The 1,092,215-nt window shown below is 48.2% G+C and overlaps 3 protein-coding genes across 13 annotated transcripts; all 3 read right to left on the bottom strand.

The window, feature by feature from the left end:
- Positions 1-129,616: 129,616 nt before the first annotated feature.
- KCNN1 (potassium calcium-activated channel subfamily N member 1) lies at positions 129,617-689,672 on the bottom strand. 4 transcript variants are annotated; one of them, XR_014971961.1, is made up of 10 exons: positions 689,266-689,672; positions 356,130-356,576; positions 282,024-282,119; positions 244,918-245,336; positions 187,166-187,307; positions 185,646-185,756; positions 174,614-174,741; positions 135,865-135,934; positions 130,125-132,236; positions 129,617-130,083 (listed from the first exon to the last, which is right to left on the bottom strand). XR_014971961.1 is itself a non-coding variant. In XM_085637391.1 (10 exons), exons 2-10 carry the CDS (start codon positions 464,697-464,699, stop codon positions 131,952-131,954), a joined length of 2,895 nt encoding a protein of 964 aa, XP_085493517.1. In that variant the 5' UTR covers positions 464,700-464,759; positions 689,266-689,658; the 3' UTR covers positions 130,092-131,951. The 4 variants fall into 4 exon arrangements, 3 of the variants coding, with proteins under 3 accessions (XP_085493517.1, XP_085493518.1, XP_085493519.1); XM_085637391.1 differs by lacking the exon at positions 129,617-130,083 and adding an exon at positions 463,503-464,759 and having other exon boundaries at positions 130,092-132,236; positions 689,266-689,658; XM_085637392.1 differs by lacking the exon at positions 129,617-130,083 and having other exon boundaries at positions 130,092-132,236; positions 689,266-689,646.
- Positions 689,673-906,251: 216,579 nt separating this feature from the next.
- CCDC124 (coiled-coil domain containing 124) lies at positions 906,252-986,326 on the bottom strand. Of its 8 annotated transcripts, none has more exons than XM_085638375.1 (7): positions 986,214-986,324; positions 957,753-957,853; positions 956,006-956,092; positions 955,577-955,754; positions 911,678-911,861; positions 908,663-908,777; positions 906,252-907,552 (listed from the first exon to the last, which is right to left on the bottom strand). In XM_085638375.1, the coding sequence occupies exons 4-7, from the start codon at positions 955,733-955,735 to the stop codon at positions 907,348-907,350; spliced, it is 663 nt and encodes a 220-aa protein (XP_085494501.1). In that variant the 5' UTR covers positions 955,736-955,754; positions 956,006-956,092; positions 957,753-957,853; positions 986,214-986,324; the 3' UTR covers positions 906,252-907,347. The 8 variants fall into 8 exon arrangements, with proteins under 8 accessions (XP_085494501.1, XP_085494500.1, XP_085494499.1 ...); XM_085638374.1 differs by lacking the exon at positions 986,214-986,324 and adding an exon at positions 959,860-959,909; XM_085638373.1 differs by lacking the exon at positions 986,214-986,324 and adding an exon at positions 959,501-959,651.
- A 34,512-nt stretch (positions 986,327-1,020,838) lies between these two features.
- Positions 1,020,839-1,087,780, bottom strand: SLC5A5 (solute carrier family 5 member 5). The gene is made up of 15 exons (XM_085639642.1): positions 1,087,359-1,087,780; positions 1,080,473-1,080,538; positions 1,080,311-1,080,362; positions 1,066,380-1,066,447; positions 1,064,720-1,064,874; positions 1,063,415-1,063,555; positions 1,060,900-1,061,029; positions 1,059,217-1,059,305; positions 1,057,824-1,057,936; positions 1,048,744-1,048,814; positions 1,048,025-1,048,111; positions 1,039,183-1,039,379; positions 1,023,396-1,023,499; positions 1,021,360-1,021,475; positions 1,020,839-1,021,027 (listed from the first exon to the last, which is right to left on the bottom strand). The coding sequence occupies exons 1-15, from the start codon at positions 1,087,719-1,087,721 to the stop codon at positions 1,020,839-1,020,841; spliced, it is 1,941 nt and encodes a 646-aa protein (XP_085495768.1). The 5' UTR covers positions 1,087,722-1,087,780.
- Positions 1,087,781-1,092,215: the final 4,435 nt, after the last annotated feature.

Genomic DNA, 1,092,215 nt, shown 5'->3' with positions numbered 1-1,092,215 from the left:
CTTCTCCGCATCAACGGACAGCAACATCCGCTCCCCCGGGATCCGCGAGGCCTTCTCCAGAACATGCGTCACCCGCTTGGTATTGTCAACCGTCTGTCTGCCGGGTACAAAGCCAGCCTGGTCCGCCTCCACCAATCCGGGGAGGCGTGGACCCAGCCTGGACGCTAGAATCCCCGTATACAACTTGAGGTCGACATTTAAAAGCGAGATGGGTCGATACGAACCGCAGAAGGCCCGGTCCTTCCCAGGTTTCGGGATTACCGAGACCGTCGCCCTCAGGAGATCCGGTGGGATGGCTCCCGGTTCGGAGAAGGAATTAAATAGCCGAGTAAGGACAGGGGCCACAACCGTGCAAAAAGTCTTGTAAAACAGAGACGTGTACCCGTCCGGGCCCGGGGCCTTACCATGTTTCAGCCGCGCGATAGCGGAAATCACTTCCTCAACATGGATATCCCGCTCCAGGTGGTCCGCCTGAGCAGGATCCAGCACCGGAAGGGTCACTGACTCCAAATAGCCTTCGGCATCCCGCGGCGAGGAGGGCTCCTCAGCATACAGCGCCTCGTAGAAGCCGCGGAAAGATTCCGCTACCTCTGCGTCCCCGGAGACGACCACCCCGTCCGTACCCACCAGTTCCCTCACGACGCTACGCTGCTGTGTGACCCGGAGCCGGTGTGCTAGGAGCTTACCACATTTGTCCCCCCCAGTGTAGAAGGCATGCTTCAAGCGCAAGGCGGCATACTCCGCCCTATCAAGATCCAGTGCCGACAGGAGCTTCCTCGCAGCCTTCAACTGCCGCCACACCCTTGGCGCCCCCGTGCGGCGGTGGACCTGCTCAAGCTCCCGGACCTGAACGGTCAGCTCGTCCCTTTTCTGTTGCCGCTCCCTATTTTCGGCTGAGGAGATGGAAATAAATTCCCCCCGGAGGACTGCCTTCAATGCCGCCCACTGTGTCGCTTGTGAAGTGTCGGTGTTGCTATTGTGAGTTAGGTAATCCTGTATGACCTCCCCAATGCGCTTCACTACAGACTTTTTGTGTAAAAGGGTATCCCGAAGGCGCCACACCCCCCTAGAGGGGGAGGCCGCCGGCCACTTGAAAACGCCGGTGACTGGTGAATGGTCAGACAGGGTCAGGACCCCAATGTCCGCCGCCGTGGCGGCAGCGCGCATCGGTCCACTCACCAGAAGATAGTCCAGCCGTGAGTAGGTTCGGTGTGCGTGTGAAAAGTAAGAGTAGTCCCTATCAGTGGGGTGCATGGAGCGCCAAAGGTCGTGTAAGTCCATTTCCGCAATCCGGGCCTTCACAGCCTGGGACAGTTCCCCCGTCTGCGGGGAGCGCTGCGCCGATCTGTCCGTCACAGAATCGAAGACAATATTAAGGTCTCCCCCCAAAATGACGTGGCGGTCGGGAGAAGCAGTGACATCCACTAACACGGAGTCCAGGAAACGCTCTTGGTGGTCATTTGGGCTATAATCGGAACCGACTGTAAACGCTATGCCTCCTAAGCGCATGCGATACGCAAGAAGCCACCCCTTCTGTTCAGCACACTTATACAAAACCTCCCCCCTAAAGGAGCTCGCTAGAAGAATGGCTACCCCCGCCGTCTTGTTCGCTGCAGAGGAGAAGAACTGGGTAGGGAACTTAGCAGAGCGCAGCCTATGGCAATCCCGGGACAATAAGTGGGTCTCCTGCAAGAGGCAAATGTCCGCCTGCGTCCCCTCCAGCAAAGATAAGATCGCTCTGCGCTTCACAGGGTTATTCAGACCCTGAACATTAAGGGTCACTACCTTTAGGGCCGACATTCCTCCCGGGGATCAGGAACGCCGTGCAATGGGCAGGGGATCAGCGGGTGGGGCGCGCGGGGCAATCGCGCGGGACAAGCCAAAACAGACCAAGCGTGGGCACGGACGACATCGGACGGAACCTCCCTAACCCCAGAACAACCCCTACACCCACCCAAAACACAACCCTGGCAACTAGCCAAATGAGGAATATACTTTTAAGGGGAGAATACCTAATCGCAGAAGGAAAATGCAGCGCCTTACTCTATGCTCTAATTGAAACTGTAAATAATGCTCAAGAGTTTTATATACTATATTTTCCATATTTTTTCAAAATAATTCTTTAATCGGATACAGCACTCCTTATCTAATTCAAAACTTATTCTTGGCGTCATATGTTTTAAAAAGAGCTTCAGATGCGCTGGAGACCAAGCCTGCAAAAGTGCTACAGTACATTGGGATGCCTCGAATGCTACTTTAACGTTCCTATTAAAAGTATGCTGTGCCGATTCTACTCTAAAAGTCTCCAATTTTAATATATATCTCAGGGAGCCAGGAACTGCGTGTAAAAGGTTAAAGGCCCACCTTATTATATTGGAAATGCTCGTTAAAGAAAGCTCGAGACATAAGGCTTGTACGGGGTCTGATTGGGTGACTGTTAGCAGTTTCCGTTGAATAATCCCTTCTTTCGCTCTTATTGGTTGCCAGGTTTTAATCTGTATATATTCCAGGGCATACGAATAAGCAGGAGGTAGGATCCTCTCCTGCAGAGAAAGTTTGTGCATCCGCTGAAAAAGAGTGCTGTATTTATTTCCCCCCTTCACCTTGTGGGGAAGCGTCAATATAGCTGGACTAAGTTATGGTGACAAGCTAGTGATAAAGGTTATAGGCATCATCTGTTTACAAAGGTAGGAGACTGACGCAGCGGCGTAACAATAGCCCCTGCGGTGTGGGGGGTAAACCCCAGCCTGAGAGCTCCTGACTGGGTCCGGACAGCGGTGGCTGGCTCAGGTAAGCGCGGTGAGGCAGGGTAGTGTGCGGCGGGGCTCCATGTACTTTGGAGGGGTGTCTCCTCAAGTTTAGTTTACCACTGGGCTGACGTATTTCTTGTGAAAAGAATGATATTGCCAATAGGCCTTTAAAGATGGATTATCATTACACTGCTTTAAAGCCTCTAGGAAGGTATTTGTCGCAGGCACTATCACAGAATGCCAAGGTAGACTATAACTTTCCTGTTGGTCACCCCCTCTGAAAAAACTGAAGGAGTTGGCCTAACGGCTAGGGCGCTCGACCTTGGACCTGGGGGAACTGGGTTCGAGTCTCGGTAACGACACTAAACATCCTGTGATTCTGGGCAAATCACTTAATCTCCCTGTGCCTAACAAAAAAATATGAATGTGTGTTCTCATGTAACGTAACAGTATCTGGTGCTATGTAAAGCGCTCTGATACCTGATTGGATGCGGGTCAAGTTCGCACTATATAAAATTCTGCAAAAAAATATATATATTCTACTGTAATATCCTTCTTTGGCCCTTTTCAGATGGGTTGTATATTGTTTTGGAAACTGGAATACTATATATATATTTGTGATTTAATGACAATGGCTCCCAGTATATGCTCAATACTGGAGACATCTGTTGGTTATAGCAACAAACCATTGTTGACGGCTTTAGACTGGTATCTTGTTATGTGGAATCACACAGATTACTGTGGTATGCAAGCATTTGGTATTGATTACTTTTTGGACAGACCCAAGGGGTTGAAGTTTGCACTGAAATAATCTTTAGTGGACCCTTTCGGAGGCCGTGCAGTTGTAGGTGCATGCCAGGCCCTTGTAATAAAATTCAAAAACCTCTACATCCATACACATACTTACATAGAGGGCCTTCAGGCCAGCCCTTTTCTGTCTGTTCAAGTGTCATTCACATTCTGTTTCTCCCCTTGACAGTATTGTGAAAAGGGCAGTGGTTATCCCATCTCTGCCTTCTGGCTTGATTGCCCTGCGAGTAATGGCACTGTATTCATTTAATTTTGCTTAAACATTCTATTGTGTTTGGGTAGCTGCTGTATTGTGGATGGGTATGTGGGTGAATGCAAGAATGACAGTGTATGGATGAGTGCAAGAATGAGGGACAGAGTGCGTCTGGGATGATTTATTGAGTGCCTAACCTCATCAGTGACTGAGGATACATTTTCAGTTCTAAGCCTGTTCTAAAAGCATCACCACTGCTTGTTTTTAACTGCCTTTTATAGTCCACCTGTAATTCTTTAAAAAATATATAACTGAATATTGTGTGAATATTTCAAAGTATATCTGAATTATGAACCTACTACTACCGTAGCAAAGGTCACCTGTTAAAAAAGGAGGCCATGCCATTGACAATGCACTAGGAGTAGAGAATTGCAGAGTGGAGTAGAGTGCCGTAGAGTGGAGTGGCATAGACTGGAGTGGAGTGTTGCCGAGTGGAGTAGAATGGCGTAGAGTGGAGTGACATAGGAGTGGATTAAAGCAGCTTAGAGTGGAGTAAAGTGACAGAGTTGAGTGGCGTAGAGTGTCATGGAGAGGTGTAAAGTGGAATGGCGTAGAGTGTCATCGAGTGGAGGGGTGTAGAGTTTGAATAGAGAATCGTAGAGTGGAGTGGTGTAGTGTGAAGTTTGCATGGTGTGGTAGTGCTCTGTGATACCAGTCAAAACATTTTCAGTTGAATTGACAAATGCATTTGCATAGTCATACAGTTTTACTGACAAAACTATACAGTGCACAAATGATAATGTGTGGAAATTGTATCATCTAGTGTATATATGTATATGTATGTGTCTTGTAAAGCGCACTGCTGCCCTGAGGCGTCCTGGCGCTGTAGACCGCTGGGGAACCCGTCCTGGCTATCCCTGTGAGATGGTCCCTCCTGGGTATCTCCAAGGTGAAACCAGGCATCCCCGGCGAATGTGGGGGGCCGTTGTGGAGATGAGGCAAGCTAATGCCCAGAGTCGCCGAGTGTGATCCCTTGTTAGAGTAGGCAACGAAGCGAGAATTATCGAGTCTGCTGGCCCTGGTCCACGACCCTGCCGCGTCGGGGATTGAACCCTGGTCCCGGGCCGTCCTCTGCTTCTGGGTCTGCTTCCTCTAACCAGTGAGCCACACCTCTCCACTTGCTTTGTTTTAAAATATTTGTTTCCAGCACACCTCAGAAATACAGAAAAATGTGTTTCATTTGTGCTTACCTAATTCTGAGATATTCTGAAATATTTGCTTAGTTCATTTAGAGACATTTAAGTTGTGCTGTGTGCTCGCAAAAAAAGGCTTTCCTTTCACACTCCCATATTGTCAGCTAAATCCCCTCACTTTGAAGTAAGAGCAGCGGCGGCCAGCTCAGGTAGGTGCGGTGTGCAGGTTAGGGCATGGCGGGGGGGGGGGGGGGGTGGGGGGGGACGGAATAGGTATTATTTCTTTATTTAATTATATCTATTCTGTCTGTCAAATCCACCCCCCCCCCCCCCACCTTCCCCGTCCCCACCTCTGAGTCAGAGAAAGTAAAGTAAATACCAAGTTCCGTCGGAAGACAGAGACTGGCATTTTGGCTTCTGTCTTTAAATTTGTAGCAAATGTGTCAAGATAATAACATTTAAAAGCCTGTTTACAGAAAGTGAACCCTTCTGGTAGTATACAGTAGACAGGGTATGCTCCACGAGAGGGACAAAGACACACTGGACAGCCGAAAACAAATAAGGAAAAGAAAGGGAAACCTCAAAGCCAATGGAAAAGCAATCAGGCGCGCAACGCCCATTGGGCACAAAGGGCTTCAGCCTCCCCCCTCCTGTGTGGGAACCCGGCAGAGGCAGCTTCCCGGGTACACGCAGCCGCACCCGAGTACTTCACAGGTCTTTAAAAGACCATTTACTTGCTAACGAGGCTTTGTTGTGTTTTCACCTCTTCTTCTTAGTGCCCCTGCACCTCCTCTCTGCATATTGCTGGAAGAATCAGACCCCCACCCCCAACGAAATTTTTAGTAGCCCCCCCCCCCCCCCCCCCCCGAAATTTGGCTCTAGTTGCGCCTCTGCAAGCAATTCATTCTTTAGATCAACTTTCAGAATATCCCCGAGAAGTCCTTGGTAACCAGACAGCTGCACAGTCTGGTAGGCTTACACACCTAAACAGGACCAGAACTCTTTGAAAAACACTTGTCACGCACAACACCTAAAATTCCACCAGAGGGCAGCATTTCTCTGAAGTGAGCTCTGCCATCTGATTCTTTTACCCCTTTCTATAATGTGTGCCCATTCGGTTCCTCATCATCTAGTTTCCAAATAACCTTGAAGTCGATTTGCAGTATTTAAGAGTTGCAAAATGAATGATTAGAAACGTGCGGTTGGAACTTTGTGCCTGCAGGCTGTGATTGCCAGTCGACACCAGTGTTGCAGTGGAGGGCCGGACAACCTCTTGCTGGAACAGTTCGAGGGTGGCCCATGCTTGGCACTCTGGTATGCACTGGCTCCCAGGATGCACTGGTAGAGTGACAGCAGCTTGCAGATGCCCTCAGTGACCTGTCTCTGGCCCTACAGCACCCTACGGGACACTCTGACGTGTGCAAACGTTAAAGGGCAGAACTTGTTTTGAGTACTTCCTCGTACGTTAGGGGAGGAGACGTCATCGTGCACTTGATGAGAATGTATGGGTGGGTCCTGCTCTTCCTCGTGTGCTGTCTCCCTATTTCCTCCCCCACGCTCCGAATACTCGCTCCTTTCAGCGATCATGTTGCGCCCTCTCCCCCGCACAACTCATCTGTGGCTTCCCTCAATCCTCCCTTGCTTTTTATCCTTTTATTTGTTTATATCTTCCCACCTCGAGCTCCTTTGTTGCTTGCTCCCAGTCCCATCCCTTATGATAGTCCGGGTGGTCTGTTGGATTTTAGGGTCTGAGTGGGATTGGAGCTTTTTGGATACGAATTATTCAGTCCAGGGAAAACTGGCAAAATACACACATAATTAAAGCACAATGTTTGAACCACGTGGCGATGTGAGCTTGGTTCATTTTGTGACTATCCCCTAACGCGCATCTATCTTGAAAAGTTGCATGTGCTCGAAGCAGCTTGTATTGTCTGCAGGGTGCCCTTCATCCGCCAGGGGGCAGCCGTTCTCCACAGCTCACTGCCCCTGTGCTCTTGGGTCTTCCCATCACTCCACTCCGCCGAGGAGGCCCCTGGACCAGGGCCTGGCGGCCGGAACCCTCATGGGGGAGCCAGGCTGCGGGCACCGAGGCGTGACGGAAGAACATTTATTTTAAACCATACCCTTCATAGTGTTTTGTAGGAGCAGAAACTCAAGCGCGAAGGGCACAGGGTTAGTGAGGCAGAGGATAGTTCGAGCGGCTCTACCAGACATAGGCATAGCGCCTGGAGGCAGCTCACTCAGTATCTGTGTCCAGTGGTGAGAAAGGTGTGGGCTTCGGAGCTGCAGACATAGGAAGTGATTAGGAATAGGCGCGGCGAACAATGCTGCAGGCTTCCCTCGCAAATACCACGGGCTGGATAGGAGGTAGCAGGTGTAGCAAATGGGGCAGCAGAACAAGCTTCCCACACACGGAAAAGGTATGGCATTGGAGGTAGCAGTGCAAGATGTCCTTGTAAAATATTATATGCAGTCCTTGACAGAGAACAGTGACAGCAGACTCAGGGGCATTTGGTCCAGCACCATCCCTGAGGTAAGCAGTTGGTAGAGTTAGTATAGTAATTTTGCCCCCCAGACACTGTCCAGCACCATCCCTGAGGTAAGTACCTGATGGTGTTAGAATAGTCATTTTCACCCAGTCAGCGTTCAGCCCCTTCCTCGAGTTAAGTGCCCAGCAGAGCTAGAATAGTAAATTTGCTCCCCATACACTGTCAAGCACCTTTCAAGTGGTAAGTGCCCAGTGGAGTTAGAATAGTAAATTTGCCCCACAGTCATTTGTCCATCTCCTTCCTTGAGATAAGTACCCGGTGGAGTTAGATTAGTAATTTTGCCCCCAGTCATTGTCCAGCAACTTCTTTGCGGTAAGTACCTGGTGTAGTTAGAGTAGAAGTTTTGCCCCCCAGACACTGTCCAGCACCTTCCCTGAGGTAAGTACCCAACACAGTTAGAATAGTAATTTTATCCCCCCAGTTATTGTCTAGCACCTTCCCTGAGGTAATTGCCCGGCAGGCTTTGAATAGTAATTTTGCTCCCCAGTCACTGTCTAGCAACTCCCTTGAGACAAGTACCCAGTGGAGTTAGAATAGTAATTTTGCCCCCAGTCACTGTCCAGTACCGTCCCTGAGGTAAGTACCCGGCTGAGTTAGAATAGTAAGTTTGCCACTCAGTGACTGTCCAGCACCTTTCTGGTGGTAAGTACCTGGCGGGGTTAGAATAGTCATTTTGCACCTGAGTCACTGTCCTGCACCTTCCATGAGGTAAGTACCCAGCCGACTTAGAATAATAATTTTGCCAGTCACTGTCCATCGCCTTCCCTGAGGTAAGTACTCAGATGAGGTAGAATAGTAATTCTGCCCCAGTCACTGTCCAGCACCTTCCGTGAGGGAAGTACCTGGTGGAGTTAGACTAGTAATTACTCCAGTATTGGAACTTTCATAGATTGACATGCTTGAATCATTCCCCGTCGTCGAGATGGGAGTCCACGATACATCAAAATAGCAATGCTAAACAAATAGAAAGCAGAAACCAGGCCTAGCCCATCTCAGTTTTGCAACCTATGTCTCTCGTTTTGTAAAAGAGACCAAAGGTAATTCTTGAACCAATCAGGACCCTTCACCCTCTAGAACACTCCTGAGAGAACCGTAGACCCTCAGATTTTTTACCACACATTGTGGTAGGAAGTCTCCTCTGAGCTCTGTTCAGTTTTTCTTCTTCTTAGTGAATTTAGATAGAGTTCTTGGCTTCATTTAAGCATTCTACAACTACAGGATCCATCTTCAGTGCTGGTTTGTCAACATTCTGGCATATTTATGTCAGATAAGGAGAAAAGGGGTCTTGTTAGAGCCTGCTCTACCGGCTTGAAGAAAAGGCTTCATACAGATGACCCTCATGAAGACTGTATTTATTGCCTATATCCCAACCATAAGGCAAAGGAGTGCAAGGTATGTCGTACCTTTTCTAATAAAACCTTAAGGGATCGTGAGGGGGGCCTTCGTATATGGCCTCAAAAACTCAAAGCCAGAAAAGAGGTGATTTCGATTGAGGACAGTGATGAGGCATCTTCTTCTTCATCCAGGAGATCCCATAAGAGGGGAAGATCACCTCAGGCCCATACATCTGGTGAGCGTCTAGGACAGGCCCTTAAAAAGACCTCTCATGGGTCGCATGGGGGCAGTCCCTCAAAATCTCCTCACAAACACGAAAAGGAGAGGAAGAGACATTCTTCAGGGGGACAAGCAACCAAAAAAGGCGAGTTCTGAGCCGCCTAATACACCCCCTCAAGTCAGGCACTCCTTCAAAAAGCCTACTTCAGTGCCTCCTGAAGAAAAGCCGCTGAGGAAAGCTCCATCGTCGATGGTACCGTAGATGAAGAAACCATCTCTGTCGTCGTTGACGAGGGTGGAGGTTCGCCTGTTGTCAAAGAAGCATCAGCGTCGACAGCTGTGTTGGTGACTCTGTCATCAAAGACTCTGTCACCGTCGAGTAAGATGTCGACCCCGATATCGTCAACGACTGAGTCGACGACGATGAAGACAACAGTGACAATGACAGCGCCGATGGCAATGTCGACGATGGTAACGACGACACCTATGGCGGTTATACCATCACCGATGGTTTCCAAGTCACTGCCAACAGCTGCTCCTCCGACGATGGTGTCGTCATCGATCTCGAAAAAAACAGAGAAAGCTAGAACAAGGAAAATTACACCGGAAATTACCTCACCCAGCAAGGTTACACCTCTCTTGTCTTCTCACCTGTTGGAAGAGCAGGATTCCGAGGAAGTAGATGATGGGTCCTTTGGCTATGCGAGTAGCACGTCCCAGCGGCATGTTACGTGTCAAGAGGATGATTTTGAGGAGAAATATGGGGAGGATCGAGACTATATTTCTCAGGAACAATACCATCTGGATTATCAGGAGGAAGTAGTTTGCATGCCTCCATCTTTGTTAACGGACCTACAATTCATGTTGGCTGACTACAGGGAGAGATTCCCCCCCAACACCTGTACCTCAGGAAATACCGTCATTAGTTCCTCGTCCACATTCTATCCCTTCTACTTCAAAGAGGGTTAAAACTATACTGGCGGAACCTCTGCAGAAATCACCTCCATCAGTCTCTCAACAGGATCGGGGTACTACGGATGATGACCAGGAAGAGGGAGAGCTTAGAGATCCGCATAGAGAATGGGACCACAACCTCATTCCCACGCCTCCTTCTCCTCCTGTGCCCGTTGACTCGCCACCAGAGGATATTGGTGGTTTTCACAACTTGTTAGAGAGAGCAGCCAAGACATTTGATCTGCGAATGCCGGCTACCCAAACTGACTGTTTTTTATATGATTTTAAAGAACCCTTTAGGAAATCAGTGAGGGCTATCCCCATTATAGGTCATGTATGGGAGAAAGGACTCAAGGTCATGAGGATACCAGCGACAGTGACACCAGTGCTAGCCAGGTTGGAAAAGAAATATAAGGCCCCAGAGGATGCTTCAGCCTGTTTGGTGGGCCATCCCAAACCAGATCCAGTAAACTCTCAGGCAGCGCAGTGCAAATCCAAAATCTCATGTGCACCGAATACCATGCCTCCTGATAGGGAAGGCAGGTACCCGGATAACGCCGGTAAACGTTTTTCATCAATGTCAGCTCTGATGGTCAGTGAAGCTAATGCCCTTGCCATACTGGGTATATATGACCGACAAATGTGGTGTGACCTGGCTCCGTATATGGATCAGCTTCCTGAAGAGAGCAAACCAGAAGTTAACAAAATTCTCCAGGAGGGCGAGAAAGCATCTGCAGAGGTTATAGATTGTGCGATGGATATCACAACTACGGCTTTCAGATCGCTTGGGGGGCAGCGGTGTTACGGAAGTTCAAAATAAGATTCTAGACCGTCCATTCAATGGAGAAGCTTTATTTGGGAAGCACATCGACAATGCACTACAAGATATTAAAAAAGATACTGACACAGCGAAGGCTTTAGGGACACTTCAGTATCGGAAAGTGCCCTTTAGAGGAGCTAGAGGAAGGAGCCTTCCTTCCTACAGGGGAGGATATCTGCAGTATAGGTACCCCTCATACGCTACATCTACCCAGCCTTATCGACAACAGTATGTTCAACAACAGCCACAGTCAGGGGCGTATTCTAAATCTGCCCCCAGAGGAAGAGAAGGACGTCAGGGAAAATATACCTCACGACGTCAATGACGAACTTCAGGCTCCGCCTATTTCTATTATCACCTTTCCACAAGTTCCTCCAGGGTGGCAAATTTCTTTACACCTACACAAGTGGCAAAAAATAACCACGGAACGATGGGTCCTCAATCTAATACGATTCGGCCGTATGTTTTAGTTTCTGCATATCCCACCTTGTACTCCTCCAGGACGGCAAGAGATAAAACACCTACATCTCATGCATTTGGAAATTATTGCAATTTTCTGAAAAGGAGCAATAGAACTATTGCAAAACTCCCAGAGATGGAAGGAATTCTATTCCTGTTTCTTTCTGGTACGCAAGAACATACAACAATGGCGTCCGATCCTGGATTTAAGAACTCTAAACACTTATCTCAAAAAGCAGTCCTTTCGCATGGTCTCTCTTCAGGACATTTTATTTGCTTCTAAACTCAGGGGATCATATGACCACCTAAGATTTACGAGATGCATATTTTCACATCCCCATCCATCCCTCCTACAGACAGTACCTTCGATTTGCCATAGCCAGAAGCCATTACCAGTTCAAGGTACTGCCATTTGGCCTTAAGTCGGCTCCAAGAATTTTCACCAAATGTCTGGCTCCAGTAGCAGTCTTTCTGAGGAAGCAAAGGCATCAGGTGTTTCCTTACCTGGATGATTGGCTAATCAAAGCGCCTTTACACGCAGCTGTCTAGTCGTCCTCAGTGCCAAGTACAAGTCTGTTTGCCGAGTTGGGTCTGACTCTGAACGAAGAAAAGTCATCTCTGCACCCTTCCAAAAACATCACCTTCTTGGGAGCAATTCTGGACACCGCAATGAACAAGGTGTTTCCCTCTCCCTCTCTCTCTCTCCCTCTCTCTCTCGGTCTCTCTCTCTCTGTCTCTCTCTCTCCAAACAAAACTAATTTCGGGGGCCCGATCATTCGCAAAAAGAAAGTCACTTTCAGTTCGCCGTTACAAGTCATCCTGGGAACTTTGTCATCTGGCATCCATCTCATTCCCTTCTGCCGGTTAAGAGTGCGTCCACTGTTGGAAGAGCTGGATTGGCAATGGCGTCAAGCAGTAGATTCCTTTGAGGATATCATTACAGTCACGCGCTGGGTATGATCCACGCCGTTTCTTGGTGGACCCGACGTCAAAATATTTCTGTCGGTCTTTACTTTCTCACCATGCCGCCTCCACATGTGATCACCAACGATGCTTCCCTGGAAGGATGGGGAGCCTTGCTGCAAGACCTCCAGGTCAGTGGGCGTTGGCAGTGTCAAGACCAGCAGCTTCACATCAATTTGCTAGAGCTCAGAGCAGTGAGATTAGCATGGCAGGCGTTTCTGCCAAAGATAAAGAACTCAACTGTGATGATCAGGACAGATAACTCAACGGCAATGCATTATATCAACAAGCAAGGTGGCACAAGATCCTTTCCCCTATCTCAAGAGGCCCAGTGCATCTGGAAATGGGCTTTGCAGAAGGAATTTCTCTGAAAGCAGAACACCTTCCCGGGGATCAAAATGTCACGGCAGACACATTAAGCAGGCTCCAGTCTACCTGCTACAAATGGGAAATCCATCAGAAAACCTTAGACAGCATTTTTCTAAAATGGGGTAGGCCAACAGTGGACCTCTTTGCGAAAGCAAAGTACAAGAAATGCCAGTACTTAGCAAGTTGGCGTCACCAACCAAGATCCTGGGGGAATGCATTTTTGATGGCATGGTCAGGTATCTTTGCCTACGCTTTTTCGCCAATTCCCCTCCTACCACGACAGCTCATGAAGATCAACACAGAGCCCTGCATGATGATCATAATAGCCCCATTGTGGCCTGACAACATTGGTTCACAGAACTTCTCCTTCTTTCAGAGACACAGCCTATTCTCCCACATCCCATTCCATCTCTTCTGACGATGTCGCAGGGACAAGTGCTACATCCAGATACCAAATCGCTTCGATTAGCGGCATGGCTTCTGAACACTATGAATTTCATCATCTAGAAATCCCATCTGAGTGTAGGGATGTTCTTTCAAATGCCCGGGCACAGAGTAAGACATACAGGATGAAATGGAAAAGATTCTGTATATGGTGCTGGGATTCAAATGTTCATCCTCTAAGATCCTCATCTCATGAGATCCTTCCTTACATTCTGCTATTGGCAAAATCTGGATTAGCACATGCATCAATTAAAGTCCATCTAGCTGCTATATCTCGCTTTAGAAGGACATCTTCAGGGCCATCGTTATGGTCGGAAAGAATCATTAAGCTGTTCATGAGAGGCCTATTCCGTACTTTTCCTCCGGTTAAGCCTCCGCCACATCTCTGGCATTTTAATATAGTATTGTCGTAACTCATGAAGCATCCTTTTGAACCCATTCATAAGGTGGACCTTAATTTCCTTTCTTGGAAGGTGGCTCTTCTTCTGGCGCTGACATCCGCCAGGAGAGTTGGAGAAATTCAGGCCCTGACCATACATGAACCGTTTCTACAGTTTAGGGATGATCGAGTAGTCCTTCGTACTATACCTGAGATCTGAAAGAAACACGTTAGTTAGATTCCTCACTTTAGAATATCCCCAGGCGTCAGGCTGGATCCGGAAAGATTTTGTAGCAATACCCTTTGCGCGTCGGTAGGCGTCGTCTGCAGCTCCGCATCCGTCGTCGGCGTCGTGCGCCGGAATGATGTCGTCGGAGTACTTAGACGCCGCCCTCGCGCGCTGACGTCAGTTCTTCTTTTTTCCGCGCCAGTAAGCGCCGATCTGGGAAGAGCATACCCCTAGTCTTTTTTTGACTAACTTTTTTGACTCTTTTGGTCTATCGACTCGACTCTGGTGCCGGTAGGATGCCTGGTTTCAAGGCTCTCGGTCCCGGTCCAGGAGGAGGTCCAAGGACCGATCGCAGAGCCGCAGCCATCGTCATCGCTCATCGGGGTCTTCGGGTAAGTCGAAGCACTCCAAGAAGTCCAAGAGACGACATCGCTCTTCGGACTCTCCTCGCCAGTTGCGCAACTCGGCCGAGGGTCAGGGTGGTCCCACCTCCGCGGCTCCGTCGGAGCCGCAGGAGCCACGTCCGTCCCCATACCCGCCGGTCCCTGGGACTGACGCGACTCCGGCGGAGGTCAGTGTCTTCCTCTCGGCCATGAGGGGCCTGGCTCCGCCGTCGACGCCTGTAGGCGCGCCTTCGGGCCCTGCAGGTTCGACTGGGCGACCTCACGTGCCGGCGGCTCCGGCCCCGACGCTGACGACGGTCGACCTCACGAAGCCTCCTCTGCCGGCGCCGACTCCAGTTCCACCTCCGGCGCCGTCTCCGGACGATGCCATTCCCCGGTTCAGCCCCGGTCCGGACCCGACGCCGGTGTGGCGCCGTCCGGCACCGCACCCGACGTCGGTGGATGACCATTTCATCTACCGTCCGGCTCCGATCGTTCCTCCTGTTTATCAGGAATCGGATGACGGGGGCGACTGGGAGGGGTCTGAGGACCCTATGGCCCTCCACGGTCAACTTGCACAGGACTGGGCAGACGAACTGGGGGATGCCAGTGCTCTGGACACTTTGCCGGACGCTGGCTTCATCTCTCCTCCGACTGTGGCCTCGGAGGAGGGTGCAGCTTTTTCAGTGGTGCTGCGCAAGGCGGCCGAAGCCCTAGGGCTGGAGTTGTCTGCTGTGGCCGTGAGGACTAACGTCCTCACAGAGGTCCTTCAACCGACAGCAAGCTCCACTGAGCCTCTGCTGCAGTTTAATGAGGCCCTCATAGACGTTCTGCAGGGCACTTGGTCCAAGCCCTCCACAGTTCCTCCTGTGGACCGGAATGTTGCCCGGCGCCACCGCCCTGCTCCGGGTGACCCCAGTTTCCTCTCCCAACACCCCACCCCTGAGAGTTTGGTTATCCAGGCCTCAACCTCCCAATCCTCCTTCCCGTCCGCTCCTCCGGATCGGGAATCCAAGAGGTTGGAACAGTTTGGCAAGAAACTGTTTTCGTCCCTGAGTTTGGGGCTGCGGTCTTTGAATACCGCTTGCCTTTTGGACTGTTATTCCCACTCTCTGTGGGATACGGTGGAGGACGTGCTGCCCTTGTGTCCGGTGGAAGCCTGGGCACGACTCACTCAAGCACTTGCTGACGGTCGAGATGCAGCACGGCACGCCATACGGTGTGGACTTGACACCACGCACTCGCTGGGTCGGGCGATTTCCACAACGGTGGCGCTTCGGCGTCACGCCTGGCTGAGGTCCACGTCATTTTCAGGGGATGTCCAGAGTTCCCTCATGGACATGCCCTTTGATGGCACTCGCCTTTTTGGTGAGAAGGCGGACAGTGTGCTGGCTCGGTTCAAGGACTCCCGGGCCACGGCCAAGTCCTTGGGTCTTTCGGCCCCGCGGCCGCAAACTTCCACCTTTCGTCCCTTTCGTGGCCAAGGAAGGAGCGCCTCCTCACGTCCGCCCAGCCACCGGCCGCAGAACCAACCTGCATGCGGCCGCGGACGTGGATTCCGCCAAGGCGGTACTGGAGGTCCACGTGCCGGTCAGTCCACATCCACCCCGGCAGCATCCGCCTCAAAGCCTTCCTAGTCCGAGCTTTCAGGCCCATTCAACGCCAGTGGGCGGCAGAGTTCGCCATCACCTGCTCCACTGGCGTTCCATCACGTCGGACAGGTGGGTGCTGCAAATCGTCCGAAGGGGCTACTCCCTCCCCTTCGAGATGACCCCTCCAGCCATGCCACCGCTAAACCACCGTATGTCGGGGGATCATTTGCATCTTCTACGAGAGGAAGTTTCGGCCCTCTTGGCCAAAGAGGCCGTCGAGCGCGTTCCTGGTCCAGAAGTGGGTCGTGGTTGTTATTCCCACTACTTTCTGGTTCCCAAGAAGGGCAAAGGGGACCTACACCCGATCTTGGACCTCAGGAGCGTGAACTCCTTCCTCCAGAAGGACCGTTTCAAGATGCTCACTTTAGCTCATGCTCTGGCTGCCCTAGACCCTGGAGACTAGATGGTAGTGTTGGACTTGCAGGATGCTTATTTCCACATCCCCGTCCTGCCGGCCCACCGGTGTTACCTGCGGTTCATGGTGGGTCAGGAGCACTTTCAGTTCACCGTGCTCCCCTTCGGCCTCACCAGTGCCCCTCGGGTGTTCACGAAAGTGATGGCGGTGGTCGCAGCTCATCTGCGCCGATCAGGGGTTCCAGTCTTCCCCTATCTCGACGACTGGCTGTTAAAGGCGGGCTCGCCCCAGCAAGTCTTCTCCCACCTCCAGACTACGGCCAACCTCCTGCACCTGCTGGGGTTCTCCATCAATGTGCCGAAGTCGCACCTGAGTCCCTCCCAAAAGCTCCTTTTCATTGGGGCGGTTCTCGATTCGGCGCAGTTCCGGGTCTATCCGCCGGAACAGCGGGTCCGGGATATTCAGGCCCTGATTTCCATCTTCCGGCCTCTGTCTTGGGTTTCGGTCAGGTTGGTGCTGCGGCTTCTGGGGCTGATGGCCTCCTGCATCCTGGTGGTACCTCATGCCAGGTGGCGGATGAGGGCTCTGCAGTGGGACCTGAAGTTTCAGTGGGCCCAGCATCGAGGCAACCTGTCCGACCATGTCTTGATCTCGGAGGGCACTGCGAACCAGCTGCAGTGGTGGCTCACGAATCGCGATTGGGTCAGCGGCAGATCCCTCTCCCTACCCCAACCGGAGCATGTCGTAGTGACGGATGCGTCCCTCCTGGGATGGGGGGGCCATATGGGAGAGGTGGAGATCAGAGGACTCTGGTCTCCGGCGGAGACTCGGCTCCATATCAACCTCTTGGAGCTGAGGGCGATCCGACTTGCACTAAAAGCCTTCCTTCCCTCTGTCCGGGGAAGTGTCGGGCAGGTGTTCACGGACAACACCACCGCCATGTGGTATTGCAACAAACAGGGCGGGGTGGGGTCATGGACCCTTTGCCAGGAGGCTCTGCGCCTCTGGACATGGCTGGAACATCAGGGCATCACCCTGGTGGTTCAACATCTGGCGGCCTCTCTGAACACCAGAGCAGACGAACTCAGCCGCCGGTGCATGATGGATCACGAATGCCGTCTGAACTCGGACGTGGCGCAAGGTCTCTTTCTGCAGTGGGGAGAGCCTTGGTTAGATCTATTCGCCACTGAAGAGAACGCGCAATGTCAGCAGTTCTGCGCGTTGGAATTTCCAAGGCAGCACTCGCTCGGAGACGCTTTTCGTCGCGAGTGGAGTTGCGGTCTGTTGTACGGCTTTCCGCCTATACCACTTCTGCCCAGAGTGCTGAAGAAGATCAGGCGCGACCGGGCCCAAGTCATCTTGGTTCCGGATTGGGCACGAAGGTACTGGTATCCAGAGCTACTCAGTATGTCCATCGATCCCCCGATACGGCTGCCTCTTCAGGAGGACCTTCTGTCGCAGCAGCAGGGGACGGTCCTCCACCCGAACCTGTCCAGCCTCCACCTCCATGCGTGGAGATTGAGCGGCGACAGTTGATGCCATTTGACTTGCCTCCTGAAGTCGTGATGTCATTCTGGCAGCCAGGCGTCCCTCCACAAAGACGGTATACGCCTGCCGGTGGAACAAATTTGTGGCATGGTGGATCCCCTTTCTGCCCCTCTTTCTGAGGTTCTCCTCTTTCTTCTTTCTTTGGCCCAGCAGGGCTCTGCTCTGGGCACCTTGAAGGGTTATCTTGCTGCAATCTCTGCTTTCTTAAGGCTTCCTGATCAGCCTTCTCTTTTCAAGTCCCCTGTTGTCTCCCGTTTTCTTAAGGGCATTACTCATATGTTCCCTCCTGTTCCATTCGTAATGCCTCAGTGGGACTTGAACCTTGTGCTTACTTTTCTGATGTGCGCTCCCTTTGAGCCCCTTCACAACTGTTCAATTCGTCTACTGACTCTGAAAACTGCCTTCCTGGTGGCTATCACCTCCGCTAGGCGGGTTAGTGAGCTCTAGGCTCTGTCAGCTAAGCCTCCCTTCCTTTCGGTTCATCCGGATAAGGTTGTCCTCCGGACACGTCCTTCTTTCCTTCCTAAAGTCGTGACTCCCTTTCACATCGGGCAATCTGTCACGCTGCCCACCTTCTTTCCGCCTCCTTCAAAAGATGAAGAGAGGCTCCACCGTCTGGACCCAAAACGTGCGCTGTCCTTTTATTTGGACCGCACAAAACAGTTCCGGGTGGACGACCAACTTTTTGTTGGATATGTAGGTGCTAAGAAGGGTAAAGCTGTACACAAGCGGACCATCTCGCGATGGGTCGTGTTGTGTATTAAACTCTGCTATTCCTTGGCAAAAAAGGTCCCTCCTGTTGGGCTGAGAGCCCATTCCACCCGGGCCACAGCGGCGACAACTGCCCTGGGACGGGGAGTCCCCTTGCAGGACATCTGTCAGGCGGCGACGTGGGCTTCACTGCACACGTTTGCCAAGCACTATTGCCTGGACAGCCAAGTCCGGAGAGATGGCCACTTTGGCCGTTCTGTTCTCCAGGACTTTCTGGTGTGATCTTGGTTCGCAGGCCCACCTCCGGGGTTGGTATTTCTGGGGTATCTATTCTAAGGTGAGGAATCTAACTAACGTGTTTCTTTCAGATGAACAAGTTACTTACCTTCGGTAACGATGTATCTGTAAGAAACATTAGTTAGTTAGATTCCTCACCGACCCACCCAGCCTCCCCGTTCTGCGAACCGACATCTAGGGTTAACTCCCTTTCAGGGCCCTAGATTTTTTGGCACCAGTGTCGGTCTCTTGCATGGCTGAGTGTCCCTGGCGCGGAAAGCTATGTATAAGAACTGACGTCAGCGCGCGAGGGCGGCGTCTAAGTACTCCGACGTCATTCCGGCGCACGACGCCGACGACGGACGCGGAGCCGCAGACGACGCCTACCGACGCGCAAGGAGTATTGCTACAAAACTCTTTCCGGATCCAGCCTGACGCCTGGGGATATTCTAAGGTGAGGAATCTAACTAACTAATGTTTCTTACAGATACATCGTTACCGAAGGTAAGTAACTTGTTCTTTATCCCCAAAGTGCCATCGGACCTTCATTTGAATGAACCTCTTATCCTTAAAACATTCTTTCCTCTACCAACAACTGCAGCTGAAAGAGCTCTTCATTCGCTGGATATTCAGCGTTGTCTAAAATGTTATCTACAAAGAACAAAGGCTTTTCGCAAATCGTCCTAGCTTTTTGTATCCTTCAGCATGCCCAGAAAGGGCTATCCTCTTTCCAAGAGGTGGATTGGTCATTGGGTCTCGAATGCAATCCAGTATTGCCATCAAGCAGCAGAAAACCTCTACGAGCACAGGTGCATGCTCACTCTATGAGAGCAATCTCTACACATCGACGGCTTTGTTTGCTGGAATACCTATCCAGGATATAGGCAGGGCTGCCACCTGGAAGAGTACTCACACCGTCAACAGACGTTACTGTTTGGATGCAGACGCTAACAATGATGTGGCAGTAGGACAGGCGGTGCGAGGAACCTTTTCCAGTGACGGTGAGCTCTCTCCTTCATCCTCCTTCCTTTCTACTGTAAGGCTACTCACATTTTATTTCATATGGACTTCTGTTTGTGTAGATGTTTATAATATGATGTTTACCATGATAAGAGCTTCTTATTGTGCTAAATATGTAGATGTTAAGTATGGAGTTTTTATCAATTTGCAGCGGCCTCCTTGGAACTGAAAAGGTGCGAGGTGGGCTCCCGCTCCAAGGTACATGTCCTACCTTTCACCTACAATGCACCCTGCCCATAGGGCTAGCTAGGGCTTACCTTAGGGGTGACTGACATGCAGTAAAAGGGGGGATACAGACGTGGCACAGTATTTTAGGTGCCACGTCACAGCGGCAGTAACACTGCGTGCACAGGCTCTGCAATGGCAGAGGCTTGAGACAGGTTTGAAAGACTACTTTGGTGATAGTTGGCGTAATCAGCGCTGCAAGACCACCAGTAGCATTTAATTTACTGGCCCCGGGTATATGGGATACCACTTTACTGGGGACTGGTAGGTAAATTTAATACGACCAACAGCTGTAGACCAATCTTACCATGTTTACCACAGAGAGCACACGCACTTCACCCTGGACAGCAGTGCTAAAGTGCTCAGTGTCCTACAACCACCAACACCATGTCAGAAAAAAGACTAGGAGGAAGGCCAAAAGTTCAAGGATGACCCTGCAAAAAGGGCCATTTCCAACACAACCCCCTTCCAGCCAAAAGCCAGGGTAGACCAATCATTACCTTGATGGGCTTCCGTGCTTGTGGAATAGAGCACGGATGCAGGCCCGCAACTGCAGGGGCACACTCCAGGTCTACGCCGAACTGAACCCAGGTGGTTCCCTCTGTCAAAGCTCCTAGGACAAACTAAGCTTCCCCACTGGTACTTCCTAGCTGTCCGCGGACAGGACCAGGCCCTAGGCCATCCGGATGTCTCTGGTCACCGCCTCCCTCAGCCAGAACCCCCTCGCCGGCTCAACGGACCCCAACGAAGCCGCCAACTACCTCACACAGTGGATCACCAACTGCGCTGACGTCCTCGCACCACTGAAGAACCCTCCCAGCAGACACGGCAGCAAGAAAGCATCTTGGTTCACCGACGAACTCATCACCTCCAAGAAGAACTGCCGCTCCCTGGAGGCTACCTGGCGCACCAACCAGACCACAGACAACATGATTGCCCTCAAGCACGCCACCCGCAAACACCACCAACTGATCCGCACCACGAAGAAGACAGCCTTCAAGGAACGTCTGGACAACAACACCCACAACAGCAAGGAACTCTTCAACATCGTCAAAGAGCTCTCCAACCCCGACGCCGGAAACAACGACATCACTTCCTCGCAAGACCTCTGCAACTCACTCGCCGCCTTCTTCCACGACAAGATCACCGACATACACAGCAGCTTCAGCCCTCCAACCACGAACCCCACCACCGAACCAACGCCCCCCACCTCCACCCTCTGCACCTGGACCCCGGTCAGCACCGAAGACACAACCCGGACGATGAACACTATCCACTCCGGATTCCCCACGGACCCCTGCCCACACCACATTTTCAACAAGGCCAACGGCATCATCGCACCCCACCTTCGCGACATCATCAACGCCTCCTTCGACACCACCACCTACCCGGAGTGCTGGAAACACGCCGAGATCAGCGCCCTGCTGAAGAAACCTTCAGCAGACCTCACCGACCTCAAGAACTTCCGCCCCATCTCGCTCCTCCCGTTCCCTGCCAAAGTCATCGAGAAGACCGTCAACAAACAGCTAGCTGACTTCCTCGAGACGAACGGATCCCTCGACCACTCGCAGTCCAGCTTCCGAGCCAACCACAGCACGGAGACCGCCCTCATCGCGGCCACAGCCGACATCAGAGCCCTACTGGACAACGAGGAAACAGCGGCCCTCATCCTCTTGGACCTCTCCGCCTCATTCAACACTGTCTGCCACCGCACCCTAATGCAACGCCTGAACAACACTGGAATCCAGGAGAAGGCCCTAATGTGGATCATCTCATTCCTCGTCGGAAGAACCCAAAGAGTCCGCCTCCCCCCGTTCCAGTCAGCGGCCACCGAGGTCATCTGCGGCGTTCCACAGGGATCATCGCTCAGCCCCACCTTCTTCAACGTTTACATGCGCCCCCTCGCAACCATCGCACGCCAACACAACCTCAAGATCATCACCTACGCCGACGACACCCAGCTGATCCTCTCCCTCACCAACGACCCGGCCACCGCCAGAGCCAGCCTACACGAAGGGATGAAAGACGTCGCCGAATGGATGAAGAACAGCTGCCTGAAACTGAACTCTGACAAGACGGAGGTCCTCATCCTGGGATCATCACCCTCAGCCTGGGATGACTCCTGGTGGCCCCCTGCCCTGGGCACCACCCCCAAGCCAACAGACCACGCACGCAACCTGGGCTTCATCCTGGACTCCTCCCTTCAACGACATCACTCCCTCGCAAGACCTCTGCAACTCACTCGCCGCCTTCTTCCACGACAAGATCACCGACATACACAGCAGCTTCGGCCCTCCAACCACGAACCCCACCACCGAACCAACGCCCCCCACCTCCACCCTCCGCACCTGGACCCCGGTCAGCACCGAAGACACAACCCGGACGATGAACACTATCCACTCCGGATTCCCCACGGACCCTGCCCACACCACATTTTCAACAAGGCCAACGGCATCATCGCACCCCACCTTCGCGACATCATCAACGCCTCCTTCGACACCACCACCTACCCGGAGTGCTGGAAACACGCTGAGATCAGCGCCCTGCTGAAGAAACCTTCAGCAGACCCCACCGACCTCAAGAACTTCCGCCCCATCTCGCTCCTCCCGTTCCCTGCCAAAGTCATCGAGAAGACCGTCAACAAACAGCTAGCCGACTTCCTCGAGACGAACGGATCCCTCGACCACTCGCAGTCCGGCTTCCGAGCCAACCACAGCACGGAGACCGCCCTCATCGCGGCCACAGACGACATCAGAGCCCTACTGGACAACGGGGAAACAGCGGCCCTCATCCTCTTGGACCTCTCCGCAGCATTCAACACTGTCTGCCACCGCACCCTAGTGCAACGCCTGAACAACACTGGAATCCAGGAGAAGGCCCTGAAGTGGATCATCTCATTCCTCGTTGGAAGAACCCAAAGAGTCCTCCTCCCCCCGTTCCAGTCAGCGGCCACCGAGGTCATCTGCGGCATTCCACAGGGATCATCGCTCAGCCCCACCCTCTTCAACGTTTACATGCGCCCCCTCGCAACCATCGCACGCCAACACAACCTCAAGATCATCACCTACGCCGACGACACCCAGCTGATCCTCTCCCTCACCAACGACCCGGCCACCGCCAGAGCCAGCCTACGCGAAGGGATGAAAGACGTCGCCGAATGGATGAAGAACAGCTGCCTGAAACTGAACTCTGACAAGACTGAGGTCCTCATCCTGGGATCATCACCCTCAGCCTGGGACGACTCCTGGTGGCCCCCTGCCCTGGGCACCACCCCCAAGCCAACGGACCACGCACGCAACCTGGGCTTCATCCTGGACTCCTCCCTGTCGATGACCAGACAAGTCAACGCCGTCTCATCTTCATGCTTCAACACCTTGCGCATGCTTCGAAAGATCTTCCGGTGGATCCTCACCGAGACTAGGAAGACGATCACCCAGGCACTCGTCACCAGCCGGCTGGACTACGGAAACACCCTCTACGCTGGCACCACCGCCAAACTCCAGAGAAAACTCCAACGAATCCAGAACGCCTCAGCACGACTCGTCCTGGACATCCCCCTGCACAGCCACATCTCCGGACACCTGAGAGACCTGCACTGGCTCCCTGTCAGCAAGAGGATCACGTTCAGACTCCTCACACACGCACACAAGGCCCTCCACGACCTGGGCCCCAAGCTCATCAACACCCGCCTGACCTTCCACACGCCCACCCGCCAGCTCCACTCCGCCAGCCTCGCCCTCGCCGCCGTTCTACGCATCCGCAGAACCACCGCCGGAGGAAGATCCTTCTCCTACCTGGCTGCCAAGACATGAACTCCCTCCCCATCCACCTCCGGACAACCCCCCCCCCCCCCCAGCGCCTTGAGACCCTATGGGTGAGTGGTGCGCTATACAAATTCCATGATTGATTGATTGATTGGTCCTTGCCATTCCACAGAGTGGGGGGCAGTAACCCCTGATACATAGTAACCATTCTCCACTCTTCCTCTCATCAGTGCAGTTCTAAACTGCCACTGATCCTCCAACCTAGGGTCCGCACCCTCAGGCTGACCAGAAGTCACGTGCGAGGCTCTCCTCCCCCTACCTCTCCTTCTTGGATTCCGCACTCTCCTCCTAGGAGAGACACCCTCAGAGCACAACTCTCGCACCAGTTCAGGATCTCTCTCCTGTAACTGGTTTCTCAACCTAGGATCTAAACCCTCAGGTTGCACCGGGGTCAGAGGAGAGGACTCCCTCCCTCTGCACCCCCTTCCAGAGTTCTGCACCCTCCCATCTGGAGTGGTACCCCTAGAAGACAAACTCGGAGGGACACTGATTACAGATGTCCTTCCCTCCAGGTCAGGCAGAACCGGAACCTGGCCTCCCAACCCAGGGACTAAACCCTGCGGTTGAACCGGGGTCAGAGGTGGGGACTCCCTCCCTCTGCACCCCCTTCCAGAGTTCTGCACCCTCCCACCTGGAGTGGTACCCCTAGAACACAAACCCGGTCAGGACACTGCTTACAAATGTCCTTCCCTCCAGGTCAGGCAGAACCTGCCCTTCCAACCCACGGACTAAACCCTGCGGTTGAACACTTGTCTGGCACACCAGGACTTCCGGGGGCGCACACAGCTTCCCCCTGAGGGTAACACATACCTCATGTGTTGCGTGACAGTCTGCCTGGCGCCAATCTCCCGACCCCTGTCCATCTGACAGTGCATGAAGTCCCCCCACAACAGACGTAGTGCCACCATGGTCACTGCTGGGAGACTCAGCCCTTCTGGCTGGCCACTGACCCACTGGTTCTTCCACTGGGGACTCTCTCCCCCTCTCACCCCTCCTTCTGGACTTCTGCGCCCTCCACTTAGGAGCGACACCGCCAGACACCTAAACCACTGGAGCTCTGTTTACAGACGCTCCTGGTTCTCCTGACACTAGGAGATCCCCCTCAAATGGCCTACTAGTACAGCCTAGGCTCCCCACCTGGTGTTTCTTTAGGAAAGCCTCCTGGCCCTGAGACTGGGTTTCGGGCACCTTGGGACACAGCCCACTCTCACTCCTTCTCCGCGGAGACAGGACGTGAGTCCCTACACCCCTCCCACTACACTGGGACTTACCTGGGCTACTCTGTACCTCTCCCACCACTCTGGGCTGGAAGATACCTGAGCCACTCCTTTTAGGGTCACTCCCCAATGCCTCTTCAGACCCTCTGGCACTCAGCCAGAAGTCTGCCTCTCATGCAAGCTACCTGGGATCAGAGAACACACACTCCATCAGGTGTTGGCGTAACCCCGAAAACAATTACTGAACATGTGCTCTCTGACAACCAGATTGAACAGCTCTTCAAAATCATTTGCTGTGCTACCCATCACCCAACCTTCCAGTGCATCACAACACTCATCCACAAACTCCCCCCAAGACTGGTGAGACAGTTTCCTACTGCCCCTGAACTTCAACCTGTATCCTTCAGGTGTGACACCCTCTTCCTGGGAACTAGGTACCACGCTCTGGGATCAGGGAGTGGGACTTCCTACACTGGACTCACTTCTGCTGTCACCACTGGACCCCACCTTCACTGGTGAATCCAGGCCACTAAAACTACACTCAGGGGACAACCTTTCCTCAAGAGCTAGTTTTTCCCTGGTGAAGGCCCTCTCTGCCTCCACCATCCTCTCCTGTGCTAAGACCCTCTCAGTCTCTCGCTTTTTCTCTTCAAGGACCAACTCCTTGAGACTCAACTCCTAGGCCAACAAGGCCTTTTTCTCCTCCACACCCAGCTGCGCTATCTCCTTGGCATGCTCTAACTTGAGCTTCTCCAAAGCCAGCTGATACTCCCTTTCTTTCCTCCTATCCACCAACTCCTCTGGGGAAAGGGTTGGGGCACTGCGCCCGGCACTAGACCTAGAAAGGGTCTGCCTATCTATGGGGTCCTCACTACCTACTGGCGTCCCTGCCCTGTCATTTTCTCTCTCCTGTGGCGGCTCTTTGGGACCTCCCACAAAACCACCACTTAGGTATGCGGAGGGGTAGTCTGAAAGGTCCCCCCAGGGCTCTAAGGGTTCTCCCCTGCAGAGGGCTCCATAGAGGAACAGTTTTCTGAAGATGTTACCTACTATGGGTATTCCCCTTTCTCTGCAGAAATCCTCTAGCTCCTTCCTAGTGTACCCCATTTGGTCATCCTCATTATAGATTAACCAATTCTTGGCAAGATACACAAACCACAGTGCAACAGGAGAACACAATAACAAAAATGTCACTTTTAGGAGACCTAAAAACTCAGGAAAAATAATCCCCAAACCTGTGATTATCTAAATGCAGAGCTTGTAGTGCAACCAGTTGTCTCTGTGGTACTGCGCAAATGCAAGTCCTATCCTCACCGCTGCCACGAATGTTAGTTTTTAAGATGCCACGTATTCGGTCGTGGTAGGTATGTGCCAGGATCTTCAGCGTGTCTAATACTTTGCTTTTCTGTTGTTAGAAATGGGATTTCTGGTTGGCTAGGGCTTGCGCTTAAGCCAGGCAGAAACCACCACTCTAGTCAGGGCAAGGGAGTTACACTCTGAAGATAACCCCTGCTCACCCCCTCGGTAGCTTAGCATGAGCAGTCAGGCTTATCCCAGAGGCAATGTGTAAAGCGTTTGCGCAACACACACACACATACACACAGCAGCAACACACTAGGCACACTACAAAAGAAACCACACAAGGTTATATAAAAAATAGCCTTTGTATTATCATAAACACATTAGAATTATAAACACACAATAAACACTGTGCCAACCGGCACCAGGTAGAAACTCACAGGGGATTATAAACAGGACAGAGCCAATCGGGCCACTGTCAGAACCATCACAAAGCACAAGTAGCAAATGTAAGACAACCAGCAACTACTGGTAAAAATATTGTACTTAGCATCATATCACATTAGCATTAGGCATCATCCTAAGCATAAACATCATAGCATGACATTAGGCATCATCATCAGCATAAACACATTATGCAACATCATATTAGGCATACTTTCTAATATTCAGCAATGCACCCCAGTATCACTAGGAAGGTGCACACATCTCCTGGGGGCCTTACGCCACATCAGATGACCCCAGGCCAACTTTCCTTCTCTAGGGCCTCAAATGCTCTGTTCCACAAGTCAGGGCTCTCAATTATAGGGCCTCCCAAGTAGCCCTCTGGCTGCAAATGCAGCAGAAGAGATGTGCATCATGCACTGGGGGCAGGTGGGTGCATCTCACCCCTTCCTTATCGTAAAAAGAACTGCCCCCCACTTTGTAGCTGCCCGCGCTCTCGCGGTGCAGCTAGAAAATAAAAAGAAAGCACTGGCACCAACCGTGCCTGATGAGCCCCCTTCATTGGGACTCTTCCCGTGCCGCTCACAGCACTACAATGCTCCCCAAAAAGAAATATACACTGGCACCCACAGTGCCTGAGGAGCCCAGTTCACCGGGCTCCTCCTGGGACAATTGCTCGGCCCCCTCTGGGGCTTGTCTCCTCTGCCTGCCGTCTGGCCCACTCGCGGCCGGTCGGAGCTCCCAGCTCCCTCTGGCAGCCTCCGGTCTGGCACCCGAAGTGCCAGGCACCGGCCCCACTCACCGGGGTCTTCTCCGCTGCTCTCTGCCTTCACCGGTCTCCTTCTTGGGGAGGCTCCTCACTGTGGGGTAGGCTCCTGCCCACCGTCTGACTTCGCTCCGGCTTCCTCGAACACGGACAGCTCGGTGGCGTCTCTCGGTCACGAAGGCGGGGTAGGCTCCCATCCTCCTTCAGGCACGACTCTTCCGGCCTCGCCCACATCAAGGCTGCACCACGCCCTCAACCAGGCGCAGCTGCCTGACTTCCGGGGCGCCTCTCGAAATGCGGCGGCCTCTTGGGAACTGCAAAGGTGCGGGGTGGGTTCCTGCTCTGCTCCCTAGGAAACACCAAAGTGCGGGGTAGGCTTCCGCTTCACCTGACAGCACACAAATGCGGGATGGGCTTCCGCTCTTCTTCCTGTGCAAAACGTGGGGCTCTCCCTGGCATACAGGGGCCCCGCCCGGCCAATCACTTGTCACGGAGCGATGACTCCACTTGGAGGTGCACAGAAAAGCGGGTTAGGCTGCCACCTTATTCTTAGGCCGTACAGGGGAATCCCCACGCTGGGATTCACTCAGGACGCTCTGGCAGCTCAGCGCTGCAGAGCACACACGCTTCTCTCATCCGGGAGTTTTTTAGATGGGCAACGAAAACAGCAGGCAGGCCAGCACTCTGGGGCTCCAAGGCCAGCAGACCCCTCAGCTGCCTAGTAGGGCAGCAGGTCCATCCCCAGCGGTGGTTCCTCCTGGCAGGCCAGCAGCCTGCCGGCCGCAAGTACGCACCAAACAGTACCCACCAAAGCACACCAAACATGGGGTCACAGCCCCAATATTTTCAGTGTTTCCTTTGTTCTGCCCTGGCACAGGGCTTGGAGAACCAGCCTCAACTGGTTCTGGGGGTGCTGTAGCACTCTGTTTACCAGGCTTCCACCCTCCTTTGTCAGATGGGGGCTCGGTCCTCAGACACACCACAGGGGGGCGGAACCAGCATTCACCCAGGCAAGCACAGACCTATTCAGTGTCAGGGACTACTCCTCCCACTACTCCAAATGCAGATCTCCTATTCAGTTTAGCGCTGACTCACCCTGCCCTCCCTGGAGCCACATACCTCACCTACCCCTGTCACTCCAGAGCCAGGCATGCAATACACATCAGGCAGGCAGACACATAGCACACAGAAATGCCAACTTCTAAAAGTTGCATTTCTAAAATAGTGATAATAAATCTGCGCACACCATTACTCAGAATTTATTATTACTATTCCAAACATACCAAACTTGACCAAGTACGCACCAAACAGTACCCACCAAAGCACACCAAACATGGGGTCACAGCCCCAATATTTTCAGTGTTTCCTTTGTTCTGCCCTGGCACAGGGCTTGGAGAACCAGCCTCAACTGGTTCTGGGGGTGCTGTAGCACTCTGTTTACCAGGCTTCCACCCTCCTTTGTCAGATGGGGGCTCGGTCCTCAGACACACCACAGGGGGGCGGAGCCAGCATTCACCCAGGCAAGCACAGACCTATTCAGTGTCAGGGACTACTCCTCCCACTACTCCAAATGCAGATCTCCTATTCAGTTTAGCGCTGACTCACCCTGCCCTCCCTGGAGCCACATACCTCACCTACCCCTGTCACTCCAGAGCCAGGCATGCAATACACATCAGGCAGGCAGACACATAGCACACAGAAATGCCAACTTCTAAAAGTTGCATTTCTAAAATAGTGATAATAAATCTGCGCACACCATTACTCAGAATTTATTATTACTATTCCAAACATACCAAACTTGACCACGCTGCTCCTCTCATATCAGGAATTACCACTGAAACACTAATCAGGGAATCCTCAATGCATTCCTATGGGAGGGCAGCCTCACAGCAGTGAGAAACCAAAATGGCTGTTTGTCACTACCAGGACATGTCAGCCACTTAAGGTACATGTCCTACCTTTCACCTACAATGCACCCTGTCCATAGGGTTAGCTAGGGCCTACCTTAGAGGTGACTGACATGCAGTAAAAGGGGGGTCACAGATGTGGCACACGCTTTAGGTGCCACGTCACAGTGGCAGTAACACTGCGTGCACAGGCCCTGCAATGCCAGAGGCCTGAGACAGGTTTGAAAGGCTACTTTGGTGGGTGGCGCAATCAGCGCTGCAAGCCCACCAGTAGCATTTAATTTACTGGCCCCGGGTATATGGGATACCACTTTACTGGGGACTGATAGGTAAATTAAATATGCCAAACAGATGTAGACCAATCTTACTGTGTTTACCACAGAGAGCACACAACACCCTTTACACTGGACAGCAGTGCTAAAGTGCTCAGAGTCCTAAAACCACCAACACCATGTCAGAAAAAAGACTAGGAGGCAGGCCAAAAGTTCAGGGATGACCCTGCAAAAAGGGCCATTTCCAACAGTTCCAATACTGGAGTAAGAAAATAAGTTACTTACCTGTAACTGTAGTTCTCCAGAATTGGAAACTGTTATAGATTCACATGCGACACACCCTCCTCCCCTGAGAGACTCACCTTTGGATTTTTTATCTGGTTATCTTTGCACAGGTGCTCTGAAAATCTGAGGGTCTAAGGTTCTCTCAGGAGTGTTCTAGAGGGTGAAGGGTCCTGATTGGTTCAAGAATTACTTTTGGTCTCTTTTGCAAAACGAGAGACATAGGTTACAAAGCTGAAATGGGCCTAGGGCTGGTTGTTGCTTTGTATTTGTTTATCTAAAAGAGACACGTTAGTGATAGATTCCTTACCGTAGAATATTCCCCAGACGTCAGTCTGGATCGGGAAAGTTTTCTGCTTAGCAGTACCCCTGCGCACCAGTAGGTGGCGCCGTGCGGCTCCCGCCCGTCACTGGCGTTGTGCGCACCGGGATGACGTCACGGAGGCTACTTAGGTGCCACCCATGCGCACTGACGTCAGTTCTTTCTTTTTCCGCGCCAAAAGCGCAGATCCGGACTGAGCACGTACCTCGGTCAATTTTTGACCACTTTTTTTAGACTTTTTGTCTGCTTCTCTTGTCTCCTGGTGCACGTAGGGATGCCCGGCTTTAAGTCTTGTAGGTCGTGCCACCATAATTTGTCGGTGGCGGACCCCCATGATGTCTGCCTCTACTGCCTGGACAACGACCACGACTCCCGGGATTGTCAGGACTGCCGTGCCATGGCCCCGAAGGCCTTACGGGAGCGGTGCCGGAAGTTACTGGAGGCCCAGCACTCCTCTCACCACCGCTCTGGGTCTAGGGGCCATTCGCGGGACCGCTCGTGGGACCGGAGCCGTTGCTCCTCGGACTCTAGGTCTTCACCTTCAGATTCCAGTAAGCGATGCCATAAGAAGAAGTCGAAGAAGCGTGTTCGCTCTCCGACGTCCCCCCGTCACTCCCCGGAGGCGGATAAGGGGGACAGGGGCTTGGCCCCTGCGGTTCCTCTGGAGCCTGGGAGTCCCGCGGCCTACCCGCTATACCCGGGTCCGTCGGCGACTCCAAAACAGAGCCAAGAGTTTCTTGCTACCTTGGACCGCCTGTTTAGGCCTCGGGCTCCCACCTGTGCACCTGCAGGCCCCTCGGACCTGTGTCCAGATCCTGTTGACCCGGCGGCACCGCCTCCGGTGCCAGCCCCGGAGCCACTGGATCCAGCGCCCGCGGCTCCGGCGCCACAAGGTGCAACGCCGCTGAGTCCGGCCTCGGCGCTGCCCTTGGTTCCGGCCCCAGCGCCGCGCTGGCTCCGTCACAGGCGCCACACTGGGTGCCATTTATCCTGCCCCTGCCCCGGTTCTCGGACCATTTCGTTCCGACCTGGGGCCCTCATTGGGATGTGGTTCCGGGTCGGCCCCGGCCAGCGCTGCTCCCGGCGCCGCTCCCGGTGCCGCTGGCCCCCTTTCCGGCTCCGGTCATGTTGCTGCGCCGGCTCCTTCTACCCCGGAGCCGGATGAGGACTGGGACAGCTCCGAGGACCCCCCTGTGTGTCAGTGTGACTCCGAGCAGGATTGGATGGATGACCTTCAAGATGCAGGTAAACTTGATGTGTCTTCTGACCCGGGGTTTGCCTTGCTTCCGCCTACTATGGAGGAGGGCGCTTCCTACACTATGGTGATGCGTCGAGCCGCGGAGACTCTCCATCTCAACCTCCCTACGGTGGCCCTTAAGACCAACCTCCTTACGGAGGTGCTCCAGACGGCGTCTACGTCGGCGGAGCCACTGCTCCCTTTCAATGAGGCCCTTACTGAAGTCCTCTTGGGTACTTGGTTGAGGCCGGCCTCGGGGGTGCTGGTGGATAAGAACGTCGCTAGGCGTCATGCGCCTGGTGATCCCGCCTTCTTGACCACTCACCCCACGCCTGAGAGCCTGGTCATTCAGGCCTCGACCTCGCAGAATGCCTTTCCCTCGGCTCCGCCGGATAAGGACTCTAAGAGGCTGGACCAATATGGCAAGAGGTTGTTCTCAGCCAGTTTGGGGTTGAGGTCGGTTAATACAGCCTGCTTATTGGGCCGTTACTCCCGCGCAGTGTCGGATTCGGTGGCGAAGGTTCTGCCTCAGTGCTCTGAGGAGGTCCAGACTGTCCTTTCCCAAGCGATTGCGGAGGGCAAGGATGCGGCGAAGTTTGCCATCAGGTGTGGTTTGGACACCACTGATTCGTTGGGCAGGGCGATTCCCAAGACGGTGGCGTTGCGGTTGGTTGCGTTCCACTGGGTTCTTACCCGATGTCCAGAGCACGCTCATGGACATGCCCTTCGATGGCTCCCGCCTCTTTGGTGATAAAGCTGACAATGCCCTGGAGCGCTTTAAAGACTCTTGTCCACGCCCAAGTCTTTGGGTCTTTCCTCGAAAAACCCGGCCCTGACGGGGTTTCATTCCTTTCGTGGCCAGGGCATGGGTACCCAGGCGCGCTCTTCCAGCAAACCTGTGCAGAACCAGCCCCCGCGAGGCCGCAGACGTGGGTTCCGCAAGGGCGGGTCTGGTAACCTGCATGGGGGTCAGTCCACTTCCACCCCCGCTGCTTCCGCCTCGAAACCTTCCTAATCCAGGCTTCAGGGGGCACCCCACGCCAGTGGGTGGCAGGGTTCACCTCCACCTCCACCACTGGCGCGAGATCACGTCAGACAAGTGGGTGCTGCAGATAATCGGCCAAGGTTACTCGCTCCACTTTCTGTCCTCCACTCCAGCCATGCCACCTCGGTACCACTGCATGTCGGGGATCATTTGGCTCTTCTCCGTCAGGAAGTCTCGGTCCTCCTGGCCAAGGGGGCCATTGAGCGCGTTCCTGGGCCAGAAGTAGGACGTGGTTGTTATTCCCACTACTTTCTGGTCCCCATCTTGGCCCTCCGGGGCATCAATCGCTTCCTCCGGAAGAAGTTCAAGATGCTCACTCTGGCTCAGGTACTGATTGTCCTGGACCCTGGAGACTGGATGGTAGCGTTGGACTTGCAGGACGCTTATTTTCATATCCCTGTCCTGCTGGGCCACCGGTGTTACCTGAGGTTCATGGTGGGCCAGGAGCATTTTCAGTTTGCCGTGCTCCCCTTCGGCCTTACCAGCGCCCCTCGGGTGCTCACAAAGTGATGGCAGTGGTCGCAGCTCATCTGCCCAGGTCTGGGTGTCAGTCTTCCCCTACCTCGACGACTGGCTGTTGAAGGCGGGTTCGCCCCAGGCAGTTGTCTTCCACCTCCAGACTACGACCGACCTTCTGCATCTGCTGGGGTTCTCCATCAATGTGCTTAAGTCACACCTCAGTCCCTCTCAGAAGCTCCCTTTCATCAGAGCGGTTCTGGATTCGACGCTGTTTCGGGTTTATCCTCCCGAACAGCGAGTCCGGGATATTCAGGCTATGGTTCCGCTCTTTCAGCCTCTTTCCTGGGTTTCAGTCAGGATGACCCTCCGGCTGCTGGGCCTGATGGCCTCCTGCATCCTGCCGGTGCCGCATGCCAGATGGCATATGCGGGCTCTCCAGTGGGACCTGAAGTTCCAGTGGGCGCAGCATCAGGGCAACCTGCCCGATCACGTCCAGATCTCGGAGGGCACTGCACGGCAATTGCAGTGGTGGCTCACGGATCGCGATTGGGTCCGTGGCAGATCCCTCTCCAAATCCCAACCAAAGCACATAGTAGTGACCGATGCGTCCCTCCTGGGGTGGGGAGGCCACATGGGAGAGGCAGAGATCAGAGGCCTCTGGTCTCCGGCGGAGTCCCGGCTCCATATCAACCTTGTGGAGCTGCGGGCGATCCGGCTTGCACTGAAGGCATTCCTTCCCTCTGTCCGGGGAAGTTTAGTGAAGGTGTTCACGGACAACACCACCGCCATGTGGTATTGCAACAAACAGGGCTGGGTGGGGTCCTGGACCCTATGTCAGGAGACTCTGCGCCTCTGGACGTGGCTGGGACATCAAGGCATTACCTTGGTGGTTCAACACCTGGCAGGTTCTCTGAACGCCAGGGCGGACAAACTCAGCTGCCAGTGCATGGTGGATCACGAGTGGCGTCTGAATTTAGACGTGGTGCAAGGTCTCTTTCTGCGATGAAGAGAGCCTTGGTTAGATCTATTCGCCACCGAAGAGAACGCGCAATGTCATCAGTTCTGCGCATTGGAATTTCCAAGGCGGCACTCGCTCAGACGCTTTTCGTCTTGAGTGGAGCTTCGGTACGTTGTATGCCTTTCCGCCTATACCACTTCTGCCCAGAGTGCTGAAGAAGATCAGGCACGATTGGGCTCAAGTTATTCTTGTGGCTCCGGACTGGGCTCGAAGAGTATGGTATCCCGAGCTACTCAGTATGAGCATCGATCCCCCGATTCGTCTGCCTCTTCAGGAGGATCTTCTGTCGCAGCAGTAGGGGACAGTCCTCCACCCGAACCTGTCCAGCCTCCACCTCCATGCTTGGAGATTGAGCGGCGACAGTTGACGCCTTTCGATCTTCCTCCCGCTGTCTGTGATGTCATCCTGGCAGCCAAGCGTCCCTCCACTAAAACGGTGTACGCCTGTAGGTGGAACAGATTTGTGGCATGGTGCACAGCTAAGACGGTGGATCCCCTTTCTGCCCCTCTTTCTGAGGTTCTTCCGTTCCTTCTCTCTTTGGCCCAGCAGGGCTCTGCTCTGGGCACTGTTAAAGGTTATCTTTCGGCCATCTCTGCCTTTCTACGGCTTCCAGATCAGCCTTCTCTTTTTAAGTCCCCGGTTGTAAACCGTTTTCTTACAGGCATTACGCATACATTCCCACCTGTGCCCTTCATAATGCCTCAGTGGGACTTGAATCTTGTCTGACTTTTCTGATGTGTGCTCCCTTTGAGCCCCTTCATAACTGTCCCTTACGTCTTCTTACTCTCAAGACGGCTTTCCTGGTAGCTATCACCTCTGCCCGGTGAGTGAGTGAGTGAGCTCCAGGCTCTTTCTTCCAAACCTCCTTTCCTTTCTGTTCATCTGGACAAGGTGGTTCTGAGGACACGTCCTTCTTTCTTGCCAAAGGTTGTCATGCCCTTCCACATCGGGCAGACCATCACTTTGCCCACCTTTTTTCCGCCTCAGCATCCTTCAAGGGAAGAAAAGCGGCTCCACCGTCTGGACCCGAAACGTGCACTCGCATTCTATCTGCAGCGTACACAGCAGTCGCGGGTGGATGATCAGCTCTTTGTTGGCTACGTGGGTGCCAAAAGAAGTCGGGCGGTGCACAAACGGACCATCTCCCGGTGGGTCGTTCTGTGCATCAAAGCCTGTTACTCCTTGGCCAAGAAGGAGCCTCCTGTGGGGCTGCGTGCCCATTCGACCAGGGCAACTGCAGCCACTACTGGCTTGGGACGCGGTGTCCCCTTGCAAGATATTTTGTCAGGCAGCTACGTGGGCCTCGCTGCACACGTTTACCAAGCACTACTGCCTTGACAGTCAGGTCCGGAGAGACGGCTTTTTTGGCCGTTCTGTGCTCCGTGACTTTCTGGTGTAATCTTGTTCGCAGACCCACCACCGGGGTTGGTATTGCTGGGGTATCTATTCTAAGGTAAGGAATCTATCACTAACGTGTCTCTTTCAGATGCACAAGTTACTACTTGTGTAACGATATATCTGTAAGAGACATTAGTTAGTGATAGATTCCTTACCGCCCCTCCCATCCTCCCCGTTCTGCGATTTGATTACTAGGGTTAAGGTCGTCCCCTTTTAGGGCCCTAGTTTTATGCACCAAAGGTCAGTTTCTCGCATGACTCTGCGTTTCGGCGCGGAAAGTTGTGTACAGAACTGACATCAGCGCGCATGGGTGGCGCCTAAGTAGCCTCCGTGACGTCATCCCGGCGCGCTCGAGGCCAGTGATGGGTGCGGAGCCGCACAGCACCACATACTGGCGCGCAAGGGTACTGCTAAGCAGAAAACTTTCCGGATCCAGACTGACGCCTGGGGAATATTCTAAGGTAAGGGACCTATCACTAACTAATGTCTCTTACAGATATATTGTTACACAAGTATTAACTTGTGCAACGTTGCTATTTTGATGTACCGGGGACTCCTTCCTTGAGGTGAGTACCCTGCGTAGTTAGAATAGTAATTTTGCCCCCCAGTCACTGTCCAGCACATTCCCACATTACAGAAGTTAATGGATACGGTTATTCTTACCTGTCCATCTAGATGGCAGTGTTTGGAACTGGCTGTAGTTCTCTCTCCTGGTCTCAGTGTTACGTGTGGGGACGACAGAAGGCACTGTAGCACTGGCAACAAAATTGTGGTTGGCCGGTTTTATATGTTTTAAGAGGGTTAACGATAATTTGGATTAAAATATGTGTTGAAAATCGAATTTGTCGTTAATTAAACAGTGACTAAATTTATAATGTAATTTTTGAAAAAAAAATTATTTCTTTTTTACCTTCTTCACAATATACATCAGCCATCTTGATTGGGGGCAAGGGAGATTGCATTAATTGAAACAAATGTGTATATTTTGAACGTGGTAATCTGTTACATACAGTGTTTGTAGTATGTTGAGATGTGTTTTTAATGTTTTATTTTTTTAAAGTAGAAAAAAAGGAGAATAATTTTGTAGTGTTGCCTTGGTTTGTGTTGTGTTGCGTCGCTATGTAAAAATATTTTTGTGATTTGCACAGTGTCACATTGCTATGGGATGAGTTGCGTGGCACAAACATGTTGAACATATTTTTGCGTGGCACATCTATCTATTGCATCATTTTTCGGCACATTGTGTGATGTACTGTTTTGGTTAATGCATTTGCACTACTCATTTTACTGTTTATATTAGTCTTCAATCATTACTTTTTAATTTGAATATATGAAACAACATTTAGCTGTAGAGAACAAAAATGCATGGTAATTGTTGGTGTGGTAGTGGTATGCGTGATCAGTGTATGCATGGTAATGGCACTTATAAAATACCTCTATGTATGTTCGTGGTAATGACTTGTGGTAAAGATGTGCATGGTAGTGGTTGACATCTTTTGGCGTGTCTCCCCTGAGTTTTCGCTTTCTGAGCTCCCGGTTTTGACTCTGTTTTTGCTGGTTTAATATCCCTGCACACTTTCTCGCTGCTCATCCGTGTTAAAGTGCAAGTGCTCCTGTTGTAAACTATGTTATGGATTGGTGTTTCCATGATTAGCATATTTGATTTACTTGTCAGTCCCTAGTAGGGTGCACTGAGTGTGCCAGGGCCTGTAAATCAAATGATGTTAGTGGGCTGCAGCACTGGATTGTGCCACCCACGCAAACAGCCTATAAATGTAACTCTGGCCTGCCATTGCAGAGCCTGTGTGCAGTCTGGGACTGCCATGTCGACTTGGCAAGTGCACTCACTTGCCAGGCCCTAACCTTCCTTTTCTTACATGTCAGTCCCCCCTAAGGTAGGCCTAAGGTAGGCCCAAGGTACCCCTGTGGGCAGGGTGCAGTGTATGTGAAAGGTAGGACATGCCCTGGTGTGTGTGGCAAGTCCTGATGAACAAGTTACTTACCTTTGGTAACGATGTATCTGTAAGAAACATTAGTTAGTTAGATTCCTCACCTTAGAATATCCCCAGGCGTCAGGCTGGATCCGGAAAGATTTTTGTAGCAATACCCCTTGCGCGTCGCTAGGCGTCGTCTGCGGCTCCGCGTCCGTCGTTGGCGTCGTGTGCCGGAATGACGTCGTCGGAGTACTTAGACGTCGCCCTCGCGCGCTGACGTCAGTTCTTGTACATAGCTTTCCGCACCAGGAACGCAGAGCTATGCAAGAGACCGACACTGGTGCCAAAAAATCTAGGGCCCTGAAAAGGATAACCTTAACCCTAGATGTCAGTTCGCAGAACGGGGAGGATGGGTGGGTCGGTGAGGAATCTAACTAATGTTTCTTACAGATACATCGTTACCGAAGGTAAGTAACTTGTTCATCTGAAAGAAACACGTTAGTTAGATTCCTCACCTTAGAATAGATACCCCAGCAATACCCACCCCGGTGGTGGGTCTGCGAACCAAGATCACACCAGAAAGTCCTGGAGAACAGAACGGCCAAAGTAGCCATCTCTCCGGACTTGGCTGTCCAGGCAATAGTGCTTGGCAAACGTGTGCAGTGAAGCCCACGTCGCCGCCTGACAGATGTCCTGCAAGGGAACTCCCCGGCCCAGGGCAGTAGTAGCCGCTGTGGCCCGGGTGGAATGGGCCCTCAACCCAACAGGAGGGTCCTTTTTTGCCAAGGAGTAACAAAGTTTAATACAGAACACGACCCACCGTGAGATGGTCCGTTTGTGTACCGCTTTTCCCTTCTTAGCTCCTACGTATCCAACAAAAAGTTGGTCGTCCACCCGGAACTGTTTGGTGCGGTCCAAATAAAAGGACAGCGCCCGTTTTGGGTCCAGACGGTGGAGCCTCTCTTCCTCTTTTGAAGGATGCGGAGGCGGAAAGAAGGTGGGCAACGTGACAGATTGCCCGATGTGAAAGGGGGTCACTACTTTCGGTAGAAAAGAAGGATGAGGCCGGAGGACAACCTTGTCCGGATGAGCAGAAAGAAAGGGAGGCTTAGATGACTGTAGGAAGGTGGATATCTGACTATGGTTACCCCCAACTTTTTGCCTAGTGTCTAGCTGGTTTTTCGACTTAGTTGGCCTGAGATCCTGCCATTCAGGGTCTCAGGCTGTCTGCTCTCTCTTTAAAATGGACTCCATGTACCCTAGGTACATAACCAATTGGTAAGGATCACCTTATTGGACCCTGTACAGTGTACCCTAGGTACCCAGGGCATAGGTGTACCCTAGGCCTCCCAGGGGCTGCAGCATGTATTATGCCACCCCTGGTCTGGCCTTCCAATCAGACACAACTGGCTGATCACTCAGCTGGGGCAAGGTCGTGTAATCACCCCTTGCTTAGATATAGTATGCCTATATCTACCCTTATATATAGACACATGTGTACCTATCAGTCACTCCTATGGCAGGCCTTAACAATCCTGGAGGCAGAGTGCTTGGTAACATGTGAGATGGTGCTCTAGCATGAGCTGAGCCTGTCTGCAGCTTTCGGAACCAAGTCCTTATAGCTGTTCTATGATATAGCCTACCATATACTCTTAAAGTGCCTTATAATCTTAAACGGTTATGGTAACTATGGTTTGGCTTTATCAAAACATGTCGTGTAAGGTGTCTAACACTTTGGAATAATACCCCCATACCATTTCTGGTGATGAGGATATTATTCCTCCCTTCTAGAGGGAGAGACATGTTAAAATCCTACTTTGCTGTTTGACTCTAACCAAAGCCTCAGCATGACAAAATGGATGCTGCTGCCACAGACACAAGTCTGACCTCCTGCTGCTGGGAGTGATCCCAGCCAGGGAGGCCTGGACAATAGGTTTCCTGCTTGGGGAGGTGCTAGCACCTCCCCAGACAGCCTTTAGTGTATTGGGGCAGGGTGGGCTGAAAGGAATGAGACATGCCTGGGGCACACAAGGTGTTCCTTGCATAGTCCAGTTCAAACCGGCGCTGGGGCACTCCAGCCCCAGCTCTGGCGCGAAACTGGACAAAGGGAAGTGGGTGTAACCACCCCCTCCCAGGTCCCACCCATAAGGCGTGACCTAGCAGGTATCCCAGCCCCCCAGATTAGTATAAGAGTGGGAGTTGGGCCTCAAGACTTTAGATTATCCTGAACCTGCAAAACTGAACAGAAACTCTGGACCTTCGACATTCGACGAAAGAAGAAGACTGAAGAATCTCCCTTGTAGCCAAGGAGTGGCTACCCTGTGCAAACAGGCACCATCAAGAGACTACCCTTTGCTTTGCCCACATTCTACGAGGAACCGACTGCAGAGCCTGACCAGAGCCTTGACTTCCAGACTTCTCCGACCCTGATCCACATCTACAGCCGAGCTGAGATCCGTGGAGGCGACGAGCGACGTGGGACCGGCTACCTGGAAAAAGTGGCTAGTAACTTAAAGCGCAGCTTCTGAGGTACCCTCGAAGTTGTGCACCGGGGATTGAGAAGCCCCAACCCCAAGCACCATCTGCACCGAAGATCAGTCCCCCACACTCCACGAGTCCTGCGTGGGGCCCTTCAGCATTTTCCTGCTTGCCGCGTCTGTCCGGTTGCTTGCCCGCTGGCTAGTGGCCTTTGTGATGACGCACCCTGAAATCTTCTGCGCTGGTTTGGCTCCTCCAGACTGGCTCCCGCTTCTCTGCAAAGAAGAAGCACCCCAGACCTTCCTGGTCTGCACCAGAAGCAAGTCCTCCGTTCTTCGTGGGTTCCGCTTGCCAAGGCTTGGTGAGTCCTAGTCCAACTTCGACGCCGCCGACAGCAAGAGCCTTCGTGGGACAGCTCGCCTCCTGGTCCGGGTCGTCCTCGACGCTTCCTGGTCCTCCTGGCTGCAGCGACAAGCTTCACCTTCACCTGCAATCTTCACGACATCGCCTGGTTCCTTCCTGGTTCCACGTGGTCACTGGCTAGTGACCTTGACTCTGTCCCTTCTGCTTGCAGGTTTCCGTTCTTCTTGATCCCAGCCTTGGGATCCACCGGACACTCTTCACTGACTGCCTGTCAGCATCTTTCTTCAGGCATCCATAGGAGTCGACGACGAAAACGACGCATCTTCACCCCTATGCACCCGCAGCCTGTGGGCTAGGTAACTTGGGTACTCCGGTGCTCATCAGGATAGTGACTATCCTAGTGTCTAGTTTTCAAGTCTCAACTTCCTAGCTACTCCGGAAGTGTCCTAAATCTACCGTTTTCTAAACTGTACTATTGCTATTGACTTTTACGCATTACGCGTGAGTGTTTCCACTCTGCACACGAATCCCGTGGGCCTCCCACTTCCTAACTAATGCTAGTGTAGTGTAGCCCCAGCGATTCCCTAGGCCTAGGCCGATTCTATTTCCGTGACAGTGGTTCTTATACCACTTACTTAGTATATGGTTTGCGTGGCCCCTAGGGCCTAACTGTATTACTTACCTGTGTGCCTTAATGCATGCTTAAATAAGACTGTGTTGTACTTACCTCTAATCTCATAAAGAGTGCTGAGGGTTTGCTTAGAATAAATACACTTTATTTTATATATATATCTGTTGTGGTGTCCTTTCATTTGGTATTCAAGGGATTATATATGGTATCACAGCTGGCTTCACATGCCATTCAGAGTTTAGCCTAAGACTGCTCTTGTCCATGCTACCACTAGGATAGCTGGTCTATAAGGTTAACTTTACAACCAATCACCATAAGGGTATTTGGACTGATATAAAGTGTACACTATAACTAGTGACATCATACATCAGGCCAACTTCTCACAATGACAGAGCCTGGAGCTCACTCACCCGTCTAGCCGAGGTGATGGCTACCAAGAAAGCAGTTTTCAGGGTCAGAAGCCGAATGGGACAATTGTGAAGAGGCTCAAAAGGAGCGTACATCAGAAAAGTCAGAACAAGATTCAAGTCCCACTGAGGCATTACGAAGGGGACAGGAGGGAACGTGTGAGTAATGCCTTTGAGAAAACGGGAAACAACAGGGGACTTGAAAAGAGAAGGCTGATCAGGAAGCCGTAAGAAGGCAGAGATTGCAGCAAGATAACCTTTCAAGGTGCCCAGAGCAGAGCCCTGCTGGGCCAAAGAAAGAAGGAGGAGAACATCAGAAAGAGGGGCAGAAAGGGGATCTACAGCCTTTGCTGTGCACCATGCCACAAATTTGTTCCACCGGCAGGCGTATACCGTCTTTGTGGAGGGACGCCTGGCTGCCAGAATGACATCACAGACTTCAGGAGGCAATTCAAATGGCATCAACTGCCGCCGCTCAATCTCCACGCATGGAGGTGGAGGCTGGACAGGTTCGGGTGGAGGACCGTCCCCTGCTGCTGCGACAGAAGGTCCTCCTGAAGAGGCAGTCGTATCGGAGGATCGATGGACATACTGAGTAGCTCGGGATACCAGAACCTTCGTGCCCAATCCGGAGCCACTAAGATAACTTGGGCCTGGTCGCGCCTGATCTTATTCAGCACTCTGGGCAGAAGTGGTATAGGCGGAAAGGCGTACAACAGACCGCAACTCCACTCGCGACGAAAAGCGTCTCCGAGCGAGTGCTGCCTTGGAAATTCCAACGCGCAGAACTACAGACATTGTGCATTCTCTACGGTGGCGAATAGATCTAACCAAGGCTCTCCCCACTGCAGAAAGAGACTTTGCGCCACGTCCGAGTTCAGACACCATTCGTGATCCATCATGCACCGGCGGATGAGTTCGTCTGCTCTGGCGTTCAGAGAGCCCGCCAGATGTTGAACCACCAGGGTGATGCCCTGGTGTTCCAGCCATGTCCAGAGGCGCAGAGCCTCCTGACAAAGGGTCCACAACCCCACCCCGCCCTGTTTGTTGCAATACCACATGGCGGTGGTGTTGTCCGTGAACACCTGCACAACACTTACTCGGACAGAGGGAAGGAAGGCTTTCAGTGCAAGCCGGATCACTGTCAGCTCCAAAAGGTTGATATGGAGTTGAGCCAGAGTCCTCTGATCTCCGCATCTCCCATGTGGCCCCCCCATCCCAGGAGGGACGCGTCCGTCACTGCTATGTGCTCCGGTTGGGGTAGGGAGAGGCATCTGCCACTGACCCAATCGCGGTCCGTGAGCCACCACTGCAACTGTTTCGCAGTGCCCTTCGAGATCAAGACATGGTCGGACAGGTTGCCTCGATGCTGGGCCCACTGAAACTTCAGGTCCCACTGCAGAGCCCGCATTCGCCACCTGGCGTAATGCACCAACAGGATGCAGGAGGCCGTCAGCCCCAGAAGCCGCAGCACCAACCTGACCGAAACCCAGGATAGAGGCCGAAAGATGGGAATCAGAGCCTGAATATCCCGGACCCGCTGTTCCGGAGGATAAGCCCGGAACTGCGCCGAATCGAGAACCGCTCCGATGAAGAGGAGCTTCTGGGAGGGACTCAGGTGTGACTTCGGCACGTTGATGGAGAACCCCAGCAAATACAGGAGGTCGGCCGTAGTCTGGAGGTGGGAGACGACTTGCTGGGGCGAGCCCGCCTTCAACAGCCAGTCGTCGAGATAGGGGAAGACTGGAACCCCCGATGTGAGTAGATGAGGTGCGACCACCGCCATCACTTTCGTGAACACCCGAGGGGCACTGGTGAGGCCGAAGGGGAGCACGGTGAACTGAAAGTGCTCCTGACCCACCGTGAACCGCAGGTAACGCCGGTGGGTCGGCAGGACGGGGATGTGAAAATAGGCGTCCTGCAAGTCCAACGCTACCATCCAGTCTCCAGGCCACGTCCGCGTGCAGGTTGGTTCTGCAGCTGGTGGCTAGGTGGACGTTGTGAGAAGTTGGCCTGATGTATGATGTCACTAGTTCTAGTGTACACCTTATATCAGTCCAAACAACCCTTATGGTGATTGGTTGTAAAGTCAACCTTATAGACCAGCTATCCTAGTGGTAGCATGGACAAGAGCAGTCGTAGGCTAAACTCTGTATGGCATGTGAAGCCAGCTGTTATACCATTTGCAACCCCTTGAATACCAAATGAAAGGACACCACAACAGATATATTATAAAAATAGAATGTATTTATTCTAGTCACAATACCCTCAGCACTCTTTATGAGATTCGAGGTAAGTACAACAGTCTTATTTAAGCATACATAAGTCACACAGGTAAGTAATACAGTTAGGCCCTAGGGGCCACGCAAACCATATACTAAGTAAGTGGTATAAGAACCACTGTCACGAACACAGGTTAGGCCTAGGCCTAGGGAATCGCTGGGGCTACACTATCCTATCAGTTGCTAGGCAGTGGGAGGCCCACGGGATTCAGGTGCAGAGTGGAAACACTCACGCGTAATGCGTTAAAGTCGATAGAAATAGTAGTATTTAGAAATTAAGAGTTTTAGGACACTTCGGAAGGAACTAGGAGTTAGAGACTTGGAAACTAGACACTAGGATAGTCAATACCCTTGTGAGCACCGGAGTACTCAAGTTACCTAGCCCACGGGCTGCGGGTGGATAGGTATGAACTTGCGTCGGGTTTCGTCGTCGACTCCTATGGATGCCTGAAGAAAAGATGCTGACAGGCAGTCAGTGAAGAGTGTCCGGTGGATTCCAAGGATGGAATCAAGAAGGAGGAAACCTGCAAGCAGAGGGGACAGAGTCTAGGTCACCAGCCAGGAGCCGGGAAGGAACCAGGAAGGAACCAGGCGATGTCATGTTGATGCAGGTGAAGAGGTGAAGCTTGTCGCAGCAGCCACGGGTACCAGGAGGCATCGAGGACGACCAGAACCAGGAGGCGAGCTGTCCCACGAGGGCTCTTGCTGTCGGCGATGTCGATGTCGAGTTGGGACACAGCAAGCCTTGGCAAGCGCAACCCACGCAGAATGAAGGATTCGCTTCTGTTGCAGACCAGGAAGGCCTGAGGTGCTTCTCTTTCACAGGGAAGCAAGGGCCAGTCTGGAGGAGCCAAACCTGCGGTGGAAAGTCAAAGGTTCGTTGTCACAAAGACTACTAGCCAACGGGCAAGCAACCGGACAGACGCGTCGAGCAGGAAAATGCAGAAGGGCCCCACGCAGAACTCGTGGAGTGTGGAGGGCTGATCTTCGGTACAGATGGTGCTCAGGATTGGAGCTTCTCAATCCCCAGAGTGTGAGAAGTTGGCCTGATGTATGATGTCACTAGTTCTAGTGTACACCTTATATCAGTCCAAACAACCCTTATGGTGATTGGTTGTAAAGTCAACCTTATAGACCAGCTATCCTAGTGGTAGCATGGACAAGAGCAGTTTTAGGCTAAACTCTGAATGGCATGTGAAGCCAGCTGTTATACCATATATAATCCCTTGAATACCAAATGAAAGGACACCACAACAGATATATATATAAAATAAAGTGTATTTATTCTAGTCAAACCCTCAGCACTCTTTATGAGATCCGAGGTAAGTACAACACAGTCTTTTTTAAGCATACATTAAGTCACACAGGTAAGTAATACAGTTAGGCCCTAGGGGCCACGCAAACCATATACTAAAGAAGTGGTATGAGGACCACTGTCACGGAAATAGAATAGGCCTAGGCCTAGGGAATCGCTGGGGCTACACTATACTACCAACAGTTAGGAAGTGGGAGGTCCACGAGATTCAGGTGCAGAGTGGAAACACTCACGCGTAATGCGTAAAAGTCGATAGAATCACTAGCAGTTTTAAATAAGCAGTTTTAGGACACTTCTGGTATAGCTAGAAAGTCGAGGCTTGGAAACTAGACCCTAGGATAGTCAATACCCTTGTGAACACCGGAGTACCCAAGTTACCTAGCCCACAGGCTGCGGGTGCATAGGTGTGAACTTGCGTCGGGTTTCGTCGTGGACTTCTATGGATGCCTGAAGGAAAGTTGCTGACAGGTAGTCAGTGAAGAGTGTCCGGTGGATCCCAAGGCCGGGATCAAGAAGGAAGGATACCTGCAAGCAGAAGGGACAGAGTCTGGGTCACTAGCCAGTGACCACGTGGAACCAGGAAGGAACCAGGCGATGTCGTGAAGATGCAGGTGAAGAGGTGAAGCTTGTCGCAGCAGCCACGGGTACCAGGAGACGTCGAGGACGACCAGGACCAGGAGGCGAGCTGTCCCACGAAGGCTCTTGCTGTCGGCGGCGTCGAAGTCGAACTAGGACTCACCAAACCTTGGCAAGCGGAACCCACGAAGAATAGAGGACTTGCTTCTGGTGCAGACCAGGAAGGTCTGGGGTGCTTCTCTTTTGCAGAGGAGCAGGAGCCAGTCTGGAGGAGCCAAACCAGCAGTGGAAATTCAAAGGTGTGTCGTCGCAAAGGCCGCTAGCCAACGGGCAAGCAACCGGACAGACGTGGCAAGCAGGAAAATGCAGAAGGGCCCCACGCAGGACTCGTGGAGTTTGGGGGGCTGATCTTCGGTGCAGATGGTGCTTGGGGTTGGAGCATCTCAATCCCCGGTGCACAACTTCGAGGGTACCTCAGAAGCTGCGCTGGAAGATACTCGCCACTTTTCCCAGGTAGCCGGTCCCACGTCTCTCGTCGCCTCCACGGATCTCAGCTCGGCTGTGGATGTGGATCAGGGTCGGAGAAGTCTGGAAGTCAAGGCTCTGGTCAGGCTCTGCAGTCGGTCCCTCGTAGAACTTCAGCAAAGCAAAGGGTAAGTCTCTTGATGGTGCCTGTTTACACAGGGTAGCCACTCCTTGGCCACAAGGGAGATTCTTCAGTCTTCTTCTTTCGTCGAATGTCGAAGGTCCAGAGTTTCTCTTCAAGTTGCAGGTTCAGGATAATCTAATCTCCTGGGGCCCAGCTACCACACTTATACTAATCTGGGGGGCTGGGTTGCCTGCTAGGTCACGCCTTATCGGTTACACCCCCTTCCCTTTGTCCAGTTTAGCGCCAGGACTGGGGCTGGAGTGCCCCAGCACCGGTTTGAACTGGACTATGCATGGGACACCTTGTGTGCCCCAGGCAGTGTCTCGTTTCTTTCATCCCTCCCTGCCCCAATACACTAAGGCCTGTCTGGGGTGGTGCTCGCACCTCCCAAGGCAGGAAACCTATTGTCCAAGCCTCCCGTGCCGGGATAACTCCCAGCAGCAGGAGGTCAGACTTGTGTCATGGCAGCAGCATCCATTTTGTGATGCTGGGGCTCTGGTTAACTTTAACCGGGTAAGTAGGTTTCAACATGTCTTCTCCCTCTAGAAGGGAGGGATAGTATCCTCATCACCAGAAATGGGATGGGGGTATTATTCCAAAGTGTTAGACACCTTACACAACATAGTTACCATAACCGTTTAAGATTATAAGGTACTTTAAGAGTATATGGTAGGCTATATCATAGAACAGCTATAAGGACATGGTTCCGAAAGCTGCAGACAGGCTCAGCTCATGCTAGAGCACTATCTCACATGTTACCAAGCACTCTGCCTCCAGGATTGTTAAGGCCTGCCATAGGAGTGGCTGATGGGTACACATGTGTCTATATATAAGGTAGGTATAGGAATACTACACCTAAGCAAGGGGTGGTTACACAACCTTGCCCCAGCTGAGTGATCAGCCAGTTGTGCCATAATGGAAGGCCATGCCAGGGGTGGCATAATACATGCTGCAACCCCTGGTAGGCCTAGGGTACACCTATGCCCTGGGTACCTAGGGTACACTGTACAGGGGCCAATAAGGTGATCCTATCCAAATGGGTAATGCACCTAAAGTACATAGTATTAATTTAGAGAGAGAACAGCAGGGCTGTGGGTCTGGTTAGCAGGCCCACAGCCACATCTAAGTCGAAAACCAGTAAAGCAAAAGCAAAAAGTGGGGGTGAACATAGAAAGCAGACCCTACTCTCCTACACAACCCCCCCCCCCCCCCCAAACTTAGGGACATTAAACTAACCTTGACCAGTTGAGTCTTCATGTTCTAAGTGGAAATATCGGGAGAGTCCATCTGCCTTGGCATGGTCAGTCCCAGGTCTATGTTCCACTGTGAAGTCCATCCCCTGTAGGTAAATGGACCACCTAAGAAGTTTGGGATTTTCACCCTTCATCTGATTTAGCCACAAGAGGGGCTTATGGCCTGTCTGAGTCTTGAAGTGAGTGCCAAACAAGTATGGCCTCAGCTTCTTCAGGGCCCAAACCACAGCAAAGGCCTCCCTCTCAATAGCTGACCAACGTTTCTCTCTAGGGGTCAGCCTTCTACTCATAAAAGCAATGGGCTGGTCTTGACCATCTATATTAAGTTGTGAAAGAACAGCTCCCACACCCAACTCAGAAGCATCTGTCTGGACAATAAACTCTTTGGAGTAGTCTGGACTTTTCAGAATAGGTGCACTGCACATGGCCTGCTTCAGGTCATCAAATGCTTTTTGACAGCTTACTGTCCACTGAACTTTCTTTGGCATTTTCTTGGAGGTCAAGTCATTAAGTGGTGTCACAATGGGCCCATAGTTCAAACTTTCTGTAGTACCCAGTCAGGCCCAAGAAAGCTCTGACCTGAGTCTGGGTAGTTGGAGGAGTCCAGTCCTTTATGGTCTGGATCTTGCTCTCCAGTGGTTGAACCTGACCCCCACCAACTAGGTGGCCCAGGTATACAACCTTGCTCTGCCCTATCTGGCACTTAGTGGCCTTGATAGTGAGGCCTGCCTTTTGCAGGGCCTCTAAAACATTCCTCAGGTGGACCAGGTGATCCTCCCAGGTGGGGCTAAAGACAGCAATATCATCAAGATAAGCTGCACAGTAGTCATCCAACCCAGTAAGGACTTGATTCACCAACCTTTGGAAAGTGGCAGGTGCATTCTTCAAACCAAAGGGCATTACCACAAATTGATAATGTCCTCCTGGGGTCGAGAAAGCAGTTTTGGCCTTTGCATTCTGAGCTAGTCTGATTTGCCAGTAGCCTGCTGTCAGGTCAAATGTGCTCAAAAACTTAGCAGCTGCCAGTCTGTCAATGAGCTCATCTGCCCTAGGTATTGGGTGGGCATCTGTCCTAGTGACAGCATTGAGACCTCTGTAGTCCACGCAAAACCTCATCTCTCTCTTACCATCTTGGGTGTGAGGTTTTGGCACAAGAACTACAGGACTAGCCCAAGGGCTCTCTAAAGGTTCAATGACTCCCAGCTCCAACATCTTTTGTACCTCAACTTTTATGCAGTCCCTGACATGGTCAGGTTGCCTGTAGATTTTACTCTTCACAGGCAGACTGTCACCAGTGTCCACCTCATGGGTGCACCAGTTTGTCTGGGGTCAGAGAGAACATATGTCTGTAGGATTGCAGAACCTGTCTGCGGTCCTGTTGCTGATGGACAGTGAGGCTGTCAGAAAAGACCACACCATCAACTGAGCCATCATCAGGGTTCTGAGTCAACAGGTCTGGGAGAGGGTCACTCTCTTCCTCCTGCCCCTCATCTGTAGCCATGAGTAAGCCCATGTCTGCCCTGTCAACATATGCCTTCAATCTGTTGACATGAAGCACCCTGTGGGGGCTTCTGGGAGTCCCAAGGTCCACCAAGTAGGTGACTTCTCCCTTTTTCTCAACAATAGTATGAGGTCCAGACCATTTGTCTTGGAGTGCTGCTGGGGCCACTGGCTCCAACACCCACACTCTGCCCTGGCTGGTAAACAGTCAGCACTGCCTTTTGGTCATGCCAAGCTTTTTGGAGTTCTTGGCTTGCCTCAAGGTTTTTAGAAGCCTTCTTCATATACTCTGCCATCCTGGAGCGGAGAACAAGTACATAATCCACTATATCAAGTTAGGGTTGTCTGAGAGGTCTCTCCCATCCTTCCCTTACTAAACATAGGGGTCCTCTTATAGGATGCCCAAACAAAAGCTCAAAAGGGCTGTAGCAAACCCCCTTTTGTGGGACCTCTCTGTAAGCAAACAGAAGGCAAGGTAAAAGGATGTCCCATCTTCGCCTAAGCTTGTCTGGTAACCCCTTTATCATTCCCTTTAGGGTCTTGTTGAATCTCTCAACAAGCCCATTGCACTGTGGGTGATAGGGTGTGGTGAACTTGTAGTTCACACCACACTCCTTCCACATTGCAGTCAAATATCCTGACATGAAGTTGGCTCCTCTGTCAGAAATGACCTCCTTTGGAAAGCCCACTCTGGAGAATACTCCAAGTAGGGCCCTTGCCACAACAGGAGCTGTTGTGGTCCTCAGGGGAATAGCTTCTGGATACCTGGTGGCATGGTCCACTATCACCATTATGAATCTGTGCCCAGATGCTGTTTGTGGGTCCATTGGTCCTACAATATCTATGCCCACTCTTTCAAAGGGAACCCCCACCACAGGTAGTGGTATGAGGGGGGCCTTTGTGGTGCCACCTGATTTGCCACTGGCTTGGCAGGTGACACAGGAGCGACAAAACTCCTTGGTATCTTCTGACATATGAGGCCAGTGAAAGTGAGGGACAAGCATGTCCCAAGTCTTGTTCTGGCCTAAGTGTCCTGCAAGGGGAATATCATGGGCCAAGGTAAGAAGGAAGCCTCTGAACTTCAGTGGTATGACCAACCTCCTGGATGCACCAGGCTTGGGGTCTCTAGCCTCTGACTACAGCAGCTCTTCATCCCAATACACTCTGTGGGTACCTTGAGCATTCCCTGCAGCTTCAGCAGCAGCCTGCTGTCTGAGGGGTTCAAGAGAGGGGCAGTCTAATTGTGCCTGCCTCAGATCTGCCCTTGAAGGTCCCCCTGTCCCAAGAAACTCAACCTGATCAGGTTCAAGTTCTTCTAGGACAGTTCCTCCAGGGCTCTCATAATCATCCTCCTGTGAGGGCTGATCCAGTGCCTGAGGCAGGGGGGAAGGCACAGCCTTTACCCTACTGCTCTTTCTCTTGGTTTGTGACTGGTCCATAGTTCCAGGATCCAGCACTTGTTCAGTGGTGCACTTTTTGGCCTGTGACCTGGTCACAGCAAGGACATGTGCATCTATCCCCAGCATTTCTGCATGGGTCCTATACTCCACTTCAGACCAAACCGAAGTTTCAAGATCATTGCCCAGTAAACACTCCACAGGAAGGTCTGAACTAACAACAACTTTCTTGAGGCCAGTTACCCCTCCCCGGGAGAAGTTAACAATTGCCACACTATGGGAGGTAGTGGCATTGCTAGCGTTGGTCACTAGGTAGCTCTCACCTAGCATGATCTGTCCAGGGTCCACAAAGGCAGGTGTCACCATTGTGACACTAGCCCCAGTGTCCCTGTAGGCCTGAGCCATCCTTTCATTGATAAAAGGAGTCTGTCTGTACTTGCCCAGGTTACTGGGGCCGACAGTAGAGGACAAAGCTATGTCCCCATCACAGATCAGAACAGCCTGAGTAGGTATCCTGACTAGGCCAGAATCCTCCTCAGTTCCCAGGGTTAACCCTACTACACCCTTTTGCTGGGAACCACCACTTACAGCTGAACTAGGGGGTACAGTTGCCTTAGGGGCAATGGTGGCTGGGGGCTTATCCTTCTTGGTGCACTCACTAAACCAATGTGAGTTGGACTTACAATAGTTGCACCATGGTTTCTTTTGGCCATCTTTCTTTTTATCCTTTTTGGGACCACCCTCCCCCTGAGCCTTTTGGGGGCCTGGTGAAGACTTCTCGTCTTTTTGTTTCTGATCATTACCCTTCTGGTCTGCCTTTTTCTGATCACCGCCCTGGTTCTGGTTTTTCTGTTTAACTCTAGTCCTGACCCATCTATCTGCCTTCTTTCCCAATTCTTGGGGGGAAGTCAGATCAGAATCAATCAGGTGTTGATGCAGTAGCTGGTTTTGACAGTTCTTAAGGATTTGTTCTCTCATGATCAAATTATACAATCCTGTATAGTCCTTAACCTTACTTCCCACTAGCCAGCCTTCCAGAGCCTTAGTGGCACAATCTACAAAGTCAGTCCAGTCCTGAGTCTGTGTCTTCTGGGTATCCCTGAACAACAACCTGTATTGTTCAGTGGTTAGGCCAAACCCATCAATTAGAGCACTCTTCAGGACAGTGTCATTGTCAGCATCCCCATCACTAACTGTGAGGAGCTTGTCTCTTCCTTTCTCAGAGAAGGAGAGCCACAAGATAGCTGCCCACTGACTTTGGGGTACCTGCTGTACTTTGCAAGCTCTCTCCAAAGCAGTTATCCATTTGTGGATGTCATCCCCACACTTGTAGGGAGGGACAATCCTGCTCAGGTTTCTATTATCATAGGTCCTGTCTCTATCCTTAGGGATATTGCTGCCACCAGTGGGTTCTAACCCACTTAACTTTTGCTCTCTAGCCAGAGCAAGCTTCTCCTTGGCAAGGGCAAGTTCTTCCCTCTCAATCCTTAGATTAGCTTCCCTCATTCTGGCTCCATGCTCTTTTCTGTGGGGGGGAAGTCATTCCCCTGTGAGAAGAGGCATTAGAGATGCTTGAGACATGGGAGTGGATGGATTCCCTTGAAGGGGATCTGTCTCTCCTGCTTCTCTGGTTAAGTCCACTTGGGGGTCTAAATGGGGGAAGCCCATGCAGACTCCCATGTAAGCTTAAGTTAGCCTGGCTAAGTCTTCCTACTTTGCCCTGGCTGTCTACCTCCTCATCTGAAGTCCCATCGGACTCATCTGTAGTGGGTAGACCCTCCCCTGTACCTAGGGTACCAGCCTGGGAGGCCCTAAGAGCATCATATTCCTCTAGGATCTCTACTAGCTGAAGGAGGGTAGGGTTTGCACCCTGTTTTAACTTTCTGGAGGTACACAATTGTCTCATCTCCTGAAAAGTTAGGGTATCATATCTAGAGGGGATCTTTCTCAGACCTACCCCTCCTGAGAGAGAATCTACTTGATCTCCTCCCAGAGACATGATCTAGTGAGGGTGTGGTGTGTGCACCTACCTACACTAGTTGTATCTACTAAACCCCTCTAGTAGTTGTAGTCAGGGTGTGTTAGGCCCTTCAACCTACAACCACTAAGTCCAGTAGGACTTCAGTATTATAATCTATGTTATATGTACCTAAACAATATCTGTGTGATCTTTCAATTTAGTATCTCAAGATTACAATGGTATTACAACAGCAAGCTCAGATCCCAACCGCTGCTCACCAATGTGAGAAGTTGGCCTGATGTATGATGTCACTAGTTCTAGTGTACACCTTATATCAGTCCAAACAACCCTTATGGTGATTGGTTGTAAAGTCAACCTTATAGACCAGCTATCCTAGAGGTAGCATGGACAAGAGCAGTCTTAGGCTGAACTCTGAATGGCATGTGAAGCCAGCTGTTATACCATATATAATCCCTTGAATACCAAATGAAAGGACACCACAACAGATATATATATAAAATAAAGTGTATTTATTCTAGTCAAACCCTCAGCACTCTTTATGAGATTCGAGGTAAGTACAACACACTCTTATTTAAGCATACATTAAGTCACACAGGTAAGTAATACAGTTAGGCCCTAGGGGCCACGCAAACCTTATACTAAAGAAGTGGTATGAGGACCACTGTCACGGAAATAGAATAGGCCTAGGCCTAGGGAATCGCTGGGGCTACACTACACTACCAACAGTTAGGAAGTGGGAGGCCCACGGGATTCAGGTGCAGAGTGGAAACACTCACGCGTAATGCGTAAAAGTCGATAGAATCACTAGCAGTTTTAAATAAGCAGTTTTAGGACACTTCTGGTATAGCTAGAAAGTCGAGGCTCGGAAACTAGACCCTAGGATAGTCAATACCCTTGTGAGCACCGGAGTACCCAAGTTACCTAGCCCACGGGCTGCGGGTGCATAGGTGTGAACTTGCGTTGGGTTTCGTCGTAGACTTCTATGGATGCCTGAAGGAAAGTTGCTGACAGGCAGTCAGTGAAGAGTGTCCGGTGGATCCCAAGGCCAGGATCAAGAAGGAAGGATACCTGCAAGCAGAAGGGACAGAGTCTGGGTCACTAGCCAGTGACCACGTGGAACCAGGAAGGAACCAGGCAATGTCGTGAAGATGCAGGTGAAGAGGTGAAGCTTGTCGCAGCAGCCACCGGTACCAGGAGACTTCGAGGACGACCAGGACCAGGAGGCGAGCTGTCCCACGAAGGCTCTTGCTGTCGGCGGCGTCTAAGTCGAACTAGGACTCACCAAGCCTTGGCAAGCGGAACCCACGAAGAATAGAGGAGCAGGAGCCAGTCTGGAGGAGCCAAACCAGCACTGGAAATTCAAAGGTGTGTCGTCGCAAAGGCCGCTAGCCAACAGGCAAGCAACCGGACAGACGCGGCAAGCAGGAAAATGCAGAAGGGCTCCACGCAGGACTTGTGGAGTGTGGGGGGCTGATCTTCGGTGCAGATGGTGCTTGGGGTTGGGGCTTCTCAATCCCCAGTGCACAACTTCGAGGGTACCTCAGAAGCTGCGCTGGAAGATACTCGCCACTTTTCCCAGGTAGCCGGTCCCACGTCTCTCGTCGCCTCCACGGATCTCAGCTCGGCTGTGGATGTGGATCAGGGTCGGAGAAGTCTGGAAGTCAAGGCTCTGGTCAGGCTCTGCAGTCGGTCCCTCGTAGAACTTCAGCAAAGCAAAGGGTAAGTCTCTTGATGGTGCCTGTTTGCACAGGGTAGCCACTCCTTGGCCACAAGGGAGATTCTTCAGTCTTCTTCTTTCGTCGAATGTCAAAGGTCCAGAGTTTCTGTTCAAGTTGCAGGTTCAGGATAATCTAATCTCCTGGGGCCCTGTTACCACACTTATACTAATCTGGGGGGCTGGGTTGCCTGCTAGGTCACGCCTTATGGGTGGGACCTGGGAGGGGGGTGGTTACACCCCCTTCCCTTTGTCCAGTTTCGCACCAGGACTGGGGCTGGAGTGCCCCAGCACCGGTTTGAACTGGACTATGCATGGGACACCTTGTGTGCCCCAGGCAGTGTCTCGTTTCTTTCATCCCTCCCTGCCCCAATATACTAAGGCCTGTCTGGGGTGGTGCTCGCACCTCCCAAGGCAGGAAACCTATTGTCCAAGCCTCCCGTGCCGGGATCACTCCCAGCAGCAGGAGGTCAGACTTGTGTCGTGGCAGCAGCATCCATTTTGTGATGCTGGGGCTCTGGTTAACTTTAACCGGGTAAGTAGGTTTCAACATGTCTTCTCCCTCTAGAAGGGAGGGATAATATCCTCATCACCAGAAATGGGATGGGGGTATTATTCCAAAGTGTTAGACACCTTACACGACATGTTTTGATAAAGCCAAACCATAGTTACCATAACCGTTTAAGATTATAAGGCACTTTAAGAGTATATGGTAGGCTATATCATAGAACAGCTATAAGGACATGGTTCCAAAAGCTGCAGACAGGCTCATCTCATGCTAGAGCACTATCTCACATGTTACCAAGCACTCTGCCTCCAGGATTGTTAAGGCCTGCCATAGGAGTGGCTGATAGGTACACATGTGTCTATATATAAGGTAGGTATAGGAATACTACACCTAAGCAAGGGGTGGTTACACCACCTTGCCCCAGCTGAGTGATCAGCCAGTTGTGTCATAATGGAAGGCCAGGCCAGGGGTGGCATAATACATTCTGCAGGCCCTGGTAGGCCTAGGGTACACCTATGCCCTGGGTACCTAGGGTACACTGTACAGGGGCCAATAAGGTGATCCTATCCAAATGGGTTATGCACCTAAAGTACATAGTATTAATTTAGAGAGAGAACAGCAGGGCTGTGGGTCTGATTAGCAGGCCCACAGCCACATCTAAGTCGAAAACCAGTAAAGCAAAAAGTGGGGGTGAACATAGAAAGCAGACCCTACTCTCCTACACGGAGCACAAGTTCGAGGATGCCTCAGAAGCTGCGCTGGAAGCAAGTAGCCAATTTTCCCAGGTAGCCGGTCCCACGTCCCACGTCTCTCGTCGCCTCCACGGATCTCAGCTTTGCTGTGGATGTGGATCAGGGTCAGAGAAGTCTGGAAGTCAAGGCGCTAGTCGGGCTCTGCAGTCGGTTCCTCGTAGAACGTTGAGCAAAGCAAACGGCAGGTCGCTTGATGGTGCCTGTTTGCACAGGGTGGCCACTCCTTGGCCACAAGGGAGATCCTTCAGTCTTCTTCCGTAGTCGAATGTCGAAGGTCCAGAGTTTCTGTTCAAGTTTCAGTTATCAGGATAATCCAAAATCCTAGGGACTCAGCTCCCACTCTTATACTAATCTGGGGGGCTAGGTTACCTGCTAGGTCCCTCCTATGGGTGGGACCAGGGAGGGGGGTGGTTACACCCCCTTCCCTTTGTCCAGTTTCGCGCCAGGACTGGGGCTGGAGTGCCCCAGCACCGGTTTGAACTGGACTATGCATGGGACACCTTGTATGCCCCAGGCAGTGTCTCGTTTTATTCATCCCTCCCTGCCCCAATACACTAAGGCCTGTCTAGGGTGGTGCTAGCACCTCCCAAGGCAGGAAACCTATTGTCCAAGCCTCCCTCGCTGGAAGGACTCCCAGTTGCAGGAGGTCAGACTTGTGTCTGTGGCAGCAGCATCCATTGTGTGATGCTGTGGCTCTGGTTAACTTTAAACGGGTAGTAGGTCTTCAACATGTCTTCTCCCACTAGAAGGGAGGAATACTATCCTCATCGCCAGAAATGGTGTGGGGGTAGTATTCCAAAGTGTTAGACACCTTACACAACATGTTTTGATAAAGCCAAACCATAGTTACCATAACCGCGAGGATTATAAGGCAGTTTAAGAGTATATGGTAGGCAATATCATAGAACAGCTATAAGGACATGGTTCCGAAAGCTGCAGACAGGCTCAGCTCATGCTAGAGCACCATCTCACATGTTACCAAGCACTCTGCCTTCAGGATTGTTAAGGCCTGCCATAGGAGTGACTGATGGGTTACCCATGTGTCTATATATAAGGTAGGTATAGGAATACTACACCTAAGCAAGGGGTGATTACACGACCTTGCCCCAGCTGAGTGATCAGCCAGTTGTGTCATAATGGAAGGCCAGCTAGGGGTGGCATAATACATGCTGCAGCCCCTGGTAGGCCTAGGGTACACCTATGCCCTGGGTACCTAAGCTACACTGTACAGGGCCCTAGAAGGTGATCCTTACAAATTGGGTTATGTACCTAAAGTACATAGTATGCATTTAGAGAGAGAACAGCTGGGCTGTGGGTCTGATTAGCAGGCCCACAGCCACATCTAAGTCGAAAACCAGTGAAGCAAAAGCAAAAAGTGGGGGTGAACTTAGAAAGCAGACCCTACTCTCCTACACACGTGAGGAGGTGCCCCTTCCTTGGCCACGAAAGGGGCGAAAGGCGGAACTGCGTGGCCATGGGGCCGAGAGACCCAAGGACGTGGCCGTAGCCCGGGAGTCCTTAAAACGAGCCAGCACACTATCTGCCTTCTCACCAAAAAGGCGAGCGCCATCAAAGGGCATATCCATGAGGGTACCCTGGACATCCCCCGAAAAAGACGTGGACCTCAGCCAGGCGTGGCGCCGGATCGCCACCGTGGTGGAAATCGGCCTACCCAGCGAGTCCATGGTGTCAAGTCCACACCGTATGGCATGTCGCGCTGCATCTCGCCCGTCAGCAAGTGCCTGGGAGAGACGTGTCCGGGCCTCCTCCGGACACAGTGGCAGCACGTCCTCCACCGCATCCCACAGAGAGTGGGAGAAACGGTCCAAGAGGCAAGCGGTGTTCAAAGACCGCAGGCCCAAACTCAGGGAAGAGAACAGTTTCTTTCCGAACTGTTCCAGCCTCTTGGATTCCTGATCCGGAGGAGCGAACGGGAAGGAAGATTGGGAAGTGGAGGCCTGGATAACCAGGCTCTTGGGGGTGGGGTGTTGGGACAGGAAACTGAGGTCGCCCGGAGCAGGGCGGTGGCGCCGGGCCACGTTCCGATCCACAGGAGGAACTGTGGAGGGCTTGGACCAAGTGCCCTGCAGAACGTCGATGGGGGCCTCATTGAACTGCAGCAGAGGCTCTGTGGAGTATGCTGACGGTTGAAGCACCTCAGTGAGGATATTAGTCCTCACGGCCACAGCAGGCAACTCGAGCCCCAGGGCTTCGGCCGCCTTGCGGAGCACCACTGAAAAAGCTGCACCTTCCTCCGAAGCCACAGTCGGAGGAGAGATGAAGCTAGCGTCCGGCGAAGTGTCCAGACCACTGGCATCCCCCAGTTCGTCTGCCCAGTCCTGTGAAAGTTGACCCTGGAGGGCCATAGGGTCCTCAGACCCCTCCCAGTCGCCCCCGTCATCCGATTCCTGATAAACAGGAGGAACGTTCGGAGCCGGATGGTTGATTAAACGTTCATCCATCGGCGTCGGGTGTGGCGCCGGGCGGCGCCGTGCCGGTGTCAGTTCCGGCCAGGGGCTAAACCGGGGAACGGCGTCGTCCGGAGACGGCGCCGGAGGTGAAACCGGTGTCGGTGCCGGTGGAGGAGGCGTCGTGAGGTCGACCGGCGCCGACTGAGATCCAGGCCTGGATCCCTAGGGGACCTGCGGCATCAGGACCAAAGTCGTCGACGGCGCCGGGGCCAGAGCCGCCGGCACGCGAGGTCGCCCAGTCGAGCCCGTGGGACCCGAAGGCGCACCGGCAGGCGTCGACGGCGGAGCCAGGCCCCTCATGGCCGAGAGGAAGGCACTGACCTCCGCCGGAGTCGCGTCAGTCCCAGGGACCGGCGGGTATGAAGAGGGACGCGGCTCCTGCGGCTCCGGCTGAGCCGCGGGGGTGGGACCACCCTGACCCTCGGCTGAGTTGCGCGACCGGCGAGGGGAGTCTGAAGAGCGGTGTCGCCTCTTGGACTTCTTTGATCGCTTCGACTTACCCGAAGACTTCGAGCCCGACGAGCGATGATGGTGACTGCGGCTCCGCGACCGGTCGTTGGACCTCCTCCTGGACCGGGACCGTGAGCGGCACGGAGCCGAGTGCCGAAGCTCGAGAAGCTTACGGGACCGCTCCCGCCTAGCCTTCGATGTCAAGGCCTGACAATCGGGGCACGACTCCGCGTCGTGGTCGGCCCCCAGGCAGTAAAGGCACCAGCGATGGTGGTCCGTCACCGACATCAGGCAATGACAGGCGTCACAGGCCTTAAATCCTGGCATCCTACCGGCACCAGAGTCGAGTCGACAGAAGACCAAAAAGAGTCAAAAAGTTTAGTCAAAAATTGACTAAGGGGAAAGCTCTTCCCGGATCGGTGCTGTCTGGCATGGAAAAAAGAAGAACTGACGTCAGAGCGCGAGGGCGGCGTCTAAGTACTCAGACGACGTCATTCCGGCGCACGACGCCAACGACGGACGCGGAGCCGCAGACGACGCCTAGCGACGCGCAAGGGGTATTGCTACAAAAATCTTTCCGGATCCAGCCTGACGCCTGGGGATATTCTAAGGTGAGGAATCTAACTAACGTGTTTCTTTCAGATACTGAATTACTGACAATCTCGTTTTTCACTATTGCAAGGCTACCTGTTCCCATAGGACAGAATGGGGAGTGTGTTTATAACATCTTATAAACATAACAGGTCCTAGGAACTATGTAGAAAAATACGTTTAGTATGCCTGAACTCAGAATCTAAAGATGCCTTTTTTAGTGAAGGTGATTTTTATATTTTGTGTTTGAAAATACCACTTTTCGAAAGTAGGTATTTTCTTGCTCAGCCATCCAGTAGGTCTCTGCTGAGGTTGTGGTTGACTGTCTGGGTTTTGGATGACAGGGGCTGGGGAGGAGCAGTGTCTCCAGATAGTCTAGGTGGGTCAGGAAAGGGCTGAATAGACCTGGGCTGCATTTTGAGTAGGGGGGTGGAGATTTCCTTTCACCTGAATGGGCCTGGTTTTCCTCTGACAATGCCGTCTCCACATCCTGATAGGAAGCCACACCAGAGAGGGCAGAACTGGTTCTGGCTGGGCACAGACACTCTCTGCCTTAAAGGACAAAGGGTTTTGGGCTATAAAAAGTGGGGCCCAAACCTCTTAACTTTAGAACTCTTTTGAACCAAGAAGACTGCCAAGAAGAGCTGGAGAAGCTGTGAGGGGGAAATACCACTTCGCCGAGTGCTTTGCTGTGTTCGCCTTCAGTGGCTGCTTGTCTTGGGCAGTAAAAGGACTGGACTGAACTCTCTGCAACTTCTTTCTTCGAGTATCTCCAAGGGCTTGAGGTAGAGCTTGCCCCCTGTTCAAGAAGTCTCAGGAACAGCAAAGACTTCAAGTTCTTCTGCCCTCAGCACTGGGGACTGCGTGTTTTGTGCTGCCACGGAAGAAAAAGCAACCCTACTCCGTCTACGATGCCGCTGCTGACTCCGTGTCCTGAAGGCACCGCAGAGGGCACCACCGCAACGCCGCACCACGAGCCTGGTCTCACCGATGATGCCATCTGACGCTGCCACAGAGTCACTGCTCGCACCGAGACCTGTGGGCTCTGCACCGCCTCATTCACGATGCCGTCTTGGTATCCCCGACGCCGTTGCTTCATGCCGACATCGACGCCGCAGGTTGCACCGTGGTTCGAGGGCACCACTCGTAAGTGTTACACGATACACCACCCCCATCCTGCACCGCAGCCTTGGCCTACTGACGCTGGCGCCATCGGCTCCAGTTCGTGAGCCGACGACAGCGCCTCAGCAACGACAACGCCGCAGCTTGCACAGTGACCTGCCAGCACTGCGACGAGCACCGCATCACATCGCACCGCGAGCCTGATCTCACCGACGCCGCCATCTGACCCCGCCACCGAGCCACTACTCGCACCGCGACCTGAGGGCATCGTATGTCGCACCGCTGCACTTCATACCGCAGCACCCGACGCCTGCTGACGCCAGCGCTCCTGACTTCAACCGCGAGGAGTTCTATCTGCAATACATGTGACTTCGAGGGCCCAATGTCTCCTGCACCGACCTCCGGAACCGGCGCCGTGCTTTCGGAAGCGCAACGAGAAGTCGCCGACGCCCTGCATTTCTAAAAGTACTGTTTTGCTTGTCTCCCCAACACTATAGCCGGCCCGTGACGCTGTGGTCAGCCAGAACTGTTTGGACTTGTTTGTTCACAACGCCATGATAGCCCCGGACGAAGCTATCAACTTCAAGGAACTGTATACATGGTTATTTTAATAACTGAAGATTTCTAAGTACTGTGTTGTGGATTTTTATCGTTTTTGGTCTTGTTTTGAGTATATAAAAATATTAGATATTTTTCTAAACTGGTGTGGTATCCTTTTGTAGTGCTTACACTGTATTACTTTTGGTTATGTGCAAATGTTTTACACACAGCCTTTAAGATAAGCCTGACTACTCATGCCAAGCTACCAAGGGGGTGAGCAGGGGTTATTTTAGGAGTGTAACTCCCTTATCCTGACTAGAAGGAAGGGTCCCTACTTGGACAAAGGTACCTACCTCTGCCAACTAGAGACCCCCATTTCTAACAGTGATGTGAAGTAAAGAATGTGTTGTAAATTCATGCATGGTAAAGGCATGCGTAGTTCCGTCATACATCCTTCCTGATTCTAGACGAGTGGAGTTAATGCAACAAGGCCCCGCCTGTCCGGGTCCACCGCTTCTCTGCCACCGATTCCACTGGTACATTCAAGTGCAAACTCTCTCGTCGTCCACCATCCAGTTATTCCTGCTCTTAGGTGCTTCTGGGTAGACAGCTGTTCTTTTTGCAGTAACTTGTACCAAGACTGACAGGATTCTAATCTCCCCCTTAGTATCTGGTCTACCATTGATAGTTTAACATTCATGACACTGTTAGAAACATGTTTAGCCGTTGGTCAATTCTTTAGTGTTCATGACATCCCCCGACACACAGATGAGGTACAGTAAGGGCAGCTGAAGCTCACATCCTGCCAGGAGGAGGGTGCGAACGCTACAGACCTCACACCCATCTCTTCAGAAGTGCACCCCCCGCCAGCAGCGGAGGCCTGCTCTATGGAGTCTAGCTGACATACTGTATTGACAGCTCGCTGACACTGCATCAGACCACTGAGCCGTGATCTGTCAGCCCTGACGAGATGGAGAGACACGTCAGACACAACACAGGCGCCCCACCAACCCTCCAGCCCACCTATCCACCCATTCGTCTCCTCATCACCTTTCCGCACTAATCATGAATGCGATCCCGTCCTCACGGGTAGGCAGCAGGGTGGAAGGGACCCCAGGGCCCTCATGGGAAGACATAGCCATTCGATAACTCACTGTCCAGCAGTGCGCATATACAAGAGGACTGTGGTACTGGACGAAAGTGGTCCCATGGATGGGGCAGGGATTGACGGAGAAATATCCATTCCCCTGAAGCCTGCACTTTACTCATATGCATGCACTCACAGGCGCACATAGATGGGCACACACACATTTGCACAGACACCTGCACATTTGCATACAGTATGTTATGTTATCAGTGTTTTTATAGCGCTCTAATCACCTGTGCGGGTATCCAGGTGCTAGTAGCCGATGTGTGAGGCCATTCCTGAGGGCTTACTCGAAAAGTCAGGTTTTCAGCTTCTTGTGAAAGTTAAGAAGAGAGAATGAGGCTCTGATGTGTTATGAGAGGCCGTTCCAGTATTTAGGGGCCAGGTACGAGAAGATGTGTCCCCCTGCTCTGGTTTTGTGTATGCATGGGTTGTGTGCTAGTGAGAGATAGGCAGTGTATATCAGGCTGCACACGCCCACACATACACAGGTATGTACACATGGAAATATACATACACATACGCTCATGTAAACAAACACACATCCAAATGGAAACAGGCAAACACTGACACAGACACACATGCAAACAGGACCTAAACACAAAGATGCATCCACACAGATTGCCCCACACACAGACCTACTAAAATCCTTTACTAAGCACCAGTCTGCCTAGAGGAATCCGCCTTGCCCTTTCACTTTCATCGGTGGAGTGACTGAGCAGCATCAGCAGTGAATGATGTGGTATCAGGTTTGGCTCATTTGTATGACGTCTGGAGATATGTGGAGGGGGTGTGAAGCAGTCTCCAATGCGCTCTAATTTGGTTTGCACTACATCATACTTAGTACATACCACTTACATTTACACATATACCTACTACACACACATTTAGCTCATACACACTACATAGACGATGTACAAACTGCTGCAAAACCTAATATTCGCCACAATAATTGTCATGTGGAAAATCGAAAATACATTATGAATAATCAGGTATTATATGAGATAAATTGCTCCCAGAATATTGAGCACACCAACGGTGTTGGGAGGAATGCTTAAAAATAGTCTAAACCACTGGCAAACACTCAGAATTGTGTTCCAACCCATTGCTTGTTTGCCCACTGTGCCACTCAGGACAAAGGCCCACCTTTGAATGTTGCAAGTCACTAAGGGGTCCTTCGGGAGTATACAAAAATGAGGCTGATGGCAAATTTGCATCATAGGGGCAAGACAATTGCAAGTGGACAGAGCTTCCTCTGAGGTGTTGATGAGTTCCGTTGTAACGGGCGTCCGTGACCATCTCGGCCCCAGGGATTTCCAAGATGCACAGACAGCCAGCCGTGCACTGAGTACAGTGGTTGGAACATGTTGGCCAGCAGCGTGAGGAGCACTTCTTCCATCTTTGATATCCCAGAGTCTTCAGTAACTTCTTGACTCTGCTGTCAGCTCGGATGTAACAATTCCTTCCATTCTAGGGTGCTTCTACTCACAAACACCCCTACTCTTCTGTTTTGAACTTTGCCCAAAAACTGCACAAGCAGAGGTTCATAAATATGTCCTTATAGACTCATTATTAGGAAGTATGGGGAACAGGAAGGACGGTGAAAGAAATCTGAAAAGAGGAATCTCTTTAAAAATATGTTTAAAGAGAGTTCTAGTGTGATCAGGAAAGCACATTTAACACTGTGATGCCTTTAGCAAACGACACTGTGACGTAAGAACACAACCATTAACAATTTATTACTATAAATCAATCAATCAATCATTGGCATTTATAAAGCGCGCTACTCACCCGTAAGGGTCTCAAGGCGCTGGGGGGGAGGGGGTTATTGCTCGTACAGCCAGGTCTTGAGCTGCCTTCTGAAGGAGAGGTGGTCCTGTGTTAAGCGGAGATGGCTGGGGAGAGAGTTCCAGGTCTTCGCTGCGAGGTAGGAAAAAGATTTGCCTCCGGCGGTGGCTTTGCGGATGCGGGGGACGGCTGCCAGGGCTTGTCCGGTCGATCGCAGGGTGCGGGTGGGTATGTAGAAGGAGACGCGGTGGTTGATGAGTTTGGGTCCTTGGTTGTGAAGGGCTTTGTGTGCGTGGATGAGGAGTCTGAACGTGATCCTCTTGCTGACTGGGAGCCAGTGAAGCTTTTCCAGGTGTCCGGAGATGTGGTGGTGGCTCGCGACGTCCAGGATGAGGCGTGCGGCGGCGTTCTGGATTCGTTGGAGTTTCTTCTGTAGTTTGATCGTGGTGCCGGCATAGAGTGTGTTGCCGTAGTCCAGGCGGCTGGTGACGAGGGCGTGTGTGACGGTCTTCCTTGTGTTGGTGGGGATCCAGTGGAAGATCTTGCGGTGCATGCGAAGGGTGTTGAAGCATGCCGATGGGACTGCGTTGACTTGTCTGGTCATGGAGAGGGAGGAGTCCAGGATGAAGCCCAGGTTGCGGGCGTGGTCGGTGGGTTGGGGAGTGCTGCCTAGGGTGGGGGGCCACCAGGAGTCGTCCCATGCGGTGGGAGTAGGGCCAAGGATGAGGACTTCCGTCTTGTCGGTGTTGAGTTTAAGCCGGCTGTCCGTCATCCAGTCCGCTACTTCTTTCATTCCTTCGTGTAGTCTGGTTCTAGCAGAGGAAGGGTCGTTGGTGAGGGAGAGTATGAGTTGGGTGTCGTCTGCGTAGGAGATGAGGTTGAGTCCGTGTTTGCGTGCGATGTTTGCCAGGGGCGTCATGTAGATGTTGAAGAGGGTAGGGCTGAGGGAGGATCCTTGTGGGACGCCGCAGATGACCTTGGTCGCTGTTGATCTGAAGGGGGGGAGGCGGACTCTCTGAGTTCTTCCGGCGAGGAACGAGATGATCCAGTCCAAGGCCTTGCCTCGGATGCCGGCGTTGTTGAGGCGCTGTATCAGGGTGCGGTGGCATACCATGTCGAAGGCTGCGGAGAGGTCAAGGAGTATGAGGGCCACGGTGTCTCCCTTGTTGGTCAGGGATCTGATGTCGTCCGTGGCTGCAATGAGGGCTGTCTCGGTGCTGTGGTTGGCCCTGAAACCGAACTGCGAGGGGTCGAGTGATTGGTTGGTTTCGAGGAAGGTAGTCAGTTGAGTGTTGACGGTTTTCTCAATAACCTTTGCTGGGAACGGGAGGAGAGAGATGGGTCGGAAGTTCTTGAGGTCTGTGGGGTCTGCTGTCGGCTTCTTGAGGAGGGCGTTGAGTTCGGCGTGTTTCCAGCTCTCGGGGAAGGTGGCGGTGGTGAAGGATGTGTTGATGACGTCTCGGAGATGGGGGGCGATGATGTTGTCGTCTTTGTTGAAGATGTGGTGGGGGCATGGGTCGGCGGGTGATCCTGAGTGGATGGAGTTCATCGTGCGGGTGGTTTCCTCGGTGGTGATCGGGTTCCAGGCGTGGATGGTGGTGCTGTGGGGGGTGGGTTCTGGTGGTGGGTTCGCGTTTGTTGTGGTGAAGCTGTTGTAGATGTCGGTGATTTTGTGGTGGAAGAAGGCTGCGAGGGAGTCGCAGAGGTCTTGTGAGGGGGTGATGGCGTTGTTTTCGGCGTCGGGGTTGGAGAGTTCTCTGACGATGCCGAAAGGTTCTTTGCTGTTGTGGGAGTTGTTGTCAAGTCTGTCTTTGAAGGAAGATTTTCTTGCGGCGCGGAGGAGTTGGTGGTGTTTCCGGGTGGCGTTTTTGAGGGCTGACATGTTCTTGTCGGTCTGGTCGAGGCGCCAGGTTTTCTCGAAGGTGCGGCATCGTTTTTTGGAGTCCTTGAGGGTGGAGTTAAACCAGGAGCTTCTTTTATGGTTGGCTCCGTTCGCTCGGGTCTTCAGGGGAGCCAGGATGTTAGCGCAGTCGGAGATCCAGCTCGTGAGGTTGTTGGCTGCTTCATTGGGGTCTGAGGTGCTAGTGGGCGGGTTCTGGGAGAGAGCTGATGTGAGTTGGTCGGCGGTGATTCAGTTCCATTGTCTTCTCGGTGGTTGTTGAGCGTGGTGGTGGGTTGTGGTTTTCCTGTAGCTGAAGTGGACGCAGCTGTGGTCCGTCAAGGAGAGTTTGGTGGTGTGGTTGAAGGAGATGTGTTTGCTGGAGGAGAAGAGGGGGTCGAGCGTGTGTCCGGCGTAGTGGGTGGGGGTGTTGACCAGTTGCTTGAGTCCGAGGTTGGAGAGGTTGTCCAGTAGGGTGGTGGTGTTGTTGTCGTTGTAGTTCTCCAGGTGGAAGTTGAGGTCTCCCAGGAGGATGTAGTCGGCGGAGGGGAGGGCGTGTGGGCTGACGAAGTCTGCGATGTCTTCGCTGAAATTGGTGCGTGGTCCGGGGGGTCTGTAGATGAGGGTTCCTCTGAGGGTGGTTTTGGGGTCGCTGTGGATTTGGAAGTGGAGGTGTTCAGCGTCGGAGAGTGTGTGGTCGGTGTTGGTTGTGATGCGGATGGAGCTCTTGTGGACGATGGCGATGCCGCCTCCGGTGCGGTTGGTGTGGTCTTTCCTGATGATTTTGTATCCGCCAGGGATGGCTATGGCGATGTCGGGTGCCGAGGAGGGGTTCATCCAGGTCTCAGTGAGGAAGGCGATGTCCGGGGCTGTTGAGTCGATGAGGTTCCACAGTTCGATGGCGTGTCTGTGGAAGGATCGCGTGTTGATCAGGATGCACTCGAGGTGTTGTTCTTGTGGGGTGCGTTGGGGGTCCGTAGGCAGGTGAATCGGCAGTTGCGGCAGGTAAAAAGACCGTGGGTGCGTCTCGGGGTGGTGCGGCAGCAGCCCGGCGCTCTGCCGGGGTTGAGTTTGGTCAGGGCGGCGGTGTCGTAGGTCAGGCGTGGGAGGTGTGGGTCACGTGGACCAGGGGTCATGGCGCTGGGCACGGTCCAGGCGCGGACGGGCGCAGACGGGCTTGCCTTAGGCGTGCCTTTGGCGCTCCTAAGGCACGCCCGCTGCGCACGTCTGCTGCGCGGTCTCGCAGCGGCTGCCATATATGGGATAGCCGGGGAGGAGGGGTCAGCTGGGAGGCTGAGCAGCGGGAGGGTAGGCGGGGGAAAAAACGGCGGGAAAAGCGGCGAGGGCAAAAAAGCGAAAAAAGACGAGAAGCGAGAGAAACAAAGCAAAAGGGGAACCGGGCACTAAAAGGGGGGCACAACAACAACCGGGCACTCTGGGGGGCACGCACTCGGGAAGCAAGGAAAAAAAGGGGGCAGCACTCACAACAACAGCCGGGCACGCACTCGGGGAACAAGGAAAAAAGGGAGCAGCAGTCAGAATCACACAGAATCGCACAAAAGGAGGCAGGCAAGCACTGGTGGCACTGCGGGGGCAGGGGAGCGACCTACCCTAAGGTCAAACGTAATATAATGTAGCCAGGTGCTGGGTTCTGTACAAAACAAAACGCCCAGACACTTATTATTATATTTTTTTACAAATGTTCACGTTATTAATGCCCCAAAATTGCACCCTGGGCTCCTTCATTTTTGAAATGACCTAATTGTAAAAAGATGTATCATATTTTTTCCTGGAAGATAATTCTGCAAAGACTTTGCAGAAAATTCAAATACGTTTCAAATAATGCTAAATTGAAAAGATTATGTATGCGCCTATCAAGGGTGCTAACACGGTACTATAGGTAAATTCTGTGCCATGCTCTGCATGCTGCAGGATTCCAAAAATGCTGCGAAAGCAACGCGATTGGTGCAGATCACTGCGGTAGCGCATTACTTGTACCGCAATTGCATACGGATGTGCGAGTGGCCAACAATTGCCTCGCTGGGGTCAACTGACTGAGTGGACACCCAACAAAAAGTGGCTGAAATGCAGTGGGTGGGTACTATGAGGGAAGGGTGGACAGAGGTCAGGTTTCCGCAGGGCCACTGAAATTATGCGAGTTTGCAGCGTTTTCTGCATAATTATGGATTTGCCTCTGTTGCCACATAATCCATTTTCTGATGCACAATCTGCAGATTTTAACAAAAAACGGTTTCTATCTCAAACGGATCAAAAGTTACAAAAAACACTGGAAAGGTTGGCAAAGGTTGAGTGCTCACCTTTCTGTTCCTGATCCCTACGCTTGAGTCTCTGCTGGTCCTAAGTAGCTGAAACCTTTGCTTGCACGTGTAAAAATGACAAAGTAATGAATGCTTTCACAAAATATGCTGCATTATGCTGCATAATTTATTAATCCCTGTTGTATATTTGGCCCTCACCTGTCGCATAATTCTTGTGGCCCTGGGTATACCTACAGAATGAACATAAAAAGTGTTATAAATGCAATTATTGGCCCAATTCATGTAGAAAATAGTAAAGGTGTGAGTGGGGTTCTTCAACTCACCCTGAATCTACTTTTGAAATTTATATTTGCAATTTGCCAATCAGGTGTGAGTGAACACTTGGAAAGCCACTCCAGGTGCAGGTGACCAGGGATGTTACTGGACTTGGCGTGTGCTGTGAGTGAATGCTTAGAAAGCCACTCGAGGTGCAGGTTTCCAGGGATGTTACTGGACTTGGAGTGTGCTGTGAGTGAATGCTTGGTAAGCCACTCGAGGTGCAGGTTGTAGGAGAGTAGGGTCTGCAATCCTATGATCACCCAGATTTTTTGCTTTTGCTTCATTGGTTTACGACTTTCCCCGGCTGCGGGCCTGCCAATCAGACCCACAGCCTAGCTGTTCTCTCTCGAAATTAACACACATGTACATTAGGTGCATCCACTAATTGGAACTGGGCCGCCTTATCAGTCCCTGTATCAGCATACCACAGGTATCCAGGGCATCGGTGTACCCAGGGCCTACCAGGGGCTGCAGCATGTATTGTGCCACCCCTGGATGGCCGTCCAAATCTGACACAACTGGCTGCACGACAGCTGGGGCAAGGTGGTGTAATCACCCGTTGCTGTAGGTGTAGTATTCCTATACCTAACCCGAAAATGGACGCATGGATTCCTGTCAGTCACTCCTATGGCAGGCCTTATCAATCCTGAAGGCAGAGTGCTGGGAATCATGTGAGATGGTGCTCTGGCGCGAGCTGAGCCCGTCGACGGCTTGCGGAACCAAATCCTAATACCCGTTCCATGGTGACGCGGGCCAACTCCTTTTAAATGCATTATAACCCTTGCGGTTATTTGCTAACTTTGGCATCGCATCACCCAAACATGTCGAGTAAGGTGTCATACGAATTGGGATACGAACCCCTCGCCAGTTCTGGCGACGGGGTTAGCATTCCACCCTTCTAGAGGGACACGACATGGAAGTAACCTTGAACCCCGGTTAAAGTTGACTCAAGCCTCAGCATCACAAAATGGATGCTGCCACCAGACACAAGTCTGACCTCCTGCTGCTGGGAGACCTTCCAGCGAGGGGAGCTTGGACAAAGGGTTTCCTGTCAAGGGCGGTGTTAGCACCATCCCAGACAGGGTTTGTGTATCCCAGGTAGGCAGGGCTGAAAGGAAGGTGATTGCAAGTGGCACCCCGGTGCTCACTGTGCATAGCCCGGCTCAAACCAGTTTCGGGGGCAACCCTGCCCCTGAGCTGGGGCGAAGCCAGACAAAGGATAGGGGTGTAACCACCCCCCTCCTGGCCCCACCCATATGTAGGACCTAGTCACGGGACAGCCCCTTCTCTTAGAATAAAGGTAGGAGCGAGTCCCCTTCCCAAATTGGATAATTCTGAATCTTGAACTACTTTCCACGAAAGGAACTCTTGACTATTTCTGAAGACTCTCCCTTGTGGCTAAGGAGTAGCCACCCTGCATCAGCAGGCACCACCTAAGCGCTTGCGGGTTGCTGTACGTCTCCCACGAATCAAGACTGCCCAGCTCGATGAGACCCGGGTTCCCTGCCATCTCTGACCTCTACCTACATCATCAGCCCAGCTGAGATTCGTAGGTGTGACGAGACCTGCGGGACCGGCCATCTTCAGAACCTGCACGACGCTTATCTAGCACGCCCACCGAGGGACCCTCGAGTGAGTGAACCTAGGGTTTGAGAAGCCCTAACCCTGAGCGGCTCCAGCACCGAAGTCTGCCTCCCCAGCATCCACGAGATCTGCGTGGGGGCCCTTCTGCTCCTTGTTGCTCACAGCGTTGTCCGGCCACTCGCCGACCGGCTTGTGGCCCTCCTCACGACGCACCACGACAGACTTTCATCACTGGTCTGGTTGCTCCAGACTGGCTCTTGCTCCCCTTCAACAGAGGAGTACCTCGGACCCTCCTGGTCCACTCCCGACGCCATCTTGACTCCACCGCGTGGGTTTGCCACTGCCAAGACCTGCTGCCCCATTCCTGGGCCCAGCATCGACAGCAGACACCTTCGTGGGACCAGCTCGCCCTCCATCCTGGTCGCCGCCGCGCCTCCTGGTCCGAGGAACAACCGAGTCCGACGTCATCCACTCACCTGGTCGAGGTGACTTCAGCCGATACCTTCCTGGTACCCACACGATCGCTGGCTAGCGGTTGAGAACTGAGTCCCCTCTGCTTTCAGGTTTCCTTCATCACCGATCCAGGCTTGGATCTCTCTGAACATCAACACTGGTCGCCTGCCAGCAACTTCTTCTTTCAGGCTCCTGAGACTACAACGAGGACTCCCGACATCTTGCTGAACCCCACGCAGCCGCAGCCTCTGGGCTAGGTAACTCGAGCATCTTGGTGCTCCACCATAGGTTCACTCTACAAGTGTCCAGTTACTTTTTCGTGTAGTGCCACTGATCGGATTCCTCCGGAATCAGTAACTTTAAACTATCTAACCTTTCCCATTCCACTTGCAGTGTAAATGGTTTTGTGCCCTTGTGTAAATTGTGCAACTAGGAGTATTTTCCCAAGAGTTTTGTATTGTGCTTAGCTCCCTGACTCATAAAGAGCCAGGGTAGTCTTGTTATAAATAAATATCCTTTATTTTCATAACAACTTGTGTGGTGTCCTTTCACTTGGTGTTCAAGGGGTATATGTGATGGTAAACAGCTGGCTTAACACGCCCTCTAGAGTTTAGCCTGAAGACTGCTCTTGTCCACGCTACTAGGATAGCTGGTCTAAAAGGTTGACTTACAACCAATCATCAATAAGGGTCGTTTGGAATGATACACAGTGATCACCAGAATAGTGAGCACTGCATATCAGGCCAACTTCTCACACAGGTTTCCAGGGATGTTACTGGACTTGGCGTGTGACTTCTCAGGCTGCTTATTGCCACCTGTGCGGAACTGTGTATAGTGTAGAAGGTCTTGAACATTTCACTCTCTGAGTGCAGAATGTTCTAAATCAAAAGTGGAGAAAGAGAAGGCAAGCATTGGAATGTTGGTGCAGAGGCCTCTAGTAGCCATTATTGGTCCCGAGCCGCCCATGGTGGCTGAGGGCAGGCTGCGCGTTCCAATACTCCATTTCAGCTCACTGGGAAGGGCCGCTGCATGTACAAACTCATCTGTTTCTCGTGTTTCTCTGCTGCATAATCATTTTTCCCTATGGAGAAATACTTTCGCCTGCACCTTCACCAAACTTGAGGCGATCTGTTCCTCTTCCCTTCCTGACTGGGGAACAATATTTGGCGGGTTTTGGTCCGTCCAGAAATGTACAAGTAAAGCCCAGCCTTATAACGCCTTCTTGTCCTGGGATTTAATACTTCAAACCTCACTGCACGTGTAACGGACACATCCTGCATAGTAAATTCATTTACACCTGCCTCTCACGAACTACGGACACGCTTAAATAGATATATTTGCGGCCATAAACGTACGCGTGTGGCCGAAGCGCCCTCTATTAGTTTACCTAATGGTAGTTGCAGGCTGCTTTGCTTTAGGGGCAGCGCCCCCTTCTGGCTTTAGCCTGGAGGGGGCTGGCTGTCATGGATGCCAGTCTCCCTCGCTGTGCAGGGTTTCCCCTGATGGGCGGGTGGACTGGCTCCGCTGTGTGTTTGTGTTTCAGGCTTGAGACTGTCGCAGTCGCACGCAGCCTGGTCCCGCCGCTCAGCAGAGATGGGCCCGGGCCCAGTCTGCGCAGCGAGGCGTTACCCAGGAAGCACGACTCTTTGATGGATGAGGCGCCGGCCTCCCTGAGATGGAGGGGCCACCAGCCCGGGGCCATCTCCTGCCTCTCTGCTCCATAAGTCTTTCCACCCCCTCCGGGGGCAGCCGAGCACATGTGCTTAATGGGCTGTGCGAGGGATGAACGCCTGCACTTTGCTGCTCCTGTTTTTGTGTGTGAAACCTTACGCCGTTGCTGTCAAGGAAGGTGTGGGTGTATTTGCGTGTGTTTGTGTGTGTGCATGTGTATTTGTGTGTTTGTATATGTGTGTATTTGTCCGTGTGTTTGATTGTGTGTCTGCCTGTCTATGTGTGTGTATAAATTACTGTTTGTCTCTATCTTTGCTAGCATGTCTATTTATCTTTTCATTGGCTGCATTTTTCTTCTTTTTTGTATGTCAGCGTTCCTATCTATAGTTGGGTGTTTGTTTTGTTGTGCTTATTTGTGTCTACCTATGTCACTGCACATTGTATGCATTTCCATGTGAATGCAGACCTGCCTGCTCACATGGTGCCACGGTGTAACGTCTCCTTTCACAGGTCACCTGGTGAGAAGCAGATATCACAGGGTGACAGGGAAGGGGACCTGGAAACCTCTGCAGAATGCAGGTTCCCGGTTCATTGTGTGGAGCCTGAGCACAGTTGATGTCCTCTGGGATATTACAACTTCCATTGGATGTAGGCAGCAGCCTTGGAAGCTTCTGTTTTTATGTGTCTTCAAGACATGCTGTATTGAGGTATGGACTTAAAGCTCCGCCCATGTTCCGCCCATCTTTTCAATTGGCTCCTGTTACTGTCCTTTCTTAATGGTTGCTTTTGATTTGTGAATAGGCTTAGTAGTCCCTCCTTGGTATTAAGGGTGGGTGGAGTACGTGGAGTGGCACGCCGTGGAGTTCGATGCAGTTACAAAAAAAATTCCGCTTCGCTTCACCCTCCCAAGTCCCACTCCCAATTTTAAAACAAGCATTGGCATAGCCAATAGGTCTCGCCTTTGGTACCTTATAAGTGTTTAGCCATGCAACAGTTGCATAACTAAATTCTTATAAGGTCCCAAAAGCGAGACCATGCGGCCGCGAAAGTAATCTCGATCAAACATCAAAGCGCCATTCGGCCGCGAAAGTGAAAGTAATTGCGGTAAAAGCGGCGCGCGTGCCCGCGCACATGCACTGTAGCTCTAGGCTGGCCTGGTAGCACTTTTTGGAGCACTCTCAATAAGTCTCGCCAGACCAGCGCATGTGCTGGGTCAGGCGAGACCTAAAAAGGAAAAGAAACCAACTTACTCCAGTATTGGAACTTTCATAGATTCCCATTGCTTGTATCTTTCCCCGTCGTCAAGAGGGGAGTCCCCGGTAATAAAAAATACCATAGCGAAAGGTACAAAAGAAGAAAAAAGGCCTCGGCCTCATCTAATTTTGTAGCATATCCACCTCTTTTTGTAAAAGAGACCAAATTAAATGAACAACCAATCAGAACAGCCTCACCCCATAGAACCTTCCTGAGAGAGCCTCAGAGCCTCAGATTTTCTACCGCACGTTGTGCAAGGGAGTCTCCACTGAGCTCTGCTCAGTTTTCTTCAACTTTTTGGCATTTCAACTCTTCAAATCTTCATTATCTCGAAGAAAGAAAAGAAAGCTCTGTTCAAGGCTTGTGCTACCTGCTCCAGGAAGAGGCTTTATGTGGAGGACAGGCATAAAGACTGTATTTATTGTTTGTATCCTGACCGCAAGCCTACTGAGTGCAAGATCTGCAGGATCTTCTCTACAAAGACCTTGCGGGACTGTGAGGGACGTCTGCTCACCTGGTTACAGAAATTGAAGTCACAGAAGGATCCTGTGTCAAGTGACAGTGATGATTGCTCCTCTGCGACATCCTCGGAGATCACAAAAAAGGGGTAGGTCCACATCTTCAACTTCTTCTGACCCCCCTGCCAAAGCCTTGCAAAAGACCTCTGATAGGTCGGACAGGCATAGTCCCATCAAATCTCCTCACCGAGCTGTAAAGGAGATGGAAAAAGACTGGTTTCTGAGGTGGTTTTTGGTAAGAAGACGAGCCATGGGTCTTCTGTTACTTCCCCACCCTCTGAGAAACAGAAGATGTTCAAGAAACCAGCTTCTGTTCCACCTGAAGGAAAAGCTGAGAAGAAAATGTGTTCGTCGACGACGACAACATCAGCTCCGTCGACGACAGCTTCAAAGATTCAACCGGCATCGACTTCAGCTCCGTCGATGGGCTCGTCGACGGGAGTTCCGTCATCACAACTGTCTACGACGACTTCGACGGCGACGCCACAGTCAAAGGTACCCTTGATTATGTCGTTGACGCCTATGATGCCTACTTCCACGTCGACGATGATGGTGTAGACGGCGACCACGTCGATGACGACCACAACGTCGACAGCTTCCAGCTTCATTTTGACAACAGTCTCGGCGACGGTCCCGTCGACGGTGGAACTTTTGTCGTCGACGATCCAATCTTCGTCGCCGGTTGCTCCATCGACGACCTCGTCGGCGATACAAAATGTATCTCTTTCTATAAGGAGGCCCCACATTACCCCGGAAATGACTTCCCCGAGGAAAGTAACACCCCTGCCTCCTGCACTCCTTTTGGAAGAGGAGCTTTCTGAGGATGATAACGGTCCTTATGGGGATGCAGATAGTCCATCGCAACTGCATGTTAAATACCAGGACTCAGACTCTGAGGACTAATATATGGAGCAACATCAACAACAACACCAATATGTGCCGCAATCTAGATCCCACGATCAGTATCAGCCGGACATGGTCTGTGTTCCATCTTCACTCATTACAGACCTCCAATTCATGCTGTCGGATTATAGGAGACGATTTCCGTCTCAGTCCTCGGGCCAAGAGACAGAACAGATGCGTCCAACTCAGCCTCCAGCTCATCTGGCTTCTCCAGTTCCACCTCAGCTCCCTCAACCTCAGGTACAGGAGCTATCTGAACCGCGAATGTGGTCACTGTTCAAGACGACTCTTCGGATGATGACCAGGGCACTATGTCAATCCCAGTTCCAGACAGGGAATGGGATGATTACATTATTCCGGAACCCGCCTCTCCAACTCCTGATCCAGCGGATTCTCCTCCAGCTGATATCGGAGGCTTCCACAATCTAATGGAGAGGGCGTCTAAATGTTTCGATTTACCAATTCCATCGGTACAATAGGAATGTTTTCTCTACGACTTCAAAGAACCTTTTAAGAAGTCTGTTCGCTCTATCCCTCTAGTGGGCCATGTCTGGGATGAGGGAATAAAGGTCATGAAGTCGCCGCCAACGGTTATGCCTGTTCTTCCGCGTCTAGAGAAGAAATACAAAGCTCCAGAAGACAGCCCCGCTTGTCTGGTCAGCCAGCCGAAGCCGGACTCTGTAATCTCGCAAGCAGCCCAAAGAAAATCTAAAAATCCGGCGGCACCTCTTACCACGCCACCTGATAAGGAGGGAAGACGACTAGATAATATCGGCAAGAGGTTTTCTTCCATGTCCAGCCTCCTGGTCAGGGCGGCCAATGCTTTGGCTATTCTGGGACGATATGATCACCAGATGTGGTGCAATCTATCCCCGTATTTAGACCAGCTACCCGAGGAAGCAAAGACTGAGGCAAAAAAGATCTTGCAGGAGGGAGAACGTTCATCTTCTGAGATAATAGATTGCGCAATGGACATTGCTACTACGGCTTTCCGCTCTCTCTCAGGAGCGGCAGTTCTTCGACGGCAAGGCTGGCTTCGGGCCACTTGGTTTCGTCTGGAGGTCCAAAACAAAATCCTGGATCTTCCGTTCGATGGCGAGATGCTATTTGGAAAGCACATTGACGATGCGCTGCAGGACATAAAGAAGGACACAGAGACTGCTAAGTCCCTTGGGACTTTGCAATACCACAAGGTTCCTTTCCGTGGAGCGAGAGGAATGGGTTTCTCTTCATACAGAGGCGGATACCAACATCAGCGCTATTCCTCCTACTCGCAGCCTTCGCAGTCTTACAGGCCACAATTTTCGCAGCATCAGAGCCAATCGTCGTCTTTCTCTTGACCATCAACTAGAGGACGACAAGGATGCCAGGGAAGGGATTCCTCTAAGCGCCAATAGCGGCTGCCAGGCTCTTCCTACTGTTCCTTTGTCCCCTGTTACACCAGTGGGGGGGGGGGGGGGGGGCAGGATAACACAACACTTCCACAACTGGCAACTTATAAAATCAGACCGGTGGGTTCTAAATATCGTCTTGTCAGGACATATACTGGAGTTTCAACACCATCCACCATCCAGAGCACCTCGCAGGGCAAGGGATTCTATTCCCGGTTCTTCCTTGTTCAATAGACCGTAGACAAATGGCGCCCAATTTTAGATCTAAGGGAGCTCAGCACCCATCTCATAAAGCTCTCCTTTCGGATGGTATCCCTACAGGACATTTTGCGTCTCCTCAATCCAGGAGATTACATGGCCACCCTGGATCTCGAGGACGCATACTTCCATGTTCCCATTCACCCGGCCCACAGGAAGTTTTTATGATTTACAGTAGCCAAGAGCCACTTTCAGTTCAAGGTACTGCCTTTCGGACTCAGATCCGCACCGCGGCTATTCACAAAGGTCTTAGCCCCAGTCGCAGCGTTTCTCAGGAGACCGACTCTACAAGTCTTCCCTTACCTGGACGACTGGTTGATAAAGGCACCGTCTTCCCGAGCAGCTTCACAGGCAGTCAAAACTTGCACTCACCTCTTCAGTCGTCTGGGACTTCAGCTCAACAGGGAAAAGTCAGTCATGTGCCCCTCCACATCAGCCAAGTTCCTAGGTGGTATTCCGGACACAACTTGTTGCAAAGCGTTTCCATCGGAGGCACGGCGGGCAAATCTGATGGCCTCTGCCCGTCGGTTCCAAACACGACGGTCACTTTCAGTTCGCCTATACAAATCCCTTCTAGGATTGATCTCCTCCTGCATTCCCTTGATTCCGCATTGCAGGCTGCGAATGCGCCCTCTTCAAGAACAACTGGAGTTTCAATGGCGCCAAGCAGAAGGCTCTTTCGACGACAAAATATTGGTAACTCAGCCTATGAAGAAGGCTGCCAACTGGTGGACGATCAGACACAATATCTCTCAGGGCCTCACCTTCACGGTCACCCCGGCTCCTCTAATTCCTACAACAGACGCCTCTCTAGAAGGCTGGGGAGCGGTATTACAAGACCTTCAGGTGTGCGGTCGCTGGCAGCCCGAGAACGCATTCTCCACATCAATCTGTTGGAGCTCAGGGCGATTCGTCTGGCTTTACAAGCTTTCCTTCCGCTGATCAGAGGGTCCACTGTCGTAGTGCACACGGCAACACGACCGCTATGCACTATTTAAACAAACCGGGAGGAACAAGGTCTTGTCCGCCAAGGAAGCTCAGGAGCTTTGGAAGTGTAGTATCCAACATCAGATCTCTCTTTCGGCGGAGCATCTTCCAGGTGCCCTCAACAAGACGGCGGATACTCTAAGTCATCTCAAATCGATGAGCCACGAATAGGAACTGGACAATCGCACTCTGGACAGGGTTTTCTCTCTCTGGGGTACTCCATCCATAGATCTGTTTGCCACCCCAGAGAACAGGAAATGCAGATTCTACGCAAGCAGGGAACACCATCAGGGATAATTGAGGAATGCCCTTTCGATGGCCTATTCAGGCGCCTTTGTTTATGCCTTTCCTCCGATCCCACTAATTCCAAGGCTTCTCAAGAAACTCAAAGCGGAGCCCTGCAGGATGATACTGGTGGCCAGTTTTGGTTTACGGAGCTTCTCCTGCTCTCCCTGGATCATCCAATTCATCTGCACCCGATTCCCACTCTGTTGACGATGTCCCAGGGCCAAGTGGTCCATCCGGATCCGAGATCGCTTCAGTTGACAGCATGGCTCCTGAGCACAAAGAATTTCAAAGCCTAAATATCTCACAAGAATGTAGAGCGGTGCTAGCTCAGGCCCGTGCACCAAGTATAAATAAAACCTATCGCTTGAAATGGAAGCGTTTCTGCTTGTGGTGCCAACAGGAGAACATTCATCCTTATTCCTCTGCTCCTCATCAAATTTTACCATACATTTTGACTTTGGCGAAGTCAGGTCTTGCTCATTCTTCTATCAAGGTGCACCTGGCGGCTATCTCTAGATTCAAATGGACTTCTTCTGGACCTTCCCTCTGGTCGGCGAGAATCGTGAAGCAATTTTTAAAAGGACTTTTTAGGGTTTTTCCACCTGTTAGACCTCCACCACCTCTGTGGCAGCTCAACCTAGTCCTTACTCATCTCATGAGGCCACCCGTTGAGCCAATTCATAGGGCGGACATTAAATTCCTCTCATGGAAAGTGGCCCTCCTCCTCGCTCTAACATCAGTTAGGAGGGTGGGTGAACTACACGCTCTCACGATCAAGGATCCGTTCTTGCAGTTTAAAAAGGGCACTCTGATTCTGTGGACTAATCCCAAATTTATCCCAAAGGTTCCTTCTGACTTTCATCTGAATGAACCGGTCATCATTAAATCCTTTTTTACTCGACCTACTACTCCAGCGGAACGGGTTCTTCACTCTTTGGATATTCAAAAGTGTCTAAATTTCTATCTCCAGCGCACCAAGGACTTCAGAATATCTACACAACTCTTTGTTGCTTTCAGTGCCCCTCACAAGGGTTTTACTCTGTCAAAGCAAGGTGTTGCACGATGGATTGCCAGCGCGATCCAATACTGTCACCAAGCAGCCGGCAAGCCCCTAGAAGGGCGTGTCTGGGCGCACACTACGAGATCCATTTCCTCTTCGACAGCTCTCTTCGCAGGAGTGCCTATTAAAGACATCTGCAGGGCAGCAACATGGAGCAGTACCCATTCTTTCACGAAGCATTACTGCTTATACTCTTCCACGCGGAGTGACGCTGTAGTGGGACAAGCAGTCCTGAGGAACCTCTTCCAATAAGTGGTGAGCTTTCCCTTCTAACCCTCCTTCCTTTTATTTGTTATTAGCACATTTTGTAATTCATGTTATTTACTGGCTACTTTTTTGATATGTTGTGGCTTTAATGACTGTATGCATTTTGCAAGGTTTCAACAATGTATTATTACACAAAATGTGCGTGTTCTTACTGCTAGCTACTCTGATACAAGCAATGGGAATCTATGAAAGTTCCAATACTGGAGTAAGAAAACAAGTTACTTACCTGTAACTTTGGTTCTCCAGTATTGGTAACTTTCATAGATTCCCATGCGCCCGCCCTCCTCCCCTGGGAAAGCTCAGCCTTCAGCATATTCTGTGATACTGTTACACGACGGCTACGAAAATCTGAGGCTCTGAGGCTCTCTCAGGAAGGTTCTATGGGGTGAGGCTGTTCTGATTGGTTGTTCATTTCATTTGGACTCTTTTACAAAAAGAGGTGGATATGCTACAAAATGAGATGAGGCGGTCATTTTTTTAGGTCTCGCGCCTAGCGTTGCACTGCGCAGCACGAGACATTTAGTAGATGAAAAACGTGGATTTGGAGCTGACCTAGGAATGGCACACGCACAAGCGTGTGCCTTTCCTTCTGTTGCACATTATTGGCCTTTGCATGCGTGCTTTTTTGAAAGCCAGCACGCAATAGGCCAAAGGCGGGCACATTACTCCACCCATGACCTATTGGTGTCTATTACGCGCTTGGTGCGCGTAATAGACACCAATAAGCCATGTGGATTCAACTATCGTGCCCAGACACGGGCGCGATAATTGAAAGCACATGGGTCGCAGTGGCGCGCGCGCACCACTCGTGCGTGCGAGAGCAGCTAGTTTCTGATTTTGTTCTGCTAGTCATTTCTCCTCTTCTTCCTAAATAATTGTAAGTGGACAAATCAGTCTGCTGTTAGAACCAGCCGCACATTTCAGGAATAAATGTACAATCCGACTGTAAACGTTTGTCAGAGCACTCCATCAGTATTATCACTCGGCACCCGCACATTCATCACTGAATGGCAGCCTCTTTAAATGTCATTGACTGGCCTGCAGGAGACACCGTAGCACATTGTGTATTCACTAATGGATTGCAAACAGGCGACGGGAGCCCGCTTTCCATCAGCTTGCACGTCTAAAATCAGCCTGTCACTTCAGTATGAAACATTTTGATGCACTCTGCAACAGCTAGACGTGACCCCGACACACCACAGACATATCAAAAATGTAAACAAGCATAAATATTTAAAGCTGTACACATTATAAAAGCATCTTTTCTGCTCTGACCTGGCCTCTGCCCAGGGTTTCCTCTGGACTGAATTACCACAGAACATCTGGCACATTTCCCCATAAATCTGCTGGAGTCTACAGGCAGAAAGTGAACAACTGCTTTCTCGTTCTCTTGTTCGCCCTCGTTCACAGGTGGTTTGGGAGCCTGTGGTAAACTATGCCAGGTAGAAATGGAGTTTGGAAACTGTGGCTGTAATATGCCGCCCTAGGAACCAACCTGCTGGCGCATGGCCCTCTGTGTGCCTGGCCCTTCCGTGCCTGCTCCCTCACTCATGTGAGCAGCAGTGATGTCAGTCAGTGACAGACCACGACAACAGGATAGCAGCGAGTACTAGTGAGGACTGGGCACAGGGAGAGCAAGATGAAGGCAAATCGAATACCAATGAAGGCAACAGGTGCCTTGCTACATCATCATGTTCCCATCTCACTGGGTTTCAACTGGGAGTGTTTCCGGGAGGAACACAAAGCAAGGACGGTAGAGCACTGGTACTAAATCAAAATAAATGGGGCGTCGTTTACACCCCAAGCCAGTCGCACAGCTGTATGCACAAATCATCAGTGCTTTAAGTTAATCCATTCTTTACCAAGTAATCGTTCATTTCTCTATTTTAAACTCAACTCCGCTTGATCCACACTTGAAGTGCCATGCAATTTTCCAAGTTTCTTATATTTCTGATGTGACCATCCGGACTTCTATCAAAAACACGATCAATGCATGATTCATCCAAGGAATGTTCTTTATTAAAACCCAATGCATTTCGGACTACACGAGTCCTTCTTCAGGGGTAACTACAAGTAAAACATTTCATAATTAATATTGGCTTATGCATATATCATAATACATTTAGATATTTTAAACGAAATGTTACAAACAGCGGTAATATACTGTGATGTAAATTTTGTTGTGCTTTATAGTGAACAAAAATTGATTTAAGAAATCATCCCCCTCTATCTGTCACACCCCAATAACCTCCCCCTTGTGCCCTGTGTAGTTTCTTGACTAATTCCTAATCAGTTAACCAACATCTTATTCTGTATACTGCTAGTAATCATAACCTTCTTCGTGACCAACCGATCGTGTTAAACCGATATAAACAGCCCCCTATCTTTAGCGAACATTTTATAGACCATTGGTTGTTTACTCTCCCGTTAATTTCTCCAATCCCAAACAAAACATTCTGCCCGTAGGGTCCCAGCTGGACTTTGCCTTTCTACCTCTTTCCCACATTACAGACAAACTTCCCTTACAGCATTCAACATGTTATGCTCATCACCACACGTACCTGCCAAGGAGTTTTAACGAGTTTTAACAACTCATCGTCCACATCTCAAAAGAAAAGGGTATTAACTCCCCCATTTTAGCGCTCGGTTTTTAAACCTAGTGCGTGAATCAAAGTCCCTCCCTAATGCAATCGTGTTCTAATTGGTCACCTGATCTAACCGTTACCGCTTCACAGCTTACAACAACTACGACTCCCAAAGTGCTTTGCTTTACACTCGCCCGATTCCTGTTCAGACATGAATGTACTTGGAAGAATATTTAAAAATCAAAACATCCTCAATTGATAAACGTGACTGAATTAGTGCTATTTACAATTACTACATTTACATTTTGATGAAAAATCTGCATTCCGCTTATCCCCAAAATAAAAAGAAACAGATGTATTTGCCATTAGTGTGGATCAAAATTCTACGCCATTTAGTCATTTTCGCCAACTTCCAGTGCTGGGTGCAAACCATGAGTAGGGCAGTAATTCATGATTAATGATATGCAGGGGTAATGGGATGCACACCTTCTTATTCAATCCTTGTCCCGATATTGTCCTGAAATCCTCAGAGAATGCGTGCTTACTGGCATAGTGCCTTGCCCTGGAGGCACGGGTAATGCATCAAAATAAATGGGGCGTCGTTTACACCCCAAGCCAGTCGCACAGCTGTATGCACAAATTATCAGTGCTTTAAGTTAATCCATTCTTTACCAAGTAATGGTTCATTTCTCTATTTTAAACTCAACTCCGCTTGATCCACACGTGAAGTGCCATGCAATTTTCCAAGTTTCTTATATTTCTGATGTGACCATCCGGACTTCTATCAAAAACACGATCAACGCATGATTCATCCAAGGCATGTTCTTTATTAAAACCCAATGCATTTCGGACTACACGAGTCCTTCTTCAGGGGTAACTACAAGTAAAACATTTCATAATTAATATTGGCTGGTACTACCAGGACTGAATCAAAAATCATGGCTTGCAGAAAGAAGCCTTTTGGCTGTAAGGAGGGTCCAGGTAGATGTGCATGTGAAAGTATGCCTAAAAACAATGCATGTCTGTGGGTCGAACACCTGTCCCTTGGGGTCAACCTCAGAGAAGGCATTTTATCCTAGCAACTTACTTCTGGTGCACGCCTAGTGATCGCTTCCCTGCCCTCCTGAGGTAAATATGCTGATCTTCTTACGTTACTAGATGGGTCCAGGGCAGGTTTCTCCTCTGTCGCTCCTCGGCGCGCTGTTTAGACCTTGTCAATCAGGCACGCTTAATGCGAAATGCATGGGCTCTGTCCTTGCTCCGCCCACACTTGCTCCTATTACAAGAATTGGTGCAGCAAACTAATTCACGACCAAACAGCACCTCACAGACCAGTCACACATCACATCAGAACGATTACCACATATGGTGTGGTCAAATGCAACGCTCTCCCAAGCAAGCACTCCACCATGGTGTGGCTTGCTACTCATCCGCTAATGCACTTCGAACGCTTCCTCAGCATGAAGAATCACTATACAATATGCAGGCCCAGCAAAAAAGGGAACAAGCATTGGCATAGCCAATAGATAGATCCCAAATTATCAAAATAGCAAACAATCTTTCATCTCCTTTGGCGGTAGGTCAAGGTGTTCCTCAAGGCTCTATACTTGCACCCACATTGTTCAATCTCTATTTAAAACCATTGGGAAATCTCCTAAGTAAATCCAGGATCCACTATCATCTCTATGCGGACGACACCCAAATCTACCTTAAGGTGGCCTCCACTCACGAGCTCTCCATCCTAAGCTCTACCCTTGACTCCATTCAAGCTGAATGTTAACTCATCAACTGATTCTGAATCCCTCCAAAACTGAATTCCTCCTCCTCTCCTCCTCACTTTCTCCTCCCCTGGTTCAATCATGGATGGATCAGATGAATCTACTAAACAATAAACCCATCATTGTCGCCAGCGCAAAATCCCTTGGTGTCATACTCGACAAAAAACTCAATCTACTCTCCCACATCAATACCATTGCAAAGTGTGCTCGATACCAACTGCGCCTTCTTTGGGGGATTCGTCGTAGACCATCACGTAATGCGGAAAATGTATTGCTTGAACCTCCCACTTTCAAGAAGGAAAGATCGATGGTCCAATCCTTTTCAGGCAACGCAGTGAGAATCTGGAACTCACTTCCGCCTCAGCTCTGGACCACCACCTCTTCCCAGGCCTTCAAAACTGACCTCAAAGTTCTCCTCCTTCAAAGACACTTCCAAATGTAATTCACGCCCCCTCTATTATCTGAAGGAAGTCCTTCCATTATAGGAAATTCTGTTCTCCATGACTATAGAAGTGCCTTCCCAGTGTGTTCTTGTGATTTGAGTGTCTGCCATGTATTGCAGTATTATACTTCTACTAGTATTTTGTACTCTTCTGCAACATGCACACGTCACTTTTCCTCTTGTAACGTATCGTTTGCTACCTCTTGTATTTTGTTTGCTTTTGATGCATGCACAATTGTCACTATTGCCTCATGTAACGTAACGTTTGCTTTTGTAACATGCTCACTTGTAATTTTCTCCTCATGTATCATTACTGTTCCTATTGTGAAGCGCTCTGACACCTTCGGGTAAAGTCTGCACTATATAAAAACGCATAAAATAAATAAAATAAATGTTTTTAAAACTATCCCATCCCTCCCTTACCCTCACACATTTCAACTCCCCTTGACAAGTTATCCACCCCTCTAACCTCCTACCGCCCATGCGTTTCTTGCTTTCTTCACTCCGCCGCTTTCAGCACTTCTCAGGTAATCCGTTGCCCACGCACCCTTCTCACCTGTCCTTCCCCTCGACCTCCGCCTCCCCTCTTACGTCTTCCTGCCTTTCTCCCTGTCACGCTGTCCAGTCTCCTATCATTTTCCATTTCCGATCGCTCCCCCCACCATGGCCCTGTGTGCGCGTCTCTCTCTCTGCTACAAGCACCCTCGCGGTCCGTCTCTTCCCTTCTCTCTTCCTTTACCCACCTCCCCCTGACGCTGCCCTGGCTCTCGGGCTGGTTCCGCATTCCCGGCCCCTCCCAGGGGCCGCTATAAACCGGGGCTGATGCAACCCGGGGCCGCGCGAGCTGAGGGTGGTCGGGCCGTGCCCGCGGGAGCAGAGAAAGTCCGGGTGGGGGGGGCTGGAGCAGCGACAGCACGGGGCAGGAGTGGTACTGGAAGCCCGCAGTGAGTGGTTGCAAGGGGATGGGGCAGGGGGAGGAGGAAGGGAGCTTACATAACACAACAGGGCATCGCGCAGGGGTCCCGCCGTCCTCCCCTGCCTGGCGAGTAGTCTAAGTGTCACTGCCCCTCCGCACAGACCGACCCACTCATGACTGAATACTCTTAGTTGTCAGTACCAGTATCCTCCTTCCCCAGAGGCGTAGACTGGTGGGGGCATGCACCGGCTCATGGGTGAATACAGTGTAGCAGTCAGTACTCCCATGGTTCAATTTTGCGGGTATCAGTACCCCTCACTCTTCAAGGGTGCAAAGTAAGACTTCAGGAATCCGTTACTTCCCACCACGCATTCTGCTGTGGGTGTGAGCCTCCCCGTGCCCCCCCCCCCATTGGTGACCATTTGGGGGGCGGGGGGGAGGGGTTGCCCCATGGATTTCAGTTGCAGGTATCGGCATCTCTTGTCAGCAGTGGCGTCATCCAGGCCCCTGCAGCCCCTATGGGGGTGGATAGGAGTACTGGGGCAGTGTTGGCTATTCAGTGGACTTCCGTCCAGCTCAAGGCCAATGTATATTCGTGAGGTATGGGAGACTCCAGGGCCTCTCATCATGTTCTGCGGTTGGTCATCATTTTGAGTGATGTCACTACTCTTGCCCCTTCATTTCAAACCAAGGTCGGTTAACATTCGCGCTCAACCTGCAATGTTACTTCAAGTTCCGAGTTAGTCAAAAACATAGTTACTTACCCAACATTATTTTTTAAACATTTATTACGTTTTCAGGATTTCTATTATTTCTTTTTGATCAAACTAAAATATAAATTACATTATATTATAAAACACAATTTATTATATATTATATATTGCTTATACAATCAAAAGACACAGTATAAACCATTGCCTAGTCATTACAAATCCAATTCAACGCCTCCACTTCACATACACATCATTCATTCATACTCAAACAGACTCCTGGCCATCATCCACACTGTCCCCAAGATGTCCCTAACCCCCCCCCCCACACGGAGAGAATTACCAGTCATTGCGTGCTAATTATAGACAGCTCTGTGCTAGCACTGCCACCATGTGCCAGCTGTGAGCACATTCAGAAACATTGTCTTCTTGTGCCATCCGCAGACAAACCCTAGCCTACAGTGTCACATGTGCCAACATATGCGTGCCAGCACAGCTACCATGCCACATAGACTGACTTACTAAGGTGGGCAGTGCTACCATGTGCCAGCTGGAGACATCGTGACTGTAATGTGACCTGGAAACATACCCTAGCCGGGACTGTGTACACATATATGTGTGACTTTATAACCACTTAATGCAGTATTGTTCAACTATGACTCTTATGAATCCCTTCATGTACCTCTTGTAAACATCACATGACATATAAAGCGTCCTGATACTTTCAGGCCTAGCTAGCGCTGTATAAAACTCAAAATATTAATATATCAAAACAACTGTGGCCACCGTGTGCTGTATGCAAATATGTGGAGGGCACCACGGCATGAATCATTTGCAGTCCTTTTCAGGGCGCAGCACAGAAGACAACTCTTTTGGTTGAAATTATGGCCTTTAGGGAGATTATAAATAAGGCTCCCAGTTTTCAATTTTTACAGATAAATACATACAGAAAACGACCTGTTTCCTGGCTGTATTTATTTTTAAAAGTGGAAAAATACAGAAAATTGTGCTTCTTGTGAGTAACATTTCATGCTGCCCTTCATGATTTGCAGGCCAACAGCTGAGCAGACAGACAGCACGAGGAGCTAAAAGACAGATGAGATTTCCTTAAATAAAGACATATTTTCACATATATTTGTATACAATGATAATATTTACCCTTGGGTGTAGTGTTTTGCTATATTGGCTGCTTAATTTGCTAAAAAACTACAGGCATGAAAATATTAGTGCATGTTTATCAGTTAAATAAATGTAGAAGTATACCATTTTATCACACCAATTGGTAATTAAGCGCAAACTAAATATGGACAAATATCGCTAAGATAGCCAAAAACATAAATACAAATAAATCAGACGGAAATGTTTAAAAACTAAATACCATAAAACCGGAAGCCCTAATTATAAATCATGTTGACCTTTTAGAGAAATATGGGCTAAGAGAGACGAGGCAAGCAAGAGGCTGGCAATCTCACAACCCCCTCTGACAGTGTTTGAACTCCCAGACCGTTCATGCTTCCACTTTCTTAATACTTCATTTACCTATGAGCCCTCAAGCTCAAGAGGGAGGTACACACCACTTTATTTACCTCAGTGCCCAATCTTCTGGGAGGAGAGAGGTGTAGGGATTTGACCATGCACTATTTCCAGACATGTATGGTGCAGCGTTGCCACCAAGCACCAAAGGCATATATATCAGGGTCAGTTTTGCCACTGTATGCCACATACAAAGATACTGAAGGACTGGGTTATTCCTAAGACCCAGCGGTGCCAGGGAACAACACCTGAAACCTTCGTGGGTTACCTGTTCTGGCGTACCAAACACAGAGACACGGGACACTTCCAGCGACGTCAGAGATCAGCGTTTATTTACTGCAGGGATACAGAGGTCACAAGAAGTACACAACGTGTAGGTTCTCGGAGACTGCTTCAAATTCGTAGAAGTGGATCGCTCCTTTTATACAGGTTTCGGCCATAGCACAGTATGGTGAACAAAGGTTACAACTCAGTTCCCACAATAAACTGCAAAAGGGTCGCATTCATGTTTCAAGAGGCCGGAACATAATTACAACAGTCTTGCCGGTTCCCAACTGTAAAAACATATCCCCTCCGCGATAAACACATTCCATCCTAACCATAAACGCATTAAGAGGAAGGACGGAAAACAGATGTAAGGAAAGGACAAGGATGCACAACAGGTTAGAAAAGAGGGTTGGGGCAATAAAGGAAACTCGATAGAGGGGTCAAAGACCTCGTGTCTAATGTATGCGTGGCTAAAACAATAGACCGGAGCGGCAAGATGAGCCTCGAGCGGGGCCATCTGCCTTAGTCGCGCTATTCCCCTCATCATAAAAGTCACCTCAAAGGAACACGTGTCCTTCGTGTAAGCTTGAGAGTTCCAGGGTCACGAAGCGGACAAGAAGCCCGTTCGCTGGCTACCTGAGGGCAAGAAACAAAATGGACGCTGTATCTAAAATGGAACCCGAGGGCTCGGATGAACGAACCCAAAAATGAGGCGAACCATACGTGGCTGCATAGCGAAACTTCGTACACCCACTATACTCGTCATTTGCGGTTCATAGATACCAAACTCATCCATATTCGTCACCACTCAAAACTGCGGTCCCGTGTCATACGGAACCTCAGACGCTCCTTTTGCCCTCATGTAGGCAAGCACTAGTCGAGATCGGAATCTATATCAATATTCATCAGATCGTTCAGCTGCTGCTGGAACATCATTCTATCCATCAATGTCTCCTTGGTAACAGATGACCGCCTTATACACGTCGTAGCACATAGGCCACATAAGGCAGGACCACACTGCACACAAAGGCAACACGTGAACAGAAATGCTACAACAGCCCCTACGATCATTAGAATCTTCCAACCCCAGGTTGACATCAAGCCCCAAAACCATCCTAGGAGCGTCCAATTACCTTCGTCCACGTGTATGGACTCGGAAATCTTGTGCAACTTCGAGATGGCTTGATAAACAGTTGGAGCATTGTCAGGAATAAAAATGCAACAACTCGAATGGATAATTTTGCACACGCCCCCTCTATCTGCAAGAACAACGTCTAGAACCATACGGTTCTGCAGCGTCATGAGTCTATCCGCCTGTAGTTCAGCTGTTAGATTACCAAGGGCATTTGCAGTAATATTAGCAGTCGACTCTACCACACGGGTCAACTGTCTTAGGTTCCTACTATTAACCATAGGTCCCCAAAACGGCAAGAAACCCTTAAAGAAGTCTCCTGCTTCTTGACCAGCAGTATCCTCTTTGCTAATAACGCCTCTCATGACTCTAGTTTTGTGGTAGTCCGAAGCAACTGTGAAGGTTGGAGGCAAAAGATTCGCAATATAACAGGTACCCGAAAAATCGCGGGGTAACCATGTATATGCGCGTTCATAACACACAAAATAGGTGCCCTTAGCAGTCAGAAAAACAGGGGAGGAGAGCATCGGTAGGACGTACGTTTCAGTGCAAGCACTGTTCCCAAGTTGTGCTCTCGGATTTCGACCCAAACCCTGCAAACAGAAATTTCCAAGGTGCGGTACAATCCATATTGGGGACGAGCTCTTAAGTTGTCTATCACCCACTGACGTACTATACTCAGTCTCGCTCAGATCCTTATAGGCCTGCACTTCTTCATCTGGAATGAGTGATGTATCAAAAACATCTCTATCCAGATCGGCTATGGCTATCGCCAAAGGCTTGTGGTACGGCCCAGGACCAAAGTTGATAGACCGTGGCTCTCGACTGGGGTAGGAATCTAGTGCACTGCGAAACATAGTTTGGAATGCTCGAGCTGAACCCTGGGAGCTGTATGGAAGGACCAAATACGGAATACCCCTATCCATAGTGTGTGGCATTAACCCACACACCCAACAATTGGTAGTATTCACCACCAACTGATGCTGATGTAGGAGTTGAATAAAGGAATTATTCATAAATTCCGCACGTCTAACCTGCTCATGTTGAGGCAAAGGATGAAAGGAATGTGGGGAAACAGTGGTGAGGGAACTTAGGTTAAGAGCAGATGTAGGTGAAGCAGAAGGCAAGAACAACGATACTCCGAAATACACTCCACCCACCAATAACATAGATACAGTTAGAAACAATAGAAACACCTGGAACAGAAAACATTTTGTTTGTACAACCCTCCATAACTCTGATCTCTGCGCTGACACCCTTTCTTCGTCCACTAGCTTAGAGAATGCCATCCTCTACAAACCGTCCGTGACGTACTTGACGCACTTCGTTCTGAGTAGCGATTATCAATCCCCAGGAGTTCCCAGGAATCGACAAAAGTAACCGACCTAGCGTCAGAAACCTGCTAAACAGAAAGGAGTACCCACACGGCCCTACGGTAACCCGGATGGCGAGGTTTCCTCGATTTATTACAAGTCTCTTAGCAGTGGAAAGCACAAAAAACTCAGAAAGAAAGGATGTAATGGTTCATAATATTCGTAACGTTAAAGACCACTATACTGTCAATTTTTATTAGTCCTTGAACGAAGAAAGTATCGACTTCTTCCAGGTCGAGTTTGCTCTACGAACAATTGTTCAGATGGCGCAACAGTGTTCAATGAAACAGATGACGAGTCGGACCTTGGGTTCTCTGCTACTAATGACTCCACCTGTGGATCTGACAATGACGAATCCTCCTCCACAGGGTGAGCGTCGCTAAATGGCACAAAGCGCAAAGGAGTCTCAGTTTCTGCGGCCGAAATCCCAGTTCTCACCCAACAGTCGGTTGGTAAGGGGATCGGTACCTTCTTTGTGTGGCTGGCATGAACCCAATTTTTCCGGCCCGCCAGTCGAACCGCTGTCCTCGTCGTCAACAAGACTTGGTGGGGTCCGACGAATCTTGGCTCCAAATTACGCTTTCGACCAAAGTTTCGGGTAACCACCCAATCTCCTGGCCGAAGCTGGTGTCCAGGACCCTCTGTCTGCGCTGGTAGAGCTTCAAAGACCTGTTGGTGAATTAACCGTAGTTTAGTGGTCAAATCATGCAAGTAATCGATCAACATTGGATATTCAAGACTATCAAAAGCTCTAGGTCTCGGGACTCCCCAAATGTTCGCAGGGCGACCGAACACAATCTCATATGGGCTAAGCCCTACTCGAGAGTGCACAGTCGCTCTGGTCGATAGGAGAGCCAGAGGCAGGGCATCAGGCCATGACAGACCAGTCGTAGCTTGAATCTTGGCAAGTTTCAGCTTCAGGGTACCATTGTACCCTTCAACCAAACCCGCTGCCTGAGGATGATTAGCACTGTGGAATTTCTGATGAATTCCAAGGCCCTTACACACACTCTGCATTACACTTCCCACAAACTCACTCCCATTATCCGACCATACAATCCGGGGCATTCCGTACCGAGGAAAGTATTCCTTCAGCGGGATTTTTGCTGTGGACAGGGCAGTATTATCCTTAAGAGGATAGGCCTCAATCCATCTGGAGAACGCGCAAACCACAACCAAAACATACTTCAAATTATTGCATCTCTCCATATGGATGAAGTCCAGCTGGATAACCTCAAAGGGACAAACAGGAGGAGCGAAATGACCAGGTGGAGTGGGGGTGCCTTTCCCGGGATTATGCATCAAACACACCATACAATTCTTAACCACTCTTTCGGCACACTTAGCAATACCATCATTCCTCCATACAGGAGACAAGAACTTACATATTCCTTTCGCACTAATATGTGACAACCCATGAGCCATCGTCACAACAGCTAATACATATGCGTCTGGTAACATCCACCTCTGGCATTCCGTCAGGTCAACCCAATATCCATGCATATCCAATTTCCCTGTACTTTCTTTCCACTTGGTCCTTTCAGCTTCCGTAGCTTCGTTCTGAATTGCTTTCACACTTTCAACAGTATTTTCACACATACCAGTCTCCGCCGGCCACCTCACTAAACTCGTGACATACATTCGAGTCGCAAGATTCTTAGCCGTTTCTTTAGCAATCTCATCCGCAAATGCATTACCACGACCAACATCATCCGTCACTTTCCGATGTGCACTACATTTGACGATCGCCACTTGTTTAGGCAATGTGAGTGCATCCAAAAGATCATTCACGAGATGCCCGTGCTGGATCTTTGTACCATGCGATGTCATAAATCCTCTTTCTCTCCACAATCTTCCAAAATTGTGCGCAACACCAAACGCATACTGACTGTCGGTAAACACATTCACTCGCTTTCCCTTTGACAAAACACACGCTCTTGTCAATGCAATTAACTCTGCCGCTTGCGCGGAATTCTGGTTCAATCTTGCAGTTTCCACAACCGTACTCAACGTCACTACAGCATAAGCAGTCGTCACATCACCATTCGGCAACTTGAAGCAAGAGCCATCCACATACAAAGTACCATCGGGATCTGACAAAGGAGTGTTTTTCAGGTCCACACGACCTTTTGTTTCTTCCTCAGTCCGTAAATAACAATCATGCGGTAGCACATCATCTGATTCCATATTAATCGGCAACAATGTCGCCGGATTCAGTACATTACAACGCTTGATCTGTACGTGACTTGCCAAAAGGGTCAGCTCGTACCCAGACAACCTTGCACTCGTCAGATGTTGAGTCTTTGTCCGATTCAAGAGAGTGTCAACTGCATGCGGAACCATTACTATGAGCATATTGTCCATGACCAGACCTGCGGACTGCCGAATAGACGCCGCAGCTGCCGCTGTTGCCCTCAAGCAACTTGGCAATGCTCTAGCCACCGGGTCTAAGGTCGAGGAAAAATATGCACACGGACGCTGCTTATCACCAAATTGTTGCGTTAGAACACTCAACGCACAACCGTCCCTCTCATGGACGTATAATGTGAAAGGCTTGCTGTAATCAGGAGTACCTAACACAGGAGCCGAACACAATGAATCACGTAGTTCAGAAAAACTTTTCTGACATTCTTCCGTCCAAGGCAAAGGGGTTGAAACGTCCTTGCACGTGAGAGCTACCAATGGCTTCGCTAACAGTGAAAAATTCGGGATCCACTGTCTGCAGTATGACGTGATACCTAAAAAGGCACGCACATCTCTCTGAGTTGCTGGCACAGGCATTCGAGCAATTGCTGCAATTCGTTCAGGGGTCAACCTTCTTCCCGCCTTTGACAATAAGTGACCGAGATAGGTAACTTCTTGACAACAATATTGTAGTTTGGAAGGTGACACTTTATGATGTAAAGCACAGAGATGCTGTAACAAAGACACTGTAGCGGCTCTACAGAGCTGTTCAGTGTCAGCAGCAACTAACAGATCATCAACGTACTGAATCAAGGCTGCACCAGCCGGTAACACAAACGCATCAAGCTGACTCTTAAGAGCTTGACTGTAGATTGATGGACTCTCACAGTAGCCCTGTGGAGCGCGTTTGAATCTGAAGCTACGACCACCTAATGAGAAACCAAACAAATCTCTGCTTTCCTCAGCAATTGGAATGCTAAAGAACGCATTCTTCAGATCGATGACCGAGAACCATGATGCAGTGGCTGGAATCAGAGTCAGTAAAGCTGTAATATCTGGCACCACAGGAAATTGCGGAACAACTACTTTATTCACCTCCCGTAAGTCGATAACTAGACGATACACGGGAGGCTTGGAGGGATCCGTTCGTTTCAGAATAGGCAACACGGGACTATTGCACACATTACCTCGTGTCTCCTCAATAACATCCTTGCCGATCAGATCATAAATGATCGCTAATAGTGCCCTTTCACCATCAAGGGAAATACGATACTGAGGTATACGTGGCAAACGCGCACCAACTTTTAGGTGGACAACATAAGGTGGTATATCCAACAGGCCCACGTCATTGGGACCTGTCGCCCACAAGGAGTCTGGAAGAGATCTCAATTCTGATGGGAGCTTGTCGATCGATAAATACATAGGGGAAATCACGCTCTTACCCAACGTGAGCTCAACACCCGTAGGAGAACAGTACAAAGTCGCATGTAACCTTTTCAACAAATCTAAACCCAAAAGATTCTCACCACAACCAGTAGTCAAAATCAAAGGAGCTTCCAGCTCATGAGACCCGATTGTAAGGGGCAAAGGGCTAGAAACTGGACTACTAACGGGGGCGCCAGAAAATCCAACGGAAACATTCGTTAAGCCAGACAAAGGCGCGCCAGGGAGTTTTGAATGCATGATGGAACTTTTTGCCGCACCAGTGTCCAACAGAAAAGGCTCAACAACGCCCATAGTGGCTACTGCAACATATGGCCCTCTCTGATCAACCGGAACTGATACTTCTCCCTTCCTTTGTCTATGGCTGTCCTAGTAGATACCGTCCGCATCAACATCACACTCAACATAACAGTCATCCACATGATACTGTGTAGACCGGCCGGACGGCAGGTCGCGGCGATCGAAACAATTTTGCGAATCCGAAGACGTCGCAAAGCGTTCGGCCTGAGTCTGGGTAACTCCGCGACCTCTACCACGAGAGACCTGTTGAGGGCCACCACGTCCTCCTCGAGCCGACACACCATTGTTCCTATCACGGAGAACCGGACAGTCAAATTTCAAATGGCCCTCCCCACGGCAATATGCACATTGATTATAGCCCAGCACAAGGCGAGGCGCAGGCGAAACATTTCGCGGCTGTGATCTAGAGAACTGTGATTGCGATCTGTTTGGCTGCTGTGTATCACTGAAATTCGAACGCGGTGGGTAGGCTTGCTGCAACAAGACCTTAGTTTTGAGATCCTTCGTTTTCTTTTCTGCACGCTCACTTTCCTCTTTTTCTCTATTCTCGTAATATTGGGCCGTAGCCAATATTTGGGCAGTGGTAGAAACAGCCCACGCACTCTCAGAATTCTTCAACTTGGTGCTAAGGTCGGGCAACAAATTCGATACAAACTTATCAACGAACAGCCGCTGACCACCCTCGGAACCCATGTCCTGACCGCTATGGTCAATGAACGCTTCCTCAAATCTCGTAAAGAAATCGGAAACACTTTCATCTCTCTTTTGCCTGCACGCCGATAATTTGTCCCAATTTACGCGCATCGCAGGCATAAGCGTTTTCATGAGGGTAATTATCCTCTGGGGCAAAGCCACAATAATCTGTTCGGGTTTAGCCCCACCGACCTGCCGGGCATCTGCCGCTGTAAGGGCAGCCCAGTCACCGCCTAACTCGGCTACGTGATTCTCGTGACGAATTTTCGCCCAAATCGGCTGAGGCACCACATTGCCAAACAACATATCAACATCGGCTAGGTTCATAACAGTAGCATCCACCAATTGGGACAGTTCTTTATAGTACCCTGCAGGATTCTTACGGGGATCAGGTAGGGATTGCTTCACTTGCAAAACTTCCGATCGCTTCCAAGGGAGGTGTATCCACACTCTCTGGAAATGGCCTGGGACAGGAGGGTTAGCAGCAGCGTCACCTGGCATCCATACCGGGGGAACTTCCCGCATAGGATATTGGCCAGGTTGTGCCATCCATTCCGCGGTCGCGTCCTTAAACAGCGCGCGCGGTTGCACTGTACATCGAAAGGATAACAAGCGTTCCAGAGCCTCTCGAACTTTGTCACCTATAATGACACCCGTGGCAAACCGAAGCTGTAGCTCGGAAACCTCAGGTGGTATATCATCAGCTATATCATCGTCCCACTCCTCTTTCAATGACTTACACAATTCTTCGAACACAAACCGTTGCGTGGGCACATTAAACTGAGAAAACGTTTCGAACACTACACGTGGGGTGTATTTAACAGGGTTGCGAATCCATCTACGTGCAGTTTTCACTAACGATTCACGTTCCCTACCATCAGGAAGCTGACTGCGTCTTTGAGCAATATCTGAAAGAGTCGAGCCAAGTATCGGCCCAAAAAGCGGAGAATAAAGAGAAGCAACAGCAGTCAAAAGACGACTACGAACAGAAGGAGAAGCAGACGAAGATGCAGGCGTAGCAGCCATAGGGGTGGAAACGGTAGAAGTAGACGCAGCAGCAGGAGTAGCGGGAACGACAGGCTGAGGAGGAACTTGGAAAGGCGCAGTAGGGAGAGAAGCCGGGACAAGAGGATGTACGATCTGTGGCCCAAGGGGATTCGGGAGTACGGGAGGAACGGCGGGCTGACCAGCAGCCGCCAAACCAGCGGGTTGAGGAAGAGGTGGACGAACGGGACCCATAACATCGGGAGCATAGGGAGGTGGCGATTTCATCAGATAAGACAAAAGCGAATCTTCCACCGATTCTTCTCCTGCCTTATCGGTCGTAGAAGGTAGCGCCGGATAACATTTGTCCACTGCCATGTGGTGAAGCCGAGCACTAACTTCCTGCTCTTTCTCATCTTTATCTAACTGATATTGTTCTGCATTGCGCATCACCGTAATAACACCTTCTCGTTTATTTTTCTTATTCTGTTTGATTTCTTTCTGTTTGGCCTCTTTCCGCCATAACCGGAAGGAATCAAACATGGCCGGCCTAGCTTTCTTTTTAAATAATTTAGCTTCCAAGTTATCTAAAATGGCAGTCTCGAAACTACCATGAGGTGGCCAACTAAGGACACCATCCTTTTTAGTGTAACGAACCCAATATGCATTATATACGATAGGACCCACGCCATGGCGACTATAGAGCTCGTAAAGCGGAGTTCCAGCCGGAGGTATCGGACATGAATCCTCCAGCCGGGAATCCATGCTGCAACATTTAAGGAACCCAAACAAAGTACTACGGCCAGGCATCGTGCACACTAACCGAGTATACAAACTTCAAGGGCTATCGGATTACGATGTCCTCGCAAAAATGCAAGACCCTCGGTTTTTGGCAATTGCAATCGTCAAATAAAACCCAACAACTAAGAACCACGAATGCTATGGAACCATGCAAACAACAAAGCAACACTGGGAGCGACCCACAAATACTTAACTGAAAGAACAATGGCGTCACCAGGAAGGCCCGTCAATCGTCTCGCCGTACAAAGGACTACGCCAGGCGCCAAAACAGGTCGACAGTCAGGGCATCGGTCCGTCGCAGCCGTCAGGAGGCGGGAATCTTCGCGGGAAAAGACGTCGGGCCACTTATTTCGACAACTGGATCGATGAAGCGGGGTGCACCTTCCCTCGGAGATTTCACACGAAGTTCCTCACGATCGTCGGGCTTTGGACCGGTACCGTTGATGTTGCCCCACGTTGGGCGCCAACTGAAGGACTGGGTTATTCCTAAGACCCAGCGGTGCCAGGGAACAACACCTGAAACCTTCGTGGGTTACCTGTTCTGGCGTACCAAACACAGAGACACGGGACACTTCCAGCGACGTCAGAGATCAGCGTTTATTTACTGCAGGGATACAGAGGTCACAAGAAGTACACAACGTGTAGGTTCTCGGAGACTGCTTCAAATTCGTAGAAGTGGATCGCTCCTTTTATACAGGTTTCGGCCATAGCACAGTATGGTGAACAAAGGTTACAACTCAGTTCCCACAATAAACTGCAAAAGGGTCGCATTCATGTTTCAAGAGGCCGGAACATAATTACAACAGTCTTGCCGGTTCCCAACTGTAAAAACATATCCCCTCCGCGATAAACACATTCCATCCTAACCATAAACGCATTAAGAGGAAGGACGGAAAACAGATGTAAGGAAAGGACAAGGATGCACAACAGGTTAGAAAAGAGGGTTGGGGCAATAAAGGAAACTCGATAGAGGGGTCAAAGACCTCGTGTCTAATGTATGCGTGGCTAAAACAATAGACCGGAGCGGCAAGATGAGCCTCGAGCGGGGCCATCTGCCTTAGTCGCGCTATTCCCCTCATCATAAAAGTCACCTCAAAGGAACACGTGTCCTTCGTGTAAGCTTGAGAGTTCCAGGGTCACGAAGCGGACAAGAAGCCCGTTCGCTGGCTACCTGAGGGCAAGAAACAAAATGGACGCTGTATCTAAAATGGAACCCGAGGGCTCGGATGAACGAACCCAAAAATGAGGCGAACCATACGTGGCTGCATAGCGAAACTTCGTACACCCACTATACTCGTCATTTGCGGTTCATAGATACCAAACTCATCCATATTCGTCACCACTCAAAACTGCGGTCCCGTGTCATACGGAACCTCAATACGTGGGTCAATACAGCCAGCATGTGCCATCTACAGACATTTGAAACTCAGCAATGTTGTTGCGCTCCATGTGCAGAGGTACCCGGTTTGTCTTGCTACCAAGTGCGACCATACAGTTATAATAATACCATTGTTTAATCTTAGCAGAAATATTAAGGCTAGCGAGCATTGAGTGCCAAACACAGGCCAATCGAGGCAAATACTGGCATCATGTGCCATTTACAGACATATGAAGGCCAGAACTATCATACTCTGCCAACGTATCCAGCCCTGCCACCGTCTGAAATCTGCAGACCTCACCAAGTCATAACTACCACCATTTGCCATCTGCAGAAATTGCCAGGCAGTCGCCACCGCCATGATGCATTTGTAAACATAGCCAAACCAGCAGTATCGCCAGTCTCTTCTGCACAGTATACCTACCCAAGCAAGCACTGTCAGTCTGTGGCAACTGGAGACGTGAGTAGTCAAGCACGGCTCAGAAACAGGGTTTAGCGCTGGTGGTGCCCAGTGCGACAATCACTTTTGGCACCCCCACATCTCATGACCGCCTCCTTGGATTCTATCCCTACCACCTGCAAAAGTGCCCCTCATCTCTCCTTTCGTAAGATATTGATAAACACAGCGCCCCCTGAGGTCCCAGCGCCCCCCACAGAGGTCAGCGCCCAGTGCGATGGCACCAGTCGCACTGCCCTACAGCCGGCCCTGCTCAGAAACACAGTAACCAGGGCCGGACTGGCTTATAGGCCTGATGGGTTGGTCTGACCGATTAGTGCATGGGCTGGTATTTTAACTCGATGTGGGAAGGTTTTATGGCCAGGTGGGTCGGTTTTTACTGTTGGTTTCCACGATATTGCCACAAACAGTGCCTGCAGCAAATACATGCAGTCTCCCATACCTTGCAAAATACTCATACAGCGTATCGTTACTAGTTCAAAACTGCCCTAACATGGGTCACATTGTTTGCTGTCTAGTTTGCTAATGGGGGCCACTTTTATTTTGGGTCCCGGACCTGTTTTTTGTCCCAGACCGACCGTGACAGAACAAAACCATGTTACAAAAAGAAGGTTGAGACCTGACCTTCTTGTGTAGTCAGCGCCTTATAAAGGCCTGCATTTGACATCTCAGCATGCACTTAGTTATAGATGGTGCCAGAGGGAGAGGCAAGGCTGAGCTGTAACGTACGGCCTTGCACCTCTTTGACAAGAACTTAAAGAGTGAAAGGTAGAAGGGAACGTGAAAATGAAAGGGGCTGAGGGAGCTGTGAGAGAGCAGTGTTAGAGGAAGCACTTACCAGGGATGGGGTGGCCAGAGGACGGCACTATAAACACGGCTAAGGGTGGGTCACTAGGTCTCTGTCATAAAGGCTAAGGATGGAAGGTGACCAGTGCTGACTGGTGATTTTGAAAGTGTTCAGGTGTAATACTTGCCACAAACTGCAGTCCATGAAAGAGACAGCGTCATTGTCCCATGGGGCAGTTTGAAAAATTCTCCCCTGAGAAAATGTTGAAAAAATTGGGTCAAATAATACATTTTATAGCACATTGGTTACATTAATTTGTGAAAGAGTCATAGGCTCTCAAAGGGCACAAATGAAATATCTACGTACTGCCATGATGTGCCAACTATGTCTGATCATCTTGAGAAAGATTACAGGTTTACCCACGCCATGCCACCCCCAAATAATTTTGAGAAAATTGTGGAAATGGCCGATGTTTCACCAAATTTCCTCTTGAAAAAATGTCTAAAAAGCCATGGCCTATCATTTAATATAGCATATATGTATAATGCCATGAGGTGGGAACCAAAATATCAAGGTTGCCCTAAAATACCAGGAATTGCCATTGATACATCAGCCCCAGCATTTTGCCCAGGGCTGGGTACAAAAAAATGCCATGGATGCCTCTTATATGCAGAAAAAGTACCAACAAAATTCCTCCTAAAGCCAATATAATTATCAGTGTTTCACTGTTCAGTGTTCAGAGCTAAAGCGCGGTGTGCCTCCATTGCTATAAAAGTCATAAATAGAAAAAAAGGTTCGGCGTACGCTGCATTTCTTTTCCATTTATTTACTTTTGTAGCAATTGCGGCACCCTGCGCTTTACTTTTAAACATCTTAAGCTAAAAGGTGGCGTGCTGTGATTACTACAAAAGTAAATAAATAGAAAAAAAACAGCAGACGCACAACTTCCCAAAAAAATATTGACTTTTGTAGCAATACTGTAAAGATATTTTTAACAAAAAAGTAAAACAAAAAAAATTCTCATTTGCAAAAATAATAGCTCTAAATTTAAATAATGTGACACCGGTTGCATTGCAAATGCTTATTTTGTGTCTCCCTGCCTGTGTGTCTCTGCCATCTCTATCTCCTCCTAAGCCCATGTCTCAATCGCCTTGTGAGCATGTCATTGTCAACCTGTCCCAGTATGCAAGTCAGTTTTTCTGTGTCTTTGTTTGATTTGTCAGGCTGTTGCTCTCTCAGTGTGTGTGAGACATTATTTCTCTGTCCCAGTGGGCATATCAGTCAGTATCTCTCTTTTGCATGAGGCTGTATTTCATGGTCTAAGTCATTAAGCTCGAGCTTTCAAATATGCGAGACCTATTGCATTGCAAATGCTTGTCTTCTTTTGTACCTATTTCTATGGTATTTTTTATTACCGGGGACTCCCATCTCGGCGACGGGAAAAGATACAAGCAATGGGAATCTATGAAAGTTACCAATACTGGAGAACCAAAGTTACAGGTAAGTAACTTGTTTTCTTACCTGCCCTCTGGCGTATCTGGGCTGCCCTCTTCCTCGCTGTGGTCTCTCCTCCTCGCCGCCATCCTCGTTGCTGGTCGCAAACCTCTACGTTTTATGTCTTGCGTGGACTGCGCATGCACAGTCCACACAAGACGTACAACATAGGGGTTCGCAGTGAGGACGAGGACGGCTGCGAGGAGCAGGGCAGCCCGGAGATGGCAGAGAGCAGGTAAGTGTTTTTTTTTTCAGTTTGGGCCGTGGTGCAGAGGCTAACTCTGCCATTGAGTCGAAGTTTTGCCTGAACTCCGTGTTCCCAAAGGAGCGTGGAGCAATGGAGTGTAGAGTTTGCAAAACTCCGCTGGCGGAGCAGAGTTCGCCGCCGGGGTTGCTTGGTACCTCCTTTTCTCCTTTTGTAACCTCCCATTAGGACTGGACCTTTTACGTGTGTCCTTACTCTACAGCTTTCATTAGCTGCTGGAGATAACTCTTTGCTTGATTAATGTAAAAAGCACTCGCGGGACGCTTTCTTTAACAATGGCGGCTACTTTTTGTTTGTATAAGCTTTCACTTTCACAATGGGGCCACACGCACCACTCGCGGGACGGGCCGCTGCTTATAATATTTGTTTACTGTGGGTTGTACTTGCTGCGTATTAAAGTGAACTTAATGATTTTTTTTTTTTTTTTTTTTTTTTTTTTTTTTTTTTTTTGAAACCGTTTATTACATTTTTAAAAAAAGGTTACAAGTATGGGCCTACAACCATCTGGCCGGCCGCTAGAGTGGCAGGAGCATATAACATACCTACAGTAAGAGACTCTTGGCGGTGCAGATTGGTAAATCAGGAGATATCAAGAGCGCAGGCCACATAACTCTAAGCACACAATACGGTTTCCTTTTTGCAGAACAACACAAAAAAACCACACCCGCAATGCAACCCGCCATCCAAAATGACAGCACGTGCTCCTTAAGTGGGGAATCCCAACCAGCAGCCAAACTCTGAAGAGGGGAATGGGAATAGATCAGGGACTGGGGAACCACATGCCCACGGCTGAGGGAGGGGGTCGGCTAGGGGGACGGAGCTGGTGAGGCAGCCGGTAGCAGTGGCGGCTCACAAATACCCCCGCGATAGGCGTTCCAGGGGCCCCAGATTTTCACCCACGCCCCAGGCTTACCCCTCGCCACATACACTACCTTTTCACGAAACATACACCAATCCATATGTTCTTTCCAGGCCAACACCGCCGGGGGCCTCTGGGATCCCCACAATTGAGCAATGTCGCGCTTAGCTATCATGTATCCCAGAGTCACCCACTGCGTCTGCGGGACCGAATAGTCATTTGGTTCCCACACATTCAGCAAGCATCTCCTCGCTTCAGGCAGCAGCGCGACACGCGTCACCACACGCAGGACCTCATGCACACCACGCCAGAATCGCTCCACCTTTGGGCACTCCCACAGAATATGCATGAAAGTTGCCAAGGCACCACAGCCACGCTTACACAATCCGTCACCAGCAAAGCCCATACGTAGAAGCCTTGGCCCCGTCACGTAAACCCGGTGGAGGATCTTAAGCTGGACGAAGCGAAGGCGAGCCGGGATGGCCACCTCCTTCGGAGAGGCCACCGCGGAAATCCAGTCCTCGTCGTCCAGTTCCAGCCCGTCGGCAACCCAGGCCTCGCGGAGACTAGTCAGCAGGCACGATCTGTCGTTGATCAGTTTTTTATATATAAGGGAGATCGTGCTGTCTGGGACATGGCCATCCAGCACTCTGTCCTCCAGGGGGGAAGACTCCGGAATGGACGCGACATCCGGGAAGACGGAGCCCAGCGCGTGGCGGACTTGTAAGTACCGAAAGTACTCACTGCCTTGCAGCTGAAACTCCGTCTGCAGTGTCTCAAAAGTTTTGAATCCCCCCCTCGTCCAGAGATCTCCCACTGTGCTGATTCCGATCGTGTCCCACTTCTCGAAGCCCTTCGATGTCCACAGGGAGCCCAACCTCTCAGATGCATATAGCGGTGTCGCCCGGGTCAAATGGTCCTTCCACCCCATAGCTGCATTAGCCGCGTGCCAGACACGCACCATGACACGCGTCGGTCCCGTCAAACGGGAGTCGGGCGCGCCAGAGTAGAGCGCTCGATTGTAATCGCCACCGGGCAGGAGCATCTTGTCCATTTCAAATGCCGGGTTCAAGGCGGGCCCGTAAAGGCCATGATTAATTGCAGCTAGCTGGGAGGCCCAGTAATACCGTTTAATGTCCGGGAGGGCAACCCCCCCATCGTACCACGGAAGCGTCAATTTAGCCAGGGCAATACGCGGCCTCCCGTCCCAGAACAGGCGCCGCTGCAGGCTCTCCACCTCACGGAAGTAGCGCGCCGGAACCAAGTCCATAGTATTCTGGAGCGCGTACAGAAAGCGCGGCAAGGACATCATCTTAAACAAGGCCGCTCGGCCAAGCGGCGAAAGCGGAAGACGCCGCCAACGCGCAACGTCCTCCTTCAAGCGCTGGAGGGGGGGTAGCAAGTTCCGCTCGTAGCGGGCCTCCGGGTCTAGAGTAATATATATACCCAGGTACCAGAACCCCTGGGAGGCAATCTGGATCGGGCAGTCCCGTGGTAGGGCCGGAGCCTCCCCGGAAAGCACATATACGCAGGATTTCGCCCAGTTGATGACAAGGCCTGAGTTACGACCGAAGGAGCGCAAAACATCAACCAGGACAATCAGCGAGTTACGCGGGGAGGCGAGATACAATAGGATATCATCGGCGTAGAGGGACACGCGGTCCTCATGCTCGGGGGTCCAGCGGAGACCACGGATAGAGGGGTGCCACCGCAGCCACTCCGCCAAGGGCTCCAAGGCCAGTGCAAACAGGAGCGGCGACAATGGGCAACCCTGACGCGTGCCCCGCCCCAGCGCGAATGGGGCCGAGACCCGCCCATTCACCACCACCTGCGCCAGTGGGCCCGAATACAACAATTTGACCCAGCTAATGAATCCCGGTCCAAATCCAAATTTCGCCAGCATCGCCCAGATGTATGGCCATTCAAGCGTATCAAACGCCATGGTGGCGTCTAAGGACGCCAAGATGGCCGGCTCCCGCACAAACGGGACACGCGCGAGCACCCCGTGCAAGCGTCGCAGATTAAGAGCCGTGTTGCGATGGGGTATAAAGCCAGATTGGTCCTGGTGGACCAAATCGCCCACCACGCCGACCAGCCGGTTGGCCAGCACCTTGGCGAGGATTTTGGGCTCCGCGTTCAAGAGCGAGATAGGCCTATAGGATGTAACCCGCTCACGGGGTCTCCCCTCCTTGTGGATCACCACGATTGTGGCCAAACGCTGGTCCGGCGGGAGGGAACCCTGCGAGTGGGCCGCCAGGAACATCGCGCGCAGGTGGGGCGCCAGTACATCCGGTCGCAGCTTGTAGAGCTCGATGGGGATACCATTGGGGCCCATGGCCTTGCCGGATGCGACCGAGCGAATAGCCAAGGCAATTTCGTCCGAGGTGGGAGGAGCGTCCAGCAAGTCCCTGTCCTCCACCGTAAGGGAGGGCAGCGCGATGTCCCGAAGCAGTGCATGGGAATCTTCCTCCGAGCAGGGAGAAACCTGGGAGTATACCTCGCGGAAGTAATCCGCGAAGCAGGAGACAATGGCTTCCGGCTCGGTGACACGCACACCATCCATCCCCTCAATCAAAGGAACCACGCGACTCGCTCTCTCCCTCTTGTCCAACCACGCAATCAATTTACCAGCCTTATCACCAACATCATACAATCGCCCCTGTTGCTCTCTACTGAGGCCCCTGGCCGCCTCCGTGCCGAGGGCCCTATAGGCCGCCTGCTTGAGGTGCAGAACATGCAACTTGGCATCCGTTACCCCGCTCCCCAGGTCACCCTCTAGTTCCGCAATTTCGGCCTCCACCCGGGTGACTTCCTCCCGCTCGCGCCTCCGGGCATGGGAGATAAAGGAGAGGGCCTCCCCTCTGAGAACTACCTTAAAAGCCTCCCACAGGGAGATGGCCGAAGGGACAGACCCCACATTCTCATCAAAATATCGCTGTAAGGATTTGATCAAGTCGGCACGAATAGTGGGGTCGCGCAAGTACCAAGCATTGATTGGAGCCACCCTGCCCTCCCCCCTCGGGAAGACATCGAAATGTAACAGTAATGGGGAGTGATCTGAAATACCCCGCGCCAGATGGCACACCTCTCCCACTCTCCCAGCATAGGCCGCCGGGACAAGGATGTAATCAAGCCGCGAGAGGCTACCATGGGCACCCGAGTGGAAGGTGTATTGCCGCTGCGCGGGATGCTTTAGTCGCCAGCAATCCACCAGGCCCAATGTATCTAAAAGGCCGGACAGCCACGCCTGTGCCCGGGGGAGGTCCCTAGGGGGATGACGATCCATAGACCCAGAAGCTACCGCATTGAAGTCCCCCCCAACCACCAGCAGGCCACCCGGAAGGTCCAGGAGGAGGCGCCCCAAGTCCGCAAATGTAGTAGATTGTAGCCCAGGCGGGACGTACACTGATATAAAAACAAACACTCTACCCTCCATTCTACCCACCAGAACAGTGTAGCGTCCCCTCTCATCATGGCGCACCTCATCAATCTCCAACGGGAGCGAGTTCTTGATCATAATACCCACCCCCCGCGAGCCCGAGGTGAAGCCCGAGTGGGCCACCAAACGATAGCCCCGCCGATTCATGGCATGAAAGGAGTTACCTATAAGGTGTGTCTCCTGCAGGAAGATAACATCTGGTGAAATACGTTTCAGGTACTGCAGGACCACACCACGCTTAATCTTGTCCCCCAGGCCGTTAACATTCCATGACAACACAGTCAAATCCCTACCCCCGTCATACGTAGAAGCAATCAGCCGTCCCCCACAGAGCATCTCGAGAGCAACAATACAGTAAAGGGCTTGCCTTGCGGTGCAAACAAACAACACACCCCCCCCCACCCCCCCAACCCAACAGAACTCCCCCCTCCCTGCACCCCTGCATGAGCCCAGACAGCCCCCCCAAAGTGCAGTGTGCCTGTCGCCCCATAGATGAAAAACTAACTAGTCCCCCAGAGGAGGAGGGAAGCCCCCAACAGACCCCGTACGACCTCCATAGGAGGGGAACATACACGATCAGTAAATGGTAAAGGAATGTTGTCCAGAGCAAGGCCTATTATTCACCCCTCAGTTCTGATCCGGCGGGCCCTCCCCGCCAACCGCACCCCCCCCACCCCCTCGGTCCCGATCTCCAGGCAGAGTGTCCAACCAGTCCCCAGCCGCCTCGGGTCGGTCAAAAAAGTGCGTGCAACCATCCACCTCCACCCTTAGCTTAGCTGGAAAAAGCATTGAGTACTTAAGGTTCATGTCCCGTAGGCGACGTTTAACTCCGAGAAAACTCAGTCTCTGCTTTTGGACCGCCGGAGTAAAGTCTGGGTAGAAATGCACATTCATGTTATCAAGCTTGACCGGTCCCTGTTGCCTGGAGGTCTGCAGGATAGCGTCTCTGTCCCGAAAGTTAAAAATCCGGGCAATGAGAGGCCGCGGCGGGGCACCGGCCTTAGGTCTGCCCCCAGGGACCCGGTGAGCACGTTCCACCGCAAAAAGCTTACTCAGCCCCCGGGGCTGGAGATGGGTAAGGATCAATTCTTCCACAAAAAGATCTGCCGCTGCCGCCTCCGCCTCTCGTCCCTCCGGCACCCCCACAATGCGAACGTTATTCCTCCGGGCCCGACCCTCGGAATCCTCCAGACGCCGGTCCATCAGGGCGCTCGCCTGGCCAAGCCGGCGCACCTCCTTTTGGAGGGCCACCACGTCCGTCGTGAGGCTCGTTGTAGTGTGGGCCAGGGAATCGACCCGGTCGTTGGTTTTGGACAAGTCAGCCCTCACAAGGCTCACATCCACAAGGACCGAGTCTATCTTTTGCGCTAGGGTGTCGAAGCGCTGGTCCACCGAGGCCTTCATCTCTGCGATGGCGCCCATGACGTCCCGGAGGGTCAAATCCACCGGCTGAGCAGACGCCTCCGTCGGGCCTGCCGGGGATGTGCGCGATGTCTCCGGAGATCCCTTCTGGAGAGTGTAGCGGTCCATACTGTTGGATTGATGCGCCGGGCCACGGCGGGTCGTCTTCACCTTCGCCCGGTCGCCATCTTGTTTGGTGGACATGCCTGCTCTCCCACCGTCGTGCCAATCTCCTCAAAAGGGCCGATAAACCAGTTCACGGGTTCCGGGGGGGGAGGGCGACCACTGGACCGCAGGACGACTCACAGCCGGTGGGTCAGCCGGGCACCTGGACAAGGCCACACCACTGCACCCCGCTCCGCGACCCTACCTCGCTTGAGGGCAAGGAGGGCGCAAAAGCGAAAGTGAAAGCGCGGGGTACGCGAGTCGCCCAGCCCTTCCCGCCGCTGTTGTTCGCTTTGTCCCCGGATCGCCCCACTACTCCAATCCGGGGGGCCGGCGCGGAGAAGGCCGCAACCTTTGATCGGTGCTCCCACCGGTGTCCGGGGTCCAATTCGAAAACGAAAAACGGGTGGCGCCTCAGCTCGGGTTCACCGACACAGTCCCCTCAACAAGGACAGGATAGAGCCAGGATTAATTCAGGAGGTCGCGGAGGTCCTCGGGAGCCTCGCACCTACGCGGCCATCTTGGTTGCGCGCTAGGCTCCTCCCTCAACTTAATGATTTTCAGTTGGCATGGAGTCTCTCAGTAAATCTTCTGTGCGCCCTGTCGTACACCGTCTCGTTGCGAGCAATAAATCCAAAACCAGTTTCTTAGCTTATTAGGTTATTAGTCATCCCCTAACTTCGAGGCGAAGTGGCATGTATTTTTGGGTGGTGAAAACCTAAACATGTGAGCTGTTAAGTTACTGAAACTAATAGCTCCACTTGGAGTGAGTTAAAAGGCTATTTTTATTCCTTAATGCATTCTCCCTGCTACAATGAGGAATTATGGAATTGTCATTCACATATTGAAAAGCTTGAAGTGTAAGTTATCACCCTGAATGCTCCGTTAGTGATATTAACTACCCCCCCCGCACCCTGTTGCCAATTGTCCCTAGTGCTTCACAAACTTATTTTGCTCTTTATAATCTTACCACAGCCGTAACAAGCATTTGACATTGAATAAGTCTCTAATTTTCCAGAGTTTGAGCTATTAGCATTTTAAATAACAATGCCTTTTATTTGTGTTTTGAAAACATGCTTGCGATGCGTAAACAGTTACTGCCAGCTTTACTTCTTGTAAACAAGGACTATATGTACAAATTGCGTGTTTACGCACCGCTTGCAGGTTTTCAAAACGCATAAATAAAAGGCATTGTCATTTACAATGCCAATAGCTCAAAGTCTTGCAAATGTAAGACCTATTGCATATATATATATTTTTAATTTTTATATAGTGCGAACTTTGCCCTGAAGATATCAGGTGTCAGAGCGCTTTACATGAGCACCTATTTCATTACAGATGGACACATTCATTTTTGTTAGGCACAGGGAGATTAAATGATTTGCCCAGACTCAGAGGATGTTGAGCGTCGTTGCCGAGAGCCGAACCCAGTTTCCCAGCTTCGAAATCGACCGCTCTAGCCATAAGGCTACGCTTGTTTTTTAGGTCGAGGACTACCGGTCTGCCGGAGGCAGAACCGGAAGTCGGAAGATTTAATGTTTTCTAGAGTGGCTATTTAGCCCGCCTCTCTTTTTGCTTCTCCTCCATTGGCTGGCTTCCTAAACGGAGGCCAGCCATTGGAGGAGGGAGCCGTCCCTCCAAATAGGCTCCGTCTTTTTCAGATTCGGGGGCGTGTTTCTTGCTGTTCTTTCCACTTTTTAGCCACGCCCTTTTTCGAACAGCAGGAACACGCCCCCGAATCCGAAAAAGTTTGGAAGCTCCCATCCGCCATTTTTTATCTATCGTCTGGCCGTGAGGATCTTCTTGCTGTTGCTCTCGCGTGCTGCCCGCCTGCGTCCTCCTCGCTGCCCTGCACACCGGGTTTTCAGGCTGTGCTTGTTTTTCCTCCTTTGTGCGTTTTCCCGATTGTGCGAGCCATCCGATGGACCCTGACGGCTCGAATTACGAACTTCGTAAGGATCACGCACTTTCCCGGTTCGCAGCGCCTTAAAGGCTGCTCTCTTTGCTTGTTTTTTATTGACTGGGCTCTTTAGCACCACGGTGCAGAGCAATGTATTGTGCACGGAGCTGCAGGGACTTCGCGTGACACCAGTAGATCCATGGATAACTAAAGCATTCGCCTATTATACAACGAGGCTGCATTTTGCGAACATTTCATTTTGGAAAAAAAAGTATGTTCTGTTCAGTAATTAACTGCGCAAACACATAAGAGTTTATAACTTGGCCAAATACTCCTTCGGATACGCAAGTGAGTAGTGCTTCACACAACCAGCGATCAAAGTGCATGAAAAAAAGTACGGGAATTGTGATCCTGGGTTAATTGTGGGGAGGGAGGGGGGGGGGGAGAAGGGGAGAGGGTGTGGGAACAAAGTGAAAGGCCTGGCTGAAGAGAACTAAATAATCTTAATTATGTTGGTGTATCACCTTTAGGTAACGGCATACAACATAACGCACACCTTAAATGAAAAATAAACGCAAGGGAAACTAGTGAGGGGGACATATGCTATTTGACGTTATGACGACGACTCTATTGATTAATGCGATCACTGCGGAGATCTGTCGGTGTAACGAGATCTGAATCCGGGTTGGTGTGGTGGGGAACAATGACTTGTGTATTTTTAGTACTACGAGGTCTACCCTGTGGCAGAAAGCCCTGTGATTACATTATTTTAAACTAGCATTGCACAGTATGTGATTGGCTGCCACAAGTGTGCAGAAGATTTAGTTTCACGATTAAAAAAGCTCTTCTAAAATATACATTTTATTAATACACAAACTGCACCTAGTCCAAACATTTTTTTAACTGTCCATTAAAAGCACACGTTGGTAACAACCTCAGCATACCTCTGAAAAAGAATTAAGCTTTGTAACCAACAAGCTTCAAAGGGCTCCACCACCAGCCCCCGAGCAGCCTTTACATTCGCAGATCAATCAGTCGCACATATTTACATTTCTTTCAGCAGGCACCCTAGCAAAAAGTCTTGTTTCTTGTTCAGGGTCGTACCTCTCTCGCGCCTTCATAACACCGGAGACTCCCCCCCCCCCCCCCCCCCCCCCCCCACCACCCCTTTTCACTTCCAGCTGTTTAAGCTAACTGCCCCCGGGATCGTTGTCCTTTACAAAAAGAAGGGGAGCTGTTTTTGTTAAAGGAAAAAATAAATATGGGCAAGTCCTGCCCCACAGATCCTGTCCACTTTGACCTCTGCACACAGTAGAGTGACCACATGGCACCAAAAGCCATATTTATTGCTGGTCCTGGACTCTCTTTTCACAGTGTGTATGTATACTTTGCAAGCCTTCACTTCAGGTCCTACTGAATGAGTTGCAATAACACGCCCAGAGTCGCCTTACAGTGTCGCGGAAGCGTTTGAACCAGAACCCCCAACCCCCGGCCATTTTCGTATGGCAGATTGGGATGTAGCCAGCGATGATGCACATTTTGGGCAGCACAATTTCAAAGGGTTCTTTCCTCATTTGCGGAGGTCATATCCTCATGCGAGTGAGGAAACACCCCTACAGGTGGGGAGATTCCTTTGCTCCTATGCAGTTTTACTAACACACGTGCATGTTTAAACCAACATTGTGGGAGTGCAAGCATTGTTTGGCAGCTAGTGCGCTGTATGCACACCTCTGGCGTTGCCCTTCACCCAGGAGGTGCATTTTAGAGGGCGGCGGAAGTGTGGGCGTGTGTGGGGGTCTCTGTGGTCCCTGAAATGAATTCCTGGCCTGCCGCTGCTGTCACACACTTCACTTTGGATCTGCCGCTATAGTATGAAGTCACCCCTCCTCATGGTATTGCGTCACTGCCCTCAAGGCAGACGACTTGAGTGTGCTTCTGGAACACGCATATTTCCCCAAACAATCTCACGCACCGTCACGGTCTTTGCCAGGTACACACGCAAAACAGACCAGCAGTGTCAGGTCCCTAATTTGGCCCCTGGTAACAATGGCCGTTAAATGTACAATACTAGGGTTCGATTACAAAAACACTTTGCACTGGTGCAAACACTTATGCAGCGTTTCTGGTGCTTGAGTAATATGAAACGAAGAAAACAGTATATGGGCAATCATGGTACAAACTTAATATTTCTGCTGTGCTAACATAGTAAGATTTTTTTTCTCCTATTCCAGAAGTTTCACGCAGGCCCCAGACAGCAAGGCTAAATGTCACACATCGCCTTTAAGCGAATTCTGACTTTAGAGCCAGCAGTACTGCTAAGACTTGTAATGCTTGTTTTTTTTATTGTAAGCACGGATATGCTTTCAAAGTCCTGTTGATTAAAAAACATGGCCGGTTATATGTGTCCCTGCATGGGAGCAATCCGGCAGCTATGGCCAGAGAAAGGCACCCTTCGCTTTTTTCACCATGTATTTGTTCCAGTTGGCACGTTTTGCGCAGAAACGAAAAAGTAGTATTGCAAGTTTCTCCAATAAAATGTTGGCGTCCATCTTATATGTTCTGCCACATATGACCATACAGGATTTATGGACTCTTGCGTCAATCATAGATAGTAGTCAAAATACCCATGGCAGGTGTGATGCCTTTAGCTTTACTCTGATTTTGTTGTTTGTTGTTACCTCACAACATCCCTCTCCCTCACTACCTCACTCTTTCACTACCTCACTCTCTATCTACCTCGCTCACTACCTCACTCTCTAACTCACTACCTCACTTTCTCTCTGCTAATGCAATAGGTATCACATATGCAAAAAAAAAGCTAATGCCAATAGAAATGACAATGCCATTTATTTAGGGATACAAAAATGATAAAAAAATAATGAGCAATACCAATAGCTCTACCTATAATATTGCCGAGACCATTGCATTGTAAATGCTTGTTTTAGGGGAGGTTAGAGTCACACTCGGGCAGTGACCTGCACAAAGCCTCACCCCCACTCAATGGCTCTGTCTACTCAGAAGCAGTCTAACAGCTGGAGTGGCGATAGACCCGCCTCCTCCTAATACACTGACATCCAAGTTCATTAGTGTCACATGTCAATTGTTTTGGGGAATTTGACAAGTCTGTGAATCCCGCATTTGGCTTCAAATTTCGGGTCATCTTTGAAAATCTGTCAGTCAGCATGTGGTACTGTGTGTGTAAAGGCCTGCCTGTGTCTGTGCTACACATGTGTGTCGCAACCTCAGTCTGGGCATTTTGGTGCATTTGAAAGTGGCAAGACAGAAATATTTCCCCTGCGTGGCTTGTGAGCCTGCTCCACTGCCAATGAGATCATACAGCTTTACTCACTGCAGCTCTGCTATTGCACTACACGCAATGCGGGATCCGTGTTACTACTCTGCAAAATATCACCTAACACAGAGGTTTTCAAACTCTCTAATGCCACGCCCCACAGTATTAAAATGAAAATCATTGTGCCCCGCTCTGCAGAATCTTACACAATTATTCTATTCAATTTGCAATGTTTAAGTCTGTTTAGACTTCTTTAAACATTGGGGTTATGTTAAACCTTTTAAAAATGGGTAATAACAAAGTTGCTGACTGCTGATCATTTGTTTTCAGCTTAAAAAAAGCACTGCTATCAGCATGATGCTTCTTTTGACCAGAGCCTGGTGCCCCCCCCCCGGGATCAGTTAAGACCCCCTAGCCCCTCCCCCCCCAGTTTGAAGAGCATAACATATGAGCAGGCTGCGATGCAATACGCCTCACTGAGCACTTGTGCAACACCAACACGACCAAGGGCGGAGTGCCAATGAACAACATGCATGGCAAGGCAGCCAACAGAGGACACTCACCTCAGGGGGTGGTCAACAGAATTGTAGGATATAGGAAACTTTTTGCCTGATATTTGATGCAATATTGACAGGAAGTTCACTGGGTTCCTGCTAACCAGGTCCCCAGTATCAGTGTTCTTTCCCTAAAAACTGTACAATTGTTCCCCCATTTGGCAAAACCTTTAGCACCCTCTGGATGTCCCTAGTAAATGGTACCCCTGGTACCTAGGGCCTGAGGTACTAAAGAGAGTCCCTAAGGAGTGCAGCATGAATTGTGCCACCCTTAGGAACCCCTCACCTAGCACATCCACGACTGCCATTGCAAGCTGCGTGTCTTGGTGCAAACAAAAGTGAAAACACGACATGCCACACACCCCTGTGTGCCATGTTTCTAACACTGCATGTAATATTTGTAAGTCACCCCTACAGCAGGCCTAACAGCCCTAAGGCAGGGTGCTGAATATTACATGTTAGGGCATAGCTGCATGAGCAGCTATGTCCATGTGCTGGTCAGTCCTATTACTGCCAGTACAATTGACCAGGAAAGCCATCTTGAGACATGTGCTGGACACTGGTGAAAATGAGTTCCCCAGCTACATGATGGCTTCACTGAAGATAGGGATGTTTGGTATCAAACATCTTGTTTTGTTAAACCCACACTGACCTAGTAGTGGATTTACCAATACATTCACCCAGAGGGCACCTTAGAGGTGCCCCCTAAAAACCTACTAGCCTCTAATGTACTTGCTGACTGTTTTCTGCTAGCCTGCCACCCGAGACGCTGGTCTGACCTACTAGGATGAGAACCTTTTGCTCTCAGGAGACCCAAAAGAAAAGCCTGTCCGGGAAGAGGGTGTAACTCCCCCTCCCTAAGGATGACCTGCTGATTAGTCTCCTTGGGCCAGCGAGCTTCAAAGAAGCTGCCGCCCTTGGAATCTGAGTGTAGCTCCCCTCACAAGTGAGGAAGCCCCCCCCCCCCCCAGGCCAAAGCCCCCTTGGCACCTGGACAGGGTGGGAAAATTAGCTATTCAGGTAGGCGTGCCACTTCCAGGCTAGTACCACCCCGAAAGTGGACTACAGTGAGGTGGACATGGTTTTTCAGATGTAGCCATCTTTGTGACGGCATATGTAGAAATTCTGGGACTGGGTTATGCCCATTTCCCATAGGATGTGATCATATAGCGGGTGTAGTGACCCCAAGAGTCATTAACCCATTGGCTACTACCCTACACTCCCCTAGCACCCCTAAATTCAGTATTTAAGGGAGCCCCTGGCACCCGAGAAGGAGATCCTGAGTATCTAAGAAAAGAGAGGACATCAAAAAGCCACAAAAGCAGAGCAGAGAGAAGCAGCAGCTGACCTGGTACCAACCCTGCTGGCCTGTCTGTATTCCTGTTTGAAAACCATGCCAAAGTCATCTCTTACTGCAGCTGTTGACTCCAGAAACCTGGGAGGACTGCCTGCCTTTGAAAAAGACTCAAGATGTCCTGTGAACAGCGGACCTGTTCTGAAGAAACTCAAAAAGAGGAGACTGAGGCCTCCGGAAGTGCCAAAACCTGGCACCTGAAGCCACCACTGCACCAGTTGCCTCCGGCCCAAGTTGAAGTGGGCCAACCGTGTCAACAATCAATCAATCGATCAATCAATTAATCAGTGGTTTATAGAGCGCACTACTCACCCGTGAGGGTCTCAAGGCGCTGAGGGGGGATGACAGCTCCGGGTATGTCGAAAAGCCAGGTCTTAAGGTCCTTCTTGAACCTGTGGAGGGTTGGGGAGCGTCTGATGGTGTCACAATTGGGTCAGAGTGTCAGTAGTATCATATACCCAAACCACTAACCTGAGCCGGCCAGCAGGAACGGTGAGCGAGTTGCTTATCCCTTTCCTTCCCTCTTCCGCTAACGCTCACTGCGACCAGAAGGCCTGCGCAATGTACGGGAGCAGGCGGGGGAAAAACAGGGGGGAAGAGGAAACATAAAGTGGAGGAGGTATAGGAAGACGTCTGGGGGACGGCAGGTCAAGACTGGCTCAAGAAGGTTTCCTAGGTATGGCCCTACGGACGAGAAAACAGAATTCTATCAAAGAGGGGCCCTATGCTGGCAATCATTATGCCCTAACCCCATAGCCCTGTACTCACGGTGGCTCAAGCATTTAATATAGCAGCAAGGAGGCTTCTGGATCACCCATCGGATAGTAGTCAGGCTCTGATGTACTGGCGGGGCCTGTGCGCACCTCTACCTCCGCCCACCGTTCACGAGCCGGAAAATAATAAGGAAGGTTGCTGCCTTGTGTTTTTGAAAAGGTTGGAGAGGAGAGAGGACAAGGGAGGGCTATATCTGGCCCCCTACAATCCTGCGTCTTGTCTCTTTCCTCGATGTTAGCGTCACCGCTGGTTCTGCTAGTGAGGATTCCCCCCCGAGCACTCCGCCGCTGTTCTGTCACAGCGAGAGCGTGCTCTGTGCCGGGGAGGACTAGCGCTGTTTCAATAGCGCCCGCCCGCTCTCTCACTGGGGGTTCAAATACGCCCGCCATCTCACGGCGGGGGCGCCCAAATATCGAGAAGCCTTAAAGCTTCCCCGTAGCGCTCGACCGCTGTTACGTCACAGCGGGAGCGTTTGCAACTGAAGAGTCTCCACCCTTCTCTTCCGCGTCTCAGCGCGGGTTACCTGGAGATATCTCGACAAACGTAGGAGTCTGGCTGACGTCCAGTCGGCTCCTTCGTGGTCTCAGACTCGGGGAAAAGACAGGATACCAAAAAGGGAGGTCCGGTGTTAAAGTCCGCTGAGTATTGTCGCACTTTCGGCGTTCTCAGGAATCGATCTCTCTTCTACTCGTAACTGTGCTTACACAACCAATTGTCAAGCGCCTCCTAGTGGGGGAGGCGGCCTTTTATACGTACTGGATTGACGCGAGTCCTTCCTGCTCGCCCCAGGGCCTTCTGGGTAATGTAGTTTTTGGGCCAGTTTCGGGTGACCGCGACAGATGGTGACTGGGAGCTCGTTCCAGGTTTTGGCTGCGATGTAGGAGAAAGCTCTCCCGCCGGCTCTGCTTCTGCGGATGCGGGGGACCTCTGCCAGGGCGAGGTCGGTGGAGCAGAGGTTTCTCTTGGGTACGTGGAAACATATTTGGTCCTTGAGGTAACTGGGTCCGATGTAGTTGAGGGATTTGTAGGCTTGGGTGAGGAGTTTGAAGGTGACCCTCTTCCCGATGGGGAGCCAGTGGAGGCTTCGTAGGTGTTGGGTCATATGTTCGTGGCGCAGTGTCCCTAGGACGAGCCTGGCAGAGGCGTTCTGGATGGTTTGGAGCTTGCGTAGAAGAGATTTGTTGATTCTGGTATAGAGGGTGTTGCCGTAGTCCAGCCTGCTGGTAATGAGTGTGTGGGTGATGGTCTTTCTGCAGTCGGGGGGGATCCATTTGAAGGTCTTACGGAGGATGCGGAGGCAGTTGTAACTGGTGGAGGTGACGGCGTTGATCTGGCGGTTCATGGAGAGGGAGGAGTCGATGATTATGCCGAGGTTCCGAGCGTGGTCAGTCGGTGTGGGTGGGCTCCCGATGGCGGTGGGCCACCAGGTATTGTCCCAGGCGGAGGTGCAAGGCCCGAGGATGATGACCTCGGTCTTCTCGGAGTTGAGTTTTAGGCAGCTGTCCTTCATCGAGGCTGCTTTGTTTCTCATTCCTTCCTGGAAGCTGAGTCTGGTGATTTCAGGGTTCTTGGTGAGGAAGTGGATGAGTTTGGTGTCATCGGCGTAGGATACAATGCTAAGCCCATGCTGTCTGACAATGGCAGCGATGGGGGCCATGTAGATGCTGAAGAGCGTCGGGCTTAGTGAAGATCCTTGCTGTACTCCGCAGATGATGTCAGTGGGGTCAGAGAGGAAGGGGGGGGGAGTCTGATCCTCTGGGTTCTGCCGGAGAGGAAGGATTGGATCCAATCGAGGGTGGATCCCTGCATTCCTGCGTTGCGGAGTCTGGTAGCTAGTATGCGATGTGAGATGGTGTCGAAGGCTGCGGAGTGGTCTAGGAGGATGAGGACCGCGGTGTGCCCCTGGTCTAGCAGCATGCGGAGGTCGTCGGTGGCTGCGTGGAGGGCGGTATCAGTGCTGTGGTTACTGCGGAAGCTAGACTAGGAAGCGTCTAGGATGCAGTTTTCTTCGATGAAGGTGGTCAGCTGGGCGTTCACAAGTCTTTCTGTCACTTTGGGTGCGAAGGGGAGGAGAGAGATGGACTGGTAGTTCTTCAGGTCAGTTGGGTCGGCCGGCCGTTGGTTTCTTGAGGAGGGGTTTCACCTCTGCGCGCTTCCAGTTGTCTGGGTAGATGCCAGATATGAGGGAGGAGTTGATTGTTCGTCCTAGTTCAGGTGCGATGACCGCGGCGGCCCTGTGGAAGATTTGAGGGGGCAGGGGTCCGTTGGGGCTCCTGAGTGCGTCTTCTTCATGGTTGAGAAGATGAGCTCGACGGATGCGGGGGCCCAGTCGGTGATGGTCGGCTTCTTGGCGGTGGTGGGTGGCGTGGTGCTGTTTTCTGCTGGCCCGCTGAAGTTGTTGTAGAAGGTCCTCCAGCCCTTCAGAGCTCGAGTCCATTGTGGTTTCACCCCTCCTGGACTCCCCAACTGCACCTGCATCCTCTGCACACAGGCCCCCTCAACTACAACTGCTCCGGTAAGGAAAAACCTGACGCCCAAGGACACCTCTGCACCAGTTGCCCCTGGGACTTGGAGAAGAGGACCAAAGGTGTCCTGCCATCCCCGAACATCACAAGGCCTGAGTCCACTTGCTGGTTCAGCCCGACTGACCTCCTGGCCAGAGCCTGCAGCCTCTTTCGGCAGTGACCAATCTCCTTGGAAATGCATTGGTTTCCCGAATCTGTTTTACAACCCCCACACCATTGGAGTTGCCTCTCTTGGTGTGGGAGCCGTTTAAAATATTTTCACTGTCCCTTACTGTCAGGTTTTTCATGGGGGTAATGGGGAGTGAAAACTGCCCATTCGATCGCTTAATCTAAATTGGGTGTGCGGTCGAATGGCCAAAACTCTGATGGCCCTTATTTCATAGGGCCGTTGGAGGTATATGTCAGTGCCAGAACCTACTCCTTCTAATTAAGGAACCACTGGATTGGTTGAGATGGTCTTCCATCACAGTTGTGATGGAATACCCTCTCACCAAACTCTAAATTAAGACCCTGGTCTCCTTGACAGTAAAAACTGTTGAATAGAATTACACAAAACTTGGCATTAAGATTGAAGTTGACTCAGAATAAATCTTTTACAGTTTAACTAAATTCTGTTCAGTAGTTTTACAGTATTTGCATTACCGAGCAGGCTTCGAAGTGATACACCACCATTACAGGTGCTCTGGGAAACCTAACTTGGAGTTTTCTTAATGGAAAATACAGATACTGCGGATATCAGTTTTTTGCCGGGGTAGTATTCCCATGGAATTATCCAGTTTTCATTTTAGAATCGAGAATAATAGTGTATTTTATTTTCACATCAATTTCAGAATCTTTTCCTATGATTCTGGGGCGTTCTCACCATTATGCTTTGCCAGAGTCCTTCTGATTCGAAGGGGGAAGTACTATATATGCAGGTTTTCCCACTGAACTTTTAATCCTGATTCTGTCTATGTCTCCGAAATGGACAAAGCGGGATTATTGTTAACCTCTAAAACGGAATTAGGGACCAATTTTGGAGTTTAGCAGATGGTTACACCGCCACAATATGGTGGGTATCCTGCCTGCCGTATTACAAGTGCATCAGGATAGGATGCACTTGTAAAATGGGAGGCAAGGTATCCATCACCTTTGCGACGGTGTACCCATCCCCCAAACTCTGAATCAGGGCCAAAATCATTTGTATATTTGGACTAGAAGAAAGGATCCACTCACGCTGAAAAATTACCGCCCCATCTCCCTGTTACCCTTCTTTGCAAAGGTCCAGGAGGCACATGTGGCGCAAAGCCTTTGTTCTTTTTGGGAGGAATCCAAATGGCTAGATCACTGTCAGCCAGGTTTCCACCTGCTTTATTCCACAAAATCAGTAATTCTCTCAGTGATTGATGACCTGCATGGAGAATGTGAAAGGAGCAACATCCAGGCGCTGACATGGTCGACCAAAATCTCCTGGAGGACTGTCTCAAGGTCACGGGGTTGCAGGGCACAGTGCTTGACTGGATCACCTCCTTTTTAAAGGGCCAAACTAAATCAGACTGTTTGACCCTGTTTATATCACCCAAAGTCCCAAATCACCCAAAATCCAATTGGACTGTGGAGTACTGCAAGGTTCCTCCTTTTCACCACAACTCTTCAATTTATACATACATCCCGAAAGTCCATGCCCTCAAAAAAATGAGCGGTACAATCTCCAACTATGCAGATGACACGCAATTACTCTTTAATATTGACAACTCACCTGAGTCAAAGGAAAAGTTTCAAAATACAATGCTTTTCATCCATGACTGGATGAGCAGCAACCATCTTACACTAAACTCAGGCAAAACGGAGATTGTTGTCACTAAGAGTAGGTTTGACTATTAGAATGTTTCATTCTGGCCTCCCAAGATGGGAGCTCTGCTACGAAATCTGTCAAAAGTCTTGGGGTCCTTATTGATGATAAACTATCAATGAAGCGCCAACCTGAGCAGTGATCTCTTCCTGCTTCTTAGTAATCTGCAGTATTAGGAAAATTGCAAAGTTTCTTACTGCAGAGACCCGCATTCAAATCGTAATCACTCTGGTTTTTTTTTTTTATAGAGTAGACTACTCCAACTGCATCTATGTGGCTTCCCTAAGTGCCTCCTTCGTCGGCATCAAATTGTTCAGAACCAGGCAGCCCGATTAATATTTCCGCAACCTACACACTGTCATATTACCCTTCTGATGAAAGATCTTCACTGGCTGCCTGTGGATCAAAGAACTATCTTTAAAACAGGATGCATTATTTTTAAAACTCTTGATGGAAAAAGTCCTGCTTTCATTACATCTTGGATCCAGAAATACATTCCTAAACAAACATTGAGTTCCTCTCTCATGAACTGTCGGTATGAAAGTTAAAAAAGAAAAGAATGGGGGGCTCCAGATTCTCAGTCATTGTCCCCTGCATCTGGAACTCCTTTCCTCTTGAGATGAGAACAACCCCAAGCTACATGACATTTAGACAATCCTTTAAAACTTGGTTCTCTTCCAGGGGATCCTCATCAAAGTCATAAGCACTAGAATATTCCCGCCTCTGCGCGGGACCCCGGAAACACAATCATATATGTGATAAACATATATGCATCTATATATATATATATATATATATATATATATATATATATATATATATATATATATATATAAAAAACCAAATGCAGCCTTTCATAAGTAGAGCTGAATAATGTTGTAAGGACTCCCCTGTATATAATCAATAATATAACCAATATAAATATTATATCATAAAAAGGGAAGAAACAAAAGCAAATCATCTTTGAACACTGCTTTAATGCTTTGCATTAGCACAAACATCTCAGATAGGACTAAAAGCATTGTGAGCGCACAGGCTGCATTGCAGAAAACCACAGCCAAGAAAGGCTAGAAAGCTACATAGAAAAACTGGCACCGTGCCTTTAAGGCAGCCATGACCCCTAGCTTCCCATCATGCCTCAGGGGTGACAGTTAGGTCAGTTGTTCTTTCCGGCTCCTTCAGTCAGGACCCTGGTTATACAGCTACACTTTTTTCTGGTTTTATTCAGAAATTATCTACCTTTTTCAGAAACATTTTATCTTACTTCGACGTCTTTCATCCAGTCAAGTAAGGTGTTTGCTTTTTCTGATTATTTTGGGCATTTTTTACCACTCAAAATGTCATCCCTTTTTTATCCCTGCCCTTCTTGTGGAAAAAAGAAGGCCAGGTCAGACTCTCACTCGGTCTGCATTCTTTGCCTGCCTAAAGATCATGTCTCCAAGACTTGCCCTCATTGCCAGTCTCTCTCTAAGAGAGGATACGTCTTTATGGATTGGCAGAAAAGGTAGGTCTCCGGTAAGAAAAGGCTCCAAGAGGCCCAGATCCTCTTCTAGACCTGCAGCGTCGGGCTCGGCGCTGAGAAAGCAGCCACCGGAGGGGCATACATTGAAGAAAAGACCGTCGACGGCGGGCTCGCCGTCGAGAGAACGCAGGCATGAAGGTACGTCATCAACGTTGAGAGTCCGTCAGCCTCTGCCGTCGTCAACCCGGCGACGATCGGTGTCGAGGAGTTCCAGTCCACCGCCTGCGTCAAGGCGTAGATTGGCTTTGAAGAGCCAAAGCCCTCCGCCGTCGTCAACCTGGCGACGATCGGCGTCGAGAGCCAGAAGACCTCCGTTGACGTCGGTTAGACGTTCTATGTCGAGAGCTGATAGCCCTCCGTCACCGTCACATAGACGACGTTCGACGTCGAGGGTAGGGAGTTCTCCGCCGTCGCAGACCAGGCGGCGATCGGCGTCGAGAATGAGGAGTCCTCCGCCGTCATCCCGACAACGTTTGACGTCAAAGACCAAAAGACCTCCGCCGACGACGTCATTTCAACGTCACTCGGCGTCAAGAGCTAGCAGTCCTCCGCCGTCGTCATCCCATCGACGATCGGCGTCGAGGAGAGGAAGTCCTTCGTCGCCGTCGAGGCCACATCGCTCGACATCGAGACAAGGAAGTATTCTACCGCCGTCAAGGCGCCATTCGCCGTCGACACATTCAACGCCAAAGAAGCTACAGTCAATGCCGAGACCGCTCCCAGAACCTGGTCGAGCCTCGACGACTAGAAGAAGATCTCGATCGACGTCGAGGAGGGCTCCGTCGCAGTGGGATATACGCTCGACGACGAGACCACCATCACACAGATCTGACGAAGGTTCAGTAGTCTTGGTGACGGAATCAGCATCGAGACATTCTTCTTCTCACTCCTCGAGACGTCCTCATTCTCCATCTGCGTCTCCAGAACATCAGAGGAGATCGCGACATTGGTCCCTGTCACATCACAGGCCCTCTCCTTCTATACATCTGTCTCCAAGATGGCTTTTACCAGTACATCACTGGAGTAAGACTCCGGGGGGAGCAGCAAGAAGGGAGGAAGAGTACACAAGTCCTGTCCACAGGTCCCCTCTGCAAAGATTAGTACAGGAGGTGGATAGATCGCCTTCGCCGGTACACCACCACCGTGCAGGAAGATCTAAGGAACGCAGGCCTCCTACGTCACATCACCACAGAAGGAGGTCTCCCTCATGGTCATCTTCCTCCACCCACTCTTCTAAGAGGGACTATTCGCCTACTCTATCGGACAGCCCTCAGTCAAGAGTGTCTCCGATAGATGACATTAACGCCCATCATGATGTGCTGCAGAGAGGGGCTCAGAAGCGGAACATTGCAATGTCCTCTCCCCAGGTCGCAACGACAGTGATCTTCGAGACGCTGCACCAAAGATCTGCTTCGCGTCCGTTGCTGCCTCTGGCTCCTGGCCTTCTGGAACCAGTAATGGACATTTTTCTGACCCCTTCAACGATTAAAGCTACACCGGCCAAAATTCAGAAGAAGTACAAGCCTGCTGATACAGACCCGGTGTTCTTGAAAACGGATCCACCTGCGGATTCCGTGATAGTTGCAGCGGCACGTAAGACGCACGCAGTCTCTGCTCATGCGTTGGTCCCTCCGGACAAGGAGAGTAAGTCCCAAGATTCTTGGGCGCGAAAAGTTTGTGGCTCGGCAGTTTCTTCACTCAAAGTCTCTAGTGCAGCAGCCTTATTAGGTCGATACGACCGATCCTTATGGGACTCTTTGGATCGGTTCAAAGAGAAGTTGCCAAAGGAGGATCAGAAGGCCTTTGAAGATATCATTACGGAGGGTTCCTTGGTAGCTAATCAAGTGATTAGCACTGCAGCGGATGGTGCCACACTATCGGCGCATTCGTATGCGCATGGAATTTGCTCAAGAAGGTCTGCCTGGCTAAGGCTTACAGCTCTTAAACCGGATGCTCAGCAGAGGATCCTTAACCTACCTTTTTCGGGTTCTTCATTGATTGGCTCCCACACAGATGAAGAGATGGCTCGGATGAAAGCCGAGTTGGACACTTTGAAGGCGGTGGGGCTAGAAAAGAAAAAGGAGTTCCGACGAAGGTACAGGCCCAGCCAGCACAAGGGATACCAACAGAGTGTTCAAACCCCTCAGTGGTCCCAAAACAAGAACCAAGGGCGATCGCAATTTCAGGGTTGAAAGTCTACCAGAGGTAGAGGGGGTAACCAACAACAATCCTCATCCACCACTCGACCAATAGGAAAACAATGAGCCAGATCTTCCTCTGACGCTGTTGCCCAGTCCAGTGGGAGGAAGTGTTTCGCAACATCTGAGAGAGTGGTGCACATAACAAAGGATCGTTGGGTGCTCAGTATACTGCGCAATGGATACGCACTACGTTTCCGTGTGTCTCCAAAGGACATTCCTCCGAAAAGATCTCGTCCTCACCAGCTAAAATTGCTACGTCTGGAAGTGGTAGCGCTTCTACAAAAAAAGGCCTAGAGAAGGTTCCCATCTCGCAGCAAGGAAAGGGAGTGTACTCCAGGTACTTCCTTGTGCTGAAAAGAGATCAGGAGCACAAGTTCAGACCAATCCTGGACCTGCGGTCTCTGAACAAGCTCATCTTTAAAGAAAACTTTTGCATGCTGGCGCTTCATCAAATATGTCCACGTCTGCAAGCAGAGGACTGGATGTGTTCAGTGGATCTCCAGGATGCGTACTTCCACATTCCTGTAACTCCCCGTCATCGCAAATTCCTGCGATTCATGGTCTGCAACAGTCACTACCAATTCAGAGTGTTGCCCTTCGGACTAAAATCTGCCCCACGTGTCTTTACCAAGTGCATGGCGGTGGTAGCGGCAGCTCTACACAGATGAGAACTGTTCGTATATCCATACTTGGACGATTGGCTCTTGAAAGGGCCATCTCCTCAGCAGGTAATGAGCAACTTCCAAGTGTGCCTGACTCTGCTCCGCAGGCTAGGCCTGCACTTGAATATGGAAAAGTCAGTTTGCCAGCCTACACAGGTGATCCATTAACTGGGACCGTCCTAGATCCAAACGTAGGAAAAGTGTTTCCTTCGGAGCAGAGACTTTTATCAATTCGGCAGAAGTGCGAAGTTCTTCTCCAGACCAATCGTCCGACGATCCGGCAAGTAGCGCCCCTATTGGGATCAATGGCATCTTGCATATTCCTCATTCCCAACGCCAGGCTGAGAATGAGACCTCTACAGCAGGATCTGGAGGACAAGTGGGACCAGACTACCGGTTTCTGGGAAGACCGGATTGTGCTTTCACAAGCAGCAAAAACGTCTGTTCTGTGGTGGACTCGTCCACGGAACCTCCTACTGGGAGTCCCCTTCCATCAACCTGTTCCCACCCAGTCCTTGGTAACGGATGCATCGCTTCAAGGATGGGGGGCGCACATGGATTGCCTACAAATGCAGGGGCGGTGGTCCGTCAAGGAGCAATCCTACCACATAAACATGTTAGAGCTGTGGGCAGTCCATCTAGCCCTGAAAGCTTTTCGGCCTTCGATCATGTCCAACTCAGTCCTCATCCAAACAGACAACACAACCACCATGTATTACCTCAACAAACAGGGTGGTATGCGCTCTCGCCCTCTCTCCCTGGAAGCTCAAAAGATATGGCATTGGCTTCTAGCCCAAGGCCTCTCCGTCACAGCGGTGCACCTTCCAGGAGAGCGAAATGTGCGAGCGGACGCACTCAGTCGGCACTTCGAATATCAGCCAGACTGGGTGCTAAACGACGAAGTAGTGTCAGAAATTTTCCATCAGTGGGGGCAGCCTTCCATAGATCTGTTTGCAGACGATTGAAACAAAAAATACCACGCCTTCGCCTCCAGGTTCCACCGTCCAGGGACGAAGGGGAATGCTCTTTTGATGGACTGGTCCGGAATATTTGCATACGCCTTTCCTCCCCTGCCTCTGAAGGTGGTGTCCAAGCTCATCCGGTCCAACATGTCAATGATCCGAATAGCACCGGACTGGCCTCGGCAATGGTAGTACCCGGACCTATTACAGCTGTTGGTGCACCCCCACAAGAGGCTGCCTTGCAGGTCAGATCTGCTGACCAAGATGGACGGGAAGATCCTACATCCCAACCTTCCCTCACTGAACTTAGCAGCATGGCACCTGAGGTCCTGCAATATGGACATTTGAACTTGCCGCGGGACTGTATGCACATACTAAAGGAAGCGAAGAGACCCTCCACTAGGGCTTCGTATTCCTTTAAGTGGAAGCGGTTCTACCTGTGGTGCACTCGTAATAACTTTAATCCAACCACAGGTCAGGAGGAGGTTATTCTTCCTTACCTCTTGTACTTGGCTAAATCAGGTTTGAAGTATTCATCGATCAGAGTACATTTAGCGGCTATTACGGCCTATAGAAGGTCTCCAAGCCAGCATTCCTTCTTTCAACTGCAGGTGGTCAAGGATTTCCTACAGGGGTTGATGAAAGTGTATCCCCCTGTTCGGCCTGCTTCTCCTCCTTGGGAGTTGAATCTGGTCCTCCCCCTGTTCGGCCTCCTTCTCCTCCTTGGGAGTTGAATCTGGTCCTCTCTAAGTTGATGGGTCCTCCTTTTGAGCCCATCCATAAAGCCACGCTGCAGCATTTGACATGGAAGACCGCTTTCTTAGTCGCGATTACACCAGCGCGAAGAGTAAGAGAGATCCAAGCGCTTTCTTCCAAAGAGCCATATACTATCTTTCACCACAACAGAGTAGTATTAAGGACTCACCCTGCTTTACTGCCAAAAGTTGTATCTGATTTTCATATTAATCAGGCAATTTCTTTACCGTCCTTTTTTACCAATGCCGCAACTCCTGCGGAAAGGTCACTCCATTCCTTAGACCTTAAGAGAGTGCTTAAAGGGAACTAAGGTTAACAGAAAATCAGACCAATTGTTTTTAAATTAGGGTTCCATGAGGTCCGGTTTTCCAGCTACCAATAGATCCATTTCCAGATGGATAGTGTCTTGTATAAAATTGGCCTACCAGCTGGCAAATAAGCCCCTATTGTTGTCACCTAAAGCACACTCCACTAGGGGAAAAGCAGCTACAGTAGCTTTCTTGCATGATGTTCCAATGGTAGAAATTTGCAAGGCAGCAACCTGGAGATCTGTGCATACTTTCACAAGGCATTATTGTCTTGAATCCGACTCCAGGGCAGATACTCATGTAGGCCAGGCCTCCTTGAGAAATCTGTTCAGATATCAGAAATGTCTGAGTTATCAAGTTTAGTTGTCTGAGCTTGATTGTTAATGATTATTATTTTTCCTTTGCCCGCAGCGGATGAGGTGAGGCTTGCTATTCTATTCTAGTGCTTATGACTATTGATGAGGATCCCCTGGAAGAGAAGGATTAGTTACTTACCTGTGATCCTAGTTCTCTTCCACGGGTATCCTCATCAAAGTCATAAGCAACCCTCCCGCCACCCCGAGCAAAGGATCCTTATTTTTAAGGGAATTGTCAACTCTTTGTGTTATGGCTTTGTGTCACCGTAAAGAACAACTGACCTAACTGTCACCCCTGAGGCATGATGGGAAGCTAGGGGTCATGGCTGCCTTAAAGGCACGGTGCCAGTTTTTCTGTTGCTAAGATTTAGCTTTCTAGCCTTTCTAGGCTGTGGTTTTCTGCAATGCAGCCTGTGAGCTGACAATGCTTTCAGTCCTATCTGAGGTGTTTGTGCTAATGCAAAGCATTAAAGCAGTGTTCAAACATAATTTGCTTTTGTTTCTTCCCGGTTTTGTATGATATATTATTTATATTGGTTATATTTTTGATTATATACAGGGGAGTCCTTACAACATTATTCAGCTCTACTTATGAAAGGCTGCATTTGTTTTTTTTATTATATATATCATATATATATATATATATATATATATATATATATATATATATATATATAGAGATGCATATATGTTTATCACATATATCATTGTGTTTCCGGGGTCCCGCACAGAGGCGGGAATATTCTAGTGCTTATGACTTTGATGAGGATACCCCTGGAAGAGAACTAGGATCACAGGTAAGTAACTAATCCTTATTCAGACAGGTATACCATTAGTGCGTTACTCAGCAGCATTGTGATCACCCCACACCACCCTCGCTCTAGGACCATGAAACTGCTTGGTGTGCCTGCGCTTAATAAATTCTGATAACACGACATAAGATATGTAAATTGTTCACTGACTGAAAAGGTTACAGACAGCAATTTAACTGTTAAAATAATCAGCCTAACTGGAAGCCACATTGAAATTCTCCAGGTATTTTACTTTAACACTAATTTTTCGCCTACTGAAAAGAGCCGAATTATGTGTGTGAAAGTCCTAGGAATAATTAGGAATTACAGGGGTATTCAGACTCAGACATACGGATGCTCGAGTAAATCCTCACTTTTTAGAGGACCATTTGGTCAAATAATAATGGGCCAGGTTTTCCCCACACCCCGAGTTAGCAGTACCCCCGGTATCTGTAACTTTGTCGGTGGGGGAAATCTAGCCTGTTTTCTAGGCTGAGTGGCCTTAAAAATGAGCTATGTTCTCCCCATCTTAAAACCTCCCCTGTGCTTTCCTTAGGCCCTCTTTATGAGATTAAAGAAGACCTAAGCAGATGTAAGGATTCTAAAGGTGTTCATGGACTCTCTCCATCTCATTGGCTAGAGCAACTTGAACATTTTTAATTGCTGCTAGGATATTATGGATAGGACAGCACATGTCCAAAGCTAAAGAAGAAAAATAAACTGAAGTAAAACGTATTTTCAACAAAGCATATAGTGTGTGTTTCTCACATCTGTTGTTTCTCGCCTGTGCTTCTTAATCTGGACATAGAAGAGCTCAGTAGAGTTTCTTATCTGTTTCTCAAGGCTTGCGATAGTAAGAGATCTATATCTGTTATTCAAGTGTTTCCCGTTGCCTGCAGACAGGAGTTGGCCTCAATGGTTTCTCATCTGTTTTTTTATTGATTAACTTACTAGTTTTCTCAGATATTCCTCATGCCCTGGACAGTAGATACCCTAGAGAATGTTTTTCATGATATATGTCAGGGATACCCGTAGAAGTTTCTCGCGTTCCCCATGGCCGGGGACTGGATGTAGTACTGTCAGTTTCTCCTTTGCTTCTCATGGTTTGGATCAGGAGACAACGGTTAGCGCTTCTTGCCTGCTGTTTATTGTCTGGAGGTATGATACTATTACTAGGTTCTTATCTGATTCTCCCCTTGGATAGGGGAAACCCTTTGCTGTTTCTCACCTGTTTCTCATGGTCTGGGACTGGAGATGCCCTTAGTAGTTTTGTCCCCAATTTTCAAAATCGGTTTTGCAACTGTTTTGCATGGTCCAAGATAGGAGATAACATTTGACATTTCTTGTTAGTTTCTAAGTGGGAAACGTTTGTTGTTTCTCACCTGTTTTTTGTGATCTGGACAGAAGATGACCATGATTCACATCCGATTTTCAATATCTGGGTCCAGAGAAACCCTTAGCAGTTTTTCACCTGTTTCTCATGAACTGTAGTAGGAGATGCCATTAGTTGTTTCTCGTTTGTTTCTCATTGTCTGGGACTAGAAAAATGATTAGTAGTTTCTCACCTTTATCTCATGTTTTGGACAGGATATATCTTTAGTAGTTTCCTACCCGGTTTTCATTGTCTGGGACTGGTGACACCATTAGTAATTTGTTGTTTGGTTGTTGTTTGTGGCAGGAAAACCCCTTATTTTGTTTTTTTGCCTGTTTCTCATAGTTTGGGCCAGGATATACCCTTGGTAGTTTCTTGTCTGCTTTTTATGATCTTCAGTAGTTTTTATCTGGTTTTCATTTTCTAGTACAGGAGACCACAACAGTTTGTTGCCGGTTTCTATGACATGTGGCAGGAGATGTCATTAGTACTTTCTCACCTGTTTCTCATGTGCTGGGACTGGAGATCATATTATTGGCTTTTCACATTTTTCCACGTGATCTTGAGATACCCATAGTAGTTATTTGCCTACGTCTCAGGGTGTGGAACTAAAACCTAATTGGGAGTTTCTCACCTGTTTCTAGTGAAATTGGATAGGAGAAACCATTAGTGTTTCCTCTCTTGCTTCTCATCATCTGGAAGTACCAGAACAGTTCCTCACCTGTTTCTCAACTGTTTCTCAATGTGTTATATGTGAGATACCATTAATGTTTTCCTGCTTTCTTCTCATTCTTTGACGATACCAGTCACAGTTTCTCACCTGTTTCTTATTTGTTTTTCATTGTCTGGTACTGAAGATACCATTACTGTTTCTTGCCTGTTTCTCATTGTTTGGTACTGGCGATGCCATTAATGTTTTCACTCTTGCTTCTCATCGTCTGTAGATATCAGTGACAGTTTCTTGCCTGTTTCTCATTGTTTGGTACTGTCGATGCCATTAATGTTTTCTATCTTGCTTCTCGTGGTCTGAAACTGAAGACACCATTAGTCTGCTCCTCCTGCTCCTTCTTGTCTGGTACTGGAGATACAATTATTGTTTTCTCTCTTGCTTTTTATGGTCTGGAGATACTTTTAGTCGTTTCTCACCTGTTTCTCATGGTCTGGGACTCGAGATAGAGGTTTCTTGCCTAAGTTTTGTGGTCTATAGTTGGAATTACCCTTGATAGGTCTTCTGGTGTTTATCATGTGGACTGCAGATACACTCGTTTCTTATCTTGTTTTCACTGTCTTGAACTGAAGGTATCTTTAACCGGTGATCACTCATTTCTCATACTCTGCTGACATATAATGTGTTTGTAGTTGATCCCCCCTTTTTTGGAGGTTTGCTGGCCTCAAATACCTTTAGTCATTTCGTGGATGCTTCTTTTAGTGTAACACAGGAAATACTTTTACTGGCTTCTCTCCTGATTCTCATGGTCTTACGCAAGAGTTAACCTAAATAATTTATCTTCTGTTTTTTTATGGTTGGAGAAATGAAATAGTAGCTTCTTACCTCTTAGTCATGTTCTGGGACGCCATAGATCCTAAATAGTTTCTCTCCTCTTTCTGATAGTCTCGGCAACTGATGCCTATAGGAGTCTCTTGATTGTTTCACCTGGTAATGGACAGGAGAAAGCTTTCAGAATTTCTCCTTGGGTTTGCATGGCCAGGAAATCAGCCAGTAGATTTTCATCAGTTTGCCTAGTTCTGGGAGAGGGAGATTGAAAGTAGAGTCTCGTCTGTTGCTGACTGTTAGGTGCCAGAAGCTCACACTGATGTTTAATTATCTCTTTCTAATGACTTGGAAATAGAAATCATCTTTGAATGGTGTCACTTGCTTCACATGCCAATTGTTTCCCTCAGTCTTAAAGCAGAAGATAATTTTAGGACTGGCACCCATATCGATCGCCCTGGTTAATTATCACTCAAGACAGAAGAGCAGCAGTTCAAGAGGCCGTCTTTTCATGTCTTATCCTTTCGACTATGGGTGACAATTACCCGGTGGAGTGGGTCGTCATCGATAGTGCTGGGTGCCTACAAGGGCTCAGTCTCACCTGGCATTTTACGGATGATAAATGTATCATTAGAAAGAATCATCGAAAGGCACATGAGCGGGGACGGGGGGGTTAAATTCAAGAACTGCTTCCTAAAAAGAATCTCTGTGATCTTAATGTTGTGGCTGACCAATGACTCATTCATAAATCACTATCAGTCATGCAGCTGTACGACTTTTTAATTATTCATTAGTCTGTATCGATGCTCTCCTAGGAGCCCTGATTCAATGAATGTGCTTCTTTAGTAGCCAAATCTGTTAATTATGTGATCAAACAAAAATAGGAACTACAATATTTAGATGATTTGGACTCCAGTGCAAATTCTTTTTCTCCTAGTCCTTTCCTGAGTCTGTAACACTATAAAGCAATGACATAATCAGAAGGTGACCTCAGCCTCAAACCTGTTGTCCCAGGTGCATGACATGAGTAGCTTGGAAGCCAGAACAAATATAAAAGGCGTCAGAGGCCCTTGGGATGTTGCCGAGACTATCGGACTTTAAATCCCAGATGTCTTTGCCATAAGATCTAGAAGTTAATTTTATTTGGTTGAGCACCCTTCCCGTCAATATTTCTTTAAAAAAAATATTTTAGGGAGACCGTTCGGATCAAAGTCAAACCATTTTCCATTTTAACAATCAGCATCATTTTGATTCACATTTGAAAACAATCAATTTCTAGTCACAAAAAGCAACTTGTATGCATTTGGTTTAATTATGTCCAGAAATGTTATGATTTATTGCATACTCAAGGATGAGAAAATCTTGGGTCACCCATAAAGTAGACCCTGCCATCAAGTTGGATTCACTATTAGTCACAAATATGTGGAACTTTTTAACTTGCCAATTCAATCTGCCCATGGTTGCCAAACAAAGTAAGTAGGTGACACTTCTTCAAAGAACATTCCACCCACCACAGACAACAGGACATTTGAGGGATCTCTTTTGAAATAAAATAAGGGAGGGCATGAGCTGTTTATGGCATAGCATAGAGGTAATTGGAGTTGATGTCATGACAATCTATACATCTTGGCTACGTAATAGTTACAATGTAACTAAAATGTCCCATGCTCCATTCCTGGTGTGGCTACCAATTTTACAATGCATGCACCCAATAACACAGACACCATGGTCTGTGAGTCTGTCTGCAGAAACCAACTCGACTACCATGGTCTGTGAGTCTGTCTGCAGAAACCAACTCGACTGGCCTAAGAGGTCAAGGTTTTTAGCCAGGAATCGTGGGTTTCTGGAAAAAAGCATTTGGAATTTAATTTGGAGTTACTTCGACTTCCGACCTCACCCCTTCCCATTGCCTCCAAATGCGCAGTTCCATATCATAAGGCCATCAGTACACAGCTCAGATAGTTTCAGTGAACTGGTCTAGTTTGCATTACAGTTTTCACAGTGTCTGGGAGTTTTGATTCTAAGCACAGGCAACCGCCTGCCTCCTCCCTGCTCCTCACAGGGACAGCTTATGTGTAGCATAACCGATTCACAAGTCGGGCTGAGTAGATGTTTAGGTAGTTCCATGTTTTACATCATGAATTCCCACTAATTAATGTAGTCACTCTATCACCAATTGTTTCTGGTGGGAGGACACCATATCCTTTGGAGCTTGATACATTGGCTGCTTTGTTGGTTAGCCGCCCAGATTACTTCCAGAGTAGCTATAAGGCTATAAAGGTTTGCCTCCTAACCACCTCTAAAATGCGACCACATACTCTAAACACCTGGGCCATTCTTTGGCACATGCCATGCAAACAGGACTCCCACCAGAAGTGCGGATTTCTTAGACCTTTTCATATTTCATAGTTTTCCCGGTATCACTCCCTTCCCTGCTTCCCATCACTCATCTTTTCCGGTAAGGGACACGTTGTCCTTCTGAGGGTCACGTGTACAAAGGAAACAGTTATGTTGCCTTTGTCAGAATACACAATTCTCTGTTGCTTTCTTCCCCCGACATTTACGTCATTAAGACTCATTGACAGGTATATTTTTTTAACTGACCACCTCCTCACTTGTCCTAAAACTTAACTTCGATGTCCCTCCTGGAACTTTACATTACATTTGCATAGCCTTTGGTTTCTTATAGTATTTCCCTTAAAGGTGACCCACCCTTCCTCATAAGGCCACTAAGATGTCTGACCTTGATGGTTTCTCCTACGAAGGTAACCAAATCTCTCTTCAGTTCAGGGGTGATGCTACCCAACTGTATCTATTTGGTGGCTTCCTATACAAACCTCATCCAGGCCTGACAATGGCTTCTAGTAATAGATAACATACTCCTAAAAATATCACTCTCCATTCTGATAGAAACCTTTGTAGCCTTCTTCCTCTTCTGATGGGATGACGCATAAAGACCGCCACCACTGGTCGTTCATGATATCTCATACAAAGACCAGCATCCCTTGTCAACAAGAGTACGTCTTAGGAAGACATCTTTTTCTTTGGGGGAGGGAGGAAAACGTCCTCCCCCATGAAAGGACCATAACTAAATTTGTTAACAAAATAGATTAGGGGGCGACACTGAAATTGAGGAAAAAGTTGAACTCAAAGATGGAGAACACTTCCTCGAACCCTCCAGCATAGGGGGCATCATGGAGCCTCACGGTCTGCACTCTGGGCGCCATGCACGTTGCGCTGCTGCTGGCTTGGCGCCCCGCGGCACTGGCCTTCCCACAGAAGGAGCCGCAGGGTTCCGCCACCGACCAGCTGCACCATGTTTCATATGCCGTCAGACATATACTTTTTCCCGGGCTCCCACCCCACCCCCCCAAAAAAGGGGGTTGCCCAGAGCTAATATACTGGCAGCTGCCGTACTCCAGCCATAAAATAAAAAAATACATATATCTCTATGTATAACTTCACTCCAGAATCTTGAACCCAGTGAGTTAACTATACAGGGCTTTACAAAAAAAAGCTAACAATTTCAGCCACACAATGGCTAAAAGCAAGTTGTTTGTTTCTGTTTTGTTCTTCTTCAGAATGTTGTCCGTGCCCAGGTCCCCACGATCCTTCTCTGCTCCCAGGCTCATCCACTGTCTGAGGAGGTGTGTGGCGCCGTGGAGGGCGATTTCCGCCTCCGCGTCGGAGTCCATGACCGCTCTGAACTATTGGACACAGGGTAGAACCTCTGTGCTTGGTTCCTGGCAAACTCCCTCTGCTGCTGGCTTATGGCGTGCGTGATCAGCCCCGGCAGTGCCTGCAGACTCGCGCTCAAAGAGTCTATCTTGGTCTCCAGTGTGCCGATGCGTTTCTCCAGGTCCTCGTTTCTCTCTTGCAGCTCGGAGACCATGTCGTACATCACGTTCTGGGTCTGAAAGAACACAAGAGGTAGATTTTGAATAAAAAAGCTCTAACATACTACCTCTTCCCCCTCCTTCTTAGTGTCTGCAAGGTCAATCCTTCTGCACACATAGCATGACCGATGATCTTTGGTTCAAGTTCTTTCTTCCTAATTTCTGATGTTACTCTCAAGTGCCATCACTGCCAGAGTTGTTTCAAACAACCTTTTAGAGGCTCATGTAGCAACTCTCTGCAAGTTCCAGGTCTGGGTCTACTTGGAAATGTTTCTTTCTAGGGCCAAGTCCATCTTAAGCGATCAGCACCATCTAGCTTATTGTAATTTACATTGCCCTAATATCTGGTCAAATTTACAGATCTGTCACTGTCTTCTTCCAATCCAAAGAGGACAAACTCCTTTCCTGGAACAGACACTTCCATGAATTCAGCAAAATTCCTGTTTTTACCTATTCCTGCTTTGCCTGGTGACCCAGCAGCTATGGTGTATCAGTTTGTTACAGAGTTTTCAGGGTTAGAGGTTTCAAGTTCTCATCTGCTTGCTTGCTTTATATGTTCCTTAGAAAAAACAGCTTCCCTAGGAATTGTTTTAAGCATACAAAACTATATGTCCATGAATTATATCAACATTTATCCCACGACAACCTAAAAACTTCCTTGTGGCATGTGCGCACACACACACATACACACACACACACACACATACATATATATATATATATATATATATTCTTCAATAAATGAAATAACAGAGAGCTAGGTCTAAGGAAAACAATAGTTTTGTATCTACAGAGTGATGCCATCCTTAACAGATATAAATATGTGACCTTTCTTCTTCAAAGATACTCTGCTTGTTTTGTCTAGTTTGTTATTCACATCACTGCGCCTCCTACACTAAGCACGATTCCTGTTGGTGTCCTCCTGTGCACGCCTCTATGTTTATAATTAAATCACCTACTTTTGGTCACATGTAGCTCTTTGTCATTTCACTTGCTGAATATTCCACACGGTAAGTGTGTGAGTAGCACGAGAGTTGTGACCGTGTTAAGTCGTCGTTAGGTATTAGACGTTGGCAATAACCCATGCTAATGAAAACATTTATACTTCAAATAATTCTTAGGTATCTCTTGTTCCATTTCTACTTATAATCACCCGGGTTGCCACTTGAGGAATACATGGTGGCTTTATCATTTCTAAGACATTTCTTAGTAAATGTTGTCTTCCTGAGCAATCCTAGGGCGACATTGGTAGAAGTATAGGGAGGAATAGGGGCCTTTTGATTAATACTCGTATAACATTTCTTATGCTGCTACCGTTAGAGTGGATGAAAAGAGAAATATTGCTAGTTGTTTTAAAGTGAAGCAATGAGTCCACAGGTAGGCAGGTTGGTTTTTCACATCACCATCTGTTGTGAGCTGACACAGGCTCGGCTTATGCAGCGACTACTTCACAAGGTGGAATCAAAGGGGCATGCCAACTGGAGTCGTTTGGTCACTGAAGCAAACTACAGGGGCAAGAGTGCCCTGCCTGTGGCTCAGAGGCAAGCAGCCTTTCTAAAACATGAGCCTGTGAAATAATAAAAGTTGAAGGGTGGTGTATTTTTTTAACTCCTGCTCCAGTGTGCTTCCGACAGGTGTTGTCAATGCCTACCAGTGACGGGTTACTAGGTGACCCTGCTGCACAGGTGTGTGTGCCACATCTCTTTCGGTATCTCTGTGGCACCAATGTGTGTCTCTTATGACATGGAGAAAGAAACAAAGAGGGGAGTAGAGAGGTACCACTCAACGAGTGGTGGAGGTGGATACTTCCTCCCAGTAAAGCGTAAATAAACACAAGGATCCACCCACAGGTATAGTAAATCAAGAGTCTCCCGTTTATACAATATGTATCCCACAGTCGTGGAGAGTACACATCAGTTGTTAAAATACCCCTCACACACCAAAAGGGCCCTTGTTGTCATGCTTCATCATAGGGGTCTTCCCGCCCCTCTACGGGATGGGGCGTGCTACAACCTACGTTTGCGTGGGAGCACTGTTCTTGTCAAGACTGCTATGTGTGGTGCAGGGGTGTGCGAGGAAGGGTCAGGAGTGGATGGAGAGTGAATTAAAAAATACCTGGCTCTCTGGTCTAGGAAAGTTTATTCTACCGTCTGAGCTGGTATTAGTAAAAGGTGAGGGGGAGGAGGGTGTATGCCTCAATGAGCTAGACCTCCTACTGGTGTCGACATGTTTCGAAGCTTCCCCATGCTTCTTCGTCAGGACCTTAAGGATCCCTTCCTACAACGCACTGTGAAGTGTGAAAAAATAACCAAGTAGTGAATGAAGAAATGAAATAAAGGAAGTAAATAACCTCCAAAGGTTGGTAATGCCCCAATGGGTCTTAAATACTCCTGTTAACTTGCTGAAAAGAGAAAAATATCCTCATGAGCTCAAAACCGAGTGGTCGGAGTGCCAAATAGGCTGCGCCTCCAAGGATCAATGTCCAGCCCAAAGAACCACCCCGGTCGGCTCCGTCGATGACATGGAACAGGGCAGTGACCGATTGCAAGAGATTAAGGGGTGTTTCTGCTGCCTTCTTCATTATCAGGTGCAAACATGACTAATTTGCATATGGTAGGCCCTTGCCTGAAGTTTGCACAATCAAGCTACATTGATCTAGAGGGATGAAACCAGATACATTACAAGTGCTTCAAACTAATTACAGCATTTTCATTCATCACTATTATGCTTGCTAAGTGAGTCCCTCCTTGTGACACGGGTGGACCCAGGGTCCAGAGCACTGGGACTACTACTCAAGCTGAGTCTCGCTGATGGAGCCCCATAAGCTCACAACACCTCGGAGGTTGTTGTGCGCCTGTGAAGAGGGAGTGTGGTCTTGCCGTTTGGCCTGGGTTTTCTTTTAATGATGGAGCCAGCGCTCATTTTGCATATGGCTGGCCCATTTCTATAGTTGTGCGGTTTTGTGAGAAACAACTAAATTGACGGTGCAAAGAGTAATTACTGGTGATTCAGAATGTTTCAAGCATTTCTGTTCGTTGCTTTTCTACTTCCTAAAGGTCACCCTAATTATCACATCTAGGCCTGCTGTGGATCCAAAGTTCACTGTGATGTAGGCACCCTTGTTGCCCAGACCAATGGGGCAAAAACCTTGTAAAGCTGTGGGTGCTCCCTCTTGGCATTGCCATGGCCTGCCAGCTTGGGCTGATCTGTTCCTGATCTGCACATGCTTGGTACCTGTCTGCAATGCCAATGAAGAACTACAAAAATGATGGTGTTAAAATCATCAAGAGGGGAATTCTAGAATTTCCACTATGCTGTTGTCGCTTCTGGATTAGAGGTTTTACAGTCCATCCATGAAGATAACCTATGTTGACAGGACACGTGAAGTGTTTGCCCGCCCCCATCCAAGACTCCACCCAATGCGGTACGGTAACTGACCACTAGATGTTGCTGCAGACCTAGTCTCTGCCGGTTACCTTCTGGCACACAGGCAATGGTAGGTCACTATCGGGTGTTACTCAGGTCAAATTCTATTCCCTTCTGTGTGGGACTGAGGACGTTAGTGCAGACACTTCAGAGAGCAGAGGCTTCACTTTGAAGGAAAGCATGACACATGCTGCGCATGCGCTGTTGTGCTACTCTCACCTTTGCCAAGTCCACCATGGTGTTGGCCTGGTCGTTGAGCTTCCTCTGCTCCATTTTCACGCTGCGCAGTCTGGAGGTGAGAGAAGCACATGGGCGGTTAGATGCCATCCAAGCAGAGCCAGTGTCAGGCACAACAGAGCACACATGCAAAACAGTCCGGAAAACAAAACTGAAACCAATCAAGACAAACAGAAAGAAAAGAAAGGCACGCTCAACTCATCCAGATGTCATAATCTTGCAGAAAAGGAAAACCAAACCAAAAAACCCATGCAGTTTTATCCAAGGCAAACCCCTTACATTGCACCTATACACCCCTTTCCAGATGTGCTTTTCCAAGTAACCGGTGTCTAGCTCCTCGACACCTCGCAAAAGCATGCTCCTGCTCATTCTCCGTTTTCTCCCGCGTGGTGCCACTGCCCTAAAAGTGCCCCAACCTCTGCTTAAGACACATTCCTTGTAGGCAGGTGTAGTCTGACTGTGTTTTAGAGCATAAACTCTTCATTTTGTTTCTTTAAAGATGTGATCTTTTTAGTTCAATTGCATTTTGTTTTATTTATTTCTGTTATAAATCATTGTAACTTGCACGAAGATATTATTGATCCATCTGAAGGTTTCAGTCCTGTGTTCAGGGAGTGATGTCAAGGTCCTCTCTCGCTCTCTACATTGAGCATTAAAGCTGTGACATCACTCGATGAACCCGACCCTAGCTATGCTAACACAAGACGTGTTCAGGATTTACGCCTATCCTTGCTGCAAATAGAGGCATCAAATAGGGTCATAGGGAAAGTCCTTCTGTTTCAGTTCCAGGAAAGAGTAAGTATTTGATGAGGACAACAGTGTAGCCTAGTGCCTATGGATGGCTGATAGCCGGGAGGACTAATGGCACTATGCACAACCCAAGCAGCTTTCTCTTTGTTGTCCAGAGCTGCAGAAAATTAAAACCCTGAGGTTTGGGAAAATAACACGATTGAGAATTAGATGCACATAATTCACACATCAGATTCCCTTTGAGAAAAGTCTAACCATTTTCGAATAATCTGTAGGTCGATGTGCTTTGGATCTTTTCACCAGCCAACGAGGAAGTTTTTTCCCAAGCTCACCAAGATTTGAACATAAAATAAGAAAAGTCAATCACAGGGCACGTGGTGTCTAATGGCCTGCCCCCTTTGAGAGCATCTACACGTGGTACAATGTAAGGGTTTGTGTGGTCTGCATATTAAGCATTTCACAACATAGGGCTCTTGACTGGGAACTGTGAGGCTAGACTAAAAGCCCCAGAATGTGCGGTGTAGAAGAAAAGACATGGATTTTGGGGAGCCCCTCTTGGACGCCAGATTCTCCTAGGGCCACAATACAAACCCCAATAATTTGAGAAAGCATATTTCCCACAATTCAGCATCTTTCTTAGCTGAAACATGGCTCTCTGGTTGTGTGGTGTCCGAGCTGCTTCCTGGATTTTCCATAGTCACTCATTGCTGACCTTGGGTGACCATGAGATGTCTGAGGGAGAAAAAGGGCTAAAGAGACTCAGTGTTACTTCCCACTACTTGTTGACTGTGTAGGTGCGGTGCCTTACTGATGGTGAGCGACTCCCAATGGAAGGATCAACTTGCTGAATTCAGCAGTTGTTCTCTTTTATGATTAGAAAAAGCTGATCCTTTGAGCTGCATATTCACATCAAACCCCAGAAAAATACCAAAAATCGGTATCAACAAATCAATATGAAAAATTCCTAAAGTTATACAGATGTGAACTATTTATTCCCCGACTAAACACTTTCTCGTGATAGTGCTAATCTCTGAAAGAATACTTTTTTGCATCATTCTTTTTGCAAAAACTCACCAAACCAATGACCTCAGTCTGTGCCAAGAGATCAAATGGCATTGTGTATGGACCATGCCAACCTATTGGTGGCACAATGCCACCTGTTCCAGTGGAGTGGGAAAGTGAGACTGCCTTGGAACTTGAAAGGAAGAGGACTGGTAATGAGCTCAATGTGGAGAAGCTGATAGCCTTCAGGTATCAACAGTTTCGATGCTAACCATGCAAGCTTCCCTCTACGTCCCCAGCACACCCCTTTCCTCTTCCATTTTTAAATGAGCCTCTGTGGTCTAAGGGACTGGCTCTAGCTGGTGTTTATAAGACATGATAGGACATGGGAAGGCCGTGTTTGAAAAGTCTAGTTTTAAAAACCATACACTAGCGTTGCTCCCCTGTCTCCTCCACCACCGCATTGCTGTCCTGCTCTCACTCTGAGGTGTTGTCACGATCCAACCCCACATTCAAGGCCGTCTGTGCTTGAATTTTAATTTGGAGATGAGCACCAGTCACATTTCCCCTCCCTCCTTGCCAATTTATTCCACTTTTTTTATGCTTAGATCATCTCCCTTGTCTCCTCCCTCTAGTCTAATCTACACTCTTTGTTCGTGCAGCACAATTTCATGCAATGGTCGGAGCAGAAAGCAGCCAGGTGCATGTGTCACAATGGATCATACATGATGAATGTCATTGCATTGCCTTTACTCTCTTCCCCACACAGGTGGATGGTTGATGTCGTTCGTAGGGTTACACTACACCAGATCCCAACAGATATATCCAGTTTCACGACCGTCTTAAATGTCAAGTTTGTTGTGAAACTCATGGTTTGAGCATTCACACAGCCGAGTCAGCATTTTTTGGAGGTCCAGGCCCTCCTCGACCTCTTCAAGGCTGGACTTTGACAGCCTGCTATGAGCAGGCTGGCCTTGGTGTCTCTTTGATGATATGCATCCAGTTTATGATGTTGTTGTTGTTGTTTCTGAGCTAGTGATGTTTGAGCTTCTGGTCACTCATGATACTACATTTAAATAAATACTTCTCTAGCTCCCTGCTCCGGATTGGCTACATTATTCAGTCATTAGCAGGAGGAGAACAGTCAGTCTCGTCCTGTAAGGGGTGCGGAGATGCCTCCGGGAACAATCGTCACATCAGATGAAAATTAAAGGGCATAAAATATCTGGTTAGGACAGAAGAAGTGAATCTCGGGGAAGTCATAAGGCAGTCTTTAAACCTTTGCATAAATGTGTAAATGGCTGCATTGCATAACTCTCCCTCGCTCCTTCCTTAACAATTACCGCTTGCCAATCTTCGTAGTTTCAAAGTAGTAACCCGGGAACGGCTTAGGTTAAAGCTGACTTGATAGCCAAGACTTTCTCAGTTTCAGGGACAGACTTCCTTCTTTACCTTTAGAAAGCCCCATGTCTGAAGAGGATGGATGCTTTCTTCCCTGTATGACAAATAATAGACTCCTATGTCCATAATGTTAAATGTGTTTCACCCATGGACTAAGTCAATATGTGAATGTATGTGACTGTGTGAATCGATGATTATGCGGATCTGGGGAAGCATACATGTGCTCTTAACGTGTGCTTTTTCTGGTCATGCACAAGAAGATTCAGGTGGTACAAACATTTCTCCATTGGGTTCTCAGATCAAGTCTAAATCCCTTCTCCACATAGTCCTCTTTCTACTGAGATAAAGTTCTGAACGATTGCAGAAACATTTACTTAAACTTTACATTTTCAGCGAGAGCTCATCTACGTTTTCCTATATCCTTTACTGATTCTTTAAAATTACCTATGATAAATTTCTGTACTGAGTTTGTAAACTATGAGGAGCTTTGGCATTTTGAATGTGTCTCTGCCTTCATATAGTGTATTTATCAATCCCTTTCAATGCTTAGTAATTTGCAATGTTACTCAAGTGAGTGTAACTCTGGCGAGGAGAACAAGGCCACAAACTGGTGGAACCTGGACTGTGCTTTCTAGGGTGGTGGAGATCAGTGGTTGGACTCAGTGAATGAGTTGCTGGTCCTTAATGATATCAAGTGTCTGACTCCACCTTTTGGACACCTTGAACTCATTCTGTATGCATTTATGCTGCAGCCTGAAATGGAATTTTTCGACCAACAGAGCTTGCTGCTAAAAGAGCAGTCCTAGTCATTCCAAGCTTCTATGTTTGGTAAAAAAAATTCAGTAACACCTGAACATGCAAGAAAGTGAACATTTGGAATGTGGTCCAACTTTGTTTCTTGGAGATATTAGATTGCAATGCATCAGCTTTCTTAATTTGTTAATTAGAATTCATGATAAGAGATCATTCTGATTGAGGATCAATTATTTAAAATCACCAGTCAGAACAAAAGCACGAATGTGCCTGTAGGCACTTCCAAGTTTTCATATTTGGACATTGTGGCCCTTAATTATTGTCTCACCTCTGAGATCCATGGACTTCAGCAACATAACAAAATTCTACAAAAATAGGTTTGATGAATGCTGACTTGATTTGTCAAGCCAACTGCAGCGGTGAGACAACATGAGAACTCCATTATTGCCTGTGCAGTGATGCCATTTGCATAGATAATGAGATGTGATTGCATGCATTTATAATGACTTTCAAGACACAGGTGAAAGTAAAATATAATAAACAAAAGAAAAAAATTAAACTTAATTTCTTTACAGGATCGAATCCTTAGCCTGCGAGCCTTGCTTTTCTGGGTCTTTTTGTGAATGTGGTCATATCTTCAAAACTGTCAGGTTTTGTTTCTTAGTTGTATTTAAAGAACTGGCTCCAGAGACATTACTTTCTCTGTAGGGGCCGGATGGTAGTGGTAGGGCAAAGATCATCATGTTTTCCATATATCTTTTCTGATGTCAATCGCTCAAGATCCTATTTTCACTGAAGAAAGAATTGGTCTTCTCTCAATATTATAAAATCAACAAATATCTCTTAAACGATTATGCCTTTAAAACATTTCTTTTGACTAGACACAGAATGGAGCCCAGAAAGGCACTTGTACACATTCTGGTTTCTGAGTAGCAGAGTTTTGCTTTTTGAAGGCAAATAAAAAGTATTCTAACTTTTTTTTAGTTCTAGCATCTCTGATGTAAAACCTCATAACAAAAAGTCTAGGGGCAGCAGCATTCTGAAGAGATAGGGGACTTGTGCACATATCGTTCATTAGTTAAGAATGTAGGAGTAATTGATAATTGTGATGCCGTGATAAACAATTGATCTAATCCAGGGTTTCTCTAAACCATATGTGGTGTCGGCAAAGACTTTCATAGTTTCACACCTGGGGCTAAATCTACAAAATAAGTTATAACCAACTTAGTTACATTGGAGATGGGAGAAGGGATCTCTTGACACTGCTGGGAGTTGGCTTACGTGAGGAAAATGCTGAAATGGCATCATTAATTAACTTTAATTTTCTCTTTAACAAAGTTAACCTATTATATCTCGAGTAATTCCACAAACAGAGGCTCCTTGTCGGTCTGATTTTGTGTTATCCTTTAAATCCCACTTCTGACACTAGGTTTCCAGTTCTGTTTTTTGTAGAAAAATGTACTAAGGTATAAGCCCAATACATTGAATTGAAATGAATCAAGGCTATAAGGGTCCCCTGATCATGGAGTTAGTCTGGCAACCGTAGGTTTCCATCATCTCTAGAATCCTTATGCACATTTTGATGCTGATCCATTCACTTATACAGTTTCAGTCTAGCCATCGACTCGATCTTTACCAGATCCACGTGTGATCTAATTTCCGTGGCGATTCATGCTAAGTCTCACTTTGGTGCTCTACACCTTCCTAGCTCAGAGAGTGGTTTTGGTCACCAACCCATCAATCTAATAAATAAATGAATACATGAGGATGCTTCATAAAGAATACTGAGCATTTGACACGGAGCAGTGCTAGCAGCAACAGTCTAACTATTCGCATCTTCTCGATACAACACTAAACAAAGTCGATTTCTGTCTGGTGATGTCCCTTTGGGAATCTTGGCCTATAAATGGTTACTTAGTGCATTAATGCCACCCCCCCCCCCCAGTGGGAATACAAAACCTTGCTCAAAATCCTCAACAGTTGTTTATTCCTAGGGGACACTCTACTGATATGATTGTCCTAGTGAGTGTGCTGTCTAGCTGCTTTCTATGCACCGGTGAGCTAGTCATTAGAACCTCGCCAGCCTAGGTTGTCTGAACCCCTCCTTAGTGTCCTCCCTATACAGCTAACCCCCTTGAATATTAATAAACAAGCTCTAGGACAGCCTCAGTCCCACCCCTTTACCAGAGAACATAAACTCATCGACTGTCTCATGGAAGTTGCTGCCTTACTTTACAACCATACAACTGTTACTGCTCATCTCTAATGCCACTTCAGCTGAACAATACCTACGGTCACTATGACTTTAGTGCCATCTGTGTGGCTCAACATACATCGCTAGACACCTTCATGGCACAGCATACTTGGCTGCCCATTCCCTTGAAACCCCTCCCTGCCTTCCTTCTCTAGATAACAGAGTAGTTATGCAGTCCATGGGATCAGTAGCCCGCTGCCAAACCCCAGAATTAGACTAACTGTTGGCCACATCCAGGTAAGACTTAGCAGATGTCCATTCCTAGGAAACAATGATCAAATGCACACACTTGGACAACGCCCTACTTTGCAAGCAAACATTACACATTACTGTAACTATACACCTATGGAATTTGACCTAGACCGCAACACTGGAGGCTGTATTAAAGATAGTGCCCTGAGAGCTCACTGTGCATGTGTGTCCACTTTTTTTGTTCCCTGAGGTACTATTGTAGAGCATTCATCATAATAAGGCGCACTGTCCCTGTTCCCATCAGGCGCACCTCTTTGAAGGTGTTGCGTGGCGTAAACAAGGACAGTGAAGCCCATCAGTAATACATTTTACCTTGACAGATCTAGCTAACAAAGAGTCTACCTGCGTACCCCAATTGAACGCTTGCTCTTAACTCCAAACATCAGTGTCTGATTCTGGTTTTAACTGGTAGAAGTACAATTCAAAGCACCTTCTCTGTCTTTTCCGAGAACATCATTATAAGAAAAGAGTAAGGCAGCTAACAAGCGAATGACATTTTCCCTACGAGTATAGTGGAGGCTTCTTCGTTTAGAAGACTGAGTCCCAGAAAGAAGTTTCCGGTATATGGACCTCTGTCGCGAAATGTTCAAGTGCCTTTGTACTTCAGTGACCCCAGAGGACCGTCGAAGTCTGGCCATAACGAAAGTCCTAGAGAGGGGAGGGCGCAGACAGACTTTGCTATCACATGTGCACCTAAAGCTTTTTCTTACTATGGCACTGACTGAACTCTCAGAGAGGGGTGTCAAACAGGCTCTGGTTTACTACTGGCACCTTGTGCCCAGTAGGAATATTTGATTAACTCAAAGATAATGAGTTTTTTGTGAGATGCCCCTCTTTACTAAAGGGGCAGCACATCACTGTGGTGCCCTTAATCTCATGTGAGGAAGTTGTCATATACTGGCAGAGCACTGCTACCCAATGGTTGTTCAGTGTATGGCATTGACCGAATGTCTACAAGGTTTTGAAATCAAGAACTAATCCAGTGGGGGTGGAAATGGAGCCAGTGTAGTTATCTCTCTCCAGTATTTAACTAAGTGAGGCTTTTCACCTGCACATACAACAAACCAACTCCTGTCGAGGTGCAGGAAGAGAGAAGAGACTGCGTAGTAGTGATTGCCCGTCACAATGACAGATCCTTAGCGCATCAAGTGCCACAAGGTAACAATGCTTTCCAAACCACAGGGTTTCAGGCATTCAGGCCTAGTCTGGACAAGGAAACATTATCAAGCGAACAAATACATTGGTAATGGAAGAACAATCAAGAGGAAAGCAAGACACATGTAGAGGAAACGCGCCAGAAAGCGGCACATTTTTTGCAAATGACTCGGTGAGAGAGAGGCCAAAGTGCAGCCCGCGGCTCATATCGACAAAATAAAATATATATTAAAAAAATAAAATAAAAAATAAACCAAAACAAAGCCGCCTCCAGTGTGGGAGGGGACAACACACAATGAAACAGCAAACATGGATCAAAGTCTGAAGCCTTGCAAAAGTTGGCGCTTGCGCGATAGCGCATCAGCTACAAATTCAAACAAGGTTCCGTTCACCATGCAAGTCGGTCACTCACAAACCGGCAGGCAGTCCGACACACGAGGACTTACTTCTGAGCTCTGGGGAGGGGGTGGTTAGGCAAAAGCAGAGACAAAACACAACGCAGATTTTTAATAACACGACAGACAGCATGAACCGAACAAAAAATAGAACTGCCCGCCCCGCTCCCGCCAACCCAACCCCAACCACAAGGTGTTTTGGTCACTGGTTGTACTTCAAACAGACGATTAAACCTGCAGATCGAAACCCACCTGAACCCAAAGCAACCTACTCAAAGTAACGGTGGCCCAAAATCCTGGTGTAATGATGGGGCTTTTTGAGAATGGGAGGTGCATTCTGGGAAGAGATGTGTTAATAAATGTTTAATAGTAATTTTCTTTGCACTCCCTGAGGTCAAGGTAGGCCGAAGGGATGATTACAGGAAAAGCTCAGAGGTCTTCCCGCCTTAGTCGCTCTTCGTATAGGAGTTGCCCTTGCCCTACAATCTCTGATTGGGTGATTGAAAAGTTTTATTAGCTTCCAGTGTGTAGGGGAGTGTGACGTCCGGTGGTGTAACAAGCCAAGTCAGCCATTTTCTCTCTTTTTGTTTTCTTTTCTGCCAATGAAAATGCCCCTTTCCCTTAACTACTGTGATTTCTAATGCCGATTGGTTACTCTATCAGTCAGGGGATTTAAAGGGCACGTACCTAGTTTCTGCAAAGATGTCCTAAGGGGTCCTTGGATTCTCTGTAGGAATGCATTGGGATTTCATTGGATTTTCTTTCAAAGCACTGTGCCATTGACTCTCAAGCGTACAGGTTGTTCAAGTGAGTTTACACTACTGATCTCCAACAGTTCCCTATTCACTACAAAGCCTGCAACTCCGAGCACCACATTAGCATTCCTGTTAGAAGTCTAGTCTCTTGAACCAAGCTAAGAATAGAATCAAAATTAACTCCCCTAGTGAGCAGGCTCTAGAAAAAGGAGGGTAGTGGGTAGTGAGATAATCTGGCACCGGTGGACTGTGTGAGAAACTGACGTTGGCAGACAGTGAAATAATGTGGCACTGGTGGGCAGTATGAGGATCTGACACTGGTGAGCAGTGAGAGAATCAGGCACCTGTGGACAGTGTGAGAAGCTAACACTGGCAAGAAGTGAGAAAGTCTGCCAGCTGTGGACAGTGTTAGACACGGACACTGGTGGGCAGTGAGTTGACCCGGCACTGGTTGATAGTGTGAGAAGCTGACACTGGCAGGCAGTGATGGGTAGCTACCAATCTGGCACTGGAGCACAGTGTGAGAAGCCAACACTGGTGGGCAGCGTCATGATCTTGCACATCTACGTAGTGTGAGAAGTTGATTCTGGAGTACTGCACAAGAAGTTTGCAATGGTGGCCATTGTGAGCAGCTGGTACTGATGGATTATGTGAGAAACTGGCACTGATGAGCAGTGCAAAAACCCCCAGTGGTATCCAGGGGACAGCTTGCACTGGTGAGCACAGTAAGAAGTTGGCAATAATATCTTTGTAGTTAGCACTTGCTTGCAGTGAGTGAACCTTGTGGTGGCAGGCAGTGTGAATAGTTCTCCCTAGTGGGCAGTGTTAGATTCTTGCCCAGGTGTGAAACTTGAGATGTTGGCACGGGTGGGCAGTGTGAGAAGCCTCCTGTGGTGCAATTTGTAAGACGTCCACGTGTGTGGGCACTGTGAGAAGCTAGCAGTGAGAGCAGCTGGCAGCAGTGGTCGGTGTGAGGAGCTGATAGCAGTGGGCAGTGTGAGAATCTCACAGTGGTGGGCAGTCTTAAGAAGATCACCATGGTGGGCGGTGTGAGGAACTCACAGTGGTGGGCAGTGAGAGAAGATAATATTCCCTCTCCTCTAGCTAGAGCATCAGTTAGAATTCACAACTTGGAGGGTGTGATTTGCGTAATTTGCTTGTATGTAATTTGGTGAAATGTAATCAAAATTACATGAAATTAGACGTCATGATATGAATTGCAAATCCATCATTTATCAGTATATTTCAGTGCAAAACGTTTTGCGTTCATTTTTGACATGAGGATGCATTTCACTCTAATAAATAGTTTGGGGGGAAGCATTGTGAACAACAGCCTTTTACGTTCTGTTGCTGTTTACAGCCGCTTTAGAGTTTACAGTAAATGGTGCATTCACTGTAAGTTTTTTCTGCAAATGGCAACAACTAAAGGATGTGGGATAATTGGGAACATTTCACATAACATGCATAATGCAGATTATGCTAGAGTAATTAAAGCTTTGCCCAGGCCTACTCACAAGGGAGCCCTGGCTATGGGACACCTTGATTCCTATAACATCACTTACATCAGCCTCCTAAACAAGCCCATCAACAGGCTGCAAAGACCACAAACGCTGCCATTCGATGCATTATTCTCCAAAAACAGCTAACACCTGAAAGCAAGGGTCAAGTTCCAACTCCTCCGCTTTGTACTTCAAGCCTCCAGGGGATTGGAGGATTGATTCACCGACACATAAAAGAAAGAGAACGAACACCACACACCCTTTGACCCCGATGATAACACAGGGAGGGACATCGCTACACCAGTGATCCACACCACATCACATGAGATCACGACATCATTGTCCTTGATAGCTGCTGGGAACATGAAATTAACGAAGTCATAAAATGACAATAAGCATAACCGTTACTAAAGCAGATATTGTCTTCCGTAGATAAAGGAGGGACGGCCTTGCGATGGCAGGATCACATAGCCAGGCACATTATTAAACGACTGAAATGCCAACTCATGTGTCCAATTTCAACCTCAAAAGACAAGATACAATATTGTATTTCTTGGCACAACTCTCTTGTGTGCAATGGCTCTCTACTACAACCAAATGAGAGTGCTCGAGTTAATCTTGACTTGAGTCTACACCCATGTGCAGAAGGTCTGAGGTGTCCGTGAGAGAGCCACGCCATAGGTAGCTTCACGGTCATGTAGCTGGTGCGACAAGGAATAACGTAGCATCTCTCCCCCTCGCTGCTGCTTTTTGCTTGTCTCCCGCCATGTGGTGTGTTGTATTTGAGTAGATGAAAACTGCCCCCGTCCTCTTTCAGCAGCAAGAAGGTAGTTGCGGATGACTGCGGAAGAGCAAGTCACAGGAACAACTTAAGGTCCTCAAAGCTTTTAAGGACCATATTGAGCTGTAGGTTTCCTGTATTAAAGAGCTAAAAGGTAGAACTCTGATCATCCTGCCCATCCCCCCTTTTACTCTTTAACGTTCATATGTAATTCATGTTGTCGCGAGGCAGTGGTCCCTATTTAATTCTTGGAATCACCTTCCCTGGAGTGTACAAAGTCAATCAATCAACTCTTTATGTGTATCAGTTAATTAAAACCGTTACAAAAGAGATAAACATGTTTTAAAAAACTAAAAGTTAACTCATCCAAATGTATAGATACAGTTTGTCCCAAAGTATGATTTCCGTTTCAAACCACTTTAACAAATGCGTGTTCTATTTAGTTTGTCTTAAAAAAATAATAATTTAAAGTGCTTTGAAAAATGGCTACATTTTTTAGATCTTAAGATTGATGATGGTTACTGTGCTTAAAAAAATTAAATCAAGTTCCCCGGGGGGGGGGGGGGGGGGGGGCGGGGGGGCGTTGGGGGGGGGGACGTTGGGGAAGGGGGCTGCCATTGGATTAACAGGCAAGATTGTGCATGGACATGACCGATGCTATTGACAGTCTTGAACCTTTCCCTGAAGTAACGGGCACAATAAACCAGTTGCTTAGTTCCCATTTTCTTTGTGTAGTAGTCTGCTATGAGTATCTGGACTTTGTACCGACGTTGCCGAGGTTCAAGACAGGGATGAATGGTGTCTCCAAGTCTTTTTACAAACCTCCCACAATGTGCCAGTATGGTAACGTCAGATTGTGAAACATACTGCCGATGCCTCTATGCAGACACGGACCCCTTCTCAGAAATATTGGTCTGAGTAGGGCTCTTCTTTCTTTGATCAGAACAGGGTAGCAGCACAGAAAGAGCAACCATGATTCTTGTTTATAGTTGCAATAACCATCGAAACCTCCCAAATTCAATAAGAAAAGAACTTACAATCGTGCTTTCTCTGGTCTTGCTCCAAGAATATGGAACGCTCTTCCCTCCGAGATCAGAACCAACCCATCTACTGCCTCTTTCAAAAAACATGTCAAATTGCTACTCCTGAATGACCTTCGACAGCATTAACCCGGATATTATCTCAATCTACTTCTTTCTCCGCCCTGGATACTGCTTTTTAACATGCTGTTTCAAATGGGTTTATGTTTCTTCTCACTTGTCCTTTTGATCCACTTTGATCTGCTGAAACCTTACAGGTCCAACTAGATTGGGTGACTTCCTATGCCCCCCTTTGACCTTGTATGTCTGCCCCTTTGACCTTTTGGTTGTTAAGTTAACTCTTACGATCCATTTTGGTGTTGTACTCATACTTACGCAATTTTGTACACCACTCTGATACCCGTATGGGTCATGTTCACACTTTATAAAACCTTTCAAATAAAATAAAAATAAAAAAAAACTACAAGCCCCTCCATTAGCCCAGTTTGCCCATGTCGTATTGAAATCTGTTACTAGCAGGTTAAGCAGATGCATGTACATGATCTCTCTCTGTGTTCTGCGATCGATGGCAACTGATAAGTAAGGTTGGGCTCTTGCAGCCAAGTAAGAAGAGTTTAAAAAGCGCAAAGTCTCCAAGGATTTTAGAGAAGCTTGATCTTGTTGAAATGGGGCCAGTCGTACTAAGTCTCTTTGCATAATGGTCAATGCATCCGAAAAACCCATGGTTCTTAGGCAGTGAGGTCACTGGCTATGGGTTTTCGACTGTTTAGCCAGCTACGGCAGTGCTGTTGGAAAAAAACGGGTAGTTTCTGGTCTCTTCATAAGGGAGGGGCAACTGCGAGTGCGGTGGATTGGGATGCCCCCAGGTTTGCAAAGGATTGTGTACATTTGCAGCACTGTGATGGAGGAACCTTGTATTCACTCACAAAATGGAAAATTTCACTCCAAAAAAGGAAAAAATAAACCAGGACACTTTGCAGCCATTGCTAAGGGCAGTTCTTACTTTGTGCTATTGGTTGCCGGTGGGTACCGCAAGCACATATTTCAGTGGACAAGGACTCTCCGCAACCCATCACTTTCTCGGTCCTGGTCTGCAACCCCCTCAATTTATTGCAGCAGCAAACAACAGATGTGTCCCTCTTTCATTTACACAAAAGACATGGAAATAGAAGAAGGATGTCTTGTGCTATAGTCAAGGATCACCATTTAGGCCCTTAATACAAGCTCGGCGGCTAATTCCATCCTGTGCATAACCCCTGTTTACGCATGGGATGGAATAACAAGTTTGGTTTTATTTAATGCATCTGATAATCATCGGATGCTTTAAATAACCCAACATTCGTTACATTTCGGCAGGTCAAAAACACTGAAATTTAACAGGGGAAATGTTTACAATATTTACCATACCATGCCGGAATTTGCTGTGTTAAACACCAAAATCTGTTTGTTATTCCCCAATAACTCGCAATAGGTGCTATTTATTGCACCCGATACATAACGAACCCCAGGGTATTGTTTTGTTTACCAGGTGTGAAAATTAGAACCTTTACTTGTAATCAGACCCTTAGTGATTGGCAGCCCTTCTTCTGTTTCAACGAGCCACAATGGAAATAATAGTAGGACTGCTGTAGACACTCAAAGGTGGTGCGCATGCTGTTCTCTAGCCTAACTCATGACGGCGTCAACAAGTCATGCATTTCAGAGGTGAACAAGGCCTCTGGCGGTAGTGATGGTGCAGTGAATTAGGGTAGGCTTAGCACCCTCTCATACTCACCCTCCTTATGCAGCCTCCCAGTGAAAGATTTTTGGGACAGCACAAATAAAGCTCTTTTTAAGGAAAAAACCCTAAAACTTTTCTAAACATTTCTGGCACAAAAAAAAACCTTTGCAAACCTCTGGATACAACATCACAGCGAGGCCTCTTTGTCTATATCTCTTTTGAAGATTTCTTCTTGAATCATTTAGAGAATTTACATTCCTATCATAAGTCAGTTTTGCTTTCAATATTTCACAGTGTGGCACATTAGCAATGGGAGTGTCTTTGATGGGCAAATTTATCATTGAAAATAGCATTGGTAAGTCTTTGCTGCCAATTGCATTTTCCATAGCGAAAATTGACTGTTAAATAATTCTATGGGATTATTAGTGTAATACAGGAAAAAATAACACTGTATTAATTGTTATTTAATGTGATGGTTATTCAATGGTACTTCAGGATCATTCAAAATGATGGAGAAAAACTAACAGAAGGTCTTAAGTCCAAACCTACAGACAGAAAAGTCCCTAGATGCCGTGAACAAAGCGAGAGTCTCTACAAATGGTTGGTATATCACCAGGCCAGAAATAAAGAGTCCATCAGCCCACCCTTATTGGCGGAGCTTCGTCATTTGAGACTCTAAGGGATCGAGGTCTGGGCCCATAGCAGCGAGCCAGCCGGCCCTCTTGGCTGCCCGACCAAATAATCCCAAGCTAGAACAGTCTCCTGGCTCAGTGTATATAACAACTCTTGAGGACTCAAAAAAGATGTGCAGTGCTCTACCGTGAAAAGTGCATTAAAAATGACTACGTGGGCAAAAAAATATGTTTATTCAAGATTGCCCAGGTGTCATATCTAAAACCAAAATAGTCTTAAACAAGGACGACTATTTCCTGACTTGGTCTCATGAGGTCGACATGTTTCAGCCGTAACGGTTGACTCACCCGGCTTTCTTCAGGACCTAGATTTAATTGAAAACAAAGCTACTGCAGGAAAAATCTATTCAGTGGAAGTGATGTGAAAAAACAAAATATAATGCTATTATAAAAATAGAGTGTGGCAAAAGCCACCCTACCCGACTAACAATCTTTATGCCAGGGTACAAGAGCTTAGTCTTCTTTCCCAGCTTTATGTGGGAGGAAAGCCTCACCTCACCCGGCTGACTGCTCAGTGAAGGAAGCCCCGCTCTGTCTGTCTGTATGTTTGGACTTAAGACCTTCGGTTAGTTTTTCTGTATTTGCTGGGGATTGAAGGTGTTATGGTCCTTAAAACTTCCCCTTTGGACCCTCATATACATCCTGTATTTAGTCATTCAAAATGATGACTTTGTCTTCCATGTACCATTCCGAAAGTATTCACATTGCTGATGTTTACACCAGTCATGCCCAGCTCAGACCTGTGCCCCATTTTTGATAGCCCAAATCCTCTGACAAAGGTCCTGGCTGGAGATAAAGATGCCCGGAGTCTCTGTGCAAGCACACTTGATGTACTCCAAGCAGCTGAAGACCTCAGAGTGCTGTTGCGAGCCACTAAACACAAGTCTCGTCCTAGTATGACTGCACCACCCCAGCGTCAACCACTCCAACTTAAATGGAGCTCATGACTGCTGCAGAGGTCCAGTGAAGAAGGGGGCGATACATTCAAGGATGAGCTTCATAAGCCGCTTACGCATCGGTTGAGCCCAATTCTAATAGAACAGGAGTCAACAGTATGACCCATCAGTTCCAAACGGAACCCGCTATAGACACATAAGAGACCAAAACCAACAGATGTAATGTTCAATCTCTCATGATAGGAGCAATAGTACTCAAGAGATAGCTGTAAATATAAATCCATCATTACTAGTGTGATCTCCTCTCCCCATTGCATCATCTTCACAGACGCCAAGGTCAAAACAAGGTGAGGGAGGGACATACTTTGTGAGCACTGACGCTCCAACCAGCTTTGGCATCTAGCTCTTACAGGAGACTGAGCTTCAAAAAAGGAAGTGCCAGTAGTAAGAATCCGGAAGTAGTAGCACAGGTGTATAATTAGGGAAACAATGATAAGGGTCCCCAAAATAACAGGCCATGAACCACGTGATTCATAGAAAGAAAGCGTTTTTTTGGCCAACAAACCAGGTTGGGCCAAGAGTGAGTCATATCTGTGAACTGGAAAAACAGGAGAGGTTCCTGGTGGAGGAGTCAAACTTGCCAGATGACTGTTCATTATAGGTGGCAGAGAGATCAAGGTCACAAAAAGTCCAAGGTCAGTGCGCAAAGAACTCTATGTAGTCCATTAATTTTAGCCCTACAGGATTCAGTCATAAAACGAAAGGGGTTCAGATTTAGAGTGACTCAAACTTGATGGCATCACTATCTCTTCTTCCCATCTTTACAGAGCCTTAACCACCAACACCTGGTCTCTCCAAATATTGTCTAATGTTGCAAGAACTTTACATCTGACGTTCAAATGCTCTTCTTCCAACTGCTTTTTGTCTTAATACACCAAAACACCAAATGGAAGGGTGTCCACAAACCAATATAACTTGATATTTTGTCATAGAGATGTTTTTAGAGGATTTGTAATTTGTTTCTTTCCAAATCGATGGAAGAAGGGGACATAGAAAGAATGAAGTTCATAGGTGGGTGTGTCTGTTAGGGATTTTATAGAGTGAGGATATTCCTTTTTACTTCACTTCTCAAAGTAAAGGGATGTAAGCAGCACTGGGCTCCTAGAGTGAGGCGGTAACACCAAACAGAGCTGGATAGGCAGTGAAATAGTTAGAGTGAGTACCTAGGACACAAATAGTAACACTACAGGCCTGTGCAGACAACAAGTTCTTCTCTTGTCGATGTTGCTTACCCTAGACACCAATGGTGATAAATACAGGTGGGTAAATAGATTTACTGACAGACACTCAATGGTAATAAATACGGGTGGGTAGATGGATATACTGACAGACACTCGATGGTGATAAATACAGGTGGTCAGATAGATTAACCGACAGACACTCGATGGTGATAAATATGAGTGGGTAGATAGATGTACTGACAGACACCAATGTTGGGAAATACCAGTGGGTAGATAGATTTACTGACAGACATTTGATTGTGATAAATACGGGTGGGCAGATAGATTTACTGACAGACACTCGATGGTGATAAATATGAGTGGGTAGATAGATGTACTGACAGACACCAATGTTGGGAAATACCAGTGGGTAGATAGATTTACTGACAGACATTTGATTGTGATAAATACGGGTGGGCAGATAGATTTACTGACAGACACTCGATGGTGATAAATATGAGTGGGTAGATAGATGTACTGACAGACACCAATGTTGGTAGATACCAGTGGGTAGATAGATTTACTGATAGACACTCGATGGTGATAAATACGGGTGGGCAGATAGATTTACTGACAGACACTTGAAGGTGATAAATATGGGTGGGTAGATAGATTTACTGACACTCAATTGTGATAAATACGGGTGGGTATATTGATTTTCTCACAGACACTCAATGGTGATATATACGGGTGGGTAGATTGATTTTCAGGCAAACACTCAATGGTGATAAATACAGGTGGTCAGATAGATTTACTGACAGACACTCGATGGTGATAAATACTGGTGGGTAGATTGATTTACTGACAGACACTTGATGGTGATAAATACGGGTGGGTAGATTGATTTACTGACAGATGCTGGATGGTGATAAATACGGGTGGGTAGATTGATTTACTGACAGATGCTGGATGGTGATAAATACGGGTGGGTAGATTGATTTACTGACAGATGCTGGATGGTGATAAATACGTGTGGGTAGATAGATTTAATGACAGACACTCATTGATTGTTGCCCCTTTGAGGTGGCCACCATTTTACCTTTTCCAATATAGTCTCTTTGAGTATATTGTGCCCCGCTGTGTTTTCCTAAACTTCCTGATACTGGTTGATCGATTGCTGGAGGATACAGATGAGGCATACACTTAATAAGATGTCTTGGGGTTCTATGATATTCTGGGGAGTCTGTAGGGGTCAGTGATTTATATATGGCTTACCACCACGCATTTTCTCTTTCAATCGCACCCATTAAACAAATCAAAACAACAATGTGAATTTTAACCCCGGGGTCTGCCCTTTTTGTCTCAGTATTTCACCACAAGACGTAAACGTGTTCTGTGTTGCAACAAATCCAGCCATGCCCAGTGCCAGTGGTGAGGCTGCTGGAACAGCTCAAAGCCCCCTATTTGCACCCCCAGACCCTCTCCTTTACACAAACCTGTTTCCTCCTCTCCCACACTTCACTGCCCCCCCCCCGCCGCTCCTCTGCCCCCCACCCCCCCCCCCCCCCCCCGCCCCTTACCTCGGTACCCTCCTCCATAATCCTGATCCCCTGCCCTCTTTTCTAACGTGCCTCTTGCTGGTGCTCTTCCGTCTCACAACTCAGCCTCGTTTTCTTCACACTTGCCCCCTGCCCCTTCTTCCTCAACACAACCCTCCTCTCTCCTCTGCTCACCGCAGCGCCCTCTCTCCTTGGACCCCTGCCCCAGCCCGCCCCACACCTCTGCCCCTCTCCGCAGCCCTCCCCGCTACTGCCCCAGTCCCCGGCTCTGCACTCTGCTGCATGGATGATGCAGTTTAACTTCACTGCTGCTGCGTGATGTCACTGCCATGGCAACCACCGCCAACTGGAAGTAAACACCTAATAAAATCAGGCTGCATCTCTGAACCACGATCAGGACGTGGCCCCTCGTCACTGGGGAGGGGGCATGCGGCACAGAGGAGGGAGGACAGGAGGCCTGGGGGTCGGGCCATGTCCACCGCACTGGGGTGGAACTGAAGACAGGGGTAGTGCCCACCGCACGGGGGTGGAAGACAGGGGCAGTGTCCACAGCACGGGGAGTGGTAGACAGGGGCAGTGCCCCCACAGCACTGGCACACTGCAGTATGTCTGTGAGTACACTGTAGCGTATACACTGCAGTATGTCTGTGAGTACACTGTAGCGTATACACTGCAGTATGTCTGTGAGGACACTGTAGCGTATCATGTGGCACTGACACACTGCAGTATGTCTGTGAGTACAGTATAACGTATAGTGTGACAGTGGGCACACTGCAGTATGTCTGTGAGTACACTGTAGCATATAGTGTGACAATGGGCACACTGCAGTATGTCTGTGAGTACAGTATAGCGTATAGTGTGACAATGGGCACACTGCAGTATGTCTGTGAGTACACTGTAGCATATAGTGTGACAATGGGCACACTGCAGTGTGTCTGTGAGTACACTGTAGCGTATAGTGTGACCATGGGCACACTGCAATATGTCTGTGAGGACACTGTAGCGTATCATGTGGCACTGACACACTGCAGTATGTCTGTGAGTACTCTGTAGTGTATCATGTGGCACTGGCACACTGCAGTATGTCTGTTAGTACACTGTAGCGTATAGTGTGACAATGGACACACTGAAGTATGTCTGTGAGTACAGTATAACGTATAGTTGACAGTGGGCACACTGCAGTATGTCTGAGTACAGTATAACGTATAGTGTGACAGTGGGCACACTGCAGTATGTCTGTGAGTACACTGTAGCGTATAGTGTAACAATGGGCACACTGCAGAAAGTCTGTTAGTACACTGTAGCGTATAGTGTGACAATGGGCGCACTGCAGAATGTCTATTACACTGTAGCGTATAGTGTGACACACTGCAGTATTGTCTGTGAGCCAGAGGCGCAACTAGAGCCAAATTTCGGGGGGGGCTGAGCAAAAATTTCGGGGGGGGCTGAACTTTAAGCAATAGGCAGAGTGGAGCTGCAGGGGCTCTTAGAAGGGGTGAAACAACAGCGAGGCCTCATTAACATGCAAATGGTCTTTTAAAGACCTGTAAAGTGCTCGGGTGCGGCTGCTTTTTTGCCCGGGAAGGTGTCTCATCCCGGGCTGCCACACACGACGGGGGGGGGGGCTGAAGCCCTGTGAGTCCAATGGGTGTTGCGCGCCTGCTGTGAGCACAGTGTAACCTATAGTGTGACAATGGGCACACTGCAGTATGTCTGTGAGTACACTGTAGCATATCATGTGGCACTGGCACACTGCAGTATGTCTGTGAGTACACTGTAGCGTATAGTTTGACAATGGGCACACTGCAGTATGTCTGAGTACACTGTAGCGTATTATGTGGCACCGTCACACTGCAGTATGTCTGTTAGTACACTGTAGCATATAGTGTGACAATGGGCACACTGAAGTATGTCTGTGAGTACAGTATAACGTATAGTTGACAGTGGGCACACTGCAGTATGTCTGTGAGTACACTGTAGCATATAGTGTGACAATGGGCACACTGCAGTATGTCTGTGAGTACACTGTAGCGTATAGTGTGACCATGGGCACACTGCAGTATGTCTGTGAGTACACTGTAGCGTATCATGTGGCAATGGCACACTGAAGTATGTCTGTTAGTACACTGTAGCGTATAGTGTGACAATGGGCACACTGAAGTATGTCTGTTAGTACACTGTAGCGTATAGTGTGACAATGGGCACACTGAAGTATGTCTGTGTACAGTATAACGTATAGTTGACAGTGGGCACACTGCAGTATGTCTGAGTACAGTATAACGTATAGTGTGACAGTGGGCACACTGCAGTATGTCTGAGTACAGTATAACGTATAGTGTGACCATGGGCACACTGCAGTATGTCTGTGAGTACTCTGTAGTGTATCATGTGGCACTGGCACACTGCAGTATGTCTGTTAGTACACTGTAGCGTATAGTGTGACAATGGGCACACTGAAGTATGTCTGTGAGTACAGTATAACGTATAGTTGACAGTGGGCACACTGCAGTATGTCTGAGTACAGTATAACGTATAGTGTGACAGTGGGCACACTGCAGTATGTCTGTGAGTACACTGTAGCGTATAGTGTAACAATGGGCACACTGCAGAAAGTCTGTTAGTACACTGTAGCGTATAGTGTGACAATGGGCGCACTGCAGAATGTCTATTACACTGTAGCGTATAGTGTGACACACTGCAGTATTGTCTGTGAGCCAGAGGCGCAACTAGAGCCAAATTTCGGGGGGGGCTGAGCAAAAATTTCGGGGGGGGCTGAACTTTAAGCAATAGGCAGAGTGGAGCTGCAGGGGCTCTTAGAAGGGGTGAAACAACAGCGAGGCCTCATTAACATGCAAATGGTCTTTTAAAGACCTGTAAAGTGCTCGGGTGCGGCTGCTTTTTTGCCCGGGAAAGTGTCTCATCCCAGGCTGCCACACACGACGGGGGGGGGGGGCTGAAGCCCTGTGAGTCCAATGGGTGTTGCGCGCCTGCTGTGAGCACAGTGTAACCTATAGTGTGACAATGGGCACACTGCAGTATGTCTGTGAGTACACTGTAGCATATCATGTGGCACTGGCACACTGCAGTATGTCTGTGAGTACACTGTAGCGTATAGTTTGACAATGGGCACACTGCAGTATGTCTGAGTACACTGTAGCGTATTATGTGGCACCGTCACACTGCAGTATGTCTGTTAGTACACTGTAGCACATAGTGTGACAATGGGCACACTGAAGTATGTCTGTGAGTACAGTATAACGTATAGTTGACAGTGGGCACACTGCAGTATGTCTGTGAGTACAGTATAACGTATAGTGTGACAGTGGGCACACTGCAGTATGTCTGTGAGTACACTGTAGCATATAGTGTGACAATGGGCACACTGCAGTATGTCTGTGAGTACACTGTAGCGTATAGTGTGACCATGGGCACACTGCAGTATGTCTGTGAGGACACTGTAGCGTATCATGTGGCACTGACACACTGCAGTATGTCTGTGAGTACTCTGTAGCGTATCATGTGGCACTGGCACACTGCAGTATGTCTGTTAGTACACTGTAGCGTATAGTGTGACAATGGGCACACTGAAGTATGTCTGTGAGTACAGTATAACGTATAGTTGACAGTGGGCACACTGCAGTATGTCTGAGTACAGTATAACGTATAGTGTGACAGTGGGCACACTGCAGTATGTCTGTGAGTACACTGTAGCATATAGTGTGACAATGGGCACACTGCAGTATGTCTGTGAGTACACTGTAGCGTATAGTGTGACAATGGGCACACTGCAGTATGTCTGAGTACACTGTTGCGTATCATGTGGCACTGACACACTGCAGTATGTCTGTGAGTACTCTGTAGCATATCATGTGGCACTGGCACACTGCAGTATGTCTGTTAGTACACTGTAGCGTATAGTGTGACAATGGGCACACTGCAGTATGTCTGAGTACACTGTAGCATATAGTGTGACAATGGGCACACTGCAGTATGTCTGTGAGTACACTGTAGTGTATACTGTGACAATTGGCACACTGCAGAATGTCTGTTAGTACACTGTAGCTTATCATGTGGCAATGGCACACTTCAGGATGTCTGTAAGTACACTAGCGTATAGTGTGACAATGGGCACACTGCAGTATGTCTGTGAGTACACTGTAGCGTATAGTGTGGCACACTGCAGTATGTCTGTGAGTAAAGTATAAAGTATAGCATGACAGTGGGCACACTGCAGTATGTCTGTGAGTACACTGTAGCGTATAGTGTGACAATGGGCACACTGCAGTATGTCTGTGAGTACACTGTAGCGTATAGTGTGACAATGGGCACACTGCAGAATGTCTGTTAGTACACTGTAGCGTATCATGAGGCACTGGCACACTGCAGTATGTCTGTGAGTACACTGTAGCGTATAGTGTCACAATGGGCACACTGCAGAATGTCTGTTAGTACACTGTAGTGTATCATGTGGCACTAGCATACTGCAGTATGTCTCTGAGTACACTGTAGCTTATAGTGTGACCATGGGCACAGTGCAGTATGTCTGTGAGTACACTGTAGCGTATAGTGTGGCACACTGCAGTATGTCTGTGAGTACAGTTTAACGTATAGTGTGACAGTGGGCACACTGCAGTATGTCTGTGAGTACACTGTAGCGTATAGTTTGACAATGGGCACACTGCAGTATGTCTGTGAGTACACTGTAGCGTATAGTGTGACCATGGGCACACTGCAGTATGTCTGTGAGTACACTGTAGCGTACAGTGTGACAAAGGGCACACTGCAGTATTTCTGAGTACACTGTTGCGTATCATGTGGCACTGGCACACTGCAGTATGTCTGTGAGTACTCTGTAGCGTATCATGTGGCACTGGCACACTGCAGTATGTCTGTTAGTACACTGTAGCGTATAGTGTGACAATGGGCACACTGCAGTATGTCTGTGAGTACACTGTAGCGTATAGTATGACAATGGGCACACTGCAGTATGTCTGTGAGTACACTGTAGCGTATAGTGTGACAATGGGCACACTGCATAATGTCTGTTAGTACACTGTAGGGTATCATGTGGCAATGGCACACTGCAGTATGTCTGTGAGTACACTGTAGCGTATAGTGTGACAATGTTATGTTATGTTATGTTATGTTATATGATTTTTGTATAGCACACGGATGCCGCAGCAAAGTGGCGTCCCGGCGCTTTGGAGAATAATAACACAACACAACAGAAAAGGTGGGCACACTGCAGTATGTCTGTTAGTACACTGTAGTGTATCATGTGGCACTGGCACACTGCAGTATGTCTGTGAGTACACTGTAGCGTATAGTGTGACAGTGGGCACACTGCAGTATGTCTGTGAGTACACTGTAGCGTATAGTGTGTCAATGGGCACACTGCAGAATGTCTGTTAGTACACTGTAGCGTATCATGTGGCACTGGCACACTGCAGTATGTCTGTGAGTACTCTGTAGCGTATAGTGTGACAATGGGCACACTGCAGAATGTCTGTTAGTACACTGTAGTGTATCATGTGGCACTGGCATACTGAAGTATATCTCTGAGTACACTGTAGCTTATAGTGTGACCATGGGCACAGTGCAGTATGTCTGTGAGTACTCTGTAGCGTATAGTGTGGCACACTGCAGTATGTCTGTGAGTACAGTATAACATATAGTGTGACAGTGGGCACACTGCAGTGTGTCTGTGAGTACACTGTAGCGTATAGTGTGACCATGGGCACACTGCAGTATGTCTGTGAGTACACTGTAGCGTACAGTGTGACAAAGGGCACACTGCAGTATTTCTGAGTACACTGTTGCGTATCATGTGGCACTGGCACACTGCAGTATGTCTGTTAGTACACTGTAGCATATAGTGTGACAATGGGCACACTGCAGTATGTCTGTGAGTACACTGTAGTGTATAGTATGACAATGGGCACACTGCAGTATGTCTGTGAGTACACTGTAGCGTATAGTGTGACAATGGGCACACTGCAGAATGTCTGTTAGTACACTGTAGGGTATCATGTGGCAATGGCACACTGCAGTAGGTCTGTGAGTACACTGTAGCGTATAGTGTGACAATGGGTACACTGCAGTTTGTCTGTGAGTACACTGTAGCATATCGTGTGGCACTGGCACACTGCAGTACGTCACTGGCTACACAGTAACACTTAGTCGACTTCGTTTGACAATCGGAAGATCACAGTGTGTGAGCAGCTGCGCTGTAACACAGCACGGGACAACAGGGACAGAACAGCCTTCCGGTGGACAATGGATACAATGCAACTCACTGCAGGGCCAACGCCGATGGCAAAATAGTTACACTGAACGCATCGGAGACAATGGGGAGAATGCAGTTCATCCAGAGGACAATGTTTACACAGTAACTCAGCACGCAACATTGACGCACTGTGTGGCTTAGCTTTTTATCTTTCAGATCCCAGGATTTGCGTCTCTGTTCCCGCAGAGGTTGTTCATGCACATTACTCGTTCATAACGCAGGTATAAGGCTTTCATTTCCATTTTGTATCCATAGTTTTGCATGTCGATCTTGAGGCCGTTTTAATCAGTTGTGAAGGTCCAGTGCTGCTTTCTTAGTTAGCGGTCTGTTCGGCCTTACTCAGGGGAGGACGCGGGCGCAGCCTGTTGAGAAGGCAGAGCCGCCATCACTCGTGACGCGTCTTCTGAGAGGTCCCATGGAGCCAGAGAGTCACAAGCAGCCATAAGCCATGGCTTTGTCAAGGGTGATAAGGGCCAGTTTGTGTTGGGGCCACACCACGGACTAGAAAAAATTGGAATTAGACGATAATTATTTGGCGATTATTTTAATTTGCCCGCACGCGCCAAGCTCACAACTTGGAGTATTCTGTGGGTGTAAGTTAAATAAGTCATATTTAATCTGAAATAACTGGTCTCAGCAGCGCCTGCTCATGATCTTTTGAGGGGTACAGGGCACAAGCGGGTGATTTGGACTAACATTTGAGAGGTGAAATTTACAAAGGACACCGTATGGCAATGTGGATGGCTACAAAAGGAGGCAGGAGGCAGGTGGCAAGTGCTTTGACTACACCGCCACCTGCTTCTTACCGGGGCCTGAGTGGAGCCCTCTCCTCAGCCCGTCCTTCTATTTCACAGAGGAAGAAAGAGGCTGTGACGGCCCAGCGGAGGATACACAACAAGAGTGCCCCGGGGGCACTCCGACGGCTCGACTGGTGCTGACGCTGACGACAGGAGGGGGGCGGAGCCGAGAAGCGGACGTAAACCCGGAAGCAGACGCCGTAGAGGAGAGACGCGAAGGAGGCGAGGAGTTGGAGAGACGCGAAGGAGACGAAGGAAGCAGAAGCAAGGCGACGGAGACGAGCACGGAGGAGTCCCGCTGGGCGGCAGCTGGTGGAAGGAACGAAGAGGCGGAAGCAAGGACCCAGGCGAACCCCGAGGAGGACGCTCTGGACGAGGCGACCGGGTCCCTGTCAGCGGGCTCCGGTTTCAGGCGAGTGGTGGGGAATACAGGGCGGTCCTTGTTCGGGTGGTGGCAGAGGGAGGCGGCTTTCTCAGGTCTTTAACGGGGTGGGCTACGGCAGCCAGGACGGGTAAAAGAGGGACCAGAGTCCTCACACCCACAGCCAATACCAGTCCAGACCAGAGAGAAAAGCCGCAGAGCAAAAGAGGGGGGATATACCACTTAAACCCCATTGGGAGTTCCCTGAAGAAAGGGCCCAGGGAGGTGAATAACGGGAGTGGACCCCTGGGGATCACACGAACGCCGCGCAACCTAGGGAGAGGAATCCCTGTGTAAAGCCAGGCAGTGTAGGGCCAGAATAGCCCATTAACGCGGGTTAACTAACCGCCTGTCCTTTTCTATTTCCGAGGGGACGTCCGGCGAAGCCAGCCCCACAAGGAGACCCGAGCAGATGCTAGAAGTCCCAAGGACCCAGAGGAGAAACCGACGGCAAGAAGGAGCGACCCTGACCCAGAGGAGGACAATCATCCTGGTGTTACTTCCTTGTATAGGGCCAATAAAAGCCTACCTACCTCATACCCTAGTCTTTCGCTCTGTGGACCGTGACAGAGGCTTTGGTGGGACTCAGTTTCCCTTGGCCATATTTTAACAAGCATCTGCAATGCAACAGGTCTCGCATATACGAGAGTTTGAGCTATTGACATTGTAAATGACAATGCCTTTTATTTATGTTTTGGTTTTTAAAACATAAATAAAAGGCATTCTCATTTACAATGCCAATAATTTAAACTCTTGCAGATGCAAGACCTATTGCATTGCAAATGCTTGAAGGCATCGCTGAGTTGCCCTCTTCTGTCTCCCATGGCCCCTGAAGTGTTCCCCTTTTGCTACGAGTTAAATAAACAAGCCGGTGGTCACAAATGTCACAAATGCGCATGAGAGACCCTACTGCTGTCCTGCAGTAAGAGAAACTCATTAAAGAAAATAGTGCTTACATACTAAAGAAGACGTACTGTGTATCAACCGAAGTAAAAGGACCAGTCCTCATGGGAGGTTACAAATGCAGACAAAGTGGTACTAAGGGGACTAACAAACCTAATAACGAATCAGAAGTCAGAATTTACGAAGGATAATGACAAGACAATGACAAATATGGGTGGAGATTGTGCCGGTCTTCAAGTACATACTCCAATGCAGCATGGCTCGCAGAGCAGCGCATGCGCGGCCCAGGCTCGACCTGAAAATGTAAAGCCCGAGGCAGCATTCTCGCGATGTGCTTTCTATGTACTTTGTGGTCAAGAAATGTTTAATCACAAAGATAACGTTAAAATGAGCAATTGTCAGTGAAGGAAAACATCAACTGCTGCTTCCAACTTATGAAAACAATACTGCAGATTTGAACATCCGCTCCATTCCCTGCATAAATGTATTGTTCTTAATATTTTCCTGCCACCCTTTCTGATTGAAATCATGAAATCTTAGCAGCAGGTTCTTGAACTTTCTAGCAAATGTAAAGTCTTATTCTTCAAGCCTACTCAATATGGCGTCCATACTCCTTCAATGTGGCGTCCACACCCTTTAATGTGGCGTCCACACCCTTTAATGTGGCGTCCACACCCTTTAATGTGGCGTCCACACCCTTTAATGTGGCGTCCACACCCTTTAATGTGGCGTCCACACCCTTCAATATGGCGTCCACACCCTTCAATATGGCGCCTACACCATTCAATATGGGGTCCATACCCTTCAGTATAGCGTCCACACCTCTCAACATGGCTTTCACACCCTTCTCATGGGAGGGACAGCAATACATTCTCCTGCGCCATATAATCCATCGGTTACCTCTGTCAACCAAGGTAGGTGCCAAGATTAATGGGTGGGGCTAGTCCTGAATGATAGGTCTACAAACTATTTCAAAGGGAGAAGTCCTAGGATGAAAGTTTTAAGACATGCTTCAGTTTGGAGATCCCTAAAGCAGCAGCATCAGAATCTGTGACGACTCGGCTACGCAGCCAACATACACACAGTGCCATCAATCAAAGTCTTCTGGAAAGGTAACCTTGGACACGCCCCCTTGCTGGTTGTCAGTCACCATGTACATCTAGAAAAGACTAGCGTATTACTCTTTCTTGTTACCACACAAGCAATGCAGCAACGCAGCGCTATACGACAGTAGCTGAAGCTCATGCTCACCATCGCGCAACATCAAGTCCAACTGTTAGTATTTGTTTAGTAAAGTTAGATCATGGGAAGGGTAGGAGGCAGAAAAGCGGGTGGTGAGTTCTGATTGGCTGAGGAGGATTTTAAATCTTTCTAGCCCTTTGCTTACATTGTTTGTTTGTCTAATTTAATTGATGTAACATAGTACTTTAGCACTTTGTGTCGTGAACCCCTGCTACAGCGAACTGTAGTGTGACCTGTAAAGACTACAGTGGACTCCGCAGTATAACTGTCTCTCTTTCAATTTTGGTTCATACCTGCCAGGTAGATGCAGAGATTGATGCTGTAAGCATGCCAGGGTAAAGCCTGGCATTTGTGTTTTAAAGAAAGGAAGGCAAAGCATGGTTTCTTAAAAAGAAAAAGAGCAACAATCAGGAAGGGCGTTACATGAGTCAATGAGCAGCAAAGCAACAGTCTGGGTGAGTGCTCTGCTGTAACATGAGCTATAATGGAGTCGGAGTGTGCAGGTGAGTGCTCTGCTATAACGGAGCAGTAGTGTGCGGACGAGTGCTCTGCTATAACCTGATCTATAATGGAGTCGGAGTGTGCAGGTGAGTGCTCTGCTATAACATGATCTATAATGAAGTCGTAGTGTGCGGGCGAGGGCTCTGCTATAACATGAGCTATAAATGAGTCGGAGTGTGCAGGCAAGTCCTCTGCTATAACGAGCTATAATGGAGTAGTAATGTGCGGACCCGTGCTCTGCTAGAACATGATCTATAAAGCAGTCGGAGTGTGCAGGCGAGTGCTCTGCTATAACATGAGCTATACAGGATTCGTAGTGTGCGGACGAGTGCTCTGCTATAACATGAGCTATAAAGGATTCGGAGTGTGCAGGCGAGTGCTCTGGTATAACATGAGCCATAAAGGAGTAGGCGTCTATGGGCGAATCCTCTCCTATAAAATGAGCTATAAAGTGCTAACGTCACCAAGGTTTTCGCACTGCACCGAGAAAGGAGGGGGTGCCCACATTTAGTAGCATGGATCCAGAGTTTGCAAAGCTCGAGCTCCAAGGCCTTTGAAATCTAGTTGAAAAACCTCAAACTGTATAAGGTGGTCTCCACCACTGTCAGTGGGGTACTACTCACTCGACCCCAGTGACAGCAATTCAAAGAGCACGACCAGAGCACGAGGCTTCCCTTTTACTGAATCACAGACTTCTGTACGCTTCATAGCTGCCATGTTGTCTGATTGGATAAAAGATGGTGCGTCACTAGCAGCAGCCAATAGGAAACTAAGGAATGCTGTGGCACCAAATTCCCATTAAGATCACATTTGCAACGTAAGGACCCTTTAAGAAGACAACACATTAAATCAGGAAAGGTATAAACAGTGTCACAAAATTAATTAATAGGGATTTAGACTGATATCACTCTTCGAAGGTCACCAGTCAAATGTATCTTCCCTCAAAGTGAGTAACTTAGAGGAGAGGAAGACTTAACAACATAAGTCTGATGGTAAAAGTATCTGATCCAGGGTGGCCAAACGCAAATCCCACCTTCAACGTTTTATAAAAATTCACTTTGAGAAGGTTGCAAAGTTTTGGAAAGTGAAAATTTGCAAACCTGTAGATTAGGTTTTTGTAGAAAAAAAGGTATTTTGCAAAATAATTTAGTTGCAAATTGTTTTTTCTGTTTGTCTCGATTGCAAGATTTACTCACAATTTAAACTTTTCAATCTTTGCAAAGTTGGCAGAGCTGGTGAAGAGTTAGAAAAGACCTGTGACTTTTTGAAGGAAAACATTTGCAGCTTTTCAAACCTCCTAATCGCACTAGAAGATGACTGGGGCCCGTACAGCTACAGGTTTACAGAGAAAATGTGTGGGCACGCATCAAGGACGAGAGGCTAAAGGAGTAATCAATGCCATTGGAAAGCAATCTTTCTAGAATCAATGTCATAGGAAAGGAATCTTTTCCAAGCAATCAAAGTTACATGACAAGATAGCATCCTTGCACATGGGTTAGGGAGACCATATTTTTCAATGTCACTGGGGCGTCACACTCCAGTCTTGGACCTTCCCTCTACAAATCAGTGTTTTTTTAAGCTTTTGTTGAATTGTCTCACTTGAAAGAATTTTTTTTTAAACTGCAATTTCCAGATAGCAGCAGCTTGTTTAATGAAAACCAGGGACATAAAAGTAATGTATATCTATCAGGGAGCCACATTGTTATCCTAGAGTTGGCACTTGTGCAGATATAACACAATCGGGGTCTTCAACAATTTGCCAAGGTGCCTCTAATGACGTTCAGCGATCTCACAGAATTCCAGATTTTCTATCTCAATGCTTGCTCTGGTCTTGATTAGTACGAACCCTATTATATTTCATTTTGAGATCATACTTAAACTTGTCTGTAATATTGTAGGGAATGAGAGATCTAGAGCATATTGTGAGTATACTGTTGCTAACTGAATTTATAAATGGGCCGGGTAATACATTTTAGCCAACATTATTTCAATAATCTGTACCGACAATTACAGAGATTAGAAACCATGGCTTGGTTGAAGACCTTCACAAACATTAGAGACCTCTGGCATTAGACATTATGGGCCTCGGTCATCATCATCATTAGTTTAAATCTAACCTTTGATATGTAATCTTAAAATTAACCTAAGGTGAATTCTAACCTATTCTAAGTATATTTTCCACGTCTATAATACATGATAAATACAAATATTTCTGTATCTTAGTCTTCTATTTTTCTTCAGTAGAATATAATTGTTAGATTTATATTTTATGGTGGCCAATGTCTCTCTATTCCTTCAATGAATATTCTCTTCTTACTCCAGTATTGGAACTTTCATAGATTCCCATAGCTTGTATCATTCCCCGTTGTCGGAATGGGAGTCTCGGTAAACAAAATAACATAGCAGTAGGTACAAAAGAGAAAGAAAAAAGGCCTAGACCTCATTCCCTTTTGTAGCATATCCACCTCTTTTTGTAAAAGAGACCAAAATAAAGCAACAGCCAATCAGATTAGCCTCACCCCACAGAACCCTCCTGAGAGAACCTCAGAGTGTCAGATTTTCTACCGCACGTTGTGCTAAGGGAGTCTCCTTTGAGCTCTGCTCACTTCAACTCTAGTTGACTACTTTTTTCAACATTTTTTTTCTTCAGAACGGTTTGGTATTTCATTCAGAAATGTCTGACAAGGAGAAGAAAGCCCTTTTCAAGGCTTGTTCCACCTGTGGCAAGAAGAGGCTGTTTGTGGAGGACAGGCATAAGGACTGCATTTATTGCCTGTAACCGGATTATAAGGCAGCGGACTGCAAGATCTGCCGCACCTTCTCTACGAAGACCCTCCGGGACCGTGAGGGTCGCATCCTCACTTGGCTCCAGAAGCTAAAGTCGAGGAAGGAAACTCTGTCAATTGAGAGTGAGGACTCATCATCTGGCACCTCATCTCGAAGGACAGTGAAAAGGGGTAGGGCTTCCCCTTCACCATCCTCCGAACGTCCTGTTAAGGCCTCAAAAAAGAGTCTGAGAGCAGGAGTCCTAGTAAATCTCCTCACCATGGTGCAAAGGAGCAGGAAGGACTATCTGCAGCTGCAGCAGTGGTAGAGTCTGCTAAAACTTTTAAAAAGCCCTCTTCTCTAACATCTGAGAAGTCAGAGAAAGATTCCAGATCATCGACGACGCTGCAGAAGAATCAGTCGATGAAGACTTCAAAATCCCAGGTGAAAAAAGTTACACTGTTGACGGGCTCGTCGACGGTACCTTCTAGCCACATATTGACGTCAGTGTCGACGGGAGCGTCGACGACTGTTACGGCGACGACGAGGGTGTCGACGACTGTAGCAGCGACGACTATGTCGTCAACGAGAGAAATTACGATGACGACGACGGCAGGAGTGTCGACGGTCTCAGCGATGGCAGTGTCGACGACACCCATCTCTTCGTCGACGATTCAACCGTCAATGTTGGATCTTCCGTTGACTACCTCGTCGACGATGGTTTCTCTTACAACCCCATCGCAGACGGTACCGTCGACGACATCTTCATCGACAGAGAGGATTACTATTTCCTTAAAGAGAATAACGCCTGAGATGACGTCTCCAAGGAGGGTTACCCCCTTGCCTCCCGCAATGTTGTTGGAGGAAGAAGAGGACTCTGACGGGTATGATCAGGATTCTTGTGGCTATGCCCATAGCCCCTCACAATTGTTGGTAAAATGTCAGGACACTGATTCTGAGGGCGAATACACTCATGAGTGCTCATACCAGCAATCCTATTGTCGTCAGGAAAGCGCAGGCCAGGAGATGGTTTCAGTCCCTTCTTCCCTCCTGGCAGATCTCCAGGGCATGTTGCAGGATTATAGGAAGAGGTTTTCTCAAGCTACTCCTCCATCTTCGACTTTCTCAGCAGTACATGCTGTGCCTACACCATCAGCTTCTGCAGTGTTTTCTCCGGGAGACCCATCCCAGATGGTTTCACAGCCGCAGGTATCCAGCCCAGGTATACCTCCAGTGGTCCAAGATGTTCAGGATGATTCCTCGGAGGATGATCAGGACGATGGCAACCGGTCTAACCAGTGTGTAGAGTGGGAGGATTATGTGATCCCGGATCCAGCTTCACCTACTCCGGATCCAGTGGATTCTCCCCCGGCAGGCATTGGGGGGATTTCACAAACTGATGGAAAGAGCCTCCAGTAGATTCAAACTTCCTATGCCTTCAGTTCAAATGGAATGCTTCCTTTATGATTTTAAAGAGCCCTACAGGAAAGTGGTCCGTTCCATTCCCATTGTCAGCCATGTCTGGGACGAGGGTTTGAAGCCAATGAAAAACCCGGCTACTGTTATTCCAGTTATGCCACGCCTGGAGAAGAAGTATAAGGTGCCTGAGGATAGTCCAGCGTCCTTGATAGGTCAACCCGAAGCCGGATTCGGTAATATCGCAGGCGGCGCAAAGAAAGTCACGCAATCCTTCTGCACCCCTGAAAACTCCTCCCGATAAAGAAGGCAGGCGCCTTGATAATGCAGGGAAAAGGTTTTCCTCTATGGCAAGTCTTTTGGTACGGGCAGCAAATGCGTTGGCGATCCTTGGTAGGTACGATCGCCAAATGTGGTGCGACCTCTCACCATATTTGTACCAGCTCCCACAGGAGTCCAAGGAGGAGGCCAAGGAGATTCGACAGGAGGGAGAGGCGACATCTGTGGAAGTGACTGACTGCGCCATGGATATTGCCACAACAGCTTTCCGTTCACTGGCAGGTGCAGCTGTTCTTCGTCGCCAGGGCTGGCTCCAGGCGACATGGTTCCGGCCGGAGGTCCAGAACAAAATACTGGACCTCCCGTTTGATGGTGAGGCATTATTTGGCAAACATATCGACGATGCCCTCCAGGACATTAAAAAAGATATGGAGACGGCAAGATCTCTAGGAAATCTTCAGTATGGGAAGGTTCCATTCCGTGGGGCCAGGGGGAAGAGTACCACATCCTACAGAGGTTCGTACCAACAACAACGGTACTCTTCTTATGGTTCAACGTCTCAGTCGTATCGACCAACATACCAACAAAGACAAGGCCAGACCTCTTCTTTCTCTAGGTCCAACACTAGAGGAAAACAAAATCGTCAGGGACGTGACACATCCAAGAGACAATAGCGGCGTTCTGGCTCTGCCTACTGTACCCACCTCCCCGTTAACATCTGTGGGAGGCAGGGTGTCTCAATACCTCCACAACTGGAAACGGATAACATCAGACCGTTGGGTGCTCAACATCCTTTGAGATGGCCATACGCTGGAGTTTCTTCATATGCCACCTTCCAAGCCCCCTGTCGCTATGCCTTCAAAACATCTGCGTCTCTTACAGCTCGAAGTTCATCAGATGCTCCTCAAGGGAGCAGTGGAGCCGGTTCCCCTGTCTCAGAGAGGGGACGGTTTCTACTCCAGGTTTTTCCTGGTCAAGAAGACGCTGGAGAAATGGTGCCCCATTTTAGATCTTAGGGAGCTAAACACCTATCTCATCAGTCAATCCTTTCTGATGGTCTCTCTCCAGGATATCTTACGTCTCCTCAACCCGGGAGATTTCATGGCCACTCTCGATCTCGAGGATGCGTATTTTCACATACCCATTCATCCAGCCCACAGGAGGTTTCTACGATTCACAGTAGCCAAGAGCCACTTCCAATTCAAAGTTTTACCCTTTGGACTTCGCTCTGCCCCGAGGATCTTTACCAAGGTGCTGGCACCGGTGGCAGCTTTCCTCAGGAAACAGCATTTTCAAATCTTCGCCTACCTGGATGACTGGTTGCTGAAGTTTCCGTCCAGGCGGACAGCGGAGGAGACAGTAGAGGCATGTACGACTCTGTTCAGCAATCTGGGTCTGACTCTCAACAGGGAAAAGTCGTCTCTCTGTCCGTCCAAGAAAGCACGATTCCTAGGGGCTATCTTGAACACGTTTCTCAACAAGGCTTCTCCATCCTTCGAAAGGCAAAAGAAACTGAGGTCCTTGGCTCATCTGTTGAGAAAAAGAAAGTGTCTTTCAGTACGCCATTACAAATCCCTTCTAGGAGTGATCTCTTCATGCATCCCTCTGATACCCCACTGCAGATTGCGGATGCGATCTCTTCAGGAGCAACTAGACATGCAATGGCAACAAGTACACAGCTCCTTCGACGACAAGGTGGTAATTACTGCGGCAATGAAAGAAGCAGCCTTGTGGTGGACAAATTAAGAGAATTTATCCCAAGGTCTATCCTTCGTAATCAATCCAGCTCCTCAAGTTGTAACAACAGATGCTTCACTCGAAGGCTGGGGTGCGGTGCTTCAAGACTTACATGTAAGCTGGCATTGGTTGCCCCGGCACCGCCTTCTTCACATCAACCTCCTGGAGCTCAGAGCGATTCGTCTGGCACTGCAAGCATTTCTTCCACGTTTGCAGGGTTCGGCGGTTCTCGTCCGCACGGACATCACCACGGCCATGCACTACATAAACAAGGAAGGGGGTACCAGATCTCTTCCGTTGTCGGAGGAGGCCAAAAAAATTTGGGAGTGGGCGATCCTACATGGAATATCGCTCAAGGCAGAACACCTACCAGGAGTGCTAAATGAAAAGGCGGACAGGATCAGCAGGCTTTCGGCAGTCAGCCACGAATGGGAACTAAACCAGATGGTCTTGGAGGACATTTTCCAACGGTGGGGCAAACCCTCAATAGATCTCTTTGCTATCCCGGTGAACAGAAAATGCCAATTTTACGCAAGCAAACTACACCATCGTGGATCGATGGGGAATGCGCTTTCGATAGCTTGGTCAAGAGCATTGGTGTACGCCTTTCCCCCCATTCCATTAATACCGATAATACTCCGGAAGATCAAAACGGAGCCATGCAAGATGATCTTAATAGCCCCAGCTTGGCCGAGGCAGTTTTGGTGCACAGAGCTTCACCACCTTTCTCTGGCTCCTCCACGTCCTCTACAGGCGATCCCGGATCTTCTCACCATGTCCCAGGGCCAGATCTGGCATTCGGATTCTCGTTCCTTACACCTCTCAGCAGGGCCCCTAGATCTTCATCTCTCGGAAGAGATAAGAGATGTTCTCTCTCAGGCTAGAGCTCCTTCCACTAACAAGACTTACCGTTTAAATTGGAAACGATTTTGCATCTGGTGCCAACAGCAAGGTGTGGACCCTTTCTTGTCTCAACCTCATCAGGTTCTTCCTTATTTCCTGCCCTTGGCTAAGGCAGGTCTGGCTCATTTGTCCATAAAGGTTCACTTGGCTGCAGTTTCTCGCTACAGACGCACTGCATCTGGGCCTTCTCTCTGGTCATCCAGAATTGTCAAACAATTTCTCAAAGGCCTATTTCAAGTCTTTCCTCCAGTGAGGCCTCCGCCTCCCACATGGCATTTGAACTTGGTTCTCACCCAGCTGATGAAGCACCCCTTTGAACCGGTTCATCGAGCAGATTTGAAATTCCTCTCATGGAAATTGGCACTCCTTCTTGCTCTCACTTCTGCAAGACGTATTGGAGAATTACAAGCTCTCACAATCCAGAAACCTTTTCTCCAATTCAAAAGAAAAACAGTGATTCTAAGGACTAATCCAAAGTTCATACCAAAGGTGCCTTCGGATTTTCATTTAAATGAGCCGGTGATTCTCAAGGCTATCTTTGCTAAGCAATCTACGCCAGCAGTAAGGGCACTTCATTCGCTGGACGTGCAGCGGTGCTTGAAATTTTATCTTGACCGTACTAAAGAATTTCGGAAATCTTCTCACTTGTTCATTACATTCAATGCTTCCCGCAAAGGCTTACCCCTGTCCAAGCAGGATATTGCTCGATGGATCTCCAGTGCTATACAGTTCTGTCATTCTGCAGCGGACAATCCTCCAGAGGGCAGAATTAGAGCACACTCGACAAGGTCCATGGCTTCCTCTATGGCTCTCTTTGCAGGGGTCCAGATTAGAGACATCTGCAGGGCTGCAACTTGGAGCAGCACGCACACCTTCACAAGACATTATTGCCTGCAGACCTTGGCAAAAGAAGACACGGCTGTAGGCCAGGCAGTCGTGAGGATCCTCTTCCATTGAGTGGTGAGCTTTCCTTTCTTCCCTCCTTCCTTTCTTATTATTTGAACATTTTGCTATGTGTTCTTTATGTGATTGCATTGTTGTGTGATGTTTTACTTAAAAAAAAAAAAAAGGCAAGGAGAATAGAGGAAGAGATGCCACTAAGGGAGCAAAATGTGCTTCTGACTGCTAGCTACTCTGATACAAGCTATGGGAATCTATTAAAGTTCTAATACTGGAGTAAGAAAACAAGTTACTTACCTGTAACTTTGGTTCTCCAGTATTGGTAACTTTCATAGATTCTCATGCGCCTGGGAAAGCTCAGCCCTCTGCAGCTTTTGGTTGTACTGTTACACAACAGCTACGAAAATCTGAGGCTCTGAGGTTCTCTCAGGAGGGTTCTGTGGGATGAGGCTAATCTGATTGGCTGTTGCTTTATTTTGGTCTCTTTTACAAAAAGAGGTGGATATGCTACAAAAGGGAATGAGGCCTAGGCCTTTTTTCTTTCTCTTTTGTACCTACTGCTATGTTATTTTGTTTACCGAGACTCCCATTCCGACGACGGGGAATGATACAAGCTATGGGAATCTATGAAAGTTAACAATACTGGAGAACCAAAGTTACAGGTAAGTAACTTGTTTTCTTCGCCATTATCAGGAGTCCTGGCTTTCCTGCATATCTATGAAACAAAGTTTCATTTTAACTATAATTTGATACATATTTGAAGAAGGAATAGTACATCAAGGGATTAACATGAGAAGGAAAAGGAAACTTGAGAGATGTTCCCCGTTTGTTCAAAAGATTTAATAGCGTATAGAAGGGTACCTTTCAGAACACAACACTGAAACACATATCTCCTTGCATTGTTTAAGTGTTGTGTTCCTGCATTATAAGTAATTAATTTGGTGCATTCTTCAGGGAAAACAAAATAATGTGTCATGCCTAATAGGAAGAGTTGGATATTTTTACCAACATCTGTTTTATAGCCACATTTCTTTTCAAATGGTACAGGGTATACAACGGAAGCTCACACTCCTAGGATTTTTGGAATTCTGATTAATAATTTGCAAGTGACAATTTAGAATCCTGTTTTTCTCCCAACTTTAAAAAAAAAAAATTTATGCTGTGGCTAATATCTCACGATATTGAGGCTTTCAAGATGCTTCATACTGTTGGCCGTCAATGAGGATTTCAAATCGGTGTCACAAAACACCACAAAATAACGCCAGAGGAGCCTCTATTCTCCAAAACTAATTTCTTCTTTTTTTGTGCAAATTATAAATCAGAATGTTCCAGTCCTGGCTGTAGGATCCGGGTAATACTGAAGCAAAATCTAATGAGGAGAAAGAGTGGCCATTCTATACTCCAACTTCTAGAAGTTTGCAGAAGAAAATCTTCGCAACTTTACTCACCACAGAGGTAATTTTTAAATGGAGAAGGTGAACATCCTAGTGCTGACGATCAGCGTACAAACACATATTTCACTGATATTTAAAATGGTGAATTCTGATCAGATGTTCGCTGGCAACATCGTGTTGAAGCAAAATATGAGTGGATTCCATAAAATGCCAAGAGGGTCAATGACAGAGCAAGCGCCAAGCTTTACTCATGGTCTCCATTGTGGGAGGTTCAGAAACACCCCAGAATATTACATAGGTTTTGGATGACTAGATATAGCTCAGGTCTTGTTCCTTCACCATGGACAAGGAATGCTCCTACATACTCATGGGGAGAGATATTAATGGGGTAAGGTGGGGGGACAAAAGGGGTAGCATGCAGGTAGGGTGGAAACAAGGGGAATTCAGGAGGTGTGATCCCTGCTTCGATACTTTTAAAGCCTTTGGAAACAATGGCAACTGTGATGTAACCGGAGATATTCGGTGCTACCCAGAATTCAAGAACAAATAGCGCTTCTGGGAAGTTGCAACTTTGGGGTGTTGGGGGTTACTAGTGCTGTAGCAGAGTCTGGTCTTTACTAGTGCAGGCTGCGCCCACCAACACCATCAACAGCACACAACCCCTATTGCTGCCTTGTGTTAAATCCAAGATTGCCCCAGTTAGACCCCTTCCCCTTTTCAAGCTACAGTGACATTAGGACCATTTCAAGATGTCGTCCAAGGCCTGAAGCCCCAAACTTGCCCTGAACTGAAGTGAAACTAAAGGATGAAAAAAAACATTAACAGGACAAGGTGAGCTACTCACACCTGACAATGGACGCTCTAGGACTCTGCAGGGGCAGGCAAATTGTGCCCACATTCAGGAGACTTTCCTTTTAGGAGGATAGTGGATGTCTGCCCCACTCACGAGTCATTTCTCAGGTGAGGGGCTGGGGAACAATGCAGCTTGCAGGAGTGGGGTTGGCAGGAATGAGGGGTTGAAGCAGACAGTAGGCACTGTCTATACTGAGAGGTAGCACTTACTGATGGATGGCTTGTAGGAACTTGCGCTGGTGTTTGCGCACTTTCGAATGGTCGGTCTTCTTGACCAGCTTGGTGTGTTTGTAGATGAGCCATGTTTCCCTGAGTACATTGGCGGCAGCGTTTTTTACCTGCAGCAAAAGAACAAAAAGACAGAGAAGTTGCTTTTCACCCTAACTTTGCCATACAGTATGGTCATTCCTTTAATGGACTATAAACACAAAACAGAGCATTGATTATTTTGCTTAAAATATGATTAAAGTATCATCCGTTTACCTCGTGTGTGCTGGCTAGTGCCTGAATTCACCAATAGCAAGTCCAGCCACTTCAAGAAGAACACTTTTTCCAATTCTAAGCAAGCTATGCCGCAGGGGGTACAGCAGCTCCTTGAATTCTTAAGTCTGATTAATGGCTACTTGATGGTGGCTGGACTGGCATCCCCTTGATGGACCCTGCACCCTGGGCCTGACCAACCAAAGGAAGTAACAAATCTACACCCACATTGTGCCAACGAATGGGAGATGATTTACTACTACATTGTGCCCGTGGAATGCTGCCTCAGGTGCCCGGCTCACTACTAGAAATGGGATGTGACAACAGGTGTAAGGCAGAAAAAAACAGGACACATCCTATTAGTCAGCAGGAAACCTCAGTGACCTCTGTGAATGTTAGCAGCCAAAGATGTGAACCCAAGACAGGAGAGAGTGGCACTGAAAGCTCCTGATAGGCGGAAGATATCTGGGCAGTGGCGATAAGGCAGGGTGAAGAGAGGGAGTCATGCCTGGAGGTGGAAGAGGAGGCACTTGTTTTGTGTTCTTTCATCTGGTTTTCACTGGAGTTACAGACATGGCCTTGAACTGGAAGAGACCGGTGCTGCGAGCATTGTAAGCAGAGGCGTTTTCTTTCAGCATGAGAGCAGTGCCTGGTTAGAAATCAAGTCCTTTCAGTGGGGGTGGAACAGGCCTGGCCCCTCTCAGGGGCATGCTGGCTTCATATTTCAATGTGGACATGAACCCTAAACACTGCCCGACATACTAAGGGCCAGAAAGACCTCGTGCCTGCTTGGGCGGCGCTGCATTAGCATTCTGAACAAGCATTTGCAATGCAATAGGTCTTGCATTTGCGAGAGTTTAAGCTATTGGCATTTTAAATGACAATGCCTTTTATTTATCTGTTTTGATAATTAACACACAAATAAAAGGCAAAAACCTAATCCTAGGGTTAACCTAATTTATGAATTCCCTTTTTTGATGGATAATGTAGGGATTGTGTATTCTAGCACACAACACTCAGGTGATCCTCATTATGTTATTTAGACAGAGCTCTAAACACGGGTCAGGTGAATACCAGGTTGAAAATATGTTATGCAATAGTTTATGGTCAATGTGATGTTGTATACTCGCTTTTTAATGTGAAAACGTTTTATTTTACATGTACTCCTCTGGATATATTTCCCTAATTTAATCAAGTTAAGTAGCAATGATAACAACGAAATGAATGAGTTAGGAATTTATAAATCTGCCTTTATAGATGTTTGTATGCTTGTTTTGAATGAAACCCTTCTTTGCATTTTCTTTATTTGCTGTATACTCAGACCCTAGCACGCACGGGGTATTGGGTTGCCCTCTATTTTTCTTACCATAGTGGAGACAGAAGCAAATAAAACAAACTGCCCAGGATAACACAATGTGATTAAACAGGAAAGCCAGAATTGAAATTATGTTACCAGGGTTTCATGATTAACAACTTACCCACCAGACCACATCCTGTCTGCACTGGCCATCCCTTTCCCACTTTCATTACGTAAAGCAAACTGATGCAAGGAAAGGACTGGCCAAAGACAATAAACCACTTTGACAGCAGAAGGTCTATTTAGGGGAATAATAGTCTACTCGAATACTAGTGCAAAAGTAGTGGATATTACGTTAAGTATTTAACGCAGCGGTCTGTGCCTCCAACATGTAAAGTAAGAGCAAAGGCTGATAGTCAATACCATACCTACTGGCTTTGCAAATGCGTCACGTTTGTAAATACTTTATATGTCGGAAACCCGCACAGCTGTGCTGCATAATTTACCAAACATTAAGCTATACTTTGGTCTTCTGCGTCAACCACGGTTGGCTAAAAGCAAAAATATTTTGGGGTATTATAAAGTACACATCGCCATGGTAGGCCCTGGCACTTAAGGGAACCAACTGTGCGCAGATGTGTTTCTGTCGAAAGATCACATCATGTTTTCACTCGCAGTTAAGTTAGCCAATCGCTGAAGTGAGCTCATCCTTTGCCCCTAGCTGTAAAAGGGGCTGAAGAAAAAATGTGAATAAGAGAACAAACCAATGAGTGGAGAGTGTCCAATTGTCATGGCAAAAGTCAGATTTAAAAAAATAGAATCCCGACACAGGTAGGCACACAATCGTCTGGAGTCGATAGTAGGCAATGATGTTCAAGTTATCAAAGCTCTGGTTGGCTTGCAGCACGAGTTCTGCGGGTTGCACGCAACTTCCTGGAGTTGTGTGTACACTTAACGTTAGTAGATGCTGAATGGCTCACATGACGCCGATTCGTAGACGAGTGCTCCTCCGGCGTCTGAACAAAGCAAATGGCCGCTGCTCTTTTAAAGCCATGTGCAGGGCATGAATGCAGCTGCTGGAACATAAAAAACCAAATGGCTGTTGACATTTGGTAAACCCTAAAAAGGTTTACTGGGCAAGGCCCTCCCCGGGAGCCCATGAATGCCAGAGAACAATCCGCATTCTTCGGGGCTAAGTGTGTGTTTGTTTAAGACCCACCCTCATTCAGAAGCTAATTGTTTGAATGGAGATGAAGAGGTCGGTGTGCTGTTTGAGGGGGGGGGTTTAAGCTGTGTTTTTTTTAGTTTCGTTTGAAGCCTCCATCTAGTGACGCGGCGGGGGCAGGTGGGGAGACGAGACTGACAGTCAGCTCAATTACCAGCTCCCAGTGTGAGAGGAAAAAAGCGTTGTAGTTACAAAGAAATGCGGTAAGGCATTTATGGTGCTTCAAGTGCCTTATAATACACCAATAGTCTGAAAGGGTACGATAAAATAACGTTACCATATAATCGCGAGTTAAAGCGAACGCGCAGTGCGTCGAGGCAACAACTTTCCATAAAATAATTGGCTGCACACCTCGGGTTAATGAAGCCTTGGCTCGTATTATCACTAACGAAGCTGTCATTATGGCCCACTTGGCACAATAATTAAATATATAAACAATCGAGGTCGAAGCGGACCAGATAAATAAGCACGGACAAAGCGGACCGCGCTGTAAATAAAAACAAAAGAGTACTTACAGACAGGGTGTAACGCCGCAAGTTAACGATCCAGTCCGGATGGGCCGTACCAAAAGGAGATAGGGCGGTAACAAATAAGCCTCATTTTTAATCGGAGGCCAATGTTTAGCATATATGATGACGCCAGCCAATGGGAATGATGGGCTGGGCTTCAAGTCCCCTTCTGAAATCTCACAATAAGCCTCACAGAGCGAGAAGCGCCTGCGCGCTCCAGCGCTAGGTCTGCGAGACCTAAAAAGGACACCACGGGGTAGAAGCATTTTGGAATAAGTAACGTAAGACTGCTGTGTACTCTGTTACAAACTCCTACATGCCTTCGTGAATTGGAATACGTGAAGTAAGGCTGCTGTGCTACTCTGTAACAAACTCCTACATGCCTTTGTGAATTGGAATGCGTAAAGTAAGGCTGCAGTGGTACTCCATTACAAACTCCTACATGCCTTTGTGAATTGGAATACGTAAAGTAATGTTGCTGTGTACTCTGTTACAAACTTCTACATGCCTTCGTGAATTGGACTTCTGTGGTATGAGTCCCTTGCATTAACAAAGGTGTGCAAAGCACTTAGCAAACTTTGTGGTGGGCCACATCCCTCCTACTTCATTTGTTTATTTCTTATTTATGGAGTTTTACATAGTGCGGGTATTGCTTGAAAGCTTGAGTGTGCTATACAAAGAAAGTCCGAGGAAACAGAAATAAAATAATTCACATAAGCTGTGCAAAGGCAGCAGTAAGTGACAAGAGAATAAATGAAGTAGAAGAAACCAAGGACGATATAGCAAACAACAAAGAACATGAAAGAGTGAACAGACCACAGCAATGACCAGAAAGAGCAACAGGCAAAACCCTAGAGGAAGATAATAAAGGCAAAAGGTGTAGGATGTAGTGTAAATAGAAAGAAAGGCACAGTCCATTAGGCAGCAAGAAAACCTGGTTGTCTCTGGAAAAGTTAGCAGCAAAGGATGTAAACCCAAGACAGGAGACTGTTGGGCAACAGCGATAATCCAGGTTGGGGTAAGGGAGGTGTATGTCAGGAGGCAGCAATTGTAGGGCGTGTGAGGAGCTAGAAGTCGGGGAGAGACATGTCTAGACAGCTCTGGTTTCAATAGGGAGCCAATGGAGAGTTAGAAGTGTGGGTGAAATGTGGTAATGTCTTTGGGGACCAGAGAAGAGGCCTCATTCAGGGTGTGGCACTGGCTTCAAAGGAGTGAGATGTGCTCTGGAAATCTGTCAGGAGAGAGTTGCCATGGACAGATCTTGACAGCACCAGCAATTGGACAAGAGCCTTCAGATCTGGCTGAGGAACAAATCGCTGAATCCGCCCAAGAAGTCACAACTGAAAGGATGCATTTTAGGGCTTTTTGTTGATTTGTGTTCTAAGATTGGCTTTTGCCAAGAATGACGCCCAAGGATTTGGTGTACTCCATAATGGTCAATGTACAGTCAGCCCCTCCATAGTCTAGGGCAAGAACTAGAAGTGCTGACTGGGAAGATGAGAAGCAAGGCAACTCGTGGGTTTTTTGATGGAATTAAGTTGTCAATGGCGGGCTTTCGTCTACTCTTGAACACATAACAGATTTTGCCCGAGATGCGATACATCTTTGAGAGAAGTGTTCTTTAGATACTCCTGTGTGTCATACACTTTGGTGGACCAGGATTCCAGAGTTTGTTTGGAAAACTCCAAGTTGTTCAACATGCAAGTTTAAGGGAGCAGGGCCCGGAACAGAGACCAGGGTTGTCCTGAGTTAAGTTATGAGATAATTCGAGAGACAGGAGTCAACTTGCATTTGTTACGGACAATAGGTCAAATAATCAGTGAACTACTGTAAACTGCTACGTCGCTGCTTATGCTGCTCAAGGGTTTCAGGTGGAACAAACTGTTATCTGATCTACGGTGAGTACAGAGCCACCGTCTGTGGGATGCTGGCGGACACTAAGCCAGTGTGTCATGGGCTCCCGTGCAAGGAAGAAACCAGGCCCCTTGAATGAAACGATAAAATTCAGCAATAATCAGGATTCAGTGGGCCCGTCAGGCCTCTGGGTCGCAGTGACTCTATACCTGCTGCCCCAGTGGAAACCACACCCATGGTTGCTGATTAAAGCTGCCAACTATTCCACTGTCTCAGGGTGGAAAAGGAAGGTGGGTCTGAACTTTACTCACAAGACCAATCAGAAAGCAAGGGAGGCGGTGGGGGAGGCGGTGGGGGAGGGGCAGGGGACGGTGCAGGCTGTGCCTTACACTTCTGGAGCGTTCACACAAATGCCCAGTCAATTCAAGCCTTCATTTCATGAGAAATAATAATACTGTGGGACGATTGGTGGAGCATTAACAATTGTCTGAGCAGGCTTTCTAGTCTATAAGAATTAATGAGCTCGCAAACTTCCCGCAAAAGACTTCCCGACAGCAAGTGTTCCTGCTTCTGACACTTCAGGTTAGCAGACAAGACACTTGAAATCCTCTCTTCTGGTGAATGTGTTCTTGGTATCTGTTGAAGGGGAATCCAGCTCACACTTTGCCCCGCCCTCCCAGGAATGAAAGATGCAAAGCCTCTTAGAGGAATACATTTTATAACAAGACTAGAACCGCAAGCCGGCAAAGCTCGCATACTTTTGTAGTTAGATTCACACACCTTTTAGGTCTCGACTAAACCTATTGTGGATATACCAAAAACTTACAGTGGACTTTGACCCAACCTGTTGCTTGTCCTTGGTTGCCTCAGTTCTCAATCTTATTTGCTTGCTATTCATTCGCTGGCTTTACTTGCCTGTCTTATTTTTGCCCCTCCCTTTCTTCTGTTTCTCCCTCCCTTGGCAAATAGCCTCCTTACCATCCTTTTGATTGGATGACTTGTATCCCTCCATTGCTCAACTTGAGTGCTCTACTTTTTTCTTTTTCATCAAGCTGTCTATACGAGTGCAGGTGTTTTCTAGCTTTGTCGTGAGTGCTTCTTCCCTCCACCAAATACTCTCCCCCCTGCAGTCTCCCTTTTGCACCCCATCTTCCCCAGAAGCTCCTCCATTGCTTTAACTGAGTTTATTCCTTTTTTTTTGTCCCTCATCTGCCAAGTCTCATGCACCAGTGCTTAATTTGAGCCGGTGGTTTCGGATGCTCAGCACCGGCACTTAATTGTCAACACCAGCGCTTGTGACAGTCTGCCACAAGATGGCACTCTCTGGCTAATTTAGAGATGACCACAACAACAGTTAATTATTAATGCAATATACATTAAAAATGACTATTACCTGCAGCCCAACTCATTCTTATAGCTTTGGGGGCCTGAAATAGTCCGAACTGTCTCACTTGTAGGAGTGTGGTGGTTATTAGTTGGGTTGTTACTGGCAATGGCAGCGCTGGCAGGGGCAATGTGTGGTGCAAGCTGCAGCTGCCTCCTAACGACAGCCCCAGCACTTTTTTTTTTTACAAATTAGGCACTGCAAGCGCCTCTGTTGCTCCTTTGCCCCCAAACACTCATCTGTCCCACCCACATTCTCACACACCCACTCCTCTGATGCCTCGCTCAACACTCCATAGTTCTATTTTTTTCATTTTCGTTTGACAGCTTGCCAGCAAATTGCTGCGAGGCTCTCTGCCTACCAAGGAGCCCCTCTGGCCCAGTCAAACTTCATTTTATCATGTATTCATCTCGGATCACTAAATGGAAGAAAATGGTGCCCATGCCATTTTGTAGTCATGTGCTTTTGTAGTGATGCAGGCGCCTGCTTGCTTAGTGATGCAATGCGTATGCATACAGTATCACACATGCGCATGCCTACAAAATGACATGCCCAACAGCACAGGTCGCAGAATCACACCTTTTAAAAATCTTTTCCAGTGCTGCACAGTATGAGCAAAGAAATTGTTTCTGCTGATTCGCACATCATTTACAAACACCATTGAAAAGTCAATAACTCCAAATGGTGAGACCCATTGCTTTGTACATGTTTTGTTACTATTTTTTGTATATATTAATAGACTAAAAGCTGCATGGGTTTCAAAATCTTAAAAAATGACTTATTCTCGCACTCCATGTGGAATTTTAACCTCTTGTCGCCTTTCAGAGCTTGACTGATTTCCTCCTGGTACCAGTCCCCACTATGCGTGTGTAGTTTTACTGATTAACAGTAACAATTGTATATTTAGGAAAATCAAAGTGATTGAAAATATTTTGGGATTCTTTAACTAGAGGACTGTGGTGAGCTCAAGGTAAAATGGAAAAATAAAGGAGAAAGAAAGGTAGATGAAGGAGACTACTGTGGCATGAAAACATTAAGTACGTAAGGACTGGAGAGGGAAAGAGAAGGAAAGAGGGGCTAGAGCAACAGAGAGGTAGACAGAGATAGGTGAAAGAGGGAACACGTGGAGATGGGCGAGGTAAGAGGTGAAAAGGGGAAGGGGGAAGGGGAGAAAGCATAAGTTATAGAGAAGGTAGAGATAGAGAGAGTCAAAATCGCAAAGGAGAGAGAGGAAGAGAAGTGAGGACAGAGGGAGACAGAGTGGAATAGAAGGAGAGAGTAGAGACAGGGATGTATGGGGTCACAGACGAACTAGGAGAAAGGAGTGAAAAAGGCAGAGAATGCGGGAGATGAATAGAAAGAAGGCGAGTAGATGTAAAAAGAGAACAAGAATGACATGAAAAGACAAGGGTAGACAAAGGAGAGAAAGCAGGAATAAGAGAGCGAGAGAGACAGTGAAACAGAGAAAGAAGGGGACAGAGAGGACCCTAAATAGAACAATCCATTATGAGAGTGTGGGTTGAAAAGAAAGAATACAGAATAAGTCAAACAAAGAAAGAAATATAGAGCTGGATGGCCAGAGATTACACAGGAGAGAGGCAGATAGAACTGGCTTCAGGGACATTGGACCTCAAACATAGGTTTGGTATTTAGTGGAGGCGAAAAGTGAGAAGCTAACTCATTATTCATTTACAAGTCCCAAAAACCCTACAGGTCTATTTTCAGCCACTTTACATCTTGGAGTGACCCAGCTGACAACCCAGGTAGTATTTGGGCAGCGGCCTCTTTCTGGCCTCCCTCTTTCACTGCCCTTGAATTGGCAGAGCCCAGGATGTAGGCTGGCTTGCTATGACTCTTCTTCAGGAGTTACCTGAAGCTCAGGTAGGCGGTTTCTAATGAGCTTCGAGTCTAGAGAGTTTCAGAGTCTTGGACCCTGAAGTAGGCCTGGGTGGAGTTCGTGGAGTTCTGCCACGCAGAACTCTGTGAAGTGCCAAAAAAACTCAGTGGCGTTCCGCAAGCTGCAGAGTGCGGCGCAAACTGCTGTTCGCACTGATCTTCCCGCTGCTCAGGTAAAAATTCTACCCGAGCGACAGCTTGCGCTCACCAACTTATGGTTGGCAAGCATGAGGAGGGAAAAAACTCCGCTGCACTACATGGAGCAGAGTTTTCTGCACTTTGCAAGCTCCGCAGAGGGCAGGAAACTCTGCAAACTCCGGAGCGGAGCGAAGTTCACCGCCCAAGTCTACCCTGAACTGCCAGGATCCTGAATGACCTGATGATAAGAGTCAGACCGTGGGGTGATAGAGTTCCTGGTTTGTTTCTAAGCGCCCTCTGGATGAGCAGAGTCCACCGAGAGCACGGGAAGCTCTTTCAAGGCTGGTTTCACTTGAGCGCTGTATGTTTCTTTCTGGTTCTGTTCTTTGTAACTTATCTGTGAGTAGATCTTGTGGGAAGACGGGGTAGAACAGGGTGCCACTGTCTTCATGGGCCTGGAAACGAGGGACGGCAAGTAGATTTGGCAAGCATAGACAAGGGCAAGTGTGGATAGCAAGTGCTACTCCTGTCTACTCCTGATTGATCTCCATACTTTTTTTTAAGTGCTTGCTGGTAGCAGACGTGCGATATGTAGCACTAGAAAAAGACAAATTATTATTATTAATACTGGAACATTCAATACTGTGTCAGTCACAGCGGATCATCAAAAACGGTGGCCTTTCATGTGTTATGTCCATATTATGTGATGCTTGAAATGGCAGAGCCTCCTGTGCTCTCAGGTTCCACTCTCCACATCTTCGCCCTGTGGGTATACAGAGCCTACACAGCCTTGTGCAACGTTTCATTACTGTGATTTGCCACGTGCCTGAATGCCAGAGGAGTCACTTTGTCCCTGTTTGAGCTCACCCTTACCTAGGTGTCCCTGGCACAGATGGGACAGACCGGGACCGTGTGCCTGATTACAGAATATGTGGTACTCAGGGTGCAGGCGCAAACCCGCTGGCATAACCCCGCCCCCTTATAAACCGAGCCCGGTCCTCTTCTAGGAAGAGCTGGAGCTGCTGCTCGGTCTTTAACTAATGTGCTCTCCTCAGATCAGACTCAAACCATCAGACAGCACATCCTTTACTGTAATTGGTTGCACCATCCCTGTCAGCGCTGGACGCACTAAGAAAAGGGCGTGCTAGTTCCACAAACCAAAACACTGCCCATGATAAAGAATTTGTTCCCAGCTGCTTCAATCTGCCAGTCTGACTTTCATAGCAGGTGACTGAGCTTCTCTTCCTTTCAAGTGGGGTGGAAACCCCCCACAGGCGACAGGAGTGTCGGACTGTTCTCGCATGGACAGTTCCTGAGAGAGCGCACTCATGCTCTCAACAGTTTCCTTGCCTCTTTACCTGTCCTCATCTGTAATACACCATGGCTACAAAAGCAAACTTTCCCCTCATTTGCAAGAGGCTATGCCTCCACCAAAATGAGGAAATGTGATTTTGTTATCACTAGGGGTGGGCGTAACTCGCGGAATTCAGTGTAGTGTAATCAAGCGGAACTACCTAAGAATTCCACGAGATCATGCACAATTATGTAAGAAGAGTAATTCTGCGTGTAGCATTATTTCTTAGCGCAAGAATGACCCCTCGTGTCCAAAATGGGTGCGAGAATGCATTTTGCTCTAAGAAATAACGCTAAATGCAACAGAACATGAATAGCGAGCGCGAGCAGCCACTCATGCTTGCTAAATTTGCTCTTGGGATAGAATGTTACCCCTACTTATTCCTGAAATTTAGCTCTATTTTCTTAGGGCAAAATGCACCTATGCGCTTGCTAAATGTGCTCTTGCTGTAGGATTCCCCCCAAATTACTCTTAATTATTCAAGCAGGGATAATCGGGTTACTAATGGTAATTCTGCATCAAAAAAGTAACCTGGAATTACCAAAATTATTCTGATTGCTCGGGCATAATTGAAATTCCGTCCAGGTCTAGTTATCGCCACAGCGCTCATTTTACGCCTGCACAATCTGTGATACAAAAGAGATAGAAAAAGCTTCTGTCAGACTCCCTGTAATGCCTAAGTGCCCAGTGGGTGTAAAAAGTGAGTACAAACCCCTTTTGTGCCTCCAAGACACTTTGTGTAAACCGGCTTCTATGTAGCACTGTTACAGCACTACCAATCCATTTCACTCCTAAAGCAGAGACACTAGAGCGGCCCTTGTGGAAAAGAAGAAAACTGCTGGGCGTATCCAACCATTAGATAATACTGCACTTAAAGTAGCCACTGGGAGTTGCTTTTGCACCATTACCTACAAGCTGCGTGTGTGGCAGTCGCAGACACTACAGTGACATCCTGTGGCTTAGAGTAGAAGGGAGACGCCTTCCAGACCTTAGGCTGTCAGATAATCGGACCCATAGTGTATTTTTGACACACCAGTAGGTCTCCTTCTACCCATCCTCTGGGAACCCAACCCATCTCTTCTTCCCACCTACCCAATATCCTTACCCGCTTGGTTAGCTGTGTGTCCATCATGAAATTGTGAACATGTTTTTCGGCTTTGGTCAGCTCCAACTTCCTGGCAACGACAGCCACCACAAGAGCCGTGCACCCGGCACCCTGTGGCAAAGCAAAAACAAAATGCATATGACAGTAATGTTTGAGAAAGTATATGCAGAGCAAACCAATCAGAACCATTCACCTGTTCTCAGACACTACATTAGGGTGGGTCAGGAAGGGCCAGAGAACATCAAGGTGTGGCAACCACAGGAATGGGACACAGGTAGTTTTCTATGATTCGTTCCTTCCTTTTCCTGTTAAGAGGAAGGGGCATACTGAAGTAGGCCTAAAAAGGGAAATTGGAACCTACCTGGACTCCCAAAACAAAAAAGAACCGAAAATAGACTAAATCAGGGATTTTGGAAATATGGGCTGGAACTCAAATCAAGAAATTTGGACCTGTCGGAGAGGATCAAATTGCTCAAAGGAAAGCAAATGGATAAGGGTAAAACCAGGAAAATGGGAAATATGAATTGAGCTTGAATAGTTAAATCTAATGTGAAGTTATGAATGACATGAGGAAATGGACGCAATCCAGTGTACCGGGAGTCTCTACAAAAGGCTCAACCAGGGGAATGGTTTAACTTCACTATGTTGCACGAATTATATAAAAAAAAGAACAAAAATATTTATCTAATACATTGTCATAACCACTGCATTAAAGGTGGAGTTAAGAATAGTGTAGACGTATTAGACGATGTAGTGAATGTGATGTAATTGGAGGTCGATATTAAAAACCTTGATATAGTTTTGTTCAATCATGAAAACTATGGCTCAATGAAAACCAGACAATTATGAACTAAGGAAAGGTGTCAAATAAAATACCAGCAATTGAGAGAGATCAAACAAGGACATTGGAAAAAAGTGATCGATGAAACCAGGGAAATGAAACGTACAAATAAAGGTAAATCCTGGAAGTGACGGAGGTGAAATAGGGAAACTGAGAACCTATGGAGAGCTCAAATCAGTGCAAAAACATTTCCACCTAGGAACATCTAAGTCAGAATGGAGGTGCAGCTAAAAAAGCTGAATGTCAGCTGGATATCAATGAGGAAAGTTGAAATGTAAGCAGAAATCCGGTCAGGAAATAGCCACTCAGCTGGAGTTCCATCAGGAACATAAGAAGCATGGGTGGAAAACAAAAGAAAGACGTCTCATAGGGCCCACAATGCTCTTACAGGACTTTGTCTCTTGCTCTCTTGTTTTGTGCGTCAAAGCTTTTCTGCTTGGAGGTGTTAGCAGTGTACACAACCTTTTTTTTCAATAAAGGTGACTGAGGGCACAAGCTTATAAGGTTGCCGGACGGTGCTTGATAGGGTTAACTGGGTAATGTAACATTCTGCTGAGGACAGTGGGGATGGGTAGAGGTTTCCAGGGAGGAGAGGGGAAGAACCTTAAATTATTTCATTGGTAAAAATTGAAGCACATGACCTACAACACTGTGCCATGCACCCTACAACCCAGCTTACCATGATTCCTGTCAGCAGGCAGACGCCCTTGCCACAGTAGGTGTGCGGCACCATGTCTCCGTAACCAATGGAGAGAAATGTGATTGAAATCAACCACATGGCCCCCAGGAAATTGCTGGTGACTTCCTGCTTATCATGATACCTGGCGGGGTCAAAGAGGAACACAGCACAGGTCAAAGTCGTGAGTCACCATACAAGACATACCTCCAGGCATTCACCCCTGCGCATCCCAGCATGACGGTTGTGTAGATTTCAAGAGAGAAAAGGGTCAGTGTCCTCTTGTTAAGCATGTTCAGCAGGCAGTGCGACTCAAGCTCTGAACAAATCTCCCTGCATGTGGCCAGGCATGTTACATGCACCATGCATCTGCTCGCTGGCACGGGGTTGCGAATACTGAAGCAGCCTTTAACAATGCGCATTATTGCGAAGTCAACTTGCAATTTATTGCATTCTACGGCAGCCAGCAATTCCCATTCAAATATTTCATTACAGGACCTACGGTGTACATCCACATGACTAGTTCACAAACACGTTTCCTTACAGATATTCTCCACTCCAGCAATTCGTAATTGTTTTCAAGAGTCTAAGACCTGGTATTCAAAATATATTATGATATTGCTCAATGTTCAGCATTAGAATTAACTCCAATGGATTTTTTTTTTTACTGTGTATTACGGGAAGATTGAGAAACAGGCAAACGAGTCTTCTGGGTCCTGGTAAAGTCCCGGTAAAGACTGCAAGATTTTTCTAATTATGCATTAGAGTCAGTAGATAAGGGCTCTAGTGCTCGATATACCCACTAGGCTAATCGGTTTGCAAATTAATACTATGAAAAAACTAGCTTTTCGTAAACTATGTGACTCTATTTCAAAACTTTCCAACAATGGTTATGTCCTTAAAAATCTCTCACAATGTAAGGTATATATAAAGCTGCTAACAAAAAAAAAATAGTTTTTATGGAAGAAATCTTTCACATAAAACGTACACCAAAATTTTGCAGGAAATCTCCGATGCATGTAAAGATTTGCAAACGTAGAGAACATTTAAATATTTGTAAATTGTGAAGCGTGTCAGCTTTGCAAAAGAGGAAGGCGGGGCCAGCATCGGCCCCGCCGCCATTATGGTGGTCGGCCGTGCCCCTACCGGAACTGTGCCCCCCAATCCTGGTCTCTCCCTGGTGGTTGTGCCCCCGGAAGTGATTGAATCACTTCCGGGTCACGTGAGGCTCCCCCGTGCCCCGGAAGTGATCTGATCCCTTCCGGGGGCGTGGGCGACCCTCGGGTCCTTAAAAACCGGGGGAAGCTCAGGACTCGTTCTCTTCTCTCCTGGTAGCACATCGGGTGCATGTGCTTCACCTCCCTCGGGAGGCTCTCTAACCGCTTTCCATTGGCTGGTTAGCCACCCCGCACGCGGGCGTAAGTAAGCTGCGCTGTCTGCATGGCCCCTTTATGGAGTAAGTCCTGAACGTTTGGGGGTTGCCTGGGGGTAAGTACTTCCGGGTCAGCTGGGCCTCCGGCGCATGCGCATCCCGGTTGGGGTGCGCGGGACAGTTTCGGTGTAAGGGGGAGGGGCCAGCTTTTTGACCTTGCCGTAGGCTCAGACGAATACGCAGAAATGTGAACTGCAATGTGTTTAGACTAGGATAGGAACATTTATGTATTAGAGTTTTTGTTAAAGCTAGGATATAAGCAAATGTACCGAATCCTGTCTTGTCATTTCTGCGTTATGATATGTTATGAATATAATTTGTTTGTATGTTAATAAATACGATCGGGGGTCAACGACCCCCTATTCCAAAAACAAGAACGACTTCTTGGTTTTTGTCACCGTCAGGGGAGGTGGGGGCGTTAGGCCGTACCAGACCATATGGATCCCAGTGAATTTGGTACTTCTACTTCTAACACCCCTACTCTAGACCCCAAAATGCATACTTTCAGGAAATGCAACCACAGCCAGACATATCATCAGGTGTCAGGCCACTTTGGTCGGATCTTTGGTAATCAAGTAAATCCGTTTCCACACATGGCCCTTTCGCTGTAGATTGTACTCTGGGATATCGAGTGCAAGAATACCGCGGCACAGCAACTCCTGCCACAACACTTTGAAGGGTAAGTGTATGTAGGCAAGTATAGATTTACTATTCTTAACTCCACATCTGTGTACCTTGAAGATATACACATACTGTCGAAGTACATTTATCTGGAGTTAGGTATAGAAAATCGCTCGACAGCCTTCCTGTGTATGACACCAGTGCCCCACAGTATTCCAAGGCTATAGTCCCGCTCCCTTTGCAGTTGCAAGGATTAGTTCAAAGCTAGTGAGGTTTTCTACCCGGTGCGCCACCACCATATTTGAAGATATGCAAATAAGCCTCCTCCAAGGACACTCCTGAGAATATATTGCTGTGATGCAGAGCTAGTAGCTAGATGTACAAAGACGGGTCGCAAGTAATGTTTTCAAATTGTCGCTAACTATTCACAATCTATCCCTTGGTCTGCAATGTGATTCAAGTACAAAGGTTCCATCTTAATACTCCATCTACAGGGGATCACTCAATGACGTTTCTAATGAATAATACTGGGCAGGCTGCTGTTTCCAATCCCCTGAGGTTGTCTACAAATACAGGGATGGTGCCCAGAGAAGAACAGAACACCACCATCCCTGTCTTTGCATTCCCAAAGTTTTTTTTTAACCCCTTCGATGCGTGTGACGGAGTGGTTCCGTCATGCGCGTCAGTCGCGCTGTGCGCATGACGGAACCGCTCCGTCACGGCCCCGCCCGCGCAACGAACCTTCAGCACGGCGCGGTAATCCGCGCCGCGCTGAAGGGGTTAAAGAAAAAGCAGTCAATGTCCTTTAAAGAAACAGATACTGCTTTATTAAAGAAAACAAATGCTTCCCATTTGGGAACGTTTTTCCGAAACACGCATGGGGTTTAGTAGATATTAAAATGTTATTTTACAGCCCCAAACTGTATTATTTTGTGAATTGTGAGGTTTCTGGCTAAACAATGCTCTAGTACTTCCGCCCGCGCCCCCACCCTTTGTATTCACCCTAGGTTTCAGCCTTTACTCTGGTCTCACCCCTTTCTTAGTGGCTGGCGTTTATGGGGTGCCCCTTGTTTGCTGCCGACATCTATATTGTAACTTTTTTTTATCTTCTAACCGTATCTAAACGACCATGTTAGTTGATAGCTGTTTAGGAAAACAGGAATTTTTTTTTCACATCTTAACAAAATTTCATGCTATATAGACACCCTTTGCCAACATTGTGCATTGCCTACCCATCTAACGCTCCTCCCGAGTAATCATTCCAAATGCTGAATCATATTGACATGTTTCAGCACTTAATCCTTTGTTGTGTCCTTCAGGATGTCTACTTCATAATTCTCAAGATAAACCTCTCTCTATTATTAATATTTTGCACACAATTTATGAATTTCATATGCTATTTCTTAATTTCCATGGATTTCTATTTCTCACAAACCACTTTACAGAGCAAGGGAAGGTTTCTGTTCACAGTGTGACCCATATATTATCCGTTATCTTCTTGCCCAATATTAAAGTGGTAACTCTATACATTCTATGGGTTTGTATTTGCTCTCACTCAGTGCTAAAATTCACAAGCAATGAATGGTGAGACAGGAACCACAATAGATACCATTTATCATACATAGGAGTAAGGTTTTCATATGGTCAGTGAGATGCTACACATGGGTTATTGGGTCAGTGAAGTGAGTGAGCGAATGAGCATATGCATATAAAGCACTAACTATCTGTTGGCCACACAGTGAACAACACATATTCGTCCCCCTGTAAATAAGGCGACTATACACCCATAACAAGGTGAACTCCAAAAATATAACCTTTTTGAATGCCAAACTAATGAGTATTGTACTCTAAATGTAGGATGAAATCTACAGAAGTAAATTTGTGGTTGTTTTCAGGGTATTTTCAGAGAATCGGGCACATGTTTGTGCTCATTGTTGGTGAAGTCCATGAGAAATGTGTGCATGGAGGCTTGGACCCACGTGTCAGCTGAGACATATGCATACAACTGCACATCAACACTACCCTCAGCTCAGAAACAAATACTGCAAGATTATAAAAACCCCAAGACAGCAACTCATGCTCTGCAAAGTGAAAACGTTCTACCTAAATAAAGCTTCACAACCGTCCCAGACCTCGTCCTGTGAACCCTTGAGGGTCGTGCCTCACCTGGCTGCCTGACAGAATGAGGGACCCGGGAAATTTAGAAGAAAGTCTTCCACCCTGAAAGGAATCGATTTTCCGACGGTACCAGCTTGTATCACCTCCAGAGTCTGCTTCATCACTGACAAACCTGCAAAATCATTTACTTGACCATCCCTCACAAGCAAGATCTGGATCTCTGGTTGGACAACGAAGACCCGCAGTGGCAAGGTAATCAGAATAGAGACAAAAGGTGCATGAAGGAGAACCAGAGATTCTCTGGTGAGATGCACCAAGGATCTAGCACTCCCTTCCCATAGACGAACGGTGGGCTCCTATGCGCCAGAAGAGAACTGTAGCTGTCCCTCATCACTGGTTTACCTTTAGACAGTAAATTGTGAGGTAGAAACCCCTCTTGCCTTCCTCCAGTGACACCCTCTTCTCTCCTATTCCCTCATCTCTACACTCCTTCCCTTCAATCCCCCTTTGTACAGCGGTCCGTGTGCTTGTAGGTAAGGATGTACTTCCAGGCCGTGTCCTTTGAAACACTTGACTTTATTTCAGACCAACCACACACCTAAAGCTCATACACTGCTATTGGGGTTTACCCTATTGTAAACTCTCGTGTCCGGCAAAAGCTATGGTCAACATGTCAGTAAAACTGAGTTCAATACACCGGTCATGTGGAATTGTGCCAGCCATAGTATCTTGCAACCTCTCGTCCCCTGGCTGTTTAGTGTAGATTGTAAAGAATTTAGTACCAGCTACAGGTAGAGAGGCATTGGACTCTAGGCTTTTCATTGACCAGTGGAAGAGTAAATGGAGGTGAGGATCTGCTTGTGGCATCGCCTAACATTTACGCGTCAGAGACTCAGGAGTCGAGGTCCATGTCCTTCATCATGTGTGTCTGCTAGTGCCCGTACTCAGAAATGCTAAGCGCAATAAAATTAAATGTTCTTCATTTAACCCATGTATTCTCCTCCTTCTTCACTCCCGCTCAGGAACCAGCGTATTACGGGATTTGTTTGCCTCTAAGACAAACGTTTCCCTAAGAGTATACAGTTGGTATAGGATAAGCCTTTCGTTAGGGCTGGGCCAGTTTAAAGAAACTAATTGGTCTTGACTTTGTGCAGTTGTCAGTAAACGGTTCTCCAGATTTGCTTAGAGGGAATCTTTTTTAAAAATGTAACAAAATGTGCACTTCACAAGACCTAGAGGTTCAGGAAACATAGGAAGATAGTGTCAGGTCCAAAGCATGTCCCTGAACAAGATTCCTGGTCCCGTTGGAGAGGCATAAGGTAAAAGGGACAGGGCAAAGTTTGACTATGGGGTGTCGGACAAACTTAGGGTACTTTACACTTCTACACAGAATTGACCACGCGTGCCGATTTACTATTTACACTGGGGTGATTAGGAACTCACACATCCCTACAAGTATTCTGATTCTGTACATATTGCTTTTGAAAACACAATAAATCCCTTCACAGAACCACACCTGTGTTCGCCAACCGGTATTGGATTAACAAACCTTTTGCAGAATTTGATATATATTGTAGGAGTACTAGGTAGAATTCCTCATGCATTTAGCGACTTTTGGAGAAAATTTGAGATGCCTCTTAAGATACATCTCGAATGCCACTTTTCTCTGCATTTGCAGATTTATTTCACAGACTTTATTCACTATTTTAATGCCCTAAGAGTCAAATCAAGGATCATGTGCAGAATTGGACTCGGTACTTCTGTGTCCAGCATGACGCATACGATTATGGATGAGTAAATTGTGATGCCCGAGAGGGGAAAGGTTTGAGGGAGAGGAACTACAGCCGTAATCACGGATTCCAACTCTGGCATCTCCCCGTCTCGTTACTGGGGATCTCGCAAAAAATGTCCTTTAGTGCGCTATTTTACATCTTCAAACTTTCAGCAAAGTAGAGATCTTGACCCTGCTTAACAGCAGAGCCCGAAATGGAAGTGCTTTAAAATGGTCGTTTTTTTGGGTGTGTCCTGGAGAGTGCAGGGGGAGTCACCGTGTATATTTCACGTAGATACATTTAAGGTTATTGGAAGGGAGCTAAGATGTTTTACATACTTGAGAATTTAGAGTTATCGTATTCACGTCATTGGGATTTTTTGATGCTTTTCAGAGTATTTTTTATGTTTTAATCCTTTTTAGTGTGGTGCTAAAGTAGTGATGTCACCTAGGTAAAAGGGGGCACGAAGTCACTTAATGTAATGCCAATGAATATGCTGGGGAAGAAGCGCAGTTCTTTTCTCTTAGTTGCAGTCAAATCAAAGATTGGTGCCATAGAGAACTTGCGCACACCGGCGAACGCACACCTCTCTGACGAGCCACACGCCCACTAGTGATTGAACTGCTGCTGCTTTGTGTAACAATAGGGACACTTGGCGTGCATGGCATTTAGTAGTGAGAAAGGATGCAGAGGGATTATGTCAGGAGGTTAACTGCAAAATGTCCAGAGAAGGGCCCATGACCCTTCCTAATCATCTGAGGACCGTTAGCTTCGATAGGGAAGAGAATGGCAATGGCGGAGGACGGTGTGGTGGATATCCAAAAGCTAGATCACTACTCACCGAAGGGGTGTAGCTTCCTGGTCATAAGACACATGCAGGTAGTTATCACAAAGTGGTATAACATTTCTCTGCTTTAGGATCCGCTTGTCTGGCAACCATATGTCATTGCATTGGCATCCCATTTTACCCGTTTTTTTATGTTTCTCCTGTTCGGTTCCCGTGTGGTCCCTTCTCGGTCTTCTTGTTTGCTGAAGTCTGTCTTATTTGTTTGGTTAGAGTTGACCGGAAGCTATGAGGTTTCTGATGCCTGGGTGCCCTGTGGAGCGTCGCTGACATCTACGTCGACGCTGGCTCTCACCCCCACAACATACACTCAGCATTCAGGTAAGTGTTTGCTTGGAAGCAAAGTGTATGCATTCCACCACTGCTACTAGGTCTCAATCACCATACCTCTGTGCTCTTGCACGAACAAAGATCCTCCTCCATTTGCTGCCAGTGTGAGGGTTGAATCTGGTCAGCAGTATTCCATGCATGTGGCAGAGGCTTGCCATATCAGGATGTTGACCCCAAATCCAGGCCAGGTGTTACCATCGCGGACCTACGACCAGCAAGAGCTCAGGTCTCTCTCTCTCTCACTTTACCCCACACTCCCCTCCTTCTTAGCAAAAGGTTACTGTGCAGTGGAGGATCTCGGGGACTCTCATCGAAACCATGTCTTCTACATAAGCTTGGCAGATAGAGACATTTAGGAGACGTTTAGATTATGGTGGCCCATCGCACTTACCATAAAGCTATGGATGTGGTGTGCGAAACTCATGGTTCTCCTACACCATACAGGTATGGAAGCTACTGGGTCTCCACAATCAGAGTCTTCACTGGCTCAGCTAGAATCAGTTTATCCGACAGTCCAGCCACCATGGACCTCAATGTTTGGGGCTGCAATGGGTTACGAGGTTCGCAGCCGGCATAACCACTCCTCCAGCCGCACCCAGGCCTACGCGTAGTTCCGACATGATGTGACATGGAGCCGCCTGATTGGCGGTTCCAAGGTTGTACGAGACACAGGAGTCTCAGCGGCCATTGTAAGGCCGTGAACAGAGCCGCTCTTGCTTGACAAACAGATTTGGCTCCCTTACTTGCAGCATCTTTATTATTTCTCGACCGCTCTTTCTCCAGTTTGCTCCATTTACCGCTTTGAGGCTAGGGACGCTGCTAGGCGTTCGGCTGGATTCAGCTATTCTTGGACATTGAGCTAAGTAGCTTGTATACTACGTGTGCATTGAGGGATTTACCATTTGCATTCTGCTTGGACTGTCATTCACAACACTTTCCACGAGAATTTCTGCTTATTATTGGAGTGCTGGTGTAACCCATCGTTTTCCCCTCAGATTTTTACGTGGTTATAACCTTGAGCCTTATTCCCAAGAGCTTCATTGGTTGTTTTACAGCCCTTAGAATTCCTAGCTATTCAATACTGGGCTAGTTATCGGTGTGCCTAGTTGCTTATATTTCGGTTTTCTTTTGTTGGTGTGTAGGTAGTTATCTGTATGGAATGGGCTATGGTGTGAGTGAGTGAGTCAATTATTGTTTTCCCCCACATTTCAAGAAATAGTATTTGCTGTATAGTGGGATCTGACTTATTAGTCCCAGGCTCCTTCATAAGCTCTGATTTTAAAAGCTCCTACTGCATCCTAAGCCCTACTACAAATCATCAACCACTGAGTTTGTTTGTATTTGTTGCTAATCACATGGCAAGACGTCATGAACCTGCACAATCAATCAGGGTTGGTAAAGCACAGCTACTCACCCGTGAGAGTCTCAAGGGGCTAGGGGGCAAAGGGGGGTCGCTCCTTTGAGTGGTGGGGTCATTCGAAGAGCCAGGTCTTGAGGTCCTTCCTGAACTGGAGCAGTGCAGGGACTTGGTGGAGGGGGAGGTCGTTCCAGGCCTTGGCTGTGAGGTAGGAGAAGGACTTTCCTCCCGTAACACACAATTTTGTGTTCCTGAAACTCTACCTAAGTTACACAAGTTCCGGGTATTGCCTTAAACGTTATAGGTCATTATATAGTACAGTATCTAAAGTATAGTTTATGTCCATACGTCTCTCTTTTCCAGAATTACTTGGAATCCAGGAGTGTCAATCCTTCCATGTGGTATGTGACGTCGCAGTCTGCACCCAGTCCAAGAGCAGAAACAGGGCGGACATGCGAGCAGTTTTCTCTTTCACCACTTTCCTTGTTTTCTTCCTCTGTTTCCCCTTGGTGCTTCCACCTGGTGGAGTCTTTTTACTCATCAGGGTTAGTGCGGGGGGGGGGCAGCAGAGGACTACACTTCGAAATATCTCTCCTGCTGGGTACGACATATACAGGTCAGTGCTGCTTGGTTTGCTACTTAACTGCTGAGCTGTCTGACACTCAAGGTCAGACCGGTGGTTGTGTCTCCCTGTTTTCAGTGGGGTGATCATCACTCATTTACCTATCCAGGACCATCATGAAAGACATTGCAGTCCCCAATCACGAGAAGAAAACTTTAAACATTGGGCCACGGTTAATGCGTTCTGCATGAGTTAACTCCCAATTTGGGAGGATGAAAGGCTGAGTGTACCCGCTGGGGTTGAACCTGTGGCTAGGAAATCAAACACTGAGTCCCTGAGTAGATGCATTAGTCCACTAAGCCACCAGAGCTGGAGCTTTATCCATTGAGCACATAAAGCATGGCTCCTTCTCAATGAAGAATCATTGCACTGAATAGAGCTCCTTTTGTGACAGCTCAACTCAAGGCACTGACATCCCACCCTGCAGCTGGGGATCGCTACATTTTGGGGGGTGGTCCTTGCCAGGAGAGTGGAGGACAGCACTTCACTGACCTGGTGGGCTGGTGCGCTGCTAGTCAAACTTTAAATGCGGCCCACAGACTGCATTAGGAGCAGCTGGGGTAGAGGTTTCTAGCTCTGGCTTGCTGTTTGGTAGCTCGTGAGTAGCCTTTGCTGCCTCAGGGATCAGCGGTGATGCAGGCAGCGGCAGAAAAAGAAAGTAAGCACAGCTCTCAGACAGCAGTTTACTTTTCTCAGTGTTTATCTCTTATCCTTCTCTTAGCCCTCTCACCTGCAAATAGTAGGCAACTGGAGAGACGGGGAAGCTTAAGTGGTCGACTTTGTGATGTCACGGGCCAAAGGATCTGTTCTGTCATTTCTGCTAACCCAAGTATTTTTGTCAGTTGCTATCCAGAGACATAGAAATCAGACATTACCTAAAGAGTCCTATTTTCGTACGGCAAGGTGACAAAAACGTTATACTCTGTGGTTGTACGTCAGACGACTGAGCACAAAATATTGTGCTTCAAAAATATCAAAGCCATGATATTGACTAACGAAATATTGGGAAGGTAAGTGTATGTAGAGGAAAACAACCAACAAGATTTGAGTGCGATTGAAGTTAACCAATGACAATAATATACAACACACAGGATATAAATTCATCAACCAATGGTCTCTTCGACATCCAGTGTCATCATTCGTGATACGACAATGATTGGGTCAGTGAAAGCAAACATAACCCACGTGCCACTTTTTCTTACTGCAGTACCCAGCAGCATAAAAAATACCTCAAACCCCTTTCATGAGCATCCAGTGTTCATTCAGATGGAGTGTGTCCAACAAGTAATACTTTTGAGCACTCGTTTTTAGCTGTATTTACTCTGCAGGGTAATAATATCCAACCAAATGTTATGAAATAAAGATAAACAGTCAATTCCATGGCCCAACGTCAACAACTTGGCCCGGATTCAAGGATTGGAGTGGGCACAATAAGGATTCCAGTCGTATAATTATGCATTTAAACAATGGGCATGAACAAAAGAAGATTTAACAAATTTACTTTTAAACATTGGTTTCCAAATTAAATGCAGTCAACATGTTGATGCAGCTGGAGTTTATTAAAGGTCGAACATTTTCAATAGAAACAAACATAGGTTGAATATGTTTGAGGTGGAAAATATTACATATATTCCTTTCCTGTCTGAGACATATCAGGGTTTATTCCAGTATGATATAGGATTTGATCTTTGCTGAATATGGCAGTGCTTCACAGTGATAGTCTCTTGGAGCTCCAGACTAAAGGTCCCAAGATACAGACGATCACTCCTCAAGAGACAGCGAAAAGAAAGTAACACAATGGAAAGATGCAGCAGCGTTGCAGCCCTGGTTACTATTGCATCGCGTTCATTGGCAACATTGTTTGCAAAGTGCATGCAACAAAAAAAAAACATCCATTAAACCATTCCTTCAACAGAAATTCAAATTCGATTCAAGCATTGTGAGGCTTGGAATTTAAGAAGGCTGCCTCCCCCGCCCCGCAAAAAAGTTCGTTCTGAAAGCATCCGGGAGCTCTGCTTTGCTATTGCCTGACACCCCAAAAGACCGCTGGTGCCGGGGAGGGCTGCGGGAACCTTCAGTTACTGGGCGTGGAACCTCTGTGGTGTTGTGATTGGACAAGGGAGAGGGAGGAGCTATGTGCTCACTATGACAGACTCGCTGTCACATCGCCCCCTGGCAGCCAGAAGATGATAATGTAGTTATGACGTTGACCGTAGTCTTCGGCTTCTGTCCACAGGCTCACCGACCCACACGTTAATTTCTTGAAGACCCTTTAGGCAGTTATTGTTCAATTATATTCTACCTATCACATGCCCCCCCCCCCTTTCCTTTCCTCAACACCGTTCACGGGTGGTGCAGTTACTTCTCAGCATTTACCTATTAAAATGATATTCTCCTACTGAACCATCAAAACAAGTTCGGCCCTTTTCACCTCTTTTGGCTATAGAAGAACCCCCAGGCTTTTGTTTAAATACATTCAATCCATGATGTCAACCCTGCCTTCTAGGGCAATGGTCTTCAAACGTTTGAATGCTCCCTGCGACGAGGACATTTTATCACAATTATACCATAACATGTTAAATGCAGGAAACAGGCTCAGGCGATTGTATGGGCTTCGCGGCACCCTCTAACAAACACAGACACATCTGAAGTGGAGCAGTGAGTTCCTCATTGCTGAGGTCCCGCCATGAGTGCGGGCCCCGCAGCCACGACTGCGGGGCCGCGAGTGTGGAGGCCCTCTGTGGATCGGGCCCACAATGTTTGCAGAGGGAACCACAGCAAGCGCGTCATACAAGTCATACCATTTAAGTGGCAATGGTGGGGGTCGAGGGACATACTAAAATCATTTTCCAAAAGCAATTTTCTGTCTTACAGTTTTATTACAATGAATCCCATATGCGCAATTGGAAACGTACTGTGAGCAACATAGACGAAATGTATGAGGGCTTTAGAGGGCAGGAACAAGCAAAATTAATAAATTTGAGGTTTGCCTCATTACCAGAACTAGCATGCAGCTGGACCCATTTCATGTGTCACATCACCAACCACTTCTGACATTTTGACCAAAAATACCTTGCAGGCTGGAATATTTTTAAGTCCAGCTTTATAATGTTAAGTATAAAACTACAATGCAGCTCAGGTTAAAATACCAGGGCTGGCTGCAGGTTCTGCCCCAAAATGGGACCACTTGGCCTTTCTGAACAATTCAAACATTGGGGTTATGTTCAGTTTCCCTTTAAAAATCCAGTCAAATGCATGATGCAAACATGATGCAAACATGATATTGGCAGTGCCGGCACTCTCCAAGTGTCCACAATATTATCCTATATGGAAGTTCTGGAGTGACATTTTAAGTTTTTTGGAGCCTTTTGAACCCCTGTTGACACTTATTCCCAGCCAGGAAATGTGCCGCCCTCCTCCAACATCATTTCCTCCCCTCCAGGCAGGTTTGCGCAACAGTTTGAAGACCTCTGTTTTGAGGAGCTGGACTTCCAAAAACTGCCCTGCTTAAATCCCCATACTCTACCCTATCCCCATCTTTAAAATAAGTTACTTTTTTCATTACCGGCAGAGCCAAACAGTCTAGAACACAAAACTTTTTCAGAAGAGTGGTCTCCGTCGAATTATTAAGAAATGTTTCTAGTACTTCTACAGTTACTAATAGGGGCAAAATGGTGATAATTAATACATGTGGGGGAGATGTCAGGGTGCAGCTGGCTGGCACTTGGAGGTATTCACCCCCTAATTAAAGCTTCAATTAACCCACACAAAGGGCAATACATCAACACTGCCTGACCGCAAAACAGGAATAATTAATTTCAAATTGAAAAAAAATTAATTTGTTTGAAACAAGTCCAACTAAAATGAAAAAAATTGGGGGGAAAAAATAAATTTTTACATTGAAAAGTGTATGATAAAAAATTAAATTCATACTCGGCTGCTTCAGTGCATTACAACTTTGGAAGCTTGAACACATTACATCACAGCGTCAATGGGAGGAGGAGGAGGAACCAGAAACAGGGGAAGCTTTAAAAGCAGGAGAGGGAGGAGCCATTGAGGGAGGGGAAGTAAAGGGAGAGTGACACAGCAGCTCGAGTGTGTAACGAATGTAAGCCTCCATTTATAATGTACATGACCTGGATAAACACCTAGAAAAGGAACTAATAGTCATACTTCTTTGTGGGAGCACCCCTTCTCCAAAGGGCAGGTGAAAGGCACACTAGTGTGAGAATTCCTTGATAATTTGGGGAACACCCATAAATGTACTTCTTTGTACCTATTCTCAAATGTCCATGCCCCGCCCTCACTCTGGGAAAACTCTGACATTTACTCCTGTTAAGGCTAAGGTTAAATTATTCTGTAGGCAGGAAATGGGAAGGAAACGGTGCCATTGGAGTAACCGAGTCACGTGATCAGTGATGTCACTGCTTGTCTCATTGATGATGTCATAACACTAGTTAATGATTACATTACCCACTGCACCATTTTTAATGTCTTCTTAGTTACCGATATCGGAGAATCTGGGAGAATTAGGGGTTTACGGCTCCTTCCCTGCAACGCTCTCAGCATTTCGCTGCCTAGCTGACAATTCTAAAATCACTTTGGCAATCGGCTTGTTAAAAAAAAATCCTTATTTTCAAATGTTCTACTCTAGCTTCCCTGCTGCGCTGTCAACATTAACTTTCAACTTTTAATTATGGCCAGTAACTGTTTATGTAAAGTGAATAACAATGGCTACTTATTAATTGTATAATGTGACAACTAAGGGTGGATTGGAATGTGGCCCAGAGTTTTTAACCAGAGTCTGAGATTAATCCCAGCATTCCATTCCATTCCATTTTATTTTTCTCTGTCAGAACTGTAAGTGTGACGGGTGTGCTCAAAGATGGGCCCAGCAGCTGCCAGCCTCATGGGCCTCGAGCTGCACTTCTCGAGTGAAGCCTGTGGAGCTGGATCATATATATGACTGGCCCCTGCCTGCAGCGGCGCCGCGAGCAACAAAACGACGGAATAGAATGCGCCCCGGAGAAACTGCCCGCAGCTGAGATTAATTCAGACGTTGCAGGCACCGTTTGCAGCTCTTCTCTGTAATGAAATACTATAACAACTCCCTGGCCTCTTGCCTCCCTTACCTCATCATGCGGATGATGACGACATTCACGCTGGTAATGACTCAGGAGTCACTTTTAGTGCAGAATAAATTTCAGTAAAAGATGTCTCTTCGTTTGACCGCACATTAAGTGCAACAGATCCGTTTGTAGGACGTTGCACAGGTTTCCGCTGCAAACTACTTTCTTTTTTTCACAAGTCCACAGATTTTTGAAGGTTACAAATAGTTCAAAGATTTTACAAAACATATGGAAAACAGTTCTACACGAGCAGGATTTTTGGAGCAAAAGTCCCTGCAGATCTCCTTATATGTGGGGGAATTTCTGGCAAAAAAGTTGATGGAGGTAAATATTTATAAAAACACTTAATGCGTGAATTTTGCTCATCCATAATTAAAAGTGCAGCGCACGAGAGAGTTTGTAGGTATGTTTAGATAGGCACTGAGACCAATATTGTCCAGCAAGACAAACCCTTTATGCTAACCCTGCTCTACCTGTCGAGGAAGGGTGGGGGCGTTGCCTCGTGGCTAGACCAGGTACTGGGGAACATCACTGCCTGAGCTTCATTGAAAGGAAAATATAAGGATGTCAGGAGATGGACATCAGGGGAAATGGAACCCCACACATGCAAACATTTTATACCTGTAAAGTGGGAGGTTTTGACACCAGGATCGGGTAAATGTATTCTCCCCTATTTACTTCTATTGAACCCAAGTACATTTTAGGCCTTAGACAGCTAAAATAGATAAATTTTTGGCTTTGTAGCCTCGGGAGTCTCCCTCCTAAATCGGGGCTGTTGGCATGTATGGAACCGTACTTCTAAAAATGAACATTAATCAGAAAGTTACTGTTGAAAGGACATATGAAAGCTAGAGAAAGATGTAAGGGCCGAATCTGCTACAGCTCTGCTGGGCCTCGCAGATGGATAGTCCTCGCCCATGGTAAGATCTGTGCTGTTTAGTTTGGCAGCTCTCACTGTCTGTGTTTATGTCACACAACTGAGCTGTGTCCCGCCCATAGAGGAATTAATAAACAATAATTGACCTGTTCACGCGGTGAAAATACTGTTTGGATACCTATTCTAGTTGTCAAAATGTATTAGACATTTTTTGAAGCAAGTGGTTGCGCCATCTATGCTATATGTAGGTATTATTCACCAATAAAAACATTTTCAACAAAAGGATTGTCTCCATAACCCAAATTTTGTTTCTCTATCACCCCTAAGTGATGGAAAAAAGTGTGGGAAATGGAGTGATGGTGCCTCACGGTAGCACCACCATGGAGGATAAAGCAGGAAGGTACTCGCCTGCTACCTCAGATATCATCATCAGCTACCACCACTCCAGAAAATGAAAAGGTGTTGGAGAAAAGGAATGGGTAACAACCCATAAGACAAAGTGCTAGGGTGTGTGAAAGAAAAAGCTGTGCTGTGACAACTATATACAACTGTGAGCTAGTACACACTGGCTTGTTATTTTATTCTTGTGCTGTGTGTCTGCTCAAATAAAAATGCCGACATGTTTCATTGCCTTAGGGAAAACTCACGGCAATTTCTTCAGGGCATGGGGTATTGTCAATCCACCCTGCACCGTCACTTGTCTTATTAAAAACTCTGTTAGAGACACAAAAAAGAAGACAAACAACACACAGCAAAATTAGTTGGTCACTGATTAAAAAGAGAACCAAAGTGGTATATACTGTATCTTAGACCACTTCTCCTTCAAAGCATTTACCGGGAAAATGCCCGACGCGGGCATACCTTCACCCTGGAGCGTGTGTATGTGTCACTCTGATCACTCCTTCAAGGCTCCTTCTGACAACTCCTATAGTGAGTCTGTAATACATAACGGGGATCATGAGGGATGTAATTATCACAATATTATCATTATCTACTCCGAGAGGAGTTGTTCTGAAATGATTCTATTGTCCCACTCTAAATGTGAGTCCGAGCTTCCCAGATGTGCTCTTTTGTAAATGGTAGCACCCAGCATATGGTCAGGAGAATCCTTACGATATAAACTAACCATTACTCCCCCTCATGATAACCCAGCTTGTGAGCCCTCTGTCCCAGTCACTCGCTCTGGCTCTAGTAGAGTACTAGGCACTGAGTGCCCTTTCCTGTTGCTATAGTCTATCTTCAGGTTCGTTCACAGGGCGCAGCTCACCGTAAATGTGTCCGTGTCCGGTGTCAACTCGGCTCCATTTTGCCAGTGGGGTCTGTTTCGTCTCTATGAGCAAACGCCTCGTCCCACGTGATCGGGCTAGAGCATACCCGCCCACCTAGGGGAATCTAGTTGTTTGACCCTGTTACCATCGCCGCCATCTTAGACTGACAAAGTGTTCAGTATATTCTTCAATTTATATCCAGAGTTGTCGTTCCCAGAAAGATTAAAACAGTATTGACACCAAGTGTTACATCCAGCTATACGGATGTTGTTAAACTTTAACGCTTCTTACGCCACTGGAGTTTTATGAAGCGTAATCTTTGAAAGATTTTTGGGAAATTTATTGCGGATTTCAAACGTCGGACTTCAGACTCACTCGCTAAGGAACTTCTACATTGTGATTGATTGCATATTCGGATGTCTGGGCCTTCAGAGAAAGTTAGAAATGGTACACTAACTGTTACTCTATAATCACACTACTACGGCAGCGGGGGAAATTTATTGCATCTTTTATGCATACACATCCCACTGTATGGAGACTGCTGGTGGAGCCTCTACAGCGGTGAGGGAACATCTCTTATCCCATTATGCAGACGCTCAAGCTGCCTGTATGATGGGTATACATAGGCTTGATGGAAACCCCTAGGTTGCAGACCCGTTTACTACAGTCAGAGTCCCCTAACTTTATTAACACATCCTGTATAAACAACCAGAGCCCATAACACTAATGGGTTGAAACTATCACTTGTCCTCGTTACCAGTGGGTGCAAATCATGTGCGCCATCCTAAAGGGAAGGATAAAGCGGCGAAATGGACTATAGGGTTACTTTATTCCATTCAATAAGATCGTTCAGTCCAGTTTGATCTGTACCCTCCTGATAAATCCAGCGTGCTTCCCTTGTGCTCAATCTGGATTCTATGTTGTATTGGTCTCCCATTACCCTCTCTAGAACCACCCAACGCACATCCCGTGGGGTGTGTTTATGAAACTGGAAGTGTTGTACCAATCTAGTGCTTAGTTTGCCTGCACGTAGTGTACTGAGATGTTCTTGTATCCTAATTTTAACCTTCCTGGTGGTGAGGCCAATGTAATGGAAATCACAGGGGCACGTCAATCTGTAGATCACATTTGATGTATTACAATTGCTGAATTTATTTAGGAACAAAGTTTTGTTTTGTACAAGGATGACACTTTTTGTAACGGATGTGAACTCACACACTGAGCAATTTCCGCACGGGTAATGTCCCTGCGGAATATTGGTCTCCCGTAGATCTGGTTTGGGTCTGGTGTGTACCAAGCGGTCACGGATGTTAGCTGATCTCCTGAATGCAAACCGCGGTGGGGGCATTTTCATGTTTGTAGTGTTCAACAGGTGCCAATGTTTGCAGATGACTTGTCTGATTTTGGTGGAGAGGGGGCCGAAAGTGGTGATCACCGGGATGCAGTCGCCCTTTTTCCTGGGAGTTTTTTCCAAAAGGGCAGCTCGGGGCGTGTTATATGCTCTTTTCCTTGCCGGCTTTATCACCTTATTGGGATATGCTCGATTCTCTAACTTACTGGCCAGGACACTGGACTGTTCAGAGTATTGTTGTAAAGTGGAACAGTTCCGACGATATCTTAAAAACTGTCCCACGGGTAGATTATCCCGGAGGGCTCTGGGATGGTATGACCTATAATGAAGCAGGGAGTTTTTATCCGTTGGCTTCTGGTGCACTTTTGTCACTAGGCCATCAAGTTCCGCCTGGATATCAAGGTCTAAGTAGACAGCTGATGTTCTGCTCACCGACCACGTGAATTTTAAACAATCATCCAAACCATTAATCCAATTTAGAAACTCATAAAGTTTCTCTTCTGTTCCCTCCCATATACATAGTACATCGTCTATGTACCTCTTCCAGAGAACAATGTTGCTCTGGAAGAGGTTGGTGTCAGGCTAGATGTGATAAGCCTCGAACTGGCCCACACAGATGCAGGCCAGACTTGGGGCAAAGGTAGCCCCCATCGAGGTACCGGACACCTGGAGGTATATCTGGTCCTTGCATGAGAAAAAATTTTGAGTTAATGCGATCTCTATGCATTGTAGGACAAAAGTTTGGGGAGTGTCATAGAACCATTCACAGTCCCTCAGGGCACGAGCTGCTGCCACCAGCGTGGCTTCCTGAGGGATACTGGTGTACAATGATTCTATGTCTATGGTCACAAGGAATTGATTGGCGGAGTCATATGCTACATTCTCTAGCATTCTCAGGACATCGGTGGTGTCTTGGAGGTACGAGGGTTGGGTGATAACGCATTCTCTCAAGAAGAAATCGGCAAACTGTGAGAGTGGTTCGAGTAAGGACTGGATGCCAGATACTATAGGGCGTCCCGGAGGGGGGCGTTGTTTCTTATGAATTTTAGGTACAATGTAGAATGCCGGAATTCTCGGTTTGGTATTAATCAAAAATTCGGCTTCTCTATATGTAACCCATTTCTTTTCCTTAGCCTCCGTTACCAGTTTAATGATGGTCGCCTGTAGGTCTTTTGTGGGGTCCCGTGCCAGGGGTCTGTAATTACAACGGTTGCCCAAAAGTCTGGCCACTTCAGTGTCATATTCTTGTGTGTCCATCACTACCACTGCGCCGCCCTTGTCGGCTGGCTTGATAGTGATGGCTTGGTTACTCTGAAGACTTTTCAGTGCTTGCCAATCTGTGTGGCGCATGTTCCTATGAACCACAGCTTGAGTCTTTTGTTCCAGTTGAAGAATGTCTTGTAGAAACTTTTGTTCAAACACCGTTACCTCAGGGCCCACTGTGTTATGAGGAGGACAAAATTGGGAAGGGCAACGTAGGTTAGTTGAAAAAAGCGAAACATTCTCCTTCTCCTTTCCCTCAAAAAACTTTTTAAGTTTGATCTTCCCCAAGAGACCATGGAGTTCAGCCCGAAGTTGGAACCCATCGTGTTGTGGGGTGGGTACAAATCCTAACCCTTTGTTTAGGACTTCAAGTTCAGTGTCCGTTAGTTGATATTTTGAAAGATTGACCACAATGTTGTTAATCGCAGTTATAGGGGTGTTCTGCCTCTGCTGCGTGTGATCCTGGGGGAAGAAGACTGCCAGGTTGGATTCAGATTCTGACGGGCCCGGCCCCTTCCCCTGCCCCGACCTCTCTGATTGAACCCTCTTTGGTCCCCCGGGTTGTGAGTTTGTTGCCCTAAAAACAACCCTGAACATGGCTCCCAAGTCCTCATTAGTTCTGTCCTGGGGGTTAAATGTGACCCTCTGATTGGTGGTAGCCAGTGGAACATTAGGGTCCTCATCCTCACTACTTGTGTTCTCGAATGTCCAATTGTTGGGAGTTCTTCTACCCTGACGGCGTCCCCCTCTGCCACCAGTTGGGAACGGCGGCTGTGGTTGGGTCTGTTGATAGTAGTGATCCTCAACATAGGGGAAGGCCCATTCATGGCTAAATCTATCTAGATTACGCCTAAGTCCCTTAATCTTTTGGTTGACCATATATGTTTGATAATCGTTTAGGTCATCTTGAATTCTGGCTAATTGTTCTTTTGTGTCAGCAATAGTGGTATCCGCCTTTAAAGACTCCTCTAGTTCTAAAATTTCTTTGAGGAGTTCGTCGCTGAGCCTCTTAGCCGTATTAATTATTAAGACGAGCCAATCCCGGGTGCACTTGTTCGCTATATAGCTCCAGTCCACCCGGAATTTCTTGTCTTCCAAAAAGATTTTGGGTTCTATACGAACTAGGAGACTGGCAGGAGCTGCGCCTGCCCTGAGGTACTCGGTCATCAATGCTCCATGGAGCGCGATCCTAACTTGTCGCTTCCTAGTATTGGATAGTTTGTCCCATTTGTCTCGGGCTGAAGGACCCCCATTAAGAGGAGCATTAGGCAGTAAGGAGGGGCCAGATAATATGGATGCTATGTGTTCATCGGTGAACGCTAGGCAGAATTTTTCCATGATCCTACCTTCCAATCACTGAGCCAACCACCCGTGTCAATACAGTTTAAGATGGAAAGATGTGTGTATAATGGTGAAGTGTGAAAAAATGAAAAAGGGAAGGGGAAAAGATTCTCGATTATAAATCAGTACCAACTAGACTGGAAATATTCACTGTGTGTGGTGCCTCAAATTGAAAGAAACAGTCGTTAAAAAGCTCTCACGGCTAAGCTGCCGTTCTCAAGACAAAATCACAAAAAGGAGCTGTAGGGGCAGAGAACAGGTCTTCCCCCACTCAAGGAATTAATAAACAATAATTGACCTGTTCACGCGGTGAAAATACTGTTTGGATACCTATTCTAGTTGTCAAAATGTATTAGACATTTTTTGAAGCAAGTGGTTGCGCCATCTATGCTATATGTAGGTATTATTCACCAATAAAAACATTTTCAACAAAAGGATTGTCTCCATAACCCAAATTTTGTGTCTCTATCACCCCTAAGTCATGGAAAAATGTGTGGGAAATGGAGTGATGGTGCCTCACGGTAGCACCACCATGGAGGATAAAGCAGGAAGGTACTCGCCTGCTACCTCAGATATCATCATCAGCTACCACCACTCCAGAAAATAAAAAGGTGTTGGAGAAAAGGAATGGGTAACAACCCCTAAGACAAAGTGCTAGGGTGTGTGAAAGAAAAAGCTGTGCTGTGACAACTATATACAACTGTGAGCTAGTACACACTGGCTTGCTATTTTATTCTTGTGCTGTGTGTCTGCTCAAATAAAAATGCCGACATGTTTCATTGCCTTAGGGAAAACTCACGGCAATTTCTTCAGGGCATGGGGTATTGTCAATCCACCCTGCACCGTCACTTGTCTTATTAAAAACTCTGTTAGAGACACAAAAAAGAAGACAAACAACACACAGCAAAATTAGTTGGTCACTGATTAAAAAGAGAACCAAAGTGGTATATACTGTATCTTAGACCACTTCTCCTTCAAAGCATTTACCGGGAAAATGCCCGACGCGGGCATACCTTCACCCTGGAGCGTGTGTATGTGTCACTCTGATCACTCCTTCAAGGCTCCTTCTGACAACTCCTATAGTGAGTCTGTAATACATAACGGGGATCATGAGGGATGTAATTATCACAATATTATCATTATCTACTCCGAGAGGAGTTGTTCTGAAATGATTCTACTGTCCCACTCTAAATGTGAGTCCGAGCTTCCCAGATGTGCTCTTTTGTAAATGGTAGCACCCAGCATATGGTCAGGAGAATCCTTACGATATAAACTAACCATTACTCCCCCTCATGATAACCCAGCTTGTGAGCCCTCTGTCCCAGTCACTCGCTCTGGCTCTAGTAGAGTACTAGGCACTGAGTGCCCTTTCCTGTTGCTATAGTCTATCCTCCCAATTTTGTCCTCCTCATAACACAGTGGGCCCTGAGGTAACGGTGTTTGAACAAAAGGTTCTACAAGACATTCTTCAACTGGAACAAAAGACTCAAGCTGTGGTTCATAGGAACATGCGCCACACAGATTGGCAAGCACTGAAAAGTCTTCAGAGTAACCAAGCCATCACTATCAAGCCAGCCGACAAGGGCGGCGCAGTGGTAGTGATGGACACACAAGAATATGACACTGAAGTGGCCAGACTTTTGGGCAACCGTTGTAATTACAGACCCCTGGCACGGGACCCCACAAAAGACCTACAGGCGACCATCATTAAACTGGTAACGGAGGCTAAGGAAAAGAAATGGGTTACATATAGAGAAGCCGAATTTTTGATTAATACCAAACCGAGAATTCCGGCATTCTACATTGTACCTAAAATTCATAAGAAACAACGCCCCTCTCCGGGACGCCCTATAGTATCTGGCATCCAGTCCTTACTCGAACCACTCTCACAGTTTGCCGATTTCTTCTTGAGAGAATGCGTTATCACCCAACCCTCGTACCTCCAAGACACCACCGATGTCCTGAGAATGCTAGAGAATGTAGCATATGACTCCTCCAATCAATTCCTTGTGACCATAGACATAGAATCGTTGTACACCAGTATCCCTCAGGAAGCCACGCTGGTGGCAGCAGCTCGCGCCCTGAGGGACTGTGAATGGTTCTATGACACTCCCCAAACTTTTGTCCTACAATGCATAGAGATCGCATTAACTCAAAAAATTTTCTCATGCAAGGACCAGATATACCTCCAGGTGTCCGGTACCTCGATGGGGGCTACCTTTTCCCCAAGTCTGGCCTGCATCTATGTGGGCCAGTTCGAGGCTTATCACATCTACCCTGACACCAACCTCTTCCAGAGCAACATTGTTCTCTGGAAGAGGTACATAGACGATGTACTATGTATATGGGAGGGAACAGAAGAGAGATTTTATGAGTTTCTAAATTGGATTAATGGTTTGGATGATTGTTTAAAATTCACGTGGTCGGTGAGCAGAACATCAGCTGTCTACTTAGACCTTGATATCCAGGCGGAACTTGATGGCCTAGTGACAAAAGTGCACCAGAAGCCAACGGATAAAAACTCCCTGCTTCATTATAGGTCATACCATCCCAGAGCCCTCCGGGATAATCTACCCGTGGGACAGTTTTTAAGATATCGTCGGAACTGTTCCACTTTACAACAATACTCTGAACAGTCCAGTGTCCTGGCCAGTAAGTTAGAGAATCGAGCATATCCCAAAAAGGTGATAAAGCAGGCAAGGAAAAGAGCATATAACACGCCCCGAGCTGCCCTTTTGGAAAAAACTCCCAGGAAAAAGGGCGACTGCATCCCGGTGATCACCACTTTCGGCTCCCTCTCCACCAAAATCAGACAAGTCATCCGCAAACATTGGCACCTGTTGAACACTACAAACATGAAAATGCCCCCACCGCGGTTTGCATTCAGGAGATCAGCTAACATCCGTGACCGCTTGGTACACACCAGACCCAAACCAGATCTACGGGAGACCAATTTTCCGCAGGGACATTACCCGTGCGGAAATTGCTCAGTGTGTGAGTTCACATCCGTTACAAAAAGTGTCATCCTTGTACAAAACAAAACTTGGTTCCTAAATATATTCAGCAATTGTAATACATCAAATGTGATCTACAGATTGACGTGCCCCTGTGATTTCCATTACATTGGCCTCACCACCAGGAAGGTTAAAATTAGGATACAAGAACATCTCAGTACACTACGTGCAGGCAAACTAAGCACTAGATTGGTACAACACTTCCAGTCTCATAAACACACCCCACGGGATGTGCGTTGGGTGGTTCTAGAGAGGGTAATGGGAGACCAATACAACATAGAATCCAGATTGAGCACAAGGGAAGCACGCTGGATTTATCAGGAGGGTACAGATCAAACTGGACTGAACGATCTTATTGAATGGAATAAAGTAACCCTATAGTCCATTTCGCCGCTTTATCCTTCCCTTTAGGATGGCGCACATGATTTGCACCCACTGGTAACGAGGACAAGTGATAGTTTCAACCCATTAGTGTTATGGGCTCTGGTTGTTTATACAGGATGTGTTAATAAAGTTAGGGGACTCTGACTGTAGTAAACGGGTCTGCAACCTAGGGGTTTCCATCAAGCCTATGTATACCCATCATACAGGCAGCTTGAGCGTCTGCATAATGGGATAAGAGATGTTCCCTCACCGCTGTAGAGGCTCCACCAGCAGTCTCCATACAGTGGGATGTGTATGCATAAAAGATGCAATAAATTTCCCCCGCTGCCGTAGTAGTGTGATTATAGAGTAACAGTTAGTGTACCATTTCTAACTTTCTCTGAAGGCCCAGACATCCGAATATGCAATCAATCACAATGTAGAAGTTCCTTAGCGAGTGAGTCTGAAGTCCGACGTTTGAAATCCGCAATAAATTTCCCAAAAATCTTTCAAAGATTACGCTTCATAAAACTCCAGTGGCGTAAGAAGCGTTAAAGTTTAACAACATCCGTATAGCTGGATGTAACACTTGGTGTCAATACTGTTTTAATCTTTCTGGGAACGACAACTCTGGATATAAATTGAAGAATATACTGAACACTTTGTCAGTCTAAGATGGCGGCGATGGTAACAGGGTCAAACAACTAGATTCCCCTAGGTGGGCGGGTATGCTCTAGCCCGATCACGTGGGACGAGGCGTTTGCTCATAGAGACGAAACAGACCCCACTGGCAAAATGGAGCCGAGTTGACACCGGACACGGACACATTTACGGTGAGCTGCGCCCTGTGAACGAACCTGAAGATAGACTATAGCAACAGTAAAGGGCACTCAGTGCCTAGTACTCTACTAGAGCCAGAGCGAGTGACTGGGACAGAGGGCTCACAAGCTGGGTTATCATGAGGGGGAGTAATGGTTAGTTTATATCGTAAGGATTCTCCTGACCATATGCTGGGTGCTACCATTTACAAAAGAGCACATCTGGGAAGCTCGGACTCACATTTAGAGTGGGACAATAGAATCATTTCAGAACAACTCCTCTCGGAGAAGATAATGATAATATTGTGATAATTACATCCCTCATGATCCCCGTTATGTATTACAGACTCACTATAGGAGTTGTCAGAAGGAGCCTTGAAGGAGTGATCAGAGTGACACATACACACGCTCCAGGGTGAAGGTATGCCCGCGTCGGGCATTTTCCCGGTAAATGCTTTGAAGGAGAAGTGGTCTAAGATACAGTATATACCACTTTGGTTCTCTTTTTAATCAGTGACCAACTAATTTTGCTGTGTGTTGTTTGTCTTCTTTTTTGTGTCTCTAACAGAGTTTTTAATAAGACAAGTGACGGTGCAGGGTGGATTGACAATACCCCATGCCCTGAAGAAATTGCCGTGAGTTTTCCCTAAGGCAATGAAACATGTCGGCATTTTTATTTGAGCAGACACACAGCACAAGAATAAAATAGCAAGCCAGTGTGTACTAGCTCACAGTTGTATATAGTTGTCACAGCACAGCTTTTTCTTTCACACACCCTAGCACTTTGTCTTAGGGGTTGTTACCCATTCCTTTTCTCCAACACCTTTTTATTTTCTGGAGTGGTGGTAGCTGATGATGAAATCTGAGGTAGCAGGCGAGTACCTTCCTGCTTTATCCTCCATGGTGGTGCTACCGTGAGGCACCATCACTCCATTTCCCACACTTTTTTCCATCACTTAGGGGTGATAGAGACACAAAATTTGGGTTATGGAGACAATCCTTTTGTTGAAAATGTTTTTATTGGTGAATAATACCTACATATAGCATAGATGGCGCAACCACTTGCTTCAAAAAATGTCTAATACATTTTGACAACTAGAATAGGTATCCAAACAGTATTTTCACCGCGTGAACAGGTCAATTATTGTTTATTAATTCCTTGAGTGGGGGAAGACCTGTTCTCTGCCCCTACAGCTCCTTTTTGTGATTCCGCCCATAGAGGGCAGGACTCTGGCTCGGATTGGGAAGGCGGGCAATCGGGCATTGGCCCCTGGGCAGGTGCCTCAGCGTCACCTGTGGGCTGTTATTTGGGTCCTGTGTAAATCAGCCCAAGAGACTGACTTTCTTTCCCACTTTAATGTGGCGCCAGTATCTAGCTCACTCCCCTGACGTGCCGTATATTGAGGCTGGGGACCAGGTGTTGCTTTAGCCTTTGGGGCATTCTCCCCTTGGCACCCTGCCTCGCGTGCCCTGCCAGAAGAAGTGTTAGTTCCCCACCGGGCCATCACTTTTAGGCCTTGGCAGGTGCAGGGAGGGTAGGTTGTATGCAGGGGCTTCGCAGGAGGGCAATTTTTATTGGGCCATTCTCACCTACCCCTCTTTCGCGAAAACCCCCCTTGAACAGCAGCAGTGTGCCTTTTGGCGCCTCCCTTACCAGGTAAATGCTCTGGAGTGATAATTAAAGGGATGATCAGGGAATGTGGGCCGCTTTTTTTTTTTAGAGCACTCGGGCCTAATTGTGATCCCAATCTCACCTTGGCAGGACTTCTTGTGGCTGGGAAACAGCTGGAAAAAGAAGCAGAGCATGGTGGCAGATGAGACAGGTGTGACATCGGGTGTGTAGGAGGGGAAGGATGAGACATTAGGTCTCCTGCTGGAGTGCAGAAAAGGGACGGAGAGTGAATGGTGCTCAAATGTCACAGGACAGTGACAGGATGGGGCGGGGCGGGGATTTCTTTCATTGGAGATTCCTGCAAAGTGGCAGCTGTCAGTATCCACTCATTTTTCCTTGCGGCAGTGGGCAAAATTAATCAATGCTGAGAAGAAATGTTGATGATGGACCCTTTACGAAGATGCAAGTTGCACAAAAGTGCTCAACTACTTACATGACAACATTTTAGAGCAGGCAAGGGGGAGATTATAAAAAAAAATAGCCAGGAGAATGTATTTTCCCCACTGACTTATACTGAAGCAGAGGTAATCTACCTGAATCAGGTCTGTTGATTTGTATGGTGACAGACTATCAGCATTCCGTTTTTGGCAGTTTATTAGCATAGCACAAACAAAAACAGGTTCTAAATTCTAGCAAACAAAAGCAGAGTTATCCAGTATTGGATCTTTCATAGATTCACATGGTTGAATTCTTACCTGTCGTTGAAATGGGAGTCCCATGATACTATAGTAAAGTAGTATGTATAACTAACGTAAGCTATAATGACACTAGGCCATACATTTAACAGCCTATATATGTCCTTTTAAAAAAAGGATCAAACTTTAACTATGACCAGTTCAGGTAGTAGCACCTTCCAGAACACTCTCAAGAGAGGCTGATTTCCTCAGATTTTTACCGCGTGTCATGTGGGAAAGGAGTCTCCCTGAGCTCTATTCAGCTTTTTTTTCTAAAAGCTATTTTCAACCTTATTACTCTACTTTATCTGACGGAAAATGCCTTTTTTGTTGCCTGCAAGACCTGTGGGAAGAAGAGAGTTCATGTAGATGACCCACATAAGGACTGCCTTTATTGCCTTCATCCCAAGCATTAGATAAAAGAGTGCAAGATTTGTCACTCTTTCTCCTCAAAAACCCCACGGGACAGGGAAGAGACGCTACTTCTGTGGCTTGAAAAAGCAAATACTCAGAAAACATCTTTTAAGGAGGATAGTGACACCTCTGCTGGGTCTCACAAATGGGCTGGATCTCATGAAGGAGCGTCAGAGGAGTCCAGAAAATCCTTAAACACTTCTTATCAGCCGCATCACTCTAAGAAAATGGAGAACAAAAAGATTTCTCCTCACAATCATCCCAATCTAGCCCATTGACACCATCTAAAAAGGACAGAGATCGCCCTCATGACTCCCCTACTGACCCGTCCATGAGGCATAAGTCCTCTACTTAGACCTTCTCAACAGCACCTTCGCCATCGACCCAAAAACTGTTGATGACCACGAGTAGCACTATCTCTTCGTCGGGACCATCAATGGTGGAAACAATGACGACAGCTGCCATTGATGCTCCGATCTTTTTGACAAAGATTTAGGTGTCTACAAAGTTCCCGTCATGGCCCCCGTGGACGCCGATCCCATCAACAACACTACCGTTGATGGTGGTTCCTGCGACGCTCCCAGCGACGACGGCTTTGTCGAAATCGATCTCGTCAACGATTGCTCAGTCGGCAGCGGTCCTGTCAACGATTGCTCTGCCAATGGCGGTCCAGTCGACGACGTCGAGCACGACACCAAGGAAGGATGCTGGCATGCCTCAGTCAATGACACCATCGACGATTATGGTCTCAAGACTCACCAGAACATTTCTATGTCCTGAAGTCACCCCGCCCAGCAAGGTCTTGCCTCTACCCCCAAGCTACTTGCTAGATTTTGAGGTATCTGATGAGGATGATTGCCCTTTTGGTCTTGCTCACAGACCTTCAGAACTGCATGTTAAATGCCAGCAGTAAGGTGAGGATTCCGAAGATGAAGGGCAATATTACCATCATTATTATCCTTTTCCCTCAAGACATTATGAGTCCAACGGATTTTACCCTGACCCTCCACTGAAGGGGGATAGCGCACAACTACCTGCTTCCTAGATACATGATCTCCAGCCTATGCTCACAGACTGTAGGATGTGTTTTCCACAACCCGCTGAAGAGCAGTATGGTGCGCCTCCACAACCTGTCACCCCTCCTGCTCTAACACCTTTCCCTCCGCCAGCCCCTCCTAGAATGACTCCTGCTCCCCATGGTGCAGTGCCGCCGAGGGATGAGCCATCATTATCTGATGATGATGAAAGAGGGGAGAGTGAGATTCCTGAGCCTTATCCACCTTTAGATGAAAGGGATGACTACGTTCTACCAACACCGCCCCCACCTCTGCCACAAATTGCTGATTCACCTCCTGAAGACATCAGAGATTTCCATAACATCATGGAGAGGGAGTCAACCAGACTCCATCGCCCTATGCTTGTGAAACAGTCCAACTGTTTCCTGTACGATTGTAAAGAGCAGGCAAGGAAATTGGTACATTCTATACCAATCATTGACTACATCTGACAAACTGATGAAAATCCCTGCCACAATAGCAGCTGTCCCTCCTTGCATTTATAAGAAGTATATGGCCCCTGAGGAGTCCCCTTCATGCTTGACAGGACACCCCAAGCCTGACTCCGTAATCTCTCATGGGGTACAACGTAGATCGAAAAACCCGTCTACTTCTATTTCTGCACCACCTGACAAGGAGGGACGCCATTCGGACAATATTGGCAAAAGGTTTTCCACCATGTTGGCATGTCTGCAATTACAGTGCATGTAGCAAACTCCCTAGCGATTCTAGGCCGTTTTGACAGATGTAGTCTGATATCGGCTCCATCATTGACCTCATCCTGAAAGATAGACTGTTTAAAGCCAAGAAGATCTTGCTGAAATCATAGATTGCACCATGGACATCGCCTTCACAGGCTTCCGTCGCCGTGTTAAGGCGCCAAGGATGGCTCAGGGCGACCTGGTTTAGACCTGAGGTCCAATCTAAAATATTGGACATTGCATATGATGGAGATACACTATTTGATAAACATTGACAACACTCTCCTTGCTGTTAAAACAGATACTGATGCCGCCAAATCCTTTGGCACTCTCCAATACCGTAAATTGCCCTTTTGGGGAGCATCAGTCCTACCAGCCCCAATACAGACCGGGGTATCAGAAACAGTTGTATTGTCAATCCTCCACAGCGGGTTTCTCCATGCAAGGCCCCCGGAGAAGACCACCACCTCAGAGCTGCGACACAGGTCACAAGCACTGAACTTCTTCAGGTACCATCAATGCAACCTTCTTTTTCAGTAGGTGCGAAGATATCCATTTACCACCATCATTGGGAAACCATCACTCAGGCGGCTGGGTATTAGACCCAGTCACCTATGGGCATACTCCAGGGTTTATGGAAAAAACACCAACCACTCCGCCAAGGGGAGCATCCCCATCTTCACTTACTGCAGTAGGAAGCTTTCTTAATCCTTGCCAAGAGAGCAATAGAAAAAGTACCAGTTGCTCAAAAAGGAAAAGGATTCTACTCTCGTTTTTTCCTTATACGCAAGAAATCAGGAGAGTGGAGACAGATTCTAGATCTCAGAAAGCTCAACACATTTTTCTGCAAGTAATCCTACTGGATGATCACCCTCTCTGACATTCTTCACTGTCTCAACAGCAGAGACTTCATGACATCTCTAGACCCGGAAGATGCTTACTTCCAAATCCCCATCCATCCCAAACACTGCAAATATATTCGATTCACAGGAGCTGGTACCCATTACCAATTCAAAGTCCTTCCCTTTGGCCTCAAGTCCACCCCTCGTATATTTACCAAGTGCAAGGCCCCGGTAAAAGCAGCACTCAGGAAGCAAGGTCATCAGGTATTCCCTTACCTAGACGACTGGCTGCTCAAAGCTTCAACCCGAGGACAAGCTGCCTGAGCGACTAAGGCCTGTCTCTTGCTTTTTCTCAACCTGGGCCTCACTGTAAATTGATGAAAGTCCTCCACCAATCTCAGTCAGACTGACATGTCTTGAAGCCGATCTAGACACATTTTCAGAACAAGGCCTTCCTCTCCCGGGACAGGCAAGAGAGGTTAGAGCACTTGGTTCAAAGAATTTCAAGAAAACAGTACGTTTCTGTGAGATGCCCTTTGAGTGCATGGTATAATAAATCCTGCACTGGCATCAGTGTGGGTTTATTATGCTGAGGAGATTGCTAACAAACTTCCCAGAATTCAGTAAAGCCATTATGGTGCTGTGGAGTTCGTAATGGCAAACTCCTAGACCATATACTTTTTATGGCTTTACTGCACTTACAAAGTCTAAAAATGGACTTAGACACTGTAGGGGTACAGGGTTCATACACCTGTACCCTCACCAGTGGCATAGTGCACCCAGCTAGAGGGGTGGTTGACCTATGCCATAGGCAGTGGGTTGTAGGCATGGCACACAGAGATGTGTGCCATATCGACTCATCACTTTTCTCTGCACCAAAACACGCAGCCTTCAATGGCAGTGTGTGTGTGTTAAGGTACAAGACCTCTAAGGGTGGCACAATATGTGCTGCAGCCCTTAGAGGCCTTCCCTGGTCACAGTGCCCTTGGTACCCATGGTACCTTTTACAATGGACTTACATGTGGCCAGGGAGGTGCCAATTGGGGGTACAAAGGTACAGTTTTGGGAAAGAACACAGGCCCTGGGAACCTGATTGGTAGGGACCCAGGGGACATCAAGTCAAAGTGCATCAGAAATCAGGCAAAAAGTGGGAGGGTTACAGCAACAGAAACCCACTGTCCTACATTGCTGTAGGTTCGTGCTTTGGAGGATGCAAAATGCAGGGATACTGCTAATAAAATTAGCTGGCTAAGAGGCGTCAAGAATTTGCTTATGGCTATTAGGTTGGGGAATATCTGGGAAGTCAATGACTGCTTTTTGCTCCCCCGAAAATGTGAAGTAAAGGAATCCTATTGGGAGTGGGTAATTCAGGGGGAACTTAGCAGCAGGGAATGGGGGATGCTTACCGTAGACTTTATGGCCCATAAACTGGATTGTTCCCTGTAAGGTGATTTAGATCTCATAGAACTTCCAAGGGACAGGAAACTTTATATCCAGATTAGGTTTGGCACCCTGCCCTTGCATGACTTCACTGGAAAATGGAACAGCGGTACTGAGCCCATACGTAGTTGCCCTGGTTGCAAAAAAGATCAAGAAACTTTAGCCCATGTAATATTTGCTGGTCCTTTGTATGCTTCATCAAGGAAAAACTGGCTGACTCCGATCTGCAAGCGGTTGGGAACCGACAACGATAGGACTGCTCTGAGAATCCTGAAGTCCGATGCCAGGCCACTGTATGTGTGTGCGGTGTCAAATTTCCTGGGCCAAATGTGGGGTATTAGAAGTAGGGCCCAGAGGGTGAATGACAATTGATTTCATATAATGATTTTAACAGGTCACAAGACCCTTAGTATCCAAGGAATGGTGGTTTACTCAGCTAAATCTAATGCATTATTTAGTAGCATTTTTACCGTTCTGTTGTACACAGCATTTATGGCCACCAACATGTAACACTGCTGGGCGATTCCTCCACCAATCCCAGTCAGACTATGACATTTCTCGAAGCCGATCTAGACACAATTCAGAACAAGGCCTTCCTTTCCCGGGATAGGCAAGAAAGGTTAGCGCACTTGGTTCAAACAATTTCAAGAAAACAGTACGTTTCAGTGACACTGTTCAAATCGCTCCTGGTCATGATGTCTTAAGCAATAAACGTAGTCCCATTGGTGCATCTCAAGATGAGACCGTTACAAGAGGAGCTGTAGCGGAAGGGAACTTTGAGGACTTGAGTTCCATTACTCCTCGAATGCTGCCCACACTCACATGGTGGTCTCACAAACCACATCTCTCTCAAGTCCTCACATTCCTACCATTAGTAACAGATTTCCTTATCACAACGGATGCTTCCATGGAGGGCTCTGGGGGCCATTTACAGGACTTTCAGATCCCTGGAAGGTGGTCGGAAAATGAATGGACTCTGCACATCAGCAGCCTGGAGCTCAAGGCCATCTTTCTCATCATGCAGGCTTTCCTCCCAAAGATCACAATATTCTTCATGGTGGTCCATAACGACAATACAAACAGAATGTATATCAACAAGCAGGGAGGAACCCGTTCTCTAACACTATCTCAAGAAGCCCAAGAGCCATGGGGTTGGCTCACAAAATATCCTTAAAACCTGAGCACGTGTCTGGAGTACACAACACGCTAGTGGATGCTCTGAGCAGGGTCAAAGACAGTTGTCACGAATGGGAACTGGACCAACAACAGTTGAACAACATATTTTGATTGTGGAGGAAACCAGCACTGGACCTCATTGCGATGGACAACAATACCAAATGGCAATTCGACGCCAGTCGATTCTCTCTCTAAAGGTCCTGGGGGAATGCCTTTTTCAATGCGATGGTCTGGGATTGATGTGTACACTATTTCCCCCCTTCCCACTAATTCCCAAAGTTCTCGCCAAGATGAAGGCGGAACACTGTTGTCTCCAACTGATAGCTCCCAAATAGCCCAGACAGCACTGGTTTTGTGAGCTCATCCTCCTGTCGGAGACCATGCCCATTCGCCTTCCACCAAAGCTATCTCTCCTGACATTGAATCTGGGTCAGATATGCCACCCAGAGCCAGCCTCTCTCCACTTGCATGTATGGCTCCTGAAATCTATGGGTTTTCAACTTAAACATCACTCAAGAACGCAGAGATATTCTTTCTAAATCAAGAGCGGAAGCCACAACCAAAACTTACAGTGGAAAAGATTCTGTAACTGGTATCAACAAAATACACCTGTTTCACACCACTTCAAACAGATTTTACCTTATCTCCTCTCTCAGGTCTGGTTTACGCATCAGTCAAAGTTCACCTTGCAGCAATTGCAAGGTACAGACGCTGTGCACGAGCTCTGTCTCTCTATTCCACAAGGCTCATAAAGGAATTCATGAAAGGATTCATCAGAGTTTTCCCACCGGGGTAAGCTCCGCGTCTGGAATGGCATCTCAACATAGTCCTCTCGCAATTTATGAAACAGCCTTTCAAGCCCATTCATAAGGCTGACTTAACGTTACTCACGTGGAAAGTTGATCTCTTGCTCACTCTAACTTCTATCAGAAGGGCCTTTACCACTCAAGAGCCTTTTCTTCATTTCACAGATGAGTTTGTACTTCTCAGAACAAATCCGATGTTCATCCCAAAGGTTTTTACTCAATTCCATCTCAATGAGCCTGTCATACTTCTGACTTTTTTCCCTAATCCAGCCACACCGGCTGAGTAGGGTCTTCATACTTTGGATGGTGGAGGTGTCTCAAGTGTTATCTTCACAGAACTAAGCACATTCCCAAGACTGACCACTTACTTGTAACCAAAGTCGTCAAGGCACTGCAGTGACAAACCTACTGCAAGATGGAGTTCGGCTACTATTCAGTTTTGCCATCCCAAGGGGAGCAAACCCGTAACCAGAAAAACTAAAGCTCATTCTACAAGAGCAGTGTCCACTTCCGTTGCTCTGTTTGCAGAGATACCACTAGAGAAGATATGCTGAGCTGCGATGGGGAAGAGCACCCACACGTTCACGCAGCACTACTGCCTAGAAGCAACATAGAGAAGCATCACAGCCGTAGGCCTGGCGGTGTTGCGCCATTTTTTTACAATAAGGTGAGCCTCTTTAAATAGAGGAGTTTATTTATGTACAAGTCAAATGTTCCAGACTATGGTATATTGCTATTTGATTGTTCTATTTACGATATTTATCTCTATCTCTATCTCTAGCTCTCTCTCTCTCTCTCTCTATATATATATATATATATATATATATATACATATATATATATATATCCAATTGCAATTTGCTCACACAATGAAGCGCCCATTCAACGTTTAGTTTTCACCTTTGTTTAATCAGCAGGCAGCAGCGAATCGCCAACGCACAATGCAAGCAAAGTTTCTTTCAGCCTTTTGCCTACGCGTTTCTGGAAATATTCATCCCTTCTTCAATGGCGGGCTGAGGAGGTAAGTAACAGCTGTCTTGCATTTCTTGTTCGTTTTTATGTTCGTAATCCCGCCCCCTTGGGCGTGCACATTGCAAGGCATCGTGGTTAATGAAGTTTTTGATGAGTAAAAACCTTCGTGGTTGCAGCTATCACTCCACCTTCCAACAATAAAATCCTTCAGGTTGCATATGCTATGTTGCGCCGCTTTTCGCTGCTCATCTCATGCCAACTGAGTGGGTAACGTCGTTCCTCACTGGTGTTTTCAGCTTCAAACACCGGACCTGCACTGTCAGCAGGAGGGCTACTTCGTGACCGGAGCGGGCCACTACACATCCAATTGCAATTTGCTCACACAATGAAGCGCCCATTCAACGTTTAGTTTTCACCTTTGTTTAATCAGCAGGCAGCAGCGAATCGCCAACGCACAATGCAAGCAAAGTTTCTTTCAGCCTTTTGCCTACGCGTTTCTGGAAATATTCATCCCTTCTTCAATGGCGGGCTGAGGAGGTAAGTAACAGCTGTCTTGCATTTCTTGTTCGTTTTTATGTTCGTAATCCCGCCCCCTTGGGCGTGCACATTGCAAGGCATCGTGGTTAATGAAGTTTTTGATGAGTAAAAACCTTCGTGGTTGCAGCTATCACTCCACCTTCCAACAATAAAATCCTTCAGGTTGCATATGCTATGTTGCGCCGCTTTTCGCTGCTCATCTCATGCCAACTGAGTGGGTAACGTCGTTCCTCACTGGTGTTTTCAGCTTCAAACACCGGACCTGCACTGTCAGCAGGAGGGCTACTTCGTGACCGGAGCGGGCCACTACACATCCAATTGCAATTTGCTCACACAATGAAGCGCCCATTCAACGTTTAGTTTTCACCTTTGTTTAATCAGCAGGCAGCAGCGAATCGCCAACGCACAATGCAAGCAAAGTTTCTTTCAGCCTTTTGCCTACGCGTTTCTGGAAATATTCATCCCTTCTTCAATGGCGGGCTGAGGAGGTAAGTAACAGCTGTCTTGCATTTCTTGTTCGTTTTTATGTTCGTAATCCCGCCCCCTTGGGCGTGCACATTGCAAGGCATCGTGGTTAATGAAGTTTTTGATGAGTAAAAACCTTCGTGGTTGCAGCTATCACTCCACCTTCCAACAATAAAATCCTTCAGGTTGCATATGCTATGTTGCGCCGCTTTTCGCTGCTCATCTCATGCCAACTGAGTGGGTAACGTCGTTCCTCACTGGTGTTTTCAGCTTCAAACACCGGACCTGCACTGTCAGCAGGAGGGCTACTTCGTGACCGGAGCGGGCCACTACACATCCAATTGCAATTTGCTCACACAATGAAGCGCGCATTGTGCGTTGGCGATTCGCTGCTGCCTGCTGATTAAACAAAGGTGAAAACTAAACGTTGAATGGGCGCTTCATTGTGTGAGCAAATTGCAATTGGATGTGTAGTGGCCCGCTCCGGTCACGAAGTAGCCCTCCTGCTGACAGTGCAGGTCCGGTGTTTGAAGCTGAAAACACCAGTGAGGAACGACGTTACCCACTCAGTTGGCATGAGATGAGCAGCGAAAAGCGGCGCAACATAGCATATGCAACCTGAAGGATTTTATTGTTGGAAGGTGGAGTGATAGCTGCAACCACGAAGGTTTTTACTCATCAAAAACTTCATTAACCACGATGCCTTGCAATGTGCACGCCCAAGGGGGCGGGATTACGAACATAAAAACGAACAAGAAATGCAAGACAGCTGTTACTTACCTCCTCAGCCCGCCATTGAAGAAGGGATGAATATTTCCAGAAACGCGTAGGCAAAAGGCTGAAAGAAACTTTGCTTGCATTGTGCGTTGGCGATTCGCTGCTGCCTGCTGATTAAACAAAGGTGAAAACTAAACGTTGAATGGGCGCTTCATTGTGTGAGCAAATTGCAATTGGATATATATATATATATCATATTCACCTCCTCAAAAGTGTATTGTTTTACCCACCATCCTCTAAGGTTACTTCAATTACCTACAATACTGCATGCTATTCTGATTCAAGCATGTGAAAGATCCAATATTGGATTTGAAAAGAAGTTACTTTCCTGTAACTTAAGTTATCCGGTATTGATATGTTTCATAGATTCACATGCGACCCACCCTCCTTCACTGAGAGGCTCCCCTTACGACTAGGTATATTATTCCCACTTGCGCTTGAAAATCTGGGGGAATCAGCCTCTCTCGGGGGTGTTCCAGAGGGCGCTGTCACCTGACTGCTCATAGTTAAAGTTTGGTCCTTTTTTAAAAAGGACATAGATAGGCTGTTAAATGTATGGCCTAGTGCCATTATAGCCTATGTTAGTTATAAATACTGCTTTACAATAGTAATGTGGGACTCCCACTTCGACAACAGGGAATGATTCAATACTGGATAACTTTAGTTACAGGTAAGTAACTTATTTTCTTCTAAGCTCTGTTTTTGTGTGCATTATGTAAAAATGGCAAAATAAAATGTCAAGGCCTGTCACATACTCTAATCCCCTCCTCCAAGAATTAAGGACAAAGTGTTAATCTTTGATGTCAGAGGTAATTTTCGGAGGGGGAGATTGGAGTGTGCATGACAGGTATCAACATTTTAATTATGGCAGTTTTACAAAACTCAGAATCACATTTCTGCATGCGGAAAACGGGATGCGGGAGGCTGGTCTTCCAACTGGTAGTCTCCTGTCTGAATCAGGAGGGTTGACATGTACGTAACTAGCATTAAAGAAGGAAGAATAGGGTAAAAGAACTGCTGGGAAAAGAAGGAGGGATGAGAGAAAACATTGCTTATAACTACCGCTCCCTTCCTACAATGTTAAGAGTATGTGCCCGGCTTGTCCAGTGATTCGTTCCCTGGAGCACGTGCAAGCCCAGAGTAACGTCTGGGAGGAAGAGGTGCATAAACCCACTGAGCTCTCTGAGTCGCGGCAGCCCAATTCTACTAAAGTTGGCAGATGTGATGAAGACCCCAGGGACACTGCTGAGAAAATGAGAGGGAAGGCCTCAGGCTGTCCCTGGCAGTAGCCCTGGTTGGTTCCGGGGCGTCCTGGGAGAGACAGATGATGTCACTCCCTACCTGTCTTGAGTGAAGAAACCAGACAGAATCAGAGGATGGAGACAAAGGGAGAAAGAGAAAATTGGAGTGACATAGCAAGATATATATATATATATAGATATAGATATAGATAGATAGAGAGAGAGACACACACACACACAGAGCAAAGGGTAGAGAGATAACATTAGGAGAGTGAGAGAGATTGAGAGAAGCAGAGACACTAGAGAGATGGAGAGAGAGACAGACAGACTGACACCTGGGACAGAGCGAGGATGAGAGAGACAAAGCGAGGAATGAGAGAGATTAAGAGGGGGGGTTGAGAGAATGGGAGTGACTATAAGAAAAAGAGATAGAAAGTGTTAGGGAAAGATACAGAAGATAGAGTGTGTGTGTGTGTGTGCGTGTGTGAGAGAAAAAGGAGAGAGTGAGTGTCCTAGAGAGAGAGAGAAGAGTAGCCAGAGAGAGGTGGGAGAAGGTGAATCAGAGTGGTTGTGTGAGAGAGAAGAGAGTGTGAGATAAAGTGTAAGAGCATGACACAAAAAGAGAAAAGATAGTGTAAGAGAAAGCTAGGAAGAGTGGAGAGAGGAGTGAGAGCACGAGAAAGAATGAAAGAAATTGAGATAGGGATAAAGAGGGGGCAGTGAGTGTGTGAGAGAGAGAGAAAGAGTCAGAAAGAGAGAGACTATGGACGAATAGTGTGCCAGCAGAGCACCACTAAAGGAGAGGGAAAGTGAGAGTTAGAACAACCATTGGCAAAGCAGATAGATCTCATATTTGGGACCAATGGGGTTTGTCAATGATTTTTAGCCCTGATGCTGTGCATGATCCCTGGACGGGTGGGGAGGAAAGCAATAGGCGAGAGAGCAATGTCGAGCGGGCAGGGGAGAAGCACACAGGCAAAAAAGCGATAGGTGGGAAGTATTTGAAGGTGACTGAAACATGAAGTGGTCGCAGAGAGGCACATGGACGACAGAGAGAAACATGGAGTGCATGAGGAGAAAAGTACACAAGGGAGACAACTGGAAAAAAGCATGCACTCTTACGAGTGCTTGATCAAAACAAAAAAAGTAGTGCTTGAAAAGCAGGGAGTGGAAGCACATAAGCCAGCCAATCAAAAGTGATGGTAAAGGGGCAAAGCTTCATGGGAGGGTTAAAAACAGACTGACAAGCTGGGACACAAATAAGAAGCAGGGGAATGAGAGTGAGGAAAGCCAACCAATGGTAGAGGATTGGGGAGCTCCAAGCCCCTGTATGTTCTTGGTAAGCCCACAATATGCCTCGCAACCGACAGCGCACATGCTTTCTAGTGGGCCTATCCTTAAGTGAAGTCAGCTGTGGACAGTGGACAGGGGGTGGTGAGTTTAGTAGCTGGGCAGAGAAGCAAGCCCTCGGGTCAGAGAGAAGGGTACATCTCTGTTTACATGATCTAGAGCTTGCACATAGATCTCGGCAAAAGGTGCTCACGGTGCTTTGAGATACTTCACAAGCTCTGTAGTACTGTGCACCTACTTCTTAGGGAGCTCCTTTACTTGCAGCAATCCTGAGACTCGGATCAGCGCTTCTAGCAAGACCCCCACGAGCAATGTGGTATGTTTCTGTAAACATATGTTTGACTCTGGACTTAGATTCATAGACTCTTGATTGTTTCTCCACACCCAGCAGTGGTGTGAAAGCTACTCTCATCACTTTCTCCATTTCTGACTAGCTGTCCTCAAGTCTTGCGGATAGCGTTCCTCTCTATTTCTGAAGAAATACAAATGGCCCCTAACCCATACACATGCACATGCACACACAGATCAGAACTTCACTGCCGCTCAAGGGCCCCTGAAGATGGTTGCTATTTGCTCTCAAAGCTTTTTGTGCCAGGCTGATGCAATAGCATTACTCCTCCAAGGGCAGCGGCTTTGCATCATCTGCAAACATTCTTCTGGGAGTCTCTCAGCTGGAGCAACCTCTGGAAGCTCACAGTGAAGGGCCGGGATACAGATGGGTAAAGTAGCTTCGTTGTTTTCCATGTGCAACATGTGCAGTTTCTGGCACACTTATGGCTTTTAGGAAAAATGTTATGTCAAGGAATGCTTGTGTGTGTTAATCGGGAGCGTCGCAAATACTTCTTTTGTCACGTGATTCTGATTTGCACCATTTGCTCCTGATTAAAAATCATGTGACTTAGACTTCCCCAGGGGTTGTGTTCTGTTGTGTCCGTCGCTCCCCAGTGAGGTGTGCACTTCCGTCTAAAAGGCTTATGAGATGTTCATGTGCAACTGGTCTTTGTAAGTCAAGCAGTGAACCTGGTGCAGTGCACCCCGCCATGGCACACAGTGCCCAGAAGACATTTCTGCTTCAACCAGGTCTCGAGCGAGACAAAGTTACGCGGTTGGAGTACACGTAACCCCTCTCAAGAAACTATACATAACACAGACAACACAATAATTAGGGTTTATGCAAACTTATGCTAGCGTGATAAAAATAATGCACAACCCTGGGTAAGACAAAAACATCCTGACCTAGCGCTTCAAAGTCAATCCGAAGCACGAACGTGCTTACAAGAGAAGATGCAGACAGTGCTTTGCAAACCGATCACAAGAGCCGCCCCTCTGTCCTGTCTGTGCTCAGAATCAATACATGTGGTTGATGTTGATATTGGCAACTGGAAAAGCCACTGGGAGGAATCCAACAATGCCCCAACACCCCTGCTGCCCACCCCCTCGCCCTCCAGGTATTTCCAAGAGCCCACTATTGCAGATGTTAAACAACTAGTAACAATGTGTCTTGCATAGGCAAAGTCAAGGATTGCCCAACCAGCCTGGGCACTGGAATGCGCTTCTTTTACGATGGATGTAGACATGTGATCAGAATATTCAGATATTCAAGATGACAGACAGCCAGTGGCTGAAGTGGGCTGACCCATTGCCCCATTCTGAATACAGTGATTGGAGGAAGCAAAATGGGAATGCTTCTTGAACAGGCCATTGAATGAACAGGGCTCTCACAATAGGCCCTGTATATTGTATGTGCATATTTTTTTATTTATGAAGTTTTTTTTAATACATTAGGCTGGAGAGTTAGCTAATGCGGTGTCTAGGACAGACCTAAAAAGAGGATCATACAGAGGCAGAAGCTGTGGTTTGGATTGGGGGACCAGGGTCTTGAAGACATTTGCTTTTTGCATCCTCTGGAACACATCTCCTCTTCTTCTCACTGATTTGGGACCAGAGACTGCCTTTTTCTGGACACCTGAGCAAGGGTGATTCACCGGAGGTGATTTCCTTCAGGCATGAAACGTTTGAGTGTTCTGGTGCACACAGGACAGGTTGGCAGCTTGCACTCTCTGCACTGACCATGCTCAGAGTCCTGAGGCCTGATATGGTGCCAGACCCACAGAAAGAGCAGACACTGGAGTTTGCAGACTGGAGAGCCCTTTGCTTCCTCACCCAAGCTTCAGACAAGTGGGACCATCTGTGGTGAACAGTAAAAGTGAGATCTGTACATGGAGCCCATCAGCGGACCAATGAGAATGAAGACAGGGGACCTTCCTCCTTCACGTCTTGGAGACATACACAAGGTACTGAGGGCTGCCAGAGAAACACAAGTTTGGCCAGAGTTTGAGTTAGCCCGGAAGAAATTTAAAGTACACATGTGTAATTCATGTAATTTCCGAATTGCACGTTACACTTATTATGCAAAACTCACAATATGGAGCCATTACACTACATTGCATAATAACACCAACCACAATGTGAGCGGCTGTTGTTTGCGACATTAATTCATTCAGATGCTGTTGCAAGCTATATGGCTAAATGACAGATTTGAAACAGACACGTTATTGATAGATTCCTTACCTTAGAATATTCCCCAGGCGCCAGTCTGGATCCGGAAAGTTTTCTGCTTAGCAGTACCCCTGCGTGCCCGCGGGACTCCCAGGCTCCAGAGGAGCTGCAGGGACAGAGCCCCTGTCCCCCTCGTCCACCTCCGGGGAGCGACGGGGGGACGTTGGAGAGCGAACACGCTTCTTCGACTTCTTCTTATGGCGTCGCTTACCGTAATCTGAAGGTGAAGACCTAGAGTCTGAGGAGCGACGGCTCTGGTCCCACGAGCAGTCCCGCGTACGGCCCCTAGACCCAGAGCGGTGGTGAGAGGAGTGCTGGACCTCCAGCAACTTCCAGCGCCGCTCCCGTAACACCTTGGGGGCCATGGCACGGCAGTCCTGACAATCCCGGGAGTCGTGGTCGTTCTCCAAGCAGTAGAGGCAGACATCATGGGGGTTCGCCACCGACATATTACGGTGGCACGAACCACAAGACTTAAAGCCGGGCATCCCTACGTGCACCAGAAGACAAGAGAAGGAAACAAAAAGTCTCAAAAAAGTGGACAAAAATTCGGCGCAGAAAAAGAACTTACGTCAGCACGCATGGGTTGCACCTAAGTAACCTCTGTGACGTCATCCCAGTGCACACGACGCCAGTGACGGGCGCGGAGCCGCACGGCGCCACCTACTGGCACGCAGGGGTACTGCTAAGCAGAAAACTTTCCGGATCAAGAATGACGCCTGGGGAATATTCGAAGGTAAGGAATCTATCACTAACTAATGTCTGTTACAGATATATCGTTACACAAGTAGTAACTTGTGCATTTGCATTTTGCATAATTTTACACATTTTCACATATTGTTCCTGAAATGAAGTATAATTCCGTGCATTCCTGCCTTTGAGCTACTGGCCCAGAGGTGAACATTATTGAGACGGCGCTGGACCTCCAAAACTCAGATTATCGGAATTCAAGACTTTGGAGTTTGAAGGAAGAGGGGAGGAGGACTTGGTGGATGAGGGAAATGAGAGGTACAGGGGTAGACGAGGAGTTCCAGAGGAAAGAATAAAGGGTAACAAATGCTTCAGCCCAATGATGTTCATATCCTAAAGGGAAACCAAGATGGCCCCCTGGAAGGTTCTGTTGTGTTAGAAGACCTTGCCTGCATGTAAAGGTGCCTTGTAATGTACAGGAAATGCTCTCAAATCTGGAACTCCCTTCCAGTACATATCAGATCGAATCCCTCCTTCGTGAGCATCAAGAGACAACTAAAAGAATTCCTCCTCAACCAACGCCTCAACCATCCAGGAAATAACACCCGACTCACCCTGGAATTACTACCTCACTCCACGCATGTGTCTCCCAAGGACTTGACATTGCCTCAACACTCAACACTTTAATCAGAACTGTATTTAGTGACTGGCAATGCCTGTGACAATGTTATAAAGTATCACTATAGATTGATTTTGCCTAACAATTGTTGTAAAGCGCTCTGATACCCTCGGGTCTAGCTAGTGCTGTAGAAAATGTTTAACATAAAAAAAAGAAAAACTAAATGAAAAACTCTGAGCAACATGCTACCACCCGTGGAGCGGCTGCTCCTAGTAACCACACAAAGGACTGCCAGCCGGCCCGGTGCCAGCCTGCACCTCTGGTGATGCGTTGTCAGGCCGGGGACTCCATCACCTGCTACCAGCTTTGCCAGCAAAGGGCTTGCTCTCAGGGATGCTGGTCTCCGAGGGATGCTGTTCCTGGAGCACTGCTCTCTTCAATGGAACATCTTGCATCAGACAATGTGACCGCACCGAGCCAGATTCGCAGAAGTCTGTGTGCACCAGTGTGTAACTTAGCAACATGGTCCCAGGCAGGTCAGGTTTAAACTCTAACCAAGTGGTTTGTTCATCTTCGAAAACTGATCGTTTCACATTCAAAACCCAAAGCAAATCCTGTTCCCGTTGCAAGTTTTCATTTGCATCTTGCTTTAAAGCAAACTTTAACAATGCCAGTCCTTTGGTTTTTATAAAGTGTAAAGGTTTTTAGCAAGCTTCACTATCACACAACGCAAGCACTCCAAGGCAAGAGCACTGCAAGCTTCCCTAACGCAAGAATATGCACACGAGAGGCAGCAGAAGGGGGGGGGGGAGGGGGTCATTGCATGGTTCTTAAACGCACACAACGGGTATAATATGTAATAATTCACAAGCTTCCCTTCCTCGCAGAAGAGGTGCAGCTTGTACATAAACAGGGCAAACATATCTCCCGCGTTGCCCATATGCTGCTAGAGCAGCGCCAGGGACAGCATCATCTTTTTCTCAATAGACACATTTAGGGCAGCGATGAGCAAGCTTCTCTCTTTCACAAGACAGATGCAGATCTGACAACAGGAGCTCAAGCCTTGCTTCCACGCAGCAGCGTTTAGCTCTCCCAAACGGCACCCACAGTGCAAGCAGAACGTTTTATCTACAGGACCACACAAACACACACACCTAACATGGGCAGTGTACATTGAGAATATAGTTGGGGACACACAGACAGCATAAACACATGTAATGTACCTGATCCATAGGGCTGAAAGTCAGACATAACTTTAGATTGGATTTTCTAAAGCACTCTTACACACGCAGGCCTCTTGGAGCTCAAATTAAGGTGATGCAGAAAACAGTAAATAGCAACCCATGGAAAGAATCAATCAAACAGCCATGTTTTAATGGCCTTCTGGACATTTGGAGATTTGTCAAAGATTGAATCTTTTAAGGAAGAAGATTCCATAAATGAGGAGTGAGAAAATAAAAGGCAGAACCCCCAAAGCTGTTAAGACTCATGCATCATGCGCTGTGTCTTCCCCTAAAGTGTACTCCAAGAGTGGAGAAATGACCCCTAGACTCTGGCCCGCCTCTCCGGATCCCTTGGTTACATGTGTGTGTATGACTGTTTCCTGGATTCAGCGCTCACTTTAGGAGTGTTCTGGGGGCCATATATATAGCTATATTAGACACAGACTTACTGTTATGGCATACGTTCAGGTTCAGTCAGGAAATAACATCTGAATAAGAGTTCTCGCGAGGACTTGCGCTTTCATTCATTGTCAGTCATGATGTAAGAGGAGGCATGGTCTATTTAAAGGGCGTCCTCCGTCTCCATGGCGCTTGATCAACTTTCTCCAATCCAGGAAGAGTTTACTGGCTTGCCGCTCTTCGGACTTCCTGGTTGCCTTTTTTGTAGGGGTGGGCTGAACTTGCAGAGTTGTACTCCGTGGAATTCCGCAGAGTTGCATAAAAACTCTGTGACATTCTGCGGAGTTCTGCCCATCACTAAGTCCTCTGACCCCTCCTCTGATTGTGCGGGCTATTTGCAATCTCCTGGTTATTTTTACTTGAGGCCGCAGTAAATGCCAGGCCAGCACTCTGTTCGGCTACAAAAAACAATAAATCACAGCTTGAAAAAGGAGGCCTGGGACTGCTTTGCATACACACCGGATTAGGATGGACTTGGTCACACATTGTGGCATTGAAAGAAGTTGCGTAGTGCAGCATCTAGTGCTCTGGTTGTGGATCCGTTGCTTGTTGAACTTCACCCAAAAAGCGCCCAACGGAGGATGTGCGCACCTTAAAAATACCACAAAATAAATAAAAACGATATCCTACCAGGATGATCATCGGGGCCACTGCTGAAGCGTCCTGTAGGACGTTACCTTGTCTTCAAAGTGTCTCTGGGTAGCACGAGCCATCATGGCCTCGGATGTGCCGTCGCCATTCTCCCTCGAGAGGCCACCGAATGGAGCGCCACGAAAGAAGTCCACTGTAGCAATGACTCTGGGCCTCGGCATGAGTTCACCAGGTGTGCATTTACGGGCCTTCTGGGAAATATTTCCCCAGCCCTAAGGTCAGAAGGGCTGGGACATTTAGTTGGCTTCAACCATGCCTATGTTCTACATTCTCGGGATAGCCAAGCTGACTGCCGCCGGACGCACCTCCTCCAGGTGGCGGATAGGAGAGCGGCTGTCACTGTTAGCTGTGATATAAGCAAGCTTCAACTTGTGAATAAGCAGTCACAGATTATCAGCTGCGGTGCTCTAGGATGCCGTGTGTTTTGTGTCCGGGAAATGTTCACCCTATAAAAAACGCAGAGGCTCGTCACTTAATAGAGCTGCCATTGCTCTCTGCCTCACCCCTTCGATGGGCTCTTTGTCTTCCTCCCCGGGCCATGTCTGAGGCCCTCAATGCAGGTGCAGCAGCTGACAATCTTCGGTATGTTCTCGCCGGGCATAACGATTGACGAGTCAGTGACACTCCATTTAATGAGCCTATGGGGGACTGGTGCTGATTGCCATGGCCATTAGTAACTAGCCTACCACAGGCAGCTATAAAGGATAGACTGCAACCCAGCAGGAGCCATACTAGGGGTAGAAAACCCATTGATGTACTATAATAAAAGAAATGGTGGGTGGTAAACTCTGCCATGCGGTGGTAACAGAGCTTTTTGCTGAACTCCACGCTCCGCTTGGAACGCAGAGTGGCAAAACTCCGTGAACTCTGCAGGCGGAGCAGAGTTTGCCACCCACCACTACTGTTTGGATTAATGCTCGACTTCGATAGAGTTCCCTGCATCACGCTGGACACATTGAAAACCCGCACCGCCTTACATATGATTTGTCAGCCTTTTTGTGCTTACTTTTCCTTCCCTTGCCTCACCTGCTAATATACTAGGTCAGTGCACTGTGCCATAGATCGCTTATAGGTAGTGTAGCAGACTCATGCTGGGAGTCCTTATTTCTGGCATTATCCCTCCCGTTTCGAACTAGGGTGTGTTGCCTTTTGCTATTTTTTATTCTATCCAAGGATTTATTGTTACAAGACTTTATGTTCCACAACTCACCCACAAAAGAAGTAGTTCTCTTCCCTACTCCTGGGTGGGGCACCGTGGTCTACACCTTATGATTGGAATAGGAATCCTTGGATTATTCCCTATGAAGAAATAGGGAATTGTTTACCTTCCACTGCACTCTCATTTCTAACACTGGTGAGTTAGATTATTGTACTAGGAGGAGACTGACCTTTAGGCAACAGTATAAGTGCTTTCTGTTTTGGTCTACGTTTGTAACCAATGTGGCATATTTCAACCCAGAAGAATGTGGGGGAGACACCAAAATACCAAATGCTGTATGTCTCTGTAGGGGTAATATGCACGTTATATACCTAACACGGTGTATGTGCTTTTCGCTTGTCCGTTAGTTAGCAAAACCTACACATGTCCTCTATGTAGTAATTAGTGGTGGGAGGAAGTCAATTTGTTTGTAGTGCAAACTATTCCCCAAAAGTACTTTTGGGAGACCGGCCCGCAATGTGTCCACTATTCCCAGCATGATGACTCAGTGAAGGGAAGATGTGGAGGTTGGGAGCATTGAAATGACATCCATGTACTATAAAGCACATCCTATAGATGTATTTAAAGCTTGTTTTAAAAAAGAATTAGAACTACACGCAGTCTTGCCCTCGTTATTGTCAAATCTTGGATTTTTTCATCTATATTTACTGTTACGGTTGGTTAGGCTCTAGGACTCAAACAACAAACCTTCTCTACAGCAATTCATTCTACATATTTAACTCATAGATATTCATAGTTACAGTTAAACTACTGAGTAAGAACCAATTTCCTGGACTACTAGGGAGCAGGTCACATGGAGTACTTTACATCTATCCCGTGCCGCCACTATCAATGTCTTAACAATACAACGCCACAAAGGTTTATGCGCCAACCAGCCGGTTCTACATCCATAACGCTCTTCCGACTTTTTACTCTATATTTTAATCCCAGTATCTTTGCTCAGTTTAATCAAACTGCCGGATGGGTGTATTTACACTGCATCACTTTAGAATGTTGGCAAACTCCGAGCACAGGCAGGGTGAAGAAGAGTTTGTAGACCTGTGGGAGTGGAGGAAGAGGAGAAGGCAACAAGAAAGCTGTCACTCATCACAGAAGGATGAGGGTGATGGACCAGAAGAGATCATTGTTCTATCTAGATTCCCTAACGGCGCGAGCCCTCTGTGAGCACGCGCTGATCCGGTGTCGGCGGATAAGTGCAGCATCACTCGCAGTCCTGGAGCCTTGAATGCGTTTCTGCTAACAGCAGATGTTTGCCACCGGTACCCATCAGCCTCCTCCCGCTCTCCTGGGTGCCACAGAGAACATGCCCCAGGGGAGATCTGATGGTGGAGAAGACACCAGACAGATGGGGACGGAAGGCAGCGGTGCTGGGGGAAGGAAGCAGAGTCGCAATGTGGGGCAAGCACAGCCACCACCCTAGAGAGACACAACAAAGAGACACCCTAGTGTTGCTACAGTCGATCAACGAGTGTATCCCGTCTGGCTATAAATTCAATAAAGATCAGTAGCAGGTCGCGCCATTCGTTTCATCTTTCGTTCAACACAAACCCACACCCGCTCACTCTCAAGACCCTCCCATCCGCAACCACAGATCAGCTAAAATCTCGGAAGCACCTCCTATTCAACTAGTTTCCTCCCAAGCACGCTCTTTTTTGTCTGCAAACCGGTGTCTCTGCCTTTTTTTCCCCGAACACTGTCTTCATTAGGATCCATTGGTGTCCCTTGTAAAGTCACTCACAAACCTCACCCTTCTGAAACACGTACGAGAGTCCCGTCAGACATCAGAGCTCGGTGCTCAGTCCTAAATTCTCCCACGGACAATATCATACATTGCCCGCTTTTTCTCTTTCCGTCCATCCTCCAGTCTATTTTCAGCAGGTACTACTCGTTGGCCTTACTCCACAACTCTCCATCTTCCACCACCCCTTTCATCTCCTTCCTCACTCGTCTCTGTCTCAAACACTGCACTCCCTCCCACCAACTACCCATCCACACTCAGCCCCTGCACCTTGTCCTCCGCCTCTACCTCCCAGAGGATGGCCCCGACACATACCGACGTTACATTCTCATCACTACTGCTAAAGCAGCTTCCTTTCCTTCCACCTACCAACATCTCACCTCACATCCCCAACCTTCTCAATCAACCTTGGCTGACCAATCACCAAACACGACTTAACGAGAATTAAAACACAGCCCCTCACTTTATCCCAGATAGAATATGATTTTTAGTAATTTGCCACCACTTTGTGAGCTCCTAGGTAATGACTGTGGCCTAATGCACCCATTTTTTTTAAACAAAATGTGAATGTGTAGTAATGTATAAAATGGTGAGCTCACAAACTGTACTTTATGGAGGGTGTTGAGTCACCATGGCAAAGCCGTTCAGAAATTGAGACTGCCTCCTGGCTCACCCGGCTTAGCGCACCAGAGCCCCCCCACCAGAGCCCTGAGTGGCAGTAGTGATGTCTTCACTGACTGGACAGTGACTGTGTTAAACACTACAGTTTTACTTCCAGAGGAGAGATTTGCAAGGAAATTAACTGAAGATAAGCCACGGATAGACTAAATGAACTTTGCAAAAAATGCTTTAGAAGAAAATATAACAATGTTGAAAAAAGGCCAAAACAATCCTACAAGCCAAAATGTAAATGTATTCATATTAAAAGAAAAAAAAATTCAAATCAAATATCGATTCAAATGAATTATTAATGGGCAACTCTCCGTTTTTCTTAGACTTACTCCATCCTCGTTATTTAAAAAAAAATCACTTCAGCACACCCTGGTAAATATTAATTATAAACAGGGCCACTGGAATTATGCGATAGTGCGGCTGCTAGGATTTTCGCATAGTTCTAAATTTGCAGCATTTGCCACGTAATCCATTATCTGATGAATAATATGCAGATTTTAACAGTTTTTATTTTGTTTCTGGCCCAAACAATTCAAAAGATACTAAAAATGCAGACACATGTTGCCTCACAGTGGAAGGCCCTGTGCAAAGTTGAACGGGTTAACTTTCTGTTGTTTATTGCTATATTTGGGTATTAAACTGGTACTAAAGAGGTGCAACTAATGCCCAGACAGTGTTAACAAGTTTAGAATCTACAAATAATAAATACCAGCACAAAATGTGCTGCATAATTTGCCGTTTCTTAACTCATAATTTACTCAACCCTGCCGCATAATTTGGCCCTCCACTACTGTCATTCCAGTGTCCCTGATTATAAGAAAAGATTTTCTGATATCCTAGCAAATGACTCCTCTGGGGGAAATACTCTAATTTTGGGTATCATTCCCTGGTAGGGCTGCCCTGTGTAAGTCATCCTTTGCAAGTAAGGAGCACATAGACTGATGATGTCAGTGGTATCTAATGGGACCCCTGGATCGTGGTCAAGGCGTCCTGTCCGTGGGTAGAGCCCACCCCTTGTAGCTTCCTTTGAACCCAGAGTACATGGAGAGAGGGTATTCAGTTGGGTACCACCCCTAACGCGTCCAACTCCCCACCCCTTTTCTGAACCAGTGGTCTTTCCCACCTCCTCACCCATACCAGTGGCATGTTCCATCTCCAAACCTATTTTTTAGAGCAAGAGTATTTCACAATTTTCCACCCGTTCTAAAGAACATCAATGTCACACAAGCCCACCCGTTTTCCAGAACAATATTTCCCATCAGCTCACCTATTTTTACAATGGCGTGTCTCACATCTGCCGACCCAGTATCCAGATGCTTCTTATCTGGCTACAAGTTTTCATGAAAACTGTTCCTTCTCTTCTGCTCAGCAAAAAACATAATGATCTCCTTACACTCACACACGCTCACACACACACGCACGCACGCACACACACACACCCACACGCCCTCCCAATTGTTCTCTGGAACAATGTATTTTCCATCTGCCCATCCATTCTGTGGCACGTGGCATCTCTTTAGTCCACCCACCCGTAGAGCAGTGATGCTTCACATCTGACCACAGACTATCCAGAACAGTCCAGGTGATCCACTCTCTAGAACAGGCCTGCTTCCCAGCGGTCCTTTCCTTCTCTGGAACAGTGACACTTTCCATCTCTTGGGACATTCCACTCCTTTTCCCTCTTCCAGTTTGATTCATTTGCATATGTAAATGAAAAGCAAACAATCAGGTGCACTGAGCCCAAGTCCAGATCATCTGCCCTGGAACTACCAGCGGTGTCCTCCCAGCAGGGCGGAGCATCTGCACTCACTGTCCAACTACCGCCAAGCTGCTCCCAGCGCCAGAGATGCTGAGTGGGTCTGATTTACTCCCAGAGGTGTCCTGACTTACTCCTGAAATGGAGGGAGGAGCCAGAGGTGCTTCAAGGGCAGGTCACAGTGCACTTGTTGCAAACAGGGCCCAAAGTCTCAACACTGCCACTACTAGTGTTTTTGATAACACTGCTACTACTAAGCTTCTGCTACTGCTGCCTCTGCTAGGACTGACACCACTACTCCTCCTATTGCCGCTGCTGCTGCTGCTCCTAGTCCTGCTACTACTACTGCTTTTTACCACTACGTCTACTCTTAAAACTGCTACTCAAACTAAAGCTGCTGTTACTACTGCTAGCAATAATAATAACTCTACATACACAATAACAGCAAAAGCAATCAGAATATAAACGTATTGTTGTTGCACACAATATTAGTTGTATTAACATGATTCTTTTAGTAACTAAAATTGTTATCATAATTTTTATAGACGATTATACTACTGCCACTGATTAAATTGATGGCATTATTATCATTGTTTCACAAAATTGCATGATAATAATAATAATGGGAATACACTCACGATATCATCGGCAGTATTGTCATGAATACAGCAATTATTATCAATATTGTTATTACCATTTTTATTACAGCACCACCAACACTGTTATTATTATATTTAAAATACTACCAGTACTGTTACTACTAATACTTCTACTAATAACAAAAGCAACAATAGCACTTCTATTTGTAATATCGTTTTTAGTATGCCGATGTTCATTTTAATATTGACATTAGCAACACTTTCCTAAACAAAATTAATTAAATCATTATTTTGTTGTTGCTTTTATTATTATTATAACTATTGTTAATATTATCATGTTATTATTGTTCTTGTTATTATCACTACTACTAGTATTATTATTTATTTTGTTATTAATGATACTATTAGTACTACTAATAATGATGACATCTCATATTTTGATGTAGCCCTGACTCCTACATATGCCCTGTCTTCCAACTACCCGTCTCGATGACGCGCTCGAGCGAGCACCATTTCTAGCGTTCAGAGCTACGAACCACTGCAGAGCGACCACAAGTAAGGTCCTTGCTGGCACGGTGGTAGCCATCAAGTGCAAGTGCCCTCGAGGTGGATTCCTGCTTACAAATCCCACTTCCTTACTTTATTGATTATGCATCGATAATACTGTGAATCTCGAACCAATCAATGGCTGCAGTTGTAGCGCACCATCCAGCCCTTTGTTCTCAAGAGGGTTGCGTGGGCAGTCTGAACCTCCCGCCTGACGTGGTGTTGAATCCTTACCATGGATTCTACTCCACTGTTAAGTTGGGGTTTACTACGTCACCCACAGATGTGCTTTCCGATCAAGGCCACAATTAGAAGGACACCTGACGTCCCATGGACTTAGAATAAACTTAAGGAGATGTGTTACAATGTTTTTCTTAGAAAAGAGCATTTTGTTTGAAGCAATGCATGTTTTTAGGATCGGGGAACAGAAGCCGAGATCATAATTCATCCATCACTGGATGACTTGTGCTAGTTAGGTCGGCTAATTATGGGTTCCTCCTCCATCACTGGTTGTCCCTGGTGTCATGCACGAGTGAAAGATTCAAGCACATATTTGTCGTGAAATAACTGAAAAGTGCATAACATGAATCGCCTATATAAGACCCCAATTTTATATCCCTAAGTCTCTTGGGAAACATTTATCTCAACCTGAACACTCTTGATTTTGAAATCCCTCGGATCCTTAATTATTCGAAAAATTCCTTTGATTCTACGAAAACGTTTTGATCCCTTGGAACAAAGACCCTGTCTTGCGCAATTCCTCAGATATCATTCGGATTCTTAAATCTTTCTTTTTGAAAGGTTGTGGCCCATACAACACCCTGTATTCTGTATCCTCTTTTAATGTTGAAAGTATGGGTGATCAGTTCTGAAATTCACCAGACCCGCAAGCTACAAAACATCCAGAACGTCACCGCAAGACTGGTCCTCAACCTGCCAAGACACTGCCACATCTCCCAGCACCTGCGCACACTACACTGGCTCCCCATCGACACCAGAATCACCTTCAAGATTCTCACCCATGCACACAAAGCCCTCCACAACACCGGACCAGCATACCTGAACAGCCGGCTCGAATTCCACACACCCCAAAGGACCCCACGATCAGCCCAGCTCTCCTACACCGTGGTACCCCACACCAGGAAGTCCAGATCGGGAGGCCGCTCCTTCTCCTTCCTCGCGGCCAGAGCCTGGAACGCCCTACCGCTCGACCTCATACGACATCACTCCCCATCTTCACGAGAAACCTCAAAACATGGCTCTTTGATAGACCTCCTCCTTGATGGACTGGAACCTGCACCTCCCCAGCGCCTTGAGACCCTTACGGGTGAGTAGTCACACTCAACAAACCCATTATTGATTGAGACCCTGTCAAAACCTTTAATTTCCCTATAGCGAATGTTCAATTCTGAAATCTATCATAGAATTCTGAAGTCACTTCTCAAGTCTCTGGTACCTCTCAAGGGTTTAATTAGCCATTTACAGGCCTTTCATTAAGAGACTCATACAAACATGAAACACTGAGGATTTACCGTAAACATTTTTTCAGAAGTTACGTACTCTTCTAAGGAGGGGTGTTTGCTTCTGAAAAACATCCCTTAAGAAACTATGGGAATTGCCTGAAATACTTGGGTCTTCCTCACTCATTTGTCATGAAATAATACCTGTTGTCTTGTCTCATTGGTAATATCCCTTAAGACAATTTATTGTTTAATCTCAGAAATTTTTCAAAGAAGCAGAGCGCGGCTGAATTCAATATATCGTGAAGGGATAGTGTTTTCTATGAGACTACAAGTGTTCCCAGACAACCTGGACACCTATTTCACCTGATCACGTGTCTGCATGGCACACAAAACATTATCCGCGTGTGGCTGACTATTTCTAAGTCATACATGCTCCATAGTACTTTAACTCTGTCAGTGGCCTGCATTAGTAAGTAACAGTCAATCACTCTTTTAAAATGCATTATTGGTAGGTTTCTTGGATACATTATTTAGTCAAATGTATATTCAATTAATCAATAACCCATATTAATAATGAAATCTGATAAAACTGAGGCCCTTGGAGACTATCTAAGAAATACGAAACAGGGACTTGGTGGACTAAACCAAGCTTGGGGCTTTACAGGGGAGCTAAAGCCAGTTATGGAAACACTGCACCATGGTCCAATTCGTTTTGTGTGAAGGGGTGGGGGTTGCACTCTCCCCAAGCTGATAAACAGGAGACCCTTGAAAAACACAGAGGTTCCATTGCACACTTGTCAGCAGTGCCCATTACTACAAGGTTCACGCAAGCACCCCCCTCGCCCACTGCCACCCCTGGAGGCAGCTAATCTTAAATTCTCAGCAGGCACAAGCCTCAGCCCAGAGGAGGCAGCTAGCGTGCAACAAGGAGGAGGCAGTTCTTGGAACCGGCGGCACTCACAGGTACTCCCTGGGAGCAGCAGGGCAGTCAGAGAAGGGAAAACAAGAGCAGGTTAATGAGCACACAGAGGCGAAGGCAGCATTGGCACAAGGCGCGCAGGCGGGCATGGAGGAGGGTGGATGCTGGCTCTCTTGCTATCTGGGCCTAGGTCGGCCATCTTGGGTGAACTGCCCTTTGCTGAGCTTCAGGGTTGGGCAGCTTTGACTATGTTGTACCCTGCACCCAGAAATGGCCTTGAGAACATGGGGGCACATGGAGGAGGAAGGATGCTGGCTCTCTTGTCATCTGGGCCTAGGTCGGCCATCTTGGGTGAACTGCACTCTGCTGAGCTCCAGAGGTGGGCAGCTTAGCTGTGTTGTGTGATGACCCGGAGCGGGCTTGGGAGGTGTAGGAGTAAGGAAGGCCAACATGAATAGAGTGAGGGCCGGTGCTGTGGGTGTTCCTGTACACCGTGGAAGCTAAGAAGCTGTGATGTCATTGGGAAGAGGCTTCAGGGGGGTATGAAATTACAGGAGAAAGGTCACGGGGGGGATGAAGAGGATGGCTCTGAAAAGATTGATGGAGGATCAGAGGGATGAGAAACAGCACAACAGTACAGACATACTGAAGGGGGGCCCACTAACCGCACCCACAGTCCACCAGCCGTAGGCTGCTTATCTACAGAAGGTGGACATGGAAGGACAGCTGTATCCACACATGGAGCTGTGAGGCCCAGGGTTACATACCGAGGCGCTGCACTGGTCATTGGCAACCAAATGTGAAGTAATTGGATTTTAGGAATATTCATCCTCACACCTCTGCCAATGGCATTAGATGTGTTTAAGGCTCGACAAAAAGAAGCAATTGCCCATGTCTCCACCTTCCAAGGGCCCCGCTGGGAAAGTGAATTTTCTCTCTCGCTCATTTCTGTATATTTTTGTATCTTAAAATTTAGCTTATAATTCAATCTCTGTGACAGCCTTCCATTTCTCATATGCGAGGAACTGGTTTGATCTAAAAGGAACTTTTTTTTTATGGATGTTGAATGAAACAAACAACATTTCTGTGCAAAATGTTTGTAATACTCTCAAACATCACTCACATTAAAAATAAATTAAAGGGAAACAGTATTTAAAACAATCTGCTTAAGAATTATTTAAGGCCATCATGGCAAGACTCTGCAGAACAGAGCAGGCTCTATCAGGGGGCCTGCTGAAAGGCTGGGGCCCAGAGCCAGAGCCCACCTTGCCAATGCCTTAAAAAGGCTCTATGATGGCTGCTAACTTTCAGTTGGCATCTGTGGCAGAGGTAGGGTGGACCTGGTGATGCCAACTTACCCATGTATCTTACATGCCCCCTAGGGTCCCTAGGCTGCTTTGCTGCCCTTGACCGCCTCAGAAGCTCCCAGGCTGGGTGGATGGGCAACAGGGGTGTAAGTTTGTGTCAGCCCCGTCTGTAGCACCCATGGCTCTGCGTGTGACACGGGACACCTTTGTACACACATTTCAACCTGGTCCAGGGTAAACAAAGCTCTGATGCTGGTTGTGAACCCCCAAACCTTCAAAACACGTATACCATGGAGGCTATCCACAGACTATGGGGCTTCAAAAGTGAGCTGGCATCCAGCCAGAGACTGTTACATACAAAGGAGCCACCCGAGTGAAAAAAAACACCAAGAAACTCAAACGGCATACGATACAGTATGCTCGTGTTACGTTGGTAAGGTCATTCTGGTGTACCACATTGGTTTTTAATTTATTTTCATGGATCCAAAGTTATATAGAAGTGCCTCCCCGACTCCAGGGTGTATGCCGGCTCGTCATCAGATGGGGTTGTTGAAGAGTGAGGGCTGTCCTATGATGAAGCATGACACCTGGTGGTGTGTGAGGACATCCCATCACATTTTTGTGCATGTGCAATACTAGGCTGACACAACATGAGCATGGTGCACAAAGTGATGACTGAATATCTTTATCGTTTTTGTCACTAGGGTGGCTCTTTTGAAACCCCAAACCAGTCAAATCCTGCTATGCCTGCCTAGTAACATTGTGACCAGAGGTAAATTTGCTCAGGGCATGAGTCAGTCTGACTTTGAGGCACTTGAAAGTTTTGCGCATCCCACAGACCTCCATCTAATAAACCGTTAGGGCGGGGCTTTGAAGGTTATATATAACACGATATTTTTTTTTATAAATACGAAATGCTGGGCCCCATCATTCTATAAGTCCAAGGCCTCCCGTTCAAATCCCTTTTCCCTTGATTTTCAGGAGCTGCAAGGACGTCCTACACACGCTGAGCTATTCTGGGAGGAAATCACCGGGAAGCCATCCATTTTGTACCAGGACTCACTAGAGTTAATACCACTTAATCCACTGCTCTATGTGTGATCTTGGGAAGAGACTTTAGTTTTGTGTCTCTAAAGCTGCCCCACTGGAAGTGCTTAAAAACTGGATATCTGAGTAGAGGGGGTGAGAAGTTAAAAGGGGCGGTATGAAAAAGGATGCGTTGTGGGTATCTTGTTGGCTGCCCCGGGCTCTTAACCGAAGCTCTCTTTACAAACACACACCCACAGCTACTCAACAGCGAGAGTGGAGTGGTTGTCTGCACACGACAATGTGCGTCTGTGATCTGCCTGCCTGCAGTGGTTGCCTCCTCCCCTCATTGACAGAGTAAATGTGTCTTGGTCTGCCGTCCCCATTGCTCTCACTGTGTGTGTACTATCGCCCTCTTGGGGGCGCTGCACAGCACAGGAGACCAACACTCTGCAGATAAACACCAACGCTCAAACCGAGGAGCCAAGATGGATGCAAACTTTTACCCTCTGTAAATGTACAAAATATTGTCCAGTTTTATTAAAAGAAAAATGATAACATTCCACCCCCTGCAGATTTTCCAAAATGTTGTATGGGAGTAATTGTTTGAATGATTCAAAATAAGAGACACTCTATTGCTTTAAAACTATGTGGTGGGTAATTTGGGGAAAAATGAACAGAGATCTTTTAGAGTCTCTAAAACGTTATTAGAAAAACTGACCAATTATTTCAGAACTGAACAGAACTCCTTTACAATGTTATAGAATTCTAAAAAAAAAAGGCCATAATATTTTGGAAGTGCAGATAACCCTGAAAAAGATGTGCAGAATTATTTTGGAAGTGCATACATATATGCTTAAAAAGCAAACAAGACTCTGTAAAATGTGACTCATTCTTTTAAAATTACATACAGCTCTTTAAAACTGCCAAAAATTATCTAAAACAACAGAGAGCTATTTCTTTTTTTTTAATGCCAAATATGTGAAATATATACTGAAAGTGTCACGGCATTTTTTGCTCACTGCATATGAAACACTTTACAGGAGTGTGTAAATAGCTTTAAAATGGAGCACACTTTTCTTACATTCCTTCTGGACCAGAGTCATTAGAACGGGTATACTACCCATTTTAAACAATGTGTATTTTTTTTTCTAAAGCTAAAGAGGCTATTGTTTTTGGAATTGATTATCTGGTGGACAGCTTGTCCATCAGTGAACCTTAAGCATCGTTTGAGAATCAAGACAGCATGCCCAAACATGCCATGATGACCCTTGTAAAAAACAAAACATCTGTGAATTTCCTATGTGGGGGGGTGAAGACCCTGTTTGTGCAAATTCCAATTTCTCTTTGGATATCTATATTCTAAAACTGTGTATTTTTAATCTTGTGAAGGTTCATGTTTTTGGTTTGGAGGCAAGTGCTGCACAAGGCCTTGACAGGGTGGAGTTGGGGGTGTTGGGTAACTTCTTTCTCTCTCGAAAGGTCATGCACAAAGATCATTCTTCAGATTCCATACTTGGGTGCTGCTGAGAAACCATGGAGGCATCAGAGCCAGTTTCCTATGCCCAAATACAACATGGAGCGCCCTCCCAAATTCTGAGCCTTGAGATGCCACTGCGCACATGGAGCATGCATTTGGTTGGCTGGACAAGCTCATGCACACCTACCTCTCACACACCCGCACCGTCCAGGCCGCAATGATCCAGGAAGAGATGCTGAAGACCAGCAGCACAGTGCCGGGGCAGATGGTCATGAGGGTCTTCATGACGAAGCGGGTGTTGAAGTTTATCTTGTTGAGCGCCCCAATACTTCGTGAAGAGGCGTCCGTGAAGAGCTTACTGTGCAGGAGCATCACGCGGCCAATGAGGTAGAGCCGCAGGAACATGGGGATGGACAGGATGATGTCCACATCAGCGTCCGCCACCGAGGTGGTGTAGGTGAAGGCTAGCCGTGCCGTCCACGTGAACAGATACTGCCCGGGGATGGGGTGGATTGCGCAAACGATCAACTCCAAGGCGATGAAGAAGATCCGCTCGTAGGTCATGGCTATTCTCCAGTCATCAGCGCCATTGTCCACCATGAACAACTGCAGCAGGAAAGCCATGGGTGTGGGATAGAGGGAGGAAGGGAGAGAGAGACAGAGAGAGAAAAATTGGGAGAAAGAAGGAGGTGAGGGAGAGTGAGAGAGATAAGGGAGGTAGGGAGAGAAGAGAGAAAGTAATAGAGGGAGAGAGAGTGGAATAAAGGGTGGAGGGACCGAAGAGAGAGATCAAGGATTGAAGAGAGAATGGAGAGAGAGAGAGAGAGAGAGAGAGAGAGAGAGAGAGAGAAAGAGAGAGAGAGAGAGGGGATGTGAGGGAGAGAGGAGAGAAGAGAGAAATTAGAGAAAGACAGACCAGAAAGAGAGAAAGTGGAGAATGTGGAAAGAAAGAGGAGCAAGGGAGGGATGAGAGAGAGGGGAGAGAAGGTGAAAGAGAAAGAGTGACGGAAATTGACAGAAAGTAAGAGAGATATAGAGTGATAGAAAAAAAGATGGGGGAAAGGAAGGGTGAGAGGAGAGACCGAGAGTGATGCAGGAGTCAGCAAAGAGAGGAAGAGGCAAAGGCGAGGGAAGGAAAGCGAGGAGAGAAGGACCAAAAATACATCAGCGACAGAAAAAAAGTGCAAATAAGTGTACAATTATTATCCACCCGTTTTCTGCAATCCTGCATCCATCATTCATCCCTTTATGTCGTCCACGAGGCATCCTGTTATCTGTCCTTCAGCCATCCATGAATCCACCCAACGTCTGCACACAAATAAGACATGTATTTGTAAAGAACACATTCATCTTTTTGGGTCTTCTTAGCACTATATAACAGACATTTGTTGTTACCCATTCGATTGTACTCCTTTTAGGGTTGTAGCTGTTTTTATTTTTCCATTAATAACAAGGTGCGGAGGTTGCAATTGCCAGATGCACTTTGAACATCGTATCAAAATGGTTAGAGGTGTGGAAAGGGAGGAGGGGGAGGGAGACGACGGTGGAGGGAAAACCGGGGAAGGGGAGAAGAGAAACAATTACATTTCAACAATTTGCACATATAAATCTAATCATTTCTCCAAGTTTGACATGCGAAATCTCCAATATAACTTGAACTCCTCCCTCTAGGCCTTTGCTTGTGAGTCGGGTGTTGTGGTGGCTGTGAGCTGCAGTATCTGCAAGTATTTCGGGCAAGTGAGTTCCTTAAAAAGATCCGACAGAAATTTCAAACCGGGTCCCCACTTTTTTCAAATTTTGGCAATCTGTGGTCCATTACCGCTGTCTCCATAGCCAGCAAGTCTCATAGCTGATGTACCGAGTCTGTTCGTGTGGGTATGGAGTCAATGCCCCAGTGCAAGAGCAACACCTGTTCGGCGGCGCACAGGGGCATTGTAATGGCCTTTCCCTAAGCTAAGCGCAAAGGGTAAGTCAGCGCATTAGGTAGTCCTAGTAGGACATAACTGGGAAATTGAGGCATCTCCGTATCAAACATTGTATCTGTATATGTGAGTATGTCGACCAGTACCTATGTAATTTAGGGCAGTGCCATAGTAAGTGTGATGGCGTGCCCGAGTGGTTGCAGTGTCTCCAGCATCTATCATCCCTTCCCCGTTTCCACTTAGCTGTTCGGGAGGGTGTATAGTGCCAGTAGTGAACAATTTTTAACAGAGATACCCTACCTGAGGCGCTGCCTGGCAAAATATGCGCCCTCTGTAAAACATCGGTCCAATTCTTTGTCTGAGAATTGGCGCTCGCATTCTTGTTCCCACCTTGACCTAGCTGGGGAATGTAGTTCTCCCAAAGTTGTGTTTAGAAATGTGTAACTATCTGATAGTACCCGCCAATCGTCTCACCATGATAGCAGCCACCGTTCGAATTGGGTAAGCTGCCTGCTTGCGTGCCGGCGTGTCGTGGGGGTGTTACCCTGTGTGGTTACATTAAGTAATGCCAGTGTTCCAAATCTGGCAACCCAAAGTCTTTTTGAACCTATGGGAAGTCCAAGAGGCCCCGCACATCAAACAGGTCCCCTATACGTTTGCAGTTTGATTCTTACCAGGGGTGGAAAGCTTTACCATCTTCCGCCAGTGGGAAATCTGGGTTCCCTATGATTGGAGTAAGGATAGAAATGGGAGTAGAAAGTTGTTTAGAAACGCAGAGTCTGTCCCATACACCCGTGGTAGCCCAAGCTACCGGGGAGATGTATACCCCCGGGTGGTTGGTGCCTTTGTGGAAGCCAAGGGAATTTACAGATATGAATCCCAGCAACCGCCTGATCGAAGGAGCCCCCGTGTTTTTCTGTGTATGGTCACTGCCATTCCGCCAGGAAGCGCAATTGGGTGGCTTGATAGTAGCGCAAGAGGTTGGGTATGCCAAGCCCACCCTTTACTACCGGGAGTTGGCCAGTTCTTGCGCCATTCTTGCATGTTTGCCACTCTAGATGAAAGTTTCTGGGACTGTTGAATTTTGCACAGTATGGACTGAGGGGGTTGTAGTGGCATTGCCTGCATATAGAATAGGATCTTGGGAAGTAGGGGCATTTTAACAGCCACAATTCTCCCCGACCAAGAATGTGGTCTTCCATGCCATTATTGTATCAGGGAGCGCTTCGTACGCAATAGAGTAGCATAATTGAATGATACTGCCTTTCCGGTGGTTTGGAATAGTTGGATCCCCAGATGGGGAATTCCCTGTGAGGCCCAGGTGAACGGGAATGCCTAGCTAAAAGTACTTGGTTGTCTTGTGAGATAGTGAGGTTGAGAGCCTGGAATTTAGTCGTGTTCACTTTGAATGCTGATGCCCCCCCTCCCAAATCGCTCGAGTTCCTCCAGCAGCGGAGGCAAAGACTGGTGTGGGTTGGTGATGGCCAGGAGCACGTCATCCGCATATAGTATTATCTTGTAGGACTGACCAGCCATTCCAACACCCTCTATGAGGGAGCGACACCGTATGCGCTCCGCCTGCGGCTTCATACAGAGCGCGAACAAGAGCGGCGAAAGAGGGCACCCTTGCCGTGTTCCCCTCGAGACGTGAAAGGGGGGGGGAGATGTCGTGCCATTAACCCGGACCACCGCCACTGGGTTGGATTAACTAGCCCACACCCATTTCTGAAGCGGAGGACCCAGACCTGTGGCCACTAGAACCAGCTGTAAGAAGGGCCAATGTATGCTATTGAACGCCTTTTCAACATCGTTGGATAGCAGCATCGTGGGGACCTTGGACCTCCCTGTTTTACCTATTAAGTGAAATATATGCTTGGCATAAGGTAATAGATATGGCTGTAGGAGAAACAACTGATAGTGACCACAATCCTCTCTGCCTAACAATGTCATCATAGTGGGGTGAAGCATCTGTGCTGCGAAGACACAGTGGCTGCCAACTAAAGAGGTTCGGCCAACAAATGACATCCGCAGCCTTAAGTGGCACAAACTAGCCGCAGATCAAGATAAGCTTAAGAGTATGCAGAGCGAGTGGTTAGCCTACACAGCAGACGTTGCAGCATTAGAAGCAACCGAAAAAGGAAAGCTGGAAGCAACAAATGCCAATTGCTGATTCTTCGAGCGCCTAGGCTCTTACTTTACGGTGGCAACACATACGATGAACTTAATGCCCACCAAAAAGAGCGCACAAACATGGTACAACAAGGCTTGTAGGTACTCCAGATCCAAAAGCAGTCAAATCAAGGGACTTAGAGGGGGCAAGAAATGCCAGGAAAGCTTACAGACTAGAACTTTGGAAAACAAAGAGGGACTGAGACAACTCTAGATGGCAGTCCCTTAAAGACGCATGCCAAGCTAGGGATAGTAAAAAGTTCTGGTCTCTGGTGGTGTGGGGTAACAAGTCAAGACCTTTAGAACCAGAAAATCATATTTCTCCTTCCGATTGGTATACCTACTTTTCTACCCTGTATACCGACCAAGATGCCCTAAACGTTTTGGCTGTACAACCTAGAAAGTACTCCCAACAAATGTTTTATTTTTCACTTCTTTGGACATATCAACCCCAATTAGTACAATAGTCCAGTCAAAAGCTCTGGGACCCGATGGGATACCTGCCGATCTTTTTCCTTGGAATACCCTAGGTTGGACACAATACATGCATGTGCTATTTAATGCCATAGCTGATGGCGCCCCTATCCCAGGATCATGGAGAGGAGCAGAAGTTGTGCCAAAGTTTAAGAAAGGTGATAAGTCCTTCCCTTGGAATCATAGGCCAATCAGTCTAATTGACTCAATTCAGAAAGTTTTTAGCAGGGCACTCTTGCACAAAATACAGGCATGGGTTAATGAAAAGGAAATCCTATCCCCAAAACCAAGCAGGTTTTAGAAAGATAACAGGAACCATTGATCAGCTGTTCCTCTTCCTTTTACTTTGTTAGAAAACAGCAACAATTGGGAAGGCTAGTTTGTATGTTGCTTTTATAGATCTCAAGAAGGCATTTGTCCTTGTGCCTAGGCAGAAACTGTGGCAAACCTTTAGGGACATTGGTATGCCAGAGGAAATTGCAATCATGTTGATACGCCTGCATAAAGGAAATTTTGCTAGGGTACGTTGGGATTCTCAAGGTCAGCTCACCGACCCAATCCCAAGCTTAGGAATGTTACCGCAGAGTACTCCCCTGCATCCCCTCATGTTAGACATGGGTAGACATTCCTTCGTCTCCAACGCAAAATTGCGTCCCCTGCTGTTCTGGCTAAGGATTATCTCGACCCCTGAATTATTGCCTTTAGCAAGCTGGATCTGTATATACTATACCAAAGTAAGGTATAGTGTGCACAGAGTCCAGTAGACCCCAAAGGAAGGAAGAGCGAAAAGTAGATAATACCTTACTCTCTATTTGTGGTAGTGTGGGCGAGCAGTAAGGCTTTATCAGAGGGTAGTGCTAAGCATGTATTGCACACACTCAGAAAAGAAATGATGTCACACACTCAAAGACTAAACTCAGACCAATTTGTTTGTATAAAAATAATATTTAGTTATATTTATTTCCTACAACCAAACGAGCCTGGCGCAGGTAAATGTAAATGGTACTTTTCAAGGCAGGTTGACCAATACAAGCTAGCTGAATAAAAATGACTGTTACGGGTTTGTAAATGCTTTGAATACAGTTGAAATTACTGTTAGATTACTTTTGCCTACTTTACAGATTACTTTACAGGTTACTTTTTCTACTCAGTGCGATATGCCTGGATATCACACTGGGACATTACCTAGAGAAAAGGTAAGTAAATCAGGTTTTGTACATTTGCAGTTTCTTAAGAGTTTCATACAAACCAACTCCACACATAGAACAATTTTCACAAGAAAGCAGTCAATGCAATCCGATGAGAGGAAATGAAGTTATTGAATTCAAGATAAGTACTTAGGTTTAGGAGTTGATTTTCTGGCGTTAGAACCAGGGGTCCCCCAGGGCCAAGGTTGCACTCTCAAAGCACCCTCAGCGGCACTAGGGCGGTCGGGTGAAGAGTGCTGAGGCCCAATGTTATCCAATGGGAGATAGAGGGCCTCCGGTTGGTGGCTACTCACAAACAGGCCACAAGGTTGTGGGAGCAAAGCTCCTAGGATTTAGCTCAGGGCAAATGGGGATCCGAGTTAGCACACAAGCGGCTCAGGGGCGGCCTGGTGCAGGGTGCTGATTCGGTGCCGGGTGCCCTGTTGTTTTTCAGTTTTGGATTTTGGCTGTAGGCTCGGTCCAGGAAGTCTTCTGGGATGAACCAACAGCTGGGCAGGTAAGTTGGAGGTCTCGAGGATGTAGGTGCACCTTGAATTTACTTCTCCAGGACGCAGGGCAGCTGGATGCAGGGATGTCTTTTGAGGTTGGATTTCACCTTACTGGGCTACTCGCGGTTGAGAGGTCTCCGTGCAGAGGCTGCAGGTGATGTCTGGGAGTCCTATAGGGGTCAACCCATGGTGGACTCGGACTCTGGAGCACTGGGGGACCTCGCTGGGACCGGGAGGTCACTCGGACTCGGGCCGTAGGCGTTGGGTGCAGTGGTGGTTCCAGATTTCAGGTTTCTTTGTCCTCAGCAGGCTCGGAGTCTTTCTTGGCTGTTTCTGTTGAACAGAGCTGCTGTTCACAAGAGATCCGGTCTTTGTTGAAGACACTCAGTTCTCCCAGGAGTTCTCGAGGTGGCTGGCTGCAGGACATGGCGGCTTTTGTCACAGGATCTCTGGAAACTGCAGACGGGCCAGTAGGGCTGGGGCCAAGTCAGTTCTTCTCTGCAGTTTCTTCTGCTGGGCGACTTGTTTCGTCCTTCTTCATAGAGTGAGGAATCGGTCTTCTTGGTTCAGGGCTGCCCCATAAATGCTGTATTTAGGGTGCATTTTAGGGGTATCGAGGTCAGTGGCCAATGGTTACTGACCTTGGGGTGACTACACCCAGGGTGTACTCACCCCATGTGGGGGAGTGGGCACAATCCCTGATCCTGATTGGAGAGTGCCTGCCATCTGCAAGATTGCGGGCACTGAAGAGAGGGCTTCACCTCCCCTCCTCCTCCTGAGGGGTGGGGTTGGCAGAGGTGGGCACACCTTCTGGGCTGTTCTAATTGTTCTCCCCTGTCTTCCCGTTGAAAAGGAGGGAAGACAGGAAGGGAGCCTGCTCCTGATAGCAGGAGAGGCTGGGGGCCGTGTAACAAAGGCAGAAAGGCCTTTGAAGCTCCCCTGCCACAGATGGCTCTTCCTGACTCGTGAGATGTGAACACCTCCGCCCAGGGAAGGCTTTGTTTCTGGGCTCAGGGAGTGAAGGCTCCCACCCCAGGGGTCCAGAAACATGTCTCGAGGTGGCAGACTGGTATTTACCAGTCAGGGAACCCACCAGCGGCTGGTCATTTTTAAGGGGGCATCTCTAAGATGCCCTCTGAGTGCATTGTATAATAAATCCCACACTGGCATCAGTGTGGGTTTATTATGCTGAGGAGTTTGCTACCAAACTTCCCAGAATTCAGTAAAGCCATTATGGTGCTGTGGAGTTCGTAATGACGAACTCCCAGACCATATACCGCTTATGGCTTTACTGCACTTACAATGTGTAAGAATGGACTTAGGCACTGTAGGGGTACAGGTCTCATGCACCTGTAGTGCACACAGCTAGAGGGGTGACTGACCTATGCCATAGGCAGTGGGTTGTAGGCATGACACACAGGGATGTGTGTCATGTTGACGCTTCACTTTTATTTTGCACCAAAACATGCAGCCTGCAGTGGCAGTGTGTGTGTGTTAAGGTACAGGACCTCTAAGGGTGGCACAATATGTGCTGCAGCCCTTAGAGGCCTTCCCTGGTCACAGTGCCCTTGGTACCCATGGTACCTTTTACAAGGGACTTACATGTGGCCAGGGAGCTGCCAATTGGGGGTAGGAAGGTACAGTTTTGGGAAAGAACACAGGCCCTGGGAACCTGATTGGTAGGGACCCAGGGGACATCAAGTCAAAGTGCATCAGAAATCTGGCAAAAAGTGTGTGGGGGATAATGCAATAGAAACCCACTTTCCTACATTGCTGTATGCCCGTGCTTTGGAAGATGTAAAATACAGATACTGCTAATAAAATTAGCTGGCTAAGAGGCGTCAAGAATTTTCTTATGACTATTGGGTTGGCAGATATCTAGGAAGTCAATGACCCCTCTTTGCTCCCCCGTAAATGTGAAGTAAAGGAATCCTATTGGGAGTGGGAAATTCAGGGGGAATTTAGCAGCAGGGCATGGGGGAAGCTTCCCTTAGACTTTATGGCCCATAACGGGATTGTTCCCTGGAATGTTATTTAGATCTTGCATGACTTCACTGGAAAATGGAACAGCGGTACTGAGCCCATAGGTAGTTGCCCTGGTTGCAAAAACTATCAAGAAACCTTAGCCCATGTAATATTTGCTTGTCCGCTGTATGCTTCGTAGAGGAAAAACTGGCTGACCCCGATCTGCAAGCAGTTGGGAACTGACAACTATAGGACTGCGCTGAGAATCCTGATGTCCGATGCCAGGCCACTGTTTGTGTGTGCTGTGGCAAAGTTCCTGGGCCAAATTTGGGGTATTAGAAGTAGGGCCCAAAGGGTGAATGACGATTGATTTTATATAATGATTTTAACAGGTCACAAGACCCTTAGTATCCAAGGAATGGTGATTTACACAGCTAAATCAAATGCATTATGGAGTAGCATGTTTACCGTTCTATTGTACACAGCATTTATGGCTACCAACATGTAAGACTGCTGGGCGGTTTTGAGGAGTGGAGTCTTACAAGGATATAATTTATTGTATTCACTGTAACATTTTGTTGTATGCATGCATATTTTATACCTGCCCACGACTTCAAATAATATTGGTGGCCATCTTTTATTGATCTTTTTAGGCTTGTGATTCATTTATGTATTTTATTGTATTATATAATGCTGCAATATGCACATAGTAGAGGAACTTTTATGACAAGATAACGAAATAAAGTAAATACAAAAACGTCCGCTTGGTGTTGTCTCCACACGTGCGCCCAGGGATAAAACCGGATTGGTCCGGATTAATAAGACCCGGCATAAGACGACCCAGTCTAGTTGCCAGTATCCCAGTGAATAGTTTTGCATCAACATTCAGCAAAGATATAGGGCGGTATGAGGGGCAGAGTTGGGGGTCCTTCCCCAGCTTTAGTAAAACTATTATAGTGGCTGATTTCATGCATTCGGCAAGGGCTCTCTCTATACTAAAGGAATTGTATAGGCGGGCCAGGACAGAGGACAGCCGGGAGGCAAACATTTTATAGAATGCTGCTGTGAACCCGTTGTTGCCTGGAGCTTTATCTAGCTTAAGTTTCTTTCTGGCGTCAAGCACTTCTTGGGATGTGATATCTGATTCCAATGCAGCCGCCACATGGTCCGGGAGCTTTGCGACAAAGGCCTGTTCTAAATATGGAGCACAGTCGAGGCAAGAGTGGGTCTGCGCTATAGAGCGGAGCATAAAAGTGTCCAAATTCCAAAGCTATTTTTGAGTCTAGTACTAGGGGACGAGAAGTGTGGTCTAGTATCTGGGTGATATGCTGTTTATGCGTCTGTGCTTGTAGCTTATGCACTAACATTCTTCCCGCTTTGTTTCCTCCTGCATAGAATCTTTACTTTGTGCTGAGTAGAGCGTATTCTTCCAGGTCTAAGTCTAATGCTCTAAGTGGTTTCCTAAGCGTTGTGAGTTGGCAACGTATCTGTGTGACTCTTCTAGTTTCCTCACCTGTAGCTCTAACTGTACGCGCTTAGCTTTCCTATCCCTGTTTAATAGCGAGGCTATTGATATACAGTTCCCCCTCGCCATGGCTATGAGTGTGTTCCAGAGCATTAAATGTACTCCTTTTATAGAGGACAGAAAGATGAGTCTGAGAGGACCTGATGAGATTTGAATCTGCAAGCACTCTGGGGTTCTGGGAAATGGGCAGAAAATATGTTCATTATTCTTACTGGTGCTTGGTGAAAGCAAAGACAACACCTTTATAACCAGACACTACAGGAAGCACCCTCACACCCCTCATAGACTAGTTAGTCATGCTGTGTCACCAGCAATCACACAGCTCGCCTTACACTACTGACAGAAATCAAGCTCCTTACTCTCTAGCAGTCTCACATTACCAACATCACTCTCACACCTCTAGTAGCAAAGTTAGTACATCTGCTGATAACTGAACAGGCCTCTTCGTTGACTGATGAGTTTGTAAGTGTTGTATTGTCGATGGGCAAGTGGTCGAATGAGTCAATGGGTGGATAAATAGATGCATGAGTGGAAGAATGGGTGACTGAAGCATGGATGATGAGTGACTGAGTGAAAGCACAGATGGATGACTGACTGCACGGATAAAAGCACTTAGGCACGTTTAGTCACAGGGCAGACCCATGACTTTTGCCATTGCTTGTCCACTTCTACTACCTCATTTTGTTAAAATCAGTATCAACATATCCTGGGTGGTGTGGGAGGGAAGGGCAGAAATATGGCTTCAGAGGCTTTGTTAGTTTATTAATCTTGACCAAGGATTATACAGGACACTGTTTGACAGATATATTTATGAGTCCTTGGATCCAATAGTGGGGTCCTGTAGAACACTTGACAGGCATAATGATAGTTGTTCCCACTCTTCCTTTCCAGGGCCCAAAGATGGATGTTGTTTTCAACACCCTCAAACAAAGGAGTACAAAGAAAGCGGTAAGTATTGGGTCGTTGGAAGTCAAACACACTGTCACCAAAACACCTGTCTCTCAGTGTGCAGGTACCTCTCCCTCTCTTCCCTCTATAGTGAAATACACAAATTATCCTGTCCCTAAAGCATAAAATGTCAGGGCATTGGCACTACTTTCTTAGTCACCACAAAGGAAAGATAATAAGTGTTTATGAGGAATAAGGAAAGCAAATTGCCAATGTCACTATAAAATGTCTAGTCGCCCTACTCTCGGGCTTCTCTCTTTCTTCCCCACCCTTTTTCAGCCAGTTTCAGACCCAGTCAATCACCGCACTAGCCACATCTCTCCAGAGTTGTGTCAGGGTGCTGCATCACATCTAGTGGCGTACGACACTTTTCGGAATAGCTCTCTGCATCTTTTTTGGTCACCATATCCGCAGCGGGTCCCTTTGTTTCCTTGATCTCATGGACATTCACGTTGCTCTCCTCCTCGTCTCTGTCCTGTGGTTGCCACAATTTTCTCTCCTCCTCGTCTCCATCCCACAGTTGCCCCTCTCTCCCATGTTTGCCTGCCCCATTTCTGAACTGCTTCCTCTCAAGCCCGCCATCCAATCAGTCTTTCTTTTTATTAGCGTGGCCCCGCCCCCTCCTCCTGTCGTCAGTGTTTTAGAGTTAATATTGCTTTCCCATCTTTCTTCTGATCTTTTGTCCTTGTTCTTTTTCAGGTGCCCTCATATGTGATGTTCATATGTGATGTGGAGCTGCAGTCACATTTGCCAGGTAAGGAGAGGGTGCAGGAGGGGGTCTCTTCCCATGCCTCCACCCCTACCTTCTTCACTGAAGTAATGGATCTACTAAGCATTGGGATAAAAAGTCAGCATTTATCTGTTCCTTCCACTTACAATGCTTGATTTTGAAACGGAAGGGTTGTAGGGCCACGAACCAGCATAGAATGCGTGGATTATTACTTTTATTTTTTACAAGACATACACTCAAGAGGGGCATGGTCAGTGTACAAGGTACATTTTCGACCTTCAAGATAATATTGAAGGGCTTCTTTAGCCCATTTCAAGGGTAAAGCTTCTTTTTCTATTACTTCAAAATTCTTTTAGTAGGGAAATAGTTTGTGGCTATATACTAAATGTGTTTTTCAATTCCCTCTCTATCTGTCTGAGATAGAACTGCACCCAGTTCTACTCCAGTGGCATCAGTTTGTAGGATTAACGGTTGCGTAAAATCATTACTATGAAGGACGGGGTCAGAGGTGATGGCAGTCTTTAGCTCACAAAAAGCATCTAATATTGTCTGGGAGGGATAACGTAACTTCACTTCAGCTTCCTTACCCTTTTTCAAGCGATCAGTCAAAGGGGTACCTAATTGCGAAAAATGAAGTATACATCTTTCATAATAGCCTATCAATTCAAGGAAGGCACTAAGATCTATTTTTGTCTTCTGAAAATGTACATTATGAATAGCTGCGACCTTCTCTACCTGGGGTTGTATCAATACTTCTCCTAACAGGTAACCTACATATTTTGCCTGTCTTGCTGCTAAAGGGATTTTCTTTGGGTTTACCTTGAGCCTTGTGGAATTCAATGTTTGAAGGACCTTTCCTAACTGCAGGGCATGAGGTTCCCAGGTAGGTTTGTAGATGACAATATCATCAATATAAGCCGCAGTATTGGCTTGATGGGATGCTAATAATATACACAAATCAATGAGAGAGGGGACTAGGAGCGAATTAAAAAGGTCCTGAACCAATGCTCCTAAAGGTTACCGGCTGAACAACCGCACGGGTAGGTCTCCCTGCTACGTAAGGCGACAAAACTATCCTTAAAACGCGGCTTACGCTGATGGAGCCCACCACCGAACCGGAGGGGGCTGTGAATACGAATTTCGTATAACAACGGATTCTGAACACGAATTGTCAAGCGTACCAGACCTAGGTAACGGATGGGATTACGGGCTGTCTCTTCCCGAACCCGTCCTTGATATTTCCTTCTCTTGGTCCTGACGAAGCGCTCCTGGATCCAATAGGGACCATCAAAAAGCGCGAAACATGTTGACCTAACCTTCTTACAGCACTTTTGTTATTACACTACACGGGTTGAGAGAAGTGGGACATTATTTGGTTAAGTTTCCCCTCTCATTATAGCACTACCGTGCATCTCCATCCCCGCCAAGATTTTAATTTGAACCAGGGACCTCCCAATTAAATTATTTTTGGACCCTGTCTCAATTGTATTACCTGCACTCACTAGCACACCCCTACCCACACACCCACACTCACAAATGGCGCAACTCCTAAAAGAACTCCAACAGAGAGCCCCTAACCAAGGGCCCGTGAGGGACTGCAGCGCCACCCCCACGAGGAGCAATTGTGCCCAATGATGATGCTAAATATCCGCAAGGGTGTGTGAGGGCACCAAATATCACAACAAGGAGTATCTTTTCCTCACTCTACACACTCACTTTGACCTTGGAGACATCCCCTACTCTCTACAGCCTATTCTTTGGCTATTACTATCCCTTTCTATTTATAGGAACTGTAAACCATCCATGGAATAAATGCTAATAATATATTCATCATTTGTTGAAAAGTCACCGGCGCCCCAGTGAATTGATGTAACCCCCTGGAGTGGAGAAAGATGTTTTTTTTTGTCTTCGGGATTTCGTCAACTCTGGGAATGGGGTAGGTGTTGAATTTAGATATTTTATTCACCTCCCTAAAGTCAATACAAAAGCGTATTGAGCCATTGAGTTTTGGCACTAGGACATTAGGGGAATCCCACTCACTCGTTGATGGCTCAAAAATTCCCAATTTTAGCATCAATTGTACCTCATCTTCAATGGCTTTCCTACAGGCCTGAGGTATCCTATGGGGCTTTAATTTAACATTTTCCCCTGGCTTAGTATTAATCGAAAGATAAATCATATGGGTCCTTCCCAGGTGGTAGAAAATACCCAATTGTATGACTGTAATTGTTTAAGCAACTCTTGTTGTTGTTTCCTTTCTAAATCAGGGTTTATACATGTCTTGAGTAGATCAGGTTCTTCAGAAAGGGAACCTAAGAGGGCTGGGTGTGGACCCTCCCATTTCTTTAATACATTCACATGATAAATCTGTGATTCCTTTTTCCCTTTGTTTAGTTCTATTTTGTATGTGAATGGCGTGACTCGTTCTAAAACTGAAAACGGGCAATGCAATCGGCACATAATTTTATTGTCAGAAGAGGGCAACATCAACAATACTAAATCTCTGGCTTTAAATTCTCTTGAGTTTTGCCCGTTTATCATATTGGTTTTTTGTTTGTGCATATTGAGCATGTTATAAATATTATTTTTGTCATTTCTCTAATCTGATTCAAGTGTGTTTTGAGTCCTGTCACATATTCTAATGAGGGTTTGAATCATCTTTTTCTTGCTCCCAGGACTCTCTGACCATATCTAACAGAGTACGAGGTTTGCATTGAAATACCAATTCAAATGTTGAGAACCCTGTACTGCTTTATTCTTGGCATCTACTAGCAAAGAGAGCCAGTGGTAACATCTGTTCTTACTTTTGTGCTTCTAGATCTAAAAAATTGTTTTAAGTAGTCTTCAATGTGGCATTATACCTCTCTACCAGACCATCCGTATCAGGTTGGCAAGCAGCTGTACGGATTTGTTTATTTCTCAGTTGCTCACATATCTGTTTCATTATTTGGAGGTAAAAGGGGTTCCCTGGTCTGTCAATATTTCTCGTGGTAATCCAACCCATGCAATGAATTTAATCATAGTTTTTGCAATAAGGGTAGTGGTAGGGTGGCTTAGGGGAATAGCCTCAGGATAAAATGTGGCATAGTCCACCATAACATCGCTATACCCACAACTAGATGGTATCAGTGGACCAATAATATCCATCCTCTCACAGGAAAAGAGTTCCTGAATTATTGGTAAGGTGGCCTTACTTGGTTTAGCTCGACTATGCATTTGACAACCTGGGCATTCCCTACAGTATTTCTTCATATGACTGTAGATACTTGGCCAATAAAAGCGTTCTAGTATTGCTTTCTTTGTCTTCTTTGGTCCAAAGTGCCCTTCTATTCTATGGGCCAAGAACAGAACTTTATCTCTAAAGGGAGTAGGAATGAGTAATTGCTTAGGCTGAGTATCTCCCTCTTCGTGATATAAAACACTGTGTTGTGTGAAAAACGTGGGACTTACCCTATGAGGATCATCTTCTTCCTTAGCTACATTCCATGCCTCTCAAAACTGGGGTACTTCACTTTGTTCTGCCAGAAAACCTCTATCGGATTCCCAGATACAGTCTTCCTGATAGACTGGCATCGCTCTTGATATTTTGTGTTTTTCTGCTTTGCTTAGTTTCCTACTTTTCCGTTCCTTTGGAACAGGCCACTCTTCATCTCCAATTTGGGCGAATGGGGTCGTCTTCCGCCAAGACTCTCCCTCTTTCTAGGTTTCCCAGACTAGGTTTTCTAGGTTTAGGTAATCAGGACCCTCATTGAGAGGTTCTGGGAGCTGGGGTATCATCCCTACTTGTAGAGGCACGCTCAAGTCATTTTCGTGTCATAAAGTATGCTCAGCAACAGGATAGTTCTTCTTGTGTCTGTGGATGCACTGTATGTTTACTACCCCAATTGATTTGGGGGTTCATCTGGGATGACCTATGGCCTAATAACATTCTGGTGACATCCGGTATCTAGATGTGCTGAGACAGGGTCCAGGTTAACCTTCATTAAACAAAGGTAGGATGGTTTGGTTCCCGAAGTGGTATAATAATAAGATCTTGCTACTCCGCTTTCCATCGGTTCTTCCTTTTGTGGAATAACCAGGCAATGTGTCCCATTACTCCACAGTTATAGTATTGAGGCCCCTGTTGCATAGGTCAGGGACTGGGCCCAGGCACTATGAGTACTCCCTTCGGTTTCCGTGAGCTTCCATGTTTCACAACTGTTAGTATGCGAAGACACTGGCCTCTCCACCCACTGTTCTCTCGTCCGATAGAGGACTCTTGAGCATGACTCTAAGCACAAGCAATCTCCAATGCTGTCTCCAGTGGTGGCCAGCACGGATCGAGGAGTGGGCAGGGGGTAAGGGGGAGGGAGGGGTGAGAGGCAAGAGGAGGATGGGGAATGTAAAAAAGAAAAACAAAAAAACACTTACTTTATCGCTGCGTCTCGTGTCTCTGCTCAGTCTCTCTACCGTCGGGCCAAACAGCAACCAGGAAGCACACCCAGGCTCCCCTGACCAATCACAATGCTGCAATGCAGCTTTGTGATTGGTCTAAGCACTGTGGTTCGGCACTCAGACAGGGAATGGGGGCCTGGGCATGTTCTCCACCCAGGCTGTAATGCAGCCTGCGTGGAAAACATGCAAAGTGCATCTAAATGTTTGGCCGGCCCACGAGGGCCGGCCAGGCATTCATGCGCACATGGAGTGGGCAAACCACTCCTTCCCTGCCCTGCTCTGAGAGCCGAGCAGCCCCTCACCCACCCGCCCGCAAAGCAGCTGGAAACAGTAAAATGATAATATCATCAAGCTACTATTGTATCTTTCCTTTATTCACACTGCTTAAAGGCAGTGTGACGACGCTCCTCCGCCTTCGTGGAGGATTCGCCAGTGGCTGTCTCTAGGGTTACATTACTATGTTGCTGTACCCACTTCTGGATAAGGGGATGTAAAGAAGCTAAGAATTGTTCCAGATACATTTTTTCCATGACTTCCTCCCTGGTGGCGTTGTCTGTGTTGAGCAACCTGTCAGTCTTATCTCTCACCCTATAATACAGAGCTCTGGGGGTTTCATCAGCACCTTCCTTATGAGTCTCAACCGAATTCAGTAAATCTCACTAACAACCCCTAACCTTTCTAGGACACTTTTCTTAATATCAGCGTCTGGAGTAGTCCCTCGAGGATTAGCAGCCTGAAACACTGTCTGGAGGTCTTGTCTAAGCAGGGATCCTAAAGTCTGGCCTCCCCTGTCAGCTGGCCATGCTGACACTTGGGCTGAGCATTCTGAGTTAATGAAAAAGGAGCCAGGGTCTTCACCTTCGACATGTCCAGATCGGACACATTGTGCACCAGTCTTACAGCAGGCAAATAGTTCACTGAGCTGTCTTACCGGCTGCCATATGCTGGACCAATTTCTTAAAAAGCAGAGCTACCTCTGGGAGGTCGTGCAAGAGTTCATCGAGTAGTGTTGTGCTCCCCGAGGTAGGTAGTGTTGGGTTTCCAGGCTGTGCACGTAAAGAGCACAGATGGTTTCTGATCCGCTAGGCTGGGGGTCGTCTTCCTTTCATGGGGCAGAGGCGGAAGGACAGGTGGACACCCGAGACCCATTACTAGGGTCCCTTTAGAGGTAACGCGCCGCACTGGCACCTCCGAGCCTTACTTACAGCCTCGGAGGCTGTAATACAAGGTCGTAGAGAGATGTAATCCTTGTCTTTGTGGCGCGATGGAAGCAGCCTGGATCCGGTGTCTGGGTCACCAGAGGTCACTGGCACTGGTACCTGATCCTCACCTCCACCACATCCCTCTCGATTTCAGGTGCGCAAATACCCATGGGTATCCAGCTGCTCATCTGGCGAGATGGGACAGGTAAGACTGCTTCGAATAGCGTTCAACATCTGCCAGTCAGCTTGCTTGGACACAGACCTAGACCTGTACTTCTCTTGGTTGGACACCTACACGTCTCTGTGACGTCACTGTGTCAGGAGCATCCCATGGGGATTTCACAACAAGGGACATTATCAGTGGTTCAACCCAAATCATGCATGAGTGGTGCACCACACTACAGAGTTATGATGTGTCTCAGCGTTGTGCCATATTGCAGAGATACACAGCAGATACCCGTGTACTCTGGATCTGTAATGCCATCTCAGGGTTGTAACGTCATCATAAACCAACGACGAGTGGTTTGTAAATGACCCCAGAACTACAGCATGTATTATAGTGGGAAAAACACGCCCATGAAACGTTGGCTTTCAAAGCACTGCCCTTTAACAAACACGTAAGAGATGTGTACTATCGCTGTATGTACACAAGGTTTCGCTATACCAAGGTAAGTGGATTACGCTTATTGCCCTGGTTGGGGTAAGTACAACTGGCTGGACCATTATTTCCTGCAGGTGATGAGGTCATGTCTCCTGTTCAACCGCAGGGCAGACAACTCATGCTCAGCTGTTAATCTGAATACACCACAGGGGATCGGCAAATCATAGTCACAGATAAGTAACGTGTGCTCCCTCTTTGCTCGTTCCAGACCACTTGCCACTCCCTCCCCCCGCACCAGTGCCCCGACTCTCACTCGCCAGCTGCACCGATTGCTAAACAAAGTTCTGTAGAGCAGATAACCCAAGCCTGCATCCCCTCCGACATCAGTATCCCCACTATAGAGCACTCTGACGGTGTGCCCTGAAGCCCACTGGAAGCGCTCCGTGCTCCCACCGAGGCACGTTACAAAAGGAAGGCGACGCAGAGTGACCTCGAGCTGCTGGCAGGAGCTCTGATTTCTTCTTGGATAATCCCATTGGGTCTCTTGCAAACGAGAACAATGCACCGTGCAGTCTCTCTGGGGATGTAACGGCCTGAGCTAAACCATGTGATCTAAAGTTACAGATACCTGCATGTTCGGTTTAACATTTTAATTTAGCCTCCAAAGAGTTGACGCGTTTATACATTGTGCATTACGTGAAGGTAGCAAAGTTCTGTAAACTTCATGTGCGGAAGAATTTACCCGCAAAAACATTTGTTCAAGAGAATTATTACACAAATAGTGAATTTGTGGGGTATTTTTCACAGATTTTTTTTATTTTGTACATTAAACTTTTCTAACCTTTGCAGAGGAAAAGCTATGGAACTTCATGCACATCTAGGGCCTCATGTAGGTAAATAAATTTTACCGGTTCTTAAATACCGAGCCGTACCGAATCGGTAAATTAGAATCGGTAAGTTATATGTAGGTAAAAATTCGGTAACAGTTACCGATTCGGTAACATTCGGTAAATACGAATCGGAATTCACCGATTCGGTAAATACCGAGGTGATAATTACCGAATCGGAAAATACCGAGGTGGTATCTACCGATTCGGAAAATACCGAGGTGGTATCTACCGAATCGGAAAATACCGAATCGGTATGTACGGATTCGGTAAATAACATCACATGACTTCACGAAACAGCTAATCCTGTGCAACGACAGCCCACCCAACCAGGAACTGCCCACACCCAGGCAGGTGTACACAATTAGCCGACGTGGCCACACCCAGGCAGGTGTACATAATTAGCCGACCCTGGAGAGGCTTGGAGTGCAGAGGAGAGGCAGGGAGCAGTTGCATGTGCGAGCGGGAAACGAACAGCATGTCCAGCCAGAGAACACAGAAAGACGGAGGGGAAAGGAGGAGGAAGCTCAAATTCAGCCCCAAGGAACTCCAGGTGCTGGTGGAGGAGGTGGTGAAGCAGCACCAGAAGCTGTTTGGGAGGCAATCCCTGCAAGTGCCTGAGGCCGAAAAGCGCAACATATGGCTGGCCATCCAGGCGCAGGTCAATGCTGTGGGAGTGACCCACAGGGACATTGAGGTCCTCAAAAAGCGCTGGTATGACCTGAGGATTGTGACCAAGAGGAAGATGGGCGACATCCAGAAGGAGGCCAGCCAGACCGGAGGTGGAACCAACAGGGCACCTGCCCTCACCGAACTGGAGGAGCTGGTGGCGGCCACAATCGAGCAAGAGAGCGTCGTGGGTCTTGGGGACGCCGACAGCTCTGCCAGAGCCGCAACACACCAAGGTAAGACGAAAGCACAGCAATGTAGCCTCCCCTACCCCTATCCCACATCCCCCATTGTGAAACGAGAATCACACTGCAGTCCACACGTGTCAGTGCAGACAGGCAATGCATTTCGGGAGATGTAGTCAGGGCAACACTAACCATGACGTAAATGTTACAGGGCAACAAGGCATGTCACGCACTCGAGGCACAAGGAGACAGAGGACAGATTGGAATGTGAAATGATTTATTGTGACGCTTGCAATGCAGCCCTTCGGGGACACTGAGCCAATGTTGTTTTTCTGTCCACAGATGTGACATCATGCAGTACAGGGCATGCTGCAGGGGAGACGGCACACCGGCCACAAAAATCACCTCTAGCCAGCACGAGTTCAGACCAGGGAGCAGGCCCACTGGCAGCCGCACCACCAACACAGCCAGCCTCGCCGCACACAGAGCCAGCATCACCTCACCGAGAGCCAGCATCACCACAACCACAGCCAGCATCGCCACTCATGTTCGAATCACCGGCCACATCTCCGCTTGCAGGTGTGAGAATGAGGAGGCGTCCAGCAGCCAGGCTACGAGCCTTCGACACCTCGTCAGACGACAGCATGGGCCCAGAAGACCGCACCGGGCACCAGGAAGGGAGCCATCCCACTGTGCCCCACACCTCACAGGCAGCACAGACGGGAGCAAGAGGGCGCCGCAGGTCGCGTGTCCAGAGTCCACCAGCACCCACTGACGGCCATGGTGTCTTCTTGGGGCTCGAGGGCCAAATGTTGAAGCAACAGCGCCTGCAATCAAAGGCAGTTATGTCAGTCCAGAGGCACATGCGGGTGATGAAGACAAGCTTAGTCAACATGGACACAAACATTGGCGGCATGGCTGCGGGCATTCGGGACATGTCCCAGTCAATCCAGCAGTTGTGCAGCAAATTAGATGCTGACATCGAAGCACGGCGCCGGGAACGCCAGAGAAGGGACACTACCAGCAGGGCACTCAACCGTCTGGCAACTGCGACTTCCCTACTTTGCCGGCGCTCTGTGACGATGCAGGAGGGCCTAACACAGTGCTGCAGCGACCTGTCTCGGGGGATGGTGCAGGTGACAAGTGCACTAGGGGTGCTATTGACTAGTCAGGCGTCGACAACTGCTGCAGGGGATGCTGCGGAGAGCATCGACACCAGCAGCAGCATCACACCCCCCGTCCCCGAAGCACGCAGGAGCAGCAGGCGGCTTGGGGTTGGCTCTAGTGAGGATGCACAGGCCGTGCAATCCACCACTGCAGCGCGTATGCGCAAACATCGATGTGGCCCTGCTTAGCCACTTCCCATTGGGTGACGTAACCCTGGACATACTCCTTGTATAGATGGTATATTGCCAGATTGGCCTGTTCATGTGTTCATGGCGTGGTGCCACATTAAACTACGTCATGACTTCTCACAACTCGCTGTGTCCCCTCACTTACTCAGAAATAGTTGCATGTGATCTCTGCCCGTCTCTCTCTCCCATCGATTGCAGTTGGCACTCTAGCTGCGCTGCCCTCTGGCTGGCCTGACTCATCCTCGTTGTCCTCAAAATATGTTAGTTCCACATCTGTACCTTTTTTCGTGGCAAGGTTGTGCAGCATTGCACAAGTGGCAATAATCTTGCAGCAGGTGATGGGTTTGTACTGGCGTGCGCCTCCGCTCTTGTGGAGGCAGCGGAACCTGCTCTTCAGTAGTCCAAACGTGCGCTCCACCACATTGCGTGTTGTTTTGTGGGCCACGTTGTATCGTCTCTCACTCTGGGTTGCTGGGTGTAGGTAGGGAGTGAGGATGAATGAACGGCATGCATATGCACTGTCGCCTGGATGAGTAAAAGGGAACCATCAGTTACATGCCTCTATACACTCTGATTTGCAGGTTTCAAGGGGCGTCACTGTTACTTACCCAGCAGGTATCCCTCTCCGAATTCGCCGGCACTCAGTCGTGTGTAGATCCCACTATTCTGGAAGATGTAAGAGTCGTGGGTGCTCCCAGGAAACTTTGCAACAATATCTGTGATGATGTTCCCTGCATCACAGATCACCTGCACATTGATGGAGTGGGTGGACTTCCTGTTCCTGTAGATGTGCTCTGTATCAGCTGGTGGACAGATTGGGATGTGTGTACCATCAATACAGCCGATGACATGGGGGAACTGTGCCATGTGATAAAAGTCTGTTTTGGTTTTCTGCAGTGCAGCCTGTGTGTTTGGGAAGCTTATGTAGTGGTGCATTCTCTGCATCATGGCATCCAGGAACTTCCTGAAGAAACGGGACAGGCAACTCTGGGATACACCACCCACCGCAGCTATCACCACCTGATAACTGCCGGATGCCAGTAGATGTAGGCTGCAGAGCACCTGCACATGTGGTGGTATGGCGTGCGCCCTTCTTGTTGGCTGGTCCAGGAGTGGGTGCAGGTCCCTTATCAGGTCCATGATGGTTTCGGGGTGTAGCCTGTACCTCTCATGTATCTCTGCATCAGTCAGCTGTAATAGTGTGATGCGCTGTCTGTAGATTTGTTCCTCCCGTCGCCACACCCTCAGTCCTGCTGCCTGTAGACGTAGGCGCCTTGCAATGACGTACATGGCGGCCATGTTGTCCACGCTGTTGCATTTTGGGATTGCTTATGTGCATTGTTGATGGTTACCACCTGCTTTCAATCCGTGTTAATTACCGACTGCTCCTACATGTCATTTTAAATTTTTACCACTTCATATTTACCACTTCATATTTACCGATTCGTTAATTATGTATTCGGTAAATATGAATCGGTATTTTAGAATTCGGTAACTATGAATCGGTATTTACCGCCTCATATTTACCGAAAAGTGGTTTTTGGACTCCTACATCTCACTTGTCTGAATACCGGTCGGTAACGGCATATTTACCGAATATCGGCCGTTACCGACCGGTATTTCGCTACCTACATGAGGCCCCTAGTCTTTATTTGGGTGAGTCAAGAAATCAGCCTGAAAGAGACACCACTACCAGGTGCAGGTAAAAGAGGGGAGCCTTGGGGGTCAGCATGTGCTGGGTTTGATGAAGCGTTATGCCATGTGTTCCGTCACTCCCTTGCTCCCTTCTCTTTTGGTGCCACCGGGCCCCATTCCTGCCAAAGCACCTACAGGAAAGACTGGGCAGAATGTCTGACTCTGGTGACACTGCTTGTTTGCACTGATCACTTGTGTAACCCGTGTTGGCCGCTTATGCCTCCCCAGTGCGTTGCAAGAGCAGCTCTTGCACTGGAGCTGGTGCAGCTCCAAAGCTGGAGGAAGTGTAGCTGTCTGTGAATCCTTGCGCCGCTCTAACCCTCGTGCAGTAATCCTGCTGCCTCCTTCTTGAACCTTCATATTCCTTATGCCGCTCTGGCCCTTGAGCAGTAATCCTTTTACCCTTTTCTTGAACCTTTGCATTCCTTATGCCACGTTAGCCCTTGTGTATGAATTCTGCGCCTGTTTCTTGAACGTTCGCATTCCTTATGCCACATTAGCCCTCGTGTAGCAAACCTGTTGCCTGTTTTTTAGGTCGAGCCTAGAACAGCGCATGCGCTGTTGCTCGAATTTTTGTAAGGGGATTTTCAAAGTGCTGCAGCCGCTGGCCTAAAGCCTGCGTGCATGTGCGCGTGAACGCACGCAGCCGCCATATGTCACGGGTACTGTACTTCATGAAGGCGCTTTTGCTATAATCGGGCTCCGGCGCTTTACTTTTAGTGTTAAAAATAAAGCGCTGGTGCCGCGATTATAGCAAAAGTAAATAAATAGAAACAAGCATCTATTTCTTTACAAAGAACAAGCATTGGCATAGCCAATAGGTCTCACTTTTGGGACCTTATAAGTATTTATTTATGCAGCACAATTTCTTTAGTGCAACAACTGTTGCATGGCTAAACACTTACAAGGTCCCAAAGGCTAGACCTTTTGGCTATGCCAATGCTTGTTTAATCTCGCTGTAACCCTCGGACACTGCTTATGACCTCAAATATTACACCACTCATGGCATGTTAAATGACATCACTTGTTCGATGTAAAGAATAACATTGTTCCAAATGATAATAAATACCGCATCCTGTCAAAAAAAGTAAAGCAAAAAAAGGCGATGGGCCATGGAGAATGAGTGCAAATGGGGGGTTGGGTATGTATGTCATGAGTGATGTAATATCTGAGGTCATAAGAAGTGCTTGACTGGAGCTCAACTGATAGTTATTTGACTAAACTATAACTGCCGAATTTCAGTGGTTTTAGTTTTTTTTTATGTTAGTTCTTGTCTCATTTCAACACCTAACTATAATGTCACTGTAACCTTTTCTTTTTCAGTGATATATATATATATATATATACACACACACGTTTTGAAAAATTCGCGAAGATACATCAACTGGCGCCAAAGTTATTGGGAAAACAAAAAACGCTTTTCCTATGGAAACTAGGTCCTAACTATAACTATCTACTGGCGACCGCCAGTAGATATATATATATATATATATAGAGAGAGAGAGAGAGAGCGATAGATAGATGTATAAATGTCACAGATTTTTTTTGTTAAGTTAACGGTGCCTTGTAAATCACACTCTGCCTTCAACGAGGTCTCTTGGTGCTAGGAGCACAGCTGGAAGAACAAAGCATTATTGGGACAAAATATACTTCTTCAGTTGTTCGTGAAAAAGGATGGTGGGCTGAGCAGAGAACAATTTTCCTCCTACTTGGGCTCCTTTTGAACGAGGAATTGCTCAAAGGAATTTGTCACAAGAACAAAGTAACCTAGCCGGATTCTTATATCTTTTAAGCTTGTACTTTAAAAACCTGATAAATTGCTATAAATTGCTTTATAAATTATGCACAAAACTTTAAAAGTGGCCTGGTGCAGATTAGATAGTTTGTGCAGAGGACAGAAGATGGCAATGTAGTTACTTATTCATGGTGTAACTAATACTAGAGGCGCATTTTGAGGAATTTGTAGTCGACGCATAGGGGAAAATACCTAGGTAGACTGATTTTGTGATACCTATTGGCAGAAACTTAGTGATGTGACAAATCTGATGCCTTTGTCAAGTTGAGGAAGTTACCACTGAGAGAACTTTCAAGACAAAAGAACTACGACTGACTACTGGTTTAGCACTTAAAATCCCAAAGTCTCAAGGTGATATTCAATTCCTGCGCACAAATCTTCCGGAGTTCGCCGTAGAACAACTCCACTGAGGGCCAGATGAAGAGAACAAAAACAAAAGAGGAAGGTGCACCAGTAAAAAAAGTCCAAATCCAAACAGGTATCCTTAGTATTTCCTTTTATTTTCTTCTAGTATAGAAAGATAAAACTCAGCCAACGCGTTTCGTTCCACACTCGCTTATTGGTACCTTTTCCTGGACTTTTGGGTTTACGGGACTTCCAAGATTATTGGAACCCTATCGATTGCACTCTTATTATGGAGTAACATAACAAAATACTCAAGGGATAAATTTCTAGACGTTTGTGTCTGATATATATTCTCTTTATGACGATTGTCTTTTATACAGTGGATCGTCGTTCTTAGGAACTCTTTATGCATATGGGATTGTGTTACTTTGCATTTCATCTTTGATTGCTACATAGACTCGAATTATGCCTTGAAGAAGTTCTTGTGTGGAACGAAATGCGTTGGCTGAGTTTTATCTTTCTATACTAGAAGAAAATAAAAGGAAATACTAAGGATACCTGTTTGGATTTGGACTTTTTTTTACTGGTGCACCTTCCTCTTTTGTTTTTGTTCTCTTCAACTGAGAGAACTTTCAATGTCATCTCAGAGTCAGAATCGATCTTAGCGTCTAGACTTCTTAAAGAATTTATAGGACTGGACAACTGTCCGTCCGATCTCCTTGAACTTCGCCATATGGGGAATAGAGAGAGGTATGGCAGCATGGACACGATGAACACTACGAAGCGGTGCTGATTCTGAAAACTGGAGGATGAATGCCGAGTTGACCCCTAATGGGGGTAGGGGGTAGTGCAGGGGAAATGGAGGGTTAGGATTTCCTCTGGTGTGCATTGGTTAATGCCCGCTCAATGATAAAACATAGCACTGAAATTAATTTGTGAACTAATAGTTGGTGCACAGTTAGACTGTCTGTTGGGCAAGGAAAATATCTGGGACCTGACCTGGCAGCTGCCATTTCTCCAGCCTACATTATGGTGAGACTAGTTCCGGCTGCTAGGAGAGGAGGGGACTTGCCTAGTATTCTTAGGGACCACTTGAGTTGCTTCTTAGTAACCGATCAATACCTCAACTGTTGAGCGGTGTGAGGTGGGTTATTTTAGAATCAAAAGTAACCTCATACATGTTTTTGTGGGGTTACTGGTCTACCGCTCTCCCAGGCCAAGAATACAGTTGATTAAGAATTGGAACCAGGTGTTGGTGAATTTTGCACAGGAGATGAAAGGCTCCATCTTGGGGGATTTTAATTTTCATTTAGAAGAGAGATGCAATGGCACTGGGGCCCTTTCTGACCTAATGAACAGCTTTGGCTTCTGCCAACGGGTGGTCTCCTCAACTCATATAGCGGGACACATGCTGGATGGCATTTATACTAATCACATCGCCCTGTCGTAAAAGACTACCTTCCTCTAAGTTGACGGATCATTATGTGGTGGCCTTTGGAGTGCAGGGCGAAAATGTGGAAAAGACTAGACAAGTCAAATGCACCACTTATGGAAGATGGAACAAAATCTACAGTCATGAGCTGAAGGAAGCTTTTAATTTTTCTCAGGCTAAAGGACCTAGCGGTCAGGGAAAGACAGCAAAAGATTTTAATAAATGGGTGCGGTCAGCTATTCATGAGGCAGCTCCCATTATTAGCAAAACCAAGGGGAGGAGGAAAGCTTCTGCCCCATGGTTCTCAGAGAGATTGAAAAACCTCCAACAGCAATGCCGTAGGCAAGAACTGAGGTGGAGAATGTCACCCGGTTTAGAAGAAAAGGATAAACGTAAAGAGGCGATTCAAAAATACAAAAGTGCAATCAAACAGGCTAAATCTTCAAACTTCTCCCTTAAAAAAGGGTCTGCAATAAATATACCCAGGGAGTTATTTAAGGTGGTAAGAGATTTTACACTACCTCCAGCTCAACAGGAGTTGGAGAACTCTCAATATTTCTCCCATAAGTTGGCCTCGTTTTTTTAAGGTTAAGATCTTGAAGATCCTCTATAAATTCCCTGTCGCTGAGGACTGCACAGCTCTCTTATCTGTGGCAGATGATTACTCTGGGTGAGCCTGACTAATGGTGAATTGTCCTCATTTTTCTAGTTTGCCTGCAGCTAAAATTATAACTCTCCTGAGACAAATTTCTTCAGGCTCCCCAGATGATACTTGACCACCCACGGCACTGCAACTCTACCAGACTTAATTGCTGCTTTTTGGAAAAAATTTACGCTGAGGAACTGGAGTCCGGAGTTTAACCCCAGTGCTGAAAAGAGGCGATTATCATTCCCCTTAAAAAAAATATATAAATTGGGATCAGAGAGATTTGAAAAAGGTCAGTCCTATCTCCCTTGTTGCCCACACCAGTTAAAACCTTTGAGAGGCACATAAATCAGGAGTTATCTCAGTTTTTTACAGGTCATGAGCTTTTGGAGTCCTCACAGAACGGCTTACAGAGGAACCACAGCACCGAATCAGCACTGATCACAGTGGAAGATTCCAATCGCCTTCGAGTGGATCAGGGAGGTTATGCTAGATTTATCCGCAGCCTCCGACACCATCTCGCCACTGTGATTGGTGCAATGACTGTCAGGGCGGGCTGAGGGGTTCTGCTTTAAATCAATTGGAATCCTTTGTGGTAAACAGTAACCAATAGGTGGGCTGTGGGGACTTCTGGGCTAAACCTTTCCAGCTCCCCTGTGGTGTCCCACAAGAGTCCTCCCTCAGTCCCACATTATTTAATCTATATGTGGACCCCCTGGCAAAACTGATATGCTCCTTAGGTTTTCAGGTACTGTCCTATGCGAATGATACCCAAATCATCATTTCTATATCTGGGCAGGAGTAGCGGACAAGTTTCCATCTCGTATGGTAAAAGTCAGCACCTGAATGCATGACAATGGGGTCTAGATGAATGCAGAAAAGATGGAGATTGTGGTCTTCGGGGTGGAGAACTCCGTTTGGACTGACCATTGGTGGCCGGAGATATGCGGTCCACTACCTGCTCCAGAAACTTCCGCTAAAACCTGGGGGTGATTTTCAATAACACTCTGACATTCAAGTTGCAGTGGTCATTGCGCTCATAACATCTCACCTTGACTACTGCAACTCTCTGTATTTGAACACCAACCAGTATTCGCTTAAACTTCAGGTTATCAAAAATGTGGCTGCGGGCTGGTGTTAGGCATTCCAAAACATTGCTTGGTGAGGGAGGAATTTGCGGACACTGCACTGGAAGTGGTTGATCTTTAAAGCCCTGTATCTGGTTTGTAAGGCCCTCTACCTGCAGGGCACTTATTACTTAAGAACCGTTTTCAACAGGTATCTTCCTAGCAGACATTTAAGATTGGCTGGGCAGAGGAAAGGGATTGTTCCCCGTTTCAGGAAGGCGAGATGGGGTGAGAGTGCAGTCTCTGTGGCTGCAGTTAGGATATGAAATACTCTGCCTGCACATATTGTTAGCATTATATCCTACTCCACGTTTCACAAGCATGTCAAAACCTGGCCTCTCTCACAACCATAATTGCCTTTGCTGGTCTTCCCCATTTGTTCTTGCCGGTTATAGCGCTTTGATATCTTTTCGCTGGGGTCAGGTAAAAGCTACTGGACCCCACCGACGGGGGTTGGGGTAATTTGCCAATTGTGTTCTAGAGTCCATCCAACTATGTTTCTTCAAACTGGGGCAAGTGCAACTCCTTCCATAACTTGACTCTCAGAGTAGCGAGGGCAAGCAGTCACAGGCTTCTCAGGGAGTGAGTGAGAGACCATAAACCAACAATCAACAAACGGACACAGTAACTTCAATGTCCAGCCAAGTTCTTCTCTTTTCAAGAAAAAAAAAGTACTTTTAATCAAACAGCGGAATAAATACCACACAATTCAACTTAGTGTACGGGAGTGACCCTGGGTTTGATACTCCCTTGTGGAGCTAAACACAACCAAATTCACCTGCTAGTTTCACCTTGGTGACCCCTCTTAGGCTGGTCCATACTCTAGTAGTCAGGTGAAAGCATGAATCGGGATCAGGTGTAGTCTTAAATTTCCCCCACAAGTCAAATGTACACTCAGTTCGTAGTTCTCTCAGTTTTATCTTCTGATGGTGTAATAGGTTGTTGATAGTCTTTTCCTCGTTCCTCCTCAATTGATTGGATAGCAGCTCCATTCTCCTGTAGGCGGGGACTGCAATTAGTGAAGATAATCCAAGGAGAAGGCCATTTCCTACTCTATGCACCCACCAGGCTAACTCCTGCAGCACAGCTGCTGGATATATGTTTGGTCCCTGCTGCTGCGACTTAGTAGTTTGCAGACTCCGCCAAGCACAGCATAGGTAGTTGCAGCCCCAATCAGGACGATTCAAGGGTCATGACAGAAGAAGCCCCGAGCCAGTCAATGGCAGACGTAGCACTGATTGGGTTATGGAGACAATCACTTTAAATTAAGCTTTATGAGAGATAAAGGAGTCACTTTGCTGTGTAGGTCTCTCCTAGCTCGCTGTCATGTAGACAGCTCTCTCTGGATGTCCCATAGTCCCTGAGAACACACTGGACCTCTACCTTCCTGCACAGGTTTGCCTCCTGCAGGGCTAGGTGTACTCCTTCCCTCTCTCAGCAGGCACTCAACCAGCTCGCCAGTCCTCTTGCAGAAAGTGCAGACTTCAGGTGATGTTCACTCACCTCAGGGAGATTGGCTCTCAGGCCGAACCCACCCTGGCTGCACAGAAGTCCTTCAAGACTCTTCAGAACACTCCCTTCCCTGGTCATGAAGGACTTGAAACCTTGTACTGAATAGTGTCACTCCATGTCATTGTAACTCCACTGTATATCAGTCTTGTGTTTTTTTGTCCTGTGATGTAACTGTGTTGCAGCCATATATATCATGATGCATTTAAATGATATATAAATAATACATATCAAGTATGTCCTTTGTTTGGTGTGCTTCGACTTATCCCTTTACCTTCATAACAATTGTGCGATTGTTGTCGACTTTTTGCCATTGAAACTAAGGCATTTGATTTACCTGACAGAACACACTGTAGCAGCTACCAACTATACCCAGGTTCTGAGGGAAACATGTTTGCCCCATTACATTTAATGGTAAAATTAGGAGTAGGTACGGTAGGTGGCTTGGACAGATTTATCTGGGATGTTGTGGCCATTTTGGTTAGGTTTGTGAAGCAATACAATGCAATACAATAAACTTTATTCGATCTATCAAGATAGACTATAAAAGTACAGGATAGTTTAAAAAAGATTTCAGTACAATATGTGCAATTAAGGTTATGCAAAGACATGGTTAAGATTCATACATTTATATTTTTTTTAAATCTAAGAACCTCAGATAGCAGCCCGGTATACATTTCAGTCTACCCGAATTTTCCTGTGAATCGCCAATCTTCATTTAAAACTAAGTTCAATATGTACAGCAATAAACAGACAAAGATAAGATTAGTTAAAAACTATATAATATACTTGGAACAGTTCAGTTCCTATACAGTCCCACTAAGTTATTGGAATAAAAAAGCAGGCTATTGCATGAACCGAGGCAAAATAGAAACTCCACTGCACAGCGGCTATGTTGTTCAACACAACTGGAGCACGGACCACAGCTAGATGCGCAGAATCTGTTTATTGTCACCAAACTCTGTCAGCCATTATGCGTTTCGGCTCCAGGGAGCCTTGATCACATGATATATATATACACACATGCATATATATATCTATATATCTATATCTATATATATATATCTATATATATATCTATATATATATATATATATATATTTTATTTTTTTCTTTCAAATTTCTCCCGTTTCGTATTAGAAAAACTAAGCCTTGTGCGTTTTTTCGGTTCTTTATTCAGCCACTAGTCAAACGCGTTTTGAGTGCAACACACTCTTGTTCACTGACATCGAGAACTCTGGCGAGCGGCCATTTTTACATGCTTTCACACGTGATTTTGCTAAAACTACATTTCAAGTGCATATAAAGAAAGACTTGTAGTTTTTATTGTTTCATTGCCTTTGAACTGTTATACGAAATACAGAAAGATCGCTTTCATTCCAACTCACATGAATCTGTATAAAACATGTGCAATTGAATACCGTATAAAATATACATATACATTTATTAAACATTTAAGAATTAAAATGTATTTGAACTTCTAAATTTAATTTAGAAATTATAATTACTATTAAGCCCAAGTGGGCCTTTGTTTAAATGAAGCATACCATTCTCTCCTTATATTGCCTAAGTGGGCATTTCACAGTTATCATATACAATTTGTTTCATCTCACAAGTCTAAACTACCTTAATTGTTCACCATTAAAAACAAAATTATATCTAGATATTCAAACTAGATGAGTATACAGATCCTCTTCCATATTTAGACCGTCCGGTTGTTTGGAATTTAATTCCACTATATATCGTGACTCCAATTTCCTTAGTTTGCTTTCACGATTCCCGCCCCTTGGGTTTTTCTCTATGGCATCTATGACAAATGAAGTCAGTCCTCTCACATCCCTGTTGTGAAATCTCTTAAAATGTCTGGCGACCGGATAGGTTCGGTCACCATTTTTTACGGCCCATAGATGCTGAAGGATTTGCTTATGCACCTCTAGGATTGTGCTGCCCACGTACCTCAGGCCACAAGGGCACTGAAGTACGTAGACAGCATAGTCCATTTTGTAGGAACCAAAAAACCGCACAAGGCTTCGTTTTTCTACTACGAAACGGGAGAAATTTGAAAGAATTTAAAGGAACCCGCTTCCGTGGGATCCCCCTGCAACGAAGCGACTTTCGATTTGGAGGTGGCAGTTTATACACGGAAGGCACTCTGATTATATATATATATATATAGATAGATAGATATAGATATATTCACTTAAAGAACCATAGGTTTCACACATGTTATAGTTAGGTGGACATTTCACTCGTAAAAAACCAATGAAATTCCCCCGTTATAGTTAGTTCAGATAACTATAACTCGCGCGCCCGCAATCCACTGCTCATGACGTCACATATTACATTACTCATGACGTGGTCAATGCCATCACTCATGACATCACTGATGACATCATCCTTGTGATAGAGTGGCGGTCGCGCGAGTTATAGTTATCTGAACTAACTATAACGGGGGAATTTCATTGGTTTTTTACGAGTGAAATGTCCACCTAACTATAACATGTGTGAAACCTATGGTTTTTTAAGTGAATTTGCAAGGTTTTTTAAATGCTAATTCCTAACTATAACATGTGTGAAACCTATGGTTTTTTAAGTGAATTTGTACATTTTTTTAAAATGCTAACTTATGTATGTATTTTTATAAAAAAAATTTTAAGGTTTTTCACCGTGCGCGCACCGTGCGCGCACCCCGCGATTTAAAAAAAATAAAAATGTTTTTTTCACCCTTCGGGGTCCTTCAGGGACCCACTTACAAAGGCTAGGGGGTCAGGAATTCTCTACCCTGCCCCCTTTTCACGTTCGCCACCTCTCTTTTTCAGTGTCGCACCCAAAACAAACAAAATGGCGGACAACACTTCCTGATTTCGACCGATTCGAATGTTGACTGACATGTAACCACCAATCAGAATTACGCCCCCCCGCACGGCACGGTGCGCGCACGGTGCGTGCATATAGATATTTATGTACATTTAACTGCAATTTTGTCAGGAACTACTGTACAGATTGACTCCATATATGCAAAAGGCACATGCCTGACCTGAGGACTACCTCTCTGCCAAATTTCAAGTAATTCTGTTCAGCCGTTCGGGCTGTACCTTCGACTAAAGGTCTTATGGAAAATAACATGGGGAAAACGCGTTTTGGAACCCCCCTTTTTTCTCGGCCCCCGCTTGACGAATCACCCCGAGACTTTCAGGGTAGGAGCCGAGCGGAGCGCCCCATTAGTTTTGAAAATTTCGCGAGGATTCATCTACCGCCGCCAAAGTTATTCAAAATAGAATTTTCAGACTGGCAACTGCCAGTAGATAATATATTACCTACTGGCGGTCGCCAGTAGGTAGTTATAGTTAGGACCACGTTTCCATAGGAAAACCTCAACATTCTATTTTGAATAACTTTGGCGCCGGTCGACGAATCCTCGCGAATTTCTCAAAATAGGTGGGGCGCTACGCTCCGCTCCTACCCTGAAAGTCTCGGGGGGATCCGTCAAGCGGGGGCTGAGATAAAAGGGGGGTCCCAAAACGCGTTTTTCCCATGCATTTTTCCATAGGACCTTTAGAACGAGCTACAGCCCGAACGGCTGAACAGAATTACTCAAAATTTGGCAGAGAGGTAGTCCCTAGGTCAAGGAAGTGCCTTTTGTAGGTTTGGTGTAAATCTGTTCAGTAGATTCTGAGAAAATAGCCTTTAAATCAATATATATATCTGAGCCCGCTTACGGTACGCTTACCGTACGCTTACGGTAAGCGTACGGTGGCGTTCGCGAGCGTGATTCTGATTGGCTCTTAGATCTTAGTAAACATTCGAATCGGCCGAAACCAGGAAGCGGCGGCCGCCATTTTGTGTATTTCACTCTGAAAAAAAAGAGTGAAAACAAGGAAAGGGGGCAATGAGGAGAGTTACAGACCCCCTAACATTTGTAAGGGGGTCAAAGAAGGACAGAAAAGTACAAAAAAAACATTTATTGATTTTAAAAAAAATCACGGGGTACACGTACGGTAAGCTTACGGTAAGCGTACGGTAGAAAAAAAAAAAAAAAAAAATGAAAATCAGATTTAAGTGTTTAGATATTAGGGGGCTCTAAAAAGAGCCGTTGTGTTTATGAAATGATTTTTTAGTGGTACCTACAAGTAAGTACCGATGCAGAGTCTAAGGTTCAAGAGGAAGACTCTGTTCCCTTCATCATGGAAGTGCACACCATCTCCTCTATAAATGTCTTGCATGTCATAACGCAAGTTGTTGTGGTAAATGGCACCCATACCATAGTCACGGAGGAAAGCAGAAACAGATTTGTTGACGTGCTTTCTTGCTTTGTCATCGCACCGCGTGCCCACCGTGCGTGCACGGCACTAACTGCGTAAAGTGGGCGCGCGGTGCGCAAAGCGCACCGCGTGCTCACTGTGCGCGCACCGTGCGCGCACGGAACGAACTGCGTTAAGTGGGCGCGCACGCCACGAATGGCGTAAAGTAACTTAGCATTTAAAAAACCGTACAAATTCACTGAAAAAAACATAGGTTTCACACACGTTATAGTTAGGAATTAGCATTTAAAAAACCTTGCAAATTCACTGAAAAAACCATAGGTTTCCCACATGTTATAGTTAGCGGAAATTTTACTGATAAAAAACCAATGAAATTCCCCCGTTATAGTTAGTGCAGGCAACTATAACTCACGCGACCGCAATCTTCTGCTGATGACATATGTGTCTTTATGAAAAAAAAATATTTGTAATATATGTATAGCTAAAAATGTATGGAAGAAGACATGGGCAAATAAGTGTCTAAATACAGTATTAGCATCAGCAGAGGATTGCGGTCGCGTGAGTTATAGTTGCCTGCACTAACTATAACGGGGGAATTTCATTGGTTTTTTATCAGTAAAATGTCGGCTAACTATAACATGTGTGAAACCTATGGTTTTTTCAGTGAATATATTATATATATACACACACACGCACACATATATATATATTTTTTAAGGATACTAGCACGTAGATTAGTCACACCTAGATCTGAGCCTGACTGTAGACCTCAAGAAACCAAGAACATATAACACAGAATTGCTAGTGAGTATTTGTAAAAAAATAAACGCTGGTCTAACCTGTCTAAAATTGCACTTCTTTAAAATGGGAATGAAAATGGATTTTCTGGGAACCTTGTAAAAAATGCACCATATCTTGTGGAGACTTCCCATCACAGCAACGAGGAGGGATACTCTGGCCCATATGTACCTCACCGGGGTGGGCCAGGAGGTACTGAAAAAGGTCCAGAAGGAACCTGGTCGGTAAAAAATCGATAATTGGAACTGTTGGTGGGTAATTTTTACCACCTAATTTACCGCATAAATTTGCTATCTAAAATAATAAGACACGTGTGAAATGCAGGAAGTGAGTCAAGAGGGATACCATTTATTCAAGAAACAATTTAGACAATAAATGTCAAAGAGACACATCTTTAGTAAGAATTAACTCTGAGCAATCTGGCAAGCAACAAGTGTCAGAGACACATTTTAGATGAAGAGCAAAAACATGCAATCTAGTAAGTTTTAAAATCATGGCAATGCAAAGGAAAGAGAGAATGAATTTCAAAGTACAACGAAGCATTACAACCAAAGACAAGAGTTCACTGTGCGAGGTGGTCAGCGAATGGACTGAGAAGCAGCTCTTTTATACTCTTTTAATGAGGAACTAATGACCACAGAATCAAAACCTTAGCAGGTGCTTGACCGCAGAACATGAAGCACTTTGCGTCACTTCTTGGAAAATTAAGAAGGCAGTGCCAAAAGGTACAAAAGTTTATCAAAAGGTCAACTATTATTTCGAGCCATGTCGCTGTCTTAGTTTCTAAAGCTGTGGAAAGTCCCAGTTGGCCCCCACTCCTACTCTTAGCCAATTTTGTTCTTCTAAATGACAGATGCATACAGTTATTGCTACATCTTGATGTTCAGAAAGATGTACACGAAGAGGTCATAGGAGAGATACATCTGAGTATACAGGAGGGTATGGGGCCTAATGCCTCTGTAGACGCTCAAGGCAGTGTGGACAATTTTAACACAACCCTGTCTATGGGCAGCCAGGGACAATTGAGACTCTCATGCTTTAGATGTGGACAGAATGGGCCTGTCACACTAAATGGTAAAACTAGACCCTGCTTCAGAACTTATGAGCAGTAAAAGATAGGGCTCGGTTTTCGAAGGGAAATAGTCACGCAAACTGGGCTTCAATTCCTCTGCTTCCATATCCATCTGCCGTTTTTAAAGAAAGTTCTCTTTCACCCAACACAGGTCTCTTCTGCACATATTCTCTGGGTTGGTGAATAAATTAGCCCTTCCCAAGTCTGCAAGGCATTCCCTTACATACTTAGGCCAGGGAATTTGATAAAAGTTATCCAGGGAAAGGCAATCAATTAAAATATCCTTACTTAGTGTGATTCCCTCCCTAAGCCATAAATTCATCCACAAAGCTATGGGACTGTAAGATAACAGATCAAAAAGAAAAGCCGAACGCAGTTCTTCGTGGACTATAATAGAAGGAGACACTGTGGTAGACATAAAAGACGTTTAAAAAAAGTATTTTCAATGACTTGGAGTTCCTCGTGCTCCTTGTAACCCCATATCTCGTTACCATAAGCCACCTTAGTAATGCACTTGGCCTTGTAGATCTTCAAGAGGGCCCCAATAGGTCTGGTGCCCAACCTAGATGCAAAATTATAGATGGCAGTATTGGCCCTGACAAAGTCCCCTTTTTTCTTACGGATGAGGGGACGCCAAGTCATAGCAGCGTCGAAAACTACACCCAGCTATGAGAAGACATCGGTCACAGGGATCGGCGTCGATCTCACCACAAATGTGTAGAGTTTGCTGGGGCGTAACCCTACTTGCATTGCAAAAGATTTGTTATTGTTTACTAGCAGGTCCAAATCTTCCATAAAGCGGACAAATGAGGTCAGTAAAGTTTGCAAACCCCTGGCTGCCATAACCATGAGGACGGTGTGGTCCGTGTACAATAGCACTGAAAGGCTCCGCCGGCCCACTTGTGGACAGTCAGTTTTCATCTTCACAAGGGTCTGCTCCAAGTTATTGATATACAGATTAAAAAGGAAGGGGGCCAAAATACACCCCTGTCGGACCCCTCTCTCAGTTGTGAGCTGGCGGGTGACTCTCAGATTCTTAGTGAATCGAACCACTGCATTGGTGTCACTATGTAAATCCCTCAATTAGCGTACAATGTCTGGGCTAACTCCTAACGACAGCATGGCCTGCCAGAGCTTCAATCTATTAACTAGGTGAATGCTGAGGAGGTTTGTGAAGCACTGCTGTTGAACTATGACCTTCACACAGGTGCACGGGGTCACCTGAGTTCAGATAATGTGATGGTCAGATACCTGATTGTGTTGTCATGATTAAGGCACATTGCAAGTTTCTGATCTGCGGTGGCCACTGTGATTAGGTCAGCGAAGCAATGCATCCTATTGGAGACCTTCAGATTGGTCCTTGGCCGAGCATGGATAACCTGGGAGCCCATTTTCCTATTTTATTTGCTCTGGATTATTGGGACTGGAAAACATCTGGCTGCATTTAATATTGGAACAAAAAAGCTCAGATTAACAAACATGTTCACTTGTAGCATATATTGACATCCCCTAAAATCTGTTCTGTTTTCAATAGTACTCTGAGGTAAAATTGTCATCTTATGTTCCTAGTAACTCTGTTCAGTATTCCTCCTTACCGTTAGTTATAATTTGTTGAAGCCCTTCCTACTGCACAACCACTTCTGGCTATTTATCTCATGCATTGAGAATAAGCACACCTCCCTTTAGTGTAAAAGGTGAATGGAAATGAGGCCTATTGCATCTAGGTCCTCATCTTTATTCATGCCGTGGGGTAACTTTGAGTCAGTCGTTGTTAGTGCTTGTGGCTCTGAAAATTCCACCTAGATGAACATGGGAGGAACACACATGCAAAGACCAGGAGTGGCTCTTACCTGGATCTCCCTGGCATGGTACATGATAACAAGACCCAGCAGGATAGCCGTGGAAAGGCTGATAAGGCATTTCAGTGCAAAGGAGTAGGAAGATTCCTGGAGAGAGAGAGACAGAAATAAAGAGAGAGGCTGGAGGTTAGTGGTAATTATGCCCCGTTAGTTTTTTTAAAACTCTGACACAACAGTTTCCCTACATGTCACTGCTTGATGCTAGAGAGGTCCCGAGTGACCATTAGGCTCAGTGGAGGTAAATGGCACTGCTCATGGGATTTACATACTTGTTCTGTAAGGGAGTAAAGCTTGCACTGCTAGATTACTGCCTGTGCCCTTCCTGTCTTATATGTGTGACTTGATGAAACTTGCACAGCTGCTACCTTAATTTAACTAGTGTGTGTGTGTGTGTGCGTGTCTGTGTGCGCTCATGCCCCGTGCTGGCCCTGAATTATGCATGAGGCCAGCTTACACTGTAGCTGTACACAAAGTATCTGTTCTGTTTGTCGGAGGGGATGTTTACACTGCTCTGGTCCTGGTACCAGCCATGTTTGTGTGTGAGAAGAAGTGTGTGCTGTCCCGTGCCATCAACCATGCCACCTTTGTGTATGACGAGGCTTGGGCTGCTGCCGCCCATGCTGTGCCTGCCACTCCATGTGGACAATCTGTGCTGGCATTGCCTTGCCACTTGTCTTGCAGATTCTATGTGTGATCAATCTTGTCCTGCTCCTGGGTCCTGCAGTATCATTTCTGTGTAAGTGTAAGTGTGTGTGTGTAAGAAGCTTGCTCAGCTGCTGCCTGTGATGTACCACTTATGTGTAATTCCCACATTATGCTCTACACAAAGCCCACATTTGTGTGGCTTCCACTCTCTCTGGATATACTCTGCTCCAAGTGTGTTTTCCACACAAGATGTTCTATTTTCTAACTTGGCACCGTGGTCACTGGAATTTCCTCTGCCAGGCATAACTAGCAAGTGACGCCCTCTGTTGAAAGGACTGGGCAATACTGTACGTGACTTAATCTTTCACACTTCACAATGATCCTGTTTTACATATTTTGTGTTTTTCTTGCGCTTACATTTTAGGCGTCGTTTTTGCATGTGGATCGGGTACAAAATGGTGAACATCCTTCCATGACTTTATCATCTGCACAGAGCATGCATCTCGCGTGACTTATGTACGCAAAAGCCTACTTGGCTTACGAGTTCAAGGGTACGTCCACTCCAAGCGTATCACACGTGGAAAAGATGTGCAAATAACCCCAACCTGTCATCTGTGACATCTTCAGACAGAGCTAAAAAGTTAGGACTGGCTTTAGCGCCACAAGAACAGCAGAGGTAATTTCGTTTGTAAAGTGATGTTCCGCTACACTACAATTTTCTACACTACACCATCATCCACAGAGAAAATGAACACATTAACAGGCCTTCCCACACCCATGTGGATAACACAGTATCAGAACCATGTTTCTGGAAAAGACATGGCCTCCAACAGAACTACAATCTTATTACCCATACCAAGGATCATGGATGCAAAAGAAAGCATTAGCCAGCACACACCGTCACTGCCACAAAGTAAGCAGAATGCCTCTGACAACACACACTGCCGAACTATGGGTGGACGAGCAGATGAAGTTGGCACGCTTCGCCCTTCACGTATGTGCGTCACATGTCATGACTTCACTTCGCCCAACTTTCACAAAGATAACTTTAGGCCACCACCCTTGTTGTGGAGGACTATTTCTGAAGAAGGATAAACCACACATGAGGGGTGGACATTTAGTTTCAGAGAATCGGTTGGTCTTTCACTAAGGGGATAACAGCAGCTCCTAGTGACAACAGTTTGCGCACCTTTCAGGGCTGGCAGTAAGGAAAGAGTTGCATAATTACACAAAATTACAGCTACATTACCTGAGATTATGAGATTACATAAGCAGCTCAACTCTGCATTTATCAATATTTTCTTACGGCAAATGCACCCTTGTGTCCAGAATGAATCTAAGGACGCATTTTGTGGTAAGAAAATAGCACTAAATTCAAGAGAAGAGAAACAGCAACAGCCGCTCACGCTCTTTCCTGTGCTCTTGGGTAGGCAATTTTGCCCCAAATACTCCAAAATATGTGAAGGGATGTAATTGTGTAATTTTCAGTAATTTTGCTTTACAGGAGCAACACAAAGTTATCAATATGACTCCCTTTACTCTAGTGTGATTACAATTCCTCCCAAGCATAATCGACTTCTGATTGCTTCACAATGAAAAACATAATGAAGACATCAAAATGCCAGGCTGCGTCTGTATCACAGCCCTGCCAGGGCTCTTCAAATTTTCTTGCCAGTATCCAATCAGAAAGGTGCTAATGCAGGGCTATATTCCTATTGGTTCAATGGATGTCCAATCAGGTTACTGATACAACATGCAGCTTCATCCATGCTGATTGGCCACTGCTTCAACCAGTATCCACAGGATCCTATAGTTGGTACATCAGAGTAGCTGAGGGTAGCTCGACCACACTTGATTTGTATTTTGAGGTCCAGGAGGGTGGAAGCAGAACTCAAGATAGTTTCTATTTTAAAAAACAAATCACCTTCAAGTGCTTACTGCATTAAGCATTTGCAGAGCCAATTGGTCGAGCCTACGCAAGAGCTATTGGGTTTGGGAATGTATATGAGCCATGTTGTATACCAGTGTGGCTGCTGTTTAGCATGGTTATTAGTTACTCACGTCGATTGGGGTAGATTGGAGTGGGGTAGATTCAGGTAGGGTGGGGTAGATTGTAGTGGATTGTAGTGGAGTAAAGTAGAGTAGATTGGAGTGAGGTAGTAGGGTAGATTGGTGTGGTAGTTTGCTGTGGGGTGGATTTGAGTGGAGTAGAGTTGGGTAAAGTGGAGTAGAGTGGGGTAGATCGGAGTTATGAGTGGTATATTGGGGTGGGGTACACTGGAAAGGGAGCGTGGGGTGGAGTGGTGTAGATTGAAGTGGGGTAGATTGGAGTGGAGTAGATTTTTGAGAGGGGGTAGATTGGAGTGGAGTGGGGGTAGACTGGAGTGGACTGGTAAAGATTTGAGTGGGGTAGATTTGGGTGGAGTGAGATAGACTAGGGTAGAGTGGGGTGGATTGGGGAAGGTTGGAGTGGACTGGGCTAGATTGGAGTAGAGTGGGTTATATTTGAGTGGAGTTGAGTGGAGATGAGTCAGGTAGATTAGGGTCGGGTATATTGGAGTGGAGTGGGGTCAATTAGGGGGATTGGAGCGTGGTAGATTGGTATGGAGTGGAGTAAAATTGGGTAGATTTTAGTGGAGTGGGGTAGATTGGAGTGGAGGTGGGGTGGACTGGTGTTGACTGAAGTGTGATAGATTGGAATGGGGCAGATTCGAATGGGGTGGAGTAGGGTACACTGGAGTGATGTAGATTGGAGAGGGGTGGGGTAGATTGGGGTCGAGAGGGGTGGCGAAGATTGCAGTGGGTAGAATGGGGAAGAACAGACTGTAGCGGGTTAGACTGGAGTGGGTTATATTGGAGTGGAGTGGGGTGGATTTGGGTAGAGTGGAGTGGGGTAGATTGGAGCGGGATAGAGTGGAGTGGGATAGAGTGGAGTGGAGTGGAGATTGGATTGGAGTGGGGCACATTGGAGTGGATTGGAGTGGTGTAGATTGGATTAGGGTAGATTGTATTGGAGTGGGGTAGATTGGAGTGGAGAAGACGAGTGGGGTAGAGTGGGGTAGATTGGTGTAAAGTGGGGTAAAATAGGGTAGAGTGAGGTAGACTGGAGTGGATTGGAAAAGATTTGAGTGGGTAGATTTGGGTGGAGTTAGATAGACTAGGGTAGAGTGGGGTGGATTGGGGAAGGTTGGGGTGGAGTGGGCTAGATTGGAGTAGAGTGGGTTAAATTTGAGTGGGGTCGAGTGGAGATGAGTCAGGTAGATTAGGGTCGGGTAGATTGGAGTGGAGTGGGGTCGATTAGGTGGATTGGAGCGTGGTAGATTGTAGTGGAGTGGGGTAGATTGGAGTGGAGTGGGGTAGATTGTTGTTGACCGAAGTGCAATAGATTGGAGTGGGGCAGATTTGAATGGGGTGGAGTAGGGTACACTGGAGTGAAGTAGATTGGAGAGGGGTGGGGTAGATTAGAGTGGGTAGAATGGGGTAGAACAGACTGTAGCGGGTTAGACTGGAGTGGGTTAGATTGGAGTGGAGTGGGGTGGATTTGGGTAGAGTGGAGTGGGGTAGATTGGAATGGAGTGGAGAGGTATAGAGTGGAGTGGAGATTGGAGTGGGGCACATTGAAGTGGATTGGAGTGGAGTAGATTGTATTAGGGTAGATTGTATTGGAGTGGGGTAGATTGGAGTGGAGAAGACTGGAGTGGAGTAGATTGGTGTAAAGGGGGGTAAAATAGGGTAGAGTGAGGTAGACTGGAGTGGAATGGAGTAGATTGGGGTGGAGTGGAGTGGGATTAGATTGGATTGGGCTAGATTGGAGTGGGGTAGGTTGGAGTAGATTGGGGTAGATTGGAGCGGAGTGGGTCGAGTGGAGTGCGGGAGATTGCGGTAGAATGGAGCGGGATATATTGGAGTGTAGTGGGTAGAGTGGGTTACATTGAGTAGAGTAGAGTGGAGTGGGGTAGATTGGAGTGGATTTGGGTAGATTGGAGTGTGGTGGGGTAGATTGGTGTAAATTGAGGCGAAATGGGGTAGATTGGGTAGACTGGAGTGTGGTAGATTGGAGTGAAGTGGAGTGGGATATATTGGGGTAGACTGGGGTAGATTGGGTGGAGTGGGGTGGGGTAGATTGAGTGGGGTGGATTGGGGTAGATTGATTGAGGTTGAGTGGGTTAGATTGGAGTGGAGTGTATAGAGTGGAATGGAGCGGATAGATTGGAATGGAGGAGAGTAGACTGGGGTAGACTGGAGAGGGGTAGATTGTGACAGATTGGAGTGGTGTAGATTGGGGTTAAATGGAGTGGAGTGTTGAGTTGGGTAGATTGGAGTACGGTGTATTGGAATGGAGTGGATTCTAGTGTGGTAGATTGGGGTGGAATGGGGTAGAATAAAGTGAAGTCAGGTAGATTGGCGTGGAGTGGATTAGATTAGGGTAGAGTGGGTTGGATTGGAGTGTATATTCTGGAATCAAATGGAGTAGATCGGAGTAGACTGGAGTGGAGTAGATTGTGATGGATTGGTAGACTGCGGTTGGTTAAAATGGAGAGTGGAGAAGGGTAGCTTAAGGTGGAGTGGGATAAATTGGAGTGGGGTAGACGCTAGTGGGGTAAATTGGAGTGGGATGTATTAGGGTAGAGTGGAGTGGGTTGGGGTGGATTTGAGTGGATTGGGAATGGTGTAGACTTAGTTAGACTGGTATGGGGTGGAATGTAGTCGGGTAGAGTCAGGTAGATTGGACTGGAGTAGAGTGGGTACATTTGATTTGAGTGGGGTAGATTGGAGTGGGGTAAATTGGAGTGGATGGTAATAGGGTAAGTGTTGTGGAGGGATGTAGAGTAACAAGGCTAGAGTGAAGTGGTGTGGAGGAGTGGAAAGGCATGTCATAGAGTGGAGCGTCATAGAATGAAGTGGCATGGTTTTTTACAGTGGAGGGGCACAGTGTGGAGTAGAGTGTTGAAGAGAGAAGTGGTGTAGTATGGAGTATGCATGGGATGGTAGAGCACTGCCATTACAGACAACACCTTTTCAATTGAAATTACCTTTATATTTACACAGACATGCAGTTTTACTGTGAACAGACAATTGTGGGCAAATGTCATCACCTAGTGCATTGATGTGTTTTGACTGTATTCAAATATTTGTTTCCACCACATAGCAGAAATACAAAAAAATAAACTTAATTGGTAATTCCTATTTCTAATGAACTATCAGCACAGCTCATTCTTGTTGTGAGCTAGAACAAAGCCTTTCTGTTTCACAGCTGGATTGTCACATACATTCTTTCTGATGGATACATCTGCCAGCGGATTCCTCACCTTGTGAATATCCCCTGCGCCAGCAACATTCGGAAACTGTTGTAGGAGTCCACGCCGATGAGGTCAAAGACGACGTCACAGAGACACGGCTCCGCTCGCGACTCCTGCTGACGTCACCGGCTCCATAAGAAGACCTCGTCGGCGTGATGACGTCAGTTCCCTTTTTTCCGCGCCGTTGACGCCAATGGATTTCGGGAATCTCTCTCTGTAGCTATACTGGTTACTTTGTTTTCTGCTAGTTTCTCTTTGTCTTCTTCTGCAGAGATGTCGACGAAGAAGTCGGGATTTAAACCCTGTCGTGAATGTGGGAAACACATGTCCATAACGGATCCGCATGACGACTGCATGTGGTGCCTGTCATCGGACCATGATGTCGAGGAGTGTTCTTGCTGCCACAAGATGAGTTCCAAGGCTCTTAACGAGAGGGAAGCAAAGCTTTTCATCGCGAGGATGAAGAAAAAAAGAGGCCGGAGAAAATCGAGGTCAAGGTCGAGATCGGCGTCGAAGTCGACTTCGGGGCATGCTTCCAAATCCAGGAAGCACAAGAAGAAGAGGGGGCATTAATCTCGACGTCACTCGGATAAGGATGCGGCTCTGAGATCGACATCACCCTCCCGACGCCGTAAGGACTTTGTGTCTACCTCGCCCATTCCGGATTCACCTGTTGGCCTGTCGTCACCTGTGGCTTCACCAGAACATTCTCCGGCTCCGGCCCCGGCCCCGGCTCCATCTCCGACGCCGGCTCCTTCTCCGGCTCCGGCTTCGTCCCCGGTTCCGTGTGAGGAGCCTCCAGCCCCGGGTGATCCTTCGGCTCCACTGATTCCGCCGTCGGCGCCGGTCTGCGCGAGTCCAGTGATGCCTGAGCAATATCCTGCGTTCCCAGGACCAGGTCAGGACCCCACGCATTATCTTAATGCGATGTATGGAGTATTCTCCAGAGCCATGTATCCCTCTGGTGCCCCTTCGGGTCCTATGGCCTTCAGTTTGGGAGTTCCTCAAGCCTATCCTCAGGCTCCCTTCATGCCATTTATTCCGGCGACGCCGTCTTGGCATCTACCGGCGCCGAGGACATCAACGCCGCTCCCTTCTTCACCGGCGCCGACTCGTCGTCGTTCGACGCCGGCTGCCCCTTTGGATCCACGTTCGACGCCGGCGCTGTCGGATTCGATCACGGTGGCAGACAGTTCTCCTCCTCCTCCTCTTCCTCTTCCTCAGCCCCTCCCACCACTGCAAAGCAGCCCTAGATCCGCCATTCTGGATCATGTTGGTCCTGTGGAGGGCCGGCTTACCCATTTTCTACAAGGTTGGGAATTGGTTACTACAGACCTTTGGGTTCTAGATCTTGTAGAAAATGGGTACACCCTTCCCTTTCGGGAATTCCCTCCAAATTACCCTCCTTGTCAAGGGGCTTGCTCAGAGGACCACCGTCTTCTCCTACAGGAGGAAGTCCTGACATTACTACTAAAAAAAGGCGCGATAGAAGTGGTTCCAGAGCAGGAGAGGGGTCAGGGATGCTACTCCCGGTATTTCCTGATTCCGAAAAAGGACGGCAGATTGCGTCCAATATTGGACCTCAGGATCTTGAATCTTTATCTGAAGCAAGAGAAGTTCAAGACGCTCACCCTTGCGCAGGTTCTTCAAGTGCTGAATCAGGAGGACTAGATGGTGTCGATCGACTTGCAGGATGCGTATTTCCACATCCCCATCCTGAAGTTGCACAGGAAGTATGTCTGGTGTACGGTAGGGTCACAACATAATCAGTTTGCGGTCCTTCTGTTTGGTCTTACTACTGCACCTCGAGTCTTCACCAAGGTGATGGCAGTGGGGGCAGCCCATCTCAGAAGGTCGGGGATTTCAGTTTTCCCCTATCTGGACGACTGGCTGATCAAAGCAGTCGCCAGGGAAGGTGCTTCATCATCTGCAGGTTACGACTCAGCTGTTGTACAAATTGGGTTTTTCGATAAATGTACCCAAATCTCACCTGGTGCCCTCTCAGCACAACCTGTTCCTAGGGGCTGTACTGGACACTACTGTGTGTTGGGCATTCCCACCTCTGCAAAGGATTCTCGACATACAGGAATTGATTCCTTTGTTTTACGATGGAGCGGTCGTTCCAGTCCTGAAGGTCCTTCGTCTGCTCGGTCTGTTTGCTTCCTGCATTCTGTTGGTAAACCATGCACACTGGCACATGAGGGCGCTCCAGTGGTGCCTCCGCAAGCAGTGGTATCAACACAAAGGAGATCTCAGGGAGTCTGTGAGGATCTCCAGAGAAGCTGCGGCGGATCTGTCTTGTGGAGCGTGGAGGGCAATCTGTCTCGAGGAAAGCCCTTCCATCTACCTCCATTGGTGGCCACAGTGATAACGGATGCATCCACTTTAGGGTGGGGTGCGCATCTGGGGGATCTGGAGATCAAGGGTCTTTGGTCTCCAGAGGAAAGGTTGCTTCACATCAACCTTCTGGAATTGCGGGCGATTTGTTTGGCACTCAAGGTCTTCCTCCCTTCCCTTCGCGGTCAGTCGGTTCAAGTCCTGACGGACAACACTACCGCGATGTGGTATGTCAACAAGCAGGGAGGAGTGGGGTCGCTTTGTCTCTGCAGAGAGGCTCTGCGTCTCTGGTCCTGGGCTCAGGATCATCAGATTTGTCTGATGGCAAATCATCTGGCCGGGGTTTTGAACATACGTGCAGACAGTCTCAGTCGGCAGTTCTCCGCCGGCCACGAGTGGAGGCTTCATCCAGAGGTAGTTCGCCACGTATTCCGGATGTGGGAAACCCTCGGGCTCACTGCCCGTCATTCTGCAGTCTCCAGTATCCGATGCAGGGAGCGTTGGGGGACGCGTTTCAGTTGAGATGGGACTCGCATCTCCTTTACGCGTTTCCTCCCATACCCTTGATTCCTCGGGTTCTGAGGAAGATTCGCCAAGACCGGGCCCAAGTCATATTGATTGCCCCGGATTGGCCAAGAAGGGTGTGGTACACGGATCTTCTCCACCTCTCCTTGTGCCCTCCGCTCCGTCTCCCTTTCAGGGCAGACCTCCTCTCGCAGTCGGAGGGTCAGGTTCTACACCCCCACCTCCAGAGCTTACACCTTCATGCTTGGAGTTTGAACGGGGCAACCTGAATTCTTTTTCTCTCCCGCCAGATGTGGTAGATGTAATTTTGTCTGCCAGACGTCATTCCACCAAATCTATTTATTCCTATAGGTGGTCTAAATTGTTGTTCTGGTGAGGAGAGAAGTCAATTGATCCTTTGAGGGCTTGTTTATCTGACATTCTGCAGTTTGCCCTTTCTCTTGCTCAGCAAGGCTTTGCTGTGGCCACTGTAAAGGGATACTTATCGGCTTTGTCGGCTTTCCTTTGCTTGCCGGATCAGCCGTCTTTGTTCAAATCGCCTATTGTTTTGCGATTTCTGAAAGGCCTTACAAACAAGTTTCCTCCTACTCCTTTTATTGTGCCTCAATGGGACTTAAACCTTGTCTTAACTTATCTTATGGGTTCTCCCTTCGAGCCCTTACACAAGTGTCCCTTGAGACTGTTGTCTTTCAAGATGGTTTTTCTCATTGTGATCACCTCGGCAAGGAGGGTAAGTGAGCTTCAAGCTCTGAGTTCAAAAACCCCGTTCTTGGCCATTCATGCTGAAAGGATGGTACTCAGGACCAGGGCTGCTTTTCTGCCTAAGGTGGTAACTCCTTTCCATCTGGGGCAATCCATCTACCTTCTATCCTCCCCCTCACCCTTCCAAGGAGGAGGAGCTTGACCCTAAGAGGGCGGTGAGCTTCTACCTTGACAGGACAAAAGACTTTTGAGTTGATGACCAGCTCTTCGTGGGCTTTGTTGGCTGCAGGAAAGGCAGAGCGGTGCACAAGCGCACCCTTTCCAGATGGATTGTCTTGTGTATTAAGATATGCTACTCTTTGGCTGGTAAGGAACCTCCAGAGGGTTTAAGGGCCCATTCCGCTAGAGCAAAGTCTTCCACTTCTGCTTTGTCTAGAGATGTTCCTGTGGAGGACATTTGTAGGGCGGCAACTTGGGCCTCCCTCCACACTTTCGCGAAGCATTACTGCTTGGATTCCGAGGTGAGGAGGGACGGACACTTTGCTCGTTCCGTCCTTCAGGATTTTCTGGTATAGAAGGGTGGTCACCCTCCTCCGGGAGTGGGACTGCTGTGGGAATCTTTTCACAAGGTGAGGAATACACTGGCAGATGTATCCATCAGAAGAACAAGATACTTACCTTCGTTAACGCTTTTTCTGGTGGATACAGTATCTGCCTGTGGATTCCTCACTGACCCACACGCCTCCCCATTGTCCACCCTTGTATACCTACAATTCTGTAATGATTTTTCAAAATGTATTGTTACTGTCAAAGGCATTGTGTTATTTCTTTTGCCTTCCTATTTATTCTCCACACTGTGTGTGTTGATTTGTATATTATGTACTGTGTATACTGTGTGTATATTGCTGTCAGTCCGTCCGTGTGTCTCGAAGGCACGGAAAAAAGGGCAGAACTGATGTCATCACGCTGACGAGGTATTCTTATGGAGCCGGTGACGTCTGCAGGAGTCGCGAGCAGAGCCGTGTCTCTGTGACGTCGTCTTCGACCTCATCGGCGTGGACTGCTACAAAAGTTTCCGAATGTTGCTGGCCCAGGGGATATTCACAAGGTGAGGAATCCACAGGCAGATACTGTATCCACCAGAAAAAGCGTTACCGAAGGTAAGTAACTTGTTCTTCACTTTGAAGTCATAGAATGAAAAGTAAACACCAGGTTCCCTGGTCTTAAAAGCACAGCACACGTGACAACAAGCCACAAAGCCAATGGTAAGCAAGGGCAGTGCATAGTTTGAGCTGGTGGTTTCCTGTGTTCAGCACCAGCACCTAATCAACAACACTGGCGCTATAGTTTTACACGCATTTTGGGTAGGCGCAGTGATTAAGTGATTTGCCTTGAATCACAGGATGTTGAGCTGGTGCCGAGACTAGAACCTGGCTTCCCAGCTCCGAAGCCGGCAGCTCTGGCCATTAGGCCACATCTTCCCCCCACTTCCTGGTTAGTAGCTGTCTCTGTTTTAGGCAGCGTTACAGAAGAAATGGGCTGGTGCAAGCTGCCTCCTGACAAGAGCCCCGACACTTATGTTTTTAGAAAGTAACCACTGAGCAACTGGCGGAATGCATTCACAAGAAGTCGTTAGCAAACCACTAGGCTTCAACCAAAAAAGGAGGCATTTGCTCTGTTTGCATTTCAACATCTAGACAGCTACTAGTTCAGAGAATCCTGGACATGTTGCTCACAGCAGTGCTAGCATAGACTGGTGCAATGACCTCTTGTTCAGACTTTTGGCAAACTGATAAACATTACAGAATGCCCAAAATGGTGCCACAAGAACGACACAAACACATGAGACTGGGGCAATTTAAATTTCGCCAGAAAAATTTGTGTAATATTGGGAAATTTGAGTTGCTCTTGCTAATGCAAATTTTAGGAAATTATACCATTGCACTTGGGGTGGGCATAACCCGTGTAACTTCATGTAGTGTAATCATGTCAAATGACCAAAACAATTTGTGAGATTAGGCGAGAAGAGTAATTTTCCCTTTAGCACAATTTCCTATGCACAAAAACTGCCCACTTGCATCCAAATGGATGTAAGGATGCATCTTGCACTTTGAAATAGCGCTGCATGCAACAGAACCTGGCTTTTTATGTAGTGCACCAAAAAGAGGTAGACTATGTAGAAAGTCCAGACGACCCTTATTGGTTTACAGGGCTTAAAAGAATAATCTCCAATGCGCTCGTTTGTGGTGGTGTGGGCAAGCGGTTAGGCTCATCAGAGGACAGTGTTAAGCATTTGTTGAACACACAGTCAATAAATGAGTCGCATACTCAAGGAGAAACTAGAGACCAATTTTTGAAAAAACAGCTGGTATTTTTATATATATTTTAACACCAAGAACTTTGTAACTGGGCAAGTACTTTTCGAGATATCAATTTTTACAGGTAAGTAAAAATTTCACACAACCGTGTTTTTACGCTGTAATGCTTTCCGATGGAGAAAGAAACATGCACTGCATACAGGTACTTGCAATCGTATTCAGGGAGTCTCCTTTAGGACTTAAGGAGCTAGGGGTCAAGGTCCAAAGTACCAACAACAGTTCAGGTTTACATGCCCTGGAGTGTCTAGGTGCAGAGGTGCTGGATGGTTTGTTAGCCTTGCCCTACGCCATATGCAAAGAGGGGGGCCCACCTAGAAACTGGCTGCAGAGGGGGGCTTTGGGGATAAGTCTGTGGAACTCCCAATGGGGGGCTCGGTTAGTGAGGGTCCTGAGAGCAAGAAAGTGCAGTCGGTGGTCATGGACCCAGACCCGGGCGCTCAGTTGCAGAGAGTTTTGGTCGTCTGGGCCCGTGCTTCAAAGGCACTCACGGTTCTTGGTTAAACCTGCAGATGGGGGCCAAACAGGACACCTGGGCCACTCTTGGTGTTGGCCTCTGCAATACTGACATCCCTCATTGGCTGGGCAGCCGTTTCGGTGTTGGAGTCTGGACTGCATACAAACAGGCTTTGGTTACTGTAAGGGCTCTGGTAGCCCAGGTATTGGTGCAGGGTGGCTCCAGTCAGTCCCTGCATCCTCAGTCTTGGTGGGGAGATGGATCGGACCTCCTGGATCATGGTGACCTCCTCCTGTGAGGCTGCTGCATTGGTGGGCCCGCTGATCAGAAGAACAGTGAACTGTACTTGGTGGTAAGTGGCTCCTCCATTTCAAGGGAGATGCTGATGGCTTGGAGAAGTGCTGGAGGCCCTCCAAGTCTGTACAATGAGTTGGATTGTCTGGACAGGAGCAGGCAGGCAGGGTTAGGCGCCAAAGTCCACCAGCAGTCTGTAGTTCTTGCTACTTCGGCGGTTCTTGGTTCTTCTTCTTCTTCTTGTGTGAGGGGAATCAGTTTCTGGTGTCAGGGGGGCACATAATTACTGAATTTGGGAACGTTAAGGGAGTGAAGGGTAGTAGCCAATAGACTACTTGCCCTTGGGGACACTAAACCCCCTACATAGGGGAGAGGATGTAGCCTTACAGCCAGAGTGGTCGACCTCAAAGCTGGGAAGCCAGATTCGAGTCTCGGCAGGGATGCTCAGCATGCCGTTATTGTGAGCAAATCACTTAATGTCCCCGTGCCTATCAAAAATGAATGTGTCCATCTGTAACGAAACTGGTGCTCATGTAAAGCGTTTCGATACCTGATATCTTCGGGTCTTGTTCGCGCTACAAAAACTGTAAAAATTTAAATAAAATAAAAAAAATTACAACTTCATACGGGGAGTGGGCATAACTCTGTCCCAGAGTTCCTAATTCCACCAAAAACAAGATGGCGGAATCTTTATTTCGTAGGGCGCAACCTTAAGGTTGAAACTGGCCTGGTAGTGCATCACCCCTACTTGGATAGCTAATTTCCCGCCTGTCCTGGTGCCAAATGGGCCTCAGGGGAGGGGGTGGCATCTCCCAGGTCTGGACGAAGCTGGTGTTGCATATTAAAGGCAGCAGGGGCTTTGAAGTCCCTGGCCTTGGTATGCAGATTCACTAGCCAACCTGCTGGAGAAGGTGTGAACACCTTCCTCTGGAGCAGGCATTGTTTCTGGCCTCAGAGAGCATGGGCTCTCACCTGCAGGGGGGTCAGAAACATGTCTGTGGTGGCAGTATGGATGATATCAGTCAGCCAGTACACTAAGAGGCTGGTAGGTTTTCAGGGGGCACCTCTAAAGTGCCCTCTGGGTGCCTATCTTCTTAATACTGGCATCAGTATGGATTTATTAAGACAAGGTATTTGATATGAAACACCATAGGTTAAAGTGAAGCCATCATGTAGCTGGGGAACTCGTAAATGACCAGTGCCCAGTACATATACTTAAGACGGCTTCCCTATTCATTTGTACTGTCTAGCAATTGAACTAGACAGCACGGAGGCTCATGCAGGTATGTCCTCATGTGTAACATTATACACCCTGCCTTAGGGCTGAGGCCTGCTGTAGGCGTGATTTACATATACTGCATGCAGTGTCTGTGGGCATGGCACACAGGGTGTGCGCCATGTCGTGTTTTCACATTTGTCTGCACCATTTCACCCAGCCTGCAATGGCAGTCTGCACGAGTTTGGTGGTGGGTACCCTAGGCTAGGCTGGCACAATACATGCTGCGGCCCTTAGGGGCCCTATTTAGTACCCATGCCCTAGGTACCAGGGGGTACCATTTACTAGGAACTTTCAGGGGTGCTAAAGGCCTTGCCAATTGGGGAACAATCGTAAAGTTACCTTGTTTTAGGGAAAAGCACTGGCACTGGGGACCTTGTTGGCAGGAACCCAGTGCACTTCAGTCAAAATTGCATGAAATACCAAGTAAAAAGGGGGGGGGGGTGACCACATCAAACTGGGCACATTCATAGATACATGAATAGTGAGCAGCTTCTTGCTCTCGCTAAATGTGCACTTGAGGTAGGATTTTCCCAGAAATGTACTCCAGGCGCTGGTTTCTTTTTTTTTCCTTTTTTTTTTCAAAGACCTTCATTGAAAATCGTGCACATCAGGTTACAAGGTAATCAGAAAGTACTGCAGGAAATGACAGGGGTGAATAGAAACTTTGCATCAGTCATAAACAGCATAGAGTCAGTAAGACAATAACGGCACTTGGTGGAATGCAGGACCAAATGACAGGATGCGGATCGTAAGAGGGCAGCTAGGAGTATCAAACGGGGCGGAATATAGGCGTGAAGAGCGCGGGAGGGCGGCAGCAAGCAAGGGGAGGAAAGAGGGGACCTATGGACCAGCACCGGCGGCCGCCACGGGCGGAGTGCCGGCGGGGAGCGCGGGAGAGGTCGCAGAGGGAGAGGCGCTCCGGGAGAGGAGATATGAAACGAGGACGGCCCAGATGTTGCGCGGCCAGCCTGTAACTGGCGTCAGTTCCCAGAATTCTGATAGGAACGTCTGACAGCGTGCATTATCTTCAAACCAGGCACCCGCCTTGGGTGCGGGCCTCCGACCCCAATGTATAGCAACTCTACGACGCGCGAGAACTAGCAGCATGACCGTGAGTCGATGGGAGGCATCAGGGCAGTGCCTCACCAAGCCGAGCAGGCAGGTCAAGGGATCTGGCAGGCCAGGCGAAGAGGTAATCTCTGTAATAATAGTGCACACATCGCGCCAGTATGTAGAAACCAAAGGACACAGCCAAGCAAGATGAGAGAAGTCCGCCGCAGGGTACGAACACCGGAGGCATCTGTCACTAGGTATGAGACCCATTCTAAATAGGCGCAGGCGGTAGTTGGGAGATAAGCATTTAGTCAGCTTACAGCAGTACAGCCAGTCCTCCTGTGAGAGTTCGATGCCTAAGTCCTCACTCCAGGCCATGCGGGTGCGGTCAGCAGATAATGAAGAGGCCGCTAGCGTGGTGGCATAGAGCCAAGAGACCAGTCTGCGAGGAGAGGAGGAGGTGTATGTCAGGTCAAGGGCAGACATCAAAAGGGGAGGCTGTGGGAACGTGAGGTGTAAATCCTGACAAGATGCTCGAAGCTGATAAAGCAGTGTGTTAATTGGGCCAGATTCGGCCGGTAGCGAAAAAAAACTGCCGTTGGGATAGAGGCCAGAAAAGGTGGTCAACCCATGTCAGCCACACGTTTCGCCCTTCCAGCTGTGTGCAGCGAGGGTAACGCCGGGTGATATGCAACAGACATAGCACAGGCGGAGAGCAAGTCCGAGCCAGAGTATTTCCGAAGACCGACCCAAGCCCAGCGCAGGGTCTCCACTGTGTCAATTTTTCCACGTGGTGGCTTAGCAGGGACAAAGATGGCAGTCTGTAGGGGCAAGGGGGCCGCCAGGTCTGCTTCGACCGTCACATGAGGCTGAAAAGGCGTCGGATGCAACCAGAAGTGAAGTAAGCTGGCTTGGGCACTGAGGGCGTACAATTTAAAATCCGGGGCACCCATCCCACCGCACACGAGGGGAAGCGTGAGTATATCCTAGGCTGACGTCCTGCCCAGACGAGGGAGATGAGGGAACGGAGAGTATGAAAGAAGTGGGCTGAGAGGAACAGGCACATTTAAAAACAAATATAAAAATTTCGAGAGTACTACCATCTTAGGGATGGCGATACACCCCGCCAAGGATAGGGGTAGGTGCTGCCATGAGGGTATTTTGGTCTCAAGCCAGTCTACCGCCCTACCAAAATTGGCTTTCCAAAGTTCATCGACATCACTACTGAGCCAAACGCCCATATATCTGGTGGGCCCTGTTGCCCACACAAAAGGATAGTCTGGGGTTCTCTTCCAGGGGATCCTCATCAATAGTCATAAGCACTGAATATTCCCGCCCATGTGCGGGGACCCCGGAAATAATAAAATTATATATGTAAAAAACATACATATATACAGCTCTGTATATGTATAAACATATATCATTTTTTCCAAGCAAATGCAGCTCCCATAAAAAGGCTAGGCAATGTAAATATACACATCCAATAACACATATATATATATGTATATATAAAGGCATAACAATACACCTAAATCTTTTTTTTTTTTTTTTTTTAATGAGGTAAACACTCATGAGAAAGCAAAAAATAAAGAGAACAAACTGTGGAAAAACACAGATGCACAACACATTGCCAGCCTGCAGGCTGCATTGCAATATAATACCATAGAGACTAAAAAGCCCTGTACAGGTAAAAACTGGCACCGTGCCTTTAAGGCAGCCCTGACTTCCATATCCTATCATGCCTCAGGGGTGACAGTTAGGTCAGTTGTTCTTTCCGGCTCCTTCAGTCAGGACCCTGGAATTCAGCTCTCTTCATTTTTGACTCTTTAGTCAAGAATTATTACAACTTAAAGATTTTTTGGACTTCTTCTTATAACATCTGAGAGGAAGTTAGTATCCTGTATTTTTCTGACTGATTTTTTTGCTATTTTGTCAGAAAAATGCCTTCTTTATTTGTTCCATGTCCATCTTGTGGAAAAAAGAAGGCTGCTTCAGACACACATGAGGTGTGTATTATCTGTCTGCCGGACTCTCACTCTCCAGCAACATGCCATCATTGTGAAGACCTTTCCAAAAGGACTTTAAAGGAGAGAGAGAGGATTAGGCTGTACGGCCTAGCAGAACGGTCGACGTCGAAGCAGTTGGTCCCTGTTTGCTCCCCATCGACGTCGGGCTCGGCGTCGAAGACTCCAGCGGCGGGATCGTCGCTGAGAGGTGAGGAGTCAAGGGGAAGTCATGCTGCAAAGAGAAAATCATCGTCGACTTTAGATTCAGCGTCGAAGCGGATGCGTTCGACGTCGACGGCGTCTAAAGGCTCGGCGTCGAGGACTCGGCGCCACAGTTCAACGTCAAAAAAGCATCTGTCGACGTCAAGAGAAGATCGATCGACGTCTGCACAGAGATATCGTTCGTCGTCGAAGGAAAGACATCGTTCGACGTCGAGGTCGGCGAGACATCAGTCGACGTCGCAAGAAGTACGTAGGCGATCTCCACCACAGTCGACGTCGAGACCAAGATCGCCGTCAAGATCAAGATCGCCGTCGAGGAAACATCGTTTGTCGGCGAAGAGGCTTTCGACGCCGTCGGAGCATTCGACGTCGAGACAGAAGTCTCCGTCAAGAACGACGTCGAGGCAGACGCCTCCGTCAAGGCCGACGTCGAGGCAGGAGCCTCCGTCGGAGTCGACGTCGAGGCAAGCGCCTCCGTCAAGACCGACGTCGAGGCAGAGGCCTCCGTCGGAGTCGACGTCGAGGCAGGTGCCTCCGTCGGAGTCGACGTCGAGGCAGGTGCCTCCGTCCTCACAGGTCTCCAAGGCTTTGGAGAGGTACATAAAGCCTCCGTCGAAGATAATCTCGACGTCGAGACAAGAAGCTCTGAGCCTCGAGGATTCGAGTCAAAGATCTCCGGTGATAGGCCTATCACCGTCGAGGCACACCTCTGCTGAGGGTACGCAGGAGGTGTCACATGTTCGCCTCACGATTCGACCAGTCTCAAGGCGAAAATCTCCTCATAGACTGATATATACAACTCCTGAGTCACCGCGTCTCATATCGATCTCACCTTCAGGATCAGAGGGCTCAGGTTCAAGATCCGAATCGCCAGAGTTGGTGCATCAATCTCCAGTACCTGCAAGAGAAAGTTCGCAGGAGGAGGACAATGCGGTACCTCAAAGTCCCGTAAGGGAAATGCCTCAGGACTCTGCTATGCCCAACGCAATAAGGGCATCGCTAACAAGATTAAGGGGCATGGAATTCCCAGCGACACCGATCAGACCAAGATCTCGGGGAAGAGAATCCCGAGGTCACTCTCGAGCACCAAGGAGGCGATCCAGGTCTTCCTCCCGCAGAAGACAGTCGACCAGATCAGAGAAAAGGCGCCGTAGAACCCCTTCTACCTCCCCTTCTTCCAGATCATCCAAAAGGGATTATTCACCGACACTCTCGGAGACGCCACCCTCTAGGGTATCTCCGGTAGATGATATTTCTACGTTTCAGGAAGTGTTGTGTAGAGGAGCTACAAAATTAAATATCCCTATGCCGGTTCAGGAGACCACTTCATCCATAATCTTCGAAACTCTTCATGAACGCACAGTGTCACGCCCGTTATTGCCATTAGTCCCTGGTTTGTTGCAACCAGTAATGGATATTTTTCTCACACCAGCAACCACCAAAACGGCGCCGGCGAGAATTCTAAAAAAGTACCGTCCAGCTCCGGAGGATCCTCTGTTCCTAAAATCAGATCCTCCACCGGACTCTGTCATCACCGCCGCTGCCAGGAAGACACATGCAGTAGCTGGGTCTTCAACGGTGCCACCAGATAAGGACAGTAAGACACAAGACTCCTGGGGGAGAAAAGTTTGCGGCTCAGCATCCTCAAGCTTAAAGGTGGCCAGTGCCTCGGCGCTTCTGGGGCGCTATGATAGGTCATTATGGGACTCTCTTCAGAGGTTCATTGACAAAGTTCCATCAGAGGACAGACGGGACTTTGAAGAAATCTTGCATGAGGGAAGTCTGGTTTCTAACCAGATCATAAGTGCAGCGGCGGACGGGGCAACACTGGCAGCGCATGAATATGCACACGGAGTCACAGCCAGAAGATCATCCTGGCTTAGATTGACGGCCTTGAAACCGGAAGCGCAGGCAAGAATATTAAATCTGCCTTTCTCCGGTAGTTCTCTTTTTGGGTCCCATGCAGACGAAGAAATGGCCCGTATGAAGGCAGAGCTGGAGACCATGAAAGCTGTCGGGCTTGAAAAGAGAAAAGAGTTTCGACGCCGCAAGGGAAATGACAGGCGCAGTTACCAACAGAGGGTTCAAACCCCTCATTGGCAAAAGAACCAGGACCAGCAAGGTCAAAAGAAACAGCAATACCAGTCCCGCAAGCCATCCAGGGGACGGGGTAACAACAGGCAGTCTAATGCTGGAAACAAAGCTCCGGGGAAGCAATGAGAAGCCGCTTCCTCCGATGCTGTCCACCGCTCCGGTGGGAGGAAGTATTGCACATCATCTTCCAGAGTGGCAGTCCATCACAAAGGACAAGTGGGTACTGAATATACTGCGTCATGGGTACTCGCTTCGTTTCAGAAGTCACCCCCCATCGATTCCTCCTGTAAATTCATCCCAGCATCTAAAGCAGCTCAGAGAAGAGGTAGCTACGCTTCTACTCAAATCTGCAATAGAGAAAGTACCCATAAACCAAAGGGGAAAAGGAGTTTACTCCAGATACTTTCTCATTCAAAAGAGGAGTGTGAAGGTAGAGTTCAGACCCATTTTAGACCTACGGATACTGAACAAACACATAAGGAAGGAAAAGTTTCGCATGCTGGCGCTCCACCAAATATATCCTCTTCTCCGGATGGGCGATTGGATGTGTTCACTGGACCTTCAGGATGCATATTTCCATATTCCCATCCTAAGGAATCATCGAAAATTTCTCAGGTTTGTGGTAGGCAACTCTCACTATCAGTTCAAAGTCCTCCCATTTGGCCTGAAGTCAGCTCCTCGAGTATTCACAAAATGCGTGGCAGTAGTAGCGGCTGCTCTGAGGCGCGCAGGAGTCTTCGTCTATCCCTACCTAGACGACTGGCTAATAAAGGGCGCATCACCACAGAATGTGCGGTCACAGCTGTCGCTATGCCTAAACTTATGTTGCAAGTTGGGTCTCAGAGTGAATGCCAAAAAGTCCAATTTTTCACCAACACAGAGGATCCACTACCTGGGCGCAACTATAGACTCAGTAGTAGGAAAAGTGTTTCCTTCGGAGGAAAGACAGTCATCCATTATGCTAAAAGGCAGGCAGATTATATCCAACAATCTGTCGTCGGCAAGGCAAATCTCTTCTCTGCTAGGGGCCATGGCATCCTGCATCTTCCTAGTGCCCAATGCCAGGCTAAGGATGCGTCCTCTCCAGCAAGATCTCGAGGACAAATGGGATCAAAGGAACTCCCTGTGGGAAGAAAAGGTTTGTCTCTCCTCTGCAGCCAAACAGTCAGTCAAGTGGTGGCTGAAGCTAAGGAATCTACAAGTGGGGATCCCCTTTCATCAGGAGCCTCCAACTCAGACCTTAATCACCGACGCATCCCTTCAGGGATGGGGTGCGCATTTTGGGTCCCTGCAAACTCAGGGACAGTGGTCCAGCAGCGAGCGGTTGTACCACATCAACATGCTGGAGCTCAGGGCAGTCCACCTAGCCCTCAAAGCGTTCCTACCGGCGATAACGACGAGTACCATTCTAGTGCAGACGGACAATACCACCACAATGTACTACCTTGCAGGGGGGTACTCGATCCAGAACGCTCTCGCTGGAAGCTCAGTCCCTGTGGCACTGGATCCTAGCAAGGAACATCTCATTGAAAGCGGTGCACCTACCAGGAGAACTCAACGTGCAAGCGGACTTGCTCAGTCGGCATTTTCAAGAGCCAGAGGACTGGGTAATCAACGACGAGGTGTTAGAAGACATCTTTGGGGAATGGGGGCGTCCGCAAGTGGACCTCTTCGCGGACGAGCAAAACACAAAATGCCAAGGCTTCGCCTCAAGATACCATCGACCAGGATCCCTAGGGAATGCCCTTTTGATCAATTGGTCAATGACATTTGTGTACGCTTTTCCGCCTCTCCCACTAATCCCCAAGGTGGTGACTAAGTTGCAGAATTCATCTGCCAAGATGATCCTCATAGCACCGGACTGGCCGAGGCAGTGGTGGTACACGGATCTCCTACACATGTCGATCCGCCCCCACAAGCGGCTGCCGTGCAGGCCGGACTTGTTGTCCAAGATGCGGGGGAAGATTTACCATCCCAGCCTTCCCTCGCTGAGCTTAACAGCATGGCTCCTGAAGTCCTCCAGTATGGCCATCTGAACCTTCCCCAGGAGTGTATGTCCATACTGAAGGAAGCCAGGAGGCCTTCGACAAGACACTCCTACTTCTGTAAGTGGAAAAGGTTTTATATATGGTGTGCTCAGCATCATTATGATCCCACTAAATGCCAGGAGGATGTAATTTTGCCCTATCTTCTACATTTAGCGAGGGCAGGGTTGAAATTTTCATCCATAAAGGTTCACCTAGCAGCCATAACAGCATACAGGCGTTCGCCTTCACAGCAGTCATTTTTTAAAGTGCAGGTAGTGAAGGATTTCTTGCAAGGACTCAAGAAAGTCTATCCCCCTGTTAGACCTCCCTCTCCTTCCTGGGAGCTAAACTTGGTTCTGTCGAAGCTCATGGGTTCTCCTTTTGAGCCTATTCATAAGGCGACCCTACAGCACCTCACATGGAAGACAGCATTTTTAATAGCCATCACTTCAGCACGGAGGGTCAGTGAGATACAGGCCCTCTGTTCTAAAGAGCCCTACACTATTTTTCATCTGAATAGGGTTGTGATGAGAACTCATCCTTCGTTCCTACCCAAGGTGGTATCGGAGTTTCATGTAAACCAAACCATCTCCTTACCAACCTTTTTTCCCAACCCCTCCTCTCCAGCAGAGAGGGCGTTGCATTCTCTAGATGTCAAAAGGGTCCTGAAATTCTACCTAGATAGGACTAAGAATGTCAGGAAATCTGATCAATTGTTTGTGATCTATGGGGTTGTCCGTATGGGCTTTGCGGCTTCCAAACGTTCCATTGCTAGGTGGATTGTTTCAAGTATTACATTGGCCTACCAACTGGCTCAGAAACCATTGGGGGCGCGCCCTAAAGCGCATTCGACAAGAGGAAAAGCGGCTACCGCGGCTTTTCTCAATAATGTCCCACTCTCCGAGATCTGCAAGGCAGCCACTTGGAGATCTGTCCACACGTTTACCAGGCACTATTGTCTGGATTCGGACACCAGAGCAGACACTCACGTAGGACAAGCCTCCTTGAGGAATCTGTTCCATGCATAATCATTTTCATGATTCTCTTTCTCCATGGGTGGTACAACCTTTGTTTCATTTGCCTGCAGGTGGAAGGGGAGCTTGCTACTCTATTCAGTGCTTATGACTATTGATGAGGATCCCCTGGAAGAGAAGGGTAAGTTACTTACCTGTAATCCTAGTTCTCTTCCAGGGGTATCCTCATCAAAGTCATAAGCAACCCACCCACCTCCCCAGGCAAATAAAAAGAAGTGTATTATTCATTATGGAAAGGATATATCTTTGTGTTTAGGACTACGGTCCCGCAAAGAACAACTGACCTAACTGTCACCCCTGAGGCATGATGGGATATGGAAGTCAGGGCTGCCTTAAAGGCACGGTGCCAGTTTTTACCTGTACAGGGCTTTTTAGTCTCTATGGTATTATATTGCAATGCAGCCTGCAGGCTGGCAATGTGTTGTGCATCTGTGTTTTTCCACAGTTTGTTCTCTTTATTTTTTGCTTTCTCATGAGTGTTTACCTCATTAAAAAAAAAAAAAAAAAAGAGATTTAGGTGTATTGTTATGCCTTTATATATACATATATATATATATATGTGTTATTGGATGTGTATATTTACATTGCCTAGCCTTTTTATGGGAGCTGCATTTGCTTGGAAAAAATGATATATGTTTATACATATACAGAGCTGTATATATGTATGTTTTTTACATATATAATTTTATTATTTCCGGGGTCCCCGCACATGGGCGGGAATATTCAGTGCTTATGACTTTGATGAGGATACCCCTGGAAGAGAACTAGGATTACAGGTAAGTAACTTACCCTTAAGGGGACAGTGGCGCCCGTCAAGGGGAAGAGAATAGGCTTACTCCAATTAACCTGAATGATGGATAGACCCCTGAAACGCACCACCTCACGGACCATGGGGCCGAGGTTCTCCTGAGGATGACGGACATAGAGCGTAACATCGTCCGCATACATGGAGACAACCAGAGCACGGGCCGCAAATCCCAGGCCCCTCTGAGTGTGATGTTGCCGGAGCCTGGCTGCAAGGGGCTCCATGGCCACAGCAAAAAGCATAGGCGAGAGTGGGCACCCCTACCTAGTTCCTTTCGAGACGCGAATGGGTTCCGAAATTTGACCATTGATTCGGAGGCGAGCCACCGGGAGGGTATAAAGGAGATAGACTTTGCGCAGAAAAACTGGGCTAAAGCCAAGACGGGTAGGAGATAAAAAAGGAAGGGCCATTCGAGAGTATCAAAGGCCTTGGTGGCGTCCAAAAGAGCAGCCACGGCCAGTAGAGCGGGGTTGTAGCGCTGGTTTCTTAGTGAAAAATGCACGTTCACGTTCAAAATGGACGCAAGAATGCATTTTGCACCAAGAAAATATTGCTGATTGCAAGAGAACATAAACAGCAGTGCTAGCAGACACTCACTCTCACTAAATGTGCTCTTGCAGTAGAATTTTTTCCCCACAGATTACTTCTAGTTATGCAAGCCGGTGTAATCGCGTTATTATTGGTAACTCTGTGTCAAAGAGTAGCGTGGAATTGCCAAAATTACTCTGATTATTCCGGTGAAATTTAAATTTTGCCAAGGTCTACATTACACCCCATCAGGCCCGGACTGGCCGTAGCGGGCACCGGGCAATCCCCCGGTGCGCCGCACGGGTGGGGGCCGGTTTTGGGCCCCTGGGGGCCGTTTTTGTTACAGGGCCGTTTTTGCAGCATAGCTGCAAAAGCGGCCCTGTAACAAAATCGGCCGAAAACCGGCCCTGGCAAAGAGCTCGGCGGCACCCCCAAGCCCCGGGGGTGCCGGCCGAGCACTTTTCCAGGGCCGGTTTTGGTTCCCAGTCCGGCCCTGCACCCCATCACATAATTGTGCCTCAGTTTGTTACCACATGTTGCACTGGAGCATGAGAACAACGCAACTAACCAGAATGAGAGCAGCTGTTGTTCATGGCACTAGTATTTTTCTCACTATTGTTTTGCCTGAAACGTGCATTTGAGCCATGAATGCAAGGGCACATTTCACTCCAAAATATACCGCTAAATGACAGATTTGCATTTTGCATTATAAGGTGTACTTTTAAGTAATTTTTTCCAAATTTCGTGTAGTTACACAAAAGCAAATGACGTGAATTTAGTACACCCCTACTTTTATTGTGAGGCTGCACAGTGACGGCATTGATGGTGCCAATAGATTGGTTTTGTTGTGGTGGGCCTCTTCAGATAGGTTGCTCCTGCTGCTACCCTGCCTACTCAGGAGGGGTGGGCCCTGTAGGAGCGGTGTTGGAGGACCCAAATCACATGGTACCAGGCACCTTGCTTTGTTTTCTGGAGCGTCAATATGACCCCTTGCCTCTGAGACACACATGTGTACTTTTCACACTCCCCTCATAAAGCTTGTCCTGTTGTCAGAAATACTCAAGCCCTATGATAGCAGCAGGGTGCGCCTCGTGTGCCACAGATGGGAAGCAGGGACAGATTTGAGAGCAGTAAATGGGCTTTGTTCTCATAAAATACGCATCTTTCATCCAAAATAAAGAAAACATTTGTAACCCCAAAAACATGTAGGTTGCTTTTGTAAGAAGGATAAAATCACCGACTGCACTTAATTTATGGCGCGTCTAAGTGGCTGCAGCATATTATAAGCCAACCCCGACTTTTCAGCCACCAGCATGTTGAATTCTGGGGCTTGTAGTTTTGTTTTTAAGCCTGGCATTAGAGTTGCAATATTCCAACACGCAGGGTGATGTTGGATAAAATGTCAGGAAAGTTTGAAGGTACCCTTCGTGACATGTTAATGTTATTGGGTGCAGCCAAGCCACCTTTCTAGTAAAACAGTGCAAGTCAGGCACATATCTTTCAGCTTCTTTGAAAAGGTCTGAATTAGAAGTGTGTACAATTCACATCGTTTGCTTTCTTGTAAATATGAGAAATTTCAGCAAAATGACCTGAAATTATGCTTAATTTTGCTAGATGCAAATTAGTCATTTTGCGGTTAGAACAAAATGCATTCTTCGCCTCAATTTCTGACACAAGGGCACATTTCAAAACAAGCATTTGCAGTGCAATAGGTCTCGTATTACGTCAATTTGAGCTATTGGCATTGTAAATCACAATGCCTTTAAATTTTGTTTTTAAAACATACATTAAAATAATTGTCATTCACAACGCCAATAGCTTAAACTCGCGTTAATGCGAGACCTATTGCACCAGCACCAATACTTTAAGGTCTTTCCTCTCCCTGTACTGTGTAAATCAGCCACCGCTGGAATAATGGTGTCATTTACGTCATCAGAATTTGTATACTAGTGCCTTGGACCATCAGTGCGGCATTGGAGCACTTCCTTCTTTATGGTGCTTTTGTCGAGAGGTTCTGGGATGTTTGTCTATTGGTTATGTATGTGTTTTTGGATTTCGATGGTTAGGAGAGATTTGTTAGAGTTCTCGTGGTAATGGTAGGGTGGCTCAGTGAGTTGAATGTTTGAAGCTGACAAATGCAGTGCTCTAGAAGTCAGGAGTTTGAATCCTGGACCAGCACACTCAGTTTTCCATCCTCCCAAAGTTGGTAAACTGAAGATCCATAAAATGGGCCGTGGTAAAATAACATCTGTTCCCTACAGATGTGGCATAAAGTGCGGTATGCAGCACTAAATAACAGCGAACAGTGTGTGTTGCTTAATGTGAACTAGGCTATCCTGCGTAGGAAAAACCAATCCCAGTATCTTTAAGAATTACAAACAATAGGTATTCTCCAGTGTTATTTTGTTTGATGATGTCTTGTTTTTGTTTTGAAAACTAATATTACATAATTCACGGATAGCCCTAGATGGTAAAACGATCTCCTAAAGTGCTTTGAAACCTCCGGGTCTAGCTAGAGCTATATACAACTCTCAAACAAATAAATAAATAAATACCCTGCTAGAGTTCTTTGTAGCCTGCTGTGCATAAGGAGGTGCCGAAGGATTTGGCCACTGATTCTCCGAGACATTTCTACAAGAGGGGGCGTTTCAAACTCCAACCAAAACAAACACCTCAGGTGGAGAAAGCTGATCGCCCGGGTTGGTCGTGATTGCACAGTCCCGAAGGCGCCCAGGCCACGTGGGCTCGCTCGGATCCCCTCTTTGTGAGTTTTGGGCGGAGTCCGAATGGCCCCAGAGCCCCAGTCCCTGAGATGTCACCTGATGGTTTTGGAGAGCCGCGCTGAGCTGAAAAGCCCCTAGGATGCTTCAAGGCGCTGACTCACGCACACCCCGGTGCCTCTAATCTCCCTGCGGCGTCAGCCTCTTCCGGCGGCTCCCATTTAGGGCCTAGAAGACCGCATCCCACAGGAAGCGCCCAAACCCTGAGTGCACAGGCCCCTGGGCCACCGGCGAAGGAGCTGTTGTGAAACTGCAGGCAGGCGCGGTGCAGTGTTTCTAATTCACTGAGTTCAGGCAATTTAAGAGCAGGCACGAGCCCTTCTGGTTCAGGAGCCACCCTGTAGCCCGCTCACCGGATGAAATAAATGTGACTACTTTCAAAAAGGTCAACAGGAGAACAAGCCAGCACAAAGTTCGATGACAGGGCAGAACAAGCGCTCGCCATAGCACTGTTTATATTTGCATCGTGCTTTCACTTTCAGTGAAAGCGAAAGCGCGATGCAAAAATAAACCCGCGGCGCCCTGTCTCCTTTTGGGAGGCCCATCAGGACTGGATGTCAGAGGCTTATTTACATACCACGCCTCTGAGATAAGAAATTGCTTCACGACCGCCGTGAAGCAGGAGACCCAGTCCAGATGGGCCGTCCCAAAAGGACAAATGGTGGTAACACAGAAGCCTCATTTTCAATGGGAAGCCACCGTTTACCATAAATGGTGACGCTACCCAATGAAAATGAGGGGCGGGGCTTCAAGCCCCCTTCTGAAATATACTCACCCACAATATGTCTCGCAGACGTGAGCAGCGCACGCCCTATGCCACGTGTGTTCTGTTGTTGTGCGTTCAATGCACATTTTACCACAAATTGCACAATTCGCAGTACTCGATTGGTGCGTAATTACGCAAAGTGGCATCATGGCGTAACTATAGGAATTTTGCGTAAAACGCGCAGTGCAAAATTCCAGAAATGATGCAGTTCTGCCCAGGTTATTTGAATTTTGCCATGGCCTAGTTTGTGCATCCAAAGCATGACCCCAGCCTTGGTGTTGCTCCAGTTAAATGTGTAGTTGACACTTCAGATTGCTGGGCGAACAGGGAGGGGGAAAATTACCCATCCCTTTAAAGGAAGAGATATTTGAGGACTATGACATCACTTCCGCTGACAACACTTGCTGTGATATATCACTCGGCATGGCAGTCATTTTCTATGCTAGTTAGCTGATATCAATTCCTGCATTATCACCCGGCCTGGATATCACTTCCTGTAATTCCACTCCACATGGCAGTCATTGCCTATACTTTTACCTGTAATTAACTTCCTGTATTATCATTCCGCATGGCAGTCATTTCCTGTGATAAATAGCTGATATCACTTACTGCAATATCACTCCGCCTGGATATCACTCATTGTAATATCACTCCACCTGGCAGTCATTTCCTAAACTAATTAGCTGATATCACTTCCTGCAATTTCACTCCACCTGAATATCACTTCCTGTAATTAACTTCCTGTAATACCACTCCGCATGGCAGTCATTGCCTGTGCTAAATAGCTGATATCACTTCCTGCAATATCACTCCACCTGGATATCACTTCTTGTAATATCACTCCGCGTGGCAGTCATTGTCTATGCTAATTAGCACCGCCACAATTTGTTCAGGATTTGTGCACTGTTGCTAAGGAATAGAGCTGCGACTTCATTGACCAGGCGCGGTTACTTGAGGCAACAACGGGCATAGGCTCAGTTATCTGTTTGGCACCAAAACATGTGGAAACAAAGGGCACAGTCCTCCCATAGCAGTCCAGACTTGATACATGTGGCAATAAAATGCACAGTCCTCCCATAGCAGTCCAGGCGTGATACATGTGGCAACAAAGAGGACAGTCCTCCCATAGCAGTCCAGGCGCGATACATGTGGCAACAAAGGGCACAGTCCTCACATAGCAGTCCAGGCGTGATACAAGTGGCAACAACATGCACAGTCCTCCCATAGCATTCCAGGCGTGATACATGTGGCAACAAAGGGCACAGTCCTCACATAGCAGTCCAGGCGTGATACAAGTGGCAACAACATGCACAGTCCTCCCATAGCATTCCAGGCGTGATACATGTGGCAACAAAGGGCACAGTCCTCACATAGCAGTCCAGGCGTGATACAGGTGGCAACAAAGAGCACAGTCCTCCCATAGCAGTCCAGGTCTGAAACAAAGGGCAACAAGGGACAAAGCACTCACATAGCAGTCCTTGTTTGGAAACAAAGAACAACAAGGGGTAAAACCCTAAACAGCGGTCCATGTCTGTAAATAGAGGGCAACAAGAGACAAAACCCTTCTACAGCAGTCCAGGTCTGGAAACAAAGGGCAACAAGGGACAAGGATGAAGCCTAACGGCTAGGGCGGTCGATCTCTAAAATCTGGGGAACCGGGATCGAGTCTCTGCAATGACGCTCAACATCCTGTGATTCTGGGCAAATTGCTTAATCTCCCTGTGCGTAACAAAAATGTATGTGTCCTTGTGTAACGAAAGTTGTGCTCATGTAAAGCGCTCTGATACCCGACACCTTTGGGTTAAGTTTGCGCTAAATAAAACTACGAGAAAAAAAAACAAGGCGCAAAGCCCTTACATAGCTGTCCAGGTCTGGAAGCAAAAGGCAACAAGGGGCAAGGATGAAGCCTAACGGCTAGAGCGGTCGATCTCTAAAATCTGGGGAACCGGGATCGAGTCTCTGCAGTGACGCTCAATATCCTGTGATTCTCGGCAAATCGCTTAATCTCCCCGTGCGTAACAAAAATGGATGTGTCCTTGTGTAACGAAAGTGGTGCTCATGTAAAGCGCTCTGATACCCGATACCTTTGGGTTAAGTTTGCGCTAGATAAAACTACGAGAAAAAAAACAAGGGGCAAAGCCCTTACATAGCTATCCAGGTCTGAAACAAAGGGCAATAAGGGCCAAAGTCCTTACATAGCTGTCCAGATCTGAAACAAAGGGCAACAAGTGGCAAAGCCCTCACATAGCAGTCCCAATCTGAAACAAAGGGCAACAAGGGGCACAGCCCTCACATGCCAGTCCTGGTCTGAAACAAAGGGCAACAAGGGGCAAAGTCCTTACATAGCTCTCCAGGTCTGAAACAAAGGGCAACAAGTGGCAAAGCCCTCACATAGCAGTCCCGGTCTGAAACAAAGAACAACAAGTGGTAGAGCCCTCACATAGCAGTCCCGGTCTGAAACAAAGGGCAACAAGGGGCAAAGCCCTCACATAGCAATCCAGGTGTAAAAAAAGGACAAGAAGGGGCAAAGCCCTCATAGCAGTCCATGTCTGAAACAAATGGCAACAAGGGGCACAACCTTCCCATAACAGCTCAGGACTGAAACAAAAGGCAACAAGGGGTAAAGCCCTCACACAGCAGTTTATGTCTGAAACAAAGGGCAACAAGGGGCAACTCCCTTACATATCTCTCCCGGTCTGAAACAAAGGGCAACCTGGGCAAAGCCCTTACATAGCAGTCCAGGTCTAAAACAAAGGGCAAAACCCTCACATAGCAGTCCCGTCTGAAACAAAGGGCAACAGTGAGCAAAGTCCTTACATAGCTCTCCAGGTCTGAAACAAAGGGCAACAAGTGGCAAAGCCCTCACATAGCAGTCCCGGTCTGAAACAACGGACAAGAAGGGGCAAAGCCCTCACATAGCAATCCAGGTGTAAAGAAAGGACAACAAGGGGCCAAGCCTACATAGCAGTCCATGTCTGAAACAAATGGCAACAAGGGGCACAACTCTCACATAACAGCTCAGGACTGAAACAAAATGGAACAGGGGTAAAGCCCTCACACAGCAGTTCATGTCTGAAAAAAGGGCAACAAGAGGCAAAGCCCTCACGCAAATGTACAAGAAGTAGAAAAGCGTTCGCCACGGCTGTGTGGTTTCTTGTTACACGGTTGCCTGGATGGACTTCTCACTCTCCAGAGCATAGACTATCCGGGCCAATACAGACAGTGGCGTGGGTGACAGGCTGGCGCCTCTAGGAGGCTGCGGAGGCTGGGGGGTAGTCTGGTCACTCTGTATCTATGTTCAGGGCCGGCCTGGGAAAGAACATGCGCCCTGGCACTCATGGTAGAACCAGCCCTCTCTCCCTGTTGCTGTCACCTTACAGACATCCACACATTCATTCTCTCTCTCTCTTTCTCCAGAAACCTCCAATGTTTCTGATGCAAGTAACCTCCAGGAGCTGGAGAATAGGCTAGAGGCACCAGCAGTGGCACGGCGCCTGAAAACCGGCCTCAGATGGCCCCAGCTGTCCGCAAAATGCCTGGTAGGATAAACGCCAATCGAGCCCTGCATATGCTTCCACCTTCTGAAGGTTCACCCAATGTTTACCACAAGAAGCAATCCGATCAGGTAAACCTTTCAGAGGGTCCCGTTCCTCCGAAGGTTGACGCGTGACTGACTCCACTCCAACCCTACTGGCTCTTTAGCAGGCATGCGAACATTTTAGCAAAAGACACACAATTGATAAAATGAATGCAGAACAAATCAAAACATTCACCCCCAGTCAAGAGATCTGGGTTAAATCCATCATTCTTTTGTTCACCATGCCACCCCAGTTTAGACCTGGCCATATGCAAATCAATCTTGACCCTGTGCCTCATGGGAACAGTCCAGCCCGAACTACCAAGCCAGGTCCTCCCTGGACGGGAGACTAGCATTCTAGGACCTCTTTTCGGGGTTTCATTCAGCCAGGATAGCTTGAATCCAGTGGTACAGTGAGCCTAGGACCCACGTCTGGGAATACCTGATGCACTTAGGGCGAGAAAGTAAAAGACACACAATTGAGGAACGGAATGTAGAACAAATCAACACTTTTCGCCCTAAGTGGGATGGGTATGTCCAGACGTGGGTCCCTTGCTCACTGTGCCACTGGATTCAAGTTAGCCTGGCTGAAGAGAAACCGGTCCCAGGATGCTTGTTTCTGGTCCAGGGAGGACCTGGCCTGGCGGTTTGGTCTGGACTGTTCCCATGGGGCACAGGGTCAAGACTGATTTGCATATGGCTGGGTTCAAACTGGGATGGCGTAGTGGGCAAAAGAAGGATGGATTTAACCCAGATCTTTTGACTGGGGAAGAATGTTTGCATTGTCAGCATTCCGTCCATCATTTGTTTGGTGTAATGCCAACATTTTAGGGCAGGGGGCAGGGAAGTGGGAGATTTTAAAATAGAAAACAGGAGAATATAATTTCCCCATTGACCAGACATGCCAACCCTCCCGATTCAGGCGGGAGACTACCTATTTCAAGGCTAGTCTCCCGCCTCCCGATTCCTGCAAGCAAAAACCCGATTCCTCGGGGTTTCAGCTGACAGGGCTTGTTGGTATTGTGTAACGTGCTAATTCTTCCCAGCAATAGTCAGAGTGGCGATGCAGGGGCTCTAGAAGGGGTGAAAAACCAACAAAGCCTCATTAACAAATGAATGGTCTTTTAAAGACCTGTGAAGTACTTGGGGCGGCTGTGTGGGCGCCCGGGAAGCTGTTTCAGCCCAGGCTGACACACACACGAGGGGTGGGCGGAGTGGGGGTGTTGTATGTACTGCCAGCAACCTGCCAGGCCAGTGCACAACACTTGCATCACCCTCTCTCTGCCTGTCATTGCGCTACATGCTTCTGGAAGGTAAGAAAAAAACGTGCATTTGCGTTTCAAATGTCCGATCCTGCAGCAGCACACTTCCAAAGCCCATACATGACAATAACCCCTTTCAAGGCCTCATTCTCCCGATTACTTTTTTTGAAATCTCCCACTTTGCTCTTCTGAAATGTTGGCATGTATGCCATTGACTTGTATTGCAGAAAATGCAATTTCAGGCGGGAGACAGCTAAACGAAAGCAAATTTATTTATATTTTGCTCAAAAAATCGAGAGTCTCCCGCCTGAATCGGGTCTATTGGCATGTCTGCCTTTAGAGGCCTAGCACTGCCTTCAAGTCTCGCATCTTTCAACAGAGCTGTGCTCCTTCCTGTCCGCCATCTTTACTTCCCCTTCTCTGTTCCTACGGCTCTTCCTGCCTCGCACTGCAGCCCCCCCACAATCTGTTCACCCCGAGCTGCCAGACTACTCTCTCGCCTAAGCTCTCGTGGTGTCTCAGCACTTTTTCTCCCCCGCCCTCCGCCTCAGGTGTCTCGCTCCCTCCTCCTCCACATGAAGGAGGGATGTCCTATGAGGACATTTTCCATTCTGGCAAAATACCAGTGGATTGAAAAGGTAACCAGTCAGGGGTGTAACGCAGGGCCCCACAGTCTGTAAGAGGGTCCCTAACCTCTCAGGGGGCCCCTAATGAACCCAAAGCCAATGAATATCTGTGAGAAATGGGAGAATCGGGGGCCCTCATCGCATTCTGCAGGGGATGCAGGGGCCCTATTATTGTGCTGCACATCACTGTAACTACCACTCGGTCTGTAAGTATCATATGACCGACTCTGCCCCAAGAGAATTCTGAAATTCCAGGTCAGGCAGGTTATTCCCCATTCTGGAGACAGAAACTCAGGATACCAGGCAAGCTCTCAACACCAGGCTACTCATACCAAGGCCTTGAGGAGAGTGGAGACTCCCTGGGCAGCCCTGGCTACCACATCCCTGGGCGGCCCCAACCCCTGGTTCTTATCTGCTCACCGGGCACCTCTGTGCCAGTGCCCCCACTAGGCCTGGGCAGAACTGTGACTGTGCCAGAGTAATAGTAGTAGCTGCGGCAATTTGGTGTAACTCTTTGAAGCAAAATTACTGATAATGATTTAATTACTCCTCCCATAATGAAGAGTCATTGGGGGGTGGGGGGGGGGGGAATCCTACAGCGAGAGCTCATTTAGTGAGCACGAGCGCTCACTATTCATGTTCTGCTGCATTAACACTATTTCATAGCACAAGAGGCATCCTCGTGTCCATTTTGCACTAAGAACATAGCACTAAATGATGGTAGTAATTTAATTTAAATCCAACCTCAAGAGCACATGTAGGCAGCACTAGCTGCCGCTTACGCTTGCTAGTCGTGTTCTGATGCATTTAGCGCTATTTCTTAGTACAAAATGCATTCTCGCGTCCAGTTTGATTGCGAGGAAGATTGTTTGCTCTAAGAATAGTGCTAAACGCAGAATTACTCTTCATGTGTATTTAGAATCTAGTAGAATTCTTAGGTAATTCTGCGTGATTGCGCTACACAGAATTACGCGTGTTAAGCCCACAGCCCTAGCCTCATGGCCTCTTTTTCGCACTCCGGCCACACCTGCGTGGTGACTTATGGTCGGCCAGGCCTCTTGTTTCCAGCTGACCAGAGTCAGAAATCGGTAGGGCTTGCTGCACTCATCATCACCGTATGTGGTAATACCTGGGCACAGCCTCCACCCTGCTGGAGCAGGTGGAAAATCTGCCAAGTAGCTCGTCCGCTAATGGGAAAGACGTAGAAACTAGTGGGTTAATGTCACACCTACATATTATTCCTCATTCCGGGCCAAAATTCAGTACCGGGAAAAAAATACTCCATTGAAGCGGTAATTTAACACGTGGATTAACGAAAAGTGTAGGCGGAGGTATTAAGCTTGAGTTAAGTGTGGCCGAATTTTTTCTAACAATTGAAATCTTGTGACATTTGTGAAATATCGTCTCAGTTTTTGAGCACACATTTTCACATATTTTCCAACTCGTGAGCAAAGTTTGAAGCAGAAACTCTCTCACAGATGGTGTAAAACCAAGGCCAAGAGCCCAAGTCCATGTCCCACAATATGCATAATTTTCATGAAGCTTTGTGAAATTTCTCAACAAATTAAAAATTATGTTCCTCTCTAGTTTTAGTAAGTGTAGCAGAGAGTTACATGAGATTGATGATTTCGACTGTATTCGAACTATTAATAGGTTCACTAAACCTTGCCTGACATTGTCCTGGACTATGGACCTGTTCTGTCCAGTATTACGGCTATGAGCCTTAGACAGCAGAGTTATCCCTCAGGAAAAAGGCACTTTATAGGCATGAGCCGTAAACATTGGAGTTATCCCTCAGTATAGAGACACTTTACAGGCATGAGCCCTAGACTGAGTAATTGAACAGAATATATAGATTTTACAGGCATGAGCCGTAAATAGAGGAGGTACCCCTCAGGATTAAGACACTTTACAGGCATGAACCTTAGACAACAGAGTAGTTCAACAGCATATATAGATTTTACAGGGATAAGCCGTAAACAGCAGAGTTATCCCACTGGATAAATGCACTTTACAGGCATGAGCCTTAGACAGCTGACTATTCAACAGAATATATAGATATTCCAGGCATGAGCCGTAAACAGTGGAGTTATCCCTCTGGATAACGGCACTTTACAGGCATGAGCCGTAAACAGTGGAGTTATCCCTCTGGATAAAGACACTTTACAGGCATGAGTCTTAGACAACAGAGTAATTCAACAGAATATATAGATTTTATAGGCATGAGCCATAACGAGTGGAGTTATCCCTCTGGATAAAGACACTTTACAGGCATGAGTCTTAGACAACAGAGTAATTCAACAGAATATATAAATTTTACAGGCATGAGCCTTAGACAGCGGAGTCATACCTCCGGATAAAGCCACTTTACATCCATGAGCCTTAGACAGTGTAATTCTGCCTCAGGATAAAGGCACTTTACAGGCATGAGCCGTAAACAGTGGAGTTATCCCACTGGATAAATGCACTTTACAGGCATGAGCCATAGACAACAGAGTAATTCAACAGAATATATACATTTTACAGGCATGAGCCGTAAACAGCGGAGTTATTCCTCTGGATAAAGGCGCTTTACAGGCATGAGCCGTAAACAGTGGAGTTATCCCTCTGGATAATGACACTTTACAGGCATGAGTCTTAGACAACAGAGTAATTCAACAGAATATATAGATTTTATAGGCATGAGCCATAACGAGTGGAGTTATCCCTCTGGATAAATACACTTTACAGGCATGAGCCGTAGACAACAGTCATTCAACAGAATATATACATTTAACAGGCATGAGCCTTAGACAGCGGAGTCATACCTCAGGATAAAACCACTTTACATCCATGAGCCTTAGACAGTGTAATTCTGCCTCAGGATAAAGGCACTTTACAGGCATGAGCCGTAAACAGCAGAGTTATCCCTCAGGATAAATACACTTTACAGGCATGTGCCGTAGACAACAGTCATTCAACAGAATATATACATTTTACAGGCATGAGCTGTAAACAGCGGAGTTATCCCTCTGGATAAAGACACTTTACAGGCATGAGCCTTTTACAACGGAGTAATTCAACAGAATATATAGATTTTACAGGCATGAGCCATAACAAGTGGCGTTACCCCTCTGGATAAATACACTTTACAGGCATGAGCCTTAGACAACAGAGTAATTCAACAGAAAACACAGACTTTACAGGCAGGAGCCTTAGACAGCAGAGTCATCCCTCAGGATAAAGCCACTTTACGTCCATGAGCCTTAGACAGTGTAATTCTCCCTCAGGATAAAGGCACTTTACAGGCATGAGCCTTTCACAACAGAGTAATTCAACAGAATATATAGATTTTGCGATCATGAGTCGTAAACGGCAGAGTTATCCCTCTGGATAAATACACTTTACAGGTATGAGCCATAGACAACAGAGTAATTCAACAGAATATATACATTTTACAGGCATGAGCCGTAAACAGCGGAGTTATCCCTCTGGATAAAGGCGCTTTACAGGCATGAGCCGTAAACAGTGGCGTTATCCCACTGGATAAATGCACTTTACAGGCATGAGCCTTAAACAGCTGAGTAATTCAACAGAATATATGGTAAACAGCCTTTAGTGCATGGCTGCTAGTGTGCATACCATTACTTTGCAAGCGTTACTACGCTTGAGATGTTACAATACGTACCATTAGTACGCAAGTTGTTACATCGCAAGCGTTGTTACAATGTATGCGTTGTAATAGTATGCGCTATCCACATCGTTGTTTGCAAGGAGCTTCCGTTTCCAAACAACGACGTGCAGATCTGACGTCGCTGGAAGCCAGAGAAGAGAGGAACCGCGGAGGAGAGGTAGGTAAGTGTACCTTTTTGTGTCGTGCAAGGGTAGTCTTTTAAGTTGTAGTGTTGTGTTTGAGTAGTGTAGGGTCGTGCTGGGGCTAGTGTTTTAGGGGTTAGGGTAGTGATGTGGTGTATGTGTAGTGTTGGGTAGTGTTTTAGGGTAGTGTCGGGTGGTCGTGCAGGGTAGTGTTTCAGTGTAGGGCAGGGACTGGGGTAGCGGCAGGTTCATGCTGGGGCTAGTATTTTAGGGTTTAGGGTAGTGTTGTGGTGTTACTGTAGTGTAGGGTAATCTATTAGGGTTTAGGGTAGTGTCAGGGTGTAGTGCAGGGTAGTGTTTGGGTGCAGGAACAGGACTGGGGGGCGGGGGAGATTTGTGCAGGGGTAGTGTTTTAGGGTTTAGGGTAGTGTTGTGGTGTTTGTGTAGTGTAGGGTAGTGTTTTAGGGTTTAGGGTAGTGTTGGGGTGTCGTGCATGGTAGTGTTGTAGTGTAGAGAGCTGACTGGGGGAAGGGTGAGGGTCGTGTAGGGAGTGGTGTTTTAGGGTTTAGGATAGTGGTGTGGTGTTTGTGTAGGGTAGTGTTATAGGGTTTAGGGTAGTGTCGGGGGTGGTGAAGTGTAGTGTTAGAGTGTAGGGTCCAGGCAGGGGGAAGGTCATGTGTATTAGGGTTTCGGGTAGTATAGTGATGTTTAAGTAGTGTAAGGTAGTGTAGTGGAAGCATGATTTTAGTGCAATGGTTTTAATTAGCATAAACCATAGTACATTTATAACCATTTGCGTTATAAATGCATGCACAGTTAAATCTTGCGAAGTAATAGTTCATGCTAAGTAAAAACATGTGAAGTAATGGTTTATGCTAAGTAAAAACATCGCATTAAAATCATGCGAAGTAATGGTATGCAAAGTATTGACATACATCCGATACATACAGATATTCCAGGCATGAGCAGTAAACAGCGGAGTTATGCCACTGGATAAATGCACTTTACAGGCATGAGTCTTAGACACAAGAGTAATTCAACAGAATATATAGATTTTATAGGCATGAGCCATAACGAGTGGAGTTATCCCTCTGGATAAATACACTTTACAGGCATGAGCCGTAGACAGCGGAGTCCTCCCTCAGGATAAAGGCACTTTACAGGCATGAGCCGTAAACAGTGGAGTTATCCCTCTGGATAAAGACAGTTTACAGGCATGAGCCTTTGACAACAGAGTAATTCAACAGAATATATAGATTTTACAGGCATGAGCCGTAAACAGCAGAGTTATCCCTCAGAATAAAGACTTTACAGGCATAAGCCTTAGACAGCGGAGTCATCCCTCAGGATAAAGCCACTTTACAGTCATGAGCCTTAGAGAGTGGAATTATCCTTCAGCCTAATGACACTTTACAGGCATGATACACATATCTTGAAGGCACATGTATTATACTCTAGGGTTATTCATCGATTGTGCAGGCACTTGATATGCTATTCTTTTGAGTATATAGCTCTACAGGTTCACACCCTCAATAGTAAATTTATAACTAAGATATGAATGCCTTAGACTGTAAAGCTATCTCATAGCATTCACAGACCTTACATGCACAAGAGTTAACAGAGCTCTTCCTCAAAATGCACAGATCTGCAGGATGGTATTTTAGGCAGCTCGTGCTGATAATGCACTGATCTTACGTACTCATGGCTTAGACAGCAGAGCTATTCATAATAATGCACACCTCGTACAGGCTTGTGCCTTGGGGAACAGATATATTGTACAGAATTCACAGATCATACAGGTTCTCGTCTTAGACAGAAGAACTATTCTTCAGAAGGCACATATATTACTGGCTAAGTCTTGGGGAATAGAGATATTCAACAGAATTCACAGATCTTACAGCCTCTCGTTTTAGACATCGGAGCTATTACCGAAAATACACTGATCTTACAGGCTCAAATCTTAGACAGCAGAAATATTCTACAGAATGCACAACACTTACAGGCTCCAGCTTTAGAGAACTGAAATATTCTACTGAATGCACAGCACTTACAGGCTCCCGCTTTAGAGAATAGAGATATTCTACTGAATGCACAGATCTTACAGGCTCCAGCCCTGGAGAATAGAGATATTCTACAGAATTCACAGATCTTACAGGCTCCCGCTTTAGCGAATAGAGATATTCTACTGAATGCACAAATCTTACAGGCTCCAGCATTAGAGAATAGAGATATTCTACAAAATGCACAGATTTTACATGCTCGAGCCTTAGAGAGTGTATTTATTTATTTATACGTTTTATATAGCACTAGTTAGACCGGAGGCATCAGAGCGATTTACAGAATCAAGAGCCAGGCAATTATCCAGTCACTTAGTAAATGACACGCAATAATGTTAGGTTCAGGTACAAACAAAAATAAATACACATAGAAATATTAGGCAATGTAGGTGGACTACAGTATGTACAAAGACAGCAGTTCGGCCCTGAGGGCGGTTACTTCTTATGAGCAAGTCTCCAATTTGGAGTCCAGCGAGAGAACCACCTTCCAGACAAAAGAGGCAAACAGAAGTAAACAGCCAGCTGTTCAACGGGTCAAAGAGAGACTGATAGAACCGAATTCAAGAGTTGCTCAAGTGTTCCAGGATTTGTTGAGGAGATGGTGTTTTAGGTCTCTTTTAAAGCCAGTGAAAGAGGGGTTGCATCGTATGTCCCACGGGAGAGAGTTCCTTATGCTGGGAGGGCTGCCCAAAGAAGAGCAAGCCTGGGTAGAATTATTTTTTAAGTTTGGGAGTGAGGAGAAGAAGTGGGTTGGAGTTTCTCAATGATCTGGTTCTTCCTGCTTTTGTGAGTTTGTTATCTAAATAGTCAGGGGTATGTGAGTGAATGGCTTTGTGGGTGTTACAGGCAGTCTTGTAATTGCATCTTCCTTCTATAGGAATCATGTTGAGGGTCTTGCTTGAGTGCAGGCATGATGTGATCGTACAGTTTAATATCTCTTATGAGACTGGCTGCCATGTTTAGTACTGATCGGAGCGAGGTGCGATTTTGGGTTCGTCAAGTCCGGAGAGGACCAGAGATTGAACGACCCATTGGAAATTATCAGAGGGAATGAATGGTTTGATTTTTTAAAGGCGTTTTAGTGTGTAAATCGCTCCTTCGGATGAGTTTTTGATGTGACCCTTCATTGACAAGTCTTTATCCAGGGTGAAGCCTTAGGATTTAGCCGAATTGGAAAGAGTGAGAGTACAGTTTAGAGCCTTTAGGTCAGTGGTCCAGTCTTTGATAGGAAGGTGGTTACTTTTGGGGGAGAACAGGATAACTTCTGTTTTGGTGGGGTTTAATTTTAGATGGTTAGAGTTAAACCACAAGTGTATATTTTTCAGTGTGACGTTGAGATGTAGGATGCCTCTGGGTGATTTAATTTTGTAGGAGAGTTGAGTGTCATCTGCAAAGAGGTGGAATTTGATCACTGCTTGCTTCAGGAGGATAGTAAGGGGTTCCATGAAGAGATTGAACAGTGACGAGGAGAGGATTGAGCACTGGGGTACGCCAAGAGAGACCGGTGTGGGTTTCGAGAGGCAAGACTTGATTCTGATTTGTTGTGATCAGTGTAGCAGGTAAGAAAAAGGTGAACTATTTTAAAACAGTGTCATTGATACCCGAGCGGATCTTCAAGGATTCCAGTAAAGCTGTGTGGTTTACAGTGTCAAAGGCCGCTGATAATATGTCAAGTAGGATAAGTATGATAAGTGTGCATGCATCACCATTATCTAAGGATCTATGGATGTCATCTGCAATATTAAGCATGGCAGTGTCTGTGCTACAGCCATTCCCAAACCCTGATTGGAAGTAGTCAAGTACATTGGAATCCTCAATATGTCGGTTGAGTTGTTGTAAGACGCATTTTTCCATAGTATTGGCTAGGAACGGGAGGTTGGAGATAGGTCTAATGTTGTTGAAATCATTAGGGTCAGCCCTGGAATTCGTGGGAACGGGTGTGATTTGACCTAGTTGGAGGGAATCTGGTACACAACCCGAGGCAAGAGAAGAATTGATTTTTTTTGTCCAACACAGGGCGATAATGTGCTTAAGGTTATGTACTATTTTAGCAGGGAGGGGATTTTTGGTGGGTGAAGTGGGCTTTAGTTGTGCAATAATATTGAAAACTTAAAGTTCTGTCATGGGTTTGAAGGACAACCAATTGGTGTTGTTTTTCAATTGGATGTTGAAAAGGTTGCCGTTTGTTCCATTTGGGGCCATTTGGTCATTGGTGAGATCCGGAGGAGTGACTGCAGTAGAGTAGGGAGTGTCAGAGCAGATTGGTTGTAAGGTGGGTAGGGTTGTGACTTGAAGGAAAGATTGCTCAATTTTAGTTCTTTTGTCCATGAAGAAACTGTCCGTGAAGAAACTGGCAATTTCTTCACATAGTTCATTAGAGGCTATTATTTCGTGTGGGGAGGAAGAAGTGCTTTGTCATTTGACAATGTTAAAGAGTTCTCTGGGCCTGTGCTTTGCACAGTCAAGTTGGCTTCAGAAGAAGATGGCTTTTTCTCTGAAGATGTGCTTCTTGTATGCCATTCTTGCAGTTCTGAGTAGAGTTAGATGTACTGACAATTGGTTTGGTCTCCAGAATAGAGATATTCTACATAATGCACAGATCTTACATGCTCCAGCCTTGGAGAATAGAGATATTCTTCAGAATGCACAGCTCTTACAGGCTCCACCCTAAGAGAATAGAGGTAGTCTACTGAAGGCACACATCTTACATGCGCCAGCCTTAGAAAATAAAGATATAATACAGAATGCACAAATCTTACAGGCGCAAGCCATGGAGAATACAGATATTCTACAGCATGCACAGATCTTACAGGGTCCAGCCTTAGAGAATAAAGATATAATACAGAATACACAGATCTTACAGGCTCCAGCCTTAGAGAATAGAGATATTTTGCAGAATGCACAGACCTCAAAGGCTCCCGCCTTAGAGGATAGATATTCTACATAATTCACAGATTTTACAGGCGCCATCCTTAGAGAATAGAGGTATTCTACATAATGTACAGATCTTACAGGCTCCAGCCTTAGAAAGTAGAGGTATTCTACAGAATGCACTGCACTTACAGGCTCCAGCCTTGGAGATTAAAGATATTTTACTGATTGCACAGATTTTACAGGCTTGGAGATTAGAGATATTATACTGAATACACAGATCTTACAGGCTACAGCCATAGAGAATAGAGGCATTCTACAGAATGCATAGCACTTACAGGCTCCAGCCTTAGAGAATAGAGGTATTCTACTGGAAGCACAGATCTTACAGGCTCCAGTCTTAGAAAGTAGAGGTATTCTACAGAATGCACAACACGTTAGAGAATGAAGATGTAATACAGAATGCACGGATCTTATAGGCTTCAGCTTTAGAGAAGAGAGATACTCTACAGAATGCACAGATCTTACAGGCTCCATCCTTAAAGAATAAATATATAATACAGAATGCACAGATCTTATAGGCTCCAACCTTAGAGAATATAGGCATTCTACAGAATGCACAGCACTTACAGGCTCCAGCTTTAGAGAATTGAGGTATTCTACTAAAAGCATTGATCTTACAGGCTCCAGCCTTAGAGAGTAGAGATATCATACAGAATGCACATATCTTACAGTCTCCATCCTTAGAGAGTAGAGATATCATACAGAATGCACAGATATTACAGGCTCCAGCCTTAGAGAATATATGCATTCTACTAAATGCACAGATCTTACAGGCTCCAGCCTAAGAAAATAGAGATATCATACAGAATGCACAGATCTTACAGGATTCAGCCTAAGAGAACAGAGGTATTCTACAGCATGCACCGATCTTACAGGCTCCTTCCTTGGCAGATCTATTGCTAAGAATGCACAGCACTTACAGGCTCCAGCATCAGCCAAGCTATCCCTCTGAATGAACAGCACTTACAGGCTTATTCCTTGGAGTACAGCGTTGCTCCTTAGGACACAACAATATTGCAGGCATGGCTCGCATATAAAGGTATTCCCAAGAATGCACAGCCCTGGCCAGCTTCCTTCACAGAAACAGGGCTGTATCTCAAGCAGGTGTTTGGCTAGACACTATTTAGACCAGGGCCAAGAGACCTTTTCAAGGTAGGGAGCTCTATACCAAGACAGTCTGGAAGCTACATAGATGCAGGCAGCCAGTCTGGGAGCCTCAGTGTGCTGTCCGAGTACACTCAAGGTTTTCTGAGCTCAGGGGCTAGTTTCTCGAAGCTCGCACACTGGCTTCCTGGCTCTAGTGTGTACACGAAGTGCATGTACCACAAAAAGGAATCATTTATATTGAACCCTGCAGGCATCCACTCTCCGGTGTAATGCATCATTAAAGTCACCCTGCCGGGCCCAGATTGTAAACGCACTTACTACCATACAAATGCTTGTAAACGCTACATAAGCGCACGCCACTTGATACATAACAATATGTGCAACCACGACCACATTTCAAGCACAGCAACTGCCTCTTTAGAAATCTAGCCAACTGCAGCAAGCTAAAGGCTGCATGCCAACCGAGCGATGCCAAGATCCTCATGCCAGCCTGCAGTGGCATAAGCCGGGCTTTGACGCAGAGGGGGACATCTAATGAGCTGAGACCTGGGGCTCCTCTGGCCTGGAAAGGGGCCAAAGCTTTCTGCATCAAGTAAATGGCTGCCAGACAACACCGCAGCTGCCAACTCATGCCCCTGCACCAGAGCACTAGAAGGGTTGGGCCTGGGCCCACCAGATATGGTAAGACGCGAGCTTGTCAACCACCTAGTTGTGGAGGCAGCTCCTGGTGGCTTTGTAAATGATGCAGCTGGTTTTGTAGATGCTGTGATTCAAATGGTAAGGCTGTAAGATTTCATCAGATTGGGGTCCATGTGATCATGTATCTTTTGGCCTTGCATGAGATGTGCTGCAGTGTGTAAGAAGTACTTATGAGGGGCCAGTGTGGAGTTTGAGCGTCATGGATGTCAGAGTAAGAGGGCTTGAACAAAAGTTTTGAAGTCTCTTCCTGGGACGAACACATTTACGTTCCTCAGTAGAGAGAGCTAGTAACAGGCCGCCTTAGTTTTCTTTCAGTGTGTTGTTTGAGGGTGAGGTTGGTATCGAGTACAAATCCTAGTGGCTTGGCATTTGGTGAAATTTGGGTTTCGAAACTGTCTAGGTTCACGTCATTGAGCCAGATTGGTACTATTTCTTGCTTCTTGGTAAAAAAAATAAGAAATTAGTCTTGGTTGGGTTGAGCTTCAGGTAGGGACTGGACATCCAAGTCTTGATGATGTGCAGGCCGTGTTTGAGGCGTTGGATGTCTGGAGTGGAAGAGACCTTCAAGTAGAGTTGTGTATGATTAGCATATTGGTGAACTGGAATACGGTTATTGGTGAGTAGAGCCCCATGGGGCTTCATGCCGAGTCTGAAGAGGATGGTGTATAATTTGGAGACCAGGGGACACAGCAGGTGAAAGGGATTTTCAGGTGCCTGGAGATGCTCGTGTGATGACTTGGTGCCGGCTGGAAATATAGGAGAAGAACCACTGAAGGGCTTTGTCGGTGAATCCCAATTGAGATTCAGGGTGCGTGTGAGGATGGAATGTTTGATGGGTTTGAAAGCATCTGAGAGGTCAAACAATATCAGGAGACAGGGGTCCTCTTTGTCTGGGGTCAAGAGGGTAACATCTACCATGTGTAAGTCAGCTGTCTCTAAGCTGCAGAGTAAGTTGAAGCCAGATTGGTATTCGTGTAGGAAATGGCTGGCGTTTATGTCATATTTTTGTAGACCTTTGACGAGTCAGGCTGCTTTGTGTATAGCGCCCATAAAGGATTCTTCTGACTGGACTGGAAGACATGTCACTGATGAAGCAGGGAAGCTCTGGAAAAGCGCTGTCTCTCTCAACAAGGAGCTCTCATGCTCTTACTCTTCCCCTTCCGTTCTAGTCCTTGCCCCACGAAATGTGTCTCTTCGGCACGTGCTCATCACCAGGTTGCTAACTTGTGTGTACATGTTAAGATTTATCAATTACATCTTTTTTTTTTATGACAAACTTTATGGTTTCATGATACTAAAACGTCCACCACATCCAGCAATTGCTGGTTGACATTAAAAAGTAGAACAACAGCATTACAGACGAGGCATCAAATCCACAATAATCCCATCTAGTAAAATTTCCAATACAGGTGTTGCAACGGGCCTAACCCAAAGTAGTACCACCATTTACCCCCAGATGTTCTTAGGAACACCTCTGGCCTTGTAAACCGGCTTTTCTTGATGAGCATTCCAAGTCACCCCCGATACCATTGAGACAGCAAGGGTGGGCTAGAAGATCTCCACTTACTATCTAGGTCTCTTTTTGCCACCATGGGGGCCACTCACAACATTGTTCACGAGTGGAGTGAAGAGGAACCAGCACCGACTTTGCATGATCTATTTGCAGACCTGAGGCCTCTGCATTAGGCTGAAGGAGGTTAAGATCGCGCGGGCCAGTCTCCTCAGGTCTGGGAAGGAACAAAAGGACATTGTCCGCACACAATGCAAAGTGATCGTCATGTCTCGTGTCCCACTCCCAGCCCCGTATCTGTGCGTCATTGCGCATAAGTCTTCCAAGGGGCTCGATGGCAAGGGCAAAAAGAAGGGGGAATGGAGTCATCTCTTTCTGGTACTCCAGCAGATGGGGAATGAGTCAGAAACGATGCCATTAATCTGTACTTGCGCAGTCAGATTGGAGTAAAGTACTTTGACAAAGTTACAGAAGAGAGGTCCCAGCCCTGTCTTCTGAGGTCTTGAGCTAGGTAAATTCAGTCTACTGAATCAAAGACTTTCTTTAAGTCTATTAACAGGGCCAGAGAAGGCGATAGGAGATGTTGGCGAGCTAGTGCAACATGAAGGCGCCTAAGGCACTGCCTCATGCCCCTGGCAGGCATAAAGCCACATTGATCTGGATGTATCAGTGTGGTAACAAGCGGTTTAAACATGTGGCTAGAATTCTTACAAAAAATACATTTCTTCATTGATAAGCAAAATGGGCCGCTTTCTCACACAGTCAGTGGATGGAGGACTCAATTTTGGAATGAACACAATGGCGGCCCATGTCTAGCTCTTGTAGGAAGTGACCAACCTCTGTAGTCTCGTTGTAATGGGCAGGCAAACGTGGAGAGAGAATCTCTTTGTATTTGCTATAGAATACCATAGGGAATCTGTCAGGGCTGGATGTCTTCCTGACTGCCAACGCAGATGCGGCATTAGAGATCTATTCAACAGTTAGGGGCTGCTTCAAGGCTGTCTCTCACTTTGTGACACCCACGGCAATAAGACGTTCAATTGGAGAGAGTCTCGCTCTGCCTGTGGCCATGGGACACCTGCATAAAGGTGTCAATAATATTCAGCAAATGCCATTACTATGCCTTGAGCAGTGCACTAGGGGGAACCAGCGATGTCCACTACCTCAGGAATCACTCGTGTAGTCATGGGTTGGGTAGCGAGCCAGTACAGTAGTTTACCGTTCTTATCCCCCCACTCGTAGACTTGCGCCATAGAGGCATGCCACACTTGACACCCTTTCTCTAGCAATAAATGGTGAATTTTGGCTCAGGTCAGCTCAAGCTGTCAGGCAGTCTCCCCCCGAGGGTCTTCGGGGAACCGAGCCTCCAGCAGGGCTTGGGCTTCCAGTCAAGTTATCTGTTGGAGTTTATCTTTCTCCCTCCCATGAAGAATATTTTCAGCTTGCCCCCTGATAGTAGTTTTACAGGCTGCCCATAGTGTGCCGGCAGATTCCACAGAGCCTTTATTGGTCTGAAAGTACATTTGCAGCTCATCCGCTAGAGACTGTTTAAGCACCACATTGGTTGCTGAGCAGCAGCCCGAGAGCCCGGCGGAGTATCACCAGTGCGTAATCAGATATTCCCCGAGGAAGAATCTGTACCTGATATACCCAGAGGCAATCAGTGGCCAGAAGGAGGACCAGGTCAATACGAGTATGGGAGTGATGGGCTGCTGAGGTATGAGTGTGCTGTCGCTGTGTAGGGTTCCACAGGTGCCACGCATTGCAAAAGCCGAGAGCATTGACCCAGTTGGAGAGCTGACGAGCTCTCGTAAACCTATGCTTGGATGGTACACCAGTAGCGGGATCAAGGACTGCATTAAAATTGCCGCCACCACTGTGACACGGTCAGAGAGGGCCAAAATAAGACTCATGAGAGTCTGAAAGAAGGCCTCCATCACCCAGGAGGAAGATATAGACAGAGAAGATTCGAACCATGACCCTCCACCCCACCCTCAAGGACAAGTTACCATAGGAAGAATCGCCACCCCTCGGGAGCCTCACCTATAACCAGCATGGTAGATTCTATAATTTCCCTGATGGAGCAGGAAGGGGCAATAAGTACCCAGCAGGTATCTCTTCTGGAGTATCAGAATAGCTAGAAGGAAGCGATGAGCATGAAGAAGGACCGCCAAGCGTTTGATGCGGTCTAGCAGCCCATTAACATTCCATGATAGTACCCGAAATTCCATGACGAGGAACATGCAAAACAGGTGGGGAAGGTATATGGCACACACCATACTTTGTGGGTATTATGTGACCGAATGGTGGAATGCCCTCCGCAAATGTTTTGGTGCAATGGAAGCGTTGTGTGTGTCGATGTGGTGGAGTGAAAGAGAAAAAGAAAATTAGCAAATAATCAAACAAGCGCATAGCAAATTAAGAAAAATCTCCTATACTCCCTAACAACCCCCTCCCCATTCTTGAACTCTATAGCATACGTCGCCCTCAGAAGTAAAACACAACCCCATGACATTATCTATTGAACTTGAAGTGGTGGACCCCTCCCGTTTGGAGGATCTCATTTAGGCAGTCTGGTTCTCTTCATTTTGTGCCGTTGGTGCTTCTGGTCATATTGCATGACTCAAGGACAGTCTCTCATCTTCGTCGGTGGGGTGGAGAATGACAGGGGCACTTTGTCCGGTACAAGCCAAGGGGAGGTAGTATTGGTCTGAGAGGATCGTTCTTGGTCCTTCAACTGCGACCCAAATTCGTCAGAGCCAAGGGAGGGTGAACCAGTTCCTGACTGTCTGCGCCCTTGTGGGAGTGGATCTGAATCCTCCATCCCATCCCGGTAGATGCAGACTTTTTAATCAAACGCTGCTTCTCCGTGGGAAGGGGAGAGCTGTGTGGGGGACAGATCTGCTTCTCCCTGGTGAGCCAGTACCATGCTGCTTCTGGCATATCAAAAACGTTGATTTTTCCTATGTAGATCACTTTCAGCCATGCAGGAAATAAGAGCATACAGGAGAGGTTAAGGGGCTTCAGCTTCTATTTGACCGCTACATACGATTGTCTTTTGGTCTGTACCTCTTTAGTGTAATCTGGAAATTTCTGTATTTTGAAGTTGTTGCAGTGCAGGTTTGTGAGGCATTTTGCCTCCTGTAGGATGGGATCTCGGTCTCAGAAGTTAAGGATGCGGGCGATCATGGGTCTATGTGGGGCACCTGGGGGGGGGGGGGGGGTCTGGGCACCAGAGCCCTGTGCGCCCATTCCACTATGAACCAGGCAGACAACTTGTCTGCTGGCATCATGTCGTAATCCATCGTTCCAGGAAGTCAGTGGGGTAGGGTATCACTATCCCCTCTGGAAAGCCGATAAATGCCAGGTTATTGTGCCGTGATCTTTTTTCGGAATCTTCGGCCTGATTGTGTAGCTCTGCATTAGGACATGAGACAGGACACCTTGGCTGAGAGTCCAGTTTTCTCATCTTCAGCTGTCGAAAAGCGTCCTTCAGCTTTGGTAATTCTGCCAGTAACGTTGAGTAAGTCGTGACACAAAAACAGCACATCCACATTGACCTCACCAATCTTGCCTTCAATCACCATCTAGGACGCATGGACAGCTTTAAGGAGTCCCTGATAGCATCAAGCAAACTGCTCTCTGAAGTCTCTCTTGACATAGAAGGGGCCGTACTCAGGCTCGTCGCTTATTTATTAATATAAGTTTGGGAGGAGTGAGAAGGGGGGACCTTATCCTTCCCCCATCGTTGCAAGAGATAGGGTTGCTTGAGGACAACAGTGTAGGTGCCTAGCCTACTAGTTGCAATGATGATGGCAGCACAAGCAGCCAGGAACCTGCTATGGCAGAATGAGCTGAGAGTGCAATGATGGAATGAGTCAAAGCAAGCAACATCCCCGGTGATCTATGCAATGTAGCTCATCTAACCATGGGTCTCTCAGTGGTGCGAATTGCAATATCGCCAGGCAGTCATCTGCGTCATATCGAAGGGCAGGGGAGGATCGGAAGAGACATAAAGAGGCATGAAGTGGGTGCCCCACAGGACCACACAGGAGACTGTCCACAGTCCGCTTTCAAGGGAGGGGATGTCAGCCACTATAAGGGCCAGGAGAAGCCCCCCAAAATACATCACGCATCTCTGTCTCTGGAACCAGGAGCTTATTATATTGTGAGGGGTCGATAGGGCAGTTGTCAAAGCCTCCTCTGAAGATGCAGTTTTCTCTCAGGCCTCTCACACATAGCTAAGGCAGTCTCAGGCCTCATACTTGAGGCCCACCCTCTCACAGGGCCGCAGCGCAGTCAAGGTGCACTCTATGGAGGCACCTCAGTGTCGGCAGCTCTCCCCAGCCGCACCCTCCTCATAGGCACTCTCACAGTCCAATATTTCCAGGGCCACTGGCCCAGGACCACCGCCGGGGTCTCTGCAGCTGCTAAGTTCCCTTACTGGATGGTCCCTGGAGACCCCGATCAGTAAAGGGCCTCTGCAGGGTAGTGTGGCACAAATCGACATCTCCGCCAAACTTAACTGAAGTCCGCAGGGCTTTAATGGCTTGCTTTGTACAACCTGCGCTGTGCGGCCCCCAAGAAAGACTGAGCCACAACCTCAGGCTGTCACCCGGCTCGAAGTGCCAACAGTCACCCGGCTCATCCGCCGCATAGTAGATAGCAGCCACGGCAAAGTCAGAGCAGCCGCGACATCAGCGCTAGGCTAGCCACCATTTTGATCGTCACAGCCAGGGCAGCCACAGGAAGTGCCACCGTTGCTCCGCAATCCGAGCAGTAAATTGAACCCCATCAGACCCCAACACTGTGGCAACCAGCAGCCGCAGAAAGGAGCCAAATAGAGTCGGGTTATCCTAAACAATCTTGACGCCCCAAGCCATGCCTACCAATTACATCTGAAAAGGATATAATGCTAAATATATGCCCAATCAATGGCCTCAAGATGGAGGACCAAAGACAATGCTGAGGGACACTGCATAATAGGGCACTGTGTTTCTTCTGTATCTACTGAAGTTGCATCAAGTGTGCTGTGACAACAAGGAAGAAAATCTTGAAGGTAGAGGCGTCAGGCATGGGCGGGTAGGCAGCACTGTGAAGAATAAGCTTTAATGTCATAATCTGGGCAGGGCTTGAGTGCGCCACCGGGACGCAGAACGACACTGCACAAATTCCACCCAATTACTCCTGTTAGGTCTCCACCTCCTTCCTCGACACCGCTACTCTGGGGAGCTATTGCTTTGTCCACGGGAATCTGAGCAGATAAATGCATGATGGATGCATGCACGAGCAGTGCTTAATGAAGCCAGTATTGATAAAGCAAATGTTTTAGCTGTTGTGTAGCAAAACGGTTTTAAACAAGCCTTACACAGTAGACACCGAAACACCAGGTGTAGCAACAGTACACGCTTCCATTACATACACTGTAAAGTTACAATTTGGATAGAAGCAGCACATGCCTGGATTCAGATTTGAGGGATATCACCAGCAGTAACTCTCTCCCGTCTTTGCATTCCAATGCAATCTACCTCTCTCAGCAGTCCATGAAGAACATCACTAGCAGTCACATCTCTGCTTTATAATGAACATTACCAGTAGTAACATTGCTACCGTCACAGAAACACACAATGAAGATCAACTCAAGTAACATCACCGCTTGTCCAAGCAGCCTGTGAGGGACATCACTGCAGTATCATCTCGACCCATCTCAGGAGCGCTTGGGAATAGGCGCAATATTTGTACCTACCTCTGGGACCATGAGGGATATGGACGCCTGTGTCTCATCTGTCTCAGTAAGTCACAAAGGCTGCACCAGCCTGGACCGATTTAGCGTCTTCAGAGCCCACAAGGCATCGTCAGCAGAAACAACTCTACTGTGTCAACAGCCCGTGAGGGATATGAATAGCATTAACATCTCTAGTGTCATATAATCCTAACAGGGAGGTCACAGACAATCTCTAACCATGTCAGCAGCCTAGAAGGGACATCAATAACATTAACATATTACCCTATATGTATAAGTAAACATGAGAGATATCACACCGGTATCAAACCTGTCTCAGCAACCAGCAAGAGTCATCACCAGCAGTAATACAGTTACTATCTCACTATTGAGGCCAGCCCTGATACGTACTCATGAGAGACATCACCAGAATTACCCTCACTACTATCTAACACCCTCATGAGTGTCAGCGCTTACAGTAAAAGGTTTACCATACTATGATTCCACGATGTAGATCACCAAATGTACCATCTATATGTGTCCCAGCAACCCACAGGAGACATCACCCGCAGAAACATCTCTACTATACCAAGAGCCCTAGTGTGATATCACAAAGAGTAGCAATTCTACTCTCTTGTGACTGCATGACAGAGATCACACCAGTAACAACTCAAGGGATATAACCAGTGGTAACATCTCTAGCTGCCCAAGGAGCGTGGAAGGGATTTGACTATTATCTGCATCCCTACTGTTTGAGAAGCGACACACCGGGGATCTTTCTGTTAAAAAAATCCCATTCTGCCCGAAGAGCTTGTCGACCATCGATGGTAACAAAATCTCAGAAAGGACACCATTAGCTACAGTATAAATATCTATCAGGAGAATGTGACATCCCACGGAGGAAACCAATTCAGATCAGCAGTAGTAACACGTTTGTTGGTTTAACCGTACACAAGTAAAACAAAGCCTCTCCTATTCTTAGGAATCAAAGAAGGACTCACCGTAAGTATAAACGCTCCCTAGGTCACAAGTCTGGACACCAGTCCATATAGGAATTCTGCAGACCACAAGTCCATAGAGATTCAAAGCCATCCACTGGAGACAAGTTTCTAAAGGAAGTTCCCTGGGAACTAGTAGTTAAGAAACATCCTTTGGCACAATCCAATTGAGGACATTCACTGGTCATGAATTTCATAAGTACCATCTCTTGGATGCAGGTCCATAAATAGTGTGCTGTGAGGACATACTCAAAAAGACATGCCCAAGTACAAGTCCATAATTAACATTTCCAGTTCGGAAGCGATATACTCAAGCACTTTCCTAAAAGGGGAAAGACCTGTATGTGCTTACACAGGGAACACTCCATGGGCATGAGTCCATAAACAACATCCCCAGGTCTAATTATATTAGTTCATACCCTAGGGTTGTGAGAATGCCAGGACGATCTCCTGGGTGAGAATTTATAAGAAATATCATATGCATGCGTACAAAAGGACCTCTTTGAACACGAGTCCATAAGAGAAATTCATTGGCACAACTTCTCTGGGATCCAGTATATATGGGTAACCCGCTGGCATGAGACTATAATGGGCATGTCATGTGGCTGCATCTACATGCCTAGGACAGCAGCCTGCAAGGGACATTGCCTGGGATTGCATCCCCAAGGCCCCGGACATGGGTACACTATGAGGCATCCCATGGCAATAAATCCATGAGACAACCTCTGAGGAGGTGTACACAAGGGACACCCATCGGAAAAACAAGCATATGAGGGGGAACCTATCAGGGGAGAAGTTCATAAGACACATCCTCTGGACACACTACCTCAGCATGAGTCTTTAAAGGACATAAACAGGAACTAGTACATGAAGGACATGACTCTGTAAAGGATGTTCCCCGTAATGAGTATATAAGACATCCTCTGAGCACACTTCCCTTGGTAAGGGTCCATAAGGAACCTGCAGGGGACAGGTACATAAGGGACATCCTCTGGACACACTCTCTCGGCATGAGTCCGTGAGGGGCATAAACAAACTGGTACATAAGGGACGTCCTCAGGACATGCTCTCTCGGCATGAGTTCGTGAGGGGCATAAACATGAACTGGTACATAAGGGACGTCCTCGGGACACGCTCTCTCGGCATGAGTGCATAATGGGCATAAACATGAACTAGTGCATAAGGGACGTCCTCCGGACAGACTCGGCATGAATCAGTAAGGGACATAAACATGAACTAGTAATTGAGGAACATCCTCGGGACACACTTTCTCAGCATGACTCTTTAAGGGACGTACACGTGGACTAGTACATAAGGAACATCGTCCGGACACACTCTCCCAGCATGAGTCTGTAAGGAACATGAACATGTACATAAGTAACATCCTCCGGACACACTCTCTCTGAATGAGTCCGCAACGGACATAAATACGAACAGGTACATAAGGGACGTCCTCTGGACACACTCTCTCAGCATGAGTCCGTAAGGGGGCATAAACATGAATTGGTACCTAAGGGACGTCCTCAGGACACGGTCTCTCGGCATGAGTCCGTGAGGGGCATAAGCATGAACTGGTACATAAGAAACATCCTCGGGACACACTTTCTCGGCATGAGTCAGTAAGGGACATACATGCAGACTAGTGCATAAGAGACATTCTCTGGACACACCCTCTCAGCATGAGTCTGTAAGGGACATGCCTGACAAGTACATAAGGGACATCCTCTGGACACACTCACTCGCCATGTGTCCGTAAAGGATGTACCTAGGAACGAGTACATAAGGGACATCCTCTGGACCCGCTCCCAGGGCATCAGTCCGTAAAGGACGTACATGGGAACAAATACATAAGGAACATCCTCTGGACATGTCCTCTTATCAAGAGGCCATAAAAGACGTACCTGGGAACAAGTACATAAGGGAGACCCTCTGGACACACTCCCACGGCATGAATCCGTAATGGACGTACATAAGGGACATTCACTAGATGCACCATTGACATGAGAACAAAGAGGATGCCACCGGGCCATGGGTTGATGTTTAGAACCTCACCAATGGTACTAAGACTTACTGCAGATCTTGGCTGCTTGTATACTATACATCGGCTTGATGCAAATTTTCCCATCTACGACAGATCTGTGGACTGCTGCCAACAGCAAGCAGCATAACCAATTTTTGACATCTTCACGAGCTGCAGCAACAAAAGAGCATGTCCTAACAAGGGTTCCCTGGAGATCAGAATAAATAGAACCGGACACTGAAGCAAGCAAGCTGTGGGTCCCACAATGCACTGGGGTGATACTTGCAAAGAAAGGTGCCAAACGGATGTCATAAATAGGCCAAAACAATCCTCCTTCAATCACCAACAATATTGAGAGGGATTCCCAAGGCAGCATCCCTCCTGATTCATGTCTAAGTGACAAGGGGGTGCAGGCTCTTGAAAAGAATGATTCAAATGTTTATGTTTTAAAGAAACGAATGGATGTAGAGGAGTTTCTGAATATCTGAGCCTTGCGTTGCATACAAAAAGGTGCCAAGATTGCCCCTGCACACAACTATATATTGGTGCGCTTACATCCTGTTTCAGACACAAGAAACTTGTGCATCATCTCAAACCACTCATATCCCCCCAAAAAAGTAAATAGTATGTAGTTATAGTTAGGATGTAGTTTCCATAGGAAGAGTGTTTTTTCATTTGCCAATTACTTTAGCGTTGTTTGAAGAATCCTCGTGAAATTTTCAAAGCTAATATGATGCTCACTCCAGCTGTTGTCTTGAAATTTTTGTGGTGATCGATCAAGCAAGGGCTGAGAAAAAAGGGGGGTGTCTCAAAACGTGTTTTCCCCATGTTAATTCCTATAGGAACTTTAGACACCGGTACAGCCCGAACTGCTGAACGAAATGACACAAAATGTGGCAGTAAGGTAGATGTTGTTTCAGGGAAGTGCCTGTTTGTGAGTTGGTGTATATCCATTCAGTAGTTGCAGGGTGATTAACCGAAATCCAAATTTCTCTTCCAGGGGATCCTCATCAATAGTCATAAGCACTGAATATTCCCACCCATGTGCAGGGACCCCGGAAACAATACAAATTATATATGAAAAACATATATATACAGCTCTATATATATATATATATATACATATATCATTTTTTCTCATACCAATGCAGCCCCCATCTAGTAGGCTAAACAATGTAATAAACACAAACTGCTTTTGCAAAATATATAGAATATATATAAAAACACAAGAGGGCAAGTAGCACTTGAACTCTGTTTTTAATGAGTAAACCTCAAGAAGAAAAAACTGCAAATAAAAGCAGACTTTGTTAGCCTAGAGGCTGCATTGCAAACCAATAGCATAGAAAATGAAAGCATTTTCATACAAAACTGGCACCGTGCCTTTAAGGCAGCCATGACCCCTAGCTTCCCATCATGCCTCAGGGGTGACAGTTAGGTCAGTTGTTCTTTCCAGCTCCTTCAGTCAGGACCCTGGATTCACAGCTCTTCCTTTCTTTGACTTTCTGTAAAAGATTATCAGATTTTTTGAAGAATTTTTGCTTTAACTCGACGCCTTTTAGCCTTAGAGTGAGAGTGGAGCCTTTTTTGTGCTCCAAAAATGGTTTATTTCTGTCAGAAATGCCTTCCTTATTTGACCCTTGCCCTGCCTGTGGCAAGAAGAAGGACAGATCAGATACACACCCTGTGTGTATTCTTTGCCCCCCTGATTCTCACTCTTCTGCCACCTGTCATCATTGCAAGAAGTTGTCGAGAAGAACCATCAAGGACAGGGAGAGAATTCGACTTTATGGCCTCTCTGAAAAAGGTAGGTCTTCAGTGATACAGCAGAAAAAAAGAACTCCGTCGACGTCGAGAGGCAAGGTCCCGACCTCTTCTCCTTCAGCGTCGGGATCGACGTCGAGGCTGCTGACGGCGAAGAAATCGTCATAGAAGACTACGGTGGTGTCGGTGCATCACTCTTCTGAAAAATAGAGGACGACGCTCTCAACGTCGATGAAGTTAAGGGCCCTCTGTTGTCGTCAACCAGGCGACGATCAATGTCCAGGAGCAAACCTCCGTCAACGCTGGCTAGGCGATCGTCATAGAGGCGAATATCTCCGTCGTCACCACATCACCGCTGATCGATGTCGAGGCAAAGCTCTCCGTTGAGGTCAGTCCAAAGATCTTCGACATCGAGCCACAAGACTCCGTCGCCGAGGCAGAAGTCTCCGTCAAGGTCAGTGCAAAGATCTTCGACGTCGAGGCACAAGACTCCGTCTACGACGTCGAAGCAGAACTCTTCGTTGACGGCAGCACACCGCAGGTCGACGTCGAGACACCGAACTTCAGAGCAGAGGCAGCTGACGTCGAAGCACGGTAGTCCATCAGCGTCAAGTAGACGATCGACGTCGAGAGGCCGATCGACTGAAAGATTGAGTCCTCCGTCCAATAGGAGAAAGTCGACGCCAAGGCAGACGTCACCGTCGCCAAGACGACGGTCAACGTTGAGAAGGCAGTCGGTCCAGAGACGTTCCAGATCGACATCGAGGCACCAGTCCAAAGAGGCCTCACGTCTGGTGAGTCTGTCTACATCACCGTCAACTATGTCGAGAACAGGTTCTCCCAGTTCTCACAGAGGATCAACGTCAAGATCTCCATAGGTCGTAATCTCGAAATCCAGCAGTCCAGTGTCCAGGGGACACCAAGATTCGCCGACCAGGCCTGCACAAGAAAGAGGGAACTCTCCTCTTCCTCCTCCACATTCTCCTGAGGGGCAAGAAGGGCAAAGATCGCCTTCCATCCATCTATCACCAAGCTGGAACAGGCCCTTGCATCACTGGGCCACATCTCCAGTCACAGCGGCACAGCATTACTCGAGCCCCCTTCACAGATCTCCGTTGGCTTGGCTGGTACAGGCGGTGGATAGAGAGCGTACTCCATCAAGAGCCAGGGATCACAGTCGCACTCCTGCGCACTCTCGCAGAAGGAGATCTAGATCCAGAAGCAGGAGGAGAAGGCACAGATCTCCAACAACTTCCTCCTCTTCCACACACATGTCACACAGAGACTATTCACCTACTCTTACTGACAGCCAGCCGTCAAAGGGTCTCTCCGGTGGATGACGTGGGCACTTTTCAGGACGTGCTTGGCAGAGGGGCGGCGAAACTAAACATCCCTATGCCGACTCGACAGAGTTCGTCCTCTGTTATCTTTGAGACTTTACACCAAAGGGCAGCATCTAGACCTCTGCTACTATTGGTCCCAGGACTAATAGAACCGGTTATGGACATTTTCCTCACGCCGGCGACACTCAAGACCACGCCGGCTAGGATTTTAAAGAAATATCCTTCACCGGAAGAGGACCTGCTTTTCCTTAAATCTGACCCCCCACCGGATTCTGTGATAATCGCTGCAGCAAAAAAGACTCATGCTATTGCTTCCTCCTTTACTGTTCCACCAGATAAGGAGAGTAAGACACAGGATTCGTGAGGAAGGAAGGTATGTGGCACATCAGCCTCTATGATGAAGGTATCGAGTGCATCGGCTCTTTTGGGCCGGTATTACAGGTCTCTGTGGGACTCCCTGCATAGATTCACGGAAAAGTTACCACAAGAGGATCGCAAAGACTTTGATGAGATCTTGCATGAAGGCAGCTTGATGGCTAACCAAGTTATCAGCGCTGCAGCTGATGGAGCTACTCTTTTGGCTCATGCCTATGCGCATGGGATATGCGCTAGAAGAACCTCTTGCCTCCAACTCACAGCACTCAAACCAGAGGCACAGTCTTGAATCAAAAATCTTCCCTTCTCCGGCTCATCTTTGTTTGGGGCACACACGGATGAAGAAATGTCCCGGATGAAGACGGAGCTAGACACACTTAAGGCCATGGGGTCAGAGAAAAAGAAGGAGTTCCACAAACAATTCAGTCCTTATAATAGACGATCCTCCTCAAACCCGTCATTGGCAGAAAAACCAGGATCAGCAAGGGCAACAAAGGTCTCAATATCAAGGGAGGCGTTCCTCCAGAGGAAGAGGAAACCAGCGTCAGTCTAACACCTCCGCCAAGACGCAGGTCAAACAATGAGTGTCCACTTCCCCCATCGCCGTTCACCACGCCAGTGGGGGGGAAGTATTGCAAATCATCTCGAAGCGTGGCGAGCTATCACAAAGAACCTGTGGGTGTTAGCTGCGCTGCAGAATGGGTACTCTCTACATTTTCGACGCCATCCTCCCTCAATCCCTCTGGTTCCATCATTGTTTCACCAGATGAGAATATTGCAGAGCGAAGTTGCCACCCTTCTGCAAAAATAAGCCATCAAGAAGGTGCTAATATCTCAAAGAGGGAGAGGGGTCTACTCAAGATACTTCTTAGTAAAGAAGAAAGGTTGAAAAGCAGAATACAGACCCATTCTGGATCTGGGAACACTCAAATCAATCAAGAAGGACAGGTTTTGCATGTTGGCTCTCCATCAAATATATCCACATCTCAGGCAGGGAGATTGGATGTGTTTTCTGGATCTACAAGATGCATACTTTGTCTCACAGACAATACCTGAGACTCCTGGTGGGATCTTCTCACTACCAGTTCAAAGTACTATCCTTCGGGTTGAAGTCAGCTCCCGAGTGTTCTAGAAGTGCATGGTAGTGGTGGCAGCCGCACTACGCCGCAAAGGCATCGTCGTGTACCCGTACCTAGATGACTGGCTGTTGAAGGATCCTTCCCCCCGCAGCGTGAGGAATCATTTCCTGCAATGCCTAAAGCTACGTCACCGGCTGGGCCTCCATGTGAACTTCGACAAATTGACTCCACAACCCACACAGAGAATCCATTATCTAGGAGCTCTGGCAGACTCCGAGGTAGGAAAAGTGTTTCCTTCAGAGGAGAGACAATTTTCCATCATACAGAAATGCAAACTTGTTCTGGACAACAGAATGCTGTTTGTTCGTCGGATTACCTTCCTGTTAGGGTCGATGGCATCCTGCATCTTCCTGGTCCCCAATTCCAGGCTGTGAATGCGTCCTCTTCAGCAGGATCTGGAGGACAAGTGGGACCAGCAAACAGTGTGCTGGGACGACAAAATAAGTCTCTCAAACGCAGCAAGAGCATTCATCCCATGGTGGATGAAGAAGAAGAATATGCAAGTAGGGATACCCTTTTATCAAGCACCTCCCTCTCAAACACTGATCACGGACACTTCCCTCCAGGCTGGGGAGCCCACATGGGGTCTCTCCAGACAAAAGGTCAATGGTCATCAAAAGAAAGGTCATATCACATAAACATGCTGGAGCTGAGAGCAGTTCACCTGGCCCTCAAGGCTTTCCTTCCTTTGATTCAGGCAAGTTCAATCTTAGTTTAGACGGACAATACCACCACCATGTAATACCTGAACAAACAGGGGGGAACTCGCTCACGTATACGGTCTCTGGAAGCTCCCGCTGTCTGACATTGGCTCCTGGCATGGAACCTATCAATCACAGCAGTACACCTGCCAGGAGAGCAGAACGCGAGAGCGGATGCTCTCAGTCGACACTTCAAAGACAGACAAGATTGGGTCGTCGAAGACATCTTCCAGGCTTGGGGTCGTCCCAGTATCAATCTCTTCGCGGACGATGAAAATACAAAATGCCGAGACTTCGCCTCAAGGTTCTACTGGCCAGGGTCGGAAGGGAATGCCCTTTTGATAGACTGGTGAGGGGCATTTGTGTATGCTTTTCCACCCCTTCCTCTCATCCCGAAGGTGGTGACCAAGCTGTCTCATTCGCACACGAGAATGATCTTGATAGCCCCGTCTGGCCGAGACAATGGTGGTACCTGGATCTTCTGCATCTGTCAGAATGCCCTCACAGGAGGCTGCCGTGCAGACCGGACTTTCTGTCCAAGATTAACGAGAAGATTCATCACCCCAACCTTCCCTCACTGAACTTGGCAGCATGGCTCCTGAAGTCCTCCAGTATGGCCATTTAGGTCTGCCACAAGACTGCATGACCATCTTAAAAGAAGCAAGAAGGCCTTCCACTAGGCACTCATATGCGTGCAAGTGGAAACGTTTTTATATGTGGTGCGTTCAAAACAATTGTAACCCAACTAAAGGACAAGAGGAGGTCATTCTACCATACCTGCTTTACCTGGCAAAAGCAGGCTTGAAGTTTCCGTCAATTAAGGTGCACTTAGCAGCTATCACTGCATATAGGCGCTCACCTTCTTAGCCTTCTTTCTTTCAGTTACAGTTGTAACTTCTTAAAGGGTCTGAAAAAGGTCTACCCTCCGGTCCAGCCTCCTTCACCACCCTGGGAGTAAAACCTGGTGCTATCAAAGTTGATGGGTCCACCTTTCGAACCGATCCACAAAGCAACTTTGCAACACTTCACTTCACGATTACGTCAGCTCTCAGAGTGAGCGAAATACAGGCCCTCTGCTCTAAGGAACCCTATACTGTTTTCCATCTTAATAGGGTCATATTGAGGACTCATCCCTCTTTCCTCCCGAAGGTGGTATCAGATTTCCATGTGAATCAGACCATCTCTCTGCCCACCTTTTTCCCTAATCCCTCCACTCCAGCTGAGAAGGCTTTACACTCTCTGGACCTAAAAAGAGTTTTAAAATTTTATCTGGATAGGTCCAAGTCCTCGAGAAAATCTGATCAACTATTTGTTAAGTATGGGTTGATCAGAACGGGTTTTCCAGCTTCAAAGCGGTCCATCTCCAGATGGATAGTTTTGTGCATTAAGTTAGCTTATCAATTAGCGCAAAGGCCCCTTGGGTGTACTCCCAAGGCGCATTCCAATAGAGGAAAAGGGGCTATGACTGCTTTTCTTCATAACGTGTCTATCTCTGAAATCTGTAAGGCGGCAACTTGGAGGTCAGTCCATGCATTTACGAGGCACCATTGTCTAGATTCAGACACCCAGGTAGGCCAGGCCTCCTTGAGGAATCTGGTCAGCAGCTGATGGCGGCTGTAGTTGTATGTTGGGTCATTCTCTCTCATTTGCCTGCAGGTGGAAGTTGGGCTTGCTATTATATTCACTGCTTATGACTATTGGTGAGGATCCCCTGGAAGAGACGGATACGTTACTTAATTGTAATCCTAGTTCTCTTCCAGGGGTATCCTCATCAAAGTCATAAGCAACCCACCAGCCTCCCCAGGCAAATGGGATTTTCTTCATTGTTAAAGGCTATCTTTGTGTCCCGATCTTCAGGGTTACGCAAAGAACAACTGACCTAACTGTCACCCCTGTGGCATGATGGGAAGCTAGAGGTCATGGCTGCCTTAAAGGCACAGTGCCAGTTGTGTATGAAAATGCTTTCACTTTCTATGCTATTGGTTAGCAATGCAGCCTGTAGGCTAACAAAGTCTGCTTTTATTTGCAGTATTTTCTTCATGAGGTTTACTCATTAAAAACAGAGTTCAAGTGCTACTTGACCTCTTGTGTTTTTATATATATTTTATATATTTTGCAAAAGCAGTTTATGTGTTTATTACATTGTTTAGCCTACTAGATGGGAGCTGCATTGGTATGAGAAAAAATGATATATGTATATATAGATCTGTATATATATGATTCTCATATATAGTTTTTATTATTTCCAGGGTCCCCACACATGGGTGGGAATATTCAGTGCTTATGACTTTGATGAGGATACCCCTGGAAGAGAACTAGGATTACAGGTAAGTAACATATCCTTGTATATATAGGGACGCGGATCCTTCGTGCTCAAATCTGATTGGCTGCCAACATTTCAAACCAGGAAGTGTTGGCAGCCATCTTGGGACTTGGCTTGAGTCAAGTCCCAGAAAAAAAAATAATAAGAGGAGGAGGCAGGGTACAAATATGCTGACTCCCTAGGTCTCTTGGGGGGTACCAGAGGGACATCCACAGGGCAGCAAACCTTTTTATTAAAAAAACAAATGTTGGTGGGAGTCACGTTGGAACCGTGGGACCCCCTGAAAAATGTTAAAAAAGAGAACCGCGGGCTCCTGTTCTTCTCTTTTAAGCCCCGGGGTGGGTCAGGTCCTGGGTGCATACAGCCATTGTTATTTAAAACTAATGAGGGGTCTCATGAACCCCCGTGCCCCAGAGAACACCACCTTCCCGGGATTTATGCAGACGGATTGGAGGGTCTCGCAGACCCCCTCGAGCCCCAGGGACCACTACCTCTCCGGGCCTATTTATCAAATTAGTTCAAGGGACAAAGGAGAAACAGCAGCCCTCATCCTCCTCGACCTCTCAGCGGTGTTCGACACTGTCTCTCACCGCACCCTAATATGCAGACTCCACGACGCAGGGATCCAAGACAAGGCCCTCAACTGGATCTGCTCCTTCCTCTCCGGCTGAACGCAGCGGGTCAGACTCCCCCTTTTCTTCTCCGACCCTATACCTACCACCTGCGGAGTCCCCCTGGGGTCCTCCCTCAGCCCCACACTCTTCAACGTCTACATGGCTCCCCATCATCAGAACCTATGGACTCAACATTGTGTCATACGCAGACGACACCCAACTCATCCTCTACCTATCCAACGAACCCAATACCGCCAGACACAATTTTCGAGAAGGCATGGAAGCCGTCGCCAAATGGATGAAAAACAGCTGCCTACAACTAAATAACAAAACAGAAGTACTCATCATGGGCCCAAACCCCGACGCATGGAACGACACCTGGTGGCCCCCCGCCCTCGGAAGCACACCCACCCCCACGGACCACGCACGCAACCTGGGAATCATCCTGGACTCCGAGCTCAAAATGGACCGCCAGATCAACTCTGTCTCGTCCTCCTGCTTCCACACCCTCCGCCTCCTACGTAAGACCTTCAAATGGATTCCCCTTGAACACAGAAAGACAGAAAGACCGTCACTCATGCCCTGGTCACCAGCAGACTCGACTACGGCAACGCACTCTACGCCGGAATAAACAAAAACCGCACCCCAAGCTACAGAACATCCAGAACACTGCCGCAAGACTGGTCTTCGACCTGCCAAGACACTGCCACATCTCCCAGCACCTGTGCACACTCCACTGGCTCCCCATCGAAGCTAGAGTCACCTTCAAGATGTTCACCCACACCCACAAGGCCCTCCACGACACCGGACCAGCATACCTGAACAGCCAACTCAAATTCCACGCACCCCAGAGGACCCTACAATCTGCCCAGTTCTCCTACTCTGTGGTCCCCCACACCAGAAAGACCAGATCGGGAGGCCGCTCCTTCTCCTTCCTTGCAGCCCGAGCCTGGAATGCCCTTCCGCTCCACCTCAGACAGATAACAAGACCACCACCTCCCCCGGGCCAAATTTCTTATTTTTTTTTTTTTTCAATAGGAGGAGCGCCACGTGGCCCTCTTCCTGGGCTGTTCTTGGCCTGGGACTACCACCTCCTCAGGGCAGCCCTACAAGAAGAAAGGAGGGGGGGCAGTGGTTGGTCCTGGGGCCCCCATACCTCATGGACGCCTCCTGCTATATCTCGAGGTGCTCACCCCTAGAAAATAGCGGTTTCCTGTGGCTTGGCTGGAACTTTACCACTCCCGCCAAGCCAGAGCAAACACTCCGCTTCCAGCGAGCAGGAACATTAAAAATACTCTTGCTTTGCTGGACGTGGAAGACAAATGCTTTCACACACAGGGATCTGCCTTTCCTCAAGCTCTCAGTGTGTGAAAGCAATTCCGGATCCCGCAGGAGGCGGGGCGCTGGCAGTGCCCGTGGGGGCTTCAGGCTCCCTCTGTTGTCCCACTGGAGAGGGCCTGCCCTGAGGAACCCTTAACAAATGGCAGGCCCTGGGAAATGGGGTTCCCAGGGCCAAATTGTATACATATTATCTACTGGCGATCGCCAGTAGGTAGTTATAGTTAGGACCGTGTTTCCATAGGAAATCCGCAACATTCTATTTGGAATAACTTTGGAGCCGGTTGACGAATCCTCGCAAAATGTTCAAAATAGGTAGGGCGCTCCGCTCCTACCCCGAAAGTCTCGGGGGATTCGTCAAGCGGGGGCTGAGAAAAAAGGGGGGTCCCAAAACGCGTTTTCCCCATGCAATTTTCCATAGGGACCTTTAGTCCAAGGTACAGCCCGAACGGCTGAACAGAATTACTTGAAATTTGGCAAAGAGGTAGTCCTCAGCTCAGGGGTGTGCCTTTTGCATATATGGAGTCAATCTGTTCAGTAGATCCTGAGAAAATTGCAGTTAAAAGCACATACATATCTATAGCCACGCACCGTGCGCGCACCGTGCGAGCACCCTAACGTGCGCGAGCGTAATTCTGATTGGTGGTTTCATGTCAGTCAACGTTCGAATCGGTCGAAATCAGGAAGTGTCGGCCGCCATTTTGTTTGTTTTCAGTGCGAGAGTGAAAAAGGAAGGTGGCGAACGTGAAAAGGGGGCAGGGTAGAGAGTTCCTGACCCCCTAGCCTTTGTCAGGGGGTCCCTGAAGGACCCCGAAGGGTGAAAAAACATTTTATTATTTTTTCAAAAAATCGCGGGGTGCGCGCACCGTGCGAGCAGCGTGCAAGCACCGTGTGCGCACGGTGAAAAACCTTTAAAAAAAATATATATATAAAAAAATATAATAAAACATACATAACTTAGCATTTAAAAAGCCGTACAAATTCACTTAAAAAACCATAGGTTTCACACACGTTATAGTTAGGAATTAGCATTTAAAAAACCTTGCAAATTCACTTAAAAAACCATAGGTTTCACACATGTTATAGTTAGCTGGACATTTCACTCGTAAAAAACCATTGAAATTCCCCCGTTATAGTTAGTTAAGATAACTATAACTCGCGCGGCCGCCACTCTATCACAAGGATGATGTCATCAGTGATGTCATGAGTGATGCAACTGACCATGTCATGAGTGATGTAATATGTGATGTCATCAGCAGTGGATTGCGGTCGCGCGAGTTATAGTTATCTGAACTAACTATAACGGGGGAATTTCAATGGTTTTTTACGAGTGAAATGTCCAGCTAACTATAACATGTGTGAAACCTATGGTTTTTTAAGTGAATATACACATACATATATATATATATATATATATATATATATATATATATATATATATATATATATATATATATATATATACACACATACATATATATATATTCACTGAAAAAACCATAGGTTTCACACATGTTATAGTTAGCGGAAATTTTACTGATAAAAAACCAATGAAATTCCCCCGTTATAGTTAGTGCAGGCAACTATAACTCACGCGACCGCAATCCTCTGCTGATGCTAATACTGTATTTAGACACTTATTTGCCCATGTCTTCTTCCATACATTTTTAGCTATACATATATTACAAATATTTTTTTTTCATAAAGACACATATGTCATCAGCAGAAGATTGCGGTCGCGTGAGTTATAGTTGCCTGCACTAACTATAACGGGGGAATTTCATTGGTTTTTTATCAGTAAAATTTCCGCTAATTATAACATGTGTGAAACCTATGGTTTTTTAAGTGAATATACACATACATATATATATATATATATATATATATATATATATATATACACATACATATATATATATATATACACACATACATATATATATATTCACTGAAAAAACCATAGGTTTCACACATGTTATAGTTAGCGGAAATTTTACTGATAAAAAACCAATGAAATTCCCCCGTTATAGTTAGTGCAGGCAACTATAACTCACGCGACCGCAATCCTCTGCTGATGCTAATACTGTATTTAGACAGCCCATGTCTTCTTCCATAAATTTTTAGCTATACATATATTACAAATATTTTTTTTTCATAAAGACACATATGTCATCAGCAGAAGATTGCGGTCGCGTGAGTTATAGTTGCCTGCACTAACTATAACGGGGGAATTTCATTGGTTTTTTATCAGTAAAATTTCCGCTAATTATAACATGTGTGAAACCTATGGTTTTTTCAGTGAATTTGCAAGGTTTTTTAAATGCTAATTCCTAACTATAACGTGTGTGAAACCTATGGTTTTTTCAGTGAATTTGTATGGTTTTTTAAATGCTAAGTTACTTTACGCCATTCGTGGCGTGCGCGCCCACTTAACGCAGTTCGCTCCGTGCGCGCACGGTGCGCTTCGCGCACCGTGCGCGCACAATGAGCACGCGGTGCGCTACGCGCACTGCGCGCCCACTTTACGCAGTTAGTGCCGTGCACGCACGGTGGGCACGCGGTGCGCTACGCGCACCGCGTGCCCACGTTACGCTAGATGGGCCATGTACGCACGATGCGCTTCGCGCACCGTGCGCACATGGAGGACATATGATGCGCTTCGTTGTGAAAGGTAATATTTTAATTTTTCATATCTGTGATATGCCATGCACAAATTTGAAAAATGCATATGTAATATTGTAATATTACCTACTGGCGGTCGCCAGTAGGTAGTTATAGTTAGGACCCTCTTACCATAGGAAATCCGCAACATTCTATTTTGAATAACTTTGGCGCCGGTCGACGAATCCTCGTCAAATTTTCAAAATAGGTGGGGCGCTGCGCTCCGCTCCTACCCTGAAAGTATATACATGCATACATACACATATATATATAAGCCCCAAAATTCTACGCGAGTGGGACCTGCTTTGTCCTTTCCTGCCAGGAGACGATTGCGAAATGATTTGAAGCGGCGTGGTTCTGCCGAGGGGTTACGCACCCATGAGGAACGCTGCCATAACCCGACAAGGCTGAACCAACTTGGAGGATTGATACAGTCGGGACCAGTGAACGCCGGTACACTTCGTCGTAAATAAAGAAACACAGAACTCGGGACGAAAACCAAGGTAAGCGTGTGCAACAAACATCTTTTTCTTGAAAACCGAAAAGTATTCTGTGGAAGTGAAACGCAATGAGCGATAAGCCGGTTGAATGTCGGAGTGTTTGAAATGATACAATTTAAACCGCAACTTTGTTTCAAGGGAAACGAGCGGCTGGCAATAACTGTATATAATAGTTTCAAAAAACACCCGAGCGTAGAAGAAGCAAACGTGTGTGCAAGATACATGTGTATACAGAGAAAGTAATTGAAGGAAATATTATTTGGGGAACCATACATGGAAAAAAAAAAGGGAAGCCAAAATAAATGAATTATTAACAACAATGTTTGAAAGGGGCAATGTGGAAAAGGAAGCTGACTCCATGAATATAACACCAAAAACAGACACGAAAAGTAAATTGAGGACATGGGAAAAACTAAGCAGAAAAGAAATTGATCACTTTAAAAAAATACCTTGAGGTGCAACGGGTGCCAAGAGGCTTAAGAATAATGTTGAAGCAAAACAACCAAGATGCCTCAAATGAACTTTTACAGGAACGGGGAGACATATCCTCAAATCATCGCTTGGCACATTGAAATCAGCTTGGGAAAAATTAAGTAACAGCTCATGAGGTAGAAAAAGAAGTATCATCATTGAAACTAAATGGGGAAATGACTAAATTTAAAGAAGAATTGAAAGATCAAATTGAAAAACACGAAGACACAGTGAGACAACGCAAAAACACCAAATTTGTGCGTGACTCAGTTGAATACGCGGAAGGACGTATATTTACGTTTGCGCGCAAATTCGATTCTTTTAAATATCATGTACACCAGGCTAATGCGTCAAGCGTCTCCAGCAGTTTTTCCTCTCTAACATCCACAGATTTGAGTGTTGGGGAACTGGCACCATCAGTTGAAAATACAAAGTTAACTTTTTTAGGCGATATGCGCCTGGTATTACAACAAAGGCAGTGGGAGCAGAATTGAACATCATACCAACAACAAAGAGGAAGAGGGCCCACCGAAACCCAAAGAGAAGAGGAAAAAGGCGCCAGCGGGAGTTCCGGAAAGATTGGGACAGAAACGAGAAGCATGAGGCAGAGGAGGATCCACTAATGGATGAACTACAAGTGGTCAACTTGTCTAAAAGAATGATATCAGAAACAGAAATTTCACTGCTAAAGCGGGGCATCAATTTCTGCCCCACACAAAAAATGAATCTGGCACAAGTAAGGATTGATTTGTATTTGTATATTCGTAAAATCAAACTCGCTAAATTCAAGGAAAATCAAAATACACAAAAACAAATTCAAACATCAGAACCATCTGCGTCAACCTTATTAGTCAAAGACTCTGAAAGTTTCCTAACTTTATTGAATTTAAACGCACAAGAAGGTGAAGATATTTCATTACAAGAGGCATACCCACAAATAGGAGCAGGCCTAAGTGACAAAAGATCTAAATCAAAATTTTATCCCCAGCTGACACCAGGGAACAAAGTGGATTTGTTCCAGGAGGCAGTCATTTAAGACCTGTACAAATTGAAAGGAACCAGATAAAGAGACAACTTAAAAGCGGAAAGACAAGCATTTGAAAGCCTCACACAGGATAATCAAATAGAAATAAAAATTGCAGACAAAGGTGGGAATGTAGTAATTTGGGATTGAGCAGCTTACACTATAGAAGCTCACCGCCAATTAAGAAACACAAAATATTACGAAAAATTGAAGAGTAATCCAACAATGACAATTAAACAAGATCTGGATGAGAAAATTCAAACATGGACATCACAAAAAATGATGGACGAGGAAGAATGCAAATATTTGACTGTGGATCACCCAAAAACCGCTTGTATTTTTTACCAAAATTACATAAGGATCAAAAGAAGCCCCCTGGTCGACCTATTCTGTCAGCAAAGGGCTCTTTGCTAGAACCGATTGCAAATTTTATCGATTACTTTTTAATGCCATTTGTAACTGGACTCAGCTCGTATGTAAAAGTCACTAGTGATGTTTTAAGGATCCTACAAAATACACCATGGCAAGAAACTTATCATTTGATCACGATGGATGTCATATCCCTATATACAAACATAGGGCATTAAATGGGCTTAAAAGCATGTAACTATTTCTCGGAAGGAAGAAACATCCATTACAGAGACCACAATAAAATGGTATTAGAGGTGAGAACAATTTGTCTAACTAAGAACATCTTTTTGTTTGGTGAGGAAATCTATCGCCAAACAAATGGGACCGCCATAGGATTTTCATTCAGTCCCAGCTATGCCTGCCTGGCAATGGGATGGTGGGAGAAAGAGGTGGCATGGAACACAGAGAATGAAGTAGCAGTGAACAAAATCATCAGCTGGATATGCTTCATAGATGATCTGTTGATCATCTGAGATGGAACGAAGTCAGAATTCCAGGAATACTTTGATAAAATCACAATACCAGTGAAGAGAATATTAAGTTCACATATGAGATCAGCTGTGACCGAGTAATTTTCCTGGATACGGAAATCTATATAAAAAGAAAATCAGATCCATACGACTCTCCACCGAAAAAGCACAGCAACCAATGCCACCCTAGAAGCCACCAGTTTTCATCAGCAATCATTGATATCAAGTATCCCATATGGGGAATTCCTCCGAATAAGAAGAATATGTAGTGAGGGGGAAGAGTGGCAGAGACATAGCAAGATAACTGCGGACAGATTTAAAATCAGAAAATACAACCAAAATGTTGTGAAAAGATGTTGGCAAAAATCTAATGCTCAGACACGTGATGAATGCCTAACCCAAAGAAAAGAGAAGAATACAGAAACAACAGACCCAGAACCCATCAGGCTGATTATGGATTATTCATATGAAAACAAAGAAATGACCAAAATCTTGAAAAAGAATTGGAGAATTCTACAACTGGACGACACTGTGGGAAAATTAGTTGGAAAACATCCAACAATCACCTATGGGAGGGCAAAAAACCTAAAAGATTGACTAATACATAGTCATTTTAAAAGGTAAAAAGAAAGACAAATCATGGCTAAACACTAAAGGATTTATAAAGTGCCATACCTGCAAGGTCTGTCAGATAACCAAACCAACCAAGGAAATCAAATTAGCCAATAATAAAACCTGGGAAATAAGAGAATTGATAACATGCAGAACGCAATTCACCGTGTACGTAAAAGAATGCCCATGTAAATTAGAATATGTGGGCAGCACAATTTGTGCTCTAAAGAACAGAGTAATGGAACATGTCAAAGCCACAACAAACAAAGACAGGTCTAATGCCATAGCAAAGCATATGGAGCAGTACCATCAAAGCGATTGGAAAAGTTTAAAGTTTTACGGAACTGAAACCGTACCAATGAATAAACGTGGGGGAAACCGGGAAAAACACCTACGTCAGAAGGAATCACGACATATCCTCAATTTACGTACGCTAACACCACACGGCCTCAACCAATCGGAAGAACTGTATATCCATTTATAAATGTGAAATTGATTTCCCTTGGCAAGGATAACAATTAAAGAAAACAAAAGATATACAAAAGGAGTGAAAACAGGATTAAAAATTCATAAAATACGGAAAAAGAAATATGAAAGCTGATGGACTTTGAACAAATGAAAAGTATACACCCCCATGCGTAAGGAAAAGAAGGAAAGAAAAAAAGTTGTGTATAAAAATAACTAAGGATCAGTTACAAGACCCACTGGAGGGAATAAAGTTAAGATTATGACACTGAACTTTACAAATGGACTGTTTAAAAAAAACAAAAAAAACAACCATATGGGGACATTTGAAAATTATAACTCTTAAATCTCTATTTAAATTCACTTTTTTACAAACTTTTCCACTTTATTTGTTTTTGTACTCAATAGTTAAAGATGAAACTACAATAACATGTTTATTCACTAACAAAAAAAGAAAAATGTATGTCACTACAATTCCCACAAATCACAGGGGCACTTGTGATCACAAACAGGAAGTGATGTAAGCAAAGTCTAAACCTTTAAACAGTGCTCACAAGTATATGCCTGAGATCGTGAACAAGGTATTGTGTAATACCGAAACGCGTAGGTCTTATTGCCTGTGTTCCCATTTGATGTAAGGAGAAAATAAACCTAAAGCTGCAAAATTCTACGGGAGTGTGACCCGCTTTGTCATTTCCAGCCAGGAGAGGATTGCGAAATGATTTGAAGCGGTGTGGTTCTTCTGCGGGGTTACGCACCCATGAGGAGCGCTGCCATAACCCGACAAGGCTGAACGAACTTGGAGGATATATATATATATATATATATATATATATATATATAGAGAGAGATTATCTACTGGCGGTCGCCAGTAGATAGTTATAGTTAGGACCTATTTTCCATAGGAAATCCGCAACATTCTATTTGGAATAACGTTGGCGCCGGTTGACGAATCCTTGCGAAATTTTCCAAACATTTGCCCAGCTCCGCTCCGCTCCTACCCTGAAAGTTTTGCGGTGATCCGTCAAGCGGGGGCCGAGAAAAAGGGGGGTCCCAAAACGCGTTTTCCCCATGCAATTTCCCATAGGATCTGTTGTCGCAGCTACAGCCCGAACCGCTGAACGGAATGACACCAAATTTGGCAAAGAGGTAGTCCTCAGTTCGGACTCGTGCCTTTTGCATATATGGTGTGAATCTGTTCAGTAGTTCCTGAGAAAATTAGGTTAAAAAAGTTAGTGATATCTATGGCCGCGGAGGATCCGCGGACCGTACCCGCACCGTAAGCGCACCGTCCCCGAACGAGCGCGCACCCTCCCGATCGCGCGCTGAATGCTAATTGGCTGTCGAGTGTCTCTCTACATTCAAAACCAGGAACTGTTGGCGGCCATTTTCTGCCTCGGTGGAAGCGAGGCTGATTAAGTAAGGGGAATAAGTGTGTAAAACATATAAAGGGGGCAGAGTGGAAATACTCTGACCCTCTAGAGGTGCTTAGGGGGTCCCAGAAGGACCCGCTGGGGCCCCCCTTTTTAAAAAAAAAAAAAACGGCAAAATGCGCGCACGGTGCATGCATCCTATCGCGTTTGGTGCACGGATCCTCTCGCGTTGGGTGCGCGGATCCAAAAACATGGAAAAAAAATATATAAAATAAAGTTTTGCACATATAGTTAAAAAAATATTTTGAAAAATATAAAAAAATATGTTTGAAAAACCCATTAAGTTCAAATAATATTTTTAAATTTTTAAAAGTATTAATTGAAAAAATAAGTTTAAAAAATGGTGATAAAAAAGTATTTTTTTTAAAATGTAATTAATGAAATGACACACTGAATTTGAAAAATATAGAAATCCAATCAAAATCTTTAAACATGGTATCTTCAGAGATAAGTTATAGATAGGAATTAGCATTTAAAAAACTTTTGAAATTCACTGAAAAAACCATAGGTTTTAGGGGTGTTATAGTTAGCTGGACATTTCCCTTGTACAAAACCATAGAAATTCCCCTGTTATAGTTAGTTCAGCTAACTATAACTCGCGCCCCCGCAATGCACTGCTGATGACGTCACATATTACATCACTCATGACATGGTCAGTGGCATCACTGATGACATCACTGATGACATCTCAAATGACATCACTGATGACATCACTGATGACGTCATCCATGTGATAAATTAGTGCATCTTCTCACACCCTAATATATAAAAATTTCAGACGGCCATTTTGACAACCATAGATACTCCAATACCAATAACTACTCACCCACTCATTGACTCTTAGGTCTACATACATCTCCACTCACTCACCTGTACAGTCACTCATACTTACAGTCACTCTGTGCATTTATACACCTATATAGACACTCACACTCTGCCAATCATCCATTGAGGTACTGACACATCTAGTCAGTCATGCAAATAATTAATCACAGTAAAATTTACTCACCTATACAGTTAAAAACACTCAAGTTCACTTACTCATAAAAATACTAACAAATTCTGTGTCTTCCTGGAGAAAAACAAACAGCACATGACACAGATATCCTTGCACTATGGTGCATACAGCCACTCCCAAAATCACACACTCTCACATATAGATAGTTATATACTCTTACACACATATGCACTGCGTTTCACATATGTAGTTAGTGACAAATGTATAACTGAGATATACATTCAATCACTAACACACCCATACATACACTCACCCAACCATACAGTCCATCACAGATGCACTTTTAAAACCATGCACCCACTGAATCACCCACTCACACATCTAGTCACAGAGTCACACACACCCTACCCACACAAATTATCAGGCACCCATACAGATACTCAGACAACCAATCAATAACCCATATAGACACTCATATAGCTATTCACAAAACCATGCCGCCACTTATACACCAACACACAGACACATACAGACATTCACACAGTTTAGTCACTAGTCTGCAGTAAGATACATTTAATGACTCACTTATAGAGTCAGTTACGCACCTAGAAAATCATCCATTCACACACTTGTACACCCACTTATTTTTCAACAGGCCTTTCCCTTTATATATTAAACATATTAAAACTGTTCAGAAACACATACTCAATGGATGATGTCATCAGTGATGTCATTTGAGATGTCATCAGTGATGTCATCAGTGATGTCACTGACCATGTCATGAGTGATGTAATATGTGACGTCATCAGCAGTGCATTGCGGGGGCGCGAGTTATAGTTAGCTGAACTAACTATAACAGGGGAATTTCTAGGGTTTTGTACGAGGGAAATGTCCAGCTAACTAGAACACCCCTGAAACCTATGGTTTTTTCAGTGAAATCCTAAGGTTTTTTAAATGCCAATTCCTAACTATAACGCCCCTGAAATCTTTGTTTTTTTCAGTGAATATATATATATTTATATAGATATAGATATATAGATATATTTACTTAAGAAACCAAAAGGTTACAGGGGCGTTATAGTGTATATATTAGGCAAATATCACATTCCTAGTTTTCCATTTTTACTTCTTTTTACGCTTTACTCGTATAGAATGGCAAAAAAACACATTTTGCCTTGTCTGTCTTTATTTTTAGAAACAAGAACATGTAAAGTAGGCCTTGTTTTGAGCACCCTTCAATGGTATCTGTCATGAGTGTCAGGCCAACAGCTGTGAATTTTGACAGCTCAGGGAGTCAAACAAACAAAGACAAGATAACGAAGCTTAAATTGCTGCTGCTGTGCACCCCTGGTTGTGCTACAATGCTAATGCATTAAATATGTGTGCCTAAAACACTACAGGGTTATGAGAGTGAGACTGCATCTATCTGTTAAAAAATGAGGAAATCCTGCAGGTGCGACTTCACATCTTCAAAGAACACAAAAATAAATTGATAAACCAAGATATGATGATCAAAAAAATGTAACCGAAGAAATGCAGGCAGAAATGTTGAACACTTAAATACCATAAAACTGAGAGCCTCAATCATAGCAACATAGACAATGTGGAAAGATGTGTGTGCATTTCCTATTGGTTGAAGTATAGGAGGTTGGTTTGCTTTAAATAAGTAAATGACAAGACTGAGACCTCTTGATTGGCCTAAACAATTCCTTCAATTGGACACCCTGGAGGCTGATACATGGGATCATCCCTTCATCTGCTTCTTATAGAGTAAGACAAGCGATGGCTTTCAAGAAGTCACAGATGTGCTAAAACAGGAAAGCAAACTCTACGCTTAATGCAAGACTGCATACAAACAAGGCAATGCCTGTGAATTGTCTCCCAAGATAGTCCACAACACACACAAGCCTTTCACATCAAGGGAAGTGACCCCCAACCTAGAAAAAAAAAGGTTGTCTGTACCTTAGAGTAGACTCCCCAGGAGAGCTCCGTTTCGGTCACCATGACCACAATCCCAAACATCCCGAAGATCAACGCGTAATCACTTAGCCTCTTCCTCTTTTCAAACAAAGCTCGCCGGTGACCCAGCTTGTATCCCACGTTCTGGTTCTTCTTCTGGTTGCGGGCACGCTCTGCCTCTTCCTCCTCGTCCAGGCCGCTGTCTGGGGCCTTGATGTGGTCGTTCTTGGAGACCACCACCTCCAGGCCAGAGCTGTTGAGGGTCTGCAGGGGCTGGGTTTCAGAGTCGAGTTCATGAAGGTTCCTGCGGGAGGCGCTCAGGCTGCTGAGGGGTCTCACCACTCCTCCGTTGTACTTGCAACTGTTCATGGCTATCTCAGTGAAGGGGTTGGGCTCGCTAAACGTGCTCTTGGATCCTGCATGACTCAGCGTCTGAAGGTCAGCGTTTACCTGCAAAGAGAGCGGATATCGTTAGTAGGAACAAGGCAAGCCACCAAAACATTCAGACCCCAGCCAATGGCCTGTCTGTTTCTCTTCTCACAATCCACCACCCCAAATAGCTGAGGTTCTACTGGGTCTCCTTTTAGACAAAACATTTGTGACAGTTTCCAAGACACACTCATCCTCCATTTAAAAAAAGTATCTTAGCAATGTTCAGTTTTTTTATGAATCCGCCATTCCACCAGTCATCGCCACAAAAAACATCACTTCTGGTGTTGCTTTGGTACCACTCTCTACACATTTCACTGGTGCCCCCTGCCCCCCTTTGGCCTGACTTAGGCGATTAGATGGGCCTCATCTCTGCCCGTTTCCCACAAATGCAGAATTCACTTCCTTTCGAGATGATAAACGTTTAAAATGTGCGATCTTTTCCCCAGATGTGACGTGCCTTTTTTAAGCATAGTTCTGTACCAGAGTGCAAATGAAACCCAGAGGGGGGCGAGCCACTGAAAGCTCAAGCTAGGCTCGAGTCTGAAGCCCGACTCTGGTTCAGCTTGAGGTCCTGTTAGCACCTTGATCCCATAGCGAGCTGAGCTTTCATGTGGCTTCTCCCTGCCATATTTGTGCTACCCTAATACACAAAGAGGTAAAAAAAGCATTAACACTTGAGGTAAAAAGGAGAGAGCAATAGATACTCACTTAGTAGCCAATTTACACTAAGTGAAACGAGAAAACCTGCATTTATCAAGGCTTCCCCGCTTAACCAAATTGTGTGAGCTTAAGCAAATATTACTAATGGTACTATCATCAGGATGGGGCAGGGCAGAATGGTTCTCTCATAGGGCATTTCCATTTATAGTCATAAGCACCGAATAGTCCAGCCAATATGCTGGGACCCCGGAGCACTTCGATATATCATCTTAAGTGTAGACTTTTGCCTTTCAAGAAAAAGACAGATTATGCAGCCTATATGCCTAGGCTACAATGGCCGAATTCTTCATTAACCCCTTCAGCGCAGCGCGGATTACCACGCTGTGCTGAAGGTTCTATTGCGCGGGCGGGGCCATGACGGAGCGGTTCCGTCATACGCACAGCGCAACCGATGCACATGATGGAACCGCTCCGTCATGCGCATCGAAGGGGTTAAGAAGTAAAAAAATAAAAGCCAGCGCAACGTATCTGTGTACAATTTTAAGATACTGTTGCAAACAGCATAAATCTCCCTCACAAACCTTTTTTTGTTTTATAGAGATGAAGGAGCGCAGTACAGAGTAGCCTCATAGGCTGTCACTGTTTGGCTAAAAACGAACCTGCTCCTTTAAGAACCCAGAGACCACCAGTATCCCATCATGCTCAGCAGGTGGCAGTTGCTTCAGGTTTACTTTCTGGCTCCTGCGGACATGATCCTGGAGCACTGAGCTCAGCCTTTTTGGACTCCATACCTAAAAAAAACAAAATCCTTTTTTTGTTTCAACAACTTCATTCTATGTTTTTCATCTCTCCCTTGCAGTTTCTGTCTTTTTCTGACAGAAAATTGTGTTTTTTTGTCCAATAAAATGCTCCTTTTTACTTGAGAAAATGACCTGCCTGGGGGAGCAAGACTCTGCTTCTAGGCAGCATCTCCCTGAAGATTTTCAGCATACAAGACGTTTTCTAGCGTACTCTGAAGAAAAGCGAGAAGCAAACATTGTATGAATGTAGGAATTCAGAGGGAGAAGAGGGTCAGTCCTCTAACAGGGCTCTGCCATTTAACTTTGAAAAGCGAGATGAGTGTCAGTCTTCTACCAGGGCTCTGCTGTTTACTTATGAAGAGCGAGGAGAGGGGCAGACCTCTGCAATGGCTCTACCATTTACCTCTAAAGAAAGTGTAAGGTCCAAACTGAAGCTTTCAGCTCAAAATCAACATCTTTTCCAGTTGACGCCAAAAGGATCGACGTCGAGGGCATAGACGTCAAGAACGGCAACGTCAAGAGTATTGACGTCGACATCATGACCATCGACGGCAAGAGCTTTGACATCATGACAATCAACGTCATGAGCATGGACATCAAGAGCATCGAGGTCAAGAGCATCCACGTCAAGGGCTTTGACATCAAGCGCTTCGACGTCATGAGCATCAACGTCATGAGCAACGACTTTAAGGACGTAGTTGACGTCGTGGAATGGGTTGACATGGAGGCGAAACAGGAGGTCCACGGTGAGGAGTATATCGATGTCGAGATATATCAACATCGAGGCGTTGTTACAGAAGGTCAGCATTAAACATATCGCCACTCAGGCGCAGATTAGAGGGGATGCCAAGGGCATTAAAAACTCTTTTCCTCCACCTCTGCCTCCTCTGTACCTACCATCTGTTTTCAGCACCACTCTGATGCCAATACTGCCTGGAACTGCTTATTTCCACCCCCCAAAAAGCGCCAGTGTTTGCGCCATCGCATCTTACAGGCGCTTTTATCTCCGATGTCATGTCTCTCGATCAAAGCCGGATCATGTACATGATCTAGGCATCGATCACGATACATTTCCTCCATTTCTACAGTGAGATATACGCTGACTCTGTCGGATTCTCCACTGTCTCGCTTTTCTTAGATGGACAACATTACAGATGTTGGTCCTGTTGTCTTCATTAATATTTTGAGGCGTTTCTCCTTCCAAACAGTTCTGGAAAGAGGTGCTGAGACACTCACCATACCATGGTCAGCTTCGTGACCACGAAGTCCTTTAATGCTGGTCTTCTTAAGCCAGTACAGGAATTGTGTTACATTCTGGCATCTGCTATATATGTTTCTCCCGAGTGGGATTCTCTTGTCCTCCACTCAGAATGTTCAGTCCCACGGATCGTATTGACCATCATGCAACTACTTCTGCCTCCTCGGTGTCACCTGATAAAGAGAGCAAGTAGCTGGTCTCTTTCGGATGTAAAGTCATTACTATGGCCGCAACCCCCAAGACCCCCGGTACAGCTCTCTTTCTAAGCAGTTTTGAAACAGTACTCTAATAATCTATTGAGAAGTTGGCGGATTGTCTTCCCAGGGTCCAATGCGAAGTCTTCCTACAAATAGTCAATACCAGCTTCTTGGTGCCTAATATGGTCATCAATGCTGCAGCTGATTCTTCCTTGTTCCCGGCGCAGGCATAGTTTTCCGAAAACATTCTTGGCTCCATCTTAGGGCTCTTAACCCAGAGTTTAAGCAGTCGATACTCAATATTTCAGATTCAGATTTTTACCTCTTCTGCAAAAAGATGTCGTGAAGAGAATACATCAATGGAGATTTGTACAGTGCTCAGCCTGGAAAGGCTCAAAGAACAAAAATGTTCCTTCAAGCCCTAAAAGCACCCGTTCTATTCTCAGAGGGTTAATTTCCTTCTTTAATATCAAGCGAGGGTAAACAGACAATAGGCACTAAGCCATTCACTTTTTGTTCCCCCTCTTCCATTACTATCTTCAGTAGAGGGCAGCATCTCTTTTCCACCAGAAGGTAGCTGCAAAAGCATATGCTTGAGGTCACGCCTAAAATTTGGCAAGACCATTAGCAGTACCAAGTACTTCAGTTTGGCTTGAAGACAGCAATCAGGACATTCTCCAAGTGCATGACAGTAGCGGCTGCCCATCTCCAGAGACACAAAATGTTCATCTATCTATACCTAGACGATTTTCTGATCAAAGCATCCCCTTCTCAAGAAAGGTAGCTTTATTACAACTGGACTTGAAATCTCCTCCAAAGGTTGGGCCTTCATGTCAACCACAACACGTCAACATCTGTCCTGGTCCAAACACTGCATTATCTGGGTGCCACCATCGACACAACACAGGCAAGAGTGTGTCCTTTGGAGGAGAGACAGTTATAAATCCCTAGGAAGTGTCAAGTTCTCATAAAAGCCTCTCATCCAACGTCGAGAACCGCAGCCCCTTCGCTCCTTGGCTCAATAGCATCATGCATCTTTCTCACTCTAATTGGCCATCCCCACATGCGCCCTCTGCAGGAATGTCTAGTGGACCAGTGGGTTCAACTTGCAGGCAATTGAGAAGACCGGGTACAACTGTCTCCTCATGCCAAGCTTTCCCTCAAATGGTGGTGCTCTCCAACCAATATACTTCGAGGTACACCAATTCATCAGGAGATCCCTCCTCAAACCATAGTCATAGATGCCTCACTACTGGGATGGGGAGCCCACATCAATCACCTCCAAATCCAAGACAAGTGGGCACAGAGGGAATCAACATACATCCTCAAGCTGCACACAGTCCATCTGGTGCTGAAGGTGTACAGATCCCACTCCCTGCTTGTTCAGACAGACAATACAACAATCATGTACTACATCAACAAGCAGGGAGGGTCGAGGTCCAGGCCCTTGTAACACCAGGCCCAGACAATCTGGAAATGGCTTCTAGCCAGGGACCGCACGATCACAGTAGCTCACCTTCCATGTGTACAAAATAAAAAGGCAGTCTCTCTCAGCAGACTCATGCAAGAGAAACACAATTGGGTCTTAAACTATGACGTCGTCCAAATCCTCTTCCAAAGGTGGGGAACTCTGGCCATAATCCTATTCGCCACTACAGACAGCAGAAAATGCCAAAGCTTCTCCTTGAGGTACTTCCAACCAAGCACACTAGGGAATGCCCTATGTATCAACTGGTCCATCAAATTTCTCTTCGCTTTTCCGCTGATTCACCTGATCCAGACAGTCCTCATGGAATTGTTCCAATCAAGAATCAAGATGATCCTTATACCTCAGGAGTGGCCACATCAGTTGGGGTTCACAGACCTCCTTCTCTAGTCCATCCATCCACATCTCAAGCTGCCATGCAGACCAGGCCTGCTAATGAAGTTCGAGGGCCAGATGGTACACCCCAAGCTCTCCTCTTATATTTGACAGCATGGCTCCTCAGCTAGTGCAGTACAGACACTTAATTCTGCCACAAGACTGCATAGCCATCTTTGAAGAGAGTAAGCGGCCTTCCACACGTCACGCATATGCCTTCAAATGAAAGAGATTTTGCAAATACTGTTCATCGAACAACGCAGACCCTACACCCTGCCTGGAAGATGTCATTCTTCCACACATTAGACACTTGGCACAATCTGGCTTGGAATTCTCTTCTATAAAGGTTCACCTGGCAGCGCTTATTGCCTACAGAAAAGGTCCTTCAAAAACCTATTTTTTCAGAATTCCTTTCATCAAGGATTGATTTTCTAAAGGGGTTGTAGAAGGTTTTCCCTCCCATTATGCTCCCTTCCCCTCCAGGGGAACGTACTGTAGTCTGTTTACACATTACGCAGGACCCATTTGGGGACCATTCACCAGGTGTCTCTCCATCATCTATCTTGGAAATCTGCTTTCCTTTTGGCCACCACATCTGCCTGCAGGGTTAGTGAGATCCAAGCTCTATGTTTTCATGAACCATACACTGTATTTCACTCTAACAAAGTGGTTCTGAGAACTCACCCAAAATTCCTCCCTAAGGTTATTTCAGACGTCCATGTCAACCAGACTATCACATTATTACCCACATTCTTTCAGAATCCCTCTACTCCAGTGGAAAGAAGTCTCAATTTCTTGAATGTGAGGAGAGTTTTGCAATTCTGTCTGGACAAAACATGGGGTATGAGCAGATTGAACCAATTGATTTTCAACTATGGGCCGGTCCGTGCAGGTTTAGCCACCTCCAAGCAATCCCCTTCATGTTGGATAGTTTCTTGTATCCCATTGTGCTATCAAAAAGCTAACAAAACACTCTCACCTAACCCCAAAGCACACTCCACTAGGGGTGAGTCAGCTACTGCTGCTTTATGGCGGCACATACCTATTCCAGAAATGTGTAAAGCAGCCACATGGAGATCTGTGAATACATTCAGCAGCACTCTTGCCTGGACTCTAATGCTAGAGCAGACGCTCAAGTGGAGCAGGCTCCCTCAGAAATCTATTTACTTGAACATCATGGTGCATCCTCTGTCCCATCCACCACTCTCACTCTACTCTGTGCTTATGACTGTAAATGGAATTCCCCAACAAATGTCTCATCTGTATCTCCAGTTCTCTCATAGGGGTATTTCCACGATAGTCCTAAGCCACCCTCCCTCTGCCCTGGTGCAATGGACAGAGGTATTTATGCAATTTACATATGCTTTCCAATCGCATTCGAAAAGAACTGAAGCAACTGCCACCTGCTGAGCATGATGGGATACTGGTGGTCTCTGGGTTCTTGAAGGCGTAGTTTCTTTTTGAGTAGGATAATGACAGCATATGAGGCTACTCTGTCCTGATCTCCTTCATCTCTATTATAAAAAGGGTTTGTGAGGGAGATGTATGCAGTTTCAAACATATTTTCAAATTGCACACAAATACGTTGTGCTGGCCTTTTTTTTTTACTTCATAATGAAGAATTCGGCCACTGTAGCCTAGGCATATAGGCTGCATAATCTGTCTCTTTCTTAAGTGTCTTTGCAGGCCCTCCTCAACGAAGGCAAAAGTCTACACTGAAGAAGGTATATTGAGGTGCTCCAGGGTCCCCGCATGTGGGCAGGACTATTTAGTGCTTATGACTATAATAGAAATAACCCTATGAGAGAACTAGAGCTACAGGTAAGAAACTATTCCTTCAAGTTCATGTTTAAAACTAACACTTTTAATAAGTACTTCTCCCTGGGTGTGAAAAAAGGAGAAGTGAATGTGAAACAGAGAATCGGGCATTGGAAGAGAGGACGAGTGAGAAACTGGCACCACGAGGTGGGGAGGAATTTAAAGACACAATAAAGAAGAGGTGAGGCCTGTAGGGGTCCCCCACAGAGATGGGAAGATGGAGTAGGGGAGAAGATGCCCCCTCACGTACACAGGCGCCATTTGATCACACACAACGCCTTATCCAAAGGCCAGTCCTGGAACTCACTAGGGGTGGGTGGAAACGACAGAGCTACAGGAAAACTGTGCGAGGTTCTGCAGAATTCAACCAATGGGAGGAAAATATGCAGCTCACGCAGCTCGAGCTCCAATTTAGTGCCAGTAGTGTGAGCCACACTGAAAATCAGTGCGAACGGCATCATCCTTTGTGCAAGAGCGCGCTGTCATTTGAGTTGCTTTTGCAGCTGCTCAAGTAGAAAATCTACTTGAGGGGCAGCAAATCTACTTGAACGGTGGCCCTCTGACTGCGACCGCTCGCGAACGCTAGCGACTGCCTGCGTCAGAAAACCGTGCTAGGGAATGCCAAATTTCACTCTCGCTCGTATATTCTGGAGCCTTGCAGAAGAAAAATTCTGCCACGTGGCGATTGGCGGAATTTGTCCAGTCTGCCAATTCGAGGGCAGAACAAAACATTCTGCGCACTCCTAGAACTCGCATGCATAGTTTCTCCACGCAAATGGAATGTTTGTGGCAGGCCCACAGGGCCACAGGGTTCTGCTATACATTATGTAAAACATTTTTGGGGGTTGAAGCTATAGATGAAACTGCACCCACGGGTGTGGTCCAAAGACTCACTGCTCATAAAGTATGTGCTCTGCTTAGATGTGTTGTCACTAGAGTTGGGTGTAAATCACATAATTTGCTTTAGTATAATTACGATAAAATTATGTGCCATTATGTGAGGAGCGTAACCCACCATTTAACGCTTTTTTCTTGGTGCAAAATGCACCCCTGCTTCCAAAATGGAACCGAGGATGCGTTTAGTAAATAGCACCAAATGCAAAGAACACGAACAGCAGCGGCTGCTCCCACTTGCTGAGGTCGTTGTTTCTCTGCTCCTGCGGTGGGATTTTTGTGTCAAACTACTCTTAATTACTCGAACAGATGTAACCTTTTAGAACTTTGCGTCAAATGAATAATGCAAAATTACCGAAATGACTCCGATAACTTCAGCATAATTAAACTTTTGCCCAGCCCTATGTCTCACTCAAGGGTGAAGTTCACTGACCATCCCTTGTAAAGTATGTGCTCTACTTTGATGTGCAGTTAAAACACCACATCAAAGTAGAGCAAATTCTTTATGGCGGGACATCATCTTTGTACCTAATCCTCAAGAATGATCAATTCATTGCCAGCTGGCAATATCCACACAGTTATGCGGTAGAGAAGTCAACCCTCACTATCCACAAAGTTATGCGGTCGAGAAGACAAGCCTCACTATCCACACAGTTAAGCGGTAGAGAAGTCAAGCCTCACTATCCACGCAGTTATGCGGTATCGAAGTCAAGCCTCACTATCCACGCAGTTATGCGGTATCGAAGTCAAGCCTCACTATCCACACAGTTATGCGGTAGAGAAGTCAAGCCTCACTTTCCACACAGTTATGCGGTAGAGAAGTCAAGCCTCACTTTCCACGCAGATATGCGGTAGAGAAGTCAAGCCTCCCTTTCCACGCAGTTATGCAGTAGAGAAGTCAAAGTTCCCCGACAGCCATTTCAGCTTTGGATTTCCTCAAGGCTTTGTTTTGTTGCTGTAAATAAAGTTTATTTTACTTAGAAGGTGCACGAGGGAAACAGGCTTCAGCTGCAACTGTTCTTTATTTATGCATCTTTATTTGCATTTTAAAGTTTGGTTGGCTGAAAGAAAAGCACTGTAGATAATTATTCTCAAGGCCTGTGTTTCTCCCAGTGAAAAAAAACATTATTTTTCACACTGGCGGCACATCGAATGGTTGAGGTAAAGGTGTGCACATTTGCAAACTCCTCAAACTCACAAACCTACGTTTTGGGAAAAAGAGGTACAGTTTCGGTGTCCCTTGCAGTAGTAGGAATCTGGGCCACAGCCACCAAGGACTGCCAGGGTAGCAGCCGAGAGAGCCTTCTTCCATGCACCCTTGGAGCCGGCCATCACTGCGCCGCCCCCCACAGCCATCATACCTGGCTCTCCTGCCACCATCGTCGACCCCTGATGCCCCACTCCTCAGCCGCCGCTGCAGAAGTGCCCCTCTGGTTTCCTAGAACAGAAAGTCCCTTCCGTGGAACAGTCTGTGCTAGAAAATCCAGAGTGGGGCGGGTTAAGGCAGCTCTAGCAGTCTGAGCACTCTGGGAACTTCGGGTCACAGAAGCAACGCCAGATAATGCAAACTCTAAAATAACTCTCTGCACAGCCCGACTTGAAAGAAGCAAGGCCGGAACAAGGAAACAATTGTCAGCTTCGCAATCAAACCATTTATATATTTTTTATTTCTTTATTAATTGGTTCATCAACCCATGAATGTATTATTAAAGCACTCAACCATCTTACCATGTATTCATCCATCCATCCTCCCACACAGCCATGCATCCATCATCCACCTGTCTGCGCATCTATGCACATGTGTGCATCAACTCTGATGTTTTATGTGCTCCTCCTGTGTGTCTCTTTTGTCTGCGTCTGCCCGCAGGTTTGTGTGCATGCGTTTAAGCTGCTGTGTGTGCACGGATAGTGCACAGCTGTGCGGAGTTTCAGTAAAATGGCAGATTCACAACACTTCGGGGCTTAAAAAAGGCCTTTAACGACCTTTCTGATCTGTGAACCACCTCAACATCAAAGAATTCAAGTCTGCGATCAAGGCCAGAAAATACTCTAAATGACTAAAAAAACCCGTTCCAGCGGCGGGTACAAGGCCGCTGGTGAAAGTAAACTGGAAACGGACTCGTCGTTTTGGGATTCACAAAAAGCTCTGGGGGGATTTCCGATTTGCGCATGCGCAGGCGTGCATGGAGGAACCCTCTTCTGTCCTTGGGAGTAGGGATCCATGTTCCGATTGATGACGCATGCGCTCGAGCTGGAAGGGCCTGGAAGAGGTTTACAATATGCGTGTCCATAGGTGCCTATGGGACCCAAGAGTTACTTTCAAAACAAGACATACAATGGATCTGAATGTACATATCTGCAAACATCTCTCAAAGGGAAAACTGCCCTTCAAAACCGTTTAGAGGCTGAAGAAGCCAACAATGTACTCCGTGGGAATAGGCTGCGAAAAAAGCATGGAGGAAACTGGTAACTAGCCACAAATCCATATATTTAAGGATATTTAAGAGATTCCTAAGCAGACACGTTCTAGAGTGCACACTCCCTCCCCATGGACAAGTGAGTAAACCTTTCTACGAGTGTAAAACCATCCATGGATTTGCACTCACACAAACGGCACTTTTAGCACTTAATATCAACTTGTGTGCAAAAATTACTCTGAGAATAGGAAAGGCAAAAAGACGTAGAGAAAAACTGAAATATGTACACAAATAAACTTGTCAGGTGAAAACAAGATCAGCAAATAACCTGTGTACAGGGTGTTTTTTAGGGGTGGGCGAGCTTGAAGTACTCCTGCCAAATTCAACAACATTGACCCCTAGCAAATTTTGCGGGTAGGATCTTGATCAAGCTTTTCCCGGCACTTTATAAAATGAACTTCCAATAAAAAAAAAAAACAAAGAACACCAGAGAAACATTTTAGCTAAATTAAAACTGCAAGACTGTCAAGCACGCTCAGATAAAGCTATCAGAGGCGATCAGCACACATTACAGCAAGAAAGGCTTGCAACGCACATGGAGGATTGAACAGGAGGACGAAACATGGCCGCCTGCCAGAGTGGCGCACCCTATTGAAATAATTTTGCTATATTCACATTCAGGGACTTGTGTCAGAAACATGCGTCATGGTGGGGCGATCCTTGACCAATATACGCACAACAGGTTGGTCTTCGTGCCAACATGATAATAATATTCAGTACGTCTGCTTCAGAAAGGACATTGGTTCTTCCCCTCTTCCCCAGCCCTACAACACATCCACCACCACATCCACCACCACCACGTCCACCATCATGTCCACCACCACCGCATCCACCACCACCATGTCCACCACCACCACGTCCACCACCACATCAACCCCCACCATGTCCACCACCACGACCACCACCATGTCCACCACCATCACATCCACCACCACCACCACGTTTTTTTTCAGGAGGAGGGGGCTTGGGGGCAGGGAGGGGTTGAAAAGTGCCTCCAAGGTACTTCTCGGCATGAGGCTCCGCCCCTTCAAGGCCCCCCTCCCTCTGCACACTGAGATTGTTCTTCAAGTTGACAGGTATGTAGTCAGCTACTTCACTCAAAATTGATTTTCATAAATTAAAGACATTTTTAAAAAATCCTTCCCCTGTTGCTCCCTCGTCCGCTTCCTGTTGTTTCTCTGGGGTTCACCCCTCCCCCTCTATTGCTCGCCCACCCTACAGGCCTTTAAAAAAAATTAAAAAATGCTTTCTCCAATCTTTAGGACGGCCCAAAAACTTTCATTTGCTGCTTGACCAGTAATATTACAAAATCGCTTGCAAGTATGTTTACATGATTCACCGCTCCTTCCATCGTCGAACAGGTCAATAGAAAATAAACAAAATGGACGCAACTTTTGCACATGCTTGTGGATGCTCCTGCAGGCGTCATCACGCTAAACTGCCGTGACGTCGTAATGTTCACACAACGTAGGCATGCACGTCATCGCTTCCTCTTCTCCTTCCTTTCTTTTGCACGCATGCTGCACAACTTCAGCGAAAAGGACTGAAAAAGCAACTGGGTCGAAAAGGCAAGAACTACTGGCTTTGCCAAAGCCCGATTTGTTAACTTTGGAGGGTAAACTTCAGAGAGCAAAATAACTCTGGTGTCAGCAGCGTTGCTCTGGCCAGGTCAGAGGCTCTCACTGTACGTATAAATATGCAATTTTCTCCTCATGTAAGTACTTGGTTCTATTGTGAAGCGCCCTGACACCTTTGATTAAAGTCCGCGCTATATAAACATGCATTCAATAAAATAAATATAATTGGGTGATCTGAAACACTAGTATCACAACGAAGTCAAAACACTTCTAGCCACCCATCCTACAACATGTAGCATGCTCTCTATGTAGGCGAGCGCTACAGCGCCCCACATTACGGCAGTAGGCGCTACATAAACACAGTACAATACATTAGAGGGGTGAAATAAGAAAGTCAGAGAGCCAGCGAAAGAAGGGGAAGAGGAGAGAGCAAACGGAGAGTGAAAGAGAAAAGAGAGGGTGCAGCTCAAAAACTATAAAAGAAAGATAACGAGGCAGAGACTGGATATGAAAGAGAATGTGTCAGAGGGGAGCTCAGAAAGAAAAATGGGGGAGACGGATTCACCGGCGGAAGGAGGCAGAAACTGTGTCCAGTGTGTGGGGGAAGTGGAAGCAGATACAGAGACCCTCCCCTCCCCCGCAGTCCGTGCCATGTCACTGCTCCCCAAGCCCTGCCCATTGATGCAGCGCCCAGTACGTGCCGTGTCCGCAGCGCGCTTTTCCTGCAGCAGAGCACACGCAGTGCCAGGGGAGGCGCCCTCCGTGGCACAGGGGATCTGAGGGGTGGGGGGCAACACCCGCCCACCCCCCGCTGGTCCTACCGCAGCTCTTCCAGCTCTTCTGCTGCGTCTATGCCCGGTTCATGATCCAGGTCGGCTCAGGTTGGGGGCCCCCTGGGGTCGGACGGGTGGGGTCTGCAGATCCTCGGCATCCCCCAGGGACGCTTCGACGCCAGGGACTGCTGCAGACGAGGCTACGGACCGGGAGTGTCTGACAGCCGCAGCGGGAGGGAGTCTGTGGAGGGGTGCGGGGAGATCAACAGACCCGCAGCCCACCCCGGCGGAGCGAGTTCTATGGCGAGCCGGTCTCAGCGCTATGGGGAGGGCAGAGAAACGCGGGGGCCAGGAGCCGGGAAGCGTTCAGCCCCGGCAGGCACTCTTCCACTGAAGGCGCACGCCCGCACGTTATAGCCTGGCACTTATCCCGGTAATAAGGTGGTGTGAACCATTATATCTGAGCCCATTTAGGTCAGGACTGGTACTTACCAGCAGCCTCCTGTCCTTAAATAGGACAGGACAGCTGTGCATTTAATGGGCTTTTGAACCTTTAATGGACAGGACTGGCACTTCTCAGCTGGACTTTTGTACCTTTAATGGACAGGGCTGGCACTTCTCAGCTGGGGTGCTGTACCTTTAATGGACAGGACTGGCACTTCTCGGCTGGACTTTTGTACCTTTAATGGACAGGACTGACACTTCTCAGCTGGGCTGCTGTACCTTTAATGGACAGGACTGGCACTTCTCAGCTGGGCTGCTGTGCCTTTAATGGACAGGACTGACACTTCTCAGCTGGGCTGCTGTACCTTTAATGGACAGGACTGGCACTTCTCAGCTGGGCTGCTGTACCTTTAATGGACAGGACTGGCACTTCTCAGCTGGGCTGCTGTGCCTTTAATGGACAGGACTGACACTTCTCAGCTGGGCTGCTGTACCTTTAATGGACAGGACTGGCACTTCTGGGCTGCTGTACCTTTAATGGACAGGACTGGCATTTCTCAGCTGGGCTGCTGTACCTTTAATGGACAGGACTGGCACTTCTCAGCTGGGCTGCTGTACCTTTAATGGACAGGACTTGCACTTCTCAGCTGGGCTGTTGTACCTTTAATGGACAGGACTGGAACTTCTCAGCTGGGATGTCATACCTTTAATGGGCAGGACTGGCACTTCTCAGCTGGATGGCTGTGCTCTTAATGGACAACACAGGCACTTCTCAGCTGGGCTTCGGTACCTTTAGTGGACAGCACTGGCACTTCTCAGTTGGGCTACTGTACCTTTGATGGACAGGACTGGCACTTTTCAGCTGGGCTGCTGTGCATTTAACTATGCAAGACTTTACTCACATATTGTATTGTATTGTAATTGCATTTATATAACGCTTATTACCCCTGACGAGGCGTCAAAGTGCTTTTCCGGCGAGTAGCACGCTACTTCCAACCCATAAAGGATTAGTGGTGAATTAGTATAGTGAAATATGAAAGTAAAGGAGGGGTAAATATGGTAGTCCGTTATTTGGATTGAGAACGACAACGATAGTATAGGGATAGAAAAGGGAAAAAGGTTTGCAGTTATATAGTACTTGCTACCCCTGATGGGGTGTTGAAGAGTTTTTTTCGGCAAGTAGCACGCTACTCTGGAACCCATAAAGGATTAGTGGTGAATTAGTCTAGTGAAATGTGGAATTATTTTGAGTGGTGGCTATATGGGTGCATTTCACGCGTCCATAATTGTAATATTACGATGTTCAAATGTTATTTTGAATACAAGTAGAAGAGACTGTAACTCCAGTTTTTGCTGAATTAGGCGTGTGTTTATACACATTGGAGGGCTTTCTGAAACAGCCTAGTGCCTTCCTGCCAACTGTCAATGTCTCAATGAATGCTTGCTGCAGGAGAAGGTTAATTATATTATGTGCCTCTGAGGTCATAAGGTCACACAAAGGTTCCTGTGCTCACAGTTTACAATAACTCTTATAATGCAAAATGGGCTTTCAGCTCTGCCGCCCCTGAAACATGGCCCCACATCCCCCCAAAGAGACAACATTCCCTAAATTACATAACATAAAGATATGTGACAGTCTCCTTTTCCTGTAGGACATGAGAAACCGGTTAACAGCTGCTGTAGTTAAACAGCAATAAAACAAGAGGTATGCCCTGTGAGATACAGTCCTCTCTGCCACCTGAAGTCATTTGAAAGCGCTGAAGGGCAGGAAAGAGGAGGAGCACTGGGAGAGGGGTAAGTGTCCCCAAAACACTGGTGCAAACCTACTAGCTTTTAATAACAAGCATTTGCAATGCAATAGGTCTTGCATTTGCGAGAGTTTAAGCTATTGGCATTGTAAATGACAATGCCTTTTATTTATCTGTTTTGATAATTAACACATTAATAAAAGGCATTGTCATTTGCTATGAGAATAGCTGAAAATCTTGCAAATGCAAGACCCATTTCACTTCAAAGAAGCAGCAATCACTGTCCCAGGCTGCTTGGAAAGGTAAAGCCCACATGGCACACTGAGTGTTGCAGGAAAGCACGTCGTGCCTGCAGTAGGAGGAACTCATTAAAGAAAATAGTGCATACAGAGTAAACAAGACATAATGAGTAACAACAGAAGTGAAAGGGTCAGTCCTCATGGGAGGCTACAAATGAAGACAAGGTGATACAAAGGAGGGACCATCAGGCCTATTAACGAATCAGAAGTCAGCATTTTCAAAGGACATTGATATAAGCCAATGACAAATCTGGGCGGCGGAGAATGGGTAGAGCTTCAAGTCCATACTCCAATACAGCATGCCTCGCAGAGCAGCGCATGCGCTGCCCAGGCTCAACTTAAACAAGCATTTGCAATGCAATAGGTCTCGCATTTCCGAGAGTTTTAGCTATTGGCATTGAAAATGACCATGCCTTTTATTTCTCAGTTCTCAAAACTAACACATAAATAAAAGGCATTATCATTTACAATGCCAAAATAGTTCAAACTATAGCATTGCAACAAAAAAAATTGTAGGCACGGGAGATTAAGTGATTAAGTCATTACCCAGCTCTAAAGTCTGCAGCTTTGGTCTGCGAGACCTAAAAAGGTGCGTGTTCATCTTGGTGAAAATGCTGGTGCAGTTTTACATCCCCATGTCTCAGCAACTCAGTAGCGCATGTCCCTGTGGCTGCTGCTCGGCTATGGCATTTCTGAATCACGGTCCCACCCCCTATAAGACAATTCCATGGCGCCCCCTCCCCAGTGAAAGCCAAGACCCGTGCGTAAAACTCCGGAATCGGAGTTGAGTTAAAGAACTTCGGCGGCCCCAGGCCTTCGCCTTGACAGTAAGGCCTGTGAAATTCAGGCCCTCAAGAGCACAGTGTGTGCAAGCAGGAAGAGGGGGAAGGCGGGGGGCACGGGGACCTGTCATCAGACTGGGGCGACAGTGTGGTCAGAGGTCGAGTTCGTGTGCTGGGTAGGTGCCCCCGGGACAGCTGCACAAAGACCGCACTATTTGAAAGGGAGTGGGTAGCTGTTTTGCAGCAGAAGGAAGGTCTCTAACATCTATTACGAGCCGAAGCACCATTCGGATTGTGGCTCCTAGAAGCGTGTCCCGCTGCATTGGTGTTTTCATCAATCAGTGTGTCGATAAGCGTCCTTCGGCTTCCGCTAATATTTCTTTTTAACTGGTGGAGACAGGGAAATTGGAAATTCCTCAAAGTGTCGGAGCAGTTGCCTTCGTAAATAGTTCAGTTTTACCGACTGTAAAGCGGCAAAACATGGACTGCACAGAACAGCTAAAACTTAGATAAAACAAGGACCCAACTTTTTTTTTTAAACAAATTTAATCCACCGTCTAGTTAAGGCGCTGGATGCAGAACGCTCTATGCTGCTTGAATGCCCCACTGCCAAGCCACAATCCACCGCCGCGGTGAAGTGAAACCTTTCAAGTTTGCATTAATATTATAACATGCGAGTGTACGTGAAACTCCGGAGTAAAAAAGGAGGTTCTTCCCAGAATGGATCAAAGAATGATGGTCACATTTGTGTACAAGCCACAGATGCCGTTTTTAGACCGGAGTATCAGAAAAGCCAGGGGAGGACAATCAACCAAATCAATTAAATAAATAAACCTAGCACGGCCGCTAAAGTCAGCGGACCGCGCTCCAAATTAAATAAACAAGCGCGAGGACCGCGCTGCAAATAACAACGAGACACGGCAAAAGTGTAAGCAGGGGTGCGCGCGCTGCATTTGAAGTAGTTAAAGTGATCGGAGATGCGATCAAGGGAGCAGAAAGGAAACTGATTAGAAGGGAGGGGGTAGTGTGAAAACAGCGGGGAGAGAAGGGAGGGTGTAATAAAAAACAAAGGAGCCAAAGCTATAGAGAAGGGAGGGGGGAGTGGGAGCAGCTGTGCACGTGCATGTGATCGTGCACTCAAGGTTTAGGCCAGCCAAAAGACTGTGGGTAGCACTTCGAAAATCCCACATACAAAATTTCTCTTCGAGCCTTTGGCTCAGCGAGACCTAAAAAAAATCACCCTGTGAATGAGGAAGAGAGGCGTGCAGAAGGGACCTGACCCTGTGCCCATTGCAGCCTTTACAGCCATGGTGCAGGGTGTGGGGGTGAGCTTTCTGGCACTCACAACTGTAGACCTACTTTTACCCGGAGCCCATTACACAAACAAAGGCTTCTGGAGCAGCCTCATTTGACCGTAGAACAAGGAAAGGTGCTATGGAAGCCTTAATGAATCATGTATGTACACTGCAGTGCCTTCACACATGTGCCGGAAACCCCCTCCAGGCACAGGCTTCCAGTTGATCCCCGCCATATCGTCTCTTTAGTGGGTAACCGTGTGAAAAACGCTTGTATCATGTGAGACATGATGGCACTGAGTTGGTAGGTCTGATGCTCTCTTACTACGCATTGAAATAGTATGTTTTAGGCATTTAGCCTTGCGCCTGACCAGCAGGAGAGTAGGTATACTGATGGGTGCTACTGCTGAGGGAGGGGGATGATATGCAGGGATTGTGGGAGTGGTGAAGAGTACAGGCCATAGAAGATACAATAGAATACAGATTAACAGAGAGGTTGACATCATGTTACACAGTTTTAGGCATGTCGGAGCAGAGAGAGACTGCTTGCCTTCCCATACTCATTTAACAATGCCTATCTACCAAAAGTATAAATATAAAGGAGCCCATACTGGGGAATTGGAGCGGCGGTGCTACCCATAATCCTCCAAAACACTGCCCAGCAGAAAACATTAGAGGAAGTGCAGAACGGTTCCGCTTTGGAGTTTGTCCACATGCCATTGAGTGCAAACTGGAACGTCTGTTTTAAACACCTGCCAAAACATGGCCTCTCCCAATGGGTTGTTGAAGGGTCTAGGCCTAAAAAGTCCATGTGAACCACCAGAGGGGAGGTATTTGCAAACATGTGGACATCTATATGGTGTAACCCCAAGAGAAGTACCATCACTAGTAATATAGTTACTGGTCCCTCTGCCCTACCAACACCAAATCCTACTCATTGCACATAGCCACCTCAAAGATTTTCACCAAGAACCAAAAACTGCCCATGAAAAACTTTGAAAACATTTCTTTTGCCCCTGGATCTATAGTGAGACCAAATGGCTAAGTCAGCACTGTACATTGTGCCGATCACACCACAAGGGGGCAACAGCAAAAGTTCCTATGCAACTAAAGCTTATCATTGTCATTCATGGTATCCATATGCATATCAGAGGAGCCTTAGAACCCTCTGAAAAGGACACTAGTGCACATTGGTACTGGCTGAATATTCTACACAGTACTAGGAGGCCTTACCCTATATAGGAGTTAGTGTCCAACTTTTTTAAGATACTTATTCCTTTTTATCCTTGAGTAGGATTATCAAAGAATATACGATCAAAGTACTAACTTTATATTCTCCTGATTGTAGGAAGTGTGCCCGGAGTTATAAATGAAACAACTCTTGAAATCTGTTTATCATCCACAAACTGATGGATTAGTGGAGAGAAACAACAGGAAAACTGTACGGCTTTAAGGAAAAGTGTTACTACTTGTTCTTGTTGCCATGCTTAGCATCTCAAAGGCTTGGACAGGCTTCAGTTCATTAAAGATTCTGTTTGGAAGACAGGCCAGGTATCTGTAACACCGTGCATTTGAGCAATAGTAAGAGGAACCTAATAAAGAAATTATCACAGTCAATTCCATTCTTTAATTACAATTTGATTACTTAATAAACAACAAATAGCCATACTCAACATGGGGAGTGTAATAATGACAGCGATCAAAGTCACCCAGCCACATATTTTCCTACCTGATCATCGGGTATTGTTACATCTCCTGTCTAGCTGGATAACAAGATGTTGGCAGTGTAGCATGGACCTTAAAAGTTCATTTAAGCTGCTTATTGTGTCATACAATACAGCCCGAAAAATATGCATCTGTACCATGGGAATTTTCTAAAGAAGTAGGTTACCACATAAATCACTCCAGCTATGGGCCTGATCACAACATTGTGCCAAGATTACAACCGTTTTTATCAACCAGGAATCATTATCCTGGAGAGATCTGGTGAATATTACAGACTTAGCTGAAGAATCATCACATGACTTGGAGAAGCCATCCCAGTAAATTTAGAAAGTAGTTTAAAAATGCCGGTACATACTCCTCCAAGAGAGCATGCTATGATAAAAAAAATCTACAACTTTAGTCAATTACCTCATTGTATGCAGAAAGCCAAGAAATCCACCATCTAACATATATGTCATAGACTCCAAAAAATGCAAGATTATTAGCAAATTCAAAAAAGTTTGTAATAGTTCCAACTGAGGTATGATATCCGGACTGCTTCCATGGAATGGAGTGATCAAGCCCCAGTTAGGTATAAATTGACCAATCTGATAGGGACATCTAGCCTCAGATTCCTTACCTGTGACTTCACCCCAAGCACCAGACTGGATCCAGAAATGTTTTCCAGCAGTACCTCTGCACGTAGGTAGATGGCAGTTTGCAACTCCGTAGTGACGTTGTCCACCAGATGTGACGTCAACAGAGTCCATATAAGCCCCTTCCCAATGTGCTGACGTCCCTTTCTTCTTTTCCGTGCTTACAGTGTGGATCCGGACAGCAGTTACGAAGGCTGTTTTTTGGCCTGTCCCGACATTTTGGTTGACGGAACATTGTGCCTTTTTTTGTCTCATGTCCTCTGGGTTCAAACTTTGTTTGCAGTTGCAAAAGGTCCTGCATCGTTCTCGGTCCAGGACACCATTGCAGGATCACTCTAGAAGCCATTGCTATGGACATCCTTCGCACTCAATGTCAGAATGTAAATCAAAATGCAGACGGTCAAAGTTGCAGCCTTCCCGACTTTGCTGAGTAGGCCCCTCCAGCTGAGGACCCTCCCCACGTCTCCCAGAGTTCCCTGGAGCCGGGGCAACTCTGGCCCATATGCAGCAGTACTATGCTTCCCTGCGTGCAGTCTTCGGCCTTCACCTCCCTCTGGCTCGCTTTTGAGTCCCAAGGAGGTTAGAGGAGCCAGACCTGAATCAATGCTGGTGGGTTCGCCCACGGCATCAGTTAGATTTTCTGGATACATCATCGGATCTGTGTCGGCTCCGGTACACACCCCATCGGGATTCCACCAGCGACACCGGAGTTCGATCAGCTAATGCCGACAGTGTCCTCGTGGTGCAGATCAACGTTACGGCAGTCAGCTCTCTCTGACGCAGAAACGTCGCCACCTCGACACCGGACGGTGTCAGTGGTGTCATTCGACTAAGACAACTTCCCTCCTACTTCTAAAGGGCCCCTTACTGTTTTTCCTACTGGAGAACGGGCTTTTAGGTGTGAAGGTGAGAAGCTGGGGTTTATGAACCCCATGGTTGTACCTGTCCAACCTCCTCTAGAGGGTAGTTGGCGGACGGAGCTGGGTTAGACTAGTGGCCTTGAGTTATCACCAGCTTCAGTACTCCTTTCCCCTCCCAACCTCGCAGCAGAGGTGAGCTCCTCCCTGGCTGAGGTTCTGAAGAGGGTAGCTGTGGTCCTAGATTTGCAACTCTCCTCTGTAGAGAGGACAACTGACCCATTGGTAGACGTGCTTCACCAGGCCTAAAATGGGTAGAGTCTGTACTCCCCTACAATCAAGCATTGAATGACCTTATTTTAGGGACCGGGGCTAAGCCTGCAACTGGGGGCCCTGTGGACTGGTCTATAGCCCATAGACACTAGACCACCCTTGGGAACCTGGCCTGTCTCCTCCGACATCCAACTTCACTGAGTTTTGAGATGCAGGCCTCAACGGCTTCCCATAATCTCAGGGCCCTTCCTAATGCCTGTCAGAGAGGGAGCCCAGAGGACTGGAAATTTGTGGGAGCAATATCTTCTCATCCAGTTCAGCATTGCGGTCAGTAAATACGGCTTACATTCTGGGCCGATTTTGCCATGTGTTGCCAGATTCGGTGGTGCACCTGCTGCCTCACACACCCACGCATACCTCCTACAACCTCTCAAACACCCGCTCACACACCCACACAACCAATCACATCCCCATTGACAGATCAGTACAGGTAGTCATACATCCACTCACTCATCCACAGAGCCAATTACACACCCACTCATACAACCACTCACTCACCCATACAGATAATCATATAACTAGTCACTCACCCATACATCTACTCACTCACCCATACAACCAATCACACACTCACTCACACACCCACACACCCACACAACCACTTACAAACCCATTCACACAACCATACAAGTACTCATACATCCGCCCTCTCGCCCTTACAGCCATTTACACAGACAAATATTCTACATTACAGCCACTCACAAACCAACTCACTTAACCACACTCCCACTCAAAGAGCCACTCACTCACCTATACAGCACACTTACACAACCAGTCATTCACTCATACAGCCATTCAGACACCAACCCACTTACCCCTACAATCACCTACACACCAACTCACCCATCCATCGATACAGCCATGCACTCACCCATACAGTCACTGAAACACACACTCACTCACCAATACAGCCATTCACTCACCCACACAGCTACTCACTCACCTACACAGCTACTCACACACCCAATTATACACCCAGTTACTCACACACCCATATAGCCACTCAGACAGCATTCACACACCTAGATACAAACAGCTACTCACATATTACATTCTAAAAGTAGTATCAATCATTAGTAGTACACCCAGTATAGGTATTAAACTTTTGTTGTAGCTTAGAATGTATGTTCAACACTCAAACTCTTTGAAAACATACACTCACTGGATGAGGGCATCAGTGATATCATTTGAGATGCATTGCAGGGGCGTAAGTTATAGTTAGCTTAGGCAACTATAACTGCTGTAACGTCTCTGTAACCTTTGTTTTTTTCAGTTAATTTTGAAGTTGTTTTTTAATCTATTTTGTAACTATAGCATCCCTGCTTGTAACCTTTGTTTAAGTGAATATGTATATATATATATATATATATATATATATATATATATATATATACACACACATATTTTTTCTGTAGAAGGGGCTTTTTACTTCATCCTTTACATGCTGCGGGTCTTTTTTGTTGTGACATGTTGCCTATATTCCCAGTGTGTGTAGGTCATGCTCGAGAGACTGTTCTCTTGTGCAGCCGGTCTTCTTGTCATTACACTGATTTCTTCTAAACAAGGCGATGTGTTGAAATTACATGAAAAGTCTGGTACCTTTGTCGCCACAGGTGCCTCTTATACAAGGGTTCAAAACTCCACCCAGAGCATGTAGATGTCTAGGTATTAATTATTTTGGTGTTCCTTGACCATTATGGTTCCTTCTTTCTTGGAATTACTTCCCAAGAGGGCTCGATTGCGCTTTTCGGAAACACACTCCTCCTGGTGGGTTTCTCTCACTCTTTTACAGGAAGTCATAATATAATCTACTTTATTGTTAGGGTTTCTTTCTTCATGAGGAAATATTCCCCTTTTGTCATGTATTTCACTTCCTTCGGAAGCTGCGAGGTCTCTTTTTCCCCGATATATCCTGGCATAACTAAGGCTGTAAGTGTTTAACTTTAAATCTTCCTGTATGTTTAATGTCTCCTGTCTTCTATAAGGTCATTATTTCCTAAATTCAAAATGTGTTGCTTTTGTATGAGCTGCAACTCCTTCTGTTGATTGAGCTTTTAAGAGATAGTATTTTGTTTTCTGACTTCCACTTTCGTGAAGGTTTTTGTCCGTAGCGGACTATGTCTTCTATCTTTTATCCGATACTTCAGCCAGGTCCTTCCTTTTCTGATATAACTTACTTTCAATGTTGATGCTGGACACCTGTCCTAGGCCTTCTGTGTGTTGGTCTTTGTTTAACTTGCTCTTCTTGAGACAAGTTGTGGTCTTGATTCTCTCTTCTCGCAAGGTTTTTTCACACCTGTGTTCTTTCACAAAATAATGTCAGCGGCCTCTTTCTAGCTGACTCAGTCAGTTAGCATTGCTTGGATGCTTCGGCAGCCATTGCTTTCCTGGAATTTGTGAGGTTTTCCACATACTCCATTATCTTCTCAGTCTGATCTGCTGATTACTTGACTAGATCTTCACATCCATTTCTGACATCATTGTGGTGATGGCTTCGGAGATAGATAGATAGATAGATAGATAGATAGATAGATAGATAGATAGATAGATAGATAGATAGATAGATAGATAGATAGATAGATAGATAGATAGATAGATAGATAGATAGATAGATAGATCACATTTCTCCAATTGACGGGAGCCCCCATCCCTTCAGGGCGGCTTCGCAAACGGGCATGGAGCTTCCCATAATCTGGCTTTCACCACAACACACAAAGAAAACTGCGAAGCCCGACTGAGTACTTTACTGGCTTTATTGCTTTTAGGAAGGGCAGGACATCACCCCTACGCGATTCGGCCGTTGGTGTTGGCCTTGCTCACAGGTGAGGTGCATCACATTAAATCTGTTTTCACTTTTGAACACATTACAGTCACGTGACCTGGTACGATACTACCAGTCCCATAGTGCACATTGGTATCAATTGCAGACTACGGGGGTTGTGAAATGTAGCCAATAGCGTTGCATCCCGTAGTAAGAATGAAACCTTAGTTGAATACTATGTACTGTGATAAGATAGTAATAATACAGCGGCATAGCGTCCTTGCTTACGCTACATATCCTGGTGCACTCTGTTGTTCACAAAGGAATTGTCACGTACTGAACGCGCAGCAGTTACCTTCAAAAATGGAATCCACAAGATGTGCTGCCCACAATGCCTCTCACACTCAAAAGAAATCAGGCCAGTGAGTCCCAAATCGGCAAGAGGAGACTTCCCTCCTCTTGTACTCCCTTCCGCGCACTGTGCAGAATGTTTGGGAAATCCACTCTGTCAGCATTTAGGCGCGTGGGACATGCTCCCCATTTAAATTCATCACATATATATATATATTCACTTAAAAAACCATAGGTTTCACACATGTTATAGTTAGCTGGACATTTCACTCATAAAAAACCAATGAAATTCCCCCGTTATAGTTACTGCAGGCAACTATAACTCACGCGACCGTAATCCTCTGCTGATGCTAATACTGTATTTAGACACTTATTTACCCATGTCTTCTTCCATTAATCTTTAGCTATACATATATTACAAATATTTATTTTTCAGAAAGACACATATGTCATCAGTGATGTAATATCTGACGTCATCAGCAGAGGATTGCGGTCGCGTGAGTTATAGTTGCCTGCAGTAACTATAACGGGGGAATTTCATTGTTTTTTTATGAGTGAAATGTCCAGCTAACTATAACATGTGTGAAACCTATGGTTTTTTAAGTGAATTTGCAAGGTTTTTTAAATGCTAATTCCTAACTATAACGTGTGTGAAACCTATGGTTTTTTCAGTGAATTTGTATGGTTTTTTAAATGCTAATTTATTTATGTATTATTTTTTTAATATATTTATTTTACAATAAACTACGTATTAAAAATTATTATTATTTTTTTTTTGGGTTTTCACACTGCGAATAATTTTTTTTTTTTTGTAAAAAAAAAAATTTTTGTGTGTGTTTTTCAGGGTGCGCGCACTGTGCGCGCACCCCCGCGATTTTTAAAAAAAAAAAAAAAAATTTTTTTTTTTGCCTTCGGGGTCCTTCAGGGACCCCCTGACAAAGGCTAGGGGGTCAGGAACTCTCTACCCTGCCCCCTTTTCACGTTCGCCACCTTCCTTTTTCACTCTCGCACTGAAAACAAACAAAATGGCGGCCGACACTTCCTGATTTCGACCGATTCGAACGTTGACTAACATGTAACCACCAATCAGAATTACGCTCACGCACGTTAGGGTGCTCGCACGGTGCTCGCACGGTGCGCGCACCCTGCGCGCATATAGATATATATATGCTTTTAAATGCTATTTTCTCCGGAAATACTGAACAGATTTACACCAGACCTGCAAAAGGCACTTCCTTGACCTTATGGCTACCTCTCTGCCAAATTTCAAGTAATTCTGTTCAGCCGTTCGGGCTGTAGCTGTGTCTAAAGGTCCTATGGAAAAATGCATGGGAAAAACGCGTTTTGGGACCCCCCTTTTATCTCAGCCCCCGCTTGACGAATCCCCCCTAGACTTTCAGGGTAGGAGCGGAGCGTAGCGCCCCACCTATTTTGAAAAATTCACGAGGATTCGTCGACCGGCGCCAAAGTTATTCAAAATAGAATGTTGCGGATTTCCTATGGAAACGTGGTCCTAACTATAACTACCTACTGGCGACCGCCAGTAGGTAATATATATATATATATATCCTTCTGCCCTTACATTTACAATGGCTTTTTCTTTTCCTTCACTGCGAGTTATACATTATTCACGATTCCAGAGGTGTTTCCACTAGCTCTGACAGTTTTTTCTCAGGACAACCATTAGTTGTTTTGCTATCTTCACACATGTTTCTGTGGCAGCATTGCTTAATGCTCTCTCCATCGTGGATGGGTTCTTGGATTTCTCTTGTCTGTGTCTCTACGGAGTAGGTTTAGCTAAAAAAATGGTTTTCCAATGCAAGAAGCTATAGCTCAGTGGCATCGTCTGTTGGCTTTATTTCCCCAAGTCACGGCCGCACACGAGTTAGATCTCACCATGGGAGCGAATCAGTATTATGTTTATTTTCATGCTTCTCAATGTTTTTATGAATTTATTTGCATGTGGTCCTTACCACAGTTGTTAGGATGAAGCGCGCGCTCTTGCTTACCTAAATTCCTAGGAGTGCCCGGTCTCTTCTGTCTTATTATAGACTGGCCAGTTCTATTCAGGAATTTTTAGTGAGAACAGTTCACAGACCCTCCTCCGGGGAAGGTTTTTCTTTGCTATCTATTCAAAGGTAAGGAATCTGTGGCTAGACGTCGCTATTATATGAAGAAGTCACTTGCCCGCGGTAACGTCTTGTCTCATAGAGACGGGATCTAGCTGCAGATTCCTTACCAATCCTCCCCGTTCTATGAACTGGTTTCTTCTTACCTAAAATATCCCTTTCTACGTATTGCAATTTCCCCAGGGATTTCGTAATTCAGATGCGGCCTGAGCAGGTAAGACCGGTGCGGCAGGGTGGGGGGGGGGGGGGACTCAACAGACGACAAATATTTAATTTTCCCTCATCGTCGTCTGTCGAGTCCCCCCTCACCCGCCCACCTCCCTTACCTGCAGGGGCCGCTCCCGTCGTAATTGCTTGGCACAGAGAGGTCTCTTTTTTGGCGCGCTGTTTCCATAGGCAGTTTGTATAAGTGGCTCTGCGTTTTTGGCGTGGAGAATAGTCACAGAAAACACTGATGTCAGGGTGCTGGGAAGGGGCTTATATGGACTCCGTTGATGTCACATCCAGTGGATGATGTCACAACAAAGTCACACGACGCCCTCTCCTGTCGCACAGAGGTACCTGCTGAATTTGTATTTCAGATCCAGTCTGACGGCTGGGGAGAATTCAAAGGTAAGGAATCTGCGGCGAGATCCGGTCTCTACCAGGTGAGGCGCTACAGAAGGTACGCAACTTGCACAGGAAAGCCAAAATCCACAGCAACAAAGAAAAGGCGCCTTGGCTGGAATCATTGTCTGTTGTTGATCCACACTGCTCCTCCACTTTGGTTGCCGCACTTTCTGAAAACTCAAGAAACAAAACTCCGGTCAGGTCATGTTAACATTCGACGGAAAGCACTTTAAAGACTCGACTTTCTCCACGCTGCGCTCAGCCTCGTCCGTCTTTATTCTGCTTCCGCCTCTTTCTTTCCGCCAGCAGGTGTCTGTCTGAAGGGTGTTAACTCGGCCTGCCTTGGCTTCCATGGAAGACCCAGGGTTGGAGCCAGTGCTTTGCGGGGACTCACTATCCGGAGTACTTGTTTACTCCTGAAAAGTGCAGGTTCTCTCCCGTTTTGCAGCAGTGCTGGGAAGTGCCAGTACTCTCCCATTAAACGTATTGCAGCAGTAATGATAAGTGCATGCCCTCTCCCATTAGGTGTATTGCAGCATTGCTGAGGAGTGCCGGTCCTTTCCCATTGGGTGTATTGCAGCATTGCTGAGAAGTGCCGGTCCTTTCCCATTGGGTGTATTGCAGCATTGCTGAGAAGTGCCGGTCCTTTCCCATTGGGTGTATTGCAGCAATGCTGAGAAGTGCCGGCCCTTCAAAGTAAAGAAGTTTAGATACTCGTTATCGGACAATATAGACCCATTTTAAGTACTGGTTGTAGCCGAGCTTTGCTACAGAGTTGGGGTGTAGCCGTCCCAAGAGCTGTTCCCTGCGCTCGATGGCCATCGAATGGCCTGTGCAGTTTGGCCTTCGGTAGCCAGGCTAGACGCTCCTCGAAAGGCGGTGTTGTATACAATATTAAGCCTCTGACATTGTCGCTCTAAAGGAGTCCTCTAAAGGTTACGCGGCCGCCCTTGTGAGCTTTCGTCGTTTCCACATTTCACACTTAACCACCAGTTTGCCGACGTGGGTGGCAGCGGAAGGCTCCACCTGGCAATCTCCACCCGGAGCTGCGGCTTGCCGGGGCCAGGCCTGCAATTGTACCTGCTGCGCTCGGCGCTGGGGATCCTGCTAGCGCCAAGAGCCCGGGGCTTTGTTCCCGCGGCACACGGCTCGGCGCAGGCGGCGCCTCCATTCAACACTTGCTGCGGCTAATTGCAGGGCTTGGAACTCCTCGGGGTGACAGGATGCACCCACCCCCTTCTGCTGCTGAAGTAAAGCCTTCACGGAGCTCTGTTCTCTGGCTGCAGAGGGGGTCTCTTGTGTGAGGAGAAGAGAGAGAGAGAAAGAGAGAGAGAGACTGAGAAGAAGGGGGGCAGAGAGAAAGAGAGCGGGAGAGAGGGAGAGCGAGAGAGGAAGGGAGAGAAATAAAGAGAAAGGCAGACGAAGGAGAAGAAGAGGAGCAGAGAGAAAGAGCGGGAGAGAGGAGAGAGAGAGAGAGCGAAAAAGGGAGGGAGAGAGAGGTAAAGGCGAGATGACTGACAAGAAGATGGGCATAGAGAGAAAGAGGTGGATGGGTAAAGAGGAAAAGCATACAGTGGCATAAGGTGAGAAAGACTGAGAGAAAGAGATAAAGAGTGTCAGACGAGGAAACAGGAAAAAACACAGAGTATGCGAGAGAGAAAGAAAGTAGACTAGCTTAAGAGCAAGAGAGACAGGGCGAGAGGGACAGATCGAAAGATGAATAACATATATGTATAAACACAGAGAGGCTGCATGAGAGAGAGAAAGAAGAGAGAGAAAGAAGTGAGAGAGATAGAGTGGAGAGGGAGAAAGACTGACAGGGGAGAGGGAAAGATTATCTATCCATCTATCTATGTATCTATCTCGAATGTATGACGTTACAACGCATACATTTACAATGCATGCCTTTACAACGCAGTTTTAACATCGCAACATCCTTTACAACGCATTCCAAACATCGCATTATACCTTTACAACGCATACCATTACAATGCATACCATTACATCGCATTTAAGGTGAGTGTTGGATAGTGTAGGGGTAATAATTACTATTCTAACTCCAGTGAGTGAAACAGTAGCACAAGTGTTGGATAGTGTAAGGGTACTATGCATTGTAATGGTATGCATTGTAATGACTTGCAATGTAATGCGTGTTGTAGTGACATGCGTTGTAATGAGATGCGTTGTAGTGACATGCAATGTAATGGCTGCGTTGTAATGACATGCGATGTAAAGGTAGTGCGATGTAACAACTGCGTTGTAAAGGTGATTTCCCATCTATCTCTCTATCTATCCATTTATCTATCTTGGAGATGGGCCTGGGCAGCCATGCCATATTGTGGCCCGGATGCCTTCTAATTAATTTTGTTAATTTTGCGTTATGCTTGTTACATGCAATTACTCAAAGCACGCCGTTATCTATGTGGCATGAAGTTCGCAGGAAGAACATGAATGACCATAATGTGAGCAGCTGTTGTTCATGGTACTTGACTTTTTTTGTACTTTTTTTGTAAGCGAAAAATGAGCCCTTGCATTAAAAATGGACACAAGGAAGCATTTTGCAATAAAACACAGTGTTAAATGCTAGTTTTAGTTTTGAATAATTTCACATAATTTTATGGAATTTCAGGTAGTTACACAAAAAATGAGACAACATTTCAGCCACCCTAGTCATAGCTGAGTACCCTGGGGCAAGCGTCATCTCCACAGTACCTAGGGTTCAGGTGTGGAGTAGCCCTAGGGACAGCCACTGAAGAGCCCATTGCGACCCCTCTGGATCATAAGTCCACAACCCATGCTTGTGGTAAAAAATGAAACAAATCCAGAATTCATCTGACCTTTTTGAATGTCTGATGCCAAGGTGTTTACCTGCCTTATAGCGAACCAGGAGTCCACCCTGCAAAACACAGCAAAAAAACAAGCATTGGCAAAGCTTACAGGACTCGCCTATGCAAGAGCTACTGGCTTTGCCAATGTGTTTAGCCATGACTATAAGTTATTGGCATTTAGGAGAGTGGCATGGAGTGTCGTCAAGCAGAATGGCATTGAGTGTCGTATATTGGCGAGGCTTAGACTGAAGTCGCGCAGCCTGGTGTACAGTGGAGTGGTGTAGAGTAGAGTGTCATAGAGTGCAATAGTGCAGAGTGCAGTGGTGCAGAGTAGAGTGGCATAGGGTACAGTGGCATAGAGTGCAGTGATGCAGAGTAGACTGACAGAATGCAGTGGCGTAGAGTGGTGCAGAGTAGAGTATAGTGCCGTAGAGTGCAGTGGCATACGGTGCAGTGGAATAGAGTGGAGTGATACAGAGTAGAGTGGCATAGATTGAAGTGGCATAGAGTACACTGGCAAAGAATGCAGTAGTTCAGTGTAGAAAGGTCTAGAGCTTATTGGCGTAGAGTGCAGTGTTGCAGAGTACAGTGCAGTGGTGTTTATTGGCATAGAATGCAGTGGCAAAGAGTGCAGTGGCGTAGAGTTGCGCAGAGTAGAGTGGTGCAGAGTAGAGTGGTGCAGAGTAGAGTGGTGCAGATTAGAGAGACGCAGACTAGAGTGACGCAGACTAGAGTGACGCAGACTAGAGTGACGCAGACTAGAGTGCAATGGCATAGAGTGTGTTACAGTGGAGTGGCGTAGAGTTGAGTGGACTGGTGTAGAGTGCATTGGCGTAGAGTGCTGCAGAGGATAGTGGCGTAGAGAGCCACAGCATAGAATGTATCATCATAGAATGCATCGGTGTTGATTAGAGTGGTGCATAGTAGAGTGCAGCGGCGTTGATTAGAGTTGTGCATAGTAGAGTGCAGTGGCGTTGATTAGAGTTGTGCATAGTATAGTGCAGTGGCGTGGAGTGGTGCAGAGTAGAGTGGCATAGAGTGCAGGAGCGTAGAATAGAGTGGTGTAGGGTGCAGTGGTGCAGAGGTGCAGAGTACAGTGATGTAGAGTAGAGTGACAGAGTGCAGCAGTGTAGAGTGCATTGGCAAAGAATGCAGTAGTGCAGAGTAGAGTGACGTAGAGTTCAGTTGCATACAGTGCAGTGTTGCAGAGTAGAGTGGCGTAGAGTGCATTGGTGTACAGGGCTTTGGTGTAGAGGGGTGTGAAATAGAGTGGCATAGAGTGCAGCAGCATTGAGTACAGTGGGGCAGAGTAAAGTGCAGTGGGATGATTCCCCAAGGATCATCCCTTAGTCCTACGTTATTTATTGTATATGTGGCTCCTTAGCTAGGCTTTTCCACTCTTTTGCCTTTGCCACAATAGCATATGCTGATGATACACAGACTGTGGTATTTTCACTAATAACGTGGCTGAGGTTACAGATTGTGTTAACACCTGTATAAAAGCCATCATGGGATGGATGAGTAAAAACTGTCTGAAGCTTAACTCCCAAAATTTCTGCAGAAATGACACATTTTGGAATTGATCCTGGTGGCCCCAGTCTTTGGGTTCTCTTTCAGTACCTGTCCCCAAAGTAAGAACTCCGGGTATTATCTTTGACAAAGAGTTGTCTTTTATGGAACACGTCAACAAACGTTCTTTGTCATGTTTCTTTATGATAATACTGCTGAGGAAGACGTTACCTTTTATCCCCACAAGTCTGTAGAATCCAGTCATTATTTCCTTAATTATATCCAGGATTGACAACTGCAATGCACTGTATATGGGCATTAAACAGAGGCCTATGAACGAGCTTCAGACTCTGTAAAACACAGCATATCGCTTACTGAAGAAAATGCCCAAATTTAAGTCAGTTTCGGGCCCATTGGCCAAACTCCATTGGCTCCCTGTTAGAAAGAGGATTGTATTCGAGGCTCTTTGCATAAAGAGCTTTATGTTCTGCGACGTTAAGATGTGTTGAATGGACCAGAATTAGAAAAGCATCATCGGGTGGTCGTAGTTTTGTCCATACTACTAGTCAATGTTAGAACAAAATGCTGATGCAGCTCAAAAGCCAGACAAACTTCCTATGCTTCTGCAAACTGTTAAAAACCTGGCTGTTTTCACTTGCTCTATAGCTTCTGTGGCATTTATGGTCAACTTGAGGCTATGATTGAGGGATGCACCAGTGCCAAGACACCTTCGGGCAATTGCACGCTTTACAACATTTGAATCAAGCCAAATCATTGAGTGCAGTGGCATAGAGTAGAGTGCAGTGGCGTGTAGTGGCATAGAGTAAAGTAAAGTGGTGTATAGTACATTAGCGTATAGTGTTGCAGAATATAGTGATGTAGAGTGCAGCAGCATAGAATTCAGCAGCATACAATGCAGCATCGTAGAATGCAGTGGCTTAGAGTGCAGTGGTGTAGAGTAGCATAGATTGCAGTGCCATACAGTGGTGCAGAGTAGAGTGGCGTAGGGTGCAGTGGCATAGAGTGAAGTGCTGCAGAGTGGCATAGAGTGGAGTGACGTACATAGTGAAGGAGTGGTGTAGGATGCAGTGCGTACGGTGGAGTGCTGCAGTGTTCAGTGGCAAATACTGTAGTATTGCTGGGAGAGTGGTGTAGAGTTCAGGGGTGGAGAGTGCAGCTTTGCAGAGTAGAGTTTCGCTGAGTGCAGTGGTGTAGAGAGCAGTGGCATAGACTACAGTGGTGCAGACTAGAGTGCAATGGCATTGAGTGTAGTGGAATAGAGTGGAGTGGTGTAGAGTGGCACTGTGGCATCGAGTTCATTTGTACAGAGTAGATTAGAGTGGCACAGAGTGATGTGGCATAGAGAGCAGTGGCGTAGAGTGAAGTGCTGCAGAGTGGCGTAGAGTGGAGTGACGTACAGTGGAGATGGGCACAGTAGACTGGAGTGGCAAATCGTGCATTGGTGTAAAGTGCATTGGCTTAGAGTAGAGTGGTGCAGAGTAGAGAGGCATAGAGTGAAGTGGCATAGAATAGAGTACGGCGGTGTAGAGTGCAGTGGTGTGGTTAAAGTGGAGTGGTGCAGAGTAGAGTGCAATGGAGTAGAGTGGTGCAGAGTGGAGTGGAGTGGTATAGAGTGGACTATGCAGGGTATGGTAGCACATTGCCATTACAGACAACGCATCCTCAATTGAAGTGACCATTACATTTGCACAGACATACAGTTTCACTGATGAAAGTATACAACGCACAAACGATAATGTGTGGAAATGTCATCACCTAGTGTATTGATTTATTTTGATTTGTTTCCACCACACTTCAAGATTACCAAAAACATGCCTCATTTGGGCATTTCTAATTCTGAAATATCTGCACAGTTCATTTACAGAAATTTACATTTTGTTGAGTGCTAGATAAAAATAACACCGCCTTTCTCAAGCATACCCCAGAGCCAGCATGATTGTCAAAAACATCCTCTCACTTTAAAGACAGAGAAAGAAAAGTAAACACCTAGATCCCTGGAAGAGAGAGCCTGACATTTGACCATTTGACCTCTGTCTTTGAATGCACGGCAAATGTGGCAAGATAAGAAAAAGATGTAAAGGCCTGTTTACAGAAATCAAGCAATGTTGGAAGGATACCGTAAATAGGATCTGGGCAAGGGAGGGACAAACTCAAGCTGAGCAACCTAAAACAAACAGAGTGAGCGAATGGAAAGCAAGCAAATGTGAGTTACAAACCATAAAGCCATTGGTAAACAATGGGCAGAATACGTTCCCATGAAAGCTTTCTGAATGCCACCAAGATGTCCTTAGCAAACCAGACAGCTGTGCTGTCTGCTAGGTTTCAACCTAAAACACCCTGTGGTTCATCCTAACATCAACAGAACCCCAGAAACACTTCCCAGCAGGTAGTGAAAAAGGGGGCAACTCCAAGGCTTCCACACCTGCTTCCACACCTGCATCTGCATTCCACCACCCTCATAGCACCCCTCCAATCAATCAGAGCAGGGTCAGATTTCAGTAGCTTTTCGATATGCCTCAGCTCCCGCCACAATTAAAAAACTTCCAACGCCATTGTTGTTTGCTATCGCCCCAAAACATATCAAGCCCAAACTTGTCTGCCTGGGGGCACAAGCATGTGCCCCCTCTGTGTCATTTGTAAAGTATATTTACATGTTTCAGTTGCTTTCCCTTTCTGTGCAGTTGGGTGGTGGTGGGGGTGTGGGGGCGTGTGGGGGGGAGGTTTGTGCATGGAAAACACTGCAGCTGCCTTTGTTACAATGGGCCGATATTGCTGCTATGCTGCAAAAACAGCTCCCCAGGGGTCCAATACTGGCATTCTTTATTAAATCTAAAGTATGGGTCACAGCACCTTCTCTGGAGGTCTGGGTGTATCCTTCTAGGACAATAGTAGCAAGAGCCATTCACAGCGCCATGAAGATGCATAATGCTGGAAGCAGGGCACCCAGTAGCGGCGGCTACAGGACCAGGGTTATTGAATTGGCGAGATGGAGGGGGGAGTGAATGAAAAAATACAGGACTTACCTGAACAGCTGGCCGCCACTTCCCCTCCCCTCCGTCCTTGTCCCTCTTCATCTTCCTTCTTCCTGCCGGCAGCAGGAAGCACCCAGGCTTCCCTGAGCCAATCACAACGCTGCATTGCAGTGTTGTGATTGGTCTGAGTGCCCTGGTTCGACGCTCAGATGGGGACATGGAGCCTGTGCATGTTACTCACCAGGCTGGGTAATGCAGCCTGCTGGGGAACACACAAAGTGGGCATGACTGTTAGGCCATCCCAAGACGGCCAAACATTCATGAACACTTAGGGAGTGCAAACCACTCCTCCCCCTGCTCTGGCTATCCCCGCCACGGACTGCAGTAGGAAAAATAAAATGATAATAACGCTACGTTAGTGTCATTGTATTTTTTCTTTTCAGCAGTGGGGCGATGTTCCTCTGCCTTAGCGGAGGAGCCGCCACTTTGGGCACCAGATACAAAACAGGCTGTTATTTCACATAGGTACTTTGGACTGGATGGTTACATGATTCCCCTACCTCTTGATGGAGTATCAGTAATCAGGAGCTCCCAAAATATGTTTCTTGGAGCAGTGGTGCTAGACACCCAAGGGTCTCACACGCCCGACCTTTCCTCCACACACCAAGTCTGTCAGTGCACAATACCACACCTTAGCAGCATGCCATATCTTGTGTGCAAAGCACGCTGTCTGGTTAGTACACTTACACAACACATACATGCACGTGTTCAGTCTCTCACAAAACTCATACATCATCAGGCAAACACAAGGCATGCACATGCGACCTCCTACATACATCACACAGGTCTCAAAGAGAGAAGTTATGGTTGACTCCTGTCAATGGTGATACATTTTAAAGTGTGGAACCCTCTGATACAGGACTTAGTCACCATTAAAGGAGGCTTTTGTTCTTTCCTGGGTCAGCTGCCCCAACATGTAATACTTCCCCTCCCCCCCAATCAGTCAGAGTCCAAGATCTGATCAGGTTCTACACAGCCATTCCTTCTAGGGCAGGGCCTTCAAGGTCACAGGGTGGTAATGGCAAAGAGCCAGAGAGCTGGTTGAACTTTGTAGCCAAAAGCAGCCTTACTCTTAGCAAATGCAAGGAAGACAGGACACTTAGTGAGAGACACAGGTAACCTTGGTGGAGGTTTCTGCTGGTTCACTGATTGCCCCTAGTGCCTAGAAGCAGGGGTGCATGGCCCAGTTTCATTAAGGATGCTGAATGCATACACAAGCGCACACAGCTGTTTGAAGTGATCTCAACGGGCATAGGAATGTTTCCTCGGAGTACTGGATAGATTGTAGAGGTGATCGGGTGGATGTGGGTGTAGATGTGATTGGGCGCTTTGCTTTGGCTGGGTGAAGCAGCGCAATTCCCCCCTCCATTGGGCCACAGACCCTCTGATTACAGTAGGATGAAGTTTAAAGACCCAGTCATTGACCATCTTTACAAAAGACCGCTAAGCGAGAACCTCCCCAGTTCTTCGCATGAGAGAACGCAAGTGAGAGATGCCGTCTTATGTCGCTCACAGCGATAGTCCTTGACTGCCGGGAAAACACAGTCGATGTAAACAAAGACAAATCTCCATGGCAACCAATGTTCAGAATCCCAAAATAAATACTATTTTTTTTAAATGACAGCCTGTAATGTTGAAGGCCAATTCTGGGAATTCACATAGCCAGCTTGTGAATCAGCTGAAGGTCTGGTGCACCAGGGTGTAGGTGGCAGGCACCAGTTGAAGACCTCTTTCATCACACTCTTCTTGTCAGCGTTACTATTACACCACCCCTGCACTCCACATCCTCTCAGTGTGCCCATGTTACAACTAGTTGTAGTGGAGATTGCTCACCACCTGCAGATCTTCACCATGGTCACTTGTTGTCTCTTGGTACAGGGACAATCTCACTTCGAGAGTCTTTCTGCCGGAAGCTGCCCACAGCTCCCTGAATACGACCCTTACTTACAACGGACATGGTCTTTGTCCAAATGCCTTATTTTGAATTCTGACATATACCATGCTTCTTGTGATGTGGTTTGAAGAAAGTCCTCACTCGGTACCTTATCTTGTTAAAGGCATGACTGTAATTGGCATTTCATCCTCTTTCATGCACACCTGGAGATGAAGAGGCCACAGGGAGAAGGACCATTTCTCATGCCCACCACCTGTGGTTGAACTTAGAGAGGTGGCATGTTCCAGTTTCCTATCGACGTCAGCCTCTGACGCAAGAGTCACCAATGTAGGTAACAGTTAGAAGCATGCCAGATTTTCAGAATAATGAGTTTGAGTTAGATTCACAAAAATGTAAATTCACCATTAGTGGATAACGTGAAAACTTGGCAAGGACACTGTTCTGGAAAATAGTTATCATGACACAAGACTCATCTCGAGTCATCGGAGACCACTCTTTATGCTAGCTGATGGCCAGATTGACAGTGGTCACAAATGTCGCTGCGGCCTGTACCAGACTGAGCGTGCACTGCTGTGCAAGGACAGTCCTTCATGAGATTCTGCAAAAAACAATTTCCTGGACCACAGACTGGGATGTCTGCCTAGATATCCGAAAATAAAATAGAGATAATAAAGATCAAGGGCTCTAACCTAACGTTTGCCCAGTCATCTATCGTGCCAAAGCTACAAGGCTACCTAGCCTTGACCCCCTCCTCCAGGTGATTAAAGGAAAAATCACACCAAGTCTAACATATGGGAGCGAAGTCATCCTGGGCAAGGAAGCAGGGACCGTAGACAAACTGGTCACCAAGCTATACAAATCCACTCTGCATCTCCCCAAAAGAGCATCACCGGCGCAAGTGAGACTTGAGCTCAACATCATAAGACAGCACTGGACCAGAGGCAGCTGCTTCCTCAACTTCTGCCACAGGCTCAGACAGTCACCACCTAACACCATGCATGGCCTAACTTGGTGTCAACGTGAGCATCGCGACTCAAGATCATCCTCATACAAACAACACCTCAAGGCCAAACTATCTGAATTCTCTCTAGCCGAAATATGGAACAAACGCCTCTCATGACTGGTCTTCAAGAGCTTAGCAGTCCAAACGGCCAAAACACTGTCAAAATTTAAAGTCATGACAACCCTGTGCAAGCGCTCTCAGGCGTGGTCAGTCATCAACTCATATTTCTAACCCAAGCAGCAGTGCCGCATCATCTGCACCTACCCGACAACCCTTTGAAAGCGCTCTCAGGCGTGGTCAGTCATCAACTCATATTCTTAACCCAAGCAGCAGTGCTGCATCATCTGCACCTACCCGACAACCCTTTGAAAGCGCTCTCAGGCGTGGTCAGTCATCAACTCATATTCTTAACCCAAGCAGCAGTGCTGCATCATCTGCACCTACCCGACAACCCTTTGAAAGCGCTCTCAGGCGTGGTCAGTCATCAACTCATATTCCGAACCCAAGCAGCAGTGCTGCATCATCTGCACCTACCCGACAACCCTTTGAAAGCGCTCTCAGGCGTGGTCAGTCATCAACTCATATTCCGAACCCAAGCAGCAGTGCTGCATCATCTGCACCTACCCGACAACCCTTTGAAAGCGCTCTCAGGCGTGGTCAGTCATCAACTCATATTCTTAACCCAAGCAGCAGTGCCGCATCATCTGCACCTACCCGACAACCCTTTGAAAGCGCTCTCAGGCGTGGTCAGTCATCAACTCATATTCCTAACCCAAGCAGCAGAGCTGCATCATCTGCACCTACCCGACAACCCTGTGCAAGCGCTCTCAGGCGTGGTCAGTCATCAACTCATATTCCTAACCCAAGCAGCAGTGCCGCGTCATCTGCACCTACCCTATCTGGATGAAACGGCAGCGTGTGGCATTAAGAATGGGCGAGTGGAACTCCCATGCCCACTTTCCACCCTGGCATGGTATGGCCACCAACTACACGAGCTGCCACCTATGCAAACAAGGTCAAGAAACCTTAAGCCACATCTTATGCACCTGCCCTCAACTCATGGAGCAAAGGAGATCTCTTCTCAGAGTTGACATTATCCGGCTAGGGGTGCGCACATGCGGGCAAGCAGTGATCGCCAGCCTGAACCCAGCAAATACTTCACTAAACATTCAAACTGTCATATTTTTTCGAACTGTAGCAAGTAAACTGGACTCAGCCAACTGTACGAACAATGAAGTATCTTCCTCACAAACAACAACCTCTCCCCCCATACTGGCCGCCACTACCATTTGCACAGAAGAGGCAGGCTGACCTTGCCACATTTCTGAAATGCATCCCTCCTCACCTTTTGGACTGCACAATGCAAACCTTGAGCAAGAGAACCCGCCTGCTGCCCGCCACAGCGCGGCCGATTATCACACTTTAAGTACTGTGTTATGTGACATTTGGCTTTCAGCGTCTTTGTCAAGCCTCCCTTCTTGGTGCCTTGTCTGCTGTCCTAACTAATTGTAAAGAACTCTGTCTATTCCTTCTAATTATTTAAAGAATCAGACTCACCCTCCTGAGTCACTTTCTATGCCCTTTCTTGCACTAGGTCAGATGCCCCCTCTTCTTTTCACTGATAAACTTTTTATTGCATCAGAAGCAGCACGACCTACAAGAACTAGGACCATAAGCACTTGTGATATCTATTTTTGATTTTATCTGCATGTTGTTCACTTCTCTTTTATCTTTTGTAAAGGTTTTTATTAACCATAAATAAGAACTAGGACCATAAGCACTTGTGATATCTATTTTTGATTTTATCTGCATGTTGTTCACTTCTCTTTTATCTTTTGTAAAGGTTTTTATTAACCATAAATACAATAAAATACAACAATACAAGATAAAATGTCATCACAACAGGAAGTGTTTTCTAAAACACCATAAATTTCATAGAAGTTAAAAATGTGACAGATTTTGAAAGGGTGGGCGAGGGCACAAATGTAGTCAATTGTGACACAAAAAAAATACACAATACCCAATTGTAGTGGATTAAATTGCCAACAAAGAGAATAATCAATTCTCTCCTAGGAAATATTTAGCAAAAAAACATTTAGGCGATTAAAGAAGTTATAATTTCATAAACTTGTTCACTTTAAGCTGTGAATTCCACAACACTAGTCCTTGGCTCACCCTGCCCTATCTGTGTCAGAGAGGAAAGCCATCAAGATTGCCCATGTCTTCTTGACTTTCTCTCTTGTAGGCCAAAGAAACCTTCATAAGAAAGAATTTTAAGCAGGCATTCGGGCCGCATAGGTTTAAACTATTATGGATCGTGGTCACATGGTGATTGAGTGTTAAATATTAAACAGCGGGTTCCATGGGGTCCAGATGTTCAGTATTGAAACCGTGAAAGAATGAATGCTAACTTTCACTTGGCGCACACTGGGAGCAGCTGAGGGAGGGTCATATTCTAAGCTGTACGGCAGACGCGCGGCTACCAGAACGGTTCTGGTTCTAGTACCGCCATGTCTTGGGGTAACCCTGGGGGTGGTTAACAGGGCTCGGCGGGGCTACGTACAATCCAGGCAGCTGAGAATCTGGGTAAGGGCTTCTGGGTTGTACAATCTAGTTCTTGATTCGGGTCGTGACTGGAACCAGTGTTCAGCTGCCTGACCTTAGAACTAGGGTCTCTCTTTTAAGGATCTGTCCTCAGTGCTACCCCAGCATTACACAGTAAGGAGCATGGCTAAGTGCCGGGCAGCTCTTTAATATTACAAAGGGGTGTTCCCAGCAGCCAAAAAAACTATTTAGGAGCGGGCTTCCTGAATCCCAAGTGTTAACAAGCATTGGCATAGCCAATAGGTCTCGCCTTTGGGGCCTTAAGTATTTAGTTATGCAGCACAATATCCTTGGTGCAACAACATCAACTGTTGCATGGCTAAACACTTATAAGGTCCCAAAGGCCAGACCTATTGGCTATGCCAATGCTTGTTCGTCCGTTCACTGAATCATCAGCACTCTGATTCCCCGTTCATGGGTGCAGCTTTCGCACATTCCGCGCACATGCTTTTCACCAGGTTACTAAACCCTCGTGATTTGTGATTCCTGGATCTGTAGACTGGCCTCTGAGATAGCGCAGGTCACTAGTTCTCGTCTAGCAGGTTTAATATTCCTCTGGTCACTGAATGCAAAGGCTGATTCCTTGTGTCCCTGGAATGCAGATAACTCGTATTCTACATCCAAGCACCAAAATATAAGCGCTCGCCATGACGTTTTTTCCCCCCCTTTTTCTGCCGTCCCAGGCCTCGCCTGCTAAAAGGTTTCTTATCTTTATGGGGCCATGTGTTTGGCCCCATAAAGATAAGAAACCTTTTACGCCAGCAGTAAGTCGGGGCAGCCAGTCCAACTGGGACGGCTCTAAAAGAGAAAAGTGTACATCACTGGAAGCTCTTTTCCAATGGCTGGCCACCGTTTACCATAAACGGTGAAGCCAGCCAATGGAAAAGAGGGGCGGGGCTTAAACCCAGCTAGTGAAAGCTACCCTAATTCATTAAATCTCGCCAGCGAGACTGCGCATGTCTGCGCAGCCTACGCCAGGCGAGACCTAAAAATTAATGAGGGGGGTCTGCACCCCATGTACTAAACATTAAGGAGTGGGTTCTTTAAGTCCTGTGTTACATATTAAAGAGTTAGTTCTGTGCGGCCCACGTGTTGAATAATAAGGAGTGGGTTCTGTGCGGTTCATGGGTTAAAAATTATGGAGGGGGTTCTGTGGGGTCCATGTGTTACATATTAAGGAGGGGGTTCTGTGCGGTCCATGTGTTACAAATTAAGGGAGGGGGATCTGTGTGGTCCATGTGTTGAATAATAAGGAGGGGGTTTTTGTGCGGTCCATGTGTTAGATATTAAGGAGGGGGTTCTGTGCGGTCCATGTGTTACATATGAAGGAGGGGGTTCTGTGCGCTCCATGTGTTAAATATTAAGCAGTGGGTTCTGTGCAGCCCATGTGTTAAATGTTAGGGATTAGGTTCTGTGCAGCCCTGTGTTAAATATTAAGGAGGGGGTACTGTGCGGCCCACGTGTTAAATATTAAGGAGTGGGTTCTGTGCAGCCCATGTGTTAAATGTTAGGGAGTGGGTTCTGTGCAGCCCATGTGTTTAATATTAAGATTTTAAGGAGTGTGGCTCCGTGCTATCCATGTATTAAATATTAAGAAGCAGGGTTTCATGCACCACAAATAATATATATGAATGATGTGGGTTGCCGGCAGCTAGTATTAAACATTAAGGATTGGGTCCCATGCATACCATGCAGTATATATTTAGAAGCAGAGCTCTGTGCTGCTCAGGGGCTAAACAGTAACACCTAGGCTTCCTGCAGCCAGTGTCTAGGTGTGGGATATCGTGCAGCACATATTTTATTTATTCAGGTATTGATACTTTCAGTGACGTGCAAATGAAAGAATCCCGTGAAAGTTCAATTAATGATTGTCATGTAAATCTATCTCTGCAGAAAAATCACTTGTACACCCTGTTGCCTCATTCACTCACTTAGAAATGTGGGATGGCAGACTGGTCATCGCATAAAATAACAATGGGTTGTACTTCCACCTCCTCATCTGCCAATTTTAATATGACCTATTCATCCACTGCATGACATAGAAAAAACAGCAGAAAGCAAAACCTGTAACAGACAAACTCACATTCTCCTGACTCCATCGATGAAAAGCCCAGTGAGGCTCTGAGCTCCCAGAACGCCATCTTCAGCGTTTAATAGAAAGTGAGATCAGACTGCCTGCCTAATGTGTGTGAAAGGCTGGATCAGAACTCCCTCTTAATGTATTTTCTTGTGTACACTGCCAGTAAGACTAAACCTATTTGTTAATATAAAAATGAAAAACAAATTTCCCCTGATGATTCATAAAGTATGACGCTGGCTAATTATGTCCTGATGACACAGCTGACACATTTTTTGATTAAAAATAGAATTTCACACCGAATATGGCTTGTTTCACGTGTTTGCTGTGGTAAGAACATGGTGATAATGGTATAACCAGAGGAGCGTTAGACGATCCCCTAGTTGTTGCAGTTGGTATTAGCACGCTGTATTAATGAAATCATAATTGTGTAACAAAGTGCCTAGAATATTTCAAGGCACACATACTGAGTTTTTTTGGCCATTATGACAACATAAGTCAGCACCATGGCAAGTTTTAAAATGAGCTGATTTAAACTCAGGAGTGATGAGTAAGATGTATATTTTGTAGTTTGGTGGTGCCTGCACCAATGCAGATGTCTATTGATCCATTGGTTTGGTCAGTGCTTAATTTGAGCTGGTGGTTTCTGGTGCTCAGCACTGACATTTAATTGTTAACACACACACATATGGTAGTCTGCCACATGGTGGAGCACATTTTAAATACAATATAAATGTATGTTCAAAAACTTTAAAAAGTACATAGTACCCTAAAACACATATACATACACACACACACACACACAGACACATTATATATATATATATATATATATATATATATATATATATATATATATATATCTCTAGAGCATTCAGAGACCTCTGGCGCACAACGCGCGGCGAAAATGAATGAACGAACTCCTCTTCGTCGGTACTTGAATTTTTTTTTATCGTTCACTCCCTTCTGCTTGCCATGACGCGTTTCGACCGAAAAACGGCCTTGATCACATAAGGCTTGCTTTACAAGAAGTGTCATTTAAATGAATAGCACCCGTATCACGTGATTGATAGACATGGAAACAATACTATGCTTGCTGACGATACTGTTTTTAAATGTAAAGACAGACTAAGTGGCAACTCAAATACATTGCAAAAAAAAATATATAATATCAAAGTCTATGTATAAACCTGATAATTCGATGTTTATATAAACATATATATTACGCTCTTAATGAAAAATACAATAATAGACATAAATGCCAATACTGTCGGTGCCTAGCCCACACATAAGATGAAATAATTAGTGCAAAGTGGACGATCTCATTGTCTGAACAATACAGAAAAAATAGAAGCATAAATGCCATTGTATGAGGTGGTCCACCATCTAATGCAGTATGTGCTGTTTTGCAAGATGAACAAATCTAGGCAATATAAACATGAGCATAAATATGAGTTAAAAAACCACTGATAAAAACATATCTGTATACTCCATGTTGTCAATAAAATCACATATAAACAATTCCCACTAGAAAAAAAGTGCATGTATATGAAAATGTGCAAATATATGTATAAAGTGCTAAGTGCAAGAATGTGCAAATATAGCTAGCTTTCCCTTAAGTAAAGGATTTCATATATATCATGAGATGAATTGAATGAAAAATCTAACACAAACTCATATTGTTAATAGAGTTGTGACATTCAAGACATTTAGGGAGTGCTATTGTATGCAAAAAAACAGCACTATGTGTTGTGCGTGGCAAAGCAGTGTGCCATCTAGATGGTAAAAATGTAGCCAAACATTAACGACCAACTCATATATACACACACATACACACACTTATATACATACACACACACATATATATATATATATATATATATATATACACACATACATATACATACATACCCTTCCCACTGCAATCCACCACTCGAGGATACATAAGGGCACGGACTCCAATCTTGCTGGAGCGGTATATTGTTTATTGCTCGTTGCAAGTCATGACGCGTTTCGGTCACCGTGCGTGACCTTGATCACATGAAAAACGCTCTGCGGCAGTGGTTATTTTTAAAGGCAACCTTTGTTCTACCACGTGACAGTTCGTATGATAGGCATTGAAGACAGACTATAAACAGGACACAGTTAAATACCTGGGTCATTCATATCATAAAAATAAGTACAACAATGTTAAATACGAGTTTGACCTAGATATAATTGAACTGCTTACAATTGGACCAACTTTACTACATCTTATATCTTAAATGTTGAACCAAAGTGCTGATAGTGAGTAGATATTAAATATTAAAGTGCAATGTGCTACCAATGTGCTAGGTGAAAATACCTTATTAATAACAGAGGGAGAGTATTATAGCAGCCAAGGGGAGCTGATACGGATAGCTGGGCCTTATTGTAGAAGGCATATTGCTGTATCTCAGGCATATGCTAAGGTTATACCAGAAAATTTGTTATCCTTAATATATATCTGAAGCCCAGTTTGGGTCACACACAGCGTTTTATTCCACACAGTTCTGAACAGCACACTTCTTTTCCTGACGCGTTTCGGCTTGTTATAAAGCCTTGTTCACAGGCAAATCCAATTAACTCTTAAAGTGACAACATGCTTTTTGACCCTAGTCATTTTAAGAGTTAATTGGAGTTACCTGTGAACAAGGCTTTATTTCAAGCCGAAACGCGTCAGGAAAATTGGGTGTGCTGTTCAGAACTGTGTGGAATAAAACACTGTGTGTGAGCCAAACTGGGCATCAGCATTTTCTCTTTGTTTGCTATTGACTAATGGGTATCTTCGTACCCAAAAGCCGTAGCCACCCTGCAGGGTCAGAGGCTCCTATTCTCAGAGGATGCTCTGGAAATAAATAAATACATATATACACACGTGTATATATATAAATATATATATATATATATAGCATCAAAGGTACCCGTAATGTAGGCTTTCTTTATTATCAAGCTTACTCATCAGTGATATTATTTTATATAATATGAATTTTATCATACTATTTTTGATTATGTATTTAACTATGAGAATATTTGGTTTTAAAGTTATTTATATATTTATGGATTTTAACAAGTATTTCTGCAATTGAAGTATTTTGTTTAGCTCTATCTTCATTTGAAACGCGGTTGTAACTGATAACATCCAATCACGCACTGTATATAAATCATGTGTTTCACCGGGGGGTCATGTGATCAAGGCTGTGTGTCAACAGCCGAAACGCGTCATGCTGACCGTGGAGAAATAAATTAAGCACGTTAAACTTTTATGGCAATTTGTGGTCTGTACCTGTTCAGCAAGTAAGAATACAGGACTGTTGGAGAAAATATATATATATATATATATATATATATATATATATATATATATATATATATATATATATATATATATATATATATTTTCTCCAACAGTCCTGTATTCTTATATATATATACATACACACACTTACACACACCCTAAAGATATACAAATTTCCAAATACATTGAGTTTTTTCATTTAAAATGAACCATACACATTCAACATTTCTGCAAGTGTAAAATATAACCTTTATTTGTAAGGAAGAAGGCAAGGGAATAGAAGGTATTGTTACCCAATAGGCTGCATTGAAAACCACAAAAGAGAACACTGGCACTATGTCTTTAAGACCTCCTTACTCCCATCATGCCCCACAGGTGACAGTTAGGTCCAGTTCTTTTGTATGGATCTTTCTGTAAATATTTTGGAGCACTGAGCTCTTCAACCTTTACCATTTTGTGTCATATTGTCTCTTACCATTTTTCCAAAATTGTCTTCACTTGACGGTTTTAAGTACTCTGAATGCTTATAACCTTATTTCCTGACTGAAAATATTGTTTTCACAGTCAGAAAATGCCATAACAAGTACCCTTTGTGTGGCAAAAAGATGGCAAAATGTGACCCACACTCTGTGTGTATAGCATACTTGCCTGCCTTCCACCTACCAGACACATGCTACTACTGTCAGAAATTATCAAAAAGAACTTTAAGGAACAGAGAGAAGATTCGTCTACATGTCCTTCGGGAGAGAGGAAAAGCAACTTCAAGTAGCCTTGGAGGGTCTCGTAGAGCCTCTAAAATGCCTTCCTCTAGTGAGAAGCATGCACACAGAGGGAGAAGCGAAAAACACCAGAAATGCTGCTCTACTTCACCATCACAGGTAGGAGATCGCCGCCGAGGCAGATTCTTGTTCGCTTGCGGTCGGCATCATCATTGACATCGAAAGGATAGATATCCATCAACATCGAAGTGTCCGAACAATGGAGATTTCTCCATTGAGACGAGCGCCGACAGCCCCACTGACTCAGGGACATTCAACAACGAGGCCACATTCACCGATGTGGAAGTTGCCGTCGACAATCTTGGAGTCAAAAAGATCGACAAATCCTTCGAAGTCCCCACCAGTCAATGTCGACACCGGATAAGGCAAGGCATCTGTCAGTGTTGAGGCATTCAGCAACATCGAGGTACTCTCAGCTGGACACTCTCAGCTGGACAAATCTCAATCGACGTTGAGGACGAGGAGATCGATGTTGAGAATAAGGAGATCGATGTCCAGAACAAGGAGATCGACACCAAGAAGTCAGTCTTCCTTGGCAGAAGTCAGGATTTTGCATACATCTCCAGAAAAGACCAACAACCTTTTTCCATGGTGGTTGCAGAGTGTAAAACATTGGTGTGTTCCACCTCAGAGCCCAGCTTCGGACTAATCTCAAACATACCCTCCATCCAGGGGCTCTAAGCATGCACCTCCTCCGATGAGTACTCCTCCTTGTACTTTCTCTCCTGAGGCTTCATCTCCATTGCCACCAGCAAGATATCCTCAAAGATCTCAATTGCCATAAAAGAGAAGATCACCATCACTGCAAACGCAAAGATCAAGATCTAGGACTCCCCAGAGGTGTGCACAGTCCACATGTCGACGGTCTCATGTCTCTAGAGTCAGACATAGATCTCCTTCATGGCCCTCCACTACTTCCAGGTCTTCAGTGAGGGATTACTCAGAAAGGCCTGGGCGTGAAATTCCGCTCTGCTCGCTGAGTTTTTCCCACTCCGCGCAGCGCAAGGAGTTCCCAAAAAACCCTGCTCCGAATACCGTAGCTGAGTTTTTTCCTCGCTCAACCGGGGTTAGGTTGGCGACTGTGAGCAAGGAAAATCTTACTTCAGATTACCTCCCGGCAAGATTTCTCATCATGGGCAGTCGCGGATGGTCGCGACCGCTCGCATTGAGAAACCTTCCGTTTGCTTTGAGAAAGCTGCTGCGCGAGTAGAACATCTACTCGAGTGGAAGAAAAAAGAAGCTCCCTCTTGCGCTGCCCCGTGGGGCTGTTTGCGCGGATTTTACAGCACAGAACAAACACCAGGCACTAAAAATCTGCGAAAATAGACTGACGTAACACACTCTGCCACTTGTGGAACTCCATGTAGCACAGCAGAGTTTTTGGGCCACTTCCGCAAACTCCGCTTAGGCCTAATCATCAACCAACCATCCAACTCTCCTCTGGCAAAGATTTCGCGTATGGGTGACCTCATTACATTTAATGATGTTTTAATCAGAGGGGCAACAAAACTTAACATCGATATGCCTGCACCGACCACATCTGGATCAGAGATTTTTAAAACTCTTCAACACAGAGCAGCGCCCAGACCTCTGCTGCTTCTCGTCCCAGGCTTGTTGGAACCAGCATTACACACGTTCTTCACTCCAACATCTGTAGGTCATGCACCACCACATATTCTGAAAAAATACAAGGCACCTGACCGATATCTGCTTTTTCTCAGGTCTGATCCACCACATGACTGTAATCGTGACTGCTGCAAGAAGTAAGCACCCGGGGTCATCCTCTTCCACAGTACCACCAGATAAAGACAGCTGGACTCTCTGGGTAAAACGACGTGTAATACCTCTGCATCTTTTATGAAAGTGGCCAGCGTCTCTGCCTTGTTGAGGAGCTACGACAGATCTCTCTGGGACTTCCTATCCAGACTCACTGAGAAATTGCCTAAAGAGGACAGGCAAGATTTCCAGGAGATCCTTCAAGAGGGTGGTCTGGTGGCTAATTAAGTCATTAATGTAGCTGCTGGTGCGTCTTATCTTGCGACCCATGGATGCTCTCATGGCATCTGCGCACAACGATCTTCCTGGTTACATCTTACAGGTCTCAAACCTGAGACCCAACACTGCATAACAAATTTACCATTTTCTGACAAATCGTTATTTGGCATGCATGCAGATGACAAGATGGCAAAGATGAAAATCACATATCCTGTGAGCCGGTTCACTTCCGGTATCGCGATGAGTGACCTCGGGGCAGGCACTTCCCTCCTTTCAAGACTCACGAGAACTCCCTTTAAATACCAGCAGCAAACATCGCTTGGTGCGAAAGCCCGGGGACGCAGGACACAGTAGGTTTTGGACGCGGAGCAGGACCCTTGATGATGTAGGTTATACTGCTCCGAGAGGGATACGTTTCACAGATATACAGGGATAAAATGCCAGACATTTGGGAGAAAGTTTGAAGGGCTCATCTGTGCCTTCTCCATTTTTGTCTCCCTTGTTTACATATGGTATGCTGCAACTTGCCATGGCTATCAAATTCGATCCTCAGTGTGTGACTAGAGGGCTACCCCTCCCACTGCAACTCCGCTTGCAGTGTTAACTCTCCTAAAATGAGGTAAAGTATGCATGTTAATGTTGCAAATGCACTATGAGAGGCTAATTTAAATTCTGTGTGGTTTGATGTGAGCGTGACTTGGAGGTTCCTTGATTAAAGCACAGATTCACAAGAATAGAATACATCCAGAATGCGCTATATATCGCCACAACACCATATGAAACATATCTTGACATGCTAAAAATTAGCATAAAGAAATAACGAAGTGTGCACTAGACACTAGTTTTAGAATGATGTCTTACAATCACCCTTTTGACACATGGGTGTGTTTTAAAGGCACATCACCTGTGGGAGGAAAAAGTAATTACAATAATTTAGTTTTGTCAGGTTCTTCTCTTCTTCTGTGTTTTCGCCCCTTTTCCCCCTCCCCATCTCCCCCCCTTTTTTCCTTACAGATGGAGCAGAAGGATAAAATCCTCATAAACTAAAAATAAGTTTGTCTGATGTTTTACAAAGGAGCAGCTATCTGCCCTTTTTTCGAATAAGTAGTAGTAGCTTGGTAGTTATTCACTGCTTCATCCAGGGAGGGAACTTCTTTACTTATTGCCCTGAAGAAAGCCCAGGACTCACATTGGGCCAATAATTGGGCTGAAACATGTCGGTAGTTGGGTCATAGGACCACAAATATCCCATCTGACCCTATATATGCTTGTAAAAATGTTAATATCCCAGTCGGTTCCAAGAATAAAGAGAAACAGGGAACTACCTGAGGATTTTTAATATTTAAAGACCCCCTGGACAAATCTTTTAATAGCTCCCTGAAATATGGTTGAGCCCACCCTGACCTTTAGGAGTCATGGTGACCTGATGATGAAGCATGAAACCACTAGGGTATGTGAGGGTAATTAAAATAAAAAGGATTTTTTCCTTTCCCACAACCTGGTGGGTAACAACTAGGATGCTTCAATGACCATCTTCCCACTCTTAACCAGGGTTATATTCGTTATCTTAATAATTGCGGGGTACTTTTCGTGATGTGGAGAGTTTACCTCAGGGTGGTGTACTCCCACCAGAGATTTCCTCTCTGCCCTTGTGACACAGGAGGAGTTTTCTTCTCTTACTGTCTTAGGTTTTGTGCAAAGATGAAAACAGACCTGGACACACTCAAAGCAGTGGGTCTTGAGAAACAAAAAGAATTCCATTTGAGACGGTGAATGGGGTTTTGGCTCGCGCTAGGAGGTGTTGCCTGGAAGTATGATTACTGGGACTCTTCCCGAGGCCCAAAGCCAAACGATTGGGACATAGATTTGTTGACCTGGCCTTCCTACTGGCAAAACGGAGAATAGCTCTTAGGTGGAAAACAGCAAGGTCCCCATTAATAGTTGCTTGGGAAAACGATGTCAGCTGTTGGGCTAGAGCAGAGGAGAGGGCACTACTTTGAGAGGAAAAGGTCACAAAAAGGCGTAAACCTTTGGCAGACCTGGGGGCAGAGATACTGAAGGCGTGGGAAGCACGTAATACATCTCACTTGGAATTGCAGACAGTTAACTCTGACACAGAAACGACGCAAGAGGCAAACGATAATTTGGCGCAGGTCTAGGCATCACTGGGTAATCGGGGGACGGAGCACCGTGTGGAAGGGGCGGAAATAGGTTTGCTACGGAGTTGGGGTGTCCTGGAGGGGCTCTCTTGTTCTCCCCCCTCCCCGCTCGTCCCTGTCACATTCCAGGGACCCTCCCTTGCCTCCCCACCTGAGCTATCTAGCTCGCTAATGATGGGCCGCCCACCACCGGAGGGAAAGGAAACTCAGTGCCATACTTTGTGGAAGGTAAACCCCCGGTTGACTTAGTAGAGTTTAAGTCTCGTTTGACATCTATTGTTTTTAGCTGTTTTAAGTTTGTTATTTTTTACCCTCTTCCTTTACCTTTTGAGTTCTTGGCTTTATGCTGAGACTTATGTGTCACGCAAAGGGCCTGGTTGAGTGACGGTGATAGTGTTGACACTGGATGTGGTGACTCCCCATTGGGCAACTTGATACAATGGGAACATAACATTATAATTGACTATCAAACGATTGTCACAGATTATGGACATGTTAATAGATGCGTTTTGATTTCTAGAGGATAATTATCGAATATTCTTTGATGATGACCTTCACGATTTGAGTTAAATGTTCCAGACATAAAAAATGTATATCAACTGTTGATAGGGAAGTGCATAGACTATACTGTAATAACTCATATAAATGCCCATAAAAACGATATTTCTTTCAACAACAAAAAAAGGAAAACATCAGTCTATCAACAGTCGGTTGTATGATAGAGCTACGACTGGATAATCCACGCTTGCCTCTACCATGCAGCATAAACCACAAACGCGTCTTAACTACGCATTCCTTTACCACGCATGCCTTTGCCACATAATTTCGTGGTAAAGGCATGAATGGAATGGGGTATGCATGGCTAAGGTTGCAACCCCTTTCCCCCTGCCCTAAGCTACAAAGTCCCTCCACCCTGTGGTCCAAATACCCTTACCCCCTCCCAACCCCCATGCTGTCCCTAACCCTTAAACACTACCTTGACACTCTCCCACTCCTTTACGCTGTACCTAAAACTACTCCAACTCCTTTCACTGCCCTTAGGCAAACTCCTATTTTAAACAAGCATTGGCATAGCCAATAGGTCTCGCCTTTGGGACCTTCTAAGTGTTTAGCCATGCAACACTTGATGTTGTTGCACCAAGGATATTGTGCTGGATAACTAAACACTTATAAGGTCCCAAAGGCGAGACCTATTGGCTATGCCAATGATTGTTCTATGTTGGTTGCGTCATTGGAGTCATCCTCTCTGCGATTGTATGGGGCAAGACCGGGATCTTGCATGGAGAGGGAGGATGTCAGAGTCTGCCCCAGTTGGACTGCGATGCACCCTCCTTTATATCATTGTAACTAAGGTGACAAGTGAAGGTCACGTTATATAGCCATGCAGTGTGGAACTATTTTAGAGTCCCATGTGGGCCAGCATTACTTTTTAAGTACCGCCAGAGGCTGACAAAGTGAGCAGAGCGAGGTGCAGGTGAGGAAAACAAACTCCAGCGCGCTTGCCCTCAGCGTTTACTGCAGCCCGTGCATGCTGATGCACTGTTGGTTTGCGGGCGCCCATTGGCTCACCTTTCCTTAAGCCAATGACATGGTTGGATCTTCCTGTCCTCAAGTCACATAATTTGGGTAGCAGTATTACACAACCTTTTTCTGTAGACTTGACACACAAAGTTGAGAAGGCTGGAAAAGGGAAACGTGCGGGCCCATCGTGGATTTTCCTGCTTGACTGCTCCATAAACTGTACTCCACCCTGGTGCTGTTGGCACAGGTCAGGGCCTGATGTAAGAAAAAAATGTTCAGAGCGCATCCGTACCACGTTTGCCGCCGCCGGGTCGTTATTATACACCAACACCCTATTAAAAGGAGTTAAATCAAGCTCTGTGAGATACAGCTATGTCTGTTGAAATATCAAAACAAAGCAGACATGCATTGTTTTTATTTCTTCGCCAAAAGTTTCCTGAAAACAGGAAGTAAACATGTCAGGTCACAAACTCAAAATGCAGCCAACCAGCAGTCCACGGTAACGGCTGCACGTCTCTCTACACGTGTTAGCTCATGACAGGGCTCGTGTTTAGGAATGTCCCCGGATGTATCCTCTCCACTCACCATTCATTCACTCCTACACAACGAAGACAGGGTTTGTGCTCCCATGAGAAGGTTGCACTGCGTGAACCCACGATCATTTCAAGCGGTCAGCGGGGACTTTGCTAAGAAAAAAAAGAGTTTGCATCATGTTGTTGTTACATTCAGTGTTGCTGCATGGCTGCAAAGTATAAAAATAACCTGAGCAGAACTGGTGAAATCTCCACAATGAGGTGATATTTCAGGTAGGGCACAGGCGTGCCTGTAGGTATAAGAAAATAGGCCAAGCACATAGGGGCTAAAGTTCGTCTCCCTCTCATCGTGGCAGAGCGTTTTTGAATTCCTCATGAACAGAGAGCTTTCTACGTTAATTTTACCCCTGACAGTCATCGTGGCCTGAACCACTCACGAATATTTAACAAGGGGTTCTCCGGATTTTTCTTCAGCGGCCAAAGACTAACAAAAACAGGTATTTGTATATATATATATATATATATATATATATATTTACTGCGCAGAAACTGAAGGGAGTGGCACAGGGCGATCTGTATGGAAATCGAAAACAAAAAGAGCTACGAAGTACAGTAAAATGAAATATTAAAACAAATACTAAACAATTCCAGCGTGAAATATGGGAGTGACTGAACCATAAAATCATGCAACTACCCAAACAAGCATTGGCCGCGCGGCCGTGAAAGTGACACGGCCGCGCGGCGAAAGTGAAAGTGATCGCAATCAACGGAGGAAAGACAGATGGCGGCTACGCGCGAGCACGCTCACGTGCACGCAAGCTTTAGGCCACAAAAAGCCTGTGGCAGCACTTGGAAAATCCACCTACTAAATGTCTTGCAGTGTAGCGCATGCGCTGGTTCAGGCGAGACCTAAAAACTACCTGACCCCCCCCAGCCCTAAACATGACCCCACCCTCCCGTAAGCCCTAAAAACTTGCCCCCTACCCGGAGGCCTAAAACCCTGTCCCTTAACCCTGTCCCTTAACCTAACCCAGCCCTGCCCCAGCCCTAAAAACTACCCTACCCTCCCCTAAGACCTATAAACTACCCCCACTACCCATTCCCCTCCCCCTGCCCTGAGGCCCAATACCCTAACCCCTAATTAAAAAAACTACCCAACCCTCCTCAGCCCTAAAACCTACTCCTACCCACAGCCCTGATAACTACCCCGACCCTCAAGCCCTGAACATTACTCCATCCCCCTGTCCTGAAAACTAGCCCATACCCAGCCCTGAAAACTACCCCCAACCCACCCCAGCCCACAAAACTACCCTGACCCCACCCCAGCTCACACAACTACACCTGCCCCCAGCCCAGAAATGTACCCGACCCCCACAGCCCAGAAAACTAGCCTTGAACCCCCAGCCCAGGAAACTACCCCGACCCACCACTGTGCAGAAAAGTACCCTGACCCACCCCACAACCCAGATAACTACCCAGACCCCCAGCCCACTAAACTACCCCCGATCCACCCCAGCCCAGAAAACTACCCCCAAACTACCCCAGGCCAAAAAACTACCCCAGCCCAGAAAACTACCCCGACTCTCAGCTCAAAAATCTACCCCAACCCACCTCCAGCCCACAAAACTACCCCGACCCACCCCAGCCCACAAAACTACCCCGACCCACTTACCTCACTGCGGATCTCTTCCTGCGAGGTCTTCTTGCTTCCATCCCCAACAGCTAGACCGTGCATTGTCTTAACTACGCATATGCATGGTTAAGGCATATGCGTGGTTAAGGCACATGCGTGGTTAAGGCAAGCATGGTTTAGCTTGCAGAGTCGGAACACTAGTGGTTAAGGCCGAGGTGTTCCGACTGTTTCCCCATTCTAGACTTTTGACTTCTGAACAAGTTTATCCACAAGGAAAAGTTTAGGATGCCTGCTCTCTACCAGATCTATCCCCAGCTCCACCAAGGGGAATGGATGTGTGCAATCGATATTCAGGATGCCTAATTCCACATTCACATCAACAAGAAGCACCGAATGTTTCTGCACTTCAAAGTAGCATCCACACACTACCAATATAAAGTCCTGCCTTCGGGCTCAAGTCAGCACCTCGCACATTCTCTAAGTGCATGGCAGTGGTAGGCACATACCTGCAGAGGAGAAAAATCTTCGTCGTCCCATATTTAGATGACTAGCAAATCAAAAGCTCTTCTATTCTCACTCAGGATCGTCTACAGATCTACATACAGCAACAGTTAGGTCTACAAGTACGTTACAAAATCCATACTAATTTCTACACAAACGATACATTACCTGGGAGCAACCCTGGATACAAAAAACGCAAGAGTGTATTCGGAGGAGAGATTATCATAAATCAACAACAAATGTCTCACTCTCCTCCATACTCCCTATCCATTGGCCAGACAAGTAGCCTCTCTTCTGGGTTCCATGGCATCTTGTATGTAGATTGGCCAAAAGCCAGGCTACACATGCGACCTCTCCAGCAAACGATGAAAGACCAATGGCCTCAGTTCTTGGACCTCTAGGAAGATAGAGTGGCCTGCTCACAAATAACCAAGGAATCGCTCTAATGGTGGATGAAGAGTCGTCATCTCACAATAGGAGTTCCTTTTCACCAGGAACATACCACGCAGACATTCATCAAAGACGCTTCCCTCCAGGGTTGAGGACCCTACATGGGTTCTCTACAAACTCAAGGTCTGTGGTCGGACTAGGAGAAACTGTACCACATCAACATGTTGGAACTGAGGGCTATCTCTTGCACTCAAGTGCTTTTACCCGTCCATTCAGTAACGCTCCCTCCTGGTACAGACAGACAATCCTACCACAATGAACTATTTGAACAAGCAGGGAGAAACCCATCATGCCCCCTGTCTCTGATGGTGCAAGCCGTATGGAAGTGGCTACTTGCCAGAGACCTGCCCATCTCAGTAACCCACCTACCAGGCGCACTAAACCTTCAAGCAGACTCTCTCAATTGCAACTTCACCGAAGCTTATGACTGGATACTAAATGAAGAAGTCGTGCAAGACATTTTTCAACAGTGGGGAATGCCACAAATCGACCTGTTTGCGGACGAAACAAATGCAAAATGTCTCAACTTCGTATCCAAGCTCTCCCAACCAGGATCCAAAGGAAATGCTCTTTTGGTCAACTGGTCAGAGACATTTCTATACACATTTTCTCCCATCCCACTGACCCCGATGGTCATCAACAAATTTTACAGTGCCAGGGTCAGGATGATCCTGATCACTCCTGAGTGGCCTCACCAGTGGTGGTATCTGGATCTTCTTCACCTGTCTGAAACCCCACACAGTAAGTTGCCACACAGGCTGAATCTCTTCTACAAGCTAGGAGGAAAGATCTTCCACCCCAACCTTCCCACTCGGAGCTTGGCATCATGGTACCTGAATTCCTGCAATATGGACACATAGGTCTTTCCCAAGACTGCATGGACATCTTGAAAGAGTCTAGAATGCCTTCTACCAGGAAATTGTACACTTTCAAATGGAAGCGTTTCTATTTATCCTAGGTCAAGAAAATGTGATCTTACCTTATTTGTTGCACCTGGCGAAATCTGGTCTGCAGTTAAATCTATAAAGGTACACCTTGCGGGCATTACCGCCTACAGAAAGTCTCCCACACAGGTCTCCTTTTTAGGTCTCGCCTGACACAGTGCATGCGCTGGTCTGCGAGACTTATTGAGAGGGCTCCAAAAATTGCTACCAGGCCAGCCTAGAGCTACAGTGCAGGTGTGCGGGCGCGCGCGAAGCGCTTTACCGCGATTACTTTTACTTTCGCGGCCACACGGCCGCTTGGCATAGCCAATAGGTCTCGCTTTTGGGACCTTATAAGTATTTAGTTATGCAACTGTTGCATGGCTAAACACTTATAAGGTCCTAAAGGCGAGACCTATTGGCTATGCCAATGCTTGTTTCAGATGCCTGTAGTCGGTTTGAGAAAGTTCTATCCCCTGTTACATCACCTTCTCCCTCATGGGAGCCTAATGTGATTCACACAAAGCTAATGGGTCCCCATTTTGAACCCATACACATAGCTTCTTTCCAACACCTTACTTGGAAGACCTCTTTCCTAGTTGCTATCACTTTAGCGCGCAGTGTTAGCGAAATCCAGACTCTTTGTGCTAAAGAACCTTATTTGGTTTTTCATGCAAACAGGGTGGTCTTGAGAACACATCTTTATTTTCTGCCAAAGGTCATCTATTATTTCCATATCAATCAGACCATTTCTCTTCCAACATTTTTCCCCAACCTTTCCACACCACCAGAAGGAGCTTTACACTCTTTCGATCCTTTGAGAGTTCTTAAGTTTTATCTCGACAAAACTAAGGCAATCAGACAATCTGGCTACTTGTTTATTAGCTATGGTCCGATGCGCACTGGTTTAGCTTCTTTCAAACAATCTATCTCTAGGTGGATAGTCTTTTGCATACTTCTCGCTTACTAGTTAGCCAATAAGCGCCTACCTTGTTGATCTAGAGCTTATTCTACAAGGGTTAAGGCAGTCACTGCTGCCCTACTCAGAAATGTACCCATCACAGAGATTGGTAAGGCTGTAACATGACAATTAGTACATACATTTGCTCACCATTATTGTCCAGACTCAAACACTTAAGCAGATGCTCAAGTAGGGCAGGATTCACTAAGAAACCTTTTTGGTTAATTCTCTTCTTAGCTGCTAATAATTGTCTTGTATTCATCTGCAGCGGTATAGGAATGGCTATCTATTCTATTCAGTGCTTAGGACTATTGATGAGGATCCCCTGGAAGAGAAGAATAAGTTACTTACCTGTAATCTTAGTTCTCTTTCAGGGGATTTCTCATCAAAGTCATAAGCAACCCACACACCTCCCCGGAGGTACACTTAACACAGCAACTGTGATATGGGTTATCCTCTGACTATTTCTTGTCACCGTAGAAAGACCTGACCCGTCACCCGTGGAGCATGATGGGATTAAGGATGTCTTGGATGTCTTAAAGGCACAGTACGGTGCCAGTTTTCTCTGTTGTGATTTCCAATGCAGCCTATTGGCTAACACTGCCTGTCACTCCCTTGCCTTTTTCCTTTCAAAAAAAGGCTCTATATTACACTTTAAAGTTTCATTTTATTTTCTAAATTGCAGAAATGTTGAATGCGTGTGGTTCATTTTAAATGAAAAACTCAATGTCACTTTGGCATTATTTAGCCTCTTCTTCTTTACGGGGAGACAGACAGACAGACAGACACACACACACACACACACACACACACACACACAACTTTGAGGGGTGTCCCCTGGAAGAGAACTAGGATTACAGGTAAGTAACTCATCCTTATTTATTAATTCAATATACACTAAAAATGACTATCTGCTGCCACCCACGCCATTGTTATAGCTTTGGGGGGTTGGAATAGTCTGCATGGTCACCCTTGTAGCAGTGTGAGGGTTAGTAGTTGTGTTGCGATTATTGGCATCTCTGGCAGGGGCAATGTGTGGTGCCAGCTGCTGTGGCCTCCTGACGAGGGCCCTGGCACCTATTTCTTTACAAATTAAGCACTGGTTGAGGCCCTTCAGTAGTATGATGTCCCTGACTTTCAGGACTGTAAATCTAGAACAATATATAATATATATTTGTTATCTTGTCATGTCAGTATTTGATGACGTACACATCACAACAACTGATAAACATAAAAGGTGTATTTAATGAATTAAATGATTTCAACTTTTTAAGCAATTAATCATTGGACACTGAACTCCCCCGACACTTCAAATGATTAATTACCAGCACGGTTCGCAGGATGGCTAATCAGGTTTTGTGAAGGACAACTCAACATTGTTGCACCTTGGAAGGGAATTCATTAACAGGTTAGAAATGAGTGAGAAAGACAGGCCTGACCCTTATACTCCACATGAGACTTGGCTTCACCGTAACTCTAGTTCAAAGGAAATGGTGTGCAGTGAATGTCCAGTCGGTCGGTGTCACTGAGTGGTGGCAGAATGTGGCATTGAGACTGAAGAAGTGAGCATGCCTAACAACCGAGGAGCAGTGAATGACATTGCCATGCAATAGCTTGTCAATACTATATTGAGGTATGCAGGAAAACAGACAACATGTGTGTCCACCAAAGGATGATGAAGATAGCTGGAATAAAAGATTTACTCCCAGGATTTTTCAGCGCCTTGAAGCAGGCAGCCTTAACTCTGAGCCAACCAAAGTCCAGAGGTGATAATCTGTGTGGTATACTTTGATGGACAGCTGCTTTTGTCTCCGTTGATTGTTTTATTGTATTTTATAAATGTTTACTAAACGCAGGGCCCAATTTACAAAAGGTTTAAGGTTAGCAAATCCTCTGATTCGTGAAATTAGAGGGTTTCTAAATGCTAAAACACTTTTTTAAATGTACTAAACCCATTTAACGATTCAGAAAAGGTTTTCAGAATCATTAAATGGAAATAGGCAACTATTAGGAATTGCAATTTGGAATGGGCATGTTATGGACGTCTTCCAAATACTGATTCCTTGTCCTATGTATTAAGGTTTTCCATTCAAAATCCAGTCACAAACCACTGAAATTTTACCACCAACTCAAAGGTGGTAGCAACCCATTCACAAATGGGAAGTGGTCCCCAAAGGACCCCTTCCCCTTGGTGAATGTTGACAAAAACGTTTCAAGGAGTAGGCGAAAATTATTGCTACCAGTGCCTACTCCTAAACAAGCATTTGCATAGCCAATAGGTCTCGCCTATTGGACCTTATAGGTGTGTAGCCATGCAGAACATTATCCTGTTGTTGTGCCTCCAGGGATTGAAAAGCTATGCAATTACAAATGGGGTTGGAGGGAGAGAGCAGGGAAGAAACAGACTGAAGCAGAAGGTTAAGAGAGAAAATAAGCAACAGGAATAAGGAGGATGGCCTGAAAACACAAGTAATCCAAAGGCGTGCTTGAAGACAATTAAAATAATAGCTACAGAGAAGAGAGCAGTGGAAGGAGACAAGTACTTGCTCCATGCTCTAGGTCAGGGCCAAACACAAGAAAAGGACATGATGTCTGTATGCCATGATGAATAGAAACAAAGAAAATGAGAGTAACACTGAAGCCTACCAATGGTAAGCTATGGGCGAGATGTAAGCCCACTGATTGAAAACAATATGTCTCTAAGATACAGTGCATGCGCTGTCTAGCGGAGACCTAAAAAACTAGCCAGGGGGCTGTCATAGGGCAACGTCAGTGATTTCAACTGGAACATGTCTGTCCCATGTCTTGTGCGACTGTTTCGCACTGCTGCAGGACCCAGAGCATTGAACGCTCACTGGTTGTCTTTTCGTAAAGGCGAGAGTCGAAAACATTTGACATTCTGCTGCTCTGGAAGGCAGCGTGGTAAATAGGCGACTTTCCAGACCAGCCAGCGAGGAGGAGGTGAATGAACATCTGCGTACTGCATTACCATCAGGGACGGATACTGGGAAAGCACACAAAATTGATATGCAAGTAATAAAATGGGATACAGACCTGCTTGAGTTTAAGTGAGCCCACCTTGGTGAAATCTACCTGCCAGCAGCAATCCAGGTCACATGGTTCACCAGGATTTTCCAGCTACTGACATCAACGGAGCCTCTTTGGAGCCTCACAGCCAATAAGAAGTGGGTAACATTTTTCAGCCTATCTTAAACTACGATACAAGCTCCAAGTCCCTGCAGCGTATAGTCAACTCACAATAACCCATGGCAGCCAGTCCCATGGTGTAAGGTCCTGCAACCAATCTAAACGCACCATTGTTTCTCCCCCACAAATATAATATAGCTTCAGCTGATTGGGTGTGTGCGCCGGGAGTCCAAGTTCTGCACCGTTAATCATACAGGGCTAAAATACGTTTTGGGGGGAAAGACTTGCATGGAAGTGTCATAATGTGCAACGGATGTTGAAAAAACAAGCGAGCGGTAGTGTTTCACGTTCCCCGGCAGCAAACTGCGCACGCGTTTATCGGAGGAAGGTGGGGTGGCCTGAGTCTGGAGTGGCGAGAAAACATAAGCCGAGTGAGGCTGCGGGAGGAAAGAAGGCTGGGACTGTGCCGTGCTCAAGGAGTGTGGCTTTGAGACCACACAGCCAGCGCTAAAACGACTGTGACTGTGCATGCATTAGGGCGCGTGTGGACAACGGACTGGGTGAAAACAGGAGCGCTCGTGAAAAGTGCTGTTAATCAAAGAAACAAGTAGTCCTGAAAACATTACCTTACCTGTCCTTTTGAGCGGACCATACATATTCTCTATATTCTGTGGTGCAACATATCTTTCATGGTTATATATAGACTGCTTTGTATTTGAGCAAATGGGTATGCAATTTCAATTTCTGTCTGAATCCTATAGCTTTAGGCGCTGGTTAGCCATAGGCAGGAGCACTATCTTTACTAGTATTTCACCCTATATCGTAGACCTGTCTTTCTAACAGTCAATATACAACGGAAGGTATACGGTGTGTGCAAACAACCATTCCCCCCTCTCTGTTCCTCACTAATAACAAGCCTGCACCCCAGCTTCTGGCTTCTGTCTACAGATAGAGTTTATTAGAGACAAATCTTCACAGAAGTATGAACTATTGTTGGAACACAAGTAAACAATTTATAGAGACAATTCTGTATGATCATTTCCATCATAAGTTTTTGGCATCAGTATCCAAACCAAGCAGACACCTCAATGTCTATCCAGATCACACAGTCAACACACTGGATTTACACATACATTTGGGATGTGTAGAGCTCCGCCCTAGCGGCAAAGGGAAAATGTCTGCACCCTACATATATATATTCCAATCGGACCTGCCAACAGGGTCACCCTATATTCACCAGGGTGGTTATCTATTGGATTTAGAACTAAGGTGGAGAACTGTCAACCAGGCAGAGTACAGCTCCAAGTGTTGAACAATGGAACCAAGGAGCCAGCAGAGGGTGCTCACTGGCTCAGAGAGCAGCAGGTCAAAGAGGACAAAGCTATGGAACCAGAAAAAGAAAAAGCAAGGTTTAGCAGAACGATACAGCTCTGAGAGGAGCACAGACATAACAAAGAGTAACAAAGCTATTCAGCCAGAAGAAGAAAAGGCAAGGTATAGCAGATGATACAGCTGAGAGAGGAGCACCAGACTTAACAAAGAGTAACAGGGTGGTGCAGATGTTTGAGGTGCACATGACACAAAGAGTAACAAAAGGGAGGGAGCTAGAAGAAGGAAGGGCGTGGTACAGCAGAATGAAACAGGTATGAGATGGGCACCGGACCTCCAGCCTCAAAAACACACATAGTACGCACACCAGCACACTGACACACAAAGAGACACCGACATACACAAAGAGTGTACACACTAACACAAAGAAACACACACATACAGCTGATAACATAAATACGTATAAGATTAGGCGCGCAGACACATTCTCAGTCACACACAAACACCCCCCCAAACACACACAAATCATGTGGTGCTTTGACCCACGCACAGAATGTTCCATCGATCTCCCACGTTTTACACGGCCAATGACTGCTCAGTTCGCAATTAACATTTTGTAATCACAGGAGGGCCCGGTAGATGCATCACAAGTGAGGGATCCGGCGCACTCTGAAAGCCCCCATTCATTTCCCGCAAATCCCCAGGGACCGGTCATTTCTCTATTAGACAAGACGTCAGCAGTTTGTCTATGAGGCTTGGGGCGCCCCCCTCCCCTGCCAGGCATTTATATGATGCATTGGCAGAATCCCAAGTCATTCTATATGATGCAGGGACAGACCCCCACAGTCCTTTCCATATGGGGCAAGAGTAGAACCCCAAGACATTTATATTATATCAGGAACTGACAGCCCCCCACAGTCCTTTCTATATGAGGCATGGGAAGAACACCAAGGCGTTTCTATATGAGCAATGGACCCCCCGTCCTTTCTATATGAGGCATGGGCAGCCCCCCTCCCCCCAGTCCTTGCTATATGCGGCATAGCCAGTCCTGACAGCCCTTTCTGTAGGAGGCATGGGCAGTTCCCCTCCCCCAGTCCTTTCTATAGGAGGAAAGGGCAACCCCCTCCACCACAGTCCTTTCAATAAGAGACAAGGGCAGCCCCCCACAGCCCTTTCTATATGAGGCATGTGCAACTCCCCACAGTCCTTTTTATGTGAGGAATGGACAGCCCTCCACAGTCCATTCAATATAATGCACGGACAGCCCCAGCAGTCCTTTCTATATGAGGAAAGGGCAGCCCACTTCCCCCACAGTCCTTTCTGTGTGAGTCAAGGGCAGCCCTCCACAGCCCTTTCTATATGAGGCATGGGCAGCCCCCCTCCCCCCAGTCCTTGCTATATGCGGCATAGCCAGTCCTGACAGCCCTTTCTGTAGGAGGTATGGGCAGTCCCCCTCCCACAGCCCTTTCTATAGGAAGAAAGGGCAACCCCCTCCACCACAGTCCTTTCAATAAGAGACAAGGGCAGCCCCCCACAGCCCTTTCTATATGAGGAATGGACAGCCCTCCACAGTCCTTTCTATATGAGGAATGGACAGCCCTCCACAGTCCTTTCTATATGAGGAATGGACAGCCCTCCACAGTCCTTTCTATATAAGGCATGGGCTGCCCCCTACAGTCCTTTATATGTGAGGAATGGACATCCCTCCACAGTCCTTTATATATAAGGCATGGGCAGCCCCCACAGTACTTTATATGTGAGGCATGGACAGCCTCCCACAGTCCTTTATATGTGAGGAATGGACAGCCCTCCACAGCCCTTTATATGTGAGAAATGGACAGCCCTCCACAGCCCTTTATATGTGAGGAATGGACAGCCCTCCACAGTCCTTTCGACATGAAGAATCGACAACACCCCCACCCCCAGTAATTTCTATGTGAGGAATGGACAGCCCTCCACAACCCTTTATATGTGAGGAATGGACAACCCTCCACAGCCCTTTATATGTGAGGAATGGATAGCCCTCCACAGCCCTTTCTATATGATGCATGGGCAATCCCCCCACAGTCCTTTCTATGTGAGGAATGGACTGTCCTCCACAGCCCTTTATAAGTGAGGGATGGGCAGCCCCTCCACAGCCCTTTCTATACGAGTCATGGTTAGTCCCCTACAGCCCTTTCTATACGAGTCATGGGCAGCCCCTCCACAGCCCTTGCTATATGAGGCATGGGCAGCCCTCCACGGCCCTTTATATGTGAGGAATGGACAGCCCTCCACAGCCCTTTATATGTGAGGAATGGACAGCCCTCCAAAGTCCTTTCTATATGATGCATGGGCAACCACCCCACAGTCCTTTCTATATCCTGCATTGGCAGCCCCCCACAGTTCTTTCTATGTGAGGAATGGACAGCCCACCACAGCCCTTTATATGTGAGGAATGGACAGCCCTCTACAGTCCTTCCTATATGAGGCATGGACAGCTCCCCACAGTCCTTTATATATGAGGCATGGGCAGCCCCCCCAGTTTTCTATGTGAGGCATGGATGGTCACCCAAAGCCCTTTCTATATTAGGCATGGGCAGCCCCCCACTGTCCTTTATATGTGAGGCATGGGCAGCCCTCCACAGCCCTTTCTATGTGAGGCATTGGCAGCCCCCACAGTCCTTCCTATGTGAGGCATGGGCAGCCCCCCCCCCACAGCCCTTTCTATATGAGGCATGGGCAGCCCCCACAGTCCTTTATATGTGAGGAATGGACAGCCCTCTACAGTCCTTTCTATGTAAAGCATGGGCAGCCCCCCCCCCCACAGCCCTTTCTATATGAGGCATGGGCAGCCCCCACAGTCCTTTTTATGTGAGGAATGGACAGCCCTCCACAGCCCTTCATATGTGAGGAATAGATAGCCCTCCAGAGCCCTTTCTATATGAGTCATGGGCAGCCCCCCGCAGCCCATTCCATATGAGGCATGGGCAGCCCCCCACAGTCCTTTATATGTGAGGAATGGACAGCCCCCCACAGCCCTTCATATGTGAGGAATGGACAGCCCTCCACCGTCCTTTCTACATGACGCATGGGCAATCCCCACACAGTCCTTTCTCTGTGAGGCATGGACAGCCCCCCACAGTCCTTTATATGTGAGTAATGGACGGCCCTCCACAGCCCTTTATATGTGAGGAAAGGACACCCCTCCACAACCCTTTATATGTGAGGAATGGACAGTCCTCCACAACCCTTTCTATATGAAGAATAGACAGCCCCCCCCCCAGCAATTTCTATATGAGGAATGGACATCCCTCCACAGCCCTTTATGTGTGAGGAATGGATAGCCCTCCAAAGTCCTTTCTATGTGAGGCATGGGCAGCCCCCACAGTTCTTTCTATGTGAGGCATGGAGAGCTCCCCGCAGTTCATTCTATGTGAGGCATTGACAGCTCCCCACAGTCCTTTATATGTGAGGAATGGACAGCCCTCGACAGCCCTTTATATGTGAGGAATGGACAGCCCTCCACATTCCTTTCTATATGATGCATGGACAGCCCTCCACAATCCTTTATATATGAGGCATGGGCAGCCCTCCACAGCCCTTTATATGTGAGGAATGGACAGCCCTCCACAGTCCTTTCTATGTGAGGCATGGGCAGCCCCCCACAGCCCTTTCTAGATGAGGCATGGGCAGCCCCCCACAGCCCTTTCTAGATGAGGCATGGGCAGCCCCCCACAGTCCTTCATATGTGAGAAATTGATAGCCCTCCACAGTCCTTTCTGTATTAAGCATGGGTAGCCCCCTACAGCCCTTTCTATAGGAGGCATGGGCAGCATTCCACAGTCCTTTATATGTTAGGAATGGACAGCCCTCCACGGTCCTTTCTATGTGAGGCATGGGCAGCCCCCCACAGCCCTTTCTAGATGAGGCATGGGCAGCCCCCCACAGCCCTTTCTAGATGAGGCATGGGCAGCCCCCCACAGTCCTTCATATGTGAGAAATGGATAGCCCTCCACAGTCCTTTCTGTATTAAGCATGGGTAGCCCCCTACAGCCCTTTCTATAGGAGGCATGGGCAGCATTCCACAGTCCTTTATATATGAGGCATGGACAGCCTTCCACTGCAGTACCTATATGGTGCATGGGCAGCCCCACAATCCTTTGTATGTGAGGCATGGGCAGCCCCCCACAGTCCTTTATATACAAGTAATGGATAGCCCCCCACAGCCCTTTCTATATGAGGCATGGGCAGCGCTCACAGCCCTTTCTATATGAGGCATTGACAGCTCCGCAAAGTCCTTTATATGTGAGGAATAGACAGCCCTCCACAGTCCTTTCTGTGTGAGGCATTGGCAGCCTCCCACAGCCCTTTCTATATGAGGCATGGGCAGCCTTACACAGTCCTTTATATACGAGGCATGGGCTGCCCCCACCGTCCTTTATATATGAGGCATGGGCAGCCCCCACAGTCCTTTATATGTGAGGAATGGACAGCCCTCCACGGTTCTTTCTATGTGAGGCATGGGCAGCCCCCCACAGCCCTTTCTATATGAGGCATGGGCAGCCTTACACAGCCCTTTCTATATGATGCATGGACAGCCCTCCACAGTCCTTTCTATATGAGGCATGGGCAGCCCCCACAGTCCTTTCTATGTGAGGAATGGACAGCCCTCCACAGTTCTTTCTATGTGAGGCATGGACAGCCCCCCACAGCCCTTTCTATACGAGGCATGGGCAGCCCCCACAGTCCTTTATATGTGAGGAATAGACAGCCCTCCACAGCCCTTTCTATATGAGGCATGGGCATTCCTCCACAGCCCTTTCTATATGAGGCATGGGCAGTGCCCACAGTCCTTTATATGTCAGGAATGGACAGCCCTCCACAGCCCTATCTATGTGAGGAATGGACAGCCCCCCACAGTCCTTTATATTGAGGATGGGCAGCCTTCCACTGTCCTTTATATATGAGGCGTGGGCAGCCCCCACAGTCCTTTCTATATGATGCATGGACAACCCCCCACAGTTTTTTCTATAGGAGGCATGGGCAGCCCCCCACAGCCCGTTCTATGTGAGGCATGGGCAGCCCCCCACCGCCCTTTCTATATGAGGAATGGACAGCCCTCCACAGTCCTTTATATATGTTGCCTGGGCAGCCCTCCCCCCAGTCCTTTCTGTATGAAGTATTGGCAGACCCCCACAGTCCTTTCTATGTGGTGCAAGGGATGATCCATGCCATAATTTCTATAGGAGGGATGGGTAGACCCCCAGAGTTCTTTCTATATGATGAATGAGCAGACCCTGCAGTCATTTCTATATGATGCATGGGTAGACACCCACATTATTTCTATTTGATGCATGGGGCATTTCCATATGATACATTAATAGATGCATTAGCAGACCCCCACAATCATTTCTATATGATGCATGAGCAGACCCTACTGCCATTTCCATACGAGTCATGGTCAGACCCTCTCTGCCGTTTGTATAGGAGGCATTGACAGAACCTCAATGCCATTTCTAGATGAGACATGGACAGTCACTCTCTGCCATTTCTATAGGAGACATGGACAAACCCTCCCTGCCATTTCTGTATGAGACATGGACAGGCCCTCTCTGCCATTTCTATATGAGACATGGACAGACCCTCCCTGCCATTTCTGTATATAATGTAATGCAATTTAAATGTAATTTATAAAGCGCGGCTTATGCCCAGAGGCGTCTTGGCGCTGTGGTATTCTGATCAAAGAACAGCGGAGCTGAAACATTTTTTGTTAGACGGGAGCGAGAAAACTTTAACTGTCTTGTGTAAAAAGCCACGTTTTTAGTGACTTCCTGAATCTGAAAAGGGAAGTAGTTGTTATCAGAGAAAGTGGCAAATCATTCGAAAGCATTGCTGTTGTCCTGAAAATACTTCTCCCCCCCCATGTGCTCTTTTTAAATGGGGGGACCACCATGTTCATGGCTGAGCATGAACGCAGTGTTCTTGCCAGAGTATACCATTTAAATCTTTTACTAAGCGGGTCTGGCCCTAGTCTGTGCAAAGACTTAAACGCCAGGCAGAGGGCTTTAAACTTGCACCGTTGTCTTACTGGCGGCCAGTCTGCGCTTCTGATGGCTTCTTTTGCTGATTCATATTCAGGTATTTTAAAAATGGAGTGAGCCGCTGCATTCTGCAGAGTCTGGAGTCTGTTCAGAAGGCCCGATGTCAAAGTGAGGTAGAGACTATGACAGGTGTCTATCTGTGTAAGGACCAACGCCATGCTCACTGTTTTTTTTAAAGATCAGGGGGTAGATACTTTTTGATTTTTTTTAACATCCTAATGTAACAGAAAACAACAGATGTTATTTTGTTAACTTGCTCTTTAAATTTTAACTCGCTGTCCAGCACAACTCCCAGGTTCTGTACCTTGGTGGAGGGTATGGGCAGTGTGTCTAGCTCGGGCGGCCCCCAATCTGGTGTCTAGAGAGAGGGTTTGTTGCCCAAGGTTTTCGAGGCATTCAGCTTCAGGCAATTGTAGTCCATCCAATGGCTCACCTTCTTCATGCATGAGCTGAAAGCCACGTCATCTCTAGTTTCCCTATTGGTTAAAGACACCACAATTTGGGTGTCATCGGCGTATGAGGCCAGCGTGAAACCCGCGATTTTGATGATCGACGCCAATGGTGTAACATATAGATTAAAACGTGTAGGGCTGAATGCAGATCCCTGTGGAACTCCACATGGCAGGGAGAATTGCCTGGAGACACAGTTGCCCAATGCCACGTTTTGTTGTCGGTTTGTTAAAAATGATTTTAGGAGATCCATAACTGTTCCTTTAAACCCCAGGCCCTGGAGCCGGTTGACCAGGATCTCGGGGCTGACCGTGTCAAAGGCCGCGGAGAGATCAAGCAGCACCAGTGCCGCCATCCCCCCTCCATCCAGAACTTCACCTATGTCTTCCGTAGCCACAATTAGTGCTGATTCAGGACTATGGTGTTTCCCGAATCCATGTTGTGTGTCGTCTAAAAATGAGTTTTCTTCTATATGTTGAAATGTGTTTGTTCATAATTTTCTCTGCCAATTTAGCAGCAAAAGGGAGTCTTGAAATGGGGCGATAATTACTTGGGTCAGTAGAGTCCAGTTTATCTTTCTTCAGAAGTGGAAGGATAGAGGCAAGTTTCCACTGAGCTGGGAAGATCCCACTAGTGAACACTGGTTAAGAATAAATCCCAATTTTTTTTACACTTGGACAGGTAACATATGCATTATACTGGGCGGGCAGGGATCATATGGTGAGCCAGATTTGATTAACAGAATAAGGTCTCTAAGTTGTTCCTCTGGAGGGATCGTGAAAGTGGAAATGCATGAGACATGGACAGACCCTCTCTGCCATTTCTATATAGGACATGGACAGGCCCTCTCTGCCATTTCTGTATGAGACATGGACAGACCCTCCCTGCCATTTCTATGTGAGACATGGACAGACCCTCCCTGCCATTTCTATATGAGACATGGACAGACCCTCCCGCCCATGCCCGATTTATATATGAGGCATGGACAGACCCTCTCTGCAATTCTTTGAGGCATCGACAGACACTCACGGCCATTTCTATATGAAACATCAAACCGTGAAGAGATCTAACCAGTCTGGACTGTACCAGAGAAAGAGTAACTTTGATCCTGTACGGTTATGTGCAGCATAGAAACATTCTACTCAGGCATTTCAGGTGGAACAAGCCTGATTTTACGACAAAACTGAAGGATTTGCTCAAGAATAGGTTGTTGTATTTAAGGGATAAAGAATTATGACCTAATTTAGAGGTTGGCAAATGAAGTAGTGTCTGTTGAGATGACGGAGGACATTAAGTGCGCCATCTAGATGTTTTCCTTCCGTCACATTTAGAGATGACTGCCAGCCCAGTGGCCATTTCTGTACGTTGAAAGGGTCACTGTCCATGCATTTTGCGTCAAGGAACAAAATGTTAGGTGGGAGTCCACCATCGATTCTGATAGCCATACACCAAACTTATCCCAAAGCGGGAGTTTGGTTCTGAAAAACTAAACAAAATAAATTACTCTCATACCGTGAGATTTTATTTTCAGGGTGTGGGAGTCTGTATTGTTCTTCTGTTCCTCACCTCCAGGCTTTTCCTAGAAGAGAGGGACAGAAACCAAAATACTGCACCATCTGCTCTGAATAGAGTGGTGTGGTCATTTTAACCCGACAACCCCAACTCCATCGGGCCGTTGGAGTAAGCTTTCCATCAACTAAGCCAAGGGGGGAATCCCTTGAAGGAAAATGTATTGTCTTTCTTTGCAACTGAGTGCTCTGCCTACCAAACTCTAAATCAGCTGCTTAGACTCAGACATTAGAAAGCACTGTTCTTGGAGTGAGGGCAGGAGGCTGCACGTTGTATAGGTCACATGATGGGTGGCCACAGAAGGTCATGAATTCTGTCTTCAATGGATATTGCTTGGGGGAAAGTTTGCATCCAATCTTGAGAAGAGGGAAGGACTCGTAACATCGGTAGTATGCTCTCAGATGTGTTTTAGTCTGATGTAAGTGTGGGAAAAAGGTTTTGCTACACATGCATTGTTGGACAACTCTGGAAAACTTTGGTTTACTGAAGTGATCTAAGGTCTGCAGAATGTGGCCATCATCCCCGGAAGTGCAAGTAAATGAACTAGGCCTGTGGGCACATCGGATTTCTCTGGGCAGGAAGCTGCAGGGTGACTTTCAAGGCTTTGCAGATTCTCACACTTGTCTGATGATGGTCTGATAAGCCAGTCACCTTCTCTCATGAGCCTCTGCTCTTGTTGAGTAGCGTAGGGTTGGTAGCACTTGGATTCTCATTACTCCCTAGGGCTATGTTTCAGAGAATGCACACTGCAAACAATACACTGGTCTGGGGTACAAAACACTCCCACCGTGTTGAGTAGCAGAAAATACATAACTACTCCATACCTTCCCCCAGTGCTTCATTTTTTTTTAAACATAAGTACAAAACCTAAAGTTTTGCTCAGAAACTCTCAGCAGCATAGTCAAAAGTTGGGTGTGCCGAATACTAAGGCTGCGTAGTCTTGATTACACCTCATACTTCTTTCGTCCACCGCCAGACACTGCCTGCCTCCTGATCTGTTTCAGGGTCTTTTTCATTCCTGCTTTCCAGGTTTGTTGTTGTTTTTCCACCTTTCCTATCCTCCATGTTTTCCGTTTTTTGTGTTTATTGGTCTCTTATTCTGGATCAAAGTCTGTTGAAGAAAAATAAGTGCCGGTTCCCAACAATGAGAGCCAATGGTCCCCACCTACAACCCCCGGATCAAATTAAGTACCATCTTCACCTACAGAGAAAGCCTAGGTCTGGTCCAAATTTTAACTAAACTGGTGTAATTTGAGTAATTTCATGAATTTCGTGTTATGCTTGTTGCATTAAATTCCCAACACTGTGACGTTAGGCCACTTTGCATACTTGGGTGCCATTTGTCATAAAAATTTGCTGCAAATGTGCAATTTGTTGTAAACATTTCCTGGAACACATGGAAACAACAGAAAACAAGTGACTGTTTACAGTGTTTTTGTTTAAATGCATCCTCATGCCCAAAACTCTGCAAGCACAGATATCATGCTAAAGTAAATAGCGAAATAACACATTTACATTTTGCATAATTATGTGTCATTTTGCTCAATTTTGTTGCAATTTTGAGTAATTACATGAAAGCAAATTGCATGAATTTCACACACCCCTAAAGAGCAAGTCTTTGCCGAGCACTGCATGTCTAACAATCACCAGCAATAGTTTATTCCAGAATGTTCGATTGAAGAGGTCAGCTGGGGCTTCGAGACCCACAGAGACATCCTTTACTGGATGGTCTCTAAATATGTAACAAAAAGTAGCCAATGAGGATGAGATGTAAACCCTCCCTCCATCCATCCTCCGAAGCCACCTTACCAGCGACACCCTGATCTGCCTCCAATATTTAGTAGAAAGACCCAGCCGCAGAATGTCCTGGTGGCCAGAATGATGTCAAAACTGGGTTTACGAAAGCAAAGAAGTTTTACTCTGCAAACCGAATAGTGTTTAACAACTTTTCAAGCTTACAGCGAAAATTACATATATATTTTTTTTAAATGATTAAACTGAAAAGCCTGGAAAAGTGGTATTCTGAAAAACAAAAGCCAAAATCCATTTCTACGCAGAGAATTCTTTTTTGCCACAGCAGAATTTTCTGAGGAAATTCTTTCACCAAGACAATGGTTGTCGGGCTTTTCCCCCTGCAGTCAAACTTTTGGAAAGATGAGAAACTTCAATTTCTCAAAGTTGAAAAATGTGTAGTCTGCACAAAACTTTGCCAATGAAGTGATAATTTCTGAAACAATAACGATCAATTTAGCAACCAGCAAGAGGAAACTGCCACCTGTGAGAAGTAGAGCTCCTTGTAGGGGTCAAGCAAGACCACTGTACCCTTTACGCAATAAGAGATAACTCTGAACAATTCTTTCTGCAAAAATAACACTGCGTTATATTTGTCTTTAAAAACAATACCATTTTTATAGGTGTTCAAGCTCTCCTTCTCCTGGAACTTGTAGAATTTCTCCCACTGAGATGGTTTGATATAAAGGTTATGGGCTTTATTTAGAGTTTTACCAATAGGATACTCTGCAAAAAAACAGGGTAGGGTTCTACCCCGCCGGCAAAATGTGCATTTCACCCGCTTTATGTAGAAGCAGGTAAATCACCAAGTGTTTCTGAGGGCGGGGCCTAAGCTGGTTCCATTGGTGGAAGCCTTCGACCTGAGACCCAGTGTCAGTCTACGTACCTCGGACGGTCTGCCCCATGTAGGACAGACTTGGGACCGCCAGGTGGTCCTGAACAGGAAAGCGAAGACATGACCCCAGCACACTGGAATAAAACGCACAATTCCCTAAGGATATTCGTTTTCTTTCAGCATACGAGGGTCATGGCACTGCTTTCACTCTCACTTGTTTATGAAAAACTAATGGCATTCAACATGGTGAGTGCACAGCAGAGCTCCAGCACCTTCAGAGGAGCTGCAGTGGAGACGGTTCCCCAGAGAGCGTAGACATCTCTGCTTGTCCCGTGGGGATGTCTCAACAGGGCGGGCCGCGCCCCACCAAACACTCAATAGGCCTTGTCTCCTAAATTGTATTACTTTTGGGTTGACATCAAACTGCTTGATATCAGTAGATCTTAATCTATTTATTGGGATCAATGATCATGGGACCACTTAACAAAACTCCAGCTAGTAAACCAAACACCTAGATATTTATTATATGAGTCGGTCTCATCAATACACTATGGTGCAAATGGCTTGTTTGAGCAACATTTCATGTAATGTAGGTGTTTGACCTGAGCGAGCCAGGCAAAATCTGGTAAATCGTGCGAAACCAAAGAATACAGAGGCTATTTGTTTTTTTTATCACGGCACGCTTCCAAATGAGCAGGATTTCAAGAGAGAGGAGAGAGATTTATAAAAATATAAATCCGAAAAAATCAACTAAATTTCGAAAATGATCTCAAAACTCTGCAACAGATTGAAGCTGTTATTAAATTCCGATGGTGGAATTCCATTTAGCAGTCAAACTCTGGCTGAAAATCCAGGACCCTTGGAAATTTAAAGAGATTGTTTGCACGGGAGGAATTCAGAAATATTAATTCTCAGGATATGCATTGTCGTAGCCAGGAAAATTAGAGTTTAAATACATCTTTTGTGACATTTTTAGTTTCTTTTGTGATGGTGTGCAGTTTGAGGTTCTGTGTCCAATTAATATAAAATATACCTTCACCTCCTGTTCCTTGTTCTAAAAAACCTAAGGTACAATCAAGTGATTGACTGAAAAGTGCATATAGAGCCGAAGAACAGAAGATGCTTAGGGGCAGAATGGGCCAACATTGCATATAAAAACGTAAAGAAAAGGGGAGGGCTAGAGTGAGAAGCACATATGGGCGACTGGTGCCAAAAACTGGAGACATCCATTTTTATTTTCCAAATGTGCTGCTGTGTTCGAATGGTCCAACATGTCCAATTTACGCCTATTTCTTCAGTTTTTAACCCTAAAGTTGGCCCATATAGTGATGGCTGAGGGTCTTCTCGTTTCCCTGGGTGGCCCCTACTGGTTCACATCTTAGACTGATCTGTCTTGGACACTTTCTGTGAAGGTCCACTCTGGATCTTGTGGTGACCTCTGATCTTCTCGACAGAAACCTCTAGGTCTGCCGATGGAGATGATGTTTCCTAGTGGCAAACCGTGAAGATGAGGAGCCCAACATCTAATCCTGGCTCCCTGCGGCACTTCGTTGTTTAATTCTGTGCAAATCACTTCATCTTCCTCAGCCTGAGGTTCATTTTCACCCAAAACTTGTGGAACTGTCAAGGAGGCTAGACTTGGTGGTAAGCCTGACAAAGGTAGAAAAAATATAGACCTGCTCTTGAGCAATGTCTGTTTGAAATATTTTTAAATCTTGCTTTACCCCTTTTAAACAGTTTTATCACAGCAAGCGTACTCTTCAGCTGGGCACAGCTGAAGGCCTTGTAAGAAGGAAAGAAGAAAGAAAGAAGGAAAGAAGAAAGGAAGAAGGAAGGAGAAGGGGGAAAAGGAGAAGAAGATGATGGAGGAGCAAGGAAAGAAGGAGGAGGAGGGGAGGAAAAGGAGAAGGAGGAAAAGGAGGAGGAGAAAAAGGATTAGAATAATACTTTTTATTGAGACCTGGGCAGAATTTCAATTATACCGGAGTAACTGGAGTAATTTTGGCAATTCCATGTTATTATTTGAGGTAGAATTAATGAAAATAATGCAATTACACCCGCATGCGTAATTGAGAGTACTTTGGGGTGAAAAATCTTACCACAAGAGCACTTTTCGCGAGCGGAAGTGGCCTTTCGTGCTGGCTATATGTGTTCTTTTCTATTTATTGCCATTTCTTAGCGGAAAATGCAACCTTGCGTCCATTATCAATGCAAGGGGTACATTTTGCACTAAGACATTGGTGCTAAATGTCAGGATGTAGGTTGTGTGGAAATCCTACTCCAAGTGCCAATTTAGCGAGAGTGAGTAGCCGTTTGCACTCAGTATTCATGTTCTGTTGCATTTATTGCTATTTCTTAGTGCACAATGCATCCTCTTGTGCCTTTTTGACGTGAGGGGCCCGCTCTGGGACTCTCGGGGATGCTATACACTAATCAAGCACTAGGGGTCAATGTGCCTACCCTCGGTTTGCCACATTCTGCCAGGACCTCAGCCAGGGGCACATCTTTATGAAGGACAAGTTGCCACTATTGTACATGCTCTGACTTTAAGAAAAGAAAGAGTAACCAAGGAATGTGTGAGCGTGGGCGCTCACACATTCCTCAAGGATCCTTCAAATGAAACATTCAATGACAAAACGCCTAGGTGCATAAGGGTCCACATTTATAAAGCCGCACATATATTCCAGGTGCATAAGCCCACACATAAGAGCCCTTGTGCACAATAGTCCATGTGTACACACCCATACATGTAAGAGCCCATGGGCATAAGGGCCCTTGTGTATAAAGCCAAACATATAACAGACCCTGTGCATAAGGGTCCACATGCAAAATCACACACGTCTATTCCAGGGTTATTCACCCCACACATATAAGGGCCCCTGTGTATATGGACTCATGTATAAACCCACACATATGCAACCCACTGTGTGTAAGGGCCAACATGGATATATCTGCACATATAAGAGCCCCTGAACCTAAGGGCCCATATGTTTGAACCCACACACATATCACATGTATAAACCCACACATAAGAGCACCTGCACATAAGGACCCAAATGTACACAATCACACAAATAACTGCCCCTGTAACTAAAGGCTCACCTGTATAAACACATGTATATGTTGTGTATAAGCACACATGTATAAGAGCCTCTGTGCATAACGGCCCACATGTATAAATCCCTGCATATATCATGTGTATAAATCCATATGTATGAGCCCCTATGCATAAGAGCCAATGAGTATAAACTCACACACAAAAGGGTTCAGACGTATAAGAGCCATACATGTAAGGGTCAACACGTATAAGATGAATGCATGTAAGAGTCAACATGTATAAGAGGAATGCATGTAAGGGTCCACACATATAAGAGGCGTGCATGTAAGGGTCCACACAGAAGAGCCATGCATGTAAGGGTCCACAAGTATAAGAGCCATGCATGTAAGAGCCCACACAGAAAAGCCATGCATGTAAGGCTCAACACGTATAGGAGGCATGCGTGTAAGGGTCCACATGTATAAGAGGCATGCATGTAAGGGTCCACACGTATAAGAGGCATGTGTGTAAGGGTCCACACGTATAAGATGCCTGCGTGCAAGGACCCACACGTATAAGAGCCATGCATGTAAGGGTCCACACGTATAAGAGCCATGCGTGTAAGGGTCCACACGTATAAGAGGCATGCATGTAAGGGTCCACACATATGAGGAATGCTGTAAGGGTCATCGCGTATAAGAGGTAACACTGGGCACAGTAGCGCTACGCGTAGCTACGCAATGTGCACTACGCGAGATATGCGTAGCACTACGCGAACTGCGTAGTGCGCTGTTCGCGATGATTGCACAGTATCGGATGCTTGTCCGCACTGTGTAATCATTGAAAACTGCACCTTGCACAGTGCGAGCTGTCGTTTTCTGCTGCTCGAGTAGATTTTTACTCGAGCGGCAGCTTTCTCAACGCGGACTGGTAGTTTCTCATCGCGAGCGGTCGCGAGCATACGCGACCACTCGCAATGAGAAACCTGACCTCCCCACGTTGAGAATCTCGCTGGGAGGTTTATTTTCCACGCTCGCGATCGGGCAACTTGATGTTGCTGATCGCGAACGAGGAATAAGTCTCGCCGGGATGTCATTTTGCTCGCTCGTGGTCACCAACTTGACGTTGAGGATCGCGAGCGAGCAAAAAATGCCAGCTACGTTACGCATTTTTGCACTGTGCTACGTGCAATTCGCGTAGCGCGAAGTAGCACAAACTACGCAAACTATGGGAGCGTAGCGTAGTTGTCCACCCAGGGTTAATAAGAGGCATGCATGTAAAGGTCCACACAGAATAGCCTTGCATGTAAGGGTCCACACGTATAAGAGGCATGCGTGTAAGGGTCCACACGTATAAGAGGCATGCGTGTAAGGGTCCACACGTATAAGAGGCATGCGTATAAGGGTCCACACATATAAGAGGCATGCATTTAAATGTCCACGTATAAGAGGCATGCATGTAAAGGTCCACACAGAAGAGCCATGCATGTAAGGCTCAACACGTATAAGAGCCATGCATGTAAGGGTCCACACAGAAGAGGCATGCATGTAAAGGTCCACAAAGAAGAGCCATGCATGTAAAGCTCAACACTATAAGAGCCATGCATGTAAAGCTCAACACTATAAGAGCCATGCATGTAAAGCTCAACACTATAAGAGCCATGCATGTAAGTGTCCAGATGTATGAGAAAATGTGTATAATATCCGTTCAGTAGATGTGCCACTCAAGAGCCCTTAGGGGCAGGCGTCGCACTGCCCCTCGAGGGCGCTGTACCTGTAAAAGCTTCCCTTGCAGCAGAGGGCAGCGCCCCCGCCCGAGCACGACCACCTGAGAGCCGCCCTGGACAGATGAAAATACCGCAGCGCCCCCGCCACGCAGCCTGCGCTCGCCTCCTCGCCACGGTCTGGTTCAGCGCCGGGATCCGCCGCGTCCGCAGCATTCTCTGGATGGGGGAGGTGGGTCCTCGCTGCCAGGGCAGGGCAGCCCTGCTGGGCCCCCAGGAGGTCCGACGCTGCACCTCAAAGAAGCTGCCCTCGCATCTCCTTAGGCACCCTATGTGTGGCACCCCTCCCCTCCCCCTCCCAGCTGTGACTGCACACTCCTTGGTTTACAGACTCGAAGGGGTGTGTATAGTCCCCCACCCCCAGTGATGAGCCCTCTTGTGTGGCTGATGACGACGGGTGCCAGCCGGGCACGCCGATTCATTCACATCTCACATCTGCTGGAACACTGCGCCCAGAAGGCGATAGAATCGGATCTGCAGAGCCGCATGGAGATGACAGCCAAGAATCCACATGGATGGGGGAGCAGGGGTCCCCAGCACCCTGCATTCACCAAAAAGCCATTCCGATGTGTTTTTTTTCCATCATGGGGGAAGGGCTGTATTGAGGTGGACTGCAGTGCCGGGGGCTGCATAGAGGACTCCGGGAGCAGCAGACGGAAGGGGCTGATTGAAAGGGATGTAAAAATGCTTTAAAATGCAATTTCCCCCGCACAAGGCGCGAAGCCCGCGCCGCTGTCCAGCGGAGCGTGAGAAATGCAGCGCCGCGACAGGAATAAATGCCAGTAAGTGGCAATTTTCCAGTGACTGAGTGAGTGAAGGTCAAACATTACGCAAAGCCTGGCGATCTCCGAATGTCCGTCCCTCCTCCCTCAAAGCGGGGTTGCCACCTGGCCATCTTACCCTCTTTGGCGTAGCGCTGGTGCCTTTATGGGCACCGGCCCGTTTTATGAACGCAGCTACTAGAAGTGCCCGGTTCTGGCGCACTGGACCAGCGCATGTTATGATGTGCGCTTTTTTGAAGCCAGGGCCACTAGAATGAGACAATTCTGCGGTTGCGGCGCTTTCCGCATAATTATGGATCTACCACATAATCATATTCCATCCTCTGCTGCATAACCTGCAACTTTTAACCAAATAATTTTATTTCTAGCTCAAATGGATAACAGGTTTTTAAAAACTTGCGGCGGTCCGTGTTGCCGCGCAGTGGAATGCGCTATCCCAGGCTGACTGCCCATCGCCCAGCCACTCATTGCGGCCTCTGGCTCTTAAACTGCTACTAATGAGCTGCAGTCAATGCCCCGGCAATATTATGTGAACCAATGACAGAATGATGACGTTTTCAGAGTCTGCCACATCAAGTCTCATAGTTTGCTTTTTCTTGATACATAACTTAGTTAACCCGGAGGCATAATTTTGGCCTCCCATTCTGCATATTTCCAGCGGCCCTGGATATAGCGCCTTTATACCATTTGTATAGATTCCCGCACTCTCGGGAGCTGGGTACCCTTTACTGATCAGGGAGCCTCTACGTCTGGAGTGACGGCGGTCTCTTGATATTGTATTTATTCACATTGAATTGTTTGAAGGCGCGCCATGTTGGGGAGTGGTCTGCAGGGTTTGGCTGCACCGAGGCAGTGTGTCGTTATTGATTTTTGGGAGTGTGGGTGGGATGACCCATCTCTTTGGAGAATGATGCCCTTGAGTATGTGTACCGAAAGACCTTGCTGATTGTGTTGTTCTGCCTAGGTGCCCCGCTGTCCATTGTTCGGATTGTCATGGTGGTTGAGTTTGGACACATGTTTGCAGTTGAATTGGCTTTGAGGCAATGTTGTGCACTCGTGGGCATGGTGTAGGTAAATTGACGTCTGAGGATTGGTTTCTACAGAGTGGACTCAATAAATATCAGGTCAGCCGCTCTTCGACTGACCAGTCGCGAGCTCTAGGGTTTAGGTTGGAGGCCCACTCAGCCTTCATCTCAGTCCTGAAGCCGCCATCATTTGAAGCAGAAGGGCTCTGACTCTGTAAACAAGCGCCTAGAGGCTGAAGACAGTGCAGTCCTGACACATGTAACCTGTTCTTTTTTATTGTGACTCTTGGGGGGTGGTGGGATGCAGGACATGTGCACAGTGTTGGTGTCCTCTCAGGGTTCCAGCTGCTGGCTGGTGGAGAGGTTTGGAAGAATTTCTGGGACTGGCTTAGTGTCCTATCACTGGTGCTCAAAGCCCCCTCAGACTCAATCTCTGTAAAACATATATGCCGTCCTTCAATAAAAAAAACTTACCACCACCAACCTCTTTCTTGACCGTCCCTCCCCACTCCCCTCGAGAGTCAGACTGTGCGACCAACAACCTGAAAGTCCGGGGAGTTGTCATCATCTCATAGGGTACCCAAGATGCAGATTGGTCTACTGGTGGCCGCATCCCAGCATGGGCGTGAGCTGCTCTGAGGTGCAGGCATTCATCTTGTAAAGGACCAATCTGGAGCGGTCAGGGGAAACTTCCACTCTCAAAGTTACCAACTCCTGCTACCTTGACCCGTTTTCTCTATTTTTCACAGACTCGCGAGATGTGTTTAATGGTATCAAACAAAATTGTTCATTAACCTCTTCGGTAAATGCCAGAGTATAGTAATCAAGTCCATTCAGTTGTGATGATTAAAGTAGGTTTATTTGAAGATGGTACAAGATCACAAGTAGATTAGATTAAGATAGTATAAAGACCAAGTCTAGATCAGATAAAGACCCCACCAGGAGCAGCCAGCAGGCAGCTCAGCCCCAGTCAACTGACATTACTCACTGGAGATTCCCAACATTCTGACTGCATCATCACATGAACATTCCACTGGTGGTAGACTGGCAGTGCATCAACATTAGCAGGATATAACACAGAGGTTATCGAATCTGACTGGCAAAGTGCTGAACAAGGACTCTCATACCGTAAAAATTGTGACAGACGATTAGGTTATATACTCCAAAGCGAACAATTGCCTAGAATTATTTTAAGCCCTGATGAAGTTCCAGGAGTAATTGGAATGAAATGCGTTGGCTTGAGGGCTGGATTTTAGGAGTCTGTTACAGAAGAACTACAATAAAGGATATGTTTGCAAATACACAATGGACTCTCCGGTGCACCTTCCCATTTTGTTTTAAGCTCCCATTCTTCTGTTCACGCGCGTTCACGGGAGGTCCAGCAGGGGCCAGAGCAGGAGCCTGTGTGGAAGACTCTGGAGCCCCCAGCCAAGCCCATTGCAGGAGACTGTAAAGGAGATCCTGGTGTCCAAGCATGGGATAGTGCAGGAACCGAAGTGGGAGACACTGGTCCCCAGAAGGGCACTCAGCATTAGCCGGTGTGGGAGACCCTGGTCTCCAGAAGGGCACTCAGCAGAAACTGGTGTGAAACCCCCTGGTCTCCAGAAGGGCACTCAGCAGGAGCTGGTGGGAAACCCCCATTTCTCCAGAAGGACACTGAGAAGGAACTGGTGTAGGTGACCCTGGTCCCCAGAAGGGCACTCAGCAGGAACAGGTGTGAAACCCCCTGGTCTCCAGAAGGGTACTCAGCAAGAACTGGTGTGGGTGACCCTGGTCTCCACAAGGGTACTCAGCAGGAGCCGGTGTGGGAGACCCTGGTCTCCAGAAGGGCACACAGCAGGAACTGGTGTGAAACCCCCTGGTCTCCAGAAGAGCACTCAGCAATAACCAGTGTTGGAGACACTGGTCCCCAGAAGGGCACTCAGCAGGAGCCGGTGTGGAAAACCCTGGTCCCCAGAAGGGTACTCAGCAGGAACCGGTGTGGGAGATCCTGGTCTCCAGAAGGGTACTCATCGGGAACCGTGTGGGGGACCCTGGTCTCCAGAAGGGCACTCAGCATTAGCGGGTGTGGAAGACCCTGGTCTCCTAAAGGGCACTCAGCAGGAACCGGTGTAGGTGACCCTGGTCCCCAGCAGGGGCCTGAGCAAGAACCGGTGAGGGCGACCCTGGTCTCCAGAAGGGCAATCAGCAGGAACCGGTGTGGGTGACCCTGGTCCCCAGCAGGGGCCTGAGTAAGAACTGGTGTGGGGGACCCTGGTCTCCAGAAGGGTACTCAGCAGGAGCCGGTGTGGAAAGACCCTGGTCCCCAGGAGGGCACTCTGCATTAGCCAGTGTGGGTGACCCTGGTCTACATGAGGGCACGCAGCAGGAGCCGGTATGAAACCCCCTGGTCTCCAGAAGGGTACTAAGTAGGAACCGGTGTGGGAGACCCTGGTCTCCAGAAGGGCACTCAGCAGGCACTGGTGTGAAACCCCTGGTCTCCAGAATGGAACTCAGCATGAACCGGTGTGGGAGACCCTAGTCTCCGGAAGGGTACTCTGCAGGAACTGGTGTGGGAGACCCTGGTCTCCAGAAGGACACTCAGCAGGAGCCAGTGTGAAACCGCCTGGTCTCCAGAAGGGTACTCAGCAGGAACCGGTGTGGGAGACCCTGGTCTCCAGAAGGGCACTCAGCAGGCACTGGTGTGAAACCCCCTGGTCTCCAGAAGGGTACTCAGCATGAACCGGTGTGGGAGACCCTAGTCTCCAGAAGGGCACTCAGCAGGAGCCGGTGTGGAAAACCCTGGTCCCCAGAAGGGTACTCATCGGGAACCAGTGTGGGAGACCCTGATCTCCAGAAGGGCACTCAGCATTAGCGGGTGTGGGGGACCCTGGTCTCCAGAAGGGCACTCAGCAGGAACTGGTGGGAGACCCCCTGGTGTCCAGGAGGGTACTCAGCAGGAACCAGTGTGGGAGACCCAGGTCCCCAGCAGGGGCCCGAGCAAGAACTGGTGTGGGTGACCCTGGTCTCCACAAGGGTACTCAGCAGGAGCCGGTGTGGGATACCCTGGTCTCCAGAAGGGCACTCAGCAGGAACTGGTGTGAAACCCCCTGGTCTCCAGAAGAGCACTCAGCAATAACCAGTGTTGGAGACACTGGTCCCCAGAAGGGCACTCAGCATTAGCGGGTGTGGAAGACCCTGGTCTCCTAAAGGGCACTCAGCAGGAACCGGTGTAGGTGACCCTGTTCCCCAGCAGGGGCCTGAGCAAGAACCGGGGAGGGCGACCCTGGTCTCCACAAGGGCAATCAGCAGGAACCGGTGTGGGTGACCCTGGTCCCCAGCAGGGGCCTGAGTAAGAACTGGTGCGGGGGACCCTGGTCTCCAGAAGGGTACTCAACTGGAACCGGTGTGGGAGACACTGGTCTCCAGAAGGGCACTCAGCAGGAACTGGAGGGAAACCCCCTGGTCTCCAGGAGGGTACTCAGCAGGAACCTGTGTGGGAGACCCTGGTCCCCAGCAGGGGCCCGAGCAAGAACTGGTGTGGGGGACCCTGGCCTTCAGAAGGGTACTCAGCAGGAGCCGGTGTGGAAAGACCCTGGTCCCCACGAGGGCACTCCGCATTAGCCAGTGTGGGTGACCCTGGTCTCCATGAGGGCACGCAGCAGGAGCCGGTATGAAACCCCCTGGTCTCCAGAAGGGTACTCAGTAGGAACCGGTGTGGGAGACACTGGTCTTTAGAAGGGCACTCAGCGAGCGCTAGGTGGCGCCTGACCGGCATGGCCGCCTTTCAGTGAGGCTCCCGGCGCCGGACCCCACGAGTCCTTCTGGATCCGACCTGAACCGCCCTAGCCGGCCCGATCCGGGTGCTACGGTGTGCGGAGCTGTCCCACTGTCCCGGACCTGGAGGGCCGTTGTCCCCGCGGGGCCTGAATAGAAGCTCCGGAACCAGACCGGCGGCGGACGGCAGCGGACGTGGAGCTGCGGCGCGGGCGGACCCCAACTTGAGCCCGCGGCGCCCACGAGGGGTGTAGGCCCGATCCTGCCAGCAGCTGGGAGACGACGGGCACACGGCCGCCGCGGACCCCGACAATGGCGGAGAAGCGGGGCTCTGGTGGCGGCCCGTGGGGGCCCAGGACGCGTGAGGCTGACCCCCAGAGGCGAGACGATGCGGTGGAGCAGGCAGTGAGTGTGGCTGCAGGGGAGACATCGCTGGAGCTGCTGTGGGGGCCGGGTGCGGTGGGGGGACCCCCCCATCTGGCCAGGTGTCGGCAGCCGGGGACCGGACCCCCCCCTCCTCTTCCTGTCTGCGGTGCTGGCGCTGGACCCGTCTTGCTGAGGCTACCTGGGTGATCCGGTGACGTGGGATCCCCCTCTGGGTTTGGGCCGCGGACCGGCGGTTGGGGCGGTGTGTCACCTTCCCCCCCCTCCCCCTCCCCCCACTGCTCCGAGGTTGGCCTTGCTGGGGGCGCAGTGATCGGGACCCCTGGGGGAGAGGTCCGTATTGTGTTGACGCCCCCTTTAAAGTTGGACGCCGACCGGGCTGGTGAGAGGCTCCCGGAGAGGGGTCATTGGCGCGCGGACGCGCATTCATCGGGGCCTTGGAGGCCTGTCGCCTGTAGGGGAGTCGGTGGGCGTTGATTTGGCCTGGGGCCCTGAACTGAGTTGCGGAGCCTCGCCTTGCCCATGGACGGCTGCGGGCGCTGCTGTGGCGCTGAGCTCCGGGAGGTGACCGGCTGCCCTGTTGGGAGGCCCGCCGAGGATCGCACTGTGGGTCTGGAGGGGCCTGGCCTTCTCCCTACACGGGGTGCTCTGACCATGCCTCCTTCTGCCCTCACTTTGGCTCGTCGGCACCCGTGGACGTCCTAGAGGTGCGTTCCCCGCCCGTTGTCCGGCCCCACCGCCCTCCGCGCCCAGGATGTCCTCACCATGGGTAAAGACAAGACAGCCAAACTGACGCCCGTGGCTACCCAAACCAGGATGGACCAATTCACAACCTCTGAGAGGGGGTCAGGCCCTACCGGCGAGCCGGCCCTGGCCCCCGCTACCGACCTTGCGGCCATCCGGCAGGCCATAAATTCGTCCCGAGCCTCCCTGGAGGGCATGGTGGGAGAAGTCAAGGTAGATGTCGCTCTCCTCCGGCAAGACTTGCGGAACGCTACCGCCTGCATCTCGGAGGCCGAATCCAGAATATCCACCGCGGAGGATGATATCCGTCACCTGCAGGACCAAGTCCGAGAACTGACCACCCACTCCAAGGAACTACACCGCCGGGTCGAAGACGCAGAAAACCGCGCCCGGCGCAGCAACCTGCGCCTGGTGGGATTCCCGGAGGGGGTCGAATCGGGCCGTGCAGACGACTTTATGGAGCGCTGGTTCAAATCCTGGATGCCGGTGGACAGCCTGTCTGCCTCGTTCGTTGTGGAGAGGGCCCACCGCTCCCTGGCCCTCAGGCCCCCCGGGGCCCCCCCCGGCCCTTCATCCTCAAGATCCTCAATTTCCGGGACAGGGATGCCATTCTTCGCGAGGCCCGGCGCACGGACACCCTCAAATACCAACCCCATACGATCATGGTCTTCCCGGACTACACTCGTGAAGTCCAGGAACTGCGCAGATCCTATACGGAGGTGAAACAGAAACTGCGCTCCCTGGGCCTTCAATACCAGCTGCAGTTCCCAGCCCGCCTTCGGGTCATCTTCCAGCACAAGACACTGTTTTTCGACACGCCACGATCGGCCTGGTCCTGGCTAACGGAAGAGCACTCCCTGCACCGCTCTGGACGCGGATCACATGTGGGCGGGGGGGGGGAATGCCCCGGTCATCGAGGTCTCGCTGGCGGCGCCGCACGCTGCCCCGGGAGCGCACAGCAGGAGAGGCGGTCATCACACGCTCCAGGGGCCGGCCGCGCCAGGGGTCGAGGGCCTCTTCTGCCTCTTCGGCTGCACCCGCCAGTCCCGCGGCTGTCGGGCGGCGGGCCTGGTCACCCCGGCTGACGGGTTCCGCGGCCCGGCCTGCCGTGCTTATGGACACCTCGGACCTTTCTCGCAGCCCTACCATTTGACATTCTTCTGCTGTCTGTGTTTAGTTGGGGGGAGGGGGGGGTATCCCCGCCAGGTTGCTGATACTCGGGACTGGGCTGGTGTGCTCCGCTGGGTTTGCGGCTCTTGGCCAGGGCAGGTGAATCAGGCTTGTTTTCTGCTGTCTCAGGGGTCCACTAGTGCTCAAGCCCGAGCGTTTTAGCTTGGTGGTTGTTCCATTTCGTTAGGGCGACAGATGCTTCTGTTCTCGAAGTATAGGGTGGGGGGTGGGGTTTTGGGGTTTGGTTTGGGGCTGTTTCTTCCTCCTAGGGAGGGTTTTGTTGGTGGGGGGTGACTCCCTCTTTGTTGTTGTTCCAAGGCATCATGTGACCTTTGACCTGCTCTCCTGCTCGATGTCCCGCTGTCCCTCCTCTCCGGGGGCTCGCGCAGCCGCGCCCCCATTGACCCCTTCCCCTGTCCACGACCATGGCTGATCCGCCCGTTCCTAAGGCCGCCATGCGCGTACTGTCCTGGAATGTCAATGGTCTGTTAGATCGCTTTAAACGCATGGCGGTCCTTAAATATGCACAACGTGCGGAGATTGATGTGCTCCTTCTCCAGGAGACCCATCTTCTTGGCAATAAATGTCCCTTTCTCACCCGTTATGGCTATGATAGGGTGTGGCACTCCGGTTTTGCGAGGGGATCCCGGGGGGTGGCTATCTTGCTCCGCAGGTCCTTTCCCTTCGTCTTGGCCCAGGTGCACTTGGACCCCCAGGGCATGGTGGTGGCGGTTTGTGGTACTCTTGAGGGGCGACCCCTCACCTTGCTGTCCCTTTATGCGGCACCATCCCTCTTACCGTCGGCCCTCTTTTACACCGAGGGCCTCCTCCCGATGCTCCCGGCGGGCTCACTCGTTCTAGGAGGAGACTTCACTGCTGTTTACGCGCCCCATCTGGACTCGACGGGACCGATCTCCATTGCCCGCGAAGCAGCTGTCGAACTGGGCGGAATCTCAAGGCCTGTGTGATGTCTGGAGGGTTTGGCACCCACAGACCCGTCAATACACCCACACGTCGGCGGCACACCACTCCCACGCCCGGATCGATCTCATCTTTGTTCCGTCCACCGAATGCGCGGGGGTGCAGGATGCACGCATCCTCCCGAGAGGCCTCTCGGACCACTCGCCAGTGCTCCTTGCTCTTGGCCCACCTCCCCTTTCTGCCCGCCCGATGTGGCATCTGAACGCTTGGTTCCTTCATGACAAAGCATTTCGGAAAGTGGTCGGTGGCGAGATCGCCGAGTATTATTCTCATAATGCGGGCTCCGTCTCCTCCTCTGCCATCCTTTGGGAGGCCGGCAAGGCGACTATTAGGGGGGCTGCAAAGGGGCATGTGCAACAGCAGCGCCGTGCACAAACCCAACAACTCGCGGCTTGCGAAGCTCAAGATTTGGAGCTCGAGCGAAACCAGGGGGCGTTGGAAGATGCCACGCGGGCGCGCCGCCTGGCTGTTCTACGGGAAGAGATCCGCCTACACTCTCTGGAGGCAGCAAAGACTCTGTGGCGCTCCTCGGTGGCCCGGGTCTACGAATGGGGAGATAAGAATGGTACACTCCTCCACCGGCTGGCCACCTACCCCCGGGCGGGCAGGATCATTCCTGCCATTAAAGATTCCACAGGCGGGACCCACACGGTCTCGGTGGCAATGGCCCAAACTTTTGCTGACTACTACTCCCAGTTATACCGATCCCAGGCGTCCGAGATCTCCCTTGTGGAGTTGCTGGGGGCGGATGGGGCGGTGCTCGGGCGGCTGGGACAGGAGAGTTGTGAGTCCCTCGACTTGCCCATTACGCTGTAGGAAATTGAGGAGGCGATTAGCCGCCTGGCGCCCGGGAAGACCCCGGGACCAGATGGATTCCCACAGGAATACTATGCTCACTATCGTGAGACCCTGGCTCCGAGGCTTCGGGACCTGTTTGCAGAGGTGGTGGAGAGGGGCTCGTTCCTGCCTGAAACGAACACAGCTACCATAGTTGTCCTTCCCAAGACGCAGCCCCCGTCCCAGTCCTGCTCCGACTACCGGCCGATATCCCTTATTAATACCGAACTCAAGATCTATGCCACGATTCTTGCGCAGCGGTTACGCCCGTCTCTTACCTCTCTGGTCCACCCGGACCAATGTGGATTTATGCCGGACCGGGGGACCAGACACTGCTTGCGGCGCTTGCACCTCGCCCTGGCACACCGAGGGCGCCTTTCCCCCTATCTGGCCCTTCTGCTGGTCGACTTTGAAAAAGCCTTCGATTCGGTGGGGTGGGCCTACTTGGGTGATATCTTGGAGCGAATGGGCTTCGGGTTCCGCGCAATGGTCGGTGTCCTGTATGCGAGCCCACGTGCCCGTGTGTTGGTCAATGGGGCTCTATCCTGCCCGTTTCCCATTGGTCGGGGGACGCGACAGGGCTGCCCGCTCTCGCCCCTTCTGTTCGCTCTGGCCATGGAGCCACGGGCTGTGCTGATCCGGTCGGATCCCACTATCCGTGGGTGGGAGTGGCCAGGTATGATCCCTGACAAAATTGCCCTCTACGCGGACGATGTCCTTCTCTATCTTTCTGATCCGGCGATCTCGGGGCCCCGGGTCCGCCGGGTTCTCCGTCGGATTGGGCACGCGTCGGGTCTTCATCTGAACCCCAAGAAATCCGTGCTGGTCCCGCTGCACCCGGCGAGGGAGTGTTTCGACTGGCAATCTGACATTCCCCTCCGGCGGCTCTCATTTAAATACCTGGGGATCTGGGTCACCCTCCTTCCAGAACTCTGTTGGGCCCTCAATGTGGCCCCTGTGGTCAACAAGACCAGATCAGATCTGATTAGATGGCAGTCGCTCCCGTTGAACCAGTTGGGGAGGGTCGCCCTCTATAAGATGATGATCCTCCCCAAGTTCCTATACATGTTACAAAACACTCCGTGCCCCTTCCCACGCCCGTGGTTCCGGGAACTGGATAAGATGGCTACTAAATTTCTTTGGGGCGGTGGCAGGCCCCGGTTGGCCTTAGATCGCTGCCGGGTCCCCTCGTACGACGGAGGCCTGAGCATGACCAATCTGTATCTGTATTATTTGGCCACCCAGCTGCTGGTGATTCACGACTGGTTCTCGGCCGGGTGGGAGGATCCGGCCTACAGACTCGAGGTGCAACTTACCAGGTTCTCCTCTATCCAAAACATGCTCTATGGGGCGACGGTTTCCCGGTCACTCCCAGATGTTGTGCAGGCCCTTTTCTGGCGTGGCGCGCCACCTTGCGGCATACCCGCTGGTCGGGAAAGAAGACATTGCTCACACCACTTTGGCACGGGACTTGGTTGCGGGAGGTGGCGGGGCTTGAAGGATTTCGACGGTGGGACCTTCTCGGGATCTCCAGCTTGGGTGATGTCTGGCGGGGGAGCCACATGTGTTCCTTCCAGGAGCTTCAGACCCGCTTCTCTTTAGAATCTTCGCAATTGTATAAGTACCTTCAGCTGCGTCATGCGGTCCAGGCCCATGTCCCTCTGGACTTCAGATTGCCAGCCCATAGCCCGCCTGAGGCTCAGGTGATGTTGGGGTGTCTGGGGAAGGGGGGTATATCCCGCATCTATAAATCCCTGATCAACAATACCCTGGTAGATTGGAGCGGACTGAAACACCGATGGGAGACCTGGGTGGGTCCCCTGGATGATGCTGACTGGAGGGACGCCCTTATGGCACCCAGATCGCTTACCACTTCCGCTAGGCTGCGGCTCATCCAACTTTACTACGTCCACGCCGCTTACCTGACCCCGGACCGCTTATATCGTGCTGGCCTCCGCCTGGACGCCTCATGTGCTCGCTGTGGGGTAGATCCGGCAGACTTCTTCCACATGGTATGGTCTTGTTCCCGCTTGGAGAGTTATTGGGCCACGATTGAAACTGAGTTAACTGAGGTCCTGGGATGGGAGGTCCCCCATGACCCTAGAATGGCTCTGCTGGGCATAACAGATGGGCTAGACGGGTCCCGTAATGACAAGTACTTTCTAACCACTGCCCTAATGGTGGCCAAAAGGGATATCGCGGAGGTGTGGACTGGTGTGCCGCTCAGGAGCGGTCATTGTATGCTGCTCGGGGCTGCCCCAAAAAATTCTGTAAAGTATGGGGGAATTGGCTTGGGGGTCTGTTTTAAGGGGTGGGGAATGCGGGGGGCGGGGGACAGGGGTGGAGGGGTGGGTCTTGCAATGGCTGGTCAAAGCTTTTATGACTGGTTTTCTTGATGCCAAGTTCAACAAATTTTTGTATGTCATCCTTGACTTTGCTTTCTATAAAGAAATAAAAATGTGCTTATCAAAAAAAAGGGCACTCAGCAGGAACTGGTTTGAAACCCCCTGGTGTCCAGAAGGGTACTCTGCAGCAACCGGTGTGGGAGATCCTGGTCCCCAGCAGGGGCCTGAGCAAGAAGTAGTGTGGGGGACCCTGGTCTCCAGAAGGTTACTCAGCAGGAACAAGTGTGGGAGACCCTGGTCCCCAGAAGGGCACTCAGCATTAGCCGGTGTGGAAGACCCTGGTCTCCAGAAGGGCACTCAGCAGGAGCCGGTGTGAAACCCCCTGGTCTCCAGAAGGGCACTCAGCAGGCACTGGTGTGAAACCCCCTGGTCTCCAGAAGGGTACTCAGCAGGAACCGGTGTGGGAGACCCTCGTCTCCAGAAGGGCACTCAGTAGGAGCCGGTGTGAAACCCCCTGGTCTCCAGAAGGGCACTCAGCAGGCACTGGTTTGAAACCCCCTGGTCTCCAGAAGGTTACTCAGCAGGAACCAGTGTGGGAGACCCCCTGGTCTCCAGAAGGGCACTCAGCAGGAACCGGTGTGGGAGACACTGGTCTCCAGAATAGCACTCAGCAGGAACCGGTGTGAAACCCCCTGGTCTCCAGAAGGGTACTCAGCATGAACCGGTGTGGGAGACCCTAGTCTCCAGAAGGGTACTCAGCATGAACCGGTGTGGGAGACCCTAGTCTCCAGAAGGGTACTCAGCAGGAACTGGTGTGGGAGACCCTGGTCTCCAGAAGGTCACTCAGTAGGAGCCAGTGTGAAATCCCCTGGTCTCCAGAAGGGCACTCAGCATGACCCGGTGTGGGAGACAGTGGTCTCCAGAAGGGTACTCCGCAGGAACCGGTGTGGGAGAGACTGGTCGCCAGAAGGGCACTCAGCAGGAACTGGTGTGAAACCCCCTGGTCTCCAGAAGGGTACTCAGCAGGAACCGGTGTGGGAGACCCTGGTCCCCAGAAGGACACGCAGCATTAGCAGGTGTGGAAGATCCTGGTCTCCAGAAGGGTACTCTGCTGGAACCGGTGTAGGGGACCCTGGTCCCTAGCAGGGGCCTGAGCAAGAACTGGTGTGGGGGACCCTGGTCTCCAGAAAGGTACTCAGCAGGAACCGGTGTGGGAGACCCTCGTCCCCAGAAGGGCACTCAGTATTAGCCGGTGTGGAAGACCCTGGTCTCCAGAAGGGAACTCAGCAGGAGCCGGTGTGAAACCCCCTGGTCTCCAGAAGGTTACTCAGCAGGAACCAGTGTGGGAGACCCCCTGGTCTCCAGAAGGGCACTCAGCAGGAACCGGTGTGGGAGACACTGGTCTCCAGAAGGGCACTCAGCAGGAGCCGGTGTGAAACCCCCTGGTCTCCAGAAGGGTTCTCAGTAGGAACCGGTGTGGGAGACCCTGGTCTCCAGAAGGGCACTCAGCGGGCACTGGTGTGAAACCCCCTGGTCTCCAGAAGGGTACTCAGCATGAACCGGTGTGGGAGACCCTAGTCTCCAGAAGGGTACGCAGCAGGAACTGGTGTGGGAGACCCTGGTCTCCAGAAGGGTAGTCAGCAGGAGCCGGCGTCAGAGACCCTGGTCTGCAGAAGGGTACTCAGCAGGAGCCGGCGTGGGAGACCCTGGTCTCCAGAAGGGTACTCAGCAGGAGCCGGCGTGGGAGACCCTGGTCTCCAGAAGGGCACTCAGCAGAACCAGTGTGGGAGACCCTGGTCCCCAGCAGGGGCCTGAGCAAGAACTGGTGTGGGGAACCCTGGTCTCCAGAAGGGTACTCAGCAGGAACCAGTGTGGGAGACCCTGGTCCCCAGAAGGGCACTCTGCATTAGCCGGTGTGGAAGACCCTGGTCTCCAGAAGGGCACTCAGCAGGAGCCGGTGTGAAACTCGCTGGTCTCCAGAAGGTTACTCACCAGGAACCAGTGTGGGAGACCCCCTGGTCTCCAGAAGGGCACTCAGCAGTCACTGGTGTGAAACCCCCTGGTCTCCAGAAGGGTACTCAGCAGGAACCGGTGTGGAAGACCCTGGTCTCCAGGAAGGTACTCAGCAGGAACCAGTGTGGGAGACCCTGGTCTCTAGAAGGGCACTCAGCAGGAACTGGTGTGAAACCCCCTGGTCTCCAGAAGGGTACTCAGCAGGAACCGGTGTGGGAGACCCTGGTCCCCAGAAGGGCACTCAGCATTAGCCGGTGTGGAAGACCCTGGTCTCCCGAAGGGTCCTCTGCAGAAACCGGTGTGAGAGACCCTGGTCCCTAGCAGGGGCCTGAACAAGAACTGGTGTGGGAGACCCTGGTCTCCAGAAAGGTACTCAGAAGGAACCAGTGTGAGAGACCCCCTGGTCTCCAGAAAGGCACTCCGCAGGAGCCGGTGTGAAACCCCCTGGTCTCCAGAAGGGTACACAGCAGGAACTGGTGTGGGAGACACTGGTCTCTAGAAGGGCACTCAGCAGGCACTTGTGTGAAACCCCTGGTCTCCAGAAGGGTACTCAGCATGAACCGGTGTGGGAGACCCTGGTCTCCAGAAGGGCATTCAGCAGGAGCCAGTGTGAAACCCTCTGGGGGCCGATTCACAGAATTAACTTAAGACAAAATCCTAAACGTACTACTTTTGGTATTCACAGAAGTTAGGATTTTGTCTTAAGTTTGTCTAAGACAAACTTAAGACAGACTTAAGTCTGTCTTAAGTCTGTCTTAAGTTTGTCTTAAGACAAACTTAAGACAAAATCCTAACTTCTGTGAATACCAAAAGTAGTAAGTTTAGGATTTTGTCTTAAGTTAGTTCTGTAAAGCGGGCCCCTGGTCTCCAGAAGGGAACTCAGCAGGAACTGGTGTGGGAGACACTGGTCTCTAGAAGGGCACTCAGCAGGAACTGGTGTGAAACCCCCTGGTCTCCAGAAGGGTACTCAGCAGGAACCGGTGTGGGAGACCCTGGTCCCCAGCAGGTGCCTGAGCAAGAACTGGTGTGGGGGACTCTGGTATCCCATCAGAGCCTTGAACAGGATACAGTTTAAGAGCCTGTGTGGGTGACCCTGGCAGCCCAAAAAGATTTTGGTAGGGCCTGTGTGGGTGACCCTGGTAGCCCCAAAAGAATTTGGTGGAGCCAGGGGGGGGGGGGCATCAGTGCCTCCAGCGGGGACTACTTGAGCCTGTGTGGGGGAGGGGACGGGACACAGGTGCAGCTGCTCGGTAGAGACCATAGCCGAAGCCTGTGAGGGTGGGGGTTTTACAGGTTCATCCCTCCCAGTAAGACCCTGTACAACAAATTGTGCGAGGTGCTATTCCCAGAATCAAAAGGGGCAGCAGCAGCGCGGTGTGGCCCTGGTACTAACTTACAAGGCAGACCCCTGATATAGGGGACCGCGTGGGCGTAGGAACCGTGGTGGACAGGTAGGATTAATCCACTCCAGATTTTGGAGTGATTGGGACAAGACAAGGGCCAAATTTAAATTACACTGGCAATATTTGCATACTTTTGTTTTTCACATGTTATGCAAAATTCCTGAAATGACGCCATTATGCCACTTCCTGTAATTACATGCCATTCGCAATAAAAGCCACCATTCGCAGTCGAACACTAACCGCAGAATTCAGGTGGCTGTTCTCAGTGCTTTGTTTAAAATGCACCCTTGTGACAAAAATTGATGTGAAGTTGCATCTCATGCTAAAATTGAGTGCAAAATGATGGATTTGCATTTAGTTTAATTATATATAATTTGAAGTAATTTCTTTTGCTGAAATTTCCCGTATTCACACAAAAGCGAATTACGTGAATTTTGCACACCTTTATCACCCCCAAATTTTGAAGTGTAAACTGATGAATAAACACTGGCAGATACAGCATGTCTCCCTGATGACATGCCTTACATCGCTGTAACCAGCTGCGGCTCCTCCGTTACGGCGGAAGAGTGTCGCCCCACTTCTCTGTCAGCAGTGCACACAGTGATAATAAAACTATTTTATTATCATTGTATTTTCTTGGCTGTCCCGAGCTGAGTTTTGGGGGCGGGGCTATCCTGACGGAGTGCAAACAACATGGAGGAGGAGTGGTGGACACTAAGTGAATATGTAGGTTTCGCCGGCTGTCTTAGGACGGCCAAACCGACATGCGCATTTATACTTTCTCCAGCCCGAGCCACAGGGTGGGTAGAGAACATGCTCAGGCTCCCAGTCCCTGTCTGAGCGCCGAACCAGGCCGCTATGGATATAAACTGACACTTTTGGTAACTTGGGGAATATCATGAGAACGTGTTAATATCTTGAATGTTTCACCTTTTTAAAAGTATGCTATTATCAATAAATGTCACTCAATACCAATATAATCATAAAGTTTGAACTGAGCCACTAAGAAATGTTGAGAAATTCATTTTATTTTTTCATATTAGTCTTAATCCTATTTTTTAATGCCATAAGACATTTGTAGCCTGATTGACTTCTTTTGATGGCTCCAGCTTTCGCTTTCAGAGTCAAGCTGAGCCCTGGCTGTCCTTGTTAAGCCCTGAGCTTCAGTGTCTCCTAGGCCCTGTGGCCCTGCCTCAGCGCCCCTTGCTGCCGAGGGCAGGATCTCTGAGTGGGGACAGCAAGCGGCGTGCTCAGCTCACACGTTCTAAGACAGGCGTGCTGTGTGGGCTTCTGTCGTCCCATGGCTGGACTCAAGTGTGGGAGGCTTCCTTGTCAGCAGCGGGACTTATGACAGTCTGCCACATGTTGGCGCTGTAGAGCTAATGTAGATATTAGAACAGTTTATTCGTTCAATACAAAGAAAAAACAAGCATTGGCATAGCCAATAGGTCTCGCCTTTGGGACCTTATAAGTGTGTAGCCATGCAACAGTTGCATAACTAAACACTTATAAGGTCCCAAAAGCGAGACCTATTGGCTATGCCAATGCTTGTTTTAACTGCTGCAATCTATTGAAGCCTCACGGAGAACATCAAAGCGGCCATGCGGCCGCGAAAGTGATCGCGATCAAACATCAAAGCGGCCGTGTGGCCGCGAAAGTAATCGTGGTAAAGCGCGACACGCGCGCCCGTGCACATGCACTGTAGCTCTAGGCTGGCCTGGTAGCACTTTTTGGAGCCCTCACAAAATGTCTCGCCAGGCCAGCGCATGCGCTGGGTCAGGCGAGACCTAATGACTACTACCTCCCGCCCAGGCCATTCTTATAGCATTGGGGCATGGGATTGCCATGCTTGAAAGTTGATGGTTTGGAAGTTGTGTTGGTGCTGTCGTTGGCAGCGCTGGCAGGGGCACAGGTGTCGCAAGTTGCAGCTGCCTCCTGACAAGGCCCTGGCATATTTTCTTTACAAATTAAATACTGTCACAGAATAAGAGCATGAGGGCAATGGTATGTGCTGCGATCCTGCTGTCCAGCCCTCTCCCCCAGCCCTGCCAGCAGCGGTCACAGGTTCAGGCCCTGCTCCCTGTGGCAGTGTGCAGGGCAATGGGCAAAGAATGCCACACGATGACGTCCTGCCCAAGGGCACTGCTCTGACCCTGTCCCCTGGCCAGAGACCCCTAGCCTGGCACTCACATGCACAAGATGATTAGGAAGGCACGTGGCTAAATGGAGAGATGGGGTGCAAGTAAAAATACAGCACAAATATTAATCTTCACGGTGACTGACAGGACAGATATAATTGCATTTTCGTGCATCCCAAAACCAATTTCCTCCAACAATAGCTTTGTGCCTGGAGTGTGATTGGCACAGAACATTTTCTGGGTGCGCTGAGGAGAGCCCCGCCTCAGCTCCCAATGGCAAGGGCAATGTTTGATGGAGCTTGGATGCTTAAAAGTGCCTTTAGCACCCACAGTAACAAGACCCACCTCTAGGCACTCCTGCAAATACAGGGGCAAACAGTGCTTCTGAGGGGACCAGACTGAGACCACCGGGGTCTGTGGTCCTCCCTGTCTTGCAGTGATAACCTTACCACCAGTTTCGCTGGGCACGGATGTGTTTTGATGTTCATTAACACCTCATCAGGGGTAGCAAGCGTTAAATAAATGCAAACCTTTTCCCCTCTTCTATCCCTTCGCTATCCTTCTCAATCCAAATAACTGACTAGCATATCCACCACACAAATTGCTTTACTATTTCACTATACTAATTCACCACTAATCCTTGATGGGTTCCAGAGTAGTGTGCTACTCTGCAAAAAAGTGCTTTGACGCCTCGTCAGCGCTATATTTTTATTTATGTAGAAGTTTTATATAGCGCTAGCCTGACAAGAGAGTATCGGAGCGCTTCACATCAGTTACAAAGCAGCACAAAACAGAGCAAAACATAATACAATAAAGTGAGGCGTTTCAAATAAAAATATTAAAAATGTCAATGATGAAGAGTTCCATTTCAGTGTCTTGTTGACACAGCATCAGAGAGGAGTGAGGAGTCAATTTCAGTTCTCAGACTGCTCCTATCTGTTCGCTAGGGATCGATCGAGGAATAGGATTTTGAGCTGACTTTTGAATTTAGCAAAGGAAGGGGTAGTTCTGATGTGGGGGGGAAATGGAGTTCCAGATTTTGGGCGCATGTCCGGCGAAGGACCTGGCTGCGGTTTTTTGTTTTCGTGATTTCAGCGGGATGAGTAGTAGGGTGTTAGAGCTTCTGAGGTTCCTGTTCTGACCTGCTTTTTTGAGTTTGGCAGCCAGATATTCGGGTTTGCCGGTGTGTAGGGCTTTGTGAGTGAGGCAGGCTGTTCTGAAGTTCGCCCGCATTTCTATCGGTAGCCACTTGAGTTATTTGAGTGCAGGAGAGATGTGATCAAATTTCTTTATTCCGGTGACCATTCTGGCAGCCGCGTTGAGCGTTGTTTTCAGAGGAGCAAGATGTGTTTTAACTATTCCCGAGAGGACTGCGTTTCCATAGTCCAATCTTGACAGCACCAATGATTGGGTGGCTTGTTTGAGATCTTTGGGCGGAATGAAAGGTTTTATTTTGTTCAGTAGCTTCAGGTTGAGGAAGGTGCTCTTAGCCGAGATCTTAATGTGTTTGGTCATGTCCAGTTTTGAGTCTAGCGTGATGCCTAATGATTTAACTGAGTCGGCCAGGGTGAGGCTCCCATTGAGCGCATCGATAGCTTTTATAAATGCAATTACAATACATTACAATTCAAAGTTTGGCCTCTCTACCGAGCCTTTGGCAAATGGGCACATTCAGGATGTGACATCATTGTTTTCTGAGCCCTTTGTTCCTGAAACACTTGGCCTAAACTGTAGGCAGGGCTGGGTGGCATCGGATGGTGGACCCGGGGTTACAGAACCTTTTTAGGTCTGAGATGTGACTGCACTGATGCCAAACAGGCCTGTTGTTTACAATGTACGTAGAGTGAGTTTTGGGTCCACCTTTTCCAATCACTGGCTTTCTTTCAACGCCTCTTCCAGCCATTACATTGAGACTTTGTCCATCAAGTCTTTGCTACGCCCAGTGGACTCTTCTCTCACCTAATGCTTGTAGCCTTTTGGGAGTATCCCTCCGCCTCCACTCGACTACTTGCACTGGAGTGCATGAGGGACTATTTCAGAGCTCCAGCCACTCCTGCTGGCGCCCTCTGTGGGCTTCGCTCTGATGCCGCTGCACTGTGTGCCACACCAAACTGAAGCCCAATGCTTTTTCTTGACACTTGGCAAATTTGACTCCAATTGAAAACATGTTCTGACTGCTTTGCCTGACCTGACACGTGTCAAATGAGTTTCACTTCTGAATCCAATGCCTAGGGCACGTGGCAATGCCACACATATACCATCACACTGGCACAAATAGGTACCAAAGCTGTCAGTTTTAGTACTGAGGCCAAGGACTGAATGGGTGTTGATTGTCAACCCTACCTTTCTGCACGCGTTATTGTGGTAAAGAAACAGGTGTATACACATCGATTCTCAGTGTATGCCCCAAAATACTGTAGTATGGTGCCCTTAGCAGGGCACTGTCACCAGTACAGTCTTGAACGGGATGAAAGTGCATGAGAGAGAAGGGCCAGGGGCCGACACCTATTTAGCTGGACCTTTTTTTTTTTGCAGAGTTTTATATAGCGGGATCTTGACCCGAATCCAATCAGGTATCAGAGCGCTTTACATAGCACCAGTTACGTTACATTAGGACACATTCATTCTTTGTTAGGCATGGGGAGATTAAGTGATTTGACCAGAATCACAGGATGTTCAGCGTCATTACAGAGACTCGAACCCAGTTCCCCAGGTCTGAGGTCGAGCGGCCTAGCCGTTAGGCCAACTCCTCTCCTTTGGTCAGATGTTCTTCCTCTTGACCTGTGGTGGGAGCGAACTCTGGCCCAGTGTGCTGGCATAGGTAGGTAGGGTGCCCAAGAGAGTATGGCACAGTAACCCAGGGATCGAACTCTGGCCCCGGGTGTGGAGAGGGTGCACAAGAGAGTCTGGCACAATGACACAGGTAACTGAAAGGTGTTTGTGTATGGATGATCAAATCACAAAAGGGGAAGGGATCACACTGCCCGGCATACCAGCGCACAATTTGCTAAGATGTATTGTGGTAAATGCAGCGCCTGGTAACACCCATTATAATTGAAAGTCTTTAGTGTTCACCATTAGCGGTCAGATACCATTGACACTTTTCGGTATATCATGTATTACTTGTAAACAGGGCCGGACTGGGAACCAAAACCGGCCCTGGCAAAGTGCTCAGCCGGCCCCCGGGGCTTGGGGGTGCCTCCGAGCTCTTTGCCAGGGCCGGTTTTCGGCCGATTTTGTTGCAGGGCCGATTTTGCAGCTATGCTGCAAAAACGGCCCTGTAACAAAAACGGCCCCCAGAGGCCCAAAACCGGCCCCCACCCCTGCGGCGCACCGGGGGATTGCCCGGTGCCCGCTACAGCCAGTCCGGGTCTGCTTGTAAATAGCAGGGATACATCCCTTATACTTCTTTTCCTATTTGCAATCTGAAAAGGAACTCAAAATCCATATTTTTAAACTCTTAAAAGGGCCCTTGTAACTTGTAAAAAGTCTTATTGCATCTGCAAGCCTTACAGCATTTGCTACTGCATAATGGCTTTGGCCGCCTGGCCACTATATTGGTGTCAAAGAAGGATATAGATTGGTACAAAAGTCACAATTTTCGTGCACAGGCCCTGAAACAAACTGGGCAAACAACTCAAAGTTGTAAAACTGTCTGCAGATGTTCAAGGAAGTTTGAAAAAATAAATAAATCAATTTGGAACGTCACACCTCCTGGTCTCGGAAAGCAGTGTGTAAAGTTGCAGAGTACTATGCCTTGCAATTCAATCTAAATGTTTTAAAAACTGTGCTTAGCTTTGCCTAGTCTAACACTGGGGGAGTTATTTGAAATAAATGGTGGTAAAAGGGAGCCCTCTGCAGCAGTGAAAACACACTCCTAGTGCCACTCAAAACTGCAAGACCCACGTCACAATTCAGGGCGCCTTTTCCGCATGACAGGACGGCCTGAAGCGCCCCACTCTCGCACAGGTGCCCTCCTCTGGCCTGGGTGTCCAGTGAGTGGGTACACGAAGGTACTGTGGCATTTTCCCACTGCCACCCAGGGCTAACAGCAACCTTCAGCTTTAGCAGGGAATAACAAAGGCAGTTCTCTGCAGCTGATGTATCACCCGGCTCAGGTAAGATACTCAACTGCACTGGACAAATAGGACAGGTGTGGGAAATTTGGGTCATTTGCTCTCGCGTAGTTTCATGAAATTACTGCAGAATTATGTGAAATTATGCACTATTTTTCAAAATGCACCTCTGTAATTTCACTGTATATTGTAGCGTGAAATGCATCCTTGCGTCAGCTTTTGGTGTGAGGACGCATTTAAACAAAAGCACCGGAAACAACAGCAGCTTCTGTTGTTCTGTGTGATCGCAGCTATTTTTTTTTTCCATAAATTGTGCCATTGATGATAATTTTTTTCCACGAAAAGGCATAATGATGGAATTTTGCGTAAGAAGCATAACATAAAATTCCTGAAACTACTAAGTAGTATGCATGCGTAATTTACGTTTCATCCAGGCCAAAAAAAAAAGATGTAACTTTACCTCAAAGTCAGGCAAAGTCAGAAAGCGTCATCTGTCATGACGGAGGATGAAGTTTGCCAACGTCGCCCAACTTTTTGGCATAGTTAAAACTATGCACATAGCCCACTCTACAGCTTACCTGAGTTTGTCTACTGGTCCAAAAATGGCAGAATAGGTGTGAAGTCCTCCACGTGACATTAAAAATAATGATGGCGCAGTTCAGACCTGAGGCTTTTCTGCTGAATCAATGGCAGAACATGGAGGACATAAATATAGCGTGGACAGAATATTGGATAAAAATACTTAGGATCCAAATATCGAGAAGCTAAGTGCAAATAATTACTATTCTTAACTCCACATCTAGATTCCTTGAAGATATATATCCTCATGGTACATATAAGTATAGTAAAACTTTATATACCCATAGAAACATAACCTCACGATATTCTTGCGCATGATATTCTTGACTCGATATTTCGTCCAAACACCTTTCTGCTTGGAACTGCAGCATCAGCAACCAAAATAACTCTGGCTACAAAGAAACAGAAAAGTTTTGGGGCTCATGTTGGGATCCTCACCCCTACAGATACCAAAACACACACCCTGGCCACACACCCAATTGGCTATTTTTCATGATGTAACTCAAAGCCCAGATCCATTTCCTGGGCTTCGGCTAAACCCATCATCTAGGCGCAAGGGCCTGGGTGTGTGGCAGCCCAGATCTAGGAAGTGGCTGCTGCTGGTATTCATTCAAACATTGCAGAAGACAGGAAATCGTAAAGCCATGTAGGCCAGCGTAGACTATGCACTACTATGGTAATCAATAACAGATAGCTAAATGGCTATTCCTAGATTCTAATATGATAGTTTGTGCCATTGCGAGTCTGGACTCATCCAAGCGGTGAAAGGCTAACAAGCCCCGAGAAAATACTGAAACACTAGTGTATACCCGAATACCGCAAGGCGACGCCCACATTTTATTCCCTAAATTATGCATGTTCTTCTTCGGTTTACTCTTTCGTTCATGGCAGTCCTTGTGTTTTTACATTTAAAATGCAAGACAGGGGGCTAAGTCCCTGAGTCCTGTAATGGCTGCCAGAAACGTTTTTCTTCCTGTTGATGGCAGCCAATCAGAGCGTTCACTCCGGCAGAAGCATGTCTGCTGTGGGCGTGAATTGGCCCAAGGGGAAAAATCCTCCTGGGGCAATCAGAACACTATTATTTTTGTATTGGGTTCGAGGCACTCTCATGAGAGTCCCTCAAACACAACCTTCGGGATATACAAATATTCTTCTTGCTGAATATCTCAAAAGCCACTGAACGGATTTAAACCAAATCACAAATCAGGGTTTCTGGAGCAAGCTCTAGCTTCCTGCCAAATTTGGTGTCATTCCGTTCAGAGGTTTTGCGATATCACTTACCTAAAAGAATCTGTTGAAAATGCAGGCTGATTTTGCTTCTCTGCCTCCACTCGATGGATCACCTTGAAACTTTCCATGAGCCAACTAGGTAAAAAAAGAGCCTTTTTTGGAAAGTTTTGTGAAGATTTGTCAATCTGCATTAAAGTTATTAACAAAACAAAAATAAAAAAAATTCTATGGAAACGCTGACCTAACTAGAACTACTCAGTGGCAACCACCATTGGGAGATATATACACACACAACCACATATGTGTGTATATATTCAAGCACAAATATGCATATTCAATTTTGAAACAAAATGTACATATATATCTTTATACTATTAAATAAAAAAAACCTGTCCGTACAATTCTTATTCTAGTCACGATGTGACTCACGCCAGTCACCTGTAATAGGAAAATGGCATTGCTACACTCCTGTAATAAATGATGGCACTGTGGGAGTTCTTTACTAAAAAAGCAAGATTCCCCATCCATTTTTCTACATAGTCTGAAATCTAGGCGCTTTTGTATATGATTTTCAGTCAACAGTTAAAATTATATTTTGCACCCTATTTTGTGCTGCTCATTGGTGTGTTTAGTTTCATATTTAATCCTGGGGCACTCAGTGACTTACAATATCCTTGTAACGTACAGCAGAGAGTACTTTATCCCCTATGTCACATGTACCTGCCTTGGGGTATTTAACAAACAGCTGCATTTTCAAACAGCAGGTCACTTCTATCTTGTCACCAGGAGCCGTCCCCAGTGCTTGGCACTTGCTGGCAGGCCTGGGTGAAGTGCCCTGTCAGTGCAATGCACACTTCCCTGTCACTTACACTTTTAGTTAATGGCAGTGCCACCCTCCTCCCTCTCCCGGATCCACACACTTGTATGATATAGGAATAGTACACGCCCACTTAATACATGTGCAGAACGGTGGGACTGTGTGTTGGGGGGCGGGTGTGGGAGGGGCTGGATACAGACAGAACATAGCAACACTGCCCTAGGCAGATCATGAACCACCTGTGGGTGGTGCTGACTCACACTACCTCTGCCCTTCCAGGTGACCACAACAAGCCAAGATACAAACAGAAGAACCGCGTCTGAGAAGCAAAATCCTTCTCCACCCACAGTCAAACAACCCCCAACCGAGAAGGCATTGCTTCCCCTCTCCACCCACAGCGCCTGCCCTCCAGCAGGGAGCACTGTCCGCCTCTACCCATGAGCCCCACAGCAGGGCACTGCTTCCCCTCTCCACCTACAGCGCCTGCCTCCAGCAGGGAGCACTGTCCGCCTCTATCCATGAACCCCACAGCAGGGCATTGCTTCCCCTCTCCACCCACAGCGCCTGCCCTCCAGCAGGGAGCACTGTCCGCCTCTCCCCATGAGCCCCACAGCAGGGCACTGCTTCCCCTCTCCACCCACAGCGCCTGCCCTCCAGCAGGGAGCACTGTCCGCCTCTACCCATGAGCCCCACAGCAGGGCACTGCTTCCCCTCTCCACCTTCAGCGCCTGCCTCCAGCAGGGAGCACTGTCCGGCTCTACCCATGAGCCCCACAGCAGGACACTGCTTCCCCTCTCCACCTACAGCGCCTGCCTCCAGCAGGGAGCACTGTCCGGCTTTACCCATGAGCCCCACAGCAGGGCACTGCTTCCCCTCTCCACCTACAGCGCCTGCCTCCAGCAGGGAGCACTGTCCGCCTCTACCCATGAGCCCCACACCAAGGCATCGCTTACCCTCTCCACCTACAGCGCCTGCCTCCAGCAGGGAGCACTGTCCGGCTCTACCCATGAGCCCCACAGCAGGGCACTGCTTCCCCTCTCCACCTACAGCGCCTGCCTCCAGCAGGGAGCACTGTCCGGCTCTACCCATGAGCCCCACAGCAGGACACTGCTTCCCCTCTCCACCTACAGCGCCTGCCTCCAGCAGGGAGCACTGTCCGGCTCTACCCATGAGCCCCACAGCAGGGCACTGCTTCCCCTCTCCACCTACAGCGCCTGCCTCTAGCAGGGAGGACTGTCCGCCTCTACCCATGAGCCCCACACCAAGGCATCGCTTACCCTCTCCACCTACAGCGCCTGCCTCCAGCAGGGAGCAGTGTCCGCCTCTACCCATGAACCCCACAGCAGGGCATCGCTTCCCCTCTCCACCTACAGCGTCTGCCTCCAGCAGGGAGCACTGTTCACCTCTACCCATGAGCCCCACAGCAGGGCACTGCTTCCCCTCTCCACCTACAGCGCCTGCCCTCCAGCAGGGAGCACTGTCCGCCTCTACCCATGAGCCCCACAGCAGGGCACTGCTTCCCCTCTCCACCTACAGCGCCTGCCTCCAGCAGGGAGCACTGTCCGGCTCTACCCATGAGCCCCACAGCAGGGCACTGCTTCCCCTCTCCACCTACAGCGCCTGCCTCCAGCAGGGAGCACTGTCCGGCTCTACCCATGAGCCCCACAGCAGGGCACTGCTTCCCCTCTCCACCTACAGCGCCTGCCTCCAGCAGGGAGCACTGTCCGGCTCTACCCATGAGCCCCACAGCAGGGCACTGCTTCCCCTCTCCACCCACAGCGCCTGCCTCCAGCAGGGAGCACTATCCGCCTCTACCGATGAGCCCCACAGCAGGGCACTGCTTCCCCTCTCCACCTACAGCGCCTGCCTCCAGCAGGGAGCACTGTCCGCCTCTACCCATGAGCCCCACACCAAGGCATCGCTTACCCTCTCCACCTACAGTGCCTGCCTCCAGCAGGGAGCACTGTCCGCCTCTACCCATGAGCCCCACACCAAGGCATCGCTTACCCTCTCCACCTACAGCGCCTGCCTCCAGCAGGGAGCACTGTCCGCCTCTACCCATGAACCCCAAAGCAGGGCATCGCTTCCCCTCTCCACCTACAGCGCCTGCCTCCAGCAGGGAGCACTGTTCGCCTCTACCCATGAGCCCCACAGCAGGGCACTGCTTCCCCTCTCCACTACAGCGCCTGCCTCCAGCAGGGAGCACTGTCCGCCTCTACCCATGAGCCCCACAGCAGGGCACTGCTTCCCCTCTCCACCTACAGCGCCTGCCTCCAGCAGGGAGCACTGTCCGCCTCTACCCATGAGCCCCACACCAAGGCATCGTTTACCCTCTCCACCTACAGCGCCTGCCTCCAGCAGGGAGCACTGTCCGCCTCTACCCATGATCCCCACAGCAGGACATCGCTTCCCCTCTCCACCCACAGCGCCTGCCTCCAGCAGGGAGCACTGTCCGGCTCTACCTTTGAGCCCCACAGCAGGGCACTGCTTCCCCTCTCCACCTACAGCGCCTGCCTCCAGCAGGGAGCACTGTCCGGCTCTACCCATGAGCCCCACAGCAGGGCACTGCTTCCCCTCTCCACCTACAGCGCCTGCCTCCAGCAGGGAGCACTGTCCGGCTCTACCTTTGAGCCCCACAGCAGGGCACTGCTTCCCCTCTCCACCTACAGCGCCTGTCTCCAGCAGGGAGCACTGTCCGGCTCTACCCATGAGCCCCACAGCAGGGCACTGCTTCCCCTCTCCACCTACAGCGCCTGCCTCCAGCAGGGAGCACTGTCTGCCTCTACCCATGAGCCCCACAGCAGGGCACTGCTTCCCCTCTCCACCTACAGCGCCTGCCTCCAGCAGGGAGCACTGTCCGGCTCTACCCATGAGCCCCACAGCAGGGCACTGCTTCCCCTCTCCACCTACAGCGCCTGCCTCCAGCAGGGAGCACTGTCCGGCTCTACCTATGAGCCCCACAGCAGGGCACTGCTTCCCCTCTCCACCTACAGCGCCTGCCTCCAGCAGGGAGCAGTGTCCGCCTCTACCCATGAGCCCCACAGCAGGGCACTGCTTCCCCTCTCCACCCACAGCGCCTGCCTCCAGCAGGGAGCAGTGTCCGCCTCTACCCATGAGCCCCACAGCAGGGCACTGCTTCCCCTCTCCACCCACAGCGCCTGCCTCCAGCAGGGAGCACTGTCCGCCTCTACCCATGAGCCCCACAGCAGGGCATCGCTTCCCCTCTCCACCTACAGCGCCTGCCTCCAGCAGGGAGCACTGTTCGCCTCTACCCATGAGCCCCACAGCAGGGCACTGCTTCGCCTCTCCACCTACAGCGCCTGCCTCCAGCAGGGAGCACTGTTCGCCTCTATCCATGAGCCCCACAGCAGTGTACTGCTTCCCCTCTCCACCTACAGAGCCTGCCTCCAGCAGGGAGCACTGTCCGCCTCTACCCATGAGCCCCACAGCAGGGCACTGCTTCCCCTCTCCACCTACAGCGCCTGCCTCCAGCAGGGAGCACTGTCCGCCTCTACCCATGAGCCCCACAGCAGGGCACTGCTTCCCCTCTCCACCTACAGCGCCTGCCTCCAGCAGGGAGCACTGTCCGGCTCTACCCATGAGCCCCACAGCAGGGCACTGCTTCCCCTCTCCACCTACAGTGCCTGCCTCCAGCAGGGAGGACTGTCCGCCTCTACCCATGAGCCCCACACCAAGGCATCGCTTACCCTCTCCACCTACAGCGCCTGCCTCCAGCAGGGAGCAGTGTCCGCCTCTACCCATGAGCCCCACAGCAGGGCACTGCTTCCCCTCTCCACCTACAGCGCCTGCCTCCAGCAGGGAGCACTGTCCGCCTCTACCCATGAGCCCCACAGCAGGGCACTGCTTCCCCTCTCCACCTACAGTGCCTGCCCTCCAGCAGGGAGCACTGTCCGCCTCTACCCATGAGCCCCACAGCAGGGCACTGCTTCCCCTCTCCACCTACAGCGCCTGCCTCCAGCAGGGAGCACTGTCCGGCTCTACCCATGAGCCCCACAGCAGGGCACTGCTTCCCCTCTCCACCTACAGCGCCTGCCTCCAGCAGGGAGCACTGTCCGGCTCTACCCATGAGCCCCACAGCAGGGCACTGCTTCCCCTCTCCACCTACAGCGCCTGCCTCCAGCAGGGAGCACTGTCCGGCTCTACCCATGAGCCCCACAGCAGGGCACTGCTTCCCCTCTCCACCCACAGCGCCTGCCTCCAGCAGGGAGCACTGTCTGGCTCTACCCATGAACCCCACAGCAGGGCACTGCTTCCCCTCTCCACCTACAGCGCCTGCCTCCAGCAGGGAGCACTGTCCGGCTCTACCCATGAGCCCCACAGCAGGGCACTGCTTCCCCTCTCCACCTACAGCGCCTGCCCTCCAGCAGGGAGCACTGTCCGGCTTTACCCATGAGCCCCACAGCAGGGCACTGCTTCCCCTCTCCACCTACAGCGCCTGCCTCCAGCAGGGAGCACTGTCCGGCTCTACCCATGAGCCCCACAGCAGGGCACTGCTTCCCCTCTCCACCTACAGCGCCTGCCCTCCAGCAGGGAGCACTGTCCGCCTCTACCCATGAGCCCCACACCAAGGCATCGCTTCCCCTCTCAACCCTCTGTCCGGTGACCTCCCGCAAAGCAACACCCAGACCGCTAACCACAGCTTTAAGCGTCCCTCACTCGGGCCAGCACCGCACCCTCTCTCTCCACAGCACCACTCACCCCCTGCTAGGAGGGGACACTGCCTCTCTGTCTCCCAACAGCAGGAGAGACACCGCCCTTCTGTCCCCACGTAACACTGGCATCCCCTTATTAGAGAAACAGCACCCCCTCGACCCGCACAGCACCACGTCCCTCCCATGGCCAGTACGCCCTCTCGCTACAGCACCCCCTGCCCCCCCCCCAGCATGAGAGACACTACCCCCCCCCCCCCCCCCAGTACAGTGGCTTTTCTCTATTGGAAAAGCACACACACACACATACACTTCTCCACAGCACCACTTCCCTCCCGTGGCCACAGCACCCTCTCCAGAGCACCATCTGCCTCCCTCCAGCAGGGCAGACATTGCACTCTCTCCCCTCAGCACACTGAGCTGGGGCAAGTAGAGCAGCACTGCCCGCTTTCTTACCACACCACCAAACACTCCCTCCCCCACCCGAAATATGTCCTTCTCCATAGCAACCTTGGTTCCCTCTAGCAAGGAGGAACTTCACCTAGTCACCCCAAAGCCCCCCTTACTCCCTCTTCACCCTGGCGGGGTCAACAAACCGAGAGGGCGGTCCCACGCCAGCACATTTTTATCACACATCTTCTTCGCAAACATGTCTCGTCTGCTTTGTAATTCAGATTACAAAGCAGAAACGCCTCCCCGTATAAAGTGCAGACACTCCCATGTGCAGGCAGGGCCTTGGATGTGCGTCTGCAGCTGTCAGTCTGTTGGCAGATAGAGGGGGCCTACGGATCCAGACTCGTGTACCGAGAACTTGACACAGGGACGGGTCAAAGGTCACACGTGGCGTGTGCACGGACAGCACATACAAGCAATCAATGAGACAGGCAAACTGGAGGGCACAAATAAGTGCACAGAGGTGTGTGCATGGATGTGTCTCTAGCCATATACAGACAGACAGACAGACAATCAGAGGCAAGTCTGTGAGCAGACAGATAGAACGACACAGGTGTCTAAGCTGCCATCAATGGTCCACCCCAAAGGCTGGATCAGGAGGCAGCGCGACGCGCCGCAACATCCGGGAGTGTGGTGCACACTCGTCTGTCTCTTTCTGCATCTCCCGCTCTCTTTACCTCTCCTGTGTATCTACGCTCTCTCTGATTCTCTCATGCATGTTCCTATCTTTCTCTAGTGTCTCCCTCCTTCTCTCACCTCCTCGCATCTATCTTTGCCCCTCTCTCTCACTCGTCCTCTCCGTCTGTCCTCCCTGTCTGCCCCTATGTTTGTTCCCTCGCTCTCTGTCGTCTCTTTTACAGTCTCACCCCCTTCTACCGTTTTAGCCCTTTCTCCTCTTGCTCACCCTAACCCCCGTCTCGTTTCCTTGCCTGTCTCTTGTACTACCTCGGCTCCTTGCTCCACTGCCCCCGTTCTTCTCTCCTCTCTCTGTCTCTTTCCCTCATCCCCTCTATTTCTCTCTCCCTCTCATCTACTCTCTCTCTACTTCCCTCTGTCTCCCTCTCATCCCTTTCTCTCTTCCCCCTCTCTCTGTCTCCCTCCCTCTCTCCTCTCTCTGTAAGTCCCTAACACGAGGTCTCACCTAAGCACCCCTTTGAAGGGTGCCTGTTCCGTGACACTGCAGCCTCCCGTCCACCCTGCCCTCCCCCAATCCCCCCTGCACTGCTCTACCTCACTGCCCCATCAGACTCCCTGCACCAGCTCCCCGCTCTGCGAGCGCAGCGCCCCCCCTCCCCCCCCCCCTCCCCTCCAAAGACCGCATTGTCGGCTCCGAAGGAGGTAGGTGAGCCGGACACTTACCTGCCCGCGCAGCCGGCGACGGTCCCTGGCACTCCTAGCACAGCGGCTGGCACAGTATGCGGTCCCAGTGGGGCACCTAGAGCCCCCCCCCCCTCCAGCCCTCAAGGCACACACACACGCTGAAACATAAATCTACCTGCTGCTCGCTGCCAGGGCTCTGGTTTCCGCGCTGCTGCCAGGAGCAGGGGGAGGACTGGCTCCTGTTAGCCTTGTTTCCAGGCAGCCTGGTCTCGGGCTGCCGGTGCTGCGCCGCCGGGACACGTTGATGGGGCTGGCTGCCCCCGGCCGGGCACTGGCACCAGGGGGCCTCGTGCCCGGGCACCTGTTGGTCCTGCCAGAGAGCCTGCTGCTGCCTGCTTGCGGGTTGCTGCACCCCCTCCTTCTGCTCCCACCTGCAGCCCTTCGGCGGGGGGTCCTGGGGGAGGCTCTGCGTGTCCTGCGGGTGGGTCCAGGGTGGGAGGTCGGCGGCGCTGCAGTTACCACCAGGGCGGTGGCACGGCGCGCCCGGCACGACACCGTGGTGCAGGGGAAGCTCGTCTGCCTGCTGGCATGGCCCTAGCGGCTGCGGGTCCGTCCCCAGGGTTTGGAGAGGGTGGCCCTGTTGGCACCTCTGAGGAGGGGGGTGCCCGGGCTCCGGGTGGTGCTGGAGTACCCCTCCCTGGGTTACTGGATGGCTGTGGCGCTGGAGAGAATCCGCTCGGTTAAGCCTCTGGTGGTGAAGGGCAGCTCCTTTGCCGGGCTGCAGAAGAGGGGTGCCCGTGCTGCGGCTCTGCTGGTGCTCCTGGGGGGCACATCCTGGGCCCGGAGGTTGGCTGTGGTGTTGAAACGCGGGTGCCTTGTTTATCGGCTGGCTGTGATCCAGAAGAGCAGGCGCTTGGCTGGGCTGCTGCAGGACCCCTCCCCGTGCCACCTGCGGCTGCTTGAGGTGCCCAAGGAGCCCGCCTTGGTTTAGGTTGGCATTGCCCGCCGGAAGGTCCTTGGAAGCCCAGGGCTGGGCTGCAGCAGCCCCCTGTCTGGACTCAGGGCTGGGCTGAGGCGGGTGCTGGAGGTCAGAGGAGCCCAGTTTCACAGCTTGGCCTCTCTGCTGAGGGGCTGAGCCGAGATGTCTCTGCTGCTGGCAGTGTTGCACGGTGGCCTGGTGCTGGGGGTGCTGCAGGACACCCCCCGGCTGCTGCTGCATGCCCTCCGCAGCTTCCACCTGCTTGTCATTTGGGCGCTGCTGCTGGCTCTGGGCTGCCTGGGTTCTGGTCGAGTCCAAGCGGGCCGTCTGATTGGTGGGTTGGACCAGAACTACCCTCATGACGTCCTCCCGGCACTGATGCCGCGCCCACATTTAAAGATGAAATGCTTCATTGCCAAGTGCCGCCTCGGGCTGCCTCGCCTGTCCTCTCCTCTGCAACAAGAAGACACGCAGTTCAGTTCACCGGCACATTGGCATTACCCGACGGGCTACTCGCCATAGCGCAGGAGCGGCGCGAGCGCCAGCGCGAAGCCAGGGATAGCGCATGCAACACATCCCGGGCTCGGGCCCTACGTGTATGGGAAACAACTGTGCGTGCGGCCAATTTGCCTGGCACAGCTCGCGAGCCAGCATGGTGTGTCTGATGTGTGTGCAGTGCACCGACATCCGTGTAGCAAACATCTGTTGTGGGCTACGAATCCGGCAGTGTATGCAATATCTGTGTATTCGTCATCTATGTAACAAAAATCTCTGTATCCCCTCAGCTTGATGCGCCTGTGCATCAAATAACCGTGTATCCATCATCTTTGTACCAAATATCCCTGAATCCCCTCAGCGTGATGCACCTGTATGTTCAATAACCGTGTATCCATCACCTGTTTACCAAACATCCCTGAATCCCCTCAGTGGGATGCAACTGTATGTTCAATAACCGTGTATCCCTCACCCGTGTACCAAACATCCCTGAATCCCCTCAGCGTGATGCAACTGTATGTTCAATAACCGTGTATCCCTCACCTGTGTACCAAACATCACTGTATCCCCTCAGTGGGATGCACCTGTATGTTCAATTACCGTGTATCCATCATCTTGTATACGAAACATCCCTGAATTCCCTCAGCATGAGGCACCTGTATGTTCAATACTGTGTATCCCTCACCTGTGTACCAAACATCCCTGTATCCTCTCAGTGGGATGCACCTGTATGTTCAATTACAGTGTATCCATCATCTTGTGTACCAAACATCCCTGAATCACCTCAGAGTGATACACCTGTATGTTCAATAACAGTGTATCCCTCACCTGTGTACAAAACATCCCTGTATCCCCTCAGCGTGATGCACCTGTATGTTCAATAACCGTGTATCCCTCACCTGTGTACCAAACATCCCTGAATCCCCTCAGCGTGACACACCTGTATGTTCAATAACAGTGTATCCCTCACCTGTGTACCAAACAGCCCTGAATCCCCTCAGCGTGACGCACCTGTATGTTTAATAACCGCGTACCTATCATCTGTGTACCACACATCCCTGAATCCCCTCAGCGTGATGCACCTGTATGTTCAATAACCGTGTATCCCTCACCTGTGTACCAAACATCCCTGAATGCCGTCAGCGCGACGCACCTGTATGTTTAATAACCGTGTATCCCTTACCTGTGTGCCAAACATCCCTAAATCCCCTCAGCGTGATCGATATGTATGTTTAATAACCGTGTATCCATCATCTTGTGTACCAAACATCCATGAATCCCCTCAGCATGACGCACCTGTAAGTTCAATAACCATGTATCTATCATCTGTGTAGCAAACATCCCTGAATCCCCTCCGTGTGAGGCCCCTGTATGTTCAATAACCGTGTATCCATCACCTGTGTGCCAAACATCCCTGAATCCCCTCAGCGTGAGGCACCTGTATGTTCAATAACCGTGTATCCATCACCTGTTTACCAAACATCCCTGAATCCCCTCAGCCTGATGCAACTGTATGTTTAATAACCGTGTATCCCTCACCTGTGTACCAAACATCACTGTATCCCCTCAGTGGGATGCACCTGTATGTTCAATTACCGTGTATCCCTTACCTGTGTACCAAACATCCCTGTATCCCCTCAGTGGGATGCACCTGTATGTTCAATTACAGTGTATCCATCATCTTGTATACAAAACATCCCTGAATCCCCTCAGCTTGAGGCACCTGTATGTTCAATACTGTGTATCCCTCACCTGTGTACCAAACATCCCTGTATCCCCTCAGCGTGATGCACCTGTATGTTCAAAACCCGTGTATCCCTTACCTGTGTACCAAACATCCCTGTATCCCCTCAGTGGGATGCACCTGTATGTTCAATTACAGTGTATCCATCATCTTGTGTACCAAACATCCCTGAATCACCTCAGAGTGATGCACCTCTATGTTCAATAACAGTAAATCCCTCACCTGTGTACCAAACATCCCTGTATCCCCTCAGCGTGATGCACCTGTATGTTCAATAACCGTGTATCCCTCACCTGTGTACCAAACATCCCTGAATCCCCTCAGCGTGACACACCTGTATATTCAATAACAGTGTATCCCTCACGTGTGTACCAAACATCCCTGTATCCCCTCAGTGGGATGCACCTGTATGTTCAATTACTGTGTATCCATCATCTTGTGTACCAAACATCCCTGAATCCCCTCAGCGTGAGGCACCTGTATGTTCAATAACTGTGTATCCCTCACCTGTGTACCAAACATCCCTGTATCCCCTCAGCATGATGCACATGTATGTTCAATAACCGTGTATCCCTCACCTGTGTACCAAACAGCCCTGAATCCCCTCAGCGTGACGCACCTGTATGTTCAATAACTGTGTACCTATCATCTGTGTACCAAACATCCATGAATCCCTTCAGCATGATGCACCTGTATGTTCAATAACCGTGTATCCCTCACCTGTGTACCAAACATCCCTGAATGCCGTCAGCGTGACGCACCTGTATGTTCAATAACCGTGTATCCCTCACCTGTGTGTCAAACATCCCTGAATCCCCTCAGCCTGATCCATATGTATGTTTAATAACCGTGTATCCATCATCTTGTGTACCAAACATCCCTGAATCCCCTCAGCATGACGCACCTGTATGTTCAATAACCATGTATCCCTCACCTGTGTACCAAACATCCCTGAATCCCCTCAGCGTGACACACCTGTATGTTCAATAACGGTGTATCTATCATCTGTGTACCAAACATCCCCGAATCTCTTCAGCGTGAGGCACCTGTATGTTCAATAACCGTGTATCCATCACCTGTTTACCAAACATCCCTGAATCCCCTCAGTGGGATGCACCTGTATGTTTAGTTACCGTGTATCCATCATCTTGTGTACCAAACATCCCTGAATCCCCTCAGCATGACGCACCTGTAAGTTCAATAACCATGTATCTATCATCTGTGTAGCAAACATCCCTGAATCCCCTCAGTGTGAGGCACCTGTATGTTTAATAACCGTGTATCCATCATCTGTGTGCCAAACATCCCTGAATCCCCTCAGCGTGAGGCACCTGTATGTTCAATAACCGTGTATCCATCACCTGTTTACCAAACATCCCTGAATCCCCTCAGTGGGATGCACCTGTATGTTTAGTTACCGTGTATCCATCATCTTGTGTACCAAACATCTCTGAATCACCTCAGAGTGATGCACCTGTATGTTCAATAACAGTGTATCCCTCACCTGTGTACCAAACATCCTTGTATCCCCTCAGCGTGATGCACCTGTATGTTCAATAACCGTGTATCCCTCACCTGTGTACCAAACATCCCTGTATCCCCTCAGTGGGATGCACCTGTATGTTCAATAACCGTGTGTATCCATCACCTGTGCACCAATCATCCCTGTATCCCCTCAGTGGGATGCACCTGTATGTTCAATTACCGTGTATCTATCATCTTATGTACCAAACATCCCTGAATTCCCCCAGCGTGACGCACCTGTATGTTCAATAACCATGTATCCCTCACCTGTGTACCAAACATCCCTGTATCCCCTCAGTGGGATGCACCTGTATATTCAATCACTGTGTATCCATCATCTTGTGTACTAAACATCCCTGAATCCCCTCAGCGTGATGCAATCGTATGTTCAATAACCGTGTATCTCTCACCTGTGTTCCAAACATCCCTTTATCCCCTCAGTGGGATGCACCTGTATGTTCAATTACCGTGTATCCATCATCTTGTATACTAAACATCCCTGTATCCCCTCAGCGTGATGCACCTGTGTGATCAATAACAGTGTATCCCTCACCTGTGTACCAAACACCCATGTATCCCTTCAGCGTGATGCACCTCTATGTTCAATTACCGTGTATCCCTCACCTGTGTACCAAACATCCCTGAATCCCCTCAGTGTGATGCACCTGCATGTTCAATAACAGTGTATCCCTCACCTGTGTAGCAAATATCCCTGTATCCCCTCAGCGTGATGCACCTGTATGTTCAATAACCGTGTTTCCCTCACCTGTGTACCAAACATCCTGCATCCCCTCAGTGGGATGCACCTGTATGTTCAATAACTGTGTATACATCACCTGTGTACCAAACATCCCTGTATCCCCTCAGTGGGATGCACATGTATGTTCAATAACCATGTATCCCTCACCTGTGTACCAAACATCCCTGAATCCCCTCAGCCTGATCCATATGTATGTTTAATAACCGTGTAGCCATCATCTTGTGTACCAAACATCCCTGAATCCCCTCAGCATGACGCACCTGTAAGTTCAATAACCATGTATCTATCATCTGTGTAGCAAACATCCCTGAATCCCCTCAGTGTGAGGCACCTGTATGTTCAATTACTGTGTATCCATCATCTTGTGTACCAAACATCCCTGAATCCCCTCAGCGTGAAGCACCTGTATGTTCAATAACTGTGTATCCCTCACCTGTGTACCAAACATCCCTGTATCCCCTCAGCATGATGCACATGTATGTTCAATAACCGTGTATCCCTCACCTGTGTACCAAACAGCCCTGAATCCCCTCAGCGTGACGCACCTGTATGTTCAATAACTGTGTACCTATCATCTGTGTACCAAACATCCATGAATCCCTTCAGCGTGATGCACCTGTATGTTCAATAACTGTGTACCTATCATCTGTGTACCAAACATCCATGAATCCCTTCAGCGTGATGCACCTGTATGTTCAATAACCGTGTATCCCTCACCTGTGTACTAAACATCCTTGAATGCTGTCAGCGTGACGCACCTGTATGTGCAATAACCGTGTATCCCTCACCTGTGTGCCAAACATCCCTGAATCCCCTCAGCCTGATCCATATGTATGTTTAATAACCGTGTATCCATCATCTTGTGTACCAAACATCCCTGAATCCCCTCAGCATGACGCACCTGTAAGTTCAATAACCATGTATCTATCATCTGTGTAGCAAACATCCCTGAATCCCCTCAGTGTGAGGCACCTGTATGTTTAATAACCGTGTATCCATCATCTGTGTGCCAAACATCCCTGAATCCCCTCAGCGTGAGGCACCTGTATGTTCAATAACCGTGTATCCATCACCTGTTTACCAAACATCCCTGAATCCCCTCAGTGGGATGCACCTGTATGTTTAATTACCGTGTATCCATCATCTCGTGTACCAAACATCCCTGAATCACCTCAGAGTGATGCACCTGTATGTTCAATAACAGTGTATCCCTCACCTGTGTACCAGACATCCTTGTATCCCCTCAGCGTGCTGCACCTGTATGTTCAATAACCGTGTATCCCTCACCTGTGTACCAAACATCCCTGTATCCCCTCAGTGGGATGCACCTGTATGTTCAATAACCGTGTGTATCCATCACCTGTGCACCAATCATCCTTGTATCCCCTCAGTGGGATGCACCTGTATGTTCAATTACCGTGTATCTGTCATCTTATGTACCAAACATCCCTGAATCCCCCCAGCGTGACGCACCTGTATGTTCAATAACCATGTATCCCTCACCTGTGTACCAAACATCCCTGTATCCCCTCAGTGGGATGCACCTGTATATTCAATCACTGTGTATCCATCATCTTGTGTACTAAACATCCCTGAATCCCCTCAGCGTGATGCTATCGTATGTTCAATAACCGTGTATCTCTCACCTGTGTTCCAAACATCCCTTTATCCCCTCAGTGGGATGCACCTGTATGTTCAATTACCGTGTATCCATCATCTTGTATACTAAACATCCCTAAATCCCCTCTGCGTGAGGCACCTGTATGTTCAATAACTGTGTATCCCTCACCTGTGTACCAAACATCCCTGTATCCCCTCAGCGTGATGCACCTGTGTGATCAATAACAGTGTATCCCTCACCTGTGTACCAAACACCCATGTATCCCTTCAGCGTGATGCACCTCTATATTCAATTACCGTGTATCCCTCACCTGTGTACCAAACATCCCTGAATCCCCTCAGTGTGATGCACCTGCATGTTCAATAACAGTGTATCCCTCACCTGTGTACCAAATATCCCTGTATCCCCTCAGCGTGATGCCCCTGTATGTTCAATAACCGTGTTTCCCTCACCTGTGTACCAAACATCCTGCATCCCCTCAGTGGGATGCACCTGTATGTTCAATAACTGTGCATACATCACCTGTGTACCAAACATCCCTGTATCCCCTCAGTGGGATGCACATGTATGTTCAATTATAGTGTATCCATCATCTTGTGTACCAAACATCCCTGAATCCCCTCAGTGTGACGCACCTGTATCTTCAAAAACCATGTATCCCTCACCTGTGTACCAAACATCCATGTATCCCCTCAGTGGGATGCAGCTGTATGTTCAATAACCGTGTATCCCTCACCTGTGTACCAAACATCCCTGTATCCCCTCAGCGTGATGCACCTGTATGTTCAATTACCGTGTATCCCTCACCTGTGTACCAAACATCCCTGTATCCCCTCAGCGTGTTGCACCTGTATGTTCAATTACCGTGTATCCCTCACCTGTGTACCAAACATCCCTGAATCCCCTCAGTGTGATGCACCTGCATGTTCAATAACAGTGTATCCCTCACCTGTGTACCAAATATCCCTGTATCCCCTCAGCGTGATGCCCCTGTATGTTCAATAACCGTGTTTCCCTCACCTGTGTACCAAACATCCTGCATCCCCTCAGTGGGATGCACCTGTATGTTTAATAACTGTGTATACATCACCTGTGTACCAAACATCCCTGTATCCCCTCAGTGGGATGCACATGTATGTTCAATTACAGTGTATCCATCATCTTGTGTACCAAACATCCCTGAATCCCCTCAGTGTGACGCACCTGTATCTTCAAAAACCATGTATCCCTCACCTGTGTACCAAACATCCATGTATCCCCTCAGTGGGATGCAGCTGTATGTTCAATAACCGTGTATCCCTCACCTGTGTACCAAACATCCCTGTATCCCCTCATTGGGATGCACCTGTATGTTCACTTACCGTGTATCCATCATCTTGTGTACCAAACATCCCTGAATCCCCTCAGAGTGACGCACCTGTATGTTCAATAACCATGTATCTATCATCTTGTGTACCAAACTTCCCTGATCACCCCTCAGCGTGATGCGTATGTATGTTTAATAACCGTGTATCCATCATCTTGTATACAAAACATCCCTGAATCCCCTCAGCGGGATGCAGCTGTATGTTCAATAACCGTGTATCCATCATCTTTGTACCAAACATCTCTGAATCCCCTCAGCATGATACACCTGTATGTTCAATAACCATGTATCCCTCACCTGTGTACCAAACATCCCTGAATCCCCTCAGCGTGACACACCTGTATGTTCAATAACCGTGTATCTATCATCTGTGTACCAAACATCCCCGAATCCCTTCAGCGTGAGGCACCTGTATGTTTAATAACCGTGTATCCATCATCTGTGTGCCAAACATCCCTGAATCCCCTCAGCGTGAGGCACCTGTATGTTCAATAACCGTGTATCCATCACCTGTTTACCAAACATCCCTGAATCCCCTCAGTGGGATGGACCTGTATGTTTAGTTACCGTGTATCCATCATCTTGTGTACCAAACATCTCTGAATCACCTCAGAGTGATGCACCTGTATGTTCAATAACAGTGTATCCCTCACCTGTGTACCAAACATCCTTGTATCCCCTCAGCGTGATGCACCTGTATGTTCAATAACCGTGTATCCCTCACCTGTGTACCAAACATCCCTGTATCCCCTCAGTGGGATGCACCTGTATGTTCAATAACCGTGTGTATCCATCACCTGTGCACCAATCATCCCTGTATCCCCTCAGTGGGATGCACCTGTATGTTCAATTACCGTGTATCTATCATCTTATGTACCAAACATCCCTGAATTCCCCCAGCGTGACGCACCTGTATGTTCAATAACCATGTATCCCTCACCTGTGTACCAAACATCCCTGTATCCCCTCAGTGGGATGCACCTGTATATTCAATCACTGTGTATCCATCATCTTGTGTACTAAACATCCCTGAATCCCCTCAGCGTGATGCAATCGTATGTTCAATAACCGTGTATCTCTCACCTGTGTTCCAAACATCCCTTTATCCCCTCAGTGGGATGCACCTGTATGTTCAATTACCGTGTATCCATCATCTTGTATACTAAACATCCCTGTATCCCCTCAGCGTGATGCACCTGTGTGATCAATAACAGTGTATCCCTCACCTGTGTACCAAACACCCATGTATCACTTCAGCGTGATGCACCTCTATGTTCAATTACCGTGTATCCCTCACCTGTGTACCAAACATCCCTGAATCCCCTCAGTGTGATGCACCTGCATGTTCAATAACAGTGTATCCCTCACCTGTGTAGCAAATATCCCTGTATCCCCTCAGCGTGATGCACCTGTATGTTCAATAACCGTGTTTCCCTCACCTGTGTACCAAACATCCTGCATCCCCTCAGTGGGATGCACCTGTATGTTCAATAACTGTGTATACATCACCTGTGTACCAAACATCCCTGTATCCCCTCAGTGGGATGCACATGTATGTTCAATAACCGTGTATCCCTCACCTGTGTACCAAACATCCCTGAATCCCCTCAGCCTGATCCATATGTATGTTTAATAACCGTGTAGCCATCATCTTGTGTACCAAACATCCCTGAATCCCCTCAGCATGACGCACCTGTAAGTTCAATAACCATGTATCTATCATCTGTGTAGCAAACATCCCTGAATCCCCTCAGTGTGAGGCACCTGTATGTTCAATTACTGTGTATCCATCATCTTGTGTACCAAACATCCCTGAATCCCCTCAGCGTGAAGCACCTGTATGTTCAATAACTGTGTATCCCTCACCTGTGTACCAAACATCCCTGTATCCCCTCAGCATGATGCACATGTATGTTCAATAACCGTGTATCCCTCACCTGTGTACCAAACAGCCCTGAATCCCCTCAGCGTGACGCACCTGTATGTTCAATAACTGTGTACCTATCATCTGTGTACCAAACATCCATGAATCCCTTCAGCGTGATGCACCTGTATGTTCAATAACTGTGTACCTATCATCTGTGTACCAAACATCCATGAATCCCTTCAGCGTGATGCACCTGTATGTTCAATAACCGTGTATCCCTCACCTGTGTACTAAACATCCTTGAATGCTGTCAGCGTGACGCACCTGTATGTGCAATAACCGTGTATCCCTCACCTGTGTGCCAAACATCCCTGAATCCCCTCAGCCTGATCCATATGTATGTTTAATAACCGTGTATCCATCATCTTGTGTACCAAACATCCCTGAATCCCCTCAGCATGACGCACCTGTAAGTTCAATAACCATGTATCTATCATCTGTGTAGCAAACATCCCTGAATCCCCTCAGTGTGAGGCACCTGTATGTTTAATAACCGTGTATCCATCATCTGTGTGCCAAACATCCCTGAATCCCCTCAGCGTGAGGCACCTGTATGTTCAATAACCGTGTATCCATCACCTGTTTACCAAACATCCCTGAATCCCCTCAGTGGGATGCACCTGTATGTTTAATTACCGTGTATCCATCATCTCGTGTACCAAACATCCCTGAATCACCTCAGAGTGATGCACCTGTATGTTCAATAACAGTGTATCCCTCACCTGTGTACCAAACATCCTTGTATCCCCTCAGCGTGCTGCACCTGTATGTTCAATAACCGTGTATCCCTCACCTGTGTACCAAACATCCCTGTATCCCCTCAGTGGGATGCACCTGTATGTTCAATAACCGTGTGTATCCATCACCTGTGCACCAATCATCCTTGTATCCCCTCAGTGGGATGCACCTGTATGTTCAATTACCGTGTATCTGTCATCTTATGTACCAAACATCCCTGAATCCCCCCAGCGTGACGCACCTGTATGTTCAATAACCATGTATCCCTCACCTGTGTACCAAACATCCCTGTATCCCCTCAGTGGGATGCACCTGTATATTCAATCACTGTGTATCCATCATCTTGTGTACTAAACATCCCTGAATCCCCTCAGCGTGATGCTATCGTATGTTCAATAACCGTGTATCTCTCACCTGTGTTCCAAACATCCCTTTATCCCCTCAGTGGGATGCACCTGTATGTTCAATTACCGTGTATCCATCATCTTGTATACTAAACATCCCTGAATCCCCTCTGCGTGAGGCACCTGTATGTTCAATAACTGTGTATCCCTCACCTGTGTACCAAGCATCCCTGTATCCCCTCAGCGTGATGCACCTGTGTGATCAATAACAGTGTATCCCTCACCTGTGTACCAAACACCCATGTATCCCTTCAGCGTGATGCACCTCTATATTCAATTACCGTGTATCCCTCACCTGTGTACCAAACATCCCTGAATCCCCTCAGTGTGATGCACCTGCATGTTCAATAACAGTGTATCCCTCACCTGTGTACCAAATATCCCTGTATCCCCTCAGCGTGATGCCCCTGTATGTTCAATAACCGTGTTTCCCTCACCTGTGTACCAAACATCCTGCATCCCCTCAGTGGGATGCACCTGTATGTTCAATAACTGTGCATACATCACCTGTGTACCAAACATCCCTGTATCCCCTCAGTGGGATGCACATGTATGTTCAATTACAGTGTATCCATCATCTTGTGTACCAAACATCCCTGAATCCCCTCAGTGTGACGCACCTGTATCTTCAAAAACCATGTATCCCTCACCTGTGTACCAAACATCCATGTATCCCCTCAGTGGGATGCAGCTGTATGTTCAATAACCGTGTATCCCTCACCTGTGTACCAAACATCCCTGTATCCCCTCAGCGTGATGCACCTGTATGTTCAATTACCGTGTATCCCTCACCTGTGTTCCAAACATCCCTGAATCCCCTCAGCGTGACACACCTGTATGTTCAATAACCGTGTATCTATCATCTTGTGTACCAAACTTCCCTGATCACCCCTCAGCGTGATGCGTATGTATGTTTAATAACCGTGTATCCATCATCTTGTATACAAAACATCCCTGAATCCCCTCAGCGGGATGCAGCTGTATGTTCAATAACCGTGTATCCATCATCTTTGTACCAAACATCTCTGAATCCCCTCAGCATGATACACCTGTATGTTCAATAACCATGTATCCCTCACCTGTGTACCAAACATCCCTGAATCCCCTCAGCGTGACACACCTGTATGTTCAATAACGGTGTATCTATCATCTGTGTACCAAACATCCCCGAATCTCTTCAGCGTGAGGCACCTGTATGTTCAATAACAATGTATCCATCATCTTGTGTACCAAACATCCCTGAATCCCCTCAGCATGATACACCTGTATGTTCAATAACTGTGTATCCATCACCTGTGTACCAAACATCCCTGAAACCCCTCAGCGTGATGCTATCGTATGTTCAATAACCGTGTATCTCTCACCTGTGTTCCAAACATCCCTTTATCCCCTCAGTGGGATGCACCTGTATGTTCAATTACCGTGTATCCATCATCTTGTATACTAAACATCCCTGAATCCCCTCTGCGTGAGGCACCTGTATGTTCAATAACTGTGTATCCCTCACCTGTGTACCAAACATCCCTGTATCCCCTCAGCGTGATGCACCTGTGTGATCAATAACAGTGTATCCCTCACCTGTGTACCAAACACCCATGTATCCCTTCAGCGTGATGAACCTCTATATTCAATTACCGTGTATCCCTCACCTGTGTACCAAACATCCCTGAATCCCCGCAGTGTGATGCACCTGCATGTTCAATAACAGTGTATCCCTCACCTGTGTACCAAATATCCCTGTATCCCCTCAGCGTGATGCCCCTGTATGTTCAATAACCGTGTTTCCCTCACCTGTGTACCAAACATCCTGCATCCCCTCAGTGGGATGCACCTGTATGTTCAATAACTGTGTATACATCACCTGTGTACCAAACATCCCTGTATCCCCTCAGTGGGATGCACATGTATGTTCAATTACAGTGTATCCATCATCTTGTGTACCAAACATCCCTGAATCCCCTCAGTGTGACGCACCTGTATCTTCAAAAACCATGTATCCCTCACCTGTGTACCAAACATCCATGTATCCCCTCAGTGGGATGCAGCTGTATGTTCAATAACCGTGTATCCCTCACCTGTGTACCAAACATCCCTGTATCCCCTCATTGGGATGCACCTGTATGTTCACTTACCGTGTATCCATCATCTTGTGTACCAAACATCCCTGAATCCCCTCAGAGTGACGCACCTGTATGTTCAATAACCATGTATCTATCATCTTGTGTACCAAACTTCCCTGATCACCCCTCAGCGTGATGCGTATGTATGTTTAATAACCGTGTATCCATCATCTTGTATACAAAACATCCCTGAATCCCCTCAGCGGGATGCAGCTGTATGTTCAATAACCGTGTATCCATCATCTTTGTACCAAACATCTCTGAATCCCCTCAGCATGATACACCTGTATGTTCAATAACCATGTATCCCTCACCTGTGTACCAAACATCCCTGAATCCCCTCAGCGTGACACACCTGTATGTTCAATAACCGTGTATCTATCATCTGTGTACCAAACATCCCCGAATCCCTTCAGCGTGAGGCACCTGTATGTTCAATAACCATGTATCCATCATCTTGTGTACCAAACATCCCTGAATCCCCTCAGCATGATACACCTGTATGTTCAATAACTGTGTATCCATCACCTGTGTACCAAACATCCCTGTATCCCCTCAGCGTGATGCACCTGTATGTTCAATAAGAGGGTATCCCTCACCTGTGCACCAAACATCCCTGTTCCCCCTCAGCGTGATGCACTTGTATGTTCAAATAACCGTGTATCCCTCACCTGTGTACCAAACATCCCTGTATCCCCTCAGTGGGATGCACCTGCATTTTCAATAACTGTGTATCCATCATCTTATGTACCAAACATCCGTGAATCCCCTCAGCGTGATGCAACTGTATGTTCAATAACCGAGTATCCATCACCTGTGTACCAAACATCCCTGTGTCCCCTCAGTGGGATGCACCTGTATGTTCAATTACTGTGTATCCATCATCTTGTATACGAAACAACCCTGAATCCCCTCAGCGTGAGGCACCTGTATGTTCAATAACTGTGTATCCCTCACCTGTGTACCAAATATCCCTGTATCCCCTCAGCGTGATGCACCTGTATGTTCAAAACCTGTGTATCCCTCACCTGTGTACCAAACATCCCTGTATCCCCTCAGCGTGATGCACCTATATGTTCAATAACTGTGTATCCCTCACCTGTGTACCAAACATCCCTGTATCCCCACAGCGTGATGCACCTATATGTTCAATAACTGTGTATCCCTCACCTGTGTACCAAACATCCCTGTATCCCCTCAGTGGGATGCACCTGTATGTTCAATTACCGTGTATCCATAATTTTTGTACCAAAAATCCCTGTATCCCCTCAGCATGATGCACCTGTAACCGTGTATCCCTCACCTGCTTACCAAACATCCCTGTTTCCCCACAGCATGATGCACCTGTATGTTCAATAACCGTGTATCCCTCACCTGTGTACCAAACATCCCTGTATCCCCTCAGAGGGATGCACCTGTATGTTCAATAACCGTGTATCCCTCACCTGTGTACCAAACATCCCTGAATCCCCTCAGCGTGACGCACCTGTATGTTCAATAACCGTGTATCAATCATCTGTGTACCAAACTTCCCTGAATCCCCTCAGTGTGAGGCACCTGTATGTTGAATAGCCGTGTATCCATCATCTTGTGTAGCAAACATCCCTAAATCCCCTCAGCGTGATACACCTGTATGTTCAATAACCGTGTATCCATCATCTTGTGTACCAAACATCCCTGAATCCCCTCAGCGTGATGTACCTGTATGTTCAATAACCGTGTATCCCTCACCTGTGTACCAAACATCCCTGTATCCCCTCAGCATGATGCACCTGTATGTTCAATAAGAGTGTATCCCTCACCTGTGCACCAAACATCCCAGTTTCTTCTCAGCGTGATGCACTTGTATGTTCAAATTACCGTGTATCCCTCACCTGTGTTCCAAACATCCCTGAATCCCCTCAGCGTGACACACCTGTATGTTCAATAACCGTGTATCTATCATCTTGTGTACCAAACTTCCCTGATCACCCCTCAGCGTGATGCGTATGTATGTTTAATAACCGTGTATCCATCATCTTGTATACAAAACATCCCTGAATCCCCTCAGCGGGATGCAGCTGTATGTTCAATAACCGTGTATCCATCATCTTTGTACCAAACATCTCTGAATCCCCTCAGCATGATACACCTGTATGTTCAATAACCATGTATCCCTCACCTGTGTACCAAACATCCCTGAATCCCCTCAGCGTGACACACCTGTATGTTCAATAACCGTGTATCTATCATCTGTGTACCAAACATCCCCGAATCCCTTCAGCGTGAGGCACCTGTGTGTTCAATAACCATGTATCCATCATCTTGTGTACCAAACATCCCTGAATCCCCTCAGCATGATACACCTGTATGTTCAATAACTGTGTATCCATCACCTGTGTACCAAACATCCCTGTATCCCCTCAGCGTGATGCACCTGTATGTTCAATAAGAGTGTATCCCTCACCTGTGCACCAAACATCCCTGTTCCCCCTCAGCGTGATGCACTTGTATGTTCAAATAACCGTGTATCCCTCACCTGTGTACCAAACATCAAAAGGATCCCCTCAGTGGGATGCACCTGCATTTTCAATAACTGTGTATCCATCATCTTATGTACCAAACATCCGTGAATTCCCTCAGCGTGATGCAACTGTATGTTCAATAACCGAGTATCCATCACCTGTGTACCAAACATCCCTGTGTCCCCTCAGTGGGATGCACCTGTATGTTCAATTACTGTGTATCCATCATCTTGTATACGAAACAACCCTGAATCCCCTCAGCGTGAGGCACCTGTATGTTCAATAACTGTGTATCCCTCACCTGTGTACCAAATATCCCTGTATCCCCTCAGCGTGATGCACCTGTATGTTCAAAACCTGTGTATCCCTCACCTGTGTACCAAACATCCCTGTATCCCCTCAGCGTGATGCACCTATATGTTCAATAACTGTGTATCCCTCACCTGTGTACCAAACATCCCTGTATCCCCTCAGCGTGATGCACCTATATGTTCAATAACTGTGTATCCCTCACCTGTGTACCAAACATCCCTGTATCCCCTCAGTGGGATGCACCTGTATGTTCAATTACCGTGTATCCATAATTTTTGTTCCAAAAATCCCTGTATCCCCTCAGCATGATGCACCTGTAACCGTGTATCCCTCACCTGCTTACCAAACATCCCTGTATCCCCACAGCATGATGCACCTGTATGTTCAATAACCGTGTATCCCTCACCTGTGTACCAAACATCCCTGTATCCCCTCAGAGGGATGCACCTGTATGTTCAATAACCGTGTATCCCTCAACTGTGTACCAAACATCCCTGAATCCCCTCAGCTTGACGCACCTGTATGTTCAATAACCGTGTATCAATCATCTGTGTACCAAACTTCCCTGAATCCCCTCAGTGTGAGGCACCTGTATGTTGAATAGCCGTGTATCCATCATCTTGTGTAGTAAACATCCCTAAATCCCCTCAGCGTGATACACCTGTATGTTCAATAACCGTGTATCCATCATCTTGTGTACCAAACATCCCTGAATCCCCTCAGCGTGATGCACCTGTATGTTCAATAACTGTGTATCCCTCACCTGTGTACCAAACATCCCCGTATCCCCTCAGTGGGATGCACCTGTATGTTCAATAACCGTGTATCCATCACCTGTGTACCAAACATCCCCGTATCCCCTCAGTGGGATGCACCTGTATGTTCACTTACCGTGTATCCATCATCTTGTGTACCAAACATCCCTGAATCCCCTCAGAGTGACGCACCTGTATGTTCAATAACCATGTATCCCTCACCTGTGTACCAAACATCCCTGTATCCCCTCAGTGGGATGCACCTGTATGTTTAATTACCGTGTATCCATCATCTTGTATATGAAACATCCCTGAATCCCCTCAGCGTGAGGCACCTGTATGTTCAATAACTGTGTATCCCTCACCTGTGTACCACACATCCCTGTATCCCCTCAGTGTGATGCACATGTGTGTTCAATAACCGTGTATCCCTCACCTGTGTACTAAACATCCCTGTATGGCCTCACTGGGATGCACCTGTATGTTCAATTACCGTGTATCCATCATCTTGTATACGAAACATCCCTGAATCCCCTCAGCGTGAGGCACCTGTATGTTCAAAAACTGTGTATCGCTCACCTGTGTACCAAACATCCCTGTATCCCCTCAGTGTGATGCACGTGTGTTCAATAACTGTGTATCCCTCACCTGTGTACCAAACATCCCTGTATCCCCTCAGCCTGATGCACCTGTAAGCGTGTATCCCTCACCTGTTTACCAAACATCCCTGTATCCCCACAGCATGATGCACCTATATGTTCAATAACCGTGTACCCATCATCTTGTATACGAAACATCCCTGAATCCCCTCAGCGGGATGCACCTATATGTTCAATAACCGTGTATACATCATCTTTGTACCAAACATCCCTGTATCCCCTCAGCGTGACACACCTGTATGTTCAATAACCGTGTATCTGGCATCTGTGTACCAAACATCCCTGAATCCCTTCAGCGTGAGGCACCTGTATGTTCAATAACCATGTATCCATCATCTTGTGTACCAAACATACCTGGATCCCCTCAGCGTGACGCACCTGTATGTTCAATAACAGTGTACCCCTCACCTGTGTACCAAACATCCCTGTATCCCCTCATCGTGATGCACCTGTATGTTCAATAAGAGTGTATCCCTCACCTGTGTACCAAACATCCCTGTTTCCCCTCAGCGTGATGCACCTGTATGATGAAATATCCGTGTATCCCTCACCTGTGTACCAAACATCCCTGTATCCCCTCAGCGTGATGCACCTGTATGTTCAATAAGAGTGTATCCCTCACCTGTGCACCAAACATCCCAGTTTCTTCTCAGCGTGATGCACTTGTATGTTCAAATAACCGTGTATCCCTCACCTGTGTACCAAACATCCCTGTATCCCCTCAGTGGGATGCACCTGCATTTTCAATAACTGTGTATCCATCATCTTATGTACCAAACATCCGTGAATTCCCTCAGCATGATGCAACTGTATGTTCAAAAACCGAGTATCCATCACCTGTGTACCAAACATCCCTGTGTCCCCTCAGTGGGATGCACCTGTATGTTCAATTACTGTGTATCCATAATCTTGTATACGAAACAACCCTGAATCCCCTCAGCGTGAGGCACCTGTATGTTCAAAACCTATCTATCCCTCACCTGTGTACCAAACATCCCTGTATCCCCTCAGCGTGATGCACCTATATGTTCAATAACTGTGTATCCCTAACCTGTGTACCAAACATCCCTGTATCCCCTCAGTGGGATGCACCTGTATGTTCAATTACCGTGTATCCATAATTTTTGTACCAAACATCCCTGTATCCCCTCAGCATGATGCACCTGTAACCGTGTATCCCTCACCTGTTTACCAAACATCCCTGTATCCCCAAAGCATGATGCACCTGTAACCGTGTATCCCTCACCTGTTTACCAAACATCCCTGTATCCCCACAGCATGATGCACCTGTATGTTCAATAACCGTGTATCCCTCACCTGTGTACCAAACATCCCTGTATCCCCTCACGTGATGCACCTGTATGTTCAATAACTGTGTATCCCTCACCTGTGTACCAAACATCCCTGTATGGCCTCAGTGGGATGCACCTGTAGGTTCAATTACTGTGTAGCCATCATCTTGTATACGAAACATCCCTGAATCTCCTCAGCGTGAGGCACCTGTATGTTCAATAACTGTGTATCCCTCAGCTGTGTACCAAACATCCCTGTATCCCCTCAGTGGGATGCACCTGTATGTTCAATTACTGTGTATCCATCATTTTTGTACCAAATATCCCTGTATCCCCTCAGCGTGATGCACCTGTAAGCGTGTATCCCTCACCTGTTTACCAAACATCCCTGTATCCCCGCAGCATGATGCAGTTATATGTTCAATAACCGTGTACACATCATCTTGTATACGAAACATCCCTGAATCCCCTCAGCGGGATGCACCTGTATGGTCAATAACCGTGTATACATCATCTTTGTACCAAACATCCCTGAATCCCCTCAGCGTGACACACTTGTATATTCAATAACCATGTATCCCTCACCTGTGTATCAAACATCCCTGAATCCCCTCAGCATGACACACCTGTATGTTCAATAACCGTGTATCTAGCATCTGTGTACCAAACATCCCTGAATCCCTTCAGCGTGAGGCACCTGTATGTTCAATAACCATGTATCCATCATCTTGTGTACCAAACATACCTGAATCCCCTCAGTGTGATGCACCTGTATGTTCAATAACAGTGTACCCCACACCTGTGTACCAAAAATCCCTGTATCCCCTCAGCGTGATGCACCTGTATGTTCAATAAGAGTGTATCCCTCACCTGTGTACCAAACATCCCTGTTTCCCCTCAGCGTGATGCACCTGTATGATGAAATATCCGTGTATCCCTCACCTGTGTACCGAACATCCCTGTATCCCCTCAGCGTGATGCACCTGTATGTTCAATAAGAGTGTATCCCTCACCTGTGCACCAAACATCCCAGTTTCCCCTCAGCGTGATGCACTTGTATGTTCAAATAACCGTGTATCCCTCACCTGTGTACCAAACATCCCTGTATCCCCTCAGTGGGATGCACTTGTATTTTCAATATGTCAAGAATTCCTGTCATACGAGGGGAGGAAAACGGTAACCAGCGAAAACGGACTACATCTCCCAGGATGCTTAGCGGTTGAGAGGTTATGTAAACAGGAGAGCTGTTACATAACTCAAGGGAAACACGCCCTTATGTAAACAGGAGAGCTGTTACATAACTCAAGGGAAACACGCCCTTATGTAAACAGGAGAGCTGTTACATAACTCAAGGGAAACACGCCCTTATGTAAACAAGAGAGCTGTTACATAACTCAAGGGAAACACGCCCTTATGTAAACAGGTGAGCTGTTACATAACTGAAGGAAAACACGCCCTATAAAGGGAGGAACCGGGAGGTACAACGCTGTCGGATATTGTGTTTACACCGACGTACCTGCTTCGTGAAGAGCAGTGTTCCGGAGTGGTGCTCCAGTAAGGCAAGAACGGAGGTAGGTCGAGTCGTTACTCCCTGGGCCGTGTCTTGCCCCATCGTCACCTGTGAAGGACCCGGAAGCTCTACCGGTCAACCATTGAGCTTCGCTTTTTGACTCGGCTGAGTCCAAGCGCAGTGGCGCTTTTGCTGGTTGGAGTCGTAACTCCCAGCCCGACCAGAGAAACAGGGACTGCCAGCTGTAACGCACACCAGGAGGTGTTTGCCGCGTTACAGACTCGGAAGTCCACAGGATCGATCGAGCGGCTGCTCTCGGTTCAGTCTTCTTGCTTGTGATTGGGGTATCGGTGACGCATCACCAGGAGGTGACTCCGCGTCCCGGTGCAGTCTGAGGAAGAGGTTGAGCGGCTGCTCCCTTCAGGTAGAGACCCCGGCTGGGTGTTTCCCTGACTCCTCGATTCTCCCCAACACTCTTCGTGCCCCTCACAGCCTACCGATTGGCATTGTCGGCCATTTCATTTCTGCCCTCTGTTGGCATACGCCGGGATCGGCGTATATGCAGAGGACGGTTAGGACCATCCGTGCTGTGGGCTGGTAACGTACTTAGCCTGGAGGATTCCAGTGACTATAACTTTTGTTTGTTCTTTGTATTTTATTTGCCTTCATTAAAAGAACTAACCCTTCACAAGTGGTTGCGTCCTCATTGTCGTGTCTGTTAAACGATCCTGAGACGTTCAGGGCGTTACACAATAACTGTGTATCTATCATCTTATGTACCAAACATCCGTGAATCCCCTCAGCGTGATGCAACTGTATGTTCAATAATCAAGTATCCATCACCTGTGTACCAAACATCCCTTTGTCCCCTCAGTGGGATGCACCTGTATGTTCAATTACTGTGTATCCATCATCTTGTATACGAAACAACCCTGAATCCCCTCAGCATGAGGCACCTGTATGTTCAATAACTGTGTATCCCTCACCTGTGTACCAAATATCCCTGTATCCCCTCAGCGTGATGCACCTGTATGTTCAAAACCTGTGTATCCCTCACCTGTGTACCAACCATCCCTGTATCCCCTCAGCGTGATGCACCTATATGTTCAATAACTGTGTATCCCTCACCTGTGTACCAAACATCCCTGTATCCCCTCAGTGTGATGCACCTATATGTTCAATAACTGTGTATCCCTCACCTGTGTACCAAACATCCCTGTATCCCCTCAGTGGGTTGCACCTGTATTTTCAATTACCGTGTATCCATAATTTTTGTACCAAACATCCCTGTATCCCCTCAGCATGATGCACCTGTAACCGTGTATCCCTCACCTGTTTACCAAACATCCCTGTATCCCCACAGCATGATGCACCTGTAGGTTCAATAACCGTGTATCCCTCACCTGTGTACCAAACATCCCTGTATCCCCTCAGAGGGATGCACCTGTATGTTCAATAACCGTATATCCCTCACCTGTGTACCAAACATCCCTGAATCCCCTCAGCGTGACACACCTGTATGTTCAATAACCGTGTATCTATGATCTGTGTATCAAACATCCCTGAATCCCCTCAGTGTGAGGCACCTGTATGTTGAATAACCGTGTATCCATCATCTTGTGTAGCAAACATCCCTAAATCCCCTCAGCGTGATACACCTGTATGTTCAATAACCGTGTATCCATCATCTTGTGTACCAAACATCCCTGAATCCCCTCAGCGTGATGCACCTGTATGTTCAATAACAGTGTATCCCTCACCTGTGTACCAAACATCCCTGTATCCCCTCAGCGTGATGCACCTGTATGTTCAATAACCGTGTATCCATCACCTGTGTACCAAACATCCCCGTATCCCCTCAGTGGGATGCACCTGTATATTCACTTACCGTGTATCCATCATCTTGTGTACCAAACATCCCTGAATCCCCTCAGTGTGAGGCACCTGTATGTTGAATAACCGTGTATCCATCATCTTGTGTAGCATACATCCCTAAATCCCCTCAGCGTGATACACCTGTATGTTCAATAACCGTGTATCCATCATCTTGTGTACCAAACATCCCTGAATCCCCTCAGCGTGATGCACCTGTATGTTCAATAACAGTGTATCCCTCACCTGTGTACCAAACATCCCTGTATCCCCTCAGCGTGATGCACCTGTATGTTCAATAACCGTGTATCCTTCACCTGTGTACCAAACATCCCCGTATCCCCTCAGTGGGATGCACCTGTATGTTCAATAACCGTGTATCCATCACCTGTGTACAAAACATCCCTGTATCCCCTCATTGGGATGCACCTGTATGTTCACTTACCGTGTATCCATCATCTTGTGTACCAAACATCCCTGAATCCCCTCAGAGTGACGCACCTGTATGTTCAATAACCATGTATCCCTCACCTGTGTACCAAACATCCCTGTATCCCCTCAGTGGGATGCACCTGTATGTTTAATTACCGTGTATCCATCATCTTGTATATGAAACATCCCTGAATCCCCTCAGCGTGAGGCACCTGTATGTTCAATAACCGAGTATCCCTCACCTGTGTACGAAACATCCCTGTATGGCCTCAGTGGGATGCACCTGTATGTTCAATTACCGTGTATCCATCATCTTGTATACGAAACATCCCTGAATCCCCTCAGCGTGAGGCACCTGTATGTTCAATAACTGTGTATCCCTCACCTGTGTACCAAACATCCCTGTATCCCCTCAGTGTGATGCACGTGTGTTCAATAACTGTGTATCCCTCACCTGTGTACCAAACATCCCTGTATCCCCTCACGTGATGCACCTGTATGTTCAATAACTTTGTATCCCTCACCTGTGTACCAAACATCCCTGTATGGCCTCAGTGGGATGCACCTGTAGGTTCAATTACTGTGTAGCCATCATCTTGTATACGAAACATCCCTGAATCCCCTCAGCTTGAGGCACCTGTATGTTCAATAACTGTGTATCCCTCAGCTGTGTACCAAACATCCCTGTATCCCCTCAGTGGGATGCACCTGTATGTTCAATTACCGTGTATCCATCATTTTTGTACCAAACATCCCTGTATCCCCTCAGCGTGATGCACCTGTAAGCGTGTATCCCTCACCTGTTTACCAAACATCCCTGTATCCCCACAGCATGATGCACCTATATGTTCAATAACCGTGTACCCATCATCTTGTATACGAAACATCCCTGAATCCCCTCAGCGGGATGCACCTGTATGTTCAATAACCGTGTAGCCATCATCTTTGTACGAAACATCCCTGAATCCCCTCAGCGTGACACACTTGTATGTTCAATAACCATGTATCCCTCACCTGTGTACCAAACATCCCTGAATCCCCTCAGCGTGACACACCTGTATGTTCAATAACCGTGTATCTAGCATCTGTGTACCAAACATCCCTGAATCCCTTCAGCGTGAGGCACCTGTATGTCCAATAACCATGTATCCATCATCTTGTGTACCAAACATCCCTGAATCCCCTCAGCATGACGCACCTGTATGTTTAATAACCGTGACTCCATCATCTTATGCACCAAACATCCCTGAATCCCCTCAGCTTGATACACCTGTATGTTCAATAACCGTGTATCCATCATCTTGTGTAACAAACATCCCTGAATGCCCTCTGCGTGACGCACCTGTATGTTCAATAACAGTGTACCCCTCACCTGTGTACCAAACATCCCTGTATCCCCTCAGCGTGATGCACCTGTATGTTCAATAAGAGTGTATCCCTCACCTGTGTACCAAACATCCCTGTTTCCCCTCAGTGTGATGCACCTGTATGATGAAATATCCGTGTATCCCTCACCTGTGTACCAAACATCCCTGTATACCCTCAGCGTGATGCACCTGTATGTTCAATAAGAGTGTATTCCTCACCTGTGTACCAAACATCCCTGTTTCCCCTCAGCGTGATGCACCTGTATGATCAAATATCCGTGTATCCCTCACCTGTGTACCAAACATCCCTGTTTCCCCTCAGCGTGATGCACCTGTATATACAATGACCGTGTATCCATCATCTTGTGTACCAAACATCCCTGTATCCCCTCAGCGTGATGCACCTGCATGTTCAATAACCGTGTATCCCTCACCTGTGTACCAAACATCCCTGTATCCCTTCAGCGTGATGCACCTGTATGTTTATTAACCGTGTATTCCTTACCTGTGTACCAAACATCCCTGTATCCCCTCAGCGTGATGCACCTGTATGTTCAATAACCGTTTATCCCTCACCTGTGTACCAAACATCCCTGTATCCCCTCAGTGGGATGCACCTGTATGTTCAGTTACCGTGTATCCATCATCTTGTTTACCAAACATCCCTGAATCCCCTCAGCGTGATGCGTATGTACGTTTAATAACCGTGTATCCATCATCTTGTCTACGAAACATCCCTGAATCCCCTCAGCGGTATGTACCTGTATGTTCAATAACCATGTATCCCTCACCAGTGTGCCAAACATCCCTGAATCCCCTCAGCGTGATGCACCTGTATGTTCAGTAACCGTGTATCCATCATCTCTGTACCAAACATCCCTGAATCCCCTCAGCGTGATGCACCTGTATGTTCAGTAACCGTGTATCCATCATCTTGTGTAACAAACATCCCTGAATCCCCTCAGCGTGAGGCACCTGTATGTTCAATAACTTTGTATCCTTCACCTGTGTACCAAACATCCCTGTATCCACTCAGCAGGATGCACCTGTACATTCAATATGTGTCTATCCAGCATCTATGTACCAAACATCCCTATATCCCCTTAGCTTGATGACAAGGACATTCAATAACTGTGTGTCCATCATCCAAGTACCAACCATCTGTGTATCCATCATGTATGTGTCAAATATCTGCTGTCAACTACGTATCTTACACTTTGTAGCCAACATCTGCATATCCATTGTCTACATATTAAATATCTGTGTACCCTCTCCGCGTGCTGCACCTGTACAGTCAATAAGTATTACCTCCTCGTTAGTCTTCCTCACCACATGTGGAAGACCAACTCGTAAGGAAGATTACCGGTAAGTAACCGGGGCATGTATCCTTCCCTTCATCTATGTACCAATCATCATTGTATCTCATCTGCACGGTGCATCTCCATATCCAATATCTGCCTGTCCACCAATTATAAATCAAATAAGTATGTATTCTCTCTGTATGGTGCACCTGTTCATACGATAACTGCTTATACATCATCTATCAATCATAGATCTATGAATTCTCTCTGCGTGGTGCACCTGTTCATTTGATAACTGCATATACACCATCTATCCACCAAAAATCTATGTATTCTCTCTGCGTGGTGCACCTGTTCATTCGATCACGGCATATCCACCAAAGATCTATGCATTCTCTCTGCGTGGTGCACCTGTTCATTCGATAACTGCATATACATCCTCTATCCACCAAAGATCTATGCATTCTCTCTGCGTGGAGCACTTGTTCATTCGATAACTGCATATACACCATCTATCCACCAAAGATCTATAAATTCTCTGCGTGGTGCACCTGTTCATTCGATAACTGCATATACACCCTCTATCCACCAAAGATCTATGCATTCTCTTTGCGTGGTGCACCTGTTCACTCGATCACTGCATATACACCATCTATCCACCAAAGATCTATGCATTCTGTCTGAGTGGTGCACCTGTTCATTCGATAACTGCATATACATCCTCTATCCACCAAAGATCTATGCATTCTCTCTGCGTGGAGCACTTGTTCATTCGATAACTGCATATACACCCTCTATCCACCAAAGATCTATGCATTCTCTTTGCGTGGTGCACCTGTTCATTCGATCACTGCATATACACCATCTATCCACCAAAGATCTATGCATTCTGTCTGAGTGGTGAACCTGTGAAGCATCGAAATCTCTGATATACAAATAATATCAGACCCAGGATGCGTCACGCCATATAAGATGATAACATCATCGTAAATCAAATTTAATCCACTGTTCACCACTTTAAATTCATATTTTCATTTTATTGTTCGTTTGTTGAATTTTCCAAAACACGGTGATTCCAATTTTCAAGTGCATGTATAATGCCCAATCGCCTATAATACAGCATGTTAAAATCCCTTGTTCCAAGAGTAAATGCAAATGTTTAACCAAATGCATTTCAAGCCATTACGTCCCTTCGTCAGGGGTTCTTTTCTGTGAAGTTAAAATCAAAAATATTACCATTAACATAATGTGCTTCTCTACACACGTCAATATAAATCACCTCAGTTATTTGCAACGCTCCATTGTCCACCAAGCTAGCCCTCCCATAAACAGCGCTTTCCTTCTATAAGCCTACAAAAACGCTATCAGAATATGCTACCGAATGGGTTTAACCAATTATATCATTCTTACTTTTGTTGTAATAACAATCTGCAATATCTCCATTAAGAATTTTCATTAAACTAAAGCTCTGGGCATTGTATACATTTAACTGTGGTTCTTAACTATTGAGTACAAAGTTTTTTATCGTACTTTTATTCACTGGTCAACTACGAATATAACGTTCTCAACTTCCCTTCCAAAATGTTGTTCCTTTCATCCTCCTGCTTAAACTCATGGCTTTAAACTCCTTAACCACACCCACATGATTGCCCTTACGTGACCGTTCACCTTTACATGGTATTCAAAGAAATACAACTCCTCATAAACCACTTTTTCAGCTTCTTCGTTCCACTCAGAACTTGCACATGTCATTATCAAACCATCTTCGGTAACTGAATTCTATGCCGCGTCCTTCCCTTAGATATTAAATAACTACGCTGCTTGCACAACTGTTCTTCATCGGTAAAAACTCGTTGAATCAAGATACAATGTGAGCAAAGTGAAAAATACAACAAATATGATTGTTTTTCTTGAGTCCATTATTGCAATACTGTGTACCAAACATCCCTGTTTCCCCTCAGCGTGATGCACCTGTATATACAATGACCGTGTATCCATCATCTTGTGTACCAAACATCCCTGTATCCCCTCAGCGTGATGCACCTGCATGTTCAATAACCGTGTATCCCTCACCTGTGTACCAAACATCCCTGCATCCCTTCAGCGTGATGCACCTGTATGTTCAATAACCGTTTATCCCTCACCTGTGTACCAAACATCCCTGTATCCCCTCAGTGGGATGCACCTGTATGTTCAGTTACCGTGTATCCATCATCTTGTTTACCAAACATCCCTGAATCCCCTCAGCGTGATGCGTATGTACGTTTAATAACCGTGTATCCATCATCTTGCCTACGAAACATCCCTGAATCCCCTCAGCGGGATGTACCTGTATGTTCAATAACCATGTCTCACTCACCAGTGTGCCAAACATCCCTAAATCCCCTCAGCGTGATGCACCTGTATGTTCAGTAACCGTGTATCCATCATCTCTGTACCAAACATCCCTGAATCCCCTCAGCGTGATGCACCTGTATGTTCAGTAACCGTGTATCCATCATCTTGTGTAACAAACATCCCTGAATCCCCTCATTGTGAGGCACCTGTATGTTCAATAACTGTGTATCCTTCACCTGTGTACCAAACATCCCTGTATCCACTCAGCAGGATGCACCTGTACATTCAATATGTGTCTATCCAGCATCTATGTACCAAACATCCCTCACACAGGTGAGGGATACACGGTGATTCCAATTTTCAAGTGCATGTATAATGCCCAATCGCCTTTAATACAGCATGTTAAAATCCCTTGTTCCAAGAGTAAATGCAAATGTTTAACCCAATGCATTTCAAGCCATTACGGCCCTTCGTCAGGGGTTCTTTTCTGTGAAGTTAAAGTCAAAAATATTGCCATTAACATAATGTGCTTCTCTACACATGTCAATATAAATCACTGAGTTATACATGCACTTGAAAATTGGAATCACCTTGTTTCGGAAAATTCAATAAATGAACAATAAAAGGAAAATATGAATTTAAAGTGGAGAACAGTGGATTAAATTTGGTTTACAATGATGTTATCATCTTATATGGCATGACGCATCCTGGGTCTGATACTATTTGTATATCAGCGATTTCGATGTATATTACTACATTAAGGATGAAGCAAGCGTACACCAGGATAGCTCCCCTTAACGAATAAACTCAGATCAATTTGCTAAAAAGAGGTGTGCGAGGCATAAACTTTTGTCATTTGAACCCGTGAAGCAAGCACACACGGGATCTGGCACCCCCTAGCATTATTGTGTAATGCAGGCGTTCGGAAGCGGCCCAGTCAGAGGGATGGTTCAGAGGTATGGTTCTTGAGTAGACTTGCTGCCGCTCAAGTAGATTTTCTAGTCTAGTGGCAGCAAAATCAACTTGAATGGCTGTGTGCTTTTATGCACCACATGGGGTCGTTTGCGTAGATTTTTCAGCGCTGCTCAGCTACTGGTGTTAAATTGCAGCACAAGCAGAGCAACATTCATGTTTTCTGCCCATTGGCGGAACTCTATGGAATCTCGTGGAGTTTTTATGTAACTCTGCGGGATTCCACAGAGTGAAACTCCACAAGTTCTGCCCACCCCTAGTATTGACTCTTCCCAACATTTGCTGGACTGCGGTTAGAATAGTAAATCTGACACCCTCCCAACCACCATGTATGCACTTTCATCAATGTTTCTTAGGCTAGCATTTGAATGGTAAGTTTTACACCTCTCCAATGTGACAGCATTTAACCAAAATGTTTTAAACTGGAGTTAGAACAGTAAGGGCCTTAATACGAATTTGGTGATCTTCGGCTGGGATCGGCACCACCGCGGTCTCAGGAAGACTGCCAAGCTCATGGTGCAACCACCCGCTGAAATACTAGTTTAATCCAGGGCGGGCGGGCGGTGCTGCTGTGGTCTCTTAACAGCTGCTGTGTTAGGCTCATAGGAGCGCTATAACAGCATACCACCACAGAGAGAGTGCCTGCAGCATGTTCCTGCATGGAGTAGCATGCACTATCTCATGCATGCCATACAGTGCCAGAGCGAGGGTACAATTCCGGGGAGGGAGCACAATATATGCCCCCCCCACATGCAACCCCAGGCACAGATTTGGCCGAGGGGCCTGTCAGGGCCCCCTAACCTGCATGTCCACCACCCTTTTCATAGCGGGGTCCCCACCATGATAAGGGCGGTGAATATGCAGGTCATAAAATGCTTGACGCATATTCTGGGTGTTTAAAGACCGACGCCACAGCGGGATCCCTGATCCCTGCAGAGGCGGTAAACTTGTGGTGGTCCCACTGCCACACTCGTAATACGGCGGACGGGTGGTGGTGATCGGACCGCATCCTCAAGTATGGTAGTCCCAGGACCGCTTTTAGTCTGATCTCCACCTCCGTTTATACACTTTCCCCAATGTTTCTTAGACTGGAGTCTGAATAGTAAATCTGATCTCCTCAATGTCAGCACTTTCATCAACTTTTGTTGGACTAACTAGAGTTAGAATAGTACATTTGTATATTACGATAATTTGTTTTGTTCACTTTTTTATGTTTTTGGGTTGGTGTTACTGTTACTATTTTTTTTACTACTTTCTAAATTTTAATATGATTTGTTGAGGTTAATTCATAAATAGTATCTATATATATTTATATATATATATATATATATATATATATATATATATATATATATATATATATATATATATATATATATATATATATATATATATATATATATATATTCACTGAAAAAACCATAGGTTTCACACATGTTATAGTTAGCGGAAATTTTACTGATAAAAAACCAGTGAAATTCCCCCGTTATAGTTAGTGCAGGCAACTATAACTCACGCGACCGCAATCCTCTGCTGATGCTAATACTGTATTTAGACACTTATATGCCCATGTCTTCTTCCATACATTTTTAGCTATACATATATTACAAATATTTTTTTTTCATAAAGACACATATGTCATCAGCAGAAGATTGCGGTCGCGTGAGTTATAGTTGCCTGCACTAACTATAACGGGGGAATTTCACTGGTTTTTTATCAGTAAAATTTCCGCTAACTATAACATGTGTGAAACCTATGTTTTTTTCAGTGAATTTGCAAGGTTTTTTAAATGCTAATTCCTAACTATAACGTGTGTGAAACCTATGGTTTTTTCAGTGAATTTGTACGGTTTTTTAAATGCTAAGTTACTTTACGCCATTCGAGGCGTGCGCGCCCACTTAACGCAGTTCGTTCCGTGCACGGTTTTTATCAACTTTAATAAGCCCTGTACATTTGGTGGCCTTCGGCCACCAAAAGCACAGGGGGTGGGGTCAATGTGGATAGTGTTTTTTTTATTTCAATTTTATTATTTCATGTTGCCAAAATTTAGTTTTTTTTACCTATTAATAAGCCCTGTACATTTGGTGGCCTTCGGCCACCAAAAGCACACGGGGTGGGGTAAGTGTGGATAGTGTTTTTTTTATTTTTATTTTTTTACCGTACGCTTACGGTAAGCGTACGGTAAGCGTACCCCGCGAAATTGCCGAAAAAAAAATAAAACCGTTTTTGCTCTTGGGGGATGTTTGTGGACTCCCTCAACATGACTATGTGGGAGGGAGTTGTCAAAACAGCCCCGTAACATGTTTTTGGCCATCATGTTTGATAAACAACACTCAGTGCGAGAGACAAAATGGCGGCCGCCGCTTCCTGGTTTCGGCCGATTCGAATGTTTACTAAGATCTAAGAGCCAATCAGAATCGCGCTCGCGCACGCCACCGTACGCTTACCGTAAGCGTACGGTAAGCGTACCGTAAGCGGGCTCAGATATATATATTGATTTAAAGGCTATTTTCTCAGAATCTACTGAACAGATTTACACCAAACCTACAAAAGGCACTTCCTTGACCTAGGGACTACCTCTCTGCCAAATTTTGAGTAATTCTGTTCAGCCGTTCGGGCTGTAGCTCGTTCTAAAGGTCCTATGGAAAAATGCATGGGAAAAACGCGTTTTGGGACCCCCCTTTTATCTCAGCCCCCGCTTGACGGATCCCCCCGAGACCTTCAGGGTAGGAGCGGAGCGTAGCGCCCCACCTATTTTGAGAAATTCGCGAGGATTCGTCGACCGGCGCCAAAGTTATTCAAAATAGAATGTTGAGGTTTTCCTATGGAAACGTGGTCCTAACTATAACTACCTACTGGCGACCGCCAGTAGGTAATATATATATATATATATATATATATATATATATTGTATTTATATATACACACATAAATAAATATCTATATATATAAATGTATTATTTTTTATTATTGTGCTTTGCTTTTAAAATTATTTCCTATGTTGTGAAATGGGGTTTAGTATTTAAAAAATATACGTTTTTGTTAATTATTTTTAGAAAGTATTTGATGTTTGAGTGAATATAAACTATATTTTAAAGTATTTTTTATTATTAACACGTTCCAATGTCTATAATGTGTTCCAATATTTAATATACATTAACAATATGTTTTTGATCCAGAAATTAGTTATTTGAGTAATGAATATATTCTTATTTTATTTTAATATTACAATTTTTTATATGTACTATTGATTTGAGTTTAAAGATTCATGTACTTTTTATAATTAAAAATGTTTTAACTTAAAAAAGGATTGTCTATAATTTTTATATTACGTACTTTTAAAATGTATTGAATAAAAAACATTAACTTAAAAAATACAATAGTTTTAATTACATATACTTATTAATTGCAATTCGATATTTTGTCCGCAATATTTTTCGAATTGACATTCTTATATTTTGCCTTATATGTATGTAAGGTCGATATTTTGGTTTTCAATATGTTGACAACAATATTTCTGCGGATGACATTTCATAAGACAACCAAACCTAGTAAGAGCAGTGTTACTTTGGTGTATATTTCTCCTAGTAAAATAGCAGATAGCATATCTAGTAAGTATTGCTCGCAATGCTAGTGCGGTACCTGATGATGTGATCTGTGATGAAATGTGTGAAGTCATGAATTGTGCATTGGGGTCATGGTAAGGTGTATTTCATTGGTTTTTTTTTTAGCTTGGGTAGAGGTTATGCCTAGGGTGGAGAGATGAAATGAGAAGGGAAAAGAAACTCAGTGATTGGGGGGGGGGGGGCAATGAAGAGTATTGAGAGTGCATGCTAAAAGAAGTCGGAGCGAGAGTGACAACAGACCAGATGTTCGAAAGGTAAAGGCTGTTAGTGTCCTTATAGCATAGCCTGTTTCGACAGATGTTTTCAGACCTGCCGCCAAGCCTACTCAGGAGCTCATTGGTTCTGAGTGTGTAAGGAGTGGTTCAGGAAGTGACGCCTGGGCCGCTGACCCTTTGCCGGTGCATGAGACAAAGCCATGGCTACCAGTTCTTCCCATTAATAACTGGTCCTTGGTGAGTAACATTAGGCGGTAGATTGTACTTTACATACTCTGCGAGGTTCCCACACTTGAAAGATGGAAAATCCTGAGACTGCTACAGCGTGAGAAGGAAAGTGCTGATATGTCTAGGAAAGAGAGAACATTGACATAGTAGTAAGGCAGATTTTATAGTGTCTGAGCTGAATATGTCTCTTTACATCGCGGATTTCACTCTGCGATGCATTCACAACGCGGTCGTTACAACAACCACGTTGTCACAATGCACTGCCATTACAACGCAAGTCGTTACAACGACTTGCGCTAGATGACACGCTGGACTTAGGAATAGTATGATTTACAATTCCAACTCCAGTGTGTACAACACTAGTGAAAGTGTTGGAATAGTAAATCATACTATTCCTTATCCTAGAGCGTCATCTAGCGCAAATCATTGTAACGACTTGCGTAGTAATGACACTGTGTTATAACAACGCGGTCGTTGTAACGACCGTGTTGTGTTTGCACGCAGTGTAAAATCCTCAATGTAAACGTTGTCTCCCGTCTGAGCTGGGTCATAAATGCCTCTCACACTGGCCTTTATTTACAGATATCCTTGCTCCTTCACAACAGAGATCTCTGGCACTTTGTGCCTACATCATCTCTTTGCCACATAGAGAAGGCTTGTACCAAGGATGCCACAGAAACTCCTGCAGACAAGGAAAATGGTGACCATGTCCACCGTGCAGTATCAATAAACTGCCATATTTGGAGTTTAGGGGGCCCCTAAGGCCCCTGGCACCTAGAGGGACTGCAAATGCTGCACTATTTATATCTTGACCCCTAGGACATTGACACACAGTCCCAGGTTATGAGTGGTGGATACTCGTGTGTGTGTATGTGTGAGTGTGTGTGTGTCTGTGTGTGTGTGTGAGCGTGTTTGTGTAGTGTCAATGTGTGTCTGTGTGTGTGTGTGTGTGTGTGCATGTGTGTACATGTACGTGTGTGTGTCTGTGTGTGTGTGCACGTTTGTGTACATGTGTGTGTACATGCGTGTCTGCGTGCATGTTTGTAATTGTAATTGCGTTTATATCGCATTTACTACCCTTGACAAGCATCAAAGTGCTTTTTTGGCGAGTAGTATGCTACTCCGAAACCCAAGGAGAATTGGTGGTGAATTAGTATAGGGAGATATGAAATTAATTTGAGCAGTGGACATGTGAGTTTGTTATTTGGATTGAAAAAGAATAGTGAGGGGATGGAAGAGGGAAGGGTTTTTATTTATATAGCGCGGTTTGGTATGAGTAAAGGTGAGATGTAGGGGGGACGAGTCCAAGGGAATGGTTTAGAAAGGCTTGTTTGGGAGATCTGAATAGAAAAAGAGCTATGAGATGATGCAAGAAGGGGTAGAGGAGGGAAGAGTCTAGATTGGGTTATTTTGATGATCATAGTACTAGAATGGGGTTTTGGGTGAGTTTGAGTGGAGGTAGAGGATATTTTGAGAGAGGTATAGGTTGAGGTATAGGGTAGTGCATTGAAGATGCTGAATTAGAAGTAAAGTAATAAATATATAGATAAATAAGTACATGGAAGGTATATATGTATAAGGAAGGTAATATATTTAGATTTAAGTTGTATTTAATAAACTCAGACTTTCAAGTGTTGCTGTACTTTAAGTTAATTTATCAGTTTTTATATTTTTTATTTTTTTGCAATTCAATAGTGAAGCAATTGTAGATACATATGATAAAGATTTACCTATTCATGCAGTCACCTATATACATGTTAAACATAGAATAATATAACCATAAGTAATATGTGTATGTGTTAAGCAGCACTAACGAATATCTATATATTTATAAACATATTTAATTTGCACGTTTATACAAAGGAATACACATATGTAGGTACACATATATAGTACAAATAAAAGCTTATATACACAGGTATATGCTGTATATTTCTGTTTGCATATGGTGTTTATCTGGGGAAGAGCCAACTCTTGAGTAGTCTTCTGAAGACAAGGTGGTTATCTGTGGATCTTATGTTTGGGGGTAAAGAGTTCAATAGTTTGGCTTCTTGAACAGAGAAGGATGTGCTGTCTAGGGTTTTTTTCTTGTGTGGTGGGATTTTGAGGCGAGGTGCCAATCTAGAGCACTTTGAAATCCACCGTGAGATGCTACCACCAAATGAGGCGCACTACCAAATGCACTGTTCTGGCGGACCGCATCGATGCCAGCACCAACAGAAGCAAAGAAATGTTTACCGTTGTGAAAGATTTCACCACACCAACGGCCACCTCCAACTCGATCACCCCCACGCATGACCTCTGCAACAATCTCTCTCAATTCTTAAGCAACAAAATTGCTGCCATTTATAGCAACTGCAACCCGCAACTGGACTCGAGACACCCTGCCAAACACCTCCTGATCTTATCTAAAGAGCCAATGCTAACCACATAATCCATCTTCACCCCAGAAGAAACTGCCCCCACCATGAAGTCCATTCATTCAGGTGCCCAGGTGGACCCCTACACCCACCACACCTACTCCAGAGGACTGCAACCTATCAGCCCCACGATCACACCCATTCGGAATGCACCCATCACTTTCGCGACATTCCCAGATGCTAGGAAAAACATAATTATCCTCCCATTGCTGAAGAAACCCTCCACTGACCTTATAATGCTTGCCAACTACAGCCTGAACTCCCTGCTACCATCAGAGGCCAAGGTTTTAGGGCAAAATCATCAACAAACACCTCACTGAATACATCAACGATCACCAACTCCCCGTCACTGCTCAGTCTGGCTTCAGAACCAACCGCAAAAAGAAAACTGCCGTCATTGCCACCAAATTTGACTTCTGTATCACGCTGGACAGAGGAGATACGGCAGCCCTCATTCGCTTGGACCTCTCCACAGTGTTGGAATCTGTCTCCCAACCCATCCTCATCCAATGCCTACACAACATCTGAATCCAACGCATGCCTGATCCCGCTAGCCAGAAATGTATTTTCTAGGGAGCTGGGTTCTTGTTCCAGTACCCTTCCACTAACCAGGTCCCCAGTACCAGTGCTCTTTCCCTAAAACTGTAAAATTGTTTCACCAATGGGCAGAACCTTTAGCACCCTCTGTAAGTCTGTTGTAAATGGTACACCTGGTGCCTCGGGTTACTAAAGAGAATCCCTAAGGGCAGCAGCATGAATTGTGCCACTCTAAGGGAACCCTCGCCAAACACATGCAAACCTGCCATAGCAGGCTGCTTGTTTTGGTGCAGACTAAAGTGAAAACATGTCACACATCCCTGTGTGCCCTGTCCACTAACACTGCATGTGATATTTGTAAGTCAACGCTACAGCAGACCTGCCAGCCCTAAGGCAGGATGGAAAAAAAAGGATGCGGAATATGACATGTGAGGGCTACCTGCATGAGCAGAAAATGCCCCAGAGCTGGTCAGTCCTATTACTGCCAGTGGGGGGAGCGGTGGGAGAGGGAGGGAGAGAGAGAGAGTCCCCAAGAGACAAGATGTGCTGCCTTGGCAGGTCTTGGGTGTTTATGGCTCCACCAGGTCTGGGGACCCTGCAGCTGGCACTCTTCCAGCATTGAAATCCTATATATTACAGACAGGAGCAGCTTGGCAAGTCCCCAGCTGCTGTTCAATCTTCACCCCCTCTGCGAAATTTATAGGTAAAAAATGACGTCCAATTTCTTTCTAATAGGATGTGTAGAATGACTCCTGCGGTAGCGTGTGTGTCTCAGGGGACCACGTGTTTGACTGCTTTAGCATCCCCATTTCATACACGCTGAGAGCGTCGCTGAGGTGGCCGTTTGTGATTGGATGGTTTTCAATCAAGACTGTAAATTTACACGGTTCTGTAATTTTCAGGTCATTCTGGGGAAGAATTGCACGTTTAATGAATCTTGTATGAATGTACAATCTGTGCAGCGTGAACGTAGTTATAGGAACCCATCTTTAAGAGGTTTGGAAATATATGATTAATTGCAAGGTGATGCATAAGGCGCAATACAGCTTTCACAGGAGGTCAGACTTGCAAACCTGACTCATAGCATTGTTCTTATTTCTTTAGTCAAGTGAATGCTTGTTGTGAAATCTTGTTTTATATCAAAACGTTCATAAACAGAGTTTAAAAAAAAGAGTAACTAAAACCCAGGGATCACCTTATGTAATGAATGAGAGCAGGGAAGGGAGATAAGCAGCAACATGGAACAATGTTCACTGCATAAATAAATCAAGGGAGTCGATGAAGTTATCCACGGTTTTGAGGGATTTACCAAAATTAGCCCTGTTCCTGCGTTAAGGTGTCCCTGGGGCTGCTAGAACGCCCAGGCATAAAACGGCGGCATCTCCGCTCCCAACGCATGCACAAGATTTCCACTTTTGAAGGATCATGGTTTGAGCTGCGGAAAAAGCCTTTAATCGCAAATTAGAGACATTGATCCCTCAGCGTTACAAGAAAGAAAGGGTAAAACCCAGCAGCCGCCATCCTGCACCACTGCCGTGCCACCGCCTCGCCTTAAGACAACCCTGGACCTACCTCACTCACCTGTAGAGCCCAGGAGCCAATACACAGCACTGTCGGCAGAACACGGGGTATTTACTGGACAAAGAACATCCTTGAATCACCCAAGAAAACCAAATTGTTTAAAAAGCAGGACGAGGAGTTAGCTCCAGGCTATTAAAACAGGCTCTGAATAGGTAAAAAGTTCTGATAAATGCCTCATGAGCTGCACCCCTAAGCAGGGCACAGACTTACAATATGAAACAGTGACCAGTTCTTCTCGTTTTTGGGTACACTTTGGGATTCTCCTGTGCATTTTTAATATCCTAAATTAACAGTGACCATAAGAATATGCACAAGAGTGAAGTACACCTGATTCAGCAAAAATATCCTTGGTGCTTTCTGCATTCCATGAAATAATCAGGCTCTGAAAAAAGATCAATTCTGGCATTATTGCTGCCTTTTTCCCGAATTCTAATGGCATGCTATTTTTGGAAGGCTGTCATAGAGTGCCGCATTCCAAAAGCAACGTAATCTGGGCACTTTTCCAGAGCAAAAAGGATCGAAAGGTAGAAAATCAGAGCAAAAATGTATTAAAACTTTAGAGACCCTTGGAGGGCTTAATCACTGCACCACAGGGGGCGGTGGCTGTTCAACCCCACCCCCATCGATTCCATTTGCTGCAAGCCCTCATGATGGGCTAGAAGGTCTACTCATGAGTAGGCGACCCACAGGGACGACGACGACAAGCATGCCCATAACTTGCTTTTTGAAAAGGGACTGTGCGAGTGGGAAGATGCGGAGGGGCTACACAATGCATGCATCACCTCAGACCGCGATTGTTACAATTGATAAAGATATTTGTGGATACTGGATATTTTATTGTTACTGTTGTTACAAATTAACGCAGCAACAGATAAAGACATTTGCAAAAAAATGTATTCCCACAAAGCATTTGCATTTTCTCACTGAAATAATGGAAGAGTTTAAACCAAGATGTATCTCTTTCAGTTTCATTCATCTTTCGCAAATATCAAAATTGTCAATTAAAATAAATGGCTTCTTTTGGAAATGCCTCATTTTGGCCATGAACAAGGATATGTTTTGGTGAAGTATCACAAGCGCTGCTGTTCTAGGCACGGGGACGGACCTGACTGGGAAAGGTCTGCCGGAAACCCAGGCTAGAAGAGCGCCACAAGCGCTGTTCTAGGCATGGGGACGAACCTGACTGGGAAAGGTCTGCCGGAAACTCAGGCTAGAAGAGCGCCACAAGCGCTACAGTTCTAGGCACAGGGATGAACCTGACTGGGAAAGGTCTGCCGGACACCCAGTCTAGAAGAGCGCCACAAGCGCTGTTCTAGGCACGGGGACGAACCTGACCGGGAAAGGTCTGCCGGAAACCCAGACTAGAAGAGTGCCACAAGAGCTGTTCTAGGCATGGGGAAGAACCTGACTGGGAAAGGTCTGCCGGAAACCCAGGCTAGAAGAACGTCACAAGCGCTGCAGTTCTAGGCACGGGACGAACCTGACTGGGAAAGGTCTGCCGGAAACCCAGGCTAGAAGAGCGCCACAAGCGCTGTTCTAGGCACAGGGATGAACCTGACTGGGAAAGGTCTGCCAGAAACCCAGTCTAGAAGAGCGCCACAAGCGCTGTTCTAGGCACGGGGATGAACCTGACTGGGAAAGGTCTGCCGGAAACCCAGACTAGAAGAGCGCCACAAGCGCTGTTCTAGGCACTGGGATGAACCTGACTGGGAAAGGTCTGCCGGAAACTCAGGCTAGAAGAGCGCCACAAGCGCTGTTCTAGGCACGGGGACGAACCTGACTGGGAAAGGTCTGCCGGAAACTCATGCTAGAAGAGCGCCACAAGTGCTGTTCTAGGCACGGGGACGAACCTGACTGGGAAAAGTCTGGCGGAAACCCAGGCTAGAATAGCGCCACAAGCGCTGCCGTTCTAGGCACGGGGACGAACCTGACTGGCAAATGTCTGCCAGAAACCCAGGCTAGAAGAGCGCCACAAGCGCTGCCGTTCTAGGCACGGGGACGAACCTGAGTGGGAAATGTCTGCCGGAAACCCAGGCAAGAAGAGCGCCACAAGCACTGCCGTTCTAGGCACGGGGACGAACCTGACTGGGAATGGTCTGATGGAAACCCAGGCAAGAAGAGCGCCACAAGCATTGCCGTTCTAGGCATGGGGACGAACCTGACTGGGAAAGGTCTGCAGGAAACCCAGGCTAGAAGAGCGCCACAAGCGCTGTTATAGGCACGGGGAAGAACCTGACTGGGAAAGGTCTGCCGGAAATTCAGGCTAGAAGAACGTCACAAGCGCTGTTCTAGGCACGGGGACGAACCTGACTGGGAAAGGTCTGCCGGAAACGCAGGCTAGAAGAGCGCCACAAGCGCTGCCGTTCTAGGCACGGGGACGAACCTAACTGGCAAAAGTCTGCCGGAAACCCAGGCTAGAAGAGTGCCACAAGCACTGCCGTTCTAGGCACAGGGACGAACCTGACTGGGAAAGGTCTGCCAGAAACCCAGGCAAGAAGAGCGCCACAAGCGCTGTTCTAGGCACGGGGACAAACCTGACTGGGAAAGGTCTGCCGGAAACTCAGGATAGAAGAGCACCACAAGCGCTGTTCTAGGCACGGGGACGAACCTGACTGGGAAAGGTCTGCTGGAAACCCAGGCTAGAAGAGCGCCACAAGCGCTGCCGTTCTAGGCACGGGGAGGAACCTGACTGGCAAAAGTCTGCCGGAAACCCAGGCTAGAAGAGCGCCACAAGCGCTGCCGTTCTAGGCACGGGGACGAATCTGACTGGCAAAAGTCTGCCGGAAACCCAGGCTAGAAGAGCGGCACAAGCGCTGTTATAGGCACGGGGACGAACCTGACTGGGAAAGGTCTGCCGGAAACCCAGGCTAGAAGAGCGCCACAAGCGCTGCCGTTCTAGGCACGGGGACGAATCTGACTGACAAAAGTCTGCCGGAAACCCAGGCTAGAAAGCAGTGGACATTGGTACTAGAACTCTGGTCGCACTTGGGATCCGATTGAATCGTTTTTTTCAGGTGTGTGATCCTACTGCAAAGTGTTGTGGTTGGGCGCTGTGTGAGACAAAGAGTGAGTAGATCAGTGGTCTTGAAAGTTCTTAATACAGCACCCCCCTTGTAAACAAAAATAATAATCCTTGGGCCCCCACTGAATTATTTTGCTAAATTGGTAATGTTTGAATATGTCTAGACATATTTAAACCTTGCAGTTATCCTCTGTTGCTTCTATTTACACCTACTCCCAGTCAGGATATATCGATAAAAGTTGTTAGTAATGGCCCTACCAGGTGTCTGACTGCCGCTCATGTTTTTAGGTCTTAAAAAAAAGCATGATGCTTCTCTTGGTCAGAGACTGGCGCTCTCCCTGAGATCACTTTGGGCCTCCCTAGGCGGGCCCACCCCCCATTTTGAAGACCTCTGGTGTAGATGATTGTGGATGAATACACCAAATAGTATCTTCCTTTGTTTTTTCTCACCTTATTATTGTCGATGTTTGATGTTGACCACAGAAACAAAATAATTCCAGTAGATACAAAATGTGCATTTTGGTAAATTACACCATAATGGAATGGTTCGAGAGGGTAGGGAGCAAGAGTACGACTCGCGCAGGTTAACTTTCCGATTCCACCAAAGATCAATGACGAAAATAGACTGATTTCGTAGCCTGGCTCCATGGATCTGGGAGATAGATCGCGTGGCAATACGTTAACAAAGCATCGCTTAGTGTACATTTTACTAACAGATGGTATTGATGTCACCATAAAAAGGTGCCGTTCCATAAATCCTCCTGCTCCCTGTTTGTGCACAGACAAAAAGATCTCAGGACCAGAGAATTTACAGCCCAGCGCTGATCGAATAGCTCTTTGTGGTCAGGACAGCATCAACGTGTACTGTATGAAAGATTGTGGGTGTCCAAAGAAGAAGATCCAATGAATGAGACTGACAAGAACATTTGTAAAAAAAAAAACTACATCCTGCACTACAACCTTTTAAGAGGTCATCCTGAGCCTTCGAAGGTAAAGGCACTGGGCTTCGGCATAGATGTAGGAAGCTGGCTTTTTATTCAGTGTACCAAAATGAGGTCAACTAAGTAGAAAATCCAGATGACCCTTATTTGCTTACAGGGCTTAACCTCTTCAGTGCCCATGACGAGATAGTCTCGTCATGGAGCACGGTTGCGCTGTGCCCATGACGAGACTATCTCGTCATGAACCCCACCCACTAATGCAACGCCCGGCACAGGAGGGGGAAAGGGCGTGGCACTGAAGGGGTTAAATTAACAATAACAAGTGGTCCAGTTTGTGGTAGTGTGAGCGAGCAGTTTAGGCTTATCGGAGGGTAGTGATAAGCATTTGTTGTACACACAGTCAATAAATGAGACACACACTTAAGAAGAAACTCAAGCCCATTTGAGAAATAGAACCTATATTTTTATATTAATTTTGACACCAAGATCCTCATAATCATGTAAGTACTTTAGATGATCTAAAATTTCCAAAAACACTGCAAATACAGCTGTCAGATTTGAGGCATGAGCCTCGAACACTATAATGGTATCCTATTGGAGAAACATACACTGCATAGGGGTACTTGCAATCGAGTTACAGGGTTGTTCTTCTGGACTTAAGGTAAGTAGGGGTCAAAGTCTCAGGAACCACCAGCAGCTTCAGTTTATCTGCCCTGGTGTGTCTGGGTGTAGAAGTGCTGGTCGCAAGGCTAGCCTCGAACACTACTGCTGAAGTCAATGGGAAAACCTGTGACAGAAAAAGGTTGCAAATGGGGACTGGGGGAACAGTCTGGCAGAACCCAAAGGGAGGGCTGACTCTTGAGGGTCTCTGGAGCAAGGATGCACACACAATTGGTAGTCTCAGACTTAGGCTGTGGGGCTCAGGTACAGAGGTGTTTTGTCGGGCGGGTCACTTGCGTTAGAAGCTCTCACTTTTTAGGTCGACCTGGAGATGGGGACAAAACAGGACAGCAAAGCCACTCTTAATAATGGCCTCTCTGTTGCTGACATCCCATGTCAGTAGGTCTTTCTTGGTGGTGTTGGTGTCTCGGATTGACACTAACTATCCCAAGGGCTCCGGTACCCCGGGTATTGGTGCAGGGTGGCGCCTGAGTGTCCTGGCATTTTGAAGCTTGGTGGGGAGACAGATCTGACCTTCTGGAGCACAATGGCCTCTTCCTGGGTGGCTGCTGAGTTGGTGGACCTGGTGGTCAGCAGAACCAATTGATATAGGCAGTATATAAGGCAATGAAAAGTCTTCTTCATGTGTCAATTTTGCTGCAGTGTAGTAATAAACTCAAAGCGGCCCTTTGCACTGTAGTAATACATGTGTTATTATTATGCTGGCTCTAAATAACATGTAATTTGGCCACTTTCACTGCCTTGGCACAAATATATATGTGTGCGCAGACATACACACATACTAACTGGAAAAAGAAGGTTAAAATAGAGTTATACGTAGGTCTTTTAATAATTAAAAACCTAGAGTTTCAATAGCAAAAACCACTGAATTTAACGAGCTATACATAACTGATCTAAGCATAACTTGCACTGGCATAGATTTCAGATGTTATCAGTGATGTAATATGTGAGTACATAAGCACAGCATGACAGCAGTGCAAGTTATATTAATTACCTTTCGTATAAATGGTGAATTTCTGTGGTTTTTAACGCAAAGTAATATCTTGTTATGATATGTCTGTGGCCAGGGGGCGTGGCTAAGCCAGCAATGGAGTCAGACGTTCTCGCATAGAGCTCTGTCGCAAGCTCCCTTACCTGGCTACATAGATCCGGAAGCAGACATCCGCAAGGGGCCGCTAACGCCCACGCGTGCCCCGGAAACTGGCCTGATGCTCTGGTGGCAAGAGAAGCGGCAGTGAACCCGAGAGACCGCGGTGCGCCCCTCTGACTCCGGGGCCGCCCGGTGGATCTCCATTGCCTCGGGGGATGCCGGCTACGCTGCGCCGGGGACTGGCTCCGCCCACTGTGCCCGGACCTGTGGCGCAGCTCTTATCAAGTGCACTGGCTGTTTCTACCGTGATCAGAGTGGACTGCCACTTCAACATTCCGGCGGTGGCGATCGTTGGTGGAGTGGCACAACTCTGGTGCAGTCGCTTTCCCCCCTCGAAGACACATCTGGGCTGCCGGCGTGCTGGCCCGGCATTCCTGCAGCCTGCGACCTCGGGGCTGTGCTCCTCGGGCGCCTCGCCCCCTCCTGCTGTGTCACGCTCTCTCGGACCATCGAGGCAGAGTTGCGGTGAGTGGACTCTGCTGCACAGACTGTGGGCGCCAGTGGCAAGGTGGGGCAGCGCCTAGCAATGGCGAACATCGGCAGCGGAGCACTAAGGCTGAGCCCGATCTCACGGTGAGGATCCCTCTGGTGCATCACCTTAAATCCTGAGGAGCCCATTCTGCCCAGGCTGCTGTCGGCCCAGGGCTGCACTACGCTGGGGACTTGCCTCACATCGTCCTGACTGAGGCCCGCTTTACACGACTGCGGAGAGGGCGTGGGAGACGGCAGTGAATGTATGCAACGCTGCGGAGTGGGGACACCGGTGCAAGAGCACGCGGGATGCCTGAGGGACACTAATACACCGCCCCATATCCCCCGTGACTCTACCTGCAGGGAGTGTGCTACACGATGGAAAACTCCGGGGGGAGTTGATGGCGGTAATCCCCCTTTTGCACGCTCCATCCACCAGGCCGCCTCAACTGCTCACATTAGTGTTTACAAACACGGAACTACGGTGGTGCCCTAACCGACCCCCTGTGAGAATACCCAGTGATCCATGTCACGTGGTGGACGCACAAAGATCGGTACTGGGGGTACAGCTGCCCCACCCCCGTAAACCCGGGCCCAGAAGAACAAAATGGTGGGCGCGGAGTCAGTGGACCCGATGTCACACAAGCTGGATGCAGTACTGGCGGCAGTAGAAAACTATAAACTATAAACGAGATCCGCACCTCTCTGGAAGGTACAATGGACAAAGTGGTTGTTGACCTTACTCTGCTCCATGCGGACCACCGAAAGCTCTCAGACCGCACCACTACTGCCGAGGATACTATTGCTGATGTCTCCCCACAAGTGGAGGACAGGGCTGAGGATGCTGAAGGCCGGGGCCAGCGCAACAACATACGCGTGGTGGGCCTGCTGGAAGGGACAGAAGGGTGGCCTACATCGAACAGTGGCTACGCACGCTGCTACCCGGAACGCCCTCTCTCCCTATTTTGTTGTTGAACGGGCGCATAGCGTGCCAGCCAGGCCTCCCCCCTTGGGCTCCAATCCATGGCCGCTCTTAATGCGCCTATTGAACTACAGAGACAGAGATGCCGTACTCCAAGCAAACAGGAATTTGCAGGAGGAACAGGTAGACAATCACAAAGTCATGTTCTTCCTGGACTATACGCTGCAGGTCCAGAAACAACGAAACTCCTACATGGCAGTGAAACGGCAACTCCGCCAATATAATCTCAAGTATTTGTTGCTGTTTCCAGCGAAGCTGAGGGTGATTGCAAATGGCAAGACCCATTTTTTCACCACCTCGGAGAGGGTGGAAGACTTGCTCAACACCTACAATTCCTCGGGGAGTAGGGCTCCCGCCACTGGACGGGGAGAGTTGAATCCCGCTGCCTCTCCGTGTCGCCGCCATAGGGGAAGGAAGAAACCGCAGTCCTTGGCTTCATAGACCCTTGGTCCAGCTCCAGAACTGATACTGAGTGGCCAGCTCCAGGCCCTGCAGGCAGTGGCAGTCATCAGCGGGGCACAGGATGAAGAGACTAACTCGACTTCTGACCAGCAAGGGCCACCAAGTGATGAGGATCTTTCGGACAGTTTTCTTGCTTCACAAGACTCATGTGATCTGCCCCAGATCACTCCACAGACCTCCAATGACATTGTCTGAACCCCTGATTTTTCTCCTGCTTTTTCACGTTTTCCACCGAACAGGAAGATGGTTGCGTCACCTGACACGCAAGTATAATGGACCTGCACTTAGGCTGCATGTCGCATTCCTTGGCTTCCACTGGCAGGACTGTGTTTTAGAGCTAGTGTCCTAGCTACAGGCTGGAGGTTGGGATCATGCTCGTAGTCAGGTCCCGGTGCAGTCGGGCGGAGTGCCCCTATGGCCTCCTCCCTGATGGGAACATTATACATGACATTTGAGTGGGGACCCTGTCCAATGCTTGTTTGGCCAGCGATAGGGGTAGCTGCTGGAGACAGACCTCCACTAACTGATGCATCGTATATTGCTGTGCGCGATAGTCCCCCCTAGACGTTAGTTGCATGCTGCTTTTGCTTCATGTTTGGACGATTGCCTGTTGCACACTTGCCCTTTTGGTATTTTTCTTAACATATAGTTCAAATGTTTTTTATGCCATCGTTTATGCACTAAGGTATGATACTCAAAATGTTGACTCGCACTGGGACGCAGACTTTACCATTGCCTTCACACACAATACTCCGACTCCACCCAACCTTTGGCCTGGCAAAGCCTTGCGCGCTACTGATACTCACATGTCATGGCACCCAATAGGATAGGGACCTGGAATGTACGGGGTATACACAGCCCATCGCGTCAGTATCTCATTTATTCATACTTGAAACGTCATTGCATACAAATAGCTCTCCTCCAAGAGACACACTTGCCTAAACCAGAAGTGACACGATTACACATGCGGTGGATGGGACAATTATATGGTACAGGCTATTCGGCCTACGCACGGGAGGTCTTGGTATGGGTGAGACCGGGGACTCCCTTCCGGGTGGTGGACTCCTTCATAGACACAGAGGGCAGGTACGTCATAGTTAGGGGCGCTCTGGACGGTAGGCCGGTAATCATTGCATCACTGTATGCGCCCAACTCCGATCAAGCTGCTTTTCTAGAACTGATCACTCACAAACTGGCAGCATGGCATGATGTCCCCATGGTGTTAGGCGGTGACTACAACAGTGTCTTAGACGTCTCGCTGGACCGCTCCTTTCCTCCCCTACCTGGCACAGCTACGCATACTGCCATGAAAGCGTTAAATAACTGGGCTAAACAATGGCACTTATCCGACGCTTGGAGGCATAGAAACCCGCAAGACAGAGAGTATTCCTATTACTCGGGACGCACGGTCTCCATGTATGCCTAGACAGTTTTATGGTGTCAAACAATCTTTTGCAATGTGTTTCTGGGTCGCACTATATGGGGCGGATGCACTCAGACCATAACCCGCATGTGGCAAAGCTGGAGTGGGAGGGCGATGTGCCGCCAATCCCTATCTGGCGCCTCCAACCGGATGTTCTGCTTGATACGCCTTTCCGGGACATGTTAGCTACTACCATAGCACAATATTTTGATGAAAATGCAGGCACAGCCTTGTCGCCACTGTTGGAGAGGGACGCTCTCAAGGTAGCCGTGAGGGGGCATTGTTTGGGAGCACAAGCGGGCCTCCGAGTGCAATTAGAGAAAGATCTCACTATTTTAGAAAGAAAGCTGGTGTCCAGCGAACAGGAGGCAACTGAGAGGTCCCCGAGACAACTCGCACATCATAGGGAAGAACACGCTCGGCTGCTAGAGGGTCTGTGATGTCTTAATTACGCCGCACATTCGGTGCGGACACATCACATGGGGGACAAAGCTAGGAAACTGCTCATGTGGTTGATTCGCCGAGATGAGTCGTCGACCCCTGTGGCTTCAGTGCGCACGGCACAAGGGGTTATGGCATACACACAGCGGGACATACATTGTGAATTTGTAGCGTATTATCGGGACTTATACAAATCCTGTGCACAGGTCACGCCCATGGAGCTGCAGCTCTATCTTGAGGGTATCGCCTTGCCACACCCTACGTGCGCCCAAAGAGTGGAACTGAATGACCCTATCCTTTTAGAGGAATTCCGGGACTGCATATTCTCGATGTCCAACAGGAAATCGCCGGGACCTGATGGTTTAGCAACATCATTTTATAAGGCCTACGCACATATATTAGCTCCCCAGCTGCTAAAAGTGTATGAGACAGCGGCAGATGACTCTAAACTTACTGGAACACAAAACAAAGCCCTGCTGGTATCTCTCCTCAAACCCGACAAGAGCCCTGAATCCCTAGGCTCTTATCGCCCGCTGGCACTCCTGAACACTGATTACAAGATCTTTGCATCGATTCTCGCTAAGCGTTTATCGCCTTTAGTAAAGGCACTGGTACACCCCGACCAGAACGGTTTTGTTCCCGCCAGAAGTACCTCACTTAATATACACAGGTTCTTTCGGGTACAGTAATACGCGCTGCACAGATGGCCATGCTCTGGCTGCCTAGTACTAGACCTGGAGATTCTTTAGAGTGGCCCTACCTGGCGGCAGTGCTCCATAAATACGATCTAGGGGACCACTACATGAGCATGGTCCAACTTCTATACCAGCGACCTATTGTCCGGGTCAGGACCGGTCGGCTCATTTCAGACCCCATTCGAGTGAGGCGAGGGACGCGTCAGGGATGCCCCCTGTCCCCGTTACTCTTTTCCCTAGCTATGGAACCACTGGCGATGCTACTTCGCAGTGATTGTGAGGCATGGGGCATCCAGTTAGGAGACGGAATACATGTATTTTCTCTATATGCCGACGATCTGCTCTTGTATGTGCGCGAAATCAATGACATCTCCACGTCCATAGCGGACATGCTTAAGGCCTTTGAGGTGGTGTCTGGCCTTTGGGTCAACTGGGCCAAGTCAGGAGTTTACCCCTTTAGTGAAGACACGGTTGAAACGGACGTGCTCCTCAATGGCTCCCTTCTCACGTGGTACCCCACTACGTTTCGCTATCTTGGCATCTTCATATACCGAACACCCATTGATTTGCTGGAGGGCAACTTAACCAGAACTGTCTCAGCTGTTAGGGCCTAAGTACAATTTTTGAAGTCACTCCCACTGAATGTTATGAGCCGCATTACCCTGATAAAGATGATTATCCTCCCAAATTTACTATATTATTTTACGAATCTCCCGATCGATGCCCCGACCAAGGGCTTCCGCGAGCTAGAACGCATGTTCCGTGACTTAATCTGGAACAAAGGCAGGACCCGAGTTGCCTTGTGGAAACTATGTGCCAATACCAGCCAAGGAGGATTGGCAGTTCCCAACTTGGAGTTGTACTATGTAGCGGCCTAGCTGCAATGGGTGACGAAGTGGCTGAGCGGCAGGAGTCTGGAAGATACAGCGACCCTGCAACAGCCCTGGAACCAATCCCAGATTTATCATCTATTCCATCCCACTGCCAAACCTCCACAACCATCCCAAATACACTTGGAACTGGGGCATAAATGCTACAGAAGGAGCTTGCACCTCACCCGAGCAACAATCCCATATGCCCCGATACTGCCACTCTTGGGGATACCTAGAGGAAGGGCGGGCACCTCCGAGGAGATCCTTACACATTGGCATGCAGTGGGCATAGATACCCTGGGTGACCTCTATGTGGATGGTACATTACTCCCCTTTGAGGCACTGGCGGGAGACTACGGCTTACCAGCTGGGCAATTTCTATTGCACACCTCAGTTACAAGGGCCCTCTCGGCCTCCTGGGGGGATATGACGAATAAGCCAACTACACATCTGCTACTACAGTACTTACATGTAATGGGTGCTCGCATATCACGCGGACGCTGTTATCTATAAACGGGGAATTGGAATGCAGTAGCACGAAAAGAGAGTAGCATGCAACTGTTTATTAGCATAGGCCTCCTGTAGAGGCGTATATGTACAACCGTTTATTTTAACCACACCATTGCTATATACCCCAGTTATATGCATTCTTCTACAATGTCGATCCTTATAAGTATGCATGACACCTGAGATGACCCTGGATTGTTAAAAAAATATAAGAAAAACAATTAAGATATTTAAACAAAAAAATGATATGTCTGTGGCCAACGCGCGGCCTACAAAGCTTTTGACTATGCCGATTGGGGTTTGGCCAGAGGGTCTGGCTATGACGAAACCCCCCACTGGTGACCAACACCACGCTGAGCACGGCCTTTTGCTGTGGGAGGCGGCGGGTGTTTGGCTGCTGGACCTGGCCTGTGGCCAGACCCTATGTAGAAGCCCACGCCAGCAACCAATCCCTGCCACGCAGACAAGTGGCCGGGTCTTGTGAATATCCCCTGCGGTCAGTCAACCATCCATGAACCCCCACCCGGCAGTCTACCTTTACGGCCCTCGTCAGTCAAAAGGATCCAGTATCTGCATGTTTATGCCTTGTAAGTTCACATCTGGAGGGCAACCTTTACTTTGTGACTCCTTTTCAGAACAGTTTTCTTGGGGATAACTCCACCGCTGCAGCCCATTCCGCCAAGCAGCCCTTCTTTCCCTCCCACATTGTTGTTAGCCAAGGCACTAATTCATTGTGGAGTGCTCTCTTTACAACAGCTGGGGCCAGCACAGAAAGGCTTACCAAGCCCCTACTATTATCAAACACTTCTCCTGACAAAAGCCAGAACTGTTGGCTTTGCAAATTCTTGTTTTTTGGGGGATCACTTAACCCTATGTGCAGATCATTAGCTATGCAATTCGTACATCACTGCAAAGGTGAAGGAAGATTGGTCAAAGCTGAGTCCCCATAAGAAAGCGACCAGAAGAGTTCCAAGCATGCCTTCTTCGATTGCACGTGCAACGAGGCATGCTTATGCTGTGCGGCACGTCACCTCGTAAGTGCCAGGGTCACTTCTGAAGCACTTTGTGGACTGGTCCGGGCGGCGCCTCGCACTGAGGTCTAGTGAGGGCGGGAGCAGCTGTCACTGTGCAAGGTCAGTGTCTGGGCACTGACGTAAACTAGAGACCCACAAAACTGAGAGGTCAGAAGTCAGTCAGGCCCACTACATAAATCAGGTGCTGGCAGGAAGGTGTAGGAGGGGCAGAGGGTGCTAATTACCAGAGTGCACACCGCCAAGGCTAGCCTCCTATCTGTCAGTCCTCACCAAGGAGTGATAGGGTGCAAGGGCTAGCCTCCTGTCTGTAAGTCATCACCAAAAAGCGATAGGGTACAAGGGCTAGCCTCCAGTCTGTCATTCCTCATCAAGGACACAGACGCGGAGGATGGTAGTCACAGGGACCCACAGGACTTGTTTCTTTACCAAGTCAGGACACGGACGCACAGGCTGGCAGTCATACAGGACTTGTTCTTATAGCATGCTTCCATAGGTTGGCACAACACAAGTAGCAAATTAAGCTATTTTTACAGGTTGGAATCCAATGCCATAGGATATCAGGACACACTGTCATAGGCTGGCAGGCACAGCTAGCCACATGGCCTGTTCCCATAGGCTGATAGGCATGGGACGCCAGAACACGCTTTCATAGGCTGGAGAACACAGGTAGCTAGAGAAGCTATTTCTACAGGCTGACAGTTAGTGCCATAGAATATCAGGACATGCTGCTGTAGGTTGGCAGCCACAGCTAGCCACGGGGCCTGTTTCTATAGGATGGCCGCCAGTGCCATAGGAAGTCAGGACACGCTCCCATACGCTGACAGCCACAGCTAGCCACGGGGCCTGTTTCAATAGGATGGCCGCCAGTGCCATAGGAAGTCAGGACACACTGCCATAGGCTGACAGTCACATCTAGCCACAGAGCCTATTTCAGTAGGTTGGCCGTCAGTGCCACCGGAAATCAGGACACCCTCCCATTGGCTGACAGTCGCAGCTAGCCACAGAGCCTCTTTTCAGAGCTGCTGGCAGTAGCAAGGAGGCCCAGGGGACCGTTTCCTGCGATTGATTTTTCGTGCCCTCGTGCAACGCTTTGATGCAAAAGACTGAACAGACAGTTTTGTAATACAATTATAATCAAATAATTATAGATAGTACTTAGCTAAAGAGCGGTGCCCTGCACTTCCTTGGAACCTGACGTGGGCATCTCTCAGGGGGCGCTTGTAAGAGCCACACGAGACACTCTCGAGTTACAAAGATGTACCGCATAGAAGAACGAGACAGCAGAACCAGCGCTTTGGTGTAAGTAAGGCGCTTTGACACAGCAGATTGAACACTTGAGCTGCTGGCAGGGTTTGTGAGACAGCAGAAAAAACCCTGAGACTGCAAGGGAGGAGACCTGAGACAGCAGGAATCTCTCTGAGTCGACACGGGAAGGGACCTGAGTCAGCAGGAACCACCCTGAGACTACACGGGAAGAGACCCGAGACAGCACGTAAAACACCTGAGCTGTAGAAAGGAGATCTAAGACAGAAAGAACCAACCGGAGACTACTCAGGGAGAGACCCGAGACAGCAGGAACCACCCTGAAACTACACGGAAAGAGACCCGAGACAGCAGGAACCACCCTGACACTACAAAGAAAGAGACCTGAGACAGCAGAAACCACCCTGAGACTACAAGGAAAGAGACCTGAGACAGCAAGAACCACCCTGAGGCTACACAAGAAGAGACCTGAGACAGCACGTAAAACACCTAAGCTGTAGAAATGAAATCTAAGACAGAAAGAACCACCCGGAGACTACTCGGGGAGAGACCTGAGACAGCAGGAACCACCATGAAACTACAAGGAAAGAGACCCGAGACAGCAGGAACCACCCTAAGACTACACGGAAAGAGACCCGAGACAGCAGGAACCACCCTGAGACTACAAGGAAAGAGACCCGAGACAGCAGGAACCACCCTGAGACTACACAGGAAGAGACCCTAGACTCCAGGGACCACCCTGAGACTACAAGAAAAGAGTCCTAAGACAGCAGGAACCACCTTGAGACTACACCGGAAGAGACCTGAGACTTCAGGGACCACCCGGAGACTACAGGAAAAGAGACCTGAGACAGCAGGAACCACCTTGAGACTACAAAGGAAGAGAACCGAGTCTTCAGGAACCACCCGGAGACTACAAGAGAAGAGAAGTTAAACAGCAGAAGTCACTATGAGCCTACAAGGGAAAAGGCGTGAGACAGCAGGAAGCTCCCAGACACTATACGGGAAGAGACCTGAAACAGCATGAGACTACAAGGGAAGGCAACTGAGACAGCAGAGTCAATCCTTGGATTAAACCGAGGACCTTTTTGACGGCAGGTCCAACACCTGAACTGTAGGGAGGAGGTCTGAGACAGCAGGAACTACCCTGAGGCTCTAAGGAAAGAGACCTGAGACAGCAGGAACCACCCTCAGGCTACAGGGGCAGAGAGCTGAGACAGCAGGAACCACCCTGAGGCTCTAAGGGAAGGGACCTGAGACTGCAGGAACCACCCGAGGCTCTAAGGGAAGGGACCCAAAGGCTGCAGGAACCACCCTGAGACTACAAGTGAAGAGATTTGAGACTGCAGGAACCACCCTGAGGCTCTAAGGGAAGGGACCTGACACAGCAGGAACCACCCTGAGGCGCTAAGGGAAGAGATCTGAGACTGCAGGAACCACCAAGGCTCTAAGGAAGGGGCCTTAGACTGCAGGAACCACCTCGAGGCTCTAAGGGAAGGGACCAGAGGCTACAGGAACCACCCTGAGACTACAAGTGAAGAGACTTGAGACTGCAGGAACCACCCTGAGGCTCTAAGGGAAGGGACTTGAGACTGCAGGAACCACCGAGGCTCTAAGGGAAGGCGCCTGAGACTGCAGGAACCACCTTGAGGCTACAGGGGAAGAGAGCTGAGACAGCAGGAACCACCCGGACGGAGGCTCTAAGGGAAGGGAACCAAGGCTGCAGGAACCACCTTGAGACTATAAGTGAAGAGACTTGAGACTGCAGGAACCACCCTGAGGATCTAAGGGAAGAGACCTGAGGCAGCGGGAACCACCCCAAGACTACCCAGGAAGAGCACTTATACAGAACAGATACACCTGGATCTGGACATGAAGAGACCTGAGACAGCATGCATCATCCTGAGACTACAAGGGAAGAGACTAGAGACAGCAAGAACCACCCTGAGGCTCTAAGGGAAGAGACCTCAACACGCAGGAACCAGCCTGAGGCTCTAAGGAAAGAGACCTGACACAGCATGCACCACCCTGGGAGTAGGCAATAAGGGAAGAGACCTGAGGCAGCATGAACCACCCTGAGACTACCGAGGAAGAGCCCTGAAACAGAACAGATACACCTGCATTTGGACATGAAGAGACCTGAGACAGCATGCACCACCCTGGGAGTAGGCAATAAGGGAAGAGACCTGAGACCACAGGAACAACCCTGAGAGTGCAAGGGAATAGACTAGAGACAGCAGGAACCACCCTGTGACTACAAGGAAAGAGACCTGAGACAGCAGGAACCATCCTGGGAGTATGCAATAAGGGAAGAGACCTGAGACAGTGGAGATAAATATGGAGCTGTACATCAAGAATTCCAAGACAACCCTTGGGCTGTAAGTTAGAGATCTGATACAGCAGAACCGACGTTTGGGCTGTCGAAGAGGAGGTGTGAAGAGCAGAAACCACCCTGAGGGGTGCACGATGAGCTGTAAGACAGCAGAGCCATCCCTCATTTACGTGGGGGGGGGGGGGGCATTTGGACCCAGAGACATCCCTGTGACAGCACAGTAGCGGGCCAGAAACATCTGAGCCAACCCTCGGGGATTCCAGGGGAGACCTGAGACATCACAGCCAACCCTCGAGTTCTACAGGGAATGACTTGGACCAAGAGACATTCCTGAGACTGCATAGGAGGAGGCCTGAGACATAACAGCCAATCCTCAGGTTTTACAGGGGAGACCTAAGACATCACAGCCAACCCTCGGGTTTTGCAGGGAGACCTGAGACATCACAGCCGACCCTTGAGTTTTCCAGTGAATGACTTGGACCAAGAGACATCCCTTAGGCAGCACAGGAGGAGGCTTGAGACATCAGCACCATTTCTTGGGTTCTACTTGGGGAGGCCTTGGACCCAGATACATCCCTGAGGCTGCATAGGAGGAGGCCTGAGACATCACTGCCAACCCCCAGGTTTTAAATGGGAAACCTGAGACATCACAGCCAACCCTTGGGTTTTACAGGGGACACCTGAAACATCACAGCCAACCCTCGGGTTTTACAGGGGATGGCTTGGCCCCAGAGACATCCCTGAGACAGCACAGGAGGAGGCTTGAGACATCAGAGCCATCTCTTCGGTTTTATAGGGGGAGGACTTAGACCCAGAGACATCCCCGAGGCAGCACAGGAGGAGGCTTGAGACATCTGAGCCATCACTCAGATTTTACAGGGGGAGGTCTTGGACCCAGAGACATCCCTGAGGCAGCACAGGAGGAGGCTTGAGACATCTGAGCCATGTCTCGGATTTTACAGGGGGAGGTCTTGGACCCAGAGACATCCCAGAGACAGCACAGGAGGAGGCCTGAGACATCAGAGCCATCTCTCGGGTTTAACAGAGGGAGATCTTGGAAACGGACCCATTCCTGAGACTGCACAGGAGGAGGTTTTACAGGGGGACGATTGGAATTTTTCTATACTTTCAAGACGCTTATCGTTTATAAAGCACTACACATCTCCTTTCCAAAATATGCAGCAAAACATATCAATTTATCTGAGAGCACCAGAAATCTCTGTATCAATTCCCTTCTGTCTGGAAATCCCAGATTTCATGATGGTGTCCACTCACACAACCCTTCTCTGGAATTCACACTCTAGCAAGACAAAAAGAAAGTGCATTTAGGGTGGTCATGTTTGTGAAAACCAAAAGATTTGCACTGGGAACCGGATACCCCATGTCTGGTCCGTGCCCTCCCCAACCCAACTTCCTGTTTGGTCATTTCCTGTTCCTGTTTGGTCACTTCCTATTCATGGGAATTTAAAGGACTGAATCCTTTCTTTCCTTGCATTGCAACACTCTTTGCTCCTGCTGGTGTGTCCTTGCTCCTGTTGGTATCCTGTGATCCTGCCTGGTGTATCTGTGATTCCTGTTGGTGTACCTCGTTCCTGATTATAGTCTTCTATTCCGGTTTGGATTCATGGACTACTAATTCCTCCTTACTGTTAGCTTCTTTCCTTCCTTTTCATTCCTGGAGTCCTCACTTCCATCAGAGGTTTTTCCCAACAGGGTTTTTTCCTCTTGGGACTCCTTTTGGAAGGTACGGTCTGCTTTGGCCTTTCTCCTTGTTGGCAGCACCATGGCTACCAGAAAAGGGTTGCCCTTACCTCGGACAGACCAGAACCCTCAAGAACCAAAGTCAAGGATCTCTCCAACAGGCCAGAACCGGTAACAACACTATAAGTCATGACAGATTGCAATGCCCAAAAGCCCATTTTGATCCTGATGCAATGGATTTTCCTCAAACATCACCCCCAGAAGGGCCAGTAGAAGCGTCAGTGTCATTAGTGCAGACTGCACAACAACAAGCTCAAGAACTGCAACAGTTACGTGAAGAAAATGTAGCTTTGCGTCAAGTGTTGGCTACTAAGACGCCTGATGTACCCACAGTCTGTACCACCACTCCTCCTTATTCCAGAGATCCCAATAAGTTGAAAGAATTTCTGGATTCCTTAACAGTATTTTTGCCTTTCGCCCAGCCCATTTTTCACTGGATAGAACAAAGTTTGGGTATCTGATGAGTGCCTTGTCTGTTCCTGTGTTGCCATGGGCGACTCCCTTGATATCCTCGGAAGATCCACGGTTATCAAATTGCATGTCCTTTCTTGCTGCCTCCAAACAAATGTTTCAAAGACCCTGCTTGGAGACCTCCGCAGACGAAACCCTGTGTGATGTTCAACAAGGAACCCAGAATATCCTGCAATACATCACGCACTTCAGACAACTGGCTGCAAAAACCACTTGGGTGGAACTAACATTAGTTACTCTTTTTCGCAGATGTCTACGAGAAAACATTAAGGTAGAGTGTGTGCATTCTCCTCATGCTGAAACCTTGACTGAACTAATGAATTTAGCATTGTCTATTGAGCATCGTCTCAATGAACGTTGATTGGAAAGACAAAAATCATGTGTCCATCCACATACAGGAACGACACGACCTAGTGCTGGTAGAACGGAAGTTCCTGTATCTGAAACACTCCCTTCATCAGGAGAAGAACCAATGCAAATAAGTCTGGACCAGAGGACTGCTGTCCGAGGCCGAGCGAGAATAGAGGAGAACACAGGGATTGTGCCTATATAGTGGTGCTCCTGGTCATATGGTTTGCAATAGTCTTACCTGACCACCAAGGCAGTCGGAAAATGTCAGATCCCGCCCTCTGTAAGAAGGTATAGGATGGGATGGTCTGGAATACCTTCAATCAGCACATCAAAAGAGACCTTGAATTCTCCTTTTCTTCTACCAATGTTTTTGCATATTTCTGATGGCACTAAAGAAGGTGTATTTGCACTGTTAGAGTGTGGAGCCAGCAGTATCGATTTGGAGGAAAGATGGGCTACAGAGAGACAAATATGCCGTATTCCGAAGGAGACTCTGGAACAAGTACATACAGTAGACGGCACTCCTCTTGTTTCCGTACCTGTCAAAGAAATTACATCATCATTAGAATTGACTTTCGGAAGACACCTAGAGTAATTATCCTTTGACCTGATAGCCTCTCCCAATTACATAATGATTTTGGGACTACCCTGGCTGATCAGACACAATCCCTACATTAATCAATGAGACTACGACCATTTCTTTATCGTCGCATTTTTCCAACATCCAACAATTCTTTCATCCTACTGAGGAATACTGGTCCCCAAAAGAGATGCCTATAGTGAAACAGGAAGCATGTACCTCGGTTGACACAGTCCAAGGTGTTCCTAGGCACTACCAAGGGAATGCAGATGTGTTTCAGAAACCGAAGAACTTGACACTACCCCCTCACTTAGAGTTTGATTGTGCTATCCCTCTAGAGCCCAGAGCAACAGTACCTTTTGGAAGAGTGTACTCTCTTACTGAGCCTGAGAAGAAAACCCTTAGACAATATCTTGAAGAAAAGCTTCAAAGTGGTTTGATCACCCGGTCCTCATCTCCTGCAGGGGCACCTCTTTTCTTCGTACCAAAAAAGACAAAGGACCTTCGGCCTTGCATAGACTTCTGAGGTCTCAACAGGAACATTATCAAAGATCGTTTTCCTTTACCCTTGATTAAAGATATCTTGAAGTCTGTTAGAAGAGCACAAGTCTTTACCAAGCTAGACCTTAGGGGTGCCTACCATCTCCTTGGAGTCAAAGAAGGAGATGAGTGGAAAACCGCTTTCAGAACACCCTTGGGCCATTTTGAATATCGAGTTATGTCCTTTGGATTAACCAATGCTCCATCTATCTTTCAACGATTCATGGATAACGTGTTCTCCGACCTCCTAAATCAAATCGTTGTAATATATCTAGAAGACATCTTGGTGTATTCAGCTGCTCCTGAGTTACTTTATAAATATGTTGCCCAAGTCCTGGAAAGACTTCGTCAAAACAGCCTTTTCTGTAAGCCTGAAAAGTGTGAGTTCGACAAAACTAAAGTGGAATATTTAGGTTACCGGATCAACATGATGGGTATTGCCATGGATCCACAAAAGGTGAAAGCTATTCTAGATTGGCCTTCGCCTTCAACAATCAAAGAAACCCAATGTTTTTCAGGCTTGACAAACTTTTATCGCCAATTCATCGATAATTTTGCCCACCGTACAAGTTACATATCTCAACCCTCAAAGGAAGAAAATCTCCGGCAAGGATTCAAATGGAGTGAAGCAGCAGATAGGGCCTTTCAGTCACTAAAACAAGCATTTACTCAAGCTCCTGTTTTACGTCATCCAGATTCAACAAGAAAGTTTGTTCTAGAAACAGACGCTACAGACAGAGCAATAGGTGCTGGGCTTCTACAACAACAAGACGATGACGGGGTGGAACATCCAGTTTTTTACTTGTCTCACGTCCTGTCAGATTCCAAGAGGAACTACTCCGTTCTTGAACGAGAGCTTTTGGCCATGAAGTTAGCCTATCGTGAATGGAAACAGTTCTTAATGGGTAGCAAGAAACTGTTTGAAATCAGAATGGACACAGAAATCTACAATGCTTTTGCAGCCTCCAGTGTCAGAACAGCCGCCAGGCCCTGTGAGCTTTCTTGTTTAGCCAATGTGATTTTACCATTACCTATATATCCGGATCTCAGAACATTCTGGCAGATGCCTTATCCCGTAGTTATCCAGAAAGTCCAACACTCTCACAAAAAAACATAATTGAGCCACAACGGATCATTGGCACAGTTCAGTCATTCCTAGACAGAGTCCAATTAGGGTATACCTCCCTAAACCAATAAGAATTGAGGAAGCTAAACGGCCAGATCACACAACGTGGTCAATACTACTATCATGGAAGGTCATTATTCCTCCCAACGCAAAAAGTTCAACTAGTAGCCCTGCAGATGTGTCATGATTCTCCTGTGGTGTTAAAATACTCTTGAATTATTGCTTTGTTCTTTTTGGTGGTTATCGGTAAGAAAGGATAATGAGACCTATGCATCCTCCTGTCCTGTTTGGGTATCTGATGAGTGCCTTGTCTGTTCCTGTGTTGCCATGGGCGACTCCCTTGATATCCTCGGAAGATCCACGGTTATCAAATTGCATGTCCTTTCTTGCTGCCTCCAAACAAATGTTTCAAAGACCCTGCTTGGAGACCTCCGCAGACGAAACCCTGTGTGATGTTCAACAAGGAACCCAGAATATCCTGCAATACATCACGCACTTCAGACAACTGGCTGCAAAAACCACTTGGGTGGAACTAACATTAGTTACTCTTTTTCGCAGATGTCTACGAGAAAACATTAAGGTAGAGTGTGTGCATTCTCCTCATGCTGAAACCTTGACTGAACTAATGAATTTAGCATTGTCTATTGAGCATCGTCTCAATGAACGTTGATTGGAAAGACAAAAATCATGTGTCCATCCACATACAGGAACGACACGACCTAGTGCTGGTAGAACGGAAGTTCCTGTATCTGAAACACTCCCTTCATCAGGAGAAGAACCAATGCAAATAAGTCTGGACCAGAGGACTGCTGTCCGAGGCCGAGCGAGAATAGAGGAGAACACAGGGATTGTGCCTATATAGTGGTGCTCCTGGTCATATGGTTTGCAATAGTCTTACCTGACCACCAAGGCAGTCGGAAAATGTCAGATCCCGCCCTCTGTAAGAAGGTATAGGATGGGATGGTCTGGAATACCTTCAATCAGCACATCAAAAGAGACCTTGAATTCTCCTTTTCTTCTACCAATGTTTTTGCATATTTCTGATGGCACTAAAGAAGGTGTATTTGCACTGTTAGAGTGTGGAGCCAGCAGTATCGATTTGGAGGAAAGATGGGCTACAGAGAGACAAATATGCCGTATTCCGAAGGAGACTCTGGAACAAGTACATACAGTAGACGGCACTCCTCTTGTTTCCGTACCTGTCAAAGAAATTACATCATCATTAGAATTGACTTTCGGAAGACACCTAGAGTAATTATCCTTTGACCTGATAGCCTCTCCCAATTACATAATGATTTTGGGACTACCCTGGCTGATCAGACACAATCCCTACATTAATCAATGAGACTACGACCATTTCTTTATCGTCGCATTTTTCCAACATCCAACAATTCTTTCATCCTACTGAGGAATACTGGTCCCCAAAAGAGATGCCTATAGTGAAACAGGAAGCATGTACCTCGGTTGACACAGTCCAAGGTGTTCCTAGGCACTACCAAGGGAATGCAGATGTGTTTCAGAAACCGAAGAACTTGACACTACCCCCTCACTTAGAGTTTGATTGTGCTATCCCTCTAGAGCCCAGAGCAACAGTACCTTTTGGAAGAGTGTACTCTCTTACTGAGCCTGAGAAGAAAACCCTTAGACAATATCTTGAAGAAAAGCTTCAAAGTGGTTTGATCACCCGGTCCTCATCTCCTGCAGGGGCACCTCTTTTCTTCGTACCAAAAAAGACAAAGGACCTTCGGCCTTGCATAGACTTCTGAGGTCTCAACAAGAACATTATCAAAGATCGTTTTCCTTTACCCTTGATTAAAGATATCTTGAAGTCTGTTAGAAGAGCACAAGTCTTTACCAAGCTAGACCTTAGGGGTGCCTACCATCTCCTTGGAGTCAAAGAAGGAGATGAGTGGAAAACCGCTTTCAGAACACCCTTGGGCCATTTTGAATATCGAGTTATGTCCTTTGGATTAACCAATGCTCCATCTATCTTTCAACGATTCATGGATAACGTGTTCTCCGACCTCCTAAATCAAATCGTTGTAATATATCTAGAAGACATCTTGGTGTATTCAGCTGCTCCTGAGTTACTTTATAAATATGTTGCCCAAGTCCTGGAAAGACTTCGTCAAAACAGCCTTTTCTGTAAGCCTGAAAAGTGTGAGTTCGACAAAACTAAAGTGGAATATTTAGGTTACCGGATCAACATGATGGGTATTGCCATGGATCCACAAAAGGTGAAAGCTATTCTAGATTGGCCTTCGCCTTCAACAATCAAAGAAACCCAATGTTTTTCAGGCTTGACAAACTTTTATCGCCAATTCATCGATAATTTTGCCCACCGTACAAGTTACATATCTCAACCCTCAAAGGAAGAAAATCTCCGGCAAGGATTCAAATGGAGTGAAGCAGCAGATAGGGCCTTTCAGTCACTAAAACAAGCATTTACTCAAGCTCCTGTTTTACGTCATCCAGATTCAACAAGAAAGTTTGTTCTAGAAACAGACGCTACAGACAGAGCAATAGGTGCTGGGCTTCTACAACAACAAGACGATGACGGGGTGGAACATCCAGTTTTTTACTTGTCTCACGTCCTGTCAGATTCCAAGAGGAACTACTCCGTTCTTGAACGAGAGCTTTTGGCCATGAAGTTAGCCTATCGTGAATGGAAACAGTTCTTAATGGGTAGCAAGAAACTGTTTGAAATCAGAATGGACACAGAAATCTACAATGCTTTTGCAGCCTCCAGTGTCAGAACAGCCGCCAGGCCCTGTGAGCTTTCTTGTTTAGCCAATGTGATTTTACCATTACCTATATATCCGGATCTCAGAACATTCTGGCAGATGCCTTATCCCGTAGTTATCCAGAAAGTCCAACACTCTCACAAAAAAACATAATTGAGCCACAACGGATCATTGGCACAGTTCAGTCATTCCTAGACAGAGTCCAATTAGGGTATACCTCCCTAAACCAATAAGAATTGAGGAAGCTAAACGGCCAGATCACACAACGTGGTCAATACTACTATCATGGAAGGTCATTATTCCTCCCAACGCAAAAAGTTCAACTAGTAGCCCTGCAGATGTGTCATGATTCTCCTGTGGTGTTAAAATACTCTTGAATTATTGCTTTGTTCTTTTTGGTGGTTATCGGTAAGAAAGGATAATGAGACCTATGCATCCTCCTGTCCTGTCTGTTTCCAGGCCAAGATGCTTCACACTAAACCAGTGGGGTTACTTCAGCCCTTACCTGTTTCACCAGTTCCATGGCATACCATATCCACTGATTTCATATCCTCTCTGCCTTCTTCTGCAGGTAACCAAGTTATAATGGTGACAGTAGACTCCTTTTCCAAGATGGTACATTTCACTGCTTTAAGGAAGTTATCTACTGCCAAAGAACTTGTAAAAATCTTCATACAGGAGATTTACCGTCTTCATGGTCTTCCACTGATTATTATATCCGACCGAGATCCTCAGTATATATCACAGTTCTGGAAAATGTTTTGCAAATCCCTTCATATTGAAGTAGCCTTATCCTCAGGGTTCATCCCCAGACTAACGCTCAAACCGAATGCCTTAATCAGGGACTAGAACAATACCTCCGCTGTTTTTGCAACTCTACCCAAAGTGATTGGTCCTCATATCTACCATTAGCAGAATATTCCTATAACAACACAGTCCATAGTGCCTCCAAGACCACACTATTTTTCTGCTTGTATGTTTACCATCCTAGGACCTTTCCATCTGTTTTATATGATGCCACTTCAATTCCTGCAGCAGCCTCTTTTATACGACATATCCGAGAAGTCAGACAAAAAGTACATGTTAATCTTCAGGCAGCCAAGAAGAAAATAAAAGACACCGCTGACGTCCTTCGGCGTCAGTCGCCATCATACCAGGATGCCTCCCTCTTTTCTATGTGCGTGTCGAGGAGCAGCGCGGCGGCCCGCTGTTGCCGTTTTGGCACCGCAGTTCGTCCCACGAGGCCTGCTCTCTTTCTGTGTCGGGCCCACAGCATACATACGCAGCAACCCGTTATCTGACAATTTGCATGAGAAGAATGCCGCAGCTCTGGTTTTGGAACTGCGGCTTCCTATTTTCACATGTTGGGGCACTATATTCATACCTTCCTTTCACTGGATATATATTTCTTTGTTAATTTCTTCTTGGGACTATCTTGCCTTCCCATGATTTCATAGTCTTCTTCCCAGAAGGCTTTGGGAAGTACCTGCTCTACCAATTCAAGATGGCAACCTTCCTTTTCTGTCCACTATCCTTTTCCTTATCCAAGATGGTGGTTACTTCCTGTTTGGTAATTTCCTGTTAATGTTTGGTCACTTCCTGTTTAGTCACTTCCTATTCATGGGTATTTAAAGGGTTGAATTCTTCAATTCCTTACGTTGCAACACTCTTTGCTCCTGCTGGCGTGTCCTTGCTCCTGTTGGTATCCTGTGCTCCTGCCTGGTGTACCTTGTTCCTGATTATAGTCTTCTATTCCGGTTTGGATTCCTTGCCTACTAATTCTTCCTTACTGGTTGCTTCTTTTCTTTCTTTTCATTCATGGAGTCCCCACTTCCATCAGAAGATTTTCCCTATGGGTTTTTTTCCTGTTGGGACTCCTTTTGGAAGGTATGGTCTACTTTGGCTTTTTCTTCAGAACCGTGGCTATCAGAAGGGGTCGCCCTTACCTCAGACAGACCAGAACCCTCAAAAACCGAAGTCAAGGATCTCTCCAACACGCCAGAACCGGTAAGAACACTGCAAGTCGTGACAATGGCAGCATCTGGAAAAACCCTACAAAAGTGTGTGAACTCCTTCAGAATAGCTTCCCTGAGGTCCCTGTGGTCCAACTTTACCAAGTCATTACCACAAAGGTGCACGACAATCAGGTCCGGGAACAGGAGTCCCTCTGTAAATGCCTTGCCTGCTGTAACAATTGCCAGATGATTGTAAAAGACTGGGAGATGTGGCCTAACGTCCAGAGATGCCTACTTTAGAACTGAGGAACCATAGTGGAGTCCTGGCCTCAAGCTCAACATCGTGTGATTCTGGGCAAATCAGTTAATGCTTTGGTGCCTACTAAAGGAATCACACGCAAAATGAGCAATGTAATCTGCTGTTCACGTGTGAACTCTACTCCCCTTGGGCCAGGGTCTTGCTGTATAAAACTACAACAAAAAGAATGAAATATCAGAAAATAATTGGAAAGAACCCGCTTATTGTGTAATGTCCACACACTCCCTAGCACTGAAAGTGAGACTAGTTCAAAAGAAAATATGAAGCTTTTGAAGGGCATGTGGTGCTGGGAAAGGGTCAGTCAGATTCCAGCTTCAGGCGTTAATTGAAATATTAAAATGACTAGAATTAGCAGATGGCACTGATTTGTTAAAAGAAAGCAAAAGCTGGAAACAAGGCATTCGTTGTGCGTCTGGAAACCCTCCTGACATCTGTGTGACTCTGCTCCAACTCTACTGGCCTTTCAGAGGTAAGGACCAGAGGAGGCTCCTGCCAGAAGCCCCTGTAGGCCAGTCTGCTCGTGTTGCACCCTGCCAGGCCGGGCACGTTGGTGCCAGGGGGCTCTCCTTGAAGGTATGGGGTGCACAGGGGCCGTGCCCCCTTCACCGCCGGGCCTACTCAGGGGAAAGGGGCCGGGTGTGAAGCCAGGAAACCCCTGGCGGACTGCGGCCTATCCGCGGTGCATCGACCCGTGTGCTCTGGACGGGCAAGGGCCCCATGAATATTTTATCAATCGGTTTACTCTTGTCTAAACAATGACAGCCAGGAAACACTTCTGTGTTAGTTAAACACTGCCCTGGGAATTATGCGGCGAGGCAGGAGATGCCTGTGTTCCCAGTAGCCGGGCAGTGGTGCCATGGGCCCGAGCAAGCTTGGGAAATGGACCCTCACCCCCTGGTGAGTATTTACAAAGAGGCACTGTTTGGGGGCACTGCACCTGCGGAACTATAATCACCCCGCTGTGTGCTCCAGGGTGTGTCGTGCACTGGTTATGAGTGGGCACACGGGCTGTGCCCAAGTGTGCCAGACTGAAGATGAGTTTGCCAGACCTTGTCAAAGCCTTGGGGCAGTTTGCTGTCTTGCTGTAAGGTTGGTGGAAGTTGTACTGAAAACCGAGTAGTATTATAGGACACGAGGGTCTGCTTCAGGGTGCAGTGGGCGGAACTATCCCGCCCACCTTATGACACGCGGCATAGAACATGGTGCACTTGCAATAAGGCAGATCAATCAATCAATCAGTAGATTTGTATAGCGCTGCTTGTCACTTATCAGGGCGCTAGATTGTCAGTCACATTTGTGGCAGAATCACTTGTCCTCTTTTTAGTCCTTCGTTGGAAATAAACTTGAGTAGTAAAATCCTATTTCAGAGATAAACTTAGAGGGAGTGTGAGGATATATTTTGAATGCACTTTGGATAATAAGATGCGTCAGGAGCCCTTGCTTGCTCTGTCCCTTTTCAAGCCAGCCTGGCTGATGAGGGTAGATGCCCCGAAACTGGTCCCAGGGTGCTTGTTTCTTGTCCAGGGTGTACCTGACCTGGCTGTTTGGGCTGGACTGTTCGCATGAGGAACAGGGTCAAGACTAATTTGCATATGGCTGGGTCCAAACTGGGGTGACAAAGTGAGATAAAGAACGATGATAGATTGAACCCAGATCTGTGACTGGGGGTGAGTGGTTAAAAAGTTTCAGCATTGCGTCCATCATCTTGTGTTTGCTTTGTTCGCTCTAAGGGGCCGAGGGTATGCCCAGACATGGGTCACGTGCTTGCTGTGCCACTGAATTCAAGCTAGCCAGCTGAATTAGGGCTAATATCCCAATCAGGCCTGGCAGTTCGGGCTGGACTGTTACCCTTAGGAATAGGGTCAAGACTGATTTGCATATGGCTGGGTACAAACTGGGATGGCATAGGGAGCAAAAGAACGATGGATTAAATCCAGATCTGTGACTGGCGGTGAGTGGTTGAAAAGTTTCAGCACTTCATCAATCATCTTGTTTTGTTTGCTATGTGCGCCATAAGTGGCCAAGGGTATGCCAAAACATGGGTCCCTTGCTCGCTGTGCCACTGGATTCAAGCTAGGCCAGCTGGCGAGAGGTGATACCCCGAAACCAGTCCCAGGATGCTTGTTACCTTTGTTCTGGCGAAGAAACAGGAAGCGCTAGAACTCTACATGGAATTAATGCTGGAGTAGTGACTTTGGGATTAGGGCAATCGAGCATCATTCTGAGAAACGCTCAGTAGTGCCACTTAAACCAGGGGAAGCAAACAGGGGAACGAAGGGGAGAAAGGTCTGACAGATCCTGCTGGTGTTGGAGGGGGGCTTGTCCTCTCGAGTCTGAGCTTAAGGCTAGATAAGCTACGGGTGCAATGGTATGTCTGAGGTGACACATTTGGTATGTACACTTAGTGAGACCTAACTGAGAGTAGTTTAACTTGTGGTCGTTTCCTATGTTCTTTTATGTTCTTTCATTGCAGGGCTCCCACTCCCCGCTGTCCCCCTCCTATTCCTTTACCCTCGCCCGATTGCCCTGGTACTATGTGTTTCTGTAAACCAGAGCCGGGGACGTCGGGAGGTGGAACCCTTGTGCTTCATTCGGATCTACAGGAACAACAGCGGAACGTGACAGCTTGTTTGCATTCCAGGGAGGACCTGGCTTGGCAGTTCGGGCTGGACTGTACCCATGAGGCACAGGGTCAAGACTGATTTGCATATGGCTGGGTTCAAACTGGAACGGCATGGTGAGCAAAAAAAATGATGGATTTAGGCATAGATCTCTGTACTGGGGTGAATGTACAACATTGTTCTGCATTCTGTCCATCGACTGTTGTTTTTGCATTTGTCACCCCGAGTGGGAAGGGTATGCCCAGACGTGGGTCCCGTGCTCTCCATGCCACTGGAATCAAGCTATCCTGGCTGAAGATGGGTGAAACCCTGGAACCTGTCCTAGGATGCTTGTTTCCAGTCCAGGGAGGACCTGGCTTGGCAGTTGGGGCTGGACTGTTCTCATGAGGAACAGGGTCAAGACTGATTGGCAGATGGCTGGGTCCAATCTGGGGTGGCGTAGTGAGCAAAAGAATGATGAATTAAACTCATATCTCTTGACTGGGAGTGAGTGATTAGAAAGTTTCAGCGCTCCATCATGATGGCATTCACTTTCTGCAGCTTTCTCCCCCCCTTCTGGAATCTGGGGTTTTATGGGTCAGCATTAGATTTGTTAACTTCTTTTCTGAAGGATAAGTCACAGATGAGTGTTACGAACCAATTTATTTCTAATCCCTGAGCCTGACTCTTTTTAATCTCCATGTCTCCCCACTGGCTAAGATGTTACAGTCCTTTGGACTGCTGGCCTTATCTTATACCAATGACATGCAAGTAATAGTGCCCATCCCTAAAGATACGGAGGCCATCGCTGTCAACTTTAAGACATTTTTGCAGCAGTAGCTACCTGAATGAGCAGTAACTATCTTAGGCTGAATGGGGACAAGACTGAGGTCCTGATTTTAGCAACTAAGCCTCCATTTGAATATTTCTTGGTGACTATATTAGGGGCAGTGCCCATTCCGGAACACTCCGCCAAAAATCTGGGAGTACTAGTGGATATCAAGTTATCATTCAAGCTTCAGGTCAGTCGTAAGGTATACATTTGTTTTTAGATTATTAGAACCTTGAGGAGATGTTCCCTTATATCCCTCCTAAAGCACGCAAGCAGGTAGTTCTTGCCTTGATTTCTTCTAGGCTAGATTATTGCAATGCACTTTATTTAGGGATCAATAAATTCGGCAATAGCTAAGCTATAGCTGGTACAGAATGCTGCAGCGGGGCTGATACTGGAAATTCCTAAACATCAATAAGTGTCGGCGGGGATCTTCAAACTGCATTGGCTACCAGTCAACAAACACATTACCTTTCAGGCTTTATGCATTGTTCATAGGGCGGTGCTGAATACCAGGCCCAGAGGGCTAACAACGATGTTTCAGAGATATATTCCCTCTAGGCAGCTCCGGTCTGCCAGGTACAATTTTGTAGTCATTCCTAAATTTAGGAAGACCAGGTGGGAGGGAGAGACTTTTCTGTGTAAATAGCAAAATTGTGGAACTCCCTCCCATGAACTATCAGTGACTTGCAGGAACACAGCAGTTTCTGGAAAGTGTTGAAGACCTGGCATTTTTCCATTCAACTGTTAACTAGCAGTTCTTTTTATCTGTTATGAGAATCTTTCTTTTTGTGTTTTCCTTTAAAGCTCTCCTTCTTTTAGCGCCTTGATGCCTTGTGGTAGATGTGCGCTTTATACATCTATGTCATTTCATTTTATTTGAGTCCTGCAATATGTGCAAGACAGGAGATAAAACAAAAACTACTCATCAGTTCTAAGGCCATGCCACAGCAATAATATCCCTGTTGTTGTGCTTTGCAGATAAGCTGGAAGGGGTGGAGAGCAACAAGGCAGAGGGTGTGGGCTCTGGACATTAGCGGGGAGGAGCAGCACAAGAGAGCACACAAGGGAAAGCGCTAGAAAGCACATGCACTCTTATGGAGTGCTGCGCGAAAAAGAAAAAAGTAGTTTCCTAAATATGGGCAGTGGAAGAATACGGGCTAGCCAATCAAAAGGATCAAAAAGAGGCTATGCTCCAGGGGGAGAACAAACGCAAGAAGAGTAAGCAAACCATCGAATAAGAAGCAAGCCCTATCACTTTGTTAAATACAGACTACAAACTGTTTATGAAAATTTGGGCAAGAAGGATTGCCCCATGTGCCCAACAGGTGGTTCATATAGAACAAAATGGCTTTCTTCCAGGATGGCTAATGGCCTCTAACACGTATTTTTAATACACGCTATTGAGTATTTTTCCGGTAACAAGATCCAAACAGCTATTCTGATGATGGAAGCCGAAAAGGCTTTTGATTTAGTAGACTGTCGTGCCTTATTTTTTATTTTGGATACGTTTGGTTTCCTGTCACAGCTGATACATATGTTAAAAAATTATATAGTCATGCGGAAGCCAACATTATCATCAATGTATCAGGAGCCGGTAAGGTAAATATTAAACGTGGCACTCGACAAGGTTGTCCATTATCCCCGCTTCTGTTTTCTGTTTCTTGAACCACTAGCTGTTAAAATTCATAATAGTTTATTGATTCTGCCCCCCATGGAGGGGATGACAAAAATTAAGCAATACGCAGATGATATAATCTTATATCTTAAAGCTGGGGGCCTAATATACAGAATGCTTTGGGCGAAATCCAGAAATTCACACAGGTAGGGGGATATAAAGTGAACCAAGCCAAAGCAGAAATTCTTACATTTAACTCGGTGCCTTCTGATATCCCGACTTCCCTTCAACTACAATCATCACATCCTGTTAGATACCTCGGTATCTATGTCACAAAGGATTATGGCCAACTATTTCCATTGAATTATAATAATACGCTTGCAAAATTAAAATAATTATTAGATAAGTGGTCTTTGCTCCATTTATCATTGATAGGACGGCTCTCCATGGTTAAAATGCCGGTGCTCCCGTTGTTTTTGTTTCTTTTCAGCAATCATCCCTTGAAAATCCCAAGTTCCTATTTGAAAGAACCGTACGAAATGATTCGGAAGTTTGTGTGTAATAATAAGCTAGCCACATTACAATTGGATGTAGCATGGGGAGGACTATCACTCCCACATTTTGTAACCTACTACCAGGCTTCCCTGATCAATCTGCTATCACAATCAGGAGAAGAAAATTCAGTCTTTGACAACTTTTTTAAAATACATATGCTGAAGTAAAGTGCCATAAAACTCCCCACTTTTCTACAATTAGCAAAACTTCCTAAAAAGACCAGATACAAGGTGATATTGGCATTAGCAGCAAAAACTCAGCTTTTTTATAAATCACAAGATATTCCAGCATATCATGCTTATACCCCTTTCCAAGATTGTGCAGCAGGAGGTCTTGCGTTGCCTATAGGGCTTTACCAAGATTGGCAAGAGCTAGGTTTTGGTCAGCTTGGGTATTTTTATAATCATGACGCATTAATTACTTGGGAAACGGTACAATTGCAAACTTCCACACTAACCACTGCCTTTTCTATGAGTTTTCTTCAGCTCATGAACTTTCTCAAAAACAATTCTACTATGCTGAGTGAGGCTGCATGTCAAATCACTAGTCAGATGGCGAATGAAATGGTGGGCGTGGGATTGTGGTATTGGTTATTACATCAGAAGGCTCACAGTGAAGAGATTATTATGAAAGAGCTCCAGAAAATTCACTTAGAGATGGGCTGCAAGATTAATGTGAAAGAATGGCAGCAGCTCAGTGAGTTATCGAATAAAGCATTGAAATGCGCTAATTTTAAGAAAATTACTTTTTTATCCAGATGGTTAGCATATTATACCCCTCTGAGATTGCATAAGATGTTTTAACTAATCTGAACCAATGTTTTAGATGCAATAAACAGGGTGAGGGGGGCTGGTTACACATATTTTATGAGTGTAGCACTTTACAGCAATTTTGGAAAGACATTTTTATCATGATTTCTCAATTTCTGTCTTTGACAGTTGCCCATCATCTATGTTGGTTTTATTTGGTTCATCGGGGGAGGTAAAATGGTTAACAAAATATCAGCAGTATTTTATAGTAGTTTCTATAGCGGTCTCTAGGTCACTTGTCCTGCAACATTGGAAAACTGATAAACAACCTAGGATTGACCATCGGGTTAATAAAATGCACAGGACTTATAGATTAGAGGAGGCCTATGCAAAACGTGACGGAGCCACTGTAAGATTTAGAGCTACCTGGCAGAACTTCGCTATTCATTGTATATCGGAGTAAGGTAGATTGTAAGAGCCTGGTGTTGTAAGGAGCTAATCTCTGCACTTTATTAAAATAGCATCATGCTAGCCATACATGCACTTCAAATAGTTTTTGATTTCGGTATGCAAATTCTGATGTAGGTATCGTTTAGATAGTAGTTAATTTCTGCACTTTACTAAAATAGCTGCTGCTAGCCGCATATGCACTTTAAATAGTTTTTGAGATTTGTACGTTAGGCTGATGTGCCATTGTATAGATATTAGTTAATATCTATGCTTGACTAAAATATCTGCTGTTGTCCGCACATGCACTTTAAATAGTTCTTACGCTAGTCTGATGTATCTATTGTATAGATTTGCCGCTAATTGTACAGTGATAGTGACTAACGAATTTATGTATTGGTGCTCTTGGGAATTATCAGGAGATAGTTAAAGCCTGATAGACTAGGGGATCATGGGTTAGTGCGGGTTACTGAGGAATACACTTTATATTCATTTCCCTATTTTTATTCCTCTCAGATTTTTATCGAGTTCTTCTATAGCTGTTATTAACCCTGATCTTTCTATGTTATTTCATGTAATGTATTCTTTGTTGCTAGCCATTGGAAAACTGGATAACTGTAATTTGCATCTCTTTTTATTCATCCTGTGATGCTATGTTCTTTTCTGCTTTTATTCCTGTTCTAATAGAAATATAAAAAAATAAAATAAAAAAAGAAGCAAGCAAATGAGAGTGTCAATAACACCAACCAATGGAAAGCAATGGGTGGGCTGAAAGCCCACTGCAAGTCCCAATAGGTTTTTCTTAAATACACACAGCTTGCACAATCGGGTAGGCCTGACCTAAAAACAAGAGGAAAGAGATGAGCACAAAAACCCAGGGTTTTTGGCACCTTTTCTATGAAGAATGTCAGCATCAGAGACAGCTCTGTGACGGTCTTGGGAGGGATGGCACAAGCCCATAGGATAACATAGGCTCTTATGATAATATTGGCCATAGGAGGACATGAGCTCTTATGATAATATTGAGCATAGGATAACATGGGCCTTCATGATAATATTGGTCATAGGATAACATGGGCCCATCAATACTATTGGCCATAAGACAACACCGGCCCTTATGCTAATATTGGCCATAGGATAACATGGGCCCTTATGATAATGTTGGCCATAGGATAACATGGGCTCTTATGATAATGTTGGCCATAAGACAACACAGGCCTGTTAGAAATGGGATTTTTGGTAGGCTAGGGCATGTGCCAAAGCCAGGCAGAAACCACCACTCTAGTCATCTTAAAGACAGTGTGTAAAGCATTTGCACCTAACCAACAGTAAAAGAGTGTAAGCACTACAAAAGGACACCACACCAGTTTAGAAAAATAACCAATAATTTTATATACTTAAGACAAGACCAAAAACAAGGTTGGTGCAGGAGTCGTCGGGGCCCTCGAAGTCACACGCATTGCAGATCGATCTCCTCTCTGTTGGAGTCAGGAGCACTGGCGTCGGCAGGCGTCGGGTGCTGCGGGGCTGTAGTGCAGCGTGCGGTTGCCTCAGGTCGCGGTGCAAGCAGCGGCTCAGTGGCGACGTCAGATGGCGTCGTCGGTGAGACCGGGGTCGCGGTGCAAGGTGAAGGCGGTGCTTGTCGCGGTGCTGGCAGGTCACGGTGCAAGCAGCGACGTCTTCGTGGCTGAAGCGCTGTCGTCGGCTGACAAACTGGAGTCCATGGTGCCGGCGTCGGTAGGCCAAGGCTGCGGTGCAGGATGGGGGCGGTGTGTCATGTAATTTTACGAGCGGTGCCCTCGAACCACGGTGCAAGCAGCGGCGTAGATTTCGGCATGGAGCGGCGTCATCGGGGATACCAAGGCATCGTCGTGAAGTGAGGCGGTGCAGAGTGCAGTGCCCACAGGTCGCGGTGCGAGCAGCGGCTCGGTGGTGGTGTCAGAATATGCTAATATTGGCTATAGGATAACATGGGCCTTTATGCTAATATTGGTCCATAGGATAACATGGGCCCTTATGCTAATGTTGGCCATAAGACAACACAGCTCCTCATGCTAATGTTGGCCATAAGACAACATGGGCCCTTATGCTAATATCGGCCATAGGATAACATGGGCCCTTATGATAATATTGGCCATAAGACAACACGACCCTTATGCTAATGTTGGCCGTAAGACAACACGGGCCATTATGACAATATTGGCCAAAAGACAACATGGGCCCTAATGATAATATTGGCCATAAGACAACACAGGCCCTTATGCTAATATTGGCTATATGATAACATGGGCCCTTATGATAATGCTGGCCATTAGACAACACAGACCTTTATGCTAATATTGGCCAAAGGATAACAAAGGCCCTTATGCTAATATTGGCAATAGGATGACTTAGGCCCTTTTTGGTAATATTGGCCATAAGACAACACGGGCCCTAATGATAATATTGGCCATAACACAACACGGGCCCTTATGCTAATATTGGCCATAGGATAACAAAGGCTCTTATGCTAATATTGGCAACAGGATGACTTAGGCCCTTTTTGGTAATATTGGCCATAAGACAACACGGGCACTAATGATAATATTGCCATAAGACAACACGGGCCCTTATGCTAATATTGGAAATAGGATAACATGGGCTCTTATGATAATATCGGCAATAGGATGACTTGGGCCCTTATGGTAATACTGGCCATAGGATGACCCGGGCTTTCATGATAATGTTGGCGATAAGACAATACGGGCTCTTATGATAGTTTGGCCATAGGACGACATGGGCCCATATGATACTATTGGCAATAGAATGACTTGGGCCCTTACGATGACATTGGCCATAGGATGAGCTGGGTTTTTATGATAACATTGGGCTATAAGAAAACATAAGGCCATTCGTCTGTACGTACACATCATACTAAAGGAATCACAAACTGTGTCCCTACAATATGGAAATGCCGTATATACCATAGGTTAACACTGACCTATGTATCTTTATGGGACCGGCAGCCTCGTCTCTTATGCCACCGCTGCTTGGGTCACAGGCATGTGTGGCAATTCTGGGACCCTCTGCGTGTCTCTTTCGTGTTGCATTTGGGCAGCATTATTAATGTAATGGACAGCTAAAGAGTGCCTCATTTTGAACTGTGTACATCTCCGAGAGGGCATGAACATTCATCCATATGCTGATAATATATAATGCAGCCTTGCACCACCTACCCAAGCTGGGCTTTCACTGCCCGGAGCACTGGGGATCGTGGAGTCCATGCAGTAGCACCTAGAAACCGAACTTTGCCTGTCCACCTCTCTACCCCACTGAGTATATGAGTCTCTCCCCCACCTCAATCTCTTTATCTGGGTCACTCACTAGTCCTTCATCTATTTCTCTCCCTTTGAATGGTGTCCAAGCTTCTCCTTTCGCACGAAGCTCTCCTGGGGAGAGTTTAATTAGGGTGAAGAAAGCAATTAGATATCTCCACTAGAGCCAGGGAGGAAGAAGAGAAGCAGAGAAGAGGTGGGGGTGCATCAGAGTGAAGCAGAGGAGAGATGGGGGTGCAGCAGAGAGAGTGAAAGGAGAGGTGGGGTGCAACAGAGAAAGTAAGAGGAGAGGTGGGAGTCCAGCAGAGAGAGTCAGAGGAGAGGAAGGGGTGGGGAGGCAGCAGAGAAAGTCAGAGGAGAGGTGGGGGTGCAGCACAGAGAGTCAGGGAAAAGGTGGGGGTGCAGCAGAGAGAGCCAGATGAGAGGTGGGGTTAGGGGTGCAGCAGAGAAAGTCAGAGGAGAGGTGGGAGTGCACAAAAGAGAGTCAGGAGAAAGGTGGGGTGGGTGCAGCAGAGAGAGTCAGAGGAGAGGTGGGGGTGCAGCAGAGAGAGTCAGCGGAGCGGTGGGATGGGGTAAAGCAGAGAGAGTCAGAGGAGAGGTCGGAGTGCAGCAGAAGGAGTGAGAGGAGAGGTGGGGGTCCAGCAGAGAGAGTTAGAAGAAAGGTGGGGGTCTAGCAGAGAGAGTCAGAGCAGAGGTGGGGTGGGGTGCAGCAGAGAGAGTCAGAGGAAAGGTGGGGTTGCCCCAAAGAGAGTCAGGGGAGAACTTGGAGTGCACCAGAGAGAGTCAGAGGAGAGATGGGGCGGGGTGCAGCAGAGAGAGTCAGAAGAGCGGTGGGGGTTTAGCAGAGAGAGTCAGAGGAGCGATGGGGTACAGCAGAGAGAGTCAGAGAAAAGGTGGGTTGGGGGTGCAGCAGACAAAGTCAGAGGAGAGGTGGGGGTGCACCAAAGAGAGTCAGGGTAGAGGTGGGAGTGCACCAGAGAGAGTCAGAGGAGAGGTGGGGTGGAATGCAGCAGAGAGAGTCAGGGGAGAGGTGTGGTGCAGCAGAGAGAGTCAGAGGAAAGGTGGAGGTCTAGCAGGGAGAGTCAGGGGAGAGGTGGGGGTTCAGCAGAGAGCGTCAGAGGAGCGGTGGGGGTCGAGCAGAGAGAGTCAGAGGAGATTTGGGGGTCCAGCAGAGAGAGTCAGAGGAGAGGTGGGAGTGCAGCAGAGAGAGTGAGAGGAGAGGTAGGAGTGGGAGTAGGAGTGCAGCAGATAAAGTCAGAGGAGAGGTGAGGGTGGGTGACCAGCAGAGAGTGTCAGAGAAGTGGTGGGGGTGCAGCAGAGAGAGCCAGATGAGAGGTGGTGTGGGGGGTGCAGCAGAGAAAGTCAGAGGAGAGGTGGGGTGCAGCAGAAGAGTCAGAGGAGAGGTGGGGGTCCAGCAGAGAGAGTCAGGGGAGAGGTGGGGTGCAGCAGAGAGAGTCAGAAGACAGGTGGGGGCTGGTGCAGCAGAGAGAGTCAGAGGAGAGGTGGGGTCCAGCAAAGAGAGTCAGAGGAGAGGTGGGGGTCCAGAAGAGAGAGTCGGAGAAGTGGTGGGGGTGCAGCAGAGAGAGTCAGAGGGGAGGTGGGAGTACAGCAGAAAGAATCAGATAAGTGCAGCAGAGAGAGTTTGAGTAGAAGTTGGAGTGCAGCAGAGAGAGTAGGACGAGAGGTGGGAGTGCAGCATAGACAGTGAAAGGAGAGGTGGGAGATGGGAGTGCAGCAGAACGAGCTAGAGGGTAGGTGAGGGTGCACCAGGGAGTGGGATTAGAGGTGGGGGTCCAGCTGAGAGAGTCAAAGGAGAGGTGGGAGTGCAGCAGAAAGAGTCGGAGGAGAGGTGGGGTGGGGTGCAGCAGAGAGAGTGAAAGGAGAGATGGGGATGTAGCAGAGAGAGCCACAGGAGAGGTGGGGGTGCGGTCGAGAGAGTCAGAGGAGAGGTGGGGGTCCAGCAGAGAGCGTCAGAGGAGAGGTGGGGGTCCAGCAGAGAGAGTCAGAGGAGAGATGGAAGTGCAGCAGAGAGAGTCAGAGGAGAGGTGGGAGTGCAGCGTAGACAGTGAAAGGAGAGGTGGGAGATGGGAGTGCAGCAGAAAGTGCTAGAGGGTAGGTGAGGGTGCACCAGGGAGTGAGATTAGAGGTGGGGGGCCAGCTGAGAGAGTCAAAGGAGAGGTGGGAGTGCAGCAGAAAAAGTCGGAGGATAGGTGGGGTGGGGTAGGGTGGGGTGCAGCAGAGAGAGTGAAAGGAGAGATGGGGATGTAGCAGAGAGAGCCACAGGAGAGGTGGGGGTGCGGCAGAGAGAGTCAGAGGAGAGGTGTGGGTCCAGCAGAGAGCGTCAGAGGAGAGGTGGGGGTCCAGCAGAGAGTGTCAGAGGAGAGATGGGAATGCAGCAGAGAGAGTCAGAGGAGAGGTGGGAGTGCACCACAGAGAGTCAGAGGAGACATGGGGGTGCAACAGCGAGTCAGGGGAGAAGTGGGGGTGCAGCAGAGAGAGTCAGAGACATGGGGGTGCAGCAGAGAGAGTCAGAGGAAATGTGGGGTGCAGCAGAGATAGTCCAAGGAGAGGTGTGGTGCAGCAGAGAGAGTCAGAGGAGAGGTGGGGTGAAGCAGGGATAGTCAGAGTGTGAGAAGTTGGCCTGGTATATGCTGACCACTAATTAAAGTGGGCACCTTGTACCAGTCCAAACAACCCTTATTGATGATTAGGTTAAAGACAACCTGTATTGAAAGCTATCCTAGTGGTAGCTATGAGGAGCAGCCTTCAGGCTAAGTCTCGAAGGAATGTAAAGCAGCTTGGTTTACCAGATTATAAACTCTTGAATGACCAAATGAAAGGAGAACCACACAAGGTATATATATAAAATATATGTATTTATTACTAATCACTCTCTACTAACCTCTTTATGAGATTAGAGCACGAATCACACAATATTAAATAACCAGAACGGCAGTAAATAGCACAACACACAGTGGGCTCCAGGGGGAGACCAAACAATATACTAAGAAAGTGGTATAACAACCACGACTTAACTAGACACAGTGCCTAGAGCACGTAGAATCGCTGGGACCCCAAGAAACCACCCAAAGTAGTGACACAAGAGACCCACGGAGGACGGGTGCAGTGTGTGAACATAGGCTTGAGCTCTGTACAATCCTATGGGAAAGTAGCGGTCGGAATTTTAAAGATTAAGGACACTTCGGAGAGGACTTTAAGCAACCCCTTTCAAACATAAAAGGTTCTAAGGCCAGCACCCTTGAGAGTACCAAGATACCCGTGTTACCTATCCCAGAGGAGCCAGGTGCATATGGGTCAAGTGATGTCGGAAACCTTCGTCGTTTTCAATGGCGTGATGCGGAAAAGTGCTTCTGCCGGGAAAATGAAAAGTGCCCGGTGGAATCCAAGCCTGGTTCCGGGGTGAGAAGAACCTGAAAGCAAAGGGGACAGAGTCTGGGTCACTTCAGGGTGACCAGGGGCACGATAGACAAATGCCCATCGATGTTGGGTGCTTCAGGTGAGAAGATGCGATGCTTGACTCTGCAGCCACCGGGACCAGGAGACGTCGACGATGACCAAAGTCCAGAGGTGAGCTGTCCCACGAAGGATGTCGAGTGCTGGGGCGTCAGTGTCTGGATGGAACACCAACAAGCCTTGGCAACTGCAACCCATGCGGGCAGAGTAAATAAGCTTCGGTGAGGACCACCAAGGTCCTGGGAACTCTCCAAGCAATGGAGAGTCAGGGCACGTCTGGAGCAGTGTCAGGTACAGATAGGTTAAACACTAACCTTAGATGCCGATACAGCAGGAGCGATGCAGGTGGCTTAGCCACCCTATCCCCACTTAGCACAAATTCAGCAATTACTAAACAAAGGAGAAAGCCAAGGGGAGTCGTGACGTGCTTCTCATTGGCCATGCAGCTTACTTCAGCGTGCTTCAGGCGGGTTCATCATGAGGATTTCACAGGCGTAGCGCCGCCCTCCAGCGCGGCAACAAGGAGAAGGCAGGACGCCGCGATTCTACCGTCGTGGCGGTGAAGAAGTTCCAGAGCTCCCGAACGCACCACCCAGTGTGCTCCACGAGGGATCCCAGCGGGTAGCTCAGTACAGCTGGGCAGTGTTTCGGATGCGACACAGTGTGCACGAATGTCGGGATTCTTCTGGCCCTGTAGGAACAAAAGCTAATCAGGATTGACAAGCGCCTGATTACTGGAAGGCGGGGCCTTTATAGCCTTTGTCCAGAGAGGCCTCCGAGTCCTGTCCCTGGGAGTTATGGGAAATTAAGTCCTGTCTGGTGTAACTACTGTCATGTAGTTACGTGGCATGCCCTGTGGGTGCACGCCTTCGGCGTCGATCCGTGACAGAACCCCCTCTCAACGACCGGCGTCTCGATGGTCCGCCTGTTTTGGTTGGATGGTTCGCGTGGAAGTGCCTGAGCAGGCCAGGTCAATGTAGATTGGACACCGGCTCCCATAACCGGTCCTCAGGACTATATCCTTTCCAATCGATGAGGTAATGTAGCCTACCCCTGATGTGCTTAGAATCGAATACCTTTCTAACCTCATATTCCTCCTCGCCATCAACCACCAGGGGCTGAGGTTTGGAGAGTAACCTAGTGTGAGGGAGGCAGGGCCGTAACAAGGACACATGGAACACAGGATGGATGTGCCAAGAGGAAGGGAGTGACAGCTTCATCGCTACCGGATTCACCACACTCAGAATGGGATAGGGACCCACATATTTAGGCTTCAGACGTGTGGTTCCTCTTAGCTTGAGGTGTTTCGTATTCAGCCACACCCAATCACCTACGCTGTAGGAAGGCCCTAGGGACCGTTTTTTATCTGCGTAGTGTTTGTCATGTGCTTGTGCTGTAGCTAGTTGTGTTCTGGCAGCTTGTAATACTATTCTTAGGTGTGCGTGATGTTCTTGAATGGTAGGGTGTTTAGAATACACAGGCCATTCAAATGGTAACATGTTCGGATGGTAACCAATTAGTAGAAGGGGGAGCATCCCTGGGAGGAGTGTTCTGCGTTGTTGTACGCAAATTCAGCCATCCACAGAAGCCTGCTCCATTCTTCCTCGTGGAGCAACAAGAAGCATCTGAGGTATTGCTCCAGCATCTGGTTCAGTCTCTCCGTTTTACCGTCTGTCTGCGGATGGTAGCTAGTGGAAAGACGGGCTTCTACCTTCATCACGTCACACAGCGCCTTCCAGAACCGCGATGTGAACTGCATTTCTCTGTCGGTAATGAGAACTGCTGGAATCCCATGGGTACGCACTATGTGCTGCAGGATCGTTTGGGCCAATTCTACGGAGGTGGGCAACTTGTCCATGACGATGAAGTGACCCATTTTGGTTAAATGGTCTACTACGACCAGAATGGTGTTGTTACTCATGCTTGGAGGCATGTCCACTATGAAGTTCATAGACAGTGTGTGCCAGGGAGCCGGAGGAATGGGGATGGGTTGGAGCAGTCCGCTAGGTCTCTTGTGTTGCGCCTTTCCCTGAGCACAGATGGCACATCCCGAGACGTAGCTTGCGGTATCGGGTCGTAGGGTAGTCCACCAGAAATGTCGCTTCATCGCCTGGGTTGTTTTGTGCACTCCCAAATGGCCCCCCAGTGTGGAATTGTGTACCCATCATAGGGCTAGTTGTCGTAGCGGCTCGGTTGGTAGGTACAACCTCTTCTCATGGTATAAGAGGTGTTGTAAGACGGAACGGTGTTGCGGGTCTTCTGCCACCCAAGCGAGCTCATCTATCCCTGCGGTTTGGTTTTTTACTTCTTCAATGATGTTGCACGTAATCGTCGCTGCCAGCAGATCGTCCGGAAAGGAGGCATTTTGCAGGATGACTGGGTTCTCCTCAACTGGCGTCTTACGTGTCTCGAGGGGGAGCTGGGGTCTTGACAGAGCGTCAGCTTTTCCATTCCTGGTCGATACTTGATCACAAAGTCATAATCGGAAAAGAACAATAACAACCGAAGTTGTCTGGGGGTTAAGGCTCTGGCGGTCTTCAGAAAAAGTAGGTTCCGGTGATCCGTAAAGATCTCCACGGTGTGCCTGGCCCCCAACAGGTAATGCCTCCATTCCTCACACCCTTTCTTTATCACCAGAAGTTCCTTGTCCGTAATGCTGTAATTGACCTCACAGGTCGACAGCTTCTTGGAGAAAAAGGCGACAGGATGTAATTGCCCTGAATCGGGGTGTCTTTGGGAGAGGATGCCCCCTATCGCATAATGGGAGGCGTCTGTTTCCATCACAAACGGCCGAGTAGAGTCAGGATGTCGCAACACAGGGGCTTTCGTGAAGCAGCTCTTTAACTTCTGAAAGGCCTGTTCGGCGGAATCCGTCCAGAGAAAGGACGCTCCTTTCCATAGAAGGTAAGTCAGGGGTTGTATTATGCTTGAAACGTTCTAGATAAAACGCCTGTAGAAATTTGCAAAGCCGAGAAAGCTCTGCAGTGCCTTTACGCTGGAGGGAGATTCCCACTGGACGATGGCCCGCGTTTTCTTGTCGTGCATACACAACCCTCCGGGTACTATGATATAACCCAAGAACTCCACCTCCAAGATGTGGAATAAGCACATTTCCAGCTTGGCATAGAGTGCAAATCTCTGCAAGCGCTCCAATACAGCCGAGACGTGACGTACGTGTTCTTCCATAGAGGCAGAGTACACCAGTATATCGTCTATGTACACTATGCAGGACATGTCCAACAGCCCCCTCAATACTTTGTCCATAAAAAACTGGAATGCGGCGGAGCGTTGCAGAGTTCGAAGGGCATAACCCTATACTCATATAACCCGAATTTGGTTCTGAAGGCGGTTTTCCACTCGTCTCCCTGCCGCACACTTACCAGATGATAGGCACCCCGGAGATCCAGTTTGGTGAATACTTTAGCTGTTTTCAGTTGGTCCAAAAGAACAGGGATCAAGGGTAGAGGATACCTGTTCTTTATGGTCACTCTGTTTATCGCCCAATAGTCAATGCAGTCCCTTAAGCCGCCCTCTTTCTTCGATATGAAAAAGATCGGAGAGGAGGCAGGAGAGGAAGAGGGAATTATGAATCCAGAGGACAGCATTTCTTCAAGATGGTGCTGCAGGTACGTTGTTTCGGTCTCTGTGAGGGCGTAAACCCTGCTGCATGGTATACTGGCTCCTGCCTCTAGTTCGATTACACAATCATAGTCCCTATGAGGGGGAAGTCTTCCTGCATCTGAAAGAAAGTTAGTTAGATTCCTCACCTTAGAATATCCCCAGGCGTCAGACTGGATCCGGAAGATTTTTCGTCAGCAATACCCCTTGCGCGTCGCTAGGCGTCGTCTGCGGCTCCGCGTCCGTCGTCGGCGACGTGCGCCGGGATGACGTCGTCGGAGTCCTTAGGCTGACGTCAGTTCTTCTTTTTTCCGCGCCAGTAAGCGCAGATCCGGGAGAGCTACCCCTTTAGTCAATTTTTGACTAACTTTTTGATCCTGTCAATCGACACCGGTGCCGGTAGGATGCCTGGGTTTAAAGCCTGTACGGACTGTAGCCGATTGATGTCGGTTACGGACCATCACTGCCGGTGCCTGTACTGCTTGGGCCTCGACCACGACGCGGAGTCGTGCTCGGACTGTAAGGCCCTGACCTCGAAGGCTAGACGGGAGCGGTCCCGTAAGCTTCTCGAGATTCGCCACTCGGCCCGGTCCAGGAGGAGGTCCAAGGATCGGTCGCGGAGCCGCAGCCGACGTCACCATCGGTCGTCGGGATCCAAGTCTTCGGGTAAGTCGAAGCATTCCAAGAAGTCCAAGCGGCGACATCGCTCTTTGGACTCCCCTCGCCGGTCGCGCGACTCAGCCGAGGGTCAGGGTGGTTCCACCCCCGCGGCTCCGACGGAGCCGCAGGCGCCGCGCACGTCCCCATACCCTCCGGTCCCTGGGACTAACGCGACGCCGGCGGAAGTCAGTGCCTTCCTCTCGGCCATGAGGAACCTGGCTCCGCCGTCGGCGCCCGCTGGTGCGCCTTCGGGCCCCGCGGACCCGACTGGGCTGCCTTGCCTGCCGGTGGCTCCGGCGCCGTTGACGGCTCCGGCCTCGATGCTGCAAGCGCCCGAGGGACCCGTTCTCGAGTCCCCGTCGACGCCAGTTAACCTCGTCACGCCTCCTCCACCGGCGTCGACACCGGTACCACCCCCGACGCAGACGTCGACTCCGCTCGACGTCGGGCCCCAGTTCAGTCCCACTCCGGGCCCGGCGCCGGTCCGGCGTCGATGGACGCCGAGATCGACGCTGCTAGAGACACATTATGTCTACCGCCCGGCTCCGTTACTTTCTCCTCTATACCAGGAGTCGGATGATGGGGACTACTGGGAGGGATCTGAGGATCCTATGGCCGTTCAGGCTCAACTGTCCCAGGACTGGGCAGATGAACTGGGGGAGGCCAGTGGCCTGGATACCTCTCCAGACACTGGATTCGTCTCTCCTCCGACTGTGGCTTCGGAGGAGGGCGCTGCTTTCTCTGTGGTGCTGCGCAAGGCGGCCGCAGCCCTCGGGCTCGAGCTACCTGCCGTGGCTGTGAGGACTAACGTCCTTACTGAGGTGCTTCAGTCTGCAGCAAGCTCCACTGAGCCTCTGCTGCAATTCAATGAGGCCCTCATTGACGTTCTGCAGGGCACCTGGTCCAAGCCCTCCACAGTTCCTCCTGTGGACCGGAACGTCGCCAGGCGCCACCGCCCTGCTCCGGGCGACCCCAGTTTCCTGTCCCAACACCCTACCCCTGAGAGCCTGGTTATCCAGGCCTCCACCTCCCAATCTTCTTTCCCGACCGCCCCGCCGGACCGGGATTCCAAGAGACTAGAACAGTTTGGCAAGAAGCTGTTCTCTTCCCTTAGTTTGGGCCTGCGGTCTTTAAACACCGCTTGTCTCTTGGACCATTATTCCCACTCTCTGTGGGATACGGTGGAGGACGTGCTGCCCCTGTGTCCGGAGGAGGCCCGGACACGACTTACCCAGGCTCTGGCCGATGGGAGGGATGCAGCGCGACATGCTATACGTTGTGGGCTTGACACCACGGACTCGCTGGGTAGGGCCATTTCTACCACAGTGGCGCTTAGACGTCACGCCTGGCTGCGGTCCACGTCATTTTCGGGCGATGTCCAGAGCACTCTCATGGACATGCCGTTTGATGGCACTCGCCTGTTTGGCGAGAAGGCGGACAGTGCGCTGAACCGCTTTAAGGACTCCTGGGCTACGGCCAAGTCCTTGGGCCTCTCGGCCCCGCGGTCGCAATCTTCCGCTTTTCGCCCCTTTCGTGGCCAAGGAAGGGGTGCCTCCTCACGTGCGCCTAGCCACCAGCCGCATAACCAACCTGCGCGCGGTCGCGGACGTGGTTTCCGCCGAGGCGGTTCTGGAGGTCGACGAGGTCAGCCCACATCCACCCCGGCAGCATCCGCCTCAAAGCCTTCCTAGTCCGAGCTTTCAGGCCCATTCCACGCCAGTGGGCGGCAGAGTTCGCCATCACCTGCTCCACTGGCGGTCCATCACATCGGACAGGTGGGTGCTGCAAATCGTCCGAAGGGGCTACTCCCTCCCCTTCGAGACGACCCCTCCAGCCATGCCACCGCAGCACCACCGTATCTCGGGGGATCATTTGAATCTTCTCCACAAGGAAGTTTCGGCCCTCTTGGCCAAGGGGGCCGTCGAGCGCGTTCCGAGTCCAGAAGTAGGTCGTGGTTGTTATTCCCACTACTTTCTGGTTCCCAAGAAGGGCAAAGGGGGCCTACGCCCTATCTTGGACCTCCGGAACGTCAATGCCTTCCTCCGGAAGGAAAGGTTCAAGATGTTGGCTCAGGTTCTAGCTGCCCTAGACCCCGGAGACTGGATGGTAGCGTTGGACTTGCAGGACGCATATTTCCACATCCCCGTCCTGCCGGCCCACCGGCGTTACCTGCGGTTCACGGTGGGCCAAGAGCACTTTCAGTTTACCGTGCTCCCCTTCGGCCTCACCAGTGCCCCTCGGGTGTTCACGAAAGTGATGGCGGTGGTCGCAGCTCATCTGCGCAGATCAGGGGTTCCAGTCTTCCCCTATCTCGACGACTGGTTGTTGAAGGCGGGCTCGCCCCAGGCAGTCGTCTCCCACCTCCAGACTACGGCGGATCTCCTGCATTTGCTGGGGTTTTCCATCAACGTGCCGAAGTCACACCGGAGTCCCTCTCAGAAGCTCCTTTTCATCGGAGCGGTTCTCGATTCGGCGCAGTTCCGGGTCTATCCTCCGGAACAGCGGGTCCGGGATATACAGGCCCTGATTCCCATCTTTCGGCCTCTATCCTGGGTTTCGGTCAGGCTAGTGTTGTGGCTTCTGGGGCTGATGGCCTCCTGCATCCTACTAGTGCATCACGCCAGGCGGCGCATGCGGGCTCTGCAGTGGGACCTGAAGTTTCAGTGGGCCCAGCATCACGGCAACCTGTCCAACCATGTCTTGATCTCGGAGGGCACTGCACAGCAGTTGCAGTGGTGGCTCACGGACCGCGATTGGGTCATGGGCAGAAGCCTCTCCCTTCCCCAACCGGAGCATGTCGTAGTGACGGATGCGTCCCTCCTGGGATGGGGTGGCCATATGGGAGAGGCGGAGATCAGAGGCCTCTGGTCTCCAGCGGAGTCTCGCCTCCACATCAACCTGTTGGAGTTGAGAGCGATCCGGCTTGCACTGAAAGCCTTCCTTCCCTCTGTCAGGGGAAGTGTCGTGCAGGTGTTCACGGACAACACCACCGCCATGTGGTATTGCAACAAACAGGGCGGGGTGGGGTCGTGGACCCTTTGTCAGGAGGCCCTGCGCCTCTGGACGTGGCTGGAACACCAGGGCGTCACCCTAGTGGTTCAACATCTGGCGGGCTCTCTGAACGTCAGAGCAGACGAACTCAGCCGCCGGTGCATGATGGATCACGAATGGCGTCTGAACTCCGAAGTGGCGCAAGGTCTCTTTCAGCAGTGGGGAGAGCCTTGGTTAGATCTATTCGCCACCGAAGAGAACGCGCAATGTCAGCAGTTCTGCGCGTTGGAATTTCCAAGGCGGCACTCGCTCGGCGACGCTTTTCGTCACGAGTGGAGTTGCGGTCTGTTGTACGCCTTTCCGCCTATACCACTTCTGCCCAGAGTGCTGAAGAAGATCAGGCACGACCGGGCCCAAGTCATCTTGGTGGCTCCGGATTGGGCACGAAGGTACTGGTATCCCGAGCTACTCAGTATGTTGACCGATCCTCCGATACGTCTGCCCCTTCGGGAGGATCTTCTGTCGCAGCAGCAGGGGACGGTCCTCCACCCGAACCTGTCCAGCCTCCACCTCCATGCGTGGAGATTGAGCGGCGGCAGTTGATGCCATTTGACTTGCCTCCTGAAGTCTGTGATATCATTCTGGCAGCCAGGCGTCCCTCCACAAAGACGGTATACGCCTGCCGGTGGAACAAATTTGTGGCATGGTGCACAGCAAAGGCTGTGGATCCCCTTTCCGCCCCTCTTTCTGAGGTTCTCCTCTTTCTTCTTTCTTTGGCCCGGCAGGGCTCTGCCCTGGGCACCCTGAAAGGTTATCTTGCTGCCATCTCTGCCTTCTTGCGGCTTCCTGATCAGCCTTCTCTTTTCAAGTCCCCTGTAGTTTCACGCTTTCTAAAAGGCATTACTCACACGTTCCCTCCTGTCCCTTTTGTAATGCCTCAGTGGGACTTAAATCTTGTCTTGACATTCCTGATGTGCGCTCCCTTCGAGCCTCTTCACAATTGTCCTCTTCGTCTTCTGACTCTTAAGACTGCTTTTCTGGTAGCCATCACCTCGGCTAGACGGGTGAGTGAGCTCCAGGCTTTATCTTCAAAGCCTCCCTTTCTGTCTGTTCATCCGGACAAGGTTGTCCTTCGGCCTCGTCCCTCCTTTCTTCCGAAAGTGGTGACTCCTTTTCATCTTGGGCAGTCTGTCACCTTGCCCACCTTCTTTCCGCCTCCGCATCCTTCCAAAGAGGAAGAGAGGCTCCACCGTCTGGACCCAAAACGTGCGCTCTCCTTTTATTTGGAACGCACTAAGCAGTTCCGGGTGGACGACCAACTTTTCGTTGGATACGTGGGTGCTAAGAAGGGGAAAGCTGTGCACAAACGGACCATCTCTCGGTGGGTCGTTTTGTGCATCAAAATTTGTTACTCTTTGGCTAAAAAGGACCCTCCTGTTGGGCTGCGCGCCCACTCCACTCGGGCCACAGCGGCTACTACTGCTTTGGGACGGGGTGTCCCTTTGCAGGATATCTGTCAGGCGGCGACGTGGGCTTCGCTACACACGTTTGCCAGGCATTATTGCCTTGACAGCCAAGTCCGGAGGGATGGCTTCTTTGGCCGTTCTGTCCTCCAGGACTTTCTGGTGTGATCTTGGTTCGCAGACCCACCACCGGGGATGGTATTGCTTGGGTATCTATTCTAAGGTGAGGAATCTAACTAACGTGTTTCTTTCAGATGAACAAGTTACTTACCTTCGGTAACGATGTATCTGTAAGAAACATTAGTTAGTTAGATTCCTCACCGACCCACCCATCCTCCCCGTTCTGCGAACTGACATCTAGGGTTAAGGTTGTCCTTTCAGGCCCCTAGATTTTATTTTTGGCACCAGTGTCGGTCTTTGCATGGCTCTGCGTTCCTGGCGCAGAAGGCTATGTACAAGAACTGACGTCAGCGCGCGAGGGCGGCGTCTAAGTACTCCGACGACGTCATCCCGGCGCACGACGCCGACGACGGACGCGGAGCCGCAGACGACGCCTAGCGACGCGCAAGGGGTATTGCTGACGAAAAATCTTCCGGATCCAGTCTGACGCCTGGGGATATTCTAAGGTGAGGAATCTAACTAATGTTTCTTACAGATACATCGTTACCGAAGGTAAGTAACTTGTTCTTCTTGTTTATCAAAGATGGCACAAAACCGTTTGTAAATGGCTGGTAACGTAGAAGCACAACACACCATTCGATCGCTGCAAGCGCTAGCGAGCTGTCCTGCAAGGCTGTTCTTGGGGTTGAGGACTCTTACCTTGTCCTTGGTGCAGTGTTCCCGGCAGAAGCAAGAGTTCAGAGAGACGGTACGAGCGGCCCACCGTACCAAGGGGTCATGAAGCATACGCCATGGCATTCCCAATATAAGCTTGAATTGGGGGGCGTCAATCAAATCAAACTGTATGTACTTGAAATGGCTCACACCTACTTGCATTAGTATAGGCCTTGTATGGAAACGTACAGGGCCTGAAGTCAGGGCAGAGCCGTCCACGGCCTTCACCTTTTCGGGCGTCTCTTTTTGTTCACATAGTATGCTGAGTTCCCGGGCATACTGCTGGTCAATAAAGTTGCCGGCGGCCCCGGAATCCAATAGGGCATGAGCCACCACCGATATCCCGGTGGCAAGTCCAACAAAACACAGACATTCATATGGGCTATCGATATTTGGAGAGAGTTGGCAATAGCCGGAATGACCGCAATTGCAGTCGGCCTCAAACAAGGGGTCTCCTTCTTGTTTGAGCGTGTCAGTTTCCCTGGTCCTCAGAGGCATGGTCCACCACTGACAAGTTCCTGTTTCCTGGACCCCCTTGGCTGGCCGTCTTCGTTCTGCTTTTGCAGTCTTTAATAAAATGGCTGGGTTTCCCAAAATATAAGCAAAGCTTCTGACTTCTCCTTTTTTCTCTTTCGGCTTGACTAAGGGGCCCTCTGATCCCACCGATTTGCATGGGCTCGGCCCCTTCGACTGTGGATGGTCGTTCTTCGTGGGCTGGGCGTGAACGCAAAGGAAGGAGCCTGGTGTCCACTCGATGTTTGTCCCCCTTCCTTTCTTGAAGCCGGTGAGTCAACTGTACGGTAAGATCTATGAGTTCGTCACAGGTGGCAGGCATCTGCACCACCTGAGCCAGGACGTCCTTAAGCTCCCCTCTCAAACACTGGTAGAACAATGATGTTCTTTTCTCCATTGGCCAGTCGGTTTCCACCACCAGTCTGTTGAAAGAGGTTATATAGGTAAGTAGATCCTGCGAGCCTTGTTTGAGGAAAAGGAGTTCCTTATCCAGAGACAGCTGATGTGCCTTTCGATCGAACAGCCTGCGCATCTCAACGCAGAAGTTCAGGAAGTGATATAGAACGGGGTCATCTCATTCTATCAGAGGGAAAGACCAGCTGGCTGCGTTGCCTCCCAAGTACGACAGGACAAAGGCTGTCTTAGCTTGATCATTAGGGAACATCGTTGGTTTACACAGGTAGCCTGCACTGCCCCATGAATATTCCGAACTTCTTCGGATCCCCGAAGAACCTTTCAGGAGGGCCAAGAGGTAACTGCATAGGTTGTATGACCTGTATGGGGGAAGGGCCGGTCTGATCAGGTGCAGAAAAGCAGGTATGAGGGAAGACCCCTGTGCCTTGTTGTCCCCAGACAGAGGCCTGTGTTCCCCACTCAGACGCAGGTATCTGTGACTTAAGTGGAGGAGGTAGGGTCCATTCTCTAAGGGAGGGGCCTCCCGTAGCCCCAGCCAGTTTTTGATGGGACAGTTCTGCCACCTCTCGCCTCATGGTGCCCATTTCATTCTTAAGTGCAATATTCTCCTCTCTGAAGGCATCCAACTCCCCCTTAAGTCAGTCAAGGTCTCTAAGATCGTGGTAAGAACGGTAGTCGTGTCCATCGCTCAGGCTGTAGTTATCCGTAGGCTTGTCAATCTGTCAGGTACAGATAGGTTAAACACTAACCTTAGATGCTGGATACAGCAGGAGCAATGCAGGTGGCTTAGTCACCCTATCCCTACAATGGAAGCACCTGAGAGCTACCAGATATCGCTCAGCAGGTAACACCACTACAGGGGAAAGGGAAAAAACAGGGAATGAAATGAATCAATAATGAAGTGGCTGCGGAACCCCCTCAGAACGGCTGGCCTAGAGTTGGGAACCTCACTCTAGCTGTGTCACCCCGTGTACCCTGTAAGAGAAGAACACACCACTTAGTAGTCTCTTACACTCGTACAACAATGCATATGCACCTAAGTAGGGCGGTGCTAGAAACAGAATGAACACTCACACTGTTGTTAACAGGTTCTCAGTGTACGGCAGCCCAAAGGGTTGTTACCTTGTTTCCCCCTAGAGTACTTACCTCAGTGGTTGTCCTTGCGGTGATTCACCACGTCGAGCTCAGGGGAGGATCAGCCACCATATGTACGATGACTGACAGCGTCGCTCTCCAAGCCTTTCAATTGGCTCCAAGCGCGCTGAGCACAGACTATGTCCGCTCTCCGAGCCTTTCAGTTGGCTCCAAGCGCTCCGTGGAATCGAGGGTTGTGACTCAGAGGGAGCCTTTCCAGGTAGCGCTTAGCACAAATTCAGCAATTACTAAACAAAGGAGAAAGCCAAGGGGAGTTGCGACGTGCTTTCCATCGGCCATGCAGCTTACTTCACGCCGCGATTCTACCGTCGTGGCGGTGAAGAAGTTCCAGAGCTCCCGAACACACCATCAAACGCGCTCCACGAGGGATCCCAGCGGGTAGCTCAGTACAGCTGGGCAGTGTTTCGGACGTGACACACAGTGTGCACGAACGTCGGGATTCTTCCGGTCCTGTAGGAACAAAAGCTAATCAGGATTGACAAGCACCTGATTACTGGGAGGCGGGCCTTTATAGCCTTCGTCCAGAGAGGCCTCCGAGTCCTGTCCCTGGGAGTTATGGGAAATGAAGTCCTGTCTGATGTAACTACCGTCATGTAGTTACGTGGCATGCCCTGCGGGTGCACGCCTTCGGCGTCGATCCGTGACAAGCAACCAGGAAAGCCCACTGAAAGTCAAAGTTACCTTCACAGGGACCCACAAGCCAACGGACCAGGGATCGCGAAGGGACCTCGAGCTGAATCACAAAATACCAGCCCACGGAACACTCATGGAGTGTAGGCAGGAAATCTTTGTAAGAGAGTGGCTCTGTATATACTGCACCAAAGTAAGGTTCAGTGTGCACAGCTTCCACAGTCCCCAGAGGTTTGGCAGAGGTTAAAGTTAGATATAACCTTACTCTCTCAAGTGTTAGCTTGGTCGAGCAGTAAGGCAGTATCAGAGGACAGTGTAAAGCATTTGTTGTACACACTCAGTCAGCAAATGGTTTCAAACACTCAAGAACTGAACTCTAGGCCAATTGTTTTGTATATAAAATATATTGTTGTTTTATTTTAGAACCACAAGTAGGTATAAAAATACTTTCTCAGAATGAGATGCTCTAGTTGAATACTTTCAAAAAGCAATAGACTTTTAAATGCAATAGTTACAGTTGTTGCAATAGGCAACATAAGTTTAAACACAATTATAACATTGAACTCAATGGGAATTTTTAAGTAAAGGCAATATCAATTACTGTGCATAGGTTTTTCTTACTCAGGGCTGGAATCTGGATTCAGCCCTGGTGCATTTCCTGTAAACAGTTGAAAGAAATCATTTTTGTTACACAGGCGATTTTTAATGAATATTTGTATGTTTCAAAAATCGACAGAAGAATTTCTGGCAAAAACCAGGCAATGTTATCCTATTGAGGAAAGTTTGGTTATCAGAAAATCACAGTTGTAATTACTTTGTAGGGTCAGTGCTGGGCACAAAGATCCAGCACTGGGATCTCTCCTGATAACTGGTGAGTAATTTCGTTTTCGTTGATCGAGTGATGTTTAATGAATATATCAAAGTTTCAAAACTCTACACTTAGAAGAATTTCCAAGTGAAAACCAGTCAATGTTACCCTATGGAGAAATTGCAAGTTATCGGCTTTCAGGTAAGTACTCGACTGGCAGAGTTAAGGTTCTGGGGTAAGACTCGGGGCTCTCCCAGGGTCAGGTAGGTACGGTTGTTACACCCTCAGCGGCTCAGGGGCAGCCGGGTGGAGAGAGAGTAGGCGCAATGTTAGCCTATGGCGGGCAGGGGGCCTTTGGTTGGTGGCTGCTTGCAGGCAGGCCACGCGGCTGTGGGAGCTGAGCTCCTGGTCACTTACACAGGGCAAGTGGGGAAGTAGAATAGGACAGATGCTGCACTTCCAGGGGCACTCGGCTAGCTGAGTGCGGGATGCTTTTGAGCCGTCGGGCGCTCTATGTATTTCAATGGGAAAGCTGCAAGACGAACAAAGCCTGCAAGCTCGGGGACAGAAATTCTTCAGGTGCGACCACCACTTCGAGAGGTAAGTTGGGGAGATGTTGGTTAGGTAGGCACCCAGGAGTTGGGCACAGGGGGCCGCAGGGCACCGGGTGCAGGGGTGTGTTTTGGCGTCAGGAAATCTTACCCACTGCTGGTCGCGGTTGGGGGGGTCCCTGGAGTTGAGGCTGCAGGCGTTGTCAGGAGCGTCGAGGAGGGTCCTTGGGTGCTGGATTCATGGTCACAATCGCCGGGGGGACGTCCTCGTGGTCTTTGTTCACTCAGGCACAGGCTGGGCTCGGCGGGTGCAGAGTGTGCTGGATTCGCGGTTCCTGGCTGGCACCAGGGGTTGTTGCTTGTTTTGAGCAGAACCTCTGCTCGTGGGAGTCCCAGTCTTTTAGATGAGCAAGGCAGTCAGGTCCTCCAGGGTTTTCGAGGTTGCTGCCCACTGGAGACGCCGGGTTTTCGCAGGAGCGGGTTCGAGGGTCGACAGGCCTGTAGGGCCGGGGCCAAGTCAGTTGGTGTTGTCCTCTTGTTAGCAGCTGCACGGCAGGTCTTCGTTCTTCTTGTTCTTCTTCTTGTTTGGGAATTGGGATCTGAGGAAGGAAGGTTCAGGGTGCCCCTAAATACTAAATTTAGGGGTGTTACAGGTAGGGAAAGGTCAGGAACCAATGGGTCCCTTCCCTGGGGTGGGTACACCCCCTATCCGGCCACTCTCCAGTGGGAGGGGGCAGGAGCCTAGTCCTGATTGGGTAGGGCTCCCCATCCTCAAGATGGCGAGAGCCCGGAGTTGTGCTTCACCTCGCCTCCCCCACCTGAGGGGTGGGGTTGGCAGAGGCTGGCACACCCCCTTTCCTTCCTTGGGTTTTTCCGCCAGTCTTTCCGCCAGAGTGGGGGTCAGAGCCTGTGGGGACCAGTTGTTGAGTACAGCAAGTGGTCTGGGGAGGCTCACAAGGGTGGCATGACTTTGAAACTTCCCCTGCCCATCCTCGCCCCAGGATGTGCATTGTTACAGGCCCACGAGAGCGGATGGCTCTCTACCCAGGTGGCCAGCAACCTGTCTGCTGGGTGGCAGCCTAGGTAGCCTCTCAGTCAGGACACATGTTGTGGGTTAGTTTCAGGGGGCAACTCTTAAGTTCCCCTCTGTCATGCATTTTACATTAAATCCCACACTGGCATCAGTGTGGGTTTAATGTGCTTAGAAGTTTGATACCAAACTTCTCAGTCTTCAGTGTAGCCATCATGGTGCTGTGGAGTTCATGATGACGATTTCCAAGCACCATATACTCTTTAATGGCAGCACTGCACTTACAGTGCCCAGGAATGGACCTGGGTACTGTAGGGGTACAGGGCTCATGCACATGTACCCACACCACTGGCATAGGGCACCCAGCTAGAGGGGTGACTGAGGTATGCCAGGGCAGTGTGTTTGTGGGCATGGCACACAGGGATGTGTGCCATGTCGACTCTCTGTTTTGTTCTGCGCCAAGACACTCAGCCTGCAAAGGCAGTGTGCAAGTGTCAGGGTACAGGGCCTCTAAGGTTGTCACAATAAGTGCTGCAACCCTTAGGGGCCTTCTCTGGTCACAGGGCCCTGGGTACCTAGGGTACCATTTACCAGGGGCTGACATGTGTTCAGAGATGCCAATTGGGTTTAAGCTTCAATACAGTTTTAGGGAAGGAACACATGCCCTGGGCACCTGATTGGCAGGAGCCCAGGGCACACTCAGTCAAAGTACATCAGCAATTCAGCAAATAGTGGGGGCATACCATGCAAGAAAGATGGCACTTTCTCACAATCTTCAGTGGAATTACTGCTCAGGGTCAGGACTACAAGTAGCCCAAAGCACAGCCTCAGGGATCGCCAAAACGCATATGCTGCTGCAAAAGTACACAGTGCACAGGGGTTCGGGTTGCATGGTTCCCACAAGGGATACTGGTCACAGAATTGCTGAGAGGTCAGATCAACCTCAGGGACGCTCGGGCACCCACCTCCTGTGTTGCAGAAATCTTTGGAGTCCTCAAGAGCTCGGGAGATGCAAACCGGTCAGATGCGTATAGGTGCCTGCCTTGCAGGGAAGTAACTCCTTTACTCCAAGTCAGATTCTTCAGTCATCCAGTGTAGTGTAGATCATCGAAGTACTTGGTTTCTGTAGCGGAGTTTAGTCCAGGTAAAATCTAAAGTCCTGTAGTCAGGGGTTCCTACTTTATACCCAAGAAAGGGGTGGGACAAACTCTGAGGACCCACCTATGGGAGGGTCAGGACAGAGGGGTGGCTACACCCATGTCCTTTGTCCAGTTTCATGCCATAGCAGGAGCAAATGGCTCCTGCAACCGGTTTGAGCTTGACTGTGCACAGGGACACCAAATGTGCCCCCAACGCAGACTTCAAACACTCTCAGAGTGCACCCACCCAGCCCCAATACACTAAGTCCTGTCTGGGAGGTGGTCACACCTCCCTGTGACAGGAAACCTATTGCCAAGCCTTGCCCTGCTCAAGCTTGGCTCAGCAGCAGGAGGGCAGACTCGTGTCTGTGGCTGGCAGCATCCATTTTGTGATGCCCAGGTCAAGAAAGCTGGTACCGGTAGCCCGGTGTGTCACATATGTCCCTCTAGAAGGGTGGGATCATACCTCCCACACCAGTTACTGGTGTGGAGGTATGATTCCAAGGTGTTTGACACCGAGCACAACATGTTTCTAAGCAGCCGTTTTAAATTTAGCATTTACCGTGAGGTTATAATGCACTTAAATATATATGGTTGGCTGCATCACAAACAACCCCGGAAAAAAGGTTCCGAAGGCTGCAGAGGGGCACTGCTCATGCAGGTGCACCCTCTCACACAAAACCCAGCACCCTGCCTTCAGGATTGATAAGGCCTGCCATAGGGGTGACTGATAGGTTTATATGTGCAGTGATTTAGAATAGATATAGTGAACCAATATCTAAGTAAGGGGTGCATACGCCACCTTACTCAGGCTGCAATAGCAGACCTGTGGTGTCAGTTTGAATGGTCTCTCAGGGGTGGCATAATACATGCTGCAGCCCCTGGGAGGCCTCTGGGGTACCTATGCCCTGGGTCCATAGTATACCATATACTAGGGACTGATAAGGGTACCCCAGAATCCAATCTGGAGTGTACCTAAAGTACATGCAATCAATTTAGAGGAGAAAGCAGCTAGACTGGGGTCCTGGATAGCAGGACTCCAGTCAATCTAAGTCGAAAACAGTGAAACATCAGCAAAAAGTGGGGGTAACTATAAGAAGCAGATCCTACTCTCTTACACAGAGGAGATATGGGGGTGCAGCAGAGAGAGTCCGAGGAGAGGTGGGGGTACAGCAGAGAGATTCAGGGGAGAGGAGGGGGTGAAGCAGAGAGATTCAGTGCAGAGGTGAGGGTGGGGTGCAGCAGAGACACTCATGGGAGAGGTGGAGATCCAGCAGAGAGAGTCAGAGGAGTGGCGGGGGTGCAGCAGAGAGAGTCAGATGAAATATGGGGTGCAGCAGAGAGAGTCAGATGAGAGATGGGGTGCAGCAGAGAGAGTCAGAAGAGAGATGGGGTGAAGCAGAGAGAGTCAGAGGAGAGATAGGGTGAAGCAGAGAGAGTCAGAGGAGAGATGGGGTGCAGCAGAGAGAGCCAGGGGAGAGCTAGGGGTGCAGCAGAGAGAGAGTCAGAGTGGAAGCAGGGGTGCAGCAGAGAGAGTCAGTTGAGATGTGGGGGTCCAGTAGAGAGAGTCAGAGGGGAAGCAGGGGTGCAGCAGAGAGAGTCAGGGGAGAGGTGGGGCTGGGGGCAACAGAGAGATTCAGGGGAGAGGTGGGGGTGAAGCAAAGAGATTCAGGGGAGAGGTGGGGGTGGGGTGCAGCAGAGAGAGTCAGATGAGAAATGGGGTGCAGCCGAGAGAGTCAGAGTAGAGATGGGGTGCAGCAGAGAGAGTCAGGGGAGAGGTGGGGTGAAGCGGAGAGAGTCAGATGAGAGATTGTGGTGCAGCAGTAAGAGCCAGGGGAGACGTGGGGGTGCAGCAGAGAGGGACAGAGGAGAGATGGGGGTGCAGCAGAGAGAATCAGCTGAGAGGTGGGGGTCCAGTAGAGAGAGTCAGAGGAGAGGTGAGGGTGCAGCAGAGAGAGTAGGGGAGAAGTGGGGTTGGGGGTGCAGCAGAGACACTCAGGGTAGAGGTGGAGGTCCAGCAGAGAGAGTCAGATGAGATATTGAGTACAGCAGAGAGGGTCAGATGAAAGATGAGGTGCAGCCGAGAGAGTCAAAGAAGAGATGGGGTGAGGCAGAGAGAGTCAGAGAAGAGAGGGGGTGTAGAAGAGAGAGTCAGGGGAGAGGTGGGGGTGCAGCAGAGAGAATCAGGGGAGAGATGGGGGTGCAGCAGAGAGAGCCAGATGTGAGGTGGGGGTGCAGCCGATAGAGTAAGGTGAGAGGTGGGGGTGCAGCCTAGAGAGTCAGAGGAGGGGGTGTGGAGAGATGGGGTGACGAAGGGGCGTAGATGCCAGTGGAGAGAGAGGCGGATACAGAAGGGGCACTCGGCGAGAAATGGAGAGGGTAGGGAAGAGAGAGTCCGTGTCCGGAGAGATACAGAGGAGAGTGGGATAAAAGTCAAGCTTGAGAGACTTTGGTAAAGGGCGGGGTGGAGACCGGTGAGGGAGATGAGGTAGTGTTGAGAAGGGTACAGAATAGAGAGGGTGAAGTGGGAGAAAGAAACACAAACCATTAGAAAAGCGGAGATAAGGGCAACGTCGAAGATTTAAAAAAGGGAAGGAGCAGTGAAGGTGAGAGAGAGGGCGGCGGGCAGATCAGGAAAATGTGAGGGTAAATTGAGAAGGAGGATGAAAGTGAGAGCGAGATGGAAGAGATAACATCTTGAGTAACGTCAACAAGACAGGGCGAGAAAGAGTTAAATGTATACGTGAACCAGGGTGTATGTAAGATACAATAAAGTGAAGTATTCGGGGGTGGGGTGCAACGAAAGGATGGGGGCAGTGAGAGAAGGAGGGGCTGAAGGGGTTGGTGAAATTAGAAGGGGAGAGGGGCTGGCGTGCGCAGGTGAGGGTGACTCAGGTGTCTCTCACACCTCTCTCGGGAGGCACAGGTCAATCCTCCTCCCCCTCCCCTGTTCCCTCCTCTCCCATTCTTCCCCCTCTACAGTGTGCCCCCCCATCACATCAGCCTCTCCTTTAGCTAATATGCTCCCCTTCCAATCTGCACCGTCCCGGTACTCCAATTTTACCTCTTACCCCCAACCCTACCTGCCACCCCTCTACTTTGCCCCCCTCTCCTCCAACCTACTCCCCAAGTTAACTTTCCTTACGTTCCCCCTATTCCCTCTTCTTATCCTCTTTTCTACCCCCTCCTCCCCTCGCCGCGTACCCTGAATTCTTCACAAACCCCTTGCATCTCTTGTCTTCCCCCCACTCCTCCAGTAATGTTGTGCTACCCTCTATCCCCCCTTGATAACCCCTTCCCTTTTCCTCCCTCGGACCTAGCAGAACCACTCTCTTTCTTCAACCACCCTATCTCCAAACACCCCTCACTCTACCAGGTGCCCGTTCCCTCACATCCACCTCACCTAGCTTACAGGGCCTCTCCAACCCCCTCCCCTCTCTTCCTTCCAAACCTCCTCCCTTTCTACGACTCCACACATTACCCTCCTCTCTCTCTACCCCACCGCCTCTTTCCTCTCCTATCTCCCCCTAATTATGTCCTCGATTCCTATCCTCCTTGTAACTTCAACAAAGACAACTCTCCTTGCACCTCTGATGCACCAACACCCGCTCTCAACCACCACCTTTCCCCACCCTGAACCTAGTACCCCAACTCCCCACCCATACCCCCACCTCTCCCTGCCCTCCACTGCCAATTGCACCCCCTCCTGTTTCCATCATGCCACCCAACATGCTGTGCTCTGCCCTACTCTCTCTGGAAAATAAGCTTGGATCTCTCATCACCTCCATCTCCCAGCTTGACGCTACCATCTCACTCTTAAGCTCCAAGATTGCCACCTTTCCATACACCTCAATTCCTTTGGAAAGCACTCACCTTCCCAAACCCACGAGATGCACCTCACCCCCACACCCCAAAATAGCCAATCCTAATCTTTCGTCTCCAAACATTGCGAACTCACACAAGTCCTTAAACGCCACCCTTCTTCCACTTTCCTCTCCAAGTAACCCTACTATCTACACTATTCCGACCATCTTCTCTGTCAGAACCAATCACCCACCTAAATACTCCCGGGCACCCTCATACAAGTACAATATTCCTATCACTCCTTATAGCCCAAGTGCCCCCGTCACCAAAACAGTTGCGACAGAGTTGCGCTGTCTGCTGCACAACTGCAGATCTGCAATCAAACACAAACTTGAAATCTCCGATACCATCATCTTTCACAATATTGACATGCTCTTCCTTACAGAGACCTGGTTCAATGATACCTCTCACTCTATGTTCGATCTCCTAATTCCCACAAGCTACTCTATACTTAGAAAGGACAGAATAGACAAAGTTGGGGGAGGTGTTGCAGTCATTTTTAGAAACTCCCTTCAACTCAACGCTTTTCCTAACATCTCCTTCCGTACCTTTGAATGCCTATCTCTTGAGCTTCAAGTGCACCACGGCTCACCCCTCAGATTCCATGCTATTTACCACCCGCCTGCTAGCGGCCCTTCGTTTTTGGAGGAACTCACTGACTTCATCAGCGACCAATACTCGCAAAGTGACAGTCAGATCTTCCTGGGTGACTTCATTCTCCACTGGGGCTCGCTGGAAGACTCTTCGGTGAATTTGCTGGCCACCTTTCTCTCAGCAAATGATCTTGTCCAACATTGCACAGAAACAGCACACTCTAAGGGCTCAATCCTGGACCTTGTTATTTCTAAAGCAGAAATGCTTACTATCGCTATCCCTATTCATGTAGACTGGTCTGACCACCTCCTCATCCCCTTCTCTCTTCACCTATCACACTCTATAACTCTCGGCCAACCTAAGAGGACTACCACCTGGTTCCGCAACACTAAAAATATTGACCTCGGCGCTCTCTGTGATTTGGCTCTGCTATCACTTCCAAGGCTAGACCCGAACCTGGATGTCAACCAACTCCACACCCAATGCCTCTCAGTCCTTGCAGTCGAAATCAAAAATGTCGCTCCTCTCCAAAGAAAAAAGAAAAGACCTACTCCCTCTGCACCTTGGTTCAACAAACCCCTTTATGAAGAAAGGAAGTACCTAAGAATCCTGGAGAAACAATGGAGACAAGCGCCCTCCACCAATAATCTTGCTACGCTTCACTCAGCAAGATCCAAGTACCACAAGCACATCTTTCTTGATAAAGCATCACACTTCAGAACCCTCTTCGACTCAGCCAAAAATAGACCCAAAAAACTATTCGACCTCATCAACAATCCAAACTGCTCTGCCCCAACCCCCAAGTTGGAGGACTCTACAAAGAAAGCAGCGGAATTCGCTATATTCTTTGACGGAAAAGTGAAATCCCTTGTGGAGCAGGTCATTCATCCTATCCCTTCAGAGAAGCGCAAATCCTTAGCCATTTGACAGAACTTTGACACCATCTCTGAAGATGCCCTCCTCAAATGCATCCTTGAAACAAAGCCCTCCAACCATTCTCTTGACCCCATACCTAGTGACATTGCCATCGACTTCTACACCCATTCTCTTTCCTATTTGACCACTCTGGTTAACCCTTTCCCTCAGTCAAGGCTCCCATCCTGTGTCCTTCAAAACTGGGCAGGTTGCCACTCTTCTTAAAATACCCACCGCTGATGTGAACGACCTCAACAACTTCCGCCCCATCACTAACCTACCTTTTCTGGCAAAAATCACAGAAAGATGTGAAGCGAAACAACTCTCCCGTCATATCAAGGATAATGATCTTCTTGACAATTTCCAGTCTGGCTTCACGCAAAACTGCCGCACTGAAACAGCCCTGCTGCAAGTGATTGATGACACGTTGTGGATACTCGATGCGGGGAGTCTTGTCTTCTGATTCTCCTTGACCTTTCTGCAGCCTTTAACACTGTCAATCACAACACTCTCCTTAACACTCTTCAACAGAGAATGGGCATGGAGGGCACTGTGCTTAAATGGTTTGCTTCCTTCCTCTCTGATAGATCCCAAATGATCAAAATAGCAAACAGTCTTTCATCTCCTTTGGCGGTAGGTCAAGGTGTTCCTCAAGGCTCTATACTTGCACCCACTTTGATCAACCTCTATTTGGAACCATTGGGCAATCTCCTAAGTAAATCTGGGATCATCTATCATCTTTATGCGGACGACACCCAAATCTCCCTTAAGGTGTCCTCCACACATGATCTCTCCATCCTAAACTCTACTCTCAACTCCATTCAAAACTGGATGTCAACTCATCACTTCATTCTGAATCCCTCCAAAACTGAATTCCTCCTCCTCTCCTCCTCACTCTCTCCTCCTCCGGTTCAATCATGGATGGATCAGATGAATCTACTTAACAATAAACCCATCATTGTCGACAGCGCAAAATCCCTTGGTGTCATACTCGACAAAAGACTCAATCTACTCTCCCACATCAATTCCATTGCAAAGTCTGCTCAATACCAACTGCGCCTTCTTTGGGGGATCCGACGCTTCTTCCCGGAACAAGACCTAAAAACCCTGGTCCAATCGTTGGTTCTCTCCAGATTGGACTACTGCAATTGTCTTCTTACTGGCCTCCCCAAATCTCACTTGTCCCCCCTTAAATCTGTTCTCCATTCTGCAGCTCGTTTCATATATGGGGCCAAAAGAAGCCACCACATCACACCCATTTTATCCACCCTCCGTTGGCTTCCCATCAGGCAAGATCTATCTACAAGACTGCCTGTATCACCCACAAAGCCTTGCACTCCTCCTCCCCTCGCTATCTGGCGAATAAACTGAAACTCTCTGGAGGCTCCGGACCATCACGTAATGCGGAAAATGTATTGCTTGAACCTCCCACTTTCAAGAAGGAAAGATCGATGGCCCAATCCTTTTCAGGCAACGCGGTGAGAATCTGGAACTCACTTCCGCCTCAGCTCCGGACCACCACCTCTTTCCAGGCCTTCAAAACTGACCTCAAAGCTCTCCTCCTTCAAAGACACTTCCAAATTTCATTCACGCCCTCTATCTTCTGAAGGAAGTCCTTCCGTTTTAGGAAATTCTGTTCTCCATGCCTATAGAAGTGCATTCCCAGTGTGTTTTTGTGTGTTGAGTGTCTGCCATTTAGTGCAGTATTATACTTCTACTTGTATCTCGTACGCTTATGTAACTTGCACAAATGTCACTTTTCCTCTTGTAACGTATCGTTTGCTACCTATCTTGTTTACAGTTGTTACTTGCACAAGTGTCACTTTTTCCTCATGTAACGCAATGTTTGCTCTTGTTCTATGCACACTTGTCATTTTCTCCTCATGTAACGTTACTGTTCCTATTGTGAAGCGCTCTGACACCTTCGGGTAAAGTCCGCGCTATATAAAAACGCATAAATAAATACATAAACCTCTCCATGAGAGTACCGAGGCTCTGGGGGAGGCACCGGAGGTAAGGACTGGGGAGGGGAGTAACAGTGAGGCTGTAGTGGGTGGACTGAGTGGCGGTCTGTGGTGAGTATTTGATTGGACGCCTGTTATTGTCTGCGTGCACAAAGCCCTCTCCGCACCCTCCGCTGGCACAGAAGAGAGCCCGGCACTGAAGGGGTTACCCCGCGCTGGTGGCGAGGAAAGGATCCGGGGAAGACCTGCCTCGTGCAGAGCCCCCCTCCCCCGCCCCGTGGGCCCCTCCCGGATCCCCCTCCTCTGCGAGAGGAAAGGATATCCCCAGGCCGTTGGAGGAGGGCGCAGTACCACCGAGCGCCGGCAGGGGGCCTGGCTGTCGGCAAGTGATAGGAACAGCCAGGGAGGAATAGGGGCCGGTGTGCTGCACCAGACATCGATCCCGGGAGTAGGGCTGGGGGGCTAATTGGGGGGGAGGGGGGGTATGAAGGGCTGGGAGGTGTAGGGGTGGTGCACCAGACATCGAAGCCAGGACAAGGGGTGGGGGGGCTAATGGGGGATATGAAGGGCTGGGAGGTTTAGGGGTGGTGCACCATAGCCTCGAGGCCAGGACAAGGGGTGGGGGGGCTAATGGGGGATATGAAGGGCTGGGAGGTTTAGGGGTGGTGCACCATAGCCTCGAGGCCAGGACAAGGGGTGGGGGGGCTAATGGGGGATATGAAGGGCTGGGAGGTTTAGGGGTGGTGCACCATAGCCTCGAGGCCAGGACAAGGGGTGGGGGGGCTAATGGGGGATATGAAGGGCTGGGAGGTTTAGGGGTGGTGCACCAGACATCGAAGCCAGGACAAGGGGTGGGGGGGCTAATGGGGGAAATGAAGGGCTGGGAGGTATTGGGGTGGTGCACCATAGCCTCGAGGCCAGGACAAGGGGTGGGGGGGGCTAATGGGGGATATGAAGGGCTGGGAGGTTTAGGGGTGGTGCACCATAGCCTCGAGGCCAGGACAAGGGGTGGGGGGGCTAATGGGGGATATGAAGGGCTGGGAGGTTTAGGGGTGGTGCACCAGACATCGAAGCCAGGACAAGGGGTGGGGGTCTAAAGGGGGGATATGAAGGGCTGGGAGGTATTGGGGTGGTGCACCATTGCCTCGAGGCCAGGACAAGGGCTGGGGGGGCTAATGGGGGATATGAAGGGCTGGGGGTATAGGGGTGGTGCACCATAGCCTCGAGGCCAGGACAAGGGGTGGGGGTCTAAAGGGAGGGGGGTATGAAGGTCTGGGAGGCATAGGTGCGCCAGAGCCTCGAGGCCAGGACAAGGGCTGGGGGCTTGATATATGGATGGATTTTTATTTTATCTCTGTTTTGCTTCCTTACCGCGTTCTTACTGTGTAATGCAATTTTTCTTCTGTCTTTACTGTGTGTACGTAAAGCGCTCTGATACCCACGGGTCAAGCTAGCGCTATATAAAACGTTTCAAATAAATAAATATGTGGGGGAGGTATGAAGGCCCGGTGGTACAGATCTACTACACCCTAGCATTGAAGGCAGGAGGGGGGGGGGGGTGTATTAGTGGGGCGGGGCGGAGGTCTGAGAGTCTGGGAGGTTCAGGTTCAGATGTGCTGCACCAGAGCATCAAACAGAGAGCGGGAAGTCTGAGGGAGCAAACCCCGGGAAGGCACAGAGATTGAGAACCAAAGCGGGAGCAACTCTGCTAGTATAAAGTCTGTGGGTCCTGGGAGGGGTCCGAGGAAGCAGGGGAGGGGCGCGGGCACACGGGCAGCATGAGAACTTACTAGAAATGAGGGGTCTGGTGCGGGAGCAGGCGTGCGCTGGTGCAGATGTGAGCATCACTGCAAACCTGACGTGGGTACTCTGCGCGCGGGGAGCATGAGGGCGCGCGCTTTACAAGTGCCGCGTGCTAGAATCACAGGGGTCTGCGGGTCTTGACGGCTGGCCTGGGAGAAAGGCAGCAGACGCAGTACGAGGGCTGTCTGTGGGGGCGGAGTGCAAAGGCGGACAATCTTCCTATTTGTACTAATTGATATGCATGTTCCCATTTTAATTGTTTTGTGGACAATTCACCAAGACATGTAAAAGTGTATAAAAGAATGCTGCAGGAGTACTAATTTGCGTACTCCTAAATGTCTTTAGGAGTACGCAAAATAGTGAGTACAACAGTAATCATACAGATGGGATGCGAAGAGGCATGAGGTAGGTTGGTGCACCTCTGGGCAGTATGGCATTGGTGAGCTCACAAGGTCAGTTTAGAATAGATGTACCCCGGGGTACTTTGACAGACAGAGATGCACCCTCCATGGCTTGTCACTGAAGCCATAAGCCACCCATAGTCGGGAGAAAACGTAAAAAATGCACAGGGAGTGTGAGCCTTCCTCAGTGTTGGCCTTGCAGGTGGCTTGCCATTGTGTGTTTATGTTGTCCCGTGTGCTTGCTCCTACTAAACACACCTGTAAAGATGTCTTCTGGGGCTATGGACTAGCTCCTTCTAGCTGTTTGAGGCTCTGCCGCGAGGCAAGACCCCATAACCCCGAGGATTCACGGTCCAGGATTGCCCGTGACCAGCGTCAGCTTGATGCCCTCAGTGATGGGCGCTTGGATCAGAGGGTAGACTTGACCTTTCTCAAGGTCAGCGCGATGGATGCTCTGTGGGACGGCGGCCCATTGTCATGTTCTTGCCTTCCTCAGGGTTTTGTCTGAGCTCATCAGCTTCTTACCGTTGCTTTGTTGGACTGCTCTAGTCCTCCATGTCTGAATCTTAGGGCGCATTCCAGACTTATCATTTCTTTGATGTGTTTTTCTGCGTGGCCATCCCTCCCAGGAGGTCCCGGAAGGAGGTCTCTGTGGGCGCTCTTCTGTGCAGAGATCTACACCTGTAGATGTTTCCAGACCACTCCCTGACGCTGCAAGATGCTTCTCATTTGCAGATGCATCAGCTCATATGTCTGCCGGCTTTCTTTCCCAATCCTTGCTACTTGAGGAGATATTGAACTGCTAATGGGAATTTATCCGCCAATCTCAATATAAGCGGAGATCTCTGCTCGCTGTAGCAGGCGTGAGACTATCCGGAAGGCATTCGGTTCTGCTTGGCGGGGTTTTAAACTTTATACTTTCTCTTTTTTAACCAGGTGGCCTTGGTTGGCCAATGCGACCGGTAACTCTTGATCTTTTTGGAAGTTCTTCATCCAATCGACCAATGGTCCCTCTGGAAATTGATAGCCCCAGACAGAGGCAGAAGGGGGTGCCATGGATAGATACATAGGGGCTGTGTCCAGAGTTGTGCCACCTACCCTCATTTTCGAGTGACATTTTTAGGTTTGAGACCCGGAAGGGTCCAGGGTCTTGGGTCCAGCTTCTCTTAGCGTATAATACAGTCGCACATGCGCAGATGCTCTCTTGCGCTGCGCTTCAGCTCCATGGTACCTCAAGGCGGTGTACGGCGAGTCCAAGGGGTCAAGATTAGCTGGAAGGGTCTCTTCAGGCCGGCTGACCACATTCGAGGCACACCTGAAGGCTGCCGTGGCTGCTCCGTAGATCCAGAAACCTGTCCTGGAAAGTATCTGTGGTCAGCTAGATGTCTACTAGGGACTCCATCAATGTCAGAGCCTCCCCCCCCCCCCTGTCTGCCTCCCCCACACCAGGCTGATTCTACCACTTGTGCAGGCGAGTCCCCCTTGAGAGCCCCCGAGCCCTGGATCAGGACAGTCCCGGGGCTGGGAGCTCCATTACCGGGCAGAGCCCACCTGTGATAGCTCCGGCCCCCTGTCACTCCTGGCCCCGCCCTTCGGCCCCCTCCCCTCAAGCCCTATGACACAAATTAAGATAGATCCCGGTTCCCTGCCCAGAAGATGGAAATAAAGAGGCCGGTCGATGGCCCGCCGCCTGCAGCTCACGAGCCATTGATCATGGGGGCTATTTATAGCCCTGGGTACCCTCAGCACCAGCCAAGGCTGTGGGGGAGGGGCGGAGGGGAGGCAGGGCTGACTACTAGAGGCTGCAAGGGGGGAAACACCTCGGTCTATATATAGACGTGTGATGTAGATGTGATACAGACGTGCAGCATACAATATGCGATTGTTCCGATATATATAATGTCAGGGGTTGCTTTTATTCATTCTAGGTTGGCTTGGATGCTAGTTTACCAATACAAAGCTTTAATACTGTGCTTGGAGCGGTAGAAGGCTTGTGGCATTTTACAGCTCGTCGTGGATGGCACTAATCCTATGCTTAAAGATCTTGGGCCTGATTATGAGTCTTGCAGTTCACAGACCACCAGGCTCACGGTGGCGGTCTTCCGACTGCCCTATTACAACTAGGGCACTCAGACAGCCATTGTACCGCGGCAACTGCCAAGGATCAGAGATCTCTGGCGGTGGCGTGGCGGTCTGAGGGCCACAATATGCGACACAGCCAGGCATATTATGACCTTACTCACCGCCAGCGGTGTCACGGAGGCTCTTCCTCCATGACACTGCTGGCAGAGAGGAAAGAAAGAGGACCCTACAGGGCCCCCTCTTGCCCCTGTGCACGGGGTGCAATTAAGGGGGCACATGTTATGCCCCTCTGTAGTTTTGCACCCCCAGTTCCTGCACAGGAAGGAATGCATGACATGGTGCATTCTTTATCGTGCAGGAACTTGCACTGGCAGTCCCGGGGCACTGCAGTTTAAGGCTCACTGTGAGCCCTTAAGCTGCACCACCATGCCCACCAGACTGCAAAAATACTTTTAATCTGGCAGGCGGGCGGCGGTGAGTTTTGGCAGTGCGGTAGTGACTGTGGCGTGCCGCCTGCTCCCGCACTGCCAAAACTCGTTGTCCCTTTCTATATCAGCGTGGATGACACTGTGCTAATCCTAAACTGAAAAACTTTGATAGAAAAGCAGACATTTGAGGTCAGCAAATTCAGTGTCGCTGGTGTTGTATGGTGTATCAATTTTGCTCATTTGCTGTACTTTGCTAATAAAGTTGAATTTGACCTTTTTACAGTAATGATGTATTAATACGTTACTCTAAATAACATGTAATTTCCATGTTTATGTCGCTTGCATGCGGTGTATATACATTATATAAGTTTACTCTGCTAATATTATGGAATTTCCTACACTTTACTATAGAGAGATGTCCACTCTGGTAAAGTACAGGGAAAAGGTCTGGTGGCAGAGATCTCCTTACGGTAAAGTGTACGGAAAATGTAAAAAGTTTATTGAAGTTGAAAAAAGTTAGTTAAACTATTTTATGTTAAATATTAATGTAAATTAATTTTACTCATCTTTTAAATGTAGAATATGAAAAAGCTACAGCACTATTAACTTAATTTTGAAATAAAAATTAAACTAATTAAAAATAGTAAATTAAATTAAAAATAATTTTAAAGATTTATAAGCATAAAAATCCCACCTAGATATATATATATATATATATATATATATATATATATATATATATATATATTGTACAATCCAATTCAAACGGTACTGAAAAGGCGCTGACACCGTGGGCAATCCATCAAGAAAATATTTTATTCACACCAAAGCCAAACGCGTTTCGACGGACTTGCCGCCTTGGTCACTGAACACAGGTAGGACATAATTACTGCGTTTAAATACACCCTTAGCTTGTTAACCTATGGCGGTTATTCATGAACATAGAAAGAGTCACTATTATATAACGAGTATTTTTTGAAAAAACAAGTGTTTGTACAAATGAAATATTGATTGGGGTGCCGCTCGTAGGCTCGCCATTAATTTCATCCTACCTGGGCTCTGCTGTGAATCACCGAGGACATCACGGACATTGTGGACGCTGTGCTGAGTGGGGCGCGATTTTAAACTGTGCACTTTCCAGTCCGGGACTGCGAGGACCAGGCTGCTTGGCGGCATCATCAGCTGTCTCCTCTTCCCGGCCCCTCCCCCCGCAGGTACATAACGCCTCGCGGCCCCCGCTTCGCGGGTGCCGCTCGTAGGCTCGCCATTAATTTCATCCTACCTGGGCTCTGCTGTGAATCACCGAGGACATCACGGACATTGTGGACGCTGTGCTGAGTGGGGCGCGATTTTAAACTGTGCACTTTCCAGTCCGGGACTGCGAGGACCAGGCTGCTTGGCGGCATCATCAGCTGTCTCCTCTTCCCGGCCCCTCCCCCCGCAGGTACATAACGCCTCGCGGCCCCCGCTTCGAGGGTGCCGCTCGTAGGCTCGCCATTAATTTCATCCTACCTGGGCTCTGCTGTGAATCACCGAGGACATCACGGACATTGTGGACGCTGTGCTGAGTGGGGCGCGATTTTAAACTGTGCACTTTCCAGTCCGGGACTGCGAGGACCAGGCTGCTTGGCGGCATCATCAGCTGTCTCCTCTTCCCGGCCCCTCCCCCCGCAGGTACATAACGCCTCGCGGCCCCCGCTTCGCGGGAGCCGCTCGTAGGCTCGCCATTAATTTCATCCTACCTGGGCTCTGCTGTGAATCACCGAGGACATCACGGACATTGTGGACGCTGTGCTGAGTGGGGCGCGATTTTAAACTGTGCACTTTCCAGTCCGGGACTGCGAGGACCAGGCTGCTTGGCGGCATCATCAGCTGTCTCCTCTTCCCGGCCCCTCCCCCTCAACATTCTCCGCCCATAAAGCTGCAAACCCGTTCCACGCGCAAGCGGGACGCGCGCGGGACATAGCCCGGGGCTAAGCCTGGGCAAAGGGTGGGCCCTCTTAGGCCCTCAGAGGCCGAGTGAGGCCGGGCTGGGCTCGGCTACTGATCAGTTGGTTGTGGTAGCGCTTGTACTTGTGTGCGCTTAATGTGTAATAACCAAAATGGCTAATATGGCTAATACCCCCATTAGCATCGTAGAGGAGAAGACGAAAGTTATGTCAGCTGGCCCTCTGGACACTTATTTTAAAAAGGTGCTAAGAGTGGATGAAACGGATAATAGCATGGACAAAAGGAGATCTGAGCGTCGTCGCTCAATAGAAAGCTTGAAGCTTAGGTCTTCTGATAACTTGATTTCGCAGGTTGCTCCCCGGCCAGTCGATAGTGGTGGCGCCGTAGTTGACCCTCTTGCACCACTGTGTGATCCCCGCTTGCAAAGGGAATCTGCTCTTATCTCAGCTTCCTTACCCTTAGAGCTGCCCATTCAAGAGAAACTTACTAGCGTTCATCCTGACCCTCCTATAGATATAACTAGAAGTGTGCAAGTACTTGGTAAACAGGTCAAGAAGTTCACTAAGCCAATCAAAGCGGCTAAGACATTTGGGCCACCCCCCATTAAAAGAAGATGCAAGAAAGGGGGAGTTATAGTTAAACCTAAGCATAATTACTCTGAGTTTGGGAAGCACGAACTGAAAGGTTTAAATTTATCTAAAGGGTCAGGAGTCGAACCAACTAACACTCCTAACCCTGCTCCTCCATCGACATCTGTTGCTTTGGAACCTGAATTGCCCTCCGTAACATCAGGCTTCACCCCTGCCGCCCCTTTGTCATCTCCTTCCCCTTCGGTTGTTTGCCAGGATGCCCTGGGCCAGGTGATTAAGTCCCTTATCTCACCACTAATTGAAGGCTTATTAAGAGTGGAGAAAAAACTCGCGGACCTGGAAGCCATAATAAGTAAGAAAACCAATCTAATAACAGGGCAGGGGAAGGCGGGTGTTGGTAGTGGTACCGATGTTACAGCGGTGGTACCTATTTGCCACCCTCACCTCTCCACTCTTCCCCAGGATACGGGAGAGCCGTCTAATTTGTTGGCGGTGTCTCAGTGTGTGCCTGTGTCGTCGTCAAGTGGGGGTTCTCAGAGTGTGTACATACGAGACGACAAAGAGGGTGGGGGGATTAATCTTGTCCCAACTACTTTGCGGGAAAATAGGGAAATCCCTAGTAATGGTCTGCTTGCACCTAAGTACGTGCCACAAGTTGATCTGCCCCCCGAAGCTGTACCCTTGGTGGTTGTTTTGACGGGGGTTCCGCCTTTACCAGTTGACAAAAGAGAAGGCTTTAGCGAGTTAAAAAACAAAACCATGTTCTGGCTCAATAGTTATAGACCTATCGAGGAGAAATTTTATGGTGAGATTTTACATGTGAGACGCCTCCCTTGGATGGGTGGTACGACGAAAAACATTGCGGGAGACATCGTGGTAGTAAATTTTAGAGACCCACGTGTAGTTAAGTACATTTTGGAGTGGCCTCCCGAAATAGGTAGTAATGGCATTGTTCCCCGTGCGCTAACCTATTTTTACCCTAGATCATCGGTGTTTCCCCTTTCTGATCTATCTAAGCTAGCCTCCCTATTGCCCACTCCATCAGGCACATATAGGCCGAATTACTTTTCGGGCCCCTCACACACCCGACAAGTTATTGACCCTTTAAGGTGGCACTATATCCCTCCCAGTTTTAACAGGATTTTTAATAGAGGAGGTGTTAATGTGAAGCCTTCTAATCCTTTAGTGTTAACGAACAGGTTTGAAGCCCTTTCTAGCCTGGCTGATTGCGATTGAAGGTTCAAGCCCCATCGGGGCTGTGGGGGGCCAATAGGTTTATTTAGCCCCAAGAACACCGGTTGTGAGAGGAGTATGGAAGCACATGGAGCTGCTCCGGCTATCACAGGACTACCAACTATAAGTGGATTTGCTAGTGGCGGGAACGTATCCACCCCTCTTTCTACCACCTTGGATAATAGTGTTGTAATCCCCTGGACGATAGACCACCCAGTCCAACCAGAACCTATAGGTATTCAAACCATGTTGGACTTGGACAGGCCTGCAGTTACCCCCTCAGATTTGCATTTGAGAGATAATGAAGCCTTACATCTAGTTTCTTGGAATGTGGCGGGTCTGCAAAGAAAGTTGGTCTTGCCTGAATGGAATGTCTTCATCGATCAATTCGATGTATGTATATTTCAGGAAACATGGAGTGTTTCTCCATTATATAAATCGGGATATACCACTTTTTTCATACCAGCCCTGAGTAAGGGCAGGGGTAGACCAGCTGGGGGTCTGCATGTATGGATCAAGATCGCCCTGAACCTTAAAGTAGCTACTTACGACTCCGGATGTTGTGACATCCAACATATCTCTTTTGAGGGGGGAATTAGTAGGATTGACCTATTTAATGTCTATGCAAGAGGTACCACAGGGGACTTAAATTCAAGTACCATATCTATTTTAGACCAGGTATTGGCTACTTGCCCCCCCTCCTCTAAAATTATAGTGGGAGGGGATTTTAATTGTACCTTTGAACCACTAGAAGGTGACGATCCTTTGGGTATAGAGGAAGTGGACTCTAGATGGGGTATCCCGACCCTGTCTTTGCCCACAATCAAGAAATGGTCTCCTAGGGTTATACAGATCAACTCCCTTACCGTAGAACATAACCTCAGGGCTCTCAATGGTAGGACTCCTTCTGACCTTGATGGGGCTATGACCTTCAATAGGTTAAGCAGCCCGTCAAGAATTGATTACATCTTATTAGACGTGAAATTATGGTGCGATTTAATAGATATGGTGGTGACTCCTTCACAGGACAGTGACCACAATCCCTTAGGCATGTCGATAAGATGGGGAAGGCGGAATACCACAGAGAGGATATCGCACCCGAGATCTACTAAGGAGGTGATACCTTTTCAGGGAAATCGAAGACTGAAGTGGGAGAAGGTCCAGTCGCAGGCTCACAATTTGATAAAAATCAGGGCGTATGTTGAAGACCTGAGTACAGAAATGGGGGTGTTTGATCCGGACCTAGCGCCTCTACAGGGCACACTTTTTGTCCAGGCGTACAATAGTTTAACAGAGAAAGTTGGGGAATTTTTCCTCTTAAAAGGTAATAATAAGGTCAAGAGTGGTGGCAGGGTTAACAACAAAGCTATATCGAACAGTCCCTGGTACACGGCGCATTGTAAAGCTACAAGAAATGAGATTAGAATTGCCTTGCGTCAAAAGAACCAATTCCGGGTTAGTGTAGCCAGGAAAGAATACGCTAGGGCCTTGGAGCAAGCAAAACGTGTATGGGAAGAACAACGCTGGCAAGATCTCAAGACAGCTTCCAAAGGAAAGAATTCTTCGCTGTTTTGGGATCTGATTAACAAAGCCAGGTTGAATAGCTTTCGCCCTTTAGATAGCCATATAACAGGTCAGCAATGGCATTCCCATTTTTCTTCAATTTATGGTGGGTCAGAAACTCCCCTTGCCCCTTCTGTTTATGCCTCCAGCACCCACCCCATGCTCCCGGTCAGGGAACCCTTTTTGCCATCCGAGGTGCTGCTAGCTATTAGTCATCTTACTCCTAAGAAAGCAGCAGGCCCAGATGGGATACCTGGAGATCTCCTTATGGAGGCCCCAGAGTTATGGGCTAAACTCATTGCAAAAATAATGAATCTCATCTCCCATGGTTACCCTGTCCCAGCTTCGTGGAAGGGAGCGGAGGTAATCACTGTCTTTAAGAAGGGTGCCAGAGACGACCCTGCCAACTATAGACCAATCAGTTTGATTGATGTGTTACAGAAGGTGGTTGGCAGGGTAATCATATCTAGGGTCGGCACCTGGATGGAAGAAATGCATGTGTTGTCTCATCTCCAAGCTGGGTTCCGACAAAAGGTGGGCACGATGGACCAGGTCTTTCGCTTTTCCGCGATCTACTGGAAGTCGGTTACTATCAATAAAGGTAGCTTATACCTGGCTTTCATAGATCTTAGGATGGCTTTTGACCTGGTACCACGTGAGAGGCTGTGGGAGGTTTTGGAGAATATGGGGTTTCCTGGTCCCCTCTTGAGTTTAATTGTGCATCTCCATGAGGGGAATTATGCCAGGATCAGGTGGGGCACCCAAGGGGAATTAACTGAAAAGATCCCTGTGAAGAGGGGTGTACGCCAGGGATGTGTCATGGCTCCTACGCTGTTCTCTCTTTTTGTGAATGGAGTGGTGGATTACTTAAGAGAAGAATCAGCTGATGCTCCATCCCTGGCAGGTGTTAAAATCCCCACACTCCTCTTCGCCGACGACACTATTTTAATTTCTAAGTCGCCGTCTGGCTTACAAAAGCTTTTGAACCGATTTAGTGCATTTTGCTCTGATAGAGGTCTCACTATCAACACTCTAAAAACTAAGCTCATGGTTCTAGCACCTTCACCCAGATTTAGAAATAATCTTTTACTTAATGGAGAGCCCTTGGAGCTGGTAGACTCTTATGACTATTTGGGCATTAGGGTCAATAGTCGCATGAGCTGGAAGGATCACTTGGCTAAAATGATGTTAAATTATAAAAGAACTTCTGGGGCGGTTATGAGTGAATATCGCAAATCTAAAAGCAAGCCCCTTTCACCGCTCCTAATTATTTACGAAGGCCAAGTTCTCCCGTCCGCTCTATATGGCTCAGAATTATGGGGGTTTGAAAATACTGCAGAGCTGGACAGAGCTGAAAACAAGTTTTTGAGAGATGCAGTAGCCCTCCCAGTCTCCACTCCCCTATTCCCTTTAAGGGCTGACATGGGCAGGCGCCCCCTTAAGGATCTAGTGCGCTTACGCCCGTTACTCTTCTGGGTTCGTCTGCGCAGGACAAGGGAGCTCTAGGATTACGCTGCTGCCCTAGATGAATTAATCCAGCTAAATACTAATAGTAGGATTAAGTGGCTGAGCAACTTGAAGCGGTTGGTGGTGCTCTTGGGTTTGAGCGACTCATGGGCAAACCAATCACCTCCGCCCAAGATGGTGATTAAAAAGCTCTACTGGAACCTAGTACAGCAGGAGACACTTTCTAGTAGTTCTGTGGGCTCGCTTACTGAGCGCTTCTTGTCCTTTAAGTGGTCAAGGAGCTTTGAACCTTTCTTGGATTACATTGAGCAGCCTTTAGATAGATCTCTTTACTGGAAGGTTAGGCTTGGGATCCTCCCAGTAAACGATTATACCTCGGGGTGGAAAAAGAATGTCGGCAAAATGAGATCATGTCCAGGCTGTGCAGCCCCTACAGAGTCAGTGGCACATTTCTTTTTTGCTTGCCCAGCTTACAGGGTTGCTAGGAGGATCTGGTTAAAGCCGTTATGTAAGAATTTGGGCGTTAGATGCCACGTATCGGCCTTGCGGATACTTAGCACCGATACCTCTTCGATTGCCATGGTCTGTGGAGTCGCAAAATTTTTGGGCAATGCTTGGCGATCCCGCATGAGGTGCTGTAAAACCCATTCTGACCCACTTACTAGTCAAGAGTAGTTGGTTAGGATTTTCATCATGTTGATATGCGACTGTGCTTACCCTTAAGTGGTCTAGTGCTTAATTGTGTTTTATTAACCGTCTGTTTGGAAATTTTACATTGTATTGTGTTGTTAATTGCTCTTTTATGATGAATTTTCATCGAATAAAGAATATTTGATTTGAATATTGATTACATGAACGTTAACTTTCCATCGTTAAACATAAAACATGAGCATTGCAAACATGTACTTAAATGTTATTAAATTAACTCGCTAACTAAGCAATTAAACCCAATTATATATATATATATATATATATATATATATATAAACAACCAAACACGCCATGGCGTGTAAGATTGGAAAGCACTCAAAAAAGGTTCAAAGCATCGGTGCTTTTATTTTGCATGCCCCCCTAATCCCAAACGCTGACAGACGCGTTTCGCCGACTGGCTTTTTCAATGTCAGCTTTTCTTGTGCTCCATAGAAACATTTAAACTTTACGTGTATCACAAGGTTTGTAATAGAAATAAAAGACGGACTAAAACAACATTGTTAAAAAATACATGGCGGCCATCTTAGAGTGACTAGTTTACAAGTGCTGTTCGTGTGTTACTAAAGAAAATAAAGTGCAACAGTGTAAAATTAAAATAACACACAATGGTACCATAAGTTCATTAGGTACAGTCCTCAGGGGGGGAAAAAAACAGATGTTAACAAATTTCATATATGTATTACCTACTGGCGGTCGCCAGTAGGTAGTTATAGTTAGGACCCTCTTACCATAGGAAATCCGCAACATTCTATTTTGAATAACTTTGGCGCCGGTCGACGAATCCTCGCCAAATTTTCAAAATAGGTGGGGCGCTGCGCTCCGCTCCTACCCTGAAAGTCTCGGGGGGATTCGTCAAGCGGGGGCTGAGATAAAAGGGGGGTCCCAAAACACGTTTTTCCCATGCATTTTTCCATAGGACCTTTAGACACAGCTACAGCCCGAACGGCTGAACAGAGTTCCTTGAAATTTGGCAGAGAGGTAGTCCTCAGGTCAAGGAAGTGCCTTTTGTAGGTTTGGTGTAAATCTGTTCAGTAGATTCTGAGAAAATAGCCTTTAAAACAATATATATATCTGAGCCAGCTTACGGTGCGCTTACGGTGCGCTTACCGTACGCGTACGGTGACGTGCGCGAGCGCGATTCTGATTGGCTGATAGATCTTAGTAAACATTCGAATCGTTCGAAACCAGGAAGCGGCGGCCGCCATTTTCTCTCTCGCACTCTCAGTGGGGATTAAAACACAAAGGACAAAAACATGTAAAGGGGCTGTTTAGACAGCTCCTAAGCACCTAGCCATGTTGGGGGAGTCCCCAAAGATCCCCCAAGGCCAAAAACGGAATTTTAATTTTTTCGATAATTTCGCCGATTACGCTTACCTTACGCGTACGGTAAAAAATTAAAAAAAAAAAAAATTATCCATACTCTCCCCACCCCATGTGCAAATGGTGCCTGAAGGGCATCATTTGTGCATGGCATATTACAGATATGAAAAATTAAAATATTACCTTTCACAACGAAGCGCATCATATGTCCTCCATGTGCGCACGGTGCGCGAAGCGCATGGTGCGTACATGGCCCATCTAGCGTAACGTGGGCACGCGGTGCGCGTAGCGCACCACGTGCCCACCGTGCGTGCACGGCACTAACTGCGTAAAGTGGGCGCGCGGTGCGCGAAGCGCACCGCGTGCTCACTGTGCGCGCACGGTGCGCGAAGCTGCGTTAAGTGGGCGCGCACGCCACGAATGGCGTAAAGTAACTTAGCATTTAAAAAACCGTACAAATTCACTGAAAAAACCATAGGTTTCACACACGTTATAGTTAGGAATTAGCATTTAAAAAACCTTGCAAATTCACTGAAAAAACCATAGGTTTCACACATGTTATAGTTAGCGGAAATTTTACTGATAAAAAACCAATGAAATTCCCCCGTTATAGTTAGTGCAGGCAACTATAACTCACGCGACCGCAATCTTCTGCTGATGACATATGTGTCTTTATGAAAAAAAAATATTTGTAATATATGTATAGCTAAAAATTTATGGAAGAAGACATGGGCAAATAAGTGTCTAAATACAGTATTAGCATCAGCAGAGGATTGCGGTCGCGTGAGTTATAGTTGCCTGCACTAACTATAACGGGGGAATTTCATTGGTTTTTTATCAGTAAAATTTCCGCTAACTATAACATGTGTGAAACCTATGGTTTTTTCAGTGAATATATATATACAATATATACATCCTATATATAGAGAACACCTCTATCTCTGCATAAATACTAAGCTGATACGAAAAATGCAAAAAATAATGTGGATAAATATCCAATTCATTTAGGTTCGTATCATCGGTGTGTCACCCCCTAATTTGGTTAATTACCCCCTGAATGGGCATTAGAACAGCTAGTGAGAGAAATTTTAGATGTAACTGAGAAAAAAGGGGGAAAAAAAAAAATATATATATATATATATATTCCATAAGAAATCGCTCGCGATTGAAGACACCTCACGCAACGCTATGTTTCTACCTTATTTATTTGGGAGGCAGCAGCAGTATGGAACAAGTCCTCACAGCATAATCTTGCGCCGTATTGCCATACGCGTTTCAGAAGTCTATTCCTTGTTCACCGGCTTGGCGCTTCTGGGTGAATGAGGAAACATGCAAAATTGTCAGCAGGTGATATTTAAAGGTCTCAGTCCCGCCCTACTGGGCGTGTGTTCGCTGTGAATCCTGGTCATTGTAGTTCCTTAGTGGATGCCGTTTCGTATTTCCCTCCACATTTCAATTCCATCGGGTTGCTGTTTCGGTCACGTCCAGCCTGCTGCTTAGTGACACCGCACCAAACAGGTACGTTGCTCCATTCTCGTGCCTGGGTTGCTGGCACATGGAACTGCTTGGCATGCAGCGGGGTTGTCTTCGTGACCAGAGCGGGGGGGGGGAGGCTTAGAAAAAATTTCGGGAGGGGGGGGTTTGATTCTTCCAGCAATAGGCAGAGAGGAGACGCGGGGCTCTAAGAAGGGGTGAAAAAACAACAACGCCTGATTAACAAGCAAATAGTCTTTTAAAGACCGTGAAGTACTCGGGTGCGGCTGTGTCTGGGAAGCTGTATATATATATATATAGTACATTATTTAAAGTGATTCATAGAATCAATTAAAAATAGTGTACGTATATGAAATAAAAAATAATGGTACATTATATTTTTATTGCAAAATTTGTTAAAAATAAAAATATTTTTTTTACAATTAAATTATATTTATTTATATTTTTAATTATTTAAAAAAAATGTAATTTAATTTAACATTATCTCTTATGTGTTTCTATTTTAAGTCCCTACTGTTAGTCTTTTCTATGGGAGGTTGTTACAGTATCAGTGGGTGGCCATGTGTGGTGCTGGGCTTGCTACTGCTCCTTTCTACTGCTCCTTTTTTGGCAGTAGTAATTAACACTCGTAAATTTGGCTCCATCTTCTGCTTCAGGGGGTAGAGACACGTATGGGTACACTTTTTGCGACCCTTGACCTTCCTGGTAGGTCGCTTCCCCCCCACTGCAGCTCCGCCTGCACCCCCGCTGAGGACTACTGACTGCCGCCGAAGTTGAGGCCCTCCACCACCCGCAGGCTTCCACCTGCGCCTCATCCCTGGTGGCCAGTGGTGGCTTTAGGTTCGTATCCGCTCTGCTGTGCAATATCTCTGTCTGCCCGCTCCTCTTCTGTGTCCCCCTGCCCCCGCTCGCCGTTTTGCTCTGTGCCCCCTTTCTCTGATTCTGTGCCCCATTTTTCTGACTGCTGTTGCCCCCTTTTTTGATTCTGTGCCCCGCTTTTCTTACTGCTGTTGCCCCCTTTTTTGATTCTGTGCCCCGTTTTTCTGATTTCTGTGACCTCTTGATTCTTGCCCCTTGCCTGCCTCCTTCCCGCAGTCGCTCCGCTCCGCTTCCCTGCCCCCGTCCCCGCCGCTGCTTCCCCTGCGGCCCTGCCCCCTCCGCGCCCATTCGCTGCCCCTGCAACACACCTCCCGCCTCCCAGATGCTCCTCCCTCCCCACCTCCCCATATATGGCGGCCGCTGTGCGGCAGCGACGCTGGCGCCCCGAAGGCACTCCTAAGGCAAGCCCGTCTGCGCCTGGACTGCGCCCAGCGCCAGAACCCCTGCCCCCGGCACCAGCCATGAATACCGCCTCCGCTACGACGCCAACACCCTCGTCGCTCTCGACCCAGGAAGGACCCACACCTGCTGCAAGGTCACCCCGAAGCGCACCCACGGTCCCTTCACCTGCCTGAACTGCAGCTTCTCCTGCCTCGAAGGCGCCGAGACACCCGCCACGGCGGAACCCAACCAGCTTAGATGCATCCTGATCAACACCCGCTCCGCACGCAAACACGCCGTCGAGCTCTGGGACCTACTCGACACCGCATCCCTGGACGTCGCCTTCCTGACCGAGACCTGGATGAACGAAGCCTCCTTGCCAGACATTGCCCTAGCCATCCCCGACTGGTACAAGATCACCCGCAGAGACCGCACCAACGGGGCAGGAGGAGGAATCGCCATCGTCCACAAAAACACCATCAGGGTCTCAACAAACACCAACGACACCCTCAGCACCGCCGAACACATGCACTTCCAGATCCACACGGACCCCAAGACCACCCTAAGAGGCACCCTCGTCTACAGACCGCCAGGACCCCGGCCTCAATTCTGCTACTCCATCGCCGACCTCATCAGCACGCACGCGCTGACCTCCACCGACTACATCCTCCTCGGAGACCTGAACTATCATCTGGAGAACAACAACGACAACAACTCCTCCACCCTGATCGACAACCTCGCCAACCTCGGACTAAAACAGCTCGTCACGACGCCGACCCACATCGCCGGTCACATACTTGATGCCATCTTCTCCTTAAGCCCCCACGTCACCTTCAGCCACGGCTCCAAACTCACCTGGACAGACCACCACTGCATCCACTTCTCCTTCCGAAAACCCCTCACACACCACCGCACCCTACAGATCCCCCGCCGCTGCTGGGGCAAAGTCACTGAAGAACAACTACAGACAAGCCTCGCACTCAACCCTCCGATCAACCCCACCAACCCCGTTGATGGTGCACTCACCCTCGAACGCTGGATGAACGACTGCGCCGACACCGTAGCCCTGCTGAAAATACCCACCAACAGAGACACCAGCAAAAGAGCCAGCTGGTTCACCCCTCACTCCTCGACTCAAAGCACACCTGCCGGAAATTGGAGAACATATGGCACAGCGACAAGATGCCGGACTGCCGCGCTGCCCACAAAGACGCCATCCGCAACCACCACCACCTCATCAGGACCGCCAAAAAGACCTCCTTCACAGACCGCCTTGACAACAACACACACAACAGCAAGGAGCTCTTCAACATCGTGAAGGAACTCTCCAACCCCAGCTCCAGCGCCAACGACATCCCGCCATCGCAAGCCCTGTGCGACTCCCTCGCCACCTTCTTTCACCGAAAAATCACTGACATCCATGACAGTTTCAAACCCCGGACAACCCCTGCGGGCCTCGTCGCTCCAGACCCACCGCACCCCACCGTTCACGACTCCCTGACAACCTGGGCCAACGTGAGCATCGAGGACACAATCAAGACCATGGCACAATCCACTCCGGATCCCCGTCCGACCCTCTCCCACGCCACACCTTCAACAAAGCTGGCAATTCCAACGCACCCCACCTGCGCAACATCATCAACCGCTCCTTCGAGACCGCTACCTTCCCTGAGAACTGGAAGCACGCAGAGATCAACGCCCTACTGAAGAAACCCAAGGCGGATCCGAGCGACCTCAAGAACTTCCGGCCCATCTCCCTGCTTCCGTTCCCAGCAAAGGTCATCGAGAAGATAGTTAACATCCAGCTCACCTGTCACCTCGAAGACAACAACATCCTGGACCCCTCCCAATCAGGATTCCGCAGCAACCACAGCACCGAGACCGCCCTCATCGCCGCCACAGACGACATCAGGATCCTTCTAGACAACAGCGAGACGGCGGCCCTCATCCTCCTGGATCTCTCCACCGCCTTCGACACCGTCTGCCACCACACCCTACGCACGCGCCTCCAAGACACAGGGATCTGGGAGAAGGCCTTGGAATGGACCACCTCCTTCCTCTCCGGCAGAACTCTGAGAGTCCGCCTCCCCCCATTCCAGTCCGAGGCCTCCGAGATCATCTGCGGCGTCCCACAGGGATCCTCCTTCAGCCCGACGCTGTTCAACGTCTACATGGCACCACTAGCACGCATCGCCCGACAGCACGACCTCAACATAATCTCCTACACCGACGACACACAGCTGATCCTCTCCCTCACCAAAGACCCTCTCACCGCCAAATCCAACCTCCACCAGGGAATGAAGGCCTTCGCCGACTGGATGAAGGAAAGCAGACTTAAGCTGAACTCAGACAAGACGGGGATCCTCATCCTCGGGTCCAACCCCTCAGCATGGGACGACTCATGGTGGCCCGCATCACTGGGGAGCCCCCCAGCCCCTACCAACCACGCACGCAACCTGGGAGTCATCCTCGACTCAAAACTCACCATGACCAAACAAGTCAACGCAGTCTCCTCCACCTGCTTCAACACCCTCCGCATGCTCCGCAAGATCTACAGATGGATCCCGACAAACACGAGGAAAACAGTCACCCAGGCTCTAGTCAGCAGCAGACTCGACTACAGAAACGCCCTCTACGCCGGAGCCTCGTCCAAGCTCATCAACAGAATACAAAGAATCCAAAACGCCTCTGCACGCCTAATCCTCGACGTCCCGCGCCGCGACCACATCACCCCCCACCTGAGGAACCTGCACTGGCTCCCCGTCGACAGAAGAATCTCCTTCAAGCTCCTGATCCACGCACACAAGGTACTCCACAAAACCGTCCCAGCCTATCTCAACAGTCGACTCTACTTCTACGTACCCAACAGGAAACTCCGCTCCGCTGACCACACCCTGGCCACAGTCCCGCGCATCTGTAGAACCACCTCCGGAGGCAGGTCCTTCTCCCACCGCGCCGCCAAGACCTGGAACACCCTCCCTCTCTACCTAAGACAAACCGAAGACCTGCTGACCTTCAGGAGACAACTCAAGACCTGGCTTTTTGACCAGTAGCAGCACCCCCCCCCCCCTCCCAGCGCCTTGAAACCCTTACGGGTAAGTAGTGCGCTTTACAAATTAACTGATTGATTTATTGATTGATTTGAGTAACATTACACTCCTAAATGGTGGATGGCCAAAGTATTAAAGTTACGCGAAACAGTAAGAGTATATTTACATTTGTAAATTACTTACAAGTGAAAGTTACCTTCATGAATAGCACCCTGCTTGTTTAGTTTGGGTTTGTTAGCTCGAAAAAGCTTGTTTATTTAAAGTGCTTCTAGCAATGGGAACTAGATATAATTACAATGTTTAGGGTTATTTTATCTTTCTAGAATATATTTTTGGTGAAGCAATGAACAATTGTGAAGACCGTTGGATTTATTGTGATTATGTGCCTGCCTGCTTACCATATAATTATGGATTTACCATAATTGCCACATAATTTAACTCATAATTTGTGGGTCTCACAATTTAATTTTCTAAATCAAATGGATGAAACCATACTGACAAAGTGTGCCACATAATTTGCATTTCTGCTGCATTTTTTAGATAACCATGCCAAATACTTTGGCCCTTTATTCCACATATTCCTTGTTGCCCTGGCAACGGCAAAGCTCTTCTGAGTGGTTGGGACTGCCAATATGATGATAAAGCCCACATTGCAATATGAACCATTAAAGTTTTTTTTCAACTTTGCCAGTTCCCAGTAAAATATGGGTTTTTAATCCACCCCATCTTGTGCTTTAAAAACAGCCATATATAGCTCGCCTCTTCGAGGGTGCAGCAGACGCTCATCCCCACATACATGGCAGCCTCCCTCCAACCAGGTCATCCTCCCTGGACCAGTCGAGGGAGGAGTCTCCCTCCAGGATATTGAAAGTGTCTCTTGGTCCCAGCCAATCAGCAATAGCATTCTCTCTACCTGCCAGCAAGGGTAATGACTCACTGGCGGCCGCAGGGCTCAAAACAAAAGATGCAGCAGGCAGCTTTTAGGGACAAATAAAGGACAAGACAGACTGGGAGGTTTGCTGCAGCCAGCTCCATGGCTTTTATAGCTTGGCTGTGTCCCCTTCAGTGCTTTACAGGCCTGTCGGTGTGCCTCCGGTGTCTCCGTGCACCTGCCTGCATCTCCTTCGGTGTTTTACAGGCCTGTCGGTGTGCCTCCGGTGTCTCCGTGCACCTGCCTGCATCTCCTTCGGTGCTTTACAGGCCTGTCGGTGTGCCTCTGGTGACTCCGTGCACCTGCTTGCATCTCCTTCGGTGCTTTACAGGCCTGTCGGTGTACTTCCGGTGTCTCCGTGCACCTGCCTGCATCTCCTTCAGTGTTTTACAGGCCTGCCTACATCTCCTTCGTTGTTTTACAGGCCTGTTGGTGTGCCTCCGGTGTCTTTGTGCACCTGCCTGCATCTCCTTTGGTGCTTTACAGGCCTGTCGGTGTGCTTCTGGTGTCTCCGTGCACCTGTCTGCATCTCCTTCGGTGTTTTACAGGCCTGCCTACATCTCCTTCGGTGCTTTACAGCCCTGTTGGTGTGATTCCGGTGTCTCCGTGCACCTGCCTGCATCTCCTTCTGTGTTTTACAGGCCTGTCGGTGTGCTTCCGGTGTCTCCGTGCACCTGCCTGCATCTCCTTCGGTGTTTAAAAGGCCTGTCGGTGTGCCACCGGTGTCTCCGTGCACCTGCCTGCATCTCCTTTGGTGCTTTACAGGCCTTTCGTTGTGCTTCCGGTGTCTCCGTGCACCTGCCTGCATCTCCTTCGGTGTTTTACAGGCCTGCCTACATCTCCTTCGGTGCTTTACAGGCCTGTTGGTGTGCTTCCGGTGTCTCCCTGCCTGCATCTCCTTCGGTGTTTTACAGGCCTGTCGGTGTGCCTCCAGTGTCTCCGTGCACCTGCCTGCATCGCCTTCGGTGTTTTACAGGCCTGTTGGTGTGCTTCCGGTGTCTCCGCGCACCTGCCTGCATCTCCTTCAGTGCGTAACAGGCCTGTCGGTGTGCCTCCGGTGTCTCCGTGCACTTGCCTGCATCTCCTTCGGTACTTTACAAGCCTGTCGGTGTGCCTCCGGTGTCTCCGTGCACCTGCCTGCATCTCCTTTGGTGTTTTACAGGCCTGACGGTGTGCTTCCGGTGTCTCCCTCCAGGATATTGAAAGTGTCTCTTGGTCCCAGCCAATCAGCAATAGCATTCTCTCTACCTGCCAGCAAGGGTAATGACTCACTGGCGGCCGCAGGGCTCAAAACAAAAGATGCAGCAGGCAGCTTTTAGGGACAAATAAAGGACAAGACAGACTGGGAGGTTTGCTGCAGCCAGCTCCATGGCTTTTATAGCTTGGCTGTGTCCCCTTCAGTGCTTTACAGGCCTGTCGGTGTGCCTCCGGTGTCTCCGTGCACCTGCCTGCATCTCCTTCGGTGTTTTACAGGCCTGTCGGTGTGCCTCCGGTGTCTCCGTGCACCTGCCTGCATCTCCTTCGGGGCTTTACAGGCCTGTCGGTGTACTTCCGGTGTCTCCGTGCACCTGCCTGCATCTCCTTCAGTGTTTTACAGGCCTGCCTACATCTCCTTCGGTGCTTTACAGGCCTGTCGGTGTGCTTCCGGTGTCTCCGTGCACCTGCCTGCATCTCCTTTGGTGTTTTACAGGCCTGTCGGTGTGCCTCCGGTGTCTCCATGCACCTGCCTGCATCTCCTTCGGTGCTTTACAGGCCTGTCGGTGTGCTTCCGGTGTCTCCGTGCACCTGCCTGCATCTCCTTCGGTGTTTTACGGGCCTGTCGGTGTGCCTCCGGTGTCTCCGTGCACCTGCCTGCATCTCCTTCGTTGTTTTACAGGCCTGTTGGTGTGCCTCCGGTATCTTTGTGCACCTGCCTGCATCTCCTTTGGTGCTTTACAGGCCTGTCGGTGTGCTTCTGGTGTCTCCGTGCACCTGCCTGCATCTCCTTCGGTGTTTTACAGGCCTGCCTACATCTCCTTCGGTGCTTTACAGGCCTGTCGGTGTGCCTCCGGTGTCTCCGTGCACCTGCCTGCATCTCCTTCGGTGTTTTACAGGCCTGACGGTGTGCCTCCGGTGTCTCCATGCACCTGCCTGCATCTCCTTCTGTGTTTTACAGGCCTGTCGGTGTGCTTCCGGTGTCTCCGTGCACCCGCCTGCATCTCCTTCGGTGTTTTACAGGCCTGTCGGTGTGCCACCGGTGTCTCCGTGCACCTGCCTGCATCTCCTTTGGTGCTTTACAGGCCTTTCGTTGTGCTTCCGGTGTCTCCGTGCACCTGCCTGCATCTCCTTCGGTGTTTTACAGGCCTGCCTACATCTCCTTCGGTGCTTTACAGGCCTGTTGGTGTGCTTCCGGTGTCTCCCTGCCTGCATCTCCTTCGGTGTTTTACAGGCCTGTCGGTGTGCCTCCAGTGTCTCCGTGCACCTGCCTGCATCTCCTTTGGTGTTTTACAGGCCTGTTGGTGTGCTTCCGGTGTCTCCGCGCACCTGCCTGCATCTCCTTCAGTGCGTAACAGGCCTGTCGGTGTGCCTCCGGTGTCTCCGTGCACTTGCCTGCATCTCCTTCGGTACTTTACAAGCCTGTCGGTGTGCCTCCGGTGTCTCCGTGCACCTGCCTGCATCTCCTTTGGTGTTTTACAGGCCTGACGGTGTGCTTCCGGTGTCTCTGTGCACCTGCCTGCATCTCCTTTGGCGTTTTACAGGCCTGTCGGTGTGCCTCCGGTGTCTCCGTGCACCTGCCTGCATCTCCTTCGGTGTTTTACCGGCCTGTCGGTGTGCCTCCGGTGTCTGTGTGCACCTGCCTGCATCTCCTTCGGTGTTTTACCGGCCTGTCGGTGTGCCTCCGGTGTCTCTGTGCACCTGCCTGCATCTCCTTCGGTGTTTTACGGGCCTGTGGGTGTGCCTCCGGTTTCTCCGGGAACCTGCCTGCATCTCCTTTGGTGTTTTACAGGACTGCCTACATCTCCTTCGGTGCTTTACAGGCCTGTCGGTGTGCCTCTGTTGTCTCCGTGCACCTGCCTGCATCTCCTTCGGTGCTTTACAGGCCTGTCGGTGTGCTTCCGGTGTCTCCATGCACCTGCCTGCATCTCCTTCAGTGTTTTACAGGCCTGTCGGTGTACCTCCGGTGACTCTGTGCACCTGCCTGCATCTCCTTCGGTGCTTTAAAGGCCTGTCGGTGTGCTTCCGGTGTCTCCATGCACCTGCCTGCATCTCCTTCAGTGTTTTACAGGCCTGTCGGTGTGCCTCCGGTGACTCTGTGTACCTGCCTGCATCTCCTTTGGTGTTTTACAGGCCTGACGGTGTGCTTCCGGTGTCTCCGTGCACCTGCCTGCATCTCCTTTGGCGTTTTACAGGCCTGTCGGTGTGCCTCCGGTGTCTCCGTGCACCTGCCTGCATCTCCTTCGGTGTTTTACCGGCCTGTCGGTGTGCCTCCGGTGTCTGTGTGCACCTGCCTGCATCTCCTTCGGTGTTTTACCGGCTTGTCGGTGTGCCTCCGGTGTCTCTGTGCACCTGCCTGCATCTCCTTCGGTGTTTTACGGGCCTGTCTGTGTGCCTTCGGTGTCTGCGTGCCCCTGCCTGCATCTCCTTCTGTGTTTTACAGGCCTGTGGGTGTGCCTCCGGTTTCTCCGCGCACCTGCCTGCATCTCCTTCGGTGTTTTATAGGACTGCCTACATCTCCTTCGGTGCTTTACAGGCCTGTCGGTGTGCCTCTGTTGTCTCCGTGCACCTGCCTGCATCTCCTTCGGTGCTTTACAGGCCTGTCGGTGTGCTTCCGATGTCTCCATGCACCTGCCTGCATCTCCTTCAGTGTTTTACAGGCCTGTCGGTGTGCCTCCGGTGACTCTGTGCACCTGCCTGCATCTCCTTCGGTGTTTTACCGGCCTGTCGGTGTGCCTCCGGTGTCTCTGTGCACCTGCCTGCATCTCCTTCGGTGTTTTATGGGCCTGTCGGTGTGCCTCCGGTGTCTCTGTGCACCTGCCTGCATCTCCTTCGGTGCTTTACAGGCCTGTCGGTGTGCCTCCATTGTCTCCGTGCACCTGCCTGCATCTCCTTCGGTGCTTTACAGGCCTGTCGGTGTACCTCCGGTGTCTCCGTGCACCTGCCTGCATGTCCTTCGGTGTTTTACCGGCCTGTGGGTGTGCCTCCGGTGTCTCCGTGCACCTGCCTGCATCTCCTTCGGTGTTTTACAGAACTGCCTACATCTCCTTCGGTGCTTTACAGGCCTGTCGTTGTGCCTCCGGTGTCTCCGTGCACCTGCCTGCATCTCCTTCGGTGCTTTACAGGCCTGTCGGTGTGCTTCCGGTGTCTCCATGCACCTGCCTGCATCTCCTTCAGTGTTTTACAGGCCTGTCGGTGTGCTTCCGGTGTCTCCGCGCACCTGCCTGCATCTCCTTCAGTGCGTAACAGGCCTGTCGGTGTGCCTCCGTTGTCTCCGTGCACTTGCCTGCATCTCCTTCGGTACTTTACAAGCCTGTCGGTGTGCCTCCGGTGTCTCCGTGCACCTGCCTGCATCTCCTTTGGTGTTTTACAGGCCTGACGGTGTGCTTCCGGTGTCTCTGTGCACCTGCCTGCATCTCCTTTGGCGTTTTACAGGCCTGTCGGTGTTCCTCCGGTGTCTCCGTGCACCTGCCTGCATCTCCTTCGGTGTTTTACCGGCCTGTCGGTGTGCCTCCGGTGTCTGTGTGCACCTGCCTGCATCTCCTTCGGTGTTTTACCGGCCTGTCGGTGTGCCTCTGGTGTCTCTGTGCACCTGCCTGCATCTCCTTCGGTGTTTTACGGGCCTGTGGGTGTGCCTCCGGTTTCTCCGGGAACCTGCCTGCATCTCCTTTGGTGTTTTACAGGACTGCCTACATCTCCTTCGGTGCTTTACAGGCCTGTCGGTGTGCCTCTGTTGTCTCCGTGCACCTGCCTGCATCTCCTTCGGTGCTTTACAGGCCTGTCGGTGTGCTTCCGGTGTCTCCATGCACCTGCCTGCATCTCCTTCAGTGTTTTACAGGCCTGTCGGTGTACCTCCGGTGACTCTGTGCACCTGCCTGCATCTCCTTCGGTGCTTTAAAGGCCTGTCGGTGTGCTTCCGGTGTCTCCATGCACCTGCCTGCAGCTCCTTCAGTGTTTTACAGGCCTGTCGGTGTGCCTCCGGTGACTCTGTGTACCTGCCTGCATCTCCTTTGGTGTTTTACAGGCCTGACGGTGTGCTTCCGGTGTCTCCGTGCACCTGCCTGCATCTCCTTTGGCGTTTTACAGGCCTGTCGGTGTGCCTCCGGTGTCTCCGTGCACCTGCCTGCATCTCCTTCGGTGTTTTACCGGCCTGTCGGTGTGCCTCCGGTGTCTGTGTGCACCTGCCTGCATCTCCTTCGGTGTTTTACCGGCTTGTCGGTGTGCCTCCGGTGTCTCTGTGCACCTGCCTGCATCTCCTTCGGTGTTTTACCGGCCTGTCTGTGTGCCTCCGGTGTCTGCGTGCCCCTGCCTGCATCTCCTTCTGTGTTTTACAGGCCTGTGGGTGTGCCTCCGGTTTCTCCGCGCACCTGCCTGCATCTCCTTCGGTGTTTTACAGGACTGCCTACATCTCCTTCGGTGCTTTACAGGCCTGTCGGTGTGCCTCTGTTGTCTCCGTGCACCTGCCTGCATCTCCTTCGGTGCTTTACAGGCCTGTCGGTGTGCTTCCGGTGTCTCCATGCACCTGCCTGCATCTCCTTCAGTGTTTTACAGGCCTGTCGGTGTGCCTCCGGTGACTCTGTGCACCTGCCTGCATCTCCTTCGGTGTTTTACCGGCCTGTCGGTGTGCCTCCGGTGTCTCTGTGCACCTGCCTGCATCTCCTTCGGTGCTTTACAGGCCTGTCGGTGTGCCTCCATTGTCTCCGTGCACCTGCCTGCATCTCCTTCGGTGCTTTACAGGCCTGTCGGTGTACCTCCGGTGTCTCCGTGCACCTGCCTGCATGTCCTTCGGTGTTTTACCGGCCTGTGGGTGTGCCTCCGGTGTCTCCGTGCACCTGCCTGCATCGCCTTCGGTGTTTTACAGGCCTGTTGGTGTGCTTCCGGTGTCTCCGCGCACCTGCCTGCATCTCCTTCAGTGCGTAACAGGCCTGTCGGTGTGCCTCCGGTGTCTCCGTGCACTTGCCTGCATCTCCTTCGGTACTTTACAAGCCTGTCGGTGTGCCTCCGGTGTCTCCGTGCACCTGCCTGCATCTCCTTTGGTGTTTTACAGGCCTGACGGTGTGCTTCCGGTGTCTCCCTCCAGGATATTGAAAGTGTCTCTTGGTCCCAGCCAATCAGCAATAGCATTCTCTCTACCTGCCAGCAAGGGTAATGACTCACTGGCGGCCGCAGGGCTCAAAACAAAAGATGCAGCAGGCAGCTTTTAGGGACAAATAAAGGACAAGACAGACTGGGAGGTTTGCTGCAGCCAGCTCCATGGCTTTTATAGCTTGGCTGTGTCCCCTTCAGTGCTTTACAGGCCTGTCGGTGTGCCTCCGGTGTCTCCGTGCACCTGCCTGCATCTCCTTCGGTGTTTTACAGGCCTGTCGGTGTGCCTCCGGTGTCTCCGTGCACCTGCCTGCATCTCCTTCGGGGCTTTACAGGCCTGTCGGTGTACTTCCGGTGTCTCCGTGCACCTGCCTGCATCGCCTTCAGTGTTTTACAGGCCTGCCTACATCTCCTTCGGTGCTTTACAGGCCTGTCGGTGTGCTTCCGGTGTCTCCGTGCACCTGCCTGCATCTCCTTTGGTGTTTTACAGGCCTGTCGGTGTGCCTCCGGTGTCTCCATGCACCTGCCTGCATCTCCTTCGGTGCTTTACAGGCCTGTCGGTGTGCTTCCGGTGTCTCCGTGCACCTGCCTGCATCTCCTTCGGTGTTTTACGGGCCTGTCGGTGTGCCTCCGGTGTCTCCATGCACCTGCCTGCATCTCCTTCGTTGTTTTACAGGCCTGTTGGTGTGCCTCCGGTATCTTTGTGCACCTGCCTGCATCTCCTTTGGTGCTTTACAGGCCTGTCGGTGTGCTTCTGGTGTCTCCGTGCACCTGCCTGCATCTCCTTCGGTGTTTTACAGGCCTGCCTACATCTCCTTCGGTGCTTTACAGGCCTGTCGGTGTGCCTCCGGTGTCTCCGTGCACCTGCCTGCATCTCCTTCGGTGTTTTACAGGCCTGACGGTGTGCCTCCGGTGTCTCCATGCACCTGCCTGCATCTCCTTCTGTGTTTTACAGGCCTGTCGGTGTGCTTCCGGTGTCTCCGTGCACCCGCCTGCATCTCCTTCGGTGTTTTACAGGCCTGTCGGTGTGCCACCGGTGTCTCCGTGCACCTGCCTGCATCTCCTTTGGTGCTTTACAGGCCTTTCGTTGTGCTTCCGGTGTCTCCGTGCACCTGCCTGCATCTCCTTCGGTGTTTTACAGGCCTGCCTACATCTCCTTCGGTGCTTTACAGGCCTGTTGGTGTGCTTCCGGTGTCTCCCTGCCTGCATCTCCTTCGGTGTTTTACAGGCCTGTCGGTGTGCCTCCAGTGTCTCCGTGCACCTGCCTGCATCTCCTTTGGTGTTTTACAGGCCTGTTGGTGTGCTTCCGGTGTCTCCGCGCACCTGCCTGCATCTCCTTCAGTGCGTAACAGGCCTGTCGGTGTGCCTCCGGTGTCTCCGTGCACTTGCCTGCATCTCCTTCGGTACTTTACAAGCCTGTCGGTGTGCCTCCGGTGTCTCCGTGCACCTGCCTGCATCTCCTTTGGTGTTTTACAGGCCTGACGGTGTGCTTCCGGTGTCTCTGTGCACCTGCCTGCATCTCCTTTGGCGTTTTACAGGCCTGTCGGTGTGCCTCCGGTGTCTCCGTGCACCTGCCTGCATCTCCTTCGGTGTTTTACCGGCCTGTCGGTGTGCCTCCGGTGTCTGTGTGCACCTGCCTGCATCTCCTTCGGTGTTTTACCGGCCTGTCGGTGTGCCTCCGGTGTCTCTGTGCACCTGCCTGCATCTCCTTCGGTGTTTTACGGGCCTGTGGGTGTGCCTCCGGTTTCTCCGGGAACCTGCCTGCATCTCCTTTGGTGTTTTACAGGACTGCCTACATCTCCTTCGGTGCTTTACAGGCCTGTCGGTGTGCCTCTGTTGTCTCCGTGCACCTGCCTGCATCTCCTTCGGTGCTTTACAGGCCTGTCGGTGTGCTTCCGGTGTCTCCATGCACCTGCCTGCATCTCCTTCAGTGTTTTACAGGCCTGTCGGTGTACCTCCGGTGACTCTGTGCACCTGCCTGCATCTCCTTCGGTGCTTTAAAGGCCTGTCGGTGTGCTTCCGGTGTCTCCATGCACCTGCCTGCATCTCCTTCAGTGTTTTACAGGCCTGTCGGTGTGCCTCCGGTGACTCTGTGTACCTGCCTGCATCTCCTTTGGTGTTTTACAGGCCTGACGGTGTGCTTCCGGTGTCTCCGTGCACCTGCCTGCATCTCCTTTGGCGTTTTACAGGCCTGTCGGTGTGCCTCCGGTGTCTCCGTGCACCTGCCTGCATCTCCTTCGGTGTTTTACCGGCCTGTCGGTGTGCCTCCGGTGTCTGTGTGCACCTGCCTGCATCTCCTTCGGTGTTTTACCGGCTTGTCGGTGTGCCTCCGGTGTCTCTGTGCACCTGCCTGCATCTCCTTCGGTGTTTTACGGGCCTGTCTGTGTGCCTCCGGTGTCTGCGTGCCCCTGCCTGCATCTCCTTCTGTGTTTTACAGGCCTGTGGGTGTGCCTCCGGTTTCTCCGCGCACCTGCCTGCATCTCCTTCGGTGTTTTACAGGACTGCCTACATCTCCTTCGGTGCTTTACAGGCCTGTCGGTGTGCCTCTGTTGTCTCCGTGCACCTGCCTGCATCTCCTTCGGTGCTTTACAGGCCTGTCGGTGTGCTTCCGATGTCTCCATGCACCTGCCTGCATCTCCTTCAGTGTTTTACAGGCCTGTCGGTGTGCCTCCGGTGACTCTGTGCACCTGCCTGCATCTCCTTCGGTGTTTTACCGGCCTGTCGGTGTGCCTCCGGTGTCTCTGTGCACCTGCCTGCATCTCCTTCGGTGTTTTATGGGCCTGTCGGTGTGCCTCCGGTGTCTCTGTGCACCTGCCTGCATCTCCTTCGGTGCTTTACAGGCCTGTCGGTGTGCCTCCATTGTCTCCGTGCACCTGCCTGCATCTCCTTCGGTGCTTTACAGGCCTGTCGGTGTACCTCCGGTGTCTCCGTGCACCTGCCTGCATGTCCTTCGGTGTTTTACCGGCCTGTGGGTGTGCCTCCGGTGTCTCCGTGCACCTGCCTGCATCTCCTTCGGTGTTTTACAGAACTGCCTACATCTCCTTCGGTGCTTTACAGGCCTGTCGTTGTGCCTCCGGTGTCTCCGTGCACCTGCCTGCATCTCCTTCGGTGCTTTACAGGCCTGTCGGTGTGCTTCCGGTGTCTCCATGCACCTGCCTGCATCTCCTTCAGTGTTTTACAGGCCTGTCGGTGTGCTTCCGGTGTCTCCCCGCACCTGCCTGCATCTCCTTCAGTGCGTAACAGGCCTGTCGGTGTGCCTCCGGTGTCTCCGTGCACTTGCCTGCATCTCCTTCGGTACTTTACAAGCCTGTCGGTGTGCCTCCGGTGTCTCCGTGCACCTGCCTGCATCTCCTTTGGTGTTTTACAGGCCTGACGGTGTGCTTCCGGTGTCTCTGTGCACCTGCCTGCATCTCCTTTGGCGTTTTACAGGCCTGTCGGTGTTCCTCCGGTGTCTCCGTGCACCTGCCTGCATCTCCTTCGGTGTTTTACCGGCCTGTCGGTGTGCCTCCGGTGTCTGTGTGCACCTGCCTGCATCTCCTTCGGTGTTTTACCGGCCTGTCGGTGTGCCTCCGGTGTCTCTGTGCACCTGCCTGCATCTCCTTCGGTGTTTTACGGGCCTGTGGGTGTGCCTCCGGTTTCTCCGTGCACCTGCCTGCATCTCCTTTGGTGTTTTACAGGACTGCCTACATCTCCTTCGGTGCTTTACAGGCCTGTCGGTGTGCCTCTGTTGTCTCCGTGCACCTGCCTGCATCTCCTTCGGTGCTTTACAGGCCTGTCGGTGTGCTTCCGGTGTCTCCATGCACCTGCCTGCATCTCCTTCAGTGTTTTACAGGCCTGTCGGTGTACCTCCGGTGACTCTGTGCACCTGCCTGCATCTCCTTCGGTGCTTTAAAGGCCTGTCGGTGTGCTTCCGGTGTCTCCATGCACCTGCCTGCAGCTCCTTCAGTGTTTTACAGGCCTGTCGGTGTGCCTCCGGTGACTCTGTGTACCTGCCTGCATCTCCTTTGGTGTTTTACAGGCCTGACGGTGTGCTTCCGGTGTCTCCGTGCACCTGCCTGCATCTCCTTTGGCGTTTTACAGGCCTGTCGGTGTGCCTCCGGTGTCTCCGTGCACCTGCCTGCATCTCCTTCGGTGTTTTACCGGCCTGTCGGTGTGCCTCCGGTGTCTGTGTGCACCTGCCTGCATCTCCTTCGGTGTTTTACCGGCTTGTCGGTGTGCCTCCGGTGTCTCTGTGCACCTGCCTGCATCTCCTTCGGTGTTTTACGGGCCTGTCTGTGTGCCTCCGGTGTCTGCATGCCCCTGCCTGCATCTCCTTCTGTGTTTTACAGGCCTGTGGGTGTGCCTCCGGTTTCTCCGCGCACCTGCCTGCATCTCCTTCGGTGTTTTACAGGACTGCCTACATCTCCTTCGGTGCTTTACAGGCCTGTCGGTGTGCCTCTGTTGTCTCCGTGCACCTGCCTGCATCTCCTTCGGTGCTTTACAGGCCTGTCGGTGTGCTTCCGGTGTCTCCATGCACCTGCCTGCATCTCCTTCAGTGTTTTACAGGCCTGTCGGTGTGCCTCCGGTGACTCTGTGCACCTGCCTGCATCTCCTTCGGTGTTTTACCGGCCTGTCGGTGTGCCTCCGGTGTCTCTGTGCACCTGCCTGCATCTCCTTCGGTGCTTTACAGGCCTGTCGGTGTGCCTCCATTGTCTCCGTGCACCTGCCTGCATCTCCTTCGGTGCTTTACAGGCCTGTCGGTGTACCTCCGGTGTCTCCGTGCACCTGCCTGCATGTCCTTCGGTGTTTTACCGGCCTGTGGGTGTGCCTCCGGTGTCTCCGTGCACCTGCCTGCATCTCCTTCGGTGTTTTACAGGACTGCCTACATCTCCTTCGGTGCTTTACAGGCCTGTCGTTGTGCCTCCGGTGTCTCCGTGCACCTGCCTGCATCTCCTTCGGTGCTTTACAGGCCTGTCGGTGTGCTTCCGGTGTCTCCATGCACCTGCCTGCATCTCCTTCAGTGTTTTACAGGCCTGTCGGTGTGCCTCCGGTGTCTCTGTGCACCTGCCTGCATCTCCTTTGGTGTTTTACCGGCCTGTCGGTGTGCCTCCGGTGTCTCCGTGCACCTGCCTGCATCTCCTTCGGTGCTTTACAGGCCTGTCGGTGTGCCTCCATTGTCTCCGTGCACCTGCCTGCATGTCCTTCGGTGCTTTACAGGCCTGTCTGTGTGCCTCTGGTGTCTCAGCGCACCTGTCGGTATCCCCTTTAGTATTATGACACAGACTAGGTGGTGCCTGGGGTAATCAGCGCACACAACAAACAGCACAGAATTGTCTCAGTATAACAGTCCGTCACGCCAATGTCCATATCTTATTTGGTGCTCCGGAGGGGGGAGAGCCACTAGATCGTCCTCAATTGGAAAGGAGCTTTTTCCAACTCGAATTAAAGAAAGGTCTCCAAGCACTCACAAAATCACTTCTGATGTCGTGATTGTGGTAACAACTGTCCTTTATTGGACCATTCAAATGAGTCTCTTTCTTTTCCTGCCAACACGTTTCGTGTATTGCTGAAATCTTAACAGCAGACGTCATCAGGGCTGGAATATAAATATGATGACATTATAGAGAGGAATGCTCAACGAGTATTTATAGCCCCAATACCAGTGTCATTGACCCACAGTGCACCGATTGTGTGCTCCATAGGATCATGTGCAATACGCTCTAAGTGCAGTATAACACCATGTTTTAAGTGCTAAGTGGAGAAAAAAGGAGGAAGGGAGAGGGGTGACAGAAAAGGGAAGGCGAAGAAAGCGGAGAGTTGCACAGTCAATAGGCCTGGGCCAAAATTCCGTTCCGTTCGCAGAAATTGCGATAATTCGGCATTTTCGAGTTCCGCGGAAAGCGCGAAAATGTCAAAATTTCCGCATTCCGCAGCTTAGCGATAATTTGTTTCTTGCTCGCACTGTAAAATAATACATTCTCGCGTGCGCGCGATCGCCTTACCTGAATCCCCGCGTTCGCCTACAAGTTTTCCCGATCCGGTCTCGTTCTCCACGAGATGTTGGATTGTTGGTAGCCATTTGTGCTGTCTCGCGACAGTTCGCGCCCGCATTAACGTCATGCGTCGCGCGATCACGTATTCCTTCTCGCCATCATGCACCGCGAGACAAGTGAAAACAAGACGGCCGTGACCGCGAGCAACCGCATGGGTAAGTTGGCGAGCCGCGACCAAGCAGAAAATACCGCGAACGGGCGGGAAAAAAACTTCCGCATCTTCGTGACATTTCCGCGTGTTTGCGGAGATTTTTAACATTTTCGCGATAATTTACAAAAGTGAATTTTGCAAATTATGCCCACCCCTAACAGTCAACGTGTGATATAAATTTCACTATCACATGCTTCTATCGAGAATGCCACACCCCAATGCGGAGCGAGTCACATAGGGTGAGAACAAACGGACATTTTGTGCAGTGTTCCACTATGGATTGGTATAAATAAAAATCATTAGATCCCGATGTGGCAAAAAATTGCTGCTAAAAATTGTAATGGGCTTCACTCAAATGATCAGCGAAGAAACTCACCATATCAAAATTATATAACGGCTATCGTCAAGTCCAAATTAAATTGATATCACATTGGTCCGATCAAGGTTGTCTAGCAAAGTATCTGAATAATTCTGTGGGTGGAACCAGAATCCTATTAGTATATCAAGACTGTTATGCATTTCTATTAAGCTTCCAAATGGAGGACATCACCCTAATCAGATGTCCTACCATGTTCACCAAAAGTCAAGTGTAGAGACTGGGGTGCAAGCAGTAATGTTCACGTAAGATTTGCAATGAAAACAGCAATAAATGCTTACTATGCTGCGTATATCCCTGCAATGTGTATATCAATGAAAACAAGTCCAGTCCCCGTACTGTAAGCTGATTTTATGTACCCACGTGTGGTCTTGCAACTGGTAAATGTTGTGATAAGGTGCTGTCGTCAATGGAAAGTAGCTGATAAGAGTAGGGCTAAAGCAATTATGAAGCCCCACCGCTCCCATCTGTGATATGAGGTTAAAATACATCTCACAAATGAATCTAACTATATTCATTGTGAGTGGCAAAACAAATACCGAGAAATATTCCGAATTCTGGTGAGTTACAGCTGCTCATATCGGTGACCCGCAGTATCCACTCTACTGGTGTACAGTCTGGTTAAAGATAGCCACAGTAACCTGCTTACGTCCGAAAACAAACAGTCCCATTGAGTTTCGGGTTCTTGAGTAATTTACAGGCCTGTTGGTGTGCCTTCGGTGTCTCCATGAACCTGTCAGTATCTCCTTCGGTGTTTTACATGCCTGTTGGTGTGCCCCCGGTGTCTCCATGCACCTGTCGGTATCCCCTTCGGTGTTTTTCAAGGCCTGTTGGTGTGCCTACGGTGTCTCCGTGCACCTGCCGGTATCTCCTTCGGTGTTTTACATGCCTGTCGGTGTACCCCGGTGTCTCTGTGCACCTGTCAATATCTCCTTCGGTGTTTTACATGCCTGTCGGTGTACCCCCGGTGTCTCTGTGCACCTGTCAGTATCTCCTTCGGTGTTTTACATGCCTGTTGTTGTGCTTCCGGTGTCTCCGTGCACCTGTCAGTATCCCCTTCGGTGTTTTACACGGCCTGTCGGTGTGCCTTCGGTGTATCCCTGCAAATGACTGTGTGCACCTCTGTGTTTTATAGGCCTGTCGGTGTGCCCACGTACCCCCAATCACCTGTCTGAATGGCCTTCTGTGTTACTGTGGTCCTTTGTGTTTATTTGTACGTAACTCCCCGTACCTCTTCTATGTGTACAGCTGACTGTCAGTCTGTGTTTCTGTGAACCTGTCTCTATGCCTCGCCCATCCCTGTGCATGTGTGCCTGTGTTTCTGGGTGTTTATCTGTGTGACTGTCTGTGTTTCCCTGCACATGCCTGTCAGTGCCATTTTCTGTTTCTATGACCTGTCTGTGTTGTCCCCTGTGTTTCTATATGCCTGGCAATGCCCTTCTGTGTTTCTATGACCTGTCTATGTTCTCCTCTGTGTCTCTATCTGTCTGTCTGTGCCCTCTGTGTTTCTTTGTTCCTCTATTTGTTCTTCTCTTTATTTCTATGTGGCAGCTTTTGCCTTCTGTGTATTACTACACCGTCTGTGTGCCATTCGCTGTTGTGGTGCACTTGTTTGTACTCTGCATGTGTTTATATGTGTGACAATATGTGTTTGTATTTGTCTACCTCAGTGCCAATATTTGTTTATATGTGTCTTCATGTGTGCCATTGTGCTTGTATGTCTGCATGTGTGCCATTGTGCTTGTATGTCTGCATGTGTGCCATTGTGTTTGTAAGTGCCTATGTGCCAACATGTGTTTGCATGCATCTGTCTGTGTGCCAATATGTGTTTGTATGCCTCCTTGTGTTCCTTCGTATTTCTTTTTCTGTCCTCTGTTTCTCTCTGCTTGTCCAAGTGTCCTGGCTATGTGCGTGTGTGAATTTGTGCTGTACGTACTTCTGCCCGCGTGAGGGTGGGACTCATAGTGCGGCGTGCTCTTCCCCAAGTGTGACGGCGAGCGTTAGTGCTGTTCGCCTCTTCTGCCTGTGTGAGGGCATCGGCTAGGGTCAGTGTTCCCTTCTGCCTGTGTGAGGGTGTCAGCTAGAACCTGTGTTTTCTTCTGCAAGTGTGAGGGTGTCAGTTAGTGAATGTCCAATATTTTGGGGAAATTATGTTGAATTATGCATATTTACTCAAACTGCAAATCCGTTGTGCTATATTTTCAGGTGAAATGCGTCCTCGTGTCAATTTTTGACGCATGGGCATATTTCGTGGTAAAGAAAGACACACGTGGTGCTGGCCGTGTGCCTTCTCCCTGAGAGCTCCCACCAGTAGGACTGTGCACTTACGCAACACAGCGTAATGACGCGATTGGAAGAATTTCACATCACAGGCATAATCGGGACATTCCTACTACGCTTACGCGAATGGCGCGCGCATCATTTAAATTTCGCCCGGGCCTAGAGTTCTTGCAGCGCACTCTTGTGCCAGGGCGAGGGAGGGTGCGTGCCACTACGCCCCCAATCCAGGTGGGCACAGAGCCCCAGACTGGCGCACCGAGCGCAACTCTGACGCAGGCTCTGCAGTGGTGTTGGGCGAGCGCGCGGCCACCCAGGCGTATAATGCATGTGTACAGGGGAGCAGGCGCGCGCGCTCTGCATCAGCAGCCCTGCACAGTCCCTTCTTCAGGGGATGCAGGGCAGGCTTCGCCCATTACTGCCTGGAACACCCCAAGGTCAGGCGGAGCAGGATGGAAGCGAGCCTGCTGCAGCGAGCAGGCCCTCGGCTCATCACGAACAGCTCCCGCCTTCTTAACCCCGGCTCCTGTTTCTTCCCCGGTACCCCGGACTGTCTCCTTGAACTGCGAGGAGTCTCCGAGCACACAGTGTAATTTGGCTAATAAGCTGCCTTCCTTCTGAACGCACCTCTCAGAATCACTCCAGATCTCTCCGGCACTGGCACGAGCATTCAGGGAGGGGGCGCCTTCTGGGAGAAACGCATTATGTAAATTGGGCACCGACTATTTTGTTAGCATTGGTTCCTTGAAATGATTTTCCTGACACTCCCCACCGGCCCCCACCACTTTGCTGCTGCTAAATAGATTTGTGTTCTGCACTCCAGAGAGCCGGAATCCAGGGTTCTTCTGGTGAAATGTGAGGCCCTCGGACCCTAACATTAGAAGGCTCTGAGACTTAGGGAAGAGACATAGATAGAGAGGGGAGAGAGGGAAGGAGAGGGAAGGAGGGAGACATGAAGAGAGTGAACCAAGACAGAGAGAGAAACAACAAGAGAGAGGGGAAGGGGTGAGGAGGAGAGCTACAGGGGTAGAGAGAAATGGAAAGAGGGAGAGAGGAGGGACATGGGAGAGAGACGGAGAGAGAGAGAATGTTAGAGAATGAGGAGGAAAGAGAGGGAGAGATAGAAAGAGGGAGGCAGAAGGGACAGAGAACGGGTGTGTGAGAGAGAAGCAGGAGAAAGAGAGAGGCAAACAGTGAGAATGAGCGAATAAGAGAGAGGGCAGAAAAAAGAGAGAGATAAAAGAGGGAAAGCGTGAGAGACAGTGTGTTCTGGATGGGACAGAGGGACCCCTGCATGTCTCTGGAAAGTGTGCACCCCTGCCAAGGTCACTAAATGTCACAGCAGGCCTTTTATTTTTGTCTCTGTGAACACAACATCACATGTTCTCTGAGGGCCTCGCTTGTGAATGGACTGAGACCCCAGAACATGGTCTGAGGTCAAGAGGGGTGTGCAATGTTTGTTTGTTTTCTAATGGATAGAACAGGCCTTTTACCGTGGCCTTCCTCAGGAGGGGTGCCAATTGGCCTCTGCCCTTCAAGGGTCTGCTGGTCTCACTCATCCGGGTCCTTTTTTCCATCCGTGTGGGACATGGATGGAAAGTGCATACCGCCTCCATGTGTGGGGTAGGGCGAGTGTGGGACTGTGTGTGTCTGTCTGCCAGCAGGACCAGTGCAGGAGTTCATAACAGGATACCTTTGTGTGGATGCACTCAGAAAGAAGAGCTACATTTAGGAAGCTGGACCCTTTGAATGTCCTGGGCAGAAGTACAGTAACTGAACTCCAATTCAGTACTTAATTTGCAAAATCACAAGTGCAAGGGCTCTCATCAGGAGGCCACTGCAGCTTGCACCTCCCATTGACCCTACCTGTGCTGCCAATGACCGTACCAGCACAACTACTAACTTTCACACTCCTACAAGTGTGGCAATCCAGACTATTCCAGCCACCCAAAGCTAAAAGAATAGCTTGGGTGGCAGGGAAGAGTCATTTTTAAGGTATATTGAATTGATGAATAACTGTTGTTGTGCTCGTCTCTCAGTTGAATAAACAGCACCACCATGTGGCAGACCATCATAAGCGCCGGTGTTGACAATTTAGTGCCAGGGCCCAGCACCGGATACCACCTGCCAAAATTAAACCCAATAGAACTCTCTGTAACCTTCAAATTAAACTCTGGTTCCAGTACCTGTAATGGCTCGGCACAACCTCTACTTTGCTGTGTAAGAGAAGGCCCTGCACCTTCCTGCCTCTAACCTCTACTAGTTTCACTACAGCCTGGTTTTATCAGCTGGTGGATGTAGAGACGCTATTCAAAGTTGGTCCTTCATTGCCTCTAGGGGCTCTCCTAGCTCCACCTCTTTTCGTGCTGCACCTGTTTAACAAAGTCTGTGACTTTACTTGTCTGGATTTTTTGGGAAAAACACAAGAAATGGCACATACTCGCTCCCTGTAAGCACCTCTAGAAATTGTGCGTGTGCAGGATCTGATTGGAGGAGCTCACTAAAATTTGAATACAGAACAATCAACGATTGGTCTGCCTGAAAATAAATGCAGTACTATCAAAGTCAACGGGGTAACAAAGTGTCCCCCAGAACCTGGGTATTGAGTTATAGTCTACAGAATAGTTCCGTAGGGTAGAGAATAATTCCTTTAAATAAACAGTGATTTACAGCTAGACAACAATTCTTTAACTCAAGCACACAACACAGCTTTTTGGATAAGCATATATATTTTTCTTTTATATATTTGTTTTTGTTGAAAAGTGACTGTCATGCAATAAATATAAACAAAGTGAGTGGTTAATTAGTGACTAATGTAACATGGGGTGATAGAGGTGAAAAAACTGTTAGCAAAAACATAGATACATAAATGACACAAAATGGTAAACAATATATATTGTATTGTATTGTAATTGGATTTATATAGCGCTTACTACCCCTGACGATATATCAATCTCTGTCCAGGTATGTAGTTCCAGTGGTAATCTGAAACTTCAGTCGATGTTTCAACCCAAATGTCTGTATTATATGGACCTCACATAGGGTCTTCTTCAGGACAAAACAAAACACAGTGTGACAGCCGAAGAGTGTTAAAATGTACTCCTCTAATCCTGGATGGAGTACAAAGTAATCAACAATATGAAAATCCTGGGGTCTACAATAGTACTTGGATAGTGTGGAAAAACCACTACTGGCTGGTTTATCAAAATGAAAGGTAAAAAGTGAAACAGAACCAGTGACTAAGCCCAGCAGAACTGACTTAGGGCATTTCCCTTTTCAGGTCGAAATCCCTCACTCACCAAAGGTGACATGCTTCATCATTTGGGATTCTCCTCCCAAAGGAAAAACCTAGTTCTTCTGGGGGCTACAACCCCCTCTCTGAGAGGGAGGAGCGCAGGGATGTTTTGTATGTTGAATTGGATATTCTAAATCCACAAATAAAGAGCTAACAGTATGAGTGAGGGCGCAGCGCAAAATAAATCAAACTGTGAGGAGAGTTACGTTAAAACTAGCTCAAGGAAGCCAAAAAAGCTTTATTGTGAGACGTACTTCGCCAGGATTAAAAATGCAGTGCACCAGCGATCTAAATTACAAACCACGGTGGTAAAATAAGACTAATTGGTCAACATGTTTCAGCTGTAAGGCCTATAAGTAGTTACTACTAGGTAAGTCACCAAACCTCTCGCTGGCGACCGCTCAGGAAAGGGGCACCGCTCTGTCCGTCGGTACGCCGGCGTGGAATTGAGCCTGTGACCGGGTAATGTTTTTCATGAAACAGGCACATTAAGAAAATTCTTGTCCCTGTATCCTTTTGTGTTATATCACTTATACACTCTTTCGCAGCACGATCATAGGTCCTGGTGAAAGCCTAGCCTACTTATAGGCCTTACGGCTGAAACATGTTGACCAAGTAGTCTTATTTTACCACCGCGGTTTGTAATTTAGATCGCTGGTGCACTGCATTTTTAATCCTGGCGATGTACGTCTCATAATAAAGATTTTTTGGCGTCCTTGAGCTAGTTTTAACGTGACTCTCCTCACAGTTTGATTTCTTTTGCGCTGCGCCCTCACTCATACTGTTAACTCTTCATTTGTGGATTTAGAATATCCAATTCAACATACAAAACATCCCTGAGCTCCTCCCTGTCAGAGAGGGGGTTGTAGCCTCCAGAGGAACTAGGTTTTTCCTTTGGGAGGAGAATCCCAAATGATGAAGCATGTCACCTTTGGTGAGTGAGGGATTTCGTCCTGAAAAGAGAAATGCCCTAAGTCAGTTCTGTTGGGCTTAGTCACTGGTTCTGTTTCACTTTTTACCTTTCATTTTGATAAACCAGCTAGTAGTGTTTTTTCCACACTTTCCAAGTACTATTGTAGACCCCAGGATTTCGTATTGTTGATTGTTCTAATATTGGGGAATAAATCCTGTGTGATCTTAAAACTCTCCCTAGGACCCTCCGGCTTTAAACTGTATATTGTTATTGTGGAGTACAAAGTAGTCTTCTTGTCAAGGCATCATAAACTACTGAACATGCCACTAAGATATCTTCATCTTATGTAAGGAGCTGGTTCTGATCCTTTCCCAAAGGGGTATTCAATGTGGGTGCCTACAGGGCCCTCAAGGAGAAAGTTGGTGCGCTCTGCATTAAGTGCAACCCTGTAACTCAGCTAATATCCCTGGGGACGGCAGTCCCTTCCGCCATTCATTTATATATTGATGCTGAAACTGGAACCACTTCGATCGGTTCAACTTTGAAGTTTTTTCCGACCACCGTGCATTTCTGCTGCATTTCTGCTGCTTACTGGAAGATGGTATTGGAATGAATCTTCCCACAGCAGCCAGTTGTACCACCTGCTCAACAGAGGCCTGCCAGCTGCAGGAGCACCCTGCCAGCCCTCTCAACATGGAAACTGAAATTGATCACTCCATGGGTGTCATAGTTTCCTTGTGGGATTATCACAAACAAGCTTGCTAGTATTTGTTACTTGTTTCATAGGCACCTCACAGTTTCAAAGTGAAAAACACGTAAAGTCGTGTGAGCTTTGTGACGCTACAGCCAAGCATAACACAAAATAACCAAAAGGACATGAGATTATGCCCATGCCTAGTTATAAAGCGGAAAACGCATGGCCATCTTAGATCAGAGGGGGATCCCCCAAGAGGAAATGGGGTTCAATGGTGAATTAATACGGGCTTACCTACTTCTGAGGTAGGACACTCTGCTCTGCAAATCACACCAATAATATGGGCAGATTCTCCAACAGCCTGCCCACCCTCTCAAATGACTGTGGTATCAGTTAGATAGCACGTGCACCCCCTTCAAACACTTGCACCCCCTTCACCCACTTGCACCCCCTTCACACACTCGCACCTCCTTCACACACTTGCACCCCTTCACCCACTCGCACCCCCTTCACACACTTGCACCTCCTTTACACACTTGCACCCCTTCACCCACTCACACCCCTTCACACACTCGCACCTCATTCACACACTTGCACCCCCTTCACCCACTCGCACCCCCTTCACACACTAGCACCCCCTTCACACACTTGCACCCCCTTCATCCACTCACACCCCATTCTCTCACTCGCACCTCCTTCACACACTTACACCCCTTCACTCACTCGCACCCCCTTCACACACTCACACCTCCTTCACACACTTGCACCCCTTCACCCACTTGCACCCCTTCACACACTTGCACCCCTTCACACACTCGCACCCCTTCACACACTCGCACCCCCTTCACACACTTGCACCTCCTTCACACACTTGCACCCCCTTCACCCATTCGCACCCCCTTCACCCACTCGCACCCCCTTCACACACTCGCACCCCCTTCACAAACTTGCACCCCTTTCACCCACTTGCACCCCTTCACACATTCACACCCCTTCACACATTCGCACCCCTTCACACACTCGCACCCTCTTCACACACTCACATCCACTTCACCCACTTGCACCCCTTTGAGACCTCACTCGAGGACAAATGTGGGTGCAATTCTGCAGTTAAAATTACTATCTGAAAGAAACACGTTAGTTAGATTCCTCACCTTAGAATATCCCCAGGCGTCAGGCTGGATGCGGAAAGATTTTTTGTCAGCAATACCCCTTGCGCGTCGCTAGGTGTCGTCTGCGGCTCCGCGTCTGTCATCGGCGTCGTGCGCCGGAATGACGTCGTCGGAGTACTTAGACGCCGCCCTTGCGCGCTGACGTCAGTCTTTTTTTCCGCGCCAGACAGCGCCGATCCGGGAAGAGCTTACCCCTTAGTCACTTTTTGACTAAACTCTTTTGACTCTTTTTGGTCTTCTGTCGACTCGACTCTGTTGCCGGTAGGATGGCTGATTTCAAGGCCTGTGACTCCTGTCATCGACTGATGTCGGTGACGGACCACCATCACCGGTGCCTTTACTGCCTGGGGCCCGACCACGATGCGGAGTCGTGCCTCGACTGTCAGGCCTTGACCTCGAAGGCTAGGCGGGAGCGGTCCCGTAAGCTTCTCGAGCTTCGGCACTCGGCTCCGCGCCGTTCACGGTCCAGGAGCAGGTCCAAGGACCGGTCGCGGAGCCGCAGTCACCATCATCGCTCGTCGGGCTCGAAGTCTTCGGGTAAGTTGAAGCGCTCGAAGAAGTCCAAGAGGCGACACCGCTCTTCGGACTCCCCTCGCCGGTCGCGCAACTCAGTCGAGGGTCAGGGTGGTCCGATCCCGTCGGAGCCACAGGAGCCGCGTCCGTCTCCGTCCCTGGGACTGACGCGACTCCGGCGGAGATCAGCGCCTTCCTCTCGGCCATGAGGGGCCTGGCTCCGCTGTCGATGCCTGCCGGCGCACCTTCAGGCCCCGCGGGCTTGACTGGGCGACCTCGCGAGCCGGCGGCTCCGGCCCCGGTGCCGTCGACGACTTCGGTCCCGACGCCGCAGGTCCCCGAGGGATCCAGGCCTGGATCTCTGCATCCGACGCGATGCATGAGCAATTCATCTACCGCCTGGCTCCGGTTATTCCTCCTGTTTATCAGGAATCGGATGACGGGAGCGACTGGGAGGGGTCTGAGGACCGTATGGCCAGACAGGCCGACCTTTCACAGGACTGGGCAGACGAACTGGGGTATGCCAGTGGTCTGGACACCTCCCCGGACGCTGGTTTCATCCCTCCTCCGACTGTGGCCTCGGAGGAAGGTGCAGCTTTTTCAGTGGTGCTGCGCAAGGTGGGCGATGCCCTTGGGCTGGAGTTGCCTGCTGTGGCCGTGAGGACTAACGTCCTCACAGAAGTGCTTCAACCGTCAGCAAGCTCCACAGAGCCTCTGCTGCAGATCAATGAGGCACTTGTAGACGTTCTGCAGAGCACCTGGTCCAAGCCCTCCACAGTACCCCCTGTGGATCAGATCGTGGCCCGGCGCCACCGCCCTGCTCCGGGCGGCCCCAGTTTTCTGTCCCAACACCCCACTCCCGAGAATCTGGTTATCCAGGCCTCGACTTCCCAATCCTCCTTCCCGTCCGCTCCTCCGGATCGGGAATCCAAGAGGCTGGAACAGTTCGGAAAGAAGCTGTTCTCTTCCCTGAGTTTGGGTCTGCGGTCCTTGAATACCGCTTGCCTCTTGGACCGTTATTCCCACTCACTGTGGGATGCGGTGGAGGACGTGCTGCCCCTGTGTCAACGACCCACCCATCCTCCCCGTTCTGCGAACCGACATCTAGGGTTAAGGCTATCCTTTCTAGGGCCCTAGATTGTTTGGCACCAGTGTCGGTCTCTTGCATGGCTCAGCGTTCCTGGCACGGAAAGCTATGTACAAGAACTGACATCAGCGCGCGAGGGCGGCGTCTAAGTACTCCGATGACGTCATTCCGGCGCACGACGCCGACGACGGACACGGAGCCGCAGACGACGCCTACCGACGCGCAAGGGGTATTGCTGACGAAAAATCTTTCCGGATCCAGCCTGACGCCTGGGGATATTCTAAGGTGAGGAATCTAACTATCTAATGTTTCTTACAGATACATCGTTACCAAAGGTAAGTAACTTGTTCGTCTCTGCCCACCCTCCCCACAGTAGTAATATTACATGCAATCCTACAACTGCACTAACTGCAACCTCCTCCCCAGAGTAGAAATGCTTGAGCAATCCTGCGTGGGTGAACAAAAGTTCTACAGGGAAAAAGTGAGCTCTACATAAAAGAAGAAAGGGAGTTCTTTCGAGAGAAAGTGAGCTCTATAGGGAGAAAGAAACTTGTATGCAGAAAAGAAAGCTTTATGGTTAGCCTCGGCAAAATTTGAACTACGTTGGCGCAATTGATGTTATTCCGGTAATCTTGTTTAGTAAAATGTATGCAAGGTTACTGCGATTATGCCATTAAACCACATTGAGTAATTTTGGGGAGAAATTGTACTGCATGATGTACCACTCAGGTAATTTTTTGAAACGAGTGGCATTTCAGATAGACTTTTACCCCAGAGTACCATTCTGGTAATTTTTCTACCACAAAACTTTAAATCCAAATGCGAGCAGCAGTGTTTTGTTTTTTTTAAAATCTTTTTATTATTAACAGTGCTCAAGATCGTATACATGACTTAACAGTGGTCAAAAGGCTCATGAACCATCAATAGGACATTCCAGAGGTGATGATCGGGGGAGTTCCCCAGAGCGGCAGTGTTTTGAACTTGTACAGCAGTTCTTTTAATGTGGGCGATCAACAAGTATTTCAGGTATATGCTTTCAGGTATATTCTTTACCCAAGCGGTCAATTTGGATAATATTTAAACACAAAACTACAAATCCAAGGATGAGATTACCTTTTTTTTATGAAATTTTACCCAGTCTGACTATTTGGGTAATTTTTCTAGTGCGAGATGCATTTTGTGTAATTACGTGTAACTTTGCAGTAATTCATGTAATTATGCAAATGTCAGCCACCCCCACAAGCGCTCTACAGGGAGAAAGTAAGAGCCCTATAAGGAAAAAGGAAGTTCTGTGGGGAAAAAGATAGATCATTGCCAGGTATGGAATTTTAATGACGGGTCAGTGACTTTCTTAGACACTGACTTTTCAGCAATTGTCAATTTTTCCACCAGGCAAGTCCATCTCTGAGTAGAAAAGTGGCACCTTTGTGGCCTGACCGCGGTGTGTGCATGGATGGTGAACACCTGCCACTGTGGGGCACTCCAATCTTTGTCTCCGCACCCAGCTGTTGTGAGCTGTACTGCACCCAGCGGTGTACTGCAGATCAAACTGTGTGCATGCCCTGCGGGCATCACGTTCCGCATCCTTCTAGTCTCCTCGTGCGTCATTGCTCCATCACGTTGCCCCACGGTCATGCCCAGGCCCAGCGCTGCCCTGCCATGTGGAAGCTGGTCTAGTGGAACAGGAGTCAGATCTCGTCATTCCCTGCTCAGTGGCCCGTACTTCGACCTCACCTGGTGATTCCAAGAAAGAGCCCACCTCGGGGTCTCAGATGTCCGTCCCAGGCACATCTCCTTGGATGATAGAAATGCGCACCGATGCCCGCTGGTCAGGCTGCCGCAGCCAGACTGCTCTCCCGCCTGATGATTTCATATTGTCTAACCATCACGCCACAACAGGTCCTTATTTTGTTGTCTTGTGAGTTTGCGTTGCAGTGTGTATTGCTGCGCATCTTGAAGTCTCTTTCAAAAGTAGTGTGTGTGTGGTTTTGTTGGTGGGTGGTATGTAGGCCTGGCCTAAATTTCAATGACGCACAATTACTGATAAATATGCAGATACACGTAATTAAGAGTAATTTTGGGGGGTGGGGGGGTAAATCCTACTGCAAGAGCACATTTAGCAAGGTTGAGCGTTCTCGAGCACTCTCTGTTTCTATTCTGTCTCATTTAGCACTATTTTTTACTGCAAAATGCATCATTGCACCTATTTTGGACGCAAGAGGACATTTCTACACTAAGAGGCAGTGCTAAACGCCAAATTACTCTTCTTGTGTAATTCAAGGGTAATCTCGCTGAGTTCTTAGGTAGTTCTGTGTGATTACGCTACACGGAATTATGCGTGGTACACCCACCTCTAGTGGTATGGTGGGCAGGCAGCATGGGTTGCAGTTTTTGGCTGTAAACTTGCCATCAGATGTGGAAGATGAAGGTCTCAGTGGTGGAATGCTCACTTTTACAATCAGGCAGCTAATGTGGTGGACCCTACCCTGGGGATAGGTGGTGCCCTTTCAAGAGGTGTGTCTGCAGTTCTTTTGTGGATTGTAGGAGCACAGAAGCCATTCCAAGATCAGTGAAGTTGGTGGTCACAATCTCGGGTGAATGTGAGGTGGTGAGTGTGCAGACTTCTGCTATTTTCCTTCCTCCATCTTCAGTCTAGCAAACTCCTAGCTCCTGGTACAGTCCATGCAAAGTGATACATGCATGTGCTAGGTACCACTGGCCGACGTGTCTAATGGCCTGGTAGGTGAAGCAGCTGGTCTGGAGGATGTAAAGTGCACGTTTGACGGCACTGCTCGAGGGCTGCGTAATTATCTTCAGCCTCCACATTTCCCTGAGTGGTGTATATCTAAGGAGCACTATATCGTGACCAGAATATCAAGGGACAAAACATTCGAAAAGCTGAGTTTGATTTAGACCTGGGTGGACTCTTAATTATGCCTAACCGGAGTCATTGTGGTCATTTTGCGTTGCTCTTTTGATGTAAAGTTACTGAAAAATCAGGATTATGCCAGTTTGCGGAATTATGAGTAATTTATGACAGAAATCCTACTACAGGAGCACAGGACCAACAAACTCAGTGAGCGGGCGCTGACATTTAGTGCTCTTTGCTTAGCACAGCATGAAACCTCGGGTCCATTCTGGGCGCAAGGGTGCGTTTCGTGCAAGTAAAATAACACTACATTCCGAGTCACACGCCCTGCGTACTTCTGTGTAATTTTGCATAATTTTGCTGTAATTTCACATAATTATGCTACAGCAAATGACACGAGTTACACCCAGCCTTAATATATACATTCACCTCTTCATATTTTGGCCTTGGATACTTTGGCTAGGATGTCCTGATAATTCATTTACACTTCCTAACAGGGCCTACTTGCAGCAGGACAGGGCTGCTGAGGAGGCATGGCCTTGCAGCCTAACCGCAAAGCTTGGAACTAGGGAACCAGCTTTGAATCTTGGCGTGCTCTTCAGCATCCTGTGATACTGGACAAATCACTTAATCTCGGAGGGCCCCAAACACCCGAGAAGCACCGCGCCCCAAAAAAGCCAATCACAATCTGTCTTCTGCAGACATCGCCAACCTATTGACTAGTTACAAGTCCTCGAGAGCCTCCCCCGACCTCTTTCCTCTCCAAGTAAGTCTACTATCTTCTCTATTCCGACCATCTCTTCTGACAGAAGTAATCATCTGCCTTATTCCTCCCGGGCACCCTCTTACAAGGACAATATCCCTATCACCCCTCATAGCCCAATCGTCCCGTCACCAAAACAGTCTCATCAGAGTTGCGCTGTCTGCTCCACAACTGCAGATCTGCAATGAAACACAAACTGGAAATCTCTGACACCATCACCCTTCACAATCTCAACATGCTTTTCCTCTCAGACACAGAGACCTGGTTCAATGACACCTCTCATTCTATATTTCATCTTCTGCTACCCACTGACTACTCTATCCTTAGAATTGACAGAACAGACAAGGTTGGGGGAGGTGTTGCAATTATCTTTAGAAACTCCCTTCAACTGAAGGCTTTTCCTAACAGCTCCTTCCGTACTTTCGAATGCCTATCTCTTGAGCTTGAAATCCAACACTGCTCACCTCTCAGATTTCATGCCATTTACCACCCACCTGGTGGCCGTTCTTCCTCTTTTTTTGGAGGAACTCACCGACTTCATCAGCGACCAATACTCGCAAATTGACAGACAGATCTTCCTGGGAGACTTAAATCTCCACTGGGGCTTGCTGGAGGATCCCTCTGCTAGCAGGCTGGCCACCTTTCTCTCAGCAAACGACCTCATCCTACACTGCACTGAAACAACACACTCGAAGGGCTCAATTCTGCACCTTGTTATATCTAAAGCACACATGCTTACTGTTGCTATCCCTATTCATGTAGACTGGTCTGACCACTTCCTCATCCCCTTCTCTCTTCACCTATCACACTCTATAACTCTTGGCCAACCTAAAAGGACTACTACCTGGTTCCGTAACACCAAAACCATTGACCTTGATACTCTCTGTGATTATGCTATGATATCGCTTCCAAGGCTAGACCCGAACATGGATCTCAATGATCTCACCTCCCAATGCCTCTCAGTCCTTGCAGTCGAAATCGATAATGTTGCTCCTCTTCAAAGCAAAGGAAAAGGCCTATTCCCTCAGCACCTTGGTTCAACAAATCCCTTTATGAAGAAAGGAAGAACCTGAGAATCCTTTAGAAACAATGGAGACAAGCTCCATCCACCACTAATCATGCTACGCTATGTTCAGCTAAATCCAAGTACCACAAACACATCTTCCTTCAAAAAGCATCACACTTCATAACCCTCCTCGACTCAGCCAAAAACAGACCCAAAAAACGTTTCGATCTCGTCAAAAATCCTAACTGCTCGCCCCCAACCCTTAAGCCGGAGGATTCTCCAAAGAAAGCAGCGGAATTCGCTATAGTCTTTGACAAAAAATTGAAATCATTGGTGGATCAGGTCATTCATCCTACCCTCCTAGAGGAGCGCAAATCTTTAGTCATTTGGCAGAACTTTGATGCCATCTCTGAAGATGCCCTCCTCAAATGCATCCTCGAAACAAAGCACTCCAACCATTTTCTTGACCCCATCCCTAGTGACATTGCCATTGACTTCTACACCCATACTCTTTGCTATTGGACCACTCTGGTTAACCTCTCCCTCAGTCAAGGCTCCCTTCCTATTACCTTTAAAACAGGATAGGTTACCCCACTTCTCAAAAAACCCACCGCTGATGCGAACGACCTCAACAGCTTCCACCCCATCACTAACCTCCCTTTTCTTGCAAAAAACACAGAAAGATGTGTAGCGAAACAACTTTCCCGTCATATTAACGACAATGATCTTCTTGACAACTTTCAGTCTGGTTCCATTCAAAACTGCAGCACTGAAACAGCCCTGCTGCAAGTGATTGATGACTAGGCCTGGGCTAAATTTCCGTTCCGCTCGCGGAAATTGCGATAATTTGACATTTTTGCGTTCCGCGGAGAGCGCGAAAATGTCAAAATTTCCGCATTCCGCAGCTTAGCGATAATTTGGTTCTTGCTCTCGATGTAAAATAATACATTCTCGCGCGCGCGCGATCGCCTTACCTGAATCCCCGCGTTCGCCGACAAGTTTTCCCGATCCGGTCGCGTTCTCCACAAGATGTTGGATTGTTGGTAGCCATTTGCGCTGTCTCGCGACAGTTCGCGCCCGCAGTAACGTCATGCGTCGCGCGATCACGTCTTTCTTCTCGCGATCATGCACCGCGAGAAGAGTGAAAACAAGATGGCCGCGCCCGCGAGCAACCGCATGGGTAAGTTGGCGAGCCGCGACCACGCAGAAAATACCGCGAACGGGCGGGAAAAAAACTTCCGCATCTTCGTGATATTTCCGCGTGTTTGCGGAGATTTTTAACATTTTCGCGATAATTTGCGATAGTCGCTTTCGCAAATTCCGCCCACCCCTATTGATGACACGCTGCGCATACTCGATTCAGGGGACTCTTGTCTTTTGATTCTCCTTGACCTTTCTGCAGCCTTTGACACTGTCAATCACAACACTCTCCTTAACACTCTTCAACAGAGAATGGGTTTGGAAGGCACAGTTCTTAAATGGTTTACCTCTTTTCTCTCTGACAGATCCCAAATGATCAAATTAGCGAATAGTCTCTCATCTCCATTGGCGGTAGGTCAAGGCGTCCCTAAATGCTCTATCCTTGCACCCATTTTGTTCAATCTCTATATGGAACCATTGGGAAATCTCCTTAGTAAATCTGGGATCCTTTACCATCTCTATGCGGATGACACCCAAATCTACCTTAAGGTGTCCTCCACACACGATCTCTCAATCCTCAACACTACTCTCCACTCTATTCAAAACTGGATCCTAACTCCTCAACTCATTCTGAATCCCTCCAAAACAGAATTCATCCTCTCTAGCTCACTCTCTCCTCTTCCTGTTCAATCTTGGATAGATCAGCTGAATCTACTTAACAGTAAACCTATGGTTGTCGACAGCGCAAAATCCCTTAGTGTTGTACTCGACAAACGGCTCAATCTTCTCTCCCACATCAATTCCATTACAAAGAATTTTCGATACCAACTGCGCCTTCTGTGGGGGATTCAACGCTTCTTCCCGGAGCAAGACCTAAAAACCCTGGTCCAATCGCTGGTTCTCTCCAGATTGGACTGTTGCAATTCTCTTCTTACTGGCCTCCCCAAATCCCACCTTTCCCCTCTTAAATCCGTTCTCCATTCAGCGGCTCGTTTTATTTTTGGGGCCAAAAGAAGTGACCACATCACACCCTTGTTGTCTTCCCTCTGTTGGCTTCCCATCGAGGCAAGATCAATCTACAAAACTACCTGTATCACCCACAAAGCCTTGCACACTTCGTCCCCTCGCTACCTGGCGAATAAACTGAAAATCACTGGAGGCTCTAGACCGTCTCGTAATGCGGAAAAACTACTGCTTGAGCCCCCCACTTTTAAAAGGGAAAGATCGATGGCTCAATCCTTCTCAGGCAATGCAGTGAGAATCTGGAACTCGCTTCCGCCACAGCTCCGTACCACCACCTCTACCCGGACCTTCAAAACTGACCTCAAATCTCTTCTCTTCCAGAGACACTTCCAGAACTAATACACGCCCTTTCAAGCCCCTCAGAAAGTTCTTTCACTATTGTAAATTTGTATTCTTTGCCTGGACAAGTGTCATCCTATTGTGTTTGTGAGTGACTGTCATCTATTGTTGTATTATACCTCTTTATGTATCTCCTTTGCCTCTGTAACGTACTTTTGTAACATTCTCCTCATGTAACGTAACTGGTCCTATTGTAAAGCGCTCTGACACCTTTGGGTAAAGTCTGTGCTATATAAAAATGCATAAATAAATAAAGGTGTAACACATTCTGGGGCTCAAGTAAAGCCCTATAATGGTTCACGCTACACAAAACAGTACATAAAGAAAACAAATAGTCACTTCCTTTTGATGTCCTTGACTCTCCCCCTCCCCCCTCAAATCGGACTCCAGCTTCTGGGGAATTTCCCATTCCCCTGTGGGTCGCTTGGCCTCTGCCTAGAAGCTGCCAACAGCTTGTCCACAAAGCCCCTGGGCTCGAGAACATATTAAATATTGTCACGCGCCTGTCCTGACTTGTTCCAGCCGGCTCAGTGCTAGCCTGATAGGCCGTCATCCTCATAAAGTGTGGCGCCGACCCGACCCCTCCCTGGGCTCTCTGGAGAGAAAGGGGCAAAGTCTGAGGTCTGCCTCAGCTGTCCAGCGGTCTGTGGCTGTTGTAGGACAGTATGACAGCTCCTGGTGGAGCAGCAGGCAGGACGAGTGTGTGTCCTCGTTTGTCACGCGGCTGGCGTGAGGTCTGGGAGCCCCAAACACCTCCCCTCCCCCGCATCAGACAACCTGGGGGCGGGATTCCTACATTATGACATAGGGGCCAGTTGTTGTAACCCTCACCCTATCAGCATGGAATGCAAGCGAAACCTCGGTGGTAATGGAACCTTTGTGTGTGGTAGGGCCCTGAGGCTTGAGGGGTGGGGGCTCTTTAGAGCAAGGGTTTACATGGACTTCTCCAGGCAATGTTGGACTGGATCCTTGAAAAGGCCAAAGGCGACCTGTATCCTGCAGCAAATCAGCGAAGAAAGGCTAGACAGGCCCCAGATTTCATGTATTGGAGCAAGTAGAAGCCTGTAATGGACAGACTGGTTTGCCCAGAATTATGTATGCCCATTCCTGTAAGGGGCAGCCAGGTCTGACCTGGAGTCTACGTGTATATTCCTGTAAGGGGCAGCGTGGATTGACCTGGAGTCTACGTGTATATTCCTGTAAGGGGCAGTGTGGATTGACCTGGAGTCTACGTGAATATTCCTGTAAGGGGTAGCCTGATTGACCTGGAGTCTAAGTGATTATTCCTGTAAGGGGCAGCGTAGATTGACCTGGAGTCTATTTGTCTGGCCCTGTAAGGGGCAGCCTGGATTGACCTGGAGTCTATTTGTCTGGCCCTGTAAGCGGCAGCGTGGATTGACCTGGAGTCTACGTGTATATTCCTGTAAGGGGCAGCCTGGATTGACCTGGAGTCTGCGTGTATATTCCTGTAAGGTGCAGCGTGGATTGACCTGGAGTCTATTTGTCTGGCCCTGTAAGGGGCAGCGTGGATTGACCTGGACTCTACGTGTACATTCCTGTAAGAGGCAGTGTGGATTGACCTGGAGTATACGTGCATATTCCTGTAAGGGGCAGCCTGGATTGACCTGGAGTCTGCGTGTATATTCTGTAAGGGTCAACCTGGATTGACCTTGAGTCTGCGTGTATATTCTGTAAGGGGCAGCGTGGATTGACCTGGAGTCTATGTGTCTGGCCCTGTAAGGGGCAGCGTGGATTGACCTGGAGTCTATTTGTCTGGCCCTGTAAGGGGCAGTGTGGATTGACCTGGAGTCTATGTGTATATTCCTGAAGGGGCAGCCTGGATTGACCTGGAGTCTATGTGTATATTCCTGTAAGGGACAGGCCGGTTTGCATTAATGTAATCAAACAACAGGGAGAGAGAGGAGGGTAAAGGGAACTTGTCCACCTTACCACACAATAACTATTGTAACCAACAAGAACGAGTTTGCTACCTACTCAGCTATAATTAGAGGGAGGGGTTCGCATACTTCTTACGGCTAGAATGTCTTGGAACCTGCAGGGTGTTTTTTAAGGACCCGCACTACCACCCTAGTTGGTGACATGCTTCATCATTGGTATAATGGTTGGCATTGATACCTGTGGTACAGGTAGGTTTGCAATGGATTCCCTTTATCTGTTTGATTATACCTGGAAGGGAAATGCTGTAATGCCTGAATTCACTATGTCTGTACTTTCATGCCTGGAAAGGATAGTCTGGCCTCAGATTACTGTCCCTGGATTTTGGGGCAGGTTGGCTTACCCTGGAGTATCTGTGTGTGTACTTTCATGACTAGAAGGGGAAGGCTGGCCCTAGATTTTGTGTTCCTGTATTCTTGGATTGTGGGGTAGTCTAGATTACCCTGGATTGCCGTTACCTGTGCTTTTGCCCTTGGGTCAACCTGGTTGGCCCTGGATCCTATGTATCGGTATTTTCGGGACTGAAAGGGTCACGCTGTCCCTGAATTCCTGTTAGTAAACTGTGGGGCAGGTTGGCTTGCCCTGGTGTCCCTGTGAATGATTGGCAATATGCCTGGGAGGGGTAGGCTGGGACCCAGAGTCAAAGTGTATGTAGCATGGGCCAGTCTGAGTAGGTAGGCCTGGCTCACAGGACTGTTTTATGATCTGTATATAAGCTGTCCCTTTCCTCTAAGGATATTCTGCCTTTCTCAGGTTATCTTTGGAAATGTCATATGTGGTGCAGTAGCGAGGTGGGTAGAGGAGACGGGCTGTAAACGTTTTATTGCACCTTTCTACACTGCCTGTTGTCTGTGGATAGTAGAAGTAAAATTTGAATGCGTGTGGTGGAAATGTCACTTCGTACCCCCTTTTCACGCAAGCCCCTACCCGTGTGCCCTCCCTTACCTTCGATGTCCTCGACGTTTGGCAGGGTCTCTGGCCTCATGCAGACTTAAGCTGCTCCATGTGCCTAGGGGTGCCCGACTTGCCTCACGGTCCATCGGTGAGAGTGTGTGCCAGATCTCCCCCTCGGCACATCTGAGCATATGGAAATGAAGGATGGCAGCTGCAGGAGGCATCATCAGGGCGTGAAAGGGAGAGTCGCTGGTAATGGAGCTGGGAAAACTGTCAGCCCCAAAGCTCTTGATCCATGATGCGGTGATCTCTATGGAGGCCCTTTAACTGTTTCAGAAAAAGAATGAAAGTGTGTGTGTCTGTGTGTGTGTGGGGGGTGGTAGCAGGGGGAAGGGAGTATTACTCACAGGAGCAGTCAACAGTCTGCAATTTCTCTGCATAAAACCAGCCAACCTCCACTTGTCTGGACACATTTGAGAAGGATGTAAACTCTTAAAATCTACATACCAAGGCATAGGCAGGAGGCACATTAACCGACCAAGCCTCTTGCAGGTAGGTAACAACAGATCTTTTGGACGCAGGTAAGTAGCTGAAGATGATCATGGTGACATACAGGTGACGTCACAGAGGTGAGCTGGCACCCTTGCTAGGGGTGCGAGCGGTGTCATTGCCAACGTTCTCTCGTGATTTCCACTCTTGGGATATCAGGGGCAAGCTGCATGAGGGAGGGGCCCCCTAGTCGAGGTCCATGATGGCCCAATACTCGTAACTGTGCAGATACTGAAGACAGGATTGAGGTGGCTTAGTGGAGCTAGAAGGGGTCTTCGGAAAAGGAAAACAGCAGTTGGATTCAGCCTTGAGGTGCATCATTGGAGTGGCCTTGGTTCAAGAACTGGAAAGCTCCAACTGCTGAGGGGCAGGATTGAGGTGCATTGAATGAACCGCGTTGTATCCAGTACTGACACAGGGCAGGATTGAGGTGCATTGAATGAACCGCATCCTTGTCCAGTACTGACACAGGGAAGGATTGAGGTGCATTGAATGAACCGCGTTGTGTCCAGTACTGACACAGGGAAGGATTGAGGTGCATTGAATAAACCGCGTTGTATCCAGTACTGACACAGGGCAGGATTGAAGTGCATTGAATGAACCGCATCCTGTCCAGTACTGACACAGGGCAGGGTCGAGGTGCATTGAATGAACCACATTGTATCCAGTACTGACAAAGGGCAGGAGTGAGGTGCATTGAACAAGCTGCCTTGTGTCCAGTACTGACATGGGGTAGGTTCGAGGTGCATTGAACGAGCTGCCTCTTGTCCAGTACTGACACCGGCCAGGATTGAGGTGCATTGAATGAGCTGCCTCGTGTCCAGTACTGACACAGGGAAGGATCGAGGTGAATTCAGTGAGCTGCCTCGTGTCCACTACTGACATGGGGCAGGATCAAGGTTCATTGACCAGGCTCGCCTCGTGTCCAGTACTGACACCGGCCAGGATCGAGGTGCATTGAATGAGCTGCCTCGTGTCCACTACTGACACAGGGAAGACTGAGGTGCATTAAATGAGCTGCCTCGTGTCCGCTACTGACATGGGGCAGGATCAAGGTTCATTGACCGAGCTGCCTCGTGTCCAGTACTGACATGGGGAAGGATCGAGGTGCATTGAACGGGCTGCCTCGTGTCCAGTACTGACACATGAAATGACTGAGGTGCATTGAATAAGCTGCCTCTTGTCCAGTACTGACACGGGGCAGGATCGAGGGGCATTGAACGAGCTGCCTCGTGTCTAGTACCGACAGGGGGAAGGATTGAGGTGCATTGAACGAGCTGCCTCTTGTCCAGTACTGACACAGGGTAGGATCGAGGTGCATTGAATGAGCTGCCTCATGTCCAGTACTGACACAGGGCAGGATCGAGGTGCATTGAACTGCAGGAATTCAGGAATTCACCAAACCCCCCAGCAAATCTACGGACCTCACCCCCTCCCAGGACCTCTGCAACAAGCTCGGCTCCACAACGTCAACGGACTGACACCTGACTCCGAAACCACTCCCTCCTCCAGCAACGTCAGCCAGCCCACCATCCCCTCCTGGACCCCAGTCACCACAGAAAACACAGCTTCAACCATGAAATGCATTCGCTCAGTAGCCCCCATGGACCTCTGCCCCCCCGCACATCTTCCACAGAGCCGCTGCTGCCATCGCACCGGAACTATGATGCACCATCAATGCCACCTTTGAAATCGGCACATTCCCAGAAGACTGGAAACGTGCAGAATTCAAGCCTCTTCTCAAGAAGCCCTCAGCAGATCCAACGGACCTCAAGAACTACCGGCCCATCTCCCTCCTTCCCTTCGCGGCCAAAGTCACCGAGAAGACCATCAATGTCCAACTAACGAAATTCATCGAAGAGAACTCCATCCTCAACCCCTCCCAATCCGGATTCTGCAGCAACAACAACACCGAGATCGATCTACTTGCCACCACAGACAACATCTGCACTCTCGTCGACCAAGGCCACACCCCGTCCCTGACCCTACTCGACCTCTCTGCAGCCTTCGACACCGTCTCCCACCGCACACTCACCGCCAGACTCCATGACGCGGGCATACACGAAACCGCCTTCGACTGGCTAGGCTCCTTCCTCACCAGCAGAACCCAAAGAATCAGACTTACACCCTTCCTCTCCGAACCCACAGAGATCAACAGTGGAGTACCCCAAGGATCGTTGCTCAGCCCTACGCTCTTCAACATCTACATGCTCTCTCTCACCGCCATCGTCAGACAGTACAGACTCAGCATAGTATCCTATGCCGACGACACCCAGCTCATCCTCTACATCACCAAGGACCCCATCACCACCAGACTCAGCTTCCACGAAGGAATGAAGGACGTCACATCCTGTATGAGCAGCAGCTGCCTGAAGCTCAATTTGGAGAAGACAGAGGTCCTCGTCCTCAGACCCTCCCCCTCTGTATGGGACAACACCTGGTGGCCCACCGCCCTTGACAGCCTCCTCAACCCCACGGACCACACCCAGAACCTCGGTATCATACTTGACTCCTCCCTCTCCATGACACGACAGATCAACGCCGTCGCCTCCACCTGTTTCAACACACTCCGCATCCTTCGGAAGACCTTCAAACAGATCCTCCCGAATCAAGAAAGAACGTCACCCACACACTCATAACCAGCAGACTGGACTACGGATAGGCCCTCTACGCCGGGAGTAACAAATCTCTGCTCAGCAAACTTCAGACCATAGAGAACACCGCAGCCAGACTCGTCCTCGGCATCCCGCGACACAAACACATCACCCAACACTTGTGAAACCTCCACTGGCTCCACGGCGAGAAGAGAGTAACTTTCAAGGTACTCATTCACGCCTACAAATACTTCCACAGCACCGGATCCCAATATCTCAACGAAACAATCTCTTTCCACATACCCAAGAGAAACCTCCGATCCGCCAACCTTGCCGAAGCCCCACGCATCTGCAGAGCAAGAACAAGGTGGAAGAACCTTCTCCTACATCGCGGCCAAGATGTAGAACGAGCTCTCGATCGATAACAGATGCGCCCCCACTCTGCACATCTTCAGGAAGACCCTCAAGCCCTGGGTCTTCCACTGACCAGAGCTGCTCCTCCCCCCAGGGCCTTGAGACCCTCCTGGGTGAGTAGTGAGCTTCAAAATTCCCTGATTGATTGATTAATTTATTGAACGAGCTGCCTCGTGTCCAGTACTGGCACAGGGAATGATTGAGGTGCATTGAACGAGCTGCCTCGTGTCCAGTACTGACACGGGGCAGGATCGAGGTGCATTGAACGAGCTGCCTCGTGTCCAGTACTGACACGGGGCAGGATCGAGGTGCATTGAACGAGCTGCCTCTTGTCCAGTACTGACACGGGGCAGGATCGAGGTGCATTGAACGAGCTGCCTCTTGTCCAGTACTGACACAGGGAAGGATCGAGGTGCACTGAATGAGCAGCTTCGCGTCCAGTACTGACACGGGGAAGGATGGAGGTGCATTGAACGAGCTGCCTCGTGTCCAGTTATAGAAAGCCTGAACTGTAGAAAGAGTAGTGCATTGTAGAGGTGGTTCTATTGAGCCTTCCTGTGCCTCAGTACTAGAACAGAAGAACTGCCTCAGGAAAGGCTGAGTTTCTCTGTGTGAGGGAATTACCTCCCTTAGATTTCAGTGGCTGCACTCTATGGGTTGACCTCAGGTTTCATACAGGTGTCTGCCCTGCTGAACCACAGGGCTCTCTGAAACCTAATCTGTTACTCACAGACCTTCCCATACAGACCACTGACAGCGGTACACACACCAGGAGGTGGAGCTGCAATCACCCAAGGACAAGCAAATTAAACAGACCAACATGAGACACGCCGTATCCCAGGAAACAACACTCGCGCGATGAGCAATCCCAGTTACAAGAAGAGCAGGAGTGCCACAGATCACACGTGAGCTCAACTCACACCGCTGCTTGGGGACCCTGAGTCCAGGAAACGCAGGCTTGCCACAAATCACACATGAGCTCAACTCACACCGCTGCATGGGGACCCTGAGTCCAGGAAACGCAGGCTTGCCACAAATCACACATGAGCTCAACTCACACCGCTGCATGGGGACCCTGAGTCCAGGAAACGCAGGCTTGCCACAAATCACACATGAGCTCAACTCACCCCGCTGCTTGGGGACCCTGAGTCCAGGAAACGCAGGCTTGCCACAGATCACACGTGAGCTCAACTCACACCGCTGCTTGGGGACCCTGAGTCCAGGAAACGCAGGCTTGCCACAAATCACACATGAGCTCAACTCACACCGCTGCATGGGGACCCTGAGTCCAAGAAACGCAGGCTTGCCACAAATCACACATGAGCTCAACTCACACCGCTGCATGGGGACCCTGAGTCCAGGAAACGCAGGCTTGCCACAAATCACACATGAGCTCAACTCACCCCGCTGCTTGGGGACCCTGAGTCCAGGAAACGCAGGCTTGCCACAAATCACACATGAGCTCAACTCACACCGCTGCATGGGGACCCTGAGTCCAGGAAACGCAGGCTTGCCACAAATCACACATGAGCTCAACTCACACCGCTACATGGGGACCCTGAGTCCAGGAAACGCAGGCTTGCCACAAATCACACATGAGCTCAACTCACACCGCTGCATGGGGACCCTGAGTCCAGGAAACGCAGGCTTGCCACAAATCACACGTGAGCTCAACTCACACCGCTGCATGGGGACCCTGAGTCCAGGAAACGCAGGCTTGCCACAGATCACACGTGAGCTCAACTCACACCGCTGCATGGGGATCCTGAGTCCAGGAAACGCAGGCTTGCCACAAATCACACATGAGCTCAACTCACCCCGCTGCATGGGGACCCTGAGTCCAGGAAACGCAGGCTTGCCACAAATCACACATGAGCTCAACTCACACCGCTGCATGGGGACCCTGAGTCCAGGAAACGCAGGCTTGCCACAAATCACACATGAGCTCAACTCACACCGCTGCATGGGGACCCTGAGTCCAGGAAACGCAGGCTTGCCACAAATCACACATGAGCTCAACTCACACCTCTGCTTGGGGACCCTGAGTCCAGGAAACGCAGGATTGCCACAGATCACACATGAGCTCAACTCACACCGCTGCTTGGGGACCCTGAGTCCAGCAACAGATCACACGTGAGGTAAATTCGCCCAGTTGGTTGTGGATCCCAGGTGCAGGATGCGAACGAGTGCCAACGATCGCACATGATGTAATTTCACACAGCTGCTCGGGCAATGCCTTTTCCAGTTATAGAAGGGAGGCCACATGTCACACATGAGGGACATTAGCACAGCTACGCTTGGGGTCTGTGGGGTGTCCCAGATCACGGGTGCTAAGCTCACAGAGCTTCTTGGAGTATCCCTGTTCCAGATATAGCTGGGGTGCCACAGATCACACATGAGTTAAGCTCAGAGTTTTAAGGGATGCCAAAGGTCACACATAAGGTAAATAACGCTCAGTTACTCGGGGAGTCCCTTTTCCAAATATAGCACGGGTGCCACAGGTCACACATGAGTTAAATTCACTGAGCTGATTGGGGATTCCACGGTCATGGAACAGCAGGGGAGTACGGATCACACATGGGGTAAACTGACACTTCTGCTTGGGGATTCGCAGGTCTTGGAATAGCAGGAATACCACAGATCACACATACGTTAAGCTCAAAGCGCTGCATGGGAGTCTATTTTCCAGCTATAGCAGGGGTGCCACAGATCACACATGGGTTAAGCTCACAGAGCTGCGTGGGGAGTCCCTTTTCCAGCAATAGAAGGGATGCCCCAGATTACACGATTTACATTCGCACAGCTGCAGGGAGAATCCCTATTTCGGATACACCCGGGGAGCCACAGGTCTCATATGTGGTAAGCAGACACATCTGCATGGGGGATTCCAAGTACAACAAGCATTTGCAATGCAATAGGTCTCGCATTACTCAAAGTTTGAGCTATTGACATTGGAAATAAATATGCTCAAACATTCACTAAAGCGAGACCTATTGCATTGCAAATGCTTGTTTATATTGGAACCACAGACAGCCCTGTAGGCTGAGCTTAGGGCACACAGAATTTCTTTAGAGCCCTCACTATAAAAGCATGGACTTAACGGCCCCCATATATACACTTCTGAACATGTTGAACAGGTGAGTGCTTCACCTAATTCACTTGATGGCTGGTCAAGCATAGGACCCGGACCCCCCCAGGGTTGGCTCCCGGCCCCGCCCCCATCCAAACCCACAAATCAATACTTGACGACCAGAGCTGTGGGTAAAAGAGGCCATGTTTATTACAAACCATCACACAAACATGACAATATATAATTAATACAATTTGATGCGATATGGATTTATCAAATTCAATCGTTAAGCAATATTTACATTTAAGTTGATCATAAAATCATAATCCATCAGCAAGTCTGACAGAACTTAATTTATATACCAGAAGAATGTCGTCTATTGCTCCAGCACTAAGGGGCCTTCTGGCTCACGTCCCCCAACCAACTGAGAGCCACACAAGGCGCAACCCACCTGTGTCCTTGAGAGGTGAGCCCCTGCCATCTGGTCCTTGTCAGCCACCTGAGGGGCCCACCCCTCCACCACCAGGCTACCCATCGGGGCTCGTAGGGAATAACCAGGGGCGGATGCCCCATGCCCTAGTTTGTAAACTGGCGCCCTTGCCCCCAGCCGGTGTCTCCATTCTCTCTGGGGTGAGCTTACCGTCTCTCCCTCTCAGTGCTGGCCCAGGGAGTATGCAGGAGGACTCCCCTTAACAATGTAAGGCATTTTATGTGGCCTCCTTACCGCCACAAGGGCGACCAGGGCAAACCGCCCTTCGCCCTCCCTACCACAAGGCAACCCCTGACATGTGTAAGACCCCCCATCGCACGTGAACGCCCCACCCTGGAAGGAGTAATGCCGCAGATGGTACTAATAAACCCAGACCCCCAGACCTGAGCACTGTGCCAACTGCTACCCCATACCCTAGTAGGTCTTGCTAAGAAGCTACCTTGAGAAGTAAATACCCTGACAATTTTGCCCGTTTCGGGAAGAATACGGACTACCGCTAATTGAAATGGAAAAAATCTGCTAGCACCTATCACAACACATTGCTAATACTAAGATTAGCAATCAGCAGTAAACGCTGATAATACTTGATGCACTGAGCAGTGGGTACATCTGTGAGACTGCAAGGACTACCAGCAATGGGCAGTAAAACAGTATGCCACCAATGAACCCTAACCACCGAGTAAGCACTGCTAGCCCCCCCCCCCCCCCGCAATGAACCCACTGCAATGCTGTTACTGGCCACACTGATACCGCTAGCTTTGAGCAGTCTATCCACTGCTACTGCAGCCTACCCTACGAAGCTCCAACACTGCCAATACTTCTAGCCCTGAGCAGTACCTACAATGTTCACCCTGTGAGCTAAGACTCCTAGCTCTCAGCAGTAAATAAACTGCTAATACGGGCAGAAAACAGATTCTCGGTGCTGCGCCAACCAGCAAGCATCACGCTTTTACTGTTCAGTCAGCACCTCAAAAGAGCCGTAAAACCCCCTGTGACAGAAATGCCAGCACTGAGCGGTAGACGTATCGCTGATAAAGCACTAAACCATAACACACAGCTAGTGCTACCTACATCGAACAGTGAGCCCCCTGCCTGCCCTGGCCATAAACACGCTGCCCATCCGGCCAGTCCTGAGCCACAAAAACCTGTAGCCAGTACCATCCTGCCCTCCACCCTGGCCCATCTGACATGCTGTGGTGATGCAGCTAAGCTACGCCGCCCTCACAGCACCGAGCCTGGAGCCGCCCGCTGGGGCACCACCACCTCGGTGTCCCATGCCAACTTCCACCCCAGGAAACCCTGCCTATTTACCACAACCAAAACGATTAGCCATGTAAACACCGGAGCACCCTCCCTGAACGCCAATCGCGCCACAGAAGGACACACAAAACGCGGATTTCCGTGATTTTGAGGACCGCAAAATGTCACGCTTTCCCGCCGATGCTCTAACCCGGCTCGTCGCCTACACACCTCACGTTACCCAGTATCCTTCGCCGGTATCACCAATTGATAACTATCAGCTACCAACACAAGTGACCTACCGCCCTATTACTGCGGTGGTGGACCGCACGTTCCACTCCTCGAGCCCGTTGGCGCCACCACCAATACCATCCCAAGCTACCGAACCGGCAGCACCCAGTGACATGCACGGCCTCCCTCCACGGAATGGACACAATGCCTTCAGGAGCGGTGTATTTATATCATTTATCTCCCACCTGCATGCCTGTACAATCTCATATCCTATTACCCTTTGTGATGGGTGGTCTGCCCCCCTGTGGGGTCCCACACAGCTCTATTAAGTCACTAAAGTGACAAACAATCTCGCTTCAGGGTAAATACGGCTCGCGAGAGGGATAACCACCCTGTTGCGCTGTGGAAGTTTCCCGTGAACCTCCCTTAAAGTGCTCGCTCTTCCATACCACAGCTATCATTGCCATTAGAATGGCCATGCCATGCGTGAGACAAGAATACATTTATACTGCATTACTGTGCGGTAATCAGTAATCTATATAAGTACCAAACCTAAGCAAAACGTCCTACTACATCCATTGAGCGTCCGTGCCCCCAAACCCAGAAATCGCCATTAAGACATACCGGCAGTGTTCCGGTGGCCTACCAGACCCTCGGTCGCAACCACCAAGGCCACCGCGGGAAGACGCAAATCACAGTACTACGTCCTTTCGAAAGTACTTTGTTTTAGATCGTGACAAGCTAAAGCACTGGGCCTATTCAGGCTCCTTGTCCTTCCTTTTCTCGTTTCGCCCGGAATAATTCCCCAACACACTCTCGGCAATTGGCGAGATAAAGCAATCACAAATACAAGGGAGTGCCGATACGCAACAATAATCACTACCCCTTCGCGCTGCTATCCGACCGGGGTAAGATTATGTTAATTTAGTTGAGGATTAATAGCAATGCGCTCTGGGCACCTTAACAATCAGGTGCTTAATCGTGTAACAAGTTAGAGGGTTAACGGGGGACTAGAGACTTCCAATGCGTACATTGTTTAAAGTGCGCTTGTCTGCTCTCTGTACTGGGCAGCCAAAGGAACAAGCATTTGCAATGCAATAGGTCTCGCATTTACGCAAGTTTGAGCTATTGGCATGGTAAATGACAACACCTTTTATCTATGTTTTGGTTTTTAAAATTGCATTGCAAATGCTTATTTTGTTTTATAGATTTTAGATTAACGCACCTGAAATCAATAATTTGTTGGTGAATATTTCAGGACTGGAGACAGTGGTCGGAGGGGGTCACCCTACACATTAGACTCCAAATAGAACCCTACAGCTAGCCATCTTGTAGCTGATTCACCAACAAACATCCAGTCAGCAGAAACCTGAAGGAAGATTATTAGGCATTAAGATCCCCAGACTATAGATCTCTTTAACCCCACCTTGCCAACAGAATTCAACCATAGTCTTCAAGAATTGCTGGCAAAAACACAACTATTTGGGCTGGCTTTTTTTGAGACGTTGATTCTTCCAAGGCAGCACACAGTGTGTACAGCATAGGTGTGTATGCTTTCCCTTGGATCCTTAACACAAATATCCTCAGCTGATAGTTCCCAGACTCTCTGGCACTCTCCAGTGGTGATAAGGCAGCGTGTGGCTATTTATAAAAGCTGCAAATAAATAAAAAATGCTTCGGCGTGGGCCCTGCTTGAAATGGGTGCCCCACAAATAACACTAGGGTGTCTCCAGACGTAAAAAACATAAACTGGACTTTAATGCTTTTGCTGCCGTGCAATGAATTTGTAAACCAATTTAAGCTTAAAATAAGAGCATACACTTTGGGCAGGCGTCTCATTGGGCGTTAATCACACGAAGCTAAACAAGTGGTAGCGTTTGGTTGCATTCTCACCTATGCCGCACTGGTGCGTTGCTGTCTCCTCTCATTGTATCACTGCAACCCCCTATGGAGAGAGCAGCGCGAGGCTTCATAGGTGCAGCGTAGATAAGTGCCGGCATATACAGAGAGTTGTTTATCCTTAACTAGCATGCAGACAATGCGTGCGCTCAGACCCCGATTTCAAGCTCCGCGGGCCCTGCCTCCCTGCACTGGGTTGGTTAACGATGGTTGCGGAGACTGGCATCGGTACAGTAGACTCACCCCTCCCGTGCGCACAATACACGCGCAATGTCCAGTGTGCGCAGCTGCCAAAGGAGGAAGGCCGTGCAGAGCTCTGAGAACCCGATGGAATGAAGCGCCTTCAAATAAATCTAACAGATAGTGGGAATGAAACCTCACGGGTATGCGTACACTCACACCACTTAATACACATTCTTGCAACCCGCACACCACATGTACTCCGCACATCAATCACACACAGTGCAACTATTGGCAATATATGAAACGCACCAACCACACATTAATAGCACACTCAGTAGACATACCAGACAATTAGTCATCTAATGTACATATAACAAACTTAACGAATACACACTACACCCGCTAGACATGTCCCCAGCAAACGCACACCAACCAGCACAAATCACGCAAACACATAAACAACTCACACGCAACGCCTACCACGCATACCCACCAGTCACACCTCGCGAAAACACATCATGAACATATAACAGGCTCAACGCACACTCCCTACACCCACCAGGTATGTATTGCACACACACACCAACCGCACACATCACACACGCACATAAACTACGCCACACATACACATCAGTCAAGCGGCAAACACACCATTGTCATTAAGATGCGTGTCTACTGTCTGGTGACGTACACTTCTCTGCTGCTTATGGCACTTGGAGTTGTTACTGCACCCCACTCCTCTTGACAGCGGTGCAGCTTGGCACCTTCCTTGGGAAAACCCGGGCTGTCACTCATGTAAATATAATAAAATATAAAATAAAGATAAAAGCACAGTCTATTGTATTTGCCGCGTTGTTGCTCCAGACCTATACCAAACTTTGAAGAAGGTTTGTTTAATTTGCATATTTAATAGTGTTAACTGGTGCTTTGCTTCCACGGTCTGTTCGAGTACGGAAAATAGACCCCTGGCACCTGCAGGAAGACAAGCGGGTGCGCCTTGAAGATGCGAGTCTGTAATTGACACGAAAGCGGCTTGAATGATCCACTTTCACACAGTGGACACGGGTGTAAACCCACGGCGTCGGGCGGAGGCATTATTTCGCAATGTGTAAGAGTTGCTTTTAGCCAAAGATGCTCAGGCCAGCAGCCAGACTTTATCACCCCTACCCGATGACGACACCGATCTCCCAGTCTAATCTGGTTCCTAGTTTGTAGTTTTAGGAGGGGAAGCGGAGCCTCCTGCACGACGCTTTGGCACCAATGCATCACAAGACACACATGCGATGTAAACATATTTATTCTATTTTAGTTGGCAACTAAAGAACCCGCAGCCTGAAACTTGGTGAATACACACACAATATCAAAGAACAAGGTGAGTGTGTAGTTTGATTATATATTGCAGTTTGCTAACGCAGCTTAACTTTCAAGATGAGCCACATAGTTCATAGGATGATATAGTTAATCCACATGCAGTGCAGGTTTTGAAATCATTGCTAAGCGGGCAGTGAAACACCCACATCATGTCACGTAGCGGAACAGATCCAGCAGCCCTGCAGAAACATGAGATGGAGGAATGACATAGCTCACGCACATGGAGGAGTGTGCAGGACGGGGGTGGGGAACCGGGGATTATCGGAGCTCATTTTTAGGTCGAGGACTACCGGTCTGCCGAAGGCAGAACCGGAAGTCGAGATTTAATGTTTCCTAGAGTGGCTCCTTAGCCCGCCTCTCTTTTTGCCTCTCCTCCATTGGCTGGCTTCCTAAACGGAGGCCAGCCATTGGAGGAGAGAGCCGTCCCTCCAAATAGGCTCCGTCTTTTTCAGATTCGGGGGCGTGTTCCTTGCTGTTCTTTCCACTTTTTAGCCACGCCCTTTTACAACAGCAGGAACACGCCCCCGGATCCGAAAAAGTTTGGAAGCTCCCATCCGCCATTTTTTATCCATCGTCTGGCCGTGAGGATCTTCTTGCTGTTGCTCCTGCGCGCTGCCCGCTCTCTGTGTAGATTAGACTAACTCTTTTTGAAACAGGTCTCAGAATTGTTTAAATAAATATGCTAAGGAAACAACGTTTGTTGAAAGTATTTGTTCATTTTATTTCATTTAAAAAGGTGCCTGGTTGATAAGTTTGGAGAACGCTGTGGTGCGTCAGACAGAGACACAATGATTTGGAGAAAAACAGGATATGTAAAATTGCAGAAACACGACCTGGAAGCAGAAGGGCAGCGGTGCATGTGGCGCAGCAGCATGTGAGGGCTTGCGGGCGGGGGGCGGTTGTCCTTTTGTGCGGCGTGTGGGTTGCAGCAGCGTGTCTGGCCGTGAGGATCTTCTTGCTGTTGCTCCTGCGCGCTGCCCGCTCTCTGTGTAGATTAGACTAACTCTTTTTGAAACAGGTCTCAGAATTGTTTAAATAAATATGCTAAGGAAACAACGTTTGTTGAAAGTATTTGTTCATTTTATTTCATTTAAAAAGGTGCCTGGTTGATAAGTTTGGAGAACGCTGTGGTGCGTCAGACAGAGACACAATGATTTGGAGAAAAACAGGATATGTAAAATTGCAGAAACACGACCTGGAAGCAGAAGGGCAGCGGTGCATGTGGCGCAGCAGCATGTGAGGGCTTGCGGGCGGGGAGCGGTTGTCCTTTTGTGCGGCGTGTGGGTTGCAGCAGCGTGTGTGGGTCGCTTGTAATTGTTTTTACCTTGTTTACTGGAGCTTTGTTGGCTTATTTGTTGTTCCAAGCCCTTTGTGTCTTGCCCTCTCTCCCGGGCCCCCCACCTCACGTTCTGGACCTCCCAGAATTCAATGTGCACCCCTTCTGGAGCCCCGCCCCCACGTCAGACCTCACAGAGGCACGAGACCGGACACAGACAGGGACTGGCGGCCCATGCGGCCTGGCCATCTCCCTCACCTAGAATGGCGCCTGCTTTACCCGTGCATTCTCACCCATCCTGGGGACAGCCGCCGACGTGCCTTTATCTTAGCGGACTCTGACAAATATTATGGAGGGCTAGGAAGGCCGGGGCAGCGTCAGTCACACGTCAGGGCCAGCCCACCCCTCCTTCAGAGGCACCGACATCAGGGTTTACTCTAAATCTGCCGTCGTTCCTGACCCACAACCAGTCAGTCTACTGATCCTGCCCAGCCCTTCCAACTTTCATAAGGCATCAGGACATGTGCTACCAGCCTTTCGGTAGTTCGACTGACCCACCCGGGTTCAGCCCTACCAGGTATTTCCAATGCCAACTTGTAGAGAAATGTACTGACGCCCGGCCCTACCTACACCTACCGTTCCCTGACCAAACCGTTAGCCATCGGGCAGTACCAGGGTGGAGGAAATCTACTAATAACTGGAGCATGCCACAGCCGCCCTAGCCTTCCAGAGGTACCGGCTTGTTTTGAAATCTACTGCCCCAGCTCCTCTGTCCTTTCAGACTCCAGACCTGCCAATAAATCTACTGGCACTGCCCCAGCTCAACTGCTCTTCCGCCCTTTCAGACTCGCAGACCTGCTCAGGGCCGTTTTCTGTTCCCAGATCGGCCCTGGACCTGCTAGTATATCTACCGTCACTGCCCCAACTCCACTGTCCTTTCAGACTTCCAGACTTGCTAGTAAGTCTATCGTCACTGCCCCAGCTCCACTTGCTTTCAGACTCCCAGGCCTGCTAGTAAGTCTACCATCACTGCCCCAACTCCACAGTCCTTTCAGACTTCCAGGCCTGCTAGTAAGTCTACTGTCACTGCCCTTGCTTTCAGACTCCCAGGCCTGCTAGTAAATCTACCAACACTTCCCCAGAACTACCGTCCTTTAGGAGTCATGTTCCTGCTTGTAAAGCTATTGTTCATCTGATTATGCCGTAGTCTACAGTCTTTACGAGTCACAGGGCCGCCAGTGAACTTACTGACCCTTCCCCGCCCCACTGGCTTCCAGTCGGACGGCAATCTACAGTTCATCTAATCATGACCCTTCTCCACCAGCCACCGAGACTCACTGGGATACCAGTGAACCTACTGACCCTTTCCCAGCCGACCAGCCTTTCAGAGGCACTGGCATGAGGGCAGTTTATATCATGCAAAGGTCTTTGTCGAACCTGCTGTAAGCAGTGACTTGTCAGATCTACTGCCCCAGATCTACGGTCTTCAAGTATATCTACCGATGCTCCCCGCCCCCCTCGGCCTTCCAGAGGTACAGAGGCTCTGAGGGGAACCAACCAACTGTACACACTCCAACCCTACTGCCCAGCTCGTGCTCTACCGTCTGCCAGTAAATCTACTGATCCTACCCAGCCCTACAGGCCTTCTAGGGGCACTTGTTAGCCCCTCTACTGTCCCCATCCCCTGCTCTACAGTCTGCCAGTAAAACTGCTGATCCTACCCAGCCCTACCTGTCTTCCAGGGGCACTTGTAAGCCACTCTACTGCCCCATCCCTTGCTCTACAGTCTGCCAGTAAATCTGCTGATCCTACCCCAGCCCTACCGGCCTTCCAGGGGCACTTGTTAGCCACTCTACTGCCCGAGCCCCTGCTCTACCGTTTGCTAGTAAATCTACTGATCCTGCCCAGCCCTACTGGCCTTCCAAGGACACTTGTTAGCCACTCTACTGCCCCAGCCCCTGCTCTACCGTCTGCCAGTAAATCTGCTGATCCTACCCAGCCCTACTGGCCTCGCAGAAGTCACGGCCCGAGGGGGCCCCGCAGCCCCCTGGTGCTTGTCGCCTGCCCTCCTGCCCCCAGGTGCCGTGTTTTGGCCCGCCCTACTACTCGTGTGTCGCCCCAGCGCTGCGTCCTCCTCGCTTCCCTGCACACCGGGTTTTCACGCCGTGCCTTTTGTTTGCGGTGAGTGTAGTTTCTTTGGGCCCAAGGAATGGCAGCGATTGAGTGCCATAATTCAAGGCACAAACCGTGGGTAGGAAAGTGGCAATCGGATTAAAAACAGAACCGGGAGACGATGGTAGAGAGTAAACAAAGGTAAACTGGAGACGGCATAAAGTGTATGTGAGTGCGTGTTGCAGCGGCCTTTAAGACTTCATAAAGTGCGTGTATGTGCGTGTGTTGCAGCGGCCTTTGAGACTTCATAAAGTGTGTGTGCATGTGTTGCAGCGGCCTTTGAGACTTCATAAAGTGCCTGCGTGCGTTGCAGAGGACGTGGAGAATATGAATACACCGTGCGCTTGTGTATGCAAAAAAAAGGTAATGCCAATAGAAATGACAATGCCATTTATTTAGGGATACAAAAATGATAAAAAAAATAATTAGCAATACCAATAGCTCTACCTATAATATTGCCGAGACCATTGCATTGTAAATGCTTGTTTTTTCGTTGCTTCCAAACAAGCCGCCAGGCAGCAGCGGAGACTTTGCACCGCTGTGAAACCGAGCTCTGCCGAGAAGGTCTCTCCGTCTCCATGGACCAACAGCTGGTCCAGCACCTCCCAAAGAACTGGGCACCCACCCGATTGTGCCTGGCGCAGGAGCTGCAAAGCCCAGTAACCTATGCAACTGCCATTGCTGCAGACCGGCTTTGAGCCGGACGCGTGAGGCAGATGTCTTTACATGGCAGCGGCCACAATGCAGCATAGCCCGGCACCATGAAGGGCAAGGCGGGGGACTGTGGCTCTAGGCTGGCCAGGTAGTACTTTTTGGAGCCCTCTCAATAAGTCTCACCAGACCAGCGCATGCGCTGGGTCAGGCGAGACCTAAAAATGTGCAAAATTCCAGACCGCCACTTCGCATGATAACCTGTAATTACTTGCAATTTTTAGGCATTCCGAGTAATCTCCATAAAGGAAATAACAAAAGTTTCACGCGTCTAGTCTTTCAGCCAACAACAGCAGCACCACACTCACCCTCGTAAGCTCTTACTTGTGATTGCAAATGTAAAACTACACGATCCAGAACGCCGCTAAAAAAAATACACTTTACTGTTTAAAGGTGCTGATGACGTCCAGGGCCGGACTGGGAACCAAAACCGGCCCTGGCAAAGTGCTCGGCGGTCCGCCCAGGGACTTGGGGGAGCCGCCGAGCTCTTTGCCAGGGCCGGTTTTTGGCAGATTTTGTTACAGGGCTGCAAAAACGGCCCCCAGGGGCCCAAAACCGGCCCCCACCCGTGCGGCGCACCGAGGGATTACCCGGTGCCCGCTACGGCCAGTCCGGCCCTGATGACGTCACAGGGTTAGCTGGCAACCATGGATTTCGCCTCACATCAATATTAGTTGACGGGTCGGCTCACTCGTGAAATGGGCGTGATGGCGTCACAAAAATAGGGTGGAGCATGGCAGAAAGAGTGGCCCTCCTCGTGCTCAGTGCAATACAACATGAGAGAGACGCCTACATGGTTGCCATGGCGCCGCCGCGTTCATCTTTGCAAGCAATGATCCAAAAGGCTGGCCACTTCAGATTTATTTTTAGGCCCAACTCAAGAGCCTTCCAGTGAAAAACACAACCTGCACCCATATAAGGCCGGGGAGTAATCAGACGCGCGTGGATAACATTTTGTGTAAAAGGAATAAAGCCTTCGAGGGCGACAGGAGGGAAACCCCTTCCTGTGCAACCTTGGACGAATACACCCAGGAGCTCTTAATCAAACAATAAATCTATGTACCATTCGGGCGACAGGGGGCTGTCTCTCTGCGTGCCCCAGGGCGAGTGCTGCGCGCAGGCCGGTGTGGCATGGAGCTGACGCAGCGTGTGGAATCTGCGAACTGCTGTATACATGGCGAAGGCGCACAACACGCTATTTTAAGAGGGGCCCGTGAATTCGGAATGAGCCGCGGCCTCCACCTGGCCCACCTTACGCAACCCGTGTCCTAAAATGCTCTTAGGAGACCACGAGGGTGCCTCGAGGCACTGGCCGCAAGAGCACGGCGGTATCTTTCAATAGAAGCACCGGCATATTTTTGTTACAAAAAAATTAATTAAAAAAGGCCTCAACTCCTTTGGCAAACATTTTGCACGGGCAAATGTTATCCGCCCAGAGGGCACCGGGCACGCCTTCCTGGCACTGGCCTCTTCCCAGACTTAAGTGTGAAAAAGTCCTGTGGAAGTGCCGCGTGTGGCAAGCACGCTTGCTGCATTCAAGGTCTCGACCCACCGAGCTGACTTACGACAAGCCATGACTGGGCAAAACAGACGCATGGCAAGCAAGGATGGAGGAGTACGTTAAAAAGTAGAACCCTAAAAATAACCAAACATATGAAAAGTAATTCAAGACAAGCGCTCGCCATGACGTTTCCGTTTGGCTTTTTCTGCCGTGGCCTCGCCTGCTAAAAGGTTTCTTTTCTTTATGGGGCCATGTGTTTGGCCCCATAAAGATAAGAAACCTTTTGCAGCAGAAGGAAGGCAGGCGAGGCCGTCCAAATGGGACGGCTCGAAAAGCCAAGCGAAAACGTCACCTCTTTCCCAATGGCTGGCCGCCGTTTACCATAAACGGTGATGCCGGCCAATGGGAAAGAGGGGCGGGGCTTAATGCCCCTTACTGAAAATGCCCTGCCAACACTAAATCTCGCCAGCGAGACTGCGCATGCGCGCAGCCTTACGCTAGCAAGACCTAAAAAGGAGGCGCAAGGGGTCACCGTGTTTTAGCTCCCCTTTGGTCTTAACAACTTATTTAACACACCTCCCCCGTGACTGCCCACCACAAAGACCAAAGACCCCCGCCCCTTACCTCCGTGTGCTGGAAAGCACCACCACTAAAAGCCTGCCTGAGTGGGGAATCCCACTGCAACGGAAAATCACCGCGAGACGCTCTACTACCAAGGCCTTGCTCTCTCTAGGCCATGAAGCACACGATCCCGACTGGATGTCCCACGACTATCGGCGGCCCCAGACCGTCACTAAACACCGTCCACCACCTGAGATTCACAGAGTCCCCTGCATACCGGGGCCGGCGCCATAAGGAAGAGAGGGCGAAGACCAGGGCAAGTTGCCCTAAATAGGCCCACGCCCACTCCTCCCCCTCGCTGTTGCCTGCTCCGGCCAGAAGTGACGTCACGACGTTGTCCCGGAAGTGATTCATGCTGTAGTCACGCCCAATCCTTCAAAGAGGAACCACGGGGGAGTGACCGGGTTCCCGGGGGGGCCGCGTCCTAATGGCGCGCTTCCTTATAGTTCGTGCTTTTCCAAACTCTGGGCAACAATGGTCAAAGTATTGCTCACATATGGTGTGAGGAATGAGAGGGATACATGCTGTGTGATATGGAAAACCTCACTGGATCATTTGCACACTTATCTGCCGTAATGCCGTACCCCAGAACATTTTTAGCTTTAACAATATAATGGAATCCCTAGGGTGATGGTGCACAGTAAAATGGGATATTGAGCAGGGTGCGGGAGGATGTTCGTACTTGGTCCCACATGCCCCTCTCCATATATGGCCACTCGGCCATCTTCAAGATGGTTGCCCTGCCTCGGATGCTGTATCAGCTGCAAAATCATCCATATCCTGTTCCCTTGGGTTGGTTCCGCCAAGTCAATGCACTACTGGGTCAGTTCCTCTGGGGCGGAGGGGTTGTGAGGGTGGCGTTACATACATGTTTTAAGTCTACCTTTTGCGGGGGACTTGCCACCTCAGATATTCTCTCCTATTATATGGCATCCCACCTGCTGGTCCTGAATGAATGGTGGTATGGCGACAGGTCGGATCCGGCGTATAGCCTTGAGCGCCGCCTAATGGGAGATCATTCACTACATACACTGCACCTTTGCGACGCTCCCTGCCGAGTGTGACGCAACTGGTCTTTCAGATTTGGAGACAGGCACTGCGGAGGATGGGTTGGTGGAATCGCCTAACTGGGGAGACGCCACTATGGAGAAATGGGGGTCTGCCGCAATTGGCGACCCTGCCCGGCTTCCAGGACTGGGATGCGATAGGGATCTCCACTTTGGGGGACGTCATGAGGGGGCCTATTCTGAAATCCTTCCAGGAGCTGCAGATGGACTTTCATATGCCGCGTACCCAATTCTTTAAATACCTACAGTTCCGACATGCCCTTTCTCCCAGTCTGGTGGGTTTGGAGGAGTTGGACGATTTTAGTCCAATTGAGGCAAAGGTGTTCATGGGGGACCTACGAGACCATAAGATTTCGAGAATATACCAGTCCCTGGTGACTCACTGCTCCCCGTCTCTGCAGCATCTCCGTGGGGTATGGGAGGAGGATGTCGGTCAGCTGGAGGAGGAGGACTGGACGGAGGCCCTGGCCTCTCCGCGTGGGGCGGCTGTCGCCGTGAGCCTTCGACTCATCCAGTTTAAATATCTTCACAGAGTTTATTTTACCAGAGTTAGGTTGTATAAGGCGGGCCTGGTGGCCTCCCAGAATTGCCTCCGCTGCCTGCGTGAAGAGGGGACGCTGCTGCACACGGTATGGGATTGCCCTGTATTAACTAGGTTCTGGCGGGGGGTACTGACATGCCTTTCAGAGGTTCTGGGTTGGGATCTTCCACGGTCCCCTAAATTGGTGCTCCTGCATGTGATGGATGATATAGGGGGCAATGTCTATAAGCGCAATCTGATGCTCCTGGGTTTTACTCTGGCCAAGGGAGATATAGCGAGGGCTTGGAAGGCGGCAGTCGCACCCCCAATATCTGTCTGGAAGGCCGGTTTAGATTTCTGTATGTGCCTAGAGGCCCCCATTTATGTGGCACGGGCTGCCCACGAAAGCATTATAAAATCTGGAAGCGCTGGGCGGACTACAGGGGACTGGAATTGGAACCCATCTCAGTGGAATAATTGTGTGGGTAATGAACCATCTCATCCCGGTTTTAAGGGGGCCTGTAACATTGGTGTATCGGGTGCAGCGGTGTCTTGGGGGCATGGTTCATGGAGAGAACAGAATAGTCGTTGTGAACAGATTTGCTGCCTTGACTAGATGGACAGTGCGATGGCTGGGGGGGTGGGTAGGGGGGTGGTTTTATGTTCATTTAAGGGGGGGGGACTGCCTTGGTTATGCATGTCTCTTCTGTAATTTTCATAAGATATCTCATGAGAAAAATGTCAAAGCTGGTATGTTGTCTCTTGATGCTGTTGAAGTCTCTGGGCCACAGAGCTTCGCTGAATGTGTCTTTGACGAATAAAATTTGTTTACAAAAAAAAAATGGGATATTGAGATTGGGGAGAAAAGATATGGGGCTAAAAATAAGCCGGAAACAACACATGGCATATAGATTACTGAAGAGAGGTATGAAAAGCTGTTATAACCGTTTTTACAGCTCTGAACGGGGGATGGGGCAGATGTCCACAACACAGTTATGCTGGAGCAAATCAATACATGTGCTCTATGATTATCGAAATAATGGATGTTTGTTATTCTTTACATTTTTTGTTGCACTTAATAGAACTCGATAAAATGTTAACGAGACCTATTGCATTGCAAATGCATGTTTTAATTTGGACTAAGTGTTTCTCTGCCCAGATGTCTTTTTCCTGCTTTCAATTTCCTTTAAGTTAGCATGCGCATGGTGGAATTAACTAAAAAATAAAAGTTGTCAAGTGAGCCCAGATTTGCTGTGAACAGGAATGTGTACTGTATCCGTGAATTGCTTTATTGGGGTGAGGATCTGTGTAGTCCTTTCTCAAGCTCTTTGTTCCACTGGCTGAAGCTGCAAAGAGAAAGCGCGCAATAAAAGTTTACAAGCGGCAATCCATGACATCACTCTCGGCCTCCTCTGTTTTACTTCATACTTGGGCCTCTTTGGCTAGAAAATGGGAAATGCACGACAAAAGCAGAAAGCCCAATGGTGGCTGGGTGGCAGACAGTGGCGGCGGAGAGGAGCCCGTCCCCTCTTGGTGGCAAGCACGCACGACTGGGCTGTGCAGACTTGAGCCTCGTGGTTCTTGGCAAGAGTTGGTCTAGGCTGAAAATCTGGATTTTACGTCCCACCCTTCCTCTCCAGAAAACAGGAAGACACGTGCACTGCCGCTAACTAACAGAAGGTACAGGTATCCCCCCTCTCGTAGGCTCAAAAGCATCTTCGTGTAGTTTGGGGGGGGGGGGGGGTTGGGGGTTCCATGCAGTGTACACAATACATGTTTTGCGGCATGTCAAAAGGCAGCACACTTCAGACTTTGCTTTATTGGATGGTGTGCCCCGTGTCAGCGAGGAACAGGCTGTACCCCCAGAAGCCAAGGACAGTGTCTCTCCCTCCAAGGCCAGGCGAGACAGTTCTTCAGAGACACGTCACCGGTCAGCCTGTGGGGTGGTCAGGCTGATGGGAACTAGTATGGCTGGCTCCTTTGCCGACGTGCGAACAATAGCTTCCACTGCAGATGCAACTCTGAGCTTAGTGGCATTAGAAATGAAAAAAACCAGAGAACTTGCACTTTTCAGAGAGGTTCGAAGAGTGCACTCGGTAGAGCTGCGCAGGGAGAGCCGTTTGGTTTGGGTGTAAATAACGCCTGTGCAGAAAAGGTGCCAGACAGCACCCCTTGTACACGATCAGTTTGGGTGACCTTGAATACGAGAAATTTGGTGATTGGATCAGACGGCAGGATTTGGAGACAGAGGGTCAGGGAGGGCGAGAAGAAGAACCTGTGTGGGGGGGCCGGTAGAAGGAGAGATCGTCCGCATTGAATGGCGGAGAACACCTGCGCGCCAATTAATTAAGTAAATAAACCTAGTGGTGCCGCTAAAGTCAGCGGAGAGCGCTCCAAAATAATTAAATAAATAAACCTAGTGCGGCCGCTAAAGTTAGCGGACTGTATTCCAAATGAAATAAATAAATAAATAAGCGCGAGGACCGTGAGCCAATGGAAAAAGGAATGAAGAGCCGATCCTGAAACGAATATATGCTGAGACGGCCCAAGGTCACACACACCCTTCGAGGCACCCACCTGACACCCTCAGCGGCATCACTTCTCCCCGTATAGCACACTTCCTCCCTAGCATTTCGGCTGTTAGGTTCCCTTTCACGCCCGTACATGCCAATGAAACCAATTGCATTTCCAACGCCATGTTCAGCATAGGAATGTAACTGCGCCCCATGGCCCCCGCACTGGACAATCGATTGAGTGTGAGGTCGGTAGTGCAGATGGGACTTTAAAAGCCGATAGCAAAAAACTCAAAAGATCTTAGGGTAGGGACTGCAGTCCTGAGAATAAATCAATCACTTCACCCAACGGCCCAACGTCATTATGAAAAAAAACATGTGGCAGTGAAAGCGATTGCGAAAGCGATCGCTATTATAAAACAAACACGCCCGCGAGTGGTGCGTGTGCGCCACAGCGAAACATGTGGTTTCAATTATCGCACCCGTGTCTGGGCACGATAATTGAAACTACATGGCCGGCGGTGCGCGTAATAGACACTAATAGGCCATGGGCGGAGCAATGCACCCGCCTTTGGCCAATTGCGTGCTGTCTTTAATAAAAAGACGCACACAAAGGCCAATAGCGTGGCCCAAAAGGAAAAGCACACGCACGAGCGTGCGCGATTCCTAGGGCGATTTTGAAACCCCGTACAAGAGGTCTCTCGCTGCGCGAGCAGTGTTGCTCACTGCAACGCTAGGCGCGAGACCTAAAAATAGCAAGGGATACCACAGACACCCGCCGAGGTCCCCCCACAGAGCTCTTTGGGGTTTCCCTAGACTGCAGGGGCGGGGCAGTGGGTTGACCCCAGACTGAGGGGCGCTGGCAGAACTGTCGTTGGCCCAAGTCCAGCAACAGAAGGGGCTGTAGGTCAGGAATGAGATGCTTCCGAACTTGTTTGAGGCTCCTTATCCTTTTCATAGCGAGGACAGGTCACCCCCCATGTGTGACCCTGGCCTGAAATACCAGGTGACCATGGGCCAGAGTTTTACCCTTGTGTTTTCATGCTAAGAAGTGACAGCAAATAGCAAACTACCAACACTGACTGGCCCAAACGGAAGTCAGTACCTGTCGTGACAGGTCGGTGTCAGAGCTCATTGCATCGTGACAGCAGCTTACTCTGACCAGTCCTGCCATGGTGTTACAAGCCTGGGCCTGCAGTGAAAACATCTAATTTCACTCTACCACATCAAGACACACAGAAAGGGTTGTGACCATCTCACTGCTCAGTGACTCCAGCTTCTGCTCGTAAAGTGATGACAGTGAAAGGTGCTGAAGAAAGAGCAAAGAAGTGTCAGCGCCACTTTATCACTAGTGAGGAGAGAGCTTCTCTTTCAGGCCAGGAGGGCTGAGTCTGAAGCAGAGATAACAATAGGGGGGGGGTGTAACTCGCATAATTCGCTGTTGCATAATCACACGGAATTACCTAGGAATTCAGCGAAATAACACAGAGTTACGTGAGGAGAGTGACTCTGCAATCTGAAAGAGACAATTAGTTATAGATTCCTTACCTTAGAATTACCCCCAGGCATCAGACTAGAGCCGGAGAATTTTTCATCAACATTACCCCTGCGCATCGAAAGGTGACGTCAGTCAGCTCCGCGTTTGAGTCATGGTCACCGGGATGACGTCAAAGTAGCTACTTAGACGCTGCTCTCACGCGCTGATGTCAGTTCTTTCTTTTTCCGCGCCAGCCAGTGCAGATCCGGAGAGAGCGGTGCCTCCAGTCAATTTTTGACTGACTTTTTTCGACATTGCTTTTGGGTCCGTCTACTCCTGGTGCACGAGGGACTCCCGGTTTCAAGGCACGCGGTTCCTGCCGACGGTTGATGTTGGTGACAGATCCGCACTGCATGTGCCTGTTTTGTCTGGAACCCGACAACGACTCCAAGTCGTGTTCCGAATGCCGGACCATGAATCCGAAGTCTTTGCTGGAGCGGTCCCGAAAGCTTTCCACCACCAGTCCTCTTTCAAGTCTTCACACTCCTCAGGTAAGTCGATGCACAAGAAGAAGTTGAAGAAGCGTCGTCGCTCTTCGACTTCTCCCCGTCCGTCAGCCAACGCGACGAGGGATGCGGGTGGTGCCCCTCCCGCGGCTCCTTGTGCAGAACTCACTGGGTGGACTCCAAGTTTCCCTCCCTTCCCGGGACCCGGAGCAACCCCTGCCCAGCTTTAGAGTTTTTACGAAGTGATGCATGCCATCTTTGTGCAGCCTGACACCACCGGCGCGCCTTCGGGGCCCGCGAAGTCGGCTGGCGGCCCTGGGCCTTCGACACCGGCAGCTTTGGCCCCAGCACCGCAGGGACCTCTTGGATCCAGGCCTGGATCCGGATCGGCACCGGTCGACCTCATAACACCTCCACTGGCGTCGATTCAACCGGCTCCACACCCGCAGCCGATGCCAGTTGTGTCCCCAGCTGGCGTCGACCCTGGCCTCCATCCCGACGTAGGCACAGAGTTAGACCAGCGTCGACCGATGCCGGATCCGGCGCCGATGGGTACTTTTGTACTCCTGTTCCATCCTGGTTCTTTTAGGCCAGATTGGCAACCAGAGGAGGGTGAGTGGGACTGGGAGGAGTCTGGAGACCCTTTAACTGACCACTTAGAGTATGATCCGGACTAGAGAGAGGATTTGGGGGATGTCAGTGGTCTGGACACCTCCCCAGACCTTGGCATGTTGTCTCCTCCTACCATGGCTACGGAGGAGGGAGCTTCTTACGCAGTGGTGTTGCGTAGGGCAGCTGAGGCTCTCAACCTCGAGCTACTTACGGTGGCAGTCAGGACTAACCTCCTGACAGAGGTGCTTCCACCGGCAGCGAGCTCTTCGTTTAATGAACCCACTCTGACATCCTATTGGGCACCTGGTCCAGGCCCAACACAGGGGCTCCTGTAGATAGGATGATTGCCCGACGCCACCTCCCAGTCCTGGGCTATCCCACTTTCCTCTCCCAACACCCCACCCCTGACAGCTTGGTGGTTCAAGCCTCTATGTCCAAAGGCGCACTCCCTAATGCACCACCTGATAGGGAATCGAAGAAGCTGGACCATCTTGGGAAAAAGATATTTTCTTCCTCCAGCTTGGGACTGCGGCCGGTGAACACCGCATGTCTATTGGGCCGTTACACCCACTCTGTGTGCGGTACAGTAGTGCAGGTGCTGCCACAGTGCCCGGAAGAGGCCCGAGCCGTGCTCTCCTGTGCAGTCGCCGAGGGGAGAGACGCAGCAAAGTTCACCATCAGATGTGGGCTGGATACCGCCGACTCGCTAGGCAGTACAGTTTCAACGTCGGTAGCCCTTTGATGCTACGCCTGGCTGAGGTCGACTGGTTTTTCTGGGGATGTCCAAGCTACCCTTATTTACATGCCCTTTGATGGCTGTCGCCTGTTTGGTGACAAGGCAGACAACGCCTTAGAGCGCTTCAAGGACTCTCGAGCTATGGCCAGATCTTTGGGCCTCTCCACCACCTGCCTTGTACAGTCTGCTTTTCGCCCCTTTTCCGGCTATGAAAGGAGTGCCCCACCATGTTGCGTCCAGAGCCACAGGCCGACGCAAGGTGTTCAGTCCCTGTGCGGTCAGGGCCGTGGGACCCACCGCCGTGGGTCTGGGGGGCAGCGGTTGGGCCAGTCCACCACAGTCCCCTCTGCAGCAGCCTCCAAACCCTCCTAGTCTGACCTTTCAGGGCCACCAATCGCCAGTGGGCGGCAGGATTCACCATCACCTCCCCCACTGGTGCACCATCACGTCAGACAGGTGGGTATTGCAAATAGTCCGAAGGGGCTACTCCCTCCCCTTCAAGACTACCCCTCCATCCATGCCACCTCAGCACCATCGCCTGTCGTAGGATCATCTGGCATTTCTCCAAAAGGAAGTTTCAGCTCTCTTGGTCAAGGAAGCCATCGAGCGAGTTCCTGCCCCAGAAGTAGGTTGTGGTTGCTATTCCCACTACTTTCTAGTGCCCAAGAAGGACAAAGTGCTGGGTCCTAGCTTGGATATCAGGAACGTCAACCGCTTCCCCTGGAAGGAGAAGTTCAAAATGTTGACACTTGGTCAGGTCCTGTCTGCTCTCGACCATGGAGACTGAATGGTAGCATTGGACTTGCAGGACGCCTACTTTCACATCCCCGTCCTGCCGGCCCACCGGCGTCACCTGCGGTTCACGGTAGGCCACAAGCACTTTCAGTTTACCATGCTCCCCTTTGGCCTTACCAGCGCTCCTCGGGTTTTCACGAAAGTGATTGCGGTGTTCGCAGCTCATATGTGCAGATCAGGTGTTCCAGTCTTCCCCTATCTTGACGACTGGCTGTTGAAGGCGGGCTCACCCCAGGCAGTAGTCTCCCACTTCCAGACTACGGCAGACCTCCTTCATTTGCTGGGGTTCAATATCAACGTCCCGAAGTCATACCTGATTCCCTCTCATAAACTCCTTTTCATCGGAGTGCTTCTGGACACGACGCAGTTTCGGGTTTATCCCCCGAGTAGCGAGACTGGGGTATTCGGGCTATGATTCCGATCTTTCAGCCTCTATCCCAGGTTTCCGTAAGAATGACCCTGAGGCTGCTGGGCCTCATGGCCTCCTGCATCCTGCTGGTGGATCATGCCAGGTGGCATATGCGGGCTCTGCAGTGGGGCCTGAAGTTCCAGTGGTCAAAGCATCAGGGGGTTCTGTCCGATTGCGTTCAGATCTCGGAGGGCACTGCACATCAATTGTAGTGGTGGCTAACAAATGATGACTGGGTCAACGCCAGATCCCTCTCACTTCCCCAACCGGAGTACACAGTGATGATGGATGCATCACTTCTGGGGTGGGGTGATCATATGGGAGAGGCGGAGATCAGGGGCCTCTGGTCTCAGGCGGAGTCCGAGCTCCACATCAACCTGCTGGAGCTCTGGGCGATTCGTCTTGCACTCAAAGCATTCCTTCCCTCTGTTTGGGGAAGAGTTGTGCAGGTGTTCACGGACAACACCACCGCCATGTGGTACTGCAACAAACAGGGGGGATGGGGTCGTGGACCCTATGTCAAGAGGCTCTCCATCGTTGGACATGGCTGGAACATCAGGACATTTCCCCTGGTGGTTCAACACCTGCCAGGGTCACTGAACGCCAGGGGGGACGAACTCAGCCGCAGGTGCATGATGGATCAAGAATGGTGTCTTCGCTCGGAGGTGGCGCAAGGTCTCTTTCAGCAGTGGGGAGAGCCTTGGTTAGACCTATTTGCCACCGAAGAAGACGCGCAATGTCAGCAATTGTGCACGTTGGAATTTCCAAGGCGGAACTCGCTAGGCGACGCTTTCCATTGCGAGTGGAGTTGCGGTCTTCTATACGCCTTTCCGCCTATATCACTTCTGCCCAGAGTGCTGAAGAAGATCAAGCACGACCGGGTCCAAGTCATTCTTTTGGCTCCCGATTGGGCACAAAGAGTCTGGTATCCCGAGCTGTTACACATGGCCATCGATCCTCCAATCCGACTGTCTCTTCAGGAAGATCTTCTGTCGCAGCAACAGGGGACGGTCCTCCACCAGAACCAGTCCAGCCTCCACCTCCTTGCATGGAGATTGAGCGGCAACAGTTGACAGCCTTTGACCGTCATCCTGAAGTCTGTGATGTTATCTTGGCAGCCAGGCGTCCCTCCACTAAACCGGTATACGCCTGCAGATGGAACAAATTTGTTGCATGGTGCACAGCAAAGGCTGTGGATCCCCTTTCTGCCCCTCTTTCTGAGGTTCTCTTGTTCCTCCTTTCTTTGGCCCAGCAGGGTTCTGCTCTGGGCACTCTGAAGGGCTACTTCTCGGCCATTTCAGCCTTTCTTAGGCTTCTTGATCAGCCTTCTCTTTTCAAGTCCCCTGTTGTAATTCGCTTCCTTAAGGGCATTACTCATATTTTCCTCCTGTCCTCTCCGTAATGCCTCAGTGGAACTTGAACTTGGTTCCTACTTACCTTATGTGTGCTCCCTTTGAGCCGCTTCATAACTGTCCTCTCAGACTTCTTACTTTAAAGACTGCCTTTCTGGTTACTATCACCTCTGCTCGTAGGGTGATTGAGCTCCAAGCTCTTTCTTCTAAGCCTCCTTTTCTGGCTGTTCATCTGGACAAGGTCGTCCTCAGAACCAGACCATCATTTCTTCCCAAGGTGGTTACTTCTATCCACATTGGTCAAACCATCACTTTGCCCACCTTCTTTCCGCCTCCGCATCCTTCTAAGGAGGAGGAGAGTCTCCACCGTCTGTATCCAAAACGTGTGCTTTCATTTTATTTGGATCGCACCAAACAATTCCGGGTGGATGACCAGCTCTTTGTTGGCTATGTGGGCGCCAAAAAAGGTCGGGCCATGCACAAATGGACCATCTCTAGGTGGGTCGTTTTGTGCATTAAAGCTTGCTGCTCTTTGGCAAAAAGGAGCCTCCAGGCGCACTGCGCGCCCTTCCCACCAGGGCGACAGCAGCTTCACTGCTTTGGGACGGAGAGTCCCCCTCAATGATATCTGTCAGGAAGCTACGTGGGCATCTCTGCACACGTTCACAAAACACTACTGCCTGGACAGCTAAGTCCGGAGAGACGGCTTCTTTGGCCGTTCTGTTCTCCAGGACTTTCTGGTGTGAACCTAGTTCGCAGACCCACCTCTGGGGTTGATATTGCTGGGGTATCTATTCTAAGGTAAGGAATCTATAACTAATTGTCTTTTTCAGATGAACAAGTTACTTACCTTCGGTAACGATATATCTGTAAGAGACATAGATTAGTTATAGATTCCTTACCGCCCCACCCATCCTCCCCGTTCTGCGAACTGACTTCTAGGGTTAGGGAATCCCTTTCAGGGCCCTAGTTTTGTGCACTAGTGGTCAGTGTCTTGCATGACTCTGCACTTCTGGCGCGGAATGTCTTGTAAAAGAACTGACGTCAGCGCGCTAGGGCCGCGTCTAAGTAGCTACAGGGACGTCATCCCAGCGACCACGACGCCAACGACGAATGTTGAGCAGACCGACGCCACCTTTCGAAGCTCAGGGGTATTGCCGACGAAAAATTCTCCGAATCTAGTCTGACGCCTTGGGGTAATACTAAGGTAAGGTATCTATAACTAATCTATGTCTCTTACAGATATATTGTTACCAAAGGTAAGTAACTTGTTCTTTAGTGCTGTTTCTTAGCACAAAAATGCCCCCTTGTTTCCAAAATGGATTTGAGGATGCATTTTGTACTAAGAAATTATGCCTAATGCAACAGAACACGAATAGAATGTGCTCCTGGGGTAGCATTTTCCCCCAACTTACTACTGGAATTTAGTGCTATTTTCTTAGCTCAAAATGCACCCTCGCGTCCAAAATGTAACAAGTGCTAAATGCAGCAGAGCAGGAATAGCAAGCTGCTGTTCTGATGGATACATCTGCCTGTGGATTTCTCACCTTTAGAATATACCCCATGTGCGGCATTCCACAAAAACCTTTTCCCATAGCTGTCCCACATCGAAGAGGATGTCATAATGCCTCAGCTTTGCATGCAAATCTGTGTGACATCATCAGAGTCATAAGAAGACCTTGTTGGCGTGCTGACATCTGTTCCCTTTTTTTCGCGCTGTTGATGCATACATTTTTTTTTCAGGCTCTCCATTTCCCTGGAGATTGCTTCAATTATGTTGTTGCAACTTTGCTGCTATTGAAGATGTCCCCACCAAGGAAGTCGGGTTTTAAATCATGTAGGGAATGCAGTGGTCAGATGTCTGTCACTGACCCCCCTGAAGACTGTCTGTGGTGTTGATCATCGGACCATGACTTCGAAGTCTGCTGTTCATGGAGAAGGCCAAGAAGCAGAAGAGAGGACGTCGGAGGTCTAGACCTCATTCGGAGTCGCCTTCACCCCACACTTTGAGATCTTCTAAAAGGAAATGTTGGTGTCCCGTATCCAGAACCTTGGGTGCATAGAGAAGAACTGTTGCCGACTCCATCCCCGAGGATGTCTCCCGCTTTGTGCCCGGCTCCGAGGCCTCCAACTCCACCTCCAGCTCTGAAGCCAATGACTCTGCCTCCAGCTCTTAGGTCAAAGACTCCGACAGGGCAACCAGTAGCACAGCCAGATTCGGTGGTCCCTCATACAGTGCCAGTGCCCTCGAACCATGATTCAGGTTATCCGACATTCCTGACTCCGGGTTCGGATCCTTCCAACTTTCTGAAAGCTATGCTCAGCTTTTTTGGGAGGGCTGCGACTCCATTTGGTGGGCCCCATGGGTCCGCCGTCATACTCTCTTAGAGGGTCTCCGGCCCAATACAGTCAGGCATATTTTATGCCGTTCATGCTTATGACTCCGGTGGCCTGGCCTCTACTGGTACCGAGACGGTTGAGACTGTTACCAGGTCAGGAAAGGTTTGATTCCTCGCCAAAGATAAGATCCCGTAGAGAAGCCCAGAGATTACTGGAGGAAGAGAGGTATCAAGAGGAGCATGGATGTGTGGAAGAAGGAGAAATCATAGAGTTGGATCCAGATTTGAGAAGGCTAGAGGTCTGGGTACTTCCCCTGAGTGGGAGATACTATCTCCTAAAAGTTTGGTGGTCTCCACAGGTAACTTCTTATTCTGCAGTGATAAGGAAGGCTGCAGAAATATTGCAGTTGCCTCTCCCTTCTGCCGAAATGAAGTCCAACATTTTTACAGAGGTGCCTCATTCCACTGCTTCTTCTTCAGAGACGTTATTACCTTTCAAAGTGGCCACCTCTGTGGTGGTGTCTAGAACAGTAGCCAGAAGATATAAGCCAGCTCCAGAGGATCCTGCGTTTTTGTCATCACACCCCACACCTGAGAACTTGGTAGTTCAGGCTTCTTGCTCCTCTAAGTTGTCATCTGGATCATGCCGTACTCCTGCAGATAGGGAGTCCAAGAGGATGGAGCAGTTGACGAAGAAAATCTTTTCTTACTCCAGTATTGAAACTTTCATAGATTCACATGCTTGAATAATTCCCCGTCGTTGAGATGGGAGTCCCTGGTACATCAAAATACCAGTGCTAAAAAAATACAAAGCTGAATCCAGGCCTAGGCCCATTTCAGTTTTGTAACATATCTCCATCGTTTTGTAAAAGAGACCACAAATAATTCCTGAACCAATCAGGGCCTCTCACCCTCCAGAGCACTCCTGAGAGAACCTTAGACCCTCAGATTTTCTGCCGCATGTTGTGCTAGGGAGTCTCCTCTGAGCTCTGCTCAGTTTGTCTTCTACTTCAGTGAATGTGGATAAAGTTCTTTACTTCAAATCAGCATTTTACTACATCAGGACCATCTTATTCAGTGCTGCTCTTCTAGATTCTGGCATAACCATGTCAGTTAAGGAGCAAAAGAGTCTTTCTAGAGCCTGTGCCACCTGCTTCAAGAAAAGGCTCCAAACAGATTATCCTCACAATGACTGTAATTATTGTCTATATCTCAACCATAAGGCAAAGGAGTGTAAGGTATGTCGTACTTTTTCTAATAAAACCTTGAGGGATCGTGAGGGGTGCCAGAGAGGAGGTGATTTTGAGTAAAGACAGTGATGAGGCATCCTCTTCTTCATCCAGGAGATCCCATAAGAGGGGAAGATCATCTCACGTCCATTTGTCTGGTGAGCATCCAAAAAAGGCCCTTGAAAAGACCGCTCATGGGTGCAGTCCCTCAAATCCCCTCACAAACATGAAAAGGAGAGAAAGGGACATGCTTTGGAGGACAAACAACCAAAAATGGTGAGTTGTGAGCCTTTTAATACACCCCCTCAAGGAAGGCACTCTTTCAAAAAGCCTTCTTCTGTGCCTCCTGAAGAAAAGCCGATGACGAAAACTCCATCGTGGACGGGACCGCCAACAAACAAGCCTTTACCGTCGTCGACTAGTGCAGAGGTTCACCAGTCTTTGACATCTAGGCAGATGGCGAGTACCATTCCGGCATTTATGGCAGCGTCAATGACTCCGTCGTTGAAGACTTTGTCACCGTCAAGTAAACTGTCGATCAGGATACCGCCGCAATGCCTGGGGTAATGACGACGACTGCGTCAACGACTCCAACGATGGCTATGAAGACGTTGGTAGCAACGACAGTACAGATGGCTATGTCGATGACGGCAACGAAGGTAACAACGACATCTATGGCATTTAAACCCGTCGCTTATTATTTCCACATCACCGATGATATCCGCTTCTCTGACGTTGGTGTATTTGGCAGTATCGTCAACGGGACCGCCGAGAGGGAAAAAACATCTGAAAAACATAAAAAGTTACAAGACAAATTACACCAGATGTTACCTCACCCAACAAGGTTACACCTCTGTTACCTTCTCACCTGTTGGATGAACAGGATTCTGAAGAAGAGGATGACGGACCCTTTGACTACGCAAGTAGCCCATCCCAGCTGCATGTTAAGTGCCAAGAGTATGATTTTGAGGAGGAATATGGGAAGATAAATACTATATTCCTCAGCAGGAATACCATCAGGATTATCAGGAAGAGGTTGTCTGCATGCCTTCATCGTTGCTAACAGACCTGCAATTTGTGTTTTGCAGGCAAAACCTTTACAGAAATCACCTCCATCAGCTCCTCAACAAGATCCAGGAACTACGGATTATGACCAGGAAGAAGGAGAACTCCGAGATCCGCATACAGAGTGGGATGACTACCTCATTCCCACGTCTTCTTCTCCTTCTCCGGTACCCGTTAACTCACCACCAGAAGATATTGGTGGTTATCACAACTTATTAGAAAGGGCAGCCAAGAGATTTGATCTACCAATGCCAACTTCCCAAACTGACTGTTTTTTATATGATTTTAACAAGCCCTTTAGAAAATAATTGAGGGTTATCCCTATTGTGAGTCATATATGGGAGGAAGGACTCAGGGTTATAAAGACGACAGTGACAGTGACACCAGTGCTATCCAGATTGGAGAAGAAATATAAGGAGGATGCTCCAGCCTACTTGGTGGGTCATCCCTAACCAGACTCTGTAATCTCTCAGGCAGTGCAGAGAAAATCCAAGAACCCTTCTGAGCCCATCACCACGCCTCTTGATAGTGAAGGCAGACGCTTGGTTAATGCTGGCAAGCATTTTTATCAATGTCAGCTCGATTGGTCAGAGCAGCTAATGCCCTTGCCATTCTGGGTCGATATGATCGACAAATGTAGTGAGACCTGGCTCCGTATGTGGATCAACTTCCTGGAGATAGCAAATCGGAAGTGAGGAAAATGCTAAAGGAAGGAGAAAGAGAATCTGCAGAGGTTATAGATTGTACGATGGATATCGCTACTAGAGCATTCAGGTCGCTTGGAGGTGTGGCGGTATTGCGCCGTCAAGGATGGCTCAGGGCTCCTTTGTTTAGACCGAAAGTGCAAAATAAGAATCTAGACCTTCCAGTCGATAGAAAAGCTTTATTTGGAAAGCACATCAAAGATGCACTGCAAGATATAAAGCAAGATACTGACACGGCGAAGGCATTAGGGACGCTTCAATATTGGAAGTGCCCTTTAGGGGAGCTAGAGGAAGGGGCCTTCCATTGTATAGAGGTGGATATCAGCAGTACAGGTATCCCTCCTACGCTACATCTTTCCAGCCTTATCGACCACAGTATGTTCAACGACAGCCACAGTCGGGGGCGTATTCTAAATCTACCCCCAGAGGAATAGCAGGACGCCAGGAAAAAGATACCTCACAACGCCAATGACGAATTTCAGGCTCCAGCTATTTTTGTTCCCACCTTTCCACAGATTCTCCTGAAGGGCAAATTTCTTTTCATCTTCATCAGTGGAAAAAATAACTATGGACGATGGGTCCTCAATCTGATTCAATTCGGCAATACTTTAGAGTTCCTTCATATCCCACCGTGTACACCTCCAGGACGGCAAGAGGTAAAACATCTACATCTCCTGCATTTGGAAATTCTTGCAATGCTCTGAAAAGTAGCAATAAAACCGGTGCCAAACTACCAGAGAGGAAAGGGGTTCTATTCCCTTTTCTTTCTGGTATGGAAAAACTTAAGAAAATGGCGTCCGATCCTGGATTTAAGAACTCTCAACACCTATCTCAAAAAACAGTCCTTTCCCAGGGTCTCTCTTGAGGACATTTTATTACTTCTAAACCCAGGGGATCATATGACCACCTCAGACTTACAAGCAGGCATTACCTCTGATTTTTCACATGGACACTAGCAGGTCCTGTCTCAAAACAGCACACAATTGATTATGTTCACTAAGTTTAGTTAAATAGGTCAAACTTAGAGCAAATTGGAGTGCAGGTTGAATTCATGTAATTCTCATAGTACCTCTGATTTGCCATAGTCGGAAGCAATTACCATTTCAAGGTACTGCCGTATGGCCCCAAATCTGCTTCAAGAATATTCACCAAATGTCTGGCTCCAGTAGCAGCCTTTCTGAGGAAGCAAAGGCATTAGGTGTTTCCTTACCTGGACGACAGGCTAATCAAAGTGCCTTCACATGCAGCAGTACAGTCGTCCACAGAGGCATGTACAAGACTATTTGACCAGCTGGGCCTGACCTTGAACGATGAAAAATCTTCTCTGCTCCCTTCCTCAAGCATCACCTTCTTAGTAGCAATATTGGACTCCACAATAAACAAGGCATTTCCCTCTCTCTCTCTCTCCCGCTCTCGCTAGAGAGAGAGAGAGAGAGAGAGAGAGAGAGAGAGAGAGAGAGAAAAGCGAAACTGATATCACTGGCCCGATCATTCTCAAAAAGAAAGTCACTTTTAGTTCGCCATTACAAGTCGCCATGACAAGTCGCTTCTGGGAACAATGTCATCTTGCATCCCTCTTATTCCCTTCTGGCAATTAAGAATGCATCCATTACAGGGAGGGCTGGATTGGCAATGGTGTCAGGCAGTAGGTTATTTCGAGGATGTCATTCCAGTCACGCCAGATATGATCAACGCCGTGTCTTGGTGGACCCGACGTCAAAATATTTCCGTCGGCCTTTCCTTTCTCACCACACCGGCTCCGCACGTGATCACCACCGATGACTCCCTGGAAGGATCGGGAGCCTTCCTGCAATACCTCCAGGTCAGTGGGAATTGGCAGTGTTGATACCAGCATCTTCACATCAATTTGCTGGAGCTCGGGCCAGTGAGATTAGCATTGCAGGCATTCCTGCCGAAGATAAGGAACACTACTGTGTTGGGAAGGACGGACAACACAACTGCAATACATTAACTCAGCAAGCAAGGTGGCACAAGGTATTTTCCCCTCTCTCAGGAGGCTCAGTGTATCTGGAAATGGGCGTTGCAGAATGGAATATCTCCGAAGGCGGAACATCTTCCGGCGGCTCAGAATACGACGGCAGACACATTAAGCAGGCTCAAATCAACTGGCCGCGAGTGGGAGATACATCAAAAAACTCTAAACAACATTTTTCTCAAATAGGGCAGGCCAACAGTGGACCTCTTTTCGCCAGCTCAGAACAAGAAACGCCGGTACTTCACAAGTTGCAATTACCAACCGGGATCCTGCTGGGAATGCATTTCTGATGGCATGGTCAGGCATCTTTGCCTACGCTTTTCCACCGATTCCCCTCTGCCATGATTGCTCATGAAGTTCAAGACAGAGCCCTGCAGATGATCCTAATAGCCCCATTGTGGCCTTGTCAACATTAGTTCACAGAACGTCTTTCAGAGACACAACCTATTCTCATGCATCCCATTCCATCTTCCTACCGATGTCCCAGGGATAAGTGCTACATCCAGATCCCAAATTGCTTCGATTAGCGGCATGGCTCCTGAATACTGTGAATTTCAGCATCTAGAAATCCCTTCTGAGTGTAGAGATGTTCTTTCAAATGCTCGGCCTCATGGCACTAATAAGACAGACAGGAGGAAATGGAAAGGATTCTGTATATGGTGTCAGGATTCAAATGTCTATCCTCTGAGGTCCTCACCTCATGAGATCCATCCTTACATTCTGCTATCAGCAAAGTCTGGATTAGCACATGCCTAGATTGAAGTCCATCTAGCTGCTATATCTCTATTTAGAAGGACATCATCAGGACTATCATTATGGTCAGAAAGGATCATTAAACAGTTCATGAGAGGCCTATTCCGTACCTATCCACCGGTTAAGCCCCCACCACCTCTCTGGCATCTTAATACAGTATTGTCACAACTCATGAAATATCCTTTGAACCCATTCTTAAGGCGGACTTTAAGTTCTTATCATGGAAAGTTGCCCTTCTTCTGGAGCTGACATCTGCCAGGAGAGTTGGAGAAATTCAGGCTCTGACAATACAGGAACTGTTTCTACAGTTTAGGGATGATCGAGTAGTCCTTCGTACTAACCCCCAGTTTATCTCCAAAGTTCCATCTGACTTTCATTTGAACAAGCCTCTCATCCTTAAAACCTTCTTTCCACTATCAACAACTGCGGGTGAAAGAGGTGTTCATCTGCTGGATACTCAGCTCTGTCTGAAATTTTATCTGCAAAGAACAAAGACATTTCGCAATTGACCCAGCTTTTTGTATCCTTCAGTGCGCCCAGGAAGGGCTATCCTCTATCCAAAAGGGGTATGGCTCATTGAATCTCGAGTGCAATCCAGTATTGCCATCAAGCGGCTGGAAAACCTCAGCAGGCACGGGTACGTGCTCACTCTCAAAAGCAATCGCTATATCTACTGCTCTTTTTGCTGTAGTACCTATCCAGGATATCTGCAGGGCTGCAACCTGGAAGAGTACTCACAACTTCACCAGACATAACTGCTTGGATGCAGCCGCTCACAATGATGTAACAGTAGGACAGGCGGTGCTGAGGAACCTTTTCCAGTAACAGTGAGCTCTCTCCTTTACCCCTCCTTCCTTTCTGCTTTAAGTCTACACACATTTTTTTCTGTTTGTATTTTATATATGTTCATAATATTATATTTTACCCTTATATGTTCTTATTATGGTGCGTTTAAAGTATGCAATTGTTTACGTATGCAGTATTTTTAATGTTGGCAACTGATGGTTTCATTTAGATCTGCTTCTCTACAGATTGACAATTTGGAGCACACTCGTAGAATTGTTTAATGAAAAATGTACTAATGACTGCTAGCTACTCTGATTCAAGCATGTGAATCTATGAAAGTTCCAATACTGGAGTAAGAAAATAAGTTACTTACCTGTAACTGTATTTCTTCAGCATTGGAAGCTTTCATAGATTTACATGTGACCCACCCTCCTCTCATGAGAGGCTGCCCTTTGGATTTGGCCAGGTGTGTTTTTGGACATGTGCAGTGAAAATCTGAGGGTCTAAGGTTCTCTCGGGGGTGTTCTAGAGAGTGAGAGGACCTGATTGGTTCAGGAATTATATTTGGTCTCTTTTACAAAATGATAGAGATATGTTACAAAACTGAAATGGACCTAGGCCTGGTTTCTGCTTTGTATTTGTTTAACTTTGCTATTTTGATGTACCAGGGACTCCCTTCTCAACAACTGGGAATGATTTAGGCATGTGAATCTAAGAAAGATTCCAATACTGGACAACTACAGTTACAGGTGAGTAACTTATTTTCTTCTGGGAATATGGCATTGAAGTCCACAAATGCTACATGCTTGCTGGGGTGAAATGTACATGCCTTGGACTTGGCAAGGGAAGTCGGCCCAAAGTTGCTGTCAGATATCCAAGGTTATTTCTCTGACCTGTTGACTGACTCTCAGGCAGCAGCCTGCCACATTACTCAATCAGGGCTAGACATTGCAGACTCTGTTGCAAGAGCTATGGGTACTTCTCTGGTGAATAAAAGACATGCCCGGCTGAGGGGATCGTGCTTCTTGCCAGATGTTCAGGCCACTCTTTTGGATTTGCCATTTGACAGATCCCATTTGTTTGGTGCCAAAGCTGATTCTGTGCTGCAGAGATTAAAAAGATAGCAAAATAACTGCAAGATCCTTAAGACCCCAGTCCCAACCTAAGGATTATAGACTATAGTGCAGGTTTCAAGGCTTTTCAAGGATCCAGTCCTTTCGAGGAAGGAATTGGCAGCAGTGGCGGCAGCAAGGCTCAAATTTCCTTAATGAGAGGTACAGGGGAAGGGGCATAGGTCGTCAGCATTGTTCTGCCTATCAACCAGCCTCCTCCTTCTCCTCCTCCCCAGGTGTTGTCGCCAGAAAGCAGCTCTGCCTTCACCATCTTAGAGCATGCTTACCCAGTGGGAGGATGGGTGATCTATTTTCTGCCTCACTGGAGGTCTGTTACTACAGATCTCTGGGTCTTTGATACCATTGAAAATGTGTATGCCCTACCCTTCCAGGGGTCTCCCCCTTCTTTTCTACACAGACAGGGGTTTTGTTCGGAAGAGCATCTTCTGCTCCTCTGACAGGAGGTGCAAACGTTGCTTCAGAAGAGTGCATTAGAGTTGGTTCCAGAGCAGGAACGGGGTCAGGGATGCTAATCTCGGTACTTCCTGATTCCCAAAAAAGATGGTCGTCTGCGGCCAATCCTCGACGTCAGGATTTTTTAAAAATTCAGCAAACAGGGAAAGTTAGAAATGTTGACCGTAGCACAGCTTCTTCTTGCCCTGGAGAAGCAAGACTTGATGGTCTCACCGTTATCAGTTTGCGGTCCTTCCATTCGGCCTAACTTCTGTACTTCGCGTCTTCACAAAGGTGATGGCAGTGGTGGAAGCACATCTCAGAAGGTAGGGGATTCCGGTGTTCCTGTATCTAGACAATTGACTGCTCATAGCAAACTCTCCAGAGATGGTGTTGCGGCATTTGCAGGTGACAACGCAACTGTTGTTCAACTTTGGATTTTCGATAAATGTACCCAAATCTCACCTGGAGCACTCTCACCACAACCTGTTGATAGGGGCAGTACTGGACACTACAGTGAGTCATGCCTTCCCACCTCCTCAGAGGATTCAGGCTATGATTCTGCTGTTTCTGAATAGAGCTACAGTTTCAGTCCTGAAGGTCTTGCGCCTGCTAGGTCTGATATCTTCCTGCATTCTGTTGGTCGACCATGCACACTGGCATATGAGGGCTCTTCAGCGATGCCTCGGCAGGCAGTGGTTTCAACACATCAGAGATCTTGAGGAATTGGTCAGGATCTCCAGAGATACTGCAGTGGATCTGCAATCGCGGGCTGTGTTTGGCAACCTGTCTCAAGGGAACTCGTTTCACTCTCCTCCGGTGATCACAGTGACAACGGATGCCTCCTCTCCAGGGTGGGAGCTCATCTGGGAGATCTGGAGGTCAAAGGTTTTTGGTTTCCAAAGGAAAAATTGTTGCACATCAATCTTCTGGAATTGCGGGTGATATGGTTGGCTCTCAAGGCCTTCCTCCCTTCCCGGTCAGTCAGTTCAGGCATTAACAGACAATACTACTGCAATGTGGTATATCAACAAACAGGGAGGAGTAGAGTCATATTTTCTCTGAAGAGAAGCTCTGCGGCTTTGGTCCTGGGCTCAGGACCAACAGATTTTTGTGTCATTGCAAACCACTTAGCTGGGGTTCTGAATGTACATGTGGACAGTTTCAGTTGTCAGTATTCAGCCAATCACGAGTGGTGTTTCCATCCGGAAGTTTTCAGGATGTGGGGGTGTTAGAAACGGGGTAGCTAGGCGCAGAGCGGATAGGCTACACTCCGGAGCAATGTGTAAAGCATCTGCGCAGTCCACACTCACAGGCGACACACTGGGCACACTACAAAAGAGACTCCACACCAGGTTGTGTAAAAATAACTTGTGTATTAGGCAAAAACATTAGGATCAGAATCTCTGGCACATATAACACTGTGCCAACTGTCACCAGGTAGCAATTTACAGGGGGGGGTTATGTACAAGGCCGCTGCCAGCACCATCATGCCATACCACCAATAAATGCAAAACAGCCAGTACTTACAGGCAAGATCCTGAAAGTAGCATCATCGTATTAACATAAGGCCTGAACACATTGGTATTAGGCAGAAGCCTGAACATCACCCAGCATGATACTAGGCGTCATCATCAATGTCGAAACATTAGGAATAACCATAAGCATAAATGCAACATTAGGCATACAAGTACACTATGCATACCCCTACTAGAAGAGGCATAACCTTAATCAGTAGTGCACACAGAAAAGTCCCATTCCTGGAAATGAGGGAACATCACCTTAGGGCATAAACAGTGAATGCAAGACCACCCGTAATGCCTGGGTCACATCCGGTAGCAAACATAGAATAGTCAGCTGCCACTGGTGTATAACGAACCTTGCATCATCACCTTATCATAAACCACATTAGCATTAGGCATAAACAGGTGAGCGTAGAGTCTTCATTATGGGTGTAAAGCATCAGGCATAAGCCTCATCAGCAGTGGCATAGCCTTAAAACATCATGGCATTGGAATACCTTAGGCAGAGCCCTCTGCCATTAGGCATAAGAGCCTCATTGGCATAAATGCATTAGGCCGAGAACCCGTAGACATAACTTCATTAGCATGTAGGCATCATCATGAGTAAGCGAAAAAACATTATGCGGGACATCAGCAATATAAGCATTAGGGGAGAAGCATTAGTCATAAACCATGAGCATGGGCATAAAATTGAATCAGTAGAGCCCACCTGAAGCAATAACCCCCTCCTTAGTTGCACATATCATCCAGCCATGGTGAGAACATTATACCTCACACCAATAATGTGCATAGGGACCATCCAGGGACACATCAATACATCTGGGCATCCGAAGGAGCAAGCAGGTAAACATTATGCATAACATGAGCATAGTAGTGCACCCATAGTAACACCTAAAATCCTTGTCCCCTACGCTGTAGATTAGTCCCTGGCACCACTGCGCCTGGGGCAGCCCCCTCCTCAGGGACTCTGAAAGTAAAAGTCTGCCCTGGTCCTTTGGCGTCCCCCTCCGGGACTCTGAAGGTAAAAATGCCCCCAAAAGTGTACTGGCACCATTGCTTATGTAGGAGCCCCACTCAGGGGCTCAGAAGTGAAAGATTGGCCCCAAAACGTTGCAGCTGCCCAGACTCTTGTGTCGCAGCTGTAAAAAGGGAAACAGAACTGGGCAATTGGGGGCTCCTCTTGGGGATTTACACGAACCACAATACTGATGCCCAAAAGAAGAAACGTTGCAGCGGCCCGCACCTGCGGCGCCGCTGGCCAGCCCAGGAAGCACTGGCACAATCTCCTGCACTGGAGCCCCACTCCCGGGCTCTGGAGTACAAGAAGAATGCTCAACGTTGCAGCTGCCCGCTTCGGCGGTGCAGCTATGAGGGCAGAGACCAGCGCCGGCTCTCACTGTGCCTCGGGGGCCTCAGGTACCGACAACGTACCTCAGCCGGCCCCCGACAGTTGCAGTACCCAGCCCCACTCACCAGGCTCCTCTCGCACTGCTCCGGTCTCCGCTCTCCTTCAGGCCTGGTTCCTGACACTGTGTGAAGAGATTTTCGACACGGCGCCTCAGGCAGACCTGCTCCCGGGGCCCCTCTTGATTCTGGCGGCCGACTCGCTTCACCCGGTCCCCCCCCTCCTCGGGCCGGGACTTCGCTTCAAAGCCATCGAGGCTCCTGGATGGCTTCCTTTGGGCACAAGAGCGCGGGGTAGGCTCCGGGCGGCTTCCTGCTGCTCGCGGAGCGCCCCGCCCACCCCTAGGCCGCACTGTTGGCTTCCAGGTCGCCGCATGCAGCGCAGAGCCCTCAGTATTTTCTGTGGCGGCGGTCTTACACCGGAGACAATACGGGGTAGGCTCCCGTTCCTAAATACATACCGAAGCGGGGTAGGCACCCGCTGAATTTAAAGTATAACGCGGGGTGGGCACCCGCTTTCTGTTCTTTTAGGAATTGCAGAGAACACGGGGTGGGCTCCTGCTTATAAAATATGCATAAAGCGGAGTAGGCTCCCGCTGTTTTTTTAAGCAGGCAGTTCTCCCGGGCAGTGCTCCACTTCTTAGCACTACACAGCGCATTCAGATCTCGGGCAGCTCCTAGATGTAGTGTTCACGAGGCGCTAGGAGGCAGGAAAGCAGGGGCCCACACAATAAAGTAGCGCCTTGGCAGCACAGCGCTGCAGGCGTCAGCTCCTCACTCCTGGGCAGACAAAGCGCTCACAGGGCGCTGTAAAGCAGGCAGAGCTGGAATAAAGTTATGGCGCTCACCGGGTGCTGGCTTTAGGAAGGTAGGAGAGCACAGTCAATGCTGGGCAAGATCAGCAGGCAGTGGGTAGCTCATCAGAAGAGGACCGCAGTTCCTGGGAACAGTCAACCCCCATAATGTGGCACTCCTCCTGGCACAGCATTCTTCACTCCAGTAAAGGTCTCTCACTGGCCCTGTGGACAGCAGAGGGGTACAGATGGGCTCAGGGGCCAGCACGCAGGCCCTTGCGGTGGTACCTCCGGGCAGAGTGTCCCCTCCAAGTCAAAGTCCAAGTACAGCACACCACATGGAGTCTCAGCTCCTCTATATATACACCCCTCGCCCCACCTACTGGAACAGGCCAGAAGCTTCTGGAAAGCTCCCTGGGGAAACCAGTCCTGACTGGTTTTGGGGGAGGTGTAGAGCTCCCTGTCTCTTCGAGAACTAGACCGGCAACCCACCTCAGGCAGGCAGGCACAAAGCACACAAAAATGGCGACTGAGGAAAGTGACATTTCTAACACATTGCAAATAAACTTGCGCACACCATTGCGCAGCATTTATTATTTTCCGTTCAACCACACCAAACATACATATTTATTGTGTTTCATTGTACACCACCAATTTTATGTTAGGAAAAAACTAGGGGGAAGGCAAAAAAGTTCTGGGATGACCCTGCAAGCAGGGCCAAGTCCAACAGGGGTTTTCCCCCAGTTGGACTTGTTTGCCATTCACGAGAACGTGCACTGCCCATCATTCTGCAGCCTCCAGTATCTGATGAAGGGAGCAATGGGGGACGCGTTTCAGTTAGATTGGAGCTTTCAGCTTCTTTAGGCGTTTCCCCCCTTACCCTTGAATTCTCATGTTCTAAGGCAGATTAGCCAAGACAGGGCCCAAGCCATATTAATGGCCCCAGACTGGCTGCGAAGGGTGTGGTAAACAAACGTTCTTTACCTCTCAATGTGCCCCCTGTTACATCTCCCTACCAGGGCAGACCTCCTCTCACAATCGCAGGGGCAGGTTCTACACCCCCCACTTCAGAGCTTGTATCTTCATGCCTGGAGATTGGACGGGGCAACCTGAGTTCTTTTTTTCTCCCACCTGATGTGGTGGACGTTATTTTATCGGCCAGAAGAAACTCCACCTAGACAGTCTATGCTAGCAGGTGGGCAAAATTCATTAAATGGTGTGGAGAGAAGTCAATTGACCCTTTGAAAGCCCATTATTCTGATTGTAGGAAGGTGGATATCTGACTATGGTTACCCCCAACTTTTTGCCTAGTGTCTAGCTTGTTTTTTGACTTAGTTGGCCTGAGATCCTGCCATTCAGGGTCTCAGGCTGTCTGCTCTCTCTGTAAAATGGACTCCATGTACCCTAGGTACATAACCAATTGGTAAGGATCACCTTATTGGACCCTGTACAGTGTACCCTAGGTACCCAGGGCATAGGTGTACCCTAGGCCTACCAGGGACTGCAGCATGTATTATGCCACCCCTGGCCTGGCCTTCCAATCAGACACAACTGGCTGATCACTCAGCTGGGGCAAGGTCGTGTAATCACCCCTTGCTTAGTTATAGTATGCCTATATCTACCCTTATATATAGACACATGTGTACCTATCAGTCACTCCTATGGCAGGCCTTAACAATCCTGGAGGCAGAGTGCTTGGTAACATGTGAGATGGTGCTCTAGCATGAGCTGAGCCTGTCTGCAGCTTTCGGAACCATGTCCTTATAGCTGTTCTATGATATAGCCTACCATATACTCTTAAAGTGCCTTATAATCTTAAACGGTTATGGTAACTATGGTTTGGCTTTATCAAAACATGTCGTGTAAGGTGTCTAACACTTTGGAATAATACCCCCATACCATTTCTGGTGATGAGGATATTATTCCTCCCTTCTAGAGGGAGAGACATGTTAAAATCCTACTTTGCTGTTTAACTCTAACCAAAGCCTCAGCATCACAAAATGGATGCTGCTGCCACAGACACAAGTCTGACCTCCTGCTGCTGGGAGTGATCCCAGCCAGGGAGGCCTGGACAATAGGTTTCCTGCTTGGGGAGGTGCTAGCACCTCCCCAGACAGCCTTTAGTGTATTGGGGCAGGGTGGGCTGAAAGGAATGAGACATGCCTGGGGCACACAAGGTGTTCCTTGCATAGTCCAGTTCAAACCGGCGCTGGGGCACTCCAGCCCCAGCTCTGGCGCGAAACTGGACAAAGGGAAGTGGGTGTAACCACCCCCTCCCAGGTCCCACCCATAAGGCGTGACCTAGCAGGTATCCCAGCCCCCCAGATTAGTATAAGAGTGGGAGTTGGGCCTCAAGACTTTAGATTATCCTGAACCTGCAAAACTGAACAGAAACTCTGGACCTTCGACATTCGACGAAAGAAGAAGACTGAAGAATCTCCCTTGTAGCCAAGGAGTGGCTACCCTGTGCAAACAGGCACCATCAAGAGACTACCCTTTGCTTTGCCCACGTTCTACGAGGAACCGACTGCAGAGCCCGACCAGAGCCTTGACTTCCAGACTTCTCCGACCCTGATCCACATCTACAGCAGAGCTGAGATCCGTGGAGGCGATGAGCGACGTGGGACCGGCTACCTGGAAAAAGTGGCTAGTAACTTAAAGCGCAGCTTCTGAGGTACCCTCGAAGTTGTGCACCGGGGATTGAGAAGCCCCAACCCCAAGCACCATCTGCACCGAAGATCAGCCCCCCACACTCCACGAGTCCTGCGTGGGGCCCTTCTGCATTTTCCTGCTTGCCGCATCTGTCCGGTTGCTTGCCCGCTGGCTAGTGGCCTTTGTGACGACGCACCCTGAAATCTTCTGCACTGGTTCGGCTCCTCCAGACTGGCTCCCGCTTCTCTGCAAAGAAGAAGCACCCCAGACCTTCCTGGTCTGCACCAGAAGCAAGTCCTCCGTTCTTCGTGGGTTCCGCTTGCCAAGGCTTGGTGAGTCCTAGTCCAACTTCGACGCCGCCGACAGCAAGAGCCTTCGTGGGACAGCTCGCCTCCTGGTCCTGGTTGTCCTCGACGCTTCCTGGTCCTCCTGGCTGCAGCAACAAACTTCACCTTCACCTGCAATCTTCACGACATCGCCTGGTTCCTTCCTGGTTCCACGTGGTCACTGGCTAGTGACCTTGACTCTGTCCCTTCTGCTTGCAGGTTTCCTCTCTTCTGATCCCAGCCTTGGGATCCACCGGACACTCTTCACTGACTGCCTGTCAGCATCTTTCTTCAGGCATCCATAGGAGTCGACGACGAAAACGACGCATCTTCACCCCTATGCACCCGCAGCCTGTGGGCTAGGTAACTTGGGTACTCCGGTGCTCATCAGGATAGTGACTATCCTAGTGTCTAGTTTTCAAGTCTCAACTTCCTAGCTACTCCGGAAGTGTCCTAAATCTACCGTTTTCTAAACTGTACTATTGCTATTGACTTTTACGCATTACGCGTGAGTGTTTCCACTCTGCACACGAATCCCGTGGGCCTCCCACTTCCTAACTAACGCTAGTGTAGTGTAGCCCCAGCGATTCCCTAGGCCTAGGCCTATTCTATTTCCGTGACAGTGGTTCTTATACCACTTACTTAGTATATGGTTTGCATGGCCCCTAGGGCCTAACTGTATTACTTACCTGTGTGACTTAATGTATGCTTAAATAAGACTGTGTTGTACTTACCTCTAATCTCATAAAGAGTGCTGAGGGTTTGACTAGAATAAATACACTTTATTTTATATATATATCTGTTGTGGTGTCCTTTCATTTGGTATTCAAGGGATTATATATGGTATCACAGCTGGCTTCACATGCCATTCAGAGTTTAGCCTAAGACTGCTCTTGTCCATGCTACCACTAGGATAGCTGGTCTATAAGGTTGACTTTACAACCAATCACCATAAGGGTATTTGGACTGATATAAGGTGTACACTAGAACTAGTGACATCATACATCAGGCCAACTTCTCACATTGGTGAGCAGCGGTTGGGATCTGAGCTTGCTGTTGTAATACCATTGTAATCTTGAGATACTAAATTGAAAGATCACACAGATATTGTCTAGGTACATATAACATAGATTATAATACTTAAGTCCTACTGGACTTTGTAGTTGTAGGTTGAAGGGAGTAACACACCCTGACTACAACTACTAGAGAGGTTTAGTAGATACAACTAGTGTAGGTAGGTGCACACACCACACCCTCACTAGATCATGTCTCTGAGAGGAGATCAAGTAGATGCTCCCTCAGGAGGATCAGGTCTGCAAAAGACCCCCTCTAGATATGATACCTTAACATTCCAGGAGATGAGACACTTGTGTACCTCCAGAGGAATACAACAGGGTGAATACCCTACCCTCCTTCAGTTAAGACAACTCCTAGAGGAGTATGACATTCTTAGGGCATCTCAGGCAGGTACCCTAGGTACAGAGGAGGGTCTACCCACTACAGAGGAGTCAGATGGGACTTCAGATGAAGAGGTAGACAGCCAGGGCCAAGTAGGAAGACTTAGCCAGGCTAACCTAAGCTTACATGGGAGTTTGCATGGGGTCCCCCCATACAGACCCCCAAGTAGGCTTACACAGAGAAGCAGGAGGGACAGATCCCCTTCAAGGGAATCCATCCACTCCCATGTCTCTAGCATCTCTAATGCTTCCTCTCACAGGGGAATGACTTCCCCTGAGAGAAAGGAGCATGAAGCCAGAATGAGGGAAGCTAATCTGAGGATTCAGAGGGAAGAACTTGCCCTTGCCAAGGAGAAGCTTGCTCTGGCTAGAGAGCAAACATTGTGTGGGTCAGAACCCACTGGTGGCAGCAACATTCCTAGAGATAGGGATAGGTCTTATGACCATAGAAACCTAAGCAAGATAGTCCCCCCATATCAGAATGGGGATGACATCCACAAGTGGATGACTGCTTTGGAGAGGGCCTGCAAAGTACAGCAGGTACCCCAGAGTCAGTGGGCAGCTATCTTGTGGCTCTCCTTTTCTGAGAAAGGTAGAGACAAGCTCCTCACAGTCAGTGATGAGGATGCTAGCAATTACAAAGTCCTGAAGAGTGCTCTGATAGATGGGTTTGGCTTAACCACTGAGCAATATAGGTTGTTGTTCAGAGACACCCAGAAGACACAGACACAGGACTGGTCTGATTTTGTGGATTGTGCCACTAAGGCTTTGGAAGGTTGGTTAACTGGCAGCAAGGTGCAGGACTATACAGGATTGTACAACTTGATTATGAGGGAGCAGATCCTTAGTAATTGTCAGAACCAGCTTCTCCATCAACACCTGGTAGACTCAGATTTGACCTCTCCCCAAGAATTGGGAAAGAGGGCAGATAAATGGGTCAGGACCAGGATTAGGCCTAAAAATCAGGGTGGTGACCAAAAGAAAGATACCACCAAGCCTCAAGAGAAGGGTGGGGATAAAGCAAAATAGAAATCTTCCTCAGGGCCCCAAAACTCCACACAGGGTGGTGGGTCCCAAGCTCCCTCCTCTACCACAGTTAAAAAGCCTTACTGCCATGAGTGTAAAACTCCTGGGCATTGGAAAACTGACAGCAGTTGCCCAAGGGCTAAAAACAAAACTGTTCCTCCAACTACTCCTGTCACACCACCTATTACTGTCAGCAGTAATCCCCCAGGTGGTGGGAGTGCCCCCCAAAATTTGGTTGGGTTTTCTTGGGGAACACAGGGGGATCCTGGCTTAGCCAATTCCCCTACAGCAGCTACTCTTGTCTGTGATGGTGGCATGGGGTTTGCCAACTTCACTGCCTGTCCCAACACTTTGGGGAGGTACAGACAGGAGCCCTACATCAATGGTAGAAAAGCTGAGGCCTACAGAGACACTGGAGCTAGCATCACTATGGTGGCCCATAGGCTAGTTCCCTCTGAGCAGCTTTTGCCTGGGTTCTCATACCAGGTGACTAACATTGATGGCAAACAGAACAGTCATCCCATGGCAGAGGTATGTCTCAGCTGGGGAGGTGTCACTGGCCCTAAAAGGGTGGCAGTGTCTCCAACCTTGCCTGTGGACTGCTTACTGGGGAATGACTTGGAACTCTCAGCTTGGGCTGGAGTTGAACAAGACACCCATTCTAAAATGGTAGGCCTTTCAAAAAAGGGTAGTGGGGTTGTGCCAGCCACAACCCCTGTCCAAGTAGATTTCCTCCCTGAAAAGGTTGGAAGGGCAGTGGTAGCCACAGCCCAGGCAAAGACAGACTTCCCTGTAGAGATTGGCAGAGCTGTGACAGTCACAGCTCAAACCCAAACTGAGTGCCTCCCTGAAAAGGTTGGCAAGGCTGTAATGGTCTCAGCCCATACTCAGACTGACATAGGTGTAGTGAAGCCTGAAACTATGGATCACTCCACACAAACAGAGAGTAGTGGGGAGGAAGAAAAGTCTCCCTCTCCCCAGACATTAGGAAAAGGTCAGCCTCCTCAGGGATCTGACCTCACCCCTTGTGAAGGAACTGCACCCAGAGGTAGCCAGGCCTGGCCTGGCAGAGCCTCTGATGTCAGTGGCCCCTTCCAAGGTGGGACCCAGTCTGGTGCAGGTAGCCTGCCTCTCTCTACCCTGCCTCAGTCAGCCCAGGGCTGCAGAGGTCAGGGAGGCCAGTGGACCCCAAGAGGGCCCCTGTCCACAGGAACCCCCCCCATCAAAAGAATGAGGATTGCCTGGCTAGTAGCCCTAGCCAGGTGATGGGTAAAAACATTCCTGAGGGATCCCCTTTACAGGTAGTTAGGGACCTCCCCCAGAGGGATTCTGTTGGGCACAGGCAAACATGGGACCTTAGGGCCCCAAACCTGACCTGTCCCTCCAGTAAGCCCACAAAAGGGACCCAGCCTCCAGCTTTAGGTAGCCAGAGGCTGACCCTGAGAGCACAGTGCAACTCAGTTAAAGAAAGAAAGGCATCCATGGTGGAGGATGATTGAAGGAAGCTGAGGCCTCACTTTGAGGACACTCACTTCAGTACTCCATCTCAACACCAGCCTTTTACTTTGCAAAGACACACCCAAGGTAGAGATTCCCTATGGTGGAGACCCTATGATACCTTTAGGATGAGGGATTGCTTAGTGGACCATGAGACAGGGGGTAACCATGCCAGTGCTGGTTCTTCCTTATATGGCCACTTAGGCGATAGAGGCTTACCTTGTCAAGGCCAGCCTTATCTCCTTTCGTTTGGGGGGGGGGGGTTGTGTAGGAAGGTGGATATCTGACTATGGTTACCCCCAACTTTTTTCCTAGTGTCTAGCTGGTTTTTTGACTTAGTTGGCCTGAGATCCTGCCATTCAGGGTCTCAGGCTGTCTGCTCTCTCTGTAAAATGGACTCCATGTACCCTAGGTACATAACCAATTGGTAAGGATCACCTTATTGGACCCTGTACAGTGTACCCTAGGTACCCAGGGCATAGGTGTACCCTAGGCCTACCAGGGACTGCAGCATGTATTATGCCACCCCTGGCCTGGCCTTCCAATCAGACACAACTGGCTGATCACTCAGCTGGGGCAAGGTCGTGTAATCACCCCTTGCTTAGATATAGTATGCCTATATCTACCCTTATATATAGACACATGTGTACCTATCAGTCACTCCTATGGCAGGCCTTAACAATCCTGGAGGCAGAGTGCTTGGTAACATGTGAGATGGTGCTCTAGCATGAGCTGAGCCTGTCTGCAGCTTTCGGAACCATGTCCTTATAGCTGTTCTATGATATAGCCTACCATATACTCTTAAAGTGCCTTATAATCTTAAACGGTTATGGTAACTATGGTTTGGCTTTATCAAAACATGTCGTGTAAGGTGTTTAACACTTTGGAATAATACCCCCATACCATTTCTGGTGATGAGGATATTATTCCTCCCTTCTAGAGGGAGAGACATGTTAAAATCCTACTTTGCTGTTTAACTCTAACCAAAGCCTCAGCATCACAAAATGGATGCTGCTGCCACAGACACAAGTCTGACCTCCTGCTGCTGGGAGTGATCCCAGCCAGGGAGGCCTGGACAATAGGTTTCCTGCTTGGGGAGGTGCTAGCACCTCCCCAGACAGCCTTTAGTGTATTGGGGCAGGGTGGGCTGAAAGGAATGAGACATGCCTGGGGCACACAAGGTGTTCCTTGCATAGTCCAGTTCAAACCGGCGCTGGGGCACTCCAGCCCCAGCTCTGGCGCGAAACTGGACAAAGGGAAGTGGGTGTAACCACCCCCTCCCAGGTCCCACCCATAAGGCGTGACCTAGCAGGTATCCCAGCCCCCCAGATTAGTATAAGAGTGGGAGTTGGGCCTCAAGACTTTAGATTATCCTGAACCTGCAAAACTGAACAGAAACTCTGGACCTTCGACATTCGACGAAAGAAGAAGACTGAAGAATCTCCCTTGTAGCCAAGGAGTGGCTACCCTGTGCAAACAGGCACCATCAAGAGACTACCCTTTGCTTTGCCCACGTTCTACGAGGAACCGACTGCAGAGCCCGACCAGAGCCTTGACTTCCAGACTTCTCCGACCCTGATCCACATCTACAGCAGAGCTGAGATCCGTGGAGGCGACGAGCGACGTGGGACCGGCTACCTGGAAAAAGTGGCTAGTAACTTAAAGCGCAGCTTCTGAGGTACCCTCGAAGTTGTGCACCGGGGATTGAGAAGCCCCAACCCCAAGCACCATCTGCACCGAAGATCAGCCCCCCACACTCTACGAGTCCTGCGTGGGGCCCTTCTGCATTTTCCTGCTTGCCGCGTCTGTCCGGTTGCTTGCCCGCTGGCTAGTGGCCTTTGTGACGAAGCACCCTGAAATCTTCTGCGCTGGTTCGGCTCCTCCAGACTGGCTCCCGCTTCTCTGCAAAGAAGAAGCACCCCAGACTTTCCTGGTCTGCACCAGAAGCAAGTCCTCCGTTCTTCGTGGGTTCCGCTTGCCAAGGCTTGGTGAGTCCTAGTCCAACTTCGACGCCGCCGACAGCAAGAGCCTTCGTGGGACAGCTCGCCTCCTGGTCCTGGTCGTCCTCGACGCTTCCTGGTCCTCCTGGCTGCAGCGACAAACTTCACCTTCACCTGCAATCTTCACGACATCGCCTGGTTCCTTCCTGGTTCCACGTGGTCACTGGCTAGTGACCTTGACTCTGTCCCTTCTGCTTGCAGGTTTCCTCTCTTCTGATCCCAGCCTTGGGATCCACCGGACACTCTTCACTGACTGCCTGTCAGCATCTTTCTTCAGGCATCCATAGGAGTCGACGACGAAAACGACGCATCTTCACCCCTATGCACCCGCAGCCTGTGGGCTAGGTAACTTGGGTACTCCGGTGCTCATCAGGATAGTGACTATCCTAGTGTCTAGTTTTCAAGTCTCAACTTCCTAGCTACTCCGGAAGTGTCCTAAATCTACCGTTTTCTAAACTGTACTATTGCTATTGACTTTTACGCATTACGCGTGAGTGTTTCCACTCTGCACACGAATCCCGTGGGCCTCCCACTTCCTAACTAACGCTAGTGTAGTGTAGCCCCAGCGATTCCCTGGGTCTAGGCCTATTCTATTTCCGTGACAGTGGTTCTTATACCACTTACTTAGTATATGGTTTGCATGGCCCCTAGGGCCTAACTGTATTACTTACCTGTGTGACTTAATGTATGCTTAAATAAGACTGTGTTGTACTTACCTCTAATCTCATAAAGAGTGCTGAGGTTTTGACTAGAATAAATACACTTTATTTTATATATATATCTGTTGTGGTGTCCTTTCATTTGGTATTCAAGGGATTATATATGGTATCACAGCTGGCTTCACATGCCATTCAGAGTTTAGCCTAAGACTGCTCTTGTCCATGCTACCACTAGGATAGCTGGTCTATAAGGTTGACTTTACAACCAATCACCATAAGGGTATTTGGACTGATATAAGGTGTACACTAGAACTAGTGACATCATACATCAGGCCAACTTCTCACACTGATGTTTTAAGTTTTGCGCTATCCCTGGCTCCGCAAGGTTACGCTGTTGCAACTGTTAAAGGATATCTATCTGCCTTATCGGAATTTCTTTTTTTGCCGGATCAGCCTGCATTTTTAAGTCCCCTATAGTAATGAGATTTATTAAAGGTCTCACTAATAAGTTTCCTACCACTCAGTTTATAATGCCTCAGTGTGATCATTATCTTGTACTTACATTTCTTATGGGTGCTCCTTTTGAGTCCTTGAGGCTTCGTACTCAACTCAACTATATTTTTAGTTGCTATTACGCCTGCTAGAAGTGTGAGTGAGTTGCACGCCCTTAGTTCCAAGCCCCCCTTCACATCCTTCCATGCAGATAGGATGGTACTGTGGACCAGAGTTGCTTTCCTGCCTAAGGTGGTCGCTCTGTTCCATTTGGAACAATCCGTTACCTTACCTACTTTCTATCCTCCCCTCATCCATCTAAGGAGGAGTAGAGACTTCATCGTTTGGACCCCAAGAGGGCAGTGAGTTTCATTATGGGCAGAACCTGAGAGTTCAGATTAGATGACCAGCTGTTCTTTGGATATGTGGGCAAGATATGTGGTCAAAATGAAGGGGAAATCAGTCCACAAGAGAACTTTATCGAGGTTGATAATCCTGTACATCAAGATTTGCTACTGTTTGGCTAAGACGGAGCCTCCTGAAGTTATTCAAGCTCATTCTACCAGAGCTAAATCTTAATCTTCTGCTTTGGCTAGAGGGGTCCTTGTGGTTGACATCTGCAAAACGGCAACTTGGGCTTCCCTCCACACTTTTTCAAAGCATTTTTGGTTGGATTCGGAAGTAGGGAGGGAAAGCTTTTTTGATTGTTCTGGATGCCAGGCTTTTTTGGTATAGGTAGGCAGGCAAGCACCCCCTTCCGAGTGCGGGACTGCTTGGATATTCTATTAAAAAGATGAGGAATCCACAGGTGGATTACTTCAGTAACACTTTTTCTGGTGGATACAGTATCTGCCTGTGAATTCCTCACTGACCCACCCGCCTCCCCGTTTCCTGTCTACTTCTACCGAAAATACGGTTGTATATGTATATATATTTTTTTCATATAAATGTTTCTTATGAAGATTTCTATATAACTCATGAAGATGCTATTGAGTTGGCAATTCGATCGCATGTGTTTATTTCCTTAATAAGTAATGTGCTGTATATTATGTATACTTGTTGGAAATGTTGTTGCTTCACCTGTTTGCCTTGAAGGCACTGAAAAACTATATGGTACTGACGTCAGCATGCCGACAAGGCCTTCTTATGGATCTAATGACGTCACGCGGAGTCGCGTGCGGAGCTGTGGCTTTATGACGTCCTCGTCAATGTGGGAGAACTATGGAGAAAAGTTTCTGTGGAATGCTGCACATGGGGTATATTCAAAAGGTGAGAAATCCACATGCATATACTTTATCCACCAGAAAAAACATTACCAAAGGTAAGTAACTTGTTCTTTGCTCCCGCTAAATGTGCACTGACTCTTAATTACGCGAGCAGGAGTAATCATGTAACTATCCGTAATTCGGCATCAAAGAGTGACACAGAATCGCCAAAATGACTCTGATTACTCTTGCATAATCAAAATTCTGCCCAGCCCTTGGTAACATACCAGGGGGCCTACATATTACATTTAATAGTGTGAAACGCAAAACAGATATTTGAAACTAGATTTTAGCATGAAATGCATCCTTGCATCCATTTTGGACGTGAGGACGCATCTCACACAAAAAACAAGTGAAAAAACAAATGTAGCAAACAGGAGCCGCGTGCATTTTGATAATTCGTGTTCCTGTGTGCTTTGCTTACTTTTTTTCAGCAAACAGTGCATAGTTAGAGAATATGGCATTAAACCATAATTTGGGGAATTTCATAAAACATGCGTGTGAGAAGTTGGCCTGGTATATGCTGTCCACTAGTTATAGTGGGCACCTTGCACCAGTCCAAACAACCCTTATTGATGATTAGGTTTAAGACAACCTTTATTGAAAGCTATCCCAGTGGTAGCTATGGAGAGCAACCTTCAGGCTAAGTCTTGAAGGAGTGTAAAGCAGATTGGTTTACCAGATTATATCCTCTTGAATAACTAAATGAAAGGAGAACCACACAAGGTATATATATATAAAATATATGTATTTATTTCTAAACACTCTCTACTAACCTCTTTATGAGATTAGAGAGCAAGGCACACAATAATACAGTTCTAAAACGACAGTAAATAGCACAATATACAATGGGCCCCAGGGGGAGACCAAACCATTAAGAAAGTGGTATAAGAACCACGACTTGACTAGACACAGTGCCTAGAGCACATAGAATAGCTGGCATCCCAAGGAACTACCCAAGGTAGTGACACAGGTGACCCACGGGGGACGCTTGCAGTGTGAGAACACAGCCGCGAGCTCCGTACAATCCTATGGGAAAGTCGCGATTGGAATTTTAGAGTTTAAGGACACATAGGAGAAGACTTGGAGTAAACCTTTTTGGACTTAGAAGGTTCTAAGCTCAGCACCCACGTGAGCACCGGAGTACTAGAGTTACCTAACCCAGGGAAGCCGGGTGCATAGGTGTCAAATGGTGTCGGGAATCTTCGATGTCGTCAATGGAGAGTTGCTGCAAAGTGCTGCTGCCGTGGAAAGGAAAAGTGTCCTTTGTGATCTAAGCCTGGATCGAAGATGTGAAGAACCTGAAAGCAGAGGGGACAGAGTCTGAGTCACTTGCCAGTGACCAGGGGCACGATAGACGAATGCCCACCGGGTGTTTCAGGTGCAATGAGGTGAAGCTTGACTCCACTGCCACGGTGACCAGGAGGCATCGAGGACAACCACGGTCTGCAGGCGAGCTGTCCCACAAAGGATGTCGAGAGCTGGGGTGTCAGTGTGCGGATTGGAGACCAACAAGCCTTGGCAACAGCAAACCACGCAGTGAGAGTAAAACAGCTTTGGTGTGGACCAGCAAGGTCCTGTGGACTCCCCAAGCAATGGAGAGTCAGGGCACGTCTGAAGAAATCAGGTAAGCCCATTGAAAGTCAAAGTACCCTTCTCAGGGACCCACAAGTCGACGGACAAGGGATCGCGAAGGGACCTCAAGAGGAATCACTAGATACCAGCCCACGGGTCACTTGAGGAGTATAGGCCAGCAATCTTCGGTGGAATCACTGCTCGGGGTCTGGACAAGTAGCCCAAAGCACAGCCTCAGGGATCACCAAGAAGCATATGCTGCTGCAAATGTGCACAGTATCCAGGGGTTCGGGTTGCACGGTCCCCATGAGGGCTTTGGATCTCAGGGTTACTAAGAGCATGGATTGGCCTCAGGAAGCTTGGAAACCCACCTCCTGTGTTGCAAAGTCTTCGGAGTCCTTCAGGAGCTGTGTAGATGCAAACCAGACAGATGCGTCTTTGGTGCCTGCCTTGCAGGGTAGTAACTCCTTTACTCCAAGGAAGATTCTTCGGTCATCCAACGTCGTGTAGATAGTAGAAGTTCTGGGATTCTATAGCAGACTTTCGTCCAGGTAAATCTAAAGTCCTGTAGTCAGGGGTTCCTACTTTATACCCAAGGAAGGGGTGGGACAAACTCTGGGGACCCACCTATGGGAGGGTCAGGACAGAGGGGTGGCTACACCCATGTCCTTTGTCCAGTTTCACACCAGAGCAGGGGCATGTAGCCCCTGCAACCGATTTGATCTGGACTATGCACAGGGACACCAAATGTGCCCCCAGTGCAGACATCAAAGCACTCTTGGAGTGCACCCACCCAGCCCCAATACACTAAAGCCTGTCTGGGAGGTGGTCACACCTCCCTGTGACAGGAAACCTATTGTCCAGGCCTCCCCTGCCGGAGTTTCGTCCAACAGCAGGAGGGCAGACTCATGCCTGTGGCTGGCAGCATCCATTTTGCCAGGGTCTCTGAAGCTGGTACTGGGTGTACCGGTGTTTCCATGCAGCCATTCCAAAGTTAGCATTTAACACAATGTTATAATGCACTTAAGAGTATATGGTCTGGCTGAATCACAAACAACCCCGGAATAAAGGTTCCGAAGGCTGCAGAGGGCCTCTGCTCATTCATGGGCACCCTCTCACATTAAACCCATAACCCTGCCTTCAGGATTGATAAGGCCTAAAAAGAGGGGTGACTGATAGGTTTAGATGTGCAGTGATATGGAAAGATATAGGGAATCTATATCTGAGTTAGGGGTGCATACACCACCTTACACAGGCTGCTGTAGCAGACCTATGGTGTCATTTTAAATGGCTTCCCAGGGTTGGCACAATACATGCTGCAGCCCCTGGTAGGCCTCTGGTGTATCTATGTCCTGGGTACATAGTATACCATATACTAGGGACTTAAAGGGGGACCACAGAATCCAATCTGGAGAGTACCTAAAGTACATGGAATGCATTTAGAGAGGAAGCAGCTAGGCTGGTGCCCTGAATAGCAGGGTGCCAGACAGACTAAAGTCGAAAAATAGGAAAACATCAGCAAAAAGTAGGAGTAATCATAAGAAGCAGATCCTACTCTCCTACAATGTGCATCATGAAATTACCAAAATTACACAAGGTTACTGGCATCTAATGGAAATTTTGCTGGGAACTACCACCCAGGTTTAAAACTAACAGCTCTTGCCAGCCTTAGAAGGCGTTGCTCTTACAATAAGTATCATATTCATTCATTTTTGTATTTAAATGAATGCTGTGGTGGGACCAACATCCCCTGAGAGTGTTAGTTGAGTTTATAAATGGTCTCTTGGAGGGGTACAGTATTTAACAAAGGCCTACTTTTGGGTAACCCATTGCAAAGACCTATTCTAAGTAGAGGTGTGGAACGTTTTTATTCCACAAGTATAGTCTTGCATAAGTCCCAACGCATAGTTTGTCGAGGTACTGCTTTTCCGATATTTATAGACCTGCATAGTTTTCCCCTGCAAAATGAGAAGATTTTCTCAGGTGTGCCATGGAAGCCAATTCACCAAAATGACAGGGGCAGCTGAAGTGATATCACACATCCTTTGACTTTAAAGGCATCACAGGAAGGGACATCATATGACCTTTGACACTGAATCTTCCTCTAAGTGATGCCACATGACCATAACCCCGGTGACAAATGCAAAAATAACAGTTGCTGGACAGAATGCAGAACAATGTCGTACATTCACCCCAGTACAGAGATCTGGGCCTAAATCCATAGTTTTTTTGCACACCATGCCGTTCCAGTTTGAACCCAGCCATATGCAAATCAGTCTTGACCCTGTGCCTCATGGGAACAGTCCAGCCCGAACTGCCAAGCCAGGTCCTCCCTGGACTGGAAACAAGCATCCTAGGACAGGTTCCAGGGTTTCACCCATCTTCAGCCAGGATAGCTTGATTCCAGTGGCATGGAGAGCACGGGACCCACGTCTGGGCATACCCTTCCCACTCGGGGTGACAAATGCAAAAACAACAGTCGATGGACAGAATGCAGAACAATGTTGTACATTCACCCCAGTACAGAGATCTGGGTCTAATTCCATCGTTTTTTTGCTCACCATGCCGTTCCAGTTTGAACCCAGCCATATGCAAATCAGTCTTGACCCTGTGCCTCATGGGAACAGTCCAGCCCGAACTGTCAAGCCAGGTCCTCCCTGGACCAGAAACAAGCATCCAAGACCGGTTTTGGGGTTTCACCTCTCGTCAGCCAGGATAGCTTGAATCTAGTGGCACAGTGAGCCCGGGGCCCGCCTCTGGGCATACCAGGCGCACTTAGGGCGAGAAAGCAAAAGACACCAGTGCTCACTACACCACTGGATTCAAGCTAGACTGGACTGTTCCCACAAGGAACCGGGTCAAGACTGATTTGTTCCAGGGAGGGCCTGGCTTAGCAGTTCGGGCTGGACTGTTCCCACAAGGAACAGGGTCAAGACTGATTTGGATATGGCTGAGTCCAAACTGGGGTGGTGTGGTGAGCAAAGGAATGTTGGATTAAACCCAGATCCTTGTGACTGGGGATGAATGTTTGCATCGTCCAGCATTCCGTCCATCAATTATTTCTTTTGCATATGGGTTCCCTGTTATGCCAAAAGATGCACACAATGTGTTAGTGCTAAAACTTTTCCATTAATGACGCACATATACAGCAGGTGACTTGCATCAAAATTAACTCTTGTATGTCAGTGGCAGCATTTTTTCATTGTTGCTCCTCTCCGTATGCCACAGCTGACCTTCTTTATGCTAAGAAATGACTTCATTGTGCTAATGCCACCATTTTACCACAAGCGTGCTCATGCCAAGAATGTTTTCAAGCAACATTTTTCCATCCGTGCCAAAAATTACATCCAGCATGCCAGTGCTCGTATTTTACCACGGGTGCCCATTATGCCAAAAGGAACTCCAGTACGCCAGTGCTCGTGTTTTACCGCGGGTGCCCATTATGCCAAAAGGAACTCTAGTATGCCAGTGCTCGCGTTTCACCATGGGCGCCGATTATGCCAAAATGAACTCTAGTACGCCAGTGCTCATGTGTTACCATGGGTGCCCATGATGCCGAAATGAACGCTAGTATCCCAGTGCTCGTGTTTCACCATGGGTGCCCATTATGCCAAAATGAACCCTAGTACGCCAGCGCTTGTGTGTTACCATGGGTACCCAATATGCCAAAATGAACTCTAGTACGCCAGTGCTCGTGTTTTACCATGTGCCCATTATGCCGAAATGAACTCTAGTACGCCAGTGCTCATGTGTTACCATGGGTGCCCATTATGCCGAAATGAACTCTAGTACGCCAGTGCTCATGTGTTACCATGGGTGCCTATTATGCCGAAATGAACTCTAGTGTGCGAGTGCTCATGTGTTACCATGGGTGCCCATTATGCCGAAATGAACTCTAGTACGCCAGTGCTCATGTGTTACCATGGGTGCCCATTATGCCGAAATGAACTCTAGTACGCCAGTGCTCATGTGTTACCATGGGTGCCCATTATGCCGAAATGAACCCTAGTACGCCAGTGCTCATGTGTTACCATGGGTGCCCATTATGCCGAAATGAACTCTAGTATGCGAGTGCTCGTGTTTTACCAGTGCCAGTATTTTGTCAAAGGTGCTTAGCATGCTGTAAAGTGCCTACAGTACTTACCTTTACTTGCCAATTACATAGACTCTTACTCCCTCATTTTCACCCACTCTTGATCATTCTTTCTCAGTCTGACAACTCATTCTCATGCATGCATTCATTCCCCTCTAACACTAACATTCACTCTCATTCAGTGTTACTCTCACTCACTCATACTTTCTCACTCTAACTCTCGCCCAGTCCTCACTTATTATTGCCGCCCCTGTCTCACTCATTGTCACTTACAGCTAAAATCACTGCCACGGATTCTCATTCAGACCCTTTAAAAGGTCCTCTACTCTTTCGGAATGATCCTCACTCACCAAATCTTACTCACTTGCAGTCTCTCTTACTCTCTCTCATTCCTTCACACACACTCTAGCTCATACTCACTGCCACTCAATGCCTCTCACTGCTGATCACTGACTCATTCACTTTCAAACACATTCACACACTCTCTCCCAAAAGCACAGTTTCACTGGCAAGCGTGCACACGACATACATGTAAAAGCATTGTTTTTACTCACCTCAGCTACCAGTGAAGGTCCCATTCCAACCCCTGGTGCACAACATTTTATCACACAAATAGTTAACGATCGACTAATATTCATTGATGATGTAATATAAAAATAGGTCCCCATTGTGTTCTTAGCACTGAGATCGCCACCTCTGAGGGCAGAGGTCACATAAGGCAAGCCTAGGGTTACAAGTACAACCCCTTCTAAACCCTAAATAAGTCTGTGAGGTGTGCTATTTGGAGTTGCAAATAAATGTTTTAGTTTATTGCAAGTAAACTTTTAAATCATTTTACTCACGAGTTATAACAATAGAAACGGAGCGCAGAGGTCAATATTTTAATACACAATACACAATCCCACATTGTGATAACTTTGCAAATAACGAATAATAATTGTAACATGAGCAAAAATGCCAGAAAGTGACAAGAGAAAAAAATGCACCTTTTCATCTTAGCACGTATGGTTCTGAAGTTGTAGAAAGTTACTGGTGCAGCAGGAAAGTACCAGAGAGGGTGTTTCCTAATATTGTTCTGCTGTCTAGTGTGTAACAGAGCGCTGCAAGCACCAAAGCTTCATGGAGCTTTCGAATCAAACCGACCCACAGAGGAGGCAAACAATAAAATGAAGCCCACAGGTTTCCAAGAAACTACTAAAAGATCATTAATAATTTAGAAAACGCAGATTCCCCAGTTGGCTATAAATACCCGATGGGAGTAGAAGGGGGAGGATGTTTCTGCCCTTTGCTGCCCTACAGGAAAGGCCCTTTCACCAAACAAAGCCGTCCTTGTCTTACAACACACAATGCACAAGTGAAGTTCAGACGTTTGTGTGAGACTTGATGCAGTTTTACCCTCTCTAAGTTTTTAGCAATATCTATGGTGAGCAGCAACAGACTCAAAACGTGGGACACCTTGAGATTTAAACCGTTGTTTTCAAGATCTGTCGTAGATTTACAAAATAGAGTTTTGCAAAATAACATGGGTCCTAAATTACATTTTCATATAAGTAGCTGCAAAGTGGCACCAAGTCATTTGTGGCATCTTCATCGGATCCTGACTTTTCAGCTAATGACACATTGCATTGTGGGCTTTGTAGTCCCGCCTTTGTCACTTTAACTACAGTGGTGAATGCAATGTTACACAACGCAGCCGTGCACAAAATAACATAACCCTGAGTGTGTCTTGTACCACCTGCCTTCAGCGACTGCCAGAGTTCTAAATGTCCGGCTTCGTCATCTTCACAGCCCACACACATAGTTCACTAAAGCCCCTGTGCTCTGACCTCAAACAGCTATTCCTCCCCAGCATTCCACAGTGTGGCCTCTGCTTGGCAGGGAATGTACTGAGTCAAACTGTACCCTGGTGTGAGGTGTCTGCTGTCTGACCAGTGAACGCTGGGAACGGCCCCACGTCCGCAGGGTCAGGGGAGGAGGGCAGTGCCATGTGTTCAGCTGGGGAGCTCCAGTGTATGTGTGCAAGGGCAGAAGGGGAGTGCTGTGTGTGTGTGAGAGTAGAAGGTATTTGTGTGAGTTTATATATTGGAGTGTATTTGTGTGTAGGGTTGTGTATTTGCATAAGTCTGTGTGTAGTAGGGCAGTGATCTGTGTGTGTACACTTACCGAAGCAGGGAGGTTGATGCCTGTGTGTCCTGCGCAGAAGGATGGTTCTGTGGGTAAGTAACATGGCGGCATGTGCACAGGAGTTTTTAAGCCTTTGTGTAGAGATGCAAAAGTGCTGTGTTTGAGCAGTAGTGTAGGACTGTGCGTGTGAAGAAGCGTGCACTTTGTGTGGGTGTGTTTCGTGCGCGCAAAATCATTTTTGGGCTCCAAATTCAGTGAAATTCCAAAATGCACTTCTCAATTTTATAGCGAAATGTATTTTGCTGGCATTTCATGTAACTTTTTTTTTTACCCTAGCATGGAACTCACATAAGAAAACGTGTTTTAAACATGCAGGTAAGAGACTGCCTCGAGCAACAAATGTTCCAACCATGCTCCTGCTGGTATCTCACGAGACTTCTTTACTCAAGGTGTGCCCTGCAATAAGAAAATAGTGTTATGGCATCACAAGACGCAAGCTTTCTAGACATTTTTATGAATTTCACAAAATGTGAAATCAGGGAATTTCATGAATTCCGCAGGTGTATGTAAATGTTTCCAAAGGCTAGTGCACATGTGCAATGTTATAGGTGTACATCAGCACGGTGGTGGTGTCCGTGCGTGCGTGTGTGTGTGTGTGCGTGTGTGCGTGTGTGTGTGTGTGTGTGCAGTCATCAATACTTTTGTGTGTAGAGTTCTGTACCACTCCTGCAGAGTCTACATTTTAGTAGCAACTTTGGGTGGCGCTTGAGGGAGAGGGTGTGAAAAGGGACATCTTTAATACAAAAGGGGCTGGGATTGGAGAGAAGTAAGAGGGAGTGAGAAGTTAGCCTGGTATATGATGTCCACTGATTAAAGTGGGCACCTTGCACTTGTCCAAACAACCCTTATGGTGATTTAAGAGGTCAAAGATAACCTTAGAAAACTATCCAAGTGGTAACCGTGGAGAGCAGCCTTCAGGCTTATTCTTGAAGGAATGTTAAGCAGCTTGTTTTACCAGAATGCAACCTTATTGTATTGGGTAAATGGAAGGAGAACCACACAATGGTTATAAAAATATGTATTTATTATTATAACACACTCGGAATACTTCACAGTATCTGCTACATGCAGATAAACACATAGCACACAATACTTTAGTACATAAACAATCATAAGTAATACTAATACACAGTGGGCTCCAGAAGAAGACCAAACCATATGCTAAAATAGTGGTATAAAAACCTCAACTCGAGTCGAGACAGTGTCTAGAGGTTGTAGAAGCACTGGGACCACAATGAACCACCAAGGTGAGTAATTAAGGACACCACAGAGGACGGGTGCAGAGTGAGAACAGGACGTGTGCTAAGCACAATTCAATGGGAGAGTAGCGGTTGCAGTTTTAATGTTTAAGGACCCTTCCCAGTGGATTACGAAGAAGCCCTTTGGATCATAGGAGGTTGAAGAGCCACCCCACCCGTGGATACCGTAGTACCAGAGTTACCTATCCCAGGGACGCCAGGTGCATAGGGCTGAGGTGGTGTCGGAAACCGCCATTGATCATCTATGGAGGACTTCAAGGAAAGGCCACTGCGGGAAAGAAGGAAAGTGTCTGTTGGAGTCCAAAGGTAGATTTGTGTCAAAGAGTACCTGAAAGCAGAGGGGACAGAGTCTGGGTCACTCAGGAGTGACCAGGGGCTCCGTAGATGAATGCCCACCGATGTTGGGTGCTTCAGGTGCATTGAGGGGGATCTTGACTGCATCCACCGGGCCAAGGAGACATTGAGGACAACCAGGAGCTGGATATGAGCTGTCGCATGAAGGATGTTGAGTGCTGAGGGGTCGGTGTCCGACTGGAGCACCAACAAGCCTTGGCTGCGGCAACCCTCGGAGATGGTCAAGAGGAGTTACGGTTAGGACCAGCAAGGCCCAAGAGACTCACCAAGCACAGGGGAGTCGGAGAAAGCCTGGAGCAACCAGGGGAGCCCAGATAAAGCAGTATTGACCCTCAAGAGGACCCACAGGCCAGAGGCACAGTAGTCGGGAGGGGACCTCGAGCAGAATTGCAAAGTAACATCCCAAGGAGCACTCAGTGTGAGGAAGCCAAAGTACTTTGGTGGAAATGGTGCCAGAAGTTGGGGCTACTCTGAGCTCAGTGCACTTGTTCTGGAAACACCAACAAGCATATGCACTTGTAAAAGTACGCAATGCACAGGGGCATGTGTATTGCAGACCCCGCAGGGGATTCTGACCTCAAACTTGGTGAGAGGGCAGCTTGGACCTCGAGGGACTTTAAACCCACCTTCTGTGTTGCTGGAGCCTTCAGAGTCCACAGGAGCTCAGGATCAGCAGACTGGTGAGTTACGTTATTGTGCCTGCCGTTGCCGGGGAGGGACTCCTTCACTCCGAGGAGATGTCTTTGGGTGTCCTTGATGCTCCACAGGTACTGCACGGAGCCTGTATGGTGCACGGGCACAGACGATGCTTCAGACTGAGAGGGAGACGAAGTCGGGCCCAAACAAAGTCCAGCAAAGTCCAGAGTGTCCAGTTCAGTGGTTTCTAGTTCAGAATCTTGTCCACGTCGAATCTAGGGTCCTACAGCCAAGTAAGCCCTTTTGTACCCAGAAGAGAGGGTTGGACAGATTTAGGGGACCCTCCCAGGGGAGTGTCAGACAGTGGGAGGTTACTCCCATGTCCTTTGTCCAGTTTCACGCCAGAGCAGGCGCTAACGGCTCCCAGAACTGGTTTGAACTGGACTATGTACAGGCACACCAAATGTGCCCCTCATGCAGACTTTTGGATGCTGGCAAGCGCGCCCACCCAGGCCTAATACACTAAATCCTGTCTGGGTGGTGGTCACACCTCCCTTGTGATAGGATGCCTACTGTTCTGCCTTTCCCTGCTTGAGTTTGGCTCAGCAGCAGGAGGGCAGAAATGTGTCTCTGGTAGGCAGCAACCATTTTGTACTGCCCAGGACTGGAAGGCTGGTACAGGGAACACCAGGGACCTGACAAAGCTAATTTCTGAAGGGTGGAATCATACCTCCCACACCGGTGTGGGGGTATGATTCCACAATGTTTGATACCAAACAGGATAGGGTTACTTTCAGCCAATTTAGAGTTGGTCATTACGTGGTCGCATAATGCCACTCTATATATGTCCTAATTGGCTGATACACTGACAACTTGTGAGAATGGACTCCGTAGAATGCAGGGGTGTCCTGCTCATGCCGTGGCACCCTCTCACTTAGAACCAAGCACCCTGCATTCAGGATTGTTAAGGCCTGCTATAGGGGTGACTTATAGGTTTTGAGTGCAGTGACCCTTAGATATAGTAAACCTGTATCTAAAGTAAGAGGTGCATGCACCATCTAACACAGGCTGCAATGGCAGGCCTGTTGTTCCATTTTGCATGACCTCTCATGGGTGGCATAATACATGCTTCAGCCCATGGGAGGCCTCTGGGGTACCTATGCCCTGGGTACATGGGCACCATATACTAGGAACTGACATGGGCACCCCAGTATCCAATCTGGAGTGTACTTAAGTACATGACATAATATTTTAGGGAATAAGCAGATAGACTGGGGTCCTGATTAGCAGGATCCTAGTCAGACTAGTAAAAAAACTGTGTAACATGAAGCAAACAGTGAGGGTAACCATAAGAAGCAGATCCTATTTTCCTACAGAGGGTTTTAGGTGAGGTGAGAATTTTAGGGAGCGACATCACCTACCAACTCAACAGTAAGCCAACTACTATACTCTGGGGGTGGAGACATGGTACTTATACTCTTGTAGTAAATGTACACTCTGAGTTTGTGAATACTGAAAGTAGTAAACGTACTTCAAAGTGTAAATTACTCAAAAGTATAAGTTCCCTTTGTGAATCAGGCTCACAGCATGAAGGAGAACACATCAGAGAGAACACTGAGCGCACACCTGTACACAGACTCTGACAGGTCCTAACAGTCAATGTCACAACAGCACCAACAGTACTAATTCTAACTTCACCGCCATTCCGTTCCTGCTCCTTCCCTGTACTTAATGACAGTTTGTAATATTCCTACAAATATACAGGTTTAACAAGGGGTCTCTGGTTCAGACCACATGACCAAGAAAAAAACCAGACTATGCATCCACACTGAGCTCACAGCCACACCCTGGCGTTCATGACACAATCTACCTCCCCCACGACTAACTTAAGACCCCATAACTAGAATGCGTTACAGGAGTACTGGTTAGGATAACAAGACACTGTACTCTCAATCATGTCAGACACATGCCTCAAGTCAAGACGTACCCGAATTTGATAAAGACATCCAGCTACACTAACTGAACAACACCATGCAGCACACGTGAAACCATACACACCAAACCAGCATGGGAACCACACTCAGAGGAGTCAGAAAAACAACCAAAAGAAGGTTCCATCTGTGAAGGAATCCAGGCAGGAAGGTACTGAACTCCAGCAGTGCTATGAGGCCTTAATAATGACAAAACAGCCAGAGGACACTGCTCTGCTAAGGCGGAGGAGCGTTGCCCCACTGTTTATTGAGCAGTCCAAAAAAATACAAATAAAATGATAATAAGAAAACATTATTATCCTTTAATTTTTGTGTGCGACTGAAAGCCAGGTTGGGGCGGGGCTGATCTCACCGCCATCGGAGGGAGGAGGAGATTTTTGCACCCTCTAGGTGCTCATGGCGGTTTGACCGGCGCTCTGGGGCCGGCCAAACCGTCATGCACACTTAGCATGTTCTCCACCTGGCTGTGTTGCAGAAACTGGTGAAGAATATGCCCAGGCTCCCAGGCACTGCCTAAGCGGCCAAACAGGTTGCTTAGACCAATCAAAACGCTGCTCATGCAGGGTCATGATTGGCTGGGAGCCTAGGTGCTGCCAGTGCCGAGACTGAGGACGGAGGAGAGGTTCCGGCGTTGACAGGTAGTTTTTTTTTCTTTTTTTTCATCCCCTTCCCAACCCACCACCCTGTTCCGAGGCAGCCTCCACTGAAAACAGCACTATACAAATCTGTTAATATAAGTGTATTTAGGGAGCATGATTCTGTGTGCAGGCCACAGTGTGGTGTGTGTACTAGAGGGCAGAGTTGTGTATGTATGGAAGGGCAGTGTGATGTGTGCATCAGAGGACAGTGTAGTTTGTGTCTGGGAGGGCAGTATGGTGTGTGTATGGGAGGACCGTGCTCTGTGTGTATGGGAGGACAGTGCATTATATGAATGGGATAACAATGTGGTGTGTGTATGGAGGGGGAGTGTGGTGTGTGTTTCGAGGACAGTGTGGTTTGTGTATGGGGGCAGTGTTGTGTGTTCTCTCGATGCAGGCTTGCACTCTTGCACATCATTTCCCCCCTCAGTCATACTTCCAACCTGTGTCCAGCATGTGAGGTGCATTCACCCTGAACATTGCACATTAGTCCGCATGCGTTTACAACGCATGCCATTACAACACGGTCATTACAGCGACCGCGTTGTTACATCGCATACCTGTACAACGCAAGTCGGACAACGACTTGCTGTAGGGAGCGCTGGATGTTGGAATAGTATAATTTAATATTCCAACTCCAGTCTGTGCAACAGTAGGGAGGGTGTTAGATTTTAAATCCAACACCTTCTGCCCCCTACAGCGCAAGTCGTTGTTCCGACTTGCATTTTAATGGTATGCGATGTAACAACGCGGTTGTTGTAACAACCGCTTTGTAATGGCATGCGTTGTCTTCCATTTGTAGTAAACACTGTTTAACATTCACCCTATGAGCTATCTTTCTGGCCCTCTACTTAAGTGATCTCCAGGGCAGCCTGAGGTAATGCTGAGTTGTGAATGTCTCACAGGCACTTGAAAAGAGTCACTATAAGCTAGTGGCACGTCATAACTTTTTTAATTAAATAAGCAAAATTTAGATAGATTCTCCCACTTCCCTCTACATGAATTTTAGATTTTTCTTTTCCGTTTCTTGTTCCCGGTATTTCGCCCATTTTTTGCCCGTGAAGGCCTGGTTGGAGCAGAAAATGTCTTGTGGCAACTGTAAAGCCACAACCGGCATCAATTTTCTGCTCAAACCTGTCTCCTGCCGGCATCTCATCTCACTAGGCCAGGGTAGTAGTCGAGGAGTTTACACAAAATTTGGTCGATTTACACAAAAACTCTGCAAAATTCCATGGAATTCCGCGAACGGGAATGGCCTGGTGCTCGTGCTGTGATTTAGTGCAGGGAGCTCGTTCAATGCTGAAAAATCAACACAAACTGCACAATGTGGCATGCCATAGGGCACAGCTTCTCAAGTTGATTTTGCTGTTGCTTGAGTAGATTTTCTACTTGAGTGGCAGTTTTCTGACTGTTAACCGTTGCAAGCTCCAACACCGCCCCCATTGGAGAAATCTCGCCGGGTGCCCTCCTAGTGACCGAAAATCACTCTAGGGATGCCAAATCTTGCTTATGCTCACCAACTTACCGTTCACGAGCTACGCACGAGAAATAACTCCGCCTTGCGGTGGGTGGCGGAATTTGGTCGGCACTCTGCGCTACAAGCGTAACGTGAAGTGGCCATAACTCTACCAACTCCTACGGTGGAGCAAAATATAACTAACCCTGGACGGAGTATGCAGAGTGGCACTCCGTGGAGTTCCACAGAGTTTTTAAAAAACTCAGTGGAAGTCCACTCCACTCTGCTCCACCCCAGTCCCACCTACAATTTAAAAAAAAGATAAAAAACCCACTTACTGCTCTCTGGTGCTGTCTGCGGACCGTCCTCCACCTCGCCGTGGTGTCTCAACCCCCTACGCACTCCACGCAAGACGTAAAATGATGTAAAATGTAGGGGTTTATAGCGGTGGCAACGAGGGGGCGGCGGCGAGGAGGAGAGACACCACTGCGAGGTGGAGGATGGCCCGTAGACACCACCAGAGAGCAGGTAAGTGGGTTTTATCTTTTTTTTTGCACAGGGGCTGAGCGGCGTACTCTGCTCTGCCACGGAGTCAGAGTTTTGCATCAACTCCGCGTTCCCAACGGAGTGCGGAGTTGGTAAAACTCCAAAAATGGTGGAGCGGAGTATGCTGCCGGCCTTAAATATAACATCAGACCCCTATCTCACATGACTTGCATACGAGAGGACCGCCATCGACGTGAGATTTCATCTGAGATGTCGATGAAACACATTTCATACAGTATGTGCGATTTTGCCAAAATTGCCCCAAAAAGTATGCGTATTTAAAAAAATGTTTTGTATCTCCCCCACCCATAATAATAATTTACTAACATAATGATTCTGAGAAAATATTGTCACTTTGGGAGACATAGCCAACTCTATTTTAGTTTTTTTTTACTTTTGAGCCCTCTTTAGCTTTCAAATAACCTCTTAACTAACACTGCTGTCTACCGAGGGGTAAGTCTCTCCTGAGACAGTATCTTTGAGACCCCCTCGAATGCACTGTGCTCCTGAGTCTGTCTCCATTGGCCTGGCTCAGAGCAATGAGCTAAATGCAACATAAGAGATTAGGAAACCATGGAGATGCATTCAGACAGCCCAGCGGGTGCATGCACCTGCTGCAGGGGTCTTCTACCGGGATACCAATGGGAAACGCAACCTTCAATGCTTTTGAGAGTGATAAAACGTGTAACCTTAAGGTGGATAATTGTACAGCAATGGTGAAAAAAGAACCATTAGACAAGTGCATTTTGAGGCGTGCTTTGTTTAAAATAAAAAGTGCTAGTGCAATGACCTTTACTTGCACACTCAGTGCCCTGGCGCTGCTCGACTCCCCCCCCACCCCCCTCCCACGTGCCCCTGGGAAAAGTAGCAGGCGCAGCATTCATTGCTACACAAATAACAGCGTCTTTGAATATAGCGCCTTGTTTAGGGATTAGCTGCGTCACTCACTTACAAGGTCTTCAGAAACAGCACCAGGACCCACCTGACAGAGACAGACTACCTCGGTTTCAGAATGCCCGACGAGAGTCAAGCAATCACCAGACTGCAAAGAAATCAAGGCATTGTGAGAAAACAGCAGACAAGGCCGCCTTCCTCCACCCCTGCTCCCAGACTCTGGATCAGCAGCACCCGCGTCATCACCGGAACAGCCTTAACCTCAGGGAGAGCCCAGGAGACATTTCTTCACGTAGAACGACCTCCCTGCAAGATAGGACCCCTCTGACCCCACGGGCTCTATCCAGAAACTGCCCTTTGAAGTGTGCTTAGTGCTACCACGAGAGTGCTACTCACAGACCCGCCCTCGCGTGGAGGTCTCCGCCGCTCCTATCTGTTCTGTGGGGAGAGCCCCACACAAGTAAGTATAACTGTGACCGATACATGTGGGAGGCACAGAAACGAGGGGCTGGGAAATGGGAAAGGCTTAGTACCAAAGGGGAACGGTTACGAGAGGGGATTAAGGTGTGACATACCGCAAAAGTGTAAGACGCTTGCTATTCACAAACTGCCCTTCTATCGTTACTAACGTGAACAATGACCTAAAACAGTAAATGTACTCCAGCTAGGAGATGGAGCGGTCCGGCCACTGCCACTGCTACACTCTCTCCTAGAGAAACACGGAGGTAGGGACTTAAGATGAAACCTCAACAAACCAATGTTAAAATACGTTAATTAATTTAAAATATATAAAATTATAAATACATTATTATTTAATGTTAGAAGCGTCTATAAATAAAACATAATTATTATATTTTTAAAATAATTTATTAAAATGTTTGTTTTAAAAATCATTGTATCTTTAGTATTTATAAAACATAGATTGCTTTACATTAATTTGATACATTACTTTTAAAAATTTTAATAAAAATATAATTATTTATTTCGGATGTTTTTGAAACTTTACATTTAGAAAAAGATTTCATTGCAATTTAACATATTCAATATGATGAAATTTTAGATTAAGTTATTAGCGTTGTTACATTTTAATAGTGTTGAACACTTATAATAAGTATTCTTTAATGTTCAACAATTTTTTTTCTAGTTTCTTTAAAAGTTTAATAAACTTTTATGATTGTGCCTCTACTTTAGCAGAGTGAGAGCTCTGCATTCATTGTGAAGCTCACTGTCAAATATGTGGAACATCAAATACAATTGTAAATTGAGTACTTGTAGTAACTTTGCGTTCATACTTGACGCTTTTACTGACTCCGGAGTAAAATTACTCTAGTCAATGTTGAATAGCCAAAGTAGTAAAGTTATTTAAAAGTGTAAGAGTAAATATACTGGTAGTAAATATACCTGTATTGATTTACCTTTGTAACTAAACCACCATATATTATGACTCCAATAAGGAATCATACCTCGTACCCCACGGCTTACACCTGATGTTCAGCATCTGTTGCTCTCTAGCTATGTTCGTGCTTTATGAATAGCATTACAAACATGTGTACAGCACCTAGTACCACACAGTCTTGGCACTTGGCAGCACTGTTGAAAAAAATGCCTTGGGGGCATATTTATCATAGGGTTGCATCGCTTTCGCCTCGCACAATGGGGTGCGCAACCAACACAACCCTTAAGTGTGATTTATCAAACCACGCAAGGCCTTCTTGCGTGACCACAAGTGGCTTGATAAATCCGGAGTAACGCAATGCAGCACATTTTACTGCGTTGCGCTACTTTGCCCCAGGGAGGTGTTCCATGGGTGGTGTGTGTGTGTGTTCCCATGCGACACCCATGAATTTTAGCACATTCCCAGATTTACTGTTACCGATAGACCTAGGAATTCGCTAATATTCTACACATCCCCAGAGAAGGAGTAACAAGAAGAAATATCTTTATTTCCGGTTGTTTTTTCCCCTTTCTGTGTGTGCTGCATTCTTCAGCACACATAGAAAGACAAAAGTGGCTCTGAAGATTGTTTTTGTGCAAGAAGATGGCCCTTCCTGTACAAAAACAATCCTGCTTACAACGCAGGCACCCTTGAACTATGGTGCAATAGTGCCTGCGCTAGGCAGCAGATTGTGCGCCAGTGCTGGGAAAAGACAGGGATGTGCTGTATTATGTTAAACGCGACGTTTTCCTGCCCTTTCTCTGTCACACAGTGCAGGACAGCACATTGGCTTGCTGCATTGCATGACTTCAGACCTCAGAAGGATGAAAAAATGAGTAGACCCTGCCGCTAATTAAATAGAAGAGCTCTAGGCTGGGCACTCGGAGATCTCTGCGGTGACTGCAGTAACCAAGTAGTGTGCTAGGAGGCCGCACAGCTCCTTCCTCCCAATAAATCCCATTAAAATAGCTTTCCGGTTCAATGTAGGAGCTGTAACTCTAGTGACGGAGTGACAAACACTTTTTCTCATTTTGTATTCTGATTTTGGTTTTTTTTAGGGAAAAAAACAACTTCCATCCAGTCTTAAAATGGACTATGTCACTTCTTGCAGCTGGACTCTTTCTGCTGGGTTTGGGTCGCTGCGCCACATGTAAAATAATAGAAACAGAAAGAGCAACTCACTCAGCTGAGCTGCCGAGGGTTAACGCACCTGCTGCCCGCGCTCTACACTGATAAAGAGTTTAGAGGGTTAACGCACCTGCTGCCCGCGCTCTACACTGCAGCGAAGAGCTTAGAGGGTTAACGCACCTGCTGCCTGCGCTCTAGGTTTAACAAGAAAGTCAGCGATTCAAACCCCGCTGGAGCGGTTCAGGACCCCATGACCCTTATTGACAGCCATAAGGAATAGGCGCAGTTGGCTCCTCATGCTCGTGGGGGCCGGTGCCGCTGCACCTGTTGCATACCCGATAGCTACCCGCCCTATTAAGTGCAGAACTAAGGACTAGCAATGTCAGGGACTTACCCGAGGGCGGGTGTGCGATCCTCGCTCTGTGTATCCGTAGGCTAGCGTCCGAAGTCGTATCTGGGGGAGTGGGGTGGAGGGTGAGGCTTGGACGGCGTCTGGTCGAAGGAAGGGGCGCCGACGGAGGCACGAGGAAAGGGGTCTGTACTGTAGAGACTGAGGTCTGGGGCTGATGCCTCAGGAAAGGAAGGGTCCGGGTGAGGGGCTCAAGGAGGGAGGGTGCGGGGAGGGAGGTCTGAGCGAGGTAGGGTCCAGGCAAGAGGACTGCTAGGGGTCTGAACGAGAGACGATAGGGGGAGGGGGGGAGAGAGGTCTGGGTGATGATGAGTGAGGGGGAGTCTGCGGGATAAAGGGGCTCTGAAGGGGCCGGAGACGGACCTGAGGCGGTGCCCAGTGTCCGCGTCTCCGCAAACCACGCAGGGGGTGTGGCAGCCTGGCACCGCCAGGGCACACCGGACATGCTCAGTCCGGCCCAACGCCCAAGGCTATTTTCTGTCCCTGACATGCCCCTGGCGCTGCTCGCCCTCACTGTGGCGCCAGGGGGAGGGGGGGGGGGGGGGTTAGGAGGAAGCGACCCCTCAGAGGGTGAGAGGCCTCGAGGGCGATGGGACCTCAGCGGGAGCGGTGACGAGGACCCCTCGCCACTGGGCTGTCAGGGAGGGATGTGGACTCAGAGGGGTCATTTAGAAGCCTGCGCCAAGTACAGGCTCTGTGAGGTTTCCATCACCATAGGGCTGGAGAGATCCTTGCCAGGCAGGCGGTCCGTGACCAGCCACTGACCCTTAACTCTGTTCGAGATCCTTACTAAGCAGAGGGTCTCTGAGGAGTCCTTGCTAAGCAGAGTGTCTGTGAGGAGTCCTTGCTAAGCAGATGGTCTGTGAGGAGTCCTTTCCTGAGCAGAGGGTCTGTGAGGAGTCCTTGCTAAGCAGAGGGTCTGTGAGGAGTCCTTACTGAGCAGAGGGTCTGTGAGGAGTCCTTGCTAAGCAGAGGGTCTGTGTGGAGTCCTTAAGAAGCAGAGGGTCTGCGAGGAGTCCTTGCTAAGCAGAGGGTCTGCGAGGAATCCTTGCTAAGCAGAGGGTCTGTGAGGAGTCCTTGCTAAGCAGAGGGTCTGTGAGGAGTCCTTCGGAAGCAGAGGGCCTGTGATGAGTCCTTGCTAAGCAGAGGGTCTGTGAGGAGTCCTTGCTAAGCATATGGTCTGTGAGGAGTCCTTTCTAAGCCGAGGGCCTGTGAGGAGTCCTTGCTAAGCAGAGGGTCTGTGAGGAATCCTTGCTAAGCAGAGGGCCTGTGAGGAGTACTTAAGAAGCAGAGGGTCTGTGATGAGACCTTGCTAAGCAGAGGGTCTGTGAGGAGTCCTTGCTAAGCAGAGGGTCTGTGAGGAGTCCTTACTGAGCAGAGGGTCTGTGAGGAGTCCCTGCTAAGCAGAGGGCCTGTGAGGAGTCCTTCCTAAGCAGAGGGCCTGTGAGGAGTCCTTGCTAAGCAGAGAGCCTGTGAGGAGTCCTTGCTAAGCAGAGGGCCTTTGAGGAGTCCTTATTGAGCAGAGGGTCTGTGAGGAGAGCATACTGAGCAGAGGGTTTGTGAGGAGTCCTTGCTAAGCAGAGGGCCTGTGAGGAGTCCTTGCTAAGCAGAGGGTCTGTGAGGAGTCCTTACTGAGCAGAGGGTCTGTGAGGAGTCCTTGCTAAGCAGTGGGTCTGTGAGGAGTCCTTAAGAAGTAGTGGGTCTGCGAGGAGTCCTTGCTAAGCAGAGGGTCTGCGAGGAATCCTTGCTAAGCAGAGGATCTGTGAGGAGTCCTTGCTAAGCAGAGGGTCTGTAAGGAGTCCTTAGTGAGCAGAGGGCCTGTGATGAGTCCTTGCTAAGCAGAGGGTCTGTGAGGAGTCCTTGCTAAGTAGATGGTCTGTGAGGAGTCGTTTCTAAGCCGAGGGCCTGTGAGGAGTCCTTGCTAAGCAGAGCGTCTGTGAGGAGTCCTTGCTAAGCAGAGGGCCTGTGAGAAGTCCTTAAGAAGCAGGGGGTCTGTGATGAGTCCTTGCTAAGCAGAGGGTCAGAGAGGAGTCCTTGCTAAGCAGAGGGTCTGTGAGGAGTCCTTAGGAAGCAGAGGGTCGGTGAGGAGTCCTTTGGAAGCAGAGGACCTGTGAGGAGTCCTTGCTAAGCAGAGGGTCTGTCAGAAGTCCTTGCTAATCGCAGGGTCTGTGAGGAGTCCTTGCTAATCAGAGGGTCTGTAAGGAGTCCTTGCTAAGCAGAGGATCTGTGAAGAGTCCTTAAGAAGCAGAGGGCCCGTGAGGAGTCCTTGCTAAGCAGAGGGTCTGTGAGGAGATCTTGCTAAGCAGAGGGCCTGTGAGGAGTCCCTAATGAGCAGAGGGTCCGTGAGGAGTCCTTAATGAGCAGAGGGTCTATGAGAAGTCCTTGCTAAGCAGAGGGCCTGTGAGGAGTCCTTGCTAAGCAGAAGGCAAGTGAGGAGTCCTTCCTAAGCAGAGGGTCTGTGAGGAGTCCTTAATGAGCAGAGGGCCTGTGAGGAGTCCTTGCTAAGCAGAGGGCATGTGAAGAGTCCTTCCTAAGCAGAGGGTCTGAGAGGAGTCCCTTAGGAGCAGAGGGTCTGTGAGGAGTCCTTAATGAGTAGAGGGTCTCTGAGGAGTCCTTAATGAGCAGAGGGTCTGCGAGGAGTCCTTGCTAAGCAGAGGGTCTCTCTGAGGAGTCCTTGCTAATCAGAGGGTCTGTGAGGAGTCCTTGCTAAGTAGAGGGACTGTGAGGAGTCCTTGCTGAGCAGAGGGTCTGTGAGGAGTCCTTACTGAGCAGAGGGTCTGCGAGGAGTCCTTAATGAGCAGATGGTCTGTGAGGCGTCCTTTATGAGCAGAGGGCCTGTGAGGAGTCCTTAAGAAGCAGAGGGTCTGTGATGAGTCCTTGCTAAGCAGAGGGTCAGAGAGGAGTCCTTGCTAAGCAGAGGGTCTGTGAGAAGTCCTTAGGAAGCAGAGGACCTGTGAGGAGTCCTTGCTAAGCAGAGGGTCCGTGAGAAGTCCTTGCTAATCGGAGGGTGTGTGAGGAGTCCTTGCTAATCAGAGGGTCTGTGAGGAGTCCTTGCTAAGCAGAGGGTCTGTGAAGAGTCCTTAAGAAGCAGAGGGCCCGTGAGGAGTCCTTGCTAAGCAGAGGTTCTGTGAGGAGTTCTTGCTAAGCAGAGGGCTTGTGAGGAGTCCTTCCTAAGCAGAGGGTATGTGAGGAGTCCTTAATGAGCAGAGGGTCTGTGAGGAGTCCTTGCTAAGCAGAGGGCCTGTGAGGAGTCCTTGCTAAGCAGAAGGCAAGTGAGGAGTCCTTCCTAAGCAGAGGGTCTGTGAGGTGTTCCTAATGAGCAGAAGGTCTGTGAGGAGTCCTTAATGAGCAGAGGGCCTGTGAGGAGTCCTTGCTAAGCAGAGGGCCTGTGAAGAGTCCTTCCTAAGCAGAGGGTCCGAGAGGAGTCCCTAAGGAGCAGAGGGTCTGTGAGGAGTCCTTAATGAGTAGAGGGTCTCTGAGGAGTCCTTAATGAGCAGAGGGTCTGTGAGGAGTCCTTGCTAAGCAGAGGGTTTGTGAGAAGTCCTTGCTAATCAGAGGGTCTGTGAGGAGTCCTTGCTAAGTAGAGGGACTGTGAGGAGTCCTTAATGAGCAGATGTTCTGTGAGGCGTCCTTTCGGAGCAGATGGTCTGTGAGGCGTCCTTTGTGAGCAGAGGGTCTGTGAGGAGTCCCTAATAAACATAGGGTCTGTGAGGAGTCCTTGCTAAGTAGAGGGACTGTGAGGAGTCCTTCCTAAGCAGAGGGTCTGTGAGGACTCCCTAATGAGCAGAGGAGCTGTGAGAAGTCCTTGCTAAGCAGAGGGTCTGTGAGGAGTCCTTGCTAATCAGAGGGACGGTGAGGAGTCATTGCTGAGTACAGGGGCTGTGAGGATTCCTTGCTAAGCAGAGGGTCTGTGAGGAGTCCTTACTGAGCAGAGGGTCTGTGAGGAGTCCTTAATGAGCAGATGGTCTGCGAGGCATCATGTGTGAGCAGAGGGTCTGTGAGGAGTCCTTGCTAAGCAGAGGGTCTGTGAGGAGTCCTTGCTAACCTGAGGGTTTGTGAGGAGTCCTGAATGAGCAGAGAGGCTGTGAGGAGTCCTTGCTAAGCAGAGGGTCTGCGAGGAGTCCTTAATGAGCAGAGTGTCTGCGAGTAGTCCTTGCTAAGCAGGGGGTCTGTGAGGAGTACTTAATGAGCAGAGGGTCTGTGAGCACTCCCTAATGAGCAGAGGCCCTGTGAGGAGTCCTTAATGAGCAGAGGGTCTGTGAGGACTCCCTAATGAGCAGGGAGTCTGTGGGGAGTCCTTGATGAGCAGAGTGTCTGTGAGTAGTCCTTGCTAAGCAGAGGGTCTATGAGGAGCCCTTGCTAAGCAGAGGGTCTGTGAGGAGCCCTTGCTAAGCAGTGGGACTGTGAGGAGTCCTTAATTAGCATAGGGTCTGTGAGGAGTCCTTGCTAAGCAGAGGGCCTGTGAGGAGTCCTTCTTAAGCAGAGGGTCTGTGAGGAGTCCCTAATGAGCAGATGGTCTGTGAGGAGTCCTTAATGAGCAGAGGGTCTGTGAGCAGTCCTTGCTAAGCAGAGGGCCGGTGAGGAGCCCTTGCTAAGCAGAGGGTCTGTGAGGAGCCCTTGCTAAGCAGTGGGACTGTGAGGAGTCCTTAATTAGCATAGGGTTTGTGAGGAGTCCTTGCTAAGCAGAGGGCCTGTGAGGAGTCCTTCCTAAGCAGAGGGTCTGTGAGGAGTCCTTAATGAGCAGATTGTCTGTGAGGAGTCCTTAATGAGCAGAGGGCCTGTGAGGAGTCCTTCCTAAGCAGAGGGTCTGTGAGGAGTCCCTAATGAGCAGAGGGCCGGTGAGGAGCCCTTAATGAGCAGAGGGTCTGTGAGGAGTCCTTAATGAGCAGAGGGTCTGTGAGGAGTCCTTGCTAAGCAGAGGGTTTGTGAGGAGTCCTTGCTAGTCAGAGGGTATGTGCGGAGTCTTTGCTAAGTAGAGGGACTGTGAGGTGTCCTTGCTAAGCAGAGGGTATGTGAGGAGTCCTTACTGAGCAGAGGGTCTGTGAGGAGTCCTTAATGAGCAGATGGTCTGTGAGGCATCGTTTGTGAGCAGAGGGCCTGTGAGGAGTCCTTGCTAAGCAGAGAGTCTGTGAGGAGTCCTTTTTAACCAGAGAGTCTATGAGGAGTCCTTAATGAGCATAGGGTCTGTGAGGGGCCCTTGCTAAGCAGAGGGTTTGTGCGGAGTCCTTGCTAATCAGAGGGTCTTTGAGGAGTCCTTGCTAAATAGAGGGACTGTGAGGAGTCCTTGCTAAGTAGAGGGACTGTGAGGAGTCCTTACTAAGCAGAGGGTCTGTGAGGAGTCCTTGCTAAGCAGAGGGTCTGTGAGGAGTCCTTGCTAATCAGAGTGTCTGTGAGGAGTCATTGATGAGTAGAGGGGCTGTGAGTATTCCTTGCTAAGCAGAGGGTATGTGAGGAGTCCTTGCTAACCTGAGGGTTTGTGGGGAGTCCTTAATGAGCAGAGAGGCTGTGAGGAGTCCTTGCCAAGCAGAGGGTCTGCGAGGAGTCCTTAATGAGCAGAGTGTCTGCGAGTAGTCCTTGCTAAGCCGAGGGTCTGTGAGGAGTACCTAATGAGCAGAGGGTCTGTGAGCACTCCCTAATGAGCAGAGGCCCTGTGAGGAGTCCTTATTGAGCAGTGGGTCTGTGAGGATTCCTTGCTAAGCAGAGTGTCTGTGAGGAGTCCTTAATGAGCAGAGGGTCTGTGAGGAGTCCTTAATGAGCAGATGGTCTGTGAGGAGTCCTTAATGAGCAGAGGGTCTGTGAGGAGTCATTGCTAAGCAGAGGGTCTGTGAGGACTCCCTAATGAGCAGAGGCCCTGTGAGGAGTCCTTAATGAGCAGTGGATCTGTGAGGAGTCCTTGCTAAGCAGAGGGCCTGTGTGGAGTCCTTAATGAGCAGAGGGTCTGTGAGGAGTCCTTGCTAAGCAGAGGGTCTGTGAGGAGCCCTTGCTAAGCAGAGGGTCTGGGAGGAGCCCTTGCTACGCAGAGGGTCTGTGAGGAGCCCTTGCTAAGCAGTGGGACTGTGAGGAGTCCTTAATTAGCAGAGGGTCTGCGAGGAGTCCTTGCTAAGCAGAGGATCTGAAAGAGACACTTTAGTGATAGATTCCTTACCTTAGAATATCCCCAGGCATCAGACTGGATCCAGGAATGTTTTGAAAGCAGTACCCCTGCGCGTCAATAGGTGGCCTCATGTGGCTCCGCGTCTGTCGCTAGCGTTGTAAGCGCAGAGATTACGTCATGGAGACTACTTAGGCGCCACCCATGTGCGCTGACGTCAGTTCTTTCTTTTTCCACGCCAGCAAGCGCAGATCCAGATAGAGCATGTACCTTAGTCACTTTTTGACTACTCTTTTGAGACTTTTTGTCTCCCTCTTTTTTCTCCTGGTGCACGTAGGGATGCCTGGCTTTAAGTCTTGTGGGGTCTGCCGTCGCAACATGTCGGTGGCGGACCCCTATGATGTTTGCCTCTACTGCCTGGAGACCGAATATGACTCCCGGTCCTGCAGGGACTGTCGAGCCATGGCCCCGACGGCCTTGAGGGAGCGGCGCCGGAAGCTGCTGGAGGTCCTGCACTTGTCCCAATGGCGCTCCAGGTCCGGGGACCGTTCCCGGGACTGCTCGCGGGGCTGCAGTCATCGCTCCTCGGGCACCAAGTCTTCGCCCTCGGATTCCTGTAAGCGACGACATAAAAAGAAGTCGAAGAAGCGTGTTCACTCTCCGATGTCCCCCCGTCGGTCCTCAGATGCGGACGAGGGAGACAGGGGTTCTGCCCCTGCTGCTCCTTTGGAGCCTGGGAGAACCGCGGCCTACCCGTCTTACCCGGGTCCGTCGGCAACTCCCGAACAGGTGCAAGAGTTTCTTGCCACCATGGACTGCCTTTTTAGGCCTCGGGCTCCCGCCGGCACGCCATTGGGCCCCGCGGTCCCGAGTCCACATCCTGTTGGCCCATCGGCGGCGGCTCCAGCTTAGGTGCCACCGGATCCTACGCCGTTGGCTCTGGCCCCGGCGCCATGAGGTCCGGTGCTGCCGGCTCTGGCCCCAGCACCGCCCTCGTCTCCGCCTCCGGCGCCGCAGTGGGTGCCGTTCGTTCCACCCTAGCCCCGGTTCCAGGACCATTTAGTTCCTACCTGGGATCCGCATTGGGAGACGGTGCTGGCCCGGCCCCGGCCGGCGCCGTTAACGACACCATTTCCGATGCCGTATGTCCCTTCTCCGGCTCCAGCTCTGCCGCCGCGACCGGTTCCTTCTGCAACGGAGGTGGAGGATGACTGGGAGGGGTCAGAGGACCCTCTTGCCCGTCAATGTGGCTCCGAGCAGGACTGGGTTGACGATCTGGAGGACGACGGCGACCTCGATGTCTCTTCTGACCAGGGGTTTGCCTCTCCCCACCTACAATGGAGGAGGGCGCTTCCTACACGATGGTGCTATGTCAGGCTGCTGAGGTCCTCAAACTTGGTCTTCCCACGGTGGCCCTCAAAACTAACCTCCTTACTGAGGTGCTCCAGACGGCGTCGACTTCCTCGGAGCCACTGCTTCCCTTCAACGACGCCCTCACGGACGTCCTGTTGGGCACTTGGCCGCGGCCGGCCAAAGGGGCCCCTCTGGATAAGCATGTCGCCAGGCGTCACCGCCCGGCGCCTGGGGCCCCCGCGTTTCTGACCACTCATCCCACGCCTGAGAGTCTGGTCATCCAGGCCTCGATGTCGCAGAGTGCCTTTCCCACGGCTCCACCGGATAAGGACTCTAAGAAGCTGGAGCAGTTTAGTAAGCGGTTGTTCTCGTCGGCCAGCTTGGGGCTGTGGTCGGTGAACACCGCCTGCTTGTTGGGCCGCTATTCCCACGTGGTGTGGGACACGATTGATCAGGTGTTACCTCAGTGTCCTGAGGAGGTCCATGCTGTGCTTTCCCAGGCGGTTTCTGAGGGTAAGGATGCGGCTAAGTTCGCCATTCGGTGTGGTTTGGACACCTCTGACTCGTTGGGCAGGGCGATTTCTACGACTGTGGCGCTGCGTTGCCAAGCCTGGTTGCGCTCCATTGGGTTCTCGCCTGACGTCCAGAGCTCGCTCATGGACATGCCCTTTGATGGCACTCGCCTGTTTGGCGATAAGGTCGACAGTGCGCTGGAGCGCTTTAAGGACTCGCGGACCACAGCCAAGTCCTTGGGTCTTTCCACTAAGAGCCCAGCCACTCCTGGGTTTCGTTCCTTTCGTGGCCAAGGCAGGGGCACCCAAGCACGTTCCTTCAACAAGCCTGTGCAGAACCAGTCTCAGCGTGGCCGCGAACACGGCTTCCTCAGGGGCGGCTCTGGGAAACAGCGTGGGGGGCAGTCCACCTTCGCCCCCGCTGCTTCTACCTCTAAACCTTCCTAATCCGAGCTTTGTGGAGCACCCCACGCCGGTGGGTGGCAGGATCCGCCACCACCTCCATCACTGGCGCAATATCACAACGCACAAGTGGGTGTTGCAGATCATCCACGGGGGTTATTCTCTTCCCTTTCAGTCCTCCCCTCCCGCCATCCCACCTCGGTGCCACCGCATGTCGGGGGATCACTTGCTGCTTCTCCAGCTGGAAGTTACAGCCCTCTTGGCCAAGGGGGCCATCGTGCACGTTCCTGGGCCAGAAGTAGGACGTGGTTGTTATTCCCACTACTTTCTGGTCCCCAAGAAGGGCAAAGGGGGCTTGCGCCCCATCTTGGACCTCAGGAATGTCAACCACTTCCTCCGGAAGGAGAAGTTCAAGATGTTGACTCTGGCTCAGGTCTTGGCTGCCCTCGACCCTGGAGACTGGATGGTAGCGTTGGACTTGCAGGACGCATATTTTCACATCCCCGTCCTGCCGGCCCACCGGCGTTACCTGCGGTTCACGGTAGGCTGCGAGCATTTTCAATTTGCCGTGCTCCCCTTCGGCCTTACCAGCGCCCCTCGGGTGTTCACAAAAGTGATGGCGTTGGTCGCAGCTCACCTGCGCAGGTCAGGGGTGTCAGTCTTCTCCTACCTCGATGACTGGTTGTTGAAGGCGGGCTCACCCCAGACAGTCGTGACCCACCTTCAGACTACGGCCGACCTCTTGCATTTACTGAGGTTCTCCATCAACATGCCGAAGTCGCACCTGAATCCCTCTCAGAAGCTCCTCTTCATCGGAGCGGTTCTGGATTCAACGCTGTTTCGGGTTTATCCTCCCGAGCAGCGAGTCCGGCATTTTCAGGCTATGATTCTGATCTTTCAGCCTCGGTCCCGGGTTTCAGTCAGGATGACCCTCCGGCTCCTGGGCCTGATGGCCTCCTGCATCCTGATAGTGCAACATGCCAGATGGCATATGTGGGCTCTGCAGTGGGACCTGAAGTTCCAATAGGCGCAGCATCAGGGCAACCTGTCCGATCATGTCCAGATCTCGGAGGGCACTGCACGACAATTGCAGTGGTGGATCACGAATCGCGATTGGGTCAGTGGCAGATCCCTCTCCCTTCCACAACCGGAGCACACAGTGGTGACAGATGCGTCCCTCCTGGGATGGGGAGGCCACTTGGGAGAGGCGGAGATCAGAGGACTCTGGTCTACGGCAGAGTCCCGGCTCCATATCAACCTTTTGGAGCTTCGGGCGATCCGGCTTGCACTGAAAGCATTCCTTCCCTCTGTCCGGGGAAGTGTGGTGCAGGTGTTCACGGACAACACCACCGCCATGTGGTATTGCAACAAACAGGCGGGTGGGGTCCTGGACCCTATGTCAGGAGGCTCTGCGCCTCTGGACATGGCTGGAACATCAAGGCATTACCATGGTGGTTCAACACCTGACAGGTTCTCTGAACGCCAGGGTGGACGAACTCAGCCGCCGGTGCTTGATGGATCACGAATGGCATCTGCATTCGGACGTGGCGCAAGTTCTCTTTCTGCAGTGGAGAGAGCCTTGGTTAGATCTATTCACCACCGAAGAGAACGCGCAATGTCAACAGTTCTGCGCGTTAGAAGTTCCAAGGCGGCACTCGCTTGGCGACGAGTGGAGATGCGGTCTGTTGTATGCCTTTCCACCTATACCACTTCTGCCCAGAGAGCTGAAGAAGATTCGGTGTGACCGGGCCCAAGTCATCCTTGTGGCTCCGGATTGGGCACAAAGATGGCGATCGATCCCCCGATCCAACTGCCTCTTCGGGAGGATCTTCTGTCACAGCAGCAGGGGACTGTGCTCCACCCAAACCTGTCCAGCCTCCACCTCCATGCGTGGAGATAGAGCGGCAGCAGTTGACAGCTTTTGATCTTCCTCCCGAATTCTGTGATTTTATTCTGGCAGCCAGGCATCCCTCCACTAAGACGGTATATGCCTGCAGATGGAACAAGTTGGTGGTATGGTGCACAGCTAAGACTGTGGATCCCCTTTCTGCCCTCTTTCCGAAGTCCTTCTGTTCCTTCTTTCCTTGGCCCAGCAGGACTCTGCTCTGGGCACTATCAAAGGTTATCTTTCGGCCATCTCCACCTTTATCTGGCTTTCAGATCAGCCTACTCTTTTTAAGTCCCCGGTTGTTAACCGTTTCCTAAAAGGCATTACGCACACGTTTCCTCCGGTGCCGTTCTTAATGCCTCAGTGGGACTTAAACATTGTTTTGACATATCTGATGTGCGCTCCCTTCGAGCCCCTTCATACCTGTCCTTTGCATCTTCTTACTATCAAGACGGCTTTCCTGGTAGCTATCACCTGTGCCAGAAGAGTGAGTGAGCTTCAGGCTCTTTCTTCTAAACCTCCTTTCCTTTCTGTTCATCCGGACAAGGTGGTTTTACGGACCCGTCCTTCTTTTTTGCCAAAGGTTGTTACGCCCTTCCACATAGGTCAGACCATCACTTTGCCCACCTTCTTTCCGCCTTCGCATCCTTCAAGGGAGGAGGTGAGGCTCCACCGCCTGGACCCAAAACGTGCGCTCGCGTTCTATCTGAAGCGTACACAGCAGTTCCGGGTGGATGACCAGCTCTTTGTTGGCTACGTGGGTGCCAAAAAAGGTCGGGCTGTGCACAAATGGACCATCTCATGGTGGGTCATTCTGTGTATCAAGGCATGTTTCTCCTTGGCTAAGAAGGAGCCTCCTGTGGGGCTGCGTGCCCCTTCGACTAGGGCAACTGCAGCCACTACTGCCTTGGGACGTGGCGTTCCCTTGCAGGACATTTGTCAGGCAGCTACGTGGGCCTCGTTGCACACGTTTACCAAGCATTACTGCCTTGACAGTAAAGTCCGGAGAGACGGCTTCTTTGGCCGTTCTGTCCTCCGTGACTTTCTGGTGTGATCTTGTTCGCCGACCCTCCACCGGGGTTGGTATTGCTGGGGTATCTATTCTATGGTAAGGAATCTTATCACTAAAGTGTCTCTTTTAGATGCACAAGTTACTACTTGTGTAATGATATATCTGTAAGAGACATTAATTAGTGATAGATTCCTTACCGCCCCACCCATCCTCCCCGTTCTGCGAACTGATCCTAGGGTTAAGGTCATTCCCCTTTCAGGGCCCTAGTTTCATGGCACCAGTGGTCAGTTTCTTGCATGGCGTTCCAGGCGCGGAAAGTCGTGTACAGAACTGACATCAGCGCGCATGGGTGGCGCCTAAATAGTCTCTGTGACGTCATCTCGGCACTTACGATGCCAGCGAAGGACACAGAGCCGCATGACACCACCTACTGACACGCAGGGGTACTGCTAGCAAAACTTTCCGGATCCAGTCTGACGCCTGGGGATATTCTAAGGTAAGGAATCTATCACTAACTAATGTCTCTTACAGATATATCGTTACACAAGTAGTAACTTGTGTGTCTGTTAGGAGTCCTTGCTAAGCAGTGGGAATGTGAGGAGTCCTTAATGAGCAGAGGGTCTGTGAGGAGTCCTTGCTAAGCTAAAGGCCTTGCTAAGCAGAGGGCTTGAGAGTCTTTCCCAGCAGAGGGGCCACGAGGACTCATTGACCAGAAGAGGGTCTGCTCGAGGTTAATGTCCAGCTGGGGGTTTGTGAGGGGTCATTGTCCAGCAGAGGGGCTGTGAGGACTCATTGACCAGTTGAGGGTCTGTTCAAGGTCCATGTCCAGCTCGGGGTTTGGGAGGAGTCATTGTCCAGTAGAGGGGCTGTGAGGAGTCATTGTCCAGGAGAGGGTCTGTTCGAGGTCCATGTCCAGCTGGGGATTTGTGAGGAGTCATTGTCCAGCAGAAGGGCTGTGAGGAGTCATTGTCCAGGAGAGGGTCTGTTCGAGGTCCATGTCCAGCCGGGGGTCTGTTCGAGGTCCTTGTCCAGCAGAGGGACTGTGAGGAGTCATTGTCCTGGACAGGGTCTGTTCGAGGTCCTTGGCCAGCAGAGGGGCTGTGAGGATTCATTGGCCACCACAGGGTCTGAGAGTCTTGGCCCGTCAGCGGATCTGTCAGGATCCCTGGTCTGAGGCTGGAGTTCTTGATCAGTAGGGGGTCGGACAAGAGTTTTTGGGCAACAGAAGGTTTGTTAGGGGGTCTTCTGCCCAGTACAGTGCCACTGAGTTTTTATGGGACTGCAAAGTGCCAAGAGAGGAATCCTTCCTCCTGGAGGAGCAGGGAAGTAGGCGCACTTCAGTGTTGTGAGGGGGTCTGTGGCACGTGTCACATGGTGACACACACATGTCCAGACATGTTGCTGTCAGCGGAAGGCTGGCTCACCTTACCCAGCATTCCCTGCAGGTTAGCCTTTAATGCAGTGGCGACCAGAGTGGGATTACCCTCCAAATGCTCGCTTTCTAAGGTGATTCGCTTTTTTAATTAGTTGGTAGAGCAACCGTATTACTTTGATTTACATGTTTTGTGCCTTGGCCACTCTATGAGACCCACAGATCAGCATTATTAACACAGCTCCTTATAAGAAGAGGTGCCCTGCGTCTGACATTTTAAATACATTATTTGCCTGGACCAGTCGCATAAGAGAAGATACACTATCCAGTAACTATGGGGCATATTACCAAGCGTCAGCGATAATTATCGCTGACCGCCCTCAGAGTGAAAATGTTTATCAACGGCTATCGCTGATAATTATCACCATGCTAGCGCTGTATTAACAACGCATAGCACAATGGCGATAATTATCCCAGCGATAGCGATGTTTTCCATGGAACATCGCTGGTTTTTCAGCGATGTTCCATTGAAAACAGCGATAACCTTACTGATACGACCCTGTGGTCGTATCAGCATAATCCACCCCCAATGGTAAGTATAGCTAAGTCAGGATTTTAGCAGACGCTGGGTTATATTATCAAGTGGCAGCGATAATTATCGCTGGCCGCTCTTAGCGAGATTTTTTTTATCGCCGGCTATGACTGCCAATTATCGTCATGCTGTCGCTGTATTAACAACGCATAGCGCAATGGCGATAATTTCCCAGTGATAGCGGTGTTTTCCATGGAACATCACTGGTTTTCCAGCGATGTTCCATGGAAAACGGCGATAAACTTGCTGATACGACCCTGTGGTCGTATCAGCATAATCCACCCCCATTGTTAGGTATAGTTAAGTCTGAATTTTTACACACGTTTGTTTTTGGCGAAAAATGCGGTTTTCGCCAAAAACTAACATCTGCAAAAATGCGTGGGCATCCTTGTAAATATAGCAATATATATTTCACGATATTTTACAAGGTAGTCCGTCAGGGGTACGCCCAGTAACGCCCACTTTGCATTTCATTAGAGATGCGAAGTTAGGCGTGCTGGAAATGGGCGCTAAGTTAGGGAAACACGTGCTAGCGTGTCCAGATGATATTGTGATAAAATTATCACTGCTTTTTGCCCGAAAACGGACGCTAAAGCGGCGATAATGTTTTCGCTAGCCCTTGTTAATATGCCCCGTTAGTTTTGGGCGAAAACCGCGGTTTTCGCCAAAAACTAACGTCTGCTAAAACCCTGAGGGCCACCTTGTAAATATCGCGATGTGTATTTAGCGATAATTTACAAGGTAGTCCATCAGGGGTATGCCCAGTGACGCCCACTTTGCATCTCATTAGCGATGCGAAGCGAGGCATCGGGAAAACGGGTGCTAACATGCGCTAATGCATGTTAGCATTCCCTTGTAGATAGGGCGATAATCTTATCTCCGCTTTTTTGACTTTTAAAGCCAGAAAAGATAAGGCCCTTGTTAATATGCCCCTTGGTGTTTTCTGTATTTTAAAGTTTCTGCACATGGGTGGGTGGCTTGTAGCTGAATGAGGCCTCTGTCTGGAGAGGACAACACTACACAATAACCTGAAGTGGGTCTGTGTGAACCCCCCTCTAGCTTTCCAATCTGGGTCAGTCTTGACAGTGCTCGTAGGAGCCTTTTAAGAAGCCTCAGAACAATCTAGGCAATGGAAACATTCTACAGCAGTGTCTTCTGTGTGTACTCTACTGTTGGACCCAAACCTTAGCAGTAAGTGCACCCTGTAGCATCTGACCATCGTGCTAGTGAAACAGAGCAGTCCAAGGCCGGCTCAGGGATGTGGCATGAGGACAGACACTCAGGACTGAATGGTGCCTGCAGCAACAGGAAATAAAACAGTGTCCAGCCAGTGCCTTTACTTTAAAAGGAAAAATACTTTAACCGTGCCACGCAGGTAAACACTACACATGAAATGCAGAGGACAAACGCTGTACATGGAACTGTCACGGGACTAGTCCTAGCGGCGGGCTACTCCTGGGCTCTTACAAGTGCCATGACAAGGCCACATTAGACTTGGGGTGGGGGGGGGGGTAATGTCCTTTTATTTAACCGAATAACTATATAGTGCCGGCAAGGCCCTGGGAGGTAAACAAGTGCTTTTCACATAACCATAAACTGAGAAAGTTTGGCTGCACTGAGAGGGTTGTGGGGAATCTAACAATTAAACATTTTAAACTCTGTAAATCACACACAGACAGTAAAGGAGACGGAGTTTATTGAATAGCATACAATGTAATAGGTAAAGCAAAGAGCGGGCAGTAACCTAGTCAGTTTAATCAGTTACAGGTAGTCATTATTTGGAATAAAGTCATCAGTGTGTCAATTAATGTTTGAATAGATGTGTTTTGAGCTCCTTCCCGAAGGTAAGGAGAGGGGTGAGTTTTCATGAAATGAGCAGGTTAAAGAGTTCCAAGCAGTGACAAGTGGCCCTGAGAAGGATGGGTTCCTGGCTATTGAAGGTTTACACTTGAAAGAAACACATTAGTTATAGATTCCTTACCTTAGAATTACCCCCAGGCGTCAGACTGGATCCAGAAAGTTTTTTCGTCAGCTGTACCAATGCACGTCGTAAGGTGGCGTTGGTCGGCTCCGCATCCGTCGTTGGCGTCGTAGTCACCAGGATGACGTTGTGGCAGCTAATTAGACGCCACCCTCGCGTGCTGACGTCAGTTCTTTCTTTTTCCGTGCCAGCCAGCGCAGGTCCGTGAAGAGCGGTACCTCAAGTCACTTTTTTTCTGACGTTTTCTCGACTTTTGTCGACTTCTTTTTCGAGTCTTTGACTCCTGGTGCACGAGGGATGCCCGGCTTCAAGCCATGTGGTTCCTGTCATCAGATGATGTCGGTGACGGATCCGCATCGCATGTGCCTCTTTTGCCTGGAGCGCAACCACGACCCTAAGTCGTGCTCCGACTCCCGGTCGATGGCACCGAAGGCTTTGCGGGAGCGGTCCAGAAAGATGCTTGAGCACCGGCAGTCAGCTCCACGTCGTTCGAGGTCCCAGTTGCGAGGGAGGTCGATGGACTGGTTGCGGAGCCACCACCATTCGTCCAAGTCTACAAAGTCTTCGCACTCGGAGTCGGGTAAGCCGAAGCTTAAGAAGAAGTCGAAGAAGCATCGTCGCTCTTCAACTTTTCCTCGTCGGTTGGCCGACCTGACGAGGGTCGCGGGTGGTGCCCATACCACGGCTGTGTGCAGAACCCGAAGAGTCGACTCCGCGTTTCCTCCCTTTCCGGGACCCGGAGCGACTTCCACCCAGCTTCGTACTTTCTACGAGGCGATGCATGCCATCTTTGGGTGGCCCGATCCCGCCGGTGCACCTTTGGGCCCCGTGGACTTGGTTAGGGGGCCTAGGCCTTCTCCACCGACGGCTCCGGAGCCGCATGCCCCCCTTGGATCCAGACCTAAATCCGGATCGGCGCCGGTTGACCTGATTATGCCTCCACCGGCGCCGATTCCTCTGGCACCACTACCACATTTGACGCCAGTCGGCCCCCTGGCTGGCGTCGACCCCGGCCTCCATCCCGACATGGACCCAGAGCCGCACCGGCGTTGCCCAATGCCGGATCCGGCGCCGAGAGGGGTTTTTGTTCCCCATTTCACACCTGGGGTCCCTTTTCGATCAGAATGGCACCCAGAGGACGAGGAGGAGGACTGGGAGGGGTGAGGTGACCCTCTGAATGACTAGTTGGACAGTGAACAGGACTGGAGAGAGGAATTTTGGGATGCCAGTGGTTTGGACACCTCTTCTGACCTTGGCATGTTGTCTCCTCCTACCGTGGTTATGAGGAGGGAGCGTCATACGTAGTGGTGTTGCATAGGGCGGGTGAGGCTCTCAACTTCGAGCTTCCTACGGTGGCGGTCAGGACTAACCTCCTGACAGAGGTACTTCAACCGGCTGCGAGCTCTTTGGAGCCCTTGCTGCCATTTAATGAGGCCCTCACCAACGTCTTTTTGGGCACGTAGTCCAGTTCTCAACACTGGGGCTCCCGTGGACAGGATGATTTCCCGATGCCACCGCCCGGCTCTGGGCGACCCCACTTTCTTCTCCCATCACCCCACCCCGGAGAGCTTGGTAGTCCAAGCCTCCACTTCCAAGGGCCCATTCCCTACCGCTCCACCGGAAAGGGAATCCAAGAAGCTGGACCATCTTGGAAAGAAAACTTTCTCTTCCTCCAGCTTAGGACTGCGGTCGGGAAACACCGTATGTCTCTTGGGCAGTTATTCCCAATCGGTGTGGGATACGGTTGCACAGGTACTGCCTCAGTGTCCGGAGGAGGCCCTGGCCGTGCTCTCCCAGGCTGTCGCCTCCAGACGGGGTGCGGCGAAGTTTACCATCCGTTGTGGGCTGGACACCGCCGACTCTCTGGGCAGGACAATTTCAACATCAGTAGCGCTTCGTGGCTACGCCTGGATAAGATCGACTGGCTTTTCAGGGGATGTCCAGAACACCTTGATGGACATGCCCTTTGATGACCGTCGCCTATTTGGCGACAAAGCAGACAACAATCTAGAGCGATTCAAGGACTCACGGGCTACAGCCAAGTCCTGGGGCCTCTCCATCCGCCCTGCGCAGTCTGCTTTTCGCCCCTTTTGTGGCTACAGAAGGGGTGCCCCGCTACGTCCTGCCCAGAGCCACAGGCTACAGCAAGTTACCCAACCTTCGCGCGGCCGGAGACCTGGGAACAACCATCGTGGTTCCGGAGGCCAGCGGGCAGGCCAGTCCGCCAACCCCCCCCCCCCCCCCCCCCCCTCTGCAACAGCCTTCAAACCATCCTAGTCTGACCTTTCAGGCCCATCAAACGCCAGTGGGAGGCAGCATTTGCCATCACCTCCCCCACTAGCGCACGATCACGTCGGACAGGTGGGTTTTGCAAATATTCCTTCGAGACTACCCCTCCAGCCATGCCACCGAGATACCACCGCATGTCGGAGGATCACCTGGCTCTTCTCCAGCAGGAAGTTACAGCTCTCTTGGCCAACGGAGCCATCGAGCGTGTTCCTGAGCCAGAAGTAGTTTGTGGTTGTTATTCCCGCTACTTTCTGGTCCCCAAGAAGGACAAGGGCCTGCTTCCTATCTTGGATCTCAGGGACGTCAATGACTTCCTCCGAAAGGAGAAGTTCAAGATGTTGACGCTTGCTCAGGTCTTGTCTGCCCTCGACCCGGAAGACTAGATAGTAGCGTTGGAGTTGCAGGACGCTTCTTTTCACATCCCCGTCCTGCAGGCCCACCGGCTTAACCTACGGTTCACGGTAGGCCGCGAGCATTTTCTATTTACCATGCTCCCCTTTGGCCTTACCAGTGCCCCTCAGGTGCTCACAAAAGTAATGACGGTGGTCGCAGATCATCTGCACTGATAAGGGGTTTCAGTCTTCCCCTATCTCGACAACTGGCTGTTGAAGGTGGGCTCGCCCCAGGCAGTCGTCTCCCACCTCCAGACTACAGCCGACCTCCTGCATTCGCTGGGGTTTTCCATCAATGTGCCAAAGTCACACCTGATCCCCTCTCAGATGCTCCTCTTCATCGGAGCGGTTCTGGACACGACGCGGTTTCGGGTCAATCCTCCCGAACAGCGTGTCCGGAATATTCGGGCTATGATTCCGATCTTTCAGCCTCTATCCCGGGTTTTGATCAGAATGACCCTGAGGCTGTTGGGCCTCATGGTCTCCTGCATCCTGCTGGTCGATCATGCCAGCTGGCATATGCGGGCTTTGAAGTTCCAGGGGGCGCAGCATCAGGGGAAGCTGTCAGATTGTGCCAATATCTCGGAGGGCACTGCACGTCAATTGCAGTGGTGGCTCACGAACCAGGATTTGAGTCAATGGCAGATCCCTCTCCCTTCCCCAACCAGACCACACGGTGGTGACAGATTCGTCCCTTCTGGGATGGGGCGGCCACATGGGAGAGGAGGAGATCAGAGGACTCTGGTCTCCGGAGGAGTCTGGGCTCCACATCAGCCTTTTGGAGCTCCGGGCGATTCGTCTTGCACTGAAAGCATTCCTTCCCTCTGTCCGGGGAAGAGTAGTGCAGGTGTTCACGTACAACACCACCGCCATGTGGCACTGCAAAAAACAGGTTGGGGTGGGGTCGTGGACCCTTTGTCAAGAGGCCTCTAGACATGGCTGGAACATCAGGGCATAGCCCTGGTGGTTCAACACCTGGCAGGTTCCCTGAACGCCAGGGCGGACAAACTCAGCCGCAGGTGCATGATGGATCACGAATGGAGTCTTCAGTCGGAGGTAGTGCAATGTCTCTTTCAACAGTGGGGAGAGCCTCGGTTAGATCTATTCGCCACCGAAGAGAACGCGCAATGTCGGCAATTCTGCGCGTTGAAATTTCCAAGGCGGCACTCGCTAGGTGACACTTTTCGTCACGAGTGGAGTTGCAGTCTGTTGTACGCCTTTCCGCCTATACCACTTCTGTCCAGAGTGCTGAAGATCAGGTGGGACCGGGCCCAGATCATTCTTGTGGCTCCGGATTGGGCACGGAGAGTATGGTATCCCGAGCTGCTCAACATGGCCATCAATCTTCTTACCCGTCTGCCTCTTCGGGAGAATCTTCTGTCGCAGCAACAGGGGACGGTCCTCCACCCGAACCTGTCCAGCCTCCACCTCCTTGCGTGCAGATTGAGGGGTGGCAGTTGATGTCATTTGACCTGCCTCCCAAAGTCTGCGATGTAATTCTGACAGCCATGCGTCCCTCCACTAAGTCGGTATACATCTGCCAGTGGAACAAATTTGTGGCATGGTGCACAGCAAAGACTGTGGATCCCCTCTCTGCACCTCTTTCTGAGATTCTTCTGTTTCTTCTTTCCTTGGCCCAGCAGGGCTCTGATCTGGGCACTATCAAGGGCTATCTTATGGCCATCTCTACCTTCCTTCGGCTTCCAGATCAGCCTTCCCTTTTCAAGTCCCCGGTTATAAATCATTTCTTGAAAGGTATGACTCATGTCTTTCCTCCTATTCCTTTCGTTATGCCTCAGTGGGAATTGAATCTAATTGTAACTTACTGAATGTGCGCTCCCTTTGAGCGGCTTCACAACTGTCCTTTGAGGCTCGTGACTGTCAAAACTGCATTCCTGGTGGCCATCACCTCTGCCAGAAGAGTGAGTGAGCTCCAGGTGCTTTCTTCTAAGCCTCCTTTTCTCTCTGTACATCCGGACAAAGTTGTCCTCAGGACTTGTCCATCCTTCCTGCCCAAGGTCGTCACTGCCTTACACATCGGTCAGACGATTACTTTGCCCACCTTCTTTCCGCCTCTGCATCCTTCAAAAGAGGAAGAGGGGCTCCACCGTCTGGACCCAAAACGTGTGCTTTCCTTTTATTTGAATCACACCAAACAGTTCCGGGTGGACAACCATCTCTTTGTTGGATAAGTGGGCGCCAAGAAAAGTCGGGCCGTGCACAAGCGGACTTCTGTGTCGTCTTGTGTATCAAGGCCCGTTATTCTCTGGCAAAGAAGGAGCCTCCAGTGGGGCTTCGTGCCCATTCCATCAGGGCGACGGTAGCGGCTACTGCTTTGGGACTTGGAGTTCCTCTGAATGACACAGCTATGTGGGCTTCGTTGCACACCTTCACCAAACACTACTGCCTTGACAGTCCAGTCCGGAGAGACGGCTTCTCTGGCCGTTCTTGTGAGAAGTTGGCCTGATATATGATGTCACTAATTCTAGTGTACACCTTGTATCAGTCCAAACAACCCTTATGGTGATTGGTTGTAAAGTCAACCTTATAGACCAGCTATCCTAGTGGTAGCATGGACAAGAGCAGTCTTAGGCTAAACTCTGTATGGCATGTGAAGCCAGCTGTTATACCATTTGTAATCCCTTGAATACCAAATGAAAGGACACCACAACAGATATATATAAAAATAGAATGTATTTATTCTAGTCAAACCCTCAGCACTCTTTATGAGATTCGAGGTAAGTACAACACAGTCTTATTTAAGCATACATTAAGTCACACAGGTAAGTAATACAGTTAGGCCCTAGGGGCCACGCAAACCATATACTAAGTAAGTGGTATAAGGACCACTGTCATGAACACAGGATAGGCCTAGGCCTAGGGAATTGCTGGGGCTACACTATACTACCAAAGGTTAGGAAGTGGGAGGCCCACAGGATTCAGGTGCAGAGTGGAAACACTCACGCGTAATGCGTAAAAGTCGATAGAATTACTAGCAGTTAGAAATTAACAGTTTTAGGACACTTCTGGTATAGCTAGAAAGTCGAGACTCGGAAACTAGACCCTAGGATAGTCAATACCCTTGTGAGCACCGAAGTACCCAAGTTACCTAGCCCACGGGCTGCGGGTGCATAGGTGTGAACTTGCGTCGGGTTTCGGCGTTGACTTCTATGGATGCCTGAAGGAAAGTTGCTGACAGGCAGTCAGTGAAGAGTGTCCGGTGGATCCCAAGGATGGGATCAAGAAGGAAGGAACCTGCAAGCAGAAGGGACAGAGTCTAGGTCACCAGCCAGGAGCCGGGAAGGAACCAGGAAGGAACCAGGCGATGTTGTGAAGATGCAGGTGAAGAGGTGAAGCTTGTCGCAGCAGCCACGGGTACCAGGAGACGTCGAGGATGACCAGGACCAGGAGGTGAGCTGTCCCACGAAGGCTCTTGCTGTCGGCGGCGGCGATGTCGAGTTAGGACCCAACAAGTCTTGGCAAGCGGAACCCACGCAGGATGGAGTACTTGCTTCTGGTGCAGACCAGGAAGGTCTGGGGTGCTTCTCTTTCACAGAGGAGCGGGTGCCAGTCTGGAGGAGCCGGACCAGCAAGGTGAAATCAAAGGTACGTCGTCGCAGAGGTCACTAGCCAACGGGCCAACAACCGGGTAACACGTCGAGCAACTCAGGTGCAGAAGGGCTCCACGCAGAACACGTGAAGTGTGGGGAGCTGATCTTCGTTGCAGATGGTGCTCAGGATTGGGGCTTCTCAATTCCCCAAGCACAGCCTCGAGGGAGCGTCGGAAGTCGCGCTAGTCAGTTACTAGCCACTTTTCCCAAGTCGCCGGTCCCACGTCCCTCGTCGCCTCCACGGGTCTCAGCTTCGCTGGAGATGTGGATCTGGTTCAGAGGTGTCTGGAAGTCTCGGCGCTGGTCAGTCTCTGCAGTCGTCCCTCGTAGGATCAGTCGCAAAGCAAGCAGCGGTCGCTTGATGGTGCCTGGTTGCCCAGGGTGGTTACTCCTTGGCCACAAGGGAGATTTCTTCAGTCTTCTTCCTGAGGTCGAATGTCGAAGGTCCAGAGTTTCTGTTCAAGTTGCAGATTCAGGTTAATCTAATTTAGCAGGGCTCAGCTAGCTACTGATATACTGGGCTAGTGGGCTGGGCTACCTGCAAGGTCCCTCCTATGGGTGGGACCAGGAAAGGGAGTGGCTACACCCCCTTTCCTTTGTCCAGTTTCACACCAGAGCTGGGGCTGGAGTGCCCCAGCGCCGGTTTGAACTGGACTATGCATGGGACACCTTGTGTGCCCCAGGCAGTGTCTAGTTTCTTTCATCCCTCCCTGCCCCAATACACTAAGGCCTGTCTGGGGTGGTGCTAGTACCTCCCAAGGCAGGAAACCTATTGTCCAAGCCTCCCTCGCTGGAAGGTCTCCCAGCAGCAGGAGGTCAGACTTGTGTCTGTGGCAGCAGCATCCATTTTGTGATGCTGGGGCTCTGGTTAACTTTAACCGGGTAAGTAGGTTTCAACATGTCTTCTCCCTCTAGAAGGGAGGAATAATATCCTCATTGCCAGAAATGGTATGGGGGTATTATTCCAAAGTGTTAGACACCTTACACGACATGTTTCGATAAAGCCAAACCATAGTTACCATAACCGTTTAAGATTATAAGGTACTTTAAGAGTATATGGTAGGCTATATCATAGAACAGCTATAAGGACATGGTTCCGAAAGCTGCAGACAGGCTCAGCTCATGCTAGAGCACCATCTCACATGTTACCAAGCACTCTGCCTCCAGGATTATTAAGGCCTGCCATAGGAGTGGCTGATAGGTACACATGTGTCTATATATAAGGTAGGTATAGGAATACTACACCTAAGCAAGGGGTGATTACACGACCTTGCCCCAGCTGAGTGATCAGCCAGTTGTGTCATAATGGAAGGCCAGGCCAGGGGTGGCACAATACATGCTGCAGCCCCTGGTAGGCCTAGGGTACACCTATGCCCTGGGTACCTAAGGTACACTGTACAGGGGCCAATAAGGTGATCTCTACCAATTGGGTTATGCACCTAAAGTACATAGTATGAATTTAGAGAGAGAACAGCTGGGTTGTGGGTCTGATTAGCAGGCCCACAGCCACATCTAAGTCGAAAACCAGTGAAGCAAAAGCAAAAAGTGGGGGTGAACATAGAAAGCAGACCCTACTCTCCTACAGATCTGTTCTCCAGGAGTTTCTGGTGAGATCTCAGTTCGCAGACCCACCACCGGGGTTGGTATTGCTGGGGTATCTATTTTAAGGTAAGGAATCTATAACTAATGTGTTTCTTTCAGATGAACAAGTACTTACCTTCGTTAATGATATATCTGTAAGAAACACCCCCCCACCCATCCTCCCCGTTCTGCGAACTGATTTCTAGGGTTAAGGACATCCCTTCAGGGTCCTAATTTTGTGCACCAGTGGTCAGTGTCTTGCATGGCTCTGCATTTCTGGCACGGATAGTCATGTACAGAACTGACGTCAGCGCACGAGGGCGGCATCTAAGTAGCTGCCGCAACGTCATCCCGGCGACCACAATGCCAACGACGGACGCAGAGCCGACCGACGCCACCTTCCGATGTGCAGAGGTACTGCTGATGAAGAAATTTTCCCGATCCAGTCTGACGCCTGGGGGTAATTCTAAGGTAAGGAATCTATAACTAACTAATGTTTCTTACAGATATATCATTAACGAAGGTAAGTAACTTGTTTATTTGGCAACTTCCAGCAAGTGAGAATTATTGCCCTGAGGCATCTTGATCCCTCTGAGATGTTCAGGAGATGTGCTGAACAAGGAAAAATGTTATCACAAGCAGTCTGAGGAGTGAGTACACATAACTCGTGTCCTTTCACTCCCCAAGGGCTGTAGGTACAACTGAACAAGAGCACAAATGCCGCCAAATTATTGTGTAATTTCTACATTGTTTGCCAAAGTTAGTGTGGTTCCTGCAACCTCAGTCATAAACTGTGCCCTTAAATTGTGATGGGCAGGCGTTTCTAGCTGTACACTTCTAGCTGGGACAGGGGTATCACTCCTGCTGGTGTGTGCTCTAACACACAGTCTTTGGGGAGCAGCAGGTCTGACTGTCCCAGCGTCACAGACATCTGGGATGTCTTCTGATGATGTGGCTGTGCACAGGGGCACACGTCTAGTCCAGAAGATTAGGGGCGGCGTGGGCACAGGTATGCAGAGGCTGTACTCGTGTGACAGGCAACTCTCCTTCAATGGACATTCCTCGGTCTCAAAGGACATGTCCACCACCCAAACAAACAGCACTGCTCGGGCTGCAGGAGAGACCTTTTCAGGGCTTGGAGAGCAAACCACCATGTGCATAGGCTCTTCTTCTTAGAGTCTGTATTTTGTAGTCCCTTTTGCAATCTTCAACCACCTTCTAGAACTCTGAGTGGAGCCACAAGGAGGAGATCACAGTGCACACAAACAAGCGTGTGGCCTTGCTCCAGGATGCACAGCATCAGGACCCTGGTCACAAGGGTTCACGCACAGCCAAGCAGTACACATACATCCCTGGACCACAGCCGGCCAATGTCTGCTTTTAACATACACATCTTCTCCTCTTCTAGGCCTTTCCTCCATGCCAGGGCACCTCTAGGCTTCCTCTCTGCAGTCAGTGGGCTCCATCCAAGGTGGTCTCAAGCCAGTTTGTTCCACTAGGATTCAGAGCCTCCTGGTTTCAGTTCCCGGCCCTGGCACAGGAACGGTGGCCACAACCCAACATCTCTGAATCTTTTCTAGGTCTCTACTGGTTGATGAGACACCTTGACACATCCACTGAGGGTTTCTGCCCCATAGTCCGAGCTCGGTGGCTGCTTTCTGGCTTTTACTCTCCTTTTTGTTGTATTCCTCCCACAATGGTCGCACCAAAGTGTTCGTACTCTAATGTCAGCAGGAACTAGAGGTAGGCCTGCAAGCTCCCAGCAAATGAGACCCAAGACAAAGACACAGAAGAGGGGACGCTGCCTCTCCCAGCTACCTCACAGCTTATTGGGGGGTGGGGAGAGGAGGGGGGTGTAAGAAGGAGACAAGGACTATCCATGCTCTTCAAAGGCATCCTCCCACACCATAGAATCTGCTTCAATTCAAAGAGCCTCAGGAATGCTTTCTAGGAGGCTTGCAATTCGCATGGCGGTGTGGCAGGCTCCCTCCAGCCTCCATCTTATGGACCATTCACACAAACGAGATCCAAAATGGATTCCTGGGCAGCAAAAGTCATGGACAGCAGAAGCGCTCCATGTCCATCATATTACACATTTCTTGTATAAACAAGCATGCAACATCCATGTTGTGGCTGAAGAGAAGGATCCAATCGCAGGGGACTTGCAAGTAGTTTAAAATAGGGGAGGCCAGTAGGCAATTCTCTCTGTGCAGGCAACAGGTAAAAAGGCTTGTCCTGCAGGAAGGAATAGATGCGCGCAGCCACCATGTCTCCAAACTGGCAAAAGTCATGTCAGTCATGCTAAACAAGCATTGGCATAGCCAATAGGTCTCGCCTTTGGGACCTTATAAGTGTTTAGCCATGCAACAGTTGCATAACTAAATACTTATATGGTCCCAAAAGCGAGACCTATTGGCTATGCAAAGCGGACGTGCAAACATCAAAGCGGCCGCAAAAGTGAAACTGATCGCAGTAAAGCGCGGCGCGCGCGCCCGCGCACATGCACTGTAGCTCTAGGCTGGCCTGGTAGCACTTTTTGGACCCATCTCAATAAGTCTCGCCAGACCAGCGCATGCGCTAGGTCAGGCGAGACCTAAAAAAGGATGGGTGTGTCCCTCAGGACCACAGAGCCTGCTCTGAATTTCAGGCCAGCAATGTACGTCGAGGCCAAAAATATTCAGAGGGTAGTACAGCGGACACTCAGGGCAAGCTGCCTGCTCTCCAGAACTATGCAGGAGAAGTGTCCACCCCAAGTATAAACACTGACAAGAAGTGTTCCTCTAAGTCTGCAGCAAGCAGTGTCCTATCGCAAGTATGCAGGTGATATGTCATTTCTCAGTCCCATTTTTGGAAGCCAACAATAATTCTACAGGCATGGAACCTAGCCCCGGTTCATACCAACAAAAAAAAAACGAACTCACCCATGGAGCAACTGTCTGGGCAACAGATTTTTTGTGACGTTGAAGATCGCTTAACTTTTCTTCTGACATTTATTGCAAATTTATGAAAATTCATGAAATTATGCCTTTGCACACATCTTAGATAAAAAATTCTCGCAAGAAACTGGTATGAAACTGGTTCAAACCATAAATGTGTCTTGGTGAGATATTTTTGTGAAAAGCCGTTCTCTTTCTTGTATCTGCAATCTAGGAGGGGAGGGTGAGAGGCCCTTGCCTCACAAGGAGTGGGCCAGCAGTCATCCTCACCCCTAGGAGTGATGGTTAAGTGGTTGCACTTCCTGGATGGAGTGGCGAGTGCCCATCTTTGACCCTCTGAGGGTGCTGAGTGGCCTGAAGACCATGGAAGTTCTGTCCCATGGAGGGATTCTTGGTCCTCAGAGGGGCTGTGGAAGGGCCTGGCAGAACTGGGGATGCGTTCAGCTGAGGCTCTGAACACCTGTGTTTTACCAGGCGGCAGGGGTGGAAAGTCTGTTGTGTTCAGACACCAGATAACACAAGAGGTGGAAGTGAATGAATGGCCCGAGGAGGTCTTCTGCCAGAGTTAGATCTCTTTCCCTCTTTGCAGGGTTTTACCTAATTGGCTTTTCCTCTCTGTGTTCTTGTGATTTCTTGGAACAGCAGCACAAATAATAAAGCTTCACAGCTTCAGCCTCTTTCTTCCAGAATAGATTTTTAGGTAAAATCCTTCCCCTCTGGCAGAAGGTCCTGCTCTTCAATGGTTTGTATATAACAGAATAGCTGGCCCCCAAGACCCCCTCCCCGCCGCCTACCACTGTCTGTAGGTTTTATTCTGTGGTAGACACATTCGTCGAGCATCTCTGGCTTCTCTACCCCCAGCCATCATGCAGTACACGCAAGACTATTGTACTCTGCCAAAGTTTAGTTTCAGTTCTTAACCCATCCTATGGCACCTAATGCCCCAATCACCTTCTAGGTGCTGAGAGATGCTTAAAGGGCTATACAAACCCAGCCGAAGATGCGATGAACAAGAAACTCAGAGAAATAAGTCATCTTCAATACATTTCAAATATCAAGGCGTGTGCTAAAATATGTTTTTGCTGTGAAGTTTTGAGGAGATGCCTTACACTGCAGGGCCCAGAAGTTGCAATGTTCACCACCTTTGAATACACCACCGGGGGGGGAGTAGGGGGGGGGAGTACATTCCTGCAAAAAATGTTTTTGTGGCAGAACTGTTATGCGAAATCTTCCCTTGCAAGAAAGTTCTCCTGCTGACATTGCTTCAACTTCAAACCTCATTAATTGGAATTGTTTTCAAACTCGTTTTCCCCCAAAGCTACACAATCTTCGTAATGCTTATATGGCTTGTAAATATAAAAATAAAAAAGTTAACAGAGTATATATATATATATATTGATTTTGTTTGTTTATTTTTCTGGATGTCAGCCACCAGCCCACTGGGGTTTTATTCAATGACTACCGGTCCCAGCATGCATTTAGAAGGATTAACTCACCTGAGTGCAATTGTTAATCAATATGGGAGTATTCACTGGTGTCTTCATGCTGGTTGTCATTCGGAATGCAGATAGCCTAAGAAACTTGTCAGGCTCTGCTGGCGCTGGCTGTACAGGGCTCTCCTCCTATTTTTGAACGTGCTGGTAGTGAGTGTGCCCCACCCTTTGGGTAACTTGTGGACCTTGATATAAATATATATATATATATATAAATATATATATATATTCACTGAAAAAACCATAGGTTTTGGGCTGTTATAGTTAGTTGGACATTTCACTCATAGAAAACCATAGAAATTCCCCCTGATATAGTTAGTTGAGCTAATTATAACTCGCGCCCCCGCAATGCACTGCTGATGACGTCACATATTACATCATTCATGACATGGTCAGTGACATCACTAATGACATCACTGATGACATCTCAAATGACATCACTGATGACATCACTGATGACATCATCCAGTGAATGTGTGTTTCTATAAAATGTAAATATGTTTTATATATATATATGCCAAGGTGTATTGAAGAATGAATGGGTGTATAAGAGTCAGGATGGATGATTAAGTAGGTGTGTGACTGACTGTATAAGTGAGTGATTAATGGTGTCTTGCTTAATTCATGTGTTAGCGACTGATACAGACATTCACACAGTTTAGGTTGTTAGTTGGTGTGTAAGCAGTTCCATGGTTTGGTTAGCAACTAAATGAGGATCTATATGAGCTTTTGAATTGCTTGTCTGAGTACCTGTATGGGTGCCTGAGTGTCTGTGTAGGTGGGTAGGGTGTGTGACTCTGTGCGTAGATGTGTGAATGGATAATTCACTGGGTATATGTGTTCAAGTATGCATCTGTGAAGGGCTGCATGGCTTGGTGAGTGTGTGTATGAGTGTCTTGGTGAGTAAATGGATGCCTCAGTGGTACATGTTTGAGTAACTTCATATGTGAAAGGCAGTATATATGAGTGGTGGACTGTATAAATGACTATATGTGAGAGTGAGTGATTTTGAGAGTGCCTGTATGGATCAGTGTGTGTTTGTATTATTTATTGTATTAGAGTGTAAGTATGTGTTAGTATATGTTTAAATAAGTGACGTGGTATGTGTATAACTGTACAGGTGAGTAAATGAAAGTGTGATTGATTATTTCCATTACTGACTAGGTGTGTGAATAACTCTATGAATGAGAGGCAGTGTGTGAGTGTCTGTATAGATATGTGACTGGATATGATAATGCTGTATTGATGGCTGACTGTATGTATGAGTGATTGTATGGGTGAACAAATGGATGTGTGTAGACCTACAAATTAGAGAGTGGATATGCACTAACTGCTATTGGTGTGTTCATGGTTTAAAAAATTATAGTCTGTATTTTAGAGTGGGTGTATCAAGTGTTATATTAGGGTCTGATAAGGTGCATCAGATTTTGACTTGGATGATGTCATCAGCGATGTCATCAGTGATGTCATTTGAGATGTCATCAGTGATGTCATCAGTGATGCCACTAATCATTTCACGAATGATGTAATATGTGACGTCATCAGCAGTGCATTGCGGGGGCGCAAGTTATAGTTAGCTCAACTAACTATAACAGGGGAATTTCTATGGTTTTCTATAAGTTAAATGTCCAACTAACTATAGCATCCCTGAAACCTGTGGTTTTTTCAGTGAATTTCAAAGGTTTTTAAAATGCTAATTCCAAACTATAACGTCCTTGAAACCTATATTTTTTTCTGTGAATTTCTAAGGTTTTTTAAATGCTAATTTCTAACTATAGCGTGCCAGAAACCTATGTTTTTTCTGTGAATTTCAAAGGTTTTTTAAATGCTAATATCTGACTATAACGTGCCTGAAGCCTGTTTTTTTCTGTGAATTTCAAAGGTTTTTTAAATGCTAATTTCTAAATATAATATTCATTAACCCTGTCTTTTTTTCTGTGTTTTTTAATTATCAACCCATTCTCATCTTGGTGAAAACTGCAAATCTCACCACTCACCATCGATACCTTACGCCAACAAAATCACCACAAACGAGAGCCACAACTAACGGTAATGAAATGCAAAGTAGGCGTTCCCGTGCAAAAAAACCATGAAAACACCACTTCCCCATATTTTCAACGACCAGCCAAATCTGCAATGCGATCCAAAAAGCAGGTGATAAGCTGAGTTAGCAGTAACAAATTAACATCAACCTTTAACTGGTGTAAGGAGGTCGACTATCTACTCCGTGAATTGGACCCAACTCACAGCCACATCTAAAGACCAACACGTAATAGAGCTACTGATCATGCAGGTCCGACATGCAACAAGACCACAACACCCAGCGCCACCACCACCAGAACCTCCTCCCCCGCACCACCCCCCATACTACCACCAAGGCAGCTCAAAACAGGACAACGGACCTTCCCAAAACACCATGCACCTCAGCCACACAATAGCTGAATGTTGGGAGATGTGGCAACCAACTATATGTGAAGGAGGCAAGTCACCCTTCAACAATAAAGCACACAATGCCAAGTGTAAGGCTGATGTGCTGCACAGACCTCACTATGCAAAGCACAAACCTCTCTATGTGGAGATATACTGTTGATACTTGTAGTGTAGTGCATAGTGGACGCAACCATGTTACCTCAGGCAGTGGGGAAGATCTCGGTCATGTAGCTGTGTTGTCCCCCCCTGGAAGCGGAAGTGGAGTGGGCTGCTCCAACGTACGCCACTGCAGCATAGCAGTATGAATAAATAGGCCAGGCCCTAGGCGTGGTTCACTTGAGGGAAGACCAACAAGTCTGTCACAGCTGCAGCCCTCACCCTGGCACGTGGCTGCCACCATAACCGAGGGCCTCCTCGACACAGGCCCCCTGTGAACCCAGCGGCACAGCATCGCAGACTTATGTCTGTACCGACTACTGCCTTCGAGCTACACTGCGGACAGCAGCGCTCACAATTCAGATGCAGTGGAGATTGCAGATGTCGCAGTCCAGTTCGCAAGACACTTTGCTTCCAGTGCGGACCGCCCAGACAATACATCATTGCACGGTTCGCACACGCTGTGTGCTTCAGGTGCTACTAACTCACTGCACCATATATCATCGCCACGTAGCTGTGCGCCCATCCTGGCCGCTGCCTCCGCCCTACACTGGGGTTACACGCTTCACAATAAAAGATTAGTAGTGACGCAAATTGTGTAAGACAGTATAATGGGTTAAGAAGACCACATGCTCCCAATCTGTGCAGCTCAAGTCAACATCACCTGCTTGTGGGCCTTTGCTGACCGCTGCCTCGGTCCTACACTGTGGAAGACCGACGACACATGGTGCCAACTAACCCTGTTCAACACAAGCCGATCCCACATGTGTAACTGTGTCCTGAGTCCTCAATGGCCGCAACCACAGCACCACACTCCCTTCGATTACCATGGGGTATTTCCACATGGAAGACCGGCGACACGTAGTGCCACTGAACCTGTACTACGCAAGGTTTGTTTGGGTCACCAACGTGTGCACGTGGCTGTGGACCTCAGCTCACCGCTACCTCTGCCCTACATTGTGGGCGACCGGTGACAAATGGTACCACTAACCATCTTCAATACAAGCCGATCCCACATGTGTAAGTGTATCCTGAGTCCTGAATTGCAGCGACCACAGCACCAGACTCCCTTCGACCAGTGAGGGGTATTTCCATATGGAAGGCCGGCGACACGTGATGCCAATGAACCTGCACTACGCAGGTCGGTGGGGCCACCAACGTATGCACAAGGCTGTGGGCCCTTGCTCACCACTACCTCTGGCCTACACTGTGGAAGACTGGCGACAAATGATGTCACTAACCGTCTTCAACACAAGCCGATCCCACATGTGGAACTGTGTCCTGAGTCCTGAATGGCAGTGACCCCAAGTCCATGGCAGCGACCACAGCAGCATAGTCCCTCTGATTAGTTAGGCATATTTCCATATGCAACGGCGGCGACACGTGGTGCCAATAACTCTGTTCAACACAAGCCGATCCCACATGTGTAACTGTGTCCTGAGTCCTGAATAGCAGTCACCCCAATTCTGTGGCAGCGACCACAGCACCACACTCCCTTTGATCAATGAGGGGTATATCCATATGCAACTACAAACTCCAGTAGGCAACTTACTATCACAGTCCTACACCCTACATATTATCCTTTTAGTATTTTCGTTTCAAGAATTTTTTTTTTAATATCAGTTATAGCTTTACTACAATGACCAAATTATTCTTCAAATGCAAACTAACATGGAATAGAAGTCTACACTACAGGCACTACAGCTCGCAATTCCAATTTTAAATGCTAATTTCTAACAAGATTGTACTCAGAAAATACAACACTTCGTCAATGTATTCTATACTTATTTCATCTTTTCATCATACGCCTACACTGCACTCAGTAGGGCTCACAATGAAAATTATTTCTTCATTCATTAACTACAGAGTCCACTAGGCAAGTAACTATTACAGGCCTCAAATCTACATAATATCCTTTTAGTATCCTTTCTTCTTGAACATTTTTTATATCAATTATAGCTTTAGTACAATGACCAAATTAATTTACAAGTACAAATGAACACTCAGCAGTCTACACTGCGGGCAGCAGACCTCACAATTTGAATTTTGGACACGTGGTGCCAACTAACACTGTCCAACACAAGCCGATCCCACATGTGTAACTGTGTCCTGAGTCCTGAATGACAGTGACCCTAAGTCCATGGCAGCGACCACAGCACCAGACTCCCTTCGATCAGTGAGGCATATTTTGATATGCAAGGCCAGCGACACGTAGTCCCACTAACCCTCTTTAACACAAGCCGATCCCACATGTGTAACTGTGTCCTGAGTCCTGAATGGCAGTGACCCCAAGTCAATGGCAGCAACCACAGCAGCAAACTCTCTTTGATCAGTTAGACATATTTCCATATGCAGTGACCCAAAACTTCATGGCAGCAACCACACCACCACACTCCCTTCGATTAGTGAGGAGTATTTTCATATTGAAGGCTGGCGACAAGTGGTGCCACTGAACCTGCACTACGCAGGCCGGTGAGGCCACCAACGTATGCATGTGGCTGTGGGCCCTTGCTCACCGCTACCTCTGGCCTACACTACGATCTGCAGGCCTCACAATTCAGATAGAGTCCTGATTCCACATGAAGCAGCCCAGTAGCCAAGACACATTGCTCCCAGTGCAGCCCGTCCACACTAAGCATCATCCCAGGCTCATACAGTCTCAATACTTCTGCTGCCACTAACCCTCTTTAACACAAGCCGATCCCACGTGTGTAACTGTGTCCTGAGTCCTAAATGGCAGTGACCCCAACTTCGTGGCAGCAACCACAGCACCAGACTCCCTTCAGTCTTATTTGTTGTTCTTTTCTTTAAATATTTTTTTTCTATGTAAATCTATACATGACTAAGATTCTTCTTTGTCCAACCGCACAGGGACACTTCCAGGCCCAAGAAGGTTGTTGGGGGTATGATGGTAATGTGGGAAGAGGGTGCGTTATCTGCTGATGTGGGGAGAGGCAGCGTCAAAGGGGTATCTATCACAGAAAGAACTCCGATATGTTTTCACAAATGCCTCGGACAAATGCCAGCTGACGGACTGAATCACAAAATGGTTGTTCAATGCTTATGTAGTGTGAGTTATAATCAGTTCGCACCCAGGCTCGCAGAGGGCCAGCTGCTGCCCGTCCGCTCAACTCACAGACACAGTACTACGAGCCGTCCGCATTATTGTAGCTATCCCTGCCCTGTTCCGTCGTACGCCACGCCACTGCGATTACGTTCCGACGTTGGCCCCACATAGCTACCTGGAGCAGGCGTATTCGCTGTTGGTGTGCAGGTCAGTGGTCTATTTCTCAACATCTCACTGCCACTCCCTCAGGGCAGGTTTGCACACACACCACACCCATCCGGCACATGCGTCACAGACCATGTGACCACGAAAATATAATAGATCGACAACGTCACATCCTTTATTGCCGGTGCTGACTAGATGGTGGACGCTCCACGTGTCTCAACCATAAAGGGTCTTTGAAAAGATGCGCAGAAGGATAGTCGCACCCTGATCTCTATAGCCATCAGGGGCCTACCACCCCTTGGCACGGACTTCAGATGCACAGGGTTAGTGCTACCCGAAGCTCATATGGCCATCAGGGACCTACCACCACGTGGCACAAACTTAACTTCCACAGGCTTAGCGGCCCCAGAAGCTGATGTGGTCTCCGCCATTGATGACTCAGGACTCAGTGACATGAGTGAGATCTGCCGGGCCATGGAGAAGATGATGTGGCCTCCGCCATTCATGACTCAGGACTCAGCGACATCTGTGCGATCCGCCAAGCACCTGATGTGGTCTCCGCCATTCATTACTCAGGACTAAGAGACATATCTGAGATGACTTTTGACGGGCACGTGGAGTGCCCAGTGCTGCACACTCCGGTGGCACCAGGTCATTATTTGCTCATGGATGCGCAGAGGCGGCAGTTTATCTCTCTCTCTGTCTCTCTCTCTGTCTCTCTCTCTCTCTGTCTCTCTCTCTCTCTCTCTCTCTCTCTCTTCTTCCTTCTTTTCCTTCTATCTCTCTAACTCTCTCTCTTCCTTCTCCCTTTCTCGCTCCCTTTCTTTATTTCCCTCTCTTTTTCTCTCTGGCTTTTTTTTCCTTCTCTGTTTCTCTGTGCCTCTCTCCTTTGATATTCCCATTACACACGTCCTTATTTTGTGCTTTATTTTCCGGGCTCTGTCGTCGACATCCATGGTCTCCCCCACAGGAGTGTTCCTCCTTCTTGTTTTCTATTATTTTTGTTACATTTTGTTTATTAGTTTATCATTTATATATATGTTAATAAAAAAATTAATTTTGCAAATAGTTTTTGGTTTATCTTTTACATATATATTTATAAAAAAATAAAGTTTAAAAAAAAATTAATAACGTTTTTGGTTGTTCTCTTCACTGCTGTGTGACTCTTTCTTGTTCTTATTACTGTTATTTGATGGAGTCCACCACGGTGTTAAATGTTGGGGCACTTATCGTGGGAATACTGGTGATGTCTGCAGTTTACACCAACTTCTGAATAGTGTGTTAGATTTATCTCAACTTTACTTCCATTAAAGTGCTGATAATGAAATGCAGACTAGCCGTTCCCGTACAAAAAGACACAAGGTGCACCTTTGCGATTTATTCTAAATACTAAAATCCTGTATTGAATTGCACTGAGGTAGTGGCTGCACTTACACACAAAATCAATTAAGAACTCTCATTGTATTTATATTGATTGGCAATAGTGCGTCAAGTGCCGGATCGTGACGAGATACACTGCTCAGTCCGTATATTGTTCTGCACACGAAAAAAAATCACATCACAACTTTCCCACCAACTGCAATGCGAAACAAATTCCGGCGATAAGCCATGTTAGCACCAGGTATTTTACACCTGCTTTCTGCTGGTGTTAAGCAGGACGACTACCTGCACCATGAAACGGAACACAGCCAAGAGCCACACCAGAACACCCACAGGTGCCATACAATCAATGAGCATGATGCAGGGATACCCATGAGGGCCACAAGACTCATCACAACAACTCAAGCTTCTATCTCCTTCTTCTCTCGGAATCTCACATGTCACATACTGTTCGATGACAGACAATACTGTTTCATCAGAATCAGTTCCAAATGTAGGTGCATCCTTGACTCTTAGTAGCATATGTATATGAGGTGCATCTCTTGCTTGGTACTCCTTTCTCCAAAAGAAATCGGTAACTTCTCCAAGAGGTGGATTCTTTTTATTGCAGATAAAAGACATCATAGCTTGAAACCTATGATTAAAATATCTGCACACATTTACAGGATCCAATGAACACAGTTCACCAGGAGTCTTTATTTCAACATTTTTAATATTGGAATTCACTTCTCTTAGAAACTCAAGCCAATCTTCCCATGCATACTCTGCACAGCTAAGTGCGACAAACCATGTTGGTGTACCTAAGTTCCGTAATATACACTTGAGTTCTCCATCACGACGATACCAATACTCATTTGTTCCACGTTGACATGCCATCAAATAATTAACTGTGCTTCTAAATTTTCATCAGTTTTTTCAACTTTCTCCACAAATTCTTTCGCAGAAAGAAGTGATTGATGAACTCCAGGTTTAAGTATGTGGTTCACTGTATACGACAGAGAAGATACATCACTTTCAAACAAAAGATAAAATATGTATGGAATGCACTGTCGAAATCTAGGATTTTCAAAATATAATCTTGTTGACCGATATTCTGAAGCTGGAATACGTACAGGTCGGTCATCATATTGTCCACCTTCTCCAGTAGGAAACAGCTGTGGAAAACAATGAGCTTCCAAGCTCTTCTCCCATACACTCATTGGAGTTCCCTGTGCTTTTTTCAGTTGAAATAACTCAATGCTGCTTCCTATTACTTCTTTTGAATGCAAAGGACATATTGTGTAATGTTCATAAATCTATTCAGTCCTTGACTTGTCCACTCTCTCTATTTGACCACTTGAAATTTCACATTCATCTTCTAAACTTATTACCTGTTCATCCACATTTACAGTTTTGTAATAAATATTGTTCTCTATAAGATATAAGGTAGCCTTTTCAACTTTATTAACATCCACACATTCTTGCCATATTTTCCGACTCTTTGTTGGTACACCATTTACTAGAATGACTACTGCCTTACTTTCCTCTTTCTCTCCAGCAATAGTTTCAATATTTTTCTTAAAATCCAAAGGTAAGTACACCACTCTTCCTTTCAGCCCTCTTTGCAAGTCTGTTGGTGGCAGTTTACCTGTTTTAGGCTCCATCTGAATTATAGTTTGAAAAGGATGAACAGATTGAATTAGAACCGACTCATATGTATTCAATTCTGCCAGTTCCTCCGGAACAGCTACTAATTCTAAGTTATTATGTACTGGTCTAGCAGGCATTTTGTTCTCTTCTAATTTGTTGTAACAATATTTACATATACATTGATCACTACCTAACTTAAATCGACCTTCCACCAACAAATAAGTTGCAAATTCTTCCCACTTACTATCGTTCTCCTTTTCACTTTTCAAATACAAATCAATGTTCTTAGTTTTACTTTTATAAAGAGTACGTCGACAACAAACACAAACATAGTTTGGTATTTCAGAGCACACTACATTAAACCTTCCAATTTCTTCTTCAAACTGATCAGTGCTAATCACTTTCCCATCTCCTTCAACATCTGTAATTGTCAAACTTTCACTTTCTATTGACTGCTCTTCTGATCCAAAATATTGCATTTCAATATCATCACACTTTTTTTGAACATCTAATAAAGAACCATATAAAAGAACTGTATTCAGTTCACTTAAACATAATGCAGGACTTTTTACATAGTACAGTTTCCTTACAAACTTCCGCATTTCTGAATGGTGTACTGCTAACATCCTCAAGTGATGAAAAACACTTTTAAACACTTTTCTTGAAAGACAAGCCAGAGAATGCCCATGTTTCTCAGTATATTTTCTTACATTACATGGATATAGTCCTTGCAACAACTTAATCTTCTGATTAATACTTGTCTGTGTATATTCTCGTAGCAAATTTCGCATTATATCAATAGATTCCTGTTGAATACTACAAATACTGCTACAACCCCACTTATACACAGGAGCTTGTGTACGTTTCCCTTGCACTTCTTCAACTATTAACCCTTCTGCACTTTTACCAACCAATTCCTCTTTTGGAAGGGGACAACCAGCCTGAACTTCGTAGCAATGACCTAAGTATCAACTGCAAATGGTAAACTATTTTCCTGTAAGTAACTTTCCTCATTAAAAAAAGGTTCACTACTAGAAGTATGTTTCCAATGTCCACTAAAGATTTTGCAAAAGTTGGTTCTGTTCACAAGTCTTTTTCTTCTACTTTTCTCTTTCAACACTTTGATTACTTTATCTTACACTTTGATCCTCTTCAAGATCACAATGAATAACTTCTGTTTTAAAGTAAAAGCAGTATCCACTATACTTTCGATACGCTGCTTCTGTTTGAATTGCAGCACTTTCTTTTTATATTTGCAACATGTTCTCATTAAATTCTGAATCACACTAGTTCGAAAAAGTCTCTGACGAATTTCATGAAATTGTTTTTGTATCCGGGTAACAGATACTGTTTCTTTATCATGTTTTCTTTTCCTTGTATTTGAAATTGAAGTCTCCTTCTCCTTACTTGAAAAATTCTTCTTTTTCCTTTGTGTGATGTTATTTTCATTAAATGTGTGTAATATTTTTTTCAGAAATTGTCTATTGTTTTTACCAGAAGAAACTGTTTGTGTAGTGCTCTCATTTTTTTGTAATTGAAAATCTTTTCTTTTCTGCAAATATAAATGCTTCTTTTCTTGTCTTTTTTTCTTAGTTCTTCTTGGCATTTTCAAATTTTTATCCAAACAAAACAATTTTCTGAAAAAAATAAATAGATTCAATTATTTTTTACATCAGTTCAATATATTACAATAATAACATATAATTGCATAGGGCTCGATTCACAGAACTAACTTAAGACAAAATCCTAAACTTACTACCATTTTGGTATTCACAGAAGGCACTTACTCATTTCGGTATTCACAGAAGTTAGGAGTCCTAACTTTAGGACACCTAAAAGCCTTCTGTGAATACCGAAAGTCTTAAAATTCGGATTTTTCTCAGTTTAAGAGTAGCAAAGTTAGGACTCCTAACTTTTGGACTCCTAAATGCCTTCTGTGAATACCGAAAGTCTTAAAGTTGGGATTTTTCTCAGTTTAGGAGTCCTAAAGTTAGGAGTCCTAACTTTACTACTCCTAAACTGAGAAAAATTCGAACTTTAAGACTTTCGGTATTCACAGAAGGCATTTAGGAGTCCTAAAGTTAGGACTCCTAACTTCTGTGAATACCGAAATGAGTAAGTGCCTTCTGTGAATACCAAAATGAGTAAGTGCCTTCTGTGAATACCAAAATGGTAGTAAGTTTAGGATTTTGTCTTAAGTTAGTTCTGTGAATCGGGCCCATAAATTCTACTGACGGCTTCCAGAGGCAGTGCTGCAACATGATGGAGCACGACAGGGGAGCAGTAGGATGACGGGTAGTGCCATAGAACATACAGCGAGTATTTATTTAATTATTTACATACACCTTTACAATTTACATGTAACTGCACTACCTCGTACATTTCACCTCTCCACCGCACCCCACCACCCACACACTCCCTCTGCAACCCACCGCAGACAACTTTATAGATAATATTTTTAAAAATTGTAATCTATATACTTAGTGTTAGACTTGGGGGTCTCTAGTTGGCACAGGTATGCACTTGTGACAAATAGGGACCCTCACCTCTAGTCAGGGTAAGGGGGTACACTCCTAAAAGAACCCCTGCTCACCCCCTTGGTAGCTTGGCATGAGCAGACAGGCTTATCTCAGAGGCAGTATGTAAAGGATTTGTGAACACATACAGTAACCAAGTGACAAGTGACAACACTACAGATGGACACCACACAGGTTTTATATCAATAATAAGTATTCTTTATATAGATTTACCACAAGACCATAAACAACAAAAATACACAATCCTGTTACTTTAGATGGTAGAATTTAGCTTAGTTCTCTTAACTTCTTAAATGCGACACTTTAAGTCAATGTACCTTTTAGATGCGACACGCAGGGCAACGAAAGTGTTGCAACTATGTTGATGCGATGAAGATTTTGGTGCAAAGAAATAAAGACGTGAAGATCTTCCAGATGCAGCACGCTTCTCCAATGTTGCGAGAAGACTCGATTCGATGCGTCAGCTGCAGCGGCGACACACTTTACGCGATGCGACGACAGCAGCTTTGGCGGCGACACTCTTCTCCGATGTTGCGAGACGCTTCCACGCAATGCGACAGCTTGCAGCAGCGACACACTTTACGTGATGCGACAACAACAGCTCCGCCGGTGGCACGCTTCTCTGTGGATGCGAGGTGCTTTTCTTGATGCGGTGCAATGCGTCAGCTACGATGGCTGCGATGGCGACATGCTTCTTCCTCGATGCGAGATTCTTCCCTTGATGCGGTGCAATGCGTCAGCTACGATGGCGACACGCTTCTTCAGCGTTGCGAGACACTTCTTCGATGATGCGAGACGCTTCCGCTCGATGCGACAGCTGCAGCGGCGACACACTTTACGCGATGCGACGACAACAGCTCCGACGACGGCACACTTCTCCTTCTTGAGTCGCGCTTCCAACTCCTTGCGACACGCAGTCCCTCAGAAGGTCCAACAACAGCAGCAGGCACTTCCAAAGAACTCTGGGGAGCTGGGGGGTGAAGTCTGTTGTTCCTGAGACTTCAGCAGGAGGCAAACTCTTTTCCAAGCCCTTGGAGATCCTTCACAAGTTGAGCAAAAGTACACACAAAGTTCCTTTCTCCTCTCTTTGGCAGTAGGCAACCCCTGCAAGCCAATTCCCCAGTTTCAGGGATAGTCTCTCCTCAGTTTCTTCTTGGTTCCTCTCCTCAGCAGAGTTTCTTCTTGTTTCCCAAAGTGATCTAAATTCTTGGGATCAGGGTCTCAATACTTATACCCCACAATCCTTTGTCCTCTGAAGGAAGAAGGGCCTTTGCCTTGTTCAAACCGGTTATGGTCAGTCCTGGAGCACTTTGTTTACCTGACTCCTTCTTTCCTTTCAGAGTGCAGGGCAGTGACACTCCTCCCACCCATCTAGATGCAGATCTCTCTATTCACCACTGGGCCACCTCACTCTGTCTCCTGGAATTCCCCAGCCCTGTCACTCAAACTCCAGACAAGGAATACACAGCCTAGCAGAGGCAGGTTTGAATGGTTAGACAAGAAAATACCTACTCTCTAAAAGTGGTATTTTCAAACACTCTGGTGCCGATTCCGATCCTGGAAAAACCGGGTACGAACCGTCGGTCGGAGGGTTTTCTCCGTCCGACTCGTACCCGGTAAAAAAACATTACAAACATGGAAGTACGATTCGCACGGAAACACCATTTCCGTACGAATCGTAAAAAACACCGACCGACGAAAATATACATACAAATGTGATCCGGGAAAGCGCCGACGTGACGTCGGGACGCAGTCAGGCTCCGTTTCACGAACAAGGAAGTACGATTCGAACCGACACCAGTCCGGACGGCAATATTTTTACGGCACCCAAAAAGTGCCGGAAAAGCGAAGTACGGCGCGATGTGAGCGGAATTGGGGGCCCGGTACGCGCCGAACCACCCCCCAGACCCCGCGGATGTACGTGCCATACCCCCACCCATGTATGTACGAGTCGAACCCCCACCCGTGTATGTACGAGTCGAACCCCCACCCGTGTATGTACACCCGTGTATGTACGAGTCGAACCCCCACCCGTGTATGTACGAGTCGAACCCCCACCCGTGTATGTACACCCGTGTATGTATGAGTCGTACCCCCACCCGTGTATGTACGGTGCGTACCCCCAGCGCTACACGCTGGGGGTACGCACCGTACATACACGGGTGGGGGTACGACTCGTACATACACGGGTGTACATACACGGGTGGGGGTTTGACTCGTACATACACGGGTGGGGGTTCGACTCGTACATACATGGGTGGGGGTTCGACTCGTACATACACGGGTGTACATACACGGGTGGGGGTTCGACTCGTACATACACGGGTGGGGGTTCGACTCGTACATACACGGGTGGGGGTTCGACTCGTACATACACGGGTGTACATACACGGGTGGGGGTTCGACTCGTACATACACGGGTGGGGGTTCTACTCGTACATACACGGGTGGGGGTTCGACTCGTACATACACGGGTGTACATACACGGGTGGGGGTTTGACTCGTACATACACGGGTGGGGGTTCGACTCGTACATACACGGGTGTTCATACACAGGTGGGGGTACGACACGTACATCCGCGGGGTCTGGGGGGGGGTTCGGCGCGTATGCGGACACATGTCTCCATGGTTGCTATTGCAGTTCGGTCCGTACGGTGTATTTTCCATACAGTTGTAAAATTGGAAGGACGGGACGGATCGTACTTGCGCGGTCGGACTTCATTTTTCCGATTCGTAGGGTAAATCGTCCGAGGATGTGTCGGACACATTTTCCGACCCGAGGACGTGGTGGGGAATTTTCCCAATGCGATGCGTATGTATTTTTTCCCATACGAATCGTACTTGCCAGTTTGTACGGTACTTGTACGATTCGTACGGAAAAAAATCCGGATACGATTCGTACGGGGAAAATTTCTCCAGGATCGGAATCAGCACCAGAATGTTAAAACCAACTTCACTAAAAGATGTATTTTATCATTCTGAGTTCAGGCATACTAAATTCGAATTTCTGTCATGTTCCCTGAGTCAGTTAGGATTATAAAATGTAATAACCAAACTGCCCATTCTGGCCTATGGAGAACAGGTAGCCTTGCAAAAGTGAAAAACGAAAATGGCTGTAATTCACTATTAGAACATGCCACACACACCAGGGCATGTCCTACCTTATCCTTACAATGCACCCTGCCCTTGGGCCTACCATAGGGGTGTCTGATATGAAGAAAAGGGAAGATTTAGAGACAGGCAAGTGGGTGCACTTGCCCAGTCAGCATGACAATACCAAACTGTGCGCAGGCTCTGCAATGGCAGACCTTAGACACATTTTTACAGGCTGCTTCTGTGGGTGGCACAACCAGTGCTGCAAGCACACCAGCAGCATTTGGATTTACAAGCCCTGGGGACACCTGGTGCACTGTACTAGGGTCTGACAAGTAAACCAAACCAACCAATCATGGAATCACAAATCATACATTAATTTACAATAGGGAGCACTTGCACTGTGGCACTGGACAGCAGTGGCACAGTTCCCTGAGCAACTAACACCAGCACAAAGCACATGAGGCAACAGAAAAAACTGAAGGGAGACCCACACCAAGGTGCCAGGTCTAACACTTAGGATGATATCAACCAAACGGCACACAGAAAAATTACCACTATTAGCCTAACAATTTTATCTACAACTTCGCAAACATAACACTGCACCCAAAGCTTTAATTGAAGGGGAGGGATCCTGAGCACCGGCAGTTTCTCTTTCGGGGCCTCAAAACGGATCTCTTTTTTCGGGCCTCGCAAAGGTAGTCTGTTGTTTTTATTTTTTTATTGGACTGTAGTGAGACAGTGAGACCATGCACATTGCTCACTACTAAAAAGTGGCGACATCATGCCAGGTGAGTCGCGTTGTAGGAGAAAATAAATCCTTTAAAGAGAGCCATTTTCTCTCACGATTTCCCTTCTTTTTTGCAGCGCAGGAGCAACATCATCGTGGCGTGATTAGCAGAGAGACCACCAGGCGCGCAACGCCCATTGCCCCGGACTCTCTGAGACAGCTTCCCAATAGCACACACAGAGCCACACCCGAGTACTTCACAGGTCTTCAAAAGACCATTTGCTTGTAAATGATGCTCTGTTTCTTTCCACCCCTTTTTAGAGCCCCTACATCCCCACTCTGCCTATTGCTGAAAGAACTAGCCTCCCCCGAAATTTCGCTCTGGTTGCGCCTTTGGAGACGACCACACGCAGCCAACTCCAACACAACCCTGCTCTCACCTTTCACAGGGTGTTGTTGTAGTGCTACGAAAACACACGCTTTGCCTGGCTCACTTAGGGGCATATTTTCAAGAACGGCGTTAAAATTATCGCCGCTTTAGCGGCAGGAAACTGCCGCCAAAGCGGCGATAATAAGCTTGATAATATGCCCTTGTGAATTCCCATAGAAGCCCAGCTTCACACCACAACCTGGCCGGCTATGGGAATTGACATCGCTGCTTTAGCGGCAGTTTCCTGCCGCCAAATTGGTAATAATTTTAACACCGTTCTTGATAATATGTTCCCGTTATCTTTCTAAATTAACGTCTTACACTGAAAAGCTGCTTTACATTTCTTTCCGTACATCAGCCTTTGTTTAAAACACCACCAGAGAAGGGTGGTGAACACTGGTCCACAAAGAGCAACTCAGGGCCATATTATCAAGGAACGGCAATAACATTATTGCCACTTTAGCAGCAGGAAACTTCTATTTTATTTATGTCAGTGGCGTAACGAAACTTGAGGAGCCCCCCCTGCAAAGTACGGAACTGTGCGGTTACTGCGGAGCCATCATTTGGGATATAATGTGCCAATAACAAGAGCTCCCCTCCTCCTTTGCAGGAAAGAGGGCCCATCTGAAGCGATGTCTCATATATTCCGGCAGCCTCACCTTTCAACATCGCGTCCTGGTAGAGCATTATGTACACCCTAGGGCTGCATTCAGTTTTAGCAGCATCGATCAGGAGTACCGTGTCTAGACTAGGGACATTGGAATTATGCGGCAGGGGAGGACGAAATTATGTGGCAAGGTCAAGGTCAGGATGGGACTGAAAACACTCTGGGGCACCACAACCGAAAAGCCCCCATTTAAAACTAAAACAGTGGCCCCCGTTCTGCACCTCGGGCAGTTTAATATTGTAAGTACACATGGTACAGGCGTTTTGCATGGTTTAGGAGAATGAATGAAGGTGTGCCTGCTGCATGCAGTGCTTGTGGTAATATCAGGGAAATCAGCAGTAAAAGTCGTTCCACCAGATTATCAAACAGGTCCAGAAACTGCCCAAAACACACACATGCACTGACCTGTGGCCAGATTGCCTAATATGCCAGTAAGACCCTGGTAAGCATTGACTTAACTATGCAGCAAGAAAAGGTAAATTATGGGGTGTAATGCACCACATTTTGTGAGCGTATGACTGTTATTTTGTGTTTTTTACCCGTGTTAATACTGTTTGAGCAAATGTTTCGCCTTATTAGTACAACCTTAACCTTCAAATACAGCAATAAGCTACTGAAAAGTGACTGTTAACCTCCCTGAAGGGCCTTCGAAAATGCCCAGCAGCACACATTGCTTTGTTTATGGTAACGTTCCATCTGGTTGAGCTAGATACATAACTTTGTTTTCTAAAAATCTGCAAATTATGCAGCAGATGAAAGATGATGTGGCAAATATGGCAAATTCATAATTACATGAAAAACAGCAGGGAGGCACAATCGTACAAGACCAGTGGCCTGGCCTAGTCATAGAGGCCTTGTCTGAAGTATTGTGCCCAGCACTGTACACCGCATCCAGAGTATTGTGTCCAATTCTGGCAATTTCATTCTTGAGTATTGTGTCTAGTCCCACAGGCTTTGTCTGAAGTATTGTGCTTTGGCTGGCAGCATCAATCTGGAGTATTTAGCATTGTAAATGACAATGCCTTTTATTTATGTTTTAAAAATGTAAACAAAAACAAAAGGGATTGTTATTTGCAATGTCAATAGCTGAAACTTGCGTAAATGCGAGACCTTTTGCATTGCAAATGCTTGTTTATGGCTGGGGTGAGCCCATGCAGTATGGCGGGTGGCTGGCCTGAGAGCTCTTGACTGGCATGGAGAATGGGGGGCCCCCTCCATGTACTTTGCAGGGGGGGCCCCCTCAAGTTTTGTTACGCCACTGGTTTAAAACACCACCAGAGAAGGGTGGTGAACTCTAGTCCACAAAGAGCAACTCAGGGCCATATTATCAAGGAACGGCAATAACATTATTGCCGGTTTAGCAGCAGGAAACTGCCGCTAAAGCAGTGATAAGGGGCTTGATAATATGCCCTTGTGAATTCCCATAGAAGCCCAGGCTCACACCAGAACCTGGGCTTCTATGGGAATTCACAAGGGCATATTATCAAGCCCATTATCGCTGCTTTAGCGGCAGTTTCCTGCTGCTAAAGTGGCAATAATGTTATCGCCGTTCCTTGATAAAATGGCCCTCAAAGCTTTCTTGTACTTTTTCAGAAACTTCATCTGCCTCTCAATGATTATCGCCAGCCTTTTCGGCCCCTTAAGAGGCTGGGTGGATGAGAATAATACGCAGTATTTAGGATCGGCGGCGGAGAGTGCACGAAAATAAGGATGGATAGTTGAATAAAGGGCGACTGGATGGATGGCCAGATGGATGAATAGATAGCTAGATGGATGGATGGATATATGGATGAGTGGAAGGATAAATGGATGCATGGACCAGTACTTAGGATACACGGGTGGGCTGATAGATGCGTAGGATTGGTTCTGGGACAGATGTATGTATGAATATATGGGCGTATAACTGGATGGATGGCACAGTGCTTACCATAGGCGAGTGGGCAGATAGATACTTAGAATAACTGCAGGGACAGATGTATGTATGTATGTAGGTAGGAATGTCTGAATGAATTGAAAGATGGTTGGATGGTGCAGTGCTTAGGATGAATGGATGCAGGGCTTTAAGTGGGCCAGGTCTGAGCAACGGCAGTTATTTTCAGAAAAACTCGAAACGGGTCTCTATCGGGCTCTATTTTCGGCCCTCGCAAAGGTAGTCAAGTTTTCTTTTTTCTTCTTATTGGACTGCAGTCAGAGCATGCACATCGATGTGCGCATGCTCATTTTGCTCACTACTGAGAAGTGGAGACATCATGCTACGTGAGCCACATTGTAGGAGGAAGGGCAATCCTTTAAAGAGAGTGTTTCCCGAACGTAGGATAATTCGAGGAGATTTTCTTAAGCACACAATGCTAGTTATCTTCATATAGACCACGCCCCTACTTGGATAGCCCACACCCCTTTAACAGGTTTGCCCTGCCCCTTTTAGAGCACCCCCAGTTTTTTCCCACTTAAAGCCCTCACTGCACCATGGTAACAAAGAAATGGTCCAAGCTTCCATTTAAATGTACAATGACACCAAGTTACATAATTTGCCATCAACGCTGGCAGCCTTCTACCACAGTACAAGAGTGTCTATCAGCATGAAGATTTGTTATCCACAGAAATGTTGTGTGATTTGCGTAGCTGTCTGCTGGAACACTCATCACCAAAAGGTATTAAAACATGCAAATTTGCGAGAAAAACGTATACCATACCATAAACCGCTTCATAAATGGGCCCAGTGCCACTACACCACCCTCATCCCCATTCTTGCTTAACCTTACAAAATCAAAGAAAGACCCCAGCAAACCTGGTAGAGCCACTATAGCAATACAGGGACTTAATTTGAACAAGTCTCTGCCGGAACGCCCAGCAAAAAAGGGTATTAAAAGATGCAAATTTCCAGATAAAACATATACCATGCCATAGAGCACTTTATAAACTGACCCAGTGGCACTACATCACCTTTACTAGCTACACATATGCACGTTACAAATGTCCATGTTATAATCAGCAACATATCCACCTCTCCCACCCCCACCCCTTCCCTTGCTTAACCATACAAAATCAAAACAACAAGCCCCAGCACTCCCGTTAGCGCCACTATAGCCATACATAGCCTTAATTTCAACAGGTGTCTGCCGGAATGCTCATCAGCAAAAGGTATTGAAACCTGCAATTTTCCAAGTAAAACATACACCATACCATAAGGCGGTTTATAAATAGTCCCAGTACCACTACACCACCTCCACACCCGCCCTTGATTAACTTTACGCAATAAAACAAAGAGCCCCAGCAAACCTGGAAGCGCCACTATAGCCATACACAGGCTTAATTTCAACAGATATCTCCCGAAACACTCATCAGCAAAACGTATTAAAACATGCAAATTTGCGGGTAAAACATATACCATGCCATAGGGCGCTTTATAAATGGTCCCAGTGGTACTACATCACCTTTAGTAGCTAGACATCTGCAAGTTACTAAACGTCTGTGCTTTAATCACCGACATAGCCACCTCCCCCACCCCCGCCATTGCTTATCCGTACGAAATCAAAGAGAAACCGCCACCATTCCTAGTAGCGCCACTATACCCATACTCGGGCTTAATTTTTAAAGGTGTCTTCCGTAACGCTTATCATCCAAAAGTATTCAAACATGCAAATTGGCGGGTAAAACATAAACCATCCCTTAGCACGGTTTATAAATGGGCCCAGTGGCACTACACCACCTTTACTAACTATACATCTGAATGTTAATAAAGTCGTTTAACCGCGAGGGAGCTGAAGTGCGAGAGGGACTAGAGTAGTCGGCTGTAAGAGGAGGTGACAATCACTACTGAAGTAGGGAAGGAACGAGCTGCAATGATAAGGCGATCGCGGCCTGGACACGCTGAACGGCTGAAGTTTAGAATTCGGTCAATTTACCAGATTCTCTACGACTCCATTGTAACTAGACCAATGCTGCGTCGCAAAAGGGTTCGAGGGAGTGCAGTCCGATGGAGGGAAGCCATGCCTTCCAATCGCTTAATGTACATGAACTATCAGAGAGGGAGAAGAGACCGCTACTACTGAAGAGGGAACAATGGGTTTCCGAGGACAGCAGACGATTGCTCTCACCCCCAAGTTATGGTATCGGGGAAGGGTACTAAGCACTCTGCACTGTTGGGGTGGCGGGTAGTTATAGGTCCGTCAAGCAGGGAGGCAGGTAGGTGGGTGGGAGGGACGGGGTTGTTATTACAGTATTGGATGTTATTGGTTATTATTTTCTTAAGGGCACTGGCTGCAAATTGGTTTCTATGTGCTGGTTACAGGAAGTATAGCCGATCTACAGCACTGACTGCATGCTTTCAGTATGACAGGAATAATGGTTCAGGATCAATCAAGGGCTGAGTCACCAATGTCCCCTGTGTGCCCAATTGTTCCTTTATCATTGGTTACATGGAATGTCCGTGGGCTAGGGGACAAGATTAAAAGAGGTCTAGTTTTACAATATTTGAAACAGTGTGTGCCAGCGATAGCCCTCTTACAAGAAACACACTTAACGGGAACGACCTGTAGAGCGCTGGACCGGTTTGGTTTTAAAATGATTGTGCACTCTGAGTTCTCTTCCGGATCACGGGGAGTGGGTATACTGGTAAGAAAACAGTTCCCGCTGATCATTAACCAAAAATGGACAGATGACCAGGGCCGCTCCGCGGCTATAGCATGTCAGTGGGAGCGAAGGTCCTCTAATGTGGTGTCAGTGTATATCCCTCCAGCGCTCCACGCAGTGGCCCTACCAGCGCTCAGTAAGTTTCTGCTCGCTCTCCCAGAGGGGGAAATGATAATTGGGGGAGACCTTAATGCCGCAATCAACGGGACTCTTGACCGACATCCTCCCAAACCTCACACCATCAGACTATCTTGCATAGAGAGTTTTCTAGAAGCCCTTGGTCTCCTGGATGCTTGGAGATGCCGTCACCCCACGACACGACAGTTCACTTATCAATCGGGAGTACATAATAGTCTCTCAAGGATAGATTACTTCTTGACGTCAGCGGATAGCTTACAAAATTTAGTGGACATAGAGATCAGACCCAGAGGGATATCAGATCATTCCCCAGTGCTACTAACATACGCGTGCCATCACATGGTTAGACAACGCATTTACCCCATACACCCAGGATATTTGAATAATCCCCAAATCCTTAAAGACCTCAACACTACAACACAACACTATTTTAAGGAAAACACAACGTCAGCCCCATCCTCAACCACCCTTTGGGAGGCCTATAAAACTGTTATTCGTGGGCAAGCCAATACATCCATAGTAGGTTATAAACGCGAAAAGCGACAGGAGTTATTTGATAAAGAATTGAGTTTGCATCAGGCTGAGGACCGTCATACACAACACCCGACCTTAGACACGTCCCAATCCCTGCGTACTAAGCAACAAGAATACAGGGAATACTTAAAAGAGATGACATAGTCCAAGTTAAAGAATACACAACATAAGATATATGAGATTGGGGATAAGGCGGGTAAGCTCCTGGCCTGGCCTGGCTCGACAAAAAAGAACGAGCAAGGAACTGTATAGCACAGACAATAACTCGAGAGGGGGTAGTGGTCTCAGACCCTCAAGAAATTGTAAACGGACTGGCCAGGTACTTCGCCCAGGTCTATACGTCTTCGTCAACCAACGCGGTTGAGGAGGCGCAAGCTTACCTCAAAGACATAAAAATGCCCACATTAACACCAGAGCAAACCCGCACGCTTGAAGCTGACCTCACGACGGAAGAATTGCAATTAGCAATCGAGTCTCTGCAGACGGGGAAGGCGATAGGGCCTAACGGCATACCCATCGAGCACCATAAAAGGATGGCGGGCATACTCTCCCCCCACCTGCTAAAAATGTATATCGAAAGTCTAGATGCGGGAGAACTCCCGCGGGACCAAAGAACGGCCACCATAGTGGCAATCCCCAAACCTGGGAAACCCCCTGAGGAATACACCTCATATCGCCCAATATCATTGCCTAATGCTGAAGCTAAAATACTCGCCACACTTTTGGCGACTCGATTAACCCCGCACATGACGGCCCTAATACACCCAGATCAATCAGGATTTATGCCAGGTCGCAGCACGGCTCTTGACCTGAGGCGCCTTCATGGGGTGATAGCCCGTATATCCTATATCCAAGAACCAGCTGTTATTCTCTCGTTGGACGCCGGTATGGCAGTTGACATGGTGGAGTGGCCCTTCCTATTTGTGGTCCTTAGACATCTGGGCTTCGGCCCTAAATTCTGTGCATGGGTACACCTGCTATACTTGAAACCGTTGGCACATGTCACAGCCAATGGTCACATGTCAGAGGACTTCCCGTTGGGACGCGGAACTCGCCAGGGCTGCCCCTTATCCCCCTTGTTGTTTTCCCTTGTGTTGGAGCCGCTGGCAGCATTGATCAGGTGGGAACCGACCATACGGGGACTCAAATGGGCGGTGGGATGGGAGGATTGCATCTCCTTGTATGCAGATGACGTTTTGCTATACCTGGCCTCCCCCAGATGTTCCATTCTGGTGCTACTGAACGTCTGTGAAAATTATGGGAGAGTATCTGGCTAAACTATTAATTGGTCCAAATCGGTCTTATTTGTACAGTCTGGTCCACCACCGCATCTTCCAATAGAGTGCGATCTCCTAATCACGACAGAGTGCTTCAAGTATTTGGGTATCTATGTGATGCCTAGGCCTGAAGAATTCATTTAAAAAAATCTAATACCCCCCCTGGACCATCTAAAATGGGATACAATGCACTGGCACACATTGCCTTTGACGCTGCTTGTGAAGGCAGCGCTCTTTAAAATGATGGGGCTCCCACGATTTCTCTATGCCTTAGAAAATACTCCGTTTCCGGTACCAGCGAGCTATTTTAAAACGATAGCGACAGAGGTCTCTAGTTTACTATGGGGAAACAAGCCAGCGCGTATTGCAATGGAAAAACTGGTTAGGAGCTGGTATGATGGGGGTATAGCACTCCCAAACATACAACTGTACTACTGGGCAGCACAGTTGAAAATAATCAATCAATGGATTCACGCCCCTCAAACCGACCCTGTGTTCCAGGTGGACAGATATGTATTAGGAGATGGAGGCGTCATGGCGGCCTTATACAATAAAAAAGGATCTAACCCACTGATTGGCCCGACGGCACATACAGTTGACATATGGTACTTGGCACATAAAAACTGGGATGGCAGGGGGTTATTACGCCACTCTGGGATACACAGCGGCTGGGAAGACTTAGAAATAGTAAAGGATTCAATAACTGGGACGCAATAGGCATTTCTACGGTAGGCGACCTATGGTTTAAGGGCGGGGTGATCACGTTCGAATGCCTACAGGACCAATACGAACTAGCCCCTTCTGAACAATTCAGGTACATGCAGATTAAACATGCACTACAGGCAGCGATACCACCAAACACTGCATTACCGGAGGCCTCTCCCTTAGAGGATAGGCTTCTAACTGACTATATGCCGAAAAAGGCCACCTCTTTTACTTATTGTAAATTAATTAATAACCTACCTGACCCAACGCAGGCACTGAAGGACAAATGGTCCATGGACCTTGGGGAACTCGACGAAACAGACTGGCAGATAGCACTCTCATCACCACGGGAAGTTGCAATACACTCGAGATTGAGACTAATACAACGAAAGATATTACACCGTGTATACTATACTAGTTTAACCCTACACAAAATAGGGAATGTCTCCCATCCGTACTGCCTGCGGGAATGTGGGGAGGGGGGAACGTTTTACCACACTATATGGCAATGTCCGAAGATCATGCCATACTGGGTGGCAGTGATGAGGACCATATCACAGACGGAGGAGGTGTCGGTGGTACCAGAAACTAAAAGATGTTTGTTAAATATATGGGAACCCAATGATTTAAATCATCCGGCACAGGACTGGGCAACTTTGGGAATGATGGTCGCCAGAGAAATATAGCTAGGTTGTGGGGCTCCAGATGCTCACCAACGATCAATGACTGGTGTATGGACATGGATGAAGCCATGTTAGCAGAGAAGGCTACATATGTTAACCAAGGCTTTCCCCAGAAATGGGGGAAAGTGTGGGGAGCCTGGAACAAATACAGGGGCTTTATCTGTAAACCACCGGAGTTGCAGAGTGAGGAAATCTTGAGTTCAAACGGGGAGGAGACGCAGCGGTGTGGATGAGTTAATTGGTGTGATCCATCATGTAATAGCTGTGACAGTGATATGCATAGTGGCTAAAGAAACTGTACCAACCAGCTACAATATGTGTTCATTTGTATGACTGTGTTATGCCCTAACTTTAATAAAAAAAGAAGTTCAAAAAATAAATAAAGTCGTTTAAACACTCTGTAGAGTGTATAGCAGAGGATGGGGAGAGTAAACAAAGTTGTAATTCCCAAACTTTTGATATACCGTCCCTTTACTGTATGTATATTAAGGACATTAAATTGAATGAAAAAATTGATGAGTGTCTCAAAAGAGATAGTGAAACTGAGCATCGATAAAACCCGCACCACTTAAACACCTACGTATATTCAGCACAGGAACACAGCCTGACAATTACTATCACTTGTAATGACATGTTCTTTACTAATGTCAAGAAAGTCGTACAGAAAATATACCGAACATTTTCATTTCTTTTTTATCTCTCACACATTTATAAAACATCTTTTCTAAAGAAACACTCCCCAACCACTTCTATTTCATAAGAACAGACAATAATTAATATGTTTACTACCATATATTTTAGTATGTCTGCCTTTTTATTATTCCCTAGTCACAAACTACTAAAACTATTAACTATACCCAAATGCAAACCAGAATCCATGTTCATAATATATCTCAACCTATATTCAAATGATTCAAACTATGCGTACACATAAAAGGAACGTATCACTTTTACTATCTCCATCTCCTCTCCATGTAATCTCCAAACACTGTAGACGGCCTCACAGTACAACAACCTACCTACACTTATATTCAAATCTACCTCTCACTGTCAAAAATGAGACCACAACCTGTCCACATAACATTTCTGGGTTTGGTTTTATCGCTTTTAAATTAATAACACATACATCTCCTACCCCCCCCCCCCCCTTCCCCACTACTTCCACAAAAAGTATAATTTGCAAACGTGGGACATTGTGTTTATCTCGCCTGAATACATTAACAAACCCAAATTAACGCTGTACCTCATTTTCAAAACCATACAGTCCTTTAAAGATGACAAACTACATTTCTTCTTTGTGAAAAATTCCTAAACATATATAAAGTACTTATATAACAACAGGTCAAACTTTATGCATATTGTATAACCAATATGAAACACCACACTTTACTAACAGGATATTCTTTTGAAATTAAAAATACTTTCAAACTTAAAAATGTCACCTCAAATACTTAATCACTACTGCAGAACACATAACACAGCTTGTTCATTTCTACCTCACCTTTGTAGTTGGTATGCAGATTTCAAATGTCACACAAGCATGCAATTCTTTCTTTCTCACACAATACATGTAATGCACCGCTTTCATCAAGAATGAAACCAGTAATGGCACAATTTCTCTGTCGCTCCACATATAAATACATGTAAACAACAAATCAGAATACGTCATTCCTTCATCGACATTCCAAAACTTATCTCCATTGGTTATTTTTGAATTTTGCATCTGAAAAGCTACTTAATATTCCGCGCCACACACAGGTCAGAAGTTCAACCTATTTTATCACCACACTTTCTGGAACATTCTACGATTCCTGAAGGTTAAAAGTTCGTGATTTTTTTAAACGTAACCTTTTCTTTTTCGGTATATTCTCGTACATTTAAGACCACCTGCGGGTTAAAAGTTCACCATTGTTTTAAGTTACAAATGTACCTTCCAAATGCAAGTAGCACGTCTGGTTGAGCTTTGCACATTTCATCCTATCGTATGTACTCTACGTTTAGACTGCTCTTTATTAACTAATGACAGACATGCTTTTTCACGCAACTAATATGCACCCTAGTTTTCAGTACCCAATGCTTCTTCTCTTCCAATCAATTATCGTTTTCTATGTAGTTTACACTTTACAAATACTGTATTGATTTACCTTCGCACTCGCTGTATAACACCACCTAAGCACCATATACAAATTACCGTGTTCCAAACAAAACTTCCTCCTACTACGTATAAAATATTACTGACACTACTTAGACAGGTGTGGCACAGCGGCCAGGGCACATGACTTCACACCATAAGACACACAGTTTAGGCTCACGCTTTAATCCCCAACTCCCTCACCAGCTCAACTTAGCAGCATCAGACTCTACGCAATCCCTCACTTAATTTCCGTACCCAGCACTTTCAGACCGGTAGCTATGAGTAGTTCGCTTCGCACCCCCTCTATAGCACACCCTAAACACCCCCACAAAGGTTACAGTGCTCCTACGGTCCTCTTTTCTACTTTTTTTGCCCTTTTTTCCCCTTACTCTCTTCGACGGAATCACAAAATGGCGGCCAACACTTCCTAGTTGCAACCGCTCGCAGTGCTCCCAACCAATAAGCAGCAAGCTCGTAACGCCTCAGCCAATCAGATGGCAGAATTCCCAAATATCAATATCTGTAAATTTCGATATTTCTCAAAAACTACTGAATGGATTTACACCAAATAAACAAAAGTGTGCTTTCTAGACCAAGACCTTTCTCCCTGCCAAATTTGGGGTAATTCCGTTCACCCGTTCGACCTATAGCCTTGTCTAAAGTTTCCTATGGAAATTAACATGGAGAAAACACGTTTTGGGCCCCCCTTTTTTCTTGGCCCCCCTTGACGAATCACCCCCACATAGGAGTTCATATGAACAAAGAATTAGTTTGGAAAATTTCATGAAGATTCATCAAACGACGCCAATGTTATAAGCAAAACAAAAAATGCTCTTCCTATGGAAACTTGGTCCTAACTATAACTACCTACTGGCGGCCGCCAGTAGGTAATATATATATATATATATATATATATATATATAAATTCTGCAACAGAAGACCCTCAAGCTGCTCCAGAAAGAGAGAACGAGCCACTCCAATTGTAGAGGTATACACATAAATTGTTTATTGACACAAAAACAGAGGCGCTTGACCACTCTCGGGGTCTTGGTCACATGAACAGGTTGAAAGGTCAGGTTCTCATATTGATTTTATGTCATGCACGACACAGTATGCACCATGGTCAAAGTGAGAAGACTGTATGGAATTTATTGTGCATAATTGCAATGGTGCCTCCCATTCATTATTACGTCAGTATTCTAATGTGCGTGGCTGGGCGTGCGGTGGTATGTCGCTTGTGTGTTTCCACATAATAAAAGTGCATGGTATAGTACCCTTATGTTCTGACCAGTTACTCCGGGTTGATCATAGTTGGATTAGTGAAAAGTGTAGGTGTAGTACCCAAGGGAGTAGGAAAGAACAACGAGCGAAGAGACAAATGTGCAACCACCTCTCTTGGACAAAACCATGTTAAAATGGTGTCATGGAAAGTATAGTACCTACTATCGCTGGTCCAAAATGAGACTATAGTCGCTCGGTTTCATACTCAAATTTAAAAAAAAACATTATCAAATTGCGAGAAAAAGAGAGGTGACTCGTTCAGAGAACGGACTTCCGCCTCATGTGCTCTTAACGGTGGCTATCCTTCAATTCGGTATGTATCCCTGGAATTGTGTCAAAATATGAAAAACATACAATTTGAGAAACATATTAATAACCACATTATAGTAGTTGATTCATACTTCAGCTGTTAGTGAGCCTAAGTATAAATAATATACCATAGCACGCCCTCCTTTCTACCTAGTTAGCCATACATGTATTGCGAGGTGCTTGTGTACTGTATAAACCTATATTACAAATTCCACATTTGTAGTACCAAAGGGTTAAAACAAAAAGAACAAGCATTGGCATAGCCAATAGGTCTCACCTTTGGGACCTTATAAGTGTTTAACTATGCAACAGTTAATGTTGTTGCACCAAGGATATTATGCTGCATAACTAAATACTTATAAGGTCCCAAAAGCGAGACCTTTTGGCTATGCCAATGCTTGTTTGAGCATTGGATTGAAGTTGATTGCACTTCAAAATTAAAATGATACAACACCATTCAATCTAAATGTAGGCTTGTTCCCCCGCTCTTACTGTACCCCCTGACTAGCAGTGCACATACCCCAAAATATGCAAACTAAACAATTGTACCCACATGCCTCAGTGGCAAACACATGGGTGCATTTACTACCTCAATCTGTGCTACCTGTGGATAGCCATCATAGCACAGAGGAGGCGCGCTTTTAATCGTAGGAAGACACTAACAGCGCATTTACCTAATACAATTACTAGCACTATAATTTCTTGTGTTTAAAAGACTTTTATTCACAACTTCAAAGTGCAACAAAATAGTTAAACAATAGGACTGAAAAATAGCTGAGTAAACTCCAGAGTTAACTTCACTAAAGTCTTTCAAATTTTGGAGGGAGGAGAAAAGGAAAAAGTTCTAAACATCATTTATCTATAAAAATGATAATAATAAACATCACGTTTATACAAATTAATACTAACAACAACAAGCATTGGCTGCGCGGCCGTGAAAGTGACACGGCAGCGCGGCCCGTGAAAGTGAAAGTGATCGCGATCAAAGACAGATGGCGGCTGCGCGCGTGCACGCTCGCGTGAACGCAGGCGCTAGGCCACCAAAAGCCTGTGGCAGCACTTTGAAAACCCCCACACTAAATTTCTTGCAGAGCAGTGCATACGCTGGCTCAGCGAGACCTAAAAGCCAAGGGGCATATGTATCAAAATACGTTATCGCGATTCTCAAATACCGATTTTTTGAGAATCGCTATTTGAGAATCGCAAAACGGGATGTATTTAAAAATTCGCAAATATTTTGCGATTTCTTGTTATTCCTTAATTGCGATTAGCAAATTGCGAAATCGCAATTAAGGAATACCTTCCCATTCATTCCTATGGGCCAGGAGGCCCATAGGAATTAATGGGAAGTAATTCTCAATTTGCGATTCGCAATTAGAGAATCGCAAATTAAGAATAATTTCAAGGGTGCAAGGGTGTCATAAGGACACCCTGATGCACCCCTGAAATGAGCATGTGTGCGCCACATGGCACTTTGAAAAATGCCAAAAAGTGCATTTTTCAAAGAAATTGCAAATTACCACCAACTTGAAGGTGGTGGTAATTTGCAATTTCTTAAGGAGAAATTGCACAACTTGGGTGCTTGTTACATAGCATTTAAGGAATCGCAATTTGCGATTCCTTAAATGCTTATGCAAAATTAAGGAATCGCAAAATTAGCGATTCCTTAATAATGCGATGCGAAAATGGCTCATACATCGCGTTTTGCGATGTTGTATTCGCAAACGCTGTTTTTTTGCGAATCGCAGCGTTTGCGAATACAAAATCGTTTGATACATATGCCCCCAAGTGACAAAGCAACTAGGTGATTCCCGTACAATGTGCTATTTGCTAAAGGATTTAGAAGTTAAAAACAAGGTTTGCAGAGCAAATCCTGAACTTTCTAGAGTGGGGCTGGGGAGGATCAGATGATTTAAAGATGCAAATGTAACTTCTCATCATCATTCAACCCCATGGGAAACATGCTTCCTGCTTGTATAATGAAACGTGACTCGAGCCTATGCAAAGCTTGAACTCGGTTACCCCCTCTGGGGTGCTTGGGTACCGTGTCTATCCCAAAGTATTTTGCTAATGTCCAGTCACTGTTGTGGGCATCGTAAAAGTGTTTTGCTGTGCTATAGCTGAAATCTCGATTCGTTATAGCTCTCCAGTGCTCCAAAATATGCTTCTTAACCGGTAAGGTTGTGGATCCGATACACCACTTGCCACATGGACAGGTGACTGCGTACACCACGCTGTCTGTTCCACAGTTAATTGCTCTATGATTTATCCATAGTTTCCCTGTTCTTTCTAACCTCACTTATATATATATATATATATATATATATATATATATATATATATATATATATATATATATATATATAATATATATATATATATATATATATATAAATATATATATATAAAAACTTGCAAATTCATACACCAGTCAATATCATGAAAATAGTGCGAAAGTTGATTAAAGACTCTTAAATGTTGTTGGTGTCACCCTTTGTCTGACATTTGAGTTTTAAAATCTGTTACATTTGCACCCAGGCAATGCTATCAAGAGGACACAAATATGCAGCAATTCTAGGAATTTCTCAGCTGTGTTGCGGCCGGTTCCTTCAATCTTTCCTTTTTCGTCTAGTGCATAAATGCTTCTTCTAAGCACTGGGCATGAGACATCTGAGAGACCGCCGTAAAGTAAACAGCTTGGTATGCTGGATCATTTCTTGGTCTTGGCTGAACCTCCCGAAAAGGAAGAGGGTCTCAACTAGAGGGTCAAATCAATATCTAGAGTCAAATAATGCAGACTCTGGTCTTTGTATTTTTTGCCCTTAAAGCCAGGTTTACGCATTTGCCATAATTCTGGAGTATTGGCAATATGTCCTGTTCTGTTCCCACCTGTCTTTTGTTAATGTGGTGGGCGTTTCAACAAAAGACGCCAATGCTTTGGTAACATTTGTATCCATTAAAATATGAAATCCTTAAGTAATGCTTTACACACTTGGACATTCAGACTGAATTTCTCTCTAATCTCCAAATTAGGGAATTCGTTCTTTTAAAATAAATTTGTTGTTGCACACAACCAGTTAATGGACTCTTTGGGCCTATCAAATGAAGCAGCAAGAAAATGAAGGACATTTTAAGCTCAGGATACTGTGTACTTCTGCTGCTTATGGGTGTTTACTTCACTGTACATCAGAATAGGAATGTAAGACTCTTTCTTAGAATAATATTACACTGAAAGGATTGTTCTGTTCCCAATGATAATCTGATTGTATTGGGAGATTTTAAATACGTAATTGATGCACGTATTCATAAAGTTTCAAAAGATAAAATATAAGCCCGGCAAGACACGAAAAGCTTTTACAAGAGTGGTATTACAGAAAGGCTAAGACAGCGTAAAACATTTCCGTGGTTTCTTACTTAAGGGTAAGACCACCTATTACGGAGGTTAAAACAAAGCAGGGAAGCTACTAGCAAAAACAGAGAAATTCAATATTGAGTCTATATAATGGCACGGTTGATGTTGTGAACCTGAAAGGGAACATCTAATGCCATGGGCAAATGTACAATGGAATTTATATCCCACTTCTTTAGAGAATGTTCTCCTTTTTTTTTTTAAACCTTGCCAAGAAAATACTAACTGTAAAGGAGTTATTGATTCTTTTTTTAAAACTAAGGTGATATCACTTGACAAATCAAGATTAAGATTGTTTTTTTTTAGTTTCCATTTCATTACAAATATTGAATATGTTTTTAAAAAATCACAGATGTCTATTTATTTTTATTAAACTGTAGCAATCCATGTCCATCAATAACAGATAGGTGTCTCATAATATTAGAATAGTTTGATCAACTGCCTTTATATACCTCAACCTTTATTTTTTTGTTCCCTCCTAGGTCTCTCATGCTTCCTGTTTCCAAATTCCTTCAGATTTTCTGTCTCTCATATCGGCATGTGTTTGCGGCATGATTGTCATCCAACTAGCCGGTGTGCTCCAGCGGTGCTCTGATTCTAGCGGATGTCCTGGTACTCCATCGAGATCATCGCAGTCAGTCCTTAGTGAACACAACAAGTAAGTGACCTCCTATCCTGTACTTAACTGTTACATTACTGTTACTCTGTGCAAAATACTGAACAATTTCCAGTACTAAGAACGCCTGACTCAGCATGCCTTGGGTTTTTGCTTCTTCGTAGTTTGGTTCCTTCCTTTTCCCTGAGGCCTGCACTAGTGAACCTTCCGGTGCTTCAGGGGCAGTCTCGATTGGAAGGGCAATGTTTACATCCATTCTGCCTGCCACTTCACACACACATTCTGATTGACTTTTATTTTCCAATATAGCTACCTTAGCTATAATAAGAAATCTTATGGCTATTCGGATTTTAGAAATTAAAAACAATAAATGACATTTTCTTCATAGTCACAAGATGTGCTTTTTTATTTGAGTAGTTTGGATCATTCATGAGCTACTTTTTTATTAGATGTGGAGGATTTGTAGATTTAGACTTAAATGAGGTACATCTGAGTTCTTGCTTTTCAATTATACCAGTAGCATACTTATGTCTGATGGTTCAATAAGCCATCAGAAAAGTACCTAGAATAATATCGACGGATGTTGTTTTAAAAAAATATTACCGAATGAATGGCAATAGTATTGTAGAAAGTTAAAATAAAATGTATTCATTTCTAGTTTCTAGTTTAGTTGTCTGGGCTACACACAGGAGAGCTACTCACAGTTTGCTGGAAAGCTCTCAGTAGATCTCAAGCTACTCGTTGGAGAAGCCTGGGCTAGATCATTTTAGCATCATGATTAGTCAAATCATTTTGAATTAAATATTTTTGCTCATACAAATGTCCTGAAAGGCATCTTCACATCTATTCATTTATTTTTAATATTTTTGACAAGGTCAGTTTGACTCCAGACTTAGCCAACCTTGCTATTGGTTGTTAATAAATTCTAATAAAGAACACCTATGCAAAAGTGTGTTGGGGTAAAGGGGGGGGGGACTCACAGAGGAGATACCTGTCAAGAGAGGTGTGCGCCAGGGCTGTGTCCTGGCGCCAACACTGTTCCTCCTATACGTTAATGACATGGTTGAGTTCCTCCAAAAATCCAACCATGACTCCCCGAAATTAGGAGGGAATCATATTTGTGCACTAACTTTTGCTGACAACACAATTTTGTTGTCGCAAACACCAAAGGGCCTGCAAAACCTTTTAAACACTCTAGACCAGTATTGTAAACAAAAGGGGTTGGAAATAAATCCACTGAAAACAAAATATATGACTATTAGGCCACATAAGTGTTTTAAAAATAACATAAAGTTGGATGGAGCAATTCTGGAGCGTGTCACTAACTTTGTTTATCTTGGGGTAACTATTGATTCCAAACTGTCATGGAACCCCAGATCATGAAATCCAGATCAATTTTAACGCAATACGCAGCACCAGTCGTAAAAAAAACTCTTTGCCACCACGACAAAAGCTGTTACACCAGCCCTTGAAGTGTATAAATCCAGGGCCCAAACCGCTGCCTTATATGGCTCAGAATTGTGGGGGGTGGAGCTCACTTTTACCTCTAATTACGGGGGAAAATGAGATCTTGAGGAGGCTTATTGCCTTACCCCAAAATACACCTGTAATCCCCCTAACGCTTGATCTGGGTATCAAGCGAATTGAACAAAGGGCAGTTTGGATGACTTTATCATACTGGATAAGAATATGGACCACCGAGGAATTGCTAAATTATAGACAAGCATTGAGTGAATTATTGGCCCTTGATAATCACGTAACTTTTCCTTGGTTGGTCCACATTCATAAATGGCTTTTGGATCTGGGTTTGAGCCGGTTTTGGGAACAAACAAATCTGTTGACTCCTGATTCAAAACAGGAAATCAAAACTGTTTATTGGAATTTTATTAGGCATAATGTAATTCTAACTTGTAGATCTGGTACACTCACAACCGAGTTCCTAATGTTTAAAACAAACCCCAGTTTCGAATCTTTTTAGATGAGATCGAACCATTACTTGCCAAGGTATTGTTTCTCAAATTTAGGTACGGTACCCTTCAAATAAAGTCGTTTACATCGAGGTGCAGACAAAAGCAGCTAGAGGGAAATGATTGTAAATGTACCCAGTGCCACCAAGATAGTGAAGAGAATATTGCGCATGTTTTATTTTTCTGCCCTGCATATGAAAATGCCAGAAAGAAATGGATAAAACCCTTGGGCAGGAAGTTGTGCATTAGGAAAACTGACAGTTCTAGGCTAATCGTATTTGGTACTAGCAGATTCCTATTGGCTGCCAATTTTATTAGGATGAAGAAAGGGCTTAAATTTTAAAGTTTTAAAATTATAAAATTTTAAACTTTATATGTTTTTATGTAAACCATATGCAATTCTAAAATGTTGATGTCGCATATAGCTAATGACATCATAAAATTCACAATGTGGAAACCCCTATTTTACTTATATGATGATACAGAAATCCTTGATGAAATTGCACTTTGCACTTTTGCACTTTGCACTTTTATGAAACCAACTTTATTGATGCTGAATGAAAAGATAGCGTCCATACTTTATAGTGGAATGTATATGCTTATGCGTTGCTGATGGCTAAGTTCCTGGCATTTTGTATCTTGTACTTTATGGAATTAATTGAATAGCCGCTAGTTGTGGTAAAACTTTTTTCTGCAACTTGAAAGAGGTTACCAGAAATTGTGCACCTTGTACTTCTATGTATATGGTGCTAACCATAGACTACATCCCTTGTACTGTATTGCAATTGAATGGAAGATTAATGAATTGTATATATTTTTACTCTTTTTTTATTTTAATGTATTATATTTATTGTTGCATGAATCGAATAAAGATGCTATATATATGTAATAAAAATCTTTTTCCTATATAGTTAGCCCTATTCCATTAAATGCTAAATCAACTTACTTCTCAGAAATTGTGTTTAAATCTTTTCAATTTAAATCATGTTCTTAAAGGGAACTCTCTAATAGTCTTACACTTACAATTACCAAGAATCTTTCACAGAGAAAAACCTAGTGTAAAGTATTGTTTTGCTGTGGCAATGGTGTAAAAATGAAATAATCAGAAACAGTATGGTTTCATGGAAGAGTTGAAGGAAAGCGTGTTTTTCTCAATTTGACACAATGATAACATAGTTTATCTTAGTTTTTTGAAAGACACATTCTTCAATGTTATCTTGTTTAATCTGAAATAACTTGGCTACGTTTATGAAGTAATCTTGGGGAGTTGCAACTACTATAGAAGTGATTAGTGTAAGTTACACCCGTTAGATCAATTTATGTATTTGTCAGTAGTCGCAAAATACTGCTATTTATGTAGCATTAAAGGAGACACACTCATACCCACACAAACTAAATCTTTCTTTGAAAACAGAATTTGCTTATTGAATTTGCCTTTAATATAAGAAATAACTTTGGCATTAAAATGTTCTGCTAATGGTACAGAAGAGGTATCCGTCTTCTTGAACAGATAGTTCATCAGCTCAGATCCCTCAAACACAAGGAATAACTCGGCAATCAGTCCTTGTTAGTTGTGTCTTTTCAGAAAGGTTTGTTGAGTAGAACGGTGCAGTTCTGCAGCTGTGTAACACACTGATACTTTGACTGGCTTGGCACATGGGTTTTTCCCACCCTACATGTCCTATCCTCTGTCACTTATTTATGTTCTGTAAATCAGTTTCAATATATGATGTATTTCTATGCAATCACTCACACTTATACATGATAATGATTCCTCATCAGAGTATGTATGGATGTTTACTTTTAGCTCCTTAGGGGCGCATTGGGTTAAATGGACTGCTTATCTAATTCTATTGTTGGCATTATTAATTGCAAGCATATCACAAGCTAATTGTTAGGAAATTAGGGGCATATTAGCAAGACGGGCGATAAAACTATCGCCGTTTTAGCGGCAGGAAACTGCCGCTAAAACGGCAATAATGGGCTTGCTAATATGCGTTATAGAATTCCAATAGAAGCCCAGGTTAGATGCGCAGGAAATCTAACCTGGGATTCTATTGGAATTCTATAATGCATATTAGCAAGCCCATTATCGCCGTTTTAGCGTCAGTTTCCTGCTGCTAAAACGGCAATAATTTTATCGCCGGTCTTGCTAATATGCCCCACTGTGTGTCAGCACTCATGTCATCTCGGATTGACTACTGCAACGCCCTTTACCTAGGAGTTGATAAATGGCAGTTAACCAAATTACAATCTCTGCAGAACGCCGCAGCCCGAACCCTACTGAACATCCCTAAATACAGTCATATATCTGGGGCCATTAGGAATCTCCACTGGCTCCCAGTCAAGGAGCGGATTGTATTCAAGGCAGTATGTCTGGTTCATAAAACCTTGTATGGAGGTGGACCAACGGAATATTGCAAACTATTCCAATGGTACACCCCCCGGATGCGTACTGAGATCAGCTAATTAGGCACTGGTCAACGTTCCGATAATCAAGAAGGCAAAATGGGGAGGTAGATGCCTCTCCTATCTAGCTTCCAGCCTGTTTGGACAATATTCCAGGGCTTACTGAAAACCTGGTTCTTTCCCACACAGTAATGACCTGACCTTCCTGGGTTTCACCTCACATCTTTGTCTCCCCAGCGCCAAGGCGCCTCGCAAATTGAGTGCTTTATAGATCTCTTACTTACTGTTTGAGTACTACTTTGCAAATATAAATTAATTCTGAGGCATGAACTATGCACAGATGTCAGAGTTCAAGAATCTAAGTGACAATCAGTACAGACACAAAAGGGCTCATATCCCAAGTGAGACAGGACTGGAAACAGAAACCTTGATCCCAAGATAAATTCCATAAGGAAACCAAACCCAAGAGGATGAGAGGTGGGTGTCATCAGGGACGCAGCCCACCAAAAACCCGCTGACCTCTGATGCACATGCTTGAAGACACGGCACCCTAAAACCCGATGCACACATATTGGGGAACACGCGTATTGTGTTCCCAGGAGCCCAGGTGGCCTTTCAACCCCCCTGGCACTCTAAACGTTTTCCAGCTTGTTCGAGATAAAGTATATGACTTCTTATTGTATTTATGCATGCCCCTTGCTAGATCCGAAGCCCTGCCTCGCAGTCTCAGGAGCCCCTAGGACCCTGCCTCGGGGCTGCAGCGCTTCCCGCTCTGGCCAATCCGGGCAGCCCAGCGCTTCACCCGTTCTTATTACAAATGGCGCGTCACCCTGGTGATCTCATCAGACAGTAAGAAGCTGAGGTGTCTCCTCTGGAGGGCTGTAAATAACGTGCGGTAATTGATTGACCTAATTGGTGCCCTATGAGTCAGCCCAGGGCCTAGTGCTGGGCAGGATGTAGAAGGGGAAGCTGCCAGGCTCTCGGGCAGTGTGGGGATTCAGCTGCACTGCCCGGTGGATGTGTAAATGCATCAGAACTGGGATATTAATCTCTTGAGCATTGCATGCGTGGATTCATCAGCACTGTACTACCTCATCCCTGTGCAATTCATCCGCAGGTTCATCAGGCCGTGCTACCTCGTACCTGAGCAATTCATCCATGGGTTCATCAGCACTATGCTACCTCATCCCTGTGCAATTCATCCATGGGTTCGTCAGCACTGTGCTACCTCATCCCTGAGCAATTCATCCGCAGGTTCATCAGGCTGTGCTACCTCATCCCTAAGCATTTCATCCGCGGGTTCGCCAGCGCGGTGCCACCTCATCCCTTCGCAATTTGCCCGCGGGTTCGTCAATGCGGTGCTACCTCATCCCTGTGCAATTCATCCGTGGGTTCACCAGCGCGGTGCCACCTCATCCCTTTGCAATTCACCCATGGGTTTGTCAGTGCAGTGCTACCTCATCCCTGAGCAATTCATCCGTCGGTTCATCAGCGCTGTGCTACCTCATCTCTTTGCAATTTATCCGTGTGTGCGTCAGCACTGTGATACGAATCCCTTCTGCCTTGCATGCATGTATTAATCAGCAATGTGCTGCCTCATCCCTGTGCAATCCATCCGTGGGTTCGTCAGCGCTGTGCTACCTCATCCCTGTGCAATTCATCCACGGGTTAGTCAGTGTGGTGCTACTTCATCCCTGTGCAATTCATCCGTGGGTTCATCAGCGCTGTGCTACCTCATCCCTGTGCAATTCACTCGCGGGCTCGTCAGTACGGTGCTACCTCATCCCTGAGCAATTCATCCGTCGGTTCATCAGCACTGTGCTACCTCATCCCTTTGCAATTTATCCGTGTGTGCGTCAGCACTGTGATACGAATCCCTTCTGCCTTGCATGCGTGTATTAATCAGCAATGTGCTGCCTCATCCCTGTGCAATCCATCCGTGGGTTCGTCAGCGCTGTGCTACCTCATCCCTGTGCAATTCATCCACGGGTTAGTCAGTGTGGTGCTACTTCATCCCTGTGCAATTCATCCACGGGTTCACCAGCGCCGTGCCACCTCATCCCTTTGCAATTCACCCATGGGTTTGTCAGTGCAGTGCTACCTCATCCCTGAGCAATTCATCCGTCGGTTCATCAGCACTGTGCTACCTCATCCCTTTGCAATTTATCCGTGTGTGCGTCAGCACTGTGATACGAATCCCTTCTGCCTTGCATGCGTGTATTAATCAGCAATGTGCTGCCTCATCCCTGTGCAATCCATCCGTGGGTTCGTCAGCGCTGTGCTACCTCATCCCTGTGCAATTCATCCACGGGTTAGTCAGTGTGGTGCTACTTCATCCCTGTGCAATTCATCCGTGGGTTCATCAGCGCTGTGCTACCTCATCCCTGTGCAATTCACTCGCGGGCTCGTCAGTACGGTGCTACCTCATCCCTGAGCAATTCATCTGCAGGTTCATAAGGCTGTGCTACCTCATCTCTGAGCAATTCATCCATGGGTTCATCAGAACTATGCTACCTCATCCCTGTGCAATTCATCCGTGGGTTCGTCGGCAATGTGCTACCTCATCCCTGTGCAATTCATCCGAAGGGTTCATCAGCACTGTGCTACCTCATCCTTTGCAATTCATCCGTGGGTGCATCAGCACTGGGATATTAATCTCTTCTGCCTTGCATGCGCGTATTAATCAGCACTGTACTACCTCATACCTGTGCAATTCATTGTTGGGTTTGTCAGCACTGTGCTGCCTCATCCCTATGTAATTCATCCGCAGGTTTGTCAGCGCTGTGATGCCTCATCCCTGTGCACTACATATGTGGGTTCAGCAGTGCTGTGTTACCTCATCCCTGTGCAAATCATCCGTGGGTTCATCAGCGCTGTGCTACGTCATCCCTGTGCAATTCATCCGTGGATTCATCAGCACTGTGCTACCAGTCTCTTCTAATATGCATGTGCGGATTCATCAGCACTGTGCTACAGGCCTCTTCTAACATGTATGTGTGGACTCATCAGTGCTGTGCTACCTGCCTCTTCTAACATCTATGTGTGGACCCATCAGTGCTGTGCTACCTGCCTCTTCTAACATGTATGTGTGGACCCATCAGTGCTGTGCTACCTGCCTCTTCTAACATGTATGTGTGGACCCATCAGTGCTGTGCTACCTGCCTCTTCTAACATGTATGTTCTGATGGATACATCTGCCAGTGGATTCCTCACCTTGTGAATCTCCCCTGGGCCTGCAACATTCGGAAACTTCTCTAGCAGTCCACGCCGATGAGGTCGAAGACGACGTCACAGAGTCACGGCTCCGCTCGCGACTCCGCTGACGTCACTGGCTCCATAAGAAGACCTCATCGGCATGATGACGTCAGTTCCCTTTTTTCCGCGCCGTCGACGCCAACGGTTTTCAGGACTCTCTCTGTAGCTGTATTTGATACTTTGTTTTCTGCTGGTTTCTCTCTCTCTTCTTGTCTTCAGCTGGAAAATGTCGACGAAGAAGTCTGGTTTTAAGCCCTGCCGGGAGTGCGGAAAGCACATGTCCATAACGGATCCGCATGAAGACTGCGTATGGTGTCTTTCATCGGACCATGATGTAGATGGGTGTTCTTCCTGTCACAAGATGAGCTCCAAGGCTCTTAAGGAGAGGGAAGCCAAATTGTTCATTGCCAAGATGAAGAAGGAAAAAAGAGGCTGGAGAAGATCAAGGTCGAGAACGAGGCCGGCGTCGAAGTCGACTTCGGGACATGCTTCTAGGTCCAAGAAGCACAAGAAAAAGAAGAGGCATGGATCTTGGCATCGCTCGGATAGGGATACGGCTCCGAGATCGACCTCGCCTTCCCGACGCCGTAAGGACTTTGTATCTTCTTCGCCTGTTCCTGATTCTCCTATTGGCCTGTTGTCACCTGTGGCTTCACCGGAGCATTTTCCGGCTCCGGCACTGGCTCCATCTCCGGTTCCGATTGAGGAGCATCCAGCTCCGGGTGAGCCTTCGGCTCCGCTGGTTCCACCGTCGGAGCCGGTTGGCCCGAGTCCGTTGATACCTCAGCCTGAGCCTTATCTATCGTTTCCAGGCCCAGGTCAAGATCCTACGCATTATCTTAATGCTATTTATGGGATCTTCTCCAGAGCCTTGTACCCCTCTGGTGCACCTGGGGTCCTATGGGTCCTATGGCCTTCAGTTTGGGAGTCCCCCAAGCTTATAGTCAGGCTCCCTTCATGCCATTTTTCCCAGCGACGCCGTCTTGGCATCCACCGGCGCCGAGGACATCGACGCCGCTCTCTTCATCACCAGCGCCGACTCGACCTCGTTCGACGCCGGCTGTTCCATTGGATCCGCGCTCGACGCCGGCTCCGGCGCCGTCCGATTCGGTCACGGCGCCGCTGACTCCTGCTGTGAGGATCAGGTCTAGGAGGGAGACCCAAAGGGTACTGGAGGAACAGAGGTACCTGATGGAGGAAATAGAAGAAGGTGAGCTGATGGAGTCGGACGATGTGTTTGATGAATTGAAGGAGGCTAGTGGCCTGGATTTATCATCAGAATGGGAGATTACTCCTCCTGCTGATGCTCCTTCAAAGGATGTGGCTCCATACCACGCTGTTATTAAAAAGGCAGTTGAACTTCTAGATCTGCAATTGCCATCTGCAGAGTTTAAGCCTAACATCCTGACAGAGGTTCTGCACTCTCCTTCTACTGCATCGGAGCCTTTGCTCCCTTTTAACGACGCCATTATAGAACCAGTAATGGAGGTATGGCATAAGCCCTTCTCTGCTCCTGCAGTTTCTAAAGTTATTGCTAGGAGGTATAGGACGGCTCCAGGGGACCCAGACTTTTTAACATCTCATCCATCTCCGGAGAGTCTGGTGGTTCAGGCTGCCTGTTCCAGAAAATCAACAGGTGCTTTTCCCCAAGTTCCGAGTGACAGGGATGCGAAGAAATTGGACCAGTCGGCCAAGAAGGTCTTCTCTTCTGCCAGTATGGCCTTAAAATCGACGAATGCCACCTGTCTCTTGGGCCGATATATCCATGCTCTTATGGATTCAGCAAAGCAATTGGCCCCAAAGCTGTCAGACGAGGATAGGATGACCTTTAATGAGGTCCTGTCGGATACCCAAGCGGCTGCACGTCAGGTAATCCAAAGCGGCTTGGATACAGCTGACTCGGTAGCAAGAATCATGGGTTCTTCTGTTGCCACGAGGGGGAGTGCGTGGCTCAAGTCTTCAGAGTTCTCCCCTGATGTGCAGTCAATGCTCCTGGACTTGCCTTTTGATGGCTCTGGACTTTTTGGCAAGAAAGCGGATGCTGCGCTTGAGAGATTTAAGGAGAGTACGGCCACGGCTAAATCTTTGGGCCTTCAAACTCAGCCAAGGGGTTTGTTCAAGAGATACAGGGGCTTCGGAAGGTCAACCTTTCATTCTTAGAGACAGCCCCAGCAGCAGCAGCAACAGCAGCGAAACACTCTGTATAAGAGCTACAGAGGTAGAATCAGAGGTCGCACTCGAGGTCGACAGCTCTCCTCCTCCTCCTCTTCCTCCTCCTCAGCCCCTCCCACCACTGCAAAGCAGCCCTAGATCCACCATTCTGGATCATGCTGGTCCTGTGGGGGGCCGGCTTACCCATTTTCTACAAGATTGGGAATCGGTTACTACAGATCTTTGGGTTCTAGATCTTGTAGAAAATGGGTACCCCCTTCCCTTTCGGGAATTCCCTTCAAACTACCCTCCTTGCCAAGGTGCTTGCTCAGAGGACCACCTTCTTCTCCTGCAGGAGGAAGTCCTGACATTACTAAAAAAAATTGCGATAGAGGTGGTTCCAGAGTGGGAAAGGGGTCAGGGATGCTACTCCTGGTATTTCCTGATTCTGAAAAAGGACGGCAGATTGCGTCCAATATTGGACCTCAGGATCTTGAATCTTTTTCTGAAGCAAGAGAAGTTCAAGATGCTCACCCTTGCGCAGGTTCTTCAAGCGCTGCATCAGGAGGACTGGATGGTGTCGATCGATTTGCAGGATGTGTATTTCCACATCCCCATCCTGAAGTCGCACAGGAAGTAACTCCGGTTTACGATAGGGTCGCAACATTATCAGTTTGGTCTTACTACTGCACCTCGAGTCTTCAAGAAGGTGATGGCAGTGGTGGCAGCCCATCTCAGAAGGTCGGGATTTCAGTTTTCCCCTATCTGGACGACTGGCTGATCAAAGCGGAGTCGCCAGAGAAGGTGCTTCATCATCTGCAGGTTACAACTCAGCTGTTGTACAAATTGGGTTTTTCGATAAACGTGCCCAAATCTCACCTGGTGCCCTCTCAGCGCAACCTGTTTATAGGGGCGGTACTGGACACTACTGTGTGTCGGGCATTCCCACCTCCACAAAGGATTCTCGACATACAGGAATTGATTCCCTTGTTTTACAATGGAGCGGTCGTTCCAGTCCTGAAGGTCCTTCGCCTGCTCGGTCTGTTTGCTTCCTGCATTCTGTTGGTCAACCATGCATGCTGGCACATGAGGGCGCTCCAGTGGTGCCTCCGCAGGCAGTGGTATCAGCACAAAGGAGATCTCAGGGAGTCTGTGAGGATCTCCAGAGAAGCTGCGGCGGATCTGTCTTGGTGGAGCGTGGAGGGCAATCTGTCTCAAGGAAAGCCCTTCCATCTACCTCCATCGGTGGCCACAGTGATAACGGATGCATCCACTTTAGGGTGGGGTGCGCATCTGGGGGATCTGGAGATCAAGGGTCTTTGGTCTGCAGAGGAAAGGTTGCTTCACATCAACCTTCTGGAAATAAGGGCGATACATTTGGCGCTCCGGGCCTTCCTCCCTTCCCTTCGCGGTCAGTCGGTTCAAGTCCTGACGGACAACACTACCGCGATGTGGTATGTCAACAAGCAGGGAGGAGTGGGGTCGCTTTGTCTCTGCAGAGAGGCTCTGCGTCTCTGGTCCTGGGTTCAGGATCAACAGATTTGTCTGATGGCAACTCATTTGGCCGGAGTTCTGAACGTTCGTGCAGACAGTCTCAGTCTGCAGTTTTCCGCCGACCACGAGTGGAGGCTTCATCCAGAGGTGGTTCGTCACGTTTTCCGGATGTGGGGAACCCCTCGGGTGGACCTGTTTTCCACTCACGAGAACGCTCACTGTCCGTCTTTCTGCAGTCTCCAGTATCCGATTGCAGGGAGCATTGGGGGACGCGTTTCAGGTGAGTTGGGGCACTCATCTCCTTTACGCATTTCTTCCCATATCCTTGATTCCTCGGGTTCTGAGGAAGATTCGCCAAGACCGGGCCCAAGTCATATTGATCGCCCCGGATTGGCCAAGAAGGGTGTGGTATACAGATCTTCTCCACCTCTCCTCGTGCCCTCCACTCCTTCTCCCTCTCAGGGCAGATCTGCTCTCTCAGATGGAGGGGCAGGTTCTACACCCCCACCTCCAGAGCTTACACCTTCATGCCTGGAGATTGAACGGGGAAACCTGAATTATTTTTCTCTCCCGCCAGATGTGATAGATGTAATTTTGTCTGCCGGACGTCATTCCACCAAATCTATCTATTCCTATAGGTGGTCTAAATTTGTGCTGTGGTGTGGGGAGAAATCTATTGATCCTTTGAGGGCTCGTTTATCTGACATTCTTCAGTTTGCCCTTTCTCTTGCTGAGCAAGGTTTTGCTGTGGCCACTGTAAAGGGATGTCTTTCAGCCTTGTCGGCATTCCTTTGTTTGCCGGATCAACCATCATTGTTCAAATCGCCTGTTGTTTTGCGGTTTCTGAAAGGTCTTACAAACAAGTTTCCTCCAACTCCTTTCATTGTGCCTCAATGGGACTTAAATCTTGTTTTAACTTATCTGATGGGTTCTCCCTTCGAGCCCTTACACAAGTGTCCCTTGAGACTGTTGTCTTTCAAGACGGTTTTTCTCATTGTGATCACCTTGGCAAGGAGGGTAAGTGAGCTTCAAGCTCTAAGTTCAAAACCCCCGTTCTTGACCATTCATACTGAAAGAATGGTACTCAGGACCAGGGCTGCTTTTCTGCCTAAGGTGGTAACTCCCTTCCATCTGGGGCAGTCCATTACCCTCCCTACCTTCTATCCTCCCCCTCACCCTTCCAAGGAGGAGGAGCGGCTTCACCGTCTGGACCCTAAGAGGGCAGTGAGCTTCTACCTTGATAGGACAAAAGACTTTCGAGTGGACGACCAGCTCTTTGTGGGCTTTGTTGGCTGCAGGAAAGGCAGAGTGGTGCACAAGCGCACCCTTTCCAGATGGATTCTCTTGTGCATCAAGATTTGCTACTCTTTGGCTGGTAAGGAACCTCTAGAGGGTTTAAGGGTTCATTCTACTAGAGCTAAGTCTTCCACGTCTGCTTTGTCTAGAGGTGTTCCTGTGGAGGACATTTGTAGGGCGGCAACTTGGGCTTTCCTTCACACTTTTGCAAAGCATTACTGCTTGGATTCTGAGGTGAGGAGGGAAGGACATTTTGCTCGTTCCGTCCTTCAGGACTTTCTGGTATAGAAGGGTGGACACCCTCCTCCGGGAGTGGGGACTGCTGTGGGAATCTTTTCACAAGGTGAGGAATCCACTGGCAGATGTATCCATCAGAAGAACAAGTTACTTACAGTATCTGCCTGTGGATTCCTCACTTACCCACCCGCCTCCCCGTTGTTCACCCTTGTATACCTACAATTCTAATGATGATGCTGTGTATATATTGCTGTCAGTCCGTCCGTGTGCCTCGAAGGCACGGAAAAAAGGGCGTAACTGACGTCATCACGCCGACGAGGTCTTCTTATGGAGCCGGTGACGTCAGCGGAGTCGCGAGCGGAGCCGTGTCTCTGTGACGTTGTCTTCGACCTCATCGGCATGGACTGCTACAAAAGTTTCCGAATGTTGCTGGCGCAGGGGATATTCACAAGGTGAGGAATCCACAGGCAGATACTGTATTCACCAGAAAAAGCGTTACCGAAGGTAAGTAACTTGTTCTGTGGACCCATCAGTGCTGTGCTACCTCTGTCTTCTGCAATTAAAAGAAGGGTCAATCTGTTCTGTGACACCCCCCTCTTGTGCAACGCACATTTGGATTTATCAGCACTGTGTTCCGGCTTCTTCTCCAATGCATGCAAGAATCCATCTCTATTATGCCACCTAGCTTGTGTGCAATGACTTTGCGAGTTAATGTCTAATAACCTACTTGTCTTTTGTGTAATGCGTGAAGATCTATTGGGGGTGGGGTGCTCCGTCGGTGTCTGCATGTAAGCTGCCTGCCAGTGCCCCACTGCACTCCTCACTCAGACGTCCCACTGATTGGATTTATTGGAGGCAAACTATACAAAATGTCAAAACCCCCAAAGCCATTCTGGTGCCACTTCTCAGTGAAATCAGACAGTCATCTGACCACATAAGATGGAGGGCATTGTAGAAAGAACTTCAGCCTCCGATGGGGAGACTTGACCTAAATTCTGAACGTATGTTAGAGTAAATGGATTGACGTGCTGAGATTGGTACACTTCAGACTTAATGAACATACAGAATGGAGCACCTGCGTATGACTCGACCTGCAGAACTGAACTATTCCTGGTCCTTGAAGGGCAGAGTAGCATGTTCCTTCAGACGTGTAGCTTACGATTCGTGAAAACTGCCATTTTATGACCATCTCTGTTCTCAATATAGTGCTGGTTCCAATATTTATTACAGGTCAGATAACTCAACTACAATACTTAATTTGAGCCTCCTTGTACCTGTCAGGTCTGTCAGATCATCGCCATTAGTGTGCACACCTTCAGTCCTGTTATGGGTAACATCGCTGCCCCTTTTGCTGCCACAGCGCATTGTGTGCCTATGAGGGACCCCGGCGATGTGGGGGAAAACATGAGCACTTCTGTGTTTCAGGACCGAAGTCTTGCTTAAACTTGTGTGATCAAGCGGCCATCTTGAATGGAGTTATTATTTAGGGGCGGCCAAGACCAGAAATGACACTTGCCGTCCTAGCCCTTCTACGGACTGTAGCCTCTCCAATTTGACTCACCTGCTCTGTCGAGTTCCTCTGCATTTTCAGCTGCGGTTTACCAGCATTCTTTCGCGTCTTCTCCGCTGCAACATTCCTGGATCACAAAACCTGGGGGGGACAAGAAATATTGCAAAATTAGAAAATTAAAGGCGGTAACAGCGCTCGCGTGCCTGCAAGTTACTTAACTGGGATGGGCTTGTTGTTTCTTACTTCCTGTGCTCTGACTACTATTGAGCTGGTTATGTAGGCAAGCTCTGTTACATGCGTCCTGCAACAAAAAAAAGGGTGCACTGAAATAGGGAATAAACTTTTGATTAGTTATTATCGGAAAGCTATTGTGACATTATATACATATGAGTGACTATGGCATGCAAAAAATAATATCTGTCAAAATAGGTTACTGCCAGGAATATGTTGCATTGAATGCTTATGATGTTGCAAACTATGCACAAGGTTACGGGTGAGGGGTGTGAACGTACCAAGTTGCCTGCAGACATGTTCTAAGGTTGCGTTAATCAATATCTATATATATATATACATACGTTAGTGACATATGTTTCCAAATGTATAGTTAGCGTATAAGTTTTGTAACCTTACCTTATTTTTCACCAGACATTGATTATTAGGTCCACGGCGCTTCCTGGTACACCTTGTGGTATGCACAGTGTTCTATAAATTGCATAATGAATGTAGTTGCATCCATAGCCTGTAAAGTGAGTGAACACCCTCAGATGGTGAGTGTGTATAAGGAAGCCCGCTCTGGAGATTCCAGTCCCTCCAACTCTTTCCTAACAACACACTACTGAGGACAACAAGTGTAGGCGGGGAAGGAGATGAACAGGTCTAACATTTTATGAAGGGGTAAGAGAAGGTGTTAGTATATATGGTCACATAACTACTCTGGATGTCACCTCCAGGGAGTGGAACCTGAGTGCACCTCCAGTTGACAGTCTTTCAAGAAGGGGCCTGGGAGTCCAAGGATCCACAGCCGTGTCCTTCTCCCATTCCCCTTTCCCCCTTTGGGCTAGAGTTGCCTTGTTTAAAATATCTTGAATAGGCCGATTTGTGCCTGGCGGTGGATTTGGAAACCAGCAATCTGCGTCCAGCTCCCTCTTGCGATGTTAAGATTATCTAGATGGGGCTAGCCTGACAAGCTTGTATTTTTATGAATTATATATAATGAGTTTAGTTCCAAGGACTCTGAGACAGATAGGAATGGTTATTTTTATTTTCCATTGATGGAAAAGGCTAGCACTGATTTTAGTAACAGGAAAGCTGGCTGTTCGATTTTTTTTTACAGCCCTGTGTGGCATTTGGCGTACTTGTCACAATGTGCTTTTTGCTCGTCTGCATGTTTTAGTTTCCATGAGGAGATGGCGCCTTGGTGTGCTGAAGATGCGCCACGCGGTCTTCGCTCTATATATCTCTCCCAGGAACTGCGTCCGCGATTTCTCTTCAGCAGGTGAGTGCTGGCCGTCTCCTGCACATTAGATGTGACGTCCCTAAACCTCTTGGTCCCAGATGATCTCACTCTGAGTTTCTGCTTTGGTTCTCACCATTCTTAGTGGGCGGGTATTGAGGACTGGACTTCTAAGTCCAGTTATTGATCCCAGAGGGAGGGGCGACTCCTCCCAGCAGCGGCAGGACACCCTGCACAGACCAGTGCACATAAAAGGTGTCAGGTATCTGCTTAAGAGAGACCAATCAGAAGAAGAAATGCAATTGGCAAAACATCTCCTGGCAATCTTGTGAGTCTTGGATGAAGGGCAACACTGGCGGGATTAGCAAGTCATCAAACTACTCCTGACATCATGAAGGAGAAAGGAGCCGGGCAAGGAAACACGGAAGGGGACCCCAGAGAAGTCACAACTGCTGGAAGCAAAATCAGGGATAAGAAGTGAAGCCAGGGGTCGAAGAACGAGATGAAGAACAGATCAACAACGATAATACAAAGCCTCATTCTCTTGGAAAAGATTCCCTCTCCTTGATTGAAACGGGAAGTCCCATCACAAGAAAACCCTCTTGGGTTGGGAACGTTGAATAACATCGCCTGTAGAGACCACCATCTTAGGAAGGGCAGCTTACAGGGTTTAGCCACGCCCATTTGCTGCAAACCATGACCTTTGTTTAGGGTATGAAGTAGAAACCCAAGTTTGATGTATTTTGCCCAATACTGAGTTCTGCCGTTCAGCCACCACCATTTGTGCCTGTCTGTCGAAGAATAGCGCCCCCAGGCGACAGCAAGCGCTCAGGCGCAGGAAGTCAAACTATAGGCGACCCAGCATTATATGGAGTGCGCCTTCCTCTCCTGAACATATGTAGTCTCCGTAAGTCCTTTGCACTACTCCCGACACAGGTGGAACAGTATACCCCTTTGAGAAGCCACCAGGATCAGGAGGGAGCATCAAGTGTAGAGGCCTCTTCCCAGGAATGGTCACCAGGCGGATAATCTTTGCAATGGGTCAAAAACTGAAGGTGGCCTCAAGGCTGCAGGGAACCACAGATGTCTTGAACCTCATGTGCTGGCTGTCCTGATGGCATACCTCGCGAGGGCTTCAGATCGAAGCCGGTGACAAGCATCAGCAACATCTGGTTTCAGATAGGATGAAGGAAAAACAGGAGCCTTCTTCCACGTGCGAAGGAACCTCAACCAAAAAGCCAAAGGACTGGCCTGATGAGCTACCAAAAATATACCAAAATTTGTGTTTGAAATGTACCTGGTCCTCTGTGGACAGTGGGCAAAACAGAACACAGCCAAAGCCTTTTAGGTCGAGCCTGGGCACCGCATGCGCTGTTGCGAGGTATGCAGTATTGCAGTATGGCTTTGAAGCCCGGCCCACCGTCCGCCCATATTTTTAATTGGCTTGTGTCATTGTCCTTCGTAAACACTGGCTTCCGATTCGTTATTAGGCTTGTTAGCCCCTCCTTGATAACGCCTTGTCTGCATTTGTTACCTCCCATAACGACTGGACCGTTTACTTGTCTTGTTATACAGACGGCTTTATCATGGCTCTGAGCACTGCTTTGTTGAATGATTTGCCCCATACCACCCACTATGCCACAGCATGCCGCCCACCTTTATTTCTATTGTAATTACTCATGGTGGTCCGCTTTAACAATAGCGGTTGTGTTTCTTTATTTTAGCAGCTCAGTCCGCTTTAAGTATAAAACTGTTGCATTGCCAATAGCTCAAACTCTCGTAAATGCGAGACCTATTGCATTGCGAATTCTTGTTTCTGCCAGAAGACAGCTGAACCCCAAAACAGCCCACAGAAGTGTAAGAATCGTGTCTTTCACTAGCAGGTTGTCACCTCCCCCCCCCCCCCCCCCGCCCCCCCTCCAACCCCTTCCTCGCCCCTCTACTCGCCGCCAGGCACACTGTTCCCTGCCCATCCTTGTCTTGGCGTCTTCTGTTGCGGGCACGGCCTCCGCATGGACCCAGAAGATTACCTCTGTGCCGCGTCTAGGGTGTGCCTCGTACCCTCTTCCGATGAGAAGTAAACCCCACTGGTGCCTCCCAGCAAGGGCGCGGAACAGATGAGGGCACAGAGAGCGTGGGGAATACGTTTGTATAGTGCTTCATGCAAGAATTGTAGCCCCGAGGCACTGCCCAGAACAGTTATGGGAACATGTTAATTTGGGGGAACGCATGCACCTAGCTTTCGGTGGTGGTGCCCGAGTGGGAGGCAAACCTGAGAGGGGGAGGGGGAGGGGACACAGAGGGAGTGAACATCACGTGTGTCATTCTTTGTGGTGGGCTGGGGCAGGAGTAGGTGAGTGACAGGAGCCAAGGAGAAGGGGAAAGGGCGAGGGAGGAAAGAGGGTTTTTGGGGGGGAAATGACCGGAGAGGGGTGAACCGGGTAGAGAAGCGAGGGGAAAATGGAAGGCGTGAGAGTAGAAGGGAGGAGCCGAAGAGGGAGAACGGAAGAGGGTGAGGGGTAAAGGGATAGCGAAGAGAGAAAAGAAAAGAGAAGAGCGGGTGGACTCGGAGAAGAGAGATGTGGGAGGGAGGGAAGAGGCAGTGATGGGTGAAAGGACAGGGTGAAGCAAATGAGCACGAGGATGCGAGAGTGAGAGTTCCCCCCTCCACCCACGTGCAGGTGGACACGGGAGAGGGTGGGTAAAGGTAGAGTCAACGGAGGAGGGGGCGACGCAGGTGAGCGGAACAGAGGGAATAACATAGGACTCAGCAGAGGCAGATGAAGGTAAACGCATCGAGAGAGTGGAGGGCGGAGAAGAAATGAGGGAGCGAGAGAAGGTTAAAAACGACAGAAGAGGCGCAGAGACAGGAGGCAGAAAGGAGCGAGCGGCAGTGGATGGGGAGAGGGAAGGATGCAATGGGGGTTGGAGAGGTGAAATGGGGGGCGCTAGAGAGACCCTAAGTCTACAGCGCTTCTTAAGGTACGGGGGACGGGAGGCAGGTACGGGGAGAGATAAGAAAGGGGAAGGAAAGAGACAAGGGGGTGAGTTGAAGAAGGAGATAGGGGAAGAGGAGGGCTGAAATAAGACCATGGAACAGACCGGATGAAAGGTCGAAGGAAGATAGACCATGCATTAGACAAGGAGGAAATGTGTGAGGTGGAGGGAGGGAGAAGAGCTAGAGATGGAAATGGAGAGGGGGATTGAGAGAGAAGGAGCGAGAGGCAGGGCGAGGACACCGGGAGGGAAGAGTGTGGATAGATGCGGGGAGCGACGAAAGAGATGGAAGGCGAGAAGAGGGAGGGAGGAAGAAAGGAAACACAAGCTGAGGAGAGAAGGTAAGGGTGAGAGAAGGGAGCGAGGGATAGAGACGGAGGGGAGAGCGATACGAAAGGATGATGGAGAAACAAGATACAGGAGGGGGAGGGGAGAGACGGGAGAGCCACCCGTGAGAGGTGAGAAGGAGGAGTAGAGCGAGCGGGCGCGCTGGTGTGAGGGCGCTTCCTCCAGGAGAGGGAATCCCCACCCCTCCCCCATCATGAGGCAGCCAATTCACTGAGACATGAAAGAGAGAGGAGAGCCGGCCTGTTACCATGGCAACCAGCGGTGTCTCCCCATCCGGGGATGGGAAGCGGTGCTGTGCCTCCCGCAGCCCCATCCCCGTCACACACCGCATCAATAATGGATGCACATGCTGTGGGGGCCCGAGAGATGGAGGGGGGTCCTTATCGGAGCGCCCTCAGCCTACAATTCATGGGCGGGGCTGGGCCACAGTCCCTGGGACCAAGACTGCGCATGGTTTCCAAGCAAAAGAATTCTGCTCTTGTCTGTTGATTGTCAGACAGTCCGCTTTATTATCCCCCACCCTGCTTCGTTTGTAAGGGAATATATGCCGGGCCCAAGGGTGTTCTCACAAGCCTGCTGCCTGCACTATTGAATGTTGGGGGCCAAATGCCAAGGCTGTCCGGTCTTAACTTCACCTCATGCCTCTTTCTTCCACCACCCTATACTTCCTGTCTCTTTACCTCATGAATACTGAGGCTGTCTGGTCTTGATTCCACCTCACGCCTCTTTCTTCTACCACCCTACGCTTCCTGTCTCTTTACCTCATGTTCCACCACCCTACGCTTCCTGTCTCTTTACCTCATGAATACTGAGGCTGTCTGGTCTTGATTCCACCTCACGCATCTTTCTTCCACAACCCTACACTTCCTGTCTCTTTAGCTCATGAATACCGAAGCTGCCTAGTCTTGATTCCACCTCAAGCGTCTTTCTTCCACCATCTTACACTTTCTGTCTTTTTATCTCATGAATACAGAGACTGCTTGGTCTTGATTCCACCTCAAGCCTTTTTCTTCCACCCCATACACTCCCTGTCTCTTTATTTCATGAATACGGAGACTGCCTGGTTTTGATTCCACCTCAAGTCTCTTTCTTCCACCCCCTAAACTTCCTGTGTCTTTAGCTCATGAATACCGAGGCTGCCTGTTCCTGATTCCACCTCATGCCTCTTTCTTCCACCACCCTACACTTTATGCCTCTTTATCTCATGAATACAGAGGCTGCCTGGTACTGATTCCACCTTGAGCCTCTTTCTTCTTTCACCCTACACTTCCTGTCTTTTTACCTCATGAATACCGAGCCCGCCTGGTCTTGATTCCACCTCACCCCTCTTTCTTTCACCATCCTACATTTCCTGTCTCTCTATCTAATGGATACCAAGACTGCCTGCTTTTGATTCCACCTCATACCTCCTTCATCCCAACCAGACACTCCCTGTCCATTTATCTCACTCTTGCAGGTTCTTTTTCACCCCGACTTTCTCTCTTTGTGACAGTTTTTCCATCTTTCTCCTTTCCTCCTTTTGATTTGTTCACTCTCTTGCTCTGGGTCAAAGTCTGATGAGTAATTATGAGCAGGAGTGCCCAAAGATAAGTACCAGTGGGTTCCACCTGCAACCACCAGCTCAGATTAAGCCCTGGTCAACCACACTGCTCGAGGTGTAGACAGCTTATTGGGTGGCGCCAGCATACGTCACCAGACTATAGCCAAGGTTGGCACCAGAGACATAAATATTAAAAGGGGTGGGGGTTCATGAGAATCCCTGCAGAACTCTGCATTTAAGGGAAAAGTTAATTGGTTGAAATGAAGGTGTGGTTATGGGATGTGTCCTATCAGAAAGAAGTAACTGAAGGCGTCACGTCAAAAAAACACATGTGGAGCATTGGGTGCAGCTCTAGAGTGCTGCACTTGATTTTTGAGGTCACATCGGACTATTGTGTTGAGGGCACACATGTGGTATTCTGGTACATATGAGGCCTTATAGGGCACATTGTTCCCACTCTAAAAATTACATTCGGATAATCACGCCCACCTCTGGAGTATTGTCTCCAGTTTAGGAGGGCACATCCTGCGATCTAGAGAATGCATGTGGAGTACTTTGTCTGGTTCTGGAGGCCTCATCTTGAGTACTGTGCCCAGTTGAGGATGTCTCCTCTGGAGTACTTTGTTCACCTCAGGAAGCCACATCTGGAGCATTGTGTCCAGTTCTAAAGGCCGCATCGTATGATATAGAGAATGCATGTGGAGTACTGTATCTGGTTCTGGAGGCCTCATCTTGAGTACTGTGCCCAGTTGACGATGTCTCACCTAGAGTACTTTGTTCACCTCAGGAAGCCACATCTGGAGCATTGTGTCCAGTTCTAAAGGCCGCATCTTATGATCTAGAGAATGCATGTGGAGTACTGTCTCTTGTTTTGTAGGCCTCATCTTGAGTATTGTGTCCAGTTGAGGATGTCTCATCTGGAGTACTTTGTTAATCTTAGAAAGCCACATCTGGACCATTGTGTCCAGTTCTAAAAGCCACGTCTTAATTATTGTGTCGAGTTTGGAGAAGTATCTTTGCATGATGAAGTCAGACCTGAATCTGTTCAGAATTGAAGATTCTGCAAGGTAAATGTTTCAAACTGCAAGTCACATAATTTCAATAATGTCCAAACAGTAGAACATTAAGAACCTGCTGTGAAGGGGGAGCCTGGCGAAAAGGGATTCATGTCGGAATCTGCCTGGAAGAAGAAGAAATGGAGTGAGTACACACTGCAAATCCTTCAAGACTGCCACCGTGCAGCAGGCGGTCGGACTGCTGTGGCCCGCACGTGGCACAGGCAACTCATAATACAGACGGTGGTGCAGCTCCCTAGTATCACCGTATAGCAGCATCCTTTCTCTGAATGCAAACCCATCGGTCGGCGGTCCAGCAGCAGTCTTCTCTAAGGCGATCCGCCTAACTCGTAATACGGCAGACAGACCGCCGAGTTTACCAAGCTCGGACCGCCACTGCCGAAATGGCGGTCGACCGGACTGCCAAAATCGTAATAACGCCCTTAAATGTCCACCACCTTAATGGCTGGTATTGTGTTCTACTTAAGACATGACAAATAGCCTAGCGCTTATCTCTGTACATTGAGAGGAAGTGGAATCATGGATAAAAAAAAGTTTGTTTTTGAGGGCCTTCCACCTTCTTCTTGTGGTAGTTTGTCATTTAAAAGCAAAATAAATAAATAAATAATGACCTCCTACACCACACCTTCGGAATTTTCTCCCAGTGTGTGGGGATCATCATTTTTTTTCTATACCTCACCTCCAGGTTATTTTGGGGATGATGGACAGAAAAAAATAACCATCAGACAATCTACTCTAAATAGAGATTGCGGTGTGATGGCTTTACTCTGATGACCCTTTTTCTGTTAGGCAGCTGGAGTCAACTTTCCATCAACTGAGGTGATGGGAGGTCCACCAAAGAAAAACTGATGTCCTCCTGTCTCTAAATAAGCAATGCAGTTTGTGTCTTGTGACAACTGACCAGAGCAAAAATTACAAGAATGCTACTTTGGGTCTAATATCCTCTCAAATCTCCAGAAAATACTTTTCAGTATTTAGACTTATACAATTTCCTGAATTACATAAAGAGGCGTGCATTGAGCAAACTCCTTCACAGGTAGAAAACGTGTCTGTTTTGCATGCAAAGTTTAAAAACAGTCAGCATTCACTGAAAACAGTATAGGTGCTAGGAATGTTATTCGGAATCGTTTTGAAATAATTAGATCAGGAACTTAAGCCACTAACTGTAGGGTAGAACAACTTTGCTTGTAATTCAGTCTTTAATTCTATTTGAGTAGTCTCTAAATGTCTAGAAAATGTAGAGCCAGATTACCTGAACTAGCTGTATCACAACAGGAACTCAAGTTTTATGTGGTAAAATACATGAACGCAATTAGGAATACTTTTATGTACGTGTCGGGCCAAGCCCACAAAATAATTTCCACATATATATTCAACTTATGCGTGAAAATATCTTGATCTGTGAACACAAGGAATTCACAAAAAGGGTATTTTCACGTATAAATCAATATGCCATACAGAAAATGATCAGGGCCACTGAGATTATGCAGGGGAGCACTACATTATGTGCAAGGGTTTACTAAATTATGCTGCACGAAAAGACAAATGATGCTGCCTAATGTGGCACATTGTTTGATGGTATTACTTTAGCATTTTGTAATTTTTCCAACTTGTAATACTGTCTGGGCCAAGATTTCACCTCATGAGTACCAATTTAACAACCAAGTACAGAAATAAGCAACTGAAAGATGACAAGTTAACCTTTGCGAAGGGCCTTCCACTGCTCGACACATGTCACCACGTTTTTTGTAACTTTGTATCCGTTTGAACTAGAAACAACTTTCTGATGGATACATCTGCCTGTGGATTCCTCACCTTTTGAATTACCCAATGCGCAGCATTCCACAGAACTTTTCTCCTCAGCTCTCCCCACGTTGACAATGACGTCACAATTTAGCAGCTCCACACCGACTCCATGTGACTCATCAGAGTCATAAGAAGGCCTCGTTGGCGTGTTGACGTCAGTTCCCTTTTTTTCCCGCGCTGTCGACACGTAACATTTTTTTCCCAGGCTCTCCATTTCTTCGTTACTGTTGTCTTGACCTTTGTATCCATTAAAGATGACTACTCCGAGAAAATCGGGTTTCAAGCAGTGCAGAGAAGGTGGGGGCTAGATGTCCATCACTGAGCCCCAGGAAGATTGTCTATGGTGTTTTCCGTTGTACAACGACGTCGGGAAATGCACTTCGTGCAAGCGCATGAATCCAAAAGCGCTGAAGCAGAGGGAGGCCAATTTATTCATGGCCAAGGCCATAAAACAGAAAAGAGGTTGCAGGAAGTCTAGGACCCGCTCAAAGTCACCGGCTCCATACACTTCAAGGTGTTCGAAGAAACATAAGAAGAAACAGCGCCATGGTTCTCGGCATCGCTCTTAGAAGGGTGTCTCCGAATCCCAGACATCATCGCAGGGATGAGATCTCTCCGACTCCTTCACCTGGGGTGACTCTGGTCCCGTCTCCGGCTCTGAGAGATGCAACACCTCCACTGTTGCTGAAGTCAACCACTCCACCTCTGGATCCGGGGTCTCCGGCGCCACAACGGGAGCTACATTTAGTGCCTTCCTGAGCGGCTTCAGAGCCTGTAGTACCGGATCTGGCATGTCCTGCTTTCCCAGCTCCGGTATCTGCTCCATCGCATCTTTTGAATGCGATGTTTGGCTTGGTCGCCAGAGCAGGAAACCGTACTGGTGGGCCTGTTGGCTCCATGGGTCCATGGGCATATTCTCTGGGAGGTTTGCCACCTCACTTTCACCAGGCACAGCTCATGCCTATGGCTCCAGGCAGTTGGCCTCTTCCGACACCGAGATTTGCAACGCTATTGCAGTCATTGGAGGGACAAGCCCCTCTAAATGGTTCATGCATGGTGACATATGAGGGCTCTCCAGTGGTGCCTCCGCAAGCAGTGGTTTCAACAGAACAGAGATCTTGAAGAGGTAGTCAGAATCTCCAGAGACACTGCATCAGATCTACTATGGTGGAGTGTTCCAGGCAACCTGTCTCAAGGGAAGCCATTTCAGCCTCCTTTGCCGGTGGCCACAGTGATAATGGATGCCTCCACTCTAGGGTGGGGAGCCCATCAGTGGTATCTGGAGGTCAAAGGTCTTTGGTCTACAGAGGAAAGATTGTTTCACATCATTCTTCTGGAATTGTGGGCGATATGTTTGATTCTCAAGGTCTTCCTCCCTCCCCTTTGTGGGCAGTCAGTTCAGGTCCTAATGGACAACCTTACACTGGACTCAGGACCATCAGAATTGTGTAATCACAAATTATCTGGCCGGAGAGCTGAATGTGCATGCAGACAGTCTCAGTCAGAAGCATTTGGTCGATCACGAGTGGCACTCCATCCAGAGGTGGTCCTTCACATTTTCAGGATGTGTGAGTTTCCTCAGTTGGACTTTTTTTGCCACTCACGAGAACACATACTGCCCTGCATTCTGCAGTCTCTAGAATCAGGTGCGGTGAACATTGGGATGAGCGTTTCAGTTAGATTGGGGCTCACAGCTTCTTTACGTGTTTCCCCCCCATACTCTTGATTCCTCGAGTTCTGAGGTAGATTCGCCAAGACCGGGCCCAAGTTATATCAATCGTCCGGATTGGCCGCAAAGGATATGATACACAGACCTCATTTGCAGAACTGAACTATTCCTGGTCCTTGAAGGGCAGAGTAGCATGTCCTAAAGTTAGGACTCCTAAATTCTGTGAATACCGAAATGAGTAAGTGCCTTCTGCGAATACCAAAATGAGTAAGTGCCTTCTGTGACTACCAAAATGGTAGTAAGTTTAGGATCTTGTCTTAAGTTACTTCTGTGAATATGGCCCCTCATTTTTGGTCGCAATCACTTCAGCTAGGAGGGTGAGTGAATTGCAGGCCCTTAGCTCCAAGCCTCCTTTTACATAATTCCATGTGTATAAAATGGTTCTTAGAACCAGAGCTGCTTTCCTGCCAAAGGTGGTCACTCCTTTCCACTTGGGGCAGACCATCAACTTACCCACTTTCTACCCTCCACCTCACTCTTATAAGGAGGAGGAGAGACTTCATCACCTGGACCTCAAGAGGACAGTCAGCTTCAACTTGGAGAGAACTAAGGAATTCAGGTTGGATAATTTATTTATTTATTTAATGCAAGTTTATATAGCGCAAACATTACCCAAAGGTGTCAGAGCGCTTTACAAAAGAACCAGTTGCGTTACATAAGGACTTTGGATTACATGAGTTACATAAGAGATATAAACAGGAAAGAAATTGCAAATGTACAAGTTGTTTTGAATGTGGCTTCTCACCAATAAGCCACACCCAATCCCTGCACTCCCACCTGGGAGGCAAATATACTACTACACCTTTGAATAATATACACTTTTGAGCATGTCTTACCACCCCTGGCACAGCAAGACAGCAACACAAAACAAACAGCACCTTTTGAAAATGGGTTTTATTTAACAAAATGCAAAGACTCTATCACTTTTAGAATAAGGCTTGGGGTTTATTACATAATACTCTCTAAGCAAAGGCTATCTCAGATACCAAATGCATAAGATTCAAATATATGTAGCAAACTTATAATCTAAAGGCATGAATCAATAACTGAGCAAACTATAATACTGATTAATACACAAGCAATAACTGATATAAGATAAGGTACACTGGACGTCCTGCAAGAGATCAGAAAGATATACATATATAGAGAGCAGAGGAGTACTCTGGATGTGCACCTCCCACACCACAAAGAAAACACCTCCAATGATCAAAGAACCACACAACTCAATACATCACCTGGTGCATACACTGCCCACTTCTGGCTGGGGGAATTACAGCCGGAGATCAGTGCTCAGCAAGCCAGGGTTCAATCCGAGATAGACACGTCTGCCCTCGCTCTGAATCCAAACTCCCAGTTTCTCAGCCTGCAACCCTCAGCTTTAAACACACTAGAAGATTCGTGAAAGACCTCCTCCCACCGCCAGAGGAATTTTACCAGAACTGGCCAAGTTCCAAGCAAGCATCCTCATGGCAGTAAGGAGCGCTCAAGTCTCTTCCTCCATTCACACTTCTTCCAGCCTCTGTCTTGACGAAGCTCTCACAAGGCCTTCCACAGTACACTAAACAAAAACAATCGCTCAGGAAAACAGCAAGACCTTGAATGTGAATAACCCAAACAACTTGCAAGCACTGCTGTGCACGCATCAGCAAGGCAAAGTCCGACATGAGGCCCTGCCAAAGGCAATAGTCAGCACCTATAATTCTCATCCACACAACTTACAAGCACCACTGTGCACACAGAAATGTTTGAAGCAAGGTAAAGTCAGAAGGCAGGATGAAATGAGGCCATGTCAAAGAAAGACAGCAAGATTACAGGATGGAAGAGAAGCAAGTATATGCAGGACCATCCTACATTAAGGCTAGGGTAAAATAACACACTAAAGTCAGTTAAAATGGTGGCGGTCGGAGGTCATCATAGGGTGCCAGACTACAAGAGTGGCTCTTTCACTACACAAATGGAGCGAGGGGAGGAAAAATTGCAAATGTACAAGTTGTAAAGTCACTCAAGAAAGAGATACAAACAGATAAACTCTGAAATCACATAGGAATGGTAGTAATTACAAAGGTCTACTACATATACTAGTGGTTAGAGTTATAAATACAAGTGGAGTGAAAGGAGGGAAAATTGCAAATGTACAAGTTGTAAAGTCACTCAGTGAAGAGATACAAACAGATAAACTCTAAAATCACATAGGAATGGTAGTAAGTACAAATGTCTACTACATATACTAGTGGTTAGAGATAAATATATATACAAATTCACTGAGGATTACATTTTAACAGCAATAAGGCTTGGACCATTATATATTACATATTTACAGAGCAGGAAATTCTTGCAATCGCTCAGCCAGGTGTTCAGGTGGTGTTGCACTCAAGGGACGTCAAACTGGGCTGGTGTAATAAAATTCTGTTGTTTTTTAAGTATCCATGTTGGATGATTGCCTGCACAATAACCCTGACTGTAGTGCAGGTCACTCCATTTTAAAGTCAGGCACCGAAGTCAGGCAAGCATGGTAGGCTTAGAGTTCAGTTACAGCAGCAAAGCATACAATGATCAGCTAAAAGATTGGACAATGAATTCGCTGGAATACTTGACCAGCTGTAACAGAACATCAAATGGCACAGTTGGTGGCTCCCGATGCTAAAGATTAACTTATTAGAAGCTGGGCGCCATTTTGTGAATCTGCCGAAGGTGCTGGTAAATTGTGGGCATAAAAGAGGATCGTTGTGAAGCAAGATGCGCTCCCCGTATGTATGGGTCGTGGGCAACACAGCGAGTTGAAAATGAAGCGTTTATGTCACTCCGCAGCAGATTAAAATGCTGGCTGACGGTGCGCGTGTGTCTCTATTGCGGCCGCCATCTTAGGGTAAGGCCACTTCTGGAATGCTCGCCGCGATGATGAATTGAGTGTGAATAGGTGTAGAGGGTAGCGGTACCTACCCATGGCGTCGGGCGGTGCCGTGCGGAGTCTGCAAGAGGAGGCAGCCTGCCCGGTCTGACGCGAGTACTTCAGGGACCCATTGATCACCGAGTGCGGCCACGTCTTCTGCCGGTGCTGCATTGCCCGGTGCTCGGAGGGGGTCCGGGCGTCCCAGCGTATGTGGGTGTGGCACAGCATTGGGGTTCACGGTCTTTTATATAAGATGTAGTGGAGAGAGGAAAGTTCCCCTACCCATTAATAGATGTAACGCGGACCATTCCAGTGCATTGCGCGAACAATAACACCATAGAGAACAGGGAGGACTCGGCATTGATCAACTCTTCATCGGATATGTGGGCAAGATGAAAGGCAAGGCTGTCCACAAAAGAACGCTGTCCAAGTGGCTCATCCTGCGCATCAAGATCTGCTACACCTTGGCCCAGAAGGAGCCTCCTGAAGGTATTCAAGCTCATTCCACCAGAGCTAAGGCTTCTTCAGCTTTGGCAAGAGGTGTCCCTGTTGTAGACATCTGCAAGACGGCAACTTTGACCTCCCTCCACACTTTTGCATAGCACTATTGCCTGGATTCAGAGGTGAGGTGGGACGCCCGTTTTGCTTGTTCTGTGTGCTGCAAGATGTTTTAGTATAGATAGGCAAGCAACCTCCTCCGGGAGCTGAAATGCTTGGGGATTTAATTCAGAAGGCGAGGAATCCACAGGAAGATGTATCCATCAGAAAGTTACTAACCTTCGGTAACACTTTTTCTGGTGGGTACAGTATCTATCTGTGGATTCCTCACTTGCCAGTTGCCTGTCTGCTTATACTGAAAAATAATCAATGTATAGCTTATGTGATTTATTGTTGGAATCATGTGATACTTTGCACTAGGAAATGTCTATGATGAAGAATTTCCAGTTTTGTTTGTATACTGTTTATACTTGTATAAATGTCGGTTCCCCCGCTCACCACAAAAGCATGGAAAAAAAATGGGTGTAACAGACGTCAGCATGCCGACGAGGTCTTCCGACGGCTCCGATGATGTAATGCGGAGTCGCGTACAGAGCGGTTCCATTGTGACGTCCTTATCAACGTGGGAGAGCTGAGAAGAAACGTTTCTGTGGAATGTTCTACATTGGGTGAGGTATCCACAGGCAGATACTGTATCCACCATAAAAAGCGTTACCGAAGGTAAGTAACTTGTTCTTTTGGGGCTAAAATCTTATTATATAGCAGATGATGGATAAGGTGCATAAGAGAAATGTCAATATAGTGGAGAGTGGCACTGCAACTCCAAGAGACAGAGTTCCATATGAGACTAATGTCAAAAATAAATTCTCTCAGAGGATTCAATTTAATACCTCTTTCGTACATCAATTCCTTCAAGGTCATATGCTCCTCTACACCAGTCTTTAAAAGTACCAACAAGGCAATACTTAATAATCAGGTTTTAATATCACACCATATCGCACAATTCATACAATTTCATAAAATACATCAGAAAAAAAAACCGATAAAAAGTTATTTGACACAATTTTAATTCACCATAAATAGAGAAACAACACATAAGACATGCACAGTTGTCATTAAAAAATGTTAATTTGAAGGAATTAATTAGAGTATCCGTGTTGTCTGTGATTTTCAACATGCAACACCTTGAGAATTTATTTTTGACATTGTCAAATGAGAAAAATTCATAATTATGTGAAAAAAGCACAGGCCAAAGAATCACATAATTTCAGTGGCCTTGAATATTTTGTTGTAATAGTACTTTTCGTTACTGTCCTACCTTGGGCCAAAATTGATAGTCCCAGACAAGGATGCCCTGGAAAGTTTGATAATAAGGGTCTATGCAACTGCATAATTTGCTGCCTTAAAATTTCACAAAGTTCAAATAAAATGTAACAAAATTATCCATTTACAGCGAAATTTGGTTTATGGTATGTTGCCTGAAAATTTTAATGTGACTATACAGTCCATAAATAAAAGAAATACCCACCTTCGACTGGTTCTAGCAGAAAATGTCTCTTATTGAGACATATTTCCAAATGAGCCTACCACGTATAAAAATTATGTCATATTGTACAATGTGAACATTTGAGAAATTCCAGAAATTCAACATAAGGCAAAATTTGGAAATTACACACATTTTACCAACAGAATTAACATTTCATCACAGCCTATTAGAGAACAGCAACACACTCTCACGTGAGCGGTTATTCACAAACATCTATATCACCCATTCCCGAAAATAGTTGGAGGTTTACTCCCATCAAGAGCAGGAGTAAGTCTCTTATTAATGTGGGAAATCGTTCAGGACGCCCCAAAAAATGTGTTCCTATGAGTAGAGATTTTTCCATATAAGAAATGTGTAATTATACAATTGTGAAAGCGGTTTTGCCTGCACAATGGTACCCTGCCTGTAGTTGTGGAAATATACTTTCATTTTAAAGGAAAAAGTATAAGAGAATTATAAATATAAAAAATATGCACACATGTGAAGGCGTTTGCAATTATTATAGTTCGGGAATCCGCTCCCAAATAGATTTGCCAATTATTTTAGAATGGGGTCTATTTAAAAAAAAAAAACATTACTTTAGTGTTTTTACCGCGTTTTATTGTGAATAAAAACGTGTTTTGTACGTGTATTTTTAAAATCAATTAAGCAAAGCTATACATTTCACTTTTGCACAGATGTTGGCTGAACAAATGCACTTGCAGTCAATGTAATAACACATTTTGGTAATACACCAGTACACACGTTATCTTATGTTATGTCATACGGTATTTGTAAAGCGCAGCTTTCACTCCGAGGTGCATTATGGCGCTGTGCGGATCCCTAAAGGACACAACAATCAGAGCTGGGAGAGTTAGATAAGCGTCAGGGGCCATAATGATCCAAGTTTTCAGAGCTTTCCTGAAGAGAGACTCAGGGGCCCATTAGGATGTAGGGCGGATCGCCACCGCCTGCATGGCGGTGGCGATCCGCCCTACATGCTTCCCCGCCCGACACCCATTTCCCCCCGCCATATTAGTATGGCGGGGGGGACCGAGGCGGATGGGAAGACCGTCCGGCGCTTTTCCGCCCGGTCAACAAGTCCACCGGGCGGTAAAGGGTTTAATATGGTGGAGGTGACTTCAAGACACCGCCATCCATATCAGGATGCAGGCGGGCGGCATCCTTTCTGTGGCGGCGTTGCCACCACAGAAAGGCATGCTGATCTTCAAGTTGGGGGCCCGATGCGGGCCCCCAGGATGTTGGGAGGAGGTGGGGGGGCACATGGGGGGTACCTATGGTACCCCCCCTGCATGTGCATGCACAACATGGCAGGCACCGCGCGGTGCCTGCCACGTTGTGCATGCATATGCACTTTTGGCATTGCGGCAGGTGCTGCTGAAAGTACCGCCCGCCGCAATGTTAAAAATGCGTGATACACCCGCCAGTGTGGTGGGCGCATCCTAATATCCCCCACGGGACCGCCGCACATATGGCGGTCCCGTTTTCCGTCGGGATGGCGGGCGGGCAAAGTCCGCCCACCATCCTAATGATGCCCTCAGTTTGAATGAAACGTGGGTGATTAGGGAGCTGGTTCCAGGCCTTAGTCCTGAGTACAATATATCAACCCTCACAAGAGAATGGAATAAATATCACCTGCCTAAGATACAAGGTGAGCACGTTGCGTCTCTGATTAATCAAATAACAAAGAAATATCCCAAAAGGGGAAAAGCACAAGAGATTTGCAGCAAGACCCACAATAATGCATAATAAACAGAAGCTCGAAAATACTTCATCAAAATATATTTTATTAAAGGGGAAAAATATATATATTTTCAGTTATTTTAAATTATTTCGAATATATCATAGAACACATCAATTTGAGTTGACAGGTATAATCATTTTCAAAATAAGAACACATAAACAATAATGCAACACAACAATATCCCCCCTCCCAATTGGATCAAGACAAGAACATTAAAAAACATCAAGGACATATCAAATTACACAACACAACTCTCTCATTGAATCAATAATACTTCAGTCATGCCCATACATCTACCATACAATCAGAAAAACAAACATGGTGGTTGAGGACAGGAGCCACTATGCAAGCTAGTGGTGGTGTCAAAGACAAACAAATATAGAAAAGTACAATGTTGAACAATAATAAAAAAGCAGTTTTTGACAGACGTACTACAGTATGTGTCTATATGTACTAAATTGCTTGCAAAACATTTCCATTTACACTTTCTTTAGCTGAGTAACATTTTGAGCATATGCTTATGGAAAAAAGGTGAGTTGAGGCTTTTAGGGTGGAACAGATTCTTCTTGGTCAGTAAATTCACCACTAAGTAGCTCCTGTCGCGAGATGTGCCGACACACGTTTCAGTGCCAGGCTTCAATGAAGCCACCACCTTCTTCAGGGCACAAAACTGGTGGAATAGAGATACCACATAGATGATGGGGGGGGGGGGGGGGGGGAGTTGTTGGAAGGTGTCAAAAAACGAGTCTCCGGACACAATTGGAGAAGAGTCAAGCATAGCGCTAAAGGTGAGTTCCGTCTCAGCAAATACTAAGCATCCAGGAGGAAAAGAAAAATCGCTGGTCTATCTCTTACAAGAAGAGAACTATGTCTGCTCAAGAAGCACGCAGCTATGGGCGCGATGTGTTCCCAGTCAGGAGAAGTACGGACAGCCGGGTCAACCGGACCAGGGACAAGTGAACAAGCTGAGTTGTGCAGCAAACTGCTACTGGTCAGTTCTGGGGCGACAGCCCCCTCTTCCAAGGGCCGGCACAAGATGAGGCCCCGGGGGTGTCGGGAAAATGGAAGGCGAAAAAAGTCTGGCCGGCGGAAGGAAAAAGACTGTAAAACTCCATGAAGGATGTCCGAAAGGCAGGTCCTGAGTACTGCAATAGATTTCCCCCATACATCGTGACACATTTGAAGTCGGGAGGCTTCAGTAGATTATCATTGGACGATCCAAGTGTACGGTGTGGCATATAGCATGCAAACCTGGCCCGAAGATAGTGTGGGCCTGAGGAATGAAAAGTTCTGAAAGTAATTCTCAAGATCTTGAACAGGATTTTTTTGTGCATGGGTAGCCAATGAAGAGCATTGAGGGCAGCAGATGCTGATGAGCTCCTAGGCCATTTTAATACTAGTTGAGCGGCTGCATGTTGCACCATCTGTAATTTGTATAGGACCGACTTATTCGTTCCTGCATAAAAGCTGGTGCAGTAATCAAGTCTGGATGTAATTGGGGCCGCTGCGACTGGGTTTCTAGCCGTGCATTGAAGTAGATAAAAAAAACATGTTAGTGATTTTATCAAATTAAAGCATGTCCCTGTCACTGCTAGGAATTGTTGGCGAAAGGAAAGAGTTGAATTTAACCCCCAGGTTTCTAGCTACCTTCACTGTATTCGGAGGAGGGGGGATGTCTGAGGGCCACCATAGGCTGCTGGAAAAGGTATTAGCTTTCCCTAGTGGCATGATTTCTGTTTTTTTCCGAATTACATTTCAAGTGACTTACTCTCATCCAATGGAAAACCGCTGTGAGACTTTGTCGAAGATTTTCCTCAGCCAGTGTGGTGTTTTTATCTAACACCAGAATTAGCGGATTGCCGTCTGCGTTTGAGATTGTCTCAATGTTAAAGGACGATATCAGACTAATGAGGGGGAGCCATATAGGCGTTGAAGAGCACTGGGCTGAGAATGGACACCTGTGGAACCCTGGAGAGCAGGTGTTTTCCTGCTGACTGATGTTGGCCCAAAGTAACAACTTGTCTTCGGTTTTGTAGAAATTATTTTAGTCAGGCCAAGGCAAGATGAGAGATGCCATGCCGTATGGCTTGAGATGGGTTAGGAGGGTATCATGTGAGACCGTGTCAAAAGTGGCCGATAGATCTAATAAGACCAACACAGCATGTAGATCAAAACAACAGTTCACGCAATATGAAAGCAGTTTGAGGAATGCAATGGCACTTTCGGGGCGTATGATAGCCTTTTATGTCCATGTAATCTCCGTGAGCACATCTGCTGACTACTAGCAGAAGGATCTTGAAGCAATCGCGGTGAAACACATGATTCATTTCAGGGGAACAGCAGCCTTTGGATTGCATGCATACACTGAAAGGACTCCTGCTGGCTGCCAGTGGAAGTGCAGCCTCTTTGCTGACAGAATTATGCCAGACTTCTTCGGAAGCTCCCCGAGTACATCTTTTGGTTGCCCATGGAACTGCAGATTCTTTTCTTTGGCATCTATGGCCACCTGTGGGCTGGCAGTGGAACTGCAGTTTTTGGCCTCTGAAATATTTCTGAGTCCATCTATTTGCTGGCGATGGCGCTGCAGTGTTTATTCTTAATAGACTATATCTGCGGACAGCTATTGGCTGGCAGTGGAGGCGCAGTGAATGTCGTTTAGGAACATCTCAGAGGACCTCTGCTGGTTGCCAGCAGAAGTGCAATGGTTTTTGTATATTAAACAGCTCTGGGGCCCTCTATTTGCCGGCAGTGGAGCTGCAGTGTTTATTTTCTATAGCCTATATCTGAGCTGAGGAAAACGATTGTCTGGTAGTGGAGGTGCCGTGAATGTCGATCTGAAAGAAACACGTTAATGATAGATTCCTTACCTTAGAATTACCCCCAGGCGTCAGACTGGATCCGGAAAGTTTTTTCATCAGCAGTACCTCTGCACATCGGAAGGTGGCGTCGGTGGACTCCGCGTCCATTGTCGGTGTCGTGGTCGCCGGAATGATGTCGCAGCAGCTACTTAGACGCCGTCCTCGCGCTCTAACGTTAGTTCTTTCTTTTTCTGCGCCAGCCAGCGCAGATCTGGGAAGAGCGGTACCTCAGTCATTTTTTGACTAAGTTTTCTAGACTTTTGTCAACTTCTTATTCCGAGTCTCTGATTCCGAACAGGTGCACGAGGGATGCCCTGTTTCAAGGCCTGTGGTTCCTGTAACCGACTGATGTCAGTGACGGATCTGCACCGCGTGTTCCTCTTTTGCCTGGAGTGCAACCACGACCCCAAGTCATGCTCCGACTGTCGGTCGATGGTGCCGAAGGGTTTGCGGGAGCAGTCCCGAAAGCTGCTCGAACACCGACAGTCGGCTTGGCACTGTTTGAGGTCCCGGTCGAGAGGAAGGTCGAAGGATTGGTCGCGCTCTCGGGTTTCGGGTAAGTCGAAGCATAAGAAGAAGTCGAAGATGCATCGTCGCTCTTCGACTTCTCCTTGTCGGTCAGCCGATTCGACAAGGCACGCGGGTGATGCCTCTCCCTTGTCTCCGCGCGCGGAGCCCGAAGGGTCTACTCCGAGCTTCCCTCCCTTTCCGGGACCCGGAGCCACCACCGCCCAGCTTCGTACGTTCTATGATGCGATGCAGACCATCTTTGGGTGGACCAACCCCGCTGGCGTGCCTTCGGGCCCGTGGACTCGGTTGGGGGGCCTAGGTCTTCGCTGCCGGAGGCGGTGGCCCCGGCGCCGCAGGCCCCCATTGGATCCAGGCCTGGATCGGGATCGGCGCCGGTTGACCTCTTTACACCTCCACCGGCGCCGCTCCTTATGGCACCACTACCGTGTTCAGCGCCGGTCGGCTCCCCGGCCGGCGTTGACCCCTCCATCCTGACGTGGAGTTTTTGTGCCCCTGTTCACTCCTGGGGTCCCTTTTCAACAGTGCACACAGAGGATGATGAGGAGGACTGGGAGGGGTCAGGTGACCCTTTAACTGACCAGTTAGATACTGAGCAGGACTGGAGAGAAGAACTGGGGGATGCCAGTGGTCTTGACACCTCTCCTGACCTTGGCATGTTGTCTCCTCCTACCGTGGCTACGGAGGAGGGAGCATCATACGCAGTGGTGTTGCATAGGGTGGCCGAGGCTCTCAACCTCGAGCTTCCTACGGTGGTGGTCAGGACTAACCTCCGGACAGAGGTGCTTCAACCGGCTGCGAGCTCTTCGGAGCCCCTGCTGCCGTTTCATGAGACCCTCACAGATGTCCTTTTGGGCACGTGGTCCAGCCCCAAGACGGGGGCGCCAGTGGACAGGATGATAGCCCGGCTCCGGGCGACCCCCCTTTCCTTTCCCAACACCATACTCCTGAGAGCTTGGTAGTTCAAGCTTCTACCTTCAAAAGCGCCTTCACTACTACTCCACCGGAAAGGGAAACCAAGAAGCTGGGCCAACTTGGCAAGAAATCTTTCTCTTCCACCAGCTTAGGACTGTGGTCCGTAAACGCCGCATGTCTCTTGGGCCGTTATTCACACTCAGTGTGGGATACGGTGGCGCAAGTGCTCCCTCAGTGTCCGGAGGAGGCCCGGGCAGTGCTCTCCCAGGCTGTTGCTGCCGGGAGAGATGCAGCAAAGTTTACGATCCGTTGTGGGCTGGACACCGCCGACTCTCTGGGCAGGACCATTTCAACGTCGGTAGCGCTTCGTCGCTACGCCTGGATGAGGTCCACTGGCTTTTCAGGGGATGTCCAAAACACCTTGATGTACATGCCCGTTGATGGCCGTCACCTCTTTGGCAACAAAGCAGACAACACCCTAGAGCGCTTCAAGGACTCACGGGCAGCGGCCAAGTCCTTGGGCCTCTCTACCCATCTGGCGCAGTCTGCTTTCTGCCCCTTTCGTGGCTACGGAAGGGGTGCCCTGCTATGTCCCACCCAGGGCCACAGGAAGTTGCCCAAACTTTGCGCTGCCGGGAACGTGGAAACAACCGGCGAGGTTCCGGCGGCCAGCGGGTGGACCAGTCCACCAAATCCCCCCTCTGCAGCAGCCTCCAAACCCTCCTAGTCTGACCTTTCAGGCCCATCAAACACCAGTGGGCGGCAGTATTCGCCATCACCTCCCCCACTGGCGCACCATCACGTCGGACAGGTGGGTTTTGCAAATAGTCAGAAGGCCCTTCTCCAGCAGGAAGTTACGGCTCTCTTGGCCAAGGGAGCCATTGAGCGTGTTCCTGTCCCAGAAGTAGGTTGTGGTTGTTATTCCCACTACTTTCTGGTTCCCAAGAAGGACAAGGGCCTGCGTCCTATCTTAGACCTTCGGAACATCAATCACTTCCTCCGGAAGGAGAAGTTCAAGATGTTGACGCTTGCTCGTGTCTTGTCTGCCCTAGACCTGAAAGACTGGATGGTAGCGTCGGACTTGCAGGATGCTTATTTTCGCATCCCCGTCCTGCCGGCCCACCAGCGTTACCTGCGGTTCACGGTAGGCCACGAGCATTTTCAGTTTACCGTGCTCCCCTTTGGCCTTACCAGCACCCCTCGGGTGTTCACGAAAGTGATGGCGGTGGACGCAGCTCATCTGCGCAGATCAGGGTTTCAGTCTTCCCCTATCTTGACGACTGGCTGTTGAAGCCGTGCTTGCCCCAGGCAGTCGTTTCCCACCTCCAAACTATGGCCAACCTCCTGCATTCGCTGGGGTTCTCCATCAATGTGCCGAAGTCACACCTGATTCCCTCTCAGAAGTTCATCTTCATCGGAGCGGCTCTGGACACAACACGGTTTCGGGTCTATCCTCCTGAACAACGAGTCCGGGATATTCGGGTTATGATTCCGATCTTTCATTCTCTATCCCAGGTTTCGGTCAGACTGACCCTGAGGCTGCTGGGCCTCATGGCCTCCTGCATCCTGCTGGTCGATCATGCCCGGTGGCATATGCGGGCTCTGCAGTGGGACCTGAAGTTCCAATGGGCGCAGCATCAGGGGAATCTGTCCGATTGCATCCAGATCTCGGAGGGCACTGCTCAACAACTGCAGTGGTGGCTTACAAACCAGGATTGGGTCAATTGCAGATCTCTCTCCTTTCCCCAACCAGACCACACTGTGGTGACGGAAGCATCCCTTCTGGGATGGGGCGGCCACGTGGGAGAGGCTGAGATCAGAGGCCTCTGGTCTCTGGTGGAGTCAGAGCTTCACATCAACCTCTGGAGCTCTGGGGGATTCGTCTTGCACTGAAGGCATTCCTTTCCTTTGTCCGGGGAAGAGTAGTGCAGGTGTTCACGAACAACACCACCGCCATGTGGTATTGCAACAAACAGGGCGGGGTGGGGTGGGTCGTGGACCCTATGTCAGGATGCCCTCCGCCTCTGGACATGGCTGAAACATCAGGGCATTTCCTTGGTGGTTCAACACCTGGCCGGTTCTCTGAAAGCCAGGGCGGAGGAACTCAGCCACAGGTGCATGATGGATCACGAATGGCGTCTTCACTCTGAGGTGGTGCAAGGTCTCTTTCAACATTGTGGAGAGCCTTGGTTATCTCTTTTCGACACCGAAGAGAACGCACAATGTCAGCAATTCTGCGCGTCGGAATTTCCAAGGCGGCACTCGCTCGGCGACGCTTTTCGTCGCGAGTGAAATTGCGGTCTGTTGTAAGCCTTTCTGCCTATACCACTTCTGCCCAGAGTGCTGAAGAAGATCAGGCACGACCGGGCCCAAGTCATTCTTGTGGCTCCGGATTGGGCACGAAGAGTCTGGTATCCCGAGCTGCTCAACATGGCCATCGGTCCTATGATCAGACTGCCACTTCGGGAGGATCTTCTGTCGCAACAGCAGGGGACGGTTCTCCACCTGAACCTGTCCAGTCTCCACCTCCTTGCGTGGAGATTGAGCGGCGGCATTTAAAGTCTTTCAGCCTCATCGCAAGCTGGTTAGATTAGATTATTTTATCCTCTCCCCCGAGCTGTTAAATCAAGCATCAATTGGGATATCACCGAGAATTACCTCAGATCACGGACCTTTAACTCTGAATATCTCTGTCCCTAGATCTCATGTTAAACCCAGGTCCTTCACCTTTGATCGTAAAATATTGACGGAAGAAAAATATGTAAGTCATATGAGGGAGTGGATAAAACAATTCTTGACTATTAATCATAACTCTGCCCCTTGTGGGATAGTTTGGGATTCATTTAAAGCCGGGATACGGGGCGAGACCCTTAGTTTTGGGTTATATAGACAAAAAGAGATAAGACAAGCTATGCACTTATTGTATACTAACTTGGTAAACGCTGAGGTAAACTTAACACAGGGTATAAGCCAGGGCTCATTGATTGATCCTTTGCAGACAGAGGTCGCTAGATGTAAGGCCAAAATTAATCTCCAATGGAGTAAGGATATAGCAATTAAACATAAACTTAAACGTGCAATCAGCTATGAATACGGTGAAAAGGTAGGACACTGCCTTGCTCAGAGACTTCGAATTAAGGAGAGGGCGCAACGCATAGACTCAATAATAGACGCACAGGGCATTATCAGGGAAACATCAAAAGAGATCCTTGAAGTATTTCATGACTACTACACTAAACTCTATACTGGGGAAGCCCCCGACATACTTAATGGGGAACGGCTTTTACGAGACAACATCATAGCAAAACTAGACCCCACCACTGCTGCTACTATGGATACCCCTATTAATCTTGATGAGTTAGAAGGGGCGGTTAACAACTTAGCCTCGGGTAAAGCTGCAGGACCAGACAAAATACCCTTAGAATTTTACAAGATATTTTTTACCGAAATTAAAGATGAATTGCTCGCCACCATACTTCAAGCACAAAAAGGTGCCCCTCCGCCCTCTTGGAGGGAAGCTAATATAATTATTTTCAGGAAAAAAGATAAACCCCCAACCCTTCCTGGCTCCTATCGACCCATATCATTGGTTAATGTTGATGGTAAAGTATATGCTAAAATCCTGGCCGACAGACTTGCGAAGGTCATAGCATCTTTGGTATCTCCCAGACAACACAGATTTATCCCTGGGCGTGGAACCACTAACCACATTAACCGTGTTTTAACAATGATCGACTGGGCTAATGTAAAACACGCCAAATTCGGACTCATCCTTCTCGACGCAGAGAAAGCATTTGACCGGGTGGCATGGGACTTTCTCTGGGCCGCTCTCTCTCAGGTGGGCTTAAACCCGGATTTTATTAAGGCCATTCGTGTACTGTATCAAGCCCCAACGGCAAAGATTTGCATCGCGGGGAACGAATCGGCGCCGATCTTGATTTCTAGGGGTACTCGACAGGGCTGTCCATGTTCACCTCTATTATTTTCTCTATATATCGACACATTTTTAAATATGCTTGAATATTCCTCAAGAATAGACTCCTTGGTTTGTGGACTGGAATCATGCCGCGTGCTCGCCTATGCCGATGACATAGCGGTCGTTACATCTAACCCTATGGCTGCAGTACGGGTAATTGAAGAACTTGCCAATAACTATGGTACTGCGTCTGGTTACAAGCTAAATACAGCCAAAACACAAATTTTGTGTTTATATCAATCAACTACCAATGACCCAAGAATTATGACCGAAGTAACATACCTGGGGATTAAGCTTCGCACTTGCTTAAAATCAATGGTTGAGTCTAATTGGGTTGGCATCGAGAGGGCGACCAAAACACAATTAGATCGGTGTAAGTGTCTTCATCTTTCTTTAGTTGGTCGTTGTAATGTCTTAAAAATGGTCATTTTACCAAAAGTTCTTTATTTTTTTCGATCTGTCCCGCTCGAGATCACTTCTACACAACTTCAAAAATTACAGTCAATATGCGCCAGATTTTTATGGGCACAAGGGAAAGCCCGAAGAGCTATGTGTTATATGACTCTCCCTCGAGAAAGAGGAGGATGGGCAGTCCCTGATTTCACACTTTATTATTACGCCTGTATGCTCCAGCATATGCGTATTTTATTATCAGGGGAAGAGGTGGCAAATACTGCGGAATATCCATCAATATTTCAAATTTTACTCGGCACTGATGCCAATAAACGTTTCTTTATATCTCTTGAATTTAACTATTACAAGCGTACAAAATTCAAAATCTTAATCGCAGCATTTAAAATATGGAGAAATATAAGGAAACGCTATAAGATCACAAAAATATCGTATTATACACCCACAACTGCGTCTCTACTACTTCCGTCTGTCTTTTGGGACACGATTGCAAAAAAGTGGAGGGAACGTGGCATAACTTGCATTGGGGATCTCTATTTGGATGGGGCTATGTCATCATTTACCGATCTCTCCGGGAAATATGATATACCCAGGAATGACTTTTTCAAATACTTGCAATTACGGGACTTTTTATTTAAAAGGGGAGGGATAATTCAACCTAATCCCTTAGTAGAAGGGATAAGACAGCAGGTACGCATAGGGACATTATATAATATTCTTCAACAGACCCAAACGGATGATCTGACCAAACATAATTTGCTCTGGGATATTAGGCTAGGGAGAAGAGGCACTAATCTTGAAGAATATATCAACGTGGCCACAAAGGTCTTTGTGTCAGCTAATCTTAAAACACAATATTATTAAACAATGTTCAATCTTTACTATACACCTGCTAGAATTGCCAAATGGGGAAGTTCAAATGATGGAAAATGTTTTCGGTGTGGTAGTGAAGCTGCCGATATTGTACACATCTTTTACACCTGCAGCGAATTAGACACTTTTTTCTCTCATATTGAACAGTTTTTACTGGAAATATCAGGAGTAACTATCAAACTATCTGTGATAGATATGTTACTAGGGATGGACACAGAAGTTATGCCTACACATCCCCGATATAAAATGCGGTACTTAATTTTTTTAATCACTGCTATTACCAGGCTATGTATTGCCTCTATGTGGCTTCAAAAAGAGGCACCAACATTCGAACAATGGCGGGCAAGGTTCTTTAACATTTTTTATTTAGAATACAACTTATATGCTGTGAAGGGTTTGACCAAACAAAAGCTTGGCAAGGAAATCTGGGGGCTAGTAATTGATTATATGAGAGATTGAGAAATTTACTCCTTTTATTTTTTTTTTTTTTTATTATTTTGGCTTAACGGCATGACTTTTCGTTAAAAAGAAAAAAAAAAACAAAAAAAAAATAAATAAATAAAAAAAAAATAAAGTCTTTCAGCCTGCCTCCTGAAGTCTGTGATGTAATCTTTCCAGCCAGGCGTCGCACCACTAAGACGGTATACGCCTGTAGGTGGAACAAATTTGTGGCATGGTGCACAGCAAAGGCTGTGGATCCCTTTTCTGCCCCTCTTTCTGAAGTATTCTTGTTTCTTCTCTCTTTGGCCCAGCAGGGCTCTGCTCTTGGCACTATCAAGGGCTATCTTTCCGCCGTCTCAGCCTTCCTTTGCTTGCCAGATCAACCTTCTCTTTTGAAGTCCCCGGTAGTTAACCGTTTCCTAAAAGGCTTAACGCATCTTTTTCCTCCAATCCCCTTCGTTGTGCCTCAGTGGGACTTGAACCTTGTGCTAACTAACCCTGGGCGGCCAACTACACTACGCTCGCGTAGTTTGTGCTACTTTGCGCTACGCGAATTGCACGTAGCACAGTGCAAAAACGCGTAGCGTTGTTGGCATTTTTTGCTCACTCGCGGTCCTCAACGTCAAGTTGGCGACGCGAGCGAGCAAAATGACATCCCGTCGAGACTTTTTCCTCATTCGTGATCAGCAACATCAAGTTGACAATCACAAGCGTGGAAAATAAACCTCCCATTGATATTCTCAACGCAGGGAGGTCAGGTTTCTCATTGTGAGTGGTCGCGTATGCTCGCGACCGCTCACGATGAGAAACTACCAGTACGCGTTGAGAAAGCTGCCGCTCGAGTAAAAACCTACACGAGCGGCAGAAAATGACAGCTCGCACTGTGCAAGATGCCGTTTTCAATGATTGCACAGTGCGGACAAGCATCTGGCACTGTGCAATCATCCCGAACAGTGCACTACGCAGTTCGCGTAGCGTTACGTGTATCTCGTGTAGTGCGAAGTGCACTTCGCGTAGCTACGCGTAGCGCTACTACGCAAACTACGCCCAGGGTTAGTGCTAACCTATCTCATGTGTGCTCCCTTCGAGCCACTGTGTAACTGTCCTTTACGCCTTCTGACTCAAGACTACTTTCCTGGTAGACATCACTTCTGCTAGAAGAGTGAGTGAGCTCCAGGCTCTTTCTTCAAAACCTCCTTTCCTATCTCTTCATCCGGACAAGATGGTTCTTCCGACCCGTCCATCCTTCCTTCCTAAGGTGGTCACTGCCTTTCACATCGGGCAGACTATTACTTTGCCCACCTTCTTTCCGCCTCCGCATCCTTCAAAGGAAGAAGAGAGGTTCCACCGTCTGGACCCAAAACGTGCGGTATCCTTCTATCTGGATCGCTCAAAACAGTTTGGGGTGGATGATCAACTTTTTGTTGGCTACGTGGGTGCAAAGAAGGGTCGGACCGTACACAAACGCACCATTTCTCGATGGGTGGTGTTGTGTAGTAAGGCTTGTTACTCTCTAGGTAAAAAGGAGCCTCCAGTCGGGCTATGCGCTCACTCCACCAGGGCGACGGCAGCCACTACTGCCCTGGGAAGGGGAGTGCCTCTGAATGACATCTGTCAGGCAGCCGCATGGGCATCGCTGCACACATTCACCAAACACTACTGCCTGGACAGCCAAGTCCGGAGAGATGGTTTCTTTGGCCGTTCTGTTCTCCAGGATTTTCAGGTGTGATATTGGTTGGCAGACCCACCACCAGGGTTGGTATTGCTGGTGTATCTATTTTAAGGTAAGGAATCTATAACTAACATGTTTCTTTCAGATGCACAAGTTACTTACCTTCGGTAACGATATATCGTAAGAAACATTAGTTAGTTATAGATTCCTACCGCCCCACCCATCCTCCCCGTTCTGCGAACTGATTTCTAGGGCTAAGGACATCCCTTCAGGGCCCTAGTTTTGTGCACCAATGGTTACTGTCTTGCATGGCTCTGCGTTTCTGGCGCAGAAAGTTGTGGACAGAACTGACGTCAGCACGTAAGAGCGGCATCTAAGTAGCTGCCGTGACGTCAACCCGGCGCCGACGACGGACGCGGAGCTGACCGACGCCACCTTCAGATGCGCAGAGGTACTGCTGATGAAAAAACTTTCCGGATCCAATCCGACACCTGGGGGTAATTCTAAGGTAAGGAATCTATAACTAACTAACGTTTCTTGCAGATATATCATTACCGAAGGTAAGTAACTTGTGCCTTTAGGAACATCTCAGAGAACCCCTGTTGGTTGCCAGTGGACCTGCAATGGTTTTTCTATATTAAATATCTCCGAGGCCATCTACTGGCTGGCAGTGTAACTGCAATTTTTATTCTCTATAAAGTATATCTGAGGACAACTATTGTCTGGCAGTGGAAGTGCAGTGAATGTTGTTTAGGAATATCTCAAAGGACCTCTGTTGGTCGCTAGTGGAAGTGCAGTGGTTTTTGTGTATAAAACATCTCTGAGGCCATCTCTTGACTAGCAGGGGAATAGCAGCCTTTAATTTTGCACTTTCATATGTGTTACCACATAACTGCTACTGTCAATGAGTACACTGATGATGTCACGTGAGATGAAATTCATGATTTCATTTGCAAGGCATTTGTGAATGTTGAGCAACACATTGTTGCAGAGCCAACTATAAATCATAAATGTATGTTTTCCATTGCAGGCTCTTAATCATAACACCCTTAAAATCAATCGTTTTTTTTGGGGCAGTAAACTCTGGTAGGCGTGCTTGAGCTGTTTCACTAACCAAAAATTGGTATCCAGTAATTCAGAGGCTTACATAGGAGCTTGCAGGGTGGTGTGGGAGGACAGACCCCCAGTCCTAACTAGCCCGCTGCTTGATGCCAGGACTAGATATATCCTATAAACAGTAATGGACATGCACAAAAGAGATTAATTGATCCCTGATTAAATGTTTTAGTATTTTATTGGAAAAAACTAGAAGCATTCTATATTAAGACGGAGGGAATGGGAAAGAAAGAGAGGAGAAGACAGAGAGTGTGAGTGAAGGAGGAAGCCGAAGCGATGAGAGAAAAGAACAGAGAGGCGAGAAACTGAATGAGCGAAAGAGTTAGAGATAGAGAGTGAGGAGATAGACAAAAAAAGAAGGCAGGAAAGAGAAATAGCAGGAAAGAAAAAGGAAGAGAGTAAGAGAGGGAGCAAGGAGACTGACAGAAAAGAGCGTGAGAGACAGGGAAAGAGGGAAATAAGGAGGGAAACAGTAAGAGAGTAGTAGAGATAGAGAATAAGTAGAGAGGGGGTTGTGAGAGGGAGCCAGAGAAATAAAGAGAAGGGGCAAGGGAAGATGCTGACAGCAGGAGAGAGAAGATGAGAGAGATTGGGAGAAAGAGTGGGCTAGAGCTAGAGCATAAAGTGAGAGATAACAGAGAGAAGGAGGGAGAAAAAGAGATAGAGAGAGAAAGATCAACAGATTGACAGAGAGTGTGACAGATCGATGTAAGGAAGGAGAGTAAGAATAAGGGAGGGAGTGAGGGTGGGAAAAGATAAAGTGAGACAAGAAAGAGGGGCATAGGGTGAGGAAGAAAGAGAACAAGAAAGAGAAGCAGATAGAGTTACCGAGAAAGAGAAGAAAGAGCAAAGGTTGAGAGGGCGACAGATAGAGAGAAAAAAGGAAATGAGAGGGGAAGTGATAGAGAGGGAGGGTGGCAGAGAGACATCATAGAGGGGGAGAAGGAGAGAAACAGCGAGAAAAAGACTGGTAGCGATAGAAAGGGAAGACACAGAGAGAAGGCGATAGAGGGAACTGACAAGAGAGAGTCTGAGAGAAAAGAGATAGTCAGCTAGTAAGAGCTTAGGAGAGAAGGAGCGAGACAGTGAGAGAGATGTATAAAACAAAGATGAGAGAGAGAAGGAGGGACGACAAAAGAGGGTGGAGACTGACAGTCTAAGAGGCAGGGAGAAAGAGGGAAGAATTAGAGAAGGAGGAGAGGAATACAGCAGAGAAGAAAAAGAGCTTGAAAAAGAAGAGGAATAGGATAAGAGACAGCAGCAGAGACAGGCACCAAAAGAAGACAGAGCACAGACAGTACAGAGAGGTGGAGGGAAGAGAAGAGACAAATGAGAGGGGTTAGGAAAGAGGGAAAGAATAACAAGGATAGGAGGAAGAAGAGTAGAGAAGAGACATTGGGACGAGGAACGAAGAGAGGCAGTGAGAAGGAGAATAAGAGAGAAGAGATGAAGCGTGGAGGAGGTAGGAGGGACAAATGAGAAAATGTAAGGGTGGAGAGAGAGAGGGGCAGAGATCAGGGCTCGCTTTCTCTCTCTCTCACCCCGGGCTTGTCTAGCTAGGTCTGTGAGACTGGATATAGTGACCCCTCAAGTGGGGTGTATGAGACGCCTCTGCAGAAGGTCTCGGTGACCACTCCAGTGGGGTACGTGAGACGCCCCTACAGCAGGTCTCGGTGACACATTAAGTAGGGTGTGCGAGACGCATCTGCACCAGGACTCAGTGACCCTTCAAGTGGAGTTCACGAGCCACCCCTGCATCAGGTCTCGGGGGCTCCTCAAGTGGGATGTGTGAGACGACCCTGCAGCGGGTCTCGGTGACCCCTCAAGTGGGGTGATTGAGACACCCCTGCAGGTCTCACTGATCCCTCAAGTGGGGTGTGTGAGACACCGCTGCAGCAGCACCTTTGTGGAGGAATTTTCTCAAAGTGACAGACAGATCTTCCTGGGTGACTTTAATCTCCATTGGGGCTCTTTGGAAGACTCGCCTGCCAACAAGCTTGCCACCTTTCTCTCAGCCAACGATCTCTTCCAACATTGCTCTGAAACTACTCATTCCAAGGGCTCAATTCTGGATCTTGTATATCCAAAGCAGACCTGCTGACTACTGCTCCCCCCATCCATGTAGATTGGTCTGACCAGCAGGTGTCGGTGGCCCCTCAACTGGCGTGTGTGAGACACCCTGCAGCAGGTCTCGGTGACCCCTCAAGTGGGGTGTGTGAGACACCCCTGCAACAGGTCTCAGTGACCCCTCAAGTGGGGTGTGCGAGACACCCCTGCAGCAGGTCTCGGTGACCCCTCAAGTGAGGTGTTTGAGACACCGCTGAAGCAGGTGTCGGTGGCCCCTCAACTGGGGTGTGTGAGACACCGCTGCAGCAGGTCTCGGTGAGTCCTCAAGTGAGGTGTGTGAGACACCGCTGAAGCAGGTGTCGGTGGCCCCTCAAGTGGGGGATGTGAGAGGCCCATGCAGCAGATCTCGGTGGCCCCTCAAGTATGGTGTTTGAGACACCCCTGCAGCAGATCTCGCTGATCCCTCAAGTGGGGTGTGTGAGACACCCCTGCAGCAGGTCTCGGTGACCCCTCAAGTCAGGTGTGTGATACACGCCCCTGTAGAAGGTGTCGGTGGCCCCTCAACTGGCATGTGTGAGACACTCAGCAGCAGGTCTCGGTGACCCCTCAAGTGGGGTGTGAGACACCCCTGCAGCAGGTCTCAGTGACCCCTCAAATGGGGTGTGTGAGACACCCCTGCAGCAGGTCTCGGTGACCCCTCAACTGGGGTGTGTGAGACAACCCTGCAGCAGGTGTCGGTGGACCCTCAACTCGGGTTTGTGAGACGCCCCTGCAGCAGGTGTCGTTGGCCCCTCGACTGGGGTGTGTGAGTCACCCCTGCAGCAGGTGTCGTTGGCCCCTCAACTGGGGTGTGTGAGACACCCCTGCAGCAGGTGTCGTTGGCCCCTCAACTGGGGCGTGGGAGACACCCCTGCAGCAGGTCTCGGTGACCCCTCAAGTGGGGTGTGTGAGAGACCCCTGCAGCAGGTCTCGCTGATCCCTCAAGTGGGGTGTGTGAGACACCCCTGCAGCAGGTCTCGCTGATCCCTCAAGTGGGGTGTGTGAGACACCCCTGCAGCATGTCTCGGTGAACCCTCAAGCGGGGTGTGTGAGACACCCCTGCAGAAGGTCTCGGTGACCCCTCAAGTGGGGGGTGTGAGAGGCCCCTGCAGCAGATCTTGGTGGCCCCTCAAGTGTGGTGTTTGAGACACCCCTGCAGCAGGTCTCGCTGATTCCTCAACTGGGGTGTGTGAAACACCCCTAAAGCAGGTCTCGGTGACCCCTCAAGTTGGGTGTGTGAGACACCACTGCAGAAGGTCTCGGTAACCCCTCAAGTGGGGTGTGTGAGACACCCCTGCAGCAGGTGTCGGTGGCCTCTCAACTGGAGTGTGTGAGACACCCCTGCAGCAGGTCTCGCTGATCCCTCAAGTGGGGTGTGTGAGACACCCCTGCAGCAGGTCTCGGTAACCCCTCAACTGGAGTGTGTGAGACACCCCTGCAACAGGTCTCACTGATCCCTCAAGTTGGGTGTGTGAGACACCCCTGCAGAAGGTCTCGGTAACCCCTCAAGTGGGGTGTGTGAGACATCCCTGCAGCAGGTGTCGTTGGCCCCTCAACTGGGGCGTGGGAGACACCCCTGCAGCAGGTCTCGGTGACTCCTCAAGTGGGGTGTGTGAGAGACCCCTGCAGCAGGTCTCGCTGATCCCTCAAGTGGGGTGTGTGAGACACCCCTGCAGCAGGTCTCGCTGATCTCTCAAGTGGGGTGTGTGAGACACCCCTGCAGCATGTCTCGGTGAACCCTCAAGCGGGGTGTGTGAGACACCCCTGCAGAAGGTCTCGGTGACCCCTCAAGTGGGGGGTGTGAGAGGCCCCTGCAGCAGGTGTCGGTGGCCCCTCAACTGGAGTGTGTGAGACACCCCTGCAACAGGTCTTGGTGACCCCTCAAATGGGGTGTGTGAGACACCCCTGCAGCAGGTGTTGTTGGCCCCTCAAGTGGGGTGTGTGAGACACCCCTGCAGCAGGTGTCGGTGGCCCCTCAACTGGAGTGTGTGAGACACCCCTGCAGCAGGTCTCGCTGATCCCTCAAGTGGGGTGTGTGAGACACCCCTGCAGCAGGTCTCGGTAACCCCTCAAGTGGGGTGTGTGAGACACCCCTGCAGCAGGTGTCGGTGGCCCCTCAACTGGAGTGTGTGAGACACCCCTGCAGCAGGTCTCACTGATCCCTCAAGTGGGGTGTGTGAGACGCCCCTGCAGCAGGTGTTGTTGGCCCCTCAACTTGGGTGTGTGAGACTCCCCTGCAGCAGGTGTCGGTGGCCCCTCAACTGGGGTGTGAGACACCCCTGCAGCAGGTCTCGGTGACCCCTCAAGTGGGGTGTGTGAGACACCCCTGCAGAAGGTCTCGGTGACCCCTCAAGTGGGGGGTGTGAGAGGCCCCTGCAGCAGATCTTGGTGGCCCCTCAAGTGTGGTGTTTGAGACACCCCTGCAGCAGGTCTCGCTGATTCCTCAACTGGGGTGTGTGAAACACCCCTAAAGCAGGTCTCGGTGACCCCTCAAGTTGGGTGTGTGAGACACCACTGCAGAAGGTCTCGGTAACCCCTCAAGTGGGGTGTGTGAGACATCCCTGCAGCAGGTGTCGGTGGCCTCTCAACTGGAGTGTGTGAGACACCCCTGCAGCAGGTCTCGCTGATCCCTCAAGTGGGGTGTGTGAGACACCCCTGCAGCAGGTCTCGGTAACCCCTCAACTGGAGTGTGTGAGACACCCCTGCAACAGGTCTCACTGATCCCTCAAGTTGGGTGTGTGAGACACCCCTGCAGAAGGTCTCGGTAACCCCTCAAGTGGGGTGTGTGAGACATCCCTGCAGCAGGTGTCGTTGGCCCCTCAACTGGGGCGTGGGAGACACCCCTGCAGCAGGTCTCGGTGACTCCTCAAGTGGGGTGTGTGAGAGACCCCTGCAGCAGGTCTCGCTGATCCCTCAAGTGGGGTGTGTGAGACACCCCTGCAGCAGGTCTCGCTGATCTCTCAAGTGGGGTGTGTGAGACACCCCTGCAGCATGTCTCGGTGAACCCTCAAGCGGGGTGTGTGAGACACCCCTGCAGAAGGTCTCGGTGACCCCTCAAGTGGGGGGTGTGAGAGGCCCCTGCAGCAGGTGTCGGTGGCCCCTCAACTGGAGTGTGTGAGACACCCCTGCAACAGGTCTTGGTGACCCCTCAAATGGGGTGTGTGAGACACCCCTGCAGCAGGTGTTGTTGGCCCCTCAAGTGGGGTGTGTGAGACACCCCTGCAGCAGGTGTCGGTGGCCCCTCAACTGGAGTGTGTGAGACACCCCTGCAGCAGGTCTCGCTGATCCCTCAAGTGGGGTGTGTGAGACACCCCTGCAGCAGGTCTCGGTAACCCCTCAAGTGGGGTGTGTGAGACACCCCTGCAGCAGGTGTCGGTGGCCCCTCAACTGGAGTGTGTGAGACACCCCTGCAGCAGGTCTCACTGATCCCTCAAGTGGGGTGTGTGAGACGCCCCTGCAGCAGGTGTTGTTGGCCCCTCAACTTGGGTGTGTGAGACTCCCCTGCAGCAGGTGTCGGTGGCCCCTCAACTGGGGTGTGAGACACCCCTGCAGCAGGTCTCGGTGACCCCTCAAGTGGGGTGTGTGAGACGCCCCTGCAGCAGGTCTCGGTGACCCCTCAAGTGGGGTGTGTGAGACGCCCCTGCAGCAGGTCTCGGTGACCCCTCAAGTGGGGTGTGTGAGACGCCCCTGCAGCAGGTCTCGGTGACCCCTCAAGTGGGGTGTGTGAGACTCCCCTGCAGCAGGTGTCGGTGGCCCCTCAACTGGGGTGTGAGACACCCCTGCAGCAGGTCTCGGTGACCCCTCAAGTGGGGTGTGTGTGACGCCCCTGCAGCAGGTCTCGGTGACCCCTCAAGTGGGGTGTGTGAGACGCCCCTGCAGCAGGTCTCCGTCTCCCCTGGTCACGTCACGCGAGGGCACATTTCTGCTGCACACACTGTATCTGCTGAACATTCATAGGGATGTGTGAAATTTTCGCTCTTGCAGCTGAATCGCGTGTAATTGACGAGTCTTCAAGTTCCTGAAATTGCAAAGCTTTTCAGTGTTTTACTTTTTTACCCCAATGGCAAAGTCATTATTTCAAAGTGATGACTGCAGCAAAACCTGCCGCAGAAATTCAATGCGCGGAGAACAGCGGAACACAAAGGAGCCGCGGCATCTCTGCTGCTGCCGCGGAGCACTTTCCAAACTCATTTTATTATTATGTTTTTTAAAATTAATATTACAATCCTGTTTTCGTAATACTGTGGGCTTATTGCGAGTCTGGCTGTTCACGGACTGCCAGACTTGCGGGCACGCGGCGGTGGCAGTCTGCCGACCACCCTATCGTGACCACGGCGGTCAAGCCGCCCTGGGACCACTGTAACCGCCACGGATCAGGAGTCCCTGGTGGTGGCGGGGCCAGCTTGAGGCTGCAATACGCTTGGTGGGTCCGCTGCGGTCCGCCAAGCATATTACGAGTCTCCTCTTCGCCACACTTTTCATTGTGGTAGGGCTGCCATGAAAAGCCTGGTGGTGAGGAAACAAAGGGGGCCCTGGTGCCTCTGCGCCATGGGGTGCATGCAGGGGGGCATATGGTATGCCCCCCGTCTGCATGCACCCCCATGTTCCTGCACGCAATGAAATGCTTGTTCCTGTCCGTGCAGGATCATGCTTTGGCGTTTCTATTGTGGTGCCTATTTTAAAGGCACCGTCTTGAGAACGCCAAAGAACTGCCGCCAGCGACTTAAAAAGTCGTAATCTGGCAGGTGGCCTGTTTGGCTTCGGCAGTGAGGGAGCAGGACGGCAGCGTGGCAGCCCCGCTCCCACTCCGCCAAAGTTATAATAAGGCCCTATATATTTTCTGTTTTCAGAGTTCTATTATTTATTTATTTGTATTACTTTTTCACTATTCAGTGACCTGTCTGTTACCATTGCTACTCTTATAAATGTATAGTAGTTATGATAATAAAAATTACAATTCAACGTTAATATTACTGTTGTTTGTTTATATTAGTTATAGACTCTCACAGTACTTAATATTGTTTAATCATTGCTGCCAGTTTCATGTACCTCTGTCACCCTGGGTGTCTTAGTTACAAGTTCTGGCTCTCAGCTGCCAGCTTTGTACCTGGCATGACCAGTGCCAGCCATAACTGCCTTCTCATCTCCCTCGCCCTTCCAGGGTGAGACTTGCAATACTGAGACTGCCATGGGTGAGACTGCCAGACTGAGACTGCCAGACTAAGACTGCCATGGGTGAGACTGCCAGACTGAGACGAGACTGCCAGACTGAGACTGCGATGGGTGAGACTGCCAGACTGAGACTGCCAAGGGTGAGACTGCCAGACTGAGACTGCCATGGGTGAGACTGCCATACTGAGACTGCCATGGGTGAGACTGCCAGACTGAAACTGCCATGGGTGAGACTGCCAGACTAAGAGTGCCATGGGTGAGACTGCCAGACTGAGACAGCCATGGGTGGGACGGCCAGACTGAGACTGCCATGGGTGAGACTGCCAGTCGTAGCATGATGAGCCAAAGTCCATAGATCTAAAACGTTTACCAAAGACATGCGGAGAGGACAGGTGAATCCCCACTGCCTGGAACTCTATGGGCATTGCCCACTTCACCACCTGGCCTCATGGCAGCCATTCCAGGCCTAGGCAAAAGTAGAATTGTGGCAGCAAAATCCGATCATGGTATTGTGAAGCACCGGGTGTGAAGCAAGCCTAGAGTAGGCAACACCCTTCGAGCAGAGTAAAAACTGACCTATAAGGTCTCAAACACCCCCCTAGTAAAATGGCGCCACTTCGTCACTTACCACACCTAGAAACAAGCCTACCTAAAGACATGAGCTTCATTGCAACTCACCATAAAACCATCCTCCACGTCTTCAAAGAGCTAGCAGTTCTAGTCTAGTCTAGTCTAGTCTCACCCCATCCAAAAAGCTATTAAAGTACTCAAGAAAGACATTTGCTTTCTTTCAATAGTTTTAGGTTTTGACACCAAGATGCTAGTTTTGGTTCTCGGCTAACAATTTTACCTCTTGGCTTCTAGGTTTAGCTTGTTGGCTGTCACCTTACTTCTAGGCTACCAGTTTTGCCTCATAGCTGTCAGCTTCGCCTCTTGCTTGCCAGTTCCTCATTTTAGCTGATTGATTTACCTTCAGTCTCCCAGTGCCACCTCGCAACTGGTTGTTGCCTTACCATTTTCTATCTGGGCTCCAGTTTTTCCCATCGGTTGCCCGTTTCACTATTCAACAACCTGTTTTGACTCGGATGGTTTTACTTCTTGTTTGGTTATATGCAGGGCTAATTTCTGCTGCTTGTTAAACTGGTACTGAGGAAGTGCAACCAATCCCCAGACAATGTTAGTAAGTGTAAAAATGACATAATGAAGAACTATAGCCACAAATTGTGCCACATTACGCCACATAATTTGCCTTTTCTTGATGCATAATTTATTCAACCACATGTTACCAAGCACTCTGCCTCCAGGATTGTTAAGGCCTGCCATAGGAGTGACTGATAGGTACACATGTGTCTATATATAAGGTAGGTATAGGAATACTACACCTAAGCAAGGGGTGATTACACGACCTTGCCCCAGCTGAGTGATCAGCCAGTTGTGTCTGATTGGAAGGCCAGACCAGGGGTGGCATAATACATGCTGCAGCCCCTGGGAGGCCTAGGGTACACCTATGCCCTGGGTACCTAGGGTACACTGTACAGGGTCCAATAAGGTGATCCTTACCAATTGGTTATGTACCTAGGGTACATGGAGTCCATTTTACAGAGAGAGCAGACAGCCTGAGACCCTGAATGGCAGGATCTCAGGCCAACTAAGTCGAAAAACCAGCTAGACACTAGGCAAAAAGTTGGGGGTAACCATAGTCAGATATCCACCTTCCTACACTGGTTATATTTTAAAATATTGACCATGAAAATATTGTTATAGAAAAGATTGTTGTCAAAACATCGAGAACAAAGATATCGCCTTTACATGCATACAGTAGTGTAAAGTGCAAAAATATAGTCTCCCAAAATATGGTGAGCCAAAATATTGAATTTGTATTGCAAAATGTATGTTGTAAATTGTAATCAACATTACTGTAATTTAGAATGCAAGTTAAATTGTTTTAATGTAATATATTTAAAATTACATATACCATAATAGTAACAGATAATATTTTATTATCTTTAATATATATTATTATTAAACATGCATACAACTTTGAAATAATATTATCAATAAACTTGAATATTATATTGTGAATTAAAATACACTTATACAATAAAAATAATTAAAATGATTCCTGTTTAAAAATGTATTATTAATTTACATTATGTAATAAAACATGATATGAGCACACAATATATATGTGTATAATTAATAAGGTAAAAATATAAAACACATTTTAAATTAATTAAACCATTATAAATACTTTTACAAGTATGTAACAACAATTAATATTTTAAAAATATGAAAAAACGACAAAAATTGGAAATATTTTCAAAAAAGAAAACACAACAAAAAATAAATAAGAAAACAAAATCATTTAAAAAAACATATTGACAAAGTACCAGTACAAAGAAACATGTAGAAACCTAAAAATAGACAAATAAAACCCAATTCAAATAAACAATTCTAATCACAACTCTACAAACAATGGGGGAAATGCATACACTGGGTGTGTGTGTGGGTGGGGGCAGATTTACTATTCTAATTCCAGTCTAAAAAACAAACACACATTTGAGGAAAAGCTTTTTTTTCCGGTGGTAGAGGTTTCAGATTTGCATTGTAAATCCCAACTAACAAAGATCGGGGAATAAGCATATATTGGGATGCCGAGGGGGGTGATTTACCTGTCTAACTTCAGTTGAACTAATACCAACAAATATTTGGAAAAGTACAAACATTGTGGCAGTCATGTTTACCATTCTAATTCATCTAATAAACACTGGAGTAAGTTTATATTTTAGTGATGAGGGCATATTTAAAATTATAACTACATTCCCATAAATGATAAGGAAAATACATATACAGGGGGGAGGGGGCGGTTGAGGAGGTTCAGATTTACAATTCTAACTCCAGTCTAACTAACATAAAAAAAAGTGCTTACATTGAAGGGACAGACTTACTGTTGTAACTCCAGTCCAACAGATATTGGGGAAACTACAACCCTATGGGATTGTGGGGGGCTGGTGGTCATATTTACTCTTACAACTCCAGTCTAAAAAAACATTGGGTAATGCATGCATTTTGGGTAGGGTGTCATATTTAGAAATCCATGTCCATTCTAACAATCATTGGAGAAAATGTATAACATGTGAGGGGTCCGGGTCAAACTTACTATTGTAATTCCAGTCCAACAAATAATAGGAAACGTGCACACATCTAACAAACATTGGAAAAAGCATATATGTTCACAGGGGGTCAATTTACTAGTGTAACTTTAGTCCAAAAAATATTATGGAAAGTGCATACATTAGGGTGGGTCAAGGCTCAGAGATACAATTCTCACTCCAATCTAACAGAAGTTGCTAAAAGGTCGCAAAGAAGAGGTAGTCACATTCATTGCACCTGAGTAATGCAAGTACCAATTAAACACCCATGAAAACGCATTTCAGAGATGTAAATAACAACGATTAAAAACCAAAATTTTAATTAAATATCTTAAAATTTGAAAAACGTTATTATTATTTTTTTGAAATGTTACAAATAGATCAGATTTGTAAAAGTACTTTACAAATTAATAAATAAAATAAATTCTACATATTTTACTTTCCAATTATTTATAATATAATATTATTTTCATTTAAAAGATCAAGAGAACAACATGGTGCCATGGCGGGTGGAGTAAGTTATGGCATGCGTTGAGTGTATCGCTATCCATAACTAGCAAACATTGGTGGTTTCACAAGTTTGAGCCAGACCATCCATCTATCCACCCATCCAACTATCTATACACCCATCCAACTATCTATACACCCATCCAACTATCTATCTATCTATCTATCTATCTATCTATCTATCTATCTATCTATCTATCTATCTATCTATCTATCTATCTATCAATATAGTTAAAATCATTCAAAAAACAATGTTAAATACCATATCCATTGACAAATTAACACAATTAATTTATAAATGCATTAATATAAATTAAAATGTAATTAAATAAGACTGTCTACCCAATCCCCAAATAAACCCCACATCCCAAAAACTAAAGTTAATAGATAATTACATGCAGACAAAAAATAACGATCTCAATCATTACAAATTTGACATATTAAGCGATTAAAAAGTTACCATAAGCATTAAACCTGCTCTCCACTCAAACCCCAATACTCACTACAGCCCATAAAAAGATGCATTCGATAGTTTTTTAAAAAAAAGTTTTATAATTTAAAATTATTTAAATATAGAAAATAATATCCAATTAGAAATTAGCATAGTTAATAGAATAACAAATTACTATCAATCATTATATTCTATTTACTCAACTACCAACCCAAACCCCCAGTGAACCCCACAACCCCAAATAAAAATTAATTACAAAATTAAGAATTAGGGCATGTATCAAACACATAAACAGTTAACTAACAATTTAACGAACAAATAATATACTAATCTGTTCTCATTAATTGAAATATAACTTAAAAAACATTACCCACCAAATCTTCCAACAAAGTCAACAACCCGAAAAAAAGGCTATATATTTTCTTAACTAAAAGAAAAATCACAATACCAGTAATAATGGCATAAAAAGTAATACATACAATAAAACAATATAATAAAAACTGTATCAGCAAACTATATTTTGAACTTCAGAATTACTGTATAAAATTAAAACAATAATATACTTACCTTCAATATTTATATCTACAATATTTTTGTAATCACAATATTTTGGCCACAATATTATGGGCAGGTGTTTTTTTGAGTGAATATTTCGATGGAATAATTCGTGTTTACCAGCTTTAATCGGCAGCTACCAGGTTAGTGACTTGACTGCCAGTTTTGCCCCTATGGCTACCAGTTTTACCTTTCAGTTTCTGGTTTTGCTTTCAGGTTTGCCTCTTGGCTTCTCATTTTGCCTCTCACCTATCGTTTTTGGCCCTTAGATTTCTGTTTTGCCTTCTGGCTGACAGTTTTAACTCTCTTCTGTCAGTTACGCCTCCTGGCTTTCAGGTTTACTTCTTTGTTGCCAGCTTTCTACACTCAATTACTGGGTTGCCCTCTTACCTGCCTGTTTTTGCACTTTTCCATAATTTTTCCCACTCAACTGTGAGTTTTGCCTCTGATCTGCAGGTTTCGCCAGTGTTGCTCCGTGAGGTTGCTCACCGATTGACAACTTTACCTCCCTACTGTCAGTTTCACTCTTTGCTGCTAATTTTGCACCTCAGCATTTAATTTTGTCTCTTGTCTCCTAATTTTGCCTCTTTGATGCCTGTTTCAGCTCTTTACTTTCAGTCTTCACTCTTGGCTACCATCTGTGCTCCTGGTTATGCTTCTCGTGGTAGTCTTAACTCTCAGCAGTCAATTCCACCTGTCGGAACAGTCTTTAAATGTTGACCACCAATTTTCCCTCATGGCTCCAAGTGTGGCTTCACCATTGACAGTTGTGTCTCTTGGCTCACATATTTTCTTCTCAGTTGAAAATGTAGTATCTTGTCTATCAGGTTTACCTCATTGGCATTGATTTGTCCTTGTTCTCGCCAGTTTTGACTGTCAGAACGTTTTACCTTTTGATTATCACTTATCCATCTGAGATACCAGAATTTTAGGATTGTCTCCCACTTGCAAGCTTCGCAGCTGCTATTTTTTCTTTTTCGCTATCCGCTTTACATCTTAAAAAACAGTTTTGTGTTTTAGCTGTCAGTCCCAAAATTGCTATTCGTCTTAGCTACCAGTTTTAGTTTTTAGTTGCAAATGTTGCCTCTTTCATGTCACTTTATCTCTCTGTTTTGTCTCTTCTATGTCAGAATTGCTTCTCTAGTATCACCTTTGACTACAAGTTTGGCTGCTCACGTGCCAGTTTTGGTCCCTTGCATGCCGGTTTGGCCTCTTACCTATCAGTTTTGCCACGTGCCAGCCAGATGTTAGCATTGGCTGCTTGTTGTTCCTCTAAATTTCCAATTTCATCTTATTGCTGCCAGTTTTGCGTCTAGGTTGCCAGTTTTGCTTCTTGGCATCGCACGGTCATCTCTGGGCAGCGAGCATTGACTCTAAACTGCCTTTTTTGTTTCTTTGCTATCAGCTGTTCCCCTCAGTGACAGTTTTGTTTATTTTACTACTTGCCTACCAGTAGACCTGCCACATGCTAGTTTTGCCTCTCAGCTGTCTTTTTTGCATCTAAGGGGCCGGATTTGCGTTCAGGCTACAGTTTTCTATCCCAGCTGTCAGTTTGGGCTCTCAGCTGTCAGTTTTGGCTCTCAGCAGTCATTTTAGGCCCACAGCTGTCAGATTTGGCTCTCCGATATGGCTCTCAGCAGTCAGTTCGGACTTTCAGCTGTCAGTTTCGGTCTCAGCTGTCAGTTTCGGTTCTCAGCTGTCAGTTTAGGCACTCTGCTTTTAGATTAGGCTCTCTGATGTTAGTTTAGGCTCTAAACTGTCAGTTTCGGCTCTCAGATGTCAGTTTTGGCTCTCGTCTGTCAGTTTTTGTTCTTGGCTGTCAGTTTATGCTCTCAGCTGTCAGTTTTGGCTCTACGCTGTCAGCTTTGGCTCTCAGCTATCAGTTTGGGTTCTCCGCTGCCAGTTTTGGCTTTCAGCTGTCAGTTTTGGGTCTCAGCGTTCAATTTTAGCGCACAGCTGTCAGTTTTGGCTCTCAGCTATCAGTTTTGGTTTTGGCAGTCAGTTTTGGCTCTCAGCTGTCAGCTTTGGCTCTCAGCTGTCATTTTTGGCTCTTAGCTGTCAGTATAGGTTTTTGGCTGTCAGTTTAGTCTCTCGGCTGTTAGTTTAGTCTCTCGGCTGTCAGTTTAGTCTCTCGGCTGTCAGTTTAGGCTCTCAGCTGTCATTTTTGGCTCTCGGCTGTCAGTTTAGGCCCACAGCTGTCAGTTTAGGCCATCCCCTGTCAGTTTTGACTTTCGGCTGTCAGTTTTTGCTCTGACCTGTCGGTTTTAGTTCTCAGCATTCAGTTTAGGATTTCAGCTGTCGGTTTGGGCTCCCAGCTTTTGGATTCTGCTCTCAGTTGTCGGTTTAGGCTCCCAGCTGCCAGCTAACGTTCTTAGCTGTAGGTTGGGCTCGTTGCTGTCAACTTTCCTTCCCAGCAGCCAGTTTTCTCTCTTATATACCAGTATTGTATCTTAGGTGCCAGTTTTGAACACTGGCTCCTAGTGTTTCCTCTCAGCTGCCAGTTTCGCCTCCCAGTTACCAGTTTTTCTCCCTGCATCCAGTTTGTCCTCCCGGCTGCCAGTTTGAACCTCAGATCACCAGTTTCACTTCTCATATGCCAGTTGTACAACCCTGCTGCTGGCTTGACCCCCTCCTACCAGTTTAACCTTCTGTTGCTGGGTTATCTCACCAGGGACCAGTTTTACATCTCACACGCCAGTTTTACATCTTTGACTTCAAGATTTACTTCTCATCTCCTAGCTCTATCCCTCATCTTCCATTTTTGCCCCTCGGCTGAAAGTTTTGCCCTTCTGCTAACAGTTTCGCCCCTCTGCCTACAGTTTTGCCTCTCGGCTGACAATTTTACCCCTCATCTTTCATGTTTGTCCTCTCGGCTGCCAGTTTTAACCTCAGATCACCAGTTTCACTTCTCATATGCCAGTTGTACAACCCTGCTGCTGGCTTGACCGTCTCCCACCAGTTTAACCTTCTGTTGCTAGGTTATCTCACCAGGGACCAGTTTTACCTCCCGCCCATTTTACATCTTTTTTTCTACATTTACCTCTCATCTCCTAGTTTTATCCCTCATCTTCCATTTTTGCCCCCTGGCTGATAGTTTTCTCCCTCGGCTGCCAGTTTTGCCCCTTGGCTGACAGTTTTACCCTTCGGCTGACAGTTTTGCCCAACAGATGATAGTTTGCTTCTCGGCTGACAGTTTTGCCCCTCATCTTCTATGTTTGCCCCTCGGATGACAGTTTTGCCCCTCAGCTGACAGTTTTACCCTTCGGCTGACAGTTTTGTCCATCGGCTGACAGTTTTGCTCCTCGGCTGACAGTTTTGCCCCTCATCTTCTATGTTTGCCCCTCGGCTGACAGTTTTGCCCTTCGGCTGACAGTCTTGCCCCTTATCTTCTATGTTTGCCCCTCGGCTGACAGTTTTGCCCCTCGGCTGACAGTTTTGCCCCTCGGCTGACAGTTTTGCCCCGCGGCAGACAGGTTTGTCACTCTGTTGCCAGTCCTGTCCTAATGCCCATCACCAACAAGTACTTTCGGCCTAGCCAGGCTGCTGGTGACGCAGCAGACCCCCAGCACATGGCCATGTACTTGGTCACTGCGCATCTATTTCTGGAGGCGGCTGGTCCCAGGTGTGCCCCTGACGCATCCTCTACCCCTCACCTCTGCAGAAGGGCCCAGGCGCTATCCTGTGGCGTGGTGGAGGAGGTCAGGGTGGTGGGCGAGCATCCTTTTATCGACTCTCGGGAGAGTTGCCAAGTACTCAGTGCGAGAAGTGACCGTGAACAATCCCTCTTGATGAGGGAGAGACCAGAAAGCGCCTAGTGAAGCGTGAAAGGCGCTGAAAGGTTCGCTTTCTGGGGGTCAATACCGGGGATGGCGCATCTCCGGCACGTATTACCTGCGGCCATGTGCCGCCCATCTGTGCTCCTCTGTCGGCCACTTAGAGCTCCTGCGTGGGGGCGCTTTGCGGCCTGCTATCGATTCCGCTTAGAACGGATTCATTTGTTGTTTTTTTCTCCACACTCATCTGCCTCCCTCCTCCCCACCGCTCGCGCTGCAGTTACATTAGTTGCCTGAAACGGAGACCGTTCTAGAGGCACGGAAAGAAGAAGTATTTTGAATGATGTGCTCCCAGGTGCAGTTTGCGTGGTTGGACAGATTGCGGAAACCGCTGTGCTGTAGAACTGGAGCAACAGCCTAGTCACACACAGACACAGCTAATACAGTACAGAGAACAGCGGCAGAGCAAGCTGCCCTCACACACAGTGCGGGAGCAGCAGCACCAGTGCAGGCTTCCCTCACACTCAGAGCAGGAACAGCAGCAACAGTGCAAGCTTCCCTCACACTCAGAGCGGGTAGACTAGCACCAGTGCAGGCTTCCCTCACATGCAGCGTGGAAACACCAGCAAGAGTGCATGCTTCCCTCACACTTAGAGCGGGAACACCAGCAAGAGTGTAACCTTCCCTCACACACAGAGCAGGAATAGCAGCAACAGTGCAAGCTTCCCTCACACTCAGAGCAGGTACAGTAGCACCAGTGCAGGCTTCCCTCACAATCAGAGCGGGAACAGCAGCAAGAGTGCAGGCTTCCCTCACACACAGAGCGGGAACACCACCACCAGTGCAGGACTCCCTCACACTCAGAGCGGGAACACCAGCAACAGTGCAAGCTTCCCTCACACTCAGAGCGGGAACACCAGCAAGAGTGCAGGCTTCCCTCACACTCAAGAGTGGGAACAGCAGCAAGACTGCAGGCTTCCCTCACACACAAAGCAGGAATACCAGCATGAGTACAAGCTTCCCTCACACACAGAGCAGGTACAGCAGCACCAGTGCAGGCTTCCCTGACACACAGAGTGTGTAAAGCACCTAGAGCCAAGGGTTCCCTCACACACAGAGCGGGAACAGCATCTAGAATGCAGGCTTCCCTCACACACAGAGTGGGTACAGCACGTAGAGTGCAGGCTTCCCTCATAAACAGAGCAGGAACACCAGCAAGAGTGCAAGCTTCCCTCAAACACAGAGTGGGAATACCAGCAAGAGTGCAGACTTACCTCAAAGACAGAGCGGGAAGACCAGCAAGAGTGCAGGCTTCCCTCAAAGACAGAGCGTGTACAGCAGAAAGTGTGCAGGCTTCCCTCAAACACAGAGCGGGAACATCAGAAAGAGTGCAGACTTCCCTCATAAACAGAGCAGGAACACCAGCAAGAGTGCAAGCTTCCCTCAAACACAGAGTGGGAATACCAGCAAGAGTGCAGACTTACCTCAAAGACAGAGCGGAAAGACCAGCAAGAGTGCAGGCTTCCCTCAAAGACAGAGCGTGTACAGCAGAAAGTGTGCAGGCTTCCCTCAAACACAGAGCGGGAACACTAGCAAGAGTGAGGGCTTCCCTCACACTCAGAGTGGGAACAGCAACAGCAGTGCAGGCTTCCTCCACACAGAGCAGGAACACCAGCAACAGTGCAAGCTTCCCTCACACACAGAGTGGGAACACCAGCAAGAGTGCAGGCTTCCCTCACACTCAGAGCGGGAACACTAGCAAGAGTGAGGGCTTCCCTCACACTCAGAGTGGGAACAGCAACAGCAGTGCAGGCTTCCTCCACACAGAGCAGGAACACCAGCAACAGTGCAAGCTTCCCTCACACACAGAGTGGGAACACCAGCAAGAGTGCAGGCTTCCCTAACACTCAGAGCAGGAACTGCAGCACCAGTGCAGGCTTCCCTCACACTCAGAGCAGGAACACCAGCATGTGTTCAGGCTTCCCTCACATACAGAGCGGGAACAGCAACACCAGTGCAGGCTTCCCTAACAACCAGAGCGGGAACAGCAGCGTCAGTGCAGGCTTCCCGCACACACAGAGCAGGAATACCATCAAGAGTGCAGGCTTCCCTCACGTACAGAGTGGATACAACAGCAAGAGTGCAAGCTTCCCTCACACTCAGAGCGGGAACACTAGCAAGAGTGAGGGCATCCCTCACACTCAGAGCGGGAACAGCATCTAGAATGTAAGCTTCCCTCACACACAGAGTGGGTACAGCACGTAGAGTGCAGGCTTCCCTCATAAACAGAGCAGGAACACCAGCAAGAGTGCAAGCTTCCCTCAAACACAGAGCGGGAACACCAGCAAGAGTGCAGACTTCCCTCAAAGACAGAGCGGGTACAGCAGAAAGTGTGCAGGCTTCCCTCAAACACAGAGCGGGAACACCAGCAAGAGTGCAGACTTCCCTCAAAGACAAAGTGGGTACACCAGTAAGATTGAAGGCTTCCCTCACACACAGAGCAGGAACAGCAACACCACTACAGGCTTCCCTCACACACAGAGCGGGAACACCAGCAACAGTGCAAGCTTCTCTCACACACAGAGCGGGAACACCAGCAACAGTGCAAGCTTCCTTCACACTCACAGCGGGAAAAGCAGCAAGAGTGCAGGCTTCCCTCACACTCAGAGCAGGAAGACCAGCAAGATTTCAGGCTTCCCTCACACACAGAGCGGGAACAGCAACACCAGTGCAGGCTTCCCTCACACACAGAGCGGGAACACCAGCAAGAGTTCATGCTTCCCTCACACACAGAGCGGGAACAGCAATACCAGTGCAGGTTTCCCTCACACACAGAGCGGGAACAGCAACACCAGTACAGGCTTCCCTCACACACAGAGCGGGAACACCAGCAACAGTGCAAGCTTCCCTCACACACAGAGCGGGAACACCAGCAAGAGTGCAGGCTTCCCTCACCCTCACACTCAGAGCAGGAACAGCAGCACCAGTGCAGGCTTCGCTCACATGCAGAGCAGGTACAGCAGCAAGTGTGCAGGCTTCCCTCACACTCAGAGCGGGAACACCAGCAAGAGTGCAGGTTTCCGTCACATACAGAGCAGGTGCAGCAGCAAGAGTTCAGGCTTCCCTCACATACAGAGTGGGTACAGCAGCACCAGTGCAGGCTTCCCTCACATACAGAGTGGGTACAACAGCAAGAGTGCAAGCTTCCCTCACACTCAGAGCGGGAACACTAGCAAGAGTAAGGGCTTCCCTCACACTCAGAGCGGGAACAGCAGCAAGAGTGCAGGCTTCCCTCACACTCAGAGTGGGAACAGCAGCAAGACTGCAGACTTCCCTCACACACAAAGCAGGAACACCAGCAAGAGTACAAGCTTCCCTCACACACAGATCAGGTACAGCAGCACCAGTGCAGGCCTCCCTGACACACAGAGCGTGTAAAGCACCTAGAGCCAAGGGTTCCCTCACACACAGAGCAGTAACAGCATCTAGAATGCAGGCTTCCCTCACACACAGAGTGGGTACAGCACGTAGAGTGCAGGCTTCCCTCATAAACAGAGCAGGAACACCAGCAAGAGTGCAAGCTTCCCTCAAACACAGAGCGGGAATACCAGCAAGAGTGCAGACTTACCTCAAAGACAGAGCGGGAACATCAGCAAGAGTGCAGACTTCCCTCAAAGACAGAGTGGGTACACCACTAAGAGTGCAGGTTTCCGTCACATACAGAGCAGGTACAGCAGCAAGAGTTCAGGCTTCCCTCACATACAGAGTGGGTACAGCAGCGCCAGTGCAGGCTTCCCTCACACTCAGAACGGGAACACCAGCAAGAGTGCAGGCTTCCCTCACACTCAGAGTAGGTACAGCAGCAAGTGTGCAGGCTTCCCTCAAACACAGAGCGGGAACACCACTAAGAGTGCAGGTTTCCGTCACATACAGAGCAGGTACAGCAGCAAGAGTTCAGGCTTCCCTCACATACAGAGTGGGTACAGCAGCGCCAGTGCAGGCTTCCCGTACACACAGAGCAGGAATATCAGCAAGAGTGCAGACTTACCTCAAAGACAGAGCGGGAAGACCAGCAAGAGTGCAGGCTTCCCTCACACTCAGAGTGGGAACAGCAGCAAGACTGCAGACTTCCCTCACACACAAAGCAGGAACACCAGCAAGAGTACAAGCTTCCCTCGCACACAGAGCAGGTACAGCAGCACCAGTGCAGGCTTCCCTGACACACAGAGTGTGTAAAGCACCTAGAGCCAAGGGTTCCCTCACACACAGAGCAGGAACAGCATCTAGAATGCAGGCTTCCCTCACACACAGAGTGGGTACAGCACGTAGAGTGCAGGCTTCCCTCATAAACAGAGCAGGAACACCAGCAAGAGTGCAAGCTTCCCTCAAACACAGAGCGGGAACACCAGCAAGAGTGCAGACTTACCTCAAAGACAGAGCGGGAAGACCAGCAAGAGTGCAGGCTTCCCTCAAAGACAGAGCGTGTACAGCAGAAAGTGTGCAGGCTTTCCTCAAACACAGAGCGGGAACATCAGCAAGAGTGCAGACTTACCTCAAAGACAGAGCGGGAGTGCAGGCTTCCCTCAAAGACAGAGCGTGTACAGCAGAAAGTGTGCAGGCTTCCCTCAAACACAGAGCGGGAACATCAGCAAGAGTGCAGACTTCCCTCAAAGACAGAGTGGGTACACCAGCAAGAGTGCAGGCTTCCCTCACACTCAGAGTAGGTACAGAAGCAAGTGTGCAGGCTTCCCTCAAACACAGAGCGGGAACACCACTAAGAGTGCAGGTTTCCGTCACATACAGAGCGGGTACAGCAGCACGAGTGCAGGCATTCCTCACATACTGAGTGGGTACAGCAGCAAGAGTGCAGGCTTCCCTCACATACAGAGTGGGTACACCAGCAAGAGTGGAGGCTTCCCTCACACTGAGAGCAGGTACAGCACCTAGAGTGCAGGCTTCCTTACATACAGAGTGGGTACACCAGCAAGAGTGCACGCTTCCCTCACACTCAGAGCGGGAACAGCATCTAGAGTGCAGGCTTCCATCACATACAAAGAGGGTACAGCACCTAGAGTGCAGGCTTTCCTTACACACAGAGTGGGTACACCAGCAAGAGTGCAGGCTTCCATCACATGCAGACCAGGTACAGAACCTAGAGTGCAAGTTTCCCTTACACACACTGAGCAGGACCAGCAGTAAAACTGCCGGCTTCCCTCACACAAAAACGGAGGGTACAGCACCAAGAGTGGAGGCTTCCTTCACGCACACAGCAGGTACATCCACTAGAGTGCAAGCTTCCCTCACACACATACAGCGGGGACAGCACCAAGAGTGTTGGCTTCCATCACTTGCAAAGTGGGCACAGCAGCTAGAGTGTGGGCTTTGCTCACATGCAGGGCGGGTACAGTAGCAAGAAGGTAGGCTCCACTCACACACTGAGCTGGTACAGCAACAAGAGTGTAGGCTCCTCTCACACACTGAGCTGGTGCAGCAACAAGAGTGTAGGCTCCTCTCACACACTGAGCTGGTGCAGCAACAAGAGTGCAGGCTTCGCTCACACAGACTGAGTTGGTACCGCAACAAGAGTGCAAGCTACTCTCACACACAGCTGGTACAGCAACAAGAGTGCAGACTTGTCTCACACACAGAGAGGCTACAGCAGCTAGAGTGCAGACTTCCCTCACACACAGAGAGGGTACAGCATTAAGAGAGCATGTCTCCCTCACACACACAGCAGGTACATTAACTAGAGTGATGGCTTCTCTCTCACACACACAGCAGGTACAGCAGCAAGAGTGCTGACTTCCATCACATACAGTGTGGTACAGCAAGAATGCAGGCTTCCTCCTTCACACAGATAGAGTGGGTACAGCAGCAAGAGCACAGGCTTCCCTCACACACACAGAGTCAGTACAGCAACAAGAGTGCAATCTTTTCTCACACTCACTGAGCGGGTACAGCTGCAAGAGCACCGGCTTCTCACACACACTGAGCTGGTACAGCAACAAGAGTGCAGGCTCCTCACACACATTGAGCTGGTACAGCAGCAAGAGTGCAGGCTTCCCTCACAAACAGAGAGGGTACAGCAGCAAGAGTGCAGACTTGTCTCACACACAGAGAGGGTACAGCAGCTAGAGTTTGGGCTTTGCTCACATGCAGGGTAGGTACAGTAGCAAGAATGCAGGCTCCTCTCACACTGAGCTGGTACAGCAACAAGTGCAGGCTCCTCTCACACACTGAGCTGGTACAACAAAAAGAGTGCAGGCTCCCCTCACACACACTGATCTGGTACAGTAACAAGAGTGCAGGCTCCTCTCACACACACTGAGCTGGTACAGCAACAAGAGTGCAGGCTCCTCTCACACACACTGAGCTGGTACAGCAGCAAGAGTACAGACTTCCCTCACACACACAGCAGGTACATCCACTAGAGTGATGGCTTCTCTCTCACACACACAGTAGGTAAAGCAGCAAGATTGCTGGCTTCTATCACATACAGTGTGGGTACAGCAGCAAGAATGCAGGCTTCCTCCTTCACACAGATAGAGTGGGTACAGCAGCAAGAGCACATTAGAGCACACTCCTCTCCGACCCCCTCCGGCAGCCCATGTGAAACTTTACAGCACCCTGGCAACTAGACATGACCCAAAGCATCATCCCCTTTGGTTTTGCTTTGTTCACCCTAAGTTGGCAGGGTATGCCCAGACGTGGGTCCCTTGCTCACTTTACCACTGGATTCAAGCTATCCTGGCTGATGACGGCTGATTAGCCAAAAACCGGTCCCAGGATGCTTGTTTCCGGTCCAGGGAAGACATGGCTTGGCAGTTTGGGCTGGACTATTCCCATGAGGAACAGGGTCAGACTGATTTGCATATGGCCATGTCTGAACTGGGGTGGCGAAGTGAGCTAAAGAATGATGATGGATTAAACCCAGATCAGTTGACTGGGGGTGAGTGCTTGCAATGTTCAACACTCCCTCCATCATCCCCTTTGGTTTTGCTTTGTTCACCCTAAGTTGGCAGGGTATGCCCAGACGTGGCTCCCTTGCTCACTTTGCCACTGGATTCAAGCTAGCCTGGCTGATGACGGCTGATTAGCCAGAAACCGGTCCCAGGATGCTTGTTTCAGGTCCAGGGAAGACATTGCTTGGCAGTTCGGGCTGGACTATTCCCATGAGGAAGAGGGTCAGGCTGATTTGCATATGGCCATGTCTGAACTGGGGTGGCGGAGTGAGTTAAAGAATGATGATGGATTAAATCCAGATCAGTTGACTAGGGGTAAGTGCTAGCAATGTTCAACACTCCGTCCATCATCCCCTTTGGTTTTCCAAAGCTTGGATGGGCTCTGGAATTCACATGGAGTGCAGGATGGTGCATTTACTGTTTATTCAGGGGATGGGCGATGAGAGATGGGGGGTTACTGGAGCACAGTAATAATACAAATATCAAGGTGTGGTGTGCTGGAACACGCGGGGGGAAAACTTATGGAGCAGGAGACTTGGCACAAATGAGGAGAACCAGGCAGCGGATGTGGCCTCACATACAAAGTAATCTACGAATGTTGACAGAGAATATGGGATCTGCAACAATATTAACAACAAGCACCAACAAAGCCAATAGGTCCCACATTATTAACCAATGCCTTATGCCAATTGTGTTATGACACAACATATGCATGAGTATATATGCGTCATGATGCAGCTTGGAGCCGCATCATCAGTGGTCACCACGCATGTGCACGCCTACTGAACGACACAGGCACTATTTCATTTTTTCAAATTTATTTACCAAGCCAAGACGATGGTCGGCACTTGGAAGGGTAAATTTTAAAAAACGTTAAATATGACTGCGAAAGAGCTTTTCTAGAAGTAGCTCATGCCTGCAGCAAATGACAACTAACAAACCAAAAAAACATTAGGATAAAATATTTTCTTATTATTGACTGCATGAGGTGTGGGAGCAATGGAAGAGGTGGCACGCTGGTGGCGGGAAAGCAACATGGGGGCAGGTGGAGGAGATACCGCAGGGAGTGGAAGGGTGGGGAGCGAGGGAGGGAGAAATAAAATAAAAACAGCCAGGTTGAGGGTGGATTGAGGAAGGTGGGTTCAAATATTTAACTTAATCAGCACAGCAGGGAGAGAGAAAGTGGGGAATTAGAGAGCAACAGAGGACAGGTATTTGGGGGAGGAGCAGCACACGAGGAAGAGAGCAGGAAAACACATGCAGTCTCATTGTGAGCCAGAAGAATTTTTTTTAAAGTAGTTCCCTGCATGTGAGTAACTAAAAGATACATACATCCAGTCAAAAGGGTGGTAAATAGGCTGCACTGCAGGGGAGGGACAAGCTCCAGAAGAGGAAGGCAAGTCATCGAATAAGAAGCGAGCAAATGTGATTGACATGAAACACAACCAATAGCAAGCAACGATCGGGAGCTAAACCCACTCCAAGTTTTTGGTATGGTCCACAGAGATCTTTCCCCTGTGTTGGCTCCTCTGCTAAGGCAGAGGAGCGTTGCCCCACTGCCTTGACGCAATAAAAGAAAGCAAAAAATAAAATGATAATATCGTAATGTTATTGACATTTTATTTTGTTCCCCTGCTGCTGCAGCAGCTTTGTATGTCGGGCGGGGCTGCATAGCGGGGGAGGACGGGTAGCACCCTCCTAAGTGCCCAATGACTGTTTAGCCAGCCCAAGCAGTCATGCGCATTTTCCCCCTTTTCCATGCAGGCTGCATTACAGCCTGCATGGAGAACATGCCCAGCCCCCAGTGTAGGAAGCTGGGTTTCTGTTGCAGTAACCCCCCACACACTTTTTGACAGACTACTGATGCACTTTGAATTGATGTGCCCTGGGTCCTTGCTAATCAGGTTCCCAGGGCCTGTGTTCTTTCCCAAAACTGTACCTTGTACCACCAATTGCCCCCCCCCCCGGCCACATGTCAATCCCTTGTAAAAGGTACCATGGGTACCAAGGGCACTGTGGCCAGGGAAGGCCTCTCAGGGCTGCAGCACTTATTGTGCCACCCTTAGACACCCTGTACCTTCACACACACACTGCCATTGCAGGCTGCGTGTTTTGGTGCAGAGTAAAGTGAAGAGTCGACATGACACACATCCCTGTGTGCCATGCCTACAACCCAGTGCCCTGGGATAGGTCAGCCATCCCTCTAGCTGGGTGCACTACACCAGTGGTGAGGTTACAGGTGCATGAGCCCTGTACCCCTACAGTGTCTAGACCAATTCTTTGACATTGTAAGTGCAGTAATGCATTCAGAGTATACGGTGCTGAGAATTTGTCATTACGAACTCCACAGCACCATAATGGCTTTACTAAAAAATGGGAAGTTTGATATCAAACTTCATAGCACATTAAACCCACACTGATGCCAGTGTGATATGTAAAGAAAAATGCACTCAGAGGGCATCTTAGAGATGCCCCCTGAACAACGTCCAGCCTCATGTGGGTTCCCTGACTGGTACACACCAGCCTACCACCATGAGACATGTTTCTGGACCCCTGGGGTGGGAGCCTTCACTCCTTGAGCCCAGAAACAAAGCTTTTCCTGGGCAGAAGTGTTCACACCTCCCTCGGGCCAGGAACAGCCATCTGTGGCAGGGGAACTTCAAAGGCCTTGCGGCCCTTGTAATGCGACCCTGCATCTATTGTTATCAGGAGCAGGCCCCCTTCCTGTCTCCCCTCCTTTTCAGCGGGAAGACAGGTGGGAAAAATAAGCCAGCCCAGAAGGTGTGCCCAACTCTGCCAACCCCACCCCTCAGGTGGGGGAGGCAAGGTGAAGCCCACACTTCAGTGCCCGCCATCTTGCAGATGACAGGCACTCTCCAATCAGGATTAGGGATTGTGCCTACTCCCTCATGTGGGGTGAGCACACCAAGGGTGTGGTCACCCTAAGGTCAGTAGCCAATGGACCTCTAAAACGCCCCCTAATTTCATTATTTAGGGGCAGCTCTGAACCAAGAAGACAGATTCCCACAACCTATGACGAAGAAGGATGAAAGAAGACACCCAGCAGAGGAGACTGCAGAGAAGAACTGACTTGGCTCCAGCCCTACCAGCCCGTCTGCAGTTTTAAGAGATCCTGTGCCAAAAGTCGCCTCGCCTGCAGCCAGCAGCCTCCAGAACCCTGGGCGGACTGACTGCCTTCAACGAAGACTGGATCTCCTGTGAGCAGCAGCTCTGTTAAAAAGAAACTCCTAAGACAGACTCTTAGCCTGCTGAGGACAAAGAAACCAGACGCCTGGAACTACCACTGTACCCGTCGCCTACGGCCTGCGTTCTAGTGGCCCACCTGTCCCAGCGAGGTCCCCCAGCGTTCCAGAGTCCGAGTCCAATGTGGGTTGACCCCTCCAGCACTCCCCGACGTCGCCTGTAGCCTCTGCATGGAGACCCCCCAAAACGTGAATTGCCCAGTAAGGTGAAATCTGACCTCAAAAGACAACACTGCATCCAGCCGCCCTGTGCCCTGGAGAAGGGAACCTGTGTGGAAATTTAGCTTGCAAACTGAACATTATCTGCGCCATCTTGCCTCTCCCCAGCGCCACGCACAGCGAGCACACGGCAGCCATTTTAGGCACCCCACTCTCTCCCCCCGCTCATTATCGATCGCCAGCGCGTCCCCCTGGCGCTGCAAGCATCCCCCGCACGCTGGCCACCCCCGCTCTCTCATACACGGGCCATAAACCCTCTCCTTCTGCGCGACCCTGCCATAGAACCACATCCCACGCCTGACCGACATCCCATACATGGTCATGCATCTCTTTGATAACCCCCTTCCTCTGCGCCCCATTGTCCGAACCGATCCCAGGCCATCACCTAGCCCTGCGGATGCAGTTTATTACCCCTACTGTAAGGGAAACACCCCACATCAAAGGGATTACAGTAGATCAAAGCCCCTACCCCCTGAGACCCGGCCGGTCACACACATCCCCGGGGATTGGCGGAATGTCCAGCTGTGTGATAGCCATCTCCTACTGTGGATGGGGTGGGGACTTCCACTGTAGATATGTGTGGGAACGAGCTCAAAGTGGGGATTCCGAGGATGTTCTTTCATGTTCCAAAATAATCTCAAGAATGTGCCATGTATGATAAACCTGCAATAAAGTCATAAACCTGTGTATAAGAGGCCAGGCCTCAGAGATGCAGTTAGAGCACCTCGTGACGATACCTTGCTGTCTGATCTGATGTGTTCTGCTCCGACGGAATAAAAACTTTGTTTCCTGCCTTCCAGTCTCCTGCGCCTGCCTCTTTCATTGGTAAATTATCGAATGGTATGAGAGGCGATTACCGCCGGGCAATACTTGAAGGGTTATCGACTGAAACTGCCGCTACCATTTAACAATTGGCGTCCCAAGCGTGGGGCCCATCAGAGACACGTGGATCCAGTGGGAGAGGTCCTGATGACAGAGTGAACGACTGCAACGATCGGGAGAGCTCCTGCCCAATAGACCCTCGTCTGGCAGCCGATCATCCGAACTTCACTGGTTCCGAGCAGACCTCTCTCGAGTGATCTACGGTCCTGACTGGGAACCATCAGGAGTGCCGCGGCAAATACGGAGAGTAGAGGACGATCGGGCGCTGGAGGCGGAAGACGAGAAACTGTCCACGCGGTCCGGGTAAGGTCGTGATACACGACAAATTGCGAAATAATTGATTGATTGTTTGAAGTTTTGAAATACTAGTATTGCTCATTGATTGTTCTCTTTGAGATATTCGCTGTCTACAAACGGGGAGGAGTAGAAATACTCTCTCTCTCTCTCCCTTTGCAGATAGTGAAGGGTAGGTAACGCAGACTTTTGTCCCCGTTGAAACCCGTCGTGCCTATCTTTATCTCCCCACTGATCGATTGTCCGAACATTGATTGTTTTGAGGAATAGTGCTCTTTGAGATATTCTCTGTTTGCAAATAACGTAGAATAGAAATATTCTGTCTAGTCTTTGCAAATAGTGAAGGGTAGGTAACGCAGACTTTTGTCCCCGTTGTAACCCGTCGTGCCTATCTTTATCTCCCCATTGATTGATTGATTGATTGTCCGAACACTAGTTGTTCGATATTGGTTCTTTGGAGGTATTCTCTGCTTACAAGGAATAGAGATATTCTGTCTAGTCTTTGCAAGCAGTGAAAAGATAGGTAGTGCTGACTTTTGTCCCCGTTGAAACCCGTCATGCCGATCTTCTCCCCACTGATTGGTAGTTGGTTCTGCCCGGACCGCTTATTAGAGTTGGACCATCCGGCTCCTCTGGAAGGCACCCCTAATAAGGACATGTTCACTAAAATACAAACTAATCGCCGTAGTTTATAGCAAGCTATGGCATAAAATATACAAAGGGGGACCCCGAGAGTCAGTGGCCACTGGTAGGATCCTTTTTGACCCTACAAACTAAAGTAATGCTAGGAAATAGCCCTTTGTGGGATATATGGAAATAAGGGAAGGAGCCAAGCTCACGGTCGAGACGGCCACGAGGTAGCCCGACTCCATCGCTCTCGCTACCTAAACATGTCTGCCCTACTACCCACCCCGCCCAATAAGCATGACCAAATCCTGCACAAACGGAAGCCTGCTGATACCCACCATCGACGTCACCGAACTAGGACTAGATCGCGCACAATTGGGCTATGTTATTTTTCCGATTACGCAGTAGCATCCTTGTGCTCGTCGCCAGATTGCAAATATGTACAAACACTCCAACGAAGTAGTATAGTTATAACATTTTAATAACTTATAGGTATAACAAACACACCAACAGGGTAAACAGGTTAAAACACGTTTTAAACAACTATTTACATGACAGTCTGCTGCGACCTGCATCCCAAAGCATCCACGTCCACGTGACACCGTCCTCGCCTCTCCTTCCTCGAAGTTGCAACATTGGCCTGTTTTGGGCGGTCCTTTTAGTCGGTTTTGGGCTATAAAAGCCATGCAAAAATCCATTGACATCAGTGGCGGACGACTATGCGAATAGGCCGGAGGCTGCACGAAGCGCCGAAGCTCTGGCAGCGCCAAGGCGGGGTCTGCCATGCTGGGCGGATCTTCCCATTCTCTTCTTCTTTCTTCAATAACGGAGGGTGCCCTGGCCGGGGGAAGCGCCGCGGACAGGCCTCCCCCACCTCCCCAGGTGGAGGCTCACCAGCAGATGAGGGCACCCCAACCGTCTCTTTTCACCGGCCAGCCAAGTTGGCGCCCCCTGCGCTCGACCGCCGGACGGCCACCCAAGCACGGGTTCACCAGGATCGCCACTAGCGCCCGACGCGAAGAGTGGGCCCCCGCAGCCAAGTAATCGGGGACCCACCCCGGTGGCGATACCATCCAAACTGCTGTTGTTGCTGCTGCTGGAATCACCCCGGTGGCGATACCATCCGAACTTCTGCTGTCGCTGCTACTGGGCCCACCCGGTGGCTCTACCGAAGAGCTGCTACTGCTGTTGCCTTTGGACTCCGGCGGTCGGTTCTTCGGATCCAGGCCTAGCCCTCCGTGAGGCGATTCTGGACTCGAAAGCTTGTCTGCTTGGGCGTGGGCCCCACCCTTGACAAAACGCTCCCCTCAGCTTTGCAGAATCTGCTGGAGTCATTGGCACTCGACTCCCGCGGACTTCCGGTAAGGACAAACCGCCGCCATTGTTCTTTGCACCGGACGGCAGCCACCTTGCCTCTGCTTGGTGCAGTGAGAAAGACTGATTCAAGCCGTCGGCGGAAGAACCCGCCTGCTGCCCCGCCCCAAGAACGGACCACGGCATGGCTACAAGATCGCGGTGACGCCATGCTGACGCAAAGCTGACGCTAACGAAAGTTCTCGAACTACCGAAAGTAATTCTGGTCCAACAGCTAATTCATGGAAAGACTTAGACTGTACACTGGCCCGACCTCGCCCCAAAATGGCGCCGATGTAGGAGAGGCCTACAACTCCTTGTGGCGTTCCAGTCACGTGGCATTTTGTGTTAAAAAGAGATATGTATGCGATGCTTCCACACATGATGGTCGGGGGGGGGGGGGGGGGAACCGATTTTATGCTAAAATAGTGTTGCTCATGATACTCGACGCCTCTCACGCCGTGGCCGGCCTATAGCGGTTGTAGGCCCGTATTTGTATACTGACATTGTTTTAAATAAAGGGCTTCTTAAAAGGAATTACGGAATCAATGTCATGACAAATCATCTAAGTTGGCAAAGGTTTTTCTTTTGAATAAATGATTGTTACTCCCAAGCAAAAGAATACAGATAATGCAGACCCCATTTGCCTGAATCATTTTGATTAACGGAATTTGTACCCATCACACCTGTCCTTTTCCAAGAGTTGTCAAATCGATGGTCAACTATAGCTTAAGGTGTAGGCCGAACGCAAGGTATGATATCTTGCACCATAATACAGGACCGATTGAGAAAGGCATGCACGACCAGGGAACCCGAATTTAGGAGATGAATGAAATAGAGCATCTTTGCCTCGGACAAAAAGAATAATAGGTCTGTGGTATTACCCACTCCTGCGGCTAGCCTGGTACGTGGTAAGTAGAACTTTTTCGTGTCTACACGCGCTAAGGTACTTTGAATACTGCACATCCCCTCCCCTCTTTTCTCCCCTCTATAGGTCACGACGAAGTTCCGACTGAAGAATGAAGTGGACATGGACCGCACCGTGTTCGATATCAGGAAAAACATAGACAAACGTTGTGGGATAGTGCGTAAAGTGCAGACCGCCATTGGGAACATGAAAAACTGTATGATATGACTGTGCGTGTGTGCTACGATTATACGGTATGACTATGTATGCATTTCATGCTTGGGTCACTTGAAGAGAGCGTCACCGTATGATTGAAGTGCTCGTCCATCGATCAAAGGGAGGAGAGTAAAAGGTCCAACACCCCCCCCAAGATAAACTACAAAATACTGAAAATACGCAGCATGCTTAGGAAAGAGGACAGGAAAGGAGAGGTCCCCATACTCAGCGTAGCCCTGAGTCTCCGTCTTAAGTTTCTGCGCTTGATGCATGTACTGTCACACCCTATCCGGTATTTGTGTGTACGTGATCACCGAATTTATGTCTTTTTCCCGCTTGTGTTTTCTTACATCGAACCGACCCATGCTACTCCATGTTGTGTGCGCACCAAGTGGCCTATTATCGTACCCATGTCTCTCTCTCTCTCGTTTTGTGTCGTACATATGCCAAATAGCCTACTTGATGCACACGTCTCACTCTCACTCTCTCCCTCTCTCTCTCTCTCTCTCTCTCTCTCACTCTCTCCTCTCTCTCTCTCTCTCTCTCTCTCTCTCTCTCTCTCTCTCTCTCTCTCTCTCTCACTCTCTCTCTCTCCCCCCTCTCTAAAGGCTTTCTTGCCCTCTTTCTTTTTGAAATAAATTAATGACACATACCTCTTCGGTAGGTGTATAATTGGCCTAAAAACACGGTGGTGTTCGAACAAATTGACAGAAACAAAACGACCATACTTTACCACGTTACTACCTCTCCTTTCTGCAAATGTTGAGCTTAATTGGCTGAAAAAGAAAGGACAGGTAAGACGACTGATGTCTCCCAATCTGGCCCTCATCACGGGGACTATATGTCAGTGGTTTTTGTCTTTAGAGCTTCAACAACACCACCTCCGTCGCCCAGAATTGCCCCCGCCCAATTACCCCGAAATAGAATGTCTAAAGCACCCCGTTCTCCCAAAATAACCCCAGCCCTATACTAGCCGCCTCAGAGTATTTCGAACGAAACAGCTGATGACCTTATTCTCTAATAATACATCGCCTAAACTGATAAAGGGTTACCTATTGTCTCCAGCAAAAATAATGCTTAGCTTATGTTCCTCCCCGAAATGGATACTCGTGAACACGTGACAGTAGCACGTCGCACTTATTCTTAAACTTAGCAGTCCTCGGAGGAAAATGTGTATTAACAAAACTTGTGTTAAGATGAACGAGTCTCTACCGGAGAAGCCGGTTCGAATTTTTACTAGACCAAAAGGTTGACAGATGTCAGGCTTCCTGCAACGATTATAGGGCGCAGGAATCGACACCTAGAAGGCCAGACAATGGACAGGGACACCCATAGAAACCTGCACAACAGCAATGGTTAATAGATTAGTAGCACGCACACTAACATCAGAGTTAATAGACACCAATCATACAGCAACCGATACAAGCATTTCCGCAACTACTCGGTGGTTGGGAGAGAGGATGAAGTATGTAAATGTCTTCCCTGCCAACTCTCTAAGATTTTTGTTTCTTGTACCCATTCGAAGATATCCTGCAGCCATCGGAGGAGAGGGGTCGGACGTGACGCACAGCCTGGCTGCGGACCATGGAACATCTATGGCATCGACCAAGGGGGAAGCATCGAAGCAAAAAGGGCGTGAGACGAGGCACCATTATCAGGATGATAAGCGATGGAACGAAGGGCTATATCAAGGCCCCCTGCTCACTGACCATCGTGCCTGAAGTCGCAACCCGTCGGGCCCGATTGATGGGCCCAGTACTGGAAGATTCTGCTCTCCTTGGTCCGCATTTTGATCCGATCCCACTCCACCCCCTCTTCCCTCGGCATCCCGAAGCACGTCACACCCTTCTCTCTCTCTCTCTCTCTCTCTCTCTCACTCTTTTATATGGATTATGAATTTGACTTAACTACAGAAGAACGAAAAGCAGGTACCCTGTCTCAAAGTATCTATGATGAACTGTGTTAAGGAACAGGACTGTGATCAGAGAACAGCGAATGATCACACCCTGCAACGTGAGAAATTGGATTTGAGCTGGACATTAGCTCCACCGCCGGTGCTCAACAGTGCCAACGAAAGAAGAACAACAATAAGAGCTTACCAGTGATGGCTCTTCGTAATAGGACACTGGAAAGAAGAACCCATGTTAAAATTGAAAAATCCTCTCCCAACCACCATTTTATATTAACTATCTTCCTATCGAGTTTTCATGATGTTGCATCAGTCACTTCCGACTGCACACTGAGAAGTTTAGAAAATCTAACTTTGTATAATGACATTCATACAACACCAGCCATGCACACGACTATACTGACTATCTTTTTGATCCACACGAAGTCTGGGCCTTATGTAATGTACGAAATATCCCTTGCTTTGCCAGAAACATTTTTTTGCTTTACAGTATCCTATTTGTGCTCAAACAAGCTCACCTCTTCCTACCCCTGGGCCTGACATGCGGCGCAGCTGATGTAACTTTGTATGTACTACCTCCTTGCCTACTTTATCACCTGTATGTAACTATGTACAAATGTGTCAGATTACTCCTGCCTGCCCTAAAAACTCTGTATCTTTAAGGAATGTACGAAAAAACATTAACGATATTATAGCTGAAGGTTAACGAAGGTAAACGTCGGCCAGGCAAGCTGGCGAGATATGTTAAAAGGGAGGACTGTGGAAATTTAGCTTGCAAACTGAACATTATCTGCGCCATCTTGCCTCTCCCCAGCGCCACGCACAGCGAGCACACGGCAGCCATTTTAGGCACCCCACTCTCTCCCCCCGCTCATTATCGATCGCCAGCGCGTCCCCCTGGCGCTACAAGCATCCCCCGTGCGCTGGCCACCCCCGCTCTCTCATACACGGGCCATAAACCCTCTCCTTCTGCGCGACCCTGCCATAGAACCACATCCCACGCCTGACCGACATCCCATACATGGTCATGCATCTCTTTGATAACCCCCTTCCTCTGCGCCCCATTGTCCGAACCGATCCCAGGCCATCACCTAGCCCTGCGGATGCAGTTTATTACCCCTACTGTAAGGGAAACACCCCACATCAAAGGGATTACAGTAGATCAAAGCCCCTACCCCCTGAGACCCGGCCGGTCACACACATCCCCGGGGATTGGCGGTATGTCCAGCTGTGTGATAGCCATCTCCTACTGTGGATGGGGTGGGGACTTCCACTGTAGATATGTGTGGGAACGAGCTCGAAGTGGGGATTCCGAGGATGTTCTTTCATGTTCCAAAATAATCTCAAGAATGTGCCATGTATGATAAACCTGCAATAAAGTCATAAACCTGTGTATAAGAGGCCAGGCCTCAGAGATGCAGTTAGAGCACCTCGTGACGATACCTTGCTGTCTGATCTGATGTGTTCTGCTCCGACGGAATAAAAACTTTGTTTCCTGCCTTCCAGTCTCCGGCGCCTGCCTCTTTCATTGGTAAATTATCGAATGGTATGAGAGGCGATTACCGCCGGGCAATACTTGAAGGGTTATCGACTGAAACTGCCGCTACCATTTAACACCTGAGGTGCAGCTACGTCCCAGAGCCCTCCAACTTAGATGCCCAGCTGTTGGTTCCTACTGGAAGTCTTTCTTGACCGAGACTGCAGCCAAAATCCAAAACCGGCAACTGCCATTAAAAAAGACAACTGGCACCAGACGGCAAAACAGTACCCTTCACCCGGCCACCCCTGTGGGGCTGTGGGTGAACCTTTTGTGCTAAACTGAATCCCCCTTTGCCCTGAGCTAAACTCTGGGAGCTTTGCTCCCACAACCTTGTGGCCTGCTCGTGAGCAGCCACCAATAGGAGGCCTCTTATCACCCATTTGATAACATTGGGCCTCAGCACTCTGCACCCGGCCGGCCTAGTGTCGCTGAGAGTGCTTTGAGGGTGCAACCTTGACCCTGGGAGAACCCTTGTTCTAACCCCAGAAACTCAACCCCAAAGACCGAGTACTTACCTGCTAACTAATAACTTAATTTCTCTCCATAGGAATACATTGACTGTTTTTCCCTGAAAATTGTTGTAAGTGTGGAGTTGAATTGTATGAAAACCTGAAAAACTACAACTGTACAAAACTGATTTTACTTGCCATTGTTCTAGGAAATGTCCCAGTGTGATATCTAGACATATCACACTGAGTGGAAAAAGTAACATAAAAAGTAATCTGAAAAGTAACAAAAAAGTAATATGAACAGTAATTTCGATATTTTGACTTACCTGTATTCCAATCAAACTGCATTTGAACCGGCATTCAATTGTAAACACTGCATAAGATTTTGCAAAGCATTTATTTAATTTGCCTGTGCCTGGCTTGGCTTGTTTCTAGAACTTAATAATATTTTTTATACAAACAAAATTGGTCTGAGTTCAGTCTTTGAGTGTGTGACATCATTTGCTGAATGAGTGTGTACAACAAATGCTTAACACTACCCTCTGATAAAGCCTTACTGCTCGCCCACACTACCACAAATAGAGAGTAAAGTGCTATCTAATTTTACCTCTGCCTACCTTTGGGGTTCCACTGGATTCTGTGCACACTATACCTCACTTTGGTATAGTATATACAGAGCCAGCTTCCTACACACGACGCTCAGACCGATCTCAACGCTGTTTGGTCAGGAGAGCCTGGCTCCCTTCTTCCTGTTTCATTCCCGACGAGAGGAGAGATGCGGCGGTAACATACTTTTTTTTCTGTTTTTAAATATACCCGTACCCCCCTCCCCGCCCACTCTCCCCCCTGCTCCGCCACCCCCAATCCATGCCAGCCACTACTGTCTTTCACAGACAACTAAAAGGTGCCTGTAGGCAAGACCTAAAAACAGGAAGAACAGATATAAGGTGGTGATTAGAATTAGAGACTATGGCAGGGCAAAAGGAGTCAGTCAACAGACCTCGTGTGGGCAATAGAGGCCCAAATTGCAACTTTGGCATTAGAGCTCTAGAACGGGACCTGCTCGGGAGCGCAGTACAGAGGTACACTGCGAAGCAGTTGAAGTCGGAAATGCTGGTGGTCCTTGGGGCGAACATCAACGTGGGTCTGTAAGCGAATCTGCCCGGGGTGCTAGTCAAGTGCTGTCTTTTTTTTTTTTTTTTTTTTGAAACCGTTTATTGCAATCTCAAGTATATACAAGTATGGGCCTACAACCTTCCGGCCGGCCGCTAGAGTGACAGGAGCACCTGACAAACGTACAAAAAGGCACTTGGCGTTGCAGAGAAGTAAATCAGGAGGTATCAACGACGTGGGCCACATGACTCTAAGCCCACAATACGGTTTCATTTTATACAAACACAACAACACAGAAAAACCACACCCGCAAGGCAACCCGCAATCGAAAGTAACCGCACGTGCTCCTCTAATGAGGGACCCCGACCATCCACAGGAATCTAAAGAGGGGGAAGGGAAACAAATCCAGGACTGGGGGAACTCTGTGCCCGGGGCTGGGGGAGGGGGCCAACTAGGGGGACGGAGCCGGTGAGGCAGCAGGCAGCAGTGGTGGCTCGCAGATACCCCCGCGGTAGGCGTTCCAGGGGCCCCATACTTTCACCCACGCCCCAGGCTTACCCCTCGCCACATACACCACCTTTTCACGGAACATGCACCAATCCATGTGTTCTTTCCAGGCCGACACCGCCGGGGGCCGCTGGGAGCCCCACAGTTGAGCGATGTCACGCTTAGCTATCATATATCCCAGAGTCACCCATCGCGTCTGCGGAACCGAATAATCAGTTGGTTCCCACACATTCAGCAAGCATCTCCTCGCTTCAGGCAACAGCGCGACATGCGTAACCAGTCGCAGGACCTCATGCACACCACGCCAGAATCGCTCCACCTTCGGGCATTCCCACAAAATATGCAAAAAAGTCGCCAAGGCACCACACCCACGCTTACACAACCCATCCTCAGCATAGCCCATACGCAGAAGCCTTGGCCCCGTCATGTAGACCCGGTGGAGTATCTTAAGCTGGACGAAGCGAAGGCGAGCCGGTATGGCCACCTCCTTCGGAGAGGCCACCGCGGAAATCCAGTCTTCGTCGTCCAACTCCAGCCCGTCGGCAACCCAAGCCTCACGGAGGCCGGTCAGCAGGCCCGAGCGGTCATTAATCAATTTTTTGTAAATGAGGGAGATCGTGCTGTCCGGAACGTGGCCATCCAGCACTCTATCCTCCAGGGGGGAAGACTCCGGGATGGAGGCGACGTCTGGGAAGACGGAGCCCAGCGCGTGACGGACCTGCAGGTACCGAAAGTATTCACTGCCCTGCAGCTGAAACTCCGTCTGCAGCGTCTCGAATGTTTTAAATCCCCCTCTCGTCCAGAGGTCCCCCACTTTACTGATGCCGATCGTGTCCCACTTCTCGAAGCCCTTCGAGGTCCACAGGGAGCCCAACCGCTGAGGCGCATACAACGGCGACGCCCGGGTCAAACGGTCCTTCCACCCCATAGCTGCATTGGCCGCGTGCCACACCCGCACCATGACACGCGTGGGCCCCGTCAAGCGGGGATCGGGCGCGCCAGAGTAGAGCGCTCGATTGTAGTCGCCACCGGGCAGGAGCATCTTGTCCATTTCAAATGCCGGGTTCAAGACGGGCCCATAGAGGCCGTGATTAATTGCAGCTAGCTGGGAGGCCCAGTAATACCGCTTAATGTCCGGGAGGGCGATCCCCCCGTCGTACCACGGGAGCGTCAACTTCGCCAGGGCTATACGCGGCCTCCCGTCCCAGAACAGGCGGCGCTGTAGACTCTCCACCTCACGGAAGTAGCGCGCCGGGACTAAGTCCATAGTGTTCTGGAGAGCGTACAGGAAGCGCGGCAACGACATCATCTTAAACAATGCCGCCCGGCCGAGCGGCGAAAGCGGCAGGCGCCGCCAGCGCGCGACGTCCTCCTTCAAGCGCTGGAGGGGGGGAAGCAAATTCCGCTCGTAGCGGGCCTCCGGGTCCAGCGTGATATAGACACCCAGGTACCGAAACCCCTGCGAGGCAATCTGGATCGGACAGCCCCGCGGGAGGACGGGAGCCTCCCCGGAAAGCACATAGACACATGATTTGGCCCAGTTGATGACGAGGCCTGAGTTACGGCCAAAGGAGCGCAGGACATCAACCAGGACAATCAGTGATTTGCGCGGGGAGGCTAAGTACAAAAGGATATCGTCAGCAAGTGCTGTCTTTTATCATTCTGCCAAGATCTGCAGCAGAAGGATAGTGAAGGTGGTACAGTCCTTCCGAGACTCTTGGAAATGGCTTGGGCTTTCAGGAGGAACATCTCACTGTCCAGACCCAACAAATCTGAGATTCCACGAGACGGTCCCAGGGTCTGGGAGCTGCGCCTTCTGGTTTCAGCTGGGAATCAATCTGAGGTGTTCTATCACCAGGGACTTATCAGGCAGAACACCCCTCACAGACAGCAGACTGAGCTGCTAATAATACAGAACACCATAGAGGACCCCCATCTGATAGGGATTGCGGGCGGACTCAGTCTAGGTATCGGAGGCAAATTAATTTCCCTTCTACCTTTAGCAGCTTTAATGAAATTTTCTTGCCAAAGAAAAAAAATCAGTTTTTTTCTCACTGTTTGCCTGGTTTCTCATTTGCATAAACATCACCAAGGGAAAACCAAAGTGCTGCATTTCGATGGCTGCAAAATTAAAGTAAAAGCAGTTCTGTGTATATGAAGGTGCCATCCATGGTACTTCCTGGTCTATCGGTACACCACAGACACCCCCTCCCACATATTGAACTTTATTAGGGTCACCACACAGCAAGGGGAGTGCATGGTGTTTGGCTATCCTTTCTTGACTGTAGTAGACGTACTCGTCTGTATGCAGTATGGCATTACAGGCTATACCGGTTGTTAAAGTCCTTGAACCCAAGTTATAGGTGTGAGTAGCAGGCGAGAGACAGTAACTAGGCATATGTCTTGTAATTTCAGGAATTTGTATTATTTCTGAAAATAGGCCCTATGCAACTTTGTATAATAACGCAATGCTTTTTATTTAAATGTGTCCTTGGGCCAGAAATTGATGCAAGGACGCATTTTGTGCAAAAGTATAGTGCGAAATGACAGATTTGCACTTCACATTATTACACAAAAGCAAATAATGCTAAATTTTCACAACTCTACCTATAATGAGAGAGAGAGCCTATACTTACAGGTACAGCTGAGGCAGAAGGGCCATAAGGCTATTAAAACATTCAATTCCCAGAGGGTAGAATGTTCTAAACTAAAAAAGGAGAAACAGAAAAGCAAACATTACAATGTTGGAGCAGAAGGCCTTTACCAGCCATTATTGGCCCAGAGCCAGTCCTTTGTTTTCAGTGGAGCTCTCAGCATTCCAAGGTTATTTTTCTGTAATTCATGTCATGGGGTTGTTTCCCCAAAATGCAGGAGATTGCAAATGTGACATTGTAAACCCTTCAAAGTCATCACAGCGGTAACATTTGTTCCAACCTTAACTCCTCAACACCCTTTTATTAACTGGTTTGAAAATAGACAAGAGACAAGGAGTTCAAACTACAAAAGTAAATATGGTTCTTGCAATTTTCACATTCACTCCCAGCTGCTGCCTTTGTGACCTCGAGACCAAAGGGTACCATGAGCCCTTTAAGGGGTACCATAGAGATAGCCAGTTGTAGCATATTTCTCAGATCAGGCCTCCATCCATAAGGTGTTCCACATAATTAGAATTAATGCATTAATGTTCCAAACATTACATTTTCTTCTTGTGTCCTACTTTAGATGTAAAGGGAGTCTGGACGGGAGTCATTTTATTAATCCCACTAGTGTAGAGACCAGGAGCCCGATTCAGAAAGGTAACTTAAGTCTAGTAAAGCGACGGAATCTCTGCACTCACAGCAGAATCTCTACACTCGTGAAAGATTCTCCGCACTTACAGCAGAATCTCCACACTCACGGCAGAGTCTCCGCACTCGCAGTAGAATCTCCGCACTCGCAGCAGAATCTCTGCACTCGAGGCGGAATCTTCACAATCACAGCAGGAGCTCTGCACTCGCACTCGCAGCAGAATCTACACACTTGCAGCAGAATCTCTGCATTCGTGACAGAATCTCTGCACTCGCAACAGAATCTCCGCACTTGTAGCAGAATCTCCGCACTCGCAACAGAATCTCCGCACTCGCAGCAGAATCTCCACACTCGCATCAGTATCTCCACTCACAGCAGAATCTCCGCACCTGCGACGGAATCTCCACACTTGCAGCAGAAATCTCCGCACTTGCAGCAGAATCTCTGCACTTACGACCGAATCTCTGCATCACAGCAGAATCTCCACACTCGCAGCAGAATCTCATGCACTCGCAACGGAATCTCTGCACTAACAGCCATATATCAGCCATATATCAGCACTCGCATCAGAATCTCTGCACTCGCAGCAGAATATACACCCTCACTGCAGAATCTCCACACGGCACACTCTGTGCAATGTAAACATATGTAATATGCATAAACTATTGGCAAAGATATGACACATATGGGAATCCTGTAAGAAATAAAGGAGCGTACCAGCAGCAGAGGCAAGCCTGTCCGGGCACTGACATTCACTACTTTTCAGGCAGCTGTGACCATGTGATGTGGAATGTTGCTGTCAATCACAGTGCGAGAGAGCCAAAGGACTATGTGGGCTGAGCCATGCTGTGTGCTATGGTGGGCGGGGGCAAAATGTAAATTACAGTTACACAGACCAATGCATGAAGAGGGCTGACTTAAAGTCCCCATATGTATGTGGATGCATTAATTTGTATTATTGATTTTTGGGAAATATGAGGCTAATGAGAAAGTGAAAGCTTTCTCTGCGTCAAACCTAAAAAGCAAATAGGGCACAAGATGTTATCTGAAAGAAACAGTTAGTTATAAATTCCTTACCATAGAATTACCCCAGGCGTCAGACTGGATCCGGAAAGTTTTTCGTCAGCAGTACCCCTGAGCAATGGAAGGTGGCCTCGGTCAACTCCGCGTTCGTCGTTGGCATCGTGGTCACCGAGATGACGTTGCGGTAGCTACATAGACGCCGCCCTCGCGTGCTGAGGTCAGTTTCTTTTTCCATGCCAGCAAGTGCAGATCCGGAGAGAGCGGTACCCCCAATCAATTTTTGGCGGAACTTTTCTCGACTTTTGTCGACTTCATTGTTGTTTGAGTCCTTCGACTCCTGGTGCACGAGGGATGCCCAGCTTTAAGGCTTGCGGTTCCTGTAACCGACTCATGTCGGTGACGGATCCGCACCACGTGTGCATCTACTGCCTGGAGTGCGACCACGACCCAAGTCGTGCTCTGACTGTCGAGCCATGACCCCGAAGTCTTTGCGGGAGCGGTCCCAAAAGCTCCTCGAGGCCCGGCAGTCGGCTCCGCGCCGCTCGAGGTCCCAGTCGCGGAGGAGGTCGAGGGACTGGTCGCAGAGCCAACACCATTCTTCATCGAAGTCTTCGCACTCAGGGTCAGGTAAGTCGAAGCACAAAAAGAAGTCGAAGAAGCATCGCCGCTCTTCGACTTCTCCCCGTCCGTCAGCTGACACAACGAGGGATGCGGGTGGTGCCCCTCCCGCAACTCTGCATGCGGAGCCTGCTGGGTTGACTTCGGGTTTCCCTCCCTTCTCGGGTCACAGTGCGACCCCTGCCCAGCTTCAGAGTTTCTACAAAGCGATGCATTCCATAATTCTCTTCTCCCCTAAAAATAACCCTCTCCCCATTTAATCCTGGATCTCTGACCTCAATGCCCTCAGCTGCTCACTCTCCCTGCCCAACTCAAGAAAATCTCTTGGTATCTCCATCGACAATAGCCTAACTCTCAATGTCCACATCAAAAACTCGGCTAAAGGACCCCTCTTCACTCTCCGTCATCTCAAAAAAATTAAACCCTTTATTCCAACTGATGACTTTAAATTAGTAGTCCAGTCACTTGTCCTTTTGCGAATTGATTGCGGTAGCGCCATCCTCACCGGAATCCCTAAGGTCCACCTAGCTCCACTCGAATCTGTGCTCAACCTTGCAGCAAGACTCATCACCGACTGCAAACGTTTCGACCACATCTCCCCTGCCCTCAGAACTCTCAAATGGCTCCCCATTGAAGGCAGATCCACCTTGTCATGATCCGCACTCGGGATGCGCTGAGTGCCGCGTCTTTCCTACTCCTGGACAATGGCCGAACAGCCCGGCAGGATCGAGAACTGCATCTCCCAGAACTCCCGGTTGTACCCGTCCCACGTGACAGATCACGCATCCGGAAACGCAGAAAAGCGGCCACTCCCGGGAGAGTGGCGCCGAATATTCTCGGAAGTATCCCGTTTTCGAAGGTACGTGCTGACGGTTCTCATCGGCGAGAACTACGTACCCAGAGAGTCTCCAGCAACACCAACTCGACCTCCGTGTTCCCTGCCCAGAACCCGGCGGGTATTCCTCGCAGGTTGCAGAGTAGCGTTCGCTCCTCGGCTCCAGGCTCTACCTCAGGCACAGAGTGGGAGCGCTACGTCACAGACATCAGCCACGGATTTCCGGGCTCATCCGCCTGGGGTTTCGCTCCTCTGCTCCCGGCTCCTCCTGGAGCACCGAGTAGTAGCGCAACGCCGCAGGTATCGCCCACGGATTTCCGCGCCTCATCGCTTGGGGTTTCGCTCCTCTGCTCCCGGCTCCTCCTGGAGCATCGAGTAGTAGCGCAACGCCGCAGGTATCGCCCACGGATTTCCGGGCTTCATCGATTGGGGTTTCGCTCCTCTGCTCCGGGCTGCACCGGGAGTATAGAGTGGTAGCGTACCCGTTCTGCCCACGGATTTCGGGCCTCCTCCCTCCCTGAGTATCGCGCTCCTCGGCTCGATATTCTGGGGAGCCTAGAGTTGCAGCGCCGACACCCGACCAGACCGGTACCCCGTTCCTAAGAGACTGAACGACCCAGTAGGGACGCCACAGTTCCGTGACGTAACGGTTCTGGATGCCCTCATCCGTTCAGCCAGGAAGCAACGTAGCGTTCACCGACCCTAGGTGATACCTAGACAATTCACTCCTAACTCTCCGTTCTTGGTCGCCTGGCGAGGCCACGCACCCTTGCCCACCTATTCCAGTGTCTGGACGATAGGTGTAGAGGACCATTCACGAACTCCCCAACAACTAGGCGGGCGGAGACGTCAGGTAAGAGGCTATCACACAAGGGGGACCCAGGGGAAGTGGTAGAGAAGACCATCACTCATTGTGTGTCTGCCTGTCTTTCAGATCTCCCTCCCAGCCGTCCCTATCCTTCCTTCCCTCGCTCACCTGCCTCCTCCGTCCGAGTGTATTACACATCCGCCGGACTAGGGGCAGATGGGAGGTGGACCCCCTAGAGCATCAGCGTCATCCTGAGGAGAGGGAACCAGCGGGACCGCGACAGAATATTCGGCCCACAAAATTTTCTCCTCCCGATCACGCTGCATAGGCCATGGCCACCTTAGAAGACGTGGTTGCCGCGCTCGCCCTAGTACAAGCAGAGCTAGCCGCTTCTCGTTCTGACACAGCCGCACTACATGCACGGATAGATCGGCTCCAGAGGAACCCCTTCGATGCAGGGGCCCCTTTCCCGCCGCCGACCCCGCAAGTAGTGGTAGAAATGCCCGCACACGTCCCATTGGCCCCTCCTGAACAGTTTCATGGAGACATACAAAAGGTGCAAGTCTTCATGACCCAGGTACTGTTACATTTCCACTGTAAGCCGAAACTCTTCCTCACCAACCAAGCCAGGGTGGCCTTTCTGATTTCCTACTTAGCAGGGGATGCAGCACAATGGGCGGTACCCATAGTCCGTCGAGATGAAGCCCTGTTGTACGATTGGGACGCCTTCCGCAGTGCTTTTGAGAGAACCTTCGACCGACGAGCAGATACCTTCTCGGCCGACCGCGACCTGTTGAACCTCCGGCAAAACCCCAACGACTTCATAGGCTATCTCAACAGCTTTCGTCGGTTGGTGGCAGACACCGACTGGCCTGAATCCAAGCAGTCAGCCATATTCTACCGAGGGCTCACGGACGAATTAAAAGACGTCATAGCCCAAATTGACCCCCAACCCCAGACCTGCTCGGCAATGGTGGAATTGGCCGCCCGTTTGGAACATCGTCTCAGAGAACGAAAAGGGGAACAGAAACGGAGAGATAAGACAACGTCCTCCTATGAACACGCCCGAGCCCCAGACCATGTGGCCCCCAGGTCGGACCCCATGGAAATCGGGATGGTGAGAGCCTAACTGACCCTGAGCGAACGTGATCATCGCCGCAAACAGGGCCTCTGTTTATACTGTGAAAAAAAGGGGCACTTTCTTCGAGAATGTCCGGTTAGACCCAAGAGGAGCAGACCACGCACCGGACAAGCGGCTCTGGCAACAGAAGAAGGAACAGCGGGAAACTTCAAAGCTTGAAGGACCGGGAAGGGAAGCCTTCAAGCCAACACTCCATCCCTTCTATGGAATCCGACAACTCTCGAGAACCAGATCACTTCTTCATCTCGCTGGAAGTGGTGATAAACCAGCAGACTCAAACCATAAGAGCCATGATAGACTCCGGGGCTACGGGATGCTTTCTGGACAAACAGGAAGCGGAAAGACTCGGGATCCGGTTGACACCAAAGGAACAGCCCGAACTCGTTTTTGCGGTCGACGGGAAGGAACTGGAGTCGGGCCCATACGATTCGTTACCCCGTTTCTCTGGATAACCATAGGAAGGGACCATGGTGAGTGGCTGCAGTTGAACATCATTCAGGCTCCCCGATGCAAACTCATCCTGGGTTTACCTTGGTTAAGAAAACACGAACCGACTATTGAATGGTCCACCAATACCATCTCGTTCCGATCCGCCTCATGCCGACTCCGGTGCATTCACTCTACTCCCCAACCGGACACGGTCAGAACCACCGCTCAACATGTAGCCACTGCCGCAGAGAAAGATGTGACGCTCCCAACCTGGTACCTGCCCTATAAAGAGGTGTTCAACGTTCAAATGGCGGAAGAGCTGCCCACCCACCGGGAGTACGACTGCCGCATCGATTTAGTGCCGGGCGCGGTTGTCCCGTGTGGCAGGATATACGCTCTCACCGGGCCGGAAACAATCCATCTTAAGGAGTATCTGGACACCTACCTAGGGTTGGGATTCATAAGTCCCTCCCGGTCACCCGCAGCGTCGCCACTCTTCTTTATCCCGAAGGCCAATGGCGAGCTGCGATGTTGCATCGACTACCACGCCCTCAACGCTCTGACGATAAAGAATAGATACCCCTTACCACTGATTCCGGTACTGTTGGAGCAAGTACGCGAGGCACGAATCTACACCAAGTTGGACCTCCGAGGGGCGTACCATTTGGTGAGAATGAGAGAAGGCGATGAGTGGAAAACCGCCTTCAAAACACGATTTGGACTCTTCGAATATCTAGTGATGCCCTTTGGGCTTTGCAACGCCCCGGCAGCCTTCCAGTTCTTCCTCAATGAGGTGCTACGAGACTTTCTGGATAGGTTTGTTGTGGTGTACATTGATGACATCCTGATATTTTCAGCTACTCAAGAGGAGCATGTCGTCCATGTGGGGCTCGTGCTACAAGCTTTGAAAACACACCGCCTCTTTTGTAAACTCACCAAATGTGAGTTTCATGTTACAACCGTGGAATTCCTCGGAGTTCACCTGACCCCCACTGGACAGGTTATGTCCATCCGAAAGGTGCAAGCGGTGGAACAATGGCCCCAACCACGATCGGTCAAGGAAGTCCAAAGCTGCCTTGGCTTTGCGAATTTTTACCGTCGATTCATTCACCACTTCTCTCACCTGGTTTCGCCCCTCACCAGGCTGACGCGAAAGAACGTGCCGTTCCACTGGTCACCCGACGCACAAAGGTCTTTCGAACAGCTCAAGACGGCCTTCACGTCCGCTCCCATCCTGAGGCACGCCAAACCCGAGCTCCCCTTCATAGTGGAGGCGGATGCGTCTGATGTCGCCGTGGGAGCAATCCTGTCCCAACGCCATCCAGACACCGGCCACCTCCATCCCGTGGCCTACATGTCCCGGAAGCTGAACCCCGCGGAACACAATTACTCTGTGTCCGTGAAAGAACTTCTTGCTATCCGGGAGGCGTTTGTTGAATGGCGACACTGGCTGATGGGAGCTCAGCATCAAATCACTGCCTTCACGGACCACAGAAACCTCCAGTTTCTGCGATTGGCTCGACATCTCTCTCCCCGGCAACGCAGATGGATGCTATTCTTCGCTGAATACCACTTTCTGGTCACCTACCAGCCTGGCTCGCAGAATCAAAAGGCCGATGCCCTCTCCAGACAAGATACGACCAACATCCAGGCAGTGGAACCCAAAAGGGCTATCCTGTCCCCGAGTCAAGTGGTCGGAGGAACGGCAACCGAAACCTTTCTGAGCGCAGTGAAGCGCGGGGTCGCCACATTCTCTTGGATCTCATGGTTGAAAGGACACAAGGAATGGCGCCTACGACACGGCGTCCCCATGTGTGGCTCTAGGCTGCTGATCCCCACGCTCCCACTACGGAAACTCGTCTTCCATTGGTGCCACGAACTGTCCTGTACCGGGCATATGGGAGGAACGAAAACCCTTGAGAAAGTCCTGAGACTGTTCTGGTGGCCGTCAGGGAGACCAGACATTTTGCTATGGGTCAAACGTTGTGACGTCTGCTCACAAATGAAGTCGGATCATCGCAAACAACAAGGCCTCTTGCATCCTCTTCCAACACCCCAGACTCCGTGGGAGAGAATCTCGGTGGACTTCATCGTTGGATTGCCCAAAGACCAGAACTGTACCACCATAGTGGTGGTGATAGACTACCTTACCAAAATGGGACACTTTATGGCATGTAAACAAGTACCTACAGCCGGTGCACTGGCGAGGCTCCTGTTGGTGAACGTGGTACGGCTCCATGGCCTTCCTCTCGGCATAGTGTCGGACAGAGGGTCGCAGTTCACGGCGCGGTTTTGGAAGGTCTGGTGTGCCGAACTGGGAATTCAGTCATCCTTGTCCACGAGCTTCCATCCACAGACCGACGGACAGACCGAGAGGCTCAACCAGACTCTGAAACAATATCTCCGGTGTTACGTGGACAAGGCTTCTAACGCGTGGGTGGACTGGTTGTGGGTCGCCGAGGTAGCCTATAACGACTCCGTACATACCTCCACACAACAAACCCCCTTCTTTCTTTCCTCAGGGTACCATCCACGTTTCACCCCATTCCAGCTCCCTCACACTGATCTCAGCGTTCCGGATGTGCAGAACAGGCTTTCCACGATTCGCTTAACCCTCACTAAGGCCCGAGAGAACCTGCAAATGGCTAAAACACGATACAAACACCATGCCGACAGACATCGCAGGCCCAATCCAGTGTACCACAAGGGGGATAGAGTATGGCTGTCCACGAAGAACATTAGATTCAAACGACCCAGCATCTTTAATCCGAAGTTCATAGGCCCCTATCCCGTGGTAAAACACGTTAACCCTGTAACGGTACAGTTGAAACTCCCGGCCCATTTACGCATTCACCCTGTCTTCCATGTCTCATTGCTCAAGCCCTCACTCAGCCCCGTGCGGAAGCTCCCTGCTCCCGTATGGGTTCACCATGAACGCGAGTACGTGGTGCATCTGAAAGAAACACGTTAGTTAGATTCCTCACCTTAGAATATCCCCAGGCGTCAGACTGGATCCGGAAGATTTTTCGTCAGCAATACCCCTTGCGCATCGCTAGGCGTCGTCTGCGGCTCCGCGTCCGTCGTCTGCGTCGTGCGCCGGAATGACGTCGTCGGAGTACTTAGACGCCGCCCTCGCGCGCTGACGTCAGTTCTTCTTTTTTCCGCACCAGTAAGCGCAGATCCGGGAGAGCTACCCCTTTAGTCAATTTTTGACTAACTTTTTTGATCCTTTTTGATCGAGTCTCGACACCGGTGCCGGTAGGATGCCTGGGTTTAAAGCCTGTACGGACTGTAGCCGACTGATGTCGGTTACGGACCATCACCGCCGGTGTCTTTACTGCTTGGGCCTCGATCACGACGCGGAGTCGTGTTCGGACTGTAAGGCCCTGACCTCGAAGGCTAGACGGGAGCGGTCCCGTAAGCTTCTCGAGATTCGCCACTCGGCTCCGCGCGCCTCTCGATCCCGGTCCAGGAGGAGGTCCAAGGATCGGTCGCGGAGCCGCAGCCGACGTCACCATCGGTCGTCGGGATCCAAGTCTTCGGGTAAGTCGAAGCATTCCAAGAAGTCCAAGAGGCGACATCGCTCTTCGGACTCCCCTCGCCGGTCGCGCGACTCGGTCGAGGGTCAGGGTGGTTCCACCCCCGCGGCTCCGGCGGAGCCGCAGGCGCCGCGTCCGTCCCCATACCCTCCGGTCCCTGGGACTAACGCGACGCCGGCGGAAGTCAGTGCCTTCCTCTCGGCCATGAGGAACCTGGCTCCGCCGTCGGCGCCCGCTGGTGCGCCTTCGGGCCCCGCGGACCCGACTGGGCTGCCTTGCCAGCCGGCGGCTCCGGCCCCGGCGCCGTTGACGGCTCCGGCCTCGATGCCGCAAGCGCCCGAGGGACCCGTTCTCGAGTCCCCGTCGACGCCGGTCGACCTTGTCACTCCTCCACCGGCGTCGACTCCGGTTCCACCCCCGACGCCGACGTCAACTCCGCTCGACGCCGTGCCCCAGTTTAGTCCCGGTCCGGGCCCGGCGCCGGTCCGGCGTCGATGGACGCCGAGATCGACGCCGCAAGAGACACATTTTGTCTACCGCCCGGCTCCGTTACTTTCTCCTCTGCACCAGGAGTCGGATGATGGGGACTACTGGGAGGGATCCGAGGATCCTATGGCCGCTCAGGCCCAACTGTCCCAGGACTGGGCAGATGAACTGGGGGAGGCCAGTGGTCTGGATACCTCGCCAGACACTGGATTCATCTCTCCTCCGACTGTGGCTTCGGAGGAGGGTGCTGCTTTCTCCGTGGTGCTGCGCAAGGCGGCCGCAGCCCTTGGGCTCGAGCTACCTGCCGTGGCTGTGAGGACGAACGTCCTCACTGAGGTGCTTCAGTCTGCGGCAAGCTCCACTGAGCCTCTGCTGCCATTCAATGAGGCCCTCACTGACGTTCTACAGGGCACCTGGTCCAAGCCCTCCACAGTTCCTCCTGTGGACAGGAACGTTGCCAGGCGCCACCGCCCTGCTCCGGGCGACCCCAGTTTTCTGTCCCAACACCCTACCCCTGAGAGCCTGGTTATCCAGGCCTCCACCTCCCAATCCTCTTTCCCGACCGCCCCGCCGGACCGGGATTCCAAGAGACTGGAGCAGTTTGGCAAGAAACTGTTCTCTTCCCTTAGTTTGGGCCTGCGGTCTTTGAACACCGCTTGTCTCTTGGACCGTTATTCCCACTCTCTGTGGGATGCGGTGGAGGACGCGCTGCCCCTGTGTCCGGAGGAGGTCCAGACACGACTTACCCAGGCTCTGGCCGATGGGAGGGATGCCGCGCGACATGCTATACGTTGTGGGCTTGACACCACGGACTCGCTGGGTAGGGCCATTTCCACCTCAGTGGCGCTTCGACGTCACGCCTGGCTGCGGTCCACGTCGTTTTCCGGCGATGTCCAGAGCACTCTCATGGACATGCCGTTTGATGGCACTCGCCTGTTTGGCGAGAAGGCGGACAGTGCGCTGAACCGCTTTAAGGACTCCCGGGCTACGGCCAAGTCCTTGGGCCTCTCGGCTCCGCGGTCGCAATCTTCCGCTTTTCGCCCCTTTCGTGGCCAAGGAAGGGGTGCTTCCTCACGTGCGCCTAGCCACCAGCCGCAGAACCAACCTGCGCGCGGACGTGGTTTCCGCCGAGGCGGATCTGGAGGACGACGAGGTCAGCCCACATCCACCCCGGCAGCATCCGCCTCAAAGCCTTCCTAGTCCGAGCTTTCAGGCCCATTCCACGCCAGTGGGCGGCAGAGTTCGCCATCACCTGCTCCACTGGCGGTCCATCACATCGGACAGGTGGGTGCTGCAAATCGTACGAAGGGGCTACTCCCTCCCCTTCGAGACGACCCCTCCAGCCATGCCACCGCAGCACCACCGTATCTCGGGGGATCATTTGCATCTTCTCCACGAGGAAGTTTCCGCCCTCTTGGCCAAGGGGACCGTCGAGCGCGTTCCGAGTCCAGAAGTAGGTCGTGGTTGTTATTCCCACTACTTTCTGGTTCCCAAGAAGGGCAAAGGGGGCCTACGCCCTATCTTGGACCTTCGGAACGTCAATGCCTTCCTCCGGAAGGAACGGTTCAAGATGTTGACTTTGGCTCAGGTTCTAGCTGCCCTAGACCCCGGAGACTGGATGGTGGCGTTGGACTTGCAGGACGCATATTTCCACATCCCCGTCCTGCCGGCCCACCGGCGTTACCTGCGGTTCACGGTGGGCCAAGAGCACTTTCAGTTTACCGTGCTCCCCTTCGGCCTCACCAGTGCCCCTCGGGTGTTCACGAAAGTGATGGCGGTGGTCGCAGCTCATCTGCGCAGATCAGGGGTTCCAGTCTTCCCCTATCTCGACGACTGGTTGTTGAAGGCGGGCTCGCCCCAGACAGTCGTTTCCCACCTCCAGACTACGGCGGATCTCCTGCATTTGCTGGGGTTCTCCATCAATGTGCCGAAGTCGCATCTGAGTCCCTCTCAGACGCTCCTCGGAGCAGTTCTCGATTCGGCGCAGTTCCGGGTCTATCCACCGGAACAGCGGGTCCGGGATATTCAGGCCCTGATTCCCATCTTTCGGCCTCTATCCTGGGTTTCGGTCAGGCTAGTGTTGCGGCTTCTGGGGCTGATGGCCTCCTGCATCCTACTAGTGCATCACGCCAGGCGGCGCATGCGGGCTCTGCAGTGGGACCACAAGGGTTCGAGGCAAGCTCTGGTATCTCCTGGCTTGGAAGGGGTACGGGCCAGAGGAGAACTCCTGGGAGCCCGCTTCGTCTATCCATGCCTGGTGGCGGCGTTCCATCGCCGGTGTCCGGGTAAACCTGGACCCGCTCTCAGCGCCGCGTGAGGGGTGAGAGGGGATGTGCTGTCATGATCCGCACTCGGGATGCGCTGAGTGCCGCGTCTTTCCTACTCCTGGACAATGGCCGAACAGCCCGGCAGGATCGAGAACTGCATCTCCCAGAACTCCCGGTTGTACCCGTCCCACGTGACAGATCACGCAGCCGGAAACGCAGAAAAGCGGCCACTCCCGGGAGAGTGGCGCCGAATATTCTCGGAAGTATCCCGTTTTCGAAGGTACGTGCTGACGGTTCTCATCGGCGAGAACTACGTACCCAGAGAGTCTCCAGCAACGCCAACTCGACCTCCATGTTCCCTGCCCAGAACCCGGCGGGTATTCCTCGCAGGTTAAAGAGTAGCGTTCGCTCCTCGGCTCCAGGCTCTACCTCAGGCACAGAGTGGGAGCGCTACGTCACAGACATCGCCCACGGATTTCCGGGCTCATCCGCCTGGGGTTTCGCTCCTCTGCTCCCGGCTCCTCCTGGAGCACCGAGTAGTAGCGCAACGCCGCAGGTATCGCCCAACGGATTTCCGGGCCTCATCGCTTGGGGTTTCGCTCCTCTGCTCCCGGCTCCTCCTGGAGCATCGAGTAGTAGCGCAACGCCGCAGGTATCGCCCACGGATTTCCGGGCTTCATCGCTTGGGGTTTCGCTCCTCTGCTCCGGGCTACACCGGGAGTATAGAGTGGTAGCGTACCCGTTCTGCCCACGGATTTTGGGCCTCCTCCCTCCCTGAGTATCGCGCTCCTCGGCTCGATATTCTGGGGAGCCTAGAGTTGCAGCGCCGACACCCGACCAGACCGGTACCCCGTTCCTAAGAGACTGAATGACCCAGTAGGGACGCCACAGTTCCGTGATGTAACGGTTCTGGATGCCCTCATCCGTTCAGACAGGAAGCAACGTAGCGTTCACCGACCCTAGGTGATACCTAGACAATTCACTCCTAACTCTCCGTTCTTGGTCGCCTGGCGAGGCCACGCACCCTTCCCCACCTATTCCAGTGTCTGGACGATAGGTGTAGAGGACCATTCACGAACTCCCCAACAACTAGGCGGGCGGAGACGTCAGGTAAGAGGCTATCACACAAGGGGGACCCAGGGGAAGTGGTAGAGAAGACCATCACTCATTGTGTGTCTGTCTGTCTTTCAGATCTCCTTCCCAGCCGTCCCTATCCTTCCTTCCCTCGCTCACCTGCCTCCTCCGTCCGAGTGTATTACACATCCGCCGGACTAGGGACAGATGGGAGGTGGACCCCCTAGAGCATCAGCGTCATCCTGAGGAGAGGGAACCAGCGGGACCGCAACACACCTACAAAACAGCGTGCATTGCACACAAAGTCCTATATCAAAACACACCACCATACCTTGCCAATAAACTCTGCATAGCGGGCAGCACGTGACCTTTGAGAAGCACCAACGCTCTCCTCCTAGTCCCACGCCTGCTAAATAAGAAATCCACACAATCCCGCTCTTTCTCCGGAAATGCCACAAACATCTGGAATGCCCTTCCCAAAGACCTACGATGTAACCCTTCTTATGTCAACTTAAAAAAAGACCTCAAAATACACCTCCTCAATAAATACTGGGGGTCTTAATCTTGTGCCCTGCACCTGATCTCCAATTTCCTTGTCATATATGTATATAGCTTTTGTACTACCTATCTGTTTATTTTATATGTATAATTTCATGCTGTTTTCTGTTGATATTCTACGCTGTTGATATATTGTTTTTTCTTGATGCTGAAATATTGCGTTTTAACCGTTACTATCTTCTTACCAATGTAAAGCGCTCTGATACCTATGGGTCTAGCCAGCGCTATATAAAACCTCTAAAATTAAATACATAAATAAAATAAATAAATAAATTTGGGCAGCCCGACTCCGCTGGCGCACCTTCGGGCCCTGCGGACTTGGTTGGGGGCCCTGGGCCTACTGCGTTGGCGGCTTCGGCCTCGACACCGCAGTATCCCCTTGGATCCAGGCCTGGATCCGGATCGGCGCCGGTCAACCTCGTTACGCCTCCCCCGACGCAGATTCCACCAGCACCATGTCCGCCACTGGCTGTGTCCCCAGCCGACGTCGACCCCGGCCTCTACCTCGAGATAAACAAGGAGTCGGACCAGTGTCGACCAACACCGGATCCGACTGGGGGAAGCCAGTGGTTTGGATACCTCACCAGACAGTGGCATGTTGTCTCCTACTGTGGCTACGGAGGAGGGAGCGTCATACGCAGTGGTGTTGCGTAGGGCGGCCGAGGCTCTCCACCTCAAGCTACCTACAGTGGCAGTCAGGACTAACCTCCTGACAGAGGTGCTTCAACCGGCGGCGAGCTCTTCAGAGCCCTGCTGCCGTTTAATGAAGCCCTGACAGACCTCCTTTTGGGCACCTGGTCCAGGCCCAACACAGGGGCTCCTGTGGACAGGATGATTGCCCGATGCCGCCACCCGGCCCCTGGCGACCCCACTTTCCTCTCCCAACACCCCACCCCTGAGAGCTTGGTAGTCCAAGCCTCCACGTCCAAGGGCACATTTCCTACCAGTCCCCCGGATAGGGAATCCAAAAAGCTGGATCATCTTGGGAAGAAGATGTTTTCTTCCTCCAGCTTGGGACTGCTGCCCATAAACACTGCATGTCTATTGGGCTGTTACATCCACTCCATGTGGGACACGGTTGCGCAAGTGCTGCCTCAGTGCGTGGAGGAGGCCCGGGCCGTGCTCTCTCAAGCGGTTGCCGAAGGGAGAACGCAGCGAAGTTTACCATCCGCTGTGGGATGGATACCGCTGACTCACTTGGCAGGACAATTTCCACGTCAGTAGCCCTTCAACGCTATGCCTGGTTGCGTTTGACTGGTTTTTCCAGTGATGTCCGATCCACACTTATGGACATGCCCTTTGATAGCTGTCGTCTTTTCGGCGACAAGGCAGACAACGCGCTAGAGAGCTTTAAGGACTCTCGGGCTACAGCCAGATCCTTGGGCCTCTCCACCACCCGCCCTGTGCAGTCTGCCTTTCGCCCCTTTCGTGGCTACAGAAGGGGTGCCCCGCTACATCCCGCCCAGAGCCACAGGCTGACGCAAGCTGTTCAGCCTCAGCGCGGCTGGGGACATGGGAACCACTGCCGTGGTTCTGGGGGCCAGCAGGCAGGCCAGTCCACCACACCCCCCCCTGCAGCAGCCTCCAAACCCTTCTAGTCCGACCTTTCAGGGCCGCCAAATGCCAGTGGGCGGCAGGATCCTCCATAACCTCCCTCACTGGCGCACAATCACGTCGGACAGGTGGGTTTTGCAAATAGTCCGAAGGGGTTACTCCCTCCCTTTCGATACTACCCCTCCATCCATGCCACCTCAGTACCATCGCATGTCAGAGGATCACCTGGCCCTTCTCCAACAGGAAGTTTCGGCACTCTTGGCCGAGGGAGCCATCAAGCGCTTTCCTGCCCCAGAGGTAGATCATGGTTCCTATTCCCAGTACTTTCTGGTGCCCAAGAAGGACAAAGACCTGCATCCTATCTTGGATCTCAGGAACGTCAACCGCTTCCTCTGGAACGAGAAGTTCAAAATGTTGATGCTCACTCAGGTCTTGTCTGAACTCGACCCAGGACACGGGTGGTAGCGTTGAACTTGCAGGACGCATATTTCCATATCCCCATCCTGCCGGCCCACAGGTGTTACCTACAGTGCACGGTAGGCCACAAGCATTTTCAGTTTACCGTGCTCCCCTTTAGCCTTATCAGCGCCCCTCAGGTGTTCACGAAAGTGATGGCTGTGGTCACAGCTCATCTGTGCAGATCAGGGGTTCCAGTCTTCCCCTATCTCGACTACTGGCTGTTGAAGGCGGGCTCGCCCCAGGCTGTCATCTCCCACCTCAAGACGATGGCTAACCTCCTGCATTCGCTGGGGTTCTCCGTGAATGTGCCGAAGTCACACCTGAACCCCTCTCAGAAGCTCCTCTTCATTGGAGCTGTTCTGGACACAACGCAGTTTCGGGTTTATCCTCCCGAACAGCGATTCTGGGATATTCGGGCTATGATTCGGATCTTTCAGCCTCTATCCCGGGTTTCGATCAGGATGACCCTCAGGCTGCTGGGTCTGATGGCCTCCTGCATCCTGCTGGTGCATCATGGCAGATGGTGACCGATGCATCACTTCTGGGATGGGGCGGCCACATGGGGGAGGCGGGGATCAGAGGCCTCTGGTCTCCAGCAGAGTCCGGGCTCCACATCAACCTTCTGGAGCATCGGGCGATTCGTCTCGCACTGAAGGAATTCCTTTATTTATTTATTTATTTAATTTTACAGAGTTTTATATAGCGCAAAATTGACCCGAATCGGGTATCAGAGCACTTTACACAGCAGCAGTTGCATTATATGAGGACACATTCATTTTTTTGTTAGTCACGGGGAGATTAAGTGATTTGCCCAGAATCACAGGATGTTCAGCGTCATTGCCGAGACTCAAACCCAGTTCCCCAGATTCGAGGTCGACCGCGCTAGCCGTTATGCCAACGCCTTCCCTCTGTCCGGGGAATAGTGCAGGTGTTTACGGAGAACACCACCGCCATGTGGTACTGCAACAAACAAAGCGGGGTGGTGTCATGGACCCTATGTTAGGAGGCCCTCCTCCGCTGGAACATCAGGGTATATCCCTGGTGGTTCAACACCTGGCACGTACCCTGAATACCAGGGCGGACGAACTCAGCCGCAGGTGCATGATGGATCACAAATTGAGTGGCGGGAGTTGACGTCGTTTGACCTGCCTCCCGAAGTCTGCAATGTTATCTTGGCAGCCAGGCGTCCCTCCACTAAGAAGGTATACGCCTGCAGATGGAACAAATTTGTGGTATTGTGCACAGCAAAGGCTGTGGATCCACTTTCCGCCCATCTTTCTGAGGTCCTCTTGTTCCTCCTCTCTTTGGCCCAGCAGGGCTCTGCTCTGGGCACTCTAAAGGGCTACCTCCCGGCGATTTCAGCCTTCCTTAGGCTTCCTGATCAGTCTTCTCTTTTCAAGTCCCCTGTTGTAAATAGATTCCTTAAGGGCATTACTCATCTTTTTCCTCATGTTCCCTTCGTAATGCCCCAGTGGGACTTGAACTTGGTTCTTACCTATCTTATGTGCGCTCCCTTTGAGCGACTACATAACTGTCCTCTCAGACTCCTCACCTTGAAATCTGCCTTTCTGGCGGCCATCACCTTTGCACGCAGGGTGAGTGAGCTACAAGCTCTTTCTTTCAAGCCTCCCTTTCTGGCTCTCCATCCGGACAAGGTCGTCCTGAGAACTAGACCTTCCTTCCTTCCCAAGGTGGTTACTTCTTTCCACATTGGCCAAACCATCACTTTGCCCGCCTTCTTTCCGACTCCACTTCCTTCAAAAGAGGAAGAGAGGCTTCACTGCCTGGATCCAAAACGTGCGCTTTCCTTCTACTTGGATCGCACCAAACAATTCCAGGTGGATGACTAGCTATTTGTTGGTTACGTGGGTGCTAAGAAAGGTCGGGCTGTGCACAAACGAACCATCTCCAGGTGGGACGTTCTGTGTATCAAAGCCTGCTACTCTATGGCAAAGAAGGAGCCTCCAGTGGGGCTGCGCGCCTGTTCCACCAGGGCGACGGCAGCTACTACTGCTTTGGGACGGGGATTCCCCCTAAATGACATCTGTCAGGCAGCTACGTGGGCATCTCTGCGCACGTTCACTAAACACTATTGCCTGGACAGCCAAGTCAGGAGAAACGGCTTCTTTGGCCGTTCTGTTCTCCAGGACTTTCTGGTGTGAACTTAATTCCCAGACCCACCACCGGGGTTGGTATTGCTGGGGTATATATTCTAAGGTAATGAATCTATAACTAACTGTTTCTTTCAGATGAAAAAGTTACTTACCTTCGGTAACGATATATCTGTAAGAAACATAGGTTTGTTATAGATTCCTTACCGCCCCCCCCCCCCCCCCCACCCTCCCCGTTCTGCAAACTGACTTCTAGGGTTAAAGACATCCTTTCAGGGCCCTAGTTTTGTGCACCAGTGGTCAATGTCTTGCATGACTCTGCGCTTCTGGCATGGAAAGTCGTGTACAGAACTGATATTAGCGCACGAGGGCGGCGTCTATGTAGCTACCGCGACGTCATCCCGGCGACCACAACGCCGACGACGAACGCGGCGTCGACCCGTGCCACCTTCTGACGTGCAGAGGTACTGCTGACGAAAAACTTTCCGAATCCAGTCTGACGCCTGGGGGTAATTCTGAGGTAAGGAATCTATAATTAACCTATGTTTCTTACAGATATATCGTTACAGAAGGTAAGTAACTTGTTCATCACTGCCATGCAAGAGAGGATATGGGGTCTCTCAGTGTGCTTAATTAGTGAAAGGGTAGGGTATGAAAACCTGAGAAGAAACAGACGTCCATCACAAGGAATTTGTGACAGCCACGCCTCTGTGTCTTAAATCACTTCTGAAACCCATTTTAATTAACACAGTCTTCAGTTCCCAAAACCACTTTGCCTGCGTCCTATGAAAGTTGTTTCCACCCCTTTGACTTTGTGCAAACAGGTCACCAAGTGGTTTAAAAAAGATTTCAATACCAAGGAAGGAAGCCACTATTACAAAAAAAAGCACAATCCTGGAAAAAACACACAAAATGAGTACATGTAAAAATCAGAGAATGAAACTCCTAAGGTATGTGTGCATCATGATGGTGAAATTGAAACCAGTCTGGTAACCACCACTCTCAAGCCCATCAATGGGTTGTATGACGGAACCCTGCATGCATTTACTTCGCATGCCTTTACAGCGCAGTCACTACCCCAACTGAGACGCTACCATGCGTTACTTTACAACGCAAGTCGTTACAATGACTTGCTTTAGGGAGCGCTGGACTTTGGTATAGTTTACATTACTATTCCAACTCCAGTCTACACAACTGTAGGGAAGGTGTTGGACTTAAAAACCCAACACCAGTCCAACACCGCACCCCCTAAAGCAAGTTGTTATAACGGCTTGTGTGGTAAAGTAACGCGTGCTAGCATCAGTTGGGTAGTGACTGCACTGTAAAGGCAGGTCGTTGTTGGGACTGTGGGGTAAAGGATGCTTCCCCCATCAACGGTATAGCACAACCTAACGGGTTCTGGGAGTTCATTTTTACTTTGCACACCAGCCGTATGGAAACCAGTCTTGTCCCTGCTCCAATAGGAACAGTCGAGCCCTAACTGCCAGGCCAGTTACCCCGTAATCCGAAACACTATCAACCCAGGACCAGTTTTGCCTTATTATGGGCTCATCAGCCGGATATAGCTTAGTTCCAGTGACACAGTGAGCACAGGACCCACACCCACATCTGGGCATATCCGTCCTACTTAGGGCGACACATTCAAGGATACAAAAAAGTGATGCATGGAATGCTTGTATTAATCTCAGCCAATGGAAATTACTCCAGCCACATCCCAGTCATTGTTATTTTGCACACCCTGCTGCCAGTTTGGGCCCAGTTATATGGAAATCAGCCGGGCTGATGCGGCATGGGATGTGGCCTGAGTAATCACCAGCGGCTGAGATTAATGCAAACCTTCCACCCATCACTTGTTGTCTACTTCAGTGCAGCAATGGTAGCCAGGACTTTGCTGGCAGCAGCTCACGCCCTGCAAACAATGCTCCCGGCTTCCTTCGTTTGTTTGCGGTGTTCATATTTCACCAGACTATAAATAAAGGAAGGGTTGGGGCACAGACACATTGTTCTCGTTAGGCCTGGCACTCTTGCTGCCAGCCCCCCCCCCCCCCCCCCTCCCCCGGGGCCTGCACTTGGCAGCACAAGCCGCCGCGCTCACTTTCCATTTATTCTGGAAGCCATCACTGGCCCGGGCTCTGGGAACAGAGTTCTGGCTGAGCCCTGGGACACATGGGCACCCTGGAGAGGAAGGGTGGGCTCGGAAGAGGAAGGGTTAACACTGTAGATCCAGGGCACAGCTGTGACCTGCAGTGCGGGCTACAGCGGGGACTGGGCGGGCCTCCGAGTTCACTAAAATACAAAGGGTGTCAGAGCTGAAAGGTTTCAAGAGGAAAAATACTTTCCAGTAGGTCGAGCTCTCCGGACACCAGGAGTAGAAGCAAAGCGCGTCTTAAAGCCGACTCTGTCCTAAATTAAAGGTGCGTGACATTCTCCTTTCGCCCTCTTCCCTCAAAGTAGCACAAAACTATGGTGGGAAAGAAAAAGCCGTTCTTGCTCTAAGCCTAGCCCTGATTGGCCCTTGGGAATGCCCATCTGCCACTGCTCTCGTCATTCATTCCTTGGGCAGAAAGAGAGAGGCCCCGCTTGGCCGGCATTGGCACTGACGTGTTCCCAGGCCCCCGACCCCAGTGTGTCCCTGTTCTGCTGTTACAACAGGGGATCTCCCCAGCACTAACAGATTAATATGGGCGCCAGCTGACGGCTCTCCCCGAGCAAGGGGCTTTTTATAGAACACAAACTCGGGGGCAGGGATGGGTGGGCAGAGAACCGCTGGGGTGGGGCTGCAGCTCTCAGATAAGAGACTGTATTACCAAGCCCCTATCGCCACCACAAGCTCACTTTTTGTGACGTTGTGGTGGCGATAGGGTCAGCGCCCTATTACCAAGGCAGCGTTAAACCACATAACGTTGCTAAAAGCCACGTTAAGTGGCTTAACGCTGCCTTGGTAATAGGGCCCCTTTCACGCCATAATTAGCGTGAAAGGGGCGTGCTGTGGGTGTTGCAGTGGGCGTTCCACCGCAACACCCATTCACTTCGATGCTGCCACCTATTATCAAGAGAGGCAATAACAGGTGGCAGCACCGAACTTAAAACCAGGAAAATCGTGGTCTTAAGGTGGCGAAACGAGGAGAAATGCTTCATTTCTCCTAGTTTTTGCTTTTTCCATGTATCCTGCCTTGTGCAGTACACATGGAAAAAGCAAAATGCCAAGGTTTGTTTATGTACAGGAAGGTCTCCCTTCCTGTACATAAACAAACCTTTTTTAGGTCTCGCCAGAGCGAGCGCATAAGTTGCTCTGCGAGAAATTTAGTACGTGGCTTTTAAAAGTGCTGCCACACGCTTTTACTGGCCTAGCGTCTTGCGGCCGCGTGTCTTGTTTTAGTTTTCGTCTTGTTTTGTTCTACTGCCACTGGTCTCCTCTACCCCCCCACACCCCCCCGCACCCGTTGCTGGTATCCTCAACCCCTTTATTTTTTTGTTTTAAAGCGTGCGCCTCACATTGTATATCCGTGTTCACAAAAATAAGGGACGTGTTTCCTCCTCGAACCCTGCGCAGCCCAATTTGAAGCAGCCTGGGTTTTTCCAGAGGCATTTGCACCAGTGTTTAGCGTGCGGCCATACCCTGTCCCAACCACTGCGAACAAGAAACACAGGTTTACTATAGAGCTAGATCTGTACTTCTGGGGGTGGCTAAGCAATGCTACAGTTTTCTTACACTTAAAAATGCTCCTACCATCGGAAAGCAACATGCTGGTATTTCATGTTCTCACTTCTCTCCGCTGGTCCCCTCAGGTGTGGATAGAGCGCATCCCTGGAGCTTCGCTTTTCGCAGACTTTCCTTCAGTTCTAACACTTTGCCTCTTTGTCCCGGGTCAGGGACGGAGCTTGGGCGCTCCCTATTGCCTGCCTGTGACTCTAGTCTGCATGAGCTTGTTCAGCGCGAGCTTCGCTGCTCCATCTGCCAGGAGTCTGTCAGCTCTTAGTGGTGCTTCTCTGCCTGCTGTGGAGCGTTCCTGTGGTTCAAGCTGATTTCACTCTTCGTCGCTTGCCTGCTACGCAAGACTTTAGAGCCTGTTCCTGCAGCTCTAGCCCTGCCCCAGCAGCCATTCACTGGAAGTGAGTGCCTGGAGACCGGAAGCAGAGGCATACAAGTCTTGCTTCACCCACCTCCTTGTGTCTTGTGAGAAGACCCCCGCTGTTGGTCACAGGGATGGCGGCCCCCCGTCTGCTCCTGCTACTTCACCTTATGCTGCTTTGCAGAGGCCAATGCACGCCCTCCTGCGCCGTCTACTCTAACCATTGGGCAGTGCGTGTGCTCGGGGGACCGGCGGATAGGGTGGCGTCCAGGTATGGATACCGCATCCTAGGGCAGGTAAGATCAGACCGCGTAGCTTGTACAAACTAAGAGGCCATATATCCCACAGGGAAAGAGACTACTCTTCCACCGCAACTCGTACCCAGCCCACGATACAGTACTTGTGCACCTCATGCAACAATGGCAGTACACCCACTTGGAAAACCTCCTGGTAATATACCCAACGTTGAATACTTTTTGCTAGTTCAACCCATTCTAAAACTTTGCCCCTCTCTGCAAGTCTCACTAGTGTTGCAAAAATTGTTGCTAATCATTTTAGTGCTCCTATGTGCAACCCTTTATGTTGCTGTGTCTAATGCAGCACTTAATACTCACTCCTGCCTGCAAAACACAAATCGAGTGATAATACACAAATCTTTTTCACTCGTGCCAACTAATCAATGAATGCATATGAAGGATGTTCATGTATTAGGAGGTCATTGGTATTTCTCACGAACAGAGTGCGTTTTTGATGGAAAATGTTGCCGTATTTTCCACCAGCGACTCATACGTTTTTTTTTTATTCCCACCGCCATCAGTGGGTTGATCCTGTACCCTCATGAGAGTAAAGAGTCCATTCCTCCCTTCCACATTTAGCCCCAAGACTTGAGTTAGCAGCAGGGCATGTGGCAAGCAAGCCACTTTCTATTACATTTTCAATCCTAGAAAGAACTTTGTAGATGAATCTCCACAATTTTAGGCCAAACGCATATCATGTGTCCATCCTGTTGTCAATTATTTCGGTATTCGCTGCTTTGTAACGCCGCTCAAAGTTCTGCAGACACTGAATTCCACAAACAGTCCATACTGCGTAACTCTAACTTGATTGAGTACGTACTGGACCGACTGCAGCTCTATTCTATAGGTTTCTGCTAACTATAACACAAACCAGCATTGGCATAGCCAATAGGTCTCGCCTTTGGGATCTTATAAGTGTTTAGCCATGCAACAGTTGATGTTGTTGCACCAATGATATTGTGCTGGATAACTAAACACTTATAAGGTCCCAACGGCGAGACCTATTGGCTATGCCAATGCTTGTTTTAAATGCCATTTTGTAACTTACATGTGTGCTGCATGAAGCAGCACACATGTAAGTTACAAAATGCCATTTGAGGTTTATGTACAGGAAGGGACACCTTCCTGTACATAAACAAACCTCCCTGTTCGCAGACACCCTTGCACTCTGGTGCAAGGGTGCCTGCGTTGGCGTTAGGCCGCGTGACTTGGTAATATGGTGCAGCCTGGCGCTTCCGAAGTGGCGGAGAGAGGCGAAAAAGCCAAGGAGGCTAACGCCTCTCACCACCACTTCCTAGATAATATTCCCCAAAGTGCGTTAACTGCAAATGGTGGGAGAGGCAAGTGTTTGAACTAGGGATGCGCAAACTTTGCGTAATTCACTTTTGCGTAATTTCACAAACATTCAGGGCAATTATGCATAATTATGTGAAATGCATATCCATCATTTAACACTAGATTTTTTCACAAAAAGCCTTCTTACATCAATTTATGACATAAAAACTAATTTCGCTGTAAAAAAAACCACACAAAAACAAGTGGCGCGAGAAACAGCTGTTCGTGTGCTGGTAATTGCATTTGTCCCGCACACTTGTGCTCAGATATTGCTGCAAACCGCACGTAATTATACAACATGGCGTAATTCTGGGAATTGCGCATGACAAGCATAATGTAAAATTATGCAAATTTTGCCAGCGTAAATAAAATGTCACCCTTGCTTAGGGTGAGCAGGCGTCCCGGATTTGCCCGGACCATCCCGGTATTTCACCAGCTGTCCCGGCAAATTTCAAGAAATTAAGATTATGTCCCGGTTTTTAGAGAGGGTCAGCTGAAAACGCTTGGAGTTATCTATTTATGTTTTGAAAAGCAGGGATAGTTAGCAGCAGTTATAAGAAGTCAATTTAATTACCAGGCATGCTACTGGCTTTAAAAATAGCATATCTGAAAGAGACACGTTAGTGATAGATTCCTTACCTTAGAATATTCCCCAGGCGTCAGTCTGGATCCGGAAAGTATTCTGCTTAGCAGTACCCCTGCGCGCCAGTAGGTAGCGCCGTGCGGCTCCGCGCCCATCACTGGCGTCATGAGCGCCGGGATGACGTCACAGAGGCTACTTGGGTGCCACCCATGCGCGCTGACATAAGTTCTTTCTTTTTCCGCGCCGAAAGCGCAGATCCGGATTGAGCACGTACCCCGGTCAATTTTTGACCACTTTTTTTAGACTTTGTCTCCTTCTCTTGTCTCCTGGTGCACGTAGAGATGCCCGGATTTAAGTCTTGTGGGTCATGCCGCCATAATATGTCGGTGGCGGACCCCCATGATGTCTGCCTTTACTGCCTGGAGACCGACCATGACTTCCGGGATTGTAGTAAGGACTCCCTTAATACGTACATACATTGTTAAGTTAGCATAACCACGTTAGATGTTAGAAAGCCATCTTGCTGTTTTTGCGCACGACACTGCGTTCACATGTTATTGCTTAAACAAACTGCTGACTCGAGCTTTGCCTCACACGAGAGCAATCTGTTGTTACCATCCTGAGCTCTGCGCAGCGACCTTGGTCTGTACATGATGTGACAAACAGTCTGGGTTGTTAGACAATGCATGTTTTCCACTCTAGGTTGATCGACCCACTATTTAGCCATAACACACAGGCAGCTGCAAAATACCTGAAAGTTGGTGCTTTTAATATGACAGCCCTCATGTTTAGTATTCAGACCGAAGACGAGCCTTCCTGCGAGAAGACTCCTGATGCTCCTGTGATGTGATTTCACTAAGCTGATCTTTGAGGTATGGGGTCCCCTATTCAAGCCTAAGAGACCTTCTATTAGCCTAATAATAATATTAGCTTCTTCGTAAAGGGAAGGTGGTAGTATCCACTGTCATTATAACATGATCACCCCTTTTATATTCTATGGTATTGTAACGATGCTGATGGTTTTGATTTTAATCATTTGTCTGCTTGTATTAGCCAAAGTACTGCATCTTAGGACACGTGGTCTATAAAAATAAACTCTTTTTATTTTCACCGTGTCTCTGTTGATTCTTGTTGTGGACTGATGTAAGAATAATAAACGAACAGGTATTTCCGATTCCCACCATTTCTGAGAGTATACTGAATCGCTTGTTCTGGGTTGTCTTTTCATTGGGATCGCCGAGCTAAACCTCGGATAACGAATGGGACACTTATGCTAGCCGGATACTGGGTTCTGGGTTCTGAGGTGAGTTTCTGGTACACCACAATTCACTGAGGTCCTGGGGTTCTACGCATAGTTCTGTATATAAGCAGAATCCCTGCAACATGGCGCACCTAACGTTTGGTCTATGAGTTGAAACGCCTTAGTAGTGCTTATCTTAGTCCACAACACCCTCATTCTTGTTTCCGGATAACAAGTCTGACGGATTTAAACCTACCTATTTCTATTGATATAGGTTTCTTCAAGCTTGATCATTAAAAAGGTTATTGAACCCTTGTGCTACTGAATACTTTAAGTGCAGCTTGTCCTTATGGCGGTGGATATTGCGGCGCATAGCCGTGCAGCTCTGAAACGTCATTTGACGCAGTATGGGGTGCCGGACACTGGTATGAACGTCATCTTTGGGGTGGGAGCCGATGCGGCTCATCCCTATGAGTTGTTCTACTCTTGGGTGACGATTCCGGCGGTGAGTGAGGATGATAATACCTTTCATTCTTACACTGCCACTGCCGTGCCAGCGAACTATACACCGTATAGGACACAAGAAATACCAATATCTGCTTGGCAGCATCATATTTGGTTTAATGGCGCCCTTCCCCATGTGGTTATACCGCCGAGAATGGGCCCTTTATCAATTGCAGGGGCCACTTGGCCGGTACTAGCCGGATTTACGCCTCATCCCCGTTACCTCACGGTGACGGTGGCTGAGTTGCGTGTACTACACACTGCCCTTATTACGGTATATAGGGCGTTAGTGCAGTACGTGTCGTGCAATATGCAGGCGGGGGCGCCTGCTGTTGCGGGGCAGCCTACTGACCACCACGCGGTGGTCATTAGTCCTGTTATGGTTAATTCTGTTATGGGCAAGCGCCCCCAAACTAGGGATGATTTCCCCTTTTGGCTTGCTGAAAAATTTGACCAAATAGAAGCGGTATACCCGAATACGTCTCCTGTGGAGAAACACAGGATCCTCACCATTAGTTTGCCTAAAGACTTGGTCCCCCACATAGATGATTGCGTTACCTGGGGTAAGGTCTTTGCAGCGACGTACGCGCAGTGCTATGGCACTCCGTCTATGTTGCAGCTGCCCTCCGTTATTAAACGTGTTCAAGAGAACCACGGTGCGGAGTCTGCGATAGAATTAGGGATGCGGCTCGTCAGGGAGTTTGACCTGGTGGCTACCATGATAATGGGTAACCTTAAGGGTGATGCTTTGCAATTCCAGGTTCGTAATGAACTGAAGAAAGTTGCTGAGGAGGATAAGCCGCAGGAATTTGCGAAAATAATCTCAGGTGCATACAGGGATTTAGGTCGTAGCTCTTTAGGAGTTAAGCCTGTGATCAAAACTCCCGATTTTAAGCAGCAGGGTAAGGCAGAAGCCTCTGGTAAGGATGACCGACCAAACTTTCCAAAACAAAATTGGCGGTCTAAACAACAGGGAAAGCAGCAGCAGAAACAGGGCTCTCGGCCTGCCTCTCCCGTTCAGTCAAGTAGTGAACGCACTTATGATCTGCGAGATCGTGCTACTATTAAGTCTCCTGATAGATTTCAGGTTTCTGAACAACGTTCTCCTCGTTCTTCACAGGAAACATCTGCTTCACAGTCCGGTGGCGGAGGCGGTGGCAAAGGTCGGGGTGCACCACAAACACGTGACCAGCCCCGACAGACTGAGGGTAAAGGCAAGCAGGACGAATTTGCACGACAAAGACCCCCGTTTCAGAAGAAGAAAGTGGCGGCTCTGACCGCAAGGTATGCCTCAGATAGTGCGGACACAGCTTCGGAACCGGACATGGGCGCTGACGCTACTGGACAGCGCAGCGGAAATTACCATAGTCCGTCAAGCTCTGCGTCCATTTCTGGCGGCGACAGCAACTGATATAATGGTTACTGTTGAAACAGCTGACACCAGAGTGGCTCCCCCTGACAGACTTTATGAAATAGTCTTACTAATTGAGGGTGACATACAACGTACAATTAAGGGGATTTTTTGGGATAATCTGACTACCACCTATGATATCCTCCTAGCGGAGGCAGATTGGCCCCCAGCTTTCATTTTAGAAGCTCCTAGAGGGGAGGAGGTAATCCTCCCGTCCTTTGCGCACACGGTGCCTAAGGACCAGGCTGAAGTGTACGCTGAGGAGTGGGCGCTGGCGCTTGCGCCGGCGGTATATCGTACTCAGGTGGGATGGGACCGGTTGTCCCCCTGCCATGAGATTCCATTGCAGTCTATGCCCCAGCCTCAACCCCAATATCCCATGCGTCGTGAAGCTAGGCCACACGTCGCGGCGATCCTTGAACAATTGGAATATCAGGGTGTTATTGAAACATGTGTGTCCCCTATGAATAACCCTTTATTCACTGTAACGAAGCCTGACGGCTCGTACCGTTTAGTTTTGGATTACCGGCACCTAAATTCCCATTGCCGGACCTGCGCGGTACAAAATACACACAGCTCGGCTCTTGTCGACAGTCTCGTGTGTAAAAGATTTAAAACGACACTAGACATTTCAAATGGCTTTTTTAGCCACAACCTGTCCACACTGAGTAGCCAGTGGACGGCGTTTACTTCGGGCGGCAAACAAAAACAGTTTACGAGATTGGCCATGGGCTACAAAAATAGCCCTGGCGTCTTTTCCGCTCGCGTGGTCTCTCTCTTAGAGAGAATAGACCCCGATGCATACTCATATGTTGATGATATCTATCTCACGGATGATGAGCTGATGCCACATCTATCTCGAGTCGACAATATTATTGTGAGTTTTGCAGAATATGGCTACAAATTTAATTTTGCGAAGTCTCACATCGCGGAATATACAGTGTTGTTTTTGGGCTACGAGCTCAACAATGAGGGTAAGGGATTAGCTCCTCACTTTCTGGAGAAATGCGCATGCTTGCGCGCTCCTACGACGCTGAAAAAATTACAATCTCTTCTGGGCTTTCTGAATTTCGGACGAACGTATATTCCTGATTATGCCCAGCGTATCAAACCGCTTTATGCCTTGGTACAACCTTCCTTTTCGAAGTCTAGCTGGAAGCTGGAACACTCTGCTATTCTACAGTCTTTACAGGCTGATCTTCTTGCTTCACAATACTTGCTGACGCGTGATAACCGCACTAACCTGGTAATAAGAATAGTACCGGGCGCCGTGGGTTTCACGTATTTAACGTTTAATGAGGGCGATACAGTCCCCATTGCGTATAAATCACACTTGTACACCTCTGCTGAATTACGTTTTTCCACGGTCGAGAAAGTTCTGACTGCTGTACAGATGGCGATCCTTAAAGAACGCGCACTGTCGCATGGGAAACAGATTCTGGTTGTAACACCGCATCCTGCCCTAGAGGCAGTGACTAAAGCAAGTGTACCAAATTCTAAAGCTTTGCATCCACGGTGGATACAATGGGCAACAACTCTGACGTCGCCAGATGTCACTTATATCTTTGACGCCTCATTACAGACTCAGGAGTACTTGCAGTATGAATTAGTTCATCCGGCTAATCTGTCTTTGCGCCCGCTCGAAGAATACCATTGTGTCATATACACTGACGGCTCGGCGCAGCCCGCGATTGGATCAAAGCACGCTTATTCTGCGGCTTGCGCAATTGTCGTAGGTACATTCGTAAATGGTGAATTCCAATCTGATGCAGTGCATACGCAGTCATTGGGTGATTGTACCGCGCAATTGGCGGAGCTTCGGGCTCTGGTGCTTGCACTGGAGTTTGCTGATCCCCGTGTCACGACTTTAATAGTTAGTGACTCTTTTTATTGTGTCCAGTCATACAATGACAACTTACACTTCTGGTCTCAGAATGATTATCGAGACACCAAAGGTAGCACAATTAAGCATAAACTGCTTTGGGTTCGAGTGGCAGACTTTAAAGAGCGTCTCCCACTCGTGAATGTTATTCACACTCTTGGTCACCAACGACTTGGTGTCCATGCCGTCGGTAACAGCTTGGCTGACGAGGCGGCAAAAACCGCAGTGGCTACATACTTGGTGGCAGCAGTTACAAGATCCAAAAGTAAGATTGATGATGACATCTTGGCAGCTATTGCTGCTACAGAGAAGGGAAGTGATTACCCGAAGGGTTTTCCTTCTCGTTATTTTTATCACTTAAGTCCTGATAACGTCCCGTTAGTGAGGATTAACGATGTTGGTGACAGAATTATTCCCAACGCGGACTGCAGACCAGCACTGATTCTAGCTGCACACGAGGGGTTGGCGTCAGCCCACGCCGGTGTGTCCGCTACTATATCTCTGTTACAACAACGTTACTGGTGGTTTGGTTTATATAAACAAGCGCGCGCTTATGTTCTTGATTGTGACATTTGTCAACAGATTAAACCTTCTACTGTTGCGCGTCCACCACAAACACAGTTGTATATATCTAATAAGCCATTTGGTTGTGTTTATTTAGATCACTGCGGTCCTTTTTCTTCTGATACTGCGTACAAGTATATCTTGGTTGCAGTGGATTCGTGCACACGTTTTCTCTGGGTATGGCCACAAAGGAGTGCTGATTCACGGACTGTCATCAGGGATTTGCGTGTCTTTGTGGGAACTTTTGCGTGTGGTACCTTCCATTCTGATCAGGGCCCTGCGTTCGCCTCTAAGGCTTACAAGGAGGCTATGAGAAATTTGTGGGTCCTAGTCAAATTTTCGTCCCCCTACCGACCTGAGGGTAATAGTGTGGTGGAGCGAATGAACCGTGACTTAAAGCAATCATTGACAGCACGTGTTTTAGGCACAGGCCGGAACTGGCTAGCCCATTTGTATAACGTCCAACGTGCACTTAATAATCTCCCTAGAAGGTCTCTGGGTGGGCGGACCCCATACATGATGATCTTCGGAATCAGAATGTTTGTTCCAGACCTTGATGGTCTAGACATGGCGGCGTCGACCGCACCCTTTGACGTAGATGATCACTGTGCTGTTTTGCAGACTCTACAAGAAGCCAGAGACTCTCTTTCGAAAGAACACTTGCCCTCCACGTCTGAAGCTGAGGTTCAGATTCCGGTAGTCGGCTGGCTACCCCGAGTTGGAGACCTGGTCCGTGAGAAGGTGGAGAACAAGAAGGAGTTCGGCCCCTCTTATCGTGCACCAGTTCCAGTGCTTGGAGTGCAGGGTACAAGAACAGTCATTTTACCTCCACTTCCTGGTCGAAAAGAGAACAGGTACATCTCTACTGACAATGTCAAACTTCAGCGAGTGGCCGATACTTCTTAGTCTGACTCCAGCAGTTTCATGCCAGACGATGCAAAGAAATTCAATGTTGGTTCCTGCTTCTACCACCTTGTCTGATGTTGCCATCGAGATGCAGTCAGTTACTGATCCCCTGTTAATACCACCGGCTGGTGGTCTGCCCGACGAGACTGAGTATGCTTATCCTACAAATGGTCACTCGCCTGTTTTACAATCTACGGCGCTTGACCAGTCCAGTTTCTCTTTTGACACTAATTCATTGCCCTCCACCCCCCCTTCGAACATTGCTGTTTTTGCTAGTTGGCTTAAAAGACATTTTTTGGTTACCCCTTGGACATACATCTGGCTATTGCTTTTCAGTATTTTTTTGTTTATGTCCATTGGATTTGTAATAGTGTTTTTCCGTCTGGTGGATGGCCACTATCTCAAAGAGAGATCGACAATTAGACTTATAAATGGAACTTTGGCCCCCCACTCCTCGTCCCACATCATGAAAAGGGACCAGACTTTTGTGAATATTACTGCCTGGCCCGTCATGGATGGAATCGCATGGGATGCTGTTAAATTTCAAATTCATGGGCCTACAGAGGTCATTAATGTACCTAATGTGTTTCGTGTTTCTATGGGTGATGTAGTTAAACAGAACATACGTTCTGATGATTGGGATGTACACGCCATTGATGCACTGTTTTCAGATTTGAAATATTATGCCGCTTTTGATGCTGAGGATTTGAATGAAAATGCGGCTAATTATGCAGAACAGTATTGTTTTCAGCATTATGGCAATCACTTCCTGCATAAAGCGAATACATTTAGAAATTTTGTAAATTTTACCCAATGGGAACACTGTCCCACCCCCTCTTTTGGCAGTTCACATACATTAGTTGATAAGTATACTTATTTTACTGATTTCAGTGTTTCAGACCCGGCATCCTTTTATTTTAAAGTTAAGCCTGAGTCTGCCTCAAAGGTTAGACTGACACACACCAAATTGCTTTATTCTAAGTCCTTTATGGATGAGTTGTCCATCAAAGGTTATGATCTATGGAAGGCTACTATTGATCTTAAGTCGGTTTGGGGTTCCAAACCGTGGCAGGTTCAGGGAACTGAAGCTTTACACCGTGCCTGTCTAGTACCAAATCATATGTTGTTTTTAAATTCAACCATCTTCCAAACCACCTGTTTCGGATTGGCCACTTCTAAAAAACTAAATTCGCCTTCTGTGCCGGATCTGGGCGCTTACCCAAATTGGGATAATCACACAGATCTGTCCCTTCCTGCTTTGCAGTCATTAGTTTCTAATACATCTTTCAATATTTCGAAATTTAGTAGTGAAGGATGGTTAATTTGGCAAAGCAGTTCTGATACCTGTCAACGTCGTTTTCTAGGGCTGAAGCCGGGGTATACTCAGGAACGCGTAGACCCACGGTTTGAGTCGTCACATACGGTAACTACATACTCTGTAGGGAAATTATGTCAGTCCTGGTTGCGACATTCCACCTTGGCATCTGTCAAAGTTCATTTATCAAAATTACATGACAAAATAGATTTGAATGATTTTGTTAAAGGTCCTGTGGGTGGCAGATCCAAAAGATGGGCGTATGCTATTTACAACGAAGTATGGAAATTGTCGCAAATTGAGGCAGCTTCACAATTGAGAGCTATTGATCAGGCTAATATGGAAAAAGTATTAGCAGTTATTGATAACAGCATTAGCACTCTTTCTTCTCGAATTTATACATTAGATAATATTGTTTCTTCAATTGTTGATATTGTGCATGATGATATGTCTGTATTGTATCATGGTCAAAACCAGTTGCGTTCTGTTATGCAGTTTGCATGGACATTACAAACATTGAAGGCAGGGAAGGTCCCTTGGGACTATCTGAATACGACATCATTATTTCTTCCCTTTAACCTTACTGACAAACAGCAGTTCATGTCCATGAAAGATGCTTCATATTCCTTGTTACATATTGAAAAGTTGGAACCGTTACCTTTCTCTGTGGCGGAATTGGATTCTGCAGTGTGGTTATTACATGGGTTGATAACTCTCCCGTTCGCCCTTTTTAAGTTTACCTCTTGTATGAAACACTATGCTCTGGGTAGATATGAACAGCTGGGTACCGCTTTCATACATGAGGTCTGGTCTCTCCCTTTTACGTATCGATGTACTAGACGGTACTGAGGTTTATCTGAAAGGTGAGGAGTGTACGACGACACCTGATCATTCTGTGGTATGTAGGCACATTCAGTTGCACGGTGCGTGTAATGTGAACGCCCCGAATTTGGCCTGCGTCCTCAAAGGTATCCCAGTACCAGTGATTACACCATCTTTCACGCTGCTTGCAAACGGTAGTTATTTACTTTTAAATAATGAAGCTTGCTGCGGGATGTTAGTCGGAATCCCATATATAGTAACTGTATCGCAGAGGGTTGTCTGCTGCAATAATGTTCTGTTTCTTCCCCCGCATGGGCGGCTGGATGCTTCCATCTGGCCTTCGATTCCAACCTTGAAAGCAGAGTTCAACAAGATGAGCAGAATAAGAGCGCTATTGTCCCAAATGGAGGTGCCATTGACTTCCTCCCGGGAAACATTTGTCCTTCACGTAGCTAATACGCGCACTGAGGTACAGGCGCTTTTGAATACTGACCTCCCCCTGCATTTTGGAGCTTTGATCCAAACAATTTTCAATGCCTCGTCCACGACCGGCCTGGCTCATTTTTTTAAACTTGTGGGCTCGGGCCTCGTGACCTCTTTCCAAACTATTTTTGGTGTGATTCCGGCATTTTTTCATTCTATTTTCTCGAGCGTCTTTGGAGGTGTCCCGTTGATTCTGGCGCTAGTGGCAGGTGTGCTACTTTTACTTTTCATCCTACGGAATGGCTGCTCTTTCTGTGCCACACGATAGCCTGTCCCATCTGCAGCTTCTTCGTGACAGGATGCTTGAATACTATGGCGTCCTGCCATTGGCGACTTTGAGCCTGGCATATGGATTATCCTTCCGGTATTCCTACTTCACCTGCGTGCAACCTGTCTTTCACTGCCTAGATTGTCCCTTTGAATGGCCTATGGATTTGTGCTTAACCAACATGGTGTCTCCGGACCCGGATTATGATCGACTGATGAGGCCCTTAGTGTCTCATGAGTTCGCCTGTTCTGGTGTTCGGATTATGGCCTGCGGTGCGGCGCATGGTATCCTGGGTAATTGGGACATCGCGAGGGCGGCATATGACTTCTTGGATATGAGTTATTTGGAAGTACACGCTGGTTGCCCTCTGATGGTGCTAGAGGCTCCGCTAATGGAAGAACATGTATGTTCCTTTTCTTTGATTAACTGGATGGCTGAAACCTTCAGTGGCCGTGCCAATGATTTTCTGCTGGAAGCAGTGGCCACATATGCTGCATATACATTCATGGATTGAGTGAACTGTCGTCCACCGTGTTTTCCTCACGTGTCTTGAACAGTCCCTGTGCGTCTGCACTTCTGCCCGGTGAGGCGTTTTTTCATTTTTTTCACCCCCCACTGCACGTTTGAGGTTTTTTGTTTTTTCTTTCCACTTTTGGTTTTTTCATTCTCGGACTTTGCCTGAACTGAACCTTGTTTTTTAAATTGAATACGCCTTGTTCTGCTCTGTCGCACTTGAACTCTGCGTTCTCTCTTTTCTTGCATACTAAATAGTGCTTCGATCAAGGGGGCATGTAGTAAGGACTCCCTTAATACGTACATACATTGTTAAGTTAGCATAACCACGTTAGATGTTAGAAAGCCATCTTGCTGCTTTTGCGCACGACACTGCGTTCACATGTTATTGCTTAAACAAACTGCTGACTCGAGCTTTGCCTCACACGAGAGCAATCTGTTGTTACCATCCTGAGCTCTGCGCAGCGACCTTGGTCGGTACATGATGTGACAAACAGTCTGGGTTGTTAGACAATGCATGTTTTCCACTCTAGGTTGATCGACCCACTATTTAGCCATAACACACAGGCAGCTGCAAAATACCTGAAAGTTGGTGCTTTTAATATGACAGCCCTCATGTTTAGTATTCAGACCGAAGACGAGCCTTCCTGCGAGAAGACTCCTGATGCTCCTGTGATGTGATTTCACTAAGCTGATCTTTGAGGTATGGGGTCCCGTATTCAAGCATAAGAGACCTTCTATTAGCCTAATAATAATATTAGCTTCTTCGTAAAGGGAAGGTGGTAGTATCCACTGTCATTATAACATGATCACCCCTTTTATATTCTATGGTATTGTAACGATGCTGATGGTTTTGATTTTAATCATTTGTCTGCTTGTATTAGCCAAAGTACTGCATCTTAGGACACGTGGTCTATAAAAATAAACTCTTTTTATTTTCACCGTGTCTCTGTTGATTCTTGTTGTGGACTGATGTAAGAATAATAAACGAACAGGTATTTCCGATTCCCACCATTTCTGAGAGTATACTGAGTCGCTTGTTCTGGGTTGTCTTTTCATTGGGATCGCCGAGCTAAACCTCGGATAACGAATGGGAAACTTATGCTAGCCGGATACTGGGTTCTGGGTTCTGAGGTGAGTTTCTGGTACACCACAATTCACTGAGGTCCTGGGGTTCTACGCATAGTTCTGTATATAAGCAGAATCCCTGCAACAGGATTGTCGGGACTGCTGTGCCATGGCCCCGAAGGCTTTGCGGGAGCGACGCCGGAAGTTGCTGGAGGTCCGGCACTCCTCTCACCGCCGCTACGGGTCTAGGGGCAGTTCACGGGACCACTCGCGGAGCCGTCGCTCCTCAGACTCTAAGTCTTCATATTCAGATTCCGGTAAGCGACGCCATAACAAGAAGTCGAAGAAGCGAGTTCGCTCTCCGACGTCCCCCCATCGCTCCGCGGATGCGGACGAGGGGGACAGGGGAGCCTGGGAGTCCCGCGGCCTACCCGCTATTTCCAGGTCCGTCGGCGACTCCCGAATAGACGCAAGAGTTTCTTGTTGCCATGGACCGCATGTTTAGGCCTCGGGTTTCCCACCGGCGTGCCTACGGGCCCAGCGGTCCCGTGTCCAGATCCTGTTGACCCGGCGGCACCGCCTACGGCGCCGGCCCTGGACCAACTGGATACAGCGCCCGCAGCTCAGCCGCCACAAGGTGCAGCACCGCTGGCTCCAGCTCCGGCGCTGTCCTTGGCTCCGGTCCCAGCGCCGCCCCTGGGTCTGCCACAGGCACCGCACTGGGTGCCGTTAATCCCGCCCCTGCCCCGGTTCTCAGACCATTTCGTTCCGACCTGGGATCCTCATTGGGATGCGGTTCCGGTTTGGCCCTGGACAGCACCGCTGGCCCCCTCTCCGGCTCCGGTCCTGCCGCCGCGGCCGGCTCCTTCTACCCCGGAGCCGGATGAGGACTGGGACAGCTCAGAGGAACCCCTTGTGCAGCAGTGTGACTCCGAGCAGGATTGGGTGAATGACCTTTAGGATGCGGGTGCACTTGATGTGTCTTCTGACCCAGGGTTTGCCTCCCCTTCGCCTACTATGGAGGAGGGCACTTCCTACACTATGGTGCTGCATCGAGCTGTGGAGGCTCTCCATCTCGACCTCCCTACGGTGGCCCTTAAGACCAACCTCCTTACGGAGGTGCTCCAGACGGTGTCTACGTCGTCGGAACCTCTGCTCCCTTTCAATGAGGCCCTTACTGAAGTCCTCTTGGGCACTTGGTTGCGGCCGGCCTCGGGGCAACGGTGGAAAAGAACGTCGCCAGGCGTCATCGCCCGGCACCTGATGACCCTGCCTTCTTGACCACTCACCCCACGCCTAAGAGCCTGGTCATTCAGGCCTCAACATCGTAGAGTGCCTTTCCCACGGCTCCGCCGGATAAGGACTCTAAGAAGCTGGACCAATATGGCAAGAGGTTGTTCTCCTCGGCCATATTGGGGTTGCGGTCGGTTAATACCGCCTGCTTGTTGGGCCATTACTCCCACGCGGTGTGGGATACGGTAGCAGAGGTCCTGCCTCAGTGTTGTGAAGAGCTTCAGGCCGTCCTTTCCCAAGCGATTGCGGAGGGCAAGGATGCGGCAAAGTTGGCCATCAGGTGTGGTCTGGACACGGCTGATTCCTTGGGCAGGGCGATTTCCACGACTGTGGCGTTGCGGCGTCATGCCTGGTTGCGATCTGTCGGGTTCTCGCTTGATGTCCAGAGCTCGCTTATGGACATGCCCTTTGATGGCTCTCGCCTCTTTGGCGACAAAGCGGACAGTGCCCTGGAGCGCTTTAAGGACTCACTGGCCACGGCTAAGTCTTTGGGTCTTTCCACTAAGAGCCCTGCCACACCTGGGTTTTGTTCCTGTCGTGGCCAGGGAAAGGGCGACCAGACGCGCTCCTCCGCAAAGCCTGTGCAGAACCTGCCTCAGCGTTGCCGCGGATGTTGCTTCCGCAGGGGTGGGTCTGGTAACCTGCAGGCAGGGCAGTCCACCTCCGCACCCGCTGCTTCCACCTCCAAGCCTTCCTAATCCGAGCTTGAGGGGGCACCCCATGCTGGTAGGACGCAGGGTCTGTCACCACCTCCACCACTGGCGCGGTATCACTTCGGACAAGTGGGTGCTGCAGATAATCTGCCAAGGTTACTCGCTCCCCTTTCTGTCCTCCCCACCAGCCATGCCACCTCGGTACCACCGCATGTTGGGGGATAATTTGGCTCTTCTCCGTCAGGAAGTCATGGCCCGCCTGGCCAACGGGGTCATCGAGTACGTTCCCGATCAGGAAGTAGGGAGTGGTTGCTATTCCCACTACTTGTTGGTCCCCAAGAAGGACAAGGGGGGCCTGCACCCCATCTTGGACCTCCGGGACGTCAATCGCTTCCTCCGGAAGGAGAAGTTCAAGATGCTGACTCTGGCTCAGGTCCTGTCTGCCCTGGGCCCTGGAGACTGGATGGTAGTGTTGGACTTGCAGGACGCTTATTTTCACATTCCCGTCCTGTCGGCCCACCGGCGTTACCTGCGGTTCACGGTAGGCAAGGAGCATTTTCAGTTTGCCGTGCTCCCCTTCGGCCTTACCAGTGCCCCTCGGGTGTTCACGAAAGTGATGGTGGTGGTCGCAGCTCATCTGCTCAGGTCAGGGGTGTCAGTCTTCCCCTGCCTCGACGACTGGCTGTTGAAGGCGGGTTTGCCCCAGGCAGTTGTCTCCCACCTCCCGACTACGGCCGACCTCCTGCATCTGCTGGGGTTCTCCATCAATAAGCCGAAGTCGCAACTGAGCCCCTCTCAGAAGCTCCCTTTCATCAGAGCGGTTCTGGATTCGACACTGTTTCGGGTTTATCCTCCGGAACAGCGAGTCCGGGATATTCAGGTTATGGTTCCGCTCTTTCAGCCTCTATCCCGGGTTTCAGACAGGATGACCCTCCGGCTTCTGGGCCTGATGGCCTCCTGCATCCTGCTGGTGCCGCATGCCAGATGGCATATGCAGGCTCTCCAGTGGGACCTGAAGTTCCAGTGGGTGCAGCATCAGGGCAACATGTCTGATCATGTCCAGATCTCGGAGGGCACTGCACGGCAATTGCAGTGGTGGCTCACGAATCGCGATTGGGTCAATGGCAGATCCCTCTCCCTTCCCCAACAGGAGCACACAGTAGTGACGGATGTATCCCTCCTGGGTTGGGGAGGCCACATGGGAGAGGCGGAGATCAGAGGCCTCTGGTCTCCGGCGGAGTCCCGGCTCCATATTAACCTTCTGGAGCTGCGGGCGATCCGGCTTGCACTGAAGGCATTCCTTGCCTCTGTCCGGGGAAGTGTAGTGCAAGTGTTCACAGACAACACCACCGCCATGTGGTATTCCAACAAACAGGGCAGGGTGGGGTCGTGGACCCTATGTCAGGAGGCTCTGCGCCTATGGACGTGGCTGGGACATCAAGGGATTACCTTGGTGGTTCAACACCTAACAGGTTCTCTGACCGCCAGGGCGGACGAACTCAGCCGCCGGTGCATGGTGGATCACGTGTGGCGTCTGAACTTGGACGTGGCGCAAGGTCTCTTTCTGCGATGGGGAGAGCCTTGGTTAGATCTATTCGCCACCGAAGAGAACGCGCAATGTCATCCGTTCTGCGCGTTGGAATTTCCAAGGCGGCGCTCGCTCGGAGACACTTTTCATCTCGAGTGGAACTGAGATCTGTTGTACGCCTTTCCGCCTATACCACTTCTGCCCAGAGTGCTGAAGAAGATCAGGCGCGACCGGGCCCAAGTTATTCTTGTGGCTCTGGACTGGGCTCGAAGAGTATGGTATCCCAAGCTATTCAGCCTACTCTTTTTAAGTCCCCGGTTGTTAACCGTTTTCTTAAGGGCATTACGCATACGTTCCCACCAGTGCCCTTCATAATGCCTCAGTGGGACTTGAATCTTGTCTTGACTTTTCTGATGTATGCTCTCTTTGAGCCCCTTCATAACTGTCCCTTACGTCTTCTTACTCTCAAGACGGCTTTTCTGGTAGCTATCACCTCTGCCAGGAGAGTGAGTGAGCTCCAGACTCTTTCTTCCAAACCTCCTTTCCTTTCTGTTCAACCGGACAAGGTGGTTCTGAGGACACGTCCTTCTTTCTTGCCAAAGGTTGTCACGCCCTTCCACATCGGGCAGACCATCACTTTGCCCACCTTTTTTCCGCCTCCTTCAAGGGAAGAGGAGCGGCTCCACCGTCTGGACCCAAAACGTGCGCTCGCATTCTATCTGCAGCGTACACAGCAGTTCCGGGTGGATGAACAGCTCTTTCTTGGCTACGTGGGCGCCAAAAGAGGTTGGGCGGTGCACAAACAGACCATTTCCCGGTGGGTCGTTCTGTGCGTCAAAGTCTGTTACTCCTTGGCCAAGAAGGAGCCTCCTCTGGGACTGCGTGCCCATTCGACCAGGGCAACTGCAGCCACTACTGCCTTGGGATGCGGTGTCCCCTTGCAGGATATTTGTCAGGCAGCTACGTGGGCCTCGCTGCACACGTTTACCAAGCATTACTGCCTTGACAGTCAGGTCCGGGGAGACAGCATCTTTGGCTGTTCTGTGCTCAGTGACTTTCTGGTGTAATCTTGTTTGCAGACCCACCACCGGGGTTGGTATTGCTGGGGTATCTATTCTAAGGTAAGGAATTTATCACTAACGTGTCTCTTTCAGATGCACAAGTTACTACTTGTGTAACGTTATATCTGTAAGAGACATTAGTTAGTGATAGATTCCTTACTGCCCCACCCATCCTCCCCGTTCTGCGAACTGATTACTAGGGTTAAGGTCATCCCCTTTTAGGGCCCTAGTTTTATGCACCAAAGGTCAGTTTCTCGCACTGCTCTGCCTTTTGGCGCGGAAAGTTGTGTACAGAACTGACGTCAGCGTGCATGGATGGCGCCTAAGTAGCCTCCGTGATGTCATACCGGCGCGCACGGCGCCAGTGACGGGCGCGGAGCCGCACGGCGCCACCTACTGGCGCGCAGGGGTACTGCTAAGCAGAAAACATTCCGGATCCAGACTGACGCCTGGGGAATATTCTAAGGTAAGGATTCAATCACTAACTAATGTCTCTTACAGATATATCGTTACACAAGTAGTAACTTGTGCTTTATGTACGTTCTTACTGTCTCTTCTGTCATTCTCTGCTAAGGAGCACTGTCATTCTGTGCGCTGGGTGGAAGTAAAATTGTATTCCTTCTTCTATTTTTGGGAAATGTCCTGGTTTTTGGATTTAAAATTCTGTTCACCCTACCCATGCCCAATCTGAAGGATTGGAACAGGAGAAACACAATTATTCTGAGTTGAATCCATGAATTAGCCCCAACCACTGAAAATGACTCTGGCCACCACTGCATCACTGTAAATCAGCAGTGGGCTGGCCCTAAAAGGTACAGCCGAACCCAAGCTGCTAGGCCAGGTCCAGTGAGAGACCTAAAGCACAGCAAGTGGAGGACCCACGATTGAGCAAAACCAGTGCACTGAAGGTGAATCACTGAAAAACTAGCATTGGCAAAGCTAAGCGGTCTCTCCTTTTCAACCTATTTGCTTTGCCAATGCTGTGCAGAATAGGCAAAAAACGTGTTTTTGCCGATACTTTGCAGAGTTGTAATTTTGTAAAAAAAATGAAAAAAATTGAAAAATAATCATGATGGCGTGTACGCGTCATGACGCTATGGTATTCTAGTATGAAGATGTAATATGCATGCGTCACCACTGAGGCACTCACACATGGCATGAAGTGGCCTCCATTTGGGTCATTATTTATCTGCCGTTCCGAGATTATACAAAAGATATTTTCAATTATGAAGCAGCCTGGCAGCAAGTGACAGCTGCCGGGCCGTCCAGAAAACATTGTAGACAAATGAAGAGGCGCACAACAACTAATTGTGGCTTTGTGTGGTAGAGAAGATCCAAGGGGTTGTGGTACAGGAAAGTGGGCCGGAATGGTGAACCAGACGGTCTTCAACTGCAGGCAGTATTTAGTGTGTACTTTACACAGAGAACACCAGGGCTCGGGGGAGACGGAAAACATCTTCTCAAGCTTCCCTGGTCCTCTCTGGGTTGCTGGAGTACTCACTATGGCTCACACCGGAAGACAACACTGATGGAGTTATGGAGAACTATACATGTGGCCTACAGGTTATTACTCTGACTCCACACGTGGGCACCTTCTTTCAAGGTTCATATTCCCCACATAGACTGTTAGGGACCTCTTGTCATTTCCCATCCAGGTGACGCAAACGTCCCCAGGTGGCTGCGGGGGCAGACACAGGTCTACCTTCCACGTCACAACAGTCAGACACCTGGGGATCTCAGCTAATGCCCCCTGCAGGCTGAGGAAAGCCACCAGAGGAGGGACACACATTACTGAAATGTCAAGACGTGCCCCCCCATTGCTGCTTGATAGTCAACGTGCTAATTAACTCCTGGTGTTAGGGACACCCCCACACTGCAAGGCATGGCAGTAATTAGGGCCAGAGAAACCCACAGCAGCCCACCCACTGCTAAGGATAACAAATTCTCCTGTGTCACCAATGGCGAAGCTGCACTGGGAAGGCCCAGTGAAGTCATTACCCGTCAAACATGGCCAGCATTGCAGCCATGAAAGAAAAACAATATAGGTCTGTCAAGCGCAAGCATTAAAAGACATGCTTTATCAATAAAACAAAGGTTCCTTATTAGAGGATTCTTGATATTGGGCCAGATGGATCAAAGAATTTTATCAGTCTGTGTCTATGGGAAAATGTGTTCGTACAAATGGCCCGCTGTTCTTTACATTGTTGTTTTCCCAGATCCGAGAAGTTGGGGTGGATCACCTTAAGCAATCACACTAGAGATCAAATATCCAGCCAGGGAGTGAACAATTCAATAGAACCTTGAAATTTTCAAACCGTAAAAGACACACCTGTTAACTCTAACATGAAGAATTACAGAGCTAAGACCCCAAAGAGTTTACTGAGGTAAAACGCAGTTTGAGAACAGTTTTAGGTAGTGTTTTCATGGTTGGTACTGGTTTAGGCAGTTTATAAACCATTTCAGGTAGAGTTTTCTTGGTAGGTACCAGTTTAGGCAGCTCGAGAACCGTTACGGGTAGTGTTTTCTTTGTTTACGCAATCGAGAACCATTTCGGGTAACATCTTCTTGGTAAGTACTGGTTTAGGCAGTAAAAGAAACGTTTCAGGTAGTGTTTTCCTGGTAGATACCGGTTTAGGCAGTTCGAGAATCATTTTGGGTAGTGTTTACTTGGTAGGTCCTGGTTTAGGCCGTTCATGAACCATTACGGGTAGTGTTTTCTTGGTATAGGCAGTTCAAGAACTGTTTCAGGTATGTTTTCTTGGTAGGTACTGGTTTAGTTAGTTCGAGAACCGTTTTGGGTAGTGTTTACTTGGTAGGTACCAGTTTAGGCAGTTTGAGAACCATTTCAGGGAATGCTTACTAGGTACGTACCGGTTTAGGCAGCTTGAGAATCATTGTGGAAAGTGTTTTCTTCATTTAAGCAGTTCGAGAACCATTTTGGGTAGCGTTCTCTAGGTAAGTACTGGTTTAGGCGGTATGAGAACCATTTCTAGTAGCGTTTTCCTGGTAGGTACAGGTTTAGGGAGTTTGAGAACCATTTCGGGTAGTGAAGTATCAAAAAGCTGTGGCAGTTGAAAAAAATAAACAGGTACTGCCAAAGCCATAGGCCATGCCTTTGGGACCTACTGGCTTTGTCAATGAGTTTTACGAATGATGTACAGCATCCCAGCACAGTATTTCACGTAATCATACATAACTTCACTGAATTTTTGCAGTATTACGCAGAAGCAAATTACATGGAATTGTATACATCCCTAACGCTTATATGTCAATTTCTTTGGTGCTGAATGACAGATGTTTTGTATACAATGCTCTCTCTAAATCTAAGACAACACTTGACCTAACACAAGGCTCTATCTGAAGTTTAGAGACCCCACTATCTTAATGTACACAAGTTTCTATTTACATCTAGGACGCCACAACCTCATGAGGTACACATCTAAATCTAAGACCACACCGACCTCTTTGTGTACACAGCCCTCTATCTTAATCTAAGACCACACCGACCTCTTCATGTACACAGCGCTCTATCTAAATTTAAGACCACACCGACCTCTTCATGTACACAGCCCTCTATCTTAATCTAAGACCACACCATCCTCTTCATGTACACAGCGCTCTATCTTAATCTAAGACCACACCGACCTCTTCATGTACACAGCGCTCTATCTAAATCTAAAACCACACCGACCTCTTCATGTACACAGCGCCCTATCTAAATCTGAGACCACACCGACCTCTCCATGTACACAGAGCTCTATCTAAATCTAAGACCACACTGACCTCTTGATGTACACAGCGCTCTATCTAAAGCTAAGGCCACACCGACCTCTTGATGTACACAGCGCTCTATCTAAATCTAAGACCACACCGACCTCTTCATGTACACAGCTCTCTATCTTAATCCAAGACCACACCGACCTCTTCATGTACACAGCGCTCAATCTAAATCTAAGACCACACCGACCTCTTGATGTACACAGCAATCTATTTAAATCTAAGACCACACCGACCTCTTCATGTACACAGCGCTCTATTCAAATCTAAGACCACACCGACCTCTTGAAGTACACAGCGCTCTATCTAAATCTAAGACCACACCGACCTCTTGATGTACACAGCGCTCTATCTAAATCTAAGACCACACCGACCTCTTCATGTACACAGCGCTCGATCTAAATCTAAGACCACACCGACCTCTTCATGTACACAGCTCTCTATCCTAATCGAAGACCACACCGACCTCTTCATGTACACAGCGCTCTTATCTAAATCTAAGACCACACCAACCTCTTCATGTACACAGAGCTCTATCTAAATCTAAGACCACACCGACCTCTTGATGTACACAGCGCTCTATCTAAATCTAAGACCACACCGACCTCTTCATGTACACAGCGCTCTTATCTAAATCTAAGACCACACCAACCTCTTCATGTACACAGAGCTCTATCTAAATCTAACACCACACCGACCTCTTCATGTACACAGCGCTCTATCTACATCTAAGACACTGCTACCTCTTGATGTCCACAAGGCTTTATCTAAATCAAAAACAACACTGACCTCTTCATGCAAACAGGGCTCTATCTAAATCTAAGACCACACCCAATCTCTTGGTGGCCGCAAGGCTTTACCTAAATCTAAGACAACACCGACCTCTTCATGTAAACAGGGATCTATCTAAATCCAAGACCACACCTGATCTTCTGATGTACACAAGGCTCTACCTAAATCTAAGACCACAGCGACCTCTTGATGTACACAAGCCTCTGTATGAGGCTTTGAGACCACCCCATCTTCATGTAGACAAGGGTCTACCTAAATCTCCAACACAGCAACCTCTTCATGTGCACACGCCTCTATCTAACCTGATTTCTGCATGTACATAAGGCTCTATCTAAATGTACCACAACATCCAAACTCTTCTTGATGCAACCTAGGCTTATGTGAGGCTACAACTTCATCCTTTGAAAAGCATGAGCCATCATCAGAGGACACATCACACACACTCAACATGTCAAGAGACCAACTGAGCTTAAAGCAGCCACCTGCGAGCCCGTACTCAGCACACCTCAATAAAATACCTTTTTAAGAATGAGCTAAAGATTATTATGAGGAGTGCTGTAAACTCCAGTGCCTATAACCTTCATGAGTGAGTTGCCGTGCTTTACAAATCCTTGATTGATTGAAAGCATACTCTGTTAAGAGCTGAATATAAAAAATGACTTTAGATATCAAGAGGAGGGCTGGCGTAAGCAGGGAGAAACTGTGAACAAGATGCCATACGACTTTGGCTTTTACAAAAGTCACTTGACGTCGATTTGGGCTGTGTTGCTATGCAACAGATGCAGAAAGATGTCTATCCCCGCAGGGGAGCCACCTAAGAAATGGCAGAGCCCAGCTGGAACTGTCTGTGGGGAAAAGAAAACACAAAGTGGGTAGGGCTGGAGGAGGGGTGCAGTGGGCACCTTCTGAATGTGCGTTGACACAGTCTGCGTCTGCCTGACCCCAACACATGATGCCTGGATAAGAACGACAGCCCCCTAAAGTGTAGGCCTAACCCCCAGAGTTTGCTATGTCGAATTTATAAGGCGGCAACATGGGCATCAGAGGGCAGAAAAACAGGTGTGCCATGCACACCTGTGTCTAATACCAGGTAACTGATGTCACAGTTCCAGCTAACGTTACCAGCTGTAATACTGCACATTAGGGGTGCACAGAGTGCACTAGACCCTACCCCTTAAATAGATTTCTGATCAGGTCACTTCAGGGCTTTACGGCAATGGCTTACTGTGATTATGGCCTGCTTGAGGCATCTATGGAAATCTTCGTCCATTGAGAAGAGTTTTTGCTTTGCGACATCTGCAGTAAATTCTTGATTTTGTGCCTCAATTTATGTATACCTCACTCATGTAGAACACTAACAAACTGATCTGCATAATATATATTACACTTTACCACAAACGTTTAGTGTTCATCTGTACAATCCCAATGTGCATAGAAACGTTCCACAAAAGGAAGACTAGCAAAGTAAAGCTTGACACATATTTTCCACGATGACTGCGTTCGATTAAAATAAAGGATATCTTACGATGCGGTTAAATATTATCCGACAGTTCAAAGAAAAGCTTTGCACAGGCAAAGGCAAATCATAAAGATGCATAACTTGCAGAGTGTGGAATTAGACTTTGAAATCAACAACATTAACCACGAGACTGCACATGACTTTCTAGAACGTCAAGTCAGGATTTCATGAAATATTCCAGAATTTGGCACCCTTGCATTGGATCTCGGTAAGTGTAGCTGATGTAAATTAATCACAGCGTGAAATGACCAGCAGACCTGAGAACACAACATGCGTGGCACCAGAAGATTTCGTTATCCAGAAAGCAGGTCTTTGTGGACAAAATCAGGGATTTAAACCGGACTCTTAGTCACACGCGACTAATGTGGGGTGCCAGTGCTGGGAATATATTTAATTGAACTTCCAGAACCCACGTAAAATCCTCCCTATGGCCATCTGGACTTGCTGAAACTAAGGACATTACAGTCGAAGATCCCAGTTGGATCCCACATCCATAATCCAGAGTCAATGAAAACATTGGCAATTGTGAGGCTGTGGTGGGGGTGAAACATGAGGAGAAGTGTGACAAAGTTTTGTCAACTCATGGTAAGAGGTACCAGGTTCAGTGGAGGCCACCTTCTGCTGTGACAATGTAGAGGAATTGTTGGGCCAAGGTTTCTAGCCACCTTTGCAGCTTGATGGCCGGCACTTGTAGAGGTGGGAGATAAAGTTACAACACAAAGAGGGTAGTCCATAGGGCAAACGGTGCCGCAGCCCTCATTGGACAGCTTTCAGAAGCTTGCGGTCTTGAATCTAACCTCGGATAGGCAGGCAGTAAGACAGGGCTTCAAGGCACCTTGCTGGTGTCTTAAAGATTGACAGTCATGCAGCGGAGCACAAGGCTAATGCAGTGCTTAAAGACCCTTTAGTGAAATGTCAAGGACGCGACGCTCTGAGAGCGCAGGCACATGAACTGGGAGAAAGTTAGTATCCAGGAGACCCCAACTGGTTGGCATCATCCTTCAACTTTCAAGGTAGGAAAAGTTCAAGGGACTATAATTCAAAGTCAATTTCCAATAGTCACCTGGAGACATTAGTAATCATTATTGATCATCTGCGGAAAGATGTAATACTTCACATTAGTGACCTCAGGACATCTCCGCAGCAGCTGCAATTGCCCTCTCAGTTGCCTCATCAGTTCCCTGTGATGGCCTTCACTACACGGTGTGCCTGTTCAGATGGGGTCCTGGGAGTCCGTGGTTAAGAGACCAGATTATATACTCTTCGAGTGGATGCTAGGCTTTGCTTTACCCTTGGGCAGTGCAGAAGTGAATCCTTTGTTTCCATTGTTCCAGGCAAACCATATTAACCTTACATATCTGAAAGAAACACGTTAGTTAGATTCCTCATCTTAGAATATCCCCAGGCATCAGGCTGGATCCGGAAAGATTTTTCGTCAGCAATACCCTTGCGCGTCGGTAGGCGTCGTCTGCGGCTCTGCGTCCATCGTCGGCATCGTGATGGCCGGGATGACGTCGTCGGAGTACTTATACGCCACCCTCGCGCGCTTATGTCAGTTCTTCTTTTTTCCGCGCCAGTAAGTGCCGATCCTGGAAGAGCATACCCTTTTAGTCACTTTTTGACTAAATTTTTTTTAACTCTTTTGGTTCCATTTCCAGTCGACCTCGACTCTGGTGCCGGTCGGGATGTCTGGCTTCAAACCTTGTGACGCCTGCCACCGATTGATGTCGGTCACGGATCACCACCGCCGGTGCCTCTATTGCCTTGGAGCCGACCACGATGCCGAGTCGTGCCTCGACTGCCAGGCCTTAACCTTGAAGGCTAGGCGGGAGCGGTCCCGCAAGCTGCTCAAGATCAGGCAGTCGGTTCCGCGCCGCTCAAGGTCCCGGTCGAGGAGGAGGTCGAGGGACCGGTTGTGGAGCCGCTTTCATCATCGCTCGTCGGGGTGGAAGTCTTCGCATTCTGGTAAGTCGAAGCACAGCAAGAAGTCGAAGAGGCGTCATCACTCTTCTGGCTCCCCTCGCCGGTCACGCGACTTGGCTGAGGGTTCGGGTGGCACCACCCGCACGGCTCCATAGGAGCCGCAGGAGTCCCGTCTGACCCCATACCCTCCGGTGCCTGGGTCTGACACGACTCCAACGGAGATCAGAGACTTCCTCGTGGCCATGAGGAGCCTGACGCCTGCCAGCGCGCCTTTGGGTCCCGCAGGCTCGACTGGGAGGCCTTGCGAGCCGGCGGCTCCGGGCCCCGGCGCCGACTCCGGTCCCGACGCCGCAGGCCCCCACGGGATCCAGGCCTGGATCCTGGTCGGCGCCGGTCGACCTTACGACCCCTCCCCCGGCGCCGACCCCTCCGGAGCCGCCCCCGGACGACGCCGTTCCCCGTTTTAGTCCCGGTCCGGGCCCGGCGTCGGAGCGGTGCCGTTCGGTGTCGTATCCGACACCGATGGGTGACAGGTTTATCTTCCGCCCGGCTCCGATCCTTCCACCTGTATACCAGGAATCGGATGACGGAGACGACTGGGAGGGGTCTGAGGATCCTCTGGCACGGCAGTGCCAGTTACCTCAGGACTGGGCAGACAAACTGGGGGATGCCAGTGGTCTTGATACCTCCCCTGACACTGGCTTCATCTCTCCTCCGTCCGTGGCTTCGGAGGAAGGTGCTACGTTTTCTGTGGGCTGGAGCTGCCTGCTGTGGCCGTAAGGACTAATTTCCTCACTGAAGTGCTTCAACCGCCAGCAAGCTCTTCGGAGCCTCTGCTGCAGTTCAATGAAGCACTGACTGACGTTCTGAGGGGCACCTGGTCCAAGCCCTCCACAGTTCCTCCTGTGGACCGGAACGTGGCCCGGCACCACCGCCCTGCACCGGGAGACCCCAGTTTTCTGTCTTTGCATCCCACGCCTGACAGCCTGGTTATCCAGGCCTCTACCTCCCAGACCTCCTTCCCGTCCGCTCCCCCGGATCGGGAATCCAAAAGGTTGGAACAGTTCGGGAAGAAACTGTTCTCCTCCCTTAGTTTGGGGTTGTGGTCTATCAACACCGCATGCCTTTTGGACCGTTACTCCCACTCCCTGTGGGATACGGTGGAGGACGTGCTGCCCGTGTCCGGAGGAGGCCCGGACACGGCTCACCCAGGCTCTTGCCGAGCGGCGGGATGCGGCACGGCATGCAATCCGATGTGGACTGGACACGACGGACTCGCTAGGCAGGGCAATGGCGACCACGGTGGCGATTCGTCGCCACGCCTGGCTGAGGTCCACGAGTTTCTCCGGGGATGTCCAGAGCACCCTCATGGACATGCCCTTCGATGGCAGTCGCCTTTTTGGCGACAAACGGACAGTGCGCTGGAGCGCTTTAAGGACTCCAGGGCTACGGCTAAGTCCTTGGGCCTCTTGGCCTGCGCCCGCAAACTTCCACTTTTCGTCCCTGCCTCAACGCGGTCGCGGATTCCGCCGAAGCGGAGCAGGGGGACAACGAGCCGGTCCATCCACATCTACCCCGGCAGCACCCGCCTCAAAGCCCTCCTAGTCCGTGCTTTCAGGCCCATTCCACGCCAGTGGGAGGCAGAGTTCGCCATCAGCTGCTCCACTGGTGTACCATCACATCGGACAGGTGGGTGTTGCAAATCGTACGAAGGGGCTACTCCCCCCCTTCGAGGCGACCCCTCCAGCCATGCCACCGCAGTACCACCGCATGTCGAGGGATCACTTGCAACTTCTGCAGGAGGAAGTTACGGCCCTATTGGCCAAGGGGGCCATCGAGCGCGTTCCTGACCCAGAAGTAGGTTGGGTTGTTATTCCCACTACTTTCTGGTTCCCAAGAAGGGCAAAGGGGGCCTACGCCCTATCTTGGACCTCAGGAGCGTCAACGCCTTCCTCCGGAAGGAGAAGTTCAAGATGCTCACCTTAGCTCAGGTTCTGGCTGCCCTAGACCCTGGAGACTGGATGGTAGCGTTGGACTTGCAGGACGCTTATTTCCATATCCCCGTCCTGCCGGCCCACCGGCACTACCTGCGGTTCACGGTAGGCCACGAGCACTTTCAGTTTACCGTGCTCCCCTTCGGACTCACCAGTGCCCCTCCGGTGTTCACGAAAGTGATGGCGGTGGTCACAGCTCACCTGCACAGATTAGGGGTTTCCAGTCTTCCCCTATCTCGACGACTGGTTGTTGAAGGCGGGCTCGCCCCAGGCAGTCATCTCCCACCTCCAGACTACGGCCGACCTCTTGCATTTGCTGGGGTTCTCCATCAATGTGCCGAAGTCGCATCTGAGTCCCTCCCAGAAGCTCCTCTTCATCGGAGCGGTTCTGGACTCGGCGCAGTTCCGGGTCAATCCTCCGGAACAGCGGGTCCGGTATATTCAGGCTCTCATTCCAATCTTTCGGCCTCTATCCCGGGTTTCGGTCAGGTTGGTGCTGCGGCTTCTGGGTCTGATGGCCTCCTGCATCCTGTTGGTGCATCACGCCAGATGGCAGATGCGGGCTCTGCAGTGGGACCTGAAGTTTAAGTGGGCCCAGCATCGGGGCAACCTGTCCGACCATGTCTTGATCTCGGAGGCCACTAACAGACAGTTGCAGTGGTGGCTCACGGACTGCGATTGGGTCAGTGGCAGATCCCTCTCCCTACCCCAACCGGAGCATGTAGTAGTGACGGATGCGTCCCTCCTGGGATGGGGGGCCACATGGGAGAGGCGGAGATCAGAGGCCTCTGGTCTCCGGCGGAGTCCCGGCTCCATATCAACCTTCTGGAGCTGCGGGCGATCCGACTTGCACTGAAGGCATTCCTTCCCTCTGTCCGGGGAAGTGCAGTGCAGGTGTTCACGGACAACACCACCGCCATGTGGTAGTGCAACAAACAGGGCGGGGTGGGGTCGTGGACCCTTTGTCAGGAGGCTCTGCGCCTCTGGACATGGCTGGAACATCAGGGCATCACCCTGGTGGTTCAACGTCTGGCAGGCTCTCTGAACGCCAGAGCAGACTAACTCAGATGCCGGTGCATGATGGATCACGAATGGCGTCTGAACTCGGACGTGGCGCAATGCCTCTTTCTGCAGTGGGGAGAGCCTTGGTTCGATCTATTTGCCACCGAAGAGAACGCGCAATGTCAGCAATTCTGCGCGTTGGAATTTCCAAGGCGGCACTCGCTCGGAGACGCTTTTTGTCGCGAGTGGAGTTGCAGTCTGTTGTACGCCTTTCCGCCTATACCACTTCTGCCCAGAGTGCTGAAGAAGATCAGGCGCGACCGGGTCCAAGTCATCCTTGTGGCTCCGGATTGGGCACGAAGATACTGGTCTCCCGAGCTACTCAGTCTATCGATCGATCCCCCGATCCGACTGCCTCTTCAGGAGGACCTTCTGTCGCAGCAAGCGGGGAACTGTCCTCCACCCGAAACAGTCCAGCCTCCACTTCCATGCGTGGAGATTGAGTGGCGGCAGTTGATGCCATTTGACTTGCCTCTTGAAGTCTGTAATGTTATTCTGGCAGCCAGGCGTCCCTCCACAAAATTGGTATACGCCTGCAGGTGGAACAAATTTGTGGCATGGTGCACAGCAAAGGCTGTGGATCCCCTCTCTTCCCCTCTTTCTGAGGTTCTCCTCTTTCTTCTTTCCCTGGCCCAGCAGGGCTCTGCTCTGGGCACCCTCAAAGGATACCTTTCGGCTATTTCTGCTTTCTTACAGCTTCCTGATCAGCCTTCTCTTTTTAAATCCCCTGTTGCTTCTCGATTCTTTAAGGGCATTACCCACATGTTCCCTCCTGTCCCTTTCGTAATGCCTCAGTGGGATTTGAATCTAGCATTGACCTATCTGATGTGCGCTCCCTTTCAGCCACTTCATAACTGTCCCCTTCGTCTGCTGCGTTTAAGACTGCTTTCCTGGTTGCCATCACCTCTGCTAGAAGGGTGAGTGAGCTCCAGGCTCTCTCTTCTAAGCCTCCTTTCCTTTCTGTCCATCCGGACAAAGTTGTTCTAAGGACTCGTCCTTCCTTTCTCCCTAAGGTGGTAACTGCCTTTCACATCGTCCAGTCTGTTACACTGCCCACCGTCTTTCCGCCTCCGCATCCCTCGAAAGAGGAAGAGAGGCTCCACCGTCTGGACCCAAAACGGGCGCTGTCCTACTATCTGGACCGCACCAAACAGTTCCGGGGGGACGACCAACTCTTTATTGGCTACGTGGGCGCTAAGAAGGGGCGGGCGGTACACAAGCGAACCATCTCTCGGTGGGTCATTTTGTGTATCAAGGCCTGTTATTCCTTAGCTAAAAAGGAACCTCCTGTAGGGCTGAGGGCCCATTCCACTCGGGCCACAGCGGTGACCACTGCCCTGGGCCGGGGAGTCCCCTTGCAGGACATTTGTCAGGCAGCAAAGTGGGCCTCGCTGCACACGTTTGCCAAACACTATTGCCTGGACAGCCAAGTCCGGAGAGACGGCTTCTTTGGCCCTTCTGTTCTCCAGGTATTTTTGGTTCGCAGACCCACCACCGGGGTTGGTATTGCTGGGGTATCTATTCTAAGGTGAGGAATCTAACTAACGTGTTTCTTTCAGATGAACAAGTTACTTACCTTCGGTAACGATATATCTGTAAGAAACATTAGTTAGTTAGATTCCTCACTGCCCCACCAATCCTCCCCGTTCTGCGAACCGATATCTAGGGTTGAGGTCATCCCTTTCAGGGCCCTAGAATTTTTGGCACCTGTGTCGGTCTCTTGCATGGCTCTGCTTTCCTGGCGCGGAAAGCTATGTACAAGAACTTACATCAGCGCGCGAGGGCGGCGTCTAAGTACTCTGACGCCATCACGGCGATCACGATGCCGACGACGGACGCTGAGCCGCAGACGACGCCTAGCGACGCGCAAGGGTATTGCTGACAAAAAATCTTTCTGGATCCAGCCTGACACCTGGGGATATTCTAAGGTGAGGAATCTAACTAACTAATATTTCTTACAGATATATTGTTACCGAAGGTAAGTAACTTGTTCTTTGAGTACATTGGTCAACATCTAATATGTATCACCAACAGGGCACAGTGGTCAGACAGCGCTTTCTGTGCCCTCAAGAAAACCTCGCTTTTTATGAATGCGGGCTGTTGGTAAACTCCCATAAGCGGGAGAACTCAAGATCCAGTAAGTGAAGGTGTTTCACTACTTCATTCAACGTCCAAGTAAGGAACAAGCAAATGCAACCCACCCGCCTCCACGGGATAGACGAATAAACAGAGCTATATGTCTACGGTCAACAGTCCTCGTTAGGGGTCTTACCTTGTGCTCAGGAAACTGCAGGACCAAATCACCATCCATTCACAGTGAAGGCATCGAGAGAGGCCAAGGTCAAAAGAAGGTCAAGCCTGGGGTAGGTGTTTAGTAGTATTCAATCAAGGGTGAAATCCCACTTAGGAGAAGGTGGGCAAGCACCATGCACAAACCATCAGCCGCAAAGGAGCAAACGGTGTCAAGAAAAACAAACTCAAGCTGAATAAAAAATGAATTAAGCCAAAAATGAAAACTGTAGCATGTAAGTCTTCCTAACCCTTCAAAGGAACCTCGCTCCGCTCAGTCCAATGAGGAGGCAAGAGGGTGGGTGGTGCATCTGCTGTCAGGAGACAAGATGACAGCCTAAGGGGGGTGAACAGGAAGCACTTGTGAGGTGTTGTGCCTCCTTCCTACCTGTCACACGATGTAGGTTTAGTGAAAGAGGATAGGTGGGCCAGTGTAAGTAGGGTAAGTGGGCCAGTGGAAGTTGGGTAAGTGGGTCAGTGGAAGGGGGTAAGTGGGCCAGGAGGTCCAGAGGAAATAGGGTAAGCTAAGTCGGCCAACAGGGCTAGTGAAAGTGGGGTAATTGGCAAGTGGAAATGGGGTGAGTGGGCCAGCAGAGCCAGTGGAAGTGGGGTTAGTGGGCCAGGGTAAGTGGGCTAGCAGAACTGGAGAAAATGGGCCAGCAGAGGCAGTGGAAGTGGGGCAAGTGAGCAAGTAAAAATGGGGTTAATGGGCCAGCAGAAGTGGTTATGCGGGCCAAAGCTGATAGGGTCAGTGGGCCAGCAGGGCCAGAGGTAAAGGGATAAGTGGGGCAGCAGGGCCAGAGGTAAAGGGGTAAGTGGGCCTGCAGGGCCAGAGCTAAAGGAGTAAGTGGAGCCACAGGGCCAGAGGTAAAGGAGTCAGTGAGCCAGAGGTAAAGGGGTAAGTGGGCCAGAGGTAAAGGGGTAAGTGGGCCAACAGGGCCAGAGGTAAAGGGGTCAGTGGGCCAGAGGTAAAGGGGTAAGTGGGGCAACAGGGCCAGAGGTAAAGGGGTATGTGGGCCAGCAGGGTCAGAGGTACAGGGGTAAGTGGGCCAGCAGGGCCAGAGATAAAGGGGTAAGTGGGTCAGAAGTAAAGGGGTCAGTGGACCAGCAGGGCCAGGGGTAAAAGAGTCGGTAGGCCAGCAGGGCCAGGGGTAAAGGGGTCCGTGGAAGCTCTTTGGTGTGGTCATCTTGTGCGGTATGTACCTCAAGGTACCCTTGGCTTCCAATAACACCATAATTCACCTGTTATTGCCAGCAGTGAAGAGTTAACTCTCGCTCCTGGCAAGCAAGCTCTCCATGGCTGCCTTCTAATCACATTTTTACCTCCCTTTACTTCATTATTCTTGATCACAGCTTGATTAATTCTCTTCCTTAATTTGCTTTCCAGGATTTTAACTCCACAGCCAAATTGCACTCATCTAATGTGTTCACTTCTGAACCTCCTCCTTTCAATTTCACACGCCATTTTCTTTGCGCCTTATTATTTTTATCTGCCCGATCTTCCGAATGTGAGCCGATGGGACGCCTTAGTGGAATGTTTTGGTTCTAAAAACAGAATTGCTGAAGGTCTGATCCTAAAGGTGAAATGCAGACCACTTTCCCGCCATTCTGATCCATTCCACAGAAATACCCCTTTCCTGAACCTCTTTGAGAGGAGCTCTTCCGTGTCACTGGCCACCATCCTAGCCTGGGCGTCCGACTCTTTCCAGCCGAAAAAAAGGATTGGCCAATTTCCTAATGTGGGCTTTTTGAATTGGAAAGTTGATGGTCTGGCTTTAATGACGTCAGAGTTTGGGCCCATGGACACTTCACATCCAGTGTCTGGGTTGCTGAGATCATTAGCCGTCCAAATTGTGGTGGGGCGTCCCCTTGTAATGACGCGTTGATTGGACTGACATTCCACACTGCGATGCATTGGCTTGGTTGGCTGAACACGGAGTAAGGAGCAGGAGGTCGTATATGGGTGACATTACCTTTGACGCTAAATGACGGTAACTTCAGAGGTATAAAAGAGAATGCCGCTAAATATGTATGTATATTGTATTTTTACAGCATGAAATCTAGCCAAAAGACAGTAATGTGCTGTGCATGGGCAAAGAGATAAAGTCAACAAGCGGAAGGAGAGGGAGCTAGGTCGTGGATGGTTAATACGTTGTGATGGAGTGTTTATGCGAGTCTACTGCCACCTTCTCTCCTGGACAGGTATGTGGACCACAGGTGGTCGCCCAAAGACCCTGTGATGCCCACTTACCATCACCAGTGATCCGGATGGGTATAGGCATCCCTGAGGCAGGTGGCACATGGTTGGTGCACAGGGGTTAAATCAGGTAAGGGAACCACTGCCAGGGCAGGAAAATGGGATGGTGAGATAAGGACGTAAGAGCCAGAGAGAGATACGAGGAAAGGAAAGAAAAAAGGGCTACTGAGAAAAACAGCCTGCGAGAGAAGGATAGAGTGAGGAGAAGGCAACAGGGATAGAGAACGAGAATGGTATAAAAGACAGAAGAAAAGACAGGGATGACTGACAGGTAGAGAGCATTGGGCTGGAGAGGAAACAAGAAGTCAAAGAAAGGAGAGAGGACAAATGTATCCAGTGCAGGAGCCTGTGCTTCTCAAAGCAGCAGCATGCTTGGAAACCAGCCTTTCATCTTCTGAAAGGTCCAATACAGGAGCACAAGTTGGGAATCAAACACTTTTTTTTTTATAAAGCACCCAGACTATTTTGGAAGAGAAAAGCTTTTCACAATATAGCCTTGTACTATGAATCATGAAGAATCAGCAGGTCTGCGGCACATGGTTGGGTTTGTTATAGCTCACCTGCATGGGATATTGGAAATTATCTCTCAGTGTGGTGGTGGCGGAGGTGCATTTAGAAGTCAGGAACTTACTCAGGCTGTCACAACACTCCAACTGGCTGTTTTCTTGAATGAATAGCTCCCATAGAACCATGACCATTTGATTTCACAGTACAGGAATACAATTATTCAACCATCGTGTTGTTAAACAACTTCTGACACTACTCTCCGCAAACCAACAGGTTGACAGAAAGGTTTCATAAAGTTATGAAGGTGCATACACAGCTGTCACTGAGGAAAAATCTTGATGGGAAGAGCGACATAAACAAGTTATTGTGTAGTTATTGCATCAACACGCATTTGGCAAATGGGGAAGTTCTGTTACTAAATAGTACAGGGTCTTCTTTCAAGAAACCAGCAGCATGGAAGGAACAGTGATGTGTTATACTGCATCCCCGGCGTAGTGCAGCACGAGTGGTCAACCAGGCCCAATGAACTATAAAAGATACTAGTAACACTGTGGGCTTAAACACATTTGGGAGTGGGCCAGTTAAACATGATGATTTGTAGATTATTTTGAGGATTAGAATTTGTCTAGAGCTAGACCTTCTAAATGGAGTGGAATCTCACTAGTTACAAAAAAATAACTTGAGGAACTCTCTACCTCTTCATCTCAGAGCAGAGTCCAATCTGTTTAAAGGGGGGCCGGGGGCAGGTTTTGCCACAGTAACGTTCATCATTCACGTCTACTGACCGCACCCCTTTCCACTCCAGCCATGCGGTTCTAACTGAGAGTTATAAAATAGAAATACTTTGCATGAACATCTCCTGTCCTGAGAAGGTTCAGTGTGTATTTCCCAAATACTTAATTCTGATGTAACAGATGCAGAATATTTGGGAAAAATGTCCCTGAAGTTAAAAAGCAAGGACAGAAATGGTGGGGAGGACGTGTGTGGATAACAACTGTGTTAATGGCATAAAGGAAAATACGTAGAAGTAGTTAGTGGATGGCTGGCATGACTGCTAAGCCACGAAAGGTCTGTGAAATAACATAGGCTTAAGGATTCTATAGGTGCCATGGCTGGTAGTCAGTAACATCATTCTGCTGGGGGAAAATCAGCCCATGGAATGATCTTTTATGTAGTTGAGGTGTTCCACATGATATTCTTCTACCTGTGTTGATGTTTCTGACTAGCTCGCAGTCTCTCTATGTTTTCGGTTGTTCACTAAATGATTTCAAGCAGGAATGTTATGGCCTCACTTGAAAGCAGCATGGAATGGCCATGAATAAGGAATCCAGGGTTTGTCTGCATACATGGAGACGGCAGTCTGATGCATGCTTGCTGCCTTGAGGCCACCTACTTGGTCTCCTGTTTGCATCATCACCAAGTCTGGCCAAGATGCAAGAGGTTAGTAATCTAAGGATTGAATGAATTGTGTACATCAGGGGACTGGCAGGCATCTCAGGGCCCTTGGTGTTATGTAGCGCCGCAGTCTTAAGGCTATAAATGTAGGATTTGAGCTGTATCCTCCAACAGCCCAATGCCGTAACTAATAACTACTTGTACCAACTGGGAACGTGTGTGCTTTGCTGTTGCAGGACAATAGATCTGCAGAGCAATCGAGAAAGAAAAGGAGTTCTGTCCCAGTCTGCATTAGTTATAGGCACAGGATCTCCAGTTAGATCAGTTGCTCTACTGCTTTTTTGCCTGTTAATTCACTTTCCATCTTGAGTCTTTGGGTGTGAATTATTGTGTGGGGAGACCAAGAGGCACTCAGTTGCATTAATTTTAGATTCTGTTGCATTAACAATGGACTGTGCAGTGTACAAGTACCTCACAATACATGGTTCAACAGAGGTGGAGGTGTTCTCAGGGGAGGTCATGAAAGAAGTGGAGCACTGAGGGTGGCAGCAGAGCCTGCGTACTTCCTGCGGGGCACAGATTTATCATCTTACATAATCACCCCACGAGTCAGGCTAGCTATAGTGCGTGGCAAAGTGGCTTTCTACAAATCCAATAGAGCGTTGCACTCTACTCATCAAGCTTTGATTCACAGCACACTATTTAGGAAAGCCAGGTTGAGTGGCCGCTTGTTTGGCCATCTGGTAGCACTTAACTCGAATTTGCTTCCCTTGGGAATGCATCTTATGGAGGACCTCTTGGTGTTTCCTAAGCACCTGAAAACCTGGCTGATTTCCCTTTAGGGGCATCTGATTGCAGAGTTTCTTTGCACTGGTTCTTGCGCTAGGATCTTCCTTGGGGGATAATGTGTGCGCTTTATAAATAAAATAAAGAGAGTTGAATTAATACAGAAGCTATACTTTTCTAATATTGTATCTTTTATAGATTCACATGCTTGAATCTTCCCTGACGACATGGTGGGAGTCCCACAGTAACAGTAGACATAGCAGTACTGAATACATTACCATAAACCTCCATAGAAAAGAAAACTCAATTTAGCAGTCTTTCAACCTTCTTTTACACAATCCAAAGCTCAGCCAATCACAGCAGAGACCTCAGAAAAGCCCTCCCCACATAGCCACCATACCTCAGATTTCTTACCGCATGTCATGTGATAGAGCAGTGTTCTTCAATCTGTGGGGCGCGCCCCCAGGGGGGGCGCGCCACCATCCCAGGGGGGTCGCCCACTCCACCCGAAAATCTGATGGCTGATATTCGGCCATAACGGAGGTTTTGAACACAGCGGGATGGCAACCCTCACACCTTCAGCCCTTGATGAGCTGTTAAGAGGTGCTTGAAGGTGACTGAGAGGGAGGGGCTGCAGCTTCAGGCGCAGGGGCATCTATTCAGATGCAAACAGCGCTGAATGCGTCTCTGCAATTTAGAGGGGCCTCACACATTCCCTTTCTGCCCAGGGCCCCAAACATCCGAGAACCGGCCCTGATTGGCCCGAATGGTTCTCTTCACAGAGCTTAATTACTGTCACAAAATTGTAAGCAAACCTCGGTTCTGCAAACATGCAGTCTATAATTGAAATAAAATAAAGAAATGGCACAATCGCACCCACACTGATTAAACAAATATGGAGGACAATCAGTTAAATCAGTTCTCTTGGGGTATCTCCTTTAAGTACTGTACATCACAGTGGGGGATGGCAAAACTAACATTTTGGAAAGAGAGCCTGTCTTCTCGTTGTCTTGTTCAGGAGGGGGTGAGGAGCCCTACCCCTCCCTGGAATACTTGAAAACTGCATGCCCACCCTGGTGGTTCCTGTCCCAGTCCTGGAATGGCTCCTGCAGCGAGGGTGAAGTTCTTGATGGGCCTCTTCTCAAAAAGGCTCAGCTCAAAATTAATATGAAAAGGTGGGCGAGTGAGTAAGTGAAGGGATGGGTGGATGGCTGGATGAATTAGTAAAAAGGGTGAATGGATGAATGAAAGATTGAATAGATGGAGAATGAGAGAGGATGGATGGATTGATGAGTGAGTGGAAGGATGGATGAGAGAAAAGGTAAATAGCTGAATGTATGGGTGAAAGGGTAGCTGGATGGGTAAAAGGGTGGATGGATGAGTGAAAGGATGGATGAGTGAAAGGATGGATGAGTGAAAAGGTGGATGATGAGTGAGGGGTGGATGGATGAGTGAAATGATGGATGGATTGATGAATTGATAAGTGCAAGGGTGAATGGATGGAAGGATGAGTGAAAGGGTGGATGTAAGGATGGATGAGTAAGTGAAAGGGAGGGTAGATGGACAAAAGGATGAATAGATGAGTGAAGGAGTGAAAGGATAGATGGATGAGAGAAAGGATGGATGAGTGATAGGGTCAATGGATGGATTAATGAGTGGATGAGTAGATGGATGGATGGGTGGGTGGATGGATGGAAGGAAGGATGGCTAAGTGAAAGGGTCGATGGAGAGGGAAAGGGAGGATGGATGACTGAAAGGGTGGATGGGTGGAAGGATGAGTGACTGGGTGGATGGATGAGTAAGCGAAAGGATGGCTGGATGGGTGAAAGGGTAAATGGCTGGATGGATGAGTGAATGGATGGGTAGAAGAGTGAATGGATGAGTGTACAGATGGATAGGGTGAAAGGGTGGATGGATGGATGATGGATGAGTGAAAGGATGGATGATGGTTGAGTGAAATGATAGATGGAAGGGTACGTGATGGATAGGTTTGCAAATGGTTGAATATGTTTGGATTTGGCTGGGCTTACTTATATACTATGGCGTGACCTCCTCTGATGTGTCTGTAAAACGTACCTATTGTCCTGAATTTTTGTCCTGAATTTTGACCTCCTGTCCTGAATTTGTGTCCTGAATTTTGACCCTTTGTCCTGAATTTTTACACTCACCGTCGGCAGTAGCAAAAATCCATCCACAGATTGACCGTCTCTGTGGTGAAAAACAGGCACACCCGTCACAATAATGTTGGTGGTGTTATTATCAATCTGTCATGTGTAAAACAAAGCATCCTAGTAAAAACAATTTGCACACATTTTATCTTGGAACATTTTGTTTGTTTTGAGCTGTGTAATAAGCCTGTCATTAACCACACCCACTCACAAACCTACAGTTCACTAAACTCCCATTGCGTTGAACAGTATTTGCCGGATATGGCCCGGGTGGCGGTCAATTAAGTAGTGTACAAGATTCCAGAAATTTCTGTGAGGTGGTGGGGGGGCCCGACATTTCAAAAAATTCAGTTGGGGGGGCTCAACCTACAAAAGTTTGAAGACCTCTGTGATAGAGAGTCTCTCTGAGCTCTTCTCTGCGACAGTTTGTCTCTTCAACTTTTGACCTCCAGCTTTCAGCTGCATTCAAGGTGCTTAGATTTGGTCTTTTTCAACTTCCCGAGCATACAAATGCATCATTCAGGCCCTGTAAGACCTGTGGGAAGTGTAGACTGTTCTCTGAAGACCCCCACAAAACAGTGTCTTCATTGCCTGTACCCTGACCACAAACCTAGGGAATGCAAATATTGCACAACGTTTTCGGCCAAGACTCTTTAGGACAGAGAGGGTAGGCTACTCTTCTGGCATCAGAAGAAGAAGGCTACTTCAGACTCTGGATCTGAACCTGAGGAAAGATCTAATCTTTCTCTAGAAAAAGTAAGGAAGACAGCTCCTCTTCGCAGGGGACTCAAAAAGATCTAAGTCCTAGGAGCAAGAGAAATCAGAGGTAAAATGCCACAAAAAAAAACTCTGGCGCTGGCCTGAAAATCATCAGGGATCAGTCATCTGATTTGTCGACAGCTTCGTCCTCAAGGGCTATCATCACTGGAACAACAGATTATGTTTCTACACCGTTGACAATCTCATCGGTGACGGCCACGACAACCGTCAAGATGTCGACGGGTCCGCAGCTAACATCGATGACGGCGTCATAGTCGACGAGACCTTCACGGTCAACGAGATCTTTACCGTTGAGGATTTCTCCATCGACCATTGCCCTGTCGACTGCACTGATGACGATTCCGCTAAGGTCATAAACGTGGCAGCACCAGTGCCGCAGATGTTGGTATCAGCGGTGGCACCATTGACGGGTCCACCAACGTGCCAGTCGACAGAAGGAAAAATCTGCCTTCTGCATTCCAAACAAATACAGGATTTCTCAAAAATGTCTTCTTTCCCTCCAGTGCGTCTATTGGACTTTTAAGAGTCTGGGGATGAAGGTATGTTGGGCCCTGCCTATAGTCTTAAGCTAAGGGTCAAATGATCCTTCCTCTTACTTGGCAGGAGACTATTCGTTTCCAGATATAAATACTTCTTCTGCACAACAGCCTGACTTCTTTCAGGATCGTTACCCCTATGATGTCCGAGAAGAACAACCTTGTCACTATAGGGAACCATCTGTAAATGTTTCCATTTCGTTGTCGGACTTGCATCATATGATCAATGATTATTATAGACGTTTTCCAGAGGCAAATGCTCCTCAACGTCCTCCACCTCCTCAGCAGACTCCTGTTGATCGAGCAAGACAAAGCACACCTATATCGACCAGGGAAAAAGTTTTACCCCCACCAATTGTCATCACAGAGGATATTCAGGATGTGGATCAGCAACAGGTAAAGGAAGGAGAAATCCATACTGACGTGGATACTCAGGATGAATAGGGTGATTATATAGCTCCCATGCCACCATTGGATTCTCCTCCTGCAGACAAGGGTGGCTTTAATGATCAGTTGAAGCATGCATCCAAAAGCTTTGATCTGTCTATGCCGGCCAAAGAGAATGAATGTTTTTGCACGACTTTAAACCAGGCACTCAGCGTTCTATCAGAGCAATCTCCATAGTGGATTATTTGTGGCAGGAAGGCCTCAAACTGAAGACCCCATCTTCCATTCCAGTGGTGATCCCAAAGCTGAACAAAAAAATACAAAGGCCCTGATAACATGCCCACATGCCTCATTAGTTATCCTAGGCCAGGCTCTGTAAATATGCAGGCAGCACAGAGAAGGGCCAAAAACCCTGCATCCCAGCTCCCCCTGATAAGGAAGGCCGCCGGCTCGACAACATTGGGAAAAGTTTGTCTGCTCTGGCAGCTACCTCTGTTAGAGCTTCCAATGCCATGCCATCTTGGGAAGATATGACCAGCAGATATGGTTTCCTCATTGATGGAACACCACCTGGAGGAGAAGAGGAAAAGGAGAACGATATTCTGCCCAAAAGGGAAAGAGCATCTACTGAACTTATTGAGATCACCATGGATGTTTCTTCTACTGCCTTTAATCAGACGTCATCAGGGTTGGCTAAAGGCGCCCACCTTCCGTCCCGAGGTACAGGCCAAAGTTCTGGATATGCTTTTCAAAGGAGAGTGTTTGTTTGGCAAGCACATTAATGAGGCGCTGCAGTCCATAAAAGCTGACATTGTCATGGCCAAATCTCGAGTAACTCTTCAGCAACGCCGCTTTCAGTCCTTTCGAGGCAGAGTTCGGGGGCAATATACATCTCGACTGCAATTTCAACAGCGGTTCCAACATTATTCACAAAATACCTACCAACCGTACTATCAATACTTCATATCCAATGCTGCACAGTCCTAATCAAGACCTACATGACGTAAAAGGGAGCAATCAGAATGCTGATAACAGGACTCCAACAGAAGACAATGAGTTTCACCGGGCCACTGCAGTCCCACAACAATTCGGTCCATCCTTCTCAAAATTCCTGAAAAAATGGAAGTCCATCTCATAGGACAAATGGGTGTTAGATATCTTTCAGCACGGTCACACCCTGGAATTCATTCAGCATCCTCTGAATGCCCCACCACAGAAGTTACCGCTTTGTCATCTACCAAATCTAAAGAAGCAAATAAAAATCACTCCATTCCAAGTATGCTATAGAGAAGGTACCCTTCAAAGATAGCAATCAGAGGTTTTATTCTCATTTCTTCCGTATCAAGAAGAAAACAGGAAAATGGAGGCAGGTGATGGACCTCTGGTTGCTGAACAATTTCATGAAAAAATCAGTCCTTCAGGATGCTTTCACTTCAGGAAATCCTTCTTCTCATGGAAAAATGAGATTATCTGTCTTCTCTTGATCTACTCAATGCTTATTTCCACATTCCCATACACCTCAAGCATCAAAGGATTCTCAGGGTCAGAGTGGCAGGGTGCCATTATCAATTCAGGATGCTTCTCTTCGGATTAAAATCGGTTCCCAGGGTTCTCACCAAATTACTGGCTCAGATAGTAGATTTTCTAAGACGGTTAAGGTCATCAGGTGTTTCCCTACCTGGACGACGGGCTAATAAAGGCTCCTACGTTTCTGGCGTCCCAAACTTCCACTCAAGCCTGCCGGGATCTCTTCAAATCTCTAGGCCTTCAACCCAATCTAGTAAAATAGTCTCTCATTCCTTCCAAATCTCTGACTTTCCTGGGGGCATGCCTCAAACACAAATCTCTGCAAAGCCTTTCCCACTCACGAAAGAGTATTACGTTTGCAAGAGCTAACACGGCTTCTCTCATCAAAAAGGTCAGTTTCTGTGAGAAAATATAAATCCATGCTGGGGGTGATGTCCTCGTGCATCCAGCTGATTCCCAATTGCCGTCTCCATATACGACCGCTGCAGGAGCAGCTGGATGCCCAATGGATTCAATCCCAATGGTCGGTTAACGACATGATTCACATCTCGACTAATATGAAGACTGCAATGTCTTGGTGGAGGACCAGGAAAAGCTTTACGCAAGGCCTCTCCTTCTTTCACACTGTGCCTCAGTTAGTGATGACCTCGGACGTATCAATGGAGGAATGGGGGTGGTGGGTGTGGCTCACCTCCTGGAATTGCTAGCCCAAGCAGGAGTTGAAATGCCACATAAATCTTCTAGAGCTCAGGGCGGTTTTCTTATGCCTGAAAGCTTTCTTGCCTCGGATCCTGGGAGCTTCAGTTCTTGTCCAAACGGACAACACTACCACCATATTCTATCTCCAAAAGTAAGGTGGCAGGACATCTCAAGTTCTTCCTCTCCAAGTTCAAGGATTTGGGAGTGGCTTCTTGTCAACCACATCTCCTTACAAGTGGAACATGTGCCAGGAGTCCACAAACAGTGGGCCGACTCTCTCAGCAGGGTGTCCAAGCAATGCCACGAATGGGAATTGAACAACCAGTAGCTGCAGGTGGTCTTCCAATCCTGGGGCTATCAAACATTTTTATTTTTTTTAACAGAGTTTTATATAGCACAAACTTGACCCGAAGGTATCGGGTATCAGAGTGCTTTACATAGCACCAGTTGCGTTACATGAGGACGCACCTTCATTTTTGTTAGGCACCGGGAGATTACGTGATTTGCCCAGAATCACAGGATGTTCAGCATCATTGCCGAGACTCGAACTCAGTTGCCCAGATTCGAGGTCGACCACCCTAGCCGTTAAGCCAACTCCTCTCCCCTCATTAGATCTGTTCGCTACGTACCTCCACAAAAAGAGCACCTTTTACGTAAGCAGGGCTCCTCAGCTGGGGCCGTGGGAAGACGCTTTACTCCAGTATTGGAGCTTTCATAGATTCACATGCCTGAATCATTCCCCGTCGAGACGGTAGTCTCCGGTATATAAAAAAGCAATGCCTAGTTGGATAGCAAACTGAAAAGAGGCCTAGGCCCATTTCCCTTTTGCAACCCATAACCTTCATTATGCAAAACTTGTCCCTGAACCAATCAGAGCTCCTCACCCTCTAGAACCTTTTGCCCCTCAGATGTTCTACCGCACGCTGTGCTAGGGAGTCTCCTTTGAGCTCTGCTCAAATTCTGTTATTTTCAACTTCTTTGAAGAACTTTGTTCTTAGAAATTCAACTGGATTCTGTACTACTCTGGATTGTCTTCAAATACATTCTTTAGAGAATGTCTGGAAAGGAGAAGCGCGCCTCTTGATATGGCTACAGAAGCTAAAGGCCACAAAGGAGGTTATCTCCAGAGACAGTGAGGAAGAGTCCTCCTCAACATCTAGGAGATCTCAAAAGAGAAGAAAATTTCCTCAAACTCCTTCCTCAGGGGAACATCTTGAGAAGGCCCCTGGGCGAAGTTCTGCAAAATCTCCTAAATCTGTGGAAAAGGAGAGTAAGGTATATGCTTCTGGAGAAAAACAATCGAAAAAGACGAGTTCTGAACCGTCAAAGTCACCTCCTCAGGTCAAGGAACACTTCAGGAAGCCATCTTCGATGCCTCCTGAGGTAAAATCTAAGAAACAGGCATCTTCGACGGGATCGTCGATGAGGCAACCATTGTCATCGATGGCGAAGATTGAGGTAAAGCTCATATCAAAGACACACTCATTGACTATTACAGCCTCTCCATCGACAACGTCATCGTCGACGGTGGTGTCGATGCCGGTTACATCGGCAGCGGCATTGACGACGGCGGGATCGTCGTTGACGGTGACGACGACAGGGTCGTCGTCGACGGGAACATCGACTACGACGACTGTCGTCGACGATGGATATCTCTTTATGCCTGGTGTCGATGGCGATCTCATGCACGGGCTCGTCGACGAGGGACATTCCAGATAAACCGGAAATTGTTAGGAAGAGGAGAATTACCCCAGAAGTCATCTCCCCAAGCAATATCACTCCTCTGGTGCCATCACACCTGCTAGAGGAGCAGGATTCAGAGGAGGACGACGACAACGGACCCTTTGGATACGCCAGTAGTCCCTCACAATTGCATGTGAAGTGTCAGTATGAGGAGGGATATGGGGAGCACCAATATCCTCCACAACAACATTTTCGCCAAGGGTACCAAGAAGAGATGGTGGGTATGCCATCGTCCATGATGATGGATCTGCAGTTTATAAAAGGAGATTTCCGCCGACACAAGCTTCTCAGGAAATCCCGGTCTCGCATCCACGTTCCATCCCTGCTACTCCAGTTAGAAGCAGGGAACAACTACAAGATGTTACGCCTACAACTCCTCAAACAATACACCACCAGGATACTGTCACCACGGACGATGATGACCAGGAAGAGGGAGAGATACCAGATCACAACAAAGAAGGGGATGATTACCAGATTCCATCTCCGGCGGCGGATTGCATAATCAGATGGGAAGAGCTGCAAAGAGATTCCAGCTTCCTATGGCTACAACACAAACAGAATGCTTCCTATACGATTTTAAGGAACCATACCACAAGTCAGTCCGTGCTATCACAATTGTTAGCCATGTGTGGGAAGAAGGTTTAAAAGTGATGAAGACACCGGCAGCAGTTACACCTGTGCTTGCTAGATTAGAGAAAAAATATAAAGCTCCTTTGGACGCACCAGCGTGTTTACTGGGCCATCCAAAACCTGATTCTGTGATTTCGCAAGCGTCGCAACAAAAATCTAAGAATCCCTCTATGCCTATATCAGCACCTCCTGACAGAGAGGGGATACGATTAGACAATGCAGGAAAGAGGTTCTCATCCATGTCTGCTCTCCTGGTTAAAGCAGCAAATTCCCTTGCCATTCTGGGCAGATACGATAGGCAGATGTGGTGCGATATGGAACCTTACATGGACAGAGAGGAGGCGAAAAAGATCCTTCAGGAAGGAGAAAGGGCTTCGGCTGAAGTCATTGACTGTGCGATGGATATCGTGACCACAGCCTTCTGGTCGCTTGGAGGAGCGGCGGTGAAACGGCGTCAGGGGTGGCTAAGGGCGACTGCCTTCAGACCAGAGGTGCAAAATAAGATTCAAGATCTCCCTTTCGACGGAGAAGATTTGTTTGGAAAACAAGTGGATGATGCACGTCAAGGTATCAAAAAAGATATGGATACTGCAAAAGCCCTAGGTTCGCTACAATACCGTAAAGTGCCCTTTCGGGGTGCCAGAGGGAGAGGCCAATCATCCTATAGAGGGGGTTACCAACAGGGGAGATACACCTCTTATTCCTCATCATCACAACCATACCGTCAGCAATATGGTCAAAAAGAATCCGGGAACAATACAAAGTCTGCTCCTAGAGGACGAGGGGGTCGTCAAGGAAAGGACGATGGCAGAAGACAATGACAACCTCCTGGTTCCGGCTACATGTATTTATTCCCCTCCACAAGTTCCCCTGGGTGGAAGAGTCGCTTCGCATCTGCATCATTGGCAGTAAATAACGATAGACAGATGGGTCCTCAATATAATACAATTCAGACACACTTTAGAAATACTTATCTCAAGAAGCAGTCTTTCCGGATGGTGACCCTCCAAGACATTATGCTGCTCTTAAACCCAGGGGATCATATGACCACTCTAGACTTAAAGGATGCATATTTTCACATCCCCATTCATCCTTCCACAGACGGTATCTTCGGTTTGCTGTAGCCGGAGACCATTACCAGTTCAAAGTACTACAGTTTGGCCTCAAATCAGCCCCGAGAGTTTTCACAAAGTGTCTGGCGCCAGTGGCAGCTTTTCTCAGAAAGCTAAGGCACCAGGTGTTTCCATATCTGGACGACTGGTTGATAAAAGCACCATCAGAAACTTCAGCCCAGGTGTCAACTACGGCATGCATACAATTATTTGCCGAACTGGGAATGGTTTTGAATATAGAGAAATCATCCCTTCAACCTTCAAGGAAGATCACGTTCCTGGGAGCGATTCTGGACACCTCTGTAAACAAGACATTTCCCTCCAAAGAGGGGCAAGTGGGTCTCATGACGCTTGCCAAGAATTTCACAAGAAAAAAGTGTCTTTCAGTACGCACGTACAAGTAGCTACTAGGGACAATGTCCTCTTGCATACCTCCGATTACTCTATGCCGACTAAAGATGCGTCCATTACAGGAAGAACTGGACCGATAATGGCACCAGGCAGAGGGAACCTTTGACGACAAGGTGAAGATCACGCCGGCTATGGGGCAAGCACTAACATGGTGGACCCACAAAAGGAACATTTCGGTGGGCCTTTCCTTCCTGACCAAACCTGCTCCATTGGTAATTACCACAGATGCATCCCTGGAAGGATGGGGGGACGTTTCTTCAGGATCTACAGGTCAGCGGTCCACATCAACTTGCTGGAGCTCAAAGCGATAGGCTTGGCATTGCTGGCTTTCCTACCAAGAATTCAGGGAGCATCTGTTCTGATAAGAACAGACAACACAACTGCAATGCACTATTTCAACAAGCAGGGAGGTACAAGATGACTCTCCCTGTCGCAGGAAGCACAAAAGATATGGAAGTGGGCTGTTAAACACGAGGTGTCTCTAAAAGCGGAACATCTTCCAGGAGATCAGAATGTCAAAGCAGACACTCTCAGCAGACTGAAGTCCACATGCCACGAGTGGGAAATCAACCAGGAGATTTTACAAAGCATCTTCTTCAAATGGGGAGTTCCGACAGTGGATCTGTTTGCGACAGCTCAGAACAAAAAATGCCGGTTCTTCGCAAGTTGGCATCACCAAAGGGGATCTTGGGGGAATGAGTTTTTGATGGTATGGTCAGGCGTCTTTGCCTACGCCCTTCCTCCGATTCCCCTCCTGCCACGCGTTCTCACAAAGATAAAGAAAGAACCGTGCAAAGTGATACTGATAGCTCCGTGGTGTCCCAGGCAACACTGGTTCACAGATTTGCTCCTACGGTCGGAGGATCATCCGATTCGTCTGCAACCAATACCATCACTCTTGACAATGTCCCGGGGACAAGTGCTTCATCCAGACACGAAATCGCTACGCTTAGCGGCCTGGCTCCTCAACACTGCGAATTTCAACACCTAGATATTTCATCAGAATGCAGAGATATACTAGCAAATGCCAGAGTGGAAAATACAAACAAGACATATTGGATGAAATGGAAGAGACTCTGTTTGTGGTGCCAAGAACGTAATATTCATCCTCTAAGCTCAGCGGCACATGAAATTATTCCATATATTTTAATGTTAGCAAAGTCTGGTTTGGCCCATGCTTCTATTAAAGTGCATCTTGCTGCAATTTCTCGATATAGAAGAACTTCCTCAGGTCCATCACTGTGGTCTGAAAGGATTATCCAAAAGTTCATGAAAGGATTGTTTCGGACTTTTCCTCCCATAAGACCTCCTCCACCTCTCTGGCAGTTGAACATTGTTTTATCTCAATTGATGATGCAGCCCTTTTGAACCAATTCACAGGGCGGATCTAAAGTTCTTATCCTGGAAGGTAGCTCTTCCAATAGCTCTCACTTCAGCCGAAGAGTTGGGGAAATACAGGCTCTCACGATACAAGAACCATTTTTGCAGTTCAAAGAGGACAGGATTGTTCTCAGGACTAATCCAAAATTTATTCCGAAAGTGCCTACAGACTTTCATCGGAATGAACCGCTGATCCTTAAGAGGTTTTCCCTCATCCGTCAACAGCAGCAGAGAGAGCTCTTCATTCATTGGATGTTCAACGTTGTCTGAAGTTTTACTTGCAGCAAACAAGGCCTTTCCGCAAGTCTTCCCAACTGTTTGTGGCTTATAGTGCCCCCAGGAAGGGGTTCCCTTTGTCAAAGAGGGGAATTGCCTGATGGATTTCAACTGCAATACAATCTTGTCATCAGGCGGCAGGGAAGCCGTTGAATGCACATGTCCGTGCTCATTCTACAAGAACAGAGTCCACCTCCACTGCTTTATTTGCGGGAGTACCTATCCAGGATATCTGCAAGGCTGCTACCTGGAAGAGTACGCATACTTCCACCAGACATTACTGCCTCGATGCACCTGCAGAGAAAGATGTGGCAGTAGGACAAGCAGTACTGAGGAACCTTCTCCAGTGACGGTGAACCCTCTTTACCATCCCTCCTTCCTTTTATTGGTTACATATGCACATTTTATTGTTGCATATTGTATTATATGCAATTTGGAAAGTGTTTTCTGTGTGTATTGGTATATGAAGACCGCTTTTATCGAGCTACATATGTTCCCTTGTTCCAGGTCTTGGGTAACAAAAAATGTGCCATGTTTTACTGCTCGCTATTCTGATTCAGGCATGTGAACCTATGAAAGCTCCAAAACTGGAGTAAGAAAACAAGTTACTTACCTGTAACTGTAGTTCTCCAGTATTGGAAGCTTTCATAGAGTCACATGCGACCCACCCTCCTCCCCTGAGAGGCTCACCTTGGATTTAGCACAAAAGGTGTCTAGGGCACAAGTGCACGAAAATCTGAGGGGCAAAACGTTCTCTCAGGAGGGTTCTAGAGGGTGAGGAGCTCTGATTGGTTCAGGGACAAGTTTGGTCTCTTTTACATAACGAAGGTTATGGGTTGCAAAAGGGAAATGGGCCTAGGCCTCTTTTCAGTTTGCTATCCAATTAAGCATTGCTTTTTTATATACCGGAGACTCCCGTCTCGACGACGGGGAAGGATTCAGGCATGTGAAACTATGAAAGCTTCCAATACTGGAGAACTACAGTTACAGGTAAGTAACTTGTTTTCTTTCTGTTCTCATGGGCAGGGTAATTCACCTAAGCCTGCCCTCTTATTTTCCATCATTGCTCGAGTCCTTCAGAAAATAAAGCGGAAGCCGTGCCGGCTCATTCTCATTGCCCCTGGGTGGACAAGGCAATTCTGGTACACCAAACCACATTGTCTATCAGTGTGCGCTCCGATTCTCTTTCCTCCTAGGGAGGACCTTCTCTGCATGGACAAGGGCCAAGTGATCTATCCTCAAATTCTCTCTCTTCATTTGTCAACTTGGCTTCTCACTTTGCTGTTTTGGGAATTTGAACATGCTTGAAGACTGCAAAGCAATATTGTGAAACTCTCGAGCTCCTTCCACACTCAAAATGGAAGATATTTTGGGCATGGTGTATTGCTCATTCATTGCATCCGCTTTCAGCTTCACCAGAGCAAGTATTGTCCTATCTGTTGCACCAAACCAAAGCAGGGCTCTCGCACTCTTCCATTAAAGTTCACCTTGTCTCAGTGTCCAGATATAGACAACATTTGGATCATTCTTCCTTATGGTCTCATAAACTCGAAAAATGTATGAAAGGTCTCTTTAGGGCCTATCCACCGTTATAGCTCCTCCAGTACTGTGGCAACTAAATATAGTTCTGTCGAAGTTGATGCAACCTCCATTTGAACCAGTGACAAATGGGAGTTAACATTTATTTTTTTGGAAGGTGGCTTTTCTCTTGGCCATCACATCAGCTAGGCATATCAGCGAAATCCAAGCATTCACCATAAAAGAAACACTTCTCCAGTTTCTGGCAGACAGGGTTATACTGTGTCGTAATCCTTCCTTCTTACCTAAAGTGCCTTCCACTTATCCCCTCAATGAACCTATAATTGTACCTATGTTCTTTCCAAATTCTTCCTCGGCGGCGGAGAGAGGTCTCCATTCTTTGGACATCAAGTGCTGCGGAAGTTTTATTTGGAAAGAACAAGGACTTTTCGTAAATCCTCTCAACTGCTGATTTCCTTCTCTGCACCCAGAAAGGGACACGCCCTAACTAGGGCCAGTATTGCTCATTGGGTTACTTCAGCGATTGTCTTCTGCCATTAAAAGACTGGCCATCCGTTGCCTGCAAGAGTGCAGGCTCATTCGACAATGAAGGTCGCAACTTCATCAGCCTTGTATGCGGGAGCATCTCTACCGGACATATGCAGGGCAGCAACATGGGCGAAGGTGCACATGTTCACGAAGCATTACTGCCTCGATGGTTTTTAGGAAGGCAGATATAGCTGATGGAAAAGCTGCACTTAGTCACCTCTTTGCCTAAGGTATGCGACTGTTAGACTCCTTTTTGCTTTTTATACCTACTTGTTATTTTTTTCTTCCATTATGTGATCTGTTATGTATGCAAATTATTTCATGCTTTTTCTTCTTGCCTTATGGTATTTTCTTTTTGATGTCATGGTGGGATAGTTTGCCTACCCACGGACAATTTGGTTGTTAGTATACTGCTAACTAGTTGGATTCAAGCATGTGAATCTATACAAGATACAATACTGGAGAAAAAAAGTTACTTATCTGTACACTGTGGTGCACAATAAAGCATCCAGCTTGAAAATATTTCCGTGTGTGCTCTCAGACTCTGGTTGCTGATGTGTTGCCTGGTTCTTTGGAATTTTATTTTTTTTAATGTATACATACATAAATACATACATAAATACACACACACACACACACACACACACACACACACACACACACACACACACACACACACACACACACACACACACACACACACACACACACACACACACACACACACACACACACACACACACACACACACACACACTCAAAATCTGAGGTATGGTGGTTCTGTGGGGAGGGTTACTCTGAGGTCTCTGCTGTGATTGGCTGAGCTTTGGATGTTATAAAAGGAGGTTGAAAGACTGCTAAATTGAGTTTTCTTTTCTATGGAGGTGTATGGTAATGTATTCAGTACTGCTATTTCTACGGTTACAGTGGGACTCCCCACCATGATGACAGGGAAGAGTCAAGCATGTGAATCTATAAAAGTTATCAATACTGGACAACCACAGTGTACAGGTAACTAGCTTGAATTGTATCCATACTGTGTGGGGAAAAGGCGCTATAGTACACCAGTGAAGAGGTTAAGAATGCGATTAAGCTTTTCAATGGTGGTGCTCCCAAAAAGTGTTGGCTGTGCCTACTAGCACTGAGCAATGGTCTACAATTGGCACCTGGCGAAGGACTACGTAAACTTCCAAGCAGTCGGAGCCCTCCTAAGCTCGGGCCTAAACTTCTGTCCTTGGTTGTGAAGGAGGATTCCAAGGTTGCTCTGTTGAATTGCTGAGCGGATTTCCTATCTGCCTACACAGGAGACTCAAATCCTGCTATGGAAAAATAGAGCCCCCAGATATTCATTAGGAAGTTGCAGAACTGTTTTGGGACGTGGTCTTTTTGTCAGATGTGTGCTTTTTTTGCTGACTCCAGATGTATTGTTTTTTCTCATTTGTCACCATCAGGACTTTGTCAAGTCAGTGCTTTGTTCTGAGATGCGCTTTTTCCAATGTGTTCTGACATATATAACACTGTGCAGGAAGAGAGGTTTGTTGTTTCTTGGTCTGTGTGCTGTAGTGTAAGCAACAAGAACTGGTGGGCATCTGCGCAATACCGGAGAATTGGCACCCCTGCTGATGGTCGACTTACAGCAATGAGTGGAATGTGGCTCTTGCACATGGCACATGCCTGTTGTGTGAGCTATTGAGTCGGAGCTTAGATAGAAGGTGCTGCAGTACTTGTCTAAATTGATTGTGTGTGCGGCAGACATACTATAGGATACTATTTTACCTCTACTACTCCTTCCACTGAGAGAGTTCAGTGCTTGATCTTCATTCTGCAGTGGACGTTACTCACCTATAACATTAGTGCGTCAACGTGGGTGACTGACTTACCCGTAACCTCGATACCACAGTGGAGTTGCTTCCCTTGGGTAACATACACCTGTCTTATCCTTAGCATGAGAGGATGGTCAGGGAACACTTACAACAAAAGTTGGATTTTTTGGGGCTCATTGTCTAGTTGTCTCACCTTTTCTGAGGTTACAGCACTATTTTTTATAATGCTAAGCAACAGAAGGGACCGTTGCGAACCAGTCTTCAATGAGCTCTATTAAACGCTCCGCTCAACATAATTTCCATTTGTTTAATGGACATAAATACAACTATATTACAAAAGTGTGGACATGGGAGATCGCATGCGAGTCTGGTGAAGATATGCACACAGGAGATATATTTTTTCATCTAGTCCTAAGAGTTCCTTTTCAAAACTTATGGTGTGACTTCTACTTGAAGTCACTCTCAAAAGTCTTCTCTTCTTGCGGAATTTAAATGCCAGCTCCACCTCGCCCGTAACCCCTCATACTCTTCCAGGCTGGAAACGTTTGGCATCTAAACACTTCCTGGATTTACTGGTACCAATCCACATCTGCTCAGAAGCCCCTCAGCTCTGTCGTAACATGTTGTAAACATTACTCATCTGATCCGGACTCACCATTACCATGAAGAACAAGCGATCAAGAATGCAAGCGCCGCCACATAATGTTTTTAATCTGAATTACAATAAACTGGCACTAATAGCTAACTACATTTCTAAAAAATACAAAAATAAAAAAAATTTAAAAAAAGAAGGAAGGCAAGCGCCAATCTGCTCCTTTACAGATCTTTGTGAGCGTCAGAAGCAAAGAACAAGGTACTATCGGCGGACTCACAACAGCAAGGTACATTTTAACATGAAGCATACAGGTACTGACAATGCAACAAAAAAAGACACATGCTTCAATCAGCAGCAAAAAGTTCCTTTTACTCAAACTTTTTGGGCAGCGAAATTCCAGAATACCAGGCTGGTAGGGACTCAAGAGATAACACTGACCAACACCAAAGTGGAGTTTAAGAACATGAAACAGCTAGCTGCCTTCAGTGAAAGTTTAAAGGGCACAAAACCTAGCTGTAGTGAGCAATAGTTTAATGGGTGGAATAGACACCAGATGTCACCATCATGATTTCAGGAACAAAATAAGGCCTATGAAAATATCTGCTGCCACAGCCATAACTCACCAGCTTGGCACTGGAATCGAACAGATCGGGGGGGGGGGGGGGGGTGCTTGGCGAGGAGCCGGAGGAGAGTGAACAGGGAGGGACAGCAACAGTTAATTATGATGGGTGGGTACCCCAAAGCAAGCTTAGAATTTCAAGCCAACCCTGAAGGTGCAAATCTTCGGTCTGGAGTGTTGCTCATACTGGACTCACCCCTTCAACAGGGAGAACAGAATCCAACACGGCTTCTACAAGGGCGATTGCAAACCAGGCCCTTCCCTGCCCTGAGAGGGCCATCACATTCTCACCAGACAGACACTCATTGCTCATGTCTTGATGGACAGGCGCTCTTACTCAGAGGCATTCTCGCTGAGAAAGTCAGTCTTCCACATGCATGCACTGCATGATGCTTAGTGGGTTGTCATTCATGTCTACAGAACCTCGCTCTACAACCAACGGTGATCAGGAGCGAGACGACAAGAGCTCTGAGAGGGGTTGCTATCGGATAAACCTTGTAACAAGGTCAGAGACAAGACAACTGTAGGAAGTGACCGATCCAGAAAAAGCTTTCTGAAAGTTCTGAAATAAGCTAAGCTTCAGAATCAAAACAGGAGACAGAACTTGAGCTGATTTGTAGAACTCTGGCCCAAAGCAGCGCTTTCACAGATTACACGGCTTTCTCACAAGTATTGCAATGCATAAAGTCCCTATAGAATGTATTCCCCTGGATTGATAAAGGATTGGTTCCTCCCATGCTTCTCCTTTGTTGCAGTTTGAGAGACGTGACAGAGTGACCAGGATGCCCTTCCCGCCGAGGAAGGAATGGCCGGACTCTAGGTTGCCTACTTTGGTGCATTGTAGCTGACGTGCCTCTGGTTCAAGGGGTTCTCTGGGGACTTCATCCACTCCTTCTTCAGGAGCTGCTTCAGCTGCGACAGCCGCATGTTCGGGTTCTCCTGCTTGAGGCGCGGCATGTTGAGCTCTTCGTAGGCTGCGAATGCAGCTTTCATGCGCCGCTCGGGATGGCGGTCCAGCTCTTCTGCGACACTTGAAACAGAAAAAAAAAAAGGGTAAACCACCTTGAACTAAGCACACACTTTTAACTGCCACATGTGCTGGGTGTTGGGTCCAACTAAAGTAGATCTACAAAGTCCTATTTCTGAAACACACAACATTGTCTAGTTCCAACTCAAACTCCAAAGTAATGCGTGCAGTGCTTCAGCAGAGACCTCTCCTCATACTGCCTGCAAAGAGTGAAGCCAACAGACTGGAGGTGTGGTTGGGTCTACTCTGAGGCGCTCTCGTGTCAAGAGAATCCTAGCCCTGAGCTCAAACATCACTGCTGGGGACTGAAAGAGAAGTACCAAGAAGATGAGCTCTGACTCCCAAACAGATGCAAACAACAGCATTCTCAATGTGGGTTTTAATACCAAACAGTCTGCACCAGATTTTAGGTCTAGAGGCGCACACGAATCCTTGGAGCACCACAAGCGTTTAGGAAGCAACCCTTTTCAGCTTTGACACGCAACATCTACGGAACCATTATGGCAAACCGACTGCATCCTACCGATACTCTTAGTGGACCTGGTTCACTTACGTTCAGCCATTGGCACGTTTGGCTTAGGAACCTTCTTCATCCATTAGCTCGAGGCAGTGCACGTCACATCTTGGACCTGCCCACATGAGCGTTTTAGTCTCCACTTCTCATGCTATTTCCTTCCGCCTGCATTGGAAGACACTAGGGACTATTTTATATCTGTACTCAGGGGGCAAAGGGCCTGCTGACACTGCAGCACGAGTGCCAACAAAAGCTTCGGGTCAATGGGTGCCACAGAAAAAAAGGGCGGCTGCGTGTTCCGGAGCAGCCTTGTTTCAGATGCTTCGGTCTGCGCCTTAGTGCAGCAGGTTTGACGTTTGCACGGAGGGAGGAGCTGCTCAGAGGGTCACATCTCTTAGGTGAATATTTTGTAGGGTGGAGTGGAGTGGACCAGCGGGGCCTGGACTTCATAGAAAGCAACCACACCCAGACAAGCTACTTCCTAGACCCAGGGAGAGGTGTGGAGGAGTCTGGTGTATGGTTCCCTAATGAGCATGTACGAGGAAGACAGGCGCCCACAGTTCACCAGGGTGTGGATACTACAAGTAAACAACAGGTACCTGAGCACGGAGATGGCATCTTCAACAGTTCTCGCTTCCACAGTCCCTTCCTCCAAGACTCTGCGGTTTATGTTCTCTTCCAGCGGGGTTTCAATGTGGCTTTTTGGCTTCTCAGCTGCACGGAAACAAGACAGAAATAACCCAGCTATACTCGCCAAATAAAAAGATTCGTCAACATCTGAAACTTTAGTGCGCGCAAGCGTGGTGTGGTTTGCAGTGAAGGTTCTTCTCCAGAGTTTCCGATGGAGAGTGCGGAGACAACACTGAGGGCAGGAGTCGAGAACAGAGTGCAGCTTGAGGGGCAACACCGCGCCTGCACTCGCAGGGACTGCCCTACAACTGTCAGCAACGGAGCAGAGGTCCGGGGCACTGCCGACTGGTGGCAGCCAGGACTGACTGACACACACACAGACACCCTACCTACCTACAAATGTATCTAACACAGTACTGCTCCCAGAGGCCCAGGCAGGCACGATCAGCGGGGAAGGTGCTCACAGCTTGTGCCCGCCGCCGCCCCCGCGGGGAAGCCGAAGCCCGTTAGCACGAAGGAGAGACACAATTCAAGGACATTGTGTTCAGACACACTGCCAATGCTGCTTGTGTGCCTGGAGGGGCAGAGCCTGGCCTAGGCTATGCACTCGCCTGCCGAGCCGCGGACATGTGCACAGTGCACACGGGGATGGGGCCCTCTTCTCACAGGAGACGTCTCCTGCCTGGTCTGGGTGGAAACAGCCCTCCCCCCCACCCCTATATATATCATGAAGGCACTTCTAGTCGGATCAGCTACAGCTCCCCTTGTGACGGGAGGTCGCTTCCAGCGCTACTAATGTCCCCGATTGATATTTCATTCACCAGGGACGGCGAAAACGTTTATATAGCGCATTACAGATTTGAAATGTCTCTAGTTGCTGACATTTCCTTGGTCACATCAATAGTAAGACAAGCATTGGCATAGCCAATAGGTCTCGCTTTTGGGACCTTATAAGTATTTAGTTATTCAACTTTTGCATGGCTAAACACTTATAAGGTCCCAAAGGCGAGACCTATTGGCTATGCCAATGCTTGTTGTGATTTGACACCTATATTTGCAGTGATAGTGATGTCAGGCCTATATCTGCAGCAATAGTGATCTCACACCAATATCTGCAGTGATGACAATCTCACACCAATATTTGCTATAATAGATATTCCACACTTACATCTGCAGTAATAGTGATATCACACCTATATCTACAGTGATATCGATCTCACACTTGCAAGCGCAGTGACATTTAGTGCGCAAATTAGAAAGTAATGCAAAGTGCTCTTCAAAGTAGCGTGTGTGTGAAACAATGATGTATATGAGCCTGTAAGTGTAGTCACTATTTTAAATGCATGCAGTATTCTATTCCTGTATATAAAGAAATTAACACTAACTGTACGAGCTTACACTGCAGCCTAGTGAACTGTAAGAAAGAAGATGGGCCTCAGAAATAAAAGAAGCCAGCAGTGTGGTTAAAGTAGCTGCTGGGCCAAAATGTCTAAATAAGGGAAGGCACCACTTTGATGTTTAATCCGCAACATGTTGAAGGCTGGCGCTTATACAAGCTATGGTAGTAGCATGTACAGGCACAGCGCGAAAGCTAGTTTGTATATTAGGAGTATGTAGTGCGTAGGATTGTATTATACTAAAAAGTGCACATACAGGAAGCGCACTGAAGTGAACTGCAGTGGAGGTGCACTTATAGTTAACGGTAGAGAAATGCACAGTGAGACCTTAAAAACGGCACAAATAGGAGATGTAGCTCTGTAATTTAAAAAACTTAGTGTTTGTTTGCAGCGAAAGTAGTGAAACTTTTAGAGTTGGCGATGTCTAGGTATGGCATTGGATCAAGAAGTAATTACAAAAGTTTGTTCTGTTCCATTTAAGTACCGAAATAGTTTTTAAAAAAGGGAACCCTATTTTAAATCACAAAAGTATAGCACATGGCCTTAGTTAAAAAAACATGTACGTGAGGTAGAGATGGGGTGCTAATGTTCCCTTGTCTGCCAAGTAGGTGCAAACGTTAGATTGTAAGGATGAAAGGGTTGGTTAGGTGTGGCCCAAAGAAGAATTAGAGGGTATGTTTCACTTGTGCGGCCGCTAAAGTGAAAGTAATCATTTCGCGGGCGCTTTGATGTTCGCAGTGGCCGCGCGGCTCACAGAGAACATCAAAGCGCCTGCAAAATGTACACGCAGGCTGCCAAATGGTGCGCGCGCCTGGCGCACATGCACTGTAGTTGGGGGCCTGAAAAGCACTCGTTTGCACTTCCAAATCCCCGTTTTCTATAGCCTCGCCAGAGCAGCGCTAAAGCGCTGGCTCAGGCGAGACCTGAAAAAGGGGGGGGGGGGGGGGGGGGGAGATATACATATGGCTCCAACGTGGAGTCACAATGCTATACTGCAGTCCCACTGCTCTCTTATATGGGGACCCCTTGCCTACTGCTGTACGCTTGCATTTCTAGCCCTGCACCCCAGTACACAGCAGCGGCAGCAACCTTCGCCCTCACCTGCTGAAAAGCAATTGTTGCAGCGAGCTCGGCTACGGAGCCAGGAAGCCCACTGTACAGCACTGGAGCCAACACGTGGCCATTGCTTGCAGTGCAAACACCCTCAGCGCACATCCCCTGTCGCACAGGCCTCTAGTGCTGCACCTGATAACCTGAGCTCCTTCACCCATACAGAGCCCTCACCCAACCCCCTTAGACGACATCACCTGCCGCACAGGCCTCAGGTGCTGCACCTGATAACCTGAGCTCCTTTACCCATACAGAGCCCTCACCCAACCCCCTTAGACGACATCCCCTGCCGCACAGGCCTCTAGTGCGGCACCTGATAACCTGAGCTCCTTTACCCATACACAGCCCCGCCCACCCCGGACATGTGTCATTGAGTCCATGCACACTGCCCACAGCACAGCTAGAGGGGGCGGGGCCAGGGACCTCCGCAGGGTCTCCTGAGCAGAAGGCCCGCCCTGCTGAGCATGCGCCACCAACCTGATCGGCTGGCTTCCTGCTCTTCCGCGCGCAGCGTCTCCTCGATCTGGGCACGTGTTATTTTTGGCGGGGTGGCCAGGCTCTTCTGCAGCTTGCCCCGGAGGTTTGCCGCCTCTTCATCCAGGAGCCGCTGGGCCTCCTTCTTGCGTTCCAGCTGCTCCAAGCGTCGCTTCTCTCGGTCCTCCTAAGAGATGAGAGAAGGGATGAGAGATGATATGTTGCTGGTTCACTGGGGATGGGGGGCAATACATATGTTACATGGGGGTAGTCGGAGAGAGGGAGGAGTAAACAGGATGGATAGAAACTTCTACAGAAGCTCATGGGATGTTGACCACAGAGAGCCCTCACTCCCGACCTGCCCCAATTTCAGGTAATGCAGTGATGGGAACCACGTAGGCAGCTTCGCTAATGCAGCCCTTTCTAGAAACAGCACATCCTGTGTGTCAGGAATAACCGGAGCCAGTGACATGCTGCTGGCAATGAACCTACATTCTTCGGCCGGGGGTCACTTCTGTAAATAAGCGAGCAGACACAAATAGAAGCCGCGGCCCCGGCCCCCCGCCTCGGCGCGGCCTTGTCTTTTGTTGGCGGGGCTGCGCCTCTTCCAGGTCTATCCATCTGCTCTCGCCTGCACTGCCGCGGCTTCCACTCTGTGTGGAGTCACTGAATCCACCAGGGACCAGTGGGGCCTCTCTCAGGGGCCTGTCCCTTCAAGCCTTGTGGGAGCAAGGCACGAACCTACTAAACCGAAGGGCAGCCCCTGGGAGCAGTTCTAAGGGGTTCGGTGAAGGACACGGGGCTGGTTCCGAGGCTTGAAGAGTGCAGCGATAATACAATTAACACTGCACCTTTCAGTGTGGCGTGTTAGCAGCAGCACTCTCCCAACCTCACTCCTACACTTTCATAGAAGGCCCAGAGCCTAGGACACTCTAATCCAACTAGAAGCTCTCACACAGTGGTCAGAAGCAGTCCTTTCACGCCCATGTAAGATGCCTTCCTTGGGCAGACACTGTAATGCACAATTGAGGTACCATCCCAAGGGAGATGTCATCATGCACCACTGAGGTACCATCCCCCAGGGAGATGCAGTCCTGTACCATTGAGGTACCATCCCCCAGGGAGATGCAGTCCTGTACCATTGAGGTACCATCCCCCAGGGAGATGCCGTCATGCACCATTGAGGTACCATCCCTCAGGGAGATACCATCGTGCACCACTGAGGTATCGTCTCTGGGCAGACACCATCATGCACCACTGAGGTACCATGCCCAGGGAGATGCCGTCATGCATTGGGGGGGACCACCGATCTCCAAACCATACAATGGCAAGTGAGCTGGTGCCAGAAGTGTGCCATGTCTGAGGGTACACTGGAACAGTTGGATTCCCTTATTCTACACACCCTCGAAGAACAGGGGATTAAAGGCCTTTAACATCAGTGCAGGAGAGGCAGATCTTTGCCACATGCACAAGACAACCACTGACTATGGAAGTAACTAGTACTCACATCCTGTGTAGGTAAAATGTCTGCAAACCTGCCTTGTGTTCAGGCCTCCTACACCAATGGCGGCCCACTCCAGAACCAGTCATTAGGGTCACCTGAGCAAAGACTGGTTGGGCTTCATGACAGATACGGAAACGGCTAATGAAAAACTCAATCTTAAAAGGAACATTTGTTGGAGGCTGTAGCTTGGGCCAACAAATAATAGCCCTCAGGAGGGACATATTCTAACATGGCGGCAACAACAGGAGGGTGCAGCGGTCAAGAATCGAAACACATATACGTACATCTGAAATACAAAGAAGGGAATCATTCAGTAGCCCCGCTCTTAGTCAACGATTCAGAGGATGCACATGTAAGAGCCGGCTGTCCCTTTCCCTGACCCAGAGTAGACCATCTGTGACATGAAGAAGGGTCCAGCCCTCATGTGCCGGACACATCTCTCGCTGGATTTGTTGGGGACAGACCCTACCCCAGTCCTTGGGCCTCCTGGTGGTCACAGCCATTAAGCCCTCCTTACAAAGTCACAGGGGTAGATGACTTGGGGGTTTAGGATTGGCAACAAAGTGAGAGAATGGCTTCTACGGCTTTTACATAACGAACAAAAAGTACAAAGGCTCTTCCCGTTACTGTGAAGTACAAAGCCTGAGGATGGCTGGGGCTGCTTTTCACCAGCTCTTCTGGTGCACTAGGTGAACACATTCCACCCCATACCCCCTCTTCAAATTTTATCCTAGACCTGTTGGCATGTCCATCAGTACCCGTGGGCAAGCTGGCCACAGAAACCCAAGCACGCAGCTCTGCCCGGCCAAGCCTGTCCCTTCTTCATCTTCTATCCTAGACCTGCTGGGAAGGCTGGGCACAGAAACCCAAGCACGCAGCACTGCCCAGCCAAGCCTGTCCCTTCTTCATCTTCTATCCAGACCTGCTGGGCAGGCTGGCCACAGAAACCCAAGCACGCAGCACTGCCCGGCCAAGCCTGTCCCTTCATCTTCTATCCAGACCTGCTGGGCAGGCTGGCCACAGAAACCCAAGCACGCAGCACTGCCCGGCCAAGCCTGTCCCTTCATCTTCTATCCAGACCTGCCGGGCAGGCTGGCCATAGAAACCCAAGCACGCAGCACTGTCCGGCCAAGCCTGTCCCTCTGAATGTTAATAGGGTTTAAAATAGATGGGAAAAGACCTGGAATTAAATCTCCATCAAGTGAACTGGCCGAAGGTCTGAGCAGAAAACGTATACCCAACTGATGGGTCTATGGTCATCAGATGCAGATGGAACAGGTGAAAATGGTGCAAGGCTCTCCGATAAGGCTTCACCATGTGCACAATTACATTTGCAGGTTCTATGTGCTACCTTAAGTTCACTACTTGCTTTGAAATTAGCCTTCGAGAGAGAACACCAAAGTTTTGTTTTCGTTTCCAATAACTAAAAGTGGCATCCTTTTTTTCCACAGGAATCCAGAGTTTATTTAGTCTCCGACTTCCCTTTTCTTAAAGACATTTTATTTTAGTCATGCCTTTAGTCCTTTTCCTTAACAAATATTTATACTTCCCCATCATTAATTAAATATGCCATCCCGTCCTTAGTTTTATTTAAATGAAGACAGGAGCTGTCCACTTAAAGCTCAGTTTTATTTATTTATATTTTTAATAAAAGCTCTTTGTGACCCCCAACGTTATTGACTCGAGAAATATAGGTCACAAGTTTAGAAGGCTACGCGGTTTTAAAAAAAGTGTTGCATCTGTTTCCTTCTTTAGAAAAGGGGAAAACCCAGCATCTTCACCCATCATTACCCAAACGAGACTCTAGCCTTGCTTTAGTTTTAGTCTTGGACCTTACCCTTGAGGGCCACTCACAGAGCCTCTGCTCAGACTGCCAGTTACATCCCTTTGAGAGTCACTCCAACAGCCTCCGCTCAGTCCCACAGCTGCATCCCTTCGAAGGTCGCTCCCACAGCCTCCGCTCAGTCCCACAGCTGCATCCCTTCGAGGGTCGCTCCCACAGCCTCCGCTCAGTCCCTCAGCTGCATCCCATCGAGGGTCGCTCCCACAGCCTCCGCTCAGTCCCTCAGCTGCATCCCATCGAGGGTCGCTCCCACAGCCTCCGCTCAGTCCCTCAGCTGCATCCCTTCGAGGGTCGCTCCCACAGCCTCCGCTCAGTCCCTCAGCTGCATCCCTTCGAGGGTCGCTCCCACAGCCTCCGCTCAGTCCCTCAGCTGCATCCCTTCGAGGGTCGCTCCCACAGCCTCCGCTCAGTCCCTCAGCTGCATCCCTTCGAGGGTCGCTCCCACAGCCTCCACTCAGTCTTTCAGCGGCATCCCACGAGGGTCGCTCCTACAGCCTCCGCTCAGTCCGTCAGCTGCATCCCATCGAGGGTCGCTCCCACAGCCTCCGCTCAGTCCCTCAGCTGCATCCCATCGAGGGTCGCTCCCACAGCCTCCGCTCAGTCCCTCAGCTGCATCCCTTCGAGGGTCGCTCCCACAGCCTCCGCTCAGTCCCTCAGCTGCATCCCTTCGAGGGTCGCTCCCACAGCCTCTGCTCAGTCCCTCAGCTGCATCCCTTCGAGGGTCGCTCCCACAGCCTCCGCTCAGTCCCTCAGCTGCATCCCTTCGAAGGTCGCTCCCACAGCCTCCACTCAGTCTTTCAGCGGCATCCCACGAGGGTCGCTCCCACAGCCTCCGCTCAGTCTTTCAGCGGCATCCCACAAGGGTCGCTCCCACAGCCTCCGCTCAGTCTTTCAGCGGCATCCCACGAGGGTCGCTCCCACAGCCTCCGCTCAGTCTTTCAGCTGCAGCCTCCGCTCAGACCCTCAGCTCAGATTTGGTTACTTCACCTGGAGGACCGCTCACAGTGCCTCAGCTAGGCTCGAAAGGATCCCTCTTGAAGCTGGAGGCAGCTCAACCCATAAGAGCCATCCATAGGTTCACTGCTAGATGCATCGAACTGCCTGTGCTGAGTCGCGAGGCAGGGTTGCAGTCAGTCTTTTCCATCTAAGAATGGATATGGTTTGAGGTACAGAAAGACCGAAGTGCCATCCTGGAATTGCTGAATACCCTGTCAATGCCAAGGTGGTGGTTTAACTGTGGCACAATCCCATTTCCAAGTAAAATCCCTTATAACTCCACTGGTCGCCCCATAATGTCAGGATAAAATTCAAGCTCACAAGTATAATGGCTTTTTCTTTCATGGCCGAGCTAACCTCAGTAAAAACACCCCAAGACAATCACAAGAACGCAACCTAAACGACCCAAAGACAAATACAACAAGAATGCAATCGAAAGGACCCACGGGCAACTACGAGAAAACGATATCAAGTACCAAAGGACATCTACATGGATACGATCTAAAGCACCAAACAGATCTACAAGAACATGATCTAACGCACCAATGGACATCTACAAGGATACAATCTAAAGCATCCAAACAGATCTACGAGAACAGGATGTAAAGCACCTAAAGACATCTTCAGAACATGATCTAACGCACCTAAAGACACCTACGAGTATGCAATCAAAAGGACATCTATGAGGAAACGATCTAAAGCACCCAGAGCCATCTAGAAGGATGCAATCTGAAGCACTGCAACACATCTACAAGAACTGGATCTAAAGCTCTCAAATACATATACAAGGATGCAATCAAAAGCACCCAGACATCTACAGGAATATGATTTCTGACCTGCCGACTAAGACTTAGTCATCGAGAGTGCAGTGCTTCCCTGGAAGGAAATAATATTTATTATCCCTTTACTTAAGTTTAGGAATGTCCTTCCACATACACTTACGAACGATCTTTAATCATTTAAAACACTCCAAAAATCATATTCTGCTAAGTTGCACAACAGTGATAAGTGCCTTCTGAGGGATGTTTCTAAGACCGTACATTGTAGATGCCATCTTAGAAAACGCAAAAAGACCACTCAAAACCGGAACCATTCTGACTTGCAACACAAGACCACCGTCCAACCAAAATGTGTGATATCGCTATACAAGCAAGAGAATTTTTTAAATGTCAGAATCATGTATTAACCCTCTATACGACAGCTGCTGCCTCGCCTCACCGATACAGTATTCTTGTGGGATAACAGCCACAAACACTGAAGGTAGGTTTTTCTCCTAAACTCGACTGGTACATTACGCCAGTGATTTGATAGGCTACAGACGAGAGCAGGTGTATTAGAGAGAGGTGGTACAGGCCAACAGTCAAGAACCATGACACCAGAACATAGATATTCTCATCAAGGTCAAAGCTGAAGGGATTTTCCTTTTGGAGTCTCTCAAGGAGGAAAAGTGGAAATGGTTCCGGCCAGCCTAGTCACGTCTACCTACCACCATGGGGTATCGAAAGTCGCTTCGCGCACCACTGCATGGCCGTTCACGTCCTCCAAATCACAGGTGGAGCTTCTGGAAAGAAACATAAAATGGCTGTCTTCTCCATGGAAAAGATTATTTATGGAGTGACAGGGGACCTATCAGTTACTGCTTAAGTCGAGTCTTGAATATCTACTATGAAACTGCAGGTGTCCGTTGTGGAGATAACCACCAGAGAGAGAGAGAAACAGACAGACAGACAGACAGACAGACAGACAGACAGACACACACACACACACACGAGATGTCCAATTGGGGCAAGTAGCTTGGTGCTGCATTTCCTTACCATTGTTCCTACCAGCAAGGGAGCTAAACAAGGTGATTTTCTGCCTCCCCTTTTATTTAAATTATGCATTTACAGTCTTAGCTGCTGCCTTCTTGATGTAAACAGTGTCACCGACGGTGGCCATTCTTTCTACGACGACGCTCACTGCCACCAATAAAATGCTACTACTCAGCCATCAACCAGTGGGGTGGCAGAGCCTGCTGAGAGAGTACATCCTTTCTGTCAACTACGCAAAGGCCAATGTGATGTGGTTTGGTCGGTGTAAACTAAATTTCGTCTGGATGGATAAAGGGTTACAGATAGAGAGTGTGACTGAACAAAGGTACTATATTCAGTGAAAAGCAGGCATCGAAACATTTCCAAATGAAAGAAGGGCTATGGCTAAATTTATCATGTCTCAATTGACAAAGCACAGTTTCTCAATAGGTAATGGATTGTGATTAAAAGAGGTTGTACCAAAGAAGAAACTGAATTACGTTTACATTGTGTCGCGGTTATATGGGCTCAGAAAAAGGTTGCCCAGTGAGCTCTTATTAAAGACTGCCTTAAAACATACTTTAGGAAAGAGTAATGCTTCACCTGGAGTGAGTTCAGCGAAGGCCAGGTTAGTGCACACCTTGAGGAAATCTGTGCTGGACATCAAAACTGCTCAAATGCACTGCATATGATCTTAAGAGCAAATGACCTCCAGAAACGTTCTGAAGCTGCCAAAGCTCGAAGTTGAGAACGTCGTAGACTTCTGTAACCTACGGACACTCCAATTACAAAGACTGTTGGTTTCAAGTTCAGAGTGAAAATGTATTTTACAGCGGAGATACATTTTCTTGTATGTCAATGATATTGAGAGATTGGCTATGGATTATCCGATGGAGTCTGAACTAAAATTGAACATCATTTCGAAGAGAATCAGTTGCCTTATCTTGATGTGCCAAGAAAGTGGAAAGTGTGTTGAGCTAATCAGTCATTCTTCACCCCAAAAATGTAGGAAGCACAATAGGTACAAGTGAAATGTGCTTATAAGTAACAAGGTCTGCTGAAGAATGTTCATAAAGGACTCCAGTTTTCAAATAATTTTAGTGTGGGGTGTATGAGGCCCACAGTATTTAATACAAAAATAAAATAAAAAGGAGCATGTGGCACAAGTCCACAGGGCATGGCATCCAAACTATAAAAGATTAGCCCTAGAGTGTGAGTGGCCCAAGGCGGCAGGGCATGGCACCCACACTATACAAGAGCAGCCTTGGAGCGCTTGAGACAGAAGACGGCAGGGCATGGCACCCACACTACACAAGCATAGCATTAGAGAGCGTGTGGCATATATCCACAGGGCACAGCACCCACACTATACAAGAACAGCCTTAGAGCGCATGCAGCATATATCCACAGGGCACAGCACCCACACTATACAAGAATAGCCTTAGAGCGGGTACGGCATATATCCACAGGGCACAGCACCCACACTATACAAAAACAGCCTTAGAGCGTGTGCGGAATATATCCACAGGGCACAGCACCCACACTATACAAGAACAGCCTTAGAGAGCGTGCAGCATATATCCACAGGGCACGGCACCCACACTATACAAGACTAGCCTTAGAGAGCGTGAGGAAAAGTCTGCAGGGCAGGGCACGGCACCCACACTGTAAAAGAATAGCTGTAGAATGTGTGTGTGGAACATGGCCACAGGGCATGGCACCTATATTATAACATATAGTCCTATTACGTCTATGGCACAGGTCATGGTACCAACACTATAAAAGAATACCCGTACAGCTTGTGTGGCACAGGGCATGGCACCCACACTATAAAAGAATACTCCTAGAGCGCGTGTGGCACAAGGCATGGCACCCACACTATAAAAGAATACCCCTAGAGCGTGTGTGGTACAGGGCATGGCACCCACACTCTAAAGGAACAGCCCTAGAGCGCGTGTGGCACAAGGCTACAGGGCATGGCACCCACACTGTACAAGAACAGACCATGAGTGTGAGTGGCACAAAGCTGCAGGGCATGGCACCCACACTGTACAAGAACAGCCCATGAGTGTGAGTGGCACAAGGCTGCAGGGCATGGCACCCACACTGTACAAGAACAGCCCATGAGTGGCACAAGGCAGTAAAAGCTGCCCGGGGGCGGCAAGGCAGAGACGAGTTACTCCAGATCGGGCACAGGAGACCCGACAGGGTGCTAGGATCACGCATGTACGGGGGCAAGGCCGACATTCACGCAGTACCCACACATCTCTGCATAAGCACAGAGTATGCTGGCCCTGAGCGGGGTTGAGACATCGAGGTTGTGCGTCACCCCCAGAGCGCAGGGCTGGAGGGCGGTGGCCCAGCGTGAGCACCAGCTCTAGTGAAGTCCATGGAAGGCCCCAGTCCCAGGCTGACAAGCTTCACTAAGGCAGCCCTGCCGCCCCCGACGTAGGGGTGGTGTGGAGAGGACTGGAATGGAAACGCCTTCTCCCCCTTGGCAGGGATTCCGGGGGCCAGGGACGGCCAGATGAGGCTAGCCTCCTCTTCCGGGCCTCCACCTTGAGCAGAAGGCACAGCGCGGGAGAGGCCAGCACCCCGGCTCGCCCTCCCCTCCTGCCCGCGGTGCTGGTGTGGGTTTCATGCAGGATCTTAATTACGTGTCCCATCCATAATTAACGGGGCTCCATAGCGAACTGATCAGGTGTTAAAAGAAATGGCTTATCTCTAAAGGGCGACGGTTCCCCCAAACAATCGCCCTAATGCGGCCTCTTTGGGCAGCAGAGCGGAACAAAATGCGGCACCGAAGCCCGCGCTAGCGGCGCTCATCCTTTCAACCTGGCAGGCCAGTGGTGCCCGTGGAGCTCGGGACTGCGCAGCACGCGGACCCCAGGGGGCGTGGTCATTCCGATAACAGAGAAAGAAATGGACTCCATGGAGAGAGGCTCCACTCTCTTCCACCAGGGGTTCTCTTTCTGCTGCATCTGTTCTGCAGAAGCAGGATCACAGGAACACCACACTATGGGCAGAGTTCCCTAAATGACTGGAAGGAAAAGGCGCATTTCGTGTTCGTATTACCTTATTATTTGTCATTTTCACATGTTAATACTATCTGGGCAAAGGTTTCACCTCATTAGTACCACTTTGACACCCAAATACAGAAATAATCAACCGAAATGTGAGCAGTCTACCGTTGCATAGGGCCTTCCGCAGCATTGCAACACATCTCGCCAGGTTTTTAGTAAAGTTTGATCTGTTTGAGACCGAGGAGATTTTTTTTGTTGAAATCTACAGATTACGCCGCAGATGATGGATTATGTAGCAAAAGCATGCAAAAAAGCTACAAAAGCAAAATCGCATAATTCCGTCAGCCCTGTGCTGCTGTCCAGTACTGGAAGGAAGCTTACCCATTACCGCTGTGCCGCACCTGTTCGGTGTTACGAAAACATGCTGGGTTGCCCCTGTGTTGGGCACTGCCTGTTCAGGAATGAAATGAAACCTTGCGGTTGTCAGTTCTGCAGCTGTTCTGTTTGTGAAAGAAGTCTACACTGCAGCTTCTGCTCCAAATAATCTGTGCATGGAGGACGCTTCCACTGCTGCTTTTTCTGTTACCAGCTTGTATCAGAGAACCTTGCTCCGGTGCTTGTTCCGCTGCCAGTATGTCACCAAGGAAGCTTGCACTGCTGCTTGTTCTGCTGCCAGTCTGTCATCAGGGAAGCTTGCACTGCTGCTTGTTCTGCTGCCAGTCTGTTTATCAGGGAAGCTTGCACTGCTGCTTGTTCTGATGCCAGTCTGTCCATCAGGGAAGCTATCACTGCAGCTTTTTCTGCAGCCACTCTGTATTAGGGAAGCTTGCACTACTGCTTGTGCTGCAGCTGGTGGTGTATGGAGTGAAGCTTGCACCACTGAGCACTAAGCACCACTGGTAAATGGATACGCACTTATTTCAATCTATGCTTTCGATCTAATGGGGAAAGAGAAGGACTTGAAGGATCCGATAATTTGTTCGCTCACAAACAGAACACCGAGGAAGGAATCAAAGAACAGAGCCATCCTCTTTCAGAGTTTTTAATCTCATTAATTGGAACGGTTGTCCTCTGCGGAAGAACCTGCATTATGCATGCATGAGGGACACGAGTCTCAGGTATCAGGACACAGGTAGCTGGAAAGGAAAACTATTCTAATCTCAGTGGCTTAAGTGTGACCAAGCGAGGACGGAGCAGGTACACCTGCAGGCACCTCTCAGACCAGGGGTGCCGCTTGTAGACGTAAATAATTCACACAGACCAGAGGAATGGTGTGCACAGAAGAATTGCTGTAGATAAACAAGAGGAAGCAACAACTGTGTGAGGTCAGCATGAACCTCCCTGTAATTGATACCAGTGGTAAGTAATTCAGCTGCGGGGTTACGTAAAGGTTTCCAGCTCTCCTGGCACTGCGGCACCTCTGCTTACAGGGAGTGCCTCCGAGCAGTGATTCAGACGGGGAGGTGCGCAGTGCTTGCTGCACCTCCTCTGATCTCAGGGAGTCCCACCTGGAGAAGATGTGAACCTCAGGTCAGACCTTCCATGCAGCATCACTGCAAGGCAAGTGCAGGGACTGGGGACAGCGATGAAAGGAACATGGAGTCCACAGAGGTCCTGTGCCAACTCCCCGCGCTCAGTTCAAGCAGGTCTCTTGACCGTGTGCCTCTTTTGACTGAGCCCAGCAAACTAGGGTCTGGATACCCTCATGGGTGATTAGCAGCGCTATACAAATCCTGTTTGATTGATTGAAGGCAATTAGAAGGCAGGCCAGAGGGACAATAACCAACATTTACCCAAACCCACTCATGCGCTCACTCGCCACCAACACTACATGCAGGACGGCAGGTTTTGGAGCCGATACCAGGCTAACCTGAATGTCACATTTAGTTTAACTTTGTATTTTTGACATTATGTTACCTAGGTAACCACTAAAGTAGGATGGCACTAACATAACATCACCAGCTGAAGTAAAGTCTTACAACCTACACCTCTGTATAAAACAAAAATGTATTGTATTCAATGAGAATGTGCTCATTCTCATGTACGGGATGAAGTAGGTTCACCTTCGACACGACTGAGCTCACAGTACCAACAAACCATCCCATACCCCCTACACCAACTCGCCATCTTAACGGAGCCGCTTTGGCCCACTGTCCCCTCAGGTTCAGCCATTGCAATGGCTGAACTTGCTCCGCGCGGACTAATCATTATACTGAGCGCCAGGATACCCGTTGGGTGATGGTTGCGCTATACAAATGCACTATACAATACAATACAATACAATACAATACTAGAGGAAGAACAGAAAGTGATGAGAAAGATTAACAGTGGGTTTGTTCGGTGGTATGTGAGTGAGCTGTCAGGGGCAGAGAGGCTATCTGCGAGCTAAAGGTGCCTAAACTCAGGACTCGAAGCACTGTGACTAGCTGCTCTTCTCAAGGATTACTTGTGCATTCATTTGGCTTTGTCCTGCTTTCCTCTCCTTCCTGGTTGAGTTTTTTTATTTTGCTTGATCTGTGCCCAATGGCAGTCCTTTTCTTGGATCACGCGATGCACCCTCATCAATGCCCTCCCATTTCATCTAGTCATGGGTCTCTCTGTCCCAAGCCTGTCATCTTACATTTTATCGAATGAACAACCCTGTGGGGTAATCTTGGAGTCACCGATGGCCACCACCGTCTCATGTTCCAGTCCAAAGACCCATTTACTGAGGTGTCACTGAAATCCCTGGGTTTGCAACCTGCTCATCTTCAGGGTGATACACCACAGACCCTCTACAGGCCTCGAAAAATCTACTCACCCACTCGCAATTGCGAGTAAAATTTTATCAGGTCGAGCTGTTTTTAGCACCTACTAGTCCCATCTGGTGCGTAAACTTAGGCTGTAAAGAAACAGGTGTTTCTGTTCATTCAGAAAGGGTATGAGCACTAAAGATGCCAATAAATCTTGTTTTTATCTTGACACATAAGCTGTCTGTTCAAGGAAAGAGTCAAATGTCAGTTTGCCTTTTAACGAATTGCTGCTTGGAAAATAAGGTTTCTTTTCCTCTCTCTTACTCGAGTTAGAGGTTTTCGTCAAGTGAGCGGTCTGAAAAGGTCAGTTATTTTTCACATAGAATTTTCATAAATAGCCTGTAAAGGAATTTTACAAATATTTCAAAATATATCAGAAATTACAGAACCGATTTTTTTGTAATTAAGAAGTGTGATGCAAACAAAGAGTTAATTAGGAGCAAAACAAACCAGAACACTTTACTTGGTGATGTGCAAATGACACATATTTGCAGAAATTCTATTTCCAAACATTATTGTTTGAACACTATACAGTTTTATCAGTAAAACTGCATTTCAACGGGAAAGTTTGTGGCCATTTCAATGTCAAATCTGCTGATTACAAATGCCAGTGTGCTACCACTTCAAGATTTAGTTATGTATTTATTAACAGTGATAGCATTAAACATGATTTGAGACACATTCCTGCCCCAAGTCCTGATGACAATGTTGTTAGCGAACTAAGAGGCAAGTCAGGGGTCACATGTATCCTATATGTAGCTAGGTTTATAATATATATGGAGAAAAAAAATTGTCTATTAAATCAAACAAAATAGTTGTTTGTACAGCAGACATGATGAACTCGCACATTTCGAGGTGCTCTCATATGTGATAATGAAGAAAATGCTGGCTCAATGAATTAAAGTATTTGCAAATGATCACATCTTATGAAACAAGTTTATGCACCAAGGTCATTACAAATAGGTTGAGTAGATTATTTAACTCACTTGACCTGCAGGTCTAGTGACATTTTTATGAATTTGAGGCCTGCTCAAGCAACGGTCCTTGTGAGAACTCATCACACTGTAATTTACCACACTTGTGTTATGAACCCTACCAGGCGTTGCAGCCAGTTTCCAAAGGGTGGTGTGCTTGCTACACAAAGGTTTGTGCTTTGGTTGAACAGTGTTAAACTGCAGTGGTGAATGAGTGGCCACAGGAGTGCTCATCCTGGCCCTGGTTGCGACATCTAAGGGCATGTGATGGAGGAGCGAGGAGTGAAGCACGTGAACTTTACATCCATTTATTGTTGTTTGGTTGAAAAAGCGGGCTGTGGGCCAGGCCTTTGTGGGAAGTGCTTTGATATAAAGCTTGGAGGTCGTGGGATGCACATTGAGTAGAAGTGATAGACTAGCGGTGCTTCTGTGTGCAGTAGCGGGGGTACTGCATGCGAGGACTTCACTACCATCCCAGTTGTGAAAAGGTTACAGGTCGTGACTGGGTTTTAGTGGGCAAAGAGCAACCCACGAGATTGCACTGGATACAAGCAGCCATGGTCCTCCAAGGTCCTTCCAGAAGTGAAGGAGACATACCCTGGGGCACTGGAATTATGCAGCAGAAAAGGACCAAATTATGCAGCAGGGTTAAATTGTGCAGCAACAAAAGGCAAAAGTACGTGCCACATTTAGCGATAGCATTACTTTATTATTTTTACATTTTTGCACATTAACACTGCCTGGAAAAATGCCAAAATGCAGCAATATGCATTGCAAAGGTGACCGGACAACCTTTACGAAGGGCCTTCCACTGTAGAGCAACACGTGTCCCTGCATTATTAATAACTTGTGATCAGTTTGCAGATTATAATTTTATAAAGTTCCTAGCTCGACTATGCAGCCAATGAGGAATTATTGGCAAACTCAGCAAGTCCATAAATAAGAGGAAAATGCCTCAGCATCGCATAATTTCTGTGGCCGGCAGTCATAGTACATGTTCTTTAGAGGCCAGAAAAATAACCCGCCCACAGGAATGCACTAGATATAGGCAGCCAGGGAAGACTGTCTATTTAGTGACTGAAAAATTATGGAGATGTACTTCACAGGCACACACACAAGAAACGGAGCCACTGTGAATACTCTGTAGATCTGGATGGAGGCAGCCATGGCAGACTATCCACAATCAAAAAGAAGAGACCTATGGCAACCCACAGCAAGAAAAACAATATAAAAGTCTTCATAGCATTTAAAATAAGCAATAAAAACAGAAAGCACCGATTTAAATTACTTGCAAAGAAGTATCTCCCACAATTGTGTGACCAGGGCCAGATAAAACAACGCATACAATTATGACCAAGATAAATAATCACAAGCTTACAACGCAATTGTAAATGAACTTACAAAGGTACCCTATTCTGAAATTGTCCAGATGCAGGCCTGTGATCGTCAAATACAAGCCGAAACTAGTTCAAATCACCAATGCTGCTAAGATGGGGTTTGGAAAATTGCCTTTTGACCCAATGTGAATAATACCAAGGCATTTACCATCATTTTGTGGATACTCTGCAAGTCAAGTGACAAACAGTGCTCAAGGTAATTATTTGTGTGGCATTTGCTAACTATGTTGATTCTAGATTATTTTTTAAAAGTATGCTTACATTAACTCTGAAATTTATCAAATGAAAACGCTTCCAAGATTTGTTTTGAATGTAAGAAATACATGGAATGAGCAAAAAATCCTGTGCTTACAACAAAGGTCCAAAAGGTGGCATTAAATTAGCTAAATACTGCAGAACAGTTACCGTTGTGCCACCATTTTTGTCGAGCCGAACTAATGGGAGGTAATCTTGGGTACAAATATGTTTTCAAACTTCTATAACCAGTTTGTGCTGATTGTGCGCAACATGAAATCAGGGTAAAAGCTTGTCCCCATCTCCTTGGTATTTTTCTCTAATTTTTGCACAAGAACAATTCATATAAGCATCAAAATTGGAATTTAATTTAAGAAAGATTAAAAATACGAAACATTAGCCACGACGACAGATGATCTGAGCACTAGGACAACACAGATCTGTGCAGCAGGGTAAAAGCGAACTGTGGTATCTCTCTTTTGCGAGGACATACATGAATGAGAGCAGGAAGCCTGTGAAGCAGTGAGCGGCCTCGTGTTGAATGCGGGCGCTGCGGGCACCTGCCCAGCGGGGCACCAGACCCCCGCCTCCTCCCTCGGCTGCCTTGACGTAACAGAAGGCTTCCTCTCTTAGTCATGGCTAATTGAAAACAAATCCACTTCCTTCCATTCAATCAATAAGACTTTGAGAGCTGCAGCCACAATCTTGACAGCTCCTCTGTGTACCAGCCCTTTGACGGGGGAGGAGCGAATGTCCACAGCAACGACGGTGCGGCCAATCAAAGCGAAGAGTACTGCCCTGTAGAGACCAAGGCCAACATGGCAGTAACCAGTGAAAGCCCGCGGGCCAATGCCGCAAGACTGCGGGTAGCGTAGGAAAGATGGACTGTATGCAGGAGTGTGGGTACAAAATGGGGGAAGACGGTGCAAATCCTCGAGTTCCGCAAACAGCACATCATAGGTGCACAAGCAAGCTCACCAGCTGAGACCCAAGGGAAAGGGACTGACGCCCAAGAAGCACCCCTCAAGGGCATACAATGTCAGTGATGGACCACATCAAAGGAGAGAAGCAGCCACAAGGGTAACTGTCCCGGGGACAGCAAACCCCGCAGGACTGAGCCCTTCGGCTTTTGAGGCGCCCCAGTGAGCAGCAACCAGGAGTGGTAAATTTTATTTGCATGATTACTAAAAATCTTACAATTACTACATTCTTAGAGAAAACACACCAATTAAAAATATAGTTCAAAAGTTTTTTTTTTTTTAAATGTAAGGGCTAAAAAGTTCTTAAATAAACATAAATACTATATAAACATTACATCAGACCGCCATCTTTCCATAACTAAATATAAATAGTGTCAATTAATATTTCTATAACTTTTGCATGATATCATAAATTTAGTCCTAAATGTTGTCCTTAACTATTTTAGACTTCCGGATTTCCTGTGGCCAACTCACAGGTATCCAACTTCTTTTTAACAAGTTTTAGAAATATAATAAACTTGGAAATCAACCAACCAGGAGTGACGCTTCTTCCAGGAGTCACCCACCGAGAGCATAGCGCTTGCTCGTGAGGACGCTGCAGAGCTACCTGCCTGCCCCCAGCGCTGTTTAGGGTGAGTCACCCTCTCCACTGACCGGGTACCTACAGCCCAGGAGGCCGCAGCACAGCCCGGCAATGCAGGGGAGCGGCGCCACCACCACATGTGGAACTCAGTGGACAATCACTTGCAACTGCGCCCCGCCTCGTGTAGCATGAAGACACATTCGCCCATTTATCGCAGAGTGCAGAAGATGGCGGGGGACCCTGAAAAAGCAGACACTCGCCGCCCACAGCCGAGCGCGGCCCGGGCGCATTACTGGGCCAGCACGGAGCCCGGGGCTCGGCGCACAATGGCCGCGTTTGTCAACCTTCAGCGGGAGAGAACAATGTCTGCCGAGGAGGGAATGGAGCCCCGGGCAGCACTCTCCGTCACTTCTAAGCACGGGCTCGTGAAGGGAAACAAAAACAGCGCCGCGGGCATCATTTCTAGCTCGTCGCCACCGTGACGAGGCCCCCATCAAGGCTCCCATTAATTCTCCTGCGTAACAACGCACCCCGAACCTCTGTCCGGAAAGAAGGGCCCCTGTGTGCAGGCCGCAGTGCGGAGGCCCCCCCAGATCTCCGGGCAGCTGTCCCTCCGAAATATCAGGCCTCGCACTCCGAAGGCCCCCTTCCCGCCTGGGCTGCCCCTGAAACACGGGCCGGTCTCTCGCCCTACATGCGGCATATCCGACACGTTTATGGAAGTTTAGGAAAGCTAGTGAACACGCCCAGTCCGTTCGACACGCCGCTCATGGCATGCTTACAGAACCCACCCGCACCCCGACGGGGTGAGCTGGAAATGAAGAGGAAACATCTAATATACTGCATCTATGTCGGATTTAAGACACACCACTATAGCGATATTGTGGTGACAGCACCCTAGTGTGGCCACACCCGCTCACTACTTCCATAGACGTAAATAATACCGGTTTTATTATCCAGAATCAATGGAATGACACGTGTCGAGTAGGTGTGTGGCGGGTGTACATGTGTGCGGAGTATCCATGTGTGGCGAATGTGCACGTGTGGCGGGTGTGCACGTGTGGCGGGTGTGCACGTGTGGCGGGTGTGCACGTGTGGCGGGTGTGCACGGAGAGACGGGAGTGCACGAGTGGCGGGAGTGCACGAGTGGGCCTCTGCACCACAAGCCTGCCAGGGATGCAGCATAGAGCTGCACAAACATGAAGGGAGATGGGGTGATGCACGGAGAGGTGGAAGGGACAGAGGGGGCTCATGGCGAGGACGGAGTGGAGCCGAGATGTTCCAGAGCAGAGTAGCCGCGCCCCTCCTTCCAAGAGAGGTGTTTTGAGCTCTTCCCACGAGGCGTAAGCCTGACCTCTGGCGGGACACTTTTGCAATCCAGGCTGCACAGCCGGGAAATCACTGAAGATGTATATTCACTTATTTAAGGCACCACTAGGCTGCAGCGTCCCCCCCCCCCACACAGAGCTCGCTTGCTGAACTGTACCCATCTGTCATGCAGCCTCTACAATCGCTAAAATACAAAGACACTCAGACGGGAAAGGCGAAAGCTTGTCCGATCACCAGGGCGCCAGCTACCCCCACCCCTCCCCCGGCCATGGGTAGAGTGGCCAGGATGTGCGAGGACTGACTGCCCACTCTACACACGCTGAAGGAAAACTCGCCTCTCTGACCATGGGTAGAGTGGCCAGGATGTGAGAGGACGCCATCTTCTCCTCAAGCCCCCACGTCTCCTTCAGCCACGTCTCCGAACCCACCTGGACCGACCACCACTGCATCCACTTCACCTTCCGGAAACCCGTCGCACATCACCGCACCCTACAGATCCCCCGTCGCTACTGGGGCAAAATCACCGAAGTGCAACTACAGACAAACCTCGCACTCCACTCACCGACCAACCCCTCCAACCCTTACGATGGTGCGCGCACCCTCAGACGATGGATGGACGACTGCGCCAACACCCTAGCCCGCTGAAAAAACCAACCCTCAAAGACACCAGCAAGAGAGCCAACTGGTTCACCCCGGAACTCCTAGCGTCAAAGCGCACCTGCCGGAAGTTGGAGAACATATGGCACAGCGAGAAGTCGCCGGGAAGCCGCGCAGCCCACAAAGACGCCATCCGCAAACCACCACCACCTCATCAGGACCGCCAAGAGGACCTCCTTCAAAGACCGCCTCGACAACAACGCACACAACAGCAAGGAGCTCTTCAACGTCGTGAAGGAACTCTCCAACGCCAAAAACATCCTGCCGTCGCAAGCCCTGTGCGACTCCCTCGCCACCTTCTTCCACCGCAAGATCGCCGACATCCACAACAGCTTCAACCCCCGGACGACCCTAACAGGCTCCAACACGCCGGACCCACCACACCCCACCGACCACAACCCCCTGACAACCTGGGCCAACGTGAGCATCGAGGACACAACCAAGACCATGGGCACAATCCACTCTGGCTCGCCATCTGACCCGTTTCCACAGCACATCTTCAACAAAGCCGGCAGCACCATCGCTGCCCACCTGCGCAACATCATCAACCTCTCCTTCGAGACCGCAACCTTCCCTGAGAGCTGGAAACACGCTGAGATCAACGCCCTACTGAAGAAACCCAAGGCGGACCGAGCGAACTCAAAAACTTCCGGCCCATCTCCCTACTTCCGTTCCCAGCTAAGGTCATCGAGAAGATAGTCAACATCCAGCTCACCCGCTAACTTGAAGACAACAGCATCCTGGACCCCTCCCAGTCAGGATTCCGCAGCAACCACAGCACACAGACCGCCCTCATCGCTGCCACAGACGACATCAGGACCCTACTGGACAACGGTGAGATGGCGGCCCTCATCCTTCTGGACCTCTCCGTCACCTTCAACACCGTCTGCCACCGCACACTATGCACACGACTCCACGACGCAGGGATCCGAGACAAGGCCCTGGCCTGGACCTCCTCCTTCCTCTCCGGCAGAACCCAGAGAGTCCGCCTCCCCCGTTCCGATCCGAAGCCTCAGAGATCATCTGCGGCATCCCGCAGGGATCCTCTCTCAGCCCGACGCTGTTCTAACGTCTACATGGCGCCCCTTGCACGCATCGCCCGACATCACGACCTCAACATTATCTCCTACGCCGACGACACGCAACTGATCCTCTCCCTCACCAAGGACCCCCTCACCGCCAAATCCAACCTCCACCAGGGAATGAAGGCCGTCGCCGAATGGATGGAGGATAGCCGCCTTAAGCTGAACACAGACAAGACGGAGATCCTCATCCTCTGGACCAACCCCTCAGCATGGGACGACTCCTGGTGGCCCGCGTCGCTGGAGACACCCCCGCACCCACCAACCACGCACGCAACCTGGGAGTCATCCTCGACTCGAAACTCACTATGACCAAACAAGTCAATGCGGTCTCCTCTACCTGCTTCAACACCCTCCGTATGCTCCGCAAGATCTACAGATGGATCCCGACAGACACAAGGAAAACAGTCACCCCGGCCCTAGTCAGTAGCAGACTCGACTACGGAAACGCCCTCTACGTCGGAGCCCCAACCAAGCTCATCAACAGACTGCAAAGAATCCAGAATGCCTCTGCACGCCTGATCCTCGACGTCCCGCGTCGCGACCACATCACCCCCCACCTGAGGAACCTGCACTGGCTCCCTGTCGTCAAAAGAATCTCCTTCAAGCTCCTGATCCACGCACACAAGGCACTCCACAAGAATGGCCCAGCCTACCTCAATAGCCGACTCTCCTTCTACGTACCCAACAGGAACCTCCGCTCCGCAGACCTCTCCCTGGCTACCGTCCCACGCATCCGTAGAACCACAGCCGGAGGCAGATCCTTCTCCCACCACGCCGCCAAGACCTGCAACACCCCCCCCCCCCCTCATCCTACGATAAACCGAAAATCTTCTAACCTTCAGGAGACAACTTGAGACATGGCTGTTCGACCAGTAGCAACAGCTCCCCCCCTCTCCCCACCCTCAGCGCCTTGGAACCCTTGCGGGTATGTAGTGCGCTCTAAAAATTGCATGATTGATTGATTGATTGACTGACGGACTGCCCACTCTAAACCCGTTCAAGGAAAACTCGCCTCCCGGACCATGGGTAGAGTGGCCAGGATGTGCAAGGACTGATTGCTCACTCTACACACACAAAAAGAAAACTCGCCTCCCCCGACAATGGGTATAGTGCCAGGATGTGATAGGACTGACTGCCAACTTAACACCAGTTCAAGGAAAACTCACCTCCCTCGACCATGGGTAGAGTGGCCAGGATGTGAGAGCACTGACTGCCCACTCTACACACGCTGAAGGAAAACTCGCCTCCCCCGGCCATGGGTAGAGTGACCAGGATGTGAGAGGACTGACTGCTCACTCTACACACGCTGAAGGAAAACTCGCCTCCCAGACCATGGGTAGAGAGGCCAGGATGTGAGAGGACTGACTGCTCACTCTACACACGCTGAAGGAAAACTCGCCTCCCAGACCATGGGTAGAGTGGCCAGGATGTGAGAGGACTGACTGCTCAATCTACACACGCTGAAGGAAAACTCGCCTCCCAGACCATGGGTAGAGTGGCCAGGATGTGCGAGGACTGACTGCTCACTCTACACACACCAAAAGAAAACTCGCCTCCCCCGGCCATGGGTAGAGTGGCCAGGATGTGAGAGCACTGACTGCCCACTCTACACACGCTGAAGGAAAACTCGCCTCCCAGACCATGGGTAGAGAGGCCAGGATGTGAGAGGACTGACTGCTCACTCTACACACGCTGAAGGAAAACTCGCCTCCCAGACCATGGGTAGAGTGGCCAGGATGTGCGAGGACTGACTGCTCACTCTACACACGCTGAAGGAAAACTCGCCTCCCAGACCATGGGTAGAGTGGCCAGGATGTGCGAGGACTGACTGCTCACTCTACACACGCTGAAGGAAAACTCGCCTCCCAGACCATGGGTAGAGTGGCCAGGATGTGCGAGGACTGACTGCCTACTCTACACATGCTGAAGGAAAACTCGCCTCCCAGACCATGGGTAGAGTGGCCAGGATGTGCGAGGACTGACTGCCTACTCTACACATGCTTTCAAGGAAAACTCTCCTCCCCCGACCATGGGTAGAGTGGCCAGGATGTGAGAGGATGGACTGCCCACTCTAAACCCGTTCAAGGAAAACTCGCCTCCCTGATCATGGGTAGAGTGGCCAGGATGTGAGAGGACCGACTTCCCACTCTACACGTGTTCAAGGAAAACTAGATATGAGCGAGGGGAGAGGTTGAGAGCACTCAAAGTAGCAGATTCGTGCAAGATTGGTCTGTGTCTACTCCATGTCCCCTATGTTCCTTCTCCCATCACCGCTTGCAGAGTGTCCCCTACGTTCCCTCTCCCAGTACTGCTTTTAGACAGTCCCCCATGTTTTCTCTCCCAGTACCGCTTTATAGGCTGTCCCATATATTCCCTCTCACATGACTGCTTTTAGACTGTTCCCTATGCTCCCTTTCCCAGTACCGCTTACAGGCTGTCCCCTATATTCCCTCTCGCAGTACCGCTTACAGGCTGTCCCCCACTTGCCTTCTACCAATACTGTTTAAAGACTGTCCACTCCATGGGCCCTCCCAGTACCTCCAACAGACTGTCCACTCCATGGGCCCTCCCAGTACCGTTTACAGACTGTCCACTCCACGGGCCCTCCCAGTGCCGCTTACAGACTGTCCACTCCACGGGCCCTCCCAGTGCCGCTTACAGACTGTCCACTCCACGGGCCCTCCCAGTGCCGCTAACAGACTGTCCACTCCACGGGCCATCCCAGTGCCGCTAACAGACTGTTCACTCCACGGGCCATCCCACTGCCGCTTACAGACTGTCCACTCCACGGGCCCTCCCAGTGCCGCTAACAGACTGTCCACTCCACGGGCCCTCCCAGTGCCGCTTACAGACTGTCCGGCACTGGGAGGGCCCATGGAGTGCTTATTACTTCTATTTAATCCGTGGCATTTATAGAGCGCACAGCTCCTCCTAGTAGGCGTCCAGGCGCTTTCCGAAAGCTCCTAAGTAAAGGGAAGGAACTATCAGTCTGCCCCCCATCAGGCAGGTGTCAAAAAGTGGGGTTTGAGGTGAAGTCTAAGAACAGATTCCGAGGGGCTGCAACGCAAGGGGAGCGACCATGCAATGCCCAGCTTGAAGGCCAGGCAGGTGCAGGGTCGCCCGCCTCGCCTGGCTTGGAGTATGCCAGGAAACTGGAGCAGTCTGAGATTGTTGGATGGAAGAGCTCTGGACTGGAGGTGGCTCGGGTCTGCTCCTCGTGTAAAGAGGACCTTTATAAGTGAAGGCTCTGAAGACGTGCACTCTAGCACTAACAAACCGCCCCTCCATGGCACCCTCAGGACCACCAACAGACCCCCCCCACCCCCCGCGTACTGGCACTGCCCCAGTACCACTTACAGAGATACCAACCACAGCGCCCAGAGCAGGGCGTACAGGTGCTAGACAAAGGAAACGAAGAGTGTTTCTCCTCACCGACTCAGTGCCCTTTAATCCCTAAACAACTCCGACTCGCTGCGTGACCTTGATGCACTCAACAGCCTTTAGCAATCACTACAGAAATTACACACCTGAGATGGATACAGCCACGTCACAGGCTGGAGGCCCCGCAGCACTTCCTTACCCAGGGATGACTTCCAGGAAGTCTATAACAGGCCTGTGCTGCCATCTAGTGGAATAACGTGGGAAGAGAGGCAAAGAAGCCAGCGACAGCTAACGAGTCCAGAAGACTGCAATGAAGAGACCACGCTTTCCCGGATTACAAATGAATCCTGCAGGGTGAGCAGGGGAGTTTAATAGAGGGCCTCCGCTTCCAAGGCCGGGCACGCCTTTTCTCTGATCCGGTGGCTCATGAGAACATTTTCTCACTGGTCTAGGATTGTAGGCGCTAGGTGTACAACGGTACACTGGGCGCATTAACTGTGGCCTTGCAGACAAGCCCCTGGCGCCAGGATGGTGAGGTGAAGGCGAACGAGATCAGCTGCATGTAAGGCGGCTTTAACAGGGACAGTGAGAATTACTGAGATGGCCGAATCAGTATGGATACCAGCAGGGCCCTGAAACCCTCTGCTCGTAGGAGGGGTTGATGCCACATGCACCCGTCGCCCCTCTATCCCCGAGGGCCCTGGTCCTTGAAACCCTCTGCTCGTAGGAGGGGTTGATGCCCCATGCACCCGTCACCCCTCTATCCCCGAGGGCCCTGGTCCTTGAAACCCTCTGCTCGTAGGAGGGGTTGATGCCCCATGCACCCGTTGCCCCTCTATCCCCGAGGGCCCTGATCCTTGAAACCCTCTGCTCGTAGGAGGGGTTGATGCCCCATGCACCCGTCGCCCCTCTATCCCCGAGGACCCTGGTCCTTGAAACCAATCTCCTTATCTATTTAGAAGACGTCACTTCTGACCTTCCCCTGCTTCACAATACATCAGAAGAGTTCGCTGAGGCCACCGGACTCCGGGTAAATTGGGACAAAATCAGCAATAAACCCGGATCAACCTCCATGGTCCATACACTTTGGCACAACCCCCCTTCGATGGAAGAAGCTGCTACTTGGGAATCCATCTATATCACACTCCTTTGGATATATTTGATGGGAACCTTCGGGTGGCACTGATGGGCAGCAAGTACTTCTGGCGCTTGTTGCCTCTTGCCCCTATAGGCAAAATAGCACTAGCGAAAATGATTATACTGACCCACTTACTCTAGCACTTTACAAAACTCCCCTTAATCCCGCCCGCTCCTTCTTCAAGGAGCTTGACTCTCTGCTGGGATACCTTATCTGGAGAAATGGGTCATGCTGTGTGGCCTTTTGTCAATTACAGCTCCAGATGGATCAGGGAGGGTTGGGCGCCCCATCATTTAAAGCATATTTTCTGGCAGTGTAGTTGAAATGGCTTTCACGCTGGAAGATGCATCAGAGACCTGCAATGCGGATAGTAAACTCCCTCCCTAGCGATCCATCGCCTCCTACTTCCAAAGCCTGTGCCCCCCCCCCCCCCCCCCCACATAGCCACCCCTACAGGTGGTGCTGGTGGCTAGGGGACTAAAGTCCAGAATACACCACATGTCCCCCGAGTCACCAGTATATGCTTCTGCGCAGCCTTGGTTGGTCTTCCTCCCCTGGGTCCTATACACTCAGTGACCTAACCCCCTGGACAAACACTCAGTCCTCACGGTTGGGGATCTTTTCCTAAATGGTCAGTTTCTCTCGTTTGACCAGTTACTGACAGACTATGATTTACCCCCAGGACAATTCCTCTTTCACAGCTCACTCACACATGCCAAACTCCATGGAATATTACGGAGAAAGAACCCAAACCACACCCTGTACTACAAACAATACTTGCGATGGGCCCTGGCCAACACTTTATCACCTGGCTGTATAAAGCCATTCGCAAATTAACGATGCCTTCCCTGGACACATAAGTGGGAGGAGGAGTTTGGGCGTGCAGTACAAGACAATGAGTGGAAGACTGCCTTGAAATTCCCACAAAAGATATCCCATAACTCCTGCTTTAAAAACCTTCAACATTTCATGCTACATCGCGCATACACCTCTCTGGCCCAAATTAATCGTTTCTTCCCTCAAACAGGTCGTGGCACGCAAAACAACAATGGATTTAACCGAGATCTGTGACCAGGGGTGAATGTTTGATTAATTCAACATTGTGTCCATCATCTGTTCATTTTTGCATTTGTCGCTCTAAGTGGGAAGGGTATGCTCAAACGTGGGTCCCGTGCTCGCTACGCCATCAGATTCAAGCTAGTCTGGCTGATGAGGGGTGTCACCCTGAAACCGGTCCCAGGATGCTTGTTTAAGGTCCAGGGAGGACATGGTCTGGCAGTTCAGTTTGGACTGTTCCCATGGGGAGCAGGGTCAAGACTGAAATGATGTGGCGTGCAAAAAAAGGATCGATTTAACCCAGATCTCTGACTAGGGGTGAATGTTTGATTAATTCAGCATTCCCTCCGATCATCTGATCTTTTTGCGTCCATAAATGGGGTGGAGCAGAGAAGACGCTCTTCGCTATGAAGAAGTTTGGGGTTTTCTGCAAAGACCCATCTCCCCTCAGTGGGCTACCCTCCACTTGCAGTTTTTGCAAAACATTGGGAATGATGAAGTCCCCCATAGCAGCCCTGCATTTATTCCTTGCTTGCCACTGCCCTCCACCGCCCCCTCATCTTCGCTTACTCACAACATACTGCATCACTTCTTCCTCACTGATAGACCTGGCCTTCACAGCCACTGTCCCTTCGCCTCAGATTTATCAGGCACGATGCATCCCGCCGTAAACCCCTTATTCCCCACCACACATCCCTCACTATCCCAATTTATACATCAGAACTCTTGCTACACAGGCTCGACAGACCCCGACTTCTATGCAAAAGCACGAAGACCATAATATTATATCCACCGTCATTACTTGTTGGACTTGCCTGCTGTTTTTCAACTTGCATATGCCACCTCAGTCCTGTATGGAAAAGTGCGATTACATCGTATTATACTGTCGACAGTACCTATTTTTCATGTTTCTAAAACTCAAAAAAAGATTCTCCCCCCCCCCCCCCACCAACAAAGGATGGGGGACTGGTGATTAGTTATCGCAATTACCTCTCCAGCATCTTCACTCCTCTCCCCAATAAGCTTAGGTTAGGGCACTTTCTTTTAAATGTGCCCTTATCAAAAATACTTCATTTAATGGGCTCCAAATTTACCTTCAACTGGTCCTAAGGGCCTCTTTTGCGTAATCTACGAGCCAGTGGCTGGAAACTAAGACTGATTTTGTGAACTACACAATTCTAGGGGACTTTAATTTTTTATTTAAAAAATAGCCTTGATAAGGACTCTGAATCCGTTGTTGACCAGAGGAGCAGGCTTGGGTTGGTGCAGCTGGTAAGCACTCCTACACACTCGGAAGGGCATAGACTGGTTGGGAGCTTTTCAGGCAACAGCTCACAATCTTTCACAGACCCATTGTCACTTACGAGGTCAGACCATCGTGCGTTGCCGTTTAAAATAAAAGGTGCGGCCATCCCAACAAAGTCTGTGGTTCTATCTAAATCAAGGAAAGCTCGACCATGGCACAAAATAGACTCTACTTATTTAGCAGAGACTCTCAGGGCCTCTATACCCACTACCTCACAAACCTTGATCTTGCCACTATTAATTACCTCTCCTGGCTAGACCTGGCCACTAGACAGCTAGCTCCAGAAAAGATAAACCACAAATAGGAGAGTTTCTCTGACCCAGCCCTGGTTTTCAGACTAACTGAGCGAATGTAAACAGGCTTGTAGGAAGCAGGAATGCAAATGGAGGCTCACTTATGATAAATTGGAAAAAGAACGTTACAAACTAAAAATAAGGGAATTCAAAGCCTTAATTTGTGAAGAAAAATCGGCCTACTTTAAGCACAAAAATTCAGCCAGGAAATTATTTTCTACAGTGAAAAAAGTATCAAACTTTAAAGACTCTAAAAAAATCTTTAGTAATCAGGATGTGTGCGATTTTAATCGCATCCTTTTTTTGGGCAAAGGTGGAAGACATCTATAATGGCTTCACTGCGAAGAGCGCTTCGGCCCCATCACCATTAGGGTCTGTTGCTCTGGAGGTAGAATCTGAAGGTCATCCTGGGTCTCAAAATACGAACAGCAGGATCAGCACTGACTCAGCACTTCTCTCTCTGAGCAAGTTCTGGACCTGGTTTCATCAATAAAGTCCGGTTCTCTTGTGGACCCTTGTCCTGCCAAGATTGTGCAGTTGGCCCTCTAATGTATTAGCAAATTAACTGACTATCATTTTTAATTAAAAGATCACACAAGGCTATTTTCCGAAGGTGTGAAAAATAGCATCCATTTTGCCATAACTCAAAAAACCGGACAGCTCCCCTTCGGATCCAAATAATTATTTGACAATTTCACGCCTCCCTTTCCCAGCTATGATCATTGAGAAGGTGCTCAATAAACAGATGGTATCAGTCCTTGAGTCTAACCCTTAGCTCGACCACTCAGTTAGGTTTCAGGAGAGTACATGGTATGGAGTCAGGCTTGATAGTTGCTTCAAAAGAGCTGAGGTCTACTCTGGACTCAAAATCAAATGCACCATCAACACCACCTTAAAAAAAGGCACCTTGCCAGACGACTGGAAGCCCGCAGAAGTCAGACCTCTGCTCAAGAAGCCCACAGCTGACCTCACCGACCTCAAGAACTATCGGCCCATCTCGCTCCTCCCCGTCGCAGCCAAAGTTGCAGAGAACACAGTCAACAAGAAACTGACACGATTCATTGAAGAGAACGCCGTCCTCTACCCGTCCCAATCCGGATTCCAAAGCAACCACAGCACAGAGACCGCCCTACTCGCTGCCACAGATGACATCCGCACCCTCCTGGACCAAGGCCACTCCGCAGCCATCATCCTACTCAGCCTATCAGCGGCCTTTGACACCGTCTCCCACCGCACACTAGTCGCCAGACTACACGACGCAGGCATACAAGGAACAGCCCTGGACTAGATCCGATCATTCCTCACCGAAAGAAGCCAAAGGATCAGACTCCCACCCTTCCTCTCCGACCCCACGAAAATCACCTGCGGAGGCCCACAGGGTTCATCCCTGAGCCCCACCCTCTTCAACACCTACATGACCCCCCTCGCAGCCATCGTCCGACAACACAGCCTCAACATCGTATCCTACGCCGACACCCAGCTCATCCTCTCCCTCACCAAAGACCCCACCACTGCCAAACTCAACTTCTAGAAAGGAATGCAAGACGTCGCAGTCTGGATAACCAACAGTTGCCTGAAGCTCAACGCAGAGAAGACAGAAGTTCTCGTCCTTGGTACCACCCCTTCTGCATGGGACAGCACCTGGTGGACGACTGCCCTCGGAAGCCCACCTACCCCCTCAGACCACACCAAGAACCTCGGCATCGTACTCGACTCATCACTAACCATGAACCGACAGGTCAACGCCGTCACCTCCAGCTGCTTCAACACCCTCCGCATGACCTTCAAGTGGAGCCCCCTGAGTCAAGGAAGACAGTCACCCACGCACTCATTACCAGCAGACTGGACTATGGAAACACACACTACGCCGGCATCAACAAGTCCCCACTCCGCAAACTCCAGACAATACATAACACCACCAGACTCGTCCTCGGTATCCCCCGACACGAACACATCAGTCAACACCTACAAAGTCTCCACTGGCTTCCTGTGGAGAAAAGGGTAACTTTCAAAATCCTCACTCACGCATACAAATGCCTACACAACATCGGACCCAAATACCTCAACGACAGAATCAACTTCCACGTACCCAAAAGAAACCTCCAATCTTCCAACCTCGCACTGGCCCGAAACCCCACACATCCACAGAGCCAAAGCAGGCGGAAGATCCTTCTCTCACATTGCAGTCAAGACCTGGAACGAGCTACCGGCAGACATCAGACGCCTTCAGGAAGACCCTCAAGACCTGGCTCTTCGCCTAAACAGATCTGCGGACCCCCTGTCTCAGTGCCCTAAGACCCTCACGGGTGTTAGCGCGCTGAGAATTCCCTGATTGATTGACACACTCATTTTCCTTTGTTAGGCTCTGGAAGATTAATTGAATTGCCCAGTATCACAGGATGTTGAGCGCCCGACCAAGATTTGAACCTGGTTCCCCAGCTTCGAGGTCAACTGCTCAATCCCTTAGGCCACAACCTCTCAGCATTGATCCTTCTGGAACTTCTAACTGCATTTGATATGGTCAACCATACTGCGAGAAGTTGGCCTGATGTATGATGTCACTAGTTATAGTGTACACCTTATATCAGTCCAAATACCCTTATGGCGATTGGTTGTAAAGTCAACCTTATAGACCAGCTATCCTAGTGGTAGCATGGACAAGAGCAGTCTTAGGCTAAACTCTGAATGGCATGTGAAGCCAGCTGTGATACCATATATAATCCCTTGAATACCAAATGAAAGGACACCACAACAGATATATATATAAAATAAAGTGTATTTATTCTAAGCAAACCCTCAGCACTCTTTAGGAGTTTAGAGGTAAGTACAACACAGTCTTATTTATGCATACATTAAGTCACACAGGTAAGTAATAGTTAGGCCCTAGGGGCCACACAAACCATATACTAAGTACGTGGTATAAGAACCACTGTCACGGAAATAGAATAGGCCTAGGCCTAGGGAATCGCTGGGGCTACACTACACTAGCGTTAGTTAGGAAGTGGGAAGCCCACGGGATTCGTGTGCAGAGTGGAAACACTCACGCGTAATGCGTAAAAGTCAATAGCAATAGTACAGTTTCGAAAACGGTAGATTTAGGACACTTCCGGAGTAGCTAGGAAGTTGAGACTTGAAAACTAGACACTAGGATAGTCACTATCCTGATGAGCACCGGAGTACCCAAGTTACCTAGCCCACTGGCTGCGGGTGCATAGGGGTCAAGATGCGTCGTTTTCGTCGTCGACTCCTATGGATGCCTGAAGAAAGATGCTGACAGGCAGTCAGTGAAGAGTGTCCGGTGGATCCCAAGGCTGGGATCAAGAAGAGAAGAAACCTGCAAGCAGAAGGGACAGAGTCAAGGTCACTAGCCAGTGACCACGTGGAACCAGGAAGGAACCAGACGATGTCGTGAAGATTTGCAGGTGAAGGTGAAGCTTGTCGCTGCAGCCAGGAGGACCAGGAAGCGTCGAGGACGACCAGGACCAGGAGGCGAGCTGTCCCACGAAGGCTCTTACTGTCGGCGGCGTCGAAGTTGGACTAGGACTCACCAAGCCTTGGCAAGTGGAACCCACGAAGAACGAAGGACTTGCTTCTGGTGCAGACCAGGAAGGTCTGGGGTGCTTCTTCTTTGCAGAGAAGTGGGAGCCAGTCTGGAGGAGCCAAACCAGCGCAGAAGATGTCGGGGTGCGTCGTCACAAAGGCCACTAGCCAGCGGGCAAGCAACCGGACAAACGCGGCAAGCAGGAAAATGCTGAAGGGCCCCACGCAGGACTCGTGGAGTGTGGGGGGCTGATCTTCGGTGCAGATGGTGCTTGGGGTTGGGGCTTCTCAATCCCCGGTGCACAACTTCAAGGGTACCTCAGAAGCTGCGCTTTAAGTTACTAGCCACTTTTTCCAGGTAGCCGGTCCCACGTCGCTCGTCGCCTCCACGGATCTCAGCTCTGCTGTAGATGTGGATCAGGGTCGGAGAAGTCTGGAAGTCAAGGCTCTGGTCAGGCTCTGCAGTCGGTTCCTCGTAGAACGTGGGCAAAGCAAAGGGTAGTCTCTTGATGGTGCCTGTTTGCACAGGGTAGCCACTCCTTGGCTACAAGGGAGATTCTTCAGTCTTCTTCTTTCGTCGAATGTCGAAGGTCCAGAGTTTCTGTTCAGTTTTGCAGGTTCAGGATAATCTAAAGTCTTGAGGCCCAACTCCCACTCTTATACTAATCTGGGGGGCTGGGATACCTGCTAGGTCACGCCTTATGGGTGGGACCTGGGAGGGGGTGGTTACACCCACTTCCCTTTGTCCAGTTTCGCGCCAGAGCTGGGGCTGGAGTGCCCCAGCGCCGGTTTGAACTGGACTATGCAAGGAACACCTTGTGTGCCCCAGGCATGTCTCATTCCTTTCAGCCCACCCTGCCCCAATACACTAAAGGCTGTCTGGGGAGGTGCTAGCACCTCCCCAAGCAGGAAACCTATTGTCCAGGCCTCCCTGGCTGGGATCACTCCCAGCAGCAGGAGATCAGACTTGTGTCTGTGGCAGCAGCATCCATTTTGTGATGCTGAGGCTTTGGTTAGAGTTAAACAGCAAAGTAGGATTTTAACATGTCTCTCCCTCTAGAAGGGGGGAATAATATCCTCATCACCAGAAATGGTATGGGGGTATTATTCCAAAGTGTTAGACACCTTACACGACATGTTTTGATAAAGCCAAACCATAGTTACCATAACCGTTTAAGATTATAAGGCACTTTAAGAGTATATGGTAGGCTATATCATAGAACAGCTATAAGGACATGGTTCCGAAAGCTGCAGACAGGCTCAGCTCATGCTAGAGCACCATCTCACATGTTACCAAGCACTCTGCCTCCAGGATTGTTAAGGCCTGCCATAGGAGTGACTGATAGGTACACATTTGTCTATATATAAGGGTAGATATAGGCATACTATAAGCAAGGGGTGATTACACGACCTTGCCCCAGCTGAGTGATCAGCCAGTTGTGTCTGATTGGAAGGCCAGACCAGGGGTGGCATAATACATGCTGCAGCCCCTGGGAGGCCTAGGGTGCACCTATGCCCTGGGTACCTAGGGTACACTGTACAGGGTCCAATAAGGTGATCCTTACCAATTGGTTATGTACCTAGGGTACATGGAGTCCATTTTAAAGAGAGAGCAGACAGCCTGAGACCCTGAATGGCAGGATCTCAGGCCAACTAAGTCGAAAAACCAGCTAGACACTAGGCAAAAAGTTGGGGTAACCATAGTCAGATATCCACCTTCCTACACATACTATATATGTTGACTGGCCCCATGCTCCAGCATTAGGGGCTCTGCTCTGGCCATTTGAAAATCTTTTCATTTTTACGAAAGGAAACAATTTGTGGCTCTGGGTGATTTTTCCTCTAACACCTCCACGTTACAGTGTGGGGTACTGCAGGGCTCTTCATGGAGCCCTATGCTTTTCAATCTATATGGGACCCCCCTCCCCCCCGGACACACTACGCAATAAAGAAGGTTTTTCTGTCGTCATTTATGCTGGCGACACTCAGATAGTCGTGTCAGTTCAGTAGCTAGTAACCTGGAAGAGACAGCTAGTAGATTCCACAGCTGCATTATGGAGATTAGCAATTGGATGTCAAACAACAGTTTAAAACTTAACTCTGGCAAAACCGAGGTGCTCCTGCTGGGTAACAATACATCTTTCTAGTCCCCTACTTGGTGGCCACAGGAATTAAGAGAACTTCCACACACCAGTTTCCAAAGCTAAAAACATTGGTATTATTTTCGATGACAGACTGTCATTCAATAAAAACATCAATGCGGTGACTTCTTCAGCTTTCTTTATTCTCAAAATGTTGAGGAAGATTTTTTTCCATTCATTCCCCAAAACATGTAGAAACGGGTGGTTACCGCACTTGTGCTCTCGACAGCAGACACACCTAAATAAACTACAAGTCCTGCAGAATGCAGTGCCGCGAATGATTCTTAGGATCCCCTAGGCATCGCTCTTGTTCTCAAGCCTTGGCTCAGCTTCACTGGATACCTATTCTCAAGCGAGTTGATTTCAAGGCACTTTACATTGCTTTTAAGGCACTAAATGGCATTGGCCCTGAACATCTGAAACAGAAATTCATTTGGTACCGCCCGTCCAGAATCTTTCAGTCCTCTATGTACTGGTCCCCAAAGCCAAGAGAACACATTGATGTGGCAGGAGTTTCATCTACTGTACAGCCCAGAGACGGCACTCCCTTCCTCTTTATCTGAAGAAATTTAAAGGTCTTCATGCCTTTAGGAAAGCCCTGAAAACAAGGATGTTTAATCAATAGTTTTTCCTCTTTCTCCCCTTGTCGAGATTCCGGTCATCAATCTAATGCTTTTCCGGCTATTTTCCTTCCGCAGCAGAAGCACCTAGACACCTTCAAGCAGTAGTATGCTTTACAAAAAACAATTTTCATTTCAGACAGCCTTTCAAGAAAACCCCTGTTAGAAAAATCATGGCACAGGTTTCTGTTTCATCTTTAAACCAAAGATGCAGACAGTAGGTGAGTATTCCATCAGTTAGCGCTAAGACCAGTTTTGCACCTTTCCCTACTCCACTCAGACTGATACAGTCAGATTCTTTGTTACAAGGTGATAGTAGGAAAGTAGATGGAGCAAAAAGTTTTTCGGCAGGAGAAAGACAAAGCAGCAGTACAAACGAAAGGGAGTTTGTCACGCTTAACCAGACCTATAGTGAATGTTTAGGAGGGAGCAAGCGTGTGTGTGGTCTAGGAAAAGGCAGTGGAAGCTGCCTAATCTTCAAAGGGGCACTCTGTCTCCCCTCCTCCACAAGCAAAAGTCTGACCCACCACGAAGAATCCATGAAATGTCGGGAAAGAACCTTGCAATTAACACGGCCATTAACACTGTTGTCTAGTCACTTTCCCCAACCCGTTATCTTAGGTATCATTTGGGGGTAGCAAACACAAAATGGACTCCATTGAAGGTGTGATCAAGCCTGTCACATTTCCCAGACACGCAGACATGTGCAATCTTCAAGTCCCACAGGGTGGATTAAGAACCAGACTGCAGGGAATTTGTTAATCGATTCAAACACGCGTGAGAGGCTAGTAGGCAACTCTCCTTGGCATGGCTGGGTAAAAAAGCCTGCCGTTCCACTATATTCTTCTTGCTGCCAAATCTGTCATCCTCTAAAGCCTCCTGTACTGATAGCAGTCACGCTTGGTAAGTAGGGTAGATTGCTCTGAGTCTCAGTTTGTTTCACAAACATGCCTTCAGTGCCAAGCATGATTGTTGTGTGTCCTGAGGAGGGAAGAACCAAACTACAGCTTGATAGGATAATCCTGAGGCAGGGATGCATGGTTCTCCACAGCCATGCCTCAGACCTTCCTCCAGCACACCATAAGCAATGTCTCCCTCCACAAAGAGGAGCAAAATGTAGTAATCATATTAAATAATTAGATAGTTGGTGGGTTGAGGAGCAAGAAATACAGGCATGGGGCTATGATCATGCCGGCTATTTGTAGGAGGTGCATGACCGCCGATATACGGTTACGGAGAATGCATTGTGTCAAATATGATTAGATAGACCAGTAAGGGAGGAACTGACGGGAAAGCTCCATGAGATTTTTAGCATCTGCCCTTCAGTTGGCGATTGGGTGCCACCTTTACCAGAGAAAAACACAGATTTGTTTACGTTTTAAGATCCTGCAAAGGCCTGGACATGATGGTTAAATGGAAATTTTCTGAAAATCGCATGTATTAATTTCCAATATGGCCTTTAATTCTTTGTGGACTTGTCAGTCAGGGATCATTAAGGTACCGCTATAGTACATTTCAAAGTCGTTTCATCTTATATTTACAGTTTAATGCATGTACTGGTAAGGGGGTAATATCGGCTTTTGAGTCATTTTTCATATTTTTCTAACAGCCGGGACATTAAAATACTGGTAATGTCAGAAAAACAAAACAAAAACACACACCACACAAATAAAACAACAACAAAAACGGCCAGGTGGCAAAACTAGTTGGAAAGGCTGTGTTCATCTATAGATAAGTCTTTGCAAACCCTCTGTAAAGCCTGGGTCTGCAATTCCTGGCTCAGTCTCTTTGTCAGTGTCAAGTTACAATGGGGGACACAAAGAACAAGACTCAGGGGTCCTGAATGTAGCACCATGTGATAAGCTGGAGCCAAAAGCCCTCTCTGTGACAGGAAAAGCCATATTACCACGCTCCATTAGCTTGTTCAGGCTTTTTCAATGTTGTTTCTTCATTGAACGCTACACTAAGTCCACCTAAGATGTGGTACACTTGTCAGAAGAGCTGGACTGCCCCTGATAGAAAGTTATGGCTGGCAGAAGTAAGAAGATGGGTGGATGCTGACCATGTCAAAAGCTCAGGTGGAGGACATGAAATATTGTCGATATAGGACCACCAACCCTCTCTTGCTAAAGAGACTTTTGGATCAGAAACTGCCTTGAGAGGCAGCTATATGAAGGGGACTGTATAACCCTGAGGAAATGGTTGGAGGGAGATGCATAACTGTTTAGTGCCAGAAGAGTTGGCCAACCCCCTTGTGAATGATCGATGAAAGGACCCCTCCCCTGCATGCTAGAACGCTGGGTACGAATACTAATTTGTCAACTGACGCAGAACAATGGATAAGAAGCACAAATGAATGATTGGCTCTTCATGTTAAACTCTTGTTTTTTGCTTGGTTGGCCTGTTCTTTTCCAGGCGAACAATGATCAGTATATAATAATGCGAACTGAACATATATGCATGATCCTATTAAAAAAATGGTATGTTTTAGCATTAGGACTCATTTATAAAACTCAAAATGGTTAAAAAAACAAACTATTTTCACAGCTTATATCACATGAAAACCTTACGAGGGAGAATAAGCTTTATATCACTTTATTTTCAGCACTTTTAATCTTTCTGTCCCCTCGCCACAATATTTTCATCACACCCGAGCATCTCAAATTATTTTGGGCCTACCTCACAAATGCTGATGAGCAATTGCATCTCTGCTACTTCTTTGTGTCCCGTCACCTTACTCTAAAGCAATCTGTCTCCAGCCAGTCGATCACCAGCTATCAGGAGCTCGCAAATAATCTCAGAGTAGCTCCCAGCCTTGGGTTCATTTTTAACTAAGAACTGCAATTACTGTTGAATTTTCCATTTTCAGTTAAGGCAAGGGTATGTTTATTTTACATTATTATCAGGCTGCAGATAGCAAAGCCTGATAACGAGCAGTGCTCCACTCAGATTTATGACCCATTTGGGTCACAGAGGTTCGGAATTGAAGCACTGAGGTATTTAACTCTTAAATAAAAGTCCTTCTCAACTCAGTACTGAAGCATGAAAACAAAATGAGATTTCTGAATGCTTTTAAATGAGAGAAAATTACAATGAAGAATGAACTTATTAATTAAGATAACACTTCATTTTAATTTTCCCCCTTTTTACAAAGTGTCACGTTTACAAACAGCAGGCATCGCTCCCAGTGGCTGGTAGCAACAGTGCCATAATTGTAACTAAAAAATAGTCCTTTTCTTTTAAATGGGAGACATTTAAAGTGAAGAAAAATGTTTCTATGAAACATCTTAATTGTTTTCTCTACTTTAAATTAACCAAATTAAGTCCTAATGTTTTATGAAGCAGGTTTCTTCACTTTAAATTTCTCACATTTAAACAAATGGCTATTTTCCGGTTATAAAAATGGCACCATGTCTACAGGTCACTGGGAGTAATAGGCCTGCTGTTTGTAAAGACACTTTGACTTGGAAAGAAATTAAAATGAGTTGCACTTACACAGAGCACGCATCTTGCTCCCAGCGGCTGGTAGACATGTTGCCATATTTATAACTGAAAAATACAGCCTTTTTCTTTTTTTTTAAGGGAAAAGTTTCTACTGCTGAAATTTTTTCCATCAAGTGCAGATAAAAATTTCTTTTTTTCAACATTTTTGCCCAACATTTTTATGCACTTTAAGTTTCTCCCATTTAAAAACAATTTTTGTGTGTTTGTGTTGTACATGTAACGGTGCCACATATGGTGAAATATATGTCCTGAGCCACAAGTACATATGACACAGACTCCCAGTCACCCATCAACATATTTCTCATTAATCCACACACATGTTCATGCATCCTCACAGACCATGAGCTCACGGACACACACAGCAGCCCTAGAATAGAACCAGTAGTGACAGTATTTTGTTCAAACCATAGTATCGAGCTCCATGAACATTAGGTTTAAAGTCAATGAAGCTGGGTGAGGGGGTGTCTGGTAACAATGCACAAGCCACTTGGCCCGCAGTAGCTCACTACAATTTTCACTCATCTGCAGTAGATCTCATGACAGAAAAGGTTGGAGACCCCTGCTCTAGAGAAAGACTCTTAGATTGGTTGATGAGTCAAAGCCAATCACTCTAATGACCCACCTACCACAAAAGGGTTCAATGCTTGCCTTTTACAGGAGTGCACTTTCGTTTGAATGCACTCCACCATGCAGATTACATTTTCTTATCTCCTGTAAATGGTTTCACTTACTGTTGCCAACCCTTTCACTCTTGCTTAATTTAAAATAGGTCTTTGGTTTTATTATTTCCGCAGACAATCGTTGATTTGTTTGCAGCATTAAAAGTTCTACAGTCTGTTTCCGTTCTTTACAGTGTGCCTAGGTATGTAAATGTTATACTGTATGTTTTCTTGCTTGCATTATTGAAAATAGAAAGTGGTGTCTTGTGCCTAGTGCACATAAACATTGTAGCCTTACAGAGTGAAACATATATGCAGAATATGGAAAAGCATTTGCATCTTCGTATGTGGCCCAGTTGATCTCAGCAGGCTACTGCCATGCAATGCTCACGCCATCCTGTAGCACGTTTCCAGGATACCCAATTTTTTAATCTAATGTACTGTGGCTTTTTGTGTGGGCACCAACTGCCATTTTGTCCTTTTATTTTTGCACACAAGAATCAATTCACACCATTATACAGCTGTTTCAAGCTACAGGCGAGTTTAGTAAAATGGCCAGCAATGAAGTGTTTTATTTTCCTTTCTATTTAAGACGCAAAAGTAGTACTTTGCACATAACCTTTACGCCCATCCTTCAAAGCGAACCCAGGGAAACAGTAATTACCAGCAGTTACCGAGGGAGGAAATACAACCTCCAAGACCTCGTACCTGCTCTGATCATTGACAATGAAGGTCATACTATTCTCATCAGTCTCACAACAGGACATCTTCCAATTGTGTAACTCTGGTGACTTCAGAGATTTTATGGCTGCACAATGCACACATTTATGTCAGTCACAAAGCCTCGCATTCAAATAACTCATCGTAGGTCGTCCTTAAGGTGGAAAATACCCATCTGCCCATTGGATGTGGTGGCAACCTCTATGTAATGAACAGCGGGAGATGTGCCACGCATGAAATTTAGGAAACTCAAAAATTAACAGTAATTAAGAGTTATGAAAATTCTCGGAAATAAGTGGGTTCTGGATGCATGAGTGCGTTAAGCAGCCATATCTGAAAGAAACACGTTAGTTAAGATTCCTTACCTTAGAATATCCCCAGGCGTCAGGCTGGATCCGGAAAGATTTTTCGCAGCAATACCCTTGCGCATCGCTAGGCGTTGTCTGCAGCTCCGCGTCCGTCACCGTGATGACGGAGTACTTAAACGCCGCCCTCGCGCACTGTCAGTTCTTCTTTTTTCCGCGCCAGTAAGCGCAGATCTGGGAAGAGCATACCCTTTAGTCACTTTTTGGTCTCTTCTTTCGAGTCGACCTTGACTCCTGGTGCCGGTAGGGATGCCCGGATTCAAGCCGTGTGACGCCGGTCACCGACTGATGTCGGTTACGGATCACCACCGTCGGTGTCAGTACTGCCTTGGGGGGGGGTCGACCATGATGACCAGTCGTGCCCCGACTGCCGGGCCTTGACATCGAAGGCTAGGCGGGAGCGGTCCCGCAAGCTTCTCGAGATCCAGCAGTCGGCTCCGCGCTGCTCGAGGTCCCGGTCGAGGAGGAGGTCGAGGGACCAGTCGCGGAGCAGAAGTCATCACCGCTCGTCGGGTTCGAAGTCCTCGCATTCAGGTAAGTCGAGGCACAGTAAGAAGAAGTGGCATCACTGTTCTGACGCCCCTCGCCGGTCGCGCGACTCGGCTGAGGGTTCGAGTGGCACCACCCGCACACCTCCGTTGGAGTCGCATCCGGCCCCATACCCTCCGGTCCCTGGGCCTAATGCGACTCCGGGCGAGATTCGGGACTTCCTCGTGGCCATGAGGAGTCTCGCTCCGCCGTCAAGGCCTGCCGGCGCCCCGCAGGTCCGACTGGGAGGCCTAGCGAGCCGGCGGCTTCGGCCCCGACGCCGCAGGCCCCCGTGGGATCCAGGCCTGGATCCCGGTCGACGCCAGCTGACCTTACGACCCCTCCGCCGGCGCCAAATCCTATGTTGCCGCCGCTGGCGCTGTCCTCAGACGACGTCGTCCCCAGTTTTAGTCCGGGTCTGGCGTCGGCGCTCTCCGGCGCCGATGGATGAGTATTTCATCTACCGCCTGGCTCCGTCCTTTCTACCTGTCTACCAGGAGACGAATGACGGGAACGACTGGGAGGGGTCTGAGAACTTTAGTTAGGATTGGGCAGACGAGCTGGGGGATGCCAGTGGTCTCGACACTTCGCCTGACACTGGCTTCATCTCTTCTCCCTCCGTGGCTACGGAGGAGGGTGCGACCTATTCTGTGGTGCTGCGCAGGGCTGCCGAAGCCCTTCACCTGGAGCTCCCTCCTCACTGAAGTGCTTCAACCGCCAGTAAGCTCTATGGAGCCTCTACTGCAGTTCAATGAGGCACTCACTGACGATCTGATGGGCACCTGGTCCAAGCCCTCCACAGTCACTCCTGTGGACCGGAACGTGGCCCGGCGCCACCGTCCTGCTCCGGGCGACCCCAGCTTTCTGTCAGTGCACCCCACCCCTGAGAGTCTGGTTATCCAGGCCTCTACGTCCCATACCGCCTTCCCGTCCGCTCCTCCGGATCGGGAATCCAAAAGGTTGGAACAGTTTGGGAAGAAACTGTTTTCCTCCCTCAGTTTGGGGTTGCGGTCCATTAATACCGCGTGCCTTTTGGGACTTTACACCCACTCCTTGTGGGATACGGTGGCGGACGTGCTGCCCCAGTGTCCGGAGAAGGCCCGGACACGGCTCGCCCAGGCTCTTGCTGAAGGGTGGGATGCAGCATGGTACTCCTTTCGATGTGGGCTTGACACCACAGACTCGCTAGGTAGGGCGATTGCGACGACGGTGGCGATTAGTCATCACGCCTGGCTGAGATCCACAAATTTCTCCGGGGAGATCCAGAGCACACTCATGGACATGCCCTCCGATGGCCGTCGACTTTTTGGCAACAAAGCGGACAGTGCGCAAAGGACTCCAGGGCTACGGCCAAGTCCTTGGGCCTCTCGGCCCCGCGCCCGCAAACTTACGCTTTTCGCCCCTTTCGTGGCCAAGGAAGAGGCGCCCCCGCACGTCCGTCTAGCCACAGGACCAGCCTCAACGCGGTCGCGGATTCCGCCGCGGCGGAGCAGAGGGGCGGTCAGCCAACATCTACTCATGCAGCATCTGCCTCAATGCCTTCCTAGTCCGAGCTTTCAGGCCCATTCCACGCCAGTGGGAGGCAGAGTTCTCCATCCCCTGCTCCACTGGCGTACCATCACATCGGACAGGTGGGTGCTGCAAATCGTCCGAAGGGGCTACTCCCTCCCCTTCGAGGCGACCCCTCCAGCCATGCCACCGCAGTACCACTGCATGTCGGGGGATCACTTGCAACTTCTGCAGGAGGAAGTTACGGCCCTCTTGGCCAAGGGGGCCATCGAGCGCGTTCCTGGCCCAGAAGTAGGTCGGGGTTGTTACTCCCACTACTTTCTGGTTCCCAAGAAGGGCAAAGGGGGCCTACGCCCTATCTTGGACCTCAGGAGTGTCAACGTCTTCCTCCGGAAGGAGAAGTTCAAGATGCTCACCTTAGCTCAGGTTCTGGCTGCCCTAGACCCTGGAGACTGGATGGTAGCGTTGGACTTGCAGGACGCGTATTTCCACATCCCCGTACTGCCAGCCCACCAGCGTTACCTGCGGTTCACGGTAGGCCAAGAGCACTTTCAGTCTACCGTGCTCCCCTTCGGCCTCACCAGTGCCCCTCGGGTGTTCACGAAAGTGATGGCGGTGGTCGCAGCTCACCTGCCCAGTCTTTCCCTATCTCAACAACTGGTTGTTGAAGGCGGGCTCGCCCCAGGCAGTCGTCTCCCACCTCCAGACTACTGCCGACCTCCTGCATTTGCTGGGGTTCTCCATCAACGTGCCAAAGTCACATCTGAGTCCCTCCCAGAAGCTCCTTTTCATTGGAGCGGTTCTGGACTCGGCGCAGTTTCGGGTCTATCCTCCCGAACAGCGGATTCGAGATATTCAGGCTCTGATTCCGATCTTTCAGCCTTTATCCCGGGTTTCGGTCAGGATGGTCCTACGGCTGCTGGGTCTGATGGCCTCCTGCATCCTGCTGGTACATCACGCCAGGTGGCGGATGCGGGCTCTGCTGTGGGACCTGAAGTTCCAGTGGGCTCAACATCAGGGCAACCTGTCCGACCACGTCCTGATCTCGGAAGGCACGGCAAGACAGCTCATGGACCGCGATTGGGTCAGTGGTACATCCCTCTCCCTACCCAAACCGGAGCATGTGGTGGTGACGGATTGCTTCCCCCCTTGGATGGGGGGGGCCACATGGGAGAGGCGGAGATCAGAGGCCTCTGGTCTCCGGCGGAGTCCCGGCTCCATATCAACCTATTGGTGCTACGGGCGCCATGTGGTATTGCAACAAACAGGGCGGGTGGGGTCCTGGACCCAATGTCAGGAGGCTCTGCGCCTTTGGACATGGCTGGAACATCAGGGCATCACCCTGGTGGTTCAACACCTGGCGGGCTCTCTAAACGCCAGGGCGGACGAACTCAGCCACCGGTGCATGATGGATCTCGAATGGCGTCTGAACTCGGACGTAGCGCAAGGCCTCTTTCGACAATGGGGAGAGCCTTGGTTAGATCTATTCGCCACCGAAGAGAACGCGCAATGTCATCAGTTCTGTGCGTTGGAATTTCCAAGGCGGCACTCGCTCGGAGACGCTTTTCGTTGCAAGTGGAGTTGCGGTCTGTTATACGCCTTTCCGCCTATACCACTTCTGCCCAGAGTGCTGAAGAAGATCAGGCGCGACCGGGCCCAAGTCATCCTTGTGGCTCCGGATTGGGCACGAAGATACTGGTATCCCGAGCTACTCAGTCTGTCAATCGATCCCCCGATTCGACTGCCTCTTCACGAGGACCTTCTGTCGCAGCAGCAGGGGACAGTCCTCCACCCGAACCGGTCCAGCCTCCACCTCCATGCGTGGAGATTGAGCGGTGGCAGTTGATGCCATTTGACTTGCCTCCTGAAATCTGTGATGTCATTCTGGCAGCCAGGCGTCCCTCCACTAAAACGGTATACGCCTGCAGGTGGAACACATTTGTGGCATGAGGCACAGCAAAGGCTGTGGATCCCCTTTCCACCCCTCTTTCTAAAGTTCTCCTCTTTCTCCTTTCCCTGGCCCAGCAGGGCTCTGCTCTAGGCACCCTCAAGGGATATCTTTCAGCTGTTTCTGCCTTCTTACGGCTTCCTGATCAGCCTTCTCTTTTCAAGTCCCCTGTTGTTGCTAGATTCTTTAAAGGCATTACTCACACGTTTCCTCCTGTCCCTTTCGTAATGCCTCAGTGGGACTTGAACCTGGTGTTAACCTAGCTGCGGAAAGCCATGTACAAGAACTGACGTCAGTGCGCGAGGGCGGCGTCTAAGTACTCTGACAACGTCATCCCGGCGATCACGATGCTGGCGACGGACGCGGAGCCGCAGACGACGCCTAGCGACGTGCAAGGGTATTGCTGACGAAAAATCATTCCGGATCCAGCCTGGGGATATTCTAAGGTAAGGAATCTAACTAACTAACGTTTCTTACATCGAACATGAAAATGTTCAGATATTATTACGAAACGAAGTAGCCAAAATCTTAACAACAAAATACAATTCTTTGTTGTGGCCCCCACTAGACTATAAATATCAGAGGCCCAGGACACGTCTATAACAATTTGACATCCATGGACAAACTAGCTGTGATACAAGGAAGGTAGGAGGATGTAAACAATCCAGAAAAAATAAATAAGAGCCAGACAACAGGGAGAGAATACAATATTTTAGAAAGTTTCACGGTTTTATTCGTAACACCACCACCTCCACCAGTGCACAGTGACTGCAGCAGAGTGTGCGTATGTGGTGGTACAATTAACTTGAATATACTAATACCATCCTAGCAACACAAGTGCAGCAACCTTGCCGCAGGATGTATAAATGTACAAACTTTTTACATAAACCCATACTGCAGCTCCACTACCTCCAACTGAGGCACAGTATCCTTGCCGAAGGATGAACATAGGTGTCATAAACGTCTTACATATGCCAACTACATAGCCACCAACCTCCCATTGGGCAGTCACTGGTCACAAATCCTTTGTTCATTCTCAAGGTCACACTACAGCCGGGTTCACAGCCCTTTTAGCTGCAACTGACAGTAAAGTAACTTGAAAAGCAAGAACACCAACAGCTGCTCAGACACGACAGCCGAGAATGGATTTTTGACTGAAGTGGCCTTAACAGCCCACATGGAAACTCATAATCTTTAAGAGAAAGGTAGATGTATTTTTCCTGAAGCCTACGAAGTTCTCTCCTAGACAAAGACGGCGAGAGGGGGTTTCACAAACTAAACCGAAGAAGGCAGAAGCGTTTGCCTCTCTTGGAAAATAAGGACCAAAATAGGCGATTTACCTTCCTAAGCTGTTAAATTGGTACGACTGAGATGGGTGATAATTAACACCAATTATTTCCACCCAATGACCAGAAAAGCAGCAGAAGTGTAATGTAATTGTATTACTGATCATTAATACAATTGAGGTACCTTGTATGAGTCATGAACACACACTGCTCTGGGCAACAGGCCTAGGATATCAATACACACCACCGAGGACACTTGAAATGAATGAAATGAAATCCAGTATTTAATAACGCGCACAGCTACTCAAGCTAGAGTGTCCTGGCGCACATGCAGCGGGGAGAAAATTAGTGGAAGAAGCCTTCCCAACGCATTCTAAAGGATAACCTGGCACATTCTTCCTAAGCGAACTACCCACATGAACCTTCACAAAAGGCTGCATTCATGCCTGCACCAACAAACTACACCTAGGTCTAAGCAATAGCCACTCACACCGATCCCCATAGTACACCCATTCACAGCTACCTGAGTCGATCACCCACAAGCATCACCCCAAGAATGTGGTCCATCAACAACTCCACAAGCAAGAGGACCACCCCAAGGTGGAAAAACCGATACTCCCAACCCACAGCCCCACTGTGCACACTCGAGAGTGTACAAAGACAAGGGGCTTGATATGAATCGGCCCACAAACCTGTCCCTCACCTCTTTAAACCCACTTACCTTTCTCTGCTCTTTTCTCAAGACATGTTTGTCATCATCCTTCCAGAGAGCATCCTCCTGCTCCTGCTGCCGCTTAGCATCCGCTGCTGCTTTAGCATCTGCCTTGCGTGCCCGGGCAGCGGCAGACTTGGTGTTCTCGCCTTGGAACTTCTTGGGCATGCCTCAGGGTGGGCTGCAACTAAGGAACAAGAATGAGTCAGAACAGTGCGGCACCTTACATATACCGTTAACATTTATGTGTAGACGCTTTGTTTATGTCAGATAAGATTTCATTTTAGAAACATCTGTGAAGGACCGAAATGCACCCCTCTTTGCTCTTGCTACTCAGGCTGTAGGGGGCTTGCATGGGACATAGCTTTCGCGGTGGAGCAACAACACTGCAAATGTACAATATGTTATGTCAAATTAATTTCTAGAGCGCACATATACCTGGAGTTGTCTTGGCGCTTACGACAGACTGAAGCCAAAAAACCTGGTGCTTACTGGGTTGTTAAAAGGGAAGTTTTGAGAGCTTTCCTGAAAGGGAGCAGAGAATTCATGGTTTTGATGAGAAGTGGCAAGGTGTCTTCCCCCCCCCACGGCACGTTTACATCTTACAACCCAGGCATTGTTGGGTGTGGAAGTGCGTAGTATTCTCAATAGCATATACTAGTTAAATTTCTTATTCAAGTAGGCAGGTCCTAATCCATGAAGGGCCTTAAAAGTAATGCAGAGGTCCTTGAAGGCGGTTCTTTGTCTACCAGGCAGCCAATGCAACTGTTTTAGTGCCACTGATGCAGATTGAAACTTGGGAATTCTCAACAATAGTCGTGCTGCCGCATTCAGTAGGATCTGCATTTTATTCAGATGTTGCTGTTGCATATTAATATAAAGAGCATTACAGTGGTGCATTTTTGTAAGGACCATAGATGTGACTACTGTTTTTGGAGCTTGGAAAGAATGCAGGGCAAGACTTTTTTTTTCAAAAGTCCTAAACGCTTAAAAAGAGCTTGAAGTGCCTGCATTTACTTGGGCCCATAAGCTGGTCATCTACTAGAACTCTCAGGTTGCGCACTTTGCTAAGTGGGGTTGGGACAGTACCCAGCCCCTGAAGCCACCAGGAAGGAGACCAAAAGGAGGTTTGGTTACCGTAAAGAATTGCCTCTGCTTTCTCAGAGTTCAGTTTTAGGCAATTTATTGCCATCCAGTCGCTGACTGCCAGCATGCAGTCATGAAACCTGGAGCAAGTGTTCTGATCGGCTTTAGTCATAGAAACCACAATCCGTGTGTCATCGGCGTAGGAGGTGAGCGAATACTAAATGAATAAAGTAAAGAACAGTACCAGGTTTGGAGTGGAAACTTTTGTGTTGAGATCCTTGCGTAAGAAAGCTACAACCAGCACTTGCCATTCTCTGGACACATGGGTTGTAGTCACAAACATCCAACTGCGAATAGCATGCAACCTCAGCGAAACAATAGGCCTTCTATCTGGAGCATAACAAGATCATGCTCAGTCAGAATGCAAAAGGTGGATTATAGGATCTGTAGTTACGTTTCTCCAAAATAAATATAATAACATTTATAATAATAATAATAATGATTAGATCTGAAAAGTATGGCTTGCAGGACGTGAATAACAATGAAAAAAAAAACGGCCAAGCATTCTCCTTTCATTGTGATGAGAAAAGCGAAGGCCTGAGTCACGTAGCTTAAGGAGAGAAGGTTGAAAAGATAACCTTCTTTTAAAAGGAAAAAACTGAAAGCACAGGGCAGCTCCTTGAGACTCCGGTAAACAACATTTCAGATGCTCAGGATTACCACTACGTAGAAGGATTCCAATTAGATTCCCAGTAACAACAAACAATGTAATGCAGACATTTTGAAAATCTGGCTTGGGTATCATCTTCATACACTTATCTTAGATACCACTACAGTGGAGTTTCCAAAACAAGGCAAAGCACATTTTAATGAAATGTAAGGTGGATTTGTACAGCACTGCTTGTCCCCCATGAGGGTATCCAGGTGCTGAGTAGGTGAGGTTAGGCCTGTGGTCAGGCTGGGCCTGAATGCAGGCAATCTCGATGGTCCTACAAGAAGATTAATCGAATTGCCAAGTCTTCAGCTTCCTGAGGAATTAAAGGTATATACCTGAAAGTTGATGAACTTGTGACAGACAGGAATGTGCAAGGAGTCTTACCTTAAGACGAAATTTGGATCCCTTTGTGTACGGTTCTGTAATCTGTAAGGTGGGTTTGAATATGGCTTCTTCTGTGGTAGCCTGCACAGAACATATCCTACCTAGGATTATAAATGCACACCTCTTAAATTATCATCAGGCACCTTCAAGGATGCTATGGGTCACTGCTACCCATATGGAAAGACGAAATTACAATCACACGCTGCATTTTGAGTAGGTCCACGCTATAGAAATACCATAAATATACACATATTTAAATACGATCATTCCATTCACGCTTTGCTGTTCAGAATGCGGTTAGGAAAACTGGAAATATAAACATACATGCCAAGAGTTGGTAACATCTAAAAGAGAGAGATTTAAATTGCAGGGTGCTTGCTTGCATTAGAGTAGAAGCAATCTTGAGACAAAAACTAAGATAACATCTGATTTTTTAACACAAATCGTGAGTTTCCTGCCTGAACATCATTTTTGTCTTGAAAAAGCATAGGTCCCCTAAATGAATTTGGAGCGAGGACACGTCCCTTTAGAACATTAGCACATGATACAACTTGTCCCTTTTCTGGGACTTTCAAATCCTCTAGTGATCATAGCAAGGGACCAGAATAAAACAACATCTAACTTGGACAATAGCATGAACAAAATGTGGTTTTATGTCCTGCATTCAAAAACACAGAAGGATCTTGATTGTTAAACAGCGGGCTTGACTATCACTACCAACAGCACTCATGTTTACACCTCAAGAGGGAAAGAATGAGGTGCCCGAGCAGTCTTGACTCTGTGTGTGTAGTGCAACCATCACAATGGCTTAACCTTTGCTACTCAACCATTTTAGGTACAATAGTTGATCTGGCTAAACTGAACGGCTCCAATATTACCAATTGCAAAATACTGTCTTTGGGTACAAGAAGCCCAGGACAGCAGATGAAGCGTCCTAGAGAGATGGAGTGAGTGAGCCAAGCTGTAAGGATTCACAGATCTTTGGGGCACATGCTCATCGTACCAAGATAATGTACGATAAGAACTTGGTGTCCCCACTCAAAACGGATAGCATCCGCTGGCAAAGAGTGAGACTGTGTTCAGTATTGTCACTACTCACAGAACCACTCTCCAGATGCAGGGGAGGCAGCATTCACCCCAGAGACACCACACCCGCCCCAATAGCTACCACTGGTGCTGCAGGTGCACAGGCACCTGGGCCCACGGAACCCTGATAACGGCTGCATTTTACTACCCCAATAGCAGTCATAATGGCCATTTTCCTTGCTTGGGCCCATTGCATTATTGGTACGCTAATGCCAACAGCTTGAATGTGACACACAGCATTAAAAGTACGGAGCCTGGCAAGGCCAATTCAACCTTCCATCTTTCCGAGATATATTAAATCAAGTACCATTACACTGGAAAAGAGCAACGCCTATTACATACAGTGAGAAGAATCAGCAGCACTACAGTAACAGTTATTTGCAGTGCATTTCAGTGGTGTGTAGTCTCTTCGTCCACAAACCATTGGAATACAGAAATTGAATCCAACTGAAATGAACCGGAACTACAACTCCCACAATGCGCTGGCCTGTCAATTTAAGGCTTAAGTAAGTAAAAGGCCACAATGACATTGTGCTGCTCCTAATACTCTTGGACTATCACTAACGGCGTTATAAATCTGGTGGCTATGGAGGGGCACCCGACCCAGTCTCTGTAGAGAGGAGGGCCCTGGGGGGCCTAGCAGCCCCGCACGTCCCACTCACCGACTCCCGGGGACCCCGCTCGGCGGTTAACCGGGCCCCAGGAGATCCTGCAGGGCCCGGGCGCACGTTCAGCCCCTCACACTGGGGGCGCTATACCTCCTAGACACCAGTGCAGAGGCGCTGTGGTGATGGGAAAGAATGATCAGGAAGTGACGTTAGAGGATATGTACAGCCCGGGTGGCTGCTGGTTATGGATGCTGCAGGAAGGATTTCTGCCAGACCGATGACACCTGAGAACAGAGTTTAGACCCCGGCGGCGGACCTGCTCAAGGTGTCACCCGTGTCTCGCGGTCACCCTAGGTCACTGAGAGTCCCGGGGAGAGCCTGAGGGTCGCTCACTGCGTGGGCGGGACACGCACCGTGTAAACGCAATGACCGCACGTGCGCCCTCCGGAAAACAGCCAGAGCCAATGAACAGAAGCTCCACCAACCAATCAGAAACTACTATGGCGAGGACCTACCTCCAATCACAAGGCTCCACAGCCAATGACATGTATTGGTCACCCAATCGCAGACTAAGTTTCATTTTCAGTCTGTGCTGTCTGTTTTCCGGTGCCTTAGGAGCCGGTGGCGGGCGAGATCTACTTCCGGTAAGGATGGCGGAGGAAGGCAATAGGCTGCCGGGCGAGCTGGGCCTAAGCAGCAAGCAGAAAAAGGAGCGGGAGAATGCGGCGCTGCAGAGTAGTCTGCGAGGACCTGGGAGTGGGACGAGAGCCCCGTGTGACGGAGACAAACCACGGGGCGAAGGAGAGAGATCTCAGGAGGAGGCGGAGGGGTCTCCACGTGGCGGAGAGCAGGCTCCCTCGGAGGAGGAACATGAACATGGGATTGAACAGGACGAGAAACCACAGAGCCTGCCCTCAGGGGACCAAGAACTCACCCTGACTGACCACCTGAACAAGAGGCTGCTGCTCTCCTTCCAGGAGAAGCTGAACCAGGCAGGCGAAGGGCTACTGCAGAGGGTGCAGCAGAGCCAGACTGGGGAAGATGACAACCAAACCCAGGAGGAGTGGTGACTTGGAGCCAAGAGTACCAGGGCAGATCACCAGCCCAGGCAGTGGTGGTATGCTCATGGTGAAGAGCACCATGGGTAGTGGTGCGCCAGGGTGAGAAGCACCAGGGGAACACATTTAGATCATGCTTGGGGGATGCATACGAGGAATAAACATTGAGGAGGGGTGTAAAGACATCTCCGAGTACATGAGGTGTGGCAGTCATACTGCGGTGGTCGTGGCTAGGAAGAGACCAACTTGAGGTTTACAATTAGTTGGTTGGCCAGGAGAAGCACAGAGAAAAGCAAGCGAACACGTTTTGAGTAAACAAGTATTGGTTGTAAACGGTGTTGGTGACAAAACAGTGCAGTGTTAATAGATAGGAGTGGCATAGAAATAGTGTGTTGGTGCCCTATTGCATGGAGGGGCAGGAGTACGATTTATGGATCCTCTGAAAAGCTGGCAGGAAAGAACTGATGAACAAAGTAGAAACAGGCACGCAAGCAGGTGTTGGTTCAAATAAATTAAGCTCAAAATCGACACATTACCTGCGTAGTATGGTGTTTGGGACATGTTTGCATCTGCTCTCCAACAACTTTGTATGCGGTACAAGTACGTAAGGATATCGCGTAGGATATTGCACTACAAAGTAATTGGAATCCTAAAATACCCCAAGCAATTTCTGCAACACATGACTACTGATGCCAGCATCATTGGCATGCATGTTTTGTATGTGTATGAAAGGTGGTAAACTGTTAAGAATAGGCCTGGCTTTATCTGATGACTGGTGACTTGAAGCATCTTAAAAGGAACAGGAAATTGAGAGTGAGGTGTGCTACTGTACAAGTAGGCTATAGACGGTCACATGAACCAGTAAATATTTTTGCTTCTAGAAGTTCATGAATAAGTGGCCTGTTTGTAATACACTGATACTACTCGTGGATGTTGTGTAATAGTCACTGAGCCAATCTGATGGTGCGTCTTGCCGAAGAATGCAAATCACTGCAAAGTAGGTCCTCGTTGGTATTGAAAGGGTCAGTTCAATAGAACGTAAGTGACTTTTCAATGTGGACTGCTACTGAAGATCTGACTTAACAAAAACCGTGCCTCTGGACCAATACGTGGAGCAACGCAACATATCTGCCCCCTTGAGCCACAGTTCACTGAGCATGTGTTAAAATAAAGGAGGTTCATGTTCAGTTACCCAACATCAACATGATTGAAAATTACTAGAACATTTGGTGCTGGTTTGTCCGCAACCTGGCAGACCCATGGCATAGAGCTGTACATGCTTGAGCAATGCACGCAGTCCTAAATACTGAGTATAATAGTAAATTCATCGCCTTTGGAAACCAAGTACTTCTCTCAACTCGTGACATGTAAAAGATTACAAGCAAACTCGAAGTCTGGAGGAGGGACAGTGTGACCGAAGACATTTGCCACCATCAGACATATTGCACAGCAACGTTTTCATTGTTACAGGACGTGCAACTAGAATGCTCTTGAGTAATACATGGTCCACGGCCTCCATCATTCAAACCGAATATTTGACTGCATAACTGAAAAGATTAAACCTGAGCAGTTGTAGAATCAACAGGGTTTAAAATGAGCCTAACAAATGGGAGCGGGGAACGTCCTAATTCTAGACCTAGTGTTGTTAAGTTTTCTTGCACCTTTTGTACTCCATACATCCCTATGCTTGAGAAACGGATATTGTAACGCATCTGAAGAAACTGCATGCAATAAATATTATCTCAGGGTAGTAGTTTGTGAAACCATGATCTATAACTACAATACACTGGAGCGGCCACTTGTGCTTATTGTTTGGGGTGACATGGAGCATTTTATGCATGCCCCAATGAATGGTGTTGGTAATGTTGTTGAAGTGTTGATTGCAGGGATGTAGGACAAGCCACCGTCCAGGAAGCAACACTTGTGTGCAAATAGTCCTCACCACCTGCTTGAAATCCAAAGGTTTATATAGAAATGTACACATTTCTTGTTTTTCAAAGTTCCAAAATTGATATGCTTTTTGTACTTATTTTCCTCACATTTGTTTAATTTTCTCCACTTCAGATGTGCGCAGTAATTTAGCCATGTCCCTAGGACCTTGAAGTTGGTTTTGTATTTATGCCCTTCTTCTTACTCCGATTAGCTGTCTCAATAAAGGCTTCATAGGACCCTAGTTATGGAATGGTTTTTAATATGGATGGGTCTCCTTTGAAAGTGAGGAGGAGTTTTGTTAATTCTTGATAACTAGGGAGATGGTATTTTATTAACCCCCCCCCCCATCACCAGGGGCACTCTGCAAATTCTGTATTGGGATATGCATATTATCTGTACCATGGGCTAGTTGTTATAACATCACTGTTTATTTGTAATAAGAAAATGAAATTGCTGCTAAAGTGTGATACAGTATTACAGTTGTTCCAGAGGTCCCAGTGTATATTTCTGGAGCCAGCTCATTGTATTAAATTCTACTTCCTTAGCAGAGCTAGATCTACCTCTTGAACATGTTAACATTTCCAATGCATTTCACGTGAGAACTTTTTAAGACAGTTTGTTTACTGATGATAACATGCTCTGCTTATGTTATGTATTGTTAGAATTCAGTGGTGGATTTTAAAACAACCACCCAATCGATTTTTTACTTACTTCAACCTTCCTAAATCATTTGTTTACGACAATACTTGAACTACCTTTTTTTTCTTTTTTTTTTTTTTTTCTCCCGATGTATAGAGGCCAAGTTTTGTATACATATGTACTGGGAATATCTCTTGCTGTATAGAGAGCATGACAACAAATATTGAAGGGGACGGGTCACCATTATGAGCTATCAAGTACCTTTCCCCTATTTGTATAATAAAAATATAACCTATATTTCAAATCCTCTTGGTGTTGAGTCGGCATACACTTTTGCTTTATCTCCATATATTGTTCAAAGGTACCAGACCATTCATAATTCAATGGCTATGTGTGTTTAAATTAAATAATAGTTTTTTATTTTTACATAGATCTATCTGCTAAGAGAATACTGTGGTAAACGGACCCCTTAAGTTAATTGGAATAAGTCTTTATATGAATACTACCTACTTGATCAAATTCAACTAGTTTGAACTGACTAACTTTAATCATTCTTAACAATTTGATAGCGCAAGAGAATGCTTTAACAATTACCCTCTACAAATATTTTACACCCACGTCTGGATGCATTCAACTGAATCGTCTGCATTACCGGGCTACACCCTTCAAGTATTCCTCTTGTCTTAAAAACAAAATCTAAAAAATGGTATTAAGAATCTGTTGAGAGTTGGGACGGGGAATCTGTGAGATGTCTGCCATCGACACACTTCTCAGTATGTCAATGGGCTGTACTAAATGAAGAGTCCTAATGGTCCTGCATTCCTCTAACCCAGGTTAAAGGGAAGGTAATGCTCCACTATTGCTACAGCAGGCACGACAAGTTTCCCCCTTTTATTATGTTTAGCTCTTCCATTGTCCATCTTTTCAAAAAAGGAAATGATTGCTTTTGATCTGATAAGACATCTAGCAGCAGATTCCCTACCTTCAAATTTCCTAGGCATCAGATTTGATCTGAAAGATTTTTCTTTGAGCAATACCCCTGCGTGCTGGTAGGTGGCATCAGATGGCTTTGCGTGAAGTCATCCACGCAGGATATGACATCCACGTTAAGTATACAGGCATCACCTTGGCGTGCTGATGTCCATTCTTTTCTCTGCCCCAGTCAAGCGCTGATCCGTGAAGAGAGCAACCCTCTGTCACTTTTTGACAGGATTTAAAAAAAAAAAATTTTGTCACCCTCCCTTTTGGTGTGTAGGTATGTCCAAAGACTTCAGGGTTCAAGACATGCAGTGCCTGTCTCAGCATCATGTCAGTGTCGGACCCGCATTTGGTATGTCTCCGGTGTCTGGAGTTGGACCATGACTCGAATTCATGCTCCAACTGCCAGGCCATGGCTCCAAAGGCTTTGAGGGAGCGGTCCGTAAAGCTGCTGGGCGCCCAGCAGGCGAGACCACATCGCTGAACTCCTTGGAGGTCACAGTCCCAATCCAGAGTATTGTCTCAGCACTGCTCTAGGGGTCCCAAGTCCTCTTCCTCCCACTTGAAATTGTCAGGACATTGAGTAAGGGGCACAATAACACAATAAGTTGAATTGTGCTTCGATTTCTCCCTGTCCTTGGGTCGATGTGACGGAGGAGTCTTAGCGTTCAAGGTCTTGTTCTCAGAACCTGCGTCTGGATCTGTTCTGTGACTCTGATTACCTGGGAGACGGAGCGAACCACTGCATTATTTTGTGAATTTTATCAGGCCATTCGCCTCATTTTTGGGCATGCTGACTCCCACTGTTGTGCTCCGGTGCAAATATCCCCCTATGTATCTGTGTGGCACAGCTTATTCCATTGCAGCCTTCCCTAGTGCAGCCCCTGACGCTCCCGAGACCCCCAGCCACAATCTGATGGTATTATGTGAGGCCAGTGGACTGCATACCTCTCCATATAGTGGCATGCTTTCTCCCCCTGCTGTGGCTACGGGGAAGGGAGTGTCTTATGCTTTGGTGGTGCATAGGGCGACTGAGGTCCTTGGCTTCAGCTTCGATCAAGACTATCATCTTGACGGAGGTGCAACAGCCCGAAGTTTCCTCCCCTTTTAATGAGACCCCACTGACGTCCTTTTAAGGAACTGATTCAAGCCCAGCACAGGGGCCTCTGTGAATAGGACAGTCGTCTGCTCCAGGTGACCCCCAATTTCCTCAGAGATTTTGGTAGTCCAGGCTGCTACGTCCCAGGGCGCATTCCCTTCCGCTCCCTTGGATGGGGATCCAAGAGGCTGGATAGTTGGGGCAAGAACAGTTTTTTTTTTCTCCCACCAGCCTTGCATTGTGGTTGGTGAACATCATATGCTTATTGAGCCATTGGTCCCACACACTGTGGGAACCGGTTGCACAAGTGCTTCCACAGGTCCTGGAGGAGGCCTGGGCCTTCTTTCCCCAAGCAGCGTCCTAGTGGAGAGATGCATTAAAGTTCGCCATACAATGTGGACTGGACTTGACCGACTGGCTGGGCAGAGTGATTTCATCGACGGTGGCTGTCAGACACTACGCCTGGCTCAGAACATCTTGCTTCAGAGGATGTCCAGGCCTCGCCCATGGACATGCCCTTCGATGGCACCTGTCTCTTCAGAGACAAGGCAAACACTGCCTAGTGTTTGGAACTCTTTGAGTGTCCCCACATCCCCAGTCTGACTGTTGCCCCTTTTGTGGCTACAGAGGTGATCTCAGTTGCGCCTGCCACTGAGCCATGCAAGTTCAGTAGCCCCTGCACGGTTCCTTCTAACCCTCTTCCAGCAGCTTCAGCCTCCAAGACCTCCTAGTCTCACCCTTCCAGACCACGGGTGGCAAGTTGGTGGCAGGATCAGCCATCACCTGACCACCTTCACTGGCAGAACTTTGCATTGGACAGGTGGGTCCTAAAGATAGTCCGAAGGGGCTACTCCCTCTCACTCCTCCCTTCTTCCTACTACCGGCCTCTGGAGGATCATTTAATTTTACTTTGGGAGGAAGTATTGACTCTTGACCAAAGGAACCATAGAGAGGGTGCCAGTGCCAGAAGTAGGCTGTGGTTGCTATTCCCCTCTACTTTCTGGTCCTGAAAAAAGCCTTAGTCCTATCCTAGACATGTGAGCCCTTGACTACTTCCTCAACAAGCATTTACAATGCAATGGTCTCGGCAATATTATAGGTAGAGCTATTGGTATTGCTCATTATTTTTTTTATCATTTTTGTATCCCTAAATAAATGGCATTGTCATTTCTATTGGCATTAGCTTTTTTTTTGCATATGTGATACCTATTGCATTAGCAGAGAGAGAGTGAGATAGAGAGAGTGAGATATTGAAATAGAGAGTGAGGTAGTGAGAGAGTGAAGTTTTTAAGTAGTGAGTGAGAGATAGTTACTGTGGTAGTGATATTGTGTTGCTGTGAGAAAGAGAGAGTTGAGTAGCGAGTTAGAGAGTGAGGTAGAGAGTTAGTGAGACAGAGTGTAGTATAGTGAGAGGTAGTGAGAGAGAGAATGTTAGGGAGAGAGAGTGACGTAGTGAGAGAGCCAACCCCACACACATACAGAACCAGCCACACACATACAAAGTGTATCACCCAGACATACATACAGAGCCACACATACAGTCAGCCAGACACAGATAGAGAGCTATCCACACAAATATTCAGAGCTACAGACATCCACATACCGAGCCACTGACTTACACATACAGAGCTAGCCAGAGACATAGTCACTTAACACACATACCGAGCTAGCCACATAAAGATACTGAGCCATCTATACACACAGAGGCACCTATGCACTTATTGAGCTACACATACACTGAGCCACACACACGCACAGCTACACACATAGAACCACACAGACATACACAGACTTACACATACTGAGCCACACACACAGAGCCACCAACACATACAGAGCCACACACACGCACAGAGCCACACAGTAACCTCAACATTTGACACATATTTCCTTTTTGCTACTTCAAATGTCACCGCTACCATAGATCCAGTTGTAGAGTGCATCGATTAAACTATGAATACTGTGTTGAAGATGGAAGGACGCAGGCAATACCGCAGTTAGTTATTTATAGCAGCGGCGTTGCGTTATGATTCTCAAGCACAATTTTGAATAGTTCCACCATAATTTACGTTAAAAGCATAAAACAGCAATATACGTGTGACGTCATTCCCACCGGAAAATACCATAGGCTTGAATCTTCTGGCAATATTTACATCGTGTCCGTGGGCTCAATTAACTAGTAGTCCTTTAAAGGGTTTCCTTAATTAAAGGGGGTTAAATTAGCTGTAGATACTTCCACTTGCCAGTGAACTCGAAAGGAGGGTATTACAGCATTACAAGTTCAACCCACCTTCAGCTCTTCGCCCTCTGCGGCTCCTAGGCCCGTACGTGCCCAGGTGAATCCCAGAATGCAGCGCTGCTGGCCCCAGAGATCTGACGTACGTCACAACTATTAACTGGCCCGGGGCAGGAGTTTGAACTCCTGCCAATTCAGCTAGCATGTGATGTGTCCGAGGCCCAGTTGGGCAATATTAAACGGTGTAATGACAACAGCTATTGCTTACAGTGCTTTGAAACATAAGTGAGGCACTATATAACAACAGTCAATTTGCAGGGTGCCCGCTAGGGCCACACCAGGAGGTTGACGGTGTCACAGATGACACAGGAAACACAACCGGTGCTCCGTCTCCCTGCATCACTTTATCAGGGTAATAAAACACGGCGGACTCCGTATCAAAAGCTGAAGAATTCCTTGGAGTACCTTACACCCACAGGGCCGGGAGTGTTCAGTCAAAGAGGTGCGCAAGAACAAAGGCGAGACACTGAGCATCAGTAGCAGCCAGGATCAGATAGGATCTACGTTGGCTGGGAACCCGGGATTAGCAGTTGAAGCCTGCACACTGCCCCCACAGTAGCCCACAGGTCCAGAGTCAGACACCCCACTTCTGCACCACTCAAGGAGTCAAGACAGGGGGGGGTGGGGCACCTCACTAAGTGACATCACCCGGTACGTGCTCACATTTCCATCTTGTGGCCGGAAGTGCGGCCGCCAAGCCCCGCCGCCAGACAACTATATTACGTTTCGGGTTGTTTGCCCCCCACGGGGGCTCCTTCTGTGGCTATTGTTGGGAGACAAAGGCGCCCCTGTGAACTGTCTGCAGAGGCCCGGGGCCAGGAGATACAGGCCTGGGGGCACGGGCGTGTCTCAAAGTCGGCAAATCAATCAGGTTTACAACTTTGTCGCGAGAGCTCACATTTAAACACAAATCACAGATAAGATCTGCAGGCTGTAACTAGAAACAGGCAGCAAGCAGAAGGACCCCCTTAATGAATGTAAGTGGCTTCTACACCTGGGCTCCCTAAAGGAAGCAGCCTGGACTACCAAATTAGGTAGCTCAGCGAGCTAAGCACTCGCTGACGAGAAACGCAGGTAACAGATTCAAATCTCTACAAAGCTGTCCTTTTAATCTGTTAAATGTTGTTAAAATGAGTACACGAGCACTTTGCCAGGGCCGGTTTTGGTTCCCAGTCCGGCCCTGGATGGAATCAGCCTCAGCAAGCCTCTTTTGGCATCGGCATTATTATGTCATTTTGTGGTGTATGTCATGTACTTACTTATATTGGAGGGGGCGAGTACAGGTCAGGAGCTAGTCCTGCGAGAGTAAAGAGGAGCCATTGAAACAATAGAAACCATGCGTGTTTTAAGTTTTTGGTTGCCAGCTTTCAGCACATGATGAAGTACTGTTTTATAGTTCAAGATTAAAATCCACTCTTTTTCCTATTTGTGAGGGACTACACAGCAGGGCATGGCCATCCTCACATAAATTGTCTGACAGCAGGCTGGGAGACAAAACTGTTATGAATCCTTAGCAAAATTTCAACAGTGGCTATAGTTCTGAATATTGCAATCCCAAACAGGACAGCCTGCTTCTCAGAGGCTTGATCTGCAGGGGTCTGTATGTCAGTTAAAGTGTCTGCCCGTAGCATGGACTGCAATCTCACAGATGGGCTAATACGGCGGGTTGTGGACATCATTTGGGGAAGAGGTTAAACAGCTAGTTCACAATATTTCCTTGTGCAAGCATGTCAGTCCATCATTAAACTACAAAAATGATTGCAAAAATAACATTGACATGTTTATAAAGTGGCATGTTTGTATAATATGAAGTTAAATTAACGTAAATAAGGGCGTAGCTTTATTTTAAATATTGCACTTACACTTAAAACAGAAATGAGGTCTTTTGCTTAATTACATAGGAATGGTTCAGAATGTAAACGAAATTACCACCAACAAACTTCACACGTGTTCAGTCACTAATATAAGGCTTCCAAGAAGTAGCGTACAACCCGCAGGGCATGCACTTCAGTGCCTCGTAATGTGTAGTAGACGATAGGCAATTAGTTTAGCCTGCCCCCACTCCCAAAAAAAAGGGGGCATGCATATTTCTTTAACACCAGTCTAGGTTTTAATGATGCCCCCCGAATTGTTTTACTATCAAGCATAAAAGAGTATCTCCTGCCCCTGCACATAAAATCATCTCTAATCTTACAACTCAATGGGGCATCGATGCTTTAGTCCCAGCAATTTCAATCAAAGCGAAAACAGAGACAAAAAACAGCGCAAGTCACATTTTAAAGCTAAACGCAGTTAAACCTTTTACTGCCTGTGTTTGTATGCCGGCGTTTTGAGCATTATCTGTATTCATGCACCTTGCTTAATGTAAAACCACGGGCCGCTCGCATGACCATAGACATTACAATTGCCCGACAACTTGAAACTCCATCCTGCACAAACGAGTTTCAGTACTGTTGGCTGTCACACAATAGCACTGGTAACCTCAATAGAAATACGTGCAGGTTAGTACCCGATGTGGAAGCAGGAGCCCGGTGACTATGTGGGAGAGGTAGAAGGGAGGGGAGAGTGAGAGCAGAGAGAGTGGGTAGAGGAGCAGGGAAAGAGACACAATAATGAAAGCATAACTAGCACGGCAGCCTCTGGTTTGACGGTGTTTGTTTAGCCAAAGCGCTGCAATATCTTCGGGTTGAGTTTCCGGTATTTAAAAAATTTAACAAAGAAAATAAACAAATCTGCAGAGCGAGCTGCGAGGCTCCTTATGTGTAGTGGACCAGTCACCATTTTAAACCAGCATCATTAGTCAATGTTAGCAAAGCCTGTGCCACGCTCTTGCGATCAGCTAACAACAATGTACGCGGGAGGCATACACAGCCGCGAGCGTTATCTGGGGTCGAAGAGGCGAGGCTGGCACAGGCCGGGGGCTCCTCCAGTCTTCGGGACACTAGGCTCCTGGTGAAGCTGCACGGAGAAGGAGCGGAGCAGCCCTTTCGGTTTCAAACGCACCTCTCGGCTCGACGCTGACATCCTGCTGGGCAGCCCCTCTCTCTAGCAGTGAAGGGGCTGAATGGAATCCCGGTTGCTGGAACATGCCTGGCTTATCAAACAAGGAGCGAGGGGCGGTGGTGGTGGGGTGGGCAACACCGTGAAAAGTGGTGCGTGCATATTAAACATATGGTGGATGGAAGCTTCGAAACTCGTCCTAGGGCCCTGCTGATAACATCAGTTACAGAAGGTTCACAAAAACCTCGGAAAGTGCTTCATTCCTCTGTCACAAGCAAAGTGCGTGATCCTTACGAAGTTCGTAATTCGAGCCGTTAGGGTCTATCGGATGGCTCGCACAATAGGGAAAACGCACAAAGGAGGAAAAACAAGCACAGCGTGAAAACCCGGTGTGCAGGGCAGCGAGGAGGACGCAGGCGGGCAGCGAGCGAGAGCAACAGCAAGAAGATCCTCACGGCCAGCCGATAGATTAAAAATGGCGGATGGGAGCTTCCAAACTTTTTCGGATTCGGGGGCGTGTTCCTGCTGTTCTAAAAGGGCGTGGCTAAAAAGTGGAAAGAACAGCAAGGAACACGCCCCCGAATCTGAAAAAGACGGAGCCTATTTGGAGGGACGGCTCTCTCCTCCAATGGCTGGCCTCCGTTTAGGAAGCCTGCCAATGGAGGAGAAGCAAAAAGAGAGGCGGGCTAAATAGCCACTCTAGGAAACATTAAATCTCCGACTTCCGGTTCTGCCTTCGGCAGACCGGTAGTCCTCAACCTAAAAAGGAAAATATCAAAATGCTCACACTAGCCCAGGCTTTATCTGCCCTGGGCCTAAGAGACTGGATGTTAGAGTTGTACTTGCAGGACACACATTTCCACGCTCCCGTCCTGCCTTCCCATCGGAGCTACCAGCGGTTAACGGTAGGCCATGAGAATTTTCAGTTCACTGTGCTTGGCCGCACCTGTGCCCCTCAAGTGTTCACCAAGGTGATGGGGGTGGTCGCGGCTCCTCTGCGCAGATCAGGGTAACAGTCTTCCCCTAACTCAATGTCTGGCTGTTGAAGACGGGCTTGTGTCAGGCTGTAGTCTCCCACCTCCAGACTATGGCGAACCTCCTTTGTTTGCTAGGGTTCACTATTAACGTTTCGAAGTCACACTGGACTCCCTTTCAGATGCTTCCTTTCATTGGAGCAGTTCTGGATACAGTGCGGTTTTGGGCCTATCCTCCCAAGTGGCAAGTCCAGGATATTCAGGCTGTGATACAGATGTTTCCGTCTCTATCCTGGATTTCCGTGAGAATGACTCTGAGGCTGCTGGGCCTCATGGCATCCTGCTGGTTACACATGCCCGATGGCAATTTCATGCTCCGTAGTGGGACCTGAAGTTCCAGTGGACGCAGCATTAGGGGAATCTCTCAGACATGGCCCAGATCTCAGAGGGAACTGCAAAAGACCTGCAGTGGTGCCTGACAAATCATTATTTGGTCAGAGGCAGACCCCTCCCTCAATCAGATCTCACAGTAGTGACAGATGCTTCACTCCGGGGATAGGGTGGCCATCTGTGAGCGGTGGAGATCAGAGGTCTCTGGTGGAACCTGGACTCCAAATCATGCAGGAGCTGTGTGCGATCTGACTGCCATTGAAAGCCTTTTTACCCCCCATCAAAGAAAGCTTGTGCAGGTGTTTACAGACAACACCACTGACATGGTACTGCAACAAGCAGGGTGGGGTTGTAGACCCTTTGTCAAGAGGCCCTATGTCTCTGGATATGGCTGAAACAGCAGGGTATATCCACGGTGGTTCAACACCTGGCAGGTTCTCTGAACCTCAGGGCAGGCAAACGCAGCCATCAAATCCTAGTGAATCACGAATGACGTCTCCATCCAGAGTTGGTGCCGGGTCTTTTTCAGCAGTGTGGTGAGCCTTGGTTAGGTCTGTTAATCTCTGTCGAGAACTCGCAATGCCAGCAGTTTTGGGCAATGGAGTTTCCAAGGTGTGTCTCGCTCTGAGATGTTTCGTCTTGAGTGGAGGTCAGGCCTCTTGTACGCATTTCCACCGATACCACCCCTGCACAGAGTTGTCAAGATCAGGAACAACCAGGCCAAAGTCATCCTTGTGGCTCCGGTTTGGGCATGGAGAGTTTGGTATCCCGAGCTCCTGCAAATGAGCATCGTTCCTCCTATCAGGCTGCCCCTTCAGGAGGATCTGGTGCGGCAGCTGGGGAGGGTGCTCCACCCATACCTGTCAACTCTATGCGTTCTTGCGTGGAGATTGAGCGCCGGCTGTTGACAGCGCTTTACCTTCCTCCAGAAGTTTGCAATTGTATTCTGGTCAGCCAGGCATCCCTCCACTAAGATGGTATATGCCTGCCTGTGGAAGAAACGTGTAATATATTGCACAGAAGAGTCCATCAAACCACTTCCAGCTTCCATTTCCAATGTTCTACTTTTTATTTTGACCCTTGCGCAGCAGGCCTCTGCTTTGGGCACCCTGAAAGGGTATTTGCCTGCTTTCCTGAGGCTGCTAGACCAACCCTCCTTATTTAAATCACCTATTGTAAATGGATTCTTAAAAGGTCATGTACATATGTAACCACCATCACCCTTCATTATGCATCAGTGGGACCTTAATTGGGTTCTCACCTTCCTCATGTGTGCTCCTTTTGAGCCCCTGCACAATTGCCCGCTCCAGCTGCTCACTATCAAAACAGCCTTTTAAGCGGCAATCTCATCTGCCAGAAGGGTGAGCGTACTGCAGGCTCTTATTGTCCAATCCCCCTTTTGTGATGATATTCTCTGACAAATTGGTGCTTCGCACTAGAGCCTCTTTCCTTCTGAAAGTGGTGACACCTTTTCATGTGTGACAATTGGTCATCTTGCCCACTTTCCACATTCCTCCATATCCCTCTAAGGAAAAGCAGCGACTCCGCTGTTTGGATTCAAAAAGAGCATTGCAGTTCTACCTCGACAGCACTAAAGATTTCCAGCTGGACGACCAACTGTGGGGTACGTTGGTGCGAATAAGGGTAGGGCAGTGCAGAAGCGGACCATGTCTCTATGGATCGTTTTCTGCATCAAGATCTGCTATGGTTTGGTGAAAAAGGAGCCTCCTGAAGGCTTAAGATCTCAGTCCACCAGAGATAAGGCTGCGACCACTGTACTACCACGTGGAGTCGCAGTCCTGGATATCTGCCAGGCAGTGACGTGGGAATCTCTGAACATCTTCACCAGACTCTGCTGCCTGGACAATCGGGTCCACAGGGGCGGGCACTTCATCCATTCTATCTGCAGGAATTCCTGATTTAGAATTTGTCCGCAGTCATCCACAAGGGATGGGATTGCTTGTGTATGTATTCAAAGGTAAGCAATCTGCTGCGAGATGTCTCTATCAGATGTACATGTTCTTTACTTTTGGGAACCCCTTATCTGGTAGAGCCATGATCTAGCTGCAGATTCCTTACTGACCCATCCATCTTTCCCGCACTGCGGACAAGTTTTTTAGGGTCAAGGTTGTTCCCTTTCAGATCCCTAGTTTTTTCAAACACTCCAATATCAGGACTCTTCATGGCTCCGCTTTTTAGTTGTGTAAAGAACTGATGTCATCGCGCAGAGCTGGCGCATTTATATGTGAGGCACAGGCGAACGTCACTTCCGGCGCAGACGACAACAACAATGTCCTGCAGAGGCAACCGACACCACTGACTGGCTCTCAGGGGTAGTGCTCGAAGAAAAATCTTCCGGATCCATTCTGACGCCTGGGAAATTTAGAGGAAAGAAATCTGCGGCTAAATCATGTCTCTACCAGATATGTTAGGGAAGGCAAGTAACTTGTCCGTTAAGTTCATTGTGTCAAACGCTTTACCAAGGGGCCCTCTTTCTGATGATCCCTAATATGTTTCCAGGTTTTTTACGATCTTCAAGGAGGCTGCCATGTTCCAGCATTAGTTAGGCAATTCTCAGTAATTGGCTATAAAGTCTTCTTTATAAAGGCATGCCTGTCATGTTCCATGCTGATTCCACCCTAACCTGGAAGGTTCATGATGCTGAATTGTTCAAGAACCTTCGACCTCTTCTGGGCCACCCTATCCTTTTTAGGTCTCGCCTGAGACAGCGCTTTGTGCCTGGCGCGAATCTGCATCATGGTGAGGGATAAGCTCACAAGAGCTATGTGAATGTGTATGGCGTCATCATTAAACACAAGATAATATTTTTGAATTATTTAACAGAACTAAAATGATTCACGTTATTATCTTTTGGTTGACAATGATCCAACTTCGATGACAGGATATATGTTAATCTTACGAGACTTTTGTTTAGTTATCCTTAACTATTTATTTATTTTCCTTTTACCCCTTACTTCAGCAGTGACCTACAGTTTGTTTTACAAGCTTAGTATCCTGCTGTGTGCTGATTTGCATCTCACAGATGCTGCAGAACAAAAGATTACGATCTTTACTACGAGGCTTATTGGAACTGAATTAGCTTGTCCTGGTTTTCTTTCGCAAGTGGCGAAACGTGCTAATGTTTCACACTATAGCAGACTTGCAGTCTCCTTTTTTTCCTAAACAAATGCCAGTACATTACAATATATGAATACACTTACGAAACCAACGTGTAAGCAAATATATTTTAAAAGAAACTTTAAAGCGTATTACAAAGAAAACCATTATTGATTTTTAACGGTGCAACTTTTATTTGTGTGTAGCTTTAAGCACGTAGCTACAGTTGCTTTTTAAGTGGGTAATTTGTAAGAAAAAACAATTGCCTGTGTATTCATCATTTAGCAACTTTACACAATAAATGCAGCTTTACACACAAGTGGTCAAGATGCACTGTCATGGCGCTTCCCTTCTTTTGTTTACACTTTTGGGCATATTCCTGGGCACAAAAACAAAATGCCCACCGGATGCGTTCTTGTCTTGCATCACCTGTGCTGTTTTTATCAATTTCGAAGGCAGTCTAGCAGCTAGGGCAACCGCCGTTACAAAATAGGTTTCTATATGAGACTTGTGTACATTATAATAATGTACCCGAAATCGTGAGCATGTAAGACGAAAAATGTTTATAGAATCATTACACTTCCCAGCCTTGGTGCAACACTATCAAACGATATTCAAATTCCTAGTGCTGCTAAATGGGCAGGCGCCTTTCCATCCATCTCCTGCAGCCCATATGGTCTTTGGGGTCCCCAAATCAATTCCGTTGATAAACCATTAATATCACTTAGTGTCTACACAGTGGGCAAGTAGAAGAACAAGCATTTGCAATGCAATAGGTCGCGCAGTTACGCGGGTTTAAGCTGTTGCATTGTAAATCACAATGCCTTTTATTTATGTTTTAATAAGCAAAACAAAAAAAGGCATTGTCATTTACAGTGCCAATAGCTCAAACTCGCGTAATTGCGAGACCTATTGCATTGCAAATGCTTGTTTCTAGAATGGTTGAGGTGGAATTGGTACTATGGTTAGTCCTTCGGGCTATTTAAGCCCTTTCTGCTATTGTTGAGAAAAGAGTGACCCAGCACCAGGGACATGATGTGGCCTGCAAAATCTTTATCTTTCGATTAAGTCAACATATATGTTCAAATGTTTTATCAGTTGTCCCTTGAGCTTGAATGATATTTGAACTTTCAAATTCACTGGCTAAAAAATACAATCTGACTCAAACTTTATTTCTTTCCCGGGGGTCCAGGCGTATATTTGCTTTGACTGGACCGGCTGATAGTTAGTTCGAATAGTCTCTGATAACATGCTTCCTAGAATCAAATACTCTTGGTCACAAACCCTTGTAGCAATTAATCCATAGCAGCAGCAGCTAAGATTCAAACTCTCCGGACCTGATTTGGGGTGTGGCAGAAGGAGTGATAGCAGACTGGATGGCAGAGAATGTTGTGTCTACCACCTCTCAGTTATGCTGCCTGCCAAATTTCGCGATGTTTGTCGGTCCTGGAGATATCTTGTTACAATAGCAGGAGTTTGTTTCTGAAAACTAAAAAACAAATGTCCCACACTTACCAATGGAGTTTCCATTCTTGATGTAGGAGTAATTTTTATTTTTCTGCTGGCTCTCACCACTAGGTATAGACAGGTAATAAAAAAAAGCCATCTGACCACCCACTGTAAATAGGGCAGATGGTCGAGTGGCTAACCTTCGACAGTCCCTACTTCCTCTAGGTGTTGGAGGAAGGTTTACGAAGACTTTGCACATTTTACCCTGTCGATGTAAACCTGACAGTCTGTTCCCCCCCAATAAATCTGGTGGGCAGCCCGAGAATTTGGCAGTACGCCATAAAACACCGTATTTGTCCCTATATCTGTTTTTGAAGTGCTTCTTTGTATGTGTGTGAGTTGGAGATGATACGTTCATCCAAAGCTTCCCGCATTTTGTGACAGATTTAACAGAGCTTTCTATGTTTTTTAAAATTAATGTTAGGAAGACAGAAGTAAACTATTCTTTGAATGTTCCTTAAAAGGAGAAGGTTCCTGTGTAAGTCTGAGCAGAGCAATGCCCTTTGTGTTCTACATATTGGTCGGTTAACAGTGCCCTCTTTTCTTCACCCCGCTGGAGGTCAAATCATCAAAAGGGTAGCCTTGCTCCGCACGGATTGAAATTGTGTCGCACTATTCACTGCAACATTCGGGGCTGCCTTTGTGATGTTCCTTTATCAACCCTTGCCTAATCCAATCACCCTGCTAGAGTGGGGAAACACTGACCTGTACATAAGTTCCATGTTTCCAGACACTCTTTATGGAAAATGGGCCGTTCACCTAATTCTCAGTTGCACTCTAGTACTGTTCAACCAGTGCCCTGGGCTGTGCACCAAATGCACAGAGAGAACAGGCCGTAGACATGTGCATGAACATTTCACTTTTGACCCACTTCAGGAAAGGAACATGGCAGCTTGTTAAATCCTTATCCGCTCTCTTAATCTCTATTGCCAACGTTGTGTTCTAACACTTCTTTTATGAGGTGTGCAAGTCTTTTTCTAGATTTCAATACGATAAGCCCAATGAAAAAGCAGGACAGTCTTTCCTAGAAACGTAATGCATGTGGGGGTATCGCATGTGACTGCTTCTAAGATGTTCTCAGCCACTTGCGTCTGCACATGGACCTTTGAAAGTAGCTGATGTCTTACAAGAAAAGTAGTTTACTCCTTTCTTGTTGGAATCCTTCTTGGCCTTCCTACCGTGGTGATAGTGAGGCTTTTGTAGTTTACACATTGTAGCTTAGGTCACAAGATCAAAGCATGGGTCACTTGAAATACAGCAAGAAAAGACATGGACAACAAGTCACAGAACGTTTAATACGTTGGAAGGGAGCTCCATTTAGATTTCCTCTTTCTTTTGGAGTACATTTCTTAATTCTAAGGATTTGAAAAACTTCAGGGTGTTCTCCTGGCAATCTGTTGAAGTTGTGTATTTCCATATCTCATGCCTGCATCATACTTGCTATTGCGGGTTGTCTCAATTGGTACTTCGATATGGAGAAGTTACTTTCATTTTCCTTAACAGAGGGAATATATTTTCACCTTTGTAGAAGCCCACTCCCCATACCACCTTTAATATAGACATGTCCTATTATAATTATTACCATGGGAATCACTTACTTCTGTGGAGATAGTTTTCGGAGCTCTTACAAGTTGGTAAAGGCCAATCCAAACTAATGCCCTAAAGTTCTGACTTAGTGGGTGTTCACAAGAGTTTTCATTTTCAAGGCAAGCCTTTCCAGTTTCCCCCTCCTGATGCAGACATGTTTAGATGGAGAAACTAATAAAGTAGCTGGGTTTTACATACAAGTAGGTGCGTGTGCATTTATGATAATTTACAAATTCCGACTCTATGAATCTGTGTTTGAATATTAAACGTTTAGATCCACCTTTCGGCACCTCGAGTGACACTGCAGGGTGTAAACAATTGAGTGAACTAGTCTTGACATTTTAACAAGGCAGTCTTGTATGCCTTCCTTTGCATGTGTAATGGAAAGCATGTGTCTCCTACCACTGGGATTTCTATTGGGTCACAAGTGCTTGCTAGGTCATATTGTACTTTAGTGCCACTGCTGTCTCACATCACATGTGTTTGTCCATTGCTGCAGGCACTTCTTAGTAGCTGATGGTCCATGGCCTCTGTTGCATGAACATGGATGTGGTGGTAGTTGCCACATGATCGACCAACAGATTCGTTTTTAATAACAATAAGCACCAATACAACACAATTGATTATGACAGTGGGTGTTGGCTGTTGGTGTGTTTCATGCACACATGACGCCACTGGCCCTCGCCTTTCTGCTTTTTAGGTCGAGCCTAGAAGCAGCACCCATGCGCTGCTCTAGGAATCGGCCTCTTGGAATCACTTCAGGCTTTGTAGAAGCTTGTGCGTGTGGTGCTTACACCAGACGCGCAACACCCATTGGGCTCACCGGGCTTCAGCCCCCCCCCGTCGTGTGTGACAGCCCGGCTGAGACAGCCTCGCGGGCTGGCGTTCGTCTAATTGCAGCCGCACCAGAGTACTTCACGGGTCTTTAAAAGACCATTTACTCGATAATGAGGCTTTTGTTGTGTTTGCACCCCTTCTCACAGCCATTCTGCCTATGGCTGGAAGACTTAGCCCCCCCCGAAATCTTTTCAGCCCCCCCGAAATTTGGCTCTAGTTGCCTGCCTGGCTTACACGCTATTGGCCTTTGCGTCTGGCTTCAGCCCGCAATTGGCCAAAGGCGTGTGGATGTCCCAGCTTCTTGGGAAATGTTTACTCCCAGAGCGTTTTGCTCTTGGGAGCCAGCAGCGGCGCACAGGGGCCATCTGTTTTTAATTAGCAGCGGCGCACAGTGTGCCATCTGTTTCGGGTCACGCCGCGCTTGTTTCTTCTGCTCTTGTATAGGTCTGATGCTTCATTTTGCTTGGGGCCTCAGTCGCTGACAAGCCCTTCAGTGTCGGGGTCTCTGGAACTAGCTAGGCGCATGGTGTTTCAAAGAAAATTGAGAGGAAAAAAACATTGGTGAAAAACGGATTGCGCTAGGATTTTAACAATCGCTTTCTACTGCGTGGTGCAAAACATCTCTACTAAATCAAGCGGGGAGGGTCAGCGTATCTACAGGCGAATGCGCTAGAACAGGCGTATTTGTAAACACCACAGAGGTCCTTGCATGCCATGGCAGTTAACCCGGGCACTTGTGGGGGGGGGGGGGGTTGAAGCCGCAGACCCCGGCATGGAGAGCTCTGCTCTCCTGCCGGGTCACGGGGGGACACTGGCATCCCAGCCAAAGGATTACTGACAGATTCTCAGCCCTCTGCCACCGCTGCATCCGAGGACAGCTGGGAGTCCGTGCACAGCCTGCCGTTGGAGAGCGGCGCGGCACTGCAGCAGATTGGTGAGTGCTCCGCGGGGTGCTGTGTGTGGTGTTTCCGCCCTTATTTAGTTATCAGTCTCTCGGGAGGCAAAGGCGGTTCCGTGCTTGGCTCTGTAACCATGGTACACTGGTGTGGCTTGCGTCTTATTAGCGGGGGTCTTAATTTCAGCGATGCCCCCCCCCCCTCACCCCCCCAAGTTTGCAGATTCCTTATTTTCTCCCATTAGCCTGGGCGTTTGCACACAGAGACACGCCTGCTTGTTCCCCTGGGTGCGCTGAGCAGAATGCGCTCCCGTGGGGGTCCCGCCATGGGAGGTCACCCCTTCATGTGCGCTCCCCAGGCGCACCAGCTGCAGCCTTTTTTAATCTTCCCGAACTTGAAAATAACCCTGTTTACACGAACAGCACGTTTTGTTAGCCGCTAAGTAACGGGGAATAATGCCACGCGCACTTGCAAATGTAAAGCGCTCTCTGCATCACAGCACTTTGAACCTGTAACCATTCCCATTAATTTAGATGAAATAAAAAGACTTCCAATGAACCAATATGCATGTTTCAATCGTAGGGGACTTAAAGAACGGGGAGCTTCCTCCGTCACCCAAGATCTTTTCCACGAATGGTGCACTGTGGACAGGGTTAGGTTTTCTTATTACTTCATGTAGCTGCAGTGTTCTACACCAACCCGGAAGTGGTATTTTTGGATGAGGTGTTGACCTTGTTTAAGTGCCTCATGCAAATCGACGGAAAATACAATACCGCAACGGATCACAGACTCATTAATCAGGGCTCTTTAATAGGCCGGGGTGGGTAAACACCCAAAATATCGATTCCAAAATATCTACTGCCCAGAATATCGAAGTCAAAATATAGAGTGGACAGAATATCGACTCTACAAAATATAGATAGGTCAGAATATCGAAATTGGGGTACAAAATATCGATTACCAAAATATAGACCTAAAAAATATAGATTACCAAAATATAGACCTTAAAAATATCGAATACCATAATATCGAATTTTAAAATATAGATTACCATAATATCGATTTTTTTTTTGTGTTATGTATGGTAGTATATGTGTTAAAATGATGTATTATTGTTGTAATGTATGTTTAATTTATTTAAACAAATGAATGTTATGTAATTTAATTATTGCGTAATTTAATTCCGTAGCGGGTTGTGGGTTTATAGGGGAATAGGGTGGGAAGTAATTTAATTATGGTTAATTAAATGTTAATTATATTTATATGTTTTGATAATTAATTAATTGATAATTAATTATTAATTGGTAATTTATTTTTATTAATTGGTGATTAATTTATATTAATTGATTAATTGATAATTATGTTAATTGTATTTGTTATTAATAGGAGCGGGTTGTGGGTTTGTAGGGGAATAGGGTGGGAAGTAATTTAATTATGGTTAATTAAATGTTAATTATATTTATATGTTTTGATAATTAATTAATTGATAATTAATTATTAATTGGTAATTTATTTTTATTAATTGGTAATTAATTTATATTAATTGATTAAATGATAATTATGTTAATTGTATTTGTTATTAATAGGAGCGGGTTGTGGGTTTGTAGGGGAATTGGGTGGGAAGTAAATTAATTGTAATAAAGTAAATAATTAATTTTTTATTTATGTGTATTGATAATTGATAATTAATTTGTAATTGGTAATTAATTATTATTAATTGTTATTACATTTTTATCAATTGATAATTAATATTTTTAAATGGTAATTAATTGTTATTAATTGGTAATTATTTTTAATTAACTTTTTATCAGTATTGATAATTAATGTCATTTTATATTTAATTTAAATCATTACTTTAACTACTTTTGCACTCTCTGGAGTGGGAATAGTAATTTTTACCTCTACGCTATCCAACGCTTTCCCTACTGTTGCACCGTTTGGAGTTGGAATAGTAATTTTTACCCCTACGCTATCCAACGTTTTCCCTACTGTTGCACTCACTGGAGTGGGAATAGTAATTTTTACCTCTACGCTATCCAACGCTTTCCCTACTGTTGCACTCTCTGAAGTGGGAATAGTAATTTTTACCCCTACGCTATCCAACGTTTTCCCTACTGTTGCACTCACTGGAGTGGGAATAGTAATTTTTACCTCTACCCTATCCAACGCTTTCCCTACTGTTGCACTCTCTGGAGTGGGAATAGTAATTTTTACCCCTACGCTATTCAACGTTTTCCCTACTGTTGCACTCACTGGAGTGGGAATAGTAATTTTTACCCCTACGCTATCCAACGCTTTCCCTACTGTTGCACTCTCTGTAGTGGGAATAGTAATTTTTACCCCTACGCTATCCAACGTTTTCCCTACTTTTGCACTCACTGGAGTGGGAATAGTAATTTTTACCCCTACGCTATCCAACGCTTTCCCTACTGTTGCACTCTCTGGAGTGGGAATAGTAATTTTTACCCCTACGCTATCCAACGTTTTCCCTACTGTTGCACTCACTGGAGTGGGAATAGTAGTTTTTACCTCTACGCTATCCAACGCTTTCCCTACTGTTGCACTCTCTGGAGTGGGAATAGTAATTTTTACCCCTACGCTATCCAACGTTTTCCCTACTGTTGCACTCACTGGAGTGGGAATAGTAATTTTGACCCCTACGCTATCCAACGCTTTCCCTACTGTTGCACTCACTGGAGTGGGAATAGTAATTTTTATGCTCTCAGTATCCAACAAAATCTCGACTTTTTTTAAATTACTTATATTATGTTTACATTTTAAGCTATTTTATATTATATTATATATGTTTTATTTAATTGTTTTTAATATCTAATTAATTTTATATTATTTTTAATACATTTTAAAAATTCGATATTTTGGCTAACTATATTTTGACAGTCTATATTTTGGAATCGATATTTTAGTACTTACCTGTTTGTAGATAGGGAGTCGATATTCTGTCCCTCGATATTTTAGTGTCGATTTTTTGTATAGTCTATATTTTGTCCCTCGATATTTAGTCACTGAACCGCCGGGGTGTACCGAGAATGGGTCCAGGGCTTTAAGTGGGATGGGAAAAAAGTGTATGCGGTCTCTAAATGGGGTGTAGCCTATTTAATTAAGGGCGCCTTGAGACAAACTATTTGGTTTATTAAACCACAGGAAGACACAGGTGAAGAAATCCTCAAAGCAAATACTGTAGAAAATAGTTTTGAAAATAAAACCGCAGTTCAGGGATGTATACATTGTTGTTAAAATGACCTGTGCTTTGTACCTTCCAAACCGCAGATGACACACAGAGAGGTGCGCGTTAAACCGTGTGCTGAACGTCGTCGTCAATGCATTTATACCTTCCGGGCGCGGTCCAGTCCCTAGAGCCCCCCCCCCCCCCTCATGTGTTTCTGAGGTATCTCACACACTATCTAAAGAGCTGTCCTGGGTGTTTGTTTAGAACACACAAAGCCTTTGTTTGCCCTCAGAGTCTCAGGAAGGCAAGGGGGCAGGACAAGTGGGTGCTAAAATAGATCCAATTTCCACGTTCTTAGCTGTGATCACACCTTCTCTGGGACTATTCCATGTTGTTTTTCCAAGCCCACGTCTCCCCTGAACCTCAGACAAAATACCTAGCACAAAAGGCCTGTTTCTCTTATTTTCAGTTCTTCATGAAGCCACTTTAGGAATTGGATCTCGGGTTACCAGGTGACTCAGTGTTACTGACGCCATGTTTTTAGTGCCCAGTTTCCTTTCCCAAATCATTGCTTTTAGGCGTCGGTTACATTTAACTCAACCAACCCTGTAACTCTCAGAATGGAGTCTTTATTGAGGAAAGCGCAGGGCGAAAAACAGCCATCAAAGCAACATGGAATCGCTTGCAGGGGAATAGGCAGAAAAATACAACACACCCCACCTTGAGCCATGTCCCAGCCAGCTCTGAGCGAGTGGATGCGGCAAGCGAATCAGGCAGTCGTTCGGGAGATTGACCCCATTAGGGGTTTCTGAAATTCTTTAATTTCCTTTCTTCTCTGCTGCTTTCTTTCAGTCTATCTTTCCATCCTTTTTTTGTCTTTTTTCCATCGTGCTTTCTTTCCATCCTTTCTGTACATTTTGCCATTCATCCACCTTTCAGTCTTTTCCATCTACCCTTCCTTCTTTTCACCTTTCTTTTTATCCACCTTCCTTCTGGTGACTCCTTCTCCTCCCTTCCTTCCCTTTTCATCCCTCTTTCATCCACCCATCCATCATTCTTTCCATCCACATATCTCTGCATCCACCCATTCATCCTTTTCTCCATTCGCCCTCCTTGCCACCAGCCATCCTTCTCCCCAACCATCCTTTTTTCAATCCATCCCTCCATCCTTCTCTCCAGCCACCCATCTCTCCATTCTTCCTTCTCTTCATCCTACAGTTGCCAGCATTGAAAGGACAAAAAAATGAAGACATTTATTGTTAATACTTTTTTAATATGGTCGTTCAGTTGTACATAATGCTTACTTGGTCATATATAAGGTAACAAAAATGCTTGTGACACTTCTTTATTATAACTTTTCAGCATGCTGCAGACTTCTGTACAGCACAGCTTAAAGACATAGGCAAAGTCAATATCTCTGGCTAAACACTTATAAGGTCCCAAAGGCGAGACCTATTGGCTATGCCAATGCTTGTTTTAAGTTGTCATTACTTTTAATCAGTTATTTTTCCTGTGGCTGTCCAGACTTTAGTATTCATGTACTTTGTGGCAGCAATTCTGCGATTTGCTATTGTATGGATACTTTATTCTGTAGGTGTTTTTTTCTAGTTTTACTGCTGGATCTTCCCACAGATCATGACGTGTAGTTCTGGAAGCCTCATTTCATTGAAATAAACCTTGTATTCAAACAAAGACTTCACATGTGAGTGACTATACTAGAAGAGGTAATTGAAAATGGTTATATTTCTTCCAAAGAAGTCCTAATATGTCTCTAGAAATGGTCTTAATCCTCAAGAAAAGAATAACAAGCATTTGCAATGCAATAGGTCTCGCATTATTAAAGTTTGAGCTATTGGTGTTGCATTATTTAGCAATGCCAATAGCTCAAAGTTTAATAATGCGAGACCTATTGCATTGCAAATGCTTGTTAATGTTTTTCTCTTCAGCTGTTTCCTTCCCTGTGCACCCTAGCCCACCGCCCTCTTTTACGCTATTCTTCAGTGTAAATTAATTTCAGGCCAGAGCGCCCCTAGGAACAACCTAGCCTTGTGCTTTTTATTCACCATTTGAAGGGTGTAGGGGGTTTGGTAGTTTTGAGATGTGGACTTAGGGTGTCAAACATAGGTCCCCAGTGCAATCTAATGCCATGCACAGGTGGCGTTTTGACAACAAAATATGAATGTTTCCGCCCAGAATACCTCGCCCTGTGTCTGGTGAGAGCCCTGTGAGGCAAACTGGCCTCTGTGCCCTGTTTACCCCTTCCCAGGGCACAAGGAACCTCGTCTGTTTCATTACACTCTCTTGTAACTTTGATGTCACAAGACACGCAAATTGACGTCACTTGCGGCAGCCACTCTAACCATCTCTAAAGGCCCCTGTGATTGAGCTTATAGTTTGTTTTACTCCTACATGAATGCAGACTTACTTTATTTACGTATGTGTTGTCTTATGAAGCGCTAACCACACCTGAGCAGGTATCAGAGCGCTGTACTGAGGAACGTTGTGAGAACAGGCAAAGTGAAGCATGCATTGAGTGGCAACATCATAAAACAGAGGGCTGGGCTGCCAGGTGTGACAGGGGCCTGTAGTGCACCGAGTGACTAGGGGTGTGCGAGTGTGCAGTGGGAGACATGCATGGACACATGGCAGCACAGCGGGCAAACAGCAGCCAGTCAGCAACAGAAGGAAGAGAGAGACGAATATTATAGGATTAAGTGACTGGCGTGAAAGGCTTTCAGCAGAGGCAGCGGGGCTGGGGCGTAGACAGCAGAACAGTCAGTCAGCAGTAGAAGAAAGAGAGGGTCGGATATTAGGATTAAGTGGCTGTAGTGAAGAAGGCTTTTAGCAGAGGCAGCGGGGCTGGGGTGGAGAGAGCAGAACAGCAGCGGAGACAAACAGCAGCCAGTTAGCAACAGAAGGAAGAGAGGGGTGGATATTAGTCTTAAGTGACTGGAGTGGAGGAGGCTTTCAGCAGGAGTAGCGGGGCTGTGGCAGGGACAGCAGAATAGCAGCTCATACAAGCTGCAGTCAGTCAGCAACAGATGGAAGAGAGATTGGATATTAAGGTTAAGTGAGTAGAGTGGAGGAGGCTTTCAGCAGAGGTTGGGGTGCAGAAAGCAGAACGGCATGAGGGATTGAACTAGGGACAGCGCGTAAAATATGCCAAGTTGTATGTTAGATTTATTTTACGTTCGAAAGAGCACCTGCAACCCGTTCACCCCTGACAAAGAACAAATGCAATTTATGGCAAAAAAACAATCCCTGGTACCTGGGCTACTCCTTCGGAGAGTAGGACATCTAGATAAGTCGGGCTCAGGTGGAAGGGTCGCCGCTGAGGGGAGTCGGTGCAGCTTCACAGGTCGTGCTCAGGGGCCATAGTCACAGCTTCAGGAGTCTGGTCCGAAGTAGCAGCGTCGCAGATGAAGGAAGTAAAGCGCGTGCAGTTTCTAAAGTAAGCCACAGCATATCGGGGCCATGGAAAAGAGCGAACTATTAACTTCCGAGGCTGACCGGGAGGAAGCTCTTTAAACAAGACTACTAGTCCCAGAAATTAAAGAAATAAATGGGAACAGTGTAGCCTCCTACCCCCGCCCCTCCGCGCACGTGAAAAACAAAGCTGCGAGTGGTGCGCGCGCGCCCATATGCTTTCAATTATCGCGCCCGTGTCTGGCCACGATAATTGAAACCATATGGCAGGAAATGCGCGTAATAGACACCAATAGGCCAGGGACGGAGCTATGCGGCCACCTCTGGCCTATTGGTGTCTATTTTACAAAAGAACACGCACGGAAAGGCCAATAGCAGGCTGCAAAGGTAAAATCACACGCACGAGCGTGTGCATTTTCCAGGTCGATTTTCAAAACCCAGACATAAGGACTCTTGCCTGCTCAAGCACTGCTGCGCAGTGCAACGCAGGTCGCGAGACCTAAAAATGGGGTGCTACTACTGACGGTTTTCAAAGTTGCCCATAATGTTGTAGAAGAGGTCTTCAGAAATACAACTCAAGAACTCTCCAGAAATTACCATTAATGCTTCAGAAAAGGTTTTAGACGTGTTTCCTGCTTCTGAGGAGAGCTGCAGAATTGGTCATAATACTTCTGAAGAAGTCTCCAGGAAGTGCCACAAGTCTCCAGCTTAGATCTCTTATCTTCAGACATAGACCTCCAGAACTGGCTATGCAGCTACTGAAGTGGGTTCCAGAAATGATAACACTGCTCGTCATGAGGGCTCCAGAAATGGGCATGAATAAGGCAAAACAAGCCCCGATAAAAACAATCAGTTTTTTGTTTTGTGATAGCCTCTATAGCGCATATTATTTGTTGCATGAGAGAGTATGCGAAGTCAGTGGATTGTATTCTAGTATATTAGCAAGCACTGCGACAGGAAGAGCCCGTTACCTTGGGATCGGGGATATTGCCAGCGTATAGTTCTAAATGCTCAAAATGTGGCCGTGGCAGAAACGCGGGGCACTTTAGTGTTCTAGACCCATAGCAGTGTGCAAAGATCTTTTTAGGTGAAGTGGTAGCGGAGAATTCCTTGGTGGAGTCCTGGCTCCTGCCTGGAACTATGTGACCATCTTGCAGCACAAAAAACTTTCATTGTTGGTTGGATAAATTATATAAAGATGTCGACTCTTTCACGAGGAAACCGAGAATTAAGGATTTTGAACTTGGTCACTGAATTTGCTAACCGGCTGTTTCAGAAAGCAATGTTTTGCTGCTGATTCCCACCGCCCGAGGCCAGTAGAGATGTACTGTGTTTGAGGCAGCCTGCTCCAATATTCTCCCTTTATGCACATTTCGTTCAGGCTCCTCGTGAGATAATTAAGCTTCAACCCCTGTAATTTAACTGGCTATGCTTCCCCAACCCTTGCCAAGGACCTGTGGACAGTGAACCAGGATGAGAGGCTGCTTTTAGCTCAAACCTCCCACCCCCGGCTGCTGTAGACTCTCCAGAGGGCAGAAGTGAATAGCTCTCACTATTCCTTGTCGCGGTGTTGAGCCACCAGCTCCATTATGATCAATGCGGAGTGTTTCTCTCCACTGCCCACTTTGAGGGCTCTCTCCTTCCATTTGAGCTCTCAGGATCTCCGTTCCGTCTGCCCATTGCTTGAAGGCGCACTGGAAGGACGTCCTTGCCTCCCCAAGAGCTCCACTACAGTGGAGTGCTGCTGGAAGACGTGCGGGGTTGCCTGGATACCACATCCAAACACTCTTGAGCAAGATTGGGGAATTGCCATGAGCTGCAAAGCTTTTGCGCTAATTTAAGAGCCGTGAATGCTTGTTAACCTAGGCTGGTCTGCAGTTGATGGAGTCTGTATCCCAGATCCCTCCTCACAGGGGGGTTTGTTCCATTATCTGCCCCCTCCATGCAATAGAAAGACTCCACATTAAGTTCACGTTACAAGATTAAGACCAGCAGTTGCCTTGACATCTGGGGCTAGCATCCATTTTTTCAACTTCATCAGCTGGGACTTCTCATCTGAAAAATATGCTTCTTTTTGGCCCTTAATACAAGTTCAGGGCTAAATTCTGATCCCTGTGCAAAGTATTGGAATTATGTGGTAATTATCACACCACATAGCTTTCCCCTGATTGATTCCAGATGGTTAAACTTGCAGAAATGTATCATGGTGGGAGGCCCAGGGAAAAGAAAAAACAAAACGAAGGCTTTGATGTGTTTGATACTGATTCTGCAGCTCTACCTAATTTTCATGCTATAAACGGAGTTGGCGGTATGTACCACACGTGTTAGATACCTCATCCTGGGGTAATGGTGCTTACCAGTTGTGGTTAATACCCATCCTTAAACGCACAGTAGGCGACTAACCGCTTGCAATCACTTCAGGTAGCATTCCACCCTATCTTTTTTTTTGCCCACCATGCCACCTTATTTCAGACCCAGTAATATGCACATGAGTCTTTGTCCTGCTCCAATAGGAACAGTCCATCCCGGACTGCCAAGCCAGAACCTCCTTGAACATAAGTAACAAAAGACCAGGTTCTCCCTGAATGGGGCTAGTCAGTTGGTTGTTGCCTTTTGTGTATTTGATGAAATGTTTGAGAGAGCCTGGATGTGGTTGCATCCTCTGTGCTTCTGAAAACATTTCCCAGTCTCAGCCTCCCATTTCATTCTCATGTATGGAGTGTAAATTGCTGACCTTATTTGACTACTTGCCTATGATCATGCGACATATCGGATGAATGGCTGATATATTTTCTTTCTAACCGGCTACGTAATTAATTAATATTTAAGCAGGCATTGTTCCCTAAACAGTTGTAGCTGTCCCAGCGCTTCCTTTTTGTAGGCATTGGGCTGTCAGACATTGTCAGTTTTAAGCAGGACTTTAAGTGGGGTGGTTCTTGCAGGCCTCAGACCAGGCAGTAATTGAAAAACAATTTTGAAACTGGGCTCTGCCTGTAATGGTCCTTACCTATCCAGGCACAACCCTTATGGTAATCCATATCAGCAAAGCTCTCCCTGTTTACCTTTCGCATCTTACTTAATTTTCCATTCCCTAAAAGTACTTGCTTTTGATAGATGTTGTATTTCTGTTGTTTTTTCGTGCAACATAGGACTCTTGAATAGTCACGTGGGAAGCAGCGCCCCCTTTAGGTGTCTGGCTCGAGTTCTGGCTCCGCGTCTTCATAAAGGGGCATGATCGGGAGCTCGGGGGTGGAGGTCGAAGCAGTGCACGTTTCTCACATGGCCTGTCAATGAGTAGTTACGATGTTCAGTCGTCACGCTCATCCAATCCTTGGCATTTCTGCAGAGTAATAATCATAAATGTGCCAATTGTGATTACTATTATATTTGAAAATGCAGGAAGGAGGTGTATTTGCAGCTGTGAAATATTGACAGTTCTAAAATGCAAAGAAAATACAGTGCTTAGAAGGGAGTGGAAGGTGGTATGAGACGATGGTGAAGATGAAGTGAAGTTTGTGCAGAAAGAGTGAAAAGATGGTGATGACGAGAAAGCAGAAGGCGTGTGAGAAATGCGAATGCAGGATTTTAGAAAGCCTTACGGAGTAACAGAGCATAAGAGTGTGTAACAGATTAAGAGACTACCGAGGAAGGTGGTGAATGAGACCCTCCAAAGACCACTACCCCTTCCGCAGACCTTAGTAATATTGAAAGCACAGACTCAGTTTTTAGAAATGAAACATTTTCCATTTTAGTTGTTCACAACAAAATTATTGTTGTTACTGTTATTGCTAGCTAGCACTCGCAAAGTCAATGGGTCAAGCTTATTTTAAGCATTTCTTTGTAATTCGTAATATTCGTCAGGTGGCATGCTGTGTGAAGCACTGGAGTTTAGTTCATAGATTTTAAGGAAAGCCCTTAATTACGTCCGCTCAGGGCTTTAAGTGGGACGAAAAATCGGAGGGTCTCTCAAAGGACGTGGTCAATGTAATTAAGGGCGTGGCTTAACACACGTAACCTAAAAATCTGTGTTTAGCCCAGTGTGCCGCCCGACTTGTATTTTGCTGTTCCTGTCATTGTGTCCAGATATAGGATACAAGTCACATCATACCTACTAGTCAGGACTATTGGCTTTGTCAATGGTTGTTAGTTTCATAAGATAAATAAGCAGCAACTATGGCTTGTATATAATATTGAAAAAGCTTCCACTTAAAGCCCTGGTGACACCACGACAATGTTGCTGCTCCTGAGTTTCAAAAAGAGTAGGGAAATCCAAAGAGAAAATTACTCTCTTTAAAGGATTTCCCTTCCCCCTACAATGCTCACCACGCGCACATGTGCCTACTGTCACTGCAGTCCAGAGAAAAAGAAACGGACCGCCTGTGGCAGGGCACAAAACAGAGCCCTATAGAGACCCGTTTCGAGGCCCCCTTTAAAAAAACTGCCGGTGCTCAGACCCGCTGAGACCCGGCCCACTTAAAGCCCTGCGTTGGCTATTGCTTTTGGAAAGGATTCCTAGATACGCTTCTGTGAGAAGTTGGCCTGATATATGATGTCACTAATTCTAGTTTACACCCTGTATCAGTCCAAACAACCCTTATGGTGATTGGTTGTAAAGTCAACCTTATAGACCAGCTATCCTAGTGGTAGCATGGACAAGAGCAGTCTTAGGCTAAACTCTGTATGGCATGTGAAGCCAACTGTTATACCATTTGTAATCCCTTGAATACCAAATGAAAGGACACCACAACAGATATATATAAAAATAGAATGCATTTATTCTAGTCAAACCCTCAGCACTCTTTATGAGATTCGAGGTAAGAACAACACAGTCTTATTTAAGCATACATTAAGTCACACAGGTAAGTAATACAGTTAGGCCCTAGGGGCCACGCAAACCATATACTAAGTAAGGGGTATAAGAACCACTGTCACGAACACAGGATAGGCCTAGGCCTAGGGAATCGCTGGGGCTACACTATACTACCAAAGGTTAGGAAGTGGGAGGCCCACGGGATTCAGGTGCAGAGTGGAAACACTCACGCGTAATGCGTAAACGTCGATAGAAATAGTAGTTATTAGAATTTAACAGTTTTAGGACACTTCTGGAATAGCTAGAAAGTCGAGACTCGGAAACTAGACCCTAGGATAGTCAATACCCTTGTGAGCACCGAAGTACTCAAGTTACCTAGCCCACGGGCTGCGGGTGCATAGGTGTGAACTTGCGTCGGGTTTCGTCGTTGACATCTATGGATGCCTGAAGAAAAGTTGCTGACAGGCAGTCAGTGAAGAGTGTCCGGTGGATCCCAAGGATGGGATCAAGAAGGAAGGAACCTGCAAGCAGAAGGGACAGAGTCTAGGTCACCAGCCAGGAGCCGGGAAGGAACCAGGAAGGAACCAGGCGATGTCGTGCAGAAGCAGGTGAAGAGGTGAAGCTTGTCGTAGCAGCCACGGGTACCAGGAGACGTCGAGGACGACCAGGACCAGTAGGTGAGCTGTCCCACGAAGGCTCTTGCTGTCAGCGTCGTCGATGTCGAGCTAGGACCCAACAAGCCTTGGCAAGCGGAACCCACGCAGGATGGAGGACTTGCTTCTGGTGCAGACCAGGAAGGTCTGGGGTGCTTCTCTTTCACAGAGGAGTGGGTGCCAGTCTGGAGGAGCCGGACCAGCAAGATGAAAACAAAGGTTCGTCGTCGCAGAGGCTACTAGCCAACGGGCCAGCAACCGGACAACACGTCGAGCAACTCAGGTGCAGAAGGGCCCCACGCAGAACACGTGAAGTGTGGGGAGCTGATCTTCTTTGCAGATGGTGCTCGGTGGTGCTCGGGATTGGGGCTTCTCAATTCCCCAAGCACAGCCTCGAGGAAGCCTCAGAAGTCGCGCTAGTCAGTTACTAGCCACTTTTCCCAAGTCGCCGGTCCCACGTCCCTCGTCGCCTCCACGGGTCTCAGCTTCGCTGGAGATGTGGATCTGGTTCAGAGGTGTCTGGAAGTCTCGGCGCTGGTCAGTCTCTGCAGTCGTCCCTCGTAGGATCAGTCGCAAAGCAAGCAGCGGTCGCTGGATGGTGCCTGATTGCCCAGGGTGGTCACTCCTTGGCCACAAGGGAGATTTCTTCAGTCTTCTTCCTGAGGTTGAATGTCGAAGGTCCAGAGTTTCTGTTCAAGTTGCAGATTCAGGTTAATCTAATTTAGCAGGGCTCAGCTACCTACTGATATACTGGGCTAGTGGGCTGAGCTACCTGCAAGGTCCCTCCTATGGGTGGGACCAGGAAGGGGAGTGGCTACACCCCCTTTCCTTTGTCCAGTTTTGTGCCAGAGCTGGGGCTGGAGTGCCTCAGCACCGGTTTGAACTGGACTATGCATGGAGCACCTTGTGTGCCCCAGGCATGTCTCATTCCTTTCAGCCCTCCCTGCCCCAATACACTAAAGTCTGTCTGGGGAGGTGCTAGCACCTCCCCAAGCAGGAAACCTGTTGTCCAGGCGTCCCTGGCTAGGAGAGCTCCCAGCTGCAGGAGGTCAGACTCGTGTCTGTGGCAGCAGCATCCATTTTGTGATGCTGAGGCTTTGGTGAGAGTTAAACAGCAAAGTAGGATTTTAACATGTCTCTCCCTCTAGAAGGGGGGAATAATATCCTCATCACCAGAAATGGTATGGGGGTATTATTCCAAAGTGTTAGACACCTTACACGACATGTTTTGATAAAGCCAAACCATAGTTACCATAACCGTTTAAGATTATAAGGTACTTTAAGAGTATATGGTAGGCTATATCATAGAACAGCTATAAGGACATGGTTCCGAAAGCTGCAGACAGCCCCAGCTCATGCTAGAGCACCATCTCACATGTTACCAAGCACTCTGCCTCCAGGATTGTTAAGGCCTGCCATAGGAGTGGCTGATAGGTACACATGTGTCTATATATAAGGTAGGTATAGGAATACTACACCTAAGCAAGGGGTGATTACACGACCTTGCCCCAGCTGAGTGATCAGCCAGTTGTGTCATAATGGAAGGCCAAGCCAGGGGTGGCATAATACATGCTGCAGCCCCTGGTAGGCCTAGGGTACAACTATGCCCTGGGTACCTAGGGTACACTGTACAGGGTCCAATAAGGTGATCCTTACCAATTGGGTATGTACCTAGGGTACATGGAGTCCATTTTAAAGAGAGAGCAGACAGCCTGAGACCATGAATGGCAGGATCTCAGGCCAACTAAGTCGAAAAACCAGCTAAACACTAGGCAAAAAGTTGGGGGTAACCATAGTCAGATATTCACCTTCCTACAGCTTCTTCGGCCTTCCTTGCCCGCTTTTGAGACCCCACGATTTCCATCCCACTCGAAGCACAGGTTTTATGTGAGTGTGTGCTCGACCACACGTTTGGAAGAAGCCATCTATAGGCTGCCTTTCAAAGGGGTCTGAGAATCTCATGGCTCTCTCAACACAGCTGGGAGAAAGGCGATCACATGCCTGCTGGACTTCGATACCAGCACTTACAGGCGTGGTACAAGCAGCACATAGGCCTCTCCACTGTTAGTCAGGTATACCGCTCAGTTTATGCTGTGTGCTTTTCGACTGGACCTGTACTGTGATACCAGCTGGCTTGTTGGTTTCTGTAGTCTCACTGGCTCTATGATCAGGAGTGGCTAGATTAGCATTTCACTCAGCCTGTATGCTTTTCCAGGCTCGCTGGCTCTATGATCAGGAGTAGCTAGATTAGCATTTCACTCAGCCTGTATGCTTTTCCAGGCTCGCTGGCTCTATGATCAGGAGTAGCTAGATTAGCATTTCACTCAGCCTGTATGCTTTTCCAGTCTCACTGGCTCTATGATCAGGAGTAGCTAGATTAGCATTTCACTCAGCCTGTATGCTTTTCCAGGCTCGCTGGCTCTAAGATCAATGGCGGATAGACTGGCATACCCATGGGCTTGTATGTTTCTGTACTCAGCTCGATGGTCAGTGGCTACTACACTATCATACCAGTCAGCTCCTATGCCTGTGCACTCTGGGTGGCTCTGTGGGGGAGTGGCTCAGTAGGAGGACTTGTTCTCTGATGAGGCTCATAATGCTCTCATTTTAAGGGGGGCTTCTGGTTCACAAAGGAGCTTTTCCAGCAGGAAATACAGGTCATGGATGAGGACAAGCGTTCCACCAGCTTGGGTCCAGCTGCAGCGGAATACACCATGTTCAGTTGAAATGTCCACAAAGGTCTCTTAAGATACACACTGGTCTTTGTGGTGGGGTTTTCCTTACACTGGCCGCAAAGATACAGCATTTATGTGCTATAGGAGAGATAGAAAAGGACCCAGCACTCAGCTAGCAAGGATTTTAATTTAAATCTCTTGTGGTCTTCCCCTCAGGAGAAGGGGTGTGTTTGTGCACTCTTTTCCATGCTAACAGTAATGTGTATTTAATGTGTATTCCATGCGGAAACTGCACACATTTTAAATGCACAACCCTCGAGAGGATAGGAAAGTGTCCTATTAGAGGGGTCTACTTGTATTACACCTGAGATGCTTGGAAGAAGTCGGTACGCTTTAGGTCGCCACCAGCGAATGAAAGACCAGAGCTCTTCCAGCATTCGCCTGTTACGAGCACCTGCATGAACCACATGATTTAAAACAAATGAGGGTACTCTCCTGGAGTGGACAAACCCAGGGCTGGACATCTTGTGCAAACCACTCGGGAATAAAACCACTGCCACGTTATCAAACCTTTCCCAGTGGTCATAAGGATCCCATTCTGTAGTTGTCTGCTTTAATCTGCTCGAAGGAAGCTTTGTTTTGTAAACTATGAATGGTTCTGATCTTGCATCTACACTTCTTTTTATGGGGGCAAGGCAAAGTCTTCATAAAGGCTGTAAAGCAGGAGTACTTTCCTTCAAGAATTGTGCCGGTACTCAGTCTACCGTAGATAAAGTTAGCTTCTGCACCCTTTAAGTCGCCGCAGGTCAATCTAGCATGATTTCTCCCAGCTTGAGTCCTGGGGCCACCATGTGAGGGAAGCTGCTATTGGTTGCTGGAAGAAAAGTGTGGCCGGAGTGGACCTTCAAGGACGCGACAGTTTGCCAGTCACAGGCTTCTCAACCATTCATTTATTGACTTGTTTCGTTGAAGAAATTAGAAATGTCCTTTCTGTATTTATGCGAGACACTGGCCAAGTGCATTTAGAATACTTTTCATGAAAACTACATGTGCTATGCAAGGAAAAGGTTTGCAATCCACCCACCCGTAGCGGAGTCCTGTAAAGTGTGTGCATGTTGATCAAGCTGTGGTCAGTCCCAGCTTGTGGTCGGGCTGTTTGATCCATGTTTCAGCAAAACACCAAATATAGGCAGAGTTATGCCACTAATAACATCCGTCTCCCACACGCATCAACTAATTGGTACCCACCACAGGACTGACAGAAAGCCTACATTGTGCCCAAACAGACTCTATTAGAGTGTTATTTCTGCTCCTTAAAAATACACAGCAGAAAGAGCAACATTTCTACTTCCTCTGCAGACTTGGGCAGGCTAAAAGGAAACCTTACAAAGTTCCATGTATATTATAATCAAGATCACATTATCTTTAAAAGAAATGGAAGGGTCGGTCTCCAACAGACATGAAGTATAACTGGGGTGTTTGGACCAACCAGTGCTGGGTGCATTCAGTCACCTTTCATTTTAGAGTGGCTGATTTATGAACTTCTGAGTTGTTGCCAGAAGAGGATACCTAAAAATCCAAACCAGCAAGGGAGCGACCTGGAGTTAAAGGGTTTATGTCCTGTCTGTGCAACTTACTCTTGCTCTGGTGACATTTGCTTGTTGAGTGTGGATTACATTTCAGGGTCAAACAGTTGTTGCCCTTTTTCCTACCTGTAGCACCTTCATGTTTGGCATCGGCCTGCTTGATGGCTTTTGTACTCCAATACTAGCAATGATGACATTAGTATAACATAGGTCCATGTGACATTGCATATGGTTGTACTGTGCCATTGTTTACATTATGTTGCAGAGGACGCGTCTACAGTCATTTGCCACTTTACAATTTCACATGTATGGAATAACGGCATCACTATGTGCCATACGTGTGCGTTGCAGTCTAGTGCAAGCCAAACTGTTTGACTGTGACAATCCTTCTTTTGTTGTGTCGTGTACATGTGCTCCCATGAAAGAAAACTGACACCATTTGGGTTTTCAGTTCGGTCCTTTGCACTGCCTTTAAATGGTAAACAAGTCAAGCCACCTGATCAATTCTTCACTCCACAGTCGTAATTTCATCAATTACTTGTCATTTACACACTGGAACTTGGCAACAGGCATAACAATTAAACAGAGTGCTGCTGCCCTCAAACTGGTTTACCCGAGTAAGTGCCCCTGTAATTGCTCTGGGGCTGGAAACTCGTTTACCCATTAAAATTACAATCCCACTGTTATGTTCTCGGGTTAGGACAGTGTAGCAACGCTGCACATTTTCTTACATTGTCCTCTTCCTGCACAATAACATTTTACTGTGACCTTTTGCACATATATGTGTGAATGACCATGATAGATTTGTTTCTCTGAAACTGCTTTGCTTACACATCTGGCTTTGCGCAACATTATCATGATGTCTCGAACACAGTACAAGGCCTTTACGCACACTGTACAAATGTCTTTCTATCCTTGAACACTGAGTAGAAGGCCTTTACGCACACTGTACAAATACCTTTCTATCTTCATTCATCCATGGGGTGACAGGGCTATCTACATATCCATAACAATGCAAATCTGCGTATACATCGCAAGGATGTTTTTTATTATATATAAATAAATAAGCATTTCTGGGGGTTAGCAAGAAAAGATACTTCTGCTGACATTAAGAGGTCCCTGCCTTCTGAGGCTTCGCCAAGCAGCTGCCTAACACCTCTCTGAGGGGTGTCCAGCTCTTGACCAAGACGGGGCTCTACATTCTGTCCCGTCAGGTAATGAGGGGTTAGATCATCCTGTGAGGGGATTCTTGGCTATACACACCCACACACACCCCTAGACGCACCTAGAGTAGGGATTGCACAGTAGGAGTACACATGAATACTACATTGTTTTATATGCCTCCATATATACACTGTTTTAGCACCATGGTGGAACTGTACCTGCTATTTACTCTTTTGGTGCTTGTAATCACTTTCATATGCTACTGTCTACTGATCATCGCAGCACATGTATTCTATATAATTATAACATTGGTTCAATTAATATATTGCAGTACGTCCCATTGTGTATTCTCTGTATGCTACTCTGAGAACAAAAGTGCACGAGTGACTAAGCGAAATGGTTCTACATCTGTTTCCATTATCCCTGAGGGGTCAGGGTTGTCATATTCAGTGGTTGCCAGAAACCATACGCTCCCTGTTTAGGTAAGAGGGGCTTATGGTGGCACTGAGCTAGCGGGTCTCTGGGCCAACATATATTAATAAGGGGTGAATGGAATTAGTCTAGGCCCCTCACCCAAAGTTCATGTTGTCCACAAACATGCAGATCGTACGGATTAGTGGTAACTACACGACAGCAGGAAGGCCACAGATATGTCGTGCTTTAACTGGCTATTTGGTGAAAATGATTAATTAATTAGGTGGATTAGGGGCAGTAGTCCCAATGCCCCCCATAATTCTGCATTTATCAGGAGATCCTCTGGAATTAAATCTGGCTCTTGTGGTTCTCTCCCAACCCCGAAGGTGGGAATGTCCCTGGTATTGGTAGTTCTAGGGGCTAGGAGGCGAATACCGATCCGGGTTCCAGCCATCTAGTATTGAGCCCCTTAATATGGTCTTTACTTTTATACGCATATATCTGTTTTCTCAGGAAAGGCAAAGTGCTGTGGGATTGGATGAGGGTGTTTTAAACAGGGAAACTATATGACATTATCCAGTATTAGGGGTGTCTTTCATAGATTCACATGCCTGAATCATTCCCCGTCGTCGAGACGGGAGCCTCCGGTACATAAAAAAAAAGTAATGTCCTATAGACATACATAGAGAAAAATAGGCCTAAGGGCCTCCCCTTAGTAGCCTATCCTAGTCCTTATGTAAAAAGGACCAAACTCTTAGAGCCAGCCAATCAGCTATCACCTCCCTCTAGAACCTTCCTGGCAGGAGCCTCAGTCCCTCAGATTTTCTACCGCACGTTGTGCTAGGGAGTCTCCAGCCTGAGTTCTCCTCAGGATTTCTTTCAAACCAGATTGTTCACTTTTTTGGTGACTTTCTTCTTCAAGGATTGAACGCACACCACTTCAGGCCTCTTATTACTGCAGTGAGTGTTTTTTTCTTCTACAACTCCTGGCATGTCTGAATCCCAGAAGAAAGCCCTTTTCAGGGCTTGCTCTTCATGTGGGAAGAAGAGGCTTCATGTGGACGACAAGCATGACCTCTGCCTATATTGCCTTTATCCGGACCACGTCCCTAAGGACTGTAAAATATGTAGGTCTTTCCCTCACAAGACCTTGAGAGACAGAGAGGGTCGTCTGCTTATCTGGCTGGACAGGCTCAAGGACAGGGAGAGTGTGGTATCCTCAGAGGCGAGCTTTTCCGGAACCTCTGAAGTCTCCCCGAAGAGGCCGAGAGTGACATCTCCTGGCCCCTCAGACGCTCCTCCTATGAAGACACACAAGAAGTCTTCAGAGGCAAGATCTTCAAAATCTTCAGTGTCTGACAAGGACTCTCTGACTTTTAAGAAGCCTACCCTGTCGGCCAGCAAAATTGCGACACCTTCCTCAGCGCAAAAAAGGGCACCAGGTCATGTCTCCACAGCGACGACAACCGTGTCCACAACGACAGCGTCGTCAGTCTTCTCGTCGACGACGACCACCCCTTCATCGTCGTCAGCAGGTACTCCTATTTCGTCTATTATACTGCTAAAACCGTCGTCGACGTCTAAGTCATCGTCGACGACGAAGATTGTCCCGTCGACGACGACATCGTCGATGAGGAGCCCACCGTCGACGGAAGAGTCGACGACGAAGGCATCGTCGACGAAGATGTCGACGTCGAAGGCATCGACGACGAAGGCGTCGACGACAAAGGCGTCGACGACAAATGAATCGTCGACGAGCGCATCGTCGACGAAGACATCGTCGATGAGGAGAATATCGTCGACGGAGACACCGTCGGCGAAGACCATGCCGTCGACGACGGTATCGTCGACGGGAAAGTCGTCATTGTCCATGGGTATTTCTGATCCAGGGCAGAAATCCGAACTAGTAGGAATGTCAGCACGGAAGACAGCAGGTGTTCCTGCACAGGTATCTGCATCTGGCAAACTGACCAGACCACAGATTACACCGGAAACGACGTCTCCAAGTAAGGTGCAAACCAATTTGCCTATGGAGATTCTTCAGAGTGAGGAGTCGGAAGAAGAGCTCTTTGATCAGGCTACTTCCCCTTCTGAGCTGTACGTCAAATGTCAAAGCACGGACGAGGAGCAGGAGGAGATGAGCGGGCAGGAACGCCCCGTCCGGGAACAGGTTCGCACGGAGGTCACCCCGATGGTATGCCTTCCCCTGTCAATTGTTAATGACCTCAAATACCTTATCCGGGACTACAAGCAACGTTTCCCGGAATCGCCAGCACTGGACACAGGGGGCCCAGTGCCTACTACAAATCCACCAACGACAGCCCCAAAGCAATCACGACCAGCTACTCTGGTCTGCCACGAGAAACCGCCACCTCAGGTGATAGAGTCATCGGATGAGGAGGCTGAGGAGATGGAAGAGGGGGAGGTCCAGGAAGACCAGATGGACCAGGATGAGGAGGAGGAGTATGTGGCATCCTTCCCAGCTTCCCCACAACCGCGCCAAGCTGATTCACCGCCAGTGGATATTGGCGGTTTTCATAAGATAGTTGAACGAGCAGCGACACGGTTTCATATGGTCATGGAATCGACGGAGACTGAGTGCTTCTTGCATGACTTTAAGGAGCAGACGAAAAAGACGACGAAGTCAATCCCAATCATTGACTTTCTCTGGGACCAGGGAAAGAAATTAATGCTGACGCCGGCTTCCGTACCTGCGGTTGTTTCACGCCTGGATAAAAAGTACAAAGCTCCATCCACGGCGCCAGCTTGCCTTAATGGACACCCGAAACCGGATTCGGTCGTGACCCAAGCGGCCCAGAAAAATTCTCGTAATCCTTCCTCTCCTCTGTCAGCCCCACCGGACAAGGAAGGCAGAAAATTGGACACAATTGCCAAAAGGTTTTCGACCACTTCGGCAATGACCATCAAGGTGGCCAACTCCATAGCCCTGTTAGGGCGTTATAACCGCCAACTTTGGGAGGATATAGCCCCATATTTAGCAGAGCTGCCAAGCGCAGTTCAGGAGGAGGTCAAGGCACTACTTTCGGAGGGCCAAACCTCGGCGGCCGAGATCATTGATTGTGCCATAGACGTGGCCATGACAGGCTTTCGTCAACTGGCTGGGGCTGCAGTCCTGCGCCGGCAGGGATGGCTGAAGGCAACATCGTTCAGGCAGGAAGTGCAGACGAAGGTGCTGGACATGCCCTTCGACGGACAACATCTTTTCGGAGATAAAATTGAAGAGGCGCTCCAAGCTATCAAGAAGGACACTGACACGGCTAGAGCGCTTGGAACCTTGCAGGCAAGGAATCAGTCCTTTCGGGGCAACAAATCGAGAGGCCAGTCCTCCTACAGAGGATCCTACCAGAATAGGTCCTCGTATTCCTTCCAGAATAAGACCCAGTACCAGCAGAAGCAGCAACAAGGTCGGCAGTCTTCTTATGGAAGATCTAACTTCAGGGGTAAGAACCAAAAGAGGGGCACCAGCGGACGCCAGTGACCAGTTACTCCAGCCAGTCCAGCTACCATCTCCCTCATCAAAAATTGGAGGAAAATTGACCCATTTCCTGGAAAATTGGCGCCTCATCACCACGGATCGCTGGGTACTCCAACTCCTAAGATTCGGCCATTCCCTAGAATTTACCACCATCCCACCTGCAACCCCTCCCCGCAGGTTCCCACACAAACATCTGCGACTGCTACTCCGGGAAATATCGGAGATGTTGAAGAAAGGAGCGATCGAGCGGGTTCCATCGGCTCAGAGGGAGAAGGGATTCTATTCCCGCTTCTTTCTGATACGCAAGAAAGAAAAGAAGTGGAGGCCCATTCTAGATCTCAGGGCACTCAACTCTTTCCTGAAGAGTCAGTCGTTCAGGATGGTGACGCTCCAAGAAATACTAGGCATTCTAGAAAAAGGAGATTTCATGACATCCTTGGATCTTCAGGATGCCTACTATCACATCCCGATACTCAGGGGGCACAGGAAGTTTCTACGTTTTGAAGTGGCAGGACAGCACTACCAATTCAAGGTCCTGCCGTTTGGCCTCAAATCCGCTCCGTGGATTTTCACCAAGTGCCTTTCTCCTGTGGCAGCTTTCCTGCGTCAAATGGGTCACCAAGTTTTCCCCTACCTCGACGACTGGCTGGTAAAGGCACCCACAGCTGCAGGCGCAACCAAATCCTCCAACGCCTGTACCAATCTTTTCCAACATCTAGGATTGACTCTCAATCTTCAGAAATCCTATATGTCCCCAACAAGAAGCATCACCTTCCTCGGGGCGACCTTGAATACGGAATGCGCGAGGGCATTTCCTTCAGAAGAAAGAAAAAAAAAGATAATATCGCTGGCCACGGCGGTGGCATCAAGGAAGTCCCTAAGAGTTCGCACCTTCAAATCACTCCTGGGAATGATGTCTTCTTGTATACTCCTCATCCCTCACTGCAGGCTTCGGATGCGTCCATTGCAAGAAGCCCTCACGAACCAGTGGACTCAGAGTACGGGTTTGTTCGAAGACATTGTGAGGATAACACCGCGAATATCCAAGAGCCTCGAATGGTGGAAAGATTACAGGAATCTGTCTATGGGACTGCCGTTCCTGCTTCCAGCAGCGCCGCTTGTGATCACCACCGATGCATCTCTGGCGGGCTGGGGAGCTGTCCTTCAGGACCTCAGAGTAAGTGGCAAATGGTCAGATCAGGAGCAACATCTCCATATCAATCTTCTGGAGTTGAGGGCTGTGTATCTAGCGCTGCAAGCCTTTTTACCACGCATCCAGAACTCCCAGGTGCTCGTCAGAACGGACAACACCACGACGATGCACTATCTCAACAAACAGGGAGGAACGCGTTCGCTCACTCTATCACGCGAATCGCAAAAGATCTGGAACTGGCTTGTTCTCCATGGGATCACTCTCAGAGCGGACTATGTCCCGGGCAAGGACAACACCATTGCAGACGCCCTAAGCAGACAAAAATCCCTCTCCCACGAATGGGAGCTCGACGAGAATTCGCTAACACACGTATTCTCAGAATGGGGAGTCCCAGGAATCGACCTGTTCGCCACCAGGGAGAACGCCAAATGCCCAAGCTACGCAAGCTGGCATCCCCAACCAAGGTCGCTCGGAAATGCCTTTTCCATAGGCTGGTTCAGCGTATTTGCGTACGCTTTTCCGCCGTTCCCGATGATTTCCAGGGTCCTCAGGAAGATGAAGGCGGAGCCTTGTACCCTGATCCTAATTGCCCCGTTCTGGCTGAGGCAGCACTGGTTCTCGGACCTTCATCGCCTCTCCATCAGGACACCGATTCGTCTAAAACAGCACCCGAACCTGCTGACAATGTCCAACGGGCAGGTGCAATTCCCGAACCTGCAATCGCTCAGGTTATCGGCCTGGCTCCTGAGCACAGAGAGTTCTGCCATTTAAACATCCCGCAGGACTGCAGGGACGTGCTAGCAAAAGCGAGGGCGGACAGTACCAACAAAACCTACTCTCTCAAATGGAAACGCTTCTGCGTATGGTGTTTAGAGAAAGGCCTGAGACCACTCCATATCACACATGAACAGATATTGCCATATCTACTACACTTGGCACAGTCGGGATTGGCGCATGCATCCATAAAGGTGCATCTGGCGGCAATTTCACGTTTTACCAGGACTTACAAAGGCCCGTCTCTCTGGTCCAGTAGGCTTATCAAACAGTTCTTCAAGGGACTATATAGGTCCTTCCCAAGACCTCGACGGGTCCCACCGATGTGGCACCTCAACTTGGTCCTTAACCAGCTCATGAAGCACCCTTTTGAGCCCATTCATCGAGCTTCCATCAAGTACATCTCATGGAAAACGGCTCTGTTGCTCGCTCTAACATCTGCCAGGAGAGTCAGCGAGCTGCAAGCTCTCTCCATTCAGGAACCCTTCATGCAGTTCAAACAGGACAGGGTGGTGCTGAGGACAAATCCCAAGTTCATACCGAAAGTGCCTTCAGACTTTCACCTCAACGAGCCGGTGGTTCTACGTTCCTTCTTTGCAAACCCTACCACGGCAGCAGAAAGGACACTCCACTCTCTGGATCTCAAAAGGTGTCTTAAGTTTTACATAGACAAAACAAAGAGCTTCAGGAAGTCATCACAGCTATTTGTGGCCTACAGTAGGCCAAGGTTGGGTATGCCTCTAACAAAACAGAGCATCTCAAGGTGGATCTCCTCAGCAATAACATTCTGCCATGACGGGGCCGGACGGCCTTTAAGAGACAGGGTGGAAGCGCACTCCACCAGAGCGATGTCCACATCAGCAGCGCTGTTCGCTGGAGTGCCGATTTTGGACATCTGTAGAGCGGCGACGTGGAAGTCACCGCACACCTTCTCCAGACACTACTGCCTAGATGCCGAACTTATGAAGGATGCGGCAGTGGGCCAGGCGGTGCTTCGCCATCTATTCCAGTGAGGTGAGCCTTCCAACATCCCGCCATCCTGGTATGCACATTCTTTACTGATTTACTGTTTTGACGTATGCCAATGTTTCAAACTGATATGGTAATATGTGTATTATCTAAAATATCTATATGGCATGTTACATCAGAAATGTGCATAATGTATTGCTAACTACTTTGATTCAGGCATGTGAATCTATGAAAGACACCCCTAATACTGGATAAGAAACGCGTTACTTACCTGTAACAGCAGTTATCCAGTATTGGTGTCTTTCATAGATTCACATGCAACCCTCCCGCCTCCCCTGGAAGGACTCACGTCTCTCTCTAACTATATTACGCCTACCTAGCTTGGTGCGTATGAAAATCTGAGGGACTGAGGCTCCTGCCAGGAAGGTTCTAGAGGGAGGTGATAGCTGATTGGCTGGCTCTAAGAGTTTGGTCCTTTTTACATAAGGACTAGGATAGGCTACTAAGGGGAGGCCCTTAGGCCTATTTTTCTCTATGTATGTCTATAGGACATTACTTTTTTTTTATGTACCGGAGGCTCCCGTCTGGACGACGGGGAATGATTCAGGCATGTGAATCTATGAAAGACACCAATACTGGATAACTGCTGTTACAGGTAAGTAACGCGTTTCTTATGCAAGCATTTTACAAATACTGTCTTAAAAATGTTCCTCCTTCACATCTTTCCTTATGGGAAGTAATAACTATTTGAGCACATTTTGATACAAAACAAGTTTAAAGGAAAATACTCTTTAGTATATATTTTTTGTTTGATGTACTCAGTGCCTTTTACCATCAGGTAATGGATAGCATGAAAGGTTTACAACAGCCTTTTATTAATACTCGTTCACATCTTCAACTCCTGTCCCCGGAATATTGAAAGAAGTGGGTCTGGCTTTAAGGGGATAATATTGCATACACTGGACCAGCGGTTGTATATGTTTGTTCACTTCCAAAAAGATGAGGTTGCAATAGATATTCTGGCTCTTTCACCTAAGGGTTGGCTTAACACCACTGGAAGAGTCGTCGCCTGAGGGTCTTGGATGTAACTGTGACAACTGCTCTTGGACTCCCAGCCTCAAGATTTGTATTGCCTAGCTATAAAATTGTAGCTCTTGTTAGTTTTTTATTGTGCTGGTAAGCATCTATATTTTTCATAAGGGAGGGCAGACTATGAAAAAAATAGAATCTATTTACCTGTGTAAAACACAATGACCTTTTAAGATTAATAATAAAAAAATGTCATCATGTTGGTTTAGCACTTTTCAAAATAGAATGAGTGTTCGAAGCTAATCAACCTTGTATAGTACACTTCTCGCATAATAGCCAACACGTGCTTACATATTATCTCTGTCCCATTACACAGTTTTGTGATTTTTTTTAAACATATATTGTATTTTGTAGCTAAGAGGCTCCAAAAATAAATTATGAATCAGAATTGAAGGTCACATAACTGACCGTTCACTCATCAGGCCAAAATTGGCAATGCCTCCTGCCCCAATCCGAGAGACCTTCTTTTTCAGATGTCAGAGTAAGAGTCCTACTCAACCTCACACCCCATTTTCTTGTCTCATTATCATGAAACTGTGCTCTGACTCGTGACTGTGCACCAGTATTAACTGACGTAGGACAGGACAGCTGGATAGTTTGTGGTTTCAAGAATGTAATACATCCTGTTCCAGCCCAGGTCCACCTTCTGTGCTGAGAGCATCAGTTTTGTTGCCTGCAGACTCATTAAAGGCCAAGTTCTGAGCTCCAGAACGTCACTAGCAGAGGTCTGGTGACTACACAAAGGGCAATGAGAGCACAGTGCTCCAGACATGTCCCTGGCAGAGGTCCGGTGACTAAGGAAAGGGCACCAAGCTCCAGAAATGTCACTGGCAGAGGTCTTGTGTCCATGCAAAGGGCACCAAGCTCCAGAAATGTCACTGGCACAGGTCTGGTGAATAAGGAAAGGGTACCAAGCTCCAGAAATGTCACTGGCAGAGGTCCGGTGGCTAAGGAACGGCACCAAGCTCCAGAAATGTCACTGTCAGAGGTCAGGTGACAAAGGAAAGGGCAGCAGGCTTCAGAAATGTCACTGGCAGAGGTCTGGTGTCCATGCAAAGGGCACCAAGCTCCAGACATGTCACTGGCAGAGGTCTGGTGTCCATGCAAAGGGCACTAAGCTCCAGAAATGCCCCTAGCAAAGTTCTTGTGACTATGTAAAAGGCACCAGCTTCAGAAATGTCACTGGCAGTGGTCCGGTGACTATGCTGACAGCATCAGTTTTGTTGCGTGTAGGCTCATTAAAGGCCATGTTCTAAGCTCTAGAACGTCACTAGTAGAGGTCTGGTGACTACACAAAAGACAATGACTGAGCATAGGGCACGTTGCTCCAGACATGTCAATGGTAGAGGGCACGGTGCTCCAGAAATGTCACTGGCAGAGAGCACGGTGCCCCAAACATCTCACTGGCAGAGGGCACGGTGTTTCAGACATGTCCCTGGCAGAGGGCACGGTAATTCTGCAAGGGGGACCAAGCTCCAGAAATGTCCCTGGCAGAGGTCTGGTGACTATGCAAAGGGCACTAAGCACCAGAAATGTCACTAACAGAGGTGTGGTGTCCATGCAAAGGGCACCAAGCTCCAGAAATGTCACTGGCTCAGGTCCTGTGACTAAGGAAAGGGCACCAAGCTCCAGAAATGTCCCTGGCAGAGGTCTGGTGACTAAGGAAAGGGCACCAAGCTTCAGAAATGTCACTGGCAGAGGTCTGTTGACTAAGGAAAGGGCACCAAGCTCCAGAAATGTCCCTGGCAGAGGTCTGTTGACTGAGCAAAGGGAACCAAGCTCCAGAAATGTCACTTGCAGTGGTCTGGTGACTAAGGAAAGGACACCAAGCTCCAGAAATGTCACTGGCAGTGGTCCGGTGACTAAGGAAGGGTCACTAATCTCCAGAAATGTCCCTGGCAGAGGTCTGTTGACTATGAAAAGAGCACTAAGCTCCGGAAATGTCACTGGCAGAGGTCCCGTGACTAAGGAAAGGGCACCAACGTTTAGAAATGTCACTGGCAGAGGTACGGTGACTATGCAATGGGCACCAAGCTCCAGAAATGTCTCTGGCAGAAGTCTTGTGTCCATGTAAAAGGCACCAAGCTCCAGAAATGTCTCTGGCAGAGGTCTGGTGTCCATGCAAAAGGCACCAAGCTCCAGAAATGTCTCTGGCAGAGGTCTGGTGTCCATGCAAAGGGCACCAAGCTCCAGAAATGTCACCGGCACAGGTCCGGTGACTAAGGAAAGGTACCAAGCTCCAGAAATGTCAATGGCAGAGGTCCAGTGACTAAGGAAAGGGCACCAAGGTCCACAAATGTCACTGGCCGAGGTCCGGTGACTAAGGAAAGGCACCAAGCTCCAGAAATGGCCAAGGCAGAGGTCTGGTGACTAAGGAAAGGGCACCAAGCCCAAGAAATGTCACTGGCAGAGGTCCGGTGAATAAGAAAAGGGCACCAAGGTTCAGAAATGTCACTGGCAGAGGTCCGGTGACTATGCAAAGGGCACCAAGCTCCAGAAATGTCACTGGCAGAGGTCTTGTGACTATGTGAAGGGCACCAAGCACCAGAAATGTCCCTGGCAGAGGTCCGGTAAATAAGGAATGGCACCAAGCTCCAGAAATGTCACTGGCAGAGGTCTGGTGACTAAGGAAAGGGCACCAAGCTCCAGAAATATCACTGGCAGAGGTCAGGTGACTAAGGAAAGGGCACCAAGTTTCAGAAATGTCCCTGGCAGCGGTCTGGTGACTATGCAAAGGGCACCAAGCTCCAGAAATGTCTCTGGCTGAGGTCTTGTGTCCATGGAAACGGCACCAAGCTCCAGAACTGTCACTGACACAGGTCTGGTGACTAAGGAAAGGCTACAAGCTCCAGAAATGTCACTAGCAGAGGTCCGGTGACTAAGGAAAGGCTACAAGCTCCAGAAATGTCAATGGCAGAGGTCCGGTGACTAAGGAAAGGCACCAAGCTCCAGAAATGTCACTGGCAGAGGTCCGGTGACTAAGGAAAGGCATCAAGCTCCAGAAATGTCACTGGCAGAGGTGCGGTGACTATGGAAAGCTCTAAGCTCCAGAAATGCCCCTAGCAAAGTTCTTGTGTCTATGTAAAAGGCACCAGCTTCAGAAATGTCACTGGCAGTGGTCCGGTGACTATGCTGACAGCATCAGTTTTGTTGCGTGCAGGCTCATTAAAGGCCATGTTCTAAGCTCTAGAACGTCACTAGTAGAGGTCCGGTGACTACACAAAAGGCAATTACTGAGCATAGGGCACGTTGCTCCAGACATGTCACTGGTAGAGGGCACGGTGCTCCAGAAATGTCACTGGCAGAGAGCACGGTGCCCCCTAACATCTCACTGGCAGAGGGCACGGTGTTTCAGACGTGTCCCTGTCAGAGGGCACGGTAATTCTGCAAGGGGGACCAAGCTCCAGAAATGTCCCTGGCAGAGGTCTGGTGACTATGCAAAGGGCACTAAGCACCAGAAATGTCGCTGACAGAGGTGTGGTGTCCATGCAAAGGGCACCAAGCTCCAGAAATGTCACTGGCTCAGGTCCTGTGACTAAGGAAAGGGCACCAACCTCTAGAAATGTCCCTGGCAGAGGTCTGGTGACTATGCAAATGGCACTAAGCACCAGGAATGTCACTGACAGAGGTGTGGTGTCCATGCAAAGGGCACCAAGCTTCAGAAATGTCCCTGGCAGAGGTCCAGTGACTAAAGAAAGGGCACCAAGCTCCAGAAATGTCACTGGCAGAAGTCCGGTGACTAAGAAAAAGGCACCAAGCTCCAGAAATGTCCCTGACAGAGGTCCGGTGACTAAGGAAAGGGAACCAAGCTCAAGAAATGGCACTGGCAGAGGTCCTGAGACTATGTAAAGGGCACCAAGCTTCAGAAATGTCACTGGCAGAGGTCTGTTGACTGAGCAAAGGGAACCAAGCTCCTGAAATGTCACTGGCAGTGGTCTGGTGACTAAGGAAAGGCCACCAAGCTCCAGAAATGTCACTGGCAGAGGTCTGTTGACTGAGCAAAGGGAACCAAGCTCCTGAAATGTCACTTGCAGTGGTCAAGTGACTAAGGAAAGGCCACCAAGCTCCAGAAATGTCACTGGCAGTGGTCCGGTGACTAAGGAAGGGTCACCAATCTCCAGAAATGTCCCTGGCAGAGGTCTGTTGACTATGCAAAGAGCACTAAGCTCCAGAAATGTCACTGGCAGAGGTCTGGTGTCCATGCAATGGGCACCAAGCTCCAGAAATGTCTCTGGCAGAGGTCTGGTGTCCATGCAAAGGGCACCAAGCTCCAGAAATGTCACTGACACAGGTCCGGTGACTAAGGAAAGGCACCAAGCTCCAGAAATGTCACTGGCACATGTCCAGTGACTAAGGAAAGGGCACCAAGCTCCAGAAATGTCACTGGCACAGGTCCGGCGACTAAGGAAAGGCACCAAGCTCCAGAAATGGCCCTGGCAGAGGTCTGGTGACTATGAAAGGGCATCAAGCATCAGAAATGTCACTGGCGGAGGTCCGGTGACTATGCAAAGGGCACCAAGCTCCAGAAATGTCACTAACAGAGGTGTGGTGTCCATGCAAAGGGCACCAAGCTCCAGAAGTGTCACTGGCACAGGTCCGGTGACTAAGGAAAGGGCACCAAGCTCCAGAAATGTCAGTGGCAGAGGTCTGGTGACAAAGGAAAGGGCACCAAGCTCTAGAAATGTCACTGTCAGAGGTCCGGTGACTAAGGAAAGGGCACCAAGGTTCAGAAATGTCACTGGCACAGGTCCGGTGACTATGCAAAGTGCACCAAGCTCCAGATGTGTCACTAGCAGAGGTCCGGTGACTAAGGAAAGGCACCAAGCTCCAGAAATGGCCCTAGCAGAGGTCTTGTGACAATGTGAAGGGCACCAAGCACCAGAAATGTCACTGGCAGAGGTCTGGTGACTAAGGAAAGGCCACCAAACTCCAGAAGTGTCAGTTGCAGAGGTCCGGTGACAAAGGAAAGGGCACCAAGCTCCAGAAATGTTACTGGCAGAGTTCTGGTGACTAAGGAAAGGGCACCAAGCTCCAGAAATGTCACTGGCAGAGGTCTGGTGACTGAGCAAAGGGTACCAAGCTCCAGAAATGTCACTGGCCGAGGTCCAGTGAGCACCAAGCTCCAGAAACGGGCCTGGCAGAGGTCTGATGACTATGCAAGGGGCACTAAGCTTCAGAAATGTCACTGGCAGAGGTCCGGTGACTAAGGAAAGGGCACCAAGCTCCAGAAATAGCACTGGCAGAGGTCCGGTTACTATGCAAAGGGCACCAAGCTCTAGAAGTGTCACTCGCACAGGTCCTGTGACTAAGGAAAGGGCATCAAGCTCCAGAAATGTCCATGGCAGAGGTCCGGTGGCTAAGGAAAGGGCACCAAGCTCCAGGAATGTCACTGGCAGTGGTCCGGTGACTAAGGAAAGGGCACCAAGCTCCAGAAATGTCACCGGCAGAGTTCCAGTGACTAAGGAAAGGGCACCAAGCTCCAGAAATGTCACTGGCAGAGTTCCAGTGAATAAGGAAAGGGCACCAAGCTCCAGAAATGTCAATGGCAGAGGTCCAGTGACTGAGTTAAGGGTACCAAGCTCCAGAAATGTCACTGGCAGAGGTCCGGTGACTAAGGAAAGGCACCAAGCTCCAGAAATGGCACTAGCAGAGGTCTTGTGACTGAGTTAAGGGCACCGAGCTTCAGAAATGTCACTGGAAGAGGTCCGGTGACTAAGGAAAGGGCACCAAGTTCCAGAGATGTCACTGGCAGAGGTCTGGTGACTAAGGAAAGGCCACCAAGCTCCAGAAATGTCACTGGCAGAGGTCAGGTGACAAAGGAAAGGGCACCAAGCTCCAGAAATGTCACTGGCAGAGGTCAGGTGACAAAGGAAAGGGCACCAAGCTCCAGAAATGTCACTGGCAGAGGTCTGGTGTCCATGCAAAGGGCACCAAGCTCCAGAAATGTCAATGGCAAAGGTCCGGTGTCCATGCACAGGACACCAAGCTCCAGAAATGTCACTGGCACAGGTCTGGTGACTAAGAAAAGCGCACCAAGCTCCAGAAATGTTCCTGGCAGAGGTCAGGTGACTAAGGAAAGGGCACCAAGGTTCAGAAATGTCACTGGCACAGGTCCGGTGACTAAGGAAAGGGCACCAAGCTCCAGAAATGTTCCTGGCAGAAGTCAGGTGACTATGCAAAGGGCACCAAGCTCCAGAAATGTCTCTGGCAGCGGTCCGGTGACTAAGGAAAGGGCACCAAGCTTCAGAAATGTCACTGGCAGAGGTCTGGCTGGTGACTAAAGAAAGGGCACCAAGCATCAGAAATATCACTGGCAGAGGTCTGGTGTCTGAGCAAAGGGTCAGGTGCTTGTCACTTGCAGGAATATGGTGACCAATCAAATGGCACTGAGCTCCAGACCATGTCGCTACAGTTCTTTGGTTGTGAGTTCTAGATTTGGAGACAGAGCATTTGGGTGCTCTTTAACCAATTATCAGTTGAATGCAATGTTCTCAATGTGAGTCTTGATTCTCAAGGGCTGTGTAATGGCGTCTGTCAATGATCACCTTTACTCGAGAGCTGTATCGCAGGATTCCAGCGCCATGTCGCTTTTTTTAACCCCTTCAGCGCGGCGGGAATTCCCCCGCGGTGCTGAAGGGTTCGAGCGCGGGCGGGGCCATGACGGAACGGTTCCGTCATGAGCACAGCGCAACCGATGCTCATGACGGAACCGTTCCGTCATGGGCATGGAAGGGGTTAAAAAGCTTTTCCTTTTTTTTATTGACAACATTAACATGTTACAATTGTTATTGCAAATATCCCACATAGCAATGCATTTACAGTGAACCATGCTTTGACATTCCTATCTCTAGCGTCTATCATTGGTGGTGCTATGCCTATATTCTGTATACTGTTTCTTACTATATGATCCAGGCGGAGTGGTGTGTTGCTTGCGGGGACTCACAGATGTTCCCTCTATATTCGTTCCCATTTACCCATATCTCTGACCAATTTTTGGGACAGCCTCTGGACTCATATATTGTACTTTCCATTAACATGCACCAATCCATGTCTCTCTTCCATGCAGTTACTGTTGGTGCTTCTTGTGCTTTCCACAGTCTGGCAGTGTTTCACTTAGCAACTATCTTCCCCAGCGCCGCCCAGACCTTCTCCCTACCATTTAGGTCTGTGGGTTCCCATACATTCAGAAGACATCATTTTATCTTGGGTTCTACCTGCACCCCCAGCACCTCCCCCATACACTCGATCACCTCTGCCCAATAATGTCTAATGTGAACACATTCCCAGATGGAATGGATGAATGCTCCCTCCTGGCCACACCTCCTCCCACACCCGGGGTCGTCTCAGTAGCCCATTTTCACAAGAGCTGTACCTGATAAGTATATTCTATGCAGCACTTTGAGTTGTACCCGACTAAATCTTGAGGAAATTACGATTTCTCTAGGAGATGCTAAGGCCTTTTGCCAGTCATCGTCCTCAAAATCAGCAATATCTTTTTCCCATTGTTTGCAGAGTTGTATGAGGGGGTCAGGCATGTTATTAATTCATTTCTGATACGTCATAGAGATAGCTTTGCTGGGCATATATTCTTCCAGGATTCTGACCTTGAGAGGGGAGGCCAGCGCCATGTCTCTTGTGCATCCCAGTTGCCATGTGCACCTTTGGACTGGGCACTGCCAACAACCACCGCTTAACGAGAAAGGAGGCTTTTGTTGCGTGCTTGTCAGCTCTGTGGCACCAACAGTCTTTGACACTTACATTGTTTTATTTCTAGTATTCCCAGGAACAGGTCAGCACATTTTTCTGGACCAATCAAGACGGCTAATAGAATGCAATGGGGATCAAAGCACCCCTCCTGCATGGCATGATGGGAGAGAGGGGCGGAAGACTAAGGAAAGGCACCAAGCTCCAGAAATGTCACTGGCAGAGGTCCGGTGACTAAGGAAAGGCATCAAGCTCCAGAAATGTCACTGGCAGAGGTGCAGTGACTATGGAAAGGACTCTAAGCTCCAGAAATGCCCCTAGCAAAGTTCTTGTGTCTATGTAAAAGGCACCAGCTTCAGAAATGTCACTGGCAGTGGTCTGGTGACTATGCTGACAGCATCAGTTTTGTTGCGTGCAGGCTCATTAAAGGCCATGTTCTAAGCTCTAGAACGTCACTAGTAGAGGTCCGGTGACTACACAAAAGGCAATTACTGAGCATAGGGCACGTTGCTCCAGACATGTCACTGGTAGAGGGCACGGTGCTCCAGAAATGTCACTGGCAGAGAGCACGGTGCCCCCAAACATCTCACTGGCAGAGGGCACGGTGTTTCAGACGTGTCCCTGGCAGAGGGCACGGTAATTCTGCAAGGGGTCCAAGCTCCAGAAATGTCCCTGGCAGAGGTCTGGTGACTATGCAAAGGGCACTAAGCACCAGAAATGTCACTGACAGAGGTGTGGTGTCCATGCAAAGGGCACCAAGCTCCAGAAATGTCACTGGCTCAGGTCCTGTGACTAAGGAAAGGGCACCAAGCTCTAGAAATGTCCCTGGCAGAGGTCTGGTGACTATGCAAATGGCACTAAGCACCAGGAATGTCACTGACAGAGGTGTGGTGTCCATGCAATGGGCACCAAGCTTCCGAAATGTCCCTGGCAGAGGTCCAGTGACTAAAGAAAGGGCACCAAGCTCCAGAAATGTCACTGGCAGAAGTCCGGTGACTAAGAAAAAGGCACCAAGCTCCAGAAATGTCCCTGACAGAGGTCCGGTGACTAAGGAAAGGGAACCAAGCTCCAGAAATGGCACTGGCAGAGGTCCTGTGACTATGTAAAGGGCACCAAGCTTCAGAAATGTCACTGGCAGAGGTCTGTTGACTGAGCAAAGGGACCCAAGCTCCTGAAATGTCACTGGCAGTGGTCTGGTGACTAAGGAAAGGCCACCAAGCTCCAGAAATGTCACTGGCAGAGGTCTGTTGACTGAGCAAAGGGAACCAAGCTCCTGAAATGTCACTTGCAGTGGTCAAGTGACTAAGGAAAGGCCACCAAGCTCCAGAAATGTCACTGGCAGTGGTCCGGTGACTAAGGAAGGGTCACTAATCTCCAGAAATGTCCCTGGCAGAGGTCTGTTGACTATGCAAAGAGCACTAAGCTCCAGAAATGTCACTGGCAGAGGTCTGGTGTCCATGTAATGGGCACCAAGCTCCAGAAATGTCTCTGGCAGAGGTCTGGTGTCCATGCAAAGGGCACCAAGCTCCAGAAATGTCACTGGCACAGGTCCGGTGACTAAGGAAAGGCACCAAGCTCCAGAAATGTCACTGGCACAGGTCCAGTGACTAAGGAAAGGGCACCAAGCTCCAGAAATGTCACTGGCACAGGTCCGGCGACTAAGGAAAGGCACCAAGCTCCAGAAATGGCCCTGGCAGAGGTCCGGTGACTATGCAAAGTGCACCAAGCTCCAGATGTGTCACTAGCAGAGGTCCGGTGACTAAGGAAAGGCACCAAGCTCCAGAAATGGCCCTAGCAGAGGTCTTGTGACAATGTGAAGGGCACCAAGCACCAGAAATGTCACTGGCAGAGGTCTGGTGACTAAGGAAAGGCCACCAAAATCCAGAAGTGTGAGTTGCAGAGGTCCGGTGACAAAGGAAAGGGCACCAAGCTCCAGAAACGGGCCTGGCAGAGGTCTGATGACTATGCAAGGGGCACTAAGCTTCAGAAATGTCACTGGCAGAGGTCCGGTGACTAAGGAAAGGGCACCAAGCTCCAGAAATAGCACTGGCAGAGGTCCGGTTACTATGCAAGGGGCACCAAGCTCTAGAAGTGTCACTCGCACAGGTCCTGTGACTAAGGAAAGGGCATCAAGCTCCAGAAATGTCCCTGGCAGAGGTCCGGTGGCTAAGGAAAGGGCACCAAGCTCCAGGAATGTCACTGGCAGTGGTCCGGTGACTAAGGAAAGGGCACCAAGCTCCAGAAATGTCACCGGCAGAGTTCCAGTGACTAAGGAAAGGGCACCAAGCTCCAGAAATGTCACTGGCAGAGTTCCAGTGAATAAGGAAAGGGCACCAAGCTCCAGAAATGTCAATGGCAGAGGTCCAGTGACTGAGTTAAGGGTACCAAGCTCCAGAAATGTCACTGGCAGAGGTCCGGTGACTAAGGAAAGGCACCAAGCTCCAGAAATGGCACTAGCAGAGGTCTTGTGACTGAGTTAAGGGCACCGAGCTTCAGAAATGTCACTGGAAGAGGTCCGGTGACTAAGGAAAGGGCACTAAGTTCCAGAGATGTCACTGGCAGAGGTCTGGTGACTAAGGAAAGGCCACCAAGCTCCATAAATGTCACTGGCAGAGGTCAGGTGACAAAGGAAAGGGCACCAAGCTCCAGAAATGTCACTGGCAGAGGTCAGGTGACAAAGGAAATGGCAGCAGGCTTCAGAAATGTCACTGGCAGAGGTCTGGTGTCCATGCAAAGGGCACCAAGCTCCAGAAATGTCAATGGCAAAGGTCCGGTGTCCATGCACAGGACACCAAGCTCCAGAAATGTCACTGGCACAGGTCCGGTGACTAAGAAAAGCGCACCAAGCTCCAGAAATGTTCCTGGCAGAGGTCAGGTGACTAAGGAAAGGGCACCAAGGTTCAGAAATGTCACTGGCACAGGTCCGGTGACTAAGGAAAGGGCACCAAGCTCCAGAAATGTTCCTGGCAGAGGTCAGGTGACTATGCAAAGGGCACCAAGCTCCAGAAATGTCTCTGGCAGCGGTCCGGTGACTAAGGAAAGGGCACCAAGCTTCAGAAATGTCACTGGCAGAGGTCTGGCTGGTGACTAAAGAAAGGGCACCAAGCATCAGAAATATCACTGGCAGAGGTCTGGTGTCTGAGCAAAGGGTCAGGTGCTTGTCACTTGCAGGAATCTGGTGACCAATCAAATGGCACTGAGCTTCAGACCATGTCGCTACAGTTCTTTGGTTGTGAGTTCTAGATTTGGAGACAGAGCATTTGGGTGCTCTTTAACCAATTATCTGTTGAATGCAATGTTCTCAATGTGAGTCTTGATTCTCAAGGGCTGTGTAATGGCGTCTGTCAATGATCACCTTTACTCGAGAGCTGTATCGCAGGATTCCAGCGCCATGTCGCTTTTTTTAAAAAGCTTTTCCTTTTTTTTATTGACAACATTAACATGTTACAATTGTTATTGCAAATATCCCACATAGCGATGCATTTACAGTGAACCATGCTTTGACATTCTTATCTCTAGCGTCTATCATTGGTGGTGCTATGCCTATATTCTGTATACTGTTTCTTACTATATGATCCAGGCGGAGTGGTGTGTTGCTTGCGGGGACTCACAGATGTTCCCTCTATATTCGTTCCCATTTACCCATATCTCTGACCAATTTTTGGGACAGCCTCTGGACTCATATATTGTTCTTTCCATTAACATGCACCAATCCATGTCTCTCTTCCATGCAGTTACTGTTGGTGCTTCTTGTGCTTTCCACAGTCTGGCAGGGTTTCACTTAGCAACTATCTTCCCCAGCGCCGCCCAGACCTTCTCCCTACCATTTAGGTCTGTGGGTTCCCATACATTCAGAAGACATCATTTTATCTTGGGTTCTACCTGCGCCCCCAGCACCTCCCCCATACACTCGATCACCTCTGCCCAATAATGTCTAATGTGAACACATTCCCAGATGGAATGGATGAATGCTCCCTCCTGGTCACACCTCCTCCCACACCCGGGGTCGTCTCCGTAGCCCATTTTCACAAGAGCTGTACCTGATAAGTATATTCTATGCAGCACTTTGAGTTGTACCCGACTAAATCTTGAGGAAATTACGATTTCTCTAGGAGATGCTAAGGCCTTTTGCCAGTCATCGTCCTCAAAATCAGCAATATCTTTTTCCCATTGTTTGCAGAGTTGTATGAGGGGGTCAGGCATGTTATTAATTCATTTCTGATACATCATAGAGATAGCTTTGCTGGGCATATATTCTTCCAGGATTCTGACCTTGAGAGGGGAGGCCAGCGCCATGTCTCTTGTGCATCCCAGTTGCCATGTGCACCTTTGGACTGGGCACTGCCAACAACCACCGCTTAACGAGAAAGGAGGCTTTTGTTGCGTGCTTGTCAGCTCTGTGGCACCAACAGTCTTTGACACTTACATTGTTTTATTTCTAGTATTCCCAGGAACAGGTCAGCACATTTTTCTGGACCAATCAAGACGGCTAATAGAATGCAATGGGGATCAAAGCACCCCTCCTGCATGGCATGATGGGAGAGAGGGGCGGAGGTGTTACTTGAAGCAGCGTTAATGTCAGCAGAACTGAATATACTCATACAGAGCATTCAGTCATTGGTAAATGTCTTTATTGGGTGTTGTCCAACCCCAGCCCTTAGACCTGTTGGTGACTTACAGTTATGGAAAGGGCCAGATTTTATGGACTGACCATTAGGTGCTTAGGAGGCTCATGCTAAGCGCTATGCAGAATGTTATGCATGTGCTGAAGAAGACTTGGCAGTGTTCTCTGTACACTTACAAGAAGGTTCCTATATAAGGGAGATCTGTTAAGCAACACCGCGGCATTGCTTCTTCAAATATTGGAATCTGGTGAGTGAGTGCGCTGTGGCCCCATGTCCCCCTCACCCTGAAAATACCACAATATTGCTGTCCGTACAGTAATCTTCTGATTTGCTTCCACAAAGGGGTGGCGATTGGTCAATAGTGTTGTAAAAAACCCTCAGTTTGAGACACCTATGACACTCCATGTTCAATTTGTAATTTGGTGATATTCACGGAGTCCTCGCAGTTTCAGCTCGTCAAATGGAGGCATCCTTGAGGAGAAATTTCTGTTAAAACGTGTGTTCAATTGTGCTATATTAACTGCCTGGCTGGTTTTGGCTGCATTTCACCTGTGTTCTAGAGCCAACCAGTTTTGCTCCTTCGAGTGATGTATGGCCTCTATAGGAGTGTACAAAGTCAGAGTTTAGCCTCAAATCTCCAAAACTATGTATGAAGAACTACATACTGTTATGGTAGGTAAAGAAACCAACACCTCAATCATTAAACCAGTCATAAGATAATAAACATCGGAGGAGACGGCCGGGAACCCCAAGGGACGCCACATGCAATTCAGGTTATACCTTACGGGAACTGTGTATTTGTAACCTACTATGTTCTGCCAGTCAGAATTAAGCGGTTTTCTCTCTTTAACTCCCTTTAATTCCACTAGTAAGTTCTACCTTCACTTCACCCACTTTTCCATAGCAATACATTCATGACTTCATCCTCTTCACTTCTTTCTCTCTTCGAAAACCCTAATGACAATTCGTTCCTAATTCCTATTTGTAATTTCTTCAAATTCCCTTATGGTTCATTCATAGCAAACGTATCCTAACTTTTAATTGAATTAAATCGGGTTTTAACATAATTAAAATAATTAGGTATCTTGTTCAAGCACTAACATTTAATAAAACGAATTAACATTTTTAATATAATAAACCAAAACACATTTTATACAGAATACCATATATTTTGGATTTCATTACATTAAACACATTGATAACCTTGTTAGAGTCCTAGTTCTAGATCTAACCATTAATAAATCAATTTAAATATAATTAAATTAACTTATTTTGTTTTAAATGATTACCCAGATTCTAAAGTAAATTAAAGTAATATGTATTATACAAAACCTAATGCTAATCACAATCTTACAATACATGAAATATAACTATTCTTAATCTAATTTCAGTCACTTATATTAATCATAGTTATAACACTAAATGTAAGTATCACCAAATAGTTTTCAATTAAATTGTGTTAAACTAATAAGTATTTTTATTCTGCCTTAACCTTTAATTTATTTTACTAAATATGTGCCAGTTAATTATAGATATACTTATCCTAACCTGACCTTAAATAAAATTATAATGTATATTATTTGCAAATATGTATGTGCTTTGTTAACCCAAATGCTAATGAAGTTTACCATAAAAGATATGTTTCCTCCTGACACATTTGAGAGCAGGTGAAAGTCAGTCATTGCAAACTGAAAAAGTGATAGCAAAGTAATGGTCAGTAAATGGCAGATGATGTACGAAAGGTCAAGTTAAGGTTGGAGATCTTGAATTAGGCTAATCAATATATTGTCAGGATGGTCTCTTCCGCTACCTCCTGTGGATTCTCCAGCTGTTGGTGTTTACGGTTGCTCTGTATGTCCTGCGGGATCAATACTGTACTCTCAGCTCTCCTTAGAGACATTAGACTTGACGACCATCAGGAAATATCTCAAGATACTCTGGATGGTTTCTCAAAGGGCTGCTCACTGTGGGCCCAATTCACAAAGGTACTTAAGACTCGCAAAGTTACGAGTGAATCTCTGCCCTGCAGTGCTCAATGCGGAGATTCCGCCCGAGTGCGATTCGGCCACGAGTGCGGAGACTCCGCACCTGTAACTTTACGAGTCATAAGTTCCTTCGAGAATCTACGTTGTATGCGATTCCGTTGATGATGTAACTAAAGTTCTTCATTTGTCGAAAGATCAACAGATAGTCCTGATCTTGTTATGTCTCAGATACCAAGCATTGATCTTATTCCTATATTCAGCTGTCTGTCTCTCAGTAAGCCCTAGGTAGTGGTGTATGAGTGATGTGGCCACCGTGCCCAGGTATAGGATTTATCAGTGCCACTCGATCAAGATGAGTTAATAGAGATTTTCCAGTGCAAGATTATCCGGAAACGAAGGGTCCCGAAGAATGTCTTTAGATCACACGTGATTGCATGTTCAGTGGGAGCTCGAAACTGCCTGCAGCCTCAAAAGCCCACAATAAAACTGGCCAGGTGCCTACAAGCTGTACGGACATCATCACACTTGAGGTCCTCATAAAATAAGAACTAACACAAATATGGTTGTAATAATGACTGTTTTTACAGACGTAGTCCTTCATTATTAGGCCTTCAGTAATCCAGATTCGATGGGAAGCCGGAGTTTACTCTTGAAATGGTGTTACAAAAAATGTGAACTCATTTTGACAGTAAAACCAGGTACAATAACTCTGTAAATATTAGAAAATTATGTAAATCATGAAAGTGGCGCAAAAACACACACCAATTTCTTTGGTAATACCCCAATAACACTGAACATCTAAATTAACTGTATGCTGCAGAATTGATCATTCCAGATGCATCAGAATTACGAGAACCTTCTTTTAAGTGCCTTAGACTCTGTTTTTGTCATAAACCAAGTGAAACTGAACAGCAAAGTGGCTTCCATATGGACGGGATCCACTGAAACTTTGAAATGTGGCCTTCTAACACCCCAAAAAAATATCGTCAAGGAGGTTTTCTTCCAAGATTACATTCAGCTTGGCCTCTCTTAGGCATCAAGTGTCCTTGCCCCCCCCAATGAACAGTTTGATTCTTTTCTTAAACAAGTAGATTTGACAATACATTTTGGGGCCATGGGGCCATGTCTTTAAGGATTATCTTAGATCCGAAAACCCTTTCTCTATGAGGAAGGGATATCCTTTTTACTACATTATTGTACTGGAAATATAAATTGCAATTAGTCACCAGCTCCCTTGAGCTCCAAAACACACAGTTCAAAACAGTTGGAGCGTTCATTTTGTATTCTCTCTTTCCCTTTCAGAGTTTCTAGTGACGGCTTCACCGAAAGGTTTGTACTCTCCTAGGTTCCAGGATAGGGCTTGACCAGCCCTACACATTGGATTCCTTGGGCAGGTGGAGACTGACGTCTTTCTGTGTGGGCCTGGAGGTCCAATCCATGCCCCATTCCTGGAGGCCCCCATTGGCCACAGCACTTTCGCTTTTGCCGTTCACGATTAAAGGATTGACCACATCCGGCTCCTTCACGCTGGTTAGCAGGAACATAGAAGCAGCACCTTCCTGTGGACAGGATGGAGAGAAAGATCGTGATTCAAAGGATGCATGGCCAGAGTTGACTAGTCCTGCAAATGCCTTCTGCCAGCACCTGCAGGTGTCATGCCTGCATGGACTGGGAGCGGTGGCCACTGGTGTAATGACAGTAGACATGCATGGCAAGCATGGGCTCAGGTCACAAATAAATGTGCACCCCTAAATTGAACTTAGCTCTCTTTGCTCCCTATTAATGCCTCGATCAATATTATTCTCCATTACCCTTTTCCCCCAGCTCCATGAGCCCACCTCCCACTGCAAGGTCTCCTTTGCCCCTGCCACCCCCTGAACCTATGGCTTACTGAATTGATGTTCTCCTCCGAGGCTTTGTTCTTCTTCGGAGATGGACCAGATGCTTCTGGCTTCTTGAGGTCCCACCACAGCAGCCCGGGAGCAATTTCATGCCTCTTGGTTGGACCTGGACACACAAAGACCATTCACATTAGGACACAATTATGAGTTCAGTGGCCTGCCTTATATTCCTGCCAGAGTGTGACATTTACCACTGTGGCATTCATTTTGAGCTTGGCAGTAACGGGACAGGTGTCAAACATTTGTCGTGAGACGACTGCCAACCTCGTCCATTCTGCCCTTCACACGGGGAATTGTAGTTTTCCCAACTGTTGGCACATCCTCTGTGGCGAGCAAGCGGTGGCGAACATGGCCTCAGGCCGCCAGCCCTACTGATGGCAGGTTCCCAAATCCCAAAATGTCTTCCATGCACTAAGAGAAAACTCCCAAGCAAGTGAGGGTGCTGATTTTTTCTTCTTCAAAGAAAACCTCTTGTTTTGAGGGTGCTTCTTTGAAAAATAAAACCAGAGTTTCTCACTCAATCACTAGATGTGTCAGGAGGCCACTGATGGGGCGGCAGAGGTGATCCAGCCTTGTAGGCCAGTTCATTTGGTTCTAACTACACCAGGCTTCTAGCTTCTTGGTACATGAATGGTTAACACTCTTGACTCCCAAGTGGGATAAATAAGCACAAATAATCTCTCCATAAGGCCTGAGCTTCCTCTATATAGGTGTCTCACCCCTTGCATTAACGTCTAATGTTACCCACACCTGTATTTGTGAAGATATGGAAGCATTTTTATCATGTAGGTGTGTGCGGCAAAACACTGCCTCAAAATGTTATTTGAAAATATTGAATACAAAATTGCAGGTTTGCACAATTCCTCTAGATGGCAGTGAATTGCAGAAAATCTGTCCTCTCATTTCCCAAACATTGGCAAATCCAGTAGGTCTGGCGTTGACTTCCAGCCATTTTGGCTTGGTCAATGCATATTTTGTTTTGGCATGGTTTTTGTAAAATTTTATTGTTGAGGGTGCTGCTGGACCCTCAATAATGTAAAAATAAAAAATGGCTAAAAGCAAAAATATTTTTTGGTCTCAAAAAGCCCAGAATGCCAAAGTAGACTTTGGCACTGAATGGCTGAAGTGAGCTGACCCATTGCACTATGCCATATGCTGTAGTGGGCAGAAGAACGATGGGGCATATCAGCAAGCAGGCGATAAAAAATTATTGCCGCTTTGCGTCCGTTTTCGGACGAAAAGCGGCGATAATTTTATCGCCTTATCAGCAAGGTCACGCTATTGCGTGAAACCTTGCCTTATAGCCATTTCCCTTAACGCCCTGAGATGCAAAGTTGGCGTTCCTCCCCGGGATAATGGGAGAAATGTCGCTAAGCGACATTTCTTCTATTATCAAGCCTCACGCAAAGCAGCATAGCAACAAGAAAAGTAGCGATAACCTCTGTTATCGCTACTTTCCTTACGCCTGCTTTGAAACTGACTTAGCCATGATATCCTATGGAAGGTGGATATCATGGCTAAGTATGTGAGGCCCTATCAGCAAGCTATCGCCAAAAGTTGTGTGATTATCGCTGGATTTCCAGCGATAATCGCACATTTGGCAGCTTGCGCTCTGAATTTTATCGCTTTGGAGATAAACGTTGCTAATAGCACGTTATCTCCGCGATAAAATTCAGAGTATCGCCAGGCCTTGCTGATATGCCCCTATGTGAATGATTTAAAAACTGACCAGTAGTTGTAGGGGCGGCCTGAAAACGCCTGTAAATATAGTATTTATATTTAATTTTAGTAAAATCAAAATGTCGTGGCTCACACCATATATACAAACAACCCGCAGGTTAGGCTCAAGGTTTTGCAGAATTTGCATACTTATGATATAGAGAGAGAATATGCTAGTCTGGTTAATTCATGGTAAGCAGTTAGAAATGTAGAATTGTTGCTTTTGTAATAATTCCCATCCTCTAGTCTTACTTTGTAGAGAATTTTTTCACTTTTTCTATGTTCACAGCTCATCTGAGGGTTTTACCTGTTAAGTAGCTGACCAGTACTCCGACAATGATAGTGGTTATTGTTCCGACCGCTCCATAGTACAGGTATGACAAGGCGTAAAAGTCATCTGCAATGGCTGGCCTGAAAAAGAAGCGGCATCTTCAAGTTCAGGAAGTGACATCACAAAACTGTAACATTATAGGAATTGTGTAAAAGGCCAGCGATGGACAAAGGCTGTCTTCTTTACAAGATTGCTGCCTGGATTTTCGCTCCCTAGATAAACACTCGTTGCAGTAATTGCTAAGAGTAAAAATTCAGGCGGCCATCTTGGATTGGGGACAGAAGTTTACCATTATTCCAAAAAGGAAATTAAGTGGTTACAAAGAGTACATCTGGGAATGAACATCAAAAATACCCCCAAACAAATTTGATGCTTTGTACTGGATTTTTTGCTTGTGATTTGATACCTTTTTCTTGATAATAAGCTCATGTGTGTAGAAATAATAAGTGTGTTTAATTTTAAGCTGAAAGCAGGACATGCAACCAAATCTGCTGTAGTATATGGTTGGTTCTCTGGCAAACTATAAATAAACAATGATTAAATGGCACAGAAATGCAGATTTGTTAATAAAGGAAAAGTGCATAATATGAACTAAGCCGCATTTTACACCTAAGTTTGGTTACATAGTGTCCTAAAATACTGCAGCAGCGGTTTTGCGCATGAGCCGTAGATATTCAGGTATACCCCTCTCTCTCCAACAGTTGCACAAATGTGAGCAATAAGAAGGGATGCCGATTTCTGACTGGCTTTAAATTATCTTCTTATCAAAGGTAAGCTGCCTGCATCAGAACTTTTATTCATATATTTATGCATATTATCTATGTCCCACATAATATTATAATACATTAGAAAAAAGGGTAGCGATTTTACGATTTCATTTTTTAAAACCGATAAACCTACCCATTGCAGTTTTGATAGTATAGCCTTGACATGCTCAGTTCCAGCAGGTCTCTCTTTTTTTGGTGAAAAACATCATCTTAGGATAATAAATGGCGCCATAAAGTACTGTTTCTGCAACAGCTAGATCACTACTGTCTAAAAGCTGCACAAAATTGGCCACAAGTACGTCGAATGCATGTAAATAAAGGCTGAACATAGAAAAATTGCTTTCCAGAATAAAGTAAAAAAAAAAACTGCGAGGCACTTTGGAAATTAAAGAGATCTGCAGACCACCAGGTACGCGGCGCGCGACCCTCATTTAGGGGCATATTTACAAGCTGGCGATAATAAATTATCACCGCTTTTGCGGCCGTTTTCTGCCGAAAAGCGGCGATAATTTTATCGCCAAATTAGCAAGGCCACGCTAACACGTGAAACCTTGCTTTAGCTTCGGGATTCCCAACGCCCAGCTTTGTATCTCTAATGAGATGCAAAGTGGGTGTTCCTGACCTAACATGACAGGAGAAATGTCGCTAAGCAACATTTCTCCTATCATCAAGCCCCACGCTATGAAACATAGCGTCAGGAAAAGTAGCGATAACCCCTGCTATCGCTACTTTCCTTATGCCTGCTTCAGGACTGACTTAGCCATGATATCCTATGGAAGGTGGATATCATGGCTAACATTGTGAGTCCCTATCAGCAAGCTAACGCCACACTACGTGAGATTATCGCTGGGTTTCCAGTGATAATCTCACGTTAGGCAGTTAGCACGAGGATTTTTATCACTGAGGAGATAAGCGTTGCTAATAGCACGATATCTCAGTGATAAAAATCCATGTTACCCGGCGATAATTATCCTCACGCTAAGAGCGCTGAGCGATAATTGTCGCCGGTTGTTGCTGATATGCCCCTTACTCCCTTCAATCGTGCGAATCCTCCTAGCTGGAAAAAATAGATTTCAAGAGTTAATAGGATTTTTACCCAATCTCCCACCCACAGTCGAAGGCGGTGAATAACTGAGGTACAGGACATGACATCACGCAGGCACTGAGGTTCACTCCTGTTACTCTTCTGTTTGCCCCTCCACGCCACACCCTCCTACTTGCTGATGAGGGGCTCGAAGAAAGACCCGAATCTACAGAGAGGAACATTACCCCCGAGGCTTGATTACTTCCTGCTGCTGCCTTCAGGCCCCCAGGGCGGGGTCGCGGGTACCAAACTGCAAGCCAGGCAGTGACCACTGCCTCCGACTTCCCATACTTGCTGACTGAGACATCAGTTATTTCATAGTCGGGGATGTGATCACACTCGTGAGAGTTTGACAATTAACTAAACTAGTCGTGAGTGAAACTTCCATCACGCTGGTGCAATCTCGAAATACTTTGCTGTTAAACTTGCGGTTCGAAGTTGAGCTTTTACGGCGTAATTGAGTACCATCGAACTAGTATATAATGTAAGGCCTTCCTTAGGACACGAATTGACCAATGAAGGGAGAGCACAGAATTCCCTGGAAATTGATTCGGAACAGTTCCGTTCCTACACTCCTAACAGAGGCCTTTGCAGGAAATGCACACTTACATTTACTTTTCAATATGAACAGTTGCAAGTGACCAGTGACCGTTTGAGTGTATGTATGTATGTGGTATGTCTACAGTGTGAGCTGAGCCAACCGACAGCGCTATGCGGGGCCCAAGTCAAGCATGAAGCTAACCGGTGATGGCAGCGGGAGCTGTTTTGTGGCTGTCAATGGACTGCATGTACTGTTCTTTAACAGGCGCATCTTCAATCCTTTCCTGCATTGGAACAACCTTGGGATGGGCCTGATGGATTCGGGGTGTTGCTCCTGATCCTTGCTGCATAGACGAAAAAGCCCTGCTCTATTGTTTTTCGTTTTTTGCACTTCTTAGTCTGCAGTCTGATGGCGTCCTTGCTGCAGGTGTGCTGCAAACCACTGGAGGTGGTGAGCTTGTCTGCACGATAAGTGGGTGTGCTGGCCGTGATGACTTGGTAAATGATGCGGCTGGATTGAAGATGGTACTAATCGGCAAGGGAAGCCAATGGAGTTCCATCAGGGTGGGGTGATATGATCATATTTCTGCAGAGCCTGGATGACACGTGAGGGGCGTGTTGGATTCTCTTAAGGGCTGCTAGCGGGAGCCTGGGAGGCCAAGAAGCGAGCCATGACCACCACCCAGATGCAAGAGTACAGGGGCTTGAACCGCAGTTCTGATGTCCCTTTCTGGCAGAAACAGTGTTGTGCTCTGTACATGAAGACACTGGTAGCCATGTTGTAAGTTTCTAAGTCTTCTTTATTGGTTTCAGTTCCAAACAATAACAGTCTTAGTTCAGCCATGTACCAGCTCCTACATCTCCTACACCAGCCCCACCAGGAGCAGCCTGCCTAGCTGCTCAGCCCATCTCCAACTGTCATCCACACATCCACTCAGGCACCCAGGCCTTCCACGCATCACAGTCACACCAACATCCCGTCACCATCTGTCACTCTGGCTGAGCAGCTAGGAAGACCTAGGCTGATTACAGTTAAATGTAATACTCAGGATATAACATTATCCCTTTCCTTTTGAAACGAAAACAAAGATTACAATACTAAAGCAGAGAACTATACACAAGAGAAGCAGTAATGTTCGTAACTCAAGGATGCAACTAAAAGTAAAACATCACAAAAGAGAGAACAATGCAAATAAAGAAAAGATGGGCAAAATACGACATATAAAAACATGCATCAAAATCGCCCATCCTCTCTCATGAAGATTAAGTCATAGCAAAGCGTGAAATAAATGATCAAATCACAAACAATGTTAAGACGTAGAGAAACAGACTAACACTGCGGACTTTTGGGAAGGAATAAAAATTGTCAAGCAATTTAAATTGCAAACTAGCAATAACCCCATCCTTCCCCATGAACATTTGAAAATAAAGTAGTGAAGGGTGCACACACCCCACGACAAACACCCGAGGCCAGAAGCAGACAACAAGGGTGAACCAACACTACAGATACACGTGTACCACAATATGGACCACATAGAGAGTACACACAGTGAGGTGCAGTGCAACTTACACACAACCACATCTGAAGCGCGGGGCGACTTACACAGGACAACACGTGATGCGCAGGGCAACTTACACACAACTGAAGCGCAGGGCGACTTGCACAGGACAACACGTGAGGCGCAGGGCGACTTACACACAACAACATCTGAAGCGCAGGGCGACTTACACAGGACAACATGTGAGGCGCAGGGCGACTTACACACAACAACATCTGAAGCGCAGGGCGACTTACACAGGACAACACGTGAAGCGCAGGGCGACTTACACACATACAAACAGACAAGACGTGCAGCGCAAGACGACTTACCAACACAACACAAAGAAGTGGGAAACCACCCACCAAGACCAGAACCACCCTCAAGTGGAAATAACATGTGATGTCCACCCACCAGACTAGGACGTCCCAACCAATTAAAAGGCGTAAAACTGTGGCATCACTACATATCAAACTTTGAACATGTTAATACAATTCCAACAAGTGTAAAACACAAGTGACCTGCGCCCCACACGGGTGAGCGGCTCCTCACCCGAGTTGTAGAATACTGTGCACACTCAGATGTAGTGCACACATTGTGTTGCTTCTTGTAAATTGCCACATTGGAATAATCAAAATACAAAGTTTCTGAAGCTGTAAACCCCAAAGCAGTAGCGTGTAAAAGTCACAGGGCACAGGAAGTGCTATTGGTTGGAAAATGAAAACATTGAAGTCATAAGGCTCCGGAGTGAAACATGGTTAACACAGTTGGTCATTAAACGAAACAAACATAAACCCGACATACATGAAGTTGGTGTTCCGCATTCCAGTGTGTGAAACGGAGCTTGCAACCAAAGATGATACCTTTGTGGAAGACACTTCAACTTGTACTGCCGAACCGCAAACTCAATTTTCCTCACTTGTGATGCACAAACAAACCCCACGTTGTCCCCCCGTACTTCATGTAGAAGAAAACTTTATTTGTGTGGCCGGAAACAATGTGGCTGGTATCACGACATCCATCAGAATGTGCCATCCCCAAGATGGCGGCACGTATGCGACGTAGTGCTGGATGGCTCACTGCACGTTGGTGGTCCCAAACATACCGCTGCAGCACCATGCTACGTAGAAGAGAACGACGAGGAGATGACACAGCACAGCATGCTGTGGAAATTCCGAGAGACTCCGTTTGATGCAGGTAAGCTTGCGCGCGCTGAAAATGACACGCACATCTTGTTCAAACTGCAAATCAGCGGTTAAACAGACCCATGCCACAGATTGCAGAGTCACTGGTACGAAAGTTAACTAATGGATGCCACGCAGACCTGCATCAATTCAAATCCACGAGTGAAATTAGACACAGTTGAAACATAACTGAGACGTAGAGCCCCCGGTTTCCAAATGTCTTCAAAGCCATATTTGCAAACCGCCATGAGACGGTTTAACAGCGCAATCAAGTCTCAGCTGAGGAGAAAATCCCTGTAGGCAGCATAAAAGATTTTACGTGACATTTCTTTTGCAGATAAAAAAAATAGACAGATGTGCCATGAAAGTGTTGCAAGCTAGCGTGAGGAGTACTATTTCATACAAGTTTGTGGCAGAAAATATTGATCCTCTGACATTCCACGTATCTCCCAAGCACCAAGACCATTTTGCCTCAGACAACACCTTGACGCAGCATAGCAGCAAACAAGCAGCTAATACTAGTTTTTGCTATCTTGAGGGTGAAGACAAATTAAAGTAGTAATATCATGTGGATGAAGACAAATTGTAGAAAACATATCCAGGAAAATGTGGCTTTGTATGATAACTTCCAGGCACAATATATCCACATTGATAACAGACCATGGGGCATATCAGCAACAACCGGCGATAATTATCGCTAAGCGCACTTATTATTGCTATTAGCAACACTTATCTCAAAAGCGATAAAAATCCTAGTGCTAACTGCCAAACCCAGCGTTAATCTCACGAAGTTTGGCGTTAGCTTGATGATAGGACCTCTCATACTTAGCCATGATATCCACCCTCCATAGGATATTATGGCTAAGTCAGTCCTGAAGCAGGTGTAAGGAAAGTAGCGATAACAGGGGTTATTGCTACTTTTCTTGCCGCTATGCTTCATAGCGTGGGGCTTGATGATAGGAGAAATGTCGCTTCTCCAGTCATGTCAGGTCAGGAATGCCCACTTTGCATCTCATTAGAGATGCAAAGCTGGGCGTTACGAATATGGGCGCTAATGCAAGGTTTCACGCGATAGCGTGACCTTGCTAATTAGGCGATAAAATTATCGCCGCTTTTCGCCCGAAAACTGACGCAAAAGCGGCGATAATTTTATATCGCCTCGTTGCTGATATGCCCCTACACTTGTACTTTCTATGTGCCATAAAAGCACCAATCTTAGCAGAACCAAACCGCTCCTGTGTGGCACCTGTGAATGAGTTTCACTGAGTTAGTCCATAACTCACATCTTGAACAGCCATAACTCCTTTACGCTGTAGATACATCCATACGGCAGATATTAAAGGAAGTGGTAGGGTGAAACTTACATCAGGCATACCCTAACATACAGACCATACCTGTGGTCAAGTCCATGGAGCAAGATCAAGCAGAACACACTCAATGGTTGGGGCCGTCCGATGACATGGACACTGGTGGGGCTGGCTTGCCTTGACTTTTACTTCATACAGCTTCATGTAGATGCTTTTTTTCCTTGTATTTACGCTGATAACTGGATTTCTTTAGTAGTCTCTTGGTTTCTGTTCTGTCCTTAAGCACACTTGGGTCCAGGTCCGCTCGTCGCCAAAAATTAAATGTGCTCTGTACATGAAGACACTGGTAGCCATGTTGTAAGTTTCTAAGTCTTCTTTATTGGTTCCAGTTCCAAACAATAACAGTCTTAGTTCAGCCATGTACCAGCTCCTACATCTCCTACACCAGCCCCACCAGGAGCAGCCTGCCTAGCTGCTCAGCCCATCTCCAACTGTCATCCACACATCCACTCAGGCACCCAGGCATTCCACGTATCACAGTCACACCAATATTCCGTCACCATCTGTCACTCTGGCTGAGCAGCTAGGAAGACCTAGGCTGATTACAATTAAATGTAATACTCAGGATATAACAAACAGTGTCTTTGATTTTTTTGGCAATGTGTTCCTTGAGTGTGAGGTTGGTGTGCACTGTGAAACGAAGTGACTTCGCATTCAATGATAGTTGAGTTTCCAAGCCGTCAAATTTCATCGCTTGGCTCAAACTCCAAGACTGAATGATTCTAGTGATTGTCTGAGTGCACTCAGCATCAGATGCTGCTCCACAGCTTTACGGGATAGCATGTGACTCATAGGCTAGAGAAACGTATTGTTTGTTGGCCAACCTGTGTGTTGCAATCATTTATCTGCTAGCAAGCTATAGGATACATGAGGCCGACTAAGTCTGTTAAGTAATATCAGATACGTTTTTAAAGCTTTTGCTATGACATGCCCCTTTTTTGATGTTTTCTTTGCCAAGGAGAAAGCTCTGCAAATGAAGTTGTAAAATGCACATTGTGGTGAAATGTCAGACATGTGACAAAAAATTGGCACTTTGAATTGAGGCACTCATTGTCAGGTGCGCCGCACTCTGAGCGCGGCGAGAGCTTCTGTTAACGCGCTGTTAGGGTGATGTGCGGGACGCAGCAGTCTCGTGTCAGGACCTACCTTATGGCTGGGTGTTTGGGCAAGCGAGTGCAGGCTGAGAGGGGGAGAGGGGTGTCACACAATCGGTTCAGACTGCACCCTTTCAGGCAGGTTTCTTCGACGTTCTGGGCAGCTGCCGCCATCTTGGACTATTAAACAACCCAATCCAAGATAGTTCCTCGTCTATTCTTTCCTATGGTAAAAACTCCCAATCCAAGATGGCGGCTGGTTTTTTCCTGTGACTTGCTTCCTGTTCCTGGTCAATTAACAGTATATAAGGATGCTAGACCATGCCAGGACAGCATCACAAACCTCCTCGTTCTGTGAACATGCTCCTAGTTAGTTCATTGTGTTCTTACTAGTATTCCTACATTTTTTGTCCTTTATTCCAGGTTGACCCTCTCTGTTGCCTCCAGCCCTTCTGGGATTTCTACTGGAAGGTTTTTGTGTCTTTGGCTTTTCCTCCTCCAGAAATGGTTCCTTTTCAGGGGCATGGGGCATCCGCTAGCTTGGTATCTTTTCCTGTTGGCAGGGTGGCTTCGAAAATGGATTGCCGTTTCTTCAACGTCAAGGACTCCAGGTCTCGAAGTCAACCACCATGACCGGCGATTGACGCTCATAGTATTTGTATGCACTCCCAGATGGGAAACTGAGGTCTGTAGAAAACACTGATAGTACATTACTTATTCAACCAAATCACCCTCTTAGGTAGCCCATTGAACATATAACAAAAAGGGCCCTTCCAATTTACTCTGCAGCATAGTAAAACTGTTAGCAATACTTTGCACGCCTCAGGGTGCTGAGGTTGGACAGGTTTAAAACAAAATTGGTGGGGAATATAATATAAAAATCGAGTTTGTGATGGAGTTAGCAGGAGAAGTCTCTGGCAAAATAAGGTTTTATGGGAAATGCTTCTGCAACGTCAACAACGTTTTCCAACTTCATGAATTGCAGAGTTTGTCAACTTTGCAAGCAAACTTTATAGTTTGCTTATCCCTTGCAAGATCGCCTTAGTATATGCTGTGTCTGGCAGTGAGGCGGGCCCTCTAGACTAATTTACTTCTTATGTGGCTTTTAGTGACTTAGTCACAAAGAAATTTCCTACCAAATATTGGTTTCAGAAACATAGAATGGCCATTCCAAGGGTATTTCCGAAATGATTAGCTAGCTTTCTATGTAATCATAGCACAAAATACATTTGAAAATCAGATTTTACAACTGGGATTTTCAGATGTGTCCACAGGAGAGCACTGACACAATATATCTATGTGCTACCAAGCCAGTCTCAACCCCACATAGCTCTGATCACTACATCTCAAGAAGGTTACAGACTAGAGGTTTCTAGCGCTAATCCTGAAGATCTAAGTCAATGCCAGAATGTCATTGTATCCAGATAAAGTGAGTTAACAACCATTTAAACTAAATGCAAATTATTTAAAAGTATTAGTTCTCTCCAGTGTACTTTATTTATAAATCCTTTAATTAGGAATTTTTTGTTATTCACATATTACTTTAAAAAAAACTGGGAAACAGAACTTATCCACCAAACGTTTGGATCAGTCTGTAAATTCAACACTGGATATACTAATAAAGAGAACCCACTCTACAGTTACACGTTATTTTCCCCATCAGAAGAAGACATTCTTAAGGACACTGCAGGACTCAGCCATGTTCATGTCTATGAACCTACCACAGCAATTTTCTCTTTTATTATCGAGGTCTCTTAGAAATCATAATTCCTTTTAGTTGCAGTAAGTGATTTTTATGACGGCTATATCTTATCCAAGACATATATCGTTTTTATCACTTTCCCTAGAGATATGCAATGCTTTCTAACGCAATTCATTACATTTCCTTCTTTGGAGTGGTGCCAGAACAAATACACTTGAGATTGTTTTGCCAGTTCGGTATCTTCCCTTTGACTCTGTTCACCAGGTGGCCAAGGTTTCTCCAAAGATAGTGTTCTGTCCTGGTTCGTCTTGATGATATTGTCTGGTCGGAGAGGTTGTGTTCCAATATAATCGGTCCTCATGAGGCATATCTCAGACACTGAAGGCGCTCCCCTTTCAGGCATTTCCTCGGGGTATGATGCATTACACTCAATCTGAGGCACGTTGACTCAATAAAAAATAAAGGTCATGTGAATATCGCACACATAAACACTGCTTCCTTGTATGTCCTTTACGAGATATTTACCAAGGTTTGTAGGAATCAGATTAGATCTAGAATTTGTTCTCAAGGGAACACTCTGGCCCAAAGTATACTTATGCACCATTTGCTGCAAGATGTATCTGGCCGGGGGACCCTTCCCCCACTATCCTAAGTGCAAGCCAGCCGCTGCGCTTGTACCATTGCATATTCTGCTTTGATGACGATGTTCCTACTTCTGAGATAGTTAGTACAGTACTGTATACTTTGATGTTTAACACTCACTCAATAAAAAGGAGATTTAAAAAGGGAACAGTCTGTGTCGACTGACAGGAGTATCTGGGGGCATCGAAACCAGTTATGTCCTGGTGAGCATTTGTACCACTCTTTGCCCATATCCCTACCAGACTAACCAAGCACAAATCTAGAGGCGAGAGGAAGGCACTCTATCTTCACCTTGATTTGTAATATATTGGTTTTACCAGACACAGACAGACATGAGGCAACGAGTTATATTGGTTTACATTTGTTTGCAAACTGACTGCTTCATTTACTGTTCAAACAGGTGCAAGACACGCAGCAGGACTGCAAGCTTGACTCAAAGAAAAAGCAAACGCAGTACAGGCAGCAGCACTGCAAGCTTGACTCAAACAGAAAGCAAGCGCAATATAGGCTGTAGCACTGCAAGCTTCCCTCACACACAGGACAATTGAATCACAGTAGTTCAAGCTTCCCTCACACATGGGACGGGTGCATCACAGGCAGCAGCACTTCACTTCAAGCTTCACTCACACACAGAACAAGTGAATCACAGCAGTGCAAGCTTCCCTCACACATGGGACGGGTGCATCACAGGTGGCAGCACTTCAAGCTTCACTCACACATGGGACAGGTGCAATACAAGCAATGGCACTGCAACCTTCACTCAAACCAAAAACAAGTGCAGTGCCGGCTGCAGCAGGGCAAGCTTCGCTCACATACAGGACAGATGCATCACTGGCAGCAGCACTGCAAGCTTCACTCAAACAGAAAGTAGTAGCAGCAGAACTGCAAGCTTCACTCAAACAGAAAGCAGCAACAGCAGAACTGCAAACGTTTCTTAAATAAAAAGCAAGTGCAGTACAGGCAGGTGCAACCTTCCCTCGTTCACAGGACAGGTGAATCACAGGTTGCAGCGCAAGCTCCACCAACACACAGGAAGGTGGAACACAGGCAGTAGCATTGAAAGCTTAAATCACATACAGGACATGTGCATTACAGACACTAGTATTGCAAGTATCATTTATTAATTGGCCAGGTGCTGCACATGCAGCACAAGTGCAAGATTTCATCACACACAACCCATCAAAGCACATGCAGCAGCAGACCAATTATCGCACAAACAAAAATCAAGTATACCGCAGGCAGCAGAAAAGCAATCTTCATCTCCACAAAAAAACAAAAGACATGCACAGTTTGGACATCAGTGTGTGTTTGTGTATGTGCGTGCGCATGTGTTGTGTGTATGTTTTTATACCACACAGGGCACACTGTTCTCCTTCAGCCGATGGTGTTTGCAGAGTTTGGCTCTGTGTTGCTGCCCCTCTCCTCTGCAGGTGGTGATGCGCAGTAAACAAGAGGCTGCGCAAGCTCCCTCAGTAGCTCATCACGCCGGGAGGATGGCTGAGACAAGAGGCAGTGGCACTCCATCAGTAGCTCATCACGCCGGGAGGATGGCTGAGACAAGAGGCAGCACATGCTCCCTCAGTAGCTCATCATGCCGGGAGGATGGCTGAGACAAGAGGCAGCCGACACTCCCTCATTAGCTCATCGTGCCGGGAGGATGGCTAAAACAGGCAGCAAGCGATCCCTCAGTAGCTCATCGTGTCAGGAGGAAGGCTGAGACAAGAGGACGTGCACGCACCCTCAGCAGCTCATCGTTCCGGGAGGATGGCTGAGACAAGAGGCAGCATGCGCTCCCTCAGTAGCTCATCATGCCGGGAAGATGGCTGAGACAAGAGGCAGCGCGGGCTCCCTCAGTAGCTCATCGTGCCTGGAGGATGGCTGAGACAAGAGGCAGCGCACGCTCCCTTATTAGCGCATCGTGCCAGGCAGCGCATACGCCTTCAGTAACTGATCACACCAGGAGGATGGCTGAGAGAAGAGGCTGCGCACTCTCCGTCAGTAGCTCATCGTGCCTGGAGGATGGCTAAGACAGGCAGCACGCGATCCCTCAGTAGTTCTTCGTGTCAGGAGGAAGGCTGAGACAAGAGGCAGTTCACGCACCCTCAGTAGCTCATCGTGTCGGGAGGATGGCTGAGATAAGAGGCAGCGCGGGCTCCCTCAGTAACGCATCGCACCAGAAGGATGGCTGAGACAAGAGACAGCACGCGCTCCCTCAGTAGCTCATAATGCCGGGAGGATGGCTGAGACAAGAGGCAGCGCGGGCTCCCTCAGTAGCTCATCACGCCAGGAGGATGGCTGAGACAATAGGCAGCGCGCGCGCCCTCAGTAGCTCATCATGCCGGGAGGATGGCTGAGACAAGAGGCAGTGCATGCTCCCTCAGTAGCTCATCGTGCCTGGAGGATGGCTGAGACAAGATGCAGCGCGCTCCCTCAGTAGCTCATCATGCCGGGAGGATGGCTGAGACAAGAGGCAGCACGCGCTCCCTCAGTAGCTCATCATGCCGGGAGGATGGCTGAGACAAGAGGCAGTGCGCTCTCTCAGCAGCTCATCGTGCCGGGAGGATGGCTGAGACAAGAGGCAGCACGCGCTCCCTCATTAGCTCATCGTGCCAGGAGGATGGCTGAGACAAGAGGCAGCACGCGCTCCCTCATTAGCTCATCGTGCCAGGAGGATGGCTGAGACAAGAGGCAGCGCGGGCTCCCTCAGTAGCTCATCATGCCAGGAGGATGGCTGAGACAATAGGCAGCGCGCGCTCCCTCAGTAGCTCATCATGCCAGGAGGATGGCTGAGACAAGAGGCAGCGCGTGCTCCCTCAGTAGCTCATCATGCTGGAAGATGGCTGAGACAAGAGACAGCGCGCTCCCTCAGTAGCTCATCGTGCCAGGAGGATGGCTGAAACAAGAGGCAGCACGTGCTCCCTCAGTAGCTCATCATGCCTGGAGGAGGGCTGAGACAAGAGGCAGCGCGCTTCCTCCGTTGCTCATCACACCAGGAGGATGGCTGAGACAAGAGGTAGCATGCGGTCCCTCAGTAGCTCATCGCGCCGGGAGGATGGCTGAGACAAGAGGCAGCGCACGCTCCGTCAGTAGCTCATCGTGCCAGGCAGCGCATGCGCCTTCAGTAGCTCATCACACCAGGAGGACGGCTGAGACAAGAGGCAGCACACGCACCCTCAGCAGCTCATCATGCCAGGAGGATGGCTGGGACAAGAGGCAATGCGCGCTCCCTCAGCAGCTCATCGTGCCGGGAGGATGGCTGAGACAAGAGGCAGCCCACACTCCCTCATTAGCTCATCGTGCCGGGAGGATGGCTAAAACAGGCAGCAAGCAATCCCTCAGTAGCTCATCGTGTCAGGTGAAGGCTGAGACAAGAGGCAGTGCACGCACCCTCAGCAGCTCATCGTGCCGGGAGGATGGCTGAGACAAGAGGCAGCATGCGCTCCCTCAGTAGCTCATCATGCCGGGAAGATGGTTGAGACAAGAGGCAGCGCTGGCTCCCTCAGTAGCTCATCGTGCCTGGAGGATGGCTGAGACAAGAGGCAGCGCGCGCTCCCTTATTAGCGCATCGTGCCAGGCAGCGCATACGCCTTCAGTAACTGAGCACACCAGGAGGATGGCTGAGAGAAGAGGCTGCGCACTCTCCGTCAGTAGCTCATCGTGCCTGGAGGATGGCTAAGACAGGCAGCACGCGATCCCTCAGTAGTTCATCGTGTCAGGAGGAAGGCTGAGACAAGAGGCAGTTCACACACCCTCAGTAGCTCATCATGTCGGGAGGATGGCTGAGACAAGAGGCAGCGCGGGCTCCCTCAGTATCGCATCGCACCAGAAGGATGGCTAAGACAAGAGACAGCACGCGCTCCCTCAGTAGCTCATCATGCCGGGAGGATGGCTGAAACAAGAGGCAGCAAAGCTCCCTCAGTAGCTCATCACGCCAGGAGGATGGCTGAGACAATAGGCAGCGCGCGCTCCCTCAGTAGCTCATCATGCCGGGAGGATGGCTGAGACAAGAGGCAGTGCACGCTTTCTCAGTAGCTCATCGTGCTGGGAGGACGCCTGCGCGCTCCCTCAGCAGCTCATCGTGCCGGGAGGATGTCTGAGACAAGAGGCAGCGCGGGCTCCCTCAGTAGCTCATCGTGCTTGGAGGGTGGCTGAGACAAGAGGCAGCGCGCGCTTTCTCAGTAGCTCATCGTGCTGGGAGGACGCCTGAGACAAGAGGCAGCGCACGCACCCTAAGTAGCTAATTGTGCCGAGAGGACGGCTGAGAGAAGAGGCAGCGCGGGCCTCCTCAGTAGCTCATCGTGCCGGGAGGACGGCTGAGACAAGAGGCAGCGCGCGCTCCCTCAGTAGCTCATCGCGCCAGGAGGATGGCCGAGACAAGAGACAGCACGCGCTCCCTCAGTAGCTCATCATGCCGGGAGGATGGCTGAGACAAGAGGCAGTGCATGCTCCCTCAGTAGCTCATCGCGCCAGGAGGATGGCTGCGACAAGAGGCAGCACGCTCCGTCAGTAGCTCATCGTGCTGGGAGGATAGCTGAGACAAGAGGCACGCGGTCCTTCAGTAGCTCATCATGCCGGGAGGATGGCTGAGACAAGAGGCAACGCACTCCCTCAGTAGCTCATCGCGCCGGGTGGATGGCTGAGACAAGAGGCAGCGCGCGCTCCCTCAGTAGCTCTTCGTGCCAGGCAGCGCATGCGCCTTCAGTAGCTCCTCGTGTCGGGAGGACGCCTGAGACAAGAGACAGCACGTGCTCCCTCAGTAGTTCATTATGCCCGGAGGATGGCTGAGACAAGAGGCAGCACGCGGTCCCTCAGTAGCTCATCATGCCGGGAGGATGGCTGAGACAAGAGGCAGCGCAGTCCCTCAGTAGCTCATCGTGCCAGGAGGATGGCTGAGACAAGAGGCAGCGCGCGCTCCCTCAGTAGCTCAGCGTGCCAGGCAGCGCATGCGCCTTCAGTAGCTCATCACACCAGGAGGATGGCTGAGACAAGAGGCAGCGCGCACTCCCTCAGCAGCTCATCGTGCCAGGCAGCGCATGCGTCTTCAGTAGCTCATCACACCAGGAGGATGGCTGAGACAAGAGGCAGCGCGCACTCCCTCAGCAGCTCATCGTGCCAGGCAGCGCATGCGCCTTCAGTAGCTCATCAAACCAGGAGGATGTCTGAGACAAGAGGCTGCGCGCCCTCCCTCAGTAGCTCGTCGTGCCAGGCGGCGCATGCGCCTTCAGTAGCTCATCACACCAGGAGGATTGCTGAGACAAGAGGCAGCGCGCACTCCCTCAGCAGCTCATCGTGCCGGGAGGATGGCTGAGACAGGAGGCAGCACGCGCTCCCTCAGTAGCTCATCGCCCCGGGAGGATGTCTGAGACAAGAGGCAGCACGCACTCCTTCAGTAGCTCATCGTGCCAGGAGGATGGCTGAGCGAGCTGAATGTTTCCCTTTGTCGGTGGATGTCGTTGGTTAGACTCCTGGTGAAGCAGATGGAGCCGTCCATCGTGGTGAAACGAATACATGATTGACATGTGCAGATGCCTCTGAGACCAGAGCCAGGCGCCCTGTGGCTGTGGAGAGGGTGCAGGGCATGCAGATGGCAAGGAGGTGAAGCTTAAAAGAGCCCTGCTTCGGACTGTGTCCACATGCTAGCGTGCATGCAGACTGTTCAAAGAGTACCATACATTGTGTAACAGTGACATTTCTTACATATAACACTTACAAGTGGCAGAAGTGCAGTATTTGGGACTACATAAACACAAGTTACTACTGCTGTTAATCTGTAAATGCACTTAAGACAACTGTGTGACACAGGAGTAAAGTGCAGTTATTTTCCACACACATTTTCCACTCTTACCTTTCCAGCGACACTGTGTAGTTTTTTGGGGTCAAAGGGCCCCAAGTGATGCTGCCGTTGGTGGTATTACGCTGTGGGCAGAAGCTGGCGTGGGTGGGCAGCACCCCCATGATCTCGTTTGAGGGCGGGTAGATTGACCCCCCTATAGCCACCCATAGGGTGAGCGCAAGGCCCACCATGAGACCAGTGAAGACGCCCTGTGCATGGAAGGAGAGAGGACAGAATGAGACAAGAATGCTTATACATCAGTAAGATGCCTCCCTGTTACCATGGTGACTACGGCAGCATGGAAGGAGAGAGGACAGAATGAGACAAGGATGCTGATACATCAGTAAGATGCCTCCCTGTTACCATGGTGACTACGGCAGCATGGAAGGAGAGAGGACAGAATGAGACAAGGATGCTGATACATCAGTGAGATGCCTCCCTGCTACCATGGGGACTACGGCAGCTCCTTCTCCTCCTTTCCCCCTTTGTCACTGTTTGTCCATCTATCTCTTCCTTTTACTTTCCCCTTTTGTGTTTTTCTCTCCTTTGTTCAATCAAGGTCAAAGCCTGATGAAGACAAATAATTCCAGGTCCCCAAAAATGAGTACTGGGGGCTCCACCTGCAACTTCTAGCTCAGTTTAATCACTGAATGTATCATCAAATCTGAGCCAGATTTTTCTGGAAGCAAGCAGTGGTGTCAAAATATGATTTTTTTCATCCATATGCTTGGACTCTCGCAGCCAGTGAAATTGTGTGGGATGCTCTTGCACACAAAAAGGCACTTTAAAAAAAAAAAAAAAGAAGGTCAAGCGGTGAATGTTGCGAGGGCACCTTATGTGACCGTGGCACACATCCCGTCTCACAGCCCCTGCAAGACTTTTCCTATCCAGACCTAGTCTACCACCATCACAAATTATGCAAACACCATATTTGCCATATAAACAGAAATTGTGAGAAATGTGGAGAACCTAGTACTTGTGATTTCCCCAAGAATATGGATTCATAATAAATCAAATAGATGTGCCCAGCCCCTGGGAGGGCTCTGTGAGCTCAGGGACCTTGGGCAGTTTATCAGTGAAATGAGACTTTTGAACCTGCAGAGAAATCTGCCGCCCTTTGCTTACTTTTTGAAATGTCAGTGAAGGCGGGCAAACTTTGCCCACTTTGCACTTGTCTTTGCATGCAAGTGGCCCCTTAATACTCAATGTGATTTTTAGGTGGCAGTGTACTGGTGGATGTGCACTCTGACCCTATGCACAGCCCCACAGAGCAGAAGTGAGTGGCCATCACTTTCAGTCTTTCGCAATGGGTTTGAAGGCTTCGGATGTGCTTGAACTACTAGGGACCGATTCACAGGGCCATATGCACATGTCCGTTCGACACATGTACCAATGGCGTTAATCTCGAGTGCATTGAATTCACAAACAGTGAACTTGCACTTTTAAATGGATTTGCCCATGCATAATATTGTGCAACAATGGTGTAATATTATGCCTCTCTGTATCCCGCTCTGGGGCTGGGGAGAAGGCCTTCCCAAGGCCTGGATGCTCGGGAATGTTTGGGAACACTCACCAACTCAAGGGTTTGTGGATGCTCACAAACTTCTTTCCTGATCCATTTCCACCACATAAATTGTGAAAGATGTTTTCCAGTCAAAGGCAGGAGTAAGTTCCTTTCCAGGGTACTATGGGCAAAGGGTGCCTCCCAAACTGGCGAAGATGCGAAGGATGGGTTTTTTCACAGGGAAATATTTTTTGCCCATGAAGAAAAAAAAGAAAAAACGCGCAATAGGTTTCTGAATTACTGATATGTGTACATATGTAAATCTGTGCCATGTCAGGATGTAAAGAAATCTTGTCAGTTCGGCCTGTGCATCAGATCTTTCAGAAACAATTGAGTAGAGGAACGTTTTCAGACATTGGTTATAAGAAGAATATTGTGTTGTGTGTCATCGAGGTGGTGTTTTGACACACACTTCTCTGGATTCTATTATTCAAACTGATTACCAAGGAAGGAGTTTCTAATGGGAGTCTGCGGCTAGAATATTGTAAACAAAATATTATCTGACAGAACTATTGTGTCCTAAACATTGTCTACAAAATTATCAGGGTACAAAAGGTATGCTATTCCTAATATCGAGACAAGGGAAAACTGGTTTTATGTGGTCATCAAGTGTAGGAGGATGAGGATTCCTCCTCTTGGAATATAGGGCCCTCTAACACCCGGCAAGGAGTCATGCTTCATCATATGGGCTGCTCCTCGTCAGATCGGAGCTGCAATACCTGACGGGCTCCCTATGAGGAACTCTTTGGCGGAGATTTTTTATTCCAAATGCCGTTTGGTGCCGTGGGGGTGAGGGACCTAATTAGTGTAGATGAAAGTGTGGAGGTGTATAACCTAAAATAAATTTTAAAACAGGTAAGGGAGTACCCGCGAAGACTATTTAAATAAATGGGTCTCCCACCCTGATTAAAAGAAACAAAGGCGCATGTCTGAGATTATGTCTCAGGTAGGGCGCTCTATTGTGCGGTCAAAATGTTTCTCGTCTGGTAGTTAAACAATCTGTTGGCGATTCGTCAGGACCTAATAAAATAAAATCAATCTACAAGTGGGTGGTTGTATGGTGTGATCTACCCTTTTAAACCAACCTAACACATGCTTTGTGTAGTACCTGATAGCATATGACCAACCTGGTAAAGGAATAAAAACAGTTATTAGAATCAGCTGTACCAGTTTAAACAAAACTCTTGTGTTCCCTGTGACAAGCTCACAGCACACAGTGGTGATGACTAAAAACATACGTAACGTGAGTGTCATGTGGGTGACTCTCACAAACATTTTATCGTGAGGATTACACAGGCGCATCTGGTGGAACACCACCATAGTTGCAGAAGGAATTGATGAACTCACCCTAGTTGGGTTTCTCTATCTACTTCATCGATACCCGGCAGGTATCTCACAAGGAATTTCCTTGTGTGCTGCGTGGGTTGTGGATTAAAAGAAACAAAAATTAGAGCATATCACATCAACTATGTGATTAAGATGTGTTAAGCAATGCAGGAGTCTTTCGAACTAGTAACGATGTTACTAGGGGTTGACAATAAAATACGGTGAGTAACGGGCTTCGCCGCTACCACGAACAGCCCGGGCATGAGTATTACTTTGCTTCAAAGTAACAGCACTAGTATTGGTGTAGGTGTAGCATATCTGGTCTATAAATAATCTAAAAACAAATTGTATGCGGCGGGTCTGTCAGAGCTGTGGGTGTCTAGCGTGATGTTGAGCAGACTAGTTATACAGCAGCTGAGGCTTCCCAATGTATGGGCAAATAATAAATTTATCTGATCAATATTACCTACAAGAGCACAGTGTATTGTGCCATAGTGTACTCACGTTTTGCAAAGTCCGCAAAAGGCCGGCCGACCTACCCTCTTATGCCGAGATCAGGAGGTGCCGGGACGTCCAGCAGGCTTGTTTAAATACTTTGAGTGACTCAAGTGGAATTGGCGGGAACCTTCCAGTTGATTCGCAGCCTGCACTAGACTGTTACAGCTTTTGCAGATATACATGGGGGCCATCTTGGAAGATGTTTAATCCTGGTAAAAAATGACCGCCATCTTAGAATGGTTTTTGAGTTTACCCGGTGGTATGGAGCAGTTAGTGTGATTCATTACGTGTTATATTCTCATGTGTGCGAAATATTTTAAAAACTTGGGCCGTGATATAATCGTAGACCCATATATGTATCAGTGGTGTGAATCATTCGGTTAGTGTGATTCATTGCGTGTTATATTATCGTGTATGCCACATATTTGAGAAACGTAGGCCTTGATATACTCCATATTTGTATCAGTGGTGTGAATCGCTCTATGGTTTGCGCTTCTGTATTACCTCATGTATGGTTAGGGGTAGTGCTAATACATACTTTGGGGTTAGTTTATTTGTACTGGCATGACAAAAGTTTTGTATTATTCGGTTTCCAAAAAAATGAGCTAGGAACAACAACCACGAGGCTCTACTTGAACCCAGAGAGAAAGAACAAACTGACACTCTCACATGTGTTACCACCTATACACCTGATTCCAACAAAATCAGGAATGCGATTAAAAAACACTGGGGCATATTAAGCACAGGGTCCTTGGAATTAGATATTCCTAGATTTGCATTCATGAGCACACAGAATTTTAAAGATATGCTAATACATATGAGACCTAAGCCACAGAAAGAGATGTCACAATGGAAACTGTGGGACTTGCCGCCAGTTCAGGGCCACTACTCATGCGGAACTTGCATAGTGTGTGCATTCACTGCAGTTACCAAAACCATAAACTTTTCAGACTCTTTCACATGGGAAATATGTGCACACACTAACTGCAATACATCCAACTGTATCTATATGATCACCTGCCCATGTGATCTAAGATAAATAGGTATGACCACCAGATCTGTGAAAACAGGCATCACAGAACATCGTCGTTATTTCTGATGTCACAAGCTCAACACAAAAATGTGTACACATTTTTCCCAACTCCAACATTCACCTGACTCCCTGCGATGGGTAATACTAGAGGCGTACCCCAAGAATAACAAAGGAGCCCTGTTTTCGAAAGAACAGAGATGGGTCTATCGTTTATCAACCAGCACACAAGGGTTGGTTGAAGATATTCCCTAGAGCACATTAACCACTTGACATGCTTAGAAACCAATAATGCAAAACATTTTGTCATGCCAGTACACATAAACTAACCCCAGAGTACGTATTAGCACTACCCCTAACCATACATGAGGTATTACAGCAGCGCAAACCATAGAGCGATTCACACCACTGATACAAATATGGATTATATCATGGCCTAAGTTTCTCAAATATGTGGCATACACGATAATATAACACACAATGAATCACACTAACCGATTGACTCACACCACTGATACAAATATGGGTTTACGATTATGTCACGGCCCAAGTTTTTCAAATATTTCGCGTACATGAGAATATAACACGCAATGAATCACACTAACTGCTCCATACCACCGGGTAAACTCAAAAACCATTCAAAGATGGTGGTAATTTTTTACCAGGATTAAACATCTTCCAAAATGGCCCCCACGTATTTCTGCAAAAACTGTAACAGTCTAGTGCAGGCTGTGAATCGACCGGAAGGTTCCCGCCAACTCCACTTGAGTCACTCACAGTAATTTAAACAAGCCTGCTGGACGTCCCGGCACCTCCCGATCCCGGCAGAAGAGGGTAGGTCGGCCGGCCTTTTGTGGACTTTGCAAAACGTGAGTACACTATGGCACAATACACTGTGCTCTTGTAGGTAATATTGATCAGATACCTTTATTATTTGCCCATACATTGGGAAGCCTCAGCTGCTGCATAACTAGTCTGCTCAACATCACGGTACACACCCATAGCTCTGACAGCCCCGCCGCATACAATTTGTTTTTAGATTATTTATAGACCAGATATGCTATACCTACACCAATACTAGTGCTGTTATTTTGAAGCAAAGTAATACTTACTCAACTCATGCCCAGGTCGTTCATGGTAGCGGCGAAGCCCGTTACTCACCGTATTTTATTGTCAACCCCTAGTAACATAGTTACTAGTTCGAAAGACTCCTGCATTGCTTAACACACCGTAATCACATAGTTTATGTGATATGCTCTAATTTTTGTTTCTTTTAATCCACAACCCACACAGCACACAAGGAAATTCCTTGTGAGATACCTGCCAGGTATCGATGAAGTAGATAGAGAAACCCAACTAGGGTGAGTTCATCAATTCCTTCTGCAACTATGGTGGTGTTCCACCAGATGCGCCTGTGTAATCCTCATGATAAAATGTTTGTGAGAGTGTTAGAAGGGCCAGCCTCAGGGAAGGACAGAATATGTACCTGACCACCCTGCGACCCGCCTTTCCCGGGAGAGGTAGCCGAGCACTGGCAGGAGACCCCCTCAGGGCTGGGTCCCGTACCTAAGATCGTACACGCTGATTTAGCACCATGCAACACAGAGACACCACACTGTAGATTCTGAAGTACGTATTCTTTATCTAGAAATATCAGGACCTTTATGATCCACAGAGGCGTCTGTACAAGTAGAGCAAGGGCTCACAAATTCTCGGTTGGGGTAGGGGTAGCGGGACAGTCTTAGGATCTGGGTCAATGCAGGTGCGTATCCGGCGCACGGCTCTCAATCCTCGAGCCGGGGGATACGATACGATCTTTGGGGCCCAGCCGGACCAGAATGTCTCTTGAGTTGCGACCAAGTCTGCAGGGCTCGAGTAAGGGTGTTGGAGGCCGGACAATCTTCAAGGAGCCGCGAGTCGGTCAGCAGGGCTCAGAGTTCTCAAGGTTGCAAGGGGAGCCGCCACCACGTCAGCAGGGCTCGGATGTTTTAGGCAGAAGTCCGTCTCTGCCAGGTGGAGCCGCGACACTGTCTGCAGGGCTCACCGAGGTTCCAAGAGTTCCGTCGGACCTTGGGAGGATGTTCGTTCAGCCGCGACCACATCAGCAGGGCTCTTTTCGTTCCAGGATTCAACTGCCGAGGGCCCCAGAGCGCCCCTTGTTATAGGTCGACTCCTCTTTGATGTCCGGAGTCCTCACGGGCAGGGGTCTTAGCGCCTGGGGGTCGTTTCTTGGGGGTTCCTGCCACGCAGCCCTTTGATCCTTTCAAGGCGGGATCGGGAGGGATCCCAGACACGCAGCAGGCGTGGAGCCAGCCCTCAGGGTGGCCGGAGAGGCGATCGAAACTATCTCTTGAGAGGAGGCCAGGTGTGAGTGAAACTACTCCTCCCTCTTCTGCTCACCAGGAGCTCTCTCTCCCCCCAGCCGGCATGGCGCGACTAGGCCTGGGTTGCGCTTGGGTCGAGGGCGGCCATCTGGGGTGCGGGGCCTGGTCACTGGAGGCCGCGAGGCCGATGGAGGGGGAAGGTGTCCGGTGTCGGGAAGATGGAGGGAAGGACGTGGGTAGCCCCGGGTTCTGTGGGGGACCAGGTGTGGACTGGGTCGGATAGGCTGCATTAATCAGGGCCGTGTGGGGTGTAGAGGTCAGTCTGGTGTCGCTACAGGTCTGGATGGGACACGCCACGAGGCCGGGTCCAACAGAAAGTCACCCACATGGCACTCACGTTACGTATGTTTTTAGTCATCACCACTGTGTGCTGTGAGCTTGTCACACAGGAAACACAAGAGTTTTGTTTAAACTGGTACATCTAGTTCTAATAACTGTTTTTATTCCTTTACCAGGTTGGTCATATGCTATCAGGTACTACACATAGCATGTGTTAGGTTGGTTTAAAAGGGTAGATCACACCATACAACCATCCACGTGTAGATAGATTTGATTTTATTAGGTCCTGACGAATCGCCACCAGATTGTTTAACTACCAGACGAGAAACATTTTGACCGCACAATAGAGCGCCCTACCTGAGACATAATCTCAGACATGCGCCTTTGTTTCTTTAAATCAGGGTGGGAGACCCATTGGTTAAAATAGTCTTCGCTGGTACTCCCTTACCTGTTTTGAAATTTCTTTCAGGTTAAACACCTCCACACTTTCATCTACCCTAATTAGGCCCCTCATCCCCACGGCACCAAACGGCATTTGGAATAAAAGATCTCCGCCAAAGAGCCCCTCATAGGGAGCCTGTCAGATATTGCAGCGCCGACCTGACGAGGAGCAGCCCATATGATGAAGCATGACTCCTTGCCGGGTGTTAGAGGGCCCTATATTCCAAGAGGAGGAATCCTCATCCTCCTACACTTCATGACCACAAAAAAACAGTTTTCCCTTGTCTCGATATTAGGAACAGCATACCTTTTGTATCTTTATTATTGTTAGGCAATGTATGCTGGACCTGTCTAAAAAGCCCTCAGTTCCTCCTTTATGATTGGCTACAAAATTATCACCCATTGGAGTTAATAATATAAAATCTGTACCTAATGGCACAATATCTTTGTTAGATGATATTTTTGCTAATGCTTTTCTGACATGTACTGTAACCGAGAGTAGTCACTTCACATCCTTTCTAGTTGCACAACTCAGACAGAGCTCCATGCCTGTCAAATGGATCTTCTTGAATCCAGTCTGGCTTTCCCAGAATTCTGACTAGGTCTCCTCTGTCTACTAAACCTGACCAAGACAGAATGTGTCATGATCAGTAGAACAGCACATCACAGCTTAGCTTGGCTTCCCAAAATGAAACTCGTTGATGTCACCCATTGACAAATCAATGGGAACCACCCCGGACACTGCCCTTGCCTTCAAAGAGCATGGTGCCATCTCCAGAAGAATGTGACATCTTTCCTCCTTGAAACTGACTTCTTAATAAAACAATGGCCTGCGAAAATCCGAAAACCCCAGTAGTGCTCTCAGAGTCATAATAGACTCTACAGCGCGCCTTATGACCCCCGGAGGATTAACTACCCTTGCGGGACCACTCCACCCCACATACATCGTCAAATGAGGAAAAAAACTGCAGCTCAAAGTAAAACAGAAGACTAGCCTTCTCTTTATAGTACCCTAAAATCTGGAACAACATCCCCATTAGCTTCAGAAATGCTCCTCCCTTTCTGCAGTTCATAAAGGGGTTAAAGATGCGACTCTTCAAAGGATGCAACATCTGCCCACAGTAAGATTCATCGCCCTGCAATATCCGGTTTTGCTGTACAGAATCCTGAGACCTAACTCTGGGTTCCCCCACCCTTGTTCAGGTCCCCTCTGCTCACTATCTGGTTCTTCACTTTACAAATGCACATACATACATATATACACATACACATACATACTTACACAATACATAAACAAGCTTTGTAGTGGTGAAAACAAACCTTCCGACTTACCGGGGTATTGGTGGGTGGGATGAAGATGCCGAGGATGAAAGCGCCAAGCAAAGGCCCACTCATCACCCCCATGACGGTGAAGGAGCCCTGCAGTAGAGAAGGAAGTGGTGATTAAAAGACATGTGCAAATCTAGGGTGCACAGGAAAACGTGGACACAGTCAGACTCCTGGTTATGACTAGGCATGGGCGGCGTTCCGCTACACGGATCTCTGCTAAGTGACCCCAAAAATACGCCGTACTACATGGAGTTCCGCAAGCGGCGGAGTGCGTTGGGTCGCGCCGGTCACTCTGATTTTTAGCACCGTGTGTTTGTCCCACACTGGAAAATCAGCGCAAACCACACCATGCGCAGCGCAAGAGGGTGCTCCTTTTTTCTGCCGCTCAGGTAGATGTTCGACTTGAGTGGCAGCTTACTCAACGCAAGCGGGTGGTTTCTCAGCGCAAGCGGTCTTGACCATCCGCAACTGCCCTCGTTGAGAAATGTTGCTGGGAGGTGGTCTAGCGCTGGACTTTCCTGGCTCGCGCTTACCAACTTTACGTTGGTGAGCACGAGCAAGATAAAAACACAGAGTGGAGTTTTTCGCAACTCTGCGTGCTCTGCAGAGTGCAGAAAACTCTGCGAATGGAGCGAAGTTCACCTCCAAGGCCCAGTTACTTCTGGCTCATGAACACAAGTCCACCTCTTCTAGGCCAGGGAATTATTGTAAGCCACTCTTACCTGCAGCACCCCACCACCCAGCAGGGAAGACAGCGCGGCCACTGTGATGCACAGGGTGCCATACAGCAATGCTGAAATAAAAGGATGCGAGAGATGTATTAATCTTCAATCATCAAAAAACATGTATTTATGGATTGATGGATGAATTAACAATAGTATGTAGTACACCCCTGCAAAAAGACCAGCAGCAAGCCAGTTGATGGTATGGGGAGGAAATGTGGGTAATATTAAATAAAGGTGAGGATTTTTTTTAAGACGACTGGTAGGGGTGTCAACCTGTATACACTCCTGAAGCAGCTCATGAATGAATATGAAAGAAAACGCACAAGAAGTGATCTCACAGAAAGTGATTTCACAGGAAGAGATGTCACAGGAAGTGCCATATGCAGTGGTGTCACAGAAAGTGGCATCTTGTGAGGAAGCCATGGATGTAGAGTCCACTGTGGTGTGAATCCAGGACTGTCCTGCATTTCAGGGAAGTGTTAGTGTCATGATGGCTCCCCTTTTAGGGGGGCAACCAGTGGCCATGCCAGGGATGTAGAGGAGTGGGCTTGCTAAGTGGATGGCATGTGAGAGTGGGCAGGGTTATCTAATTGCCATAAATCCACTGCATATCACTTTTTCTCTGTCACATTTGTGTTTCCCTGACTCACTCATTTAATGTCATCCTTTCTTCCTTTCTGGGCCTGTCCTCCCCACACTCACTTCTTTCTGTCTCAATATCTTTCTGACTCTACTTCTAATCTGTTGCATTTTCTTTCACGCCTCCTTCATCCGTCACTCTTCCTCAATCACTTTCATATCTTCTTTAGTGCTTACTCTCTGTTGCTCTTCTTTTATTGCTCTTTTCGCCTCCCAGAAGGTGTGGAACCCTACATAAGTCAGAATAGCGTCTGACATAAATATTAGTCATAGTCATACGATTTTATTAAGCGCACTTTTCACCCATGAGTCTCAGAGCGCTGGCCAAAAACCCTGGAGACGGAAGGAGGGCGCAATGTCAGCCTGAAGAAGAGAGATCAGAACAGCCAGGTTTTTAGATTTCTTCGCAACTGTGATCAGTTTCCATACGTAGGTGCAGTGGGAGAAGATTCCACAGAGTAGGGGCAAGGCAAGAAAATGATCTTCCGCCATTCCTGGCGGTGCGAATCTTGAAGGGGGTAAGGAGGTGTCTGGTTGAGGACCTAAGTGTTCTGGTGGGTTGGTACCAGATAAGCTTTTTGACAAGATAGCGTGGCCTGTTCCCATGAATGGTTTTGTGAACAAGACAGTTGATCTTAAAACGGATATGTTTTCTGATGGGAAGCCAGTGGAGAACTCTCAGACTTGGAGTTGACAGAGACCGTGAAGGTAGATGTAATACAAGTCTGGCGGCAGTGTTCTGTAACACTTGCAGTTTGGTAAGAAGCTCTTCATTAATGGAAGCCATCAGGGCGTTTCCGTAGTAGAGCAGACTGATAATTAGGCCTTGGACCAGTGGCATCCTAGATGCAACTAGGATCCATTGAAAGATCTTACGAAGACTACGCATTAGACTATAGCAGATGTCCGTCACACGAGTAACATGGTCTTTCATAGACAGGTTGTTGTCTATCTGCACACCAAGGTTACGGACCACCAGTTTGGGAGAAGGACAGGGGCCGAGATTGGAAGGCCACCAGTCACTGGACCATAAAGCTTGGGATTTCCAAAAAAGGATAATCTCCGTCTTGCTAGCATTGAGCTGCAAATGATTGGTTAACATCCAGGCATTGATGTCGGTCATGCACTTTATGAATCGGAGTTTGGTGTCAGTTAAATCAAGGCAGAGAGTGATTAGTAGTTGGGTGTCCTCTGCATATGACACGGTGTCAAATCCGTGAGATCTAATCACTCTTGCTAGGGGTGCCACATATAGGTTGAAGAGCGTAGGACTTAGAAGGGAACCCTGGGGGACACCCTTATCAATCAGTTGGCTACGAGAGACGAAGGTACCAATATGAACCGTTGATGAAGGGTCAGTTAAGTAACTCCTGAGCCAGTTTAAGGCAGTTCCCCTGAATCCCATCTCCCACAGTCGATTCACTAGAGTCCTGTGGGAGATGGTGTCAAAAGCAGCAGATAGATCTAGTAGGACCAACATGGCTTACTGTCCAGTGTCCAGGGTGAGTCTAATGTTATCTACTACCTCTACCATCGAGGTTTCAGTGCTGTGAGCTGCCCAGAAACCCAATTGGTAGAGGTCCAACCATTTGTTGCTCTCTATAAAGGTTGGGAGTTGCTTATTGATTATAGACTTGAGGACTTTCCCCAAAAAAGGGAGAAGAGAAATGGGCCGATAGCTATTGGGTTCCTTAGGGTCTGCGGTAGGTTTTTAAAATAGGCTTAACCATAGCTGCTTTCCATTTTGTGGGAACCGTTGCATGACTTAAAGATAGATTGAAAAGGTCAGTGAGGCTTTCCAAAAGAGCTAGTTCAATGATGGACAAAATATGAGGTGAGACTGGGTCGGGTGGGGAGCCTGATTTGACCTTGGAAAGGGCTGTGCTAACATCCTCTTGTGTGAATATGGTGCATTCATTTAGAGAGATTGAAGTGGGTACGGGATCTCAGTCTGACTGGTGGTAATGATGTTCATATATCTGTTTAGGAAAGAAGCTGTGGATAGTGTTGATCTTTTCCTCGAAAAAGGTGGACAATGTGTCCACCCAATCCTGTGAAGCAGGATATTCAGACTGGCATGCAGCAGGACTAGTAAATTCTTTTGATATTTTATAAAGTTCTTTGTGTGAATTGGCGGCCTTATTTATTCTATCACTGATGTGATTTGTTTAGTGGCTATTTTAAATATTGGCAAGATAGTGTCTGTGTACAGATTTGTATGCCTGCGTTATCCTCAATGCTTTTTGGATACCTCCATTTTCGTTTGGCCTTTCTACTCGCCAGTTTGTTAGATTTTAAGGCTTCAGTGAACCAAGGTGACATTTTGTGCTTGTGTTTTACTATGGTGAGGAGGCGATAGTGTCGAGGGCTTGGGTAATTGCCTTCTCATAGGTTTCAACTGCAAGATTTATGTTGTCGGTGTTGATAGAGGGCGGGGGCTGAAGTGGGAAGAAAAGGTAGCTAAGCTAACTTTCTTCCAGGGTCTGCTCCATTTCTGTTCTCCGCGAACAATACGGTGGGTAGAGACATACTGTAACGAGAATTTTAATAAGTGGTAGTCCGACCAAAGGACTGGAATAGGGTGCTCCACTTTGATTTGAGGGGAGTTGGTGAACAGGAAGTCAAGGGTATGACCTGCTGAGTGGGTGGGCCTTGTTACCAATTCACAAAGACCTAGAGTATTGAGACTGGAAATCAATTGACAGGTGTTAGTGTCAGTTAAAAGTTCAGCATGAAAATTGAAATCACTGATTAGAAGAAAGTTGTCGGCCGCTAATACATGAGGTGCAATGGTCTCCATCAAGTTTTTGGTGAAGTTGGTTTGAATGCCGGGGGGTCGGTAGACTAAGGCACCTCTCCATGTTCCCTTGGTGGTGTTCTCTATTCTTAAAATGCAGAGTTCACCCCATTCCAAGAGTAAGGTTTCCATTATGCTGATCTTAGAGTGGGCCTTGAATGCAATTGCTAGGCCACCACCTCTCCTATTATTCCTGTCAAGTCTAATCAGTAGATAGTCAGAAGGGAATGTTATTGAAATTTCGGGAAGGGAGCGCCTCATGGAGCCAGGTTTCTGTAACGAAAAATAGGTCAGTCGTTTCGGAGTCTAGCAGGCTCCATATTTCCAGGGAATGTTTTGGAATTGAGCAGGCGTTACAATATAACCCCGTTAGTTGTTTAGCTTGGTCAGTCAGGTTACAGCCTGCAGACTTGGTTGGACATGGTTTGGAATGAGGGACCGGTTCAGTTAAAGCATTTACCACCTCCACTTTGGAAGGACAAGCTGTCGGGAAGGTTATCATGGACCTCTGAAGAGGACTGAACATGTTTAGTGCCCTGAGTTCTTCACTTGTGAGGCTTGGGTTGCCATTGGTATGGGACAGTGAATGGTGAAGTAAGTAAAGAGAGGAAGGAGCGAGTAGAGATGGAAGCAGAAGGGGAAACGAACAGAAGGTCTGTTGTCCAACGTCTGGCAAGGGCCAGGCGCGGACGGGCACAGATGGGCATACCTTTGGCGCGCCAGCGGCCCTGCTTCTTGGATTATAAAGAGAGGAAGGGCGTGAAAAAGGAGCAGCATCGTCTGCAACGCTAACCAACGAAACACCTCATTTCCGGTGGGAGTATAATTGATATGCAAAGCAGGTCCCTCCGCTCAAGCGGCACACGCCGTGGCGGAACGGGACCGCTTAGCAACAGCTAGGAGGTAAGAAGTGAATAAATGGCGCATATTTAAAAAGTTTAAAAAGTGAGACAGACAAATAGACACTGTGATAAGTAATATCACATATTGTGTCCTAAATTTCGTTTACTAATATTTTTCCCAATAAGATTAGTAGTAGTAAATCTACACCCAATGGGACGATGCATTTGTGAACAATATTTGTTGCCTGATAGTTATGTGAATTTTTTTTCTTCTGTAATATTCTGACAGACAGCACCGCCCGATGCTCTTGTCAGCTCCAATATCTGACGTGCTCCATGAGTACATGTTCCCTTCCGATGTCTGCTGTTGACTCAATGTGTGGCCGCTCGTGTCCTTCCCTGTAGCCTGCTCTGAGGAACCCTGAGGGGCGAGGAGTCATTGATGCTGACAAACCACTGGCCACGCGTCTCTTGAAATGTAACTCCTTCAGACCGACCTACTTCCAATCATCGCCACCCATGTGAGAGGTGGGGCGGCCATGGAAGGGCAGGGCTTTGTGCTGGACATTACTTGTGGGGCGCTTTTACTCCCCACGGCCCCCCAAGATATGGAAACAAAAGCTTCTACGTCTTCTGCCGATGTCTGTGGGGTGCAGAGGATCCAAACACGAGCTGGAAGCCCACTCTGGGCAGGGGTTTCTGCAGGGCCGGACTATGAAGCAAAAGAAGTCTTGGCAAATGAGTACAAACCAGGCTAGGTCACTTCTTCCCGCTCTCCGATCTCTCCACATCCTGTCTCCTTCCTTCCTCTCTCCCTCTCTCTCTCTCCCCTTCTACCCAGTCTGTTTCTGTCTCTCTCCTTCTCTTCTCTCTTCTTACTCTGATCCCTCCCCATCCTGTCTCCTTCCTTCCTCTCTCTCTCTCTCTCTCTCTCTCTCTCTCTCTCTCTCTCTCTCACTCACTCACTCTCTCGCTCTCTCTCCCCTTCTATCCAGTCTGTTTCTGTATGGCCAGGTACTCCCTAAACCCCCTCCTCCCCACAATGAAAACCCGTGACAGGGGGGAAGTCTTTGGAGGCAGGGGGCGTGACACCACCCGGCCGTATTTATTATACAAAATTAATAAACATTAAAAAAATTACATTTTTAAAACACATAGCAGAAAATACACTTTACACAGATTACAAATGATAAGTTTACAGATATCAAGTGGCTAACATTTACATAACTCTAATACAAAGGTTTCCTATCCATAATTAAACATATCATGACCAATCTTTACAAACGTTATTTTCTGCGTTACTAAAAATTGGGCCTAAGGCAAGGCCCTCTTCTTTCTCTGATCTCTCCCCATCCTGTCTCCTTCCTTCCTCTCTCCCTCTCTCTACCCCCTTCTATTCAGTCTCTGTCCTTCTCTCCTCTCCTCTTCCTCTGATCCCTCCCCATCCAGTCTCCTTCCTTCCTCTCGCTCTCTCTCTCTCTCACACTCACTCTCTCGCTCTCTCTCCCCTTCTATCCAGTTTTTTTCTGTCTCTGTCCTTCTCTCCTCTCCTCTTCCTCTGATCCCTCCCCACCCTGTTTCCTTCCTTCCCCTCTCTCTCTCACTCTCTCTCTCTCGCTCTCTCTCCCCTTCTATCCAGTTTCTTTCTGTCTCTGTCCTTCCCTCTTCTTCCTCTGATCTCTCCCCATCCTGTCTCCTTCCTTCCTCTCTCCCTCTCCCCCTTCTGCCCAGTCTTTTTCTGTCTCTGTCCTTCTCTCCACTCCTCTTCCTCTGATCCCTACCCATCCTGTCTCCTTCCTTCCTTCTCTCTCTCTCTCTCTCTCTCTCACTCTCTCGCTCTCTCACTCTCTCGCTCTCTCTCCCCTTCTATCCATTCTGTTTCTGTCTCTGTCCTTCTCTTCTCTCTTCTTCCTCTGATCTCTCCCCATCCTGTCTTCTTCCGTCCTCTCTCCCTCTCTCTCCCCCTTCTATCCAGTCTGTTTCTGTCTCTGTCCTTCTCTTCTCTTCTCTTCCTCTGATCCCTCCCCATCATGTCTCCTTCCTTCCTCTCTCTCTCACTCTCTCTCACCTTCTCTCCCCTTCTATCCAGTTTGTTTCTGTCTCTGTCCTTCTCTTCTCTCTTCTTCCTCTGATCTCTTCCCGTCCTGTCTCCTTCCTTCTCTCCCTCTCTCTCCAGCCTTCTATCCAGTCTGTTTCTGTCTCTGTCCTTCTCTCTTCTCCTCTTCCTCTGATCACTCCCCATCCTGTCTCCTTCCTTCCTCTCTCTCTCTCTCTCACTCTCTCGCTCTCTCTTCCCTTCTATCCAGTCTGTTTCTGTCTCTGTCCTTCTCTTCTCGCTTCTTCCTCTGATCTCTCCCCACCCTGTCTCCTTCCTTCCTCTCTCCCTCTCTCTCCCCCTTCTATCCAGTCTGTTTCTGTCTCTGTCCTTCTCTCCTCTCCTCTTCCTCTGATCCCTCCCCATCGTGTCTCCTTCCTTCCTCTCTCTCTCTTTCTCTCTCTCTCTCTCTCTCTCTCTCTCTCTCTCACACATACACACAATATCTTATTCGCTCTCCCCTTCTATCCAGTCTGTTTCTGTCTCTGTCCTTCTCTCTTCTCCTCTTCCTCTGATCACTCCCCATCCTGTCTCCTTCCTTCCTCTCTCTCTCTCTCACTCTCTCGCTCTCTCTTCCCTTCTATCCAGTCTGTTTCTGTCTCTGTCCTTCTCTTCTCGCTTCTTCCTCTGATCTCTCCCCACCCTGTCTCCTTCCTTCCTCTCTCCCTCTCTCTCCCCCTTCTATCCAGTCTGTTTCTGTCTCTGTCCTTCTCTCCTCTCCTCTTCCTCTGATCCCTCCCCATCCTGTCTCCTTCCTTCCTCTCTCCCTCTCCCTCCCCTTCTGTCCAGTCTTTTTCTGTCTCTGTCCTTCTCTCCTCTACCTCTGATCCCTCCCCATCATGTCTCCTCCCCTCCTCTCTCTCTCTCACTCTCTCTCTCACTCTCACTCTCTCTCTCTCTGGCTCTCGCTCCCCTTCTATCCAGTCTTTTTCTGTCTCTGTCCTTCTCTTCTCTCTTCTTCCTCTGATCTCTCCCCATCCTGTCTCCTTCCTTCCTCTCTCCCTCTCCCTCCCCTTCTGTCCAGTCTTTTTCTGTCTCTGTCCTACTCTCCTCTCCCTCTGATCCCTCCCCATCATGTCTCCTTCCTTCCTCTCTCTCTCACTCTCTCACTCTCTCTCTCTCTCTCTCTCCCCCCTTCTATCCAGTTTGTTTCTGTCTCTGTCCTTCCCTCTTCTTCCTCTTATCTCTCCCCATCCTGTCTCCTCCCTTCCTCTCTCCCTCCCCCCTTCTGTCCAGTCTTTTTCTGTCTTTGTCCTTCTCTCCTCTCCTCTTCCTCTGATCCCTCCCCATCCTGTCTCCTTCCTTCCTCTCTCTCTTTCTCTCCCTCTCTCTCTCTCCCCTTCTATCCAGTTTGTTTCTGTCTCTGTCCTTCTCTTCTCTCTTCTTCCTCTGATCTCTCCCCATCCTGTCTCCTTCCGTCCTCTCTCCCTCTCTCTCCCCCTTCAATCCAGTCTGTCTCTGTCCTTCTCTTCTCTCCTCTTCCTCTGATCCCTCCCCATATTCTCCCTCTCTCTCTCTCTCTCTCTCTCTCTCTCTCTCTCTCTGACTCTCTCTTTCTCTCTCTCCCCCCCTTCTATCTAGTCTGTTTCTGTCTCTGTCCTTCTATTCTCTCTTCTTCCTCTGGTCTCTCCCCATCCTGTCTCCTTCCTTCCTCTCTCCCTCTCCCCCCCCCCCCTTCTGTCCAGTCTTTTTCTGTCTCTGTCCTTCTCTTATCCCTCTGATCTCTCCCCATCCTGCCTCCTTCGACCCCCCTCTCTCTTTGCTTACACCCTCATGGTGCCTGTTGTAATAAAGTGGCAAAGGCGTCAGCAGGGGCCCTGGGATTAAAAGACGGGTCTCCAATATCCCCAGCACACCTGGGAAATGCCCAATGAGGTAAAAAAAAAAACAAGGCCTGGTTCCTTGCTTACAGTCCACCTCATGATACACCATTTGATATCGGCCTTTACTGGGTGACCGTGTGAAGGGAACTGATATCAGTGGCTCACGGTGGCACCGTGTGTTGGCAGGGCTGCTTCTTCATTCACACATATATGTAGAGAGCAGTCATGGTCCTTGAGTCTCTGTGGCATGTTATGAAGCGAAGAACTCTCCCCAGAAGTTATGCTTATTGGTGAGTATAGCTCACACTATGTCATCTAATTGTTGGTAGGCGCTAGAGAGCTGCCTTCCCTGGCTGGTGGATACGGTCACAATGACTGACAAAGACCTTGGGTTGGCGAGCTTTGTGAAGTCAGAATTACCTAAGAAAAGAGCAGCACTTCCAGTGACATCCTTACATAGATTCCTGATCACAAGATTACCGCAGTTACAGGTCTGGTAATGAGTGGTGCATTGTTCAGGGTGATGTAGTTACAGGCCCGGCTTGAGGTATAGAGTGCTGGGCTACACATTTTGCTTCTCGGTGTTTCCCTTTCTCTCACTCTCTCTTGCGCTCTCTTTTATTGGATGTCCATTTCCCTCTCTTTTTCTTTCTTTCTCATCATAGCGTTCTACCCTGCCCTACTTCTTTCACTCTCTCCATCTTTATCTCTTCTCTCTATCCCATACTCCTCTTTGCTTCTTTATTTCCTCTCTCTTCCCTTACCCTTTCTCCACCTCTCTTCTGCTCACTCATTCTGTATCTCTCTCTCATCTCCTTCTCTCATGCTCTCCCCTTAACTCCCTCCCCCCCTCCCCACCCCCTTCCTCAGAAGATACTCACAAAGGCCTTTGGAGATGAGGGTGATTTTCTTCTGGCTCAGAGAGGGCCTGTTGGGTTTGATCAAGTCTTCCACAGTCACAGCCGCCATGGCGTTGATGCTGGTAGAGGCAGTGCTGGAGAGAGGAGAAGACACAGCGAGGGGTTAAAGGGCCTTCTCTCTCCTCTTGGTGAAATTTTTTCGCGAGGTTTTGAAGTTCCAAGATGGCGACTCCCCAGGTGCACGAGGCTGCCGACACTTTCGTTCTTGTAAATGCAATGTATTGTAAAATGTTAAAAAAAAATCTCAGTTATCCGACATCTTATGAACGTAAGAATGAACGTAAGAACGTGGCCACGATCATGGGCCCACCTTCAGGCTGCCTTTAAGACCAGGAAGTGGAGATCTGGTTGAACAAACAGACCAAATACAAGTACAGGCTAAGGTCCCTACAAGAAACTCATTTGTTGAGGCGCCTGATATATTTTTAATGCTGGATGCTTCATAGCATATTACACTCCATATTATCTGCCCTCCTAATCACACGCGTTCCAACGACGGCTCCCTTAGAACCTCTTCCCTCCTATACTCGTCTTCCCACTGTTCCTGATGCCTTTCTTTGACCTTTTCCTTATCTCTGGGGGCATTTTCTCTGGTCGTTTGAGCCAGTTCCTACTTTACTCACACTGAAACAGCCTTCTCTCGACCAATCGTCGTCATTGTTGTCAGTGCTTATTTTTTTTCTCCTTTTTTCCTAAACATCTAGAGTGTGTTGTTCGCCCTCTATGATCCCCCTATTTCCGAAGCTGCTCGTCTCGCAGTCACCAACACTCTAACTTCTTCTAGACACACTCAACTCTGATTCAACTACTTTGCCTTTCTGCTACTTTCAACATTGCTGACCATTGTTTCCTGATCTCTTCTCTCTCCACAGGAGTCTCTGGAATTGGGCTTCGTTGGGTCTCTTCTTATCTCGGTGAATGATTTTAAGCCACATCCTTCAGCTCGGCACAAACTCCACCAGGTCAGCTCCTGCGACTGTGGTGAGATACAATACCCCATGGCATTCTCTAGTCCTGATTTCATGGCACCAACCTAGGAAGCAGACTACATAACAGGCTACAGAGGACTCATTGGAGTCAAAACCGAGGACAGAACACCATGGAAGAGTCATCTGTACCTTGCACTCTTGTCAAACTCCCTCGCTGGCGTCTGGCAGTGGCATCTGGGACCGGTGCAGAGGCAGAGCGACCATAGGGTGCTTTTACGGTGCATTGACCCCTACTATTGGCCACGATTTCTAAGTTCATTTTTTATCACCCACACTTAGTACAAAGTCATTTCACAATAAGAAATGCTTTTTGCCATCCGGAAGGTCAGAAAGTACTGTGATTTGGAAGTAAATGAACAACATACCTTAGGGTGCCACTGTAGGCGCATGCCAGAAAAAGCCCAGGAACCCCAGGGTACTGCTCAAAAATCTCCAGGACCAGGAAAGGCATGTACTGGAAAGGAAGAAACAAAAATGTAGGGCATGAGTATAAGCAAGTTATCTTTGTGCAAGCTCATACGCTGATCGGATAATATATGGTACATTTGTGCTCTTAAAAGGTGCTTCAGTTATATTAGAAAGTGAGGGAACTTAGACGCAAGCAGATAGTAGCGATACTTGCGAGGATGACTATGTTTGGTAGAGACGAAATGCCAGGGTTAGAACTTAGGCCTGTTGGACAGATCTGCAGCCAATCACTGCTCAACTAGACCAGATGTTGGCTGGCGCACATATTAAGAACAGAAGTGAAAGAAAGCAAGGCTCTGGGTGGTGGTGAAATAGAAAGTGAACACGGAGCTTTCAGTAAAAATGAAATCGAAAATGTTACTTTGAAGGTAAAATGTTATAGACTACTGATTACACCTCCAAAAAGAGCTCAGTTGCTCTAAACACACAACAGGTTCAGCTAAGCAAATCAAACTCTTGTAGACAAATGTGGGAACTTGTAGGGCAAGTCCTTCAGCATTGGGAAGCAGAAAAGGCTTTAGTGTGAGGTATAACATTTAAAAAATACATTTCACATGGAATTATCTAGGATTTGCTACATGGCAGTAGTGGCAGAAAGTTCCAAAAGTAATCACCTGGTGTCCCTAATGCCTTTTTTAAAAACAAAATCACGCAGATGTGCTCCTGTTGGCTTTGGTTACGATGTTCCAGTACTGGCGCAACATTGTGCCCCGGGGGATTATTTTCCACTTCCTTTCCAGAGGCAGCATACTCCCTCCCCATAAACAGTCCCACTTGAATTATGCAATCCTGCTGCAGTGCCATTTTCAGCATAATTAAGGATTTGCCGCACTTACCACTTAATTTATCGTCTGCTGCTCAGTTTGCAAATTTTATCAAAAACATGTTTCTAGCTCAAACTGATCAAATATTCCCGAAAATGTTACAAGACGCGTTGCCGTGCAGAGGCATGCCATTTGCAAAGTTCAACTTTCCACCTTTCAGTTACTGAATGCTGTATTTAGGTGTTAAACTGGTACGCGTGAGCTGAAGCCTTTGCCCACTCAGTATAAAAATGTGTAAAAATGACAAAATATTGAAGTAATGCTGCCACAATCTGCTGCATACTTTGCCTTTTCTTGCTGCATAATTTAGTCAATGCTGCTGCATAATTTGGTCCTCCCATGTTGCCTAATTTCTGTGACCCTGCTATAAATAAAGGATAGACTGGCCTGACAAAGTGGCCCTAACCCCTAAGAAGAGTGTCTTTTAGGATGTTACTTATACACCAAAACCATTCTCTTCCCACAAGGCATAGGACATACATATTAAAGTTCTCCATGATGAGTAACCTTCACGCCAACAGCTAACAGCCCACATTTTAAATCTGCCCTGTTGTTTGATCAGGTGCCAACGTTCATGCACTGCTAGGTTCCTCAGTTTCCGCTTCTGCTCCCCTGTCATTTCAGTAGTTTGCGAGTGATGTACGCCTCTCTTCGCCTTAGCGAGCTCTATTTTGTGTTGGCTCGTTGCTGTTCCACCTGGGTGCCCACATATCCTGGACAGTGCCCACGAAAGTGAGTTCCCACCTACTTAGGTACCTGGTCTGGCGCAGAGATATATCCAGCGAGCAGCGGATCGCAGTTCCTGTACAGGGCAAACATCACAAGACCACATACCACGGCGCTGCCAACGATGTAGCACAGGGCTGACTGGTTGACCAAGATGGCCCTGCAAAAACACAAGGCAAAACAAAAATTACAACTTGAAGCTCTCAGCGGTCTCCACTGACTGCCCAGGTTGGCATGCTTGAAGCTAGCATGAAAGCCATGGAAGTGAGGGGGGCAGAGTTCATCTGAGATGACCACTGTTGGAACCCACTCCAGCCTCCCAGCTCGTGCATGGGGCAGCTTTCAAAGTCTGGTCTCTTGCAATCGCTTGGATAGAAAAACGCTCAGTCGGTAAGATTCACATTTCATAATATATTTGTAGAGTTGGTAAACTAAGTGCATTTTTAAAATGTTATTCTATAACATTTCATCTGTCCTATGTAGCTATGCATACAACACGGATCTGGAGAGCGGTACATTTAGCCATCAGGGCGCAAGAATGGGGGAAATTCAACGAGCTTGATTCACAACGCTAATTGCATTTGTGAGTTTGCCTTTTATGTGCATATAGCTTCTTTAATGAGTGCAAAAGAGGTTTGTGGAAGTTGGGGTTGCACTTGCAGTAGGATTCACTCACACATATCCAATGTAAGGAAATCTACCTCAGTGGAGAGGACTAGGCCTTTCAGAACAGGAATGCCCTGGATGCTTGTGCACACCCATAAACCTCCGTCAGCATAGTTCTCAGAAGAGCCTGGGGTTTTAAAGAATTGTGCTGGGAAATCGCAAAGAAAGCGGATTTAAAAAAGGAAAAGGATGTCATTTTGTAAAGTGTTCCCTGGTTTACCACTGGTGCCAGACTCTCTTTAGCCAGGGAGGATGGCAATGATCCTCAAAGGGTGGTCCTGGATAAGACCTGAAGCTCACTGGAGTCCGGGCTCTGAACCTGCGCCTTTGGAGGTGGAGCAAGGAATGAGGATAAACAGAATCTCAATGTCAGCTAAAATGGATGATATTCTATTTTGGGAGATATGTATTGGAAGCGGTTAATTGTAATCTGGTGAGAGGGCTGTTTAAAGAGGCTCTTCATCTTTTGGCTCCCCATTCCAATTTTTTTTGCACAGTTTTATATAGCACGAACTTGACCCGAATCCAATCGGGTATCAGAGCGCTTTACATAGCACCAGTTGCGTTACATGAGGACACATTCATATTTTACTAGGCACGGGGAGATTATGTGATTTGCCCAGAATCACAGGCTGCTCAGCGTCATTGCCGAGACTCGAACCCAGGCTCCCCAGGGCTGAGGTCGAGCGCCCTAACTGTTAGGCCAACTCCTCTCCCCATAATTTCGATTCAAATTCGAAGGTTTACGAAGTTTTACAATGTTATTAGCATCAAAACATAATTCTGGCGTAGGGCCCAAGTCCCAGAATTCTTCATGATTTATTTTAATTTTAATTTTAATCATTTGTGGCTACAGATGCAAAATGAGCCCGCGCACGCTAAAACCTTGAGTACAAGAGTTATAGTGACCCGTGCAAGGTCTATGGAGGGTTAGATGACGTCGAAGAGGATCACTTGTCTGGTACCTGGAATCCTCTATCTGTAAATCGTTCTTCTCAGAAGTGAGATGTCTGTTTTTATGACCATGATGCACGGGCGGATAAGACCAACCCTCCTCTTGTAAATTATTCTCGCCAATCCAGTTGCTCTCTCCAACCAGAATTCTTTCTTTCGTCAGCCTCAGTATGGGGAAAAGACATTTTATAATCTTCAGTTTTATCTAAACTAGATTTCAAGAGGCCAGAGAGAGGGTGTTAAGTGGTTTTAAAATTGCAGAACATGAAAGCAGGTACTTGTCCCGACTCACAGTCCTGCCAGGGTGGCTGGCGGCGCTCCTGCCGCGCTGAGGCCCTCACCAGGGCGCTCAGGGCGCAGGGAGCTCGTCTAGCTCTGTCGGTTAACTTACAAGGTACATGTAGATTTGCTTTCACCTTTAAACAAGCGTTGGCATAGCCAATAGGTCTCGCCTTGGGGACCTTATAAGTGTTTAGCCATGCAACAGTTGCGTAACTAAATACTTATAAGGTCCCAAAATCGAGACCTATTGGCTATGCCAAGCGGCCTTGCGGCCGCGAAAGTGAAAGTTATCGCGATTGCGATCACGATCAAACATCAAAGCGGCCGTGCGGCCACGAAAGTGAAAGTAATTACGGTCAAGCGCGGCGCGCGCGCCCACGCACATGCACTGCAGCTCTAGGCTGGCCTGGTAGCACTTTTTGGAGCCCTCTCAATAAGTCTCGCCAGACCAGCGCATGCGCTGGGTCAGGCGAGACCTAAAAAGTCAGGACTACAGGAACCTGAATGTTGAAAAAATAACATGTGTGGATGAACTACTTAGGGCAGACGAGGGACAGCTCCGGCTCACTTGCCCAGGCTGGTATGCCTTCCTACTCCCTGCCCACCTCGGGCGGGCCCCCTCGCTGCCCCTCTGCTCACTCACATCCTCGCCTCCCGCTCTGTCTTGCACGCCACGTAGCGCTGCACCTGCGCCTGGTTGATGCCGTACATGGAGAGCCACAGCAGAGTCCCGCCGAAGGCGAACGTCCAGAAGGTGTAGCGTCGGCGGGGGTCCGGGTCGAAGCTGTGGAGACAAAAGAAGGGAACAAACCGGAAGCCCATGAGTGCCAGAGGCTGGGACCGAGCACACCCTGGCAGCCTGCAACCCTTGAAGGGCCGCCGCCTCAGACTCGAAGCCAGCTGCGAGGGAGCGCCTCTCTCGCTCTGCCGCCCCACTCACCCAGCCGTGCCACCAGCCCCCTCCCCCCCCCCCCCTCAGTGGATCTGACCAGTATCGGCTGCATGGCATCCCTGTGCATTGGCATGGTGGGGGTGCATTACCTAGTCGGCCTCTATGGATGGTGGCGTGGTGACGGTGCAGTGGACACTTGACTTCCAACAATGGGCCAGTCCCTTCACTAGAGGCCGTGCGAACACTGGCATAGCCATGCCAGCCAGGGGCACCATGCACACTGGCATAGCCATGCCAGCCAGGGGCACCATGCACACTGGCATGGCTAAGGTGCAATTGTGCTTTTCATTCTAGCATAATGTGTCAATATTTCCTCATAACAATAATTATTCATTTACCGTGGCAGCACAGCAAGCGCTTTCGTTGCAATGATGCATCTCATGTTGGTGCTATGATGCAATAATCTGTTTCAACAATTACGCTTTACAGACTGAGGCACTGTGGGAAATGGCCTTGCGATTTGTGGTATGAATTATTCCGGTGAACATAAGGGGCTGGATTCACAAAGATTTTGCTAAGAATAAGAATGGCTTCATCTTGTAGACTCATGCCTTATCCCTGGTTTACTTCTGGGCTCCAGGAGTAAGCAGGGATTATTACAGGAGTACGTAACAGGAAAAATCATAGTCTCTTTGACCCTTTGTTTCAACATCTATGACCAAATACCCCTTCTTCAGAGTACTCAGCGTGGCCTCCTGGCGCCACCAAACCTTTGAAGGTCCGCCGTGGCCATACATATTGGGCTTTGGAATGTTACCATTCATGGCAGCTACTATGTTTTATGTATATCGTTTTTTTGGAACACACTTTTGTACAATAAAATAGGTAATCCAGTTAATAATACATCTTAGGTCAGGCTGAAAATTGCTATTTGCTTCGACTAGCTCACCTCTGCTATCAAGGATCCTCTAACCCTAAACAGTCCTATACAGTCCTGTAACACTTCCTCACAGTTCTCAGTAAGTACTAAGTAAGTGAGTTTTAAAAAGTCCATACTCGCCAATATTTATCCTCGAGTTGTTCTGTGTGATTTCCAATGCAGTTCCTACTCCGCCGACGAGAATGAGACCCCGGACCACAATGGCAAAGAACCCTGACATCATCACCAACACCTGGAACACATCTGTCCAGATCACAGCCTTCATTCCGCCCTATGGGTGATAAAGAATTTTAGCTCAACAAAATTTGTCCAACACCGTATCTTTCCAACGTCACCTCTTTATGAAACCCTCCATCCTACCAGAGGATCTCAGGCACATGGTTCAAGCCCTTGGACTAGCTGACTTCCATGGCAGCAAGATCCTACTTGCACATCTCCCCCACGCTAATTTCTTCATTCTCAAAGCCTTCCTATGCACAGCTGCTCGCATCATGAACGGCTTGGAAAAATCTGATTACATCATCCCCTTCCGGAAAGATCTCCATTTGTTGCCCTACCTAAATGCTGGAATTAAAAAATGTTTGCATCACCCGTGACTGTGGTTGCTGTCAATGTTAAGAGATGTTCACTGGGCTGGGGGACAGCTTTAAATTTGGGGGCAGGATGTGACAAAGGGTGATGGAGTAATTTACTCCATCACCCCAATGAACATTACTCCATCCTCCAAACTCTACCTCAGGCCCCATGTGTCCCTCCTACCTATGGACCTGGGAGCTGTAGCACCATGAAGGCCACTTCCTGACTTCCAATGAACAATCCAGTCCAGCATCCACCCACTGTCCTATCAAAGTTTGATAGACCTTGGAGGTCCTGAAATCACATAGCCATGTGGGAATGGGTAGGTGTGGATCAGAGATGGTGTGGGCCATGGGGCAGTCTGCATATGGCATGTCTTTTCAGCCATGTAGTGTCCTACAAGCCCCCCTTTTTAGGTCGAGCATTCAAGACCTCTTGTGTATACTTTAGTATATACTAATGTGTGTATGTTCTTTGTGGGCTCTGGCGATCAGGCCTAGGACTTGTCTGCTTCTGCATAGGGACTTTTTGTTGTTGTTCAGCTGCCTCTATTTAACTGTCTTGATAGAAAACGACCAGCAGAAGTCAGTAAAATACCAGAATTGCTTTCTGCTGAGGGACTTTCTTTTTTTCATTTTTCTGGCAGCTGCCTCTATTTAACTTTCTTGATAGAAAACGACCAGCAGAGGTCAGTAAAATACCAGAATCACTTTAGCATTCTCTAGCTTCCATTCCATAGAAATTGTCTTCCACGAGCACCGGTAGACAATAATATTTTTTTCAAATCTTGTATTTTCAGTGATATGACCACCGAAGGCCCTGATTTTATATCAAAAACAGAGCTTTGGACTATACCATTTCCCGCTGAAAGGCAATCATTCTCTCCATGTGTTCCCATACCTGGCATGTCATGCAGTTTGGTGCTTTCTTTCCCTCCATGTTAAAGAACAGTAGACATTTCAGCACCCAGCCTAATTTGCTAAATACATATAAGGTCCCACAGGCGAGACCAATTGCATTGCAAATGCTTGTTAGTCAATGTAGTGCACAAACACTGCTTCCTAGGAGAAAAGCCCCTTAATAATAAGGCCCTGATTATGAGCTGCGCGGTATTTGGAAAGGTGCAAACTGTGTTGGTGTGCTGGACCAGCTGTGGAGCACATATATCAGCGCCAAATGAAGTGACTCCAGGCTACTCACCACTGTTGTGTAGAAAGTGCAGATGGCACCAGTGGAAAGGAGCGATGCCCAGATGTCGAGTCCAGTTACTAAAAGCAAATTTTAAACTCATTAACAGATTCAATAACAATCATGAAACAAACATATTAAGCAATGCACAAGATGCAGTCAGCACATACATACAATGCACAAGATGCAGTTGGCACATACATACAATGCACAAGATGCAGTCACCACATACACGCAGTGCTAGAAAATATGCAGTCACCACATACACGCAATGCTAGGAAAGATGCAGTCACCACACTCATGCAATGCAGAAGATGCAGTTGGCACATACATACAATGCACAAGATGCAGTTGGCACATACATGCAATGCACAAAATGCAGTTGGCACATACATGCAATGCTCACAATGCAGTTGGCACATACATGCAATGCACATGATGCAGTCGGCACATGCATGCAATGCACAAGACGCAGTCGGCACATACATGCAATGCACAAGATGCAGTCACCATGTGCATGCAATGCTAGGAAAGATGCAGTCACCACGTACATGCAATGCACAAGATGCAGTTGGCACATACATGCAGTGCACAAGATGCAGTCACCACATGCATGCAATGTACAAGATGCATTCACCACATACATGTAATGCTAGGAAAGATGCGGTCACCACATGCATGCATTGCACACGGTGCAGTCACCGCATACATGCAATGCACAAGATGCATTCACCACATACATGCAATGCTAGGAAAGATGCAGTCACCACATGCATGCATTGCACATAGTGCAGTCACCACATACATGCAATGCTACGAAAGATGCAGTCACCACGTACATGCAATGCACAAGATGCAGTCGGCACATACATGCACTGCACAAGATGCTTTCACCACATACATGCAGGAAAGATGCTGTCACCACATGCATGCATTGCACACAGTGCAGTCACCACATGCATGCAATGCACAAGATGCATTCACCACATACATGCAATTCATAAGATGCAGTTACCACATACATGCAGTGCACAAGATGCAGTCACCACATACATGCAATGCTAGGAAAAATACAGTCACCACTTACACGCAATGCACAAGATGCAATCAGCACATACATGCAATGCACAAGATACAGCCACCGCATAAATGCAATGCTAGGAAAGATGCAGTCACCACTTACATGCAAGGCAAGGAAAGATGCAGTCACCACATACATACAATGCACAAGATGCAGTCACCACATACATACAATGCACAAGATGCAGTCACCACATACATGCAGTGCACAAGATGCAGTCACTGCATACATGCAATGCTAGGAAAGATGCAGTCACCGCTTACATGCAATGCAAAGAAAGATGCAGTCACCACATACATACAATGCACAAGATGCAGTCACCACATACATGCAATGCACAAGATGCATTCACCATTTACATGCAAAGCTAGGAAAAATGCAGTCACCACATACATGAAATGCACAAGATGCAGTCCCCACATGCATGCAGTGTACAAGATGTAGTCACCACATACATGCAGTGCACAAGATACATTCACCACATACATGCAATGCACAAAATGCAGTCACCACACACAGGCAATGCTATTAAAGATGCAGTCACCACACAGATGCAATGCTAGGAAAGATGCAGTCACCACATACATAACATGCACAAGATGCAGTCACCACATACATGCAGTGCACAAGATGCAATCACTACATACATGCAAAACTAGGAAAGATGCAGTCACCACATACATGCAATGCTAGGAAAGATGAAGTCACTACATAAATGCAATGCGCAAGGTGTATTCACCACACACATGCAGTGCACAAGATCCAGTAACCACATACATGCAATGCTAGGAAAGATGCAGTCACCACATACATGCAATGTACAAGATGCAGTCACCACATATATGCGATGCTAGGAAAGATGCAGTCACCACATACATGCAATGCACAAGATCCAGTCAGCACATACATGCAATGTACAAGATGCATTCACCACATACATGCAATGCTAGGAAAGATGCAGTCACCACATACATGCAATGCACAAGATTGAGTCACCACACGCATGCAATGCTAGGAAAGATGCAGTCACCACATACATGCAATGCACAAGATGCGATCAGCACATACATGTAATGCATAAGATGCAGTTACCCCATACATGCAGTGCACAAGATGCAGTCACCACATACATGCAATGCACAAGATGCAGTCACCACTTTCATGCAACACAAGGAAAGATGCAGTCATCATATATATGCAATGCACAAGATGCATTCACCACATACATGCAATCCACAACATCCAGTAACCACATACATGCAATGCTAGGAAAGATGCAGTCACCACATACATGCAATGTACAAGATGCAGTCAACACATATATGCAATGCTAGGAAAGATGCAGTCACCACATACATGCAATGCACAAGATCCAGTCAGCACATACATGCAATGTACAAGATGCATTCACTACATACATGCAATGCTAGGAAAGATGAAGCCACCACATACATGCAATGCACAATATGCATTTGGCACATACACACAATGCACAAGATGCAGTTTGCACATACTTACAATGCACAAGATGCAGTCGGCACATACATACAATGCACAAGATGCAGTTGGCACATATATGCAATGCACAAGATGCAGTCGGCACATACAATGCACAAGATGCAGTCAGCACATACATGCAATGCACAAGATGCAGTCGCCACGTGCATGTAATGCTAGGAAAGATGCAGTCACCACATACATGCAATGCTCAAGATGCAGTCGGCAAATACATGCAGTGCACTAGATGCAGTCACCACATACATGCAGTGCACACGATTCAGTCACCACTTACATGCAATGCACAAGATGCAAGCAGCACATACATGCAGTGCACAAGATGCAGTCACTGCATACATGCAATGCTAGGAAAGATGCAGTCACCGCTTACATGCAATGCAAAGAAAGATGCAGTCACCACATACATACAATGCACAAGATGCAGTCACCACATACATGCAATGCACAAGATGCATTCACCATTTACATGCAAAGCTAGGAAAAATGCAGTCACCACATACATGAAATGCACAAGATGCAGTCCCCACATGCATGCAGTGTACAAGATGTAGTCACCACATACATGCAGTGCACAAGATACATTCACCACATACATGCACTGCACAAAATGCAGTCACCACACACAGGCAATGCTATTAAAGATGCAGTCACCACACAGATGCAATGCTAGGAAAGATGCAGTCACCTCATACATAACATGCACAAGATGCAGTCACCACATACATGCAGTGCACAAGATGCAATCACTACATACATGCAAAACTAGGAAAGATGCAGTCACCACATACATGCAATGCTAGGAAAGATGAAGTCACTACATAAATGCAATGCGCAAGGTGCATTCACCACACACATGCAGTGCACAAGATCCAGTAACCACATACATGCAATGCTAGGAAAGATGCAGTCACCACATACATGCAATGTACAAGATGCAGTCACCACATATATGCGATGCTAGGAAAGATGCAGTCACCACATACATGCAATGCACAAGATCCAGTCAGCACATACATGCAATGTACAAGATACATTCACCACATACATGCAATGCTAGGAAAGATGCAGTCACCACATACATGCAATGCACAAGATTGAGTCACCACACATATGCAATGCTAGGAAAGATGCAGTCACCACATACATGCAATGCACAAGATGCGATCAGCACATACATGTAATGCATAAGATGCAGTTACCCCATACATGCAGTGCACAAGATGCAGTCACCACATACATGCAATGCACAAGATGCAGTCACCACTTTCATGCAACACAAGGAAAGATGCAGTCATCATATATATGCAATGCACAAGATGCATTCACCACATACATGCAGTGCACAAGATCCAGTAACCACATACATGCAATGCTAGGAAAGATGCAGTCACCACATACATGCAATGTACAAGATGCAGTCACCACATATATGCAATGCTAGGAAAGATGCAGTCACCACATACATGCAATGCACAAGATCCAGTCAGCACATACATGCAATGTACAAGATGCATTCACTACATACATGCAATGCTAGGAAAGATGAAGCCACCACATACATGCAATGCACAACATGCAGTTGGCACATACATACAATGTACAAGATGCAGTTGGCACATACATGCAATGCAGAATATGCATTTGGCACATACACACAATGCACAAGATGCAGTTTGCACATACTTACAATGCACAAGATGCAGTCGGCACATACATACAATGCACAAGATGCAGTTGGCACATATATGCAATGCACAAGATGCAGTCGGCACATACAATGCACAAGATGCAGTCAGCACATACATGCAATGCACAAGATGCAGTCGCCACGTGCATGTAATGCTAGGAAAGATGCAGTCACCACATACATGCAATGCTCAAGACGCAGTCGGCAAATACATGCAGTGCACTAGATGCAGTCACCACATACATGCAGTGCACACGATTCAGTCACCACTTACATGCAATGCACAAGATGCAAGCAGCACATACATGCAATGCATAAGATGCAGTTACCACATACATGCAGTGCACAAGAACAGTCACCACTTACATGCAGTGCAAGGAAAGATGCAGTCACCACATACATGCAATGCACAAGATGCAGTCACCACTTACATGCAATGCACGAGATGCAGTCACCACATACATGAAATGCACAAAATGCAATCACCACATACATGCAATGCACAGCATGCAATCACCACATACATGCAATGCTAGGAAAGATGCATTCACCACATACATGCAATGCTAGAAAAGATGCAGTCACCACATACATGCAATGCACAAGATTGAGTCACCACACACATGCAATGCTAGGAAAGATGCAGTAACCACATACATGCAATGCACAAGATGCGATCAGCACATACATGTAATGCATAAGATGCAATTACCCCATACATGCAGTGCACAAGATGCAGTCACCACATACATGCAATGCACAAGATGCAATCAGCACATACATACAATGCACAAGATGCATTCACCACTTACATGTAATGCTAGGAAAGATGCAGTCACCACATACATGCAATGCACAAGATGCAGTCACCACTTTCATGCAATGCAAGGAAAGCTGCAGTTACCACATACATGCAATGCACAAGATGCAGTCACCACATACATGCAGTGCAAAAGATGCAGTCACCACATACATGCAGTGCACAAGATGCAGTCACCCCATGCATGCAATGCACAAGATGCAGTGACCACATACATGCAATGCTAGGAAAGATGCAGTGACCACATACATGCAATGCTAGGAAAGATGAAGTCACCACATACATGAAATGCACAAGATGCAGTAACCAAATACATGCAATGCACAAGATACAGTCACCACATACATGCAATGCAAGGAAAGATGCAGTTACCACATACATACAATGCACAAGATGCAGTCACCACATACATGCAGTGCACAAGATGCAGTCGCCCCATACATGCAGTGCACAAGATGCGGTCACCCCATACATGCAATGCACAAGATGCAGTGACCACATACATGCAATGCTTGGAAAGATGCAGTCACCACATACATCAAAATGCTAGGAAAGATGCAGTCACCACATACATGAAATGCACAAGATGCAGTAACCACATACATGCAATTCTAGGAAAGATGCAGTCACCACATACATGCAATGCACAAGATGCAATCAGCACATACATACAATGCACAAGATGCATTCACCACTTACATGTAATGCTAGGAAAGATGCAGTCACCACATACATGAAATGCACAAGATGCAGTCACCACATACATGCAATGCACAAGATGCAGTAACCACATACATGCAATGCTAGGGAAGATGCAGTGACCACATACATGCAATGCTTGGAAAATGCAGTCACCACATACATGAAATGCACAAGATGCAGTCACCACATACATGCAATGCACAAGATGCAGTAACCACATACATGCAATGCTAGGAAAGATACAGTGACCACATACATGCAATGCTAGGACAGATGCAGTGACCACATACATGCAATTCTAGGAAAGATGCAGTGACCACATACATGCAATGCTAGGAAATATGCAGTCACCACATACATACAATGCATACGATGCAGTCAGCACATATATGCAATGCACAAGATGCAGTCACCACTTACATGCAATGCTAGGAAAGATGCAGTCTCCACATGCATGCAATGCAAGGAAAGATGCAGTCACCACATACATGCAGTGCACAAGATGCATTCACCCCATACATGCAATGCACAGGATGCAGTGACCACATACATGCAATGCTAGGAAAGATGCAGTGACCACATACATGCAATGCTAGGAAAGATGCAATCACCACATACATGAAATGCACAAGATGCAGTGACCACGTATATGCAATGCTAGGAAAGATGCAGTCACCACATACATGAAATGCACAAGATGCAGTGACCACAGACATGCAATGCACAAGATGCAGTCACCACATACAAGCAATGGTAGGAAAGATGCAGTCAATACTTACATGCAAGGCAAGGAAAGATGCAGTCTCCACATGCATGCAATGCAAGGAAAGACGCAGTCACCACATACATGTAGTGCACAAGATGCAGTCACCACATATAAGCATTTCATAAGATGCAGACACCACTTACATGCAATGCTAGGAAAGATGCTACCTTCCAGCTTAAGAATATGCATCAGATGTTATTTGGAACTTGGGACTCTGACTCGATGCAAGGAATGGTGAAAACATTCTAGCTACTTGCACAGACTCTCTGCTGTACAAGGGCAGACATGCGAGTTAAATGCGGGCCTTGGTGAAATTCTAATCAGCACATGACGGAAGCACAGATCACGGATACTGCATTACTTGACATCAATGCTTGCCTTCTATTGTTTATTAAGCAACGTTAATTTAAGGATATTGGGGGCCCTGGCCAAGACATATTTTGGATTTCGCTATTCAGTACAACTTTGAATTTTATTACCTAATTCAAGTCCACATGATCGCAGACAAACCTAATATATGTTGAAATTCCGGAAGCAGAGTTACACAAGAATAGTTGTCCAGTACTCCAACAATTCTTAAGGTAACACTGGGTAGAAAGAGAGAGAGTCACAGGTAAAGGCAGACAAAGAGAGGGGGAGAGAGGTTGTGAAAGAGAATGAGAAAAGACCGGGATCAAATAGAAAGTTGGAACTTGGGATGTGATTGGGGGGTGGGGGGGTAGGAATTTTCAATCTTACCCATGCCTTAAAACGTCTCTACATTAAAGACTAGTGCAGCAGACATACGCTGGCAGCCCTCGACAGGCAGAGTTCGGCTTGAATCACATATAAGACAGAAAGGCCTGAGGTAAGGAGTTTTACCCAATCTGTGTCTATTGCAAAATGCGGTGATATATTGGCAGTGGGGCCGGGGTGGGGGGACATAGGTAATGTGATTTCACGGTAGTTGCGTCAAAAGGTAAGATGTAAGATCTGAATATCAGGCATGATGTGACGCACTAGTTATCTTCTGGTAGAAAATTAAAATTGTCAGTGCAGATGATACTGTGAGTGAGGCAATGTCATTTCAAGAAGCAGGAAGTGATGCAGGGACACAACAGAAGGCACAGTAGGTGAAGCTTTTTCTGTTCGCATAAAAAAGAAGCGGAACAGCAAATGTGTTCCAGTCCCATTGCAATCAAGACAGGAAGTGCGGTAAAGCTGTTTGAGGCCAGACAGGAAGTGAGGTAATGTGTTTGGGCAGAAGACAGGAAGTAAGGTCATTCACTACAGAATCCACACGTAGTCATGCTTTGCCATTGAAGATATTTGAATGTGAAGCATTGCCACTGACAAAAGGCAGGAGAGGATGCTATTGTATTCTACAACAGACAGGGAAGGATGCATTGTTGTGAGAAGTTGGCCTGGCATATGCTGTCCACTAGTTATAGGGGACACCTTGCACCAGTCCAATTCGACTCTTAAGGTGATAGGTTTAAGACAACCTTTAAAGAAAGCTATCCTAGTGGTAGCTGTGGAGAGCAGCCTTCAGGCTAAGTCTTGAAGGAGTGTTAAGCTTATTGTTTTACCATAGATAACCTCTTGAATGACCAAATGAAAGAGTAGTCCACACAGGTATATATATAAAATATATGCATTTATTCTAAGAATAATCCCACAAGTCTCTTTATGAGGCTAGAGGCAAAGTTACAATTCAAACAAGCATTCATAGTTACAATAAATAGCACTGGAATCATAGGGCCCGGGGGGGGACCAAACCATATATCAAAAAAGTGGTATAAGAACCACGACAATTCTACAGACAAATGCCTAGGGCATTTAGGGTCGCTGGCCCCTTGTGAAACCACCCAAGGTAGTGAGGAAGGGGACCCACGGGAGACGCGTGCAGTGGCAGAAGCTACTGCCGGGATCTCTATTAAACCCAATGGAGAATGTCGCGGTTGAAATTTACAAGTTTAAAAACACTTCTAGCAGGAGTTCAAGTTCAGCTTTTGAAGAGCCCACGCCCACGAGAGTACCGAGGTACCACTGTTAGCTGCCCCAGGGAAACCGGGTGCATAGGTCGTTTTCGATGTCGGGTCGCGGGCTGATTTTCAATGGGAAAATGTACAAAACTGCTGCTAGCCAAAAGCGTCGGCGATGTCGTGAAGATTGAAGATGTAGATCTTGAAGAGAAGGACCTGAAAGCAGAGGGGACAAAGTCTGGGTCACAGCACAGTGACCAGGGGGCTCAAGGCAAAGAGCCCTTCAATGTCGGGGGCTTCAAGTGGAAAAAGGTGCAGCTTGGATCAGCAGCCACGGGCTCTGGGAGGCTTCAAGGAAGGCCAGCTTCTGGAGGGCGACTGACCCACAAAGGATAAGGGTCACTGCGGTGTTAGTGTCCGGATTGGATCCACTAAGCCTTGGCAACCGCAACCCACGCAAGATTCACCAATCAGCTGCTGGTGCAGACCCACGAGGTCTGAGCGAGGTCTCCAGTGAGGAGAATGGAGAGCAGGCCTGGAGCAACCAGAGGAACTCTTGGAAATAAAGATTGACCTCTGCTAGGGCCCACCAGTCGAGAGACAAGGGACCGCAGGAGGCAGCAATTTGGCATGCGTAAAGATGCGCCCACGGGTCGCCAGAGCGGGCCAGGGTATCTATCTTTGGCACAGATGATGCTGAGAGGTTGGCTAAAAAATGGGCCAAAGCACAACTTCCCCGCTGGTTGGGTTCATGTTCTGTGAAAGAGGTGGCCAGTGTCCTGGGGTATTGGGGATCTCGGCACCCACGGGGTCCACGGTGCTAAGCTTTGCTGTGCACACTCACTGGCCTCTGGGATGCTTGGAAACCCACCTCAAGGTAGATAGGAGTCGTCGATGTCCGTAGGAGCAGCGAAGTTCTAACCGGGTCACTTGCAGTGTTTCAGGTGCCTGCCAAGCAGGGGGGTAACTCCTTTACCCTAAGTGAGATTTCTTCATTCAGCTGGGCAGCAGCTCGTCGAAGTTCAAGTCTGTGAAGTCCAAGAATAATCTGAGGCTCTGGGGACCCAGTATTCACCTTTATCCAAAGATTAGGGGAGGGTCCAGGTCAGAGCCCACCAATGAGAGGTAAGGCGGGAAAAGGGTGGCTACACCCTCTCCCCTTTGTGTGTCTCCCGCCTGGGCGAGGGGCAGGATGCCCCTGAACCGGTTCCAGGCGGTGTATGCAGAATGTAGGCGCTGTAGCAGCCTACGTGCAACTTTGAAAGGCATCCCTTGGTGCACCCACCCAGTTCCAATCCACATAGTCTGTCTGGGGAGGTGGGAGCACCTCCCTGCAACAAGATCCCTATTGTCCAGCTGCCGTGGCTGGAGTTCTGCCCAGCAACAGGCAGCCAGAGTCGTTTGGGTGGCGGGTAGCTTCCATTTTGTACTACATGTGCACTTTTAAATTGGTGTCTAAATTCTGACGCTTTCCCCATATCGCCCCTCTAGCAGGGGGGAATCATGCCCTCATGCCCATGGCTGGACTGGGGGTATGATTCCTACATGTTTGACACCAAACACAATATGGTTCTGTGCAGCCACTCTTAAGTTATCACGCTATCGCGATTACTTATAATGCGGTTAAGAGTATATGGTATGGCTGCACTACAAACAACCTTGCACTAGTTTTAATGAAGGTTGCAGAGGGGCCCTTCTCAGGTAGGGGTCCCCTCTCACACATATCTCAGCACCCTGCCTTGTAGGATTAGCAAGGCCTGCTTTAGGGGTGACCTATGAGAATATAGGTGTTGTAAATAGGTGGGATACAGGGTACCTGTATCCCTGTAAGGGGTGCAAGCACCACCTTACCCAGACTACAGTAGTGGTCTGGTGGTGTCAGTTGGTATGGCTGTCCCAGGGTGGCACAATAAGTGCTGCAGCCCTGGTAGGCCTCTGAGGGACCCATGCCCTGGGTACCTAGGGTACCATCTACAAGGGGCTGATAGGGTATCCTCAGTATCCAATTGGTTTGTACCTAGGGTACTCACATCACTTTAGAGAGGAAGCAGATAGGCTGGGGTCCTGGATAGCAGGGCCACAGCCTGGCTAGAGTCATAAAACATCAGCAAAAAGTTGGGGGCAACTATGCTGTAGGCGGCAAAGGCAGCAAACAAGGTAAAGGCAGCACAGGCAGTGAAGGCAGCAGGCGGCAAAGGCAGCAAACGAGGTAAAGGCAGCAAAGTCAGCAGGCAGCAAAGTCAGCAAGTGAGGTAAAGGCAGCAAAGACAACAAAGGCAGCAAAGGCGGTAAAGGCAGCAAAGGCAATAAAGGCAGTAAAGACAGTAAAGGCAGTAAAGGCAGCAAACAAGGTAAAGGCAGCACAGGCAGTTAGGCAGCAGGCGGCAAAGGCAGCAAACGAGATAAAGGCAGCAAAGGCAGCGAAGGCAGCAGGCAGCAAAGGCAGCAAACGAGGTAAAGGCAGCAGGCGGCAAAGGCAGCAAAGGCAGTAAGTAAAGGCAGCAAAGGCAGTGAAGGCAGCAGGCAGCAAAGGCAGCAAACGAGGTAAAGGCAGCAAAGGCAGTGAATAACCTAACAAGTAATGCTCCCTCAAGACCTGTATTCCAATTTCTTATATTTAATCAAAATATTGATAGAACATCTAAGTCAACATGGGCTTACCAACAAATAACACCAATTTACCACTTCAATTTATTTCTTTTACTCCTGTTTATTGTATTTTTGTATTATCCTTTTTTTTATATAATATAATTTTTTTCACATATAAATCAATCTTCATTTATGACATCATCATTATATTTTACACAATATTTATGTCAATTCCCTAATACAAAATTTATTTTTCCAAAACAGAACCCAGGAAGAGACCACTGAACACTCATACTATTCATTCATACATCCACAAAGCATACACATCCTGTAAATAGATCTCAATAGTTGTCCCAATTAGCGCCTTTTAGTTGTAAAACAGTCTTTATAACCCCCAAGAGGGAGCTACTACAATAATTGTAGGATTTCCAAAAAGACTTGGTCAAAGGCAGTGAAGGCAGCAGGCAGCAAAGGCAGCAAACGAGGTAAAGGAAGCAAAGACAACTAAGGCAGCAAAGGTGGTAAAGGCAGCAAACGCAATAAAGGCAGTAAAGACAGGAAAGGCAGCAAAGGCTGTAAAGGAAGCAAAGGCATTAAAGGCATCAGGCAGTAAAGGCAGAAAATGCAGTAAAGGCAGCAAAGGCAGTAAAGGCAATAAAGGCAGTAAAGGCGCCAAAGACAGCAAAGGCAGTAAAGGCAGAAAAGGCAGCAAAGGCAGCAAAGGCAGTAAAGGAAGCAACAGCAGTAAAGGCAATGAAGGCAGCAAAGGCAGCAAAGACAAAAAAGGGAGCAAGCAATAAAGGCAGTAAAGGCAGCAAAGACAGTAAAGGCTGTAAAAGCAGAAAGGCAGTAAAGGCAGCAAAGGAAGTAAAGGTAGTAAAAGCAGCCAAGGCGACAAACACAGTAAAGGCAGCAAAGTCAATAAAGGCAGCAAAGGCAGTAAAAGTAGCAAAGACAGTAAAGGCATCAAATGCAGTAAAGGCTGCAAAGGCAGTAAGTAAAGGCAGCAAAGGCAGTAATGGCAGCAAAAGAAACTATGGCATTAAAGGCACACATGCATCAAAGGTGATAAAGGAAGCAAAGGCAGTAAAGGCAGCAAAGGCAGAAAATGAAGCAAAGGCAGTGAAGGCAGCAAAGGCAATAAAGGCAGTAAAGACAGTAAAGGCAGTAAAGGCAATGCAGGCAGTAAAGACAGTAAAGGCAGCAAAGACTGTAAAGACAGTAAAGACAGTAAAGGCAGTAAAGGCAATGCAGGCAGTAAAGACAGTAAAGGCAGCAAAGACTGTAAAGGCTTTAAAGGCAGTAAAGGCAGCCAAGGCAATATAGGCACCATAAGGATGTATGACGTTACAACGCACACTTTTACAACGCATGCACTTACAACGCATTTTTTACAACGCATAATCCATTACAACGCATGACATTACAACGCATGACACTACAACGCATTTTTAAAAACTACCTTTACAACGCATTTCCATTACAACGCATACTACCTTTACAACGCATACCATTACAACGCATAATATTAAATTGCATTTAAGGTAAGTATTAGATAGTATAGGGGTAAAAGTTACTTTTCTAACTCCAGGGGGTGCAACAGTAGGGTAAGTGTTGGATAGTATAGGGGTAAAAATTACTATTCTAACTCCAGGGGGTGCAACAGTAGGGTAAGTGTTGGATAGTATAGGGGTAAAAATTACTATTCTAACTCCAGGGGGTACAACAGTGGGGTAAGTGTTGGATAGTATAGGGGTAAAAATTACTATTCTAACTCCAGGGGGTGCAACAGTAGGGTAAGTGTTGGATAGTATAGGGGTAAAAATTACTATTCTAACTCCAGGGGGTGCAACAGTAGGGTAAGTGTTGGATAGTATAGGGGTAAAAATTACTATTCTAACTCCAGGGGGTGCAACAGTAGGGTAAGTGTTGGATAGAATAGGGGTAAAAATTACTATTCTAACTCCAGGGGGTGCAACAGTAGGGTAAGTGTTGGATAGTATAGGGGTAAAAATTACTATTCTAACTCCAGGGGGTGCAACAGTAGGGTAAGTGTTGGATAGTATAGGGGTAAAAATTACTATTCTAACTCCAGGGGGTGCAACAGTAGGGTAAGTGTTGGATAGTGTAGTGTAATATTATGCGTTGTAATGGTATGCGTTGTAATGGTAGTATGCGTTGTAATGGAATGCGTTGTAAAGGTAGTTTTTAAAAATGCGTTGTAGTGTCATGCGTTGTAATGTCATGCGTTGTAATGGATTATGCGTTGTAAAAAATGCGTTGTAAAGGTAGTGCGTTGTAAAAGTTGCGTTGTAAAGGTTGTTCCCCGCGCCATAAGCCTGAAGATTCCATAAAACATATGTTTCAAAACAATAGAATCATTCATCTTACTTTGTGTTTCCTTAAGTTAGAAAAGTCAAACTATATTAGCACGTATAAAGGTGCTCATGTAGGAGTCTCGCAGAAGGGAATTTGAAGGAGGATGTTTGATTGATGAGTAATTAACTAAATTGCAATAATCATTACATTTGCCGTAGAGCGCCAGAAACAAATTCACTGGAGAAATAAGATATATGTCTCCCTATCGATACACTCTCCCACTTTGGATCTTCCTGTTTGGAATTATCATTTGTTTAAGATTGGAGTGGTCTCTTCTCCTGGGCAAACTGGCCATGAAAAGCTGATGCAACACAAGTCAGTCTGCAACATTTGCGTAACTTGAAAGGGAGGCCACAAAGTTGGCAAGATAAACAGTGCAAAGAAGAGAAATCCTAAGATCCCTGTTTCTTATTGGATAATAACAAGTTGCGGCTGACCTTGATTGATGATTAAAGCTGGTGCATAGATGACGACTCCAGTGTACAGCATCTGTATGATGAAAAACATGGTGTGTCCTCTGTTAATGCAGACAAAGGCATACAGAAAGGCGCACGGCCACGCTTGCGACACTTGTACATAATGTTGTAGAAAGCTCTTACCGTTGCTAACACATACTGGATGGTTCCAAAGAGACGGACAGCTCTGCTGAACCTCAGCTCCAGGTACTGAAAGGCAAGCACATCCAGGGTAAGAAACATTGGGCAGCCCAGCATGTTCCCCCTCCTCGCCTGTCTTTGGTCCAGATCTGCCTCATGTACACTGGTTTCCATGCACAGCCCCCTTTCTGTGCTTCTTTCCCATCTCTTCACCCTAATCCTTGGTTTCTACTACTGTATTCCTGTCTTCCACTTCCTTCACCCTAGTCTTCATTCTGCCCTAGTTCTCTCTTCTACCTTTTACCTCCACTCTCCGCTTCTCTGTCCTTCAGTTCCATTTTCTTCTCATCAACATCTTTTTACGGGAGCAATCATCGAGTTTCCTCCTTCGCTTTTCTCCTCTTCAGATTTTAATGGTTCTCTTCCAGGGGATCCTCATCAATAGTTATAAGCACTGAATATTCCCGCCCATGTGTGGGGATCCCGGAAATAATACAAATTATATATGAAAAACATATATATAAAGCTCTATATATATATATATATATATATAGACATATATATATATTTTTTCTCTTATCAATGCAGCCCCATCTAGGAAGCTAAACAATGCAATAACAAAGAAACTGCTTTTGAAAACACATAATATATGTATAAAAACACTGGAGGGCAAGTACCACTTAAACTCTGTTTTCAATGAGTAAACCTCATGTAAAAACTGCAAAAAAAGCAGACATGGATTAGATCAGTTGTTCTTTCCGGCTCCTTCAGACAGGACCCTGGATTCACAGCTCTCCCTTTATTGACTTTTCTGTCAAAAATTGTCTAATTTGTTGTGGATTTTTTGCTTTCGCTCTACGTCTTTTAGCCTTAGAGTGAAGGTCAAACGTTTTTGGAGTTACAGAAAAGGTTTATTTCTGTCAGAAATGCCTTCCTTATTTGATCCTTGCCCTGCCTGTGGCAAAAAGAAGGCTAGATCAGACACACACTCTGTGTGTATACTCTGTCTCCCTGATTCTCACTCTTCTGCCACCTGTCATCACTGCAAGAAGTTGTCGAGAAGAACCATCAAGGACTGGGAGAAATGTGACTTTATGGCCTCTCTGAAAGAGGTAGGTCTCCAGTGAGGCAACAGAAAAAGAGAAGACGGTCAACGGCGAGAGACAAAGTCCCGACCTGTTCTCCTTCGGCGTCGGGATCAGCGTCGAAGTTACCGATGGCGAAGCAGTCGTCGTCGAAGACTACGGTGGTGCAGGCGCATCACTCTTCTACTAAATCGAAGACAATGCTCTCAACGTCGACAAAGGGGAAGGGCCCTCCGTTGACGTCAACCAGGCGACAATCAACGTCTAGGAGCAAATCTCTGTTGACACTGGCTAGGCGTTCGACGTCAAGACAAATCACTCCGTCGTCGCCACCTCGACGGCTATCGACGTCGAGGCAGAAGTCTCCTTCGAGGTCAGTACAGAGATCTTCGACGTTGAGGCACAAGACTCCGTCACAGATGTTGAGGCAGAAGTCTCCATCGAGATCGGTGCAGAGATCTTCGACGTCGAGACACAAGACTCCATCGCCGTCATCGAAGCAGAAGTCTCCGTCATCGTCAGCACACCAAAGGTCGACGTTGAGACACCGGTCTTCAGAGCAGAGGGGGTTGACGTCGAAGCAAGGTACTCAGTCGGCGTCAGGCAGGTGCTCGACATCAAGGCACCGGTCGACTTCAAGACTCAGTCCTCCTTCGAAGAGGAGAAGGTCGACGTCGAGGCAGGCATCACCGTCATATCACCGTTGATTGATGAGGATACCCCTGGAAGAGAACTAGGATTACAGGTAGGTAACTTATCCGTCCTTCACTTTTCCATGTTGTGTCTTGCTCTGTTGTACATTGTTCTGAATGTGATAGACTGTCTGAGAGAACTTGTCGCTCACAGACGGCCATACCCTGATTTACACCATGGAGTAGATGCTCTCCGGATGTGGTCCTTGCAGCCTCTGTTCATGCTTTTACAGCTAGTTAGATAAGTTATTAAGGGCCAATGTATCAGTTCTCCAGTATTTGGGGTGTCTTTCATAGATTCACATGCCTCAATCATTCCCCGTCGTCGGAGTGGGAGTCCCACGGTACATAAAAAAAAGCAATAATTATGCATATACCAAACAAAAAACCCTGGTAACCTGAACCAGGAAGTAAAGTAGCCTAAGCTACAAGGGAAAAAACTTCCACAGCTATGACTATCACTGTCATTATATACAGTCCAAACTGCAGCCAATCAGGCGACAGCACCATTTCGTCTTGCATTCATCTCATTCCCAACTGTCGGTACAGAATGAGACAGTTGCAGGAGGAACTCAATCTGCAATGGCTTCAGATCACAGGGTCATTCGAGGATCTCATTCACATCACCCCACGAATGCGAGAGGCCTTTCAATGGTGGAGTCAGATGGACCACTTGAAAGAGGGTTGCCCATTTCTGGTCGAAATGCCGAATTTCACAGTCACCACAGACGCATCCCTCGAGGGTTGGGGAGCGCACCTTCAAGGAATGACAGTCAATGGCAGGTGGACTCTAGAACAAAGAAAGTGGCATATCAACCTGCTAGAACTGCGAGCCATATTCCTGGCTCTAAAATCCTTCCAGACCATCATCCGAGGAGCATGCATACTTGTAAGAACAGACAACACAACAAGTATGCATTACTTGAACAAACAAGGCGGGACGAGGTCAGCCCTCCTATCCCAGCAAGCGCAAGAGATTTGGGATTGGGCGATCCGCCACAAGATCAACCTCAAAGCCATTCACGTCCCGGGAATCACGAATGTTCTGGCGGATTCCCTCAGCAGGACCACAACGTCGAATCACGAATGGGAGTTACACCAACCATTCCTAGACGAAGTGTTTCACGAATGGGGGCATCCCGATATAGACCTCTTTGCGACCAGCCAGAACCGCAAATGCCCATTCTTCGCAAGCTGGGCTCCCCACAAGGACTCGCTGGGGAATGCCTTTTCGATGAATTGGTCGCAAATATATGCTTACGCCTTTCCACCGATCCCGTTGGTTCCACGAGTTTTGCGCAAGATCAAATAACAGCCTTGCCGCATGATCTTAATTGCTCCCAGGTGGCCCCGCCAGTACTGGTTTACAGAGCTTCTCCTCCTCTCAGAGGCCGAGCCCATACAATTTCGACCAATTCCACGTCTTCTGACCCTTCAGAACGGTCAAATTTGTCATCCGGACCCAGCATCGCTCAGATTAGCGGCATGGCTCCTCAACAGCTTGAATTTGCACACCTAGATATCCCTCCAGACTGCCAAGAGGTTTTGGCCAATGCTCGAGCGCCAGCAACTGTTAAAACCTACAAACTAAAGTGGAAGAGGTTTTGCATGTGGTGTCAATCCGTTAATCTCCATCCGATCCACGCAAAGCCGGAACAACTTCTGCCTTTCTTTCTACAATTGGCGAGGTCTGGTCTTTCCCACTCTACTTTGAAGGTGTTCTTGGCTGCAATTTCAAGATTCCGACAGGATGGTACTAACTCTCTCTATTCCAACAGAGTCATCAAACAATTTTTTAAGGGGCTATTTAGGATGTTTCCGCCTATTCGGCGTCCGCCTCCTTCTTGGCACCTTAATATAGTGCTTTCACAATTAATGAGGCATCCTTTCGAGCCCATCCACAAGGCGGATCTAAAGTTCCTTTCTTGGAAGGTTTCTTTATTATTGGCTCTAACTTCTACAAGAAGGGTTAGTGACCTGCAAGCGTTCACTATTCATCCACCCTTTCTGCAATTCACATCTGATTCTGTGGTGCTGCTCACTCCAAAATTTATGCCAAAGGTCCCGACGGATTTCCATCTTAATGAACCCATAGTTTTGAAAACTTTCTTCCCAAATCCGCAAACAGCTGCAGAAAGGGCCTTGCATTCCCTAGACATCAAGAGATGTCTGAAGTTTTACTTACAACGTACAGCACCACTGCGCAAATCGGACCAGCTCTTGGTAGCTTATGGCAGATCACGTCAAGGCCATTCAGTATCAAAGCCAACCATAGCTCGCTGGATCTTAGCTGCAATTTGTTTATGCCATGATCAAGCTGGAAGACCATTACAAGCGACCCCAAGAGCACACTCTACGAGAGCAATCTCGTCATCTACAGCTCTTTTCGCCGGTGTGCCTCTTCACCAGATCTGTAAAGCGGCAACATGGTCCAGCTGCCATACGTTTACCAGACACTACTGTTTGGAAGCTGCAAGTGATGCGGATGGTTCAGTGGGACAAGCTGTTCTACGTAATCTTTTCAAATAAGGTGAGCCTCTGTTCTCCCTCCTCCGCTATGCTTTTATAAGACGCTTTTTGTGACGTGAAATTGTTTTGCATAAATTGAAACACATGTGTATTTCTGTATGGTTATACTGTTTCATAATGTATATGGTATATATGTATAAAAAGTGGCGTCTTATGAGCATAAGGTTATGTACTGCTATCTACTCTGATTCAGGCATGTGAATCTATGAAAGACACCCCAAATACTGGAGAAGAACAATAGTTACTTACCTGTAATCTGTGGTTCTCCAGTATTGGTGTCTTTCATAGATTCACATGCAACCCGCCCACCTCCCCTCAGAGGCTTTTTAGCTTATGGTATATTACTTCACTCCTGTGCGAGAAAATCTGACAGCCTGAGCCTCTGAGGAGAACATTCTGGTGGGTGCTGTCGCCTGATTGGCTGCAGTTTGGACTGTATATAATGACAGTGATAGTCATAGCTGTGGAAGTTTTTTCCCTTGTAGCTTAGGCTACTTTACTTCCTGGTTCAGGTTACCAGGGTTTTTTGTTTGGTATATGCATAATTATTGCTTTTTTTTATGTACCGTGGGACTCCCACTCCGACGACGGGGAATGATTGAGGCATGTGAATCTATGAAAGACACCAATACTGGAGAACCACAGATTACAGGTAAGTAACTATTGTTCTTCCCTCTTGCTACAAATATTGGTAGGCTCGGAGTTGGCCTAACGGCAAGGGTGGTCGATCTTTAATCTGGGGAACTGGGTTCGAGTCTAAGCAATGACGCTGAACATCCTGTGATTCTGGGCAAATCACTTAATCTCCCTGTGCCTAAAAAAAAATAAGGAATGTGTCCTCATGTAATGCAACTGGTGCTATGTAAAGCGCTCTGATACCCGATTCGGGTCAAGTTCGCGCTATATAAAACTCTGTAAAAAAAGTTTTTTTAAATGTTGAAGTATTATTTGGGTCAGAAAGGGATGTTTCTGTCAGTGATGCAGGAAAACATTGATTGGGCCTTCCACAGGGTTTATTGAACTAATGGTACTGAGGTTCCTCTATAATGTTTTTTTCTTTCCCGTCATTGATACTGCATAATGCCACTGAGAAGAAAGTTGAACTTCTTGTCACATCACTTAGCTGTGATCTCCAGCTTGTGTCATGAGCACCAGCAGGTGACCAACAACATTACCATCTCAGACTAAAGGTTTAGCCTTCTGAGCCCAGGAAAGGATGTCCCTGAAAGTGCTCCGGCCTGCAGAGCGCCCCTCGAGTAGGGCAATCCCAACCCTCCCTATTCACTAGGTTTGGATGAAGAATTCTGCTCCGCCAGCGGAGTTTGCAGAATTTTGCCCACTCCGTGTGAAGTGCAGAGTTCAACAAAACTCCGCGAAATGATGCAGAGCGGAGTTTTTTCTCTCGCCTGTCTTGCCAACTTTAAGTTGGCGAGCGATAAAAATCGCACACTACACTTACTCCCAGTGAGATTTCTCAATGCAGGTGGTCGCGGCATTTCGCAACTACTTGCATTGAGAAATCTGCCGCTCACATCGAGCAAGCTGCAACTTGAGTAGAATATCAGTGCCGATGTCAGTGATTTTACAGTGTGGGACAAACTCCAGGCACTAAAAATCAGTGTGAACAGCTCGATTTACCACACTCTGCCGTTTGCTGAACTCCTCAGAGCGCGGAAGAGTGTTTTTTCAGCACTTTGCAGAAGTCTGCAAACTCTGCCCAGGCCTACTATTCTCACCACTGCCTTGGACACATGTTATAAATAAAAAACTAAATTATTTCAATCTCTTTGAACTTGGGGGTTCAACTCGTTCCTGTTAGATAGACTGTTGTTCTTATCCTTACTCCTGACTAGAAATGATAGCACCCTGCACAAGTAAAAGACCACCTGCCAAGAAGAACTATCACTTGGAGCACTGCAGGATCACCTTCCTGTGCAACTGATGGCCTTACTATCCCCATCATTCTTGCTTTATACCATGACTTTCTATTCCACATTACCTTGCTACACCTCAATCACCTATCATCCAATCACCTTGCCGCACACTTGAATCCCTTGCTATCCCCTAATTGACTTTCTATGCCCCAATCATCTTGTGACATCATTCAAAAACCTTTCCTATACCTACTCTGATTCTCTTGCAGTGTCTTCATTCAAGTTGCTATACCCCCAGAGAGCTTCACTAACCCCCAATTGACTTGCTATGTCCCCACTCAACTTGCTACAATGTGATGTCCTTGCTAAGCCCACAAATTGCCTTGCTAAGTCCCAATTTCCTAGCTAAACCTCTGATACACTTACTATACTCCCAATAGCCTTGCTATGCCTACAGTCACCCTGACACACCAACAATTACCTCATAATGTCTCCAAGCACCTTGCTTTACCCCAGCGGCTTTCCTATACCCCTGATTGCCTTGCTGTATCCTCTCAGAGTCTCTTACAATGCCCACAATCATCTTGCTACACCCTAATAACCTTACTACGCCTTTGGCTGCTTTACTATGTCTACAGTCACCCTGCTATGCCAAGATTATCGTGCAATATCGCCAAGCATCTTTCTATACCCTATAGCCTTGCTATACCTCATACGTGCTTGTAAGATGCAGGCGGTAGAAGATTGGCAAGAAGAAGTAGGCCGTCAGTAGGCTGTTGAGGCTCTGTCCAATGCACATCTGTACAAACTTGGCACCATAGCGGTAGGCTTCAGCAGGCACCCCTAGCACCTGGATGGCAGACATGAAACTGGCAGCTAGGGACAGCCCCACAGGCACAGCGGACATCTGGCGGCCACCAGTGAAGAACTCCTCTGCGGTCTTCTGGCCGCCCTTGCGTAGACCGTAGAAGAGGCCGATGCCTGTGGAAATGAGTAGCATCAGAGAGAAAACGAAGTAGTCCCATAGACCAAAAGTCAGCTTCTCTGGCTCGAACAGGTTCTGCTCCTCCATAGTACCGTACTAGGCACACTTGCTAGAAGAGATTAGGTGAAGTGGAGCTATGAAAAAATACACCAAAGTAAAGTCAAGTGCTCTGAAAAGAGAAAACCAGAGGCAGAAAAGTTCAGGATTTAAGGTCACAAACTCGAACTTCTAGTATTGAGCGAATACGCTCACAAACATGCAATGGACAGATGCGGACACAGCAAAATATTCAGAATTCTGAAACTATTCATTGCAACAGACCATGAATGCCCTACTTGTGGAGAAACACATTTCAGATCCTATGCAACTGTAGCAGAGCAATTAGTATTTCAATAGATTGTATTGTGGGTCGAGAAGCATTCAGCATCCTGATTGGCTACTTGGAAATTTGCTTAGACAGTCAGAATTATAAATTCTTTACAACATTCTAATCTATGAATTTATCCTTTTGGAAAATTCTTACTTGATTTCACCAGGCCCTACTTTCGAGCAAAACGAGGTGTAAAAGACCCTGCCATGCTAGGACGTTACAAATCCATCATAGCCTAGTATGGTGTGGCGTATCATGACATAAGCAATGTTGTCCCTCCTCCAGGTCCCGTACTTATCAGGCGTACCCTCTGTAGACCACGTACCCTCCAGGAATTAACTAACAATGAAATGTCTATTGACACATATCCCCAGCACTAAGATCTCTAAATTGGAAACCCTACGAAGCAAGAATACAGCTAAAGATTGCTTGCTTGACATATAAAGCCCTCCACTTCAAAACCCCTGGTTACCTGGCTCAAAAGCTTGAACTATCAGGAGGTGGTAGATCATCAAGAAGTGTGAATTCTCTCCTTTTATAACCTCAGACCTTTAGCAAAAAGAGAACAAGGCACAAAGCTTTCTCTGGCTCGGCACCGAAGATCTGGAACTCCCTCCCACCGGAAGTTCGCAGAATCCCTCACTCAGCTGCCTTCAAGCCTGAAGTAAAAAGAATCCTAATGAACAAGTTCTTGCCTTAAATGGTCATAGATCGTCTGCTTTCTCAATGACCCCTACTACACTCCTTTTGACCTAACAATTGTAAAAGCACAGGGTTGTCTGTTATACTCTATTAAGCATTGTTTGTTCTCATCCTGGTACATTGTTATTATTTAATTATGTTATTCTCTGTTACCCCCTTGTAATCTCCCCTTTTACTATGTTCTTCCCTTCCATTACGTGAAGCGCTCTGATACCTTTCGAGGTCATGTTCGCGCTATACAAAACTTTATAAATAAGGTCCACCTTGTCTGAGCTCTTGCCTCCCCAGAATCAACCTGGCAATGATCCAGTCACCGGGGACAATTAACACTGAGACCTACCAAGACCAACCCGGCCATTCAAACACTGAAAGAGACAACATATTGAACACACTAGAATGCATAGGCCCTCAAGGTTCCAGCAAGACAAGAGAAAATATTTAGAAACCATTGTAGGAGAGTAGGGTCTGCTTTCTATGTTCACCCCCACTTTTTGCTTTTGCTTTACTGGTTTTCGACTTAGATGTGGCTGTGGGCCTGCTAACCAGACCCACAGCCCTGCTGTTCTCTCTCTAAATTGATACTATGTACTTTAGGTGCATAACCCATTTGGATAGGATCACCTTATTGGCCCCTGTACAGTGTACCTTAGGTACCCAGGGCATAGGTGTATCCTAGGCCTACCAGGGGCTGCAGCATGTATTGTGCCACCCCTGGCCTGGCCTTCCATTATGACACAACTGGCTGATCACTCAGCTGGGGCAAGGTTGTGTAATCACTCCTTGCTTAGGTGTAGTATTCCTATACCTAACTTACATATAGACACGTGTACCTATCAGCCACTCCTATGGCAGGCCTTAACAATCCTGGAGGCAGAGTGCTTGGTAACATGTGAGATGGTGCTCTAGCATGAGCTGAGCCTGTCTGCAGCTTTCGGAACCATGTCCTTATAGCTGTTCTATGATATAGCCTACCATATACTCTTAAAGTGCCTTATAATCTTAAACGGTTATGGTAACTATGGTTTGGCTTTATCAAAACATGTCGTGTAAGGTGTCTAACACTTTGGAATAATACCCCCATCCCATTTCTGGGGATGAGGATATTATCCCTCCCTTCTAGAGGGAGAAGACATGTTGTAACCTACTTACCCGGTTAAAGTTAACCAGAGCCCCAGCATCACAAAATGGATGCTGCTGCCACAGACACGAGTCTGACCTCCTGCTGCTGGGAGTGATCCCGGCAAGGGAGGCTTGGACAATAGGGTTCCTGCCTTGGGAGGTGCGAGCACCACCCCAGACAGGCCTTAGTGTATTGGGGCAGGGAGGGATGAAAAGAATGAGACATGCCTGGGGCACACAAGGTGTCCCGTGCATAGTCCAGTTCAAACCGGTGCTGGGGCACTCCAGCCCCAGTCCTGGCGCGAAACTGGACAAAGGGAAGGGGGTATAACCACCCCCCTCCCAGGTCCCACCCATAAGGCGTGACCTAGCAGGTAACCCAGCCCCCCAGATTAGTATAAGAGTGGTAGCTGGGCCCCAGGAGATTAGATTATCCTGAACCTGCAACTTGAACAGAAACTCTGGACCTTCGACATTCGACGAAAGAAGAAGACTGAAGAATCTCCCTTGTGGCCAAGGAGTGGCTACCCTGTGCAAACAGGCACCATCAAGAGACTACCCTTTGCTTTGCTAAAGTTCTACGAGGGACCGACTGCAGAGCCCGACCAGAGCCTTGACTTCCAGACTTCTCCGACCCTGATCCACATCCACAGCCGAGCTGAGATCCGTGGAGGCGACGAGAGACGTGGGACCGGCTACCTGGGAAAAGTGGCTAGTATCTTTCAGCGCAGCTTCTGAGGCACCCTCGAAGTTGTGCACCGGGGATTGAGAAGCCCCAACCCCAAGCACCATCTGCACTGAAGATCAGCCCCCCACACTCCACGAGTCCTGCGTGGGGCCCTTCTGCATTTTCCTGCTTGCCGCGCCTGTCCGGTTGCTTGCCCGTTGGCTAGTGGCCTCTGTGACGACGCATCCCGAAATCTTCACTGCTGGTTTGGCTCCTCCAGACTGGCTCCCGCTTCCTTGCAAAAGAGAAGCACCCCAGACCTTCCTGGTCTGCACCAGAAGCAAGTCCTCCGTTCTTCGTGGGTTCCGCTTGCCAAGGCTTGGTGAGTCCTAGTCCAACTTCGACGCCGCCGACAGCAAGAGCCTTCGTGGGACAGCTCGCCTCCTGGTCCTGGTCATCCTCGACGTTCCCTGGTCCTCGTGGCTGCAGCGACAAGCTTCACCTTCACCTGCAATCTTCACGACATCGCCTGGTTCCTTCCTGGTTCCACGTGGTCACTGGCTATTGACCTTGACTCTGTCCCTTCTGCTTGCAGGTCTCCTTTCTTCTTGATCCCAGCCTTGGGATCCACCGGACACTCTTCACTGACTGCCTGTCAGCAACTTTCCTTCAGGCATCCATAGAAGTCCACGACGAAACCCGACGCAAGTTCACACCTATGCACCCGCAGCCTGTGGGCTAGGTAACTTGGGTACTTCGGTGCTCACAAGGGTAGTGACTATCCTAGGGTCTAGTTTCCGAGTCTCGACTCTCTAGCTACTTTAGGAGTGTCCTTAAACTGTTAATTGCTAACAACTACTATTTCTATCGACTTTTACGCATTACGCGTGAGTGTTTCCACTCTGCACCTGAATCCCGTGGGCCTCCCACTTCCTAACTGTTGCTAGTGTAGTGTAGCCCCAGCGATTCCCTAGGCATAGGCCTATCCTATTTCCGTGACAGTGGTCCTTATACCACTTACTTAGTATATGGTTTGCGTGGCCCCTAGGGCCTAACTGTATTACTTACCGGTGTGACTTAATGTATGCTTAAATAAGACTGTGTTGTACTTACCTCGAATCTCATAAAGAGTGCTGAGGGTTTGACTAGAATAAATACACTTTATTTTATATATATATCTGTTGTGGTGTCCTTTCATTTGGTATTCAAGGGATTATAAATGGTATCACAGCTGGCTTCACATGCCATTCAGAGTTTAGCCTAAGACTGCTCTTGTCCATGCTACCACTAGGATAGCTGGTCTATAAGGTTGACTTTACAACCAATCACCATAAGGGTATTTGGACTGATATAAGGTGTACACTAGAACTAGTGACATCATACATCAGGCCAACTTCTCACAACCATAAAAGTGGAAATGTTTATAAATGGTAGTAAATGGAATACGGTGTGAAAAAGGGTGTGACCGAAGAACATATTCTTCAAGCAAAATTGACAAAAGCAGAAAAAGACTTGGAGGCCGCTCAAAATAAAAACTGCATCACAAGCATCAATTGGGAAGGGTCTAGGGGAAAGTTTGATGAGTCGGCAGATTGTGAAAGGCTAAGACAACCCCAGGACCGCCGGCTTGGAGAGAGCAACAATGTTGCGGGGCGAAAGACACATGAGGAGGAGAGCTAAAAACACATACACTCTCATGGAGTGCTAAACAAAAAAAGGAGCT

The sequence above is a fragment of the Triturus cristatus genome, chromosome 12 (genome assembly GCF_964204655.1).
Source record: "Triturus cristatus chromosome 12, aTriCri1.1, whole genome shotgun sequence".
In the NCBI taxonomy this organism is placed as follows: domain Eukaryota; kingdom Metazoa; phylum Chordata; class Amphibia; order Caudata; family Salamandridae; genus Triturus; species Triturus cristatus.
The sequence above is the reverse complement of the archived record's forward strand: the minus strand, read 5'-3'. Positions and strand labels throughout refer to the sequence as shown.

Bases quoted from the DNA above. Each gene is read 5' to 3' on its own strand.
- KCNN1 (XM_085637391.1), bottom strand. From the start codon at position 464,699: ATGTGGGCGCGGCATCAGTGCCGGGAGGACGTCATGAGGGTAGTTCTG. The intron at 174,742-185,645 runs GTAAGGATATTG...CTTTTGCTGCAG, and splicing joins ACACACAGCTAACCAAGCGG to GTAAAAAACGCTGCCGCCAA. The intron at 135,935-174,613 runs GTAAGTGCTACC...TCTCACCTCCAG, and splicing joins TTCCTACAAGCCATCCATCA to ACTGCGCAGCGTGAAAATGG.
- CCDC124 (XM_085638379.1), bottom strand. From the start codon at position 955,735: ATGCCCAAGAAGTTCCAAGGCGAGAACACCAAGTCTGCCGCTGCCCGG. The intron at 908,778-911,677 runs GTTGGTGGCGCA...GTTTCCGTGCAG, and splicing joins GCAGGAAGCCAGCCGATCAG to CTGAGAAGCCAAAAAGCCAC. The intron at 907,553-908,662 runs GTACCTGTTGTT...TTCTGTTTCAAG, and splicing joins GATGCCATCTCCGTGCTCAG to TGTCGCAGAAGAGCTGGACC.
- SLC5A5 (XM_085639642.1), bottom strand. From the start codon at position 1,087,721: ATGGAGGAGCAGAACCTGTTCGAGCCAGAGAAGCTGACTTTTGGTCTA. The intron at 1,080,363-1,080,472 runs GTAAGAGCTTTC...TTCATCATACAG, and splicing joins TCCAGTATGTGTTAGCAACG to ATGCTGTACACTGGAGTCGT. The intron at 1,021,028-1,021,359 runs GTAAGCCATAGG...TCCTGTCCACAG, and splicing joins CGGAGGAGAACATCAATTCA to GAAGGTGCTGCTTCTATGTT.